The sequence below is a fragment of the Odocoileus virginianus genome, chromosome 5 (genome assembly GCF_023699985.2).
Source record: "Odocoileus virginianus isolate 20LAN1187 ecotype Illinois chromosome 5, Ovbor_1.2, whole genome shotgun sequence".
NCBI classification, from domain to species: Eukaryota; Metazoa; Chordata; class Mammalia; order Artiodactyla; family Cervidae; genus Odocoileus; species Odocoileus virginianus.
The window spans coordinates 44,826,465-45,979,897 of record NC_069678.1 but is presented as its reverse complement, the minus strand read 5'-3'; the positions used below and the strand labels follow the sequence as shown (position 1 = coordinate 45,979,897).

General features: G+C 36.3%; 1 protein-coding gene, 1 long non-coding RNA gene, 1 other non-coding gene and 1 pseudogene across 37 annotated transcripts; all 4 read left to right on the top strand.

Moving 5' to 3' along the window:
* The first annotated feature begins 281,837 nt into the window (after positions 1–281,837).
* Positions 281,838–944,379, top strand: ADGRL2 (adhesion G protein-coupled receptor L2). 35 transcript variants are annotated; one of them, XM_070467840.1, is made up of 29 exons: positions 281,838–282,156; positions 390,937–391,117; positions 418,019–418,072; positions 547,107–547,212; positions 707,265–707,306; positions 778,869–779,041; positions 859,113–859,326; positions 887,246–887,355; positions 893,357–894,157; positions 900,486–900,779; positions 901,318–901,421; positions 902,255–902,440; positions 903,255–903,293; positions 906,152–906,335; positions 918,341–918,466; positions 918,729–918,934; positions 920,012–920,185; positions 921,121–921,330; positions 922,204–922,424; positions 923,737–923,803; positions 931,971–932,062; positions 932,868–932,912; positions 933,196–933,222; positions 933,880–934,048; positions 936,630–936,758; positions 937,310–937,406; positions 939,092–939,220; positions 940,064–940,081; positions 942,539–944,379. In XM_070467840.1, the coding sequence occupies exons 6-29, from the start codon at positions 778,969–778,971 to the stop codon at positions 943,291–943,293; spliced, it is 4,470 nt and encodes a 1,489-aa protein (XP_070323941.1). In that variant the 5' UTR covers positions 281,838–282,156; positions 390,937–391,117; positions 418,019–418,072; positions 547,107–547,212; positions 707,265–707,306; positions 778,869–778,968; the 3' UTR covers positions 943,294–944,379. The 35 variants fall into 35 exon arrangements, with proteins under 35 accessions (XP_070323941.1, XP_070323942.1, XP_070323944.1 ...); XM_070467841.1 differs by lacking the exon at positions 390,937–391,117; XM_070467857.1 differs by lacking the exons at positions 281,838–282,156; positions 390,937–391,117; positions 418,019–418,072; positions 547,107–547,212; positions 707,265–707,306 and adding exons at positions 745,696–745,962; positions 747,554–747,683; positions 941,798–941,850 and having other exon boundaries at positions 942,539–942,628.
* Positions 851,678–852,224, top strand: LOC110134576 (large ribosomal subunit protein eL22 pseudogene; annotated as a pseudogene).
* Positions 944,380–1,027,973: 83,594 nt separating the features above from the next.
* On the top strand, positions 1,027,974–1,047,001 carry LOC139035057 (uncharacterized). The gene is made up of 2 exons (XR_011487570.1): positions 1,027,974–1,028,040; positions 1,046,196–1,047,001. It is a non-coding gene; the product is annotated as an uncharacterized lncRNA (long non-coding RNA).
* Positions 1,047,002–1,061,400: 14,399 nt separating this feature from the next.
* Positions 1,061,401–1,061,472, top strand: TRNAC-ACA (transfer RNA cysteine (anticodon ACA)). Its single transcript has one exon. It is a non-coding gene; the product is annotated as a tRNA-Cys (tRNA).
* The last annotated feature ends 91,961 nt before the right edge of the window (positions 1,061,473–1,153,433 follow it).

Here is a 1,153,433-nt window from a genome sequence, read left to right as displayed (position 1 = left end):
AAGCAGTTGAGACCTAGTCTTTGTTTATGAATATCCCTCCTTATAATAATTTCAGCTCATTTAAAACCTTTAAATCATCCCTTGTTCATATAATTATCACCACTGTCTTCCATGTTTGCAAAATTAACTTTTATAAAATTATTTACCATCAATTTACTCTTTTTAAGGCCCCATATTAGTTGGTGTATAAAAGTTCAGATTTCTGTGTCTTGTTTTGTTTCAACAGCCATAGATGGAAATTAATTAAAGGTCAAAGTTATGTCTATAATGGTGGAAGTTGATGAAATCACTGTTATTTGTTAATGTAGCTGGGAACAATAATTGGACTGTATTTCTAGCATAGAAATAAGATGGTTCCATTTTCTAGTTTTCAAAATCATGATACCTGAAGGAACTTCTTGAGAGAGTAAAGTAACTAAGCCAAGATGAAGAGCCAGCTTTCCAGGAGACAGAAAAGAGAAAGCAGAAGACAGCCTTGGTCTTTGGCATCTTTGAATAGCTAAACCACTGATTTCCTACTTTTGAACTCTTTCATATGTGAGATAAATTCCTATTTCTTAAGGAGATTTTAGATGGATATTCTATTACTTGAAGCAAAATGTATATACATGACAGCATTTAATTTCATTGTAGTGTTTCCAGCACACACCTGAGCAAAACATTTCTATTTGCTATGTGGTAGAAAGACTTTTGGATATTGGGTCTAATCTTGTTATCCATTTCTGAGGGATCACTCCATGGTCAAGTATATTTTTCCACAGGTAGAGTGTCTTTAGAAAACAGTGATGGAGATGAATTAATCTAGTGAAGATCAGAGCCCTGTTGGCTGAAGAAGCATAAAGGCCAAAAGAAGGTGGCAATATCAATGCCTTTGAAAATACTTCTCTTTTTAAAAGGCTTGAGCTCAAATGCATACTGTCAGCCCATAATCCTATGCTATACACAGAATGATGCTTAAGATAAAGATGTTTGGAATCTGTTTCTATTTTTTTTTTTAAGCTTCCCTTCAGTTGTGACTTATTCTTGCTTTTAGAGCTGCCTTGGGTGTTGCTTTTAGCTTAATAGCACTCATTGATCTACAGAGACCTGTGGGACTAGCACACACCACCCTGACTCATCCGTATTTTTCTATGTTTAGACTGGGCTTCAACAAATGTAAGCATTCTTTAACCTATTCATTCTTGAAGCATCCATGGACCACACATTATGTGTCAAGCAGTACGTTGGTGCTGGAGAGAGAAAGATGACTAAGGCATAAATTCTATACTTATATGCACATAACTGAAGTCTCTTGTCACAGAATCTATCCTTAGGGTCATGTGTAAATGCTACATATGCACACAGTAAGCAAGACTTTTCAGAGCGAGTTTGGGAAGGTTTCACATAAGACAATTGAATTGGGCTTTAAAGAAGAATCACTAGACATTAAAAGATAGCTGGAGGTGCCTGACAGAGGAAAGTGGGTGAAGGGCAGACACTGAGGCATTTTCATACAAGGGTGACAAACGGTCTCATGTATATAAAATCAAAATGTCTTCTACCCAAAAGAGAGAAACCTTGAAAGGTGGGTAAAATCTGACAATATTTCAGTTCAGTTCAGTTGCCCAGTTGTGTACAACTCTTTGCAACCCCATGGACTGCAGCACACCGGGCTTCCCTGTCCATCACCAACTCCTGGAGCCTATTCAAATTCATGTCCATCAAGCCTGTGATGCCATTCAACCATCTCATCCTCCGTCATCCCCTTCTCCTTCTGCCTTCCATCTTTCCCAGCATAAGGATCTTTTTCAATGATTCAGTTCTTTGCATCAGGCGGCCAAAGTATTAGATTTTCAGCTTTAGCATCAGTCCTTCCAATGAATATTTAGGGCTGATTTCCTTTATGATTGACTGGTCTGATTTCCTTGCAGTTCAAGAGACTCTTGAGAGTCTTCTCCAACACCAGAGTTCAAAAGTATCAATTTTTCAGTGCTAAGCTTTCTTTATAGTCCAACTCTCAAATCCATACATGACTAATGGAAAAACCATAGTTTTACTAGATGAACTTTTGTTGATAAAATAATGTCTCTGCTTTTTAATATGCTGTCTAGGTTGGTCAGAGCTTTTCTTCCAGGAAACAAGTGTCTTTTAATTTCATAGCTGCAGTCACCATCTGCAGTGATTTTGGAGCCCCCCAAAATAAAGTCTGTCACTGTTTTCATTGTTTCCCCATCTATTTGCCATGAAGTGATGGTACTGGATGCCATGATCTTAGGTTTTTGAACATTGAATTTGAGTATTAAGAATGATAGTTCTTAAATACATTTATTTTAAAGTTTCCCTTCCAATTTTATTGAGATATAGTTTTCATACAACACTGTATAATCTTAAGGAATATAATATAATGATTTAACAACATACATCATGAAATGATTACAACAATAAGTTTACTGAACATCCATCATCTTATATAGGTAAAAAAAGAAAAGAAAATGAAAAAAAAGTTTCCCTTATGATGAGACAACTTTCACATATAACATACCTATGTTATAATTAATTATGCTAATCATGTTGTATATCATATCCCTAGTACTTAACTATAACTGAAAGTTTGTGCCTTTTGACTTGTTTATTTTACATTTTATTTTGAATTGGAATGGAGAGTCACAGAAGAATTTTAAATGTTGACATGAGAGAATGAAATTTATATATCAAGGAAAAAATAACCCTGGCAGAAATTCGGAGGATGACTAAGAAGAAAATACTCCTACATCCTGCTTAGTCTCCCATCCCAGGGGTAAAAAAAAAATTCTAAAAAAACATTTTTTGCAAGAGATCATCTACATTGTTTCTCTTCTTTCAGTCTTAAATTTGGCCTTCTGGTTACTAAACAAAAGTCCTTACAAATCCAGACATTCCCGCCAGCAATTTGCTAGCTGCTTCTTCCCTTTGAATTGCTCTCCTTGGTATTACACTCATTAAGAAAAAAAAAAACAAAACCACTTTTCTAAAAAAACCAAGAAGTTTGTCTTCTTTGAGTATTGTAAAGCATTTATAACAAGTTGAAACTGAAAATAATAGTAATAACTGTTACTGAATATTCAAAACAGTGAATATTTTTCACATTTTGATTACAGTTAAAGCCTCATTGAGTCCATGATCATCTTGCATTTGCTACATTATCTGAGACTACTAGAAGTTCTTGTTACCAGAACTGCAGTACTACATGCAAATTTCCTCTTCCACTGACCTGTTAACAAATAGGCCCTTTCTCCATTCAGCACCCAATAATGAACAAGCTTACGGGATCCCAACGCATGTCATGGCCTTTCTTCCTATTTCATGTTACAGGTCCTCAATGCAGAAATACTAGCTTATATGGGAAAAAACACCCCTTTCATTTCTGTTTCATTTTTTCTCATTTTGTCTTCCTTTAATCCTAGAGATTTCTGGGCTTATGACAATAGGGATAGCATAAAAAGAACAAAAAGATTCCAAAGAGTAGGATAAATTTGCCATAAATGGGCACATTTATATGAACGAAATCCTAGTGGGGATTCCTTCAGCTGTGTGTCATCCTAGTTTTTATGGGAATTAGCATAACTTGGTGGATTATGTTCAGGTTGACTGACAGTCATTGTGCCTGTGCTTGAATATCTCTGACAGATCATCACAGCAGAGCATGATATAATGGAAAGAGCCCGTCACCTGAGAGTCAGAGGCCTTTGTTCCATCCTGGGTCTGACACAAACTTTCTAAGGAAACTTAAGGAGTTATTTAACCTCCTTGTGCCTCTGGTATATCATATATAAAATAGAGTTCATGAGATAATTCAAAATTCCAGTCCCTTCATGCTCCAAAACCCAATTATTCTTTGAATACATTTTAAATTTAACACAGAGCTATAATCATTTTAATTCTAGTTTGCTTTTAAAGTTTTAGTAACTTATGATTTATGCTGATATCTGTTACTAAGCCATCTAGGTAAAGAGAGGCTTCACCTAAAATTTGCAAAACACATCTTATTTATTCTGGAATTAACTGTTTAATGCCCAGTCTTGCTGTATCTAAAGTGGTGCCACACATTTCAGTTCAATTCTATTCTCGGGAACTTCATTAATAGAGAAAGAGGTATCATAGAAAAGTAGGAACATGACATATAAAAGCACCATATGTATAATAAGCAAGAGTCTTTCATAGTTACCTCAATGTGAGTTGGGTTCTGCCACCCACACGATTCTCAACTTGCCCAGCTAGAGTCCTACATGTAAGAATAAGATAGTAAATTACACTCTCCTAGGTATCTCAGCAGGCCACGGTCTTGTCTTGCATTCCACCCTATATCTGGGTGACCCAGAATGAATCCAAGGATACCAGAAGCCCCAGAATGCTCTCCATACTTCTGAATTCAAGCTGACTTGGCAGAAGGGAGATTTTGTTGCTTTTTCTCAGAAGACTAATGCTAAATAAGCTATTACTGAATATGATATACACAAAGTCAAAGGCAATAAGCACATTTAAGTCTTCACCGGATCAGCTCAGTTTTATCACACGTGTCAATCACGGTAATTAGCAAACGAGTTGACATTTTGATTTTAAATGGATGAGAAGATTTTTATTCCTAAGAATGTGTAACTCACTCTAGATTTATTTTCAAGAATAAAAGACAAACTTACCAATAATTACTATCATTATTTGCTGTAGTTTCTTCTAGTCTTTTCCCCCATTCACTCATTTCTCTTATACATATCCATATATATATATATATATATATGGATATGGGTATATACATTAGATACTATTGGTGTGTACACTTTTATATATATCCTTATTATTTAATATTATGTGTAAGTGGTTCCCAGTATTTAAAATGTTTATTATTAACACAGATTTAAAAGTCTATCATATAACCTATCATAATAATATTACTTAATTTAAGAATAATTTTTAAAATTAGAATAAAATGTGACAAAATCAACAGATTTTCAAAAAAATTCTTTCTGTTACTGAGGTATGATATATTTTCATATGAAATATGCAATGCAAAAATATTAAAAGACAAATAATTTAAATGCAACCAAAGTAATATCCGGGCTTCCCAGGTGGAACTAGCAGTAAAGAACCTGCTTACAAATGCAGGAGACACAGGAGAGGTGGGTTTGATCCCTGGGTAGGGAAGATCCCCTGGAGAAGGGAATAACAACCCTACTCCAGTATTCTTGCCTGGAGAATCCAATGGACAGGAAGAGGCTGTCGGGTTATAGTCCATGGGGTTGCAAAGAGTCAGACACCACTGAAGTGACTTAGCACACATGCAAAGTAATATATATATATATATATAAATTACAACATGTATTTTTTTCCTATGGCTGACATAACAAAGCACCACAAACCAGGTAGTTGAAGAAACAAAAAATTATTATCTCAGAGTTCTGGAAGCTATAGTCCGAAATTAAAGTGATGGCAGATTCAAACACGTACCCTTTGAAACCTGTAGGGGCGTGTGTGCTCAGTCATGTCCAACTCTTTACAGTCCCATGGACTGTAGCCTGCCAGGCTCCTCTGTCCATAGAATTATCCAGACAGGCATCCTGGAGTGGGTTGCCATTTGCTTCTCTCCTGAAACCCATAGAGAAGTATCCTTTCTTTATCTTTGTAGCTTCTGGTGTTTGCTGGAAATCTTTGGTGGTTCTTGCCTTCGACATGTGTCACTCTAATCTCGACCTGTGTCGTTTCCCTGTGTGTCCTTTCCTCCTTTTATTATAAGGACAACCGTCATATTGGTGTAAGGACTCATTCTAGTGTGATCTGATCTTAACTAATTGCATCTGCCATGACTCTATTTCCAAACAGCTCACGGTCTGATTTACAGCTGTTAGAAAGCCAACAGAGCTTTTTGTGGGGACACACTTAACATGTAACATGTAATATCGAATATGCCACTGCTGTTTCTGCACAGATTCACGCTATCCTCCCTATCTTGGAAGCTCTGTGCCCTTTCCTTTTATTTCTACACCTTCTTTAAGACTAAATCAAGTACAGCTTTTTCCTAGGAAAAATTACTGTAGGCCTGTGAAAGCCAGGAACTTTAGATATGGAGCACTTTATATGGATTATAACTAAAGCCTATGAAGATCTTTTCTTCTGAATTCCCATAGTAATTACAGTTTATATTTCATGTATTGTTAGTTATTTTCTAATTGTATATCTAAGATTATAAATTCTTCATTGGAAAGATCATGTGTTTTATTCATTTCTTTTAAACACATATTTGAGCAAAATATATAATAATTAAATGAATGAAAGAAATTTCCCATGTGAATGCTCTGCAAAATATCAGTGAGTTCTTGCATTCTCAAGACTGTCTCCTCTAGGAATGCTCTGTTTTTTGTTTTTTTTTTTTCATTTTTCCTCTTCTTCCTGTCTCCTTAATCTCATATTCAAACATGTTTGAGAATATTCCATTTTTTAAATGCTTCATCTGACCCCATGTATTTCTCTATCACTTTGATTTCTTCACAGTCTAGTGCTAAAAAAATATTAGAGACAAATGATTGTAACTCCGATACTTTCCAGGTATATATATATATATATATATGTGTATATATATATATATATATATAGTTTAGAATGAAAGTTATTCTGTAATATTTAAGCTTACACAAGGGTAATAGTTATAGAATTTAAGATCTCAAGTGACATACTATAACTGCTTACTTTGATTTTCCTTCATTATATTACAGATGTATTTGTTTACTTTTTAATGCCTCTCAACTAAACATATACTTCTTGAATTCAGGACTTTGTCTGTCTTCTTTATCATTGTACACAGAAGCGAGCCTGATACAACAAATATTTAATAAATAAATAAAATGTTCCTTTCCAGACTATAACCTGAATGAGAGAAGGGACCACATGCTTTTTACATCAATATATATCCAGTATCTGGCATGTAGAAACAAAGAAATAAATATTTTTACAGAACATGTGTGCAACTTTAAGAATATTTAGCATATATTATGACCCAGTTTAAAATATTGATATAAAAAACACATATTATAAGAGACAAATTGAGCTATATTTCTCTCCTAGAAAGAAAAGCATATAAATTTCTTGAGGAATTTAGAAACACCTCCTGAATTAATCTATATTTATAGGGTCTTTATAGAGTTAGTCGTGGAAATATGTTTGCTTTTTTTGTTTTTTTTTTCAGATGTCTATAATTTTAATTCTATAAATTAGGGAAAATATGGCATCATTTAAGACCTTTTATTTTTTTAAACATTATTTTAAAGTTTTTTTTTTATGTTGACCATTTTTTATTGTCTTTATTAAATTTGTTATAAATTGTTTATTTTGTTTATGTTCTTGTTTTTTGCTCATAAGCCATATGGGATCTTAGCTCCCAGTTCAGTTCAGTTTAGTCGCTCAGTCGTGTCTGACTCTTTGCGACCCAGTGAATCACAGCATGCCAGGCCTCCCTGTCTATCACCAACTCCAGGAGTTTACTCAAACTCATGCCCATCGAGTCGGTGATTCCATCCAGCCATCTCATCCTCTGTCATCTCCTCCTCCTGCCCACTATCCCTCCCAGCATCATGGTCTTTTCCAATGAGTCACTCTTCACATCAGGTGACCAAAGTATTGGAGTTTCAGCTTCAGCATCAGTACTTCCAATGAAACCCAGGACTGATCCTCTTTAGGATGGACTGGTTGGATCTCCTTACAGTCCAAGGGACTCTCCAGAATCTTCTCCAATACCACAGTTCAAAAGCATTAATTCCTCAGCACTCAGCTTTCTTCACAGTCCAACTCTCACATCCATACATGACCACTGGAAAAACCATAGCCTTGCCAGACGGACCTTTGTTGGCAAATTAATGTCTCTGCTTTTTAATATGCTATGTAGGTTGGTCACAACTTTCCTTCCAAGGAGTAAGTATCTTTTAATTTCAAGGCTGCAATCACCATCTGTAGTGATTTTTGAGCCCCCAAAAATAAAGTCTGAAACTGTTTCCACTGTTTCCCCATCTATTTGCCATGAGGCGATGGGACCAGATGCCATGATCTTAGTTTTCTGAATGTTGAGCTTTAAGCCAACTTCTTCACTCTCCTCTTTCACTTTCATCAAGAGGCTTTTTAGTTCTTCTTCACTTTCTGCCATAAGGGTGGTGTCATCTGCATATCTGAAGTTATTGATATTTCTCCTGGCAATCTTGCTTCCAACTTGTGCTTCTTCCAGCCCAGCATTTCTCATGATGTACTCTGCATATAAGTTAAATAAGAGGGTGACAATACACAGCCTTGACGTACTCCTTTTCCTATTTGGAACCAGTCTGTTTTTCCATGTCCAGTTCTAACTGTTGCTTCCTGACCTACACATAGGTTTCTCAAGAGGTAGGTCAGATGGTCTGGTGTTCCCATCTCTTTCAGAATTTTCCACAGTTTATTGTGATCCACACAGTCAAAGGCTTTGGCATAGTCAAAGCTATGGTCCAGCTCCCAGACCTGGGATTAAACATGCATCCCCTGTGTTTTAAGGCAAAGTCTTAACCACTGGACTGCCAGAGAAATCCCAGTTACAGACTTCTAAACTATGGTACATTTTATTATCACTGTACAAATAAAGGCCTCAGTTATTTACTCAATAAAGTATTAACAGAATTAAAATTTTTCATGCTTTTAAAACAAGGGGACTTGTACTTTTAGAGCTCATATTGTAAGATGTCAAATATTACCACTGATGGTCAAATCTCAGGTGCAGTAAACTTATCTGCATATTCTATAGGCTCCTTATCTTCTTTTGTGCCCTGAGGTATTGGTCACAGCTGGGATGCTATCCTTGAGGGATTCAATCTAGAATGATAAATGAGAAGAAATAGGACATGATAAACACCCCAGAAAAACCAAGTCACCAGCACTGCTGTTATAACAAAATAACTACAGGCTTCCTAATTACTTTACAATTTCAGGGACACCTGATAATTATAATTAAAAAATCAAAGGCTAAATAGTCCATAAATCTTAACAAGGAAACATGAAAAACAGAAGTCAGCATGAAATATAAGTTACAGTGTTTGCCAAGAGTTCAGTGAAATCTCTCTGCCTGGGCTGCTTAATATTATGTACAAATCATAAATACATAGCAAATATATTACCTAGTAAAAAAGGCAATATCTTTGTCAACATATATTTTAATTTATGTTATCAGAGAAACTATATTTTAAGATGAATTATTATCAGATAAAAAGACTTTCTAAATTTACATTTGTATGCCACCCAATGTGGTTTCCTGTAAAACATATTCTTTGGAAAATCTATGTCTCTGGGAGCTTACATTATGATAAAGGAAGGAAGAGGAAGGAGGGACATGAACCATCATATTATTTTTTGAATATTAATGCTCCTATTATAATGCTCTTATGAAAAATTTATGATTCCTGACAATATTGCTCTATTAATATCATCAATGCTTTCTCCTTCCCAGACCCTATAACCATATGTGGCCACTAGCATGTTTTGGCTACTCGTTGAGATCATTTGTCTACTTGCAGAACTAACCACATTTCTATTCTAAGATATTTGAATTACAGTTGTCTTGATTTAAAGTGAGGTGATAGAAGGTCATGCAAAGAACACAGGATCAGGAAGCAGACATATTTGCCTTATATCCTGATTTTACATGACCTTGAGCAAATGAAGAAACCTCTCTAGGCCAATATTTTTTTATATCCACGGCATTCACACTTGCTATTCTGCTGCTCTAACTTCTTTCTTGGATCTTTACAACATTCAGTATTTTCTTTAGACATCCCGCTTCAAGATACCTTGCCAGTAACCTGTATATTTTGTACAAATCCTCTTATCCTCTCCACCACCATCTCCACTGACTTTCTGTCCCAGTTTTGTGTTTCTCACTATTTGAAAGTACACTATTTATTCAGTGACTCATTGCATATCTTCCTTCCACTATTATGTAAATCAGTGGTTTTCAATTTGGGTACAGGTTGAGCTTTCCTAGTGGGACAGATGGTAAAGAATCTGCCTGCAGTGTAGGAGACTTGGGTTTAATCCCTGAGTTGGGAAGATCCCCTGGAGAAGGGAATGGCTACCCACTCCAGTATTCTTCCTTGGAGAATTCCAAGGACAGAGAAGTCTGTTGGGATAGAGCCCATGGGGTCACAAAGAATCAGACACAACTGAGCAACTAACACTTTCACTTTTCAATTTTCTTTGGTGTCCTGGGAGACATTTGGCAGTATTTAAAGATATTATTTGGTTGTCTCAACTTGCAGGGGCATTACTGTCATCTTGCAGGTACAGGTAGGAATGCTGTTCCATAGAAATGCCCAAGATAGCTTCTATAACAAAGAATTACTGGGTCGAAAAAATGTCAATATTACCAAGGTTGAGAAACCCTTACATAAATTCATAAGAACAGTGACTGTTTAATTTCCTATTAAATCCTCAACAGCTAGAACACTGCCTGACATAAAGCGGCATCTTAAAAATACCTACTGAATGAACCTAATCAGAGGGCTATTGAGAAGAGTCAGCAAGATAGGCACATAAGCCTCTTAGTATGTCTGTGAAATGTGAATTTGCTCCCTCTACTGTATTCTCATCCTGCATTCTCTGTGGAGATATCTTTTTTATTATTATATTTGATTTACAACATTATATTAGTTTGCAATATACAGCAAAGTGATTTAGATTTTCAGATTTTTTTCCATACTATGTTATTCGGTTCAGTTCAGTTCGTTTGCTCAGACATGTCCAACTCTTTGCAACCCCATGGACTGCAGCACACCAGGCTTCCCTGTCCATCATTAACTCCCAGAGCTCACTCAAACTCATGTCCATTGAGTTAGTTATGCCATCCAACCATCTCATCCTGTCCTGCCTTTTTCTTCCTGCCTTCAATCTTTCCCAGCGTCAGGGTCTTTTCCAATGAGTCAGTGCTTTGCATCACGTGGCCAAAGTATTGGAGTTTCAGCTTCACCATCAGTCCTTCCAATGAATATTCAGGACTGATTTCCTTTAGGATTGACTGGTTGGATCTCCTTTCAGTCCAAGGGACTCTCAAGAGTCTTCTCCAACACACAGTTCAAAAGCATCAAGTCTTCGGCACTCAGCTTTCTTTACAGTCCAACTCTCACATCCATACATGACTACTGGAAAACAATTGCTTTGATTAGATGGACCTTTGTCAGCAAAGTAATGTCTCTGCTTTTTAATATGCTGCCTAGGTTTGTCAGAGCTTTTCTTCCAAGGAGCAAGCATCTTTTATTTATTTTTTTTTCATTTATTTTTATTAGTTGGAGGCTAATTACTTTACAATATTGTAGTGGTTTTTGTCATACATTGACATCAATTAGCCATGGATTTACATGTATTCCCCATCCCAATCCCCCCTCCCACCTCCCTCTTGACCAGATCCCTTTGGCTCTTCCCAGTGCACCAGGTCCGAGCACTTGTCTCATGCATCCAACCTAGGTTGGTGATCTGTTTCACCCTAGATAATATACATGTTTTGATGCTGTTCTCTTGAAACATCCCACCCTCGCCTTCTCCCAGAGTCCAAAAGGCTGTTCTATACATCTGTGTCTCTTTTTCTGTTTTGCATATAGGGTTATCGTTACCATCTTTCTAAATTCCATATATATGTGTTAGTATACTGTAATGGTCTTTATCTTTCTGGCTTACTTCACTCTGTATAATGGGCTCCAGCTTCATCCATCTCATTAGAACTGATTCAAATGAATTCTTTTTAATGGCTGAGTAATATTCCATGGTGTATATGTACCACAGCTTCCTTATCCATTCTTCTGCTGATGGGCATCTAGGTTGCTTCCATGTCCTGGCTATGATAAACAGTGCTGCAATGAACATTGGGGTGCATGTGTCTCTTTCAGATCTGGTTTCCTCGGTGTGTATGCCCAGAAGTGGGATTGCTGGGTCATATGGCAGTTCTATTTCCAGTTTTTTAACAAATCTCCACACTGTTTTCCATAGCAGCTGTACTAGTTTGCATTCCCACCAACAGTGTAAGAGGGTTCCTTTTTCTCCACACCCTCTCCAGCATTTATTGCTTGTAGACTTTTGGATAGCAGCCATCCTGACTGGCGTGTAATGGTACCTCATTGTGGTTTTGATTGGCATTTCTCTGATAATGAGTGATGTTGAGCATCTTTTCATGTGTTTTTTAGCCATCTGTATGTCTTCCTTGGAGAAATGTCTGTTTAGTTCTTTGGCCCATTTTTTGATTGGGTCATTTATTTTTCTGGAGTTGAGCTGGCGGAGTTGCTTGTATATTTTTGAGATTAATCCTTTGTTGCTTCGTTTGCTATTATTTTCTCCCAATCTGAGGGCTGTCTTTTCACCTTGCTTATAGTTTCCTTTGTTGTGCAAAAGCTTTTAAGTTTCATTAGGTCCCATTTGTTTATTTTTGCTTTTGTTTCTAATATTCTGGGATGTGGGTCATAGAGGATCCTGCTGTGATTTATGTCGGAGAGGTTTTTGCTTATGTTCTCCTCTAGGAGTTTCATATTTTCTGGTCTTACATTTAGATCTTTAATCCATTCTGAGTTTATTTTTGTGTATGGTGTTAGAAAGTGTTCTAGTTTCATTCTTTTACAGCTGGTTGACCAGTTTTTCCAGCACCACTTGTTAAAGAGGTTGTCTTTTTTCCATTGTATATCCTTGCCTCCTTTGTCAAAGATAAGGTGACCATAGGTTCGTGGATTTATCTCTGGGCTTTCTATTCTGTTCCATTGATCTATATTTCTGTCTCTGTGCCAGTACCATACTGTCTTGATGACTGTGGCTTTGTAGTATAGTCTGAAGTCAGGCAGGTTGATTCCTCCAGTTTCATTCTTCTTTCTCAAGATTACTTTGGCTATTCGAGGTTTTTTGTATTTCCATACAAATTGTGAAATTATTTGTTCTAGTTCTGTGAAAAATACCGTTGATAGCTTGATAGGGATTGCATTGAATCTATAGATTGCTTTGGGTAGTATAGCCATTTTGACAATATTGATTCTTTCAATCCATGAACACAGTATATTTCTCCATCTGTTTGTGTCCTCTTTGATTTCTTTCATCAGTTTATATTTATATTTATAGTTTTCTATGTATAAGTCTTTTGTTTCTTTAGGTAGATATACTCCTAAGTATTTTATTCTTTTTGTTGCAATGGTGAATGGTATTGTTTCCTTAATTTCTCTTTCTGTTTTCTCATTGTTAGTGTATAGGAATGTAAGAGATTTCTGTGTGTTAATTTTGTATCCTGCAACTTTGCTATATTCGTTGATTAGCTCTAGTAATTTTCTGGTAGAGTCTTTAGGGTTTTCTATGTAGAGGATCATGTCATCTGCAAACAGATAGAGTTTCACTTCTTCTTTTCCTATTTGGATTCCTTTTACTTCTTTTTCTGCCCTGATTGCTGTGGCCAACACTTCCAAAACTATGTTGAATAGTAGTGGTGAGAGTGGGCACCCTTGTCTTGTTCCTGATTTTAGGGGAAATGCTTTCAATTTTTCACCATTGAGGGTAATGAGCAAGCATCTTTTAATTTCATGGCTGCAATTACCACCTGGAGTGATTTTGGAGCCCAAGAAAATAAAGTCTGTCACTCTTTCCATTGTTTCCCCATCTATTTGCCATGAAGTGATGGAACCTGATGCATATGATCTTAGTTTTTGAATGTTGAATTTTAAGCCAGCTGTTTCACTCTCCTCTTTCACTTTCATCAAGAGGCTCTTTAGTTCCTCTTCACTTTCTGCCTTAAGGGTGGTATCATCTGCTTATCTGATGTTGTTGATATTTTTCCTGGCAATCTTGATTCCAGCTTGTGCTTCATCCAGACCAGCATTTCACATGAGGTACTCGCATATTTGTTAAATAAGCAGGGTGACAATATACAGCCTTGACGTATTCCTTTCAGGATTTGGAACCAGTCTGTTGTTCCATGTCCATTTCTAACTGTTGCTTCTTGACCTGCATACAGATTTCTCCAGAGATAGGTGAGGTGGTCTAGTATTTCTATCTCTTTAAGAATTTTCCAGTTTATTGTGATCCATGCAGTCAAAGGCTTTGGCATGTTCATTAAAGAAGAAGTAGATGTTTTTCTGGAATTCTCTTGCTTTTTCTATGATCCAATGGATATTTCCCTGTGCTATACAGTAGATCTTTGTTGTTGTTTATTATTTTATATATAGTAGTATATATCTGTTAATCTCAACCTCCTAATTTATTCCTCCCCTTTTCCCCTTTGGTAGCTATAAGTTTGTTTTTTATGCCTGTGAGTCTATTTCTGTTTCATAAATAAGTTCATTCATGTTATGTTTAAGAATCTACATGTAAGTGATATCATATGATATTCCTCTTCCTCTGTATGACTTACTTCACTTAGTATGACAGTCTCACTCCATCCACGTTGCTGCAAATGCGAGATCTCCACTACATGTGTTAAAAATTGTAACCTGGGGCCCTCACCCACAACCGGCTGAAACTTCCAATGTCTCACACTCTGAAAGCTATATGCTTATATGGATAGTATGACATAGAGACCTACTTTTTGACCCTATTTTTACTAGTATGACTGATAGTAACAAATATATTACTCCTGCCTCAAGCATTGTGTAAATCATGGATAATTTGCACCCTCCTTGATAATTGTAAGATTTTCACTCAAAATTCCATGGCCAAATCATTCTTGTAATATTTTTTTCCAAGGGCAACAGAAAAATACACCATGGCAGAGAAAAACATGATGTCTGTATTTATGGGTCCTGTTTCCGCAATCCATCCTCTTTCAATAAATAATCAGCTGTCAATTTGTTTAATAAAATTAGGTGCTTATCTTTCCTGACATTTGTACTGGCCAAGTAGATTAATACTGGATATGGCATTGGCATAATAAATCACCAAATTATTGCAATTTAAACTAGCATCTGCTGCCATCAGAAATTTCCTGGGAAAAATATAAAATGCCAGCAATTCATTTCAGTATATCTAATGTAAAAGTTTAGATACCAATAGTCCACCAAGTTAAAATATACACATCTATATCCACTTATAATTAAATAACAAACCATAAGAACAAGCTTAAGGTACATCATATTTAACATCTAAAAAACTATCATATTTCTGTGCAATACAATCAATTCAGAATTCTGTGTTAAATATGTGGCTTAGAGTATATGTTCAATGTTAAAATATGTAGCATAGAGTGTGTTAAAATATGTTAAATATGTAGCATAGTGTGCATGTTCTTTTTGTTCCTAAATTCATCTCAGAAAATAAAACACATTGCATAACATTTTAAATGTGAATATTTTTTATATTTGGTATTTTGCATATAATGTATACAAATGTAGTATCACATTTTCTTGTTTCCTTTAATCAGGTAATTTACACATAGTGATTCATGGTGGAATAGTTATTAAAGATATTGCCAGAAAATAACAATTCTAAATAATTTTAACTAAAATATTAGAAGTGATATAGAAAGTTGTCATATCCCACAAAGATTTTATCTTACTAAGCCATTTGTTTACTCCAATGTGTTTGTCATTTCAATGGCATTTTTGATTGACCATCAGAATCCCTTGTTGTTGCTGTTTAGTTGCTAAATATATTGATCAACACTTTTGTGATCCCATGGACTCTAACCCACCAGGATCCTCTGTCCATGGGATTTCCCAGCAAGAATACTGCAGTGGGTTTTCATTTCCTTCTTCAGGGGATCATCCCAACACAGGGATCAAACCTGTGTCTCCTGCATTGAGGGTGGATTCTTCACCACATGAGGGAATTCCATCAGAATCCTTGGCTCATTACATATGTATCTTCAGATGTTTTTTGCCAATAGATTAGATTTTAGAATTAGTGAGAATCCTTGGGAGTTAATGGATATCTGAAGGATTTAGGGATTAATGTTTGTTTTGATTTACAATTAAAATAAAAGCTAGGTTTGACTTTCCTGCCTGTCTTAAAAACTTTTCTAAAAATAAGCTCAAGAGAGAAGCTTCAAAAATTTACAGAAATATTTTTTGGCATATATGGTTTCCTAAACTGACTACTCGTAAATGCAAACAGTACTTACAAAAGCAAGTTTGGGTACTTTTGCTTGAAAAAGACTCTTAAAAAGTATCCATTAAGTAACTATTGTAAACAAAATTTTTAAAAACTGTGGTAGAGTATGGTGTGTAGGTAGAGTTCAAAACAATAAAAAAAGCACTTCAAAGTATCTTATTCGAGAATAGGAAGCAATATTTGCAAATGATAAGAAAAGAGTAAATATTAGATAGCACAGGCAATTTGAACGCTATATGACATACGTAGCATTTTTTATTATTATTCTGGTAGCAGGAAATTATACTCCAGACTTCCTATTTTGTAAATTATTCTGCTTCATAAAGAATAATTTTAATGATTTATATGAAATACTTTAACCTTATACAAATGATTCTGCTGAAGAAATATAAATGTAGTTAAAATCATGTCACAAATGGCAAAGACTGTACAAATACTACTAGTTGTATATTTTTTGGTGATAAAATTTTGGAATTTTAGTCCCACCAAATCCATATGAACACTCTAACTTATTTTATTAAATATATCAATGACAGAGCATACCTATATATTTTATTATTCATGTCAGGAAAGTATGTTATTACCATGGTAAGTTTTGTTCATGCAAAAAATAAACTGTAGAATTTACTTGTGGTTTACTCAAAACTAATGTTTTTGCTTCTGGGCACAACATTAGCAATATTTTATACTTATAATGAGTTTTAAGTAAACAAGGACCACTGCGACAAACTCTAAATGAAAATCAATGTAGTCACCTGGCATTTAAACTGAACAGACAGATTATGGGTGTAAGAGTGTTACATGTCTAAGGACACTGGGGACCAGAAGGAAGAAAGCAGATTAGAGAGAAAAACAGTGGTAAGATAAAGCTTTTTGAACCAACTTGAAATATAAAAATCTAACAATAGAAGTTTCTTTATTTTATAAAGCATAGCAAGGAAACTTTTAAAAAAGCACTAGTGACTCTTTGGTTCTAGGTGGTCATCATACCCTCTTGCCACATCCCATCCTAGATGAGCTAATGACCTGGGAACCCATGAGACTACGTGGTAAATTGAGCAATAGCTGCTTAACTCAGTAGAAAAGAGTCCTTTTATTATGTGATATCACCAGGCTTTTATGGTGAGCTTTATGAGATCTCACACGGTGATTTACAATTACTCTGTGCCACCAGTGTGGCACTATCTTGCATTGTTTTGGCTATTAAAGTAACTGCCTCCTGAGCCAATTTGTGAACAGAGACAATTCACAAAGCGGCAGTGCTTTGTGTTGTAAAAATAGATGCTTGAGATAATTGGGCAAGGTGGTGTCATGTCACTTGTGTGCAGTTCATTAATTAACTGCTTGAAACGGCTATAAAATAATAGCCATGTCATCAGGATGAAAGTACAAGAGTGCAAAGGAAATAAAACTTTGTAAGTAAGAAGACAGAAGTAGCTGTTATGAAGAAAACTCAAATATTTTCTTCTCTTTTAGTACCCAAACTTATGTCCCTCTAGTTACAAACCTGCACTTCAGCTTTGCTTATTATTACTTGTTAGTGTTTATTGGGTACTAGATGATTCACGCAATTTATGTTCCCCTCCAAACCGGTGATGCTGATGGATAGTTCACTAAAAGAGCTCAGGGATCATTGCCACTGACAGAGCAATATCCCGTTATTCTCCTCCCACAGTTCAGAAAAAATGTCCATATTAAAGCCATTCCCAAATGTGTCACTAATGGGATTTTTAATTTCAGCAACAACTGGATCTTTAATTGCTTTAGTCACAAGTCAGGAAATAAACCTATTTGGAGGAACTAGTCTTTGATGATATAGCGTGTCATCTATTAAATTATATTAGTAGGCATCCTATTATTCTTTCATAACCAGACTGGTTAATTGGCAGCTGCATTAAAGGAATGGACAGAGCTATAAGTCAAAATGTGGTCAGTGAAAAGTATTAAAATGTAACTCTGTGCATACCACACCAATAACTATTTTTATCTGCCTCCCAGTTACCAGCTTCACAACAACCTTAAACCTAAAGCTGTGAGATACACTTAACAACTGGAAAAGCAAGTTTGGGGATCCTAGCCTCTGGCTAAAAGAATATGCAATGCCATTATACACTACACAAAGCCTAGAAAAATACAGGATTGAGTATTTAAGTTTTTTTCCCTATTAGGACTCCCACTCTACAGCAATAATGAAAAAACTGGGTCACCTCACAATGCTAATTTTCTCAGAATTATGGTACACTTGAGTCAATTTGATCTCCTTTTAGCTGAACATCGAGCTAAGGAGAGCAGTGATAAAAGAAGCAACCTATCATCCTTATCACAGAGTGTAAGGAGAAGGGTGCCTACAGAATAGCCTCCAAGGTCTGTCAGTGATTGTTCAAGAGCTTAGGCTGATGAAATATTTCCTGTCAGGGCTTATTCCTCACCTGACATTTCTCATATTTGATCTGTTAATGGTTATTGCCCACTATGCTAGTTTAAAGGTCAGATTCATAAAAAGGTTCTATCGCTACCAATTGAGCCCTTCTTTAGGAATCTCTATCAAATATGTGTTGTAAACCATGATAAGTGCCTGATCCTTACCAGGAGCTCACAAGTGTGATGGTTCACCCCCCAAAAAAATTTGTTTTCCTATCCTTTGAGGAAGATAATAGTAACATCCTTTCTAGAAATGCCAAGAGTAAGAAAAAAAAAAGAAAACTATGGATGCTTTTTTTCATGTGTATTTCCACATCTCCTTATTAGAAAAGAAATATTGCAAATCATATTAGCAAGGAATTATAACTTTGATAGAACTTTGTTAGATATTTACCATAGTGTTTTGATCTGAAATTGGGTATTTGCTAAAAATAAAATTTAAAACAAACTAAAGTGCAAGAGGAAACTTTATTATCTCCATAATACAAGAACAGGTAGAACAACCAAAGAGCAGAAAAGACATGGGTATGGATACAACTGGAGTCAAGGAATTAAATCACCCCAAGATACTCTCATATCAGAATCTCTAAATGTCTGCCTCATTTTTCTTACTGCAAACCAACTTCTTAATCCAAGTAGTGTCATTTTATTTTCATAGTTGAAAAGAAAGCACTCTCATTTTTAGTTTTAAAAGTTGGAAAGACGCTGATTAGTTCAACTTGGGTCTGTCATCTCTTAACCAAGGAGTCTGGAATGAGAAAAATGCATGAATATGGCTGATCCCCTTGAACAAAATGCTTAGATTGGAGGGTGGGTGTGATAGTAGCTCCCAAAAGGAGTTAGAGTGAGGAGGAAAAAAGGAGGAGAAGAATCTGCTTCCAGAAGAACAGAAGGAGCTGCTGGTCAAATAACAGTGTTAAAAATTTCACTAGATGCCTTACTTGAAAGACAAAACACTATTCCAAAACCTAAGTGTACTGCACATGCTTAATCGTTCAGTGGTATCCGACTCTTTCCGACCCCATGGATTGTAGCCCACCAGGTTCCTCTTGTCCATGGGGATTCTCCAGACAAGAATACTGAAGTGGGATCTTCCTCACCCAGGGCCTCCCACATTGCAGGTAGATTCTTTACTGTCTGAGCCACCAGGAAAGCCCATATATATATATCACTAAAAATGTCCTCGACTTTGTAGAGCTTATATTTTAAGGGAGATATTCAGACAGTAAACAAGTATAAAATTATGTATAATCTTAGCAGTATGGTAAAAGATATAGCATGATAAGGCGGTGAGGACAGGCAAGGATGAGGGAGTTGGTTACTGTTTTATGTGAAGTGGTCAGGGAATTTTCCTCTAAAGACATCTTTGAATTGATTCCTGAAGTGAATGAATGAGTCACACACAAATCTTGGAGGAGACAAATATTCTTCAATATATAGCTGCTGTAAAAAGTTGGAATTTGAGACTGTTGTGAAGAATAATGAAAAGATCACTGACTTAAGAGCCAGTTTACGCTAAAGAATTTTTGAAAACTTAAAAAGGTATTTTAATCTATGTTTCAGTTTCCCTATCAGTAAAATAAATTTTCTGGGTATTCTGCCAAATACTAAAATTCTTAATTTGACAAAATTTTTTCCAAGCATATAGCTTAGATAGATGAACACTAACAGTTTATAGGTCAGTAAAACTGCCTGAATTTTTGCTCAGATTACATCAATAGCTTCATAACTTATGCCCCTCTCTCCCTCCCCACCCTGAACATGTTCTAGAATTAAGACTAGTGTCAGGATTTGTCACTCTTCCACTCAAAGCCTCCAATTCCTCTCCATTTTACTCCAGGGAGGAAATACTAAACTTCTTAGAAACCTTCATGAGCCAGGACACAATGCTTCTCTGTTATTCACAGTCTGAACTGTGTCCCACTCAAAACATGTTGAAACCCTTGCTCCAGTATCCTCAGAATGTGACTGCATTTGGAGATAGGACATTTAAAGAGGTAATTAAGTTAAAAGGGGATTGTTAGGGTGGGCCCTACTCCAATATGACTCCTGTTCTTAAAAGAAAAGGAGATTAGGACACAGATAATTAGATTGATGATGACAAGAGAACACAGTGAGAAGGAGAAAGGACTCAGAAAAATCTAAACCAATCTACCACATCTTGATCTGGGATTTCTAGGGTCCAAAATATGAGAAAATAAATGTGTGCTCTTAAAGCCACCCAGTTTGTGATACTTTATTATGGCAGCCTTAGAAAACTAAAGTCCTCTCTAACTTGAACATTATTGCCCAATTCAGACTGAAGAAAGTGAGGAAAACCACTAGACCATTCAGGTATGACCTAAATTAAATCCCTTATGGCTATACAGTGGAAGTGAGAAATAGATTTAAGGGACTAGATCTGATAGACAGAGTGCCTGATGAACTATGGACAGAGGTTCATGACATTGTACAGGAGACAGGAATCAAGACCCTCCCCAAGAAAAAGTAATGCATAAAAGCAAAATGGCTGTCTGAGAAGGCCTTACAAATAGCTGTGAAAGGAAGAGAAGTGAAAAGCAAAGGAGAAACAGAAAGATATACCCATTTGAATGCAGAGTTCCAAAGAATAGCCAGGAGATATAAGAAGGTCTTCCTCAGCAATCAATGCAAAGAAATAGAGGAAAACAATAGAATGGGAAAGACTAGAGATCTCTTCAAGAAATTTAGAGATACCAAGGGAACATTTGATGCAAAGATGGGCTCAAAAAAGGACAGAAATGATATGGACCTAACATAAGAATATATTAAGAAGTGGCAAGAATACACAGAAGAACTGGACAAAAAGTATCTTCATGACCCAGGTAATCATGATGGTGTGATCACTCACCTAGAGCCAGACTTCCTGGAACATGAAGTCAAGTGGGCCTTAGGAAGCATCACTACAAACAAAGCTAGTGGAGGTGATGGAATTCCAGTTGAGCTATTTCAAGTCCTGAAAGATGATGCTGTGAAAGTGCTGCACTCAATATGTCAGCAAATTCAGAAAACTCAGCAGTGGCCACAGGACTGGAAAACATCAGTTTTCATTCCAAACCCAAAGAAAGGCAATGCCAAAGAATGCTCAAACTACCACATGATTGCACACATTTCACACGCTAGAAGAGTAATGCTCAAAATTCTCCAAGCTGGGCTTCAGCAATACATGAACCATGAACTTCCAGATGTTCAGCAGGTTTTAGAAAAGGCAGAGGAACCAGAGATCAAATTGTCAACATCCACTGGATCATCAGTTAAGCAACAGAGTTCCAGAAAAACATCTATTTCTGCTTTATTGATTATGCCAAAGCCTTTGACTCTGTGGATCACAACAAACTGTGGAAAATTCTGAAAGAGATGGGAATACCAGACCACCTGACCTGCCTCTTGAGAAACCTGTATGCAGGTCAGGAAGCAACAGTTAGAACTGGATGTGGAACAACAAACTGGTTCCAAATAGGAAAAGGTGTATGTCAAGGCTGTATATTGTCACCTGCTTATTTAACTTATATGCAGAGTACATCATGAGAAACGCTGGGCTGGAAGAAGCACACGCTGAAATCAAGTTTGCCGGGAGAAATATCAATATACGCAGATGACACCACCCTTATGTCAGAAAGTGAAGAAGAACTAAAGCGCCTCTTGATGAAAGTGAAAGAGGAGAGTGAAAAAGCTGTCTTAAAACTCAACATTCAGAAAACTAAAGATCATGGCATCCAGTTCCACCACTTCATGGCAAACAGATGGAGAAACAATGGAAAGAGTGACAGACTTTATTTTTGGGGGGATCCCAAATCACTGTAGATGGTGACTGCATCCATAATATTAAAAGACTGTTGCTCCTTGGAAGAAAAGCTCTGACCAACCTAGATAGCATGTTAAAAAATCAGAGATGTTACTTTGCCGACAAAGGTCCTTATAGTCAAAGCTGTGGTTTTTCCAGTAATCATGTATGGATGTGAGAGTTGGATTATAAACAAAGGTGAGTACCAAAGAGTTGATGCTTTTGAACTGTAGTGTTGGAGAAGACTGTTGAGAGTCCCTTGGACTGCAAGGAAATCAAACCACTCAGTCCTAAAGGAAATCAGTCCTAAATATTCCTTGAAAGGACTGATGCTGAAGCTGAAACTTCAATACTTTGGCCACCTGATGCAAAGAACTGACTCACTGGGTAAGACCCTGATGCTGGGAAAGGTTGAAGGCAGTAGGAGAAGGGGATGAGAGAGTATGAAATGGTTGGATGGCATCAGTTACTCAATGGGCATGAGTTTGAGCAAACTCTGGGAGATAGTGAAGGACAGGAAAGCCTGGCAAGCTGCAGTCCATGGGGTCACAAAGAGTAGGACATGACTGAGCAACTGAACTGAAGAATCAAATATATGTAATTCCCCCTAACTAGTATAATCTATAGTAATGATTTCTATACAGTAAACATTGACTTACTTGTAATAAATATCATGTTTTGTTCATTGAAAATTAACATCTAAAATATTCTATTTACATATTTGTTGTTAATTTATAGATGCAATTTACTATGACCTTGCATGCAGTTTTCATTAGTCAAAGTATATTAATTAAGATAATAAATATCTCCTAATTTTTATTAACCCAAGACTAGCAAGACTTTTGTTTTTAAGCTTTTAGTGGCTCACTTCTTAGTGAACAGTGAATGCCGGTTGAAGGTCTAGAAGTGGGTCTGCTCCACACAGCTATTCAGGGCTCTATTATTTTCTATTTACTAGATCAGCCATTCATTAAATCCTGAAGACAAAGAAAGAAGATCTTGCGTAGAGAATTTGTAGAAGGTTTTAAAGACCAGAACTGGAAGTGCCCAAAAGTAGTCATTTTGGCCCCACCTACAAGAAACTTTTTTCAGCAAAGTGTCAAGGAAGAAGAGGTGGACTCAGATATTGGTGAACAATTCTTTCCCAAACATGTAAGCATTCTCTGCTATAAGAAGAACTGAAATGGAACCTCCACACTGGTGATGCAGGCATATAACAAAGAGAATCTTTGATTTTCACCATGGCCTGAATTAGTAGAGATCAAAAACAGAAAACTAAGAAGACTTCCTCTCATTTTAACTTTGTTTCATTAGGCCTTATTTTTTAATGTAAATCACCAGAATATTAGATACAGTTATTCATATATACATTTAAAATAGAAAGAATTATAAATTATTTTATATGTGACCACCACTATTTTTACCTGAACATTTCCCCATGAGTGCAGATAATTTAGAGTTCATTATAATAATACTTCCAAAAGTACTTGAAAGCACAAAAGAAAATATGAAACACGAATCTTAAAAGCTACCCCTAAACTGTTATCATTGGGTTAATGAAGGAAAACTAAGTTTGTTCATTGAAAGTCAAACTTTTCTAGGCTTAAAGCAAATATAGCCATGTACCAGGAAGTTAAAGGATTTTTTAAATTAAAAATTTAATTTAATACTGAGCTTCAGTATCTCACAACCTATTTAAGTTGATAAATGCATGATATTTTTAAGTTTTTGATAGAAAGAACATGGGTTTTGGAGCCACTGTTGAGTACCAGCTATAAAACTCAATGATTATGTGAGTGTTGGCAAATCACTTCACTGTATTTATTTATTTATTTATTTATTTTGGATTACAATTGTAAATTTTACTTTTTTTCCCCAATTATTTTTATTGGTTGGAGGCTAATTACTTTACAATATTGTAGTGGTTTTTGCCATACATTGGCAAAATCACTTCACTTTAAAATTTAGTTTCTTTGTCTGTAAAACAGAGAACAATAGTTCTTACTTTTGCAGGGCTATTCTAGTTGAGAAAACTAGTTCAGTTCATGCCCCATAGTAGTCACTGAATACACTATAGCTATTACTATTATCATTATAACTTAAGGTAATGAATTTTAAGGGCCACAATAAGTTATCCGTATTAACTGCATTTAAAAATCAAGAAATAGGGGAAATAAGACATAAGCTTAAACAAAGGGGAAGGAAGTCCAGGTGGGGCTTGAACTGAATTTTAAATTATGGATAGTCTTTTGATAGAAAAGTGGAGCAGCAAGAACACAGTAGATTTTAAATCAGAAGTAAATATGAGCTGTTTAGAGAATAAGTGAAGCAACTTGTCTAAAGAAACAAATACCCAAATCAATGAAGTTAGATTACCTGCTGACACTACACATAAAAATAAACTCAAAATGGCTTTAAGACTGAAATATAAGACACAATACCATAAAATTCCTAGAAGAAAACATAGATAAAACATTCTCTGACATAAATCATAGCAATTATTTCCTTTTTCAATGTTTGCCTAGGTCGGTCTTCCAAGACAATACAAATAAAAGCAAAAAAAAAAAAAAAGGAACCTAATCAAACTTAGAGGCTTTTGCACAGCAAAGGAAATCATAAACAAACCAAAAAGACAACCTACAGTTTGGATGGAAACATTTTCTAATGAAGTGAACAACAGTGATTAACTTTCAAATATGCAAACAGCTCATACAACTAAATATCAAAAACAACAAAAAAACAGCCAATCAAAAAATGGGCAGAAGACCTAAATACATATTTTCCAAAGAAGACATACAGATGACCATTTGTTGTTATTCAGTCACTCGGTCATGTCTGACTCTTTGCGACCCCATGGACTGCAGCACGTCAGGCTTCCCTGTCCTTCACTATCTCCCAGAGTTTGCTCAGACTCATGTCCATTGAGTCAGTGGTGCCATCTGACCATCTCATCCTCTGTTGTCCCCTTCTCCTCCTGCCCTCAATCCTTCCCAGCATCAGGGTCTTTTCCAATGAGTCAGCTCTTCACATCAGGTGGCCAAAGCATTCGCACTTCAACCTCATTGTCAGTCTTTCCAACGAAAATTCAGGATTGATTTCCTTTAGGGTTGAGTGGTTTGATCTCCTTGCTGTCTAGGGACTCTCAAGACTCTTCTCCAGCACCACAGTTCAAAAGCATCAGTTCTTCAAGGCTCACCTTCTTTATGGTCCAACTCTCACATCCGTACATGACTACTGGAAAAGCCATAGATTTGACTAGATGGCCCTTTGTTAGCAAAGTAATGTCTCTGCTTTTTAATACACTATCTAGGTTTGTCATAGCTTTTCTTTCAAGGAGCAAACGTCTTTTAATTTCATGGCTGTAGTCACCATCTGCAGTGATTTTGGAACCCAAAAAAGTAGCAAATGGAAACTGTACCTGCTTCCATTGTTTCCCCACCTATTTCCCATGAAGTGATGGGACCAGATGCCATGATCTTCGCTCTTTGAATGTTCAGTTTTAAGCCAGCTTTTTCATTTTCCTCTTTCACCTTCATCAAGGGTCTCTCTAGTTCCTCTTCCCTTTCTGCCATTAGGGTAGTTTCTTCTGCATATCTGAGGTTATCGATATTTCTCCCGGCAATCTTGATTCCAGCTTGAGTTCATTCAGTCTGGCATTTCACATGATGTACTCCACATAGAAGTTAAATAAGCAGGGTGACAATAAACAGGCTTGATGTACACTTTCCCAATTTGGAACCAGTCTGTTGTTCCATATTCAGCTCTAACTGTTGCTTCTTGACCTACATACAGGTTTTGCAGAAGGCAGGTCAGGTGGTCTGGTATTCCCATCTCTTTAAGAATTTTCCCTAGTTTGTTGTGATACAAACAGCCAAAGACAATAGCGTAGTCAATGAAGCAAAGGTAGATGTCTCTCTGGAATCCCCTTACTTTTTGTATGACCCAATGGATGTTGCCAATTTGATCTCTTGTTCCTCTGCTGTTTCTAAATCCAGCTTGTACATCTGGAAGTTCTTGGTTCATCTACTATTGAAGCCTAACTCGAAAGATTTTGAGCATTACTAGCACGGGAAAAGAGTGCAATTGTGCAGTACTTTGAACATTGTTTCTCATTGCCCTTCTTTGGGATTGGAATGAAAACTGACCTTTTCCAGTCCTGTGGCCACTGCTGAGTGTTCCTAATTTGCTGGCTTATTGAGTGTAGCACTTTAATGGCATCATCTGTTGTCATCTTTCAGGGTTTGAAATAGCTCAGCTGGAATTCCATCCCATCTATTGGCTTTGTTCATAGAAATGCTTTGTAAGGCCCACTTGACTTCATACACCAGGATGTCTGTCTCTAGGTGAGTGATCACACCATCAAGGTTATTTGGGTCCTTGAGATCTTTTTTTTTTTTTTTCCGTTGTTCTGTGTATTCTTGCCAGCTCTTCTTAATCTCTTCTGCTTCTTTTAGGTCCATACCATTTGTGTCCTTTATTGTGCCTATTTTTGCATGAAATGTTCCCTTGGTGTCTCTAATTTTCTTGGAGAGATCTCTTGTCTTTCCCATTCTATTGTTTTCCTCTATTTCTTTGCATTATTCACTTATAGTGATCTGAAAACATGCTCCGCATCACTAATTATAAAAGAAATGCAAATTAAATCTATAATGGATTACTGTCTCACAAAGGTCACAATAACCATCATTAAAATGTCTACCAATAAGCTGGAGGGGTAGGGGGACAAAAGCACCACCCCACACTGTGGCAGGACTGTAAATTGATACAGACACTATGGAAAACTGTATGGAAATCACTCAAAGAACTAAAAATAGAGTTGCCATATGATTCAGCAAGCCTAAAGAAAGTCATTGAAAAGACTCCTGAATATTCATTGGAAAGACTATTGCTGAAATTGAAGCTCCAACACTTTGGATACTTGATGCTGAATACTGACTCATTAGAAAAGACTCTGATACTGGGAAAGACTGAAGGCAAAAGGAAAAGGGGGTGGCAGAGGATGAGATGGCTAGATAGCATCACCTACTCAATGGACATGAATTTGAGCAAACTCCAGGAGACAGTGGAGACTGTCCTGCTACTGTCCATGAAGTTGCAAAGAGTTGGACGTGACTTGGTGACTAAGCAATGACAATGATTCATCAGTCTCACTCCTGGGCAGATATCCAGACAAACCTATAATTCAAAAAGACATGCAACCCTATGTTCATGGCAGCACTATTTACAATAGCTAAGATGTAGAAACAACTTAAATGTCCATCCACAGATGAAATGATAAAGAAAATGTCATATATACACAATGAAATATTACTCAGCTGTAAAAATAATGAAATAATGCCATTTGCAGCAACATGGATGGACCTAGAATTTATCATACTAAATGACATATCAAAAAGAGAAATACAAATTCCATATTATATCACTTACATGTGGAATCTAAAATACAACACAAATAAGCATATCTACAAAACAGAAACAGACTCACAGAGATAGAGAATATACATGTAGTTGCAATGGGGGCTGGAGGAGGAAAGACTGGAGGTTTGAGTTTAGCAGATGCAGATGATTTTATATATAGGGTGGATAAACAACAAGGTCCTACTCTGTAGCACAGGGAATTATACTAGTATCCTGTGATAAACCAAAATGAAAAAGAATATACACGTATACCTGAATCACTTTACCGTACAGCAGCAATTTATACACCACTGTAAATCGACTACACCTCAACAAAATTTAAAAAGAAAATAAACATTGAAATGGCCAGGGTATATGTACATAGTTTATTATCTTGCCTTTAAATACTCTTAGAGATGCATATCAGGATTGTCAATGTCTGAATTTACAAAATGTTTAGTTCAATAAAAATATTCAATAAGTATATTGAATTTATACCTGCTGGGACTTTGGCTTGTGGAATGCTTGGGGTGAGTCCCTGCTGCCATCCTGGGCTTTCAGACAACCCGAGGGTGAGTCCACACTAGCAGAAGCTGGGTTTCTTCAGGATCTACTGGGGTTTCAGCCTTGGGACATCCAGTGTGACATCCAGTTCACACAGAGAGGAGCCCAGGGCAGTTTCCTCAGGACCTGCTGGGAGGAGAGCTGTTGAGGGAGAATGTCATCCAGAGAACCCAAGACATGGTGGCTACTAATCGACTCTTCCCACAGTGCTTCTTCATAAATGTGAACTTCTACAAGGTCAATGAGCATCACAACTTCCCTTGAACATGTTCTGGGGTGTGAGTGAAACATGTCCCTTGAAATTGGCTTCTTGAACTTCTGCTGTGTATTGGATTCTTTATTGGTGACCATACTTAGGACATTTCTTGAGGGAAGCAGGTATCTTCCTAGATTTTTCATGGAGAGATTAGATACCATCCTGCAAGAGCAGAATCATCATCCCAACACATGAAAAAAGAATAGACACCGGCCTGCACCCATATTATCCTCCTCTGCCTGCCTGGTCAATCATGGCAACAAAAGCTGTCTTTCCTCTTGTCACAAGCAAATCCAAGGAAAAGGACTCAGATGTAAAGGAAACCAGAATATTGTCTGGTACTACAGATGCTTTGGGGCTTTTCAGGTAGCTCAGATGGTAAAGAATTTGCCTGCAATGCAGGAGACCTGGATTTTATCCTTGGGTTGGGAAGATGCCCTAGAGAAGGAGAGGGCAACCCATTCCAGTATTCTTGCCTGAAGAATTCCACAAACAGAGAAACCTGGCTGGCTAGAGTCCATAGGGTTACAAAGAGTTGGACATGACTGAGTGACCAACACATAACAATAATAAGTCAAAAGGTATGCCAAGCCATTTATAGATGATTGTCATATGAACATTTGAATAATAGTTTAATTTTCAGATGCATCATTCATATTAACTTTTATATTTTGAACAATATTTAAAATTAAATGCCTAGCATTTAGTACATCCTAACAGGATGTATTAAATTTATATTTTAAAATATCAAATATAGGTAATGTTTTAGAGTTCTTTCGCTTTTTAAATTAAAGTGGGTAGAGATGATTGATTGCAGTGGTGTGAATTCTTATGCTTCTGATTTTTTGATCCTAAATCAGAGAGAAAACAAATAGGAAAATGGACAGATTGAATATGGCATAACTTTCCCTGTCATGAAGAGCCTTATGATAAATTGACTCTAAAGAGATGAGAAGTACTTGCAAATAACATTTTGTTTTCTAAAAAAATCTTACTTCAGAAAATATCTTGCTTGAAACAAAATAAACATAAGAAGGTCTACAAATTTGTTCTTGTACCTTGCTCAAGTAGCCATACAGCCATGGGTGGAGAAACAAACTAGAAAGTTGCTTAGTTTAAAAAAAAAAAAAACAACATATGTTTAGCAGTGAGTATAAAACAGTATTTCAGATCCAGATAACATGTAATTTCAACTCAGCGTCCATTTCTTATCTCCTTTGGGCTACCCCAGTGCCATTCAAAGCCTGGAACTAACATACACACACACACACTCACACACACACACACTCACAGACACACACCACACATACACACACACACACACACAGAGTGAGAGAATTTAAAGTCATTTTCTAGGACATATGAGATAATTTTAACAACTCAAGGGTATTCAAAATTTGATGGTTAAACAAACAAATCAGCCTGACAGACCACTTTATTTTTTTTCTTCACTACAGCACTACTTTATCACATTTAATATGTCCTGTGAACCAAAATTTCAGTTCCTGCTTGATAGTTCACAAATGTTTGAGAGGGTCATTTTCAGACCAGTTATTGCCACTACAGAAACAGTGGACTTACATAAATTTGTTATATATAAGTTGATAAATATAACGTGAGATATTTTATTTATAACCATATTTTCATATAGGAATTAGTGGTTCAAAAGCAGTGATTATTGAATTTACCCTAAACTCATATTCCATAAGTATATTTACTATTAGAAATAAAATCTAAAAAAAGTACACCAAAAATGGGTATTTATAGTAATGCTAGTAATTCATAATTTGCTTCCCTTGTGGCTCAGCTGGTAAAGAATCTGCCGGCAATGTGGGAGACCTGGGTTCAATTTCTGGGTTGGGAAGATCCCCTGGAGAAGGGAAAGGCTACCCACTCTAGTATTCTGGCCTGGAGAATTCCATGGACTGTATAGTCTATGGGGTTGCAAATGGTGGGACATGACTGAATGACTTTCACTTTCACTTTGGGTTTCCTTGGTGGCTCAGAGGATAAAGTGTCTGCCTGCAATGCAGGAGTCATGGGTTCAATCCCCAGGTCCCCTGAAAGAGGAAATGGCAACCCACTCCAGTACTCTTGCCTGGTAGGCTACAATCTGTGGGACTGCAAAGACCTGCACATGACTGAGCAACTTCACTTCTCATAGTAATGCACCAAATATTTAGGATATGACAACTGTAGTCTTGATTTAAGTGGAAAGTTAAATTTGAATTTTCCTCTACCTCTTCATTATTATTATTGATTACCATAAACTTTTTTTAATTAGTTATGTCTAAATGAATATACGTTATCAAGCATTACATGCTGGACCATCATTTCTTCACCTACTCTAAAATATGATGTTATTTGCATATCAAATGAAAAGGGAAAGAAGGATATCTAATCCAAAATTTCTTGTTTGGTGAAAGAAGGAGAAAAGTAGGAACAGAAGGGAATAAAATGTTTAGAAGAAGGAAAAGAGAAAGAAATAAGGGAGTGAGAAAATGAGGAAGGAAGGGTAAGAGAACAGCAAAATAATCTAATTTTGTTCGTGTAGGAGAATGATCATATCTTCTCTGAAACAACCTGCCTTATTTATAAGAAGCACTAAAGTGGTGACTCTTGGGTTTTAAACTTTTAGAAAAATAATAATTAAATGTTAATTACTTCTTGTCAAATTAATGAAAATGCTAGACCATTAAACTTTACTGAAAATACTCTTAAATTCTGGCCTAATAACGTGCTTTACCTGAATTGTCCTATATAATCATGGCTGGAGAAAAAGGGGTATGTGAGCAGAGTGGAACAAGAAGTTACAACAATTTCAATTCCAAGTAATGAACACAGATTTTTTTTTTTAATCCAGTGCTAACCGTTTTCCCCTTTACTATGAAGATGCTTAATTCTATCATACTAATGCCCCATCCTCCGTTTTTACCTCCGCATACTCCTCCTCCACATACACATCCAATCTTCTGCCAATGAACAACAAAAACTGCCCTGTGCCACCCCTATTTCCATTGCTTTAGCTCAGACTTCCCATTCCTGCTGGCATTCCTGCTATAACCTGCTGATTGTGCTCAATATAACTCAGTCCTCCAACCTATCTTCCGTACTATTTCCTCAGTCTTCAAAATCTTCATGACATTTATTCGTGTAATGGCAATCCCTACACTGTCTTTAATGTAAAATTCATGTCAGTTGCCACAAAATTCATGAACTATCATAAATCTTTCATTGATACAACAAATGTTATTGCATTTTCTATAAGCAAGAAACTTGGCTAAATTCTGTGATTATGAAGATGAAAAACAGTTATTTCCTTCTTGAATTACACAGTCAAAAGAGAAAATAGGAATATAAATAAGCAAATTGATTGATATAACTTCTTCAGCAAACTTTACTAGCAATGAAAAGAAAACAGCACTTAATACCTCTTTGAGCAAGTGCTAGCACAAATGAAACTTTTCTCTCATTCAAAGTGACCATTATGTATTCATGCATTTATTCAATAAATATTTATTGAGTTCTTTCTGCCAAGTATTAAGAAGGAATGGAAATATGTAAATACTTTTTTGGTGAATGAAAAAAGTAGTGAAAAATTATAGGTTGACTACTAATACTTTCCCATTTCCTTGATGAATCCTACAGAAAGTGTCTATTTTTTAATGAAGTTTAATTTACAATGTTATGTTTCACTTAACTATGTAGTAAAGTGATTCAGTTATACATATACATACATACATACATATACATACATACATATGTATATACACATACATACACACACACACACACACACACACACATACATATATAAATACATAGGTTTCCCTGGTGGTTCAGATAGTAAAGAATGAGGTAGACCTGGGTTCGATCCCTGGGTTGGGAAGGACCCCTGGAGGAAGGCATGGCAACCCACTCCAGTATTCTTGCCTAGAGAATCCCCATGGACGAAGAGCCTAGCAGGCTACAGTCCATGGGGTTGCAAAGGGTCAGACATGACTGAATGACTAAGAACATATATATATATTCTTTTTCAGAATGTTTTCATTATAAGTTATTCTAAGATATTGAGTACAGTTCCCTGTGCTATACAGTGAGATCTTGTTGTTTATATATTTTGTATATAGTAGTAATATATATTAATCCCAAACTCCTAATTTATCTCTCCCTCCCCACCTTCCTGCTATACCCTTTGGTAACCATTAGCTTGCTTTCTATGTCTGTGTATATTTATGCTTTATAAATAAGTTCATTCATACCATATTTTTAGATTCCACATATAAGTGACATCATATGACATTGTTTGTCTCAACTACTTTGCTTAGTATCATAATCTCTAGCTTCATCCATATTGCTGCAAATGGCATAATTTCATTCTTTTTATGGCTAGGTAATATTCCATTATATACATGCACCACATCTTCTTTATCTATTCACCTACCAATGTACATTTAGGTTGTATCCACTCCTTGGCTATTGGAAATAGTGTTATTATGAACACTGAGGTGCATGTACCTTTTCAAATTATAGTTTTCTCCGGATATATGCTCAGGTGTAGAGTTATAGGATCATATGGTACTCTACTTTTAGTTTCTTAAGGAACCTCTAGTAATTAGCAATATTTAACATCTTTTCATGTGCTTATTGGTCATCTGCATGTCTTCTTTGAAGAAATGCTTGTTTAGTTCATCTGCTCATCTTTTTGATAGCTTTATTATTATTATGATTAAGCTATGTGAATTATTTGTATATTTTAAAATTAAGCCCTTGTTGGCAGCATTGCTTGCAAATATATTATCTCCAACTGTAGGTTTTCTTTTGTTCTGTTTGTGGTTTACTTTGCTGTGCTAAAGCTTTTAAGTAATTATGCCCCATTTATTTATTTTCATTTTTATTTCCATTACTCTAGGAGATGAATTTAAAAAAATACTGCTGCTATGGTTTTCTCTAGGCATTTTATAAAATCCATACTTACATTTATGTCTTTAATCCATTTTGAGTTTATTTCTTATATAGTATAAGCAAATGTTCTAATTTCATTCTTTTACATGTACATTCTTTTACATTTTTCTAAAAACTATTTGTTGAGATAACTTCCTTTTCTCTATTATGTATTCTTGCCTCATTTGTCTTAGATTAATTGACTAAAAGTACATGTGTTTATTTCTGGGATTTCTGTTCTATTCCATTGATCTAGTCTGTTTTTGTGTCAGTGCCATACTGTTTTGATTATTGCAGCTTATAGTATAATCTTAAATCAGAGTGTGTGATTCTTCTATCTTTGTTCTTCTTTCACAAGATTATTTTGGCTATTCAGTGTCTTTTATGTTTTCCATACAAATTAAAAAAAAATCTAGTTCTGTGAAAATGCTATTGGTAATTTGAGAGGGATTACACTGAATCTGTAGATTGTATAGTACAGACATTTTAAACAATATTCATTCTTTCAATACAAGAATATGGTTTATCTTTCCATTTGTTTGTGTTGTCTTAAATTTCTTTCACCAGCATTTCATAGTTTTTGGAGTACAAGCATTTTCCCTCCTGAGGCACATTTATTCCCATTTCTTTTATTCTTTTTGATGTGATGGTAAATGGGATTGTTTCCTTAATTTCTCTATAGAAATTTTACAGAAAGTTGTGTTGGACAGCATGATACATCAGGCAGAGTCCTCTTCAAGACAGATGAATGTTTTCCCCCAAATTGTATATAGTGCTTTGAGTAGACTGCCAAAACTGGGAGCATTTTTTATTACCTTGTCTAAAGAGACTTGCCTACAGATGATGCCCCCTTTCCTAGGCAGCCTATATTCAGTGATTAATCAATATGAGGAGATAAAGGCTCAGTTCCCTACACAACTACCTTAACTTCAAGCTCATCATGGGGTCAGCTGTGACGTTTTTTGAGTCACACTGCTGCCCAGCTTACTCACTGCCTAATCCTACATCCTTAGTTTACCTTCCATAGCTGGGGATTCCAAGAACATATCCTAAAAATCCTCCTGCACATTAATATTTAATTCAGAATATGATTCCCAGGGAAACCTACCTGTTATATAGGCACATCACTTTCCCCCTTAATTACCAGTTGTAAACTTACCATTCAGCAATTCAATATATACTTCAAATAGGGCAATGAATTCACAAAACTCCGAACTGGCTCAGAAGAATATGATTCCCTAAGGGCCAGAAGAAGCAATTATAAAAGTGTAATAGAAAAAAAAAGTGTAATAGTTAACAAAGTTGTCTTTATACATTCTACCCTAAATTTAACTTCATAGATGAGGATAACATAGCTAATGTTCATTGCAGTATACCAAAAGCAGTAAATGAGATTTTAACAGGTAAAACCCTAAACTTATAATTATTTAATAATATTTTACTTTGTACTCAGTTATTGGCAATTGAGTAGTATTATAAAGCACAAATCACTGCAAATATAACATTTTAAACATACAAAGTTTTAATTGAATTATAAAACATGTGCAAACCATTAATACATTTTTTTGTTTATGTAAATTATGGAGGCTGCAGTAGATTCTTACTGATTGAAAAATTTTAAATGCAGAGATAAATAAATGCAGCTATATTCATTGGCTATGTTTAATAATATGCATGCAGAAACATGAAGTAATACCCACATACTGTGAAGGATCTTGCTTTTTAGAAAATAATACACTGTATTAAAATTATAGTGGGTAATAAAATAGTACAAATTTAAAATATATATATGTCACCAAAAAACCCTAAAAACTTATGATATGTTTACACTGCATTTTTTGTAATGTTACTACTGTTTACCCTATACTTTATATGCATAAAATTATAATAATTTTTAGAATTTAGATTCACAGTTTAAACCTTTACCTCTAAGGACATTCATAAATTTAATTACTGTTTCTACATGCTTACTTAAATAAATCAATGTATTGTGTTTCTTGTGACAGACATAAAAGCAAATTTCTAATTTCTCTGGACTGTTTCTTTCCTCTTGGTCAGAGTACTATCAAAATTTTAAGATGTTAAAATTCACTTCTTCTTGAGCACCTAAAATTTTTATCCTTGTAACTTTAGGATACTTTTAACATGTAAATTTTATTATATTTTAAGAGAGAAAAAAATCACCCTAAGGCAGTCACCTATTAGTATTCTGCCTTAACTAAATGGATTATGGACTTTGAAACTAAACCTGAACATGTCTTTAAAAAGGTGCCCAAGCTTAACTATCTTGTCCTATAAATATGGAAGGCACTTTGACAATAATTGGATCTCCCTAATACCCATATGGATTCCAATATTGCAGAAAGGAAATGGATTGTAAATGTTGGCAACTAAGCCTAACTATACTTCCATATGTATGCTTTACCAAGCACAGGATTTGGAATTCGAACTGTTGTTACAAACTATTTTTTTCCTAATTAGAAACGTCTTCATTTTTCACCTTCACACATAAAGTTGCAAGAAACCCAATGTTCGCCTTGCTTATCTCAAATTCCCATTTGGCAGGCAATGTGAAAACTAACTCCTAGAGAGCTGTCATATGCCTGGAGTCTCCAAGTTGGCACAGCTACTAGCTTTGACCTCAGGGAATTTTCATGTGTGAGCCTTCCTGTGGTTTACCTCTGAGAGTTCTTTCTAAATTGAAAGAGAGCAAGAGGGATGGGTAAAACAACAGCTCAACAAGCTAGGTTTATTTTAAGTGGTACACGAAAACAATTCTCTTGCAGGACCAAGTGTTCCAACACAGTCTCAGATAATTATACTTACAAAGTAATTCAGGAAGAAAAAGGCCAATTAGCTTAACAATTAAAAGGTGTGCTAACAGCACAGCACACATTCATCTGAATTAACACCCACAAATATTTCTATAGACATCACATCAATCAAAGTGGAAGAAATATAGATCTTGGTGACTCTGCTCTAATTATCATCACGTACCATCCACTGGCATAGGATCAGATTGTTCCCTGTTTATATTACAGCCACCACAGGCAATCATACTTGCTTCTTTGTAAACAAACCAATATGACTGGACCAAACATAAAGGAAATCTAACATTCAGGATTTAACTAGTAAAAACCATTAATTATGTATTTCTAGATGCCAGCCGAATCTCAATATTTGAACTGTGTAATATATTCTTTTCACTAATTCTTCTGGAATATTTTCAGTTATTGCTGAATTGGTAGTATTATAGTTTCTGTTTTCACTGCAGAGTAGTAGAGAGCCAGAATCTGGTGAGTAAGCTCCCTGTATCAGGTTCCAGCTCGGTCATCTACTAACTCACTATGGAAAACTGAATTAAATAACCATTTGTGTGAGCCGTTTGCCTATTGGCCTTCAGTTCTATTTCCTGCTCTGCCCTTATTCTGCTTTTCTACAGCAGGAAACTACATTTCCCAGGCTCCCTGGCTTTCTCTTTTCTGGGCAAGTGCAGTCCAAGGGAGGAATTCTGGAAGACTAGAGGACAGATTGAGCCAATGTGTTGGCTCAGTTGGTAAAGAATCCACTGGCAATGCAGGAGACCACCTGCAATGCAGGAGACCTGGGTTTAATCCCTGGGTCAGGAAGATCCCCTGGAGAAGGAAATGCAACTCAGTCCAGTATTCTTGCCTGGGAAATCACATGGACCAGAGGAGCCTGGCAGTTTACAATCCATGGGATGGCAAAGAGTAGGACACACCTGAGCAACTAAATCAACACCAAAGGACAAACTGAGAGGAAAGAGCTGGATATTTCTCTGCTTCCTCTGGTGTCTCTGGCAAGTTTAATATTCAAGATCCTACTTGGACAGACATTCACTCACTGGGCACCCATAGAGTGGACCTACTGTGCTTCTGCAAAGCATCCCCAGATCCAGACAAAGGTACTATCTCTCTGCATCCCTTTAGAATTGGAGGTAGCTTCTTCTCCCATTATTTACATAATCAATTTCCTTTATTAAATCTCCTCTTTCTGAAATACATTGAGAGATTCCTATTTTCCTAACTGGACCTTGAGAGTTACACCTACCTGTCACTACTTTAATAGAGGTCCCCATCTATTAGCTCAGCTGGTAAAGAATCCACCTGCAATGTGGGAGACCTAGGTTTGATCCTTGGGTTGGGAAGATCCACTGGAGAAGGGAAAGGCTACCCACTCCAGTATTCTGGCCTGGAGAATTCCATGGATTGTATAGTCCATGGGGTCACAAAGAGTCGGACACGACTGGGCGACTTACTTTCCCTTCACTCCAATAATAATAAGGATCCTACAGAGTAATTTTGCGAATTATCAGTGCAGTTGTTCTCAAGCTTCAGGGTGCCCCAGAATCATTTGAACAGCTTGTTATGGGGCTGATATCAAGGTCTCACCCTCAGAGTTTCTGATTCATTAGGTATAAAGTAGGGGCCCCAAATTTGCATTTTTAGTAAGTTACCAGGTTATCCGGAGAAGGCAATGGCACCCCACTCCAGTACTCTTGCCTGGAAAATCCCTTGGATGGAGGAGCCTGGCGGGCTGCAGTCCATGGGGTCGCTAGGAGTCGGACACGACTGAGCGACTTCACTTTCACTTTTCACTTTCATGCATTGGAGAAGGAAATGGCAACCCACTAGAGTATTCTTGCCTGGAGAATCCCAGGGATGGGGGAGCCTGGTGGGCTGCAATCTATGGGGTTGCACAGTCGGATACGACAGAAGTGACTTAGCAGCAGCAGCAGCAGGTTATCAGGTGCTGCTGATTTACAGACCACTTTGAGAACCATTGTGTCAAAGGCTTCCCTTACTATAAGTACTCAATAAAGTTCTAAGAATTAGTACTGAACTATTATCTTATAAATTTCTTTTGTCCTTCTATTTAAAGATGTAGCCATGATTTAAAGAAATTCTCAAATTCAGAATAGATAAGTGAATCTGAATATAATGAGGGACTTGTATGTATACGTACTTGTGTCATTTTATGCAGGATTGAATTGTTCAAACTTTTCCTTTTGAGTGTGGTAATCATATATATACTGTTTTAAATAGATGCCCAGACAGATGGATAAATGATAGATAGAGAAATATTTCTTTGGCTTGTACGTACTGAACATGACTGTTGAAATTCCTGTATTTACCAGAGTACTTTGTTGAAATTAGACATGTTTGGGTTATATACAAGCAACAACTTTCTTTCCTACAAAATACAGTATAACTGAATTTTTAAAAAGGTATTATTGTTTTATGAATGACCTACTCCAATATGTAAAACAACTTATCACTTTTAAAAATTCTTAGTTTATTATTAGAAATAAGTGCTACATGATTTCCTACCTGTGTGGCTATACTGAGGGCCTCCCAGGGTGTGCGGTGGTAAAGAATCCACCCGCAAGTGCAGGAGATGCAAGAGACCTGGGCTTGATCCCTGGGTCAGGAAGATGCCCGGGACAGGGAAATGGCAACCCATTCCAGTATTCTTGTCTGGAAAATCCCACAGATAGTGGAGCCTGGTGGGTTTCAGTCCAGGGGATCACAAAGAATCTGACACAACTGAGTGTACACACACACACACACACACACACACACACACACATTTGGCTATACTGATTATCCAGTTATAAAGGCTGAGTAATCTTGATCCTAAAACTCCAGTTTCAAATACAAAACAACTGTCTTAATTTTATATCCATAAATATGTAAAATCTCTTATACAGTTAATCAAATAAAATTGATTAAAATGGGGATAAATAAAAATGTATCTTTTATATGTTTATATATCTAGATATCAATATCTATATTTATCTTATACCTCTTTAAAATGAAAAGAGGACTTAAAGGTATATGAAAATCAATCTCATTATAGGTTTCTTTTAGATTTGGGGTATTTTCTCCCATTCTAATCTTTACAGCTGACTCACATAAAACTCATTGACAGGAAGTATTTTCTTTTAAACTAAATTTTACCTCAAAGTTTTTACCTAAAGTCATTTGTCCCAAAAGCAAGGTTTTTGCCCCAAATTATCTATATGGTTTTAATAGAAACAACTCTTCTCTAATTTGCAATCTAATATTTCATTGATTTGTACACAAAATATGAAAAGAATGAAAGGTTTCAGAAGCAATTGTAACTGACCCTTGTCACTTGTATAGTTCAGCTGGCGAGATCAGGTTAGTATGAATTTATTGATACTATCATGTAATCTAGTCATTAGTGTTTGGTAGCTGTAGTAGTTTTCTGTCACTGTGCAACAAGTCACCATCAATTTAGCAGATAAAAATACCATATACTTATTATCTCATGGGTCAGAAATCTGGGACAGGTCAACTGGGTTCTCTGCTCAATGTCTCACACAGCTGAAATCAAGACATTGGCCAGCTACATTCTCACTGGGAGTCTCTACAAGAGAGAGCTCTGATTCAAAGTTCACTGACTTAGACAGAGCTTGTTTTCTTGTGGCTATATGACTGAGCTCACTGTTTTCTGTTAGCTGTCAGCAACACATTGCTCTCAACAGCTAGAGGCCACACACCACACTTTGTCACTTACATACAGTTCAGAAAAACATGGCTTTCTGCTTCTTCAAAGCCAGAAGGAGACTCTCTCATGCCTTGAACCCAGCTTCAGGAAGATCTAGCTCCTCTTAAGTGTTCACCTGATGAGGTAAGGCCCACTCAAGATAATTTCCATTGTGATTAACTAAAAGTCAATGGTTTGAGACCTCTATAACATTTGCAAAATTACTTTGCTTTTATCAAATATCAAAACCTAGTCATTAGGATGAAATCTGTCATAGTCACTGTCCTATGCATAGAGATGGGGATGGGACTATACAAGACACGTATACCAAGGGATCACAATCTGGAGGTCATTTTAGAATTGAGCCCATCATAGTGTCTATGAGTATGAGTTAGTTTGTATAACATACTGAGTTAGTGGATAGTGTTGGTTTATCTAGTAACTGGGATAATGAAGGTGGCTGAGTTTGCATTTTAGTTGTATTTACATGGTATTGCTGATTTCTTATGGGACATTAATAGTCATTTACATAACTATTCAGAATAGTTATCAAGGACTGCAGAAAAACTGCCAGAGAGATGATATTTTTATATTTTAGTTTCAAAGGTCTGTATATACAAAGTATATCAAAGAAGTATGAAAACACTGATTTAGATGATATATGATTGAAACAATTTGGTAGATAAATGACAAAATATTTTGTGGCACAATGTTTTTAAATTATACACAAAAAGACTCCACTGTGTTATACCTTGATATTCATGACATCATCATCATCATAATACTGTAATAATGTTATGATTGCATGTTTACAATATTTTAAGTAGTTTGGAAGTAATTTTGTTTTTCCTCAATTAGTTCACACAATAAACTACAGTAGGTATAACTCTCACTATTTTCAATTAAGGGAATTTAGATAAAGGGAGATTAATTTTCTTAAAGTCACACAGCTAGTACTATCAGTTCAGTTCAGTTGATCAGTCATGTCCGACTCTTTGTGACCCCATGGACTGCAACACACCAGGCCTCCCTGTCCATCACCAACTCCTGGAGTTTACCCAAACTCATGTCCTTTGACTCAGTGATGCCATCCAACCATCTCATCCTCTGTCATCTCCTTCTCCTCCTGCCCTCAATCTTTCCCAGCATCAGGGTCTTTTCAAATGAGTCAGCTCTTCGCATCAGGTGGCCAAAGTATTGGAGTTTCAGAGTCAACATCAGTCCTTCCAATGAACACCCAGGACTGATCTCCTTTAGGATGGACTGGTTGGATCTCTTTGCAGTCTAAGGGACTCTCAAGAGTCTTCTCCAACACCACAGTTCAAAAGCATCAACTCTTTGGTGCTCAGCTTTCTTTCTAGCCCAATGCTCACATCCATACATGACTACTGGAAAAACCATAGCCTTGACTAGACAGACCTTTGTGGGCAAAGTAATGTCTCTGATTTTTAATATGCCATCTAGATTGGTCATAACTTTCCTTCCAAGGAGTTGAATAAGTTAAATAATCAGGGTGACACTATATAGCCTTGACATATTCCTTTCCTGATTTGGAACCAGTCGTTGTTCCATGTCTGATTCTACTTGTTGCTTCCTGACCTGCATGCAGATTTCTCAGGAGGCAGGTCATGTGGTTTGGTATTCCCATCTCTTTCAGAATTTTCCACAATTTAGTACTATAGTAGTTGGTAGATTTGCACCTAACCTCAGGCAACACTGACTCCTGAGTCAACACCTCTAAACCCCTAATCTACACCAACACCTTAATCTTGAGCCCCCAATGTGTTTGAGTTATACATCAGACCTACAAAGCTAGCCCACACCTCCCCTCACCTCCATACACACAGACTTTCTTTTCATTAATGTCTGTTCCTACAAATGATTCTTAATGGTCCTTTTTGAATCAAAATACATGAAAACACTTATGCCAATAGGGAAAAGAAAGTTTATATATAATGTGAATGAAACCATGAGCATTTTCTGGTTTGGAATTGAACTTCCAGAAAACAATCATAAAGAAACAAATACTTTGTAATTTGAACATTAACCAGCAAGATATTTGCATCTTTTCTGGGTCTTAAATGGCTGTGGAATCATAGTCCTTTTGTATTAAAAGATATTTTCCAAATATTAACCATACCATTGGTATTCATTAGTGTATTATATATATACACACACATAGAGTACATATCTGTATTCATGTAGAACATGCAGAATATACACATATATAACAAAGGAAAATATATAATTAATTGAGCTTTATTAAAGGTACTTCTCTGGTGGCTCAGAAGGTAAAGAATCTGCCTGAAATGCAGGACACCTGGGTTTGATCCCTGGATTGGGAAGATCCCCCAGAGAAAGGCATGGCAATCCACTCCAGTATCCTTGCCTGGAGAATTTCAGGGACTGAGAAGCCTGGTGGCCTACAGTCTATGGGGTCACAAAGAGTCAGACATGACGGAGCGACTGGCACTTTCATTACTTTCACTACAAAGATAATGTGCCGATTCCTCATTTCTACTTACACATGAATCATTTTTTGGTCTACGTATATGTTGCTTTGAATGCCCGTAAATGCAACTCTTTCTTTGATTTTAGCAATAGCTTTAAATGCTGCATTACCAAGTTAGCTGTGTTCATATATGAGAATAGACAATGTTCACTTCTCTTGGCTTTGTAAGTATTACTACAGTGATGACAGGAGTTAGACCTGGGATAGGTCTCTCCTCTGTGTTCCTGATTGTCCCTAATACACATTAAGAGCCTCTGGAAATTCTATTCCATAGGAAGAAGAAGAGAAAGGAAGTCCTTAGGCAACAAGACTGAGAAAAAAAGCTAAAAAAGCTGGCGGTTAAAATGATGAGAAAATTCATAAAGGAAAAAGCCATATAATTAACTCTGCAATTCAAGAGCACGGCACACTCTGGTAGCAGAGGAAATCATGTGAACATGAAAGGAAAATAATAAGATTAACTAAAACATCTTTTTTGCCATTGTGTGAGCTGTTTTAAAGAAAAATTCATATCCCAGTAGTTTAGGTGAAAAAGATTTATAAGGAATACCTTCTCTGTATCTCTCTGTATACTCTTGTTTATTCATACTTACATCTGTATAAGAAAACTTTGACACTGAACAATGGGTTCAACAAACTTTTTACAGATTAAGATGTTTATTTTAATATAAAAACACAATAATCCAAAAACACAAGAAGACTGATGAGCTGTCAATGGACACAAATCGTTCCTCCTTCTCAACTCCTGGAATTGAAATCAGTTAACTTCCCTAGCCTCTGATCCTGCTCTGGCAGTCAGAGTTCATTTCCATCGTGTGTGGAAAATGATCCCTTGATACATTAAAAAGATGCTTCATTCTACTAACATTTCTCAATAATTGGAAATGTGTTTTACATGGCATAAATTATCAGTGCTTATCATGAATTGTTTTCATTTCACCAAACTGCCTCTTGACGGATCGAGAGTGTTTGTGTAATTTTCATTATCTGATCATCAAAACACTTATTTGTATCAAAGAAAAATAGATTTTTAATTCAGTGGTTTACATTTCTAGAGTTGAGATCCTGTGCACATTTTGAGGGCCTGTGTGACATGGTGGGATGCTAACTTCTATCAGCAAAATGATTTCACAGGCCAGGACTCTGCGTTTTGAGTATGGCACTGATGAAATTTCTGAACCCTGTGAAGTTCAAGTCTCCTTGTACTGTGACTGCCAGAAAGTTAAAAATGTGAAATAATCTCTCCAACTTGCCCTGGAAACTTAAATTGGCTTATTAAAGTTTTTTTTTTTTTTCTACCCCTGTTTGAAAAACTTCTTTGTTTCACTAAAGGCAAGTCTCCTGTGTTTTGTAATGTTGTTATTGAACAACTTTAATGATTTGCTGAGGACCTCATCTAGAGGTATTACCAAGCAGCTCGAGATTAGAAACGTATGGTGGTGGAGTCTCTCCTAGAATAAATGAAAATATTTTATTCAGCTACTGAGAAGTGTCTCCAGAGATCAAATTAGAAGCTAGTTGTAAAGGGAGATGTTTAGGCATGCTCTGGAATTATTTATCAGCATTTTCTGCTTGTGTGAGAATAAGCAGACATTAAGTTTAAATTAAACAAAGTGGGAAAGGAAACAAGTTTTTTCAGTAATTTGACTGCTAATGATATTTCTGAATTATTCTCAGCTTAATAGTTTAAGTAATTTGCAATGATAATAATTGTTCCTGCTAAAGCTCCAATAGTGGTTTTTTGTTTTTATTTTTGCCAAGATTAACCCCCTTTAAAACCTTTAATGGACATGTAATTGTAAATTTATTGTGGGCTTTGTTAATTTTTAAATTTGTTTTCTTCTTGACATTTCTTTTTATTTAATTTAATTTTATTACATTCATCAACAATTTAAGAAACTAACTTAAAAGTCCATTAAAAAGGAATAAATGTTCTTTATGTTGCACTTGTTTGTCTTTATTTATAATGAGACTGAGCCTGTAGATAGACTAAAGGCAGCTTAATTATTACTTTCCACATTAATGTGCCTTTCTCATACACTCATTCAAAATAAGTATGCTTTTAGGGTATGTTGGAAAGAAGTAAACTGTTAAGATGAAACTGCAATCATCCCTTAAATAAATAATAATAAAAAAAACCCAGATTATATCCCAAATTAATACACAAGCTTGTATTTTAAACAACATCTAGTTGATAAAGTTGTGTTAAAAGCAATTAAACTGTTCTTAAAAGAAGACTGCATGTTGTCACAAATAATCAGTAACTGAAAATATTCTTATGTGAAATATAGCAGGTTAATAAACTAGAAACTAAAACCCTAAGTGCTATGGGGCTGCTTTTCATATTGAGGAAATGTAAATATATAACTTGACATTTTGTCAGCCAGTAAATCGTCTTTCTTGTGTCCTGTACTAAGTCACCATATCAATCATCTACATGGAAATGACCAGGACTGTTAAAGCTACCCTTTACACTCTTTCAAAAACCAAATGCATAATGGAAATGATATTCTCTCTAGAAACTCATGTTGCATATTTTAATGTTCTGGGTTCATATTAACTATTTTTAAAAGGCTTTGGTTATCTGTTCTCAAATAATTTCCATCAACTTATTTCACTGTAATTTAGAATTAAATTGTAACTTAAACTGTTAAAAGGAGTGAAAAGAGAAGGAAAAAAAAAAAGTGAGCTAAGGTGAACTGAGGACCCAATAAAAGTGTTAATTATCTCCTGGCCAAAGGAAAAACATTCTAAAAACTTGAAATAAATATATACATTAATATACATTTTGAATATAATTTGTTAATTCCCTGTTTGTGTGATTTGAGAAGGAGAGCTAATTTGGTGTAAATTTTTTCTTAATCTGAAATGCCACAAATGTTAATGACTTTTAAACACTTTGAAGTGACATTCTCAACCTTGTGCTAATACTCATTCAGTGCTTGGGAATCAAATAATTACAAGATGAGGCATTAAAACAGTCAAGAAGGCAATGCAATACTGTGAATTAAAATGAGAAAAAAGACTCAATTACTGACATAACGGAAGGGAACAATTCAAGTAGACATTATTAAGAAAGATATGCAAATGCTTTAACATTAATTTCTTTAAAAATAAGCTTAAATATATCTACATTTATATCTGCTGTGTTTTTACCTCAACTACTTAATTTTCTGAAATTTCAGATTGATTTGTCATAAATTTTGTATAGTAGTGATCAAAATCCCTCAGATTACACCTAAGACATATATTTATAATATATGTCTCCTTTATAACTATATTGCTGGTATATTATCTCTTTCAAAAAAAAATAAACAATTGTTTTGTAGCATTCGTACAGGTAGTGGCAACTACTTCTGAGTATTTTCTACCTATTTCTTCTGTAACTTATTATATTGATTTCCCTTTGTCCCTTTCCTCATCATGGCTCCTGAGGCTCCAATAAAAGTGCAGAAATTCCAACAAGGGTACATTCTTATCATTCATGATACATTGATGAACTATTATGTACACCACCATACTGTATTGTAATGAAGGATGGGCTTGGAAAGCCATTGAAGATAGCATCAGTATTCTGGATAAGATTTACAAGAGAAGTTACTGGTTTTAACTATTGTATATTATTTATTTTGAATCCTCAGAGATGAGATACTCTTCCCCATGATAACATTACTAATGCCTATGTCCATATGTTGCATCTAAACTAATTGTTTCTTCTACCCTATCTAGATTCCTTTTCCTCTTTTTAACAATTTCTAAATTCCTTTACTATATCTTTCATTCATTCCATCTCGTCTCAGGACTTTTCATCACATCTGCTTGGAAAACATACTCCCTATTTCAATTCAACTGTCCATTATATCTATACCTGTATTGGGCTTCCCAGGTGGTTCTAATGGTAAAGAATCCACCTGCCAATGCAGAAGATGAGAGATGTGGATTCCATCACTGGTCAGGAAAATCCCCTGGAGTAGGGAATGGCAACCCACTCCAATATTTTTGCCTGCAGAATTCCACGGACAGAGAAGTCAGGCAGGTACAGTCTACGGAGCCACAAAGAGTCAGACACAACTGAGCACACACATACACACACTAGGGAATGTGGAGGTGGGGAATCACAAAATCAGCTTGTTAGTGCCTTTCTAATTCATCTCCAAACCCTTGTGGGCCCTCCTTTCACATTTTCTTGTTTCAATTTAAATTTTCTCTACTCTTCTCAAATATTTGGGCCAATGATCTTATCTCTCATTTGGAGAGATGAATAGATGTGTACTCCACAGGTATCAGTACTAGGGAACTCTCACTACATCTTATCACCAAACTTCAAACTTTCCTTTTCTTCCATCCCTCCTATTAACAAATGAGGATGTGTCCTCACTTGAGCTGAAAGACAATCTCTCTAGATCTGCTCCAGATACCCACCTTTCCTGCCTTCTCAGAAAACTGGATCCCCTTTCCCATTTTACTGACTTCTATTCTTTGACATTTAAATATACTGACCACACATTCACCTTAAAAACAAAGGAGAATACAAGTTCTACCTCAAGTTCCCCCAGTTACAATTCTGGGGTTAAGTGTGAGTGTCTTCACATAGTTCTCATCCATACCCTGCCTACCCTTTCTCATCCCCGTTCTCTCCTACACACTTCAATATCTCCAACACGCCACACAAAATATGCTCTTACCCAAACCACCACTGACAGATTTATGCTACATTTTATAGACACCCCTGGGTCCTTGAGCTTTCTTGGTGGCTCAGCTGGTAAAGAATCTGCCTGAAATGTGGGAGACCTGGGTTAAATCCTCAGATTGGGAAAATCCCTTGGAGAAGGGCATGGCAACACACTCTAGTATTCTTGCCTGGAGAATTCCCCTGGACAGAGGAGCCTGGTGGGCTATAGACCATGGGGTCGCAAAAGAGTCAGACATGACTGAGTGACTAAGAACCCAGGCTGTGTGCTTAGTTGTTCAGTTATGTCCTCCTCTTTGTGACCCCATGGACTGTAGCCAGACCAGGCTCCTCTGTGCATGCAATTTTCCAGGCAAGAATACTGGAGTGGATTGCCATTTCCTTCTCCCAAGGGATCTTCTTGACCTAGGGATTGAACCTGCATCTAGAGCCTTCATCTGTGGCTCCATGGAAAAGAATCTGCTTCAGTGCAGGAGAGGTGGGTTCTATCCCTGGGTCATGAAGATCCTCTGGAATAGAAAATTGCAACCCACTCCAGTATTGTTGCCTGGAAAATTCCGTGGACAGATGAGTCTGGCAGGCTACAGTCCATGCGGTCGTAAAAGAGTCAGACATGACTGAGTGACTAAACAACAAATACGTCCTCATCCTGCTTCATATCTCAGCACCATCTGACAACATAGACTACTCCATCCTTATTCAAATAACCTCTTCTCTTTGCCTGATACTTTATTCTCAGTTCAGTTCAGTCACTCATTCATGTCCAACTCTTTGCGACCTCATGGATTGCAGCACACCAGACTTCCCTGTCCATCACCAACTCCTGGAGCTTGCTCAAACTCTTGTCCATTGAGTTGGTGATGCCATCCATCCATCTCATCCTCTGTTGCCCCCTTTTCTTCCTGCCTTCAGTTTTTTCCAGCATCAGGGTCTTTTCCAACAAGTCAGTTTTTTACATCAGGAGGCCAAAGTATTGGAGTTTCAGTTTCAGCATCAGTCCTTTCAATGAACATTCAGGACTGATTTCCTTTAAGATGGACTGGTTGGATCTCCTTGTAGTCTGAGGCATTCTCAAGAGTCTTCTCCAACTCCACATTTCAAAAGAATCAATTCTTCGGAACTCAGCTTTCTTTATAGTCCAACTCTAGAGAAACGCTGGGCTGGAAGAAGCACAAGTTGGAATCAAGATTGCTGGGAGAAATATCGATAACCTCAGATATGCAGATGACACCACCCTTATGGCAGAAAGTGAAGAGGAACTAAAAAGCCTCTTGATGAAAGTGAAAGAGGAGAGTGAAAAAGTTGGCTTAAAGCTCGACATTCAGAAAACCAAGATCATGGCATCTAGTCCCATCACTTCATGGGAAATAGATGGGGAAACAGTGGAAACAGTATCAGACTTTATTTTTGGGGGTTCAAAAATCACTGCAGATGGTGATTGCAGTCATGAAATTAAAAGATGCTTACTCCTTGGAAGGATAGTTATGACCAACCTAGACAGCATACTAAAAAGCAGAGACATTACTTTGCCAACAAAGGTCCATCTAGTCAAGGCTATGGTTTTTCCAGTGGTCATGTATGGATGTGAGAGTTGGACTGTGAACAAAGTTGAGTGTCGAAGAATTGATGCTTCTGAACTGTGGTGTTGGAGAAGACTCTTGAGAGTCCCTTGGACTGCAAGGAGATCCAACCAGTCCATCCTAAAGGAGATCAGTCCTGGGTGTTCACTGGAAGGACTGATGCTGAAGCTGAAACTCCAATACTTTGGCCACCTCATGCCAAGAGTTGACTCATTGGAAAAGACCCTGATGCTGGGAGGGATTGGGGGCAGGAGGAGAAGGGGACGACAGAGGATGAGATGGCTGGATGGCATCACCGACTCGATGGGCATGAGTTTGAGTAAACTCCAGGAGTTGGTGATGGACAGGGAGGCCTGCCGTGCTACAACTCATGGGGTCACAAAGAGTCGGACACGACTGAGCAACTGAACTGAACTGAACTTACCTCTATACATGACTACTGACAAAACTTTGACTAGCTTTAACTAGACAGATCTTTGTTGGCACAGTAACGTCTCTGCTTTTTAATATGCTGTCTAGGTTGGTCATAGCTTTCTTCCAAGGAGCAAGCATCTTTTCATTTCATGGCTGCAGTCACCATCTACAGTGATTTTTGAGCCTCCCAAAATAAAGTCTTTCACTGTTTCCATTGTTTCCCCATCTATTTCTCATGAAGTGATGAGACCAGATTTCATGTTCTTATGTGGGCAAATATTGGCCCACAAGCCAAACTTAGTTCATCACCTGTTTTCATAAACAAAGGTTGATTGGAACAGAGCAGTAATCATTTGTTTATGTATTGTCTTTCAGAGTCTATGACAGAACTGAGTGGGGACAGAGAGCAGATGGCTCACAGAGCCTAAAATATTTACTACCTGGCCTTTGCAAAGCAAGTTTATCTACTATATTTCATGACACTTAAAAAATGATATCTTTGACTACTACAACTTGGTCTCCTTACTATGTTTCACTTTCTTATTAGATCTTTTAAATGTTCATGCTTATCGAGATTATCCTGGAATTTCTATCTTTTTGTTAATCTACACACCCTCTCTGAAATATCCCATCTGTAATATGAGATCATCACATACTAGCTGGTCTATACATCGACAACTCCCAAATATTCAATCCAGTCCAAACATCTCTTCTGAGCTCCAGAAACACATAACTTATGACAAATGTCCTACTACTTGTATATCTTCTAGGCTTCTAAAATTCAGCCATCCATCTCACCCAATCTTCAACTTCCCTTCCTGTGTCTTCTGTTTCACTGATGAGCCTGGCTGAGTTAGTTGAATAATAAACTAAAGTTTAATAATGGCTTCTTCTTGCCTTTTATATCTAATTCATCAGAATATATTTCTAGTTATCACATGACTGTAGGTCATACCCAGCTCTAACTTGAATTATTTCAAAAGCCAAATAATGTCCTCCCTGTCCAGTTTTATCAGCATGTCAATCAGCATGTTTATGACTTGGTATACACTCTTTTCTCCTCACTTCTACCCGTATTCTCCTACCTTACACAGATGCACACATACACGCACACCCCACCCCACACTTCAGTTGGTTAACTCTGACTCAGACTTCTGTTTTCATTTGAAAAGATTTTGCTGACCCCACAAGTCCCTCTAGATTATGTTGCTGTCTGTTTTTATGTTATCCAACTTCCCTAGGCCTGACTTTTTTGGAATATTTTTCACATTTCATTCCTTTTACTGGACTGTAACTTCAGGATAGAGATTGTGTCAATCTTCCTCAAAATGGTCTGTTCAACAAGTTGTATGATATTTGGTTTAAATAAACACATAATAATTGAATGAATCAATTGCAAAGATTGTAAATTTGGAGACTCATTCACACCTAATGTGCTTTCTGAAACAGGTAATTGGTCTTTAAATAATTTAATATAATGGGTAGACTTTATTTCAATTCTTGCTTTTTGCCCTTAAAATAGAAGGCAGCATGTGTCATCTGATGCCAGTTGCCAAAATGGCCAATTCTGAGTATAAGCAATGTTGGTCTGTGTCTCTTCTTTACTCACAGATACTCCATTCTTTGTCAAGGTGTGTATATTGGTCTTTTGTGTATACAAAAGAGGGATTCCCTCTCTTGCTAGGTGCTGCTAGGCAATATGATTCTGTGAGAATAAATTTCAGTGATTATAAATTTGAAGGCAATAAATTTTCATTTTTCCAAAGCAGCATGACTATGTTGTACATTTAAAAATCATTGTCTTTAATTAATATATTTTTATAAGATAAATGTATTGTTTTACCAGTTTTATTAGTGAAATCAATAGACCAATCACTGCACAGTACAACCTAGAGTCATAGGGATTATTTAAAAAAACTATTACTTAGAAGGGTTAACAATAATGGATTTCTCCTTTGCATAGAAAACTTAAGATATTGTTATATTATCACATGTGATCTGAATGTTTTTTTCTTAAAGTAGAAAGAATCACGTCACAAGACCCTTAGTTCTTCACTGGAAAAATTCAGGCCTGTTCACATTATTGATATAATACAAAAATATCTTTGTTTTTCCCATTTTTATAGTTTATCCAATTTTCATGACTGAATTTAAAACCTGGAGCAAGAAGGACATGTAATGAAAATTAGGGTAGATTCCTCAGAGTAACCAAATGAATAGATTTCCTGTATAGGTTCTTATCGATAATGAATTCCCCATTTACCAAGGGAGACAGAGTGAAGCATTTCTTGGCAAATTATGTTCTCCTCTGTGCTGCTGCCAAATGAAATACTTGAACAAGTGCAATTCCACATCCTACGCTTGATGTGAGTCTAATGTCACTATATTTGGAATGAAACATTGCTCAGAAGTTGGTAACAAAAATGTTTTTGTTTTTATCAGGTCTCAGCTGTTTTCACTTCTCCCTCATTTCTTGTGAATACTATGCCTCAGATTCTTATGGGAAGAATCCTAAGAGAATCATTTTCCATTTCCACATCATCTCTGTCTGTGAGCAACCAGGTTAGAGGTATCCATTTTAAAAAAGCCCGAAGCACAGAAACATATTTTATCGTTATGGTTTTAATTCATAGAAGACATTTAAAGAAGTGTTTTGTAACCTAATGACAGAGAAAAGGAAACACAAATTCATCATATTAATCTCACGTTTTTGCCAGCCAAGTAACAAAGCACTTGAGGAATCCAGGCACAGTGGTGTGCCAGGAGAGAGTATCAAAGAAATGATATAACAGTGTCCACATATTTATGACAAACTCAGACTGTCGCTGTCTTGACTATTCTTGCGTGCTGACTTTGTTACCCCATCTTTCTCTTCAGAAAACACCTCTTCCTCTTCTCTGTTCTAGAAAACTGAAATTCTTTTGCTTGGCTTTCAGAATTGGTGCTCTTACCTAAAGTAGCCCTTTCTTCACCCCTGTGGAACTCCTCAGTGTCCCCCAAACAAGTCACGAATTTTAGGCAGAGGAGAGCAACATGGAAGGGAAATTAAAAAGAAAGTAGATGTGGTACCTAACAGTAATTGGAAAAGCATGCCCTTCCGGAAATGGGCTTCCCAGGTGGTGCTAGTGGTAAGGAACCCACCTGCCAATGAAGGAGACAGAAGAGATGCAGGTTTGATCCCTGGGTTGGGAATTATTCTGCAGAAAGCCATAGCAAGCCCACTCAATTATTATTGCCTGGAGAATCTTATGGATGGAGAAACTTGGAGAGCTATGGTCCATAGGGTCACAAAGAGCACACATGGAGGCAAGCACTTCAGAAACAGTGAAATTTGAACTTAATTCCAGTTTAACAAATTAGTAAGATTGACCCCTTCTAAAGGAGAAATATCAATAACCTCAGATATGCAGATGACAACACCTTTATGGCAGAAAGTGAAGAACTAAAAAGCCTCTTGATGAAAGTGAAAGAAGAGAGTGAAAAAGTTGGCTTAAAGCTCAACATTCAGAAAACTAAGATCATGGCATCTGGTCCCATCACTTCATGGCAAATAGATGGGGAGACAGTAGAAACAGTGTCAGACTTTATTTTTTGGGGGCTCCAAAATCACTGCAGATGGTGATTGCAGCCATGAAATTAAAAGACACTTATCCCATGGAAGGAAAGTTATGACCAACCTACATAGCATATTAAAAAGCAGAGACATTACTTTGCCAACAAGGTCCGTCTGGTCAAGGCTATGGTTTTTCCAGTGGTCATGTATGGATGTGAGAGTTGGACTATGAAGAAAGCTGAGTGCCGAAAAATTGATGATTTTGAACTGTGGTGTTGGAGAAGACTCTTGAGAGTACGTTGGACTGCAAGGAGATCCAACCAGTCCATCCTAAAGGAGATCAGCCCTGGGTGTTCATTGGAAGGACTGATGCTGAAGCTGAAACTCCAATACTTTGGCCACCTGATGTGAAGAGCTGACTCATTGGAAAAGACCCTGATGCTGGGAGGGATTGGGGGCAGGAGGAGAAGAGAACAACAGAGGATGAGATGGCTGGATGGCATCACAGACTCGATGTGCATGAGTTTGAGTAAACTCCGGGAGTTGGTAATGGACAGGGAGGTCTGGCATGCTACGATTCATGGGGTCGCAGAGTCAGACACGACTGAGCGACTGAACTGAACTGAAAGAAGATACTATAACCCTGGATATAACAACATTTAAATAAGGCAGGCACTATTGCTGAGTAAGTAAGCAATATTCCAATCCTCTCACTGTCTTCACATAGGATGCTATAAATGCTAACCACTCCTTCCCTCCTCCCCCTTCCCCTTGCAGCAAGCAGTGGCTATGCCAACAGTCCTAGGCAATAAGATACAAATGTAAATCTGCTTGACAGCTCATGGAAAATTTTTGTTTCCCTTATCCCCAAGACAAATTTCACTGGCCTTCTCTTTATCCTTGCCTTGAACAGGGGTGCAATGCCTGGGCAAATGCTGATGTATTTTGACCCATGAGATCATGAGATGGTGTGCTAAGGAACAGGGCAAAATAGAATGACAGAAAGTGATGTCATTTATTATTTTATTGAACTGCTATAATAGCACTGAACTGCTTACACCCAGACTTCAAGTTAAGCAACCAAAAAAAAAAAAAAAACCTCTTATTGCTTTTTGGTTAATAACCACAATTCAGATCCAGTTACTTATAGCCAAAGCATTCCTAACTGACATAACAACATAAATATTCATTCATGGCACACCCTAGTGTCTTAGTACTTATTTCACAGCACACTTACGCCAAAAGAAATATCTAACTGCTTCCATTTTTCTTAACTAGTTAAGTTCCAAAACTTAATACATACTTAAATCCTAACTTAGTACCTATTGGGCATAGCACAACTTCTCAAACTTTGGAACCAAAAGTTTGATTCCAAAGATAGTGAATATGGCCACCCTCCTTTCCTGTTTCACGTAGAATTTTCTGTGGTGTTTTATTATTATTATAGCAACAAGTGAGAATCTAACTTCACAAAGATATGTCAGTGAGCCATATGATGTCATTGTGTGTGTGTGTGTGTGTGTGTGTTAGTTGCTCAGTCGTGTCTGACTCTTTGTGATCCCATAGACTGTAGACTGCCAGGCTCCTCTGTACATGGAACTCTTTGGACAAGAATACTGAAGTGGGTTGCCATTCCTTTCTTCAGGGGATCTTCCTGACCCAAGGATCAAACCTGGGTCTCCTGCACTGCAGGCAGATTCTTTACCATCTGAGCTACTGGGGAAGCCCCATGATGTCATTATAGCAATCTAAGTCAAAACTGTGAACTATCTTGAGATATTGGTTTGTAAAATGACCAACTGATGTCATTGTATTTTCTTCATAATTATCTCCATTACTTTTGTGAGTTTGCTTTGATGCACCAGGCTTCCCTGGTGGCTCAGATGGTAAAGTGTCTGCCTGCAATGCGGGAGACCTGGGTTTGATCACTGGGTCGGGAAGATCCCTGGAGACGGAAACGGCAACCCACTCCAGTACTCTTGCCTGGAAAATTCCATGGATGGAGGAGCCTGGTGACTACAATCCATGGGATCACAGAGTCGGACACAACTGAGCAATTTCACTTGCACCATTTGGAAATCACAGTCCTAACTTCTACAAATGTTGTGATGAAAAAAGAGATAATAGATATAAATAATAAGTACACTAGTTGGCATAAAATAAATAAATAATAAAGTGTAGCTGTTATCAATGGTCGTATAGTTCTTGTCAATTTTCAGACACATTCTCATGTCTCCCTATTAACCAACAATTTTGATCTCTGAAAATAGAAAATACACTAATTTTTGTTATTCTGCACATGAACAATATATCACAACAAATGAGAAGGATCATAGTTGATAGATTTCACTCTACACACTGACATATACAGATGCACATCAGTGTAAAAGTGAAAGCAGCTGCTGGGAGACAGGGACCCAGTGTGGCAAATCAAAATACAATACTGCAGAGACATTACCCTAAGTTAATTCACTGCTTATGATTTCATCATAGTATTATATTCATGAGTATCTCTTGTTTACATGCACAGGGGGCAGGCTTGAGATACAGAAATGTATAAATAAGAAAAATGTTTTGTGCCTTCTATGAGCCCACATTCAAGGATTTACTGTTTCATGGTTGGATTTGGCATTCTGCTATTGTTCTTTCACTTTGCTGACTTTTCTTCTCCTTAATTTTCCTCCTAGATTACTCACCCATTAGAACAACAGAATTCCTAAAGGTGCTTTAAATCTTACCCTGTTTGTGTCAATATAGTCAGGTCACCGGAGAAGGCAATGGCACCTCTCTCCAGTCCTCTTGCCTGGAAAATCCCATGGACGGAGGACACTGGTAGGCTGCAGTCCAACGGGTCGTGAAGAGCCGGACACGACTGAGCGACTTCACTTTCACTCTTCACTTTCATGCATTGGAGAAGGAAATGGCACCCACTCCAGTGTTCTAGCCTTGAGAATCCCAGGGACGGGGGAGCCTGGTGGGCTGCCGTCTATGGGGTCGCACAGGGTCGGACACGACTGAAGCGACTTAGGAGTAGCAACAGTCAGGCCACTCGAAATTGCTGTTGTCTATTGTCTCCCCTGGAGAAGGAAATGGCAACCCACTCCAGTACTCTGGCCTGGAAAATCCCATGGGCAGAGGAGCCTGGTGGGTTGCAGCCCATGGGGTTGCGAAGAGTCGGACACGACAGCGACTTCACTTTCACTTTCACTTTCATGCATTGGAGAAGGAAATGGCGACCCACTCCAGTGTTCTTGCCTGGAGAATCCCAGGGATGGGGGAGACTGGTGGGCTGCCGTCTATGGGGTCGCACAGGGTCGGACACGACTGAAGCGACTTAGAAGTAGCAACAGTCAAGCCACTCGAAATTGCAGTTGTCTATTGTCTCTCCTGGAGAAGGAAATGGCAACCCACTCCAGTATTCTTGCCTGGAGAATCCCAGGGAGGGAGGAGCCTCGTAGGCTACAGTCCATGGGGTCACAAAGAGTCGGACACGACTGAGCGACTTCACTTTCACTTTCACTTTATTGTCTCTTCAATTCCTGCTTGACCAATCCCAGCTTCACTTATACCCTAACTCACATAAATGTGCTTGCCCTTTGCTTCAGCTAGTGATCATTCTAATTCTTAGGCCAGAATGGTTCCACCTGTTTGTCTATTATAGGAAAACATCCACCTTCATGATGGTCATTAACCTGGGAGGCTGGGAAAGATGTGCTCCAGCACCTAGTAACTGAGGAGCCAACCTGACATCAATTCTCCCTATGAATGATAGCTTCTTCTGGGAAGATTTCTACCTTGTCTTGTTTGCCATCTTCCATACAAGGTGAGGTATTGTCCAGGACCTTTTGCTTCAGACATGTAAGATCCTCTGTCCTGTAAACTGTTGATGTCTCTGTCACTCTCTCTGGATCCTTTCTTTGGTATCAAGACTGGCCAAGGCTTACAGGACACCCAAAGTGTCCTTCATAACTAAATCTGAGTTTAGGTTGCTTCATTATAGAACAGCCTAAGGGTCCCTATCTACTCTCCATTCAATGTGAGATGGTGTTCTCTTCAAACTTGCCCTGTTGTGCTTAAGCCAGAGAACCATTTCTTTCTTAGCAGATGGGCATTTGTTAAATCAGAAACTAGAAACCAGGCTTTTTTGTTTTTCCAACCGAAAGTCTTACTGCTGCCAACTGGACAAGATTACCCAGATATCCAACTAAAATTGGAGAAAAAGATTAGTCCTGTTTGTGAGAAAGTATTAGATACGCTATAAAATCCTAAACAGGAGTCAGTGATGCAGGGTGATTGTAAAATGGAAGCCTGCTCTCACTCAAGTTAATGACTCCAGGAAATAACAGTCTATATGACACAGAAGGGCTTAAGGTCACATATCGGATACTCAATGTGGCACGAGATGTAGAGAAACATAAGATGCTATTTGCAAAGATCACTGCTTGCAGAACTTCAAGGTGTTTCCTGAAGCAGTAGGAGATAAATGAGATTGCTTCCAAAGAAGCCCCAGAAACAAGTGCTTCGAAGACTGGCTGGAAAGATTGTGCCAGGTCATAAAGTCATTGACTTCTGAGAAGCAAACACCTCTGGAGGCTCAACCAATGGGATATGAAGAAATACAAAAATAGTTAGTTTTTTTTATGATGAAGTATTCAATATAATGAGGGCTTCCCACGTGATTCAGTGGTACAAGAATCTACCTGCCAAGGAAGGTGTTGCAGGAGACCCTGGTTCAATCCCTGGGTCTGGAAGATACCCTGGAGAAGGAAATGGCAACTCACTCCAGTATTCTTGCTTGGAGAATCTCATGGAAAGAGGAACCTGTCTGGCTACAGTCCATAAGGTCTCAAAGAGTCCAAACAACTGAACACGCACGCACCATTAGATATGATGAAACCCAAAGTCATGACCAATGATGCAGGGTGATTGTACACTACAAATCTGCTCTCACTTATAGAAAGTACAGTTGACCCTTGAACAACAGACAGCTACAGGGGTTTACTTATATGTGAATTTTTTTTTCAATAGCAAATACTGTGGTATCACACAATCTGTGATTGGTTGAATCCAAGGATACAGAAGAACCATGGATATGGAGGGCCAACTAGAAATTATTTGCAGATTTTCACTATATGGAGGGCCAGCATCCCTAAGTCTCATTGTTCAAGGATCAATTATACATGTAACCCATGTAGGAAGTTCTAAAGAAAATGAGTGTGCTACATACTGAGTGAGTGAGTGAAGTAAGTGAAGCCACTCAGTCATGTCCCACTCTTTGTGACTCCATGGACTATAGCCTACCAGGCTCCTCCCACCATGGGATTCTCCAGGCAAGAATACTAGAGTGGGTTGCCATTTTCTTCTCCGGGGGATCTTCCCAACTCAGGGATCAAACCCGGGTCTCCTGCACTGCAGGCAGATGCTTTAACCTCTGAACCACCAGGGAAGCCCGTGCTACATACTAAGTCACTTCAATTGTTTCCAACTCTTTGCAACCCTATGTAGCTTTAAAATTTAGTGTAAGTATATAAACAAACCTCAGACCTTGCAGTATACAAGGCTCCTTTGTCCATGAGATTTTCCAGGCAAGAATGCTGGAGTGGGTTGGCATGCCCTCCTGCAGGGGATCTTCTGAACCCAGGGATTGAAACCGCAAATTCTGAGGCTCCTGCATTGCAGATTCAGGCCTACAAAATGCAATCTCCTTTGCAGCTTTTTTCCAATGTATTATAATAAATCTCTGTATTAATTCATTATTCTCACTTCCTAATTTTCTTCCACAGGCAAATTACTCTCATGTGAGATTAACAGGTGATATGAGCATAATGTATAATTCAAGTTGGCTAAAATAGGTGTTATTCAATTCTTATTTTTGGTTTTTCTCATTTCCCCCTCCTTTGCTTCTTTGTGTAACATCACTCCTTCCCAATAATTTAGGAATAAAATTGTTGAAAACTGGAAGATTCAACTATGTCATTGCTTTGCACAACTTGCAAATTCTGCCATTTCTAAAGGAATATAACACTTAACTCCATGCAGCAAAGTTTCTCAAGATATTTGTACTATGACTTGTGTACTGCAAGGTCTGAGGTTTGTTTATATATTTATATTAAATTTTAAAACTACATTATTTCACACTGGGCAAAATAGCACATTAACTGGTTTTTTTTAATTTCCATAATTGAAATAAAGTATAACAAGTTGATTAAAATTCACATGAAGAAGAGCTAGTGAAAAGCAAGCCAAATCAGGAGCTTAGAAACTATGGACACTGATACATATTAAACTCATTCTATGATCAGGCTGACCCTCTGTCTTCTATTTCTTTGTCTGTGAGTTGGTGAAATAACCTCTTTCACTTACCTGCTTGAAAGTGAGGATTAATGAAACAAAATTTGTAGTCAGATCAAAGTGTACTAAAAGAGGACTGTAATTTTCAAGAAAAATATTATGGGTGTTTGTATCACATACAGTAATGGAAATGGAAATTATTTACTCTGGAAACCCGGCCAAATTGTCATTAAATTATTTGCATCCTGATAAATGATTTGCACGCTAACGATGTTGTATTCCCAGAACAGCCCTTCAGAAGTTTTCTCTATAGTTTTTTTATCAGGATATATGATACCATGTGATAAAATATTTACTTCAAAATATCTGAAGTAAATTATCCCTTTTTTCTCTTACAGTATGCTTTTGGAGGATTGGCGACTGTTTTAAATTTTCCAGCTTATTTCTAACAAGTTCTTGTTAACTCTATGGGATTTTTTTCTTATCTATCTATATATATTTAATTTAATTCTTCCAAGCTTATGCCACAGTCACCTTCTTTGGCGTGAACCAAAGTTCCTTTCCATCTTTTGCTCAAATGACATAGTTCATGATAGAAAAGAAAAAATATTCTAAATCAGAATTATTTTCCTGCTCCAATGTTTTGCTCTTGACTTTTATCTATATGCAACCAAAAAAGAAAGAAAACAGAAAAAGAAACTCTTCTTTAGATTGCAAATAAGGTTTTGCCTTTTTGAGTGAATTTTAATTCTTCTGTTCTCTAGAGTCATATTCATTATTCTGATCTCCCCAGAGATGGTATTCCCAAAGTCTACCTGGATTTAGCTCCTGCACTGAGAGCATGCATTTGATCTGAGATTCTGCAGATAGATATTGCAAATAAAAATAAGTCAATCCTCTCAAGGGTGTTCTTATACTAGCTAAAATATAACATGAAAGGTTAGTGGGGAAGGGGTTAGTTCCCAAAGGGAAAGGCTGTTTCTCGACACTTGCTTGTTGGAGGATGAATATGCTAATTGGAAAACTAGAAGTTCTGGGAATTTGCAAGCAGAACAGGTGAAAATATAACTGGTGATAATTAAAGGCTAATTATCTTCAACCCACAATTGGCCACAGGAGGTTATTCTGAGCCACATAAAAAGAGAACCTGAAAGAGAAAAAAAAAAAGACATACAGAAAAGTATACAGTTCTTTTATACACCTGTCTTATTACCCATAGGCAGGGATTGAACCTGTGTGGTCCTTGCTGTTTGATGCCTGTCTTATCCTCCTAGACACTGTCTCTCCCTTAGTCACTGTCCCTCCCAAGTCTGTCTTAGGGATAAGTATATTTCACATCAACATTAACAGGATTTATCCAGTTTAAAGTTCATCTGTTTATTGTAAAATGAATACTCTGACATCCTAAAGAGAATCATTTCTGACATGCACAGCCATTGTATTAACTCTTCTGAAAAGCTCTGGGGTATAAGCCGCTTCCATGGACCTTCTTTTTAATAATGGTTTGTGCAGCAGCAAAGTCAAGAGAAACAGAGGTCTCATTTTTGACCTGAAGTTGTGACACTGTATTAGGAGTCCAGAAAACTTTCTCCAAGAAGCTCCACAGTTGTGGTTAGGGACAACAAGAGAAGCGTAGACCTAAACAGATGTACTGGCAGAATCATTGCTGGAGTGATGACTTGTCTGTGTTTCTTCAGCCATAGGAGGGCACATGATATACTATTTACACTGCTGCTTCCTCAGGAGCATCTAAGTAACCCACTGTCCTGTCTCCTGGAACTTCTTCTGTCATTCACATGACCCCCTCCAAACTACCATGTTTGTACCCAACCCTACAACTACCCTGTAAAGTTGAGTGATCCAGAAATGAGTGCTTTCTAACCCAGGACTATCAGGGAACTCCCATAGCATTTTTCTAAATAAATCTGAGTGACAGAGGTAATCTCTGTCAGGTGACAAAGCTCAGAAGCTGTCAGCCATGGTGTTTTTCACTATGTGGTAAGAGCTGATCTATAGTAAGAGAGAAATAAACTGACAGGCAGAAAATAACAAGGACTAGAGAAGGAAAGGGACAGGAGAGCCTGGTGGGCTGCCGTCTATGGGGTTGCACAGAGCTGGACACAGCTGAGGCGACTTAGCAGCAGCAGCAGCAGTAGAGAAGGAAAAGTCTCGTTACCTTTGGAAATTCTAATATTTTTGGTTCTAAATGCATCTGTGCTCTTTTTGGTCCAGACATCCAATTTTTGTCTAGGAAAAAAGAACCTAAAACAATTTCCCATGTTCCAGAAAAATGTCTGTATTTTTTCTCAATGTTTTACAGGCCTTTTAGAGAGCCAGTTGAGACCAAAGTAGCTGAGAAAAGGATACCAGACAAGACAAAGTCTCTTTGTGGTGGCTGGGGAACTGTCAGTGTATGGATTATAGGAGCCACGGCCAAAATCAACTGTGGATGGAAGTAAGTTGGTGCTGTAGGAAATGAAACCAGTGATCAAAGGCCTGACATCATGGTTTACATCTCTGCCAAGTCTAGAACAAGCTAAAAGTTTCTCATGGTCAAGGAGATGCCTGCGTTTTCACCATACATAACCTATTTAAATCCTGTAGATTACACTCAGACCTAATGCAGATATAATCTGAGAATGGGTGGGAATAAAAACCAGAGGAGACTGAGTAACACTAGTTTTGAGTTTACTTGGTGGAAACTTGACTGAGTTGGAAATAGAGGTTCAATATATAAATTATGTTGAGTAATAGAAAAACAATGACTGCTCAATTTTGCACATCTACATTTTTAAAACTAAAATTTGTAGTATATATATATACACACACATATATAGACTTCAGTTGCTCATTGTCTATAACTCATTTTAGTTATTAAACATATCTCTCTATGAATTCATGTTCCATGTGCCATGTAAGTTTTGGCTCCGTGTACACTATTTTTGCAAGGAGAGATATTACAAGCATGCTAGAAATAAACTTGGAGGTTTTAATTTAATACACATGACACTAGCATTTCAAAATAAATAACACTTTCATTAGAAACTGATATGTCCAAAAGCTAATTATTATTCTTGGCTGGTTCTTTACACAGACAGTTTTATTTCATTTTTTGAAATGTGCTTTTCAGCTGGAGACCAGTAGCTTTGCAAATGTGTGTAATGCGTTAAAGCCTCCTCTTAATTAATGGAGTGGCTCTAACTTGATCTAACTAGAGCAGTTCAAGGGGGAGCAATCACTGCATCCCTTTTTACATCCCATGGCATGTCTATCCTTCACGACATTTTCTCAGGCGAATTCATTCTGCAGGGTAAGGATTCTGAGCCAAATCACACATTTATAGGATTGAAATAAGAAAACATTCAGTGCCAAGTGGAAAAATTGGCTCTTCAAGTATAGGATTTGAAAAAGTAGATTTGAACAGAATAAAAAAGGAGCATCCGTTGGTTTGTAAAACTGCGTTGAATCCATTTCAATCAAAATGCAAAACTTATTAAATAAATCATCTAACATCAGAGGGACTCTGGCTGAAGTTACCTTAGACGGCAACTGGAAGCATGTGCTTAGACCCATTCAAGCAGAAGCAGCCCCAGAGAAGCTTAGCAACATCCAAGGACTTTGCCTAGCACATTTTGAAATGACTGAAGTAGTTAGTCATAAATGTATGATAATGAAAGAAAAACTAACACAGAAATAGCTACTTTTAGAAAGATCTCACTAAGGGCTAGACCTGTACACATATCACCTCTGTCAATCTTCCTAGCACCCTTAATTCTCTTGATACAGATAAGCAAATTAGGGTTCCAATAGGTTAAGTCAGTTGCCAATATTACTAAGCTAATTATTGGCAAAATTAGGATACAAACACAGGCTGTCTGAGTCTAGAAATCTGAGCTGTTAATCACTTAGGCTACAGACCTTTAAACTGGGTGACTTCCTGGTCAGTGATGATGTTAATAGAGGAGAAAGGGGACACAAAGAAAAGAAAAAGTTTCCTTTGAAGGGAACTTGAAGGAAGTAGTGCTTTAGTTCAGGACTGGTAAAGAACCCACTCGCCAATGCAGGAGACGCAAGAGATGCAGGTTCAACCCCTGGGTGGGGAAGATCCCCAGGAGAAGGGAATGACAACTTGCTCCACTATTCTTGCCTGGGAAAATTCCATGGGCAGAGGAGCGTGAGAGGCCACAGTCCATGCAGTCTCAAAGACTGGACATGACTGAGCAAACACACACACACAGAGGTTACGTGTGAAATGACTGTGAGATTTCCAGATGGACTTGTATAAGCACCTGGGCTCATGGAACTGGAACACAGGAACGAGGCCAAAGCTAGGAACATACAGATCTTGAAGCAACTTACAGGAGACAGTTGAAGCCAAAGATGTTATACAGGGAAATAGTATATAGAGAGAAGAAAGTTCATAAAGCCTCAGAGAACAAGAGCATTTAAGGAGTGTTGAAAGGAATCAGGAAATAGTAAATTTGCAGAAACCTGAAAAGAATAAGAATAAACAAGCATTATGAGGACAGGTTTTTTTTTTTTTTTTAATCTTGTTTTGTACACTAATATGTCCCAAGGACCTGAAATAATGCCTGGTACATAGTAAGGCCAATAAATAGCTGTACAAAGATGTTGGTTAGGATCAAGTACTGCAGGGAAGAAATTAGTCCTTGCAGTTGAAGTGATCAGAGACTATATACAGATTGTGTCACCCACATACCCTTAAAACACTAATCTTCCAATGAAGATTAAATTCAATATAATCTACATGCTAAAATTTTTTAAGTCATTTTAAAAAGGGAGATTTGATTATATAATTTTCTATGAGTAACAATACCAAATATTTTAGTTATCTCTACATGCTTAAATATTTTCAAACTAGTTATTTAAAAAAGAGATAATTATATAATTTTTTTACTAAAAATACTGAATATTTCAGAAATTTCATGCTGAAAATTATTTCCTAGTATAATAAATGGTAAAGTTAACTAATTTTTGTATAAATGAAAAGCTTGAGAGTTATATTCAGTTTTTAGCCTCAGGTTTCCCCACTCTTACACACATCTACATATTAGAGTGTTTTCATTAAGTTTTCAGTTCACCTATGATTTATGAAGCAGTTAATATGAATTTAGGAATTGTCTGCTTCCAAAAACACATCATAATTTGTGTTTGAGTAACAACTGTTTCAAAAAAGAAAGCCACAGTCATCTTTCAGTTGTGTTGGCTGACAAACCTGGAGTAATTAATCTTTGTTTTCAGTGAATATTTTATTAAATTAATTTTCAAAAATATGTGCAACTTACAGTTTTTAAAAAAGCTTTTATGTGTGACAGTGAAAAGTAATGAAATGTACTCAGGCCCACACGTAAGCACCTGCCAAGATTTGAAAAATAAACTGTTTTTTTAAATTTAAGAAATCCAGAGGGCTGGGTATCTGCCAAGTAAATAGACATAAGCATGCTTGTTATTATATACTTGAACACATGCTTGCTAGTCACATGAATTAGTTCATGGCCCTATGGCATGAAATGTGTCAGGCTTTGAAGACAGACAGGCTTGGGCTTGGATCCTACTCTTGCCACTTCCTAAAATTTTGACTTGGAACTTGCTGTTTCACTTCTCTGGGCCCTTGTTTTCTTAATCATAAATCAGGCCACTTAGATGTTCATTGCAAGTTTATTGTAAGCTCCATAAAGACATAAACTATATATTCCTGGCCCATCATTAAATATCTGAATTCTCGCATAGTAGGAGTTTAAAAATACTTTTTTTTTTAGTTTGATGAATGTGTGGGATAACATGTGTCCACTGCATGGCACAGAGAGGGTACCTAACAAGTGCTACTTTCCTTTCCTTCTTCGTCTAATTATTCACAGCAATCACTCTCTCCCCAGATTTTTCTGTTGTTGGAACAAATATGCATTTTAAGCTTGAATTGTCAGAGTAATCAGTTGAATTCCCTAATAGTCCTTTATTTTTGGAGATTTCACACCTTCTACATTAAGAATACTATTAGTCATAATTTAATGCACTAACATAAATTTATTCAAACATTGTCCTCAACTGCTCCATAATAGCAGGAATCACTTCATTCATTTTCACTCTTTCATGTGACATCCATAAAATCAGAGTTTAATTATCAAAAGAGTTGAGTTTTACCAGTGTTTTGGTTAAATAGATGACAAGACATGTCAGGTATATTGCCTTTGGTGACATGTGCTTCCCCCATTGTAAATTCTACTTAAGGTTTTGCTGTCAACAGTGAGTTGTAAAATGAAATATGCATTGTGTGGACTTGTGTGTGTGCTCTGGAGTTCAGTTGTGTCTGACTCTTTGCAACCCCTTGGATTGTAGCATGCCAAGCTCCTCTGTCCATGGAATTTTCCAGGTAAGAATTCTAGTATGGGTTGTCATTTCCTACCCAGGGATTGAGCCTGCCTCTCTTTTGTTTCCTGAGTTGGCAGCAAGATTCTTTACCACTTTGCCACCTGGGAAGCCTGAAATGTGCATTGATTATTATTGAAATTAGAACAACCAACAAAAAAAGATTTCAAAACAAGTTTATTATTTGTCTTACATTAAAACTATTATAATATTAAAGCAGCGACATGATTCAATTTAGCTTTGTTTAGAAATATTGATTGTGATTTTTGTGCAGAGATGTCTTTTTGGGCTAAAGCTCTATGCAGAAAATCAATTTGCTTAAAATGCTTTTTTTATACATAATAGCTTACTCATCAAGGACTAAAATTCTGCATATGAATAACACTGCAGTTTCCTTCCCAATCACTAGAAGCACTATGTAAATTATAATTGGAATATTATAGCAAAAACCTGGAGGCCACAAACTTTCCACAAGATAATTGAATGTCAATAATGATTCAGGAAAACATTTAAAGTGGCACCTCAGCATGAGCATAAATGTCCTCAAAGTGTTTCTATTCATTGTACACTGAACATTTGTCCAAGGATGGATCACTACAAGCAAGCAGCTACCCATTAGTTGGATTTTGGTTCCATGTACAAACTAGAAACTTAACATTAAAAGTATGGAATTTAATTTTGTTGCAAAGGTTTCATTAACTAGCAACCAGACTTTTTGAGTTTGGTTAATTATTTAACCTCTCTGAATCAAAGTTTTCTTATTTATACAATTGGAATTCCCCCATCCCTTATCACCCAACCTAGACTATTCCAATTACATCAAGAATTATAGAAACATTTTATACTCTGAAACAATATTATTTAAATATCATTGCAAATAAAAGAAAAATAAGTTTTCATATTAGAACTTCCAACAAGACAATAAAAGAATTGGGGTATTCATATCATTAGCAAATATTTTCTCTCAAGCTGTGGGTTGTCTTTTTATTTTGTCTATGATTTCCTTTCTGTGCAAGGGGTTAGTCTCCAAAATCTACAAACAGATCTTGTGGCTTAATATCATCAAAACAAACAAATGGGCAGAAAACCTAAATATACATTGCTACAAAGACATACAGAAGGACAAGAGGAACATGAAAAGATGTCCAACATCACTAATTATTGTTGTTGTTCAGTAGCTAAGTCATGTCCAAATCTTTGAGACCCCATGAACTGCTGCACGCCAGGCTTGTTTGTCCTTCACTATCTCTCAGAGTTTGCCCAAACATGTCTACTGAGTCAGTGATGCCATCTAACCATCTCATCCTCTGTTGGCCCTTTCTCCTCTCGCCTTCAATCTTTCCCAACATCAGGGTCTTTCCCAATGAGTCAGTTCTTCGCATCAGGTGACCAAAGTATTGGAGCTTCAGCTTCAGCATCAGTCCTTCCAATGAGTATTCAGGGCTGATTTCCTTTAGGATGGACTGGTTTGATCTCCTTGCTGTCCAAGGGGCTCTCAAGGGTCTTCACCAGCACCACAATTCGAAGGCATCAATTCTTTGGCACTTAGCCTTCTTTATGGTCCAACTCTCAAATCCATACGTGACTACTGGAAAAACAATAACTCTGAATATGACTCGTTCAGTTCAGTTCAGTCACTCAGTCATGTCCGGCTCTTTTCAAGGCCTTGAATCACAGCGCTGCAGGCCTGCCTGTCCGTCACCAACTCCCGGAGTTCACCCAAACTCATGTCAATTGAGTCGGTGATGCCATCCAACCATCTCATCCTCTGTTGTCCCCTTCTCCTCCTCCCCTCAATCCTTCCCAGCATCAGGGTCTTTTCAAATGAGTTAACTCTTTGCATCCGGTGGCCAAAGTATTGGAGTTTCAGCTTCAGCATCAGAATATGACTAGATGGACCTTTGTTGGCAAAGTGCTGCCTCTGCTTTTTAATATGCAGTCTAGGTTTGTCATAGGTTTTCTTCCAAGGAGCAAGTGTCTTTTAATTTTGTGGCTGCAGTCACCATCCACAGTGATTTTGGAGTCCAAGAAAATGAAATCTGAGTCTGTTTCTACATTTTCCCCATCTATTTGCCATGAAGTGATTGGACCAGATGGCATAGTCTTAGTTTTTTGAATGTTAGGTTTTAGGCCAGCTTTTTCACTCTCTTTCATCATCATAAAGAGGATCTTCAGTTCCTTCACTTTTGTATCATCTGCATATCTGAGGTTGTTGATATTTCTCTGGACAATCTTGATTTCAGCTTGTGACTCATCCAGCCTGGCATTTTTCATGGTGTTCTCTGCATATAAATTAAATAAGCAGGGTGAGAATATACAGCCTTGAAGTACTGTCTTCCTGATTTTGAACCAGTCAGTTGTTCTATGTATCTGGAAGTACTCATTCATTTACTATTGAAGCCTAGCTTGAAGGATTTAGAGCATGATCTTGCTGGCATGTCAAGTGAGTGCAATTATATGGTAATTTGAACATTCTTTGGCATTGCCTTTCTTTGGCATTGGGATGAAAACTGACCTTTTCCAGTCCTGTGGCCACTGCTGAGTTTTCTAAATTTGCTGGCATAATTAGTGCTGCACCTTAACAGCATCATCTTTTAAGATTTTATCAAATTCCTGTCCCCAGTAAACTGAATCTCAGTTTGTAATATGGACTATGATAGATAGATGGCTGTGGGATAACATGGCTGTAGTTGCCTGAAGAGGCACTGGTGGTCTAGGAAATGATGCTAATTATTATAGAAAAACAAATCAAAACTATTGGTAAAATGAGATATTACCTCACAATGGTCAAAATGACTATCATCAAAAAATCCACAAACAAATGCCATAGAGGGTAAGGAGAGAAGGGAACCCTCACACACCATTGGTGGGAGTGTATATTGGTACAGGCCCTACAGAGAACAGTATGGAGGTTCCTTAAAAATCTAAAAGTAGAGCTATTACATGGCCCTGCAATCTCACTCCTGGGTATTTATCTAGAGAAAAAACATGATCTGAAAGGATACATGCACCCCAATGTTCATTGTAGTACTATTTCCAATAGCCAAGACAAGGAAGCAACCTAAATGTCTATTGACAGAGGAATGGATAATAAAGATGTGGTACATTTATGCAATGCAATATTACTCAGACATTTAAAAGAATAAAATAGTTCCATTTGCAGCAACATGGATGGACCAAGAGACTGTCATACTGAATAAAGCCAGAGAAAGAGAAATAGGTGATATGACTTATATGCAGAATCTAAAAGAAATGATAGAAATGAACTTGTTTACAAAACAGAAACAGACTCAAAAACTTAGAGAATGAACTTACAGTTTCCAATGGGGACAGGTAGGTGGAAGAGATGATTAGGGAGCATGGCATTGCCATGTACACACTGCTATATTTAAAATGGATAACCAAAAAGCACCTACTGTATAGCACAGGAAATTCAGCTCAATATTATGTAAATAATGACTTAAATGGGAAAAGAATTTGAAAAAGCATAGATACATGTATATATGTATAACTGTATCACTTTGTTATACACCTGGAACTATCATAACACTGCTAATCAATAATACTTCAGTATAAAATGAAAAGTTAAAAATGGGGCATTCAAACATATACAATTTCTTCAGATTTAAAAAATATATGTATCCTGTTTCACTTGAATTCTAGACAGTTTTATTGTATAAATCTTATCAATTTAGAAATACAGGATCTTATGTAGCACTTTTCTTGTGGTCCAGAAAACAGTGTATCAGTTAAATAAAGTTAATGGCAGAGATTTGGAAACAGATCTAGAATTTAGCAAATAAGATTTTTCTGATATTAGCTAAATATATTATAGTACTCATTTCACAATATATATAAGCTAAGTCATTCTGCTGTGCACATAAACTCATACAGTGCTATATGTCAATTGTACTTCAATAAAACTGAAGCCAAGATTTTGTATCAGTCTATGTCTTATATGAAGTCAATGATATTATCTTGCATTCATAATTGCTTCTATTAAGATCTACTTATAAATCTGTAAGACATTGGCTATTGCTGTAAACATTACTTCCTCTTGTGACAAAAAATGTGTTTTCCATGCTCTTTTTAGCTCATCTTGTATAGACTGAACTTTCTCTGATATGTCACACAAATTATATTCTGATTCTAAGGGAGATAACGTAGTTCCATGTTTAGATATAAAATATCCTTGTTAATACTATGCATGACTATTACATTTTGCCTATGATCTGCTTCCATTCAATTTTCTTAAAGCTAATTTCAGAATCATTTTCCCATAAAGATTTAATTGGGAGTGTCTCTTCACTACAGATCTAATTATTTCCTACTATACCATGAACACGACATACTTCGGGCCTCATATACCCTAAAGGATTTCAATTAATTCAAGCTATTGTGAAACATTAGGAAAATAATTCCTAGCCATTGTGCAATATGCCTAATTTGTATATATCTAAAGAAATGTGATCTAACATAATCATATTCTACTGGAGGCCAAAAAAAGGACATAAATGTGTTATTGAAAGGCAAATCTTATATGACTAAATTTTTTTTTCCTTCAGAGCAGTTTCTTCAATAATTGTCAGAAAGGAGGATTAATCCATTTTCTTATGCATAAGGGGGAATGACTAATCTTTCAACTTTAGCAAATAACAGATGCATTTTAATAAGATTTTTTAAAATCTGAAATTAGCATAACATAGAAAAGAAAGTAGACATTTTATCAGTAACTAAATGTAATAATTTATTAATGAGAATGTACATTTTTCTAAACATTACTAATTTTCTAAATAAATCAATAACTCAGTAAATAAATTAACATAGTATAATAATCTTTTTGAAATCTTTATTTACTGAAACTTGCTGAATTTTCAAGATATAATTGAGTCAATATGTAGAATAATAATTGAGGGTATGTGAAAATATAGTTTCTAGAGTAAGACAGAACTGCTTCACTAGTTAAAAGATTTTGGGTAATGTTATAACATCCAAAGTCTTAATATCTTCTGTAAAGTACAAATTGAAATAATAACTTTTTCATTCCTTATTGTGTTCCTTATAATGATTAAATAACATAATGCATGTAAAGTTGTTTTGTTTTGTTTTTTAAAGCAACCATGAGGAACCTTCACTCCACACTCACCTATTCTAGAAATCCTAGTTTGGAGGAAGATTTGTACAAAGTAAGTACAACAGCTTGCTTGACTAGTTCAAGTTAATCTAGTGCGGGCTTGAAAGATTTGAAGTGATCCTTCAGTTATTCCTCTGATGATATGAATACCACAAGGCGCCATTTTCATTCGTCCTCAGCGCCAATGGTTAAGTGGTGTTTGAACCAGACTCTCTGGGCACACCTGGCTGACAAACTCAGCTGTGAAATTTCTACTCAATCATCGTCCAGCTATACCTCATCACCCTGTGTTCTACTCATTATTACCTGGTCCCGTAGACTTTCATCTCAAGGTTTAACATTCCTCTCCAGCAGGAAATTCTTCTCTAGAGTTAAATTCTCCAGTTCAATTAAAGATCATTTACTCTCTTGTGTAAAATTGATATAGATAATATGATCAGCATTCTTGGCACAAGAAGTCTTTGAACATTTGTAGGGAAAGAGCAAATTAGACAAGATGGAGTGGTCGTGCTCTCTCACCCTATGCCCTCTCGCTCTCGTCCCACATTTTGTAAATAATGATTATGTAGCAGCTGAGATCACTTACAGCACTGTGCATGCACCTCGCAAGGTACCCTCTTGGCTATGGGCTACTTTTGTTCTGAAATCACATATAAGCTCCACCTGAAAAAGTTCTGAGGGCCACGTTCAGGCTTTGTCATGGCAGTGAGGCTGTGCCTGCTAGGTCAACCACAAAAGGAGAAAATACAGCGTGTCTGTTGCTAAGGTTGCTGTGCCAGTCAGGAGAGAATAAATGTGGTTGCAATTCCTATGACTCCTGGAGTTTTCTTCCAGCGTCCCTGCTCACTCCTTGCCTACTATGAGTACAATGAACTGTGTATACAGTGAGAATAGCGAGACAATTGGCATAGTCAGCAGGATCAGCGAGACAACTGTTTAAACTATCAGTAATGTGACAAGCAAACACATGCAGAGCTCAGCCTTACACAATTTTGGCATTGCTAAAAACACAAATGAGAATCTGACTTAGTAATTTTCAAAATTAAACCAAAAAAGATATCCAACCAGCATCTCTAAACTTTTTTAGTTAGGGAGTTTTAACTTATGCAAAATTTAAATCCTTTTCTCTACAATGTAAGCCTGTTTTCTCTTGTTTTTCTTGCACTAGATAGAATAGCTACTCATTGCTGTACCCGTAGTTTACATCCTGCTGTAAGTTATTCCTCTTTTCTCGAAATCCTTTTTATCCTAGTCTTATATAAAAGCTAGCTGTCTTCTTTAAATGTGTGTATCTTTATAATAGCCTCCAAAATACACATGTGAGTCTGGATGCACTTTTCTTATTTAATAAAAACACTACAAGCAGATATAACCCTGTTCTTTCTCATCATATTTAGCTCATTATTATATATTGAAAATTATATGTACACATATTCCTGCTTGATGTTTTGTGTTACACACTTCATTTTGAGTAAATGTTCATCACAACTCTTATTTCTACCTTCCCCAATCATGTTTCCTTACATCATTTCAGGCCTATTTTACAACATATTATTAGTTTGATTAATTTAATTCTCATAGATTAAAAACATTTCTTGATGTGTTTTCATATATCTCCTTTGGGATATGCTCTTTATTTAGTATTGAGAAAAGAGAGCAATTATATTTCTTAATAGATACATGAAGTCTCCTTGTAACTCCAGCAGAATTGCAAATATCAAGATTTATTTCCACCTACTTAGACTTCCTTCATCCTTCTGACATCTGTTAACTTGTCCCACATCTGCCATGAACCCCATTTCCTGGATTTCATGCTGTTGACTTTATTTTTCTGAGGATTGTCTATGTTTCTTTCCATGAGTAATCAGAAGTCAAATTTGATCCATATTTGTCCCTTGAATTTGTCCTTTCTATCAAACATTGCATTCTTACTCTGAGTCACTTGGAATCAGAATTGGCATAAGTCAGGTGATAACTCACCTTAATCAGTATCAACATAGAAAAGCAGAAACACTCATTTTTCTTTTTATCTCTCCTCTTATGCTAATCTTCCTTAACTTAGAAAGCATTGCCCTTCTTTTATCACCTCTCCAACCAAAGCTCTTAGTATTATTTTCTATTCTACACTGTGCTTTATTACTAAATCCACCTACATGCCTAATGCCATTTTGCTGTTTTTATTTAAATGCTTACATTTTTCCTCTTTTCTTGCAATCTCTGTATTCCTAGTCTTGACACAGTTCTTTGGTTTTCCATATAAAGAAGAATACAATGGATATTAAAATATCAACTAATTTGTAGCACTCCTCTGAAAGTATTAATTTTCAAATTGCTTATTTTTTACAATAAGATATAATTAATTTTTGAATATGATTTTTCAGCTTGAAGTTATATCCTTTTGCTACTGAGTCTTGCAAATAATGTCATCAGTGTAACTTATTTTTTCTACCATTTTTTTCACTAATGTTTAATTTTTTTAAAGAACATCATTTCTACTGTGAAATAACATATATTACCTTTCTTTTATATTCTTATGTCTGTATTTACTTTAACCTTGATTATACACATAAAAATAATCTCTGTTCACCATTTACATTTGTTGACTGAAGTTAATGCATTGGTAGATTTTTATGACATGTTTGTAGAAACAATATTTTCTAAGTTCTCGCATGTTTAACACTGGTTTTTCTATACTTAAATATTTGAAGGCAGCTTGACAGACTAAAGATCACTGGCTTACACTATTTTCTAGAGTGTCTTGGCCATTTCACTCGATTTTCTACTGCATTAAGTGATCTTTGTAAGTATCTCAGGCCAACATAATTTTTTATCCTTGAAAGTTACTTGAAAAATCTTTGAAAATAATATGTCTGAAGAGTGGTTACTATCTCTAAATGTATAAAGAATTCCTACAACTGAATAACAGAAAAAATCAGAAAACCTAATTAAAAGTTGGCAATGAACTTAAATAACTGTTTTTCCAAAGAAGATATACCAATGGTCAATAAGCATGAGAAAAGATCTTCAATATCACTAATCATCAGGAAAATGCAAATAGAAACTCCAGTGGCTCAGATGGTAAAGAGTCTGCCTGCAATGTAGGAGACCTGGGTAATATCCCTGCTTCGGGAAGATCCCCTGGAGAAGGAAATGGCAACCCACTCCAATATTCTTGCCTGAGCAATCCCATGGATAGATGAGCCTGGTGTGCTAGAGTCCAGGGGGCCACAAAGAGTCCGACACGACTGAGTGACTAACATTTCTTTACAAGGCTAGCAGGATTGTTCTAAGAAAACCAAACCAAAACAAAAACAGAAAGTAACAAGTGTTGGCAAGGTTGCAGAGAAACTGGTGCATTTCTGGTGGGAATGTAAAATGGTGCAACATTTATGGAAAACAATATAGCGATTCCTCAACAAATTAAAAATAGAATTACTGCATGATCCAGGAATTTTACTTCTCAGTATATACCCTAAAGAAGTGAAAGCCAAGATTCAAACAAGATTTATACACCCATGTTTAGAGCAGTATTATTCAGAATAGTCAAAAGGTGAAGTTACCCCCAAGCATTCATCAATTGATGAATGAATAAATAATACATATATACAATGGAACATTATTTAGTCTTAAAAAATAAGAACATATGAAACACAAAGCAACATGGATGAACCTTGAAGACATTAACTAAGTTAAATAATCCAGTCACAAAAGGACAAATATAGTATAATTACACTTCTGTATGATAACTAGAAACACTAACTTTACAGAGACAGAAAGTAAAATGATGGTTGCCAGGGGAGGAGGAAACGGTAACTGGAGGCATATTGTTTAATGAGTATAGCTTCAATTTACAAGATAATGATTAAATATTATTCCAAAATACTATGAAGCTCTGCAAAATAATGACAATAATCATTCCAATTTTGAACCATTATTATCGTGAGATTAAATTAGTTGAAATACTCAAAATGCTTGGGAAAAATCTGGCAAATGTTAAACATGCCATAACAGTAGATGATATTGTTTTATGTCAAGTTTGGAAGTAGAAAATAAATGGAAGATCAGGCCAGTTATATTTGAAATATAAAAGTAGAAATATCTTTAGACCTATAGAAAAATAGATTCAATTTGGAAGGCATGGCATATTTTGACTAGTAGATAAAAGTAAATTCAAAGCTATCAAAAATAGTATGGATTTCCTTAAAATAAATAATACTTGTACTAATAGCTAACTAAATATATTAGTCCATTGTATACAAGCAGTAAGGATAAAGGGTAAATCGGGATGAGAAATCTTAGGGTATAAGAAACTAGAGTGAGCTGTTATCAGTAAAATATTTTATTAAAATATTATTGATTGATGTTAATAAATGAATTTAGTTGGTTCAAAACTTATTTGGCTATTATTCCAGATTATACTAAGAAGGAAGAAAAATAAAGGATCATTTCTGTATTCAATTTATGAAAATTATATATATGTAAATTAAAAATTAGTCATTTTTCTAATCAAGCAGAGGGGGATGAGAATAAAATTATAAGCAATAGAATCAATGGAAAGAAAGGAGAGAACAAATCCACGAAGCAAATTAAAAAGCACCAAGTAAGATGATAGAACTAAGTAATCACAGTAAATTTATGCAGATTAAATTTACATGTAAACACTTGGAGATTAGTTTGTGTGTGCCTCTCTCTGTGTTTTTATTCAAGTTATATCTGCACTAGAGCAGCACAGAAAATAAAACTGTTGGGAAAATTCCTGATGGAAATATTCATCAAAGAAAAGGTAGTCTACACTATGGTGTTAATATTAAACAAGACACAATTTAAGCAAAAATGGACTGTTAAAAATAAAGTGAGACACTAAATATTAAAAAACAAAACAATAATAATCCAAAAATGAAAGAATATTTAGACTTAATAAATGTATCCATGCAATGTCCTCTAAAGAAACAGACAACTTTTATTTTAAATTTTTAAACATATTAGCTAATTAATAAGGGGAAAATAACTGATAAAAGAAACAGAAATAAATGAATATTATTCTAACCACAAAACCAGACTATGTCATACTACAAAAAAACTCTAGTAACATTCCTGTTATGATCTGGAACAAGAGTAAGATGCCAGATACTAATCCATGAAAAGGAAGACAATATCAAAGATATGTCAAATTTTACAAAACTCATCTATAAATTTTCTGTAGTTCTGATAGAAATCATTCGATGATTTTTATAGAACTTGAAAAATGGATTCTAAAATTCATATTTTAAAATAATGTGGAAAATACATATTGAACACATGAGAAGAAATTTAGACTACCTTTGCCATGAATGTATGGAAGCATTTTTTTTAGCAAAAAGTTTTATGAAAACTAATAAAATGAGGTAAAAAATAAATAAATAGGAAGAGCAGTAATCTGACTACACTTCATAAAAACAAAATTTCACAAGAATAAAAGGTGAGCAATGGAATAGAAATATTTGGATCCTGTTGACAGGTGAATGGAAAACAAATTGCCCTGTATCTGTACACTGAAATAACTTCAGCAAAAAGATGGAATTAACTATTGATACTTGCAACAGCACAGATGATACTCACAGTAATTATGTTGAGATAAAGAAGTAGAGCAAAATACAGAAGAGAATAAATACTGCCTGATTTAATTTTTATAAAGTTCTAGAAAATACAAATTATTCTACAGTCACAGACCAGGGGGACACAGGCAGGGGGAAGGAAAGGAGAGGCACAAAGGGAACTGGGTCACAAAGAAAGTTTTGAGGTTGATGAAGGTGCTTGTTATGGTGATTGTGGTTATACACGTGTGTATACACGTATCTCAAAATTTATCAGCTAACACTTTATATATGTGCATTTTAATGTATATCAGGTATATCTCAATAAAACTATAATTAAGAAAAAAAACCTGTGTACTCAATGTCAGTTAACTGTTAGCTTTAAATGCTGTATTTATTTTTTAAGTCCTGTGAAGACAAAAGTCATCAGGTGACAGGGAATTAGAGCTGAGAAGTTGCAAAATTTTGAAAATTAAAACAAACAAATAATTTTGTAAGAGGAAGGTATGGATAATAGAAGAGAGATTTTGAAAAATATTGGTATATGTGAAAGAATGAAGAGGGAACAAAAGGCATGCAATTTCACCTGTTAGTACATTAGGAAATTGACTAAAATTCTTAATTTTCTCACCTGACAATGGAATAATACTACACTATACTTTTTGTTAAAATTAGTTAACATTTATTTATCTATTTAATATCTCTGTTACATTATAATCATGAATAACACAGGTTTTCACCATCTAATATGAATGTGCCATTTATATAAAAACATCTGTTATTTAATTGTTTATATAGGTCAGCCATTATGAATATTTCCTTGTTTAGAGTTACATTTATAAATTAAACTAATTTTACTGGTAAGGCAGTTTGATTTATAAGAGACTATGTGTTTCAATGCTCTTCATCATGCAAAAAAAGTGAGCTTTAAACAGTTTTAATAATTCTTGCCCTATTAGTTAAGCTTTAAAGTAGTTTTCCTTTGATCAGTAAGCTTTCCAAATAAAGTCATATTCTTTACCTCAAAAGTAGTTTTCTTCAATGAATTGTTAAGAAACTAGATTCTCATTTTATTAATTAGAGGGTCATTAGATTATTAAGCACGTTGCTATCAGAACTATAGTCATGTATGGATGTGAGAGTTGGACTGTAAAGAAGGCTTAGTGCTGAAAAATTGATGCTTTTGAACTGTGTTGGAGCCTGATGGGCTACAGTCCATGTGGCTGCAAAAGAGTCGGACACAACTGAGTGATTAAAAAACAACAAGAACACAAAAATTATTTTGAAAAAGGAGGGTGTGAACTAATTTCCATTTTAAGAGAATGGTTCTGGCTACAGCAGAGAAAACAATGTAGGGGTAGAGGAATGGAAGTAGGAAATCAAGAGGATATTATAGTAATTCAAATAAGAGTGGAGGAGTCTGAGATCATCGTGAATGCAATGAGAAGTTGGGATTCCTGACACGCTTTGGGTATACAGATGTGTAGGATGTGGGGAAAGATCAGAATTAAGGATAAGTTCACAAATTGTAGCCCAAGAGGCTGTAGCATGATCGAGATGTTATTGATTGAGATGTAGAAGACTTTGGATTTATCAGGTCTTGGTAGGCACCCATCAGGAAAGCCCGCAAACTGGAAGCTTCCATCCTATGGAGTCAGTGCTAAGTGCCTTACACGGAACCAGTTAACAGGTATAGAAGAGAAAACAAGGCATAATTCCAGCCTCCCTGAGAATTCCAGCCAAGTGGGCTGTAGGCTGATTAGTTATCAGATTGAGCACTCTCTAACCTGAAAGGAAATTGTCTGTGAGGGGCTTGTGCATACCTTCTTTAACATCCCCAAATCTTGGAATATGAAAATGTGGAGGGTAAAATGTGAGTTGTTTCAAATAAATTCGCTCTCTTGATCTGAAAATGTAGCATAATTATGATGTAACAGAATTCATGACTAATAGTAAACAAGAAAGTGTAATATGAAGTTAACAGAATAAATTTCCCCAAGTGTTTTATATCCTGTATTTTATATATCCAAGTATTAGAGCTAAAGAGATCATTTCCCAAGCCAGGCTGCACACTGGGCTGACATTGACCTCATCTTTGTGATTAGGCTGGAGGCGCTGCATTCTGGCAACATCATGGCAGTGTATTGGCCATGGATGGACTCTGCTCCCTCAGGTACTCCCAGATCTGTGCAAAAGCCTGAGAGATACACTGAAGACACAATTCAAAGCAAAAGCTGAGAAGACTTCTGGCAGCAGCATAAAAGTTGTAAAAGTCAAAAAGGAATCATCTGCCCTGACTTAACTTGAATGCTATGTTTTCAAAGTGAAGATGTGTAAGCACATGTTATGGCAGATTGAAAATTATCTCACTTCATGGGGGGAAAAAATACCTGTCTTTTTCATAGACTGACATTGCCAGTAATTTGAAGTATGGCTCAAAAATATATCATTTCACAAATGTTAAAATAAATGCATGATGTAAGAAAATATAATAATAAGTGAAATTAAGATTTTAAGAAAGTATTCCTGTCCTTGATGTTGATCAAGCTTTGCAGTCATATCTGTTTTCTGAAGACCTTATACTAAATGAACTAAGGGTTTGACAACTACTGTCCTTTAAAACATAACTTTTTTATTTTATGGAAGAAATCCAAGATTATAGTATATATTTTGGAGTATAAAGAAAAACACAGAGCACTCCAAAATAGAAAAAAAAAATTGCTCAATATTTTTCTCAAAATTAGCCACAGCTAATATTTTGGTGTTTGTTCTAAGACAGCATGTAAAAATGCATATTTTCAAATAAATGTAAACACTCTTATGTTAACATTTATCAATTTCCATCAAAGATAATTTATATAAAAGAAAGATGTATGTTATATACACTACTATGTATAAAACAGATAACTAATGAGAACCTACTGCATAGCACCAGAATTCTACTCAAAACTGTGTGATGATCTAAATGGGAAGGCAATCTAAAAATTTAGATTTGCTGCACCACAAAACCAACACAACATTTTGGAACAACTATATTCCAATAAAAATTAATTTAAAAATCAGGAAGATGTATATGTTTAGACCACCTATTGATGAAGAAAGATGAGTATTAAGGTAAAAAGAAAATAACCAAATGTTATTTTCAAAAGCTCATTCACCCTTAGGGTTGTAAATAGGTTATTTGTAATCCAGCTTTTCTTGTAGTAATTAATAAGTCACTGAATTAGCTGATCTGGTTCTATTGTGTTTCCTAAAAGATTGCTATGTGCCTAACACTATACTTGATATTTAAATAAAGAAAAGGCATGGATTTTTCCCTGGAAGAATTTAGTGTTTAGTTGAAAAATAGATAGCTTACCTTCACAAACAAAAATGTCTATTGACATAGAAGAGTATATCTCTAAAATCAAAATGAGGTAATAATCAAAATAATATTCAATCAAATAATATTCACTAGCTGAATATTTTATTTTCTTACAGAATTTTTTGACTCACATGACATATACTAAGTGAGGGAAAATCAGTGCTCTGTCTATATATCTTATTAGTATTGACTTTTTACATAAGATTTAAAAATGTATGCTTTGTATTGGTAGTGTCATTTCTCCTAAAAATATGTTATGATTAATGTGTGTGTGTCTATGTATGTTTGTATCCACTTGTTAAGTACTTCTTTCAGTCACTGATATCACTCTAAGTGAAGAATGAGATAAGATAATACTCATAACAGCGAACACTATGCTTAATGCCTAGCTCTCTTCTATATGCTCTCCTATTTATCAGCTAATGTGACTTCACAACACCTCAGTGAGCTAAATACTATTGCTATCACCACTTTACTAATGAGGAGAAATGAGTCAGAAAGAGATAGAGTGTTTTAGTCTAGCCTACCTTAATCATGGACTTCTCAGGTGGTGCTAGCAGTAAAGAACTTAGCTGCCAACACTGGAGACCTAGGTTCGATCACTATGTCAGGAAGATGCTCTTGACTGAAAAATCCTGTGGACAGAGGAGCCTGCCAGGCTACATTCCATAGACTCGCAAAGAGTCAGACACAACTGAAGTGACTTAGCATGCATGCACCCACCCTTAGTCACTCAGATAGAAAGTGGCACTAGATTTCATACCCTGGCTATTAGGCTCTAAAATTTGGGTCCTTAATGGCAATACTCTGTTGCTTCATATAGCTTCAATCCATCAATTTCTGTTTTATTACATGAATGGATATTTTTAAATTATAATGGTTGAGTATACATATAATTGCAGATAATCACCATTACTTTCAATTTAAAATTCTTAATTTTTAGTCTAAATGTTCTCTGGTAACTTTTTTCAGGCAACTTACATTTACCAAATTCATCTTACAATTATTCAACCAATTTACATTTCTAATTTTTTCATAAGATCCCAGAAACTTTTCTTAGATTTTAGCATCTCCTGTTATTTTCCAGTATTTACATAACCATGTTTTTCACCCTCAGGATTGTAAAATAGGTTATATGTAATTCAGCTTTTCTTGTTGTAATTAACAAGTCACTGAATTAGCTGATCTGGTTCTATTGTGTTTCTTAAAGACTGCTATGTGCTTAACACTATACTTGATATTTAAATAAAGCAAAGGCATGGCTTTTTTCCTGGAAGAATTTAGTGTTTAGTTGAAAAATAGATAGCTTACCTTCACAAACAAAAAAATGTCTATATCAGCATTCTTTCTATATCAATTTCTTTTCATGAAACACACAGTGATTTCCCCAGGCTGGGCATTCCAATGAGTAAGTATTGTGGATGATACACAATTCCTAGTTCGCTCACTAAAACTTTCACATCATTTAAGGTTATATAAAATTAAGTTCTCAAACATATTAGTGAATGAGGGCATTGTGAATATAAAAACCAACTTGAATCTTTCCAAATAATATTTTTCTCCTTCAAGTATATCATTTTTAAGCCTTCCTGGTTTTTGTTATTAGCAAGAAATTACTGTCAACTATTGTGAAAGAGGAGAGTGAAAAAGTTGGCTTAAAGCTCAACATTCAGAAAACTAAGATCATGGCATCTGGTCCCATCACTTCATGGGAAATAGATGGGCAAACAGTGGAAACAGGGTCAGACTTTATTTTGGGGGGCTCCAAAATCACTGCAGATGGTGATTGCAGCCATGAAATTGAAAGACACTTACTCCTTGGAAGGAAAGTTATGACCAACCTACATAGCATATTAAAAAGCAGAGACATTACTTTGCCAACAAAGGTCCATCTAGTCAAGGCTATGGTTTTTCCAGTAGTCATGTATGGATGTGAGAGTTGGACTGTGAACAAAGCTGAGCGCCAAAGAATTGATGCTTTTGAACTGTGGTGTTGGAGAAGACTCTTGAGAGTCTCTTGGGCTTCAAGGAGAACCAACCAGTCCATCCTAAAGGAGATCAGCCCTGGGTGTTCATTGGAAGGACTGGTGTTGAAGCTGAAACTCCAATACTTTGGCCACCTGATGTGAAGAGCTGAATCATTGGAAAAGACCCTGATGCTGGGAGGGATTGGGGGCAGGAGGAGAAGAGAACGACAGAGGATGAGATGGCTGGATGGCATCACAGACTCGATGTGCATGAGTTTGAGTAAACTCCAGGAGTTGGTGATGGACAGGGAGGCCTGGCGTTGCTGAGATTCATGGGGTCGCAAAGAGTCGGACATGACTGAGTGACTGAACTGAACTGAATTGATTGACATCTTGGTTTAGAATAATGCTCTTTGTCTCATACAGTGTTTAAGGGCTTAGATAGTTGTGTCTGGGTTTATTGAGAAGATAAACTTTGAAGGGTGTATATCATTCATATTTGACTTTTTAAAACTTAAATTTATATAATTGGTTTACAATATTGTGTTGGTTTCTGTCATATATCAACATGAATCAGCCATAGGTATACATATGTGCCCTCCCTCTTGAACCTCCCTCTCACCCCCAAACCCCATTCCACCCCTCTACGTTGTCACAGAGCACCAGATTTGAAGTCCCTGACTCATACCGCAAATTTCTACTGGATATCTGTCAGGGAGTTTTTGTAATTTCCCAGGTTCTGTCTCACCGCAGCAAAAAATTTGAAGTGAAGGACAGACCAGTGTTACAGCTCCGTGTTACAGCTCAGTTTTACTTGGCAAGCAAAAGAAAATACATCCTCAAGGCATGAAGGTGGGCTGACCCAAAAGACTCAAAGAGAAGAGAAGGCGCAACTTAATTTCCTCTTTTTATGTATTTTTTTCTCCTCCCCCTGAGCGTGCCCTCTGTAAACTGGGCTGGCCAGGAGGGCTGTTTGTTTGACCTGAGGTGCTCACTCCAGTCCTCAGGTCTTCCTTTGTTCTATTTTCTTGGACCTTTTCCTTTCTTTGTCTTTTAGCCACTGCCATTAAGGACTCCTTTTCTCTATTCTAACTACCTAACATATATAATTTTACACTTATAATGTATATGTTTCAATGCTACTCTCTCAATAGCACATTATAGTTTAATGTTACTGTGGTCTTTTACTTAAATAAATCATTCTCCTTGAAACCTCTTTTTTGCCTAAGCAATGTGAAACCAACTTTTTCAGTTTCACCAAGATCATCCACTTGAGTAGTTATATAGCTCCTGTATTCAAAATTGTTTTGAATTGAATTGAATTAGTATTTTACAGTTTCATCAACGTAGCCTAGAAACAACTTTAACTCTGCTAATGAGACCACATATCTCATCAAAAAATGTTTTTTTATGTACAAAAAGCCCATTATATATCCCCCTTTTATTCCCCATATCTTATCTATCAGCATCTCCAAAGAGATGCTGTTGTCAGGCATTTGTCTCTCTATTGGCAAGCAATTGTCAACCATCAAAAAACAATTTTAAGTTATTTTTCACTAAGAAGCACTCATTTTTTAAAAATCTCAACAGTCAAAAATTTGTATACCCTAATTACCTTGATGCTAAATAAATCATTTATTTCCTGTTATAGAGTAAGCATTTGAAAATTATAAATTTCCAGAAAAATCACCTTTTCTAAAGAGATACAATATTTTGCTGTAATAGTTTATTATTATAGCAAATGGCAAACACGTAAAGATTTTATCTCTATATCAAATTTTTCTTTAGGCATAGCAATTTATATCCAAAGACAAATCTAGAAAACCAACCAGATAAGGTCTAAAGACTCTTCCTCCTTCAGTCGTTTAAAATCTGATTATGAAATATTTTATTAGCAGTTACATTAGTGTTCAAGGCAGCTGATTTGTGTTAATGGAATATTTTCTAATTGTAGAATTTCCAGTGGATTTCTTGATGGAATTAAGCTTTAACAAATGTTACAGAGGCAGCGCTGATTTTCATGCAGTTAGTCACCACAGTCATTGACCAGCACTTGCTGTGCCGCCCAGGGCACTTTCGCAGAGCGGACTTCAGCTCATGTCCTTGTGTGAACTGCCCTGACCTGCCTACCCTTTTTGTCCTCATTGTCCTCCTGCAGCGGCAGTCATTGAATTTTGATCTTTCTTCCTACAAGGGCTCTGTGTTACATAATCTCTTGCCTATCATTTGCAATCAGTTATACCCATCTGATTGCTGACTTATACTCATATTATCCTTTTACTCTCAGTTGTAGTGTAAATACATTTTAAACATTGATCAATTTTGACAACATATTTATTGTGGCTTTTGAACTAAGATATAACCTACGGAATATACTGGTTCCTTAAACAGAGCTTTGTGGACAGTTATAGTTCACTCCATAAACGTATCCAAAGTCTAAATGCAATTTGAATGTCACTCATAGATCTATTTTCTGATAGCCTAATTAACTTTCTTTTTCACCCTAAGTTTTTCAGTGTTGAAATTTAATGAGCAGATGACAGATTATTTCATGGCTAATACTTCTATAAATTTGTAAACTTGTGGTATAAAGATCTGGATTCTAATTTACTAGAAAATAAGCCTTTGATCTTGGTGCTATGCTGGGCAGGGCTCCAGTCTTAAAATTTATGTAAGCCTCTATAAATGATTTGAGTATAATAAAACACAGTTTCACATTTTCATGAGAGTCATAGGAAACCAAAAAGAACAAAAGGTTTCTATAATCCTTAATCATCCTCCTTATAAGATTATATCCAAAATCAATATTGTCTTTTCATTATTAATGCAGAATATATATTTTAAGAAATAATGAAATAGTGTAGTTTTATTCTTCAATAGTCCTAGTCACTTTACTTTATGTTTTTATTGGCAATGGGTAGCATAGTAGTTTCAATTATCTCTGGGGAAGTTAGAAATTATACCACAATTTTAAGCTAATGTTTTTTAATTCATCTCAATAAATAGTTTTTAAGTGTTTCTCACATACAATCTATGTATAATATATTGCATACAATAAAATGATGGAAAAATGACTCACTTCTCTAGGACCTAACAATATTATGTGAGCTTTAGATCTGGATAACAAAGCAAAGTTAGAATGTATGCTGTTGATATTTGTAGCTAAATTTCACATTATTGATTTGAAATTAAACTTTTTATATGTCAATCATGATTATATGAAGATAATGTCAACTGTGATGGTATCAGCATGACTTATGAAGTTAAATCCCTCATGATTACAAAAAGATAATATTTAATCTTCCTGAGAGGAGTGAGGATACTTTCATAAAGAAGAAATAATTTATAGTAGACATGGAAAAAGAATTTCCAGTTTTAGAGAGAATAGCAAGAGCAGAAGGACTAGAAGTGGGAAAGTATAGGACATTTTATAAAATAAGCATTTTACTCTTACTAGAGATGATGCTACATGCAGTGAAGAAAAAGAGATTTTTATAATCATGTTAAATAAGTATTATTCCTATTTTTGAATTTAAATTTGGAAACAAAAATTGGTATTTAATTCCATAGAAAAAGAAAATCTGATTAGATTTGAAAAAGAACTTTGTTAGTGCTTGGTTAGAAACATAATTAGCCCAATAAACATGCTTTTCTAGAAAGAGGAGGTATAGATGACCCGATTTTTCAAGAGGCTATTTTAATGATCCGGAAGAGAATTAATGAAGGCTTGATCGACTCTATTATCAAAAGATTGGAAAGAATGGACTAGATTTTGTTTGCTTTTATAAATGGAAGAGATAGACTCTAAAGACAAATTCCTAAATGCTGTGAGGATTTAAAGACAACTCTGAGGCCCTTGTAATGTGTAGCTGAGATAATTTTTTTCATACTGCAGGTAAAAGCAAGTCAGACAAGGAGAAGGTTGTAAGAAGATGGGGTGAATTTATCTGAAGGGCCGACAAGGCATCCAGGTAGAGAAAACTTTTGAAAATACAGACCTGAAGCTCTAGAGAAAGATGAGAGCTAGAAATTAGATTCAGGAGTCATCTCAACAATGGTCCTGTTCAGTCTATATCAATCTACTTACTATCAAGCCTAGATTCGGTATTCCATAAAGTTTTTTTCAGTCAAACATTTATTACAGAGTGCCCACACATTTTCCTCATGGCATTTTAACTGCTATTTAAAATGGAAATTACACAGTCTCTCTTAGTTCTGTGAATATTGTAATACATTTGCTTGTGATCTTAAAATAGAGAAAATATGACCCCTTTCTTGAAATTCTTAGAGCTTCAGGGATTATATAATTCTTAGGAACATGTTCTCAGGCTTCTGTCCTCATCCCACTAGCGTAAGTAGCATGGTTCTGAGTATACTATTTAATGTCTTTATTTACCTCAGAAATGTGCACTATTATTAAATGAGATGATGAAAGCACTATTCGAGTGTAAGGGATGAATTTTTTTTAATGTGTGTTTTATTTATTTATTTTTGGCTGTTCTGGGTCTTCGCTGCTGCACACAGGCTTTCTCTAGTTGCAGCGAGTGGAGGCTACTCTTGGTTGCAGTGCATGGGCTTATTGTGGTGGCTTCTCGTTGCAGAGCTCTGGCTCTAGATGCATAGGCTTCAGTAGTTGCAGCATGCAGGCCCTAGGGTGTGGGCTACAATAGTTGTAGAGCATGAGGTTAGCTGCTTCACAGCAAATGGAATCTTCCTGGACCACGGAATGAACCCATGTCCTCTGCATTGGAAGGTGGATTCTTATCCACTGTACCACCAGGGAAGTCCAGAGATGATTATTATGTTCTCCCTCCCCCTCTATCTCGCATCCCCATGTGAAACATGCAGCCAACTGGATGGTGATTACAGTATATACCAGGTGTCAGGCCTCACACAGGCTATATCTAGGGTTCAGTAGATTTAGGACATAAACATAAAGGGTAGGGAGGAGGCGTGATGTTGTTGGGCTGTGAGACTTTGGGTAAAGGAAGAGTCACTTGCACCTCAGTTTACTCCTCAATAAAACAGAGATGATGCTAGAACCTCTTCATTATGTATTGTGACTCCTAAATGCTCAGAGTTATTAGCTATACACTATTACAGTAATGGGTTCAGCTTTTCAGTCTTAGAGATGGGTTTGCAAAATATAATATTTATTTTCTTAAAAAATAAAAGTTAACATAGTTCTGCAGCCTTTAAGACAGCTATCGGCAAATTTCTTATCAGTTCAAGGTAACAGTCACTTTTGGTTCTAAAATGAATTCAATTCAGAATTTTGAATCAATTGAAGTTTCCATACCTGCTCCCTTTGCAGTTCCGCATCTCTGGTGCTTAATTAGAGTCCAGGAATCAGGTCACGCGTATCTGGTCCACAGGCCCACATGTTGTCATCTTTTATTGCCGCTCTCCACTGTTGTATAACATGTTAACCTTGTTCCTGTCATTGTACACTGGTGTTTGTTGCTGACACCCATGATCTCTGTAACTTAAAGGTAAAAAGTTCACATAGTGTGTCTTCATTACACTCCTCTCTATTGCTTGGCTGTTATGCAATAGTAACAAATAATCACCAAGTCACAATGACTTATAACAACAAAGAGTTGTTTCTTGTTTAGGCTGCACATTTGTTGAAGATCATAGCAGTTCCACTCAATGTCAGTCTTTGTTATAGGACACAGTCTATGGGAGTGGCTCCTGTCAAGGACCTGGCCCATATTACTGTGGAGAGAATGGAGCCACAAAATGGATCATAAAGATTTGCTGGAAAGCACTTACATTAGTTCCATTCACATCTCATAGACCAGAGGAAGTCATATGGCCAAGTCTGACTTCAATGGTTGTGGAAATATAACATTCTACCAAGGAGGAACAGCAAATATTTTTAAATAATGTAATCTACTCCAACTCACAAGGCTCCCTTGGGGCCCCCAGGTCACTTTCTGGAGTGGCTGTTTCTCAGGCAGCAACGTGTACTTTTCACATGTATCTTGACATCAAGGTGAGGTGATCAGGACACTGGGATTGCCCCCAGTTATATCTGCCTGGATTCACAGAGTGCAGACTTCCAACTCTGTGGGGAAATACACAACAATCTAATGTCAGATATTCAAACACTTTTTTTTTACATTTATTTTTATTAGTTGGAGGCTAATTACTTTACAATATTGTATTGGATTTTTTCATACATTGACATGAATCAGTCATGGATTTACATGTGTTCCCCATCCCGATACCCCCTCCCACCTCCCTCTTCACCTGATCCCTCTGGGTCATCCCAGTGCACCAGGCCCGAGCACTTATCTCATGCATCCAACCTGGGCTGATGATCTGTTTCACCCTAGATAATATACATGTTTCAACACTGTTCCCTCGAAACATCCCACCCTTGCCTTCTCCCACAGAGTCCAAAAGTCTGTTCTGTACATCTGTGTCTCTTTTTCTGTTTTGCATATAGGGTTATCATTGCCATCTATCTAAATTTCATATATATGTGTTAGTATACTGTATTGGTCTTTTATCTTTCTGGCTTACTTCACTCTGTGTAATGGGCTCCAGTTTCATCCATCTCATTAGAACTGATTCAAATGAATTCTTTTTAACAGCTGAGTAATATTCCATGGTGTATATGTATCACAGCTTCCTTACCCATTTGTCTGCTGATGAGCATCTAGATTGCTTCCATGTCCTGGCTATTATAAACAGTGCTGCGATGAGCATTGGGGTGCACGTGTCTCTTTCAGATCTGGTTTCCTCGGTGTGTATGCCCAGACGTGGGATTGCTGGGTCATATGGCAGTTCTATTTCCACTTTTTTTAAGAAATCTCCACACTGTTCTCCATAACAGCTTTTAAAACTCTGTTTCTAGTACAGTTCTGAACATAATTAACACTTGATAGGCCTTCTCCTACCATTTGCAAGACCTGAGGGAAGCATACACATGGAGGCTCCCATATTATATCTAAATATTTAACTTATGACATGCCATGAAACTACTACATAAAATGTGCTCTAGCTTTCCACCTCAACAAATAAATCTTTATTAAAACCAAGAAGGCTAGTTCTTCATCAGAATGACAGAGGAGAAAGAACCTGCCCAGTCTCAGGACCCAGGCCCATTCTGATGGGCCCTTTTATTCACCTCCAGTTCTCTGCCACACTCAAGGAGACCTCACACCCATACACAAGGCTATTCTAGCCAACCCTTCCATGCTTTATCTATATCCTCAGCATCTAGGGTGGAATTCATCAGCAGTCACTTGTTCTGCCTTTAGGAATGCAGACTTGGGAAGAAGACTCATACAGCGTTTGAAGACAATCTCAGTGACATTTGAACTGGAAATTTAGGGGCCCTGCAACTTCTAGAATGATCTAGAAGAAAGTATGTGAGCCATGGACGAGCACATACCTTTGGAGCCAAGACTCCTCACTTTGGGGAAGAATGTAAACAGATGAGGGTCAAAATGGGGCCCTTTAAACAGATGGCATTCATGGGGACCCCCTGTTCTACAGTCTCAAGGTGCTAAGTCAAGTAAACTTTAAGTGTATTATTATAAATTATATCTATATCAAAGTATATTTTCACATATTTGTGTATGTCAGTAATATAATCTAATCGTGAAAAGCTTCTAAGACATCATCTTTCAAGACTATCTGCTCGTCTCATTTTTGTTAAGCTGCAGGCACTGATTCCAGTAGAATCATCCTCGCCTGGCTTCCGAGCAAAACTGATCCAGTCAGAAAGCAATTAAACAGCATTTATCCATTTCATAGCATACCATTCTTTTTAAAAATGTATTTATTTATTTATTGAAAGATAATTGCTTTACAGAATTTTGTTATTTTCTGCCAAATATCAACATGAATCAGCCATAGATATACATCTGCCCCCTCCCTCTTGAACAAGGCACCTTTCTTTTGGGAAATAATTTCCCAAAATTTCCTTGTAAGTAATTGTCTTCTTTAATACTTTTAATAGACAGCACTACTTCTAAAACTGTGTGTTCTTCTAAGGCCTTTATATCTACTGTGTAAAGCAATACATATCTGTCTTTGCAAATAACTCAACAAAGATTCTTACTTTTATCTAAAACATGATACTAATTTATCAGGAGACTGTCTTCGTCAGTGCTATGGATCACAAGAGACTTGCCTGTCTTCCTTGGCAAGATCCCTGCTCTTTGAGAAAGGAGATGTCTTTTGTACACAGTTTGCCAAGATTCAAGGGCTGTGCTGATGGCCAGACAAAGAAGTTTTGCTCTAGGTGAAATTAAATGAGACTCCAGCTGTGGCCTCACTTGTACCCAAACTTCATGTTTCCTGCCTCCAACATGATCACTATATACAATTGGCTTAAATGAATCAGTGGCATTTATGATTAGGCTGGCAATTCTTCCTTAGAAAAACAAAGAGCAGAGATTCTTCACAAATGTGAGTTATAATTCTGTGTGGGTATAAGAATACCCTTCTTTTTTTCAGCTTGTCACCCACTATAGAGAGAGTACTTTAAAAAATTGCCAATTTGTTTTATCTTATGTGTATTTAATTTTTTTGATTCTCAATGGGGAAAACATGAAACAGGAATTCCTGCATGTAACCAAGCTGGAACAAGAAAGACAATTACTTTTCTCTAATGAAATGTTCTATTTCCTTAGTTTGCTGTTTATTAAGTTCCCAACTTCATTTTAAGCTGATCTAGATTTCAATAGTTTTCCCTGAACACAACTTGAACAAAAGATGTTTAGATTATTTTTTTTTAAATATTATTGTGTATCCATGGTGTGAGAAGCATTTTTCTTTGAGCGAGATAATGATAAAAGACAACCCAGATTTGTACTGTCATGGAACTTTCATTTTGGACCTGGAGTGAGGACAGATTAGAACAGGAAAAATAAACAAATTTTTTAAAATAGTGATAATTATGACCCCCCAAAATGTTACTGGGACAGAGAATGATTGGGAGGTATAATGTATGGTGTACTCTCTTTGATAAGAGACAAGATTTGAGTTGAAAACTTCTTTATGAAAAAGATGAAACAATGCCCGTAAATGTTTGGAGGAAAACTCAGCTACAAGTAATCTTCAAAGACAACAGTCCAAAAAAAGGACCAGTTTGGTGTGCTTCAGGATTGGAAAAAATGTCACTGTACTAGGAGATTAATGAACAAAGAAAAGAGTAATAGGAAAGAAGAAGGCTCAATACCCAGAAGCAAATTAATTACAGTATCCTAGAGCATTGTAATGGAGAAGGAAATGGCAGCCCACTCCAGTGTGCTTGCCTGGAGAATCCCAGGGACCAGTAGCCTGGTGGGCTGCCGTCTATGGGGTCTCACAGAGTCGGACACGACTGAAGCGACTTAGCAGCAGCAGCAGCAGCAGAGCATTGTAAGGTACATTCTATTTTATTTTTAGGAGAGAGTCACTAGAAGATTTTCAGCTAAAAAGTAATGTGGTATAAGTTATACTTTTAGGAGAGTACGTTGGTTGTTGATTGTAGACTGTGTTTGGGGTCAGCATAGGGCTTCCCTGGTAGCTCAGATGGTAAACAAGCTGCCTGCAATGCAGGAGACCCGAGTTCAATGCCTGGATCATGAAGATCCCCTAGAGAAGGGAAAGGCTACCAGCTCTAGTATTCTTGCCTGGAGAATTTCAATTCCATGGAGAGAGGAGTCTGGCAGGCTACAGTCCATGGGATCTCAAAGAGTTGGACAAGACTCAGTGACTAACACACATAATGCAATAGTGGATGATAGGGTGGAAAAGAGTGAAAGCAGGAATCAGTTAAGACAGAATAATAATGTGCAGCCTGGATCCCTTTCTGATTTTGGATCCATACAGAATGAAAATATGACATCATCTAAACTCTTTGGTTGCTCACTTTTCTTTTTGGCCTTTCACAGTTTGTATCCCCATTATTTCTTGGTCTCTCTTCTCCTTTATCTAAGATATGAAGTCACTGACACTTCCTGCAAACGTTAAGAGCTACGTCTCTGACCCTTTGTAGAGGAATGTGCAGAATTCTCCTCTGGTGAAAATACCATGATGTGTAGTTGTTGCATATAGAGTGACCAGATCCTGATATCCAAATAAATGAGAACAGTATTTATAGAAGCTACTCATTATTTTTCAAAATTGCTAAATATTCACAAGCATATCTATGATCCCATAATTTCAGATAATAGGCAGATATATTTTGTTTTTGCCTCTTTCTGGCTTAGTTATTATAAGTTCTTAAAATGTTAAGTGATGAGAAAAACAGCTTCATAAACATAGAAATTTTTTCAAGCTATGAAAAAGCAAAAAAAAATCTATTTTTTTCTGATTTCCCCCCACCCCCAAGTTATTGGATGCTGGCAGCTGAGCACATTAAGAGGATTAGAAATATGCATGGTCTTCTACTTAGCTTTCTGTCCTTATCATACATGTCCAGTCTAATTTCTGGAACATCACTTTTGTTGTCAGTTATTAATCTTTCTGAGGTGGAACACATAGTGGTTTTGGTTCAGTCAATAACTTCTCTGGTATTAAAATGCTCTCTAAATGCAGTGACTCATGTGTGTTCTTTAATTTCATTTCTGGCTTGGTGTCTCAGTCTTTCCCTTTGGTGGAGCCATCGTGGGGGCCAACTCCCTAGAACTATTTATTAATATGAAAAAGTCTCTGGATTTAGTGGATAGAGGGAAGTATTACCCATTGCTAGGAAGTGTTGAGTGATTTCCACAATTCCTTTTTTTCCCAAATCTCATTATTGTGATTTCTGTGCTTTCAAAGGATGGGTGTTCACAACAGAAATGAGGTTGTGGTTTAGACTGAAAAAAAGCCATAAATAGGAAAAATATCACCATGTTTTCCAACAGATGCTCTCTCTGCCTCAAAGCTTGAGTCTACCAAATTATTGAAAGGAGCATTTGTAACATCATGCCTCAGTGAGGGATAGAAAAAAAACAACCCTCAGGTATCTTTATGAAATATTCTGTGTATTTAGAATTAACAACTAAGTGAGCAAGAAATTTAAAAGATGTATTGCTAAAACTTAAAAACTTTGTCATTATTTGCTTGGGCCACTGTCATAAAAATCTTTTAAGAACACTACCTTATTCTTAAGATTGAGTCCAAATAACCAAGCATTCATTTTATCTTCTTTAGGAGGTGCCACCTCTGCTTTAAATTTAGCCACAGGTGATTCAGTACATGTCAGTTCATGTAAACTTTGCAAATTTAATACTCAGCAGCCCGCATCATCTTTGTTGCTACTGGTTTCTTGACCAAATCTTAGGTCTAGAAGAAAGTGACTTAGTATTTCTATGACTGATGTGTAGAATTCAATGCAAATATTGTAATGGAATAATTGTGGACTATTTTCTGTATTCATGACATCATTTTCCATATTCTAAACTAATGAATGCAGAAATTCTTAGTAGATTCTGACTGTGAACTCGGGATTGATTTGCTCCTAGCAACCACTTCTGTTTCAGTCCATATCTTACTATGTCTGGGTGTGCTAAGTCACTTCAGTCATGCCCAACTCTTTGCGACCCTACAGACTGTAGCCAGCCATGCTCCTCTGTCCATGGCATTCTCTAGGCAAGAATATTGGAGTGCTTGCCATGCCCTCCTCCAGGGGCTCTTCCTGACCCAGGGATCAAAACCATGTCTCTTGCATCTCTGGCATTGTAGGTGAATTTTTTACTGCTGAGGTACCAGGGAAGCCCATATCTTACTAGAGAGGACCTTAAAGCAAGAAAACCAGGTTCTGTCATCTACCTATTGCAAGTTTTAGAACAATGAGCCAGGATAGCTAGGGTTGTGCTGTGGTAACAAGCAACTCTAAAATATCAGCGTCTTCAAACAAGAAAAGCTTTCATTCTCGCTCATAGTGCACGGCCACTGAAAGCAGGCCAGGGTATCCTGCTCCTTGGGGCCAGTGTGAGATCAGACTCAATGAGAAGCCACCATTTCCTGCAGGTCCTGAGCCAAAGAGGAAAGCGCTTGGCAAAGAGCATTAGGGTATGTGCTGGGGCAAGTCAGTTTATGTTCTCAATCAGAAGTGCACACTCACAACTTCCTGGTCAGGAGGAACCACATAGGCCTAAGGGGCGTGGAGAGAGGAATGATGGTTTGTGCCAGTTGCAGGAAATACTATCCTACAAATATCATAATGGTAGAACAATCCGAAGATTTGATAACCACTCAAATGATTACCATCACTTCACAGCTGGCCTTCTTTGTGGTTTTTATGGACTACTACATTGAACTTCTGATACCTGGTTTCTTTATACCAACTTAGCCTGAGGAATCAGTTCTTGAGGGAAGGTTAGAAGGGAAAAAAAAAAAAAAAAACTGCTGAGCTGAAGAAGCAGAGAAACAGTGGCACATTGCTTTTCTGCCTTTGATTCTGATCAGTTAGGAAGGGAAAGCTGGTGCTGGTATTAGTCTCCTTCCTGGCACTTGCACGACAGTCATGTCATGAACTGAAAGCCCCAGCACATACTGTAGTGTCAGTAGAGTCCAAGCATTTAGTTGCACCGTGTCTCTAAGATTTCCTGTGACAGAACTGTGTCTGTCTGGCACTTTCCTGGCATCCTTGGACTTCTGCTTCTCAGTGAAATACTTTCACACCAGGAAATCCAGAAGTATTCATAATCATTCATTGAGAACTTGGAGCAGATTGAAAAAATATTTATGAGTTGTGCTTCAGCTTTGCTTAAGGGAATTCCTTTGGCCCACTCCCAAGCATTCTGTTAACTTCCTCAGATTACGGCAAAGAATGTTAATCATAATCTCAACTTCCCTATCTATTAGGCAGATATATCCATCTTCAACTGGTAATAGTCAGCTGGTCAGGGTAAGCATTCACTAGGAATACAGGCTTGATTTCAGTTCAGTTCAGTTCAGTCACTCAGTCGTGTCCAACTCTTTGCGACCCCATGAATCATAGCACGCCAGGCCTCCTGTCCATCACCAACCCCCGGAGTGTACTCAAACTCATGTCCATAGAGTCGGTGATGCCATCCCATCATATCATCCTCTGTCATCCCCTTCTCCTCCTGCCCTCAATTTTTCCCAGCATCAGGGTCTTTTCAAATGAGTCAGCTCTTGGCATCAGGTGGCCAAAGTATTGGAGTTTCAGCTTCAACATCAGTCCTTCCAATGAACACCCAGGACTGATCTCCTTTAGGATGGACTGGTTGGATCTCCTTGCAGCCCAAGAGACTCTCAAGAGTCTTCAACACCACAGTTCAAAAGCATCAATTCTTCGGTGCTCAGCTTTCTTTATAGTCCAACTCTCACATCCATACATGACTACTAGAAAAACCATAGCCTTGACTAGACAGACCTTTGTTGACAAAGTAATGTATCTGCTTTTTAATATGCTGTCTAGGTTGGTCATAACTTTCCTTCCAAGGAGTAAGTGTCTTTTAATTTCATGGCCGCAATCACTATCTGCAGTGATTTTGGAGCCCCCCAAAATAAAGTCAGCCACTCTTTCTACTGTTTCCCCATCTATTTGCCATGAAGTGATGGGACCAGATGCCATGATCTTAGTTTTCTGAATGTTGAGCTTTAAGCCAACTTCTTCACTCTCCTCTTTCACTTTCACCAAGAGGCTTTTTAGTTCTTCTTCACTTTCTGCCATAAGGGTGGTGTCATCTGCATATCTAAGTTTATTGATATTTCTCCCAGCAATCTTGATTCCAGCTTGTGCTTCATGCAGCCCAGCATTTCTCATGACGTACTCTGCATATAAGTTAAATAAGCAGGGTGACAACATACAGCCTTGATATACTCCTTTCCCGATTTGGAACCAGTCTGTTCCATGTCCAGTTCTAACTGTTGCTTCCTGACCTGCATACAGGTTCCTCAAGAGGCAGGTCAGGTGGTCTGGTACTCCCATCTCTTTCAGAATTTTCCACAGTTTATTGTGATCCACACAGTCAAAGACTTTGGCATAGTCAATAAAGCAGAAATAGATGTTTTTCTGGAACTACCTTGCTTTATCGATGATCCAGCAGATGTTGGCAATTCAATCTCTGGTTCCTCTGACTATTCTAAAACCAGCTTGAACATCTGGAAGTTGACGGTTCATGTATTGCTGAAACCTGGCTTGGAGAATTTCGAGCATTACTTCACTAGCGTGTGAGATGAGTGCAATTGGGCTGTGTGACGCAGTCTGGCCAAGAGGAGCTACTGCACATCCAAGGTCAGGAGCAGCTGCCCTGAGAAGATACCCCATGTCCAAGGTTAGGAGGGACAGCAGTGAGGAGATATCCCATGTCCAAGGTAAGGGCTTGAGCTCACTGCTTCTTAAAGTTATCAAGCATCCAACTCAGGCTTTTTTCTTCTGAATTCCCTTCTTTAGGCTTTTCTGAAGTGTAATTTACATACAATAAAAGCACCTATTGAAAACATACAATTTTATAAAACTTATATAAACACAAATGAAACCATCAACACAATCACAGAATGAATGTATTCATCAGTCCTAAAACTTTCCTAGTACTCCTTATTCATGCCACCTGCTGGCTCCTATGGACTGTAGCTCACCAGGCTCCTCTGTCCATGGCAGTCTCCAGGCAAGAAAACTGGAGTGGGTTTCCATGCCTTCCTCCAGGGGATCATCTGGCCTAGGGATCAAACCCATGTCTCCTGCAATGCAGGCAGATTCTTTACCACTGAGCCACTGGGGAAGCCTTTTTGCTGAATAGTATTACATTAACTGAATACATCACATATACACATATAAATAAATACACATATAAACACATATACAATTACCTGTTGGTGAACATGTGAGGTGTTTCTAGTTTTTAATATTACTAATAAATATTCTATAGATTTCACATACAAGTCTTTGTATAAACATATTTTCATTTATTTTATGTAAATACCTATGATTGGAATGACTAGAAATTATGGTAGATATATATTTAACCCTTTAAGAAACTGAAAAACTGTTTTCCAAAGTGCTTTCACCATATCATATTCTCAAAATTACTGTATGGAAGTTTTAATTTCTCACTAAATACTTGACATTGTCAATCTTCTTCATTTTAATATTTGTTTTCTGATATTTCCATGTGGAATTGATTTCCACTTACCCAATGACCAATGATACTACATATCTGGTCATATGATTATTTACTGTCTATATGTTATTTTTGGTGAAGTATCTCTTTAAATCTTTTGTCCTTTTTTATTTGAATGTTTTGTTTAATTATTATTGAGAGATGAGAGATAAATTTTATATTGTTGAAATAATTAAAATAAATTTAGTTTCTTTTTTGGAAACTTTAAAGAAATGTACAAAGACATGGTTGCTATCAACCATTTGAGAGTAATTTGTCAACCCAATGTCCATCAACTCCTATTAAGTATATATTCCCTATAAACATGGTACTATGCTATACAACCATGATACAACCATCAAATTTAAGAAATTAGCAATTATATGTTATTATCATTTAATAATTAAACCTCAGTACAATTTTGCCAGTTGTTCCAATAATGACTTTTAAAGACATAAAAATCCAATGTAGAATCATGTATTGCATATGGTTGTCATTTTTCTTTGCTGTCCATTCAGCAAAATTTCTTTACTCTTTCTTAGACTTTTAGGACCTTGACGATTTTAAAGTGTACAAACAGTTATTTTGTAGAATGAATGTCCTGCAGTTTAGGCCTAACTTCTGGTTATGTATTTCTGACAGAAATATTGAATATGCTGAATCCTTTTCATCAAATATTATTTAAAAAATATTGAGGTATAATTGACAAGCAGTAAACTTGCTTGTTCATATTTAAAGTATATAATTTGATAAGACTTAATCTATGTATACACTTTTACCATAATTAACACAATAAGCGTATCTATAACTTTCCCAGAAGTATTCTGGAGCCCTTTGTAATGCTTTATCCCAAACTTCCTCTCCCATCCCCAGACAACAACTAATTTGCTTTCTGTCACTGTAAATTAGTTTGTATTTTCTAGAATTCTATATAAATGGAAGCATACAATATGCACTATTTTTGTCTGGCTTCTTTCACTTGGCATAATTATTTTGAGATTCATCCATGTTGTAGTATGTATCAATATTTATTCCTATTTTTGTTGTTTTTAAGGAGTATTCTATTGCATGATATACCACAGTTGTTGGCACTTGTTGATGGACATTTGTGTTGTTTCCATTTTTTGACTATTACAAATAAAGCTGCTATGAACATTCATGCACATGTCTTTGTATGGACATATGCTTTTATTTCGCTTGAGAAAAACTTTGGCATGAAATAAGTGGATCATATGGTAGGTGTATGTTTAACTCTTTAAGAAATTCCCAAATATATTTTTCAAAGTGGTTGTGCCATTTTATATTCACTAGCGCTGAATGAGATGTCCAGTTTGTTCACTTCCTCACCAGCACTTGGTAGGGTCAGACTTTTTAATTTTAGCAATTCAAGTGGTGTGTAGTGATATCTCATTGTGGTTTCAGTTTACAATTTGCTAATGACAAATAATGTTGAGAGTTTTTCATGTGCTTATCATTTGTATATCAGGAGCTCTTGAGCAATCACTCAAAATATGCTTGCTAGCAAAATTTCAGTGCTACATTCATGATGAAAATCTATGGTTCTGTGTCACAATATCATTTGCGGGAATAGGTTGGTTAAGACATCTGTATTTTCTATTTCAAACCATCAGTACTTGCCTCTCTATCAAATGATTGAAAAGCTGGAATACCCTTCTGTTTGATTCCATCAAAAAATAGTTTTTCAAATGTCAAAAGCCTTGAGCATTTCTCTCAAAGCATTTTGCATGCTGGTTACATCTTGTTGCTCTTTATATGCTTACTTTGGTACTCAGAGATTACTGATTGGAAGCAGGCTATGGTTCTCAGACACACAGCATTTCACCTGTACTTTGTTGGCTTTCTTTATCAAACAACATTTTTTTGTTTGTTTGTTTTGTTTTTTTTTTGTCAGGGATTCTTAATTTCCACAGGGGTTTTAAATTTCATACAAAGAAATGATTCTAGAGATAAAATAACTAACATGTCATGCTATGTTATATCTAACAATGTTACATATTCTTTGGGATACAAATAATAGCATCTTAAATATGAACAGCCTGTTTCCTTTCTGTCCCTTGCACACAGCTCAACTACAATACCAGTCATCCCTTGGAGTTAGGTTGTCATGTCACTTGGGTTTCGACCAACTGAACAGGAACAAATATAACATGTGCAGATCAGTTCATAAAAACCCATGCCATGAGATCTTCATTCTTTCACCTTCTGAATGATCTGTGACAAATAATGAAGACAGTAGTTCAACAAGATGGAATGATAGCAGAGTACTGGAGCCACCACCTGGAGGAGAACCACAGATGCACCAGGAACACGGGTTTCATAGATTATGCACATAATGTCCATTGTTTTAAGCCATTGAAATTTGGGAATATGTCTGATACAGCAAATAGCATTCCTCTTAATAATACAGAAGTCATTACGTCCAGAAAGATAGGCCAATAATACTTTTACATTTTTCTACTGATGTTCTTCCTCCTTGTCTGGACTTCAGCTTCTAGTCCTTGATGGAATATTGAATCCCATTGAGACAACAGTGCTTAGAGTTTAATTGAAAGGTGTGACTACTGTGCAACAGTCCTTTTAATCAAAATGTTAAAAAGGAAACTTTATTAAACTGTGATTGAATATATAAAATTAAGATGTAATGCATTTTAAATATATTAGCTCAAATAATAAAATATTAAATTAAGATTTAGTAAATTAAACACAGATTAAACTAGATTGAAAAAATACTTTTAAAAATCTCAAATACACCAGAAGGAATTATTAACCATTTTATTTAAAACTGAAATTCTATCAAGTTCCAGAGCAATAAAATGGGAACTGTTGAAGGGAACCTAGCTCATTGGGTATACAGCCATTGTACACTAGGTAAAGAGATTATCAAAAGACTGAAGTAAATTTTTAATACTCTTGTTTAAAGTGTGTGAGAACAAAGGCAAAATGTAACAGCATGCTGAATCTACCAGATCCCAAGAGGTCCCAGTGGCAGTGCCAACCCTCATGGTAAGAACATGGTTCATCTATTTAGAACTGTTATCTTTTCCCACACACAACATAAAAGCTTCTTGAATGTGATATTGTTTGTGCTTATATATTTTCATGAGACAGGCTGGCTCTCTACAGATACTGGCCTTTGGGTCTAGCAAGACTCTTTTCACAGGGAAAAACAGTAGTAAGAGTAAAATATCTTTAACCAAAAAAGTGTCCACTGAAACAAAAATGACTTAAGACTCTGTTTTTCATGTTTAATCCTGAAGATAAATGAATGCAAACATATCTTTGTAGTGAACTTAATAAGTGCCAGTACAAAACCCTTAAATAAGCATTGTTTCATGCAATTTTTATAACGGTGCTATAAGAAAAGTATTATTTTTCTGATTATACAGATGAGGAAATAACAAGGAGGATAAGACATTTTCCAGGGCTGAAACAGCTAGAAAGCAATGTAATCAGACTCAAGATTTTATCTCTCTTACTCGATATCCCATGCTGTTTCCATTACTGAAACTCTGTGTGTGTGTGTACATGTGTGTATGTGTCTATTCTGGATGACAAGAGTGGTTTGTATTTATGGCCAAATTATATCCTTGAGGGAATTCAGGCAGTTTCCCAGATGACAAGTCACTATGCATAATCATAAGGGATTAAATGAAAGTGCAGATGATAATAATAATAATAATAATATAAATAATTATAGCAGTTACTATTAATTAAGCACTTAATGATGTGAGACACACTGATAAATACTTTGCTTGCAAAAACTCGTTTGATCATCTGAATGACTTGTGAAATAAGCTCTTTCACTACCTCCATTTTATAGGTCAGAAATCTGAGATTTAGCTTAAGAAACATCTGCAACGCCACAGAGTTTTTAACTCACAAGGCTGGATTCAAACTCAGCATTCCCTGCACCCCATTCCACCTAGTAAATCAGTCTCCATCCACTCTCCATTGGCATATTTAGACTGACTGATATGAGAAAAAGAGAATTGAGGACCACCTTGGTTTCTACGCTAAACCTCCTCAGCTGGCCCTTTCCCAAGTCTTAGAAGCTGTAACAATAGACTCATGTTCATGCAGGGTCATTACCAGACTGACATGACAATTTTGTCTTAAGTACTAGAGTAAGCAAGAAAGACATTGCTAGGTGGTTTTACAAGTACCAGACAGGTGAATAATTTCAGTTTTTATTTCATATCTTTTTTTTTTTTTTTTGGCTGTATTGTGAGGCTGGCAGGATCTTATTTCCCAGATCTAAGTTCCCTGGCCCGAGGCAGTGAAAGTTACAAGTCCTAACCACTGGACTGCCAGGGAATTCCCTACTTAATATCTTTACTCACTTCCTTTCACTCTTCAACCACCTGTAATCTGACTTCAATCTTTTTCACTCCACCAGAGTTTACTAATGACAACAAATTATCATATAACAATGGCCTCTTTTGAGATCTCATTGTTTTGGTTATATTAAAAATGTCCACCACCCTATCCTCAATATTGTTTCCTGACAACTTCTAAAATGTTCATTTTTCTGTTTTTTTCCTACTTCTCAAATTATTCCTTCAATTTTTTTTTCCATCTTTTTCATTTTCATCTCCGATTGCTAAGTTTCTAACCTTCTGCATTTGGTTTTCACTCTATTGATATTCCAATACTTCTATGAGTATTACCTGTAACACAAAGACATCATGTGTGTGTGTGTGTGTGTGTGTGTGTGTGTGTGTTTTCCTCACTAGTGTGTCTTATTTCAGTCAAAAGTATAGCCTTCTGGACACTGTTTTTTGGAAGAGTTCATCCACACTCCTATTTCCAAATCTATCTCAATATAATATATTTATCCATATACAGAACCAGATTTCTTACTCTCTACGTCTCAATATGGGCTTCCCTGGTGGTTCAGACTGTAAAGAATCTGCCTGCAATGCAGGAGATCTGAGTTCAATCCCTGGGGAAGAAGATCCCCTGGAGAAGGAAATGGCTACCCACTCCAGAATTCTTGCTTGGATTTCATGTGGCAGAGGAGCCTGGAGGGCTTTAGTCCATGGAGTTGCAAAGAGTCAGATGTGACTGAGCGACTAACTTTCACTTTTCATGTCTCAGTATATTTGGATACCTATAATGAGATGTCAAATGCAATGTGCTGCAAACTGATCTTATCCTAACTACAAGGTGATTAAGAATATGCCTGCTGGAGTCTTATTTTTCCACTTATTAGCTGTCACCTTGGGCTTCTCAGGTGGCTCAGTGGGTCAACAATCTGCCTCCTGCAATACAGGAGACACAGGCAGACTCAAGTTGATCCCCAGTTTGGGAAGATCTCCAGGAAGACGGCATGGCAACCCACTCCAGATTCCTGCTTGGAGAATCCCATGAACAGAGGAGCCTGCTTGACTATAGTCCACAGGGTCACAAAGAGTTGGATATGACTGAAGTGATGAGCATACATGCACAGCTGTGATCTTGCAAGTTATTCAACTGCCCCGTGTTTCATATTCTTACTTGATAAAGTGGAGATGATTATGTTACCTTCACTCTTAGCATGACTCGATTAATGCTACTCCGGGTAGCATTAATCAGGTTTTTTTTTTTTTTTTTTTTTTTTTTTTTTTTTCACATTCAGTAGATTTATTGCTTGTACCTTGCTGTACTAGGCCAGCAGGACTGCCAAATCATCACAAAACACCCAAGAACAGTCATGGAAATATAAAGAAACCCACAACTCCAAGATAAAAATAATAGGCTTAGTTTCTCAAAAGAACTTAACAGGATCATCATCCCAGTGAGGTGGTGGTTATAGAATTTGTGAGTCTACTTCCTATATGAATGATGTTGCCTTTACAGAGTTACATAGTTATATCCTTATATACATTAAAAGAACTAGCATAATTTATTTGTAATGTTTATCATCTTTCCTTTGATCAGTTATACTTGTGACAATTGCATTGTATTCTAATATGTAAGCATTCCTAGAATTTAGACATTCATTCAGTAAAAATCTGCAAAATATAATGTCAAGAAAGCCGTTAATCAGGTCTTTTATGTTTAGTTTCTCTGAATCTGCTGATTCACAGTCACTTCCCATGCCATTATGTTCACTGATCTTGATCAGAGTAGAGAGTTCTTTTGTTATTCAGTGACTAAGCTGTTTCTTGACTCTTTGCAACCCCATTAACTTCCAGCACCCTAGGTTTCCCTGTCCGTCACTATCTCCCAGAGTTTGCTCAAATTCATGTCCATCGAGTCAGTGATGCTATCTAATCATCTCATCCTCAGCTACCCCCTTCTCCTTTTGCCATCAATCTTTCCCAGCATCAGGATCTTTTCCAATGAGCTGACTCTTCGCATCAGGTGGACAAAGCATTGCAGCTTCAACTTCAGCATCAGTCTTTCCAATGAATAATTGGATCTGATTTCTTTTAGGATTGACTGGTTTGGTTTCCTTGCAGTCCAAAGAATCTCAGGAGTCTTCAACAGCACAATCATTTGAAAGCATCAATTTTTCAGTGCTCAGCCTTCTTTGTAGTTCAACTCTCCCATCACTACATGACTGCTGGAAAAACCATGGCCTTGACTATACAGACCTTTGTCAGTAAAGTGATGTCTCTGCTTTTTAATATGATGGCTAGGTTTGTTATAGTTTTCCTTCCAAGGAGCAAACATCTTTTAATTTCATCTTTTAATCATCACCATCAGCAGTGATTTTGAAGTCCAAGAAAATAAAATCGGTCACTGCTTCCACTTTTGAGAGACTCATAGCCAAAATTTCACCATGTCTGTCTGTACATTATCAAATGTTGATCTTAAATATGAAGGTGTATCAGTTGAATTTTTCTGGCAACAGTAAGTGCTTTTCCTAATTTGTTTAAGATACCCATAAAATTTTAGCATTTAAGAAAGTTTAACGTTTTGGTGCAAGGGTAGCAAAATGTCTGCTGTAGCTGCCTGTTATCTGAGAATGGCTTTGCTTTGTGCTATAATGCAGCTGGAGAAAAGAATCTAACCTCTAGATTATGAAGAACACTCTTCTTATTTTCCTGAAGAAGACCAAGTTCAAAGAGTTACATGCACACACACACATTTTCCTCTTGGAGGGTAAGTCAGTGAGTCACTGAATTTATGCTACTTTACAGGACTAGCAAAGTTGTTATCCATCCAAATGTGTGATTTAACCATTTCAAGATTCATAAAGTGAGCCTATATTTGCACTGGTCATTCACTATCCTTACAATACTTTGTTCATTTGATACCTCCCTATTCATACTTCAAAATCCTTTCTACTATTTCCATTTTAATAGAATCTCTTCTGATCCACTCTGCAGAAGTACAACAATTTTTATAATATATATAACCACAATAATAATAATATATTCCATAATAGCACCATGTCCTGTGTTCCTAGTGAGAACCAAATCTTATGAGCATTTTATTAGGTAGGATCTCTGTTTTACAGATGAGGAAATAAACTGAGTAACTCATGTAGAGCATACAGTTTCCTGCATAAAACTAAAATTTAAACCCAATCTCTCTGCCATTAGCTCATACTTCCTCTTCCACTGCCATTATTCCCACATGTTCTAATAAATAGTTCTCTCCTTATATATGTCACCTAATATTATGCAACTCCAATAACAAACATCATTGTTTTTAATTTCTACATTTCCATTACAGTATCTATTATGTAAAAGAGTCTTTAAAATATATGTTGAATGAATGAGTTAACCAAATAGTACTCAGATGTTGCATTTGTATTGAGCATATATTGACAGAAAAGAGTTTATGCCAAGAAAATGTGGTCCTAATTTCAAGTAGCTTATACTCTTCCAGTTTAGTAGCAATCTGCCCGCATTGTGGGAGACGAGGGTTCAACCCCTGGGTCAGGAAAATCCTTGGGAGAAGGGACTGCAACCCACTCCAATATTTTTGCCTAGAGTTCCATGGACAGAGGAGCCTGTTGGGCTACAATTCATGGGATTGCAAATAGTCAGATACATCTGAACAACTAACAGTGCTACTTCAATGGACCAGTGGAAAGGCACAAGGAAAGGCATTGGTAGATTCAAATTTGTAATTCTGACTTTGCCAATGCCAGGATTCAGAAAGTCATATAACTTTCTGTTGTATGACTTCCTGGCTTTTTGAAAGCCAGAAGGTTACATTATGTAATCAAAAAACCACCTTCCCACTCTTGACAATCTGTACTGCCCTCTAGAAAATCACTCCTTTATTGCAATACACAGTTCTTATGTGTAAATCACTGGCATTTAGCAAAAACTGGCTTTAAGGATTTGCAAATTGCAACAGATTCTACTTCAGGAAGCACAGGTTTATGAATCTGTTAAAATTTTTGAATGATTATGAGTAGCAGAAGGGTTGATCTAGGCATTTTACTTTTGCTATTTTATTTCATCTTGAACTCGAAGTTTCAATTCCCTCTCTTCATAATGGAGATTCTGTGAGGATATAAAAGGATGTCTTAAGTAGGAATGGACACATAGTAGGTATTCAAGAAAATGTCATTTTCTTTTCCCATTCTGTCTCTAATCATTTCTCTTTCCACCTACAGACCATTAATGTCTTTCTTGTTCATCTAGTCTGTTACACTGAACTTCAAAACAGATTCAACCTTAATAGAGTGCCAGAATTGACCAATCAAAACAGATGCCTGCTTCATCATCAGGGCTCTCTAACCACTGCAGTGCCTAGACTTATGGGTCCTGGTGTACTATTAAGACGGTCTGGCTTCCCTGATAGGTCAGTTGGTAAAGAATCCTCCTGCAATGCAGGAGACCCTGGTTCGATTCCTGGGTCAGGGGGATCCTCTGGAGAAGGGATAAGCTACCCACTTCAATATTCTTGGGCTTCCCTTGTGGCTCAGCTGGTAAAGAATCCACCTGCAATGAGAGACCAGGGTTTGATCCCTGGGTTGGGAAGATCCCCTAGAGAAGGGAACAGCTACCCAGTCCAGTATTCTGGCCTGGAGAATTCCATGGACCCTATAGTCCATGGGGTGGCAAAGAGTTGGACATGACTGAGTGACTTTCACTCATTCATTCACAGATTATTTGAGTCTCACAGTTATATAACTGCTATATAACGCAGCAACCTGCGTTATTCAATTTGGATTTGTCTAAAAATTCACTGGAAATACCAACTGCAGTTTATAACATTCTCAAGTACTTGACACTTTCTTTAAACTAACTTTTAACATATTTAGTTCCATTTAAAAATGAGAAGTAAACAAACAAACAAAAAGCCTTCTTTAACCTAACCATGATGAAATAGCCAAAGTTTTATTGAGTGCTTATATTGAGCAAGGTATTATAAAATTCACTGCTAGAAAATATGAAAACATATGGAGAAAAGAACCCTCAAAATCAGTAGTTGATTCTATTGACATAAAATAAGAAATATTAGCATCTACAAATTATAATGGAGATGTAATTTCATGAAACAAAATAGCTGTCAATGATTCCCAACAACTTTTAGGCACAAACTATCCAAATTTTTGAATAGCAATTCCAAGATCTGAAGTGTGATTTAATTAGATAACTTTTTTTTCTTTTAGCTACAATATTGTCAAGCAGGATTTCAGATCATAATCCCCTTGACTGACTGCAGACTGTATGTATGTATGTATGTAGCTCCTAAGATTTTAGTGTCTTCTCACAAAATATTGTTTCAAAAAATAGTAAGAGCAATATGTCCAGGATAGTTTTATCCTGTTTTTCCATCCAGTAATATAAAAACTGAGAGCATTTGCTAAAGAACTATCAAAAGACCATCTCTGATTACAGCACAAAGACATTCACATTTCCTGAGTAAAGAGATTATAGGGAAAATTAGTCACTAGTTGATCATAACTCGGCAGAAAATTGCTAAGTATACAAAAACCATATAAGAACTGAGCAAAAAAAATCTTATTAATGAAATGTCACAAAATATCATGGTTCATTATGGTCCTAACTTCCTGATGCTTACTGAACCATAGAATTTTATATTAATTGTTCTTTTTATGCATACATTTTAAAAAATATACCAAAAATCTTAATCAACTAAATTACTAAATACAACTAACAATTTTTGAAAAAGTAATTTTAAAATATTTAAAATGCCTTACTTGAAGATTATGCAAAATATCTAAATTCAACCATATTAATTATTATGTAACAGCTTTAAGCTTTAATTTTAATTCTTGGATTTACTGAACTCAAAAACGTATTTAGCAACCTGTTTATGTGTTATGTATGTTGTAATTAAAGCTGTAAATGTATTCATAAGCACATTTATAAAAATTATAATGGCATGTGTTTAGAATTTTTTATTTTTTTTAACCTTAGAGTTGTAAAAGGAGTAAAAGACTATTGAAAGTGCAGTGTCTTTATAGCTTCATTTTATCTTTCGTTTGTTTGTCATGCTTAAGTAAGGATTTTTTTGGTTAAATGATATCAGGATTTTCTTATTAAACAAGCTTCTATATGAGTGAAACCTTCTTTACTCCCTAAGATAGATGCCATACCCTTGATTAAACTTTATATTTCTGATGTTAACATTAAAATTAAGTAAATAGTGGAATTTATGTGTGAAAATATGCAGGTTGGGTCACATCAACACCATTTTCTTAATTTGCTCAGAAACAATAAGAGGAAAATAATTTATTAGAGTTCCTTACTTTGTATTTCTCTTTCAAATATTCTGGGTGTCTAAGTCATATGAAATGAAATCAAATAGTAAATATTCCTCTAGCTACAACTTCAAAATAAAATATTACTGATTTCATAAATTACTTTGAAACCCACTCCAAAGTATTATTCTCATTTTAACATATGTTTGAGAACTAAAATATACTGGGAAAAATAAAATACTTCTTTTGAGGCTCTCTCTGCATCTATTTTTTTTTTTAATTTTTATGGAGTATGGTTGCTTTACAATGTTATGTTAGTTTGTGATGTACAGCAAAAGAAATCAGTTATACATATACATACAGTCTCTCTTTTTAAAATTTCCTTCCCACTTAGGTCAGCACAGAGCACTGAGCAGAGTTCCCTGTGTTGTACAGTATGTTCTCATTAGTTATCTATTTTATATATTAGTGTATACATGGCAGTCTCAATCTCCCAATCTATCCCACCCCCAACCCTTGACTCTGCATCTGCCTTTTATAGTTATTTTATCATATATACTTCTAGGGACCATCCTACATATAAAGATTATAAGTATTTGCTTATAAATATCATATTTTTAAAAGACATCATATCTATATCTCTTCTTAGGCCATGTAACTGTACTTTTTCTTGTATATTGACATCACAGTTCACTGGTTGCTCATTTAACTGAAATATTTTATTTAAAACAACACAAAATCATATATTCAGAACTCAAACCTGAATTACTGAATCTCGGTGTACAATTTAACAAGTAGAATTCAAACTTTTCATTTGATTTTAATGGGAAAGCTGTTTCTGTGTTCAATAGTACAGCATTTGCTTAATAACAGAACCTGCTTCCATTTCATTTTATAAGGCCTGATCTAACTTAAATATTGTATATGTATTGTGACCTCAAATTACAAGAGTGCTTGCAAAATCAGGCTATCAGAACTAAGACCACTATATCAAATAATGTAGATCATTAAAATATTTTTTTAGTGTTTTATTCAGATGAAAATCATTCTGCCTTGTGAACATAAGAATTGGAGTCTTTGGGGAAAGTTGAGAGAGTTTCCAGGAAAAGAGCTTTCTCAAACTCAGGTTTGGCTCAGAAGGTAACTGAGACTTGATCAAATAATGAGTTAGCAAAAATCAGACATCAATGATCTGAAAATGTTAATGTTTACCAAGAAATTCCTAGGGGACAGGCCACATCAGTAGTTGACTAATATTTGCCTGTTGAATAAAGGGGCAAATAAATAGGTCAAAGCAGGTGAAGTTTGATTTATACAGGGTATTTGCCCCTGCTCTCTTCTCACACCCTCACTGTTGGAAGGACACAGTACACAGTACACAGACAGCCCAGAAAGAAGTCATAGACTCATAAACCTGCTAAAATTACCGGAGATTTATATGTGCAAATACAAAATTTGTGGGTTCTCAGTATCTGAAATCAACACTCTTGTAAAGGGAAAAGAAAGTTGTTCAAAAATTCTCAACTGAATTCCATGCTACAAAAATGAAAATAGTCGTGGAAATAAGATAGAAAATCATGGGTTGCAGGATAAATGTTGCCAACTGTTATCTTGCCCCTGGGAAGTTTGATATTTACCGTGAGACCTTCCCCCCCACCCAAAATGGAGACATCTTAACTCCACACAACCAGATTAGAAGCAGCCAGAAACAGAATTATAATGAAGAATAGAAAGAAAGTGAAGTTGCTCAGAGGTGTCCGACTCTTTGGGAGGCCGTGTATATATTGTAGCCTACCAGGCCCCTCCATCCATGGAATTTTCCAGGCAAGAGTACTGGAGTAGGTCGCTATTTTCAATAATTGCATTCAAAAAATAACAAATTTTCTTTACAGTTGGAAATTTGTGTGGAGTTGAATGATGAACAAGACAATATGTTAGAAAGTGAGTTTTCAGAAAGGTAAAAACCAAAAGAAAGGGATATATTTACAAATGTATAAATTTGGTGCACAAAATCTGTACAAATAAAAAAAGTACAGGCTGAGCCTTTTTTTGAGTTCAAAATTTCTCACTTACTATGAATATAAGAAAAGTGAGTGCTTTGATTATGAAAGCTAAGAAATAAAGTCACATGAAATACTTATCAAACACTGAAACAACATGCAGGAATCTGAGACACAAAGTGAAAAAAAAAATGTTCATCTGAAACTTTGAGAGGAACTGAAGTGATAGAAAAAAATTACACAAATTAGAGTTCACCCAGGAGCCATGCAGAGCTCATCAGTTGGAGCTTGGAAAAAAAAAACAAAACAGATAAAGCCTATGTGTGGGATCATGGAGTCAAACGCATATGTATAAGTGCCTATGAAGAGCCAACATGCTGTGTAATTCCATATGAGGAGGTGATGCTGCAGTCAATTATATTTTGACTCAAAAACCTAAAGATAGACTATAATAGTCCCAATCAGAACTAAAGAGTCATCTGATAGTGACTGCCACTTATAAAATAAGACTTTATTTCTTAATTTAATTAATCAAAATACTTTTTCTTTTGGAATGTGTGAGGTTTTGAACTTAAAAAAAGATTCAACAAATAAACGTTTTTCAAATGTGCACCAAAGTTATACATTTGCACCAAAGTTATACATTGATTCTCTTGTAAAAGTCACTAGATATTTTTTGATACTGAATTTTCTTATGAAATATCAAGTCTAGCCCCAAGCTTTTTTCTCTTTGAATAAGTAAACAGACCACAAAGGGGAAAAATAGAAGAGTTGAAATGTTCTCAAAAAAGCGGAATTTTATTTTTTTGATTTTGCATTATTAGATACTTCATTAAAAATAAAATATAAAATAAGATTGATATATGTTTTTCAGCAATTTTATGCAGGCAAAAACTTTGTAATTTGTTTTCAGTTTACCAGAAAATGTTTTGATATATGTGATTCACTTTTCATGACCTCATTTTGAAATCAAATCTGTTAAGTCTTTTTAATATGAGATAGGTAAAAAAGCTACAGGTTTTAGGGTCAAGCATCCTGAGCTTGCATTCTAAGTTTGCCAATCACAGATGAGTAATTTAACCTCTGTGACCTTCCATTCCATCATCAAATATTGAAATAATAGTAGTGAGCCCCATGGTACTATCTTGAGAATGAGCCAGCTTGTGGTAGTTGCTCCATTAATACTATTTGGTGTATTAAATCAACAAATTATCATTGGTCAGCACTGGACTAGTGGCTGAGAACAAAATATAAAACCACATAATTTTTTTGTACTTATAAAGCCCACTTTAATGAAAAAACAAAACACAGAGATCAGTGGTTATAACACGGTGTAATAAATTCACTAACACTCTTTACCAAGTGATTAGGGGGCCTGGATTCCACAGGGAAAGAAAACTTTTAAAACTATCCCATCATAGAATATTCCACTTTCCCAACTTTCTCATCTAATATACTGCAGTGGTCACAGTGGTGATGAGACTCTAAAAGTCAAGTGAGCCAAAGCAAATCCCAGCTCCTTTGGAGGTATGAGGACATGGAAAATCTCCATTCCCAAGAAGCTGTGAGATCATGTCTGATTTAAGTCCCAATCTTGAATGAAGTCGGCCTCATGCTGGGTTTCACGTGTAGAGTTTCATGTCCAATCCCTGTAACGAGGTGATAAGGCCTGTGTCACAGTTAGTCAGTAGCGGGCGATGGCAATTAACAGGATTGCACTAACCTGGAGATGTGCCAAGCTGGCAAAAGGAGGATTAGAAAGTAAATGAAGTGAACAACCATGAACCAGAAAATAGGGCTTAATGGACAGTACAAGTCAGTGAGGCAAAATGGGCCAATTTGCACTCATTGATTTTCACTGCCCATTGAGCTGCATTCCTCTTTTGCTTCCTAATGCATTTATCTTGGCCTAGGTGAGTTCTCTGGCTGTCATCCTGAGGACAATTCCATTGACTGAAACAACTCTATGAATGCCTGGAGTGGACTGAAGTACCGTTTGACCTATAGGACTTTCTTTCAGACATCTTGACGTGATGTTCTGATGACTTGGAAAGTCAGAGAAAGAAATTCTAATGAGTTCTTAAATTCAACTCATGAAATCATTGAGAAGACTTATAAGAGGAATGGAAGTAAATATATTAGAGTTTCATTTGATTTATGTGTTCCACCTTATTTATAAATAATTCATCAAACTAAATGAAAACATTCTAACCTGCCATTTTCCACCAGTGGAAGTGCCAAATGACTTTGGCTACCCGGAATAAATCAAACTTAATGATCGTTTGCTGTTCACTAATTATCATAAGAGGAAAGCCATCCAGCTACTTAAACTCTGAGAATAGGCAAATGTAGGATCAGCTCAGCTAGGATACTAACCAGTATTTCCACTTGAAATAAGCTCTTCCCCTTCTCCCATCTTCTGTTCTTTCACCTCCTCTTGCTTCCTGGCCTTTTTTCTTCTTTATTTCTTTTTCTTTGGCTGTGTCTCTTCTTCTTCTTCCTTTCCACTGAATTCTCTCTCATTTCTTAGTCTCCCTATTTCAAAAAATGCATTTTCTGCTTAAAATATGAAAAGCCCGCCAGAAAAATTCACGTTTGTCCACTAGATTATCCAATAATTATGTTTCACATAATTTCTCCATTGCCCTATCATTTATGTTCAATCTGAGAGTGGAGTGGCTCCTGATATTTTGAAATTCCATCAGTTGATTATGGAAAAAAATCTATTTTCTACTGAAACTGAATATCTTGCCATGAACCTGAGTCAAATATATCTTGAAAAGAAACTCAGGTAAGAGAGAAAATGTTTATCTGCCTTTATTGGAATGAATGTATTCTGTTAGGAAGTAATGACAAGTACACAAGGGATTGTGGTTGATACTTGCCTCAGTATGAGTTTCACAGTGGAAGAACCCATGTCAGTAACTCCAGCAGTTTAGAGCCTTTCATGGTTACAGAGCAGGACTGTACCTGGTCACCCACACACCATGAGGAAGTCTTTGAGTTCTCCCTGGCTGTGCTGGGAGCTCAGACCCCACTTAGCTCATGAGATCTATTGAAATTACAGCCTGACAAAGAATACCTGTAGGCTTTAAAAAAACTTTCTTTTTCCTTCATGCTAATTAACAGGTATTTTTTAATAAGTCCAGTAATAATTTATTTCTCTAGCTGCCTTTGTATACAATGCCTCATTTGATTATTTGGTACTAGAACACATTTGGAGTAGGAAATGGCAGCCCACTCCAGTATTCTTGCCTGGAGAATCCCAGGGACGGCGGAGCCTGGTGGGCTGCCGTCTAAGGGGTCGCACAGAGTTGGACACGACTGAAGCAACTTAGCAGCAGCAGCAGAACACAGATACTGAAAATGATCAGGAGTAGCTGGTGAGTCTACTAACTCAGCCATAAATATGTAATTCTTTTTTATTTGTTTGTTTATTGATTCTAAAATATTAGCAAACTAGAAAAAAAAAAAGAGGGAGAGAGGGATATAGGTAAGTCTTGGATGTCACAGGACATATTGCCTTCTGTTATTAGTTCTCTCTTAACCTGTGTGTTGCTCCCAAATGGACCACTCCCCTCTCTTTCATTAACTAACTTCACATTCCCTAGATGCACCCTGGGAATTACACAGCAGCTGATAGGTACTTTCTTAGGGCTGCTACTATAGCAAGCAGTAGACAGAGATAGTAGGGGCATTTCAAACTCCAGAAAGTGTTAACTGCAGCTGCTAAGCAGAAGAAAAAAGTTGTATTCTAAGTTATGCTTCGCATGACACGTGCATTTAATGTTTCTTCATATGTTTCCAAAGCAGCATGTGCAACATATCACACTCAAACTGTTACCATCTGAAACACAGAACAGCACCCAGGCAAAATGTTCCAGTAAGAGTCTAGTGTGTGCTTCCGTCCTACCTGAGGCACCTGGAAATAACTCAACTTCCAAACATGGGTAGCTTTGCTTTAACAGAATAGGAAGCTTCTGTTTTGAAATCAATTTGATTTTAGCTGGATTAATGTATTATTATGTGGTCCTTTCTGAATAGTTTATCGCTCCTGGACTACTCCTAATATTATCTAAATTGTCTCCATTTCTTTGTTTTTTTCTTATCTATCTATTCTGATTTTCCTAAAAATGTACATTTTTCCATATCTCTCCTCTACTTAAAAAACCATCAACGGTTTCCTCAATGCCAAAAATAAAGCTCAAATGCCTTAGCTTGACATTTAAAGTTCTCTACCATCTGGCCTCAACTTGCCTATGGTTTTTGCCTGGTTTTCTGCACATCTCTATATAATTCTGCTTTAAAGTGGTCTAATCACTCTTGCCTCATCACCCTATTTCCACAGCCCCCAGTAAAATTCCCATGAGTTTCCTGAATACAAATTCCTTTCTCCTTGCTTGAAATGACCTCCTCTCCCTTTCCATCCCCCTTAATTATTTCTAAATTCCACTTGCTCTGAATAAATTCTTCCACATCTGCCTAGCTCTTGAGGACAGTGGAGTCCACTGGGAAGTGGGTACTTGAATGGGAAACAGATAAATCCAAGAAATGAGAATGAAGGGCTGGGTTTTAATTCCAGACCCAAAACATAGCAATAATATGACCTTGAATGAGTCAGTAAACTCTTTGGTCCTCCTTTTCCTCATTCATAAATTGGGCCTATTAACTGCCTTCTATAACTCAATTTCAAAATCCTATAGAAAACATGTCTGAAAAAGTACTTTGGAAATAATAAGGTACTCTTTGACTGTAACATGTGATGGCAGTTTTCTTCTAAACCACTAGCATTTCCTGTGTACTTGTAATATTCCAGGAACTGTTCTGCCCAACCCATAACAATAACATGTTGATGCTATTACTTATATTATTTACATTTTATAGATAATAAAACAGAAAGGCTAAATGACTTGTCCAAGCTAAAGCAATGGATATGAAGAAGAACTGGGATTCAAACCTAGGTGACTGGATACCAAATCCAGCTTTGAACACATTTTACTTCCTCTTATACTACCTTGTGGCTTAGTGGTAAAGAATGTGCCTGCCAGTGCAAGAGATGCAGGAGACGAGGGTTTGATCTCTGGGTTGGGAAGACACCCTGGAGAAGGAAAAGGCAACCCACTCCAGTATTCTTGCCTGGAAAACCCCATGAATAGAGGAGCCTGGGGGTTACAGTCCTTAGGGCCGCAAATAGTTGGCCACGAACTGAACGACTAAGCACATACAGATTCATGCTACCTTGCAATTAATCATTAATACGCATTAATTTTATGAACTTGAGATCAGTCCCCCCAGCTCCTCTTCTTCATGTCTTCCATATGATCTTCACACTGATTCGTCCTTTTGCCTAGACTGTTCCTCACATTGTTCACTCCCTCTTTCAGAGGGAGATCTCTTTCAGATCTTTGCTCAGATTACACCTGTTGATGAGGATTCTCTGACCATCATATTTAAAATGATAACCCTTCAGCCTTTTCAATCCATTCACTTTATTTTCCCTATATCATTTATCATTTAACACCTTATATGTTTTATGTATCTATATATTTTATCATATTACTCCATTAGATTGCAAGCTCCATAAAGGCAGGGATTTTTGTTTTATTAACTATTATATTCTCATTGTCTAGAACGGGCCTGAAACATGTTAACTACTCAATAAGTGCTGATAATAAATTAATTACTTCACATTGTATGTAGTTGATCAAATGATTTGTGAGTTTTCTTATCTAAAGATTATTAAAATTTGTACTCAGTCATGTAGAATTAGAACGTAGACAGTGTCTAAAATTATAGTATTATCTTTAAATGAATCCTGGAAGTGTCATTTGCATTAAGGTACAATTTATGCACTTCGAGTTGAACAGGTATATAAGAACTGCTGTTTTACTTTTTAATTGTGAACAGGTCTCCATTTTGTTTTAATTTATAAATAAATGTATAATAGGAGAACAATATCTGCATAGGTTAAGTTTCTATCTTCTGTAAAGATCTTGCCCATTGTAACAGCAAATATATCTAGGTTAGTTGCAGGATAAAGTCTAAATTCCTAATCATGAAGTAAAAGTTATTTTTAGGGTATAGTCTCCTATGTCTTCTCTCAGCTCTTCTAATTCCCCATCTCAGAGGCAGAATCACTCAATAGCTACTTTCCTGGCTCTGGAGGTGAAACTGCTTGTTATTGAATTCCAAGTCCACCAACAAACTTGGACACAATTTCTCGAAGGCTCGGGTACCCCATTAATAAAATGGGTATAGGAAATATTAACTGATTCCTAGAGTTTCGATGGAGAGAAGCTAATGATCCACACAAAACACTTAGCAAACCATCTGGCAGAAATTAAGGTTTGTGTTATTACTATTCATATTAATTAACTGTAGTTTACAATCCAAATACTTGCAGTTCCCCAGCCTTACCCAAAGAGACTCTCCCATGCATTTGTGCTTTGAACATCAGGTTCTTATGTTATAAAATACTTTTTATTAACTTATTCAACAGGCAAATTCCTACATAACCTTTCAGGTCTCAACTCAAACACTGCTTCCTTTAAGAAGTCTTTCATGACTTTGCAATTCATGCTAAGTAATTAACCCTCTAAAATTTTAACTTCATATTGCACATATTTTGATCTTGATATCATCCTTCATTGTTTTGCTTGAAAATCTATTTTCCTATGGGATTATAAATACCTTGAAAGCAGAAAACATGGATCTCACTTTCATATCACCAGTGCCTAACATATAGTTATCTCTCAATAAATGTATTAAGTACAAGAATCAATTGTTCAAGTTTTTGTTTGTTTTTAAGTGAGATTCAACCCTGGAAATGCATCTACTTATACCCTATATATTTGAAGATTAAATGATCACTTAGATTTTTGGTATATAATTTTTTCAGTATCCGTTGTTAAGAGGAAACATTTCCCCCCATCCTAATTTTTTTTATATGTTTGTTTGTTTGTTTTGTGGGGTATTTTTTTTGTTTGTTTGTTTTATGTGACGGAAGTCCTACTTGTGTGCATTCCTGGCATCTCTACTTTCTCTTTTATTCCTCCTCACATATGAGTTCCTAATCAGATGGAAGAATTTGGAATGAAAACTGCTTGTGCTAAGCCAAGTCCCTTTCCTTCACTGTCAAAAGTGGACCTGCCCACAAAGAGTATGGATTCCCAGTTGCTATTATCAAACAGTCAACTTGGCCATGAAGATTCTGTTTTCATGATGAAAGTTTTTGACTGCTGGAAATTCTACCAACTTTTGAGTTTTAATATCAGAAAACTGGTTTGTTTATATCCCATTATAATTCACAGTGGCCAGTGAGAGTAATTTTAATAATAAAGTGGATATTTTTATTTCCCATTTGCCTTTCTCTTTGGTCTTTTTTTTTTTTTTTTTTTTGGGGACTTGTTTAGAATTGAGGTTGGAATACTGCGTCTTTGTACCAGATGACTGAAATTCCACACATCTTTTAAATTTACTTATGTTTGCATTATGATGTAAATAAAAATGTATTACCCACCATCACTAGTATGTCTGTGACACTGAATCCATATATCTGAAGGAATCTGGGAGTATATAAGAATCTAGACATGGAAAATGTTCACTATGATTATGAAAATAAATAAATAAACTTTTTGAATCTGCTGTGATATCAAACAGAAACATGGCCTCTACCTTACCTCCTATTAACATTACTGTGCAATGGTACTCAAATAACTGTGGGAGAGAGAAAATATAAGACTCAGTCACCTAAGTGGTACCTTATTAGAACATTCAGATTCTTCAGGCAATCTTCACTCACAAATGTTATTTCCACAGATTCTAGCATGCTATTTATTTAGTGTGACTTTCATATTTATGCATGTTTCATGGCTCCACTTATTCTACTTTCCATTGAAAATAAGCCTCTAATGAATAAAATGCTGTATTTTCCACTTTATTAAGTAAACATAACACAGTGTAAAACAATTTTAAGTCGAAGTGTCATATCAGATTGTGTCTATTTGCTAATCAATCATGATTGTAAGTGACAAAAGTGGTTTGTATTTTCATTTGATAACATTATAATAGTATAAAACATAAGAGATTAAACAAATTACAGTCATATTAAGGTACATTTTCAAGGAGAGTGGGAAAAATAGTTTCTTATCGCTATCTAATTGCAGTTCTAAGATTTCACTAAGAAACTACCCCAGGGTATCAACTTTTATTTGGCAGTTTGCATTTTCCTAGAGGGTTTCTGTATTTCAGTTAAATTTCAGTTTATTTTGTCTGGAAAAGCATGAGCCAACCATAAATGGTACATCATTGCTCATTTCTTTAATCAGTGTTTTACACTCAACTTAATTTTTCACTCGTAAGGGCTGTTAGTTCAACATTTTTACAGAGATCCATTAACAAATCATACCTAATTTCTTTTTCCTTAAATCTAGAGCAGGTAATAAAACTGATTAAATATTTGTAAAGGTAAATCCTGTAGAATTTCTAAAAATATATTGGATGACATTTATACACAGTATTGTCCTACATCGTATGAAATTTCATGTGCCAAGAACCAAATAGTTAGAGTCAATCCAAATTTTCTCAGCAGCCTCGAAAACTTTATTAACTCATCCAGTTAAGTAAGATATTGTGGAGACACCGTTGTAGTAATCAGTATGCTACTTTATTAGATATTGGCGATTTCTGTCTTTCATGCTGTGTGTGTAGCAGGCAACATCTTTGTACTGAATAAAAGTCTTACTCATTTCTTGTTCATATCCTTTCTTTCTATGTATATTTTTATCTACAAAATGTATAGAGCATCTATTGTATTTTATTTCTTTTGATTGTATCTTATTTTTCAATTTCAATAAAAATATTATTGCACTTATATTATGCTTTCAATCTAAAATTACTAAAAGTAACAGCAACTGTACGGCATCTTTTTTTAACAGAAGTATAGTTGATTTATATTATATTAATTTCAGATATACAACATGGTGAGTCAGTATTTTTGTAGATTATAATCCATTTAAAGTTATTATAAACTATTGACTATATTCCTTGTGCTGTATAATATATCCTTGTAGCTTATTTAATTTATACATAGTAGTTAGTGTCTCTTAATCCCCTAACTCTATCTTGCCTCACCTGCATTGCCTCTCCTGACTGATATCTACTAGTTTGTTCTTTATATCTGTGTGTCTGTTCCTGTTTTGTCATAATCGTTAGTTTATTATTTTTTAGACTCCACATGTAAAGGATAACATGCTACATTTGTCTTTCTCTGTCTGGCATATTTTACTAAAGCATAATACCCTCTAGGTCCATCCACGTTGTAGCAAATGAGAGAATTTCCTTATTTTTTAATTGCTTTCAGTAATAGTCATATATATGAAATATATATGCAACAATATATACATAATAAAACCTGTTTTTAACCTTCTTTATTCATTCATTTGTTGAGGGACACAAGTTGCTTCCATATCCTAGTGTCAGTGCTCAGTTGTGTCTGACTCTGTGCTACCCCGTGGACTGTAGCCCTCCAGGCTCCTCTGTCCATAGGATTTTTCAGGCAAGAACACTGGAATGGGTTGCCATTTCCTCCTGCAGGGGATCTTCCTGACTCAGGGATTGAACCCACGTTTCCTGTGTCTCCTGAATTGGTAGGCTGCTTCTTTACCACCAAGCCACCTGGAAAGCCCTCTTCCATATCTTGGGTATTGTAAATAATTCTGCTATGAATATTGGTGTGCATGTATCTTTTTGAATTAGAGTTTTTATTTTCTTGGGTTGTGTACCTACCAGTGAAATTGCTGTATCACATGGTAGTTTTAGTTTCTTGAGGAACTTCCCTATTGTTATCATGGTGGCTGCGCCAAGTTACTTTCCCACCAGCAGTGTACTAGGATCCTGTTTCTCCGCATCCTCACCAACATTTGTAATTTGTAGGCTTTTTTTTTTTTTCGACTAACACTTTCACTTTAAAGTTGTACTATCACTTATTTTTTTTCCATTTATTTTATTAGTTGGAGGCTAATTACTTCACAACATTGCAGTGGGTTTTGTCATACATTGACATGAATCAGCCATGGAGTTACATGTATTCCCCATCCCGATCCCCCCTCCCAGCTCCCTCTCTACTTGATGATAGCCATTCTGACAGGAGTGAGGTGATGTGGAGGTTTTAATTTTAACTTCTCTGATTATTCACTAATGTCTATATCTTTGGAAAAATGTTCATTCAGGTCTTCTGCTCATTTTTTTATCAAGCTGTTTGCCTTTTGATATTGTGTTGCATGAGTTATTTATATATTTTGGATATTAACCCCTCATCCATAATACAATTTGCAAATATTTTCTATTTAGTAAGTTAAGTTGTCTTTTATTTTGTTGGTGGTTTCCTTTCTTCTGCAAAAGCTTTAAAATTTTATTAGTCCCATTTTTTTTATTTTTGTTTTTGTTGCTTTTGCCTTAGGAGACAGATTAAAAATATATATTGCTACAATTTATGTTGGAGGGTGTTCTGCATATGTTTTCTTTTAGGAGTTTTATAATTTCTTGTCTTAAATTTAGGTCTAAAGTCCACTTTGAGTTTATTTTTGTAAATGTAGGAAAATCTTTCAACTTCATTCTTTTACATGTAGCTTTTCAGCTTTCCCAGCACCACTTACTGAAATAACTGCCTGTTTTTCCATTGTATGTTCTTTCCTCCCTTGTCATAGATTAATTAACCATAGGTGTGAGAGTTTGTTTCTAAGCTCCTAACTCTGTTCCATTCATCTATGTGTCTATTTTTGTGCCAATACATACTGTTTTGATTATAGTATCTTGGTGGTATAGTCTTAAGTCAGGGAGTATGATACCTTCTGCTTTGTTCTTTTTTACTCAACATTGCTGTGGCTATTCAGGGTCCTTTATTGTTCTATATAAATTTTAGGAATATTAATCCTAGATTTGTGAAATATATCATGAGTACTTTGATAGGGATTGTATTAGATCCATAGATTGCCTTGGGTAGTATGGACATTTTGACAATAGTAATTATATTTTTTTAAGGTATAAATGGTGTTATATTGGAAAAGTGTGACAAAAACTGATATTGACTAACCAACACCTTTAAAAGGACAATAAATGTTTAATTTACACCTCATCTTTCTTGCTATAGATTTGACAAAAAACTCAGAAATTCATACTTATAACTGGAGAAAATTAAACTGTCATATACAGAAACAAGAACTTCTTTTTCGTTGAGCACTCAACAAATGTTCATCCAAGGACTTATGATATGTCAGATATTGTATTTTAGGACACTGATGCCAGATAATTCCTGTTTTTTTTTTTTTTTTTTTTTCTATTTTTCAGAGTTGTTCACACTGGGTTACACTCTATGAAATTTCATCTTTTAGGAATTCACATAAGTTAACCAGAAACTTCTATATTAATCAAGAATCTTTTGACTTCAAGTTAATGAAACCCTTCTCAAACTCTCTGGGATAAAATGACACATTCATCTCATATTTCTACCTCTTTTTAATGAATCGTCCTATGTGGTAATGACTGAAAAGCTAGAAACTATACTTCTTAGACTTCTTCCACTTTAACTTCTATCTGAAAAAAAAATTCTTCCAATTAGACACCCTGAAAAGACAATGATATGATGGAAAGCAAACCGAATCTATGTGCTATTAACGTTTATTTTTACTGGTCAGCAAGGTCATAAAGAAGTAGAAATTTTCTGCATCAGCATTCTATTGTTTCAGCTCCAGCCTGTGGTGTTGAGTGACAGCTGTGGTAGAATGGACAACCGGATACCATATTTCAATATGTAGTCTCCAGTTTTGATGATGTCAAGAAAAGATTCTGAGGTGAGGAGCTTACTGATTCTCATTCCTGCTCCTGCATTGTGTTCTTGAACTAACAGTTCTCACTTCAATTCTGAATATAGCCTAGGTTATAGACTCCCTGTCAGGACAGTTCTCCAGTGTTCTGGAAGTCTTTTCTAGAGGTTCAACACTCTGGGATAGCCAATCATTTCATAAGCATTTAACTCACTCTTTAATTTTTTTTCTGCTTAAAATATCTTGTGGTTTCCATTTCCTGCAATGAACTTAATCAATATATTGGCTTTAAGCTACATTGAGCTGTAAGGAGAATTTACTGGCTAATATAACTGAAACACCAGGCACAAGTGTGACCTTAGACAGGATAGATCCAGAAGCACATAGATGCCAACATAATACAGTTTAGCTCTCTGCTTTGTCATTTTATTATCTTGGCTGTATTCTCAAGTATGATAGAAAAAGTCTATGACAACCCAGCTTCTCTTCTTTCCAGATTTGAGTCCAATAGTAAAGACAATCTGCCTCTTTAGTAACCACAGCAAAAGCTGCAGTGAGTGCTATTGGCTCTGGTTTGTTCACATGCTCATTTCTGATCTAATCATTAGCTAATCATTAGGGCCAAAAGGATAAAAAACAAAAAAGTCCCAGTTATCTTATTTGTGCATTATATAATACCAATGGGACTGAAGCAAAAAATGAGCTCCACTCAAAAGGAATAGTCAAAGAAAATTAGGATTTCCCCAAAGAAATTTGGATGCCATGAACACAAAGGAGAAAAACACATACTTCATAGCCAGACAAGAAAAGTCCACTGTATCTTTTCTTAAATTATGGCTAATTTTCATTGTTGTACAGCAGAAGCCACAACATTGTAAAGCAATCATTCTCCAATTAAAAAAAAAATGCAACCACTCCTTTGAAGACTGCCATTTTAAACTCATTTTTATATTAGTAAAAATTTACCTTTTTTCAGTTTTAATAGAGCATTGTTAAGTGGAAACAATTCATTTAAAATATTTATTAAATTTATATGATGTTGTAGACTGTATTATCAGGCATTCCATAAAAATTGCCTGTAAGAATCTTACAAACTGACAGTAAGGTAATTGAATAGTTTATTGCAAGTAGAAAAACAAAAAAAAATCATGATAAGTAGAGATATTGATACTCAGGTGAAAGAAGAATTTCCTCAGTTGGTGAAATTAAGGAAAGTTTCATGGATATAGTGATGTCTTAATGAAAACTCACATACTCAGTTGGATTATGTTCATGAAGGTGGATAGTGGTCAACACAGATTTATTACACATGGGGTTAGAAGAATAATTTACTGAGAAATTAATTGAGAATTTGTAAGGAAGGATTTTCTGAGAACTTTAATATTTGTTTTATAATTCCGACATTTTCAGTACATAGAATGATAACATAAGGATAGAAAAAAAATAGGGTCTTCAGAACATTGGAGAGGGTAATTCAACAAGATTTGTTGATTTTATATTTTGTTTGTTTTTGTAATTTATTTATACATAATTTCATTCCAGAAAGGAGTTGAAATTGCTGATCTGGCAACTGAGATAGGTAGGGTACGTGAGGAAGAAATAGTGATGATTTTCAATAAATATGTGTTGAGAAATAAATTAATTTACTGAGCTTCGGTGAATGGAAGGTAGTAACGTCACTACAGGAATTACATAGGTCAGGAGGGGGTTGATTTGTGGAGATAATAGGAATTGACAAAAGCATACTTTAGAGCAGACACTTTTGTATGTGTAACTACCTGAATATATTATACAAAAAATAGGCAATTTAGTTTCTGTGGCAATCTTCACAAGCTGTGAAAAATGCTCTCATTGAACTTCAGTTGTGGACAGAGAGCCAAATATCCTGAGTAAAACAAAGCTTTACCCTCCCTAAGTGGACACAAAGGAAGCAGAACTGATTTTGTTTGTGGTGTGGTAAGACTCCCAAGTAATCCATCTTTTACAACTATAATTGGAAGATTGCTTCAGGCCACTTGAAATCAATGGGTTTACACTGCATTCTATAAGTACCTCAGTGTCTCTCTCTTTTTCTTTTTTTTTTCCTCTCCAGAAATTCATGAATGACCAGTTTTTATGACCATGGATGCACTGATGACATCATTGCTGACTGTCCCAGGGAGAAGCATTGAACTCTCCATTTGAGAAACAACTGCTTTAAAATAGCCAAAGTCATAAATCAGTATGTTCTTTAAATGAAAGTAAAACATTCTCAATTTTTTAGAACTGTAATATCGTCTTGACTTGCAGGTTAAAAATGAGGACAGGAAAGAAGGCTCGGAGATTTGCTCACATTAGTGGAATCACTGTAATTTGAGGCGTAAATTGGATCTGGATACTGAATAAAACCAAAGTTTCTTATTTTGCCTATGGGAACCACACTTTAAGGGCTTCCCAGGTAGCACTAGTGGTAAAGAATCTGCCTGCCAATGCAGGAGACATTTAAGAGACATGGATCCCTGAATCAAGAAAACATCCTGGAGAAGGAAATGGCAATCAACTCCAGTATTCTTCGTGGAGAATTCCATAAACAGAGGAGCCTTGTGGATTACAGTTTGTGGGGCCACAAAGCCAGACATGACTGAAGCGACTTAGCAAACACCACACTTTTATGCCCATGCTTTGCACATCAGCCATGCTGCAGAAAAGATACACTTTCTTGCCCCCTTATAAACAAGACATTTGCCAAATTAGTTATTCAATTTTGCCAGTTTAGAGTAGGCATTACACATCTAAAATCTTTATAGGATCCAGACATCCCAGACTATTTACTTAGATAGGTGCCATAAGTCTCAGTTTTCTCATCTGTAAGATAGAGACAACAATAATACCTTCTTCATGAGATAACCATTACTTTCAGAGATGCTGAGTTAAGTGTTTAGTATAACGTCTTAACCTACGATGTCCTCTGAAACCATTGCTGATTATTACCAAATTCATTTTACTAAAGAAAGACATTTCTTTTTCCCTAAAAGATAATGCTTTAGTTTTTCATGCATTGTTCACTTAGAAATACTAGCATGTCGGCAGTGCCTAGTACTATTCATTTTAGAAAGAATAGGAAGAGAGATTTTAGCCCTCTGCAACCATTTCAAGTAGTCTCTTTAACAAAAACAACAACACTCTGTCATTTAAATCCTTCAATATTCACATGTGCCTGGTGAATTGAGAAAGATACTTCATCCTCCTTAGATCTTAAAACCAAAATGTGCTCAGCTGCAAACCAATTATGATATTCAAGTATTTTCAAGACTGCTGAATGGAAAATGTTGAACTGTACTTCTGTGATTAGCTTCATTGATTTCTATAGAAATGCAGCACTTAACTTCAATCTGTATTGTAGTTCAGTAGTTCAGAGAAGTTTACTGTTCCTTTGAAATTCACAGGAAATATATAGTACAAAGCCAGCCTTGCAAGGGTTACAATGATGATTTACCAAAGCTAGACATTTCAGGATCATCTGTAATTTGTCCCCTAATTTTAACACATTAGGCCATCTCATAACCCAGATGTGTGTTTTCAGTCTTACCTTACTTACAGATTATACTGTGCAGTTACTTGCAAACAACTATTGATTACTTTAAAAAATAAATAGGGATCCATTACATTGGAGTCTCCACTGCTTCTTTTGCTCAGAAATGTTTTACTGTCTTCTAGTTGAAATAGTGATGTCTTGGGCCTGGAACATGATATCTATTCACTAAAAAAGTATGGAGGCTTTTAACACAATCAAAAACTTAAGTAGAAACATGGTGGTTAACAGGGCCTCAGCAATAACAGACATGGGAATTTGTGAACCTTTAACTTAATCTATTTTCTATCTATGCATCTATTTCTCTGGTGTCTGTGGTCAAAATTACGTAAGCCAGCTCTCAGAAATATTAGAATTCTAACATAATAAGTTAAGGAAAGAAGTTTTTCCCCTGTTCCTTTTTGACTGGAGCTGTATTTGGGTATGGAATAGCATTAATATCTATATCTATATCCAATATCTATAATGTATCCTGAGCCTGTAGGGGAATCGGTTCAAAATTTTAAAGGCTAAATATTCTTGCTTAACTTACCTTCACCTCAGGGTGAGTCTTTCCTGGCCACTCAGGAGGAATTTGGCTAATCATCTGTTTTCAATAACTTAATGGTCATGGTGGTTATAGTCTGAAAGGTATTTCTAATTATATAGAAGAACAACAGTATGAAGATTGTTCTTCGATCTTCCAATGTCAAAGCAAAGCTATGGAGATAACAACTGAATGCTGTGCACACTTCTTCTTCTTGAAGGCTGTTCTCTAAGGCAGAATTATCCAAAATAGCTAACTCATCCCTCCTTCCAGCAATTCCAAAATTATAGAGCCAGTGATCAATAGTGTGGTGAGTAACTAATAGTTCCAATATATTTTGAAATATTGTTTTCAAACATTTGCACAGATTGATGTTGAAAGTACAATTTTTTTCTGTGTTATTTTTCAAAACTCTTTTGATAAAATATGGATTTAGTTTTGTTATGGTATCAGAAATACTCATAATTTTAAAGTAAAATTTCAACCATCTCCTCTATTGTCTCCCTGGGGTTCTACTTCCTCTGCTCCTGCTATAAGTTCTTAAAACAGTATCTAAGTAGCTAGTTATTGGCCCTTCTGCCTCTGCCCTGTGAACTGGACTCAATCTGTAGTCAACTGAACCATCCATGTAAAAGTGAAGGTCAAGGATTGTCAAATGTAGCTGATTCTAAGTTTGGTGAATTCTGGGGTTTATTTTCACCTTGATTATTGTTATAGAGGTAATAGAAAATGGTCATCAGATTTAATCTTTCAGAATTCTTTATGTATAAATAAAAAAAAATCCTCAGGCTTCTGTAGGGTTCCATCAAGTTGAATAAACACATTATATAAGTAGTCATTTCATAGAAGATTTAGGACAATGCTTTTCTGATTTTTCATTTAAGAATAATAAAATGTCCTTATTTGAAAAATGTACATTATGTTTATAGGAATATGAGTAAGTTATCTAATTCACTCAGCCACTCATGCATTCAATCAACACGTATATCTACATTCAACAAATATGTCACATATTCATCTTTCTGGTAACAGAAGAGCCTTTCATTCCAACAGAAGAGACTGAATTCTCATGATGAGCTTGTTTTTTTCTTTTGTCTTCTACTTTAGATTTTAGATAATCAGAGCTAACCTCTACAAAATATTATATTTTTCAAAAAAATTATAATTTTTCATGGGATTGGAAGTCCTAAATCTTACTTCTATCAAGAATTGTTTTAATCTGGCTTGGCTGTCTTTGTTTTTCTTGTCACTGTAATGACATTATCCATTATTGGAGGGTTATTGTAAGTGGACACCATAAAAAAGCAAACTACTTCACTTTTGAGCCCATCAGTGTTTTTTCAAGTGTTCAAATTATTGATAATATTTTGTCATGTATTCGTTCCAATAGCACATTAATATGCTCACACAAGGTAGATATTTTGTTTTTATATTTCCTCCCATTTGCTTGGACTGTCAAATACAAATCTATGTACTAGCACAATATTTTGAATGGTAGTAGAAAAATTTCTTCAAACTCTCTGTCATCAAGCCATGGCCAGAGGACAAATGTCACAGCATGACCATAAATACAATGCAAACACACCTTATAAGACTAATATCTGTTTTCATATAAGATTATATTTCACAATCTGTTGACTCTGGCAATTCCCTCATGCCCAAAGACAATCCTCAAGGTATACCCCAAAGTGTCCCTCAGTTATTTCTGAAAAGTGTAAGAAATACTCACAGGAATTGTAAAATTTGACCATCATCTTGCTTTCAACTCATCTCAGGCGCCAGCTGTAAAATTACTCTCTTATTATTCTCTGCTCTCTTTGGTTGGCAACTGGTAAAATCCATTTGTCACAGATGAAAATCCTCCCATTGAATCAATTCAAGAAGGTCAACATATTGGCTTTCTGACCAAAATAAATAAAGAAGCCTAATTCTTAAATTAAAAAATTAGGTAGCACTGCAGAATGTTAGAAGAAAAAGTACTCAAGGACCACAGCTTTGCAACTTTTCTTCTGAAGGATTTGAAAGAAATGTGTAAATGGAGAATTAGCTAGGCCAACAGGCTTAAGTGGTGATGATTAAAAATCTTAATTGTTTTCTTACAAAGGAAATGGAACTCAATGTTTAGAAAGCTTTATCTTTCTATGAAAAAAATCAATAAAATCATTTTATTATGTACTGCATTGGTGAAAGGGGCTAAAATCTAGGTGAAATTAAAAGTGAATCAGTTTTCTTTTACAAAATTGTGGATGACAGTAAGAAGCAAAGTTCATCCTGTTTTAGTCAGGAGGTCTGAGGGACTCTGGAGCAGAAGGTTGCTCAGAAATGTCTGAGATTGCCAGCAGTTAACTTACAGGAATAAAACTTTTTTGGTATAAGTGATTAGATTCTCTGGACTTCAAAGAGAGTTGGGGCATCTTAATTACTTTGAATATAACTAAAGTTAAAACAAAAGTTCAAGGTGAAAACATAGTATAATTAAGCAGTATTATTTCAATCTTGAAACTGAAGCTTTATCTTATCACTGTAATACTCTGTAATGGAAACCTGAACTTGTGTTCATCAGTATTTCTGATTACAAATAGAGAAATTGTGGGGATTTTTCAGAGCCTTACTTTTATTTTTTAATGAAATGTCATGACCATGATTTAGATAGAAATATTTTGCAAGGGATAAAAGGCTTTTGAAATTCTAATAAACACAGGCTAACTTCTGAGATTTATAACTTATTGAACTTTTTGTGCATAAAAACATTTAGGTTAATTCATTTCAATAAATGATTGAATTGTTCTGCTGTCACTGCCTCAGATGAGCCTGCTTGGGCTTCTTTTCCATAAAGTGCATTTAGTGATTAGCTTAGTATATTTAAATACAATTTGTGCTGAATAAGCAGAACTGAAGATAAAGTAGCTATAAACAACTAACTAAATAACACGGCTATAACAATGCAAAGGAGAGACACAAAGCTGAGAATTGAAGAGACAAGAGAATTGCAAGCTTTGAATATTGATTCTGGATTCAGGTTCACAGCAAGTGTATCTGTCTGTCTCACTTGTTTGCTTCATAGGTTTAGCCAGGCTGAAAATGACACAAAGTTTTCAAATGATATGAATATTATAATCATTTTAGTGTATTTAGTGCATTTGGCCTATAGGTCATCCTAGCAACCCCTGTTGCATAAAAGATAAATGTTGGAGAGTTTCTAGACAAGGTCAAAACATGCAAGAGAAAATGGAGTTCATACATTTAAATCCCAAACCAGTTTGACAGCTTGTCAGACTCTAGTTCAGACCCAAGTTCTTCCGTGTTACTCTGTAGTGGAAAGCATTCATAGTTTGGTACAATTCTAAGGCAATTTAGGTGGCTCCAGTTCTAAGAGGCCGTTCCAAGGTGCCTTGTGCTTCTGATTCAACCTGAAGAATAGAACAGAGAGTGAAATTTGGCTCAAAAAATGATCTAAAATAAGACTTTATCTAGAGTTGACACAGCCTGGAACTTGTCTATGTAGAAATTCTTGAGATTCTCATTTCCAGAAAGTACCAGCACCTAAACTACCAGCGTAGATCCTGAGAGTTTGTGCTAATAGCCACGAGAAGATCCAAGATACCTGGCTGCACCTGAAAGATTTTTTTCCTCTCATGAACCTCTGTCATTGTTCATACCCTCTGGCTGAACACTCAGAACTTATATAAATATCAATGGATTTATTTTTTTACAGTTGAATTAGAGAAAGATTTATACAAACTGAAGAGACATTAGAACATGAGAAGTATGAAAGTAATGCACCAAGGACCAAAGTTCCTGAGGATTAAAAATAGAATTATTGTAAATCTATGAATGCAGAAGACAAAGTAAAATAGGTTTAAACCAAACTGTAATCTGTTTTAGCCTTTTCTTAAATCATTTTTTATCCTGTATATTGATTATTTTCAAAATAAAAGGAAGTAAAAATAATTCTTACATATTGGAACAGTGCAGGAAACTTGTTCTGTTCTCTCTTTGTTTATAGACAAAATGTATAAAGTGCAAAAGTGCTGACAAAGAGATTTCATGGAGCTCAATGCTCTGATTTAGATTCTACTCAAAAGCAGTCTACTTTTTGGCAAGAGATCTACTTCGAAAGACAAAAGGTCATTATTTTTTTTCTCCTGGAAATTCTTTGTTCTTTTCTGACTTTTTAACCCATTGCCCATCTCCTTTGCTAGCTATTTCTGGTTAGTTAAATGCTTAATTTGATCATGCTTAGAATCCCTTGGACAGAGGAGCCTGGAGGGCGACAGTCCATAGGATCGCAAAAAGTCGAGGACACAGCTGAAGTGACTTAGCAAGCATGCACAGCACAGTGAGAGATCAAACTAGTCTGGTTTTCTCCTTTTGGATCATTTACTGCAAAATATTCTAGATCCTACAAATTGCAGGATTCCTCTGACAATCATACACACAAGGAGCATCTTTTACCATGTTTTCTCTTTAAACTTCCTTACAAATACTGGAGAGTGAAAACCCGTACACTGGGCAATCTATTGATCTCTATGACATAATTAGCTATCAGTCTCCTGGCATGTTGTTAAATATGCTTTGGGTAACACAAGTATACATCGGTGTATATATATGTGTATGTATTAGTTGATCAGTTGTGTGGGACTCTTCACGAACCCATGGACTGTAACCCACCAGGCTTCTCTGTCCATGGGATTTTCCAGGCAGGAATATTGGAGTGAGTTGCCATCCCCTTCTCTAGGGGATCATCCCGACCCAGGGATAGAACCCAGGTCTATGGCATTGTAGACAAACACTTTACCCATCTTAGCTATCAAGGACACTACCAAGGAAGCTCTCTCTCTCTTTCTCTTTCTCCCTCCCTCTCTCTCTTTATATATATATATATATATATATATATATGTATTTTTATAGACACACACACACACACACACACAGAGGTGTGTCAGGAGAGTGGCAAAGTGGCTCAGTGGTAAAGAATCTGCCTGCCAATGCACGAGACGCAGCACAAGATGCTGGTTGGATCCTTGGGTTGGGAAGATCCCCTGGTGTGGGAAATAGCAACCTACTCCAGTATTCTTGCCTAGAAAATTTCATGGACGAAGGAGCCTTGTGGGCTACAGACCATAGGTGGTTAACAGTCAGACACGCCTAAACACATAGCAGGAGACACACACATAGACACACACACACAGAACAAGGCTTTTCTTCTGGCTAAAAAAAAAAAAAAAGACACTCAAGACTGAAATTACAATAATGTCTTAATTTGCTACACTTTACCTGTTAGATGACTCAATTTGTCCTAAAATTCTTTCTGTGTAATAATCACAGTATATTGACATAATTAGTTTCTTTAGCAAATGCATAGACATTTGATTTTGTTGAATTTTTGTTTTATATGTTAGTAATGTGTTTGGTGCTTGTGGTGTGTAAGTTCTCTCTCTTTACTGAACATACATCTTATAGTTCTTAAGAATTGCTTCTACTTGATGTATATCATCATTTTTCATGCAGTTTTATGTCAATATAACTGCTCAGAAACCATCAACTCATCATAGACAGAGATACCCGTGAATTCTTAAGTTGAAAATTTAAAAAATTATTCTAGTAAATACAAGTTAAATGTTACTGTAGTTCTTAAATGTCTCAATAATAAAATGATTTGTATTACAAAATAAGATGTGGAAAAGAGAGAAAAATTAAAGCAGCTAAAAATCCCAGCCCCCCATCACTGTTGATATTCTTTCTTTGTATTTTCTTCTAGCCATTGCATTCTAAAACAAACAGTTTTCTTTATGAGTTTATTTGTACCTATTATGAACACACAATAGATATGAGAGTAAGAATCTCCAGTTGCATAGGAAGTTTGAGGCCACTCAGCAGAAGTGGCTCAGTGGAAATGAATCTCCCTGCCAATGCAGGAGACACAGCTTCTATCCCTGGGTCAGGAAGATTCCCCTGGAGAAGGACATGGCAACTTACTCCAGTATTCTTGCCTGGAGAATTCCATGGACAGAGGGGCCTGGCAGACTACAGTTCATGGGGCTGCAAAGAGTCAGACACGGCTGAGCACATAGCATAAGTTTTTTTGCCATGTATGTAAATTGTCCATTATCTCTCTACTATCTGTAACCAGAATTGGTGACCACTATAGTCTCTGGTCACATACAGTGCTGAACCTTTTCTAGTCTTGCTCTGTTAAGTGTTCAAATGGAAAAAAAAAAAAAATTAGTGAAAACAATCTTTGACACCAAAATTGAATTGCTGTATTAAGCTACCTCTAAAACTCACATCCTTCAGCCCTTTCAGTTATATGTAAACCAACAAATTTCCTTTTATTATTGAAGCCCTGTTATCTATGCCCTTCCAATTTGCATAAGTGAATAAGCAATTGATCTGATAAACTGGTTTGTGGCATGTTATATATGAAAATAATGAAGAGAGCTAATGTGACTCATCCTCCTGGGTGAAGTTCTGCATTTTCAAGGAGGACTTCTGGTGCTGGTAGTTTCTCTAATGCAAACCAGGAACAAAGATTCCCTGCAGGATATTTCTGAATAGATTAGCAGTACACTTTGAGCTCTCGTTGGGTATCAAACCCTGTGCGAAGATTCTGTGGTACTTCTGAAGAATACGCAAAGTCCTGATTTTTGCTCCATGAGAATTTAATATTAGGAAAGTTTTACATACATGTCAGTACAAACACAAGTGTTGGAGGAGTCGAAAGGCTATGAAGTCAAAGTCAAACATACCTGCATCTGAATCCGGCTTTAGGACTTTCCAGGTTTGGGACTGCAGAAGAATTAGAGCCTCAGTTTCCTGCATGTGAAAAGAAGCAACAGGATTATCACAAGAGATAATGCTTATTGAATGCTTCCCATGTGCCAGGAATGCTCTTTATTACCGTGGATATTTTAACTCAGTTATTCCTTATAATAAACTTGAGAAGTAAACATTTCTCCCCATTGTACAGATATTGGTTGTTAGAGGATTAAATAACCTGTCCCAGGTCAAAAAATAGCAAGTGAAGAGGCAAGGATTTGATCCCAAGCAGTCTGATTCCAACATCTAGTTTCTCTGGTTTCTTAAGCTCTCTTCTGCACTGCCTTCTGAGACTTCTATGAAAATAAATGAAATGATATACATAAGCTATCTAGAAATGTGCAAAGCCATAACTTTTAAATATTCTGATAACCTGATGAACTGAAACATTTGCAAAAGAGAAGATTCAACTTGAAAGTGTAACTAGACTTATGACTTAGAGTAAAAAACAGTGAAAAAAATTTTCTTCAAGATGAAAAGAACATTTATCTAAAAACTACATTTCTCTGGATGTGAAATTCTTCATTCCTCTTGAAGTACTTTAATTCTATTCCAAATCAGCTTCATGCTCTGTCTTCCAGATTATATTATTAAGAGTTTTAAACGTAAAATCAGAGGTAAGTTCACTCCTTAAAAATAGTATTGCTGAAAAAACATATTTTACCATTGATTTGGCACAGAATTTAAAAAGGCAAGGATTATTATGACTCTCTTGTTTATATTCTTAATCAGCAATGTTTATTCACTTAGCAAACATTTATTTATTAAGCAAATCAACATGATGGGCTAAAATGATTGTCTAGAAATTGGTAGTTGAATTAATTATACCAATCAAGTTGATTCTCACAAGTTTGCTAAGAATTCTTGGATACAGACATCTCTCTCACAGTCGGTGGTATCCTGTGAATATGAAGTCCTCAGAGCTTCCAGAAAACAGATTTCCATTTTGACTACAGCTTACCTTATCATGAAACCAACCCCTTACATGCCAGCATGATCAGATGGAAAAAAGTTGTAAGAAAAACAACTCTTTATGTTATCATTGAATTTCTGTATTAAGCCATCCCTGAAACTCCATTCACCAGCCCTTTCAACTCTATGTGAACCAATAAATTTCTTTTTATTATTTAAGCCAGCTGAATTTGGATTTTATTTCTTAGAAATAATAGATTTTGTATTGCTATAGCTAACTTCCTAAAGTTAATGTGATCTTAAGTTTTTGTTTTTGATCACCATGAGAATGCACTAGCATGGTGAGTTGCTGTTAGTACCAGGTGTCCCTAGCATATATTTTTAGCTCCCCTGCAGCTTATTGTTACTCAGCTACTTTGCCACAAAAGATCTGTTAGTTAGCTGATTTGCCAACATTTTTGGTTTATATATGCAGGTTTTGTCATTTGTTTGTTTTACTTTGTTTTATTGCATTTGTTTTGTTATGTTGTTTGCTGATATGACTGCCAAAAAGGAATACAAGTTTGGACAAATGTCTAAATAGTTTTATAGTTTGTTGTAATGGTTCAACCAGAAATAGCACATTTGATAACAAGAGAAAGAATAATAAGAACTCGTGGACAGATGTCTTTGAAGAATTATTTTAAAATATTGCACTCTTTCTGCTATGGTTGAAATATTCGACGAAACACTGAGTGTATGAGGGAAAACAGTTAGCAGAGTGGGGTGAGGGGTGATATTATTTCTCTAATTCTTCTGATTATTCAGCATTCCTCCCCCACAGTGGCTTCACCCAATTTCACTAAACCTCTTGGTCTTCCTCAATATGTCAGGCATGTTCACAACGTCTTGATTTTTGGGCTGACTCTTCCTTCTGTCTGTTAGACATCTGGATTAATGATGCTCTTAATTTTTGTTCCTCTAGATATTTATATAATTGTCTCCCCAATCTTTTTTAAAAAAACTTTATTCAAGTATCTCTTTTCTATGAAGTTTCCCCAGCCAACTACTTAAAACTGTAAACATTCCCTTACAAGCCAGTGATCTCTACTTCCATGGTTTACATTCTCTATAGCGTTTGTCACATTAAACATATTACATGCTATGTCTCTTTGTCTGCACCTACTAGAATATAACCTTCGTGAAGGTAAAAGCCTTTTGTTTTGCTCAGAGCTGTTCCCCCAATACCCACAGGAATCCCTGACACTTAGTAGCTTTTAAGTACAAGTTTGCTAAATGTAAAAATCTGACCTTGTATTAAAACTAAGTCGTTTTGTATTCCTAGGTGTCAAGCTTGAATAAAGTCTCTAAGAAAAGTAAAAATTAAGAAGATAGATGCATCTATATGTGAAAAAAAAATAGGACTGAGAGGGGCTCCAATCGAATTCCTAGACCAAGGAAACGTGCTTAGAGTTTTGAGAAAAACAAGCATGCATTATGTGGCACGGGTAGGAATCAGGACTTTCTACAGTAGAATGTTAACATATTGTGAGAAAGTGTCTGAAAAGTGTAGCTTCTTTGTGAATAAAGCAGATTAATGAGGAATGCCTGAAAATTTACATCTGCCTCAACCTGCCGTGGTGACCCAGGAGCCCTCAAGGAGAAAATATTGTGCAATAACTACTACATGGGAGGGCAGAGGAAAAGTGATGTTTGGATTAACCTCACTCTTAGAAAAAAAATCACAGGCCAAGATTCAAAGGGAAGTTTCCAATCCTTGTTTTCAGAAAGGAATCAAGAAGCCACCATCAAGGGAATAAGTCTGTAAGAACTTTGTAAATGTCTATAACCTTCACCACTTTCCCACGTTTGTTATTTTTATCTCTTAAATATTTTCCCCAGAGGAATTAACAGTAAAATACTTAAAACAAAAGAAGTCTTTGTGATTCTGTCAAAGGTAAGTAAATAAAGGGTCAAACTGGCCAGACTTCACAAGTCTCTGCCTTCCTTCTGGGTAGATAGCAAAACCCCAAACGATAGAGTGGGCGACAGCAGTTATTGAAAAGAGAGGAAAATGGACAAGAAGGAATCTTGCCAGCTTGCAGCAAGAAAGAAAAGAGCCCAGTATGAGATGGGTTCTGGGGAGGTGCTGTAGAAACCTTTGGGATTCTTGGCATTTAAAATTTTATCACCTCTAAAAGATAGAGTTTATAAATAAATAGTTTCAAAATCATTTTAAGATATATTCCTGGTGTAACTAATTTATAGATGAGCAATTTAAGTAAATGAGGAATGTTTGGGATTCTTTTTGGAGCGTGATGTTTTCCCAAGCATCTCCAAAAGCCTCAAATATACTTTGATGAGTATCAGAGGCCAAGTCATAGACTGGCAAGATGATTAAATGGTTTGACTGAGTATGACACATGTGACCTTCTATGATTATGTTGAATAACTGTTTTTAAATGAATATGCCCATGGAAATCTAGGCTAGAAGATCCCTTGGTAGAAGGAAGTATTTTTAAATAGGACAAAATATCAAATGCATTTGATAATGAAGTAAAATTTTGCATCTTGTCTCTGAAGATGTCCAGAAAAATATGCACACCAAAATGGCTACAAATGTCATCACTACCTCTTGCCAAGTTTACTGTATGCATAAATAATGATGTATCTCTATGCAATTGATTTTAACCTATGCTCTAATATTTAATAAGTGCACAGTATTTAATTATATGATAACCTCTATTAATATTTCCATTTCTCTCTGATTAATAGACTAATGATTCTGAGTCTCTTGATAGTACATGACTCACTTGTGTTCTGTCTCCTGGCATTTACATCTTGATAATACACTGCAGATGATCGACAGCCTGCATTTTCAAACCTTTGCTCCCATATAAGCTCACCAGTAAACAACTGTGTCTACTGACTTCTTATAGCACAAAAAAGTAAGGCAGCAAGAAATGAGGTGAATAAAGAAGGTCTCACTCAGACCTGTTGCTTCAGTTTGAAATAAGTCCACCATAAAATGATGAGATGTCCCGGATGGCCGGCTAGACACATTCCTTGAATGATGAGACAGGTCTCCAACAATAGGGAAGTGTTCTATCAATCCCTGAATGCTGTAACAATATACACATGCAAACATTCCGTCCCCACTGAGAATTTCTGGTAAAATAATTTGGCTGACTCTCCAAGTTCAAACAACTGCAGATGCATTCCAATGTGTCATTTTCAATAAAGACAGGTGGCCTGCTGATTCTTCATACCAGAACTCTGCTCTGTGCTGTGAAAGCAATGTAAGCTGCAGTTTAGCCATACATGCATATAAAGAATTTGTGACATAAATCAGAGCCTCTTCAACTATTTTTATATCAAGCATTCTTTTTTCTGCACCCTTCATAGAGTTACAGAGTAATTCTTATAAAGTATTCTTAAAGAGTAACTCTTTTATTCCGCCGGAGTATTAAAATTTTAGTCAGCTACCTTCATGAATGTTGCAAATGCTCTCACTAGCAACAAAATTAAGCAGGCAGCATTAATTCTCAGATAAACTATGCTGTGTTCACATTCCAAACCTAAATGACACTATTCTTTTCATGTTTGTCTTTTCATGTTTGCCTCTTCATGTGGTACCACTTACAAACCCATCTTCATGTTCCTATTATAACTACTTTATGCTTTTTGGAGAAATCTTCTAGAAAACCAAGCAGGTATAGTCAAAAGTAAAGGCCAATTGTGTGAGAAGCATACAAAATAGATGTCTCTGAAGTTATGATGCCCTCTCTTCTGGTTATTCTTCAAACCATTGGCGCCAATTTTCTCTTTTGTGTGGTAAATTTTGCCCTAAACTTGCCAGTGAATTAAGATTACTAGTTGCACAACACAAAACAGATTATAATGCTGACCCCTTGTCTTGATAAAGAGTTTATTGCTAGACTAAAAGAAATAATGCTTCCTTAGAGAGGCTCTGGTTCTAGGACCCATCTCTAGAGGGAAAAAATTATTTGTAAGCCTAACATGTGTGATAGAAGATGACTGGCATACAAATCGTCTATTTTTTAAATGATAAATATTAAAAAAAATAAAAAAATAAATCAGAAATATTTCTTACAATTTTAAAGCCGAAACATTGTCCTCAGCTTCTTTACAAGTTCTCTTTGCTATACTCATGCCGTGCCATGCTAAGCTGCTTCAGTCATGTCGATTCTTTGTGATCCTGTGGGCGGTAGCCCACCAGTCTCCTCTGTCCATGGGATTTTTCAGGCAACAGTACTGGAGTGGGTTGCCATGTCCTCCTCCAACAGAATCCGCCTTCCCGACCCAGAGATCAAAACCGACGTCTCCTGTGTCTCCTGCATCGCAGGTGGATTCTTTACCACTGAGTCACCGGGGAAGCCCTCCCTATACTCAGGCCCTGAGCGTCCTTACACGCTCTTACCGTGAACTCTCAGTATAAGTTCGGGGACTATGATAAAGACATTCTACTTGAAATATGCAGTTTACATAAATAGCTTATTGAGAGGTCTTAATTGATACGAATATATTTTTTCCCAATCTCTGCTATCAGTCATGCTGTATTATATTTCAGTGCTTCAACTCCCAATGAGAATAGGACAGTCCTCTAATCTCTGGATGCTTTTGACAATTAAAACATGGTTCAAATTGGTTTAAAACCTCGGTCATGTAACTCTGTAGAGCTTCATAGCATTCTTCCTCTTCCAACAGTGGTTGAGCTTCTGGGAGTGAAGCGAGAAGCGTCCATTTCGCTTTACACAGCTGCCTTCTGCTGCCATTTTGGATGCTGGGTTAGGGAAGAGAGACGAGGGGAAGAGGGCAGACATCTTGTTTTAACAGGGCAAGAGTGTTGCTGTTTCTTTGGCTTGCGCTCACTGGCAATGCCTTTTGCCTCATCACTGTTTGAATGTGGAGCTTCATGGGTTGCAGGCGTGCTCTTTGAGTGGCCCAGTGACCACCCAAACTCAGCTCTTCAACTCCTAAGTAGGAGTGTATGTGCTCTCTACATCCAGCATGGGGGTGACCTAACTTAGGTGAGGGACCAGCAATACCGCTTTAGTTCAGTTAATGTTCCATGGCTCCAGACTCAAAGGAAATTCAAATATCAGTACCCTTGCTAATCAGAGATTGGTAGTTCTGGCTGAACTGGAACAACAAGTTATCTAGCATCTTTCCTTTTCAGCTTTGACTTTGATGTAAAAATCAGATTGAATACCCTATAATATTTAAATTTAAAAACTGCATGAGACACTATATAAAGTAGCATCAAATTGACTAGGGTAAATGACAACTCCACAATTTAGTATCTGTGCAACATTAACTAAATCACAACATCTCTGAGCCTAGGTTTCCTCAAATGTAAATTGGATAATGATAGTCCCTCCTACAAGGTTAACTTACTTATATGGATATTGACAGGTTAACTATATGCACAAAAGTTATTTTTTGAAGTCCAGATATCTGTTTATGCATTAAGGTTAAAATTGCAGAAATATTTAAAAAGAATAAAATTTTTATTTCTGAAATTATTTCACACCTAGATATTTTACACAAAGCTATGCCTTCTCTCTGAATGTTTTCCAAATAGATTTTATAATACTTCTCACTTCTTGGGAGAAACTGTAATTTTGAAAATGATGTAAGCATATCAGCATTTTCTAGAGCAATGAGTCTCAATATTTAGTTAAGAATTACTCACATATATGTTCTCAATGCATTGATCTAGGCGCACCTTCAGATATTCTGTTTTAATAGAACTACAGTGGACCATGAATCTGTGTTTTGACAAACAGCCATTGCTTCCTAAGAAATTTGAAGCAGGTGATCCCTAGACTACACTTAGAGAAACATTGTTTTAAGACAAATGCCAAACTCTCACCAATGGATTCCTGTGAATGTTTGCAGCTATATATATCTTATAAGGAATGTCTTACATGATAGAAAAGAAAAACCACAGGATTGACTTGTATGACAAAGTGTGCCTTGATAATTGACTCTATAGTTATAGAAATTATATTTTCAAATAATTACAGCACTGTATACTTATGCACAGGCAACTCTATTATAAAAGCAGAGTTTCTTAGGGGTATAGAGGAGGAAATTGGCCTTGAAAGCAATGAAGCACTGAATTATAACTATATCTAAGGGAAAAATCACAAATCCTTATTTCTGTTGTCTAAATAATGGACACTTAATAAAAGAAGTAAAATCTGTAAAAGCAAATTAATTTTTCCTAAGCATACTTTCTTAGAAAAAATTATTACATTTTATCTCTATGCTAAATACAATGGCATATGCAAAATCATATGCTAGCAGGTGCTATGCTAATTATTTGCCTGGAAAGTTTTAGATCCTTGATTTAAATTTATAAATTTTCTTTTCCTCTGTCTCTGTCCCTCTCTGATTCAAAACATTTCCCTTAAACAAGAAAATTATTGGGAAATCTAGTATTTTGATACAAACAATATTTTTTTTTCTTTTTATCTTTCTTCACCTTCCCCCTAACCCTCATCCCCTATGGCACTATTCTTCAAAAGGTACAATGAATGAAATATCCCTGCTTTCAAATAAAAAATGCACTGAAATGGTAAGTGGCCATTCAGTGATCACCAGTGATCATAATATTGATTTTTTTTAAATATAATGGATTATATAACCATTTTGTATATAAGGCAATGATGCTATAAAAGAGTAGGTCTTTTGTTATGAGATAAACTTCTGTATATTCAGGTAATATTCAGGAGAGACTGCTCTATCATCTCGACTTCTATGTGGGGAATAGATTTCTCTGTGGGGATAAAATTTGTTGGAGGATTCTTTGTGTTTATCCTGATGTCTGTAGCAGTTCATGCTTTTGCAACTGGGTTTGTACTCATTTCAAGTTATTTTGTGTCTAAACCAGAAAAATTGTGTTGTCTAGATTCAGTATGATTTCCCATAGTACTTCAGATCATTAATAGAAGTATTTACATAAAAGACAAATTTGTTCTTGTGTCCCTTCATGTACAAAGCATAACTTTGTCCTTCTAAGAGACCAAATAGCATATGTGAACCTTACGATATTCTGCCCTTTCTCAATATTTAAAAACCGATGCCTATCTCTTCAAGAGCATAAGTGTTTTCCTAAGTTAAAAAACTCTTACTTCAGACTTGACCCACATAAACTCTATTGAATTTTTCAAATACATACTGGGTTAATAAAGGATAAACCATGGAAGGCTAATTTTTTTTAAATAAATATCGAAGTCTTCTTTGATCCTGATAACCCACAAATGTTCAGCATGAGTAAGTTTTCATGGTCAGCAGGCAGTGATTTTGACAGTTAACTTAAGCTCTAACTCGATGTGGTTTATTTCACTTATATGGATGGTATAATGGCAGGGAAAAATTGAAAACAGCACAAGGGTGCAAGACATGACTTAGAAGGCACTTTTCATTAGGCTAAGGGTCTGCATCATTTACTAGTCGTTTCAAGGGTTGCTTTGTATGTAAATTTATTTGAAGTAAAGCAAAAACTGAGAGAACAATTTATCACTTTATTTTATCTACTGCCCTTGCCTGCTTTTTTTTTTTTTTTGATCTGGGTTTCTTTTTTCCATCACTCTAAAGGTTTTGACTCTGAACAGAGACTATGTCTTTCCATAATCCTAATAATGATTAAATGAGATGAGTGAAGATGTGCCTATATTTATATGTATACTGAAAATAGCTATCTTATCTTTCATTACTTAAGTAATAATAAATAGCAACCTTCAATAAGTGCCTTGTAAACTCAAAATTCCTCAATTTTCCCTGAGTCAGAACAAGTCCTATCTCCAATTTGTAGTAGTCAATGGCCTTTAGGCTCAAATGGAAAGACAGAAGTGTGTCTATAGAGTTTATGTAACATATATATGGAACTTACTCCATTCCATTTGGATACCCTTAGAAATCAGAATAATCCCTTTGGGAAGGGTCATGGACTGGAAGGGAACATGAGGAGTCTTCTGGGTGCTGATCTTTTAGTTTTACTTGATCTTGCTGCTACTTACTTGGCAGTATTCAATTGATAAGATTTGTTATATTGTATATTTATGATGTGTACACTTTCTGTGTGGCTTCCCTCATGGCTCAGTGGGAAAGAATCCACCTGCAATGCAGGAGACACTGGTTCATTCCTGGGTCAGGAAGATCCCCTGGAGAAGGAAATGGCTACTCACTCCAGTATTATTCCCTGTGAAATCTCATGGACAGAAGAGCCTGGTGGGCTACATTCCATGGAGCTGCAAAAGAGTCAGATACAACTTAGCAACCAAATAACAGTAACATGCTTAAAAATATATATATACATACATATTCCTTAGTATGTATATAAAACCCAGAATTTCTTACTGTTAGTACCGCTGACATTTTGGACCTCATAATTCTTTGTTCTTTTGGGTTGTCCTGTGTATTGTAGAATGTTTACAACTATTTTTGACCTCTACTTAGTAGAGGCCAGTAGTATGCCCCTTCCCCAGTTGTGACAATCAAAAATGTCTCCACATTTGCCAAGTCTCCTGGGAAACAAAATGTTGAGAATATGTAATAAAACGTGTCACTGCAAAAGACTATGAGTCAGATGTCTAGAAGAAGTAATTCCTTAAGATATGGTTATTATAACAAAGCAATGAGTTACATTATCAGACTTGAAGTAACTTATGTGGGTTGACTACTTGCAACTCATGCTGTCTTCAAAATCATTAAAGTTTATTACAGTTTTGATACACCATCTTTCCCACTGTTTAATGTTCATGAGTAGCTTCTATAAATCAAATACAGCCAATTCAGAAATGCTTTTGACAACTGATTGATTGATTAATCTCAGTTTTGAGCAGAATAATTGGCAAGAAAAGTGAACCCATTATAGGACTACATTATTTATAGAAACAAGAGGGCTCAAAATTACCTGCAAGACAAATATATGAGGGTATGATCCATTCTGATAACAAAACGTTCCTTTACAGATGACTCTTAAGGCAGACAAGGAAGTAATTGAAAAGAATGAAAGTTGCCAAATATCTAGGCATGAAGAATTACTAATACAAGTTCAAATTGTTTACAAGTGATAAAATTACTAGTGACTAGGTTATTACAGAGAGAGGCCAAATAAGAAAGTCTGAGATAAAGTCATGTGGATAAAGATTCAAATAGCAGATGTTTAAAAAAAAAAAAAAAAAAAAGAGCATTAACATTCTAAGCAAACACTTCAAAATGCTGCAGCACCAAACTCACAAACACCACCAAATCTTGAAAACTCTTTTTATTAAGACAAAATTCTTTAGGTTTAAAGGGCATCAAGTATGTTTTCCTTTGACTTTTATTTTACTTTATTTGCTACATATAGGCTTTTTTTTTTAAAGACAATTTATGGCTTGAGAAGAAAAATAATGCCATCTGAATTCAAAGTTTTACCAAGAACTGTTTATCAGTGTTTCATTCTGTGCACTCAGAGCATAAATGCTTTCTTTTTTTCCTGAAGCCAGATTCGGATCACTTACTTGAGCTGGGCCTGGGGGAGAAACACAGCATGTATGATGAGCTGATTAATTACCAGAAATCGAATGCCTTGCAGTCAGGAACTCTGCGCTTGAAAGCAAGTATCAGGAATAGAGGAATGGTGAGATCCACGTACATGCATGGACAGACAGGAACACACCTTGGGGATTAAGTTTCATGTGGCCTATAACAAAGGACTTAAGAATGATTGTTTATCCTTGGCAGGGTGACCTGTGCAATCTGTTTTTCACAAGGCTTTCAGCATACAACTTTTAAAGTTGAAGAGTCCCCATTAAATCAATCTCAAAATTTTGTCATCTTAAGAAGAAAAAAAATCTGTCTGATTTCTCATTGTTTTTCCACCCCTTTTCATACTCCATGAAACTTGGGTAGTAATTCATAATTAAAGGTTAGAATATGTCTTATTTCAAGCCTTGTGGGCATAAATAGAATCCTTTGCAGCTGTCTCTTAGAAAGAGCTCCTCATTTAAAGAGGAGTGTGTGTCTACAAGGGAGATATAAACAAAGACAGAATAATATGAAATGTTGGGGACAATACACTGCCAACCCCTGAAAACTTGAAAGCCATTGATAATCATAGATTGGCAAGATCACTCTGCTGGCAAACTTTTCTTGTCTTCAAAGCTCACAGAAATATGCAGCTTATTCCCTGACTTCACTGGGTAGCTTGGTTTCTTTTCCATGCCTAATACCTATAAAACCCCATTAAAATTGCAGATCCATTTGTATAAGAGGAGTAAGGTCAAATGGTCCAGTACTGAATTCTCACACAGGAGAATATGCCTATTTTTAGTTGCTGGGGTCATTTTAACATTTTTGTTGTGAAAATCATTTGTTTCCAAAGAACTTGCTTATGCAATAAATTTTCTGCCCCCAGAGAAGCACCCAGAGATCTAGAGCTACAGTATAGCTGTATTGCTTCACAGGAGGCTCATTTCTCAGAAAGGTGTATCATGAGAGAGAGTAGATCCCAGATTCACTACTTCAAGTCACTGAAATACCTGAGACTTTCTCTTAAATAGGTTTATTTTTTCTTAAAATCACAACTATTAATTCAGAAGAGCATTAAGCCAAACTTTTTGAAATCATTCAAATTTTTCTGTCTAGAAAACAGGTGGATTGTGAGATTTGAAAGTAAAATGTAAAATTATTCCTTAGGATTGACTTTGTTCTCAGCTTGCCTTTGAAAAGTCCTTTGGCACCAAACCAGTGGAGAAAATGAGAGTTCCTCAAATTTGGGGGAAGGGAAATAAGTCAAATCTGTACTATAAATATTTTAAGATTAACTGATGGTCTAAGTGGGATCCACATTTGAAAGGTACATGCAAGAGAAAACCAACATCAATAGAAAATACGGGATGGGAATGTTTTAAGATGTGTGTGGCATTTGTTAACTCTTTGTTGTCCTGTGGGTGCTCTGTTTGGGAGTGTTCATCTTCTCCGGACCCACAAGTCCAGCGTCCTCTGTCACAGAGGGCCTGCGGGGCAGAGAAGGGCACTTCAGTCTGGAAGTTAAGACTCCAGTCACTCTTGTTTGGAAGGATGCTTACTAAGAACCCAACTACCGTCTTGGCTGGTGATCCTTTTGTTGCTAATTAGAGAATTCTTCATCTTTCCAAGGCATAAACTTCAAGACTGAAAATATTTGCAAGTATGTGACTTGCAGAGGAACTCAACACATATAAGCTAGTTTGACTAGAAAACACAAGAAAAAAAATCTAGAAAATAACTGTTAAAATGACTGGAAGTTGCCCCACAGGATGAAAAATGAACAAACCAAAACAAACAAAACTGTTTTAAAAAATGAAACCTGTTTTCATTACTCATATATCTTTTTCCTTCTGCCAGGTTTTTTTTTTTTTCCTTATTTTAAGTACTGATTTCAAGCTTGCTTTGTTGCTTGACTATCCTATTCTACCTGTCATTCCCCGGTGATTCACTGAGTCTTTCCTCTATTTGCTGGGGGAATATAATTATGAAAAAGCCAATCATTTCCTGGCCCTAAGTAGCTCATACCTGTACTCTCAATGTCCAACTTTCTATTCCTATTTGTTAACAACCCCACTGTCATTTTCCCTGTTTATCTTGTCCCCATATTTCTTTTACTTTTTTTCCCAATTACCTGGAATGTATTTTAAGGATATTCAATATTTATGGGGTTCCATATATTTATCTGTGGTGTTGCATTTTGCCAATAAGTTGGAGGGGATTTGTTGACTACTGTGCAAGAAAAAGAAGATTTAGAAAATTACTTTCAAAAATACTTTCCTCTTTGGACAAGTGGTAATCATTTAGGGATGATATATCTAATTCTGGGCTCTTTAATATGATATTTTGGAGAAGTATCAGGCTCAAGAAGTATACAGCTTACAAAATTACATTTGAGTTCAAAATTTATTGTAGACTTCCCCCGCTTTTGGCAGAAAATTTACCCTTCTAATTATGTTTACCTTAGGCTAATATTAAAATTGGTTTGCATTCCTTGACATAAAAACTGCCTCCAGGAGAGGGCACAGAAAAAGGGACTTGACCCAGAAAGATGCAGACAAGGGAGAAGTCTGCCCAGGGGTGCAGATTTAACCTAGATAGTATAGAAAGTGGATAAGCCACAAACATATAACCAAGAGGCACTTGTCTCTAAAAAGTGAACTAGAAACCTTATTAAACTTTTCTTTTTTGCTATTGCTTTTCTATTTTTATATTCTTTGCCCTGTTCAGATAAAACTCATGCAAAAAACTAATTTCTTAGGCCACCTTTTTAACGTTAACTTTTCTTTTAGGTCTTTAGATGAAAATATTGAAATATTTGGTAATCCAAAACAAATTACTCACTGGCTTTACTTTGGCAAGAATTTTAGTTATGCTTTCTCTTTTTTTTTTGCCCCATCTAAATGCATTTGAATATAACTTGGATGACATCTCTTCTTCTTCCATCATCATTAACACTCTCTAGGAAATAATAGCAAGTGTAATTAAACCATGCTTTTCTCCAGTGAGCTCCAAAGGATATATAGTCATTATCTCAGGTGTCGACTTAACTATCTCTGTGAAGTAGGCAGGAGATAGGTAATACTATTCTCATTTCACAGATGGAGAATATGTGTCATTGAAAGATTAAATGAGTTGTCCAAGGTCATACAGTGTTCCTCTTTTAGAACCTACTGTTTAGAGAAATGGCCATGTTGTATCTTATTAGCAATAGATGTTATTACTAATGATGATGATCAACATAAAGGCTTCCATTAAAGTCTTCCAAGTATAAAGGAATAAACTGTTAGATCAAGAGATACACATTAAAAGAAAATATATTCTCCTTAGAGTTTGAGAGACACTCAAGTCATTTAATAGTTCAAATTTTATTAGACTCTTATTATGTGCCATATACTCACCTTCCACTGGGGATATTACTGTGAAGACTCAGTCCTTGTTTCAAGAAACTTAAGATGTATTGAGTAGAACTGGTGTCTTTAAAAGATGCTTATATTTATTTGTAAGGAAGTATATCAGGCTGTGTGATTATATACTAAAATGCTATTTTGGCCTTGAGATTTTTGGTATATATTTTAAAACTTTCTGATTTTCCCCTTACTTCCCAAGTCATACAGCTCATGGGTCATTGAATTTATCTATAAAATCTTTTCTACAGGGGTCACTTTTCATACCCTACAATATTATATTAAGTGAGAACTAAATGGCAACTGCTCAATTATATATTGTTTAAAAAGATTTTTAATTCATTTGTTAGTATCTATAGGACTTTTATTATAGTAGAAAAATGAACTTTAGTGTTCAGACTCTTCTCACATCTAAGTTGGTGACTTAAGGATGTTTCAGTTAGACTGTTCATCTCTCAACATCCGGATTACAGGTTGAATGTCTTCTCAACAAGTATGTCTTTAAGGTCATATTCTAATATCTTGATCATTTATTTGGATATTTTCATCAGTTTTCACAATGTTACTTTAAAAATCCCTCAGTCTTCTGAGCTATTCTTCCTTTCCCAGGTTCCATTCAATCACAGAGCAGCTTTCAGGAATCACTTACCTGTGTCCTCAGTGATGCTACAACTCACCACCTTGGAAATGATCCCTTATGCTTTCTACATGGACATGGGAATACGGCATGGGGACGTCATTAGATGTTTTAGGTAGTTAAGAAAATCAGCACATGCCCAGTGTCTAAACAATATTGATAATTTTATCTAGAACCAACAAGCTTCTTTTCACTATTGCACTGACTTTAGTCATTCAGCTGAGAGGTGAGGACTTGTTGGTAATTGTACTTCCAACCTTTGTGCTGCTCTAGTATGAGTACCGGGGCTTCCCTGGTGACTCAGTGGTAAAAAAACCCACCTGCCCATGCAGTAGATGCCCCTTTGATACCTGAGTCAAGTCGGAAAGATTCTTTGGAGAAGGAAATGCAACCCATTACAGTATTCTTGTCTGGGAAGAATATTGTTGTCTGGACAGATGACCTGGAAGGCCACAGTCCATGGGGTCACAAAAGATTCACACATGACTTAGAAACTAAACAACAACTATGAGGATAATCTATGTGCATATTTCAATTTTTATGTAAAAGTCCACTAATTTACACATATGTAAAAAAAAATTCCTTATATGAGTTCTATTTATTATCTAAAAGCCTTTTCTTTAAAATACAAAGCAAGTTCTATTTACATCTTTTATTTTTTACAGCACTATTGAGGTATAATTGACAAAATTCCAGAAGTTCTGCTATTTATAACATGAACAAACCTGGAGGTCTTTATGCTAAGTGTAGCAATCCAGACAGAGAAGGAAATACTGCCTGGTATCACTTGTATATGGAAAACTTTTTAAAGGTAAAATTTAATAAATGAAGCCATAATCTCATTTTTTATCTTTTGGGAGGCTTTACGTTTTGTTTTATACATCATTTCATGTTTCTTTGCTTTGTCACCCCAAAGTGGTAAAGGTTTGTGAAAATATACTCTCTTCCAAAAGGATAATATAATTATTTCTATTATTCTATTTTTCTGGACACAAAGAACAAAACATAGGCAAAAAATTTTGAAATTTCTTTGAATTTCAAAGAAATTTGAAATTTGCTTTCAAAGAAAGCAAATATTTTAAGAAAAATTGTAATGTCCATGTTGCCTGAATTCATTAATAAGTATAAATTTTTGCCCTATTTTGTCCACCCAAGTCTAACCTTTTATATTTACACAATTAGCTCATATTTGTATGCACTCTTCAGTAATCAATAACGACCTTTCTCCTTAATATTCAAAAATGAACTTTTCAGCACCTTGGGGACAACATATCTTAAAGTAAGGCTTCACTGTGTATCACAGTTCACAGTTTGTCTTCTGACCAAAAGTGTCTTCCTTCTTTATTATAAATACAAACTATTTAGTTATATTAACATAGAACAATTATGTTAACTGTTTCCTTTCCTAAGGTGATGGGGTGGGCAGGTGAGAACATACCTAAACTAGGGAAACTCAAACAATCTTTCTTTACTGAGCATATAAGATAATTAATTTAAAATATACATCTTAAAGAGAACAGAGATTAGAAGAGAATCTGTGATTGTGTTTACTACAATTTACTAGCATCTATCTTCATGTTTTTTAAAATTATTTTATCCTCTTTAAGAATTTATTCTCCAAAAAAGTACAGATCCTCATTTCTAAAAATAGTTGAGAAATAAATGTTAAAAGAACTATTTTTGTCATTTGTTTAGGAACTGCTGCTCTTGTTGCCCACTGTTGTTCTACTTAACTATGCATATGTGGTGGAAACAAAAATGAAGTATGCTGTTTTAGCTGTGGCTGCACCTTTAAAAGTTCAGATCTATAGGGCTTGTCGTTTTTTGTGGTTCTAGTTGAAATGGTAGCAAGAATCATTTGAAGGATGAACTCTTCTTTTCATGCTTTCTTTTTTTTCACATACTTTCTAGCACCAGTTAACAGGGGAAAGAAGTACAAACTCACAAATCTCATTCATTGAATAAGCTGTATCAAATATTTATTAAAGTTCTACCATGTACCTTCATTGTTGCACAGATTGGGGATACAATGGGAAGTGAGGATTCTTGAGATTACAGAGTGTCTATTTGAGTGGAAACAGGGAAGTGAGAAGGAAAATAAAATTATTTCAGCTATTTACCATGTTGTAGAGAAAACAGATGGTAAGATTGGGATAGAAAGTGACCAGATAATGGGTGGGGGAATCCTAAAGAAAAGGTAATAGGGAAGGTAACTCTGAAGAAATAATACTGACTGACATCTAAATAATGAGAATGAGTTAGAAGGCCAAGATCTAGGAACAGTGTGTTCCTGACATAAGGAACCACAAGTACAAAGGCTTAGAAGTAATAACAAGCTTGACAAGTATGAGGGGAAGAGAGATAGTAAGAAAATTGAACAAGTGCAAGACAAGGAGGGAATGATGCCAGAGTTAGTTGGAGGCTAGATTCAGTTCAGTTCAGTTCAGTTCAGTGGCTCAGTCGTGTCCGACTCTTTGCGACCCCATGAATCGCAGCACACCAGGCCTCCCTGTCCATCACCAACTCCCGGAGTTTACTTAAACTCATGCCCATCGAGTCAGTGATGCCATCCAGCCATCTCATCCTCTGTTGTCCCCTTCTCCTCCTGCCCCCCCTTCTCCTCCTGCCCCCAATCCCTCTCAGCATCAGGTTCTTTTCCAATGAGTCAACTCTTCGCATGAGGTGACCAAAGTACTGGAGTTTCAGCTTCAGAATCAGTCCTTCCAATGAACACCCAGGACTGATCTCCTTTAGGATGGACTAGATTAGGAGGGTCTTAAAAACCATGGTCTTGGGCTTCCCTGGTGGTTTGGACAGTAAAGAATCTGCCTGTAATACAGGAGATCTGGGTTCCATCCTTGGGTTGGGAAGATACCCTGCAGAAGGAAATCGCAACCCACTCCAGTTTTCTTGCCTGGAGAACCCCATGCCAGAGGAGCCTCGTGGGCTACTGTCCATGGAGTTGCAAATAGTCGGACAGGACTGAGCAACTTCCTTGCTGAAGACCTTGGTAAGAAAATTGGATTTTATTCTAACAAAGAACCAAAAGCCTTTGTATGGTTTTAAGCAAGGAAGTGCTTTGGTAGGCTTTATATATTTTAACTGTACATTTGTTGCTATGTGGAAATGGACCTTAGGAAAATGAGACTATAAGGGAAGTCACAAAGCTACTACAATAGTCCAGATAAAGCATGATGCAAACTTCAACTTGAATGGTGCAGAGTGAAAATCAGGAGAAGTAGTATAGTTCAGGAAAGGCTTTGAGATTGTTTTGAAGTTGAGCCAAAGCACTTGCTGATGTGTGTGTAAGGAATGAGGAATTACAAACAGCTCCTGAGATTTGGATCTGAGCAATTGGTAAACAAAAGTCCAATTAACTGACAATGAAAACAAACGGAAAAGATATGGGCAGCAAGATGGGAAAATCAAGAGCTCTGCCTCCTGACACAGGATGCCTTTTGATATCTAAAGATGATATAGACATGAATTCTGGTCACCACTTGATTACTTCCAGGGATAAAAGTTTCACTACTTTCAAAGTAGCCTTAAGCACATTCCATCTAACCACAATTAATTCCTACAATATTCCTACCATGAAACTACTGGTTTTATAACCTTTCTACAGATGAGAAAATTAAGATTTATAGATGTTACATAATTTGTGCAAAAATCACAACGTTAATGCACTGAGAATTCACATTCAAATTGACTGGCCTCAGAGCCCAAGCTCTGAAATACTATGTGTCATTAAAGAGCCCCTGATAAAAAGTTTTTCCAGTCAACATTCCAAGGCAGAAAGCAATTCCCAAATTCCTGGGCAATGGATATGAATTCAGATTTGGTCTTAATGATGAAGACAGAATCCAGAAAATTGATCCGGTATCCAAGGTGGACTAGAAGCAAAGTGCCATTGGCTCTCTCCCATGCCACTAGACTAAAGAGCATACATTTCCTCTCTCTGGGAAGGAGATTGTTCCAAGAACTAAATATGGAACTTAACTTGCCAGTTGGCTGTAAAGTGATTCCAGATACATAGATTGAAAAGATGCTGGTTTGGGAATTATTCAGTCAGTTTGAAGGAAATTTAACCTTTTATTCTAGGCATTATTGATTGGACAGAATATGAGGAAATTGTCCAAACAGCTGCTTCTATCATGCTGTAACCAGGTAGGATATTAAGAGTGACAGAGTTCAAGTGGATTATTCTCAAAGTTGTAAGCTGCTGAGGTAGAAGGAAGCAATGTTTAATATTTTTTATTGGAAGTTGTCTGGTCATCACTTTCTCTTTAAAGTCTCTTCAGAAAGATAATTACCTACTGATAATTGCAGATCAGGCAAGACAAAGCAATGGAATTTGGAAGACAAAAAATCATTTTAGGCTTGATAAGTAAGACCACAAGACAATATTTAATATTTGGAAGGAGAATAATATAAATAATCTCATTAAAATGGTTAAGGTTTTATTCACATTTCTTAACTGAAGAGACTTAAAATTTAGAATTTGGACCATATGTTGTAATTTGTAATTATAGCTCAATGAATTAATTATTTGTTAATATAGCAGCTAATTAGTTAATTCATTCAACTGGTATTGTGTAAGTGTCTACTAGGCTTCAGAGTGCTGGCTGTTGAATATGTTGGGACAAGTTCTTTGCCCTTTTGGAATTCAGTTTGATGAGGCAAGTAAAAGAACAAACAACATGTGTAATTACAAATTCTGTAAGTGGGAGGAAGGAAAAAACTGAAAGAAAAAAACCTAAAACTCAAAGGGAGAGAATAACAAGGAAGACCTTGACTGGGTAATGTAGAAAGATTTCTCTGTGAAGACAAAATTAGACTAAAATCTGAAAACTAAGGACTCAGTCAAATGAAAAGTTTAGGGGAGAGGAAAGAAATACAGACTATTAGTCCAGCCCATGCAAGAACTAAGGACATGGGGAATTCAGAAAATTGAAAATAATGGTTATGACTGGAAGGAAACAATAGGTGGGATGTGATGAATTTGAGAACAGGAGCCAGGTCATGAAATGTCAAATAAATGGGGGGAAAGTGGAAGCAGTGACATATTTTGTTTTCTTAAGCTCCAAAATCACTTCAGACAGTAACTGCAGCCACGGAATCAAAAGATGCTCATTCCTTGAAAGAAAAGCTATGACAAACCTAGACAGCATGTTGAAAAGCAGAGAAATCACTTTGGTGTCAAAGGACTGTACTAGTCAAAATGATGGTTTTTCCAGTAGTCATGTAGGGATGTGAGAGTTGGACCATAACGAAGACTGAGCACTGAATAACTGACACTTCCAAACTGTGGTGCTGGACAAAATTGGACTGTAAGAAGATCAAAGAAGTCAATCTGAAAGGAAATCATCGCTGAATATTCATTGGAAAGACTGGTGCTTATCCTGAAGCTCCAGTACTTTGGCCACCTGATGTGAAAAGCCAATTCTTTGGAAAAGACCCTGATGCTGTGAAAGACTGAGGGCAGGAGGAAAAGGGGACGACAGAGGATGAGATGGCTGAATGACATCACCAACTCAATGGACATGAGTTTGAGCAAACTCCAGGAGATAATGAAGGACAGGGAAGTCTAGCGTGCTGCAGTTCATGGGGTCTCAAAGAGTCAGACATGGCTTAGCAACTGAACAAATTGGAAGGTCTTATTGAGACATGTGGGTCTTTTAATTTCTTGCTTCCAAAGCAAGAGCAACCAGGAATGTGGCATAATTTTGGAGAGGTTCTTCAAAGATCACTTTGATTGTTAATGTTAATAATAGATTAAAAGAGCAAGAATGCAAGCAGAAAGATATAGTATTAAGATATATTTCAAATGAGGAATAGTGATGGCTAGCCTGGGTGGGATGGTGGCAGTAGAAATAGAGAAGCTATAAATTAGACTTTCACTTTGAAGGTAAAATAAACAGAGCTTAGTAAGGAACCACAACAACAGAGAAAATCATTGGTAAAAGGAACAATTTCCAGGCTTGAATCCATGTGTAAACAGAATTAGTATAAAGGAAAGCAGCACCGTTTTTATGCTTGTATTCAATTATTTTTATTTAAATTTTTATTGATTTGCCCAGTAAACTGAACAAATATTTCTATTTTTCACTGAAAGAATGACAGACCCTTTTCTTGGTGAACTCACATAAAGAGAGCAGTCAAGTCTTAGTCTTGGAGACTTTCTCTTTTGTCCCTAGAAAGTACTGAGAGTTCTCTTCCTATTCCTCTAGCCCAGGCCCATAGAACGACTGCCCACCAGGGAAGATTCTAGAGAGTCTAGTGCATTTTCAAGTAAAAAATTCAGCATGCTTCCTTTATCTCTTTTCTTCCCTTTATTTCTTTTAAACTTAGCCAGGTTATCTGTCTTGGAGATATCCAGTTACCAAAAAAAGAAGAAAAAGAGAGTTTAGCCTAGTAATTAAGAAGATGCCAAAGAATAAGTTTCAATTTTTATTTAACAATTTTTATATACCTTAGGAATAGAATATATTAGAGAGAGAGAATTTTATTTTTATTTCATTAGAAATGAGAAATTGACCTTAGGTCCTGACATAGAAGAAGGCTATTAAAATATATCCTTAATCTTAGCTTTTAGTTTAGTTTTGTTGTTGTTTTTTTAACTGTTCTGTCAATCTGGTCTCTATCCCTTTTTCTCTCTCTCTTATCTCCTGTGTGTGTGTGTGTATTTTTGTGTCTGTGTATGTATTTGTGTGTCTGTGTGAACCTTTACACATGCACTTAGGTTGATCAGACTATGGAAATTTCTTTCCCATACCTTCTGCCAACTCAGAACTAATTCTGAATCTGCCCCTAAATGTGATGTATTATCTAAGTTTCCTGTACATATGCTTAAACAAAAATACTGAATTAAATATTTGGTTTCTAGGTACCATAACTTTGATTGGTTGCCTTGCATAATGGAGATCAAACCAGCCAGTCCTAAAGAAAATCAGTCCTGAACAGTCAATGGAAGGACTGATGCTAAAGCTGAAGCTCCACTAATTTGGCCACCTGATGCTAAGAGGCAACTCACTGGAAAAGACCCTGATGCTGGGAAAGACTGAGGGCAGGAGGAGAAGGGAGCAACAGAGGATGAGATGGCTGGATCGAATCACTGACTTAGTGAACATGAGTTTGAGCAAACTCTGGGAGATGGTAAAATAGCGTAAAGCTTGGTGTGCTGGGTCAGTGTAGTCACAGGGAGTCAGACATGACTTAGCGACCCAACAACAACTTGTATAATGACTTCAAGGAGACTTTTACTCCTGAGTATCTTGAATTGGATTGGGTTCAAGATTGGGTTTATCAGAATGGTTTTATAGAAAGGTTAATTCAGTTTCGACCTTCTTGAACACTTATTCTAGGAAAAATCTGTAAAATAGTCCATTTATGAGCAGCAGATCAACACATAAATAGCATTTATTGAGCATATTTATGTACAGAACTGTAGGGGCTATGGATCATTGTGAAGGAAGTAGAGGATTTAATTCTTCTTCTCAAGAAAGTTACAGTGTGATGAAAGAAGACAAGCATATGACATATTGACCTAGCAATCTCTCACTTACATAATCATAACCCATGTGATCATATGCACAAAATCAAAATCAGAAGGAATTAACAAGCCTAGAAAATTTAAGAATAGAAGGAGAGGACAAGATAAGTGTTCACAACAGGGCAATAAATGTTGTTCACTTTCTGCTTGGCTAAACCTGGCTTATTGGTTCAGTGAATTTGTAATGGAGAGAACCTAAGGGATTGGGTAGAGAGGGAGGTGGGAGGGAAGATCAGGATGCGGAACACATGTAAATCCATGGCTGATTCATGTCAATGTATGACAAAACCCACTATAATATTGTAAAGTAATTAGCCTCCAACTAATAAAAATAAATGAAAAAAAAAATACTGGAGTGGATTGCCATTCCCTTCTTCAGGGGATCTTTCTGGCCCAGAGATTGAACCTGGATTTCCTGCATGAAGGCAGATTCTTTACCATCTGAGCTACCAGGGAAGCCATTCAGTTCGGTTCAGTTCAGTCACTCAGTCATGTCCGACACTTAGCGTCACCATGGACTGCAGTATGTCAGGCTTTCCCGTCCATCACCAACTCCCAGAGCTTACTCAAACTTATGTCCATTGAGTCAGTGATGCCATCCAACCAGCTCATCCTGTTATCCCCTTCTCCTCCTGCCTTCAATCTTTCTTAGCATCAGGGTCTTTTCCAGTGAGTCAGTTCTTTGCATCAGGTGGCCAAAGTATTGGAGTTTCAGCTTCAGCATCAGTCCTTCCAATGAATATTCAAGACTGATTTACTTTAGGATTGACTGGTTGGATTCTCTGTTGTCCAAGGGATTCTTAAGAGTCTTCTCCAACAGCACAGTTCAAAAGCATCAGTTCTTTAGTGCTCAGCTTTCTTTATAGTCCGACTCTCATATTCATACATGACTACTGGAAAAACCAAAGTTTTGACTAGACAGACCTTTGTTGGCAAAGTAATGTCTCTGCTTTTGAATATGCTGTCTAGGTTGACCATAAGTTTTCTTCCAAGGAGCAAGTATCTTTTAATTTCATGGCCATTCATAATATTCAATTATATGCTCCAAAACAATTGTTTTAAGAATTATTGGATCAAAGGAAAAGCATCCCCTGTCACAACTATTACCATAGGCTCTCACTCACAGGCACACAAATGTATCCACATCCTTCAGTTTCATTTATTTCATTTCTTGGAGTTCATTTTAACCTTTTACTGTAGTTCAGTTACCTAATTTCCATATTCATTGCTCAGTAAGGAGTCTGATCACATTAGATGTTATACAACCCTCTTGAGAATGGAAAAAATAACTTTTGTGTCATGATGCCTACTTAAACTTAACTTGGAAACACTACGGGAGACACTCAATAAGCATATACTCATCTGACTGGAGGAAGGAGACTAGAGCTGTATCTGGAGGCAAAAATGCATATTCATCAATTTTCCAAATTGGGATATACAGATGAATTTCTCAGTGTTTAATTGCTTAGTGAAGCCTTCCTCAAGAATCCTGTGGAGTATAAATGAAGGAAAAAGAATTAAAGGACCTCTTAAGGATGTACACTTCCCTCATCAGACCCCTTTACTTTTGTCCAAGCTCTGTTACACGCAGAAGACCTTCTCTTACAACAAAGTAGAAATGCCAGGAAATATGGGTGAATGTTATCAGCAGGCCCCTACTCTGAATCATTTGAAAAATGCATAAAAGCCACTTTCAAACCAGAAACCATCTCCCATAAAGGTCACTCCTGTTTGTGACCTTTTGGTAGGTCTTAGGATACATTTAGTAGATTCTAATTAGTGATTTAAGAAAAAGAAATAAAATACAGTGCTGTCCTTCATTGTTAATACAATCATATTCAATATTAACTTTTTGTTTCAGTTTTAGGGGTAAGAGTTATTGCATAAAGTATTCATTTATGATACACACATATACTTATTAGATCATCAAGTAAAGATATATTTCTTCCTCTATGTAGAGGTGTGTAGAGTTTGAAAACCCTTAGTAGGATAAAGTATTATGCTTTTGGAAACTTCTTGTGAAAATATGAGTATGTTGTTTAATCAAGAATAACTCCAGAACACTTCTTAAGGGAAGGAGGTTGAGGCAAGGGGCAGTATTATGGAGCTAGGGTCATTGGGACACAGCTTTGGCGATCTGAGGAGTGGATTCATAACAGAGAGGTGCAAAGGTGGCAGTGTTAAGCACCACTTATTCCCTGGTGGTTCAGATGGTATAGAATTTGCATGAAGATTTGATCCCTGAGTTTGACCCCTGAGTCAGGAAGGTCCCATGGAGAAAGGAATGGCTCCTCACTCTAGTATTTTTGCCTGGAGAATTTTATGGAAAGACGAGCCTAGTGGGCTATAGTTCATGGGGTTGCAAAGAGTCTAACACAACTGAGCTACGAAACACACTTGACAATTTTGTTCTTGGCCAAGTCTGAAAGAATGACATGAAGCAGACACTTTTATCTTTGTTGAATAACAGAATGACTATAACCTTGGAAAACTATATTTTGCCTAAAACATCTACATTTACAACTTCTGCCTGAAAATACAATGCAGGAACAGGTGACAATCACCAACAGAAAGTACTTTCCAGAAACTGAATTAGGAAAGCAAATCCAAATTATTTGAAATGACTTTTTAAAAAATTAGTCAATAAATGTATTCTAAACCAGTGAAATAATGAGATACATCTAACAAAAATGGAAATAATGAAGTCAATATGATCTTTTAAATCCTTATAACTTTAAAGAAATTATGGCCTAATAGTCATAGGTTAGAACATAATTCCAGTTTAAATATATCATTAACATATCTTGTGTTTTATGTTATAATTTCAAGTTAAAAATTAAAATTTTGCTGTTTATAATTGGCATTGAGACATTTAAAATAATTTAATTCTTATCTTATTCATGAGTTGGTAAAACACTGAAATATTAACCAATAGTTAGCATTTACCTGACACTAGATGAGTGAGTGAGTGAAGTCGCTCAGTCATGTCCGACTCTTTGCAACCGCATGGACTATAGCCTACCAGACTCCTCTGTCCATAGGATTTTCCAGGCAAGAATACTGGAGTGTGTTGCCATTTCCTTCTGCAGAAGATCTTCCCAACCCAGGGATTGAACCCACATTGTAGGCAGACGCTTTACCATCTAAGCAACCAGGAAAGGCTTAGAAGTCCTAGACACTAGATGAGGCTTGAGAAATTAAGAGAACCTTTATTCATCAGAAATTTAAATTATATTCTAATTCCTACAAAGGATTATAAACATGTGGAAAAATGAAAAAATAAAAAAGACTCACTGTTTAAATATCTCCATATTTCTCTTAGTCTAACAGCCTTCACTTTCTGTTTCATTATTTTGTTTTATATAAAGTCTAGAAAATTTATTATCTTAATAATTTAAAAAAAATTTAATGAGGCTTGAAACTTCTAATCCAAATCTGAGAAAATAAAGAAATATTATGGAGTTAAAAAAAAAACAGATAATTAACAAGTGGTACAGTATTATTAAAGTATAGATTTTGTTCAAATTTCACTAAGTTTATGCTAGTATCCATTATTTGTTTTCATACCTTATTCAAGACTCCAAGTTCTATTTAATTGAGCAGGTTCAGCTACATGCAACAAGTTCTGGTAAATTCTCCTTTCTATTTTTATTCTGTTACAAATGTTTTCTAAAGCTCCTTGTTATGGCTTCTTAGATATACCCATCATTTAGAATTGAACATTTAATTTCCAAATAACAAGGTATTTTGCTTAAAGTATTTTTAATGTTAATTTATCATTTTGACATTAATTTTTCATTTAAATCCTTTCTTTTCTGTGTGTGTGGTTTTTTTTTATTCTATCTCTCTTGAGGCTTTTGATGGCTAATTAAAGATCTCTCTTGATAAATGCCACATTGCACTTGAAAATATGGGCATTATTTTCAAAAATCTTTTGATTTTGATTTCTAACATAATTCCACAGTGATAAGAGACTCAGTATGATTTCAATACCTTTAGATCATGAGAACTTTGCACCTTGTTTTATGTCCCTGGGTTTGTTCCAGTGTCTCCTAGTTTATAGTCTATGGGAAATTGAATAGAATTTGTATCCTACTCATGTGAAAATTGTATAAATCTTAATTATGTTCAATTGATTCACAGTAGTGTATTCAGGTCTACTATTAATCTATCCTTCTATTTCTCCGTATATTCATTCTATTAATTTTTGAGAGTTTGATATTAAAACTCCAACTAAAAATCTTAGTTTATTTACTTAAAAAGTAATTGCAATATATATTGGAACTACACATAACTTTTTATTCTGTGTTTTCCAAGTCTCCTGTAAATGTGTTATCATACAATCATAATTTAAAAAAATTTGCTTTTAGATTTCTTTTCTTTCTTTGTTTCTTTCATTCTCTCTCTTCTTTCAATCAATAGTTCCATCAACCAGTGTAAAAAACATTGCTACAGCTGGGGTCATAATACAAGTTTAAATACATAGATTTTAATCCCAAGAATCATATCTTGATTAACTGATGATATAGCTGGAGAGTCAAGACATACTAATAAAAGTATAAATAACAATGCAAGAGAGAACCTATAAAGCTACAAGCATGTGATAAGACAAGATCTGTAGGAGTTTAGGGGTGGGAATACTACATGGTTTGTACCTTGACACAGTGAAAATGATCAGAGGAGTTGAAACATAAGGACAGATTAAATCCCAGGCTAGAAAAATAGAGTAAAATCACTGATAGAAGAATGCCTTAAATGTATTTAGAGACTAATGAATATATCTGGTTGACTACTGCCTAGGATTTGTAAAGAGCTACTAAAAGAAAAGATAGAGAGTTAGGTGGAGGGAAATGCTACTATTGCATCTTAATTCTTGCACTTCTAAGAATCTAAAAGGATAGGTCTTGCATATTTGTATATGGTCACTAAAACTGCCTTCTCCCGTTTCCTCTCCCTCCTTCACCTGATTGGATCAGGGTTAGGTGACTGATGCAGGCTGGATGAACCAGATTATCTCTTCCAGAAATTTGGAATAGAAACATTATGAGTCTGAGTCACTTAACTCCAGGAAGAAAAACAGCAAGATTATGGAAGCAGAATAGTTGCAGTGGCAAACTGAAGACAAATACAAATTATAGTTATGCAGTAGCAGAAGAAATATGAATGGAGCAAGAAATGGAGCCAAACACATAGAGAAATACATGGTAAGATGTCAAAATATGTGATCTCCAGGATTAGACCACTGTAGTCAATCCCAGCTCTTCCTCTAATAAGCATACTGATACTTGGAAAGTTACTAAACCTTCCTATAAATAAGGATGAAGTAGAAACAGTAATTTCCTTAGGCTGTTGTGAGAATTAAATGAGATAATGAACAAAAAGTTCTTAGAACAGTACCAGGATCATGATGAACAATGTGAACTATTGTCATTATTAAATTATTATTTCCTAGTACTGCTTTTATTTCTCACATGTGAGTCTTTACATTCTTAAAATTAATTCACCGCTCCAAAAAAAAAAGTTTGAACTAGTTTTACCAGTCCTGTTTTCCTTGCCACCAAATACTTCCTGACCTCAGTGACTTAAAATATAAATTTGGGTCAGATAAGGAATATTTGGATTATGAGACTAAGAAATTTGAAATCAGACCACTGAAATATCCTTCATCTAGGTCTTCCTCTCTCAGTCATCTTACTTCCCAGAATTCAAACATGTATACTGAATCTCTCACTTGCCCCAAATTTCCATTTTCAGGAAGTTCAGTGACATGGAGAAAACTTGGTTTAAAAAACTATAGGAAACTTTTTTCTGAGGATTTTCTCTTTATAAATGCAGTTTGAATTGTGGAGTTCTTTAAAGTATTTTCTGTAATTTTCAAGATGCTTAGAAATAAGAAACTTAAATCAAGAGCATACTTAGACTTTTATGTGGTCATTGACAAACCCACTCTATTCAAAAAAAACCAATATAATATAAATTTTCATTTCTAAATGAATATAAGAAACTTGAGTTTTCTGAAGTGGTTTGTCAGAGGTGAGTTCCTAAGTGAGCTATAGCAATGTATTATTCTTTAGATTTTTCTATTCCAGGTAAGCTCACAGATAGAATCTGGAGAGGATTTTATGATTTTTACCATGCTATATATATATATAAAATCAGGCAATTTTCATTAGCTGTAAAAAGATATTCCACTTTAATTAGGTATCTTTATGATTAATTTTGGAGGTACTTTTCAAGACTGATTTTTGATATCCATTTAAGTTTTATATGTGGGTTTATATTCAAGGAAGTAAACAAGGATCTTTACATGACCATCTGTAACCATTTGTGAGTAAAATCAAAACCTGCAAAATTGATTATTCTTGAATAATGAAAATATGTATGTAGCAACCATATTTCTATTATTACAGTTTGATCTGAATGTTTGTGCTTAGTTGCTCTGTCGTGTCCAACTCTTTTGCGACCCCATGGACTGTAGCCCCCAGGTTCCTCCACCCATGAGATTCTCCCCAGCAAAAATACTAGAGTGGGTTTCCATGCCATCCTCTAGGGGATCTTTTCAACCCAGGGATGAAACCCAGGTCTCCTGCATTACAAGTGGATTCTTTACCATCTGAGCCACCAGGCAAACCCAAGAATACCCTAGTGGGTAGCCTACCCTTTCTCCAGGGGATCTTCCCAACCCAAGAATTGAACTGGGGCCTCCTGCATTGTAGGTGGATTCTTTACCAGCTGAGCTACCAGGGAAGCCCTTAATCTGAATATGATAATCCATTATAAAGTCTTTAAATACATATGTGATTCCAAGAACAACGTATGGAGAAGGGCATGGCAACCCACTCCAGTATTCTTGCCTGGAGAATTCTATGGACAGAGGAGCCTGGAGGGCTGCAGTCCACAGGGTCACAAAGAGATGGACACAACTGAGCAACTAAACAATAGCAACAACAAGAACAATGCACTTAAAATTTATTCCATGATGTAATTAACAGAACAAAATTCTTGTTTTAAAATAACAAGTCATATAAAAAAAATTGTAATGACATTTAATTCTGTTTCTCAACCCAAGTCAATGAGTTAATTGCTATTAATTTTTTAAAAGTTTTAAACTTTCAATTATAAAATAAATTTAGATTTACAAAAAAGTTGCAAAGATAGTAAAGAAAGTCCCTGTATGCCATTAACCCAGCTTTCACTAATGTTCATATCTTACATATCTACAGGACATTTTAGGAATCTAAGAAATTAACAATAATACAATATGGTTATCGGCCAGAGACTTCATTCAGGCTTCATGGTTTTCCCAGTAATGTCCTGGTCTAATCAAAATTCCATGTCATACTTTTGTTATCCTGTATCCTAAGGTATTCAAATCAGTGGCAATTCTTAGTCATTCATTGTTTTTCATTACTTTGATACCTCTAAAGTGAACTTGTCAGGGATTTTGCAGAATATCCTTTTATTTTGGTTTGTTAATGTCTTTTCTTATTGAAAAATTCAGACTTGAAGAAAGTGGGAAAGACCATTCAGGTATGACACTAGACCATTCACGTATGGCATAAATCAAATCCCTTACAACTATACAGCGGAAGTGGCAAACAGATTTAAGGGGTTAGATTTGATAGATAGAGTGCCTGAAGAAGTATGGACAAAGGTTCATGACTTTGTACAGGAGGCAGTGATTAAAACCATCCCCAAGAAAAATAAATGCAAAAAGGCAAAATGGTTGTCTAAGGAGGTCTTACAAATATCTGAGAAAAGAAGAGACGCAAAAGGCAAAGGAGAAAAGGAAACATACATCCATCTAAATGCAGAGTTCCAAAGAATAGCAAGGAGAGATAAGAAAGCCTTCCTCAGTAATCATCGCAAAGAAACAGAGGAAAACAATAGAATGGGAAAGACTAGAGATCTTAAAAAAAATAATTAGATACCAACAAACATCTCTTGTGAAATGGGCACAATAATGGACAGAAATGGTATGGACCTAACACAAGCAGAAGATATTAAGAAGAGGTGGCAAGAATACACAGAACTATACAAAAAAAGATCTTAGTGACCCAGACAACCATGATGGTGTGATCACTCACCTAGAGCTAGACATCCTGAGGCTTTAGGAAGCATCAAAACAAACAAAGCTGTGGAGGCTATGGAATTTCAGCTGAGCTGTTTCAAACCCTAAAAGATGATGCTGTGAAAGTGCTGCATGAAATATCCCAGCAAATTGGAAAACTCAGCAGTGGCAACGGGACTGGAAAAGTCAGTTTTCATTCCAACCCCAAAGAAAGGCAATGCCAAAGAATGCTCAAACTACCATACAATTTCACTCATCGCACACACTAATGAAGTAATGCTCAAAATTCTCCATCCTAGTCTTCAACAGTACAGGAGTTAAGAACTTCCAGATATTCAATCTGGATTTAGAAAAGGCAAGGAACCAGAGGTCAAATTGCCAATATCTGTTGGATCAGAATAAAAGCAAGAGAATTCCAGAAGAATATCTAATTCTGGTTCATTGACTATGCTACAGTCTTTGTGGGGATCATAACAAACTTTGGAAAATTCTTAAAGAGGTGGGAATACAAGGCTACCTTACCTGCCTCCTGAGAAATCTGTATGCAGGTCAGGAAGCAACAATTAGAACTGGACATGGAACAACAGACAGGTTCCAAATAGGGAAAGGAGTACGTCAAGGCTGTATATTGTCACCCTGCTCATTTAACTTATATGGAGAGTAGATCATGTGAAAAGCTGGGCTGGATAAAGCACAAGCTGGATCAAGATTGCCAAGAGAAATATCAGCATCCTCGGATACGCAGATGACACCATCCTTAAGGCAGAAAGTGAAAAACTAAAGAGCCTCTTGGGAAAATGAAAGAAGAGAGTGAAAAAGCTGACTTAAGTCTCAAAATTCAAAAAATGAAGATCATGGCAACCATTCACATCACATCATGGAAAATCAGTTCAGTTTAGTTCATTTCAGTCGCTCAGTTGTGTCCGACTCTTTGTGACCCGATGAACCGCAGCATCCCTGTCCATCACCAACTCCCAGAGTCCACACAAACCCATGTCCATCGTGTCAGTGATGCCAGCCAACCATCTCATCCTCCATCGTCCCCTTCTGTTCCTTCCCTCAATCTTCCCCAGCATCAGGGTCTTTTCAAATGAGTCAGCTCTTTGCATCAGGTGGCCAAAGTACTAAAGATTCAGCTTCAACACCAGTCCTTCCAATGAACACCCAGGGCTGATCTCCTTTAGGATGGACTGGTTGGATCTCCTTGCAGTCCAAGGGACCCTCAAGAGTCTTCTCCAACACCACTGTTCAAAAGCATCAATTCCAATACAGTATACTAACGCATATATATGGAATTTAAAAAGATGGTAATGATAACCCTATATACAAAACAGAAAAATAGACACAGATGTACAGAACAGACTTTTAGACTCTGTGGGAGAAGGCGAGGGTGGGATGTTCAGAGAGAACAGCATTGAAACAAGTATACTCTCAAGGGTGAAACAGATCACTAGCCCAGTTGGATGCATGAGACGGGTGCTCAGGGCTGGTGCACTGGGAAGACCCAGAGGTATGGGATGGAGAGGGAGGCGGGAGGAGGGATAGGGATGGGGAACACAAGTAAATCCATGGCTGACTCATGTCAATGTATGGCAAAAACCACTACAGTGTTGTAAAGTAATTAGCCTCTAATGAATAAAAATAAAAACAAACAAACAAATGCATCAATTCTTCAGTGCTCAGCTTTCTTTATAGTCCAACTCTCACATCCATGCATGACGACTGATAAAACCATAATCTTAACTAGATGGACCTTTGTTGACAACGTAATGTCTCTGTTTTTTAATATGCTGTCTAGGTTGGTCGCAACTTTCCTCCCAAGGAGTAAGCATCATTTAAATTCATGGCTTTAATCACCATCTGCAGTGATTTTGGAGCCCAGAAAAATAAAGTCAGCCACTCTTTCTACTGTTTCCCCATCTATTTGCCATGAAGTGATGGGACTGGATGCCATGATCTTAGTTTTCTGAATGTTGAGCTTTAAGCCACCTTTTTTACTCTCCTGTTTCACTTTCATCAAGAGGGTCTTTACTTCTTCACTTTCTGCCGTAAGGGTGGTGTCATCTGCATTTCTGAGATTATTGATATTTCTCCTGGCAATCTTGATTCCAGCTTGTGCTTCCTCCAGCCCAGCGTTTCTCATGATGTACTCTGCATATATATTAAATAAGCATGGTGACAATATACAGCCTTGACATACTCCTTTTCCTATTTGGAACCAGTCTGTTGCTCCATATCCAGTTCTAACTGTTGCTTCCTGACCTGCATACAGGTTTATCAAGAGGCAGGTCAGGTGGTCTGGTATTCCCATCTGTTTCAGAATTTTCACAGTTTGTTGTGATCCACACAGTCAAAGACTTTGGCACAGTCAATAAAGCAGAAATAGATGTTTTTCTGGAACTCTTGCTTTTTTGATGATCCAAAAGATGTTCGCAATTTGAACTCTGGTTACTCTACCTTTTCTAAAATCAGCTTGAACATCTGGAAATTCACAGTTCACATATTGCTGAAGCCTGGCTTGGAGAATTTTGAGCATTACTTTACTAGCATGTGAAAAGTGAAAGTGAAGTCTCTCAGTCGTGTCTGACTCTTTGTGACCCCATGGACTGTAGCCTACCAGGCTCCTACATCCATGGGATTTTCCAGGCAAGGGTACTGGAGTGGGTTGCCATTTCCTTCTCCAGGGGATCTTCCCAACCCAGGAATTGAACCCAGGTCTCCCACATTGCAGGCAGAGGCTTTACCATCGAAGCCACCAGAGATGAGTGAAATTGTGTGGTAGTTTGAGCATTCTTTGGCGTTGCCTTTCTTTGGGATTGGAATGAAATCTGACCTTTTTCAGTTGTGTGGCCATTGCTGAGTTCTCCAAATTTGCTGGCATATTGAGTGCAGTACTTTCACAGCATCATCTTTCAGTATTTGAAATAGCTCAACTGGAATTCCATCACCTCCACTAGCTTTGTTTGTAGTGATGCTTCCTGGGGCCCACCTGACTTCACATTCCATGATGTCCAGTTCTAGGTGAGTGTGAGTGATCACACCATGTTTATCTGTGTTGTGAACATCTTTTTGTGCAGTTCTTCTGTGTATTCTTGCCACCTCTTCTTAATATCTTCTGCTTCTGTTAGGTCCATACCATTTCTGTCCTTTTTTGGGCCCATCTTTGCATGAAATGTTCCCTTGGTATCTCTAATTTTCTTGAAGAGGTCTTTCCCATTCTATTGTTTTCCTCTATTTGTTTGCACTGATCACTTAAGGAAGGCTTTATTATCTCTCCTTGCTATTCCTTGGAACTCCACATTCAAATGGGTATATCTTTCATTTTCTCCTTTGCCTTTTGCCTCTCTTCTTTTCACAGCTATTTGTGAGGACTCCTCAGACAGTCATTTTGCTTTTTTGCATTTCTGTTACTTGGGGATGGTCTTGCTCCCTGTCTCCTGTACAATGTCACAAACCTCCGCCCATAGTTCATCAGGCACTGTCTATCAGATCTAGTCCATTAAATCTATTTCTCACTTCCATTGTATATTCATAAGGAATTTAATGGGGGAAAATGGAAACAGAGACTTTATTCTTGGGCTCCAAAATCACTGCAAATGGTGCCTGCAGCCATGAAACTGAAACTGCAGCTTGCTCTTTGGAAGAAAATCTATGACAAACCTAGACAGCATATTAAAACAACAACAACAACAAAAACAGAGATATTACTTTGCCAACAAAGTCCATATAGTCAAAGCTATGATTTTTTCAGTAGTCATGTATGGATGTGAGACTTGGACCATAAACAAAGCTGAGTACCAAAGAATTGATCCTGTTGAACCATGGTATTGGAGAAGACTCTTGAGGATCCTTTGGGCTGCAAGGAGATCCAACCAGTCAATCCTAAAGGAAATCAGTCCTGAATATTCACAGGAAAGGTTGATGCTGAAGCTGAAGGTCCAATAGTTTGGCCACCTGATGTGAAGAACTGACTCATTGGAAAAGACCCTGATGGTGGGAAAGATTGAAGGCAGGAGGAGAAGGGGATGACAGAGGATGAGATGGTTGGATAGCATCACTGACTTGATGGACATGAGTTTGAACAAGCTCCAAGTGTTGGTGAAGGAAAACCTGGCATGCTGCAATCCATGAGGTCACAAACGCATGACATGACTGAGTGACTGAACTGAACTGAATATCTTCATGATTAAACTGAGCCTATGGATTTGGTAGAGGACATCACAGATGTGACGTGCCCTTTCCATCACAATGTATCAGAATATGCTTGTCAGCATGACTTATTCCTGGTGATGTTAATCTTAATCACTGTATTACATTGGCGTCTGCAAGGATTCTCCATTATATTTCCCTTTTCATTATTCTTTGGAGGCAAGTTACTAAATCTAGCCTATACTTAAAGGATGGAGAATTAAGCTCTTCAACTCCCCCTGAAAAAACAAATACACACATGGTTCCTAAAGAAAGAGGTAGCAAAATTCGTCATATTTAATAACTTTTGGGGACAGAATCTTTGAGTCTATGCAAATATCCTATTTTTCCTAAAATCTTTACTCACTAATTTTTGTATTCATCAGTAGATTTGCCTGCTGCAAATTTTATCATTTCATTTAATTGTGATTTCTATTTCTCTCATTTCTTACATATTTATTATTCAAATGCTATGTAAAAGAGGTAGTCTTTTTCCACATTTACTTACTTAATAATCATTTATCTATATCAGTATGGATTCATGAGTATATAATTTTATCCCTGTGTTATTATCCAACACTATCACTTTACTGCTCAAAATGTTACAGTTTTGTCCATTGGAGTCTTTTTTAGATTGACTCTAATGTCCTTTTTGATATAACCTCTTTTTTCCCCCCCTTAAACTCTTCCTTACGGCTCTAGGCTCATATTTATTTCCTTCCCCAAGCCTAGAGTCAGTCATTTCTCCAAGGAACCCTATCTCCTTTTACTGAGGAGTGAAACTTGAAAACCAAGATTTGGGCTTTCTGTGTTTTTATTATTTATAGGTGTCCCTGCTTAGAGTATTGGCTTCCCAGGTGGTGTTAGTGGTAAAGAACCTGCCTGCCAATGCAAGAGACTTAAAAGACGTGAGTTCGATCCCTGGGTTGGGAAGATTCCCTGGGGGAAAAATGGCAGCCCACCCTAGGTATTTTCGCCTGGAGAATCCCATGGACAGAGGAGCCTGGTGAGATAGACTATGGTCCATAGGGTCATAAAGAGCATGCATGCAGGCAAGGACTTCAGAAACAGGGAAATTTGGACTTAATCCCAGTTCAACCAGTTAATAAGATTAACTCCTTATTAACCCCAGAGGAACCTGGCAGGTTGCAATCCATAGGGTCTCAGAGTCAGACACTAGTGAAGTGACTTAACACACACACACACTGCTTAGATTACATGTCAGGGGACAGAACCAGGAGATACATGTGTGTATACTAACCTATGGATATAATTATTTCTTATCTCTCTGCATACATTTGAAATAAACATGAGTTCAATCTGTTATCTTTGACAGGGACAAAATTTTCAAATGCAACTTTTAGGTCAGCACAAATTTCTTTCAAATATCCATACATTTAGAATTTTTTAAAAGCCTTCTCAGTTTGGTCAGAGATACAATCAATTCACTCTAATCTAATGTTTTAAGTAATATATTTATTGAATTTGTTTGAAACAAAATAACAGATGCTAGATTACCAAGTTATATGGACTGTACCTTCATTCCATAAGCATTTACTGAGCATTTATTAAGCACCGAGAAAAGTAACAACAGTAAGACTTGCAAGGATCTTTACCTCATAGTTTTTATTTAAAGAGTACTATGCATTATTTCTATCATTTTAATTGCCTGTAACTCATTGAATCTTGTTGTGTTTTATCACAAAAATGCCCTCAAAATTTTTCATGTACTTAGAATAATGGTGCTCTAAATGGACAATGAAGATGTTATAAAAGTTTTACTTTCATCACATGATCATATAACATATCAATCTATAATCCAATTTTAATAGATTTAGTTTCTGTTTTAATTTTTTCCTGTTTAATTCCCTACTTTTCTTAATACTTTCTTAATAACTAAGCAAATCAAACATATTAAAATATTTATTAGAATAAGTATATAATGTCATTTATGCCTTGAAAAACTGATTACACCTATCATAAGAGCTTACATGAGATCAAGACAAAAAGAATTCTTAGCAATATCAGTTGAAAATGAAGCCTTGTTACCTATATTTGCTGTATATACTTGGCCTATTGGCTGCCAAACCCATGCCCATCTGTTAAGATGGCAGGCTGCCTACTCATAAGTTGGCTGGTCTCTTATACTATGACATGAGTTCCAGCCAATGACAGCTAACAAAATGCTTCAGGAGGCAGCTCTTCTTACAGGAGGTCCTTTCTCATGCCAAAGTTAGAGAAGCAGTTGGCATCATGCATCCATTTAAACTTTGTTACACCTGTTGACATTTTTGTGCCAAAATCAGACAATGCAACAAATGAACAAGAGCAAGTACAATGGATTTAATGATGCTTAAAAATAACCCTTCTCGCCCTCTTAGAAATAGATGCTAAATTTCACTGATGATTACTTACACAGTTGACATTTAATTAATAGTAAGTGAAGATTGTGTACTAAATGACCAGAAAAGTGTGTGCAATAAGGTATCCTACATCTCCAGGATTTGGGCCTTTAACACCTCATATTGTGGCATGCAGAGGAAGTCAATAATTACACTAAATACCTCTTTTGTCTATCTTTTAAAAAATGCAGATATATGTCAATCAAAGATCTCTCTTAAGATATTTTTTTTTTTTTTTTGCTAGAGAATAAAGGTAATTACTTCAATTATTCAGGCTCCCAAATGCATTGAAACTTAAAGCGTCTCTTTTCTAGAACAGGAAAAGGCTTGTAGGTGTGGAAGAGGAGGATCTACACTGTTCACACTGTTTCAGAACTTCATTTGAATAAACAGCAGATGACCACTTGAAGTATACATACTGCAATAACATATTCAGTCAAATATGTTTATTTAGTCAAATAAGATATGTTTATGCATGGTTACAGTCATTGCTTGTATTGTTTTAATTACTTGCTGTATGCTGTATGTTTTATCAGAAACATACTCCTAAAATATATCTCCATAGGTAAATTATGTTTTCAGCAAGTACTTAAATTAAGATAGTACACAATTTCCCACTCTCCACCCCAAACCTACTTCTCCCTAAACTAAGACAAAGCCAGCAAAAAATTTTTCTATTCAATGCCATGGAAATGATTCTGGGAAACAGGAAAAGTATTCACTTGTAAGAATAATGATAAAAATCATAAAATGATTAAGTTCAGTTCAGTTCGGTCCCTCATTCATGTCTGACTCTTTGCGACCCCATGAATCGCAGCACGCCAGGCCTCCCTGTCCATCACCAACTCCCGGAGTTTACTCAAACTCATGTCCATTGAGTTGGTGATGCCATTCAGCCATCTCATACTCTGTCATCCCCTTCTCCTCCTGCCTTCAATCTTTCCCATCATCAGGGTCTTTTCCAATGAGTCAGTTCTTCCCATCAGGTGGCCAAATTATTGGACCTTCAGCTTCAGCATCAGCCCTTCCCATGAATATTCAGGACTGATTTCCTTCAGGATTGACTACTGTGATCTCCTTGCAGTCCAAGAGACTCTCAAGAGTCTTCTCCAACACTACAGTTCAAAAGCATCAGTTCTTTGGTGCTCAGCTTTGTTTATGGTCCAACTTTCACATCCATACATGACTACTGGAAAAATCGTATCTTTACACAGATTTTTGTCAGCAAAGTAATGTCTCTGCTTTTTAATGTGTCGTCTAGATTGGTCATAGCTTTTCTTCCAAGAAGCAAGCATCTTTCAATTTCACGGCTGCAGTCACCATCTGCAGTGATTTTGGAGCCCAAGAAAATTAAGTCTATGTTTCCTTTGTTTCCCCATTTGTTTTCCATGAAGTGATAGTACTGGTTGCCATGATCTTTTTTGAATGTTGAGTTTAAAGCCAGTTTTTTCACTCTCCTCTTTCACTTTCTTCAAAAGATTCTTTAGTTCCTCTTCACTTTATGCCATAACATTGGTCATAGCTTTTCTTCCAAGAAGTAAGTCTTTTTTAATTTCACGGCTGCAGTGTAATAAAGAATAAATGACACAGTGCAGCTTCAAACAATTTGTCTTCTGAGTCCCTAATCTTAATGACTGTAGAACTCCATTTCTTCTCTTATCACTTTTATTTCATACTCTGTGCTTCAGTGGATACTGAACTTTTTAAAGCTTTTCCAACTTACCATTCTCACTTGAACCCATTTCTTTTGCCTGACTTAGGCTCTTTGCCCTGCCACTCACTTCTAAATTATAACTTCAACTTGTTTTTAAGGTCCCCCAAATTGGCATCACTCTCTTCTTTGGTCTGCTATCACTGCCTTCCTCGATGCCTCAATTTTTGGGTCAGTACTTCTTCTACAGGTTGCCAGTATACATCACTAACAGAAATTTTCATGTAGAGAAATTGAGTGAATTAATGTCTTTTTTCCGATCTGGACCATTAGTACTTTTAAGAGGAAAACCCCATCTGTCCTGTTCACTCTGTAATTGCAGCACTAGCAAGTGAATGGCACTAATATATTCTCAGTAATTATCTGATTTTCTCTTCAATCATTCAACAACTACAATGTGGCAGGCAGTGTTTAGGGCTTAGGGTTACAACAGTGAGCATGATAGATAAAATGCTTGTTCTCATAAAGTTTATTTTGTTGTTAAGGATTGCTTGAGTAATAAAATAATATGTAAACAAAGCAATAGATGGTAATAAACACTGTAGACAAAAGTAAGATCGTGTGTGAGATTAGAGCTTGTGGTTGGCTGAAGATTTGAATAAGGCAGTCTAAGAATGCTTCATGGGGAAAGTGATATTGGTGAAGAGATGAAGGCACTAAGTGGTAAATTAATTAACATCTAGTGGAGAGGCAGTTCAAAATAGGGAGAAAAGTCAAAAGCAAATGTCCTCAATCTGAAGTATGAATTGACACATGGATTTAGCAACATGGCAGTCACTAGCAACAATTATGCTCAGCTTTGTTTATGGTCCAATTTTGAGAGCAATGGTCCAAAGTTGAGAGCAATTATGGTGGGTTGGTAGGAGAATCCTGATAGAGTAGAAACATGAAATAGAGATAATAAGGAGTTTATCTATGAAGAACAACAGAGAAATGACCATTGGAAGAGAAAGGAAGGTCATTAAATTTTTTTTTAACTTAGTAGGAATAACAGCATATTTGTATAATGATGGGGAAGTTTGAGCAGAGAGTAAAACCTTGATGATAAAGAGAGAGAGAAGGATTACTGAATTGATGTACTTGAATACATGAGATAGAAGAGCCTCTCTATATAGAAGATCCTCATTATCAATTACTTTTTATAGACTGAAGTTTATTTTTCATTTGTGTAATTGTCAAGGGTCCTTCATGAACATATATTTTATTACTGAACTATAACACCTTATCTTCAAGTTGTTAATGTAGCAATTATTAATCACATGGTAGTTTTCTGTTTGTATGTTTTCCCATTATAGGCAAAGAAATGTTTTTGAAAAATATTGACAAAAATATTAGATAGGTAGATCAATAGATAGATGGTGTAGTTTATAGAGTTTTGTTGTACTTATAGTTTTATGTAAAGTTCAAATTCTAACTTTATTTTACACAGATTTTTGACTATATAATCATTCTATCTCATTTTACTGAACTGTAAAATAGAAATATCAATGTTATCTTTGTTGAGGATTTAGTGTTCGTGTATCCAAATTTTATATGTTAAAATATGATCCCCATATGTAATGGTATTAAGAGGTAGGGCCTTTGAGATTTGACTAGAACTAGATGTGGTCATGAGAGTGGAGTACTCATACACAGAATTAGTGCCTTTGTAAGAGTCAGGAGAAAATTTGCTGTTCGTTTCTTTTGGCCATGTGAGAATTCACGGAGAAGTTGGCAGTCTATAACCTGGAAGAGGGCCTCACCAGAAATCAGCCATAATGGCACCATGATCTGAGCCTTCTAGCTTCCAGAACCATAAGAAATATATTTCTGTTGTTTATGTACTTTGTTGTTCTGTGCTGCATTTAGGCATTCAGTCCTGTCCAACTCTTGCGACCCCATGGACCATAGCCCAGCAGGCTCCCCTGTCCATGGAGATTCTCCAGGCTAGAATACTGGAGTGGGGTGCCAAGCCCTCCTCCAGGGGATCTTTCCAACCCAGGGACTGAACCCAGGTCTCCCACATGGTAGGTGGATTATTTACCATCTGAGACACCAGGGAAGCCCAAGAATACTGGAATGGGTAGCCTATCCCTTCTCAAGTTGGACTTTCTGACCCAGGAATCAAACCAGGGTCTCGTGCACTTCAGGCAGATTCTTTACCAGCTGAGCTACCCAGGAAGGCTGGGTACTTTGTTAGAGCACCCCAAATGAGCTAGTACAATCTTGCATGTTTTTATGATTAAATAAAACAGCAAATAACAATGTCTTTATTCAATTACCAACATATAAGGTATATGACATATTTTCACATAACTATATCTCCTTTCAGAAGATTTGATATACCACAAAGTCAAGGATTTTACATTATCCACCACTGCATTCCCAAACCCAGTACCTGAACACTAGGTGCTCAAAAAATAACTGTGAATGAATGTGATGCCACAGGTCCTACCAAATTTTAATAGTATGAAAACATGGCCCATAGCCTGAGGTCTTTTCGCTTTCCAATTTTTTTTTTTTTTTTATTATTACAGAACCTCTGCCTCTAGACAGGTTCATTGCTTTATTTGTTGTTGTTGTTCAGTTGCCAAGCTGTGTTCAACTCTTTGTGACTTAATGAACCGCAGCACACAAGGTCTCTCTGTCCTTCAGCACCTCCCAGAGTTTGTCCATTGTTTTATTATCTTTGCCTAAAATTGAGTGATCTCATATCTTTATCATAATTATATCAGATTGACCAAACTGATATCATTTTAAGGCAGTCTGTACCAACATCCAAGGAGTTGAAACTGTGATATCAGTATCTTTGTATTTTCCGCCAGTTGTGCTTGAAGAACCCAGAGATCATTCATACTCAACAGAAGCCAGTCCAATGAATTGTTTTAATGTGAATTATAGTGCCTATTTTAATAAGAAATGTATCATTTCTTTAATTAGCCTGGTCAGGTACCATGAGCTTGGTGTTGGGAAACTTTTACATCAAAGTAGAGAAATACTGGGATGCTGAGGAAAGTGTCTGAGAAACTGAATGCTAATATCTGTGACACTGCCAATGGACCAGCAGTATGGAAGGACACAAACTTCTACTGCTCAGCAGACTATTCACTTTTTTTAAAATGATCTAATAATTAATCAAAATGAATTCTCTCATATTTGGCCTTTATTTCTCTTGCCTTAATCAGAATATTACATTTCATTTTGTGAAACAATATTTGATTAGTAAGTATAATTTCTGAAGAGTTATTATTGCAGTAGACAGGTTCAACAGTTTTCAAAAGTATTTGTAAAATTGCCTTCCTTTGCAAATCCTCAGCTAGGCTCCTTTCACAACTGTATCTGAAAATTAACACTCCTTTTTAAATGGCACCATAAATAAAATATATTTTGCCTTCAAAAGTAAAAGTGACGTGAAATAATTTTCAGAGAAGTTCAGAAAAAAACAAAAACAAAAAAAAAACCTACAAAAGATTTTTTTTTCCCCCTGGGCAGTTATAAATTACCAATGCTGTGTTATAGTCTTGTCTGCTTTAAAAGAAAGGAGGGAACAGTAGATCTTGTTTATAAACTATGATTTATGCTTAGAATAAGAAAGAAACTATATTCTAAAAGTGTGTGCATTCCAAAAATTTCACTTTCTCTAAACCCTTTCCTCCCTTCATGCATTAGGATAAATCTCACTTTTACCCTGAAGGGAAGCTTTATATTTCACAAAAAAAAAAAAAAAAGAAGAAGAAACCAACTGAAAACAAGCGTCCTCTATACAACAAAGGAATCTATATGTCTGAAGGTTTTTTCTTTTATTAATGACTTTTTACTAAGAAGGGAAAAATCTACTGTCTAGATGGGGCTTTGTACATATTTTTTAGTTCATATTGGTTACACTTTTATTAGCCTCAAACATAGTTTCCATGGTAATAGCTCCATTTATATCTAATCTTAGAGCTGAATTATAGAAAACCTTCCCACTGGGTTGCATACAATACCATTTGACGGTTTCATCTAACCTATTATTTAGAGTAGGAATTATTTTAAATACTATCAAGTTGTTACATTCTATTCATGACTTCTCTTTTGTAACTCTCAAGTTAGTGAAATCCTTTGGTGTGTAATTTTTGAAGAACTGTGTTTAATTTCAATGTGCATTCTTAATAATTTTTATTACTTTTCCTTTTATGAATGCTTTACATGCTTAGACATAGATGATATTTTGTTTTCTATTGTAACTTAAAACTCAAAAGGATTTATCAAAAAACACAATTATTTTAACATAAAATCTGTATTATATCATAATATTATTGACTTCTAAAGAGTCTTGGATTTAAGGGAATCACTTTCTCTAAAAGGTATTGTTAACCTGTGAATAGGAGTCATAAATAAGTGAACGATGACCATAGATACACAGGTTTTAGAGAAATTTTGAGAGGCTACCAAGCTTATTCTTCCAAATTTAGTCAGAACAGAAATTAAATCATCCAGTATGACTCTTTTCTAGAAAACATTCTATAAAGACGGCATTTCTATTTTCCATGTTAATATATTTCAGTGTTTTTCAGCCTTTATTTTTCAGAATTCTTCACAGTTTAAAAATAAGGTGCATCCTGCATCAGTTTGATGACACTACCCCTGGCTCTCCCTGGTGGCTCAGATGAGAAAGAATCCACCTGCAACACGTGAGACCTGGGTTCTATCCCTGGATTGGGAATATCCCCTGGAGGAGGGGATGGCAATCCTCTCCAGTACTCTTACCTGGAGAATCTCCATGGAGCCTGGTGGGCCACAGCCCATCCACAGGGTTGCGATGAGTTGGACGTGACTGAGCGACTAAGCAACCACTCACCCCTGGCTCTTGTTGCATTTGCTCACTGACATCTATAAATAATCTTTGGAAAGTCTCTAACCTGCTTTAAATTGTAATTTTCTTAATAACAGCAACCGGAAAATGAAGAAATGTATAGAAACAATGCATTGGTAATATGAAATTACTAGGAAAATAGATAAATCTACATACTAAACAACCTCTCAAAATATTGTTTAAAAAGAGTCTTCTCAAATATTATGATACATTGTAAAAGAAAAGGAAACTATCACATTGTAGTATGACTAGATTTTAAAATATGTGAATATAGAAGCTTAAAATAAAATATTTGCTCTGTTAATGATATTAAAAGTGAGATTTTTTCATATTCCATTTGCCAAGTTTTAAAAATATTTCATTAGTTTAAATTTTTTACAAGAGGAAAAAATAAAACAAATGGGACAAGTACTATATGAAGTTAATCAAACACCCATTTCAACTTTTCCTCTTTTATTTGCCTTCATTTTATAGACTAAATGAGCCAAAACACAATGAAACCCTTCCTCCCCCAACTTCCTCAACAGAGAGTGATAAACATGCAAGGGAGTCTGAATCCTGAGATATAAGCAGACATTTGCTGGGATATATCCCAGAAAACATGTGCTTTCTTGCTAAAAGTGATAGACAGCTATTTGGCAGTCCTTTATCCCTTACTCATTCACCTATTTTTGCAACCTTTAACAAAGTCTCCATGTCTACACTGAATCCTCTATCTAAGAACCACTACAGAAAGTCTTACATTGATTTTGATAACATTTATCTACTCTATCAACAGCAGAAATTTTGAGATTCTTGAAATGAGAAAAAATAAATAAATCTGTATTTGTTTCAGCTACTACTGCCCAGAATTTTTGTTTCTTTCAGACAAAATAATTTCTGTGATCTAATAAACATACAATTTCAGTACCACTGAGTCTGATATTTTTGTATCCCTATATGAAAAACACTTCAAGAAATTTATGCTGCTACCCAAAATCTTAGATTACAGAGTAACTTTGAACTCTTTTGTGCTTAAAATTATTAACGTTATTTTATTTCCTGGTTGCTTAAAAAAACTTAAACGAATGTAGACATTTTCAAATGAAAAGATGTGTCATTAGTTATGAATTAGCTGTCACAAAGATTTTGATGATTAAAAAAATACATGAATATCAAGTCAATGGTTGTTTTTCTCCTGAATATGATATATTTAAAGAAACAGGTTTGGCAAAATGCAGTTATAATTTATCAAGACAAAGTTGCTTGCATTTGAATTTTTCTAGCTTTTGATTAATCTTTATCAAGACAGAGGATGAGATGGTCAGATGACATCACCAGCTCAATGCACATGAATCTGAGCAAATTCCACAAGATAGTGAAGGGCAGGGAAACCTGGTTGCAAAGAGTAGGACATAATTGAATGATTGAACAATAACAAAGTTAGCCAGACTGAGATTAACACCAAGTATGCTTTCTGAAAGAAATTTTAATAACTAGTTACTATTATTATTTAAAAGTTCTTCCAGAATACATATGTCTTATGGACTAAGGGTCACATTATTGAGTTAGTTAATGTTAATCTCAAGAATAAAATAATTATTAATAAGAGACTTTGTGCCTTCATAGCTGAATCAAAAGTATAAAGAGAACATAAACCAAGAAAATGTCATTTTGACACAGTCCTTTTGAACTCTATAAAAATTTGGAGATCACTATTTTTATTTTAGCAAGTTAAAGGAGAGGCTGTGAGAGTGGAGATAAGACTAAGATCCGATAATAAGTGAAGTATTTCTGACTCCTAGTTCCTCCTCCATTCTTTCTGCTAAAGAAGTGGCAAAGATACCATGCATATCGTTTGCCTTAGTATTTTTCTGAAAGTCACTCAGGCAAAGGATTTCCAATGCAATTTTCTTTAATAGGAATCCATTTACAATCACACCGGCTTTCTTGGTGAAGTTCAATGGCTCTGTTTCTTCATAAGGGATATTAGTGTTCACTTTCCCACTTCTGTGCATCACAGAAGAAACATTTAACTCTCCTTTTGCATCTAGCATCCATGACCATGCTGATATCTGCAATCTCTGAAAATGTTCAAAAATTAGTTTGAAATATTTTAAAGAAAATAGCCAAAGGCCTATTGGTACAGAGGATGTTTCCACTAGTTCTTTGTAAAAAAGCATTTTAATGTCACTTTTACACCATATTTTTTTCTTTAAAAAAGAAAAATTTTCTTTTTTATAGTGCAAAGAAACAAAAAAATGTGAAATGCAGTACTTGGATACAATCTCATAGTCAACAAAAGAGTCCAAAATGCAGTAGTTGAATGCAGTCTCAAAAACAACAGAATGATCTCTGTTTGTTTCCAAGGCAAACCATTCAGTATCACAGTAATCCAAATTTATGCCCCGACCAATAATGCTAGAAGCTGAAGTCGAATGGTTCTATGAAGACCTACAAGACGTTATAGAACTAATACCCAAAGAAGATGTACTTTTCATTATACAGGACTGGAATGCAAAAGTAGGAAGTCAAGAGATACCTGGAATAGAAGGCAAATAAGGCCTAGGAGTACAAAATGAAGCAAGGCAAAGGCTAAGAGCGTTTGGCCAAGAGAATGCATGGGTCATAGCAAACACCCTCTTCCAACAACATAAGAGAAGACTCTACATGTGGACATCACCAGGTGGTCAATACCAAAATCTGATTGATTATATTCTTTGCAGCCAAAGATGGAGAAGGTCTATAGAGTTAGCAAAAACAAGACCAGGAGCTGACTGTTGCTCCGGTCATGAACTACTTATTGCCCAGTTCAGACTTAAATTGAAGAAGGTAGGGAAAACCACCAGACCATACAGGTATGACCTAAACCAAATTCCTTACGATTATACAGTGGAAGTGACAAATAGATTCAAGGGATAACATCTGATAGACAGAGTGCCTGAAGAACTATGGGCGGAGGTTCACAACAGTGTACAGGAGGCAGTGATCAAGACAATCTCCAAGGAAAAGAAATGCAAAAAAGCAAAATGATTGTCTGAAGAGGCCTTACGAATAGCTGAGAAAAAAAGAGAAGCTAAAGACAAAGGAGAAAAGGAAAGATATTCCCATTTGAAGGCAGAGTTTCAAAAAAGAGAAAGGAGAGATAAGAAAGCCTTCCTCAGTGATCAATACAAAGAAATAGAGGGAAAATATAGAATGGGAAAGACTAGAGGATCTCTTAAAGAAAACTAGAGATACCCAGAGAACATTTCATGCAAAGATGGGCACAATAAAGGACAGAAATGACATGGCCCTTACAGAAGAAGATACAAAGAAGAGGTAGCAAGAATACACAGAAGAACTATACAAAACAGATCATCATGACCCAGATAACCACGATGGTGTGATCACTCATCTAAAACCAAACATCCTGGAATGTGAAGTCAAGTGGACCTTAGGAAGCATCACTACAAACTAGCTAATGGAGGTGATGGAATTCCAGTTCAGCTATTTCAAATCCTGAAAAATGAGGTTGTGAAAGTGCTGCACTCAATATGCCAGCAAATTTGGAAAACTCAGCAGAGGCCACACACCTGGAAAAGATCAGATTTCATTCCAATCCCAAAGAAAGGCAATGCCCAAAAATGCTCAAACTACCACAGAATTGTACTCATCTCACACACTAGCAAAGTAATGCTCAAAATTCTCTAAATGAGGCTTCAATAGTACATGAACTGTGACCTTCCAGATGTTGAAGCTGGACTTAGAAAAGGCAGAGGAACCAGAGATCAAATTGCCAACATCCATTGGATCATCAAAAAAGGAAGAGTTCCAGAAAAACATCTACTTCTGCTTAATTGACTATGCCAAAGCCCTTGACTTTGTGGATTACAACAGATTGTGAAAAATTAAAGAGATGGGAATACCAAACCACCTGATCTGCCTCCTGAGAAATCTGTATGCAGGTCGAGAAACAACAGTTAGAACTGGACATGGAATAACAGACTGGTTCCAAATCAGGAAAGGTATAGGTCAGGCTGCATATTGTCACCATGCTTGTTTAACTTATATGCTTATATATATAAGCTTATTTATATATATAAGCTTATATATATATATATATATATATATATCATGTGAAATGCTGGGCTGGATGAAGCTCAAGCTGGAATCAAGATTGCCAGGAGAAGTATCAATAACCTCAGATATGCAGATGACAACGCCTTTATGGCAGAAAGAGAAGAAGAACTAAAAAGCCTCTTGATGAAAGTGAAAGAGGAGAGTGAAAAATTGGCTTAAAGTTTCAACATTCAGAAAACTAAGATCATGGCATCTGGTCTCATCACTTCATGGCAAATAGATGGGGAAACAATGGAAAAAGTGAGAGACTTTATTTTGGGGGGCTCCAAAATCACTGCAGTTGGTAACTGCAGCCATGATATTAAAAGATGCTTGCTCCTTGGAAGGAAAGCTATTATCAACCTAGATAGCAAATTAAAAAAGCAGAGACATTACTTTGCCAACAAAAGTCTGTCTAATCAAAGCTATGGTTTTTCCAGTAGTCATGTATGGATGTGAGAGTTGGACTATAAATAAAGCTGAGTGCTGAAGAACTGATGCTTTTGAACTGTGGCATTGGAGAAGACTCTTGAAAGTCCCTTGGACTGCAAGGAGATCCAACCTGTCTATCCTAAAGTAAATCAATCCTAAATATTCATTGGAAGGACTGATGCTGAAGCCTAAACTCCAATCCTTTGGCCACCTGATGCTAAGAACTGACTCATTGGAAAAGACACTGATGCTGGAAAAGATTGAAGATGGGAGGAGAAGAGGATGACAGAGGATGAGATGGTTGGATGGCATCACTGACTCGATGGACATGAATTTTTGTAAACTCTGGGGGTGATGGGCAGGGAGGCCTGGTGTGCTACAGTCCATGGCATCACAAAGAGTGGGGCATGACTGAACGACTAAACTGATACAAATGTTTCTGGAAAACCACTTGTCTTTCAAGTGGGAATTCACCACTGAATAGTGGTTTCTTTATCTGGAATGAGAACAGCTTATCACAAAAAAGAAAATGGAAATATTGGGTGAACTCTAAATTTACACTTCACAGTATTTAACATATTTTTCTGATTAAAAACGTCAGCACTTAAAAATACTATTTTACAATTATATATTTATGATTTTATTTTTACCATAAAATTTTAGTTTAGCTGCTAAGATCATCTTTAACTCCACTGCTATTCTTAACATTTCTCATAAAAAATAAAATTAATAAAAAAGCAATATTATCAATGACATTCTCTGAGGTAAAAATGCTTCATATTTTATTATTAGATATTTATCTTTCAAACTTTTCTTTCAACTACAACAGTTTCATCAATAAAATCTTCAAAGATGTTTAATTATTTAATAGCTCATACATGATTCGCAGCTCCCCTTTGCTTCTTGGTTCTTGCTACAAATAGTTCTGGCAATCTATCTAACCCATTGAAATGTTTATTCCATGGTAGCTATGAATAGGCTCACATATTTATGTTTGTGTTTCAGGAGGCATTAATAATCCACAATGATTTTCACTGTCAATAGAAATAGACATGCTTTTTAAGGAAAAATTGAACAAAAAAAAATGGATAAATTCAGCATAGGTAGTTTTAGACCAATAAGAAAACAAAGAATCTTATATGTTCTTATAATCAGACCATTGATCATATTTCCAAGAAACATAGTAAGTAGATTTTAACAAGTATAACTATTTTGATTACGTAATCTTAATCTCATCAATTTAATGGAAACAAATGCATTTCTATACCAGGGAGAGTGAAATGAGAGGGTTAAAAATTGAGATGACTTTCAGAAAGAAAATGAGTTTTAGCACCTGTGTCATCTATGGCATTTTTTTCATACTAGTCACTGGAATAAACTGGGAGTAAGGGTGGGCCAGAAGGAAGAACACTTAAATATATTCTGAACTCTAGTTGTCCTGAATGAAAATATTTAAACACATACTATTTTCAAAATTGTTTAACAGTCTCTGCCTGTGTTTCTTAAATCAAATATCAAGAAATAAATTGTCCATTTTAGAAAGGTATCACTAAGTTTCTACCTTTAAAAGCCAGTAGAGGCGAAAATCGGAGAAGGCAACATCACCCCACTCCAGTCCTCTTGCCTGGAAAATCCCATGGACGGAGGAGCCTGGTAGGCTGAAGTCCACGGGGTCGCGAAGAGTCGGACATGGCTGAGCGACTTCACTTTCACTTTTCACTTTTATGCATTGGAGAAGGAAATGACAACCCACTCGTGTTCTTGCCTGGAGAATCCCAGAGATGGGGTCACACAGAGTCAGACGCGACTGAAGTGACTTAGCAGCAGAGGCGAAAATAGCTCAATATTTAGAACTTGATAATTTTTTTTCATGTGTGACCAATAAAACAGTGTTAGGTGAAATGAATTTTGCTATGTTTGTAAATTTTATTAGAAATTAGCTGTTTCTAGGAAGCTAAAACATTTCAACTGAAGCCAAGAGTGCAGAAGGAAGGAGGTTTAGTATTTTGAAAGAATAATGAAACCAAAGAATCACAGCCAAATTTTGAAGGAGAATCTAAATGCTGTATGGGGGAAAAATGACTGAATGAATTACCAGTGGCTGTTTGTCACCTCCCAAAGCTCTGCTGCAGAAAGACAGTACTGAATACCTTTTATAACCCTTTATTAGCATCCTTTTCTTTCAAATCAAGTCAAGCAGAATATAGTCAAAGGCTTAATTTTCACTGAAAACTTCCCTGTGAAATTAGACCTTCCGAATCCAACTTTTCCCAGCTGTCCCCTTTTTTTTTTTTAAACAGTAAGTAATCAGTGTTTAATTATTTGACTTTTACATGGTACAACCTTTGAGACTTTGTGGACTTATTAAGGCCTCAAGGTGCATTGTTCATCCTGTTCAATGACCTTGGATATCTTGTTAGTAATACTAACAGTGGTCAGATTAGAAATGGGGAATGTAGACTGTAACTCGCTCTTTGAATACCATTGCACACTCTCTAAAAGCCTTGATTATTTAATTTTTGACGTGATTGGACATAAGGTGGAAATGGAAGCATAGTTCCAGAATTCTGGGTTTGCTAATGATTGCAGTTTCATTCCTGATAGCTGGAACTTGAGGCTTTCAGATGAGAGATATTGTTTTGTTATTACAAGACAGGAAATGATGAGAAGAGATGGAAGAAGTACTTTTATTTTATCAGAAATATGTAATTTAGAACCAAATTATGTTCTTTAGTGATTAACTTATTTATAATCCCTGTTTCGGTGATGCATATTCCATCTTTTATTTAAAACTTTGCAGATACAAGTGGAAATTTTTAAACTGACCTAAATTTAAACTTATACCACTTTCAAAATTGTTTTACAGACTGTATCTGTATAAAAATAATGATATTAATATATGGTTTTGTTTCTTACTTTTTAATCAAATATTGGGAAACCTATTAAACTAATTTTAAAAAGGAAATCATTGGGTTCTCTACCTTTGCATACTAGTAATTAATCAATTTGTCTATAATTTATGGGAAAATGAATAAAAATAATTTGTGTGGTTTCACACATACTTTCTACCCTACTCACACCAAAGTTTCTTTTGAGAGTCATTACAAAAAAGCACATATATAACAAAAGATCAAATAGAAATCAAAAGTCATAGAAATAATGACTTTGTTTTAGCAAGGCCTTATAGTGTGGAATTATTAATCATATTTTTAATCTTTCAGATTTGAGTATTATTTGTAATGAGTTTAATCTGTTTCTTATATTTTTCTCTTTCAAAATTTTTTTTTTTTTTTGCTTCCCAGGTGCTACATTGGTAAAGAAAAAGTGAAAGTGTTAGTTGCTCAGTCGTGTCCAACTCTTTGCGACCCCATGGTCTGTCCATGGAATTCTCCAGGCAAGAATACTGAAGTGGCTGGCCATTCCCTTCTCCAGGGGGTCTTCCTGACCCAGGGATATAACTTGGGTCTCCTGCATTGCCAACAGATTCTTACCATCTGAGCTACCAGGGAATCCCAAGCAGTGCAGTGGTAAAGAATCTGCCTGCCAATTCAGGAGATACAAGAGACACAGGTTCGATCCTTGGGTTGGGAAGATCTTCTGGAGGAAGAAATGGCAACACTTTCCAGTATTCTTTCCTGGAAAATTCCATGGACAAAGGAGACTGGATGGCCACAGTCTACGGGGTTGCAGAGCTGAGTACATGACCGAGTGACAGGACAGCACATGGGAGCACGGTAGCACCACACTCTGTCATCTTAAGTGCTCCTTATACTCCACATAGACAGAAACGGAATAGACAATATTTCACAAATACTTTTCCCAGTTTCTTAATTTAGATGCCTTGGTTCAAATCTTTCTAGAATAAATCTATTTTAAAAAATTGCCTTGCTTTTTTTTTTTAATAGGTACAACCAGGCTGCAAATTCTGAATGAGGATGTGATCTTGTTCATTGTTCTAACCTCACTATACATGTACTCTGCCACACACTGATGAGGAATGATGTATCCCATGTGTTAAATAAAAGAATAAAACAGGTAATATGGATGGCCCACATACACAGTAAGTGGACAATGTCAATACTTTCCTTTTTAAGATAAACTGCTCTTTTTACAGCCCTCATCTATACTTACAAAGTCAAATTATTAGTTATTCCTGATTATTGTTATAATTTGATTTTATTTTGCTTTCCTACATTTTCTATTTTTTTGCAACGATTATATATTGCTTTAACATCAGAAAGAAGCAATAAACATGATTTGAATAATTGTTAGAACAATTTCAAAAGGAAAAACTCCTGAGAAAAATAGATAATATTTACCCAGAATGAAGATTGTTTATAGGAGCTGAGAAATTTAAAAGAAAAAAAAGTGTAAATTTACTTTTAACTAACCAAGAGTGTTTGGTCACTCACATACAAGTTTTTAGTGTGTTTTACAGTACAAAAATAACTATGCTGCAGTTGCTAAGTTGCTTCATAGCTATTTCATAAGGTTGTCCCAGGGTTCAAATTAGATAAAATTAACGGACCTAGCATTATGCTTGAGGAAGATGAGGAATAGACAAGAAACAGCAGAAGCTAAGGAGATGAAGAGGAGGACAAAGAGGAGAAAGGAGAGAAAAAAAGGGGGGTTAGGGAGAGGAGAAGGAGGAGAGGAGGAAAGGAGAAGAAAGAGACGAACAAGGAAGGGCAGAGGGAGGAAGAGGAGACTCTTATGCTATTTTATATCTTGTTGCTTTTCTTTTCCTTTGCAGCTGTAAACTGTGTATCTGAATTAACTGTGTTTTTCTGGTGTTCTTTCCTTCTTATATACTACTATTGCTACTAATTACAAAATTTGGTCTTTTACATAAAAATAATCTCATTTAATCTATATAAGTGCCCTGTAAAATGGTTCCTTTCTTCATTTTAAAGATGATGAAATTGTGATTTACAGAGTGACACAAACCTAGAAAAGTCTCAGACATTTCAAACTTCAGCTATTTATGCATATGATTTTATAATCTTAAAATAATTTGTATTTTCACTTAATATAATTTTTGCCATTCCAATGCCTAAGGTAATTTATTTTTAATCAGTTACATAAAGCTGGAATATGAACAGCAGCAGAAAATTCAATTTCAAACTATTTTCTGGTTACAATACAGGTAGTTGCTTAAATTCAAGAGACAATGAATTTCTTCTGTAACAATTTCATCCAAAATAAGAACCAATATTGCTTATGTTTTACTCACTTTGAATATGAAAAATCTCTTCTATTTAAAAAAAAATCTTTTAATTATTTCCAAAAAGAGCATGATAGATTATTTCATTGTTGTTTTGAAATGTTAAAAAAATAAAACTTAGAAAAGTAATGAGCAAAATATTCTGCATCTGTAAATTTAGAGTTTGTTAGTTTTATTAACTTTACATGAGGTGCATTCTTTCTGTTACATTGGAAAATATTTCTTATTTTCTATACCCTCCTTCTTCTGTACCCTAAAAAAACTCTTTTTTGGATTGCCTACTTCATTTGCACCTAGTATACAGAAGCAAAATAAATTTTAATTTTCTGATTAACAAAGTGACAAGTAAAATACCATTGAGCTAGTGATCCTACATTTTAAAAATGATTTTAATTTATCTTTAAAGTATAATATTTTCCCAATAAGAGTATAAATTTTATATTTTTATTATTGCCAATGATTTTGTAGTTATGATTGGTTAATAACCAAATTTGTAAAATTGCCACTTTTCTCTAGATTCCTTCCTTTTTTCAAGGAAACAAATAAAAGGGATCAGATATGTTTTCTTGGTTTAGACTAGTTTGAACCTTGAAATAACTTGGAAGTAAATAACTGACCTAATTATGTACACAGTGGAGATGTTTAACAAACATACAAAGTATGCCTTGCCTGACTGCAAAATTAAAGAGCTAGACTGTGTTCTTCTGCTTGGGGAAAAGCTGTGGTAATAAGAGCATATTAAAATAACTACCTGTTAACACTAACATCCCTTATTTCACAGACAATCCAATTTGATGATAGAGATTATGTATTGTGGGAAGAAAGCTAAAGCCTTCAGAAGGTCTGCAATTTGCAGTATGTTTTTTACTTAATTTTTTTCTTTAAAAAGCTTAGGATTTGGCTTTCTATTTTTAAGTCTGGGGGGTTTGAGGTCTTCTTTTGGTTTTCAGGGTATATAAGATTTCTCCTTGTGGTGGGAAGAGAATGGCTGGGGAGAAAGTAAAGGAGGGATATATTTATATTAAGAACAAAAAAAGGAAACAGATGACCTTTTCTTTCAAAACTGCCCTATAGGAATACATGTATATCAGTGGCTTGAGGTGCCCCACCTGAATGACCACAAATAAAAGTTACCTGTATCTTTGGCTGCCAGGCTATGATAAACTATAAAGGGTTTCTGTTCAAAGATGATATAATACTGTTAACAGGGAAAGAAGTCAGCAGGGCATATCCTTTGGAGACTAATATACTTCATATCTGAAATTCAACTTTGGTCAAGGACTCCAAAAGAGACTTTAGAGATTGGGAACCTGTGTGTTTTTGCAGTAGAATTTGACAAGCATGACATTTCTTGCATCTCAAGCATACCAGGTAGCTTTCATGAGAGAATCCTAGTTGTTTGCATTTTTTGCTAAATTACAAGTTATCTTATCATACACAATTATCATCAGATATTTTTTGGAATGCTTTGAAGCATGCATGTGCATGTGTATGTCAGGCAGGGGAATTATATCATCAATGTAACATTTTGAATATAGAAAGCAATGAAGCTTTCCATGTTTTCCCCAAGCCAGGTATGACTTCCCTGGTGGTTCAGGTGGTAAAATGTCTGTCTACAATGCGGGAGACCTGCGTCCAATTCCTGGGTTGGGAAAATTCCCTGGAGAAGGAAACGGCAACCCACTCCAGTATTCTTGCCTAGAAAATCCCATAAACGGAGGAGCTTGGTGCAGGTTACTGTCCATGGGGTCGCAAAGAGTGAGGCACGACTTAGTGACTTCACTTTCTTTCTTTTAATTTTATTGAAGAATAATTGACAAAATCAATTGTATATATTTGAAATGTACAGTGTGGTAATTTGATGTACATATACATTGTGGAATACTTACCAAGACTACCTCACATAATTAACATTGTGTGTGTGTGTGTGTGTGTGTGTACACACGCACACATGTAGTTAGAATGCCTGAGATCTACTCTTGTATACTTTCAAGTATACAGTATCATATTATTAACTACAGTCATCATGCTGTACATATTGACCTATGTCACCCCACTTCCTCCTTGCCACACCTGCCTCTGACAACCAGAAATTTATTCTCTGTCTCTATAAAATTGGCTCTTTGGGAGAGATTCTACATTTAAGGGATTAGAGAATCAAGTGGTAACCCACTCCAATATCCCTGCCTAGGAAATCTCGTGAACAGAGGAGCCTGGTGGCCTATAGTCCTTGGTATCCTCACTATAAAGACACACAAAGTTTATATATGTGATGAGACCTTATTCTGCCATAGAAAAGGAAATCCTGTGAGTGTGACATGGCAGAAGCTGGTTTATGCTCAGTGAAATAAGTCAGATAGAGAAAGACAAACTCTGTATATCCCTTGCATGTGGTGGTGGTACTTTAGTTCCTAATTCATGTTCGACTCAGATGCCAAGGACTGTAGCCCACCCAGCTCCTCTGTTCATGAAATTTCCTAGGCAAGGATGTTAGAGTGCGTTGCCATTTGTTTATCTAATTACTCAAATGTAGACTTTCCCCTAAAAAGCCAATGCAAAGAAATGAAGGAAAACAATAGAATGGGAAAGACTAGAGATTTCTTCAAGAAAACTAGAGATACCAAGGGAAATTTCATGCAAAAATGGGCATAATAAAGGACAGAAATAGTATGGACATAACAGAAGCAGAAGATATTAAGAAGAGGTGGCAAGAATACACAGAACTATACAAAAAAGATCTTCATAACCCAGATAATCATGATGGTGTGATCACTCACCTAGAGACAGACATCCTGGAATGTGAAGTCAAGCAGGCCTTAGGAAGGATCTCTACAAACAAAGCTAGTGGAGGTGATGGAATTCCAGTTAAGCAGTCCATGAGGTCGCAAAGAGCTGGACATGACTGAGTGACTGAACTGAACTGATAGGATAAAGATAACTGTATAGATAGATATACACCATTATGCATATAAATATATATATATATATTCCATTATATACATGTATATCACATATTCTTTATTCACTCATTCATCTGTTGAAGGACATCTTTGTTGTTAATTAGCTCAATTGTGTCCTACTTTTTAAAACCCCATGGACACAGCACACCAGGTTTCCCTGTCCTTCACTATCTCCCTGAGTTTGCCCAAACTCATGTCTGTTGATTTGGTGATGCCATCCAATCATCTCATCCTCTATTGTCCCCTTCTCCCACCAGTCTCAATCTTTCCCAACATCAGGGACTTTTCCTATGGGTTGCTTCTTCACATCAGGTGGGAATTCATCTTCTATTGGGAATTCATCTTCAGCATCAGTCCCTTCAATGAATACTCAGGGTTGATTACCTTTAGAATTGATTATTTTGATCTTCTTGCTGTCCAAGGGACTCTCAAGAGTCCTCTCCAGCACAATTCAAAAGCATCAATTCTTCTGTGCTCAGCCTTCTTTATGGTCCAACTCTTACATCTGTACATGACTACTGACTGGAAAAACCACAGTTTTGAGTCAATGGACCTTTTCCAGCAGAGTGATGTCTCTGCTTGTTAATATATTGTCTGTGTTTGTCATACCTTTTCTTCCAAGGAGCAAGCATCTTTTCATTTCATGGCTGCAGTCACCATCTGCAGTGTTTTTGGAGCCCAAGAAATTAAAATAAGTGAAGATGGCTTCCTAAATAAGTTATTTAGGTAAAATTAAAACAGTACTTAATTTTGCCCCAATTATACACAAATAAAGAAAAACAAGTCACTTCTCATGGATGAATGCAGATATGTCTATATTTTAAAATTTTGAAACCACAAAATAGTTACTTCATATATGCCTTATGTAAGAATGCAATGCATTGGAGGGAGATATAAAAATGAATATGAAAAAAACTTTCCCCTTTTAAACTGAAACTCTAGATATAAATATTTTTCAATTGCACATATTACTCTGTAAATATGTGGTATTAAGGGCAATTTTTAAAAAATATTTCTTAGTTAAATATTTTTAAGCCTTCACCTTATTTTCAGAGGTATAGTGATGTTGCTGGACATTCATAAGACAAAATGTTCTGCTGATATATCTATTAATGGGCTATACAAAATCATAAATTTTGTAAATTGTCTGCATACTGGCAAGATAATATCTTATACTAAAATCTGTCCTGGTTGATTCAGGAATAATTTATACAATATTTGGTTAATCATGTTCTAACATGTAACAATCCCATTCAAATCAGAAGCTATTTGGCCTTTTTGTAAAGTTTGTCTTGCTGTTTATGCCAGCTTTGTTTGCTGGTTAGGTCTTTGGGCATAAAGGCTTAAAGCATTGGCTCTGGAGGCATTAAATGATCAGTATCTGTATCTGGACTCTTCTGCCTCTAAACTGAATAAATTCAGACAAGTTCTTTATTCTCTTGAAATCTCTCTAATCTTCCTGAACCTCAGTAACAGTGTATTCCTTGTAGGGTTTTGAAGGAATTAAATAAATTAATCTATACAGAGTTTGTTAGTTTGCCTAGGACACAGTAAACACTATATAAACATTAGATGTTTTATCTGGAGGCATTGATCTTTGCATGTGGTAAATACTAACATCTAATTAAATTGCTACTCAATTCTAACATCTAATTAAGTTACTCTTTATGCTTAGTAGTTGCAACTTAAGTCATTTAATAATGTTTGCCTTATTTAATATATCTATTAAACATAATAAAAAGAAACATTTCTTGAATATTATTTATGATAAATACATTAATGAAGTATAAGAAAAGGCTCAATGATTAAAGGTTTGGCTAATTTTGATTCAATCCCCTATTCATCTTTCCTGCTCATTTCTCTCTTTTTTAACTATGAAAGGAAGGTCAATAATTTTTACTATCTCTCAGTCCATCTAATATTTATCAGTCTGTTTCTGGGGTGTTTATTGTTGTTCAACTGATGTTCTATCTAGTGTGTATTGCAAACTTCAGAGAGACAGAGTGAAGACGGAATTTGCAGAGGGACTTAACTTGGCAGATCCAAAAGCAAAGAAATTTTAGGCACGAGGGACTTTGTTGTCTTGTGAGATAACAGGAAAAAGAAAACAATATAGAGGATGAATTGAGTGAGTTCTAAGAAACAGAAAGAAAATAAGACATTTAAGTATTGTCAAATTTCTGAGAGTAAGAAGAAAATTAATGTCACCCTTGCAAATCAGATAGTTTCTCAAAGAAGTCATCTCTAATCAATTCTTTACTGGCTTCAGATTTTTTTTTCAGAGCAATATTTCTTTTCATTGGTGAAGGTATTTTATAACACGCATTTATAAAACCCATTATTTTAAAGTCTCACATTTGGGGACTTTCACAGAAATCCTTTTTACCTAAACATTTTCTATAGGAATATAGAGGTTCGTTGGATTAATGGAAGTATTTTAAACAAAGATGTGAACCTAATAAAATTAGTTTAAATATTTTGCCTCCTCATACTTTGGAAAAAAAGGTGTGTGAATTGATTATAACTATAATACTGAGTGAATGAACCCAGTTAACTGAGGCTCATGGAGTTTAAATGCCTGGACTGAGGTCACAGCTAATCTGTGTGCCTGGAGGGTAAGATGCAAGTGCAGATCTAGGGAGATAAGTACAGAACAGGTTGTACAGTAACTACAAGGGAGGGTGTGTATGTGTGTGTGTGTGTGTGTGTGTGTGTGCGTGTGCATGTGCGTGAGCACATGGGGTGAGGGGAGAGGAAAGTTGGAGGAAAATCCAAACAGGCAGACATCACCCTGGGCAAAAAGAGGGTGGTGAACTTTTGAACCACACCAGTACACAAAGCATACAGTAATGCCCACCCCCTCAATTCTGCAGGTAATACAATCACAGTTCTCAGAGTAAATAAAGTCTAATCCCACCAGGGTGTACTTCAAATAAGAACTTTGTTTCACTGGTATTAGTTCCTTATTTTTTCAGTTGCTTCTAGGTTCTTTAAATATTTGTATCATCAGTATTGCTCTTGGCTTCTATGCTTTTAAAGATAAGGACCAACAGCTTAATTTTGCAACTAAAAAACACCCAGTAATATACCAAGAATATGGAATATTTTATAGAAATGTTTAATATGTTTTTTTAATAAATAAATAAATAAATAATAAAATTTTAAAAAATTAATGTTTTTAATTATAATTTTATGCCTATATTTTCCAAATGTAAATTAATTGTTTAATTATCTAACATTTTTATAATTTTGGTAGGCCATAAAAACCGAATGAAATTATTCTGAGAGATTAAAAAATTACTGTTACACTTTAACTTCATAGGGAACCATTAAGAGAAGAGAAAAAACAAATCTGCTGCTTTGTTCTACTATGTTTTGGTCCATCTAGTATAATCTGCATGTTCATTGGCCTTTATACTTTTTTTTTTAATTTTTAGCACTATTCAAATGTGGCAACCTTTACTAAAAACGCAAGATGATCATTTTCAGAGAAACTGTGGACTAATGAATATTTATTGTTCATCCTCTTGCCTTTGACCAAAATATAGGTGAGGGAAAAAAAAAATCATATACAGGAAATTATGATGAAGAACAAGTACATGTACTCAAAATGGTAACAACAGTTAATAATGCTGATGTTTACCAATTGCTTCTTGCTTACCATCATTTGCCGTGGATTATTTAATTTCTCCTCCTTCTTTAATCCCACTCCTTTAAAGTGGATTCTACTATAACCTTCCCACTTTACAAATGAGGAAAAAAAGAGGCAAAAAAAAGTCATTTGTCCAAGAAGAGACAACTAGTAATTACTAGAGTTGAGAGCATTATACCAGGCCCCTGAACTTGACTTCACTTTCCCTTGTGGAATGTGATCCTTTGTGATTTAAACAAATAAAAATTGTGCTTCTTAGTCAATGTTTTTGGCTTTCTGCTCAAGTTATTTGAAAATCAAAAATAATAGTAAGCAAACTATTAAAATATATTAAAGTGAATTGAAGGTTTTCTCTATATAGCATGACTTTTGCTTTTTGTCACACAATCTGACACCAATGTCAGATTAATATATTTTATAAAATTTAATTGAAAGTACAATATATATTACAAAGTTGAAAACTGTTACTTAAAAGTAAAACAAACATAGATAATTATGAGAGAAGACATTATGTTCCAGGTAGCTAAAAATTTTAAATCTAATGTATTAATATCTATCTATATTGGACAGATTTTATATTTAAGGTCATTAAACTTTGACAAAGCTTATGAAACACATTCATTCATCTGGATTAGTCATATAAATTAGCAATGTAGCATATAGACAGGTGCAAAGCAATTCATGAAATCATTTATATTTCCAGAAAGTACATTGCTGCTTTCAAAACACTCACATACACATCACTAATATTCCATCCTATATAATACATATTATTTGTTTATGATACACACAAATGTGCAAATACTTTTTATAAATACATATTATCACTAGTTTGATTTATATTTTTAATTGTATAATAAATGCATATGTATATAATGAATGGCACATTTTGTTAAATTATGAATTGCTTTGTTATTCTTTTCAAAAGGTTATATATAATAGTCATAATTAAATAGATTTTGTCACTTATAATTTTTTATTTTTAGAAAACAGCCATTTGACATCTATACTGGCAATACTTGTTATCTTCAAGTATCAGAGGAAGATCTTAAAAATACAAAATAATCAAAATGCATTTAGTGTTATCTTCAGTTTGGGGGGAAGAGAAAGATGTTATCCATAACACTGCAAATTTAATCCCTGTGGAACTACTTTTGGTAATCTTTATGTCACTTTTTTATTTTGCAGAATTAACTGAAGTTTGTTCAGCTAATACTTAACCATCATAAAATGTTACAGCTTCTTTTAATTTACACTTAATGTTCAATCTATTGTCCTTCACTAGTGGTTTACAAAGATGGAAGTAAATCATAAGTGAAGTTTCTGATTTTCATTTCTAAGTGCTGTACATATTTTACCATATTAAAAATTTTTAAAGTGAAATAAATAAAATTTAAATAAATACCTTTTGCTTGAAAATTGTCACATGTGATATAAAAATTCTTTATTAGCTATAAACATTTATCCTTATATCCTAGTACCTAGCACAGAGCCTCATTTGTAGTAAATACATAACAAGTATGTAGTACACAAATGTTTTATGAGGATATTAAATTTCATTGGACTCTAGACGTACAGAAAAAACTGTAGGTAGAATGTCATTGCTGCTTCTAATCTAACTTTAAATATAGCTTGAAGATGAAAAGGCAAAATTTTAGAAGTGAAGCAACTAACATTTCTTCATAATCTTTCTTGCTAAAAACTTCTAAAATTTTTAATAACTAATTTAGGGAGAGTACTAATATTTCAAGGTCTTCTGATTCTTACAGCTAAGTTTAAACACAATTGCTTTCCATAAAAAAATCAAATAATCCCTAAGCAAATGACTATCATGAAAGGTAAAATCACTATTCTGAGAAATATATTCCATTAATATACACATTTTTCTTCTGTGTTAAATGTATGATTCTATTCACTATTATTTTACTATGTACAATATTTTCTCTAGAAATTCCATAAGTCAAGTCTGCATTTCTATACATTCCTCTTTCATTCCATAATAAAAATCAACATATATTGAGAATCAGTATAATCCTTTAGAGTCAAATTACTTCAAGAATGAGACATTTTTAACTTAAATGTCTTTACTTATGTATAACCCATTGCTGAATAGGACATTCTTTTTTTCTTTTTTAAAATGTCAAATACATGAAAGCCAGGGGTTATTATATAAGTTTCATGTTAAGTCTTTGATTTATTCCAGTCACTATGCACTACTGGTAAAAATCAAAAGGGGCTGGTTTTGAGTAGGGGAAAATTAATACACTTAACTAGAATCAGTTTGTATTGCAAACTCTATTCATCTGTCTTTATCTTTACTGTGGGTGAATATATTCTCTTCATGAATCTTAGGACAATCTTAAAAACTATTGTATTTATTATAGTTTCTATATATAGCAAAACTGTATTTAAATTTTGTGCATCATATATTTCTTAAATGGATCCCACATTCTACTCATAAATTGCCAATCACAACCCCACAAATAATTTCACAAAATAGGATGCTAAGTAATGAATGAGTTAAAAGTTCTTCCCTTTATAGACAGTAGTCATTAGTTTTTCTTCAGATCTCCTTTCTATATAATTTCTCAACGATAACATTATGTTCTTTCAAAGTATCTTAAAACGTATTGTCTTTTATTCAGATGGTATGTTATAGTGTTTTAAAAGTTCTAATATTTAACACTTCACAGAGCTTTTAAAACTTGACAAAATAATAAATTACATTAAAAACTAAATAATAATTTGCAAAATGTTATGATTATTAAAAATATGCTACCACTTCCAAGGGTAGTAAAAAGATAAAAGTTCTCTAACAAATTATTTAAAATCACCCACCATACTACAGTAGTGACATATTGTCCTTGACATTTGATGAGTGATTTTTATTTTCAAATGAAAGAGATATCCAATCAATATAAACAAAAACCATTAATTTTTCAGAATAATAAGTAAATCCAGGTGATCTGTTCAGAGTCATCTTTCTGCAATCATCTGGTGTTTATAAACCCAAATGTCTCTACTGTGCTTGCCCCATTACACATAGGATGTTATTTTCTTACTGCCAAAGACATGAAAGTCAGGACTAATTATTAACTTTTCATGTTGAGTCTTTATAATATCACTATATTAAATATATACCCCTAAAAAAATAAATAAATAAATATATACCCCTTATATCCATGATAGACACATTTTATTTTATATTGAGTAAAGGAGTTAAGCATAAAATATAGATTTAAATTGTGAATAAGTTAAAGGATATGTATTTATTGAAATGCATAGGGCATCTTATATAATTTTTTATAGTATTGGACAGTCCCATAAGTTCTATATCTCAGATTTGATCTCTCTAATTAACTTGTCTATAAAAATCAGTCATTATCTAAGACTGTTAATTGGCATTCAAAGAGGTAGCAGAATGCACCTGCCACTCTGACCACTGCTGACCTTCACAATGAATTAACTGAAAAATCCATGTCAGGCAGCTAATTGAATGAAGCTGTTGACTTGTAAGTGATAATGGTTATGATTAGTGTGCAACATAGCACATAATGGTAATGATGTAGTCTGGGTCTCCATAGACCTCCAAATGAAGTCTAAGAAGTCATAGTCTACTGAAAGGGAGACTAAATGATGACAAGAAAACTTGTGATCCTTTGCTCCTGTTTCCAAAAAGACAAATATTCAATCGGATTTAAAATGTTGGTGGGTATTACCCTGCCCTTTGTACCTGATAGCTTGTTAAGGTAGATAGGCCTGTCAGCACTCCTTTCATTTAGGTCTGAGGAGTTATTCTTCATTTGCAGCAGGAAGTGAGGAGTCAAATTGGCACTGCTGACTGCTGCCTTTCTTAGCAGCCAGTGAATTGCACGTTTCAATGAGGTGCATGCTGGGCATGGCATGTGTATGTGTAGTGGCTTACCAGTTACTTTTTTGTTGCATGTTTTCAGAGCTATTACAGTAATGAGATTAGTGATGCACAAGCTGATCATGCTTTCTTTAGACATTACACTTTGTATACAAGTGACAAATATGAAGTGAGCAGCCAGAAAATGTCATTTGGTAAGAAAACATGATGTGCGGGTGTTCCAGCTAAGCACACACTGTGTGCAGGCTGGAAGCTCTTTTGTGGACTAGATGAATCCTGCTGGGCTCTTAGCCTTAGTGCTCTCAGATAAAAAAGAAAGCTTGCCCTGTGTGAAATTTGTTTCTGACTCCAGAGTCTATCCCATGCTTGTTAGAATATGACACCTTATAAATATCCTCAGCAAGAGATGCTGCTGAATCTCTAAATGAGAAAAATGAAGCCTTTCACAGCAAATGTATCAGGCCAGTGACCAGCTTACTCATGAGCAGAAATTGAACATGTGTCGAGAAATGCAAAGTGAGGCTTTGGAATGTGCTGTCAGTCCAAGATATTCTAAATATGCTCAGGGCTTCTGTGATTCAGCAGTATCCTGTGGTGTGTAAATGGGCTGCACTCCTGTTATTCCTTTCCAGAGATTCATATATTTACTATGTAAATGATACTTGAAGTTAATGGTGACTAGGAAACTGCTTAATGGAACTCAAGAGCAGATCTGAGAAATGGCATCGGTCTACCAATAGAGCTATTAGAATGGTCACAGACTTGTATCACAGATGCTACATTAACCTTGTGAGTGCATCCACTAATTCCATAAAGCCTGGTGTGTTTATACTGTATCCTGTCAGTAGGTTTGCAAGCTGTCTGCAATAAAACAGAAGTCATGGTCTGAGACTATTAGGGGTGCAGCATATGTCTACTGTGTGTAACCAGCATGAAAGGTAGATGGAATGTTCTTTTGCTTTCACAGGTATAAAAGTTAGGCTAAAAAATATGTTTTCTGTTTGAGTAGAGATATTGATGAACAAGGAAATTGAAGATCCCAAATCAGAGGATTAGGAGTATGTACAAGTAAAAACTGGAAAGGAGTATTATGATTAAGGACAATCCTGTGAGATCAGTCACAGGATCAGCCCTATGAGATCTTGTCAACTCACAAATGCCGGTTTGTTTTTGTCTTTTAGGATATTGTTTTCACTATATGAGTTTGAATTTGTATTAAATGTTTTTGAATTTAATTACTGGCAGCCAATTCAAACTTTAGATTTATATATTAATAGTATCTGAAACTGTTAAGAAAGAAAGAAATGTCATGGCCTGACAATCATCTTAAAATATTGCTTGAAAATAGCTTCCTGGATATTATACTTGGTATTGTAATTCTTGATTCTAATCTAATGAATGGAGCAGATTTTTAAAATGCAAATCTTCTCTGTTTCTTTCATTAAGGTGATTGGATGAGGTTTACATGAAAAATCATGAATAAACAAAATTTCTCTTCTGTCACAGGGCTATTCAAATTACCTATTATTAATTTAATCAAGAGAAATAAGATTATTTCTGCTAAAAAAGAAAATTTAAATTAGCAATTTACTTTTAAAATATTGAAGTAAAAATTTATAGAAGTGTCCTTAAGTATTAGTTACACTGATTGTATCTCATTTATTTTTTTCTTTGTTCTGAATTCATTTAGTACATTTCTACACTCTGGCATATATATATATATACATATATATATTTAATGCTATCAGTTTTTAGGTTAAAGTTGTAGACAGTAAATGCAAACTCAAATTGAAAAAACAGTACAACCTAACGTTTTTCAAAATGTTTGTCATTGTAGTGGATATGTGTTAACATTTCCAAACAAATCATAGTAGAATCAATTTGGCCACCTTATGCATAAGAAATTATTTAAAGCTTTAAGATGATTTGCATTATAGACCACTATGACATGTACTGACCTAGATGTTTGACAAGAAAATATCATGTCCACAGATTTAGGTATTTGCAATTACCTGTTAAACTAACAGAAACCACAAATATAGTTTTTTAATTGCCAAAATATATTTACTATTGCACTTATATAAAATTCAGCATCATCTTAAGCTCCAAATATTATAACATAGACCCCAAAAGTCAATATAGATTTAAGCCTGATTGATCCAATTATTAATTCTGCTTTACCTAACAATGTCAGAAACCTACATATGCATTCCTGGATAATGTCCACACTACTTGAGCAGCAAAGTATCTTGTACAGAACACTACATCAAGAATGAAAGAATTAGCAGCTATACATTCCAACTTGCTTTTTTTGTATTCTGTTGCATTCTTAACAGTTTTGAGGGATGGGAAAAGTGTACACAGAAAGCAATTTTAAGTGGACAGAGTCAGGGTAGGAAGTATTGAAACTTCAAAAGAATTTTTAAAAATAAAGCATACTATTATAAAGTTTGCATAACTGTAAATCACTTGTTAAAGCAAGAAGGTATAATTTAATTATATAGCTATAATTTGATTATATATAGTTATTATATATAGTTTATATATATATATATACTATATATATTATATATAGTTTGATTATATAGCTATAATCAGAACTATATCTAACAGGGGTAAGAAAACAGTAAATACTAAAAAATTTGAAAACCTCACTATCCAAACATATTTATCTTCTTATACTCCCTCTAGTTCCCTTTGCAGATTAATTAAAATTTGATGTCCATCAAGAGAGTCATAATTTTTACATTAAACTGTGAGGCTGGAAAGCAAGACCTTATTTGTGAATATTGCATTGAGAAAAACACTATTTATAAAAAAATTAATAAAAGTAACTTACATAAAATAATATTTGAAAGATAAAAATGTCTACCATGTAGGCAATAATTTTGAAAGTACATATTAGAATACAGTTGTATAGTTTGGATAGAAATCTTAAAAAAATTCTCATAATTTTTAAGTTTTAAAGATTTTTTTTTAAAAGTTGAGTGGGTGAAAATAACTTTATTCTTACTTAGAAATGTTTCATATATTCATAGTGCTTGTATTATTAATTTAACATCATTGGCATTTTATGTGTTAAGAGTGAAAACATCAGATATTCTTCAGAACATATGAATGCAAGACATTAGGAAACATAAGGAAGTCATAGAAGAGAATTAGTTATCACCATGCACCTAATCAAAAGAACAAGAAGCCACAGTCACGTCCTAGGGCCTAGATGTTCACGATCACATTGGCATAGGAGAGAAAACTGCGCTGATCTGCTTTAGTGACCAAACTCTTACGTGCAAACTATCCAGCCCACAAAAGATATTTTGTTCCATTTCAGATTATCCATGACAAAAGCAGCAATACTAGTAAAAGATTGTCCACTGAGAGGTTCACTGTCTACTACAGCATTATTCCATTATTGTTATAGTCAATTTAAATCGAATTATGTGCATAAATCTCATGATAAATTTCTTATAGAAATGTGTCTTCGGAAACAAAAGAGCCTAAGGAAAAGAAGAGCAAAGTATAATCATAGTTTTCAAGTGGGTAGATATCAACTCAGGAAACAGGAATATTATGCTTGAACTTTAAATTTTTAATCTGAAGAAATTGAAAATTTTGTGGGAAATATTACTAATTAATCTTTTTAAGTTTAGTAATCAGTTTGTATCTGTTCAAAGCAGAAGAAGCTGCTTTTTTGGTGAAGCAAAACAGTCAAATCGATCATCTCCTAGTTGATTAAAAATAGATTTCATTTCATTACCCTAAACTAGAGAAAAGATGTGGCTATATCTACTTGCTGACAACCATAGGTAAAACTTTTTTAAAATAATCAAGCAATTGACAACATTTTGGAAAACACCTAAATTTCTGACAGAAACAATTTCTCCATAGTTCCAAATAATGATATTATCAAAAGGTATAATAAAGATTCTATTCTTCCATAGTTAGAAATTAAAATGCTTAATCCATATTAAAGAAATTGAGGGAGGAGGAGGTACATTTTCTATTCTTTTGATGGCAACTGGACTTTTTAAAAGTTTCTTTTCCCTTATTTCTCCCTTACAGTAATGTATTAGATAGCATTTCAGATTCTTTAACTAAGATTTTTTTGTTGGTTGAAATAATCTCAAATTATCTTTAACTGAAACATATTTTCATTTAATTTCACCTGTATTCTATACTTACACATTTTTCTGTATTTTCTAAGAATGTATTATACTCAGTACTATACTGTGGATAACAAGTTCAAAAAGAATTATAAGTCAATTACAACTAGAATGTATATATTTAAAGTTCAATGCATGACTGTGAAAATATTCTATTCCTATCAAAATGTAAATACATAGAATTTTTATAAATTATTGATCTAAATTGTGGAATTTAAATACATCTAACTTGCTGCCCTGCTTTTTGTTTTTATTTTTGCTTTTGATGATTTTTGTTGTTGTTATTGATTCAGACTGTATAGCTACTTTATATTTTTTTAAAAGAACCCTATTATAGGTTCTATTCATTACATATCTCAGTGGAATTTTTATTAAAACTGGCAATTTCTTTTTTTTTTTTACTTTCTTAATGTGGGTATATGAGCTACCATTCAATTCACAAATTCAGGGGAAAAAACTATTTTATATACTTAAGATACCAAAAACTGAAAAGTAATAATAATATAACTAATAATATTTTATTTATATAATTCTCAGCATTTTTTGGTTTGGGCCATATCTTGCAAATTAGCTTGTTATAGCAAACCCTAAAATAGGTGTCCTTTCATGCCTACCTTTCAACTTTTTCCTTGTCTTCTATCTTCAGCCTGCCTTTGAGGTAAACACAAGGTATTCTTCTTAAATACTTATGTGAATGCTAGCAAAATGAAATAGGGCATTGCTCCAGAAAAAGGGGGAGGAGGGAGAAAGAAAAAGAAACTTCTCTATAATGCTGCCAGCAAGGCTTTATCTTTATGACACTAACGATAATCCCCTGTGTAATTAACTGTGGAGTGGTTATGCATGCAGCATGCAGCCCATGACAAGCCTCATAGAAAATACATCAGTATTAGCCACAGGTGAATTCGTTTAGAAAGATTAATGACTGCACCTGAATTTTAATGTCTGAAAAGGGATGGAACACTGAATCCTTAATTAAAAAGTTGAATGACTGGTATGGTTTGTTTAACATCACAAATTTCAACGGGAGGGTTTTGTATTCAAATGAAGTATGGAAAATGAAACTTTCCTTAGAAAGTGGTAAAGTAAGGGTGAAAAGCAAAAATGTTTAATGTGCTTTACTTTATGTAAATCGATACATGGATCAGTTGCTTTGATATGGATCAAATGTGGAGTAATTATGGCTCTTTTCTGTTTACAGAGAATGTGAAGCAAAGACTTTTTAGAGAACAGGAGCCAATATTACCCTGAAACCAAGAGAAGTTCGAGGAGGGGAGCAGTAAAACTGACGAGTGATCCTATTTTTTCCTTAATGTGAAGCAGTTTCTTTTTCATTATTATTTTACAAAGTTTTTAATGAAGAGAAAGTAACCTTGAAAAACAACTTGGCAATGCCATTCCCAGTAGAGTTTTAACTGCTTTGCAAACTCTTTTACTGAGTATGTTAAAGCTTGTCACAGGCAGAAGATTTTTCAAAACAATTTTAGTCTCCTTTTTTAGGACCTAGAAGGGGGCAAGAAGAAAGATGACTTGGGTCTGCTTCTATCTAGAAGAGAAGGAAACAACTCAGCTTAATCACTTGTCCTTCCTTTTGGCTCATCTGGTAAAGAATTCAATAGCAATGCGGGAGACCTGGGTTCAATCCCTGGGTTGGGAAGACCCCCTGGAGAAGAGAAAGGTTACCCACTCCAGTATTCTGGCCTGGAGAACTCCATGGACTGTATAGTGCATGGGGTTGCAAAGAGTTGGACACAACCAAGTGACTTTAACTTTCACTTAGTTGAAAAGAGCCTAAAGCAGATGTCTTAGGCAAGAATAACCGAAAGTTTTATTTTGGTCACTGTGCTTACAACTTTTAAATTTTTCTTATTGTTTTTCAATTAAATAACAGAAACAGTTAATATATTCTGGAGCTTTAGCAAAATCTGATTTAGGGGAAAAAATGTCAAGAAAAGAAAGGGAGAAAATGAAAAATAATAGAAATAAAAAGGAGGAAAAATAGAAGAAAAAGATATACAAGGAAAAAACTGGCATAATATCATTGACCTATCCAGAGCTGCAAATTTACATGTTTAACATAGATTTTTTTTTCTAGAAACAAATAAAATAACCAAACAGTTTTTTTATTGTCATGTGTCATGATGTAGGGTTTTTACAAAACGAAACCAAGATGTATCTGGTAGTTTTATACTAACATGCTTTATACAATTATCTGCATTTTCTTGTTTGTTCTTTGCTTGAAATGGAAATTCCACTGGAATTTTAGTTTAGAAGATATCAAAGCACATGTAAAATTCCTTTGCCTTTTTATTTTCTAGGTCCGAATGCTGCTCACATCCATGGCAAAGTAGATTTTGGTGCTCCTTAGCTTCACACATTGCCTGCTGTACCACTTTTTCTGCCAAGTAAAAGTATGGCTTTTAGCTCTGTCTGCTTTCCAAGGGAACACATTTTTAATGAAATGTCATTTAGGAATATTTGTTACTTCCTGTAAAAGGTTCTTTCATGGTTTTGTGTGTGTGTGTGAAGAAAAAAAGATAGCAGCCTCTTAAAATGTTGTAGTTGTAACTGTCCCCAGTATTCAGAACACTGGGTGTGTGTGGGATGGGTGGAGAGCGGGGGGCGGTGGGGAGAAACTCCAGCTCTCACAGACGCATCATATGTTTTTAATAATGGATTAAAAAAGCGTGTGTTCCACTTACTGCTAGCGCCTCTGAGATTATTTTAAAGCAAGTTTATCACTGCCGATCTCCATTTCTTATGGTTACCTGTGTTGTAGTGTGAGACAACATTATCAGCACATGAACTAAAAATATTTTGCAGAGATTGGGTTTAGTTTTAAAGTAAACATTGATGTCTTAGCATAAAGCCAAAACTGAAATGTAAAGAAATGCTAATGCTTTGGCAGCTCTTGTCTGCTGAATTCAGTTAATCCTTTTGGAGTCAATCTGTGGGATAAGGTTTGAGGGGGCTTAGGGATTGGTATTGCTAATACCAGTTAAAATAATTTGCAAAGGTGTCCATTAAACCTGTCAACAAAGTGTTGATGGACAAAAATAGGTTGAGTCTGGATTCGCCCAGGGTTGTTGTCAGCTAATACTGTACCTAAATTTTTTTCCAAACTTATTTAAATGCTCATCACTAAAAGTTAAACATAGTCTCAGTTGGTTCATAAGCATTGTTAGGAGATTCCTTATAATTTTCTCAGACTTCAGGGGATCATGTTAACTCCTGAAAAAATTAAATGAGAAAGAATAACCAAATTTCAAACTGAACAAAAATTAAAGGATTAAAACCAAAAACTATTTAGAGTTTTCTCTTAAGTACTTTATTGCTACTAATTTAAAATAATCATTCAAAGTGATTGCTAAAGGGGAAATTATTTAAAGAAAAAAATATTTTTGCTAAAAAACTGTATTTTGATGAAAATGTGAAATAGGACTAAAATGCATAGTCGTAAGGAAGTCTCTATATAAAAGCCTGGAGAGAGAGAGAGATGTATATAGGACCCCCTAATTTGTGTACTATCTTTTTACCCGAAGTAATAAATAATGATCTTGAAAGTGTCTGAAATATATATATATATATAATCTCTTATCTTTAATATATATATAATTTCTTCTAAAGATCTTGTCCAAAGTTAACTAGATTCTGATAACTCTAAAAGATAAAATATAATTCTCATGATTACATAGTAAAGTCTCACATCTGTGGTATCTTCCAGTGTTCATAAACCTGGCACATGTACTGCCATAGTAAATAGAATCTGAGTCATTTTTCTTGCTGAATGAAGGGATAAATAAAATGTTTCTGAGTCTTCCTTCTTCTCTCTCCCCAAAGCAAAACATTAATTTATGACACTTAATATATACACTACTTCAAACATAATTTAGATTTCTTATAATATTTATAGTCTAAGTGGAAATGATGTCTATATATTTTGATAAAATAATTAAACATATTTATATTTGAATATATGACCCATATACTTATTTTGTAGAAATACAGTATAATTACAGCAAATGGCTGCTTTAATTCTCTATGAAAACAAGGAGAAAGCACTAGGAAGCAAATACTATAAAATATTGTGTATTGACTATTTATTACGATAGTATTGACTATTTATATGAGTCAGTCACTAGATTACAGACTTTAAGTGTATCTCATTTTTGACCTGAAGATATGCTTGTGTTGGGTATTGTAATAAAAAAATTTTGTAGATTAAAAAAAACAGGTTTGATGACTATTTTAAACTTAAAGCACTAGCTCTATTAAAAATACAAAGACTTTAAAAATTTGCCACTTCTGTGCTCACTATATTTAACTATCATTGGCTTTATTAAGAATGATGTCTTTACTCCAGAATTCTAGAATGTTTGTCTTGGAGTTTGTTTGGAGATCTGTTCTGCAATTTGTAGACAAACTTGTGGCAGCAAGTGCATATATAAGTAAGTGATTGTAGAAAACTGGAACTCCTTTCTGGGCCTGATGGTAAGAGAATTGGATGTAAGGTTTGCAACACAGTACAAACCATCCTCTCAGACTGCACCTGTAAAATAACAGGAGCTGTTGGCACCGCTAATGGAAGCAAAGGCACTCAGGAAAGTAATCTGCTACCACCTATTTTAAGCATAACACATGTGAAGTTTTTCTGTTTCTTTGTTTTGGGTTTGGGGTTTCTCTAAGTAGCCAGGACACACATTTCACTGTCAAGCTTTCATTCTATTTCATTTCAAGCCTGTTTCTTACTCCTAGTCTGAAGTCCTCAGAGAACCCGGAAAAAAATATAAATGACAATTTTCTTCTTATGGTAGGATTCCTTTTCATTACATACTTGGCATGCCAGTAAAATGAAAGTCATTTAATGATTAAGAAATAAAACACATGATTTTTCTTACATGTGAAAAGTTTAAGATACGAGACAGTAAAACAATTGTAGAATCTAAGTAGTGGGTATTTGGGAATTTACAATACTTTTAACTTTCCTGTATGTTTGAAATTTTTCATATTAAAATGTTGGGTGGTGGATATGCAATTAAGTTGATACATACCGTTAAGTAAAGTCTAAAATTACACCTGGATCTTCCTAGGTACTCAATGGTAAAGAATCCACCTGCCAATGCAGGAGGCGCAGGTTCAATCCCTGAGTCAGGAAGATCCCCTGGAGTAGGAGATGGCAACCCACTCCCATATCCTTGCCTGGGAGAGCCCATGAACAGGGGAGCCTGGCAAGCTATAGTTCACTGGGTTACAAAAGACCCAATTTAGCGACTAAAGAACAAGAAGTTATACACCAAACTACTACTAACAGTGGTTATCGGTGTGAAGAGTAGGAATTAATAAGACACTTTACTTCCTCCAAATTGTTTATACTTTAAGCAAAAGCTTGAACTATCTATTAGGAAAAGTTATTTCCATCTTGTAGGTTAAATAAAATTTGTAAAAATGTGATCAGTGAAACAAAAAATGGACCACTGTGCTGCTTTAAAATTCTTTATTCTTTTGATACAGAGTGAAGAGAAAAAGGATGTGATTCATGTTAGAGAAGTTCTTCTACCCCATGGGTTGTGCCATAAGAGTTACTTTTTAAATTTCATCCAAATCCAAATAATAGAAAATTCAAAGGACAATCACAAATAGGATGTGTTGACATGCCATTAAATGTATTACATTTGTTGGAACCACACACACATGCATCCACACACACTGTATATGTATATAAATTTTCCCATATGGTTTAGTTGGAGAGATAAAGTTAGCATAATAAAAATAATTCAAAACTAAGTTCTCATTAAACAGAAATCCAGAGAAAGGGACTTGAGCAGAGTGATCAGGCAAAATTAATATATTTGAGGAAAATTACATGGGAGAGTCCAGAGATTGAAAAATCCCCCCAAATATGTAAATTAATTATATATATATATATATATATATATTCTTAATTATACATTTACATGTACATAAGGATCACACTGCATAAGTGATTTTAACCCATACGTATATATATATATTATAACATGAGATCTTGAACATAACATTACTTATTCTTCAAGCTATGACTTTAATTGCTGCCTGGAATTCCATCATGAGTATGTTTTATTTAATTTTATCAATCCTTCTTTTGCAGTGGTCATTTGGTTAGCCTTTACTAGTTTTCTAAATAATGTTGAAGAATATCCCTGTGTTGAATATATTGATATTTTTGTATAACCAAATATACCACTATTTTCCCTTAGTTTTGGTTCTTCCTCTGCTTCTATCATTGGGTTCTGGAATGACCCATGATTTTTATATTATAAATGAGGTATAACAACAGGTGCTCTGATTTAAAGAAAGCTCACATATGAAAATCAATTTCTACAAGAGATAAAACTGTGAAAATATTCTTCATTTTACATGAATGGCTTGACAAAACATCTCTAAATACAAATGTGCTTATGGTTATATTTATAATCTTTTAACTTACATGCCTTAGCACATAAATTTCTGTTTATATATGCAATGAGTTTATTTCACTATACTTTAGATGTACTTTTAAAGATAAAAGTCATTGATACTAATACATAAACTTTATTTTATGTACTTTTTACCAGATTTGATTAAGAACAAACAACATATTCTTTATCATCATTATTCTGAAAATTATTTTTATACTGTCCATAAGCTAGACTATTTGTATCAACCATATCAGTAATTCAGATACTAAGATTTGGGGGGAGAGATAAATGATTCTTATAAATGCAGAGCTTGAGCAAGTTTTTCCACAATGAATATGCTATATTGCCAGCATGCTTTCTGTGGTAATGTGTCTTCAGTTTCCTTTAAGGATTCAATATTTTTCCAAATGCAGCTGTATGAAAAAGCTAAAATACAGCACTTCCTACAAAACCATTTGTCATTTACCTTCATTTACTGTGTTTCCTGTCCTCTGTGTATTGCTAAACTTCCCTTTTATAGGAGAAAATAGGCCTTAAAGGGGAAGCAGTATTTTACTGCTGAGCAAGAAACTATTTATATTCCTTTTACAAAGCCTGCCCAGAAGCATGTAGAATGCCTCTTGACCAAAGGAGATGGGATGAATATTCATGCGTTTTATGAATCACAGAGTTGAGGCCGTATGGTTTTCCCATTTATCAATTACTGGTTTAGGATTATCCAGCCGAAGAGTTGAACTGATTAACAAGGCTCTTTTTGTTTGCTCTGTGCTGAGGTGAAACAGCCCGGTGACAACTGTATTATTTCTTGCCTCTTCAGCTGTCCACACTTGTGCAATAAGCTTAACATCCTGTCAGGTTTCATCATGTAGCCTCTTTATTACCACGTTGTGAGAATTTGTATAGTTGTAAATCAGAATGACTTTTTAAAGTTTAATTTCTCATTGCAGTAAAGACCTCATGGTGACTATGGCTAACAAGCATGGCTAATCATGCCCATCATAAGAGAGCTCAGGTATGCTTGGCATCTGACTGGAAAATTAATGTTTTAAAAGTTAATGCCACAAGCAGTTGAGAAAAGCAGCTGCAGTGGTACAAACTGACTGTTGGAGAGAAGCTGTAATAATTCACACAAACTCACCTTGATTGACTAAGCTAGCACGTTTATTTGGGGTTTGTTTTACATTTGTTGTTGTTTTTTCATTTTCTTTTCCTCCAAACTTCTGCCTCAGTTCCTTTTTAAACTGTCACTAGGAGATTTCTTCTTGGGCTAGTTTACTCTTATAAAAATTAGGAAAAACAAAACAGTGAATTCTTCAGTGGTTTGAGAACTCTGCTTTTTAGAACCTAAATTCTAAATTCTTTTTGCAAAAGACGCTTGATCCTTCTTTCTTTCTCTCTCCTCTCTCTGTCACTCTCTCAATCCCCCAACTCCCCCTCCACCTCTTCTATGTTTACTTTCATTAGTATGCAACGGTAGGTTTTAATGGGATGGTGTGAAAATAGCCAAAGCCTAAAGGGGCTTTCTTGAGTATATTCTCACTTTAAATGCTGAAGTAGCCATTTCTTTTTCAAGAGAACAATGAACCTGCTCATCCAGTGTTTAGCAGCTTAGACTTAAATCCAAACTTTTCTTTTTGCATGGTTACATATTGATTCCCACTTTATCCCTTTTCCTGTTTTTTGTGGTTGCCTTTGCTGTCTTTGACTAGGGTCGCCTGTTTCAGTTTGTGTGTGTATCAACCTCCGCATGCTTTGTTCTCTTCCCTTGTGATGGGCAGTCAGTTTAAAATCTATAGAAGACTATTTTTAATATACATTTTGAATTATTTCTAACATTTCACTGTTATTGTGACTATGAAGAAAATCTGGCTGCCTCTGCAATGTACTGAATATTCCAGTGTGGTCTGAATTAGCTGGCATTTAATTCTCTCTTCATGTACACAACTTTTATTGCTAACCTACTTGAAAAGGAGCCAGGGACAAGAGAGAATTGCCCTGCACTTTAGTTGTGTGGAGCTAGTATCTTTGTCCTAGTGTGGGAGAATCTAATTTTCTCTGTGAATACAGGGCTACACAAGAGGCGAGTTAGCACCTTGGAGTATTTAGGAATTCTTCAAACAGCCTTTGCTGACAGTCTCTGAAGCTATTGAATCACCCTACAAAAACCAAACTGATGCATAAAAAAAAGCTCTATATATTTTACATGGATTAAAAGAAGTCTATAGTTTGGAAAAACAAATTAAACTTTCTTGGGGGCAGGTAGTGAATCCATTTGCATGTAGGACTCTACAACATCAAGACAAACTGTGTCAGTGCTGTTGAATTTCTTCTCTCAGATCCAAGCATATCACTCTATACAAAGTGCCAGGCTTTGGCTGTCTGGGATTCTGAAAATTCTGTTTGTGGAGGAATGAACAGTGTCAAATTCTTTGTTCGACATTCTGAACACCAAGTCTCACATTGTGAATTCTGTTTTTCTAGTTTCCCAACCCTGAGTGTTGCATACAAAATACATATAGGATGGAGATTAGAAAGATTCTGGCTGTAGAAGTTTTTACTCCTTTCAAAGCATATGCTTTATTTGGTGAGAGCAACTCAAGTATACTTGTGCTCCTTTTTTTCTAATGAGTGAGTTAGATTGCTTGATTTACATTTTATCAAATATACTTTCAGCATTATACACACTCCAAGGCTATAGCACTGCATTTTATTTCTGATTTAGATTTGGTGGCTGCTAAATCACTATATGGTAAAAACAAAGATTAGGTCGTCACTAAGTAGTGAATAAAATATAAGATAGACTTATGAACATGTAAGAAAGAGAAAAATAACAGCTTTTGATGTTGTGTTTGTTTTCAACAAAGTTGATCTCACAATTATTCTAGTGTCCTTCTTCATTATACACTTTTCCATTCATTTCTTTCCATATTACAGTGAAGTGAAATGGAAGTCACGCAGTCATGTCGGACTCTTTGCCACCCCATGGACTATACAGTCCATGGAATTCTCCAGGCCAGAATACTGGAGTGGGTAGCTGTTCCCTTGTCCAGGGAACCTTCCCAACACAGGAATCAAACCCAGACCTCCCGTCTTGCAGACAGATTCTTTACCAGCTGAGCCACCAAGGAAGCCCATCAAAAGCAAGAATCTTATACCTCTACAATGTCATCTTTATAATTCAAAATATTGCCTAAAACAGTCATTCATTCAGCTGTTCAGGCTGAAGGAATTATGTATAACATCCTTACAATGTTTGGCATGGCGATTACAACTCCAGAGAAAGCTGCATTCAGCAAACAACAATTGAAAACATTGCCTTAGGGCTTTAAAATTTACTAATAAACTGCATCTTAAACAGTAAATAATAGCAAATATAAACTTAATCTGAAGCATGAAACTATACCTTTAAAAAATATTAAATATGTTGCCTCCATTCATAGAAATGGAGTATTATTCGTCCCCATTTTTAAATAGACTATTTTTAGAGCAGTTTTATTCTATTTAAAAAGTGGGGAGGAGTAATGCTCTATTTATATAAATGGAGGTTAGGGCTTCCCTGATGGTTCAGATGGTAAAGGACCTGTCAGCAATGTGGGAGACCTGGGTTCGATCCCTGGGCTGGGAAGATCCCCTGGAGGAGGGCAGGGCAACCCACTCCAGTATTCTTGCCTGGAGAATCCCCAGGGACACAGGAGCCTGGCAGGCTGCAGTCCATGGGGGTGGCAAAGAGTCAGACATGACTGAGCGACTATGCACACAGCAGTTTTAGGTTGACAGCAAAATTGAGCAGAAAGGACAGAGAGTTCCTTTAGACCCCTTACCCCCAAACACTCACAGTCTCCCCACTGTCAACATTACACACCAGAATGGTACATTTCTTTCAATTAACTTTTTTGTTAGTGATTAGAGACAACTCTCAAGTCTTGAATTCACTGACACTCTGGGTTAATAAAAAAAAAAAAAAATCCCGTTTTTAGCTCAGCTTCAAGCCTTGCTGAGGTGCATTATTCCCGAGTGCTACCACATTCATGATACTGAATGCATTAGAGGACATAGTGCATACAGTGCATGACCCAGAAGGAAGAGGTGCTAAAAGGAACAACTTGGAGGTGTCAATAGAAGCGCTAGTTGGTCTGTGGATATAGATTAACAAATGCCTCACCAGAGGTTAACGCTGAGGGTGCAGTGCAGCTCCACGAGACTTCCCCTCCTTCTGCTCTTTGCTGTTACTTCTACCTGTGGGAGGACAAAATGCCGGATGCAATCACGCAGCACCAAAGCCCGGCTTCCTCAATCTACTTCTTAGTGGAGCTGTTAAAATCGAAGCTCTACAGAGAGATTAAAATGGCAGTTGCCATAACATCTTAGGAATAAGTAGACATTTAAGGCAATCAGACCCCAGTGTACAAGAGCATGAAATCTAGAGAAAAAGACTTAAGATTGGACTAAACAATATGAAAGAGATGGTGATTAGAAATCACACATACTTGAATAGCTGGTTTTTTTCAGGCCATTACAATATTACAAACATGCTTTGTGAAGTCAAATGGTGGGTCTTTCTAATAGCAATTCTGGTCTGAAAACCATACCAATCCTGAGTGTTAAATATAAGCCTGTGAATCAGTAAGATATCTATCTTCTTTGGCCATCCAGATTTTGAATATTAAATAGGAAAGTCTTAAAAAGCTTGGTTCTATCAGCTTTCATTATATTGGAGACAGATGTATTTTTTAATGAATCAGGACTATGAGTACAGATTCAATCAAAGAGTTCTGGGAACATGAACGGAAAAGAGATTCTCATGACACCATGTTCCCAACATATTGTGTGCATATAATCCATGTGGGCCACGTGTATTTTATAAAATTCTTCATAAGAAAAGGGGGTCCCTTTAAGCTCCTACTCTTTAAATGTTTCTTCACCATCTTCTTATCTTGTTGCTTTAAGACTTTTCTAAGTGGTCACTGGTTCATATTTCTAATCAGTTTTTCCACCAGCTTTTCTCCTCTGCTTCAGAAATTGTCCTAAAGCTTGCCTTCAGTCCTTATCACAATGGCCCCTTATCAAATGACACATTTGCCTCTATATGCCTTCCCATCTTATCCTAGTTCTATAAACCATTTACAAATAATTACTGTTTAAGAATCAATTAAGCATTCACAGTGCTCCTGCTTTGCGGGAAAATCGGTAGTGAAATTAAAAAGCTGATGCCATCAACAAATTAGTATAACATTTATGAGTAGAACTTTAATTTCAAAACAAATAACACATAGTCAAAAGTTTCTTTTTCCTTTTTTACTTTATGAAATTACTTTGTCACTGCTCAATATTGCAAACTAATGGTATTTAAGTCATTTCTTATAGGAATAACTCATTTCAATCCATTTTTATTTTAATGATTTAAAAAAAAATTTGGATGGAAGAATCTTTTTATATCAACCCTGACTCCCAAAATAAGCTTTATAGATATTTATTCTATGACTAAATGAGAAAAAGATTGTCATTTGCCATTTGGGTTTTTTTTTCCCACAAGTAAATTATTTAATGAAATAAGTATGGAGAAGCATTACCAAATCCATATGTATACATACCATGAAATCGTTGGTCTTTTTTGGTATGTATAAATACTATTTCTTTAAGCATTAAAGGTGTTTCCCTTCTCCAGTGTTTACAAGACAATAGCAGGTCTTCTATATTGGAATAGTGTTTTCAAAGATAAAGTACTGTATATAAGAAAAGGGAGGGCTTCCCATGTGGCTAAGTGGGTAAAGAATCCACCTGCAAAGCAGGTGATGCAGGTTCGATCCTTGGGTCAGGAAGATTGCCTGGAGGAAGACATAGCAATCCACTCCAGTAATCTTGCCTGTAGAATTCCATGAACAGAGGAGCCTGATGGCCTACAGTTCATAGAGTCACAAAAAGTTGGACACGACTAAAGTGACTGAGCACTCAGGTAATCAAAAAAGGAAGACTTTTTTTCAGAGCTGTGCTCAGACAGAAAGAAGGGATTGGTGGTTTCACTATGTGCTACAGAGTTGAAGGTAGGCAGTTACTTAGGACTCATTACATGTGGTTTAAATCGCTAAGAATAGTTGTGTTCACAGCATAGATAGCCATGTCTTAAAAACCACTCATGGGATAGACAACAGCTTCTTCTTAAGCCACTTAATATTTTCTGTCTCAAAATTAATATTTCATTATTCCTTGGAGCACTTGACATGATGTTTATGGTTTGAAAATATACAGAAACCACTATACAAACTAATATTAAACTGTCTTCAGAACTCATAGGGAGAAGGTGCTACAACTAAATGCTTTTGCACATAGCTGAAGTAATTAACTCTTGTAGACAGATTTAATGCTATGACCATTTACTTTAAATGAGGACAAAGGTAGAAAGGGGCAAGACAGGAGATGAAATGGATACAGAGAGAAAGTAAAAAAATAAATAAATAAATAAATAAATAAATGTCAGTGTTTCCCATCTAGGAACAGTGGCTCCCTGCTACTTTCTGAACTATCATGTTCAAAGCTGTTGATTTAGGCTCCTGCTGGTAAACATGCTTTTTTATAACCTCAACTCATCCATATTTCACACAAGGGACTTCATAAAAGAGACAGATTTATAATTTCCTGTCACTGAATTCAAGATTACCAATTATTTCTTTACTGAAATTTTTGCATCCTTTACTAGAATAGGTATTCATAGCTTTATAGACCTTTTCTTTTTTCTCAGTCACTCAATTTAGATTTATGAAGCCTGAGAGTTTTCTCCTGCAGCAACTCACAAAAACATTCTACTTCAAATTCACAGTGCCTCAATCAATGTAATTATTTCCAGGAATAAGCCACAAGTTTTAGAATTTGTATGGTTCAATAATTCTATATTCTTGGATTATGTAATGATTTGCATGAATAGAAAATAAGGACTTTTGAGGACACAATGTATGGCAATATTTAAAGATTCCTTTGTAGATTAATTGGACATTCATATTTTGAATTTTAACTTTCCTTTGTGTACAATCCAAGATTTTAAACTTTCCAAGTCATATCAATATCACACCTTCAGAGCTCTAATTATGTTGAATTTTGCATAAATAGCAGAGAATTTCAACCTGAATATTTTACAGCGAGACTCCAAAAATGAGGATAGGAAAGTTTCTGAAATGTGGGTTATCTTTTGAGCCTGAGAGCTGAACATCAGTGTCCATAAAAGGATGAAGGATCTGTCACCTCATCTACAGGTGTTGTGCTAGCCTGTTGACAGAGTTTGACACTGGTGCAGTTCTTTGATGCATGGAATCTGTGGAGGTGTTAGAAAAATACAGTCAGGCAAATTTCTTGTATTATCATCTGAGAAATGTTTAGGACCTAGAGAAAAACTCTCTAAAATATGTCGTGAAGAATCTGGCATTTCTTACAGGGCCAAGAATCCTATTTCATTTGAAGGCAATAGTGATGATCCCAAAGAAAGATACATAGGGTTATCTCACACTTCGGCTTTGGAAGAATAAACAAAGGAGCCCCTAGTTCCCAGCAAACACAGTACTTTCCTCCCTTGCCAGGGCATATGGCCTGAGGAATAACAGAAAAGAGGCTGAATTTCAACCCTTTTGCCCCCAGGCACCTAGTATGGACATTGCAGTCTTCTTTTTACATTCCATGATTAATTCCCAGGCAGTTCAACAACAATGACTGGTACAGACTGTGAGGCCCAGACACTTCAATTGTGCAGACATTTCATCTGTAACTTTCCTTATGAACACCTCCACCATGCCATTAATCACTCAGAATGAGAATTTTCAATAAAAGTTTGCAGAATAGATAAATAAAACAGAAGTCAGTATCTATAAATGATGAGGAGTGATAGATTACTCTCTAACACTGAAAAATTATTTGTATCTAATGCTATATGTCTGGTTAAATACTGCTAACACAAACTATATATGCATTTTATAGTATATATAATCTTCTTTTGATCTTCATAACAAACCTGTGAGATAGAGTCAAATATTTTTACCCAGATTTCACATTAAGGAATAGAATTTCAGGGAGGTTAATTGGCTTGTCTAAAGCTACACAGCAAGTCAGGCAGCAACACAAGTAGTACTCATTTTCTGAGTGCAAAAAAGACAGTGAGTACTATTTAGATTCACATGGAAGAAACAGAAGATTTGGGATTTTGGGGAGATTTTATCAAATTATTATTTACACCTTTCACTGAATATTGATGGTTAGGAGAGTCCATGGAAAATATGGTGAGACCTTCCACAGCTGTATTAGTAGTCCTTTTGCTAGTTTTATCTTTCAGGCATTTTGGGGTGGGGGGAATCTTAGTTCTGGACCAGGGATTGAACCGTGCCCTCAGCAGTGAAAGTGCCAAGTCCTAATCACTGGACCACCCCAGGGAATTCCCAAGAATTTTTTAAATACACAGTAACTCATATTAATTTTGATATTTCTCAGTTTGTTTTGTTTATGAATGTGTGTGAGGGTATCTGTATAATTTGATATTGGATTCTAGAATAACTATGACCCATTGAAGCAGGTCCAAAAGAGGATAAGAAGATGAAAAATTTTGTGAAAGATATTTCTGGTGAAACTTGCTAATACAGAGTATTTTTAAAAGCTTATAAATATTATAGCATCATCTTTGATCATTCTCACATACAGGTAAGTTTTCATAGGGTATTCTTCCAAAATCAAAAGAACAAGGGTATCACATGTAAATGACTCCTTGTTAAGTCATTTTGTTCTCTTGTCTTTGTCCAGAACTTTTAAATTTACATAAGAATTCCAAGTTAGGCTAGGTGGCCATTAAGCCAATATATTTTCTTAAGATGTCATGAAATTCAAATGTTAAAATTCTTGAGATTCTAGAGGTAGTATAAGAATTGTAAATATTGTTTTATGAGTGATATAAAAGTATACTATATGTAATGTCAAACAAGTCACACTGCAAATGAGTTGAAATTGTGCAATTCTGAGTTTTTATTTATCCTCAATGGTATACTGTTTTTCTATTTTAAAAACATAAATATGACAAAGTACAATACAGAGGCCCTTTATAGAGTCACATTTAGTTGTGTGAAGTCCAAGTTGCTATAATAATAATAATAAAAAAACACAGTATAACTTGAAGATAACAAAACAGAAAGAGAAGGCAAGGAAAAAATATGTATTTTATATAAAATATGTCAGCCTACAGTAGCCTAAATAGGCAAAAAATTGTTGGACTGTAACATTCACATGTTATTTATGAACATACTAACTAACAGTAAGATCTGGGTTACTCAAAAACCTATCTTGCCTGTCTTGGTCTATTAACTTTTCATCAGTATTTCTGTTCTTTACTCTATTCTCTAAACAATACATTAAAAACAGAAGTGTAATCAGTGAAATTTTCAAGATTCATTTTGATAGAAATAAAATCATATTTTCTAACGGTGAACCAAACCATGTTGTATCCTAGCTTTACTTAATGCACTGATTTTACCTTTCATTGCTGTGACCCTTTAAAAAAAGAAATCATTTTGCAAGTACTTTCAAAGTACAAACATTTTATATCTCAATTTCCATCTGTTTTTGTGGTTTAAGAGAATGCAGCAATTTTTAAGTACTATTGAAATGAAATACATAATAACATAAAATGAACAATAAAAGAAATCTAGGTATAGTGAGTTTAAAATGTCAATAGATTCAAGAATGCCTTGGTTTTTACCAGTACATTTTCAGATTTCTTTTTGAAGAGAAATCGCCTTTTCTTTCTTTCTTTTTTTTTTCCATAAGATTTAAGAAATCCTCACAAGATTTTGCAAGCTCCTTTCGGGGGCTTTCCATAATGATGGTTATAGCCTGTTACTTCAGGTGACTGTGAAATCTTTCTCGTAGAAGTCAGTTGAAATTACGCTTGTAGTAATCATACTAAATATACTGAGAATAGAGAGCGAACAAATAAATAAGTATAGGAAAATTTTTACATTCAATTAAACATTTTCATTTTGCTCCAATAATTAACATCAGGATAAAAATGATCTTGGAGCACATTATGTACACTGAGGTAGCATGCATTATCCTAACAGGGTTAAAATATTATCATTATGCCTGTTATGCACATGTAAAAGCAGATCCTAGGAATGAAGCATTTATAGTAAACATCCATATGTTTTAGTAAACACAATTGCACACTTTCCAGAATAAGCAAATGTGTGAATTCCTTAAATGGTACTGAAGCGTTAAAATAGTCACTCTTTTTTATATTCCTAAAAGAAAAAAACAAACAAACAACAACAACAAAACCAAACACTAAGTAGTATACATTGAGATACAATGTATACAAAACAATAATGATAAAAATAGTAACAGGCACTTGTTTGGCTCTATTATCATCATACTTTGCAGAAGGCTGACCTTAGAGAGGCGTTTTAGTAATTTTCAAGTGATAACTAATTTAGTATAACTTAAGATCTACTGTTAGAAATTAGTCAATTATAATAGAGCTAACTCTTACATAGTATTTATTCATATGAAGCACTGGACACTTTCCTAAGTCCTTTCCATATATTGACTCACGTGCTGCTGCTCAGTTGCTTCCATCATGTCCAACTCTTTGCGACCTCATGGACTGTAGGATTTTCCAGGCAAGAATACTGGAGTAAGTTGCCACGCCCTCTTCCAGGGGATCTTCCCGCTCCAGGGATTGAACCCACATCTCCTACATTGCATGCGGATTCTTTACCACTGAACCACCAGGAAAACCCCGTATTGATTCATATAATTACCTTATTTGGTTGATTCAATTATGGTCTTCATCTCATTGATAAGGAAACTGAGTGATTAAACAATTTGTCAAATGTCGCATAACTAGTAAATCACAGCAAAAATTGAAATATAAAGCTGTTCTAGCTCCTAACCATGCTTTGGTTTCGATGCAGTCTCATCAGCTTAAACGGTTCAAAACTGATCTGATTCTGATAATCCCCAAAGTGTTAAGTTATAAATGTTTGAAAACATTAGATGTCACAGGCTCCTTTTTGCTATATTTCCATCCCTATAGTAGTTCATTGGGATTCCCATCCACAGTAAGAAGGAAGGCATCCCTCCCCTCTTTCAATGAGAGACTTCATTGTCATGAAACCCTCCACATTTTTAGGACCTCATGATCTCCTAATTTGGGGGAAAATATTTGCCCTTCATTAAAAATTTACCTCTGGGGTAAAGTGAAGTGAAGTCGCTCAGTCGTGTCTGACTCTTTGTGACCCCATGGACTGTAGCCTACCAGGCTCCTCCATCCATGTGATTTTCCAGGCAAGGGTACCAGAATGGGTTGCCATTTCCTTCTCCAGTAACTCCGGGGTAGCTGCCTGTAAATAAGGGAATCACTTTTAGACTATCTGCTAGGTTGTCTCTTCAAGAGAGAAAAAAAGGAAACTTGTGATATATTGTGTACAAGAACATTACTGTGAAGAATAATGAAAGTATTTTCTATGAAAAGGTCCCAGAAAATAAATTTTAATTAAAGCTAGCAAAGGTCCTTCTAGACCTATTGCATGCCCTAGGCTAGGAAACAAGGGGATCAGAAATCAGGCAGAATTTCAAGAATGTACTGTCATGGCTGTAGCTACAACCCTTGTCTACTCCACATGAACATCACCATCAGGATACAGGGAGTTTTCTAACTCTTTGCCCACTAAGGCTTAGGTTCAGGGAGTGTCATGAAACCAATCTGAGCACTGACACCCATTTTCCTTAAGTGTGACTACATTTCTCACAGCTGCAGGAACCAAATCTTCTCAATCTCTTATATATTTTCTGATCCAAAACAAAGGGTCAGAATAAAGAAAATGTCTTTTTTACATTAGGGGCCATGTGTCTTAAACTTACCACCACAGCCCAATCTCTGTCCTTGGGCTAGGGTTCATCTACAACTTTCAGTTTATGGTTTTTGGAATGCATTTTGTAACTAGCCTTGTTAAGTGTAGCCTTGGATCTTGAGAGAATCATGTCTCAAAACCTCAAGACTATTCTTTTTCATTGAAATTGTATAATGCCTTGAGTGCCTTTTAGACTCGTTAAAATGGAATATTAACTTTTTAATAGCTGCACAATTTTCACCATCAAAGAGTGAAGTTTCACCAATACATAAGCCCTTTTATAAGAACAGCACTACGTGGTATAGCGACAACTATTGACACAGGTGTATTCACTTGTGCACAAATTTGAGTTCACTCTGTGGATCCTATTAAAAAACCTTGCCCCTATTTTCACCCTTTCTAGTTAGTAAAATGACACTTAGTTATAGCCACTGGTCTATCCTATCACCATTCTATTACTATTTATAAACTAACCTTAGTGACTAAGCCATTTGGGTGGGGCAGGGGTGGGAGTGGGGAAAGGGGAAACAGGTAGGGTGTCTGACAATCCAGGTCACAGAATAAGAGTAAATAATGTTAGGGGAAAAGCCATGGTTCGGGGACTTTCCTGGTGGTCCAGCAGCTAAGACTCTGAGCTCCCAATGCAGAGAGGCTGGGTTCAATTCCTGGTCAGGGAACTAGACCACACATACTGCAACTAAGACCTGAAAGAACCAAAAACATAAATATCTTTTTAAAAAGTAATAGAGAAAGGCATGGTCCAATTGCCTTTCCAAGAGTAATTACTGGGGCTGTGAGACCTGGGAGAAAACTGAACCCAACAATTGGAGTCTAAGCCCAGATATGCTGTTTCCTTCTTTGCCCTCTTCTCTCATCTTTTCCTTCACGTTCCCACCTTAAAATTCATTGCTATGTTATAAGTACTTAATAACATATGAAAGTCTTATGCAAATTCTAACAATAATCCATCTTTTACATGAGGACTTGGTGGTGAAGTCGCTAAGACATGTCCGACTCTTGAGACCGCATGGACTGTAGCCTGCCCAGCTCCTCTGTCCATAGTATTCTCGATGCAAGAATATTGGAATGGGTTGTAGTTTCTATCAGGACTTTGGAGAAAACAATCTCCATTCTCATTTCTTTGTATGCAGGTTAGCAGACCAACCCCTACCTGGTCAGGAAATTCTTTCACCTAGGCCCTGTATCTCTTCACTGATCTGTTACTTACCTTCCTGAGCCGATCCCCAACAAGGCTCCTTCCTCCCACTGTCATTTGTGCCAATAGAACAAGATAAAGTGTGGTTCAGAGGCAAAGGAGAGCTTCATTCTTTCATCAAAAAGGGAGAGGTGCAATCTCTGAAGAAAACCTTGCCTTGACAGGCTGTGGGCAGGGCTGGTTTAATGGTTTCTCATCAGCGTGGCTTCCCTGGTGGCTCAGAGAGTGAAGCATCTGCCTGCAATGTGGGAGATCCTGGTTCGACCCCCAGGTTGGGAAGATCCCCTGGAGAAGGAAATGGCAAGCCACTCCAGTACACTTGCCTGGAAAACTCCATGGAAGGAGGAGTCTGGTAAGCTACAGTCACGGGATTACAGAGTCGCACACAACTGAGCTACTTCACTTCATCAGCGGGGGAGGGGGTGGAGTTCTTGTGGGTCTGGTGCAGGCAGGCTACTTGAGCTCCAGGTTGCTGTGGCGGGTGCAGGCGCAGAGTCTGTGCATATGGTGTGCCGCCGCCATCTTGGATTGAGGCTTCCTTAGTGGTGCTTCTACACACAGCTCTCCAACCTGGCTGTGGCTGCAGCTGTTTCACACAAGGAACTCTGGTCTGAAGAGCCAAGTTCAAGGCCTCTGCATGACATACCCTATGTGACAGAGAAACTAAACACAAAAGAAAAATATGTTAGACTTTATTACCTAGATTCTCTATTTTTATTCCCCAGGAATTGTTTATGGGCTTTACTGGTGACAGTCCTTCTCTTCTTGGAGCGAAATTTGGTTTTCAGATTATCGTCACAGATCCTTTAGAGGCCTGGTTTGGGCTTCCTTATGGCTCAGCTGGTAAAGAATCCACCTGCAATGTGGGACTCCTGGGTTCGAGCCCTGGGTTGGGAAGATCCCCTGGAGAAGGGAAAGGCTACCCACTCCAAGATTCTGGCCTAGAGAATTCCATGGACTATAGTCCATGGGATTGCAGAAAGTCGGACATGACTGAGCGACTTTCCCTGTCAATTTCACTATAGGGCTGTTTTCAGACAAAATTTCTGATAATCAAAATGTCTTGCTACTGGGTAGTTTTTAACAAAATAAGCTAGCAGTTATTAGATAATTTCCAGATCTGTCAAAATTAATTTTAGTCTTTCTTGCTTAAATAAGGGAAAAAGAATCATTTGAGTCAATGTTCACCTAGGATATACTAACAGATTCATTTAACCATAACCATTTACATCTCTAGGAGAGAATGGATTTTACTCCACTTAAACATATATTCTTGAGGCAAAGTTTCATCTTTAGCCATAGTACATTTTCTCATATGAAAAATCTCTGTAATTAGTCTATCCTATATAAAGGAAAGATATTCCACAATGTGTTTTTCTACATCAGATGAATTCTCACCTGTTCTTTGCATCTAAAAGCCATATTTTTGATAACAAAGTCAAATATGTCAAACTCATAAAAATCACTCTACTAACATTTGACCAGAATGATTTTTAATATCTTGTATTGTTCCAGTAATTGCACTAAAATATTGGCTAATATTTTTATTACCATCTTTTTATTGGTATTTTTGAGATCACTTTAGTGCTTGACCTGTAATAAAATTTATATATTCTATCTCACTGAATCCTCACAATAGCCTAATAGACTGAGATATAAAGTTAGGTTGTCAGTGATCAAGCAACTAGTAATTAGTGCAGCCAGAATTTAATTGCAGATTTGTCTGACTCAAAATGAAGCACAGGAAAAATTCTAGAAATTTTGAATGTCTTTTCATTTTTCCTTGTATATCTGAAAACTTGAGAAAAAAATATATAAAAAAGAGAAATTAGAAGAAACAAAACTTTGTGGGTGTACCAAAAGGCATATTTGATCAACTGTCAACTAAAGTATTTGATCATAGAAAGACTCCATAATTCACATACCCTACCTGATCAGTTCTTCCAGCGGAAAAATGAATTCAGTTTTAACAATGTGTCATTGCCTAAGCAAGTTAAGGGATGAAGGAGGGACATTATGTAGACATCTGTTTGAGCAACAGGGGGTATGGATGATTCATATTCAAATCACAGCACTTTGGGATTCAATGCTTTGGGGATATTACTACCTAAAAATACTATTCGATCAAAAACCCATGACTAACCACTACAAGCTTAGTGAGACATCCCATAAGAAACAAAACTGGTAATGATTAAACTAACTGACAATTAATTTATAATTAAAAAGACACAGATAACAACAATTAAAATAATGGCCAAATCTAGACATTTCTGGTTCACTGATAACAAATCGCACTCCCTTAGAACTGAGACAATATTGTCAAGCATTGTCAGCACTTCTGAAAATAAAACTGAAAGAGCTTCTACAGGAAACTCTAGCAACTTTATATTTTTGGTATATAAATACCAAATGTTAATATCATAGGTTACTAGTTAAAAAAAAAAAAAACCTCTTAGTTGCAATTAAAGATAAGATTGGGCTTCCCTGATGACTCAGTGGCTAAAGAATCTGCCTGCTATACAGGACACACTAGAGACATAAGTTCAATCCTTGAGTTGGGAAGATCCCCTAGAAGAGGAAATGGCAACCCACTGTAGTATTGTTGCCTGAAAAATCCCATGGACAGAGAAGCCTGATAGGCTACAGTCCATGGAGTTGCAAAGAGTCAGATGAAAGGCAAGATAGGTCTATGAAATAAAGCCTGATTTTTCATTGATGATGAAAAGGACCACCTGGATATTTGAGGCTGTTTGAGAGCTCCCTTAAAGACCATCAGTGGGCCTGGAATATTCTCTGAGAATCACTGTGATAGAAAATATTTATGTTCATCTCAAAGAGAATAAAGATAAATAGCCCATATCTTTTAGTATCTCAAGTTATGTATATTCTTTTTTTAAACAATAGAAATTGTTTTTTTACGTATCAGAAGTGTTTGTGGGCTTTATGGAGAACATAAGAAAGCAACATATTTTTCTCACTTTCAAAAACATTTCCTTGTACCCCAACTTCTCTCTCTACACGCCTTATCCAATAAGATATTACCGTTCACATAAAATCTCTCTTTTCTTTTTCATGTCACTGTCATCTCTACCTATGAATGTATCCTGAATTAACTCTCTACTAAGTTAGTCCAGGGCTTCCCAGGTGGCTCAGTGGTAAAGAATTTGCCTGCCAATGCAGGAGATGCGGGTTCAATTCCTGGGTCAGGAAGATCCCCTGAGAAAGAAATGACAACACACTCTAGTATTCTTGCCGTGGACACAGGAGCCTGGCGGGCTACAGTCCCTGGCGTTGCAAAAGAGTTGGACATGGCATAGCAGCTATGCAATAAGTTAGTCCAAGCCCTGATCCTCCCTGGGTACCTGCAATAGCTGCCTCTTAGACCTTCTCTTTCTGTCTATGCTTCACGACTCTTCCTACTCAACAGAGTGATCTTTTCAAAATGAAAATCAGAGCATAATACTTTGATGATTTCAACCATCCAGGCTTCCCATGTCGTGGAAACCCAACATTCTTTCCCATCAGCCTTGACTCCTACCTCTCCTCTCCTCTGTCCCTGAGGGTAGGGAATCATGTGGACTTCTTCCTAGATTAAACCAGAAATAGTCCCAGCTCACAGTCTTCACACTTGGAATTTTCTCTGCCTGGAATGCTTTATCCAGAAATTGGTACACGACTTGCATGTATGCTGCACTTGTGCCTCATTCTTACATCATTTCTTCCGAGATCTCTTCCCTAAAAAACCCATCCAAAATGCCCATTCTCTTACTCCTTTATACAGTTTCTCACTCCTTTACCCTGCTTCATGTTTTTCTACTTAGTCCTTATCACAGCATAACATTTTATTACATATACATTTGCTTAACTGTTTATCAGTGTCTCCCCTACTACAAAGAAAATTCTACTGAGGCAGGGACTCTGTTTTATTTACCTCTGTCACCAGAGTTCCTAAAACAGGTCCTCATATTTAAAGCATGTCAGTAAATATTTTTTAGGTGAACTGATGTCTACATATATATATCTAACTTTGGTCATGGTGGAGCTAAATTTAGATACCTAATGTCACCTTCAGGAAGCAAATTACTGGAGAGTTTCTCTAAAATTCTCACTCATTTGCAGTATACTTGATGGTGCTATAGGCTGCCTGAGACCCAGTGACTATATTCCAATGTAGGTTGAAAGAAGCAGGATGGCAGTGTTGATTTCAGTTTCTCCTGTTCACAACTAGCTGGACATTCAGCATTCCAGATTTAATCTTAAAAAAAAAAAAAAAAAAAAAAAGCTATCTCCCTTGAATCTCCCCAGGCCCACTCTCAGTGATCTGAACCTCTATCCAAAGTGTCCCTATTCATAATTCTGAATGACAGCTATTGTAATCACACTCCTCCCCCTGATTTTGCTGCTCCTGGGAAAGAAAAAAAAAATGTTTAAAAGTCTAAAACTTTAATAAGCCTCTCCCTTTATTTCATGTGACACTTTGACTTGCCAGCTAAAAGGATTGCAAATTGAAACTGAATTATATTTTTAATGAGCTAAATATATTCCAAGAGGGGAAATATATTTAAAAGATATAGCCTAGCAATATCATGCAACTCTAATCCAATAAAAAAATTCAACTTTTCAGAGTAGAAGATGTTAGATTTTTTAAGATTTATAACTATAGTTGTAATAATTTTACTGAAAATTGTTGAGTAATTAACATCAGAATATGACATCATAATAATTAGAAATATGATGTAGGAATAAAGATACTTTATATTGTGTGTTAGTGATAATAACCAGAAAATAATAATAACTATAATACCATGTGACAGGCAATGTTACAAGCACTTTAGAACTCTCTTCAAACGTGATGCAAGCATCAACATCTCTCCTATGGATTACTGCAGTAGCTTCCAACCTTGCCTATCTGCTACTTGCCCTTGACCCCTACAACCTAATTTCAATATATGTTACCCAATGATGCTTTAAAGAATAAGTAGTATATCACTTTCTGCTCAAAACCCGGTGATGGCTTTCTACCTCTCGTAGTGTAACACCCAAAGCCCTTAACCCTGTCCCTAGACCCTATATAAGGTGGCCCCCCGGAATTCCCTTTTATCATCTCCTCTTTGCTCACACTGCTTTCTGTGCTACTCCTTAAACTCTCCAGGCATCTTTCTTCCCCAGGGCCTTGAACTTGATATTCCCTCTGCCTGAACACTTTCCCCAAAGGTCTGCAAGACTGCTTACTTTTCCTCCTTCAAGTCTTTGCTCAAATGTTGTCTTCTGGGTTACACTTCCTCTGACCACACAATTTAAAGTTGTAGTCCCCACTGCTTATACCTATCACCATCCTACATATTATATACATTTACTTACTATTTTATTTTGATTCCAGCCTCTACCTACTAAAATACAAGCTCCATAGAAGGCTTTTTTGTCTTGTGTTATTCATTTCTTATAACCCCAGTCCTTAGAACAGTGTCAGGTATATAAAAGCTAAAAAGTATTTGTTAAAAAATAAGTAAAATTAACCAACAATGAGATATTTTACCTATAAAATAAAGATATAAGATACTTATACCTTTTATCTATAAGAACGGAAAATATCTAAAACATTGACATGACAACAGCAAATGCTGGCAAGGATGTGAAGCAACAGCAACTGCCATTCATCGCTGGTGGGAATGCAAAAAGATACTCAGAAGAAAATTTGGCACTTTCTTCCAAAGCTAAACATAATCTTCCCTTATGATCCAGCAATTGTGATTTTACTCAAATAAGTTGAAAACACGTTCACAAAAAAACCTGCGTACAAATGTTTATAGCAGCTCTAGTCATCATAACTGAAAACTGGAAGCAACCAAAATGTCCTTCAATAGATGAATGAATAAACAAACTGCCATACATCCATGCAAGGGAATATCATTCAATGATAAAAAGTGAGTTATCAAGTCATGAAAAGTCATGGAGAAATAATAAATTTATGTTGCTAAGTGAAAGAAGAAAGTGTGCAATGGCCACATAAGTATGATTCCAACTATGTGAACTTCTGGTAAAAGCAAAATTATGGGACCAGTGAAAGGATCAGGGCTTTTAGGGGAGGGAAGAAAGGATAAATAGGGGAAGCACAGGGAATGTTCTAGAGCAGTAAAACTATTCTGTATGATACTGTATTACTGAAAACATGACATTATACATTTGTCCCAAAACCCAGAGAACTGTATGACAGAGAGTGAGTCCTGATGTATATAAACTATGGACTTAATTAATAATAGTGTATCAGCATTGATTTATCAATCACAAGGTATATACCAAACTAATGTAAGATGTTAATAATCAAGGAATTTGGTGACAGAACGTACGTTTGAATGCTCTGTGTACTTCCTGTGAAATTTTTCTGTAAACCTGAAAAGGTCCCCCACAATGGAGTTTATTACGTTAAATAAATAGATACATATAGTTAGTAACTTCGTAATAGATAAATATATGTACTTTAAAAATCTTTACAAAATCACTTGGGTGTAATTTCTATTATCTCCATCTTGAAGGTGGGGAAATTGACTGACACAGTTTATGTGATTCCTGTCGAAGCTCAAACTAGCTCATACATCTAGTTCTTGGGAGTTGCAATGGTGGAACCCCGAATGTATCATCTTCAGATGCAGCACTCTCAATTTACCCTCATCAAAGGCATTAAATATACAAGGGAAATACAGTGATGAAAGAATAGCTATAACAAGACAAGCAGGTCTAAGTAAATAAATTTCCTATCTTGTGCATTTTGGTCCAAGAGTGAAGGCATCTGGGACTTCCCCCGTGATTCAGTGGCCAAGACTTTGCACTCCCAAAGCAGGGGGCCTGGGTTCAATTTCTGGTTAAGGAACTAGAACCTGCATGCAATAACTAAGACACAGCACAGGCAAATGAATAATTTTTTTTTTTAATTTTTAAAAAAATGAATTGAGTGCAGCTGTTTGTTGTAGTTGTGCTGAGAAGTCAATTATCATTCAAGAAAGAAGCCTGATAGTTTGAATGGTTTGCTTGTGTTGTTGTTTATCTTTTCTGTTGCCTCTGAAAACAATCTGAACACAGTTGATGTACATAGTCTTTTGGTGATACATATGACTGTTTTCTATTCTTACTATAATAATCTCAATATGGATAGATTCAGAGACACATCTTTCCTATGTTGCTTTTCAATTAACTTGTGAGGTTAATATGTGATGTATGCTAAAGGGGGAGACTGGGTTGTCTAATTTTTGTAAAGGATTTTGAAATTATACCTAAGGTGGCATTTACGTAAGATTAGAGATATAGCAGTACCAGTCATTGAGTACAAAACAGGGAATTCCAGCCCGGCGATGAGACCCCAGGCACATCATCTAGTGCTTTATGGTTTTCTTCTTAAATGTAGCTTTTAGACATTCTGTTATAGTGACAACTCTTCTTAAAGTCTGGATCTTCAAAGTGACCTTTTTCCTGTGCTGCCCAAAATAGAATTTTCACTCCATCTCTGCCTGTGGCAGTAATAAAACAACCCTAATATTCAGCCTCTTTCCAGATTGTACAGTCTATAATAGGATATCATCATAACTTATTTCCAGAGTATAGTATTCATCCAATTAACCTTGAATATTTTTTAAGAAAGCTCACAATAGAAAAGATAATTGCATGGTTGTCAAAAATTATGACTAACCAGGTACAATAGAGCCCCATAAAATAATTCCTATCAAAAGATTAACATTTATCATGTTTGCCTAATGAAACATATTGTAAGAGATTTAAAAATGGATAACTGGAAAAACAGTAAATAGTTATTGCATGCAAAATATACAACCAAAATGAACTTTTAAAAGGTAGAAAAATATATTAAACACAATAAATGCATTTTCTATGTTTAACATAAAACTAAGTCCTACTGTAGGGCTCCCCTGGTGGCTCAGCTGATAGAGAGTCTGCCTGCAGTGTGGGAGACCTGGGAGACCTGGGTTTGATTCCTGAGTTGAGAAGATCCCCTGGAGAAGAGAAAGGCTACCCACTCCAGTATTCTGGCCTGGAGAATTCCATGGACTGTATAGTCCATGGGGTCGCAAAGAGTCAGACATGACTGAGCAACTTTTACTTTCATGTTCCATTGTATAGGAATTATTCTTCCCAAATACTTGTTAGAGGAAGAACAGATGAACTAAAGTGCATGCCCCGCCTCTTTGTGGTGTCATGAAGGTATTCTATGGACAGGTTTCTACTATATCCCCTTACTAAAACTCAAAGCCGTTAAGATATGGTTCTTGGTAAAAAAAAAAAAAAAGCAGGGAAAGTCCTTCACACAAGTAGAAATGGAGAAAATTGCTAAAGAAAGGGGACAAAAGCCCCCTTGGCAGATAAGCAATAGCTCTGCTTACACAGTAATTTATGGTATTATCAGGAAGCTTTTGATAAAATTTCACACATACTGCAGGGTAGGACATTGGAGAAGATAAAGGACTCCGAAGAGATATGGAAAAATTAAACCATTTATAAGAGGGGGAGTATTTTGTTAAAAAAAAATGTGGCAATTCATTTTGATAGTCGTAACAGTTTATGTAATTTCTGTGTGCATTGGACACTTGCTGTCTGAAAAAGTAGCAACCTAGCATTTCCCCCATTGCTACAGAAAGTCAATTTTGAGAACTACAAATAGGGGAAGGTTTGATCTATTATAACACATTCAAGTGTTTGTGAGCTAAGTTTATACCATTTGACTATTTTAAACTTGTATCTCTATTTTATTTGATAACAAATCAATTTTCCAATAAAATAATTTGCCTTTGGGGTATTATAATGAAAAAGCAATTTAAAATATATTTCTATAAATACTGAAAAATACTTTCATACTAGATATGCAGTAAATAAATGAAGAAATATTCACAAAAGTTCCTACTGCCTTTCTTGTTATCTGAAAAATAATGAGTCTTTATTTACATATTTCTTCATCAAGCCCTGAAGCTGTTATTAAGGTCAAAGCTTGAATATATCTGTTATTCTACAGAATTTTATATTTCAAAATTTAAAGTACTATTTGATGCTCTAATTTAACCTTCTGTATTAAAAAATTATAAACAGCTTCATGAAGAGGTTTTAAATGACTTTTTTAAAATATTCTCCAATGGCCATTTTTAACATAGTGACTCTGCTAGCCTCTGAACTTCAGTGATATTTGGGCTAACATTGTCATTCTTACTTATTGATTGCTCAGCTCAGCTTTTGACTGCAACCACTATGAAGATCTTTACTTGAGGAAACAAAAAAAATCCTATCGTTCAAAAAGACCATATTATGAGAATTCAGTTACTTATTTTTAAAGAATATTAACAGGAAAATTTGGAAGAAGAAATGCCAGTCTGTCTCTCTTCTCCTTAACAAATTTCTCCTGAGAAGGAGCTTTAATGAGTAGTTCTGGAAACTTCTTAAACAATATATGTCACTGACCAAGATGGCTGACCCTTTCAAGCTGGCTGATGCTATTCAGTAAAGCTACTATCAGAATCTGAAGTAGCTGGTTTGAGTTGCTATAGTATTTTGAGGAAATATTTTGTGTGAGTGGGAAGCATTTTTTAATGCCATTCACATGTTTCCCGGAGAATGAAAGCTGATCTGCAGGACCATTGAAAACATTATAGCTAATATCATTGCAATTTCAAGGGCTGGAGGGAGGTTGGGAGAACCAATAGTTGGGTTGGGGGCGTGGTTCAAGAATATTGAAGTGAACACTGTTGATTCATTGGAAAATCACAAAATGCTTGAACTCACTCTAGAAGGCTCATGTTTTGAGTGTTTAAAGCAGTTGTGCAGCTCTCTTGAAAATTTACACTGTTATTTTATTTATAGCAGATGTCTCTTAAAGCAAACATTTTTATTTTATACTATACAAATCTTACGGAAAATTGCAAACATAATGTAGAGTTTTGGTCATGCTGTAGAAATCTCTAGGTTTTCTATAATGTATTATGAGCAAGGGAAGAAAAACTGATATTGATCTAAGGCTAAAGGATAAAGGGTAATCAAAACAAGGCTTCTGCAGATGCTTTTATGAAACTTGCTTTAAAAGAAAGAGGCAAAAGTTGAAACTGTGGATTAAACCAGCTAAATTAAATCAACTTGTATTCAAAATATATTCTGACCATCAGAATGAAATAACCAACAGCCCGCCTGAGGCTTAATCAAAACACTCGTTGCTTGGACAATTATATCGTCTGGGTTATATATATATATATATAAAACTTGGATTTCCTTAGATGTAGCTAGTATTTGTTTCTTATGTACATCCAGTGAAAAAGAAAGCCTAAGAAAGCACTTAATTTTTCTAGTTTGTTCTGAATAATCATTCTCTTATAACTAAGTTTTGGTTATAGTAACTTAAATATATGTCTTGTAGCTGCTCAGCAGCTGCTGAACTGCCTGATAGAAAAGCTGTAGCATCTGAAATTCAGCTCAAAGTATAAAAATATAATATGCAATTAAAGAAGAAAGTAAATTCTGTCTGTAATGTTACACCAGGAAATATAAATAGTAAGGAAACAAGAGATACTGTAATTTTACAAAAGTGAATATCAGCAGCTTTAATTTTCCAAGGAATCCATCCAGCTGCAAATATTTACCTTTCTATTTGTTTCTATAATTAGCAGAATTTAAAAATTGAGTTTCGCTTGTGGCTCAGCTAGTAACGAATCCGCCTGCAATGTGGGAGACTTGCGTTTGATCCCTGGGTTGGGAAGATCCCCTGGAGAAGGGAAAGGCAACCCACTCCATTCTGGCCTGGAGAGTTCCATGGACTAAGTCCATGGGGTCAAAAAGAGTCAGAGAAGACTGAGCAAATTTCACTCACTTAAAAATAGAGAATTATATAAATTTTGAAAATTGAAATCTAGAGAAGCAAAACCTATGTTTCTGAGACTTTGCAGTTCATTATGCCTGTCTTGGAGAAGGAAATGGCCACCCACTCCAGTATTCTTGCCTAGAGAATCCTGTGAGCAAAGGAGCCTGGTGGGCTGCCGTCTATGGGGTCACACAGAGTCAGACACGAATGAAGCAGCAGCAATAGCATGCCTGTTTTGTTCAGTTCAGTTCAGTCACTCACTCATGTGCAACTCTCTGCAACCCCATGAGCCACAGCAGGCCAGGCCTCCCTGTCCATCACCAACTCCCAGATTCCAACCAAACCCATGTCCATTGAGTTGGTGTTACCATCCAACCATCTCATCCTCTGTCATCCACTTCTCCTCCTGCCCTCAATCTTTCCCAGAATCAGGGTCTTTTCCAATGAGTCAGCTTTTCACATCAGGTGGTTAAAGTATTGGGAGTTTCAGCTTCAACATCAGTCCTTCCAATGAACACCCAGGACTTATCTTCTTTAGGATGGACTGGTTGGATCTCTTTGCAGTCCAAGGGACTCTCAAGAGTCTTCTCCAACACCTCAGTTCAAAAGCATCAATTCTTCAGCGCTCAGCTTTCTTTATAGTCCAGCTTTCTTTATAGTCCAACTTTCACATCCATACATGACCACTGGAAAAACTTGACTAGATGGACCTTTGCTGACAAAGTAATGTCTCTGCTTTTTAATATGCTGTCTAGGTTGGTCATAAATTTCCTTCCAAGGAGTAAGCATCTTTTAATTTCATGGCTGCTATCACAATCTGCAGTGATTCTGGAGCCCATAAAAATAAAGTCAGCCCCTGTTTCCACTGTTTCCCCATCTATTTGCTATGAAGTGATGGGACCGGATGTCGTGATCTTAGTTTTCTGAATGCTGAGCTTTAAACAAACTTTTTCACTCTCCTCTTTCACTTTCATCAAGAGGCTCTTTAGGTCTCAAATCTTATCTGAGGTTATTGATATTTCTCCCGGCAATCTTGATTCCAGCTTGTGCTTCCTCCAGCCCAGCGTTTCTCATGATGTACTCTGCATATAAGTTAAATAAGCACTGTCTTGCAACAATACACATTTCAAAAAGGAAGTCATTAAAGTAATGTGACTGTTGTTTTCATAGGCCTTTGGAGAAGTTTCCCAATAAGACAGCATAATCTCTCTGGACTTTAAAAACACAAATTCAAGACAAGGACATGAGATTGATGGAATTTGTAATCATGCATTTTTTACTTGTGTAATAAATTTATCTTTCAAATACATTATTTAATATGGCCCCACAGTGTATGGATCACAACAAACTGGAAAATTCTTAAAGAGATGGGAATACCAGACCACCTGACCTGCTTCCTGAGAAATCTGTATGCAGGTCAAGAAGCAACAGTTAGAACTGGACATGGAACAACAGACTAGTTCCAAATTGGGAAAGGAGTACATCAAGGCTGTATATTGTCACCCTTCTTATTTAACTTATATACAGAGTACATCATGAGAAATGCTGGACTGGATGAAGCACAAGCTGGAATCAAGATTGCCGAGAGAAATATCAATAACCTCAGATATGCAGATGACACCACCCTTATGGCAGAAAGCGAAGGAGAACTAAAGAGTCTCTTGATAAAAGTGAAAGAGAGTGAGAAAGTTGGCTTAAAACTCAACATTTATAAAACTAAGATCACAATATCTGGTCCCATCACTTCATGGCAAATAGAGGGAGAAACAGTGGAAACAGTAGCTGACTTTATTTTTGGGGGCTCCAAAATCACTGCAGATGGTGACTGCAGCAATGAAATTAAAAGACGCTTACTCCTTGGAAGAAAAGCTATGACCAATTTAGACAGCATATTAAAAAGCAGAGACATTACTTTACCAACAAAGATCTGTTTAGTCAAGGCTATGATGTTTTCCAGTAGTCATGTATGGATGTAAGAATGGGACTATAATGAAAGCTGAGCACCAAAGAATTGATGCTTTTGAACTGTGGTGCTGGAGAAGACTCTTGAGTCCCTTGGACTGCAAGGAGATCCAACCAGTCAATCCTAAAGGAAATCAGTCCTGAATATTCACTGGAAGGATTGATGCTGAAACTGAAACTCCAATACTTTGGCCAGCTGAGGTGAAGAACCAACTCATTGGAAAAGACCCTGATGCTGGGAAAGATTGAAGGTGAGAGGAGAAGGATATGACAGAGGATGAGATGGTTGGATGGCATCACTGATGCAATGGACATGAGTTTAAATAGGCTCTGGGAGTTGCTTATGGACAGGGAAGCCTGGTGTGCTGCAGTCCATGAGGTTCCAAAGAGTTGGACATGACTGAGCAACTGAACTGAACTGTACTACAATGTGTAAATTCCTATGTAATTTTTCATTTACTTCTGCAGAAACTTTCTAGATTCTTAATAATCTGTCATTGGTGTTTTAGTGGGTTACTTACTATTGTCATTTTAGTCACAGATGAGGGTTAAAATATCTCTAACCTTTGCAAATGTATTATATGGCCCATTGACATAGCTTTTATTGCAGATAAAATCTTTGACAAATTTCCAATATGACAGAAGAACATGATTTTATATTAAATTCTGATGATAGAGACATATTTCTTTGCTTGTATTTCTGAAATGTTATGGATATAGTAACAATGGGCAATAGTTCGCCTTCAATTACATCAATAAAATCTCAAAACCCACTTTATTTATATGAGTCCAGAGAGTCAGTAAATATTTCTTAAACATAACTGGAAAACTATGCAAAAAATGTTCAGAATTCAGCTCACTTCTAAACTTTCTGATCAAAACAGACAAAACATTCAGCTGGTTAGGGATAATGAGAAGCAGAAAGAGGAAGCTGCGAAAGAGCCTAGAAATTGAATGCTGCCATGAAGGTGTGTAAGAGCTCCAGCAAAAGTTTCTCAAATATAAGTGTCAAGATAATGGTAGGTCCCTCTGACAGTCACTTAAAAGAAAGAATAAAGCCTATTATAGTAACTTTATGGAGTTATAAAAGCACTTGAGTTTTCAGAGAACCACAGACTTATAAAATGTTTCTGACATCCCATCAAAAATTGGTATTATGACATTGTCATAATACATAATCATATAGTCAAGGAATGGGAGTAAATCCATAATAGCAGATTTTTTTAAAACAAATTTCACATTGAATTCCAGACATCTTTTTTCTCCCTTCTTCTCTTAGATTTCAAGATAAAAAGTAGATAGAGAAATACATTGTTTCTTCTGATTCCTTTTATAGACAGTCTCTTGGAAAATTTGAGAATTCTGGTTGGTTCATACTTTTTTTGGATTTTGGGTTGTGAAGAACCTCAAGAAAGCCCATATCTAATGATCTAAACTGTCTAATATTTTACTGAACATCTGTCTAACGTTACCCACTTAGGAAAAATTATTACTTTAAATTGCTAGGATGCCTCACAGCTATGTCAAAGGCTCTATGTATTGTCTTTAAGATTCTTGAGGAACTGCTGAACTTGAGTCTCCTTCCATTGCCTTCTCCACATGTCACTACAGACTGCCCTAGACTATTTAGGAAATAGCCTTTAATCATAGGACTACCTGAAACCAGACCAAAACTTAACATATGGAGTAGCCAACAGTCACATAAACATGATTTCCCATCCACCCTCCTCCCTCAAAAAAAGTAACATATGGCTTTAATTTTTTAAATTTATTTATTCTTTCCATTTATTAAAAAAAATACTTGGCATTGCCTAAGCCTTTGGGCACATGTACATAATAAAAAACATTGCTGAGCATAAATAATATATATGAACTCTGTCTATTAGGATTCTGAGAAAAAGTCTATCAAAATGACTTATTTTATAGTTTGAAGTCTCAATTCAAAATCTATTAGCAAAATATTTCTATTAAATTGTATGATATTTCTAATGTCAATTAATTACACTTATATCCAGCTCTATGGTGTAATGACTTTGTAATATTAATTTTGATTTTAATTTAGAAAGAGAACTTGTAAGTTTGCCCCAAGTTTTAGTGTTTAATGGTTTTTCCATATTTAGACTATGTTCACCGATAGTAACTTTTTTCATTTTTCTAGTTGAATGATTGGCCATTTTAAAACTTATCTTTCATGTTTTTTTCTGAGTTACCAATTTGCTTTGGGGCAGGGTAGATAGTAAAGAAAATAAGCAAAAAAAAAAAAAAAAAGGACAATTAAACTAAAAGCTGCTAAAGAATAATGTTTCATTTTGGCTATGAGACAAGTAACTTATTTTTACAAACATTGAAATTAAAATTTCCTATGGTTGAAGACAGAGAAATCCAACAGTCTGATTTTAAAATAGAATATGTCATACCTAACATTAGTCAGTAAAACCAAGTGAAGTGTCCATTCTACACCAGCACTAAGCTAATTCTTCCCCCAAATCATTAAGTTTTACATCTGGTCATTTCAATCAAGAAAATAAACTGGCTCCTCTTGGTTAGTTGGGTTGGATTTCAGTTCTTTCATAGGCAAGGCATAAATTTCTTTATGACTCTTGTTTTTTCATTTATAAGAAAGACCGATGATGAAATGAGGTAGTAGATGTAAAGTGCTTAGAACAGAGTCTCAGGCAAGTGATCAATAAATATTTGCCACTGTTATTATTATTATTATTATAACCTAATATTGTTATTCACATGCTTCACTTTTAACATGTTATGATTCTTGCATGAAGTGATCTCCTCTTTCTGTCTTATATTTATAAATTTGATATTTTTATTCATGACACACCTGAGCATCAGTCTAAGGTGATCTCTTTTCTCAGAACTTGCGCTTTATCCCAAATTCCAGTTTAAAACATGTGTTATTCTCTAAACATTTCTTATATCCACAAAATGAAAAAAGTACGTTATTTTAAGAAGGAGACACTCCCTGTATTTCTTGTGCCTAGATTTGACAAGTAATATATGCTCTATCAACATGTCACAATTAATGCTTCACAGACTCAAAGGAGTTAACTAGCCACTCTTTATGATGTCCTTTATTTTTCCTAGTCAAATCAGAGAATCATGTTCTTTCAAGACATAGCTAGTTCATTTTTGTTTTGTTTTGTTTAAAATCAATAACTCATGTTTCTTTAGTGGTGGCCCTTTACCTGCCTTTTGATTATAAAACACATTCTTTCACACTAAGATTATTTGGACTGAGTTCAACTAGACTCAAGATTATACCAGGTTTCACTCTATAATGCAGTTTATAAAATGGGCTATATTATTTTATGCTGCATTACAGGATATAAATATAAATTCTTGGAAATCTCTGTCAGGCTCTTTCAGTTCCCTGAAGCTAAAAGAAATATGTCCACTATTATTGACACAGTTAAGGGTTAAACTATTGAACATATACCTGTATATACCTGCAGTTTTAATTGTCAACAATGGAACTTTTATGTATCTAAGATTTCTCTGTGATTTCATTTGAGCTTATTAAGTAAATGGCTTAGATTAAGGGAAGGTAGTTATTCGAATGCTTAGATACCTGGAAGATAATTTTTAATTTTCAATTATCTTATACTAGTTTTAAAAAATCTGCTTGCATATTACAATGAAACCACCCCAAATCTGATTATACTGCTTATTTTATTTTGTTACCTTCCTAAAAAACATTGACCTCACCTAGTTATCATTCTTTTCTTCTCATCACAAACCAAAGTTCTTTCATTCTTCCACTATGTCATAAAAGACTCAATAAATTCTGATTTGCATTTCAAATCCCACTTTCTTTTTTAGAAGGACATCAGATTCAATGACAATTATATCACTAATCTCTTTAGCAGTAACAGTGGAAAGTCACGCTCAGACTCTGAGTGAAGTCCTAAGGAAGGTCACGTAATGTTCTTCTTTATCACTAATAGTAATATTGTGTGTGTGTAAATTCTTCATTTCATTTTTATTAATCAATATGTGCTCATTTAGTCATTTGCTTTGGTTAGCTGTTTTAGAATACTTGTTTCCTTCTTCTTTGATTAAGAAATGTGTGTCATTATTTTGCTACATAAAGAGGAATAGTTGGTGTTATTGACCACAGTAACTTGTTTCTGTTAGTGATGTTCTTCTAGATATTTTACATGAGAACAATTTCCTCCAGTAAAGTTACAACAATTTTAGAAAGATCTTTTTCCATTTTATTTTTGTTGTTTTTTAAAAGCAATTGAAATAACAAAAATCTTAAGTATTCATCTGTGGCTGTATTTGTATTCATATGAGTGTGTGTAAATTTATAAACATTTTGATGCCCAGTGCTGGAGATAAGGAGAAATCTAGTTCTGAAATAAATGTTTGGTGAATCAATCTTTGCTGTTTTATTTTTCTATTTCTTAAAGATTTATTTTTTTAATTTTTATTTTTGCCTGCAAAATATTTTATTGTTGCTGCGCACAGGCTCTAGTTCAGTGCTTAGACTTCTTTTTGCTGTGGCTTGTGATTTGCCAAGAACAGGCCAGTGGCTAAGAACAAGCTCTAGGCACATGGGCTCAGTAGTTGAGGCTTGTGGGCTCCGGCCTGCAGGCTCAATAGTAATGGCTCATGGGCTTAGTTGCTCCGTAGCATGTGGGATCCTCCCTGACCAGAGATCAAACCCATGTTCCCTACACTGGCAGGTAAATTCTTAATACTAGACCACCAGGAAAGCTCCAATCTTCGTTATTTTAGATTCCATGTAATACTTTCTTCTACTTTCATAGACTTGTCATCAGTTCAGTTCAGTTCAGTTCAGTCTTTCAGTTGTGTCCAACTGTTTGCGACCCCATGAATTGTAGCACTCCAGGCCTCCCTGTCCATCACCATCTCCCGGAGTTTACTCAAACTCCTGTCCATCGAGTCGGTGATGCCATCCAGCCATCTCATCCTCTGTCGTTCCCTTCTGCTGCTGCCCCCAATCCCTCCCAGCATCAGGGTCTTTTTCCAATGAATCAAATCTTCGCATGAGGTGGCCAAAGTATTGGAGTTTCAGCTTCAGCATCAGTCCTTCCAATTAACACCCAGGACTGATCTCCCTTAGGATGGACTGGTAAGAGTTATATCCTATTACATTGCAGAAACTATATATAGTTACAGAAGCTCTATTTCTAATAGTTAATACTTTTTCTTGACTCTTTAAAGAAACAAAAAATACAAATTCACATAGAAGTCATTATAATAATTTAGTATAGATTTTAGTAAATATGAGATATCATGAAATACATACATGGGTGAAAAATAGAAACTAAAGAGAAAAAACTATTTAAAAGAAGTAATATAAATTCCCAAGCTATTTAGTTAGGCTATATGCATGCTATATGCAAGCAAGATAATTTTCTTTTTGTAAAGAGTGGAAATTTTAATGTCTGAACTTGTCTGAATTTTGGTTTATCAAATTATTTGAAATTCCAATTGTTTTATTAAATCACAATTTTAACTACATGAATTATTCATATAAGATCTATAATCCAATAATTACCTTTATGTTCCATTCAAAAAATAGAAGGGGAGGACAAATTGAGAGAGTAGCATTAAAACATGTACATTGTCATATGCAAAGTTAGATAGCCAGTGGAAATTTGCTGTATTACACAGGGAGCCCAAATCCCGTGCTCTGTGAGGACTTAAAGGGGTGGGATGGTGTGGGAGGTGGGAGGGAAGTCCAAGAGGGAGGGGACATGAGTGTACCTATGGCTGATTCATGTTTATAAATGTCAAAAACCAATACAGTATTGTAAAGCAATTATCCTCCAATTAAAAATAAATAATTTTTTTTAAAAGAGGGGAGATCTCAATTCAGGATGTTTAAAAATAAAGTTTATTGCTATATAATTTATTTAGGGACTGAAACTAGTGTTACACATGCTTATTCAACAATAAATAAATTCACACAAATTAAAAAAAAAGCATAAGTATAAAGTTGAGTTGAGAAGTACAACTGTATCACAAAACATGTACAAATGCCATTTCCATATGTTTAAATCACTGTATTTGCTTTGACTGTACTGGACCTTGTAATTAACCCAAATAACTATTATGTATCCATATTGTTTCAAGTATAAAATGGATACTTAATAAACACTTGCTAAATTAGATTAAGGGGAAAAAAGTCAATAAGTTATTTAGCTTATTGTGACTAAGAAATTCCATTATTATAGCAGATTAATCTGGTTAAATTAACCTCAGGAATTTTTTGTTTGGTAATTATTTAAATTCTGTGTAATGATGTGTGTGTGTATGGACAAATTTAGAAAATTTAAATAAACAGTATTAAAAATAAATTCAAAAGAAAAACAAAATCAACAGTGTGGTGTTTTTCATGTAAATCTTTTTCATGTAAATAAATTTTTTTCATGTAAATATTTTCAAGTAAATTTAGTACAAAATGCCTGCTCACATTAAGAATTGTGTAAATACTTAAGGAATTATGAAGAAAGGAAGGAAATTTAAAAATTGATTAAATCAATAAACAAATATTCATTTGACAAAAATAGTTGATACTAATAGTGAAATAAATAGCAACTTTTCTTGATAAAGAGTTCTTACATTCACACCAATATAAGGTTAGGTAAATTCTTTTTTTAAAAATAATCTCTCTCCCTTGCTGTATAAATTCTTTATTTTACACTTTTTATGAAAGAATAAAAATGAATTTTTCAGTTACTATTTTGATATATCACTGCGGGATAAAATACATTTCTGTTTTAGAACCAAATTCTTTGAGTTGTCTGTTAATTTACATATATATGTATGTGTATATAAAGGCCTATTGATTATGTGACATGTATAATTTAAATGAACCTGTGTGATGAACTAAAACTAACATTTTTCTTAGAATAAGCCTGATTATAGAAAAAAATATCAGCAATGAGCTCACAATACATAAATTAGTCTCTAGGTGTTAATAGCATCTGCAAAGTTGTGTCTGCTGAAACCAGATAACTTAAAAATACCTGTATCATTATTTAAGTAATATCTACTTACACAGATATTAAGGAACAAGTCTTTGATATCTTCTAATTAAATCAATATCCAAATGTTAGATGTTCTGTGAACCAAACAACTGAATGACTTGACTGAAATTTTCCAGTAGGATGTTTCAGCATTGTATAAACACAATCTGTGAATTACTATACTCTTAAAGACCCCTGAGAGCTCAGTTGGTAAAGAATCCGCCTGCAATGCAGGAGACCCCGGGTCAATTCCTGGGTCAGGAAGATCCACTGGAGAAGGGATAGGCTACCCACGCCAGTATTCTTGGGCTTCCCTTGTGGCTCAGCTGGTAAAGAATCCGCCTGCAATGTGGGAGACCTGGCTTCAACCCCTGGGTTGGGAAGATCCCCTGGAGAAGGGAAAGGCTACCCACTCCAGTATCCTGGCCTGGAGAATTCTATGCACTGTGTAGTTCATGGGGTCACAAAGAGTTAGACACAACTGAGCAATTTTCACTTTCACTTTCAAAGACCTGCATGGGTTTTGAGAAGTTATTTATATGCAAGAAGACAATGCAGTTCTATATGACTTTGTTACTACATGTAACATGTGAACAAATTTCAGTCTGAGGGAGATTAAAATTTTTCTAATTTTCAGGAAAAAAATTTATAAATACCTTTTTACTCAAAATTGTCTCCTTTTCTTTAATGTAGGCACTGAAAGAACTCAGAAAATGTCTCCTAATGGGAAAATAGAGCTCTGGGAGGACATAGTTGGCAATCAATAGAAGAAATGGTTGACTGGGCATAAACAGAAAAAAAATTCCAGAGGCAAAAAGTGTGTGGGAACAGCTAGTCATGGATAAAGGAATATGTGGGGATTATACAAAGGTGGAGAAGACAGATTTGTACAGAAATCAGACTATACCCAGCTCCCAGATCTAAAATCTGCACATTCACTTGTCCTGGTCCTATACTTTCAGTATTCTAGATGTAGCTGTTACCATTTGCTTTGAAAAAAAGCACAGATTGATAAAGCAGAGTGTGAGTTTCATTCACTGAATTAATCAGAAGGTTTTTGCCTAAATAACAACTATTACCAGTTGTTATTTAGTTTTATATATATTATATATATTGATATATATATAATATATATATCATATGATATATATTATTATATATAATATATATATATGATAATATATATCATATATCTGGATGCATATTCTTAGGTAGAGGCAAAATAAAAAAGTAAAGTTTTGGTTAAGATGCCACAAAGTCTAAAAACTCTTTTAATGTAACTCCAGCTAGTCACTTTGTAATTTTTATACACATGTAGATTTAGACAGAAAAATAAGCAACTCTCAAAAGAGAATCCCATCAGCTGTGACTTTAAGACAATTTGTGAAATTAAACTCAGAAACAGATTTGATAAACAGATTATCTCGGTAATCTCTGTTTTCACAAGGAAGAGTGTTGGATTTATATATGTCACTACCCACATCCTGTTTCACTTTGTGGAAAGAGTTGAGCACTAAAAGCCATCTTTTAAAAACCAGAGCTTCTGATATTTAAACCTGCCACCATCAGCTAACCACCCATCTTTCTTCCAAAAGTACTGCCACTGGTTTGTACTTACCAAAGTCTATTATATCTCTCAAGGACAAGACATTTATGTAAATAATAAAGAAATGCAGTGAAAATATGAAATGAAATACTATATGACAAAGTTCTGTTTGGTTACCCATAAACCAGAGCAACTTTCTTTTTAAAAATAAGCCTTTTTCTCATTGTCTTAAATCTGTATTTTTATACTTAAGACATCTAGGAAAATTAGAAGACAAATGAATGCCTTAAATGACCCAAAGAGCAGAAAATATGTGGGCCTCTGTTCTAGAAAAGTGCCAGAAAAAAATTCTGATGTCTGGTTTATTACAATGGTCAATGGTATTCGAATAAGTAAATCAGTTATAAAAATAATAATAATGCTGAACATGTTGAACTGATTTTAGTAGAACAGTTTCAAATGATTTTAGCCAGGAACTTCTCTGACATTCAACAAAATTTCATAGACTTTACTTTGTTTTATTTACCTTTCATACCTGAAGGTCAGTGCTTAAAATAACTTCAGACTCAGGTTCCCTATGTCATTTTCATCTGTATTCTTTAGGACATTTATTTTATCCCTTATTCTACCTATATCCCTTATCCAACAAAAGAACCATCCATGTCATTCTCATTGTACTACATTTTCATTACGTTATCCTTAAAACCCATTCTGTGGGACCATGTTCAATGTGAAAATGTTATGATTAGAAACTTTTAGTTCATTTGGTAGTAAACCCTTCTGGATTTGATCCAATGTGTACTGGTTTTATACCAAATCTGACCTATTATGGCTAGAATTACACTAAGGATCCTTTCCACATTCTTTCTTAGGATTTGAAGCAATAAACTATGAAAACTAGTTTACATAAAGATAATTTAGTTACTTAACAAACACATTATTAGATGTGACTTTCCTAGAGGAGAACTGAGGACAAAGACAAATAACCTGGTTTGGGGTCTCATGCTAATTACAATAGTAACTCTCAAACTATTTTGATGGGTTCTCATTTCAACGTGGCAAATGGCCCTGAAACTTACCTTGCCATTCTTAATTCCTTCTGGAAATCTTACTCCATGGTAGCAATGAAATGTTACTCAGTACAATTAAATTTTGGGGAAGAGATTAGGGTTAGGTGATATGGATGGTTCATATATGATTCACAATACCTATCATAGAGTCAAGTTGTAAGATTAGAGGGCAAAGAATTAGTGATAAAATTGTGCCTTGCTTCCCTGTATAGAGTTAAATAAGCAATATACAGCCAAGTGGAGAATGATGAAGTTAAACTAGAAGGAACTTGTAAATAAAAGCTAAGAATAATAATTAAAAAGCATTACCAATCCAAGACAGCTTTCACAGCATTCATGCAAACAACCTTCATAAGGATTGTGAAAGTGTCACTCATCTCTAAAAACTTCTTAGAATCATCAAGCATTGCATGTCAGAGAATCTTTAGTAAAGAAAGAAATCCAGCAAATCTAAGACTATGCAAATTTTGGTTCATAAACATCAATTTATGGAATCTTACATAGTATTTTGCATATAACAGGGCTTTGTATATTGAGATGAAATCCTATAGAATTGCTTGGCATTAATCCAAAAGAACAAAGGAAGACTCCCCAAACATCACTGTAACAGTTTACAGTCCATCAGTGGACCAAGGAACTTAATTTTAAATAAAAGTTCTTGAGTCCTGAGCTCTTAAAGCTGTAGATGTATGTTTAGCATGATAGCCTAAAATTTCTACAATAATATATTGTGGATCATCTGAATGATAGCTCTTTAAACCATAAACTATAACTCACTTGTGGCTCTCAGACACACATTTGTGTTCAGGACATTACTGTATCAAGCTGCACCCTTTTAATTTTCTCAGGCTAATGAGAAGTAAACTTAATAGATAAATGAAGGGTACCTGCTCAATAAAGGCCAACTAATGTCATTTGAAATCCTGATAAAGATTTTTCTATTGTTTGAATATAGAAACTGATGAGCAAATTAAGTCATAGCAAGTGACAAGATAGTGCTAGCGTTCCAAGCTTAAAAGAAACTGATTGCCATTTAGGTTGTGAGTAGCAATTTAATTTCCACAAAACAACGTCATCTGTCCATTAAACTAATGATCTGAATTTAAATTTTATGAGTTTTATAGTTTTTATTGACTTGAACTTATAAAATGGTTTTCCATGGTTATATAAGGCCAGTGGGGCTTCCCTGGTGGTTCAGACAGTAAAGCGTTTGCCTGCAATGTGGGAGGCTCGGTTCAATCCCTGGGTTGGGAAGATGCCCTGGAAAAGGAAATGGCAACCCACTCCAGTACTCTTGCCTGGAAAATTCCATGGATGGAAGAGCCTGGCGGGCTACAGTCCATGGGGTCGCAAAGAGTAGGACACAACTGAGCAACTTCACTTTCTCTCTTTCTAAGAGGAAAGAGAAAAAGCTAGCTTAACACTCAATAACACTCATATAAGGCCAGTAAGCGTACAGTTTATATCTGTTTTTATGCTTAAATATATTTGTGTAATACTATAATAAGAATGATTAAGCCAAAGCTTAGGGTCCTTAAGAAACTTTGCTCTTAAAAGGGACCTATATAATAGCCCTAATTTGTGGTATAGAGAAGCAGATGGTCACAGTTTTGATGGCCTGGTCACAGTTTGCCCCAGCTAATCCCCAAAAGAATAAAGCCACTGGATGAATGGAGTATGCTGAACCTAGGGAGAAAATGGGCACAGAGATTAGGAAACAGTTCTGTAGTCAGCTGGGAGGATTATAGCAGAGAAGTGCTGAACAAAAAGCTTCCACATGCTCTTTGAAGATTTTTAGAATATTATCTCCAGGGAAACCCAAGCAACTGGCTTTTCCTGGTTCTTCTAAAGAGTTTTATAAAGGCCTCAAAATGTCTTTCTCAAAATTCCAGAAATATTGCATTTTGCCATTTCTTATTCAAATCAAATACCAAACCTGCTTACCTTCACATTCTCTTGCATCAGAATTTTCCCCATTTCCATTGTCACTGTGTGTGTGTGTGTGTTAGTTATTTAGTCATGTCCGATTCTGCAATCCCATGGACTGTAGCCTGCCAGGCTCCTTTGTCCACGGAATTCTCCAGGCAAGAATACTGGAGTGGGTTGCCGTTTCTTTCTCTGGGGAATCTTCTACCCCCAGGGATTGAACCCAGGTCTCCTGCATTGCGGACAGATTCTTGACCATCTGAGCCTCCAGGGAGACCCTCCACTTTCACTACCATTGCCCAAAACAATGCTTTCTTCCTTAGGACACCAAAGGCAATTCATCGAATTGTTCTTCAGTGTGAACTCTTCTTCCATGTCAATGCTTTTTACACACTGTTTGATATTCCGATAGCATATCTTGATCATTCTCATTGCTTTCTCTAAAATCTATGACTGTCCACACTGCCAATTAAATTAGGCTTTCAGACAAACATCGTGACATTCAGTATTTTATGATCTGGCTTTATCCCTCTTCCCAAGCATGTTTCCCAATACTCCCTAAATTTCAACAACATGAGTTAGTGTTCATACCGATTATTTTTTCACCTCTGTTAATTTATACCAGCTGATTCCTTAAAGGAAATATCCTCTCTGTATATGTTTTCTCCTGTCATGGAATCTCTAAGAAGCTGACTCTGTGAAATCCATCCACTGGGTGTGCTTCCTGGAATGATACCTGAAAAGAGCAAGGAAACAGGCAGAGGTTGAAGTAGCTCTCACATCAGTGGATTCAACTGATCCTACTGAGAACTTGAAAATGGGGAAGGTCTTTTAGAGAGATCCCCAGACTAGGTAAAGCAGCCAGCCAGGCCTTTGTATCTCTGTATTTACCAGTCGCTGGACACAAGCTGCCCTGAAAATGGAACATAGCTTTTGGCAAGGCAGCTTTTCTCAACTGGGAGTAAGATAGAATGATGTCAGCTCAGTTCAGTTCAGTTGCTCAGTCATGTACAATTCTTTGTGACCCTGTGGACTGCAGCATGCCAGGCTTCTCTGTCCATCACCAATTGCTGGATCTTGCTCAAACTAAGCCCATCAAATTGGTGATGACAACCAACCATCTCATCCTCTGTTGTCCCCTTCTCCCCTTCCTTCAACCCTTCCCAGCATCAGGGTCTTTTCGAATGAGTCAGTTCTTAGCATCAGGTGGCCAAGTATTAGAGTTTTAGCTTCAGTCCTTCGAATGAATATTCAGGGTTAATTTCCTTTAGGATTGACTGGATTGATCTCTGCAATCCAAGGAACTCTCAAGAGTCTTCTCCAACACCACAGTTAAAAAGCATCTATTCTTCAGTGCTTGGCTTTCTTTATGGTCCCACTCTCACATCCATACATGACTACTGGAAAAACCATAGCTTTGAATAGACAGATTTTTGTCGGCAAAGTAATGTCTCTGGTTTTTAATATGCTGTCTAGGTTTGTCATGTCTTTTCTTCCAAGGAGCAAGTGTCCTTTAACTCCATGGCTGCAGTCACCATCCACAGTGACTTTGGAGCCCAAGAAAATAAAGTCTGTCACTGTTTCTGTTGTTTCCCCATCTATTTGCCATGAAGTGATGAGACTGGATGCCATGATCTTGGTTTTTTGAATGTTGAGATTTAAGCCAGCTTTTTTACTCTCCTCTTTCACTTTTATCAAAAGGCTCTTTAGTTCCTCTTTGTTTTCTGCCATAAGGGTGGTGTCATCCACATATCTAAGGTTATTGGTATTTCTCCTGGCAATCTTGATTCCAGCTTGTGCTTCCTCCAGTCCAGCATTCCATATAACTTACTCTGCATATAATTTAAATAAGCAGGGTGACAATATACAACCTTGACGTACTCCTTTCCCAATTTGGAACCAGTCCGTTGTTCCATGTCTGATTCTAACTGCTGCTTCTCAACCTGCATACAGATTTGTCAGGAGGCAGGTAAGGTGGTCTAGTATTCCCATCTCTTTAAGAATTTTCTAAAGCTTTTCATGATCCATACAGTCAAAGGCTTTGGAGTAGTCAATAAAACAAAAGGGTGTAACTAGCTATAAACAGTCAGCTAAGATTCAAGCAGGTTATAAAAGCAAACCAGCACACCACAACACATCCACTTTAGCTAATCCCTCATGTCATTCAAACCTATTTGCTTGATAGAGCAGGTTCACTGTACCCAGGAAAAACTCCAGAATACTGGTTGGGGTCTCTTCCTGGGACAACTTAAGAAAGGAAGATGACTGTAACAAATCAGAGCCTGAAACTGCATTTGATACTCACTGTCCATCCTCTAATATTTGTTGTATATTACACTCCCCCAATCCAGGACTTCTGTTGTTTTAGGTAGGTCACCATGTAAGTGAACTATATCCTAATATCTGAGGTTTCTGGTCCCCTGGTCACCATAAATTTATCAGACCATGGCTGCTCCCTTTTCTTTTTCCCACCAAGTTGTATGGTGGGAAAGTACTAAGAAATGCTTCAGCAATGGAAGTTGATTCATTCAGTGGATTATCTGGGTGCCTAATTTATTCTTCTTTGCTCCCAGTGTGTTAACAACAGCCCTACTTCCTCCTGCTTTTAAGGACAAGTTAACACACAAAGGTCACTATTGCTGTCCTTGCCTTTTGGTCTCTTGGCAAAAATAATCAAATGTGACTAGATAGGAGCCATTGCATAAAGCTTAATGGAACTCATGTGACATCCCCTGGAGTAAATTATCCTCTTGTAAGAATTAATATTTCTGGGCATACAAAGCCTAGTTATAGATGTGGATGCACAATGTTCCCAAGTAGTTAATTGCAAGAGATGTGAAGTGAGGCCACTTACATTTCTACCCCCTGCTTCCCAGACATACTTTTCATTTTTGGGGGACATAGCACCATACAATGGTCATTTATTTTACTGAATAGTACATCCCATGGAATGATATTTATCAGCTCCAGGTATTAGCATCAGATTAGTACCGCAGTTGTACCTTCAAGAGATTATTCAAGCAGTAACCAGTGAATGGTATAGTATATGGTAGGACCAGTGTACCCACGACTATGTGCCCACTGTCACACTTCCACTGCTAAAAAGTAGGTTCATGGAGCCAAGAATGTTAAGCAGGATTCTATGTTTGGATAAAACAATCTCAGATAGTTGTGCTGACTAAGGCACGGATTCTGGAAGTGCAAACCCATACCAAGAGTATACCATGATCTTAACCAATATTCATCACAGCCCTTCTAAAGTAAAAAGAATTCTGTGAAATCATCTTGCCATTAGTTTGGTGGTTGATCCCCTTAAGGGTTGGTGCCATATCAATGACTCATCATTGGTGTCTGTTGCCAAAATATTGGACTCTAAATTACAGCAGTAGTTAGATCGGTCTTTGTAAGTAGGTGCACATAATCTGGGACTCTATCCTTTCCACCATGGCTACTCTGTTCATAAGTTCTTTTTGGCAGCATTTGATTGGCTGGTAACAAAAGACTGATTGAGGTCAATCAGTTGACTGCTTGATTTATTTTACTTGGTTGATTAGCAACTATTCTGTATTAAATGCTCTCTGGTGGAAATTAACATGCATTTCAAAAATCACCTTACTTTATGCCCATTCACATAGATCTATTCACATTTCTCTTCTGTAGACCTCCTTATTCTGACTTCTCTTTTCTTTCTCTTTTCAAACCACCTAACCAATGAGCTGAGTCACTTGACACTGCCCTTAAGTCCATATATATTTAGACTAGAGTTCTTTCCACATAGAATGCTAAATTTGGGGCACTGACCAAAGCTGTGATAAATGAGAAAATTTCCCCTTAACACACAGTTGGGATCATTCCTGAATGGAGTTCTCCTGCACTTACACTCACATTCTAAGCCAACCAAATTGCTGAAACACAGTCAGCCATTTTTCTATCACCTGGTCATAAAGGACACTCCCTCATGTGGCCATAGAATAAGCCAATGAAAAGATGACAGTACAACTATGATAGACAACATGTGATTCTGGGCAACTTGTTCAAGTCTCTTGTATGCCATGGCTCTGTTCATACTCCATCCTAAAACTGGGCCTGCCCGACCTTATAGTTCAATGGGTCTGCCAGGACAGTGGGCATCTCTGGCCACATGAACATTTGATGTTTCATAGTTCAATTCTCCATGTCTATCAGAAGTCCGTAGCACACAAGGAGTTGTTTATTTGAATAGTGTGTAATTCTATGCTGCAGATGGCATGACTGATGCCAGATCGCTGCATGTCTATATAATGATTCTCTTTTGGAGTTTTACCCACCAAGATACCTAATACCAGAGGGAAGGCCAGATTGTATAGCCCAAGTGGCAAGACTATTTGAAATGCAGCCTGGATTACACAGAGCATATTCCTTGTATGTGGCAGCCTTCCATGTCACTCAGTAAATGGATTGGAGCAATAATTCTAAATGTGGAATCTGCTTCCTCCAGAACTTGAAGAAGCCTACCACATACCATATTTATTTCTTAGTGGTAGGAATATGAGATGCAACCATTTGTCTTTACTTTGGAAAAGATGTGCTGGCATGCACTGGACCCCTAAAATGTCACTGATGAGTCAGTTTCCTGAATATTTGTAAGGTTTATTTTCAATCCTTCAGAGTGTACATACTTACTAATGCCATCAGTGTACCTGGCACCTTTTGCTCACCTGGTCTGATTAACATGATGTCATCAATGTGGCAGTCCAATGTGATATTATATGGCATGTATATGTGGTCTAGATATCTTCTGATTATATTTTGATAGAGAGAAAACAATAGTAAATAAGATAAGATAGCAAATAAGTACTTCTGTTCACTCTATGAGAATTCAATTTGCTTCTGGTCCATCTTGTTGATAGAGATAAAAAAGAGTGCATGCTCCAGTTCACTGGTAATGTACCATGTGCCTAAGGCCATGTTAATCTTTCTAGCAAAGACAGCACATTTGGCATAACAGCTTCAATTGGTGTCGCTACTCAGTTGAGTCTGAAGAAGTCTGTTGTCATCTTCTAGGCTCCATCTGTGTTTCCATAGAAACTAGACTGCAGAATTAAATAGAAGCTATCATGGGGACAGGGGGAATTGAACTATGAAACTATTGAACTAAGAAACATTAAATGTACATGTGGCCATAGATACCCATTGTTCTGGGAGACACACAATTATCTCTACATCCTTGAAGTCTTTAATAATTGCAGTAGTATTTACTATTACTATTACTATTTACTATCCAGATTGCAGTGTTATTCTGATTAACTATCTTAGGATACACTTTTAAGGGTGAGGATTCAGAGACTTCTGGCTTGGCCTTCCCTATGATAGCTCTTACTCCATAGAATGAAGGAATCAATGCACCGTTGGTTTTGCCAAATACCAAATATGTCTCCTCTTGGGCCTCATACTCCACTCTAAGGGTATACTATATCAAGATTAACTGAGATCCTGTATCCAATAGTCCTCAAAATATCTGACTAATCCTCTTTTCCCAGTGCACAAGGTCAGGGTTTATTTAGGTAAAGAATCGGGGTATTATGTTTACTCACTGTAGCATTAGTATTATAAGACATTTCATCCTGGAACCTTTTATTCAGTCAATGATGATTCTAGACCTGCAAACAGGCTCAATTATAGAAATTGAGCAAGATATATGATCTATTTATGGCTATTGGCCTCATCCTTCTAGTTATGAATTCTTTTTTAAAATTGTGTATGTAAAAACACTCTTGATAGCTGCCATTTACCTAGGGAAAAAAAAAATGTTCTACTAATCATCTCCATTGCTTTCGGCAAGTCAACATCTTCCCTCATCCTAGTTACCACTCCAATCTTATGCACATAATAAATTCTCTTCCTTCTATTTTGATTATTATTTGGGAATCCTGCCATTCTCATTGTCACCATTGTACAGTTCTTTCCCCCAATTAAGAGGTTTAGCATTTATCTGCTGGATTTACTATTGTGATTTGATATTATTTGTTGGTCTGGCATGAGGAGAGAAGGTAGCCTTTAACTGGGAGCAGTAGACCACTTCTGTAGTCCCAGATAATTTAGCGAATCCAAAAATTCAAGAATTTTAGAGCATAAAATCATAACTGATTTTTCACCTTGGCATAGCAAGTTTGCTAACATGGAGAATTCAACTTCCACTGGAGATTTGTTACTCTTATAACTAAACCCTAGGCTGACCTTCAGCTTCTTCTGCTTTCAAACTACAGGAAATGAGAATCTTTTTCACATTATCTAAGGAGGCCCCCTGGCTTTCACATTTAGATTGAAATTGGTGATTACTCTCAGCCTTCCAATGGTTTTCTCCAATGTCTAGATTCTTTCAACAGAGCTATCCAAGCCATTACACCTATAAATACAATTTCCTTCAAACCTCTCAACACTTAAGATACTGCACCTGTTGGCACATTCCCTTCCAGCAATAACCTATCCCACATCCAACTCACCACTACTGAAAAAAAGAAAGTTTTAACAATTTCCTCTTACAATTGTCCATCAACAGCTACCCATACTCCATACTCCAGTCACCAAGAGTGATGAAATCGTCATGGCCAGCTGGTCTGTCCAAATCCAAAATTCCATTTTATAGTCTAATTCTTAGCACCATTCTCAGTGCCAACTGATATAAATTAGCTTTGCTGGAAACAAACACTGAAAATCAGAGATTTGTGTACAGAGGTTTATTGGGCAGTGGCATGAGAAAAATTGTGAAGGAAGAGAAATGAAAGCAGCAGTGGGCAGATGTGGGAGGTTGAAATGTAATACAACTGCAGGTGATGATATGTAAGCTCCGAAATTGAGATGATTCTTTGGAGTTTATCTCAAACAAGGAAACACTCAGATATTTGTGATGCCATGCTAATTTCTGGTTAAAGGCATCCCCCCAAAAGAGGTGTAAATTTGGGAGAAACATGTTCCTTTCTGTCAAAAGCAAACACTGGAGAAGGACACAGCTCCTAGCTCTTAGCACCAATATTTACAGGATCTTTGGAAATGACTATTTTGATTATGAAGAGAGACCTGGGTAGTACAACACAGCATTCACCATCAATTCAGTCCAGTTCCATCACTCAGTCATATCTGATTCTTTGCGACCCCATGGGCTACATCATGCCAGTCTTCCCTGTCCACAACCGGCTCCTGGAGTTTACTCAAACTCATGTCCTTTGAGTTGGTGATGCCATACAACCATCTCATTATCTGTCATCCCCTTCTCCATCTGCCTTCAATCTTTCCCAGTAGCAGGGTCTTTTCCAATGAGTCGATTCTTTGCTTCAGGTGGCCAAAGTATTAGAGTTTCAGCTTCAGCATCAGTCCTTCCAATGAATATTCAGGACTGATTTCCTTTACAATGGACAGATTGGATCTTCTTGCAGTCCAAGGGACTCTCAAGAGTCTTCTCCAACACCACAGTTCAAAAGCATCAATTCTTTGACCCTCAGTTCTCTTCATAGTGCAAATCTCACATCCATACAAGACTACTGGAAAAATTATAGCTTTGACTAGATGAACATTTGTCAGCAAAGTAATGTCTCTGCTTTTTAATATGCTGTCTAGGTTTGTCATAGCTTTTCTTCCAAGGAGCAAGTGTCTTTTAATTTCATGGCTACAATCACCATCTGCAGTGATTTTGGAGCCCCCTCAAAATAAAGCCTTTTACTGCATCCATTGTTTCCCCTTCTATTTGCCATGAAGTTATAAGACCAGATGCCATGATCTTAGTTTTATGAATATTGAGTTTTATGCCAACTTTTTCACTCTCCTCTTTCATTTTCATCAAGAGGCTCTTTAGTTCATTACTTTCTGCCATAAGTGTGGTGTCATCTGCATATGTGAGGTTATTGATACGCCAGAGAAACTTCTCCTGGCAATCCTGATTCCAGTTTGTGCTTCATCCAGCCCAGCATTTCTCATGATGTACTCTGCATATAAGTTAAATAAGCAGGGTGACAATATACAGCCTTGATGTACTCCTTTCCCAATTTGGAACCAGTCTGTTGTTCCATGTCCAGTTCTAACTGTTGCTTCTCGATCTTCATACAGATTTCTCTAGAGGCAGGTCAGGTGTTCTGGTATTCCCTTCTCTTCCACAGTCTGTTGTAATCCACACAGTCAAAGGCTAGTGTAATCAATAAAGCAGAAGTAGATGTGTTTCTGAAACTCTCTTGCTTTTTTGACAATCCAACAGATGTTGGCAATTTAATCTCTGGCTCCTCTGCCTTTTCTAAATCCAGCTGTAGCATCTGGAAGTTCATGGTTCAAGTACTGTTGAAGCCTGGCTTTGAGAATTTTGAGCATTACTTTCTTAGCATGTGAGATGAGGGCAATTGAGTGGTAGTTTGAACATTCTTTGAAATTGCCTTTCTCTAGGATTGGAATGAAAACAGACCTTTTCCAGTCCTGTGGCCACTGCTGAGCTTTCCAAATTTGCTGGCATATAGACTGAAGCACTTTCACCTCATCATCTTTCAGGATTTGAAATGGCTCCACTGGAATCCTATCACCTCCACTAGTTTTGTTTGTAGTGATGCTTCCTAAGGCCCACTTGACTTCACATTCCAGGATGTCAGGTTCTGGGTAAGTGATCACACCATCATGGTTATCTCAATATGGAGATCTTTTTTGTGTTGATGTTCTGGGTATCTTTGCCACCTCTTCTCACTATCTTCTGCCTCTGTTATGTCCATATGATTTCTGTCCTTTTTTGTGCTCATCTTTCCATGAAATATTCCCTTGGCATCTCTAATTTTCTTGAAGAGATCTCTAGTCTTTCCTGTTCTATTGTTTTCCTCTATTTCTTTGCACTGATCACTGAGGAAGGCTTTCTTATCTCTCCTTGCTATTCTTTGGAACTCTGCATTCAAGTGGGTGTATCTTTCCTTTTCTCCTTTGTCTTTAGCTTCTCTTCTTTTCTCAGCTATTTGTAAGGCCACCTCAGACAATCATTTTGCCTTTTTGCATTTCTTTCTCTTGGGGATGCTCTTGATCTCTGTCTCCTGTACAATATCATGAACATCCATCCGTAGTTCTTCAGGCACTCTTTCTTATCAGAGCTAATCCCTTGAATCTATTTGTCACTTCCACTGTATAATCGTTAGAGATTTAATTTAGGTCATACCTGAATGGTGTAGTGATTTCACCTACTTTCTTCAATTTAAGTCTGTGTTTGGCAATAAGAAGTTCATGATACGAGCCTTCAGCTCCTGGTCTTGCTTTTGTTTACTGTATAGAGCTTCTCCATCTTTGGCTGCATAGAATATAATCAATCTGATTTTGGTATTGACCCTCTGGTGATGTCCATGTGTAGAGTCCTCTCTTTTTTTTTTTTTTGAAGAGGGTGCTTGCTATGACCAGTGTGTTCTCATGGCAAAACTCTATTAGCCTTTGCCCTGCTTCATTTTGTACTCCAAGGCCAAATTTACCTGTTACTCCAAGTATCTTTTGACTTCCTTCTTTTGAATTCCAGTCCCCTATGATGAAAAGGACACCTTTTGGGGGTGTTAGTTCTATAGAAGGTCTTGTAGGTCTTCATAGAACCATTCAACTTCAGTTTCTTCAGCATTACTGGTCAGGGCATAGACTTGGATTACTGTGATATTGAATGGTTTGCCTTGGAAACAAACAGAGATCATTCTGTCGTTTTTGAGATGCATCCAAGTACTGCATTTTGGACTCTTCTTTTTACTATGGTAGTTTTGTTTACTATTCCATTTCTTCTAAGAGATTCTTGCCCACACTAGTAGATATAATGGTCATTTGAGTTAAATTCACCCATTCCAGTCCATTTTAGTTCTCTGATTCCTAATATGTCAATGTTCACTCTTGCCATCTTCTGTTTGACCACTACCAATTTGCCTTGATTCATAGACTTAACATTCCAATTTCCTATGGAATATTTCTCTTTACAGCCTCAGGCTTTACTTCCATCACTAGACACATCCACAATGGGTATTGTTTTTGTTTTGGCTCCATCTCTTCATTCTTTCTTCATTCACCATACCATATCTGAAAGCCCATATCAAATTCTATTCTTTTTCCTCCAATCTGGAAATACTTTCATTTTTCCCTCTGAACCATCACTGAACCTTGCCATATATTTCTTATAACACTTTCTCTCTTCTATTATATTTATAGATAAATCTCATCTTAGTTTTATATTTGAAATTCCTTGGTTTCAGAAGTTGGGTCTGATTTATCTTTGCGTTCCTTTCTAAGGCTATTTTTGTAGATTTTTATTGTGTAATCAATATTTGCTTTAGCTTGCAAACTTCTATGCATCTTCATATCTTAGCTAGCAATCATTTCTTCAAGAAATCTTACCTAATACCCCAGACTCAGGAAGGATATTTGTGTTTTAACATCTTGTCCTTGCAACATTGCATTAATTACAATTATATTTAGTTTCACAGAAGTACTTACTGGAAGAAAATAAAACCCTGAAGGCTAGAACTAGATCTTTGTCCATCATTTTTCTACAAAAGAAATTAATACAACACCTGGTACATGACTGGTTGTTAAATAGTTATTGAGTGAATAAGAGGATAAAGGATTAATTAATGACTGAAGAGAAAAATTCCCTTCAAAATGAAAGTCACCTGATAAAAAAATGGAAATTAACAGTCATTCCTAAATTGGTCCATGACCTTGCTTTCTTCCCAAGACTTTTCCAGGACCAACAGAATAAGAGAGGTGAGGAAACAATGAGGAAATTAAAGGTTCAAGTATTTCAAGCAATTTGATTGCAAGGCAGGGTGAAAGACTCCTGAGAGATTCAGTTCAGTTCAGTTCAATTGCTCAGTCATGTCCAACTCTTTGTGACCCCATGAACTGCAGCACACCAGGCCTCCCTGTCCATCACCAACTCCCGGAGCCTACCCAAACTCATGCACATTGAGTCAGTGATGTCATCCAACCATCTCATCCTCTGTTGTCCCCTTCTCCTCCTGCCCCCAGTCACTCCCATGATCAAGTCTTTTCAAATGAGTCAGCTCTTCACATCAGGTGGCCAAAGTATTGGAGTTTCAGCTTCAACATCAGTCCTTCCAATGAACACCCAGGACTGATCTCCTTAAGATGGACTGGTTGGATCTCCTTGCAGTCCAAGGGACTCTCAAGAGTCTTTCATCACCATCTGCAGTGATTTTGGAGACAAAAAAAATAATAATAAAGTCAGCCACTGTTTTTACTGTTTCCCCATTTATTTGCCATGAAGTGATGGGACTGGATGCCATGAACTTAGTTTTCTGACTGTTGAGCTTTAAGTCAACTTTTTCACTCTCCTCTTTCACTTTCATCAAGAGGCTCTTTAGTACTTCTTCACTTTCTGCCATAAGGGTGGTGTCATCTGCATATCTGAGGTTATTGATATTTCTCCCTGCAATCTTGATTCCAGCTTGTGCTTCATCCAGCCCAGCATTTCTCATGATATACTCTGCATGTAAGTTAAACAAGCAGGTGACAATATACAGCTTTGACATACTCTTTTTCCTATTTGGAACCAGTCTGTTGTTCCATGTCCAGTTCTAACTGTTGCTTCCTGAGCTGCATACAGGTTTCTCAAAAGGCAGGTCAGGTGGTTTGGTATTCCCATCTCTTTCAGAATTTTCCACAGTTTATTGTGATCCACACAGTCAAAGCTTTGGCATAGTCAATAAAGCAAAAATAGATGTTTTTATGGAACTCTCTTGCTTTTGCTATGGTCCAGTGGGTGTTGGCAATTTGATCTCTGGTTACTCTGCCTTTTCTAAATCCTGCTTGAACATCTGGAAGTTCACTGTTAAAGTATTGCTGAAGCCTGGCTTGGAGAAATTTGAGCATTACTTTACTAGCATGTGAGATGAGTGCAATTGTGCAGTAGTTTGAGCATTCTTTGGCATTTTCTTTCTTTGGGATTGAAATGAAAACAGACATTTTCCTGTGACCACTGCTGAGTTTCCAGATTTGTTGACTATTGAGTGCAGCACTCTCACAGCATCATCTTTCAGGACTTGAAATAGCTCAACTGGAATTCCATCACCTCCAGTAGCTTTGTTTGTAATGATGGTTCCTAAGGCCCACTTGACTTCACATTCCAGGATGTCTGCCTCTAGGTGAGTGATCACACCATCATGTTAAACTGATCGTGATGATCTTTTTTGTACAGTTCTTCTCATGTATTCTTGCCACCTCTTCTTAATATCTTCTGCTTCTGCCAGGTTCATACATTTTCTGTCCTTTATTGAGCCCATCTTTGCATTAAATGTTCCCTTGGTATCTCGAATTTTCTTGAAGAGATCTCTAGTCTTTCCCATTGTATTGTTTTCCTCTATCCCTTTGCGTTGATTGCTGAGGAAGGCTTATCTCTCCTTGCTATTCTTTTGGAACTCTGCATTCAAATGGGTATATCTTTCTTTTTCTCCTTTGATTTTTGCTTCTTTTCTTTTCTCAGCTATTTGTAAGGCCTCCTCAGACAGCCATTTTGCTTTCTTGCATTTCTCTTTCTTGGGGATGATCTCGATCCCTGTCTCCTGTACAGTGTTATGAACCTCTGTCCATAGTTCATCAGGCACTCTGTCTATCAGATCTAGTCCCTTCTATCTATTTCTCACACAGATCAGTCATCTGGAAAGAAAATCCAAGGGCCTTGAGGTTCTGAGTTCTAGATATGATAAAAAGGCAGGAATGAGGAATATAGAGAGCCAGATTATATTGTTAAAGCCAAACTTTATCTTGTTTGCTATTTGATCACAGTTCAGTTCAATTCAGTCACTCAGTAGTGTCCGACTCTTTGCAACCCCACGAACTGCAACACACAGGGTCTCCCTGTCCATCACCAACTCCCAGAGTTTACTCAGACTCAAATCCATTGAGTTGGTGATGCCAATCAACCATCTCATCCTGTCATCCCCTTCTCCTCTTGCCTTCAATCTTTCCCAGCATCAGGGTCTTTTCCAATGAATCAGATCTTAGTATCAGGTGACCAAAGTATTGGAGTTTCAGCTTCAGTATCAGTCCTTCCAGTGAGCATTCAGGACTGATCTCCTTTAGGATGAACTGGTTGGATCTCCTTGCAGTCCAAGGGACTCTCAAAAGTCTTCTCCAACACCTCAATTCAAAAGCATCAATTCTTTAGTGCTCAGCTTTCTTTATAGTCCAACTATATTTGACCACATCCCTCCACCCATGAGGGCTACCCTGGTAGCTAAGCTGGTAAAGAATTTGCCTACAATGTGGGAGACCTGGGTTTGATTTCAGTGTTGGGAAGGTCCCCTGGACAAGTGAATGGCTACTCACTGCAGAAGAATAGCAAGGAGAGATAAGAAAGACTTCCTCAGTGATCAGTGCAAAGAAATAGAGGAAAACAATAGAATAGGAAAGACTAGAGATCTCTTCAAGAAAACTAGAGATAGCAAGGGAATATTTCATGGAAAGATGAGCACAATAAAGGACAGAAATGGTATGGACATAATAGAAACAGAAGATTGTAAGAAGAGGTGGAAAGAATACAAAGAAGAATTATAGAAAAAAGATATTCACGACCCAAATAATACAATGGTGTGATCATTCACCTAGAGGCAGACATCCTGGAATGCGAAGTCATGTGGGCCTTAGGAAGTATCACTACTAACAAAGCTAGTGGAAGTGATGGAATTCAAGTTGAGCTATTTCAAATCCTAAAAGATGATCCTGTGAAAGTGCTGCTCTCAGTATGCCAGCAAATTTGGAAAGCTCAGCAGTGGCCATAGGATGGGAACAGATCTGTTTTCATTACAATCCCAGAGAAAGGCAATGCCAAAGAATGTTCAAACTACCACACAATTGTACTCATCTCACATGCTAAGAAAGTAATGCTCAAAACTCTAAAAGTCAGGTTCAACAGTACGTGAACCCTGACCTTCCAGATGTTCAAGCTGGATTTAGAAAAGGCAGAGTAACCAGAGATCAAATTGCCAACATCCGCTAGATCATCGAAAAAGCAAGAGTTCCAGAAGAATGTTAAAATCATCAATTATAATGGGGAATGGGCTTCCCCTGGTGCTCAGCTGGTAAAGAATCCATCTGCAATACATGAGATCCCAGTTTGATTCATTCAGGTGGGGAAGGTTGCCTTGAAAAAGGATAGGCTACCCACTCCAGTATTTTTGGGCTTCCCTGCTGGCTCAGCTGGTAAAGAATCCACTTGTAATGCAGAAGACCTGGGTTTGATCCCTGGGTTGGGAAGATCCTCTGAAGGAGGGCATGCAACCCACTCCAACATTCTTGCCTAGAAAATCCCCATGGACAGAGGAACCTAGTGGGTTACAGTCCATGAAGTCGCAAAGAGTCGGATATGACTGAACGACTAGCCACAGCACAGAGTGGGGAATAGTAATTTCTCTCTGACCTTCCTATATATTCACATTTCATTTGGTTATCATAAACAGTAAATAAATTACAAATATAGAAAATAGGATATTTTTGAAAAGTTGAAAATATTAAGTAAAATACAAATTACTTTCATAGGGATTTTTATTTATAAGATTTATAGGTGGAAAAGCAAAAGAATATATTGCTTAGTATATGTTTTACTTTATCTGACAGAGCATTTTAAAAGGTTTTAATTTTTCCATGTCTTGGTTATAAAACTTTGGTGATTAAAAAATAAAAAGCCCTATAGATAGCATATTGAAACCTTTGCTCTTCACATCAGTGTTGGAGTTACTAAACAATAATTATTACTGTTACTTAATATCTACCTGAGACTAACATACTTACAACCTACAGAACAAATGCAAGATGTTGCCCTGGAGCAAGATAATTTTTTTTATAATCAATAGTCTATCATTAGCATAATGTTTATTTTATGCATCTGCAGACATTTTATCACTTGAATTGTGGTTTATAAATATTAACCTATTGATCTTTGAGCTCTTCTTTCCACTATAATTTCTGATAAACATCATCACTTCTTTATTTGTGTGTAAATGACAAAACAATAAAGCCAATCTCTAGGTATTTGATGACTAGATATGGTAGGAGAGGATTCAGAATCCAAGGATGTCTAACTATATAAATTCCTTAAGCTTTCTTAAAGCCTTACATTCCAGCTTATCCATAAAATCCAAGCTGATAATATGCTGTTTTAAATAAAAATGTAGAATGAGTACAGTAACATATATACTTTACCTAGTATTATATCTTCTGAATTACATATGCTTTGTAAATTATCAAATGACAGGCTGAAAATGTACTTGGCTTGTTTCAGAAACATCTACTGCCATTTATTTTCTTTTACATTTACTTTTTCAAGATTTAGCAGCAATTTTATTGAACACTATTCCTTAAAAATAATTTTTAAAATCCATTTAGAAGAATCCAAGAAATCCACTATCTTTCCAAAAAAAATTTTTTTGTTCAGTTTGTGTGGATTTCCTGATTAAACACTTTACTTGGTCCATTATTTCTCTAATTTATTTTGCTAAAGTAAACCTGACACAAGATTGAAGTCTGAGACTAGCATTTGAGTTATATTTAATGAAAACTTAGAGCACAAAAGCACTTCAATTATTCATATTTCCTAATTTATACTGAAAATGGGGGTACATATGTGTGTTCTTTTGATAGGGTTCAAATTAGCAGCAAGCTTTTGACAATTTGTCTTTAGTAGGTTCAACAAATGTCTTTTAACCAGCTTATCTGGAGCAAAACAGAGACTTTTAAATCAAACTTCTATTTCATCTATTTCTTTCTTTATTACAAAAATGAATAAAGTAATTTTGTATGGAAACTTAAGTGCTTATCAAAATTGGGAAGTAATAAGTACAACAATAAAACCATTTGTTAAAAACTCCATATATTATTATATTATTATGACTGGAATGATACATTTGTCTTTTCATAGGGAATTACATGGACTTCTAAAACTGTGAACCCAGATATGCCAGGTCTGTGCAAGGGAAAGGACCACAAATTATGTCTAGCTGAACTTACTGAAAATTGTTTGTACAAAGGGATTTTAGAACTGGGAACCACAGCCACCATTTCAGCACTTGCAACATAGAAAAGACTCAGTAACAGGTTTGACAAATCCACATTCAGCTCCATGTGGTCATTTATCCTCCCCATGTCTTTGAAAGTAAAATACTGTGAAGGCAGCATTTGAGGTTTTGGTGACAAATTACTTTTGTCAATGGAATCAAAGACTGTGGCCATCTGCAATGAGATAGATGAGCCACAGCTGGCTTTCATAATAATCAATCCTGATTGCAGCAGGACTGTGGCACTCCTGGATTGATTCTGTGGACCTGCTGTGACAAACAATACTGACCAATTCAGTCACATTGACAATAAGTTATTTCAATGCAAACACTACCTCATGTCATCAGAGGGAAAGGAAGAGCTGGAAACCATCCAGTACACTTGGTCTATAGTGGAAACATGAAAATTATGAAAATCCAAAATCGGAGACCTAAACGATTAATAGATGAGGTGCCAAAACTGAGAGTACATCTATATCATATCAGTTAAATGGGGGATCATAGTTTACTAGGGACTTTTACCATCTCTGCCTCAACCTGCATGTGCATCCTAAAGGAAATGACTTACCTACCAACAATTCCTGCTGTATGAACAGTAAACCCCTGGATTCCATATTTTCTCTATCTCCTAGACATAGCTGATTGAATTGTGGGTGGAAACCAATGGAAAGGCAGACATTTCATAAGCACGGTTGTGACTTTGTGGCCTAAGCCAATCAAATTCCTCTGTTGGGATTTCATAATGAAGCATCTAAGACACTGAATTAGTTAGATGTGGAGGATTAAGCTTAAAGTTTTATAATCTCTAAGGTTGTATAAACTGTTATAGCCAAAATTAGTGGCAGCAAAGGAAAAATGGTAATGGTTAACAAACGGTGAATATTTACTCTACATCGGAACCTCTGCTAAATGTTTATCATCCACTATCTTTAAAAAAAAAAAATTACTGAAGTATAGTTGCTTTACAATGTTGTGTTAGTTTCTACTATACAGAAAAGTAAATCAGCCATACTTACATATATATTGCCCTCTTTTTTGAATTTACTACCTTTTTAGGTCACCACAGAGAGCCGAGGTAGGGTTCCCTGACCACTATCTATTTTCAACCTCACATCAATATTTAACCTGTTGGTAGACGCTGTCATCATCTTTGTATGATTGATGAAAAACTTGAAATTTGAAGTGACTAAATTACTCATATCCCTGTATGTAAAATGAAGAAAAAACCAAAGTTTAATTCTATTGATCTCTTCTGGGAATCCACAGGGGGTGGAGAGGTGGAGAAAGAAAGAAAAAGAAAGCAGATAGAAGCAGAAATGACCTCATTCTGTAGTCCTGAGATAGTGGCCTTCTTTCCTTATAGCTTCTGAGCTGCAGTTCCCAAGTTTGTCCTTGGGTTCTCATGAACATACTGTGTCTCTAGATGGATTTGCAGTATACAATACTTTGGTTAGAACTATCAAGAGAAATAACATAAATGTAGTAACATAAACATATTACTATGTAGAAATGTTTTCATTTCTTTAGATGTTCATCTCAATGTTTGATAATCACTTTGCTATCAGAAATCTGTTTCTTTGATTATACAATATCTTGTAATTTCAATTACACATTAAGTTTTGATTTTTTTCAGCAATTTTCTACCTTTCAATTTACAAGGAACACCCAAGATCAAATAAGAAAAGCTTTATTTACCTATTATTAATAATCTATATGATATATGATTATACACATGTTTTTTCTTCCCTCTAGAATTACTTTCATATTGTGAGATTTTAAATTTTGCTCCAAATGAGCAGGTCTCTGATGACTTCAGTCCTCTGTAATATTTCAGCCTTTTAAACAAAACCTCAATTTGCAGATAGCAGAGCAGGTCCCTTTCCTCACTTCAGCAACTAAATAAACTGTTACGCTAAAGATGAGAAATTGGAGAATGTATACACAACCTTCTCAAGGCCTGAATAAAGCTGCAAAAGAAGAAAGCCAGAATAAAATTCAGACAGGCTGAAATTTCTGAAGAATTCTGCTTTCTTACATAGTATTGACTTTCAAAGGAGAACAAAAATTCTGTATTATCTTACAGCTTATATTATTTGTGCATTTCAGTGTTTGAGATTATATTATCCTATGCTTTGCTTGCGGGTAGAAGTTTAAACTGCATTGTCAAGTTAGACAAATTCAAGTTTTACTGCTAAAAGGCAAGATTCTCCAAGGGCTCCATCACTAGTTGTGTGTCTCAGTCTGGGCAGGACCTCCATACTGATTGGCAGTCTCTCAACAATCAGCGTTTCTTTTCCAGAGGTCACTACTGCCATGTTTCGCAGTAGCTAACTGTCTAAGTGCATCTAAGATATTGGAACAGCAATTTAAGATGTGTAATGAGACACAGAAATCGTTCTTTAGCATTTTCTATTGTTTACATAATGTTTACATTTTACATATTGCTTACATAATGCTTCACCATCATTCTCTGTAAAATTGTTTATATTTAAAGAGGATAAGAGGGTGGAAGAAAAGGTTACTTATTGCAAGAAATGTAAAGACCTTCTTTATTATCTTTGATATTGTTCCCAAACTCTGTGCCATTGTAGATGAATTGTTGAGAAGATTTGTAGATAATCTTCTCACAGTTGTCTTCTCATTCCACTGTACTTTTTCCTTAGAATAATGCCCCCCACTATAATGAAATTTCAAGCATATTAGCAGACCCTGTCATTGATTTTTCTTGATGTTAAAAAAACTATTTAATCTATATGCTGTATTTAAAAACATAAACATCATTTAAATCTGCATACATTTATTAATGTATTTTACATGATTTTATTCATTTAATAATAAAGTTTTAAGGATCAATGACCATTTTGCATTTCTTTGAGTTGTAGGTCTTTTGCTAGAACTCCTACAAAATGCCTACATTTTAAATATGATTCTAATATATTATATAAATTATACATTGAATATATGTGTAGTGGAATGTCAAGTATAGCATTTTCTTTTTTCTTAGAGCTTTGTACATGGTTCCAAAGCTAAGATCCACAGATGCCAGAACATCTGTGTAGAATGTGTCAAAAGGCCATGAAACTGATTTAGCAACTATACGTTGAGGGTACATAAAACTAAGTTAGGAGACTGAGAGAAAAGGGGTTTTTTGAAGGTAGTTGTAGGTGGGATCAAATGAAGGAACTTCTTGACAGCTATGCAAAATGCCTTACATATGTCTCCTGGAGTTTGAGAGTAGGCACAGGGAAAAATCCCAAGAAAGAGGTTATCCAAGCACAGCATGGAGAAGAGCTGTGCCTTCAGAAGGAGACATGCTCTGCCACCAGAGTAGGTGGGGGAACAGTAGTGAAGGGCAAAAATAAAGGCATTTTTCTTTGGGTCAAGAAAACTCACAGAGGGTAGGTAGTCTTGAGTCAGTTTGAGCAGGATCTAAGGAGTTGTGTCTCTGAAAGCAAGGCTGACGGATGACTCAGCCAGGCAGTAAGAACTAAGGAATAGTCCAGCAGGTGACCTTCAAGAGGAGGGTTTCTGAAGAACCCATAAAACTTCCCCCTAAATGAAATAGTCAATACTTGGGTGTCCTCCACATCCAGGAAGCACCTGCTCTAGTTTGCACTGGCATCTTCAAATATCATCTCTGTCACTTCTTACCTCACTCTGAGAGAAGAGGTATACAAGAGTAAAACAGAAGAGTGAGGAAGTCAGTCATGACCCTCTTCCTCATTGGGATTTGGTCAACTGAGTCAGGCCCAAACTGCTGCTTCTGCCTTTTAAAAAATTGTTTTTAATTGAAGGATAATTGCTTTAAAGTACTGTGTTGGTTTCTGCCATACACAAACAAAAATCAGCCATAAGTATACATATGTCCCTCACTATTGAACCTCTCTCCGCCTCCCACCCCATTCCACCTCTCCCGGTTGTCACAGAGCCCCAGTTTGAGATCTTTAAGTCATGTGGCAAATTCCCACTGTCCATGTGTTTTACACGAGGTGGTGTATATGTTTCTGTACTACTCCCTCCACTCTTCCCACCCTCTCCTTCCTCCCCACCCCCCCCCTCCCCAGTGCATCAGTCTGTTCTCTATGTCTGCATCTCCACTGCTGCCCCGGAAATAGGTTCACCAGTACCGTCTTTCTAGATTCTACACATATCCATGAATATATAACTTCTGTTTTTCTCTTTCTGACTGACTTCACTCTTGTATAATAGGCTCTAGGTTCATCCACCTCATTAGAACTGACTCAAATGTGTTCCTTTTTATGGCTGAGTAATATTCCATCATACATATGTACCACAGCTTCTCTATCCATTCATCTGTCAATGGACATCTAGGTTGCTTTTGTGTCCTAGCTATTGTGAATAGTGCCGCAGTGAACATTGGAGTGCATGTGTCTTTTTCAATTATGGTTTTCTGAGGTATATGCCCAGTTGTGGGATTGTTGGGTCATATGGTAGTTTTATTCCTAGTTTTTTTAAGGAGTCTCCATGCTGTCTTCCATAGTGGCTGTTAAAATGCTTCTGCATTTTTAAATGAGAGCAGAGAATGAGACTGAATTTGATTTTGTAATCTGGAGCAAGATTATGAGTTATGTAAAGAGTGACATGAAATGTGTAGATATAAGCCCATGAGTTTATATTTGAGACAGGCAGAACAATTATAGTATGTTGAAAGAGAAATTGAGGAAAAGAAGAAAATCGTATGCTCCACTTACCCTACAAAGTCTAACTCTTTGAGTATACACATACTTTGAAATGTCTATGCAGGATTAAACTAAAATATGCCAGTTAAAAATAACAATAATAATAAATATACACAAATTGTACTGAAGCAATATTGCATATTCACTTTAAATGTTTTCAGAAAGAGTAAAGTGTCTCTTTGTGAAAAATATTGTAAATATAAGGCAGAAGAAGAGGGCTAGAGAGTGATGGAGGCAGAGTGTTCTCATACTTTCAGGGATGGCAACTATAACGAGGTGCCATTTGAGTAGAGACTTGACAGGCTGATCGAGTGCCTGTTCAGTTAAGGGAAGATCATTTCAAGCACAGGTTGCAACATGTATAAAGGCCTGAGACTTGGGCATGCTAATTGTGTTCAAGGACCAATGAGGTGGCCCGGGGCCTAGGATGGCTAGAAAAGGAAGCAGGAGGTAAAAGGTATGGTCAGGGAGATAATAGGTCAAGAAGAGCCTCAAGGCAATAGAAGAACTTTGCATTCTACTCTGGGAGAGAGGGGACGCTATTGGAGGGGTAAAGCAAAGGAATGATGTGGTCTAGTGTACATCTCTAGAGGCTCACTCTCTCATGTTTTGCTGCTTTTTTTTTTAATTACTGTGTATATTGCAGGGTCATAGAGGGCATGCACTGTCCAATTGACTGTTTACTATACTTGCTCTATTGTCTAACATCAGTCCTGCTTCACTCATTCTCTTTACCTTTCTGACCTATGACAGTACTTGAATTTGTGACCCTTATTCCAGGCTCTTACAATTTGTGCCTTTTACTGCAGGATAAGAAACCACTCTTAAGACTTAAACTCAAGCTGCTGCTCTCATGTGTCATTTTTTATTTCAATGTATCAGATTTGCCCAGACATAACCATGTTCACATTCTCAATTATAAAGCAGTTCTAAAACTTTCTATGGTATACAGAATAGTTTAGGAGAAGCAACAGCTAGAACTGGACATGGAAAAACAGACTGGTTCCAAATTGGGAAAGGAGTAAGTTAAGGCTGTGTATTGTCACTTTGCTTATTTAACTTATATGCAGAGTACATTATGAGAAATGCTGGGCTGGATGAAGTACAAGCTGGAATCAAGATTGCAAGGAGAAATATCAATAACCTCAGATATGTGGATGACACCACCCTTATGGCAGAAAGCTAAGAGGAACTAAAAATCCTCTTGATGAAAGTGAAAGAGCAGAATGAAAAAGCTGGCTTAAAACTCAGCTTTCAAAAAACTAAGATCATGGCATCCAGTCCCATCACTTCATGCAAATAAATGGTGAAACAATGGAAACACTGGCAGACTTCATTTTCTTGGGCTCCAAAATCACTGCAGATGGTGACTGCAGCCGTGAAATTAAAAGACACTTGCTCCTTAGAAGAAAGACTATGAAAATTTTAGACAGCATATAAAGCAGAGACATTAGTTTACCAACAATGGTCCACCTAGTCAAAGCTATAGTTTTTTCCAGTAGTTATGTATGAATGTGAGAGTTGGACTATAAAGAAAGCTGAGCACTGAAGAATTGATGCTTTGAATGGTGGTGTTGGAGGAGAGTCCCTTAGAATGCAAGGAGATCAAAACCAGTTAATCCTAAAGAAAATCAGTCTTGAATATTTGTTGGAAGGACTGATGCTGAAGCTCCAATGCTTTGGTCACCTGATGGGAAGAACTGACTCATTAGAAAAGACCCTGGTGCTGGGAAAGATTGAAGGCAGGAGGAGTAGGGAATGACAGAGGATGAGAAGTTTGGATGGCATCACTGACTCGATGGACATGAGTTTGAGCAAGCTCCGGGATTTGGTGATGGACAAGGAAGCCTGGTGTGCTGCGGTCCATGGGGTTGCAAAGAGTCAGATATGCCTGAACAACTAACCTGAACCAAAGAAATCAGATACTCCAGAAGTCTTGATCTTGTTGCCAACTGGAGACCAGGTTGGTTCTAGAGAGCATTGTAAGTTCTCTTGAAGAATCAGACAGACCTGGAACAAGACTTATGCCTAGTAAGTCCATCTGTAGGGAATGAGGACGTCATAAAATGCGCATCATAAAATGCACTCCCTGACTCTGAGGTGGTATGGTCATAGAAATGAAAGCAATTCAAAGTTCACTTCCAAGGCAGAATTGAGGAGGAAAAAAATTCTCCAAAGAGCAACCTAAATATGTGTAGAAATGGGGAGAAGACGGCCTCCATTTGTTCTGGTAATAGCATGTGTATATGTCAAGTTAGGGAAGAGAAAAAGGACCTTGGGCTTCTTTTTCTTACAATATTCCCTCCCTTCAGCTTTCTCCTTGGTATCAAGCATGGTGGGGATTCCAGAAGTGTCATTAACTAGCAAAGCACAAATTAGATACTCCAACTTAACACTGAACAGAAGATCAAATTTGTCATATTCTGGCATTTGGTTCACCCTCTTATAGAATTCTCAGCAGTATCTCAGCAATACTCCAGAACTGAGCTCATAAAGTCTATAAAACTCTCCAAGCAACTGCAACTCTTATTTTCTCTGTTTAATATAGAGATAGATTTGTTAAGCTTATACCATGTTTCAAGCACTCTGGGCTCTGGATATTAGGCCTTGGATATAACAGCTTAATAAGGACTATTTTGTCCTTGATGAATGCATGTTCTGCTAGAGTAAACAGAACCATAAATGGATAAGTGGTGATGTCATCTAATAAGTGTTATTGTTTTTGTTCAGTTGCTAAGTCATGTCTGCAACCCCATGGACTGTAACACACCAGGCTCCTCTATTCTAAACTTTCTCCCAGAGATTTTTCAAATTCATGTCTGTTGAGTTGGTGTTGCTGTCTAACCATCTCATTCTCTGTTTTCTCCTTCTCTTTTTGCCTTCAATCTTTCCCAGCATCAGGGTCTTTTCCAACGAGTCAAATCTTTGCATCAGGTGGCCAAAGTATTGGAGCTTCAGCATCAATCCTTCCAGTGAATATTCAGGATTGATTTCCCTTAGGGTTAACTGGTTTGATCTCTTTGCAGTCCAAGGGACTCTCAACAGTTATACACTCAAGTCTCCTGCATAACAGGTAGATTCATTACCGACTGAGCCACCAGGGAAGTAATGAAGAAGTATGTGTGAAGGCGAAAGTGTTAGTCGCTCAGTCTTGTCCAACTCTCTGTGACGCCATGGACTGTAGCCCACCAGTTTCCTCTGTCCTTGGGATTCTCCAAGCGAAAATACAGGAGTGAGTAGTCATACCCTTCTCCAGGAGATCTTCCCAACCCAGGGATTGAACCCAAGTCACCTGCATCGCAGGCAGATTCTTTACTATCTGAGGGACCAGGGAAGCCCCAGGAGTTATTCAGGTAAAAAAATGAATCCATGAGGGATACAATTTTCCTGAAAGGAGATCACATGCAAAATTGAGCACCTAACTTTTTCCTTGTCACTTTGCATTTTAACTCACACTAGAATCATGGAAAAATAATTTCATATATCAAAAAGACTATAAAGCTATAAAGGTAAGAGAGTAGATGGGCTTCAATAACACCTTAAAGACATTAAACTGTAGCATGCTATAGCAATGAGAATCCAATGATAGGAGGTTACTACATTCCTTGTTTAAATCCTTGAAACAGGCCTCTCCTCTGAGCACATTATACATATACTCAACAGCCTAGATTCTTCCCACCTCCAATTGGAGATATCATGAGTCTCACATACATAGCATGTTCAGATTCTTCATGTCCTTCTAATATAGTGCATCCCTTAATCTTTGCCATCTGTTAATCTTTACCTTAATATTTGCCATCTCTGACAGTGAGTAGCATGACCATCTACCTACCACTAAAGTCAGACACTTAGAAATCTTTCTCCACGTTTTCTTTTTTCTCACCCTCCATCACCAAGTCCTTTCAGTGTCTACATCCAGGCTGTATTTGGGATCCGTCCATTCCTATTTATTTCCATTGCTACCATCCTAGCCCAAGTCACTCTTAGGCTGCATCTCTACTACGGTAATGACTTCCTCCTTGGCTCCCTTCTTGTACATGTGTCCTGCTCCAGGCCAGCCTCTGCAGCAGAAGAGTGATCTCAACATGGAAACTAGATGAAGTCACTCCCTCCCTCTGCCCCATCTTGAGGTAACATGAAAACTCCTTCAAGGTCTTCATATTATACTTAGAAGAAAGCCTGAATGTTTTTCATCCTTTGGAGTCTGAAAACGCTCTGACTTTCTTATGTCTCCTTTTATACCTCTTGACACTCTCCTCCTCAAAGTTCCAGTCTCAGTTTTCTTTTGTCTTCCTAAATACACCAAATATTTTTCCTATGCCAAGGTGTCACATGTGATTTTTTCTCTCCCTGCAATGCTTTTTCCCATCCCACATATGGCAACTTTTTCAAACTCTTATTAAATCTGAAATCTCTCTTGACCATTCTCTATGATATTTTTGGTCCTCCATTCAATATAATTTTATAATTTGTATCCTTGTATAATTTGTATCTTTAAAATTTTATCCTTCATAAAACATATTGTAGTCCACAATTAGATGATGATAATATAGATATGTATACAGAAAGGTGAATTTTATTTTCTCATTAAATATTTGCCTCCCCCCTTTGACCATTGCACTGGAACCTCCATGGGGTCTTTTTTGTCTACTGTATCCTCAAAATTGTGGCTCAGCTATAAAGAATCTGCCTGCAATGCAGGAGACCTAGGGTCAATCCCCGGTTTGGGAAGATACCCTGGAGAAGGGAAAGGCTACCCCTTCCAGTATTCTGGCCTGGAGAATTCCATGGACTGTATAGTCCATGGGGCCTCAAAGAGTAAGACAAAACTGAGAAACTTTCACTTTCATTCTCAACATAAAGTACTCAATAAATTTTTATTAAATACATAAAATATATTTTTTCTCTTTTTCATTACTTTTCACTGAGTTTATATAACTAATGTGCATATATTTCCAAATTATTTTATTTAGATACATAAAACCTCCCTCCCCAACAGCATTCTAGTAGGTACAAACATAAATAGAAAACATCCATTCAGCTAGTACAAAGCACTAAGAAATTTTTCAGGATATTTTTTAATGCTAAAATGCATTTTAAAACTCCTATTGACCACCAAATTTCTTATATTTCCTATATTATTTATTTCTAGATTTACTGTAATTTTCATTTGAATGCTTATCCATTTATTATCTTCTGTCATCAAAATGAAGCAAATAGCTAAGTCTGCTTCTGTATTCTTGTGTCTTGAGCAGAATTTCTTTAAAACTCCATTCAAATTTTGTTTTAATATAAGAAGTGTTATAGGTAACTATGTAAGTACACATAAACATTTCTCATGTTATTTCACTCCCAGCTTTTAGCCAAAAACATTAAAAGAAAGAAACAAAGAAAAGAAAACTATTCTTGCAATCCTTGCAGAATTTCAAGCCTTAGTCAAAGAAGAAAGACCCAAAATCTTTTCAGAAATCCTGTTTGGGCTCTATTCCCAGCCTAATTTTGCAGACCAAGATGTTTGAGCGGTCTTGGTATGCTAGGGATAAGCAGTTGAGGATTTTTATCTAAATTAAACCCAAAATCCAACCCTAATTAACATACCATGACATTGTTAACTTCTTGACTATGTTTAGACATTAGTTTAGTTCAACTAATTCCACCTCTGGAATACAGCCTCTCAGTTATGTTCTTGCTGATTGCTTATAGTTTCATTCCAGCTCTCCCACTGCTTTTCAAAGGATGGAAGTATTATCCCACTTTTTGTTGCTAGGCAAATGTATTTGGAGTTGCACAAAGAAGGCAAAATTACTAAAGTCAGATAGCATAGATATGGCGACAGGAACTTCTGGAACTTTCTATTTTACCCTTTTTTTTTCCTCTCTGATGACTAAGGACGGTGTAAAAGATGTCTTGTGACATATTACTACTTATATTGCTTTATACATTTGGAAAAAGGAATATTTATACACACACATGCATATATACCTGTGTGTGTATACACATTTGCCTATATACATATATTGGCAAATGCATTTAATGTTGGCATTTAAGTTCATGTTCATCTATGTAGGAAGCATGAACTGGCAAGATTAGTGCAAACTCTCTCTTATGTGTTTATACGACCGAGTATATATATTTGATGCTTAGAAGCTATCAGTCTATAAGAATATGTCCTAGATTCTTTGAAATCCATCAAAGAAAATCAGCAAAGGACACACATTCTCTGTCCCTCATCCCTCATCCCTTATCCTTCATCCCAAGACCACTTTACATGTGTATCCACCTTTTGATCCTGTTGCCTTCAAACCTTCTTTAAATCCCTAAATTTCAACTTTCATTACCTGTTGCTAGCACTGCTGCTATTTCCTCATTACTATTTCACTCAGAGTTCTGGAGCCTACTATGAAGTCAAATGTAAAGTGACAAGTGAAAACCAAGGGGCTTCAAACTACAAATTGTATATGATCTTCTTGCCATAACAGAATAGTGTCATTGTCCTATTAAATTAGAGCATCTATGCTCTTCTACTCCAGAGAATTGGCAGCATGAATTCTACTCAACAGCCAATCTGGAGAGATTTGGAAACATTTCTCAGAACTAGCAGAAACAAGGAGTTCTTAGAATCACCATGTAAACACTTTCCTCAGATCTTAAACATACCATTTATGTAAATGAACAATTATTTACTAGCCATCTCTCCTAAATGCTGGGCATAAAGCAACAAGGAAAAGTAAAAAAAATCTCTCTCTCATGGAGTTTACATTCTGGTTGGGAAGACAGTTGACCAATAAATTAATAAGTACAATGTACATTAGTTCAGAGGATGGTAAGTGCTGTAGAGAAAAGTAAGTTGGAAAAGGAGAACAGGACTCGGCTGGGGATGGGGGATGTTGAGCAGTGGATGGAATTTTCATGGTGATCAGAGAAGTCTTCATTAACCTACATGAAAGACATTTTGGAAAAACAGTGATAGTCACACAAGTAGAATATTTAGGGGAAGGCCATGCAAGGCAGTGGAAAGGATGAACACAAATGCCCTGAGGAGGTGCATGCCTTTTGTGCTGAAGGAACAGGGAGAAAACTAGAGAGGTTAAAGTGGAGAGAGTAAGGGAGTATGTGTAGAATATGATGTCAGAGGGGTCAGGGGTAGGGGGAAGGAAGTCCAGGTAGGGCCTGTAGGTCTATGCAAGAGCTTTGGCATTAGGCTTTATTCTGAATGAGACAAGAAGATATTGGAGGTTTATTCGCTCCTAGGACTGTCTTAACAAATTACCACAAACTGCGTGGCTTAATAGATGTTTATTCTCCCTTAGTTCTGAAGGTCAAAAATCCAAAATAAAGGTATTTTCAGGGCCCTGCTACCTCCAAAAATATAAGGGAAGTTTTTCCTTGCCTCTTCCTGCTTTTTGTGGCCCTGTGTATACCTTAACTTTGGATAACATTACTCTGGTCTCTGCTGCCTTATTTACATGGTCTTCTCCTCTGTACTACTCTGTCTTCTCTTCTTCTCTATTTTTTCCCTCCATGTTCTATACTCTTTATTTTTTTTCCATTTATTTTTATTAGTTGGAGGCTAATTACTTTACAATATTGTAGTGGTTTTTGCCATACATTGACATGAATCAGCCATGGATTTACATGTGTTCCCCACCCTGAACCCCCCTCCCACTTCCCTCCCAATCCCATCCCTCTGGGTCTTCCCAGTGTACCAGCCTTGAGCATTTGTCTCATGCATCCAACCTGGGCTGGTGATCTGTTTCACCCTTGATAGTATACTTGTTTCAATGCTGTTCTCTCAGAAATCCCACCCTCGCCTTCTCCCACAGAGTCCAAAAGTCTGTTCTATACATCTGAGTCTCTTTTTCTGTTTTGCATATAGGGTTATCGTTACCATCTTTCTAAATTCCATATATATGTGTTAATATACTGTATTGGTGTTTCTCTTTCTGGCTTACTTCACTCTGTATAATGGGCTACAGTTTCATCCATCTCATTAGAACTGATTCAAATGTATTCTTTTTAATGGCTGAGTAATATTCCATTGTGTATATGTACCACAGCTTCCTTATCCATTCGTCTGCTGATGGGCATCTAGGTTGCTTTCATGTCCTGGCTATTATAAACAGTGCTGCACATTGGGGTATATGTGTCTCTTTCAGTTCTGGTTTCTTCGGTGTGTATGCCCAGGGTCATTGCTGGGTCATATGGCAGCTCTATTTCCAGTTTTTTAAGGAATCTCCACACTGTTCTCCATAGCGGCTGTACTAGTTTGCCTTCCCACCAACAGTGTAAGAGGGTTCCCTTTTCTCCACACCCTCTCCAGCATTTATTGCTTGTAGACTTTTGGATAGCAGCCATTCTGACTGGCGTGTAATTGTACCTCATTGTGGTTTTGATTTGCATTTCTCTGATAATGAGTGATGTGGAGCATCTTTTCATGTGTTTGTTAGCCATCTGTATGTCTTCTTTGGAGAAATGCCTGTTTAGATCTTTGGCCCATTTTTTGATTGGGTCATTTATTTTTCTGGAATTGAGCTGCAGGGTTTGCTTGTATATTTTTGAGATTAATCCTTTGTCTGTTACTTCATTTGCTATTATTTTCTCCCATTCTGAAGGCTCTCTTTTCACCTTGCTTATAGTTTCCTTTGTTGTGCAAAAGCGTTTAAGTTTAATTAGGTCCCATTTGTTTATTTTTGCTTTTATTTCCAATATTCTGGGAGGTGGGTCATAGAGGATCTTGCTGTGATTTATGTCGGAGAGTGTTTTGCCTATGTTCTCCTCTAGGAGTTTTATAGTTTCTGGTCTTACATTTAGATCTTTAATCCATTTTGAGTTTATATATAGAAAACTATAAAACACTGATGAAAGAAATCAAAGAGGACACAAATAGATGCAGAAATATACCGTGTTCATGGATTGGAAGAATCAATATTGTGAAAATGACTATACTACCCAAAGCAATCTGTAGATTCAATGCAATCCCTATCAAGCTACCAATGCTATTTTTCACAGAACTAGAACAAATAATTTCACAATTTGTATGGAAGTACAAAAAACCTTGAATAACCAAAGTAATCTTGAGAAAGAAGAATGGAACTGGAGGAATCAACCTGCCTGACTTCAGGCTTTACTACAAAGCCACAGTCATCAAGACAGTATGGTACTGGCACAAAGATAGAAATATAGATCAATGGAACAAAATAGAAAGCCCAGAGATAAATCCACGTACCTATGGACACCTTATCTTTGACAAAGGAGGGAATACTATACAATGGAAAAAAGACAACCTCTTTAATAAGTGGTGCTGGGAAAACTGGTCAACCACTTGTAAAAGAATGAAACTAGAACACTTTCTAACACCATACTCCTCTCTTTAATAAGGACACCTGTTTGTGCATTTACAGTCCATCTCCATAATCCAGGAGGATCTCAACTTGCAATCTTGAACTTAATTACCCTATGAAGACTCTTTTTTTTTTTTTTAATAAAGTCACTTCCACAGTTTTAGGAGGTAAACATGTATACATATATTTGTATGGGGGCTATTAGTCAATCTATTACACAGAGTTTTGAGTAGAGGAGCAGAAAGATCTGACATTTTTTTACCAGTTCATTTTATTTCCAGTGGTGAAAATAGACCATAAGAAAAGCAGAAAGACTGCACAGCAGCATTTAAGATACCATAGGACACAGAGCAATAATTCAGATGAGTATGTGGTCTGTACTTAAACAGTAAAAATGGAAGTGATGACAAGTGTTGGATTCAAGAGATGTTTTAAAGATGGAGATGACATATTTTGATGTACATGGTAGGAATGTCTCCTCTCCTATAAAGCTTTTTCAAAAACATTCATTTGCTTATTTATTTTTTGCTGCACTGGGTCTTCATTGCTGTGTGCAGGATTTCTCTAGTTGGTGAGAGTGGGTGGGGGGTTACTCTTTAGTAGGCGCTGCTCAGGCTTTTCTTTGCAGTAGCTTCTCTTGCTGTAGACCACAGGCTCTAGGCACATTGCACTCAGTACTTTTGACTTGAGGGCTCCAGAGTGTAGATCAGTTGTTGTTGCACATGGGCTTAGTTGCCCAAGTGCATGTGGAATCTTCCCCAACAAGGGATCGAGCTGGTGTCCCCTACATTGAGAGGCAGATTCTTAACCACTGGACCACCAGGAAAGCCTCTCCTAAAAAGCTTTTATACTGTTGGATCAAGGTCATTAGATAGCTGTTACTTCTCATTCATCATGTCTCAAGTTAGATATCATTTCTTTCTGGAAGCCTTCCTCAACTTCAATAGATTGGATTAGTATGTCTCTATGCTCTGTATCCTAAGTTTATCTCTTTGATAGTTCTGTGTTGTTGTTTGTTTGTTTTTTTGTCATTTGTCTTAGTTTGCTTTTGTAAACCACCCCAAAATTTAGTGATATAAAACTAAAAAGCATGCATTTAGCTCATGGTTTTGCAGAATAACAATTGGCTGTTGGTCTAGACTATGGACAATATATTTTGACTGGACTTGCTCATGTATCTGTCATTATCTAATGAGTCAGTAGTGACTGGTTAGTGCCTAATGGCCTCAGGTGAGATGGATGAGATAACCGGGGTCTCTCTCCATGGGATCTCTCATCTCCACAGTCTGTCTGAGATTGTTTACATAGCAGTCAAAAGGTTCCAAGATCGTGAGAGCAGAAGCTTACAAGGTCTCTTTAAGCCTAGGCTCAATACTGGTACAAATTCATTTTCATCAAATTCTATTGGTCAAGACAAGTCAGACATGACTGAACGATAGCACTTCTTTTCCTTGCTAGCTACCCCACAAGAAGGGAACCATGTCTCTCTTTACTCACCATTAATCCAAAAGTCGACTTTGAATGTGCTGTGCTTAGTCATTCAGTCATGTCCGACTCTTTGTGACCCCATGGATCATAGGCTGCTGGGTTCCTCTGTCCATGGGGATTCTCCAGGCAAGAATACTGGAATGAGTTCCCGTGCCCTCCTCTAGGGGGTCTTTCCAACCCAGGGATTGAAGCCAGGTCCCCCACATTGCAAGCAGTTTCTTTACCGTCTGAGCAACCAGGGAAGTCCAGACTTTGAATATATACTTTTAAAAAATAAATGAGTGAAAGAATGAATGAAAGAATCAATTGGAAGACAAACTAAAATGCAACTGTCTGAAGATGTCATGATCCCTTGGCCTGCTCCAGCCTCCTGAGTCTATCTCAGAATCTCCATACACAGGATATCTATAACCTGCATTTTCAGGTGGGGTAAATTACTGCTTCTAATTAAATATCTGAATGAATATGGGCTTACACATGAAATGGGCTTCCCAGGTGGCTCTAGTGATAAAGTACCTGGCTGCCAAAGCAGGAGAAGTAAGAGATGTAGGTTCAATTCCTGGGTAGTGAAGATCCCCTGGAAGAAGGCATGGCAGTCCACTCCAGTATTCTTGCCTGGAGAATCCCGTGGACAGAGGAACTAGGCGGGCTACAATCCATAGAGTCACAATGAGTCAGACATGACTGAAGAAACTAGTAGGAACATATATGAAGTGTCATGATAAAGCATTATTTCCAAAGTAAACATTATAACTACTCGAAATACCTTTTTAAGGGGTTAGATACTCATCTGCTTTATATAAACCTTGAACAATGAATTATTTTAAGGTTATTTTTTGGACTAGTTATGTTTATATATACAAGTAAACAATATACTTACTCCTTAGTTATACCAGAGTCTTCCCTTGTGGCTCAGCTGGTAAAGAATCTGCCTGCAATGTGGGAGACCTGGGTTCAATTCCTGGGTTGGGAAGATCCCCTGAAGAAGGGAAAGGCTACCCACTCTAGTATTCTGGCCTGGAGACTTCTGTGGACTGTATAGAGTCCATAGAGTCACAAAGAGTCAGACACGACTGAGTGACTTTCATTTAGTTATACCAGATGGTATATTGACTTATTTTTCTTTAAGGTTCAGAGTTCAGGTAAGCTTCTTCTCTGAACAAGTCACATGAATTTCTTTGGGAATACCTTACAGAAACCAAAGCTTTTCAAAAGGATTCTTTTCTTCCTTACTGATTTTCATCTTAGAATCTAAAATGCAAAGGATTCATTAATGGTGATAGGCCTCTTCTTTTAAACAATTCGCCAATGTCTGGGAGATTCCCAGTGTTTTATAAATGGGAACAGCAGCAAGTTTGTATCCCTTTTGCAGTGAAAACATATAAGTACCTTGGTGATAGAGATAAGAGTTGAATTTAAAACCCTGATCGTTTTCATTAATGACTTCATGTCTAAAGCTCCATTCATTTTTTTCTGTTACTCCATATACCACAAAGAATGTACACTACCTACCAGCAAGTTCCTTTCCTACTCTCTTACATCCTTCAACCTCTCTTTAATGCAAACCTCCTTTGGTTCAGCACTGAACCTGAACATCTTCCAGAGCCTTATTGATCTAAGTACATCAACATGTTGTTTGTGCGGCTTGTCTGCTCTGGCAGTTAGTCTAATCAGTCTATTGGACTACTCAATTCTGTGTTTGGTAATGTGCCTGTGTTTTCAGAACAACAGAGGTGTGGAAACAAAGTAGTAATTTGAGAAGTGATTCAGTGAGAGCAGCTCCTGGAGAAAGTTGGCTCTCCAAAGAACATTTTACTGTTCCAAGAAGGAGAACTTCTGGGAATTAGAAACATAGCGGAAACCTATCTATGAGTTCTATGAACATAGGAAGAGTAAGAGTTCAGTTCTTTGAAAATTGAAAGAGAAAGAAAAGTTGGTTCTGAATCAAGTATTGTTGACTGTTAGAAACTTGGGTCTGCTAAATTTTATCTATGAGTTTTACCAGAGACCTAGGCCTATGATGGGCTTCCCAGGGGAACTTCCAAGATGATTCAGCAGATAAAGAATCTGCCTGCAAGGTAGGAGACACAGGAGATATGGGTTCGATACCTGGGTCAGGAGGATCCCCTGGAGAAGGAAATGGCAACCAATTCTAGTATTTCTTGCCTGAAAAATCCCATGGACAGAGGAGCCTGGTGGGCTACAGTCCATGGAGTTGAAAACAGTTGGACATTACTGAGTGGCTAAGCACACAATACTGAAAAAACAGAAAAAAGCCTGATAGTCAAAGGATGAAGGAGGCTGGGTTGGTCAGGGGAAAGCCTGGACTGGGAAGAAATGGAAAAGTCTTAAGAGCTCCATTATGCTTATTTATGATCTAAGGGCTGTCTGAGGAGGTGAATAGTGAAAGTGCTAATAGCTGGAGGCTGTCAGTTAACTTTACACCTTGCTACAGAACCACAGAATTTTTCTTGAAGAGAGATCTAAGTGACATATCTCCTTGACCACAGAACTTTAAGCAGTTTTAAAATATTTGGAGAAGAGCTGAATGTTGAACTAAACTGCGCTCTCTCTACCTCCATAGAGGTCGGAGGAGGGCACTGCTATTGAAAAATAATTTAAAAGAGTCCTGATATATTCAGTCATTCTTTTAATCAGCATAATTTTTTAATCATTTGTGGTTTGGGTACCCTTTTTAGAGGTTTCACTTGTCATCATGTTTATGGGAAATTGACGGTTATTAATTGTTTTTAGGCTTGAACCAGTCCTTATTAGAATTCAAATATATTTTCCACTACTGTATCCCAAATCTGTGTAATCATTTATCTTACAATGAATTTTACTGTAAGTGTAATATTTACAAAAAGCAATTTGTCATTCTTGGGTTAAGTATAGAAATTTCAATATTTTCTAGATAAATATGTCAAAATAGCTAAGATTCAAGCAATAGAAGAAAATGGAAGGTTATAATACAGCATTTTATATTAAAGTTGGGAGCTTTGCTATCTGATTTGACTCTGTTATTGTTATTGTTTCATAAATATGATTTTCCAATTATTAATCATCATTAGTATTGGGACAATCCCTTGGAGAAGGAAATGGCAACCCACTCCAGTATTTTTGCCTGAATAATCCCAAGGACAACAGAGTCTGATGGGCTACAGTCCATGGGGTCGCAAAGAGTCAGACACAACTGGGTGGCTTCACTTTCACTTTTCACTTTCAGTATTAATGGCATTAATGCTGGTAATCTTTCTCACTAAGATTTTCTGTATTTTTTATATCTTAAATGAGTTCCAGGGCTCCAGCAGTGATTTCCACCCTGATTTGATTCATCCCAAAGTCTCTAAGCACAATTAATTTTAATTCATATATGAATATTCCATATAGCACTATAGGTTAGGGAAGAGAGTGGCTGACTCTTGCAAATAATTTTGGAAGATTTCAAGTCCCTAAAGACTTTAGTCTCTAATCTAATTGGCAATACACCCCGCTTTACTCTCCGAGGACAGCTCTCCTTGTTGTTTAAATATTTGCTTATGTGTGTGCTCCCAGGACTGGGGAGCCCAGATGAGTGTGGGTACCAGATGTACAAAGTAAGAGGAGGAATGAAGGTCTGAGACTGAGACCAACGTACAAAGGCTCTGTAGTGCTTATGCCCAGGCCTCCTTTCTGTGACCTGTTCCTCAATTCTTTCCTCACATTTCAGTCCCATCTGTCTCCGTGTCCCACTCATCATCCTTCCACTCTGCTCTGAGCAAGTTGTCCCAGCTGGTTATCTCTTTCATGCCACCCTGCCACTGTACCATGTTCACTGAACTGGGAATAAACCTGCAACCTCTCCTCCTTCATCTCTTACTTCCCCAAACAGCTCCCACTGTGTCTTCAAGTGTCAGATCAAGCTTTGCCCACTTCATAAAGGCCTTCTTAATTATTCCCAATGGTGCTTTTCCTCTGTGTTCTTTTCCTTTGTACAGATACCCAATATTAGGATTAACCTGTTCCCATACCTGTGCCCATCATCTCCACGAGAAGTGAGAATAAGGATCATCTAGTGTTTTGTTAGCAAAAACCTAGTCCAGGTTTTTGGACAAAACACTCCCTCCACTTTGCTGAATGAATGAGTGAGTCCTTGCTCCCCATCCCAGTGCCACAGAGGCCAGCACCTCCACGTTGCTCTCTATGCCGGCTGCAGGATCTCTCACGTACTGGCAGATCCAGTACACAGCAGCACAGGTATAGTGCCACCCTTGTTAGGATTCCATCCCCACACATTCCTGTCTACCAAATGGGCTTTCTATGCATTTTCATTGAAATCTGACTTTTCCTTGACATTGCTGATCTTCAGCAAGTTAGTAGAAGAAAGCATCTCTTATAGAAGAATTAAAACCACTATGAATTCATGTGTCACTCTAAGTGCAAATTTATTAATGTGTTAATTCTGCCAGTAGTATGTGCACTGAAAAAGACAATGGGAAGCCAATAAAACATAGAAATGAACCTCTAAGGGTGGCATTTCAGGAAATAAGAAAGGACAGATGGGAAGATATTTCTGGACTGGGAGCTTCTGGGTGCCCTTCACATTGTACCACACAAGCCATTTCCTATTCCTGTACAGAAGGTTGGATCTGCTGCTACAACACTCTCTAGCTCTCCTGAGAATAATATTTCTATTTCTGTCTTTTATAAAAAGGTAGAAGCACCAGCCCTTCTGGTTTTCAGGGACCAGGAAGAAGCCCTCCTCATACAACGGCCAGAAAAATTCAAGAACAAAGAAGTCCATCTTCTCTACATGCAATAGACCCTGCAATAACACTTCCCAGTCCAGAAAGAGGCAATCAAGTTCAATGGAAACAAATTTATAATAATAGTAACAATAGGTTACACTGATTAAGTGTTTACCCAGATGCTATGCTAAGCCTGTTCCTTTATTCCTTACACTAACCACATAATAAATGTTGTTTTATTATCCCCATTTTACAAAGAAGTAATTTGCCCACAGTCACAAAGCTGATAATTGTCTTAGTCAGCACTGGTGCTCAGAAAATTGTTAGTCAAATCCTAAACATATCTTTTTACCTTCTGGAAGGTACCCCCTGGTATCATGAAGAAGGTCCCTAATTAAGCTCATGTGTCAATATACAATCCAGCACTGCTGCTATAATTATTATGATCCTATATATGACAAGACATTTAAGTTAAATTTATTTCATTCCTTTTATTTCATGTGATTACAAAATAGATTATAATTTCTGAATCTATTTTTTACAGAAAATAACTGCTATAGATAATATAAGTGCTTTACCATTATTTCCAATATATTTTCTACAGACATTTAGAAATATCTGAAATAATGCAAAGCACACTTTCAAAATGTTTGAGGAACCAGTTTAAAGGATGCTTCATGGTCCCTGACTCCAAAGGGTTTACAGCCTCAAAAGTACCGTTAAGACCTCAATAACATTCCAACTCTCAGTAACATTCCAACTCTGACATGTGTACAAATTGTGTCCAAACTGATATAAAAAAAACCTGAGCACTCACCATCCACTCAGAGAGCAAACAGACTATTGGATGTCAGAATCGTAAAATAACTATTGTCTTCATCCTTTTACTTCTAAGCAATTGTTCCCTAAACACAGTTATAGTCACTAAGTCTGCACACTTCAGAAATTTCAGATCTTCACTAAATCTCACGGAAACATATGATGGCATATTCCTGGAGATTTCTTTTAAAGTATCACTTCCATCCATCAAATCGAAGTTCCTGTAAGTATACTGTGTTTAAATTTTTATCGACAGGAAAGATGTGGGATCCCAACAGCAAGCAAAAATCTTACTGGCCTCGTTACTACTTTCTGCAAATATGACTCGCACGTGTTTGCCAAGTTTTAATGTCATTTGTTGAAATACATTTAACCCATGTCATTTGGTTCACACCAAGTTGATACTGGCTTCCCCACGGCTATGATCAATTCAGTCAACCAGCTGGTTTGACTGATTTTTCCTTTGAATTTGACCTAATTGCCTCACTGTTTGGGTATCCACAGATATCTTTACACAAAGAGAAAGCAGTCTTCATGTTAACTTGCTAAATGAGGGTATTCTTTTCTTCTGAGATCTGCCACAGATTTATTGAGTTACAAGTGACAAGAGTTACAATCATATGCCCCTTCTCCTCTCTCTCTTTTCAAAATGAGAATATGAATGTATAAAACTCTCCAAATGCTAAATGAGAAATCAAGTAGCAATTCTGTATTTTAAGATACATCTGTATTATATAGAAAAAGGGATTTCTTCTGTTTTGAAACGACATTATGAAGGAAAAAAAAAGAGCAACCTTAAGAAATTTTAAAAATCCCCTTTTTAGTTGTACATTTGGATCCTTTCAGATAATTAATCTTTAATAAATATTTAAATGTCATTTCTTTCTATATTGCAGTATATACTACTAGTTCTTTAAAAGTTAACAAGGATTAATTTTCTTTCAAAATAAATATTCTGTTTAACAAATCTAGGTTTCTTTACTGACATATTTTTGCAGTCAAGTCAAAGCTCTGATCTTATTCAAAACTCAGAGTTTTATCCAAATTTGTTTACCTGTCTACTAATCAAAAGGTTTTCAGTATCTAAAATCCTGATGATAAAAGAGAAAGAGTCATAAAATGTTCATAGAAATCGGATCAGATGGAGCATCAGCTAATCTGAGTAAATTTTTTCCCTATGATTAACCAGTTCTTAATGACAACATTTCTTATCTTACAACTGTGACATGAAGAGGGAGCTGTAGCTCTTCTGAGACACAGTTCTGCAAGAACCAGCTTATCCACGCTCTCCGATCGCGTGTCTGTTTCTCTTTCTCTCTCCCTCTCTTGCGCTGCCCCTCATTCATTCACTCTTCCATCTTTTTGCCATTGTGCCAGCTCAATTTAAATGTATCTGCTCTGTATCTGTTCAAGTGGAGATAATCCATGCAAAGCAGGAGCAGTGCCTTTCAATGCCTGGTTCACAGAGAGGACTCCGCTTGAGGAGGTCACTCGTTCACGGCCGCTCCTCCCATTATATTTCTCCCCTTATTGCAGACCTGCTGTATGTACACAGTGACTGAAAGGACTCAATTTACTGCAACTGCTGCCTGGCTTTACTTACAACTTTTTTTTATAAAGGAACTTACCTCCATCTGTCTTTTCAAGGTAGGAAGTCTGATTCTTCTAAAGACGTGTGTAATGCCTCCACTGTCTGCTCATTATCAAATGTCACTTGAATGCTTTATATTGTTGCTGGCATTAGGCACAAATGCTGTGATTCCAGGTGCCTCATGCTTTTGTTACTTAACTGTATAGGTACAATTGTTTAAGTGCTGAGTAATTGTAATGTTTATTTTCCCTGCAACCAGCTTCAGTTTTACAATGCAATAAAGAGGATAGTGTCCACTCTCTAATATAGAAATACAAATCTCTATTAAGTTTTCCCTCTTAAAAAATAATCTTTTAGTATGTTTTAACTTATCATGTATTCTGGCCAATAATAGCCAAGCGTACAATTCAACCGTGGTGTTTTGTTTTTTTTTTTTCCAAACCTGGAACATTCCTGCAGCATTTTCTGTGAAAAAGAACTAACTGTTGAGATGTTTTTAACAAGAGCAAGAAAAGGATAGATTTTACTTCATTCTACTGCAAAGCAGGAAACTGAAGGCCTTATTGCTAACAGGCCTGTCAGATAGATTTATTTTTCACAATTTATAAATTGTTACTATGCTATGCATAAGTATTACAATTAGTTAGGATTCATTACTGTCATTATACATGCTATTATTTATTGTTTTGAGATTGAAATTGCATTATAAAAAGTTTAATGTAACAAGGCTAAAAATAAGCTTACGTTTGTATAGCACTGTTTGATATCAATTTTTAAGACTGATTTCAATAGCCAAATGGTTATGTTTGGATTAAAAATGCATGTAAGAGGCTAACAAGACTTGACGATATACATGCTGATTTATGAAGGCAGTTCCTGGGCTTATATTACTTCATATGTGTTTCCTTGAAGTTGCTTGTAATGATATTTTAATCATTTCTTAGTCATTTCAATTTTAAAACATACTAAATTTCTTTGTAGAAATCTCTTTATGATTAGTACAAATATAATATTCCAGTTATAATTTAGATTTCAATAAACCCAATAAGTCTTTGAAAGCAGGCCTTATTAATATTATTTTACATTTATTACCTTATTTTTCTGGCAAGGTATGACATGTGGCTATGACAAGACTATTTAATCTCTTGTATAGTATAGAATTGAACATAAATAGTAAACAAAGTTGACAGTCCTGAAAAGAAGAAAAAATGATCCTCTGGTATACTGAATAGTTCTGATGACATAAATCTTAGTTTTCATCTTCTAGGTAGGTGCTTGTAGTTAGTGGAATTCGAGGGAAAAAATTTATTATCCACATAAAATATCTCAGTGCCAAAAATGTGCAGTTCTTTTTTCTTTTTGGTACAGAGTCTTCTATTTTAAAAATGCATTCTGATTTTTGAGTACAGTACAAGGCATGAAGCCTTGTCATTGTTAGCATAAAGAAGACATCTACACAAGTATTACTGTGCAGAGGGCAATCTTTCTGTCTTTGGCATTTGTTAGGTTACTGTACATAGAATTTAACAGATAAATATGTTCTGCTTCGTGGCATTTTAGTGATCCTATTGGTATGCAGGTTACTCTGCTAGGATAGCAACAGGAAGAAAAAGATATATGTTTTATAGCAGTGGGTAATAAAAGCCCTACACAGTGAGAAAAGAGGAATATGACTTATTTCTTACACAGTAATTAGAATTTCTTTAAAACTCTTTGAAATACAGAATGATAAAGTAAACTGAGGCGTCCCAAGAAGGACTAATTGAATTTATCTATTCAAATCATGTTGTTCCCCATGAATATCGTCTTCCCAGACACTGTCACTGGAGGATTCCATTCACATCTTCAATATTACCAGGGAGGAAAGAAAGGATCTGTGACTAACGGTAGAGGGTGATTCTTTCATATTTAAAATGACTTTGAGAGAGGCAACCGACACTTGAAAACCTTAACAGATGGAAAGGTGTGTGGGATTGTCTGGTTGTTTGAACTTGAAACTAGTGTGCAACTGAAGGATGCCCTTTCAGAACAAAGGAACGCCATGTAATACTCTTCAGCAATCAAGCTGAGGACAGATATAAAAAGTGGTCAGGGAGATCTTTTGGGGACAGAGAAAATGCAAACAATGAGGCATTCTCTTTTCAACCAAATTACTAGTATTTGATAGGTGTGATGGCATTCCCCCCGTGGAGTTTCAAACCATCATTTCACAGAGTCATTTCAAAAGCATGTATTTTAGAGACTTTCACATTTGTTTGCAAACCTCCCAGGAAACTCTCCAAAGACCTAACATGTATGCCTTAAGTTAAGTTTTACTGTGCATCCTAAATAAAATGGTCACAGCTTTCAATTCCCCTGGGTTTCTTTTGCTTCATCTGTAAACTTGCCATTCCTCTAGTAACTCATGCAAGCAACTGTTCAAGATAAGTTACATTTTATTCCATTTTAGTATGCCTTGGAGTAGAATGTATAGAACTAGTAAACCTTGTAGCTGTATATAACACCATGTTGTTATTCCCACCTGGCTCTTTTCTGCTGGTTTTACTGAGTACAGTTAAAAAGATAAATTATCATCTTAAAAGGATGCTATAGTGAGTGTTAATAAGTTCTCTGTAACTTCAGAAGCGTTTAGTGGGGCCAGAGAAACTTGCAACCCTGCCTGAGGGAAAACGATGTGTTTCATCAGCAGACATTCAACACTTATATCATCTGTAGACATGAAAAATTTCCTCAGGAACTATTGTATCCTACCATATTTATTTTCTAAATCATGAAACTCATTGCTGTGTATGAATTAAAGGTAATACTAAGTGAAAACTCAGCAGATGCTAATTACCTCTTCTGTCTTAATTTAATCTGTATAACACTATGAGGTCAATGGAACCATCATACCCACTTCCTAGATAGAAACACTGAGGTTTAGAGAAGTTAAAGAACTTAGCCAAGGCCACAAAGTTGTAGTAGAACTGAGCTTTGAACCCATTTACTTTGATACCAGTGTTGACACATCACACAATAATACCTTCCTGACTAATTAGCTCAGATAACATGCAATAAGAACAATCTTCCAACTCATAGCAAAAACATTACTATTTGTCCATTTGTAGTCTTGGTTCAAGTATCTGATTCTGATTTTTCAACTCTTCATGTCACTTCACTCCTGTCTATATTATCATTAAAACAGAGATATATTTTTTAAAGTATTTTCATTTAATACATGACAGAAATTGTTACTCTTGCAGAACATTAGTCCTTTACCTCAAGGAGTTAAGAACTAAGATCTATAATTGACTGACTTGTCTACTGACAGCCTTTGAAGCACTATCCCCACCCCCTCCTCCAACACCTGTTCCGTCCTCCCTATCTAAAGAACAAGACTGACATCTCTTTATATGTTTGCAATTTTTCACTGGTGTAAAGTGCTTAGTAATGATGGAAATTAACCTGAGGCTTTATCTAACTACCTTTTCTTGCAACTCCATTGAAGTTCTGGTAACAATTAAAGTTTTCATGTAAACAACTGTTCCCTTCAGAAAAAATATCTTCCTCTGTCTTGTCATCTTTCTTCAGAATCTCCTGGGTAGTGAAAAGAAGCCCTTTTCCTTGTCTTTCTTTCCATGGGCACATATGAAAGAAAATTTCCCCGGTTGAAATATACCAGTGCATTCCAAAAGTGGATAAAGATCACAAATGAAGTGAAAATGCAACTTTAAATGATGAGACTCTGTCTGTCCTTGAGTCAGAAAGTATTGTTTCCTTCAGGAGAAATGAGCAAGAACAGGTCCATACCAGGAAGCATTTGTGACTTTAGTTTTCTTCATTTATTCCAAATAGCTTGAACACTCTCCTGCTATTCCTAACCCCACCTCTCCCATGAAAGAAGATTAACTATTATGCATGGAACTCATAGAAACCTAATTTAAAGACTGTGTTCATTTGACCTTTGAATATCAAATATGTAATATAAACAAAAATCTGAACAAGATTACCACATAACCAAGTGACAGGATGTGGAGAACATGCAGTTAGTAGCTACTAAGCCAGTTATACATTTCTCTAGTAACGAATAAAAAAGAAAAAAAAAAAAAAAAACCTGATGCCATTCCATGATACCAGCATACTTTTAAAATCTTATTTGAAGTATCAAGCAGATGGACTGTCCTATATATCCAGAACCCCTATCTGCTGGCAGGCAGAAAGTCTGAGAACCTATCTTTGAAGTTATTTTAAAATATCAATTTTGCCTGGATTAGCTAAGTGAGACGTAGACCATTGGTACAGGAAAGGTTGAGAATTAATTTAAATTTGAGCTTACCCTTCCATCATCTCTTGCTGAGTGAGTTCTTAGCCTGTGAGACATTTCTTTCAGATTTTATTTCTCTATTTCTTTGTTGATATTCTTACCTTGAAAAAAAGGGGGGGGGGGTCAGGCAGGAAGAGAACAGGGTATGGTGGTTATGGGCTATGTGTTGATGTAAACATTCAGAGGAGTTAAAAGTGACCTAAAACCATTTGAAGGCTGTGTCCCTCACTGCTAAATTCGTCAGCTGCATAACTGAATTTTCTGTCTGAAAGGTGTTAATTTCCTGAAATTAAAAATAAAATCAAAAGATTGTCCTCATTCTGGAATGCTTGTGAGAAAGGCAAAAATTATTCAGATAACATTTCTTAAATATATTACGAATAGATTTGGACTGAAGAGTTATCAACATATCCAGGCTCAAAAATAAAACCTCCCCTAGCTTTTAAGAGCCAAGTTTGGAAAGGAAAGCCGATATTTGTAAGAAGTCTTAAACCAGGGTTGGAAAGTCTGGTATGTTTGCTTATAGATGTTGTTATATATGTTATTTTCCTATCAATCCTCTCCCAGAATTATTACTCAAGTGCCCTTCCCACAGTCACTGAGAACTTTTCCCTGTGTATTCCCAGAACCTACAGGTTTCCCTATGTATTCCCAGAACCTACAGCTGACATAAGTCAGCTTCTGTATTGTTTTCTTATATTCCCCTGGTTCTTTTATGTGTCATATTCTTGTATTTCAAGTAGCTTATAAACTATTTAAGGGTAAAAATTATCCTTACTCTGTGTCCTTAACACACCTGACTCAGTGTGAAAGCCAAAGGGTATTCTTGATTAATACTTGAATGGCTCACTGATTTTTTTTTAAATCTAGTTATCTTAGTTTATATATATATATATATATATATATATATATATATATATATATATATTTAAAAATTTGTTTCAAGGGCAAAGAGAGGAACATCAATCCATTCAAAACATTTCTTAAGACCTAGCTATATTCTGGACATTGGGCCTATGCTCAGACAGCACATAAAAGTTTACCCATGCTCATTTTTGAAAATAGCAACAGAAAAAGAGATAATTTCAATAGATAAGATTACATGTACACATATATATAGAATTTCTCATTTCCGGAAGTTAAAGAGAGAAGCAACTAGTGAAAGAATTAAGGTGAAAGATCTGAGCAGGAAGAGAATGAAAAAGGGCAAATAAGACAATATAGAAGGCAGGTGGTGGAATGGGGAAGGGAGAGAGAAATTGTGACATGAGGAGAGAGGGGTGTAGATGTTCAAGAATTCAAATCTTGGCATTTCTCATTAACCACAGTTTACAGCTTTTTAACTTCTGTCATTAAATCTTCATACACTATAACTGAAATAGAAATTGTAATTAATCTCAAAGAGAAATTATTCTTTGGCCTAAAGCTTTGGCTTCCTGGGAATGAACATACTAAGTGGGGTCTGGGTCCTAAGTAAGAATGAAAGCAAAGAGGATATAAGGCAGCTTTTAATGTCACCTCTAAAGTAGTCAGCCTGGTAAGAAATCCCACAAAGGAAGCTTACAACCTTGAATCAAATTCTAAAGAAGTACGCCAAATCCAGTCTTACCCAGCAGACTTCGACACATAAGCAGGGTGGAGATGGAGCCTATCGAGGAATGGGTTTCAAGACAGCTTGAAAAGCGTGATTGTCAGCCACTGCACTTCTGGAAAAAGACTGGGATGCGTGGAATAAGACACCAGCTTCAGGGAGCATTGTTATCAGAAATAAAACAGAAAAAGCAGTTTGGGGTTCACCTCCTGGGTAGGAAGGAGGACTCCCTTCTGGGTGTGAGGATCCAGGGAAGATAAAAATCTCCTATTTCCTCAGGAGATGGAAAGTAAAGACACTGAAATCATGGCAGTCGCTCCAGTTGGGGTACTCTGGGCTCTTGCTAGAGGCGTTTTGGTGTGTCAGCTCACAGTCACTTCATTTTTCCGTCCTTAGCCATGGAGATGTTAAAGATGATTTGTGAAATTCTTCTGATTAGCATGTGAAAGTCATTGCATTCTGGCTAGGGAGATTTTGTTGGATTCAGAGAGGGATAGAGCCGCCTGCAGATGACTGTGGAAGCATTATTTCTATCGGATGCAAGAGATATAGGACCGTGGTTTAAAGTCCACATCCTTTACTGGAAGACAAAAATCAAAGGCATTTAAAAATCATGTGAAGTGAGTTTACAGAGGAAGCAGAAACAGAAAGATCACAGGCTTCAGACAGGTAGAACTGGGTTGGGATCCCAGCTAATGGGAATATTATTTAGTTTCTCTGAGTTTCAGCTTCCTCATCTAAAAACTGGAAATAAAAATATGCCTTCTTGGTTTTATAGTGAAAATGGAAAGGATACCTCCTGTATGTCTCAAGCAATGCTGACCTCATGGAAGACATTTAACAGTACCTCCTCATTTAAATTTTGTTTTCTGTCCAAAATCATCAAATTTCTATTACTGTGGATTCCACTCAGAGACACATGTATCTAGATGTTTCGTGGCTTAGTTTTAATTTGTAGCTAAGAAAAGAGATTCATGGGACAACAGAGCACTGATCCTGTTATTGACATAGTGTCTGAGGACAGTCAGACTTAAAATCCTCATATGAGGCTGATTATAGCCGTGAATAGCAAATTCTTAAGTAAAGACGCTTCCTATGCTAAGGGTTATATTTATACTTTTGATTAAAATTAATATTTCACCTACCTCTGCTGACCCAGGTCCTGATTTAATATCCTTAAGGCTTGATGCCTAATGACCAGCATGTGTTAATTCCTACAGCTCTTAAAATGGCATGTCTGTTAGAACTCTCAGGCATGCTAGTGACAGTAGCTAACTACAGAGCTTGCTAAATTTCCTTTTGAGTAAAATCTGTGCAGGCCACTCTGAGAGTTCCCAATATTCAAGTTCAAGATTTAGAACTTTTGGAAGTGTTGACTATGAATTAGTCAAATATAAAATCCATTCAAAAGGACTTTAAGTTCTTTTTTTTTTTAATTTCTGTGTGTGAGGTGAGAACAGAACACATATCAGAAGAAAAGAAACAAGAGAACATGGAAAAATCAAGAGGGTATTTCACAGCTTTGTAAGGTTTTTCTGATTTCTTTGGAAACTATGTAAATGAATTCCTTAAAAACAGACTATCATTGATTTTTTCCAATATTCATTGATTCCCTCGTCATTGCTTCATGTATGTGTTCTCCCAAAACATCTAGTATCGACATTTCTCTCCATCAACTCTGTCCCCAATTCATTATAAGTATATCATTAAGCCCTGTTTAATTTCCTATGAAAGATTATATTAAGTGCACTTTTAGTGTAATTATGTCAATAGTGGAAGATAAACATGTATTAGGCAGTGCAAAATGCTGATTATCTGTCAGGGTAAATCTGTTTATTTCAGATATAGCAATCGGACAACCTCCTGGTGTTAATCGAGAAAGTACATGCTTGTGCCAGGTAGAGTTTGGTGGGGTTCTGACAGCAAAATGCTCTCAAAGGCCCCCTGCTGTGACATAATCCTCATCATACATAAACTTATATACATGTGTGTCTATGTAATAAAATGCAGACATGTGGATCATGAGTTTTAGACATATGTGCCTAAACACTTTTACTTTGGTGTTTTTGCACATATAGAAAACGATATGCAATTTGAGAAGCACCAACATCCAGTTTGCATTAATAGGAATGGCTTGAGAAAGGGGAGAGTGGATTTCAGGATTAGGCTGTGTTTTAGTTTGTGCACAGGGCAGGCTTTGCCCTCAGTAATGTCAGCTCAGAACTATTTTTATTAATCCACAGAAAAAGGAAAAAGGTGGTACAAAAGAGGGGAATCAGGAAAGGGAGGTTTGGTATAGGATGTTCATCTGATTCTCAAAGCAAGCATGCTTCTTTTATTCTTCTAACTTTTTTCCTTAAGATAGTAGTTTCTAAATATATCCTAGAAACACTGCTGACTGCCAGCTGCTATTGGGCACAAATTTCCCCTTAATGAGATAAAACATCATCAGGAAGTCAACATACCACACGTGCCATGGCTGAATTTTACCAGGTTTTCATGCAGCAGAAAATGAATCGAAATAAAAATGAATTGAATATTCAGGCACAGTTTGCGAACCCCTCTGAAAAATAATTTTGTCTGACTTTATTACATTGTGATCATTTCCTGAATGCCATAAAATGCTGAGTAGAATAATAAAAATTGATATGTATATTGACATTTCAGTTTTTCTAAATAGAAGCTGAGAAAATATAAACAGCATTTGGTCTTTGCAACTCTCTCGACCAACCATTCGTATGCTGACTAATTCACTTACTCTCAGATACCTCATTCAGCCTTAATATAAATGTCTTCTGAGATAATTTCTCCCCAGTAGATTATGCTCATCTTCAGTTTGATTCAGAATTTACATGTGTAGTTTGCATATTTTTGCATCAGAGTGTCTGCTTTAAATTAGATAAAGGTCACTGTCATTCATAATCAAGAAGAAGGTGGATTAAAGGTCACAATTCAATAAAAAAATATGATTAGATGTAGAGGTTTGTTCATGTGATTCAGTATCATTGGATAAGTGGAAATCATGAGCCAACAAATTAACCTCAATGTAATGGATGACTTGCTTCACTGGTATCAAAAATCACAGACATTTTTCCCCCAGTGTATAATTGTTTGTCTCTATGAAGCAAAGACAGTCAATTCTGTTAATACTTTTACCAGGAAGTGTCTTTCATAATGCTATTTGGTTTTAGAAGTGACATAAATGACAATTTTATCTCCAAAATAAAGTAGTAAGTTATAATGAATTAATAATAGACAGATGTGGATTAGAAAGTCTCTGGGGACCCATGGTTACTTCTACCATTTTTTCCCTGAGGTGGTTCTTACTTACTTACTTACTCTTTTTAAAGAATGGAGCTGTCACAGCACATTTCTTCTTTTACATACTATTTTATATCTCACATGGACACTTAAGAGCCTCTATAAACCCTTCCAAATCTTGACATCTATCTACTCAGTATTTCTATCTGTGATTAGAATGCATTAAGTATAAAGTAAATGTAGTCAGTAGCAGACAATTAGACTTTTTCAACTTGTACTTTTTAGGGTATACTTGACAGTGACTTGAATAAAGGGAAAGAAACAAAACAAACATGCTAAGCTGCAGTATATATTTATTTTGTCCATAGATCATTCTGAATACTGAAGTAATAATTGATGCACCTTTTATTTGTGTTTAGAGGTTTGACTTAAGTACTGAGGTATCAGTATCAATACTGACTGTAACAGAACTCACTATTAATACAAAAAAGTAGAATCTGATTTCTTCAGCTTATAATATTTCTCTTCCTTTTCAAACGTCCTCTTGACTTAAGGGAAACTCTTATTTTTTCCCTTAATTGCTTATCCACTCTATTCGCTATATTGACATCCTCAAATAGAATAGCCGACCAAAGGAAAAAACAAAAAAGAAACAGAAAGGTATATGAAGAGGTACCACGTTTTTAAAACACATTGTTTATTTTTCCAAAGAAAATCAAACTTTTTTTGTGTGTGTGGGAACTATAAAGGTTAAATGGTTTAAGCAGAGTATAATTAGTTAATTTTGTTAAACATATACTGGATCAATTTTACATTATTTTAATTACCTTTTGGAATAAATGGTTTGGTGAACAAATTCACTTGATGTTCAGGATCAAACAAAATTACCTTTCCTCTGGGTAGGCTTAAGTTTCACAAAATGATTTGGAAATGACCTCCTTTGCTTTCATCTAAAAATATCTTTGGATTTAGAAAATGATTAAAGTTGGATATATTGTATTTTAAGCCAATCATATCTTACCATTTTCATAGCTTGTTCTTTCTTTAAAGAGAAATATAATGAAACTTCACTAAACAGATATTCCCCCTTTGAGGAGACTCTTGGAATTCATTCAATATCATAGCATTTGTAAGGCTGATTCAACTCACTTCAGCCACAAGGCAAGTATTTTTTTCTAGTAAGTTCATGATGTTTTGCTGACAAAATATAGGAATGAAAGCTAGATAACCATTAAATGTCATGGTCATGGCCAAATCAGAAATATTTTGACTTATGCCTCTGCAATGTGTGAGCACATGTATGCGTGTGTGTACCTGTACTCACATCTATAACATAAATAGGCAATCCCTGAATAGTAAATACTAGATCCCAGATATTTGAGTATTACATAAGAAATTCACATAACTATCTTTTATCTACCCCAATTTAGGCTATCCCTGGAGCAACTTGGGAGAATGCAAATATAATTTGCACCTTTTTTTGTCAACATGAAATTAACAAATTAATCTAGTACACAGAGATAGTTCTCTCTGTGTGTGTCTGTCTCTCTCTGTCTCTCTCTCTGCTTACAGAAATTGTTCTCAGAGGTGATTTAGCTTCCCAGGGGATATTGGTAATATCTGGAGACATTTTTGGTTTAGGTTCGATCTCTGAGTTGGGAAGATCATCTGGAGCAGGGCATGGCAATCCACTTCAGTACTCTTGCTTGGAAAATCTCATGGACAGAGGACCCTGGCAGGCTACCGTCCATATGATCACATAGAATCGGACACAACTGAAACGACTTAGCATGCATCACTTACCATTCAGTACACAGATGTATTTTCATGTTGTTGTTCAGTCTCTAAGTTGTGTCTCACTCCTTTGCAACCTCATGGACTGCAGCCCATCAGGGCCCACTGTCCATGGATTTCCCAGACAAGACCACTGGAGTGGCTTGTTGTTTCTTCCTCCAAAGGATCTTCCTGAACCAGGGGTGGAATCCGTGTCTCCTGCATTGGCAGATGCACCACCGGGGAGGCCCCAGAAATGCCAGACTGGAGGAAGCACAAGCTGGAATCAAGGTTGCCGGGAGAAATATCAATAACTTCACATACGCAGATGACACCACCCTCATGGCAGAAAGCTAAGAGGAACTAAAGAGCCTCTTGATTAAAGTGAAAGAGGAGAGTGAAAAAGCTGGCTTAAAACTCAACATTCAGAAAACTAAGATCATGGCATCTGGTCCCATCACTTCATGGGAAATAGATGGAGAAACAATGGAAAAAGTGACGGGCTTTATTTTGGGGGGCTCCAAAATCACTACAGATGGTGACTGCAGCCATGAAATTAAAACACGCTTGCTCCTTGGAACCTAGACAGCATATTAAAAAGCAGAGATGTTACTTTGCCAACAAAGGTCCATCTAGTTAAAGATATGGATTTTCCAGTAGTCATGTATGGATATGAGATTTGGACCACAGAGAAAGCTGAGTACAGAAGAGGAGTTAATGCTTTTGAACAGACTCTTCAGAGTCCTTTGGACTGCAAGAAGCTCAAACCAGTCAGTCCTAAAGGAAATCAGTCCTGAATATTCATTGGAAGAACTGATGCTGAAGCTGAAACCAATAACTTGGCCATCTGATGCAAAGAACTGACTCATTGGAAAAGACCCTGGTGCTGGGAAAGATTGAAGGCAGGAGGAGAAGGGGATGACAGGGGATGAGAACGTTGGATGGCATCACTGACTTGATGGACATGAGTCTGAGCAAGCTCCAGGAGTTGGTGATGGACAGGGAAGCCTGGCATGCTATAGTTCATGGGGTCGCAAAGAGTTGGACACAAGTGAGCAACTAAACTGAACTGAACTGTTCTATTAAAACTTGTTGTTAAATAAAATTAAGCTTACCTCTAGAAATACCATACTGGGTGTTTGGGTTTAGCTTAAATAACACTTAGGATACTACTTCAGGCATTGTGGGTTAAATATATAAATTGTAGTTACTGACTTAAGAGTATAACTGTTTAAAAAAAATTGAGATAATCATTTGTAAGTAGGGGGTCTGTTTGCATATTTATTTATATCTGCATAGCTAGCTGTATTTAAAACATAATCATATGTTTATGAAACATGGCATGATTGCATGTACATATATATTTTTAATAAGGTATACATTTTAATGAAGACATTCTAAGATAGTATCATGAATATATACACATACCTAAATGAAGCACATTTTCACATTTACATCATTAAATTTTCCAGACTCTAAAGACTGTTTATAGGTAATTTGCAAAATATTGTATTTGTAATAAAATAGGGGAAGTCCTTTCCACCTCTAAAGAATATAGATTCCTTTAATGAAATACTGTTATTTTTATGTTTTCTTGATATCTGTGTTTTGGGTTATGAATATGGTCAATAATAGTATCAAATAATGAAAATACGTGGGGCCTCCCTGGTAGCTCACCTGCCAATGCAGGAGACCCAGGTTTGATCACCAGGTCAGGAAGATCCTCTGGAGAAGGAACTGGCTACCACTCCAGTATTCTTGCCTAGGAAATCTCATGGACAGAAGAACCTGACAGGTTGCAGAACATGGGGTTACAAACGAGTCAGAAGTGGCTTAGTGACTAAACCACATGAAAATACATCTGTACATTGAATAATAAGTGACGCTTGCTAAGTTACTTCAGTAGTGTTTGACTCTATGTGACCCTATGAAGTGTAGCATGCCAGGGTCCTCTGTCCATGAGATTCTCCAAGCAAGAATACTGGAGTGGGTTGCCATGCCCTCCTCCAGGGGATCTTCCCTCTCACATCTCCTATGTCTCTGCATTGGCAGGTGGGCTTTTTAACCTCTAGCACCATCTGTAAAGCCCAGTAAGTGACAACTTAACTTTTTAATTGATATTAATCAATGAAAGTGCAAAACTATCTTTTACATCAGTCATTACACATTTCAACCGTAATATTGATGACTATGCATCTTGCCAATGACCATTTATTATTCCATGAAGAGAAAGAGTGAAGTCAAAATCTGACAAATCTGATTAATAAACATCATTATTAAGTGGCTAATTTGGGTAAATAATGTTTACTTCAATAGAGCTTAAAAATTAAGGATGCATCTTTAGAACCAGAAAAATTTATATACCATTTCTGGCTCTACCACTTATAAGATGTGAGACTTTAAGCAATTTCTTTAACTTCTAAGCCAAATGCTCATCTGTAAAATGGGTATAATACTGACATTTATTAATACCCACTTCGTATGTCTTTTTTTAAAGAGAAATGAAATGATATAAAAAAGAATTTTTATGTGTCCATGGACACTTAAGTTAGTTCAATAAAAGGTGTCTCTTCTACAATAGTAGTAGGTGCAGAGATAACCATCTCAGTAATGATAGCAGTGATAGGACACAATAAATCCAGGATTTCTTTTATAATCTGGGAAATATACCTAATAACACCCCTATAATATAAAATTGGATTTATATTAGAAAAAATATAAAACAACTTCTCTTACATGGTTTCTTCTTACTGCAGTCATAATATTTAGCATCACTCATAACTCATGTTCTTGAATACTCTAATCCTCTCTGTCATTTTTTTTCTCCTATTTTCATCGTTCTGTTGCATATAACATTGATTTTATTCCCCACCAGTTTATAACATTGTTTGCAAGTTTGTTTGAGAAAGATTTTGAGAGCAGGTTCCAGACTTACATTTCTTTGGTAAACCCAAAAGCATTTGTTTTACATCTCCATGTCCTGCCATGGCTCACCAAAACAACATAATCATAAATACAAAACAGGATTTTTTAAATAGGGCACATCACAGATAAGAAGCTGTGAAATATGTAAATTTCTCATCAAACAAGAAGAATTCCACCCATTTCTCCTCCATTAATCCCAACTGGCCAATGTATCAAATTTGTATTGAGAATAACATTTCTATGAGGCTGATCACAGAAGTGGCTTTCAACAAATGCTTTTTTGAATGGAACTGGAATGATAAATGTTCCTAGTGAATGGTTCCATAGGGACTAAAATTATCATGAGTCAAATGATCACAAGTTTTTGTTATGCATTCATTAATTTTATTTACTAGAATAAGCCAATAAACTAAAGAGGAAAATAAGATCCAGTTACCATTTTGCCTTCCAGGCCTTCTAGGTCAAAGTTTTTTTAGAATTATTCTTTTCATCTTTATGTAAATATATATAGGTATAGTTCATTAGATATTTTTATTATTAGTCTTTAGCAATTTTAACTTTTTGTTTTTAATTAACTTTAAAATGATTAAGGCACAACACTCATTTCAAAACTAAGGAAATAAAATGCTTTTTACTATATAATTGGATGGACTACCTTTTTATCAATATATTTTAAAAGTTTATTAAGTAAACTAATTAAAACATATATGAATTATATACATTATGATATTATATAATACTTTGTATAATTGTATATAAATGTATAATGTAACATACATATTGTATATATATATACATATATACCCATATATAATATATATATTGAATATATGCATGTATAATTATAAACAAAGTAGTGTGTATCCTGACCCCTACCTGGGGATGAAATAGGGCTAAAAACAGCCCTATGTTTGACCTTGCCTTTTCTACATTGAACATGAACAAAGAAAATATGCTTATCTAGATTACACATGAAACAAACTTTTAAAAGATAATCAATATCATATGTGACAATAAGGTAAATATAACAACACAAGATAAGTGATAATTTTATAAATCAGTTAAAAACATGAAATGCAAAATGAATCTCTCTAGCTAAGAATCTTAGAAAAAAAATTTATTGATTTTAGTTAAGCTTAATATTATACACTAATGGTGAGATCTGCCTGCTAAAAAACACACTGTCACATAAGGCTAAATTAATAGATTTTGTAAGAGAGACATTGATTAGTCTGAATAAATTCTCTAATTATTAGATCACATCTAACGTATTGCAGTTAGTCTTCTATAAAGGAGAACACTGAAAAACACAATGTGTAAAAAAATATGTGGTGTGGTTGGAGAGGGACTTGAAAGCTATGTTACTCTACAGTCCAGGAGTTGTAAAGAGTCAGACATGATTGAGCGACTATCAACCAATATTTATCGACACCCAGTGGCAAGCACTGTATTTAAGCCTTAAACAGACAAAAAGTAAGTGAATCTTTTACCCCTTTGTTAATGGACTTTAAAGTCAAGAGGAGGAGTTCAGTTCAGTTCAGTTCAGTCGCTCAGTCGTGTCCGACTCTTTGCAACCCCATGAACCGCAGCACGCCAAGCCTCCCTCTCCATCATCAATTCCCGGAGTTCACCCAAACCCATCTCCTTTGAGTCGGTGATGCCATCCAACCATCTCATCCTCTGTCGTCCCCTTTTCCTATTGCCCTCAATCTTTCCCAGCATCAGGGTCTTTTCCAATGAATCAGCTTTTCCTATCAGGTGGCCAAAGTATCGGAGTTTCAGCTTCAACATCAGTCCTTTCAATGAACACCCAGGACTGATCTCCTTCAGGATGGACTGGTTGGATCTCCTTGCAGTCCAAGGGACTCTCAAGAGTCTTCTCCAACACTACAGTTCAAAAGCATCAATTCTTCGGGGCTCAGCTTTCTTTATAGCCTAACTCTCACATCCATACCTGACCCCTGGAAAAGCCATATCCTTGACTAGACAGACCTTTGTTGGCAAAGTAATGTCTCTGCTTTTTAACATGCTGTCTAGGTTGGTAGTAACTTTCCTTCCAAGGAGTAAGCGTCTTTTAATTTCATGGCTGCAATCACCATCTGCAGTGATTTTGGAGCCCAAAAAAGTTAAGTCAGCCACTGTTTCCGCTGTTTCCCCATCTATTTGCCATGAAGTGATGGGACCAGATGCCACGATCTTAGTTTTCTGAACGGTGAGCTTTAAGCTATCTTTTTCACTCTCCTCTTTCACTTTCATCAAGAGGCTCTTGAGTTATTCTTCACTTTCTGCCATTAGGGTGGTGTCATCTGAGGTTATTGATATTTCTGCCGGCAATCTTGATTCCACCTTGTGCTTCCTCCAGCCCAGCATTTCTCATGATGTACTCTGCATAGAAGTCAAATAAGCAGGGTGACAATATACAGCCTTGACTAACTACTTTCTCAATTTGGAACCAGTCTGTTGTTCCATGTCCAGTTCTAACTGTTGCTTCCTGACCTGCATACAGGTTTCTCAAGAGGCAGGTCAGGTGGTCTGGTATTCCCAACTCTTTAAGATTTTTCCACAGTTTGTTGTGGTCCACACAACAAAGGCTTTGGCACAGTCAATAAAGCAAAAATAGATGTTTTTCTGGAACTATCTTGCTTTTTTGATGATCCAGCAGATGTTGGCAATTTGATCTCTGGTTCCTCTGCCTTTTCTAAATCCAGCTTGAACATCTGGAAATTCACAGTTCATGTATTGCTGAAGCCTGGCTTGGAGAATTTTGAGGATTACTTTACTAGCATGTGAGATGAGTGCAATTGTGTGGTAGTTTGTACATTCTTTGGCATTTCCTTTCTTTGGGATTGGAATGAAAACTGACCTTTTCCAGTCCTGTGGCCACTGCTGAGTTTTCCAAATTTGCTGGCATATTGAATGCAGCACTTTCACAGCATCATCTTTGAGGATTTGAAATAGCTCAACTAGAATTCTATCACCTCCACTAGTTTTGTTCATAGTGATGTTTTCTAAGGCCCACTTGATTCACATTCCAGGATGTCTGGCTCTAGATGAGTGTGAGTGATCACACCATTGTGATTATCTGGGTCATGAAGATCTCATTTGTACAGTTCTTCTGTGTATTCTTGCCACCTCTTCTTAGTATCTTCTGCTTTTGTTAGTTCCATAACGTTTCTTTCCTTTATTGAGCCCATTTTTGCATGACATGTTCCTGTGGTATCTCTAATTTTCTTGAAGAGATCTGTAGTCTTTCCCATTCTATTGTTTTCCTCTATTTCTTTTCCTTGATCACTGAGGAAGTCTTTCTTATCTCGCTTTTCTATTCTTTGGAACTCTGCATTCAAATGGGTATATCTTTCTTTTTCTCCTTTGCCTTTAGCTTCTCTTCTCTTCTCAGCTATTTGTAAGGCCTCCTTTGACAGCCATTTTGCTTTTTTGCATTTCTTTTTCTTGGGGATGGTCTTGATTCTTGTCTCCTCTACAATGTCACAAACCCACATCCATAGTTCATCAGGCACTCTGTCTATCAAATCTACAATAGTCTGGCTCCACTTTCTTCTAACACTGTTATTTCTAATATATTTATGTGCTGTAATCACCTGTCCCTCGGTTCTTAAGTTTTATTAAACTCTTTTTCACCTTAGGGAGCTTGAGTATGAGACTTTGCATTTGCCATTATCACTGCATGGGTCACAAAGAGTCAAACACGACTGAGCAACTGAACTGAACTGACCTCATGTGGAGAAGGTAGTGACTGAATAAAATAGAGGTTCAAAGGCATTTGGGAGGAAATATCAAGAGAATTTGTTGATGGATTGAATGTGCTTTTAGAAAATGAAATATAGTGCCAAGCAAGACTCCCATTTTCTGATATAACTAGATGAATTGCTGAGAATAAGCTGAAGAAACTTTAAAGCAAAAGTTCAAATGCCTTGTTTTGGCCACAAAAAGTTTGAGAGGTAGAATCAATTGTTTAAACAATAGTAAAAACTACAAAAACTGTAAAGAGAATTTTTATATCATTTGGGTGATTATGTGGTGAATTAAGTGTAGAAGTAAGCACAGATTTGTTTTTGTTTTCTTCAAAAGAATCGATCCATAACCACAATGTCAAATTTACCAGAAGGTCAATTTCAAGTCAGTCCACAAAAGAACTCTTCTGTAGGAAATATACTATCCAAAAAAAGAAGAAAAAGAAGAAGAAGGAGATGAGGAAAGACTGCCTTAGAAGGGAATAAGTAGTGATATTAGCAGAGATCAAAGTCTCAGAAGATATTTAAGACATTTTTTAAAGATTTCTGCTCTTTGTGGAAGACTGGACTTTGGTCTCTTTCAATACTATTGTGTTTAATTCCAGATATCAAGTTTTAATCCTTGAGAAGAAATCAAAGATTTTCACTTAGGTCACCACATGTGTTTGGTAAGCCATTTAATTGCTAAGTCACATGGCACCTTTGTACCAGGATGTCTGTTGATCACCTCAAGCAACTATTGGTTATACACTGAAATGTTCACTTCCCCTCTTGAGTTAGCAAAGGTTGACATCATACCAGAATTGGGTTGCAGAGGTTAGAAGCTGAGAGTTCTCTTCCATCATACCTTAACTTTCTGTGTACAAATGTCACTAATTTATTATGGCTTTCTTTCTTGCTGTGCTTAAACTTAGCCTCAAGCATCCTTCTCCACCCAGCACTTCCAGACAATCAATACTCAGTGACTGGCATTGTCATTTAAGATGATATTCAACCCAGTTGTCATGAGTGCTCAATCCCATGACTCACAGCTCTTAAGGGTGTCTATCCTCACAGACTCCATAGGGGATAGAAAGCTGTGATGATTTCTTCTAAGCGCATGCAGAGCATCTTGCTGAGAATTAATACCACTTGCGAGCCAAAAAAAATCTTTTTTTTCCCCCTTGGTAGTGATTCTTTTTTTTTAACCCTGCAAAAACTTTGTATATTAGAGATTCTGCAGTGTGGTCTATACAAATATATGTAGTGGGGAGGAACACTATGTTTAAATTTGCCATGATATCTTGGTGTGTGATCCCACCTTAAATGGAGAGTGGAGAAAATAATTGGCCACATAGCCAGGAATTTCATGGTAGACCTGCATGTAATAAGAGCCAAAGATCTGAGGCAAAACATCTCAGTCCTTAGAGGGAATAAAAAGTTTGTTTTTCTTTTTCATAGATTTTAGTCTTCCATAATAATTGTGAGCTTTGTGATTCTGGTTCAGGGATAGTATCTATCACATTAGAGTTCAATTTTAATAAGACAGTCTGTTAAGACTAGGGCACTGACTGATTAATAACTTGGTTCAAGTAGACTCATTTGGTCTCAGGAATAAGTGTTCTGTCTAGTTGATAAATTTCCACACTAAACACAAACATTTTGTTATTTGTCATATACTAACTGTTTTAATGGGCCATTCTTCATGATCTTTAACAACTATCAATTGATCTCTAGAACTCAGATGTCGCACTGCAATCCAACTATGTTTAAAGAATCTAAGTTTAAGTGAACAACAATACAAAAGAATTAAAAAATTAGTTTTATCTAGGGACAGAAATATATTAAGCACATTAACAAAGACGTGAACAAAAAGCAGTGAATAAGGGCTGTTATTTTTCTCCACAGCAGAAATATAGTAATCAATCCAGTCAGTTATATCTTCAGATCCTCAGGTTTTAATAAAGGTAAGTCTAAGAATTCTATTTAGACTTTCAGACCATTGCATCCTGAACCATCAGAAATAATCAGATATGCTTTAAATCAGCTGGGAGATAAACTGATCAATTCCATACTTGTAAAACATAAATTCTAAAGATAGCTTAATTTTCACATTCATCATTTGTGATTATTTTTCCAGTTTCTTCCTGCCTAAAAAACTACATCAGACTCAGATTTCACTTCAGCAGACTGGCAGACCTAGGCTACTCAATACAAATAAAACCCAAAATGCTTAGAAAGGAAATAAGTTGTTTTTTAAAGAGGTTCAGGGCAAACACTTATGTCCTAAGAGTACAAAGGGATATGCTTACTTTTTATCAGATAGTCTCTGGTGGCAGCATTAGCACATCGATGTTTTATGCATTTCATACATAATGCTCCATGTGATTATAAAATCCAGACTATAGAGCTGAATTAAGTTTGCTGAGAATGGAATGGGGCGGGAGGATGAACATGTGCTATTGAGAAAAATCATCCTATTCCTTTATCTTCTAGGAGATCTGTGGAAGCCTTTCTTTAGGAAAGTGCTCAAAGACAGATCAAATGTGATAATAAAGGTTCACTATCTGAACAGGTCTGCCCTAGAAATAGTGCTTTGGAAATTTGAGGTGGGAAAGAAAGGCAGTCTGTGCCAGAAACTGATTAAATTTCAGTCATCTATCCAAAGAAGTCCCTGGTTGCTTGTAAAATGCTCCATATAATTACAGTAACTACAGATTTTAAAGGAATTTACACATTAGCCTTTATCGCAGGACTTTCTTTGTGGGTGCATTTCTACTTTAAAATCAATATCCCTAAAATAAACTTTAATAAGATTTATTAATTTTATCTGTGTGGACCTTTTAAAAGTCAATATCAAATATCTTTCTCCAGATTCTTCTTGGCATTTGAAGAAGCTTAGATATAATCAAATGTCATGCCCTCTGTATGTTAAATGATCATTGTTCTATGACTTTGCTCGTGTATACAACTTAGCCCAGTTTTAAACTTTGAAAGAGTTATGAATCGATACAAAGACTGTTTAAAATGTATGGGTCATCCTGATACATGTGCTCAGTACTGCGGACAAGGGCCGTTAGTTGCTTCTTGAGCTATTATCTTGCTCAGCGTTATATTTTAATAACCGAGGGAAGCAGTTTGACAGCACCCCCCCCCAGCTGATCCTGCACCATAGTGGCTAAAATTACTTTTTGAAAACAATCTACAGGCTCTATAAAACACACACACACACACAAACAAAGATTTGAGAAAGTTGTGTCCCAAAGAAGAACAAGACTACTACTTTTCACTGAAAGTAAAGAGCGTTTATAGGAAACCACAGTTTTCCAATCTTTTCCTTTTCAGAAGAGACTCAGCACCAACATATCCCCCCAAGTAAAATTTAGAGGGGAAGACCATTCACACAATGACTACATTCAGTTCAGCTCTGTTCTAGGTGGCTATAATTTTAATCCAAAAAAAGGGTAGATTGAAATTTTTCACTGGAAGGGAGTCAGAACTCAAATGTTAAGATCTTCCTTGATGCCAGAAAAATTCTAGCAGTAAAGCACAAAGGAATTATCAAATTTTGTTACCCCCTGAAAATGAAACGTGTTTTAATCTTAAATTGAAGGCCTTTGTAAACCTGAAAGTCAAATCAACCTCTAATCCCCAGGGAAAGGTAAAAATTAAGCCTCATAACTAGATTGGAAGCTTACTGAAAGCAATTAGTAAGTCTCCCTTTTTCCTGTCTCTACTTTCTCCTCATAGTGTCTTTGTTGTTGTTATTGTTCAGTTGCTAGGTTGTGTCCAACTCCTTGAGACCCCACGAACTGCAGCACGCAAGGCTCCCCTACCCTTCACTGTCTCCTGGAGTTTGCTCAAACTCATCTCCATTGAGTCAGTGATGCCATTCAACCATCTCATCCTGTGTCTTCCCCTTCTCCTCTTCATAATGTATAGTTTCCTAAACTGTAATTTCTATGTAAAAATGTTTCTATACCATCCTGGAAAACCTATTGTAGAATGAATTCATAATATTGAAAATGTGCTGGTTAGGCATACATTAAAAGTATAATTTAGTAGTTAGTGAAGGTAAACATCATATCTTTCCACTTGGATAAAGTTGAGGGAAAAATATTCTAATACTTTAACATTGCTGACTCCCCAGGAGTAAGAATCACCTCTAATCCAATATCTGTATCCACCCAATACAATGTCCCTCACACACCCATACTATTAAACACTCATTAACTCAAATTATCAAAAAGCCCAGATGTACTTAATTATCATTTTCCATTTCTTCCCCTTACCTGCACTATTTAAATAAAGCTTAAATTTTCTTTGGTATTTGTTAGTAAAGAATATTTTACATGATCTATAGAGAATCTATATTAGGATAGGATTTGGTTGCTTATAGCGTAAAACCAGCAGCAGCAGTGTAAAACCCAGTTAGCAATGACTTAAACTAGCTAATATCTTTTTCATGCAAAAGAAGTCTACAAGTAGTCTGCCCTGGAGTAGAATGGCAGCAGCATAGTCAGTCATCCATGGGATCCTGCTGTCTTTTTGCTCTGCCACCTGAATGTTGGCATGTCTTCTTTAAGTTTGCCTTATGTTTTCAAGATAGCACAAATGCATGCTTTTTCTAAGTACTAGAGAAGGAAAAAAAAAGCCTCGTAGAATCATCCTATTGTTTTCTTCCCAAAACACCATCACCGCCGCCACCACCACACACCAAAAGATTCATATTTGTATCTCCTGTTTTGAAGAGGCTGATAGATAATTTGTAGACAGACATATCACTCTTCCCCATAGTGTAAGGATTATGTTACTTAGGAAGAGGAGGAGACGTGTATTAGATAGGCAGTTAAAAGCCTCTGTTATACAATCTGAATTTGCTCCTTAAATATGCTTCCAAGGTGCTTTATTTGGAGGATCTCTAACCTCAAATTTAATGCAAAATACTTCTCCAAATGTAGATGGAGATTCTGTTAGTAGAGATTGTTTAGCCTCATATGCCTGCTTGAGCACCATCATATTTTAGAAGTTGAAGTTCTAAATATAAGCTGCAACTTAAAAATAATTTGATTTAATGAAACCTGTCCAAACCACCTACTGTTTTTTAGGTGCCAATTTATTTTTCACCTGGAAACTTCGAGGTGATAGGTGTTTGTGGTTTAAGCAACTGTTATTTTCCAAGTTTAGGAGAATCAAAGAGAAAAATTGTTAGTTTCACACTATAGAATGTTCCTATTCTCTTTCGCCTGAGACACTGTAGTTACCAGCACATTATTATATTGCTCTAGAAATGGTGATCTTTGCAGGTTAATTGTTATCTGACAACTGTGCTAGTGCAAATTCTTTTTTCTTTTGCTTTTCATGTTTCTGATGATCAGTTTTTCATTTGAATTGAAGTGAAATAGAAAATTGTCATTATGATTAAATTGCTCTTAAATAGATGACTGTTTTTCCTCATCCAAGAAGCTTTTTAGTTCCTAGCTGGCATTTGCCATAAGCTAATAAACTAGAAAATCACAAGATTAAAGAGTATTAAAATATGAATTTTTCTGACCATGTTTAGCATCTCATCATCATGATGAGGATGACCAAAGATATCTGAAATATGCCGATGTTTTACAGGAAAATAGGGTCAGAAGATAATCTCAAATACTGACCCCAGCAGGATTAATTCAAACAGATTTCACAAACTGTCACATGTCACTGAATAAAACACATGTGATACACTGCCTGGTTCATGACATCTGTAGGTCAGTGTGGAAAAAAAAAAAGAGAGGTCATATATTCTTATTTTAACAGGTATGCACTTTTCCTTGGAAAATATTCTACTCTAGGGGAACAGAGACTTCAACCCTAAATTTATCTAATTTCAATACAAAAATATTTAAGGTATTTTCCTTGATCAGAGTTAAAGTACATTTCAGGAGTCAGTTATCTAGAGAATTCAGATATCCTTAAGTCAGAAACTATTATTTCAAACTGGGATATCTTTAAATTTTAGTCAAATTAATGAATCTTTCCTATTATACCATGCTATTATTATCTAAACACATAAATGCTGTTAACACTTGGCATACCAGATCATCATCAGCACCGGCTGCCCACAGATGTATCAGTCAACAACAAACGTTTTCTAATCATGTCCTGGAAAGAGCTCTTTCACACTTTTGGAGGGTGACATCTGCACCTTGTAGAAGTGCAAAATAGTGCTTATGATCTGCATTATTGGTACCTGCTATGTGCATTCAAGAAAACATGTAAAGTTACTCAGATGCTGTTTTTGAGGAACTCAGAACACATATTACTAATTGTTGATACTAACATTTTAAAGTGTAACAACATAGATTAATTTGGTTGATGAGTATACACATTACAGACTCAAATTTCATGAGTGCTGGGACCATGTCTTAAACTTTTTCTCAAGTACCATAGCACTTGGCACAATGCCTGGTAACTTGTATGCTCTCAATGAATATGTGATTATGATGAGTATTTTACTTTACATCTGAATCAAACCAAAGCATCATTTGAAAAATAAAGGATTTTTGACATTTAGATCTCTTTACTTTCTATATATTCATACTTCATGTAATTTTTTAAAAACAAAAAAAAAACAGCAAATAATTTGGAACTGCCTTGAATAATAAAAATATGCAGGAATGATAAAGACAATAGATCTTACAGAGATAATTCACATTTGCAAGTGAAAGGGATGGTTTTGGAATTAATTCATGCTACTACCTAGGCTCTGAAATAATGATTAGGTAAATTTTGACACTTTTTAAAAAAATATTTTGGACCATGATATCCGTACAGAAGAAATATGGACAGTAATATATCAACTCGCAGGCATGAGAGCACAATGAATAAGTGCTCGTCTTTTTCACCATTCATGTTATATTTATTTTCCCCAAATAATTATTAGCTTTATATAAATAATATACTTTATTCCCTTGCTAGAGGAAAATGATGTCTGACATTAAGGAAAGGTCAGGTATCATGAATGGGAAACCACAATGTGCATTGCCTTTAAGGATTATTGAATTAAGAGGTACATATATTTGACAAAGTATAGAAATCAAATAGCTGCCATGTTAGCAGTGCCCTTTTACATGCCATAGATTTATTGACATTTACTAAATACAAAAAAAAATTAAAACTGTGAGTGCTTAGTATGCATTATGATGAAAAACTTAATATCACTTCCCTGAAGATTATATGAGAACATTTGAACTACGGTAAACTCATCAATTGATTGGACATCAGATTGGAATATAAGTTAATCAGGGTATTTAACTTTAAAAAATACACACAAAAAATAGTTAAGTTACTTATGTCAGTTAAATTATATCTGTTTACCTAGTACAAGTTAGATCCACAGGATACCCACATGCACCGAGCAACACATACTTGCCATGGGCCCAAGTCCTACTTGATATTTTGGAGCAACAAATGAATTCTTCAGTTCACAAGGGTGCTTAGTGCTATGGGCTTCCCTGGTGGCTCAGCTGGGAAAGAATCTGCCTGCAATGCGGGAGACCTAGGTTCGATCCCTGACCTGGGAGGATCCCCTGGAGAAGGGAAAGGCTACCCGCTCTAGTAATCAGCTTATTTCTATAAACGCCATGGTAATATGTTGCCAGCTGATGAGAAGAAAACAATTGTCCAACTTCATTCATGCCTTTCATTTCTGCAAAATCACAATGAACATTTTTATATTTAGAACTAAGATAACAGAAGTCAAAATAAATATATGGGTTCAAGGTTCTAGAATACTTGCTCTTACAACTTGATCTTTTTTTTCCTGTTAGACAACACAATTTCTGCCCTCAATTCTAGAGTCTCCCATTTTATTATCAGTATATTTAATCAGTAAAAGAAATACTTTTTGCAGAGACTGGGGTGAGGGGGAATACAGCAATCTTTATAGAGTCTTCATAATCTTTCATATGCCAATCAAGTTGGGTATCTTATATTGTCAAATCAATTTTTGTTCATTGGATTTAGTGATATCCATGTTCTAAGAGTTAAAGAAATGTTCAATTCAAAGCTCCTCATGGGAAGAAAATTTATTTCCAAATAAGGTTTTTATTTTCCATTACCTGAATGATGAATATTAGGCTTCTTTGAGAAAACATATGTTTAAATGTATATATATTTAAATGATAATACTTTATATGAAATCAAAGCAAATACCCCCAACATAATTGTCTTTTGCCTTATATTCCTTAATAATACATCAAAGCAAAAAAGTTGGTTTTGAAAGAGGTAGAGAGGTAGATTTTTATGTGAAATTTGAGTTTAAGAGTTTTTTATTTAATCTGTAAATTTTTAAAGAAATATGTTTGTCTCTAGTTTTGCTTTGATTTTTTTTTCTCAGAGAAATATGAATCATTATAGGGTTATAATATTTCACAATGATGTGATTTCAGAGTTCATACACTGGAAAGAATAGTTGCCTGAGAATTAAGAAACTAGTTTCTGAAATGAACTCTACCATCATCCAGCTGTATAGCTTTGGGCAAGACACAAAACCCTTCTAGACCTCATAGTCATTGCCACTTGTTGTAAATGGAGGATATTGGGATATATCATTTAAAGGCATTTATTATGTTAGAGCTTTACTTGGCATCTACTAACAACAGAGAGAACTCAAAGAGAGGTAGCCCAAATACAGAGTGTTTTTAACCAATCAGGTCTCCTATCCTGAATCTGCTCTTCTACTTAGAGAAAATAGATTGAAAAAATGGAGAAATACCAGGAGGTTTGTTTTTTGTTTGCTTCATTCTTGCAGCCTAAACCTGCATCAGGCCAAAGGACCCCACTCTTTAGCTGCCTTTACTCTGGGGACCTCTGTCACCGTCTCAGCCTTCAGATATAAGATGTCACCTCCCACAGCCCCCCTCAAAAGGTGTCATTTTCCATCCTAATGGAAAGTGATAGACAAGATACTGTTCTGTGGTAGTCTATCCCTTTGGGACGTTTTGACTCTGAAACCTATCAGGAATTTTTCCTGTCTACTTTGTTTCCCAGAGCCCCATTTGTGTAATTTAAGCTCAGATAAGAATTTTTCAAAGGCATATTTGAGCATTACAAAATTAGAGCAGAATTATTAAATACAGATCTAGAATCAGCCTGTGTCCTAGTTTGAGCTTTTCCATTTATCGCCTGTACAACTCAGTAAGTTAGTTGATTTCACTACGCCTCACTTTGCTCACTTGTGAACTGCCATTCACAGGAGGACCTTCCTCGCAGGATCATCTGTAGCATCTCTGGGCTTTAACCCCAAGCTGCATTGACTCCATCATTCATGCTCTTTAACATTACACCGCTTGCTACTGTACCCACCCACAGTGGCACCCTTCCTCCCAATTTCAATAAAATTATTATCTCTTTGACTTATTTGATACTTCCTAGAGCAGTGCACCAGAGAAGGCAATGGCACCCCACTCCAGTCCTCTTGCCTGGAAAATCCCATGGACGGGGGAGCCTGGTAGGCTGCGGTCCATGAGGTCGCTAAGAGTCCGACACGACTAATGACTTCACTTCCACTTTTCACTTTCATGCGCTGGAGAAGGAAATGGCAACCCACTCCAGAGTTCTTGCCTGGAGAATCCCAGAGACGGGGGAGCCTGGTGGGCTGCCGTCTATGGGGTCGCACAGAGTCAGACACGACTGAAGCGACTTAGCAGCAGTAGCAGAGCAGTGGGCAGGAAACATGTGAAATAGAACAGTTTTCTTTAATCAGATGAAAATATAATCTGGGTTTGGCATATATGTGGTACCAAAAAGAGTATCAGGTAATTTTCATGCCTTCAAGAGCACCCAGCATAGCACCTTGCCCAATATAGACATGTAATATATGTGTGGCCAGTGAATAAAGTCTGTACTTACTAGTTGCCTTGCAAGTCACATGCCAAGGGTTCCTAATTACTGGCCTTAACTTCTTTCTTAACCACAACTACTTTCAAGGATCACTGTGATGTGTGGTAAATTGGCTAGTCATGAGGTCAGGAATGCAAGAAGGTAGATTTGGAAAAGATATGGCTTTCCAGCGTTCATTTATCTGTCATTCCTTTATTCATGTAATAAATATCTATGGCGATATTGCAGGACAGTTAATGATACTTTGCTCTTATACACATTTGTGTTAGGGAAGACATTCAATAAACAAGAAAATGAATGAGCCTGTTAATATTGGATAATAAGTGCTTGGAAGACAGTATTTAAAGGGTGGTATGATAGATAGTGACCAGGTGGGGGCTACCTCAGGTGACCAGGAGGTTGTCTATGTGGAGGTAACTTTAAGCTGAAGTCTCAGTGACAAACAGACACAGGGTGATCTCAGGTAAGAAAGTACTATTCAGAGGAACAGCAGCAGGAAAAAACACTTAGAAAACAGATGATCCGTATGGCTGGGGCTCACTGATCCAGGGAGGGCATGTGATCCAGATGAGGTCAGAGAACTGGGCAGGGTCAGACCTGTTCGACAGAGGAGCAAATGAGAATTAGAGGAAAGAGGAAAAATCAGTCTGACAAAGTGGCCAAAGCCATATTTGAGCATATGTGTCTTCAAATCTCTGCTGTGTACCTTGCTACGTGTGAGACCTTGTGCAAGTCAAAAAACTCTGAGCTTCAGTTCTGGTCAGTAGAATGAAAGTAAGAATAACTGCTCCTCACGAGTCTGGTGAGTGTTGAATGAAAAAATGAATGTAAAGATCCTAACTCAGACCCTTTCATAAAGTAAATCCAACAATTATATTAATATATCATTGTAATTCTTAGTGTGATGATGTGGCAGCAATGGCATCACAGTTTGGATAGTGGTAGCAGTTACCTTAAATTGTCTTTTTTTCAGTCTAAGATACCTTGTTCTGAAGTAAAGTAAAATTTATATGACAATCAAACTACAGCATGATTTCACTATCTCTACTTATACACAAAAACATGAAAAATAAATCCCTTATACTGGATTCCAGTCACTAGAAGGATACTTGTTATATTATTAGTAACCCCCATCCAATTTGTCCTAGAAATGAGTTTGCTTATTATTCCAGTCTTCAGATCCAATTTTCATGATAGGATTGAAGGAGCAGCAGATATGATATCTTCCCCAGTATTCACAGAACAGCATATGGTTAATAGCACAGGCTCTGAAGCCAGCCATTCTGGGTTTGGACCTGGCCCCACCACTTGTCAGCAAGAGTCTGTGCAAGTTGTTCACCCTCCCTGTGTCTTGGTTTCCTCATCTCTACAAATGATAAGATCTTAGCAATCTCATAAGTGTTAATTAGATAATGCACATAAGCTACTTATTACAATTTTTAACATAAATTCTCAAAATGGTTAGGTATTATTAACTGTTGTTATGACCAACCAGCCTGTCTTTCTGCAATATAAGTTTTATTCTTTTTAAATCCTTTTCTAATTTTAGGATGAAAGGTTAGAAAATCTTCCATGTTGCAACTTCCCCAAATATAACACAAACACTATTTCAGTTGCATCAAAGAAATACCAATTTTAAATTGTGATCTTCTGGTCAATAAACTAAATTATGTAACTATATTTGTTCTCCAATGGACTTATTAAGTAAAACAAACACAAAATACAAAAGTAGTTTGTTAATATTTAAATGGAACTGTCAATTGATATTAGGATTTCAGGTAATTTTATACAGTATTCTTTTTTTTTTTTTTAATTTGGCCTATTAACACATTTATTTCCCCAGAATTGACACTTGTGAAAAATGGTTGCTCACCTCTGCCAGAAGTCATTATCGCACATTGATTATCAGTCAGCACCTTAGAGGGATTGGTTGCCAGTCAGACAGGAAGAATTCTCATAGGATAGATGTGAGGAAGACAGTGGAAGCTGAGGGGCAGGGGAAAGTGTTTAAGGAGAAAGGAAAAGAAAGACGTCTATGGTGATGATTAAATGAAGTGAGGTATGTCAAGAGCTTAACATGTTCCTTGGCTCACAGTGCATTGTTACCCCTGATGAACCTTCCTCACCTGAGACTAACCATCACAAATTCATCATTTTAGAAATGAAGAGATTAAATCATTTGCCCAAGGTCACAATACGGAAGAGCCAAAACATGAAACCAAGTTGATTTGAATCCAAAGTCTGATGAATACAATGATAACAATAAGATATGTTTTCTTAAGCATTTACATATGCTTTTGCTTTTTTATAAACAACTTTTCCTCCTCTGGAAAGATTTCATAGACATTGCATGTGTCATTCTAGCACTCTGATATCTCTCACAGAATACCACTTACTTTTTTTTTTCCATTTATTTTTATTAATTGGAGGCTAATTACTTTACAATATTGTAGTGGTTTTTGCCATACATTGACATGAATCAGCCATGGATTTACATGTATTCCCCATCCCGATCCCCCCTCCTACCTCCCTCCCCATCCCATCCCTCTGGGTCTTCCCAGTGCACCAGCCCCAAGCACTTGTCTCATGCATCCAACCTGGGCTGGTGATCTGTTTCACCCTTGATAGCATACTTGTTTCAATGCTATTCTCTCTGAACATCCCACCCTCACCTTCTCCCACAGAGTCCAAAAGTCTGTTCTGTACATCTGTGTCTCTTTTTCTGTTTTGCATATAGGGTTATCGTTATCTCTCACAGAATACCACTTAAACTGGAGAAGACTAAGTTGTCCTTGTGCTTCTATAGCCGCTAATCTTCGTTCATCACTAAGTTATTCCACTGTCCAGATCTACTTTTTTTTTAAGATCTCTGTTAGTCTACAGCTTATGGTAGAAAACAAACAAACAAAAATTGCTAGCAAGAGTTACCATATATTTTCTACTCTAAAGCTTTCTTTTGTTCAAAGTGATTCTTAGAACATTGGATTGTATCAAATGGTCAGTCTGTCATCTGAGATTCCATTATGTGTATCATGAATTGTGTGAGTCTGCTGAAGTTTTCAGTCACATAATTTATAAATGGATATCCAAATAAGGCCAGAGTTCCTAGGTGCATGAAATGCTAATTTAAAATTTCAGTTATTTCCAAAATACTTCTTTAAATAGAAGAAATAATGTCCACATTTATTGATGTGATTATTTTAGAAATTTTCTACTCTGAAAGTGATTTTGAGTTACACCAATTAACATTCCTCTTAGCATAATGTTTTCCTGGTGTCTAATCTGGACCAGGCACTAGTGTATTAACTGATAATAAAGGATCAAGAGTTCACAGTGATTAAAAACTAAATAACTAAGAAAGGGCAAAGAATGCTCAGGGATCCAAGAAGCCCCTTCCCAACTGAAGATGTTACTTTAGGCTAACTGTACCAAAAACCTGGAAATTTAATAAAAATAGTTAGCAATTTCATAGCATTTACTATGTCAGATAATGTCCTATGTAATTCTTCATTCTATCTATTGCAGATATTGGTAACTCTCTTATACAAATGAAAAAGTTGAGGCACAGAGGGATTATGTCACCTGACTAAATTCAAATCATCTCTAAAAGCCAGAACAAAAAAACTGAACCCAAACAGTCTGACTCCAGTGCCCAACAAGCATATGGCGCAACTCTGTTTTTGACCTCTGGGTGTTAAAATGCCCTCTACTTTCCCTTTTTGAGAGTTTTACTCTTTTCTTATTCTGCCATCTCATTATACTATTCTAACGCATGGAATGTTTTTTCCCCATTTTCTTTGTGGCACTAATTCCTACTCATCCTACAAAACTCAGTTCCTTGAATCTTTTTTTTTTTTTTAATAATTTTATTTATTTATGTTTGGCTGTGCTGAGCTTTCATTGCTGTGTGGGATTTTCTCTAGTTGTGACAAGCAGGGGCTACTCTCTAGCTGCTGTGAATGTGCTTCACTTTGCGTGGCTTCTTTTGTTGCGGAGCACGTGTGCAGAGGGTGTACAGGCTTCAGTAGTTCGGGCATGTGGGCTCAGTAGATGCAGCTCTCAGGCTTTAGAGCATAAAATCAATAGTTGTGGCTCATAGGCTCAGCGGCTCCATGGCATATGGGATCTTCCCATATCAGAGATTGAACCGGTGTCTCCTGTATTAGCAGGAGGATTCTTCACCACAGAGTCACCAAGGAAGCCCCCATCCTTCTATCTTTAATCTAACTTGGATGCACCCCCTTCAGTGTTCCCAATTTCTGTAGTGTGTATGTGTGTGCATATAATATCTAATATTTATTGAACATTAATGTATGCCAAGCGTTAATGCCTTTTGATGGATTATTTTGTTCCATCTTTGCAGAAACCCTATAGATAAGTCATTCTATTTCACAGAAAGAATACTGCAGCATAAGTCAGCAGAAGACCCAACTGCCTCTCCAACTCTGAGCGCATCCTCTGCAGATTTGGCTCTGCTCAGAATAAGGAAGATGTTGACTGGCTTCAAGCACAGTTGACCAAGCAGCAAACATCCCTAACAGCAACAATTAAGGACTTCAAGACTGAAATGAATTAATTAGTGGTAACTGAGAAAGCCAAGATTCAAACTCAGCCAATCTGATTCCAAATACCTTGCTCTTAAGCACCATGTCCATATACTATTGTATTATAATCATAATAATTGTATTTTTCTCTCATCTTTACAAGAAACTTGAGAGTCAGAGCTTCAGTTTCTACTGCAGTGACTAGCAAATAAATAGCTTGAAATTTTATGATTTTGCTTATTTGTTATCTCCTTTTTTTCCCTTTAGTCCTTCACCTAATACTTATTTCATGATGTTTCCCAGACACCATGGTATTTATTTCATAGTGTTTCTCAGACAGTTTCTAGTCTTCCAACTCCAGGTGAGATCCACTGCTATGACTTTAGCTCCCACCTGTATACTCTCCATTTCCTAGTACAAAGTACCAGCACTTATATCTCCTGAAATTTGCTTTCTCCTTATCTTTGTAGACACTGATCTTTCTGTCTGAAATGCCTTTCCTTTCTCTGATTTGCAAAGTCCAAGTAATTCTTCTGATTCAGCTTTGGGTTCATGTATTTTTTCCTCTGTACTGTTTTATCTATGTCTGTATGAGAGCAAGACATGATTTGCATCATGTTACAATTATGTTTACCTTTATCTTTCCCCCCAGCAGACTATCAGAAAGAGCTACAGTATATTCATTTCAGTATCCCAATGCTAGTAAGAGGGTATCACAATAAATTGCTCAAAAAATCATTTAGCAAATGAATAAATGAGAAACCTAAAGAAAATATTTCAAATAATACTATATTTATAAGAAGATGCTATTTATTGAGAAGTTATATGTTAGCGTTATGTCATTTCATGATAAAAAGTAATTTGAAGTCATTTTCATAAATATTATTAACTCTTATTTCAAAGTATAGATCTAATATAAGAAGCCTGATATTTTATTTTTCCTTTTTCATGCTTTTTCAATGTATTATAATTACTAACGGAAGGATGCATTAACCTTATCACTAATATCTAAGTTTCTGCTTTTTTGAATCCTTTACTCAACTTGTGCTTGCCCGGGGTCATGAGTCCACATCAATGCTTCTGGTACAGAAGTAATTCTTTTCTCTCTACCAGGGTAGCAGGGTCATCTGATTGGACTTCCCATGGTCCTGGCTGAATAGGAAGGGAATTAAATTGCAGTGTCAAAGGAAATTACTCATTCTAAGAAGCATTCACATATTATCTATGGCCAAAACCATCTCTGACACTCATTTATGATTAAAATTAAAAGTAAGAAAGAAGAAGCAGTTTGGCAGTACTTCTATGACAATAAAAATGTGAGAACCAAATTAAATCGATGGTGAAAGTCTGTGGCATGCCAGATAAGAAAATGGTTTTCTCAGTAGTGTTTTAGAGTTTAGAGGCCTATCTAGGGAGACAAGGAGAGGTTATGTGTGCTCTAGTGTGAGATGGTCTATACCAACTTCATTCTAGAACAAATCTTATTTAAGTTGATGCCTGATAAATTCAAGTCACCCAGGCATCTCTCATGGGAAGTTTTTTTTAAAGAGCAGAGATCTTTTCAAATGAAACCATAAAGGTCTTAAAGTAGATACCTTTTCTAAAATGAGCTTAGTCTTCATATTGTCCATAGCATATACCATTCTGCTTAATTTTATTTTTGCCATCATTTCAATCATCTATTTGAAATATGTTTGCATTTTCTAAAGTAATGGGTGGCTACAATGTGTGGAAGAAAATATAATAAGTTTTTGATAACGTATCCTTTAAATAACATGGAATTAAAGTAAAATGCAATTTTTAAGACATTTCAAAATTATACATCCTGGCTTAAAACTGTGCTGAATCCTATGTCGAAAGAAGAAATCAAATTAAATTGTTAGATTTAAAACGAAACTCAAATTGATTGTTAGGAAGAAAAATGTTTTTCTGAAAGGCCATGGAACTATTTTAGTTTCTGGAATAAATATAGCAGCAAAGATAGTTTAAATGAGAAAAGCTTCCAGATTTATTTAAAAGATGTGTCATCTCTTCGGCCTCTTCACACAGGGCAGGCAGAACAAAAATGATTTATCAGCTGGGCTATTTGCCTTGTAGAAAACTGTGATTTGTTTCTTACACAGGCCTATTTTTATGTTTTTATTTTATCTCCTGGCATTTAAATACTTAAGAGTCAGTTTCTCAAACTCTTGAACATTTATTTTCTCATTTAAAAGCAGGTTCTTTTCAAATTTGAAGTAACAGTTTACTATCTACTTTATTCTGTTTTTTAAGCCTTTAATGGAAGTGATACTTAATGTTACCTTCATATGATAACACTATTAGATGATTTTGCATTTCCATAAGAATATGTTGGTGTAGCTCACTGAAGTTACGTATGTTTATGTGTCCATTATGTACCTATCTGCTAAAACCTATCAACAGGAACAGAGAACTAGAACTAATGACTATAGTTAAAGTTAGTAACTGTATCTATTTTGGATCAACATTTGAACTAAAATTCAAGTTTTGGTTTTTTTTTCCTTAGGAAGTGTAAATCTCATGAAAACTAGTTATTTCCTGAGAAAAGAATAGGAGATGAGTAGTGGTGAATGTTGTTCAGGCAAATGTGTTCAACTCAAACTGTGTTGCTGACTATTTCTATGAGTAGGACAGACCTTTCTGAATTAGTGACAGGTAGGTCTCCTGGACATCAAGCTTACAGAACAAAGATTGTTTTGGATCTGGCTATAAGGCTAGGGATTAGAATATATGAGTATAGGTATTTAGGAATAGATAATAATTTAATAACAGCCAAAATTTTCTGCAAGAATTTTTCCCTTTAGTAAAATCCTTATTATAAATACTCTAGTTAATTTATTTTAAAATATTACTTAAATGAGCAAGTGTTTTAGATTTTATGTTGAGAACCCATAATAATTACAACAAACATTGAAAAATTAGTTACACTGGGATTGATCAAAGTAAATAAGATCTGTATTCCAATTTTACCACATGGCCCTTTATAACAATTTTTTGTTCATTTTATGATTATATTGGAAGAAATTGATTGGGCTTGTCTGAATCTGGCTATGCCACTAAATGATATCAAGCTATACCTTCACTGTGGTTCATAGATCAATTCACCATTTTACAACAACCTTAGCTTGAGAAAGTTTCCATATGACAATTTGGATATAATTTTAATTCATTGTTGTCAATGGAATTCAAAATACTTGGGTCAACCACTTGAATAGGTTAAATAATAATAATAATCTAGCAAATTTTAACTCTCCATTTAGTAGCTTTAAAAAAGAATTGAGTTTTCAGTACATGCATTAAGTTCTTTACATTTAGCATATTATTTTATCTTTATAACAGCCTAATGAGACTAGTGTTGTCCCCTACATTGTAAATAAAAACTCAAGGCTCACAAATGTTAGCCAGCTTTTCTTCTGACAGACACGTAGTAAGTTATGGAAATTAAATTTGTGCTCAGCTTTTTCTATTTGCAAATTCCAGGTATTACATCAGAGTTTTCCAAATTGTGCTCTGTGTTTTTCTAGAGATGTTAATAGATATTTTAATAAACCAAAAAGCAAGTGATCTTTTTTAATGAAACTTTTAATGTACATGTAAAGAAAATAGTGCACTTATATAATAATTATATGTATATAACAATCTTCCTTTAATAATAAATTATTTGTTATATTTATAGATGTGTATAATAAAATATTTTTAAAAGCCAGTTAAGATTAACATAAAATTCAAAACTAGAGTTTCCTTATGTTTTAGCCAGCTCAGGCTGCTATAGCAAAATAGAATAGACTATGTAGCTTAAACAACAGAATTTTATTTCTCACAGCTCTGCAGGTTGGAATGTCAAAGATGAAGGGGCTGGCAATTTTCATTCCTGGTAAGGGCCCTCTTCTTGGCTGCTACATATCCACCTTCTCATGTATCTTCAAGTGTGGAGACAGTGCTCTCAGTATCTCTTTCTCCCCTTGTTAGGAACTAATCCCACTGTGGAGGTGCCATTCTCATGACCTCACTTACACCTAATTAGCTCCTAAAGGCCTCACTTCTTACTACCTGCACACTGGAAGTTAGGGCTTCACCATAAGAATTTGAGGGTTCGAATGAACAAAAATTCAGTCCATAACAACTCAGGTAGGAAATAATTATGTGACAGCATAGGGGAGTAAAGCACAAGAAAATATAAATTGTTAATAATCTAGTTGTGGGATAGATGTTTGGTGGTAGATTGACATGGATAGGGTCATTACAAAGAAAAAATTAAAAATAAATGAGGGTCATAAGTGAATCAACAATGAGGATAAGTCAAGAGTTACAATTTGTGATTTATGATTAATCCAATTTTGGGTGCTCAAGATATGGAAGTTTATAGGAGGAAGGAGAAAAAGAAAGAAAGAAACTTTGTCACATTGAGAAACGCAAATATTCAAATGAGGCACCATCTGACTCTCGAAAGGATGCTGTCCCATCCTCATATTTAAGCTTTGGAAGCATTTACCAAATAATTTCCACATTTAATTTCTGGACTATATTACATGTGTTGTCTTATAACTTTGGTAAGTATTTTTGATTACTAATTTTTAGCCTATATTAATTGCACAACATAAATTTTCCCCATGAATTTATGATTGCTAGAACATTTTAAGAAAAAAAATTTGTATCTAAATCAAATAAGCAAAATTGGAACATTTCTAAATAAAAATCAGCAAACTTAGTCTTTAGTCCTCAAAAATCATAAAGCAATTGTTATACATAAAACAGTTATTTTTTAGCATCCTAATTCACTGGGCAGATCATGTAATTAGTGACTTTCTTTCCCTTAACACTCTGTACTCATATTAAACAGCTATATGATGTTTGTAATCATTTTCTCATTTAAAAAAGATCATTTTTCCTTGCATATAAAATTTTCCCCAAAATGTGAAATTATCTTTTATTTTATCCTATAAGATCTGTTGTTTTATTTTTAAGAAATAAAATGATTTAGCTTTTCACGTTTTACTGAGATTTGGGGATTAATATAAAGTTTGTATGTGTATTAACCATTTACTTTCCGCATAACAAATTATCTCCAAACTTAGTGGCTTAAAACAACAAAAAACATTTTTATCTCTCACAGTGTTTACGGGTCAGGAATCCAAGAGTGGCTTAGCTAGATGGCTCTGACTCAGCATCATCTCTCATGAGGTTGCAGTCAAAGAACCAGTAGGGTAAGCAGCATTGGTGAGCTGGAGCTGCCTCACATGTCTGACAGAGAGGATTCTTAAGTTTTCAGGAGTATTACAAAAGAAAGGGAAAGAAAGAAAGTGAAGTCGCTCAGTCGTGTCCAACTCCTTGCAGCCCCATGTCCAGGCTCCTCCGTCCACGGGATTTTCTAGGCAAGAGTACTGGAGTGGGTTGCCATTTCCTTCTCCAGGGAATCTTCCCGACCCAGAGATCAAACCCAGTTCTCCTGCATTGTAGACAGACGCTTTACCGTCTGAGCCACGAGGGAAGTCCTAAATGTGAAAGTCGTGTCTGACTCTTTGCAACCCCATGGGCTATACAGTCCACGGAATTCCCCAGGCCAGAATACTGGAGTGGGTAGCCTTTGCCTTCTCCAGGGGCTCTTCCCAACCCAGGTATCGAACCCAGGTCCTCCACATTGCAGGCAGATTCTTTACCAGCTGAGCTGAGCCACAAGAAGCTAGCTGTTAAATAAAGGCATTATTAAAATGCAATTATATAAACATGATAGCAAATTATTATATAAATTATACATAAATCATATTAAAACCAAAGGTAACACTGAAGACTAATCACTTTCAGCAATTTTACTCTTTTACTATAATCAGTGCTTTTGAAGCTATTGACTTCTATTTTTTGTCTGTGTAGTGTAAACACTCAACAACTGTGTGCTACTGTGTGCTGTCTCTCTTCCCAGCTCCACATCCTGTGACCTAAATTTGTAGGTTGAAATTGGTCATGGTGTGAGGATTTATACAATAGACCTGGGCAGACATTGTAAATCTTGGCTTAGGTACTGTTTTGTTAATTGCCTAAACTTAAGAAAGCAATACAGAAAATATTAATAACGTGAAATATATTTTAAAGTGTATTATGTCCATATCTATTACATTGTCAAGAGCATGAAAAATTGACAGGATATACTTCCAGTATTTGGAAGCACTTTTCAGTTTGTTAGAGAAGTTATTCATGCTGTTGATGGACAAGCAAAGTTGCAGTGTAGTTTTTCCACTTTTATTTTACTTGTTAATGTAAACAAAAATATCAAACAGTACTTATCTCTCAAAACTACACTTGTACATCAATAATATGAGTGAATCCTTTGCTGAATTAACTAGTAGCAGGCATTCATTAAAAATCTGACTTTGTGACACTATTTTTTTGGTGATAAATTACAAAAACTGGTAATAAATTTTGCAAGAAATAGGATGTCATATTGAAGGATAGGTATATGGAATTTATAAAGACTACTATATATTTTATTATTATTGACAAATTTTATGCTTCAAATTTTTTGTAGTAAGCTAATGTGTATGTTCTCTCTGTGTGTACATAGCTAGATATAGAGAAACACATTCTTTTTTAGAGAAAAGAAAAATATTTGCCAGCATTACTATTGAGCTGATTGAACTTCCAATGAGACTCACTCACATGGCTGGGAAGTTGGCGCCAGTTGTTGACAAGAAGTCTCAGTTCCTGGTCAGGCAGGCGTCTCCATGGGGCTGCTCAACATGACATCTGGCTTCCTCTAGAGAAAGCAAACCCAGGGAGGAAGAACTAGATGGAAATTATACCTTTTTCATACCTAGCCTTGGAACTCATACAGCGTCTTCTCTCTGTTGAAATAAATCTAAATCTAGGATTGTTCTCAGAAAATGGTTAGTTAGATGTAGAAGTCACTGCTATCGATTGAATGTTTGCCATCAGCCTCAAATTCATATGTTGAAACTTTACTCCCCAGTGTGAAGGTGTTAGGAGGTGAGGCATTTGGAACTGCTTAGGTCAAGAGAGTGGGGTCTTATAAAAAGTACAGAGACTTAGAAAAGACGTTCCCTTACCGCTTCTACCATGTGAGGTCACGTTGAGAAGGTAGCATCTATGAACCAGGAAACTCTGCTTCATTAGACACTGAATTACCCTGTGCTTTGATCTTGGACATCTCAAATTTCAGAAATGTGAGAGAAGAATTTCTGTTGTTTACAAGCCCTCTGTGGGGCATCCCAGGTGTCTTAGTGGTAAAAATTTGCCTGCCAATCCAGGAGACAAAGACGATATGGGTTTGAACCCTGGGTTGGGAAGATTTCCTGGAGGAGGAAATGGCAACCCACTCCAGTATTCTTGCTGGAGAATTCCATGGACAGAGGAGCCTGGCAGGCAGCAATCCACGGGGTCACTTGAGCATGCACGCTCATGTACAAGCTGCCCAGTCTACGGTGTTTTTGTTGTAATAGTTCAGACTAAGGCAGTCACTGAGCTCAGGCTCAGGCCACATCCAAGGAAAAGAGACATCCCTCTCTCTCTCCTCGTCTTATCCAAGGTGATATATTTCATCTCAAAAACATGTTCCAGTATTCTGTCGATAGTTTTAAAAGAACCACACTGGTCAAATATGTTTTGGAAGCCATGCATTCTACTACATAGCATCATCTATTCCTATTGCCACAAGATGACTTCCTAGAAGTAGTCAGAAGATTAATAGTAATTTTGCTAATATGTTAGAAAAAGAAGTGATAACCAAATTATCTGTTAATTCCAGAATGAAATATAAATATAGAGGACAATTTTCACTTTATAAATAGTAATGTCACAGAATCTACATAGCAACTAGAAAATTTAAGCTACTTTTGCCTTACTGACCATACCTATTCTAGATTTAAAACTACTTGATGAAAGGGTGAGAGAGAAAGAGAGGGGAAAAGGCAGAAAGGAAGAGAGAAAGGAAGAAAATCTATATAAAATGATTTAAAGTGAAATAGTTAGGAAAATATTTTAATAAAAATCTAGATATTCAACTGAGATTATGAAGTTTGGAATATTCATTATATATTCTATGCACTTACCTAAGTACTATTTCAAAAGATTTAGGCTTTTGTTGAATCTGCTCTTAGATTCAGAATTTTATGAATAAATATTTTTTTATGTTTCTAGCCTCTATTGTTTCACATTTGATTTTTCTGTGACAAAATATAGTACAGCAACAGTAATAGTTTGCTTTTTTCCATAACAATTTCTGCAGCAAATGTATAAAAGTATTGTCTGTTAACCCAAAACTAAATTGCAAGCTGAAAAATATGACAGATATTTGGGGTGGGGGAGGGAAGTAAAAGGGAATGGAGTGGAGAATACTCACCTGGGAATACAATGCTTCCTACACAGACTTGCAAAATATTTGCAAAATGAAAGTTATCCATCATACTTACATAGAAATAGGTCACAGTCACACTTTTTTGTGATTGTTAGAATCCTTTTGACTAGTGTAAACACCCATTCCACATTTGTGACATTATAATCTCATAGTCAGAAGGAACAATTTGGCAAACCATCTTTACTCAAACTCTACCTACTCCACAATTCCAGATTAATTACAGGAGCATCAGAGACTACTGTGGACTGAATTTTGCTCTCCTAAATTTATATGTTGAAGTCCTGATCCCCAGTGTTAATACATATGGAGATAATTCAGATTGAATGAGGTTTCAATCCAGTACAACTCTGGCCTTTAATAAGAAGAAGCAATGTATATGTGTGCGTGTCTCTGTGTCTGTGTTTGTTTATTGTGTGTGTATGTGTCTCTGTGTCTCTCTGTCATTCACCATTTGTGAGTGCACAGGGAGAAGGCAGTCATCTATAAACCAGAAAAAGAGATCTCACCAGAAACCAAACTGACTAGTACCTTGATTTTCCATTCTGTAGAATTCTGAGAAATTTCTGTTGCTTAAGCCACCCAGTCCGTGGTGTTTTGTTTTTGCAGCCTGAACTGACAAAGATAGATGTTGATATGAGAAACAGTGTGCTGTTTTAACATTTTAACCTAGAAATGTGGAAATGGTATTGGAAGAAGCTGGTGGGTAAAGACTGGAAGAGTTTTAAGTGCATGCCAGTAAAAAGTTGAAATAGCTATGAAGGAACTGTTGGTAGAAATATGGACAAATGTGATTGTGATGAGGACTCAAAAGGAAATGATGAGAGCAGGAGAGAAAGCTCCCATTTTCTTAGAGAATACACACAAAATAATGAACAGAATTGTGGTAGAAGAAGTTACACTAAGGATCATTCTGGTGAAACCTCAGATGGAGATGAGAAATAGTTTTGGAAATTAGATTATTGATTGTTGGGAAGCTGAGCTTTGTTATAAAGTACCAAAGAAATTAATTGAATTGAGAATGTTAATTTTCTATGGAAGGTAGAACTTGAGAATGATGAAATTAATGTTTAGTGGAGGGCATTTCTAAGCAAAGTACTGACGATATTCTCTGGGATCCTCCTCACTGCTTACAGTAAAATGAAAGAGAAAATATGTTGATTTGAAGATCTCATTAAGAAGAAAGAAGCCAGAACTTGGGAGATTTAGAAAATTCTCAGCTTATCCGTATTGCAAAAAATGAAAAAGCATTTCTCTTTTTCTTACTTTTCTCATTTGTTCTCACATTCTCATTTAGTGTTGAAGAGAACATTAAGTGTGTTAGTGAGCAACCATTAGATAAAGAGATCATGGGTGAAGCTTATGTACTTATCAGCCATCTCAGCAGAAGCCGGGAACAGGGATTATATCAGTAGAGTCACAGCCATTTTGAGATAAAGGAGACAGAGAAAGCAGGACAGAGGGAAGGGAAATGGTGGGATTTTTTTCTTGAAGCACATAGTTCTAGACCATATAACTATTCAGCTGCAAACATGTGCTATTTTTTAAGAAAAGGGAAAAATTGCCCCCAAAGCATTCAGAGATCACCCAGGCTGCTATACCTATCCTAGAGCCTAAGAGGTGAGTTTGCGTTGCAGAGCTATGGAGATGAAAGTGCCCCCCACTATGGGTCTGGAGAACAGAGCACAAAACCAGAGGATTATAGTCTTAAGAGCTAATGGATCTTAGCTTCTCCTGTAGCTAAGATTTGAAAACACACTCACCACCACTACAAATACACACATCACTAATCTAATTCAGCCACTCCTGATGTTTTAAAACAGCATCATGACAGAAGCATCCCCTGGGGTTGCAGTGTTTCTTAGTGCTATGCAGAATCTAACTTCTTAAAAGTCACCCGGCTCTTTCACATCTGTTCCATTTTGTTGGCCATAAAAGGTACAATTAGAATGTTAGGTCTACAGGCAAGGTGGGGATGAGAGGGAAATAAAGACAATTTTATTGAAAACTCGAGATGATATCCCTGAACCTGACTCAAAGAAACATAAATTGAGATGTACATTTCTGAGTTTGAGACCAGATTTTAGAAATGTCAAAGGAAAAAAGAATACCCAAGGAAAGGACAAAGACAAAATTTGATCCTGTATTGCTTTCAAAGACAACTCTTCCTGCTGTCATCAGGAAAACAAACAAACAAACAAAAAAATGTTTTTCAATACAAAAAGACAACCCTGAGAAAGGGAGAAAATATTTGCAAACAAAGCAACTGACAAGGGACTAACCTCTAAAATATACAAATAGCTCATGAAGCTCAGTATCATAAAAACAAACAACTCAATCAAAAAATGGGTAGAACACCTGAAGAGACATTTCTCTAAGGAAGATATACAGATGGCCAGCAAAGACATGAAAAGATGCTCAACATCACTAATATTTAAAAAGTACAAATGAAAGCTACAGTGAGGCATTATCTCACACTGGTCAGAATGGCCATCATCAAAAAATCCACAAACAATAAATGCAGGAGAGGATATGGAGAAAAGAATCCTCTTACACTTTTGGTGGGAATGTAGTACAGCCACTACTGGTTCAGTTCAGTCACCCAGTCGTGCCCAGCTCTTTGCAACCCCATGGACTACAGCACACCAGGCTTCTCTGTCCATCACTAACTCTCAGAGTTTGCTCAAACTTATGTCCATCAAGTCAGTGATGCCATCCAACCATCTCATCCTCTGTCGTCCCCTTCTCCTCCTTCCTTCAATCTTTCCCAACATCAGGGTCTTTTCCAATCAGTCAGCTCTTCCCATCAGGTGGCCAAAGTATTGGAGTTTCAGCTTCAGCATCAGTGAATATTCTGGAATGAATATTCCAATGAATATTCAGGACTGATTTCCTTTAGGATTGACTGGATTGATCTCCTTCCAGTCCAAAGGACTCTCAAGAGTCTACTCCAACACCACAGTTCAAAAGCATCTATGCTTCTTCAGTGCACAGCTTTCTTTGTGGTCTAGCTCTCACATCAATACTTGACTAATGGAAAAAACATAGCTTTGACTAGATGGACCATTGTTGGCAAAGTAATGTTTCTGCTTTTTAATATGTTTGGGTGGTCATACCATTTCTTCCAAGGAACAAGCATCTTTTGATTTCATGGCTGCAGTCACCATCTGCAGTGATTTTGGAGCCCCCCAAAATAAAGTTTGTCACTGTTTCCATTGTTTCTCCATCTATTTGCATAGAGTGATGGGACTGAATGCCATGATCTTAGTTTTTTGAATGGTGAATTTTAAGCCAGCTTTTTCACTATGTTCTTTCACTTTCATCTAAATGCTCTTTAGTTCCTCTTCACTTTCTGCCATAAGGGTGGTATCATCTGAATATCTGAGGTTATTGATATTTCTCCAGGCAATCTTGATTCCATCTAGTACTTCATCCAGCCCAGCATTTCTCATGACATTCTCTGCATAAGTTAAATAAGCAGGGTGACATATAAAATCTTGATGTACACCCTTCCGGATTTGGAACCAGTCTGTTCCATGTCTGGTTTAACTTGACCATGACCTGCATACAGATTTCTCAGGAGGCAGGTAAAGTGGTCTGGTATTCCCATCTCTTAAGAATTTTCCACAGTTTTTGGTGATCCACACAGTGAATGGTTTTGGCGTAGTCAATAAAAGAGAAGTAGATATTCTTCTGGAACACTTTTGCTTTTTCTATGATCCAATGGATGTTGACAATTTGATCTCTGATTCCTCTGCCTTTTCTAAATCCAGTTTGAACATCTGGAAGTTCACAGTTCATGTAGTGTGGAAGCCTGGCTTGGAGAATTTTGAGCAATACTTTGTTAGCGTGTGAGATGAGTGCAATTGTGTGGTAGTTTAAACATTCTTTGGTATTGACTTTCTTTGGGATTGGAATGAAAATTGACTTTTTCCAGTACTGTGGCCACTGCTGAGTTTTACATATTTGCTGGCATATTGAGTGCAGCACTTCCACAGCATCATCTTTTAGAACTTGAAATAGCTCAGCTGGAATTCCATCACCTACACTAGCTTTATTCATAGTGATGCTTCCTAAAGCCCACTGAACTTTGCATTCCAGGATGTCTGCCTCTAGGTGAGTGATCACACCATTGTGGTTATCTGGGTCATTAAGACCTTTTTATACAGCCACTATGGAGGACAGTATGAAGGTTCCTTAAAAAAGTAAAACCAGAACTACCATAAAAAAGTATAACTGCATACCAACAATCCGACTTCAAGGCATATACCCAGAGAAAATCATAATTCAAAAAGATATATACACCCCAATATGCATTGTGGCACTATTTAAAATAGCCATGATATGGAAGCAGCCTAAATGTCCATCAACAGAAGAATGGATAAAGAATATTTAATATATATATACAATGAAATATTAGTGTCATAATAAGGAATGAAACTTATAGTTGTGGATGTGACCCGTGATGGAAGTCTGAGGCTGTAAAGACAAATATTGCATAGGAACCTGATAGGATGTTTTGCATGGACCTAATAAGATGTTAGGTCCATCCATGAATCAAGGCAAATTAGAAGTGGTCAAACAGGAGATGGCAAGAGTGAACATTGACATTTTAGGAACCAGTGAATTAAAATGGACTGAAATGGGAAATTTTAATTCAGATGACCATTATTTTTACTACCGTGGACAAGAATCCCTTAGAAGATATGGAGTAATCCTCATAGTCAACAAAAGAGTCCTAAATGCAGTACTTCGGTGCAATCTCAAAAACGACAGAATGATCTCTGTTCATTTCCAAGGCAAACCGTTCAGTATCACAGTAATCCAAGTCCATGTCCCGACCAGTATTGCTGGAAAAGCTGAAACTGAATGGTTCTATGAAGACCCACAAGACTAACACACAAAAAAGATGTCATTGTTATCATAGGGGACCAGAATGCAAAACTAGGAAGTTAAGAGATACCTGGAGTAACAGGTAAATTTGGCCTTGGAGTACAAAATAAAGCAGGGCAAAGGCTAATAGAGTTTTGCCAAGAGAACACACTGGTCATAGCAAACACCTTCTTCCAACAACACAAAAGACTCTACACATGGACATTACCAGATGGCCAATGCCGAAATCAGATTGATTATATTATTTGCAACTGAAGAAGGAGAAGCTCTATACAGTCAGCACAAACAAGACTAGGAGCTGACTGTGGCTCAGATCATGAACTCCTTATTGCCAAATTCAGACTTAAATTGAAGAAAGTAGGGAAAACCACTAGACCATTCAGGTATGACCTAACTCAAATCCCTTATGATTATATAGTGGAAGTGGCAAATATATTCAAGGGGTTAGATCTGATAGACAGAGTGAATTAAGAACTATGGACAGAGGTCCATGACTGCACAGGAGGCAGTGATCAAGACCATCCCCAGGAAAAAGAAATGCAAAATGTCTAATTGGTTATCTGAGGAGGCCTTACAGATAGCTGAGAAAAGAAGAGAAGCGAAAGCAAAGGAGGAAAGGAAGAAGTGAAGTGAAGCCACTCAGTCGTGTCCGACTCTTTGTGACCCCATGGACTGTAGCCTACCAGGCTCCTCCATCCAAGGGATTTTCCAGGAAAGAATACTGGATTGGATTGCCATTTCCTTCTCCAGGAGATCTTCCCCACCCAGGGGTTGAACCCGGTCTTCCACATTGTAGGCATCTGAGCCTACAGGGAATACCATCTGAGCCACCAGGGAATGCAGAGTCCCAAAGAATAGCAAGAAGAAAGCCTTCCTCAGTGATCAGTGCAAAGAAATAGAGGGAAACAACAGAATGGGAAAGACTAGAGATCTCTTAAAGAAAATTAGAGACAACAAGGGAATATTTCATGCAAAGAGCACAATAAAGGACAGAAATGGTATGGACCTAACAGAAGCAGAAGATATTAAGAAGAGGTGGCAAGAATACACAGAAGAACTGTACAAAAAAAGACCTTCATGACCCACATGACCACCATGGTGTGATCACTCACCTAGAGGCAGACATCCTGGAATGTGAAGTCAAGTGGACCTTGGGAAGCATCACTACAAACAAAGCTAGTGGAGGTGATAGAATTCCAGCTGAGCTGTTTCAAATTCTAAAAGATGATGCTGTGGAAATGCCACACTCAATATGCCAGCAAATTTGGAAAACTCAACAGTGGCCACAGGACTGGAAAAGGTCAGTTTTTATTCCTATCCCAAAGAAAGCCAATACCAAAGAATGCTCAAACCACCATATGATTGCTTTCATCTCACACACCAGGAAAGTATTGCTCAAAATTCTCCAAGCCAGGCTTCCACACTACATGAACCATGAACTTCCAGATGTTCAAGCTGGATTTAGAAAAGGCAGAGGAACCAGAGATCAAATTGTCAACATCCATTGGATCATAGAAAAAGCAAGAGTTCAAGAAAAAATATCTAATTCTCCTTTATTGACTATGCCAAAGCCTTTGACTGTGTTGATCAGAATGAACTGTGGAAAATTCTTCAAGAGCTGGAAACAACAGACCACCTTACCTGCTTCCTGAGAAATTTGTATGTGCGTCAAAATGCAACAGTTAGAACTGGACATGGAACAAGAGACTTGTTCCAAATTGGGAAAGGAGTAAATCAAGGCTGTATATTGTCACCTTGCTTATTTAACTTATATGCAGAGTACATCATGAGAAATGTTGGGCTTGATGAAGCATGAGCTGCAATCTAGATTGCTGGGAGAAATATCAATAACTCAGGTACTCAATTGCCACCACCCTTATAGCAGAAAGCAAAGAGGAACTACAGAGCCTCTTGATGAAAGTGAAAGAATGGAGTGAAAAAGCTGGCTTAAAACTCAACATTAAAAAAACTAAGATCATGATATCCTATCCCATCACTCCATTGCAGATAGATGGGGAAACAATGGAAACAGTGACAGACTTTATTTTTTGGTTTCCAAAATCACTGCAGATGGTAACTGCAGCCATGAAATCAAAAGACACCTGCTCCTTGGAAGAAAAGCTGTCACCAACCTAGACAGCATATTAAAAAGCAGAGACACGATTTTGCTGATAAAGGTCCATTGAGTCAAAGCTATGTTTTTTTCTAGTAGTCAAGTATGGATGTGAGAGTTGGACCACAAAGAAAGCTGAGTGCTGAAGAATTGATGCTTTTGAACTGTGGTGTTGGAGAAGACTCTTGAGAGCCCCTTGGACTGCAAGGAGATCCAACCAGTCAGTCCTAAAGGAGATCAGTCCTGAATATTCATTGGAAGGGCTGATGCTGAAGCTGAAACTCCAATACTTTGGCCACCTGATGCAAAGAACTGACTCATTTGAAAAGACCCTGATGCTGGGAAAGATTGAAGGTGAGAGGAGAAGTGGGTGATAGAGGATGAGAAGGTTGGATGGCATCACTGACTCAATGGACATTAATTCGAGCAAGCTCTGGAAGTTGTGATGGACAGGGAAGCCTGGTGTGCTGCAGTCCATGGGGTCAAAAGAGTCCGACATGACTGAGCAACTGAACTGAAGTGAAGGAATGAAATTGTGAAATTTGCAGAGATGTTAGTAGACCTAAAGACTGTCATACAGAGTATAGAAAGTCAGAAAGAGAAAAACAAATATGGTATTAATTAATATCACTTATATGTGGTATCTAGAAAAGCAATAGAGAGGAACTTATTTGCAAAGGAGAAATAGAGACATGGAGGATGTAGAGAAGAGATGTACGTATACTGGGGGTGGGGGGTGAGAAAAGGAGGGTGGTATGAATTGGAAGAATGGGCCATATATTCACTATTATGTATTATGTATATGATAGATAACTAATGAGAACCTAACGGATAGCTCAGGGAACTCTATTCAATGCTCTGTGGTGACCTAAGTGGAAAGGAAATCCTAAAAATGTGGGTTATATGTTTATGCGTAACTGATTCCCTTTGCTGTACAGGAGAAATTAAAACATTATAAAACAACTATAATCCAATAAAATTAATTTTAAAATAAAGGATAAAAAATAATTTTAAAATTAGGACAATATGAAATATGAGGTGGCCCAACCAAGCCTTTCCAATGTAATACTGGAAAACAGTAAACAATTACATTATATAAACCAACCATCTTAGCAGAAATGATAATTAAAGTGGTGAATCTGTATGCTTCATTGATTTATGAACTTGTTTAATGATTCTTGTTCAGAGTAGCAAAAACTATTATGCATTCACTGATTTTAAAAGACAGTATATAACTGTATCACCTTTGCTGCCCCAGGGAAAGTAATCTGCAGTAATGCTCAGAGATCCTAACAGTCACACTAATTTTTGATTACACTTTAAACCGTATTTTTTTGCCTCTTTGAAAAGTTTTATAATTGTGTATTCATAACTATTGATTGTTTTGAAGGGACTCATGGCACCCAAGCAAAATTGCTTCCCAAGAGCTAGACTTAGGCTTAAATCAATGCAAGCGAAGCCATTAAGTGCAGTGGGGACCTTGGCACCAGGCACCTGTGCAGCCCTCTCTCCACAGCCACTAAGATGTCTACTTATAGCCAGGTGCAGCTGGACAAGTGCTAAATGGTGGGTGGTTGTTCTTATCAGGGAATTTCTTTGTTTATATGGTATAAAGTCACAAGCTGATCTTTCCATTCATGTCTTGTGGTGTAAACTTACTGTTTGTTTTCATTTCTTTTTAGCCCGGGAGCCAGAGAACTTTACACACAAACTAACCTGAGAAGTAGAGATAGGAGCTAAGAATAAGTGATGACAAGAATGGCAGGAATGCAGGCACAGTGTTAGTGCTCTCAATTTTGAACTCTGAAAACTTCCTTCTTTCTCTTATTCTCTCTTCTCTCCTTTTCTCTCGCTCTCTCTCTCTCACACACACACTCACACTCCTTGCACCAATCTCTCCAAAAGTCCAAAGATAAATTTTTTAAAGACATGTTTTACAAATGGCATACACACATACATCAATCCTCATACATTCAGTGAGCCCAAGAATTCTTTCATCTATATGTCCATGCTCAACTGAAAGCAGATATAAAAAAATATATAGGAAAAATTTGCCATATCATATCAGACCACACATTTATCTATTTCTGTACCTTGCCTCTGGGAGTGACCAATTTCTGACACTTCATAGAAAGGTGGGTGGGGAATCAAACAAAAGAAAAATATATTTTCTTCAAGCATGCTTTAGATACTCATTTCCTGTCATTACTGTATTTTACAATCTTCTATTCCTATGATCTTTTATCTTCCCCGCACCCCCTTACCCCCACAACTTCCTATCCCATATCAGACTTGAAATCATTACTGCAAATGCCATTTGGGTATTCTGTGAAACATTTTGACAACTTTACAATTTATTATGCACCTTTCATTCCTCTTAAGAATTACTTCTATTGAAAAGTTCATTGTGTTTTTAGGAATAAAATTTTAAGGGGAAAAGAAGAAGACAAAGAATTTTCCTTGATGTCATTAGTGCATAGCTATAACCCTCCTACACACCACTTTCTCAAAGTTTGTGTTGTATTAAGTGATGCAGTGATTTACCTACCTGAGAATGTCCTAATAGTAACACATGTGCTTATCACTACCAGAAATTTGCAAAGAACAAAGTAAGCAGAGGATTGAGACTGACTCAAATAATTATTTGTAAAACATTCTTGTCCTGTAAACTAAGATTGAACTGAATCCTCAAGGATTTCTATGAAAAGTACCCAAAATTATTTTGGAGGCAATTTAAAGAGAATTGCTAAAAATTGAATCTAATGAAGAAGTCAGTGTAATAGCATGAAATATTGAAGTGAAATCAAATGAAAATATTTGAATATTGAATTTCTTTCATAGCTGTAGAATACTTTGAATTCCATTAATAGAATTTTAGGGCCAGATTGCATGGAAGTACAAAGAAAACACAGAAGTAAAGTCTACCAAAGTAAGATCTTTCAGTGGTAAAATTTAATGACAATAAAAGTTAGGTAATTTGAGACTTTTTGTGCTTCATATTGCAATTCTAAAATCTTAGTCTTTTTTGTTGTTGTTTGTTTTGTTCTTTTACATGTGGGCATTTTTTTACACATGTACACTAAACAATAAGACATGTTAATTTTGTGGCAAAGTGTGGATATTCTATTAACCTATCTCTCAACAGGAAAAGAAAAATCTTGCTCACTTTTGTTGAATTTCAGCTCAAAAGGATGATTCTAAGTAAACAATGCCCATTATATTTTCATTTATTTTTATGAACAAATACAAAGTTACAAAAATAAAAATATTTAAAATCTGGAATATATTTCCCACCAGAGCATAACAAGTTAAACTTGGTCAGAATTAGATCCTAAATTATTTGACAGTGTCCCTTTAAGCCTTTTAAGGGTCACTTAGCATTTCCATTACAAATCTCGACTTTCAGAAGTTTAAGGCTTGTCAGTTCAAAGTTGCAGAAGTCTGGAACTTATACAGGTTGGCAGACCAGATGTTTCTTATTTATCTGTGTGAGATTTCTTTTTACCCTTTCTTTTCTGTTTCACTAAAAATGTTTCTAAAGTTGCCGGTAACTTCCAAATTACACAAAAACTAAAAATCTGAAGTTTTTATTTTTCTACACCATAGCTATAAATAATTTCATTTAAAAATATGATAATATGTAGGAAATTGCTCCCCACCCTATGATGATAATAAGTCCACCCGATTCCTGAATCATTTATATGTATTCTGAGGACAATAAATAAAAATGAATTTTAAATTCCAATGAGAAGTAGCAATCAGAATATATTAAACCCAAATGAAAAAATTCTACTGAATGGACAAGTTATTTGACAAATATACCAAGTAAAAGAAAAATGATTGCAGATTAATTGTGAAAAAGTCCTTGATGTCCTTCACTTAGTGTATAAAACCTACAGATAGATGGAAGGCAGTTTGAATCCTAGAGGGAACATGCTCATTGCTCAGAATCAAGCTCAAACTAAATAATGTTTTCAGTGCTTACATTTTCTGCTCAAAAAAAGTATTCCTGTTACTGACTGTACTTGCTTTTTAAGAACCTGGATGACTACATAGGTGTCAAAGTTATAAACCCCTTCAAAGAACTGACAAGTGTCTAAGTCGGTTTAAAAAAGATTAAGAGTGGCTCCCTTGTTCTGAAATTATACAAAAGTGCCATTGCACTTTTCAAGTAATTTGAAAGCCATTCATTTCAGTGGCAGGTAGCCAAAACACAAAAGCCAGAGAATGGCAGCAGGATGCCATACAGGCATACACACATGTTTTCCAAAGGCTTGTGCTGCTTCTAACCTCAAAGGCACAGCCTCGATAGACCAGAGTCACAGCAAAAATCTTTGTGAGGTTCACCCATCAGTTCTGGGCTCTGGCTGCCTTCATTCACCCACACTGATCTCCATTCCCTTAACTGAGCCCAGATATCAATGTGAAGGATGCCACATTGTGGATGCCCAACTGCCAATGTGAAAGTGAAAGTAACTCAATCATGTCCAGCTCTTTGCGACCCCATGGACTATACAAAACCCATGGAATACTCAGTTGGTAAAGAATCTGCCTGCAATGCAGGAGACCCTGGTTCCATTCCTGGGCTGGGAAGATCCTCTGGAGAAGGGGTAGATTACCCACTCCAGTATTTTTGGGCTTCCCTGTGGCTCAGCTGGTAAACAATCAGCTAGCAATGCAGGATATCTAGGTTCCATCCCTGGGTTAGGAAGATCCTGAAGAAGGGAAAGGCTACCCACTCCAGTATTCTGGCCTAGAGAATTCCATGGATTGTACACTCCATGGGGTTGCAAAGAGCCAGACACGACTGAGCAACTTTCACATCACTTAGCCAATGTGAAGTTCCTGGCAATAGAACAGAATTTTCATCCTCCCAAATATCTGATGAACAGTCTCAAATGCCAGTGGACATTCTGATGAACCATCCCTGAGTTTCAACTTCCAAAATTTTCTTGCAGTTTATTTACCAGCAACATAACCATTAGAATCACACAAAATTTTAACAAAATATTTGCAAGTAATATCCTATTTCTCTTCTCCACTCCATCTAATTGGAATATAACTTTACACTACAAGCTTAAGCTCCAGCTATAAAAAGCTTAAGTTTGAGCAGCCTGAGATAGCATCAAGAATACTTTAAGCCATAGGTTAAGCAGTGTGCTAGTTCTGGAGTTTCTAGGAAATTCTAGAACTCAGTGGGAGTTGAACAAACAAGACAGTCTTGGAAATTTTGGAAAATTTTGTTGTACCTCAAAGTTCTACCTTAAATTCTTAAAATCAATAGTTATTAAAGAGTGTTGTATGTTAGTACTGCATGTCCTTCCTCCAAGGTTAAGAAAGTGGTCATTTTTTAAAAAAAATTATTTTGATGCACTTTATGCACCTATTGAATTCTGAGCCATTTCTTTTAATATTCTAGACATTTTCAGTATAAAAGGAGAAATACTACATATAAACAACTTGATAAATTAAATCAGTAGAAATGGAAATAAAAGGAAACAGTGCTTAAATTTGACGAGTGGAGTCAAAAAAGATTTCAAAAGTGAGAAGACATTTAAAGTAGTGTTTAAGAAATGAAACTGAATGATTTAGCCAGGCAAATAGTCAGACTGGGGAGTGGGACAAAACATATTTTTAAAAATACTAAGAGATAGTAGTGGTGGAACATGGATTTTGTGCTGGGGGCTCCACAGAAGTGATGATAGCCAATACATATGTAATGAATGCTTGCTGCTTGCTATACAGTGGGCAATATTCCACATGTTTAAATACGTTAGTCAGTTAATTGTCATAAGAACCTGACAACTGGGTATTATCATTGACCTCTTCTTACTTGCTAGGATTTGCACCCAAGCAGTCTCTCTTGCACTTCTTACTCAGACCCTTGCACTTATGCATCACCTACACTACCTGTAGCAATAATGAGACTGGACTGCCAGGTGAAAATGGAAACACCAGGAGTCTTGTATGCATGATGGACAGTTCAAACTAGGCCCTTTTATTCTATAGATATTAGGAAGTCTTTGAAGGTTTTTGAGCAGCTGAATGTCACAATCAGACTTGCTTGCCATCTAAATCAAGGATAGATTGAGGAGAAACCTAAGTCTAGGATACAAGTTCTAATGAATGGGCTTCTGATAGCACCCGAGCTTCTAAAGAGACAGATTTGGGAGCTCTGTACCACATCTGCAAAGAATTTTTAAGAGAATGGAATGGAAGTTTTCAAGAGTGAAACAACAAGAATAGTTGAGAAAGGGGAGTTCATCTGAAGATAAATATATAAAGCAGATTTTATAAGATATGATGATTGTTTGGAGAAGGAATGGTGAGGAAGAGAGAAAAGTCTAGGTTGATCCCAAGGTTGATGTCTGGAAGCATATTGGAGAGCAATGTCTTCAATAAATTAAAGAATCCAAGGAGAAAAGAATGAATATAATGTATTTCAAGTAGCTTTGGGATGACAGTGTAGGCATGTCTAGAATGCTGTGGTTCTGAAGCTCTTGAGTGAAGCCTTGGATAGAGTTACAAATTAGTAGTTGGTAACCAACAGCGAACTGATGGTTGTTGACATGATGTGAAAAGGAGAAGATATCCCGAAATAAAATATGTGGAGTAAGACACTCTAGCATAGAGCCCTGAGAATTGTAGCATTTAGGGGATGAGCATGAAATGAGAAATCAAGGAAAGAAACAGAATGGAAGAATATGATATGAGATCATGGGCTTGAAATAACATAGTGGTAAGAGCATAGACTTTATAGTCCAGCAGAAACAGATTCAAATTTGTTGGATAATGACTGTAAGCCAGGCACCGTGTGAGTGCTTTATAGGCATTATTTCATTTAATCCTCCCACATAATCCTACAAGGAAACCGCAATTACCAGTTTCATCTCACTGACAGCGGAAATAATTCTTAGAGAGGAATTTGTTCAAGGCTGCTTAACCAGTTAATGATGAAACTAGGTTTCCACTTCTTCCCCAGAGCTAAACTCATAATCATATGCTAACTTGCCATACTTCAAATGCAAGGGTATGAATATTTTAACCATCGCATTTCTTTGTACCTAACACACTACCAGTAGATTCTCAATAAATGCTGATTGAATAAAAGAAAGAACAAGGGTTGAAGTATAAATTTTCTTTCCTCTCATCAGCTCATCTCCTCCCAGAAGGCCTCCCTATTAACCTTATTTGAAACCAGTGCATCACGTGTCTCACATTTACACTGAAAACTTTCCCTGTCAGGATCATCCAGAGATGGACCACCTTCTCCTGTATTCTAATAGCATTTGTCTGTTCCACTTCCCTAGAATCTATTCTATTTTGTCTTATACAATCAGTTCCCTTTTTGGATTCATTTTACTTCAAAACCAGGCTGCAAGGACATTTATGTATGTCTGTATTCCTTAGGTCAACTAGCTCCATGCCTTTTACCTGGAAGGTGTTAGTAATTGTTTGCTGACTGATTTAACTGGTTAAAGTCAGAACATTAAATGACATTTAATCCATGACTGTATCAAAATCTCCACTTCATCTTTTCAGAGAGATATTAAAGGATATAAAATATAGACTTTAGTAAAAGCAACTGTGTGCTTCCCAGGTGGTACTAGTGGTAAAGAACGCACCTGTCAATGCAAGAGACAAGAGAGACATGGATTTGATCCCTGGGTCAGGAAGATCCCCTGGAGGAGCTTATGGCAACCCATTCCAGCATTCTTGCCTGGAGAATCCCATGGACGAAGGAGCCTGGCAGGGTACAGTCCATGGGGCAGCAAAGAGACAGACACTACTGAAGCGCTCTAGCACACACACATGAAAAAGCAACTGTAGAGAAAAAAAGTACTTGCCAGATATTCACAGTGGCTCTCTCAAATTTCTTTGCTACTTACTAGCACAGTCAACAGGCTTTGTCTATGTTTTAATAAATCCCAATTTTCATAGCTTTTATGTTTTTTGCATTTCAAATTATATTCATTTGAAATATGACATACTATATATTTCCATATACATATATATACATATATATATATATATATATATATATCCATATATATGGCTTCCCTGATGGCTCTGTGTAAAAAATCTGCCTGCATTGTAGGAGACACAGGAGACACAGGTTTGATCCCTGGGTCAGGAAGATCCCCTGGAGAAGGAAATGGTAACCTACTTCACTATTCTCGCCTGGGAAATCACAAGGACAGAGGAGCGTTGGTGATCTACAGTCTATGGGGTCACGAAGAGTCAGATATGACTTAGTGACTAACCAACAACAATAGCATACACACACACAGACACACACACACGCGCGCGCGCGCACACACACACACACAAATGCACTCTTAATCTATAGACTTGCTTGGATGTATGGCCCAAAAAGTAAATTACCAAGTAATACTTCAGGTGCCTAGATGTATAAGATAAAAGTGAAGGGATATAGCTGTCCATAAAGGGAACATATAACATCTGCTGGTATTTGGGAAAGAAAGCATTCCTGTCTTGAAAAATGTACTGCAGACCGCAACACACGGAACCTTTCATGGAGAGGAGAGAGCTGATTAGAATCAGGTTCACTCTGAGCCAACACTTTGCCTGCTCTCCCTTACACAGCAGCTTCTGAATCTCACAGGCATTTTGTGGGCAATAAGGACCACTTTTCGTCTGCTATTACCCAATGAAGGGTGACCTACTCCCTCTCGGCCTGATCTTGTTGCTCTCTTTGTAACCCCTGAATAAAATGGGTTTTTTACATTTATAGAGATAATACTGCCTGAGAACTTCATCATGTGCAAAATTCAGAAAAATGTTTTCTTATTGTCACCTTTACATAATTCCCCCTCCTGGTGTTATTCTTTCCATCTTAGGTAGGATATGCATGCTATTTGCTTAGGTACCCTAACCAAATGCTCACCTGTGACTTGCAATTATTCTATTGGGTAATGATTTGCCAGTAGGTAGAAAAAAAAGGAACTGAGATAGCATTCAAGGACAATTCTCAAATGCTTCTCTCATTCCCACCCCTAATATTTATACAATTGCTCTTCTCAATTAGATTTAAAATGAACTAAGGGAAATGGTGTCATCTCTAACAGGAATATTAAGAAATTAAGCACGCTAAATTCAACCTAAAATTTCACCGAGGCTCTGGTTCTACTTTGCAAAATGCTAGCTCCTTTTAAGAGGAAATAAAAGATTCTCAAATCACATTAAAAAGGGGTATTCATCAATAAAAGCAATATAGTATTTTGCTAGGCATGTTTTCACCTTTGGTCTCCTTGCTTACTATATAATCTTGGGCACATGGTTTGAAACTGATTTTTGTTAGGGGAGGTGGGGTTTCAAAAATCAGACAGTAAGAAAGAATAAGGAGAAAGAGAGGGTCACATCTTATTCTTTGTGAAGGAATGTGTGGTTCTTTTGTCAGCTACTGAATGATGTGTGCTGGAGTCTCTTCTGACGGAAGCCTTCTAAACATGTATTGAGTGGGATAGTTTACTCTGTCTTCAGGGAACATTAAGAAGGTGTTTTTGCTTTTTTTTTTTTGAAGCCTCTTAAGAGACAGATTTCCTTTCATCTAAGGTACTACTTAAAGCTCATCTGTCCAAGAGATATATAGATAATGGCCACTCACACTCATAGACCCTATGAAAAAGAGCAGAAGCAGCAGGACTTGTCTTCCTGGGTTGTCCTCCTCTTCAGCCTAGAGAGGCCACTCTGAAGGAGGATCGCTGAGTCTTTGGGAATTGTATATGTTTTGCCTTATCCTTTGCCTTATAGATTTATATTCATAGGCTATGAAAGACTAATATTTTGTGATCAGGTTCCCAGATTCCCTCTCTTTTCAGCTTTTGGGTTGTAAACATCCTACACTTGAAAATATGGCATCTGACTCCCCAGTCCCCTAAATTTTTATTCCAGGCTTCTTTACATTCAGTTGATTGTTTGTCTAAGCCCTAGGTCTATTAAAATCATCCATCTTTACTCTTTTCCTGGCTGTTTCTATTAAAGTTTCTAGCAAATTTGTTATGATATAACTCGAGTATTTTACCCCTTTAGATATTTTTATATAGCATGACATTACTTGAAAAAAATCACTGGACTTGGTAAAAAAAAATCTTAGCACTACTTTGGATATTTTTTAAACATATAGAAAAGTCTTGTCATTTAATCTGTGTAACAATTCTGCTGCCACTGCTTAGTCACTATCTGACTCTGTGGGACCCTATGGACTGCAGCCTGCCAGGCTCCTCTGTCCATGGAATTTTCTAGGCAGGAGTACTAGAGTGGGTTGTCATGCCCTCCTTCAGGGCATCATCCTGACCCAGGGATCAAACCGAGGTCTCCTGCATTGCAGACAGACTCTTTACCACTGAGCCACCAGGGAAGCCCCCTGTAAAACAATGGTGTGAAATAAACACCACCATGATTTTACAGATGGAATAAATGAAGCAGGGAGGGAGGAAGTGGTTGAGGATGAGGGTTCAGGAGGTTAATGATCATTTGCCTAAGTTCCTATAGTCAGTAACTAATAAAATCCATGGATTAACTCAGTTCTCCTAACTCTAATATACACACTCTTTTCACTAAACTATTATGTCTCTGAAGTTATTTAAACTCCTTAAGCCTTAATTCATTCATTTGAAAAATGAGGGTATTAATCACTGGATAGCTCAGAATGCTCTTGTGAAAATCAAATAAAGGAAAGTGCTTGATAAACATGAAAATATTATAGAAATATGGGGTAATAATAAGGTAAATTAACAAATGCTGGGTAACAATCATTTTCCTATAAGTTATTATACGTATTAGGCTAAAAGACACTTAATATTAGCCATTTATACTTAGAAGAATGAAGCCCCCAAGTGTGGAAATTAGATGTCTAATTCCCTTGTCAACATAATTAAAAAAATAACAATCACAAAAGCTAATTTATGGAAACAGGGTAAACTTTACACTTTTAAAACTGTGTGACAGAGGGTGAATTTCCAAGGCAATGTGGGAAAATACAGATTTTTCATAAGCAGTTATGAGAATATTTTTCCCACATCATATGAATAAGATACAGTGAGAGAAAATGGTGACCTCTCCTCCCTTGAAATGAATGTGCTTTGATGACTAAGTCAAGGATACCATTGCACACCATGGGGGTAAAGTACAAGCATTGAATCTAGATTTTCTGAAAGTTAATGATGTCTTAGGTTTTTGATGTATTAAATTCAGTCTGAATCTCTGAATAATCCCACTTTTAAAACAGGTGTGTGTGCAGTAAAATGCTGCTTTGTGCTCATTTCTTCAAAGATGAAGTATACATGAAAGGTTATTTTTGGTGAAAATGTCATTGATAGTTTTATTAATTCCAATTAAGAGTTTAAAAAATCAGCCTAAATAAAGTCACCTTGTGTTTTTCTTGTATTTGGAAATTCCATAATTCTTGTCACTTTAAGAATCATGAAGGTACTTGATTTCTATTAAGCACCTACTCTTGCCTTTGTCTCTATATATAATCATGAGCAAAACAGACCTGTGTAAATTATAATGGAAAGTAAGATATTAACCAGGCTTTCTTGGTGGCTCAGGGGTAAAAAAAATCCACCTGCCAATGCAAGAGATGCAGGTTCAATCCCTAGTTCAGGAAGATCCCCTGGTGAAGGAAATGGCAACCCACTCCAGTATGCTTGCCAGAGAAATCCCATGGACAGAGGAGTCTGGTGGGCTACAGTCTATGGGGTCATAAAAGAGTCAGAAATGACTTAACAACTAAAACAACAAAAGCAAGATATTAACCAAGCGACTGCACAAGTATATAATTAGAAATTTAAATGAGTGAAACACAGGAGAGTCAAATGATAAAAGATCTGCTCAGTTGGATCAAGAAAAGCCCCCTGAAGAAGTGATGCTTGAGCTGAAATCTGAGAAATGGGCAGGAATTAATTAGAAGAAGAGGATGATGGTGCAAGAAGAGAGAAAGGAATTCAAAGAAAGCAAAATAGTGTATTTAAGTCCTGATGTTCAGTGGCCTTTGGTTCTCCCAAAAAGATGGAGAACAAACTGGAAGGTGAGGGCAGGGGGATGTTGACATGTACAAATGGAAGCCAGACCGTCCTGAAGCATAGATACTTTCTTGACTACAAACAGTAAATATGTAGGCTTTCAAAATGTTGTATTTAACAGACTCACAGACTAGAGAATGAACTTATGGTTGCCAGGAAGGAAGGACATGGGGAAGGGATAGTTAGGGAACTTGGGACTGACGTGTTCACACTGCTATATTTTAAATGGATAACCAATACGAAACTGCTGTATAGCACAGGAACTCTGCCCAGTGTCACGTGGCAGCCTGGGTGAGAGGGGAGTTTGGGGAAGAATGGCTACATGGTTATGTGTGGCTGAGTCCCTCTAAGACTGCAAGTATATCACCACCCCAAGCTGTGTATGGGAGGAAGGATTATCCTTATGAGGGGCTTATTGTTAAGTTTTTATTGTCAGTATTTATCTTGCTCCTGAGCTCCAGCATCATGTATCCAACTGCATATCCATCATCTCTACCTAAATATCTAATATGAATCTCAAACTGAACATACTAAGGTGAACTTACATTTACCCACAAGTCCCCTTTCTCCCAACCTGTTTCTCTCCTAGTCTTCCATACTCACTAAGAGGCCAAAAATAAGTCATACGAGATTCCTCTGTTTCCGTCATCCTTCCAACACCCAATCTGGCAACAAATCTCAGCTCTACCTCAAAACTTTATTCAGACTTTATCTTCGCAGTCATCCCTTACTATTACAGTAGATACAAGTCTTTTCCCACACAGCCTCCAGGTGATTATGTTATAGTAATGATCAAATGGTGTCACATCTTAACTTAAAAGCTCTCTAACTGCTTTCTATTTGAATAAAATCTTGACATTCAACAAGACGGCTAAGATTCTGTATTATCTATCCTGTGACTAGTTCCTCCACATTCCCTCCTTTCATGCTTTCCTTTAGAGTTATTAGCTTCACTCACAATAGTTTTGTTTTTTTTTTCTTTTAATTCCTTGAGCAAGCCAAACAAGGCCTTTGAGCCAGCTGTTTCCTGTGCTTAGAACTCTCTGCCCTTGGACCTTTGACTGTTTTCTTCTCTGGTGTCACGTAGTTGTCAGTTTTAGCATTATCTCATCAACAGAGACTTTCCCAACCACAAATATAATATAGTATCTTGCTCATCCAAATCATTATTTATAATTTTATCTAGTTTTATTTTCTACATTATTCTTGTTATATTTTGTAAACATGCTATTCCAAGAAAAATGTAAATTTCATAAGAACAGAAACAATATCTATCTTTTTTATGACTGTATTTCTCGTACCTGGGAACGTGATCCATAAATATTTATTAAAAAGAAGAAAGAAAAGAAGGGAAGAAACAAAGGAACAAATGAAGAGAAAAAAGAAAATACACAGCTAGTGTGTCCAATAAAACAAATAAACATCCCTTATCATTCATATTCACTCTTCAATCTATATGTAATATAAGGAAAAAATATTTTGCCCAAAGCACTCCAAAAACTTTTTAATGCACCCTGAGGATAAAGTTTACTTACCTAATATCTACGTGGAAAAAATTGAATAGTAAATCTATGGATAAAACAGGAATGCAAATGGCAAGCTAAACTTTAAAAAAAAAAAAACTGACTTTGCACTTTTGAGCAATGTTAGTTGCATTGTCTTGTCTTCTTTTTAGTTGTATTTAAAAAAAGATAGAAGAGAAATTGGAAAGAAAAACAACAAGCCACGATGAAAACTCAAATGCATCTTTATTCTGGGGGGACCATTCATTAGATGATGCACTGGGCTACATTTTCACAGTATATATTGTTCCCTCTGAGTGGAGCTCCATTGATTTCAAAGTCTCTAAGCTGCCATTTTGGAGGCTGCTGAGTGCAAATATTATAATGCCGTTTGGGATCCTCTAATGTGCCTTTTACAAAAGTAGTCTCTCAGTAGTACTCAAGCTTACCCTGATTGGGGTTTGGAATACATTCTTGCTGAGAAAAGATGGCTCTGCTAGCTCTTTTGGTTTATTTTCAGTGCTTAAAAATTGCAAACCATATCACAGTTTTTGCCCCACACTTTGTTGACTGCGCAGAGGGGCCCAAACCCTTGAGGAGGTTGGTGGGCATGTGCTCACTAAGGACAAAGGCTCTATGCTGTAAAGCACGGTATCACAAAAAGACTGGGACATTAAAGACAATAAGTGCTTGGTGAATGTTAAATACATTGATATGAGTTTCTACTTTCTTAGTAAGAAAAATGAGCAATCTGCCCTGTCAATCTGACTTTCTACTTCAGGCATCTGAGAGCGAAATATTTAACAGAAATTTCCTTTAGATTTACAAAAGGTATAAATACTTTCTTTCCCCTGATTTTTTTTTATGCATTCAACATTTATTAACCTTCTATTATATGCAAGGTATTGGAATGAATGCAAAGCAATTAAGGATTTTTCTGCTCTCAAACAACATTTATTAAGAGACAACACCATGAAGACCCCTACCTATTAGAAATTTTTCCTGCTTTCCCTACAGTAATTCCCTGCTCTACCAAAGTTCACAAACCAGACTCCCTATTTCTGCTGTTCTCCATTCCTGGAAAGTGCATGGTCCTCCTGGTTTATGTCTAGTTAGTGATGTAGAGTCTCTTCTTCCTTCAAACTTTAATAGACATTGTGTCTGGATTGAGATAGCCCAAAAAGCTAAACATTAAATACCACTCTTTAGGCCCTTCACAGGATTGCTTTCTCAAAGTACTTTGGTATGGCATCCTAAGTTTTCATTAAGCCTTCCTATAGTAAAACAATACAGAAGTCTTAACTTGACATTTAACATAGGAAACATTTTTCAGCATGATATTTTTCATTATACCACTTTGTTGTTCCCTCTCTCTAAGAAGTGTCAATGGAGAATATTTTTCTAAACTAAGAGCTGAATAAATCTTTGCTTTCTGAAATAATTCTTTTCGTTATGTTCAAGGATAATCTTATAACTTTTGCAGTTGTATTTTTAATTTTTTTCTTGATTATCAAATAGAGTCAGGTGCAACCAAGTTTTAGTCATTAGATGGGATTATATTGTCCTACTATCATTTCACTAACTTCTCCACAAGATGGGAAAATAGGGGTCTTCAAATCTATGTTGTAACTTTTTAAAAATGGGAACTAATTTATATATATATATATACATATATACACACACACACATCTCATTTTTCCAAGGCTTAGAATAGCAATCAGTAAAGATTAAAAAGTGCCTATCTTCATGGAATTTATATTCTTTATATTTGTCCATACTATTTTTTAACTAAAAGAAGAGAAAGATCACATATGGCTAATATTTTATTATATTTCCTTATAACATATTTAAATATATAACCTTTTCCATGTTACTAAAAGTATCTTTTCAAACTAGTCAGTATGGGCTTCCCAGGTGACTCAATGGTAAAAAAGCCAGCTGATAAGGCCGGTGATGCAGGAGACACAGGTTCAATCCCTGTGTCCAGTAGATCCCCTGGAGAAGGAAATGGCAACCCACTCCAGCATTCTTGCCTGGAAAATTCCATGGACAGAGGAGCCTGGTGTGCAACAGTCCATGGGGTCACAAAGAGTTGGACATGTCTTTGTGACAGACACTTAAGTACTCAATTTCTTCAAGTGGATATACCAGTTTTATTTAATCTATCCTAACATCTTAAATATACAGATTGTTTCCTACCTTTTAATCATTGTAACCCTGCTATGTTTGGGGATTATTAACCTAAAGGACCTCTCCACCACTTTTCCTGTTAGATTATTCCAAATACACATATATATCACTTCATTTTGTTCACTATAGTGCGTTTTCCTTCACTTTTCAGCTTTTACATACTTGCTATGTGCACTTACATATTGCTAAAGATTTATTAAACCAAAATATACTAAGTCATTTAAGTATTTTGATGTAATATTGACTTGAAAAATACATTACATAAAAAGACAAAATTTAGTGCTGTGTAGTATTCCTGACAATCATAAATGTCAAGAGTAGGAAACTTCGATTTAATCTTAGAAATAAGAACCTTTCTGTGATATCTCAATAATCCCTTTGCGACAGTCAAGCATGCTAAAGAGTAACTGTCATTATTCAAATTAGGCTAGTAATGAGTCAATCTTATGATAATCCAGCTGAATATTTTTTTCTCTAGAGATGTCTATACATAACCTATTTTCCATAAAGTTTGACAATTTAAAAAAAAAATGTGCTCTAGGGCAGAATTACCCTCCCTCTGGGCAGAATGCAGGACTACCAACTATGTAGAACTCTCACTTAAGAGCAGTCAGAAGAGAGACCACAAAGCTCTCTTAACCTAAACCTAAATCATTGGTTCATTTGGTCAAATAAAATGACAAAAGTTGTCCAGTATACTGCTAACCAATCAAATCACTTAAATGTTATCTCTATATAGCAACAATTGTAGAAGAGTTGTGTTTTATTTTTCCCAATTCAGAGAGGTAACTTTCTTACTTGGCAAGTTAAGAGATTTTTTTGAAATACATATTGGAAGATATATATATATATATTAATGTCTATATATTGTACCGAGGAAACAAAAGTCTAATAGTGGAAGCCTACAAATACTTATACTATGGTATTTTCTTGAGGCTCTTGTATAAGTGTCTGCTTCATTAATGCATTCCTATTTCTAATATGAAGTTACACACTTCAGTTAAACTGCATCACAATGACTTTTCTAAGAGCATTTAATGTTACTGACATACTTAGTTTCCTTGTGATAGTGAATAATCTTTACATTCTGTGTCTATAGAGAATATAAGTCATTCCTCAGCACTTATCTCTGCTACGCTTTTGCTTGTTTTTCTGTTTTTGTTCTAAATCAACTATTATTTCAGTTCTCTTTTTCCTCTCACTCGAAAGTCAACAGAAAATCAGACTGTAGGACAAAGGAAGAAAGAGCCTTGAAATTTTTTATTTTTATGTTTTTGTGGTTTTGCCTTGGTCCAGGATCGTGCCTTCTTTTATTTAACCTAGAGTGGAAACTCATCATCTATATTTTGGCCTATTCCCATTTTCCAAATGTAGCTCTTCATAGGTCTATCTGAAACTAAAAATGAACTTACTAAGTGGACAAAAAGGTAAAGATACAAAAGATTCTAAAGGAAGAAAATTGATCATTTTTAATATGATGAACCCAAGTGTAGGATGACTAAATTGGCAAATGTGGATATTTAATTTTATTGTTCAGACCTAATCTTTCTTAACATAAAATGCAGTAAAACAATTGAGTGCTCAAAAAATAAAAAATATACTTTTTATTATCTTTATTACTGTGAGAAAAGAGGAGTGAAACAATTGGTAAAAACTGCAAAATTCTAAACAGTACTTTTTTAATCAGTCCCCAGAATTTTTCACGACCTCTGGAGTCCAGAACAATAGAACACTGGTAATAAATATTTCAAATCTGTGACTCACCTAAGACTTGAACTGAGATAACCCATTATTCCCTGCATGTGTTTACTTCTATTTCTTTCTCCATTCTACCTTGCAGTTGATTCACCTGAGGTTGGCACTCTGGTGGAAAGTACACTGAACCAAGACTAACTGGGTTTCCCACTGAAATATTCTACCAAGATGGGTACAAAATTTGAACAAAGAGTCCATTTGTGTGTGGTCAGTTAAACAGGGTCAAGCCAGAAGAGAGGGAGCAAATCATGAGTTGGAAGACGGTGGTTTAGACCTTAAGTCAAACTGCACCAAGATGGGAGCTAAAGCCAGGACTGGTGACGTGGACAGCAGAGGAGGAAAAAAGTTGTTGACTTGTATGGGAAAAGTAATTATGGAATTTATGCATGCTATATTTATTTGTACTTCTGTTCACCTATAGTAAATAACTTACACTCTCCTTCAAACTGGATAAAAGCAATTAGTTATAGATGCTACGCTTCCTCTTTGCATCATGATTATCTCCACTTCTGTTATGTTTCTTTCTATCAAGACTATAGAAAATCAAATGTTTTTTCTTCTTTCTTGAATCAAAGGAAGTGAGAGAATCCAGCTTTGTGACATAAAACACATCTCTTCATGGCACTGAATTATCTGGTAATATTGGTTGGAAATAATAATGGAAAATCTTCATGTGATGACCACAATATATACAGCCTGGTTACAGCATCTACATTTTACTGCCTTGATTCAACTTTCACACTTATTTATCCTTACTTGAAATCTGTTTGATTTCAAGCCATACCATTGACTTTGGGTCATTTAGCTTTGAATGATGTTTCTAACTAAACTATCTAATTTTCAGCATATTACCTGATTTTCCAAGTTTGGTTTCTTCACTGGAAAATGGAGTGAACTATCTTAAAGAATGGCTTTAAAGGTTAACTGTGTCTATTAGTGTATATTAAAGTGACTCGCCTTAGGTTCTTGAATCACAGTTTCTTTCTATTCTCTACAACTCCAGTGAATTTCCTTCTCTTTTGAATAAGGATTGTATGTTGCTTTTCAACAGATATTTTCACACCTTCCTTTTGAAAATATCTATGGAAATCTTTAGAGGCTGTCTCTTTTAGTCATCAAAAACTTCCCATGTTTCCCAAGTTTTGAATAACAAATGAACAGATTACTACAGTCATATTTAAGAGTAAGTCATGCAGCCAGAAAGAATCTCAAACACCCTCATCTCCTCATAAGTTCTTTACTAGGAAATTCAAAAACCACTACAATATTGTAAAGTAATTAGCCTCCGACTAAAATAAATAAATTTTTTTAAAAAAGTTCACCTGGACATGATAAGTATGGCTCCAGACAAAGAGTAAATCTAATCTGCAAGATCTGTTCTTTTTAAAATCACATTTATTCAAAGAAGCAGTTTCAGGGAACAAATATTTACAGGAATATGCCAGAAATCTTATAAAACCACTGTCACCAGAGAAAAAGATAGTAAAATTAAATTCAAGACTTATTTTATACACATATTATGTTTTCTACCAAGTTTCTTGCTTAACTGTTGATGTTATTATCCTTTTCACTAGCCCAGGACCACATACTCTTTACACCAAGAAGATATTTCCCTATCAATCTATTAAAGTCTCTAGCCTTTGATTTAATATAAAAATATTTTATATTAACCTGAATTTCACACTTGTGCTACAGATTTGACTAATCTTCCTTTAAAATAAAATAATATAAAAATGCTTTAATATATTTAAAGTTTAACTTTATGTATATTGTTAAAGTCTTTTTTTTATTGTTAAAGTCTTTAATAAAATTTAGTTAATTCTTTTCAAATCTATGATTCTTCAAAGCCTCCCACACATTAGCGTGAAAGTGAAAGTAGTTCAGTCGTGTCTGACTCTTTGCAACCCTATGGAATAGTCCGTGGAATTCTCCAGGCCAGAATACTAGAGTTGGTAGCCATTCCCTTCTCCAGGGGATCTTCCCAAGCCAGGGATCGAACCCAGGTCTCCTGCATTGCAGGAAGATTCTTTATCAACTGAGCCATCATGGAAGTCCATTGCATTTTATCAAATAAGGCTCTCTGCATCTTTCTACTTCTTTGATTATTTCTGTCTCTCCTCTCCTTTTATGAACCTTTATGTGTGTTTTTTTTTCCCCCAAGTAGTTCATCTGTAAGTTCTACTCTTTTTCTATGTTACATGTTTTCCTGAGATGATCCTAATAACTCTCTGAATGCCTATAATCTATGCATTCTCCTACCAGTAACTTTCTCCTGAGTTGTAGGGCCATATAATGTCAACTGATTATCTTTTAGTCAAATTCAAATGTCTGGCAACTCTTCTTGCCCAGCCCCATTCTTCTTCATATATCTCTTATTTTGGTGTCATCAGTTTCTATATATAAGACTGTAACCAGGTAATAATTTTTAATTGGTCTTTCCTTTCCTCCATCTAATGATTTACCAAATCTGAATAGTTTTGTGTCCTTAATATCTCTTAAGTTTAGCTATCTTCACCTTAATTGCCAATTCCATAGTTAAGGCTTTAATATTTCTCCTTGTCCCTTTTTCCCTCTTCACCATACATCTGCTGGAGAGACTGATCGAAGTGTACATCTGGAGATGTCAATCCATTGTTTAATACCGTTTAATGACTCTCTGTCATGTATAAATAAAGCCGAAGTTACATCAATGGCGTACAAAGACCTTTACCATTCAATCCCTAATGATTTCAACATCTGTCTTTAATGTCTTTTCTTCATATTTTACATTCCTGTAATACTGAATGGCTGACAGTCTGTTCACCACCTCTATGCTTCCACTTTCCGATCAACCATTATTTTGCATCCCTTTATCCCACTGGATTTACTTTCCTACGCATGATATGTACTTACTGATATCTCCACATGCCCATCTTGAGCAGCTCATGCTTACTTTTCTATTCCTCTTTAGGCATATCTCTTTTACAAAACTTTCTCTATTATTATAAAATATCCTACAAGGTAAATGTCCTTCCTCTAATAAAGTCAGATTCATATATTTCCCTTATTATATCATATATTTTATATATATATATACACATGTATATGCATATACATATATCTATTAAACAAATGATTGGCCTTTGCTCTGAATAAAGTGAAAAGGAGTAATGGAAGAAAATTAATCTTGTAGGAATGTGTGTGTGTATTTGTGAAAGAGAGACAGACACAGAGAAACATAGCGATACACGTAAAGAAAAAAGAATAAATGGAGACAGTTTCCTCACAAGTTTATGTTTGGAGATTCAATAAAGAAAATATTTGGCAACAGAACTAAAATTATCATTAATACATTTGCAATTTGGGCTATAATTTTCCCTTGAAACAATACTCTAAGGACTCACCAAAGGAAAGTTCCTAAATAGAAAATTCCTAAGATTTCCCCTTTAAGCAAATGCTACAGTATATTTAACTGCATACAGCTAAATATGGTGATAGAAAGGCATGTTTATTTTTCTGTCAAACTAGACACATCAGAGATACAAAAATGTGTGTATACATATTGGGTATTTGCATACTCAGTCACTCAGTTGTGTCCTACTCTTTGCCATCCCATGGACGGTAACCCACCAGGCTTCTCTGTCCATGGGATTATCCCAGCAAGAAGATGGAGTGAGTCGCTACTTCCTTCTTCTGGGGATTTTTCTGACCCAGGGATTGAAACTGTGTCTCCTGTGTCTCCTGTATTGAAGGCAGTTTCTTTGCCACTGAGCTGTGGGGGAAGCTCCCACGCATTATGTGTATATATACATGTATACATATACCTTACGTATACCTAAAAATACATACATATGTGTGTATAAATACACACACACACATTAGCTGTCTAAGGCTAGTAGCCACTTGGCACAATGCAGCATTTCCAGGGTTATTTTTTGTTTGAATTAAGGTTAAAGGATTTTGCACAAAGCATTCAAATATAGTCTACTTCTGGCAAAATGCAAGCCTCTCTATACAGGGCTATTGTTCTGCTTCTAAAAGCAATCTTGCTTTAGCTGAATGAATGGATGACCTTATTCTGAAGTGATTGGCTCATTTGAAAGGGCATGTATACTTTTTTTTTTCCATGAGCAAAGTAAAGCTAGACTAAACCAATTTATATTTCCTATGGACACAGGAAAAAAACAGTCTTTGGCCCAGAAAAGGCATAGCAGAAAAACAAGTCACATAAAACAAAGCATCATTGAACTTGACCATTAATTTTCATGAAGCTTGTATAATCTTACAGGAAGCACTAGACTACCTTTGGTATCAGGACTAGATATTTTTTATTTATTAATTTTTTATTATCAGTAAGCTTTTTGGTTCTGAGGTATTGCAAATTGGATAGCAGCTTGTACTGATTTCCAGAGTCAGTGGAATAGCCTTGAGAGTTTCTTCCTTACAGGATGATGTCATCAGTTAGCCAGTTTCCGTAGCGCTCCATACACTACCAAAAGAGTTCCTCCCTGTATTAGTTCTACCTTCACCTGCCAAGAAAAGAAAACATACAGCTTCCTTTATTCTATAGTGAAGCAAAGTGGTTTGGACACAATTTGGAGGAGAACTGCCAGAAAAAACAAAAAAGGCTTTGACTTAATAATGTTTCCATACATTTAGATGCTTTTCTAGAATACATGACTTTAATTGATTTTTACCTTTTTTATGGAATACAACTAGTATAGTAGAAATTGAACCTTGGCATTGACCCAGAATTTTAAAGAAATGATATAAAACTTTATAAAATACAAAACTATTAAATCATTCCTGGAGGGATTTTTTTTTCCTTTTTGCCTTTCACAAAATAGTACAATGCTTATTGTTAACAGAAAATAATTCTAATTTTATCTGAGGTAATGCTTTTGTCTGTTTTATCTGAGAAAAAATTTTGAATAGGGTGATTCATTAAAACCATATTGTATATAAAAGAAACTTAATTACTATTGTTTCTACATGAAAATTATTATATTCTCATTATTTTTTCAGCTAAATAGAGGCATCCTAAAGATATTTGTGTATTTTATTCTCGGAAAATGCTCCCCACTAAAAATTTTTCAGGTATTAAGCTCTGAAGACAGTTAAAATTTATCTTAGAATGCTTAGGGGAGTCTACTTCAGAAATTTTAAATGTTTCCAATCCTCTGAGGAACATCCTATAGCACTTAAAATCACCTCATCCCTTATCAAATATGATTTTGCCCCTTTGTGCTTTAAAGGAAAAAAAATGACTTTATGTAATAAATTTTCACGTGGAGACACCTAAAGAATTAAGTTACATTAAGTATAATAGAGTCATTGATATCAGAGATGAGAAAAAATGTATCAGCCCTATCCTCTGAAGTCTCATGAGGACAGTTTTTAATATAGTGTGTGACTTAGTGAGTTTTCTAGTCTAGTCTTTAACAGGAATTTTCAGTAGGCTACTAAATTGCTTTTAAAAATCTATCTCTTCTGGGCCATATGTAGCCAAGTGAGGCAGATGTTACCAAAAAGTAGAATAAATTTTCATTTTCTGTACTTCATCTGTCTTGAATAGAAAAGCAGCATCTTTAGGGTTTCCACCACCCACAGATTCATTAAATGAATCAGGAAACTAGAGTCAACCACCTTTCTCTTTTATGCTTGTTTGGACCATAGTCACAGGGCTAAAACTTTAGTATTCTCTGTAAGTGGGGTAAATATTTCCTCAAATTCTATTTTTATATACCAAGGTAGGTTGAAATAACATAAGGCATAAAAATAAACAAGAGCTGGGCTGGAGAAAGACAATTAAAAGATGGTGATTAGGACAATAGGAAAGGAAAAGTATAAATGAAAATGATGAGTTTGCGGAATGACACCTGGATTTCCCAAACTAATATTTCTGTCAAAAATATTAAGCATGTCTATCAATATTTTCACTTATAAACACTTGATTTTTTAACATAAAGTGAGAGAATAAATGTAAAGCATTTATTTAGCACAGAGAATTTGTTTAGCACAGAGAATATATATTCCATCATTAATCACTTTTGTTCTTCATAAATGAAATGTTCTATCAAAAACAAGAGGTAACCTGAAATAGAATGTAAATGTATAGCCTTAAATCTCCATGATAGCTTCTAAGTAAAATTGCTTAATAGTAGATACAGGGACTATTTTTCAGAAAGCATGACATGATTTTGAACAAGAAAAATCATGCACTTCATCATCCAACCATTGCTGCATTTATTTAATAAATACTTAAGGAACAAATCATCTCTCAGGCATTGCATTAATTGCTGGGTACATAGAAATGGACAGAAAACCCAGGATGCTCAAATACCAACAGAGGTTACAGATACATAAACAGATAATCAATGGAATAAGTGCTGGAATGGAGATCGGTTGTAGGTACAGCTGAAGGACAGTCATGTAAGAAGGGTCAGCATAGGAGGCCTAGAACACTGAAGCCTTTTTTCCCCCAGTAGTAAGCCACAGCATAAAAAGATCTTCAACAACACACCAACATAAAACAAACAACCTGCCAGTTGTTCATGTAAAATGACAGGTCATCCTTAAATCTGCAATGTCACTAAGACCTTACACACTCAGCATCAATCAATTAAAAAGAAAAAAAAAACCTGAAAATCCATTACAGCAATACTTCAATTAATGGATCATTTGAGAAAAAAGATGAATAAAGTCAAACTCAGTTAAGAATAAAAAGTGAGAAAAATTCTTCAAAAATTATTCAAAGAATGTTAGTGCATCATAGAGCTTGTAACCAAGTCTCCATAAAATAAAAAGGTGTTGGGCAAGATCAAAGACTCACCTTATGTAAGAAGTTCAGAGAGGGTGAATGCAAGGAAGAAGCATCAATGAAATCAGGTTTTCTTTTCTCATTGGTACCCTACTTGCCACCATTTGCACGTACCTGCACAATCTAGAAAGTGTATCTGTTGCTAACTGACTATCATTTAATTTCAGTAAGCTGCAGTATGTTGCCATATCCGCTTATGGCTTCCTATGCTTATGATTAATTTTTACCCCATCTCATTTCAAAGACATTTTAGTGGTAGCAAATCTTCTGATAGTTTAGTAATAAATTTTGCCCTCTGTTAAAATAACAACTTCAACAGGCAAGTAAAGAGAAGTTTTCTTTCTACCAGGGAACCTTGAAACCAAACTTTTCCTGTCCACCTATACACTTGACTAAGGCACAGAGATTTATGATGTACTTCCATATTAATTTGGCTAGTTACTCCTCTATTGTCCAGAAAAATGTTGAAAACAAAGGTAGTATAACACTATAGTGATTTCTTTACATACAAGACTTACTGATTCTGTAAATCTGAGGTGTAGCCCCAAATTTACCTTTCTAACAATTTCCACTTGATATTGTTGCTGCTAATTTGGGGCTCAAACTTTGAGAACTACTATCCTATTATAATGGAGAAGGAAATGGCAACCCACTCCAGTATTCTTGCCTGGAGAATCCCATGGATGGAGGAGCCTGGCAGGTTACAGTTCACGGGGTCACAAAGAGTAGGACATGACTGAGCGACTTCACTTACTTACTTACTTACTTATCCTATTACAAAGGTCAGTATAGTCAAAGCTATGGTTTTCCCAGTAGTCATGTAAGGCTGTGAGAGTGGGACAATAAAAAGGGCTGAGTGCTGAAGAATTGAAGCCTTTGGACTATGGTGCTACAGAAGACTCTTGAGAGTCCCTTGGACAACAAGAAGATCAAAACAGTCAATCCTAAAGGAAATCAACCCTGAATATTCACTGGAAGGACTGATGCCTAAGCTAAAGCTCCAACACTTTGACCACCTGATGTGAAGAACTGACTCCTTGGAAAAGACCCTGATGCTGGGAAAGATTGAAAACAGGAGGAGAAGGGGATAACAGAGGATAAGATGGTTGGATGGCATAACTGACTCAATGGACATGATTTTGAGCAAACTCTAGGAGATGGTGAAAGACAGGGAAGGCTGATGTGCTGCAGTCCATGGGGTCACAAAGAGTTGGATATGACTGAGCAACTAAACAACAGTCCCATTCAATGAGCTTCTCTGATGGCTCAGTGGTAAAGAACCCACCTGCCAAACATGTTCAACCTCTGGGTGGGGAGATCCCCTGGAGAAGGTAATGGCAACCCACTCTGCTATTTTTACCTGGGAAATCTCATGGACAGAAAGGCCTGGTGGGCTAGAGTCCGTGGAGTCGCAAAAGAGTCAGATACAATTTTGTGACTAAATGACAACAAGAATCCTATTCAGTACCTGGTAAATACCTAAGTAGTAGAAACTGACTCTTACCTCGGAACAGAACCTTTTAGAAAATGTTCAATAAATACTAAAATCCTTGACTAAATAAATAAATAATTGTATCTTATTTATTTTTTCAAGAAGGAGAGACTAAATAGCTCTTTATCACACTTCTCAATGCCCCTGAAAATCCTATGTAAAATGAGCTGGGGGCAAGACCATACAGAGAGCTGAAAGTCTATGACTGCAAATGTCAAACAATGATTCAGTCTTCAGTTTCCTCAGTGATAGACAAATGAGCTACACATACATTTTTGATAAGATTCCAAACATATTCTCAAAGGGATAGGCCATGGAAATATTGGAAGGGAAGCAGTAATCGGGAGAATCCCAGGGTTTCATGAAGAACAAAGACTAACTACAGCATTTTTTCTTCTTTTTTTCTTTACTTAGTACATCAGGGACACACAATAGGTTGTACAGTAGTGACAAAGATAAGTTATGTGTCCAAGAAATTAGATTAATTAATAAAAGACCTAGATGAACAATATACTGATATCAGCCTGGAAGATGATTGTAGTGGTAAGGCAATCCCTGATAACTCAGTTGGTAAAGAATCTGCCTGCAATGCAGGAGACCTGGGTTCAGTACCTGGGGTTGGGAAGATCCCCTGGAGAAGGGAAAGGCTACCAACTCCAGTATCCTGGCCTGGAGAATTCCATGGACTGTATAGTCCATGGATCTCAAAGAGTCGGACACGACTGAGTGACTTTCACTTCACTTCACTTCACTCACTTCGCAGATGTGGCACCTCATTACTTAAATTCAAATGCTTATTATCATCAAGAGTTTGGATGATGACTTGCAGGGTAAGCAATCAAAATTATAGAAGATTCAAAACTGGGGGTTGGGTGGGGGAGGGAAATGGAATGTGAATCTGGCCAGATCCAGACAATCTGAAGCCACAAACTGAAGCACAGATTATACTCAATAAATGTGAGAATGTGAAAATATAGTAGGTTCAAAGATTAATCTCACAAACCCCAGATTCAATAAAACCTTGAAGGAGAAAGGTTCAACAGTAAACAGTATTTTGTGACCACCTTTAAACATACATGAATATACATGCAAATAACTACAGTCACACACACACAAGTAGACATGTATAATATACATATTGTATGTATATATATACATATGGAGAGAGAAAGTATTAAAGAAAGTACAGTGATAGGTCCATTCTTTAAGATACTGAGATTAATTAAACCTATTCAGAGTACTTAATTTCATCCTTTAACCCATTTCTTGATTCAGAAACACTTATTAAAATACACAATAAAGCCCCAACATAACACAGTGGGTTGGGTAAAAATGTTTAACCCCATAAAATGCAAAGTTACTTTGCTAGGATGCTCATGAAATGACTAGGACAAACCTGCCCAACTAAACCTGGGGATCCTGGCATGCAATTCACACATGTACAGGTCCCAGCCATGGCAGTAATTGCCTACTCTAGCTTACATACCGGAGAAGGCAATGGCACCCCACTCCAGGACTCTTGCCTGGAGAATCCCATGGACGGAGGAGCCTGGTGGGCTGCAGTCCATGGGGTCGCTAAGAGTCGGACACGACTGAGTGACCTCACTTTCATTTTTCACTTTCATGAATTGGAGGAGGAAATGGCAACCCACTCCAGTGTTCTTGCCTGGAGAATCCCAGGGACAGGGGAGCCTGGTGGGCTGCTGTCTATGGGGTCGCACAGAGTCGGACACGACTGAAGTGACTTAGCAGCAGCAGCAGCTTACATACATACTGAGTACACACCCACTTAGGGTTCTGGGATATATTTAGAATTCCAGCACAGCAACAGCTACTTCAGGCATTTCCTGATTTGTCAGCACCAATTTCATTGGTCTCTAGTCAGGAAGATGAGATGAGAGAATACTGAAGACTCGAAGACCCATCCTTTGCCTCCCCCTTCCTGAGTGGAGAATACCCTTTTTCCAGTCAGCCTTCACTTGAGAGCAGAGGAGGGTGGAAAACCCTGCCCACCAGGTATAATCTGTCTAAGGACTTCCATATGAGGTCAGTTATCATCAAGGTTTCATTCAAGATATAATGCGAGTTTCCCAGCCCACAAAGATAACAAGATATCATCTCTGTCCTCAGGAGGCTTGTAGTCAGTTGAGATCTGAGTACCTGTGAGCAGATTCAGTTTGATATCTGTTTTTACAAGTATATACAAAATGTATTGGCAGCAACATAGACCACTTAAGTGTGGCTTGGGGAATCAAGGAAGTTTTTACATAGGAGGTATCATTCAAGCTCAAAATGAAAGGATGAGTAAGGGCTTGCTAGAAGATAAATGATCAGATATTACCATTGAAAGGACAAAAGATGAAGATAGTGGTGAACCAAGTTCAAATTATGAAGGGCCTTAAATTTTATTCAAAGGTATTTAAGATAACAAACAGCAGAAATAACTGATCATTTATAATAATATGTGTATAAAAAGAAAATTTTTATCAATTAAGAAACTATAAATGAGCTATTACTGCAGCAACAACTATCAGTTGAACATTTGTGTTTCTAGAAACACATTAATAGAAATGGAAAGAACATGATACTGCTTACAAACTGAAAAAATGATCATCTTTAGATGCTTCTAACATTCTACCGCTCGCTCTGGGATTAAAGCATGTTAAAGTGGAGTGTTGCAAGAACATCAGTACTCGAAATGGTGTCACATTATTTGCTCGGTATTCTATCTTGGATGACTCCTTGACTGTTTAAAACAATCTCTCAGTAAATGAAATTTTGGGACACCCCCTTCTGTGAAGGCTTGCACTAGATTCATGCCATAATGTAGTGGTGGCCTCAGGGATAAATTCAGTTCTGCTTCATCACTTGGACTTAATGATCTTTTTTTTTTTTTTTTTTTTTTAGTGCTATCGTTGATGCTATTTTTAAAAGCAAGAATACATCTTTGACACTCTGATAATTAGAACAAAGAGACTCATATTGGGTCTTATGCTCACCATGTTCAGAAAAATAAATTAATTTGATATTTTTTACTAGAACAACAAGATCATTACCAAGACAGCAATAAATACCAGCTTTCACTCTTCAGTGGATTGTCCCTGCCATTCCTGGCATTGGCCCTGTCTCTCTTCCTTTTCTTAAGCTGAATATTATAGATATCCTTAACCTTACTTCCCAAGTCAATTTGCAAAGTTTTAAAAATCCCATTTTGTTCTATTCAAAACTGTGAAGTCAAAGCTGGACATACTAGTTTATTGCTAACCTATTCCAGAGAAACATTAGGCACTTTCCCAGCTGCCTATGGGGTAACTTTCACTTTTCACATTTTTTTTTCTCAGTTCTGAGAAAGAGAACAGCAGAATACTGCCAACCAAGAAAAAACTGCCTCATGGCCTGATATTCTGGGATTTTTTCCAGCCTGCTTCGTGGAGGCAGACCAAACACTACAGTGCTCCCAAAATGCCTGATTTAATTGACTAGACCTATAGTAATTTCACAGAATCCTATGTTATAATTGGTTAATAAGAGTCACATCCTTTTCTTCCTCACTCTCTCCCTCCCTCCCCATCCTCCTTTCTCCCTCCCTTCCCTCTTTCCTTCCTTCCTTCTTCCTGCTCTATCTCCCCACCTGTCTCTTCTCCTTCTCTCATTCTCTCTTTTCACTATCTCCTATCAATTACCCAGCCCACCAATATTTTGTGATTCGATATTAGAGTTGCTTTATTTATTCCTACATGACAGATGAGGATGAGCACCCCATGAATAAGCTGGCCACTTCATGTGACATAACAAGACTGAATATGAGCTGTGACTATTGGAGCTGGAGCCACAGTGCATTCAGGCAGAGATGGCCAACAACGGATAGCACATCACTTGGTCAAGAAGATAAATTCATGACTCTTTACATCTATCAAAAGCAACCAAACTGGAGCCAAGAGATAAAGAATACCTTAGAGAAAATAATCAATCAGAAAATATATGAAACAGATAATAATAATACCACAAATTTACACTGAGAGCTAGTGTGCAAGAGAAGTATTCAGCATAGTATCTGGCATGTAATAAATGCTCAGTACATGGTGCTATTGTCATCACCACCTTCCTCATGCTCAAGTTATTGTCAGTATCAAAATCTTCAGCTAGCACCTATTTTGGTAAGATCATATCCTAATATTGTCTGGATGTTATCTGGTATATATTTACACTAAGACAGCAGGAAAGGTACTATCCCAGAAGCTATTTAGGTTGGAAAATCCTCAGATTCTACACAATCTCTGAGATTCCTAAAGGGGACTTTGTTACATTTACAATCATCCTAAGTCCATGTTGACCATTAGGGCTTCCTGTTCATGCTACAAACCTCTATGATGTGGAAATAGATGTAAATATTTTTAATTGCCTGACAGATGTTTTTCATTTCAAAAATATCTTACAACTATCATCCTTTAATTTTTAATTCAAAAAGAGAAAAATGATTGTCTATCTCACCACCTAGCACATCGTTCAGCATTTTAATGTTTTGAATTTTTATGCACTTTTTAGAATCAAAATTATAATGTGCATACTATCTCACACCACGGTGTTTCACATTATGTGTAATGTAGTGATTATGAGCAGATTTTGTTGTCAGAATGTCCAGGGCCAAATTGTATTGTATTGTGTGTATTAGAATGTAAGATTTACAAGTCTCTTAACCTCCCTGAAACCCAATTTCTCCTTATGTAAAAGTGAGGTAGTAATAAGAACAATAGCAACATATACCTCATTGTGAGAATTAAATTAAAGAATCCATGTAAAGTGCTTCCTGCAATGCTCAAAACATAGTACTCACTAAACATTAGGTATTTTAATGGTTGAGATTAGTCTCTAATCTTTTAACCATCTCTAACTACTTGTTAACATACTATAATACAATATTATAAATGTTATTTTAGATAGTGAAATACCAGGTTCACACCACTACAATATTTTATTTTATTTTTCAATATTTTGCTGATGTGACCTTTGAAGTGTTAGTCACTCAGTCATATCCGACTCTTTGTGACCCCATGTACTGTAACCCACCAGGCTCCTCTGTCTATGGAATTCTCCAGGCAAGGATATTGGAGTGCATTGCCATTCCCTTCTCTAGGTGATCTTCCCAACCCAGGGATTGAACCCCAGTCTGTGGCATTGCAGGCAGATTCTTTACCATCTGAGCCACCATGATGTGATACATGAAAGATGATGCCATATTTCATATTTGTTAATACCACACTTAGCTGTCTGTTAAAATTAATTTCAACTTAACTAAAGAAAATAATAGCATCTTTCCCAGAATTCTCCATCCAATCTTCTACACCCCCACCACTCAGTCACTGGTTCCCAGAAAAATTGGGGGCAGAAAACTGCAGGGCAGCAGTTTTCTATCAGGTCACGGTGACACAGTTTTCTCCTGCTAATTGACATTTCATAATTTCTCTAACAAACAGAAATCCCAAGACTCAAACTGCTTCTACTCCCTCCTTTTTTCAGAAGACTGAGCTATGAAAACAAACTATAACCTTTTTTTTCCCCAGTCTAAGTTGAATTTGCATTTCGTTGACTACAAATGAGGTGAACATTTTCCCATAAGTTTGCTTACGAGTTCTATTTTCTCTTTGGTGAATTGTCTATTCATGTCCTTTGCCCAGTACTTATGAATTTATATTTTTTAATTACAAAGATATTAACCTTTTGTTAAATATAGAGTGAGGTATTCTTTATGAAATAAGCATTTTTCATATTTATGCAACTAAATTTATTGACTTTTATGATTTTTTAAATCTTTTATGAATTCATATTCATCTTCTAACAATATACTTTATTTACGTCTATTTTTTCTAACTTAACAATGTGCTTGTTTTATCATTTTCACATTTTAATTCACATGGAACTTATTTTGGAAAAAAGGGTGAGGTTTCAAATACAGGTGCATGCTGTGTGCGTGCTCAGTTGCATTTACTCTTTGTGACCCTGTTGACTAGAGTCCGTAAGGCTCCTCCATCTGTGGAATTCTCCAGGCAAGAATACTTGAATGGACTACCATTTTCTCCTCCAGGGGATCTTCCTGATCCAGGGATTGAACCTGCATCTCCTGTGTCTCCTGTGAATCCCAAGTGGAGTCTTTATCACTGTGACACCTGAGGGGTCACAAGGAATAAATGGCTTTTTCCAAACTGTTTAAGTCTTTATCTTACATACCTTTTGACTAAGGCTTCTCCTCCTCACTGTATGGATCTATACTTCCTTTGGGGGACTTGGGGACTTGCCTGGTAGCTCAGTTGGTGAAGAATCTTCCTGCAGTACAGGAATCCTGGGTTTGATCCCTGGGTCAGGAAGATTCCCTGGAGAAGGAAACGGCAAACCACTCCAGTATCCTTGCCTGGAAAATCCTATGGGCAGTGGAGCCTGGTGGGCGGCAGCCCATGGGGTCACAAACAGTCAGGCATCACTGAGTGACTAACACTTTCTATTATGAATTACATTTTTTATAAATAATGACAATTATTTCTGGGCTATTTATTATTTTTCATTTAGCTATTTTTATATCAAAATCATAGGTTTACTTATCAGAAGTTGACAACCCATTCTGTGATGGTGGGCATGGTGGAAGTGGTGGTGGTAGTAGTGATAATGGTTTCAGATTCACTTTTAAAGTCTTGCCTTCTTTCTCAATGAGTGCTATGTCAGAAAATATTTTTAGATTTCCCTAAAAGCTCCAATTTTATTTCATTTACCTTTTCATTTCCCAAATAAATGTGGGAATTATATTACATATTTAATAAATGAGGTTCAACTTTCTTTTCCAGAATCATGTTCTCATAAAGATCTCAATAAAGTTCTTAACTTCCTTTTTATGTTATACTTAAACAGTTTGCAGTTATATTTGCAATTTTCTTTATAAGATGTAGAGATTGCATTTTATGAGTATCTTGCATTACTGATATCTTTTATTGATACTTTGACTGGGATTTTTTCTTTTAATTATATTTCTAGATTTGCAATAAGCATAATTATATTTTAAGTCATCAGCTAGTTAGTTCAGTTGCTCAGTTGTGCCCAAACCTTTGCAACCCCATGGACTCTAGCATGCCAGGCTTCCCTGTCCATCACCAACTCCTGGAGCTTGCTCAAACTCATGTCCATTGAGTTGGTGATTCCATCCAATCATCTAATCCTCTGTCATCCCCTTCTCCTCCTGCTTTCAATCTTTCCCAACATCAGAGTCTTCTCTAATGAGTCGGCTCTTCACACCAGGTGGCCAAAGTATTGGAGCTTCGGCTTCAGCATCAGAACTTCCAATGAATATTCAGGATTGATTTCCTTTAGGATTGACTGGTTTGATCTCCTTGCTGCCCAAGGGACTCTCAAGAGTCTTCTCTAGCACCACAGTTCAAAGGCATCAATTCTTCGGTGCTCAGCTTTCTTTATGGTCTTGCCATCTCCTGTTTGACTGCCTCCTATTTACCTTGATTCATGGACCTAACATTCCATGTTCCTATTTTAAGTCAAATGCATAGTCTTTTGCATAATTTTGGGGGGATTATAGTTGCCCAATAATTGTAACCTATATCTGATTTCATGAACTTTGCTTTTCAGAAATCCCCAAATAAAAACAAAATTAATGATGGTAATGAGGATCTTCTCTTATTCTTAGATTTCACCATTAAATACAGACTTCTGGTCTTCAATAGTGACTCTTTTCATGTCCAAAAGATAGTCTAGTATTACTTTTAGTGCTTTCATAAAGAACGCTTGCAGAAATTTTCAGCCTCCTTTTCAGAAATGTTTGACACAAACATATCATTTCCTTTAAATGTATCAACTTGCTATCCTCTATGAATAGATTTTATAATACTGAATCATGCTTCCATTCCTGAGATTAAACCTCATGTGGTTGTGGTAAATTATTTTTCACACGACTCCAACAATGGACTTATAACCCAAGAATTTAAGCTAGTAATAATTCTTGCATCAAACAATTCCTTAAAGTCCTGCTCTTATAACTCCACTTGCTTTGTTTATCCACCAATTTAGTAATCCTAAAAAAGCAACATTTAAGCTTGTCTGGCCTGATTTGTACTGACAAAGGTCATGCCCTTCATTGGTCATGATTTCTTTGTCCAACAGTGCCTTAGTTTTTCTTCCTTAGTATTTGTTCCTATGTTTCACTAATTATTGACATAAAATAAGATGTTCTTCTCAAGTACTGGCCCAATTGAGCCCTTCTGTGCTTTAAAGTTCTAAATAAGTTTCATCATACCATGGCATACATTATATAATCATCATTATATAGAACTTTCCCAGGGGAGAGTCAGTCATTCAACAAGTTATCAGTTCTTCACCTCTCACATCAAATCATATCAACATTCATAGCTATAATGCAGGTTTTGTTCTCCTTTGCATGATTTGAATTTTAAAATTACCCAGATTCAACATATGTGATTTTTCAATATTTTATCATTATCTAGACTTCTATTGCTATTTAAATTTAAGATAATAATGATTTGAATGACTATTAAGGACTAACACACAATAGGGGTAACTGTTGTGAGCTAAAAACTTACTAGGCAATATTGTATGCCTGATGATCCACATGTCTGAGATAGAAATGAACTATTTTCAATTGCATGCCATTGTCTAGATCATTTACTCTTTAAAAACCAACTTTATTTTAAGATTGAAAGAAATTGTAAGGCACTGGGTTAAAACAGAGCTAAATAAAGGAGGTAAATCAGCAAATAATTTTGATCAAAGACAAACCTGCATTTAAAGACTCCAATTCCATTCTGAACTGAAAGTCTGCCAAAAATAAACAGTAAAAATTAGAAAAAAAATGGATTGATATAGTTCTTCTTAGGATCCCAGAATTTCTGGAAGTAATAGAAAGTATGAAAGATTTTATTAAATGTGTTGGGAGATCCTGTTCTGCTAAACTGGTGATTATAAAACTTGAATGTCTCAATGGGAAGCCTAACTAATATATGTTCTGGGATGTTCCTGTTTATTAAGGAAATTTTGCAGGATTCTTTCTCAAAGGTAACTTTGTAATTACTTTACTCACATGTTTAGCATTTACAGTTGTCCATGTATTCATTTAACCTATCTGTCTTAAGTACTTAAAACAAATCAGGCATTGTCCTAAGTTTTGAACATACACCAGCAAAGAGAAGTCCTCAAGTTTCCAATATTTTTCTAATTTATATAACATCTGCCCTTTGCATCCATGCCTCCAGCTCTCTCTATTGAACCATTTTGGAGAGAAGCTTAGACACTTAGAAAAATTTTACTCCTTCGGAGTTATTTTAAACTGAAAACTCAACTCTTTTAATATTTCTTTTAGTTTGACCTGATCCTGCGCCATTGAAACATCTCATATAACAGCTAAAACAAGTTTTGGAATTCTGAGTGTCCCATGACAGTGTGGGAGAGAGAGATAAAAAGAGAGGAGGACTGTGTGCATGTGAGTGTGTGTTATTTGAACAAACACAAATGATGCGTTCTTCAGTATTCAACAAGTTCTCCAGAGAAGAGTTTGTCAGAGGTGATCAACTTCTGGATAATTAAGAAAATCCAAATTAAAACAACTATAAGATATACTCTATAAATATTTATATCACCCAATTTTAACTTAAGCATGGGAAAGCAGATTTGTTGCAAATTGTGTTGTGAGAAAGCACTTTGGTACAATAGTTTTGAAGGGAAATTTAGCAATGTCTTTCAAAGCTAAAAATAAACCCAAAATGCACAAGCTCTTTCACTGAGTATTTTTCAGACTTTTTTCTATGAAAATTCTCATATAAATGTGCAAAGATATATGCAACAATATAGACTGTAGCTTTTTATCACAGAAAACAATTAAAAACTTTCAAGATGCCTATCAGTTGGAAATTGAGTAGAAAAATTAGAGTAAACTCAGACTGTGGCATGTTATGCAACCTTTAAAACTGAGACAGATCTATATGGACCCTATACTGGGAAATCTGTTTTCAGGTTATTAAAAATAGGTTATTTGGAACTTTCCTGGCAGTACAGTGATTAAGACCCCTCGCTTCCACTGCAGGGGACGAGGGTTCAACCTCAGTTAAGGAACTAAAATCCTACATGCTGAGGGGTGTGGTCCCCCAAAAATAGATTGCTGAGGTATAGTACAATCTTATTTGCATAAAATGGTAAGTGAGCTTGTGTGCTTGTGTGTGTGTCTGATACAAGATTACCAAAAAGATTTTTAAGAAACTCTTAAAAGTAGCTTCTTGGTGAAAATGTGTGGGCAGGTTTGAAGAGGCTGGAAAAGCAGCTTTTTACTTTGTTCCTCTTCCCACTGTTTAATAATTTTTTGCATTTTAAATTAAACTTTAAATAATGAATCATTTCCTGGTTTGAGTAGTATAAAATAACAAGTTTATAACAGATGTGAAATCAGAATATACTATTTCCATCACTGTCACTATAATTCTATACATTATATGTTTTTTGAGTTTTACTGATATGTGATTTGAAATATTTGAATGCCCTCTTTAATAACCCATTTTGACTGTCATAACAAATACCACAGACTAGGTGGCTTAAACAACAGATGTTTGTTTTCTCCAATATCAAAAGTCCAATATCAAGGTGGCCGTGGAACTGGTTTCTAGTGAGACTTATCTTCTTGGCTTGCAGATGGCTGTTTTCTCATTGTGTCTTTACATGGCTTCTCCTCTGTGTGGTAGGAAGCAAGAGAGATCTCTGGTGCCTGCCTCTTTCTTATAAGGACAGTCCTAATGGAGTTAACATCTCATCTGTTTGGTTTCATTTAACATTAAGTACTTCCTTAAAGGTTCTATCTCCAAATAAAATTATATTGAGAGTTAGGGCTTCAACATATGAATTTGAGGGGACTTAATTCAGTCCATACACCTGTTCAACATTTAGGACATTAAAAGTGACCATGTATCAATGATAACCAACATGGCTGAAAATGTGACTGAGATGGTTAATTCCTAATATCACTAGTAATAGATCAATGTAAAAGGATAAACCAAGTCATCAATTGTATCCACTCATTTTAAGCACAGGATGTTTTAAAAATTAACTTTAGATATCTATTATCTTCTCTATCAGTTATTAATGCTTTTGAAGAACTTGACTTTATCTTCCTCCTATTTACCTTAACCGTCATAACTCAGTAGTTACTATAACCTTCACAATTGGCCAACATGATAATAAGTTGTGATCAGTTCTATATATTATTGCCTATACTTTGGCCACCTCATGCGAAGAGTTGACTCATTGGAAAAGACCCTGATACTGGGAGGGATGGGGGCAGGAGAAGGGGATGACAGACGATAAGATGGCTGGATGGCATCACCGACTCGATGGACATGAGTTTGAGTAAACTCCAGGAGTTGGTGATGGACAGGGAGGCCTGGAGTGCTGGTATTCATGGGGTCGCAAAGAGTCAGACACGACTGAGTGACTGAACTGATGAACTGATAGTTGGGTAGCTTTTGATAAGTAAATAAAAAGGGATGTAATATTCCATCCCTTTGTTTCTGCTATACCTAAAGAATACTTAAATTTTATCAAAACTATTTTCACATATTCTTTTATTATATGACTATATAAAAGTAATAATCTTATAAATTTATTTAAAACTATTTGTCTTTAGTGAGGTACAGCTTTGGGGGGTTGGGTGAGTACTGAAAAATCATAAATCCATGTGACTATAAGCCTAGCATAAAAATATAGCTTTTTAACTGATTTTATTTTCCTGAGTTGAAATATATTTCAAAGGCTACATAAAATGAGAACTCAAAAAACTGCATCTTACTGCAGTTGTGAAATTGAAAATTTGTGAAAATTTGGTCTATTCATAATAACTGGTTGATGTCAAGTAAATTAAATAAAAGAGAAAAGGAAGATAAAGTTTCAAACAATAAGAAAGAATAAACATGAGTGATTTAGATAAAGCATATAGGAATGTTGTCTGATACATAAGACTATCAAACACTGTTTTAGAAAAGGGGGCAAAGGAAAATCCTTAGATACTATTCGGTGAAACTGGAATGCCTATCTAATATTAGAGAAAACTTGTTGATTAGGATAATTAGAAAATAAGTTAATAATGTGTTAATAATGAAATATGTTCTATATTTAATTAATAACTGAAATAAAAGCTAAAAAAGATGACTCATTTATATCAAGATTGTTCTGTGGCAGGAAACTAAGAAGACAATTCTACTTTTCAAATCTAGAGTTGCTGCTAAGTAAATACAAAGATTTACTTGGAAGCCAAAGGAAATGGTCCCCAAAATTATCACTAAAGATTTGAAAGGTCATCAGATAAGTGTTAACTTGAAGTCTGAGACCATATAGCTCAGTATGTTTCTATAATTGTCTAATGTCCTTTAGGAACTTGTGGTCAATTACAAAAAAAAAAAAAAGCTCCAGAGCAATCTTAATTTGTTTTCTGTTTAAATAGCACAATCTATTAGGTTGCAGACTCTGACTTAAAAGAATTTTATTTCATTTTTCCTGAAAAAAGTCCTATTCTTTACCATAAAATATGACAAGTACAAGGTCAAATTCAAAAGTAATCTAATGATATGTCTGACTATTCTTCTATCTAAATGTAATAAAACAGACACAGGCTCTTTTATAAGGGATCTAATAGAATGAACCTAGTAAGCAGGAAACCATTTTACTTAGTTTAGTTGTTTGGACCTTGATTTCAAAGGTGACCAGCAGTCCTTGGCGGGTGGCAAGGTGGTAACTGAACTGGTTCTATTCGCTAGCCTCCACCTTCTCTCACAGTGTCTTTTGTATTGTACAGTAAAATATCTTCAAGTTATTTCTTTTTCCCCTTCTATTTGGTAGCCATATAGTAACAAGTCCCCAATGAAGACCAAATAAATGTACTGTTATCAGGCACGATTTTCTCTGCAATAACTTAGAAGTTCACATTGTCTTGGCACTAGTACCCTTTGCATTTTGGTTACCATGTTTACAACAGAATTTATACTGAACTAATAGAAGCACATTAAAATAAATGATGTGCAACATGTTAGTGTGTGCTCAATCGCTCAGTTCTGCCCAATTCTTTGTAGACCCGTGGACAGTAGTCTGCCTGGCTCCTCTGTTCTCTACATTGGCAGGTGGATTCTTCATGTATGTGCCACCTACTGTGTATATACTAGGTTTAAAAAAATCCTTGACCAACTTGATGCAAACAGTTGGTACTAAATAAATGTCTATTGAATCAATGGTCATTATGGAAATGTGACTGCTGCTACCGTTCTTGTGAGTGGAAGCACTCATTTCAATTGCACTCTGTCAAATCTCCTGTCATCTCTATGGTCCTTGATATTGTCTTTTCTACTCTGCTGTCCATCAATATCCAATCTATATTGCATGAGGACCACAAGACCAATGTTCTGTCATTACCCCAAGGAGCGGTTAGGCAATGCATCACAGTATTAGACAGTCATGGCTTTTAGGAATTGATTTTAATATAGTTCTGATTTTAATAGAAGTTGATCTTTATTTTCAGAATTAACTTCAGCTAGTTTTGCTTGTGATTTACTGTTCCACAGGAAATTACTCATTCTTCAGAAGCTATAGTTTTGAAAGTCAGGCATGAAATGGTGTATACTAAAGCACTTTGAACTTGTAAAGCAATACACCAATACTAATTGTTATCATTATTGATTTTTGAGTCTGTGCCAAATGTTGTAGACTCTTTTAGTCACCAACATTTTTTCCAAAATAATTCATAATTACAGACAGGCAAATTATACCAGCTAAGTGTATCTATTGTAGAGAGGAACTCAGAAAATAAAGAAAACAAATTAAGAAAATTTTCACTTATAATGCTAAATCATGCAAATAGTTACTTTATTTTTGTATTATAACAACAAAGGAAGATTACATTTAATATGTGTTTTCCATGTGAGGCACTGCTTCATATGCTTTAAGTATTTATTAATCCTTTCTACCATCATGAAGTAAATACTATTTTGTTACCCACTTTTACAGAAGAGGAACCAGATCTTGGAAAAATGAAGTTAACTAGCCTGTTATATGGCTGAACACAGCAATCTAATCTCAAAGCCTTCAGTGTTAAGTACAAATTAGTTCATTTATCCAACGTTACTTGTTAACCAACTGCTGTATTTCAGGCACTTTGGTTTTTGCAGTCTAAAGTTTCATGATGATGTAGGTGGTATGCCTTTTTTCCTATTTATCCTGCTTGAGAATAGGGGATGTTTCAAGCATTTGGATTAGTGTCTTTCCTGAACTGAAAACTTCTCAGCTCTTTTATTCACCAAATAATGTCTGTCTCATCTTCTCTTAACTCCCCTCTGGGAATCTAATATATCCTAAAATCCTTCATTCTATGCTATATATCTTTACCTTTTCCTCTATATTTTCCTTCATTTTATTTCTCTATGGTTTGTTCTAAATCATTTTTCTGATCTGTGTCATTGGTGTTTTATGTTCTTTTAAATCTACCTGTTGTATTTTAATCTCAATTTTTGAAGTTTTCCAAAAAAGAATTTAAACTAACAGTTTTTTCAACTCTTCTATGTCATTTTTTATAGCTCTTATTCCTTTCAACTATTTTCAAACTTGCCTTTTAATTCCCTAATAGTGGCAGTAGTAGTTTCAGTATCTCTGACAGAAAATTCCAATATCTGAGGTCTGTAGATTTTTCCCTTCTGACTGATGTTTCTCCTGGTATTCACTCGTAGTTTCCTCATATACTTAATCATGGAGATTCCTTGAGGTCTATAATGGAAGTGCCTTCCTCTAGATGAATACGTGGCGATTTCTGCCAAACACCTAGTGGCACTATCTAGAACCACCACAATTCAAGTTCACTGAAGAACCCAGGATCGCCAAAGCAGTGTATAGTAGAGGCTGCAAATTCCTAAAAGAATCAGCAACAACTTTTCTAAAATAGGTTGTTTTCCTCCTTCCTTTTCTCATCTCTTCTGTGGTCTGCCACATCAGCCCTCACTGAAGACCTCAAGAAGCAGAGGATGAAAGGATAAAATCATGGTTACTCTTGACTCACTTGTCCTTTGAGATCTGGGGCCTTTTGGGAACCCAGCTTAACATAAGTAGGCTGTTCTTTTACAGGGCTTCCCAGGTGGTATTCGTGGTAAAGAACCCACCTGTCGATGCAGGTAGACATGAGAGACATGGATTTAATCCCTGTGTTGGGAAGATCCCCTGGAGGAGGGCACAGCAACCCACTCCAGTATTCTTGCCTGGAGAATCCTATGAACAGAGGAGCCTGATGGGCTAAGGTCCATAGGGTCGCAACGACTGGGACATGACTGAAGTGACTTAGCATGCATGCACACATGTCCTTTTACAATCCCTTACTTGAAGACCCTTGAAGAGTCTGCCAAAACTATAGATCTAATGTGACAAAATACAAAATACCCATGAGTCAAAGGTAAGTTAAGTGCTCCATGCTTTTATAGAATGTCACTTTTCTTCAATTTTATCCTATAGATCTTACTATCTTGTCACCTCTTAGATGCTTTTAAGAAAATCCTTTTAATGTGAATTTTTGTTGTTGTTTTCAGTGAGATTTCTCTGAATAATGTGACCTTTATTGAACCATTCAGGATTCAATAATGTAGCTATTACTGAACATAGAGACCCTGTAACACAGAGACCCTGCTGCTGCTGCTAAATCGCTTCAGTCGTGTCCGACTCTGTGCAACCCCATAGACGGCAGCCTACCAGGCTCCTCTGTCCCTGGGATTCTCCAGGGAAGAACACTGGAGTGGGTTGCCATTTCCTTCTCCAATGCGTGCATGCATGCTAAGTCACTTCAGTCGTGTCCGATTCTGTGAGACCCTATGGACAGCAGCCCACCAGTCTCCTCTGTCCACAGGATTCTCTAGGCAAGAATACTGGAGTGGGTTACCATTTTCTTCTCCAATAAATAACAGGGACAAGGTCTTTTTCCTAATAGAAATTGCATTCTAGTCAGATAATTATATTCAAAAGAAGTAAAAAGACCAAGTGATTCTGAGTTGTGATTTAAAACGGTGAAGTAAATAGACAGGGAGCTGAGATAGATATTAGTGCAGGGATCCAGGCAATGGGCACTTTGTGTTATAGCTTACTATTTTTCTCAAATTTGAAGGAAATTAGAAAATCAACAAGGAATTTAAAATTACATATAAATTAAAGTTAAATTAAATACCTTGTGACAAATGGCTTAAGCTATGTAGGATTAGCGTACAATAGTAAGAGGTCTAAATTGGGAATGGGGTTACATGAATTGATCCCTCCTGTCATTTACCTGCTGAGTTGTCTTGGGGAAGTCATCTAACCTATTCAATTCAATCATTAATTAATTTAGTTAGTTTTTGGTTATCTGTAAATACAAGGTACTCTGTTTGGCATTGGATGGAAGTGGTCAGGGGGAGTGAGTGTGAAGGTGGGCTAAGAGTAGTTCCTGAACTTTCTGCAACATGGAACTCATATAAGGTTAAAAAGAAACTGTACTCATAAAATTTCATGTCGGTGAAACTGAATTCTAATCTCAACTCTGTAGCTTGTTTGACCTTGAATCAACCAAAAGACCCACTAGCACAGATTGAGGCAAAGGCGCTGGGCTCCCTCGAACATTAAGTGTTCTGTGGCTTTTTCCTTTCACCCTTCCCCCCGACCCACTCACACTTCAGGCTGTCACAGAGCAAGAGAGGAGGGGAGTTCTGAAACTTCATTCTGAAACCCGTCAGATTTCTGCTTTCATCCATTCTAATAATGGGATTCCTGTAATGTTTCCTGATCATAATAGTGCAGCTAGCAAGCATTTGAAAACCAGCTGGTTCGTTTGTTTGTCAAAAAAACAGGTAAAAGGTTTTTGAATCTGTGTATGACTGGTTTTCATTATGGTGATGAAAGAATGATGGGGGAGCGGCAGAATTATTGCAAAGGATTTTCACATGGAGGCACGTACCAAACATTAGCCATTGGCAGAGCATAGGTCTTAAGCAAAGGGGGAATATCATACACACACATGCAATCATGCACATGTGTGTATGTATGTATTATATATATATATAAAATAGAGAAAAAGACATGTAATCCATGCATATTCATGCTATTTTGATTTGTAAAATACAGATAATTCATGTTCATCCAGGGAAAATTTAAACAGTACAATAGTACTATTAGTACAATAGGTATTAATGTGAAAAATAAATGTCGCCTTCCTATCACATTCATTTCAAGGTATTATATATTTGTATGAAATTTTGCATATTCTTTGCAGCAGATTTGTGTAGCTTTCTGTACATAAGTGGAGCTATACTGTATGTTCCATGGAGCAATTTGATGTTCTCTCTTATATCTTGGACATTTTTCTGTTTCAGTATATATTGATCTACCAACTTCTTTTTTAGTACTGTGAAGTATCTCATTATGTGAATCTAGCATAATTTATTTAACCATTCCACTATGGGTGGACATTGATGTTTTCAGAACCTGCCTTCAGCTGTTTTGCTACAACAAAGAGGCTATCACAAATGGCCATTGCACTACCAGTGTTGACTAGATGTGCGAACTGCTTTGGCAGCTGCTGTGTCATATATTTTCTCAGTCAAGAGATAATTCAAGTACAAATACTCATGAAAATTTTTGACACTTAAAGAAGATCCTCATGCTAAAATCATTTGGTAACTACTGAATTAGAAATTTGTTTTAAGCTTTAGTTAGCATATTCTGTTTTGAAGTATAACAGGCAATCGAGTTTGTTAACAAATGAGATAAATGAATGCCCTTATCTGAGACTCACCGAAATTGATTCATTGATGCAGCAAACTCGCTGTCTGAGCACTGATTCTGTGTTCAGAATTGGTGATACATGAATGAGATCTGGTCCTGTGTTTGTAGTGCTTGTGGGAGAGACAGTCATGCTAACATAAATTGCAGTACAATATAGCAAGTGCTATTATAGAAGAGCTGCCCTGTGATTTTGCTGTTTTAATGTAAACACTGAAAATGATGAACCAGAGACGCTGCTCTCTCTACCAGTGCGATGACTGCAAGTATGCAGTCATTTTTCAGGCATTTTCAGCAACTGTTCAATGTTTTCTGCAGAAAGAAAAAAAATGAGAGAATTTGGCACACAAGCTTCAGTTTTCATGTACTTTGTAATAATTTCCTATCTGTGGCTCACATATCTTTTCCTCTAAAATAAAGGAAGGATTTATCTTTCTATTCTTTCCTCTCTAGCAAGTCCTCTGCAACTTTATTTATCTTTATGTGCTCTTTGAATATAGCAGCGTTGATCCTTGCAGAAGTCTGTCTATGAAACAGTCAGACTAGTGCTTGACAATTTCACCACATACTTCACTCTGTCCACATTGAAAGCTATTTAGTGACTTCTCTCTGACCAGAAGATGCCTGTTTGGATATTTTTTCTGGAAAGGAGAAATAGAGACTATCCAGAAATAAGTATTTTACTGTTGTCAGTTAAGCTTAGGGATGCATCTAAAATAATAATGATAATATAAACTATAGTACCTATCATTTATTGAATTCTTACTACTGTAGTAAGTGCTTTATTTACTATACTAATCACTTTACATAAATCATCTTATTTAATTTCCATAGTACTCATTATCTCCAATTTATTCATCAGAAGTATGATGCAGGGGAGAAAGTAACTCACAAAGTTGTATATCCTGCAAATACAGAGCCAACCCTTAAATTCAGGTCTGTTTGATTCTTTTATGCATACTTTCAACCATTATGCAACATTTCTACAAATTAGAGATTATTTTCAAATCTGAATATTTCTAAACCATGTGTCAAATCACCAAATATATATTTCTTGTCCTTCACAACAACCCAGCCCCAGACCAAAAAAAAAAAAAAAAATTCCCTTGATTTAAGAAGAAACTTCCTGCCTGTATTGCAATGAATAAAAATAAAGTTTATTTTTAGGGAGAGGGTTTTGAATGTATTTGAGATATTTAAGTTTTACACCTACCTTCCCATATAATTTTGGAGCTTTAGGGTCTTTATGGATACTAAAGTCTCATCTATTTTTACCAATTTCTACTAAATTATGCTGGAGGAGCAAGCTAATGCTAACAAAGAAGCTAGCTTGACAGATAAAGCCCCAAGGAAGCAAAAAAAGTTATCTACATTAGAGGAGTATTAGTCTAATCCTACATCCCAAAATGCCATACTTGGATTAACCAATCTTTCTTAGATAAGCAGGATATAAATTAGCAGTGGAAGACTTGGCCCAACCTCTCTGCTGGAAGCATATTATTAACAGACCATGCCCAAAAGTATTAGGGAGATACGTGTTAGACTACAGTCTTAAAATCCAGTGGGAAGGAGCGCCAACTGGCACAGTTTCATTTTATTAGTTCAGCCTCTCCTGCTTATATAATGTGGTGAGAGCAAAACCACTTATGTTTCATAAAGCCAGCCATCTAGTATAGATCATGACTATCCCTGAGTTAGAAACTTTTTGAAAAATCTTGCTATAATAAAATCTATCTCATTGTATCGATCCATATTGTTATTTTGAAAATGTACATGTATAACTTTTTGTGCCCCATCCAACTGAATCATGCTTCTTTGGTAAAATTGCTTTCCTCTTTTATTGTTTGTACACATTTTTTTGATTGTCTGATAACATTTGCACAGGGGAGTGTAAATTTCAACAATGTTGATGTTTCCATATAGTTATAAGTTCCAGCTGTTAGTCCTTTTCTTTTCAGTGGAAATCTAACATTACAAAGGAAGAAGAGAGGCAGAAAATTATATATATACATACATACATATATATATAATATACTCTTACAGAGGAGAAAAATTGGTACAAATTCTATTAATAATTATATTTTTAATAAATCAGAAATTCTCAGCAAGCAATATTTAAATATTTTTAGTTATCTCTATCATTTTGGGGTGGGGGAGGAGATGTGATTAAAACCTGATATGAAGAAAGTTCAGATAAAACACATAACTTCATGACCCAGAAAAGTCATTGTACTTGTGCAGAATTTCATGGAAGTCATTCTCTTGAAGTTTAAGAACATTCATAAAATAATCATCAACTATTTCATAGGTGAGCCCCTTGATAGCTAACCAGTCTCTATTCTTGTGGTTCTCTAAATTAAATCCATGCCAGCTTAAGCTTTGGGAAGAAAAGAAGGATTAAACAAGTTGCTTTTACTTTTTTAATTACTTAAGAGTTATGGTCTGTTTTAATTTATCAGAAGGAAGAAACACCAATGAGAGGCTTGTATGATTCAAGAGATAGGAAGATGCTGTTACCTACCTCCAGCATTAAAATCCTTATAAATTCACCTAACCAAAGTTTATAATCGAAGAGAGCTGTGCCAACTAGATGCATAAGAATAACAAATAAAAATTCTACCCATTATAATAGATATAAATCAATTGACCAACTAATAATTATACTATTCCTATATATGTATATATATTTGTACTTTATACTTTATATATATATACTATATCTTGCTCATTTTGAAAGTCTTTATTAGATGAGAGTAATTGATTTTTGAGAATTATTTTAACCAACTTCAGGAGATATCCTAGTTGGCCAATGAAGTAATTAAAAAGCATCATTTTCAGCTACTGGCTCAAATTCACTGTGCATTCGTGGATTGTGTGTTTAGGGCAATAAAACCCACATAATTTTGTCCCATTTTTAACTTTTAAATTTAAAATAAAGTCAAATATATTTTATGCTTAAATTTCTATAAATACCCACCTCTAAAATAATCATTCATCAACCATAGAGAAAAAATAACTAGATTTTCTCTCTAAAGGATTAAGAGCTGATTTCTTTCTTTCTTTCTTTCTTTTTGGGTTTTTTCTTTTTTTTTTTGCAATTCCAATAGTTGTAAGCTAAACAGATACAATTGGCAACAAAGGACTCAGATGACCTGGTTTCTTTCAAAACAGGTAATTAGATAGGTTTATCTTTCTTCTTACTCAAATGCCATTGAAATCTAGCCTGTTTTTTAAAACTAAATGAGAAGATGACTATCTCCCTATCAATAGAGTTATGATAGGATCCTCAGTGTTTTTCTTAGTCTGGTGCTTTTCCCATTGAATGTGTCATCCACAAACAGACTACACAGTGTCTTTGGGAAATTGAGGTCAGAAAGGAATATGCCACTCTGCCTGCCAGGCTCACTAGTATGTTATTTCACCTGCTGGGTACAGAAACTTTTCTCCAGAGTTCAACAAAAAAAAGTGCTTCCTTGATTAATCACATACGAGTTCCTGCACTCAAGGGTCACTGGGTGATGATTCATTGATACACAACAAGAGAATCCACCATATAAAGGTGATATTACTGCTGCCATCAACCCTCTGGTACACATTGTTCTAACCTACATGTTCTAACCACAGCCAACTTGTTTTAATAAGACTACAAACAGAGACTCCACTCAAAACTGCAAAAGCTACTGTAAAAAGTAAAAACTTTCCTGTTAAACTCCTTATCTCCCTTTGAAACAAAATAACTCGGGTTTTTTCCCAAGTCGATCTTGTTTTCCCCATTTTCTTCAGATTCCTTACTATTATCTTTTCATACTTACTACTTGAAACAACCATGACACATGTCCATAGAGCGTTGCTAGTCATACAGCTTGCACCATGTCACCAGTATGCTACTGGTCTTTATTTGATTTAATCACCACCACTGCCCCCAAAGAGCTCTTGTCAAAAGCCTGTGACTTTCATTTATGCATTGAAAATCATTTATTGAGTGATTATCCCACTCTATCCTGCATACATTTCTAGGTACCAAAGATGAAAGCTTGAACAAAACAGAAATAATTATTACATCCATAGAGTTTTCAGTGGAGTGGAGAAGACACTCATATTTCAAACAATCATTTTTTAAATGTGTAATAAAATTATGACATGTATAAGATACAAAGTTTCACTCATTGAGGGAAGATCCAAATAACAGTTTCATCTACTCAGGGGAATCTGGGAAGATGCTCTTGGTAACAAGCAATTAATTCCAGAATAATAATGATAGAAAATGAAAATAAAAAATCTGGTGGAATTTGCATGACCTTTAATGATAATACCTCTAGTTCCCATATCAAATATAGTGTTACCATCAAATAGTTCAATAATTGGTACTCTTGAAAAGGAAAAGTGAACTTCCAGGAAAAAAAAAAGGTTTATGTACATGTTTGCAATTTTTATTTTGTATTTTGGTAACTTATCTACCACTCCTTCCTAAAATGAAAGAGATTGTAAATAGAGAAAGTCTAAGGTCTTTGATTTTTATCAGAAGATCAGATTAAAATGTCTTATTCGGTAATTAACAGTTGATAGATAGACCTTGGACCTCATCCTTCTCACTCACTTGAGCACAATGAGGCTTGTGAATCAGGCATGTAGAATACCAAGCCTTTTCCTACCACCTACTAGACTTATGATTTTAGGCAAATTGTAGCAACTTTTGGTCCTACTATTACCTAGGTGGAGAATTCTAATTCTTCTTCCTTTACCTTTATTTCCTCCTCTGACTCTTCCATTAAAATATCATCTGTCTTTACTCTCTCTTCTCACTCATGGCACTCTCATTAATTCCCTCTAATGGACAGATTTGTGACATCTTATTTTAATTTTATTATAATAGACTAGTAGACAAACTAAGATTACTATAAAATACAGTCTTGTATAATGACTGAATTGAAGGTAAACATGGCTTTAAAAAGATTCTAAAGTCCATTGTTATAGTCTATGAAAATTTCAGATGTTCTTCAACAGTGTTGAGACTTCACTACTTGTTCTAAATTGTTCATTGTCTTCTCGACATAGAGATTACTATGTTAGTTTATACCACAGAGAGCACAAATAGCACTGAATTTTATGATGGTTCAGTAACAAGCCTAAAAGCATACGCAAGTATTTTCTGAAGAATGCCTGTCTGTAATGAGCATGAATGCTCAAAACTAAATTTCACTGAAATACCGTCACTTAACACCACAAGAAAGTTGGAAGACTGAAATCTTCTTTTGGCATTTCCCCATGATTCTGTGTCAACTTAGAATTTGATTATCTATTTTGGATAAGACAAGACCTGGATTCAAATATACTTCCACACATTCAGGATACTCTTTGAGATACTGAAATGTAGTACAAGACAGTGAAGTAAAGTAAAATATGTATACTTTTAACAAAATATCCCACATTCTCTAAGTAATACTAGAGGTTTTTTCATAAGACTTTTTGCAACTTCCCAATAGGTTAACTAAAGCAATTGGGTAATCTCTTCCCCTCCCCACAAAAAAGTCATTGTGGAGTCATGATTATGGCAGTAAGGGAATTGTTTTTATATATAACACTTTTATTTCATTTCCTTCTAAAATCCAACAAAATGTTATCTCCTCCATTTCTGAAATGTTATAAAAGGTTTGTCCTTTTGAAAAAGATTATAATTATTCTGAGGTTTCAGACACATATTTAATCTCTTAGTAGAAAAACTTTCCATATTTACTGCAATTATCTTGAGACAGTTTGAGAGGGGAGTTTAAAAAATTTGCCCACACATTAAACAATTTTGAATATTGCTCCCTTTTATGAAGCACAGACCAAGAGGAAATAGACTCTCAACTGCAGTGTAAAAGATTTAGGCTAGAGAGAAATGGCCTCTGGTAGTTTTTACATTATAGAATTTATTTTTATCAGTGTAAATTACAGACCCTCTGTGTTAAGGGCTTCTCAACAGAATTTTCACCTTTCAAATACAATTTATGTTTAACGCCGTTTTGAGGTGAGGCGGGAACTGAGCGACGCCTCAGTGTCTTTTGATCCCTCACCTTGAAGGACTACACGGGACCGTAATAACACCGATCTTGAGTGAAGTGGAGCCAATTTTGCTAAAACATCTGAAATACACTCTTCCTAAATAGTAACACCTGGTCCATACAGAAAGTCCCAAGAAGTCATTTTTCCCAGGAGATTCTCCAACCCAGGTTTTTGTTACCCTAGAGGCTTAGGTAATACAGCTGGGGTCAGAGAAACACAGCCCAAGGTCTAGCCTCTGGGCTGACCTTAAAATAGAATTGCTTCTCTGACTCTCCTCACTCTCAGCTTTGGAATACAATGCAATTTCAACCATTTCTACCGATGTTTTTCCATTAATTAAAAATAACAAACGACATTGTTGTCTGAGAGGAGTTACGCTCTCTATGGTAGATGACACCAGAGCCTGAAAATCACTGACTTTGGGGAATGCAGGACTCTGCTCCCCAATCAGCAACGTCTGTGATATGAAAAGGGGGCTCTCGAGGTTAAAACCAATTTAAGCTTGTCAGTCTTTAGGCAAATGTTGTGGAATCTTCAGAAATGGCTTGTGATGAGGGCCATGTAAATGAAAATACGCCCAAGCAACCTTCTGCTTTGAATTGTTGAGATCCAAACACTGGGATTTTTAAATTTTTATTTATTTATTACTGTTTTGCTGTGTTTGTTTTTGGTTGCATTTCATGTAAATTCCTTAAACCTTGCCTGGTGTCACTTAAAGAAATGTGCACGTCTGTGAGATGTGTTTTCCTCTCATTTCAAGAAATCTTCATGGAAGGGAAGTTCATTGCTACCATCTGTACTTGGTTTAAGAGAGCTTTGATTAATAAGGACCACCCTATTGTTCATTTGTTTGACATGTGGAAATATTTGTAATTCGTTCCTAGTGAGAGAGATTCAGAAAGACCTGGTTTGACTTTCAAACCCACATTGCCAATGAAAACCAGCCTCCTGAATCCGAAGGTCAGTGGGGAACAAGCAAAGGTGTTTTATCCTCCCCTCACCCCGCCTGCAAACACCAACACCTGTTAGAAGTGAGGTTGAAACGATCCTGTTGGAACTCAGAGACCCAATTCCAACCTGAAAGAGGCTCTGATGTATGGTGTATAATGAGAGCTGGAGACTGCCCACTGCTACACATCATTATCATTCAGATCATGAAAGAAAATGAAATGGCTCAAGCAGATAACAGCTGTTTTTATTCTGCTTTTCAAAGATTCTCTTAAACAACCTGATCTCATTGCTTTTATTTAAGGGTGAACACCCAATTGTAAACATAGGAGAGATGCATTCTCATGATGTCAGTAATAAAAGCATGTATAAAGCAGCATGTGTATTCTGGAAAGCTAACTAACCATTAAAGCCAAGAAACATAGTCTGGCACAAATCTTATTATGTGTCCAAGAGGACTTGATGGTATGCACATAAGAAAATGTAATGAAACAGCAGGAAGGAGAAGAGAAGGGAAGGGAAGGAGCCAGAGGGTTGGGGGTGCACAATTTTTGTATCTATGATATGTTAGCAAAATTACAGAGAGGCAAAGCTGCCAAGATCATCTGAGAAAAGGGCTAGCATAGCAGGGGAAACGCAACCGATTTGGTTTCTGTTTCTCTATATAATACAATACAAAATCATCTCTTTACATTTTTATCTATTAGTTACAAATAATGAGGCTGCTACACAAGACACACACAGGAAAAAGGAAGAGGCTCAGTCTCCCTTTTATCAGGACTTCATATCTGATTTGGGGCAATGTACATCTATTGTGTTTGCAATTGCTGTGATCATTATCATAAGCATTCAGTGTAGCTTGCTTGAGGAATTCAGCACCATTTATTACTCATCAAAATTTTATAAAAATAAAATTGTTTGCAACTGAATTTTGACAGAGTAAAGCTTATAAAAAGCCAGTGTGATCAATACTCATCATAATTATTTATCTTTGCAAAAATATAACAAAATTTAGACAATCTCTCCTAGATGTATGATGACAAGGCTCATTTTTAATGGTTTCTTATTTCAATATAACAGGTAGTAGCACCCTTTATGAAATGGATCATATGTATTAATTAAAATAGAAAGAAATTACTCTCATACTTGATAATAAAAATTTTGTAATTTATAAAATAAAAATTTCTGAGAAAAGCATATACATAGAAGCATATATATATACATATATAAATAGGTATGTAAAGTTTACACCTAATGTTGGTTTATGAGCCACATAAATTATTACATTAAACCAAAATATGTGTCCAATAAGCAATTTAAAATTGGGAATCTGCCATTCATGGCTTCAACTCATGCTTCAGAAAAAAATAGAAAGCATAAAAATGTCAGCTCCATAGATTTGCTGCTAAAAAATTCCTGTTCACCTGTGAATAAAGTACAACTGCCCCCAAGGGTGTGCAATATTACAAAGGCAAATTAATCTCTTACCTGCTCAATCCTCAAACTATAATATATTTCAAAATTGGGCAATATAAACCCCTAAATATGAGATTGTTTTAGATAGCCCTGCTAAAGGAAAACTATAATGCATAGTTTGAGGCCCTAAATCACAGCTGGATTTTCTGCTCTTAGTTGTTCATTAGTCTTTGGGGAAGGGGCCAGTGAAATAAAGTAGCAGCATCTTGTGCCATTATATGACTTTGTATTTCTTTGAATCAAGTAGGAAATGATGTGGAGACTCATGCTGTTTTGAAATGGCATTCTCAGCTCTGCTAGGAACAACATTCAGACTAAATTGCAAAAAATGTTCATCAGTGTGAAAAATGCTGCTTCCATGGACTTGTGTTTAAATATACCAGTAGTGTGTGTGTGTGTGTGTGTGTATGTGTGTGTGTGTGTGCGCGCACACACAGGTGATCATTCCTAATGACTTTAATACTCTCTAGGATTCTATTCATTGTGGATCATGCCTCTGTTAGTTTTCCATTTTTAAATTACCTGAATTCTAAACCTCTCTTCTTTTTCTTTCCTCCTAAGCACCAGAGTAGGGTCATTCTCCTGCTCACTGGTATATCTACAACTCAAATACAAGTGCAAATAAAAGGAGAGTATAAAGAAGACACCCACCACCCTGAAGAGAAACACAAAAGAACATAGATTTATATTGATTAGCAGCTCTAGATATCTGATGAGTAAGTGGTTTTAAGCAATTGACCAAAATAAATATTTTGAATCTGAAAATATATCCTGAAACACAGAGGCTGCATAGGTTAGGCAGCTCAGACAGACCCAGAATATAGCTCTGAAATTCAGAGGATTTTTCTTTTTATGGCACATTAGATAGCTGCGTGGCTATGAAACATGAATTTGGATGCCAAATGAATAACAAGTTTGAAGGATGAGCACCGAGTGACTTTAAACATCTGTGAAGTGAAAATATCCCTGAACCAAAGCATGCTACTGTGTTGAAAATAATTACTGTTACTGGTCATTTTCTTGCTTTAGATAAAGTATATCTCTTCTCAAGGGAGCAGGTGTACTTATGGCTTTGTGAATCATCATTCATCAAATCACAAATGGACATGCACACCCCTTTTCCGGTAAATCCACACAAACAAAAATCACAGCTTCTTAACATCACAGAGAAGAAAACCTGTGATTTGTTACCAAGGAAGGATACATTTTACTTCTCCACTTCTCCAGGATTTATAGTAGTTATCTGAAATTAAGTGAACAGAGACACTCTGAAAATCTGCCCCAATACCCCTTGCCTTTGGGATATTAATGACTACAAGATGTTGAATGCATATTTGAACAGTAAGAAGAATCTGCTTCCCAAAGCGGGGGGGAAAAAAGAACCTGGAAACAGACTCAGAGGAACAGTAAGTTAGTAGCCAGGTCTAAAAAGCTCTGGACATCTGCACGACCCACAGCTTAGGGTATTAAAGGGGCTCTATATCAAAGTCAGCAAAAATGTATCATTTCATTATGACTTCTAGAACATGACTTATTTTGCAAAGATATTTTTCTTACATTAGAATTAAATGATGCTAACAATTAGCATTACGTTATTGCCTTTTTTTGTTCTCATCATAGAATGTTTTACTAGCAAGTTTTAAAAAAAAGTAAAAGAGAGGAAGGGAGATTTGTATTGAGACCAAGCATTGAATGAATGTAGGTTTCTCTTTAAAGGATGGGGTAGAAAATGGCCCGCTTTCACAGTGCTTATTTGATTTTGAAGAGCACTCTCACTCAGGTGTCATTTTTTCTGCCTTTACTTTTCTTTTCATTTGTCTCACTTTTCCTCCACACATCCATGATGCAGATTAGCACAGGCCTCCAAGCCCCAGGCATCAAAGGAATTAGGTCAGGCCCAGAAGAAATCAGGTTGCAGGCAAAAAAATATTTTAATAAAATAAAAGCTATGGTAGCATGAAACTTTCGTACTCCTTCAGGCAGACTTAGGAGCCTGGACTTAGATGTAACAGTATTAAGAAATTGGTATATGTAGAAAAAAGCAGTCAAGGTGTTTGCAAGACCAAAGATTTTAATAGTATTAACAATATGATATACAAGCTAAATTTATTTAAAGCAGGTCTGCATATGCATTGGTAGGCTGGGTTCTCAATCATAAAGCAGTATTTGCAATTAAAAGTAATTCCAGAAGAGATCTAATGCAGTATCTGTTTTCCTATAATTTATGTTTTTTAAGCTGTTTTGTATATCTTTTCCACCTGAGATTAGTGATATTTTAAAACCTATAGTATCTATCTACAGAAAATTCATTTTATGCTAGCATGCTTAATGCTTACTTATTCATATAGCATTACATAACCTGCTTTTGGGTTATTCTATGGGCAAAAAAATAAGATTTTATTAAAAATGCTCATGCTTAGTTTATTCTCCAGATGACCATTTTAGTTACCATTATTACTCCCTCTGAAATGATTGGAGGAGTAATTCGAATTCCACCTATCGTATTATCCAAGGGCATTCTATGAATAGCTGCAAGCCAGAGCAAGTTCTGGCAAAGACACAAAGGCAGCCGATCAGAGTCAGCAATAACATTCAAGAGTGTTTTCCAGAGCTAGTGAATGCAGATGAGAATATTTATATGTTATCTCTTAAACTGTAGGAAGTATTTTGAGAAAGATATTTTTCACAATTCTTAGATTAGTCATTATATATTTTCTAAGCATTTTAGAGGGGTTTTTTTTTTTTGGATGATGAAATAAATCTTTGCGTACTGCTAGTCACTTTTATATATGTCATCCCATTTAATCCCCTCAGATGCCCTGAAGGAATATGTTGATGTCATTAGTAGTGCCATGAGTGATAAAAAATTGAGGCACATGCATTAAGCAACATGACTAAGACTTCAGATTTGGAAAGTAACAGACAAAATCTGAGCTCAGGGCATCTAACTGAAGTGCTAGTAGCTTCTCCACCTTGCTGTGACCAGTTTTAAATTTCTGAAAAGGTTAAATCTCTTTGGATTATGAATGTATTAAATTTCAGTTTGTAATAGCTCTGATTATCCATCCCTTCAACCTGCTATTATTATCATCACTATTCTCATCAATAAGTGAATTTTAACAAAGGAAAAATATGATCCTAACGTAAATTATTTTATGCCAGATATAAATGAATGTTTCATGTATAAATAAATTTAATACTCACTAGAAGAAATATAATATTACTTTCAAATATATTCTTTTATTCAGTAGGTTAAATTTTCCCTTTGTTGATGGTTTTCTTTGATGTGTGAAATCTTTTAAGTTAGGTTTTGTTTGTTTATTGATTTTATAGAATATTACAATTTCCTTGTTTTACATGTAGTTGTCCAATTTTCCCAGTACACTTGTTGAACAAACTCTCTTTTCTCAATTGTATATTCTTGCCTCTTTAGCCATAGATTAATTGACCATAAGGATGTGAATTTATTCTGTGTTCTCTATCATGTTCCACTCTTCTGTGTTTGTTGTTGTGCCAGAATCATATTGTCTTTATTACCATAGCTTTGTAGCATAGTCTGAAGTCAAGGACTGGATCTCTTCAGCTCTGTTCTTTTTTTTTTTTTTTTTTCTTTTTTAGCTCTGTTCTTTTTTTCTCAAGATTGTTTTGACTCTTTGGGATCTTGTGTTACCATGCAAATTTTAAAATTATTTGTTCTTGCTATCATCAAAAAGAATACAAATAACAAATGTTAGGGAGGATGCAGGAGAGAGGGGACTCTTACACACCATTGCTGAAGGGCTTCCCACATGGTTGAGTGGTAAAGAATCCACCTGCCAATGCAGGAGATGCAAGAGACGTGGGTTTGATATGTGGGTCAGGAAGATCCCCTGGAGAAGGGAATGGCAACCCACTCCAGTGTTCTTGCCTGGAAAATCACATGGACAGAGGAACCTGGCAGGCTACAGTTCAGGGTGTCACAAAGAGTTGGACACAAGTGAACATGTATACGCACACATACACTGTTGGTGGGAATATAAATTGGTGCAGCCAATGTGTAAAACAGTACAGAGGTTTCTCAGAAAACTAAAAACAGAACCACCATATGACCTAGCAAGTCTACTCTTGGGTATAAATCAAAAAAGTTATTAATCTGAAAAGATATATTCATGTCAATGTTTATAGAAGCACTATTTACAATTACCAAGATATAGAAGCCAACCTAAGTGTCTATCAACAGATGAATAGAGAGAGAAGATATGGCATCTATCTATAATGGAATACTACTGAACCATAAAAAAGAATAAAATTTTGCCATTTGCAGCAACATAGATGAACTTGGAAGGCATTACACTAAATAAAATAAGACAGACAGAGAAAGACAAATGCTGCTTGATATCACTTACATGTGTCTTACAAAAATATAACAAACTAGTTAATACAACAAAAAAGAAAGAGACATATAGAGAACAAACTAGTGGTTAATATTGGTGGGGAGGGATGGTATAGGAGTGCGGGAGTAGGTACACAACTATACAGTATAAGATAGATTCAAGGATGTACTGTACAATTCATGTAATATAGCCAATATTTATAATAACCGTAAATGGAAAGTAAGTCTTTTAAATTGTATAAAAATTTAATTTTTAGAAAAAGAGATGTATTATTCTCAATTTGAATGCAGGAAGATTGAGTCAGAAAAATGTTAAGTAATTTCCCCCAAGTTATCTGCTAGAAAGGAGAAGAGCCAGAATTTAGAAGTCTGGTTCAGAGACAGCACGAAAGTAAAAGTTGCTCAGTTGTGTCCAATTCTCTTTGAGTCCATGGACAGTAGTCTATGGAATTCTGCAGGCCAGAATACTGGAGTGGGTAGTCTTTCCCTTCTCCAGGGCACAGGGATCGAACCCAGATCTTCTACTTTGCAGGAGGATTCTTACTGAGCCACAAGGGAAGCCCAAGAATACTGCAGTAAGTCAGTTCATTTCAGTTCAGCCTCTCAGTCATGTCCAACTCTTTGCGACCCCATGGACTGCAGCAGGCCAGGCCTCCCTGTCCATCACCAACTGTCAGAGTTTTCTCAAACTCATGTCCATTGAGTCAGTGATGCCATCCAACCATTTCATCCTCTGTCGTCCCCTTCACCTCCCACCTTCAATCTTTCCCAACATCAGGGTCTTTTCCAATGAGTCAATTCTTTGCATGAGGTGGCCAAAGTACTGGAGTTTCAGCTTCAGCATCAGTCCTTCCAATGAATATTCAGGACTGATTTCCTTTAGGATGGACTGGTTGGATCTCCTTGCAGTCCAAGGGACTCTCAAGAGTCTTCTCCAACACCACAGTTCAAAAGCATCAATTCTTTGGCACTCAGCTTTCTTTATAGTTCAACTCTCACATCCATACATGACTACTGGATAAACCATAGCCTTGACTAGACAGATCTTTGTTGGCAAAGTAATGTCTCTGCTGTTTAATATGCTGTCTATTTTGGTCATAACTTTCCTTCCAAGGACAAACGTCTTTTAATTTCATGGCTGCAGTCACCATCTGCAGTGATTTCACAGCCCCAAAAAATAAAGTCTGTCACTGTTTCCATTGTTTCCCCATCTATTTGCCATGAAGTGATGGGACCAGATGCCATGATCTTAGTTTTCTGAATGTTAGCTTTTGATTTTACTCCTTTTAAATTTGACATCAAAGATACCTTTGGATAGAGGTACTGTGTTACACTCCCAGGCTGAAATCTTCCTTTCCCTTCACCATTTGCCTGGTAGGTGCTACTTGAAGATTTGGCCTCTGTTACCCCTACTAAATTTAGCAATGAAAGCAGCATGAAATCTTAAATTTAACTGCCAATCATGAATCTTCTACTTCAGAATAGATATATCATCCTAGTACTAAGAAGGAACAGACCACATATTTCTAATACCTTAATAGAACATACTGGAGTCTGTAGCCTATCCCTTCTCCTGAGGATCTTCCTGACCCAGGAATCGAACCAGTGTCTGCTACATTGGAGGCGTAATCTTTACCAACTGAGCTATGAGGGAAGCCCAAGAGACAGCACATGTAACCACTAAATTCTGTTATCTCCCCAGGTCATTGTTAACTGAGTCATCATGTCTCATATGTGTGAAAGTGAAGTGAAAGTGAATTCGCTCAGTAGTGTCTGACTCTTTGCGACCCCATAGACTATAGCCTACAAGGCTCCTCCATCCATGGGATTTTCCAAGCAAAATGCTGGAGTGGGTTGCTATTTCCTTCTCCAGGAGATCTTCCCGACCCAGGGATTGAACCCAGGTGTCCCGCATTGTAGGCAGACACTTGACCGTCTGAGCCACCAGGGGAGTCCATTGGGAGGTCAGTGTGAATCCCCAACAGGGTTTCTGCCATAAGCCGTATGAGGTCTCCACGAAACCACAGAGCGTGGCTCCTCACTTGCTTCGCACAAGCACACTGCAGAGTTAGTAAAGTACAGCAGAAAGCATGTTCGCTAGGAGAACAAAGAACTAGAGTTCCAAGCATCCTTACCTTGTCCTGAAGAATCTTGGAAGAGCCCCAAAGATGAAAGGTTGCTGCTGAACCACAAAAGAAGCCAAGAATCTTGGCCTCTGGAGGAGAAGAATTCAATCTGGGGCCAGTGACGAGGCTTGATCGCTCAGAGCTTTTGAATTTATTTAATGACTATATTGTGATTATAAAAGAATACCAATCATTAGGGACACATTCTTATACACCATGCCTTTCATCAAAAATTCCTTACCTCTTCATCATCTACCCATTTCTTCTTATTTATCTTTTAAAATTCAGCTTTGATGTTAGCCTACCCAGACCCACTAGTCTGATTTAGAAGCCCTTCTATTCTCACTGGGTAGTGCTATCCTAGTATCTATCACACTGTATTGTATTGATATACTTTCTCTTCAATTGAACTCTAAGCTCCTTGGGGGAATGGTCTCTGTTGTCTATGTCTTTCTATCCCTAGTAATGGCACTTATCACGTAGCAGGTACCCAAACCAGTAGGGTCTATGAATGAATGGAAAAAAATAAATGATGTGTAAATACCTTATTGAGATAGATGGATGACTGGATGAAGGTTGGATGATGGGTAGACAGAGGAAATATAAGAGATATAATAACATATGCATACAGGAAATTCATGAGTCAGTCCAATGTATGCACCAGTTTAAATGGACAGAACTTCTTGAACATAGTCATTATAAATGAAACTTTTTTAAACTGACTCATTTTTTGACTATTTCTTTAAATATCATCCTTTACTCTGTTGTTTCCCTGTTGCAGCTATTAATGGTAACTTGCAAGTTAGTGATAAATTTGCTCCTGGAAATTTTCTCTACTTTTTTATTATATATACATCAAAGCTTTAATTTTACTTATTTTAAGTTGGACATCCAAGATACCTTTGGATAGAGGTGTTACACCTCCGGGCTGAAACCTTCCTTTCCCTTCACCATTTGCCTGGCAGGTGCTGCTTGAAAATTTGGCCTCTGTTACCCCTACTAGATTTAGCAATAAAAGCAGCATGAAATCTTAAACTTAACTGCCAATCATGAATCTTCTACTTCAGAGTAGATAGATCATCCTGGTTCTAACAGGAACAGACCACATATTCTAATGCCTTAATAGTATGCCACTCCAAGCACCAAATTTTATTTACCTACCTGGCCGAACAAGAAAAAATAATAGTTTCCTCATTAATAACCACCGTGTCATAAAATATATTAACTTCACTTTAAAAAAGACATGGAAACTGCAGGCTACCATCATGGATGCCTTTGTGATAACCATTTATGAATATAAGGCTCTGCTAAGGATGTAATTACTGAAGAGACATTTTACAATGAAAGATTTGGAGTTTTTATAACCAGAGAAAAATTACCCACTCCGTTGAGTATTGCATTAGACAATTACTAGTCAAAGCTTAAAAATATAAAAGCAAGTAAAGGTTGGAATGTTACCTAAAGCCAGTAGTTCACTGATTTTTGTCAAGAAAAATCATACACTAGATTTTTTTACACCATCAAACAGCTTCTCATTTGTGCTGTGACTGACATTTTTTTCCACAATAATATCATTTATTCATTCATTGTTTTGTCATGTGTTTATAGAAAGTCCACCATTTGTCAGACTCTACCTGTAATATAGGGCTTCCATATTGGCTCAGCAGCAAAGAATCAGCCTGCAACGCAAGAGCCACAGGATTTGATCCCTGGGTCGGGAAGATCCCCTGGAGAAGGGCATAGCAACCCACTCTAGTAATCCTGCTGGAAGTACTCCCATGGACAGAGGAGTCTGAAGGGCCACGGTTAGTAGATCTCAAAGAGTCAGACACAACTGAAGTGACTTAGCATGCATCCACACAGTATAATGTAATTTTTGACTAGCAGTTAAATATCTTTCTTCTGTATTATTGGATTTTTGCCTCTAATGACCTAGGGTCTATGACTCTACAAACTAGCCAGGCAGAATCTTTAAACAAAATAACATTGGAAGCAAAACACACATGTGTGAGAATATATTAATTAACAACCAAGCAATCCCTCATCTTACATTGTTCTAAATAGTAAAGATTTGAGTCAGCTAAAGAATATGTAAATTCAAATTGTTGATGGTGGCTACTGAATGGCATGCCACCTTTTGGTATGTCAGTTAGAAAATATGCAAAATCTCCATTTGATTCTTATTTTAATTTGTCTTAATCTGTCAAATACGTGTTTATAAAATTTAAGTGCTTCTGCAGTAAGGGAGTGTATGAGGGTGTAAGTGTGTGTGTATGTATAAATTTATGTATAAATTTATGTATGTGTGGGCTTCCCTGATGGCTCAGTGGTAAAGAATACATCTACCAATGCAGGAGTCATGGATTTGATCCCTGGGCTGGGAAGAACCCTTGGAGAAGAAAATGGCAACCCATTCTAGTATTCTTGCCTGGGAAATCCCGTGGACAGAGGAGCCTGGCAGACTACAGCTCATGAGGTCAAATCAGACATTATTTAGCTACTAAACAACAACAAGTAAATATATTAGCATAGTATGCATATATTTAACTATGACATCTTATTTGCCACAGAAGTGTACCAAACCTATTTAGGATGCAACAGCAAGAGGGAAAAGTGGAACCATGTAGTGATGAATTTTAAGAAGTTTGTGAAAGTGGCCTGAAGACCTATCAATCAATATACAAAAGTCTTTGCAGTTTTTAAAGGCTACCAACACAACTTTTAAGCCAAACTTAAAATTACGAGTTGGAAATGTTTGTGGATTATCAAAACATTTTTTACATCTGGCTCACTTTGTGCTGTCTCATATTTTTTTGCAAGTCCCATGGGATGCTTCCTAAACACACTTCACCTTTCTTTATTCAGTTTCAGGGTAGAAAGTGTCCCTTTAGCTCCTGGAGACAGTAAATCACAGTTTGTGTGGTGGTTCTCAAAAGACACTTAAAGGACTGAACTGGATGCTCTACATAGCCCCCTTGCCAAAGGAGTTCGGAAATGACTTCCAGCTTCCCACACTAATAAAATGGCACTGTTTGGCATCTTTAAGGTAATAAAAGTGAATTTTTTCCATTCTAGTAAATGAGAAGAGAGGCTTGGTTGTTTTAAAAACTGATTAAAATTCATGTGTTTTCCTCAAATTATAGAGCGTGATATGAGCACACTTACACGTGAACTTCAGACCACCTCAGAGCCTTATTATATCCAGCTCTGCAGGAAGCAGGATGTGCTGGTGGGTGGGTGGAAGGGAGCCTGGGAAGGAGCCGGCAGGTGCTGTGAATACTGAGGTCAGGATTCAATAGGTGGCACTCTTCCCTCTGAGTCAGCAGTAGATGAATTCAGAGTGTGCTCTTTGGAGGATAGTGTTTTGCTTGAAGGAAATGTCTTGGAAGTTCATAAGTGTTCCTGGCACTGTTAAACAGCTGCTGGGTCTAATCGCAGACTCGGGCTGTATTTTGGTGATGGGAAAAGCCCTAGAAGACAGGTTTTTTGTCTTTAAGAAAGAGGCTTATGTAAGATATTATCATCATTTGTATACAAGATATTTTTTATTTTTTTGTATACAAGATATTTTAAAATTCAGTTTCACTCTCCTCAGCGGTTCAAAGGAAAATCTTTTGTCATTTCAGTTTGACTCATAGGGTCTAGAAGGAAGTTTGATCATTTTCCATTTCCCATCTGATTACTCATAAGACACCTGCATCTCTTGTGGTTTCTTCTAGACTACACAATGCTACCAACTGACAATAAACATTCTATAAAGGCACCACCTTTCAGAAAAGGCACCTGAGAATTAAGATCTTGCCAGCCAAAGGCATGAGATATAGTGTTCTATCTTTATTTCAACTGCACCAACAGTAGAAATTATAATTCCTTTAAACAGGAAACACGAGATGGATACTTTTTACATTTGATCCAATCCACATTTCCCTTTGTTTATATGCTGCAATTAGAAGGCTATTACAAAAAATATTAGTAGTATTATGGAAGAATTTTTAATGACTTGCTGATTTCAGTTATAGTCAAATACCTTCATCTACCCATCGTATTTCAAATTAAGAGACACCAGTGTGTGTGTTTTTATATCTCTTTTTTAAAATTACACAAAAGTCACCTCAGTATTTAGGAGTTAGTCCATTAATTAAGCAGACAAAACTCTTAAAGAGGTTAAACAGATTATTATGAAAAAAGCAGGATGTAGACACACCTCGTTTAACAATAGTCGGGAAGGAGGTATCCCTAACAATGATAGAAGAAAGGGAAATACTACCGCTGCTCTTAATGATGGTCTATAAACAACTGAGTACATGTTTATTGAGCCTATGGCAGCTTGCTTCAACAAAGAGAGAATTAGATATAAACGCTAATGCTTTTTGCTCACAAATACTCCCAATGAGTATGACCCAAATCAGAGCATCTGACTTTGGTTGGTAACCATCTGTGGTTAAAAGGAAAAGCCTTCCTTCCGGGCTAGCCCTAAAATACCAATGGAGGCAGCTTTCCTGCAGCTAGTCCTTGACTTTCGCCTTCAAGTATGTATTTACCTGTTAAATTATATGGTTTCCAAGCAGACTCACAAGAGAGATTCATGAAAGAAAAAAAGTATAGTCCCTGATACACGACTGACCAGCCACAAAATATGACACAACATGTTTATAAATCTAGATTCGCCCTTAACCCTTTGTAATGTAATTAGGCCATTTCTCTCAGTATTTTGGACTATGAGCTCTCCATAGCCAGGGACCATACCTTATTTAACTCTACAGACTGCTGTTGCTGCTGCTGCTAAGTCCCTTCAGTCGTGTCCGACTCTGTGCGACCCCATAGACGGCAGCCCACCAGGCTCCCCCGTCCCTGGGATTCTCCAGGCAAGAACACTGGAGTGGGCTGCCATTTCCTTCTCCAATGCAAGAAAGTGAAAAGGGAAAGTGAAGTCGCTCAGCCGTGTCCTACTCTCAGCGACCCCATGGACCTCAACCTACCAGGCTCCTGCGTCCACGGGATTTTCCCGGCAGGAGGACTGGAGTGGGGTGCCATTGTTATACAGAGGACACTCTGCCTATACAGAGTAGGCAATCAATAAATATTTTTTTAATAAGTGAACACATGTATAAACACACAAAAATGAGTTTCTCATTTTTCTTATTGCTAAAATAGAAATAATCTTACCTTCAGCAAATACGTAAGGATAAAAATGTCCACGTTCTTGATTTTAAGTGTGCACTTTTATCCATAAACACAGGAACTGTAATGAGCTTAACCTAAACAATTGTTCTACTTAAAAATATCAAAAGTTTAAAAAAAAGTAATGGCTAGCAAATTCAACATCTCTATTTCTTATACAAGCAGGGACTTGCTAAAGAGTTTATGATTATCTTTAATCTTGCCCCCTCCTTGTTACCTTGTCTGTAACTTAAATTATTTATCTTCTACATTCCAAATATTATTATACACATAGAGTAGATAAAATTATTTCATTTGAAAATTCCTAATTTTTATTCCCTATTCTAAAATGTATATTTTGTATCCAAATGATATTTGTCTGTGTTACAGATGAAATTTCTTTATTCATTTATTTAATATATGTTGGATGAATGCCTGCCACGTAGAAGATAATTCACAAACACAAAAATGCAACAGAAAATATTGAAATTCTCTTTATTATATATGTTTCAGAGTTAATCTCACACCACTGGTTACTCTGATTTAGCCTGTGATTCTAAGTGATTATATAGGCTAAAGATTTGCCTTTAAGAGAGGGATTCTGAAAGTTGTCCATGTTTAAGATGCATCTGAGACTATCTGTATAGTAAAACTGCTTCTGAATTTCACTTCCCTGGATTCAGGCTCAGTAGATCTGGCATAGAGCCTAGGAATTAGTAGCATTTCTAACAAGCTTCCCAGGTAATTCTCAGGGAAGTTGTTCTCAGAACATGAATTAAGAATCAATGCCTTAAGAATTAAAGAGGTTTTTCTTTTCATGCCATACTTTATTCCAGATACAACAAATATCATCTTTTATTTTCTTATTATTTTTTCCTATGAAATTGTCCATAATTGCATTTTATGGTTAGCACTAAATCTGTTGTGACCATGAGGAGTATTGTAGGATTTTTTTGTTTTTTTGTTTTTGTCCCTATAAAAGGAGTAGGGACAAATGAGGAGTAGTAAGTATGATTTTTTTTAAAACTCATATTTTTATAAGAAAAAAATGCTTTACCTTCCTTTATATGATTCTAAATTGGTAATTCATTAAAATGAAAGTCATGGATTTTTGACCATTAACTTTGGCTATTATTTTACCAAATTATTCAGAAGTTTCCTCTTGGTGCTTTTCTTTAATACTTTCTTTTCTGGTATTTCCTTAAAATTAGGTCCCAGTACAAGGTCCCGTTAGGTCCTAGTACAAATTTTTCCTATGATTTTAGAAGCACCAAGTATTTAAGAGAAGTGCAATCTATTTTCCTTCCTATGTCAATATTACCTTACTTCAGCCTCTTTGAATGGATTTTCTCTACAAGACCTTTAGTATTATGGCATCATGTCATGGGATGTAAACAGTGACATTATTTAAGATCACAGGATAGATAGGAAAACTGTAACTGGCCTCTACATATTGTATTAAAGTCTACCATTCTCCCACAGAAATGTTGAATTATTATTTCATAATTTGAGTTCCAGACATGATTTTCTTACTTCTAAGGTTGATAGGTCACTTCTTTAAGAAGATTTGATATATGTCTAGCCTTTTCTAATTTGAATATTGTCATTGGGCGATCTGGTGATTTTTTTAAAAAAAACTAAATCAATAGTCCCCAAGCTACATTAGGAAATTTTCATTGATATTAACCCTAATGTCTAGCTCCAAAAAAAGTGCCATTATTTAGATACTTTCCTTGTATGATAATATCACATTTACTTTTATTTTTGTTCCCTTTAAACTTTATTTTAAAAGCTTACTTGGAAACAGTTCATAATAATAGATAATTATGAAATGTTTAGTTTCCTTGAGTGCTCTGACCACATTCATATAATATGAATAATCTAACTCACTGAAGACTGAAATCTATTCTGGCTGTCTGTGAAAATGTAGTATACAACAAGAGCTAACCAAGAAGTATGCCAAGGCTAATGAAAATAGAATCAACCAAAATACTTTCCCCTTTAAAAACAAACTAAAAAAGAATAGATTTTTACTTTGAAAGTTTAAAAGGCTAAATAAATTTGAAACACGATTTTAAAATATATACTTCCACATGATAATGTGCCCTGGGGCCTGGAAACAATTATAATAAATTTTGTGGAGAAAACCCCCACTGTTTCTGTGGTGGCATTTCTGCCATGGTTCAAATTAGAACTCTTATAAATCATGGAATTGAGCAAATGGGGAAATAAAAATCTCATAAAATACCTGTCTGTATTCAGGCTGAAATAATGAATTTGGATAGTATTCTAAATCAAACTTTCTAACTTGTTGAGGTTGATAACATTTACACTTGCTTTCCAATTTGTGGCAACATATCTAAACAGCTCTAAGTTAAAATAAAATGTACACTTTGATCATTCCTTTTTAAATGAAAGCATGATAATTTTGGCCCAATTCCCTACATTAACATATTCATTTCTTCACATGGATTACTGTTAGATGCTACAAATAAAGGAACAACTGAAAGGTGAAAGGTTTTTCTCCACAAATAATGATGAGTGTGAGAAGCCAAGAATCCTATGCCTGGGACATAGGACCAGTGGCAAGTCAGGCAGTGGAACTCAGCACCAAAAATGAACAAAGGAACTTTCTATCAATAACTTTAACAGTGATGGTAAACTATAAGGTAAAGCACATTTACACTTTGACTGTTTCCTTTTCAGCAAAGCCTTTTCCTTGTACAGAAAGTCTCTTTTATCTTTTGAAATGTCATAATTGCATAATGATAAGTGTTATGCAAATTCTGTATTTACTTGCCGAATGACAAATCCAAAATTATAAGCATCATCAAACTTTGGAAAATGCATAAATATCTCTAGGACACTATTTTCAAATGACGTGTAGAGATAAATACAAATGCTTTTGAACCGTGAGCAAAGCTTTAAAAACAAATCTTTAAATGGAAAAAATCCCTAGAGGAAAGACCTGACTCTCACTTATGAGCAAAAAATGCTGCAGTAGGATATAAGGGACCCACACAGTAGTCTTGGTCCATCAAATCCCATCAGAGGGGATACCACTACAGTATGTTTCTCACAGTGAAAACACCTCACAGAGACCTTCTAACTGCCTTCACTCCCTTTTATGAATGTATTATTGGAAAAGAAAAATATCCTTTGTCTACTGTAAGCAGTCAAGGGATTAAATACAGTTTTAACTAGACAACAGTTGTTGTCTGTATGGGCCTGTAATTGTAATGAAAGTTCATAATCCTCTTCCTTCCTTATAAACCATAATTTACAGATATTTGGATTTTACTGAAGGGCACAGGGGACAGAAAAAAACAGACACACCCTAGACTATAATCTGCTTTTCAATTGCTTACCAGTAATGCCAAAGTGAAAACAGATTATTAAATTAGGCAATGCTTGGGATAGAAAAAAAGGAATTTAAACCATTCTATTTGATAATATTGTATAATAGTTCTCATCAGCATATTAGATATCATTCTTCTTCCAAAAATTTTAGATGTCTATCCCTCATGCGTTAGTTTTTTGCAAGACTTTTTTAAATAAGTATTTTATCATCTATTTATCTATCATCTTTCTAACAATTCATTTACCTATCTAAATATCCATACCTCTACCTATCTAGATATTTTCTAAAATAAGAGAAAGGAACTTTTCAGAAGCCTTACCAAAAAGTTTACACACTAATAAAAACAAATCAAAATTAAAAGAAAATGAGTTTATTTTCTAGGTTTGCAACCAGGGACACCTTTACTCTTGCAATAGATTTCAGCTCCGCATGATTTTTTCAAACTCTTTCTGAGTTTTCTCAATGTTGTTTTGATAATGAGACAAAGTGCATTGTTATGTCCACCAGTGTGGCAGAGTGATATTGACACAAGGAGTTTTGATTTGAAAATCTTTATGTGGCATAACTATACATTCCATGCGGGTCCCCATTGATGGAAAGTAAACTGTTTCTCTCCTTCAGTTGTCATGCTCAGGGGAAAGGCCAGGTGGGTCTAATATCTGAAACTGTAAAAGAAGCTCTCCTAGGTCATTGGTGGGAAGTTCAATATTATTGCACCCCTATTAGCAGCTGCTTCTCTTTGAACTCAGGGTTATGAAAAATGAACTACATTAAATGGTAAATCATTAAATATCAACTGAGTCAAAGCATGATGGTGTGTTTTCCTGCTTAAATCACCCACATCTGTCCTCTAACAAGCAAAGAGTTGCTCTTTACAATCATGCTGTGCAAATACTGACAGAAAGTCTGAAGCTGAAACCACACCAAAAACCTCAAATAGCTACTTTTGGGTTTTCAGTTGGTGAGTAAATGATCATCAGCAAATATTCAGTGGTGGAACTAAAGCACACCATTGCATTTAACCCAGCAATAAAATATTTAGGACTGTGTAATCCCTTGAGACCTTCATTTTTCCTCCTATTATGTGTTTATTCTTCAGGAAAAGAAAAACAACTGTTTAAATTTATGTCCACCTAATACCTTAGATTTACTGCAAAGCCTACAATTTGCTGGTTTCCTTTTCTATTGATCCTCCTCTTACTTATGGGGATGGGAACATCAAAACTAGAGATAAAGCTCACACTGATTCAAATCTAAAATTGTACACTAATGGATACCATAAAATAAGGCTTTAGAACCATTCAAAAAATTAGGCTCTTCCTCACCTACTTGAAATAGGCAGCAGAAGAATCTCATATAGCAACTATAATGTCCCACTGCTGGCATGGCTTAAATTTATAATAATATATTCACAACCATAAGCAGTTACTGTAAGAAAATTATCTTTCTTTACCTTTATGCTGCATGTGTTTTCATGGTGCTTTGCTGCACTGTGGGTATGTCCTGTCCACAAAAGTATTTGAGCTGTCATTCTGGGTTCATAAGAGACGCCGATATTGTGGCAAACTACTGGAGGTAATCATAAACCATCTCAACTAACATATTTTTCCCCTCCCCAGATTATATAGTCCTGGAATAAAAGACAAATGAAAACCTAGGATTCACTTTTAGGTGTACAATTAGTCATCACTCTTTGGTGTAAAAAGACAGAGATTGCTCCTTTCAAAATTTGGAAAGAAAATACAAAGTTTAATTGCATAGATTATATTCTACCAATCATTTTTATGGCATGTTTATTTTGAAAATGTGTCTCGTTATGTCATTCACACTCTTGTCTCAGCTGGAAACATTTTACTTTATATAGACAACAGAAAGAGGGTCTCTAAAATTTGGTTTGTATAGTAGTCCTACTAATAAACTTATTTTACTCAGCAGATGAAAGGAAGAATGTTAATTTTTATTAATGGATATCATAAAATTATCTTTATATCACTCATAAAACAAATTTTGAGGACAAAAATTACTAATACTCAATTTATTATAAAAATACCTGGAAACCCCCTGGATATCCAGTGCTTAAGATTCAACACTTTCACTGCTATAGCCCAAGGTTCAATATTTGGTAAGGGAACTAAGATCCTAAAAGCTGTGTGTCATGACCAAAAACAAAAAATCTGAATCCTTCAAAAGTTCAGAAGAACACATATTTGTATATTTATCCAACCTTTTTTTATGAATTGTATTAAAAGCTATATATATACATTTTATTATAAAAATAGATCTATTTCCCATTGTTTTATTAAGTGGCACCTACATCCAGTAGGAATATCATGGAATATCTTACATGTGCAAAATTGTATTTTGTTTAGGAGAGAGAAAAATATATTCTTGCAAGAAATTTTATAAGGATCTGGAAGACCATCTTATTCTGTGACCTTATGCCAATTATTTATCAACTCTGTTCTACAATTTTCTCATTAGTATAATGGGTATCATACAGCCAGTCTTGCCTATGTGTGAGAATAAAATAAAATATATAAATTACTTACCATAATACATGTGAGAATAAAGTAAAACATAATATATAAAGTACTTATAATAATACCTGTCATATATTAAACTCTTAGAGTAAGTTAAATGTTGCTTTTGTTGCAAAACACATACTATGTGTTTCAAAGCTATACTATGCAGTTTATCATGTTTCCTAACAACCTCTGCCCCCGTTCCCTGTTCTGCTATGCATTTACTAAAGGACTCCTTTCTGTAGCTTTTCATTCCATGTATTTTATCCACTAGAAATCTTTCTGAGACCAACTAATAAGACCAAGTTGCAAATATATTAACAGAAAGCATATATGGCATGTGGTTACCTCTTCTGGGACATGAATAGACAGACAACGTCAGTGTCATGTTTTAGGAGAAATATAACTGTGAACTACTGGACATGACTTTGTAACACAAAAACAGAAGACAAAAATTTGGACAAAATGGAACTTAATGCTGTGGAACATGGTTATCCCCATGCTGGCTGCTTTTAAGATTTTGTTTGAGTCAAACCAAAGATGCTGGTAATCACTAAGTTGTGTTGGACTCTTGTGAGCCCATGAACGGCAGCACACTAGCCTCCTCTGTCCTCACTGTCTTGGAATTTGCTCACATTCACGTCCATTGATTTGATGATGCTATCTAAGCCTCTCATCCTCTACTGCCCAGTTCTCTGGCTTCTCTGCCCATGGGATTTTCCAGGCAAGAATGCTGGAGTGGTTTTCATTTCCTTCTCCAGGGGATCTTCCCAACCCAAGGGTCGAACCCATGTCTCCTGCATTGGCAGGTGGATTCTTTACCACTGAGTCACCAGGGAAGCCCTCAGACTAAATATAGCTGTATATTATTTAGCAGCTTTGGAGAGGGGATTGAGCAAGCAGACAGGATACTCTCTAGAACATAAAAGCAGAACATGTGCCTTTTATTCAACACTGTCTTGTCATTGTATTAAAATAAGTACATCCAGACAGTTCACATGTTCACTGGGCAGAAATAAGACTCTAGAACTTGAAAGGCTTTGCATAAACTTGAGAGGAAGAAACATGTCCATCATGTGGTATTAGTAACTCAGATTCTGAATACTGAATAATCTAACACAATTACAAGCATCATTCGGCATGTACGTCTGTGTTGTTGTTGATCAACTTCCTCTTATTTACTTATTCCCATAGTAATGTTATACACTCATACGTATTATATAAATAATAAAGATAGAAGCTTAAGTATTTCATGTTAAAATAGTACCTGAAATATAAAAAGAAACAATTTCATTAATTCTCAAACCACTTAATTCCATCTGCGACTATGTCATTCAATGAGTCATGTCATTACTGAAGCCAAGGCTAAATTGCTCTTTTTTAAAAAATATATAAAGCCAATCTTTAAAGAGCTGTACAAAAATGAAAGGGCTGATTGATCTTGCCTCACTGTCCTCCTGAAGAGACCTCTCTATCTACCAATGTCTCAGGCTCTCTTCATAGCCATTCTTAACTGGAATAGTTGAAAAGTTTCCAAGAACAATACATTTTACTATTATATTGTACATTTCATTTCTTAAGGAAATTCCAATTTCTTTGCATTTTGCGGGGAAGATGAATTTTGTCACTGAACATTCCAGACCCACACTGCTTACAAGGAGTCCATTGTACACCATCATTTATGGAAGTCCCGCGCTCGGGTGAGTGTCAGAGAGCAACCAAAAAAGGAGGAAGCATCACCTTGCAACTGCCATCTGTTGTGTGTTTTCCCGACAACTGTATCTCTTGACCGTCACAAGGGTACAAATTCACAAGAGGCACAGCCCTCAGACACGGAGGAAAATCCCATGTTTGTGTGTGAAACAACATTGCTTTTAATTGCACCATAATGATTTTCTAACAGACACAATGGTATGTAGTGTACTCTTAGAGCTGATTTAAAGCACACAATAAACCACAGCGCAGCTGAAAAACCAATTGAGACTTCTTAGTGCCAGGAAGGTCTTTGTCCTAACATGAATGCTTGAGAGCATTTCACCAGCTACTCTGCCACAGTCCCCTTTGACCAAAAATAACTGCCTCTATCATTGTGCTGGGGCAGTTTTGAAAAGTAAATGAACATTTTTATTTCAAATAACAGTGTAGTTCAGCTTGGGTTTTAGTTTTAATCTTCATGATATACAATCTAAAATAAGACAAGTTTATCATCTTTATTTGTGATGGCCCAAATTCTCACTTTCCTGAGTTTTTTTAAAAACCACTTAGCATTTTTATTCTTCCCCTTTGCTGTAAAAGTCTGCACAATAGATGTCAGTTTTTACTTCTTACAAAATGTTCTCTGACATAACAGTTGAGATAGTATTGAGACAGTGGGGCTGGCTGGTCAGACATTGAAATCCTTGGTTTCTTAATGGGGGCAATAAATAGAAACCACCCTAGAAGGTACCATTAACTGAGGACCCACCATAGGGGGTCCAACCTCAAAGGCGTGGACTTGAAAGATTGCAGTCAAAACGTCACTTTGTGTGAAAGTTTAAGACTCTATTTCTGGGAATTCAGTTGTCAAAATATGATGGATTAATAAGCAGAGACTTTCTAGATTCCCCCAGCCCCATTCCATTCCATAGCATAAAAGAATGAGAGAGAGAATGAAGGGAACTTCAAGTGACCTACATTTTTTCAGTTTCTATTGATTTCATCAACATCATTATAATAATATACGATGAGACTATCACATGTGTACACCACACACACACGTACTCTAAACTGTCATTTTCTTCACCAATTTGCCAGATCTCACTTATTTGTATACAGTCTTATTCCTAGTTGTTAGTCCTACTCAAAAGTATGGCAGCAAGAACAGATATTGGGCCCAAATTAAAAAACAAAAGAAATCTATGCAAAACTTGCATTAGGTATATTTGGGCTCATTCTCTGTTTTTTAAGGAGGAAAAAAAAAAAAATCTGTGCCAAAATGAGCACTACATGCTTCTAAGTTATTTTTCACGAAAAAAAAATCTCAACCACCTACCCAGGACCACAGATGGCACAAAAATTTGGAACATACACTTTTGAAACCTACTATCTATATTTGCGAACTACCCATGATCCATTTCAAAAACAGCTTTTTCAATGGCGACCCACTCTTCTTGATAGTAAGATCTGTCTGTGAACCAGACTTCTTGGTTCCGCTACTTCACAGTGAATAATTGTGAGAGATTATGGTTAAGTGTGCTTTTCACCTGGAGGCTGAAGCTTCTTTTCTTTCTTTCTTTTTTTTTAAATCCAATAGATATTTGCACTCTTACAGTGTAAACATTCTCTTTTTGTTTTTTAAAGCGTGCATATACAGCTCAAGAGGTGCTAAGCAGCCATGCCTACTGTACACAATGCGGCAATTTGGGGAGGAAGAGGGTGCAGATACAGCCGAAGTCTCTTTTAGAAATATTCCTTATCCTTAAATCAGTAGTCTGGGAGATCTCAGCCTGTTGTCAGGGTTTGTTGCCAGTGCTAAGAAACATGAATCTCACTCCTGCTACTCCAAATCAGTCTTGATAAACAGTGCCTGCACCCAAATGTCTTCTTCCTTCAGTTGTGCCCTGATCTATGCCTGAGGGACTCTTCAATCTCTCTCTTAAACACGGGCTTCCATACACCACACAGTGCAGGCACTGTGGACTTTTTACTTGTCCACATTAAATGAGAAATTACACTCAAATATAAGCAGAGCAAACCTGTCTTAAGTACCTCACATGTACCAGGCAATGTTTTGGGGGGTGGAGAAAAAGAGGTGAAAAAATACAAAGCCCATGACCTCATAGATTTTATACTTTAATGAGGGAGATAGATAACAAGCAAGTGAATAATATATAGTCAGGTAGTAAGGAGTACTGGAGCTAAATTACAGCCAAGTAAGGAAATGAATGAAGAGGAATGCAAGTGGGAAAAGGGAGGGTTTGTCGTCACTGGGTCTGGGAGAGGGGCTTTAAACCCTGTGGTTAGAGAAACCCTGCACCTCATGGTTGGATCTGAGTGGAGAGCTCTGCCAATGTCCCAGGGAATAGACTTCCAGTCAGAGGAGAGGCTGGCGTGAAGGCAATACAGAGGGAAGGGGCTTGGCTTGTTTCAGGAACTGGCTGCTTCTGAAGGCCTTTGTGGCATGTTGGTGTAGAGTTGCCAATTCTTCATTCTTGAAAAGCCTGTCTTGTTTTCTAAGATTATGGCTTTCCTCCTTCCTCCCACCCTCCACTGATGTTAACATGTTCTTTCTTTAAAGAAATGATGTCAGATTTCAATGTTAGCTGTTTTGTTTTTTTTTTTAATAGCATAACTTGGCGATAGAAAATGTTGGCACCCTTATGTTCTTTTTTTTCCCCCAAACTAATTCATGAAATACAAAACTGTTAAGTGCTGGCTTAAGAGGACATGGGCTGAAAGTGCCAAATCTCGCTGTGTCTGTGAAGAACTCCATCTTAACCCTCTCCTAAGCATTTTTTATTTGACTAATTTTGGTACTTACGTCTCATTTCCCAGGTTTGTTCAACAAGCACTGTACTCCAAAAGTTCACATTTTATATGTTTCGTTGATTTTATTTTATTTTAACATGAAAAGGCAGTAGTAAAGTGTATCCCTGATCCTTTCATAAAACAGCATGTCAGCAGAACAGGTACAGGAAATGGGGCCCTCCCAAGATCTTTTATAGTCTGACATCAAAATTAAATTGGGATGTGGAGAACATCTGTGTCTCTCCCTCTTTTCTGTCTGCCCCACCCCCCCAGGATTTCCAAGGGATATCTGTGCTTGTTTTGTGTTTGTGTTTGGGGGGGAAGATTTGGGAGTCTGGAGCCACCTTTTTTTTCCCCCTGTCTTTAAGGAGAAAAGAGAAAACCAGATATTTTCAAGGGAATTGACTAGTAGTGGCCAGTATAACAAAGAAACCCCACTAAGCCTAACCACAACCTGACAGAATGAAAAGTGACTCCAGAGCTGCCACTCACCACAAATCCCCATGAAACATGCCAGGAAACCAGCTGAAAGCAGCGGAGAGGCTGCTTCTCAAGGGCCACAAATGTGGCCCCTAGAGAGTCTTCTGGTCCTATTCAGATTCAAAGTTGCCAAGAGGGGGAGGGCTGGAAACAGGCGACTAAGAATTTACAGCCCTGTGATCACTTTCAGGGTTATGATGGAACTGATTTCAAATGCAAAACCGCATCCCATTGTAAACACAGAGGCAAACTGGAAGCTGAGAAGAAACAGGATTTCATTTGGTGATTTTCAATTTTAGGATTGAAATGAAGATGGAAAGCAAAACACTATTTATTTTTCCAGAACAGAGATTGCCAGTTCTTCTTCTTCTTTTCTTTTGTAGGATAAATGAATGTGGACTGATATATTATTTCTCTGGGCTTCAATGCTAATAAGGAATACTTCCCACAGAATCTGACAGAAAGGATGAATACCTTGCCCTGTTAATGGTTAATTTGCAGTGGCATGTGTATTTCTTGAATGTTCATGAAGTTTTCTAATTCATCAGCACACAATTGGGCTTTTTTTCCTCCCTAAACACAGAATGAAATGCCAAGAGGGCAAGAGATTTGGGAATTTTGCATTATTCCCGCAGCCAGTGTATTTACTACCCAAAAGTTATTGCTAAATTTTTTTTTTTTCCTACCTCAGGAACAAAATTGTTCTTCAGCAAATAATTGAATACTGACCACACTCTAAAATGTTTATTGCTGTTGAATCTGCCGCAGATTGCATCAAGCCACAGAGATGCTAATCTATCTCATGTATTTGAAACTCCTCTGGGAAACATATATTTGGGCTTACAGCTGAGTGAACACGACTGTTAGGATTATAGAGACCATACAGGGTGAGGAAAAGCAGCATCGCTTTTCAGACTGGAAAGTAAACAATAGAGTGATTGTCGGCTTACACGGTGGGGCCAGCAGCCCTACTGCTGAGGAGATGTATGTAAAAAACCCCCTGATCAGCAAGCAGTCTTGATGTTTTCTTCTTGGAGTTGGATGTTGTCAAGGATTCAGATGAGCCACCCCAGTGAGTATGCAGGAAACAAAACAGGATATTCTTGTTTGAGGACTGCTTTCTGTAATTATGTTGATTTTTTATGCAACACTTGAACTTTTAAAAACTCAAGGATGCATGAGAAGTACTCCGGAGGAGAATAAATGATTGCCATTTTGTCTTAAGTGAAATGTTAGTGTGTATTCTTAACAAAATTAACTTGTTTTTATTTGTGAGTGGGTCTAGGAATGAAGTATACTTAGACCTCAACTGTTTTGTCTCCTCACCTCTCCCTCCGCATCCCCCCCCCCCCCCCACCAATTTTCAAACAGGAAGTCAAGCTGTCTTTGGAACATCATATTTCCTGCTTGGAAAAGGCACTGGATTGTGTCATAGTCTGACAGGAAAGTTTCAAGAGTACCAGGAGTTTCCCTTGGAAGACTTGAGGGGGGAAATTTTACAGCAGCATCTATAAAATTCTTTCCTTTAAGCCATCAAGAGCTGTTCCATTGTTGTGTATACAAAGCCGTCAGAATGGAAACAGCTAAACTAAACTGTAAATACCCTAAGGAAAAATGTCTTTGGAAACATATACTGTGGGCTGGCTTGGCACATTGTACTTTCATCTGTCCTTCCTAGCTGAGGAGAGAACATCTGGCTCTGTGACTAGTTGGTTAATGCTATCATACTACAGACATCCGCTTACTCCTTTCCCATCCAAATATCAGTTCTGTGTATTAGACAAGGGATGCGACATGTTTGCATGCCAAGAAATTTGATTTGGCGACCATTATTTGCCTTTTAATTTACCTCACGCTTCTTTCCTTTAGTCAAAATACCATGCAATTTCTTATTTTTACCTGAATAATTCTCATAAGTTTACAACACAATGAAAGGATTAGAGATTAGTGCAAGGTCAATATCTTCCATATCCTCTTTTTTTCTTAAAATTCCAATCCACAAAAAGTCATAGACAACCTAATTCTTCTGGGACTAAAATCAACAAGACTACCTTGCAAAAAAACACCCAGGCTGGGCAATTATATTCCAATGGCAGTGTGCCCTGAGTTTTAATCAGTGTAGTTCAATGGAGAAAATTAAATTTAAACTAACGGGCAACTATTATATTTTGTCAAGGGGGTAACCTGGGAATGCAGATCTCATTCTAGGGGTAAAGTTGTGAAGGGTAGAATTTAAAATGGTGCTTGGGGGTCAGGCTACCTGAATTTGAATTCAGATTCTACTATTTGGCCAGAAAAATTTTTAACACATTTTTCCCTTGGTTACTCTTCCACGTTATGATCTTCTAACATAAGATCATAATTGTTCTAATTATTCATTGCTATGTAAAAAAGCACCCCAAAACTTAGTGGTTCAAAACAATTATTTATTATTGTATCTCACTTTCCACAAATGGACCTGGGGTTTTCACTCTGATGCAGTCAGATAGCAACTGGAGTCATTTGAAGGATTCAGGGACTGGCAATTCAACATGTTCCATTCCCATGCTGATGCAGTCTGGGAGTTCTCATGGGGCTCAATTTACACCTGACCTCTCCTTGTGTCTCGAGCTTTGTCACAGCATGGAAGTCTTAGTCTGACTTCTTACATGGCAGAGCGGGGCTCCAAGAGAACAAGGCAGAACTTGCCAGTTAACTTAAAAGCTAGGCTCAGACCCAGGCTCTTGTCTCTTCTGTCTCATTCTATTCATCAAGTAAGTTACTAAGGCCAGCTCGGATTCAAAGGGAAAGGAATGAAAGTCCACCTCTCAATTTGAGGAATAGTTAATAATTTGCTGCCATCTCCAAGCCCACTACAAACACAATATTGTGATATGTTTTCAGTAAAAGTTAGCTATTATTATTTTCTAAGTCCTTACCCCCTTTTTATTTTTTTTTTCCTTTGCATTTATCATTTGACCATCCTTGAAATTATGTTTGCATGTGTGTGCTTATTTTCTCTCTCTCTCAACCAAATATAAACTTCACAACCATAGGGACTTCATGTTTGTTTCAGGCCCTAGAAAAATGTCTGGTATAATACAAAAGTGCCATAAATATTTTTTCAGTGAAAGAATGAATAGGTGAATGAACCCCTGCTGAATATAGAACTGGAGGAAACAAACATTTCAGATATTTGGTTATGAAAAACGGAAGTTCTGTTGAGGCTGGTGAAGGATTCCTAAGCAGTTTGACATTCTGATTTATTTAAATATATTGCCATTTAGTATCAATATCACCTTTTATCTGTAACAGTTTTTAACTAAAACTGTCTAAAGAAGTACAAAATGCATAAACAAGGACAACTTTGCCTCCAGAATAGCTATCCACAATTGGCACAATTAGAAAGCTGCATTTTCCTACCCATAGGTCTTAGAATCTGACAGCACTGGGTCTCAGTCCCCACTCTGCTGTTTGCCTGTTGCCTGACATGAAAAGCTTTTTTAACTTCTCTGAGTTGTAAAAATCTGTAAACTCAGTCAACAGGCATACCTCACGGGATTTCTGTAAAAATTATATAAAGCTGACAAAGGGTTTCAACAAAAAGCCTAGCTATAAACTGATAAAAAAAAAAAAGGTAACAATTCCCCAAAATGATAAGGAAACCTTATTGACATGGATTTTATTATATTTTATATTAGAGTGGATAGATTTTTCTATTTTTATTTTTCAAAAATTCATGTTTCAAATGCATTAAAAATATTAAAATAATATTAAGTTCACTTTCTACCAACTCAACATTCAATCTGTGAGTATATTGATCCATAAGTTGACCTTTCTACTCCACCAGTATTTGATACAGAAATTGAAACAGAATATTGAATAAGTTTTAACAACTATGCAACTATGTTAAAAATAAATGTTTACTTTTATCAAGAGAAATTGTGACATCAAAGGAAGTAAACATCATGTCCAAAGAACAACTTCCTAGAATTCAAGGGGAACTCCCCCAGCTCCAGCCCCCTTCTTCAGGATGTCCAAAAGTGAGTTACTTAATCAACAGATGGTGATTGTTAAAGAATTCATCAAATTCAAAACTCAGAACTTTGGGGAATTTTAAAGAAAAACCACATCTTGTTTTAGATAGCTCTCAATATTTCAGAATAAATTAATTGACCAAAAGAAACTGATAAACATAAGAATTTATTCCTCAAAACACATATCTGTATATATATCAATTCAAGATGGACAATTTACAGGTACACATATATATTTATATAAATTCACAGTGGGTAAATAGGACAGAAATTTTGTCTGTTTTCTTGTTTTGGAGAAGTTGTCAAATATTTCTTACATTGAAAGACTGCTCTAGGATGTGGAGGATGAAAGCTAGAGAAAAGAATGATACAATAGAGAATCGAGTCTTTAAAAGGAAAATATTCAGCACTAATGTTATAGACTGCTGGCAGCTAAACAGTATAGCATATATTCTATTCTCTAAGCACGAAAACACCAGAATGGGCACATGGCAGACACAGGTCAGGCCCCAGCGTGAAAAATAAGTGTATTTGTGAAAGTCACACAGTATACCATAGTAAAACTAAATTGATTTTTGTTTGGGCTAGAGAGGACATATGAATACCAGACTTACTAACAGGCTTGATATCAGACAGTGGCAACCTTAAAATTACATATATTTAATGTACCAGACAAGTAATAGTATTTATACTAGTTTTCTTTCCTTCTTTCTTTTGAACCGTGTTCCCTGCTTTTTCGTCAATTACCATGTCAGAGCCCTGTTCCTAGGAGTATAGCCTCTTGTTCTGGGATCATCTCATGGTTCTCTGATCTCAGATGAACAAACCTAATCTGGTTAAGCATTAATCAGTGGCAAATGATTGACTCTGTCAAGGACCAGCATGGGGAAAGCAGAAGCCAAATGAAATAAATACAAATTAAATTCTTCTGAGCATTTTCATCACTCCATATTTAGTTTCTTCATGATCCATATATTACGAAGATAAGCATGCCAGAGCTTATCTGCTCTGTGGACTCCATTTAACATGAAAGGAGGAAATCCTTTGTGTTTCTTATCAGTATCTGATTGGATCAGATTATATAAGGCTTCATATAGACAGGTATTGACATTCATGCTACAGCTATTTTTATTATACAGATGTGCTGATAAAGTTTTATTTTTTCCTGCTTTCACACCTTACCCCTTCCAGAAAATGTCTATAACTTTACTCTTTAGAATAGTAAATACAAACGATAGGAATTCTATGCAAAAGGTAATCATAAATATTTACCTGTTACTTCCATATTTGTAGAAATGATAACTAATGCCTATAGACTGGATCATAATTTGTTCAATTTGTCTAACTAAACCAAAAGCCCTTTGCAGGAATGTCAATGTTCAGTCTATTATTTAACCTCATAAATGAAAACATCACGATGACTCACTTAAAAAGATTCATTGCAAGGGTTAAGAACAGATGAGATGGGTGTCTGCAGTCCCTGGAATCACAAATGTACAAACAAGAGAACTAATTTTTCTCTACTGTTTCTACAAAAAAAAGGAAAGCTTTTTTTCACACTAGGCAAACAGCAACTGGTTTAGTCTCATAAATTTACATATCATAAGTTATGTCAGTATTCAGGCAGATTAGATTAACAGGCCTTGTGTTAACATCCAAGGGGGAAAAAAAGGAAAATATACCCAAAGTTATCTAGTTAATTGGAGGAGGTGGGAAGAGATGAAGTTGCTTCCATTAAGTTCTTTTGGAACCATTGCAAGATCCACAAAATCTGTTTTTAGCTTGTCATTCATCCTATTGGCTATGTGATATGTTTTTAATTTAATGATAATTGCCCTTTCCATTTCTTTGATAATTGCCCTATTATCTTTTATGGAGATTCAAATTATAAATCAAGAGAAGACAGTCAGAAAAATATTATGATTGTCCCTTCTGAGGCCACAGTAACTCAAGTAACAGTGCGAAAGTCTGGGAGCTGAAGCTATTTTCATTTGCACATTTCTGAACGTTTTATTTTAGGGTCCAGTGGTTTTCCTAAAGAGGAGGCTGCACAACAATAATAGGACTGAATGATAATAGATAAGAAGAAGTAAGTTTAGCTTCAGTTCGACAGTTACAAATTTGTATTTGAAAACAGAAACTTGTTCTCCTAATTTGGAAGTACACATGAGGGGTCAGCCAGAAATATTTGTTATTTGTCGCTGGGTGTCCCCTTGAAGGGCTTCCCTTGTGGCTCAGCTGGTAAAGAATCTGCCTGCAATGCGGGAGACCTGGGTTTGGTCGCTGGGTTGGGAAGATCCCCGGAGAAGGAAAAGGCTTCCCACTCCAGTATTCTGGCTTGGAGAATTCCATGGACTGTTTAGTTCATGGGATCACAAAGAGTCAGACAAGAGGAACATGGCACAGCCCTGACCCCAGGAGCTAACCTCTCCCCCTACTCTTGGCCTGTTTGTGAAAAGAAAAGAAAACAAAACATTCTTTTCACTGAATATTCACAAAGATCCACACAATGAAATAAATGCAAAGACTTGAGTGAGTTTTTATCTAAGATGCCAGGAATCTAAGATCCCAAAACACAAACAGGAAAAAAAAACACCAAGAAATGGCTCTTTGAGGTGATAACTGTGGTGTGTTGGCGCCAGCCTGTACCTGCTCAGGAGATCTTGTTATTAAATTTTCAGGAATTTGGCAAGCTGTTTCCCTAGAAAGCCACTATTAATAATTAACTGTATAAATTTTGAATTAAATACATTACATTAAAAACAAAGATAACAAATACACAGAACTCAGACTTCCTAATTATTGTAGTACACTGTATTACAATATTTTTTGTGTTCTTGAGGATAATTTGGCCCGTTGTCTCTGAATGTTAGACGTACCATATAATGATATGATATGGAGCATCTCTCCCCAGCTCTGCTTTTGTAACTTCTGATTAGTAGCTGGAAATCAGCAATGGTGTTTATATCACTTTTATCAGAAAATGCTACAAATCACGAATATTCCTCAGAGGCCTGGTTCATAAACAGTTTGCAGCCCGGTTTGGACAATGATGCAGTTGTGAGGGAAGAAGAGCTTATCCCCTGGAACTGGGGTGAGTTGGATTTCCTTTTGGCTCAGTCACTCAGTAGCTGTGATATTGGGCGGTTGACTTAAACTCTGTGCTTTAATTTAACACTTTCCTGCCTAATACCTTTCGATATCTTCCCATTACTCTTAGGATAAAGTTCCAAATCTTTAGGGCCTTTTTTTCCATTTTCTCTGCCTTGAATTTCTTTACTCCTGAATCCTGTAAGATCTCCCCCTGCCTGAGGGCGCTCAAATTTGGAGCGCCCTCCTTTTCCCTCTTTGTGCTGCTAACTCCTGCCTGAGATTTAAGTCTTGGTTTAAATGTGCCTTTCTCAAGGCAGACTTCCCTGACAGCAACCCCTTGTACCTCCCGTATAATAGTTTAGGACCCCTTACTATGGACTTCCACTGAATCCTGTAACTTTCCCCCTGAGCACCTGTTAAACTGTAACATTATTTTGCAAGTAGTCATTTGCTTAGCGTCAAAATCCCCTTTCACCTGCCTTTCATGCTTGTTGCTGTCTCTCCCAAGTTTGACCTGATGCCTGTGGATGTCCTCTTAGCTAACCTAACCACTTAAGAGTTTCTATTTTAATAAGAATAACCTTCTTTTCAAAAGTCACTTCTTCTACCTGAGAGGTGCTACAGGACAGTGGTTAGGGAAGAGGGCTCTGAGACTAAGCTCTCAAGAGTTGAGTCTTGACCCTACTATCCATGCACTGTGCAGCTTTACTAACCTCTCTCTAATTCCGTTCCCTAATTTATGAAGCAGGGTCAGTAACAAAATTTACTTCCGAGGGGTTGTTGTGAAAATGAAGTAACCTCTGCAAGTGCTTAGAACAGTATGGATCACAGAGGCATCAAAATTGAAGTGTTTGATATCATTCCTGCTTGCCTTAACTCTAGCTACACTTTCCCCTGATTATGTCATTTCCCTAGATGCCCATTTCTATGGAGACTCTTCTCTGTCTCCTTTGATAATTCTAGACAGTCCCACAGCTTTAACTCTCTCATCCATTTGAACAACAACCAAACCCCTAGCTCTAGGATCTCCCCTAATTTTTAATGTATCTTCCAGCTACTTACTGTCATCTTTGTGAGACTTTTTCACACATCAAACACAATGCACCACACCCGAACTCATCATTACCCCATCAAACCCGTTCATTCTTTTGACATTTGTACGTCTGTTAATAGCATCCCAATTTCTTCAGAGAGGCTCCAACATTCTAATTTATCCAAGTCTCTTCCCTCTCTTTTACTGTACATCATAATAGTTGCCAATCTCTATTGATTGTCTCTGAAATACCTCTTGAATCTTTTTCTTCCTTTTAATTCCCGCTGCTCCCACCTAGTCTAGGTTCTCATTAATCTCTTTCTTGTCTGGACTGTAACAACTGCCAGTCTTCACTGCTTTAGACTCAGCTTAATATAACAAGAAGTGTTCTTGTAGAATTAGACACGTTCATAACACACGTTTCTCTCCTTCCCTCTCTCTTTCTCTCAGTTGTGTGATGCTATATATCTATCTGTCTTCTGTCCATGAAAGTGGAGACTATGACCAATTAGCTCACTTCTGGATCTTCAGTACCTAATAGTATGATAAATGATGATTCACTATTAAATTTAGTGCTATTATTATTATTAAATATTATTAAGTATTTACATGCAATATTATTAATACATTGTTATTTAAAAGTATTGTCAAATGTTGCTTAAAATATTTCTTCAGTTAATTATTGAATAAATCCATTTTATGTCCTTACTCTGATCAAATTTCTGGTCATCAGCCCTTCCCAATTGATTACCTCCTGCCTAATGTCCCCATCCTGGAATATGTGGCTTCAATTAAGAGGCCAGACTAAGCTCCATGGAAGCTCCATTCTGCTCAGAATAGTCAAAGAGTTTCACTACTGTTTTTTTAATTAGGGAAATGGCAATATTAGTTGTGATTTCAAAAGCTTCCTTAGCCTGCATCATGCGGGACAGTAAATGGAATCACCAATTTCTCCTACTCAATTACACTTGCTTCTAAAACTGAAGGCTCAATTAGTTAGGCATTTCACATTACAGTCCAGGCATGAGGACACCAGTCAGGGAAGAGATGAATATCTTTAAATGACAAGAATATTGAAGCTGTGTGGTTTCCTCTAAACTTTTCAAAATAAATTTTCCCTTTTTAAATGCAAAAAACAATGTAAGATGATTCTGGAATTTCCCTCTAATTTATTTAAATTCATTCACTTTAGTTTTTCTCTAGTTGAAATGTCAGTAGATGCACTTGTTCTCTAAACTGGATTCCTTTTATTCTTGAGTTTTTCTTTTTCATGCTGAATTATTCACTCTTTCTCAGTATGTATTCACACTTTTATTTTCTGCTTGATCGTTAAAACACTGCTTTTATATTACTCGTAACTTAATTTTTCTTGAGTCTTATAGGCTTTCACTGTAAACTACAGATTAAATAATACTTTATTGATTTTTAAAGTCTTGACCTTTCCTTTTCCAGTACTGATACTGTCATTAAGAGATGTGATCCCTTGGTCAGGAGGATCCCTTGAAGGAGGGCATGGCAACCCACTCCAGTATTCTTGCCTGGAGAACACCGTGGACAGAGCAGCCTGGAGGGCTACAGTCCATGGGGTCACACAGAGCTGGACACGACTGAACTGACTGAGCACACATGCACTGACTGTTACCCACCTTTTAGAGCTGGGCCCCAACAAGGACCTCCTGCCTGGTATCACTCCTGCCAATAGATGGAGATTGAGTTCAGCTCTGAAGCAAGGAAAGCTTTCAGTTCAGTTCAGTTCAGTCGCACAGTCATGTCCAACTCTTTGCGACCCCATGAACTGCAGCACACCAGGCCTCCCTGTCCATCACCAACTCCTAGAGTCTACCCAAACTCATGTCCATAGAGTCGGTGATGCCATCCAGCCATCTCATCCTCTGTCATCCCCTTCTCCTCCTGCCCCCAATCCCTCCCAGCATCAGAGTCTATTCCAATGAGTCAACTCTTTGCATAGGTGGCCAAAGTATTGGAGTTTCAGCTTCAACATTAGTCCTTCCAATGAACACCCTGGACTGATCTCCTTTAGGATGGACTGGTTGGATCTCCTTGCAGTCCAAGGGACTCTCAAGAGTCTTCTCCAACACCACAGTTCAAAAGCACCAATTCTTTGGTGCTCAGCTTTCTTCACAGTCCAACTCTCACATCCATACATGACTACTGGAAAAACCATAGCATTGACTAGATGGACCTTTGTTGGCAAAGTAATGTCTCTGCTTTTTAATATGCTGTCTAGGTTGGTCATAACTTTCCTTCCAAGGAGTAAGCATCTTTTAATTTCATGGTTGCAATCACCATCTGCAGTGATTTTGGAGCCCCCAAAATAAAATCAGCCACTGTTTCCATTGTTCCCCCATCTATTTCCTGTGAAGTGATGGGACCAGATGCCAAGATCTTAGTTTTCTGAATGTTGATCTTTAAGCCAATTTTTCACTCTCCTCCTTCACTTTCATCAAGAGGCTTTTTAGTTCCTCTTCACTTTCTGCCATAAGGGTGGTGTCATCTGCATATCTGAGGTTATTGATATTTCTCCCGGCAGTCTTGATTCCAGCTTGTGCTTCTTCCAGCCCAGCGTTTCTCATGATGTACTCTGCCTATAAGTCAAATAAGCAGGGTGACAATATACAGCCTTGATGTACTCCTTTTCCTATTTGCAACCAGTCTGTTGTTCCATGTTCAGTTCTAACTGTTGCTTCCTGACCTGCATACAGGTTTCTCAAGAGACAGGTCAGATGGTCTGGTATTCCCATCTCTTGAAGAATTTTCCACAGTTTACTGTGGTCCACACAGTCAAAGGTTTTGGCATAGTCAATAAAGCAGAAATAGATGTTTTTCTGGAACTCTCTGGCTTTTTCAATGATCCAATGGATGTTGGCAAGATCTCTGGTTCCTCTGCCTTTTCTAAAACTAGCTTGAACATTTGGAATTTCATGATTCTTGTATTGCTGAAGCCTGGCTTGGAGAATTTTGAGCATTACTTTACTAGCGTGTGAGATGAGTGCAATTGTGCGGTAGGTCGAGCATTCTTTGGCATTGCCTTTCTTTGGGATTGGAATGAAAACTGACCATTTCCAGTCCTGTGGCCACTGCTGAGTTTTCCAAATGCGCTGGCATATTGAGTGCAGCACTGTAACAGCATCATCTTTCAGGATTTGAAATAGCTCAACTGGAATTCCATCACCTTCACTAGCTTTGTTCGTAGTGATGCTTTGGAAGCTTTATCTTTGATCAAAAAATGGAGAGGCCCAAGCTGGATGCTCTGAATACACGTCTTCCCAACTGGCTGTGGGCACAGCTCTTCTATAGGGATGTGTCCTGGGGATGAGGCACAGTTCTGGCAGGAGGGGCGGGGCATGTTGGGCTGTGCTACTCAGGCTTCAGATGACAGTGCTGGGTGCAGCGTGTCTGCACATGACCTGCCCCCACCGTGTTGAACTGCAGAGTTCTGCTGGGCCTTTCTGCACACTGCCAGCTCAGCTGAGGTACTAGGCACCGAGGTTCTGCTCTGGGAACTCTAATCCAACATGTTATGTTCACAGACTCTGCACAAAGCCCTCTTCAGGCAAGTGAAATTAGACTAAGCCCAAAGAAGAGGTTAGACTTTTATCTTATCAACTAGATTCCATATTATTTTTCCTGGGGTCCCCAGTGGGCTTTGTGGCTGACAATACCACCTCTTCATAAGAAAGAGTTACTCAAATATCTAACTTGTTTATTTAGTTGCTATTATTTTGAACTTGGGCGTGTTACCAGAGAAACTAACTTCAACATTTGAAGGTATTACTCTAAAGCAACTATCTTCAAAGAGGAGGGGAGTTTTTATTCATCAGTTTAAAAAATGTAGTATTCAAAGGTGACTAGCAAGTCACATTCTGATAAACAAGGCATTCTCAAACCTTAGCAAAAATTACTTATTTGTATGAATATGTTTGACTGCTCTTGGTTAATGCTACCCTCATTAGGTTTATTCACAGAGTTAGTGTATGTTCTGTTTGTAAAAGATACATATAGGAATTGATTTCTCCATCTAATTTATCACTAATTTTATAACATCTAAATTACCATTTTGCTTGAAACTTTTACCATGTGCCTGAATTCTGAAGAAAATATTGAAAATTCCTCTAACCTTGCATTTTCAAATATAAATGTCTACCAAAAAGTAGAGGTCTGGTTATCAGTTAATAGCTATGCTCATTACTACAAATATTAACAGTTACTCAATTACCTTTGTCCTCTTAAGATGGTATAGTTTGGTGTGTGTGTGTGTGCTCAGTCATGTCCAATTTTTTGCAACCCCATGGACTGTAGCCCATCAGGCTTCTCTCTCCATGGGATTTCCCAGGCAGGAATACTGGAGCGGGTTGCCATTTCCTCCCCCAGGGGAACTTCCCAACCCAGGGATTGAACCCATGTCTCCTGCATCTCCTGCATTGCAAATGAGTTCTTTTACCAGTAAACCAACTTCCTTTTTATTACAGATGAAAATGTCCCTCTTTCACAAAATTTCACAAAATCAAATGTCCATCATTTCTATGTTATTAGTTATTATTAGTTATGTTATTGTTATGTTATTAGTTAGTTATTTAGGAATTAAAGATATTGGCAAGAAAATCTCTTAAGCACTACAGAGGTGAGATGGGATTCCTCCTATCACATATGTGATACCTAGCTACGTGTTGTATCAGGGGGTTAAAAAAATAATGTTGGGAGACCCATGTATAGCTAGAATTGCAGAAGTTGAGAAAAAAAAAAAGACAGTAGCTGCTAAGGAAAAAGATCCTATTAGCAATTGAATAAAAAATAAAAGTTTCTTCCCTATCAGTGGTAAGCACGTGCTTGCTTTGTTTTAGAAAATGTATAATGTTTTTTTGGACCTTTACGCATAGGCAGCTGATACTCAAGTAAAATAGGTAAACTGTCCCTTATGCTTTTGGAAAAGAATATTGACAAATGAAAAAGAGGCAGTGGTTTTCCCAGACTGTGGAAGCAAACAAAAATTTGTATAATCAGTGTATTTCAAATATATGGTCAGTTTAGATCTAAGGGATATAATTACCTAAAGAAAGAAGAAGAAAGAAAATCCTCTTAATTATATTTTTTTAATTTTTTACATTAAAAATTTTACTTGAGTTCACAATATTATTAACTTTATAAACTCCTCATATTATGGTATATTCATCGAAGAGGAAGCCAGGCACTCTCCCGTCCCCTGGGGAAAGACTTGCTTTCTGATTTGCCCTCACATCTGCATTTACCAGGGGGACAGATGCTTAGCTTCTAAGGGTCATAGTTTGGCCTTTTCCATCCTATCACCAGAGCAGAAAGTAACAGGGGTTCACAAGTAATGTGGCAGCTTTCCAATGGCTGACCTGTGCTTTTACATGTCACATAAGCAGGTGGTATCAATGGGCTGTCTAATGACTAATAATATAGGAGTGCAATTGATCTTATTTACCCGGTTCCCTAGGTGGGTGACAGCCTGCTCCTCTATCCTGGGTTCACATTGTATAGTTCCAGGAATCATTTTAGAACCTTTAACTTTTTCATCTAAGCTGACATTTAAAGCAAAGAGACACAAACATTGATATTCTGTGTCATCTAAATTCTATCTTCTCTGAACCTCTGAACTGATGTCTTTGTAATCTGTCTTTATAATTTGAATCTGACTAAAACAATATTTAACACACATGTGAATCATCTTCAGTCCTATTGATATTCTTCTCATGCTGAATTTGAACTATGAATTTGTTTGTCTTCCTTCTAGGTCTAAACCTCCTAACTAGTTCTGAAGAGTATGGAGCTGACATAGATTTATAAGGTAAATGATTAACTTCAAAATAAGACATAATGGATCTAATTATAATATGAATTCCAGCCTTGTGTAAACATATTGTCCTTTATTACTCTGTGGTGAGTTTCTGAGTTATGATACTGTGTAATCTTTTAGTAGAGGGTAGAATCATAATTCTGGGGGGTACTGAGGGAAGAATACAATACATCTGTGAGTTCCCTCTCTTCAGAGTCAGACTTAACACTGGCTCCCTACCTCAATTTCATACAACAGTATCCTTGAGCTCTTGGGAGACTCTTGCCCTGGAGTATGCCAGGACATCACAAATCCCATAGTGATTTGGAGAACAATTAGATTTGTCATTTTCATAAATGAAGCTTGAAATTATTAGGATGCATTTCTCTCTAGAAGTAAGAAGAAGTACAAACATCTGATGAAGGCTGTTTCTACCATAAGAGGTGTCAGATGAGGATGTAAGGTATATAGGGATTTATAGCGGATGGCCTCAGATTTCTGTTTCTCTGGATCACAACCATCATTTGCTTTCTTGCTTGTTGAATAATTGTATATTCCTAGAAGCTATCAATTCTATGCTAAGATAGACTGAAGAGGATCTTTGAATCACCTATAGCAAAATGACTAAAAACCTAGGCTTTAGATCCAGCCTAAATTCAAATAGTGGTTCTGCTATTTACTAGCTATGACACTGTGGTCTTCAATGTTCTCATCTACAAAGTAGGAGGAACAATAGTATTCACTCCCAAGAACTGTGACATAGTATAAACAAATGAGTAAAATATTTCCTGACACCTACAAAACACTAGATTTACTAGATTTAAATGTTTTTATTCTACCTCCTCATTTTACTTCAGTTTCTCAATTATCCTTTAGTCCAGAAATGCTGTGGTTATGGGAATTATTAAGGAAACCAAACTCCCAATTCTCTTCTAGCAGCCTCTCTCCTAAAGGAGATATAGTATACCTTGAGTGTAAATGCCAGGAAGGAGAGTAATTGGCATTCCATTGCCCTTTGAATGGGTCCCCGGCCAGCCCTAGGTGGTGTGATGTGAAAGTGACCTGACAACAGGGTGCCTGCCAGCTCAGTGCAAGTGTAGTGAGAGGACCAATTAGGAGACTTGCCATTTCAGAAACATGCAAGCATCACTTGGCATAGAGTTTCAGGATGCAGAACAAAAGGGAACCCACAAAACAAAAGCCTTTGGAGGGGATGCAGGCACCATTCTTCCAAATCATTAACTGATGATTATGATCACCATTAGGGCTTAATGAGCCTATATGTGGCTAATGACTTCATCTCTCCAGCAGATTTGCCAGTATTCAGGGCTTCCACTCACATCCTTCCTTTTCTTCTAAGAAGCATAACGCAGAGCTTGTTGGTCAGAACAAGTCATTGGGTTTCCCCCTCCTCCATTAGCAAAGGCAGTTTCTCAAATCTACCATTTCCCCTCTTTCCTTTCAGGACCAAAGGTTAACAGTTTACAAAAAAGAAAACAACTCCATTGCAGAGTTTGTGTCTGTGTGTGTATGCGCTTAGTCACTCAGTCATGACTGATTTTTGTGACCCAATGAACTGTAGTCCACCAAGATCCTCTGTCCATACGATTTCCCAGGTGAGAGTACTGGAGTGGGTTGTCATTTCCTGTTCCAGGGGATCTTCCCAAGCAGGGATAGAACCCACATCTCTTGCTTATAGAACCTTGGAAAACCTGGGTTCGATCTGAAAGTAGCCTTTAACTGCTGTCTGACCTAGTGTCTTCATTTCCAAAATGTACTTGATCAGTGTCCTATTTCCAATAATAACTTTAAAGATAAAAATTCATGAAATAGATCTTTTAACACACATGGGGTTTATTTTTATTTTATTTATTTGTTACTAATACATCATTGGTTATAGCTATATTTTTACTTTAATAATGCAAATGCAGAAAATGGTATTATAAGTTTAAAGCAAGTTATCTGCTGAACCATTCAGAGATGCTTAATTTTAATGAGAAGACTTAAACTAGAGTTAGATTTTTTTTTAATTAGCCACACTATTATAATACTTCCCAGGTGGTGCTAGCAATATAAAACCCGCCTCCCAATTCAGGAGACCTAAGAGATGTGGGTTCAATCCCTGAGTCAGCAAGATCCCTGGAGAAGGGAATATCAACCCACTCCAGTACTTTTTTCCTGGAGAATCCCCATGGACAGAGGAGTCTGGTGGGCAACAGTCCATGGGTCACAAAGAGTCAGACACAACTGAAGCAGAAAACTCACCCATTATAATACTTGGTCAACAGTGATACTTAGGGTTAAAATCATTTAAAGAGGCAAAATTAGACAAATTTGAAATAATGATGTATCTTCTAAAGAATAGGTTTTAACAGTAGGTTATTTACTAGAAGGAAAAATTTTTTATAAAAATAGATACTGGGGAGTGCCCTTCCAGTTGCTACAGGGATGCTGCCTGAGTCATGAACTGCCTAATAATAAAGCTACTTAGATCTTCAAATTTAAAAATAAATAAAATAGAAACAATTTACTGTAATGATTCTTACTCAGATTTCACTGAATTTCTTTCATTTTCCTATTTTCAAAATATACCTAATAGATACAGTAGATCTTAATATAATCCTGAATAGCATCACATCAATATAGTATTGAAAATGAGACAAGTATTAGTTGGAAGGGATAATGTTAGCTGTCAAGACAATTGCTTCAGTGTAATACTTCAGAAATTTAGAATTGTTTTATGATAAATATTCCAGTATAATTTTTCTGGGGTCTCTATGCTATAAATAAACTTTGATTGCTATGGTAATATAAGAAACATGAATGGATAGTGTCTACAGATAATGTAACTAGCATTTCTGGGAAGTATCATTGTAAAAAATACATAGTTGTGACCCCATTTTTGAGTTCTAGTCCCAAATCTGCATCTGAATGTTCTGAGTGAGCTTAATCAATTAGCATATATCTGACTAAAAATTTTTATCTATAATTTGAAGAAATAAATACAGACATTTCAAAATTAAAGTTCTAATTTTTAGCAAGAACTTCCAAGCACTGAAAATGTTTAGCAGATCTTAACATGCACCAAATCTACATTCTCCTGTCAATCTTTCTTTATACTTATCTGCCCACTCTTACCTCAGTGATCCCATCATTTCAAGAATGGAAGGTTAGTTTAAAAAGGATCCTTTTCACATTCACTGGAAACTTTAAAATCACAATAAAGTATAAGCTAAATTTACTTTTTAGTCTCACCAAGTAGATATTTGGAGAACTTCATAAAAAAAATCATTTAACTATTTTTATTAGGAGTTTATAATATGTCTAAAATTGTTCCACAAAAAAGAAGCATAAAGAGAATTTAAAATGTGGCCCCTGCTCTGAAATTTATTTATAGAGGTAAAAATCAACATTTGCAAAATAAATATTAACATCAGAAAAAAATGCATGCATCTACTTATCTCAGTATTATAAACTATGAATTTTGTAGAATTCCGATGAAAGAGATGGGATCCAAGATAGGGGTTTAATAATGTTTAGAGTTTGGACATGTTGTGTTTCTCTGAGCTAAATAACCAGTGGTCCTATGTTTATATTATCCAGGGTCTACGTAATAAGCTATTTGACCACTAAGCACAAAGCAAATGAGTAGTTGAAGGCACTGGTTAACTCACCATGAAAGCTGGTTAACTGCCAACAAATAAGCCTTTCACTCTTCTATGCCCAGTGAAAGTGTAAATAGACCAATCACCAAATCACAGTCTCAGCTGGCATACAACCTCTCCCCTCAGACTGCAGCATTGAAGATGACGGGATGGATGGAAAGAATTCATCCCAATGGAAAGAATTCTCCCCCAGAGAGAAGCACAGCTATTGTTCTAAATTCAAGCCCTAAAGACCTAAATGTTGGTCTTGGGTATAAAGTTTACTAAGTAACCTTATATCATAAATAGAAATCCAAAGTCTCTGAGGTTTATCAGCTGCTTTCTTTGGGATTCTGACAAACCCTAATGGGAACTGAGAAAGAGAAAGCTAGTATGGTTGACCTGGGCAGAGAAAGATTTGAGAATGTGGAAGATGAGTCTGTTTCATTTCTAGTTCTATGAATTAACCCTTTACTATCTAAGCAAAAAATGAGACCATTCTCATACTAATAATCAGAAGTTTGACTCATGAAAAAAAAATTACAATTAGGCATTGTTCTTGAAGCTCAAAGTTGCATTGTATTGGGAAAGTAAAATATGAGTATACTGAAGACAATGACAATCATAGCTGCCATTTATGAGGGCTTGTTGTATGCCTGGAACGCTATGCTTTAATTTATGTATTTCCTGTAAGCCTCACAAAATTTGTATTAGAAAAATGTATTGGCCCCAGTTTGAAAGTTAAATAAATGACTTTTTAAAAAGTCAAAAATTTAATTTAATCAAATTTAACAAGAGGGAGGGCCAGGATTTGAACTTATGACTTTCTGAGGCCAAAGGCCATGCTCTTTCCATTATGTACACCACATCTCAGATAGTAATAGTGCTGCCTCACTGTCTAATAATGCTTTTCTTATATACTCAGGTATACCAGGAAGATGACTGAGTTGACAGTTTTATTGCATGTATGTACATTAACATCAACCAATACTTATTATTTAGTCCCACGAAGTCAATGAGTGTTTTGGAGGCAGATGGACTACAGATTCATAAAAATCAATGAATATTTGACTAAGCAAGTGAATTATGAAGAGTAAAGGCATTATATGTGCTTTTTCTTGGAAGTAAAGGAAAAGTTATAGTGTTAATAAAACAGATGCAATACTAATAACTTAGAGCCCACCCACCCCCAGAGTGGAAATCAGTCTTACTCTAAGATTCATTTCTCTTTCCATAAACTTATTTCCCAACAGAGTTTCTTAATTTTGACATTGAAAATACAGAATTTTGTCATTGCTCTTACTTTCAGATTCAAGGCCGGTTTACTTCCTAATCTCTTGTCATTTGTTATTCACTTTCATATAAGGCTCACTTTACTTTGTTTTCACATCCTGCATATTCTTACATGCTCTCTTGGACTGGTCTCACTGTTTGGAAGATCTTCCATTGATCTTATCTTTTCTTCCTCCCGTCAATCAAATCTTAACTGCTTTTACCTTTGAGGATCTCTAGTTCTCATTTTGCCCAAAGCTTTCTCAGTTAGCTAGATATAAAATATCTTTCAATGGAAATCATCTACTCTCTATAGCTAAAAGCTTTACCAGTGGTAAAATGTATCCCTCTGTATATAATAATAATTTCAATAGTTGTATTATACTTTTCATTGAACTACTTTTTCTGCTTAGAGTAGAAATGCTATTGTAGAAAAATTATAAATATCAAAATATACAAGGACTAAAAAGTAATTGTTTATGCCAACACCCTGAGAAAAGTATTGTTAACATTTTGTTAAATTTCTTTCTATTCTTTTTAAAAGCACATTTACTTGTGTTATAATTTAATCTCTCCCTGCCTTACTATATTTTTTATCCTGCCTTATTTCTCCTAAAACTTTAAAAATTGGGTTAAGACGTTGTAAGAACTGGATTCACCCAGTTCCCTGGATTCCTAGGAGTCAAGTAGTCAGTAGGAAGGCCGACCATTAAGAGGTCTAGTGAAGCATTGACTCATAGAAGTCTAGAACTATTCTTATTTCTGGGTTTCCAAAGATATTACTCCAAAATTGTCTGATGTGCAACTCCTGGGTAATTCTCTTTGCCTCCATCTTGCGTTAATATCCTATTAATTAAAACCACTCTTTCATTTCATAGAAGCTAGAAAAGTATACTATATTAGATTACATAAGACATGGCATTAAAAAAGAATACATGTCTTCTTGATTTCTAAATTAAATTACAGATTTAAAAACTATTTGTGTTCATATATTACTATAAATACCCTATGTGGGTTTTCTCACCTTTGTAAGTGCTATGCTGTGCTTGCTGTTGCTGCTAAGTCGCTTCAGTCGTGTCCAACTCTGTGTGACCCCATAGAAGGCAGCCCAGAAGGCTCCGCCATCCCTGGGATTCTCCAGGCAAGAACACTGGAGTGGGTTGCCATTTCCTTCTCCAATGCATGAAAGTGAAAAGTGAAACTAGTCACTTCCAAATCTTTGTGACCACATTAACTGGAGACTGCCAGGCTCCACTGTCCATGGGGATTCTCCAGGCAAGAATACTGGAGTGGGTTGCTATGCCCTCCTGCAGGGGATCTTCCAAGCCCAGGGATTGAACCCAGGTCTTCCTGCACTGCAGACAGATTCTTTACCATCTGAGCTACCAGAGCAACCCATGAATACTGGTGTGAGTAGCCTATCCCTTTTCCAGGACATCTTCCTGACCCAGCGGTCTCCTGCATTGCAGGTGTATTATTTACCAGCTGAGCTACCAGGGAAGCCCCCACCTTTGTCAGGGCACACCTTAACTCTGTGGAAGGTGAAATGTTCTTGTTCACCCTGCCCTTTTTAGATATCAATATATTTTATCCCCCCAGCTTATTTTATTAAGACCTCACCACTTTTTATCTGGGAAACATACCATGTCTGAAGCCTTAACTTTTTCCATGTGACTTAACCTGCCCAATTTTGGGTCGATTTTTTTTTTATCATTTTGCCCATTAAGAAGGACTTTGCCCTTAGATATTTGTTATGCATCTCATTTCTTTCACCCATTAAAATAATGTTTGATTACTTAATCCAGGTTTAGACATTTATCCAGTTTAAATTTGTTTGCTAACTAAACTTTTAAATACATTAACCATTTCCCCCAAAACTGTAAAGTGTGATCTCACAGGAGAAGCAGCTTCACAGTCTTGCTGAATACCACTTTCACAAGGTTTACCTTACACAAAGTATATCCCCAGCACTGGACACACAGCATGCCATCACTAGCTATTTGTAAATGAATAAATCATATCTTTCAAAACATCAAAACCTATTCTCTAAGCAAATAAGACTACTGACTGACAAGGGCTGAAAGTTATCATAACTTGGATAAGATGCAAAAACCTTTCCCTCTACAAAAATGTTTCCTTAAATGCTATGAACCTCTTGCCTATGAGAATCACATCTCTCAAACTGATTTTTTTTTTTCATATCACTTAAAAAAGACTATCCAAGTTAACCCCTGAGTCTAAAACTATTGGAAAACTGCTAAGTATACTCATGCATCTATAGTGTAGATTTTACAGATGGAGATAAAGGAGCTAAAGTATCAGCACCATTGAGGATGAGTCTGAGAACTGAACAGCTGTGAATGTTGAGGTTCTCCAGCCAAAGAAGACTCAAGAGGACAATCTGAGGTGTCAGGACAATCAAAAAACCACAATATTTTAAACTGCAGACTCTCCGCATCAGGGCAGATACTGCCAGCTAGAGATCTGTGTTTTATTGAAGTCTAAACTAATTCCTCTTGTTTTATGCTCCTGAGTTATCCATTTGCTTTGGGAGCCTCAGGGGATAAAGGGGAGAGAAACAAATTAAGTCAAAACTGCAAAGACTTGTTAAAACTACACAAGGTATGTCCAGCTCTCTTATTGTTATCTGATACATTGGGAGAAAAGAAAAGTTATGGGAATTCCACGCTGACTTCATAATAACTCACAGCTGATTAAGTCAACCTTTGAAACAGGCAGTAAAAGCACAGAGCAAACCAAAGTTAAAATGCGAGAGCATAAACTAATCACTGTTTCACTTTTTGGAAATTGTGTTGGCCCCAGGATGAGAAGTAGATGGGAAAAAAAAAGTCCAAGAAAAACAAAGACATCTCTCTCTAAGCCAGTAAGCTTACTGATTAATGAAAAGCCAGACTTTGCTGTTAAGGATCTGATGCAAAGTGATTATGAGCATATTCCTCCATAACGGTTGCCACTTAAAAGTTCCAAGGAGGAACTCAAATATGTGCCTAGAGAAAGAAGGAAAGAGAAACATTTATAACTTTTGCACCACCCAACATACACAAAAACACACCCTCATCTAATCCCTGAGTATAAAACTTTACTTATGTAGCTGTAAATTGGGAGATCTCAGGTATAAAACTCTGTGTCTGAAAAATATATAATGGTTTAGTGGACTACTGACTGTAGCAGACTTGGTTAGTTTTGCTTTGGCAGCCAACAATACAGGATCATAGGGAATCCATATCTCTAAAGCCAGAGAATAGCTCCCATTCATTTGTGGCATCATTAGCAATATCGTGATACACCTTAAGGACAAAACACATAAGTGTTCTCTGTCACTTACAATTGTGTCAAGAAAAAAAAGCAAAATGAACTTGCAAAGTCACGCACCAGCTCAATTTTGGAAGGAAAAAAAATAAATCTTCCTTTGAAGGAAACGAAATCAATCCCCAGTTCAAATTAAATTTGGACTATTCTGTGAGGCTCCAATACACAGCTCCAATAACAATCAGTACTTACAGACTTAAGGTGCAGGCAAGTAATGTTTCATTTAAAAGAAATTGAATGAGGATTACTGACATAGAAAGTTTTGATGCTATTTTTTGTCATTAGTTAAAGTTAAATCATGCTATTATTGGCTCAGTTGTGAACATCTCAATCCTCACCTTTTTTTCTCTTTTTTATTTCAAATGTACTAGAAACCTTTTGTATAGTTGGATCTGTGTCTTCATATTAAAACCCTGCTATGCAGATGTATCATAAATGTAGCCTGAAGACTTCTGTCTCATACAAAATTTAGCTTAAATTCTACCGGCATGAAATACTTTGTTATGCACAAACCTTCTGTTTGGTTTGCTGACATTCTTCTTAGTCGGCTCTCATGGTGATTCATTATCTTGTGATATAGATTTCCAAGTATCATCTTTGTATTGATTTTTATATCTTTAATAACCACTCCACAGAAGATGGCTCCACTGGTGTCATTGATCGCATCAAAAATTCAAGGCTTACAGAAATACTAGAGGGCTAATTGGTAAGAGAACTTTTCAGACTTAATCTTAATGCAGTCTTAATCTTCCGCATTAAACCTGCCTGAAGGTATCCTCTTGGAGTCTACAAGGGGAAGTTTAGTGCTTCATTGAAAAACACCTGGTGAGAGCATGCAACAACATTGCAATTAATGGACTACAAACTTGAAAATGCCGCTTAACAAACATTCAGAAATTGTGAACAATTGCTTTCATCTGGAGCCTCCATCTCTAGAATGCTTCTTGCTTTCCCTTTCTATCACCTCTGGCCTCACTGGAGCCAGATTTGCTCAATATTTTAGAACCAAATGTATGGTGTGGGGGGAAGGCCGCATAATTCTAAAGCATGTACCACCCTGTAACTTGAAGATTTCCCAATTTAACAATAGAATTCTTCTGCAGAAACTCAGAGCAAACATCCTGTTTGTATAAATAACATTAAACTACAAATTTATGACTGCTGGTGCAGGGCTAGCAAGTCTGGAGGAGCAGTACATGACCACATATACCACACTGTAACTTCCTTCCTCCCAGAACCCCATTCACGGAACATCCAGATCTGTTTTAAGTAATCAGAAACATAACCAAAAGGGAGAAGCAGGTACTTTCTCCAAAGCTTAAGAGCCATTTAATTATAAAGTTGAAACATGGACTTATTGTATCTTTTTCCAAAACTTTTTATCCATCAACTCTGTGCCAATCACTGTATCAAAGCACAGATGAGTATAACTTGGTATCTTCCCTAGAAAACCTTACTTTCAGAAGCCTATGCATGGAAGGTGGAAAGTAGATAACTAACTAGAAGGCAGGATGTATAAGGATGTGGGCTTTGTTTTTTAGTTTGTTTTTGTTTTTTGGATGCAGCATCCAGTATTCTAGTTCTCTGAATAGGGATTGAACCTGTGTCCCCTGCAGTGGAAGCACAGAGTATGAACCACTGGATTGCCAAGGAAGTCCCAGGATATGGGCTTTGGAATTGGCCAAATCTGAATTCTATTCTACCTCCAACACTGTGCTTTGTGATACTTGGTAGATTGCTACCTCCCTGAAAAATGGCAGTGGTTAAAAGTTTTTTCCTCACAATCAAAATATGTGACAGTGCATGCAGTGCTGAGTATTGGGCATGTTACTCATGCACCCATACATTCACTATAAAATGTGTGTTACCTATTAGAAGCTGATATAGGAGGAAGCCATGTGTCTTTTTCCCCTCCCTGTAAAATTTGAAAAATCCATTTAAGAGAACGTGGACAAGGTAGAACAATTTTTTTTTAAAAATTTGTATTCTATCTACAAACTTTTTTAAACAAAAAGTTAAGCATACGCTAGTTCAGCATTATAGATGTAGCATCAAACACTAAAAGGAATTTTGAATTTTTAAGACACTTGGAACTAAAATGAAGACATTAGAAAGATTGGGAAGACAAAGGGATGAATCAAAGATGAATGCCATAGAGAGATTTTATAAAGGTCATGGTGAGTATTTCGATGTTTATCCTTTAGGGACTTGATTTCTTTAGATTCAAATAATATTTAAATTACCGGAAAATAGAGTTGAAAATTTCAGTTTCTCATTTAAAAAATGAGATGTAATAACCTCATAAATAAAGCAACAAATATGTAAGGGTCTAAGCAATTAAGTATCAATTCACTGTCAGAATTTATTGCTGAGATTATCTTGAAAGTGTTGCATTTATAATATGTGTGGATTTAAAGTATTTTGCCTAGAATATGCAAAGAATATTCTAGAATAATTTACTTAGAATGTGAAGTCAAGTGGGCCTTAGGAAGCATCACTACAAACAAAGCTAGTGGAGGTGATGGAATTCCAGTTGAGCTATTTCAAATCCTGAAAGATGATGCTCTTACAGTGCTGCACTCAATATGCCAGCGCATTTGGAAAACTCAAGAGTGGCCACAGGACTGGGAAAGGTCAGTTTTCAACCCCAAAGAAAGGCAACACCAAAGAATGCTCAAACTACTGCACAATTGCCCTCATCTCACACACTAGTAAAGTAATGCTCAAAATTCTCCAAGCTAGGCTTCAACAGTATGTGAACAGTGAACTTTCAAAGGTTCAAGCTGGTTTTAGAAAAGGCAGAGGAACCAGAGGTCAAATTGCCAACATTCACTGGATCATCAAAAAAGCAAAAGAGTTCCAAAAAAAAATCTACGTCTGCTTTATTGACTATGCCAAAGCCTTTGACTGTGTGGACCACAACAAACTGTGGCAAAATCTTAAAGAGTTGGAAATATCAGATCATCTGACCTGCCTCTTGAGAAATCTGTATGGAGGTCAAGAAGCAACAGTTAGAACTGGACATGGAACAACAGCCTGGTTCCAAATTGGGAAAGGAGTATGGCAAGGCTGTATACTGTTACCCTGCTTATTTAACTTATATGCAAAGTATAGCATGAGAAACACTGGACTGATGAAGCACAAGTTGCAATCAAGATTGCCGGGAGAAATATCAATAACCTCAGATATGCAGACGAAACCACCCTTATGGCAGAAAGTGAAGAGGAACTAAACAGCCTCTTGATGAAAGCAATGGCAACCCACCCAGTACTCTTGCCTGGAAAATCCCATGGACAGAGGAGCCTGGTAGGCTGCAGTCCATGGGGTCATGAAGAGTCAGACACAGCTGAGCAACTTCACTTTCACTCTTCACTTTCATGCCTTGGAGAAGGAAATGGCAACCCACTCCAATGTTCTTGCCTGGAGAATCCCAGGGACAGCGAAGCCTGGTTGGCTGCCATCTATGGGCTCGCACAGGGTCGGACACGACTGAAGCGACTTAGCAGCAGCTTGATGAAAGTGAAAGAGGAGAGTGAGAAAGTTGGGTTAAAACTCAACATTCAGAAAACTAAGATCATGGCATATGGTCCCATTACTTCATGGCAAATAGATGGGGAAACTGTGAAAACAGTGACAGACTTTATTTTGGGGGGCTCCCAAATCACTGCAGATGGTGATTGCAGCCAAGAAATTAAAAGATGCTTACTCCTTGGGAGAAAAGTTATGACCTAGACTGCATATTAAAATCAGAGACATTACTTTGCCAACAAAGGTTCGTCTAGTTAAGGCTATGGTTTTTCCAGTAGTCATGTATGAATGTGAGAACTGGACTATAAAGAAAGCTGAGCACAGAAAAATTGGTGCTTTTGAACTGTGGTGTTGGAGAAGACTCTTGAGAGTCCCTTGGACTGCAAGGAGATCCAACCAGTCCATCCTAAAGGAGATCAGTCCAGGGTGTTCATTGGAAGGACTAATGTTGAAGCTGAAACTCCAATACTTTGGCCACCTCATGCGAAGAGTTGACTCATTGGAAAAGACCCTGATGCTGGGAGGGATTGGGGGCAGGAGGAGAAGGGGATGACAGAGGATGAGATGGCTGGATGGTATCACTGACTCAATGGACATGGGTTTGGGTAGACTCCAGGAATTGGTTATGGACAGGGAGGCCTGGCATGCTGCAGTCCATGGGGTCACAAAGAGTCGGACATGACTGAGCAACTGAACTGAACTGAACCTAGAATATGATATTTAAATAAATGGCAAATGCTTATATTATACAAATTATTCTTTTCTATTCTAGTCATTATTCTTGCTCCATATTTAGTTGCTTCACATAATTTAGTCATTTATCTGGCCCATAATTACCCATTTATTGATAAAATTCAGTTTATGTTTTTATTGCATCCTCTTTCCAGAACTGGTTACAGCTTTCAACTAAGACAGCAAAGCATTTTCAAGTGGCTTCATCACAGATGTTTTTATTCCATTGCTCTGTATCTGCCTTATGAGTTCTCTTCCCACTAAATATCTGATTTTATATTTTCTCAAAGAACCCACTATCCCACTTTCTGGCCTCTTCCTTTTGCCTCTTATTTTCTTTCTCCTTTCTTCTTACCCTTTCTTTTTTTGTTATCTTTGGCCTTTTTTCTAAGTTTCTACTGCTTTTTCTCTATTTCACTTCCATGTCTCTTCTCCTTTCCTGTCTTCCTCTTTCCCTAATTATGTTATTACCTAAACTAAAATACAATGCACAGAATCATAACACTAATTCAAATTTTATATACCCTTTGGATATTTAAATAGCAATCCAAGGAGTCCCCCAATATAGTGCTACATTCATTTTCCATCTGTTACAAGAAAGCATTATGACATGAAAGGTAGCAAAAATCCTACCAAATTAAGAAGTCACATAATACAGTCAGGATAGTTTTCCAAGCGTTAAGACTTTTTTTTTTTCCCTTAAGCTTTAACTTTCTTTTTTCTCCCTGCCATCTAACTGGAATTTCCCTGATTAAGGGCAAAAGGAGAAGGGGGTGACAGAGGATGAGAGTTGGATGACATCACTAACTCAATGGACATGAGTCTGAGCAAACTACAGGAGATAGTGAAGGACAGGGAAGCCTAGAATGCTGCAATTCATGGTGTCGTGAAGTCAGACATGACAGAGCAACTGAACAACAATAATATCTAACAGAAATTATTAAAAGTCTCTGTAGTCATCAATATAGAAAAAATATTTTTGCTCAATAGTCAGTATGGAACATGAACATTAATTCCATTTTCTATTTTTAAAATGTTAAAATAATACTAAAGAAGAAAATAGATCTCTACTCTTAATACACTGGAAGAAAAGTTAAACATTCAATGCCAAGCAGCTATTGTTTATGAAAATGTTTCTTTTTAAAAATAGTATTATCTATTCTTTCAGGGAATTAAGTTTTAACTTACTAACATAATATATATGATAACTGACCAGTAACCAAAGGATTTTAGTAAAATTCCACTAAAAAATATATTTTAAAGTTTTCCCCTCTAAATTTCTGTTTAATAAATGTAAAAAGTACCAAATATCTGCAAAAGTGAAAGTTAACAAAAAGTTCCAGCCAAATTAATTTTTTAATAATAGGTTAACATATAAAATGGCCCTGAGATGAAATATGGAAGTTTTGACATTTTCAAAGTATTTCATTTCAGGGCTTTCTCTGATCATAGCTCGCTTGGTATATTCTCCAAATGGAGGCCCACATCATTCCACAGTAGGACTCATCTTTGCAATTACTGGTCTCATTTTGAAGCAAATCACACATGCCTTTTAATTTGCCACTACAAAATTTATGTAACTTCAAATCACAAATTGAAACCCAAAGGATAAGACTGACACCCTAACTTTCAGTCAAATAATGAGTCACTGCCATGCTTTAAGCAGCTATAATGCTTTTACTGGTATTATCTTGAATTCTTACAAAAGACCCATTACAAGAAAATAATAATATCAGATGAGTAAGCCAATGTTGCCCAAATGCACTAAGTTAATAGTTATTCAACACAGACTCTCTGTTCTGTTTGGCAAATAGCACCATTCTGTGAAATAAGTTTCCCAGTGGTTAGTAAATGTTTTTGCTTCACATTGTTTTATTTATTGTACTATGAACATTTAATAACATGAGATCTAACTTTAAAATGTTTGTAAGTGTACAATTCTATATAGTCAATTATAGGCACAGTTTTTCACAGTAGATTTCTAGAACTTCCTCATCTTGTATAAATGAAACTTAGCAGAACTGTACATTTAACATGTCTCCCCCCCACAGATTGGATATGCTTCTAGGGATTTGAAGAGTTACCCATTTTACTTTATACATGACAAGCAAAATGATCAGAAATAGGACTAGAAAATGTTGATCTCTTGATTCCTCTCAATTTGCCTCTGGATGTCATGCCTAACAAGGAAAAAGTCAGGTCAGGACTGAGACAAGAAACTTCCATGGCCACTTCCTAGCAAAATTGCTGGTGTTTTCATCGCTTCAGGACCATCTATCTTGTAATGTCCCAGTTTCACATCCAGTTCAAAAGGGAAACAGCAGTACTTATGCAGATGTATGAGAGCATATGGTCAGGATTTAGATGAGTGAATACTTGCACCTGGAAATCAAATATCAGCACAGCAGACCCCTCCTGCTTGCCCAGGGCAGCATCCACCTCCCCGGACATTGAGGGGGCTGCCAGATCAAACACAATCCAGATGTCTCTGCCTCCTCCTCTTCCCATACAACCTCCCATTGTTTTCTTTGTCCTTTGGGAATATTTTTGAGTATTTAAAGGAATAAAGGAGCGCTGAAAATCGAACAAAACATGCTTTTAAAGCAGAATAACCACAACACCCATTGAGAAGTTAAAGCTTTTTTGAAAAATGATTTTGTTTCAATCATTTAAAAAGTTTGATTTTCATTATCTTTTTCAAAAACATATAAAATTTTTTTCATAATCCTTGGTCAAAGGTTTAGAAGAGAGTCCTTCTTAATTTTCAGATTGGCCAAGACAATTTTTGAGATAGAACCATATCAGATGTCAGAGTGTCAATAATGTCCCCAACACCTGCAGTGATTCTGACTTTTACATAGTGCTAACTGTCCATTTATTTCCATTTATTGCATTTGATAATGAAATCTAGTGTTTTGCTTAGGGGGGTACCTCACTAGTAAAGGATCCTGTTTTATCTTTTTAAAAACATTAGTTTTTTTTTTTAAGGTTTGTCATGTAACTTCTTTGTACTTTAGTATCTATATGTATACTTCAGAGAGATGAAAAGATAAAATGTTGTAAATGTGTTGAGAGCTTCTGATCACACTGAAGCAGTAATTAATCTTTCAAATCTCCCATATACAGATAGCTTCATAAAACAGGCCAAAACAAGGATTGAGATCTGAGGGAGACATCCGCCCAGGAATGAAAGAATGAAATAAAATTTTAAAGTAGTGTGTAAATATGAATTCCTCAAAGCAGAAATGAATAGTTGGCAGCCCTACAAAAAAAGAAAAGAAAGAGGAAAAATGGGAGACAGGGGGAAGGAGAGAGAGGAAAAGATAGGGCAGGAAGGAGGAAAGGAAAGAAAGAGGGAAGGAAGGAAAGAAGGAAAGGTTAGCCTAATTACCTATGGTTGCCCTTCACAGTATGTTGACAAAATGGCCACTTAGAAGAAAACTTAAAGTAAAAAGAGATAGCGGCTCCTGGTGATTAATTTTTTTCCTATGTGATCTACCAATGTGGCATTTGACTTAAAGTTACCAGGTAGTCTGTCTAATTTTCACTCAATTATCTGTTATAAGTGGAGAAGGCAATGGCAACCCTCTCCAGTATACTTGCCAGGAAAATCCCATAGACAGAGAAGCCTGGTGGGCTGCCGTCTATGGGGTCGTGAAGAGTCGGACACGACTGAGCAACTTCACTTTCACTTTTCACTCTCATGCATTGGAGAAGGAAATGGCAACCCACTCCAGTGTTCTTGCCTGGAGAATCCCAGGGACGGGGGAGCCTGGTGGGCTGCCGTCTATGGGGTCGCACAGGGTCAGACACGACTGAAGCGACTCAGCAGCAACAGCAGCATCTGTTATAAGAAATAGGACTTGCTCATATTAGCACCTTCCTCCTGTGTTATTGACCGTTTAAATATTTGACTTTTATGATTTTCTGGTTAGTCCAGATCTAAGAAAGCTTTCCATATTTTTAAAAACATCAGGCTGGTGTATTTATTTTGTGGAAAATCATTTATCAGTGGGAGGGTAAAGAAAATTAACATCGAAAAATAATACAAGTTGTACAAACTTTATCTAAAAAATATCTATGTAATCACTGTCTTCAAATGTGTATGTAGCAGGGAAGAGTTGGTGTCAGGCAGACATGGCTGAATCTCACTCCCTTCATTATTAGCTACACTCTTCATCTCTCTGTAATCATTTATGTGGCATTTAAATCAAGCAGGAGAGCTTAGACAAACGTTGGGTACTTGGTCAGCTTTTGTTACATGTAATTTCTCCTTACTATTTTTTTTCTCTTTAAAATATTTCTACTATTTGTTGTAAGTGATGGTTCCCCAAACAGAAAATTTTGTTAGAAAGTTGTTCCAAAGGCAGCCCTGGAAACCCAAACTGCAGCTGTTGTCTGATTTCGAACTGAAGAGACACTCTTCTCTGCTCTCCCCACCACCCCCCGCCCCATCGCCGATTGAACTCGAAAGGTGTTGGGCACAACTGAGTCTTGTTTTTATTTGTCATGGTTTCCCTTTTTTGTGAAATAGTCACCTACATTTGTCAGTGAAATATACAGACAGTAAATGAACCAGAAATGCAATAATCTCCTGTCCAGTCGGTCCTGAACTACTTAATTCATGACGTAGTGCTGAGGCTGAATCAGAAGACTGATGTGTGGGAAAACAGTTTAAATTCTTTACAGGAAAGTATTCTCAGTATCATTATTTATTATTCATAAGAATGAAAATATCACCACTGTGTTTATTCAAGAAAGTTATAAGGAAGATAGCTTTAAACCTGTTTCTCAGATTTGTCCGGATAATGTGGCAGAGAGGAAAAGTTTCTTTTGCCCTCTTTCCTTTCCCTTCCTCTTTTTTTTTTCCCCAAAGCAAACCAAAATAAGTCCTATTAATGTTCCTATATCTGAAGGAAAAGAGTTGCTCATGCATACACTCATATTAGTAGTACGCCCCATTAGGAAATCTTGAAATGATTTGATATTTAAAGTGTTATCATCTCAGGTGGATTCTCCCATCAAGTACAGATTTACAACAGTTGCATTTTTTTCCTTCTTTCTCTTTTCTTTCTTTTTTTCCTGCATACAAAGACAAAACGCAAACCCAGAAGAATTCTGTTAGCTACTTTTTTTTTTTTTTGGTCTATTCAGTACCTCCCTCTTCACCTTCCTACCTCTCCTCATTATGCAGCTCCAATCTGTACACACACTCCATTCTCCCCTACCCACCCCCATCTCTAGTGGTGTGAAAAGAGAAAAGCATCTGAGTATCTGGGCAGCCTATCAGTTTGCTAAGGTTCATTTTAGCTAATCCAGACATCCCGCACAGCAGGGGGAAAACTGCTGTATCTAGTGAAACAAGAGCATGAATAATTAAAACTCTGTTATTAATGAACTTCCAGTCGTTATGTAAATGAAACTGATTTCAAGTCTAATTTGTCAGCCTGAATTCTTTTTCTGTTCTCCCTTTGTCTAGGACAAGAACTCATCATAATGGACTTGATAATAAAACACTAGTAGACATGCTGCGTGCAGTGCCCATCTGAGTTAGAGCTTTTAGTGTGGTTAATTGATACAGTTACTCCAGAACAAGTCTATAAGGCATTTTGTACGGCTCTAAGTTTTAAAAGCCGCTCTTTTCCCCTTTGACAGGGCTGCCTATTCTTTACACATATCTCATTATCATTTACCTTTACATGAGGGGTGGCATATAATTACTGCCTAGTAAATAGTTTCTTTTGCAATATCCATGATGTTCAAAGACAGCAGAGTTCAAAAAGGTCCAGGATAAGGGAAGTCTGTAGTCTTCTAAGAATGACAAATAGCCACTGGAGAGAGAAAAGAAAAGAAGAGAGAAAGGAATATTTGACAAAGCACAAGACCACTAAGCGCTGATCGCCCACTGTTCCACCATCAAGTGTCACTCATGCTATTGCTGGCATTGTCCAATTGATACCCTGATGTCTGTGGTCACATATTTCAGCTACATTGTTTAGATCCCCTGTATTGTTTGTGAAATCCTTCACTATTAAGGTGACAGCTTCAAATACTACAATCTGATTTCCTGGAGTTACAAATATTTTACACAACATAAAAGCAATAATTCTTTCAACAGAAAGTTTTTCGGCAGTGTCAACTTGTTGAGAGTTTACTGAGCTGAGATCTTTGATTTGAATTTTGAAAAAGTCTCTTATTTTTAGAGAAATGTATACATTAGGTATCAGAAGTTAATATTTTAAATGTTTGGCACATGACTTTATTTGTATAGGACATATATATAACAAAAATTGACTTACATTTTTTTTATATCTGTTACATTAAAATGACTGTGTTCCATTTTTAGGAGAAAAAAAAATGTTTTCCATTTGGAAAACTATTAAATATCCTAAGCTGCATATGCTAATAACGTGATTCTTGCTAATATAGTAGATTTTTAACGGAGATATAGCTCACAGCAATATTAAGTACTAGAAAATCATTGCTAGTTCCCCCAAGTATGGGTGTACTAGTTATTAGAGGGTTTTAGATTTCTCTTTCAGCGTTTGCAGTTCCTTTGTATATTGAAATTAGAGAAGGGTTGTAGGCATCCTTTAGCTCTGCTGCCTTTTGTTATTTTGTAATGTTGCTTTGTTTTTAGTACCAAAGAATAAATAGCATCCTAATCACTTTTGTCCAAACAAAGCGAAATGTATATCTCAGCATCCATATGAATGATATAATCAATATTTCAGAGATCAGTCATTATAGACTCCTAACACACATTTTCAGTCACTTAAAATGTGCCAGACACTGGGATAAGAAATAGAAATAAAAATTTGAAAAGGAAGCAATCATTTTCAAAAAGGAGGTTAATAAAGGTCGATTAACCAATATTTATGACTTGATGTGAAAAGGTACTATATATATAGGGTCTCTTGAGAGTCCCTTGGACTGCAAAGAGAGCAAACCGGTCAATACCAAAGGAAAGCAACCCTGAATATTGGTTGGAAGGACTGATGCTAAAGTTAAACTCCGTTACTTTGGCCACCTGATGCTAAGACCCTGAAGCTGGGAAAGATCGAAGGCAAAAGCAGAGGGCGGCAGAGTATGAGACATTTAGTTAGATAGCATCACTGACTGAATAGACATGAACTTGAACAAACTCTGGGAGTAGTAGAGGACAGGGAAGCCTGGTAGGCTGCAGTCCATGGGGTTGCAATCACAGATTCGGGACTGCAGCCTACAAGGCTTCCCTGTCCTCTAGTATCTCCTAGGTTGTTCAAGTTCATGTCTATTCAGTCAGTGATGCTATCTATCTAAATGTCTCATACTCTGCCGCCCTCTTTTGCCTTCGATCTTTCCCAGCTTCAGGGTCTTTTCCAACGAATCAAACAACAACAACTATATAAACAGGTGTGTACACATGTGAATATGTGGCCTCCCTGGGGGCTGCGACTGTAAAGCGTCTGCCTGCAATGTGGTTCGATCCCTGGGTCGGGAAGATCCTCTGGAGAAGGAAACGGCAACCCACTCCAGTACTCTTGCCTGGAAAATCCCATGGACAGAGGACCCTGGTGGGCTACAGTCCATGGGGTCGCAAAGAGTCGGACACGACTGAGTGACTTCTCTCTCTCTCTCTCTCTCTCTCTCTATATATATATATATATATATATATATGAATATAGAGTGTACAAAAATGTGTAAAATGTCAGAGAAGCATTCAGAAATAATTTGCAGGAAGCCAAGAGACACAATGCTTCAGAGAATACCATCTTATGTACTTCATGCAATGGCAAAATATTACCTAGACCAAGCCACTGTCAGTGTTGTCAGGGCAAGGGTCTGGTTTTAATATGATTCATTTTCTCCAGGATGCACTATGTAACAACCCATGCCTCAATTTCCCAAGCAGGAAAAGGCATACTGCTATTCCAAAACATGTTTGATTTTCATGATGACAAAGTATAAGTTGAAGGTGTAGGTTAAATAAATTTAGTTCTCTGCAATTTCATAGGGATGTGACTGGACCCATGGCATCACAGCAGGGACAATACAATCGATGGATGATGGGGCCCAGCTTGACCCTGGGAAGGGACCGTACCATAAGTATCTGTCAGGCTTGCCCTGAGGAAGTTTCATCCCCATTGTGTCTTTGCAAAACCTTGCTAAAATTACACTGGTCTCTCTCTCTTTCAAACTTGATAAATCTTGAATTCTTTTAAAGCAATCTAAACGTAATAACTATTTACACTGGAAAGACAAAAGCAATCCAGCAAGATATGAGATGACGTATAACGTATATCACACCCACACACCTTGTCTACCTCCCTACTGTCTATTGATAATATGGCTCATGGGGCTAGCAGCTCTGTTCATTCTAATTCCTAGCTAACTCCAGAAGAAGTCATAAAAATACTTAATCTGAAATTAAAGTCAATTAAACTACATTGCTTCTTTGGAAAGTTAAAAGGAAAACACACATAAGTAATAGAAATCAATTATTGTATATTCCCAGGCCTGTTCTTATAAGCTGGAGAGGTAATCAATCACTCTAGAGGTTTCTACAAGGTAATTACTGTTTATTCTTTAATGATAGTACCGTCTTCCTCTTTTTTCCTTCACATCAGCCCCTTGCAGCTGCCACCGCACAGAAAGCAAATAAGCAGCAGTTTAAAAAAAGAAAAAGACTGGAAGAAAGTTGTTGGTGTTCCGCATAATGTGGCCCTTCAGACTGCTGAACTGCATCTCTTTCTGTGACCTAAGGCTACAACACTTTATGGTCCATGCTGTATATACACATCATAACTGATTTTCAGTAATAAATGCGGTCATGGCTTTGAGAGGGGGCACTGCAGCATAGGGAGAATTAAAGGGAAATATCCTTCTTGTGGACATTTAGTCATTAAAAGAATGAAGTTTAAAAATAATAAGCAGCTGAAAAAGAACATGGATCAATTAAGAATTTAAAACAACTAGTATCCAACTAAGTCTCTTTCTGCTCTTTAGAAAGAAGGGGAGAAAAATAATAAAAATAAATACCACTACTATTATCGAGAGCCAAAAACATTAACCAAGAGATTTCACAGCACTTCAGTCAGAGCTCAGCTAATGAATATATGTCACCTTAGCCAGTTTTAGCTGACTTTGAAATTAAAGTTCCAAACCCTGCATGCAGGGAAAGCTGGACTTGAGCAAAATGGACTTAATAAACTTCATTGTGTGTTCAGATCCCTAGTGAGATTTCCTGCCCATCCATGACCAATCGGTATTATTTTTTCAGTGACTGGTACTTTTGTGAGCAAGATTGGGGTTTCTGGGAGTGATTAGCACTTTTCACCATTGATTGACAGGTTCAAACAGAAATGAGACAATAGGAGGAGTCATTAGGAATTCAAATGTAAGGTTAGTGTTTGCAGGCTTTGCCATTGATTTTAATGGAAAGGAACTATATCTGAGGAAAGGAATTAGTGTTGAAAATGCCAAATTATGAAGTAAAATTAATCTCTCCAACTTGAGCATTTTTTCAGAGTTTAAATCAATCAAAAATAATAAGAGAATGAAATAGCAATAGTTTATATCTTTCCTAGAAATTTCTCAAATTGGTCATGGATACATTTGCTTCCTTGCTTTAGATATTTAAGACTCAAACATTTAAAGTCTTAGAGAAATCCTTAGTAGTAAAGGTTTAGATTTTATTTTCTCATATATAAAAAATCTTGCAAAAAAGAGACGTATTGTTTTTCTAAGGAAAGAAATATGATGAAGCTCTCCATTACATCTAGAGAAGATTCCTTAGGGAAATAATTATGGTGAGTGATTCTAGCATTGACCAGTAATTGATAATTGGCCACAAATAATTAGAGTAGAATATCTTTACTGGAGTAAATTATGCTAATAGTTCATCCTTGTCCCTAGGTGCTGAAGTTGGTTTCTTATAAGTAATTTTGTTTTAAATTCACATTATAAATTTAGAGTATCATACTTGAAAATTTAATCTTGTTTGGCATCAAAGTCAGAGCAGATAATACAGAATTAAACAAGCCTAATCAAAGAAGAAGAATAAAATGCATGCCATGATTTGTCATGATATTTTAATAAGTTGATTTCTTGTGGGAAAATAAGCTTTTTGTGACAACAATGCACACAAACTGTGTTTTTTTAAAAAGCAAAGTCAAAGCAGAGCAAAATGCATGATTGAAACCACCTCACACACTTGAATAGAAGCATTTTCTATACCTCATAAGTTGTTAATATTTAAAGGATGATAGCATAAATTCAATACCCTGTGCACAAAATAATCACCACGTCAGATTTTCATGCATATCCTGTGTCTAACTCAGCTTTCAAGCTGTATTTTTTTAATATGTTGTGACTAATTTATGCCAAGTTTTCATCAACCTAGCATTTTTCATTTTTTCAATTGACGTACGAAGTTCTGTAAATTGTGTGCTCAGTATGTTAATATACTGAGATACTAAGGGAAAATCCAATGTGTCACTATAACAAAAATAGACTGTCAGGGAGCCTCCTTGGAAGTCAGAGGTCAAGAAGACAAGTACAATCCAGTGAGGAGCTAGTGTGAGGATTTGTGTGGGTCATTAATAATCCACGCTTCCATATCATGAGACAATTTCAGTCCTTCTTTTTTGACCAATTGACCCACCATCTGCTCCTCAATTTCCCTCCAAAATTTTAAGGCATGCTCTATGAGTGATTCTCACACTTTACAGCAAATTGGAATCACCTGGGGAAATTTTTAAAAATCCGTGGTTTGGCTCCCACTCTACACATTCTGATTTCTTGGTAAAGGGTGCAACTCAGACATCAAAAGACTGTTCTAAGCTCTCCAGGAGATTCTAACGTGCAGCAAAAACTGGGAAACAGAACCGTATATGCTTTCTGCCTCCATTTTTCTCTCACTTGATCTGAAGAAAAACACCAGTATCTTCTCCCATAAATAGCTAAAAGAAATGTTTCTCTGTCTTGCAGTTAATCTCAGGCACAAGGCTCCTTGATCTGCTGTCTTTTTCTGAGAGGGATCACATCACCATACACAGTGCTTCTGCCAAACTCACTTACAGCCTCTCATCCACTCTCAACTTCTTTCTTATTTCCCTTTTATACTCTTTCATCCTCTAAATTACTACAGATCAACTGTTATCCTTCTCAGTTTTTAGCTCTTATTCACTTTCCTATCTTTAGCTATCTTTGGTATCTCATTGCCAGTTTAAGCATGAAAGTTTCCTTTTCAGTGTTACCTATTTCTTTCCCTTTATCCAAAAACCTACAGGCAGCCTCTAGTCCTTTCTTCAATCTTCATCCAAGAGCTAAGGTAAGACTCTTAGCCATTTTTTATCTCATTATAGTGGACTTTTCTGTTTCAGACTCTAGTTTTCTACTGTGTCCTCCTAATAGACTCATTGCTTTCCTGTGCAAAATGCTACTGTCAGACTTGACATTTTGTCTTGTCATTTTACCTGTTCATTATGAACGTCTCGACAGTGTGTTTCTTAAATGTATCCTATCTAATTTACTTTCCTATTGACTTCTCCCAGGGTGTCTTTCAGTCCCCAACTAACCCCTGAATTATAGGTCTGGATGAGAATCTGCCTTGGGATCGACAGCAGTACTTAATGCTTTTGCACCAAAGGGACATTATTTGGAGGGTTGTTCCACAACGTGGATGATCAAGAGCCCCTCTAGATATCATGGAATTACTATAAGCCTTTGAACCACATTTGTTCCTTATCCTTATTCCTTTTCCTCAATATATTTATTCAGATTCACACAGCTAACCCTGAGCCAGGATCACGATAGAGCCAGGAAAAGAAAATATAGAGCTAATAGTTAAAAATATCTGTGTTTGTGCTCTATTCTTAGGCAAGTTGCAGACTTACTGGAAAATTTTATACAATAAATAGATGTCCTTTCGCCTTATAGCTCACAGGCCTTTTGCTGCATAAACTGGGATTTGTAAAATCCATCATTATCCCTGTGTCTTTCCACCAGTGCTCCCACCCACCACTGCCCTTCTCATCAGATTCTACAACCAACTACTCCTTGCTTTCCTTACTCCTTTTCTTGTCTCAATTACCCACTTTCAAGTTCTATATTCTTTTCACCAAGTCACCATCTTGTATTTTCTCAACTCTGTCTTGTAAACCTACTTCTTTCCATGACACTTTTCTATAATAGCTTTTCAAGTTAAGTCTTTTTTTAAAGGAAAAGAAATAAACACAACCACCCCCCACACACACGTTTTTAAAGTCCAATATATACCAGTGAAAGAAAACTAACTTCTTTCTGGATGCATTATATTTCTAAAGTATTTAATAAACATGTATCACATGTTTTGGATGTAGAAATAAAGTCATAATAACATGAGAAAAGTTACTGAATCAAAAAGCAAAATTCGGTCATCACAAGTTTAAAATGTCACAGAGTGAATTTTAATGAGTTTTAAAATGACTTATTTAATTAACTTAATTAATTGGTTAACTTTAGATGAAGTCAGTAACACACAGTTACTTGTAGATTTATAGAAAGAAAAGTATTTTTTCAGCATTTGGACTTGAAACAGGACAGATGTGTTTCAAATCTTGAGTACAGTTTTGCTAGTTGTATATAACCCTCAGCATGTAACTCAGCCACTCCCAGTCTGTTTCCTCACTGGTAACAAACAGGTGTACCCAATATCTTATTTGGAGGAAAATTTTAAAATCTAAAAGAGATGAGATCTGTTAAGCATATTGCAAGGCTGGGACATAGGAGGTACTGTATGAATGGCAGTTTGCATTAGTTCTATTGACATGTCTTAGTAAACCTGTAGGGCTTCCCTGGTAGCTCAACTGGTAAAGAATCTGCCTGCGATTCAGGAGACCCTGGTTCGATTCCTGGGTCGGGAAGATAACCTGGAGAAGGGACAGGCTACCCACTCCAGTATTCTTGGGCTTCCCTGGTGGCTGAGATGGTAAAGAATCCACCTCAAATGTAGGAGACCTGGGTTCTTTCCTTGGGTTGGGAAGATTCCCTGTAGAAAGGAAAGGCTACCCACTTCAGTACTCTTGCCTGGAGAATTCCATGGAATGAGAACCCTGGTGGGCCATAGTCCATGGGGTCACAAAGAGTCAGACACAACTGAGCGACACAGCACTGCACAGTAAACCTATTACCAAGTGTATCGGTATTTTTCCTGTAATTCTTGGGCAGCTCAGATACAATCTTTTTTCAGATCACCCAAATCCATTCCCAGCATTTAACATATCAGTACAAACAGATTTTATACTTTCTTATCAATACATTAGCTGTAGTCAGTATTATGTATACTTTGCCCGTTTTTAAGTTGAGAATGTTAAATGGAATTCACATTAAGATGCTCCATGTGCTTTTGAAATAGTATATCTGTTATCAGCCTTTATAGCCACTAGATGTCAATACAATGTTTATCTGGAAGTTTTAATAAAGATTCATTAATATCCTATTTAATGATTAAATAATATATTCCCTTTGCAAGGTATTTTAATATTAAAGGATTTCAGAGCATTTTACTGTAATACTCATGGAATTCACTCCCTTGAAAACTGAAGTGATTCACCTCGTCTAACTGTAAAGAGTTGTTGAATAGGAACAGAGATTTTTTTTTTTTTTTCATTTATTTTTATTAGTTGGAGGCTAATTACTTTACAATATTGTAGTGGTTGCCATACACTGACATAAATCAGCCATGGATTTACATGTGTTCCCCATCCCGATCCCCACTCCCACCTCCCTCTCCACCCGATCTCTCTGGGTCTTCCCAGTGCATCAGCCCCGAGCACTTGTCTCATGCATGCAACCTGGGCTGGTGATCTGTTTCACCCTTAATAATATACATGTTTCGATGCTGTTCTCTCTAAACATCCTACCCTCGCCTTCTCCCACAGAGTCCAAAAGTCTGTTCTGTTCATCTGTGTCTCTTTTTCTGTTTTGCATATAGGGTTATCGTTACCATCTTTCTGAATTCCATTTATATGCATTAGTATACTGTATTGGTCTTTATCTTTCTGGCTTACTTCACTCTGTATAATGGGCTCCAGTTTCATCCATCTCATTAGAACTGATTCAAATGAATTCTTTATAATAGCTGAGTAATATTCCATGGTGTATCTGTACCACAGCAGGAACAGAGATTTATGCCAAAATCAAATTATAATTGCTAAGAAAAGTTTATATAGGCATAATATAATTGCCTTAGTTGGATTTTCCCACATATTTAACTTGAGGAAACACAATTAGATCTTTATTATTCATAACTGAACAAAAACCTAAATTTTAATAAATTTAATAAATTTAATAACCTTCACTTAATAAATGAAGTCTTTATTATTCATAATTTAATAAAACCAAATTTAAGATTATAAACATCTTTTTCATAGTTACACTAGGAATTCTGTGACAGTAAATATTGGAAGATCAAAGGTATTTCTGGAATGGTTTACTTTGGGATATTGGCTATCTTGTTATTGATTTGGCTAAATACAACGGAAATGTTTATCAAAACTCAGCTTTAGAAGGCTTGAGGATTTATTCTTCAATATTTAACTTCAATTTACAGTCGGTAATTTTTCCCTGAACATACTAAATAGCTTCATTTTTGAATCCCCATACTGATACAAAGAAATGTACCTTTCCTTTGACATTAGAATAACATGACAGACATGTAAAATAGAGAGAAAAGAACTTTGAAGGAAACAAACAAACAAACAACCAAATCAAATAAATAAAGGAGAAAAGAATAAGAGCCATATTATCTATATCTGAGGGAGGTACTGGATATTTTTCCCAATTCAAACTTTACATGTTTTTTCTCTGAATACATGCCAAATAACTTATCTGTGCATTTTAGCCAAAAAGGTTAACAAGCCAACTAGGAAAAACCACTAGCCTAAAAAAATCTTTAGTCTAAATATCTGTTATGTGTCCTGGTAGTATCCTACAATACTAACCCTCAGTTCTAAACAAAATGGCCATGAGGGTGGCTTCCCACATGGCGGTAGTGGTAAAGAACCCACCTACCAGTGCAGAGACCCAAGAGAGGTGGGTTCGATCCCTGGGTGGGGAAGAGCCCCTGGAATAGAAAATGGCCACCCACTCCATGCTCTTGCCTGGAGAATCTTATGGATAGAGGAGCCGGGCAGGCTACAGTCCATAGGGTCACAAAGAGTCAGACACAACTGAGGAATCAAACACAGCACAGTGAAATTTTAGGAAAGGAAATAATATTTTAGGACAATATAAGAAAGTTTCTGGTTTTCTTTGCCTGGTTTCTCCAGCCACTCTTCAAGGTGGCAATATTTTATGTAAGATTATAATTTAACATACTGAATACTTTAGGAAGAAAGAGTAAGTAAAAATATTTGGGGGAGTAGGAAAGAAACTGAGGGCAAGAAGTTCTATTTGAAGACCCACTTATTAATTTCCCAATTATTTTATGGAAATTTTCTTCAAAATTAAGACTCTAGAGACTATTATGTGTCCTGGATGGATCACCATCCATCCAATGCAAACAAATCAGATGTGGGAGTTGGGATAACCGTGATAGGATTGACAGAGAGAATGGGGGCATGTAAGAAAGATTTGTGTAGGTTCGGAGGTTGAATTGATTTAGCTAACTGCCCAAGTTTCAGTTAAGATCCAAAAAGTGAGAATAAAAGTAATTATTACCTTACTTTCAAGAGAGGGGCTAGCCCTGGGCATTCGAGGGCAGGTATCAGGTACCTGAGTCTATTGAACACATGGAACATGCCTAGTTGATCTGAGATATGCAGTAAGTGTATACCAGTCTTCAAAGACTTAATATGAAAAAAAGTATAAAATAACATTAATATTTTTGTTCATATGCATTGTAATAATAAAATGTTCAATTAATTTGGATGAATGAAATATATTATTAAAATTAATTTTGCTTCTTTCTTTTGACTTTTTAAATGTGACTGAAAGGTGCTTTTATATTACATGTATGGATTGCATTATATTTCTGTTGGACACACAGTAATGTAGTGTCCAGGAGAGCCTTGTTTACAGATCTCAAAAATGGTATTGTGACCCTAATTCTATCACCCATTTCTAACATAATATTGTAAAACAAGAGAGTGAAGAATGCTTTTAAAGGAGAAATACAGCCCTATCAAATGTAGCACTGTGGCATCTTCCTTCCATTCAACAAGGGATGTGCTTTCTCCCCACTTTAATCAAGCAAAGAAGTTCAGAAGAGAATCCTTTTTTCAGATCGAGCTGCAGATCCAAAGGAGAGACTGACACCTCAGATTATATAGATGCCTACAGAAACCCTTAGACAAATCTCTCCCCTGTTACATAGAGCTGAAGTTGGAAGAAAGCTTTTAGAAAAACCTAACCTGTGTTTCTTGCCAATAGAAGTCAGAGGTTGGAGTTGGTAAGGGGAAGAGAAGGGCAAGCAAAGAGGTAGAAGGAAGTGACCACTCACCCTTTCCCTATTGGAGGTTTTCTAATGTGAACAGGCTTAGCTGGAGAAAAGAAAGAGTTTAATAGGATTTGAAATGAACATTTTGATTTGGATAGAACTGTACTGAAAGTGATACTTCTAATACATAAAAAAAGACCAGACAATATATAGAATATTTCCAAGTTCAGAGGCTTTAAAATATCTATTACATTTATTGTTTGTCTCTTCCATTAGAATTTAAGCTCCAGGAAGTCAGATTTGTATTGTCTGTGTTGTTTTGTTTGCATTTGCATACTCTAAGTGGCCTAAGATAGTGCTTGGCACATAGTAGGTATAAAATAAAGGTTGGCTGGAATCTGACATTGTAAGACTGAAAGCAGTAATTGGAGGGAAAGTGCTTCCTTTTGTATGTATGGAGTCTAGCATGTTCAATAAACTTAATACTTCTGTTAGGAAAAGCAATGTCTATGTCATTTAATAAACATAAAGTGGCTGGTAGATAAGGGGAGGGATTGCTGGTCAGTTCAGCAAAGGCAGTCCATTTTAGAAATTATAGAGTATAGTCAAATCATTGTATGCTACTATGCTATCAAAAACTCCTAAATTTTCCCATCCAATAGTCTCATATTAAGGCTTGTGGTACTTAAAATATTTCCAGTATTGAACCTCTTTCCATTAGTAAGATCCACAGTAAAATTTGTTCCATAATTCATGGCCAATTACCTTTGTTTTTTCAATTACTGGTAATTTTGTTTGAGTTTTGAATATTATGAGCACTTTTCATTATTTTATGTAGATTTAAGTAAAATTGACAAAGTTTGTAACTTTAACAGAAATATAAAGTCTAACCTTCTCCAGCAAAACACATTGTTAAATGGTTTGTGATCTCTGCACTGAGGACCCAGGGCCCGAGAGTCAACGTGATTAGTTATGTAGGTTTCTGTCAACAAGTCTTTGGTGTTCTGTTCTTTTCTGACATCAATATTTGTACTTCAAAGTCAACAAAGATATAATAAAATGTTAAATTTGCACTAATAGTTAAGAAAAAAATCTGTGGCTGAACATTCTTGAAAAATGTATTCATGCATGTGTGCATGCTAAGTTGCTTCAGCTGTATCCGACTCTTTGCGACCCTATAGAATGTAGCACGCCAGGCTCCTGTCCATGGGATTCTCCAGGCAAGAACACTGGAGTAGGTTGCCATTCCCTCCTCAAATATACTCACAGGCATAAAAATATATCCATAACATAGTCATGATTACTGTATTTCAAAATATAAGATGGCAGTAGTTCTTTTATCTGGGGATGGGAATTCAGCTGGATTGTGTGGATAAACAGCCCTTCTCCTGAGCCCAGACTGACCCTCATGACTTCCATTAATCTACCCCGTGTCCCTGCAGCTTTCTTTCTCTTTGCTGCCAAACAGCTTCTTCCAAAGGTAACTGCTCACCTTTAAGCTAGATTCATGAGATCTTTCTCAAAAAACTTTTATGGTGACCTAAACAGGAAGGAAATTCAAAAAAGAGGGGATACATGTATCTGTATAGTTGATTCACTTTGCTATAGAGCTGAAACTCACACATTGTTGTAAAATAACTATTCTCCAATAAAAATAAATGAAAAAAAAAAAGAAGTTTGAACATGCATGTTTTAGGATATTTTATGAAAAGGAATTAGGAACCTCTATTTTTCTACTTCTTGAAATAAAAATGTGGCCAATTTTAACGTAATTTCCATTATTTAATGGATGGTGAAAAAAGAATGTTGCAACCATTAATAATTTTATAAATGATTTCATCTTCCTTAAGGAGAAAAACAACAATTTGAAGGGGTAATCTTTGAGAGGAAATGAGCAGAGAGGCATAAAAGACAAAGAAAGCAGTAGGGGTAAAAGACTGGGACAAGTGGATCAAATAGATAGAAAGGGAACAAAGTGTAAAAGGATATCAAGTTGTTGTCAATTCAAGTGTCAACCTGAGTTAATAGTGGCTTCTTGGAGCAGGTTCTTTAGGAAAAGGCTACTACAACCTGTGTAGGAAAGAGTGTCATGATCACGGTGCAAGAATGGGGAAGTAAGATCACAAAAGCTTTGTATTTCCATCTCTATTTTAGAAGGTAAAGTTCTCTGCCAAACAAAAGAAAACAAAAAAGCAATTGAGTGTTCAGAGGAAGAAAAGTCACCACAATGTCAGAGAATCCTAGCTATGCCAGCATTGAGGAGCTAGTTCTGAATTTATTTTTTAAACTGAGAAAAAAAATTCTTTCTACTAGACATTTAAATTTAAAACGAATATGTGGTTTGGAAAGAACATAAACCCAAAGAAGAAAAAGAAAAGGAGATGAATAAGATAATTTGACTATTTCATACTAAGTCACATCTTTGAGGTCTTCTTTATTATTCCTTAAACCACTGAAACAACTTGAATACATGATTGATGGGCTACTTTAAGTAAAAACAGAATTGTAGAGAGTACTTAATATTCTATAAATTTAGGTATTAGGCAAATTTTCTCCTAGTGCTCAGAAAGAAGAGAAAAAGATGAATTATCTTTACTATGGAAACAACAGCCTTCTTCCTTTCCAAAGTAAAAGCCATCTATGGTCTCTCCCCTCAAGCCAAGATCCTTCCTCCTTCTCTTGCACAAGTTTATTGAAAGAACAGTGTGCCCATTTATCCCATTTTTCTGTTTCCATTAACCTCTCAGCTTCTTACAAAGGATGCCATTACATTCTGTTGAAATCTCACTAAGTTTCTACCTAAAGATTTGCTACATATCCAGTTTACAGCTCATGATTGCACACCTTTCACTGTATCTTCTTTCAGGTAACATTATGTTATTTTACAGTAAGAATCTTAGTGGATTTTTGGTAGTCACACTACATCTTTCTTAAGCTCCTCATCTGGTCCCTCCTACTCTGATAATATTTTCTTAGATTCTGTCCTCAGCTTTCTCATTCCAAATGTTTGACTTCAGATATGTTAATGACAACCATGGATTGCCATTACCATTTCCAACCATAGTTTTATATGATGCCCAAATCTATCTGCCTAGTCTAGAGAGCCTAAATGTTGGCCTGTGTTCTAGCTGCCGGTAGAAATACCCATGGTTGTCCTACACACACCTCAGTTCAACTTGCTTCAAATAAAATTGATTTACTCTGTTCATAGACCCACTTTCCCTTCTGTTCTCCAGACTGGTTGTCAGTTCCTGGCAAATCTTGAACAAATACTCTATATCCACCATACATTTTGCTACAGTTTACATGTGTATATCATACAAGGAGCACAGCAACCCCCCAAGATGGATTATGATATCCATTTTAAAATGAGGAATGGAGGTGCTAAAGAGGTTAAGTAACATGCCTAAGAAGACACTAGGCTAATACATTATAGAGCCAGGATTATTACTGATGTCTAAGTATTCTGAGAAAAAGTAACATTTTCATGTCAATCTGAGGGAAACATGTATAAGGAGAAGTGGGTTTATTATGTTTCTACTGAGGGAAGAACTGGAACAATGCATTGAGATTATGTGAATATAAAGTTTTTGTCAGTTTATTAAAAAATGCTTTAAAGGTGACATTATACAGCAAAGAATCAAGTTTCCTAGCAAAGTAATGACTTCAGACTCACAACTGCTATAGAAGTCTTTGGGTAGAGAAGAAATTTAAACTATACAAACTCCTAAACTTCACAACAGAATAATATTTCCTGACACTGCCTCATTTGGATGATAGATTCAGTAGTCTGCTTACTAATCACATGAAAAACTGAAGTTGTATATATATTGAAGCTTTGATAATCAATGCACCATGTATTAAACAGTGCAACATCAGGAAAACTTTAATAAAGTTATTTTAAATAGGAAAAAAAAGCATGTTTTCCGCATTTTAGTGGTTAGACTGCCTTAGGTCACGCCATGTGCTCTGTTTTGAAGGGCAGTTACCAGGTCTGCTGCAAACATTTCTAAATGATCTGTCACTAAATGTAGTTCTGGCTATAGCATCATTTGTGCAGTTTTAATAGGGTGAAAATGTGATGGAAAAAAACTGACACTGTGCTGCAAAATTGAAGAGCACGTATCTTGTATGTTTGGGTGTGATTTTTGCTTTTTTCACATAGGTATAGTAATCTACATTATATGCAGCTTGGGTTTTCATTTGTCTTTAATTTTTTTTTAATCTAGTAGTTGTTGTCTATATCTCTGGTTTCATTGGGGGTCTGTGCTCAACACTGCATCATGTGGTTATTATTTCTTAAGAGGAGTGGTAAATAAGTGCAATGAACAAGAGGAGTCATCATCTCTAACTAAAACCATAGTGGGGAAAATCTGAAAGGTATCAGATAAGAGATGCTGGAATTCATGCTTGGTTCCTGTGGCCAGAGAGGCTGGGCAATATTTCCAGGGTTCTAGCTGGTTTTGTGGAGGCCGCTGGCAGGTGCCTACAACAAGACTCTGTTCATCCTCTGTAATTAGCACCTCATCACTTTCAGCTTGGTGTCACCCAGCTGGCTAGAGGAAGACAACACCTCCAGCTTGAACTGGGCTCCATTCCATTTTCTTGGAGCTCGTGGAGACATGTGGTGCTTTCTTTAAGTGCAGCTGGTGCTGGCACTTTCATTGTAAATTTAAATCTCTGTTTAGAAAAAGGTGATAAGAACAGTTTGTTTCAAGTCCCTGGTGTTTAACCCTTAAGCAATTCCCAGCAAATACATTCAAGACTCCTTCTAGTTTGATGTACTACAATTTGTAGTCTTATTAATAGAGGAAGTGTTCAGATTTTTCTTAATAATATGCACGCCAAACAAGTCTCTACATGGGCATCAGTGTTCCTCTGGGGTTCAAAGTTTTTGCTGATTGCTCTTAGCTTTTTTGGTGGCACTTGATCATTGCAAGCTATGAGAAAAATACTAGGATCTGCATGCATTTATCTGAGGATTTTTTTCCCTTGTTTCAATGGGACAAAAAATGGGATTTTTTTTAGATGCATTGTATTTCATTGCAATTCTCCCTTAATAACATGAGTGTTATTATCTAAAACTACACAGTGAATTACATGTAAGAGCTTAATGTATTCTGTTTTTCTATACAGTTTTTTTTTTTAATTTGTTTGTTTGCTTATTTATTTATTGGTTGCCGCATGCAGCATGTGGGATCTTAGTTCCCTGACCAGGGATCAAACCCGTGCCCCCTGAATTGGAAGGGTGGAGTCTTAACCACTAGACTGCCAGGGATGTCCCCTTCTATACAGTTTTTGCACCATCAGTATTTAATCTATTTCTTTAAAAATTATCTTGATATGTGTGTGCTTTAAGGTAATTACACAAATAGCATTTTAATTTATTTTATAACCAAATTGTATGTATCTTGGCTTTTGCCCCCAAGATTAGAGTTTTTGACTAAAATATTTGCCTTTTTAAAAATTTCTTCTTCAGCCCCTTTATATACTCTCTAGGTATCAGACACCTAAGATTTGGAGACATGAAATGTAATAGTGCAAATTAAAATTACTTCATGTTTTATAATACTTTATGCAACCTATTATATGTCTATTTATTCTCTCAACTTTAAAGATTATTCTTTTAAAATTATCATTACATGTCATAGTTATATCTTAAATTGTTTGCAGACTATTTTCTGAACCTTGTCAAATTTTGTTCTCATGACAATTCTGAATTTTATAGGTAAGGAAACTGAAACCCAGAGAAGCTGAGTTATGGGCTGATGTCACCCAGCTGATGACAAAATAGGCAGATCCCAAGCCCAGTCCCTGGTATATAACACAAAGGCAGAAACCTGCTAACTGGTTCTAGACTGACCTACCTACCTTCCACCAGAATCTCTTACCTAGTAAACAACCAACAAGGGCAGTGAGGAGGCCTTAGGCATTAGTAAGGGCCTCAGACATTTATTAAGCATGGTACTTTGGTCTTACAGCTAAACTTTTCAGAGCCTAGTTTCATCATTTATAAAATAGACAAAATAATATTACACTTATGTGATTATTATGAAGACTAGAAAAGTAAAAGATCAGATATTTGGCACAGTAAATGTTAGTTATCTTCATTTCTCTTTTATATCAAAAATGTAGATGCTTAATCTAGTATTACCAGGCAAAACTGAAATATTCTTACTTGGTCAGTTAGGAAGTATTTGACAATTCACCCTGGAGTAGAGAAATATGTCAAATATAAGTTTTATTTCAGAACATACGAGGTAAACCTACCCTACCTCTATATAAAACAGTTGGGAAATATTTTATAAATAGCAGGAAGTATAGATAAACATATTGGGAAAAATCAGTACATATTTTTTCAGCTTTACTTGTTTCTTGTTCTTCATCATCATCATCATAAACCAAGAATAATAGCTAGCATTCATTATTTAACTACTGATTGCTTTTTATATATTAATTTTATTCTCACAACAAAATTATCTGATGCATAGCTTTTATTAAACCCATTTTGCAGGTACAAAGAGGCTAGGTCAAGCAGTGCTGGAAGTCATGCTTGTCTGCCTGCTAATAGTGCCCACATTCAACCATCGCAGTACACTGCCTTAAAATAAGTTAACTACTACTTATAATTTTATCAACATATCAATTATAGTAATGAGGAGATGCCCTAAACTTTTGTATTCCCATATTAGATCATACGCATATTTCAGCATTTATGTAATTTCTTTCCTTGCTAAAATCAATCATTATTAGTAAATCTACTCAAATAATGTTGACAATAGATACAAATCAGAAAAATTTATTTTGAACTTTGGGTAACACTCATAATATTTGTTCATTAAATATTTTTCAGTTATTTCTATCAGTGTCTAGTGACAATTATTTTAATCATATTACAAATAACTGTAGATATGGGAAAATTATTTGTGAAAATAATAGAGAAGCTAATTGCAGTTTTTGAAATAGGAAACCCAATAAACTGTCAACAAGGAAATAATTCAACAAAATTTAAGCCTTAGGAAACAGAACTTTCCTGTTCAAATGATCTCTGATGCAAAATCACATGGAAAGTATTTTTCCCACAAAGGTTATGCATGAATTCCATAATGAGAGAAATGAATTAGAAGAAGACAATATTCAACATCATTTTTAATGCTTTAGTCCTCCTTCTGAGGTTGTTTCCATGGTCTCCGGTAAGGTTGCAGGGAGGAGCTATGGCCCTTAGCTCAGAAGCTCCTGGGCAATTGGGCAGTTGCCTGGGGCTCACCTGCCTATGGGCAGCCAGCAGCCTTCGGCCTCTGTTTTGGAGGAGAACCAAGAGTTGTTTTGTTAATCTGGGTAACCTCATTTTCTTCTCATTTAACTAGTGGGAGTTAATTGAACTACCTGCTGAGATCTCTGGCACATAGCTAAATAAGGTGAAATGAGGTTACAATGTTCCCTAACCCACTTTTGGCCCCATTTACAGTATAGTCTTGTTTTCAAGAGGGTCAGAAAATACTTTGAAAATGGCAGAGTACATCCAACTACCTTGTAGCTATCCCTATGCAGACTCCTTGCTTTCCTACTCCTAATTTCTACCCTCCCTGAATAGTTAGCCCTTCCCTGCTTCCTCCCCACTATCTCACCCAGATCCACTTCCCCCTTTTCAAGCCAATTACAGGCAAATCCTTAGAACCTTCCCACCCAGCTCTATATATTCCATTGATGTTTCCAGACACATTGTGTCCGTGAGTTCTGTTTTCAACAGCTCTTTGTCTCCTGACAGACCTCACTAATCCCTGCTTCAGCCTGAAAAGTCTGTAACTATACAAGGCTAAACATGGCCTTGAAAAAATAAAAGTCCAATATACCAACTGCTTGTATCATTTTAAAATATCAAAATGCAAAATAAAATAAAATAAAATAAAATAAAATATCAAAATGCTTGCTATTTTAACACTGCTATGACTGCATTAAGCAATTATTTGGTCTTTAGTAGAAACACACTATTTCTGACATAGAAAATAGAATACACTTTGTGGCCTCAAAAAAGTTTGAGTAAAGCATTGTATGTTTCTGCATTGCTTTCCCTTGGAAAAGCGCTAGTGGAAGATTCATTTCAGTATCCCCTTTCAAAAATGCATATTATTAATTATCCTTCAATTAAAAATAAATAATTTTAAAATATGTTTATTATTTTTTACTACTCAAGTAAAATGTGTGTATTAAAGAAAGTTTTTAAATTCAAAAATATAAAATTACTTTCTTCTTTTACCTGAACTCACATATACAATTTATTATATAGAAATGATGCAAAACAGCCATTTATACCTTGTTTTGTCTGTATGATTCTTAAGCCAAAACCAAAGTATCTGAATTAGAGGTATGTACTGATTGCCTTAAGCATCATCTCTACTGTGAAATAATTCACTGAATATTTTTCTTTACTGTTAAGTTGTATTTCAATCACTTTCAGTGCTTTGTGCTAGTAGAATAATAGTAAGTATAAAATTGATAAGATATACCACAGCAGTAACATATCATTACTTCGTATTTATGAACACAGAGACCTTAGATAGGATTTTGTTTGTATATATAAATAATTCCTTCCTATCAGTTATCTTTTTAAGCCTTATACCTGTGTTATACACAACCTTACATTTTACATTAAGTACACAGAGACTTATTGTACATCACTCTACTCTTATTTAAATTGGACACCATCTTCTCCTTGACTCCTCTTGCTTTCTCTAACATACTAATGTATGAATATACCCTGGAGGATAATTTTTCTTATTTGGTTTTTCCTCAAATTTACTCTAGAAAGTTGACTACCATGTGACACCAAGAAGGGGAACAAACTATAATCTCCAGAACAAGGACTTAACCAATAAAACAATTCTCCATGAGCTGTTTTAGGAAACCTAAGCGCAAACTTAACATGAACATCTTAGGATCATTTCTAAAAACTGTATCTGTCTTATGTAGCCTCTGATGAAACCCTCTATTCAGACTTCTATGTTCAAGTTAGGACTGATGAGTGCCTTTCATATCGAATCTTGTTTAACCCAGTTAAGAAAAGATACTTGGCTGTTATATCCTAACAGGATAGATGAATCAGTCAAGAATATGAAGCAGCCGTGGTGAATGCTCAAACATCTTTGTCCTTGTAGAAGCATAGAAGTGTACTGACAAATTATAGAATATTCCTGGAGTAAATTTTTAAAAAGGAACAGAAAGGTACAAATTATTTTCTGATAATAAGCAACTATTTCTACTCCAGGTTAATTTATCTGTTCAATGATAACACTACATAGACCTCAAACTGCATGGGGATGTGTATTATTTTTCAGAAGAAAAAAAAGAAAAGGCAACATGTAAACAGAATCAAGAAACCAGACACAGGGAAGTCTTACCCATATCTCCACACATATCGTCAGCCAGGATGATTAGAGAATAAAAATAGGAGATATGTTGACCAAAGTGCTTTTTAGATTGGAAGTGACTTGATGTTTGATTTTAAACAAGGTGTTTTCAACCATATTTCCTTTCATAAAGCTTTTAATAGACATATGGAAATGGAAGACACATGTTTAACAAATATAAAATAAGCTCATTTCAAACTCTCTGAAATAAGACTGAAATGTTCTCTAAATCAGGGTCTCTCTAATTTTCAAAAGACTAAATCAAATCCCCAAATGAAAGTAATTGTAATAGAGCTAACTAAGACAACTTTGTGGCTATATTTGATCATTCTTAAAGGGTATAAGTTTCCAAAGAGTATAGATTTTCATGTTTTAAATTGTGTAAGTCTTCAGTATGAAAGGACCAGCTTCCCTCACCAGATGCGTATACCTGCTGGGGGCTACTTATACACACATAAGGTAGGGGAATAAATCATCTATTGATTTGGTTTTTGTAAATTTATCTTTAAGAAAAAAATTTGAAGATTAATCAAAATCACACAATGAAATTAAAAAAACCTCCATATTTTCTAATTAAACTTAATTATTTAAAAAGTGCCTTCTTAAAAAATAAAAAGTACCTTCTTAAATCTTAATCTCTTTCCTAGTTCAAAAGGCTGATTGGACTATAGAGGAACAAAACAGATTGCGCATGTCAACAGATCATTTTATTTGGGCTCCAGGTTTCTGAATGAACTTCCACACAGACCTTTGTAGACATCTGAACTCCATAAATCCACAGGTGTTTAAGAAGCCCTAAAGGCTGGGTCAGATACCAGTCTGTTCCACTATGACTTTACAAGGATTTTGTACTGTGTAAACAACACTTGCTAGGATTTGTCTTTACCGCTGAGTAAAACCAGTAGCAGGAAGAGCCACTTTTAGTTTTCTTCTCTAAACTATGATTCAGTTCAGTTTTGATTCAGTTACAAGTTGTGTATAGTAAGTTATCTTGTACACAGTAGAAGTGGGATTGTAGTTTTTTGCTTCATGAACAGGATGATGTGGCATAAAACGCAGCCTTGTAAAAGAAAAAAAAAAGGCATTTTATAAAGGAAAATGTATTATTACAATAATTTTTCATCTTTCCATACACTGTATTAAAACACAATTTTGAATGTCCAAATATTACTCATTTGTTTCTCTTCAAAACGAGGAGGTTTGCATATCTCACATACCCTCCCCCAATAAGGGAAATCTGTGTGAAATTAGTAGAAGCAAATGAAAGATTTTATCCATAAAATTTCTGGAAAATCTAGTTTTGTCTTCATTTTATTCCTTTTTCATTTTGTTTTAGTATTTGAGCCAGAATGCAGATTCAGAGGGCAATTCAGAAGAAAAACTAAAAAGCTTTATAGGATGATAAATATACCATATGTCTTGAGTGCTATGACAAGCTATGATATTTAAATGTCCCTTGATAGAACATTGTTAGTTCAGCTAGATTGGGAAATTAAGTCTAAAGAAGAAAAGCAAGGAATTTTTTTTAAAGTACTTGAAGAATGAAAACAAGGTTACCCATCTGAGTGGTGTAAAATAATTAGGAAGTGAGAAAAGAAATCAAAATCATAAGGATATTTTCAAGATCAGAAGAAATAGGAGAGAAAATATAAAGGTCTATAAGGAAGATTGTCTGCCAAGGCAAAATTAGCTCAAATTAAAACCCTGGAATCTCCATCTTATTCCTGCTTTAAGATTTAAACTGATTTTAGGAATGTGTTTATGGTAAAAGCTATCTGTCACATATGAAAACAGTATACTTTGAAGTATATTTGGTAATGAAGCAGAATAAAAAAATAAACAACAAGATGTTCCTTTATATCGTCTAAATGGTACTTCTGTGACTTGGTTCAAATACAATATTTCCTTTTTAAAAACTGTTTCTAAGATACCTCAAAAACAATGAGCACATGTATCCTAGGGGAATAATAATTTCTTCAGTTCAGTTCAGTCACACAGTCATGTCCGACTCTTTGTGACCCCATGGACTGCAGCACGCCAGGCCTCCCTGTCCATCACCAACTACTGAAGTTTATTCAAACTCATGTCCATCGAATCAGTGATGCTATCCAACCATCTTATCCTCTGTCGTCCCCTTCTCCTCCCACCTTCAATCTTTCCCAGCATCAGGGTCTTTTCAAATGAGTCAGTTCGCATTAGGTGGCAAAGGATTTGAGTTTCAGCTTCAGCATCAGTCCTTCCAGTGAATATTCAGGACTGATTTCCTTTAGGATGGACTAGTTGGATCTCTTTGCAGTCCTAGGGATGCTCAAGAGTCTTCTCCAACACCACAGTTCAAAAGCATTAATTCTTTGGTGCTCAGATTTCCTTATAGACCAACTCTCACATCCATAAATGACTGCTAGACTATCATCTAGCCATGACTAGACGAACCTTTGTTGGCAATGTCTCTGCTTTTCAATACACTCTCTAGGTTGGACATAACTTTCCTTCCAGGGAGTAAGCATCTTTTAATTCCATGGCTGCAGTCACCACCTGCAGTGATTTTGGAGTCCCCAAAAATAACATCTGTCACTGTTTCCACTGTTTCCCCATCTATTTGCCATGAAGTGGTGGGACCAGATGCCATGATCTTAGTTTTCTGAATGTTGAGCTTTAAGCCAACTTTTCCACTCTCCTCTTTCACTTTCCTCAAGGCTCTTTAGTTCTTCACTTTCTGCCATAAGGGTGGTGTCATCTGCATATCTGAGGTTACTGCTATTTCTCCCAGCAATCTTGATTCCAGCTTGTGCTTCATCCAGTCCAGTGTTTCTCGTGATGTATTCTGCATAAAAGCTAGATAAGTAAGGAGACAATATACAGCTTTGACATACTTCTTTCCTCATTTGGAACCAAGCTGTTGTTCCATGTCCAGTTCTAACTGTTGCTTCCTGACCTGCATACAGATTTCTCAAAAGGTAGGTCAGGTGTTCTGGTATTCTCATCTCTTTCAGAATTTGCCACAGTTTTTTGTGATTCACACAGTCAAAGGCTTTGGCATAGTCAATAAAGCAAAAATAGATGTTTTTCTGGAAGTCTTATGCTTTTTCTATGAGCCAATGGATGTTGGCAATGTGATCTCTGGTTCCTCTGCCTTTTCTAAAACCAGTTTGAACATCTGGAAGTTCACAGTTCATGTACTGTTGAAGCCTGGCTTGGAGAATTTTGAGCATTACTTTACTAGCATGTGAGATGAGTGCAATTGTGTGGTAGCTTGAGCATTCTTTGGCATTGCCTTTCTTTGGGGTTGAAATGAAAACTGAACTTTCCCAGTCCTGTGGCCACCGCTGAGTTTTCCAAATTTGCTGGCAAATTGAGTGCAGCACTTTCACAGCATCATCTTTTAGGATTTGAAATAGCTCAACTGGAATTCCATCACCTCCACTAGCTTTGTTCATAGTTATGCTTCCTGAAACCCACTTGACTTCACATTCCAGGATATCAGGCTCTAGGTGAGTGATCACACTATTGTGACTATCTGGGTCATGAAGATCTTTTTGGTATAGTTCTTCTGTGTATTGTTGCCACCTCTTAATATTTCCTTCTTCTGTTAGGTCTGTACCATTTCTGTCTTTTATTGTGCCCATCTTTGCATGAAATGTTCCCTTGGTATCTCTAATTTTCTTGAAGAGATCTCTAGTCTTTCCCATTGTATTGTTTTCCTCTATTTCTTTGCACTGATCATTGATGAAGGCTTTCTTATCTCTCCTTGCTATTTTTTTGGAACTCTGCATTCAAATCATTATATTTTTCCTTTTCTCCTTTGCTTTTTGCTTCTCTTCTTTTCACAGCTATTTGTAAGGCCCCCTCAGATAGCCATTTTTCTTTTTTGGATTTCTTTTTCTTGGGGATGATCTTGATCTCTGTCTCATGTTGAATATCATGAACCTGCATCCATAGTTCTTCAGGCAATCTATCAGACCTAGTCCCTTAAATCTATTTCTCACTTCCACTGTATAATCATAAGGGATTTGATTTAGGTCATACCTGAATGGTCTAATGCTTTTCCCTACTTTCTTCAATTCAAGTCTGAATTTGGCAATGAGGAGTTCATGATCTGAGCCACAGTCAGCTCCTGGTCTTGTTTTTGCTGACTCTATAGAGATTCTCCCTTTTTGCCTGCAAAGAATATAATCAAACTGATTTCAGTGTTGACCATCTGGAATTTCCATGTGTAGAGCCTTCTCTTGTGTTGGACGAGGGTGTTTGCTATGACCAGTGCGTTCTCTTGGCAAAACTCTATTAGCCTTTGCCCTGCTTCATTCTGTACTCCAAGGCCAAATTTTACTATTATTCCAGGAGTTTCTTGACTTTCTACTTTTGCATTCCAGTCCCTTATAATGAAAAGAAAATATTTTGAGGGTGTTAGTTCTAGAAGGCCTTGTAGGTCATCATAGAGCTATTCAACTTCAGCTTCTTCAGCATTATTGGTCAGAGCATAGACTTGGATTACCATGATATTGAATTGTTTCACTTGGAAACAAACAGAGATCATTCTGTCATTTTTGAGATTGCATCCAAGTACTGTATTTCAGACTCTTTTGTTGACCATGATGGCTACTCCATTTCTTCTAAGGGGTCCTTGCCCACAGTAGTAGATATAATGGTCATCTGAGTTAAATTCACCAATTTCAGTCCATTTTAGTTCACTGATTCCTAGAATGTCGACATTTACTCTTGCCATCTTCTCTTTGACCACTTCCAATTTGCATTGATTCATGGACCTAACATTCCAGGTTCCTATGCAATATTGCTCTTTACAGAATTGAACCTTGCTTCCATCACCAGTCACATCCACAACTGAGTGTTGTTTTTCTTTGGCTCCATCTCTTCATTCTTTCTGGAGTTATTTGTCCACTAATCTCCAGTAGCAATTTGGGCACCTACCAATCTGGGGAGTTCATTTTTCAGTGCCCTGTCTTTTTGCCTTTTCATACTGTTCAGGGGTTTTCAAGGCAAGAATACTGAAGTGGCTTGCCATTCCCTTCTCCAGTGGGCCACATTTTGTCAGAACTTTCCACCGTGACCCATTCATCTTGGATGGCCCTACACGACAGTGCTAGTAATTTCTTAGCACTGCTATAAAGTACACACGAATATCAACAAATACCAAATAATTGTGTAACCTTTCTACATTAGAAAGTTTGCTGAAGAACACGGCCCCTGACTCCATGGAGAGTAAATAAGAATTTGGGAAAGAGAATACCAAATATACTCAAGTAAACATTGATTAGCAGTCCAGCCTGATTCACCTATCAATGAATCATGTATAAATGATGAATCAAGTGGACTGAAGATCAAAGACAATCAGCATGTAAAAGACAAAATTCAGAGTTAACCTCCACAAGAGATTAGACATCAACAGAGCCAGCACCTCTGCCTATATACAACACTTTCCTCATGCTTTATGTGCATGTATAGCTCAATAATCTTTTTGATGCCTTTCACATGTAAGTCACAGTGCTAGCTTTCTTATGAAAGCATACCTAAATCTTTCCTTTAAACATCCTCAGCAGGAGGAGATTGTAATTTCTGAGAAGAGGTTGGTTTTGAAGACAGAAGTAAGATATTTGTAGTCAGGTTTAGTGTGGCAGATGAGTAAACAAGTCAGATAATGCACATGTGGTCAAAACCTGAATATGTGCATCCTTCTCACTGGCCCTTCCACACTTTATTCACATCATTTGTCCATAAGGCTGATGTTGAAGATCAGGAACCAAGTTACTGTTATCTTTCTGTCTCAACTCCCAACACCTTGCCCATTGGTTGAAAATATCTGACACTTTCATGTAGTTCAAACGTAGTCTCTGAAGGCAATCCAAAAGGAAATCATAAACATCAACATTTTTGTCAAAAGGTTAACTAGGAGAAATTGGGAGAAAAAAGACACACATTCTGAGATTTTAAAAGCTAAATCCAATTGTTTATAGATTAATGATGAACATTTACTACAAATGGATAAAACCAGTAAAATGTATAGTGCTAATAAATAGAAGGGAATTACTAAAATGAACATCAAGTTATACATTTTTATTTCTGTTTTTCTCCCAGGAAAACATATAAGTTCTGGATTTATCTCTTGCCTCCAGAGTTATAGATATTCCCCCCATGCCCTTTTTCATTTGGACTGCACTTGGAGATTTATTTCTCATGCTTTGGATATATGAGGAGTTAGAAAACCTATCTCATGTTTGGTAGATTTCTAAATGACTGAATACTTTAATCTCTAATCTTTAATCTCTAATTTTGTGCCTATTGATTGAACAGGGAAAAAGTTGCTTCAACAAAATGTGTACCTGTTCAACAATGTTTGTGTGTCTGTGTTTAGTCACTGAGTTGTGTCCAATTTTGTGATCCTTAGGGCTGTAGCCTGCCAAACTCCTCTATCAGCGGGAATTTTCAGGCAAGAATACTGGAGTGGGTTGCAATTTCCTACTCTAGGAGATCTTCCCGATCCAGGGATCAAACTCATATCTCCTATGTCCCCTGCATCTCTTGCATTGCAGGTAGATTCTTTACCCATTGAGCCCTCAGGGAAGACTTGACAGTGTCTAAGACCTTAGAAATGTAGCAGGAAGTGATGAGAGGACCAGATACAAATAACGGGCAGGCTAATTGCATGACTTTAAAAGAAAAGAAATATGAAAGGGGCCTTGTCATGCTTGAAGTTCAAGCAGTATAAATATATTTAAAGATACATTTTAAAATGGGCAATGTTGCTGAAGTATAAAAGAGCTAACATTGTATATCCAATAATACTGTGAACCCACATAACCATTTCAAGTAAATACTCTAAAGTTACATTCAGATAACTTCTTACTTACTTGAAAAATGGATAGGGTGAAGAGAGGATGTAGAAAAATGTACACATATGTCAATCTAAAGTACATTTTCCTCCCACTTAGAAGGTGCTGGTTTCTTAGTTACACATAGTAATATTTTTAAATTCAGTGAAATATTTTAATAAAGAATATGCATTAATTATATTTTGTTTGTTTCTAATAGAAAATAAAACTATTGATCTTCAGTGATATTTTTTGCATCCTGCTTCTAATCTATTTTTATTGTCTTTGTGTAACATATTTAAAACTCTTGTGACTCTGTATATTTGGTTTAAATTAATAAAAATGAAGGAAAAACAAATGGTAAATGTTAACCATACAAACAAGTTGTTTTTACATAACTGTCTTTGTAAAATGAAAAAAGAAGTGAACAGCATTTTAAATTCTATTAACTTTTTCATTATCAATTTTCAAGTAGATTTGTGTATGTTTCATAAGTTTAAAATTCAGTTAATATAAAGAACTTTATTGTGATTATGATAGTCTATTGACCAAGATAATGTAATAATTCCTGTCTTACAGGAAATGTAATAAAACCAAGAAGTACTGAGATTAATGCTAGGCAAAAAAATTTTTAAAAAATGGATTGTGAGAAATATTTGGGCCTAGACATTCTGTGGTACAAATGTGTTTCTAGTCATTGAAAATCATCTCTGTGCAATTTTTAAATCTAGACTAAAAACACTTCATTTCTAAACTTAGAAAAAATTGATTACATATGAATAAGATCCAATACTCAAAATTGGATATAATGTTTAATATTCTGAGTTCAGAAAGATGCTTTAAACAGTAAGACAGTTAGTACTGCCTTCCAGATACCGTTCTGATGTGCTGATGCAGGGTGGACTACTGACGTCGATCGGAAATGTGCTGATGTAGAGATGGATGAATATACTTCCCTTCTGGATTTCTTCCTCATCCAGAAACAGAACAGAAAAGTCTTATGTTTCAGGAATAGAAGAATATGTGAGTAATACAAAATGACTTGAATTATGACCTCTTCTGACATCAGCTATATAACATGTATTTTTTATCTAGAAAAAATATACAAGTACATGTAAGTGTTGAGGGATAGATAAAAGCTGGGAAAAAAGAAATTACAAAATCCTTTTAAAAAAATATATAGTATCCTAGTAGTATTGAGAAATAATACCCTCATCCAAATGCTATACAGCTCTAACTATCACAAGAGGCAAAGCCATTCAGTTTCAAGGAGATCTGTGAAATATATATCAGAAGCAAACAAACAAAATCCTAAAAAACCAAATGCGATAACGTGATAGCTGAGTAGATGCAATGCCAAGTTGCCCTGCAAGTCACAATTACAAGACAATGTATTACAGTAGACAAATGCTGAACTCCTAGTGAAAGAATATTTGTTATTCAGCAAAGAGAGGCCAATGATTACAATAAATATTTTGCTCCATATATCATTGGCTACCTGCCTATCTTTAATTTCAGGCCCTTGAAATTTATCTCATGAAATATTAAGATGTACTTGCACTATCATATTTTTAATTCTATTTCTCAAAAATGTTCTATTTGTACAACACATCAAAAAAGAAGACAGAATGCCTGTATGTTTCTTCCCTTTGTTGGGATATGTGGAAGGAAGGGAGTGGAAGTTATTTTGAGCACAAGTTTGTCTCTGGTCAGCTGAAACACATCAGTGAAGTAATTTCTATTTAAGTTTTGGCTTTGCCACTAAGTTTGTGATAAGCCAGAACTATCAAAGCAGTAAACAGGACACAAGTCAGTTATGGTTGGCAGGGAAACTGCACAGAATCAGAATATTTACATTTGTAAGGTGAAGGGAGTGGCCAGTGGTCATTCATAGCACAAGCCAGCAGTCTCATAAGAAGATCAATAAATGCTATATACTTACTTAAAAATCCCGTAACTATTTAAAACATGGGGGCAGCTGTATTGTTCTCAATCTGATTCTTGACATAAATGAAAGAAGAGAAGTTGTTTAGTGAATAGGACAAGATCCAGGCACTTTCTGAAACAATTTTACATTAACAACTCTGTTCACTTTTAAATGAGCTGAATACCAAGAGTGTCAAAATTCCCAAACTAGCATCTCTTTCATGTTTTGACAATGTTCACTGACCTAATAGCACCAAGCTTTGCAAACTCTCTTGCCTAAATGCCAATTCTGCATATTAAGTTAGTGCTGCCTTGCTAGGGGTGTCAGAATCTTACTGATTCTCACTCGCTGAAGTGGAAGACTAGCTGCTATCAATCAGCAACGTCCTTAGCAATTTATCTGTTCCATGTACACTGAAGCAAGATATGGTGTCCCATTTTTAAAATTTCAACTGTACTCATCATTTTTAAAAATATAATCAGAAGACTCCGAGTCCATTTTCTGAAGGTAAATAGCTATTTCTAAATGATTTTCCCTGGGCACGATCAAATGCCCATGCTAAAACCAAAAGATAAAGTAACTTTCCCAACATCTACAATGTGTCTCATGGAATAAATGATACAATCACACAATTTTGCTGGTGGAGAAAACCTTAAATATCACCTGTGGCATTCATTTCCTGTCACCACAGAGGAAACAGAAGCACAGAGAAATTAAGTAATTTTTCTAAGAGTATGCAATATTTTGGTGGCAGGGTATGGGCTGGCACCCAGAAGTCTTGATTCTTAGTCCAAGATTAGATTCCTGTCAAAATGCCTGCAAATGTTACTCTAAAAAGGGTACATCAACACTTACATTTACACATAGTCTTTCTCTGTCTTGCTCTGTCTCTATCTCTGTCTCTCTTTACAGAGCTGCAGTTTTACTTTTTTCTTCACCTTGAGGGATTTAGAATCCACAATTCTTTTCTTGGAATACTTTGTTTTAATATATCACTTTTTCTTTTGCAATGTCTGTGCCCAAGGACATTAATAGCTAAAGTGCTCAGAGCTGACACAATCCATATAATGAAGCTGCTAACCTACATTTTTTACTTAACAAAATTAATTTGCCCATGTAAACCCTGGGTAGGTAAGTTTGCACCTAGAATGTACCAAGAACAACATATGTGACATAGATAGATAACGATTAACTCCTTTTAAAAGCTTTCAAATGTCTTAGAATGTCGGGAGTAAAGAATCTGAAAACTGCAGATCTTATTCAAATAAATCAGGAGAGAGCAGATGGTTGAAGAAGGCACACAAGCAAGAAGGAAATCTCCTGTTCTCCCTTTCTGATTGCTTTGCCCACAGAGGAATAACGATTCAAAGAAAATCAGTAATCATGGCGGATGTCATTAGCATATTCCCAATAAGGGAGCTTACATAAAATTCCCAGAGAAAATGAATGACTGCTTGAAGATCAATGTGCAGAGAGTACATTTCCAGCTGCCTGCTTTCTCCCAAAATGTGAGCTATTTGAGACTCTTAAAAATTGAACTTTGTAAAAGATATAGGCAAATGCTGAAGGCTGTTTAAATTAATAATGATGATAACTATAAGCAAAATAAAGCAGATACATTTGCAAGTTTGTCAATGATTAGAATGCTTTAGCATCTCATGTTTCACATTTCTTAATTAAACTCCATTTGGGCTGTAACCAAGTCAAAAGACTTATTAAAATATTGAATACCCCTTTTCTTCTCACCCCTTTGTAATGGAGGATTAAGAAAGTTGTAAGAAGGCACCTTCATTGCTTTATCATGAATCCATGTGGTAAAGTGTTTTTTTCCTTCATAATTGATGAGTAGAAATCTTTAAAATAACACATCTATTCTAAAGAAAAATGTGCATGAAGCAATTTTCTTAGGGGAAAATTTCTAATTCAGGTAACTATGGATTTAATGTGCCCATTTTGAGAAAGTATTTTGGGAAATGTGCTTTTTGTTAAACGCTAAGCAAGAAAATAATAGATGTTCACTGAAAATCATGTCACACTTTTGATGAGTTTGTCATTGTATATGTTTCTCATTGCTTCCTTGTATACTTTCTAGATTTCTAGTTATTGAGGGGATACAAAAATCCACTGTTTTTGTCAAGCTGAATATTTAATTTTCAAATATGAGAATAGAGAACTGAGAACTTCCCTCTTATAGAAAGAACAGCAGTCCCCAAATATGCAAACACCTTTCTCAATAATAAATCTTCCCTCATAAGTTAACCATGAGATACAATATTGGCAGTTTTCTTGTTAAGTAGAGAGGACCTAGGTAAAGTTATCATTGATTGAACCAGTAGGAGGCAGATGGTTAAATAACACAATGAGAAATGTCACAATAGTTTTATTATTGAAACCCAAACTTTCCATGGTGGTAGACAGATTGCCTTCATTTTTCATCCATAAAACAACCATCTTGAACATTTCATCAAAAAGAACTTTTTCTTACACTGGCATTGCAACCAATAAAACCTTTTATGCATGGCAAGTTGGCAGAAACTATTAATAAAATGTCTGTCAACTGCACATCTCGGTTTTTCTTTAGCAAAAAAAGAGGGGGGTCATTAATTACAGTTTCTGTCACACACAAAAGGCACAATGATTATTCTGGTTTCTTAACAGCCTGAATTCACCTAATGACCACCTCTTCTGTTGAATTTGAAAAGGGATAGGTCCTTATCCATCTAAACAAAAAGCTACAGAGCAATCCGAACACATTGCCTGTGTCTGCCTGGGCAACAAATGTGTTATTTTAGGTTGACTCTGAAAGAGGATTATGAATATGGATAGAATGCAAATACTTCATCTATCTTAATCAGAATACAGGAATTCAAGCTGTTGAGGGGGAAAAAAAAAAAAGACCTTAGAATTCCCATACAAGGAAAGAAATTTTATAGTGCTTATTGAATTTAGAAGACAGAGATTAGAAATGAACTTAATGAATCCGTTCATCAGAAGGCAAGAAACAGACTTAGCAACAAGTGTAGATCAATTACCCTGATGACAAATAAATATATGAACTTTCAGAGTGGGAAACAACTGTTTAACGCAATTAAAAAAGAAAGCATTTTTTTCCCCCTTTGGCAAATTTGCTTTGTCCTCGCCTTCCTACCTGATCAGTTTTTTCCTTCTATTAACTATTTTTAAAATCCTTTCTGCTCTCTTAATATGAGCTTTTCTCAGACAAGTTTTGCAATGTTACACATGATAGAAAAAAAAAAAGTACAACTACATTATTTTTTTTCATCAAACGTAAAGAGAATAAAAGGGGCAGGATTGACTTGTATAGGTTCCTTCTGAAGTTGCAACAAGGTTTTAGCAACAACATTGTGTATAAAACTGCTGATTTTCTTTATTATTTCAAGTTATCTTCTCAAATAAGTCAACCAAAAGGTCTAGGTAGCCAGGGTGCCCTGGTCTGGATTCTCCATTTTTTTTTTTTTTAACATTTAATGGATGCATTAGCTCCAGGTATTCAAGTGTTGAAGTGCAAGAGCATCCTTTGTTTTTTATTTTAAGAAAGTTTTCAGTTTAGTGTACTTCTTAATAAGAACACAAATAATTACTAGTCTGTCATGCTATAAGTTTTTAAATATATACTATAATTATTTCAGAAAATTAATTCAAGTATTTCTTTATTCAGGAGGGGAAATTTGAGGAGTAGGTCTCATCTTAAAGAGCAAAACAACTTTATAATCATTTATACACCCAAGAAAATAAGAATAGCTTTAAGTGCAGGTTTATTACAAATTAATGTTGTTTTATATCTATATTCAAATTTAACTCCAGTTTTTATTTAGCTGTGTGACTTTAAGCAGATTGTTTAACCTTTCTGTGCCTCACTTTCCTCATCCACAAAAGGATGAAAATACTAGTAGTTACTTCATATAAGAATTAAGTAATTTAAAGGATATTTAAAAATGCCTAAAACACTACTGGGGCATAGTAAGTGCTAGTAATGGTTTCCAATGATTATAAATGTGTCTATTTTTATTTGCTCTAAAGCCAAAAATAAAAAAAAATTGAGAGCTAAGCTTAACAATCCAAAGATTAATGCATACACTAAATCTGTACTCCTCCCTGACTACTGACATAAAAGATATGGTAAAAATTCCAGTAAGAGTTCTACAAAATGAAAGTAGGATCCACTCATTATGAATGGGATACTGTGAGAGACTGAAGATAACAGAAGACAATAATATCGGTAGTGCTCAAAATGTGTTGGTTTTTTCTCAGCTAGGAAAAATGACTGCAAAAATCTAGCCAGTATAAGAACTGATACTGTTTACAAAGTTAAATCCGAGATAAGAGGTTCCTGTGCTCTTTTTCACTCTGACACATGCCTATGCACATATTATGTATGTGTATATATGTCGTCTTTATAATCTTTTTTTAAAGACTTCTATTGCATAGAACTTTTTATTACCACTGCTTAAAAATGTCATATCATAAGAATCTGGCAAGCATTCAGAACCATTTAATCTTTCATCGAGGTTTATTCAGAAGCGGTTTATATCTCTTTTGTGCATTGTGCATTTGTCAAGTGCCCACCACAATTTGTCTCCCCCATACTGGACTGACAGATTGAGCGAATAAGCAAAGAGCCGGAACATTTGAGCATAATTGCAGTGTCAGCACTGTTAACTGTATTTATGAGAAGAGAGTTAACACTGTGACATTAATAATTTCATCAGATTACACATGTTTGCTTGACAAACAAGCAAGCTATTCTCTTTAAATTATCTGTGACTAGTGCTGTTTTCAGTTGGAGAACAGCCATGAATTCCAGTTTAAAAAGAAAAATAAACTCACCAAAACACTATTCAACTTATATTGCTATATTTTGGGGAAGGGAAAAAATTAAGTCTTTAAATATTTGCATTAAACCAGACTTTATAAATCCTGGTTTCCTGCCAATAAGAAAGAAAAAATGATTAGGAATGTACAATAAAAAGGAAAGGCCAGGAAGTATAATAATTGTGTCTAGCTGTACTGTAGTTCAAAAATAGCTTCAGGCAGAGACATGAAGTCTTTTAGTTTGCCTTGACTTTTTAAACCACTAGATGCTCACCTGCAGTGGTTTCTGTGATTTGTGGCAGCTTACCAAAGGCACAGGATAATAAAGACAGTTTGTTACCCTCTAATTTTGGAGGGGCATAACACATGAAGCTTGTGCAGCAATCTCTTACCTACATATTTCACTCCATAAGGGGAAACAATAAGAGAGAACATGACATGTATTAGAGAAGTAAATTACAATGTTATACTCTTTGGTCCAATAAACCATTGTGGGCTGTCATGGTCCTGACTACTGAAGTGTTGTTTTATGCTACAGCTTAATCAGCTGGGTCTAGGCTGTGCTTTCATATGCCAGTACCTGAGGCAGCATAAATGTGGTGATTCACACACATGATCACTGGAGCCTGTACGGTGAGGTCCACACAAACTGCCATGGAGGTTATTGGCCAGGGTGACAGATCTCCTTGCACTTAATTTAGAAGAGGCAATGGGACTTGAGCTTGATTGCTAAAATTATCACAAAACATTGAGCCACTTGATTGTCTTATTGAATAGGAGCATCTTGCTGTTGTTGATTCTAACAAAGGTAATGTTTCATCATTGAAGCCTTGAATCTATGCCCTTGTGAGAACCTCACTGACAGAAAGCATCCGTATTTATGAAGCTTATGCAAGGCAGCATAACCTCAGTGCAAAAAGTTAAAAAGAGATATATTGATTCCATCACTAGCAAACCCCAAAACAAAAACCTATCACTTCTGTAAATACATACAAAATATGTCAAAAGAAATATCTGACCTACATTTTCAGTATGCTTATGGCAGCAGGTATTGATAATATACCAAAAACAAATAGAATGATTGTAACAGATATATATATACATACACATGCATATACACATAATCTGCAAGTATTACTTGCAGAGTAATTACTGTGCTCTCTTGAAAAATCTACTAGATCTGGTAAGAAAGAAAGAGTAATATATTCTTGTATTGAAAATAATCTCAACTCAATATCAGTAGCTTAGAAATCATATCACCAGAGTTTTATGCAGAATAGGGAAGAAAAAATGTTAATGAAACATAAAAGATAAAGCAAAATTTCCCACTAGGGCAGCTATTATTTTTAAAAAATGCAAAATAGTGCTGAGGATGTGGAGAAGTTGGAATTCTTGCACATTTCTAGTGAGAATGTAAAATGGTACAGCCACCGTGGAAAGAGCGTGCATACGTGCATAAGTCACTTCAGTCGTGTCCGACTCTTAGCGAGCCTATGGCCTGTAGCCCGCCAGGTTCTTCTGTCCATGGGGATTCTCCAAGCAAGAATACTGGAGTGGGTTGTCGTTCCCTTCTCCATGGGATCTTCCCAACCAGGGATTGAACCCATGTCTCTTACTTCTACCTGCACTGGCAAGCGGGTTCTTCACCACTATCGCCACCTGGGAAGGTCACATGGAAACAGTACAGTGGTTCTTAAAAACGTAAACAGAGGATTATTATAGAAGCCAGTAGTTCCACTTCTTGGTATATACCCAAAATAATTAAAAGCAGAGAAAGCTTTCAATTTGAACAGATATTTATACACCAATATTTATTGTATTATTATTCACAATAGCCAAAATGTAGAAACAGCCCAAATGTTCATCTGTGGATACATGGATGAATAAGATGTGGCATAGCATAAAACAGAGGATTATTTAGCCTTCAAAAATAGTAAAATTCTGCCATATGCTACTACATAGATAAACCTTAAAGATACTATGCTAGTGAAATAAGGTATACCAAAATAAAAAAGTTTTGTATGATTCCATTTATACAAGGTACCTGAAATAGTCAAATTCATAGAAACAAAGTAGAATAGTGGTTACTGGGGACTAGGGAAAGCCGTGAATGAAAAATTATTGTTTAATAACTACAGAGCTTCAGTTTGGGATGATGAAAAAGTTCTGGAGGCTATTAGTGGTGAAGTGAGTCAACCAGTCAAGTCCTACTGTATAGTCCATGGAATTCTCCAGGCCAGAATACTGGAGTGGGTAGACATTCCCTTCTATAGGGGATCTTCCCCAGAGATTGAACCCAGAATTCCACATTGCAGGCAGATTCTTTACCAGCTGAGTCATCAGGGAAGCCCAAGTTAGCGGTGACGGTTGTAAAACAACACGAATAGGACTTCCCTGGCAGTCCAGTGGTTAAGACTCCATGCTCCTCTGGCTGAGGAACTAAGATCCTGCATGCCATGCAGCCAAAAAAAAAGAAAAAAGAAAAGAAAAAATGCAGCATGAATGAATGAAAATGTCTAAAATGGTCAAATTTATGTACAGTGTTTTGTTGTTGTTTAGCTGTTAAGTCATGTCTGATTCCTTGTGACCCCATGGACTATAGCCTACCCCCTCTCTTCATGGGATTTCCTGGGCAAGAATACTGGAGTGGGTTGCATTTCTTTCTCCAGGGGATCTTCTGAACCTAGAGATCAAACACATGACTCCTGTGTCTCCTGCATCTCCAGCTCTGGCAGGTGGATTCTTTACCAGGGAACCAACTGGAAAGCCCTGTTATATGTGTTTTACCACAATAAAAAAGCAAGTTTCTTAAGGAAAAAAAAAATAGGTCCCCTCACCTCTATATATATATATATATATGTATACATATTTGCTATGTAGGATGAATTACTTAATTATCAAAAGGGAACACATATAAAGTTAGAAACTTCAATTAGGATAAAATCTCGAGTTGTGGAAATCAAATTGGTGATAATATGTTCAAGCTAGGTGACAAGTTATTATGTGTTGGGTTCATATCCCTTTGTCCTAGACACTAGAGGTGCTCATTGGTATCCTTAAGATTACAATTTTAGGGGAAAAGTCCACTGATGCAATGTGGATTGCTTAAGGATAAATTTGATGCCTGTGTTAAACAAATACATGATTGAAAGTATTTTTATCTATACAATTCACTCAATTCACTTTTCTATACAACCTAGCATTTTAACCCTCAAATTATAAGTACATTTTTATAAGTTTTACTGAGGACATCTGAAGATTTATCTTGAAATAGCCTCTCAATAACTTATTGGTATACTATTCTACAATATTTCTGCTATGTGAATTTGCTAGATCTCTGGGGTAGCCCTTGTGTGTGCTGAGAGTTCAGTGCAAGTTATTTCTGCTCAGAGCTGCTGTAACTTGAAATCTTGTTTCAGTAATAGCTCACACTGTTTTGTAAGGGTACTGTACACTTTATAATGTTTGTATTTTTGCTTCTTCATCAAGGTACAGAGACTTCCTTCCTTTCTATGTTAACGGCAGCCAAAACAATAGGACCCTAAAGCCTGGAATTGAGAAAATGAGTGTTGTTTAGTTGATTAATTAATTATGTATATGCATATGTATATAATATTATTATATATGTACATGTTTAGTTTTGTCTGCTCTGGATCTTTGCTGCTGAGTTCAAGTTTCCTCTAGTTGCTGTGAGCAGAGGGCTGCTCTTTGTTGTGGTTCTCATTGCAGCGGCTTCTCATGTTGGGGGGCAAGGACTGTAGGTGCATGGGCTTCAGTAGTTGCCACAATCAGCTCAGTATTTGTGACACACAGGCTTAGCTGGCTCCATGGCTTGTGGGATCCTCCCAGACCAGGGATTGAACACATACCCCTTGCATTGGCAGGTAGATTCCCAACTGGAATCCTGGACCACCGCAGAAGTTCCGAGTAAACGAGTCTATAATTTTGTTTTGTGGCATTTTATATTTATGTCAGTTTTTTTGTTCTTTAAAATGGGATGAATGTCATTATACCATTTTAATTAAATTCCTTTAGAAATCACCACGCTATACATAAGATGGGCCTAAATATTCTGCAAAGATTATTACTTGTAGATCTGGTCCATTCGTTCTTCCTGGAGGAGTTTCTGTTCTTATTCTGAGAAAGACAGACTGGTGAGTATGCAGAATTAAAGGAACGCAGAGAACAAAAGGGCAGAGTAACCAATACGGTGGCATTTTCTTCAAACACAAGTCAAGATTAAACTTATTTTAATGTGAAACCCAAGAATATGATGAGACTACAAAGAGTAGAACCTGGATTGGTAGTACCTTTCTAATTACCCCCAAAAAAGCTGCCTCATAAAATATTAAAAACCTGAAAGAAAGGAGTGGATTTACTGTGGTAAAAGGTTAATTTAAAATTCTTGAGGTCAATAAATTACCACTTAAGATGACATTCCCAAAATGTGTTCCAAAGAATACTTGTTCTAAATGGAAAAAAAAATTCCCACAGTCCAACTGGCTTGTACATGATGTCTCTATTAGAGATGGACAATGAATATCAAAGGCCCTGTTTTTGTTTTTTTTTCAAAGGCCCTGTTAAGTCTTGAAATAAAGATACTTGAGTTGTATTTAACCCAGTGTTTCCCAGACTTGTTTGACCTTCAACCCTCCTTCTTTCCCTGACTCTCTTACATTCATCCATCTAACAAATGTTGATAGAGGGCCTACTCCAATTCAAGAACTATTCTAGGCTCTGGGGATATAGCAGTGAAAAAAACAAAGACTTTGCCTGGATAGACTATATAATTAGGATACAGATAGTAAACAAATCAAGTGCTCCACATAACATGTCAGCAAGGGGAAAAAAAAAAACTTTTAAAAATAATAGTGGAGGGAAGAGTGGGTGGTCAGGGATAAGATGACACTTGAGTCACAGGTAAGGTCCATTGATTTGATCAATTGCTGGAGGACTGAGGGGACCCCAGGGGAGACCAACACTGTCTGATGAGGGAGCCCCTTAGCAGTCTCCTTGTGACAGGAGACTTCTACATGGAGGCACTGCCATTAAACAATTCAAAGAAGGGACTGATTGTTCATCTTCTAAAAGCAAATGGAGTCTTTTGGGTCCCTAGGGTATGGTTCATTTACTAATTCATTTGCAAATGGTTTGTTCCTTGGCTTCTATTTAGTGACATTCTCCTTGTTGACCACAAATTATGAAAGCGTGTTACTCTCAAGTCCTCCATTGCACATTATGTGGCAGCCATTAATTTGTTCCTCCGGAGGGAGGCAGCAGGTGGAAGCTACTGGTCATTTACCATTTGTCATAACCAGAAAGGTAGCCGTCACATTGCTGAGCTGTGTTGAGTGGAACAATGACAGGAGACTGACATGTTTGCTGCCTGAGTTTATTCTTAATGCCACAGGAAGGGGCTCCATTTACCATTTACCTGCATAACACTCTATCAAAAACTTCCCTGGTAGCTCAGATGGTAAAGAATCCACCAGCAACATAGGAGACCCAGATTCAATCCCTGGGTCGGGAAGATCCCTGGGTCGGGAAGATCCCTGGAGAAGAGAATGGCTACCCACTTCAGTATTCTTGCCTGGAGAATCTCATATACAGAGGAGCCTGGCAGGCTACCATCCATGGGATCACAAAGAGGCAGACATGACCAAATGACTAAGCACGCACAAATATAAACTAGTTTAGAAAGGTGGAAAGTTTACCTTATGCTGTCTGGGGACACAACACATTTTCTATGTCTCTGGTAGAAATACTTCCTACTTTTAGAGCCAGCTACATGTTTGCGGAGTTCAGTACAAAATTAAAATATGGGGCCTGTTGTATCAAAAAAATGCTGTTAAAAGTTCTAAAATACACAGTTTTCTTTTCTTTTCCTCCGAAGTCTGTTTCTCTTGACTTGTGCTGTTGTTTATTTGCTACTTAATGTCATTTGTAAGTAGAGTAAAATTTTAAATTATTAGCATGAATTTTATTATTCAATTTTGTATTGAACAATGCCCATTTTAAATCCAAATATAAGAGTGTTTAAGTCACATGGAATTGCTGAAATTGCACAAGTCATATTCCATAACTTGGAGATGTATTTGCATTTTATTCTTACCAGAACAGTGAAATAGCTACATGAAACTAACTTAAATATTTTCATTTCACCTCTTGATGCATGCATGTGCTATCATCACTCTCTACCTTACTGAAAGGTAAGGAAGGATTGAAAGGAAAAAGTCTATGTGTTGCCCTATATTTTAGTTCCTTCTATGTCTAATTATCACCACCACTTCATAACAGACATATCATGCTTACCTTGTACTCATTTTGAGACTCGCTGAACTCCCACACATTATGGATCCACCACAATTTTGTGCTCGTGAGGCATCACTGATGTTCTATGTGAACAAGGAGGCAAGAAATAATAGACATATACATTGAATGGATGTACATGTTTCATTGTCCCATTAGACTTACTTATACAAATTCAAAAATAAAATTATTAAGAATTTTTTACATCAAACTAAAATGCTTCTGCACAGCAAAAGAAATAATTCACAGAATGAGGAGACAACTTGCAGAATGGGAGAAGATATTTGCAAACCGTATATCAGATAAGGGGCTAATATTGAAAATATATAAGGAATTCATATAACTCAATAGCAAATCATCATCAACATATGACTTAAAAAATGAGCTGAGGACCTGACCAGATAATTTTCCAAAGAAGATATACAAATGGCCAACAGGTAGATGAAAATATGTTCAACATTACTAATGATCAGGAAAATGAAAATTAAAACCACAAGAGATGTTATCTCACAAATATTGGAATCAGTTCAGTTCAATTGCTCAGTCATGTCCAACTCTTTGCGACTCCATGGACTGCAGCATGCCAGGCCTCCCTGTCCATCACCAACTCCAGGAGTTTACTCAAACTCATTCTGTTGAGTCGGTGATGCCATCCAACCATCTCATCCTCTGTCGTCCCCTTCTCCTCCTGCCTTCAGTCTTTCCCAGCATCAGGGTCTTTTCAAATGAGTCAGTTCTTTGCATCAGATGGCCAAAGTATTGGAGTTTCAGCTTTAGCATCAGTCCTTCCAATGAATATTTAGGATTGATTTCCTTTAGGATAGACTGGTTGGAAACGTTGGAATGGCTACTGTCGAAAAGACAAGGGATAACAAGTTCTGGCAAGGATGTAAAGAAAAGAAATCCTCGTGCACTGTTGGTAAAAATGTAAATTGGTACAATCATTATAGAAAACAACAGTAGGTTCATTAAAAAATTAGAAATCATGGACAGATGAGCCTGGTGGGCTACCATCCACTGGGTCATATAGAGTTGGACACAACTGAGCAACTAGCACTAAATGCCATATGACTCAGCAATTCTACACCTGGGTTTATAGCCAAAAGGAAAGGAAACCACCATTTCAAAGTGATTTCTGCTCCCCTCTATCCATTGCAGTATTATTCATAACAGCCAAGATGTGGAAACAACAAACGTCCGTGGATAAAGAGTAATAGAATGGTGGTGTTGTGTTGTTCAGTCGTCATTGATGTCCAACTCTTCTTGATCCCATGAACTGCAGCACACTAGGCTTCCCTGTCCCTCACCATCTCCTGGAACTTGTCCAAGTTCGTGTCCTTTGAATCAGTGATACCATCGAACCGTCTCATTCTCTGTTGCCCTCTTCTCCTTCTGCTATAAATAAAAGGAAACCCTGCTATTTGTGACAACATTGATGAAACTTGAGGGTGTTATGCTAAGTGAAATTAAGTCAGGCAGAGAAAGGAATATACTACATGATCTAACCTATATGTGGAATCTAAAAGGCCAAACTCATAGTAATAAAGAGTAGAATAGTTGCTGCCAGGAGTTGGGGGTAGATGCAATGAGGAAGTGATGGTCAAAAGGTATAAGCTTCCACTTGTAAAATGAGTAAGGTTTAGGTGTCTAATATTCAGGATGGTGACTACAGTTAATGACACTGTATATTTGAAAGTTGCTAAGAGAGTAGATCTTAAATTTTCTCACCACAAAGTGTAACTATGAGGTGATAGTTGTGTTAACTAACCTTATAGTGGTAGTCATTTTGCACTGTATATATGTATCAAAGAACCACATTGTACATCTTAAATTTATACAATGTTTTATGTCAATTATATCTCAAAAAATCTGGGAAAAATGAAATTTAAAGAAGGAAGCTAAAAAGAAAATCTCATTAATAGGAAACACATTCTGATAAATCAAATTGATTCCAATATTAATAGTCAGTTTAAATCATGGAATTGGTTAACAGCATCAAATTGAGATTAAAAAAAGGAATAAAAATCTATTCTTACAAGTTGTTTAAAAACAAGACATTCACTGGCTGATGCCATAGTCTAAAAATCTGATCATGCTGTACATAATAAAGCATAGCCTATGAGAGAAAAAAAGGAATTCCAAGCCTATGCCAATAGAGAATTAAAGCAAGTGCCGGCCCCTACTGATCTGAGGCCTCTGTGCATGAGTTGCACACCCATGATGACTTTAAATAAAGCACACCAAGAAGCAAAGTGAAAAACACAAATGAGGGTATCACCATCTCACAACAAACGCTGTTCCTTCATTTATTCTCCAGATGTACCTCTGACATAACCTTTAGCATGTGAAATACTCAACAAGAATATATACTAAATATTAGTTTGAAAATAGCTTCAGGACTTAGTTTAAACAACTGAGCTTAAAACATTCCCAGCCAATTTGTCATTTTCTTTAGGCTCAATGCTAGAAACTTTTGATCCACTAATGGAGCAGTTCATTCATCTTTTAATGTATGCAGTATCATAGCTCCTCTTCCTCCTTCTCATGCTGAAATCACATTTTGATTCAAGTCATTCTTTGTTGCCTTCTTTCTTTCAACCACTGCCACATTCTTTGTGTATCAAATCCTTGTCTTTCAGAAAGATTAAAATCTGGAGTAATGGAGTACCCTGACTGCTGAAATCAACTGAAAACTAATGCACAAAAATGCACAAAGCCAACAAGTCTACTAGTAATTCTGACACCCCATTAGCTGTATCTTAGGGTCCGGTTACCCCTATATAATTTCTTGTAGCCAATATAGTCCTTGTTCTGCTCAAGGTGTATTGTTTTCCTTTAGTGCAAAACCACTTAGAAAAAAAATTTTGTAAGTAACATGGCAAAAATGATGCTGTCTATAGCAGTACACACGCCAAAAAAAGCTGCTTCCAGCACATTCCTTTTACCACCCTACTTATTTCATTGACTTTCTGCCCTATTCAGATACGTGCTTTGTAACTGATGTGGAATATGCAGCATTTTGACAGACAGATCATGTAAGTGTACTGTAAATCTGGTGCCTGCCTGCATTGTAGTAGAAATCGTATTACCGAATGCCTAACAAGAAGCATTATGATGCTGGAAAGTGTTAAAAAACATGAATGAAAAAAGACCCCTTTACACAGAGCCCGAAGAACTAGTTCAAGCAACAAAACCCTATTTTCCATCTTTTATGTAAAGCAAATGGATTAACAACTGGCACGAAGCTGAACTGACACCCTGACTCACTGTGCCAGGCAAGCTCTCTATTGAATTGTCTGCACCAGCCATTTCTTGTGTGCAAACAGGAGGAACTTGTTCAGGCAGCAGCCACTCTGAATGGTATGTGAGGATTTAGTGAAATACATGCTTAGGGCAGCTTTCTTAATCCTTGCAAGTCTGTCCAACAGAGGGAATTCCTGGGGAACAGATGAAGGAAGCCTGAGAGTCTTTCATTGCATACAGTCAAGTCCAGGAAAAAAAAGTTTGTGAAGCTCTGTTCTATATTCACTTTCTTCTCACCCAACAAACATCACTGTTAGGAGAAAAAGTTCATGAATGGTGGTAATAAACAGGCTAGTATTACCCACTGATTAAAGTGTCATGATTCCTCTTTAGAAATCAAAGGAGTTATCCTGCTAATGAACTAAATCAGACTGAACTAACATTCATATTAATAATTATTACTTACAGAGCTAGCTGTGTTAGGAGTGATAATGATGATCATGTGAGAACTGAATACGATATTTCTCAGGTGCATATCTTCCCATTTAAAGCAGATTCAACAGAAACATGCAAGTAACCCAGCAGCCCAGTTTTGAAGACTGCAGTGAATTTTTTCAGAGTAAGGATGGTAGATTAGGTCCTAGGTTAGTAATGAAAAGAGGGGTGAAAACCAAAATTCCTTATTAGAACCAGAAGTGTTAACCTGACAAACGTACTCATTCAAACTCTTTAATACTATAAATGGAGTACATATGGTACTCATTTTCCCTTAAAATGAGCCATGATAAAACACAATTTTATATTCTCAAGGCTAGAACAAGAGAAGATATGCATTGGTGATAATATTGATTTTTTTTAAAATTCTACTGAAAGGCCATTATTAGACATAGGTTATAGTTACAGTGAAAACTGAGAGTTGCTTTTAATCCCCTGGGGGGAAAAGTTATGCTGGCTCCTTTCTGTCATTGTCAAGGTGTAGAAAGAATGAAAAATACTTTGGTGTATTTCATTATTAGTACACATGAACAGTTTGAACTAGCCATTATTGGATTGTCTTTTTTCATAGTCAATGCCTTTTTCAGGCTCCTTTCAAAAAACTATTTGACAAGGAAAAAATAGCTTTCTTGGTTTGATATGTGAGTATATACAGGTTCACACAAGTTTTCAGAAGAAAGTAAATGAAGAGCATGCCCTGCAAGCTTAATCATATTAACTCTGAATAAAATCAAAGCTTCAAATTTAACTGTATATTAGTGTTCAATGTGAATGGTATACAAAGACTGGAGATACTTCTTGATCTTGAACAAAAATATTCAATAAATAAAAATCTATCCCTACCCCTCAAGGTAAAATGTATATTGTATCTAAAGCAATTTGAAACATCTCAGCTACAGCCAGATACTATCACTAGACCATTTTGAACATGGAATAAAACCATTCTGAAATAAGTAGTTATAGGCAATCAAAATGCTACCACTACCTTGAGGATACTGTCTCTCTTTTCAACTAAGATCACAACAAAAAAAGACCACAGACTTTTTAATACACAGATGATTCAGGAGTTTTAAGATTGTTTCTTTAATATACCAGTTCTCTAAAATTATTGATGTTAATAACTATAGGTAGCTAGCATTTTTATTTTCTCTTAGGGAAAAGGAGGTGACCAAAGGGTTTTTAAAAAATTAATAATCTCACTTTTCCCACCAAAATTTAGTTATTTAGACATGATTATACTTTCCATATGTTTCTTCTATGCTGCTTTGTATTGTAAGATAGGCAAGGTGAGCCAAAACAAAAACATACTTTATGTGAATATTTGACTTTAACACTATTTGGGCCAAATTATAGGGAAAAAGATATCCTGGAAATGACTATTTTTTGTTAAAATTATGAAGTGTCAGGATAGACCATAGCGAATCAAGCAATTGTATTTTTCTGATTATTTCAGGAAAGGATAAGGAGTTGGAAAAACTGCTTTTTAGATCTTCAAATTTTCTAATAGCTTTTTCCATTTTTTCATAGGTGAATACTATCTCTTTAATATGCAGGTGTTTGTTCATGATGTAAGCCTATGTGAACTTACTGTGGATTTTGCCTCATCATGCTAAATGAGCAAACCAAGCAATTTTTAAAAACATCTACATTGTAATTCATGAGCCCACAGCTTTGTGTGTGTAGTCTTCAGTGCTTTATAGTGTGATGTTTCCACATCAATTAGAGATGAGAGAATGGGTTACTTGAAGAGTTTGTTTCCTAGTAATCAACTGTAAAGAGACCAAGGTCATGTAACAGATTTCTTCTTCTTTCTTTCTTAGCCAGGAAGACTATGTGAATGCAAATTGCTTTATTGGTGAAGGGAATTAAAATTATAAAAAGCCAGGCTGAAAGAAGTGCAAAATCAGGGCTGTGTCAGAGCAGGGACAATATAATTGTGGTATGGATTCCCATATGGGACTAAATTATCTAGATTTTAGTAACATCAGCAGTTCTGTGTAGTTGCTGGAATGCAGCCAATGTGCCATATTTGCTTCATTTTTTACGATGGTTCTGATTCTACACAACTTTAAATATGTAGAAAACTAAAATTGCTCTTGTATTTTGGTGGCACTCCTCAGATACATGTCTTCTCATGTCAGGAATTTTATTTGACTATTAAATAGGAAACACTAATGTGGCTTTATTTTTCTAAGCAAAATGCCATTTATTATCATTTCTATCTAGGCTATAAAATCTTCCCACTAAGGAAAAAAATGTGAGTACATATCAAGGTTGTCTTCCTTTACAGTGTACCATTCGGTAATACAGTTTTGTAGCAACTCAATAAAGCTGATAGTTTTTCTGGGTTATTACCCACAGCCCCCTGCAGGACAAATTAGCATTCATGACCTGAATAATGCTTACTAGAAAGAGTTCAATGGAATTTACTTAATCAGAATCATTGCTTTCTCTTGGCTAATTTTTTTTTCTACATAGTCCCCAATGCCTACTAATAACACATATCTTTCAAGCCAGTGTTTAATACCTGATAGAGAGGAAAAAAAAATGAATCTTCAAGCTTTGTAATTGTCTCTGTGGTCTTGAAAAAATATACTTTTATATATAATGAATGAAAATTAAGATGTCTATGTTCCTTAATGTTTTCTAATTGTATTTATATGTTTTATCTCTTTTTAATGCTTATTGATTTTAGAAAGGAAAAAAGAGATTATTCATTTTTTAATTATTCCCCAACAGTTTCTTAATTTGTTGAGGATGAACCTAAACAATTAGTCATGGTTTTGGAGTGGATGCTCTATAATATCTCTGCATTTCTGTACATCAGAAATTAGACAATTTTATAACAATTTTATAGACAATGGGTACCCTTTTTGATCATTTGTTTTTGTTTGCTTTTGATGCTTTGTTTGATTGTTTGAACCAAAATACCAAGCAATGTACTCATTAGGATATTAAAGAAATGAGGAGGAGAAAGTAACATTATTTAGTATGTACAAAACACTTTGCCAAGCGAACTGTTTATTTTATTTCACTAATTCTTGAAATGGTGCAATGAGGGAGGTGCTAATGTCTCCATATTTACAGAAGAGGAAAATTAATAAAATTTAAAGTACTTACTCCAGTTTATATATCCACTAACCAAAATATAATACAAATGCAATGCCTGAATAGAAATCTTACACTTTTTTGTTTCTATGTAATGATTTTACATTTTTAGAAAGGCGTGAAAAGGAAGTCCTAAACCAACTCCAATTATTGAATCTCTAATTTGGAAAAGACTTCTAACCTGGAAGAGGAAATGTTCCTAAAATGAAGTTGTGAATGAATGTCTCCAAAGAACCATCCAATAGATTATCAACCATCGTCTGATAGGAGAAGGAAATGGCAACCCACTCCAGCATTCTTGCCTGGGAAATCCCATGGACAGAGGAGCCTGGTGGGCTACAGTCCATAGTGTTACAAAGAGTCAAACACAACTGAAATGACTAAGTATGCATAGTCTGATAAAAGTAGAGTAGTTCATAGCAATGAAATCTTTCTCTAAAAGGTGTTTTAGCCCATTTCTCCTCCTTCCTGTCATCTTTTGTAAATTCCCACAATCCAGCAGAGTAAAAGACAGGTGTGAACTGTTGGAACAAAGAGTTTTTGAATGGACCTTTAATGAAGGTTGGGAAGTAGTCCAGTCAAATGAAGCTAAAGGGCAAAGGTATACATAAGAGTATACCTATTGTGTTTGCTTATTGTTTATTTATTGCATGTTTTTTGGAGGTGACTTGAGGGGAAGCTGATGGAGTTTATATAGGGTAGTTAGAAACCTCTTGGCTACTTCAGTGATTAGATTCTATACTTACAACATATTAAAATATTTTAATACAACTGAAAAAGGGGATTCACTCTTTCAGGCCCCTATGCATGCAGTGCTGAACTCAAATTCATACATAAATTAGGTTTTCTGGGGTGAAAAATGGTTATCTCATTTCTAAATCTAAATAAATCAAAATGTTTTTCCAACTTTGGGGGTTTCAGAAAACCCACACACATTTTTGCACAGATTTTCCTTCCAAACACTGGAATATTGCTAGGAAAATTCAATCCATATGTTTCAGATTTACTTAGAGTTGTATCAGAATCTTGTGTTACAATTGACGTTTGATGTTCATGAAGTTTTCTGAACGCTTTTTATTTTCCTTTAACTCAAGAACAGAAAGTTGATTTGTCAAGCTTATATGTACCAAAACCCCAAAATATTAAATTTGGGTTGAAAACAACAAACTTAAAATTCTGCATCAGGCATAAAATTTAATAAAGCATTTGTCTTGCCATGTCTACAATGTTGTATACTTGAAGACATGCATATTCCTGGAAATATGGAATACATAGATATGGATTTTTTTTTTTTATATTTACATGGTGAAGAGAAAATGGGACAATGAAAAGAAACTGTCAATTTTTTTAAATACTGGGACTCCTTTCTGATTTAAATGTTAACAGTATATTGTTTATAATTCAATACAAAAGACATGTGAAGTGGCAGCCTATATTTAACTTTTTTTCCATCCTTCAACAATCTCAGTTCAGTCTCTGATTGGCATTTGAGCTCTTCATCTCCTTCCAGTGTGTAGCAGATGATACATTTTCGGATCAGTGGTGTCCCTCCTCATCACAACCCAGATAGATAACACTAGGAAGGACAGCAGGAGTCAAAATAGATAATTTCAATTGCAGCATTAGTGTCTTAGGGGTGGAAGTATAAGATGATATTCATTTGTTTCTGTTAGTGCTATCTTAAGGAGCGATAAAATGACTATTTCCCTTTATTAGTGGCTAATGATGTGGTTCTGCCCCTTCTTAGAACATGACAATGGTGTCTTCCAACCAGAATCTGTTCAAAGAGAGGCGTTGCTTTTCCAAGTTACCAAGCACCTTGGGGAGAGAAAAGTATTTTCTGTTAGCACAAAATAACTAACAATCTTCTAGCATTTGCTTGTGGCAATGTCTGCAGACAGTGTAGGAGAGGGCCATTTACTTTGTTATGTGATTTGCGTGTTGCAGCCTCTTATGTAGTTTTCACTGTTTTTACTTTCAATGTCTCTTATTTAAAACAAAAATGATATGTAAAAAATAACATTCAATGTAGAAAAATAAGAAAATGTATGGAACCAGGAGAAAATGAAAAATTCCTAAAACCTCCCTTTCCAAAGATAACTGTCATTTACATTTGTCATATATATGTCTCTCCACTGTATTTTCTATACATAAGCATGCATGTATTATATTTTTTACAAAAAAAGAGATTATACAGCACATACTACCTTATTCAGTGAAGAGCAGCAGAAGATTATGCTGGATTTTAAATGGCTGTGTGTCATTCCACTATTGGAATGAAATATTTTCTCATCCAAATACTGAAATATAACCTTTCAAATTTATAAATTCAGGATTTTAATTTTCAAGTTTTTCCAATATATTGACTACATAAACAATACTACAAATAATATCTTTTAAGCATTTTTCTTTGCTTCCTTAGGATAAGTGTCTAGAAATGAAGTGATTAGTCAAAATGTCTTTTCAGTCATATTAAAAAAACAGCATGCACTTTACTTTTTCTTTCAAAATGACAATGGTTGCATGGCTCTGTCTCCATGACTTTAAAGAATCCTTGTCAGGACCAATCACCCACCTTTGCAAAAGGCTGGTAGGTTGGGAATATATAGGGTAGACCAAAAGTTTGTTCAGGGTTTTTCATAAGATAAAACCCAAATGAACTTTAGGCCAACCCAATATAATATGGTGGCAACCGTGAAAGTAAGCTGAAGTGTCCAAAGGGGTTAAAATGCATGTGTTTCTCCAGGATTTCTTCTTGATATTTAGATTCCTATATTTTCTTCCTGCATTGTCATTTTTCTGTACCATTTTCAAGACCCTTATCACCCCCCTAGAGTATCATCCCTCTAAAGACCTGAATTTTAAAGTCTATTTTAAGTCTACCCATGAGCCACATGTGTTTTCCCTGTGCATAGGTCATATTTATAATAAACTATAACCATTTGATAAAATAATATTTAAAGTTAGAAATATTTAATGAATGAAAATTCTTATAAATTCAGCATTGGCCACCTTCCGTTTGGGGGCATAATTCTCTATTCTTGCTTGAGAGAAAAGACAAAATTGAGTGGGAAAATACATGTATATATACCCTTCAGCAAAAGGCCCAGTTCTATACCAAATCATTCACTTATTCACTGTGTGACTTTAAGCAAATGGCTCAAACTCTCTGGACTTCAGTGTCCTCTGTCAGACACTGATATTCATCCTTGTGCCATTATATAGAAGACAAAGGTGCAATGGATGCTTGATAAATAGTAAATTCTGTTGTCGTTCAGTTGCTCAGTAGTATCCAACTCTTTGTGACCCCATGGACTCCAGCACGCCAGGCTTCCTTATCCTTCACTATCTCTTGGAATTTGCTCAAACTCATGTCCACTGAGTCAATGTTGCCATCCAAACATCTTGTCCTCTGTCATCCCCTTTCCCTCCTCCCCACAATCTTTCCTAGCATAAGGGTCTTTTCCAATGAGTCAACTCTTTATATCAGGTGGCCAAAGTATTGACGCTTCAGCTTCAGCATCAGTCCTTCAAATGAGTATTCAGGACTGATTTCCTTTAGGATGGACTGGTTGGATCTCCTTCCAGTCCAAGTGTTTCTCAAGAGTCTTCTCCAGCAACACAGTTTGAAAGCATCAATTCTTAGGTGCTTAGACTTCTTTATGTTCAGCTCTCACATCCATACATGACTACTGGAAAAAACATAGCTTTTACTATATGGACCTTTGCTGGTAAAATGATGTCTCTGCTTTTTAATTTGCTGTCCAAGGTTGTCATAGCTTTTCTTCCAAGGAGCAATCATCTTTTAATTTCATGGCTGCAATCACCATCTGCAGTGATTTTGGAGCCCAAGAAAATAAGGTCTGTCACTGTTTCCATTGTTTCCCCATTTGTCATTAAGTGATGGGACCAGATGCCATGATCTTTGTTTTTTGAATGTTGAGTTTTAAGGCAGTTTTATTCTGCCTCTTCTTTTAGCTTCATCAGGAGGCTCCTTAGTTCCTCTTCACTTTCTGCCATTAGGGTGGTATCATCTGCATATCTGAGGTTTTGATATTTCTCCCAGCAATCTTGATTCCAGCTTGTGATTCTATTTTAGACATATGTAGACAAGGAAGGTGCAAGGTACTGATTGAAGGCCATTCTAAATACCTTTAGCCCCTTTCAGCAAGATGTCATATCAATAGAGAATTGTGTTCTGGCACGAGTAACCAGAAAGAGTAATTTAATCAAATATGGAAGCTTTTTTATTCCCACATAATTCCACACCCCGAGGTAGGCCTTGTTGATGTTGATTAGTGGTTTAAGGATGTTAGAACCAAGCTCTTGTGATTAACCTAGCATTTTCCCTCCACCCATCAACATATGGCTGCCATTGCTGCTTCAGCTGCATGTTCTCATTTCATAAAAAAAGGAGAAAGTGACAAGGAAGAGGTAAAGCACCCACATGAGAAATTCAGAATATACAGTGACCATCTCACTGGTCATTGCCACTCCTCACCGCAAATGAGGTTTGGAGAGCTGGCATTTGCTTTTCTAAGAACACCAGAGTAATTGCCTGCCTGCCAAAGATGGCTTTCTCCTTCTCTTACCATACCTCTTTCTCTTACGTGCTTCCTGTCTGAGACATAGTAGACTCAGTTGGTATGATTTGGATGGACAATGCTGCAAATGCCACCCCAAAATTCTTCCTCAACACCAGTTCCTGTTAATGCCTAAAATTTCATGACCAGCAAGCTAAATTACCACCCATTTTATATTAAAATGCATTTAGCTTTGGAAAGAAAGCTAGCACGTTGCTTCATTTCTGTTATCAACCTTAGGTAATCAATAAGTTAGTTGATTAGATCCCTTTAAAGAGGAAGTTAATTGAAAGTAGGTTTTCATCTAGGAAGGATGCAGAGCTGAATTCCAAGTAACAGACTCTAGCCAAGCAGGCACAGAAATGGGTGAGAGGAAATGAAGTGCAGAGGGTGACATGAAGGCACTGAGAGGGAGGAGGAGCTATTATGAAACAGTAGGTAAGCACATCAAAAACAAATTCACCGTCTTCACAATCTGTCCTAGGAATAATTTGTTTGCTCTTTTCTCTTTAGAACTCAATACTAGTAAATATGTCTAATCACACGTAGAACTTTATATTGATACACATCTCAACATGTGAGACCACAAAAAAAGAAAACTAGACCAACCTATGTCTGTTAGATCCTACTTCAGTTTTCACATTAGGCGAAACCAGATGTGGCTACACTGAGGACGCACTATGCAGAGGAATGAGGTGTGTTCACTACCCAGGCTGCCACTCAAGTGGGAGTCTTCTGGTTTACTGTTCAAATCTTGGGAAAGAAGCATTCACCTGAACATTTTTTTAACACAACAGAAATTCTGCTAAAAAAAAGAATCAAACTTCCTGGCTTCAAGTGTACAAAGACTATGCCCATGCTAAGTCTCTGCAGTTGTGTCTGATTCTTTGCGACCCGATGGACTGTAGCCCACCAGGCTCCTCTGTCCATGGGATTCTCCAGGCTAGAATAGTGGAGTGGGTTGCCATTTCCTTCTCCACGGGATCTTCCTGACACAGATATCGAACCCACATCTCTTGAGACATCTGCATTGGCAGATGAGTTCTTTACCATTAGCTCCACCTGGGAAGCCCTATACTATGGAAAAGGTATTTAATATCTCTGTACCTCAGTTTATGCATCTGTAAAATGGTCATAATATTGTATTTATCTTTTCAGTTTACTAGGAAGATTAAATGAGATAATATAAGTACTAAGAACTATATCAAGATACAGAAATATTTGTTATATTGAACTGATAACATTCCCTTTTTTATATCTCAAATCTTTCATTAAATATTAATAATGATCTATATGCCTACTGTCTTGTACAGTTTCTAAGGTGTAGCCTTTTCTGTTTACTTGTTTCAGGGAAGTAGACCATGTTTATAATCCCCATTTTATAGATGAGTAAATGGAGTCAGAGTTATACCCAAGGTCACACAGATGGAGATAAAGCAGAAATTTCACCCCAGGAATTTGAAGACATGTTTAATGAACTTTCTATTAGGTCACTGATTTCTATTTAGAAGACAAAGATTGTAATCATGGCAAAATGAATATATCTCAGGATTTATTCCTTTTTCATGTATTCATGATCCCCAAAAGTTGTGTGTTCCTTTAAGTGTAGTCTGGTATACTTTCCTAGGAAGGAAGTATTTGACTTCCTGACTTCTATATAATTCCGTACTATATCAGAAGGGCCACAAGCTGTTCCACTAATATTGAATAACCCGGTAATTATACTTCCAGTAATATACCCAAGAAAAGAATGTTAAGCAGAGACAGAAAAAAATGTATGGAGAAGGATGTTAACTTTAGAATTATATACAATAGCCAAACAAGCAAAAAAATGACCTAATATTTTTGGAATGGATCAGTTACATAAACTAAGATTCATCAACTCAAAGAGACAATGACAGTCATAATAACTACCAGGTATTGCACATTCAGTATAAGCCCTACATTTATTAGTTCCTTTCAAATAGTGTTATTTTTTTTTTAATTTCCTAAGAGTTGGGCATCATTGTCACCCCATTACATAGCAATGACACAAAGCCAAATTGTATGGTTGGTATGACCATATGATTCATCCTTTGGCCATTCTTCTTCCTTTCTTGCTAATGGAACCCTGATTTTGCTTGAGAAGAAAAGTAAACAACCCCAACAGATGAATTGAGAATACTCTAAACTGATTAAAGTAGTCCCAATCTCCTTTGTAAGTATTTAAATTCACAGATTGGGCAAGCAATATAATTCAGGTCAACAAGACTTAAGAATAAACTTGTGGGAGGGATCTTCTTTAAATAACTTCCTCCAACCTTTCTTTTTCTGCTCCCTTTCTTCATACCTTTGAACATTTTTATGTAAGGAGACAATGCTTGGAGCTGAAGCAGCCATTTGGGGATCATGAATGGATAAGGCTAAAATAATGAGAATGATGAGGCAAACAAGAAAAATAATCTAGGTCCCTGACATTTTCAGCAAACTGCCAGGCTACCCTGGTATTGTCTGCCTTTGAAGGCTTTTATTTGTTTGTTTTTTACAGAAACAAATGCATCCTTTTGGTGTAAACCACTGTTCATCTCTCAGTTTGGTACTGAAAGCAATTGTATTAGTTGGAATTAGGTAAAGCTGTGAGTGATTTAGAATTTCTCTGACCAAACTAAGATTTAAAAACACATAAAAGTCTCTTTCATTAAAGCCCATTGATGTAGTGCAAGACAGATATGGCATTCCACAAAGTCTATAGAGACCAAAACGTTTTCAGGTTTCCATTGTTCCAGAAGTGTGTTCCTATTGCTGGAATCAAGATGGCTGCTTGAACTCCAGCCTTCATATATGCATTCCAGATAGCAGAAAGGAGAAAGGGGTGAAGAAAAGAATATTCCTCCACCTTTTAAGTTCAGGGTAGTAGGTCTCATACACCATTTCACTCACATCACATTGGCTAGAACTGCTAGCTGCAAGGAAATGTCATTTTTATTCTCTGAGGTCATGCGCTAAGCTGAAAATCAGCAATTCAATCAATTATGGAAAGTAAAGAACATAGAGGAAGACATACAAAGTAGATGAACCCACATCTGTCTCACTACAAAGCCCTGCACTTACTGCTGTATTCCACTGTCTCTGGTAGCTAATTAGACTATATGATAATGGGAGTAATCACTTATACTATTTTCTGTACTTTATTTTTAAATGTTCACAATTTAAATATAAAAAGGAGTTTTTACTATGTTATGCAGAATAAAATTGTTCACAGATGAGTATGGGTAAAATTATGCTTTCAAAATATTTGAAGGACAGGATGCATTTGAATTTAGGGATGTAAATGAATCAGGGATTTGTTACTGTATCTCTCTATTTTTAAAGGCTTTTTTAATAAGCAAGTAATAATTTTATAACAAAATATCTTACACTTATATATAACCATGATTTTTGAACCACACAGAGAAGCTTTTTATGTATAGCCACTAGCAGAGTCTATAAGCAGTGGATTTTATGAAGAAGAAAAATGATAAATAGTATATCATTTGATGCTTCATAATTTTTGGTTTGTAACTTTGTGGGTCACTGATTTCTCAAAGAGTTTTCATTCTTTCCGCACATTAGTTAGGTGATTGAGGAAGGTGTCAGGCTACTGAGACATGGGAAAAGATGATGTGGAGGAATTAAATTCCACTTTTCTTTTGGCAGAGTATACAAAGCACGCAGCTTGATTTAGTAGTTCTTCCCCTGTGTATTTGAACCTCTGTCTGCTGTGGGCAGTATTAAGAAGACATTATCCTTGGCATTTAAATGAGATTCATATTTTGTTTAAAATAAATTGTGTACTGATTTTATAAAATCAATGCTAAGAACTGGTGGAATGGTAAGGACCAAGAAACTTGAGAAAAGAATTGCTGGTTCATTGTGATTAAGTTGTATGTTGAGATAGGATTAGGAAGAAATATCATTGGAGGAACATTATGAATATAAGATGTCAGTTCAAGAGAGCTGCATCACTGTTTACTGACAGCATTTGCAAATGTTGCTTTAGCCATAGGAGTGGTTAGTAGCACACGTCAAGGAGAAATAGAATCCCAGGATTGTCCCGTGATATATACCTTCAAAAATTTTAGGTGCATATAATTTGTTGTTGTTTAGTTGCAAAGTCATGCCTGACTCTTTACGACCCTTTGGATTGTCAGCTGCCAGGCTCTCTGTCTATGGAATTCTCTACTTACTGCTGTCTTTCCTGTATACTTGCTTGCTGACTTTTTAAGGGGAAAAGGAACAAAACCTTGACATTTATACTGATTTAAACAAGTGAACTAATATGTAATTATAATAAAATTGATAAAATTTACATTCTATCTCTCAAAGGTAGAGAGCTATCTTTACCATATAAAAGAGTGATAAAGCTAACTCCTGTTTAGTTTATATCCATATTCTAGTCCAATAAAGTGAATATAACAAAGCTATTCTTATTCAACAAGAAGTCTATGGTTCATTTCTAGTAATTTATTTACATTCAAAGATTCAGTAGAAATTTCATCTCTGAATATGTTCTCAAATAGATGTCCTACCTTTCTATTTCCTGTCATTCAAGTACTGTAAATTGAAGTACAATAAAAGTTTGGCTTTTTAATAGCAACAGAAAAAATATGGAAAAAAATTAACCAAAAGGTTAGCAAACACCATATGAAGAAACTTGAAAATCTACTGAAGAACAGAAGTGACTAAAGAGGCATACAATATTCTTGAACAAGAAGACATACATCATAAAGTTGTCCGTTATCCTAAGTTCATCTATAAAAATTGTGTGATCCTTTGTAAAATATCAATCCAAGTATATTTGGAAAGAGATAAGCTGATACCAATATTCATATGAGAAAACAATCAAGTAGAGCCATGGAAATCTTAAGAAGTGTTGAAACGAGACTTCTCTGCTGGCGTTGTGGATAAGAATCTCCCACATGCCGTGAAGCAATTAAGGCCAGGAGCCACCACTCTAGAGCCCACGGGCCACAACAACCAAGCCCATGTTCTACATTTTCTGAAACCCGAGTGCCTAGAGCCTGTGCTCTGCAACTAGAGAAGTCACCACAATGAGAAACTCACACACCGCAGAGTAGCCTCTGCTTACCACAACTAAGGAAAACCCTCACAAAGCAATGAAGACCTAGCACAGCCAAAAGAATAAATTAATTAAATAATAAAAAGGGAAAGGAGAATGCAAATATTAAAAAAAAATCATGAGGGGAAACTACCTTCCAGTAATTAAAACATCTTATAAATCATCAATAATTAAAAAACCTTATAATATTGGCATGCATGTATATATATACACAGACACAAACATGCACAAACAGGATCGTTTTAACAGTCCAGAAAGTACAAAAACATAGGAGAATTTAATATGTAAAGAGAGCATATCAAATAAGTAAAGAAGACATTAATTAGTTAATAAAGAATATTTCTTTATGTGGAAAAAAATTATTTGGATCCATAAAATATCCAAACCATATATTAAGATAAAAAGTTACACAATAAAACATAGGTAAAGGAAATGTACAAAAATCGCAAAGAAAAGCAAATACTTTTAAATAAATATCAAACTCACTCATAATTTGGGGAAATACAAATCAATATCACCTAGAGATTTTTGTTTTCATGTGTATGATTGGCAAAGACTCAAAATGTTGATAATACACTGTGTTGATGAAGGTGTGAAAAAACTGAATTTCTTCCACTTCAATGGAAGGCAATTTCTCAAAAGCTAAAGAAAAGGAAAGAATACAAACATAAAAACCTTTTGAAATTGAAATTGCACTTCTATACATATACATGTGCAAAACCACACCTACATGTAATGCCATACTAGGAGCTTTGTGTGTGTCTATGTGTGTAAAAGCAAAAGACAGAAAATAACCTGAAAACATCTACATCAACAGAAAACAGTTAATAGATATAATGGAACTACCATACAATATAATATTTATGTAGGGGTAAAAAAGAATAAAGAAACTCTTCATATAAAAACATATAAAATATTTGTTATATATTTTAACTCAAAAAACAAAATATAAAACAGTTTGTAAAACATGCCACCATTTATGTTTTTAAAAGGAAGGGATGGGATACACACATTTACATAGAATATTTTTGTATTTATACATGAGAAACTGACAGTGTTGTCTATCTCCAGGGAGGAAAACTTGGTGGCTAGGATACAGGAATGATAAAAACCTCTCACACATTTTTTATCTTTTAAATTATTTTTAATCTTTTAAAATATTATTATAAATATGTTTCATCTTTAAATATATATATTATATATATTAAATATATATATAAATATTAAATAATAATATATTAAATATATATATAAATATATATATTAAATATATATTTAAATGTATTTATTGTTACATTATTAATTAAATATATTATATCAATACATTATATATTATAATTTAATATTTATATATAAGTAATATATTTTATATTATAAGAAAATATATATTATATAAACATGTAATTAATTAAATAGATTATTAAACAAACAATATGCTTATTTAAATATATTTATTTAAATTTATTTTATATGTAAATATATTTTAAAATAATATATTTTTTATCTTTTGAAATATTTTGAGTGTATTAATATTCAAAGAATAAATTAAAATGCAGCAAACTTTAATCACCTCAGTTGGTAACAGTTGTATCCTGTAAGCATGACTGGTTTCAGACACCTATTTTCTATTTAAAGGGAGAGTGTTGAAGCCAGCTCCCTTTAAACAAGTAGGCTTGAAATCTAAGTACAGGTCAGAGAGGCAGAATAAAAGCATCCAAATAAGAACGTAACATTCTTTGAGTGTGAGTGAAAGTCACTCAGTTGTGTCCAAATCTTTGTGACCCCTTGGACTATAGCCTGCCAGGCTCCTCTGTCCATGGGATTTCCCAGGCAAGAACACTGGGGTGGGTTGTCATTCCCTTTTCCAGGGAATCTTCCCACCCCAGGGATCAAACCCAGGTCTCTTGCATTGCAGGCCATTTCTTAACCTTCTGAACCACCAGGGAAGCCCATCAAAATACCAAAATGGACATCCTGAATGTACGTTCTGACACAGTTTGTAAAATATCTTCCCAACTCTGCATTCAGTGACATTGCTTTGGTAGCCTGTAATCGACTCTGGTGGGAGTATTTACCCCAAGGATATTAGCCAACAGTATGAATCAGGGTTTAATTAGAGTTGGGAAGAAGGAGAGCCAGTGGTTAGACATTCCCCAGCACAGCATGGGCTCAAATGTTCTCTTAAACCATGATTTTCTTTGAAACCCTTAAATTACTTGACATTTTTTCCCTAAAACATGGGTTAATATTAAATGACAGTAAAGCTAATGAGAGATGCACAGTAAGAGAGGATAAACATAATGCAAGTGGAGTGCTAACAATTAAAAATATGTCCTCATCTTGATGCACAATCAGTGGCACCTAATAAGAGGAATGAGAGCATGGAGACACCACTCACTGTATTTTCCCAGTTTAAATGTACAGAGAATTTTCTGTCTCATTTTTAGACAATTACACAAATACTAGATGAATAGAATTAAGCAGATTTGCAAGCTTATTTTTTTCTTTGTATCATACAGTGCATCTCATTTAATATTTGCTTGTTTTATTAATAATTGAAAGCAACTTTGAAACATATAAGAATGCTTTTGACCCTATGGGAATTAATATCTACTGACAGTGATCCATAGATGATACAAGTTGTGATAATAAAATCCTAGTCATCTATTTTGCACTTTATGTGCTGTAGATTATTTCCTTACTAATGTACCCCTCTTCATATGGAATTTGCATGACAAATACATCTAGGTATTACAGCTTGATAAGCAGCAAACTTCTTATAAATACATGTATGACCTTAAAACAAATTTAACTTTAATAAATATGATGAAAGAAAATAAAAACAGAATGTTATATGCATCTTCAAAGGAAAATTACTTTGAATGTGTTAAAAAAAAAAAGAGAAAGAACTGTAATTTTTGAAATCATAAGCCCAAATTAGGGCTCCCTTCTACAGAGTTTTTCCTCTAAAGTGAGTATATATTCAAGAAGACCTTTTTTCAGAAGTGTTTGTATTTATCCTGCTTCAGAAAACAGCTTCTGTTTATGTAAATACACTTTCCTTGTCATTACCTATGTCAGTATTTCCCAAAGGGAAGTGTATTTCAAATATACAAACTCTCCATATTTGGGAAATGGAAATTAAATCAGATATTTTTACATATTTGTTTGTTATTAAAATTCTAGGTTAAGTTTGCCCAAGGACAGAGTTAATATAGGTGTACCTAACTGTACCATTCTAATGCACATATTTACTTTATTTGAAAGTGTTGTATTGACCATTTTGAGACACTTCTGGCTTCAACATTTCTCTGGCTATCAGGTTAATGGATATATTTTGACGGTATTGAAAACCAAAAGTCAATGACCTCTAAATCACCTCTAGCTATAAAATTACAAAAGCAGAAAATAAAATCAATATATGAAAATAAGAACGTTTTATTCAATAAATCAAATTGAGCATTTAATTCAAACTGAGCATTTAATTGTGGGTGAGCATCACACACACACACAAAGCTAACACAGACCTATCTCCCTTTAGAAATTTCAGAACCAGTGCAGATTATTCATCAGCTGTATGAATTTGAGCAAGTCAAAGTAGCTTCCCTAAATTGTAGTTTCCTCAACTCAAAGTGATGTTAGTTGCATAAAATAAGCAATATGCATCGGGTGTCAAAATTAGTAATCCAATGAGTAGTATTGGTGTTAGAAAGGGGGAAAATTAAATTTTTTTGAATAGAAAGCAACCCTTGTTTTATTGGTAATCTAAACACCTAGTATAGTACCTGGTAAAAAGTGAACACTCAGTCAACGTCTGTTGCAGAATTTGAGTGATCAGTAGTTCTTTGTTAGCTGTTATAGAAGGAAAACCTTATTAATAAAATAGAATTTTAACAACATCTTGAAGAATGGGCAGGATTTGTATTGATGAGGAGACTAGGAAAAGATATCATAAATGGGAAAAATAGCAGAAGCCAAACTCTGGAGAGGAAATGAGAAGAGTGTTTTAAGAGGACAATGAATAAGATTTCCAGACCAGAACTAAGAGCACATAAAACCAAAAGTAAAATCTAAATGTTACCAAGAAAGGTGAAAAGAGATTTATGAAGCGCCTTAGAATCCAAGTGGAGGAGTATGGACTTTATTAGGTAAGTAAATGAGCAGTGGAGGAAAGACATGATGAAAAATGCTCTTTAAGGGAGTTAAGCTGGCAGTGAAGGGGGGATAGATTCCAAGGAAGGAAGTTTGAGCTGCAGCCCCACAAGGGGAGGTCGACACGCAGTAAAGCAGCTGGTGTAGAGGTGAAGGGCAGTGAAAACAACAAGGGAGGAACAGATTTGGGAGAGATGCTCAAGTAAGAATCCACAGCGTTTAGTGACTTTTCATATGAAGCATGAAGACGAGGGGTCAGGAGAGCAGGATAAAGTTGGTGCTAATAGTGAATTTTCACAAGAATAAACCATGTTTCAGATGGGCCTTGTGGCATTCTTCTGAGAATAACTATATTGTTTGTTACAATGAACTGCCAATATATACTGGGAAAAATTAAGTATGGATGAAATCCTTACTCTTTATCCAGTCTGTGCTAGGTGCTATAGGAAACAAGAGAGGAAATAAGTCAGTAACATAGATACCTTCAAGATACTGATTAAGATGAATATTACGAATATTAAGAGCAGTGTGTATCAAGCACATAGAATGTCTCAAGACACATTAAACAGACTGTCTAATTTAATCCTCACAATAAACTTATAAGGCAAGTACTATCATTTGTGTTCAATTTGCTTACATAGAAATTTGAGCGCTATGGTGGTTAATTAACTGATTTCAGTATAACAAAGCCAGTGAACAGATTCAAGAATAAAGTCCCACCAGTCTGATCCCAAAGCGTACAGTGTCATCACTAGTCTGTTATGACTAACATATATGAAGTCTTTAAATGATGACATAAGACTAAATGTTATCGAGGAACAACACCTGTGGTATCACGAATTTTGTTTTAGAGCGGGAAGAAGAGAAATAGGGTCTACTAGAGAAGTTGTATAAGCAACTACCCAGAAAGGAATGGCATAATGTACCCAGCAACATTGGCTAGATCAGCCTGATGGCTGCATGAAAAGGAGCATCGAGGGGGGAAGCATTGAAGGCATAATCTGGGCCAGATGATGCTACAGGGCTGAGCGCCTGCAACAGAGTGGAGACCCAATGCATACTGCAATCAATTCATTAATAAATATTTACTGATTACCAATCATTTTTCAGTAGTGGCAAACCCTGGAGTTCAGGATAAATGAATCATTCTCTCCCATTTACCAGGTGTCATCTTAGTTTTCATACCAGTACAGAGCTAGAATGCAATTCATCCAGGCAAACACCTCATTTTTTTAAAATAAAAATGTATTGCAGTATAGCCAATTTACTATGTTGCCTTAGTTTCAGATATACATCAAAATGAATCAGTTATACTTCTACATGTATCCACTCTTTTTTAGATTCTTTTCCTGTATAGGCCACTACAGAGTACTGAGTAGCGTTCCCTGAAGCACCTTATTCCAGTTCAGTTCAAGCTGATCTTTCCTCGGGAGGGCACAGACTCAAAAAGTGTCTGTGATCTTCTTCATTACACTCAGTTTCACCATGTTCCATCTTGTTACACTGGCACAGAACCCCTACAGGCTCTGTGTGACAGGAGGAGGGTAATATTTTAGTATATATAGTAGACTGGAGAGGAAAAAGAACAGAGTTTAGAAAGATACGTACCTAGCACTCTATGTGATACATACCTCATATGCAATAAGTATTTGTTGAAAGAAGAAAGAAATTTTAAAGAAAATATTCTAATATTTCAAGTTTGAGTCAAGAAGGACTTGTGTTAGTAGAAAAGGAGAATTACAAGTAAATCAAAAGACATTTCACAGGGAAATAATCAACATAATAAATTGAGTATGTGGGGAAGGAGAGAAAAAAGTTATGGCCAATACCAAGTTTTTGTGTGCATTTGACAGAGGTAACTGAGAAATTCCAATAACTAGAAATTTTGTTACCATAGGAATTATCTCTCTGGTTCTCTGTTGTAATCCAGAAATTAGCAGCATACTAAAATAAATAGTAAGTATACAGTAAATAACTAGGGCATTGAGTAACATGTTCATTTTAAGAAGAAAACCAAACTCTCATAACCTGAAGCAATGAGTCTCAATTCAGAGTGATGACATTTACCTCTAAGGATCCATGGCTTAATTAACTATTCTTCTGGAAGGGATTTTGTAATGTCCTTTAATAAGTTACAGTGAGAAATACACACTAACACAAATGCCTAGTGATATTCTTGATTTAAGATTAGGGCTAGGCTCATGTCTACCATAGAGGATCTGGGTTTTATATTGGCTGGGTTCCTGAAATCACCTTCAAGATAGATTTATTTACCACGAAAGGAATGGACCTCTCACCTGCATGGGCCTCAATATCAATTTTTCTTGAGTATCTTAAATTGTTATAAGTTTCAGGCCCCACAAAACTTGGACCCACATCTGAACCACTAGCCATACATTAGCTCCAGCTGGAACCAAAAAAAAAAAAAAGAAATATTTGAATTTCTTGTTGTCATTTCATCACGCCAGATAAATGAAGTTTGGATCCTAGACTTTGGGTTGAGTTAGAACTCCATTCCAATTATGCCATTTATAAGTTCCATGGCTTTGGTCCACTATTTTCAATTTCTTTATCTCAAAATGGGAATAATAATAACTATCCTTCAGAATTATTACACAGTTTAAATGTGCATGAGTTCAACAAATTCAAGTTTCATTATTATCACTAATTAGTCCAGTGATTCTGGACTAATCATTCATTTTTCCCATTTTGTATTTAAAATATACATAATTGATATTTTGTTATAAATATTCAGAAACCTGTTAAATAAGTTTATCATAACTTTTCCTTACTTTTCATGTTATCATGCTAAGAGAATTCCTGGATATGCTGTTTTACTAGAGTTACGTAGAAAATTCAGAACATACATTTTCGTTTTAAAAATTTCTGCAATCTCAACATCCATTGAGTATAAGTCTAAAGTTGAGCCCTAAAACTTTACGAGTAATGCTTTTCCCTGTAGAGATTACCCTCTCACCAAATTATTCCAAGGAATTTTTTCAGGCTGAACAAAAAAAAAAAAAACAAATTCAAAAAGTAACTTAGTGGCCATCCTTATTATTGTAAACCCCTAAAAAGGCCATGGAAATCAATAAATAAAAGCATAATTTGTATTACAACAATCACCAAGTAGGGTGTGATTAGAATTTTAATTATTCTCATGATTATCTTTCAAAGAAAAGTGAACTCTTACTTTATTTTTTTTTTTTTGAGGGCACAGGATCTGTCACATACTTTTGCCCTTGAATCTGTTACCCTGAATTTGTTCCCAGACTTACCTACTCACTATATCCCTCCAGAATTGTACTAAATAAATTAGGCCAAAATTTCCCAGATTTTTAAAGTCTGAGAAGTCCTTTTTCTACTAGTCATATATGTGCTTTAAAAAAAATACCATAATGCTTTCAGATGAATTTTAGCTGAATAACCTCAATAACAGCTATATACAGTGTAAGCATAGCAATGCAAATGTGTATAAGCTATATAGAATATTGTAATACAGAGATTGGTATACATCCTTCTGGGAGTAACTCCTTATCTGCTCCCTTCTGCAACCCTAATTTCGTCCTAGGAGTCTAAGCAACACCAACTGAGAATTGTTTCAGGCATTTCAGAGACAGTTGGCAGAATATTGATGCTCATTCTGAGTCTTAAATCCTTTCCAATATAAGAGAAAATCATCATGTGAATTAAGAAAAGAAGGCATATATATGAGGCCACTTTCTGATTATGGGCTTTTCATGCAAAGCCTCACCATGAAAATCTTAAGAGATATCTCCTTTTACAGACTATGGTAAACCTAAATTCTAATTCTGGTTCTGCCATCCATTAAAATTGGGTGTCACCAAACCATAATGGGCTTCATTTACCTTGTCTGCCCTTTAGAATTGTATTAGAAGATAATGCTTTTTATCTGCAGCATGCTTTACCAGCATCAAAGCACTTTCACATAGATTATCTCATTTGATCTACACAACAACTTTTGAGCTAAGACAAATAATATTCCTACCATTCCCATTTTTCAGATAAGAGAACTGAGACTTATAGATTAAATACCTCATCAAGTTAGACTTAATTAGTGTTTGAGGCAGATGCCTAGGAAAGTCTTCTGATTCTTGAATTAGATTTCTGACTATACCCCACTGACTTTCTGCAAATCTAAGATTCTAAGACATGTCCCATCTTAGAGACATTTTACATGGTTTGTACCTGAGATTCTTTGGTGTCTGATAAGAGCAGAAAAATACAACTATTTTTAAAAGTTTTTTCAAATGTTACAGAATCAAATGCAAGTTATTTTAAAAGATTTTTTACTAATTCAGATACTGGCTGAAAATTGTGATTTTTAAAAATTTTGATCACAAAAGCATACATTTAAGAAGCTTTACATTTTCTCTCACCTTTCTTTCTTTAACATGTTGATTGTGGGCTTGCTGAGTCTATGTTTTTTTGGCATTTCTGAATGCACCTCTGTGATTTGAAAGGGCTGCTACTGAGTTGTTGCTGAGCACTTTAATACAAGTCTCCTCTAAGTGTACACAGTATAGAAAGTGTTCTTTTCTAAGGACTAAGATGCTAAGCTTCAAGGAAAGTTGAAGAGTTTTGTTTTCCAAGAGCTGTCAAATTTCTTTGAAAGAACTGAAAAGAATCAATAAAGGAAGATGTGAGAGTGATTTTAAAATATTTTAAATATCTCTTCAGTTTGCCAATCTTCTTCAAATTAAAGTTATCTTGTTAACCATTCCACAGCTGAATGCCTCTATCTTTAGAATTTTGCTCTGAAATGATATGACTCTTCTTTGTGCGTGTGTGTTGAGTCTGTGTGCAAGTTCCTTTTTTTTTTTTTTTTTTTTTTTTTTGTCCTTTTCTTTTTCTTTCTTTCAGCTTTTTCTCTGAATGGCAAAGGTTTATCAGAGACTAAAAACTTCTTATATTTTCAAACAATTGAATTTGTAGTAAAAAAAAAAAAAAAGATTTGATCTGGAAATAAAGATGAAGAGGACATAGAAATAAAGTAACACTGGAAGAATAAGGAGAGAAGAAACAGACAGGAGACTAAAAAGAATAGCAGGCGACATTTAAGCGATTTACTTGGGGTTATGTGTTTTTCAAAGCAACATATAGCAGAAATTTGGTGGAAGAAATTGTGTTGTGTTTACTTTAAGGCACTCAGTGCTGATAAACAGTCATTTAGTACAGGTAGGATACCCGATGGTGCACAGAACGCTGAATTAGATGTGGTTCCTGCAAAGTAGGTTTGAAATCTAAATATAAATTAGAGAGTCAGAGAATAAAACACCTAACATTCCACACATGTAAGAACTGTCATCGTGGGCTTTCTAAGTGTACTTTCAGGCATAATTTGCAAAATTTTTTAACTGCACATATAAGCATCATAAATAGAGTCACATTTACCCAGATTTGATACGTATACAGATGTAAAACTATGGCCCTCAGATGTGCAATTTAAGAGTGATACACTTAGCTGCTAAATACAGGCATCCACCTGAAAATTGCTATCTTTCTGCTCATCTCCCTTACAATTTAAGTTCTTTCTAATTCCTTTTGAAATTACAAGTTTGACTAAACATACAGACATTTGCTGTTTCTGATTAATGTGTGTCAAATATATATTTGGGTAAAATTCCCTCTAAATAATTTTTAAATTTTGTGTTTCATCTCTGTAGTTTCTATTTTTTCACTTTGTGAAAACATTTTTTTTAATTGGCAAAATGGAAAATTGAAGGGCTGTGGAGAAAAGCAAAACAAACTCTTCATGTGAACAACTGTCTCACGTTGATGTCTCAAAACAAGAAAGATTTCTGCTATTTATTTACCAGAGAGGAGGACATATAATTTCATTGTGCATTGATTTTCTCTAAGAAGGGAGGAAGTGTGGTCGGCTAAAACAAAGCATTGAAACGGGGAATCAGCAGCCTCAGCCTCTATCCTCATCTGTATCTTCAGAATTTTCTTAGACTCTTAGAAACTCACTTGATTACTGTGATCCAAGTTTTGTTTTGTTTTGTTTTTTCCTCATGGTTATTTTATTTTTATATTGACACAATCAGACTTACAGATAAAAATTATTTCAGCTCTTTCATTAGGATATTTTAATTGGTTTGGTCTATAAAACAACAGGGGCGTTTCCCAGGTGGCTCAGCCATAGAGACTGCCTGCCAATGCAGGGGCTGCCAGAGACACAGGTTGGATCCCTGGGTTGGGAAGATCTCCTGGAGAAGAAAATGACAACCCACTCCAGTATTCTTGCCAGGATCATCCCATGGATAAATGGTGGGCTCCATTCCATGGGATTACAAATGGACACAACTGAGCACACATGCACACATTAACACAATATATTAATAAAGCAGAAGCCAGTACAGTTGTACACCATTGAAGAATATAGTCATTCGCCATGCATGTAGCCAAACATTTAGTGGGAGCCAAACATTTAGTGTATGCCAGGCAATGAGCTAGGCACTGCAGAAATATATTTGGTCCTTAAATCAAAATATACTGATAAAACTGTTTTTCTGTGAAAATATAAACTTCCCAGCAGGCCAATACTGAATGAATTAGGATAATAATAATTTTTTTAAAAAAAAGATTGCTGTGCATTTAAAATACAAAAAATTCCTTTATTTTTGAAACAATACTGCTAAACCCAAAAATTTCAAATTCCTTTAACTGTTTTTATTGCTTTCAAACTACTGTTTTTAAATTTGTGGAATATATCCATTCAATATATATAACTGTACCTTAACACATATATTAATTAGAACTCACGGTAGCACCATTACTAATTAAAATTATTTTATCCCTGTTAAGAATGAACCTGCAATTCATTCTGTCCTCAAGTTTTTTATGCCAGTTCTGCCTTCTTGGTTACCATGAAAGATTAAAAAATACATATAATGTCCTTTTCAAATTGTTGGTTTACATTTTTGCTGTTTCTTTTTTTCATCTTTCAAAAATGTTTTTCAGGATTGGATATTTAACAAGAAATTTTGTGACTTGTACTATCTTTTATTTATATTTTTCTCTTCACATCTATACTAGATAGGAATGTAGTCAAGTTACTAGAAATTCTGAAACAGAATCTCAAACAAGACATAAGTTTATTCTTTCACATAACAGTTTAGATGGACAGAACCATTGGTCTGTCCATTGTGCAGCTGCACAACGTCAGGGATGCAGGTTCCCTCTGTTTAATTGCTCTCCCATCCTCAACTGTGGCTTCCGTCTCCTGATCCTAGGTGGCTGCACCAGCTCCAACCATCATCTTTACTTTCACGCATGCATACTCACTCAGTCATGTCCCACTCTTTGCAACCCCATGGACTGTAGCCTGCCAGGCTATTCTCTTCATGGGATTTTACCTTCAGTTAGCAGGAATAGAGAAAGGGGTAAAGAAACCCATCCTTCTTTCTTTTGAGGCCATAATCTGAAATTTTTTGCACATAATTTCTGAAATGATTCAAAGCTTAACAGAAGACGTAATGAAGTACTGAGATTATTGCACTTATGCACAGAATCACTGTAAATATAATAGTCACAAATGCAGCTTCATACCAGGATCCTGGGTTCTGTTGAGGCAGCATTATTTTAGGTGATTTTCTAAAATGGCATACATACAACTCTTAGTAAAGTTTGGAAAAGACAAAATAAAAGCCTCCCTCAATTTATATAATTTCTGTATTTTTGAAAAAAAATTTGCTAAAACAGTGCAAAATAAACATAAAAAACAGTGTTGGATGTGAAATCAAATTAGGTTCTAGGCTTGGATAATTATAAGCAGGTTTTTCACCTGCAGATATGTCTAGCAGGATGTTTGAAAGTCATGGGATATGGATCAATTAATATTGTGTGGGAGTTTCCCTTACTTTATGGGACACTTACCATCCCTGGCACCATGAAATTCCCCCCTCTACTTCCCGTAACAACCAAAACAACTGCACAAGTTTCCAAAATGTGCCCCCCACCCCAGGGACAATAAAATTAATATAGATAGCTCTAGAGCTACAAGGTAGGTTGGCACCTACTCTAATTTCCCGTGTGTCACAGATAACAATTTAACCATATATTTTGCTATGGTGTAATGAAGGGTCATAAGATTTCTAACCATTAGTGTACACACACACACACACACACACACACACACACACACACACACACACATATATATATATATATATACCATTGCCACCCATCACCCGGTGCTGCATGTCAAGGCTTCTTTTAGGAAAACACACCACTTACCAGTACCTAATCATGCAGTTGTGAGTTTAAACTGCCATATAAAGGAACCCTAAACTGGCCAGAGGTTTACTTACTTTTTATGTGAATGTTTTTCTAGGCACTCCAGGACTGATATGCACAGACTGATAATTTGGGGGCCTTCTGTACACCTTTCATTTGACTCTACCATTCTCCAATATGTTTTCATTCCATGCGTCTACTATAGCTGCTCTAACTATTCTATCTGTATTCCAACTCTGTAAAGAATTTTTTAAACCTATAATCTTTCCTTTCCAAGGAAAATCTCAAAAGCTACACAGACAACTTTTGCTTGCATCTCTTTCTCCAGAAATTACTATTTTTATTTTTGAGATTCTAAACCTGGAGTTGGTAACTCCAAACATCTAGTAGACATTGTTATAGCAGACAAATGGCATAGTAAAATGAACCACAAGCTAGAAATTCTAATTCTGACTATGCTGCTAACTAGCTGCTACATCCTAGGAAGATCATTTAACTTCTATGGTTCTCTTTCTCCATCTGTAAGAAAAGGGAAGTTTAATAGCTTATTTCAAATTTCCAAAATTCAGATTATACTATAATGCCAGATCTTATGACTAGACTCAATCTTAAACCCTTTTACATTTTCCTAAAAAATTATTTTACCCAGTCTGTTCAGTCTACTTATTGTAAGTGATTGATTGTTGTTTCTGGAAGTCCTTCCAGTGTTACAAAGTACATTAAAAATGCAGAATTTAATGAACAAAATTTACTTTATGTCTTTATAATAATTCTTTTAGACAAATATGTACTGAACACACATCACATGTGAGACACTGAAATAGACACAAGATATAATGGTGAACAAAACAGGCACAATTTCTTCCCTTGTATAGATACAGAGACAGAAAGTAATTGTAGATTATAACAAGTGCTATGAAAGAAAAGTATAAATGTCTGGAAAAGGGACTAACAGAAGTGACCAGCTTTAGATAGGGCTATCACAAAAGACCAAACAGACTTTTAAGAGAGAATGAACTGGCTATGCAATGGAGGCGGGGGAAGGGTGAGGGTGGGGGGCTGCGGAATTTGAGTGGAAAGTGTGACCAGGGTGGCTAGAGAATAGTGAGGGCTGAGAGATGAGGGAAAGGGAAAATGCCCCAAGAAGAGAGTGGGAAAATAAACAGGGATGAGATCATACAGATATTGACAGGCCCTGAGAATGAATTTGAATGTGCACCAGTTTATTTTCTAGGAAGGGTTAAGACACTGAAGGAGTTCAAACAGGGGAACTGCATAAATTAATTTTCAGTTTAATGTCATTTCTGCTTTTGGTGAAAGGAAATAAAAGAGAAATATGAGAAACCAGTAATCCAAGAAGAAATGATATCAAAGACAGAGGGGTGGAAATAGAGAGAGAAAAAAAAATTTACAAAGTACAATTTAAGAGGTTTAATTATACCTAATATCACAGAACCAAGAACCAGTCACATTTTGAGGTCCTACATTATGTCCTACATGGGAGTATAAAGATACATGGTTGTCCCTACCCACTGAGAACTTATAATTTATTAAAGGAGCAACTAACATATAAAAATATCAATAATCATATAGAACCTCTCCTGACACCTTATAAAAAGCCATTTTTTCCTCTTAACAGGGAAAATATGTAGAAAACAAAGATAATATTTGTGCCTTATAAATACAATTGTTATGGCTTATTGTAATTATAGCCTGATTTTCCTGTGCCAGTAACCAGAATGTGAGTAAAGTTCAGAGAGGTACTTCATTCATTTCCACATATATATTTTTCTTTATTTAGGCCAGATCTTGGACATGGGGTAGATACCAGATTGAAGCAGGTGGTGGGAAGATTAAAAGAACACTCAAGTTAGAAGTTACCAGTATACCAAGCTCTCGCGTACACACCTGCCTACAGAGATCCTGAACTCTGGCCTCTCATGGAGCCACTCTTCCTAATTTAACTGTAGTTGATTTATAATATTGTGTTAGTTTCAAATGTTCAGCTTCAGATGCCTTTCCATTATAAGTTCTTACAAAATATTGGATATCATTCCCTGTACTTTATAGTAAATACTGGTTTATTTATCTTATTTAAATGATATATATCTGCTAATTTCATACTCCTAAGTTATCCCTCACATTCCCCTTTCCCCTTTGGTAACTATAAGTTTGTTTTATATGTCTGTGAATCTGTTTCTGTAAAAAAGATGATTTGTATTATTTGTTTAGACTTCACATAAAAGTGATATTGTACTATATTTGCCTTTCTCTGGCTTACTTCACTTAGTGTGAGAATATCTAGATCAATCCATATTACTGTGATAGCAATATTATTTTCTATGAGTAATATTCTATTATATATATATATATATATATATCACATCTTCTTTATCCATTCATCTGTCGCTGGACACCTAGGTTGCTTCCAAGTTTTGGCTATTATAAATAGCTCTTCTATGAATAATGGAGTGCATGTATTTCTTCAAATCTTTCCTGGATATATGTCCAGGAATGACATTACTGGATCATATGGTAACTCTATTATTAGTTTTTTAACAAACCTCCATACTGTTTTCCATAGTGCCTTCAACAATTTACATTCCCACCAACAGTATAGAAGCATTCCCTTTTCTCCACACTCTATTCAGTGTTTATTTGTAGACAGTTCACTGATGGCCATTCTGACTAGCATGAGATGATACTTCATTGTAGTTTTGATTTGAATTTCTCTAGTAATTAGTGTAATTGAATAGCTTTCCATGTGCCTGTTGGCCATCTATATGTCTTCTTTGGAGAAATTTGTATTTAGACCTTCTGCCTATTTTTTGATTAGGTTGGTTTTTTGATATTGAGTGGTATGAGCTAATCTGTATATTTTAGAAATCAAGCCCTTAATTAACTGAAGGATATAAATTTATCTCTGAGCATTCAATCCTGTTCCATTGATCTATATATCTGTTTTTGTGTCAATACCACACTGCTTTGATTACAGTAGCTTTGTAGTATTATCTAAAGTCTAAAAGATTATGCCTCCAGCTTTGTTATTTTTCCCTTTTCATGGTTCCCTATAAATTTTAAGATTATTTATTCTAACTCTTCACAGGTCTACTCTTGTAACTACTTTTGCCTAAATAAGAGAAAAACTCATAGATAACCAACACAGACTATTTGCTTTCTAGAAATAATAAGAAACTGATTTAATTTCAAGTAACAAGAGAAGACCAATTGTAGCAAACAATCTCCTTTAAAATGTACTATATTAGGAAAATCTTTTCAAAGGAATATCTTGGAATAAACTGACAGTAACTTGCCCCAGACTTAAAAGTCCTGGATGAAAAGCACAATACTTTTGGTGCTTAAATTACACTTTGAGGCAAATTTTCAAAAAATACTGACATTGGAGAAATTCTTATGATAACCTCAGGGCACAGCATTTATACTCCATACCAGAAGTCAAAAACTACCAGACTTTCACATTCATAATAATAACCTCGGTTTTTGTGGATGGTAATGTGAATGGCTCTCTGAGTTTGTCAAGAACAACAGGGATAAGGAAAATTAAAAGAAGCTGGAGGCCTAATACTTGTGGCCACTACCATTCCCATAATGCTTTTTTTTCAGGAGTAGGCAATGGTAATTCTGATATCCTGGACACAATTTAAACTGAGTAATAACACATTGCCTACTTAAATGCACCCTGTAGTTTCAATTAGCTGAGCATGCTTCTGAACATGATTTGGCTATTAGGCAAGACATGTTAAAGCCAGCATGCATTATTTCAGTGGTGAATAAAAGGGTATACTCATCTAGAACCAACTGTGCAAGAGTAAGGATATAATTGAGACATTTTTAATGTACAATATAGTGACAGTTATTAATACTGTATTTTGTAACTGAAAGTTGCTAGGAGAGTAAATCTGAAAAGTACCCAAGGGGGGAAAAAAAAATTGTAACTGCTTGTGTGCGTGAGTGAATGCGTACTGAGTTGCTTCAGTCATGTCCGACTCTTTGTGATCCTATGGATGGTGGTCCACCAAGCTCCTCTGTCCATGAGATTCTCCAAGCAAGAATACTGGAGTGGATTGCTAAGCCCTCCCCCGGGGTGTTTTCCCTACCCATGGGTTGAACCCATATCTCTTGCCTATCTCCTGCATCAGCAGGTGGATTCTTTATGACTGACACTACCTGGGAAGCCCACTGTAACTGCATATGTTGACAAATGTTAACTAAACTTGTTGTGATCATTTTACAATTTACACAAATATCAAGTCAAACGTTATACATCTGAAATCAACATAATGTTGCTTGTCAATTATGCCTCAATAAAAAATAGAATAATGGACCCTAACTTGCAAATGTTTTCTGAACACTAGGGTCAATAACACTTTTATAAAATTTCATGTGAAGTGAAGTGAAGTGGCTCAGTCGTGTCCAACTCTTTGAGACACCATGGACTGTAGCCTACCAGGCTCCTCCATCCATGGGATTTTTCCAGGCAAAAATACAGGACTGGGTTGCTATTTCCTTCTCCAGGAAATCTTCCTGACCCAGGGATTGAATCCGGGTCTCCCGCATTGTAGGCAGATGCTTTACCATCTGAGCCACCAGGAAAGATGGGCACAATAAAAGACAGAAACAGTATGGACCTAACAGAAGCAGAAAATATTAAGAAGTGGCAAGAATACACAAAAGAAGTATAAAAACAAATCTTCATGACCCAGATAACCACAATGGTGTGATCACTCTCCTAGAGCCAGACATCCTGGAGTGTGAAGTCAAGTAGGCCTTAGGAAACATCACTATGAACAAAGCTAGTAGAGGTTATTCCAGTTGAGCTATTGCAAATCCTAAAAGACGATGCTGTGAAAGTGCTGCACTCAATATGCCAGCAAATCTGGAAAACTCAGCAGTGGCCACAGGACTGGAAAAGGTCAGTTTTCATTCCAATCCCAAAGAAAGTCAATGCCAAAGAATGCTCAAACTACTGCACAGTTGTGCTCATTTCACATGCTAGCAAAGTAATGCTCAAAATTCTCCAAGCCAGCCTTCAACAGTATGTGAACTGAGAACTTCCAGATATTCAGTCTGGACTTAGAAAGGCAGAGGAACCAGATATCAAATTTTCAACATCCATTGGATCATAGAAAAAGCAAGAGAATTCCAGAAAAACTTCTGCTTTATTGACTATGCTCAAGCCTTTGACTGTGTGGATCACAACAAACTGTGAAAAATTCTTCAAGAGATGGGAATACCAGACCGTCTTACCTGCCTTCTGTGAAACCTGTATCTAGGTCAAGAAGCAACAGTTAGAACTGGACATGGAACAACAGACTGGTTCTAAATTGGGAAAGGAGTATGTCAAGGCTGTATATTGTCACCCTGTTTATTTAACTTACAGGAAAAGTGCATCAAGTGAAATGCTGGGTTAGATGAAGCACAAGCTGGAATCACGATTGCTGAGAGAAATATCAATAACCTCAGGTATGCAGATGATGCCACCCTTATGGGAGAAAGCAAAGAGGAACTAAAGAGCCTCTTGATGAAAATGAAAGAGGAGAGTGAAAAAGCTGGCTTGAAACTCAAATTTAAAAAAACTAAGATCATGGCATCTGGTCCCATCAGTACATGGCTAATGGGTGGGGAAACAGTGACAGACTTTTTTTTAGGGGGCTGCAATTTTCTTGGGCTGCAATCTCACTATGGATGTTGACTGCAACCATGAAGTCAAAAGACTCTTGATCCTTGGAAGAAGAGCAATAACAAACCTAGACAGCATATTAAAAAGCAGAGACGATCCTTTGCAAACAATGGTCTACATATTCAATGCTACAGCTTTCCAGTAGTCATGTATGGATGTAAGTGAAGTGAAAGTGAAAGTCGCTCAGTCATGTTCTGACCCCATGTTCTCTGCGACCCCATGGACTATACAGTCCATGGAATTCTCCAGGCCAGAATACTGAAGGGCGTAGCCTTTGCTTCTCCAGGGTGTCATCAGAGATCGAACTCAGGTCTTCCGCATTTTAGGCAGAATCCTTACCAGCTGAGGCACAATGGAAGTGAATTGGGCCATAAAGAAAGCTGAGCACCAAAGAATTGATCTTTGTGAACTGTGGTGTTAGAGAAGACTCTTGAGTCCCTTCGACTTCAAGGATACCAAAATAGTCAATTCTAAAGGAAATCAATCTTGAATATTCATTGGAAGGACTGATGCTGAAGCTGAAGCTACAATACTTTGGCCACCTGATGCAAAGAGCTGTCTCATTAGAAAAGACCCTGATGCTGGAAAAGATTGAAGATGGGAGGAAAAGGGGATGACAGAGGACAAGATGGTTAGATGGCATCACTGGCTCAATGGACATGAGATTGAGCAAACTCCTGGAGATAGTGAAGGACAGTGAACCCTGGCTTGCTGCAGCTCATGGGGTTGCAAAGAGTCGAACATGACTGAGTGACTGAACAAGAACATTTTCACTCCTAGGAGGAGCATAGCATCTGAAAATATAGTGTTCTACTATTTTGATTATCAATTCAACAAATAGAAGTTTGGTATTATTGCCTAGTATGAATACCTAGTTAATAACCACATAATAACATTCTAAAGCTCAAAAAATAAGGGGTATTCATAACTCAGCAATGAATTAATCAGATTTTATAATAGATATGTCTCAGAAAATAATACTGATTAAAGAAATCCTATTTCTCTATTTCAACATTTCTTCCATTGTTCTACAAAAAATTGGTGTCCTTGGAGAGCCTAACAGAAGTTCATCAATAGTTTCTGTTATCTAACAAGTTTAGAATAAACTGAGTTGAATAAAGTTAAAAACATTTTATTTTTTTCACAATACCTTAATAATATGGTAATTCTTATTTTGAACTCCAAGAAAGAGGATACATATGTGGAACTATATTTTCCCAAGGCATGTGACTATAAGAACCCTGGAACATGTATTATATGGTATGTTTTTTCATTGGTTATTCTCTCTACTGGCCTTAAGGGTCTTGCTCTTTCACTTCCTTCAAGTCATTTGCCCAAATGGCACCTTCTCAGTGGGACCTACTGTCACTAAACTGTTTAAAATGCCAATCTCTACACTTATCCATTTGGCAAACCTGATTTACCTTATCTGTTTTATCTGTTATCCACTGCATTTATCATCTACATCATTAAGTAATTCGTTATGTTTATGTTCTGATTTCTTCCATTAGAAAGAGAGCTTCAAGAAGGCAGGAATTTTTACTTTTCTTACTTTGTTGCTTATCCACTTGTTAGAACAAGGCCTAGCATATATTATGTTTTCAATAAATATTTGTTGAATGAAGGAGAAAAGGGAATGGTTTTCAAATATTTTTAAACTCAAGATGTGTCATGTAAATAATATTTCCTTTTCTCTTGTTGTGGAACTTATGATGCATATTACAATCAGTTATGTCTTAGAATCTAGCAAATATTATCAGGGAACGCTTGCATTTTTTTGCAACTCATTGCTGCCAGAGTTAATTTAGCATGTGTTAGGAAAGAAAGAATTTAATGTCACTCATGACTTTTCTTTCTCTAATTTTCATCACTCCCCTTCCTCCACCTGAAATTAATTTTTTGCCAAGTTGCCAAGCCCTGACATCTCTATTTCAATAATAACTTCCTTATTAATACCCTTGTCTCCTTTCCCACTAGGAAGAGCACATTTGGGGGGGATAGCTGGCAATAATCCTGGGGAGGAGGCCAGAACTTATCACAGGTGGCCTTCAATGCAATTAGACTTTCTGTGGGAAGCAATTGTGAGCCACTGCATTGGTTTAAACAAGATTAGAATTTTTAGAAAGTTATCTCTGACAGCGATGTGTCAAATGGCCAGGACATCAGCATGATCCTCATTTCTAATTTTACACTAACTCTTGATTTCCCTTCTTGTGATCCTCTTTCCATCAGTTTTTCATGAGTTCTCTCTTTGGTCACCTGCTCACATCTCAGACCTGCTAATTTTCCAAGAGTCTAGATATGCAATGTAACACAGGCTCAATGCTATCTGTGTCCTGTCTCCTCTGAGATCTTGCAGCCTCCATGCATAGACTGATCAGAAGAAAAGGGTCAAAGGGAATGGGGGGTATGACATGTATTTCCTATTATAATCTCCAAAAATTCTCTATAATATAAATTAATGCTATTTTGCAAATGAAGGAACTTCAGTTCAAAAAAATTAAAGATTTGGGCATTCTCTGGCAGTCTAGTAGTTGGGAGTCAGTGCTTTCACTGCCTAGGCCCAGGTCCAATACCTCTTTGGGGAACTAAAGTCCCACAAGTCTTGTGGCACAGCCAAAGGAAAAAATAAGTAATTTTACTGAATTTCACATAGGTGGTGAGGTTCAAGCCTAAAGCATCCCAAAAGAATAAATGTATAATACTGACTGACTTCAAATGAACTCATCCTAAAGGGTACAATGTATACGTTACATGAATTATCGCATTTAAATTCCAAAAGCCTTAAGAGAAGCTGTATTTTTTAGCCCCATTTTACAGATCAGGAGACTAAATTTAGAAAGATAGAGTAAATTGTCTAAACTTACACTGCTATGAAATGATGGTTCTAGGAGTAGAGCCCATTTTATCTAACTGAAGTAAGGCACCCCAACCCCCACATCATCAATAAACTCCAGTGTTTTCCACCATGCCATCTTGCTTCCTATGGTGTGGACAAGGAAACATATTGGCCCTGCCCTGACCATCACTACATGGTGGTCTGTAGGCCTTGGTATCAGTCAGCCCTCTGCTCCCCCTGCTGTGAACATACCAGCAGTAGCCATCTATCTTGCCAGTGTTTGCAGGGAGAAAGGGACCACCCTGGACAGATCAGTGCCCTGAAAACTGAAAATCCCTTTTACCATGCCTTTTCCTATTTCATTTTAATAATTTACATCCCCTCCACCATTGCCTCTACCACCCTCCCCTACAATTGTTGGGAAAGACAAAGCTCTAAAGGATAAAATACAAAATTATAGTTAAATTTCAACTGTCAAAGCAAAAAACTCCTATATAAATTTTAAACATTTACCCTTATTTTTCTACTCAGGACTGTGGGTAACATGGAGGCTTAGCAGCATTTCATTTGGAAACCCAGAGACTGGCTTCTCCTTTTTTCTTTCATATTTGTTTTTGGTTGGTTTTTTCTAATTGAGGTTCAGGATATAGATTTCTAAATTATTGATAGTTGTTGCATGCTTAGTATCTTTGTATCAAAGGAGTTACTACTCAAAACAGTCTATATAATACAAAGATTGGCACAAATAAAGACTTAGAAAATTTTAATTCCCATAGATGTGATGATAAGACACAATAAAAAAGAAAAGCCAGAAGCATTACAAATGTATTTACACTATGCTCAGATGTGAAGGAAATGGGGTTACTTTAAGATTCAGGCCTTATTCATAATCCCACACCCACCACGTAGTTTAGAAAAAACATTTTAGTTAAATTCAAATTTTTGATTCACTCTTATTTGGTAATTCTTTCCATCTCTTTATGTAACCTATTTTCTGCCTAGATGAGTCAGGGAAATGCTTGTCAGAGTTCTGCCCTCTCCACCTGGATATACAAAGGATGGATAAGGTATCTGTAATCTTATAGGAGAATACTCTGAGTATATGAGGTGTCTTCTAAGCTCTTCTGGTTTGGCCTACTCCCAGAACTGGTAACATCCTCGAGTGACTTGTCCATACCTGGGAAATCCGATGGCCCCATTACTAGAAATTGTCTTTAGTGATGATCACTCTTATTTACTAAACTCCGACAGTGCTTTGGGGCACTATTTATCATTGCTGATTGGAACCCTTCTCCACTTTTGATGATGAAGTGTATTCCCTGCTATGTGACTGTGATCCCAGTAGGACTTTAGTCAATATTGGATGACTTCATTCCCTTTAGCAACCTCCTTCAGCAAAGTTGCTAGGCAGGTCCTTCAACTACTTTCAGTCAGCTTTATCTGGTTCATTCCAAAGGATGCTCAGAAACTTCTAGATAGCTACCGTACCATACAGGAGCTGAGGGGGACTCTGAGGCACTTAATTCAGACCTTTGTGTGCAAAACCATATTAAGTCATTAAATTTAATTTGGTGTTACAGGCCACCCTGCCCCCCACCCCCATTTAAGCAGAAGTTTGTGAGGTAACAGCTTCCAATATCCTTGTGGAGGGCAGAAATCACTCCTCAGTTATTCCCCCCAACCTTTCTATAAGATCTCTTCAGTTGTCCTCTCCCACTGAAAACCTTCCCACCCCCAGGGATTAGTGAAGAGAAGAAAAGCTGCAGTAGTGCTCACCTACCTTTCTATCTTTTTCTACCCAGGATCCAATAGGAACAGAGAAGCCAGGCATGTCCTGCCTTCTTCCTAACCTGTCCCATTCGCCTCACATTTAAGACTCTCTAGTATTTTCTGGCCAGCTTCTTGATATGTTAAAGAAGAAATAAAGGAATTTAGAAAATCCTTTTCTTTCAAGCAACCAAAATTTCATGACTCTTGTCTGAAAAGAGTAAGCTTATGAGATCCAAAACTGATCAATGGCCTCTTTGTTCTAACCCTGGGAATGCCCAGCACCTTCCCTGGGGCTACATGCTCAGGAAGTAGAAGGGGACTTGATTTGCAAAGGAATTCAATTTAAAGGAGAATATAAGTACTTTAATTTATTATTTCAAATGATTCAAATGTTATTTCAAATATGATTTCAAATAGTTCTCATTATAACTCCCACTAAAATAACAACATTAGGTTCTGACTATGTCAGATTCTACACTCGAACATTATTTTATTTTTTACTTAACTCTTACAATAAACCTATTGTGAAAAACTGATTACACCTATTTTCAGAGAGGAAGACCAAGGCTCAGAACGGTTCACACAGTTGGTAGGGAGGTCTTGCTCATCTCCTGCAGTCTAGAATAGTGTTTCTCAGTATGACTACAAAGCACAGTGAAAGTAAAAGAAAGTCTCTCAGTCATGTTCGACTCTGCGATCCCAAGGACTGTAGCCTACCAGGTTCTTCTGTCCATGGGATTCTCCAGGCAAGAATACTGGAGTGGGTTGCCATTCCCTTCTCCAGGCGATCTTCCTGACCCAGGGACCAAACCCAGGTCTCCTGCATTGCAGGCAGACTCTTTGCCATCTGAGCCACCGGAGGAGCCCACAACTCCCAGATGAAACACAATTTATGTCACAATCCAAATATACACATTACCAAAACAAGAGTTTCATATATCAGTTTTAATTTCTACTCATTTTCTTATATTTTATGCAATCTGTTCCTTTTTTTTTTTTTAAATGTTGACCACAATCAACTAAATAAACTTCACAACCTACTAAAGGCTCATAATTGACAGTTGAAAAATGCTGCTCCAGCACCTATGGTATCACTACTACTGAATTCTAATAGAAATTACTTCAAACTCTTTAGCCATTTGGGCTTCCCAGGTGGCTCAGTGGGTAAAGAATCTGCCTGTAATGCAGGAGACGCAGACTCAACCCCTGGTACAGGAAGATTCCCTGGAGGATGGCATGGCAACCCACTCTAACGTTCTTGCCTGGAGAATTCCATGGACAGCGGAGCCTGGTAGGGGCTATAGTTCATGGGGTCACAAAGAGTCAGACACAGCTGAAGTGACTGAGCACACATGTAGCTATTTGGAAGTCAGACTAAGGTTAGTTTTTGTGTACATGTTGTGACTGGGAGAGCTCAAGTATGAAAGACTTGAAGCAAGTAAAATAGTAAAATGTCCATTTTTACTGTTGAGAATTAGCTGTAAACTCCTTAGCAAGAGAAAATCCAGAAGTTGAATAAACAGATTTGTGGTTTAAACACTTACCGTTGCACAAAGTCATCTTTTAAAATTAGGCCTTTCAGAACTTATATCTAGATATTTTCACCCTCCATTTTGATCTGCAGACTTATTTATATCTCAGGATTTTATTTTTTTCCCCAAGGATTTAGATTAAAATGCAGCATTGATTCCTTCAAAATTGTATTCCAAATCTGTAGTTTCAAAAGAGAAAACTTCCCTGAGATCCAAACTTTTGGATGATAAAGGATTTGTCAGTGGACATTCTACACTTAGAATATGCAAGATAAACCTAGGGTTGATAACACCAATTAATAATTTTGGAATCAATGAGTGACATATCAGGAAACAGAAAGTAAAGAAAATGTTCAAAGATTGCAAGATCATAAAACCTAGTAAAAGCTAACAAATTTCTGTTTTTTCAGCTCTAGAATCATTACAAGACTATGTGCTGGAGTACCTTGCTTTAGGCAAATTTCAAGCAAATTAAGAAATGGGCCTTCTCTTGTGTTTACTTTCTAGTTCTCACTAAATTATACCTTTGACCTATGAAGCATTTGCAATATACCAGGATGTGGTTATAAATGAGTTTACTATTACCAGGCAGATACTTCTGGGGTGCTGGAAGCACTAATCCATCAGGTACCTACTGAAGCCAAATGGATGACATTAGTACCTCTTATTTGGGGTTAGGTTTTCAAGATGTACAACTGTATGCCAAATCAGATGCTTTTGAAAACAAGGGGAAAAACTATTCAAAACATGGCAAAGAAAAGTGTACTTGAGTAAATGCTAGGAGACCTGAGTTCTAATGCCACAACCAACCACCACCATAAATTAGTTTTAGAAGCCTTGCAAAGTTATTTAGCCTAGTTAAACTCAGAGATCTCACCTATAAATATCTCCTGTAGCTTATCATCTGTCAATTGTTTCATAGCTACTAATATTATACCAAATATTCATTATTACCCTCAAATTGCATGAGATCAAAAATCACCTTTTAGAATCATTATTCTCAGCACTTCAGAGAATACTGTAACTTTTTTCTAGATTCTATTCCCACTCAGAAAAAACTAGCAGTTGGGTTTTCAGGACAGGGTTAAAAAAAAAAAATGTATAAACAAGATTGTGGGAGGAGAAACTCATACAACCTGCAGGGGGCACTAAGGTACTTTTAGAGAAAGAATCAGATGAATGGGCGTGAAAGGTACCTGTTACCCCAAATGTAAGGAGGCAAATGTGAAGAAAGGAATAGATGTCTTCATTTATCATTCATCATATGGTTCTGCTACTTGCTGCTTTCTCTCTCAAGTAGATAGCCTAGACAGCAATCAGTAATTATAAAAGATAAACTAGGATAGGAGAGGGGAAAAAAATTCCAAAAAAGAAGCTTCTCTCTACAGATTTGATAAATGAGCCTTTGCCACCTAATAACTCCAGGATTTACTGTTTAGTCAGGATTAGGAAATCCAAGAAGAAATGTTCAGAGCTCATGACACTGATTATTGGCAGAACTGTGGTAAATCACTGAAAGGAAGCTTAGTTATTTCTTTATAGGGTAGAGTCAAAAGGAGATCACAGATGGAAGACTCAAGTCAATGCCTTATTTTGCAGGAAGGAATGAATTGGACTAAGAATGATGTCTGAAATGCACTTACCTTTGTATAAACTTAACAGTTTGTAAAGCCCTTTTGTGTAGATAGTATCTAATTTACTCCTCATGATGACCATTTTATATTTGAAGGCTTATGGAGGTTAAGTGGTTTGCCTAAAGTTACACAATAAATTTCAGAGAGGGATTTTTAATGAAAATATTCATTTCTAGTAATTTTTAATAGGTCATTATGCTGCTCTACCTACTAAGTACGTTTGGAGGGACTTATTCATGATGAGGAAATTCTGTCCAAGAGAGGTCAGTTTATATTTTAAAGTGAAAATCAAATGGCAGATAGTCACAAAACAAAATAAGGAAAATTTCTCATCACATGCTTTGTAGTTCCAAGAAGCTAACTGGAGTTTCACAACATTGTCGAGCCAACACAAATGGCTAATCTTAACAGTACGCTATATTGGCAGTCATGTCATCTGCCTGATCAACAAGATGCCACACTGCTTAAAATTTATCTCCTTACAACTCTGCTTGGTGAAAGTATCATTTCTAAGAGGTCCCTGTCAGAAAGTAAATAGAATTCTAGGAATAGAAGTTAATGGAAGTAGAACCATGCTTGTCTTCCTTCCACCTGGCCCTCCCCACCCCTTAACGAAATTTATTTACTTCAAATCTTGATATTTCAAAGCCCCAAAGCCAAAGGAAATCTGGAGTCACAACAGGAAGAACAGGTTTGGGTGTGAACTCCAGCTGGAGGCCTCAGGTCTCAAGGTGAGACACAGTGATGTCATGAGCTTGAGAAGGGTTTTGAATTCAGACACGGGTGGAAACCCAGTTCTGCCCCTTAGAAGTTCTTAGACTTATTGAGTCCTTTTTCATATTTGTCAAATACTGATAAAATACTGATCCTGAAAGTTGATGTAATGATCAGAAATAGTACATGCAAATGTATGATGCATAATAAATCCTCAGTAAATGGTAACTGGAATTTGGGATCTCTGATTGCTTGGTGGAAAATGTAGCACAGAGCGATGATGAAAGCCCTGAAAAAGTTTGGGCTCTTTCCCAAGCCTGCCACAGCCAGCCCTGACCAGATCTTACTGTGGGTCTACATATGCCAAGGCCAAGGACTCTGTCAGAAGACATCTTTTGCCTGAGTGTCACTTTAAGTTCCTAAGTGTAAGGATTTATTATACTTTGATTCGAACAAGTCCTCCAAGATCAAAGATGGATTCTGAATGTTAGTTGTCAAATGAACAAACGATTGTGGAAATATAAAAGCAAAGCAATTCATGTTGCTTAGGAATAGCTCATTTGCAAAATCTAATATGCTATTACATTGACATATTTTCTCATTTCATCTATTAAATCCTCCATGTTAGTAAAACTAATTTGTCACAACCAAATACTACAATTATGTATATTTATGTTCACATTCTATGTGTATAGTCTGCCTATAGTGTCTAACAAAACCTGTCTGATTTGAAAAAACCAGGAAATGAAGGTCCAAATATGAATAACAGCCTCTGTATTTCAAATATCTTTGAGTGTGGCTATATTTTTTTTTAATTTTCTGAAATTCATACCTTTCTAAAATTTTAGTCCTTCTAACATGTCAGTGATTTAAAAGTTTTTCTTAAGGAAAAAAAAAACCTCAAATTGAAAAACCTCTGGATATAACACCATGAATTGAAACACACACAAGTGAACAGTAGTTTGTAAGTAGGACTGCTCATGAGATACCGACCTAGAGGGGGATTCACTTTCCTGTTCCCTGATTTTTTTGCTCTAATCTTCCATCCAGGACATGGCCTATTTTACTTGAATTTGCCTGCAGTTGGCCTGGGAAAAATGTTTATGTAAAGACCGACCTCTCTTTTTTGTGGTATAGATGAATGCACTAGTTTAAACTCCTCTTTAATTGTTGACTAAGATCTTGAAGAGTTCTTCAGGCTCTACCAGGTCCTAGAAGAGTCTATTGAGAGTCTCAATCTTTTTCTTCCTGCTAAGTTCTTTTTTTCTGTTAGGCTGATAAACACCTAAATTATTGAAAAGCAGTTGTTTGAAAGGGATTTAACATATTCTCATGGGGTTTCTAGATGTAGGGGAAATGTATTTGGGCCTAGGATTAATTGGTCTCTAGCACAATAAGACCTTGTTGACTTCTATTTCTAGTTCTAAAAAGGTAGCTGGAATGTGATAGAAACACTGAGCTATTTTTCAGAGAATCCCGTTGCCATTCAGTACCCTGTTCCCTCTAATTCCCCTCCCAATACGGATATCTCTCTATAAATTTTAGTCTTTAAAATTAAGATTTCAGGTAATTTGATGTTCATTTTGTTGCTGTTGTTCAGTTGCTAAGTCAAATCCAACTCTTTCGCAAACCCATGGACTGTAGCCCTCCAGGCTCCTCTGTCTATGGAATTTCCCAGGGAAGAACACTGGAATAGGTTACCATTTCCTTTTCCGGGAGGTTTTCCCAACCCAGGAATTGAATCTGGATCTCCTGCGTTGCAGGCAAATTCTTTACCACTGAGTCACTGGGGAAACCCTTGATGTTCACCAGGTAAATGCTAGCTGCTGCTGCTGCTGCTGAGTCGCTTCAGTCGTGCCCGACTCTGTGTGACCCCACAGACGGCAGCCCACCAGCCTCCCCATCCCTGGGATTCTCCAGGCAAGACTGGAGTGGGCTGCCATCTCCTTCTCCAGTGCATAAAAGGGAAAAGTGAAAGTGAAGTCGCTCAGTCGTGTCCGACTCTTCGCGACCCCATGGACTGCAGCCCACCAGGCTCCTCCGTCCATGGGATCTTCCAGCCAAGAGTACTGGAGAGGGGTGCCATCGCCTTCTCCAAAATGCTAGCTAGATAAGGTAAAAATGAAGAGAAGAAAGAGAAGAGAAGGGAAAGGAAGGACAGGAAAGGGGAGGCAGGGGAGAGGAGGGAGGAAGAGGAAAAGAAAGAAGAAACAAAGCCAAGTCAGGACGCCACGGTCTGACGAAGGCCAAAGTCTGATCAGGCTCCTGAAAGGGTTTAAACTGTTAATTTTCACATATTGCTCAAGTAAGCAAAACTAAAGGCATTTAATTTTTCTAATAATCTCAGACATGGTTTCCTTGTAATGTACTACACTATCTGTATTGATTACTCTGTGGGGGAGATACGCATTTAATAAACATGTATTCCAAAGTGAAGCGTAAAATCAAAATTTAAATTACTATATTTGAAAGCCCAGTGTATCAAAACAAAATGTCGACTGGGGAGGAAAAAAAAGACTTACATTTCAAATGTTTCTTGAGAAACTAATTCATAATAGGCATTAAGATGAGCAGGGCAAAAACAGGCAGCCGAGGACCAGAGAAATAAATTCTATACTTTTTCAGACAGGATCAGGCATGTTCAGGGTGGTATGGCTGTAGACTGTACTTTTTCAAAACAAATTAGATGTAAGGATGTCTTCCATGAGATCATTTAGGGACAGGAAAAAAAAATAAAGCTTAGCTGTGAGTTATGAAAGAATAAATTTTTATGCTTCTGGAAAACAAATAAATTTTACAGTAGTACTTTAAAAGTGTTGAATTCATAAAAATATTTAAATATTAATTCACTAAATATGTTATTTATATGCATGTGATAAAGATTAGATTTTAAGCTTTTAGCATTATTTACAAAGGGCGTTATTTACATAGAAGAGCAAGTTAATTTGCCAAATTTAAGAAACTGGTTTCTGAACTTTTAGTATCCCCCAAAGCGGTCTATGCAACTATGCAAAAATTTTACACATATTTAATGTTCTGCAGAAGAGGTCTGTAAGAAAGGAAATTGTAAATGTGCAAAGTAGTAAATAGGAGGGGTGATTAAAAGGAAAAGCAAATTTATATTTGTAGTAGTAGAGAGGACTATTGTTTTTGATTTGTTATACGCTTTAATCTGGCATGCTATTTCACCCTTCATGACACACATCAATACCTTCTTTATGTCTGACTATTACCACTCATTTAAAAATCTATTTTACATGATTCTTTCAGCCAAAAATGGACCATAATGACACAGAATACAGCATGTGCTTCATAAATTCTGTAAGAATCAATACTTTGGCTGGAAATTTGTCAGTCTCTCAAAGTTATGCATCATTAAACTTTACTGTTATTACAGTGGGCTCTTCTTCAAAGTTCAGTACCTGGCTCATATTGGAGAAACGCCTTTAGAGCCAGGAGAGGTTGAGAGAGGCAAAAGCTGCTTGCAGTGGGGTATACACCTTCAGATGATGCTTAATTTGCAAAATGCAAATAGAATAAAAGCTATTTTGCTTAGGTATGGGTAGATAGTTTCTAAAAATCAGGTTACTTTTATCTAAAGGTCACATAGATGATATCCAAACAAGTTTGGAAAATATGAAAAATTCCCACCTACCGATCAGATTCCACCTTTCTTCTAATACTGACAATTATATCAGGCAGATTCAGACACAGATGACTCCTGAATTCCTCACTCATTTTACACTGCTCCCTGGATTAACTTGTAATGAAAACACTCTGATGCCTTTGTTCTGCCCTCTGTGAGAGGCAGTTGGTGATTGCCATAATGACTAGTCTGTGTGGACACCTTTTCAGCCACACCTATAGGGATTCTAGCTGTAATCATGAACTTACCAAGGGCCTCATAAGCATCAAAAACAAATGTTGACAGAGTTCCCTTTATGTACTGTCTCCTGCTTATGTCTCTAGTCTCACCAGTCAAGACTGCACTATCCTTCTAAACATAAAAACTATTTAAAGTGGCCAGAACAGACTGAGCTCTTGCTATTAGCTTCAAGACCTTGAATCTTGTCCAAGGTCTTGCCCTTTCTCATCTCAACTATTACTATCTTTATGACCTCAGAATATTTGTCACCTTCTCTGGGAAGTCCTCCCTGATCACCTTAGATTGAGTAGTATTTCTGTATTTATTGAACACCCTTATATTGCCCTTCATTGTCTTTTTACTTAATGAAATTGCCTATCTATTGTCATTTCTTGATAACAATGACAGTTTCAGTAGGGACTGTGTGGTAGTTACCATCATACTTCCTTGCCTAACCCAATGGCTGGAACATAGCAGGTGCTCAAAAAGCCATTAATGAATAAATGAATGAAATCTATGTGCAAAGTAGAATGGTAAATTCTAAAAATCTCAGAGTTATTAATCTTAGCTCTTGTTCTTGAGGGCTTACAATAATGTAAGTAAAACAGTGTAGATATGGTGTTTTGAATTTTTCTAAGAAGGAAAGAACTGAAAAAAAAAGCACTCACTAAGAAAACAAAAATTATTTTCATCAGTTACAGGAAAGTCTTACTTTCTTTGTGATAACACCCTCAATTGATTATTTCTCAAATTAGTCATGTATAGACTACATGAAAAAGTAAAAAACAAATGACCATTTGAATGAAGGAATTATTTGAAGTCATATGTGTGTATGTAAGTTGCTCAGTCATGTCCAACTCTTTGTGACCACATGGACTGTAGTCCATTATTCTCCTCTGTCCACAGAGTTGTCCAGGCAAGAATACTGGAGTGGGTAGCCATTCCCTTCTCCAGGGGATCTTCCTGACCCAGGGATTGAACCCAGGTCTCCGGCATTGCAGGCAGATTCTTTATCATCTGAGCCACCAGGGAAGCCCCATATGAAGTCATAATACCTTTTAAATACAGTTTCACTTATTCCTATAACTGAAACGTCTCACCAACTGGTTTGTTGACAATGCCTTCAGGGTCACATTGCCACATTGAAGAGTTTGAAGTGCAAAGATTCCTTTATATTCATTCCTTTACCCAGCATTTCAGCTCCAGTATATTTCCAAATTTGGCCTGGGCTCTTAAAATTCATTCTTGGGTGGGGCTGGTGGTGGGGGGGAGGAAAAAGGCCTGATTCTCATTTCCTAAGCAAGTTAATACAATAAAGTACTTATAATAGTCCCTGGCACCCGGTTAACTGCCAATTATGTTTGTTATTCTTATCTCATACCCCTGATATCTTCAAACTTCCCTTTCAAAAGCACTATATCTAAGCCTAAAAGCAAGTACAGATGGAGAAAAAAAGTGATATAGTAAACCTTGAAGCAAATTCTGGAACTATTTCATACATTTAAAATTATAGTTCAGAGTTCAGCCATTTGAGTTGGCTGCTAAACAATAGACATTGTGCCTGGTCTGGGTAGGCGTAAGCAAGCTGGGATCTGACACAGGTGGGATCTGCACTTCACTGGCCGTCTGTTCCCTCTTACTTCCGTAATGTTCACCTCCAATTTTTCTATCAGCCCGCAGGAGACATTGGAGGTTAGTCATCCTCCCACCACATTCAGAGAGACAATGGAGCCTGATAGGCTTTAGAGTAAAAACTTCCTGCATTTGAAACCAGCCCTATCATTAGCAGCCCTGAAACTCCTTTTTTATTTGTGAGGATGGAATTAATAATAACCAGTCATAGTTTAAAATCTATTGAGGATAAGTGCTAATTAATATAAAATTAATGGCATAGGTATGCTCTGATCTTCAGGAGAGAAAAAACTCCTTTAAGTAGGTAACTGATTAATATCAGTCATCAAGGATATAAATACTATGAAGAATTGGTATCATGTACAGTTCAATAGTGCTCTTGTGTGTCGAAGTATGTGGCCTGTGCCCAATAGGCTATGACCCATGTTTTTTTAAATGTGCCTACCTCACCATTTTGCATTTGTTTAGAATTCAACATGTATTTTTTAACAGAACGGAATTGACAAGAATCAGTAACGGCAGTTAAATATCATGCTCTTAAAAGATCAGAACATTACTGTAGTTTTTAGACAGAAGAAATTTAAGTACCAAGAAGAGACACTTTTTTCTAAGTTATACAAGGACACTTATGTGAGGCTTGCCACTCCCTATCTCTACAATGCCTGTAACTAACCAGGCTGAGCAAACAGTAGGATGTTGATAAATACTTGGTGAATGACCAAGTGACACAACAAAATATTTCGAAGAGCATGGGTATTATGAAGGGTTGTAACACCAGAAGGCAATATTGTGAATGGTCAAGAACACAGACTCTAAAGTCAAAATCACCTGGACTCAAGATTTAATTCTATTGCTGTTGTGTATCTTGGATGAGTTATTTAATTTTTCTGTGCTTCATTTTCCTCATTTATAAAATGTAAAAATAGTAACATCCATTTTACAGGGTTCCTGGGAAGGTGAAGTGAGTTAGTACATATAAAACACTTAGTATTGTGCCTGTTCAACCGCAGTCTAGACAATCATATTCTATAGTAAGTGTCCGGTAGAATACTATAGCCTCTATTTTTTTAATATAAAAGTTTAATATAAAACTGTGCCTAATACACAGTTTTGTACATATTAGAAATTCAAGACATATTTTTGGACTGAACATAATTGATGAGAGTAAGAAAATTTTGAAAATAACTCCAAAACTTACAGACTCTTATTATTATTCAAATTAAGATGTGTTCAATAAATGTCTTGGAGATGAAGGTGATAATGGGGAAGAAGAAGGAGAAGGAAAAAGTGGGGGGCAGGAAGAGGAGGAGGTGCTTACAAGGATGAAAGTTTGGTCGATCAGGAGTCAAAGTCTTCACAGTGGCTTCCAGGTCTCCAAAGGATCTTCCCTACCACCCCAGTCCCAGCCACATTCTTCTCCAGCCCACCTCCCTCACCCTTTTGCTTCCTCTGTTCCAGCCACATTTACTTTTGTGGTGTTTCTTGATTGTACTAGACACACTCCTATGTTATGGCTTTCATTGAATTTATTTTCTAAGCCTCAAATGCTTTACCTTGAGATATTTGCTGGGATATTTTCTTTAGTTTCTTTAAGTGTTTGCTCAAATGTCACTTTCTCCACAAAATTTAGCCTACCATTATCCCCTATATAATACCACTTGCATCACACCTCCCCTCACCTGCCTCCATACACACTCTCAGTTTTTCTTACCCTGACATATATAATCTTCTAACATACTGTTCAGTTTATTTATTATGTTTGTTATTTACTGTCTCTCTCCTTTACCCAAGTGCCCTGACCCCCACAAGCATGTAAGTAAGCCTCAAGAGAGTGGAGGTTTCTGTTCATTTATTTTCATTAATATAGCCCAAGGACCTGAAATAGAACCTGAACTATAATAGGTACTAAATAAATATTATTTGGAAGATTTCTCACTTTTTAATCCTTTCCTCTCTTGTCATTTTTTTTCTTTCTGTTTAAATCCAACAAAAAATGTTCAATTTGCATTGATATTACTTTAGCTATAGGATTTCCATGAAACAATTAACATTCTCTATCTTGGCCTAGTTCTAATATGAGCAAAGACCATATTGAGCTTAGAAAAGCAACATTTTGCTTAGTTTTGTTTTGTTATGTTCAGCCAAAACTTTGTGCCTTTCTGGACAAATTACAAAATACAGAAGCTTGCATTCCTTATATAAAAACACTCCTGATTCAAATCTTTCTTGAAGAGGCTAAAATATTTAAACATCATAATATTTTATGCTTTTCTTATTTCATTTTGTATTGGGAAAAAAACACAATTTTATCATCTTAACCATCTTTTTAGATTTACATCTCAATAGCATTAAGTACATTCACATTGTCGTGTGATCAATTTTCAGAACTCTTTGCATTTTGTAAAATGAAAATTCTGTACCCATCAAACAACAACCTTCCATGCCACCCCCCTCTCCACCCACCTCCTAAAACCCTTGGCAACCACCATTCCACTTCTTTCTGTCTCTATAAATATCATAATTTTTAAGGTACATGAACAAGTGCACATATGGTTTTCTAAGGAATATAATCAACATTCATAATCATTAATATGTATTTTTAGTTGTAAAAGATGATGCAATAAACAATAAATAGAAGGCAGAGGTAATACAAGTAGAAAGGGGAAACCAAATTGTGCAGAAAGAGGCCATTTAGGAAGGAAGTGCAAAGATAAAATATATAGTAGTTACATTTTTTTTGAGACTCTTAGGTAAGAAACATAGTTTACTTATAAACAGTAGTAACTTTTTCTATATGCAAATTCTCAAGTATCTGTACCTATATCTACTCCATCCACACATATTTTCATTTAAAGACTAGGAAATAGTTACACGCAGACTCTATATGTTTAATGTACTGGCATGGTTAATGCATATATTTAATGCAACTAACAGATATCAAAAAATTAAGCTTTTTTTAATGCCAACTTTTATTTATATCCACACTTAAATTTTTATGTATAATCAAATTTTTCTTATGTCCAATAAAATTTAAATAAATTTTATTTGTTTCCACTTAGCCCTAAATATTAAATTATACATTGTCAGCTGTAAAATGTAATTTATATAAAGACTTGTTTTATTTACTGATTTTCCTAGTAGATATTTCTGTTATTTAGGATTTTAGTAAATTTAACCTTAATATTTTTGTAAACTACATGAATTCTTTCAGTTTTTTCAAAAATATTTGACCACATTCTGTGAATATTATTAAATTTTTGCATTTACTTTCTGTCTGGTAAAGTCTTTAGAGAATTGCTTTCCCTATTTTGGGTTGATTGTTGTCTAATTTCTAAATCCAAGGTGTTAATGTCCAGAAACTTAAATAGTATAAGAGAAAAATTAATGTTTTCATTAATGATATTTATATCAGTCAGTTCAGTTCAGTTCAATCGCTCAGTCGAGTCCGACTCTTTGCAACCCCATGAATCGCCGAACGCCAGGCCTCCCTGTCCATCACCAACTCCCGGAGTTTACTCAAACCCATGTCCATCAAGTCGGTAATCATACAAATCTGAAATTCTGGAAAGCATTTTATTCCTTCATTCATGCATTCATTCATTCACTCATTCACTCATTGCATGAATATTTTTCTTTCATAACAAAAGCAAAACTTGACTTTTTGCCTTTGATTTGCAGAACTCATTGTTAGGTGGATGCCACATTGTGCTGGATAATGTGATACGTGGTGTCTGACTGTCAATATCTATAAACATTTCTCAATATGACCTGTGAATGTTAAACTATGTACAGGGTTTCCTGTAATTATCTCTTCAGAAATGTGACAGAGGAAATGGGCTCATGTCACCCACAGAATCTGAGAAGCCTCTAATGAAAATCATTGTAACTTGGCTTCTATTTTAAGACATTACACACCGATTATTATCATGCACTTAGAGTATTTTTGTGTTCTGCACAAATATTTTAGAATGATTTTTATTGCTCTTCCCTGACAAACTCCTTGCATTCAGGTCACTATAATTTCCATTTTTAAAGGGAAGTTTTTGATTACTTAGGGAATAGGGTAAAATCATTTGGGATTCATTACCTGCCTTTCTCTTTTTTTAAAAAACACTACCTAAAAAGAAGAATAAAGAGGAGTTAAAGAAAAGAGATGCTGAAAGAATGGTCAATACACAATTGACTTGTTTTGTTTGTCTTATTAGTGGCATACATGGCACTGATCGTCCTTGTTTAGTTGCTATGTCCAACTCTTGCGACCTCATGGACTGTATCCCACCACGCTCCTCTGTCCATAGGATTTTCCAGGCAAGAATACTGGAGTGGGTTGCCATTTCCTTCTCCAGGGGATCTTCTGGACCCAGGTCTCCTTCACTGGAGGCAGATTCTTAACTGACTGAGCGACCAGGGAAGCCCATGGTACTGATGGCCTCGTTTTATACATACTCGGGTCAGTTACAATGCATACAGACTATAACAGAACTTTACAGTTAACCCTCCTTTTTTTTAATGAGAAATCTACAACCTAAAGTGAAAATAAAATTCAAGTCTCTTAACTCTAAAGCTAATATTCCCACTATTTCATCTAGTAAATCTCCATCCTGCCTATAAGCAGCTTAATCTCAAAAGAGAAACATCATATATAAGTACCAAATTTCCTCTTCCTGATGAAGTATTTGCATATGCAAAAGTGTGGCAGTTACACCCAAATATACAGAGAAAGTAGAGTTTAAGTTATAAGAAATAATATAGTTTTTTACCACCACCTAACATGACCATGTCTTGTCAGTAAGCAATACAAAAATAAGGGAAGCAATCACTCACACACTGTGTGTTCCCTAGACTCCTCTTATTCCAAGGATTGGCTTATATCAGTTCACTGATATTCATAAGATGTGATTAATTATTAACCCTTTCCATAGGAGTAAAACTTTTAGGAATGCAAAACCAAAATGTGCAGATATAGTTAATAGAATAAAATTCAAATTAAAGAATAATTGTCATAGAAATAGTTACCACTTTCTGAGTGCTTCTAATGCATGCTGCTTAATTGCTTCAGTCATGGCCAACTCTTTGCAACCCTATGGACTGTAGCCTTCCAGGCTCCTTTGCCGGGATTCTCCAGGCAAGAATACTGGAGTGGGTTGTCATGCCCTCCTCCAGGGGATCTTCGCAACCCAGGGATTGAAACTGCTTCTCCTGCAACTCCTGCATTGCCAGTGAATTCTTTACCACTGAGCCACTGGGGAAACCCTATGAGTGGCTACTAGAAGCTAAACATTTTTGTTTTATTTTTATGACCTCACTTTAAAGAAAAAAACCACCTATGAGGTAGGTCATGTAGATAGATCACTTCACAGATGAAGAAAGGGAGATTTAGAGATGTTAAATAACTTCTCCATTGTATCAGAGCTAGCAAATGGCAAATCCAGACACAATCCAGAAGTTTCTAACTCCAAAGCAATGAACTTATCCACTGTACAGTTTTCATGTTACTGATGTTAAATCCTTTTCCAGGATTAATTTGGGAATGTGAGAAGGGCATTTGGTACATAAAGGGTAGGTTAACAGAATTCTAAGTCAATAATTATTTATATAATTCAATGCAACAAATTACTCCCCAAAACTCAGCAGTTTAAGGCAACACAAATTTTGCCTTACAGTTTAAGTGGTTCAGGAATTTGGGCACAGCTTAACTGGGTCCTCTGGATCAAGTCCTCATAAGCCAGCAGTCAAGATGCCCACCAGAGCCACAGTCACCTCAAAGTGGGACCAGAAGAGGACCCACTTCCAAGCTCACTCCGATGGTTGTTGACAAGATTCAGTTCCTCATAGGTTATTGGACAGAAGGCCTCAGTTTCTCATCGGCTGTTGCCTAGAAACTTTCTCTGTTCTTGACCCTGTGAGCCTCTCCACAAGGCAGCCCAGACATTGGCAACTGGGCTTCTATCCGGATGAACAAGCAGGAAAGCAACAGAGAGAGTGGGCAGGGCAGAAACCAGAGTATTTTGGCAACCTGACCTCAGAAGTGACACCCTATCTCATTTATAAGAAGCAAGTCACTAGGTTCATCCCATACTCCAGGGGAGGGGATCCTATGTGAATACTAGGAGGAAGGGAATCACCAAGAGCCATCTTAGAGGGACCCATCACAGTCAAGAAAGTATTCTCAGAGGATACTGAGAATTAAAAGCTCAGTTGACCTTAGTCTACCTCTGGTTCTAGCCAAACCCATGAATTATATGTCCTTCAGTAGTCTCCATTCTAATTCAAGCAGAGTTTAACATTATGCAGAGTGAAGCATGCCTGCAGCATGACCTGAGAAACAGTATAATTCTGCCTGGGAGTCACTTAGATGAAAATCCATTGCTTTGCAGAATTACATTTTCATTTTCAAAATCAGAAAATAAAATGGTAGACTTAAGTAATCCTTTTTTGTGTAATGGAAAGAAGGCAGCTTCTGGAATGTTCTGAGCATGTTTAAAGATGCATCTCAAAGATGCCAGCTGTTTGAACACAGACAACTTCCTTATTGATCAGAACCTCAGTTTCTTGACTGTGGTTCAAGGATGCACTAACTCTTACAGGGGAGCTATGGAAATGAAATAAGATGACCTATAGGAGAGTATTTTGTTAACTGCAGAAAGCAACATACAAATATGAATTTAGTCAGTACTCCCTTTAGCCACAGAACAGGATAGATTGTTAAAAACAGCTCCTTTGCTTACTATTTAACTATCTTATTAGAGCAATAAATATCTTTGGATTATGGATAATAAGTGGAATGTGTTTTTATGGCATTCAGAGTACCATTAGTAGCCACATTTGCTGTTGATTTACAAAAGCGAGAGGAGAGGAAAATTTTATTTCCAGGCAGTCTTGTTTCAAAGAGGCACCTGTGATTTCAGAACTTGCTTGATTCGTCTACAATGAAAGACTTAAGCTTCTGCAGTGTTGAAACCATCTGGTGATGTGAACTTCCTTCAGCCATTTTTCATTCCAGAGTCCTCAGTTGAAATGTTCCTGTTGTGGGTGTATTTGACTTGAGAGAAAGCATTTTCCCATTTTATGTGAGAAGTACTTGGAGTTTAGGCCCCCAATGGACCAGAAGAAAACATTAGCCTTTCTTCTTTAGTGGCCCGGCTTGAAATCTCATCTAATGTTTTCCCATTAGAAATGAGATAGCGAGATATTTTCTGGGAAGTTATTTAGGTGTACTAAAAATAATCTATAGGATCTATTGATTAGAAGTAGATGACTCAAACTTGATTTATGTGCAATGAAGTACCTTGGAAGGTGATGTGATTGACAAGTAGTGCAGAATAGATTTGGGGCTGGAATAGTTAGGATATTGCAGCTCTTTATAAAGTACAGAGCAGAGCTAGTCTGTGGAAAACAAAATTTGAGAATGAAAAGTAAGGAATTTAGAGTACTGAAATACACATATTCCATGGTCGTGGTAGCATATATAAGTTCAAACAAAACAAGAATTTTACATACAGAGAGTTATAGAAAAAAAGGAATTTCAGGGTATTTCCATGAACTTTGAAACTATTCCTATCCTCACAAATATTGTTGGTTGTCATAAGATGATCCTGATTACTTTTGCTCAATCACATAGTTTTAAAATAACTTACCAGCAGATAATAATGGTATTACCCATTTAACTGGAGTCAAACAAACAGAAAGCCCAAATCTGAATGGCTTGCCCATATTGTGCAATAATCATGGAAGAGATTAGAAAAGGGCAAAATGATGGTTTAAGAGTTTCACAACTGGAGTAACAAAGATACAATACATACTAACAAAATAATTCAAACCCCAGCCAGTTATGAAAATGCAAGAGTCTATTGAAAATTTTATAAATTTGTTATGTCCTTTCACTCCACAGATTTATTAGAACTGAAGTCATCATTTAAGCAAATAATATGATATTAGGTATCTGAAAGTATATTTCGCCTGAGACAAATACTTTCTCATTTAAGTAGGAAATTATGATATGACAGTATTTTATTTATTCTAAAAATAATTCGTCATACTTGTGTGAGGAAATTTCAAACTATTCATGATTTTGAAGCAAAGAATATATTCAGTTATACTAATAAATCATAAATTTAAAACAACTAAATTTAAATTAAATTAAATTTCATCTGAGCTGCTCAACTTTATTCAAAAAATAGTTCAATAAATCTCATTGTGTCTGTATATGCAAAATATTTCAAAGGGCAGACATTCTCTAGTAAATTTAAATTTATAATATTTAAAAACAACCCCAAAATTAATCTCTTTAAACATTATCAAGGTGGGAATAAGAGTGTCAGGAGCTAAAAATAAGGATAATCAGTTGTAGAATTAGCTGTTTTTTTTTTTTTAATCTGGTCATAAATTGTCTAGTTCTGTGCTGTTGATATGTTAGCCACAAATTAAAATAAGTAAAATTAAAAATTCAGTACCTTAGTTGCACTAACTATATTTCAAGTGTTCCACAGCCATATGTAGCCATACATAGCTGTACTGTAGACAGCACTGGTATAATAGGTTTCCCATCATCCCCCATAGCCGCCCACTCCAGTATTCCTGCCTGGAGAATCCCATAGACAGTGGAGCCTGGTGGGCTACAGTCTACAGGGTCACAAAGAGTCAGACACGACTGAGCGACTACACACACACAAATTCTGCTGGACAGCGCTGAATTCTACCTCCCATCTGCCATGTCCTTATGTATGGTCTTTGTCACCAGTATAATCAGAAGAATATATAGAGCAATTGATACACTGCCAAAAATGCTAACAATTAGATAGTAATTCTCTTTTTCTCTAAAAGTTAATGAACATAAAATATTTCATGGCCAAGGTGTTCCACTAAATTATGGAAGTTATAACAAAATGAAAGTTGAATATACTTAGGATTACATATCAGGTCCAATGTTTGGAAAGAAGTTAATGAAAAGAATATAGTTTTTAAAATGCTCTTCACTAAGCAAAACAATATTATGAAAGGAAGTTCTTAATGTGTGTAAAGATTAGAGTGTCATTGAAACAAAATACTTAATAGAGTGGAATGGGCTTCACTCTGCTGGGAGAAAAAAATTTTTCTCTCCATATTCCAATTATTTGTTCTTGGGAGACTTAAACTGAATGTGTTTAAATGTGCAAAGCCATCAATAATAAGATAAGTCATGGTATTTTTTTTTTTTTTTTTGGCATCTGAGAACTTGCTATCTGAGGATCTCAAAGTAATATATTGCTTTGCTGTAAACCATTAAAAAAAAAAAGTCAGCCTGCCCAGTTTCTTCACTGGCTATGGTGTTGATGAAATACATAGACTTCACAAAGAAAATCAAGAATTCTGAAATCTTAAATTTAACCATTAAAATGATGACTTAAATAGAAGGTAGATTTTTCTCTAAGAAAAATAGAGTTGTGTTTCCCACTGTTAACAAAGAGAAGTTGAAGCAATGGCTTTTCTTCCATGTAATATATTTCTAGAACCAGGGATCATTGTCCCTGAACTTTCTTGACCTTATCCTGTTCTCTTTTGCTAAAGTCATTAAAATGATTAGAACCTCAAGGAGGGTTACAATGTTATGTTCTTTTACTCTTTTTAACTTTCTCTGAACTGAATCAACCAGCTTTAAATCCTGCACACATCCTATTAATCCCATCTAGCTTTTCTGTCTGTCTGGATGAGTTTCTTCAAGAGATTCCCTGAATATGCGTTAAAAAACATAAATCACTGGATTAAACTTGTAGAGAATGATGAAAGCTAAATTCGTGTATATACATGTGGTGGGACAAATGGACCCTTTTATTATTTAACCTGAATGAAAGCAATAAATCTGAAACAGGTTTAACTGATGATATTGGTAATCCACAACAGATTTTGTAAGTGTTTTTGAATGAACGTTGGTTTTGTTCAATAATCCCTTGGATTAAAGAAGGGTTAGATAACTCAAACAATCTGCAAAGAGTAGTATTATTTTGCTATTTATCTTTTACTTTTACCAAAAAACGATATTTATGGTTTAGGCTTCAGCAAACTAGACCAAAAATTGCATGCATCATTTTGTTTTTTAAAATTTGTAGCTAGTGTTAGACTATATAGTTTTATTTATGTTTTGAGGTAGCATCCTGTTCTTCACTCTCTACTGTTTGCATGTAATATTATGCAGTAGTATATATGTATTTTGTTTTCAGGTATCTTAATAATAGGTGTCTTCTCTTAATTGCTTTCTATACTGATCTGCTACATTTACTTTAGGTATTCTAAAATATATAAACTCTAGGATGTGGGATAAAGCTTTTTGCATTTTTTTTCTCTTTTATTCTACTATGTATTCTCTTAGTTGTCCTAAAAAAGGAGGCTTGAACTCATTCTTAGGTGAATACTTGGAGTTAGTTCTCATAATAATTAAAAGTAAGTAGTTGTTAACATTTACTTAGCAATTACTACATGCCAGAAAGTCTTCATTCATTATCTCATTGAATTCCTCACAACAGTGAGATTGGAGCAATTATATTCCCATTTTTACAGATGAGAAAAGTAAATAGCATAGTTAAGTAATCTCCCCAAGGTCACACATCTAGCAAGTGGTAGATGCAAGTTTAAATGCAAGCTATGTGACATCAGATCCCACACTATCAGACACAAGATTAATTATTTATTGTTGCATAACAAACAACCCTAAAATTAGTGCCTTAAAACAGTAAGCATTATCTTGTAGGTTCTGAGGATCAGGAATTCAAAAATGATTTATCCGGGTGATTCTGGATCCCTGACTCTTAGGAGGTTGTAGTCAGGATGTCAGCAAGAGCTGCAGTCATCTTGTCACTTAATTAGGGCTTGAGGGTCTGTTTCTAAGGTGGCTCACTCACATACGTGTTGGTCAGATGCCTCAGGTCCTCTTCTGCTGTTGGCAAATGACTCAGTTCGTTGCCACTGGGACTTCTCTGAAGAGTTGCTTGAGTGTTTTCTTGATATAGTAGCTGGATCTTCCAAAATTAAACCAAAATCACAATGTCTTTTGTGGCCTAGACTCAGAAGTCATACTCCATAATTTCTGCAATATCCTATTGATTACACAAATCAGCCCTATTCTACATAGGATGGAACTACACAAGTAAGTGGATATCAGGAAACGGACCATCTTGGAGTTCGTCTATGGTATCTGCTAGAGTACACTACCTCCCAAGACAAGCTCTATATTCCCAGCATAGATTGTATTACTACAAAACTTAGGCATTCTAGCTTTTCATGTCTATACTTATAGATGCCTGTATTGAACAAAAGAACTGCACTGAAAGAGATATCTACTGCTACTGATTGAGATCTTTAATGACGAGGTTATTGTTTTTATTGCTTAAGAATTACCAGAATAATATTCACATCATATTCAAAGTTGGAACAAACTTTATATCCAAAAGGAGATGCTGAACTTTTTTTAGTAATCCATCACTTTTCTCTCACCGAAACTACCATTATGCTCTAATCTAAATTACCAAAGGTTATGCATGCTACTTCTATAAAGAGCCAAATAGTAAATACATTTTCAGCTTTGCAGGTCATACAGTCCCTGTTGCAACTGTTCAGCTTTGCTGTTGGAGCATGAAAGCAGTCACAGACCATATTTAAGTTATTAGGCTTGTGTGTCTCACAATAAAACTTTATTTATAAAAACATATGGTAGATCAGATTTGGCCAGTGGGGAATAGTTTGTCAATCCTTGGTAAAAATCATTCTTTATGTAGACTTTTGAACAGTTATTACTTTCATGTAAGGTAATGAAAATTACTTTAAATTTTATGTGACAGAATCTTAAGTGGTTTTGTCCTGCCCATAAAATATTGTACAATTTTGGGAAAGTTGGCAGAATTGTCAAGATAGAAAAGATGAACCTCAGTAAAAACAGAACATAATAGATAAGGCAAACAATTTACCCATCAAACCATTGTTCTAAAAATATCAAGTCATTCTAGAGTATAAACTGATTTAGTGGGGATGAAATTTAGATAATTCTTAATTCTGTTGATATCTATCTGATGAATATTTCATATTTTCAGCTGACCTTGAATTGTCTAGACTTTATGCACTGCGGCCAGCATAGAATAGGTACTCAACAAATATTTGTTGAATGAATTAAACATTTCACCTATTCTGTATCACACTTTTCTCACTGTTAGGCCTTCACTGCCTTTTCTTGTCTCTTCAATAAGTTTGTCAGAAAATATTGTGATATATGAAGTTCACCGTTAGTTTCGCTTTTAAGAAGTCATTCTAGAAAAAGCAAAAGGCATGTAAGAAATAGCTATTGAAAGATAGTTGAAGATATAAAGATTTAAAAACAAATTGGAAGATTATAGAATAGAATGAACATTGACTTCAAATAGAGCAGAAAACAGGAGCAATGAAGCATCAGACAACAGAATAATTGGTGAGGAATTTATTGGCCTCTGACAAAGTTATTAAAGACCAGTTCAATTTAGTCTTTCTCACCTTCATTTCTATTATTTTTACTTTGAGGCCAGAAATTATTTTTTTGAAACCTATATTATAATGTGGTTATATCTGTATCTTAAAGATATCTACCAAAGTGTTTGTTCATTCATTCAAATATTTATTGAATATTTACAATATGCCAAGCATTGTGCAAGTTTTTGTTTTTGAAAATAAAACACGGACCTTTCCCTTAATCTACTTAGAGGCTGACATTGTTGTTTAATTGCTAAGTCGTGTCCGACTCTTTTGCAACCCCGTGGACTGTAGCCTGCCAGACTCTTTTGTCTAATGATTCCTCAAGCAAGAACAGGCAAGAATATGGAATGGGTTGCCATTTACTTCTCCAGAGGATGTTTCAGACCCAGGGATCAAAACTTCATCCCCTTCATCCCCTGCATTAGCAGGTGGATTCTTTACTACTAAGCCACCTGGGAAGCCCTTTTAGAGGCTGATGGGGGATACAAAAGAATAAAATAAAATAAACAGGCATGGTAAAAATGAACATGTCATAAGATGTAAGTTTCATATCCAACTTAACAAATTAAACATTAATCAGATATAGCAAACTTTAATATTTGGTCCCAAAAATAAGACCTACTATGCATTTTAGCTATTTCTACTTTTCAAAACAAAAGCAACAGCAAAATCATAAACACTAATACTGCTTTATAACCGTGTTCCAGAGAATGCAAATTATTTAATGGTGTTTTAAGGGAAAAGTTTCAAAGCCAAATTTTTTGTAAAATGCTGTGTTCAAAAATAAACAGCTTTTTTTTTTTCATTGCAGGACTTCTCAGTGCCTATAATATAGTAATAAACATTGCAACTCACCCAGAGAGCAAATATGGTTTAGTGTCTTGAAATGTATTTGATGAGGTATGCTCTTTTTTAAGGAAACAGGGTATGAATGTTTTTCAGAATGTAGTTTGTGAAACATTACCACATACAATTCTGTATGTCTTAGTCAAATCATATGAATTATATTCTAGGAGAGTTAGTTCTTTAAGTGAAATATTAAATAACTTCTTTAAGCGAAATATTAAATAACTTCTTTAAGCAACCATGTTTTTACAAAGCTCTCCAATTTTTCATTTTTCAAATCCAGAATTTGGTTGCTTTGCTCTTTTTAAAATAAGAATTTTCCCATGGTCCCATTAAAGACTATCAGGTTTTACTAATCCTCAGCTGATTATACAACAGTATTCCAGGGAGCCCAGCACGGTAACAGAGGCATCTGTAGTCACAGCCTGCAGGGCACAGCAAGAGGCTGCCCGGATCATGCCAACTGGTGGTAACACTCAGTTGTGTCTCGAACCTAAGCACCCTTTTTTCTTTCCATTCCTCCAACACCTCTTTTTCTATTTCTTCAAAACTCCTTTTTACCCTTGCCTACTCTTTATTTATTTACTTATTTGGCTTCCTCTCCCTTTTACCTACTTCCCTTTCCAATGACTTAGGTCTATCTATGATCAAAGACTTAAATTTAACCCTACTGGTGACCATCACAGCAAGAATATTGCAACAGTGTTTTATAATTCATGTCTGGTAATGGCAAAAGTGAAGTAGCCAGCTCATTCCTCATGATAGGAGAAATAACAAAACTGTCATCATCAGCAGCACACTGACATGTCTTTTCCCAATCTCCTCTTTATTGACTCCACTGGTATTGGCTCAGTCTTGCACAAAGTAGTTTTGGAAGATAAGACCACACCATCTTAGTGCATGTGGATGGAAGGGGAACCTCTTTTTAGGTAGAGTTTGATTTACATAGTGCATATGTGCTCAGTTGTTCAGTCATGTCTGACTCTTTGTGATCCCATGGGCTGTAGCCCACAATGTTCCTCTGTTTGTGGGGTTTTCCAGGCAAGAATACTGGAATGGGTTGCCATTTCCTCCTCCAGAGGATCTTCCAGATCTGTATTTTGAACCTGCATCTCCTGCTTCTTCTGCATTGACAGGTGGATTCTTTGCCACTGAACCACCTGGAAAGCCCCTTGATTTATATACTATTTGTCTATAAATGAGGCACTGTATTACTTGAGTATTTCAAATTATAAGGTGCCCTCTCAAATATGTATTTTAAACAATGAAGTAGGTTTGCAGCAGACATAGAACCTTAAAGAAATTCAAACAGCAGTTTTTTTAATTAATTTATTTATTTTTAATTGAATTATAATTGTTTTATAGTATTGTTTTGGTTTCTACTAAACATCAATATGAATCAGCTATAGGTTAGTTTTTTAATTGTTAAGAATTCTTTTATTGAATTGGTGAAAATAGGAGACAAAGTTAATGCAGACAATAATTATTTCTCAGGAGTCACACTTCATAATTGCAAGTGTTAGATAAAGTTGTAAACAAGTTTTTATTCAGATTGCTTTCAAAAGCAATGTAGTAAGTTATTACAAAGTGGAGATCAAACAGATATCTGCAGAATGATTTTATTTTAAGTTATAAGCACTTTTAAAAGAAGTCTATGGGAAGCCCTACAGGCTTAAATAGGAAAATCATCTAACATGCAGTGAATACTTACAGAAGCGGGGTAGGAGGAGGTATGAAAATGAAAATGGTTTAAGGAAAAGAAGGAAGGAAAATCAGAGACTGGTGACTTACCAAAGGAAGCACCTGCTTTTCCGGAAATTAAAATCACGTATTAGGTGGCTCTGACTTAATTGCCAAATGGTGTGAAGCCCAGTCTCTAATGTAAAAGGGTCCCAAATTATAATTGGGCATCATGGATTAAAATTCAATACCTGAAAATTTCCTTAGAAATGAATAGGCAACCAGGACAGACTGCAGATCCCAGTACAATATGCTTCCCACAGCTGACACTGGCAGGTCACTTTATTTGGCACCAAATAAAGTTCCCAAGTGGTCTTTAAGGGCATTCAGCTGCTGAGTGCTTATTTCATTCATCCCTTATTGTGCTGCCAGTAGCAGATCCAAAGAAGCAGCATGAATCAGCTCTGTGGATGGAATTTTCTCAGGCTGAGTGATGGAGATGCAACAGAACTTACCACTTTAGTGGGACCTGCTAGCAGCAATAACCTGAATGGTAATCACTCTCATACAATATCATTCAACAGGAAATTTGGGGATATGTTGGATAAAAAATGAACACTAGGATACTTCCAAAACAGCATTTTCTGAGAAAAAATATTTTAAATCGAAAACATTACAAATTTTTTTCATTACCATATAACTCAGAAAATTGTGAAACAAGGTGTAGTCCCGATTTGTGTGTACCTCCAAGCAAAAAGTAGAGGCTGACCCTTAAATTCCCTACATTAAGGATAAAACCACTGTGTTATATTTAGTTCTCTTTAGTTACTTCTTTCTAAGGTACCTAGAGGAATAAAAGTCAATTCATTCAATATCTTTAGTTTTATATGTGCTAATTTCAGAGCATGTACTCAATATTGGAATGTGTTTCTTTGTTTTTGTCAATTTTAGTAAAATTTTCTAATCATAAAATAATATTTTGTGTCATCCCCCATGCTGACTTAAGAACTGCAGGAGCTAGAGCAATTCTACTGAGGTCATGAACCTGTCTGATGAACTACAGATGAATGTAAAATATTCTTCCAAGCTTAACAGGCTTTATTAATGTGCAGTTCCAGTACACATTTTTTATTTAAATTCAAGGAAAGGTTAAAAGGCAGTAGTTTTTATTATTGTTTCGCCTTTGGTTTAGGACAAATTCTGCATGTATCTACAACAGAAACAGTCTGCTAATTATTTCATATAAATCACTGTTAGCAGCAGTATTTAATAGTGCTACTATCTCTGAATAGTGAAGAGTCTTACATTTCTATTAGAATTAGAATGGAGGGCTAATTATTTTAGTTAAATCTAAATTTGATCTAAACGGGAAGCATATTTGGCACTCAGTATAGAAACCCATGGCTGTTATAAAAAGACTGCCTGTGAATGCAGAAACTAGAATAATATATATGGATTTTTTTTGTTTTCCAATTTTAGGAGAACTTGGTATAGTTACAGTGGGATCATTAACATAAGTATAGTAATATAATATAATTAGTATAAGCTTTCCATTCTCCTGTTTATGGCCAAATTTTGCAGTATAAAATGGGCTAACTTGCCCAAATAAATTTGGACAAGTATCTAAATGCTTCTCTAAATTGAATATCTATTAACTTATTACAGAAAATTCTGAATTTACACTAAAATAAATAATAGTATAACAAAACCCAATGTACCTGCTATCCAAATTCAATGATCATTGACCCATTATCTATTTAGTTTCATCTATACCTGAACACTTTCCCTCATCACACTTTTTCTCTTGAGCAGACTAAATGTAGAAGAAAATAGTGTGAGATTTTTAAATTGAAAGAATTTCCTTTTAAAACTGATGCCTTCTCAAGGTCAAACATTTTACTTCAGAGGTATTTTTTTCCCACTTTACTCAGGAAAAGAGTGGTACAGTATACCCACAACATGAAATGATGGACGAGTTGGATATTTAGTAAAACCATACCTAACACTTCAATGATCTGGGTTTTCACTTTCTATAAATTTTCTAGGGAAGCAATATAGTGCTCTGGTTTGCCAGTGTAATCTCTTCGTGCATGTGTGATCAGTCACTCAGTCGTGTGCTGACTCTGTGACCCCATGGACTGTAGCCCGCCAGGCTCCTCTCTCCATGGAATTTTCTAAGCAAGAATACTGGATTGGATTGTCATTTCCTACTCTAGGGGATCTTCCCGACCCAGGGATCAAACCCAAATCTCCTGTATCCCCTGCATCAGCAGGCGAGTTCTTTATGACTGAGCCACCTGCTAAGCCCAGAGTAATCTCTAGTCTTACACATCTATCATTCCTCTAAAATTCTCAGCCTTTCTTTCTCTCTGTCTTATTTTTGCCTGTCTATAAATAATAGGTAATAATAGTTCCCACATCATAGCTTGTAACATTTAATGACAGCCTCCAAGGACAAGTGTCAGTTAAATGAAACATATAATTAAAATTTGTGCTATTCTAAAATCGGGTTACTTGGCAATATGCCAATCAGAGACTAACCCCATTCAGTTGACAGGCATGTAGTGATCATCTGAGTTACAGAGTGTATAGCAGATTCAATTGAGGCCAGTCTTTGCTGGGTGCCAAAAATACGATGAAATGCTTAGTTTGGCATACCCACTAAGTGTGTGTTTTTATGTGACAGCTGAATTGGTGTTCTACACCTTGGGACTCTGGCAGCTAATCTTCTTGTTCTTGATTAATTCAGCAATTTGGTTAATGCTATATATCTTTACAAGAGAATTAATTTAAGTATAAATAAATATACACATATAGGGCTTCTCTGGTGGCTCAGATGATCAAGAATCTGCCTGAAATGCAGAAGAAGCAGATTCAGTCCCTAGGTTGGGAAGATTCCCTGGAGGAGGGAATGGCTACCCACTCCAAACATCCTTGCCTGGAGAATCCCATAGACAGAGGAGCCTGGTGGGCTACAGTCCATGGGGTCACAAAGAGTTGGACATGACTGATCAACTAACAATTTCAATTTCCATATACATACATATATATATATATATATATATACACACACACACACACACAAATACATGCAATTGTCATTATTTTGTAACAAGTGTGATATTATAAAATTATTTCATCATCAGTACCTTCTCAGTAAGAAATAGGAAGGCGTGATCTCAATCTCAGTCCCAGTCTTCTATATACACATCAGCTTTTCGTATCCCATGCTTTTCATTTCAGACATGGTTATTATTTCCCTACAAGGAATGTCTCTTGAAGTATCCTAGTGTGCAAAAGCTCTTGAGAGTCATTTGGCATTTACTCAAGAGCAAGATCTCTGTCTGTTGCATTGTGCCTGTTAATTCTACTCTTTTATTTTTTTTTTTTTTTTAAATTCTACTCTTTTAAGTCCAACCTTCTACTGATTTCCGTAACTTTGGATCTGCTATTTCTGTCCTGCACTATTGCCAAAAGAAGATATAGTCTCTGTTGAGTTGGAAAAATCATGATCTTTTCATCTGTAGTCCTCAGCTATTAACACTCTGCATGAATCTGTGCCAGTCTCCAAGTTCTCTTGGCCCCACTAACCATTGAAATTCAGTCCCTTCTACTCTTGAACTCCCTGGTCTTCAATCTGGATGTTCCACGTGGTCCTCCAACAAGGGTCCCCTCAGCCCATACCTGTCTCTCAAACAATATGATTTTTTAGCAGGTCTTCTCTCTGCTCTCGCCAGGTTCCTTGGAGATACCCTGGCTGGCAGACACATCAACCAGACTTCGCTCTGCTTTGTAGTGGGGTCTTGAACCTCAATGATGTCTCTCGCCTGTGCTAATTCTAAAACCCGTGCCTCTGCGAATTAGTGGTCAGACTAAGGCAACTTCACTTCCCAAACCAGGTGTCACTTGCAAGATTATCCTGTTAGGAAATTAGCCTGTTCTCTATGCTCATTTACCCAGTTTCCTGTCTCAAATCTTTTCCTTCTCACATAGCCTCAAGGCACAGGGGAAAAAAATCAAGTTGCTACTATTCAACCAGAAACACCTTCATTCTTAAATTGTTTTAAAATTATTTAGATGTTCAGTCTTTCCTGTCTCACTGTGTGTGGGTTTCACTCTAGCCAAGGCACTATAGAAAGATTTGGATGTATATTTTCTTTGATTTTCCTTTTGAATAAATCCAGATTACAAAAATCAGTAAGAAAAGGCACAAGCCATTAAGAAAGCATTTAGGGTAGATTAATTGCTTATCATTTTCTTTCTCTCTTCAAAACATATTGAACCACTTGTTTTACATGAATTCCAAAGGTTGGCACTAGCTTTCACTTCAGGAAATAAATGACATAGGGTATTATATTTTAAGGACCATTAAAACCTTGAAATTGCACAGTGACTTAAAAAACAACAAGTTATTTAGCCTGGATAGCTTTGTAATGGTTATACAATGGGGAAATTCATTGTTAAATGACCCTCCCACTCTTCACATATAATGCTTGGCAGGAAGAGGAAGGAGAAATGAGACCAGCATCCGGGCACTCAGGATATAATGTAAATGATGTAGGAACCTTAGGGGTCTGTGAGCCAAGTGGATTGCAGAGAATGCATCAAATCTTCCCTGGAATCTTGTGCTAGTTGACTCACAGCTGGTGATGAGAAAGTATTTTGCCTATACTAACGAGGTTAGTTCATTCCTGCTGTCAGAATTCCAAACTTCTATATTCTATGACAAAGTTACTCTTATCTGTATGTTAATATGTTTGCCATAAACAACAGAAGGTAGCTGTAATATTTTAATGAAATTATTCTAATATGAATGATTTGAGGATTGTGTTAAGTGGCACTTGAATCTGATGCTTCTGTTGTCTAATTTATGATCTTTCTAACCTTTCCTTTTACACTTTCATTAGAACATCTAGGAAGGTAATGAAACCCAGCTATCAGACCAGAGGCAGGACATAACAAGTTTAAAATAACAAGAATGATAACATGAAGAATTATTCTAAGCAAAATTACAATCCAGCAACAACAATAAACAAACAAAAAAAAAGCCCCACCTGCTTTTATGATGTAAAAACCAAGCATTTGAGTCTAAAAAGAAGCAATAATTGCTTAACTAACCAAAGTGACACAGTTCATTATTTTTCTATTGCACATTTATGTAGTTTTCCCCTCTGAAGCACACACATAATTTGGGTGCTTTTTTTTTTAATATGATTTACATCTGGCACTTGAGGAGAGATGTTTTAGGAAATCATAAATTGTTATTTCTTGTAAAAGCAATGTCCTTTTTTGTTATTGCCAAGACTGCTTTTCCCTAAGCACTCATTGCCTGCTCAAGACAGTGTAGCTACTAATGAGCAAACCACGGCAAGTGCCTTAGTCAAATGTTTTCCTTTGTTTATATTCATGGAGTTCATCCTGCAATGGGAAAAATCCCTTAGTATCAGTGAGTCTAAAAGTGTTCAAATTCTGCCAAGAGGAAAGTTATAAAGCTTTGTGTACCCATGGTTTAAATTAACCTAAAGCAATGCAAAAGTAACTCATCTCAAAGAACATCAACCACACTGTTTCTATTGTCTTCATTTATAAAATGCATTCCATTTACATAAGTCCCATTTCCAGTTATAAAGGTCACTGATTGGCAATACTCGAAGATGAGCATTTAAATGACAAACTCTGATACAGGCACTTGCCACTTTTCTTAAAGGTATATGATGTTTTCAGCCCACTTGAGATTTTCACAGTAGTTCCGGTTACTAGCAATCAGTTTTCGAAAACACTCTATGCCCAATAATAATGTGCACCTTCAGATGAATTTTTTTTTAAGACAGCATTAATTCAGGACACAGATTAAAAAAATAAGTTTGATGATAAAAGAGTACAAACCTACCCACACATTTTGGTTTCATGTCATATAAACAACATATGAACTCTCCCTTCTGTTTTATATTTTTCTTTCTGAAGGATGTTCAAAATATGCTATTTTAAATATAATAATCCATAAATAAAATACAATGCTTGCCAAAATTATTTTTTCACATATATTTATGGCCTTTAGATGCTGTTCTGGATGCTGATTTTCTCCTGAGATACAATTTAAAAGCTTTCAAAAATGTATTTTTACAAATTTCTATGAAATATGTAGAGTTTTTTTTGTGTGTGTGTGATTTGTGTTTCTTTATGGCCAAATTGCTCTGTTGTTATAAATACTATATGTAAAATTACCAAATTGCCTGGAATTCCACTTTTACAGGGGATACTGCATCATTAAACACTGAAAGAATATAACTGTTCAAAGTACTTAAAATATTTTGTAACCATAAATTATTATCCAAAAATATTTTTCAAGTAGATAAAAAGAGTTGTCAATTCTGCACAGTGAATGCCTCATAAGGGGCTCGTTTGTGGTTGAAAACTGAATAAAAGCAGTAAATTAAGACCAGACTTAACCATAGAGAAGTTGTAATCCACTGCAGATTTCCTTGGTGAATGAAGTATTGTTATGTGGATTTATCCTCCTTGCTTGTACAGTTAACCAGTCACATCTGTGGCCAAAGTGTTGTCTATGCTCAAAGACAACGTGGGTTCACTAACCCCAAGGAGGTCAGCCCATGCTGGTTTACATTTTAATGATAAGTGCAAAGCAAACTTCACAACTCTTTCATGGGGGCTGCCTGTGAAAGGGCAGAAAGCATGTTGAAGCTGAACTATTTTTTTTAGGTCGGAGATGAGTAGCACAAGATGAGGGGGCACTTGAGAATCTGCCAGTGACACTGGGTGTTCACTTCTCTAGCACACATGATGTTAGCAGAGAAGGCTGTGAGGAAGCCAAGAGGAAAGTGGGTGTGAAAAAAGGATAGGAGCATCTAGGGTTTCTAAATGCAGTCAGAGCTGAGAACGGGCAGGAATATGGTATACATGAGAGGAGCATCACTCATCATAAATATTCAATTTCAAGAATTTAAATAGTTTCCAGACATAGAAGCCCTTGATGGTTATTTTACCCAGCATTGTTGGTTTTCTTCTGCTGTTTGTCAGCAGCTACCATAATTAATGGATAAGACCCTGTAAATCTTGACAATGAGTCAGATTAATCTTAAGTCTGTGTTTTTCTCTTTGTGATTACATGCCAATAAAATAACTCATTTACCTTTTTGTAAATTAAACTAAAGGAAGCCAAATCAGTCATATCTCTGCTATTCTTTTCTTTTAGAGCCCAATGATTCCAAAGGACATTAAGTTTGATTTCTCAGATGAAGGTTTGTGGCTGCCCCTCATGCTTTACAAAATATTACCAAGTTGGAGCCGAAAAGAAAACTGTAAGTGAACATTATTTCAAAACAGTTATTTTTCATTGTTTGGGAAAGTTTTCTCAGATCTCTCTGTAATTCACTCTAATTTGTTCACTTTGTCAGAGATGTAGGAAAAGAAGAAAGAGAGAACACACAAGTGAAAAATATCCTTTTATTAGATACAGAGTTGCTACTTTAAAATTTTAAGAGTCCAATACCTTTCTAAATAGTATTTTATAAATAAGGTCAAATTTGCAAGAAATAAGTTCATTATTGAACATGAGCAGGCACCTGTATCTTACTGTTACAGTAAAATGTATGTAAAATATGAACGTACTACCCTGGTCCAGGGCTTGAATCTTTCAGATTAAGAAATTTTTCAAAATTGGAATATTCTTCCTCTGTGAAAGGGAAAATATTTAGGCTAATGAGACCTTCAACAGATTCAGCAGCTCCATTAAGGAATAAATAGGTTATCTGCTTAACAAAAGCTCATCTGGGACTTGAAGTAACATGGATCTCCTTACACTCATAGAGAGCTCCCAGAAAACATCAGCTCTTGAAAATTTGTAGAGATTTGATTTGTTTCCTGAAGAATAAATTTATAATTTACCATCTTCACTTAATTAAGGAAAACCATGACTTGATTATGCCTACTATATCTTTACAAAGGTGTCTATTTCTGAGGAAAGTGTAATCTTAATATCTTTAACATTACAGAGTATGTATATGTTCCATCAATACTTTTGGCGTTTTAAAAGCTTTCCTGCTATTTAGTAAAAAGTGGTAGTGTGCTATTTGTCTGTAGGTTTAGTTTAAATTGACTACAAATATTGTACAAGTTCCTGAACCTAAAGACAATATTTTTTTCTACCAAATACAACTATTTAACTCATTCTCCCAACCCCGCTACAAACATGTATATCCCTTGAAAGTTGAGGGGAGAAAACTTCAGGAGAAACTCCTTAGCAATAACATAACTCTCTGGTGCTTTGGAGTTATAAGTATTTTCTAAAATGGTTGCTGATTGATCAAAATGATGATTTATTATTATACTTCTCCATGGCTTCTGTGTGCTGCAACAATTTAATAAAGAAATAGGACTTTCCCTTAAAAAAAAGTGTTCATTAGCGTTTATAATTCCGTGTTGTGTGGCATGTTAAGTGTTGTGAAAAGGTTATGGATCTACTCACTGTAGCAGCAAAAGTATAAAGGTGATAGGTGAGAGTCTTTGTTGCAAGTGCTGAGAAATAATCATTTAAAGGTCAGTTGCACTCAAAAAAAGAACACTTGTTTAATAAGTAACTCATTTTGGGATATGCTGCACTTTTAAAGGTTACAGAGTAGACCGATTTGCCAGTGATGTCAGCAAGAAGTACTATTAAAAGTCATTGGTCCTAGTAAAACTATCCTTCTTAAAATTCAGATTGCATGCCTTCTCACATAGCACAGCGCACATCAAAACGTGCCCAGATCATTTATAGCATGGTTAAGTACTTAGCTCCTCCTAAAAGCAACAGTGGAGCTGTAGGGAGGAAAACATTAGTACACACATGCATGCCATCCCACATCTGATTCATTCTTTAAGTTTTATTAATTTCTGAGAACATGTCCATATGTCACGGGTTACAAGATTTCTCACTGGATCATATCCCAAAACTGTGTTTCTAGGAACTCTTACAGGAATGAAATAACTATTGATTCAGCTATATAAATGAAACACTATTATTTCTATCCTTTTCTATTCCAAGAGAAATTTCCTTCCATGACTTTTCCCTCCAAAAGCCAAAAAAAAAAAAAAAATTTCAGTTTAGCAATAAAATAGAATATTAACCTGCTATGTGAACAAAAGAGAAATAACAACAATAAAAATATGGGCAAAATTTTTTTTAATACAGAAGGGCTTTTTATAAGACCTGAATAAAGGTAGTGGTTTATTAAATATAATTTTTACTGTGAAAAATGTTGTCCATAGGGAACTGATACACAGCACATAGAAGCTATTTTGTTGTTTAGCATTTTTGAAGCAGTGTTTTAAGCTAGCGGTAATTTTCTCTAGAAGATAAGATTTTGACCTGAGATGTGTATATAAAAAAAAAGGTTCAAGAAAAATCTCTGCAGAAAGCAATCCCTCTAAACACTTGATTGCTTAAGATTTAAGTTGACTTCTTTTCTTTTTACATAGGTCACTAGGCTTCCCAGCTGTGACATTTAGTTTGTGGTCAATAGTGACTTCTTCAATTTTTATAAGGAGATGATTTTTAACATAACCCGGATAAGAAATTTAATTATAGTTTAAAACAATTCATTTTATTACAAACTTCTTAAATTTGTCATTTAGATTACAGGAGTAAGAAACCGTGTAACTCTTATTCTATTGTAAAGTAAGAATTGTCCTTATGTACATAAGACATTTGCAATTAGAAGAAAATACAACACTTTTTATTTTAAGCAACTAAGCTAAGAATCAAGTTATTCTCTTAATTTGCCTTGCTTTTCATTTGAAAAGACAAAATCTATTTCCTGGGCAATTTTGCAGAGCAAAGATATTAATACTTTGGGGTTTAATTGTATCCTGTGTTTAAATACACTGTGGGTGAAACCCCAGACCTCTGCTTAATTGCTGTGAGAAAATAGCCTGATTTCTCTGAGATTAGGCACACGCTTATGTATACTTTGACCCAAGAGTGCCTCCTTCAGAATTAATCTTCTAAGGTAGAGGGGTTTGCTTTTATACATGCTGCAGGGCCATTCGTGACAAACAGGGCCTAATAAACTAACTGCACCCTTCAGACCTCGCTTTTGCTGTCAACGTTTTTCTTCATCTATTCATTTCACACATCTCCTGTGCAGTGGCTTATTAGCAAACCCTGAACTGGGCAGGAGGAATAATTTTAATGGTGTTTTTTAATTAGAGGACTTTAAAATTTAAATACTTCAGAAATAAAACAAAAAAACTTTGTTTTTCTAATGAAGCATAAAGTGTTCTAAAATAACTCCATTTAAGTAAATACTGTAGCTCTGTGAAAAGACAAACAATTCATATTTACTTAAAATTTTGTTCTGCAGCTGCATTTTGTTGAATTTGTCTAATGTATGAAAGTACTTTTTCTTTCCCATCAGCTACATCAGAATTGTTTTTGTAAGATGTAACAGAATGTTCTGGTTTTTAAATATTTATATTAATCAAAGTTAGAGCTGTTTATATTTTTTGGCAATAGGGCTTTTCTTTAAAAGTGATGCACTTCCATCTAACTAAACAAAAGTGTTGAAATGGCCTGTCATGTAAACTTCAACATAGTACAGTTGGTAATAGAAATTTTGAAGACAGGAAGAGAGGGGAGCTAGTCTCTAGGTTTCAGGTTAAGCATAGATTAATAAAATGTGCAACACTGGTCATTTCCAAGATTTTCCTGAGGAAACGTCATTCATTGCCACTTATAAACTATGGAGTTACCTGGTTGAAAGGTTTGCGTTCAAGTTTCTTGTGTGGTTTCTTGGGGCATTGGTAAGTCAAGCCTGAAAGCTGGGTGAAAAATGACAAATCACTGTAGCTGGAAGCTTACTACATCATTCAATTCATAAAAACTCCTTTGCATTTGATATATTTCTAAACTATTTTTAGTAATGATAACAGTAGCTTCATATTATATATCTACAGTCTTCTATATTTATGAACAAAAACAGCTCAAACTAAAGCATTTTGAAGTCAAACCTCCAGCTATTATTGTTGCCATCAGCTTTGGTTGACTAATACAGACTCTCATAAAGGAAGTGGATTCTCTATCTATTAAAGACATTTAAATAGCAATTTAGGGAATTCCCAGGAAGTCCAGTGGTTAAGACTCAGCATTTTCACTGCCATGGGTTCTGGGTTCAATCTCTGGTCAGAGAACTAAGATCCCATAAGCCACATGGTGTGGCCCAACAAAGAAAAGAAAGAAAGCCAATACTTGACACAATTTAATAGTTAACATACTTCTTTTGTAGTTTGGATAATCCCAAATACTCTGGAAGCTTGGTAAAACACAACTTTAAGTAGATTGGTCCACTGGGGATTGTGTTATTGTTGTTGTTGTTTTCATTTGCTAGTTCAAATTGCATTGATTAGCCTCTGTAGAAAATAGTTCTAAACAGGATGAGCGGGACCTAAGCTTTTAGTCCCTAACATGTAAGTCATAAATGCTTATGCTTTCAGGTAATGGTAAGCACCTACCATACAAACAAGAAATATTATTGCATTTCAGGCAGAAGGGCTAACAGTCCTCCTGTTCAAACTTTTGGCCCTTCCAGATTCCCTGATCCTGCATTATTTTGTTTAACTTGATGTAAGTCTTGACCAGTACCTGACTCTGAGAAAACATTTCCTGACATCATTTTCAGAGGTGATGTGAGATTATTATGCTTGCCTTTTCATTTTAGGTTGAGAATGAAAAATCTAATGGTGGTTCCTTGCTAATACTTCATGCATGGTCTTTTAATTACTAAGTCAGACTAATTTATTCCTTTGACCTTTAGCATTCCAAATTCATTTTCAAACATTGGTTAAAATAATCAATGCACACACACATATACATTCACAAGCACACAAACACATTTAGAGGGGCAAATATGTGCTATAGTAGAACAGGAAAGAAGTAGACTCTTTAATTACCTCATTCATAATATAAAGTGGTGAGGGAAGAGCAAGAAAGGTCAGGGTATAATAAATATAAAATTTAAATCTCTAAACTAATTTACTTTTTCTGTTGTACCAGCTAAAGCCAATGAAAATAGACGTGTATTCCATTATGTCACCCTATTATGGATTATTATTAAGGTCTTGTTTCCAGTTTTATGCAATTTTGGTATAATCCAAATCTATGCCTTAGCCTGGGTAGGGGGTTTTGCTTGATGTAATTGGTGTTGTGTAGTCCAAAGCACAGAAAGAAGAAGACATATCTATAATCTTTACTCATTTCCAAGCAGGGGGATAATCGGACCAATCCTTCTATTGTGTACCCTCCCTCTTCATGCAGAGTTTCCTTTGAAGTCAGAGGGAGCTAGAGGAGCTGAGGCTGAGAATGTAGCTGGAAGAAAAGAGTGAATATTATCAGGTCAGATTCTCATAACCAGGCTTTATGCCACATTAACCATTGAGTTTCCTATAATGAAGTGTCTTTTATTATCATTTTTACCTTCAGAATTATTCTAAGATCTAATATGATTTCTAATAGTATGCTGGGGATTTTTTCAAAAGTATTTATTTGAACTTCCTAAGGCTACATCTACATCCTAACCTCCCCAAAATATAGAGAAATAATATTTTTAGAAAAGCTGAAAACTTAGCATTATTTGTGCTTATTTGAATGTCCAGGTGAAATTGGAAACACTGCCAATTAAACTGACCTGCAGAGTGACTACAATGCAGACAAGTTAAAAAGGAGGTGGGAGCTGGCTACTTGTAAAGCAATTTTTGTTTGTTCTTCCAGTCATTCACTTTCAAGGAGATACAAAATGTAGGCTTGCATTTAGGTTTCCTAGCTAAATTTCAGGCTTGCTATTGCCACTTGGCCATTTATTTCTTTGCCTCATTTGTTACAAATCATTGGTGTAATGCATGAGAAGTAAAGTTATATAGATTCATGCAATGATGGACTGGAGGTGTGTGGACAGCCATTTGATTTAGGTGAACAAACAGTTGTCCAATTCGGTTTTCAAATTTCCAACAAGAGCAAAGGATTAAAAGCAGGAACTAGAACAAGTCAACTTGTCAGGCTGAGAAGCTATCTAAGAGCAAGCCAATGTATGCATTTAGTTATACATATACACATGTGATAATAATTATCACATGGCCTAGCATAGCATTCTCTTTACAAATGTGTATATATTTTTTAATTTTTATATAAATATATATATAAGTATTTTAAGAATACAGTGCTAAGCCACGTGATAATTATTACAGATACAAAAACAAAGCACATGACCCTTGAAAAATTCAAATTTGTGTGAGGGAGATAGACATGTTAATAAACAATCACAAAATAAATATATGACAAGCATCATAACACAGGCATAGATGAGTAAAAGAAGGAAGTTATTAATTCTTCCTGGAATGTGGAAAGAAGTGCTGGGTTGGTCAATAACAGTTTCACAGAGAAGTTGATAAATAAGCTGTAAAGCATAAGTATAAGCAGATATATTCGAGCAGAAGAGGAGAAGAGGCAATCCAAAGCAGAAGAAATAGCATGGATTCAAACCAGAGCAAGTCTTATTCATGGAATAAGTAGCTGAGTCTGACCGTAGTACATGGTGTGCAGGCTGTACATAAGGGGAAGAGTCTATTAGAATTCACTTTCAAATTGCCGGCCAATAAACAAAGCCTTGAATGTTATGCTAGGTAGTCAAGACTTCATCCAGGCAATAGTGGAAAGTCACCAAAGTGTTTAAGCAAGGTAGTAACATGATCAGAATGTTTTAAAAAGTAGTTGAGGGACTTCCCTGGTGGCTCAGTGGTAAAGAATCTGCCTGCCAATGCAGTAGATATGGATTTGATCCCTGATCTGGGAAGATCCCATATGCTGCTGAGCAACTAAGCCTGTGAGCCACATGTATTTAGCCTGTGCTCTAGAGCCCGTGAGCCACAACTTCTGAACCCACATGCCCTAGAGCCTGTGCACTGCCGCTAGAGAAGAGCCCCTGAGAAAAGCCCACTCAGCAATGAAGACCCAGCTCAGCCAAAAATCAATCAAAAAATTATTTAAAAAAAAAATAGTTCACATCAGTAGAGAGGAAGGTTTGGAGAGTAACAAGAATAGGATAATGGTCATCAGTTATAGCAAAGTTGAGAATTGAAAATGCATAACAGCCTTTGCCATAGTAATAAATTGAGGAGAGATTTTAGGATTTAATTTTTTTTTAATTGCAAACCTTAGTCTATTCAACTTTTCATGTGCATACTATTAAGTCTGGGTCAGAGTGATACAGGTGGATAAAAGATTTTTCCAATATAGTTAACAGTAGAAGATGGTATCTTAAGTTAGAATTCCTAGAAGTAGAGCCCAGGATTGAAATTCTTCTGAAAATGATTTATTAAGGGAATGCTCTTAGGAAAAAGAGGGGGGGGGGGGAAGCATAATAGGCAAAAGCAGATAGCCAAGAAGGACATAGCCTTAGATGGAAACTAGCTTTAATTTAGTCTGGTGCCTTGACAAACTATTGAACATCAATTGTACCACAGGATTAACACCTCTTGTTCCCAAGGAGAGTAATTTTCAGCTGAGTTGGCACTACTCAGTGGAGGGCAAATCTGTGGGAAGGGTGCAGCCATGAGCTCTGACCAGCCAAACACTCACAGCAGCCGGTGGGTAGGAGTAGGTTTTCTCTTCCCAGGCACAGCTGCTTCAGCATTCTGGTTAGCACAGGATTTAGGATAGTACAGTGTTTTCCAGACTAATGTGTAAGAGAATGGATAGCAGAACAAGCTACAGCTTCTCCTGCTGCAGTTCGTCCCAAGGCCATAACATAGTCACCATCCTCCTTCGTCACCCTTCTAGATGCTCCTCCTTATGGCCTAATACTTCTGCAAGTCTAAGTAGATTACTGGGGGTGGGCGATGCGGGGGTAAATCAAATTAGCCTCTCTAAGGTGTCAAATACCTGGTTACCATGCCCTAATCAGGGTATGGTTGCTGTACTTGCCTGTTACAGATAAACAAGGCATGATAATTCCAAAATATACTCCAAAGATCATCTGAATGGCAAACATATTGTTCCCTGTCTCTGACATGTGGCATTATTGCTCCCCCCTCATTGATAATAAGGTCAGTTTTCTTACCAACATAGTAACTCTTTTGTGCCAGCTAGTCTACTGGCGGGCTTCCTGAGTGGCTTAGTGGTAAGTACAGAATTCACCTGCCAATGCAGGAGACACAGGTTCAGTCCCTGGGCTGGAAAGATCGCCATGTCCCTGGAGAAGGGAATGGCAACCCACTCCAGTGTTCTTGTTTGGGTAATCCCATGGACAGCGGAGCCTGCAAAGCTACAGTCCATGCGGTCACGAGAGTTGGACATGACTTAGTGACTAAACAACAGCAAGTCTACTGATACAAGGAGTCCCAAGGTAATGTGACAATAACTTTAAGTTTACTGAGACTCTTGAAGTTTCCCCTGGTGTGTTCCCTTCATTGGACCTAGGATCTCTAAACTCACAAAACCTAAAGTTACAAGGATGGATCACTCAAGGTGACAGTAAAAAGAGTCTGTCTTATGTTCACCAATTGATGCCTAGACTCATGTATTCTACCTAATCGGGACAGAGCACCATATACCCATGGTTACAATGAATACAATGCCTTGAACAAATGGTACCCATCCTTATAGATCATCATCTCTAAGCTGGTGCCTTAGTTGTGTCAGAGTGTAGTAGGACCAGTGAAAGCTATGGTAATATGCCCACTGACTTATTTTCTTTGCCATAAAGTGAGTGCCTTGGCCCAGTTAACATGATGTAATCCATAGAGTGCACAAATACGATGCTCTGCAGAATATCCAGATAGACTCTGTCCCTTCAGGCTATATTTTGCCTGAGTTGAAAAATTAACATAACACTGAGTAAAGAATATGACTGCTATTGTTCATCCATATGAATGTAAATCGCTTCCAATCCTCCATGTCAATGGGTATTGAAAATAATATATTTTCCAGAATAATAACCAAAATTTTGTATCCAGGTAATTTGCCCTAGTGCATCTATTACACACAGCTTAGCCACAGCTATTGAAACTACACCTTGGTTAAACTAAGAGTAGTCCACTGTCATCTATCCTAACCATCTAGTAGTTTATGTATCATCTAGACTGGTGAATTACATGGGGATATGATGGAGATCAGGCTTTTCCTCAATGGCTCAACAGGTAAAGAATCCACCTGCAATGCAGGAGACACAGGAGATGCAGGTTCAATCTCTGGGTCAGGAAGATCCCTGGAAGAGAAAATGGCAACCTATTCCAGTGTTCTTGTCTGGAAAATCCCATGAACAGAGGAGCCTGATGGGCTACAATCTGTGGGATTCCAAAGAGTTGGACATGACTGAACACCCAACACACACATGATGGAGATCATAATCCCTGTATCTTTTAAATCTCTGAGAATGGTACTACTCTATACAACTTTCCTCAGGATATGATCATTTATTTTGATGTACTAACTTGGCAGAGGAGATAATTTCAAGGAGGTCCACTTAACTTTTGCTCATATTTTATGATAGCCAATCAATGATAGAATTCTACCAACTTCTAATATATCCAATTATACATTCAAGAACTAAGTATATAAATGACCACTGGGTAAGTGTGTGGACCCACCATGGTCAGGACTCCTTCATTTACTTCCTGACAAGTATAAATAGCACTCTAGCAGAGAGCTCATGACGGTGCTATCAGCACCAAATCATACTTTGCATCTCAAAGTCCCAGAATGACCTGAGTATTCCCTTTTCCCTAATTTACAGTTTTCTGAGTAAATAGCTCTCCTCCTTTTGGGGAAGGCCTAAAGAATCACAATTGCTTTAATGTTGCATTTCCTTTCTCTTGGGGCCACAGCATCTCCTTCAGTCAATGAGTTCTGGCTCAGAACTGGCTCGGATCTGAAAAGAGAGCAGGAGATTTAAGACTTTCCAGTCAGTTATCCAACCTCAATATTGACTTATATATTATGTATATATATTTATTTATATATTATGTATTAAACAATAAATGTGTTGGCTGCCCATCTGTCTTGCCTTTATACAAGGTAGACATTGCCATAGGTACTTAAGAACAGCCTCCATCCCACCTGCAAGAGAGCCATTCCAATTTAATTGCACCCACTTTGCTTCTGACAATTAAATGCTGCCCTGTAGCCTCTGCTAATCTGGAATTCAACCATCTCCATTGCTAGAGTGGACCACAGTCCTATAACAGGGTCTCCTACTATCCCTGGCCTAAGAAGAACTCTGCTTCTGCACTGTTGGAATCCTCCTTATCAACATATTCTTCATTATGTTGATAAACAAAATGTTCTTCCAACCCTGCTGAGGCACATAGATGAAAATGGGTCCTTCAGTGTTACTTAATCAACCCATTTTTGTGTTCTTATTTTCTATCTGTTTTTTCCCTTCCTCCACAGTCTATTGCTAGAGTGTTGGAATTTCTACTTAATTCATGTGGGCCGTCACTTTTTCTGAGCAATCAGATCTGTCCCAGCCTCATATTAGACCTTTTACCCAGGGCCTTGCTCGAGTGTTAAATTCTGTCACAACAGAGCAATCCCATGTTGGCAAGCAGTCCATATAGCTTCACATTCTGCCACCTTGATACAGGTGATCTAGGTTCACTCTCAGGCATACTCTTTGGCGTGCATATCAGCCAGCACCTGGCACTCAATATATAAACTCATCTCCTCTCTGGAAAGGCCGTTAATTTCCTAGTTAGGATATGACAACATGCAGCCCAAATTATCATTCTGATGTCCGTAACGGAAAGTACAGACCCGAGAACTGTCTTGAAACGAACCTGCCTCATTTGAGACTTCTTTATAGTTTTCAAGAATGAGGTTTTCTTCTTCATTAAGCGAGATGGGCCTTACTAGCCACTGCTGCAAGCCGAAAGTATTTGAGAGAATGTACAGATTTAAGGTTCTCAGCTATACAGATATGCCTAATCTCAGACCTCAGGATCCTACTCCTTTTCTTTCAGGGCCCTGACTTTGGCCTAACAGACTTGCCTAGGCTGAGAATTTAGCTTTCTTTAATGTTCTGCCACTTTTACAATTATGATGTGAGAGTGATCTTCAAATCTGTTTGCCCTCTAGCTACGAGATATGAGTGTCTCTTTAAATGCTGCTAATTTTCTGACTCCCACAGTTTTCTTTGAATTCTGAATAATAGATCTGAGCCTGTGTGGCAGATAGGCTCTTAGAAGGCTCCCAGTGAGCCATGCCTCCTAGCATTTACACCATGGTATCATCCACTTTCTTGAGTATGAGCCTGCCTTTGGACTTGCTTTTAACCAGCAGAATATAGCAAAAAGTGATGAGATGTCATTCTGTGATTAGGCTACATAAGGTTTTTACTCCATTCTTGATAGCAGAATCCCTCTCTTTCTGGCTTTGATTAATTAATCTGCCATTTTGGAGAGGCCCATGTGGCAAGGAACTGAGGATGGCCTGAGGCAAGTTGGTCACAAGGAACTGAAGCCTATCAAAAATCACATGAGCTTGAAAGTGGTTACTTTCCTAGTAAGACCTTCATGTGAGACCCCAGCCCTGGATGACATCTTGATTACAGTATTTTATTGATCCTACAGCAGAGGACCCAGTAGGGCATCCCTAAACTTCTAAGTTATAGCAAAAGGGAGATAATAAATATGTGTTGTTTGGACTGCTAAATTTGTGATCATTTGTTACACAGCAGTAGTAGCTAATAGAGCATTCTTTTTCTCCCTTCAATGATCAATGATACTTAATAACAGTCACCCAAATCCATAGTTCTTATAGTTCCAATTTTCCCATTTCTCCCAAAGCTGGAGATATTGCACTAGCTATGGCATTGCATTCTACCAGTATGTCAACCCATTTTACCACTGAGGATGAAATTTTTAGTCTAGAGTTGGCAAACATTTTCTGGACTGGACCTAAGAGAAAGTATTTAAGGCTTTTCGGGTCATGTAGTATCTGTCTCAAATGTTCAGTTCTGTCTCACAATGCATAAATGAATGTGCTCCAGTAAAAATTTATTTACAAAAAGCAAAGAACTGATTTTGGCCCACAGGTCACAGTTTGCTGACCTCTGATGCTAACAATCACACTGCTACAGAATGCCAGGTCTGGCAACATGCCAGTAGTCTACCTACCACCAGTCACACAAGGGCCACATTGCTATCTAATTCCAGCATCTCATCTTAGACTCTGCTCCCTAGGACCACTTTCAGAATCATCCATCTTGGTCTGAGTTTCCTAAAAACAGAAACTAAGAAAAAGATTCTTATAGACTTGATTTATTGAAGGAGTTCTCTTAGGAGAAGTGGAAGGGAGGAGACTGAAGAGGGCAAGGGAAGAAGTTAAGCAAAGCTGTGTGTTCAGCTGAAAACTATGAGAGCCTTGTCCCAAGGGAAACTCTGGAGCACCAGAGTTCAATACATTCTTGGAACAAGGGGCCTGGAAGCACAACCTTTTATTCTGCTTTTGTATCTGTTAACCACTGGCTGCTGACCGCCCCAGTGGGAATATTCCAAGGAAAGCAACTTCTTTTCTCAGAAGACAGGTCAGCTGTGAGCTATGAGTGACCATCCCTCACAGAAACTGGGGAAGGGATACCTACCGACTCCATCCTTAGGACAGCCCTTTCATCCCAATTAAATTTTATCAGTAGCCTGGAAGTATTTTCATTAATTTCTAAGAAGTGGAAATGGGGCGATTAAAATACAAAGAATGTTAATGATGTCTGTGTCCTTGTTGTTGTTTAGTCAATAAGTCAGTGTCTGACTCTTTTGTGACCCCCTGAACTATAGCCCACCAGGCTCCTCCATCCATAGAATTCTCCAGGCAAGAATACCAGAGTCAATTAGCATTTTCTTCTCCAGGGGATCTTCCCAACACAGGGTTTGAACCCACATCTCCTGTGGATTCTTTACCACTAAGCCACCGGGAAGTCCATTAATGATGTCTAAAGGATGCAAAATAAATTCTGCTAATTTTTGTTGTATACTTTATAGGTGTTGTTATCACTTTCTTTAGCCCATTTGTCATAACTAGAACTAACAGAGTCAAAGTGGGTGAAATTGAAGGACAGTTTGGGGAGCATCAGGGGAAACATTGGCAGTACCGAAGTGCAAAACAAGTAGGTTGGTGGCTCAGACAGTAAAGAATCTGCCGGCAATTCAGGGGACCCGGGTTAGATCCCTGGGTCAGGAAATCCCCCAGCAAAGGGAAAGGCAATTCACTCCAGTATTATTGCCAGAGAATTCCATGAACAGAGGAGCTTGGCAGGCTATAGTCCATGGGGTGGCAAAGAGTCAGACATGACTGAGCAACTATATTCTCATATCTTCTGGCGTGCACTATTCCATAGCATAATAGCAGTCACCACAGAGCCCAACTGCTTCAGTCTCTCCGATCTATCTCATATTAACTGTGTCAACTTGAGCAGGTCACCTAAAATTTTGTGGTTTATTTTCCTATCTGTGAAATGGAACTAATACTACCATTTAACTCATAAGGTCATCGTGGGGGGAAAAACTGAGTTAATAAAGTACTCACTACAGTACTTGGTACATAAAATACACAGTAAATGGTATCTTTATTAATATTACTGTTGCTGTTACATTTATCCACTGTCACATTTAAATGTACATTTTTTAATATGCACCTAATTGCATTGTGTGTTATGAACTCTATTTCTTCTTAGTCCGGTACCTTAGAATGCTAGAATATAGAATTAGGTTAGTCTGCTCTCAGGCAAAAATCCACGTCTCCTTCCTTGACCTCAAAGGAAATTTTGCAAAGAGCCATATTCTTGGGCTTCTTCTGTAGAGAATGAGTTGGAAGTGTAAGTATAGAAGCAAAACCATGAATTTTTTTTTCTTTGTCCACATCTGAGATAATTATCTTTCAGTAACAAAATTTCAAGAATCTTCAGTCTTTGGTAAGGTAAAATTATGCCTTAATTTTGTGAATGTTCTTGGCTTGGCCAACTATAAACAAGAACTTTTACAGAGTTTGAGAGTATTTCCATATATAGATTTGCAACTATGTACACAGAAACATTTAAAGAATATTGTTTATTGTATATTTATCCATAATTCTTCAGGACTTTACGAGTTTCCAAGTTTTAGATATATAAAAATACCTTTGAATTCATAATAATGCTCATAGAGTAAGAATTTGTATCCTGGACCCACATGAAATATATCTGATCCCCTTAGTCCGTTTCTTCTCTTCATCTTTATGACTCACTGCTCAATAAACGAGGAAATAGGAACTAAGCAACTAGGGAGATTTGGAAGAAAGAGCACAATTATTTGACAAGTGAAACATCTGGAAAGGGATCATGGCCTCATTATCTTTCAAAAATAGTTAATGAAACTCTTCTTTAGTTCACAGAAGAATTGTAAGTGGAAGTGCTTCATCAAACATTAACTAAGAAAATGTACACCACTGCTTTGGATAAGTCAAGTTGTCATTCTGCTCCATAAATATTTATCCTGCAGATGGTTTTTAAACCTACTAATTTCAATTTTATAAGAAAAAGTTAAGTTGGTATATTTATTTTAGATTATATTACAGAGCTTTTCAACAGTTGGGATCTTTTAAAAACATGTATTCAATTCCTTTTGCTATTTAAAATCAGTGGCTTGAATTGAACAAATCACAAAGAAGTAGAAATCTTCACAGTTACCAGGCAAAAGATTGGTCTTACCTATTATGTCCTTTCCTAAGCAATGTAAAAATCTGTTTTAAAAAATTGGAAATCTTTTGAAATCCTGCTCTTCAGAAAGAAAATATTTAAAATCATAAGTCATTGAACAACAAGCAACTTTTGGAAAATAAATTGGAAAACTAAATTATTTTCAACTCAAATGTGATTATGCATTTCTGGTTTTAAAACTCACTGTAAAAAAGAACAAAACAAAAAAAAAAATCAACTCATTCTTTCAACAGGACTTAAGTAGAATATAGTAAGGAATGACTGGTGTCATGTGAACCAGCAAACACATTAAATATATACACACTGCACTGTGTCTATTTGATTCAATCACCAAACACTTTTTGAGCACTAACTAAATGCCAAGGACAGTGACAGGTGCTAAGAATGCAAAAATGAAATGGTGGTTACTGCCTTCAGGGAACTCATAGTCTAATGCAAGGGACAGCCACTTCAACAGTTATCTATAATCCAGGATGACAAGTACTGTGCTTGCAGCAACAGCTACATATTATGGGAGCAGGGGAAAAAAAAAAAAGTGACTGCCCAAATGTGGTTTAAAAATTAGAAATGCAATAAAAACTTTTTAAGAACTAAGGATCACAAAGAGTCAGTCAGTTTATGAAAGATTAGCAACAGCTTCTGTGGGAGCAAATATTGAGGAAAATTCTTAACTATAACCTCCCAGGAAAATAGGGAGTAAAAGCATTTAGACAGCCATACAGTTTCAAGCAATGTGCCTTTTTTAACATCTCAAGGATGTTTTGACATGGCCTAAGTTGTGTTTCTAATAATAGACCTCAGTTTGTGCAGTGGTACCCCTGTAAGTGCTATGAGTGTAGTAAATTTCACAAAAGTTGTTAACAATCACAAAAGATCATCATTTCCACATGGCAGTCAACCACACGCTAAAACTAAATTTGCATTGTGGTATATTCAGTTCAGGGGCAAATGTGGTCACAATCAATTAATATCTAAGAAAATTATGGTGTGACAAAAATATGAAGTGAAGTGCTCAGCTCTTCATTCAGTTAATAAAACTCGTTGAGTCGGCAAAATATAATTACATGAACCTGAGATATGAATATATTGCTTTGGCATTTGCTTTCATATCTCTTTAGGCCATTAAATATATTGCCAACCACAGTTCTTTATCTGAGTTTTCATCTTCTCCCCCATTTTGCTTCCAGAATACATAGTTTTATTTCTCTTTCTGGACGGTTTTCTGAGTAAGGCGGTAAAAGTGTATCAAGCAACAAAAACTTCTGACTTGATGATTTTTTTCCCTGAAAAATTTCACATACATTTGCTTTTATTGGGGGGTAAGAGGTAGAGTTAACTCTCTGCCTCAGTTTGTAATTTGCTTTTTAGATGGTGAGCAGACATTACTATGCAAAACTGTTGTTATTTAAATTATTCCTCTGTCTGTCCCCAACTTGTCTGGTTTTGGTCAGTAAGATAGTTTTGTCTTATCCTTCTGAATATTTGAGTAACATGATTAATGTTTTAAAGCACTCTAAGAAATGAAGATTTAAATTCAGTTCCTGCTCTATGAATTTACTATAATGCAAAGGCACCTTCCAAACAAAGAAAAGATGGAAAGATATCCTTTCCTAGAAATGTAAATGACAATAGTGAGAACCAGTTGTCTCTTTTCTGATCCTTTGTCTTTGACATCTGTCATTTTGGGGAGAGGGTTATGTGGGTGTTGGGTGGTATTACAGTAGTAGTTGAAAAGTTCTCTTCCTCCTGTGGTATTAATGCTCTATTCTTGTTAGTAACTTCCTATCTTATATTCTGAATTCCAGATATTTTTCTCTCTAGCTCACAGGTAAGAATTATATTTGCAGGCATTTTGTACATTTAAATTGAAGTTTGAAAAACAATAGCAATAACAATAATTAAAAGATGTGAATTTATTTAGTGTTTCACCCTTTTCAAAGCATTTGTACAAATATTATCTCATTTGATCCTTACAAAAACCATGTGGATAGGTAGGCAGGTATTATTGTTTTCACTTTACATATGAGAAACTTAGCTACTTTGATTGGGCTCCCCAACTCTAAGACAAGGATTCAAGTGCAACTAATTTATTTGGGAGTTGATCCCAGGAAACACTGTTGGAGAGTGAAGAATGAGATAGCAAATGGAAGAAAGCCAATAAAAGGTGCATTTTCAAAACAGTTTCCAATTTGGCAAGAGGATCTCAGTCCTGTTGGGGAACTCTGAAAGATGGTGTAGAACATAACTAAGTATTAGCCCAACTAAGGGGCAAAACTGGAATGTTTATCTACCAACTCCCCATCCATCTTTGGTTAAAGTTGGCCTCTAGAGATAACAACTTTAGGGTATTTCCACCTTACTTTATCTGTAAACTGAACATATTCTCAGAGCCAGAATAAAAGTTCTCAATCCCACTGTCACATGTACTCACTCTCAGCAGTGTTCAGGTGCAGAGGTGAACGCTGAGGGAACATGGGTGGGGCAGGACAGTGCAGCAAAGTTAGAAATTTATTAATCCAGTGCTATTCAGTTACTCTAAGGAAGTCCAGAAAGAGAACTAGGCCCTTTGATTGTTCTATAGATTTGCCTGATACAGTAAAATTGATGGCATTACTTCTGCTCAAAGTTTAGGTTAGGAAGGAGAGAAGAAGGGAGAGAAGGTTCTCAACAGCAGCTGAAAAGATTTATTCTCCATATATATATATAATTAAATTATGCAAATCCTGAAGCTTTTATAGAATGCAAAGAGATATCAACACATGATCCTCTACCTAGCAAACACACGAATACCCTGCCAAAATACATTGCCAAGGTTTTCAGTGCAATTGGGACCATTTTGCCAAGGACATTGGAATAAATTTTACCACTTACAAGTGTCATAATACATTTAGAGGACATGTATCTTGCAGGAAATTATGACACACAAGTGGTTAAGCAAACGTTATGTAGAAAAGTCACAGCCAATGTGTATGTGTCACCACTTGACAGCCTCTTCACATCAGTGTCACTCACTTATCAGTAGTAGTCGGTTTTCACAATTGTGAAATATTTGCATACAGATGTGAAGGTATTCTTTTTGACTCACTCAATAAATGAGAATGGGGCTTTATGCACCCCTGAGTTTTCAGTTAATGCTGTTGACAGAATGAATGGCTATTTATGCCGACCAGCCTTTCATGTTCATTCATGGTACACAATACCTAAATCTTAAAGATCTCATCTAAATGGCTCCCCTCTTAGGAGGCTGCTTATGGATTCCATTGTATATATCGAGTAAGCATAAGGTTCAATGATTCTATCTAATCAGCAGAGGGGACCTTACATTTTAGCAAAGCCTGCTGAAACCTTTGTTCTACAGTGGGGTGTTATCCTAGAACTTCTACAATAAGTCAAACGTCTGATTGTACAAAAGTCTCAGGCCCCAAATGCTTGAACTTAACTTTCCCAAGTATACCCCATCCTTACCACATCCCAACACTCAAACACCTGGGGGGAAAGATACCTACACAGGAAAATCACTTCCTCTGTGTAGTAAATCCTTAGTACACTTATCCATCTGACTGTGTGAACAGGGGCCTAGCACATAGTTGGAGCCCAATAAATGACTTTAATCAGAAAGCAAGTTGCAAAATTATCAGCCTTGACTATTCTGTGTTGTAACATTTCTGTAGCATGGTATAGTTTCTGAAAGGTAAAAGGTAAAAGTGATACTCACCATGCCCAACCCTCACCCATAATCTCTTCAAATAGGGAGACAAATGTGTAAATATTATCTCAGAAAGATGTTCATACTAGGTGCGTGAAACTTCATATTTATACTTAGATTAGAAATGGACAATTTCACCAAGTTTAGTCATTATTCATGTTAGTTAAAATCAAAACAGTAATTCTTTTTTCTATCAAGATTGTATTAAAAAAAAACTTTCACAAATACATTAACTTTTTTTAGTTTCCAATTAGCTCTATCAAATGACTGAGGATTACTGTCTCCATTTTACAGATGAGAAAACTGAATGATAAAGCTTAAGTAAAGTCCTTAAAGTTGTATATCATTGAAAGGAAAAACAGCATTCCATTCAGGTGACATCAGAGGCTAGGATACTGGTGCAAATTCATGAAATGTGCTCTAAAATAATACATTTTAAAAGTTCAGACTACATTTCCCAAGTTTTGTGACTCCATACAAAACATGCAGGCGTGTTTGTTTACTTCTGCAAAGCAAATTAGATGTGTAGTCCATGCATTATTAATGTCTATTATTCTAATTCCTAAGAAATATGTGTATCAAATTGCCTTCACAAGAGAAATATTAAAACAACTTGTATTTACATGCCATTTTAGCTTACATGTCAGTGTTTATTTTACCACTAACTTTAGGACAGTGATATAATGTGACACTATTTTCAAACTCTGACATGCTGGTGACTGTTCCGGAGCACAGATCTGTGGTTGTACACCAGAGATTTCCAGTCGGGGATGGGAATGTACCAAGACTAGAGGCTTCTCATTAAAGTTCATGGGTAAACAAGCAAGGAAGTCAGACCAAATGGTCACCAAAGACCTGTGTTATAAACTAACCCCAGAGGATCTTTTTAGAATTTTTACAACATTTACCCACCATTTCTAAAAAACTCTCAGTGGTTCTAACCCATCTCTAGCTTATTATTCTTTTCAAGAGTAGCTCATTTCCTCTTGAAATCTTTCTCGTTCTCTGTGGCCAGCACAAGTAGAAAGGGGCAGACATGCCTAGCATAGACCCCAGGCTTCTTAGAGCTAATTTAGGGCAAAGGCAGAGTGATGCCCTAGGCAAATATTTACAGGGCTCTCAGGAACTCCACCAGCGGTGGAAATCACTGCCTGATTCGCAGTTATATGCTATGACTTCCAGAATTTTGAATCTGAAAGATAATTTAAAGACTATTTAATACAATATAGTCATTGAATATAGTAGGAAACAGTCTCTTAGAATCTGAATGATTTGCCTGAGTCAATTGCAAAGCTAGAGATAAAACCACTCAGAGTAGAATAAAATATATCTCTTTGTTTAGAAACATGAAATATAATCAAGATAGACTAGTGGTGAGCCTGGCGAACCAACTTTACAGCACAAGATCTCAAAGTAAATCTTGATTTACTTAGAAGCCTTGAGACAGAAAACAAGTCAGGTTGGCCTCCCTGCTTAAATAATGAGGTTAATATTTATTTCTAAAAAGGCTTCGATCTGTCATCTAAAGCCTTAAATCATATCCATCCAATGCCACGCTTAAGCATTACAGTAATGAAAAGGAACAGCCAGCCTGAAACGCAGGGGCTGCTGATAGATGCTAAAATAATGAGTATGCTTCCACCTTGTGCGTAGGTGATCATTGGTGAGAGAAGGGCATGACTAGCAACTGCTTTTTCCTTGGTGTGGTGTAGAGTTGAGCAGGATGATTTATAAACCTCAGCACATTGAAGACCAAAAAAATAAATCATTAAGTAGCATGGCTCATGATTCAACCTGCTTTTTTTCCTCCCTCCTAACATGGGTAATAAATTGTGTGGGCTTTAATAATTTATAGGAGATGTTGTTATAATATGAGAATATTAACTTTAGTGAGTCTTTTAATTTGCTTGTGATGTCAATAGTGTGCTAAAGTGTTCCTTCTACAGGACAGCAATACCGCTGGAGCACAATTGTGTTTTGACACTTCACTCAGAGGCTCCTGGGGACTAGATGAGACAGTTCACTTTAGCACTGAGCTTATCAATTTGGTGCATGTCCCTCAGGAATTACACGCCACAGAGAGAATTAAACAGAGCAGTTGGAAAGCACTTAGAAGCATATTAACACATTCACATACAACCCCTTTCCCCCATGTCCTTGTGGGAAGCATAACCTGACAAAGTCCATTTTATTTCTGTCCAAGACAACTTCTCAGGTTTTTCTAGGGGGAAAAAAAAAATAGATGAAAGAGAAAATTTAAAAGTTAACAGAATATAACACCAGGAAAGCTACCTTAATATTCTAGATTTATTTGGGAAAATGGCCGATCTCTTCCCAGTTAATAACATCCTTCGCAGATTCCCTCAGATGTTCCCCCATCATTCCACAAATGTGTGTGACAACAGTGACCCTCTCATATTTTAGAAATTGTTCCTCATTGTCCTGCCTATGTTTCCACTCTAGAAGGAAAAAGCCATATAACACTTAGTGAATATCAGAGCCATTTATAATTACATGGAGGTAAAATAAAAGAAGAAGGACAGAAAAGTGAAGAGGAATAGCTGAAGAGGTGATACTATGAGAAAAGATAGTGCCTGGGTGACAGGACTCCAGAGAATTAGAGCATCAGCAAGACATCTCTCCTAAATTTTAACTTTAATCTAGAATCTGCCTGTATCTATAAGACCTGCCTTTTTCATGTATTTCAAACCAATATCTCTCAATATGCAGTTTTTTAATTCTTAAATTAAAGAGACAGTAAATTTGAGAGATAAAAAATGAAATGACCAGCACAGACAAACCAGCAGAATGAGACAGCGCAATAGTGGTAAAATGAAGAAGGCTGATATTACTAGATTAGCACATGATTGAAAGAATAGAAAATAGAAAAATAAACAGATTAAAAGGCTTAACCCTAGGTCTGCCTCGCTCTTTTATCTTTCAAATGGCTATTCTTACTTTGAATTTTCATTAAAATAATTTTCCTATGACCTGTAATATCAATGTCTCTCTCCAAACTTCACCTGAATTTAGGGTTCTCATAACCCAAACACACAGGATACCATATATGGCTGACATACTAAGAAAAACTTTGAAATTGCAAGTTTTTTTTTAATTGTTTTCTTGTATTTCACAATCCATCCACTAATCAACCTCCAGCATTCTGAGTAATGCTCACATGTGGACTATTACATGATAATTTGTGCTATCAGAGAATGGGAAAGAAGCTCAGGAAGAAAGGACAATTGGGAAAAATTTTTGTTTTTATCAACATTTGACTACTAGTCAGTAGTCCACTACTACTAAAATTACTTTTTTTTAATGCCCAACAAAAGAAAAGAAAAAGAAAAAGGCAATAGCTATCAAAGGGTATTTCTATTCCTCCCCTTTTCTTAAATGCAGTCTGACTTATTTATTTAAGTCTAAATAAAGTTAGTTACTTGGTAGATTTATGGCTCATCTTTTTAGTGGTCAATCTTACATAGAACCCAGTGTCTGAAACAGAATGTGGAGGAACTACTTCGGTTGAAATGGTGAGAGGAGAGCTGGAACACCCTGTGCTCAGCTTCCCATGTAGGACTTTCTGTGAACTACGGGAGTTCAGTGACATACAGCTTAAAAACTCTTGGGTTAGGGCAAAGCATAAAGGGAAGCACAAGGTGCATTCTAACAGAACTAAATAAAGAGTTACAGTCAGAGCAAATTATCAGAACAACAGGTGACAGTGCCAACTACAAGCAACCATCTCACATTGTTGATTTTTCCTGAGTGAGTATGAAGAACTGCAAAGCAATCAATCCCAGGATAAAGGATTTTGGGGATGAAAATTTTTCATTAAAACTTTGGGACAGTCCTGGACAAATCAGGATAGTCAGTCAACCTATTGATGTGACAAGTCAAATTACATCTTTCAGTGCTGAGAGAGTAATGATGGCAACATCTTCAGGAAGAGAAAATTGCTTATTAGGAGTCAGCTGGGCCATGTGTGGTTGGCATTGGAGAGCTCTAGATTCTTTGATAGAGAAAGGTTCGATAAACAATGAAAAAGTACCCTTTTTATAAACCACAACACAGAGGGCAGGTGTACAAATGCACACCACATACTTTGAAAAAGACAGTGTATTAATTTTTATCACCAGTTGGTTCTTCCTTAGAGAAGATAACAAAGCACTTGCGTGTAATATCATTTCAGCCTCCAAGACAGGAAAATTTACAGATGAAACTGAGCTTCAGGTTTTCTCAGTCCAAATTTAGTCCCCAGTGTCCCACTGACCTTGTATCCCTTGTGTATATCACTTCCCAGGTGGTGCTGGTGGTAAAGAATCCACCTGCCAATGCAGGAGACACAAGAGATGCAGCTTCAATCCCTGGGTTGGGAAGAGTCCATGAAGAATGAAATGGCAACCCACTCTGGTATTCTTGCCTGGAAAATTCCATGGACAGAGGAGCCTGGCCCGCTATAGTCCATGGGATTGCAAAGAGTTGGACACATCTGAGTGACTGAACACACAGCATGCATGATTTAGAGTCACAGAGGTGGGCAGCATAGGGGTAGCAATTCCCTCAGATGCTGCCATGCCTGCCGTCCAAGGTCAACGCAAAAAGCCCATCCCCCACGCTGCAAATCCTCATGTGTCAACCCTGTCCATGGCCATCAGGCCCTGCTCAATTACAAGGCTGAATTCGAAATGTGCTTGGTGTTTGTCAAGGCAGGAAGACAGAAAACTATCCTGTCTGTGATTCATGTGTGCCCAATGACAAATTATATTATTCAAGTGAGAAGAGCAGATGGCCCCTAAATAAGACAGTTATGGCCCACAATTATAATAATTATAGTACCCAGTGGATCTCCAGGATATCAAGAGAGCAAGGAATCTAACAGTCACCCCACAGACACTGAAAGGAAAAGGAGTAAACTAAGGCCCAAGTAATGAAACAAGTTGAGACTCTTCCTCATCAAGATGAAAAGGTTGATTTGCTCACTGTGAAAAGACAGCACCAAAGGAATAGTGTGTGGTGTATAGATCATGGCCCCATGGCCCCAGGCATGACTTGGAGTTTCTCTAGCTGCTTCTGTGAACATCAACATTGTGAGCAAGGACACTGCATTAATTTGGGTTATCTTGGGAGAAACCTAACTTCTCAAGGGCTGATTTACATCAACCATTTTTGTCCCTTATTTCCATTGCCGATAGCCTGGTTCTATTGTCTGTGACGATTAGATTCTGCAGTCTTGAAAACAGACATGCAAATGACCAAAATGCTTTCCATTTGAGACCTTATACGTATTTGAATAGCATCAACTCTAGGCTATTAAATGGAATAGGCTAAATCTGATGACTGAAATTTTAAAATTTCTGCAACAGGCTCCCCTTCTCCCAACTCCTTTATTAATAGCCAATTGTAAATGACTTTCACAAATGGAAACACCATTTGTCACCTTTTTTTAACAAGAGCTATACTGTACTGTCTCAATGCCCCCCACTCAATTTAAGCTTCAAGATTTATAGCTTGTCATGAGCTCCTCTATCTTTTTGTTCCTTCTTTGTACCTCTCCACTGCTCAAGCAGCTTTTTTTAGAATAAAGTGAAGATAGTTTGTACTGAACTCAAACTGAGCATTCTGAGACTTGACTTCAAACATTTGTATTGTCCCCTATTCCCTTAATTCTGTTCTCTCCCACATATAGTATTACTCCTCTCCAGTTCCAGGATCATCCATATTCTCTATGAGCCTACTCCTTCTTTCAAAATTCTTACCCTATGCATCCTTAGTTTTGTTTTTTGCTATTTTGAAATTTTTCTGTATAATCTTGATTGGCCAGTAAAGATTTATTTGTCACATAGGAACCAATTACACTCAGAATTCTAAATGATTCCATTTTATTTGGTCTTTCTGTAAGGTGTGACCAAATTCTGTTCATCAGCAAATTTCTGTGGCATTATTTTATTTGTACAGAGATTATAGACACCTGATATAGCTTTCATAAAAGTCAATGAATACAGTAGACTACCAAGAAATGACCCCTGTATTAGCATACACAAGCACACACACATGTGCACATACATGCACAGGCTTCAGATTAGCTTATATCAATTCAAGATCTGTCTTGTTTTACTAGTTTATTTATACCAGGAACACAAGAATTTGGCTATAAACTCAATTTTTTTTCTCTCATCCTATGTCTTTATTTTCCTTCCTTCTTTTGTTTTCTTTCTTTCTTTTTTCCTTCCTTCCTACCTCCCTCTCTCCTTCCCTCCATCTCTTCCTTCCTTCCCCCTTTCTTTTCTTTCTTCCTGTCTTCTAACACATACATCTTAACACAGCCATGCAAACACACATGCAAATGAATGTCTGAAGAAAAACAATTTGGTGTGTCTGCAGAGGGGAGAGGGTATGTGTGTGGTTTTGTGTGTATAATCTGTCTTTCATCTATTTGCTTATTCATCTATGGCTTTCATATAAGTACTTGACCTCTATAATCATGTAAGTAGAAAATCTCAAAGCAAACTCTTGTCCATTTTGATGAATCAGACTTCTTAAACAATGAAATGCCTCTCAATTATCTAACTTTGACTTAATACCCCAAAGCAATCCTTTCATAAAGTGAATCATTTCGATGAACTTACAAAACACAAAATTACTTCAGAAACTTCATCTTTTAAGTCTTTAAGCTGAGCTTTTCTTTGAATTCTGGTTGAATTACCCTGGAGCCAATCCCAGGAGTATATTGATATCTGTCTCTGAGTGACTATGATTGTTAGTATATATACATGAACAAGGAATTCATATTTACACTGATGTAAGTTTCCCCAAATACAGCTTTGGATATCAAAATGTAGGTTATAATCTTAAATGTAGGTTAAGTGTTAGTAGCTCAGTCATGTCCAACTCTTTACGACCCAATGGACAGTAGCCCCCCAAGCGCCTCTGTCCATAAGTCTCCAGGCAAGAATACTGGGAGTGGGTTGCCATGCCCTCCTCCAGGGAATCTTTCCCACCCAGGGATTGAACCTGGGTCTCTTGTATTCCAGGCAGATTCGTTACTGTCTGAGCCACCACAGAAGTCCATAATCTAGTTAAACTGAAACTATTTTAACTGGAGAATTCCCCTGAGGTCCTGCGGTTAGGACTCTGCACTTTCACTGCCAACGGCCCGGGTTTAATCCCTGGTTGGGGAACTATGATCCCTCAAGTTGCATCATGACATGTATATATATACATATTAGGCATGTATTTCCTTCCAGACAATTCATTAAACTCTCAAAACTAACCAGTGAGTGGGATGTGATATATGTGATCCCTGTCATCTTGGAGTTTATAATCTAGTGGTAAATGAGCAATTAAATACATGACCAAGAGTGATAAAGGAAGTTACAATGAGGGCATCTAATCAGGTCCTTTTAGACTAGTAGGTAGCTCAGGAAACACTCTCCAAAGTAAATGTCATCTAAACTGAGGACTGAAGGATGAATGGCAAAACTGATATCAAAGAATTCTGAGTTGAAAGAAAGCACATATGAAGTTCAAGGGGTAAAAAAGAGCATTCTCCCTTTGTTATTTTTCTTCTTTGCAAAGATTCATGTGTCCCTTGTGTTAGTCAAGCATTTAGCAGTGTAGTTGTATGTATTTTGGAATGTTTATATTTTAGGAATCTCTCCCAAAATGTATTTGCCTAACTCTCTAACATGATTTGAGTTTTAGTTGACTAAAGAAAATGAAAGAAGGAAAATAGTCATCTCTCTTTGGCTGTAACTGAGTTGAGAAAATTTTGCTAATTCAAATGTTTTAGTTGCAGTATTATGGAAAAGAGTAGAGACAAATCCTTTAAAGCAGCTTTTCTTTTCCTTTCTCTTAGTCCCTTGAGTTTATTCTCAAGGGCATTCTCAAGGCCATAAACTCATGAACCTTACTAAAGTGAAACACCTTCCTAATATTTCTCCTAGGGCCAAGAAAAGGAAGCATTGAGCATGTGTGAGCATTAGGCTGATCTTTAAAAGGATGTAGTAAGTGGGTTTCACTGTACTGGCAACTCTCATGGGTTCATTTTTTCTGCTACACTGGGTAGCACGTTCATATCTGATTTTCAGTGCATGATTGCTCCTAGTTATCTCGCAGTATTCCTGCTTCAGGAGGGTTCAGCTATTCAGTCCATCTTCCTTTCTCTGGGAGAAGGGTGGGTCAGAAGGTAGAAGCAGATGGGGCATTGTTTCCCTGGTTGCTTCACAACCTAGTTGCTGGTGCTTACCATGCATGAGGTGCACAGGAAGGGAAGGTTAGACTCTTGCCCTAGAATTAGCTTTAGAGAATAATGACAGCACTTTTATTTTCTCTGTCAGTTTCCTAGCCACATCCCTTATGCTTTTCTAAAGCCTTTTTCAAAGTTTGTTAATAAATGTCACAGAGCAAAAAGAGCCCCGTGCTCAAATAAGTTTGGAAAACACTGGGTAAAACAAAATTAACAAGGTACTTTGGGGTGTGTGTATTTGTGTGTTCCCTTAAATGCCTCTCGGAGCCTTTAATATGCTCATGTGCATTGTGGGTATTCAGTCCTTACCAATTTCATTTAGCCACTAAATATGTTTTTCTTCATAGCATCTCACAGGGCCAGTATTCCAAGAAAGAACATAACTCTGCAACTTTTCTCCATTGCCTATTTAAGACTAAGGACTCCTCTGCTGACTTCCTCTCCATGTACCTAATTCTCCATCCTTCTCCCCAAGTTCCTGTTACTCCTGTTCTGTTCCTTTCACCATTTTTCCTTCCCCTCCCTTTATTCTCTTTTCAGAATTTAAGATGGCTGTTGAGTGACTGCAGTAATGCCTCATTGGTCTCAGGTTCTGGTCAAGGCTCCGGGAAGAGATTGCCTAAGACCCCTGTGCTTGAGAGATTTACATGGGCTAGGGGGTGGGGGACAAGTATTAGACAGGTAAATATATACACAAGTGAATTATATTTACTAATTCTGCTTTATATATCATTTTATTCATTTATTTATTTTTTGGCAGTTCTGGGTCTTTGTTGCTTCTTGGGCTTTTCTTTAGTTGCGGAGAGTGGGGGCTACTCTTCGTTTTAGTGCATGGGTTTCTCATTGCATCAGCTTCTCTTGTTGCAGGGCCCTGACTCTAGAGCATACAGGCTTCAGTTGTTGTGGTGCTTGGGTTTAGTTGCTCCTCAGCATTAGGAATCTTCCTGGACAAGGAATTGAACACGTGTACTCTGAGTTGACAGGTGGATTCTTTACCACTGAGCCGCCAGGGAAGCTCTACATCTTCTAATTCTTGCAAACCAAACCAAAGCTCATTTGGTATGTACACAGCATTTTTTTTTTTTTTTTTGGTAAATAAGTTACTATAACAAGCTTGGAGATGGATGAAGGCAAACTACTCCCTCGACAACTCTGCCGTTAGGTTATAAATGAAAGCAAGTCTCAAAACAGATTCTACCACACATAAAGGCTTTACTCAGTAAAATTTATTAGCAAACAGGCATATCACAATTAATAACATCTGTCCTGTGTCTTAGTGGGATGCCACCTCTCTGTTCTTGCCTGTATTCCCACCAACTTCTTACATGATGTTTTCCTCAAGATGGATTTGACACTATTCCAGAGTGAAGATTCTGATGCCCTCATTGTCAGCAACAGGAAGATGTCTTCTAAATCGATGGCTAGACCTGGAAGATTTCAAAATCAAGTGTTGTATTCTGATCCTAGAAAGTGTTTCTAGTTTTCTAAACATTATTCATGCCAGACTGGGGGATACAGCCAAAATATTTTTGACATATTCATCTTTAATTTTACCATCAAGAATCCATTTCTAGCATCCATTCTGCTAATTAACGAGGTGCTAATTTCACCAATAAAAATCCACTTTTGACACTCACAATGATAATTAACACAACATCTTTATCAGAGATAAAGATAGCTGAAGTGCTTGCAGTAGCCCCCTCTGGAGTGTGCCCTTTCTGTTCAGCTAGCAGCCTCCCACCCTCCTCTGGGAGACTGAATTCTTGATTACAATGCTATCTGCACCTGGGGTGCAACTTCAACTAACTTATCCTTGAATCTCAAGATCTATTCTAATATATTTTATGTAAATTACAGTGTGGCTTCTCTAAGTCTTACAAAGAAAACAAACAGGTTAGTGACTTGGAATTTATTTGAAAAGGTCTCTGGGAGGAAGATAGGTGATACCTAAAGATATTCAAACTAATATCAGAGTGAAAAGAGCAGCTAGACTTAAGAACATATTGGGACAGTGTATTCTAGGCAGAGGTAAAGGGAAGTGGCAGAGGTTCTCATATACAGTAAACTTACACGTTCAAGGAGCCAGTGCAAATCCAGAGTGGCTAGTGTAGAGACACCACCCGGAATGAGAGGATATGAGGTCAGAGGGACAAGGAGAAACTCAATTGCAAAGGCCTTAACCGAGTTTGGATTTTATTCCAAATGAAATGGGAATTCTCTGCAGAGTTTTAAGTAGGAGAGTGACATGGGATTTACATTTTAAAAGAGGTCTCTGCTGAGTGAGAGGAATGGATTACAGGGGTGCAAGAGAAGGATCCATGAGACCACTTAGGAGGCTATTGCAGTTTATAAGAGATTATAGTGGGTCTAATTTAAGGTGATATTAGGGAAGATAGAGGGAAGAAGAGGAGGAAAATGGAAATTTTTATGCTAAATTTGGACATAAAACCAAATTGGACTTATTGATGAATAAGAATTAGGAAGCAGGGTGAGAGTAAAAGGAATCAAATCCTTAGTTTGGGGGCTTGTGCAACTAGGTTGTTTGTGGTACCACTTATTAAAATAGGGAAGACCAAGGGGGAATTGGGATCTTCGAGGGAGTGTGTGGGAAGTGGAATCAATAGCATAGAATGAGATCCTCAACATGTAGATCAGGATCTACCTGTAAGGTCACACTTTTTAAAACCAGTGATTCTCTAATCAGTTTCTTCCACTGAGCCTAGCACATTTTTTTAAGAGTTTGTGTAAATTGCTAAATGCATACTAAAGCCATCAGCAGCATTATGTTATCTACTCCTTTCAATAATCTTACAATAGAAAATCCTATCCTTCTTATCTTAAGAATCTAAAAGCTTTGTGAAAATAAAATGCAGTTCTGTTTCATATAAAGACTAGAAACCCCACTGTAGCAGGCATAGGCTACAAGGCAATTATTGAAGAATTGAATATACCATGGTCTTCAGATTCAGAAGATACGAAATCAAAGTGTGGCTATGCTCCTGACTGTCACTACGATGTTGGACAATCTGGAAGCCTCAGTTCTCTCATTTGTAAAAGTGAATACTGAATACAGTATATGAGAAAAAAAATAAGCTTAGTAAAACTACGGTATGATGTTTGCCATACTGTATGGTTTGCTGTTATTTTATTACTATTTTAAAAAAAAGACATTTCAGGGCTTTCCTGGTAGTCCAGTGTTTAAGAATCTGCCTGTCAATGCAGGGGACATGGGTTCAATCCCTGTTCCAGAAAGATCCCCCATGCCGCAGAGCAACTAAGTCCATGAGCCATAACTACTGAGTCCTTGCTCTAGAGCCCATGTATTGCAAGTACTGAACCCACTCACCACAGCTACTGAATCCCGAGTGCCTAGAACCATTGCTCTGCAACGAGAGGCCAAGACAATAAGCCAGCGCACCACAATGAAGCGTGGTCCCCACTCGCCACAACGAGAGAAAGCTCACGTGCAGCAATGAAGACCCAGTGTAGCCAAAAATAAAAAATAAACAAATCTTGAAAAAACATTGCAAATAACACAGGCCTCATTTGTGAATGGAATAAATGTGAAGCCTACTCATTGAGCCTAATGCACGCAAGACCTTCATTTGACAAGCCTTTGATATGTAAAATGTACCAATTTTAACAAAAATATGTTCTCCTGAGCCTCCAAGAAGTAAGCCTAGGTAACAAATGGCATTATCTCTTAGCTTAAAATCATTTAGTTCAGTACTATACAAAGATTCGCTGCAGCAAATTCACCTGGGGAACTTTCACCAACACTTGCCTTAAACTTGCAAAATCCAAATCCCTGTGAGTGGGGCCCAGAAATCAATATTTATCAAGTATTTCCTGGGTGATGCTGCTGACTTCCCATAAACTGGCTTCCCACCGACTAACTCTTGGGAATGCTGTGTATAGGTGAGGAAACTAAAATACAGAGAAGTAAATTGTCTGACCCTAGACTGTGAGTCTTCTTTTCCAGTCGAGATCAACAAGCCTTCTTCCTTTGTAGCTCATGGGTATCATCCAGGGCCTGGGTCTTGCTGATCCTTCTAAATAAGAAATCTTCGAGTGGTAACAATAGTAAAAGCCAAGCCTCTTTGATGCCAAAAATAGTACATGGATCTATGTGTTCAATGCAACCACAAAAATAAACAAACTAGTACTCATGAGACTAAAACTTAAAGTGAATAAGAATGGGCTCAAGCGAAGATCAACAGACCTAACAAAAATTAGACAGAGAGCTTACATTTATACATATACTTGGCATCTCCCCTATATTTGAGTGGGGGTTCTTTGGCAATAGTTTGCTGTGGAATCTTACAGATAGTTTAGAACTATTTTCTGACAGATGAGATGAGGATTATGTACCAAAAAAAGTGAGGGTCTTGGAGACAGATCTATATAATCTTGAAAATGTTTCTCAACCTTAAGCCTTAAATTTTCCAATACAAACTAAAAGTGATTTTACCCACTCTGCAATGTTTGTGAGTAGGGCATACAAAAATATATGTAAATTTCCCAGCATATATTAGCACTCATTAAAAAACAGGACCCACTTGTGATCCAGTTGTTAGACGCTGCACTTCCAATGTAGGGGGTGCATGTTCGATCGCTGGTGTAAGAACTATTAATAAGATCCTGCAGGTCTTTCAGTGAGGCCAAAAAAATAATAATAATAATTATCCTTGTGGTTGTCATATTATTCTGCTGTGTGTACCATGTGATGTTCTGTCAGTGCTAAGTGATGAAGACATGGTCCCAGTCCTCAAGAAACTTATCTAGGTTAGAAGAGACAGGGGAATACATTACTATAGTAATACCATTTTAGAAGTATGGATTTTGGAAGCAGTTTGAATCCAGCTCTGTCACTTACTGACTGTGCAATCTTGGGCAAGTTACTTAACCTAATATGAAATTTCCTTATATGTAGATCTGAGATCATTATACTTGCCTCCTAAGGTGTTTGTGATAGTTATAAAGACATTATGCATAAAAATACATAGCACAGAGTCTGAAATATAATTAAGTGCTCAATAAATCCAGTTATTATTGTTGTCAACTTGTTATGCTAGAAGTGGACAGTGGGTGGATGGCAGTACCAAGGAAGGTACAAGACCAAGCTCCAGGGTGGGAATGGTTTCTGTGTGTGAAAACCTGTGATGAAACCAAGGCCAGAACTGAATCTTGAAGGTCATGTGAAAGTAACCCAGAAAAGAGAAAGGTATGGAATACTGAGCAGATGGTGACGTTAGTAGTAAGGTGGGATATAGTCAGGGAGTTACAAATAATTCCTCCTGGATGCAATGAGAAGCACAGAGCAGACAGACGCATGAAAGAGCCTGGAGAGATGGACAAAAATCGTGAAGTAAGGGCCTCCTCTAGGGTTGAGGAGTTTAGACTCCATCCTGTAGAAAACTCAGAACCTTTCAGAGGCTTTAAGCAGAGAAGTGATATGACCAGATTTGTAGTCTTAAAAGATAAAAATAAACAATATAATCTAGGAATAAAAAAAACTAGGAGTGGGAAGGGGTTAGCACTTATAAATGTGAGCAATGTCTATGAACATTTTCTGAGCTAAATGACTTTTAAAACAATTTCCATTGCTGATTTAAGATACTTTGCACAGATGTGAAAGCATGTTTTTTTTTCCTGATGGAATCTCATTTCTGTTTTAAATTCTTTATATCCTTTTATTTGCCCTCATTTGTGTTTACACCACCTGTCAATTTAGAATAATCTGTGATTTTAATGTGTTTTCTCCCTCTTTCAGATCATTATTAAATGCACTAAATAAAACCAGACCCATCACTGCCTCTGGCACTTCCCTCCCTGAACACTTCCACCTAGTTCAATATGCTGATTGTTATTGGCGTAATACCTCTAAACTCCTTGAAACTTACTTAGTACACTCTAGTCCATATCTGTGAACGAGATAAATAGACAAATATTTTCTTTTTAAGTAGGTAAGATGGGGCCCCCTAGCTTCTACTTGTGAACTTTGGCCTTCTTGATTTAATCCCAAACAAGGGCATATATACTGAGTCTAAAAAGGATGCTACTTGATGAGGTACATGTAAATCAATGAGTTTCTTGCTCAGTGTGCTTTTCAATACAAACGTACTAGTGGTTAGACCTAATCAATCTCTTCATTCCATAGAATAGTGATTGGAGTGTGTGTGTGTGTGTGTGTGTGAGTGTGAGTATGATGGGGCTTCTGAACCCAGATTTCATGGCATCAAAATCTCTTCTTTACAGAGAGCCCAGATCTCTTCCCAGTAGTCCGGAGAGTTTTCATGTAAATCTGGGAATGTATAAATTAGCCACGGATGCCTTGCTAAGCATTCAGGCCACCCCTGCCTCTGCATTTCTCGACTCCACCTCCAGTTACTCCTACTTTCCAGTTCTTCAGGAACTCAGGCTAGATTCCTGGGCACACTCCAATGGCATATGTAAGAAAAGAGGAGAGGCTGTTCCCACTGCAGAAGGCAGCTCAGAAACAGATACCAGTAAATCCAACAACAGTAAATATAAACATAAAGTCTTATCTTGGTTCCTAGGTTTTGCCTTTCCATTCATTCCTTTAACAGATATGTTTTGAGGCCCCATCTAAGTGTTTGGTTCTATAGAGATTGCAAAAGAAATTGAAAAATCATGATTCAAAAATAAAAAATAAATGGGCCGTCTCTTTAGGAAGATAAAACCCAGTTGGAACAAATGACTCAGGGGAAGTAACCAGAGATTATTTCCTTGAACTTTAATTTTTTTTTTCCATATCCAAAATGACACCTCAAACAGTGGTTCTATTACAAACATGGCTTCACCTGATTAGGTTGGGAGTAGACAGCTTCAGATTGCACATACAGATCATCTCACCATACCCACGCCTAATCTCACTTCATACCCTAACTCACACTTCCCCCGTTCCACACAATGTGTGTGTGTGTGTGTGTGTGTGTGTGTGTGTGTGTGTGTGTTAGTGGCGGGGGGAGGAGGGCTACCATCCAATGTCAGGGCCTAAAACAGATGTGGCATTATTTGCTGGTGCATGCCTGCAGAGACAACCCTAGATGCATTTGGAGCCTGGGCCTCTCACCCACTACAGGCAGGCCTACTTCAAAACACCAAATATAACGAAGTCACACTATTGATAACTTCTACGGCTCTCTGATAGAAACATTTGGAATTGAGTTTTAATGAAGTCTAGAAAAGAGGAATAGGCAAGATGCTCCCCTGCCCTCTCCTTTCCATCAGACAACAAACACAAGACCTAGAGAAGCTGCCTCAATTGCCCTAAACAAGAGTGAGGTACAATTATCTGAGTTCATCTACTGTATTTGGAATTTTGCAGAGTCTGGCTGTTTCTGGTTACTGGTTACCTATTTGGGCTCAATTTCTCAATTCAGGTGCTGTGTATTCAGGTTCTGCTCTGTGTGGATAGAGTTTTCAGAGAAATTATTCTTTTCTAGTTGTTCACTCTGTTAGACTAATTTTCCTTAAATGATCTATTTTATGACATGTACTCAATAGTATCCATTGTGAGTTTACAAAGTGGTGAGGCACTATCTTCTGTGGACAAGTTCATTGAATATTAGTCTATGTGACTATTGGAAAATTAACAGGCAACACCAATCATGGGTATGCTCGACTTGGGTTCAGTTTAGTTAAGTCGCTCAGTCGTGTCTGACTCTTTGACACCCTATGGACTGCAGCACAACTGGCCTCCCTATCCATCACCAAAGCCTGGAGTTTACTCAAATTCACGTCCATCAAGTCATGATGCCATCCAACCATCTCATCCTTTGTCCTCCCCTTCTTCTCCCACCTTCAGTCATTCTCAGCATCAGGGTCTTTTCAAATGAGTCAGTTCTTCACATCAGGTGGCCAAAGTATTGGAGTTTCAGCTTCAGCATCAGTCCTTCCAATGAATATTCAGGACGGATTTCCTTTAGGATGGACTGGTTGGATATCTTTGCAGTCCAAGGGACTCTCAAGAGTCTTCTCCAACACCACAGTTCAAAAGCATCAATTTTTCGGTGCTCAGATTTCTTTAAAGTCCAACTCTCACATCCAAACATGACTACTGGGAAAACCATAGCCTTGACTAGATGGACCTTACTTGGTTGGCAAAGTAATGTCTCTGCTTTTTAATATGCTGTCTAGGTTGGTGATAACTTTTCTTCCAAGGAGTAAGTGTCTTTTAATTTCATGGCTGCAATCACCATCTGCAGTGATTTTGGAGCCCTTTTTGGGCTATTTTTTTTAATAGTGTCTGTCACAGTTTCCACTGTTTCCCCATCTATTTGCCATGAAGTGATGGGACCGGATGCCGTGATCTTACTTTCCTGAAAGGTGAACTTTATGCTAACTTTTTCACTCTCCTCTTGCACTTTCATCAAGAGACTCTTTAGTTCTTCTCTTTCTGCCATAAGGGTGGGGTCATCTGCATATCTGAGGTTATTGATATTTCTCCTGGAAATCTTGATTCCAGCTTGTGCTTCATGCAGCCCAGTGTTTTTCCTGATGTACTCTACATATAAGTTAAATAAGCAGGGTGACAATATACAGCCTTAATGTACTCTTTTCCCTATTTGGAACCAGTCCATGTCCAGTTCTAACTGTTGCTTCCTGACCTGCACACAGATTTCTCAGGAGGCAGGTCAGGTGGTCTGGCATTCCCAACTCTAAGAATTTTCCAGTGTCTGTGTGGTCCACACAGTCAAAGGATTTGGCATAGTCAATAAACAGAAGTAGGTGTTTTTCTGGAACTCTCTCACTTTTTCAATGATCCAACAGATGTTCACAATTTGATCTTTGGTTCCTCTGCCTTTTCTAAAATCAGCTTGACCATCTGGAAGTTCACCATTCACATATTGCTGAAGCCTGGCTTGGAGAATTTTGAGCATTACTTGGAGAATTTTGAGCATGTGAGGTGAATGCAATTGTGTGGTAGTTTGAACATTCTTTGGCATTGCCTTTCTTTGGGATTGGAATGAAAACTGACCTTTTCCAGTCCTGTGTCCACTGCTGAGTTTTCCAAATTTGCTGGCATATTGAGTGCAGCACTTTGAGTTTATCATCTTTTAGGATTTGAAATAGCTCAACTGGAACTCCATCACCTCCACTAGCTTTGTCTGTAGTGATGCTTCCTAAGGCCCACTTGACTTCACATTCCAGGATGTCTGGCTCTAAGTGAGTGATCACACCACAGTGATTATCTGGGTCATGAAGATCTTTTTTGTATAGTTATTCTGTGTATTCTTGCCACCTCTTCTTAATATCTTCTTCTTCTGTTAGGCACATACCATTTCTGTCCTTTATTGTGCCCATCTTTGCATGAAATGTTCCCTTGGTATCTCTAATTTTCTTGAAAAGATCTCTAGTCTTTCCCATTCTATTGTTTTCCTGTATTTCTTTGCATTGATCACTGAAGAAGGCTTTCTTATCTCTCTTTGCTATTCTTTGGAACTCTGCATTCAAATGGGTATATCTTTCCTCTTCCCTTTTGCCTTTCGCTTTTCTTCTATTCACAGCTATTGATAAGGCCTCCTCAGACAACCGTTTGGCCTTTTTGCATTTCTTTTCCTTGGAGATGGTCTTGATCCCTGCCTCCAGTACAATGTCACACACCTCTGTCCATAGTTCTTCAGGCTCTCTATCAGATCTAATCCCTTGAATCTGTTTGTCACTTCCACGGTATAATCATAAGGGATTTGATTTCAGTCATACCTGAATGAGCTAGTGGTTTTCCCTACTTTCTTCAATTTAAGTCTGAATTTGGCAATAAGGAGTTCATGATCTGAACCACAGTCAGTTCCTGGTCTTGTTTTTTGCTGACTGTATGGAACTTCTCCATTTTTAGCTGCAAAAAATAGAATCAATCTGATTTCGGTGTTGACCATCCGGTGATGTTCAAGTGTAGAGTCTCCTCTTGTGTTGTTGGAAGAGGGTGTTTGCTATGACCAATGAGTTTTCTTGGCAAAACTCTATTAGCCTTTGCCCTGCTTCATTCTGTACTCCAAGGCCAAATCTGCCACTTAGGTTATCTATTCCAAATATATCAAATGCCATCAGAGCAACTTATCTTTCCTGGCTGTTGGTAAGAGTCCTAGTTTTTCATTTTCTTTCTTTCTTTCTTTCTTTTTTTTTTTTTTTTTTTTTTTTGAGTACTTTATCTCCATCTGGGGTCTGAACAACCATGGATTTACAATTATGTCATTGATGTGGGACACACAATCCACATCAAAGACCTTTCCCTTTTCAAGAAAAAAAAACTTGGCTTCTGGGTTGTACAAGGATGGTAGCTGAGCTCAGATGCTTTGTCAATGTTTCTTTAAGTGATATTTTTCATTACAAGCCCCATTCCTATAGCACAGTCTAAAAAATTCTCCATGGAGTTGCCTCCACAAACAAACACACTTCAGTAAGTAGCCCTTTGCCAGGGTCATTGGAACTAAAATGAGCAACAAAATAATTCTACCCACTCTTATTTCCGATAGTGACCTAATGTTGCTCTTGAAATGTGGAAGGAGTGACACCCCAGGGTATAACCTTAGTTGGTTATGGAACTCCCCCTTGGTTATAGTCCTCTTTTATTTGCAATTGCTGATTTTTTACAGCTGCTTAACAAAAAGCCTTATTGTTAAAAGCCATGTTGATTGTTTTCACTTTCAGTTATACTGAATATACCTTTGTTTTTGCAGCACAAGGAAGGGGAGAGTAAAACAGTATTAAATATTAAGTGATTTAATATATAAGTGATTTATTTTTATCTTTGGTAGTTTGCATTATGGCACTCAACACACAGACATGTGGCTATGTCAAAGCATCCAGAAACAAAACTTAAGTAGTGAAGCTTTAGTACAAAACTCAGTTCTTGGTCACCATATAATAGTTCCGTGGATTCCCTGGCCCTGAATCCCTTGCCATCACTCATAATACACTGTTCCCAGTCCACTCAGAGGCTACTGTCTAAACAAGATTGACTATCACAAGGGGAAGAACAGAAAGTTTCCCATGTAATGTCACCAATTTTTTTTTTTTTTTTTTAATTCTGAGAATCCTTCCCCAGGCACCAGCACAGCTTTAAAGGCAGAAAGGTGACCATATTTTTATGACAGGTTTTTTTTTTTTTTCCCCCTTGGTCTGAGGTTGGAGCACAAGAACAAAATAGCTCTTTTTGTTCATTGTACCAAGAAATTCCCTCCTGGATCTATCAAGTGTGACTGTTCACCTAGCAAATAGCTTGGACATATCCAGACATAAACACCATATGAATAAAACATTTTGCAATTGTTGGATATAGTTATGTTTTTACAAAGGCAAGGTGTTCTGCTCTATGCTATCTGCAGAAGTTCACAGTAATCATTCTTGACTGTGACACTTTATCTTACTAACTGAATAAAAATACTTTTAATTATCTCAGCTAACTCTGTTTATTGTGACAGTATATGCATCATTAATTTGGAGAATTTTCTTTTAACAGTTACTGTAACATAGTGGCATGTCTGAGTTCTGAATTCGTTTTCTAAAAAGGTTGAACATTTGGTTTCCATCCGTCAACTTAGACATTTATTTATATATTTTCTTTTCTGTTAACTTTAAATTAAGATCTTTAAAATGAAGATTAGGGAGGAAGGATTATTACTTAGCTCTATCTTGATGTTTTACTGAAAGTTCCACAAAATAAGCAATTCTGTCCAAGCTCTCTTTTCTGTTTTTGCTGTACCGTGTCTAAACAGAGTATAATACCCAAAATAAAATTATCTAGACCACATGGTGGTGTGTAGACTGAGATCAGCACCTTGATTTGCTTCAGTTAGGGCTGAAGAAACAGCTCTAGCACATCACCATTTATGAGTGGACCACTGAAGCCCAACACAGTTGTGTGTGTGTGTGTGTGTGTGTGTGTGTGTGTGTGTGTGTGTGTTTTAATGTCTGCCTTCAAACCACCTGCAGTGTCTTTAATACCTCATTGCCCTGGGCACTGACCCATTGGAGATTTCCCTATTCACCAACAATCTAAAGCAATTTGCACTTATTGACACCATAGCAACTAATTGGTCTTCACGACCTGCAAACTTTCGGGAAGGTCAATTTAAACCACCTTTGTTGTGTCAGGGATCAATGTAAAATTCCTCAAATCAGATGCACTTTTGCTCTCTAATCCCACTGGAAAGTTGTCTGAAGCTTTCTTAGTTGCCTCAGTGAGAAAGCATTAGACTTATCAGGTCTGAGGATTAAGACTGATAGAACACCATTTTGTGATCCCTATGAAAAGATTAAATAAAATATACCAATATATCTTATAGAAAGATCATTAAATTATATAAAATTCCTTCTGTAAATCAGGTGTGGTGCTAGGTGAGGGATGAGTGTGTACGTTATACTGCTTGTTTTTTTGCATTTAATCATCACCATATCAGATTAAACCACAGAAAAAGTGTATGAAGTAGTTAAGGGAGCTAATTTTAGAGTCAGACTTTATAGGTTCAACTCCCTGATCCTCACCAGGAGTAAGACCTTAAGCAAATTACATAACTTCTCTGTGTCTTAACTTATTTGTCTGGAAAAAAAAATCTTTTTTTGGAGATTTAATAAATCAGTATGTATAAATGGGATTCCCTGGTCTCTCAGATGGTAAAGAATCTGCCTGTAATGCAGATGTGGGTTTAATCCCTGGGTCAGGAAGATCCCCTGGAGATGGGAATGGCTACCCATTCCAGTATCCTTGCCTGGAGAATCCCCATAGACAGAGGAGCCTGGTGGGCTACAATCCATGGGGTGGCAAAGAGTTGAATACGAACAAAACCAGTGGAGGTGATGGAATTCCAGTTGAGCTATTTCAAATCCTAAAAGATGATGCTATGAAAGTGCTGCACTCAATATGCCAGCAAATTTTAAAAACTCTGTAGGACTGGAAAATATCAGTTTTCATTCCAATCCCAATGAAAGGCAGTGCCAAAGAATGCTCAAACTACCACACAATTGTATTCATCTCACATGCTAGTAAAGTAATGCTCAAGATTCTCCAAGCCAGGCTTCAGCAATACGAGAATCATGGAAGTCCAGATGTTCAAGCTGGTTTTAGAAAAGGCAGAGGAACCAGAGATCAAATTGCAAACATCTGTTGGATCATTGAAAAAAAAGTTCCAGAAAAACATCTATTTCTGTTTTATTGACTATGTGAAAGCCTTTGGCAGTGTGGATCACAATAAACTGGGAAATTCTGAAGGAGATGGGAATACCAGACCACCTGACCTGCCTCTTGAGAAACCTGTATGCAGGTCAGGAAGCAACAGTTAGAACTGGACATGGAATAATGACTGGTTCCAAATAGGAAAAGGAGTACCTTAAGGCTGTATATTGTCACCCTGCTTATTTAACTTCTGTGCAAGTACATTATGAAAAATGCTGGGCTGGAGGAAGCACAAACTGGAATCAAGATTTCCAGGAGAAATATCAATAACCTCAGATATGCAGATGACACTACCCTAATGGCAGAAAGTGAAGAAGAACTAAAGAGCCTTTTGATGAAAGTGAAAGAAAAGAGTAAAAAAGTTGACTTAAAGCTCAACATTCAGAAAACTAAGATCATGGCATCTAGTCCCATCACTTCATGGCAAATGGTGAAACAGTGGAAACAGTGACTGATTTTATTTTTTGAGGCTCCAAAATCACTGCAGATGGTGACTGCTGCCATGAAATTAAAAGACACTTACTCCTTGGAAGGAAAGTTATGACCAAACTAGACAGCATATTAAAAAGCAGAGATATTACTTTGTCAACCAAGGTCCATCTCGTCAAGGCTATGGTTTTCCCAGTAGTCATGTATGGATGTGAGTGTTGGACTATAAAGAATTCTGAGCATCGAAGAATTGATGCTTTTGAACTGTGGTATTGGAGAAGACTCTTGAGAGTCCCTTGGACTGCAAAGATATCCAACCAGTCCATCCTAAGGGAGATCAATCCAGGGTGTTCATTAGAAGGACTGATGTTGAAACTGAAACTCCAATACTTTGGCCACCTGATGTGAAGAGCTGACTCATTTGAAAAGGCCCTGATGCTGGGAAAGATTGAGGGCAGGAAGAGAAGGGGACGACAGAGGATGAGATGCTTGGATGGCATCACTAACTCAATGGACATGGGTTTGGGTAGACTCCAGCAGTTGGTGATGGACAGGGAAGTCTGGCGTGCTGTGGTTCATGGGGTCACAAAGAGTTGGACATGACTGAGCAACTGAACTGAACTGATACCCTTACCATTGTCCTATATTCTAGGGTTCAAAGGCTAAGATCTGAAAGAGGTAGTACCAGCTACTGAAACTAGAAATGCTTTGCACTGGGCAAGTAATTCCCAACAAGTTGTTTAAGCACCATTTTAGTGGTACAGGAAATAATTTCAAATGGTACATGGACAGTATTTTAAACCAACATTATGCACTTTCATGGGAAATTGAAAAATGTAAAATGTATAACTACAATATAAAGTACATAATTTTATGGATACTACTGCTTAGGTTGAAGTCAAGTAAAAGTCAATTAAGAGAAAAATATCATGTAAATTTTGGTATGAGAAATACACATTTTGGCCCCCAAATTTAAGTAGTTTGTATATGTTTGTCTAACATTTGGGAATATTCTACTATAATATACTTCCTCCCTATACTATTTTTCCCTGAAACAATAGTTTCCTGAATACAAGTTAAGTACTGCTATAAAAATGAAGTACCTATGCTCCATCTCTACTTACTGAGTATAACCAATTAATGAAACTGAATTGTATGCCTATGATATACCCAGAAACCTGCTTTATATTACTGTGAGACATGAACTGTGTCTTTGAGGTAGGAATAATTTTATTGATGAGAAAATTCCAAAAGATGTGAACGAGAACTCAAAACTATGTGACTTTACAAGTAGATATTCATATATATAAGTTCAGGGTAAGAAGAAAGTAGGGTGAACTGAGGTAATTGGAAAAGTCTTCACATGTACATGGAAACAGAATAAAGTTTATATAGGCTTTATAATCCGTGAATAGGAAGGGAAAAGCCCGCTACATGTTTGGAAGTGCTGAGATGTTCATCAGAATCAACAGTGGAAGTCTGAAAAAATTAAAATATCAAGGTTGCACTCCAAAATTTTACATCAGAATCTCCAAAGATGTAGAGCAGGGCACTGAGTGTTTTACCCTATGCCCTGGAGATTTTTTGTATACATAGATAGCTGTGTCCTTTGTGGATATCTCTGCTTTCTGAAGCCTAAATAGCTTTCCTTGTTTTTGCCACCTAATTGAGTAGCTACTACCTGACAAGGCCTGAGGAGGGAGGGGACATTGGGATTTGGGATAAAGTCCATATTTCTTAGCCTTTGACTGTGCGGATCACAACCAACTGTGGAAAATTCCAAAAGAGATAGGAGTACCAGACAACCTGACCTGCCTCCTGAGAAATCTCTATGCAGGTCAAGAAGCAACAGTTAAAACCGGACATGGAACAAAAGACTGGTTCCAAACTGGGAAAGGAGTATGTCAAGGCTGTGTATTGTCACCCTGCTTATTTAACTTATATGCAGAGTACATCATGTGAAATGCCAAGCTGGATGAAGCACAAGCTGGAATCAAGATTGTCAGGAGAAATATCAACCTCAGATACGCAGATGACACCACTTTTATGGCAGAAAGCAAAGAGGAACTAAAGAGCCTATTGATGAGAGTGAAAGAGGAGAATGAAAAGCTGTCTTAAAACTCAACACTCAGAAAACCAAGATCATGGCATCCGGTCCCATCTCTTCAAGGCAAATAGGAGGGGAAACATTGGAAACAGTGACAGACTGTATTTTCTTGGGCTACAAAATCGCTGCAGATTGTGACTGCCGCCATGAAATTAAAAGACACTTGCTCCTTGGAAGAAAAGCTATGGCCAACCTAGAAAACATATTAAAAAGCAGAGAGACATTACTTTGCCAACAAAGGTCCATCTAGTCAAAGCTACAGTTTTTCCAGTAGTCATGTATGGATGTGAGAGTTAGACTGTAAAGAAAGCTGAGTGCCGAAGAATTGATGCCTTTGAACTGTGGTGTTGGAGAAGACTCTTGAGAGTCCCTTGGATTGCAAGGAGATCAAACCAGTCTATCCTAAAGGAAATCAGACCTGAATATTCATTGAAAAGACTGATGTTGAAGCTCCAATACTTTGGCCACCTGATGCGAAGAACTGACTCATTGGAAAAGACCCTTATGCTGGGAAAGATAGAAGGCAGAAGAAGGGGACAACAGAGGATGAGATGGTTGGATAGCATCATCAACTCAATGGATGTGAGTCTGAGCAAGCTCCAGGAGTTGGTGTTGTATGGTGAAGCCCAGTGTGCTGCAGTCCATGGGGTCACAGGGTTGGACATGACTGAGCGACTGAACTGAACTGAACCACATTTCTTGCTCTTTGTCTATTTCTCGTAATTTCTCAGTGTGCTCTGATTTGTGTGGTAAGCAGAATTCCAAGATGATCCTAAGCTCTCCATGCCCTGATTCTATGAACTCTCTCTGCCCTTGAGTGTGCATAGGATGCTGAAAATCAGCTAGCAAATAGGATATATAAACTTGATAGCATGCCACTCCTACCTAAGATTTTGTTTTAGCAGACTAGAAAAAGATTTTCCTGCTAACCTCAAAGAAGCAGTCGTGGCATAAACTCCCTTTGAAAAAAGCCATGTGACAGGGAACTGTAGGTTGCATCTAAGGCCTGAGAGCACACTAACAGCTAGTGACAGATGGTGATAACCTTGTGGGACACTAAGAAGAGGACCCCAGTAAGCTGTATCTGGGCTCTTAATCAACAGATAATCTACAGACTTGGGAGATAATAGGTGTCTGTATTGTTTTAAGCCTCAAAGTTTATTGGCATTTGTTATGCAGCAATAGGAAATTAACCATCTGAATTGAAATGGAGGGACAGAATGACACTGGTATCTAGATCAAAACCACAGCTTGACTCCCTCACTTTTTCCTCTGTAACTAGTTATAGTTTACTGTATACTTACATTTTTTTCCTCTGGTGACAAGAATAAGTGGTTCTACTGTAAGTCAAAGCCTCTCCCTCTTCAATTATTATTTTCAATCTCATCCCACTCCGATATGCAAATAACTCTTTAAAAATTTGTTGCTCAGTTGCTCAGTCATGTCTGACCCTTTGCAACCCCATGGACTGCAGCACACCAGGCTTCTACTCAAAAAAGTAGAGGGACACAAATTTAGATGAAAAAATTTAATGATAGTTTTTTCTTCTAATTATAAAACTAATAATGTGATCATTGCAAGAAGTAAACAACAACAGGAGAGGAGTCATCTAAAACAACAGCATGAGAAATGAACATTGATCTTTATATATGTATATATATATATACATATATGTGTGTGTGTATATATATATATATACACACACTAACAATATGGCACCATGTTTATTTTAGAACCAGCAATTTTTTTTTTTTGGTTGTGCTGCACAGCATGTGGGATCTTAGTGCCCTGACCAAGGATTGAAGCCATGCCCACTGCAGTAGTAGCATGGAGTCTTAACCACTGGACCACCAGGGAAGTCCCAGAACCAGCATTTCTGAATTAACAATGTACCAAGCATTTTTTCCAAAGTTATTTAATGATATTTGATATCATTTTTAGTTTTATAATGTGCATGCTAAGTTGCTTCAGTCATGTTGGACTATTTTCAATGCTATGGACTGTAGACCCCCTAGGCTCTTTTGTCTATGGGATTCTCTAGGCAAGAATATTGGAGCAAGTTGCCATGCCTTCCTCTAGGGGATCTTCCCGACCCAGGGATCAAGTCTGTGTCTCTCATGTCTCCTGCATTGGTAGGCAGGTGCTTTTATATAATATTCCATTCTATATATTTCAGTTATTTAATCAATCTGGATGAGCTAGAAATGAAGGGATTTACAAATTTTTCCTACAAGTTAGGCTTTGGAACACTTTTAATGGGCATCAGTTTTACTCTAAACCAGAGCTGTCAAACTTTAGAATATCACTTGGTGATCAGGTTAAAATGGATATTCTAATTCAAAATCACAGTCAGGTCTCTGGGATAAAGCCAAAATTCTTATTTCTACCAAGCTTGTAGCTAACACTGATGCTCCTGTTCCTTTGACCACATTTTGAGAAGCAAGGGACTATATAAGAGAGAGACTAGATTCAACAAAGGCGTTGGGAATTAGAGACCTGACCCAGGATAGATGAAGAGGCAGTGGACACTAGAGGATGTTGACAGATATTTCAAAAGAACAAACAGTAAAATATCATGACGAATTGAATCTAGAGCATAAGTGTGGTAGAAGAATGAAACTCATTTGTTTCCTAAAAACTTCAAAATTAGTAATGTTACTGACAGAAACGAAATCAATTTCCAAAGATTCTGATGAGGTTGTTCAGCTATTTTGATTTTAATGTAAGACTACTAGGTTATTTTTGTGGGTTGTCTTGTGTCCTTTAAAAAGATATGTTGAGGTTCTAATCCCAGGTACCTGTGAAAGAGATCTCTCTTATTTGGAAATAGGGTCTTTGCAGATTAATGAAGTTGAGAGGAAGTCATACTGAATTAAGGGCTACATTCAGTGACTACCATCTTTCTAAGGAGAGGAAGCCGAAGACATGGAGATAAACACATGGAGAAGGAAATGGCAAGCCACTCCAGTGTTCTTGCCTGGGAAATCCTATGGGCAGAGGAGCCTGGAGGGCTACAGTCCATGGGGTCACAAAAGAGTTAGAAATGCCTTAGCAACTAAAGAACAGCAAACACAGGGAAGTAGACCATGTGATGACAGAATCAAAGACTGCAGTTGACAAAGCTGCAAGTCAAGGAACACCGAAGATTGCCAGCAGCAACCAGACTCTAGGAAGAGGCAAAGAAAGATCATTTCTCAGAGACTTCAGAGTAAAGCCCTGCTGACACCTTGGTTTCAGATTTTCACATACAAACCATGAGAGAATAAATTTCTGTTGTTTTAAGCACATGATCACACAATTTGTGACATTTATTAGGTGACTCTGGGAAACTAGTTCTATTACTTAATTGTTCAAGTTGTAAAAACAAATGAATGTATGAGATTGAAGAACATATATGCCAAAGACAGAGGTGCCAGTTTTGGAAACTTTAGAGACTGTAGTTCAAGTTTAAATAGTTCAAGTTTAAATAGTTCAAGTTGCTGAGAAAATAAGAATATAGAGAAGAGTTGGCAGTATAGTCTTGAGAAATCACTCATAGTTGAGGAAACTGAGCAAGGAAGTATGGTAACCCCAGAAAGTCGTTGAAGGCCTCTAAGCCCCACACCCCAATTCTGTGTAAAAGAAAAGGCTGAATTCGACAATCTTGAGTTCTTTTGCAGCTCTATTATTTTATAACCATCATTAAGCTACTTCTTTGGCTAGATGCTGGGAAGCTAAGAAGCAATAAGAGGAAAGTGCAGAGCATTTTGGTGATAATGATAACAATAGGAATACTTCGTATTATGTCTTTCTGGGGAGTTCAAAACATTTTTAACTATATGTACTATTAATCCTAGCACCTTCACTATGAAACAGAACAAGCATTATCATCATTTAAAGAATAAAGAAATCGAGACACGGGAGAGTTAAATGGAAAAGATTCTTCAGTTTAATATATTGCCTGAATGAGGCAGAATGCTTATCAGGAGAAAAACTAATGACAATATAAAGAGCATAGAAATACTGGTGGGAGACCCATCACATTCTTACAGTCTCCTTTCTTTCCTCCCTCCTTTTTTCCCTCCTCCCTCTCTCTCCTCCTCCCTCCCTCTGTCCTCTAAATTACTTTGCCCCTATTTGTAAAAATACATTTTGGTTACAGAATATTTGATACTCAACAAAACAGAAATAATTGACATGCTGGGTGATGAGGAAAATAGGTATTCTTCTTCCTTGTTATTTCAAGTGTTCTCCTTCTTAGGGCTAATGAATAAAGAATAGCTATGTTAGATACTCTGTCATTTCTGTAAAGCTGTCAGTTTTCTCCAGTGTTTAAGGACTGGGACAACCATCAGTGGTACTTTACTTACAGAAAGAAACTAGAGCTGCCAATTTTATGAGAGTAGGGCCTCATTTTGTCCTTTAGAAAAAGCCAATTCTTAAGCAGTCTTACCCCTTCCCAATGCACTTCAACAAAGTATAACAATTGTACCTTTTTTTTAATGTTATAGTTACATTCTTTGGGGTGTTATTACCTCAAAAGTTGGAAAACAGCAACCAATATAGTCTGTATTAAAACACAGAATTCTCCAACAACCAAAACTTCCAATTGGCAGTAATCATCTTAACAGCAAATCATACATGAAAATACTGGCACGCTTTGCATGAATTGAGTCATGGACTATGTATATTAATAGTTAAAATTTCTTTGCTTAAAAAGCTGTCATAGAAGAATTTTCATTCTTTCATTTGCCTTTGAAGAGTGAATAGCCTGCAGCAATCTCAGCTATATTTTTTCCACTATGATACAATAACAATCCCAAGTGACACACCCCCTGAAAGACTAGAAATTGGGTTAGACTACAGGAATTTGATACCCAAAACACAGTAGCTTAAACATTCTGTCACAAAGCACCGTCCGTGATTAGGGTGGTTTTCTCATAGAATTTTCTAGTGATATTCCACTAGAAGTGTTCCATTTTGGCCACCACTTGACTGGTAAGTACCAAAGATCAACTAACACCACCAAAGACCCGTAGCATTGCTACCAGTCGGTAAATGTTTGCTTTTATGACCTGCTATACTCTCATATGGGCTTCCCGGGTGGCTCAGTAGTAAGGAATCCACCCGCCAATGCAGGAGATGCAAGTTCGATCCCTGGGTCAGGAAGATCCCCTGGAGAAGGAAATGGCAACCCACTTCAGTATTCCTGCCTGGGAAATCCCCTGGACAGAGGAGCGTGGCAGGCTACAGTGCATGGGGTCGCAAAGAGTCGGACACGACTGAGCCCTGAGCACTCACTCACTCATACTTTCATATAAGCTGTAAATAGAGCAAATGTTATCATTTAAAACATGTAAATACTGACACATGGAAAATTTAGTTAAAAATATCTTCAGCTGTGACAGAGTGAACTGGTCAGGGGAGAGGACCTGTGAGACATTCCAAGGCCTCTGGATTGGAGGGCCTATGAAGGGACGTTCTACTTCAGTCCTTTGACCAGTGCACCGAAGCAGGCATTTAATAAATATTTCCTGAGGTGCCAATGGAAGCATTTGTACCTGTACTTTACCAGTAGGAAGAGAAAATTGGCAGTTATACAGTTTAATGGAGCTTTAACAACTCATGAATACCAAAATGGCAAAAAGCATCAGTGGGTGGGGAAGTAAAGGGAGCTGAGTTAAAAGATGGGGGGAGGGAGGAGCCCTGCTCTATCTGCTTTGATATTCTACTCATTACAGTGATGCCAAACCAGATACATGTCCCACATCAAAGGGTGTTTGTAGCACCCTTAATAATTATCAGTGAATGTCAGTTATTAAGCTTATTACTATTATTATTATTCTAGAAATGGGTAATAGGTTCAGAGGCCATGAAAACAATCCAAATATCCATAGCAAATGTGACTATAAAGTCACATGACCATTTAAAAACAAAAGCATACTTGAATGTGAATCAAATTCATCTAACCAGCTTAGTGGCTGGTTAGCCACTAAGCACCCTTAGTGGCTTTCTATTCTCCCATAAGATGAACTCTAGATAGACACTTTGTAAAAATTTCCCTATGCCAATAACAGTTGTCTAGCATCCCCTTCTAAGTACACCCAAGAGGAACAAGCCTTTAATTGAGCTGGGTTTCCTACCCATTGAACTGGGTACAGAGGTAGGTTGTGCTATATTCAGATGCTGTAAGTCATATTGTTGTTCAGTCACTCAGTCATGTCCAACTCTTTGCAACCCCATAGACTGCAGCATGCTAGGGTTCCCTGTCCTTCACCATTTCCCAGAGTTTGCTCAAACTCATGTCCACGGAGTTGGTGATGCCATCTAACCATCTCATCCTCTGTAATATTAATAAATTATTATTATAACTAACTGAAAGTTTACTATGTGTCAAATGACCCAATAAACTCTTTATTTTCATTATCTTATGTAATGTCACAACAACCTACTGGAATGTACTATTATTACTTTCATTTTCCATATGAGCAATCTGAGAATCAGAAAGGTTTAATACCTTTTCCTGTGATCATTGTGGAACTGTCTTGTTCTGAGTAAAAGCAAACTCTGATAAGTAAGAGGAAACTTGAAATGGTAAGACAGCGACACTGAACCAGATCAGAACTATAAGATCAGCTAGATCTACCTAAGGCACAGAGCCTTGGGAGATCCCTTGAAGCTCCAGATTTTCACAAGCTCCCAAGCCTCCAACTCCAATCTCTCAGTCTCAGTGAACCATGAGACTCCTTAGTCCTGGCTCTGGCCCACAGTTGTGATCTGATCCTTAAATAGCTGGAAGCCATCTTTGGCTAGTTGATGAGACTCACCATCAGTAATTTGTATCTTATTGGCTTCTTCGCAAGTCAGGGCAATCATTTAACAATCATGCTATTTGGAGTGAATAACAGTATTTTTGGAGTTTTTCTTTCAATGTTGCCTTGAAGTCCTGTATCATATTTTTTAAATAGCTTAAACTTTAAAAATCAAATTGTACTTTTAGAACCACCAAATTATGGAGGTCTAAGTCTGATAAGAAAGTTAGAGACCCAGCTGGATAAATGTTGAATAATACCAGTCATAAAATGTGACTGTAAAATAAAATTTATTCTGAGGGCCGTTCCAAAGCGGAGTTTTGAAGATGCTGGGAGTAAGGACATCATCATTGCACTTCCCATGTCGCCTTTCAGAGCTACCATTTGAATGTGTAAGTCCCAATGGGTGTGTTAAACAATCAGACAATTTTCACATGAACTTCTCTCACCAGGTTAGGACACTTAGCTAAATGTCCCCTCTTGATGAATCGTGATTGAAATAAATCAACATTTATTGAGTGGCTACTGAGTGATAATAAGCCAGATATTCAGTGTGTTATCACATTTTTTTCTCACAACAAATCTGAGAAGTTATGGTTATTATCCCATTTTACAGAAAGGAAATTGAAATTCATAAGCAAGGCCTCTGCCACCTATTTATAGTATTAGTATTTAAAACCAGTTCATGCTTGGGTGAATGTTTGCTTTCCACCACTCACAACTGCTTCAGCCCTGTCCTTTTCAAGCTTCTCTCTAGGAAGAATATTTGCAGATAACACAGTACTTCCTCACTTGTAAATCAATCAAATATCAAACATATGTCACAACTTCTTCTCAAGAAGAAAATGAATTTTTTTTAGGCTCAAAAACTAAAGTTGCTTTACTTCACAAATATTTATGACTTGTATCAATATTAGATATCTTTACTTCTCTAAGAAATAACAAGAAATGATGTGGTTTATTTTAGATAACTTTTAAGACTGTTTAAAAGCTCTTACATTGAGTATAGTACCTAAATCACAGATTGTATATTATTCCCAGGTCTCATTAGAGTTTTCAAGGAGAAAGTCATCCTTTTATCAACCAGCTAGTAGAGTATCTGCCAGTAGAATTTATGGTGCAAGAGTGACCATTACCTCCTACTTTTTTAAAGCACATTTTCCCTTAGAGACCTTGACAGTTTAGACATAGGGCAAAAGCTTCATTTACTGACTTGTAGTTGAAGAAGATGAAAAGGGTATTTTGAAAAGAAATATTAATAAAAAAATAAAGGTTGACTCATATAAGCCTTCAAGGAAGAAGATAAGAATACCATGCAAATGCCAGTTGTATATTTTCCTTGGTATTAAATATTATATCATATTAAATGCCTGAAGGTATTAACAAAAACATCCTTATATCATAAAATGAGATCTTACACTGAGGCAATATTTTCAAACTGATGGTTACAATTCTCAAGTACACTGTTAAATCAATTTAGTGAGTCATGAATAGCATTTTTTTTAAGGAATAGAATACAATAGATTGTAAAAGAAAATATTAGAATAGAACACTATGTTATCAGTCTGCATAGTGGTAAAGTTCAGTTTTGTGTTATGAATGTAAGCCCAATATTCACTGCTGCTTCTCCATCAAATAGAACAGAGAATACAGGTTGGCATGTAATTGGCAATAGATAGATATTTGTTGTCAAATGAATAAAGTTGCATATGTGCGTAAGTATGTATATTTTCATTCATATTTTATATTAGATCAAAATGTAAAATGTACTTAATATGGACTTCCCTGCAATGCAAGAGACATGGGTTTGATCTCTGGTTTAGGAAGATCCCCTGGAGAAATACTCCAGTATTCATGCCTGGGAAATCCCATAGACATAGGAGCCTGGCAGGCAATGGTGTGTGGGGTCATAAAGTCAGACTTGACTTAGCAACTAAGCAACAACAGCAACTTCTTTATATAGGACAAGATAAAAAATTTGGAAAATTTTGTGTGTGTACATACATGCATATGCATACATATATACACATGCACCTGGAGAAGGCAATGGCACCTCACTCCAGTCCTCTTGCCTGGAAAATCCCATGGACGGAGGAGCCTGGTGGGCTGCAGTCCATGGGGTCACGAAGAGTCGGACACAACTGAGTGACTTCACCTTCACTTTCACTTTCACTTTCATGCATAGGAGAAGGAAATAGCAACCCACTCTACTGTTCTTGCCTGGAGAATCCCAGGGATAGGGGAGCCTGGTGGGCTGCCGTCTATGGGGTCACACAGAGTCGGACATGACTGAAGAAACTTAGCAATAGCATACACATGCACATGTATTATAATATTTAATAATTATACATCCAATGTAACTTCTTAGGTAAGATTTCCCGGAAGTAGAGCCCAAGTGCAAATGATATATTGAGAGTGTTTTTAGGAGACACGTATAGAAAAGGAAGCGAGCAGAATAAGACAGTGCAGAGAAAGCAAGGCAAAGCTATAATTCCAGAAGTCTAAATTCCCCTCTTTCTCCAGGAAGGCAGCTCAAATAAGGACAATCCCCCTCCAGAGAAAAGGACAATGGCAAGGCAGACTAAAAGCTGATGTTCATTCATTTATTCGAGACATACATATTGAGCACCCACTCCATGTCAAGAATACTGTTGAACCCTGGAATTTCACCTTAGCTCATAGAAATTATAGTTTAGTAGGACAAAGCCCAATTGCAATTTTTAAAAATATAGAGTACATATGATAGAATAATTTGTAATAGGCAAGGGAGCCATTTCCACCACAAATCAGATTACTTGGATGATCCTTACTTTCTTTCACTTCTTAGTTTTCCTACATTTTTCTAAATCTTCACAATAAAACCAGAATATGCATTTAAAATGAGGTGACATAAATGTGAAGGCATATATTGGGCTTGATTGGCAGCCTAGAGAAATTTTCAAATATACTGATACTTTTTTACAGTATATAAAGTGTATTACAACTTTAAAGTTTGCAATTGTAAGAATAATTATAAGAAATGGCAAAGAAAAGAAGTCAACTATGCCATTGATGTGGAAAAAAAGGCTATATTTCTAAAGAAAATAGTTTAGCAGAATCTTCACAAAGCTAACCAAGCAAAACAATTTCTAATCAACTGTTTGATTTTACATATTCTCCTAATTTTAGATGATTTTTTGATGTTTGGATGATTAAAATAATAAGCTATGCAACCTAATTTTGATTTGAAAACATACATTAATATTGAATAACTGAAAAAATTCCACTTATTCTCATTCTTGTACTATTTTCACCTCATTATTGTTTTATTTAGTAGTGCATCCGGAATCTCTACCTGATCAATCTGCATCCAAAATATTGACTTTATCATGTTATTCACCTGCTCCAACACCATCATTATTTGTGACTCATTTACAGTCTAGAACCAATCTGTCTTTCCAATCCTATCTCCTACCATTTATCATGTACTGGATTTAAACTCTGCCTGGTTCTCTAGTGCATTAAATGAACTCTTCCAAGAGGTAAGGCCATCTGCCCTTCATTTGAATGCCCTCTACTCCCACGTCTGCTCCCAGGTTCTGGATCTAGTTCTGACCCAAATCAGAAAGCATACATTGTGAAAATAGTAGATTTATGATTCTCTAATTCACTTCAGAGAATTGAGGATTAATGACTTTTTGTCCTGCCTAGTTCTTACCTTGCAGTTTATATTAATACTTCTCAACATATCACCCAGATCTTATTAAAACTCATATTCTGATTGGTGGGTAGGTATGGAGCCTTCAGTCCTGCATTTCTAACGAGTTATCGGTAATGTCAGAAGTGCTACTCTGGGGACCACACTTTGAAGAGCAACACCTGGTTCTCAAAGTTTTCTGTAGCTTGGAATCACTTTATTTGAATGGGGGAAAACCTCATCATAGAGAGTTTTTAAACTCTCTTCCCCACCCAACTAATTCTAATCTACAACAAGTTTGAGAAATAGTGGTCTAAGATATACTTGAGTTCTGTCATTACGTCCTTAATTGTTCTGTTTTACCTGGAATCCAGTCTCAGTAATCTACACAGTATGATTACTGTCATTCTAATTTTCTCCCTCCCAACTCCCACCCCTGAATCAGACACTGGAGTTCCCTCTCTGAATGACTGGGAAATGGCTCTTTCCCAAAGTAGCTGAAGACCAGCTAAATTTTGAGAAATTTCCTTGATGCTGATTGTAGGGCTTGCTAGTCTACATGTTTAAATCTAGGCTCTAAGACTGTTCACTCTGAGATATTCTATCATAGAAAGTTTCTCCTGTCCATCAACTATTTCTTACCTGGCATTCTGTAATGGCCAATGGCCACATGAGAAACATTTGAATACATACATTTTTTAAAAGAATAATTTGTTCATTTATTCAATTGCATTCTTATCAAGCACCTCTTATGTGTCAGGCTGTGTTCTAGGATCTAGGGATACAGCATTAAATAAAACAGACCAAGAAAAGCTCCTGGCCTATTGACACCTACATCCTAATAGGGCTTCCCTCATGGCTCAGGTGGTAAAGAGTCTGCCTGTGATGTAGGAGACCCAGGTTCAATCCCTGGGGCAGGAAGATCTCCTGGAGAAAAGAATGGATACCCAATCCAGTATTCTTGCCTGGAGAATTCTATGGACAGAGAAGCCTGGTGGGCTACAGACTTTTGAAGGGCTCCTGCCAGTTCTTCTGCAATCTCCTCTGGCCATACTTCATTCCACCCAGCCCCATATGCCAACAGAACACACTCTGGTTAACTTCCCCCCCCCACCCCCAGGTGGAAGGTGATCTTCAAGCCTGTGGTGCCGATCACAAGTACATTTTTTCTTGCGGTCAGTGGAACAATAAGAGAGACAGATAGCAAGCAAATAAATACTTAAACTAAGTTCAAGTAGTGGTGAAAATTATGAAGAAGTATAATTAGAATAAAAGGATAAATAACAACAGAATCTGCTATCCCACATAGGACAGTCTAAGGAGGGTCTCCTGTGTAGGAAACATTTGAGAAAGAGACTAAGGAGGAAGCCAAACACATAGCTGAGAGGAAGAAGACTCCAGGCAGAGAGAAGGAACAAGGGCAAAGGCCACTAGTGGGCGATTTGGAGTGTTTATGGTGGAGTAAGGTGGCCATTGTGGGTGGAACTGAGTATGCAAGAGTTATGTGTTAGGAGGACAGGTGGGCAGGGACTGAGATTAGCGACAACCAGGTCAGACATAGGCAGGACTTTCATCCTAAGTGAAATGGAAATCTTTGGAGGAATCTGAGCAGCGGCTTTTAAAAAGAGTGACTTGGATATAACAGATTTTTTTATATCAAAATCTATTTGATAATATTTGCCTAATGTTTAAGGCTGCTAACCTGCCTGAGAATATTTTAAGATCTACTGCAGAGGAGTGTTTATTAGTCTATATCATCGTCTACTCTTTCCTCATTGTTTAATAGTTAGACAATTGTTCTTCAACTCTGCAGTCCCAATAATGCAGAGAGAAACAAAGAGCTTTTATTTGGGCTACATTTTGTAAGATCCTCTTTTGGCTTTTTAAATATGGATGCAAGTGAAGGAATCTCTCCTTTAGATGGAGCATTCAATTACCTCACACATCCTATCTGAATGCCTAACACATGTATCAAACATTACAGTCAGAACAGAACCACTGATTTTCTCTGTCAAATTTATACCTTCCATTTCAGTAAATAGCACCATCATCAAAACTGACTTGCCGTCTTAGATTCCTTCTCATCCTCACATCTAATCCATCATTAATACTTCTTGGTTCATGAACAACCAAAATGTTTCATGAACCAATCAGTTTCACCACCTCCACTACACGTTCAATCCCCACCACCATTTGCAGAGGTGAGGGGAGTCAAGGGTTCAGTTTTTGACATCTTAGGTTTGAGAGGTCAGTTAGACCCCCAAAAGACAATGAAGTTGGTAGTAACATAAAGGAGAGAGAAAGTCCTGGCTACAAGTATACATTTGAAAGATTTATGGGTGGATCATCTAAGAGGTATCTAAAGATAAAGAAAAGTGTTCCAGAACTGAGCCCAGGAGCACTCTAAGAGTGGATACTGAATAAGAGTCTCAAAGACATAGTAGGGGAACCAATAAAAGCTTCAGGGAGCCAAGTCAAGAAAATGTTTCAAAAAGAAGTGATCAGTTTTGTCAAAGATTGCTTATGGACTAAGATGAAGACTAGTAATCAAGCATTAAACTTAATTGACTGATCTTTTGCCTGGACTGCTGAAATAGTCTTTATCTTCATCTTCCTGCCTCTTGTCTTGCCTTTTTGTTATGCAATTGTCCACAGAAAACAAAACAAACAGAAAGCCAAAAGTAGCAACAACCAAAACAAAAAAATCCACACAGCTCTCTTTCTAAAACTTAATTATATCAGATCATTTTCCTACTTTAAGCCCTCCAGTGGCTACTTACTGCAAATGGACCTAAAATGAGCAAAGTTACACATGATCTGGTGTCCACCAAACTCCCTGAACTCATCTCTTCCATGTTTTCCCTAGTATGCTTCAAGCAAGTTAGCTTTGAGTTCTATTCCATGGAAGATAGATATTGTTTATACCCTGCAAGTATCCTCCCTGCCCCTAGAGAGTTTTCAGTATACTGACCTTTTCCTATCTTTAGCATTAAGGTTTCCCTTATTTGCCTGAGGATTTTCTTGAATTTTTCAGGAAATTGCTTGACCTCCACGGAGAAGCCTGGTGGGATACAGTCCATAGAGTCACAAAGAGTCTGAAACAACTGAAGTGACTTAACACGCCCTCCACAGGTACAACCTGAAAGTGCAGGAGTGTTAACACTGAGGGTAACACTCAGCCAGTGAGATATGGGAGAAGGCAGATACATGGCCCAGGCTCCCAGCACTCTTGTTAGGAAGACTGTCAGGTGAGATCGTTATAGTCCTTCTCAGGGGCTCCACCCCAGAAGAAATAAGTCCCTGTTATCTATAGCAGCAGCCCTCTCAACACGGAGGTTTTTCTTGATTTTTCTCTCTCCTTGTCCACTTTCTCCATTTTCTCTCTGATGCTTCCTGAGATAACCTCCCAAATAAACTACGTGTACCTTGTCTTTGCTAGGTGGTGCATTAGTAAAAATCTGCCTGCCAATGCAGGAAACACAAGAGACAAGGGTTTGATCCATGGGTCCGGAAGATCCCCCGGAGAGGAAATGGCAACCCACTCCAGTATCCTTGCCTGGAAAATTCCATGGCCAGAGGAGCATGGGAGGCTACAGTCCATGAGTCGCAAAGAGCTGAGCATAACTGAGCACATGCAAACACTTACCTTGCCCTTATCTCAGGGTCTATCATGAAATACCCAACTTAAGACACATAACAAGCCATTTCCAATCCCTGAACTTTCCTAAGTGTTCTGCCTTCAATTGAGAAACTTCTTTGCTCAACCCTTTGTATGGCATCCTTATTATGCGAGGGCTTCAGCCAGAATTCTTCATCCTCACAGAACCTTCCTGGTCCTCTGGGTTCAAGTAGCTTCATCACCAATCACTCCATCACTGTTGTATCTTTTTCATAGTGTTAATTGGTGCTAAAATTACCGTATTTATCATTTCATAAGTTTATTGGTTGTCTCATTTCTTCCCCCATCCTGGTCAGCATTCAAACCCCACACATATTCATGAGACACAAGACTGTAAAAATTTCTCATTCATGGGACACAACTTATGAGAATTCCTTTAAAGAACAAAATCTCTCTACCTACTTGCTCAGTCCTTAAAATAGTTCCTAGGCTAGAGAACACAGTCAGTATTTGTAGATTGGCTGACTCAAGGCCCTGCCTCTCATCCTGGAGTATATGTACTCCTGCTCAGTATTATACCAGGTAGTTTGCATTTGTATACCCAATAAGCACCAAATTTCACACATCTTTCACGAAAGTAAAATTGATCAGAGAAAAATTGTATGTGTGTGTGTGTGTGTGTGTGTGTGTCTAGGAAAGTATTAAGTCATTTACTTCTCAATAATTAAAATTTTTATTTTTATATTTAAACAAACAGATATCTTATGGAGTAACATGGGAGATTCTCACGGGCTTTCCTGATAAAATAAATGTTCAGTGTCCCTTGCTTTAGGGGTACTTTGATGGGAAAGTCTGAAAGCCTTCCTCTAAGGGACCCATACTCTAATTGGAAAAAGGGAGGAAACTCTCTAATGGGAATGGATGCTACACAAGCTGTCCTTATTTTTTTCTTCTAAGCTTCTTCCTTGTTCTCAAGAGCCTTAAAACCATTACCCATACTTCCCCACTTTCTGGCCCAGTTTTCCCCAAACTGAGTTCCCTAGAACCATTAATTTATGTTCTTTAGAGATTAAAGAATCTATGCTCAAATAAAACTGAAAAACACCAGATTATGCCTCCTTAGAACCTGCAATATGTAAATGTGCATTTTCTTAGATCAAAGAGAGGGTCTACGTGTGTAGCTACACCCCCGCAAAAAAAAACTTACTTGACCCTGAAATCCTTTGGGGAGTTTTTAAAAACAGATTGGGGAGCACTATGCTGACTGACCCAAGAGGAAAAGGCTGGTACTCCAAAACCTGAGCACATTCCAAGTCAAGCATCATCCTAAGTGCTTTTCATAGGGATTTGTATACCTATATGGTAAAGGAGTGGTTATTTCCCATAACCCTTTAAAAACCCTTCAAGGTAGGAATTATAATTTTCAATTTTTGAAGAGAACATTGAGAAGTAAAATAATTTGACCTCGGTTCCACAGCTAGCGAGTAGTAGAGAAAGAATTTGAAACCAAATTGATCTGGTTCCAAAGACCCTTTCTTCTACTTAGCATCGCTGAAAAAGAAAAAACTGGAAAAAGTTTCTACTGATGCTAAAATATAGAATTTCCAGATGTACTCCTCAAAAATAGGGGACTTGGCAAAGGAGATTGGGAATAAAGATTTAATATTTTTAAATTATTGGTTATTTCAGCTGGTATTTTATATTTTATTGGCTGTGAAATGTTGATTTATTTTATATTCCTAGAAACAATTATTTTTAAACAATTGCTTGGAATTTTGATTAAAACACAAAAATTTCAGTTTGAATTCATTCTATATAGTCATTCCACACACAATTCAACACATTGAAAACTGAACAGTATAACTAATGAATGTCTAGTTTGTGGGCCTGAGGAAGCATCTTATAAAAGGTACCACAATTGTCTACATAACAGTGTTATGTATTTTTTAATACAAATATTTATAAAGTCTAAATAATTTTTTAAACCTTTACATGTTCTCTCTTTAATTTCTTATTTTACCAGAGATGTAAAATACAGGACTGCATCACTCTAGGTATCGAACATGTGGCAATCTTACTAGAAAAACTAATTGGAAAATATGCATATTTTTTAAAAGATAAACCACAGTTTTCTGATGGTAGAAAAAGCTAAGTGACATCACTTAACCAGGCCAAGGTCCTGTTTCCTAGTCTTTGACTTCTTCCATATTTTGCACCAGGAGACCTTAAGGCAGGTATGCACCCCACTTCACAAACCCCCTCCCATCAGTGTTAATAGCAGCAGGTCAGTTTGATGATGTAACAAATTATTGAGATGGTGATACTATATTGTTGAAGTAAATAATAAATTCTCTCATTCACTGAGCATCTCTTTACCTAGTCTTCCACAGTTGACTGTTTTCTGGCATCCTTTAGGGAAGCAGATAGTTTGGCTGCATTCTTTCTTTCAAAAGAAATTCTCACAGAACTTTCTGAAAAATAAACTGAGTGAAACTGTGAAGATCTGGCTCTATCCCTCTAAGTGATTTTAGGCAAGTTATTTAACCTCTCATGCTCTCAATTTCCTTATTTGTAAAATGAGCCTGTTGAAATAACTAAAATTATATCTAAGTGCCTACAAATTCCAAAATTCTATGATCAGTGTTCCGAAGTGTGCTACATCGCCTCTGTTATCAGCCCCACATCTTATCTTCCTCTTTGTTTTTAATTTATACAGATGCTGAAATAAAAGTACTGAAGAATAGTAGAGTTCAATTCAATAAGAACTTATTGTGCACTTTTATCAATTTGGCAGCAGCTGTCAAACATTTTGGAGAAGGCAATGGCACCCCACTCCAGCGCTCTTGCCTGGAAAATACCGTGGACGGAGGAGCCTGGTGGGCTGCAGTCCATGGGGTTGCAAAGAGTCAGACACGACTGAGCGACTTCACTTTTGCTTTTCACTTTCCTGCATTGGAGAAGGAAATGGCACCCCACTCCAGTGTTCTTGCCTGGAGAATCCCAGGGACGGGGGAGCCTGGTGGGCTGCCATCTATGGGGTCACACAGAGTTGGACACGACTGGTAAGCGACTTAACAGTAGCAGCGGTTAAATATTTTATCACATTTATGTTTACCAGAGACCCAGGTAAGGAGTTACCACTCTTCCCACACATTCAGAGTTTCCACACAACTTTTAGGGGGTAAACTGGGATATAACCCAGATCTCCTAGTCCAGAATGCACTTTCCACTAAACTGCAATTGAATGTCCTTTAGTTGTTCAATTAAACAAAATATAGTAAATTTTCTTTGCAAAGCCATTTTCCTCTTGTTGCTATCAGAGCTTCAGCTGGTATTATTAAAGTTTAAAAATCATAAAAAGCACATTTAAGAACCATCCACTTGGCTTGTACTCCTCTACTTTCCAATGTTCAGGCTCTTCTAGTTGAAAATTTAAAAAGAAGATATAAAATAGGCCCTTCTAACTGGAACCAAATTAGGATATGACCCAGGTAAAGTCAATCATTTGTCCTTTTGAACTAGGTAAAGTCAGCCAGTTGTCCCTGCCTTAAGCTTTTATCCCATAAAAAGTATTCATATAGAGTACTTCTTTACATTTGCATAGCAAAGACCTTTAGCAAGATACATGGGCTTCCTAAGACTAGGCTCAGAATTGTGGAAAACATACTAGAGTTAAAATCAGAAGGTCAAAGATGGCAGACTATTTGAAACACAACTGAGCAAAGCGATCTTCAGTAAATTCTTCAATCTTAAGAAAGGAGCAGCTTGTGCTTAAAACATTTTGAGCACCTAATAGTTCTCACATTCAATGATTCACTTTAGATTTTCAGAATACCTGTCAATCAGATATTAATACATGTGCAGTACATCCTTTATCCTTTTAAATACCTTAGTGCACCGCAATGAAAAAAAAAATCTAACATGACAGTTCTAAAATCTTTCATCTTCTACCTCCCGATTTCAGACCTAGAGGTCATCACTTTATCCATTTTAAGTATGTTTTCCAGAATTTTTCTATGCATCTCCATACATATGGGGACATACATGAATACATAATAAAGGAGATAGATGTAATTTTTTTAAACCTCACATCACATATTAACTCTCTTTCTTTATCAGTACACATTGATTGTTTTCATTTTCTACAGCTACTACCTAGTATGTCATGATACAAATATACTCTATTCTGTGAAACTATTCTTTCTTTGCTGGACTTTTAGATTGTTTTACCCAGCATGTTATAATAAAGCGTGATGCATTGGACAAACTTACATGTTGCTTTTGGTCATATGTATGATTTCTCATTGATTAGATATTGAGTTTTAATATACCACCGGCACATTTTTCCAATGCCACTATACCAACTCATCCTTCCTACCAGCAGAACCTGAGAAAACCCCACACCTCACCAATATTTGATGTTACCAAACAACTTCAATCTAAGGGGTGAAAATGTTATCCTTGATTTTACTCATTCTTTCCTGTGCTAGACCTTCTCATCACAGTTTCTTGTCTCTATCCCTCCTAATACCCTAATGATGGTTTGGCCAGTGCCCTTCCTTTTCAGTAAATGTTACATTAGAAAAGAATCTATGTCACTTGCCTTAGTACAAAAGTAAGTCAATTAGCTGCTATTATAGTGGATATTTGCACTTCAAGCCACATCTCTAATTGCAGAATAAAAGGCTGTAGAGCAATTTAAAGAATTATATAGGAGGAGAATTATGTCTTGGACTAGGAACATTTCACAGATCCAGAAATCATGCTGTTAAAGATTTAGCCATGATCCACTAGGAAAGACTTATTAAAGTGTGGACAATCATGATTTTCTGATTAGAAAACACTTGTTTATGCTGACTGCTACTCAGATCATCAACATCAGAGAATTTAAGTAGCAAATATGCTAAACCCTTTTGAAAAGTAGTATGATATGGTTGTTGAGGAAAGGTGAGATACTAGAAATCAGCAACAAAATTCACTTATATAAACAGTAACCCCATAGCAGCATGGTTGCATATTTAAACATCAGAAATATTTCCTCCAAGCTTATGAAAGGAGACATACATTTCAGACATTCAGCAGGTCCTTTCTTGGATTGATAGAACAGTTCTGTTCTTTTTTTCTTTTTTTCCAGTTAGTAAATATTCTTCCTCTGAGGAAGATCTTTGAGTCTAGGAATCAGTTTGATGAAAAGCCTGACTCCAACCACTCTGGACCTCAATTTTCTTATCTCCTAACTGAAGATAAAATGCTATACCAGCCTCAGAAGGTGGCATGAGATTAAGATGCTGTACTATACGTGAAAGTAATTTCATCATTGGATCTGTAATTATTATTAAGTAAATAATAAAACAACACTTTTGAATACCCACACATATCTGAGACTCATACTCACAAAGATCTTCTGAGATACATATTATTCCCAAGAGAAAGTAGAAGCTCAGAGAAACTGAATATCATGCTCAAAGTAAACTTAGCACCAGCAGTTAAATTCAGACAAAATCTTTTGGAGTCTAAAATTCAGATTCTTTCCAGCACATAATCTACTCTCTTTGCTTTACAGTATACAACACCTCGCAGTGAATATACATATATGAAAGTTTACATTGTGTTTAAATGCAGAATTCTGAGTGCCATGAGGTTTCACTGTATTTAAATATCCAAGTATCTAAACCATAATATCAGTCACAGCAATATCAGTCATAAATGCTTTAAAGTTGAAGGTTCACTCCCAATAAGACAACACCTATTCCTGGGTAACATACTGAAATCTGGACACACAAAAATGGATGGTGGGACTGACAAAGCAACTAGGAAGTTGCTATTACATGCAGCTTCCCCAGGCTGGTGCCAGTATACATTCTGGGGAGATGTGATAACAGCACATTTTACATCCTCATGTGTTGAAACCAATAAATCTTACTCCTTCCAGGAGCACAGCCCTGCTTTGGGTTAAAATTGAAGCAATTGATCTGCAGTTCAGCTCTGACTTAACTCTGCCTTTTTTCTTTTTATGCAACCTCTACCTATTTAGATGTCGGTCACTGGGTGGCAAAATGCAAAGGAAACCAAATGTTGAGGTGATAGGAGCAGTCGATAAGCCAGTATTTTGGGAATTTCTGCTGCTAAATAGAGGCTGAAAAGGAGAGATTTTACAGCAAATATTTGTTATATCCTAGAGCCAGCAGTGAGATAAGAAACAAGGGGCTGCTAATTTAGAGCCAAACTAAAAACTACTTTTATATCAAGAATGACTGGTTGACACCAACTCAAGGGATGACAGTCACAGACCAACACATCTGACTCCTCTGTTGTCTGGATCATGAAACTGAAGTCCATTCAAGAGACACAGCTGGGATTCAAACTCAAAACTCTGGTGCTCAGTTCAGGGACCTCTGCCCAGTATGCCCCTGGGGAAGAGGAATTCCTGATTTTCTTACCTGGAAATATTTCAGACAAGACCTTTAAAGATATAATTTAAATAGTGAATGCCAGCAGGTTTCAGAGAGAAAATAAGCTGTGCACTCACAGGGATTCTGACTCATCCCATTGGACAAGTGTCTGCCTGCACAACCCCTTGGACACTTGGAACCAGAATGCTGTGCTATATTGCAGGGTTTGCACCAACCAAGTATCCCAGTTCAGGCATCAGCACCATGCCAGCGGTGCCAAATGCAAGCTGGGAGATGACTTTTATTGACATCAGGCAGGTATCAATTCCAACCTACATCACAAAATAAAGGAAGTTGACTTGGGAATTTTCCCACATTTTCCAGACTCTTCTTCCCCCTTTCGGAAAGCCCTGCCTCTCATTACCCAAACACCCTCAGGCTTCCACCATCCTGGCCAAAGGCATTCTACCACTTAACCTAATCTCCTCTTCCAGACCCAACCTAGCCCTAAAGTGCGCCAAAATTCCCATCTTCCTTCTTATTGTACAGGAAATCTCAAATAGGATATTATTTGACTAAAAGAATTTGTGACAAGGCTATTTGAGAAAATTATCATTTTGTCCCTGCTACCCCAAAGATTTGTATTTTGAAACTTCTGTTGACTAATCCTAAAGGAATCTTATTATGTGAAAAAAAAAAGTGTTTTTGAATTGAGGACCTAGACTTCCTTGGACGCTCCCTACTCTCAGCACTAGCCATGACCATAAGATACACTAACATTTAATTTCCATTCTATTCTCCCAGGGCATCTTCTTTCTTTTACTCCACTAACAGAGACTTTGTTTTTAAAGAGTTCCATTAGAAAATTAATAGAGAATTTCTGATCCTGTTTAAAGAATGGGTTAGTCTATCCTACTGAACCATTTCTGGGTCTGGACTTGGTGTTAAACACAAGTCTATATTATAAATAATGAAGACCTTCCCACAAACCTTGGAGAGAGGTTTTTTCATGATCTCCATTTTAGGGAAAATGGGTTTAGAACACAACTTGCCTAAGGTCATGGTAAGGAGTAGCTTGTGAGTCAAACCCAAATTCTTTGGATTCCAGAGCCAGCATTCCCAGGCTCTGCACCATAATGTGAAAAGTTCTAATTCCCAGTGAGAAGGCCCAACTCTAAGTCATAGCTCTACACTAAAAGATGATGAGCACAGTTCCCTTAACCTTTTTGAAACTCCTTCCTCCACTGTAAAATAGGGAGATAATAATACTTATTGTGCCAGGAATGTGAAAAGGGATATATAAAATGGTATCAAATTTATATGGCTGTTTCTCACATAAATATGGTGCCTATTTTTTTAATCACCTGTTTCCAAGGGATTTCATTTCTATGTATATGTGAATTTTACAAAAGATGGACTTGTAACATAGGTGACAGTAAGCTGTCTTGTTCTTCACTCTGGCTCCGCATAAATACTTGCTAAATAAATGAATGATTGATCTTTGTAAAACAAAAGAGGAGCACGACAGGTAAAGAAAGAGGGCTTCATTATTTGAAAAACTGTCACTGGTATGAAGAAATATGGCTGACTTTTCCACATGATTATCAAAACCTAAGTAGATAATAATAAGATGTATTCTGATATCCTATCAAAATGAATGAAATCTTGTGTTAGTTTTTAACAAATCAAATGAGTTTTTAAAGTTTGACTTGTTGCCCTCTTCTGACCTCTATTTAGCCCCATTTAGGCTTGCTAAAGCTACCTTAATCCTACTTGAACTTCTGTACCCTATTTCCCGTGATTTGCAAGTCTTTAAAAATATGGCTGTGAGGAGAGTGTGTGTTTGTTTAGTCCAGTTCCTTTCCCCGCCCCCCCCCCTCCATCTATTTTTGGCTTTCACCCTTCCCTCTTGTACCTGGCAAGTTTCCCAAGAAGTGCTTCAGTTGCAAAGAAGGAAAATACTGACAGTGCATAATTTAAATGAGAGAGATGTGCCATGCCACATTTTCATTAAAATTACAGAAAAATCCAAGCTGTGTGGAGTTTAAGGGAGATCAGAATAGAGTCCAAAGTGCTATCATTACATTTTGTAGTGTTTTTTTAGCTCAATAAAGCAGCTGTCCTATATTTGCAAAATAGCTTGGAAATTGTTGGTCGTGGAAAAGGAAAGATGCACACTGGGTTCTTTTTTCTTTCTTCAATTCAGTTCTCTACTAGTTACAAGAATTAGGGGGAAAAAAAGTGTACAATTCCTATAATCTCTACTAACATCTAAACATGAAACCAAGAATATGTTGAAAAGAGCTTCAAAAAGTGAATTGGGACAAAGACTTGCTAATAGATTCACAGACTGTTACCCACAAATCAAATATTCTTCCTGCAAATAAGTTTAATAAAATAATGGCACTTGTTTATAATGGTGTTTAAGTAAAATTTTCTGTAAACTTACATGAAGTGACCAAATAAAGATGTGACTCTGGAAAAGAAGATCTGAAGCAAATATAGAGGATATGTAACACCAAAACAATACTATGTGTGTATGTGAAAGTCACTCACATTTTGTCATGTCCAACTCCTTGTGACCCCATGGCCTACAGCGCACCAGGCTCCCCTGTCCTTGGGATTCTCCAGGTAAGAATCCTGGAGTGGGTAGCCATTCCATTCTCTCAGGGATCTTCCTGATCCAGAGATCAAACCCAGGTCTCTTGCACTGCAGGCAGATTCTTTATTGTCTGAGCCACAGGGAAAACAATACTAATTTTCCACTTAATTGTAAGTTTCCACCACTCGAGCTCACTCATCCTTTAGAACTGGAGGTCTGTTATATTTTGGCATCAGTTTGTCATGTTTTGACATACGTTTGAATAACAGAATACTCCTACCATCAAACAAGAGATTTTCATCTCAGTGGTTAATAACTTTCCTATTCATGGCTAACACAATTTTCTTATAGTATCTTAGGATCTATGTCCAAGGATCAGACATCTCAATTAACAAAATAATTATCTTTTCTATTTGAGAATCCAACAGAAAAAAAAAAGTTGTGTTTAGTAATCTTAGAAAAAACACTGATTTCGCTCATTCTGCAAATAAACTAAATTTCTAGTTTCCTAGCTGAAAATATATAATTAAATAGTTCTGAACATAATATCCTTATAAATGTGAATTCATCTCCAGCTTTGTTAACAAATGAGATTCTCATTCTAACATATACCTAGAACTTCCATTCTGCCATATCACCCTATAGATAATATGTTTCTATTTTTTCTCTTTAATAATATATTTAATTACACAAAAAGCATATTTGTAATATGAACACGTCACCATAAAAAGAACAAGCAACAGAGAGAACATAATTTGTTACTCTAGTGGACATCCATGAATAGTTTAGTTTTTCCAGTTTTGAATTTTTGTCTATTTAATCATAGCTCCCATCCAGCTCTTTCTCACTTATTAAATTATTGTAACTTGTTTTAATAAAGTGAATCACTTGATCATTTGTCGTAAATAGATCCCCTCAGTTTGGATTTTATTAATTGCATTCCCTTGGTGTTATCCAACATATTCCTCTGGTCTCTGTAATTCCTGTAAATTAGTACTTGATCTACAGACTGCTTCAGATTCAGTGTCATTCAATGAAATATATATACATATAAGTTGTTGTTTAGTAGCTACATCTTGTCCAACTCTTTTGTGGCCTCATGGACTGTAGCCTGTCAGGCTCCTCTGTCCATGGATTTCCCAGGCAAGAATACTGGAGTGAATTGCCATTTCCTTCTTCAGGAGATCTTCCTGACCCTGACCCTGACCCTTCCTGACCCTCATCTCCTGTTTGAGACCCATGCCTCCTGCTTAACAGGTAGATTCTTTGCAATTGAGCCATCAGGGAAGCCCCTTCATATACACTTATAAGTATGTTGAAGGTACTTCATACATCATGGGTATTCGTTATAAGATATTGTCTCTATAGAAACATATTTTACCTTAACGACATGTTTTTGAGATCCCTTCCCTCCTCAGTACTTGGAGGTTTATTTGAATTCTTTATTTCATAAAATAATATGTATCATAATTTGTAATATCTTCTCTTTTCTTATGGACTTTCAGGTTATTTTCACCTTTATTAACAATGTTACATTGAACAACCTTATATGTAGACTTTAATGCACACATGTGACAACTTATAGGACAATGAAATCTTTAGTCCCTTTCCTCCTATGCACAATGTTAAGAGATCTGAAAGGAGGAGATTTTCATTCATAGGAAAAGAAGCAATGGAAGGTCACGTTGTTCAGTGCAAATGCACTTAGGTTCCTTCTCAACACTGGAGAAGGAAATATCTAAAGATATTTCAGTGGTTTCCAAGATAGGGTACCTGCCTATCAGAGGGTGCTCAGAAGCATCCATGGAGGCATTGGAAAAAACTAAAATCTCTATTTCTATTTATTATTTTCTATGTGTATATTTAATAATGTACAAATTTGTGTGAAATTTATAAACACACACACATATATATACTTTTATATGTAAAATGAGAATGTGCTCAAAATGTTTAATCAAAAAGGATGTCTTAAAAATAAATGTTTAGATGCTGTTGTTTATTTGTTAAATGGAGCTGAGTTCCTCCAAAACTGGTTCCCTACTCTGTAGCTCCATCTAAATGATTTGTTATCACTTCAAACTCAATCTGTGAAAAATGCAGTCATCATTTTTTTTTTCCTTCAAGGTCCAGCTTCTTTCCCTGGTTTCTGTGTTTCTGTTAATGGCATCAGCAGCTTTTTCCCAGTCACCCAGCCTCGAAACCCTGAGTCATCTTTTGTTTGCTCCACCTTCCATCTCTGTGTCTGCAATAGCTTTAACATTTATGTTTCCTCCTTTCCATCTCCACTGCCAACACTTTTCTTTGGGACCATTTAATGACTATCAAAATAAAAGTTTAAATAGTCTACAATTCTCACTTTATAAGCTGGTATATCCTAAAAGCTAAAACCTTCTAAATCACATTTCTGATATACCACAAGCCTATTGCAACCCCACATGTAATTAAAAATTGTCAATTGAGAAACACCAAAAATACTCCTAAGTACGGAATTCAAGGACATTCATACGCCTTGGCTTCAAACTCTTCCTCTTCTTTTCCAGGCTAAGATTTGTTCAGTTATACCCTTACTCTGTGCCTGATACTTATTTAACATAAGTTTTATATGACATAGGAACCTTCATAAGGAAATGAAGATCCAAAGAAAGAAACCTGAGTAGTTTTTTCTAAGTTTGGTGAAGAGTGGTCACCTAAAAATATGAGTTTAATGAGACTGAGGTTAAGTGTAGGGGAAGCCTAGCAAGTCTTAAACGTAGAGTTCTTGGTGTCCCGTTTTCTTCTGAGATAAGGATGCTCCTTTTCTCGAGGCCTAAGGAGGGCACCTCTCACATGAAGGTTTTATGACCTATTCAAAAATACAGGGGTGAGGGGAGGATTCTAACCTCCTTGCTTCTGCCATTTTTTCAAGCTCCTGTGACTTCAGACATTCACTACCCCAAGGTGCCACATTTTGGGGTAGCATGTCCTAAACTCCATCACAGACATATTGTGAGTGTTATCTCTTTTAATTCTCATCATATTATATGGGATGGATGGCTAAACTTCTAATAATGAGATGAATTCCAGAACAAGAATGTCTGGATTCCAATCCCCTTCTTACTAACTGTGTGACAAGTGACCTGCTAGACGGGTTTGTCACCCTGTCTCCTCTCAGTCTCCTCATCTGCAGAATTGTGACAGGGACTGTATCTTTCTCACAGGTTGCTGTGAAGACTGTTCACACCTTTCAAATACTTAGAAACATGCTTGGCACGAAGTAGGTGCTCAGTAAGTGTTATCATAGTCCTTTATTTAGTAGTAATAGTATAATATATACAGCTCCATTTTTCAGAAGAGGACGCTAAGGCTGTTGAGGTTAAATCAGTTCCCCCTGTTCATTCAACTAGTGGTCGTCAGAACAGGAACTCAAACCCACATCTGCCTGACTCCAAAATCCCTGTCTTCACATGGTGCTTTATTTCCTCCAGTTTCTAGTCTCACCTCTCCTACTTCCTGTGCATCTGCACCTGAAGCTCCGGTTCAGTCAGTTAGTCACACGTCTCAAAGATGCTTTGTATTGTTTTTTTCCTTTCTTTTGTCTTATCTTATTTTGCCTTTCCTCCTGATACATCCCCATTAAAATGCATTTCATTCCTCTCCTTCCTCTTCAGTGATGATCTCAGCCTCTTAAAATCTTATCCATTCTTGTGAAAGGCCACCTTTTTCTGTGATACCACTGTTGAAGCAACTGTGATCTGTCTAAGTTGAATGTCCATATATGTTATGAAGGTTATTATAGTTATCCTTTTAGTACAGATATTTGTGGACACACAGTAGAAACTAGGCTTTTATGTTTGAAAGTCCTCCAGAGACCGTCTCGCCTAATGACTGTTTTCAGAGCTCCAGGGTTAAAGGAGGCAGCAGTCTAGGATGCCAGGGGCAGCTGGGAAAGGCTAAGTGGGTGGACTGGTTCCCTCTTTACACACACCCACACCTCTTTAAACAGAGTATCACCTTTTTATTTGTTTCACATATTGGGGTAAATGTCTAAAAACATCCTTTAATAAGTTATTGTCTTCTGTCTCCCACTGTATCCCCAACACTGTGGGAGGAGAGAATCTAATGCTGTGTCTTCTGCAGCAGCTAGCTTAGGGCCTCAGGAGAGTGTTCATTCAAGGCAGGTCACAGAGGGAAGACTTCCCATTAACATATCCTGTCTCAAATATTTAACCTTTGGATGGTGTGGGAGGTAGGCACTCTCTCCATTTTAAAGATACTTGAGTGGAGACCTACCTTGCTGAAGTTAAGAAATCAGCCCCAGCTTCACAGCCAGTGAGTGACAGGAGCAGAGTTCAAACCTAGATCTCCTTGGCTCCAGTTCTGAATTTGGATGGATCAAAATGCAAATCCCTCGCTCTCACTAACTAGTTCTGTGACCTTGACAAGATATTTCATCTTTCTGAATCTTACGTTTATAATGAACATAGCCACATCTCCAAACAGTGTTCCTAGGATTCAATTTTGTTTGCCAGAATTTGGCATACAGACAGAAATTCTGTCTTTCAACCAAAGTGAGCTGATGTTCTTTTGACAACCGTATCTCCCGCAACATTTTCTGAGGAAACTCCAGTTATATTAACCTGCGAATCTTCTTTAGCAATAGGTAGTAAAGAGTAGTATTCTGAGACATTTGCCACATAACCTGTGTGATTTTAAAATGTTCACAGAGCCATGCACTTTCTATCTGGAAAAAAGAGAAATTTAAGGCTCCAACATAAACCATAAAGAAGGCCGTGTGCCAAAGAATTGATGCTTTTGAACTGTGGTGTTGGAAAAGACTCGAGAGTCCCTAGGACTGCAAGGAGATCAAACCATTCAATCCCAAAGGAAATCAACCCTGAATATTTATTGGAAGGACTGATGCTGAAGCTGAGGCTCCAATACTTTGGCCACCTGATACAAAGAGCTGAGTCATTGGAAAAGACCCTGGTGCTGGGAAAGATTGAAGGCAGGAGGAGAAGGGGATGACAGAGGATGAGATGGTTGGATGGCATCAGCTACTCAATGGACCTGAGTTTGAGCAAATTCCAGGAGATGAAGGACAGGGAAACCTGGTGTGCTGCAGTCTATAGAGTCACAAAGAGTCAGACACGACTGAGCAACTGCACTGAAATGAATATGAAACTTGCCCTATTGAACACCTACCTGTTATATTTTTAAGAAGGTAGTGATAAATATTTGCTGCATCTTCCCCCAGAAGAGCATACCAATGATGAAAGAAGTAAACCTTGAACTCAGATGGGAAGTATTCTGTAAACAGTTGAGTATAATGTTTCTTTCCTATCTAGGTCTACTATTTCTAAGATCTGGAGTCCATTCTTATTCAAGAACATAGACAAAATAATTCACTCCTTTTATCAACCTATTCTGAGTACCTTCATTTAGAAAATGAGTTACCATAAGATGTGCAACATCTATGATACTAGAACATTGCCATGCATGGAAGGGCTCTCAATAAATATCATGATTGCCAAGTGACTTGTAGATGGTTGTTACATATCACCACTACCTTCTTCATTACATTTTCTATCAGTGCATCTGACTGGTTTAAATTCTAATCAAATTCTCATAACTGAATTTAACAGAATGTATCAAAATTATTTCTAAATTACTTTCTTTTTCTGGCATTAACTTATGTAGTGAGCCATGAATCAATGTTTATTGGAAAAGCAGAGTTTCACATACAATGAAATGCTGTTGGTGTGTGGGAAAGCACACTTCTACAAAGAAAACCATTATTTCAATACACAAGTATTTTCAGAATCTATTAACCTACAAATGCCTAATGTGATCACTACCAATGATTTTCAGATTGATTTTTGCCCTTCTGACAGTCTATTACCAATACCACATGGCCATATTTTCTTCCTCCCACATAGAGATTCTAGTAATGAATTAAATATATTCTAAGAATTTGTATTTATTTTCTCTCCTAACTATGGTCATTTTAGAGTTGCAGTGTGAAGGGGGACAGATGACAGAAGTTCACTTCCTAAGTTTACAGTTGTTTGATGGGTTCAATTTGTTTTCGCATTCTGCAAAGTAATAACATGCTATCTTTTGTATATTAGGTCCACCATCAGCTGTTTGTTTTTCCAACTGTTAATAAGTTGTACTGAGTAATCCACACTCTTTTTGCGACCCAAGAGAACTCCTTGAAATTAGAGGTACGATCTGGGACTCTGGGGCAGTTTTTCTCTGTATAAAGCTAATAAAGCCTGCACCCTTACCTTTACTAGCGCTGTCTTCTCGCCAACTGAGCTAATACCTCTCAAAGTTAAGTAGATGATTTGCACAGAGCCACATCCACACTAAATTCCAAACCAGTTCTTCCTGTGTCACCATGGAGATGTATCCTATGGTGAAAATTTATAGAACTTTTAGTACTTATAAGTTTCTTTTCCCAATTCTTAGTGGAAAAGGGATCTTTGAAAAAAGAAAAACATATTTCTTATTCAATTTCCTGAGGCTTGTCATCAATATTAATGCTTGGTAAATATATATATATATATATATTTTATTGAATATCTACTTTGGGTCAGACACTGTGAAGTTTAATGATAAATAAAACAAAGTTGTGTCTCTCAAGACATGAAGTCTAGTAGAGAAGAGATAAACAAATACAATTAAGTATATAGGGAAGTTCAGAGTAAAGTTATAGGATTCTGGAAAGGATTTTCAAAAATGTTAGCAAATCATCAAGGTTTGAAAGTTTTCCAGTCAGAAAGATTCATTTTTCTTTTGTTTTACTTAAGTGTATTTTCCTTTGTTCTGTTTCAAACACTATGTTTAGTTCTGTATGTTCTAAGACTTTTAATGCCTTTTCTTTCACATTTTTTGTTGCTACACAGATTTTGAAAATACAATATTTAAGCTTAAATATTTTAAGTATTTCCATATGTCCTCCCTAGGAAATTATAACTGACTTCTCTAGTCTGTCTTAGCTCCTTTAAAATTGTCTAATTATGTCTAAATAGTCATAGGTTGAGCATACATCTCAGTATGGCTGGGATAGTCCCAGTTTATTCCAATTGCCTGGCATAATTAAAAATAGCATCCTGTTTTACTTGAAAAGTGACGAGCTTTAATAATAAATTACATAGTCACCCTAGATAATCACCATATACTGGTCTAGTTGATTAGAAACAATAGGATAATGCCTCCCTACCCATCCCCACTCCCTATTGTGTATCTTCTCATCATCTGTTTATAATGAATACCTGTATGAATAGCTAACAGATAAGCATTACTTAAATGTGATAAAATATAGGAGAAAAAAAGGAATGCAGTCTGTTAAACATTCTTCAAGTATGGATGGCAAAATCACCTCCATGTCATTTAGTAATCATACACTGGTCTGAGTCTTCATAACTAACAGTCTTCATTCACTGTATTTGGTCATTTTGTTAGGTTAGGCCTGATTGATTGCAAGAGGACATGAGCAGGTGGTAACATTTGGTTGTTAAACACTCTATTTGTGGGCTTCAGGCATTTGCTGGCTAAACTATTAAAAGTCAAGTTTAGAAGCATGATGATGGAAGAGAAAATGTTTTTTAAGAATTGACTCATTATTCTCATGGTACTTTCTGTATATGACTTACAGATATTTTTAAGTATGGCAGATAAATTTGATGGATAAATGCTGTTTAATATGGTTTTGGTTTTTGAAGGGGGAAAGAAGGATGTCCACCTTTAATTGAAGTTATCATATATTCACAAAGCTGAAAAGATCATTGGCAAACTTTATACCCTGCCTTAAGCATGATGCAGGTTATAATATATCTCAATTGCCAAAGGGGAATATTGTATTGTTAAGAATCTTTTTTTCCTTTTTACTTATTTAATTTTATTTCTAAATTCTCCATATTTAGGAAATCTTTGTATTCTCCACAGTGCCCAACATGATGACTTATAATTAACACTCAAGGAAATATTTATCAAGTGAACAAATGAAAGGATAACTGTTCTTCATATTTTGACATGTATTTTATAAAATATATGACATACTAAGGAATGTAGTAAGGTAACACCCCAGATTTATAATTAAACTATTGTTCTCATATTCTTATAGCTTAAGAATATATTAAGATCAGCAGATATGTGTGTACCCCTTCAGAACAGCAATAAAAAAAAAAAACTTCCAAGCAGAGAAACCCATAATTCCACTCCAATTTCGCTAACATAATGTTGATGTGCTTTTTTCTGAAATAATCAGTGCCCATTTTTTAAAAAAACAGCATGTAGTGATTAGAATATGCATTCCATGAATGGTACCAAACCTTTTTGTGAATCAAATTCTTTCAGTTCTCAAGAGCTTCACTAACCAGGCATAGATTCAAGAAATTCTCAGTGATTGCCTTGCTTACTAGAGAGTGATTGAAAAAGAACATACACTAAGTCTTCAAAATCTGAAAAGCTTTCTGAGGGCACAAATAATTGAGACAATTTAAGAAACTACTTTATTTTAGCTTATGAATGATATTATTTCATTATCATTTTATCTCTCTCTCTCTACTGTCTTGGGTTATCTATAAATATTCTGTCTCTTCCTAAATTAATTTGATTTGTCTGATATTTATTTGGGTAGAATTTCAGACTGAAACTGATACAATAAGTATGGTGTTTAGGTCATATTCATTTGTTTTGTATAAATTTATTTAGTCACTCTGATGTACAAGGTACTCAGCTTGATGCTGAGAATATAATAAAAAATGAATCTGACATTGTACCTCCCAGAAGGATATCACAGTCAGAGAGGGGAGGAATGTAAAGAAATAATTAAAATAAATACTGTGTGGCTCAGACAATAAGAAAGGGTAATTAAGGCTCAGTGATGACACAGAGAAGAAAGTGATTCACAATGACTATATGGGATTGTAAGAAAAATCTTCAGAGATAGATGGATAAACTGAATCTTCAATAACAAGTAGATTTTACTAAGTAAACACAGTTCATTGTTCATGAAGACAATTCTGGGTCAAAGGACATGCAAAGATGCATTATATGAAAACCGTAAGTACCTGGATATCACAAGGGAAAAGTCTAACTATATAAGTACTATTTTTTGAAAACTCGATACTTATGTGTTTTCTATGTAAATGATGAAACATTTGATATTTTGATAATTCTCTGTAAATAAATTAATATCTAAACTGAGATGCACTTCATTTCTTATTAAGCAATATAAGCAATGCATTCTCAGGAAGGCATTACTGATCCCACCTCCAATTTTAAAATGTCATTTTTCATACATTTGTGTTTGTCATTGAAATGAGTTAGCCAGAGTCAACATCAGTCCTTTCACTTCTATGGGTCTTAGTCTAGAAATAGAGGTTGATATTTCCTTTGAGAAGTATATTAAATAAACATCATAATATCTATGTATGAGAAACTCTAGATGTTATAAATCATAAATCTCTGAATGAGACACCATATCTAGAAACCCCCAATATTAACAACAATGCAGGTAGTCCTCTACATGGAGATGTTAAGGTACCTTCCTTTTCTGGGATACCATGACTAACTCTTTCCTTTACGAACCTGCAGAGAATCCGGTTTATGTCAGGAACCTCCAGGACACCACTGTGATCCTCTTGAGTGGTTCTATGTAACTCTCCTTATGACACATAATAAAGTCAGCTGAACTGAAAGAAAAGAATTCCTGTGAATAATGACCTTACCTGTTAACTCATGCTTTTCTTTCCAGCTAGAAAATAAAATTTCCTTCCTAAAGCTGAATGACAGCTAAGTAAGGCAAGGTTGTGAAAAAAAATCCTTAAACAAACAAATAAGCAAGCACAACCCAGTAATGCTCCTGCCTTGCCAAAATGTAATGTGTCTTTTTAAATCAATTTATTTTGAAATGAGACTCTTAAGGAAAGAAAATGCTACTGCATGTCACAACACCCAATAAAGTGCATTTATTTCCAGCAGAAACAACAGGATGACTCCATGTGGCACTGAGTTTGCCAAAAAAAAGACCAAATGGCTAAAATGATGCAATACCACAAAGAGACATTTGTAAAGTTTGTCAACTCCAGTGAAATGGTTTCTATGGACTCTGCACTTTTCCGTGCCCCCTGCATCTCCTCACTCTTATATAAATAAATAAATAAATCTGCCAAAAGGATGAAACCTTAATATAAACTTTTTGGCAAGAGAGAGAAACATTGATTGGAGACTGCTGAAGGACATCATTAAATTCTCAATGTTTGATTTCATTTCTTCTTCTTTTACTTTATTTATTTATTGTTTAGTCACCCGCAGGCATCTCTGTACTGACTGACCCTGCTAGTTCAACTATTAAAGAATTTCTGTCTCTAAGGAGGTCTGATGTAAACATGATAATCTGTTTGGCGGCTCCTATGATGGCCCATGAATAATACATATGATAAGCTGGTTGGAGTTGAAGCAGTTCACTATTTGTGACCAAAAAGAATATTTGGAAGCTGTTGGAAAGTTTCACCATGCTTAAGCCCAGAAGCATTGAATCCATTTTTGGTTCAAAATAACCCACAAGGGCTGTGGCTCGCTATTGGCTTTATAGTCAACCACCCTCTAACATCTCATTAAAATGGATCTATTACTAGGGATTGTATTTGAATGTTCCTCTAATTGAGGCAGAAAGCAAGTCTCTGCTTATAGAAAGTGCATACTGAATCCTTGGAAAGAGAAGAAAATGTTTACGAGGTAAGATTTGGAAAGAGAAGTCTAAAAACCAAAGTGAAAGAGCTAAAAAGTAGTCACATTATTATATTTGATAGTGTAAAATGCAAAGTTACCTACCTGGCTTTTATGATATTACAAAGAAATGATTGGATATGTTTTGCATTTAACTACCTGTTCAAACCAAGAAAACTTTAGAACAAAAGAAAGGGTTGCACTATAATCACAACACTGACAACTCAAAAGAGGCAAAACCTGTCCCTGGTTGGGTGGATATTGTTGGGTGGATAAAATCAGAGAGGAATTATTTAATGTGACCTTTCCCACACAATAAGAGAACAATTGTTGTTATAATACAGGTTTGTTTTTAAAGCCCAGTAATTAAAAAACTGCTTATAGCACTTTTTTTTTTCCTGGAAATCTTTTTTTCCTCTCCCTTCGTGCATTGGCTTTGGCCATTAATCCTCTAATTATGTTCCTGCATATATTTAAATTTTGATCTCCTGTAGAAGGAACCATAAAATGAGCATTTTATATAAAGATGATTTTATATTGCAATGTAACAGCTGCTATTGACTAAACAACTTTCCTGGGACTGCCTTTCGTGTGTCAACAAGTTCTCCTCATCATGTCTGAAATGCCTTGTACTTTTTACACTGTTGCCAATTTTCTGTATTTCAATGAAAAAATAATAATAATAAATGGAATTCTAGATACTAGCAACATTTAGAAATTTAATGTCTATTTTTGCATTTCTAGTATACCTTAAAGTAAGCATGATTTTGAGGTTGTATACGAGTATGTGTGGTTTTGTAAAAATTCAGTATTCTACAAAAAGCGCTGTCAAAATACAGGGGCATAATTAATGTAAAATTATAAGTTAATGTCCAAGACACATCTGCTTTTAAAATATTATTAATTATAAATTTGCATCTGCTGCATATTTATAAGGTCTACTCTATATTATTTATGAACCTCCTTTGTAAGATTTAGGTAATTTAATTTAGATATAATGTCTATCAGTAAGTCATTATTGAAAAAAAGCATTTGATTTTTAAATTTTTGAAACATATTTAAATCTCCAACAATTTCTGAAAAAAATCAAGATTTAAATACTTATAATATTCAGTGAGAAAATTACAGTAGTGCCTAATTCATCAGCTTTATTCATCAACTTAAGTGTTCCACATAAGCAAGTTTTCCTGACAACAGTGACTTGCCCTCTCCTGTATTTTATGAAAATCAAACAAGACAAAGTATAGAAAAGTGCTTTATAAACTTAAAAACGCACTATACTGGATGCTATTATTTTTACTATGATATAAGCTCTCTTTTCGATAATTTATTCCTAAAAATCTTTCCAAAATATATACTCTTTCACCGTCCTTAAGCAGCATGTCTGGAATATAGTGTTACTCGTATTTTTAAAACTGAAATTTATAATTATCAACATTAAATACAGGATTCCAAAGTTTTACAAAGGTACCCTCTGCAACACCTTGGCCCTGGTAATGGCTCCCCATAGGTGATGCTCTGTGGCGCTCTGCCTTCTTCCTTTGTTGGCCTTTTTCATCCCTTCTTTATACTCTTCCCTTTTTTTTTTTCTAGTTTACTACTTGAGTTCGTTGTGCTTTGGGAAAGGAAATAAATAAATCCACTGGAATTGTATGTAAACAGTAAACAGGTCTGAATGAGGATCCAATAAGTTCTTGTATTTGTTTGTGTTTGTGTTTGTTTTGTGTCAGTTGCTCAGTCATGTCTGACTCTGCAACCCCATGGACTGTAGCCCGCCAGGCTCCTCTGTCCACAGGATTTTCCAGGCAAGAATACTGGAGCGGGTTGCCATTTCCTTCTCCAGGGGATCTTCCCAACCCAGGGATCGAACTCGGGTTTCCCACATGGCAGGCAGGCTCTTAACCATCTGAGCCACCATGGATCCTAAGTTCTTGTATATGAGTCATAAATGTAAATTCACTGAGCAAGTATTGAATGGCCTGTGTGCTTCAGGCACATAACTAGATAGACATAGCCCTTGTCTTCATGAAGCTTACTGTCTACCTAAAGAGACAGATACAAAACAAAAAATTACCCCAATACTTAGATAGAAGAAGTGCTGTGAAGAAGATATTCAGAATGCTATAAACTCATTTACAAGATGGCACCTAAGCTAATCTGGGAGGCTTCTGATTTACAGTGAAGGCTAATAGTAGAGGGGTAGAATTAAGGGGGCCAGATAAAGAAAACAGCATATAATTAAAGTGCATAGTCTGGAGAAAATTTATTTCTAGAATCTTCTAATTTGATGAGATGACTAATTTAAAAGTTCTTGTAATAAAAGGGTAGTTTAAGTTTACTACACAGACTTCCCTGGTGGCGCAGTGGTAAAGAATTCACCAGCCAAGCAGGAAAAGCGGGTTCAGTCCTTGGGTAGGGAAGATCCCTTGGAGAAGGAAAGGGCAACCCACTCCACTATTCTTGCCTGGGAAATCCCATGGACAGAGGAGCCTGGCAGGCTACAGTCCATGGGGTCACAAAGAGTTAGGCACAACTTAGCGACTAAATGACAGTTTACTACATAATTTTTATTAAGGAATTTTAAAAACTTAGCAATCCTATAGTTCAAGCTCCTGGTTGACAAGAGCAGGAGTGGGCAGGTAGGGTGTGAGGGAGGGATGGACTAGGAGTTTGGGGTTAGTAGATACAAACTATTACATATAGGATGGATAAACAATGAAGTCCTACTGTATAGCACAGGGAACTGTATTCAATATCCTGGGATGAACCATAATAGAAAGAGTGTATAAGTATATATATATATATGTGTGTGTGTGTGTATGTATATGTACATAACTGAATCACTTTGCTGTACAACAGAAATTAATACATTGTAAATCAACTAATACTTCGATTAAAAAAAATTTTTTTTAATCCTATAGTTTAACCTATTTTTACCTGCTTCTCCTTCTAGAACTTGGGGCAACTTTTCTGTAAAGTCTCAGAGCATTTGCTATTTAATTGTACAGTGTGATTCTTCAGTAACCAGGCCACTTATGCTGCCTTACCTTGAGGATGAATTCCAATTCTAGACTAGACTCTGCTCTCAAGCTGACTGCAGAACTCCCACTGATGGCAGTGAGGGCTGTGCTTGTATATCTAGGAAAGTCCACTGCCTTCTGTGTCACTGTCAGACTCCTCTGGCACAGAGCCTGGAAGCCTGAGTGTAGATGTGAGTCTCTAAGGAAACAGAGCTCTCAGCAGTGCCACACGAGCTGTGTGAATGGAAGCAGAGAAAGCAGATGAAAGGGAAGGGCATGGCATCAGGACCAGCATACTTTATCCTGCCAATCCCACAGTAGAAGGAGGGGTGGGAGGAACTGCAGTTCTTTTTTTTTTTTCCTATTTCATAATATCATCAACTTTATAGTCACAGATTGATTTTTTTTTCGTTTATTTTTATTAGTTGGAGGCTAATTACTTTACAATATTGTAGTGGTTTTTGCCATACATTGACATGAATTAGCCATGGATTTACATGTATTCCCCATCGCGGTCCCCCCTCCCACCTCCCTCTCCACCGGATTCCTCTGGATCTTCCCAGTGCACCAGGCCCGAGCACTTGTCTCATGCATCCAACCTGGGCTGGTGATCTGTTTCACCCTAGATAATATACATGTCTCGATGCTGTTCTCTTGAAACATCTCACCCTCGCCTTCTCCCACAGAGTCCAAAAGTCTGTTCTATACAACAGTTTGATTTTTACTAATTACTGTAACTCATAGCATATCAAGACCTGGGCATGAGTATAAATGGAGACCCAAACTTGAGAAAAACCCTACTGTCTTCCACCTTTTACTCTATTCTGTATCACAAGGGACCTAACAAACATCCGCCTAGCCCCCATCTCCCAATGCGCCCCCGACCCAGACAGGCACACCCTTACGAGGTCTGACCCAGGAAGAGGCCCAAGTTGGCCTTGGAAATGGGCTTCAGGTCACTAGACAGGGAATTTCTGGAAACATCTGTTCTTAACCATTCACCAAACTGTCCTGACTTAGATAATGAGGAAATTCATAATGGTTTGCAAAAGAAGTTGCCTGGGTTTTTAAGGATGAGAGGACTGTGCGTTTTTTAAAGCTTGTTTTAAAATCAGTACGTTTCAAACGATGTGTACTAGAATCATCTGAGGATCTTGCTAGAATGCAGATTCTGAGTCTGTAAGTCTGGGATGGGGCTCTGGATTCTGCATTTCTAACAAGATCCTAGGTGATGCTTGTCTATAAGACTATACTTTGAGTATCAAGGTCGATGTGAATATGACTGGTTCCAGTTGTGGATGGTAGTGTTTGTGTTTATCCATGCTGTTACCCTGGGGTAGGAAATATGAACAGTGTGTGTAAAAAGAAAAATCACGTGGCAGTATACATTAAAAATGCATCGTTTTTAGATGTATCATTATTTACAATTCTCTCTCAGATGATGTCCCAGATAACAGCCTTTCACATCTATTCTTCCTCCATATAATTTGTTCTCAGTGATGTTACCATGCCTTTTCTTTAAACTGGGCTCTCAAGTGTTGCTTTAACAGCCTTCTAAAACCCTACAGACTTCTAAGATGCACAGTAGAGCCAATGGAAGACTAAATGTCTCCTGGTATAGAAAAGGAATTTTTGTTAGATTTAAACAGCTGCCATCTCCGAGATTTTTCTCTCTAAACCATCTTCTGCTTTCAACAAGCCTTTATATGTTGCTTTCTTGGATACATGCTGCCCTTGTTATCCTTCTAACTATTCATGTTAACTATATCCTGTGGTATGGAATTAATATATATTTAACAATATCTTTATTAGCTAGAAAAGCACTTGGTTTAGAGAAATTTTACTCTGGCATGTTCTCTGCCATAATAACTATTTTTCCTTATGTTGAGCAAAATTCAACTATGTGAAGAAGGACAATGATGCTGCAGGCTTCACTGCTAAAAACAGTTTTGAAAGCTGTCATAAAAGTTATCGCTTGTCATTTTACCTAGATGAAATGCAATCCAAAGCATATGTGTTTTCAAAAGCAACTTAATCTCAATTATCAAGATCCCTGGACATGTAAAAACAAAGACAATATAAAATGTTAGCATTAAACAAAGATTACATAATGGAAAATTGACTAGTGTTTTTAAGGATAAATATATTTCAAGATTATGTTATTCTATATTTTTTAAAGTAGAATGTGAAATAGTCTACTGGGTATTGGACTAAAGCCCCCCCTGAGAATTCATAGATTATTAACTGAAATGGCAGTTTTCTTGTTAGTCATGATCAAAGTGATTTGGGAATGTCTAAAAACATGTGAAAGTTGATTACACATTTTATTGCTGGCACCACATTGACTGGCCACCCATATGATGGAGCAATTGTAACTATGGACTAGTTCCAACTAGCCTCAGGGAAAGAGCACGCTGAGTTGAGACCTTTAGAAAGCACTTATTTGCTTGCCTCATTTAGTCAAGTCACTTTTATAATTTTCCAGCTTTTAGACTTATTTATTTCACATAATGAGAAAGAAAACTATCTTATTTCTGGCATTTATACAAAGAATATCCACCATTTAAAATGTCATTTCAAGATATAGATCCCCACCTTTTTCGAAGCATGTATCTATTTTATTTTTCAGTGAGACAGAAGACATACTTAAACAGAAGAATTCTAATTGATCTTAAAGTAACAATATTTGTCTAGTCATACTGACCTCTCAATAGCCTATCCATTTTTCATGACCCAAGAAAACCCTTCTCTTCCTGGAAGTTTCTATTTCTCTAGTCAGAATTACTCTTTCCTTCTTCTGTACTCTGATAACAGAATTTATGAACATCTAACTATATATATTATGTATAATCTTTGTGGATATGTGTACTATTAGAAGGTGAGTTCTTAGGGAACAAAAATCATTATTATTCATTTATTTAAATTTAAAATTTATTTAAATTTATTTTCTTTTTTTTTTCTTCTTCTAAATCTACTATTGCTTTTTTTTTTTTGGCTGTTCTATGCAATGCCATAGTTCTCTGACCAGGGATCGAACACTTAACCCCTGTAGTAGAAGCATAAAGTCTTAACAACTGGACCACCAGGGAAGTCCAATTATTGTTATTTTTAAAGTCTAACCCAGTGCTTTTTAATAATAGAGGTGTAGTGTATAGCATTTGAAGTGAACCTTTATAATTGTCAAAGACTGTGGATGAATGCATGCACTGTGGGGTGACCACTTTATTCATTAAAGTCACCAAATCTTCATATTAACCTTTTAAGAAATGACTCATGGTAAATGATTTTTATAAATTATTAAGGCCTGACAACATTTCAGAATTTAACATTTTAATATAATTTAGATGAAATAAAATCACATATTAAAATAAATTTTCTATCTTGTGGAACTTTATTTCTATATTTTTAAAATACAGAAATTTAAAAAATTTTAATGGTGTTTTTCTTTTAAATTTCATGCAGCATTTACCTTTATTGCCTTGAAAATAAATAAAATTTTGTATGTGCATGCTAAGTTGCTTCAGTCATGTCCAACTCTTTGTGACTCTATGGACTGTAGCCTGCCAGGCTCCTCTGTCCAAGGAATTCTCCAGACAACAGTACTGGAATGGGTTGCCATGCCCTTCTCCAAGGGATATTCCTGACCAAGGGATCGACTGTGTGTTTCCTGCAGCTCCTGCATTGCAGGCAGATTCTTTACCACTAAGCCACCATGGAAGCCCTATGCATACTTAATAAAAGATAGGTCACAAAATTTGTATTTCTGGTATATCAAGATATATTTGTACTATAGTGTATTAGCCAAACTAATACATAATAAAGAATACACCTAGTTACTATTTCTCTATCCTGTTTGCTATTACAGGAAACTAAATAAGACAGGCCAATAAAAAATTAGAGCCAGCATTAAACAATGGTTATCCTCTGGCTCATCTCAACTCTTATTTTTTTTTTGTTTTTGCAATAAAATATATAGGTTTATATATTTTCATTTTTGCTTTCCTTTTTCCTTTAATCAGTAACCTTGGCATTTTTTCCTGTTTCCCTATTTTTAAGATGGTTAGCAAGTCCATCAGAGGAAATATACTCCCTGGAGCATCAGAACTCAAGAAATGGTATAATGATAACCTACCCCTCCAATCCAGGGAACTATTTTACAGTGGCATTGAGAGATTTTCAGATGGAAAAATATTAATTAGCCGTTTAAATTCAGGAACTGAATTCAGCAAAACTTGGGTTTACCAACTGGTTCTATCACTTACTAGTTGAATGACCTGGGGAAAGTTACCTCATTCTTTTAGATTTTTTAGATTCCCTATTCTGAAACAATTGAAATGATAATATGGTCTACTTTCTGGGTGGTTAAAGAAGTCTAATAGATGTAAAGTGTTTACCACTGTGGCTGGTATATAGTCCATCCAGAAACCAAGACTGTGTGGTGTGGTGCATCTCATTTTAAGAGCCAGACCCTGTCATCCATCAGCTAGTCAGGCACTTGGTCTCAGGAGCCTGTGTGTCTCTTCACCAGTTGTTTCTGTTTTTGTTTACTCTCTGGCAAAAGGGAACACCAGATTGTAGCAATTAGGAGTGAAAGTGGAGAACCCTTAAAGTCAGAGAAAAAAAAATCAAAGAAAGACTTAGTCACTAAATCTTCCAGAAGGAAGGAGGAAAAAGAGCATAATGGACTGAATTTTGAATGCACTTTCTTAAAAGGAATTTTTGTGGTAGGGGACAATGGAAAGATACCAAGTTATAATATAAACCCAAGGGCAGGCCCCATGGAAATCAAAGAAAGTGACACTCCAGGCACATTGTAGAATAAGGGAATGTTTGAAAAGAGAGGGCTATGTATTTACCATTTTGCTTGATCTGCATATCAAAAGCAACCTCCAACTGTATATAGAAGATCCTAGCAGGAAAATGTTTCATATGAAAAATAAAAAATAAAATAAAAAAGGAAGAAAGAAGAAAGTGCTGGAAGCCATGTCATTTTTTTTTTTTTTTTGTTCCTATTCTTTTTTTCACAGAATACAGGCCAGGTACAGTAGCTCATGCAAATGAATGCCTTCCCAAATCAGCACAAAAGCAAAAGAAGATACTGGGAAATAGAACAATCCACCAGTACTAAAATGAAATGATCTAACAGAGAAGTAGAATTGTCTGAGGAAAATTAAATACCTTCAACACTTAATAACTCAACATTAAAAAAAAAAGCACAACTTTTTTCCATCCAAACTTTTTACTTAATGAAACTCACTCTGATTGCAGAGAAAAAAGAAACTTTAGCTTAGCTAAATTTAGAAATATTTTTCTTTGGTAATATATCTCCTGAAGTATTTTGAATCAGTATTATTGAAAAATTGAAAGTCAAATCTCCAATAAATGGAAATCAAGTGATCACCTATTTGAAAATCTACATTACTCTATCTCATGTATTAGGCCTCATTTATAGCAGACTGCTTCATGGCAAAAATTTTTCCTTAGCAAAGAGATGTCAGTCTTTTTTATCTAATGTTAACAACTATTAGAAGTTTTCTGTTTTTTGGTTGTTTAGCAGCCAAAAATAAAAAAAAAAAACCTATTGTCTAGGCATTTAACCAGAACCTATAAATAGTTTAATGAAAAAAAAAAGGACTTCATTCAAAATGAAAATCTTACATTTGTCATAACACTCAGTCAAGCTTATGATTTACTTTGATTCAAAAATCTGTATTAGGGTTTTAACAGAAGAAGTTTATTAATGCTACCTGAAGATTATGGCAATTTGTGGATAACACAATAACTATTTAGAAAACTCTAATAAAAATTTCCAGTCCTGGCTCAATTATATTCTTATTATGACAGAGGACAATTTTCTTCCCCTTTCTGAGCTGTAAATAAAATTAGGGTAAAAATATCTATTGTTTATGTCAAATTGTTATTGTGATTTGAATAAATTAACATATACAAATGACTCAGGGCAGTTCCTGAGAAATTTGGAGTGCAAGAAAATGTTAGTATCATTTCCCAGTAGGAGTATCACCATTTAAACAACTGTTCAGGCTGTCTCTCTCACACATTGTATTAGTTTTCAAGTCCTGTCATTTCTACTTCCTAAATATCTCTCAACTACTTTTTTAAATCTTCTCTTGCAGTTCCCAAATAAAGCCTCTCATTTCCTTATTCTTTGACCAAAATAATGCCAAGTAATTCAATCTTACTTACAGATTCGATTACTGCCAACCCATTCTTTATGCTGAATTATCTTTCTAGAGAATAAACATAATCATAATATCATTTTCCTTGAAACTCCTCATGACTTCCTAATGCCCATAAAACAGAATTTAATCACCCTAGAGTGATATAGAAGAGCTTTATCATCAGGTAGTTCAACATCATCTTCTATTTTTATCATATATGCTATGTAATAGACACACTATACCATCCTTTTCCCAGGACTTCTGTCTTTGCACTTGCTATTCCCTTTGCCTATGATCTATTTCCCACCCTCTGCCAGTGAACAACTATTCATCTTAAAGACACAGCTGAAATGTCACCTCCCACATGTCGCCTTCTCTGAGCACATAGGAAGAATTTATCATTCCTCTAGAACTTACATCATTCCTGCAGGACTTATTTCCATTATACCACACCATATTTTATTAATTACTTGTTGACATGTCTGTTTCTGCACAAGACTATGAGCTCCTCTGTATAGCACAGAACCAAGAATATTGTCAGTAGTATTTCATAAATATTTACTGAATTAATGATTGAGGACAACAACGACAAATCAATGATGTTACAATGGGTCTGCTCATGAATTAATGTGTCCCAAATTTGCAGCTGGCCTTTTATTTTTCACTGACTATTTGTAACCTCTGTCCACACAGGGGAGCAAAAGGGATGAAATTGAGATCATTATTTAGGGAAGTCTAAGAAAAAAAAAAAAATCCAGTAATAATAACCCTTTTGAGTCTATTATATTGATACCAGAGGCCAATGTATCTTAGGCCTAAATTAGCAAGTTTAAATGTCTCAGTTTACTCTGCTTATTTAGACACAGCATGAAAACAGGTATTTTTGTTATTATCAGAAAATACAAATTTTAGATCATCTATTCTTCCCCTTAGCATGCAAGCAGAAAGGAGAGCAGGAGATGCATGCAGCAGCAAACTGACTTTTGCAAAAGGCTTCATCACTGATGCTCAGAGAGTTCTCATCAACACACTCTTCATCTTGGTTCCCCCTTCACAAAAATGTACTAGCTTCTATATTCAGGATGCTGTGGATTTAATGAGAAGATTCAGTGATGATCCTATTTTTTTTTTTTTTTTGGTCAGAAAAATAAGAGAGGAAAGTAAAATATCTTGGTGTACAATGTAGGAGTCTAGTTTCAGTAATTAACTTCATTTAGTGCCTAGTATAGTGCTGCTGACAGTGAATAAATGTTCCTTGCTGGTGATGAAATACTAAATATAAGAACCTGTGTTTCTAGTTCTGCACTGTCATAAAGCTGCTATTATTTGGCATTTATTAGGTACCCACAGAGTATGAGGCATAAACATGACAAGTAGAAAACACACAGTCCCTAACCTCTAAATTACAATAGACAGATGTACAGGAAAGTAGGTGGACCTCAAAATTGTTTCCAAATGGCTGTTTGTAGGAGGATTCAGAGACTAAGAAAACTGAAGGGCGGCAGGATGGGATGGACAGGAGTGTTAGGAAATGGGAGGTATAAGGAGTTAGTGTTTTCATAAAAGGAATAGGGTTGGTGGTCAGGCCAATTTCCAAAAACTGAGGAGTGAATATGAGAGATCCGTTGGTGATAATGAAGAATCCACAGGAATAAAGAGGGAAGAGTATTTTTCTATGACCTCTCCATGTCCTCTTTTCTAGCAGAGGCACTTCCTCTGGCTTCTCTGATGGACAATAAGTGAAAAAGCATGATTATTTTAAAGTAAGACACTCACAAGTTAAATGAATGGCTTAGCCATTTACTGGCCTCAGCTTCCTCATCTGTAAAATGGAACAATAACACTTCAAAGAAGTGATCTAAGAAGATGAAGCATGTAAATGGCCCACACTGGTACCTTGTATCCAGTTTAGGACGCTCACCCAGAGCCCCTGAATCTTTGTCTGCTTTTCCAATCTCTGACGTCGATGTTTCCTACTTTTTTGTGCTTTCTCTTTCTTCTGTTTGTCAAAAGGAGTAAGATATTTTCTAGAAAAAGAATATGAAGTTTAGATGAGCAAAATTAATTGGTAAATATGTACACAGGATTCATGTTAATACTAAGGCTCCATTTCCAACTGAATTGGGGGCCAGTGAGATTTCAACTTAGCATTTTTTTTTAAGCAGTCATTAGATAGAGACCAAAAAATTCACAGTGGGAGCCTTGTAAAATGGTTCTTGGGGCCCTCAAGGGCATTTCTCTCAGTCTTTTCATCAACAGAGCTGGTCTGTATTGTAAGTCTTATTTATAAGGAGGCTTTCAGGCAATTTCACACTGCTTTTCTCTGATGCAGCCCCCAAAAAATATGTAAACCCAAGGGATTAGTAGTGACTTAAAGGGAAAATAGTATAAAGTTACACCATGAACCGAGGCAGTGCAGCTGCCTTGATGCGCTGTTCCCTTGGGCTCCTATAGTGAATGAAACTTATCTAAGTGGCCCAGTCCACTCCCTCACTGCCAGATCCTCAGTCCTTTGTAACAACGGGTAGGAGAATTGCTCAATCTCAGGGGGCAGCAGAGTCTGCAATGACCTGCATTGTAGAAACACACAGGAGTTCACTATCTAGGAATGAAAACTTAAATCTCCTTTTATATTTCTTTGTTGACAGTTGCAAAACAGGGCTGTGTAAATAAACAAAATGTTTATTCTGGCAGTGTTGCTTTCACAGGAGGTTCAAATACATTTATTGAGGAGGGCAGCAGCCTGAAATGAAAATGAAATGGGAATATCATCTGAGGGCCATGTAGAACTCTTGAAAAAGACTGAATATTCCCCAAATGCAACCGTCATGAGGCTGGCATACTTACATTGATGATCTCATCAAACCAATAATTAATAAGCATGAATTAAGCTAATGAAATCAGCTAGGCTAATGAAAGGCAGCCTAGCTTGCTATTTTCTTCATTATTTAATCTCTAACAGAAACTGAATTTGCTGCTTGAGATCTAATTGAGCCTATTTGACTTCGAAACATTTTTTTAATTGTTCCAAAGAGCCTTTAAGAAGGTGTAATTTTGAAAACATTAGAATCTATATGACACATACAACATTGGGAACATAGATCAAATCAGAGCAACTGTCGGCATTTTCTTCTCCATTGATAAGACTTAAATTGCAAGCAAAGGAAATGATGAAGAGGGATTTTTTTTTTCCCAAGGCTGAGATTTTTTAAAAAGCAGAGATTTTCCATCCCCAAATGGCAGCTTCTTTAATTTTTTTACACAATTTAGTAAATAATTAAACTGTAACACATCTTTCTCTTGAAGGGTAAGCACTATAAGCAGGATCTGGAAAAGTTAATGGGGATCAAAATTGAGCCCTTTGGCCTGTAGAACAAAGCTGTGAAGGCTTGATCTGAAAGTGTACTGGGGAAGATCATCTTCTCTGATGAGCATGCGTGAACTGCTACTGTGTCTTAAATCTGCAAGAAAAGGGTAGATGTGAGTCTCTTGCGATTTGATTTTGATTTGGCTTCTTTCCAAAGAAAGCTTGAAAATCTGCAAAAGGAATCAAGGGCAAAGGAAGTATGTGCTTCCCTTTCTTTTTTCCACTTAGCAGCATGTGAAGAAGGGGAGTCCCTTGCAAACTGGATCTGTTTGTCACTTCAGTGACTGCATTTGTTCTCATGTCTTCCGTTTGAAGGCAAGTGCCAAAAAAGAGACAGGAAGTATGCATTTGTGAGTAATGGGTTAAACCCAGCAGGATGTGTGGATAAAATTACAGTGTATTTCCTATTTGATAATACTGGATCTATTTTGAGATTACTTATCAGTTGGTTATTGTGCTAATAATTGCCATTAAAATTAATAGTACATTTTGGGAATTAGGCAAAGAGCTAGCAAGTTTGCTTTTACACAGAGCTTTCCAAAAGCAATCTGGGTAACTTGTTTCTGGAATGCAGCTGTGTAAGTTTTCATTAACATCTTGCAGGTGGAGCCTAATTTTAGTTCAGCCTTGAGAAGGGGGAATTGTTCTCCTCATGATATGCACAGCACCACAACAGCAACAAAGCAGGTGGGGCTTCGCCAGGCACTTGTTTACTCTCCTGCTTTTAAAAAACAGATGATTCATATTGTTAATCATATAGTTTCTATTTGATTTTAACATGTCTTTAACAGAATAGTCTGGAGTACATTTGACCTACAGTTACTCAAATGTGAAACAAAAGCAATGAAATGGAAAATGATAAGAAAATGAGCAATGAATCCTAAATATAGTGGAGGAGAAGCCAGTGAATGAAGTGATGTAAAATTTAGAAATACATCTGTTTGGCTACAAAAGCATTTTAAAAAGCAACCTTCCAGATTCTAGTTTGGCAATTTGAAGTTGGCTCAGTTAGAAAGTTCAATATGTATATATATATACATATATGTGTGTGTATATATATATATATATATACACACACACACATTTTTTTTTTTTCTGCCATTGCAAGGAAGAAACTATTAGAGGAAGGAAGCAGTTGCTGGGAAGAGAAGGGCGCAGGGGTCAGAAAGGACAACTGAGATGCAGATTGTTTTCTCTTGCAAGTCCTTCCCTTGCCTTTGAATCTCTGGGAGTGACTGGTAATCAGCTTAAATTTTAGGTCCTAGGAGAAAACATTTTAAAGAATCAGAGAGTGATTAATGACAATAATTTCTCAGTTAATTTGTTTAGGAAATATCTCAAGCTTTATGTAGAGCTTCCAGGGCAGAATTCCCATACCTTTGGTATGTTTAATGTGTTTCAGCACAGTGAGCCTACTGTGTGTGTCTCTGGATGCGAGGACAGTGTGATACGGCTGTAGCACTTCTGCGTGTCATCCGATTTAAACAGGTGCCTTTGAATACCTCTACCCTGTGGGGTGTGCATGAAAATTTCATTACCTCCACAGAGAGGGGGCAGCTCCCTGTGCATATTTGTTCCTTTCAATTCAGTCTCTTGGAATGGATGGAATTTTTGATAATGCTGTATAGAAGTCTATTGTTCTGAACCTTCAAATAAACCTTTTCTTGAAAGCCCTCTTCTGGACCTTGAAGGTCATCATTCAAGGGCTCACCCTCTGTGAAAACTCCTAACCTGGAAAACAGGTCTGTCCATGAATGTACTTCAGGGTATTCATGAACAAACTTTCTTGTTTTGTTTGTTTGTTGCTTTATGTGAATGTATACTTTTTCTCATGAGAGTCCATAGCTTTCCTTGAATTCCTAAAAGGACTTAAAGTGAAAATGTCAGTCACTCTGTTGTGTCCAACTCATTGTGACCCCATGGACTATAGCCCACCAGGCTCCTCTGTCCATGGAATTCTCCAGGCAACAATACTGGAGTGGGTTGCCATTCCCTTCTCCAAGAGATCTTCCCGACCCAGGGATTGAACCCAGGTCTCCTGCGTTGCAGGAGATTCTTTACCATCTGAGTCATCAGGAAGGATGTATAACCTCCATAAATCGTAACAACTATTGCCTTACACAGAATGTTCTCAAATATTTCCTTTAATGAAAAGGAAATACAATCATTTACTTTGGCTAGTAATGATAACTAAAATATATTTTGTCAATTTCCTCCATATAGTGAATCTTAGTCTGATTTAGGACTAAGCTTAGATTATAAGTATGCCTTCTTACTTTTCCTGAGATATAATAATTCATTCCCTATCTCTAAGCTGTAACTATGCCAAATGAGCATCTAAGAAGATATTAATTTTTTAAGATTTGTTTCTTTATTCAACATAGATTTGTTAAGTGCTACTATACTAAAGGTACTTCAGATTTCAGAAATACATAGCACGGTCTCTTTCTTTAAAAAGGCCCAGACCTATGGCAATGACAGTCAACTAGGAAAAGACTCTCAACTAATTGATCTGTTTGCAAAAGGGGAAGATATTACATGAGGCCTTGAGACTAAGCAAGTATTTTTGACCGATTTGATCTTACACATTCCCTAAAGCTCCATCAGACTGTGATTTTGCAACTCTCTTAAGGGTAGTCCTACTGGAGTTTTTACAAAACACAATGCCCTTTTGTTTTCCCAATAAGTCCAATCTTTAGATGAGATCTATCTCTTTTAGATACCTGAAACTCAGACTTTGTTGCTGTTTTTTACATCCCCCAACATCTGAGGCTCTTCTAATACTGTCCCAGGTTTTTCTTTGACTCCCACTTATTCACAAAAAATAAGAGGACAAAGAGGTTTCCCCAATGGTTCAGTGGGTAAAGAATTCACCTGCAATGCAGGAGACACAGATGACGTGGGTTCAATCCCTGGATCAGGAAGATCCCCTGGAGGAGGAAATGACAACCCACTCTAGTATTCTTGCCTGGAAGATTCCACGGACAGAAGAGCCTAGCAGGCTATATAGTTCATAGAGTGACAAAAAGTCAGACATGACTTAACCTATGACACACAGGATATATACATAAACAACAATACATACATATACAATAAAATACATACATACATATACAAAAATAAAAGAACAAAGAAAAAGGGAAATGAGTTGATATTGACCAAATGCAGTAGTACTTCCAATTCTCTCTCATAGTGACCCATGCTACCAATAGCAGATGCCATAGATTTGATCTTTCCAATATTCAGTTTGCTTTTAACCTCATTTGCAGTGTAACATTTAGTACCCAACTTCTATTCATCATGAAATCCAGGACTGTCTTCGAGAGGACAAAATGGAATGTAGCCCTATTTCCAGAAAGGATATAAAAGGTTTTATTGGCTATCTATAGAGAGGGCTCAGTTTTTGAATATTCCTAGTTGAAAATCACAGAATTGGCAACCTGCTTTATTCATTTCTAGGTTGTTTCATTTCTTTGTAAAATTTTCCTACATTTCTCTCTAGGCAGACCTTTACTTTCATGCTGAGATTCTTTAACTCATAGAGTAAAAAGTCACTTACAAGAAACATGTGATTCATTTCACTCTTGCTGGTAGGTACATTCAGAATTCTACTTTGAGAAGTTTTTTTCCTCCATTTTTAATCTAAACCTTATTGGGCTGCCTGCAGTGGATGCCTCAACCACAGCTGCTGAAATGAACTCTTTATAGAAGCACTTAAAGAAGACCTGGCTGTTCTGGTGTTGCTTCTGAAGAAGTTCCAATCAGCAGCAGGGTAAAATTTATGGGAGGCTTATGAGATTTTTGGTTTCTTAAAAGAGCACACATGCCACAGAGAATCTGAATACACTCTATGAAAATTGCACAGACCTCTCAATCAGCACAAGGGCATGCACAGAAAATCTGAGCAGTAACTGTGTGTCAGGACCACACTAAAACCACCTCAGACAAATAAGATAACAAGTTAAAGAAAGAGATTCTGCAATTCTGTTGGGGGGCCCTACTATCATCTAATTGTTATTTTTAGTTTTAGGATCAGTCTTTAGTATGTATCAAAACTCTGCTTATTTTTTAACTTCAAATTGGGTATGGAGAAACAAAACATTGGCCAAAATCTGTGTAAGTACAGGAGAATCTCCACTTTTTAGAGAAGAAATAATAATTTAAAATAGCATTTTGATAGCTCATATCAATATGTTTGGGTTATGTCTACTCTTAATTTTGTTTTTAGGCTTTTGGTTATCTAGAGTCATTTAGGCTAAGGCAAAACAGTATATATACATATATATATATTATATATAATCAAATTATATAAAGCATTTTAAAAGTGCTTATATCTATACTACTGCCAAAGGAAGAGCCAGTGCTCAAACAACTTGAGTCAGGTGGATCACAGAGGTACAAACCAAGCTTCACTTAGAATAAACGATATTAGACTGATTCATTTTATGTTATGCTATGCTATGCTATGCTATGTTCTTTTTCAGATTTAGATAAAAATAAAGGTGGGGAAGAGTAAGTGAGACAAAATCAGCTTGTTAAAAAACAAGAATTGGTGGCATTAATAATAATATAAATGATAGTTCAATTGCTATTTTACATTTAGAACATTTACCTTCTTCAGTCGTGTCTGACTCTTTGTGATCCCATGACTGTAGCTTGCCAGGCTCCTCTATCCACGGGATTCTCCAGGCAACAATACTGGAGTGGGTTGCCATTCCCTTCTCCAGGGGATCTTCCCCCTAAAATATGTTAATGGCTTGATCACTTTTGACGGCTCTATCAGAGTTGAGAAAATGAATTCACTTGGAATTTCCATTTCAATCTTGCTAGCAAATATTGCAACACTTAGAAACTATTCGCCAGTCCTGCACCTTAACTCACATCCCTCATCTTCATCAGCCCGAGTTGATGTTCAATTGCTATATAGCACATTCTAATTCTCAAAGTATTTATCTACAAGATGACTTGATCATTCTAATAATCTTTCTGAGGAAGATAGAGCAGGTTTTATCAAGTCATTTTGTAGAATAGAAAGTTAAAATAAGGGATTGTAGAATGGTAACAGGATTTTTCCCCCAGTATAATATTTAATAAAATATTAGATCACTTGTCAATACTTTAAAATTTGGAGATTCCAACATTTAAAAAAAACTGGATATCTGATTTATATACACAAGTTGAAATTTCTGGTACCACTGCATAACACTAGGCCCCTATTCCCATAGCAACACAGTACCTCCTATTGCCTTATTCCCAGTCTCCTCACTCATTAATCTTGACTTGCTTGGCCTTTTTTAGGCATTTGATTCCTTTACCATTGGTGTAAAAGGATTCTCATAAGGCCAGGCTTTGAGGTCGTAACAGAAGCAAGTCTTAAATGTAGTTCTGCTATATGCTTTTATCATAAAATATTCACACCAGAATATGTGGCGAATACGTTCATCTCTTCTTCCCTCCAAGAACATTTTGCTCCAATGAACTTCTCACAGTTGCCCAAGAGGGCACCCATCCCCCAGCCCACAGGGGATTGGTGCTGTTCCTGGTGCTTTTCATACTGTCCACTTGCCACTCTCACTTTTCTTTACTAAACTTTAATCCCAGTGATCCATTCAAAGGTCCCCTGCTCTCTACAGCCATCTCAGAGCCCATCTGAAGCTTCCCACCCCTACCAAGGCCATCATTTAGTTACTCTGTCATTCATTTAATAGATGTCAGATGACTGAATTGAAGGGAGGAATGAGTTGTCCTATGCTAACACATGAGTCTCCACTTGACTTACTCTTCTCTCCAGGTCTGTGCTGGGATGAAAAAACATTACAGCTTCCTTTTCTGTTTAAACTATGGATCAGATCACTTAATGAATAAAATTTGGGGGAAAACGGCATTGAGTCAAATCTGTCAGAGGCAACGTGGGCAAACTTTGGGCAAATTCTCTGAGGTAATCCAACCAGAAGCTTGCTGATTTAGGATTTTTAACATATTTACTTATCAAAAATTCTCCTTGCCTGAGCAGAAAAACTCATGTTTCTTTAGCAATCATTCAAAGTCTAGAGAAGGCAATACTCTGCTTTCCCTCAGCAGGAGACAAATTGGTGCCTGGCAGGGAAACTTATGTGTCGAAAAATGATGCAAAAAAGATAAAGACTAGCCCCAGTTATCGATTGATTCCACAAATGTTCTTTAAACCTACTGTGTTCTGACACAAAGCTAGGCCCAGGAGATAAGTAGATATGCAAATAAAAAGGTGCAGTGGCTATTACAGGCATATTATTGCAGGCATATATAAGTGTCTGTGCAGACTATAGGGTGTACAGGGAAGTCAGCTGTCACCTCTATCCAAAGAAATCAATGAAAGTTCCATAAATAAGCTGACCTTTCAGCTGAGTTCTAATGGATACAAGTATATTTTGTATTCAATTTGAGTAGGATATTAAGGACTACTTAGCTTGACAAAATAAATTTAAAAGGTGAATTTCTCCTTCATGAGGGTATAGATTATATGAAAAACACTTACTATAGTGTGTGCATAAAGAAAGCATACAATAGATGCAAAATAAATTAATAGAGATATAGAGTCTGCAGATTCTACCTGAATTTCAATCCTGGCTCAATTATTTGTTTAACAGTGTGACCCTGGACAAGTTGCTTAAGTACTCTGTGTCTCAATTCCTCCTCTGTTAAAGGGTGATGATAATATTATCTACTTCACAGAGTTGTGCTGGTAATAAATTAGACAATGTGTTGTCTTAATAATAGCAGCACATTACTGCAAAGTTAGATAATTAAAACAAAAAAGAAATCTCATACCTAATATGCCCTGCATCATTTATGTTTCAGTTTTGCATTTATTCTTACTCATCTTAGATAATGAGACCAGGCTAGATCCCGTAATTGCCCTTCTTCAACTAACTGTTCAGTATTCAGTTTCTTAAATTTTTCAGTGAGGTTCATCTTTCAGACATAATGCATTAGCATAATACTACTCTGCTGATGCTTCCAATACTGCATATTACCAAACAGAACATTCCCAGCAACAAAGTTTTCACTTTCAGTTATTAAAATTGTGAATCTTAAATTTTCTGATACATATACACAAATATGCATATCTCTTAACAATATAAGCTAATTTTATCCATCAAAATGTATTTTTATTAACAGATGTTTATTTTATTAAAATATTTTAGAAATATTGAGATCATATCACAATGTTCTCTGGAAAAATATTGTCTCAAAACATCTTTTATGTCTGCTAGCTTTTTTATTATTCCTATGAAATTCATATAAAATTGATATGTTAGTCTTTTCTAGATAGAATGAAATAATCTTTTCGAGAATATTTCAACTTAGGGGGCTCAACATTCTCTTGATAACATACTTTTCATTCTTCTACACTTATCTACCAGAAATAACCTTAAGACTTTCTATGTAATAAAAATCTATTCTATAAAAGAACTAATATGCCCTTGAAAATATGCTATAATAAAAGTACAATTAGGAAAAAGTCATATTAATAGAAAATTATAAGACAACAAAGGTTTTAGTATTTTCTAATACCCACTCAAACTGAAATAATAAAAGTGCTCAAAAAAAAAAAAAAAAACCAGAAGCTATTTCCTCTTCTAAAGATACTTTTCATCTTACAAAATTGAGATCATTCACTGTATTTTGATCTTGGAGAAAAGGACCTTATTCTATATTATCATTCCAGTGTCACCTCTTGGGTTAGCACACTCTTGAGGCAGCTATGTTTTGAGATTTCAGTGTGAGCTGTTTCAGAATTCTTCCCTGGCTGTAGTCCTGTGTTATTCTCTGGGCTTTCTGCCATGTTCTTGGGCAACACCTCACACCACTACACTTTTCATATCTCTTCCCTTCTTCCCATGTCCAAGTCTTGTTTCCCAGACTGACAAGTTGTTTATAATTCATTATGGAGAAATTTAGCTCTGTCTATCCAGTGCTGTCTGTCGGGCCATGCCACAAAAGACTTGACCTTCTCGACCAGAGTGCCTTGTCCAGATTTGCCTACTTGTTTTCCTTAACAAAAGAATCATTTGTGTGTGATGTAAGTATTTCTCCTCGTGAGAAGGCAAAAAATAGTGGTCTTTTTTCTTTCTTATAAAACAGGTTTGTGGAGCTTTTTTTCCTCTCCAGTATGTAGATTTTTTTCAACAAATATTTTTGAAGTGCATCTTAAGTGTAAGACTGTGCAGAACAATTCAGTCTTCACTTATTTTCAATAAGTGCCATTACAGGAAGTGAATCCCAGGAAGGTGCAGATAGCTACATAAATAGGTCCTACTGTCTTCAGGAAAGAAAGAACTTCAGAGTATCCATAGAACCTTTGCCAGTTATTTTTATGTGGACACTGACCTAATTTTATTATGAAAGAATGATTCTGTGAACTGCAAACCAGTGAATTTGAATCCCTAGCAAAATTTAGACAGGAATATCAAAGTAAAAGTGAGCATTTTAAGAAGATGGTAATGACTATTAAGAACCAATACGGATTCACTAAGAAAACAACAATTCCAAGCAAACTGATTAGCTTTTATATTCAAAAGAGAGTTTAAATTTTTTAAGTCTTTCAATCAAAATACTCAGACATTCTTAGGAGATAAGTTAGAGCTAGTTTATAATATGGTTAGGAAATTTTTTTAAATGGCAGAATTACCTCTTTGAGTATCTAAGTATGAACTTTGCAGTAACATAGTTTTGGGGGTTCAAACTGAAGCCCTGCAAATTATCAGCTATGCAAATTTGCAAAAGTTGCATAAACTCCTGAACCTTAAGCCCTTCAACTGTAGTGAGGGTTTAAAACTATGTCACAAAAACATCATGCTTCTTAAATGCAAAATGTACATGAAGGGCTTTTTTACCTATTTTAAATAAGTACTCAATAAAAATGACAGGTGCAGTACTTTATCCTCATTAGCAAAGGCTGATTGATAATCTTCAACCTGAAGAGAGATTTCTGAGAGGTGTATTAGCACTTTTTTCCCTACTTATTTGAAAGAAATGAAAATAATTACATTGGCAGTCTTCTTGCTATTCTGTGGGCTCTTTTGGGAAAATGACCAGGTCTTTCTTGCTTTTGGTATCATCACTGCCAGACTTAGTGCCTGACTCATCATAGCCATTCAGATGCCTTTTAAAGAATGGCACAAAATGAAATATGAAAGTCAAGACTCTGGTTAGCAAAATCAAGATTCAAAACTGCCACAAATAATTAGAACAATGGGCCAATAAGCTCTAGTATGAATGGATAGAAAGTCAGTGATTTCCATCCAAATCATCAGTTGCAACAAGAAGTTGCAAGAGATTTGATTAGACAGAATTTGATATAAAAAAGATTTGAAATTTTAGTTTTATAGAAGCTTAACAACTAAAAATATGATAATGATACTAACCCTTCCTCAGAGTACGTTTCCTGCCTTCGTAAAGTTCTAAATTGTTATAAACATAGTCCAGAATAAGGCAGGCATCGGCACCCATTTACTTTGCATAATTAGACCACATCTCAAGCAATGCATTCAGTTCTGATGCCACATTTAGAACAGACATGGACAAACTGGAATCCATCCAGTATGGTGAGAGGCCTTAAAAGCCACCTCATATTAGAATGATTAAAGGAATGTTCACTTTGAAAAAAGAGTAGACTTAGGAGAAAATGATAGCCATTTTTCAAATATTTGTACAACTTTCATGTGGAATAGGGATTAAATTTATCCTCAAAACCTCATGAAGCTTCAGAAAAAATTCATACCAAAGAATAGACAATTTAGGAAAATATTTGTCAAAAATAAGGAAGCTCTCTGTTTAAAGTAAGGGTGAATTGTCTTAGACTTAATGTACTCTCTTCAAAGTTCTTTAATTTCAATTTATTTAGCAAATGATTACCACTCACATTTATGTGAAAATCTTTATGAAGTCTGTTTAGAAAGAAAGTCTTCAAGATTTTGCAGGTTACTTGATTTATATCATTTACAATGTTCAAATCACAGTTAAAATGTACAGCTAAACATTTATTTAGCAAAAATTTATTGAATATCACCACACATCAATTTTATGCTAGATGGTGGGCAAGTTGAATAAAAAGCAATATTATATAGAAATTCCTGCTTTGGGTAGGATATTGGAGCAAACTTTGATATTTGAAAATAAATCAATCCCCCCCCAAAAAAAACAATTTGCTTGATTTAAATGTCACTGAGGAACTGAGAGGCCTGAGAAAATTAATATCCCACCACTTCCAGAGTACGTTGATAAAGTGGGTAGAAACTGTATGTCAAAGACATACCATTTATACATATTGAGACCCATATTTTCTAGACTTTGTTCTGATCATGTTACACTTAAAACTTTGGCATGTTTTTAAATGCTTATTATTTCCATACCTGAATTTCATTTATGCATATGCCTATAAAGAAATATGTAGCCAATCAACTTTTTAAAAATACCACCATCAATTAAAACAACATTGAATGCCAGCTGGTCTAATACTCAATAAAGATTAAAAGCTTCCCTTTTCCTAAAGATGTTTATAAAGCATTTCTCCTATTATCTTTTTCTTTTAAGAAGTAAAAGAAACATAACTATTCGATTTGCTATCAGAAAATTTAAGAGCAAAATGGACAGCATATACAGTGATGTTCATTTTAATTATTGGAGGAATGCCAATTTTCTTTGTCTTTTGTTTTGCAAGTGCTTGTTTTTTAAAAAGGTTAAAATATAGTAGTAATTCTCTATGCTTAAAAGGACTATATTCTTAAGGAATGAATAAAAAAAGAAATCTAGTTTTGCTAAATGGTTAGTAGAAGAGGATAGTTTCTAAAGAGGAAACAAACAGAAAGCAGTAGAACTGCCTGGTCCTGCTCAGAGCAATCCAATCCTGAGTCAGCAAATAGGTATTTGCCAGTAGCAATGAGCATTGTGTATTACAATGACGGTGCTGCTTAACTCGATACTGTTCCCACACCTCTGTTAGTCGGGTCCGGTGCGTGGGTAACTCATGAAGTCACTGGGTACTTGAGCGAAATATTGAAAGCAATGAAGGTTATGAGGGTTTAGAGACAGGTGGAACTGGCTACATGCTCAAGCCACGCCCACTCTTAAAGTGTAATTGGCAATGAAATTCATGCCAATAGGACACCTGTCTGCATAGGAAATTTGTGACAAGACAGAAGGGCAGACCGGATCACAGCGATAGTTTTGTGACTGTGATCTCCCCACAGTCTCTTCAGGAAAGATACTCTTTTCTCACTTGTATGCCAACTGGAATTTGAAGGGAGCTTGTTAACTGATGCTCTATGTGGACCCAGAAGTACTACAGATAAGGTAAGGGCAATTATGTCTCTTGTGATCACTAGAGATTATAAGGAGAGTTCCAACTCAATCTTCCCTTTCAAATACAGACTATTTGAGACCATCTTCTTGGCAGTGCATTTCAGGATCTTGAACTCAAAGGATAGAATTGTTTGGTGCCTGCTCTGAAAAGAGACATTTGGCCCCTGTAATAGTGTGTGTTGTTTCTGGCTAATAGGATATAGAGAAATGGAGAGATGGTGAGCTGAGGTTGAGTGCTAAGTCTTGATTTCAGAAGAATGTGTCAAAGCAGATCATCTTCCAGGGCTCTATATGAAGATGAGTTTCATAGCCACCTGTACTCGGTGATTTAAATTTATGAAAAGAGAATCATGATAATATCATAATTGCTCTATGGATATCTTTTCAAAGAAATTGTCACAGAAACAGTTCCTTCAGAGGAACCGAGGAACCAAAGGGAGATGGCTTTATTGTGGAAGAGCCAAGGAAAGCCTTCTTCCCTAGAAGGTAATGTTTATGGAGCTCTTTAGCAAATAGTGGTCTCCATTGCAATACTTCTCTGTTTGATGAAGATTCAAAAAGTCTTAATCAAATCTAGCAGTTATTGCTGCTTCTTTCTCTCCTAATCTCCCTGATCCTGAATTATGAGATCCTTATCCATTAAAATAAAACAGCATTTGTTAAAGCCTTTTCAAAATTAAGAACAAAACCATCAAAATAATTGTTTGCTAATATCAAATAAACATTTTTTAAATTTGATGAATTGTTTGTAAGTGCTAATCAAGTGGGTGGAGTCATAAGAGGGGAGGAAACAAGCTGAAACAATATATGCAATTTGTTTGCATTATTATTTGAGATAATTACAAAGCAGACATTCAAAAGCTATTTTTTAATCTTTATACAAGAAGGGGGGAAATAGGGAGGAAAGGAAAAGCAAAAGAACATGCAGCCATTGTCAGCTGCAATTTAAAATGCTACCAAATTCACAATTGTCAAATATTAGCATTACCGAGAATGCCAGGGACAGAAGTGTCACATTGAATGGAGAGTGATAACTTCATAGGAAGGCAAAGCTGAGGATATGACCAGTTTGCAGTCACAGAGAAATCAGCTTTAATTAATTTGAGTGCCAGTTCTGTGTGTAATTACACAGCATGAGAGTTTGCATGCAAATGCGGAAATGCTGATTGTTCAAATGCTTGCACTTGCTCATTAATACACTGGGACTAAGCGGGGCTGGCACGCAGACAGGGTGCAGCACACGCGGCGCCTGCAGGCTAATTTGTGTTACACTGTAGTTAGCAAACAGACTTCAGATGTTTCTCCCTTCTTTAAATAATAAGCGCAAAACCATGTGCATCATTTTTATCTGGGACATACCTTGTTTTCCTCTTGATTAAAACGAAAGTGTTTTGGGCTTTAAAAAAAAACTGTTGCGGGTGCACGAAACATGGCAATAGCATGAATTCGATGTCAGTAACATTTATACAAGTTTTTTTTTTCCATTTATTTTTATTAGTTTGAGGCTAATTACTTTACAATATTGTAGTGGTTTTTGTCATACATTGACATGAATCAGCCATGGATTTACATGTATTCCCCATCCGGATGCCCCCTCCCACCTCCCTCTCCACCTGATTCCTCCGGGTCTTCCCAGTGCACCAGGCCCGAGCACTTGTCTCATGCATCCAGCCTGGGCTGGTGATCTGTTTCACTATAGATAATATACTGTTTTGATGCTGTTCTCTCGAAACATCCCACCCTCACCTTCTCCCACAGAGTCCAAAAGTCTGTACATTTATACCAGTTATAGGGTATTTCTATTTGATGTTTTATGTAGTTATCCAAAATTGTCATTTTTCATAATTGGTAGGTTATACTCTGCCACTGCTGCTGCTAAATCACGTCAGTCGTGTCCGACTCTGTGTGACCCCATAGACGGCAGCCCACCAGGCTCCCATCCCTGGGATTCTCCAGGCAAGAACACTGGAGTGGGCTGCCATTTCCTTCTCCAGAGACTATACTCAGAAAAGGTAAATTATATATCAATTCCAAAGAGGAATAAAGCAATGGCCACAGTTGAATTACCTATTTGTTTATCAAATCTAGTATCTTGTGTCTAGCATCATTGATCAGAGGTTTCAGGAGAAGAATTGATTAATTTGAGAAAACAACTAATCCTAAAATGTACTGACATGAGATTTTCCATTCCGACCCCTGAAACTCTTAGCAGAGGTCAGTTTCAACCAAGTTCCCAGCTTCTTTGACAATACCCTAGGGAAAACATCTTCCTTAATCACAACCAGAAGAAAATATCTGATACTTTCTTCAGAAAATGGTATAAGAATATAAGGAATTTACCAAGTCCCCCAAATTTGCTACTACTACCAATGCTACTAGTTCCTTGCCAATGTATTTACTACATTTTTATACATTTCAATTCTACAAATATTTATCAAGCTCCTATTTTTGTTAGATACTGCAAAGCACAGGATATACTATGGTAAGCAAGATAGACAACAGACCCTGCATTTGCCATCTCCTTTCTCTCAGGAGTTGCTTGAAGGAACCTAATTCAGTTTCTCTAGGAAATACATGCTATTAGCAATGATCATCTTGTAAAAATCCACATTGCAGAAACTTGAATCTGTGGCCTTCCACACACACAGTTCTTCTACCTTATTTGGGAGACTAATTCCTTCTCTGACGTCTCTTCAACCCCATTCTTGTGTAAGATGAAAGGAACTGCTTTCATCTTACCTGCTTCTAGCCCCAGGTCTGAATGGAAACTATAAAGGATATGTGAAACAGTCTATCAAGCAAGCTCCAAAGTTTTATAAGAACAGATTGAAGAGGAAGACTGTCAATACTCTTCTCTAAAAGCCTATAATCTGTACTTTCCCAAAGAGGAAATCTGGATACATCTTGTAGATGATATAGGACAGACACTTCACACCATTTGTCTGAACAACAGTGTTTTCAATCAGTTCAGGAACAAGGACTAGAAAGCATGAGCTTTCCATCCTAAAATGTCTGTTCAAATATTCTACTGCCAAAGGCTTCCTACTGGTATGGGATATATCTATGTACAAACGGGAAAGTGACGGTGAAAACACTCATACATACCACCTAGTCTCCCACTTCATTCTCGGAATGGTCATAACCTTCTCACCCTACATATGAAAAATATGCAAGAAGGAAGGAGAAAATCCAGGATGGTGAAAAGAACTTAAGGGTATCTTCCTGATGTAAGAACCCAGTAACGTGGAAAGACTGGTTTCCACAAGCTATGGATTCCAAGTAGCCTGAGCTCAAACAATTTCTCCTTTTGGTTCAGTCATAATTGGACACCCATGTTCAGAAAACACAAACAAAAATGAAACAAAAATAAATTCCCCAAATATGTATGTATTAAGAAAATTCCACTTGCCTGGTATCAAAATATTTTTAAAACATTTTATATGCAGATATACTAGTGACTTTACCAGGAGAGCAAAAAGTCAGAAGAATTTACCTATAGGAAGCAACTTCCAGTGTGAGGTTGTGGTGACATATATGAAATGACGCATATTCAGAGATGATGCAAGTAATTTCATGAAACAATTACAGGTAGGGAGAAAAGAGAAGTGTCTAGAGAAGAAATAAGAGGATTTCATCTGGAGAGAGAGAGTGTTCAGGAAACATGAGGAAACTCTAGCCAGAGACTTGAAGAAAGCCTGTAACCCAGTGTAGAAGCACAACACACCATGCTGATTCAGAATAGACAGGTGTGCTGATTGTTGCAGAGTGAAACTCATAGGCTGACACGCAGCTAATGATTCAGTAATAATTAGGTCAACAAGAACCATCTCCACAGATTTGTGGGTGCTGGGTACATATTTCAAGGGAATGAGAAAAATGAAAGTGCGAATAATTGGAAATAGGAAATGTGTGGAATCTCCATTCATAAAGTGAAGGGGAGGGGATGTCCCTGGTGGCCCATTGGTTAAGAATCTGCCTTCCAATGAAGGGGACTCGGGTTTGATCCCTGGTCAGGGAACTAAGATCCCACATGCCTCAGGGCAACTATGCTCTCTGCTCTCACACCACAAAATACTGAGCCTGAGTGCCGCAACTAAGACCCAACACAGCCAAACAATTTCTTTTTTTTTTTTTTAAGTGAAGGGGAAGAAGTGAAGCAACAGTGGAGACTTAACCATGTTTGTAGGAGAGAAAATAGTGTAACAGGAGCAGTCAGGGTTAAAGGGGAAGTGTGTCATTAATGGGGCAGGAGTAGGGGAGAGTACAGGTAGCTGTGCTAGCCTTAGAGATTTTAAAACATATTACTCAAAGAAAGAAGAGGAAAAGACAGTAGTGACAGAGAAAATCTGAGGGAGAAGTGAGGAAAGTCATGAGAATGTGTATCGAAAGCCCGTGATGTAGGGAGGATGTTGGTGAAATCATTCCCTGAGAGACTATAGGAAAGGGTGGTCGTGACATGGACTAGAAATTACTTTCTTTTACTAAGCAAAGGTAAAGCAAATATAATTTACAATTTTAGATAAATAAATGAGGGACAACAGAGAAACAGAAAATTGTCACTATAAAAAATTTACTTAGACATTAACTGGTGCCAAGGTAAAGTGAGCAATGGGACTCAACTCATAATTATCAAACAGTCTATAAGTTTGCATTCTTCAATATCAGTACACCTGAAGTAGTTCTTTATGGTTTAGCATTCTGGCATTCTCCACTGAGAAAGGAACTGTGGGGAGATAAGCAATGCACAGAAGAGCTTCAGTTCAGTTCAGTCGCTCAGTCATGTCTGACTCTTTGCAACCACATGGACTGCAGCACACCAGGGATGCCTGTCTATCACCAACTCCTGGAGTTTACTCAAATTCATGTCCATTGAGTTGGTGATGCCTTCCAACCATCTCATCCTCTGTCATCCCCTTCTCCTTCAGCCTTCAATCTTTCCCAGCATCAGGGTCTTTTCAAATGAGTCAGTTCTTCACAACAGGTGGGCAAAGTATTGAAGCTTCAGCTTCAGCATCAGTCCTTCCAATGAGTATTCAGGGTTGATTTCCTTTAGGATGGACTGGTTTGATCTCCTTGCAGTCCAAGGGATTCTCAAGAGTCTTCTCCAACACCACAGTTCAAAAGCATCAATTCATCAGTGCTCAGCTTTCTTATTAGTCCAACTCTCACATCCATACATGATTACTGGAAAAAACATAGCTTAGACTAGATGGACCTTTGTCGGCAAAGTCATGTCTCTGCTTTTTAATATGCTGTATAGGTTGGTCATAACTTTTCTTCCAAGGAGTAAGTGTCTTTTAATTTCATGGCTGCAGTCACCATCTGCAGTGATTTTGGAGCCAAAAAAAAATAGTGCCTGTCACTGTTTCCTTTGTTTCCTTATCTATTTGCCATGAAGTGATGGGACCATATGACACAATCTTAGTTTTCTGAATGTTGAGTTTTAAGTCAACATTTTCATCTCCTCTTTCACTTTCATCAAGAGGTTCTTTAGTTCTTCACTTGCTGCCATAAGGGTGGTGTCATCTGCATATCTGAGGTCACTGATATTTCTCCTGACAATCTTGATTCCAGCTGCACTTCATCCAGCCCAGCATTTCTCATGATGTACTATGCATATTAATTAAATAAGCAGAGTGACAATATACAGCCTTATTGTACTCCTTTCCTGATTTGGAAGCAGTCTGTTGTTCCATGTCCAGTAATAACTGTTGCTTCCTGCCCTGCATACAGATTTCTCAAGAGGCAGGTCAGGTGGTCTGGTATTCATCTCTTTCAGAATTTTCCACAGTTTACTGTGATCCACACAGTCAAAGGCTTTGGCATAGTCAATAAAGCAGAAATAGATGTTTTTCTGGAACTCTCTTGCTTTTTCGATAATCCAGTGGAGGTTGACACTTTGATCTCTGGTTCCTCTGCCTTTTCTAAAACCAGCTTAAACATCTGGAAGTTCACGGTTCACGTATTGCTGAAGCTTGGCTTGGAGAATTTTGACCATTACTTGGCTAGCGTGTGACATGAGTGCAATTGTGCAGTATTTTGTGCATTCTTTGGCATTGGCTTTCTTTGGGATTGGAAGGAAAACTGACCTTTTCCAGTCCTGTGGCCACTGCTGAGTTTTCGAAATTGGCTGACTTATTGAGTGCAGCACTTTCACAGCATCATCTTTCAGGATTTGAAATAGCTCAACTGGAATTCCATCACCTCCACTAGCTTTGTTCATAGTGATGCTTCCTACAGCCCACTTGACTTCACATTCCAGGATGTCTGGCTCTAGGTGAGTGATCACACCATCGTGATTATCTGGGTCATGAAGACCTTTTTTGTATAGTTCTGTGTATTCTTGCCACCTCTTCTTAATATCTTCTTCTTCTGTTAGGTCCATACCATTTCTGTCCATCTTTACATGAAATGTTCTCTTGGTATCTCTAATTTTCTTGAAGAGATCTCTAATCTTTCCCATTCTATTGTTTTCCTTTATTTCTTTGCACTGATTGATGAGGAAGGCTTTCTTATCTCTCCTTACTATTCTTTGGAACTCTGCATTCAAATGGATATATCTTTCCTTTTCTCCTTTGCCTTTCACTTCTCTTCCTTTCTCAGCTATTTGTAAGGCCTCCTCAGACAACCATTTTGCCTTTTTGCATTTCTTTTTCTTGGGGATGGTCTTGATCCCTGACTTCTTTAAAATGTCACAAACCTCTGTCAATAGTTCTTCAGGCACTCTTTATCAGATCTAATCCCTTGAATCTATTTCTCACTTCCACTGTATAATCATAAGGGATTTGATTTCAGTCATACCTGAATGAGCTAGTGGTTTTCCCTACTTTCTTCAATTTAAGTCTGACTTTGGCAATAAGCCTTTAGGTAAAACCATCCCTCTGGGTTCCTCCTTCCTCTGCTCACCTGTGGCCATGCTGGTGACAGAAAATGTTATTTATTCAACAGAGGAGAAAGCTGTATAGAGTTGCCTAGGTTTCTTTGTCACAGTACTTTCCCCTACATAACCCAGATTCCTGTTGGCTCATAACCCTGGTTTAGGCACCAAAAGCAAGGCAGCATTTCCTGAAAACCAATGTTAAGTACAGTACCCATGTATCACTTGGCAAAGAAAGAGAAGGTCCCAAAGGCCTAAATCTTTGCATATTATATCTGAAATTACAATTAGCACTTTACAACAGGTGTATTCATGGACTTACCTGGCTATTTCAGCTTTCCTGCTGGAAGACAGGTGGACATCAGTCACTATGTGGCTGCCAGTGGACACAGGGCAACCCCCGGAAGCCACAGGTCTGGCTGTGGTATAACAGGGACATTGTGCATTCTGAGATTCCTAAAGAGATCAGTGATTGTAGTATATGGATGTCAGAACCCCCAAAGACCAGGTAACACTCAGTAGGCAAAGGACAACACAAAGATTGTCAAAACACTTCCAGTCTGCCACTTGCTCCCAGTTGCTTCTCTAATGTCCTTTTTGCTTGGGCCTCTTTCCCTGCTTTTTGCTTATCCTCCTCCCAAACTTTTCCAGGTCCCAAATCTAAAGATCCTGTTGACCAAGTAAAAGAGTTTGTAGCATGTAAAGATAGGAAACATAGAAGGTTTTTAAATAAGGCAATAATATTCAAGGCAACTCAAAATCAAAGATTTCTCAAGGGTCTATTTTATGTCAACCACTTCAGTATCCATAGGGGATTTGAGGATAAACATGTGAAGTTCTTTGGGATTCCATGGTGGCTCAACTGGTAAATAATCCACCTGCAATGCAGGAGATCTAGGTTTGATCCCTGGATCAGGAAGATCCCCTGGTAAAGGGAATGACAACCCACTCTAATACTCTTGCCTATAGAATCCCATGGACAGAGGAGCCTGGTGGGCTACAGTCCATAGGGTCTCAAAGAATTGGACATGACTGAGTGACTAAGCATGTATGAATGTGCAATGCTTTATTTATGGAGGTCATCTTTAAGTAGGAACACAAACCTGTTAGCCTAGAATACTTGATGATATAGAGGCACCAATACAAGAGATATTTCTTCTGTAGGAAAAGAAAAATATTGGCAAAGCAAGTGGTTGAAACCAATGAATTTAGCTGTGGAAATGCAGGTAAACATGAGTAAACTCTGTTTTAAAGAGATTTTTCTGGCAGAACATATAAACTGGATGCAGAAACGCCTAAAGAACATTTAGGAGACTGTTGAGATAGTGTATAGAAGAGAGAGGATGGAGAAGCAGATAAAAAAGGCAGAGATATCTCAGAGGAAGTACTGGCAGGGATTTGCAATTATTGTGGAAAAAGGAAAATTCTTGTATTTGACTTTGAGATTTCGAAACTTGGTGATGATGTTTTAAAAATAGGAAGCATTAGGAGGAAATGAAATTTGAGAAGGAAGACATTGAATTCAATCTGGACCTAATAAGCTTTTTGAGGTCCCAGAGCCTATCATTGTAGAAAAGAGAAGAGTGCAGGCAGAAATCTGTATCCAGCACTCTGAGATGACAGGTCTTCAGAGAAATGTGTGAGGGTCATCTATAGGAAAGGCCCAAAGAGTATATGAAATTGTCAAGGAAGAGAGAATAAGAAGAGAGGAGGGCTGAGGAACAAACTTTTAAATCACATATATGAAGAGTGTGAAAAGGAAGGAGACAAAATTTGTAGTCACACAGTTAAGAAACTGGGAATGTCCACAAAGAGAAAGGGTGGAGAGGTCTGGAAGAAGGGCTGGTCAGGAGACAAGGAAGAGACACAGACAAGGAAGATGAATTATGAGAATGCTGGATGTCACAATTAATTAGTCATTGATGACCTTCAGAAGAGAGGTTTCATTAAAATGATGGGAAAAGAAATCATTGTACTAGGTGATAAGTTTTTATCAAATATCTCCAGTGTATTTGAATATTGGAACTAAAGCAACACATTAAGCTTTCTAGGAGTTTACCCTTAGATTAGAAAAAGAGATGATAAGGAAGAATGACTACTTCAAGAGTGAAACAAGTGGTACCAGTTCCACCTGGTTTGCTGCATCATTTTACTGAACCAGAGACCTGTTGTAATTCTAGTTTCTCTCAAGCTCTTACTTCATGTTGTCAAGTGAAGGTGGGTGGCAGTTAATGGAGAAAAGTTAATGATGTTCAAAGATGACTAAGGCTGTAAAAGACAATTGGGCTCTTCCTACAATTCATGATTAGGAATTAAAAGAATTTCCCCCAAGAAAGTCATCTCCACTCCACCCACTATCCCTGGCCTATTTCATCTTTTGACCAGTTTTCCCTCATGGTCATGTGTGAAAATGTTCTGTCTTATGTGGCAAGCCCATTTGAAACGATCCTGATAACCCTTCCTTCATGTAAGATATGTTCTTCAGCTACTGGTGATTTCTAAAGGCTACAGAATTCTCAGAAGAGCTTTGTTATTCTTGTAGCAAATTCAGTAAAGTCAGTCTCCTATCTAATTACACTTAGCACAAGAAGTAGGCTAATCTAGAAAAACCCAAATGAATGTACATTTTTCCTTGACTTTTGTTTTGATGTATCCACATGTTGTAGTGTTCCATGTCTGGACCCAAAGGAATCTGATAATAAGTATTGCCATACTACTGCTGAGTAGAAAATTATTTTTTGCCCTAATTGAATGCTTTTTTTAAATAAGTCCCACACAAATCCTCCCCAACTACATATTGATGCCTAAGTTGCATATGAGGTGCAGTATCTAGATTGTTGGCAGAAAATATAATTGTATGTTTACCTAACAGGTAATCTCTGTGTTACCAAAGAGTTATGTCTGGGGAATACGAATTATTTGTATACTGTATTAACATAGCATTAAATTGTACATGGTTTGTGTTCTTCTTTTAAAAACACAAGTAGATACTTGATGTGTCTAGGATTTTTCCATATTTATTTTTAGTTGGAAGAATATCTCTGCCTGTTTTATAATTCTGCAGAATTTTTATTCATCGAAGTATGTATCTGTATATATAAATGCACATGCACACATGCTCACACTTCACTCTCTCTCTCTCTTCTTCTCTCACTCTCTCAAACACTCAGGGAAGCACCTTCATAAACTTGCCTGCATGGTTGTTGGTTTATCTGTCAAAGAAATTCATTACCAGGAGAATGCCTTGCTTTATGTGCTTACTAAATTTTTAAAAAATGTTTTTCATTATATTTATGCAAACGTAACTTGGCTAGTTCATAATTTACCAAATGCAAGCATTTGTCAAGGTTATTTCCAATCACTCAGAAAAATGTGCCTTTGTGTATTTTGATTATTTAAAGCAATTTTGTTTCCATTATGCGTATGTGCAGCCAGAACAGCATGACTGTCTTGACTGAGGAAGTGGGAATGCTCTTAATTTTCATATGTGCATCTGCAGAAGAGCTTTTGATTGTTTAACCACTGCACAGATAGTGATGTGGCCATAAATGTTTTTGCACACATTTATTTTTCTTGGCACCTCAGAAGAGAAGGGTAATATAAAAAATTACATATGCTGCTATTTGCATTTAAAAGTACATATACTCAACTGTAAGCTGAGGAAATGTTTAATATTTTGAAGCATGGAAATTAGGACACACTCAGAAATCTCTGTCTTGTGATCACATCTTATTTATATATTAACAAAACATCTGGATTATTTTCCCTTTGGGCTGTGGGCTGAATTTTTTCCCTTGTGCAAACTTAATACCAAACTCTGAAGTTATCAGGGATCAAATAGTGTCATTCAAATTTGCTTACCTTGCCTTGAAGCAAACCAACTTATTTGCTCATTAGATGAGTCTACTACTTTTCGAGGAGGCAGGAAAGGGAAATAAGAGCAATTCAAGGCATTAAAGACCACTCTCCTGAATATGGTGTCACCATATAACTGTGGAACCAAGTTTCATTTAGTTTTTATGGGCTACTAGATTTCATTTAATCTAAAACGTTATCAATAATAAGATGTATCAACATTTTCTATCCTACAAAGAAAATGCAAAACTGCCGATGAAACTACGATGTTTCATTATTTAAATAGTCTATCCCAATTTCAAGCAATGTTAAAATAAGGGCAAAATTGCAATTTACAGTGAATAAAATAGTGTACATAGAATAATTATAAAGGTTTAGCTCTTGGAGATAGTATGTTAAGTACATCAACACAACTCAAAAGTGCTCTTTCTCTGGCAAAAGAAGATTTATTATCTCTTTCATTCAGTGAGACTAAAAAAAATGTACTATGTATTTCAAACTGTTTCTACATTTTCTCATTCATGGAGTTATCAAGAGGGTATTCTCTCCTTTAAGACACTGACTTTATTATTTTTAGTTTTATTAGAGTTTAATTATCAAAACTGCAAAATATTTAAAGTGTGCAATGTGATGACTTGATACACATATACATTGTAAAAGGATTCCTCTCATCAAATCAATACACTGTCACCTCACATATGTACATTTGTTTGTTTGTTTGTTTGTTTCAGTAAGAGCAGAGTTGACTTTGTGTTGAAAGAAACAAAACAGTGGTACAAAAAGTAAACACTTTCTTTTTTAGAATTTTAGGCTTTAGAAATTTTTTTTAAAAACTTCTGACTTGATTCTTGTTTCTGTGCGACTTTAGGTTATAAATTAATCTAGCTGAGATTGCTTCCTAGTTACTCTGTCCCCTCAAGTCTGTTTTCTACCCATCTAAACTCCCCTACATACTGCTCCAGGACCAGCAAGCATTCGAACTTTTGTTACAGGAAACTGAAACAGTGGTGGGTCCTAAATATTCCTTAAAACACTATGATAAAGCAGTATAAGTGAAGTCACTCAGTCATGTCAGACTCTTCTCGACCCATGGACTGGAGCCTGCCAGGCTCCTCCATCCATGGAATTTTCCAGGCAAGAGTACTGGAGTGGGGTGCCATTGCCTTCTCCAGGGGATCTTCCCAAACCAGGGATCAAACCTGGGTCTCCCGCATTGCAGGCAGACACTTTACCATCTGAGCCACCTGACAAGCTAAAAAGCAATATAAGAAACATTCAATCATTACTTGTAAAAAAATCTTCAAAAGATGTTAAAACTATCTTGTCCCAAACACACTGTTGTAAAATCCATAATGTGATAATCAACCAAGTAAATTCTTGGGTTTCACTGTCACAGAATGGGCTTTAAGAGAAATGACCTATTTCTCTGTCTACTTCCTTACCACCAATACCTAACCCAGTGCCTGGCAAGTAGTATTTTCCCAATAGATGTTTCTTGAGTGACTTAATTAAGTGATTAATTATGAACAAAGTGTCCCTTTCCTTATCTCACTTGTGGAGATAGGCATTATGAGGCAAGAAATAATGGTAGGGGGAAAATTTAATTGATTCCTACATATTGAATATAAAGATAGTTTCTATTGAAGGGTAAGATGCTTCTAGCAGTATGGGCACTATTCAGTTATTCATCACCAACCCATTAGTAAATAAACATGTACAAAACAGCCATTGAATACCAGGGATTCTGGATACAAAGCTGAGTGGTGTTACCCTCTAGAGCAGTGGTTCTTAAACTATTTTGTCTCAGGACTCTGTTCTACTTTCAAATATTATTGAAGATTCCCCAAAGTGTTTGTTTATGTTAATTATATCTCTCAATATTTATCACATTAGAATTAAAATGCAAAAATGTTAAATATTTATTCAACTAAAAATAGTGGTAATCCCTAGAGATTTAAAGCTTAAGGGAGCAGATAGATAAATAGAAAACGAATTTTCTGCAGATAGATAAATGAAAACGAATTTTCTGCAGTTTGTAATAAGTATAGGAATATTTCCCAAAAGAGGATAAATGTGAGTGGGACCCCAAAGGATACCTAGTGTTTGTTGTTTAGTTGCTAAGTCATGTCTGACTATTTTCCACCCCATGGGCTGACCATGGGATTTTCCAGGCAAGAATACTGGGGTGGGTTGCCATTTCCTTCTTCAGGATATATTCCCAACCCAGGAATCAAACCTGTGGCTCCTGCTACATCTCTAGCATTGCAGGTAGTTCTTTACTCCTGAGCCACTGAGGAAGCCCCAAGGACACCTAAGTGTCAGCTAAATAAAGAATGAAGCCTTTGGCTGATAGAATCCGGTGCCTTGGAATATTATTTCTGTTTTCATTTTATTAATGGTCTTTCTAAAGTCTAAAATGATCTCAAGCATATGGTTCCTATATGGCAATTGGATTCCAAGAAGCATGTATGTCCAGTCAAGTAAGGTCATTAATAAGCTATTATTACTAAGGTTGAGTTACCATGGGAATTTGAAAGAAAGAACCTGGATAGTAGTATGATATTCTGTGCTGGATTGCACAGACATTTTTATGTGGTGAGCCAGATGTCATCTATTTTATGTGCCTTTGGGCTCTGTGTCCCAATAGAAATAAATTTAAATCGGTCCTCATCAATGTGACCTGGCTAGATATCACTAATCATTTTAACTAACACTAAAGAATGTAAAATAACTGACATGGATTGAATTCCTAATATGTGACTTTGTGGACTTACAGACATTATTGCATTTAATTATCAAACAATTTGATGGATATTTATAGTATACCAATTTTTAAGACCAGGAGACAGAGGTTCAGAGAAATTAAGTAATATGCCAAAGGCCACGACGTACAGAAGTGACTTCTGAACCAGATGTAATTAACTGAAAAACCTCTGCTCTTTCTCATACTGGGATACATGTGACCTGGGAGCAGACAGAGGTGGATCAGAAGGAAGATAAGCCCCAGAGCACATACTGCACATTGCCCTAAAGCACAGGTTTACCTTGGTTGAGGATTCTTAAGATATTTAAAAATTCAAAACCAAAAAAAACATATAATGAAATAAAAGGGAAGCTACTTGAATTTTTAAGAATCAAATGTAGACTTTAAACGAATTTCCTCTTAGGAGGGGAGAATCTGGGATTTTCTCAGATTGTCCAAGAGTCAGAGTTCTTACTCCTCTGCCTTGAGGGGACTTTTAAGATCCATTCTGAAACATTCATTCTTATCACAAACAGAAGAATGTTTTTTTCAGTAACCAGGCCAAAACACTGTCCAGGTAATGTTCAAAGCAGTCTCAGTCCAAACATGCTAGTAAAGTGCTCATATTTCCTGATTGCTATGAGTACAAGTCAAATTTCTAAACATCTTCCATATATATGACATCAGTGAGTACCAGAAAAAAGATAAAGTTAGAAGGAAAGAAGCAATTAACTTTACTAAACAACTACTAATGGAAGATGATAATGATGATTATGAGAATGAGTGTGATGAAAAGTATATTTTTTACATATCTACCACATGCTAAGCACTATGCTAGAATTCATCTTAACTAAACTGTGCAACAATCTTATACAGAGATCTTATTATCCCCATTTGTGTATGTACCCAGATGTAATACTATTGCATTCATGTTATCCCAACAAGTCTACAAGTTATTATTATTATCCATATGCTGCCGACAACAAAATTGGTCTCAGAGTGAATAAGTAATTGCCCAAGTTTACATAGTAAGTAAATGAAGGAAATATGCACAGACCCCATGGGCTTGTCTCCAAAGCCTTAGATTTTTTCATGCCAGGCTGCCTTGATATTAGGTAGAAGACATTATATGGTTTTTGTCTATCCTTGGATACCTCTGGGAGAAAAAGGGATACTATTATCAATTGTGCTAGAGCAAGAGACATATATTGAGATTACCCCCAGACAACAAGAAATAAAAGGTTACCTTATTATTAAAGATTGGGGCTATCTGGTATCAAACTTTCCTAAGAATAAATGCATTTAAATATTTTTGCTTAAAAATATTTATTGATCATTTTACCTTATGCAATTTTTATATTTTACAGAAAAAAACACCTTTTTTGTATATTTAATACTTGAGAAATAATTTTTGCTTAGAAAATGTACAAGGAGAGAGTCGAGTACAAATATGCATCTTTTAAATACACTTTTATACACAATGAAACAGTCAGGCATAAAACTCTAAAGGGGATAAAGAAGATTTAGAAAACTTGGATTCGGTATTAGAAGTTAATGAATGTGGCGCTTGCTGTGTTCTGGATGGTATAACTTACTGACTGAGGGGAGAAAATTCTGAGAAGTGTGTTGCATACTTGAATATTTTCCGATTTCATAAATAATCCTGTAGCAATAACTTGAGATGGTTTTATATAATTGTGGCAGGTAGCTACTCCACCTTGATCCAAGTACAGGTTTGGGCATGTTTTTTGTTTTTTTTCTTCTTTTATAGTTGCTTCTACTCCAATGTATCATAGGTGCAAGTCTTAATTTCTTTCCAGTAAAAGAAGAATAGCTTATAATTTCTTTTGTTTCTTTTTCTTTGATCCAAAGATTCTCCCCTCCCAGTTTTTAACCTGCTTTGTTCAGTCTTTTACATTCTGCTCTCATTTTTTTTTTCCTCCTCAGTAGATTTACATAAAGTTAAGTGACTTAAGATGTTTGTAGTATTATTTTGGGGTTTTTCTGCTTCTTGCTTTGGCTACTCCTGATCATATCCAGATTTATTTTCTAAAGGAAGCTATTCTAGTAAAATATTTTTTTGTTAGTAAAATAAGAACTATCAACTTTCTACCAAACAGGACACTCAAAAGTACAGATTTGTTCACAAATAGATGAATTTTTCTTTTTTTTTAATTCTAAAAGCATATAGTACATATATTCTTGAATGATAAAATATGCACTAGCAGTGAACAAACATTTTATCCAGACATTAAGTCTAAACAAGAGAAAGACTAACAGCTCAAAAGTACATTTTACCACTATGAGATTTTGCTCCCTCTGTGTGTATATTTTGTACATTTTTGTGCTTAAAGTCCCCTTTTAGTCTTTTAAATCATCCTTATGAATCTTTTCAGTTGGCTGGACATAAGAAAAGAATACTTTTCTCTTGAATGAATATGAGTTATTACGTTAAGTGCTGAGTAAGAGTGTACTGAGCACTTAATGCAATATGACATGCATGGTACTCCCCACAAGTTTCCCTTCAAAAGGATGAGACAGAGACAAATATAGATCTGCATACATGTCAAATTGCCAAGTGCTGGGAGAAATATCTGTTATCCTCTCTGCTTTCTCTTTCACTGTCTCTTTATGAGACAGAGGGCCCAGAACATAATGAGCAACAGAAGTCAAAAGAAGCAGAGTTCTTGGGTCCACTGTACACGTTAGTATCACAGTTAACAGCTGAGGTTCTGAGGCCAAATAGATCAAGGAGGCTTGGCAGTTCTAAAGCTAAGGGTGTGTTTCTTCACTTCACTTATGGCAACCAGCGCCAGCACATCCAAAGCCCCAAAGCCTCATAAATGCTCAAGGTACTGAAATAAATAATATCACTCATATGCTAAAGAAAAAGCAACGGAGGCACTCCATGTCAAGATGTGGCTGCTGGTGCCCCAGTCAACAAACTCCTTGCCAGTCTAGTCCCCACCTGCAGTGGCCACTATCTAACCTGGAAGCACTGTGCCCCGGACACACTCCAGGGCTGACATTACAGCGAGCCCTGAAGATGTTTCAAGTTGCTCCTGCTTTTCACGGTCTATTCTGTTACATTTCCTGATAGCTCAGTTGGTCAATAATTCACCTGCAATGCATGAGACCCTGGTTGGACTCCTGGGTCTGAAAGATCCCCTGAAGAAGGGATAGACTACCCACTCCAGTATTCTTGGGCTTCCCTTGTGGCTCAGCTGGTAAAGAATCCGTCTGCAACACAGGAGACCTGGGTTCGGTCCCTGGGCTGGGAAGATCCCCTGGAAAAGAGAACCACTACCCACTCCAGTATTCTGGCCTGGAGAATTCCAGGGACTGTATAGCCCATGGGGTCGCACAACTTTCACTTTCATATGAAAAGGGATGAGAGAAGAAAGAAGAAACATGTTAATGATAAGAAGGGAAGAAAGACAGGCATATACGCTATTGTCTCTTATACCAATGAACTTTACTCCTCATCTCTAACATAATTTGTCAGACCTTAAAAGTTTATTTCTGGCCCTAAACAGTAGCCTTAAACAGAGTAGCTTTAAATAGTTTGTATTTCTGAATATGGCAAGCAGTTGGTAAAGGGAAGACCAAGATTCCTAGAAAAAGAAAAATCTCTGTTGGGTCAGTTCTGCTATAGACTTTGCATAACCCTTAACCATTTCCTTGATTTATTTATTTCCTTAGGTTATTTGACAACTCCATCTTGTTATCTGTAAAAATGGTTGCAATAGTACCTACTCCACAGGATTATGAGTGCTGAATGAGTCCCAGTACCCAAAGTATCTAACACAGGGTCTAAGTGTGACTTAGACTCAGCACAGGGTCTGAGTATGTGACTATTGTTGTTGTCATTGAAAATACAATTATGTTCCTAGAAACTGCATTTTGTTACTATTATAATTGTATAGGACCTTTGTTGAGGAATAACAAATTGAGGAACAACAGCCTGAGCAATCTATCTTCTCTACCCTAGATGTTCAGCACTTTTTTGAGAAAAATCTCTTAGAGGGAAATTAAAGCAGTATAACCAACTGTGATTTGTCTGGGTCAGACAAAAAGGTGCATGCTATCATTACCAGCAACAGAATCAGAATCTAAGACCTAGATTAAACCAGGTTAAAAATCATCAAAAGGGCGCACATAAGAATAAAATCACAAAAAGTCAATGTAGGGTGTGGGAGTGGGCAAAATGAGTGAAGGGGGTCAAAAGGGACAAACCCCAGTTATGAAATAAATGTTATGGAAACATAATGGACAGCGTGGTGACTATGCTTAATAATACTTTAAAGTTGCTAAGAATAAATCTTAAAACTTCTCATCTCAAAAAACAAAATGCCATAAATATGTATGGTGACAAACTGTGATTATTTCATGCTATATACAAATGTAAAATAACTATGTTGTATACTTGAAACTATTTTAATTTTATATTTCAATTATATCTCAGTAAAACTGTCAATGTCTGTCCCCAAAAGTATGTATAAAAGGTAAATTACATTTTTCTGTTTGTGGTGGTCATTGTCATAGACTAAAGGGAAGGTGAATATTTGGGGTTTTGTTTTTTTTTAATGTTATCAAATTTTAAATACATTTATTATTTTGTAAGATGCAAGTACATTCTTGTTCTTTATTTTATTAAACAAGTAAACTTTTGGGGGGAAGGAGACTATTTGAAGTTGTTAAGAATGCTGGACATAGATTCAAATCTAACTCTACTACACAGCATTTAATCATCAGAAAAACAGTGCTAAATGTTTTTGATTCTCTGCCTTCTCATCTATAAAATGGGGGAGATATTAGACCTATTTCATAGGATTGTTCTGAAGCTTATATGGGATAAGACATTTAAACAATCAGTGCAAACTTGAGTAACACTCAATATTGTTATTAGTGCATGTGAGGTTTTTGCCTCTATTTGGCCATTGTCTCCACTTTTCTTCTGCCTGTTTCTCTTAAGTCATCAGGACTTCACGAAACAAAGGCTTGGAGCATTTGCTTCTGGAACACTTGAATGCATTTGAGAGCTCCATGAGGATGAAGTATTCGGAACCATTAGTCATGAATCAGTCATATATGATTCTCTGCATTGGTCCACAGGAATCTAAGACTAGACTTTCCTTCTTTGGAGAGAAGCACTGCATGGCTCCCAAAAGTCCAACTACACATCAAAAGTCATGCATCACGTTTTGACATTTCACTATCAAAATTCATCTATCAGTGAGACTCAGTGTAACCATTCTTGTTTGATTTGGCAATGAGCTAAAATGTCAATAGGCTTCCTATTCTGACTAAAATTATAAAATATACCAAAGGGAATATTGCATGTGTATTAGTCATCCCAAAATAAAGATGAGCATACTTTCCTGAAAAGTTCAGCTATACTAAGGGAATAATGGATCACCAGAATACTTTAAATGTGAAATGCATACTTTGTTCACATTCTTGCTTCACTTGGAGAATTGTGTCATTGTTGCCGAAGTCTTGTGTTTCCTTTAGCCTATGCCTGGATTATCCATTGACACTAATGGTAATTTCACCTTCAAGTGCAAGACTGTATAGGAAACTAAAATGACAATAGCAGAAGGTAAAGAATACATTTTATACATTGTGCTACATAATATTTTTCTTGACTGTTTCTGTTATAGTCATTGACTATTGCTAAGAAATATCCATTAGGAAACCCAAAACATTGTCTCTAGAGGTTAGTCTTTTGAAAACACACTTTTACCCATACTTGTCATCACAAATTATATAACAGAATAATTGTAGATCAATCTATATATTTAAAATTTTATGGTTAGTTAATTACAAAAGCATATCCATTTGGCACTGCCATTAGTCTATAAAGTATGTGTGCTCCTTTTTTTTCCAATCTGAAGGAATGCCATTTTCAGAGGGGAAAAAAAAAAAGAAAAAACTGTCCATAGTTTAAGGAATATAATGCAAAAATTGCCACTTACTGACATTTAACGTGTGATGAACTCTTTGTAGTCCATGTTAATATATTAGCAATAACCTGTAGACCTATATAGCATTTAAAAAGAAAACTGGTGTGAAAGAAGAAATACACAGCCCATTTTTGTGAGTGACCAAATATCAAAAATGTATTAAAGTGGTTTACAGACTATCCTGTTCATTATTTTGCTGACTTAGAAACCTTGAAGTGTATTGTATCCATTTCATTATCTGCAGAAGTATGAACCATAATGGAATTTACATAAAAATCCTGCTAGAGAGTGAGGACTTTACTGCATAGTCAGCACTGCTTCCTAATCCAATCTTCCCCAGTGTAGTCAGTATGGTAGTTGTCAAACTCCAACAGCAGGGTCTCTTTTATAAAGAAAAGTATGAATTTGAGCTGTAAAATGAGTACAAATATTTTTCTATTACTCTGGATGCTTCCTCTTGCTGAGTTTACATGAGAAGTCTAGCAGGAGGTGTTATTAAATAGCCTAAGAAATTAGCCCCAAAATAATTATCATGGTTTAGCTATGTTAAAAGACACAGAGGCTTAATGAAAAGAGCATTTAAATTTCTGTGATTGAATATCTGTTGGACACCTCTGTAGTTATTAACCCTTGTGGGCAGGATTCCAGATTTTTTATTATTTTTAATTGAATTGTTTTTGGAAAACAGCAGATTAAAAACAGTTTTCTTCCCTATAATAGTCAGAGATCCCAGGGCAAACTGTGTAATAATTGGTTTTTTAAAAGTTTGTTTTAAACCTTGCTGCTTGGCAAGGAGTATACCCTTGTTCAACATAAATTGGTTTTTCATATAGTAGATTTATAAAAACGCTAAATAGGAAAGACTGTCTCCAGTCATGTAGTCTACCACTATGTAGTTCCTTTACAATCATCATCTTCCAACACCATGACTTCCTTTGCGTTCAGCAGTAAATTTGCCATGAGTTAAAGCTTCCTATGGACTCTTAAAAAGGACATTCCAAGAGTTACTGTTTTTGTTATTGTTGCTATTAATTTTCCCCTATACATAGCCAGAGTTTTGGTTTTCTTAATTTTGCTTCTTTTCCTATGGTCTTTCTACCATTCGCAGTAACTTATCTGTCTTCATAGTATTTGCTATTTTAAAATAATTCTTGGCTCTTATCATGTCAAATCTTAAAAGTTACTTAGTTGCTTTCATCTTTCTTTGCAAGCCCCTCCCAACCTCACCTCCCCAGTCACTTCATCATTTTTTTTATTTTTCTCTTAACTTTCTCCAATCTTCCACATATTTCTGGAATTGAGTTTATCCTAACTGAATGCACTTTTCCAGGTGCATCATATATCATTCCCAAGTCTGGGATGTGATGGTTCTTTGTCTAAAGCCCAAATGCTAGGGGAGTCTGTCTTTTTTTTTCCCTGATCACTGTCAGCATGTTGACTCAGAGTGTTTTTTGAACATCTCCCACTGATTCCTGAGGGAGCCTTTCTGAATTCAGCTATCTTCTATCTGGTTAGTCTAGTTAAGGAATGTGATAGGAGAGAAAACATGAGTTTGTGGATTGAGTTAGAAAACATGTCCAGTTACTGCCCCCTCCCCCAATTCTCTGTTGTTTTTAGAAATACATCTATTTTCTTCACATTTTCATTTTTATTAATTATATTTTACTATGAAAATGGAATGGAAGCATATGCAAACAAATTACTGCCAAGGCTATTGGAGTGAAAGTGGAGAACTCAACTCCACTTAGGGGAGAATGATTCTCATAGCTGCAATGTAGATGTTTAAAAAAAAAAAAAATGCAAAGGCTTGCACTAAAATTAAAGGATTCTTTCTTTAATGTTAACATGCTGGGTCTTTATATTTTCTTCACATATTCATTCCAATTATCTTAACTACCTTTTCTGGTTGTCAAAGCAATTCATGGGAGGCACAAAATTGGAGGTGAGAAACAAGAGAAAAATATAAAATTAAATGTGATATACCAAAACTTTAGTAACATTTAAGTTATACAGTTTTTTTTTTCTTCATAAGGAATACTACTTAATAATATAACCTTATTAGGTGGAAGTAGGCTACACCAAATTCAACCACAAGCCACTTCAAGCTATATAAGAAATGGTCATAAAACATCTATACATCAATAAAGCAAATCTGGAGAATGTATGAGCAGATAAATATGGGACTTTGTCCTCCCTAAGTTTGATGTATTAATGTAAATATATATCATATTCATAGATTCAAAGTGGCTATCAATTATAAGGACTAGCTCTCACTGATTTGATTGTAGCTTTTTGGAAAATAAACATCAAATTTGCACACACAATTTCTTTTTGCTAAATGACTCATCTCTTACTTCTCCTGCATTGGCAAGTGGATTCTTACACTAGCACCACCTGGGAAGCCCGCACAGCACACAACGCAGCATATATATTTATCTGCATTAGTACACATCACTCTCATCTTCAAATTACGATCAAAGTTTGATTCAAAATCTTTTTATTTTTTAATAGCCTAGGAGTCACTATTGAGCTTTGTAGTGGCACTGAAGAAGCAACCACATTGCTCTTGAGTTAATTCAGCTTGGATTTTTTTGTCTCAGTCAATACTCCTATAGTTACATATTTAAACAGCACAGACCAAAATTATTGATATATTTAGCAAAAAGAAATATTATTGGCTTTTGTAACTTAAAAATATGCAGATAGTCTTCAGGCACTGCTGGCTTATTGCCTCAAAAAAAACATTACCGTGACCTGGTTTCTCTCTTCCTTCTCTCTTTCTCTTCCATGCAGTCACCACACTGAGCAGCATTATCTCTTGCGGAAATCACAGTAGTTTCAATCTCATGGGGTCCCTTTTATTCCAAGAGAGGCTGAGAGCTTCTCTCCCTCAACCCTTGCAAAGTCCTGGGCCTGTCTCTCACTAACCTGATTGTGTCCTTCCCTGGACTCATCACCTTGACCCATCTCATGGGATTTGCTGAGCTGCCTGCCTAAACCCCACAGCAGTAGTCAAGAGAACTTCCTGTGAGGATGGAAATTGTTGTATAATCTGCACTGCCCTGTATGGTAACCACTAGTCATGTGTAGCTATTAATCACTTGAAATGTGCCTGATGCAACTGAGGAACTAAATTTTAAGTAATGTATATTTAAAATTAAATAGTCACTATTATATTGAATAGCACAACTCTAGGATTCAGTGTGAGGGCCAAACCTATTTAGATCACATGGACTGAGGAGTGGTTCCCCAAATAAAAGGGTTTTGAGGGGGCAGTAGGTTCCAGTTTACCAGAGATGAGAAATACAAGTGCCATTGATAAAAATAACAGATGTTCACTGTGACTACCCTAAAACTTGAATTTTTATTAACATTTTTTGGACTGATAGTTTAAATTCACATTATATGGCTTATGTCATATTGCCTGTAGTTTTTCTATTCTATTATTTTGTTTCCTTAATTAAAATGCATATAGTAGAAACTTTGGACACATAACTATTTAGACTCAAATGAGAACATATTTCTAACTACTGTTACAAATCCACCTTTAATTAAATTATCTTTTATGTACACTGTACTTATCTTTTCAAAAGGCATTTTGTTTTATTTTACTTTATTATTTTGGCCATGCCTCACAGCTTGTGGGATCTTAGTTCTCCAACCAGGGTTTAAACCCTGCCTCTTGGCAGTGAGGGAGAGGTATCCTAACTACTGGACTGTGGGGGAATTCCCTAAAGGACATTTTAAACTATACATGTGGATCCCAATTTAAGTTAAAATTCATGTGGCATTTTCAGCACAAATAATTCAAGTGAAGTGACAAAAATATTAATCATCTTATAAGCATTGTTAATGTCAAGCAGGCACAGTGACAACTGTAATACAATGTGCTCCTTTGCCTGAAGTATCAAAATGTTCTTTTTGACATTAACATATCTATTGATTCAACTTAGTTTCCAAGACACACAAGTTCCTTCCCTCATTGAGTTTATAATTCTCAATATTAAATATGTGAAAATGTAAAACATTATACACCTTAAGTTTGGAGCAAAAGATATCAAGTTAATACAGGTTTGTCATGGAAAATTTAGAAATATAAAAACACAATAAGAGGAAAAAGAAAAATTATCTATAATTCCATCATACAGAGGTAACTACCATTAATGTTTTAATATATATTTCCTTCAACTTAAATAATGTGTATGATTGCTTCATGCAATTTTTCTTAAGAAAATGTTACTACTGTAGTTAATCCTTTACAGCTTAATGTGGATTTAAATCATTTTGAAAAGTATAATTTCCAAGTAGGCAGAAATCTTTGCCTGTTTCATTCACTGCTGAATTTTAACAACTCGACTACTGTATCTGACATCTAGCATACATTCAATAAATATTTTTGAATGAATGATTATTGATATACTTCCTATTATAATTCTAACAACCAGGTATGAGATGGACCATTTCCCATACCCTCATAAACTCTGGGAACTTTTTTTTCAGTTTTGTAGACAGAAGATGGCGTCTCATTACTGCTTTTGTTCTAACTTCTTTATTTCTATCAGATGTATAAATTGCATCAAATCATGCTTACTTAGGCAAAAACACATTCTATAGGGTAAGAAATGTGCAGCCTAATTTTGGCTGAATGTCTCAAAATCTTAAAGTTTTGACCAAGCAAAATCTTGTTGGGAGATTATGTGTTTAGAAATCATATTCCAGTCTTCTAAGAATCCATATGCCTCAGAGTAGTTACTAAGCATATCTCATATTATAACATATAACGAGCACCTAAGTGCAGGTATTGCACTTTAATATATCACCAGACCGAGAAAATAAAAAAAGAAATGTTATGACTCCGCCTCATATTTGGCTCTCCCCCTAACTTTTGCAGAACTTTATCTCTTTTCTGGGACCTAAATTTAACTCATAGCCCAATAATTAAGCACAGTAGAAGTTCATTTTGAAAAGAAAAGACAGCTCAAAGAAATCAGCGTTATGCACTCCAGTCAGTCCTCATGTGGAACCATAACAGGTCATGCAGAACAAGAGCATTCACAGGGATTGTGTTTGTCTGAGCTCCTGCTTTCCTCCTGCTCTCACCTCTTGGCTCTCTTTCTCTTGTCCCTTAGTGTCCCTCTGTCTTAAATCTCTCTCCCTCTCTCTGTCAGCCACGTGACTTCCTCTGCTTTCCCACACGCGCATGCCCAAACATGGCTTTGCAATGACATTACAACATTTTCCTCTTCCAGCTCTTAATTAACTGTACTGCAGTTCCTCACTCTCTAGAGTGAGAATCACATCCACCCATTTTATCTCTCTTCTCTCTGCCCCCAGTCAACCTGCTATGGTGACAAGGAAGGACCCACATAGTTCAAATATGGGACCTACTAGCCACTATAGATGTGGGACTGTTTTTCAAAGAAAAGGATTAGGATTGGTAAACATCCCAAAAGGCATATGTCACATTGTGTCTACTCTCATTAGATGTCAGGGTGCAAATATACATAAAAAGTGGCCCCTATTATGTAATAATTTGCTAAGCTGACCATGCAGTCTAATACAATCTTCCAATCATCACCAATTTAAAAATCATTTTTGATACTCAGAAGTGTTTCTAATCTAGTTTTAATTCTATGACTAAACTTCTCTCTGCTTTTCAATTTAAGTGTTTTGCCATTTGTCCATGTCAGAGATCTTGAGTCCACAAAAGCAAAATTTTTCAAGTTTTTTTTTTGTTGTTGTTGTTCTACTGAGTATAATTCCCCATTTGTAGTTATTTTTAACTGAGGTGCTAAATCTAGAAATTTTAGTACTAAACCACAGTACTGTTTCTCTCAAAAGTATCTGACTGCAAAAACTAAATAAATAAACAGAACTACCTCTTGCAATGTCACATTTCAAACCTTTGGGAGACAATCCATTATTAACTGTGCTCTCTATACTAAGCAAGATGATTCATCTGCACTAGTGATTTAATGATGTGTGTATTTCTTCCCTATTTTCATTTTCTTAGCATTTTGTAAATTTTATACTGTTCCCTTACATTCTATTGTAATTTAAATCTATAATGGAATAAACTAAATCATATTCTCCGTATTTAAGTAATTTCTGACAGTTAATCTTCCTAGTCCTAACTAGAGTTAATTTGAGGATTAAGAAAATAAATTAGATTTAAATTATACCTATAAAAATAAACTATTTAAATGAAGACATCTCCATCATTAATATCGATCACTCTGGCCAAACACTCTAGATCATATAATGTATGATAAATGGCTAAATTTGTGCGATTGGCGATGTTGCAGTATCATTGCTTCCCCTATTCAGATGTGTCCTCAAATTGTGGCAATATGCGTGAAATGACAGCCTTCCTTAATGACTGATGGGGATAGTTCCATCATGGTTCTGGCCACGGTGATGAGCATCAATCACAGAGACAGCCAAAGATGTCAAATCTGCTGAGATGCTCTTTAATCCTGTGATCCTAGAAAGTCACAACTAGCACAGATCCAAGCAATTGTCTAGCTTGGTGGTCCCTAAACCTTTTCCAGTTAGAAGAGCCGTGATTCCACTTTTAGTTTTGTTTGAGAAAAAAAAAAAGCACACAATAGCCAAAACGTGTAACATCTTTTGAGACATTCTAAACTATCTTAACCAACCCGCTGGTTGCTGCCACAGAAGCAGCACTCTGAGCTGTATTTAAGAAAAAAAGTTTGTAATGGAAATTTTTATTTACTAATTTAGTACAATACTATATTATAACTAATCTAATAACACACTCAAAAATAACTGCAAAACATGTTATTTATTTGGTCAACAGATAGCTCTTATCTTGCTTCAAAAAAGATGATAACCCACTGGTCTGAAAGTTTTACTCTTTATAAAACTCACTCTTACCTTAATCGCTCAGACAATGAAGGAAAAGTTTTGTTTTGTTGTTTTATTCTTTACTCAACATTATTGATCAACTGGATTCTCTATTTCACCTAATGTATCATCCATCGGGGTCACAAAGAGTCAGACATGACTGAGTGACTAACACTTTCACTTTTCACTTTTTTCATACAAATAAGGCCTGTGATGTTATAGAAAACTACGTCTAAGTTATCACAGTTACCTTCCCACAATTCAGGTAGGGTAAAATTATGGTATATTTCCCTGAGGTGTGGTAAAATAGCATATTTATTACTACTTCCTCAGCATCTCACTCACAGATGGTTAGATTTTGAAAGATATTAACTAGGCTTGTGTAGGCAAGTACAACAATTTGACTTCAGGAAGCCATTATCTGAGCTAGCCTCCCTCCTGCTAGGGCCCAAGGATGTGATTTACAGAAATGAACCAGTGTATTATGTTTAATATATTTTTAGAACATTTGTACAAATACTATATCAAAATTTCCTGTTTAAATGTTTTTATGTTATTTGAGTTCATTAGAAAAACTTCCCAAATATTAATTCCATTAGGCCCTTCACATTCCTACAGTGGCTTCCTAATCTATTAATTTTATAGTTCTCTTTACCAAATCAGAACTCTTACTTCCTTAAAAATTTTATTCAAAACTTATTTCCTCCAAGAACTTTCCACCATAAACTCCATTTGATTTTGCATTTCCTCCAGAAGCTTTGTAAGTAAGATTTCAAATGTTCTATCATCGTTTTCTTTTTGGTACAGTATGGACAAAAATGGGGTCACAGAGAGTCGGACACTGCTGAGCGACTGAAGTGAATTGAACAACACAAACATGCTTATATATTCAGTTTGAACTTCTTCATGCTTTGTGATGTATTAACCTGTGTGTGTGTGTATGGTGTGTGTGTGTGTGTATGGTGTGTGTGTGTGTGTGTGTATGGTGTGTGTGTGTGTGTATGGTGTGTGTGTGTGTGTGTGTATGGTGTGTGTGTGTGTGTATGGTGTGTGTGTGTGTGTGTGTATGGTGTGTGTGTGTGTGTATGGTGTGTGTGTGTGTGTGTGTATGGTGTGTGTGTGTGTGTATGGTGTGTGTGTGTGTGTGTGTATGGTGTGTGTGTGTGTGTATGGTGTGTGTGTGTGTGTGTATGGTGTGTGTGTGTGTGTATGGTGTGTGTGTGTGTGTGTGTATGGTGTGTGTGTGTGTGTGGTGTGTGTGTGTGTGTGTGTGTGTGTGTGTATGGTGTGTGTGTGTGTGTATGGTGTGTGTTTATGGTGTGTGTATGGTTGTGTGTGTGTGTGTGTGTATGGTGTGTGTGTGTGTGTGTGTATGGTGTGTGTGTGTGTGTATGGTGTGTGTGTGTATGGTGTGTGTATGGTTGTGTGTGTCTGTGTGTATGGTGTGTGTATGGTTGTGTGTGTGTGTGTGTGTATAATTGCTGTTACTTCCTTATTTCAAAGATGTGTGTGTGCTTGCTCCTCTCTCTGGATCTTGATAATGCTTCGCATGAGCCTGAGGCATCATGGCTTATGTGTTTTTGCTTTTTGTTTTCACTTCACCAGGCAGGGTTCAGTACCATTTATTAGTGTTGACTAAGCAACTATGTAATATATTTTTCATAATAAATAGTGATGACAGATTTTGCAGTTTGCTTATTCAGTATTTCACATATTCAGTTCAGTTCAGTTCACTTCAGACGCTCAGTCATGTCTGACTCTGCGACCCCATGGACTGCAGAACGACAGGTCTTCCTGTCCATCACCAACTCCCAGAGTCTACTCAAACTCATGTCCATTGAGTCAGTGATGCCATCCAGCTATCTCATCCTCTGTCATCCCCTTCGCCTCTCACATTCAATCTTTCCCAGCATCAGGGTCTTTTTTTTCCCAAAAAGTTCCTCGCATCAGGTGGCCAAAATATTGGAGCTTCAGCTTCAACATCAGTCCTTCTGATGAACACCCAGGACTGATTTCCTTTAGGATGGACTGGTTGGATCTCCTTGCAGTCCAAAGGACTCTCAAGAGTCGTCTCCAACACCACAGTTCAAAAGCATCAATTTGTCCCTCCTCAGCTTTCATTATAGTCCAAATATCACATCCATACATAACTACTGGAAAAACCATAGCCTTGATTAGACGGACCCTTGTTGGCAAAGTACTGTCTCTGCTTTTAAATATGCTCTCTAGGTTAGTCATAACTTTCCTTCCAAGGAGTAAGACTCTTTTAATTTCATGGCTGCAGTCAACATCTGCAGTGATTTTGGAGCCCAAAAAAATAAAGTCTCTCACTGTTTCCTCATCTATTTGCCATGAAGTGATGGGATCAGATGACATGATCTTAGTTTTCTGAATGTTGTTTTAAGCCAGTTTTTTCACTCTCCTCTTTCACTTTCATCAAGAGGCTTTTTAGTTCCTCTTCACTTTCTGCCATAAGGGTGGTGTCATCTGCATATCTGAGGTTATTGATATTTCTCCCAGCAATCTTGATTCCAGCTTGTACTTCAGCCAGCTCAGCATTTCTCATGATGTACTCTGCATATAAGTTAAATAAGCACAGTGGCAATATACAGCCTTGATGTACTCCTTTCCCAATTTGGAACCAGTCTGTTGTACCATGTCCAGTAATAACTGTTACTTCCTGCCCTGCATACAGATTTCTCAAGAGGCAGATCAGGTGGTTGGGTATTCCCATCTTTTTTCAGAATTTTCCAGTTTGTGGTGATCCACACAGTCAAAGGCTTTGGCATAGTCAAAAAAGCAGAAATAGAACTGTTTTTCTGGAACTCTCTTGCTTTTTCAATAATCTAATGGATGTTGGCAATTTGATCTCTGGTTCCTCTGCCTTTTCTAAAACCAGCTTGAACATCTGGAAGTTCATGGTTCACATACTATTGAAGCCTGGCTTGGAGAATCTTGAGCATTACTTTGCTAGCGTGTGAGATGAGTGCAATTGTGCAGTAGTTTGAACATTCTTTGGCATTGCCTTTCTTTGGGATTGGAATGAAAACTGACCTTTTCCAGTCCTGTATCCACTGCTGAGTTTTCCACATTTGCTGGCATACTGAGTGCAGCACTTTCACAGCATCATCTTTTAGGATGTGAAATAGCTCAACTGGAATTCCGTCACCTCCACTAGCTTTCTTCGTAGTGATGCTTCCTAAGGCCCACTTGACTTCACATTCCAGCATGTCTGGCTCTAGGTGAGTGATCACACCATCGTGATTATCTGGCTCATGAAGATCTTTATTTGTATAGTTCTGTGTATTCTCGCCACCTCTTCTTAATATCTTCTGCTTCTGTTAGTTCCGTATTGTTTCTGTCCTTTATTGTGCCCATCTTTGAATTAAATATTCCTTTAGTATCTCTAATTTTCTTGAAGAGATCTCTAGTCTTTCCCATTCTATTGTTTTCCTCTATTTCTTTGCCATGATCACTGAAGAAGGCTTTCTTACCTCTCCTTGCTAGTCTGGAACTCTGCATTCAAATGGATAAATCTTTCCTCTTCTCCTTGCTTTTTGCTTCTCTTCTTTTTACAGCTATTTGTAAGGCCTTTTCAGGCAGCCATTTTGCTTTTTTGCATTTCTTTTTCTTAGGGATGTTCTTGATCCCCATCTCCTGAACAATGTCATGAACCTCCATCCATAGTTAATCAGGCACTCTGTCTATCAGATCTAATCCCTTGAATCTATTTCTCACTTCCACTGTATAATCATAAGGGATTTGATTTAGGTCATACCTGAATGGTCTAGTGGTTTTCCCTACTTTCTTCAATTTCAGTCTGAATTTGGCAATGAGGAGTTCATGATCTGAAAACCACAGTCAGCTCCTGGTCTAGTTTTTGCTGACTGTATAGAGCTTCTCATCTTTGGTTGCAAAGAATAAAATCAGTCTGATTTTGGTGTTGACCACCTGGTGATGTCCATGTGTAGAGTCTTCTCTTGTGTTGTTGTAAGAGGGTGTTTGCTTTGACCAGTGCATTCTCTTGGCAAAACTCTATTAAAAATTACTTACTGATCATCTCCTGGGGTGCCTGGCACTGTGCTAAGCATTTGCAATAAGAAAGACACTCTGGGCTGTAGAATTTGTGGTTCAGATCAAAACAACACTCAAAGCAGTTGAATCTTGATACTATCAAGCACTCTTTCAAGGTTCACATATTAGTCATAAAGACTATAGTATCACTCATGCCTATTTCCCATGCTTTTCTCTCTAACCTATTTGCTGTTAGCATAATAAAGGAACATGTAGACTATAGTAACTGTCAGAAATCCATGTATTTTCAAAGGGAACTAGTTGTAGGTCATATATTTGTTGTCCTGACCTTGGAGCAGGTTAGAGAAGACACAGAGGAAAAGAATGTTACCTGCTGCCAACTGTTGTTAAGACAGAACAATGGGAGATCCACCTCCCCAAGCACTAGCTGATGTATTGCCCAAAAATCTCTAGTAATGTCGGTCATAAGAAATATATCAGATAATACTTAAACAATAAAAAAAAATTGAAATTATACTCATCAAGGAAAAGCTTGAGAGAACTATGATTCCTTAACTCTGTTATTCTTGCTTTCTACCTTAGAGTTTGCCAATATCATTGCTAATATTTACTGCTGATTATTTATGTGTATTATTTAAATGCCAGCATAGACTTACAGATGTGCTGTTTTTAATGACAAACATAATAAGTGAGATGGTGATTAAAAATATAAGTTTAGTACCTTCATTAAAATTCCAGAGCTTTTTATAAAAGCAATAAAACAATGAACTAAAATAACAGATAACACATAGAAGTTTAAAAAGATAACACATAGAAGTCGAGGATTTTTAAAAGCTCATAAATTAAAAGATAAAATGCTTCATTCTAATGAAGGCTAACTTTTAGAATTTGCTAATGGAATATGATCGAATAGGCAACTTAATATACAAGTAAAGTGTCTCTTAAGTTGAAATGGGGTAGAATATCATGTATATATCTTAGGAACTTTATTTTACTTTATTAGCTAAAATTTTCAATTAACCAGATGTTTTATATTTAACCTACAAAAGGAAAAGGTAGATTATAAGAAAGCAATCTTCTACTATGGATTTTTTTTTTTTTGGCTACACTATATGGTTTGTGGAATCTTACTTCCCTGACCAGGGACTGAACCTGGCACCATTCCTGCCAGGGAATTCTGTGTATTTTTATTTTAAAGAAATTTCTAGTACTCTTTGATCTAAATCCTTTATACCTTCTCAGTTCAGTTCAGTTCAGTCGCTCAGTCATGTCGAGCTCTCGCGACTCCATGGATTGCAGCACACCAGGCCACCCTGTCCATCACCAACTCCTGGAGTTTACTCAAACTCATGTGCATAGAGTCAGTGATGCCATCCAACCATCTCATCCTCTGTCGCCCCCTTCTCCTCCTGCCTTCAGTCTTTTCCAGCATCAGGGTCTTTTCCAATGAGTCAGTTTTTCGCATCAGGTGGCCAAAGTATTGTAGTTTCAGCTTCATCCTCAGTCCTTCCAATGAATATTCAGGACTGATTTCCTTTAGGATTGACTGGTTGGATCTCCTTGCAGTCCAAGGGACTCTGAAGAGTCTTCAACACCACAGTTCAAAAGCATCAATTCTTCAGTGCTCAGCTTCCTTAATAGTCCAACACTCACATCCATACATGACTACTGATTTCACAATAACCATAATATTCATTATGGTGGTCTGAGATATTAAATAATTTTAGTTTTCAGGTACTTAAATATATCCACTATATTGTACTTAATTTAGCTACAAGATCAACAGAATTTCAGTAAGGTGACACTCCTGGTGTACTAAGTAGTATCAGCAGGAGGCAAAGTGAATTCTCTTCACATTGTAAGGCCAAGGCAAACACTGGGTTCATGACCACACTGTAAGCAGTTAGATTCTAGGCATAAACTGCCAGACTCCTAAAAAGAAAAAAGCTAAAGAAAATAGGTTAATCATTCATTTTATGTGTTATATTAGTTTACTAGTGTGGCCATAGCCAAATAACACAAACGGGGTGGCTTACATAGCAGAAATTTTTTACCTCATAGTTTTGGAGGCTGGAATTCCAAGATCAAGGTATTCAGTCAGTTCAGTCAGTTCAGTCTCTCAGTCATGTCTGACTCTTTGCGACCTCATGAATCGCAGCACACCAGGCCTCCCTGTCCATCACCAACTCCCGGAGTTTACTCAAACTCATGTCCATCGAGTCGGTGATGCCATCCAGCCATCTCATTCTCTGTCATACCCTTCTCCTCCTGCCCCCAATCCCTCCCAGCATCAGGGTCTTTTCCAATGAGTCAGCTCTTCACATCAGGTGTCCAAAGTATTGGAGTTTCAGCTTCAGCATCAGTCCTTCCAATGAACACCAAGGACTGATCTCCTTTAGGATGGACTGGTTAGATCTCCTTGCAGTCCAAGGGACTCTCAAGAGTCTTCTCCAACACCACAGTTGAAAAGCATCAATTCTTCGGTGCTCAGCTTTCTTCACAGTCCAAATCTCATAGCCATACATGACCACTGGAAAAACCATAGCCTTGACTAGACAGACCTTTGTTGACAAAGTAATGTCTCTGCTTTTTAATATGCTATCTAGGTTGGTCATAACTTTCCTTCCAAGGAGTAAGCGTCTCTTAATTTCATGGCTGCAGTCACCATATGCAGTGATTTTGGAGCCTAAAAAAGTAAAATCTGACACTGCTTCCACTGTTTCCCCATCTATTTGCCATGAAGTGATGGGACCAGATGCCATGATCTTAGTTTTCTGAATGTTGAACTTTAAGCCAACTTTTTCACTCTCCTCTTTCACTTTCATCAAGAGGCTTTTTAGTTCCTCTTCACTTTCTGCTCTAAGGGTGGTGTCATCTGCATATCTGAGGTTATTGATATTTCTCCCGGCAACCTTAATTCCAGCTTGTGCTTCTTCCAGCCTAGCGTTTCTCATGATGTACTCTGCATATAAGTTAAATAAGCATGGTGACAATATACAGCCTTGATGTACTCCTTTTCCTATTTGGAACCAGTCTGTTGGTCCATGTCCAGTTCTGACTGTTGCTTCCTGACCTGCATACAGGTTTCTCAAGAGGCAGGTCAGGCAGTCTGGTATGCCCATCTCTTTCAGAATTTTCCACAATTTATTGTGATCCACACAATCAAAGACTTTGGCGTAGTCAAAGCAGAAATAGATGTTTTTCTGTTATTAGCATAATCAAGGTATTAGCAGGTTTAGCTTCCTCTGAGGTCTCTCCTTGACTTGATGGCCAGGTTTTCACTGTGTCTCCCACAGAGTGTCATTTTCTCTGTGCTTGTGCATGCCTGGTGTTTCTGTCTGTGTTCAAATTACCTCTTCTTATAAAAGCTCAAGTCAGACTCAGTTGGGGCTCACACTTTTGGCCTCACTTTAATTTAATTAATTTTTTGAAGGCCCTATTTCCAAGTATAGTCAGATTCTGAGGTTTTGAGGGTTAGGGCTTAAACATGAATATTGAAAGTGAAGTGTTAGTTGCTCAGTCATGTCCAACTCTTTGCAGCCCCAAGTACAGTAGCCCGCCAAGCTTCTTTGTCTATGGAATTCTCCAGACAAGAATACTGGTGTGGGTTGCTATTTCCTTCTCCAGGGGATCTTCCAAACTCAGGGATTGAACCTGGATCTCCTGAATTGCAGACAAATTCTTTATTATCTGAGCAACCAGGGAAGCTCATTAATGTTGGGGGTGGGGGGAACAATTCGGCTACCAGCATGTTTTGTAGTGAGTTGACAACTCTCCCTTAAAGATATATCCACTTGGAATCTCTGAACATGAACTTTCGTGAAATAAGTATCTTTACATATACAAATAAGGAAAAGATCCCTAGATGAATTAGATCATCGTGAATTAGAGTGGGCACTAAATCTAATGATGAGTGTCCCTCTAAGTAACAGAAAAAGAGAAGACATTCAGAGACACAGAGGGGAAGGTGGTGGGAAGACAGAGCAGAGACTGAAATGCTGTGTCTGCAAGTCAAGGAACACCAAAGATTGGCAGCACCTAGGGAAGCTAGGAGAGAAACTTAGAGGAGAGAAGCATGGAGCAGATTTTCTCCGAGTCTCTAGAAGAAACCAACTCTACTGACAGCTTAATTTTTGACTTCTTGCCTCCAGAACTGTGAAAGAATAAACTTCTGTTGTTTTAAGCCACCCATTTGTGATTATTTATTGAGGCAGCCTCAAGAAATGAATATAGATATTTGTACAGGGAAATAACAAACATAGCTACCATGCACTGATGAATTCCAGGTGCAAGGTAATACACTAAGTATTATTATCTCAAAAATCTTCTAGGCATCCATGTGAGATAGGTACCATCTGACACGTTTTGCTCTGAAAAATTGAAGTCTAAAGGGGCCTAACTAAACTTCCTTGATAGGCGCATATAGTAAATGTCAAAGTCAGGATTCAAACTATCAATTTGACTCCCTTTTGTAATCATTCCATTATGCTGCTTGGAACTAGTAGATAAGAGTATCTTGAAGCAATAATGAATTAGAGATTTTGTGCTGAACATGCTCAGTTCATTGAGCTTAGGCAGTGATTCATGGAGGCACTTACAGAGAAGAACAAGAGGCAAATAGAAGAAGTATTTGCCCTTGATATTAATAGGGAATGGCTTGCCCCAACTTCATCCCATCACTGAGGCTGAAGGATAAGATCATCCTTCTTTTCTATTCTTTATCAGCTGGGTTCCTATGATTTATTTCTTCTCTCAAGGCTCTTCTAAGCCCAATCTCTCCTACAGTAATTTGCCTTCAATTCAACTCTCTGTTGACTCAGACTGTAAAGAATCCGCCTGCAATGCTGGAGACCTGGGTTTGATCCCTGAGTTGGGAAGATCCCCTGGAGAAGGGCACGGATACCTACTCCAGTATTCTGGCCTGGAGAATTCCCTGGACAGAGGAGCCTGGCAGATTACAGTCCATGAGATCGCAAAGAGTAGAACACAACTGAGCAACTTTCAGTTTATTCTCTGTACCTAGAAACTGCAATCTGATTCCTGGTTGCTCCTTTATTGTTCTGAACTGTGAGTATCATAAACAGAATAAGTGGTTACTGAGGGCAAGTAGATCAGGAATAGAGAGACACCAGTGGAGTTTTATGTGAGCATTGTGCTGTCGCTTCCAACTCTTTATGACTCTATGGATTGTAGCCCATCAGACTCCTCTGTCCATGGGGTTCTTCAGGCAAGAATACTGGAGTGGGTTGCTATGCCCTCCTCTAGGGGATCTTCCTGACCCAGGGATCGAACTTTCGTCTCTTAAGTCTCATGCATCAGCAAGCAGGTTCTTTACCACTGGTGCCACCTGAGAAGCCCCTATGTAAGCACACTTGCCACTTATAAGGTTTTCCTCTTCCCCATTAGTTGACCTAGAAAGACTTCTTCAATCTCAACTTCTCACCAGGTTCCAGTTGATAACTTTTGTTGTGTTGATGGAGCCCAGATTTTCTAATATATAACTCTAAACCGTGAAAGAAGAAATGTTTCTTTAGCTTAGATATTTTCATGTATTTATGTATTTCAAGCTCAGAAAGTCCATTTATTTTCTAATCTCCTCAGGAGCCTACAATACTGTCAGCATGATCTGAGTTGACAAGTAGAAGTTCACTAAACACCCAGAGGTATTAGCCATGGAACTTTTAGAGCCATCCTGGCAAGTAGAACATTTAGAATCTGGCCTTTAAAATGAAAACAATATATATCTGTATTTACTTATAGTTATATAAATACCCGTTCCTGGGTTTTTATATGAAGAATATAAAATTAATTATGAACACTAATTAGAAAAGATACATGCCCCTCTCTGCTTATTGCAGCATTACGTATACAGCGAAGTAACAAACTAAGTGCCCATTAATAGATGAGTGGATAAAGAAGATGTGGAATATATATTCAATGGAATATTATTCAACCAGTAAAAAAAAAAAAAGAAGTCTTACCTTCTGCCACATTTGGATGCATCTAGACGGTCTTATTGCTAAGTAAAATAAGATAGAGAAAAACAAATACTGTGTGATTTCACTTATGCGTGGAACCTAAAAAAACAAAACAAACATAACAAAACAGAAATAGAGTTATAGACATAGAGAATAACTAGGTAGTTGCCAGAGGGGAAGGACATGGGGATAGGAAAGAAAAAACTGAGGACAGTTAAGAGATACAGACTTCCAGTTGCAAAACAATGAGTCACAGTATGAAATGAACTATTTGGGGAATATAGTCAATAACTATGTAATAACTTTATATAGTGACATATCATAACTTGACATATCATGGTGATCATTTTGAAATGTGTGGAAGTACCAAATCACTATGTTTTGTACCAGGAACTAACAATGTTTTAGGTCTACTTTACTCCAAAATCAAACTCATAGAAAAAGAGATCAGATTTTTGGTTACCAGAGGCTGGGGGGTGAGGTGTGGGAGGGATGGGGAGAGGCAATCAAATGGAACAAACTTCCAGTTATAAGATAAATAAGTGCTAGGAATATAACATATGGGCTTCCCTGGTGGCCCAAACTAGGAATATAACATATAACATGATAAATATAATTAACACAGCTGTATATTATATATGAAAACTGTTAGAGTAAATTCTGAGCTTCTCATCATAAGAATAAAAGCTTTTCTCTTTCTTTAGTTTTATATCTATATGAAGTGATTGATATTCACTAAACTTACTGTGATAATCATTGCATGATGTATGTTAGTCAAATCATTATGCTGGATATGTTAAACTTATGCAGTGATATATGTCAATTATATCTGAATAAAACTGTAGAGAAATAAAAGTTAAATGTTTATATACAGTTGCAAAACTAGAAGATGTCCAAATTCCACAACCCCATAAAATACTATAGTTGAAATTATCAAACTATCTTTTGAAACACTGGCTGTAACTAAAGACTTGAGAACAAACTGAAACCCAAGTTAGAATTCAACATTTGAAACAGTCTTCTAAGACAGATCACAGAAGCTCTTCAGTCTCACTCTGATTCCCCATTAGTAGGGACAGCCCAACACAGGGAAGGTTTATCAAACAGCAGAGGAGAAAAAGAAACCTTTCTACAAAAATTCAGTGGTAGCTCCACCAGTTTAGAAACCTAGAGCTGAAATTGATTACACTCATGGTGTCCATTGTCAGGATCTTACAGAAAACATAGGCAAGGTAGGCACAAGGCAGTTAGGGCGAGCCTCAGAAGAGACCCCACCAAGGGCAGTGGGATACTCTTCTTTCTATTAGTCAGCTGGAAGTTTGACCTTTCCTCATTCCATACAGTAAAACTAAACTGTACCGTGGTTTTCCTACCTGTCTTCCTGATGTAGGCTATGTTTCTGACCTCATTTTCTTTGTGTTGTCCTGGCCTCTCTTTACGCCCTGAACTCTGTGCTATTTACCTGGGATTCTTAACCTAGTGACCTAAGTGATCATTTCTCTAGATTCTATCTTCTAAACAATTAACCTGGTTGTAGGGCTCCAACTGGCAAGACTTTGGCTACTTCTGCTGTCACTCATTCTACCAGCTGCTTCTCTATTCCTTCTGCCCCAGACACCAGTGGCCTAGTGCCCTCCTGATAATGCTGGTGCTTTTGCTTTTGGAATAATCAGGCCAAGAGAAAGAGCTTCACAAAAAGACCTTTTGTGCTGGCAACTGTAGACAAGGCAATCTATTCAGCATGAACCAATCCAGCAAAGCAAGCCTGGCAGACAGAAAATGAAACAAAACCACAACATCACACAACAAGTTGAATTAATTAACTCGGTTATACTAGGGCAACCTTAGCTGTTGAGAGTGCAGACTCTCCAGTAAAAGTGCAGGGTGCACATCCATTCCTGGCTTCTCCAAATTGCTGCAAGACCTTAGGCAAATTGTTTAACTCAGTTTCCTTGTCTGTAAAATGGGGATAGATGTGTTGGGAGGGAAATGTGAAGTTATTCATGTAACCATCTACAATAATGCTGGCACATAAATGCTCAGCAGATTATTAACAGTTTGATAGAATCCATCAACCCATTGCCTCTAACTTAGATACAAAACCATCAGCTCACTCAAAAAATGCCCTGACCTGAAGCAATGAGAAGCATCCAGGGTAAAGTTTTATTGCCTGTTTATAGTAAGACATACTGTTAACTAATCTCTTCTCCAGCCCAGACCTACCCCATAGTAGGCAGATTAAAGTAGAAAATGAACCTAACCTGTAAAAGCTGATTGATAACTAATGATTGATAAACAAAGCAGGTAAAGAGAGCAGAGATATTAGTCTCATCAGAAGTCCTAGAAATATCAGGCTTAGATTCACTCTACTCGACATACCAAGCAAATCTCAACCAGGTTACCATGTTCCTCAACAAGGGGACTGTTAGGGTGAAGTCACTTTAAAGAAAAGAGTGTAGTCAATGCATTTTTCTTCCAAATGATTCTCTGACAAAATTCTTTTTTTTTTTTCATCTACTAAGCCAGGGTTTATTAAATGCCTACTGAGTATTTAGCACTACTGGCTGCACATCCACTTTAAGGTTTATTTGAATCAAGACAAAGCACAAGGAGTTTCTGACATCTTTGAATGGGATTTCTTGTCTATTTAGCAGCCATGTCTGAAGCAACAAGTTGTTTTTTTGAGCCCTGAGTAGTAGCCAGTAACACAGTGTAACTTAAAACCAACTTTTTGTTGTCATTTTTCTGAGGCCAAGTCAAACTCTAGGTTTGACAATATTTCTGTTACAACTTGAATATCTTCTGGCCTGAATGACTGCACTGAATAATCCTAACAACGCTGAGATAGGCATATGGTTTTTCAGACACAGAAAGTGTCCAGACAGAGAGACAAGCCTCAAAGTTTTTGAGCCGCCATAGAGCTTACTCTCTGTACTACACAGACTTACCACTTGGAGCTCCAGCCATTTCAACTCCACATTGAGGAGTTGAAAGTTTCACCATCTGATAGGCATTCTCCCCTTCCTAGATGAAATACCTAGAGAATCAGCTGTGATGAACAGAAGTAGGGGGCTTTTAAGAGGAGAAAGGCATGCAACACAGCAAAAGGGATGAAAGGGGTTCAGATCTCAAAGAAAGTAATAGAGAAGGAGGGTCAAAACCTACAAGTTGAATATAGAAAAGCAGAGTGATGGTTTTACAGAACAGAGTGGAAAAAGACACAGTTAAAAGTGTTCATTACCACAAAAAGAAAGGTGTCATATGGAAAAACATGTATTATAAGGCAGAGTGTTATGTTTTCAGTACACTGAAAGTCTCACATCCTTTTGTGTATTAAACAACAGAGGTTAATTTGAGGCAAAGATGGGACAAGAGAATCCTAAGGGTAAAGAAATTAGAGAGAAGTTGAAGAATGAAGTCAAAATAGACACAGGAAATAGGCTTCCCAGGTGGTGCTAGTGATAAAAAAAACCTGCCTGCCTAAGCAGGAGACTCAAGTGACATGGGTTCAATCCCTCAATCGGAAGATCCCCTGGAAGAGGACATGGCAATCCACTCCAATATTCTTGCCTGGAGAATCCCATGGACAGAGGAACCTGGTGGACTATGGTCCATAGGGTTGGATCTGACTGAAGCAACTTAGCACAGTGATAAAGAAAGGTATATGATATGGGGGGGGAAAGCATACAAAAAGTAACCTTATGATTTCCTTTGAATTTAGACTCATGTTACCGTTGAAAGACAGACATTTTATACAGTATATTTTAGCATTTTGAGTTCTAAGCATTGGGGCACTTAGTTTAGGGAGATGTAGTTTTTACATTTCAAGATTTGTACCCTGAAATCAACTTTAACGTAGTAATGATTATACTCATCATATTCAGAACATAATAATTAGATTTTTTCAATTAAATATCATTAAGTACTACCTTTACTTCTTACATGACTTGTAATCTTTTGCACTCAAAATTTAAACATACATGTGAATTTTACACAAACCTATCTACTTTTTCTCTAAAAGCTAACACATTAATAGCCCCTGACTGAATTCCCCTTAGAAGCTATTTTTCTAAGAGAAATCAACTGAAGACAACTTTAAAATATTTTGAACCAAGAGGACTGCAATATTCAATCAAGTTAATGTTATCAGTATGGTGATTATTTGAATATCTTTGATGTCAGGGCCATGCCCCAGAATTTCAAAATTCACTTCACTTTGAAATCAAAGTATACATGCTCTCTTCCTACTGTAATATAAAATATATATATTAAAATTTTATCAAAAAATTGGACACACAAAAGGAAAGTGCAAACTTTGCCAAGGATTTTGATAAAAATTTAATTTGTTTTCAAATATCTCATTATCTATGAAATATATAAAACATAAGTTAACTGAATGTGGTATGTATTTTCTATTTGTATGACAAAAGACTGAAATTTCACTCCCATGGGTTTACATTAGCATGTGCATTTTTTAAAGACAGATATGTGTATAATAATGGAAAAATAATTGGGCCAGGATTTGGGAAGCCTATGTTTAAGCCTCAATCCTGCCCATATTTGTCTCCTAGCTGTGCAAATTGCATCATTTATTTTTTCTCTTTAAAGCTGGTTATAATATGTTCCCTACTTAGTTCATTAAACATTAATAAGGTGGTTTCAAACCAAATCTATAAAATCATATGAATCATAATTAGTTATATAAATGTAGTTTTCTTAGGAGTTATAAACGGCTTTCTCATTTAAAGGTTTGTTATCCACCATATGACTCTCTCTCCTCTTGTTGCCAAACACTTATACTTTCTTCTACTAGTGGAAAAAGTAGAAGAGGGAAAAAAAGAGATGAAAACATTTCAGTTCCATCCCTTCATTATCATACTTTAACTACCTTAGTTGAAGATTTTGAGAGAGATGATATTGAATTCAACACTTAAAATCAAATGTTTGATGTCTTGTTTGTAGCTTTTGACTTTGAATGGTTTCAAGTGAAGAGTTAAAAATGGAAGCAAAGAATGCAACAAAAAATAACATTTCATAAATGAATGTTCCAAAAAGAGGATATTTTGCTGTTAGAATCATTTTTATTATTCTAGCCCTAGCATAGCAGGGGATCAGGGATATTTATGGTATGAATGAATAAATGAATGAATGTCTTTATGTTTACAATAAAGAAAAAATATTTCATTCTTCATATACTTAATTATCTGCCATGGAGTCACTCTTACCACGAGTTTTTTCTGTCCCCAATTAATTGCTTTTCCCAGGATTTCTGATTTGTTGCCATTTTGTCAAATGTAGGACCTATAGTCATCTCTTAAATTGCTTGGCAAGTTCAGTAGCAACACTTACCTCTTCTACTTAATCTAGACGTGAGATTTCCAGAAGCATCTTAAAGAGGAACTGGGCTTAGAGAAGTTTTTTTAAAAACCACTGGCCTTGCAAAAGAGTGATGTAAGAAGTAAGGAAGTTAAGAGACAAAATTGAACAAATGGTTTTGGGGAGAAAGCCAGCCTTTTGCAAAATAAAAGGAAACACAAAAATTGAAGTACTTTTGACCAGCCTAATGAAGGGTTTTGAAATTGAGGGTCCTTAGAAGAAACCTGGAATTAGAACAAGTTAAAGAAGTAAAGAATGTAGGAAATGAATGGAGAGAGCTTGTTTGTCTAGAGTTGGTGCCTTAATAGGAAAAAGGCAGGCCAGTAGCAGCGGCTGCAGCTGATAAATTGGCATGTTTGAGAATGGGGGGCAGGAAAGCACAGTGCTAATGACAGTTAGAGATTTTTTTTTTTAAAGAGCACATGAACTAATCCAAAAGAGTTACTTAAAATTACAGTTCACCTTTCTCTCTCTCTTTCTCAGAATTCTTTAAAGAGAAGAGGGAGAGGGAAAATACAGGGGTAATTTATAGGATGTACCTTAGGAACGATTATTACAAGAATAAAAAAGAGAACTACTGGCAAATGAAAGTGCATTAGAAATGCAGCAATTAAAATGTTCTATAAGAAAAAGAAAAAAATCAGAGCTAACAGTCTTCTATTAACCTATTGTGACTTAGAACTCACATTTCACTTTTTTCTATTACAAAGATCCCTGTTACCATGTGTAATACCACATGCAATTTTTGTTGTTGTAGCCATGTTTATGTAGTGAGTAGACATTAATTTGTTTTTGTATATTCCTCTGGCTCATCAATTTTAATTTTAGGTGATGAACCATAGCTACTCTGTTAGCAACTGGGATCTATTTTGGTGATATTAACAGTTATCAATAAGTGACAAGGAGAAACAGTGAAATGTATCACAACATTGAAGGAAAGGAAAGGACAAGGACAGATGGAACTGGTGCTGAAGTGGACTTGTTCTGGGAAAACTGTGATAGTATGTAAATGTTGGAAAGCAGAAAGTTAGACAGTGCAAGGAGTGTGAAGAATCAGTTCTTAAGGAAATTAACGTAAATTCCTGATGGATGTTTAAGCATTCTATGAACACATGAAAGCGCATGTGTTTCTAAATGTTAAATTAAGATTTCATGCTTAAATTAAGATTTGAGCATTAAATGCTCAAAATTTCATGAGGAATCAATATCCATTAAAATACCCAGCATGTTTAGCAATGTTCAAAACACTCCTCACATTGTCTCATTTAAAATATTTCTAAATTGTATAAAGTAGGAACTAACAAAATCTCCACTTTATAAATGAGAAACTGATGAATAGAGTTGCGAAGCAGCTTGCGCAAAGTCACACAGGTAAAGTGGCAGAAATTTCAAATACAGTTTAAGTCTGATTTTAAACACAGGTTGACTCCTGAGTCAGGCCCTGGTAACCACTACACCCTCTGTGGCCTGGAGAACCATAAAGATAAAATATTACTCTTGTAAGTGAAATGTTTACCAAGAAGCCAGCAATAGTATTTAAGGATTTCATTGGAAAGGCAGCACATGCTGAAGAGCTAAGATTTTAGTGCTCTCTACTCCAAGGCTGAAGATGGTCACTCCTGGCCTTACTGAAGTGAACCAAATGCCCCTCAAAGATAATGCCTATAAGTGCCTAAATGATGGCAAGGCAGTGTCTGAGACATTGGTAAAAACAGAGCACAACTGAAAAATAGACCAATCAGATGCCCCTGTTTAGGTTCCTCTTTCTTCTGTTGTATATACTTTCCCCTGGTTCCAGCTCAAATTATATCACATGAAATAATGTTTGAAGATTATTTGTGTGCCACTTGAGGGATGGTAAGTTTTCATAAATGTTTTAATATTATCCCCAATAACCCTTGCACCTCATTTTTTTTTCAGGGACAGTGTAGGAATTAACTTGAGAGCAAACAAAAGTACTCCATTACTTAATCATTAAACATTGAGTTGATAACAGAAAAAGCCAGAGATGGCTGACTGCAAGTCACCTTGTCAGTTCAAAGGGGAAGCATCTCAGAAGATAACCACAAAAGGCTTTTGTCTTGATAACTAGATGCAGCATTCCCTTTGGCTTATGAAAGACCCATTGTGAGGATGGTACTTCATAATATTAAGAATAAAAGTAGTTTAACTTTTTCAACAATATAAAATTTACAGAGTGCATAGGCAGATACACTTTCTCTTGATCTAACTCTGAGAAGTAGATACTATGTATCTTTGGGAAAATCACTTGTTTTTCCTTGAGTTTCAGCTTCCTCAATTGTGAGACAGAAAATACAGCGATTCTCCTTAAGCAAGTTACTTAACCTCTCTGTTCCCTTAATTTGTAAGATGAGAGAAACAATAATATAAGGTTGAAATTCAACAGTGTTTCACCTGCAGAAATGTCAGTTTCATCTGGTTTATGCTAATGGTTACAGTACTGTTGTAAAGATTAAATGTATAGATACAATTAAAATAGAGCCCAGCTCTTAGTACACACTCAGTATTAGTTGTATGAATATGATCTCAGTTCACCCTCATAGTAGCCCTGTGGAAGATAACAGGGTTCCCACTTTTGAATATAAACTCATGTAAAAATACTTAAATAGTATTTATGGATTTATAATGAAAGAAAATGTAGCTTTGTCCTGTGGTTTCTAGGCTGCTCAATATTTATATATTGTATTAGCCAGTTTACAAGGTCTTTGAGCTGCCTCTCCCTCCCATTCAAATTTACTGTTCATAGGGAGATGGGCTAGTTTCATACTCAGGGTTTTAATAAATCCTCATGTGACTTTGTTTACCTTATAAAATGGCTTGAGGCCAAAAGAATTCCTATATTCATAAGTTCAGAGAAGGATATAAAAGCATGCCAATATATCAGGGGAGGTTTTTCAATGGATTTAGTAATGCTTGGTTTAAAAGAAATAAAATACAACTTATTATATAATATTATAATGCACAGGGATAAATAAATTGAGTGCAGAGTTATTTGTTGGTATATTCTGATTACTTTGTGGAAAGGTTTTCATTTTGATTTTGGTTTTTAAAATGCCAGTTGTATGCTCCTTGCCAGTGGACATTGTGCCTTTGCAAATATATGTGTGTTTTAAAAGTGGTGTGTATTAAAAAGGAATAATTTATTAAATTGAAAGTATAGGATTCTAAATATTATGAAGGCAAAAACAGTAAAAGAAACAAATATTTTTAAAACAATTTAACCTATATTTTATAAGACACCTTTGAGAATGAACTAGGCAAATGATATGCATATTATGGTAAAGTATATTATACTGTGAATAAATGTACTATATAAAAGTTAAGATATTATTATAGTTAACAAATCTTATTATTGGATTATCTTACCAACAATTTAAATAGTATAGAAATTATTTTTGGCTACTCTTCAAGAATAAGTAAACCAATTCTAATTTGTACTTTGAATATTATTTATTTAAGAAAAAATGTACAAGAATTTTTTCCTGTAAAATATTTTTGGACATATGTGAAATCTAAATCACCAAGATATAGTCATATTTTGTGAACACAATCAAAAAATAAAGATCAAAAGAAAAACATACTGTAGCTTTTTCTCCCACCCTTTCTTTTTTCTCAGATTTAATCATTTGAGAGGATTACTGTAATTTTTGAAAGGATTGAAAGGAACTGAACAGTAATCTTAGTGAAAAGGAATTTTAATAATTGAGGATACAACATATCTTATTTGACTGAAAAATAATTTTTTCCTTTAGTAATATACTTGTGTGTGGTGAAAGAGAAAGTGTGTATGTAAAATTACATAGGATGAATAAATTTTTTATATAGATTTTGTTTGTTTTAATTCTAAGATCTTATTATTTTTTCACTTTATTTCTTAACTGGAGTATAATTGCTTTACAGTGTTAGTATCTGCTGTACAACAGCACGAATCAGCTATGCTGCTAAGTCGCTTCAGTCGTGTCCGACTCTGTGCGACCATAGACGGCAGCCCACCAGGCTCCCCCGTCCCTGGGATTCTCCAGGCAAGGACACTGGAGTGGGCTGCCATTTCCTTCTCCAATGCATGAAAGGGAAAAGTGAAAGTGAAGTCGCTTAGTCGTGTCCGACTCTTCGCGACTCCATGGACTGAGGTCTACCAGGCTCCTCCGTCCATGGGAGTTTCCAGGCGAGAGTACTGGAATGGGGTGCCACTGCCTTCTCCCAAAACATATACATATGTCCCTTCCCTCTGAAGCCTCCCTCCCACCCCTACCATCTCACCGCTCCAGATCATCAGAGAGCACAAAGCTGAGCTCACTGTGCTTGCAGCAGTTTCCCATTAGCTATCTAATAACATGGTAATGAATGTGTTTCAACGTTACTCTCAATTTGTCGCACTCTATCCTTCCCCCACTGTGTCCACAAGTCCTTTCTCTATGTCTGTGTCTCTATTCCTGCTCTGCAAATATGTTCATCAGTGCCATTTTGGAATCTTATTTCTAAGTGGTGACTTTAGACACTAGCTAACATCATCTTCATTTTACTAAGAAGACAGGATAAGAAAGTAGGAGTGATTTGCCCAAAGTTACACAAGAATTAGGAAGGGTTTAATCCAGGACTCAAATTCCCTTGTCCAGTGCTCTTCCTTCACATATGGATACTACTGACTTCTGATTACTAATCTATCTTAGAATTCAACCATTACATATTCTTACTTTCTTTCCTCTTAGTTGATAATAAAAATTCCTAAACTTATAATGATATTATTAGAGTAGACATATACCTATTGAGCTAAGAAATAAAATGCAAATTTTACTTGTGACCAATAGAAGACTTTTGGGTCATATCCACAATCTAAAGGATTAAAATAGGGTCTCTATTTGTAAGAATTAGTGAAATATATTTACCTGGAAAGTGGCTAATGAACAATAGGAAGATTTGTAGATTTTGTCTGTCTTGGTTGCTTCAATTTCCATTCCTACTTGTTCAAGTACAGTGAACTCAAATAAGCAGACTGAATAGTTTTTAAGAATTACGAAGATACTGTAACTCATTTAGAAAACCTAAGCAATATAAGAAAGTTTCTTTTCCATTTTTTTGGGCTGTGCAGCTTGTGGGATCTTAGTTCCCTGACCCTTGACAGTGAAGTGCAAATCCTAACCACTCGGCCACCAGGGAATTCCCAGAAAGTTTCTTTTTCAATTTAAAAATCCACATGAACTGCTTTCCCAACTAAACTTTTCTTTTCCTTCTACTTTCCCAATCTGCCATCTCGTTTGATGTCTTTACAAAATGATTTAGATGCAGCTAAGAATTCACTTTTCATCCTCTTCATGGGGTTTTCAAGGAAAGAATACTGAAGTGGTTTGCCATTCCCTTCTCCAGTGGACCACATTTTGTCTGACTCTCCACCATGACATATCCATCTTGGGTGGCCCTACATCCAAGTTTGAGTGTAGTTTCATTGAGTTAGACAAGACTGTGGTCTATGTGATCAGATTGGTTAGCTTTCTGTGATTGTGGTTTTCGGTCTGTCTCCCCTCTGATGGAGAAGGATAAGAGGCTTATGGAAACTTCCTGATGGGAGAGACTGACTGAGGGGGAAACTGGGTCTTGTTCTGATGGGCGGGGGCATGCTCTGTAAATCTTTAATCCAATTTTCTGTTGAAAGGCAGGACTCTGTTCCTTCCCTGTTATTTGACCTGAGGCCAAACTATGGTGGAGGTAATGAAGATAATGGCGACATCCTTAAAAAGGTCCCCTGCACTGCACACACTGCCACACTCAGTGCCCCCAACCCTGCATCAGGCCACCGCTGATGGAGCAGCACCCTCTGCCAGGGACACCTGGACACTCATGGGCATGTCTGGATCAGTCTCTTGTGGGGTCACTGCTCCTTTCTCCTGGGTCCTGGTGCACACAAGATTGTTTGTGCCCTCCAAGAGTCTGTTTCCACAGTCCTATGTAAGTTCTGGTGGCTATGGTGGGGTTAATGGTGATCTCCTCCAAGAGGGCTTATGCGATACCCAGAACCCCTGCCCCCGCAGTGGTCCACTGCTGGCTCGCACCTCCTCAGGAGACACCCAAACACAGGTCTGTCTTGGTCTCTGTGGGGTCTCTGGGTCCTGGTGCACACAAGGTATGTTTGAGTCCTCTGAGCACCTCTGGTGGGTATGGGGTTTGATTCTAAACAAGATTTTTCCCCTCCTACTGTCTTCCTGGGCTTCTCCTTTGCCCTTAGATGTAGTTCAAACAACTGCACAATTGCACTCATTTCACATGCAGGCAAAGTAATGCTCAAAATTCTCCAAGCCAGGCTTCAACAGTATGTGAACTATGAAATTCCATATGTTCAAGCTGGATTTAGAAAAGGCAGAGGAACAAGAGATCAAATTGCCAACATCTGTTGGATCATAGAAAAAGCGAGAGAGTTTCAGAAAAACATCTACTTTTGCCTTATTGACTATGCCAAAACCTTTGACTGTGTGGATCACCACAAACTGGAAAATTCTTCAAGAGATGGGAATAACAGGTCACCTGACCTGTCTCCTAAGAAATCTGTATGCAGGTCAAGAAGCAACAGTTAGGACTGGACATGGAACAACAGACTGGTTCCAAATCAGGAAAGGAGTACATCAAGGCTGTATATTGTCACCATGCTTATTTAACTTATATGCAGAGTACATCATGAGAAATGCTGGGCTGGAGAAAGCACAAGCTGGAATCAAGATTGCTGGGAGAAGTATCAATAAACTCAGATATGCAGATGACACCACCCTTATGGCTGAAAGTGAAGAAGAAGTAAAGAGCCTCTTGATGAAAGTGAAAGAGGAGAGTGAAAAAGCTGGCTTAAAACTCAACATTCAGAAAACTAAGATCATGGCATCTGGTCCCATCACTTCATGGCAAATAGACAGGGAAACAATGGAAACAGTGACACTTTATTTTGGGGGGCTTCAAAATCACTGCAGATGGTGACTGCAGCCATGAAATTAAAAGATGCTTGCTCCTTTGAAGAAAAATGGCCTGCCTAGATAGCATATTAAAAAGCAGAGACATTATTTTACCAAAAAAGGTCTGTCTAGTCAAAGCTATGGTTTTTCTAGTAGTCATGCATGGATGTGAGATTTGGACTATAAAGAAAGCAGAGCGCTAAAGAATTGATGCTTTTGGACTGTGGTGTTGAAGACTCTTGAGAGTCTTTTGGCCTGTAAGGAGATCCAACCAGTCCATCCAAAAGGAAATCAGCCCTGAGTATTCATTGGAAGGACTAATGCAGAAGCTGAAACTCCAATACTTTGGCCACCTGAAGAACTGACTCATTGGAAAAAACCCTGATGCTGGGCAAGATTGAAGGCAGGGGGAGAAGGATGACAGAGGATGAGTTGATTGGATGGCATCACTGAATCAATGGAGTTTGAGTAGGTTCTGGGAGTTGGTGATGGATAGGGAAGCTGGCATGCTGCAGTCTATGGGGTCACAAAGAGTCAGACAAGACTGAGCGATCCTACTGAACTGAACTGAACTGAAGAATTCACTATTAATTTGACCCAAACATAAAAGCAGCAGGCAAAGATGAGAATAATTTATTTCTCATCCTGAGAAAGATAATCTCATTGGATAAAATGACAACCTGATGACAAAAAAGCTAACCATCTGTCTAAGACAGTTGTCTAAGACAACCACCTGCCATTACCTCCACTCATACTCTATTTTCTCATCTTTATTTTTCTTTGCATTTATAATAACCAGCATACCACATATGTTGGTATGTTGGCTTGGTGTCTTTTTTCCCCTCACTAGATAGTAAGTTCCATGAGAACAGAAAGTTTGATAGATTTTTGTTTTATAATCTGCCTGGTACATATAGGTATTTCATAAATATTTGAGTGAATAAGATAGAAATTGGTTATTTGTGGAATATAATTTTGTAGTTAACTGAATAAAACTAACAATATTTGTTAAGGAGATTTCTAAAATCTCTGTAGTGACCATGGTAATGTTTCAATTATGATTGGGCTTCATTTTTTTTTAGGATCATAGTTCTGAATATCATTTATTATTATATAGTAGAACATATAGAATTGCATAGGAATTACAGTAAATCCATATTGACTTCATGAATGACCCTGGTTTGAGTAAATCTTCAGTTTGGGTGTGATTTCTTATAATTGGACGATTTTCCTGAAGAGCAAGTGAGTAAAATATGTTGATTAATTGAGATCTGCAGCTAATTGGGTTTTTACTAAAATTTGTTACACTGGCACAGAATGGGCACTTAATAAATATTTGCCAAATATGTGAAATCTAGTTAGTTAAAGTAGGCTTATTATTTTGTTTTTAGTGTCTCAAATAAAAAGAAAAAATTTCAGTAAAATATGTAATATTTAAATATGTAAATATGTAATATGCAAGAGCATTAGGATCTACACAGCAGACAAGTAGCCGAATAAACGTATTTGAGGTTCTCTTTCCCTTCTTCTTTTCACCTTCCATTCTCCTCCCCTTTTATTCTCTGTCCTTCCCTTTCTTTCAAGAACAATTTAGTCCTAAATTTATTGAAAGTGAAAGTGTTAGTCACTCAGTCATTTCTGACTCTTTGCAACCCAGCACACGGTAGCCCATAAGGTTCCTCTCCATAGAATTCTCCAGGCAAGAATACTGGAGTGGGTTGCCATTCCCTTCTCCAGAGGACCTTCTCAACCCAGGGATCACCCCACGGTCTCCTGAACTGCAGGCAGATTCTTTGTCTGAGCTTCCAGGGAGGCTAAATTTATTATATGGGGACAAATTAGATAAGCATCTATCGGGATTGTAGAGGAGGGCCCTGCAGCCTAAAGAGCAGTGTGATGACTCAAAATGGGTGAGAAGGACATGGCGGGGCGGAGGGGTTGGGGTTGGGGATGTGAATAGGGTTTTCTTTGTTGGTAAAAGTAGTTACAAATATGAAAAGAGAGAAGATATACATTGGGTTGGGTCCTGTGTCATTGGTTTGGAAATGGAGAAATCAGTGTGAGCTCCTGAAGTTTTGTAGGGAGATAAATAGAGATGTTAATGTGTGTACATATTTGTAGAGATAGATATATAAATAGATGAATTTTTTTCAAACATATATTTCCATGTCTCCTGATCCTGATAACAATGACACACCAAAACAATGGGCACACCTTGCTCCTGAATCTTGGTTTCTAATATTACTCTCAATTAAAAAGATAAAAACAAGAAGAAAAAAAAGAACTCTATGGAGACATAGCTGATTCCTGAGTTGGGGCATAAAAAATAGAAAAATGAGCCAAGAATATATTATTAAGCCAAAAGTATGGAAGTTACTTATACAAAAAAAGAAATCAGATTAAAGGGGATCATAATGACTGTATCTGAAACTATTTGAAGATCAAAATGAATAATTGTAACAGCAGATTGTATCTCTTTGGATAAAATGGATATCCATGGGTTCATATTGATATAAATAAATAATTGAAGTTTAATATAATTATTTAAAAGCAGAGAAAACAGCAATTTTACAGTTATCCCCTTAACCATAAGATCAATATTAACATAACAAGTAATTTGCCAACTTGATAGGATACTACTGGGGTATTGGATTTGTTGTATTTTAGTTGCTAAGTCATGCCCAACTCTTTTAACTTCATGGACTGCAGCACGCCAGGTTTCCCCATCCCTCACCATCTCCTGGAGTTTGCCCAAGTTCATGTCCGTTGAATTGGTGATGCTATCCAACCAACTCATCCTCTGCCGTCCTCTTCTCCTTTTGCCTTCAGTCTTTCCCAGCATCAGGGTCTTTTCCAATGAATCAGCTCTTTGCATCAGGTAGCCAAATTATTGGAACTTCAGCTTCACCATCAGTCCTTCCAATGAGTATTGAGGGTTGATTTTCTTTAGGATTGACTGGTTTGATCTCCTTGCTCACGAGTCTTCTTCAGCACTGCAGTGAAAAAGCATCAATTCTTCCAGGCTCAGCCTTCTTTATGGTCCAACTCTCACATCTGTACATGACTACTGGAAAAACCATACTTTAGACTATATGGACCTTTGTCAGCAAAGTGATGTCTACTTTTTAATACACTGTCTAGGTTTGGCATAGCTTTTCTTTCAAGAGGCAAGCATCTTCTAATTTCATGACTGCAGTCACCAGCCAATTGTAATAATATAACTATTAAAAAAGGGAATAAAGAACAATTTTACAATGATCCCCTTAATCATAGGTTCAACATTAACATAACAAGTATTGTGTAAACTGACAGGACACTACTGGGATATTGGCTACTTTTCTTTAAAGTAATATAGAAAAGTGCACAATTTCAAAAACTATGATATTATAATATCACATTTGTCAATTGACAATTTAATATTGACAAACTTAAACTTATCAGTATTAAATATTTAGATTAGAATATTTCCCTCATGTAATAGAATAAAATGAAATGTTTTACTTGTGTTTAATATCTAGTTTAGTTAATCAATCAAGTAATAATTGTCACCATATCTGGCACACTTAAACTATCTGGAAGATTGTCATTATTATTCCTATTACTAGAAAGAAGTTGTTTAACTTTCCCCAAATGTCAAAATGTTTAATGGAGACTGCCTTTAGAAAGCTTTCCCTTCTGGGGGACTACTCTTTATTCTGTGATGTAAGGGGTTGGAAAATGACTAGAGAGATAGAAAGTATGTGGGTCCCATGTTATTTGAGACTTGATGCCATTTTATTCAAAAGATTTTGCCCCATGTCTAAAAGGCTGCCAGCCTGAGGGAGTGACTTTTTGTCAGGCATGGTGGTATGCTGACAGAAGCCCAGAAATAATAACAAGCCTTCTTGGACTTCATGGACTCTTTCTTAGTTTGTGAGAAAATTAACTTTTCACAAATATTTTGATTTGAAGAAATTTATGGTATTCATTTAAGAAAACACTCAGAATTCCATGTTATTAGGACAAGTTAGACTAAAGTCAACAACATAGTATAGTGGGTTCAAAACATGAATCTGCTCTTTAGTTATGGAAACTTAGACAAATTATTTAACCTCTTTATACCTCATTTTCTTTGTATGTAAAACGAGAATACTAATGCCCAAGTTATAGGATTATTATAAGCATTAAATGAGATAACACATGTTATCTCATTACTTAAAGTAGTACCTGGAATATAGCAAACACTCACTAATTCTATCCATTATCATAATTATTGGAGACCAGGGAACAAAGACAAAGGTAAAACAGAAGCTACATTAAGAAATCAGTGATTTCTTGGGACTTCTCTAGTGATCCAGTGGCTACAACTCCATACTCCGAATGCAGGGGACCCAGATGCAATCCCTGGTCAAGGATCTAAATTCCATACGCTGCAACCAAGACCGGGCACAATCAGATTAAAAAAATCAATCCCTCAATGATTTTTTTAACACATTTTGATCAATCACTGTCTGAACAAATATGTTTATTGTTACATACCTGACTTTGTATGACAGCATGCAAGTACTTTTTCCAATTTGTAAAACTAGAAATGTTAATATCAGTACTCCTCACAGATTTTATTATAAAACTTAGCAAGTTGCCTGGCACTATTAATAAGCAATCAAAAAAATTAGTTGTGCTGCTATTACTAATTATTATTATTATCATTATGATATAATAAGATCAGAGTTTGAGAGATACATATGAGGGAAGAACATGAGAGGAACAGAAGAGCTAATACTTCAAGTCTTTTAAATAATAAATAGCTTTTTTTTTTCCAGATGGAGAGGATAGGAAGAACATTCAGGGATTCCTCATGTGTTTTTACCTAAATTTGATTTGTTTTCAAAATGTCAGTGGGCCTACAGTTATTCCACTGAGAAAATGCTTTTGAATTGACCATGTCCACAGAAATTAATCAATCAACAGGTAATTGAGCATCAGATCTGTGAAATATGCAGATAAAGTGTAAGACAGACTTCCAGCCAGTTTTCCTATATCCACATTCTCTCTTCGTTAGCATACTTTTCATGAGGTTGACATACTAATCTTCCTGAATACACTTTTCATCATGCCATCACTGTTAGGAAGCATGGAGTCATTCTCAAATGCCTTCTGTATGCAGCACAAAAGACTCTGTCTAGCTTCAAGGACCCTCTACAGCTTTGCACTTCAGGATCTAGCACCAGCACAAATACCATCTGGCAATTTGTTAGAAATAGATAATCTCATACCTCAATTTAGACCTACCAAATTAAAATCTGCAGTTTAACCAAGATCCAGCACTTCTCTGTAAAACCTGTTAATCTAAAAAGAACAAAATCACTTAATCATAATATAACCGATGGTCCCATAAAGAATAATTAAATCTTTTCTATAATATCTCTGCCTTCAGTGCAATTTTTTTTCGGTAAATTAATTAATTTTGACTGTGCTGGGTCTTCATTTCTGCATGGTCTTTTCTCTAGTTGTGGTGCTCAGGCTTCTCGTCCTGCCGGTTTGTCTTCTTGTGGAGAACAGGTGCTAGATCAGGCAGGCTTCAGTAATTTTGGCTCCTGGGCGCTAGAGCACAGGCTCAGTATTGTGACGCATGGGCTCAGTCGCTCTGCAGCAAGTGGGATGTTCCCAGATCGCGGATCGAACCCCTGTCTCCAGCACTGGCAAGTGGATTCCTATACACTGATCTACCAGGGAAGCCCCAAAGCAGTTTTTTTGTTCATGTTCTTAACTCCACTAGAAATGCTTTATTTCCCTCCCACCTACTATTTGAATCCCATCTATTCCTGAAGGCCCACTGGAAAAAAATCTCATATCTTCTGGCAAACTGAAACCATTTTAAGCTACACTAACCTTCCTGAATACTTCTTGCATTTAAGTCAACACCATTTATTCCCTCTTACTATTCATATAATATTCATTGAATAATCATTTTCTGAATGTTTATTGTTGTTTACCAGGCACTTTTGCACTGGCCAGAATGCAAACAAAGATTTAGACTTTCCCTGCCCTCATTAAGCTCACAATCAGAACAATAATGATTCAGTAGGAATACCTTAAACTCCACAGGCAAGAAGTACCAGCTGGCAGATGTAGGGCTACAGGACCATACATGGTTGTTTTTTTCTTGGTTAAATTATCTTAAATGAAGGTAGTAATGTTGAAATATATTAAAAGCTTTTGTGTCATGAAATAGATGAACTGACAAAAGACAAAACAGATACTGTGCTTTGTTTCATGTTAAATGACTAACCCTAGAGATTATTATAAGGTTTCTTAGGCCAGTCATGTGTTTTTCTTCATTCATTCAACAAATCCCAGAATTTATTTGTCCTTTTGTGGCTCCTTAAGTTTCAGGCATGGTAATCACTAAATAAATACTTGGTGATTGAAGACAGTCTTTGATCTTAAGTTGGGGACAAGGTTTACACACATGGAACAACCATTGCACAAATGCAGCCCCTTCCTCCTACTGCTACTCTTACATTAGGAAATGTTCATGAATTTGCAATGACATTGTAGTTTACTACTAGTGTCTTTAGGATGGAAACATCCCTCCAGAGTGCCATGGAAATTTCTGTTCCTCCGTAACTTATGCTTGTGTTCACCAGAGACTTGTTGGAGCACAGCCAACCAAATGGGATTGGCTAGTAAAAGTGTTTGTGGGTGGGCATTTCGGAAACAAGTTTCAAGACCATTTGCCAGCAAAATCTCAGTAAGTGGAATTTTAAACAACATAATGTAAAATTTGATTTACAGAGGCCTAAAGGGGCAGAGGAGATAAAAGACATGATGAAGTTTATAGTATCCGTATTCTTTGAGAGTGAAAATACAAGTTAGCATTTTTTGGTGTTGCAAAACATCTCATCAGCTCTTTAGGTAGACACATGCTTCTGGAAGACAGCCATTCTTCAATAGATCTCAAGCTCCAAATAACACCCCTAGAGTACATAAAGTTTAAATACTATGCAAGGTCTTTCTGAGCCCCTTGGTTTTTTCAATATGATTCAAAAGTATGATCACACAGGGAAATTTCAAAATCAAACTAAATAAAAAGACTATTTCCAAATAACATAAACCAGAACTATATAGAACCTAGTATTACACAGAAATAAAACTACTACATACATTATTTTGACTCGAGCCATCAATTTCCTTATATTTATAACCTTCAAGTTGGTTTCAGCTTTCCTTTATATTATTCAACAATTTTACTAAAGATGAGCATCTCCACATGGTGTGCAATTTTCTCTTTAACTTTTAAATTCTCTGGGTATGGAAGAAAAGCTATGGAACCTTAACTGAGTAATTATTATTTTCTTAGTGTATATAGAGTTTGAGGATAATGCCAAATCTTCCTTTCATCAAGGAAATAAGTCTGACACAAGCAGTGATGTACACGTTGTCTGGCAACACCCCATCTTCAGGTGGAAGAGCCAAGTTAAGACTGAAAAGGGAACTCATTCTTCACCTCTAGTCACTTCTTGGTATCTACTGAGGTTCTTGAAGGAATGCCAATTAGGGCAAATTTATATGTCTCCTTGGAGGTTTTAGATAACTCTTCAGTAAGAACCATTTGTTTATCTCATTTAGACCATTTCTCCAAAGCAAGATTTGCAAACTTGCTGTTGAATATGCTGTTTGCAGACCATAGCTAGCTTTCCATATGGATATAAAGCACTGGTACTTGAAAAATTCATTAAGAAGTGACTCATTTGAACTCCCAGATCTAAATTTCTGGAGTGGTTCTACCACATTTTAAAAATGCTGTTCCAGAATTCAAGCAACAGAAAATAAAGAATTCATATGCAAACAGTACATGAAATATGCTTAAACAAGGCATTTGCTGCTTCACAGCTTGTGCCATTGTTTAAGTAATTCTAATTGTTTTTAAGTTTTTCTTTATAAAGAGCTGGAATCTGCTTTTCTGAACTTGTATCGTTAGTCTTAGTTTTCAGACACTCACTGTCCCCTTTATAAAAAATTTCCAAGTGTCTGAGGATAGGGTCCATGCTTGCCTTCTGTTTAGATGTCTCTTTTCAATTAAACATCTATTCCTGTCCCTATTCCTAAGGTTATATAGCTTCCGAACTTCATCTTTAATGACAAATTAGCTTTTCAATAACTACATTTTGAACATAAGAGGCCAATAATCAACACAAAGTTCAAAATACAGACTTGTATTTTACAGAATATTTTTACGTATAAGGTTTGTTTGAACCCCATATTTAGTGGGCTGTAATACATAAGGTGCAGTATAGCCATTACTACTGAAATGTTAGACTGGTAGACCCAGGAACTGAAAACATATTTTTCGGTTGTCTCAATTAATGAAATTTTTACTAGATGCTACTAAGTGGTGATTGAAAAAATCATGCTGAAATATTACTGTCAGCTACCGGTGTAAAATTTCTCACCAGAGAACTATCACAACTTCAGAATAGAATGTTTGTTGTCTAAACACAAATTTTAGCAGCCACTAAAATTGTTAGGAAGACCTTAGATCCCTTTGCTCCTTAATTATGTTTTAAAACAATTTTTATTACACAGTATAAAATCAAAATAGTTACTATTTGCAAATTTCCCCTTATTTATACATGTTATTTATTTAGCTATTTATAAAAACATAAGCTAACACTCTAAATTAGACCTGAAGTTAGTTTGAGTTCCTTATCTCCCCACAAAATTTTCTCTAGTCTTTTGCAAAATGCTAAAGTGATTTGTTCAACAATGTAGATGGTTAATAATCACCCAGGTGACAATAGCAATTCAATGCATCATGCTTTCACTTCTTATTAAAATTGCTCTATCACTGAAGCTTAACCAAATTTTCTTCATGCTTGGCCTTCCATTTGAGTCTGATACCCTACAGTTTTCTTCCAATATCAAATTTTGCTTTGTCTTGAATTATTTTCTTTCCTCCTTAACCTACTTTCAAGAAATAGAAAAAGGCTCTTTGATGTGCCAATTCAAAGTGTGTTCAGATAAAAGGTAAATAATTCAATAGCCTTTTGAGGAGGGTTGACATTTGAATGTTGGAGGTTGTTTCCTTTACTCCTGGGCTCTCCTATTGAGGTCAGGTGACCCATGTTAGTGACTTGCTGGAGTGAGTTTTGAATTTGTGAAAAACTTCTAATGAAGAATAGTGACAGAAATAGCAAAGAAAAAATCAATGAAATAGGAAAGTCCAAGTGTATGTTCTTATCAAGTATTATACTTGTCCAATAGTTACAAACCTCTCTGAAAATATTTATATGTGTGGGTGGAGGCAAGTTGCCCATTAAATTGTAGGAAGTGTTATCAGATTTATCAGCACTTGGTTGTAAATTTAACTACACAGTTTTGGCTCATAGAGAAATGAGGAGGAAATATCTGATTAAAGTGTGCATTGCTGCTGAGGCAACTGAATGTTGCCATAGCAATTGAGATGAAATGTGCAAGAAGTGAGATAATTAAATCTAACCCCTTTAGTAGTTTTGACAGTCAATGCACTGCCAATAGGAAAAGTTATCTACAGTATTAAGATAAAACACATTCCTCATGGAAAGTCTCCTGACTAGTATTTTGTTGTTCCCTTCCTAAATACATTGCTTTAGGTATCTAATTTGAATGTTCCCTTGTAATAATCAAATACAGTTTTGACCTTGGTCTGCAGTTACCTAGAATTTCTGCTGGTTTATTGTATCATGGGAGCAGACATCTATTAAAAAAAATCCATTTTTTCCCCTCTAGTTCCTAAAAAAAGTATACTAAAGCCAAAGCTGTCATATTTGAGCTTGAAATTCAATAATATCTAGAACGTGCTGCCCTCTTCAGGAACTGATGCTTAAAAATACTTTGAATTTTTTTAGCAGTTTAGTAATTATAAATATAAGCTATAACATCAAAAATTGTACTAATGATTCTTTGGAAATAAGCACTACACAAAATAAAATATTTCTCAGTCTAAAATTTTCCATAAAAATCTTTCATTGAAATCAGTAAATACAAAAGATTGAAATAAAATATTGACATTTATGATTAATATGAAAAGCAGTTTTCTTAAACTATGATCATGGGAGAACTTCTCAATCATTTCAGAATGTCAGATATCCATAATTACAAGCCATATGTTTCATTAATATTAAAAATATCTAAAAAAAAAAAGTGAAAAACTAAGTAGGACACCTTTCAAATTTTAATTTTATATTCCAGCAAAAAGTCATTAATTTTGTCAATATTTATCATTTGAAATTTTCACTAGTTTCATTTACTGAAACATCATCTTTCTTGCAAATAATGATTTCAAGCTACACTAACACATTATAATTTTTATTCAGGATTATTTTATTCAAAATAACATTGAAGGATCTGAAATGTCATTATCCAAATAGTCAAGTAAATCCCTTTTCTGCATATGTTATCTGAAAATTTCTTAAGCTATCCTCTAGTTTTGGCAGAGGGAGATGGACTGTATATTTTCCTCTAGATTAAGTTTATGATACATAAAAGAGAAAATGACCAATACATTTATACAATACCAATACAATATATAAAATGACTTTATATATCGGGATATGAGAAAAACATATTTTTTTACAGCTGATATGTTCCTTTATCTTAGAACTATTGACATTGAGAAAGATTATTTTATGCTAATTATTAAATGTGAAAGTCACTGTAAATTTAAAAAATTTAAAGGACACAATAAATTCAAGAACACATATGCTTTTTCATAATACAAATTTATTGTAATTCTTTACCAAGCGATGCAATTAAAACCTGTTTTCAATCAACAGAAAACAATAAGAAAATATATATCTCTTTATTATCACTTATTTAGTGTGTAAAAATAGGAGCATGGACTCCTAATTTTGTTTTTCAGTTTCTGTATCAGATTTTCAGTTCAAGATTCCACCAAGGAAATGTACATATAAATAGATCTAACAGTCATTAATGCTGACTTCAAGAATGTAAAATGCTCCTCAGTTTTTCCTTAAAGAGTTTTAAGTATGGCTGTCCCATCTGTTTCAATGAAAAATTCAATCAAGCTAAAGGGGAGAAAAAACAAAAAAAAAACCCCACTCTTGACAATATTCTCTTAATCCAAGAATATTTGTTTGGGAAAAATAGAATGTTTTATTCCTGATTTTGAAAGTAGTTATCACAACAATTGCTTGATCCAAAGGGGCTTCCCAGGTGGCACAGTGGTAAGGAATTCACCTGCCAAGGCATGAGACACAAGAAATGTAGGTTCGATCTCTCAAGAGATGCAGGTTCGATCCCTTGGCCAGGAAGATCCCCTGGAGTAGGAAACAGCAACCTGCTCCTGTATTCTTGCTTCAAAATTCCATGGACAGAAGAGGCTGGTGGGCTACAGTCAATGGGGTCGCAAAGAGGTGGACACAACTGAGCAACTGAGCATGCCATTCTGTCCAAAGGCATGTGATACATGTTTAAAAATTCTTAGAACACTGAATTGTGTTATCTGCAATAGATTTACTTCATTTTATTTTGCTGCGGCTGCATTACATTTGGCAGTTAGGATCCCTGTGGATGGAGGTATAATAAATAATAATATTTTCTTTGCTTTTCAGGGTATTTATGGCACAATGATAAATTTCATCTTTCCCAGAATGGTAAGTAAAGAGCTCTTTCTATATTTGATAGCACTGAACACAAACAAGAAAAAGTGAATTGCTACAATAAAAATGGAGTATCATTTGCTAAATGTATTGAATTATCTGATAATTATAAGGTAGCATATACTCTTCAAATAAATGGATACCACATTCAAATTCTATAAGCATTCCAAAATACTCACTGAATATGCTACAGGGCTCTTCAGAGGGAATATAAGGTTTTTGTTTTCTCTGTTGGATTGCATTTGAACATAGTATATTCCATAGTTTGTTTTCTGGGGTAATTTATTTTAAAATATACACAGATATAGAAATAAATGTGGCTTACATTCTATGAGAAGAAAGATACATATTGAGAGTGGGTGAGCAAGAGTCCTTTGGAGTTTTTACTGTTACATAAAAACTGATTATAATTTATGTTTGACCAGGGCTTTGCAGCATCTGTGAATTTAAAAATGTTTGTTTTCTAAGAGCATATATCATAACTTCTCTTAGGCAAGCTAGCTACTATCTGATTTTGTTTAAATACATAGTTTTGTTGTCTTTCTCTTTTTATGACTTAAAATAGTAATATTTAGTTTTAGTCTTAATCATAACCTCTTTACAATTTAGATAACAATAAAAACCAATCTAATCAAAAGGGAAAGGTCAATGTAAAATGATATTTCTTAGTAAGCTATTTCTGTCTCCTATAAAGTTCTTCCCCCAGTGGTTCTTGCATATTACCTATAAAAAGAAGGAATTTCTCACTGTAGAAAAAAACACCTTGAAATAAACTAGTCATCAAAAAGTGCTATGTTAAGTGAAAAAGCAGAGCACATTATAAATACATTATATATTGTGCTTGTGTATTGAGGGAAGAGAGAATTGGGATCATACTATAGGCTTAGAAAAAGGACACAAAGGCACACAGACAGTGGGAATATGGGTAGCTTAGTAGTCTTCATCTCTTCTTTATTTTCTGAGTTTCCTATAATAAATAGATATTATTCTTATCAGAATAAGAGAATTATTTGAATAGCAGACTGTTCAAAATAGTATACTATTATTAATTAAATGTATATACATAAAGTTGAGGAAACACCTCTGCATCAATTTCATAGCCAAAATGATCTTAAACAATTAAAAAAGAAAAACAAAAACCTTCCATCTAATCCCATAAGGAAGTAAAAATATAAAGTGAAGATTAACTGGGTAAAAGTGTACAATAAAACAATTAAATATTTAAAATAAGGTTGAAGCTATTACATTTATTAATTTTACCTTAATACAGAAATACTCCTAGAATTCAGGCATATGTATGAAAAAAATAGCCATTTTTAAACTGAAATAAAAAGATCTGCAGATTCACATTAGTTTTTAGCATATAAGAATATTGTGTTTTATGAACATTTTTCAGAAGAAGAAAAGGTTAAGGTATGAAAAGACCAAAACATGAAGGCACAACTTTTAAAATAAACTCATACATTAAATCAGTAGATCATACTGGTTAATATTAGCAGAAAACTTTGATATAAAATCTACACTGTGATTTACCCACCTACAACCGATTGTCCTTGCACATAAGTAAGGTTCAAGATTAAAACAAAATAAAGGATGTTAGCAAAAAGTGTTGCTTTTAACCTTAAATAATGTTAATAAACCATATGTTAGTAGTAAACATAATAAATAATGCAACTATCAAATATTTTTAAGATTAAAGATTTCTTCTCAAAGGTATTTTATTATCCATTGTAAAGTCAGCATTAAAATATCTATTGTAGTTATTTCTCACAACTTATCTGGAAATAGGCCAATAATTTCAGAAGACAGTTGAGGGAGGGAGAGGTGCTCCAGAAAGGATCTAGTAGAGTTCACATTACACTTCCCAGGTCTTCACCTTCATCCTACTTGCTCTCATGTTACATAAAATTATGACAGAACTAGTTCTCTGATTGCCTAGCTCACAAATTGGAAAGCACACTATCAAAGTTGGGAGGGACCAGAGAAGAACTTTCAAATCTATTCACCACCAGTAAGAATTGAGGAATCAAAGATTAGTTGTATGATATTGAGTAAGATATACCATAAACTTGGGTTTAAAACTCCTGATCTGTTAAATCAAACAGTCATACTGGAAGATTTTTAATAAAATCTAAATCCTTTGCCAGGCCTGGAATTTTGCAACAAAATAGTATATCCTTAAACTTACTATACAGAACATGAGATAATATTGGGAGATTTTGAAGTTGTTACAAAGAAAAAGGTTTTAATGATTAAAAGGGTAAATTTCATTCATCTGCAAAATTCACTTATATTGATTTCAATTATATTCTGTGAGGGATTAAATATTTTGATGATATTCTTCCCATAATACCATTTTTAAGATGTATCTAAAATTTTAACCTGAATTTTCTCACTTTTCTTTGAATTATAGTATGTGAGAGAAAATCTAACATCAGCTTCTTCTGAAGAATGGGGGGCCAAATTCATATCTATTTGTATATGGAAATATAGATTTCTATAGGTTTATGCTGCCAGAATGCTAATCTGAAATACTGATGCTAAGTTCCTTCAGTTGTGTTTAACTCCGTGTGACCCCATGGACTATATAGCCCACTAAGCTCCTCTGTCCATGGGATTCTCCAGGCAAGAATACTGGAGTGGGTTGCCATTTCCTTCTCCAGGGCAATCGTCTCCTGCACTGGGAGGCAGCTTCTTTACCACTAGCGCCATCTGGGAATCCCTGAAATACAGGGGAAATCAAAAATTTTAATTTATAATTTTATGTTTTTAATCCACTCTGTAACATCTTTCGGAGAAGGCAATGGCACCCCACTCAAATACTCTTGCCTGGAAAATCCCATGGACAGAAGAGCCTGGTAGGCTGCAGTCCATGAGGTCGCTAAGAGTCAGACACGACTGAGCAACTTCACTTTCGCTTTTCACTTTCATACGCTGGAGAAGGAAATGGCAACCCACTCCAATGTTCTTGCCTGGAGAATCCCAGGGATGGGGGAGCCTGGTGGGCTGCCGTCTATGGGGTCGCACAGAGTCAGATACGACTGAAGTGACTTAGCGGCAGCAGTAACATCTTTAGCACAACTGACATGACATTTCAGAAAGATAATAAACAAAATCAACCTCTTGCCCATAATCAAGAGCAGAGTCAGTGCGACAAACTATTAAATAAATACATCTGCTTATTCAAAGTATTTCCAAGTGTGCAACTTTAAACAAACAGCCAAAGTTCTAAATTACTATATGAAATGACTTGAAATGTGAACATATATTTTGTTGACATATATCTGTTAAAACTGAACTTTAAAACAGAATAACTCTTCAATGTTATTAAAAATTTTTAATAGGTTAGAGATAAATGCCAACTATTTATATAAAGCAAATTTATCAGTGTAATTAATCTGTATTACAAAAAAATAGATCTCTCTCATTCTCAATGAAAAAAGATTGAGTGCATATTTCTGTGAATAGTCACAGCATTTAATCCTCAATCAATAATAAAACATACTATATTTCTAAGAACATTAGTAAAAATGCATAACCTTATTTTATTAGTGATAAAAGTTCCATATTGGATTTAACTATAGCCAGTAGTCATTTTGCTATTTATATTTTTTAAATTCCACAACAGTCTCCAAATTATCTAATGGCAATTTTTAGGTCAGATTGATACTTATATTAAAGCATTGTTAATTGACCAACAGGTTGATTACTTTTAACATTTTGAAAGAAGAAAGATGAAAACAGGCCTCTCGTTTTCTCTCAATTAAAATTGCATGCAATTATTCCTGAAGATTATAGATCTCTTTTGGGATTTCCGGTTTCAAACAACTTTTTGGTTCATTTCACAGGAATAATATTCATCTTAATTAGGGAAAACAATTGATGGGCTTTTTACCAGAGGGAGTCCACTCTGTGCACTGATTACTACCACTAGATTATCCTGTTTAAGGGGAAAAAAGCCCTTCTTCTAAGCTGTTAGTTGAATATGTTATCTATTAGTAACCATTGTCTTCGAAGACAGAATGTTTTTCTTGATGGATGGTTAATCCATTTTGCTTTAACCACCAAATTTTCCTAATCACTATTCCAAATTGACTTCTAAAATTTTTTCAAATATGTAAATATATCAATCAAATATATAAACCAAAATTATTAAATAAATAAAAACTCATGTGTGGTACATTACTGAATTGTTTTACACAGGTTATAAGGTTAAAACACTTGCTTCACTTAAAAAATTATTTTTTGATATTTAGTAACTAAAAAAATAAAATTTCAAATACATAATGAGAACTAAAACAAACACTTGAGAAGTAATCATGAATACTTGAGTACCCTGTGACTTTTCAAGCTCTTGACTTCTTTTCTACAATTATTTAATGTCAATTCAAGGTTAAACATTGTTTGAAATTTTCTCTGTCCCTTGTTTCTCCTTGCAATTTTGTCTCATGTATTTGCATCCCTAAACATACCATTGTTTGGTTTACATGTTTGCAACAATATGTAAATGAAAGTGACTTTTCCATTCAAAAGCAAGTCTTGAGATTCAACCATTTATTGCACATAAGTATAATTCATTAGTTTAGACTGTTGTATGGTATCTACTCTATGATATAATTTATTTGTCCTTTTTAATGCTGATGAATTGTGGGGTTGCTTCAGTTCTTTGCTTTTGCTTTTTACTCTCATACATAGTACCACTATGAACATTCTTCAGCATGCATAGATGGATAGGTACAAAATTTTCTCTAGGTCAAGTAGTTCACAATCTGGAGTGATTTTGCCCCAAGGGAATATTTGGCAATGTGGTGGAACATTCTGGCTTATCATAACTTTGAGATATCAGCTGCCTAGCTGACTAAGTGGTAAAGAATCCACCTGCCAATGCAGGAGACATGGGTTCAATCCCTGGTCCAGGAAGATCCTCTGGAGAAGGAAATGGCAAACCACCCCAGTATTCTTGCCTGAGATTTGGAAAATCCTGCAGTGGCCACAGGATTAGTAAAGGTCCATTTTCATTCCAATCCCAAAGAAGGACAATGCCAAAGAATGTTCAAACTATCATATAATTGTGCTCATTTCACATTCTAGTAAGTTTATGCTCAAAATCTTCAAGATAGTTTTCAGCAGTACATGAACCAAGAAGTTCCAGATGTACAAACTGGGTTTCGAAGAGGCAGAGGAACCAGAGGTCTAATTGCCAACATTTATTGGATCATGAAGAAAGAAAAGGAATTCCAAAAAGGATCTACTTCTGCTTCATTGAATACATGAAAGCCTTTGATGGTGTGGATCATAAAAAACTGTGGGAAATTCTTAATGAGATAGGAGTACCAGATCATCTTACCTATCTCCTGAGAAACCTGTATGCAGATCAAGAAGCAATAGTTAGAACTAGACATGGAACAACTGACTGGTTCCAAATTGGGAAAGGAATATGACAAGGCTGTACATTTTCACCCTGCTTATTGAAATTATATGCAGAGTACATCATGTGAAATGCTGAGCTCTATGAATCATAAGCTGGAATCCAGATTGTTAAGAGAAATATCAACAACCTCAGATATGGAGATGATACCACTCTAATGGCGGAAAGTGAAGAAGAGGAAATAAAGAGCCTCTTGTTGCGGGTGAAAGAGGAAAGTGAACAAGCTGGCTTGAAACTCAACATTCAAACTAAGATCATGGCATCTGGTCCCATCGTTTCATGGCAATTAGAAAGGGAAATAGTGGAAGTAGTGACAGATTTTATTTTCTTGGGCTCCAAAATTACTGTGAACAGTTACTGGAGCCATGAAATTAAAAGACACTTGCTCCTAGAAAGAAAAACTGTGACAAACCTAGGCAGCGCACTAAAAAGCAGAGACAGCACTTTGCCGACCAAGTTCCATATGGTCAAAGCTGTGGTTTTTCCAGTAGTCCTGTATGGATGTGAGAGTTGGACCATAAAGAAGGCTGAGCATGGAAGAATTGATGCTTTTGAGCTGTGGTTCTGGAAAAGACTCTTAAGAGTCCCTTGGACAGCAAGGAGTTCAAACCAGTCAATCCTAAGGGAAATCAACCCTGAATATTCATTGGAAAGACTGATGCTGAAGCTGAAGCTCCCATACTTGGGCCACCTGATGAGAAGAGCCAACTCATTGGAAAAGACCCTGATACTGGGAAAGATTGAGGGCAGGAGGAGAAGGGAGAAACAGAGGTGAGATGGTTGGATGGCATCATCGACTCAATGGACATGAGTTTGAGCAAGCTCTGGGAGATAGTGGAGGACAGAGGAGCCAGGCGTGCTGCAGTCCACAGGGTCACAAAGAGTCGGACAACTTAGTGACTGAACAGCTTAGGGTATACTACTGTTTTTTAGTAGGTAGAGACCAAGGATGCTCTAAATATCCTTTAAGGTGCAAGACAGGCCCCACAACTAAGAATTATCTGAACTAAAATGCCAGTAGTACAAGATTGAGAAACTTTGCTCTAGAATATATTCTTGAAAATGAAATTGCTGAGTCACAGAGTATGGAAAATTTCATATTTATTAGATAATTGCTAACTGTTGTTCAAGTATCAATTTTATATTCCTACCAAGAGTATAAAGATCAATGTTCCAAAAGATCTGCCTTTTAACACTTAATATAGTCAGATACTTAAAAACTTTTAAAGATTTTTGTGAAGGAAAATAAAAAATTCTCACACTTTCAATTCCTGGAGAAGGAAATGGCAATCCACTCCAGTATTCTTGCCTGGAGAATCCCATGAACAGAGGAGTCTGGCAGGGTACAGTCCATGGGGTCACAAGAGTTGACACAACTTAGTGACTAAACCATCACTACCATTTTCAATTCCTTGATTACTCTGAACATTTCAACATTAAACTGTAGGTTTTTTATAGTTATCCTTTATCAAGTTAAGAAATTTTATTCTTAATTTCCTTTTTAAAAAATCTTTGAGGATGTTTCATTTTATCAAGTGTTATTTCTGAAATTAATTTAGAGGAAAATATGAGTTTTATTACAAAGGGTTGCTGAGACCTGAAATATCTCTCACCCTAAGGTTGTTTGCTGAGTGAGGTGAACATGAATTTCATTTGTCATGTCCTTGCTGGCACAAGGGAAAAGTGACGAAGCCCAGCATTCAGTGCTGGAATGCAAGATAGATATGTCCTCCTCAGTAACCTATCTACAAATAAAACCATCCCATGGAGGGCTGCAAGGAAAACTGCAAGTCTTAAATGCATTAAAAAAAAAAAAAAAGAATTCTCCTTTGAAAATTTATAATCAGAAACCAACATTACTGTTTCCAGTAAGAATTTTATAAGCTCAATGGTCTAAAGACTCAAAGATAAGAAATCAAGTTTAAACTTGTCCCTAGTTATGCCTTTTGTGCCCATCAGAATCAAAAGAAAATCAGCTCTGGAGAGCCTAATTTTACTCCATGCTGCTGAGAATTTTTACAGAAAAAGAATTCCTTAAGTACAAACCCACAATTAGAAATCACAAAGACACTGTAAAACAAAAAACACAACAACAACAAAAAAAAAACAAAGCCAAAATCAAAAGCAGTGAAAGATAAATAAACAGGAGTCAGGTTACAAAAAAAAAAAGATAAAAAGCAGAATCAGACCCACAAAGACTTCAAGTATTGAAATTGCCATTTTCATTCTTTCTTGTCCTGTTCTCTTTTATTCCCATTCCTGTTGCCCATAAAACTACCTCCAAAAATCAAATTTTTTAGAATTTAATCTCCTCAAAATAACATGTACACCCTCCTATAATGTTAGAAATTAATAATATCATTAAGTTTAACTTGTTAAGCTAACCTAGTTATACTGAGATGGAATTTGGTCTTGACACTCATGTTTCAAACTATAAGAACTGCAGTGAACAAATAAATAAGTAAATAAGAGTAGAAATAAGAATATTTTAGTTAAATGAACAAGTATCATTGTAAATACTGTAGTAGGTTAAAATAATATATTGCTGGCTACAATATAGAAATTTTTTCAGTCTTTGGTTTTTTAAATAGATTTCGTTTAGCTAAATACTCAAACTGATAGATATATTATACACTTTTATTTGTGCAGCATATATCCACAACACCATGAGGCTAGTAGAATCCTAGCTCCCTGATAAGGGATTGAACCTGGGCCTTTCGCAGTGAAAGCATTGGTTCCCAAGTACTGGCCCACCAAAGAACTCCCAAATATAGTGTTTATTTTTCAACAACTTTCAAATATCTTTACATTTGTGTTTTGAAAAATTTTAAAAAGGATTTGTTTTCTCACTTAGCCTTGCACTGCTGATTGGTCTCACACTGGGCACTTGGCCAAAGCTGAGCCAGTCATTGGCTGTCCTTGTAATTTTATGAACTGGAATCACAGAACAGACTCCTAGGCAAAGAGAGAATATATCACTTGATGAATCCCAGGGAAGACTGATTCTGCACCTTAATTCTGTTATTAAACTTTCTAGGGATCTATGAACCAGTAAATTACCTTTGCTGAAGCTTGAGTTGTTTCTGTAACTTGCAACCAAAACAGTCCTAATACCCTTATATAAAGAAAATTAAATTCTGAGATGGTTTTCCTGCATGCTGGTAGTCATAGGAGGCAATGATTGAATAATACTTTTAATACCTTTTTCACCATAAGTGAAGGGAATTGGGAAGAGTTCCTGAGTGAGTTTTTTTGAAGCGCTACCTGGATCAGAACATACCTCTCCCCTCTGATTTATTCCAACACAGGTCAAAGTAAAGATAACCTAAGATTATTTCTTATGACAAGGTTTAGGGACCACTACTATATAGACAAACTTCTGGAATCTAGAGGGCTTCATCAAGAAGTCATTTCTGGTTGTAATATTACTTTCCAGTTACTTTCTACCTGAGATTTTACATGGCCTGAATGGAAGAGGAAAGGACTGAAATGTAAGGGATGAGTGTAACAGTTACTGAGCATTTTATGCTATGTTAAAGACCTGACTGGTGCGTTTTATTTTCAGTTGTTAAGGGCTGCAATGTGTCCCCCCAGAATTCATGTGTTGAAGTTCAAACTCCCCGGAATTCAAAACGTGAATATATTTGCATTTAGTCTTTAAAGAAGTTATTAACGTTAAATGAGATCATTGGGGGTGAGCCCTAAACCAATAAGAGATTAAGTTGCAGACACACAGAGGAGGATGCCATGAAGACACAGAGAGAATGGCCATCTACAAACCCAGGAGAGCTCTCAGGAGAAATAACCCTGTCTCTCAAATCTACCCATAAAATTTCTTTCAAGTGCCTGCTCTACTCTTTGTTTTCATTATTACCACCTTAATTTAGACTGTGTTTTTCTTATTTGAAATATTCAAATAACTATCAGTTCCTCATCTTCATCTTTTATTTCAAACATTCATAGTCATGTTAGCAAAGCCACTACATTGTGAAATTGTTGAGAATGAAGTCTGCTCTGTACTCGTTTCTTATCCACTGTATATAATCTATGGTTCCTAAACCCGGCTGTGTACCAGGACTTGGGTGGCCTTTTTTTAATAGTCTGGGACTATATAGTCAGACTGTATCTGTTGAAACAGAATCTAAAGGCTTGTGGGCTAGAAATTGGTATTTTTAATGTATTCCTAAGTTGATCATCTAACTAATCAGCAATTATTACTTTTATTCACCCTTTTTACTAACAGTCATATAACAGCTTTCTCAAAACTTTCTACCTTGACCTTTTTCCTATATTTCTCACCGTGCCTTCCATTATCAAGATGTTTTTTGAATAATAAATCTACTTGCACTTTTTTAAAGTAAAATGGTTATTATTTTACACTGACAATGCATTTCAAGAATTTTCTTGTTGAAGGCCTATATCTATCGTATGTCATGTCCATAGCCTGAGAAGCTACAAAAAAGTGAGAAAAATACTTTAATATGAATAACAATAAAAATAAATGCAGCCTATCCAATCTGTTCACTGTGAAACTTATTAAGTAGGTCTTAACGCTAGGATGTTCCCTTCAATACTGCCTCCAAACTATATGAAAAGAACTGGCAGAAACACTGACTTCTCTTGTAGTTATTTTGTGCCTGGCTCTGTTCATGTTGAACAAATTGTGTGGTAAAAACACAGAGGAAAACTGGGTTTAGAGTTCACCCTGGAAAAGGAGGAAATAACGTTTCAAATCTTTTCTAGTCCTCCATCTGTGCTCCGTTGCTTCCATCATGTCTGACTCTGCAACCCCAGGGACTGTAGCCCACCAGCTTTCTCTGTCCAGGAGATTCTCCAGGCAACAATACTGAAGTGGGTTGCCCTGTCTGCCTCCTGGGGATTTTCCTGAGTCAGGGATGGAACCTGCGTCTCTTACATTGGCATTGTTCTTTTACCACTAGCGCCACCCGGGAAGCCCCAGTCCTCCATATTGTAAGCTTAATTTATACACCTATCACACGGAGGGCTCTGCAAGTGGTGTGCTAGTGGTAAAGAACTAGTCGATGAAGGAAACCTAAGAGATGCCGGTTTGATCCCTGGGTGGGGAAGATCCTCTAGAGAAGGAAAAGGTAACCTACTCCAGTATTCTTGTCTGGAGAATTCCATGAAGAGGAGCCTGGCAGGTTACAGTCCATTGGATCACACAAAATCTGAAGTGACTTAGCTCATAGCACATATCATATGGAAAAACTTGACAACTTTGTACTCTGAATAGAAAAATTTACTGTTTTTCTTACTTAAATAAAAAGAACAGCTTCAAGACCTAAAGCAGTGGCTCTTTGTATCTACTCACAGACAAAAAACATGAATCTAGAAAAAGATAACAAATGATGGCAATACTTAGAGACAAATTCTGCTATTAGTCTATACTTAAAATCAAAGGCACTCTTTCTAACCATTCTTGGACAAAAAAAGAAAAACTTGCTGAATATATCAGCCAAACTGAGTAATTCTACTGATATTTGTTTTGTGTCTATTATATCAACCATCATATAAGTAGATTAAAACAGACATGATTCCTGACTTTGTGAAGTTTTCAGTTAATAGAAGTTCTGGTTTAAAAGAAAAAAAAAAAAAAAAAAAAGAGGGATACTTACAGGAGCCTGGAATGGAGTCAGTGAGGTAAAGTGTATGAGAAGAGATCATGCCCAAACCAAACTTTCTAGAGGGACCACTTATTTTATGTTCAGATGTCAACAGCCAGGAGTACCTTGGAACGTGAACAAACAAATGATATTTACCTCTTTCAGTAGAGTCTTTGCAACTTGTGCATACTTTGCAAAAAGGCTGGTACAAAAAATAATATTATCCATGGTCTACTTTTCCTGTTCTAAATGTATAATTCATGCATTCACTATTTTATTAAAGGTACTTATAAAATTAGACCTTTTAAGCAGAATTAAAGATGCCAGTATGAAGTGATACATTAACCAACTACCTAGTCCTTGACTTATTTTTTCCTGGTTTATGTGTCTAATTCTACACATGAACATCACCAGATGGTCAGTACCGAAATCAGATTGATTATATTCTTTGCAGCCAAAGATGGAGAAGCTCTATACAGTCAGCAAGAATAAGACTAGGAGCTGACTGTGGCTCAGATCATGAACTCCTTATTACCAAATTCAGACTTAAATTGAAGAAAGCAGGGAAAACAACTAGACCAACAGGTATGACCTAAATCAAATCCCTTACAATTATACAGTGGAAGTGAGAAATAGGTTCAAGGGGCTAGATCTGATAGAGTGCCTGAAAAACTATGGATGGAGGTTCGTGACATTGTACAGCAAAAAGGGATCAAGACCATCCCCCTCACCCCCCCAAAAAAGGCAAAATGGTTTTCTGAGGAGGCCTTACAAATAGCTGAGAAAAGAAGAGAAGCTAAAGGCAAAGGAGAAAAGGAAAGATACACCCATTTGAATGCAGAGTTCCAAAGAATAGCTAGGAAAGATAAGAAAGCCTTCCTCAGTGATCAATGCAAAGAAATAGAGGAAAACAATAGAATGGGAAAGACAAGAGATCTCTTCAAGAAAATCAGAGATGCCAAAGGAACAATTCATGCAAAGAAGAGCACAATAAAGGACAGAAATGGTATGGACCTAACAGAAGCAGAAGATATTAAGAAGAGGTGACAAGTATACACAGAAGAACTATACAAAAAAAGACCTTCATGACTCAGATAACCACGATGGTGTGATCGCTGGACTAGAGCCAGATGGCCTAGAATGAGAAGACAAGTGGGCCTTAGGAAGCATCACTACGAACAAAGCAAAGCACGTGGAGGTGATGGAATTCAAGTTGAGCTATTTCAAATCCTAAAAGATGATGTAAAGGTGCTGCACTCAAAGAGCCAGCAAATCTGGAAAACTCAGCAGAGGCCACAGGACTGGAAAAGGTCAGTTTTCACTCCAGTCCCTTAGAAAGGTAATGTCAAAGAATGTTCAAACCACAGCACATTTGCATTCATCTTACAAACTAGCGAAATAACGCTCAAAATTCTCCAAGCCAGGCTTCAGCAGTACATGAACCGTGAAATTCCAGATGTTCAAGCTGGCTTTAGAAAAGGCAGAGGAACCAGAGATCACATTGCTAAAATCCACTGGATCATCGAAAAAGCCAGAGAGTTCCAGAAAAACATCTACTTCTGCTTTATTGACTACACCAAAGCCTTTGACTGTGTGAATCACAAAAAACTGGAAAATTCTTCAAGAGATGGTAATACCAGACCACCTGACCTGTCTCCTGAGAAATCTATATGCAGGTCAAGAAGCAACAGTTAAAACTGGACATGGAACAACAGACTGGCTCCAAATCGGGAAAGGAGTATATCAAGGCTGTATATTGTCACCCTGCTTATTTAACTTATGTTCAGAGTACATCATGTGCAATGCTGAGCTGGATAAAGCACAAGCTGGAATCAAGATTGCTGGGAGAAATATCAATAACCTCAGATACACAGATGACACCACCCTTATTGCATAAAGCAAAGAAGAACTAAGGAGGATCTTGATGAAAGTGAAAAAGGAGTGAAAAGTTGGCTTAAAACAACATTCAGAAAACTAAGATCATGGCATCTGGTCCCATCACCTCATGGAAAATAGATGGGAAAACAAAGGAAACAGTGAGAGACTTTATTTTGGGGGGCTCCAAAGTCACTGCAAATGGTGATGACTGCTGCCATGAAATTAAAAGACGCTTGCTCCTTGGAAGAAAAGCTATGGCCAACCTAGACAACATATTAAAAAGCAGAGACATTACTTTACCAACAAAGGTCCATATAGTCAAAACTATGGTTTTTCCAGTAGTCATATATGGATGTGAGAGTTGCACTGTAAAGAAAGCTGAGTGCCAAAGAACTGATGCTTTTGAACTGTGGTGCTGGAGAAGACTCTTGAGAATCTCTTGGACTGCAAGGAGATCCAAGCAGTCCATCCTAAAGTTAGTCCTAAAAATTAGTCCTGAGTATTCATTGAAAGGACTGATGCTGAAGTTGAAACTCCAATACTTTGGCCACCTGATTCAAAGAACTGACTCATTGGAAAAGACCGTGATGCTGGGAAAGATGAGGACAGGAGGAGAAGGGGACTATAGAGAATGAGATACCTGGATGGCATCACCGACGCAATGGACATGAATTTGAGTAGGCTCTGGGAATTGGTGATGGACAGGAAAGCCTGCGGTGCTGCAGTCCATAGGGTCGCAAGGAGTTGGACAGAACTGAACTATGTGTCTATCCATATAGTAACTATCCATATAGTAACTATATAGTAACTATGTAACTATCCATGAAGCATCATGGGTCCTTCAGATTATAATCTTAACCACACAGAACAATAACATTTCAGTCCTTTCAGACTTGGGTTAGCATCTGCACAGAAAGGAAAATCAGTATTTTGTCTATCAAGCTACATCTTTGAAAAATTCTGACTAAAAGAGGTTCTGTTTTTATTTTGAAATAGGCCTCATGATATCCTGCAGCTTCTTAATTTCATCTCTTTGGGCCATTCAGAATAAAGCTAAACCTTCTTTCAATACTTTTTTAATTAAAAAATATAGGTGATATTTTTATAAAATTAGGATAGGTTTAGTAAAGAAGATCTGGAAAACTGAAAGGAGAAATTAGCTATCTTTCCAGTTCTGAAAACAATCACATTTAAAATTTTGATATATCTATTTCTAGTTTTTCTATACTGTAAATAGTTTTGATTCTGTTATTTCACATAATTTTATCATATGTGAACATATACACACATAATTTATTTTAGTTTCCATATATTGGAAGGAACCTGTTATAGAGGATAAGTGGGCAATACTGGATATAGACTTGGGTGCAAATTGAAGCATTATCATTCACTAGCATTGATGGCCTTGGATATGTTACTCAATCCCTCTCAGTTTCTGTTTTCTAATCTATAACCAGAACCCATTATTTGGGTTGTAGGCAGCATTAATTAATATAAAATGATTAGCTCCGTGTCTAGTGAATAAAAAATGATGCATAATGATTCAGATTATTATTATTTTCTTTACAGTATTCTGATGTAGCTATCAAGTATAACAACTTTCAATATAAGTTCCTCAGTTCTTCCAAACTTTTTCCTATGCAAGTGAAAGTTGCTCAGTTGTGTCGGACTCTTGGTGACCCAATGGACTATGCAGTCCGTGGAATTCTTCAGGCCAGAATATTGGAGTGGGTAGCCTATCCCTTCTACAGGAGATCTTCCTGACCCAGCAATTGAACCTGGGTCTCCTGCTTTGCAGACGGATTCTTTACCAACTGAGCTATCAGGGAAGACCCTTCACCACACAGACTGCTAGAAGTCTTCCCATCTTTTTATTCACATCTTCCTTAAAATCTTGCTTTCAGAATTGAGCATGGTAATCTGAACAGCTTGAAATTAGTCAGATTATGTCCTCCATTATACTATGCAGATCATAAATTAATGTAGCCAAATTCATTCTTTTTCATCTTTTTCTTCTCTCTTTATTCTTCTTCCTTTCCTCCTTTTCCTCTCCCTCCTCCTCGTCCTTCTTGTAATCATATTATACCATTGGTTCACTGCCAAAAAAGTTCCTCTATTTTCCCCTGAGTACTAAATCACATATCCCTCAGATCAAATTTAGGTGGTTGGTGTTTTGGTCCCAAGGCAGGACTTCACAATTATTCCAACCAAGTTGTATATTGTTTGATTTTGTTCATCTTCTAGTTGTTAAGAACTTCCTTAATCTTCTAATCCAGTGTATTTATTCACCTTCCTTATCTCATGAAACTGATTTTTGATAGAAATGTCTTAAGAGTTTTACCTCAGTCATTGATAAATATGTTTTCATCAGACAAGGCCAGAGACAAAGGCCAGTGGTATATCTCTGGACAAACCCTCCTCTAGAGTGACATAGATTCATTAAAATTGCATTGGGTGCAATCATGCAGCCAGATATGAAAACACATAATATTACCAGATATCTAATACATTGATATGCTAGTCTATTAACTTTATAGAACAGAACATATAAAATTGGGCTGAATAGCTTATTCTTGCTGAATTTACACTTTTTCCTAATAACCACATTTTTAAAATGCTCACAAAATTGTCTAAGTATGATCTAGGCAATTCTCCCCCATGCAACATCAGCTGCATGGATCTGAAGTTGGCAGACTCTGCCATTTTTTAACATAAAGTATTCTTCTTATCCCCTCTACTGTATTTTTTCAAAGGTAATTAACTAAATACTCCATCTCATTTAGAAGTCTCTAGTAATACTTCATGGAGGCCAAGAGGCATATGATCAGCTAGACTAGTCAAGGTTTCCCAGTAGAGCATACAGGTGAGGTACTTAAACTGTAGTCTTAACTATTGATATTTTGCCTCAAATCCTAGCTCAAAACTTCTCTAGTTGTATGGTCTTGGACAGATTATTCAACCTGATATAATGCATGCTTTATAGAGTTGCTATGATGATTAAATGAGTGAATGTATATAAATATTGAGTGCATGATACCTATTAAGCACTCAATAAATGTTGCCTGTGTTATAATCCCTTTACTTATTCTGTTTTTCCAGTTTTAGCCAGTGTCTAGTGGTCTGATTTTATTCATTCAAAAAATATTTATTGAATAGGGCTTGGTTCATACAAGGCCTGGATATACTGTACTGAACAAATCAAAGTCCTTGCACTCATAGAGCTTACATCCTAATACAGGAGAAAGAAGCAGCTGAAATATGTAAAATAATGGCAGCCAGTGATTAGAGGAATGAAAAATTTAAGGGTTAGAAAATGTCAGAGAGAATTATTTTAGGAAGTGTGGTCTGGGTCCTCTCTAAAGAGGTGACATACAAGCAGAGATATGAATGAACCAGCAGGGAAGAAACATAAAGGAGTAAAGACATTTTGCTTTCTCTAGTTCATGAATGATTTTTACTTTTTCAACTTTAGAAAATAGGCCTGCTCCTGTATGAATTTTATACCTCATTTCATGCTAAGGAGATCATTTTTGGTTCTCTTTAGCCTTTTTCACAAGCCCCAGCTTATTTCGTGCTTTAGTCTTGCTGATGTTATTTTTATGGGTCTATGCTACCTCCCAATATCTGTGCTGGATTTCATGTCCCCTTTCACCACCTTTTGAACATGCTGTTTGATATTCAAGAGCCTGACAGTAGATCCCTATGCAGCACACTGGTTTCTCTAGTTTCCTCCCCATTTTCTTGCTCATTAGAATCATTTGTGTTTGTATACGTAGAACACTGCTTACATCAAACTCCAAGAGCGCATGGCTGCTTTTTCCCAAGGTCCCAATCTTTTCCATTTTACCTGCTGGTTTCTGTCAGAATTGGGTCCAGAGTAGAGTTCCCCTTACTACTTACTCTGCCTTCTGGGAAATGAAATTATCAGTAAGGCTGGTCAAGAAAGTGTCAGTGTTTTACTTTCAGAGAAATGAAGGTTTCTATAGACACTTTGAGACTAATATCCCTAACACTAAGATGTGTTGCTGCCCTGATACTTTTCTGGTCTGTACTAGAAAAGCATCCTTCTGGCTGAGAAGTCTGTAACACAGTCATGTAATGCTATCGCTTCTCTGTGTCTCTCATTTTATGTTTGTCTAGATTTTTCTCCAGTGTTCCTCTACCCACTTGAATTTACATATAGGTTCCTTGCTTCTAACCAGCAAAGATTATTCACCTACATTTTAAACAGCATGATCTAATTTAAAATAAACTGGATTAAAAATTAAATTGTTTATATCCCCAACCTTTGTAGCACCAGGGACCAATTTCATGGAAAGGAATTTTTCCAGAACTGGGGGTGGGAAGGATAATTCAAGAGCATTACATTTATTGTACACTTTATTTCTAATCTTTTGCTGCCACTGATCTCATGGAAGGTGCTGGCATGAGGCCTGGAGGCCTGGGGACCCCTGGTTTATATGACAAAACTTTATACCCAGGAAACCAGGAAGTTTTCATACTGTGTTATATTAACAAGCAGAGTGAAATCCTAGAAAACTTTGGAATACAAAGTAGATTCTATTCTAACAAAGCCATATACTAGGTTGCAGATTCATCACATGTCAGAATCAAGGGCCGTTCACTTAAAGATGAAAGATCTAGACCCTCTGCTTTTATTTACGATAAACAAATTGTGGCATAAAAACTTAGTTGACTTTTCCAAAGTCTCACAGTTAGTTAGGGATAGTTACTGTGAGAAAAGGTGATTTCTTCCTTAAGTCAGTAAATTTCACCCCTACTATGTTAGCTTCCATTTATAGCCCAGAGGCTTATTCCACTTCTGTGAAATCCAAATAATTATATCTGCCATTCTTTCTACCTCACACCTTGTTGTGAGGAGGGAAGAAGATAATAGGTGTGTAATAATAGTGGCTGTATAAGGTGGTATTATGATGATGATGATTTTAATGATTTAATCTGTAGATTTCTCTGTGGTTTTTTTTTTTCCTTTCTTATGATTTGCGTTTTTAAATTTAAATCTGTGGTGAAATGTGCTTACTTTGTTAAAGATTCACACCAAATTGTAGGCTGCATCCCACAGAAGAAAGAGCCTAAGTTTTGGCATCCCTGAGACCAAGATGGTAATCTTTATTTCCTTATTCAAGGGATACATGACAATGCATCCTTTTAACTTCTTTTAGTTTTCTCATCTGTTAAAGGCTAAATATTCGTATCTTTCATTGTTCTGAAAATTGATACAAAAAGCCTCAATATCACTGGTAATTTTTATTTTATTTTTTTCTGTTTAGTTTTTCTCCTTATTCCTCAGATTTTGAGCTTCTTGATGGCACACACAACTTATTTATCCTTGTATTCCTAGGGTTTGGCACTCAGGAGCTACACAGTATGTTTGTTAAATGAATTATTTACCAAGGTGAACAACACAGAGTGGGTCTGAGGGTAGCAGCATTTTGTAAGTCATTGTTTTTCCAACTCTAAACAGCACAACATTGTGTTTTGTAAAGGTACTTCAGGAGCTGCTAAAATTAGTAATGAGTGCATAACTGAGAGTGAACTGTTGGCCTTTATCTTGCTTTAATCAGAACAGAAATATTTGTTTTTTATTAACAATCATTGGGCTGCAATGTAAGATTATTTTCAGAGGAAAGGTTTTTCAGCTAAAAGAAATTGAAGCAAGGCTTTAGAGTCTTAAAAATCACATCTCCTAATACTTCTTTTACCATTAGGCACCTTAGGCAAGTTAACCTTTCTTCGTCACAAGTTCCTCATTTATCATAGGACTTACATCATTTCAGGCTGGTTATAGATGGGCAGGAAGATATCACATGCCTAACAGCTATTTCCCAATGTATTCAGCAAAGAATACCAAAGTAAGGAATTCCCCTGCATCCCAGTGATTATCATTCCATGAGCTCACTGCCTGGGTCCAGGTTCAATCCCTAGTGGGAGAACTAAGATCCCACGAGCTGCACGGTGCAGCCAAAACCAAAACAAAACAAAACAAAACAAAGTGGTTCTACCCGGTTCCAGGTGGCCGCCTGTATCAGGAGCAGGTGCATGCAGGCACTGTCTACCTGGGCTTGGCTTCTCTCTTCTTTGGCTTCCCTATGAACCACACCACTGCCAAGGACACTGTTGCCAGGGTTGAAAACCACAGTTTTCTAAAACTCAAACTGGCCACTCTAGAAGAATTTATACTCATGGCCTGGGTACTTCTATGTGCGAAAATGCTTTTAAACATCAGACTCCCCCAGTTCTAGAACCAAATTAGCACAAGCAAGAAAACCTCCTGTAGGCAGAATGGGGAGGAATTGGCAAAGTCAGGACCAGGTGTCCCTGAATAGTATATCTGCCTCCAGCTTCAGGGTTCACATCTCACTGGAAGTTTACTTGGAAAATTAAATAAACTAGGGGTAAAACTATAATATTTAGTAATGAGTAAATGTTTGGGCTTGGGCACCTATAGATCAGAACAGATGCTGGCCATAAACTACCAGCAAGCCTTGCTAAGGCTTGCCAGCTGAATGAGAAACCTAAAATGAAGCAATATTAAAATGTCTTCATGATATCTGACACAAAGATGGTTCTTGATTAATGTTCATCTCCTATCCTGCTCACCTTGTCTCTGGAACAAAATCCAGTAAAAATAAAACAAAATGGTATATCCAAGAAGACATATCCCCAAATAACCCAAGAAGTCTAGCTTATTATCTTAGTAATACAATATATTAATAAGGGGATAATTTCTAACACTGAAATTCACTCTGTGGTATACAGTAAAATAGGTATATTTTAAAATTAATTGTAAACTATTCTCTGAATCAGAACCCACCTGTTCAATAGTAGTATATCTTAGTTATACCCAGTGGAGACACTGTCCCTCTTCTGAGTTTATCACTTTCCCTGCTAGGAAGAGTTAATTCATTTAATTTAGTTATATTCTATCAGTTGCTTTAAGGCAATGTTTCCCAGGGTTGGCAGTGGAAGCGGGGAACACCTTACCAAAGCCACTTGAATCTTTTTCTTCACTCCCTCAAGTTCTTCCAAGATTTTGGTGCCTCTCTTCCTATTAAGAATCTACCAGAATAAGCCTTTGAAAGTATGTATACAATTCACTAGGTAACTTGGCTCAGGAAAAAGTAAAACTAACTTTTGCAGGGTGGAGGTGGGGTGTGGAGGTGTCTTATTGTTAGAACAAAGAGGAAAGAAAGAAGACATCTATGGAGCAGATGAACTGTATCAACTCAACAGTGGAGAAGACAGGGTGGAGGAGGCATGGACCAGAAGTAGAGAAGAGATGGAAAGACAAGTAATTGACCAACTTCACCATTTAGTCAGGATTCTCTCTAGTCTCCTCAGGTGAAGCATTTGCTTAGCACTGGGAATATTACAGCAGCTCTTCTCTTTATGGGGTTGCTAAAAAGACTAAACACAAATTTAAGCGGTGGAGGTGCTGTCATGTCCAACTCTGCAACTTCATGGATTGTAGCCCACCAAGCTCCTCCGTCTATGGAATTTTTCAGGGAAAAATACGGGAGTAGGTTGCCATTTCCTACACCAGGGGATCTTGCCAACCCAGGGATCGAACCCATGTCTCTGCATCTCCTGCATTAGCAAGTGGCTTCTTTACCGCTGTGCCGCTTGGAAAGCCCAAATCTAAGGTTATCATACATAAAGGCATATGTTGCCTGTATTGACTTTTCCTGCTCTTTTACTTTCCAATCCTTATTTTCTCTTTGCCTTACCACTCTTAGTTACTTTTTATTTTAATGGAGGTATGAAAGTGGAAAAGTGAAAGTAACTCAGTTGTGTCTGACTCTTTGTGATCTCTTGGGCTATACAGTCCATGGAATTCTCTCAGCCAGAACACTAGAGTGGGTAGCCTTTCCTTTCTCCAGGGGATCTTCCCAACCCAGGGATCGGACCCAGGTTTCCTGCATTATGGGTGGTTCTTTACCAGCTGAGCCACAAGGGAAGCCCTAATGGAGGCATAGTTGATGTAAATATTATATATATTTCATGTGTATAACATACTGATTCACAATTTTTAAAGTTATATTCCATATGTAGTTCTAAAATATTTTTTTATATTCTGTGTTGTACAATGTATCCTCATGGCTTATTTATACATAGTAGTTTGTATCTCTTAATCCCTTACCCCTATCTTGTCTCTCCCTTTTTCCCTCTCCTCATTGGTAACTACTAGTTTGTTCTTTATGTGTGAGTCTTTTTCTTTTTTGTATATTGAGTTAATATAAGTGAGTAACGTGTTTTATTTTTCAGATTCCACATATATGTGATATCATACAGTATTTGTCTTTCTCTGCCTGACTTGTTTCACTTTAGCACAGTAACCTCCAAGTCCATCCATACTGTTACAAATGGCAAAATTTTATTCTTTTTTATGCCCGAAGTGTATTCTATTGTATATATGTACCACATCTTCTTTATTAATTCAGCTGTTGATGCACGCTTAGGTTGCTTCCATATCGTGGCCTTAGTTATAGTTATTCTTATTATTTGCCTGTAAATCCTTGTAAATTATTTTTGGACTATGAAGGGTTATAAGTCAACAAATATGAATTAGGATGTTTATAAGACAACTATCTTTAATTGTATTTAACTCTTACAAAGTATAAGTTTAACCAGATTATCTTCTTATGGATTTCAGGGAAAACAAACCATTTATACTAATAACAAAAAAAGAATGAAACTCATAAGCTATGAACATAACTAAGAGCAAGTAGACTCTTCAAAAACAAAATAAACCAAAGTACCAGCAAGAACACTGACATACATATCATAATATATTTTTATGTAGTCAATATAAAGCTGTATATCTCAAAATATACTTCTAAAATTCTTTGCTTTAATATAACCCATGTGAAAAAATATGTAAGAATGTTCATAATTGTTCCCCATCAGTTCATACAATTTTAGGCATTTATGTAGCAGCATTTTGAATAATTGTCAACTGTCTTATTGTATGGATTATACCAAAGTAATAGCAAATATTTAAGGACTTACTATGTGCCAGGTACTGCCTGTATCAATTCATATAACACAACAACACTACAAAGTACATGTAATTATTATTCCCATTTTGTAAATAAGGAAAGAAAATAATGGTTAAAGATGAGCTTCTATAACTTATGCAAGGATACACAGATTGAAAGTGGTGGAGCTGGGATCTGAACCCAGGTGGCCTGGTTCAAATTCTAAACTTTTAAGTTACTTTGCTTTTGTGAAAAAAACAAAAACATTTTTTTAAAGAGCATCTTAAAATTAGCATTAACTGGACATGGAACAACAGACTGGTTCCAAATAGGAAAAGGAGTACGTTGAGGCTCTATATCGTCACCCTGCTTATTTAACTTATATGCAGAGTACATCATGAGTAATGCTGGGCTAGAGGAAGCACAAGCTGGAACCAAGACAGCCGGGAGAAATATCAATAACCTCAGATATATAGATGACACCACCCTTATGGCAGAAAGTGAAGAAGAACTAAAGACCCTCTTGATGAAAGTGAAAGAGGACAGTGAAAAAGTTGGCTTAAAACTCAACATTAAGAAAACTAAGATCATGGCATCTGGTCCCATCACTTCATGGCAAATAGATGGGGAAACAGTGGAAACAGTGGCTGACTTTATTTTTCTCGGCTCCCAAATCACTGCAGATAGTGATTGAAGCCATGAAATTAAAAGATGCCTACTCCCTGGAAGGAAAGTTATGACTAACCTAGACAACATATTAAAAAGCAAAGACATTACTTTGCCAACCAAGGTCCATCTAGTCAAGGCTATGGTTTTTCCAGTGGTCATGTATGGATGTTAGAGTTGGACTAAAAGAAAGTTGAGCACCAAAGAATTGATGCTTTTGAACTGCAGTGTTGGAGAAGACTCTTGAGAGTCCCTTGGACTGCATGGAGATCCAACCAGTCCATCCTAAAGGAGATCAGTCCTTGGTGTTCATTGGAAGGACTGATGTTGAAGCTGAAACTCCAATACTTTGGCCACCTGATGCAAGAGCTGACTCATTTGAAAAGACTCTGATGCTGGGAAAGATTGAGGGTAGGAGGAGAAGGGGATGACAGAGGATGAGATGGTTGAATGGCGTCACTGACTCAATGGGCATGGGTTTGAGGGGACTCCGGCAGTTGGTGATGGACAGGGAGGCCTGGCATGCTGTGATTCATGGGGTCGCAAAGAGTCGGACACGACTGAGTGACTGAACTGAAGTGAACTGAAAGTTAACAGAATTTATAAGGCCCTTTTCAGATCTTTTTCAGCTGATCTTTTTCAAGGTAAGGGAGAAGAAAAGGTAAATCTTCAATATAGTCTTATTTTTCAAAAGTAACATCTGTGGCTTTTTTTGAAAGGATATGTCAAGCACTTCAGTGGCAATGTTTCAAAGACTTTTGCAAAGCAAAGTGATTTAAAATGGTATTTACCAAATACTTGACTATACCAACTTGTAGGATTTTAAGTAAGAAGTGAATATAAACAATTTCACCTAGGAATAGCCTCATGGGATGCTTATTAACCATCCAGAAAAGAAATCCCATTTCTTAATGTATGTATGCTATTAAGAGTCAAAAATAACAGTAAAACTTATTTTCATACTTTTTAACATGGACACAGACTAAATTAATTGGCCAAATTAATTATTCAATTTTATGAATTAAATATATCTTTATTTTACAGTTTGGCAGGAAAAGTGAAAAGGGAGGAAATATAAAATTTTTGAAAAAGAAATGCTGAAATTACTGGAAACTCAATTTTCTTTTCATCATTTAGAAGCACCTTGTGTAGTGAAAAACAAAAGAACACTTCTAATACGAAGGAGATTCAATCATATATGCCAATACCTGTTTCTCGGTACAGGAAATGATTTGTGATAATTTTCTTTTAAGTGGTGTCTATCCCAACAACTGATAGAGCTAACTGTTCTAATAGTCTTAATGGTGAAGCTGCCTAGATAGTTCTTTAATAAAATAAAATGGTAGGCAGGTGTTTGTGCACTTTAAGAAAAGAACAGTTAGTTAAAATTTTTACAAAGCTCTTAAAAAGAGGAGAAAGGTATTTCAATAAGACTATGACATGACCACAAAAGTCTTTTCAGAGTGGATATATTACTTGGGATTTTTAACTGATACAAAGGATATTATGCAAATAATATTATTTATAGGAATTTTAAAATACAAGCATGTTTAATACAAGTGATTTTCACTTTGTGGAATAATTTGTTATGATCACATTTTCTAGTTTGCATACTTATATAAAATAGAGTTATATTCCATGGGAAAATGTTTTGACCTATAATCATAATTTGTAAATAGAAATACAAAATAAAATAAATAAATTAGGAATAATGATAATACAAATTATACTAAAAATAAGAAACATACATTTGCAATAGTTAAAAAAAAAAAGAGAGAGATCCTAACTCAGGTTCAAAAGATAATCTCAATTCTAAATAAATAGTCTCCTTTGAAAAGTATAACTTTAAGGAAGAATTTTTTTTAATATATCTGAGACCATCAATTACTTTTAATAATTTTTAGTAAAAGCTTAACTTGTTTGCTTTAAAACATTTTGTACTTAATGGTTTCTGCTAAATTAGCATGTCTTAATTATTTGTTTAACTAGCAAGTCTTCTGAACAATATGTATTAGTCCTTAAAAGGGTGTTTATTTTCATTTATTTAGTTGAAAAAGACTGGTTCCTTTCATTTTTTCTCCCTTGATGAACTATATTTATGGGATATTAGGTAATACAGGAGAATCAAAACCATCATTTGGTAATGCCAAGGTATCGTCTCATGGAGGGAAATTAGACTGGTCTTAGAAAGAAAATAAAATGCAAGAGTAAACATCAGTGGAAGAGTTGTGAAAAGTGGTTTCAAATGATGAGTAAAAGAGAAAATTATTACATGTAAACATAAGTAGAGAGGATTAAGCCAATTAGTAAGAATAAGGAGGGCACTATAACTTTAATATTGAGCTATGTAGTAAGTGCATGGATGAGTTAGTGTACATGCAAAGCCTAACAAAAAAGGACTATGACTACAATTTAATACATTTCCTCATATCTTAAAATGCATATTAACAGTATATGCATATCACACATTTGTTCACATACAAATTACTCGTCACCAGCTCAAAAGTTAAAATATTTAACATGTGTCAGTAAAAAAAAGTTAGTAAGTGAAGGGCAGTTGGGTGAAATATATAGTCCTCTTCATGTATCATTCCATTTCCCACTTTATAGAGATAATAGGTGAAGATACATTTCACTTTTTTTGAATGCCACTGTTAAGGGAGAACATAAAACCAAAAGAAAATCACAAATTGGTTGACTCATGGCACAAGTACTGCCTTGGTTCTAAGAAGGTAATAAGGAATGGTGGAGAGTGTGGTGAGTCCAAGAGTGAACCTTTTCTTCGAAAGAGAAAGCCTCTCCTGCCGAGGGCTACTATGAGGTATTTTACATCAAGAGGAGAGTAAAAAAGCTGGCTTAAAACTCAACATTCAAAAAACGAAGATCATGGCATCTGGCCCCATCACTTCATGGTAAATAGATGGGAAAACAATGAAAACAGTGAAAGACTTAATTCTCTTAGGCTCCAAAATCACATTGGATGGTGACTGCAGCCATGAAATTAAAAGACACTTGCTCCTTGCAAGGAAAGCTATGATAAACCTCGATAGCATATGAGAAAGCAGAGATATTACTTTGCTGACAAAGGTCTGTCTAGTCAAAGCTATGGTTTTTCCAGTAGTCATGTACAGACGTGAGAGTTGGACCATAAAGAAGGCTGAACACCAAAGAACTGATGCTTTCAAACTGTGGTGTTGGAGAAGACTCTTGAGAATCCCTTGGACTGCAAGGAGATCAAACCAGTCAATCCTAAAGGAAATCAACCCTGAATACTCATTGGAAGGACTGATGCTAAAGCTGAAGTTCCAATACTTTGGCCACCTGATGGGAAGAGCCAACTCATTGGAAAAGACCCTGATGCTGGGAAAGACTGAAGGCAGGAGGAGAAGGGGATGACAGAGGAGGAGATGGCTGGATGGCATCACCAACTCAATGGACCTGAGCTTGAGCAAACTCCAGGAGATGCTGAAGGACTGGGAAACCTGGTGTGCTGCAGTCCATGGAGTCACAAAGAGTTGACACAATTGAGTGACTGAACAACAATTCTGTTAAAAGTTGCTGGACCTACACCTGCTCCCCACAGGCCCTTCCCAACCACCCTCCCCCAGCCCACACAAGCTGGAAATCCAACTTTAACTGAAACCTTTCAATTTTTAAAAGTTGACAAAGAGTAGATTAAAAATAAAACACTGTGTGGCCCAACACCTATGGGGCTAATAAATTACTTTTGTTGGTGAGATTTTACATAAAATCTATTATATAAATAGATTTATTTAAAAGATTTTATATAATATATGACTTCTATTATGTGCTGTGCTAAGAGCTGGGCATATAAACTTTAGTGTGATTTTAAGGAGCTTACTATTTGGTAGGGGAAGAATAAATCAATAAATACAGTGATGTGTGTAATAAGTGCTATGATAATCAATGGTCAATTGATGGTCCTTCAACACTGAAAAATTCTATGTTATCAAAGAAAGATAAAATAATATTCAATATGATTTTCTTAGAAAAGTACTCTCCTAATATATTTTGGAAAGATTAAAAAATAAAATGGAATGTAAACAAAAAGAAACAATATTTAAAGTATCAGCAGGAATTCAGAACATCTTCCTTGAAATTTTTGATTAATTAATATACTCTAAGATAATAATATTGCTGGTGTTTGGAAGGAAAAAATTGATAAAAATTCTTTTTGGCTCTTGAATGTAGGGTTCCAGTCTCTGCTTAGTGAATCATAAGTGAACTAAAATGGTAGTATGGTACCTCTTACCATAATGTAGAAGATGTCAGGGATTTTGCTTTTAAATAAGACCAAAGTGCCAGGGTGCAAAATATAACCCTTGAAAAGTTCCGTGTAAGCCCGTTGATTCAAATTTCTGAGGTTCCCTAGAAACATCTTTATCTTATATAAGTTGTTGAGACAGAAGCATTTGAAGGAAGTAGTGTTCTAGGTAAAATGGAACAATCAACTTTTCAACTTCTCTGAATTTAAAAACTCAAAGGCAATAATTAATTTTCTGTCTTCCTTGATATACTTCCTACCTCCCCAATACACCCAGACACACAAAGATAATTAATAGTGCTAGAAACTCCTTGAACATTTAGTCTATATTTGTGTTTCTCTTTACTTAAAAGCACACATACACACAAACATTATCATCAAATTAATTCTTGGAAAACATTTAAATTTCATATTAATCACTAATTTGTGTAGGTATTAAAATATTTATATATGATCTATAAAAATATTTCAATAAATTGGCTAAACAAATTTGTTAAGATTTATGTGCATATTGTTTATATGTACTTGTGATAAGTACATTTGTACAAGATTTCTAGGTTGTTTGACTTACAATATCTATATCAGCAAAGCAGTGCTTTAATGTTTGTACAACAAGCAGCTGCCTTATTGAACTAAATATTATAACAGTATTTATGATTATAGGATTCTAACTGATTTATTTCATAAATGCTTTCCGACAGCCAAGAGCTCCGGCTCTTTGTTAAACAGTAAAGACACTATTAAAATATCGAGAGTTGGAGAAATGATTTAAAAAAAACAAAAACTGCTTCAATTGGTGCATACACTTCTAAGCAGTATGATATTACTTTCTGAATCCTACAACTTGGAGGTATTTGGGGGAATATTTACATTTTCTAGATACAAGAACATGGGTAGGGAGGAAGGTGCTTCTAGAGAAGTTCCGAAAGCAGTTTTACGCATGTAATGAACATTTTTAAAAGACTACTGTCTCCCCAAGAGTTCACGGTGCTACTTTGGTATATCAGGGACTTTAAAAGTTGTATGAGAGTGCTGAAGGATTCTTTCCTCCTTACTAAGGTTTGAGGATTGTGAGTAATGGGTATACAGTGGGTTTCCGTGATAGCTCAGTTGGTAAAGAATTCATCTGCAATGCAGGAGACACCGGTTCAATTCCTGGGTTGGAAAGATCCACTGAAGTGATAGGCTACGCACTCCAGTATTCTGGCCTAGAGAATTCTATGGGTACATGATGGTATGGTGATATATATGGATTGGACAAGTGGGAGAATCTGGAGAAGACCAAGGCTTTAAATTTTACTACATGTCACGAGCACAGATTGAGACATTCATTTGTGTAAAGTTAGTACCTTCCCGGTAAATTAAAGTTATAAGAAATTTGTTGAAAACATGGGTCACAAAATTAAAATAAAACCCAAATGAACCCACCAAAACTTAACAGAGAGGAGAACAGTGCTGCAAAGAATAAACTGGATGAAGTTTCCAATAAAAAGTTGACTTAGATAAAAACAACATATATATATGACAGAAAAATTGTTCTGTTGTGTACAGGAGATAAGCAAATGAAACTTATTTTCTGACATGTTTAAAAATAAAGCTGAAGATAACTTGTGGCAAATTTATTCCATAACTTCACTAAAGTTGGGGGAAAATCCAATGGTTTCATTATTTTTTATAAATAAAAATGCATATTCAAAGAAAAAAAAAAAGAATAAGATCTATTTGAGAGAAAATGTTGTGAAGTACCAGTCTGAAGAAATAGTACATAGTTAAAATTCCTGAATGCCATGCATATTAAACATATTATTTATATCTTTATGTCCTAATTAGTTTTGTGTATTTGCTTATACATTTTAATGTATATTCTTATTTATTTTCCATGTGTATTTGCCCTTTGTTTCCACAGATGATATATATCTCTGGGGAGGGAGTATGTTTAGTACTCTCTAGTAGCACCTAGAGCACTAAATGGAGGAAAGCAGATTTTCTTAGTGTTGAATAATTGCTTTTATTATTCTTACATTTTGAAAAATATGTCAGCCTAATATCTCAGTAAAAACACAAAATTAAAAATGAATATAGAAAATAACAAGCATGTTTCTCTGACATTAAATCACCCTTTTGTACCAAATGTAGCACAAATGGCCCTTTAAGGGTGGGGCAGGGGGTGTCCTGTGCAAATAGTGGGTGATCAAAGAACACACGGGCAGCTACACTAAGTGACACTGGTGATGTCAAGGACAATGTATTCTGAATTCTACTTTGTATTTCTTCTGTGATGCTGTGCCAGAACACAAATATTTAGACACAGATATATACATATATGCGCTCATATATATATATATATATATATATATATTTTACAGAATTTAAATAATTCACTCAAATAAATTATTTAAATGATTTAAAAATTCTTTTGTCAAACAGATTAATGGAACCTTCTTATTCAAAAGATAAATCATTTTATATGAAGTGGCAAAGACTTCAAGGGCTAATAAAGGTTTTATGAGAGATAAACTTTTAATGAATTAATATTCTTGCATGTACTTATTTTCTATAAACATAAATACACACACAAATGCTCACAATGATATATCAACCTATTTGACTGATATTTAAGGAAACAGTATCCACAGTGTTAAAAATAATGTATTTTTATAGATTTTATTTTTACAATCTGATGGTTTATAATTCACAAAACAAAGTAGAAGGAGATTTAAGTAACAGTGCTATACATGTTATTATTTGTGTAATGAGATAAAATAAACATCTTTCTATTTGTAACCAAATGAATCCAGTAATCATTTGTCTTGAGCAATTTTGTATATGCTGTTTTATAGGGCTTGAAATGTGTTTGGCACTCAAGTCTTTTTGCTGTGTAGGTCTTAATCAGAAAGATATTTTGCTCTAGAAAATTATGGTGAACTAGTATTTGTATAACAAGACCTTAAGACTAGAAAAATTTTTAAGGATTTTTATGAATCTCAGTACACATTCTTCAGCTAAATTTTGGCATAGTTTCAATTGAGACTCCAGTGAAATTCAATTGGTTTATTTTATAATTAAAAACAAGGAAATCATAGTAACAAAAATATATAATGTATAGCACTCGTGTTTATAATAGAAACATCCATAAAGAAAGAAACATGTTCTAACTTCTCTCATTATTCCAAAGGGAATTGCATCTTTAATCACACAAAGCACAACTGCTTTCTAATTTTGTTTAAAGTGTTTCAGTACTTACAAAAACCAGATCAGGTTATTGTAAATCTAGAGCAAATTAGAATCACTGGCCTCTGCTCAGCTCTATGTAAGGGTTCTATGTAAATCATAAATTTAATGGCATACTAAGACACACATCTGTTTCAGTTTTGTAGAAGTTAATAATCTAACTACAGAGTATTTAAACACTTCTTTCATTAACTGGAAAATTGAGGCAAAGATAGACTTCCCTCAGTGATAAGATGTAACAAGTTATTTCCAAATTTTGATAAGCTATAAATTTACCTAAACAGTTAAAGAGTAGTCTAAAGATTGAATTTAGTATCTATTTTGACAGGATTTCCTCCTGTATAGAAATATTCAATATAAACAAACTGGTCAGCATTATCATCTCGAATCTACATCTGCATAAATTTTTTTGATTTATATAAATCATATTTAAAATAATTTTGTAATAGGGCACCAGAGAGAAAGTAAATATTGAGCAATTATATGAAATGTCAAAATTCATTTTAAAAAATATTTTTCAGATTCCTTATTTGATTATCCATAAGTTTATTTTAAAATGATAAATGATACTCTTCTGGGGATCTGTATTTTTTAAAAATAGTTTACATTCTTTGACTTCCTGGAATATTTACATTTTATAGCTGGAAGTCTTTTCTCTGATTTTATTTTAACAAATTCAATTATTTTCTCTGATTTTAACAAACTAAATATTTTTTGTGTTTTTCCATGACATCTCCCTTGAGACATGCCACTTCATATATAGCAGTAACAGCATATTTGCATGAATTATTGTGTTTCAATTATCAGTACATAATAAACAGGAAATTAGCTTTTCTTGCAGTGTATTCCACATTGTCTGAACAATGAAATATATGTGGTTTGAATTTGGGTCATTAAATTCAGGTAGTAAAGACACAGTACTAATTAAATTGGTGTCATAAATTACATTTCCATAATGAGGGGGAACACTCTTTTAATGCACTAATACTCCTCTTAAGTTATATTGTAGACATGTGATTTTTGGTAACCAGTACAGTTGGATAAGAGATGTGTTCAGTACAGCACAGCCCTATCACTGAATCAAAATCATTCAAAGAATATATTATCCACCTGATGGTTTGACAACTTTTTAATGTAGAACAGCTGGAGAGGTTATTTATATGTTTTTATTGTTTCATCTAAACCAAAATTTCTTCATTAAATATCCTGCAACAAAACCTTATCATTACCAAATCATTTCAGTACTTCTTTGAGATGCAGACTACATTTTAATGTGATTCTAAAGTTGGATACTGATTAAAAAAAAAAGATTTTTTTCTAATGCACTTTACTTATCACAAAAACATATGCCTATTACATCATTGTTTGGTCTAGGACCTAAGTGATGGATTTCATAGTGACTTTAAGAATGCATTGTAAAGAGTTACAATAAGTTGAAAACCTAATTATAAAGATTTAAATTATTCTTGAAAATAGAGATGGCAACATTGTATTATCTTATCAAGAAACTATGATGAGAACTAGGTTGAGAAGAAAAGCCTTTGCAAATAGCTGTTCTAGTTTCCATATGCTCAAACTTATTTTCATTAAAATATATACAACAAATAGGGACTTCTCTGGTGGTCCAAGGGCTAACACTCTGAGCTCCTAGTGCAGGGGGCCCGGGTTCCATCCCTGGTCAGGGAGGTAGATCCCACATGCTACAACTAAGACCCAGAGCAGCAAATAAATAAATAAAATTAAACAAATACATATATATATATACAACAAATAAAGGTCTTTTTAAAATAAAAAAGATAAGTTGAGTTAAAAAAAAAACACCACCATATTGATTAGAGAACCCAATAATGAACAATGTTAGTAACAGTTAATATATATGATCAGAAAAATAAAAAATTCCAGGTCAAACATTTCCTGTTACATAATTGTAGATGATCAAATATTTTCAAAGCCGAAACAAAGCAATTTCAAATATTTTCAAAGCCGAAACAAAACAATTTTGTGTTTAAAAAATACTAAAATGACATATTTCAATTATTATTTTATGCTGTATCATTAAGATAACTTTAATGTGTTCTAATATGAAATATTATAAGTTTTATATAATTATATTTTTGACTCACTTTCTCAAATGCAAAGAGGGCATTTGTGAGTTTGTTTCCTGACTCTTAAAAGCATTTTGCAAGTTTTGCCATACTAAAATACAATGAACTATGACATGAGTAATCAAAGTCATATTCTCAGAGGCACTAAAAATTCAATTTAGACTTCTGTGAATTGCTATTTGGTTATCTTTGAGGGTTTAGATTCAATCAAAGTGGAGTTGCCTCTACTATTAACCACTGCCTTACTATTGTTCTCATCTGATGCATACTGCTTTACTAAGAACTGCCCACTTTATATTTATACGCTTTATATTTAAAACAAAGAGTTGTGATTTTAGGTTACTTTTAATTTTAGAATTTTTCAATAAATTTAAAGAAGTTTCATCTGTATTGTTGACAGAGGTTTGAATATATAGAAAAGGGATGAGAATTTATGATAAAAAATATAAGAAGTCATAGGCAGCTTTCTGTAAAGAGAGTGTTCTTATACTTACACTTCCTGGTTTGACAGACACATTTATAGAAGATCTATAGGATATGATTGTAGAAAATCCTCAAGGTGCGGAGATTACCCAATAGTTATGAGAATAATCTATGGAAAGAAAGATTAACTTGGTGAGTTTTGTAAAACTCAGTGCAGCAATGATTATGAGGGGTATCTTTTTTAACTTGCTTACTTTTGAGTATTATAATGGTAAAAAAAAAAAGGTATAACCTTTTATACACAGTCAGACATATATAAATATTTTAGGTGCACAGAAAGAGTCAAGTTACCAGTTATTTTAGTAGATATTTAAAGATGGGTTTTCCCTGGTGGCTCAGTGGTAAAGAATCTGCCTGCCAATGCAGGAGACATGGGTTCGATACTTGGGTCAGGAAGACCCCCTGGAAAAGGAAACGGTAACTGACTCCAGGATTCTTGCCTGGGAAATCTCATGAACAAAAGAACTTGGAGGGCTACAGTTCATGGGGTAGCAAAGAGTCAGACACCACTTAGCAAGGAAGCAATAACAACAATTACAAAATGATATATATTTAATAATGTGTGTGATTATATACTTCTAAATAATATCATTAAGCACAGTACACCAGAATCACATTTATAATACAGATGAAACTCCAAAACTTTGGAGACTGCATCTCTACATTTTAGATAGGGTTCGTCCCTCTTGGACCAAGATTTACTCAGCCTGGAGAGAACCGGGAGAAGAGTTAAAAGCTTATTGGCTTTGGCAAGTGCTTTCATATGTTTCTGCTTTCATGGAAAATGAGTTTTGATTTCTTTTCAGCCTATATGCATGGCAAAGTTAAGATGAAAAACAAAGCTAGGAACTTTACACGAGCTCTAGTTTAGTTTGGGTATTTATATATTGCTTTGATTTGCTCTAGAGCTTTAAAAGATTTATTTTCTAGAGTAGGGAAAACTAGTTTCAGCAATAAGCATCACTGAGCAGTGACAATGAAGAAAAGGGAAAACAGTTTAGAATGAAATCTAGCTAATTTTATTTCTATTTCTGTGTTAGAAACTAGACCAGTTTCACCTGTTTTTTGCTTAATTTTAGAACTCTCACAGAGCTCTCTCATCACAGGCAAAAATAATGAATACAATCTAGTCTCATTGGTCTCTACAGAGTGTAGCTCAAACTTCACATAAGTTTTGGCCCACTATCAAGATCTGGATCTTCTCCCTGTTCCACCCCAGTCTTCCTCTGTGTCCCCTTTTAGAATTGGCTTACCTATATCCAATTTTGTTGGGGTTGGGCGTTGAACAGGTTACTCCTAGTGTTGTGCTGGCTTAGACTAAGCACAATATTTTGCAACCCTGCCCATTTTCATACTTTTTCAGATTCTTTAAATTGGTACTTATACTATTGGTATTCACACTTGTATTTTGACATGTACCTCATCACTTTGCTCTAAAGAAAGATGCCTGGATGGTTAATAGCTTTAAAAGTTAGTGTAATTTCTGTATCAGAAATATGTGAGCCCATTGAATAAAATAATCTTTAGTTTCTTAAAGATGTTTAAATTAAAAACACGAGTTTCTACAGTTGGAAAAAACATGTATGGTTAAAATGTTTGAAGCCCATCAATCTCTCAAACCACATAAACTAATGAGTTCCTTCTGTTTTCTTTGAATGAAATCACCATGAGTGGTTAGATGTTGATTTAACATAAAACAAATGGAAATGGGTGTTTCCTTTGTCCTTTGTAGAATTTATTTTTAAAAACAATTAGCAAGTATTATGAATAAGTCAATGATTTTGCCATTACTTAAAGAATAATATAGATTGAAGAGTTAAATTGATTGGATTGCAGGGAATGCATAACATACTCCAACTCTCCTTAGCTTGCTAACATCTGCAGACATTATTAAGCTTCTCATTTCATTTTTTTTCCCTACCACAACACCTGTATTGTTATAAATTATGTTTTGAATTGTCATGAAGTGTCAGGCAAATTATGTTGTCTGGATATGTGTGTGTGTCATTTAAGTGTTCCTTTGTAATGCAGGTTTGTGGCTAACAGCTTAATCTTGAATATATCAATGCAATTAAAAAGCTCTGTTTCAATCCTTTGTGAATACAGAGAACGATGAAGCATTATTATGTGTGAAGTGTAAGGAAAGAATTAAAAATTCCTTAATATTTAAAACATTACCTCCTAGAGAATGAATACATTTAGATATAATTTTAAAAACACCAAGCTTATTATATTCTTAGGAAAAAAAGCACTGAACCCTTTGAACTCTATAAAATACATATCCTATTGAATTAAAATTAAAAACCTGTATGAGGCATTTCCCACTCCCTATAGTTTTAACCCACTTCTGACAATGTCTTCCCCCTCCCATGCATCCTCCTTTTTTTATAGTCTCTTCAGGAACAGTGGAGAGTGACTCACTTATGTCCTGAACATCAAAGTACGTCAGACCTAAGAAATGTAGACAGTGAGTTCTTCCTGAGATTCTTTCTGAGAGAGTTAAATAAATAAGTAAATGGGCAAACATATGGGCAGCTTAAATCAGGCAAAATTTTCTACTGATTACTTACTAAACTTACTAAATAAAAACTTCAGTCCAAGTTTTTCGTCCCCAAAGAAAATAGGATTAGACTGATCTATGCACTCACTGGGAATCACGCCTGGATAAATGAAAAATCTTCAAAGATGAACAAAAGAAAGGGCTAAAATTTTTCAGTAAATGCAAATCTTAATCTGTTTGAAATATTTTGGTTTATAATCGTGAATAAAATAATTTTAAGTTCTAAAAGGAGACCATGATATAAATGACCTCTGAGGTCTGAGAGTTCTGTAACTTTACCTTCTTTTTGACTAAATTTTGACAGACGTAAAAACGAAATAAGGTTTCACACTAGTTCTGCATAACTGTGTTTTGTTCCTAGCCTTGTTTATATCCTGCATCAATAATATTTGAATTGTGTTATGCAAATGGAAGTGTTTATGTAGTTTAAAGCACCAGTGCTCAAAGTGGCTCCTCTTATCTTTAATATTGGTGAGAATATTAAAACAGCAATACATTGAGTAGAAAAAAACCTGATCATCAAGGATTCTTGTTTGAATCTGAGAAAATTAAAATGGAATCAACCAACAGAGCATGTTTCAGTTATTTTACACATATGTACTTTTAACTTGATTTTTTACAAGTTGAGAGAAACTTGACCAATAGTTGTATTTACTCTAGTACAACAAACATCTGGCTTTGTGACAAAATAGAGGTAGTTAGAGTCTTCATGTCTTTCGGAAAATCTGCTGTTGACATTTTAATAACACTGTTATTTGAAATGATTTCTGAAGTATGATGACTGCAGCATACCCACAGCAACAAACAGTATATATTGTTTCTGAAAGCAAAGAATCTCAAGTTTCATTCTATTTTCTAGAGGTTTTTAAATCTTGGAATATCAGTTTTTCCTGAAAACTAATGCAAACATACTTCTTTAATTGATGTCTGCATTCATTAGCATAAACAGTGATTTCGAAATACATCTGAAAATGTAGTCACTTTCAGTTCAGAAATTTTGTGATTAAAAAATCCAGGCTTGTTTTTATTCGTAAGCAAAGGACACAACTAGGTTTCAAACATTTTTCAAGCACGATTTTCTCCGTCGTGGTCTCTTCTCTTCAGGTTGGGTCCATCGTAGGTGCTGCCTGGCTGTTTGCTGACACTACCAACAGAGAGGTGCAAGGAAGTGTGGTCAGAGGACAAGAGCAAACGCACTTTCAATGTAAGGAAATGAGGGAAACAGACCTAAATAGCGCGATGAGTGCACTTGCGAGAAAAGAGCCCTGTAGTCTCCTTTCCTTCCTTTGCTTATCCTGGTGGCTTTAATCAAAAACAAACAAAACGCTCTTGTGAAATATAGTCAATAAAGTCAAAGTTTGGCTAGCTCTCCGTAACTACAAAGAAAAAGTCATCGCAATTAAAAAAAAAATGTAACTTTCATTAACAAGCCCGCCGGAAATCTCAGGTATCAAAGACGCATTAACCCTGGAGCGTCCCCCGCGCGCCGCAGCCGGACGGAGGCAGGCGAGGCGAACAGACGTTCTTTCTCCTCCGAACAGTCACACAAAAGGAGGGCCGCGGAAACTAAAAGTTTCGGGGCCTCCGGCTCGCTGCGCGGAGAAAAGAGAAAACCTGGAGACGGGGTGGGTAAAAGACGCATCCTGGGCGCCTCTCAGAAGTGCAGGCAAGAAAAGAGCTCCCGAGCCTGGAGGGAAGAGGGGAGGGGACCCCTGAGCTGCAGGCCAGCCCCCGGCGCCCCGCCTCGGAGGCCGGAGCTTCGCGGTCTCCCAAATACCTTTCACCCCGTTCCAGAAATAAAATAAATGTTTTTAAAGTGCGTGTGTGTAGACAGGATGGACAGCGCGCGCCGGAGGAGCGCGCGGAGGATCGAGCGCGCAGTGAGTGGAGTTTGGGGAGGTGGGGGATCGGCAGGGAATGGGTGTGTGGATGCGGAGGGGCGGTGGGGGGTGGACTGAATGCGGAGCCCCGGGACCGAGGGGAGGGCGAGTCGACGGGGAGGGGAAAGGAGGGGCGCTAGCCACCCCTGGCCGCCTCCGGGGCGCGTTCCGCGTCCGTGCGCGCGCGTCCCTCGCCGCCGCCGCCGCCCGGAGAGCCCTGCGGCCGCCGGGCCGGCGGAGCCGGGGCCGGCCAGTTCTCGGGCGGCTGCTGGGCCACCGCCGCCGCCACCCGAACCTCTCGAGCCCGTAAGTGTCCCCTTTCGCTCCCCTCCCCCTTGCTCGGGTGCACCGTCGCCGCAGCTGCTCAAATGGAGTGGAAAATGGCTATTGGGCGGCAATGAGTTATAGATTATCTGCTCCACGTTTTGTACTTAGCAGCCTGTAATCTTCTTTTGAGTTTGCCTGAGCCCTTTGCTGGAAAAATCAGGAGGGAGAGATTTATCCTTTGTCGCTGTACACGCTAATATGTTTATATGATTAGCCGAACTCGCGGGGGTGGGGAGGTGGGGATTTGGGGCGGAGGAGGAGGAGGCCGAGGAGGAGGAGGCTGGAGGTGACTCCAGTTCAGACCTCGCGGAGAGTCTGTGTCAGGACTTCGCGCTCCCCCGTCTCGCTCCCTCTCGCTCCCTCTCTCCCTCTCACTCTCTCTCCCCTCACACACACACACGCAGAGGTACCGGAGCGAAATCGGGAGCTTACCGGAGAATTCCTCGGGATCGTCGGAGTCGGGGGGCGGGGGGGAACCTCCCCTCCGTTGCTGGCGTGACTCGTCCCTACACCTCCCCGCTTCCCCAAGCCCCAGTCCTCGCCTTCAGCCAGTTTTGGGGGGGCAGCGGTCACCGTTCCACCTCGGCCCAGGGACCCGAAATGTGAGGAGGGGCCGCTGCCGTCTCCCTCCCCAGGCCGCAGGGTCGGCTCGAGGGATGCCAGCCCGGCCGGCGCGCTGAGTGGCTTCGCCTGACGAACTGAGTTGGCCTCGCGCCGCCGGCGTCTGCTCGCCCCTCCCGCGTCTGCCTCTCTGAGGGGACACTCAAGTCTGCGCACCTCTGTCGGGTTCCTTCCTCCGTCACCCCTTTCCCTCCGCTTCCCGAATTTCTGATCTTTCTGAAGGAGCGTGCGGTCTGGGGGCGCGCGCGCGCGTGTGCCAAAGACGCCTCTCGTGGAGCGGTGTGTGGGAAACTGCAGGAAAATGTTGACCTAACCCCAGGAGCCGCCCGGCGCTGGCTGCTTGGCTGGAGGAGGAGGAGGCGGCGGCGGCGGCGGCGGCCAAGCAGGAGGACGAGCCGAGCCGCGGCGCTGTGTCCGGCCGGCGAGTCGCGGCGCTGCCTCCCGCGCGGACTCGGCGGCCGGCCTCGGCCCTCGCCGGCCCGGGTGGCCGCAGCCCTCTGCGCCTCTCCCCGCGCGGCCCCTGCGCCTGACGGCCCGCCCCCGGGGCGCGCTCGCAGACCGAGGTAAGAGCCGCGGGAACAATGTGCCTCTGTGCCGGGCTGCGGAGACCTGTTTGCTTTGCGCCTTCCTCACGGGGGTGGATGCTGGAGGTGTAGGGAGCCGAAGGTGAGTTGGGGCTCTGCTGTTAAAGTTCGGCGGGGCCAAGAGGGAGAACGGCGCGGGCTCGGGCCACTCGCTCCCACCCCACCTCCCCCTCCTCGGAAATCAATCCGCAGAACTCCCCTTCCTGTCGAGCCTGCTGCCGCTTCGCCCTGCCAGTGTCGTGAAGTCCTCTTGGTTACAGCCTAGTTGCAGGGGGCCCCGGGGGGGACAGGGGAGTGTTTTTTGATTTACTGAGAGTCTGGGTCAGAAGGTGCTGTTCGCTCTTTCACAGCCTATCTGGGGAGGCAGAAAGTGGGGCGCGCTCACCGCTGGAGGCCCGGCGGGGAGCTCGCCCCTGTCCCCCCCAGCCCCTCCTACTTGCAGATCCGTCCGGGGCTGTGAGTGGAGCCGGGAGGCCGAGCGCTGGGAGCGAGTTCTGGGCAAGTGGGCGGGGGGTGAGGGGCCGATGAACTGAGTTGTTGTGGGTGGTTGTTGCTTTCTGTCGGTGGTTAGGTGGTGTGGAGAGGCGAGGATGACAGCAAAGCGCCGCCAGATGTGGCCAGGCCGGCACGGGGGCTGGCAACGATTAAGGGCGGCGGGGCCGGGCGGGCGGCGGGGCCGAGCACCCGGCGGGCCCCAGGGAGGCCAAGTGCCTCCCGCACCCGCAGTGAGAGGGCAGCAGCGGGCTGCGCTGGGCCTGCGGCCGAAGTTACGGGGTGTGGGCTTCTGGGCTTGGCGCAGAGGCTGCGAACTTCTGGAAGCCTGGTTTGTGGGACCAGGGTGCCGGGTGTGGAGCTGAGGGGGAAAAGGCGTGGGAGGGCCGCGAGGCAAGGGAGGACCCACCCCCCCCCCCCCCCCCAACTCTTAGCGCGCTTAAACGAGCGTGGGCTCTTTGCTTGGCTGGGGCCACCCGGCTCTCCTGCGGACAGGCGAGGGCGAGGGGAGAGACAGAAGCGCCTCAGCACTGGGGAGGCACTCCTGCAAGACTCCTTCGCTAGGGATCTAGAAAGTTTGTTCCTTTCGCCAAACTACGGGGCTTGGGTTAGGAGAAATCGTTGGAAGCTTTATTTTGTGCCAAGGCGGCAATGAGTGGCTGCTAAGGCACGGTTTTCTTTATCCCTAAATATTGTTTTAATCCCCTCCTCAGTCTGTCCTCTGAAAGCATAGTTGGAGGGACAAGCCCTGCGGTGTCCATCTCCTTTCCCCACCTTCTACGGACTCCTCCCCCCAACCCATCCTTTCCCCCTTCGCTGGCCCCCTCATTCCGTTCTTCCCGATGCAAACTGTTTTGTCTCAGATTCAGACCGAGGAAATGTTTTCCTCCTGTTTCTTGAAAGGTGTCAGGCTGCTTAGCAGCTTCTCCAAGCAGCCTGGGAGCGTCTGAGCCGCAGCCACCAACCATATGGTTCCCGTTACAAAGGCCAGGTTCTTAGGCACTCTCCTCCGCGCCCCGCCCCCAATTCTTAAATTTTCTTCTGCATTCTTTACACGATGTGTACTTCTCTCTTTCAGAGGCGTACATTAACGGACATGGTTGGCCCATTCATTTTCCTGTCAATGTTTGTGTCTGGAACGGGCCCCACCGAGTTTGCTCTTTGCTCAACTCAAGAGTTACATACTGAGGAAAAGTCACATCCGTTTGGTAAATAATTGCCTGTTGGGATGGCTTTTATTAAATCAAGTTTGATCTTGGGCAGACCTTAAAAGATGGGCACCAAGGAGGCAATCTGCCTCCATAGCAGAAAAATAGAATGGTTTGTGTGGTGTCTTTGGCAACGTTCCCAGTTGTGATGGGACTCTTGACCTAGGTAAAGGGTAACTTTGTAACTTAAATTTAGTATCTTTGTAATACTTGAGAAACCCTTTATAAGAAAATATACTTCTGTTCAGGTGTGTTGTGGAACTTTTGTAGTCCCTCGCCTCCACCCTCCAGTACGTTTATGCACGATAGAATGCTGCAGAACAAATGTTCTGTTGTTTAGGTTCTTCAGACATTCCGATTCTCTCCTTTTGTTGCTTGCTTCTAAAAGAGGTGCCATTTCACATCATTCTGCACAAATTGTTTGAATTAATGCAAGTGTGAATTCTTACCGTTTGAAGGGGACTATTAGCATATCAAAGGTTTCTTAGCTTCAGCTCAATTGAGAAAACTTCAGCCTGTCTTCCATTTGCTTCCAAGTGGAGGCCCAAAGGGCAATGAGAATTGTAAAGGGTAAAAATAGGGAGGTGGATTCAGGCTGTGTTTCTGAACTTTTACTGTTTTGTAATTATGTGAGCTAAAAACATTGTCTGTTGCTGTGGAGCCCTTGCAAATGGAAAGACAATTATTTTCTATTGATAAATGGTTTGTTCCTAGAAAAAGAGTGACCTTTTATTTTATGAGAGTCACTGTTGCCTGTCTTTTGGGGTCCCTTCAGTGGAAAAGAGAGTGAGAAAGCTTTTCCTGTTAACTTAATACTTTTCTAAGGTCTGCACTTTGTTATATTAGTAAAATGGCTGAGAAAGTCTTTTAATTAATGCATAAAGCGATAGAATCTTGTGATGAAAGGACACTCATTTGTATACTCAGGAAACTTTAATACACTTGCTAAATTTATAGGTAAAAAAAGTCCGTGGAGAGTTTTGAGTATTAAAAACAACATAAACTTGGTTAATGCAACTTATGTTGCAAGTATAAGTTTGAAAAAGATTTCGAAGTGATACTCAGATTTTTCATGAATTGTATATGGAAATAATTGCTTAAATATTGATTTGTCTCAGATTTTTGTATTTTACTGAATAATAAGCTCTGGAAGTCAGAGATTTTTCTTCATATGTATATAGCATATACTAATGGCTTTTTTTGTCCTTGCAGAGAAATATGTTCTCTGAATTTCTTTAAACAACTCAATATCTGTGAATAAAGAAATAAATAACAGGTACTTAGGTCATTTGGGTTATTTTATGGCAAGCAGATGGGCCAACGGAGAACTATTATCTTCAACTTCTGGGGAAATATTGGTTTTATTTATTTAGCTTTAGATTTTCTAAAACCTCATTTTAGGATGAAAATGAATCTCAGGGATGGTTTGGAGATTTGTAAGCACATATCTCTTATAGTTCTGCCTTTGATGGTTGGTTGATTTTTGAACATGAACTGATACCCCTTCATTAGAGGGGGCTTTTTTTTTTTTTAAAGGACGCATTCAGAAGTCCTTGTTTTCCTTTTAAAAGTGAAAATTAGTAAAAAGTTTTGGAGAGAAAAATAACCATTAATCACCTAATAGTGTAAGTCTTCAGTGAAATAGGATGATAGTTTTTCTTCAGATTAAGATGAAAACTTTTTTAGTGGCATTCAAATTGTATATTATTACCCTGAAATCATTTTATGATAGTTTATTTATCTGATCTCTTCAGTTGTCTGAGAAGTACTTTCCTGGTAAAAAAGCCCACATTGATGTAATTGCTATTATTGCACTTAAGTTGCTGTTAACTAGCCTGCTTTGAATGCAGAGTGCTATAAAGAAAACACATTATCCTTTAAAGCTATTAGTGATAATCTAAAAATTGTCTTGAAAACATCGCTCTTCATTTTATATGATGGTGAACCTGAATTCAGCAAATCTCTAAAGGTGTAAAATGCAGTGAAAAGATTTTTCAACATTTAGATGACAAAATTGGACTACTTAGAGAAAAATTAATGTGTTGTAGAAGCACTTCAGCTGCCATTTTCAATCACTGAGTTACTATGTGTTGGCAACAGAAAACAAATTTAGAAATGCAGATAGCTCTGGGAGCAGGTAGTTGGGAAAATCAGAATATTGAATCATGTGGGGTAGAACAAACCAATTACTTGAGGTTTGGACTTGAAGATTTCCAATAAATATAATTTTTCTAGGCTTTTGATTCTCTGCTTTATTAATGGACTAATATCTAAAACAGACAAGAAAACTTCCAGATGTTATAAAAACTAGTATACATATACAGATCTCACATGGAGTACTCTAAGTCTTAATTTAAGGCAAACAGTTGGGGTTTTTATTGCTACAGTTTTCACAATGAGCAGAAACATTAACACCAAGCTTCTGGGCGTTTCCTTTCTTACAATTAACAAGAGGATCGCTTTAAAAGCCAGGTTTACTTAGGGTTAGAACGTTGGTCATTATTTGAGCTTTGTGTGTTTCATTAAAATTTTTAAAATAATATTTTGTCTTAAGTAATATAGGAATATGTGAGTTAAGACAAATGTTGGAAAGGTCAGAAGATCACTAGAAGCACACCATAGTGATAAAATGTTATTGCTCTATTTTCTATCAAAATATTTATTTGACCTAACTTTTGTGAATAAATACTCAATAACACTGAGTTTACTGACAAGTGTAGTATGAAATGAAGAGAGTTTTACAGTCATTTTTTCAAGGAATGAGCCGAACCCTACCTGGTAGAAATCTGTTCTCATGTTAATGAGAATCCATACCACTCGCACAGATTAACGGCACATAGATTAGTTTTGGAAATTTGAAGAATTTAGTGTCCTATAGGATTGCTATTTAAAAACAATAACTTTAGCTGCTAGACCTGGAAAGGACTTAAAATCCTGTTTTGGTCATATCAGTTACTAAGGTAATTTGTTTAAGTATTAGTTCACATTACCTTAACAGATACAGGTTTTGTAACTATTTGCAAGAAAGATGAAAGCATTTCTATTATAAAGATAGACTAAAATCGTAGCTTCATTAAATCCTCTCTTATATAACACTAAATAGTCTGTAGCCCCACCCAAATATTCATCTCTTCAAATAATTCTTGATTGAAGGTTGAAAGATTGAAAAGTATTTGATCATCTGGATTACTATAATTAGACTTAATGTTATCAGAAAAATTGAAACTGTTAGTGAAATCTTTTTGCTACCTAAGATTGGTGAAGTAGTGATTATTATTATTTTTTAATGCTTTCAGAAAAAAGGTAAGGACATTTATTAATTTACAGATAGTTACTACTTATTAGAATTATGGAATTAGAATATTAAAGTAATATCATTTTTCTTGACCTGATGTGATAACTTTTAAAGGAGTAACTACAACTAGGATCTGATTCCTAAATTTTATTCAAGACTTCAATGTTGTATGTTAAGTTTAATATATAGGTTTTGTTCAATATATGTTATAAATTATGAGGGCTTCCCTGATGGTTCAGATGGTAAAGAATCCACTTTGCAGTGCAGGAAACCTGAGTTCCATCCTTGGGTTGGGAAGATCCCCTGGAGAAGGGAATAGCTTACCCATTCCAGTATTCTTGCTTGGAGAATTCCTTGGACAGAGAAGCCTGCTGGGTTACACTTGATGGGGCACTTAGGGGGTCATAGGGTCAGAAACAAATGAGCTACTGAGTATGCATGCACGCATAAATTATGAAAATCCCTTAAATGCTGTTTTGATGTAAGTAGATATTTTTTAAGTGGATCCTGGTGTAATGTAAGAAAAAGTCCTAAATGACAAAAATTATTAAAAATTTTTTTAGGGTCATTTATCTGATGTACTAAATGTAGGCAATAATTTACACTTTCCAATAGATTCTTGCCAACAGTTTTTTAAAAGCTATTTTTACCAGAAAAATTCTCAGATTTTGTAAATAAAAATTATCTTCCAAAAAAGGTAGAGCAAATGAAGAAACCGCTTAACACCTGCAAGTAAAGTGCAGTTTATAGCAAAATGCTATTGATTGCTTTGGAAGCACAGAGCAAGTTTAAATACAATTTGTTTAATTACAACAAAAATGCAGTTTTATAAAGTAATATAGTTTATCTTTGTAAAGGATTTTATGCATTGTGTGGTGGTAAGTAAAATCCCATCACAGTTGTATAAATTTGTTCAATTACCAGACGGCTAAAAGAAAAAAAAATCAATTTACTTTGAAAAGCAACAGAAATTAGATTACCTTGGTTAGTAGGAATTTGCCAGCACTGTCTAAATGGCTTAATGATATCAAAAGTTACCATGTTTCACAGTGTAAGAATATTGGCGCCTGTTTATATACACATGCATCTTGTTTACTTGGGGACTTTTGTTATGGGAACATTTTTTCTGTTTGCTTTCCTTTTTTTTTTTTTTTTTAAATGGAAGCTATTCCATGACATTGTTGCTTTTCTGGATTTCTAGATTTTGTAATCCATTGATATTTCAACTCATTGTAGTGAAAAATCAGATGTAATTTTATGAATCAAAAGACACTTATCCATCAGTAGTGATAGCTAGGTTATTATCAGCCAAAGAAACACATAATTGAAATATTTAGTGACTCCAGAATTCTACTGAACTCTAAATTTTAAATTCTTGTAGCAGTAAAATGGCATGGGATTCATCCGAGCAGATAGCTAGGCACCTGTTTTATTACCACCTGGATTCATCCTGGCACCCAGATTTACTGAAGTGCAAGGACAGGCACAACTGCTCTTTATAGCCACCCGGTTGTTTTTAGGTCATGATGTCAACTTCCTGGAATTTCTGGGGAAACCAGTTGAAAAGGGAGGACAAATGTCACTTTAAATAGAGATGTTTAAATCAGATTTCTGCCTGAGGGTAAAATTTAGGACTGTTTTAGCCTGGATGTAATGTCTCCCTCTACAGAGCACAGCATTAATCACGACCTGACAAGAGAACGTATGCTGAGCAAAACGGGCCCCTGTTGGTCTTGCCATTGATTTTTTCCCAATCTGTGAGGAGTCCATTATAAACATTAAAATTCACACCCAGAGATTACACCTTAATCTTTGAATTTCAGTATTTCAAAATGAGTTCCTTAAAAAAGAAGCCTACTTAAAGCTGAAAATTCTTTGGGAGACTTTTTAAAGGATAGTTTAAGTACTTTAATAAACATAGAAATACAAGATTAAAAAGCAGGCAGGTTAAACAGAAGTTAACTTCCTGAAATAATAACCAGATCTTAATTCTGTTTTAAGATGCATGAAGTAACTTTGAAATTTTTTTCATCAGGTAGCTGTGAAAAGAAACAGGGATAAAAACAGTTCTTAAATTTGAGAGAGAGAAGTTGAAAAAATGGTTAACTTAAGACTCGAATCAATTTGGTCACATATTACATTGTTAGAACAAAACCAGATACAACCCTGTATCTTTTTCTGGATGAATAACAAAAACTTTAGCCATTGTAGTAGCAAAGAAGAATGCATTGTGAGAAATATAATAAAAGAGGAAGGATTTAAATTTGTTCTTTCAAGTTACTAGATAATGCTCTAACTTAACTGCTTTCTTGGTCAAATGTGTACAAACATGTAGGTACATAAACATACATTTTCCATTTTGTTCCTTTGTATATATCAGTATTAATCGACAGTTATTGGCTAAAAATTAGCACAGAGGCAAGTTTAAAATGTAAAATGATTAAAATATCTGTTTTTAAACTGACTTTGAAAATGATATGACTTACTTGATCTCTATTTTGTTTTCAAAGGTATTTCCTGCCTTTAGACCATTAAATTCTTGTGCTATGCACACTTTGCCTCATTTTGTAGGTAATTTTGCATCAGTCCACACCCTAAACAGATTATTGCACTGGATTTAGGTGACAGAATAATCTAACCCCAATTACTGTCAAAGATGGCTCTTGGCTGTCGGGGGTGGTCTACGTGACCTTGCATTTGACTCATGCTTTCTCTAGTAGAGGATTGTAAGTCGGGTCTATCTGTAGAGAGAGGAAAAAGAGAATTCTTTCTAGTTTGTTTATAAAGTGAGCTTTAATCATTTATTCTTAAAATTAAATACTGTGACATCATTTCTTCACATAATGGGTAAGTTTACAAGATTTTCGATAAGGTCTTTAGTTGATAGATTATTTCTCTTTTATGTAGATTATATTTCCTTAGTTGTCAACTACAAGTTACTACATTAAAAAAATGTTGAAAACTATTTTCCCTGTGTCTTTACTTCGAAGCAAGGATTTCTTCTTGGAATTTTTATTTGTTTATTCCACTGGTACCTTCCTTGCAGAAATTTTATTCCTGTGCTTTAAAAGTCTAACATTTTTTACTGTTTACTATTGTTGTTATTGATTAGGTATTACAGAATGCATTTTTTATATAGCATTTTCTTCACTCATCTTTTTAATCTCAGGATGCTTACGGTTTATTTTAAATCTTAAAATTCTTGACTTTTCTATGGTTTAAAATGTTCAAGGCAGCTTGGGAATTGTTAATTTTGATGAGGTAAGCGTTTGTACTTATATCCCAGTGATTGCACATATTTTCATGGAAATTGATAAAGTAGTGTATTGAATGAAGCATTGATCCATTTTATATATCTTGTTCCATTTTGAAAAAGATGGGCGTAATCCTAAAACACTTTGTTTTGCTTCATATGCATCAGCAAATAAAAATTATACTAAATTTATAGTAACCTTGATATTTTCACCTTCACTAAGGACAGAGTTGTTTTTGTCCTTTTCCAAGTTCTGCTGCTTGTGTGAAAGATTTTTCCTATTAAGGTGCTTTCTCTTGATAGTGCTCTCGATGAGCTTTATTATGGGGACGGCCCCTCCCTTTGTTTTTTTCTGCTGCAAATGCTTTGTCACCCTTAGGCTTTGGAACCCACTTTTTATATTGCCTTTGATTTTAAAGTAGGTCTGCAGTCTGAATATTTAAAAATATAAGTGAAACAAAATTTTATTTCTTCCTCTTAAGCAAAAATCTCACTAAAAATTCTGCTTATTATAAGTTGCTTTTCCTATTAACCTTATTGTCTTTTTTAATTGGAAAAAAGAAATATAATTGATATCTGTATATTTCTGTATGTTTTAGCATGAAAATTAGCATATCTTTCATCATATTTTGTTTAATCTTAGTTTAAAAAAAATCACTTTTGATAAGCTTTTGTCAATTCATTTATAGGTAAGTCAAACAATTTGCATCAAATTTACAGTCACTGCTTATACCTTATAAAGGTGGGGTATGCCAAAAATCTTAAAGGAGAGAGGAATCAAAGAAACATTTTTTTGGCAACACCTTGCCCCAAGACTTTGAAATGGTTTTTAACTTGGCTTTTTTTTTTTTTTCTTCATTGACAAGGATCCATCTTATCTTGTATACCTGGGCAAAGGAACATGGCAGAAAAGGAGAATGTGTAAACAGAAATCTAAAACAGATTCTAAAAAAGATATTATGGAGAGATAAAGAACATTTTTGGAAAGCAATTGAATTTCTTTATTTGTACTGAATTAATGAAAATACATTTAGTTTTCAAAAGTAAATATTCTCTGGGTTAAATTTATGAGTTATTCTAAATAAAAAGAAAATGTAGTTGTTACTGTAGTCATTTAAATATGATTTTTTATCTTTGACTGTGAATCAGTCCTAAGAAGCTACTTTTGATTGCTTTCTTTGTATTCAGTAGATGCACCAGGTAGGTCTTGGTCAGCTTTGGTTTGGGCGAATTGCCAGTTTCACACTGGTGCTGTAAGCAAGGTTAATGCTTTCTTTTCCTTGAAATACACTGTGAGAGTACCTCTGGGTGAAATGTGAAAAGTTTGTGTATCCTGCCTGCTCTTAACTGTGTTCTTAACCAAGTTGTTGGGCAAGAATAATCATACTGAACCACAGATTTTCAGGAGCAGTTATTTATCAAGTATTGGTAAGGAGGAGGAACAATGCTAGATAATAGAGTTTTTATACAGTTATGTCCTACATCTTTACCACACAATTGCCTACATGTTTCAAATATTTTTGCTAACCTTTGTTATTACCTGTAGAGGGAGCTTGCATATGAGATAAAATAATCAAGGCAGTATAAATTGATCATTTCACTTTTATTAACATTATTTTTGTTTGAGAAAAATTGTTCTAAGGAAAATAAAGCATTTTGAGATTAGCCAAATTCTAGTGAAATTTACAGTAATAAATGCCAGGTTTTTATAATTTTCTGTATTTACAGATTACAGATATACTTTTTACTTTTTCTTAATTAGTAAAATTTCCTAGAAAGATAATGAAGATAGTGAATCATGTTCATCCTGAGATTCTGCTTTTTTGAAATGATTGACCAAAGTTCTGGGAGGATGGCTGCAGACATCTTCTGCTTTAATACCTAATTGTTAAAAGAGATTCAAAAATTTTAGATAATTTTCCAGATTATGCAAAATATAAAACAATCAGTTAATGATAAGGAGTAAATTACATTCCTTTATATTAGTAGATCAGATTAGATTTGTTGCATGTGTTGTTTTCTAAAAACAAAAATGATGACCTGGATTAGTGATTTTTACTTGCAAAGATGGACTGATTTGTGCAGTGACACTTAAAACGGGTAAACTACTAATAAGGACCTTTTATTAAGTAGGTTAGAAAACTGCTGTCTAGCTTGGTAAAATATAAATGCAGATCTGAAAGACTGATTAATTAGAAACAGGATTTTGTTTGTGAACCCCTTGTCAACTAAATTTCTAAAAAATTGTTAACGAGATACTCAGAAATACTAGAGAGTTTTGCAAGCAGGTGTTTTGATAATCTAAATGGAAAGCCTGTAGGAGCATTTGGATCAAATTTTAGTGAGCAGATTTTTCAAATTACCTGCATATATTTAATTGTGCCAGGAAATTTAAGGATAGGATATCATGTTAAATTCTACTAAAAATGAATCATTTTAATTTTACATTTTGGTATGGTAGAGTTATAAGAATTTGCTTGTTAGGAGGAGGAAAGGTTATCTACTTAAGAATACTTGAAAAGAGATATAATAGTTCATTTTTTCCTTATTTTACCAAGGGATGAGATGACAAAAATATTTATTTTGTGTTTTAAGAGACTGTTTCTGGATGAAATTTACTGTTGTGGGTTTATTATATTATTAGCTAATCTTTACTAATGTGAAAAGTTGAGTTATTCACTATTATACTGAATGCCTCTCCTAAGTATGAAAACTGTTGTCTAATAAGGAGATTTATGGTAGTGGCATGGGCTTTTGTATAAGTATTACCTTCTCAGCATGGTCATGTATTATCTTAACAAGTCTGTGCTACATTGATGCAGAACATATCAGGGTAAGAATATTAGCAACAGCAATTATGTTTCAATAGGATTACATGCTATGTTTTACAAAAATATCCACACGCTCCTTTCCATAAAATTATGAATAGATATCCTGTACTGCCAACTTTGCTTCATTGCCTTGAATAATATACAAAGAGATTTCTTATCATACCATATCATAGTTGGTGCTAAATATGATAGGCACTGGAATATAGAATCTGATATTATAGTTCATTACTCTTTTCCCTTAAATGCCACACCTCCCTTCACAGTGAGCTAAGGGTTACTAGAGAAAATTCATTCCAGGAAAATTATTACATGAGGAACAGTAACTGTCACAGAGTACATAACTTCTGTGAGGTTATTGAAAGGCACAGCTAGGGTAAGTTCTACCCGTTTTGTCTTTAATCTAAAGGTAGACTACTGAGCGACTTTTAAAATAATGAAATTTGAATTAATTGTGAAGAAAGTGTGCTAGTGAAAAGTGAAATGATTGCTGTAGAAAGATTATTGTTATTTTATTATATTGAGGATGTTTATGATGAGAAAGTTAATTGGCAGCTGCTTTTCCATTTAAAATAACCCTGGCATTCTTGGTAAATAACCAAAGTAATTTATATTAAGCATTCAGGAATGAACAATAAAAAAGAATATGAATTATGATAAGACATCATGTCATTTGTATTAATGGAGAATATAAATTGTTTCTGCATCTATATGAGCAGATTGCTTTTTTAAATAAGAATCGAGTAGACTACAATATAAAGAAAAATTCTCCAGATAATAGTAATAGTGTTATGAATGTATATTTGAAATAATAAAAATAGAAATTCTGATTTAAAAAAAAGACGATATATTTTATACTGTTTGAACTGAGAGTTAATATTTTAACGTTTAACATCTTAAACACATTAATAAAGCTATATCTAAATAATAAAAGTCAAAGTAAACTCTAAATAGTATTTATTCAAAATTTTATATATACCTATTTGAAGAATCTGGAACTGCAAAACTGTGAGCTGCATGTTTTAATAACTATGTCAGAAAATAATTTTAAAATATATTTTAAATTGCCAGAATTTAAAAACTATAGCTTTCATTTTAATTGTAAAAATGAACAGTGTCTTGTCTTTACGTTTCAAAGGCATTTCTGATTGTCTATTTGGTAGATTAATTCAAATTGAAATCTAACAGATGTTTAAAAAGTTTATTATGTACACTTTGTATGGTATGATTTTGTGACATTCTAATATTGCTAATTCAAAGGTCTATTAAAGAGTGAAAATGTTTAAGACCTTAGAATATCAAATTTCTATTCATTTTAATAAATAAGTTATAAGATATTAGGTATTTTTAATAAAAGGTATGCTATTTTTGTCAACAAAGATATTACAAATTGCTAATAATTTAGATTTAATTGTATTACCTTATAAACGTCTAACACCTAAGCAAATACCTGAAATTAAAAAATACTGATGGTTTTTACTTATGGACAATTTTGTCTCTTAAATTTGATTTTCATATTTCACTGTAAATGTGACCATTAATCATGAATGATTTATATTTCTGTTTTAATAGGTACCTTTTTTTAAAAAGATATCTTCTGTCTTAAAAGGTATCTATTGTCATTTAATGAAATCAATTAGAAGAAAGAAAAGAAAACCCATTGAATCATTGAATTTTTGTGTAATTAAAAAAAAACTTTTTTATTTAATGCTCTTTTAACCAGTTTATGGATTCAAAAGGCATTTTTGTTTTGACCAAATGTAAGTCAAAGCAGAAAGGTAGTTATTATTACTCATTTGAGTGGCCCTAAGTAAAAAGTTGATTTAGGTTGGGAAAAGGCTTAGCCCTGCATTTTACTATTTGTTAGAGCATCATAGCAAATGCTTTGTTATCTCTTAGAGTAATTAATTAATCAGGTCCACAATACCAGGTATAAAAATAAATACTGGATCCTTGAAATTAACTTGAATTATACTGCAAAAAAGTCTTTGTTTTAACTCTTTGCTATGTGGGATTCGCTTAATAGCTGCAGCACACTAATATATTTAAAAACACAGTTTTCAAAGCACTTTTCTGTCGTTATAATCTATATAGGAATTTATGGTTGAATAGTGCTTATAAAATATTTTGTAGAATTGTGGTGATATAGAATTATAATAAACTTGATGGTCAATCATAACTTTTATGCTTGGCTGTTTTAATAATGTATGTGCTCTCTGCTCGGTGTCTCCCATTTTATTTTTAAATTTTTTTTGTGTTGTGTTACTAATATATTAAGTACTTAAGTTCTGTAGACATTTCAGCCTGGAAACCTATAATTGATTTCATTAAATGAGAATAGATTTCTTTTAAGACAGTTATTATTCAGTTAATAGTATTATATAATTAAAAAACACAAGAACAAATTTTTAGTATTTTCAAATTCACATTTTCTAGAGTTGAATTTTTAAAAAACATTTAGAATTGATTTTTAACAGTATAAGAATATCCTTTAAAGAAATTAGAGAATAAGAATTAGAGCTCTTTAGAACAGTACTAAATTGAAAACTCTGTACTACAACTATTGCTTAAGTATTTTAAGAATATTGAGAATCATACACTAATAGCTTCATTATATTGCCTGTTAATTCTGTGAAAACCAAGAAGAGCCTATCAAGAGGGTTGCAATTAGCTCACCAAGACGTTAAGGTTTAATTGGAAATAAGCTAAAATATAGTTTTAATTTGTTAGCTTACTTTATTAAAGCTGATTTTGCCTGTTTTTTAAAGAGTAAGTTTATCACAGATCTTATTAATATTTATAAAATTGATGATAATGTCAGGTATTTTTTGCATTCTTCTTAAGAATGTCATTTTGGTATTTTGTGTATTGTTTTTGTATTCTTGGCATTCCCTCTGATAGAGTGTTTTCTTCAGGCATTGTTTTAATAATTTGATATCATTCATTTCTGAATTTATGGCTGAGGGCCTTATTTCTCCTTTAAAAAAATTAAATCATGTTTTTCATTTGACTTCCCAAGGAAGCTGCTGTTTGAACTCCTAAAGAGAACTAAGATAAAAATTTAGTGATTAGTAATCAATGTTTTTTGTTTTATTTAATGTGAAATAGTTTTTGTTTTATTTAATATGAAATCTCATTATTTGTTGGTGGCCTTCAAAGTGTTTCCATATGACTTAATATATGTTGAGTCCTCATAATTTGTTATACTTTGATACTTGTCATCCAACTCTTGTAAAACATTCTTTTAATGTTAGTTCTGACAATTCATTGTAACATAGGAGGGATCTTTTTACACTTTGCATACTTTTATTCAATCTACAAAATAAAAACTGTTTCATATATTTTTTTCTCAAAGAAAATAAGTTTTTCATTGAAGCATCGTAAACGACTGTTTGAGGAGTGCGTATGTACTGCCATCCTATAATTAAATTTGTGTTATGAATAAAATTATTTAAAAGTAAAAAAAGTAGTTTGTGTATAAAAAGGATTGATACGGGCAGCTACATGGCATAGTTGGTGCCTTTGATTGGCCTCCCATCCTACTTTATTCAGATTTGTTTCAGCCAAAATATGGTAAGGAAAGTATATGTATTATATCTTTGCCAGGATTTAACATTGTCTTAATCTTATTTTTTGGCTGAAAATTAGGCTGTATTATCTAAACTTATAAATTATTGTATTATAAATAAGACAAGTTTCTGCTGATTTTCTCTTTTCTCTTAGAATTTATCACTTTGCTAAACTTTGTGGCACTTTTACTGTTTTAACTTGTTGACATTAATTTTTATTTATTGCATGAAAGAGATCTAAAAAGAGTAGAAAGTTTATGCAGCCCTGTATAAGGGTAGGCTTTTAGATAGGGAGCTATAACAGGATCAATAATTAGAAAGTCAAACTAATACTATTAGAAACAATTCCAGGAAACAGTGTGTAGTTTTAGCTACCTAGTTAAATTTTTCATTAGCACTGCTAATGAAGATTAACTTTTGAACAGTATCACAACTAGACCATTCAGAATTTTTAAAGCTCCGCTTGTCTGTTTGAACATTGATTCCTTAATTACCATATTGACTTTTTAATGCTGAACTCTTAAAGCTTTAATATTTTACATCATTGTAACATACAATCAAAAATTGATGAAATTTGTTTGACATCTAGGTTAAAATTGTTTGAAATCACCTATTATGATGGTATAGAAACCGTTGATTTTTTTGGTCTCTATTGCAACAATTATGAATAGATTGAAAATTATTTTTACAAATGATTCAGTGGAAATTAGAAGCTCCCTATTTTCAGTAGTGAAATTCCTTTATATGTACTTTGAATTTTATTGATTCTATGCAAGCACAACGGGTGAAGAAGTTGAATAATAATAAATCTAGAACAGAGCTTTTGATTTAATGTGTATATAATATATTAAATTGTAAAAAAATTGAAAATTGTTCTAGTGTGTGTGTGTACCTGTTTGCGACATAATAATCATAAACTTATCTTTGTCTTTCACCATATGATACAAATACCTAATGGTGTATTTGGTTGTTTAGCTGAAAGGCCAATGTTTCCGTTTTGGGAATTAGCTTATATTCCAGATGGTTAATCTAATTAAAACTCCTTACACTAACTTTTAATGTAAAGGGACATTTGTAGGGTACAAATAGGATCATAAAGTTAAACTTGAAAGAAGTAAATCTTAATTTCAAGGTCAACCTTGTCACCATTCTCTGTTGTGCAATTTATAGGTTTCTCAAAGTCAGAAGATGTCACTAATCCAGTGCGATCCGTCTTTGGACATAATCCTACAACTTACTCCCAATTTTGAAAAGTTAAATTGTATTATGATACACAGTAGTGGCCAATTTTTACCATAATGAATAATTTTTGAGAGTTTAATTAAAATGAAAGTCATACCTAAATTGTCCTCTGAAAAATAGGATATTTCATATACAGGTATGTTCTCAAAGTACAATTTCTCTTCTGTATTTCACAGTAACCTTTCCTGGCAATGTTGTATGTGTATAAATGACAGTTGAGGACTTGGATTTACTTTAATAATTCACAGTATTTATAATGCTTTGGATTTTACTTTCAGGGTGCTATTTTTGGTTTCCTACAATTGCCACAGAGGTTATTATGGCAGCACATGTGGTTTTAAAAGTGTGACTGCACTTACAGTACTGAATTTGTCATAATTGCCGGACCAAAAGTATACACTTACTTTCATTGGTCTTAAAGTCTATATTTTAAAATATTGTTTGTGTTTTACTATTTACAAGCGCAGTTTTATCTATTAGCACATTTCATCTAGTTATCCATTAACTTCAAAGCTTTAATTCTTTTCATATTAAACCAACAGCCATTTATTGAGGCCCTGCCTGAAGAAATGTACTGTATAAGGACTGTGCTCGCTAGGTGCTTAAAATATCACCAGAGAAACAGATATTTCCACAGATAATTATAATTATACTGTAATATTCCAACCTGAAGTGTAGGGGAAGGGCTGTGGAAATACAGGGTAGCAGGAGTGAATTTAAAATGAATAACATGGTAAAAAGAGAATCCATTTAAACAGATCTGAAGACAGAGGAGGGTTTTAGCAGGAGGTTTTAGCCGAGGAGGAGAAGTCAGAGACAAAGATCAGGGGGAAAAAAAGGCAGATGGTACCTTAAGGAGATATGGAAGATATGGATTGCCCAGGAAATAGAGGAAGATGACACTGGGATCTTAGTTAGGGGCATGTTTAAAAAGAGTCTTATATGCTAAGGTTAGAGATTATCATGAAGACCATAAAAAGCTGTTAATATTTTCAATTAAGGAAGTGTTATATTTAATTGCTGTCATCATGGTGTGACTAATGAACTAGAGTACAGACATCCTGGAGTAAACAGAAACCTAGTTAGAAGGTGTAGATGACAGTCCAGATAAGAGGCAATGGCAATAGACAGACTGGAAAAGTTTTGTAAGTGATGGGATAGAATTTGGCCACTGGTTGAATTCAGGGTAGAGGTAGAGCTAGGAATCAAAACCTAGGTTCTGCACGAGTCATTCATTCCTGCCATTAGCCTATTGAGAGCAAGGGAGGAGGAACGAGCCCATTTTTCTGACCCTATTTTGAGGTGTGTGTATTATGCCTAAAGAATATCAGCTGTGCAAAAATTGCTTCAAGTTGATACGTATATTTTTAATGTGACTTGTGAAAAATTATTATTTTGCTTCCTTTAGATGTCTTTCAAAATATTCTTGAGTATATACCTGCATATCTTTAAGAAATATTTATGTTTTTTCAAGTGCTGATTAAAGTGAGAACTTATTATGTGGATTTGAAACTACTGGTTTAGGTTTTTGGTTAATTTGTGTTTTATTTAGTTTTGTAGTTTCCTTCAGATTTTTAAAATATTTTTTGTTTCATATTGGAGTATAGTTGATTTACAATGTCATGTTAGTTTAGGTGTATATTTGTGTTTTTATGAGGTGCTTTCAAAATAGTCAAGATTATAAAATTCAGCAATTATAATTTGGTTAGGGAGAAATCTTTATTTAATAGTGAAAGAGCTCTTTTGTCATGATTAGACTTGTTGAGATACTCTTTGTTTCATTGCATTTTAGTAATATTCTTAGTAGCTCCTTAACCAGCTAATTCGATATTCTTAGGTTTCCTTAACTATCACCCTGCCCTTTTTTTTAAAAAAAATTCATTGCAATTTATCTGTATTTTAGCATTCTGTTTCTCTAAATCATGAACTTAGATATTTATTCTGTTGGTACATGGGAAATTTCCCAGCTATGTCTTATCCATTATAAGAAGAATGAAATCATTTCCTCAGTAGCTTTTCTGTTATTTAGACCCAGCAGTAACATTGAGGTTTTATAGCTGATCCTTTGTATCTTGTTAATTATGGGTGACAAGGCTGAACCACAACCAGAAGCACCTATCAGCCCCAATCATTAGCAATTAACTTGGAGTAGCCTTCAATATATTTTTGAATAAACATTTATCATGGATCATAATGAAGATCACAATAAATTGCACTAGAACTTAACTCGTTTCTGATTCCTCTTAGATATAGGAATATAAGGATAATAATAAGTGTAATAAGTATAGGTTTGGTCTTTTGACATCTGTTTTCATTCTTTAAATTTTATTTTTTCTCTCACTTTTCTTTGGTATGTTCCCTCTTATTCTTTTTCTTAAATCTGCCCAGAGGTTTTGAATATTTTTTATTATTGGTATTCTATTATTCTTGCTATCTTCCTGAATCTGGTATATCTCTGACTGACCTTTTATCAAAATTGATGTTCTCATTCTGAAAACAGGAAGTATTGATGTATACCCATCCGTCCACCTGTGAATATAAATTGCCTTTCTCATTTTACTCTTACAGTAAAGATGCCTGATTGAATTACCATATGAAAACCATCCCAAGTAGGGTTTTTTTTTTGGTAGTTCTTCCTGACCTGCAATCATAGCTTCAGAATCCCTGCCCCCAAATCATCCTAAAGATTAGGTTCCTCCCATGTATTCACAGTTTTGAAAGGAAGTCAGTGGAGGGTATTGTCAGAATTGTATCCTGGTATGAAGGCTGGCTTCCCACCCTTTTTCTACTGCTGGATCAGTTATGCTGAAAACAGATTCACATTAAGGTAATCAACCTGAAATAAAGGGAGGTTAACTAAATGTGGTTATTGATACTGTGTTGTGAATTTTAAGATAAAATAGAAATGTTTAAAAAGACATCTTTTAAATTTTTTTTTAAAAGACATTTTTAATGGTCGTAAGATATGTAAGAAATTTTAACAAAATATTCTAACAAATCCGTGGTGTAACCCATCTACTCACTTAGCAGCCTGTGAACAATAGCATTTAATATTTTATATAATCTTTTAGCAGAGGTGGCCCAAATTTGGCATCAGATATTTTCTAGTATTCAAAAAGTAATTCTTCCACAATTTCTTCAGTGGGTAACTAGATATCACAGGTGGACTATCTTTACCTTTAATTTGAAATGATAGTTTTTTAGGGGGTGCTGGTGGTTGTCTGCTTTCCAGAATGTTTTCTAGTGACTAATACTAAAATCTGATTAAAATCTCATTGTGTTCTGGTATTCACAGCAGAAAACTACTCTAAATTGCATTATATGAAACTGAATAATAACTATGGTTTGATTTAAAATATTAATAAAATTAAATTTGTAAATTGTACTTGTAGGGTTTCAAGATTTTAAGTTAGTGAAATGCCAGAATGTTTTTATATTTAGTGTGATTAGTATTATGTGAGAAGCTCATCTTCCCAATTTAGGACAGACACATATATTGTACCATTTACAGAGTCTTAATTATTAAAACTTGTTAAATTTCATATTTTATATTCAGACATTTTTCTGCAAACAAGCTGCTTAGATTTATTGTCAACGTTGTTTGACTTGTATATTAGTCAATTTAATTGCAAATGATGGTCTGAGGAAGGGCGGAAAGTTAGGATTTAGAAGTAGCCATGGTTTTTCAACAGCTGCAGTAAATCAAAAATACTCAAAAGAAAGAAATCTGGAGGGCCGACCCGTGTGCATTATAGGCAATGTCAGATACCTTAATTGCAAACTAAGGCTGAAGTTTAATTTCCAGTGTGAAATTTACTGTTTTTTCATACAGAGGTGAGATATAAGCCCAAGATTGGTGTTGAATTAGAATGCTAATATCAGTCCTGTAGTTTTGGAGCAGAAAAGAGGTGTGGATTTTAATTTTTTCATTCTTTGTTCTGAATGGTGATCACATATATTATTGTACCTTTATAATGATCTTTATTTTAAAAAATAAACTTGTAAGAGAATTTCACTTTGGAAACAGTGTTTTCTCAAATTCAAAACATTGCTGGGAGAATTTGTAGATGTGGAAGCCCATTTTGTCAAAAATTTTTGCAAGAGAAAATTATCTTGCCTGTTGTTAGCGTACTTTGAAAGTAAATGTCGGATTTGTTTATTTACCCTGTCCTGTTTTATTTAAAAGCATATTTCTCAGATATACTTAATATAGTTTTATGTAATTGCACATTTGGTAGTACTTTTTAAAGTTTTAAGTTGTTTTCAGTATTTTAGTTACTGAATTTTCAAATATGAGATATTCGACATTTTATTATGAAATAGGCTTTGTGTTACATGCTTTAGCCCAATTGTGGGCTACTGTGAGTGTTCTGAGCACATTTTAGATAAGCTCAGTTTTTGTGTGTTAGTCGCTCAGTCGTGTAGCCTGCCAGGCACCTCTCTCCATGGGATTTCCCAGGCGAGACTATTGGACTCTGTCCTTGGAATTTTTCAAACAAGAATACACAAGTGGGTAGCCATTCCCTTCTCCAGAGGATCTTCCCAATCCCGGCACTGAACCCTGGGTCTTCTGCACTGCAGACAGATTCTGGACCACGAGAGCCCCTAGGGAAGCTAGTTTAGACTAGGCTGATACATGATGCTCGGGAGGTTAGATGTGTTAAATGTATTTTTGACTTAGATATTTTCAACTCATATGTGTTCATAGGGATTTAATTAACCCCATCATAAGTTGAAGGAAATCTGTATTTTAAAGAAAAACTTCATCATGGGATTATTCTACTTGAGTTTGGTTGGGCCTAAGTTGTAGGTTTAGTTTCCCCACTAATAGTGGACCTTTTTGCTTCCTCACTCTTACAGTGAGGAGGCTTGGTGGTTTTTAAAACTTCCTTGAGGGAGTTTATTTGACTTCTATAAATGATAACATAAACTTATTTTATGCCAAACAGTGATAAATTCAACTTCTGAAAAAAAGCTATTTTTATTTTTTTGTCTTAAATTGGCAGTCCTTCAATATTTAATTAACGTATTTCAAAAAATGCTTAAAATTCCCTATTTTAGGAGATCTCTAAATTTGTTTCTCATTTAAAAATGTTGTTTCAACTTTATACTTCAGTTTCTGAGTTCATTTATTTTTCTTTATCTTTCTCAAATTGGTTCCTGAACATTCAGTTTATTCATTCACCCCTTCCTTCCTCTCTCCTTTCTATTTACCTAATTTCTTTCCTTCTTTTCTGTTGAAAATATTTATTATATGCTACTTGCCAGGCATGACTCAAGGGTACCTGAACTGAGATTATAGATGTGAAAGCCATGTGTTCTATTTCATTTAATGCAGTTTTGAAAATACTTCAGAATCTTGTGATAGTTAGTGGTAGGCATATTGTATTTTGTGCACAAATGGCCATATTCCTCTGGTGTGTGACATGGAGGCTGAGGGAAGGACAGAGTAAGATAGTTAAGTGATCGGCCCGAAATGAGTCTTGGAAGAGGAAGAGCGGTTGGCAGAAGGGATTCCAGGCAGAGGGCATATGCCCAGAGAGGTGCAGAGGAGAGGGCAAGCCTCCCATGCTCCAAAATTTATTTGTTAAAGAGGAAGAGTGGGAAATAAAGGATGTTCATTCTTAGGTTTAGTTGTTAGCCTAAAAAGAAACCCATTAAAAATTATAGTAATTAACATCCATTAAAAGTTATAATAATCTTCCACATCATTGTATTGTACGGTACCAGATTCAATGCTTTGAACAGAGTATGTATCCTGGACATTTTTCTTTTTTTGGTTTGGTTTGAAGAGACTTACATTGAAGAAAAATAAATATTGAAAATTTTTACAAAAGAGGTTTTAATGATAGTTTAAAAGCTTAATTGAAGAGGAGTTATAAGGTAACCCAATCACTGTTATACAAATGGTACACATAGTGATTGTAGGAATTTTAGGAAAGAGGGTTTTTTTTTTTTTTTTTTTTCCAGTTGGACAGGATCTTGTTGGCTTTATGGCATAGGTGGAAGACTGTAAAGAATTTCCTTAGGTGGAAAGGAGAGGAATGTTTTCTATATGGATGAAAATAAATCTTGAATAGAATTTGAAGGGCATACTCAAAATCAAGTAAGTTTGACAGAAATAGAGGGTTGAATTATTTTTGAAGTTATATCTCTTTGGGCTCTATTCCTGTTTTTTACTTCTTGCCAATTAAAAAAAAAAAAAAACCATTTTCCTTTTACTACTGCCCCTCCAGTCCCTCTATTGTTAAAACAGAGATACCAGGTTTGTTGTGATAATTAAATTACAGTGAGATAATAATATATGTACTTAAGGGAAAATTTGCAAATCAGCACTTCTGAGATCTGCCTTTGTTAAGTCACAACCCCAAGTGTTTTTGTCTTATGTATAAAGTTATTTCTAGGATTAGTTCCAGTTTTACACATTTTTATGGTTTAGAGTGAAATTAGGAAGATTAATCTAATGGAAGTTGGCAAACTGGTTGGAGGGCCAGAAATTAGCCAAGAAAGAAGTAAGGGCAGAGGGAATGAAAGGAATGAAAGGGGATTAAGATATCTCAGGGAAAAGAATCAATAAAATTGTGAGTGAATGAGTACTACCTGAAAATGAAGTAACTTTCATCTTCACAGCACTGTATTTTATCCTAACTTACAATGAATTCTTCAGAGGATTTTTTTGATTTTAAAAACTTTTAGAGACTGAGCTAATTTTGTGTGTGTATGTATCTGTGCATGTACTGTGGTATACTTAGTAAGCTTAGGTCAAAGGAAATCTGTTACTCCATAGTGGGTGTGATTTTTTTTTTTTTTTAATTTTACCATTTCACATTAATGTGTTTCTTTGTTACTGTAAAGCATAAATGTATAATTCATGCTAAATCAGTATATTGGTCTAGAAGGAGTTTTAGGAGACTAATAACGGTGTAGAGTCTTCTTTAATATGTGTGATATATAAAACATTATTAATGTTAACAGATGTTGCACTTTAATCCCCTAGAATGATTGTTTGGTACCAGCAGGAGATTTATTAAGCCTGAATTGTGTGAAATTGTGTGTGCATAAGCTGCTACTTGGATTGTAAAAATGCTATTGAAAACGGTTAAAAAGTTTTAGCTGTAATTGACAGAGAAGTCTTAGCTGCGCTAAAAGAAGTGTGATATATGGTTGACCCATGAGCCTTAACCTTTTTATCATTTATCTTCCTGTATTAATGTCACTAAATTATTAATTCATGAGTCAGGGTGGGAAGTGTGAAGGCACCATTTAAATGTGTGGCAAATTTATCCTTATCGCAAGAGACATGAAAAAAAGTCATTTTGTGTTATCTGTAAAACGGAAAAGACATTTTGAAATTTCATTTACAGTAATCCACTTCACTTCCAGTAAAACACCTAGATTATTGCTACCATAATATAATACTCTTACTAAGAATTTGTAACCTTCTCCACTCTTTTGTCTTATATATAATATTGATAGAAAAGTTTAGCCTTCGTGTATTTTAAATGTGATGCCTATTAATTGTAGCTTAGAAATATTCTTCTTTTTTTTTTTTAGAAATATTATTCTTGTGGTATGTTACAGTGTGACTATTCAATTTCAAGAAATATTAGATTGCAGAAAATAAAAGTATTTACTGTGATAGTAGCAGTCAAATATTGACTGGGAAGAGACTAGATACAGGGAATTGGAAAATTCTAAAAATACTTTTGTTCTAAAAGAAATGTATGTATTTATTGTGACATCATAATTTTTTGGAGTAAGATTGGTGATTTTGGTTTTGTAGAATTTTTAGCTTTATAGCAGAAATTGAAGAAACTAGAATTTAGTAGTTTCCTTTTGAATACAGCATGGGACTGAGATCTATCCAGTATTTCATATGACTGAATAACAGTGCTGACAGAAATTTCACAAGTTTGAAGCCACTTTTACTGACAGTTATCTGAAACCATCATACTAGTGGTAGAATACCTCAAGGGTCCTTGTCTAAACCTCATTATTTTTCAGCCTCCCATTACTTACTGTTTTGATTGGTTTTACCTTCTCCCCTGCCAAAGTAGTAAGATACAGGTTGCTGTGGTAATGCCTTTCATTTTCCTTTCTGGAGTTTCTCCCCAGTCAGTATATGCTGTCCTTCCGGCTCTGTCACACACACATGGAAACACTGATTTGTTTTGGTCAGTATAATGCCGTTTTATTTTGTTTTTCTTGTTCCAACATGGTTAATTTATCTTTATATTAACATTTAAATCTTTCTTAAAATAATAGACTGAAGTCGGTTTGAATATTTTGGTAGACATTGATATTGATCAGTTCATTATTTGACTGAACTTCATTCAGTTATCCCCGTCTTGTATGGGAGCAAGAGTTGGTAAACTGGCTGGCTATTTTTATAGTAAAGTTTATTGGCACTCAGCCATGCCCATTCATTACACATTGTCTATGGCAGGTTTTGTGTTATAGAAGCAGAATTGTATAGTTGTGATGGAGATGCTGTGGTCCTTAAAGCCTAAAATATTTACTTATCTGTTCCTCTACAGAAAAACTTTTCCTGATCTCTACTTTATAATATCAGTCTATATAATGTCTTGCTTCTAATCTTTCTAAGCATAATGGGATATTATTGATAATTTTTAGATTAAGAGATTTGAAGAATTACTGGTTATCTTTGGTAATTATTAAGCACAGTGTTTTGCTTTATATGTGGAGGAGTGACTGGGAGTATATTTTTCTCAAATATCAGTATTCGGATTAGGAAGATTTATAAAAAAATTGCTGAAATGCTGCAAAAGTACATGTTTTACCAAGTAAGAGTCTTGACAGGTAATTCAAGCTTCTAGTCAGTTTTTCTCAGCCTTTTATAAGCAATATTTCTTTCTATTAAACACTGTTTTATTCCCACTTTAATGTTACCTGAAATTTTAATAGATTATAAAATTATATTTTAAAGTTGAAAATCCCTCTTCTAAAAACCACATACCTCCCTCACTCCATGAGTTTAGTAATTAAGAAGCACTGAAACATAAAGTTGTAGTTTAATTTTATAATGAACTAGCTTTTGTTTTTAATTTTTTAAAATATTTAACAATTATTCAAAATAAGTTAGTTCATGCTGTTTCTTAATCGTGTCTATAAATATTTTTCTTGCCGTCCCCTACAAGTCTTTGAATGGTCTTTAGAAATCAGACCTGTCGACCACGTAGAATCTCAGTCTAACACTGGAAGTAAGAGTCTGCTCTGTTCATTCACTTAAGCTACAGCTTTATTTCTAATGTTGTTAATGAAGTTAGTTTTCAAAAGTAAGTGATGTATTCTTTTTTTTCTACTGCTCAATAAAATACTGCTATTTTGAGTTTTGCTTGTACACACAGAACAGAGCGTACAGAATGCAGGGTTTCAGAAGAATTACCTTGGTTAAGGCACAGGAACTTGCCTCTTTTGGAAGAAGTCCCTTCCGTCATCTTGCTGTTGATCATGTGTAGTTTTCCCGCAACGGCGATGATATTGGTTGACCCAAGTATGCAAGGTACCCAAGGTTTTCAAGGGAAACACAAGTTCAAAAATTTTATTTCTCTTCTCTTTCATAACTTTAGTATAAAGTATCTTTATTACCATTAAATTTTGGGGAGTTTAGCAGTTATTAATGCATATTTGGGGTCTTAATCATTTTCTAATGTATTTAATTATCCTTAGAAGACTATTAACTTTTTGAAAGTGGCAATCATATCTTCATCTATTTTATAATCCCTTTAGAACCTAACACAGGACCAATACATAAATATAATAATGAATAGGTAATACTCATTTCAGTATCAGAAATATTTAGAATGTAATCACTAGATAATCATTGGCTTAAACTGACATACATGCAATTTTATTGTTAACATTATTTTATTTTAGAATTGCAAGTTGAGATGACACTATATATACTGACATAGCTTGCAGCTGAGTTTTATCATTTATTGATTACAAAAGGCAGTGTGCTATATACTTCACAAAATTTTCTTCAGCTTCTCATCACATATTCTCTATAGTTAATTTTTCATTTTTAAGTTCATTTGACATACTTTACTCAGATTACCTCATTACATTTAAGAAACCCCTGATGGTGATATTGATGATCTAATATATGGCAGATCCTGGGTCATTATTATTTCATTTAGTGGTTATATATATAGACCAAGAGGGAATCTGAATATTGATTTAGAGAATGGCTAGTAACAATGATTTATGAACAAAGGATCCAGTGTAGTTAGCTGAGTATAAGATTGCATCTCATGAGCAACATTGAATTTTTTATTTTCTGTTTGCATGAACAGTGATGAGACCGTAATATCATAGATGTTAACATTAAAATGTTCTTTCCATGACTATTATGATTCATTGTTAATTCTATTTGATGAAATACTTAGGTCTGTAATTTGACTTGTAACCAACTTCTCAGGTATTTTGGTTCATAAGACTCATCTGTCCAGAATAATTTTTAATTTATAATATATATTGTGAGTAATTAGCACTAAAAATGAATAAAATTAAGATGGCTCACTGGAAATACTAAAAATTAACATTTAGCTATCATTACCTGAGGGATGTTAGTTTTACTTATGTAAACATTTTGAAAATCAACTCATTATTCTTTTGGTATTTCTTCACTTTCATAATCCCAAAATGACTTTGTTCTATTTCTGTTTTTGATTCCAAAGGGAAAGACAATGAAACACACAAAGTGTTTATCTGAACTACTTAATTAGTGACAATAGTGGTTGTAGACCGTTGTCTTATATCCCAGTCCTGTTACTGCTTACTGTCCTTGAACAGGTTAAGTATTCTCATTTTAAGGGAAATTGGGGATGATACTTTGTATTTCCTCAGGATGTTGTGAAGATTTTATGAAATAATATAAGTAAACTATTTAATCTGTGTAGTCTAACTATCATTTTGGAAGAACCTAGCTATGTGCCAGGCAGTTGTAGCATTTTATTTAGAAAAGGTTATTTTTGAGATAAAATGTAATCTCGCTGAGGGGTAGAAGTTGTGTCTCTCTTGTTTCTCAGCACTTACCCTGTGGTCTATCTTGTCCATGTGTGCGGAATGAATAGTTTAGCGCCTAAGGAAGAATGAGCCTTGATTGGAATTCAGGCTCTGCTGCCTGCCAGCTGAGTGACCTCCAGTAATGGAGTTTCTCTTCTGAGCCTCAGACTTCTGACTCTGACCTTTAAATACTGACCTTTATATAGGGGTTAGTGATATGTGTCTGATACAGTATTTCTTTTGCATATGAGCATAGTAGGTGTTCACAGAATATTTCTGTCCATAGTACCTGTAATTTATATTCAACTCAAAAAAGTTGCATGAAATTTCTAAATAATTAGAAAGTTAAAAAATAAAATGTCTATTTTGGAGAGGACTGCTGTTTAAAGATAGCTTTCCCTTTCCCCCAGATTGGGGAACACACTAAATTCTACATTGTAGGTATACTGCAATTTAACAATAAATACAAAATATTTTAAACAAATGGACTTATGATTTTTGTTGTTGTTGTTGTTGGGGGAAGCCATCAACTTTCTTGTTATATAAGGTAATATTTTGAACGGGGCTTGTACTGTCATTTTTTTCCCTCTTCTTTTGAAACTTCATTTGCCACTTTATGTTCAGTCATAAAATGTCCCCTGCATTGGTTTGAAAATGACAGCCATTTGTTTTTATTATTTCAAATAGAAGCATTTTAATGAAGAGAATGGCAGACTGCCCTGGTCTGTGCCTCCAAGTGTCCTCAGGTACAAACCTCTTTTGACTGCTCAGCATGACTCCTAGATATTAGAGCAGATAGCAGGTGTAATTTACTGGAGTGTTCCTGAACTGTTTTCTGCTGCTCCTCTGAGTCCTCTGATAGGAGAATCTATGTCTTCACAATGCAGAAGACTCAATAAAGACCAAAAATGAATGTTAAGGGGACTTTAAAATAAATAGTTTAATGAAAGTACTGTATATTTGATACCAATATCTGCAGAAATGAATCAGAGAAAGATAGTGGCAACTAGTGGTTGGCCACATGGTTTTAAAATGCCTGTTAGCATTTTCAGCCCAGCCCTATCCTTGTGAAGGGAAAGAAAATAAACTCAAATGGAAAAGAACATCAAACGTCTGGAGTTAAAAAAAGGCTTTCTGATTAGAGATAACAGGGGTTTACTTCGACAGCTTACTGAAAGAAAACTCCCAAGGGTGTCCATGTTTTCTCCTCTATTCAAAAGAAGGGGAATTTCTGTAATTTATTTTTCATTTTCTAAATCTTTTCAGTGGGGGCAGAATGGGGTTGGTATCATCCTGTTGTTTTGGTAACTATAGTTTTGATAAAACATAGAAGAGCAGCTTTTATTTGCTAGTAAATTCTGTCCCATAATGATTATAATTTTATAGCACAAATTAGATCAGAAAGACTGATTTGTGCAGAAATCTTTAGCTCTCATTTAGAGTTGACATACATTTAGTGCTTAGAATTTTATGCTTACCCAGAGCATTAATGTTTCATTTTACACAGCATTAGTACATTAGTACATGATCTCAAGGATGGGTAACTTTGTTAGGTCTCCCGCTTAGATGGCTCTCTCTTTTTCCTGTTCTCTTGCTTTTGGTTGTTTGGGATTAATATCCAGTGTTCACAGTAGTTCGGTGTCCATGAGAAGAAATCAAAGATAAAGTTTTAGATATGAATCTTTATAGTGGCTGTGCACTTAATAGGATATCAACCTCAGTTAACCATTTTTAGAAAAATTTAAAGTATCTTTTTTTTTCTCATTGATTTGAAGCATGCTATATCCTGCTTCTGTCATTGAGCTTTTCAACAAATGGGTTTTATTGGTTCTATTTTTGCTAAATAGGTGTCAACATATATAAAGTTAAGTATGATGTTTTAGTAATGTAACATAATACAGAGATACTAAAATTGATTAGTAGTATTTCTTAAATTTGCTGACAATTTAAGGCATCAGATGTTTAATGCAGCTAATAAATATAAGCAGGTTACTGTCTGAATGACTATGGGTAACTGTACTTTGTATGTAGTGTATAAAACATTGAGGACTGTTGGGTTATAAACAGTTCTGAGGCATGCTCCTGAAAGTTGTTGTTGAGCTTTGAAAGGTTTAGTAGTAATGATGCATTAATTGACTTTTTACCTGGAAGAGTAATAGGATACTTATAAAAAAAATCTTGACAGAGGTTTGGTAGACAGTGTCATGTATTTATAGAAACAAGGTTAGGACGAAATTGTTTGAATCTGAATTTGAAAGGATAAGGATAAGAGTCATTCATAATTTAAGTAGAAATGCTCTGTTTCAGTTTTTATTAAGAAATGTACTGCTGCTTAGCATTATGAAGGGTTTCATCTGTGCGCTATGCCATCATACTCCTATTTTTTCCCTGAAGTTCTTGGGAAGGGTAAGAAATATTGTTTTTTAGTATGAGGAATCCCTTAATCTTTTCTGTTTGTTCAAAGAAAGTGTAATAGCCTTTTCCTGGTTTTGTTCCTTGTTTTTGTTTTGCGTTGTGAGACACTTACTGAGCTGCCTTTTGCAGGTAATTATAGAGTTTGAAGGACAGCTCTGTTGGCTCCATCTACGCCAGTGAGAATCTTGTGGCTCCAGTTTGATTTAGGAGCAGTGTTTTCTTGGGACTGATTTCACTATGTTTGATTATTTGACAAACATTATATGACTAATGTTTGATTATTTATTCATTCTGTCCTTAGCCAATTATGGTCTGCTAAGTATTTCAATTTTCATTGACATTTTTAAATGGAAGGCTGTTTTTCATTTGAATCACAGCAGTAAAATCTTTTGATTGTTTTCAAAATTGCATTTAAAGCTTGAACTTTTGAAAATAATTTTATTTGATGTGAAAGTGATTGGCTGTATGCAGTAGAATGAGAATAATCAATTTGATATTCTTTTACTCATTGAACAGACAGATGGACGGACCTAAGCTTTATTTGTGTGGGAAAAAAAGCCATGAATTTATTACATTTTGGAATCTCTTTCTGTTAGAAACAGTCATTTATACTGTCTTAAAATTGACTAAAGTGTATTTTTAAAATTGTGTTTCACATTTAAACCTCAGGAATACACTGAAGTTTTAGCACAGTTAAATCAGTTCATGAAATGTTCTATCCTAACCAGAGACCGCAAAAGAGGTCTGGGTTGTGTGGTTTCCTCCTCCTTTTCCCTTAACTGACAGAGGTTTTCCTATCTTGGCAGCTGTTTCCTACAAAGCAGTCATCAGTCCCTGATTTCTTCTTTCTATTTCTTCCCACAAACAAGGACTCTTTCAAATAGCCTGTGACCAAAGACAGACTGATCTTGAGTTACTTGAAGAAAGTGGAAATGTGTTCAAGAGTTGTGCATGTAGGCAAGCCGCCCATATGCATTAGTTCATTGAGATAAAAGTACCTATTACAACCAAAAGCTGGATAGTCAGGATTCTTTGCTTGAACTGGGAGTATTCCAGAGGCTGACTTAATTACTGCAAGTAACATTAATGCACCTCTTCCACATATTAAAATTATTCTAATTGCTTGATACAGTGATTGACCAGTCTGTGGGATTTAAGAAACTGTTCATGATTGGCCTTTTAAATGTGACAGGCCATGAAATTGTCTCTCTGTGCTTTATATAAAATAGCTTGTAGTTTTAAGGCAGGTAACTTTGAATAGCAGTTGTAAATGAAACATTTACTTTTGGTTTTGTCTTTTGAATAGTCTTTGGGAGCTCAGAGTGAAAAATGAATAGAGAGCCAGCCAGTTTTGCAGGGTTGTATGCCATGTGTTCTCTATGAGATTAATTTTTGATGTATCTTTTTTCTTTGTGTATTTTTGGCATATTGAGGAGGAAGTTTGCTTTTTCTTTTGTTATTGTTTTATTTCTGAGAAAATCTGAGGTGTTCTTAGAACTAGGTAAGCCAGTTCTGATTCCTCTCATTAGGATGCCTAATTTTGTCTTCATGGGTTTTAGAGCTGAAAAAACTAGGTTGGTTATGGATCATGGAAGTGTGTATAGGGAAGCAGCTTTATCTCAAACTATAGGCATGATAAAATAAACTCATTATAGACTGTCTTGCTAATTCCTTTTGTAGTTCTATGAATCTTAATATATAAACACTAGATAATAGCTTCAGATTAATTTTTTATGTTCTTTCTGGTATGTTTGTTGGCAAAGCAAGATAGTGACTTTATAGCTTGATCAGTATTCCAAACCATTTAGAATCTGACTCTTTTTCCATAGAAGTTACATTGTAGGGAACTGATAGTAGAATATAGTGAGCTGCTATAATAGAATCACATATGCTGCATTCAGGGGTTTCCCAGGTTGCTCAGCTGGTAAAGAATCTCCCTGCAATTCAGGAGACCCTGGTTCGATTCCTCGGTGGGGAAGTTCCCTTGGAGAAGGGATAGGCTACCCACTCCAGTATTCTTGGGCTTCCCTGGTGGCTCAGATGGTAAAGAATCCACCTGTAATGCGGGAGACCTGGGTTAGATCCCTGGGTTGGAAAGATACCCTGGAGGAGGACATGGCAACCTACTGAGTATTCTTGCCTGGAGAATCCCCATGGCCAGAGGAGCCTGGCGGGCTGCAGTCCTTGGGGTTGCAAAGAGTCGGACACAACTGAGAGACTAAGCACAGCAGCATGATGCATTAAGCACGTAGCAAATTCAGATACCTTAACTGCTGTGAAATGAAAAGCTCAACATTATCTAGGGGAAATTTGGTTTTTTAAATTTTCTTTATGCTTTAGAGATAGCATCTAAATTATGTAAGAGTTCATTTTGAGTTATAGACACAACCTCATAATGTGGGTAGGTATACCCATCACTGCTTCACTTTAAAAAACTATTTGTAAAAGGTTAAGGAGAGCTTGGGAAAACTTTACAGGAAGAATTTGTAATTTCTTTCTGCTCAGATGCTAGATGAGGAGGCTGGCTGTGTTTGGGAACTGCCTTCATAGTGTGTATGTTGTAAGGCTGGTACTTACTCTGACTCCTCATCCTATGCTAGAAAGGAGTAAAACACTGCTGTAAGTGCCTAGCAAATGATCTGGTTTCATGTGATCCTAGGATCGTAGAAATGCTGATTAAATCACACCTGAGTTTTTGTATCCTCTTCATTTGAAGAACTGGGCACGTAAAAGCTAGTCAGAATTAGACTTGGCTCTTCGTTTTAGTGATGGTGATGCAAACTTGGAGATATATAGCCATTATGGTCTAGGTTTTTATTTGGGTCCAGTGGATGTGTTAAACTACTCAAGGACATGGGTTTGACCTTACTAAGTTTTGCTGTAAGAATAACTGATATATGAAAATCTAAAACTTGAAATATTTAAGAGACAATCACATTATTAAATGATTCCTATGAATAAGTAGCAGTCAGATAAAAACAGTTTGCAGTGTAGTGTTTGGAATGCCATAATTACATAAGCTACAACCATATATTAAAAATTGTACACCATTGAGTTGAAAAATAAACTGTTTCATTATATCTGTAGTCTACTTTACTAGATAATAGGATAAAATAGTAGATAATACTGCTGTTACCATCACTAGAAGCAAAGTATATGTATTAATGAAATTTTGTTGGAGGTATTGTATTAATATATTAAAGCTGGTAAAATGACTACTGTGTGGCATTGAAAGACAGTTATTTATTCTGGAATAACTTTAATCTTTCCAAGAAAAATTCATCTTTGGGAATTTATTTAACTATTTGCATTCATATGTTCTGATTACCTTTAACTTGAGGGGCTTTGCTTGTTTTCAGAATGCAGGGCTCAGATATCTAGTGTATAGGAGCAGTTTCCTGTTGAATATAGAATCAAAATATATGCCATTTTTTTTAATACTTCTGAGAAGGAGGGAAGAAAGGTTGGAAAGAGGGGAGTTGTTGCTATTGTTTTTTCATTTTTTGTTGACATTGCAGGACCATAGAGTAAATGATGGATTTGTTTGTTTTTCAGATATGAGGATCAATGATGCAGACTGCTGGGTTCGATGAAGCTGGGCATTTATAACTAGATTCATTAAGGAATACAAAGAAAATATTTAAAGGGATCAATAATGGTGTCTTCTGGTTGCAGAATGCGAAGTCTGTGGTTTATCATTGTAATCAGCTTCTTACCGAATACAGAAGGTAAGATACAGTTTAAATTTTTACTTTTTAAGTTAAGGAGAACTTAAAATATTCAAATTTTTTTTTATATATAGGAGTGACTAGAATGAATATTTTTTATTATTTTAGAATTAAGCATTAAATAAATTTCCTGAATATATTTTTTTTCTGATGATTGAATTTTTTTTTTACATAGCTGTATATTATATAAAGTGCTAGAAGTCTAAATTTATATTTTGCATATATTTATAAATATAATCATCATAAATAATCCTGAGAGAACTAACCAAAAGCTTTGCTTTGGTATATATTTTGCATTTATTGACTAAATTTTTCCAGTAAAATTGAAAATATTTCATGATAACTCTTTCATTTCATTTTTAGTTTGGTCTGCTTCCTAAGTGTGTGGTCATTGTTCTAAAACTTAAAAATAATTTTTTTTAAAATTTTCTGGAAAAAGTTGTTTTTTTACTAGTGTTTCCTTTCTCATGTTATCTTTTCGAAGACAGACCTGATTTTTGAAGAAAAGAATACACTTAGAGTGTTAATGAACTAGTTGAAACCATAATTACTATATGGATTTTCTGGTATCCATTATTTTTTTAGTCTTATATATTATTTCCATGTGAAAATGACAGTCTTTCAGGTGCTTTTTTACAGAGTAGGTCAGAAGTTAATGTGGCACTAAAATATGTTCATTTTATGGCTAGTTGGTAGTGGTAGTCATTGTATTCGGTATGTAAAATCTGTGAAAAAAAATGTACAATCTCTGAGAAATGCATGTAAAATGTAATGGATTTTTTTGTCACAATTAAGTATTCTTGATGAAAATGTCTTAGTATTTTAAAATTGGCTTTATATGTACTTTTAAATGGTCCCATCCCATTTATACCTATTAACAAAATAGTAGGTGGGAAAAAAGAGGCATACTTTCAGTTAATAGATTGTAGATTATCATTCCAGTGTCTTTGTAATAAGCTTCAAAACCTTAATGTTTTTCTGTTCTAGCCCCTACTTTCAGTATATTGATGTAACTTAATAATGTAATTTAGATAAATAACAAGTTGAGAAAAATTTTAAAATAAGAACTTCTGTGTTCAGGAAGTAAATAATGCTCACCTGGGTTTAAGTCACACATGAAAGTTGCAAATAAGTTAGTATTTTATTTTCAGAAGATACTGCTCTTGACATCAAAATTGAAAGATACATGAAATCTAACATTAAAATGTAGTGTCTGTGCCGCCTTTCTTGCTTCTACTTGAGCTTAGTCTCCGGCATTGCCGTGCAGACTGACTCATGTAGAAGCAAGAAAGGAAAGCTTACACCACCAGACAATTTTTGGAGGTCTTATGAGATTAAGCAAGACAAAAAAAAAAAAAAAAAAAAAAAACAGAAAAAGAAAAAAAAAAACTAATGTCTGAATGAATAGTACTGTAATGATAAACAACGAGCAGAAACTGAGTTGATTATATCAATCTCTGGCTTGAAATTATGAAAATCTTGTGTGTCATGTATAATTTTGCATCTATATTTTGGGGGGGGGGAACTAACTGCATTCCTGCTGTTATGTTTGAATGTTTTTATACATTTAAAAAGATTCCAGGTGTGGATCAATGGCTCATTAGTCCACATAATAAAAAAATTTCCAATGGAGATGAGACCCTTTACTGCCACAGTTGCTTAACTCAGCAGGGGGCTAGCAAACTGGCAACTTTTTCAGGAGATACTGCGGTTTCATTTCTAGTGTCACCTATTAGGTCAGGATTCATATCTGCTGTTAAGAGAATTTCATTTTTTGGTGCATGAGGCCAGGGTGTGTTACTTTTGAAGCAGTTCCCTCCTACAGGTAAAGAGAACCTGGGAGGAACCCACACTGCTTGCTGTGAGAGTACACACAGCTACTGCGCACCGCACTGTTAACAATGCTGTTCCCGTGTCACGTGGTTTTGTCTTAGAAAAAGTTTTATGTGACGTGATAGACCTTTATTGCCAGCCAGCAGATAATGCCCTGTGAACACCTATAGAGAAAACCTATCAAAGTTGGGTATGAGAGCACAGGAAAGAAGATATAAAGTAACCTTTTAGCCATTGAGTTTCTTTGGGTCCCTTACTTGATTGTTACCTTTTTAGATCTTAGGGAGATGAGCACTTTTTGTGTCAGCTCCTGAATTTTGCTGATAAACTCAGATAAGGCTTTTTAGGTGGTTTCTTCCCTCCTTCCTCATTTATTGCGTGACTAAATTGAGCCAGTTGTTTAGGGTTCAGACATGGGCAAGTCACTGTCCCTTCTCTTGAGGAGCTTGTGGTCTTGAGGAGGTCTAAACCTCAAATAACTACTGGAGGTCTGCAGCAGGCAGAAAAGTGCTTGCCGGGGGACCCATGCTTGCCTTTCCAGTAGTTAGCCTGCTTTTGCCAATCTTTTGATTTTTCGGTAGAAACCAGACATTAGATTTTTAAGTAGTAGCAACTAATTTAGACTTAAAAAAAAAATGTCTGTGTTTTGTGTTCAGCCAGGGACCATGCCTTCCTTTTCAAGGCTTTTTTTTTTTTCTGTTTACAGAAGTGTTTTACCTTAGTATATGATTTTAAAGACTTAACATACTTTTAGATTTGTTTTACATGTCTGTATATGAAAGGTAAATTTACACATATGCAAGAAGGAATTACATATTTGTTCTCAGTCCAGGCATATATTACAGTTATGTCATGTTTTGTGTGCATGTTAAAGAGCAAATCACTAAGCCTATTTTTGTGTGTTTTACCATGGAAAAAGCTAATTACATAAAGGTTTAATTGCTAGAATTAGCTTATCTTATATTGCTGTCTCCATTTTTTTTAATCAGCTAGTGTTTAATAGAATAAAATTTCATCCATTAAAATTTACTGATTTTTGCAAAGTAGGAACAATATTTCATTGTTTATCCTTGCAGGTCTTTCCTGTGTATTTTTGAAAGTTATTTTTAAAAGTTTCAAGAAAAATGATTATAAAAAAACAGAAAATACTCTTAAGTTTTTTTAGAGTTTATTTTACTCCCGGAGAACTAACCTCAAGCCTTTCAAAAGTCAGTTCTGTTGAGAAAACTGTTGTGCTTTTGTTCTTTAGGCCAGTTTTTATAAGACTAGTAACCCCCTGTGGAATCATGTATCAGTAAGTAGGAAAGTAAATTGAATTTTTGTGTCCTAGAGAATTAAATTATTCTATATAATGGAGCCCCTAGCAAGTATAAGTCAAGATATATGAAGGCTTGCCAAAGTGACAAGTTACAAATAATAGCAGTTCTTCAGCAAAATAGGCAATATGGATATCAGGTTGAGTTCTTTATGCAGTGAGTATGTAATTAGATTTCATTAGTTAAAATTTTAGTTAATTAACTCAGATTATATTGTTGCTTATTTCAAAGAAATAATGCCAGGTATAAATAAATATTATGCCAGGTATAAACTAAATGCCAGATATGCCAGATACAGCTTCAAATATTTATACACACACACACACACACACACACACACATTAAGAAAATTTAAGAACATAGCTGTAGAAATAGTATCTTAGCAGCTTTTATATTTTAAATTTTTAAGAACATTTTACAGTGACTTTTGTGTTAATGATGTCTCAGTAAAAAAATGTTGGCTGTAGGATCTAGTTAGGTGGCAGGAAAAAAGTTGATCTAGGGGTCACATATGAATTTTAAAAACCTGTTTTGGCCCATAAATATTTTTTCAGACCTCTATTTATTTATTCCTTTTAATCTTTCATTCTTTTATTGGTACATACATATGAGCTGTTCACAATTTATATTTACACACACACACAAAGTCACCTTCACAAGGGCAAGGATCTTTTTTGTTGTTCATCAACATGCAAGTGACTAGAACAATGCCTGACTTATGGTAAGCAGTTACTATATATCCATCACATGAATAGCATAAATCTTTAAAGAGGGTCATGGTCTCAATAAGTTGAAAGCTTTGAACAGTTGTAATAACAGAGTGATAAGTGCCATGATGGTGATTATTTCAGAAGCATTGGGATAAAGGGTAGTTGAGTGGGTATGTATGTATCTGGAAATGCTTCTAGCCTGAAGTGATGTTGATTCTTGAGCTGAATCTCAGTATGAGCTGAACAAGCTTGGTAAAGACAATCGTGAGCATGGTAGTAGAGAAAAAACCAACATAGAGAATAGCACGGATGTGGAATAAAGTATTGCAGTGGTTCTTAAACTTGAGGAGCAGATGAATCACCTAGAAGTTCTTGGGTGGGGCCCACATATTTGCATTTCTGACACATTTCTGGGATGAGGCTGATGTTGCTCAGCATCACACTTAAGAACCACTGTGATATTATATATGTGCAGGTGGTTGAGGTAAGGTATATGGCAACATGAGTGTGGATATAAACTAACTTTAAAAGGTTTTTTCAGACAAAGTTATGATTTAATTCACTGTGATTCAGAAGCGGTAACCAGTTATGTATACATTTTCATATGATTCTTTATCCCTCTGATCAGGCTCCTTGGGCATAATTTTAGGCTTCAAAAGGGGATTTTATTATTTTTTTCTCTTTTTAAACATTGTACTGAGAAAGAAAACAAGTGGAAAATTGACTCCAGATTGAAAAAAACAACATATTTTCTGTTGAGGGTGAATGTTATATTTTCAACACTTGTAACCCCTTGCTTCAGTTTGTCTATTCTCATTGTTATAATTTTTTTCTTTTTTATTGTTGCTGGGCTTCACTACATGGCCTTGCCATGATAACACTGAATTGACCTACTGTAGGGACTTTAGATTTCCCAGTCTACCAAAATTGACTACTTTTGTTCATTTCAGAACATGTGATTAGTTTAAAGCTAGGAGGTAAATTTTCAGCAAGGTACATGGGGATTTGGCTGTACGACTCCTATTAAACTTAATGGGAGTTATAACTCCCATTAAATTAATAGGAACTGTACCATATATATGTGTTCACTGCATGGCAAATATAACTTTATTTTTTAATTTGCAAATTATGTAAATTAACACTGATTTGAAACAAAGCATTTTTAAAAATGATTTTATTTATATTTTTAGTGCAGATGAATGTGATTTTATTCCTTAAGAAAGTACCTAACTATATTGCTCTTAGTGAGCTTCTGATCTTTTAAAAACCAAATGCTGCAGAGTACTCCTACTAGGATTTTACCAGTTCTGATTATGACTCAAAATTTAAACAAACAAAAAAAAAGATTAATCTGTTGGAAACAGTAGCATCTTTAAAAAAAGTTAATTTGTTATATACTTTGGTGATTTTAGATACCAATATGCAGTGTCCAAATGTGCATATTTAATATATGTGGAGATTAAGTTCTAGTGCTTGGTTGTTGATTTTTTTTTTCTCACTTTTTCTTCTCTCTTTCCACTCTAAAATTAATCCTCTCTTGCTTCTTTTTCCAGTATTTGGAAAAGGTTAATTTGTCCATAACTTCTGTTGATTCACTAATAAGTCTTGCTGGTGGAAAAATGTTATAAATCAGTGTGTTACACACCACAGCCATGCAACATACTTCTATAACACTCTATTGCTTGGCTGTTTAATTTTGTAAACTTTTGTGTTCTGACTGGAATGACTGCATCAAAGATTTATTTGTTTAATTTATTTAATAAATATTTAAATTTATTTACTAAATCTTTTATTTATTTAATAAATCTATTATGAAGTAATTGCTAAAGTAAAGTACTCATAAATTTGTCAGTCCAAAAGTGAATTTTTGAAATATTGATTTTATATTCACATAAGACCTTTATCACAGTTATTGTAATAGTTTCAAATAATCAATAGTGTATTAAAGGTGGCTTAATTAAAAGCATAGGAGGCATATAAAGCACCTTAATTTTGCTGAATGGTAATTGTGTTCATTACTCTGAAGTAATTTCAGTTTTGATGAATCTCTTGCCTCATTTTTGGAATTAATACACCTTTTCACTTTTTTATGTACTGTGGTATTAGAGAATAAGATAATATAAATGATTGAGCACATATGAGTATTAATGTAGAGCTGCTGTTTCTCTAAGAACTATTTATCTGACACGTTACTAAGGGAGTGTCTTACTGAAACATATGCTTGGTACCCCATGGTACTCTTTATTTTCTTTTTCACCTCCTACAATGACAGAGAATGACATATGACAGCCGTGCAGTCTACATTTATTAGACATCAATGTGGATTAGTGAATATCTCATGACGTCTTTCAACCCTTTTCTTGAACTCCTTTGTCAACTTGAGAGAAGTGATTCCAGGAGAATACCTAGCCTTGGCCCTGGGATCTTTTGGCGAAAATGTAAGGCTGAGAAGGGAATTCCATATCAGAGCTTCAGAGCTTTAGGAACCAAAACAACATTTATAATCCTTCCTTAGTAGCATGGGACTCTACTGAATTTGACTTTTATGTTCACCATTATTCTTGCTTTGAGGGTTTATTTTTCTTAAAATTTTCCCCTTCTCCTGAATATATTCTCATGAGAAAGGATAGAAAATAAGAAAGTTAAGAATTTAAAACAGTTCATAATTCTAGGACCTAAATATAACTAACCAGCAAGCAGTTCCCTTTGTTTCCCCCAGTACACATGGTAAAACAAAATTACAATGTATAAAACAAAATTAGGTTCTTCCTTTCCATATACTGATTTTCTACTTTATTATCATAACTTGTATTACCTTATCATTATATATTTAGATAAAAGGTTTTAACAGCTGCATTGTAATTTGTCATGTATATGTGTCAAAACTGATTTAATACTCCTCTATCTGTTGGCCATTTGAATGAAATTCTTTTAAGTAAATTAAATATCTGTATAAATCTTTTACATCATATTTGCCCATTTTCTGGGAGTGAATTTCTAGAATTCTAATTATTATATCAGGCATGTGTACATATTCCAAACTTGTTTTTGGAAAGGTTATACCCATGTTCACTTTGATTATTAATCTGTGAAACATCGGTTTATGTGCTTTACTGGCATTGATTTCACATTTTTAAAAGAATTAACACTTAGTCATGTATAAAAAAAGAGATATTGAAAACTAAATTTGCAATTTGAGAGATAATTGTGAGGACAAATCATTTTATATTTTTTCCATTATATATGGATTTAATTATTGACTGGTTATAATTTTGATGTGAATTTTTTGTTCACTACCTTTGCCAATTTTTCTGTTTATGTTGTTATAGCTATTCATATTTTTTAAACTCTTTGATGATATCATTTTGTCATTTTTATTATAAAAATTGTATTTGCCTTTTAATTCATATTGCTTAATTCTAAAAGAAAATTTCAAATAGAAGAATTTTATAAAATAACACTAGCCACAGATTTAACAGTTAACAATATTTTACTTGATTTGCTTTATTTACCCCCTTTTCCCCTTTTCTAACTTTTTGATGTTTAGCTCTTTTCTTTTGTGAAGTCTTCCATTATTTTTCCACTTAAGAATCTTGAGATTAAGTGTTTATTCACTTACATTTCCCTGTTTCTTAAATGTTTTTATTTAAAATTTTAATCATTAGGAAATAACTTTGTTAGAAGGTGAGAGTTAAGGTTTCAGTTAATTTTAAAGGGAATAGACTAATATTAAATCATTTGAAATGAATCAGATTTTTAACTAACAAAGTAGAAGAATTTGGGACATACCCAAATTAAAAAATGGTAATGGAAAGTAGTTTTAAACAAAGGAGGGGAAAAAAACATAATTTATATTTACACAGATTGAACTATGGATGAAAATGTTACTGTTCTGATTCTAATAGTAATGCTACTGAAATGATTTGTTTTTGCATTTAGTCTGTTTAATAAAGTTTATTTTTAAGGGATTTTTGCTGTTAAATAGAGAGAGAGACTGGCAAGCAAAAAAATAGGACATTCATAATTAAAATACCTTTTGAAATACCTTGTAGTGATATTCTTTATTTTGAGAATTTTAGAATATCAAGAAACACAACAATTTCATGGAAACAATAGAGGGATTCAGATAAAGTAGAGTTTTGTTTTGCATATAAGGACTTAATCAAAAAAGATTAAGTAAAATTCTCTATTTTGTTGGCTATTTATAGAGTATTTCTTATATTGCCTTTATACTTGTCTCTCTGTCTAGTGTGTGTGTGTGTGTCTGTATTAATCATTAGTTCTCTGTTCACTTACTGATTTTTCTTTTTCTCTTTGTAGTACTAAAATGTAAACCAGGCATACATATGCCTGATATTAAATTTAGGTTTTGATTAGAATCAATATAATATGTTAGTAAGAGTGTCTGGGACTTAATAACTTAGTCAAACACAGTAAAAAGGGTTGATGGGGCGTTGCTGTTGGTAGTGGGGAGAGCTCTTTGTTGGATTTTAAGCAACCCGCTTTTATATGACAGAATGTAGTGGTGAGGTGATGGATGGTGGCAGATTGATTCAAAAGTTGTAAGTAAAGTGAAGGAGACAGGTCGTGCAGGTTAAGTGCATTCTATTGTTTAAAGAAAGTACTTTTTATAATTTTCTTTTTTGACTGTAGTGAAAATGAGAGTCACTCAATTGTGTCTGACTCTTTGCAACCCCATGGACTATACAGTCCATGGAATTCTCTAGGCTAGAATACTGGAGTAGGTAGTCTTTCCCTTCTTAAGGGGATCTTCCCAACAGGGATCAAACCCAGATCTCCCTAGCAGAAAGAAGGGAAATGGGATCCAGTGCTAGGACAGGAAGACTTATCTAGGAAAGGAGAAAGTGTATTTTTGATACAGGGAGAGGAAGGTTCAGGAAGAGCTGTGTACAGGAGAAGAAATGTAAGGGAGGTCTTGCTGGATGTTTTTAATGTTCTTTATCTATACCAGTGCCCCTCAAAATTTAAATCTACATATAAATTCACTTTGTTGTTTAGTTGCTCAGTTGTGTCTGACTCTTTATGTGTGGTGTCTTAGTTGCTCAGTTGTGTCCGACTGTTTACCACCCCATGGACCATAGCCTGCCAGGCTCCTCTGTCCCTGGGGATTCTCCAGGCAAGAATAATGGAGTGGGTTGCCATGCCCTCCTCCAGGGCATCTTCCCAACCCAAGGGTTGAACCCAAGTTTCCCACATTGCAGGCTGATTCTTTAGCCTTGAGCTGGCAGGAAATTCCTTAATTCACTTGGAGAAACTGTTAATATCTTGAGAATCTGCATTTCTAATAACCTCCCAGGTGATGCTGAGGCTGCTGATCTGTGAGAGGACATCTGGATCAATGATTTTTAGGTATTAAAATAGTCTAGAGAATCAGCTTTTGCATGACAGTGATTTCTACCTTTGCAAACTGAATTTTGTGTCTTACCTTACTTAACAGCACAATTGAAATAAAATATCATCACTTTCAGTTTTTAGAATTCATTTTATTTAAAAAAGGAACTAAGCTACCTTGGAACTTTCCACTGAATTCTGCATTTTGTTACACTTTTAGTCCTATTTTATGTGCTTTCTACTGACCTTTTAGCTGATGATTTGTATTGAAAAATCCCTGAGTAACAATGCAGTCTGACCCTTTCTCCCTCATATTTTCCTCTATTCCCCATTGATTTGGCCTACTTTCATTCTGTTACATGGAAACATCATTTTAATAGCATTTTACTATCACTGTTATTACTTAAGGTAACATTATAAAGTCATGTATTACAAAGTGTATATTATTAATGCATTTAGAAAAAGTTTATATTTTATTAACTTTTCAAAGTCAGTGTGTTTCAAAAACTAAAAATTGTCATTTTCACTTCAATATTATTATTACCTTGACATGTTAACAACATTAAAGAGTAAGGATGTAAACCTACTGAAGAGTATTGAATGTAAACCTGTTATTAAAAACAGCTCTGCTTAAGATCGTCTAATGATTTTTCCATTTTGCAGTATTATGTATAATCAAAGCTATTATTTCTTTATTATTAGTATTGGAAATAATTTTATTCTCTTTTCCTGTCAGAGATAAAGTTACACATCTAATTTATTTTGACTTTATGATAATACAGATCACAGATTACATTTATTTATTCAGGAAGTTCATTAGGTTCATTAGCTTTCTAAAGCCAGATAAAAGAACATAGCAAATTTTAAACAAAGAGAATTCTATATAGGGTTTTAGAGATAAAAATAGTTCTACAAAATTTTTTGGTGGAATTGAGGAATTTTAGACTTAAAATTACAACTTGGAGATTAGTTAGTAGTGTAAAAGTTTTCAGTTTGCTAATGAAGAAGCAGTCCTGCCAAGATTGTTCTTTTGCCAAGCTCTACTTCCTGCCAGTCCATTTTCCTTTTTGTGGAACTTAATATTTACCTTCAGATCATTGGTGTATTTTTTTTAACTCATGAGGTTGTCATTCAGAATATTTCAGAAATACTTAAAAGTATATTGCCTAACATTGTTTAACTTGATGATGATAAAAAAATTGCTTATTTCAGAGCTCTTCAAATTGTTAATTGTTTCACATTAAAACCTGTGCTGATTGACTTTATTTTGAAATATAAATAACATATTACAGAAGGACCAATCTTGCTAACTCTCTGCAACTTTCAGGTAATCTTCAGAAGTTATACAGCCACAGGCATACCTGTCTTATAAAAATATCATTATTTCTCTTTAAAAGTACAAAGAATTATTGAGAATGATTAACCTACCCAGAACTCTGAAAAACTGAAAAGTCACAGTAATAATTTAAACTTTCACTGTATTTATCACTTGACACTGATTAGCAGTCATTAGGAAAGCTGAGGCATGCCTTTGCAGCCCCTCCCTCAGGTATGGGTTTTTGTCCTTATCTTTTCCCTTTGTTTCTTTAGGACGGGAAGCTCATTTAATCTTTAGCTTTTGTTTTAGAGTTTAGGCAAATAGAGACTATCCTTGTTAGCTTTCAAAAGCTCTTACTTTTGTTGCAATAATGGCACTCAGTGTAGATTCTGTGATCCTGCTTTATTTACCAGAAAGCTTACCTTTGAGAGCTGCCACATCATTCTTTCAATTGTGTTGTTAATTGACTGATAGCAAAGATTGAGTGGAAAACCTTTAGTGACAAAAGATTGGATATAGGTGTGACTGTAGTCTAAAGGCTGGTGAATCTTTGCTTCTTGATCCCATTTCTATTTGTACTAAAATGCTAAATACAGACTAAAAGAACAAAGTACATTTAAAAGCATTCAGAAATGTTAAGCAACAATAAAACTCCATAACCATTTAAATGGCAGCAGCTGACTATTTGAATTAACTTTGTGTTTGGCTTAATTTGGGGCCATAATTATTCCTAACTTACATGTGAGTAGATTTCAATTATAATATCCTGTAGGGATTTGTAGCTAAGGCAACTAAAAGAATCATTTTACATAAAGTACTTTTGTTCAACTGATTAGGCAAGTTAAAATGTAAGGATGTAAAATTGAAACCTTTCTGACAAGGTCCAAACAAATGTTTCTAGTAATTTTGTTATAAACTAACTAATTTTAATTTTAAATAATATTTTGGTCTTTTGGGAAGATAGACTTCATTATAAAACAGACATAGACCTGATGTGTCTTAAGATTACATGTTTCATGAAGTAGTGAAGAATTAAAGATTTGGACAGATATGTCATTGGAAATATTCCTAAGTAATATTTATTTGCTTTATAATCCTTGACAATGTAGTTTGAGAGTTTGAAATACATAGATTTAGAAGAAAATTACAAATAACTTAAATGACCAGCACCTCTTCTGTATCTTGGAATGCATTTCAAGATGCATTTCAGATCAGAGACTCATTTATAAATTTGAAATGCTATATACAAGAAGTGCAAGGATTCAGGGATGGTTGACATTATGCTGCAGTCATAGATACAACCCATATTTAACTTCTCTTTTTTAAATACTTTCCCTACTGCAGAGCTCACAGTATTCTTGAACACTTTTTCCAGACTGAAACCACTTTATGACTGTTAATGCTAGATACTACTTTGGTTCCTTACTAATCTATATTATAGAGCAAAGTATTAAGAAAATGTTTGTTGGCATCAATAAGACAATTTTGAAGCTTAACAATTAACATTTCATTAGTCTCAGCTATTTAATGTTGGTCTAGCATAGTGAAGCTTGGAAAAGGAAATGGCAACCCACTCCAGTATTCTTGCCTGGAAAATCCCAGGAGGAGCCTGGTAGGCTATAGTCAGTCCATGGGGTCGCAAAGAGCAGAGTGAAGCGAGTTTAGAACCAGCAGCTCTGTTCTCATTCTATCTTCTCCGGTTCTCTTTGTCACCTGTCCTCCAACCCCTCAGCTCCTCTTTATCCTGTCTCTCCTCCCCTTCTTTACCCTTTCTTTCAGTTTACGGCACCCACTGCAGTAAAAAAATAAGTAAATAAATCATTGTCAGTGTATCTTAATGTATATAGTGTGATACTTTTCAGCTGCCAAAACCACAAAAGTACACATTTCTACTATATATATAGTTTACTCACTTGTTTTTCTAAATTGACAAGAAAAAGCAAAGGAAAGAGAGGGAGAGACACAGAGACAACTTGCAAATGCTAAATAAAAAAAGATTTAAATCTAGGCAGGTTTATTTTCCATGTACTTTTATGCGACCGTATTTTGAAGAACTATTGATACTATATATAGGCAATTAAGTTAAACGTTATATTCTTATACCTTCATATTTACATAAGAAATATATGAACTGTGCTTATGAAGTACTATTGTCCTGGAGAATTCCATGGACAGAGCAGTCTGGCCCAGTACAGTTCATGGGGTTGCAGATTCGGACACAACTGAGCAACTAACACTTTCAGTTTTTGAACATCTATGTTAGTCATTGTCTTTGCATGCTATATGTGTATTATTCAATTGTCAGTTCTATGACCAGTTTTTCACGGAGTTAAAATCTAAAAAGTGTAGCATATAATTCAGACTTTGACTTAAGAGTGCAGTTTTCCTCCTGTAGCTTCAGCCAATCTATATTACTAATAATTCCTTAAAAACAATGCCAAGATATTCTACCCTCCTACCTATTCAGTTCTCATTTGTTCTTTAGGATACTTTTGGAAGCTGGCACCTTTGAAAGGAGACTTTCTCTCATTTAAACAGGAGCTCTCTGAATTTACATAGCAGCACGGTTCAGTAGAGTCAGTCACTAGTTACAAGTCGTTTTTGGACCCCTGAATGATAATATGAATAATGCGACTGGAAAGATACATTTTTAGTTTATTTAAATGTTTCTTAATTTACAATAGCCCCAGGTGACTAGTGGCTACTGTACTGCACAGAACAGTTTATAGTTCTTTTCTTTGTTCACTTATGGTTTTGTTTTTTTGGCGGGGGAGGGGGTCATTTCTTATATCTTTTTATGTTTTGGAGAATTCCTTGAAGTCAGGGACAGTGTTTTACTTATTTATTATCTGTTTTCCATAGTGGAAAAATATTTCAACTAGTTGGGAAGTAGTCAGGGAGTGTTAGTACCAAAGCAGTATTTAAAAAACATACTTCATTGCATGGTATAGCAGTTTTACTATTTATCACTGAAACCAATGTGGTGAGTTTGTGAATATGGGAAAGAATTATGTAGCTGTACCCATAGTATGTGGCTTGCAAGAAGGGAGTTTTGGGGATTAACAGCTGAGTATAACTATACTTTAAGAATGAATAGTAGCAAACCCTAGTTGCTCACAGAAACCTCAGTTCTTAGATGATTTTGATACTTCTTAAATTATCTGGATAGTAATAACTTTCATCTAAGTCAGCTCATGGTGGCTCTCTTCTCTAAATGGAGCTTCCCTCTCAAAATCCAGGGATTCCTTGATAGCTCAGATGGCAAAGAGTTTGCCTGCAATGTTTGAGATGCGGGTTTGATCCCTGGGTCAGGAAGATCCCATGGAGAGAGAAATGGCAACCCACTCCAGTATTCTTGCCTAGAAAATCCCATGGATGGTAGAGCCTGGTAGGCTACATACCATGGGGTCGCAGAGTCGGACATGACTGAACGACTTCACTTTCACTTCTCAAAATCCAGTGATGAATCCAGCTAATATTGCCACTTGCTTTCTATGGTTTGGGAGCTTTCAGTTCAGTTCAGTCTCTCAGTCATGTCCAACTCTTTGTGACCACATGGACTGCAGCACACCAGGCCTCCGTGTCCGTCACCAGCTCTCCGAGTTTACTCTACTCATGTCCATTGAGTCGGACATGCCATCCAACCATCTCATCCTCTGTCGTCACCTTCTCTTCCCACCTTCAGTCTTTCCCAGCATCAGGGTCTTTTCAAATGAGTCAGTTCTTCACATCAAGTGGCCAGAGTATTGGAGTTTCAGCTTCAGCATCAGTCCTTCCAATGAACACCCAGGACTGATCTCCTTTAGGATGGACTGGTTCGATCTCTTTGCAGCTCTTGCAAGGAAGTCTCAAGAGTCTTCTCCAACATCACAGTTCAAAAGCATGAATTCTTCATCACTCAGCTTTCTTTATATTCCAACTCTCACATCCATACATGACTACTGGAAAAACCATAGCCTTGACTAGACGGACCTTTGTTGGCAAACTAATGTCTCTGCTTCTTAATATGCTGTCTTAGGTTGGTCATAGCTTTTCTTCCAAGGAGCAAGCATCTTTTAATTTCATGGCTGCAGTCACCATCTGCAGTGATTTTGGAGCCCCCCAAAATAAAGTCTGTCACTGTTTCCATTGTTTCCCCATCTATTTGCCATGAAGTGATGGGCCCAGATCCCATGATCTTAGTTTTCTGAATGTTGAGCTTTAAGCCAACTTTTTCACTCTCCTCTTTTCTTCACTTTCTGCCATAAGGGTGGTGTTATCTTTATATTGTTTCCCCATCTATTTGCCATGAAGTGATGGGCCCAGATCCCATGATCTTAGTTTTCTGAATGTTGAGTTTTAAGCCAACTTTTTCACTCTCCTCTTTCACTTTCATTAAGAGGTTCTTTAGTTCTTCACTTTCTGCCATAAGGGTGGTGTCATCTGCATATCTCAGGTTATTGATACTTCTCCCAGCAATCTTGATTCCAACTTGTGCTTCCTCCAGCCCAGCGTTTCTCATGATGTACTCTGCATATAAGTTAAATAAGCAGAGTGACAATATACAGCCAATTCCAGGATGTCTGGCTCTAGGTGAGTGATCACACCATCATGATTATCTGGGTCGTGAAGATCTTTTTTGTATAGTTCTTCTGTGTATTCTTGCCACCTCTTCTTAATATTTTCTGTTTCTGTTAGGTCCATACCATTTATGTCCTTTATTGAGCCCATCTTTGCATGAAATGTTCCCTTGGTGGCCCTGATGGCTCACTGGTAAAGAACCTACCTGCCAATTCAGGAGACTTGGTTTTGATCCCTGGGTCAGGAAGATCCCCTGGAGAAGGAAATGGCAACTCACTCCAGTATTCTTGCCTGGAAACTTCCATGGACAGAGGAGCCTGGCGGACTGCAATCCATAGGGTGCCAAAAGAATTGGACATGACTTAGCAGCTTAACAACAACAACAACTGTGAAGGCATCAGTTAAAAAGTGATGAGTAATGAATGTCTCTCATCATTTAGAACATTCTGGTCAGTTTGGCTTGTGCATTTCTTCTTCCAGTAACCAAATAGATATCTGGTTTAACATGCTACCTCTGTCTGTTTCTAACATAGGGGGAAAATAAAAGACAAAGTCTTTGTTTAGTAGAAATTGTGGTAAACACAGAGTACTGAAAGTGTTTTCTATACTCATTAATTTTGGAAAAGAAAGCATTTGGCTTAGACTTGGGAGTTATAAAACACTGAAGTTATACTAAATGGTGTACTTGTAAATACTTTGTAATTAAAAGATTTTCTCAGAAAACTTAAGGAATTTTCATTGATATTTTCAGCATTCATTTCTGGTTTCAGAAATGTTAGTTTCTGAGGGTCACATAGCACTTGATTATCACCTCTTGTTTTATAACAGTAATGATGTCTCTTGAATTGAAACATTATTTTATCAAGTTCATTCCTGACTGATTTATATTTATATTAGTAAGTCACTCCATTCTTAAGATGTAAGTTCAAAATAAAAACAAAACAAAACAAAAAAGAATTTTGTTGCCATTTCAAGGGTAGATGTAATAGGAGAGTTCCAGAAATGATTTTGCTGTACAATGGCTTCATTACTGGGACAGATAGTTAATCATCCAAGTGATAACCTGGAAGGAAAGGTATAGATTGTTAAGGGGAGAGATACTTATATGTATAACCTAGTATATATGTAGGAGAAAAAAACAAACCACAAAACAATAGTACTTCATAAGCACAGTTCATATATTTCTTATTTAAATATGAAGGTAATTAAAATATAACATTTAACTTAATTGCCTGTGTATAGTATCAATAGTTCATCAAAATATGGTCATATGAAAGCATCTGGAAAATAAACTTGCTTAGGTTTAAGTTAAATTTCTCTTTCTTTTTCATTTAGCATTTGCAGGTTTAGTCTGCTGTCTCTCTGTCTCTCTCCCTCTCTTTCTTTTGCTTTCTCTGTCAATTTAGAGAAAAAGTTAGTAAACTCTAATAGTAGAAAGGTGTACTTTTATGATTTTGGCAGCTGAAAAGTATCACACTATATACATTAAGATACACTGACGCAGTGAATTTTTGTTTAACTACTTCATTAAATTATTTTTCTTAACGGTACATAAGAAAACTTACTGGTTTTTGTTCTGCAGAAAGATCTATTACTTACTTCAGTTTTTCTGTTGGTGGAGTTGAAAAAAGTGCCCAACTGTCAGTCCATTCCAAATGTGAGGAAGGCAGATGTAGCTGGTCCAGAGGAAAGAGGGTCTAGTTGGTGCATAAAAAATTCATGTCAGCATTTCGACACTGCATTCTTTTGGGGTATCTGTTATCACTGAATAGGAAACTGTTTCAAATTGACAGGCAGACAGAATGTTGTGCTGAATGTGTAAATTGGAATTATCACATATAGCAGTTCCCTTCACCAGGTGCTGACTTGGAGCTCAGTTCTGCACTCATGTCGAAGGAGTGCCAGGAATAGTTTTATTTGCTAATTATCCCTCATCTCTTCCAATGTCTCACGTTTTTGGTAAACAGCTTGCCCAGGTGTTTTAGGAATGCCTAGCAGGACAATGCAAGGCTGCAGGTGCTTATGTGGCAAGGAGGTGCCTTATAGAACACTGAAAACATCTATATCCACGTCTGTGAAGAAGATTATTGCTGTCCAGGGTTTTTCCCCCCAAAGCAATGAAAACAATACTTGTCAGCATTTTGTTGGCCTGGAGATACTGGTGAGGGCAAAAAACTGGGGGTGGTGTTTTAGGTTAGAACATTTAATGAGGCTTTGTGTTTGAGTCTCTGAAAATAACTAAACAGTGACATTTTCCAAGATTGTAAAAAATGAAATAAAATCGAGTGTTAAAGGAGTATTAAAAATATTAGTGTTTCTTCAGATGTTTTGATCTTACTGGAAGATTTACTATTACATGATATAATGCTTGTTTTATTTTATTTATTTAGAAAACATCTTGTATAGTATAATACTCTAATGTTGAAAGCAAAATAGAGAATTTTTCTTGTTCTTTGAATTTATCACAAGCTATTGCTAAGTATTGTTCAAATTAATTTGTGCTTGAAGCATTTACAATAGTGTTACTTTTCTTAAAATTTAATAACTTGGATCACAAAATTATTCTTAAATTAGTTCTGTTAATTGTGTTTTTGATTGTCATAAATAATTTTCTAAAAAGAGTTAATGATCTATCTATCCTTTGGGCATTGGATTTTTTTAATACATATTCCATTGTAGATTGCTTTTTCATTTTCTTTTTTGCTAATTATTTTTCCATTATGGTAAGATAATGAAGTACTAAGTACTCAAAATGTGAAGATTTTTATGAAATTTCTTCTAGTTTGCCTAGAACTGTGAAAGTTTATCATGGCTTTTCAAAAGCCAGTCATATTTCAGTGATACTGCTGGACAGTTCACAGACTTATCCTGTCAGCTTTGATTTAGGATTAGATATTATTGTCTTTTGTATTGACTTGGTCTCTGTTTTTCCTTTCACTGACATATCCCATAGTGAAATTACATTTATACCAGAGTTTCCCATAGAAATAAGAAAGGGTATATATTCAAAGGCAGAAAATTTTGGTATAAAATTAATTTGTTCAAATTCTGACTTTTACTAGCTATGTGAATTTGTGTGAATTATTTCATTTGAGTTTATGTTTTCATTAATTATAAAATTAGAGAAATACCTGCTTTTTTTGACTGTTGACACTTTAAAAAGTGATGTTTAAAAATCATGTATTCATTAGTAACTATTGAACACCTGCCATATGCCAGGACTATACTGTGTGTGAGGCATGGCTCTTGCCTTTAATAAACCTTACAAAAAACTGTGGTACCTTATGATACCTACAGGAGAACTAGAGAGAACTAAAGGTTTTCTGGCAGAGACACTTGAACACGTAAGAACTGACATGCTAAAGAATGAAGCATTCCAAACTAGTACAGCCGCTATGGAAAACAGTGTGGAGATTTCTTAAAAAACTGGAAATAGAACTGCCATATGACCCAGCAATACCACTTCTAGGCATATACACCAAGGAAACCAGATCTGAAAGAGACACGTGCACCCCAATGTTCATCGCAGCACTGTTTATAATTGCCAGGACATGGAAGCAACCTAGATGCCCATCAGCAGACGAATGGATGAGGAAGCTGTGGTACATATACACCATGGAATATTACTCAGCCGTTAAAAAGAATTCATTTGAATCAGTTCTAATGAGATGGGTGAAACTGGAGCCCATTATACAGAGCGAAGTAAGCCAGAAAGATAAAGACCATTACAGTATACTAACACATATATATGGAATTTAGAAAGATGGTAACGATAACCCTATATGCAAAAAAAGAAAAAGAGACTCAGATGTATAGAACAGACTTGTGGACTCTATGGGAGAACCCGGGGGTGGGATGTTTCAAGAGAACAGCATCGAAACATGTATATCTAGGGTGAAACAGATCACCAGCCCAGGTTGGATGCATGAGACAAGTGCTCAGGCCTGGTGCACTGGGAGGACCCAGAGGGATGGGGTGGAGAGGGAGGTGGGAGGGGGGACCGGGATGGGGAATACATGTAAATCCATGGCTAATTCAATGTATGACAAAAACCACTGCAATGCTGTAAAGTAATTAGCCTCCAACTAATAAAAATAAATGGGAAAAAAAAAAAAAAAGAATGAAGCATTCTAGGAGAGGGACTAGCGTGTGTAAAAACATTGCACTGAAAAATGTGAATTGCAAGTGGTTCAATGTGTTTCCAAGGTGAGAGGTGATAGGAGATAGCATTGGATGAAAAATATGGGATATGGGTCAGATCATGTGAAAGAGTTAGGATTTTATCAAATAGGTAACAGATAATTTCAAAGGTATTTTTGTCATACAGTTCAGTTCAGTCTCTTAGTCGTGTCCAGCTCTTTGCAACCCCATGAACTGCAGCACGCCAGGCCTCTCTGTCCATCACAAACTCCCGGAGTTTACTCAAACTCATGTCCACCGAGTCGGTGATACCATCCAGCCATCTCATCTTCTGTGGTCCCCTTCTCCTCCTGCCCCCAATCCCTCCCGCATCAGGGTCTTTTCTAATGAGTCAACTCTTCACATGAGGTGGCCAAAGTATTGGAGTTTCAGCTTCAGCATCAGTCCTTCCAGTGCACACCCAGGACTGATCTCCTTTAGGATGGACTGGTTGGATCTCCTTGCTGTCCAAGGGACTCTCTAGAGTCTTCTCCAACACCACAGTTCAAAAGCATCCTGTGATCTGACCAATTGTATCTGTTTTCTTATGATCATTTAGGTGACAGTGATCTAGGTGAGAAAGAATGAGATAGTGGCAAAATTTCCAGTGGAATTAAATAAAATGGAATGAATTGATGAGATTTCAGAAGGAGAATTGATGAGATTTGTTTGGTAAATCACTGATGAGAAAAAGAGTTCTCTCTTCAAGTTTGCTGGTAGTAAAGAATGGAGAATAATGGGTGTGTGGGAATAAAATAAACTGGACTGAATTCAGGGAGACTGCCTGGCTGACTTGCCCTGTGGGATTTAGAAGATGGAAGAAAACTGGTCATCAGATCTAGCAGATCCAAGATGTGGTGTAGCAGGAGTTTGTGGGACTCTGCTCATTTGCAGTAGGTTTCCTTTGTATCTGCCTGCTCTTCTCCTAACTACCCCCTGGGATTTCTTTCCCTCTACTCTTTGTTTTCCTTATCTTTTTTCTGTTTGTCTTACTCATAGTTTCTGTTTCCTCACATTTTATCAAAGGGTGGTATCTTGTGTAATCCATTCCGCCTTGATCCATCATGCATCTTCAGCTTTTCCATTAATCCTGAAATTGCCTCTTGTTTCCCAATTTGATTCTTGAAAGAGAGGGAAACTCATTGGCCTCATTCCTGTCTATTCATGGAGCCGTATCATACACTGTTCTTGGGCTCATGACTAGCTGTCCTTGAGTTGAAGACCCACATCTTGATCAATTGTGTCTGGTTGTTGGTATGATCTCATAGTTGGGTTGGTTTGCCTTCTCACCAGTGCCTATGCACCTGACAGTTTTCAGTTAGAGCAAACTCAGTGCTCACAGAAACAGCTGTTTATATTAAGGAATGGTAAGTGGTAAATGTGGGGAGTCTAGTTGCATCCAGAATTTATCAAGATGGGAAATATATAAAGAGAAATAGATTTGATGGACAATTTTTATAGTTAGTTTAATGAATTGCCACCAATAAAAATGTAACTAATAATAGTGGGCTCAGACCTTGACAAACTTATCAGTGGGGCATAAATACAGAATTTAAAAAATATAAGAATTAGAAATTTGCAATTAACTTTTCATATGGTCTTATGAGTCAGCTCTTCACATCAGCTTTGGCCACCTGATGCCAAGAACTGACTCATTAGAAAAGAACTTGATGCTGGGGAAGTGTGGAGGCAGGAAGAGAAGGGGATGACAGAGGATGAGATGTTTAGATGGCATCATGGAATCAATGGACATAAATTTGAGCAAGCTCTGGGAAATGGTGAAGGAGAGGGAAGCCTGGCCTGCTGCAGTCTATGGGGTCACAAAGAGTTGGACATGACTGAGTGACTGATCATCAGTGGTTTTGATAATGGGCTTCCCTGGTGGCCCAGTGGTAAAGAATCCACCTACGATGCAGAAGATGTAGGTTTGGTCTCTGGATTGGGAAGATCCTCTGGAGAAGGAAATGGCAGCCCACTTCAGTGTTTTAGCCTTGGAAAAATCATGGGCTGACGGGCCTGGTGGGCTATAGTCCATGGGGTCGCAAAGAGTTGGACACAACTTAGCTACTAAACACACATGTGGTCTTAATATTCCATAAGCCTATTATATGAAGCTTGCTTTAATTAAAAAGTAATAAACATGGATAATCCAAGTCTATGCCCCAACCAGTAATGCTGAGGAAGCTGAAGTTGAATGGTTCTATGAAGACCTACAAGACCTTCTAGAACTAACACCCAAAAAAGATGTTCTTTTCATTATACAGGACTGGAATGCAAAAATAGGAAGTTAAGAAACACCTGGATAACAGGCAAATTTGGCCTTGGAGTACAGAATGAAGCAGGGCAAAGGCTAATAGAGTTCTTCCAAGAGAATGCACTGGTCATAGCAAACACCCTCTTCCAACAACACAAGAGAAGACTCTACACATGGACATCGCCAGATGGTCAAGACTGAAATCAGATTGATAATATTCTTTGCAGCCAAAGAAGGAAAAGCTCTATATAGTCAGCAAAAACAAGACTGGGAGCTGACTGTGGCTCAGATCATGAACCCCTTATTGCCAAATTCAGACTGACATTGAATAAAGTGGGGAAAACCACTAGACCATTCAGGTATGACCTAAATCAAATCCTTTCTGACTGTACAGTGGAAGTGAGGAATAGATTTAAGGGACTAGATCTGATAGAGTGCCTGATGAACTATGGACGGAGGTTCCTGGCATTACACAGGAGACAGGAATCAAGACCATCCCCAAGAAAAATAAATACAAAAAAGCAAAATCACCCTCTGAGGAGGCCTTACAAATAGCAAGGAGAAAAGGAAAGACACACCCATTTGAATTCAGAGTTCCAAAGAATAGCAAGGAGAGATAAGAAAGCCTTCCTCAGCTATCAGTGCAAAGAAATAGAGGAAAATAATAGAATGGGAAAGACTAGAGATCTCTTCAAGAAAACTAGAGATACAAAGGGATTTCATGCAATGATGGGCTCAATAAAGGACAGAAATGGTAGGGACCTAACAGAAGCAGAAGATATTAAGAGGTGGCAGGAATACACAGAACTATACAAAAAAGGTCTTCATGACCCAGGTAATCACAATGGTGTGATCACTCACCTAGAGCCATACATCCTGGAATGTGAAGTCAAGTGGGCCTTAGGAAGCATCACTATAAACAAAGCTAGTGGAGGTGATGGAATTCAAGTTGAGCTACTTCAAATCCTGAAAGATGATGCTGTGAAAGTGCTGCACTCAGTAAGTCAGCCAATTTGGAAAACTCAGCAATGGCCACAGGACTGGAAAAGGTCAGTTTTCCTTCCAATCCCAAAGAAAGCCAATGCCAAAGAATGCACAAAATACCACACAATTGCACTCATGTCACACGCTAGCCAAGTAATGCTCAAAATTCTCCAAGCCAAGCTTCAACAATATGTGAACCGTGAACTTCCAGATTTTTAATCTGGTTTTAGAAAAGGCAGAGGAACCAGAGATCAAAGTGTCAACCTCCACTGGATTATCGAAAAAGCAAGAGAGTTCCAGAAAAACATCTATTTCTGCTTTATTGACTATGCCAAAGCCTTTGACTGTGTGGATCACAATAAACTGTGGAAAATTCTGAAAGAGATGAATACCAGACCACCTGACCTGCCTCTTGAGAAACCTGCATGCATGTCAGGAAGCAACAGTTAGAATTTAGACATGGAAGAACAGACTGGTTCCAAATCGAGAAAGGAGTACATCAAGGCTGTTTATTATCACCCTAATTATTTAACTTATATGCAGAGTACATCATGAGAAATGCTGGGCTGGAGGAAGCACAAGTTGAAATCAAGATTTCCGGGAGAAGTATCAATAACCTCGGATATGCAGATGACACCACCCTTACGGCAGAAAGTGAAGAAGAACTAAAGAGCCTCTTGATGAAAGTGAAAGAGGAGAGTGAAAAAGTTGGCTTAAAGCTCAACATTCAGAAAACTAAGATCATGGCATCTGGTCCCTTCACTTCATGGCAAATAGATGGGGAAACAGTGGAAACAGTGGCTGATTTTATTTTTCTGGGCTCCAAAATCACTGCAGATGGTGATTGCAGCCATGAAATTAAAAGACACTTACTCCTTGAAAGGAAAGTTATGACCAACCTTGACAGCATATTAAAAAGCAGAGACTTTACTTTGTCAACAGAGTCCGTCTAGTCAAGGCTATGGTTTTTCCAGTGGTCATGTATGGATGTGAGAGTTGGACTCTAAAGAAACTGAGTGTGGATGAATTGATGCTTTTGAACTGTGGTGTTGGAGAAGGCTGAGAGTTCCTTGGACTGCAAGGATATCCAACCAGTCCATCCTAAGGGAGATAATAAGTCCTGGGTGTTTTTTGGAAGGACTTATGCTGAAGCTCTAATACTTTGGTTACCTGATGTGAAGCACTGACTCGTTTGAAAAAACCCTGTTGCTGGGAAAGATTGAAGGCAGGAGGAGAAGGGGACGACAGAGGATGAGATGGTTGGATGGCATCACCGACTCAATGGACATGGGTTTGGGTCAACTCTGGGAGTTGGTGATTGACAGGGAGGCCTGGCGTGCTGCGGTTCATGGGGTCGCAAAGAGTTGGACAGAACTGAGCAACTGAACTGAACTGAACTGAAGACATGGATAAAGTTTGGAAAACTATTATTATAGGTATACAGACAAATAGTATTGAAAATCTCTCCTTAACTTGTTACTTGTAATTTAAAACTAAAAGAAACGGCTGCCCTTTGTTGGACATGTACTAGGTATCAAGGATTATGCTAGGTATTTTCTCATCATTGTCCTGGGTAATACTTCCAGCGGCTGTGTGGAGTTTGTATTATTTTCTTAATTTTGTACCTGAGGAAACTTATGTGTATTAAATCAAAAGCATTAAATCAGTAATGAAGGCAGAGGTGAGATTCATTCATACCAATGACTGATAAAACATTCTTGATACTCTTTAATTTGTGTAATAATTTAAATCCACTTCTCGTTTAGTCGCTGTGTCATGTCCGACTCTTGCAACCCTATGGATTTCAGCCCATCAGGCTCCTCTGTGCATGGAATTTCCCAGGCAAGAATACTGGAGTGGGTTGCCATTTTCTCCTCCAGGGAATAAACTGCAGTTTTGGAATATTTCTCGATGTATGTAGCATGGTGCCTACAATTCAGCCATCCATAATTTAAGCAGTGCATATGTGTAAAAAGGAAATGACTTTTAAAAAGGTTCATAAATGAACACACACTATTCACACTCAGGCTATGTGTGTTTTGATGCCTGACAGTCTATTGAGAACGTGGAAGATGTAGGCATTCACCATATGCTTTTTGTCTTTGGTGCCAGACATCTTACTGAGCTCTATTTTTTCACTGAGTTGACTGCATGTTTAGGCATTATGTCAATAGAAAAGCCTCTATCAGCCCACAGATGGTTCCTTCTGATGGCAACTTTTCTTAACTCAAAGTCACCGTCCATTGACAGCTTCTGCACTGTGCTTTTGTTCCTAATCAATAAACAGAAGCTGAAAGATCATAATTGATTTGAATATACTGCGATTTTGTAATTTTAATTTTTGCCCTCTGGATATATGAACATATTTAAATAGTTATTGAATAAAGAAAGAAAAATTTAAAACCCATTTTGTGACATATTTAGAGAGAATATCAATGGCCAGATATGCCATTGGTATAACCATCTGTGGGCCCCTTAGGAGGACCTTTCTTATGTTTATACAGCAGTCAATCTTTTCCAGTCTCACTGCTGTTGTCTAATTCTTTACTGTTGCGTTGGTATTTTGAGACTGATCGTTGATAATTCATTGGAATGGTAAAATTAATGGTTTGGAATAGGGAAATAAGGAAATATAATGAACAAGATGTCTATGGTTAGACTTAGGGAGATGAAACTGGAAATCAGGGAGGATGGAAGTTGAATATTCTAATACTCTCATTCTCTGAGGTATAAGCAGTTATTCTAGTCACTGAAACATTATTATTCTACTGGGATAATAGCAATGTTGGTTTAAATGAGGCTGCATATAGGAATTTTGAAATTCTATATATGACATGTCAGAATGGAGAAAACCAGACCTAATTATACTTCAGTTCAGTTCAGTTCAGTCACTCACTCGTGTCTAACTCATTGCAACCCCATGTACTGCAGCACACCAGGCCTCCCTGTCCATCACCAGCTCCCGGAGTTTACTCAAACTCGTGTCCATTGAGTCGGTGATGCCATCCAACCATCTCATCCTCTGTCATCCCCCTCTCTTCCCTCCCTCAATCTCTCCCAGCATCATGGTCTTGTCAAATGAGTCTGTTTTTTTAATTAGGTGGCCAAAGTATTGGTGTTTCAGCTTCAGCATCAGTCCTTCCAATGAATATTCAGGACTGATTTCCATTAGGATGGAATGGTTGAATCTCCTTGCAGTCCAAGGGACTCTCAAGAGTCTTTTCCAACACCACGGTTCAGAAGCATCAATTCTTTGGTGCTGTTTTCTTTATATTCCAACTCTCACATCCATACATGACTACTGGAAAAACCATAGCTTTCACTCGACCTACCTTTCTTAGGACATTTAATAGTACTAATAATAGCTAATAGTACTAATAGCTAATAGTACTACTACTCCTTGACTCGATTTATTCATAAAGTCATTTGTTATTTCTTTTAGCAAATGCTGCATTTATTGAGTTCTTACTATGTGCAGCATACTTTTGTAGTTGGTGTGAGGAACTGAAGCTAGGAATGAGCATCATTTTTCCTGTTTTTATAAATGTCCTCTTAGGGCAAGAACAGATATATTATAAAAATATTTAGAGATAAGACTTAAGGCTATATATTCCTTAATCTTATCTTTGCTGCCTTTCAAAGCATGGTGCATCCTCATGCCTTTTGAGATTCAGCTTCAGTGGATTGATTCAAGACCAGTATTTGACTTACTGTTCTATTTCTGAAAATTGTCAGAATCGGGGATGATTACTTACATCAGGGCCAGTGAAATTTTAGTACCTTTAAAAATGATAGCAAGTGTACAAAGATCTGGAAAAAAAAATCATTTACAAAATTTAACAGCAATGAAAAAGAAATAAACTCTAGACACTTTTAACATTTTCCCCCAAATAAGAGTGCTTACTCTTTAATTGGATATGACTTATTTTCAGTCTGCTATGGAATTTTTATTTTAATATGCCCTACAGTTTATAGTCACATATTCATGCCATTGTTTATTTTCTACATGTTAGAATATAGTTTTGATATACACCCCTATGAAATTAATTGTCCAGGGTTTATTAATTATGTTTTAACATTCACATTTTGGAAGTTTATAAGAACAGAGATGAGGTTACCAATAGAACTGTAAATAATGGACATAGTTTAAGAAACTAAAATATAATGACAGTTTTAGGATATTTTAATAATTCAAACAAAATTATTAACATTTGCCCTTTAATTCTGACAATATTGTGTATAACAGTTCTTTTATTTTTATGAAAAGATACTGTGTTTAAATCATTTGTGTCCATTGAACAGCATTATTTTTGTTTCTGTTGTATAGAATTTTTGAAGTATTTCGTCTTTCTACTCTTACATGATTAGAAATTCTCTTATTAGTAAAAGTGTTAACATAAACAACACTTAATAGTATTTAATTAATCCTCATTTTTTTGGTAGTCATTTTTTGGTCTGTAATACTGTGAGAAGCTTTTAAAAATATAAAAGTATGTTAATGGCTTTATTAAATTTTAAGAAATTTAAACATAGAAACCAATAAAGAAAAAATAAAAGGATTTGAAATCTTGACATCCAGAAGCTAACATTTTCTTGGAATATCTCTTACTGATTTTTTTTTTATAAAATAATAAAAGACTTGTTTTCTGTATTTTAAAGAGCAAATGATATGCCATTACTCTGAATTCTTTCTCTAAGTGTACATTAAAGTGTGAAATGTGCAATATCTCTGGCACGTTTTACAATCATATATTGTATGGCTTCAGTGACTAGGATCTTTATGTTATATGAAAAAATGTTCTGTGGTAACATGACACAAGAGATAGTTTGTGTCTGTCATCAAAAATGATTTCTAGGAATCCAAGATTTTTGATCTTGAATCAGTGTCTGTTAGTTAATTTCCCTAGTTCAGTTTCCTTATCTTAATAAATTGGGAAATTGTTAGATGGAAGGAGCTGAATATCTATGAAATAAAGGTGCTTACTTGGAACAAAGTATATTTTTGTAACTTAAAAAGTCTGCTTGCCTTTGGTGTACTTTTTATTCTTTTTTTAAATTTTGTCTTAACAGTACTGCTTTCAACATGTGATTGTTAAATGCATGAATGCTTTCCAGTTGAAACCAATTTCCAATTGCATTCATTAATTTTAGAATATATGCACATTTCACTGACATTTTAATTGGATGATAAAGTATCAAAGTATTTAACCATAGCTAATTTTGCAAAGAATTTAATGTTTTCAATAATATTCAATCAGTTAAGAAACTAATCTGCCACTTGATAAGAGATGTCAGAATGTCATGGCACGTTCCACATGTTTGACTAAAGATTTTGCTATTCAGTGTTATACCCAGAAAAATTTACATTTTATTAATTCTGTCAATATTTTAAACTGTCTTTTAGCATTTTAATTTTTTAATCAAATAAATGAATATTTTGTTTACATCTTAAACATTTTCTATCATGATATATTTTGTTATAAAAGAATTCAGACTTAGTGTTTTTGCCCTACATCAGTCTTATGTCATAGAGTATAGCAGGGAGTAATTTATAGGAGAAATTTTATATTCAAGCTGTAATTTTATTTCACATGGCTAAAGTTAAAACCTTTGTCATAGAGTATAGGAGGAAGTAATTTATAGAAAAAATTTATTTTTAAGCTGGAATTTTATTTCACATGCTAAAGTTAAAACTAGCAAAGTTTGTACATTAAGAGAAAATTAATTATGTGTATTTATCATATTATGTTAAATACCAAGAAATTTACATTTAAAAAGGAAACAAAAATGGATGAGAAAAAAAAACTTTTTAAAGTTTGAAAAGTAAGTATTTAAAAAAGAAATATATTAGTTACGATATTTTCACATTATCCCTACTGGTAAATTTGCCAGAAAAAAAAAAAAAATCAACTGACTGTAACTTTTGTTTCCTTTTTAATTTGCTGTCACTAATTTTTGAGCTATCTTTTATACTCTTTGTCTTCCTGTAGACTTCACTATTCTTATCTGACAGTTACTAGATAACTACTCTTTTCATGTACAAAATAGATTTTGATTCAAAGCTAGTTTTTTGAGTGTTTATTGTAGCTTCCTGAGGGGAGGGACCATGCCTTCTGGTAGTTTGTATTCCTAGAATTAAGTAAAATGTAAGACACAGGAAATATTTTTAAATGAATAAATATTTGATGAATGGATAGATTAATGAATAAATGAATTTTCCAGTAGATGACAGTATTAATAGAACATGAATAAGCCCCTTTTACAAAGCTGTTTGTTTTTTATAAACTCTGTAGAAAGAAGAGAAATATTAAATTTTTCATAATACTTTTTGTTTTTGACCAACCAGGTTCACCTATTTCTTCTTACTTCTATTGATGTCTCCAATGCAAGCAGAGCTGTGTGTACATAGTTGTTGTTCAGTCGCTCAGTTGTGTTTGACTCTTTGCAACCCCGTGGACTGCAGCACACCAGGCTTCCCTGTCCATCACCAGCTCTCAGAGCCTACTCAAACTCATGTCGATCACATCAGTGATGCCATCCAACCATCTCATCCTCTGTTGTCCCCTTCTCCTGCCTTCAATCTTTCCCAACATCAGGTCTTTTCTAATGACTCAGTTCTTCACATCAGGTGGCCTAAGTATTGGAGCTTTAACATCAGTCTTTTCAATGAATATTCAGGGTTGATTTCCTTTAGGATGGACTGGTTGGATCTCCTTGCAGTCCAAGGGACTCTCAAGAGTCTTCTCCACACCACAGCTCAAAAGCATCAATTCTTCAGTGCTCAACTTTCTTTAAGGTCCAACTCTCACATCCATACATGACTATTGGAAAAACCATAGCTTTGACTAGAGGGACCTTTGTAGAAAAAGTAATGTCTTTGCTTTTTAATACACTGTTTAGCTTTGTCATAGCTTTTCTTCGATGGAGTAAAGAAAGAAAGAAGGAAAAGTCACTTGGTCCTGTCCGACTCTTTGAGAAACCATGGACTGTAGCCCGACCAGGCTCCTCTGTCCATGGGGATTTTCCAGGCAAGAATACTGGAGTGGGTTGCCATTTCCTCCTCCAGGGGAATCTTCGCGACCCAGAGATTGAATCCAGGCCTCCTGCATGCAGGCAGACACTTTACCATTGAACCACCAGGAAGATTTCCAAGGAGCAAGTGTCTTTTAATTTCATGGCTGCGGTCACTGTCCCTGTGATTTTGGATCTCATGAAAATGAAGTCTTTCACTGTTTCCATTGTTTCCCCTTCTATTTGCCATAAAGTGATGAGACCAGTACCATGATCTTAGTTTTCTAAATATTGGGTTTTAAGCAAGCTTTTCCACTCTCCTCTTTCACCTTCATCAAGAGGTTCTTTATTTCTTCTTCACTTTCTGCCATACGTGTGGTGTCATCTGCGTATCTGAGGTTATTGATATTTCTCTGGGCAGTCTTGATCCCAGCTTCTGATTCATCCAGCCCGGCATTTTGCATGATTCATCCAGCCCAGCACCCTGCTTTAAGTTAAATAAGCAGGGCGACAGTATACAGCCTTGATGTACTCCTTTCCCAATATTGAACCAGTGACTTGTTTCATGTTTGGTTCTAACTGTTCTTGATTAGCATACAGGTTTCTCTGGAGGCAGGTAAGGTGTTCTGTTATTCCCATCTCTTTAAGAACTTTCCACAGTTTGTTGTGATCCATACATCAAAGGCTTTAGCATAGTCGATGAAGCAGAAGTAGCTGTTTTTCTGGAATTCTCTTGCTTTTTCTATGATGCAACGGAAATTGGCCAGAGGAAATGCTAAATAGATTTTTGTTGGAGAAGTGAATACACAAATGATACTTTTTATATTGATAATTATTGTAAAGAAATTACTAAAAAAAAAAAGAAATTACTAGGCCTTGTTTAGAAAATAAAAAAAGAAAGTGCCCATGAAGCCAAATAACATAAAAACCATGCCTGTTTCTAAACACTTAAGTCACAAAGTAAAATGTGCAAACACTGGAAGGCTGGCAATATGACTTTTAATGTCATGTACTTTCTCATATTGAGAATAGGTTTTGCAGAGTCTGGGGTTTCTTCATTTTATGGAGGGTCTAGCAGTGAATTTAGATGATTTATTTATGATCCACAGGTAGGGCTAGGTGGTGTCAGAACATGAATTTTGGATTAACATACACACGCTACTATGTATAAAATAGATAATCAACAACTCCCTACTGTATAGCACCCGGCAGTATACCTAGTATTTTGTAATAACCTTTGCAACTAAGCCTGCATTCATAAGGAAAAAGAATCTGAAAGTATGTGTGCCCTGCCTTCCCCAATCCTGCAATTTGAGGAGTGTGACATTTTGCTGTAAACACCAGTGACTGTCTCCTGTGATGATTTTCAGGTTGCTCTGAATGGGTTTTAAGTGAGTAGATGAAGAGATGGCAAGATGAGGAGGAATGCTTCAGTCCTCTGCTGTTATTTAAATTTGATTTAGTGTAAAGTGAGATTTAATTGTTTACATTAGGACTAATTAAGGGGGGAAACCCCAGGAAACCAGCTATCTTATGTTGAGAGCCTACAAGAGGATAAAGGAGCATGTTTTCCCATACCAAAAGATTGGTAGTTGAGTTATATACATTAGTTGCAAAAAAAATAATGAAGTTGTCTGAAAAGATTAGAAGTCAATACATATAACCCAAACTTATTGAATTACATGTCACTAGTGTTAAATCACCTCTAGACTCTTGTAGTTCCTTAGTACCAGGAATTAAATTTATCTGGATAGCAGCAGATACTTTGTTTTTCAATGATTTTAAGTATTTATAAGAACAACCTAAAAATAATTACGATTTTCTGATAGTAGCAGTCTGTTGTGGAGGAAGAGCTAAAAATGCTGGAATTTAATTTTTCTGTATCATAAGTTACTAAAACTATGAAAACCATGTTCATTTTCATCCTTTCAGATCTTTTAATATTATATTTTACTATACACTTATTTATAATACATAGGGGTCAACAGTAATATGACAACAATCATAAACTTCCTAAATAGTAAGTTATTGAATATATTTCATGGCTTAATTTCATATATCCTTCTAACAAAAAGGTGTGAGCCCAGGAACTGTCAAGCATGAAGGCTTTGTTGTATGCAAAAATAATTGTTAAGTAATGTGTTTGAAAGCAGCATATCATTTGGCAAATGTGTATATATTTAGTGAGGACCTGCTTCTGATTCAGAGGAAATTGAATATGATTCCTATAATACTGATAAAGGGTATAAAGTAATTATTTTTCTTTTCCCTCCAAATAGTGGTCATTGACATATGTAGGATATTGCACCAGAGAATGCATAGACAAATGAATTGACCTGTAACTTATTAAGGGTAAACTTTTAAAAAATAAAGTTGTATGATTATTACACTGTTCCTGCTTAATTTGACATTTAGCTTTATTTACATCTTTGTTAACACAGAATTTTAAATTACTATAAATGTATAGGGAAGTAGAAAAATGAGAATTTTGCATTTCCTTGGATTTGATTGTCATTTTACTTTATCTCTAAAGCATGTGAGAGCTTCCACATCCTTCACAGGTGGCTGATTCTCCGTATGTTAGCATCTCTACCCACTTTCTCTGTTCACTGTTCATTCTAAACAAATGTGTTTAAGAGAGACTTTAAGTTCACTAAAGTGCTCTCTCTTTCAATTTCCTATCTATATTTCTGAAACTATAACCTTGAATTAGTGGTTTTCTAAAATTTAACGTAATTTTAAATTAAAAAAGCAGTTGTGACAGTTGCCAGATTTTTTTCCTTCCATGCCATCATTCAGTTCTGATGATTTACTAGCTAAAATATGTTGAAATATTGAGAATTGATGAGAGTCGTGTGTATTTCATTGTTGTTATAGTCAGCTAAGTTGTGTTCAGCTCTTTGTGACCTCATGGAATGTAGCTCTCCAGGCTTCTCTGTCCTCCACTATCTCCCAGAGTTTGCTCAGGTTCATGTCCATTTAGTCTGTGATGCTATCTAACCGTTTCATCTTCTGCCATCCCTTCTCCTCCTGTCTTCTATCTTTCCCAGCATCAGTGTCTTTTCCAATGAATCAGCTCTCTGCATCAGTAAAAGTACTGGAGCTTCAGCTTCAGCATCAGTCTTTCCAATGAATATTCACAGTTGATTTTCTTTAGGATCGACTGGTTTGATCTCCTTGCAGTTCAAGGAACTCTCAAGAGTCTTTTCCTTCATACTTTTCCTTCCTATATGAAGAAATCACTTTGCTCTGAGCACAATTGTTTAGAAGCTACTTGTTCTAGGAATTAATCTCTGATTCTTCCTAATTTCTTATATTTTTCTCAAATGTGAGATTGGTAGTTTTTGCTACTAATCTTGAGCTAATGATTCATTTCTCCTGAGAGATACCCACGGATGTGAGGAAGGCTTTGTATTATTTAAGTAACCTTTGTTACGTGCCCCACAGACAGTGCTGAGAAAAGAATTCCCAGAGTGACAATACATCACCCTAAGGGAAGGGGAGAGAGGGCTTACTTACGTCACCACTCACCATGAAATCTTGATTATGTTGAGGGATCCTGAAAATTTTGTTTTAATGGACATTTGAAATAATTTTATTTAAAATGTTCTACATAGATTGTAGAATTTAAAGTGAAAATGGTATTTGTTTAAAGTTCAAAAAGATGAAAGGGACATCAATTTTGGAAGAAACAAGGAAAATTTATTGGGTATTATTTGTTTACTGATGATACTTTTGTCAAGAGTCAAAGTATTGATCTTATTTTCTACAAAATGTGGATTAGGGAAAAGGGGATTAAAATGTTTCAGTAACTTACTGTCCAGGAGCATACAGTTATTAAATTAGTACAGTCATGATTCAGATCTACACTTATTTTTTTGCAGAGTCTATGTTCTTACTAAGTCATGCTAAGCTTAGAGGAATAGGAAAGAAATGTTGACATTGCATGTATTTGCCTTCTTTCTAGAGAAGAACATGGAACATACTAGACTTTCTCTTTTGCTTGAAAGTCATTCCTCAGCTTGACACATTATTGAGTATTTTCTCATTCTTCAGGACTTGGCTCTAATTAATGTCAACCCTGAGAGAGGCTTTTCATAGTCATTTTATGGGAAGCACCTTCCAAGTTACATCATCCTATTTATTTTCTTTCTTAATAGTTCTAGTATCTATAAATAGTTTATTTGTGTATTTTGTTTCCTCAAGTTCTGTTTTACAGATTAGTACTTGACATACATTGGCATAATTAATAGCTGTTGGTTTAGTGAATGAATACAGCTCTTTATGTATTTGGCTTCCTTGTAAATATCTAGAAATAAACTTAACAAGTACTATTTCCTCAAAAGTTTTCTTAAAGAAATAATTAGAGCTGCACTTAGGTTTTAATTTCCAGTTGTTACAGTGGCAGTCAAAAGTTATTTTAAAGAAATAGTAAGTTATATATAAATTTCCATGAAAATCACTGGGAATTCTTAATTGAAACTGGTTTACTGATACTAATCATATCTGTAATTCTTACATTTCATTTCCCACACAAGACCCACTTTTGCAAGCATATCTTAATGATTGAGTTATTAAGTAGATTGTACCTTACACAAAAACATGGTAATCTGTCATTGATTTGGAGAATTTATATGATTTTAGTTTTTGCATGAAATAGGTCCTGAGGACTGTGTATAGCATGCATTGGAATAGTACATGTCTTAACATTAACCAAGGGTGAAGTTAAAGTACAGAATTGTTAGTGGCAACAGAATGCTTTCATTGCTAGAATACAAAATGCTGTCTGTGTTTATAAATAAATTATACAAAGTTATTTAAGAACTGCATTATGCTTCTAGATAGAAGAATTTGAGATGTATTTTATATAAAATAGTGATTGCTTTTTAAACTTTGAGAAGCAGAAAAAAATTCCACTAATTTAAGTAGTTTTTCAATCTTAAGTAAATTTAAGTGGGAACATTCTCCCTTTTAGACTCTCTATCTATTGTTAGAAAGGATAGATGAGAGAAAATAAACCTAGTAAAATATTTCTAGTGATCTAATAGTAGCCAGTTGATTCTGCTTTAAAAATTACAATATTTAATGTCAGAATTCTAATGTGTCTTGGCCATAAATAACTATTATTATTAGTGTTTGATGATTACTAAAAGCACAGTGTTTTAAAATGTCTACTTTCTAAAAATAACAAAAAATAGCCTGGGTGTAATAGTGTTTGGTTTCAATAGTGAACAGGGTAGCATTATTGCTGAGCCCTTGGGAAGAGGGGAACTCTGTTTTGGGTGTCTCTAAAAACAAACCAAACTTCTTCCCTGGAAGTTCTGACTTCCCTTCTCTGTGCATGGGGGCCAGTGCCATGTGGCCCTTTTTAGATTTGCATTAAAAAGTCAGAGACAGAGGCAGTTCTATTCCTGTATAAGAGAGAGAGAGAGAAAAATCTACATTTGAAAGTAACTAGTTTGTAAAAAATAACTTTATATACAGATTAATTTTTATCCACAGACACTTTTTAAACGTGTATGATTGTACTCTGCTTTTCCTTATTTGGAATTGCTAATACTAAGTATTCAAATGAAATATAGTTATAAAGTTCAAATATTTAATTAAAAATAAAGAATAAGCGATGTTTTTTTGAATTTTTAATCCATATGATATTTGCACTTCATTTGAGTGAATGTCAGGAATTAATTTATTCATCTATAAAGAACCAAGATTCTATTTCATTTACTGTTTATTTTAGAGTTATCTGTCTATGTTTTGTGACCATCCTACCTTCTAGATTTATTGTGAGATGGAGGCTTTAGTGGTTCTTAAAATTTTGGAGCTTGGAGACTTTGTAGAGAACCTGGTAAAAGCTGGGCAGTTCAGTTCAGTTCAGTTGCTCAGCCATGACTGACTCTTTGTGACCCCATGAACCGCAGCACGCCAGGCCTCCCTGTCCATCACCAACTCCTGGAGTCCACCCATACCCATGTCCATTGTGTCGGTGATGCCATCCAGCCATTTCATGCTCTGTCGTCTCCTTCTTCTCCTCTCAATCTTCCCCAGCATCAGGGTCTTTTCAAATGAGTCAGCCCTTCTCATCAGGTGGCCAAAATATTGGAGTTTCAGCTTCAACATCAGTCCTTCCAATGAACACCCAGGACTGAGCTCCTTTAGGGTGGACTGGTAGGATCTCCTTGCAGTCCAGGGGGTACTCTCAAGAGTCTTCTCCAACACCACAGTTCAAAAGCATCAATTCTTCAGTACTCAGCTTTGCTTGTAGTCCAACTCTCCCATTCATACATGACGACTGGAAAAACCATAGCCTTCACTAGATGGACCTTTGTTGGCAAAGTAATGTCTCTGCTTCTTAATATGCTGTCTAGGTTGGTCGTAACTTTCCTTCCAAGGAGTAAGCGTTTTTTAATTTCATGGCTGCAATCACCATCTGCAGTGATTTTGTAGCCCAGAAAAATAAAGTCAGCCACTGTTTCCACTGTTTCCCCATCTATTTGCCATGAAGTGATGGGCCCAGATGCCATGATCTTAGTTTTCTGAATGTTGAGCTTTAACCCAACTTTTTCACTCTCCTCTTTCACGTTCATCAAGAGGCTCTTTAGTTCTTCACTTTCTGCCTTAAGGTCAACAAAAGTCTGAAATGCAGTACTTGCATGCAATCTCAAAAATGACAGAATGAACTCTGTTCATTTCCAAGGCAAACCATTCAGTATCACGGTAATCCAAGTCTGTACCCCGACCAGTAACGCTGAAGAAGCTGAAGTTAAACGGTTCTATAAGGCCTACAAGACCTTCTAGAGCTAACATCCAAAAAGATGCCCTTTTCATTATAGGAGACTGGAATGCAGGAATGTAGGAAGTCAAGAAACACCTGGAGTAACAGGCAAATTTGGCCTGTTACAGAATGTAACAGAATGAAGCAGGGCAAAGGCTAATAGAGTTCTGCCAAGAAAACGCAGTGGTCATAGCACACACCCTCTTCCAACAACACAAGAGAAGACTCTATGGACATCACCAGATGGTCAACACTGAAATCAGATTGATTATATTCTTTTCAGCCAAAGAAGGAAAACCTCTATTACAGTCAGCAAAAACAAGACCAGGAGCTGACTGTGGCTCAGATCATGAATTCCTAATTGCCAGATTTAGACTGAAATTGAAGAAAGTGGAGAAAACCACTAGACCATTCAGGTATGACCTAAATCAAATCCCTTATGACTATACAGTGGAAGTGAGAAATAGATTTAAGGGACTAGATCTGATAGAATGCCTGATGAACTATGGAAGGAAGTTTGTGACATTGTACAGGGGACAGGAATCAAGACCATCCCCAAGAAAAAGAAATGCAAAAAAGCAAAATGGCTGTCTGAGGAGGCCTTACAAATAGCTGTTAAAAGAAGAAAAGTGAAAAGCAAAGGATAAAAGGAAGATATACCCATTTGAATGCAGAATTCCAAAGAATAGCAAGGAGAGATAAGAAAGCCTTCCTCAGGATCAGTGCAAGGAAAAGCTGGGCCACAAGTCCCAGATAAATGTGAAGGTTTACATAGACACAGAGTGTATTTGTGAAATCTACTTAATAATAAAGTTCAGCTTTGGATAGGAGTGTGAGTATGTGTGTGTTATAAAAATTACCAACTTCTTTGTTTTACTCTTTAAGGATTTCCTTGGTAATATTCATCTCTGCCACTTCTGTATCTGAGAAACTGGTGATTTTCTTTTTCACAATTTAATTTTTTTATTTTAGTAAACATTTATGTGGAAATAATTTCAGGTATACAGAAAAGTTGCAGAATAGTACAAATATTTCCCTTATAGTCTTAACCAAGACTTCCCAATTGTCAACATTTTACCACATTTGTTTTTCTCATTCTCTTAGAATTGTACTGTTCTTATATTGGAGAACATCCTTGTTTTTAGAGAACGCACAAAGTTAATTAGAGTTAAAGGGTATCACGTCTGCAACTTATTCTCAACTGTTGCATAAAAAAATAAGAGAATAGCGTAATTAAGTTTTTTAAAAGGATAAGGAGTCAGAAATCAGAAAATGCTAAAATGAAATCCCATATCTCAATATTTATAACCTAGGAAAAGTCACTCTCTGAGGTTCAATTTCTGCATCTGCAAAATCAGAGTAATAATATCTACCATGGGGGATTAATGAAACATTAAATATAAGATATTCTTAAATCACCTACCCTAGCATAAAGAAAATGTTTAGTGTGAGCTCCTTTTATTGCCATAGAAACTATAAGCAAATATGAACTTATTCTTCCTTAAAGAATATTTGAAACTGGTGATATTGTTGAAGAGAAACCAAACTAGTTTTAATCTGCACTTAGTTAATATGTGGGGGAGACATGCATTAATATAAAAAATGACAAATGGGGTTGGTTTTACAGTTATGGTTCTTGATGCAGTGGTCACGCAGTTCTTTCCTTGTCCCCTACTTTCTTCATTTATTCTCCACAGTTTGGTAAACCTGAACTCTGTAAAAAGTAAATTGGGTCCTTTTGTTTCTCTATTAAGAAGGCTTTGGTGGCCTCAATTAGTATAAACCCCTCCGTGATCTAACTTAGGATTCTCTCTCCAACTGGCATGGAGCCGGTATTCAGTAGGGTTCCTTGACTTCAGGCATGCTAGACTTCATATAGTTTCTGTAAACACTTGAGAGAGCTTTTACACTGTAGTTTATTTACTCTGAATCATTTGCCTTTCCTTTGCTCACAACTGCTTTTTCTTTTTTTTCCTTCTATTTTAAAATTTAAATGTTCTTTTACCTGCCCAATTAAAACCCTTGAGATGTTTGAGTTGCAATACTTTAAAATACGACATAAAGATATACAGATGAGTTTTTTTTTTTTAATGGAGACTAATCTTGCTGTTTCTTTCTTAACAAAATCCAATTATGATTGGCTACTCCTATTATTAATATTAGATATCTATGTATAGTGACTCTACCATGTCCAAATTGGACAAGTAGGAAATGTATATTTTCCTTTATGAAATGATAGCAAAAAATATTTGTGATGTTCATTATGAGATTTGTATGAAATTAATAATGGCTTGTGCCAGAGTTAATTTCATACATATTGGTGTGTGTATCTCCACATAAAACTTTTTATCCACATTTATGAGAGTTTTTATAAGAAGAGAATAAAATGAAGTTAATTTATTAAAAATACATTTTGGTAACCTAACAGTTGTTCAAACTGCAGGCTTGTACAAAAACTTATATTTACTCCTAATTATCTAAATTGAAATACTTGGATTCCTTAGATCTTTTTTAGCAGACCTACTTAATCCAAAAACAAGGAATAACTAGTGTTGCTTTTCCATTTGTGCTTGAAATGTTCTAAGAGAAGTACTGAATACTCCTATTTATCCTTTCTTGAAACATTCTGATATATGAACAAATGATTTTATAAAATAACATTTCTAATTGTAAGAATCAGTTTTCTAGTAAAAGAAAGGTGCAAATGGGTTTTTCTTAGTCATTTCAAATAATAGTTTTGTATTTTAGAAAGTACCATAATGATAATCTCATTTTAGCTTATTTGAAAATTACAGACTGTGAGGTTATTTTCACGATACAAGAATATAAACTACATTTTAAGTTGCCAAAACTAGTTCCAATGAAGACATTTTTGCATTTATATGCAGACAAAGAATGTTATTAAATGATCAAGGTTTGGATTTTTATTGCTGTTTTTGTTGTTCTTGTGATGGTGGTTTAGTTGCTAAGTCATGTTGGACTCTTGAGACCCCATGGATTGTAGCCCACCAGACTGCTCTGTCCGTGGGATTTCTCAGGCAGAAATACTGGAGTGGGTTGCCCTTTCTTTGTTAGCAGAGATAAAACAACCAAAACATACTTAAGTTTGGGGGAGGTGTTGCTTTTCCTTTTTCTACTCATGAAAATTTTTATGTTTGTATTGGTTGGCATTCATGTGAAACTACCTTTCAAAAAACTTTGTAACCCCTTAACTAGTTAGAGCATTAGTAAATGATACTCTTCTTAACCTTTTTAGAAGTCATTATTTTTATTGACTGATCAGGTGAATGATAAATAAATAACAAATGAGTATGTTGTTGATGGAGATTGAAAGATAAATAAAACTGTACTTTTCAAGTTACATTTCAATAGATCTTAACTTTATTTCCCATTAACTTTAAATATTAATATGTCCCTGGACACTGATACCCAGAGAAGTTAGAATTGTTTAGATATGTAGCATCTACTTTTAAGATTAGGATGTAGATTGGTTTGTTTCCTTCCTATCTGTTTCGTAACTTCAGAGGAAATGCAGGTGGCCACAGTAGTAAAGAAAAACTTAAGTTAGATCACACCCTGCTGAATTTTAGCTTTTCATGGATATGGAGACAGTGTTTTCTAAAAGGCTGGTTTAGTTTGAAAATTTTCAAATAGTAGAATCACCTCCTCTCCCTGAAAAGATTTTTATCAACTTATAAAATATGTTAGTTTAGTCTTCAGTACTTTTATTTTGAACATGCTTGTGATGCTGATGATTTGAATCTTTTCTGTAATCTTTTCTATTGACATTTTACCGTCACAAAGACTTTATTCATTCTGACTGAGTTTTGTGTTTCAGTCTGGTTCTTGCAATACTCATGTCAGGTTAGGTAGAAGGAGGTATATGTCTCTGGAAATAATATTAAATATTAAGTATTTTTATTTCTGGAAAATTGCCAACGGAAGATGCAAAGACATTTTTATACGTATATCTACATAGATATATTTTGTACAAGGTAGGGCTAGTATACAGCTAATATAATAATTACTTTACCATTGTGATGGTTTAGAAAATATTTTAGCATTCATTAGTGTAAAGGAATGCTGACAAGTCTGTGGTGTGCAAAAATAAATAAAATAAGAATATAAGGAACATTTATAGTTTCTTGCTAGATCATTTGTCAGCTTTATTAGCTTGAATGCTCAAGTTTTCAGAGAACATGCAGGGTTAAAATAAGCAAATTTGTGGTGTGAAACCAGTATGTGGAGTGTGGATTAAAATAAGAACAAACTAAGTACTATATTTATTCTGTATTACTGCATCTTGTAGAGAAAATGATCAAGTTAAAGCTCAAGTTTATTTTTAATTCAGGGTCTTGACTGAAAAGTAGAGGCATTTTCAGCCACCTACCTATTTCAAAGGTGGGATGGATAGACACCTGCTGTTACCATGCTTTAAGGAAAATGAAGGGATGTAAATGAGTTTTGGTGATTTGCCTGCCTCTGAATATAAATGAAGCTGAAAATCTGTCTTGTGCTCTTAATAGTGAACTACTGGAGTGTTCAAACCTTTGTGAAAAAAGTAAAGGCTGTCTTAAGGGATTACTATTAGCTTATTTTAATTATTTATTATATGAATACTTTTTAACACTAGATGATTAAATATAATTCCATTAAAATAAATACTTACATAATCATTAATATTTCTCTATAATTAATAGTGGCAAAAATGCTTTGACACATACTGATTGAAATATAGAAAAACCTATTTTATTTGAAAATTGTAAATAATATAAAATAATTAATATAATATAATAATTACAATAATATAAATAATTATAATATATAATTATAATAATATAAATAATATAAAATAATAAAAATATGTAAATAATATATAAATTAATAATAAATAATAATATAATAAAAATAAAAATATAGAAAATAATAGTCAGTTATGACTAAATATTAGAAAGAAAATGGAGTAACCTTTAAGTAGAAAGTCAACTTAGCTAAAGTAGTAAAAGCATTTTTAGAATTCAGATGCCTTCCACATGACCTGATACTGGTGAAACTTGGCAAGTGTAATTAGATAGCAGGAAGCTGGAAATTTTTAAAAACATAGATTGTATATTCTATGAATGGTATTGTAATCTCTGAGTAGAGAATGAGGGAACTAGAGATAGTAACATGATTCTTAGTGCCTCCCTCAAAATGGCAATATCTAATTCTTAACAGTGTTCACATCCAAAGTGCCAGTGTTGCTTAAAAGAACTTCAGTTTTGTTTTAGTTATCCTTCAATAAAGTTTACTATGGGCTCACCTTCCTTGTAATGGTTGTATGTCAAGATAAGAATAACATTAAAACTCTGTAATTTTAAATATGACTAGAAAGATAAGATAGTGAAAATTATATTTGAATGCTTATTTAATTCCAAAGTTCTGTTATTCGATGTTTGAATTGTTTAATCTTAAGAATGTTTAAAGAGTTTCCTAGATATTTTCCTACTCATAAACTTTCAAAACCACAAAGTCATGATTCATCTTGTATTGACGACTGTTCCAACATGCCTTCTTTGTTTTCATCTGTGGCATTGAAAACTGGCCTATCCACCCTTTCTGCATGCCTCTGTTTGGAAACAACTTAATTGTATGATACTGTCATAATGTAGCTTAAGCCCTTCTGAAGATCATAGGTCAAGCTGAAAATTAAAGGTGAGGTTTGCTTTATAGTGTCAATTAGATCTGAAGTTTCTCATTGTGAAACAACAGAGAAGCAACATCTTAGAATTAATTAATGTGCTTAGTCGCTCAGTCATTTCTGGCTTTTTGAGACCCCATGGACTGTAGCCCTCCAGGCTCTTCTGTCCATGGGGATTCTCCAGACAAGCATACTGGAGTGGGTTGCCCTGCCTTCCTCCAGGGGATCTTCCCAACCCAGGGATTGAACCCAGGTCTCCCATATTGCAGGTGGAATCTTTACAGTCTGAGCCACCGGGGAAGCCCTAGTATTTATTAATATGTGCTTGTAAATACCATTTTGTGATTAAATCTGTCTTTTATACTATGTCATGTAGATTTAAAGGAAAGAAAGATTTAATGGAAAAGTCATTTGCTAGTTAGTTTTAAAGGAAAAATGTTTAAAGTACTGAGAGAAAACCTTCAGTCTTGATTTGATCAAGCTACCAAAAGAAAAATGCTTGCTTGCCTGTGTTCTAAACTCTTAATTCTATGGGCTGCACACACTTTCTTCTACAAATCTCTGTAGCAAGTGACCTTCTCAACTAGAAGTGGGGACTAATGGGAGGCAGCCTAGGAAAGGTGGCTCATTTACAAGCAGCTGTTTGCTCTTGTCAGAACAAAGGCAAATCAGAGTTTCATTAAGGGAATATGACGGGCAGAATGAACAACTGTCCAACTGCCAGCCCACTTCCCTAATAATGCTTATCTTCTGCTGTTTGGTTGAAAAATTGACTGACTAGAGTTGGTATTTCTCAGGATGTAGGGCAAAATTGTATTAAAAAATACATTTTTATCATTAAAATAACAGAATTTTAAGTAAAATTAAGTGAAAATGAAAGTTGCTCAGTCGTGTCCAACTCTTTTCGACCCCATGGACTGTATAGTCCATGGAATTCTCCAGGCCAGAATATTGATGTACTTTGGGAAATTTGGAATAACAGTTAAATCTTCTTCTTTAAAATAGTAATTGAGTGCAGTAGTCTCTTTACGTGTTCACATGGAAAAAGATTTGCATTTTATTTTCAGCCTGATATATAATTTGCCCTTTTGTTATTGTTTTTGGAGGGGGACTTAGGGTTTACTATGTGACTTATGTGCTGATGTGAAATGAAGAACATTGCCCTTATCTGGCATCTGCATTTTTTAAATATTGCTTTTAAAATGTTCCAGAGAGGTACATTTTCTTCCAACCAGCCTCTTTATTGCACAGTTAATAATATGTCCTTCACTTGAACTTTTTCCACCATAAATCAATTATTCATTTGCTGTAGTAGTTCAGCTTTTTAAAGTGCATAAAGGAGAATACTGTATATCAAGTGCTTGTGGAATAAATCCTTATTCATTTGAGTAAGAATCTAGACCTTGAGAATTTTCACATTTTTATGTCTTCGAGGAACGGTTAAGGTACTTCACAAAGTTGACATTTCTAAAAAAAATTTGCATATTTGAGCTAATTTTTAGAATATTGAGAAAAGCCTAACTATCAAAATGCTTTCCACATGTGACTTTATACAACTGCAATCACAAATATGAAAAGTTTTTAGTGCTTGCTTAAAGTGGACTTCACATTGATTTTTATCATATGCTTTGAATATGTTCCTGAAGTATTTTTAATGCAGATACTTGTATATTGAGCTGTTGTCTCATTTGCTTCTATCAGAACATTGTATATAGTCTACTGTGAAATATTTAAAAATCTCAACCTGTTTTTAAGGCTGTACTTATATATATTATTTTCTTACAAAGCTCTTAATAAAGTGGGCAATATGTGATCTTTTACACTCATTCAAAGTGCTATAAAATTACTTTTTCCATTGCTTATGCCATTTCACGTCATGAGAGAAATCCCTGATTTATTCTTAACAGAGCTTTTTATGTAATAATAACAAGTAGAGTTACTTGACTGTCAATAAATTCTTGTTTACCTTGAGTGACTAAGTTAAAGTCTATAGAAGTTTAAAAGGGACTTTGGAGATAATTTAATCCAGCCCCTTCAATTTTGGCTTGAAGAATGGTCATGACTGGATGTTTATTCAGGTTAACATAGTAAGTTAGTGGCAGAATCGAGATAACTCAAACTGAGAGAAAAGTTGTTAAAAATTCTTGACTTTCACTGTTACTTCCTGCCCTTGGTTTATACAGCTAATCTACTTTTCACTGATTGATAAATTCTCAGCTATAGTTTCCAAGCTATGGACAGTGGGATATGTATTACCACAATCAGTCTCTTATGTAGTAGAGTCAAAAGTGGAATTGATTCTTTTCCTGAGACAGGATTCTCTGGGTGCTCATCTTAACCACTCCTGTTCTACACCTCATCCTATAATGTTGAGTCTTAATTCCTATTTCTGTCTCCCTAGTCATCATGCTTTATAATAATTTTTTGAATGCCAGTGATGAAGCACTGAAAAATTGATGCTTTTGAACTGTAGTGTTGGAGAAGACTCTTGAGAGTCCCTTGGACTGCAAGGAGATCTGACCAGTCCATCCTAAAGGAGATCAGTCCTGGGTGTTCATTGGAAGGACTGATGTTGAAGCTGAAACTCCAATACTTTGGCCACCTCATGTGAAGAGTTGACTCATTGGAAAAGACCCTGATGCTGAGAGGGATTGGGGGCAGGAGGAGAAGAGAACGACAGAGGCTGAGATGGCTGGATGGCATCACTGACTCGATGGGCATGAGTTTGAGTAAACTCCGGGAGTGGGTGATGGACAGAGACCTGGCGTGCTGCGATTCATGGAGTCGCAGAGTTGGACACGACTGAGTGACTGGACTAACTGACTGACTGACTGAAGTAACATTGTTTTGTTAAGATAGGTATTCTCACTTTAAGATGACATAAAATGGGATGGTTCTCAGCATTCACTTACAAACTAAAAAATGTTTGCTTTTATCTCTGCATCAAAATGGCTTGCTGCAATTGACATGACTAAGATGACATGCCATAGTGCTTGAGAGCATAGGGGCCAGAGTGGTTGAGTATGAATCTCAACCTGTTCAGTCTTTAATAGGAGTGTTCAACTGTTGGTGACTTTAGCCAGTTAAGCTCTTTTGCATTGTTTTACTTATCTTTAAAATGAGGATATAATAGTATTTCTAGGAGGATCCCAACCCAGGGACCTTGCCCTTAGAGGTTGTTGTGTATAGCTGGCTTTTCTGCTTAGTATTAATCAAAACTCTTTAAAGTGTTTGCCAAGTGTTAATCATGAGTCAGGCTTGACAAAGGTAGTTATATTGTGTTTGAAAGAAAAAAAATCCTATAAATCATGTTTACAAATTTAAAAACAGACTAGGAATATTTATAAGAACTATAGTTTTCCATTTGTTTACTGTATTAAAATACTGTGTAATTTCAATGACTAGGCATTTATAGTTCCTGGTTCTAAAATTGTACTATAATTTGGAGGGAAATTTTATTCTCCTTTGGTAAGCATCAAGGGATTCAGGGAAGCCATAGTTTTCCATGTGAGTAAATCTCGTCTGTTCAAAGCCCATCCTTTACTTGGCAGGGAAACTAGAAGACTATCATGGTGGTCTTCTTTGCCCTTCTTCCGTTACATAACCTAGGATGATGGTTTCTCACTAGGTACACAGTTTAAGCACTTGCTATAGGTTCCATATTACACATACATAGAAATTACTTTAATAACTACTAACAGTATAGGTCAGAAATCTGTTATTTGATTTGACATTCTTAAAATAATTTATTTGTAAATAAACATTGATCTCTTTTCCCAACTCAGTGAATACTGACAACTTACACTTTTGGAAAATATTTCAAAATAGATGAAAATTTAACAATCTATGAAATTGAAGTTACTGTGTATATCATTTTTAAATTATACATTTATAAGATATTAATGTTTGGGACATAGCCTATCTATGTATCAATAAATTTGAAGACATCATGAGAAGAATTGATAGGAAGTTTGAATTCTAGTTGTTTGCTTTGTTTGCTAACGTACTTCTTGACTTAGTGCAAAAGCTAGATTTTAGAAAATTTATTTATACTTTTAAAAAAGCATGTGTTTAAAAATTATTCTTTTGTTTGAAAGTTGTAAATAATAAATAAAGAATGCTTTTTTACATGGTGCTGAATCAATCTGATTCATTTTTCTTTTTCTGAATTTCTGTCATTTAATGGTCTCCTTCTTGGAGCAAAGGAGGACATTTATTCATTAGTTTGTCCTGATAATGCACCCGCACTACAGATGGTCATTTTCCAACTTGAATATCCTCACAAAAAGAATTAAAATAGTATCATACCAGAGAGAAATGTTATAATGTGTCCCTTTTAAATTAAGAGGTCATTCTTTTCAACTATTTTGTAATTATAACATAGCTCAATGTCATATAAAAGACTAAGAGCTAGAGTAAATGGCATCATGGGAAACTTGAAATACAGGCCTGTGTGGTTATTGTCTTATTCTTGAACACACTAGAAATTATGATTTTCTTAAAAGGATACACATCATATACTATGTGTATTTTGGTTCTATTGGATTCTAGTACAATTAGTTCATATCAAAAATTTGCAGTTTTAAAGCTTAATTCTGAAAGAAGGAACCTCTCCCTAAAACCATTTAATTAAATCGAATCAATGAAATCACATATAATAAATAACTTATCTGCCTCTTCCTTCCTTTTACACACACCTCAATCCTCTCAAGACACAATCTGTACCTATGATTGGCTTTGAGACTTGAATTATCCCCAGTGTAGTACCAGACTGAAGATAGCATTGTAGAGTTAGAAATTCTCAACATAGAGATGAATAGATTTGGGGTCAGTATGGTTAGGAAATGCCTGGAGAAAATGAACTATTCTTAAAACACAGAGTCATTACTGAAACAACTTGGGAGAATTAAGGATACTTAGGAGTAAATGTTTGAAAAACTAGAATCATTACAGTTGCAGGTAAATCTTTTGCTTTGACTTTTCTCTGCCACTAAATGGCCACTAAATTTGTATCTGAGGGCAAGAGACTTAGAACTGGGCTATCATTTCTTCATCTAGAACATCAGCCAATTGGATTAGACAAATCTTAAGGCTATTTTTTAAGCTTTGTAGCTAATTGATGGGAGATGAATTGCTCAATTCAGAATGAAATTTTTGAAATGCATTTGACAAGTGAGCCAGATATATCTGGAATGAAATGTAAATTTCTTACAATGACTGTTCTTCATACCTCTAGTTAAAATCAAGTGTTACAGAAAGTAAAATATAGAACAAATAAATTTGATTTTGGGCTCTAATTACTAACACTGAACAAAACAAGTCCTTTAAATATGTTTAGATTTGGTCTCATCTGAGCAGTGGTAATAATAATACTTTGAGTTCTTCACTGTGTCTGAAGAGATATCCTGATGTTTCTCCCTTTTCCAAGAGTGACTCTATGTATATTCTTATAAGTGCCCTTTTTGGAATGCTTTCTAGCATTTTACTTGAGCGTCAGATGATGTTGGAGGATTTATTTCTCAAGTAGTTGCATGTTCTTTGTCTCCGGAAAAGTAAAAGAGATGAAACAACCTAATCTGATTCTTTTTTTTTTTTTTTTAATTTTATTTTTTTTCCATTTATTTTTATTAGTTGGAGGCTAATTACTTTACATCATTACAGTAGTTTTTGTCATACATTGAAATGAATTAGCCATGGATTTACATGTATTCCCCATCCCAGTCCCCCCTCCCACCTCCCTCTCCTAATCTGATTCTTACAGAGATGCACGATTAAGTCAGCCTACGTTCTTAATAGAGGTTTCTCTGGAAAGTTTAAAATCTCTTAGTCCTGCCTCTTCAAATTCTGCCTTTAATTACAAGAGCATCTCTCAGTCTTTAACATTGTGGTGGTGTTACTTATCCCCCTGGAACCAACCTCTTTTCTTTCTATATTTGTGTGAAATATACTCATACTGCATATTATGGATACATAGATTTATATGCTACTGTGAAACTATATATCGTTATGAAATGGTATAGGGATTAATGGATCCAGGCCACGAAATGATGTGGTAGAACTTTGGGTGGGGAGGGTAAGGCCTTAATTCCTGTGTGCTTTGCTTAAATAATAACCCCATGTTAACGTTTATGTTTCTTTCTCAGATTACTTCTGTTATTTTCAAGTGTTACAAATAGCACTTAGTAATAAGCAAGTGAGCCAACCATCTTTGAAATTGTTTTTCCTCCTGGTTGTCCATCCTCCTTTGTTATCTGTTTTGTTCATCCTTCAGGATTAAGCTGAAATCTCTACTACATAACATATTCTTTCCCAGTTCCAGTTCTTATGAATCTACCTCTATCCCAGTTTTTACACCACACAGTTTGTGCCCCCTAATTATTTACTTATCTATATTTCCTTGGATGGAGTTGTTTATGCAGACACAAGAGATTGTTTTCATCTTGCCCTAAAGCTGCCTTGGAATATGCTAAAGCACCAAGTGGTGGTTGGTGAATACTGATTGATTCATCAGTTTGTTCTTTCTTCTCTTTATCCATTTTCTTTCATTGAGGGTGAAAATTGCCTGGTGAGCTATACTGCCGTTTTTCTGGGTCCACCATTTCAACTGATCTCCCTGATTTTCTGCTATGCCAACATAGATGTACTATGGAAACCTTTAGATTTATATACAATTTGCACAGTTTATTTTCTGATTTTAGGTATCTAGGGAGAATTGGGAAGATAAGAGAAATGATGGTTCATGACATTTGATCTAGTTAGACATGGGAAAGTTAGTTAAACATCCAAACATCAGGTTGGTGCTCAATAGTCAGAGGTGGTTTTTCCACATAATCCTTGTGGCTTGCAAGGTTTACGGATTTCTGTTATCACTAAGAGACACTGCTTTCTAGCAAACTTACTCAAGGACTTTGTTATCCAAATATACCTCATAATTACTCCATAGATTCTAAGCTCTTTTGGTATTCATCAGGGTGAAAGTCATTTTTTTCCTCAAAAATTACAGGTAAAAAAAAAAAAAAAAAAAAACCCTTTTTTAATTTTGCAGTTAAAAAAAAAAGTCATGCTTTCTGAAAAGTATGTCGAAACAGCCAGAGCTGTTTATGTGGATAATGACATATCAAATGTGAAAGCACTTTGAAAACTCAGAAACATTGTAAATATACAAGTTAACTTTCTGGTTAGAAGATAACCCTGAGGGAAACATTAAATGCCATTTGTGTTCATGACATCTTTTAAACTGAAGGCAGTTCTCATAAGATGCTTTACTAGCCCCTTTCAGCTAATTCCAGCAGATAATTTAGACCTTACATATCCTTTGAATGTAATGAACCAGTTTCTCTCCAATGTAGCTAGAAGAGAAGAGTTAGAAAAATAGACCTGCAATCATTTTATGCAGAGCTTTATTCTTTTGTGGAATTCTTGAGAAAAGGTAAATAAATAAATAAACAAATAACCATCTGATTTAACTTTCATTTATATAAAAGTTTATTTCTCCACAAATATGTTTTTGTGAGCTTTCCCCTTCTACATTATTATTTGACCCACATGGTTAGTGGTTAAGATGTATTGACTATACGATGTAGTCCAAGTCTGGTTGGCCCGGGTAGTTTTCAAAGTTTAAAATGTTGTAGCCATGTTTTATTGACAGCATTTTTTCTACTTAATTATGTCTTTTGTTGGCAGCTCAAACTGTCTCTATTTACTTTTATTTAGAATGCAGCTGGCAACAGCAGTTGGTTTGTGAAACCAAAGCACATAATTAACTTCCCCAGTTAAGGTATGGTGTGTTTCATTGGAGAGTAGGCTTTTATGGGGCATGCTGCTTTAGCTTGAGAAGTTATGTGGTTTATTTTCAGCATAATGAATTTTATTAGAAGAGAACTTAAGCAGAGAATTTTAAAAAAGTTATAACATTCTAATATAACATGAGTACTAAAGTATACTACAAAAGTACTTTAATTTTGTTTTTAAGTTAACAACTCAATCAAGAAAATCAGATACCAGTATTCAAATATCAGATTAACTGTAGTTGAGCCAGTAGGAACATTTGGGGACATGTTCTTTTCACATCTATTTGCATTAATAATTAAGGTTTGACTAAATTGCTTTGATGGCAGTTTTCAAAGAAACAAATACCCCCCTCCCTCTATTTTCAAGGATAGTTTGTAGTTACTAATTGTAAAAGAAAATAAGTAAGTCCATCTAATTGTAACAAGATAAGAAACGGAGAAAAATATTTTAAGTAATAAATTTCATAGTATAAGATTAATATGTCCTGGCAACTTACTGGTTTTCTACTGATACTTATACCAAACTTTGATCCTAGATCTTCCTTTTCCAGGTGTCAGACAGTTTAATTATTTTTCCATTTCTAATACTCTACCTGAATTTCCATAGTTATTACACTTTTTTCCATTAGTTTAAACTGGTTACTTTCTTTGCTTAGCTGCTTATTCCAGACAGTTTTCTTTGTTTTTTAAAAACTTAGGTACATGGTATTTTTGAGGTTAAAAATTATAACCACAGTAGTAGTGACACAGTGCAAAGATTAAAAGAAAAAGTTTTTAGTTGCTATTTTTTTGTACTCATAAGTGTTTTTCTCTGGTTTCAAATGAAACGATTTTCTCCATTGCTTATGCGAATTAAGCAACTCTGTGTTTGTGAATGATTTGTTAAAGAATCCTGACACCTTTTTCTTTCTGGCACTATACGTTGAGAAAATATAGTTTCCTAGAGGCTACTGCAGAATTTTCTTTAAAGTTTTAGCAAACATTCTGACCTGTTCTTCCAAATTGTACAATTTACTTGCCTGATATTTTAATTTTAAATGGAAAATGGAAAAATTGTTAATATTGTTGAAAGCTAAAATTTAATTAAATGCTTTCTGAGTAAACGGTTATTGACCAGAGCTAAACATTACGTACGCATTCTTTCATATAATACTGTATAGTCAGTGTTATTATCTTTATTGCTAGTTAAGTGTGACAAGCTCTAGAGAAACATGGTTTGTGTGTGAGCCAATGTTAAGTTTAAATAAATAAAAGAGAAAAGAATGAATGTGTACATTGAATTTTAGAAGTTGTCCTGCTGATAAGGAAGATAATTTTCATTTCAGTGTAGACTGATAGCATTAAAAGTACACAGGTAATTTTACTTTTATACCATTTAATGGTTGAAGTGAATAGAGAAAGCTTCAAAATTGAGTGATCTAGTTGAGCATTCCAGAATACATAGCAATTTGAATTCAAGAAATACATTTGAAAGCACATGAGAATTATATTAGAAAACAGATGGTTTTAATAAAATACAGTTAAGGAAATCAAAATAATTAATAGAAAGCAATAAGAAGCAGCATATAGAATTAGAGGCATAAAACTGCCCATTTACTTCAGGATTTTATTTCATAATAGTTACTAAAAATGACTGATATATGAAAATAGACGTAAGGAAGAGAAAGTTAAGTAATCCATTTGAGTTGATAATACATATTTGGCACTGTTTTTCTGTTTTATTTATCATATTTGGTTTATAAATATTAATGTTTAAATGTAAATATTTGTCTTATTAAATGTAATATTTGATCTTTATTTTCAAAGGGATTAAAAAATTTATGTTTACCTCTAAGACATTAATGATTGCTGGTTCACAAACAGATCTTGTGACAATAAATCAGTTAGTATAAACTTTCTACACACACAGCTACTAAAACATGCCATGGAGACATGTTATTGTTATCTAAAGCTTGATAGAAATATACTGCTGCTTGCTAGTTAATTACTGTCTCTATATAGAAAAGGAAAGGCCTTGAATTCAGCGTTTGTATGGCCGCATGGCCCTGTTCAGTCAAGCTTAATACATGTTACATGATTGCCTGAGAGGAATAGAAAAGCTACTTTCTCAGTCTCTGACCAGAATGTATGATAAGGATTGGTGTCAAAGGGGGCAAGATGGGGATTGCAGCAATTATGGCAAAGGCAAAGTAGTTTCCTTGACAACCAGATTGAGGATTCATTGTGATTTATTATTTACTATTTCAAAACCTCATTCTGTGATTTAGTTAAGCATTGGAATTTCCATAAATTCTGCCCCCTGCCCCCCTAATTTGAATACCCTATTACTGTTGTAAAAGTATACACTGAAACAGTCCCAAACTGATGTTACTTGAAGACAGGGACAAATTAAGCATGCCCTGTTGCTTTGTGAATTTCTAGGCAGGTCACTTAGATAGCAGTTACCTAAAACTAAAAGGATCTTATGTTGGATGATGTTTGTTAATCAACACTAATTAAAAACTTAATATTTAACAATGCCCCGGGGATCTTCAAAGAAGCATGTTTGCAACAAGTAAATTTTACCATTTTTTGTTGAAAGCAGTTTAAAATAGTTTGTACATAATTTGTACTTCATGTATCATTTTAGATGTAAAATATACATGTTATTTCTTTGCAGTTACTTGCAAAATTACATACCTTTTATATTGCCCAAACTATAGACTTTTAAATCTTGTAGTAATCAGATAATTCTTTGCTAGAAAGCAAAAGTTCAGATTCTTAGAGCAAGTTAAACATCAGCTTTTGTATTTCCTCTGTCTTCTCTTCCTATGTATTCCTCAGATATTCACTGCCTTTGCCGACAAAGTTCTAAGTTGACTAGTTATTCTGCATTATTAATAATCAATGTGATAAGCTTTTAAATGTGTTCTTATTTAAACAACAAAACCTGCCAAATAAGAATAATTTTAAACCTTTATTGAATTCCTATTCAAAATGAAATATTTGTATGTATTCTTTTTAATTAAAATGACATCTGCTTAGCTCGTTTACATTCTTTCTGTCAGAATTTCTGCTTGAGGATTCTATATATAATTAATGTAAGAAAAACAAGACAGTAATCCCTTGATAGAAAACTGGTAATGGATTAAAAGACCATAGCTCTGAAATTCCAGGAATGTGACATCCTTTCTCAGAAAGATGCACTTAGTCCTGAAGTCTAGAGATGTTGAAAAGTGCCCCCTAGTGTAATTAACCAAAGATAGACATTCAGATCATATGTTTTGTATGTTTAATAGAGATTATTAAGTGTATATTCAAATAGATATTAAATGTGATGTGAGGAGGATCATTACTTTCTCTAGAATAAAACTTTGAGTGTCCATTGGAAGTTTTAGATTTCTTACCGAACTAATTTTTAAAATACAAAGTGCATATTGAACTAGAATAGTTGCCTAGGCAGTGTGACCAATGTCTTAGAATATTGTGTCTAACATTAGTTCAGGAGTTTCTGTGAATTCACATAATGGTCCTGAGATCTTATTTCTTTATTTAAGGATTTAGACTAGATTGGTGCTTTTTGAATTGTAAAATACCACCGCCACCCATTAACAGTTGTGAAGATAGTAATTAGTGGGTTATGATCAGCACTTAAAATAGCAAATGGACAACGTTATAATGAGTCCATTTTTGAAATTTGTATTAATTATATGTGAATCCAATAAGTATGTTGTTTCAATATATAGTATCATATGTGTGGGTATAGTTTATGTGTGAGTGTGTGTAAAGAAATAACTGGATGGATAATCCTAAAAGGCTATCCCAGTTCCAACATCCCCAAATGAAATTTTAGATGTTTAAATTTTTCTTAGATTGAAATCTTTTAAAAAAATGGAACTTACCACTTGCAGATACTTTTAGTAATAAAAAGACAAATAAGGAAGATGCAACAATTGATATTCTAAGATAGTACCTATAAAAAATATAATTATTCCTAATTACTAAATGTGATAATTTAGGTCTTTCTAAAATCTCTGAGAGAATACAGAGCAAGTGATTATTTCAGATAGTCAAGTTCAGAAAATGCCCTGTGATGTTAGAGTATGTCATTGAAAGATGAGTACCATTTTACTTACTTGGGGTAGAGAATTGAAAGTGGTCTAGACACTTTGAATATGACTAGAAAGTCAACAGGTCTTGCATGCCATACTTGGGCTTATGGAGTTTATCAAAAAGACCTGGGAGTGCTGTCAAATCTATTAAACCTGCTGGAATTAGATTGGCTTTTAGAAGGATAAAGGTAGCAGAGTGGTTGTTGAACTGAAGTAGAGAATGACCCAAAGCACAGAGATGATAAGTTATGAGAGAATTTCAGAAGAGCCATTCATGAAATGATGAGGGTGGGGCTGTAAACAATGAGTCAAAAAGACCTCTTGATAAATAGTGAAATAAAAATCAGTTTTAGTCTTTATACACACACACTAATTGAATTTGAGTTTCTTAGTACACTGAGTTTTATTTTAGTATTTTAGAAATACCAAAAAGTATTTGATAACTTTTCAAAATAACCAAGCAAACATATGTGAAATGTTGAATCACTGAAATGAGGCTAGCTTTCTTGATTAAACAAAAACTATAGTGAGAAGAAATGTTTTGACGGGATACTTTCAACTATGCATTCCATATATTGTAGTTTTTTTTTTAATGAATGTTCTTACAATTAAAAGTAGTAATAGGTTAATAAGTGACCTTGATGTGGTCTTATGTCATTTCACTTATGAGCAGAGCCTTACCTGTTTCTTGATACTGGCAATTTTAAAACATGTTTCCTAAGGAACCTTCCTGGACACTCTCCTGTTGACATAGTTTTCTTTTTCTTTTTCATTTATTTTTATTAGTTGGAGGCTAATTACTTTTCAATATTGTATTGGTTTTTGTCATACATTGACATGAATCAGCCATGGATTTACATGTATTCCCCATCCCGATCCCCCTCCCACCTCCCTCTCTACCCAATCCCTCTGGGTCTTCCCAGTGGAATTTAGAACGATGGTAATGATAACCCTGTATGCAAAACAGAAAAAGAGAACCAGATGTACAGAACAGACTTTTGAACTCTGTGGGAGAAGGCGAGGTGGGGGATGTTTCGAGAGAACAGCATCGAAACATGTATATTATCTAGGGTGAAACAGATCACCAGCCCAGGTTAGATGCATGAGACAAGTGCTCGGGCCTGGTGCACTGACATAGTTTTCTATCATCCACCTTTCTCTCACTGTAAGAGGTGCTCTGTGTCATACTTTTAAGACTAAACTGCTTAAAGGTAGAAACTGAAAAATTTGTTTTTAGTATATTGTGTCTTGCTTATTTAGCACATGGTGTTTACTCATAAATGTTTCAGTGATGCCCAAATGACCAAAAAACCAAAATATACAGTAAGAACGGGCTATTCGTAGAAAATGGAATTTAAAAGGTTAAAAATGGAATTATTGCAAGATATTAAAATTTGATCTAATAACATTTAGACATATGATAGGTTATATTGGCATGTTAATGTATATTTATTAAGTACTCACCTTATTGAGTGCTGTCATTATGTTGTGAACAGAAAAGAATCTATCACATAGACTTTTCCATCTTTAGTCTTGAAAGTATATGAATTAAAATTATAGTATGATGGATGCTGGGAAGATATCATGAAGAAATTCCTAATTATACCTGGAAAGGTAGTGATTGTTGTTCAGTTGCTCAGTCATATCTGACTGTGACCCCCATGGACTGCAGCACACCAGGTTTCCCTGTCCTTCACCATCTCCAGGAGTTTGCTCAAACTCATGTCCATTGAGTCAGTGATGCTATCCAACCATCTCATCCTCTGTTGTCCCCTTCTCCTGCCCTCAGTCTTTCCCAGCATTAGAGTCTTTTCTGGTGTCTGCTCTTTGCATCAGGTAGCCAAAATACTGGAGCTGCAGCTTTGGCATCAGTCTTTCCAATGAATATTCAGGGTTGACTTGCTTTAGGATTGACAGGTTTGATCTCCTTGCTGTCTGCGTGACTGTCAAGATCCTTCTCCAGAAACACTGTTCAAAACCATCAGTTCTTTGATGCTCAGCACTTTGTATTGTCCAGCATGCACATCCATACTTGACTATAGGAAAAGCCATAGCTTTGACTAGATGGACCTTTTTTGGCAAAGTAATGTCTCTCTTTTTTTTTAATATGCTGTCTAGGTTTGTCATTGTTTTTCTTCCAAGGAGCAAGCATCTTTTTATTTCATGGTTGCAGTCACCATCCACAGTGATTCTGGAGCCCAAGAAAATAAAACCTGTCACTGTTGCTATTGTTTTCCCATCTATTTGGCAGGAAGTGATGGGACTGGATGCCATGATCTTTGTTTTTTATGTTGAGTTTTAAGCCAGCCTTTTCACTCTCCTCTTTCATGTTCGTCAAGAGTCTCTTTAATTCCTCTTCCCTTTCTGTCATAAGGGTGGTGTCATCTGCATATCTGAAGTTATTGATGTTTCTCTCCGCAATCTTGATTCTAGCTTGTGATTCATTCAGCCTGGCATTTTGCATGATGGACTTTGCATATAAGTTAAATAAACAGGGAAACAATATAAAGCCTTGATGTACTCCTCCCAGTTGTGAACCAGTCTGTTTTTTTGTGTCTGGTTCTAATTGTTGCTTCTTGGTCTGCATACAGGTTTCACAGTAGTCAGGTAAGGTGGTCTGGTATTCCCATCTCTTTAAGAAATTTCCAGTTTGTTGTGATCTACACAGTCAAAAGCTTTAGCATAGTCAGTGATGCTAAAGTAGATGTTTTTCTGGAGTTCTCTTGCTTTTTGTATGATCCAGCAGATGTTGGCAGTTTGATCTCTGGTTCTTCTGCCTTTTCTTAATCCAGCTTCAACATTGGTTCTTGGTTCACATACTGGTGAAGCCTCCTAGGTTGAAGGATTTTTAGCATTACTTCGCTAGCATATAAAAATAAGTACAGGTGTGTGGTAGTTTGAGCATTCTTTGGCATTGCCTTTGTTTGGGATTGGAATGAACACTGACCTTTTCCAGATCTGTGGCCACTGCTGAGTTTTCCAGATTTGCTGGCATATTGGGTGCAGCACTTTCACATCACCTTTTAGGATTTAAAATAGCTCAGCTGGAGTTCCATCACCTGCACTAGTGTTGCTTCATAAGGCGCACTGACTTCACACTCCAGGATGTCTGGCTCTAGGAAAAAGGTAGTGGAGCTGCTGTTAGTTATATAATTTCTGTTATTGAAGTTACTGGCATTAAATTTTTGACATCATGGTATCTCTCATTCTTGTAGATCATATAATGTTTAACACATATTGAATGTGAAAAAAGTGAATGGTAAGACTATTTGGCAACAGTGGATAATATGTGATTATTTTGGTTTTGATGAAATTGTTAGTAAAATATAGGAGATTAAGATAAAGGGGTCTAGGAAAGATGAGAGCCCTACCTAAAAATATAAGCAATAGTTTTCCAGTCCAGGAATCACAGTCTGTGTGAGCTGTATCGCTTAGGGAAACAACCTTTAGTTCCCCATGTAGAATGATCTCTTTCTTTATAGTTTCCAGAGGGCATACCCATACAAATTTCCAATAGACACTTATTACAAAAAGGATGTGTGGGCAAGTGTGTTTCTCAGACATATGAAATTAAATTTTATTAAGAGGTTAATTTATTCAACAAGCTGACTGCGCTAGACACCGAAAGCAAAGGTGAACAAGGCAATAGAGCAGAATATAGAACCTTTTTTAGTCTATTTCTTTTGAATCCTGCAGAGGTTTTTTTTTTTTTTTTTAAGTGTTTGGTCATTTAGTTTGAATAATAAAAGGTGTTGGAATCTGAATGCTCAGAAAAAAAATTATAATAATGTTACATGTAATGAAGTTTTCATCATTAAAATCTTTGTTGCTAACCTTTGAATGACTTTGAAATTTTGCCTATCAGATTTCCAAATAAAATTTTGGCTTGTGTTATCACACAAGAATGTTACTAGGTAAGGAAATCATATATTCAAACATATAGTTTACCAAACAAGCTTAATGTAGCATCTGGAAAGTCTATGAAAAATTTATTATGTTTCATTTTAATGTGCATCTAATGGGTGTATTTTAAACACCTAGGATAAGTTTTGAGGGACTTCTTAGAATTGCAGTCATGTCCATGGTAAAATCGGCTGTCCAGGTGCTGATGTGAAGTGGCCTCGAAACACAAAAATAACAACTTCTTTACAACGTACCATGGTCTAATTAGAGGAGCAATACAGCCAGTCTTCATATTCCTTCTGTAGTAAATTGACCTTGGATAAATACCCAAAACCTCCATTTTCTGAGCTGTAAAATTAATGCCACATGTGTCTAAGTGCTTACTATTATTAATAATATAACCAGACACTCTGATAGATGCTTTGGATAAAAACAGGAATAAGTATCCATTTCTGTCTTCAAGGAATTTTTACTTTTAAAAGGAGAGACATAAATAGATAAGTGTAAAGACTTGTGATAGTGCAGAGCGTGTCCATTGATGTATTGTCAACATTATGACATAGTTTAGGGAGTGAGGTGGGATAGCTTAAGTGTATGGTCAGAGAAAACTCATCCTATTTCTAATCTTACAAAAGGATGAGTAAGAATTCGCTAAAAGCCAGAATTCTGTGGATTCAGCCAAGTCATACTGATAATTAGGTGACATAATGTATGCTGTGTCTAGAATATTCTAAATCTTTGTGTTTCATAATCCCTTTTCCTTACCTATCTGCTAGTGTGCTATGCTTGCATGTGCACGTGCATGTGCGTGCGTGCACACGGGCACGCACACACACACACTTGGCAAATGAACTTTCTGCCCTTAAAGTATATGAGAGACAGATGGAAACAATGGGGACTACCTTATTTCTCATTACCTGTAATTATGATTTCATAATCTTCAAATTATCTACATATAATGAGTTATTCAGTTTTATCTGGTTTATAATTTAACCAATTAGGCTGTTTCCTTAGTTTACTGGAGATGAAGCTGAGAGCTTATACCAGGTATCAAGTCCCCACTTTTTAAGGAAAGTATGTTTACTGAACTGAGTGTTTTATATTTGTCAAACACTCTTTTGAATACTTTACATATAGTTACTTATTTAATCCTCACAAAACCCTATGAGATGTAGGAACTATTTTTTGTTGTTATTCAGTCACTTAGTCATGTCGGCTCTTTGCGACCCCATGGACTGCAGCATGCCAGGCTTCCCTGTACTTCACTGTCTCCTGGAATTTGCTCAAACTCATGTCCATTGAGTCAGTGATGTCATCCAGTCATCTCATCCTCTCTCGCCTGCTTCTTCTCCTGTCTTCAGTTTTTCCTAGAATCGGGGTCTTTTCCAGTAAGTTGGCTCTTCACATAAGGTGGCCGAAGTATTGGAGCTTCAGCTTCAGCCTCAGTCCTTCCAGTGAATAATCAGGTTGATTACCTTTAGGAATTATTATCCCACTTTTGTAGAGAAGGAAACCCAAAGTACAGATTTTTACCTCTGAGCAATATCACACATCTAGTAAACAGGAGCTAGGTTCAAATCTAGATGTTCTGTGCTAAACAGTGTACATCCACATAATCGAATATAGTTAAAAAGTTCCTAGAAATAAATCTTCTTGTTCTGGAATATTAAGACTTTTAAGATATAGGTGGAGCCAACAACTAGGCTTTAAAACATATAGGAAGAAAGCAGTTAGTCAGCTCATGGAATATAAGTGGATCCTTTTCGACAAGTGATTGTGATTGACAAGCTTATAGGATACTGTTGCAGAGCAGAGCGGACACTGGGTGTCAGAAGTCCACATCACCAGGGAGATGGAGAGAGCCTCTCACTAAGGGCAGAAGTGGTTCTTTGTCTCTGCATTCTTGCAGCATCCTGAGGAATCTGGATGCGCTGGCTCTTACTGTTTGCCTTTTCAGGAGGACTCAGAGCAGAAGGATGTACACGCAGGGCACCGCAATAACCAGTGAAGCTTCCTGTAGTGTTCTTTTCCTTTGTGAATACCTTACCTCTCTTTGAAAAAGCTATAAACATTTGTTAACATGACTTAGAGAGTCTTGTGCACATAATTTTTGTAAGTGCAAAAATATTTTGTCTCTGAATCAGGTCTGATTTTTGTTTCATGATAATTTTTTGCTGTGTCTTCTGTTAGGGAGAGCTTTAAGAGAAGGGAGATTTTGAGCCCTTAAATAAGAGAGAAGCCTGGAAAATTAACCTACATGCAGTAAAGAATTCTATATGCAGAAACTTACAAAAGCAGTCATACACAAACTATGTTTTTAGATTATGAATAAATTATTGAGTCAGTTCCATATGCAAGTCAGAACTGTACATTTTAATAAGTTGTATGAAAAAATAACTTACTGGATTTTCTTACATAACACCTTGGTGCCAGAGGTATCATTTTTTTCTAAAAATAGATCCCTTGCTCACCTTTCCGCATGTAAGGGTTAACATGAACAACAACAGAGTGGCATCCAGGGGATGTACTGGGAAGAAGCCTAGATTGGGTTGGGGAAATTTGAAACAAACAAGAGGGTCATTATGAGTTGGAAGGGGTGGGGAGTAGGAAAAACTCATGTAATCTATAGGAGACAGGCCTTGCTTTAGCAAAATACTTCTTTCCGTATTGAATTGATATGTTTGGGCACAGACCACCCAAGAAAAATCTATATCGGATGCAATGAGGGAATTATGATGTAAGGAGCAGGGGCATATCCAGTCTTTGGAAAAACCACCTAGTCTGTGTAGGCATCTGATATACAAAGTCTGGTAGCTAAGAACAAGAAAGGTCTCGGAAACACTTTGATTCTCAGGGTGAGAGATGGTATATTTTCAGATCATTCCCCAGAAGGGGAACAGGATTTTCATTATCCTACTCAGCACAGTGCCGTTTTGTTCACCCATTCACTCTAACCCAAGTTCTGCTTCTTGGCACTTCTGATTTGTTGGTCAGTTTTCATCACCTCCTTGACAGCTGAGCCCAGTTGGTCTTAAATAGTTGGTCACTCTTATCCCAAAAAAGGATGTCTGCTTCCTGGGTTTCTTTTTGTTCCTACATATTTATGTGTATATTATTTTGTATAATTCTCTGAGAACACATTCCCAAATCAGTAAATATTGTTTATTAAATTATTATTTGTAGTATTTATTATCACTTATGAATTATCACTTTGTGAATTATAAAATTATCTATTAGGATTACATCATTCTATTTTATCAATGTACTTTTGAGCCATTTTACTATTTTGATTCCTTAGTTTGCCTAACTTTTCATTGTTACGAGCATCTTTTTATCCAAATCAGTGTCAAATTTGGGGTTCTTTTCAGAACATTTTTTGCAAAAGAAATTCCATGAGACTGGTTTCAGAAAGATTGTATCAGTCTGTAATCTCAGAAATACATGAGGCTATATGTTTTACAATACTCAAACAAATAGACCTTTGGTAATTTGTTAGAAGATTTCATCAGATTTTAATTTTTTGCCTCCTTGTTCTTGCCAATTAAATTGAGCATTGTATATGTTTATTTGTTACTTATGTTTATTTTATTTTCCTTTGTTTTCCTTTACCTGCTTTTAAACTGATTCTCATGATTTGTAAGCACTTCTTATATAAAGTATTTAAACCTTGTGGTATTTGTTTAGACAGTTTATCTTGGGAGTTAATTTTCTAAAACATGCCTTTTGTCATTATAAATCAGATTCACCTAATCTTGCCCTCATTTTCTGATAAGAAGTGGTTGTTTCTAAGACCTTTATCAAGCCTTTCTTCTTTTTCTTCTTTTAATAGTAAGGGAGCTCTTTTTATCTGGCAATATTCAGCTTCATAAGGGTGAAATTTAAAAGTATTCAAAGTTTTAAAGGGAAATAAACATTTAAACTACCAGGGAAGGGACATTAGAATAATACACTGAGTCACAGCAATATGGGCTGAAACAGGATTCCTCAGAGCCTTTTCCCCCTACAAATTCCTTTTAATTCATTAAAATGTCTGAATACAGAAGTTGGAACTGCTATATTGCCTCTGTGCTGTTGGTTCATATAGGGCACAAGTATGAAAGATGACACCAGGCTGTGTTACATAAGGGCAGGGTTTGTGCACAGTTGGATCTGCTATGGTGCTTTTTCTTGTTCTCTTTATGTTCAGTTTGGCGGTTAAATACAAGATAGGATATAATTTTAACTGCAGAAAAGTAGTAGTGTTTGTTTTTTAAGGCAGCATTTTCACTGTACGATGTCACTGTATGATTTCTTGTTCTCTTTACCATGTCAGATTATTCTTCCCATCCCCTCCTCCCTCCCTGACTGCTCTGGTGACACAGATTTGAGAATAGTTTGAGTGTGTTTGTTAAAACCTCATCTTTCCGTTAAAAATTGAACAGACCTCAACATCACAATGTAAATAGTAACACTGAAACCAACCGCACAATCAAAATCATTATATTGTCAATTAAGGAATTATATGATAACCTCATACCTTTGTTTGGGGAGTGGTTTCTGTTTTCACTAAGAGTAGCACAGCAGAATACTTCTGTAAGTTGTCTCTTTGTCAGGAATAAATTGTATTGCTAAATGGGCTTTGTGTGGTTTGTGGAAGTGGAGTTGACTCCAACTTGAGAATTTCATTTCTTTTTTTTGCTTTTGAGAATTGTTAGTTTCTGTGGCTTATATCAGAAGAATAGTCTGGTGGAGAAATTAGAATATGCTGACAACACAAATACACGTGAATGAATGACTGAGCAATAAATGTGTTTAGGTGGAGGTGTGAAAGATGTTAGTAAAAGATAACTTCAGAAGTGCTGATGCCTATTTGGAGGTGGTTTTGATTATTTGAGTTTGAATTTTCAAGTGAAATTCACAAAATGGGCTGAGGGCTGGATTTGGTTTCATTCATTTTACAGCTTTTAACTGGTCCAGGAGCATTGAAAAATATAATGGCACACTACTACGGTGTTCACTGGATTAACTTCTTAAAAAGTTTTTGTTTTATATATCTTATATAAACTTGTTTAGTTATTCCAGTTGCTCTGTATATCTTTTATAAATTTAACTTTACAACTTGGTCATGAGATACAAGATAGCCTTTGTTTATTAAGGGAGAGTTACATGTTAGTAGTAACTGTCTAGTTTGGGGTTTAAGAAGCTCCATATATGTACTGTAACTTATTTATGTATTTATTTTTAAAGACATGGAATTTTTTTTTTTTTACTACACTGGGTCTTCATTGCTGTGTGCGGGCTTTCTCTAATTGCAGCGAGCAAGGGCTACTCTTCATTGTTTTTCAAGGGCTGCTCATTGTGGTTGCTTCCCTTGGTGCCAAAGAACAGGCTCTAGGGCTTCAGTAGTTGTGGCACATAGCCTCAGTAGCTGTGGAGCATGGGCTTCATTGCCTCTTGGCATTTTGGCATTTGAGATCTTCTCAGGCCCACTCAGCAATAGAGACTCTGCCTGCAGTGCAGGAGACAAAGACGATGTGGGTTTGATCCCTGGGTCAAGAAGATCCCCTGCAGGAGGGCATGGCAACCCACTACAATGTTCTTGTCTAGAGAATCCCATGGACAGAGAAGCCTGGCAGGCTACAGTCCATAGGGTCATATGGACACGGCTGAAGTGACTGAGCACACACAGCAAACCTGAGATGCAGCCTGTGTCCCCTGCACTGGCAGGTGGATTCTTAACCACTGTACCACCAGGGAAGTCCTGAAATATAATTCATAATAAAATTTTAAGCATTGTTTTGGGGAAAGGGGAGGAAATGAAATAAATCAACTTTGATCTCATGAAGTTTCTTTCTTTCTTTCTTTTTTGAGATGGGAAAGGAAGGACATCAGTAAGAATTTCTTTTTCTAGAACCCTATTGGAAAATGCCTTCCCTCCTCTAGCAGAAAAGCTTTTCTGTCATCTTCAATAGTATGAGTGTGTTCAGTTAAATAGATTTTTCTTTTAAAAAGCCCTACTTCCTAAAGTCTTTGAGGTTTTAGGGAAAGAGTCTTTTATGGCATGTTGGAAGAAAGACAAGGAATTTCTCCTTTCTTCAGTGAGGAAAAGGTTTAATACTTGACACTTTTTTTTTTTAATTATCAAAGTGTTAGTGTGGCTAACAATTTGTGAAACAGTCAAGATAAGAGTTGAGACTTGTTTCAGTCTGTGTTATCTTTCCTATCTGAAGTGAGAAATAAATACCTCATAGGAATGTTTGTGGAGATACAATGCCTTTCCCTTCTAGAATACTTGTTTGAGTCAGCAGTAGTGAATGTGATTACCTTTGAATCCCTGTTTGAGAAAGAGATGAGTGGGTGGTTTCAGTACAGTTTCAGTGTAGTTAACTCAGAATTGGTATTAATTGCCCCCGTTATAGATGCCTTTAGTGAGGAAGCCAGGTGTAACCCTGGTAACTTCTTCACACTTTTAGAGTTTATTGTTACCAAATAAAAGTTAGTTGACATGAAAGTCTTACACACATTGTTGTCCTTCTTGTGATTCAACTAAAGTGTACCTTTTCAAAAATGAAATTATTGTTAATAGTGTTTTTTTGGTGTGGGGCTTTTAAATATTGTTTATGTTTAAATAGAAGATATTAACAAAAAGACTTAAAATCTGAATTTTGATTTTCTGATATGGGAGAACTTCCTGGGGAATACTTTAAATGAGCTCTTCACCCCTTGGTAGTTGTATTCATCAGACTAATACAGTGACAGGAAAGGAATAGAGTCCTGTAGCTGGTTGGCTTGGGGTGAGTCACTGGATGAAGGAACAAGACTCATATTTTTGCTTAGTTTAAGTGCTTTTAAGAATGTATATTCTGAAGTTGGATAGGGTGAGGCAAGTTAATGGAATTTCTGATAATAGGAAGGGTAACAAAAAATAATAAAACTGTGAGAAAACAGTAAATAATCAATGTGGAAGTAGAAATAAGTTGTATCTAAAGAGATGATGAAATTGTTATTTTCTTACTTTCTGTAATTATTCTCTAGTTTTTTTGCTGTTGTTGTCAATGAATAATTCATACAGAATTACTTACGAATTTTGATTTGATAGTTCTAGTCATTCGACTTGAGAAATTGCATTTCTTATAGTAACTTTTTAATGTTAAACTGGTTTTAACTAGTAGTTATAAAAATAATAAATATGAAGAGTGTTTACTGAGGGAAGAAAAGGGGGAGTGGTAAAGTTGCTCTTCTGGTTTCTTTGATGAGTTTACATGACCAGTGACCACAACTCCTGGGTGATTTTGAACTCTAGCAGGTAGTCAGTCATGTAAGGGTGCATTGCATAGTTGAGTCCCATAATTTGGAGACTCTGGTGAGGATGTCATCTTAGTTACATTTATATATATATATATATATATATTTCCTGACATCTGGATTTTTAAATAAAACATTTTCTGATAATGTACTTAGCTTAAACTTCCAAACTAGGAACTTAATATATAAAAAGACACAATTGTGGTTTGTGTGTTTTCTCCCCCTCTATAAAAACATCTTCATTTTATATTCTTGGTTATATTTAACATATTAAACTGTACAAGAAGTTAAAGTATGTTTAATTTCTTTAAATTATGAATAAAATAATGCATAAAATAAAATTAAGCAAAAGTTGAATATTGTGAGCCATGCAATGTGTCAGAAAGTAAGGATAAAAAAATAAATAGGCTTCACTTTTTTCTATTCATCAGCTCAGAGTTCAGTAGGAGAGGAATAAAAGTAAAGAACATGTTGACTGCTCTGATAGCGGAGCTCATAATTTTTCATTCCCTCGTTTCATTCCTATACCTATTTATTTGTTTAACATGTCTTTATTTTACATCCACTATAAAGAGACCACTGTAAACTGACTCTTTTTTAGGCTTGGCATTGTAATGGCGAACCAAATATATAAGATAACTCCTCAAGGAGAACTCACTCTCTATGGAAGCTGTCCAGACACAGGGATCATTGTCATTTTTTTCAGTGTTGTATCCCAAGTGTTTGTAAGAGTGCTTAGGCACAGACTAGGTGTTCATAAATGTTTATTGGAAGAAGGAAAACAGACGACCCAAACCTGGGCTCAGGTTCTTCTTTGCCTATTGTTTGGGAAGCCTTGAACTGGATTTTGGAGAATAATTGCTTCTTAAGAGAAAAATGACTATAACATCCTGTGCAGAGGGCTTAGGCCCTAGGTGGTAAGGATAATATTGAGGCTTAATACAATATTCACTAGTATTTCAAAGTAGATCAGAATGAAAGTATTGTATCTTTATGAACTTTCCAGAAGTTGTAGCTATCAGTGTATGCTGAGACTATTAAAAGCATCTATCTGTAGCATATTTTATTCTTATTAGACATAAGGGATTTTTCTTTTAAAGTTCAATATTAAACTGATAGTATTTTATAACTTTTAAATTGCTATGTATTAGTGGCACTTGTGAATTAATAATCAATGTTGGATAATTTACAAGTTTTTAAGTGGGAGAGATCAATTTCTTTCTAATAAGGAATTGAATGTTCAAATGTTTTGAAAGACTTATAATGCATACTTTCTCCTTAAAATATTGAAAGCCTTTTCTGGAGTAGGCATATTTGAACAAAGAAGCTGATAGCATCTGACAGTATATTTTTACCTTTTGTGTGTCCAGAGTGTCCAGAATTTTGTTATTTTAGCACATCACACAGATAAAGTTTTTTTTGTTGTTCATGTAATTGGAGTTAATTATGCACTATTTTTTATCATATATTTATTAGAAATGTTTGTGTATTCCTATGTAAATCTTAGTGTTTTGTGCATAAATTGATCTTACTTGAAACTATAAACATTCATCTTTAAAAAATCCTTGTTCAAAGTACCTCATAATTTAAAATATATCCAAAATAAAAACAATTGTAAACCAGAACAACACAGGAAGTAAGTCATATAACTCATATATAGTGAGTTGACTATTTTGTGGTTGAGTGAGTGAAAGTTGCTCAGTCATGTCTTGACTCTTTGCGACCCATTGAACTGTAGCTCACCAGGCTCATCTATCCATGGGATTTCCCATCAAAGAATACTGGAGTGGAGGGAATCTTCCCCACCCAGAAATTGAACTCAGGTCTCCTGCATTGCAGGGAAATTCTTTACTGTCTCAGCCACCCTCGAAGCCCAGTTTTGTGGTTACATAACCTTAAATATTTCGAACACTTTGATTTGCAAGAAATTTAAATATTCGTAAGAATTATTGTTTCATGCTAACTAAGTTTATTAACACACAAATTGCAACATTTACAAGGCCAGGATGCTGGAAAATGATATTGCATTACTTTATCTTCTCTATTCTTGGCATGAACACAAGTTCAGAGGTGAGGTGAAAGTAGTTTTTGTTATTGTTTTATTTCTACATACGTCATGGTTTAGACTCCTCACATAGTAGTAACAGGTTAAAGAATTATATGTTAATGAACACAAAAGTTAGTTATTTTAGGTTTTGATTGATAAAAGTTACTTCTTAAATTGAACTAACAGAGCAAAACAATAGAGTGACTTTATGCAAACTTACAGGGAATGAGTTTTTAACATACTGCCTTTAGTATACAAAGATTCAGTTCAGTTCAGTTTAGTCAGTCATGTCTGACTCTTTGTGACCCCATGGACTGCAGCATGCCAGGGTTCCCTATCCATCACCAACTCCCAAAGCCTGCTCAAACTCATGTCCATTGAGTCGGTGATGCCATCTAACCTTCTCATCCTCTGTTGTTCCATTCTCCTCCTGCCTTCAACTTTCCCAGCATCAGGGTCTTTTCTAGTGAGTCAGTTCTTTGCATAAGGGGACCAAATTATTGGAGCTTCAGCATCAGTCTTTCCAATGAATATCCAGGACTGATTCCTTTAGGATTGACTGGTTGGATCTCCTAGCTATCCAAGGGAATCTCGAGAGTCTTCTCCAACACCACAGTTCAAAAGCATCAATTCTTTGGTGCTCAGCTTTCTTTATAGTCCAGCTCTCACATGCATACATGACTACTGGAAAAACCATAGCTTTGACTAGACGAACCTTTGTTGGTAATGGAATGTCTCTGCTTTTTAATATGCTGTCTAGGTTGGTCAGATCTTTTCTTCCCAGGAGCAAGTGTCTTTTAATTTCATGGCTGCTGTCACCACCTGCAGTGCTTTTGGAGCCCCAAAAGATAAACTCGGTCACTCTTTCCATTGTTTCCCCATCTATTTGCCATGAAGTAATGGGACCTGATGCCATGATCTTAGTTTTCTGAATGTTGAGTTTTAAGGCAACTTTTTCATTCTCCTCTTTCACTTTCATCAAAAGGCTCTTTAGTTCTTCAATTTCTGCCATAAGGGTGGTGTCATCTGCATATCTGAGGTTATTAATATTCCTCCCAGCAATCTTTATTCCAGCTTGTGCTTCATCCAGCCTGGCATTTGGCATGATGTACTCTGCATATAAGTAAATAAACACGGTGACAATATACAGCCTTGACATACTCCTTTGCTGATTGGGAGGAAACAAGTCTGTTGTTCCATGTCCAGTTCTAACTGTTACTTCTGACCTGAATACAGATTTCTCAAGAGGCAGGTTAGGTGGTCTGGTATTCCCATCTCTTTAAGAATTTTCCGTAGTTTGTTGTGATCCACACAAAGGCTCTGGAGTAGTCAATAAAGCAGAAGTAGAAGTTTTTCTGGAACTCTTTTGCTTTTTCTATGATCCAACGGATGTTGGCAATTTGAAAGATTTTCATACAATGGCAAGTTTTATTACAAATCCTTGATTTTTAAAATTTATTTATAATAATCTCATTACTATGCAGTGATAAATGAAAAAGTTGAAGAAAGTGAAATAATTTACTTTTTAGGTTTACTTTCAACTTTCTCTTTTCATCAAATTAAAATGAAATAGAAACAAGTTTTCTGGAGGCTTCTAAACTAGAGTTCAGCCTGGTAGAAATCATGCACCCGCTTCATCAATTATTTTTCTTGTTTCCATTTTAGGAATGAAACTCATTAACATATATAAACAGGTATAAATCAAGGATTTCATATGGCAATACTGGTAATAGACTGTGGTCCGCGTTAATGTCTGTAGGGCTTGAAGTCACAGCCTCAGTCCCATAGAGGACCTGATAATCAAATAAGTGGTGTTTACAGGGAATGATTGAAGGTGGGCGGAGAAGGGGACGACAGAGGATAAGATAGTTGGATGGCATCACCAACTCAATGGACATGAGTTTGGGTAAACTCTGTGAGTTGGTGATGGACAAGGAGGCCTGGTGTGCTACAGTCCATGGGGTCGCAAAGAGTCGGACACGACTGAGCTACTGAACTGAATTGAATGGGGACCCTAGTTGCCATGAGCAGGAGCATCCACGACAGGGTTTAGTTCAAAGTAAAACCAGAAAAGTTGAAGTTTTTGTTTTATAGCTTAATAAGAAGTCTTTTGAAGAAATGTATGATTTTACAGAAATGTCCAAAGACCAGACTGATGGAGACAATGTTAGAAAAGCAAAATGTTCCTAATCAAGAGCTTGAAGTCCAAGCTTATCACAGCATACTATTTATTGCCAGAGTAGCATATTTTTCTTGCAAAATGCTCATAAATGATGTGAAATCCAATGTTAGAATTCCAATTCTGGTCTTACAAATTCCCATCTCATAGCAGTATATCTGTTTATTAGGAGTTATCCCCTGAATGTGAATGATTTCAGTCCTAAGTCACTGCACCTGTTGCCAGGAGATATTTATTCCAATCACTGGCCTAAAGCACAGAGAGTTATTGCTTGACATTTTATAGCTTGGGGGTAGGGGGGGACTGTCTTTCCAAAATCATTTGTTTATAGTAGAAAAAATGGAGCAAAACAGTTTATTTTACTCCAAGTACCACTATTTGCCACGGTTCACATTTGCACAGCACAGAGCAGCAATATTGATTTTTTGTTCACAGGGCCTCCCTTATAAGTTTTTTCTTCAACTGTCAGAATTGTAAGATGGATTGGATTATATTTTGTTTGTTGGGATGCTTACATTTTTCTTTGTTGAGATAGAAATAGATTGAAATACAACTTAGAATAAATGTCATAGTGTGATTAAATAGCTTTAATTTGGACATTTCTTTATGCTGTTGATGTTAATTAAGCAAATTTGTTGACTGCTTGATCATCAGAGAACTATTTCCTTTCTTGCCCTTCTTGCACTAGGACTAGAGGCACCCAGCATATCCTAACTATGTTCTTTCCAATGGTAGTTCCCAAACCTGCTGCTAATTGCCATTATCATTTGGATGCTCATTAAAATTACATTGAAGAACATGAATTTGGGAGCTGAAGTACTGGGGTTTCAAACCTTGATTTCATTCTTACTGATGTATGATTTTGGAAAACATGATTTTTCGGTGCCATAATTTCCTCCTTTGTAAAACAGTAATAATAATAATACCAATCTCGTTTGGTTGTCTTGAGGATTTGTAGTCAGTAAATATTTGTTAAGTCCTTAAAGGCACTTCTAGTGATAATGGGATGAAGAGAGTAGCAGTTCCTCTTCCTGCAAACAGTTATAAAACTGAACAGAATTGTCAGCAACACATTTTAGGGCTTTAGAAATTAACCAGAGCCAAATAAATCAGGAAGGATTTCTTTATGAAAAGCTGATGAAACTTGCATTTCACACAGTTGAAGTTTAAAGCCTTCTAGACTTGGGCTGTCCTTAGACCCCTTCCCCCTCCACATTGTTTGGCTACTTCATTGTGGTTAGTTTCATCAGAGCAAGGCAGGGGTCTTGAAAATCTCTGACTGAACTGCCAGGAAGAGTTGGCTTGGTTTACAGTAGAGGGTGGAGACCAATGCCTAGGAGTAGAAGTAGTAAACACCATGGAAGACAGATGGGGGACCCCCAGCTCTGCTAACCTTAGGCTGGGGTCCCCATTGGGGAAACCGAGGGTCAGTCTGAAGCATACCAAGGAAACCTTGGAAATGAAGGAGCCAAACATTTTCTGTGCATTCTTGACTGACTGGAAAGCTATACACATAGCAGAGGAGATGTGAAGGGATACTGCAGAAAGGAAAGAACCAAGGCTGACTTGAAAACTGCTTGAGCTTTGAACACTTTCCCTAGCACAGAGATCAATCAGCAGAGGGTGGCGACCTTATTACAGGTTCATCGATTTTGTGTGGAAGTCTTTGCTCAATCATTGGCCGATCACTAAGCTATGCAGGGACAGGTGTAATCCGTAGGAACTCAGGCTAGAAAATAAAAATAAGAGTTAAAATAACAATGACAACAATAACAACAATGAGCATAGACATAGCACCTTCTAGCTACAGGAGAAGTGTGCGTGTGTGTGTGTGCTCAGTCACCTCAGTCTTGTCCAGTTCTTTGCTATTTTATGGACTGTAGCCCACCATGGGATTCTCCAGGCAAGAAAAGTAGAGTGGGTTACCATGCCCTCCTCCAGGATATCTTCCAGCCCAGGGATTGAAGGGGATCGAATCCGTGTTTCCTGCGTTGACAGGTGGATTCTTTACTGCTGAGTCACCCGGAAGACAGGAGAAGACAGCAGATTAAATTCAGTCAGAACGTTAAAAGGAAAATAACATTAACAACATCAGTTCTCAGGGGAAAGAAATTGAGTTGCTAACAGTATATTATTTAAAATGTTTAGTTTTCAAAAAACCCAACAAAATTTACAAGACAGTAGAAAAAGTGGATAAAAAGCATTCAATAGAAACTACTACCTCTGATGTGGGCCCACACATTAGATTTAGAAGATAAACATTTCATAGTGGCTATTATGAATATTTTCACAGATCAAAGGAAAACTATATTAGAGAATTAGGAGGAAATATGATGATGACCTGACAAATATGTAATAAAGAAAACCTATTTTTAAAAAGCCTTGGAGAAATTCTTAGCACATCTTAGTTATTATATCAGTGTGTTGCAAATAAATACATTTTCGCCAAATACAGATATCCTATCTTCATCTGAATCCAGAGATTCTGATTCAGTAGGACTGGATTAGGGCTCGAAGATCTGTCTTTAAAAAAAATACTTTCCAGATGACTCTGATGCAAATTCATATTTGAGAGTCAGTCATATACTCCTAGACAGTTATTTTAAAAATTGTTCTGAAAAATGCGCAATATCGAAAAGTAAAAGAAAGTATTAGTGGCTCAGTCATGTCTAGCTCTTTGCGACCCCATGGACAGTGGCCTGCCAGGCTCCTCTGTCTATGGAATTCTGCAAGAATATTGGAGTAGATAGCCATTCCCATCTCCAAGGGGACCTTACCAACTCAGGGATCAAACTCAGGTCTTCTGCATTGCAGGCAGATTCTTTACCATCTGAGGCAGCAGGGAGGCTCCAAAACAATTCTGAACTCAAGAGGAAGAATGTGCAATTAAGATAAGGTGGTTACAACTCTGGTGATTTCTTCTTTTGACTCGCTAAGCCTTTAGAGCATGAAAGTAACTCAGTCGTGTGCAGTTCTTTGCAACCCCATGGACTATACAGTCCATGGAATTCTCCAGGCCAGAATACTAGAGTGGGTAGCCTTTCCCTTCTCCAGAGGATCTTTCCAACCCAGAAATTGAACCCAGGTCTCCCACATTGCAGGCAGATTCTTTACAAGCTGAGCCACAAAAATACTGGAATACTCCAAGAATACTGAAGTGGGTAGCCTATTCCTTCTCCAAGAGATCTACCTGACCCAGGAATGGAACCAGGGTCTCCTGCATTGCAGGCAGATTCTTTACCAACTGAGCTATGAGGGAAGCGCCCCATATTAATGTGATATAAATAGCAATGTAGATACATGTTTTTAGGAGTAAGTTTTGTTCTGCCTTTTCACAAGCTTTACTTAATGAAAATACTGAATTTTAAAAATTAATATTAATTGCAATAGTTTTATTTAAGACTTTCCAAACTTCTTTGAAGTTCTTTGCTGGTAGAAAGAGTTTTAAGTTTTAAGCCATACCCCTTGAAGTTTATAGGAAAATAGGGAGAAAAGGCTAAAGAAAGAGTAACAATTTACATTTTTCTTAAAAAATATATGCTTTCTGCCATCCTCTGCCACCATGGCGCCTGTGAAGAAGCATGTGGCGAAGCATGAAGCAGGTCTTGAAGTTTATTCTTGACTGTACGCATCTTATAGAAGATGGAAGCATGGATGCTGCCAGTGTTGAGCAATTTCTTCAGGAGAGAGTCAAAATGAATGGAAAAGCTGGGAATCTTGGTAGAGGTATTATAACAGTAGAAAAAAGAAAAGCAAGTTCACTGTAACTTCCAAGGTGCCTTTTTACAAAATGTATCTGAAATATCTCACCAAAATATTTGAGGTATTTGGTTATGCATAGTTGCTAACAACGAAGTTATGAATTGCATTACTTTTAGATTAATTAAGATGAAGAAGAGTAGGAAGATGAGAAGTAAAACTCAATTATCTGGAATATTTTTATGAGTTCCTGAATAAAATTTAGGAGCCCCCCCAAAAGTTTATGTACGTTTTTCTTTTGATTTCATAATTGGCCATGTTTATTTTTTCTCTTCCAATAAATCTTTGATTGGAATAGTTAATCCAGAAAGATGTCTGCTTGTGGTTTGTGTGTGTGTATGTGTTAGTTGCACGTTCATATCTGACTCTTTGTGACTCTATGACTGGGGCCAGCCAGGCTCCTGTGTCCATGGAATTCTCCAGACAAGAATACTGGAGTGGGTTACATTTCCTTCTCCAGGGGATCTTCCTGACCCACAGATTGAACCTGTGTCTTCCCACATTGCAGGCAGATTCTTTACCATTTGAGCTATCTTGGCTGATTCATCTCAAGTGCTTTTGAGAATTTTCGTGGCAGTACATACAGTCTACATTATTTGCCATCATCCATCCATGCTAACATTCTCATATATGTTTATGAGCAACAAATTTATTCATTAGCATGTATACTTGATTAAAAGGTGTTTGCTTGTTTTGAATCATAGATTGGTGAAATTTGATAGGACTTTGAAGTGACTTTCATTCTTCAGAAAAATAAATTAAAACCCAAAAAAATAAAATGATTCAGCCAGGTTCACAAGGCTGACCCAGACACTGGTTCCAGTAGTCATGTATGAATATGAGAGTTGGACCATAAAGAAAGCTGAGTGCCAAAGAATTGATGCTTTTGAACTGTGATGTTGGAGAAGACTCTTGAGAGTCCCTTGGACTGCAAGGAGATCCAACCAGTCCATCCTAAAGGAAATCAGTACTGAATATTCACTGGAAAGACTGACGTTGAAGCTGAAACTCTTAATACTTTGGCCACCTGATGCAAAGAACTGACTCATTTAAAAAGACTCTGATGCTGGGAAAGACTGAAGACGGGAGGAGAAGGGGCGATGGAGGATGAGAAGGTTGGATGCCATCACTGATTCGATGGGCATGAGTTTGAGCAGGCTTCTGGTGTTGGTGATGGACAGGGGGAAGCCTGGCGTGCTGTAGTCAGTGGTATCGCAGAGTCAGACGCACCTGAGTGACTGAACTGAACTCTTTATATATGTCTATACCTGAACAGTGTAGATTTTGCTCTCTTGATAAGTTTATGGCACACGTCACTGCATTTCCATAAATACAGTTTTCATCATTATCTATATGTTGTGTGAACCTTTAAAATAATTATTTCCTGTCAATTCACTAACATTTTTGATGAATTTCAGATAGTATGAAAAATTATAAAATAAATCTTGTTTATATGATTGACATGGAGGTCTTGAAAAGTCCCAGAATCCCTTTCTGTTCATGGCTGTTACTAAGAGCATGGGCTCTGGAATCTGAGAACCTCACCTGTGTTAAGATCTAACTCACAGTAAATCCTTGAAACCTTGAATGACCTATTTGATGCCTTAGTTTCATACTCTGTAAATTATTACAGTAACTCCTCCATTTCTTTTACTACAATGAACAACAATGAACTATGTTGTAGTTGTTGATGATGTTGGTGAGCATAAAAAAGGGTGATCCATAAAAAGCATTTAGGGCAGCATCTAAACATTGTAATTGCTATATAAATGTTAGCCACTAAATATATTTCTTCAGATTTGTTTTATGAATATAAATGTTTATCCATAGGACTTAAATAAAGTTAGATAATGTTCATATATCTTTCTTTTGAGAAACACTAATGAACCCCAGTAGTACCTAGAAAATAATAAATTGACAGGATTTAAATATTTTTCTTGTTTTGAGGATACACATAATTTTATTGATTATACTTTATTTTTTCTCAATGCACACTCTGTTTTCACTGCCAAAGAAAATAGATTACACACTGTAATTTAGAAAATAGTGAAAGTGAAAGTAAGTCACTCAGTCGTGTCCGCCTCTTTGTGTGTGGACTGTAGCCTACCAGGCTCCTCTGTCCATGGGATTCTCCAGGCAAGAATACTGGAATGGGTTGCATTTCCTTCTCCAGGGGATCTTCCCGATCCAGAGATCGAACCTATGTCTCCCGCATTGTAGGCAGACACTTTAACCTCTGAGCCACCAGGGAAGCCCAGTAGAAAATAGAAAACACATTGTAATTTGTATTGTTTTAGACAAATACTAGTTGTTAAGTTTAGCAATTTCTTTTGACAGAATTTATTGGAATTATGTATCATGTACCAATCTAGGCACTGGAATTATAACTATCATCACAGTCTAGCAGGAAAGACATACATTAAAAGTGAACGTAATAACAGCACCATGTGGTAATAAGTATTTAATACTATGAATAAAAAGTGTTTAATACTAAAATGTTAATAACATGTTATGTTAATACTATTTTTAATAACAAGTAACTAGATAATAAGTATTTAATATTATGATGTCTTAAATCATTGTTCACCTGATTTTGAGCCAGATTTTTGGAAAGAGAACACTTTCGATTTAAGACAATGCACGTTGTAGTGTTAAATAAATCAACATTCACTATGAAGAATTCATTCTGTTCTATGCAGTGAAAGTATAAGTACCGTTATCTTTTTTTCAGAAGACTCTGTATTGGAAATCTACATTAGTAAATTGTTTACATCTTTCTATTTTTTCCTTTCTTTTTCATACTTTACTTTTGTGGATGACTAATATTAAGGCTTAAAAATCTTTTATCTGAACTAACTGCCAACTTCTGCAATTTTCAAATATCTTTCAAAAGCAGAAGAAAATTTACTTAGAATCATGACTATAATTCTGGAAACTATCATCAACAAAAATTAAAGCTGAACTTAAAAACCACAGTGCTTCAGAATGAGTTCTATATTTTTGACAAATACTACAACTTATGAATTTTGACTCTAAGCCAGAATAACATGTTCTTACAATAACATGTTCTCATTTGTAATATTCTCTAATATGATCTACAAGGAATTACAATTGCAAATCATCTCTGCTTTTAAAATATGCTCTGCTCCAAAATTGCATATGATATCACTTGTTTGAATTTTCACACCGCTTTTTTTGTCACACAAATAAGTGTCAGCTTCTGTCAGCTTCTTCATAATATTTAATACTGTGTTGTTCATTGTCTTAAATCATGTGTTATCTTTCCTAAAGTCTTGCTCTCTCATCTGTTTTTGTGCAAGACTTTAGGAAAGAGAACACGATTTAAGGTGATGAATATTATAGTATTAAGTAAATAAATTAAAACAAATATAATACTAGTTTAAGATGCATTGTTTATATAAGCACCACAGTATCAGCAAATGAAAGAAAGTAATAACATATGTAAGCATTTATTTATGAACTTGGGAAAAGGTTGAAAGGTTGGCCTCTTTACTGTTTGTCTTGATATTGCCCTTCTTCCTTTCTGTATTCTTTGTTCATTGATAGTGTACTTCTCTTTTAGAAGTCTCATAAGACCATAAATCTTCTTAGTAAAAACCTACCAAGGTTGGTGTTTGCCTCAATCCTCTGAAGACTTTTGTGCTCTAAACTGTGTCCTTTTCGTGTCTCTCTATTTCAGTTACATTTTGTTTCCTCAGTGGAACTGAGAACTCAGCCACGTTTTAGAATTGCTCATTTTCTAAATGATACAAAAGTGTGAACCAGTAATCCTTTTGCAGGATTATTTGCATCTTAGAAAGAAGATGCATGTTTATCCAGGACACTTTTAGTTTTGTTCATTTAGTGAGAGGCATTGTGCAATAAAGCGAACAGATTTTTGCTTTGAATTGACCTGGGCAGAACCTAGTCTTTCAGTTTGGAAGTTTATGTCTTAGAACAGTTTACTTCTTAATATCATTTTTAATTTTTTTTTCCAGTAAAAAAGGATGTGAGAGAAAGCTTATGTGATGCAAAATAATTTATAGAGATAAGAAAAAATACTAAAATTAATGCTCATCTTTTGTAACAGGAAAGCTATAGATGGCAACAAGTTAGAGAACTGAAATAAGAAATTGGGTCAATGTAGAAGTTTCGAAGAGTTGACTCATTGGAAAAGACTCTGATGCTGGGAGGGATTGGGGGCAGGAGGAGAAGGGGACGACAGAGGATGAGATGGCTGGATGGCATCACCGACTCGATGGGCATGAGTTTGAGTCAACTCTGGGAGTTTGTGATGGACAGGGAGGTCTGGTGTGCTGCGATTCATGGGGTGGCAAAGAGTTGGATACGACTGAGTGGCTGAAGTGAACTGAGAAGTTTTTGATGTGGTCGGTATCCCGTAAGTAGCAACCAGCACACATAGATGTGCTGTGTCCACACATAGTGCTTCTTGGCTGCTCTTGGCTTTCTTGGCTTTTACCTCTGTTCTCTGTTCTATTATTACTTTAGAGGACCCCTGGTTGAAAATTTTAAAACCTAAAATTCTAATTTTTTAATCAATTCTAAATTGTTTTTTTTTATCACATTCATGAACAGTGATTACCTACATTCAGCCTGATACACCATACATAAGTTCATGTAGCACTTTCAATTAAGTGCTTTTCTGCACATATCTTGTTTTTGAGTCACACAGGTAGGAAAAGTAACATCATAGGTGTTACATGTCATTTTTTAAATGACAAAACTGAATCTCAGAAGTTTTGTCTCTTTGGGAATTTTCAACTTTTTGGACTAGATTGGAGCAGTGCTAGGTCCTAGGTATACCCGTCTGATCAGTCGTTTACTTATGTCTCAATCCTTTCACTTACGTCAGTTTTCAGTCAAGGCTCTACGAATTGAAACAAATTTTTATGCCGTAAGGGGATTCCCAGGTGGTGCTAGTGATAAAAATTCTGCCTGCTAATGCCAGAGTCACAAGAGATGCAGGTTCGATCCCTGAGTCAGGAAGATCCTCTGGAGTAGGAAATGGCAACCCACTTCAGTATTCTTGCCTGGAAAGTTCCATGAGCAGAGGAGTCTGGCGGGCTACAGTCCATGGTGTTGCAAAGAGTCAGCCCTGACTGAGCAATAGAGCACAGCACACACACATTGTTCCATAAGGGTGATGCTGTCACAGTGTCTTAGCTATTTGGGGAGATGCTAAGACAAATGTATGATGACGTGATCACTCACCTGGAGCAGACATCCTGGAATGTGAAGTCAAGTGGGCTTTAGAAAGTGAAGTCAAGTGGGCCTTAGAAAGTGTCACTATAAACAAAGCTAGTGGAGGTGATGGAATTCCGGTTGAGCTATTTCAAATCCTAAAAGATGATGCTGTGAAAGTACTGCACTCAGTATGTCAGCAAATTTGTATGTCAGCAGTGGCCACAGGACTGGAAAAGGTCAGTTTTCATTCCAATCCCAAAGAAAGGCAATGCCAAAGAATGCTCAAACTACTGCACAGTTGCTAAACTCAAAATTCTGAAAGAGATGGGAATACCAGACCTCTTGAGAAACCTGTATGCAGGTCAGGATGCAACAGTTAGAACTGGACATGGAACAACAGACTGGTTCCAAATAGGAAAAGGAGTACGTCAAGGCTGTATATTGTCACCCTGCCTGTTTAACTTATATGCAGAATACGTCATTCTGGAGAAATGCTGGACTGGAGGAAGCACAAGTTGGAGTCAAGATTGCTGGGAGAAATATCAATAACCTCATATATGCAGATGACACCACCCTTATGGCAGAAAGTAAAGAAGATCTAAAGAGCCTCTTGATGAAAGTTAAAGAGGAGACAGAAAAAATTGGCTTAAAACTCAGCATTCAAAAAACAAAGATCATCACATCCAGTCCCATCACTTCATGGCAAATATGAGGAAACAGTGGCTGACTTATTTTTCTGGGCTCCAAAATCACTGCAGATGGCGATTGCAGCCATGAAATTAAAAGACGCTTACTCCTTGGAAGGAAATTTATGACCAACCTGGATAGCACATTAAAAAGCAGAGACATTACTTTGTCAACAGATGTCTGTCTAGTCAAGGCGGACTTTTTGGTTTTTCCAGTAGTATGTATGGATGTGAGAGTTGGACTATAAAGAAAGCTGAGTGCCGAAGAATTGATGCTTTTGAACTGTGATGTTGGAGAAGACTCTTGAAAGTCCCTTGGACTACAAGGAGATCCAACTAGTCCATCTTAAAGGAGATCAGTCCTGGGTGTTTATTGGAAGGACTGATGTTGAAGCTGAAACACCAATATTTCGGGCACCTGATGCGAAGAGCTGACTCATTTGAGAAGACCCTTATGTTGGGAGAGATTGAAGGCAGGAGGAGAAGGGGACGACAGAGGATGAGACGGTTGGATGGCATCACCTAGTCAATGGACATGAGTTTTGGTTAACTCCGGGAGCTGGTGATGGACAGGGAGGCCTGGTGCAGAGTCGGACACGAGTGAACGACTGAACTGAACTGAAGACAAATGTATTTTAAGATAATTCAACATAACACAGTTAATATGTCTACATTAAGCGACATAATATACACCTTTGTCCTGTGTAATGGCTTTGATTTCATTTATAAATGTAAGTATTCCTTTATTAAATGTTGCATTCTGTGTTTGTTAATCTTGTCATTCTTTTTAAATCGATTGATCAAATGTGTTGTTTTTCTTTGGATATACTAAAAAGAGCCACGTAGTTTCTGATTGTGTCTAGGCTATACAGAAAATACTTTATTAAAGTAATTTACAATTCTTATAAAGATGAATACTCCAGGTAAAGATATATTTTAAAAATCTAGTAATGAATTGCTGATTCATAGTAAAGATCCTGGCAATTAATTAATAAATGTATAAATGGATGGTTTGAAAAACATACTTTGGTACCTCTTGGATATAGATGTGACTAATATTACTTGAAAGTGATTTATTAAAGTAATAAAGTTTAAAAAAATAAAGTAATATACTTCATACATGAGTTCATTTTAATTTTATTTTTCTTTCTTAAGGTTTCAGCAGAGCAGCTTTACCGTTTGGGCTAGTTCGTCGAGAATTATCCTGTGAAGGTTATTCTATAGATCTGCGATGTCCAGGCAGTGATGTTATCATGATTGAGAGTGCTAATTATGGTCGGACAGATGACAAGATTTGTGATGCTGACCCATTTCAGATGGAGAATACAGACTGCTACCTCCCAGATGCCTTCAAAATTATGACTCAAAGGTAAATGTTCATGTGTTAATATCTAATTTTAGCTACAACATCCTAATTAGTGAAAGCGTTATCATAATTCCATACTCGATGGATACAGTCCATATCTCATCCTATTCATTAAACCAAGTTAGGGTTTTCCCTACTAATGTTGATTTCTACTTTATATAGATTGACATATTTATACAGTGACATAGATAATGACATAGACTGAATTGTTATACATTTTTTCTATATCATATAATTAAGAGTAATCAAAATACAGTCTTTTTTAAGACTTCAAAATTTTGAAATATTTTATAATATCAAGAATGTTTCAGTGTCTGGGTCTTTGGCAGTAATTGCTCCTTAATATTTTTAATGAGTAGACTTCATTTTTCAGCAAAAATTAGCAGAATGTACACAGAATTATCATATTCCTTCTGCACACATGTGCAACTTCCCTAACCATTAACATCCTGACATCCCTTACCACAGTGTTAAATTTGTTGTAATAGATGAGCTCACATAGACACATCATTATCACCCAAAATCCTCAGTTTGCATTAGGGTTCAGTCTTGCTGTTGTACATTCTGTGGGTTTTGAAAAATTTATAATGACCCTTATCTACCACTGCAGTATCATACAGAACATTTTGATTTAAAAATTCTCTGTGCCCCACCTACTGATTCCTCCCTCCATCTGACCCCTAGCAACCACTGATCTTACTATTTTCTTATAGTTTGCCTCCTCTAGAATGTCATATAGTTGGGATCATGCAGTATGTAACCTTTTCAGATTGGTTTCTTTTGCATAGTAATATGTATTTACATTTCCTCTATGTCTTTTCATGGCTTAATAGCTCATTTTTTTAAAGTGTTAAATAATATTCCATAGTTTGGATGTACTGCAGTTTATCCATTCACCTACTGAAGGACTTGTTGATTGCTTCCAAGTTTTGGCAATTATGAATAAAGCTTCTGTGAACATCTGTTCAGGTTTTTGTGTGGACATAAGTTTTCAGTTCATTTGGGCAAGTACCATGAAGCATGATTTGTTGGATCTTATGGTAGGAGTGTATTTAGTTTTATAAGAAACTGTCAAAATGTCTTTCAAAGTCACTGTACCATTTTTCATTCTCATTGACAACGAATGAAGGGTGCTCCATACCTTCAACAACAGTTATTGTTGTTAGTGTTTTGCATGCTGTGAGTGCATCCCACCTGGCTCAGCAGTAAAGAATCCACCTGCCAATGCAAGAGACACAGGAGACATAGGTTCTATGTCTGGGCCAGGAAGATAATCTGGAGAAGGAAATGGGAAGTCACTCTTAGTATTCTTGCTTGATAGTCCATGGACAGATGAGCCCTGCAGGCTGCAGTCCATGGGATCGCAAAGAGTCAGACACAACTGAAGCCACTTAGCCACATGCATGCAATGACATATCATGTTTAACATCTCTTAATATACTTATTTGCCATTTATTTATGTTTATTTAGTGAGGTGTCTGTTCTGGTCCTTTCCCCCTTTTAATTGTGTTGCTTTCTTATTGTTTAGCTTTAAGAGATTTTTTATTTTTACTCTTAATTTTTTTTTGGCTGTGCCGCAAAACCTGCAGAATCACAGTTCCCCAACCAGGGATCGAATCCATACATTCTGCTATGGAAGCATGGAGTGCCAACCCCTGGACCAGAAGAGAATTACCTTTAAGAGTTTTTTTATAAATACATTTTGGATAAGAATCCTTTATTCCATATGTCTTTTGCAAATATTTCCTCTCAATCTATGACAGGTATTAATGCTCAGTTTTAAAAAAGCAAACAAGATAACAACACATTATGAAAGCTAAGAAAACTCAGTAGTGTTCATTCTCTCTCTTTCTTGATTGATAGATAGATAGATAGAAAATGGTGATAGTTTAGTCATCAAGTCTTATATGGCTCTTTGTGATTCGTTGGACTGCTAGGCCTTTCTATCCCAGGCAAGAATACAGGAGTAGGTAGCCATTTCCTTCTTCAGGTTATCTTCCTGACCCATGGATTGAACCTGGGTCTTGTATGTTGCAGGTGGATTCTATACTGACTGGGCCACCAGGAAAGCCAAGACAGAAAATAGATAGAGAGAGAAAGACAGAGAGAATGGAAAGAAGGAAGGAAGGAAGATAGATGGAAAGAAAGAAGGAAAGAAGACAGAAAGATATTTGGGTAATATACAACTGGTTAATTTTGTGTTTTAAGATTGATGTACTGGAAAGTGTTATAAACTATAAAACATGAGTGGTATCTCTTAACTGGGCAGTTGCCTTCCTACAAGTAAATAGGATATGAAAAACCGCTGCCAATGTTTATGGACTTTCTCTGCCATAACACAGATTACCTAATTCTTGACATCTTTTTTTGTTTTGTTAAGCTTATTACTCATGGCATCTTAATTAGAGTTTTCTTATATGTAATATATTAAAGATTTAGTTATGACTGATCTAAGACAGCAATATCCAGCAGTTCCTGTTATTTAGAACATAAAAACTCTGACGGAAAACAAGTTTGACAGAATTTGTTACACATTATTGATTTTGGATTTTTTAAGAAAAAATAGTAGGAAATCCCATTATCTTTCTGTTCAAAGCCTATACTCTCTCCTCCTGACTCTTTTCCTCCACTGAAAACAATCTTTTGTCCAGTAGCTTATGTGCTAATCTACCTTCAAAGTAGAACAGTAGATTTTGGGGGTCTGATCAGTGTAGGCACAATGCAAACATCCAGATGTGAAAAGAGCAACGAAGGAAATAATGGAAAAACTATTTAAAAAAAAAATCCAGTCCCTAAGAATATGGGTACAAATTGCTGTGAAATCTCTAATTTCATACAGAATACATATTAACATATTTTTATTGATAACACATTATAGTGAGTAGGTTTTTTGTTAATGTTGATACTGATCAATATATTTTTAATAAATAAGAGAATATATAATACTTTTGAAAGATTTCCATCAAAATGTTTTTATGTTTAGTTTGTAAAGGGTAGTTATTTAAAAAAGGTAAAATCTTATTTGCACAAATGGCACTGGATACATGTTGCTTTTTTTTTTTTTTTTGCAGAAAAGTCCTTTATAGACTATGTTAGATTTGAAATCTAGCTGGTGAAACAAATTGCAAAACATAATTTACCTTCTTTGAAGGAATGAATTCTGTGCTCCAATAAGATAGTAATAGAACAATTTGCACCTAGTATTTCAAAAATTGGGAACTGCCCATGTTAGGTGGACATTTACATGTTGATCCTACTGTTCAGTGGTAGTGATATGAGATGAACATCTAAAATTAGGCCAGAGAGAAATAGGAAATGAGAAATGATTATGTATAATTATCTGTTTTTATTAGACTGACAGGCAAAAAACAGTGGGAGTTAGTACAAAGAGAATCTGAAAGACCTGGCCCTGAGGAATTGCACATTGTAGGTAACTTTTGTTTATGAGTTTATTCATTTAAATACATGGTTGAGTATCTAGCACAACACATAAGCCTTATCCTACTTCTTAATATAAATATAATGACATGTTATAGTAAATGTACAAATAAGATAGCAAGTAATTTTCATTGTTTTATTATATTATAAAAGCAGGGCTACTTTTTTACAGCACATTTTTAAAAAATTTTCGCTGGGCTGGGTCTTCATTGGTTGAGCATTTTTCTCTAGTTGTGGCAAGCAGGAGCTACTCTTTAGTTGCAGTGCATGGGCCTCTCATTTCAGTGGCTTCTCTTGTTGCAGAGAACAGGCTCTAGAACATGGGCTCAGTAGTTGTGGCATATGGATTTAGTTGTCCTGTGGCCTGTGGAATCTCCCTGGAACAGAGATCGAACCCATGTCTCCTGCATTGGCAGGCAAATTGTTTACCACTAAGCCATCAGGGAAACCCTTGATGACACAGTTTAAAGGAACTAAAGTTTGTGCATATTTAAATCCTGTGAAAGCATACTGCTGTTCCCTTGTTACAAAAATTTCTAATCAATTTATGGTTAGTGAAAATAAAGAGTTCTAACACTGCTTGTAGAAACTCTATTTTTAAATTGTTTTATTATATTAGTGGCTTTATAATTATGTAATCAACACAGTGATGATTTAAATGTTAACTTTTTATTGACAAGAAATACAGTGTTGTTTTAAATAATGAGTTTCGCAGTGGTAATTTATCAGTACTCCATTCTGTGTATGTTAGATTAAAAACCCTAAAGGAGGTCTACCATATCTGACTGTTACATAGTTTCAAATAACTGTAAGAAAAATAGGTAGACAATATTTTTGCAACTGAATTATTACAGAATAATTATTGACTGTGTAGAATACTTGTCCCTTTTTAAAGATATCCTTTCAGTATTTACAAATAAAGTAAGAGCTTTTTCACCAAATCCTAATTATTTGGCAAAATTTTTCCATTTATAATCATCAAAAGATATGTTAATAATTTTAAAAATCAGACTTTTTTTCTTTAATGTAGGAAATTCCTTTTTGGAAAGATTAAATAAAAGCACTAGATTTTTTTTTGTTGTATTTGAAACTCCCCACTTTTTGTGTATAGTAATAGATAACACAGAAATTTCAATACCATGAAAATATGTTTATATTTTACTTCAAGGCTTTCCTACCTCCCTTCCTCATTGTCATCACTTCACCAGTTAAGAGTCAACTGACTAAATACACTTGTAATTCTTTGTGGTAAAAGTATTAATAATTGTTATTTATTCTCCATTTTATATTTCCTGCTTATTTAAAACTATGCATCCAAGGCCTTTTTTGTAACTGATTCTATTATCTTTTAAATGTATTGAACGGCTCATCCTGAAAAGTAAGAAATGAAACTCTTTCCTAAATGATACATGTTTTAATACTCTATAAAATAATCACCATTAGAGATAATTCCTAGCACTCTCTGAAGATAATTGTTGTGAGTTCACTTAAGTATGAAATAGTTTCAACACTTTGAATTCATTAAGGCAAATTTTAAAAAACCCTCTTACTACTCATCAAATACTCTGAAGTATTTTATGAATAAGTAAATTAGAATTTTGCTAAAAATAGTGTTTGTAGCATTGGGTAAAATGTAGTTAAAGTGCTGTGCTAAATGTGTTTCTAAGTTGCTCTTCTGTTTTTGTTTATAACTGTCTCTGTTCATTTCTTCACTCTAAGAATTTGCCAGTTCTCTTCCAGGTAGTCTATTGCCTTAGTTTATGGTTTGCAGTTGCCCTTAACGTTTGTTAGAACACTCTGGTCAAGAGATCTGAAAGTGAGTAAGCATGTAAATGTTTACTGCATTTTTAAAAAATAATAAATGTTAGGTTAATTAGCATAGGTAGGTTCAGTTTTTCCAAGTCTGAACTCATACTATTAGATGTACATCAGTGTACCTTTCTCATTGCAAAGAGGTTCTAAAAGTAATCTGTACTGCCCTCGAGAAGATGGTGAAAATATTCCTCAGTTTTTCCCTATGGTGGGAAAGGTATATTTTGGGTAATTGATTCCAAGATAAGCCCTTTTGTTTGTGTGGAAATAGCCCAAGGAAAGTAAAATAGTGCCCTAGGCTTAGGGAACTAGACTTATTCTTTTTAAGATTTTACCCAATTTTTTTTAAGCCCACTTAAACAGATGCCAACTGGATAGAACCTCATAGAACTACAGTAGGTTCTTGTTAAATAAAATTGATTATATTTTTGGTTGTTAAACTACCATTTAAATTTCTCTAATGGAAACATGGTTGAATATAAGTACTTAAGTGATCCATTGTTAATACAGATCTGGCACTCAAAAGAGTGTTGAAAGAAAAACACACAGATGAAGCAACCTAAATGTAAGGTTGGTAGTTTTAGGTGAATAGATGACATTACAGAGGTTATATGCAGTTGGTATGTGCAAAAGCTCTAGAGAACCCCTGCACTTAAGGGGAAAAGGTAAAGGTACCATCTAGGAAATCAGAATGAGAATAGGAGGGTAATGTCTCATAAGGTAGCACTAAAGTATAAGAAAGATTCATTTTTTCCCTTATTGATGCTGAAGAATTTTATTCTACTTAGTTTAAATAAAAGAACACATTATGATTTTCAGGATAGGAAAGTTCAGGATGGAAATCAACAAAGCAGCATTCAGCCTTGCAGAGACCGGAAGAATTAGGTACCACTCTACAGTCACAGACATCCAGGAAAGGAATAAACACTGGATTAATGACGTAGGAGTACAGTTCAGAGATTTTTAACTTAAGGGGAAAAAATCTAGCTTTTTGAACATGGGAACAATTTAATAAATTAAGTAAGAGACAAAACTGATTTCAGAGTCTAGATCTTGTCTAAAAAGTTTGGGATGATGAAAGTAAGCTTGATGAGTAGAGACCAAGTTAATGTATTCCCATCTTGTACACCATTCAATAATTCCTGTATCCTTGAATTTTCTTCTTCTAAACTTTCCAATGCCCCAGCCTATTATCTTCAAATATCTTAATTACATTTTTAACATTGTTAATCCAATAGCAGTTCAAGTGGTGATGATTTCTTGTGTGACTGAGCATATGATAAAAGGTGTCATTTTATATATATGTGCATTACTTTTTTGTTTTCTGTTCCATGATTCTTTATGTTACAGTAGGTCATAGAATGAGACTGAAAAAATGCACACAATGACTTTTTCACCTCTCTTCTTGCTATGAAGCAGGACACACAACTAGGGACCCTTTTTATGAAGGAAAAAACGTAGGCCATTGCTTCTATTTTAACAGAGTTATTGAATAACAGATTGTTGGATCTGCTGAGAAATTTGGGACTCATCATACTGTAGTTCTCTCATTTCACTCTGAAAGTCAACTGTCATTGCAGTCAAAGCACTCATTCACATTTGTAGCACATATATTCTCCTCACTTATTTTTAAAATATCTTTGGGAAGAAATGGGCAATATGATACCTCTTTTTACTTTGTGAACCTTGAAAAAGGTTGAATTATTGGTCTCAGAGGCTGAAACCTCAAAGTATCTATACCTGGAACCTCGTTAATATCTTAGTTGCGTGAAAATTGATTTTTAAATAATATTTAATAATCATTTTAAAATAATTCTATTATCTAGGTTTTGTATGTATACTTCAATTATTTTCAAGTATACTAACAGATACTAACTGTGTATAAAATATTTAAAGAAAGGAGATTCTTAAATGCATGCACAGATCCCCACAAAACCTTCGTATGACAACTGATGGATATTAGAAGATTCTCAGAAGTTAAGCAAGAAAATTCATTAAATTCCAGTTGCAATTCTACAAGTGTTCTCTGGCTAACTTCATGATTATAGATTTCAGTGTAGGCATGCTCTCCTTGGTGTAAAACCCTTTCCAATTTTATACTGATGGTTCAGTCTTTATAAGAAACTTTTTGTCCAAGGCAGAGGTATATGAAGGAGGTTTTATTTAATTCTTTGTTCCCTGATCTCTTTATAGGTATCAATAAACTTAAAACCTGTCTAATACATTTATATCCCTTTCATATTAGTTTTTAGTGGGAAAAATTAGCTAAATGTGCCTTATCTAATTTGATGTTTTATAATATTTTAGGGGTTGGCATATTTTATTTTTGTATTATTATCCATACTTGCTAGTCAGGGGTACCATACCTTCTCTTGCTTAGTATATTTATTCAGTGCACCTATTCATTCTCATTGGGTTTAAGCCTGCATTTTTGAGAAACTGCAGTCTTACCTTTATGCTGTTTATCCCAAGTGTTTTTATCTATCTGTGATGTCAGGTTTATCAACTATTTGTCCATTAAGATAAAATGCATCTGGGGAAAAATAAATAAATCAAATACTACTAACTCATCATCTATGTGATGTATTTAGGTTGTTTTCTGTTGAGGGATGGATTTGGGCTAATTCTTTCTCTCTTGGCTTAATTTGTTTTAAGACAACTAACTGGAATTACAAGCACCTCTCTTTGTCCAAGGATTGGGGGGTTACAGTACAAACTCTTGAACCTTAGTAGAGTAAATAACCATTAAAGCTGTTATTGATACTATTAAGTGGACACATACTTTGCATGTCACTTACTGATGGGCATTTAAACCAAAGCACTCATTATAGAAAGGAAAGACTATTGGCAGTAATAAACTTGAACCATATTAAACATTCACATTTAGTGTGCAAAAAAGACTAGTAAAATGGCTTAGAAGACAAATCATCTAAATATCCCTTATGACCTTCCTCTAAAATGTAGGAGAAAGGAACAGTGTCACATCGAAGATTCTGCCCTACACAGTCCTCTGTTTCTTCTTTTAAGGTGAAAATTGTAAAATAATTCTGTTGGATAATGAAGACTGAGAGTAAAAGTGTGAACTTCTGGTTTTATTGGTACTACTTCCCTGTAGCTCTCAAATGGTAAAGAATCTGCCTGCGATGCAGGAGACCAGGGTCTGATCCTGGGTTGGGAAGTTCTTCTGGGGAAGGGCATGGCAATCCACTCCAGTATTCTTGTCTGGAGAATCCCATAGACATAGAAGCCTAGCAGGCTACAGTCCATGGGTTCTCAAAGAGTCAGACACAACTGAGGGACTAACACACACACACACACGGGTAATATATGGATTTTACTCTACGTATTGTTTGTCAAGAAAGCCAGAATCATTTTCTCTACAGACACTACATTACTGATCTGCAGAATTTCCTAAGGATTATTCAGTGAAATTAAGAGCCTTAAATAATACCATAAGAATTTGAGTTTGATTTGATTTTTGGACAGATACTGGTCGGATGAAAGATAGGGATGAGTTTTTAAAAGTAAAGACATATCTCATTTAAACTCTGGTGTTTTTATTTTTGAAACTAAAGTGGAGAGGTGAATAAATAAAAGTAAATGTGAACATCCATTTGATGTAGATTTTATTTATAGTAATATTTTCATAATCTTAGTTATTATTTATTCTAGCTTTCTCATTTGAAAGGTTAGTTTATGGATGAGATGATCGTGGCACTTCAGTAGTACATGTATTGTCATATATCTTGTAGATTTTTACTCTTTTAGAGCATTCTCTTATACACTAAACATTGGTTTCTATTTAAAAAGTAAATTTAAACAAATTAATTAATTAATTGACAGAAAACAAGTGTAATTCAGCATTATGTTGCTAAAATGGTCTGGCCAATGAAATGTTAAGTAACTAGATGAATGCATACTAAATCTGCTTACATAAGACTTATTTTCAAATACCCATTGAGTAGTTTGTAAAAGTATGATTTCTTCTTATTGTGTATCTGGTTTCTGAAGTCATACGTCTAGTATCAATGTATAAATATGGATTATAAAAATCCATAAAAGAATATAACTTATAAAAACAGTTTAGTTTGAGCAAATAAAAATTGATATTTAATCACAGTTATAAAGAAAATACCACTCCAGTACTCTTGCCTGGAAAATCCCATGGACGGAGGAGCCTGGTAGGCTGCAGTCCACGGGGTTGCTAAGAGTCAGACATGACTGAGTGACTTCTCTTTCACTTTTCAATTTCTTCTCCTATGAAAAACTAATAGGTAAATGCTACTGAACTGTGATATATTGCATATTTTCTACCAGTATAAAAAATGAAATATTATGATTGCAAGTTTACTTAAGAATTTGGAATTATTTATTTTATACAATTCATATTGGCATTTTTATTACCAGTTAATAAATTTATATATTCACTGAAGCTATGGAACAGTTCCACTGTATGAAAGTATGCTGTTTATTATTTTATACATTTAATTATGTCATAATAAGAAAACATAATTTTGAGTAAAGTTGAGAATTTTCCATTTTTATAATTTCTTTATACTTTACTAAAGTTTCTAATTAAGTTAAAAAAGTTGCCTATATGTTATTTGGTAGAGAAATATTTTTATTTGCTTGTTTACTATAAATCTTTGTTTTATTTTCTTACTAGCAGTTTAACTGCTTGACTTTGCCACACCAAAAACATAGCAATTGTGAGTTGTTATCATTCAGTTGTTCAATTGTTTAAAAACAGCTAAACTATCCTTTATTATGGCCCCATTAATTTTCCATATGTTATATAATGAGATTGCACACCTATACTATATTAATAGTAACAGGAAACACCAGAACGGATATTTACTTTGTATATTTCCTAAGGAAATTTATTGTGGGTAATTAGATTTCTAATAGCATTTTACTAATATTTATGTCTTACATATTTTAGAGTCTTAAATCCTTTTTACTGTTTTCTTCAGATATCTTTTTAGCAGTGTAGTTAGGATTTTTAGTGCTTTTTTTTATTTCACAATTAAGATGAGAACTAGTATCTCTCAGATGTTTCTAGATAAAATCTAGTTTTTAAGAAATACAAAGAAGTGAGCAATTCTGTAATCTTAATATCTATTTCCTCTAAACCAGTCAAGTGTATGGTGTAGCTAATGTGTGTTGCAATTCTCTTAATATTTTTTGGCATAAAGACATGGTTTTCAGAAGAAAGACATGGTTTTCTTCAATAAAAGACATGGTTTTCAGCCAATAAAGACATGGTTTCAGAATGCCCCTTGACCTTGAAGAGAATGTCTGAAATGAGAGTCCCTCTATATAAGTTGTTGATTTCAAGACACCTATCTGTTTTTCAGACTTCTTAACGAAGTCATCTGTAATTTGTGAAAATAGTACTGTTTCTAAAGGTAGATTTTCCATTAATCTCTTAATGAATCTTAAATGTCAGAGCACTTTATTTTCACAGGCCTCTTCCATGACATTCTTAGGGTCCCAAGCAACATGCTCACAGGGTCACGTTTTTGAGAATTTTGCTGAAGTATGGTATTTAAACACAATCTTTTAAGGTTTTGATTTCATCTTCTGACTTCTCTGTTGTAATTCTTCTCATTTATGGTTGCTTAGGGGTACCCAAGGGTATCCGGGGATCCTGTTAAGTGTTGGTTCCATTGGTGATAAATTAGTTGGAGTTTAATGGGGTTATTTTTATGTTGTTTTCTGGACACTTCGGTGCTCATGCTCAGTTGCTCGGTCATGTCTGACTGTGAACCCATGGACTGTAGCCCGCCAGGCTCCTCTGTCCATGGGATTTTATAAGCAAGAATACTAGAGTTGGTTGCCATTTCCACTTCCAGGTATCTTCCCAACCCTTGTGTACAGTTTAGTTTTTACTAGCTATTCTGGTGAAGAACTGGCCTCTAGAAATACTCCTGTTACTCATTATACTGTCTACTGATTGTGACATAACTGTGAAAGATCGGATCAGTTCAGTTCAGTCACTCAGTCATGTCCGACTCTTTGTGACCCCATGGACTGTAGCACGCCAGGCTTCCCTGTCCATCACCGACACCCAGACCCTACTCAAACTCATGTCCATCGTGTTGGTGATGCCATCCAACCATCTCATCCTCTGTCATCCCCTTCTTCTGCCTTCAGTCTTTCCCAGCATCAAGGTCTTTCCCAATGAGTCAGTTCTTTGCATCCTGTGGCCAAAGTTTTGAAGTTTCACCTTCTGCATCAGTCCTTCCAAAGAATATTCAGGACTGATTTTCTTTAGGATTGACTGGTTGGATCTCATTGCAGTCCAAAGGACTCACAAGAGTGTTCTTCAACACCATAGTTCGAAAGCATCAGTTCTTCAGCGCTCAGCTTTCTTTATAGTCAACCCTCACATCCATACATGACTACTGGAAAAACCATAGCTTTGACTAGAGGGACCTTTGTCGGTAAAGTAATGTCTTTTCTTCCAGGGAGCAAGCATCTTTTAATTTCATGGCTGCAGTCACCATCTGCAGTGATTTTGGAGCCCAAAAAGATAAAGTCTGTCACTGTTTCCATTGTTTCCCCATCTATTTGCCATGAAGTGATGGGACTGGATGCCATGATCTTAGTTTTCTGAATGTTGTGTTTTAAGTCAACTTTTTCACTCTCCTCTTTCACTTTCATCAAGAGGCTCTTTGGTTCTTCTTCACCAAAGGTGGAAGGTCAGATATCATATTACAATTTGAATGTGTCCTATGGAACCTGTAATATATGTCAGGTGGTAGAGTAATAGTGTTTAAAATGTATGAAATCAAAAGCTACACTATAAAATTCTTTTAGTCATTAAATGTGTAAAATGGCAGGTGGGAGATTTGGTTCTTATTGATAACTAATCAAAACTGAAGTTATTTCCTATATATTCCTGGTGAATTATATACAGAACATAGAGAACAGATCAAAGGTAGTATGTATAATTATAAATGCACCATACTGTTCTCCTTTTTTAATGAGTATCATAGAAAACAAAATCTATCAGAATACTTGTGTTTGTGGAGCACAGACTATAGCATTTCAATGAATATGAGCACATTGTAGGTGTTTACCTAATGTATCCAAACCATTAATAATAAAAAATAAATTTTGATCAGCTGTTTAGGTGGAAAAGCAAAATTATAGAAAGTAATACTATGAAATTGTGAAGAGACATTCCTGAGATACTTGGTGAAAAAAATATTAAGTAAGTATAGTAAATGAATGGAAAGCAATTAAATTATTAAAATGTTATTTTAGTTTTTTGTGGTTTGTTACTGTGATACTTGTAGGCTTTTAAAAATTAGTGATGTTCGTTGTGCTTACCCTTTTTTTCCTAAATAATTATTCACTTTGGTACTATATTTTCTACTTGTAATTTTTTTCTTAAAGTGGTAACCCTGTTTTATAAGCTGTAGACCTTATATAACTTGAATCCACTCCTATTTTTATTTATTATGTGTTACTAGAAATTGGCACACTTTTCCACTATACAGTCTTAGGTTAATGTGTGCATTTCAGGATATTTATTTCTTTTTAATTGTATTTTGTCTCCTTTATATTCCAAAGATTTAGGGTTTGAAAGAAGAAAATTGAAAAGTTAAAATTTTAACAAATCAGTTTATTAATTTAATTAAGTAGATAACAAAATATTTATTCATTCAGTAAAAGGGCTGAGATAGGAAAACATTAACATTTTTACATTTTTTGTTAAATAAATGCTTGGTTTGAAGCATTTCTATTATAATATAAACTAAGGGAGTTTTAAGCTATATGAGGTTTAAACAAGCACTCAAAAAATTATACTAACGGGCTTTGTTTTTATATTTTCTTTCCACTGTCCCAGTTTCCCAGGTTTGGAAATTTGCTTCACCCCCACTTCCCACTCCTGTTAAAACCTTTTTGTAACAGAAAACATTATTCTTAAATTATGATGATTTCATAGTAATCATTAAATGATTAATAATGATTTCAGTGGATTTCTATAACATCATCAAAAATCCTTTTATAAATCAAAGGTTTCTTTTTAGTTTTACTCTCAGAACTTTTCAAAACAATACAACAAGAGGATGGAAGAGAATGAATTCTAAATTTTCTAGCACATTTAAAAATTTTCTCATTTTATTCCACACATTAAATTATCTTATGACACAGTCCTAAGATGTTATCATCGTTAATTAATGGAATTCTGTGTATATAATCTGAAAGACTGTTTATAAGTAACTTTTGAAGTCTAGCTGCGAGTTATTGTGTGGGTGAGTCTATACCTTTTAAAACTATATATAATCAGGTATGTTGGGTCAACATATAGATTATGGTTGTTGCAAATATATCATCTGATGCATTGGTTTAGAACCTTTGTATGTGCATTTCTGTTTCTTTCAACCCTTGACAAGTAGACCTTTATTAAGCTGTGATGATTACTGAATATGAAATGTAACCAAGATTATTTTTATTCAAATATAATTTAAATATTCATCAAAGAGAAGTTATGCTTGAGACTGACAGAGACTATTAACATCAAAAAATATAATTAACTGCATTGGGTATCATGAAGCAGAGTTAGCCAAATAGCCGAGAGGTCTAATTGCTCTAGAGTTTGAGAAGCAATGGTTTTATTTTATGCTGTAGCTGTGGAATTAATAGTAATGTGGTTTCCTATGTGGGCCAATTAAAAACTGCCTGTTAAGGTTCATTGCTCCATAGGAAACCCATTGAATATCGCTTAGTAAACAGGATTGACATATCAGTGTGTACAAGAAGATAAAATACAATAAAAACCATGAAAATGAGAAGTGATAGTAAAGGAACTGTTTTTACAAACAGTCCATTAAACTCTTTACAATTATAGCATCGCAGTGGATGTTATGGTATGCCCTCCAGATTCCCGCTTCAGAGCAGGCCATGTTCCCCCTCAGCTGCTGAGGGAGCTGCCTGCGGAAGGGCTCAAAGTGAGTCCCTGCCCAGGAACTGCCATGGGCGAAAGGGATCATAAATCCTTTTCCCTAGAGGAAGTCCACTGAATGCCAGGGTGCAGAAGGTTGGCCTCCGCATGTTTGCTGCATTCTAAGACATTTCTGAAGAGCTCTCCCAACCTCAGAGCTCCCTCCCCCAGGAATTTGCTAGGCCTTTATTTGCAGCCAAATTGTACTTCTCAGACTACCTAATCCTGCTTCACTTAAGGCTTCACTGACAGTTCGAAGGGCATTATAAGAGTCTCAGAGGCTGTGGCTCAAATTCTGCTTCCCGTGTTACCCAACCTAAGGAAGGTAGTATTATTAATTATAAAAACAAGTCCTATCAGCGGTATTGGTTACAGATATTAAAGAAGTCTGACAATTAAAAACTAAAAGTTTAAAGCACATTTTAAAAATGCCCAATTCAGGTCTAAAACATGGCCTTTTACATTCTGAAGTTTATCTTTTGTCATGTTGTCCTTTCTCTTTAATAAAGGTAATATTCTGACCTGTGTGATGCTATTCTGCCTTTTAGTTGAATACAAAAGGAAAGCATTACTGATTGAACCTAGAAGATTTTTTCTTGTCCAGGATGTAGAGATGTAAAAGTGGGCAGACATTCTAATGGCATCTTGACATTAATGAGGGTGCTGAAATGGAAGAGCTAAAGGGTCAAAGATAAGAGCAGTAGCAAGATCTTCCAGTGTTTCTATTTCATAGTAATGACATCAAATATATTTAATAAACTATTATTTCTAACAAAATATGTAATATTATGTGTGAGTGTACTATTTTAACTATTAGACTACTTTTTATAAATAAAAATAATTCTAAAACTCTGGCTATAAAATGTGCAACTTCAGATACATTTAGCTCTATTTTTTTTTAGCTGTGTTTTTTGTAAGACTTTAAAATCTTAAAATAGCAGTAGATTTTAATGTGTACAGTATAGTTAGGTAGACATTATATCTTTAATCTGCAGTGATAAAAGTGTTTTCCTGGTCATTCATTATTGAATATGCTTACCCTGTTTATATCTGTGGCCTAAGAGGGCATGTTAGCTTTCAGAAGAACAGTGTTGCTATTTCACAGCACACAGCCCTGTACTCCCAAGCTTCTACATGGTGTTAGTGGTATTTAAAACTCTTGAGTCTAACATTTCATAGGTCATGATGAACTGAGCTTTCACAATGAACTGAGCTTTTAGATAAGTTACTGATATGGAGCTAATTTAGGCTAGGGATGTTACACGGAATGGAAGCCTTCTGCCTTCAATGGTTAGAAACTTATGCAAACCACATAAATCAGTTTTACATGGTTATAGAACTATGCTTCACTTCTGAAAATTATCTTTCATTCATTGATTTATGCTCCCAAATAATTACTGAGTTGCGTGGTAGGCAAACTAATGTGTCAAATACTGAGATATTTGCGAACAATTGGTAAGAATATATATTTTTAAGTGTACACACTGGCATTTATGAAGTCAATACATTATAGAATACAGCACAGTGCTACCCATGTGGTTCAAAGATGCTTAAGGCAGATGCTCCCCCTTCCAAGATATTATAATCTGTAAAGAAGATGAGATACATACAGAAATAACTCTGATACCAGATCTCTCAGATAGCATAGTAGATTTCTAAAAACTGACAGAGAAAGGAAAGTGATATGCAATGTAGTGAGGTAGGAAAATGTTGAGGGGGTACTAAGTAGGTCTATTAAAGGGATTATGCAACTTCTGTCCTCACTTTTTTAAACTTTCTAGACCACACCGCATCTTATTAACATTTTCATTCCTTTGAGGTATTGTGAATTCTCTTCTTGCACATAGACTACAGAGGAAAGGATTTTTCAAAGATGGGGTTCTTTATATATTTCTCAAAATTAAGGAATAGTTACATAAAATATTATATTTAAAATTTTAAACTCTGTAATATAGAAAATACACTAGTGTTTTTTAAGCCCTTCATATTGACTCTGAAAACAATGAAGTTTCACTTACAGAGAATGGTAAAATATAATTTCATATCCATATGTTTATTTTCTGCTGCTTAGATATTGTTTGGATGTGGTATAATAGGTGTATAACTGCTTTCAAAATTCTGTAACTAGAGTATAGCAGCAGATAATGTCTCGTATCACTGTTTCTAGTACCGGAACCACCAGTGGATATAAAATTATCTTTTCCTTCCTTCCATCCTTTCTTCCTTTCTATCAGTTTAGGTATCTATCATTTATCTATCTGATTTTAGATAATTTTTTGCCTTTGTGACTGAGATATAGCAGCGGGCCCTTGCCTTGATCTGTGCTTTTTTAAAAAACGAGCACTTTTCGTAATACACTGTAGACTGAATGCCTATGGGTAGGTGTTCAGTTATCGAGAATGCCATCAGCAATGCCTTGTTGCTTTCTTATCAGCTACTTCCTGCTGTCAGCTTGGTACTTATTTCAATAGAAAAGGATTTGCATCAAATGTAATGCCTTATTATATACAGCTAACATGGGGTTTTTAATTGTGCAAACACAGGAGACTCCTGCAGTGATAGTCAATTTGATAAAAGGATTAGATTATGAATATTTTGTCATGATTAAAGATTAGTTCTCATCAGAAGTAAGCCAGTGAAATTTGCCGTATATTTATCAGTTAGGTGAGACTCCATTAATTCTGAGAGTGTATGAACCACAGAGTATCCGCCTCTTTATAATTCTCTGATGAATTTGATTATTTATATTCAGATTATGGGTATTAAGGATTGTTTTTAGCCTTCTGCACCTGCTCTTGCTAAGAGTACCCCATGAGTCTGTGGTTCCAGGCTTTTGTTTTTATTGTTTTTCATTTCTTGTCTTACAGAGCACTTAGGTAAACATCTCTACAAAATTTCTGCAGTTTTTATTATGGTAAATGACGTTAGTATGTACCAACAGGAGATTTTCAGTTGTTCCTTCAATTAAAAAACCCTCTGTAAAACATAGAGGAATGAGAATTCCAATTTAGGAAGTAGTTACTGAGTGAGCACTTTTTGCCCTAAATAGGACTAGGCATTCCAAGGAATTTAAAAGAAGCCTGACAACATCTAACTGAGGAGATAAGACTAGGGTCATAGAAACAGCTGAAGGCATTCTTGGTATGAGAACTGATACAATGAAGTGCCTAACACTCTTTGGGGGTGTTTGAAAAAGAATATAAACAAAAACATAAGGAGTTTACAGCTTAATTTTAAACATGGAAAATACTGGTGAATTAAATAACAATTTTATGCAAAATATAGAATAGAGCCACAAAGCAGAATATGATTAATTGCCAAATTAATTATATAGACACTTGCTGCCATAGGGAAAGGAGAGAAAGATCGCTTCAGGTTTTAGTAAATGGGGAAGAATTGAATACTGTTTGGCCAGAATAGTTTATGTGCTAACCTTCTCTATTCCTCTTCGTTAGCAGATGCTTCTTGCAAATGTGCATTTCTTCTTTGGCTTGCGTTAAGGGCATCACTGTGAGTTGGAATATAGGAGTTGCTCAGACTGTTAGTCTGGTGTCTTCAAAAAATGCTCTACCCTCAGAGAAAAGGTTCTTCCATAAGGAAATGGTTCTTCCATAAGGAAAAAATAGCTCAGGAAGTGTATAGACAGTGTTTTCTGTGAGAATTCAGTTTGCATGCATCTTTTTCAATTAGAAAGAATAACACAAGGATAACAAGATTATGGTTTTTATGAGGCACAAAGTTAGACCACATAATTAAAAAAAAAGATTCGTGACTTGCAGAATAATTGCATAGCATTTTGTTTTCCAAGAGTTTTCCTTTTGTTGACCATTAACACTATGTATTTCCCTGTTCTCCAGCATTAATGTATCGGTTCAGTTCATATTATTAAGATATTGCTCACTTTTGCTTTTGCATCCCCCTTTTGCACAAAACATTTCTATATACTTATTTATAAACTTTATAAGTTGCATGAGGAAAATAAATTACTGTAAAATAAAAGTAATAAAAACAGTGCATTTAACTGAAAAAACAAGTTTGATGTGGAAAGAATGTACTAAAAGTTGTGAAAGATTTCTTACTGAAAGAATTCATTTTGGGTAAAGAACAGCAGTGCTTTCTTGCCTCTTGATTTAAAAAAAAATCATTTAAAATCAAAATGATTACATAGGAAGTTCTGTGAACATTAGCCGCTGTGCTATAATCAAAGTGAGGTCTGTAAAAGAAGAAATTTATTAGCTATCAATTAGACTAGAGATGAATTTCTTTTATATGCAGAGATTTATAATACTGACTAAATGACATCTCATGAAACATCTTAGAAGGCAGAAAAAAATATTTATGGCATAATTTTCCTGTTTGCCAAAATCACAGCTAAACCAAGGGTGTTATCTTTAAGGTGAATTTAAAATAGCAACAACAAAAATCTAGTTTACTCAGTTTTGCCCTCTAAAACTCCTTTTAGTTGCATGTTCTTTTGCATTATTTCAAACTCTAATCCTCTGAGCGGGCAATTAACAGACCAGAAAAGCCATTTGTGGAAAAGCAGAGCCATAAGGGTGAAAATATTTCTTCACGGAATGATCTTTAAGAAGTAAATAATTACAAAAGGCAAAGATTTTGGATGACCAATCTAAATCTGAGGATAATTAGAAGGAATAGAATATAAAAATCAAAATGCTTGAAATGTACAACAATTCTCATATCATAACAAGACTAATTAAATATTTAGGAACCAAAAATCCCCTCACAATTTGAGGAAAAATAAACCATGACAAAAGGGTCTGTAACTTTGCAGATAATTAGCAAGGGTTATAGAAAGGAAAAACATCATAGAATGGCTCCAAGTCTCTGCAAGGTCATGTCTTATTATGCTGTGTCTTTTATATGGTCTGGTAACAAGTTTCTTGCTAATTTAATCTAACTAGGTCATCCCATAGTGATTTCCCATTTCCCTTGTTAAAAAAATGTGATAGTTTCTGCAAGTACAAACTATAGTAGGTTAACATTTTTATAAATAATTGCTCTTAATTGATACAGGTCACAATAATTTTTTTGAATTATTAAAAGCAGAGGTCTTGAAAAATTGGACTCAGAAGCAGTATTTTCAAAGTACTTCAAATATTTATAGTTTTTATCCTCACTTAAATTATCTTGTTCTTTTCATTAAGTAGTTAGACCTGATGACCCTGTGAATGAACCAGTCTCAGCGGCATGCTTTGTAAATAAATATTTCTTATTTTGCTATTAAAAGCAAGTGCATTTTTGTTGAATGTGCATTTCTACAAACAAGAGATTTTGTACTGGATTAATAAGACTCTGAGTCCAGCCTAATTTGCATTAAACTGACCCCAAGGTCCAGTAAAAACTAAGGAATTTCAAAGGTTCCTAAAACATAGAGAGTTGTTTTTAGAAAATCAGCATTGCCATTTCAAAAACCTTATTTTAGTAATTAATGTGGAATTTTTGAGGGGTTGTTTTTGAGGTTCTGAGATTCTAATTTAACTATAGATATTAAAGTATGCATACTTTGTGGTTTTAATTCCTAATACAGAGTGACTATGGAAGGTATCAGTTTCATGTTATCCCTGTTTTCAACACAGTAAAAACTGGAATGACAACCTTCTGGATATAAGCCTACACAGGATTTTATATCAAGCTTTTGTTGATTTTCTGTAGGTTACCTGATACTTACTTGTTTTTCATTTTCTATTATTATGTATTTGTTACTTATGATAAACTTTTTCAATCAAATAGGTTTATATTTAAAATTGATAGGCCAGAAAAATATTTTGTAGTTTTGCATATAGTTATTTAAATAATAAATTGACTTTTTCTATACTTTTTTCAAATATATTTGCAAAGATTAAAATACAGTCATAATTTTTAAAAAAATTAAGACTATATTTCAAATTTTTGAAAATACCAGTATATAGGAAACTGAATGGAATAAAATTATATTATTTTTCCAAATTATGTATCCATGCTTGTATCAGTATTCAAATATATTTTCCTAGAGATTAGGGTAGCAACTTCATTTCAATAATTCAGTTTCATTTCAAGGATTTTAGAACACTTTAGAAAGCACAATGTATAATTCTTTGAGTGTAACATCCTAACATGCCTAAAGAATTAAATACTATATGATGGATAGAAATCTTCTACGATACACAAATTATTAAATAAATTATGAGAACATAGTTATGTGACAAATGGGAACATTACTTTAGAAGACCTCTTTTTTATCATATTAATTACACATCATTTAGCTTCCTGTTATGTTTATGTAGCAATTAGTTAGGCTCACAAATCATCATTAATAAATATTTAAAGAAAGCAGGACCCACTTTCCTTAGCTGTTCACAATGGAAGTTCAGGTGATAAAAGAGCATTTCATTATAGTTTTTAAAAAGGCTTGATTTAACATTCAACTCAGTTTCCCTCTTTTATCTGTGGGGATCATTGTAATCTTATATTTTGGATCATAACTTCTTTTTATCCCCTCAGTTTATTTGATTGCTTTGTTTGAGCAAATTTATTTGGGAACTTAACTATTCGTGTTTTAATGTAATCTACTATGTGTGTAAAAAAATATACTGTAAGTATGGACTCAGAAAGACAGGGTCCTAGTGCCTAGAGTACTGCATTCCTTGATCATTTGGAATTGTTAGTGCCTGAAAAAGTTATTTGGAAGATAAAGGGTACTTTTTCCTCCACCCTTTAAATTAGATCTGTCTCCTTAGTGTTGTATTATTGGCTTTCGTGATACAAAACTCTATCCAGATTGACAGAATTCTCTGAGAATCAGGTACAGCTGATTGAAGCAAAATTAGATGTCTGATACTTATTTTCTATTAACTGTGTTTATTTACAAGTATCAATAATCAGGTTAACCATTCATCATTATTCATTCAAAAGTAACTACTGAATTGTTATTATATACCAGGCATATAATCACCTCCAATAAAAATGTATAGCTTGACAGTGACCTTCTTTCTTTATTTTCATTTTATTTTTTTGTCCTCTCTAGTAACATTTGTAAACTTTAAAAATTTGTGTGCTTGAAGATAATAAAGTTTACTTATTGACATATGCTAACTTTTTGGTAATTGAGACTCAAGAATGAGTATCATTTCTAGTCTGTTAATTAGGGAATGGGTTTATAGTATCAACTGTAGGCGTTATGTCCACTTAGAAAAGTGCAGATTCCCCATTTGGATGAAACTCTTTCAAAGTACCCCTGTGAATGTGGTGTTTACATTTGGCTCTTTGGAAAGGAATATCATTACATATTACCCTCGTACCTTTAAAGTATTTATTTCATCTCCAGAACGTATCTCAAGAAAGAAACAGACTTGTTATTACTCGTATTTTATAATTGAATTTAAAAAATAACAGATGCCACTAAGAGATTGAAATTACTGGAGCAATCTACACTGCACATACATTCTCAATAAAGAATTGGTCTAATTCTAGAGGGTGACTCCAGATTTCAGCAAACACTAATGTTTTAGTTTCTGTCATGATACACTGAGCTTTTCTGTTGAATGCTGGAGTATTTGTTCAAGTCAGTAGATTTTGCATTTTTAATCTTCCTTAGAACTGTGGTGAATAATAGCCCCTGGCAGGAGATAATGAAATTTTCTTAATTTATATTTTCAAGCAGAAGCTTCAATGGAAAATGGCATCCTATGGCCTGGAGACATAGCTCTAGAGCAAGTTTCAGGGGAGATGCAATAATAATGCAGTGCCATCAAAATGGGAGTGATGGGACAGTGAAGAAGTAATTTAAGGAAGAAAAGAGAATGTACCAAAGCTTTATTGTAGCATATCTAATGATCTGGGGAAGATTCCCAATGGTTTTTGGAGCATGCCTGGAGAGACTAATGTTATCTTGCCAAAACAGAAACCCCTGCTTAATCAGCAGAACAAGACTATTGATTAAAACACCTCTCACAATAGATTACACATGGAATCTCATCTCCATACTTTGCACTTGGTAAAGTGTAATAATGAGCAGAAGATAATGAAAAGAAGAGTAAAAGCAATTTGTTGGACATTGTACAATTCAAAATTAGAGTTGGAAAGAAAACAAATTTGCTGACTACTTCAGCCTGTTTTTAAAGCCATACACAGGAAATCATAGGACATACAGGGAATGCTTTGGAAGAACAAAAAATGTTCTGCACCTTAAAGGTTTGCAAATCTATGTCCAGTTTATATAAAGGAGTACTTACTCTTATTATTGATATTTTTGTTGTTATTGGTATTTCATATTTGTTGAGGGATTCTGCCAAGGGTTTGCTTATATTATCCTATTTAACCTTAATGACAAACTTCTAAAGGAGGTATTATGGTTTACAGATAAGAAAGCTAAGGTTGAAAGGTTTAGTACATTGCTTGTGGATTCACAGTTAAGTAAGCAGCAGGGCTGGAACTAAAACCTCAATTCTGTTTTATTCTAAAGCCTCTGCTTTTAAGCACTAATCTCCCCAATTAGCAAATAATTTTGCTTCTGAACAGAGTCAAATGATATGGTATGCTGATGATTTTTACATACTTTATTCTCAGACTATAAGTAATGTGTGCACTCTTCCTCCTTTCATTTACAGTTTTAAAAGATTAAGGAAAGCAACATATTAATAGTTTGCATTATTGATGTTTCATTAGAGATGAAGCACTACTGTCTGCAAAATAAAAAGATGATGTTTCTTCAAAATGCCACTGTTAATCTGTGCTGATAATTTCTAAGTAATTTCCACATACTAGTATGTAAATTAATTATAATACATATTTATAAAAGACATTTTTATCAATTACACATTTTTCTTGGCAACATTTATCTTAATTTAAAAAAAAATACTATGGATATCTTAAAATTTAATTTTGAAACCTAAGGTCATTGACTACCTCTAAAAAGTAAAATAGACATAATACTTTGAACTTCTTACCATCTGCTAATTGTGATGGTTAAAAGATATTCTAGATAGTCCTGAAAGTATTTTTCTCTTACATACTGTGCACAAACCTAGACAATATCACTGACTCTAATATCATACTCTTAAGTTTTGCTAATAAGCAGGTATATTGGTACTCCATTGTACATGGAAAGTAAATTCTAATAGACCATTAATCTCCAAAATTTTTTGTTTTATTTTCTTCAGCTTTTGAGATGTACATTTAGCTTTATTTTTGAATATAATTTTTCCCATTATGAGTAGAAAGACAGGAATGAGTTGCTAAATAATTTTTTTTTTAATTCAGATGTTTTTGCTCCATTTAAAGCAGCTCTATGGCCTTTAAAGCAGGATTTTGGATTTTCTGTGTGTGGTGGGTGATGGGTTTTATGATTAAAATGTAAATTTTATGAATATTAGTATCAGAAATAATTATATTCTGGTATCTCAATTGATCATGTTACCAAGTGTTTATTATTAGATTTATTTTACTTACATATGGAATTCTAAGGATGAGTGTTACCTTATATATTTTAGGTTTGAAAATTAGAGGAAGAAATATTTAATATGATAGCCAGAAAGTTGTAACCTAAAATAATGTATAGAAATAATACATAGGTGTTTTTCTAATGATGCTTTTAAACCAGTGATGTGAAATAATGTGTAGCCTTTGACCTATACATGCCAACTTTTGGAAATTATTGAAAATGTCGTTAGAACATTAAACATGACTATAAGCTTATAATTTGAGATTCAGTACATATGTAGTTTTACATTTACTTATTTGATGATGTTAAATCTTATATCCAAGAAATTGCTTAAAGGTAAATTTTTGTAAGGACTGCCTTTATGTCCCTTGAGTTCTTTTTAAAAACAATAAATAGTATGTTTTCCCGTAGTTGAGCAACTTTATTAAAATGTATTTGAATACATAAAACAAAGGTTAAATATAGAAAAGTGTGCAGTGGTTTCATTGGGTTTTGATTTTATTTCTGTTACTTTTAATGACACCTTGCGTCTAGGAAACATAACATATTTTTACAGATTACCAACAATTTTATTTCCAAGTGTAGTTAGTGTTAGATACTTTCATTAGCTAGGAAAAGATTACACTTTCCCTCTGTTGTTGAAAGTGGGCTCAACATGTGATATATACATGTACTTAGAATTTGTACTTACTGAGACTTCTCAGGTTGGGAATCAAGGGATCCTTGATTCTTATGATTAAAATTAGCAACAGAAGATAAGTTAACATTGTAAACTGTACCATGTACTTGCTGCATAAATCATATTCGTCACTAAAGGCTTTTCTATGTCACTTGTGTTTTATTGAGCAAAAACATGTGTTCCCATCTATAATCTAGTCTTTACTAATATACCTAAACCTGCCTCTAACCCAGTGGTCCCATAAATCAGAATCATCAGTGGAGCTAGTTAAAGCAGATTACTGGGTCCTAGCCTCCAGAGTTTCTGAGGCTGTTAGTCTTTGGTGGGACCTGAGAATGAATTTCTAACAAGATCCCAGTTGATGCTGCTTGTCTGACAACCGCATTTTGAGAACCAGTGCCTAACTCATTGAGTATCCTTACAAACATCTAATAAAATAAGTTCAGTGATTTAAAAACTGAAGTGTTTCTTTATGAGAACAGTAATTCCATTTCCTTCAAGTCATAATTAAAGTCCACCTATTTAAAAAACCCAATTTATCCTCTTCTGCCTTGTTCTTATTCATACTGAATTTTTATGTTTCACATTTAAGAAAAGTATAAATTTTTAACAGAGTGAGTCCCCATATATTACTAAATATACTGATACTTTCATTGTTCATATAGACATACCTTTATGATAAATCTTTTTCTGTGGAGGAAGAGAGAAGAATTCAACCCTAGAAATGTTCTTAGGGTTGAGAATGTGAACAGCTGAATGCCTTTCCTTTCTGGGCTTAGTTAGACTTTTTATTTTCATTAGAATGAAAACTTGAAGCTGAGCAGTTGGTGGGAATTTACTTTGCCTCTGTGGCTAACTAATTGCTTTATTTTTCCCTGTCTTCTTAAATAATAGCAGTTTGTAGTTTTACAGTCTTACTTAACAGCGTAATGGTAAAGGAATTTTTGGATTTTTCTTAGTACTAACAGCTCACAAAGGGTGTTTCCTTTTTTCTTGTTTCCTTACACTTTCTGTATTTGGAAACTTAAGACTACTTGCTTCATTCATGAAAGAATGTACATAGTCTGTATTTTTATTTCCATCATTTGGTCCTCTAAGATTTTAGGTTTTCTTTTCCATCAATCAAGATACTGATATGCAAATCTGATATTCTTGCACCTTTTTGTGTTCCTGTTCTTGCTGACCCTTTACTATTTTAGTACCCATATTCCTTTTTTTTTCCCCTCAAGATTATTTTCTTGCACTTCTGATATGTAAAACAAACCTTTTTGACATCTTAGGAGGCTGTGAATTCTATAAATCTATATAACTGTATTTGTGGGAACTCCATTAAGTTTCTTAACCTTTTCAATTTTACTTAAACACTTAGCCCTAAAATTAGTACTTTTTGCTGTCTTGTGCAATGTGATTATTAAGCAAAATAAAAATTATGTGATTGATATAAATTATTATAATTGCTTGTGACATTAATTTGAACTTGTAATTGTGGTTAATTTACTAATGCAAAGTTATTCAGAAAAAGTAAATATGAGCAATTATTTTTCATTTTATGGTGTTTATCTTCTTTTAAACAAATTAATGGAAGCAAGACTACTTATCTCTTATACACTTCCTGCAAACATATTGTGACATTGATTGTTATTTTACCAGGTTTCTATCATGAATATATTTTGAATACATATTAAGACCATTTTTATAAATATTAAAACATGGCAGAGCGTTGTTGAGTGGCTATAAAATGTATATAGATGGGGTATATGAAAGGGGTATCTAATCCACAGGAGTTTAGATTTCTTTGTTTTTGAGAAGTTTGAGGGTGAGATAAAGGGAGGATCTTTGTTGGTATGAATAAGTACAAGCAAGGAAATTAAAGATTTTAATTTTTGATGGGGACTAGGTTAGTGGTTGAGAATTCCTGAGATTAAGAAAGTTTAAAAGAAGTGATGAACTCTTACGAAATTAAGAAGAAAATGAACCAGTTGAAATAATAGACATTGATATGTTGTGAAATCTTAAATCTATTGTGACTTAAAATTTTAGGATATCAAAATTTTCCCTGAGTCACGTTAATTCATTTACACTAAATGGAGAAGCACTGGCAGATTTCTTTAAATGACTGAACCATACTGAATAAAGGGATTTGTGCTTAATATTTGTATAAGCAATTTTAGTTATAATTTACTTAATAGTTGAAGCATCCACTTGAAATTCATTTTATTATACCTTGACCTATAAAATTTGCATGATTGATCCTATATAAGTTTTCAGGTCTTACTGCTCTGCAGGGAAAATCAACCTGGTTTTTTGTTTTTGTTTTTAACTTTTAAGCTTAAGTGGCTCTAAGGTGCATAACTTACATACCTACTCCTCTCTGACACAGTTCTCCTTCCCCTTACTTGAATTAGTTGTGCTAAAAACCAGGCTACGTTTTCATTCTTTACTTGCCATTCTGTAGTCTAGTAATGCACTATGGAATGTCTCACACTCAAATTATTAAGTAAATTTTGTTAAAATGTTATTGTTCTGCTTGCTTTGTCTTCCTAATTTATATACTAACAGAAAACATGGTAAGACCCCTGCAAACATTCCATTGGGTTGAAATCAAGTAAAATTGAAAAGAAATTAAATTAAAACTAAATTGAAAAGTTAAAAGAAATAGTTCTTGCCTTTATGTAGCTTCTAACAAGATCATTGGGACAAATTCATAGAACTTAAATAAATAATCATCTTGCCTAGAATTCTAACTTAATTCTAATAGTCTCAATGACAATGAATCATGGACAATACAAAATAAGAAAATACTTCCAATAGGAATAAATAGGGCATTCCAGGCCTCATGGTAATGACACTCTTTTTAATGTTGTATTACAGGGAGTACTAATTTAGAAAAAGTGACTATATAATCATATGTTGAAAATAAAAGTATATTGATCTGTGAAAATAGTGAGTGTAGCGCAATGCTTAGACACTCAGTATGTACCAGGCACTATGCTAAATGCTTTCAATGCATTCTATCATATAGGTAGGCCAAAAGCATGGAAGGTGTAATCTATTGGCTTGATACCTGGTTAGACTGTATAAGTATCTGTAATAGAACACAACACAAAAACCTGATTTAGAGAATAAACTTAAAAACCTGGCTCTTCCTTTGTTTTAATATGTTTTCAAAATTTATTTCCACGCTGTTCAATTTATGACTCCATGTTTTGTTCAGTTCCATTCATCTTGTTCAATATTGTTTTTAAGTGCAATTTTAATTCTTAAATATAGTAGGAAACTGAGTAAGTTTTATTTTCAGTACATGTTGAACATGTCAAAAACTTCAATTAAAATGTATACTAAAATAACAAAACTATCAGTGATTTTCTTTTTATTTCCAGTTAAAATTCATTGTGACCCATGATAGAGAGGTATGACAACATAGATAAAATAGGACTTTTTGTAACTCTTTACAGGAAGCTATTAGCAGTTGAATTTTTAAAATTTATGGTACTGCTTGCTTAAAGACAATATGGATCAGCTCTCTGTTATATTTTTTAGTAAGAATAAATAAATACACTGTTGTTACACAAGTTTGATTTGTTTTGTTTTCCAGGTGCAACAATCGAACACAGTGTATAGTAGTTACTGGGTCAGATGTATTTCCTGATCCATGTCCCGGAACATACAAATATCTTGAGGTCCAATATGAATGTGTCCCTTACAGTAAGTATGAAGTTTGTATTTTTCACTTTCTACAGCATTTCTCGTTGATGCTGAAAGAGGACCCATGTGAAAGAAGCATATGTTTATGGCCTACAAAACTATTCTGCATGCAGAGCACTAACAGGCTTGGGCCTCCAATTAGCTTCATGAAGTGTGGAAGGAAGCCATAGTGTGAAGCTGGCCAAGTGTCTGTCTGTGTTCTTAAGTGTTTGGCTTTTAAGGCTAGTGTTTTTCCAGAAAACAAACTTGAATTAGCTATTCAATAGGGCTGATAGAAATCTGTACTTTTGCCCAACACCAGTTGCTGACAAATTGGTTTGGCTCACAGTTTTCTAAAGAAGGAATTGACTTCAGTTTTCATAGTAAGCTACTTGAATGGCTACCTGCTGTTGTGGTAACTTTAATGCCTGGTGAAAGCTATCACTGCAGTTAACTGAGGCCAGTGCTTTCCTTTCTGTCCCTTGTTCTTAAGGGAGCAGCCCTTTACCAGATTCAGTGATAAAATCTTAACACTAAAAAAATAGATGTAACAAGTATGTAACACGTATTTTTAATTTCTCAACATCCGTTTTTAGTAATATCCTTTAGCAGGATATTTAAATTTTAATTGGAAACTTATAAGTAGGTTTCCGCTAATAGTGTAATTTTGTGTAGTTTTCCTCCTAACCTCAGAATTCATACTTATAAATTGTATTCTGCATTTTCAGTAGGAAAAATCACTTTAGACAATTAAAAAGATTAAGTATATTGCCTAATTTTTATCAGCTAATTTGTTTGGTGTTGTTCTTATCACCTTTACTTTTTAAATTAAAAAAAAAAATACGTGTCATGTCACCTTAATTCATAGGCATTTGAGTTAAGAATTCTTTAGCAGAAATTTTATTGATTTGCTTTAGGAGGACTTCCCTCCTTAAAAAAAAGATGGACTCAAAACTAATAGTGAAATTGCTTTTTCCAGAACCTTAAAAACCAGATCACTAGTTCTGATAGATTCGTATGCTTAAACTCTAAATATTTCTGAAAACAAAGGGCCAATTTTAGATAGCTATACTATGTCCAGCATGGTAGTGATACATTCTTACACATCTCTCTTCTCTGCCCACAGTTTTGATAAATTGACTTTGTGTGGGGAATCAGTTAAAGGCCAAACACAGATTATCTTTTCTTTTCATTCCTGCTCTGTGTTCCTGTGTTACCGTGAAATGGATGCTTTTTATGTTTTCAGTATTTTCTATGCCGTTTGTAGGATTGGAAGCCTACTGAGTGCACTCATCTTTATATCGTTTCTCCTATGTGTAGTGTTGGTGGCGCACATAATCATTCTCCTGTGCCACTAGAGGAACATTGTATTCTTTGGAGCTAACCAAAATTTTGTTCCATAAAGTCACTTTCGCGTGAATTTAGCATGGTCTCTGTCCTCAAGTTAGAAAAGGAATACAGCATCCATTCCCACACAGTGGAATCAGTCAGAGCTGCCAAGAATTGTCTCTCTGGAGCCAGTTCCTGTAACCTAGTCTGTAGATCAAAAACAGTGTTAAGAAAATATTATTTTCAGACTTTTAAGGTTATTTCTTGTGCTTTTTAAGAAAGAAAAGTGTGGATATCTTCTGGAACATCTAACTTACAAAATTTTACTTTTTCAGTTCTCCAGAAGTGTTGTACAATGTGCACCAAACTTGCAAATAGCTCTTTTCAAGAGAAGTATTTGTTCTTTTAGTGTTTGTCCTTTAAAAACAAAAACAAAGACAGTAATCAATTTGCTGTTACCTTTCTAGATACTTGCACGAAGCAGTCTGTGACTTTGTAGAAACTACTCCTTGCTAAAGAATAGAAGTAATTATACTTCCTGTATACCGTACAGTGGCGACACACTCTAAATTCCAGGACTTTCACTGCCAGTGATATTTTTAGATAGTTTTGATCTTATTTTGGGTCTTTGTATCTCTTCAATCTCTTTTCCCCATTTCCTCTCCTCTTTTCCCCATTTTCCTCTCCTTTTTTCCCTCATGCTTCTGTCTGTTATATCATCTCTCATACTTACTTTTATTTTAATATCCTAGCTTTTATTTTTCCCTTGTTTTAATGTGTTGTAATGTTTGCATACTCCTTTTACTCTTTGCTTAGTTGATAAAAACTGTCACTATCAAATAGCATTTATTATGTGTCTGTTATCACCTGGCTTTATGCCACTGTCTGTCCTGAGCAAATGCCTCAGGAACAATATCCATCCCAAACTATTTTCTCTTAGTTTAAAAACAAAAATTCAGAAACTTTCCGTGATCTCTGAAAATTTTGTAATAAATTTATGCAACAGAGTCCATTATACATGCTATAGTTTGTTTTACTTTGTATGTTTATAGACAGACACATGTATTATATTTGATTAGTAATTGAAAGAATATGTGTTTAAAACAAGTCATAAGGATCCTATAGGATAAAGGAGAATAGTCAAATCAGAATTTCTGTGTCCTATAGGCACAATTTGGTTTTGATTTTTGAACTCTCTTATTTCAAATTATCATTAAGTTTTTAAAATTATACCATAAATTTAACCATAAGTTTCATTTGATGAGTAAAAAACCTTTTACTATTGATTGTGTCATTATTAGTGAATAAACATAAGATTATTCAGAGTGAAATAGTGTGTCACTTCAAATACAGAGTATGTAGGTTTTGTTTGGGTCAAGTTCTTGTCTTCAAAACTATGTCCTCCACTGATGTTAGTGAGTCATGTGTTTTATGTTTGTTCTATAGCATAGTAAATGTATTGTTATGAATTAATTCATACAGCCTCTTAAGACAAGTTACAATATATATTTGCGATAAAAATACTAATTTCATTAATTTTATTGTATTTTTCTGAGTTGATGAAATTTTGACTAATTTGACAGAGCTATATATCCTTTAGGTTGTCATAAAAATCATAATGTGAGGTTTTTTGTTTTAAATATCCATATTTTATGCACTTTATCAATCATCAAAAGTTTTAATTTATTTTTACTTTTACATTTGGGTGTTACTTCTCAGTTTTCATTAAAATTGTAGATTATATATAATATATATCCATTTTATTTTTTATATAAATGATACCAATTAAATCATAAGTGAAGTCTTACCTCTTTAATATTTTGCATAGTAACTGCACTATCGATTTAGTGTATCAAGTAATAAAACTAACTCAGCCATTTTCAATTAGTGGAAAACAAAATATACTTTCTACATCCTTTACTGAACTTGTTTTAATTTCTGTTTTAAATGCATAACATATTTTAAAATTTATTATTTCCATTCTTTGCATTTAATTGATTTATTTGAGTAAAATCATCCTTTCCTAAAAGGAAAGAATATAGCTGTATATAGAGTTAGTCTGAGCAGGCTCACCACTAATGATTTCTTTTATCCTTATTTTCCCACCACGCCCTTCCATTATTGATTCTGAGCAGGTATAATATTGCTCTTCACTGAGCAGTAATTTTAGGACTAGTGGTTAATAAAGAATTGTTCCATGTCAGTAACACTGAATTTCATTTTTACTGGATGTAGTCAGATTTACTCATTAATAGAGCAAGTATGTTTCCTGAAAGTGGTTAAATAGATCAAGTTGGATTGGGGCAGGGTCTCTTAATGTGAAAGGTTTCCTATGACAAAGCTCATTTTTCCCTAAGGTATTTCAGGAGGTCAGTATTTAACCTTAATGAATTATTGCAATTTAAGAAAAATTAATCAAGCTAAGGCATCTTAATGAAATGTGCAACTACAGTATCTTTGAGTAATCCATTTGGAGATATAGTATTGGCACACCCTAATGCATTTTGATAAGGGAAGAGGGGCAATCACAGACATTAATCTGATCACTTTATGAAATTCAGGCAACATACTTCAAAAGCCTACATACAATCTGAAATAATATTTTATAGTTCATAATGATTTGAATACTGTTTACCAGCAAGGATATTCTATAGCACACTTCCTAACTGCATAATCTATTTCTTTAAATATCTTGAAGGGAGGATTTTTTTCTCCTGTAACTCTACTAATCAGGTTTGTTTTATGAAAGCATTTACCTTTCATGGGGTCTGTGGAAATCAAGGTATTTGCTTTGAATGCTCAGTATGATTGTTGCATGCTAGCTTGCTTTTGTGTAAATTGATGATGGTAGACAATGTCATAATAAGCTAACCATAATTCTTTCTTCCTTTTTCTCCTTGCCTACTGTGCTTGCTTTTTCCTTGTATGTATTTTGCTTACTTTTTTTAAAAATAGATTTTGTATTACAAGTTTGGGCAATGTGTTGTAGAGAATTTATAATATAAAGTAAATATATGTGTAAATAAGTAAAGTTACTAATTATAGTGGGGGAGGAGTATATTATCTTATCCCATCCTTCAATATAACTATTGGGATAAAGGGGAGGCTTATATATTCCTGAAAAGGAGGCTAATTTTTTATAGTTAAGATGGTTTTTTCTAGAAGCAGAAAATTTAATATAAAAAATTGAAACATACTGAGCTGCATAATTATATATTTCTTCTTACATACATACCTTTGAAAAATGTAAAAATATCAGTATTCATTACATTTGACCTGAGCTTCAAAATTGAATTGCCATTTTATAAACATATATCCTTGTTGTTATGTTTACCTAATTTTAGTCAGCTTAATAATGAGTTCACATGATAAAATAAACGGAAATAATACACCTATGCATGCTGTTGTGTCTGTAACATACCTATTTAAAGTAAAACTTAGTAAGAATGCTGAGTGACTTTGGAAAGGCAAGAGTCTGTATACCACGCATTAGTGAAGAGTTTCATTATTTATTCAGGTACACTAAGTGAAACAACATGCCAACATATTTGTATTGCCTCCTTAATCTACTAAAATGATTGATCCATGTTCTTTTATGTAACTTTAGTATCTTTCTCCTGCTAGGTTTTCCTGTTGTGTGTTTCTCTTTATCCAAAGTAGTACAGCTCTTATTCTTCCTATATTTAGCATCTATTACGAATTCAGTCTTAGACTAATAGTCAATTTATTTTAATCTTTTTTCTTTTTTCCTTGCACTTTTTTTTTCTTCCGATGCTTAAAATAGAAGTGGAGCAAAAAGGTAAATAACGTATACAGTTTGAACCCCAGCTCCTTGTTATGTGCCTTATGGATGTTACCTCCTCCCATCCCTTCCCCCACAACATTCCTGACATTAAAATACAATCAGCAGGATCTCATAAATGCACCTCATAAAGAAGTCGACTGTTTACATTGAAATTATATGACTGCTAAATCTGGTGATGGGGTAAAATTTCTGAAGTCGGCGAGGGGAAGCTGTCCTTTCTCTTTTTCTTTTCACCCTTTATCTCTTTTTCTGACACCCTTGGATATTTTATTATTAAAGTGTCATCTTGCCTGGCTTCCAGAACCCTCTCCATAGCATGCCATGGTTACAGGGTCTCCTGGTCGTTTCATCACTGCTTTCCTTGTATTTACTTTTCTCTGCTTCTAATTGCATTTTCTGAATATTTATGTTCCTTCAACTGAAGTACTTTTGTTTTCAGTCTAACTTCCGTAGAAGTTCTAAATAAGCCTTCACACTGGACTTTTTGTTTTATTTGCTTTGTTTTGGTGTTTTGCTTTTGGGGGTTATAAGTGGGCTAATAAGGGAGGGAGGGTACTAAGTTCGGTCTAAAATTACTTTGTTCACTTTTATGCACAAAATTTTAAAGCATAAAAGAACTGTAAGATAAAACATATAACAAAAGTATAAATTGTTAGCTCAATTATGAATGATCTTAAACTTTGGTTTGTATTTGTGAAAATAAACGTGTGCATTGATTATAGCAACTTGAGGAAAGAAAGGTACTATTTGTTTTAAGTGTAAATTCTGGTAAAATTAAATGTTAATAAGGTGAAGTTTTCTTTTTTGATCTATAATCATTGAAACTTATGCTTGCTTGTATAATCTTTTAACTTTGCTTAATTCTTGTTTTTTCTCTGTGAATGTTAGTTTTTGTGTGCCCTGGGACCCTGAAAGCAATTGTGGACTCACCATGTATATATGAAGCTGAACAAAAGGCAGGTGCTTGGTGCAAGGACCCTCTTCAGGCTGCAGATAAAATTTATTTCATGCCCTGGACTCCCTATCGTACTGATACTTTAATAGAATATGCATCTATAGAAGATTTCCAAAACAGTCGCCAAACAACAACCTATAAACTTCCAAATCGAGTAGATGGTACTGGATTTGTGGTATATGATGGTGCTGTCTTCTTTAACAAAGAAAGAACAAGGAATATTGTGAAATTTGACTTGAGGACTAGAATTAAGAGTGGAGAGGCCATAATTAACTACGCTAACTATCATGATACTTCACCATATAGATGGGGAGGAAAAACTGATATTGACCTAGCAGTTGATGAAAATGGCTTATGGGTCATTTATGCCACTGAGCAGAACAATGGAATGATAGTTATTAGCCAACTGAATCCATACACTCTTCGATTTGAAGCAACGTGGGAGACTGTGTATGACAAACGAGCTGCCTCAAATGCTTTTATGATCTGTGGAGTCCTTTATGTGGTCAGGTCAGTTTATCAAGACAATGAGAGTGAAACAGGCAAGAATGCAATTGATTATATTTACAATACCCGATTAAACCGAGGAGAATATGTAGATGTTCCCTTCCCCAACCAGTACCAGTATATTGCTGCAGTGGATTACAATCCAAGAGATAACCAACTCTATGTGTGGAACAATAACTTCATTTTACGATATTCTCTGGAGTTTGGTCCACCTGATCCTGCCCAAGGTAAGAATTTTACTTGCTAATGCTTATATCTTTTTTAAACAGTTTATTTTTAAGACTTAAGTTATCCCTCTTTATTGGGCAAGTGATAATGTTGTGGAATTTCAGTTGTCATATGTGTGTACATTTTAGCCTTATTTTAGTCCATTTTCTTTTTCTGAATTTCATTTAAGTGTTGGTTTCAAAAAATTGTAGCATCCTTCATCAGTTTAGATTTCCACTGCTAAAAATGTATTGCCAACTACAAACCTGTTAGCTTTGTGTGTTTTTTTCTACCTGACTTCTGAATTGATTATAATCTGTGTGCAGACCTCTTAACTTCTTGGCGCCAGTGGTTAAGGGAAATGTGTGTTAGGAAGTCCCAGGAGAATTGCTAGGCTTGATGTACAGTGCCAGGCATAAGCGTTCTAAAGTTTTGGTGTCTGCTGTCTGTAGGTCATCATGTAAAATTACACATTTTTATTTTCCAATAAATTTGTGATGGTATTAGGTCAATATTTCTGGACTTTAACTGTTACACATGGACTAAGCACTAGATGATCCCAAGTATCGCTTTCTGAAGACAGTTCTGCTAGCATTTTAAAAATTTGTGTTCTCTTTAGGTATCTTTATAAAGGATCATTTATAAATCTTTGGAAATGTATTTTAGTTTGTCAGGTTACTTCAGTTCTGCAGTAAAGTTTTGAGGGTAAATTAAGTTTTGAATTTTCATTAAAATAAAATTACCTCATACTCATGATAAAAGAATGATCTCTTAATATATTATTATGGAGTTTGCCTAATTATAAATCTTTTCTAGTTGAACATAATATTTGTGTTTAAAAGATCTGAATTATTTTTTCAATTTTCTGAGTTAATTGAAATTTTCACATTATTGAGTTACTTCAGAATTGTAGGAACCAGAATGTTCTTTGGAGTAAGTAAATCAATCTCTTCAACAAGGTGGAACAGGAATTAATATCTTTTTCCTCTGTTAAAGCAGTATACAACCACATGCTTAAACACAGCTACATATGCTTATATGTATTTTAAGGAATAATGTAACTTATTAAGTCAGTTAATAAGTAAGTGAGTTAGTAAGTCACTGAATCCTAAATATTGTCATAGGGTTAGGACCTCAAAAGCATGAGCCTTTATAGTTGAACTTCTAATTTGATAATAGAATATGAAGTATGTGAATTTTCTTCATACCACAAGAGCAATAATGACACGCCTTAGTGCTGTGCCGCGCTGTGCTTAGTCGCTCAGTCATGTTCGACTCCTTGTGACCCCGTGGACTGCAGCCCGCCAGGCTCCTCTGTCCATGGCGACTCTCCAGGCAAGAATACTGGAGTGGGTTGCCATGCCCTCTTCCAGGGAATCTTCTCAACCCAGGGTTCACACCCAGGTCTCCCGCACGGCGGGCAGACTCTTTATCACCTGAGCCACCAGCGCAAGCCCTCTTTTTCTTTAATTCATGTATATCTAGAATTTGTTGGCTTATAATTGTAGTAGTGTACCATTGATAAACTTTCAACAATGAAATCTTCCATTAGGCCATGAAAATCTTTATTGATATTATCTAAGTATCATTTATTTTTAAATTCAGACATATCTTTTTCTCTTGAGGCCAGCAATTTGGAATAGTTCTTATATCTCAGTTGTTTTCCTAAAAGTTAGTACCATGCTTCTCTCTTATCCTATAGTTTTGTAAAAGGCAAAGTTCAGTAATTGATTGAACTTGACATTGTAAAAGGATCTTCTCTGGCAGCTGAGTTGGTAAAGAGTCTGCCTGCAATGCAAGAGTCCTGGGTTCAATCCCTGGGTCTGGAAGATCCCCTGGAGAAGGAAATGGCAACCCACTCCAGTATTCTTGCCTGGAGAATATGTATTACATCTTTTTTTATAACCTGTATTACCCTCACAGTTGTTAAATGTTTCTTGGGTAGCAGTAAATCTCTTTCCCTCCATTAGGAAAAAATAGTAAAAAAAAATTTAAATGCCGATTATAATTAAATAACTCCTAAAGTTGAGTACAGGTTGATTCAGCTCAACAAGGAATCGCTGCCCACCTCCTTGTCACAGAGCACTTCATGGAATACAAGATGAGTAATAACATCACTTTCCACATGTGGCATATGTTCTAGTAAATAATTTGACACATTTCAGATGAGAGAATCTTTGATAATTTGGGTGCTTTTTGGAAAAAGCAGTTACTAGCTTTGAAAATGAGAAACTTTGCCATATGTGGTAGCTTTATTCCTACAGTAGTGTTGTGTTATCCAAAATAGCCTTTCTTATATATTCTCAGAAGGTGAAAGTCCATACTGACTTCTTATTAAAACCTTAGTGGTAAAGATTTTTATCTGACCTAAATTTTTCTTGCTGGTTTTGAAGCATATTCTCTTATTTATTTGCTCTTTATAACTTATCTTCAAATGCTTTTAGAGAGACTCCTGCCTTGCTTGTCCAAGATGTGTGCTGATATCTAACTGCATGTAAATGGGGTCTTGCAGAGCTATTCTGGCCCATACATTTAGGTCAAACCAATAAGCCACTGACAGCAAGTCTGTGTACTGGCTTTGCTATCATGTATGTAGCCAAGATATATATTGTGTTGTAAAATGGATAATTTTAATTATGGACTGTTTCACACTGTATTAGCTGCAGTATTTTTCCCCCATATATAAATCCATGCCTTCCATTCCTAACAGCACCAGTATATTACTACTTGGCCTCCATAATGCTTTCAAATACATCTTCCTTCTTTCTTTAAATTTTTAGCTTTCTGTGATCTCTTCTTAGTTAATTTGCTCCGTTATCCTAAACTAGATCTGTTTTTTCTCTTTTGCTTTCTTCCTCTGTAATGCTGGCTTAGGGGGGAAAAAAAAGCCATTTCAGTCATATATTAACTCTTTTCTATGTCTTAATTGGAATTGATTTATACTTACTTAATCTGTCTGCAGTTTTGATATCCCAAACATTATTGAAAAATAGTCTTAAGTTCTGACGGTTTCTGAATATCTGACTTAGAGTAATAATGAAGCATGGTAAACAGCATGAGGGAAATTTTTTTAAGAAAGCCTGTTATATGTATTATTTAAGAAGTGTTTAACATAGAATACTTATTTCTTAAAACATCTTCCCGCTGATAATGAATGGTAATTAAAAGATGATTGGTGTTTTTAGATATTGAATAAGGGTAAATTTAATAAATCTGCTGCAGTTTTTGCCTTACTAGACTATATTCTCACTCCAGCTAGTGTTCATTCAGTGAATAATTGATGAATTTGGGAACTTGGAAGAGGGAAATAACTACCCTCTTATTTATCATAAATACATATTATCCTTAAAATGTTTTCACATAGGAAAAAGCTGATAATAATTAGCAAGTTCTCAATAAATACTGGCATGGTAAATTGAACCAGTCTGACTGTGTTTGTTGAGGTTTTCATGGGTACCTATTAATATATATGTTTATTAGCATTAATGTCAGTGTTTCTAGGTCTCTGTACTTAAACGATATATGGCAGGTAGAATGCTAAGTCATTTGATTGTGTGTTGATATGGCACCTGATAACTCTGGGAAGGCTGTATACAGTAGGTTTTAGATTTACAATATAATTCTATTGTGAGTTGCCATGTTTCCTGCTACCATTTATAGGAAGTTCTTGAGTTTTGAATCTTTTGCCACAAACATTTCATTGTGAAACTTTTTATTCTACTGTTTTAGTACCTTATATTCCCACATTTTTTCTTCTTTTCGAGATTTACACAGAGCACTGTATCAGTTAAATGCTCCAAAATAAGGACATACTGCTTGTGGGGTGCCGTACTTTCTCAGAGTCTATGAAAATCTTTTGTCTAGAAAAGTAAGATCATAACATTTAAGAGCGTTATGGACGAATGACCCTGAACAAACCGCTTAACCTCCTCCATGACTTAGTTTTCTGTTCTGTAAAAGAAAGATAATCATAGTGCCCACTTCATGGGATTGTGGTAAGGATTAAATAAGATGATCTGATGATCCACGAGTGACGATTGCACAGCATCTGGTACATAAACGCTGAATAAATGTAAGCTTTTATCATCATGGGGTGCCCTGTTGTGACCTGTCTTCATCTAAGAAAAGAAACATTAATTTTTATAAATACCTCCTCATCTCTAGCTTCCGTATTAGAAAATTGCTTTTCTTGAAGTTCTTAAACCTTGTCCTTGCACAATTTTGTAGTTGTCCTCCTAAAGGGTTTAATTTTGCCATTTAAAGTTGATGTTCATGTTTATTTTCATGATACCCCAATATTTCATTGATTCACAAGTGAAGAAGGTGTTGCTTAAAGAAGTTTAACTTCTTTTAATGAACAAAAGGTAAAAGATATGAAAATGTATCATCAGTGGCATATGGAAATGGGCTACAGAATATTTCAGGAAGTTTTGTGCATTTAATAGAGGTCATTTTATTGCCTACCTTCACTCATTTATTTGAATATTTACTGATGCTTAGCTAACAGATCACTAATTGTATATTGTTAATACATATTTCAGTCATTAAATATGTACTAATTAGTACAGTGTCAAGGGATACATCAGATGGGGTAGCACTAAACCATTCTGCTCTGTCCTTTTCTCTTTGCTCTGATTTCCCACCCCCTTTAAGATTTGATTCAGCAACATTCATTTAACACTTCTTCAAAAGATTGTGATGCTTTTGACAAATGTTAATTGAGAAAGCACTGGAAGCTTGGCTGCATTGTAATCAAAAGAAAATTACGAGGTTTAACAAGATGTCAGGCAAGTGCTTTACAGAAAAAAGATAAACAGGTTTGAATAGGTTTCTGCAACAGCTGGCTAGGCATGATGCTTGACTAATGTACACAGGATTCTCTCATATGATCAGTAACCAATGCCCTGGATATAAACCAGTTGGTTAAGAAGTTTCTCTAGTGATAGAATGAAAAGAGAGTGTCAAAAGTGTATCTCGCATTTATTGGTAACAAGAAGTTTGTCACTACTAAAGAGCTAGAAATAGGTGTACACTGCTTTTTCTGATAAGCTTAGCATACTCGTCATAGAGTCAGAATTATGCAAATTACTTAGGGACCAGAGCTTAAAATACTAATTATGTCAGTGATATATGGACATGTTTTCAAAGAAGTTTTACTGTTCTAGTCTGGTTCTTACGTGTAGCAAAACCATAAAATAACTTAATGTCTTATAAGATTATCATTAAAAATAGTTACTTTTAATTTGCTCTACTTGATTTAAATTTAAAGTCTCAAAATTATGAAGTTTTAAGATTCAGTAATCTAAATGTTGATAAAACTTTAGTGTGATCACTAATAGATTTTAAATGATGCCATTAAAATTTTACTGACAGAATTGTTTTGTTTTTTGAACTAAGTGGTCATTAATGAAGGAAAACATTAAACTCCATTATTATTTTAACCTAATGGATTTAACAGTTTAAAAATAATGTTGGAAGTCCTGAATAACCTTAAATTTTTTTTTTCTTTTTAAATTTCTGCTTTTAAGTGAGTTAACTGTAGGTCCTTGTAAACTCTCCGTTAATATGTAGAGTTGGTTTTGAATTAGGCATAATTTGGTCCAACTTGTTATCTTGATGCAATTACATAGAACCTCTGATCAGAACTAGTTTCTTTTCATACCTATGTTTTCAAAAGTAAAGATGTCAAAGCCTCAGATGTTTCCTTACTAAAACAGAACAAGCATGCCAAGTTTATCTTCTGTTTGGATCTAATCAGCCATGCTCAAAAATCTCTCAAGCAAGAATGGCTGCTGGGTGGAAAGATGTCACAGTATTTGTTTCCCTATAAGATGTAGAGTGGGTGACTTGTAATTTTCTATTGTCCTAATTATATGTAATGGTCAGACTTTTGTTGATACTTTGAATTTTATTGTTTCAGAGTATGAATATATATAAGAAATGGCTTTTTCTAAATTATGTATCTGATATGATACCATATTTGATATATAGATTAAAACTCTATATTAAACTATCCTTCATTTCCTGTTAGATGATAGATGTTGAAATTGTACATAAACTGTATTATCAAATATTTCATTGAGAAGTAAGCCTAAAACACAGTCAGAGAGCAAAATCTAGGGTAAAACCCAAACTGCCAGTCGCATAGCCAACAATTTGAATAAGCTGGAATAAATGAAGAGATTCATTCTTCTTCCTACCCTGTGGATATTCTCAGTGATCCCCATTTTGTTGGTTTGGGATGGTTGTGTATTTTGTGTGTGTACATTGTGTGTGTGTGCACGTGCACATGTTCACATATGAATGTGATGTGTGTTTGAGATTAACATACTCATCTCTTTTCCATAGTGCCTACCACAGCTGTGACAATAACTTCTTCAGCTGAGATGTTCAAAACCACAGTATCAACCACAAGCACTACTTCACAGAAAGGCCCCATGAGCACAACTGTAGCTGGATCGCAGGAAGGAAGCAAGGGGACAAAAGCACCTCCAGCAGTTTCTACAACCAAAATTCCTCCTGTAACAAATATTTTTCCCCTGCCAGAGAGATTCTGCGAAGCATTAGACGCGAGGGGGATAAGGTGGCCTCAGACACAAAGGGGAATGATGGTTGAACGACCATGTCCCAAGGGAACGAGAGGTATTGCCTGTCAAATACTGATACTGTGTATACTATTAAAACTTTAAATCGGTTCTGAATTACACTGAAGTGATTTTATTTGAGAAAAGAGATATTTACAATAGCTAACTTAATTGTTATTTTGTTACTTTGGTAATATAGCACATGTAGACAACTTAAAGGTTTTGAAACTATAAAAGTCTTTTAAGACCAGGCTTTGAATTCCTGCTCCTTCTTCAAGTCCTAGGTCAAGCCTGAGGTTTAGGCCCATGGATTCTCTAGTGAGACTGCTTTACAGCTGCGTTTCTCATTAGAAAGTATCATTTTGGATAAGTCCCGAGAAAAAGGGCTTTTTGTTTGTTTGCTGTAAATGTCTAATATTTCTGTGCCGACTTTATATTTACTGTTTATATTCTGCTTTTTGTCAGTTATTGTCAACTACTTCCATTAGCGTTTATTCAAAATTTAACACACGGAATAGGATCATCATAGTGGATTTCCCGAATGCATGCAGGAAAAATGGTTTCAATTTCACTGTTGTTTTCTGCATCTGTTGTAGGAACTGCCTCATATCTCTGCGTGCTTTCCACTGGAACATGGAACCCTAAGGGCCCCGATCTTAGCAACTGTACCTCACACTGGGTAAATCAGCTGGCTCAGAAGGTTGGTTGGAAGCTTTTAATATGATACACATTGGTGATTAAGGGCTTTAACTTCTAACATAAATAATTTAGCTTTGTATGTTAAGACCAGCTTCGTTGCTCTTTGTTCTGTATCAAAGTAAAAAATTATGCATAGTTTGGTCTGTAAACTATTTATTCAAAGTTACATATGTTTTAGGGCTTGCTGTTTTCTATGTGAAGCTTTTTAATGAATACATACTTGCCTAATTTCATTCATATTTAGTTTGTTCTGTTTCTTTTGATGTTCGTAAGACAAATAGTGCACTGGCCTAATAAATCAAATATCATTAAGTTTGCAACTGAATCCACAGAATGCAAGCAGATGTTCATATCACAGCTGATTGTGACAGAATAAGTAAAAATGACTTTAAAGGCATTAGTAACTTTAATACAGTGCAATGTAGTGACATTTTAGTTTTACCACCTACCTTTCTGAAAGGTAAGCAGTAGATAATAACCCTCAGTGTTATACTGATTACATTCTGACTTCTGGATCATTGGAATAAATTAATAAGATTTTTTAAGCAACAGTTTAAAATGGTTGCAGTGAAATGAGAGAGTTGTCTCAAAAATTTTTTAAAGGACTTTTTTTTCTCTTTTGTTTCCTTTAAATGCCTGCCTAAGAATTTCTTTTTGAGGATCTAAGAACCTTTAATCATCTGAAATAAAGAGAAAGTTATTGGTCTCAGTTAGTTGCAGATTTTGACATATTTGTGAATATTTTTCTCACCACAACAAAGATCCTTGGGAAAAGAACAAGAAGCTACAAACAACAAGAAATCTTTACTGAGATAATATAAACTCTCATTTCAGATCAGAAGTGGAGAAAATGCTGCCAGCCTTGCCAATGAACTGGCTAAACATACCAAAGGTCCAGTGTTTGCTGGTGATGTGAGTTCTTCAGTGAGACTGATGGAGCAATTGGTGGACATTCTTGATGCACAGCTGCAGGAGCTGAAACCAAGTGAGAAGGATTCAGCAGGACGGAGTTATAACAAGGTATGTAGAAACTTCCTGTTATTTTCAATTAGATGTTTTGTATGTCTGCTCTGGATTCTTCAGCAGTTGACTGCCTGACTTTTGGTCCCCATGACATACAGATAGAAACAAAACTTCTAATTTGGTTCACATCTCAATAAATAATTGTAGTTGTGAAAGGAGCAACATGCCCTCACCTCGCTGCCCCCCAGATGATGCTAGTTACCTGAGGGAAATTTAGTTGGTAGTAAACTTCATCTACCTGGTTGCTGTCAGTACTCACTTTGGAAGGCATTATCTGCAATTGGAGATATTGTGTTAGACAACTCATACAGGCAACTCTTGTGATTATAACAAAATTCTGATGCATTTAGGAGTGTTAGATACTAAACAGTTGTTTTCAGTATTAGGTTTGGGGAGAAGGACAAGGTTTTTTTGGTAGAATTATAGTGTGTTAGTGCTACCAATTTTTCTTACCTTGACAAAAATTTGATAGTTATTTTAACCATATTATAAAGTGTTTATATGAAATTCATATGAATCTGAAATCTGTGGCTAAAATGGCTCTATAGGTTTTTTTCTTGCTTTTTATCACATATTTTGTCCCTAGTTTTATCAAGATACTTTGCATTACTTTATTTAGTAAAATAAAGTTAAAAGCTGTGAATACACAGTCTTGGCAGTCAGTGTAGACTCGTAGAAATCCAGAGGACTACAGTACATGATAAACCTGAGCTCAGGACCACCAATTTAGTTTTTGTAGGATTTCTTCTTCTTTCCCCATATGCAACAGATAAAAGTCTAACCTCTGATTTTCTTTTCTTTTACTAAAAAGCTCCAAAAACGAGAGAAGACATGCAGGGCTTACCTTAAGGTATCTCTCCTGTGCTGTCACCCTGCTTTCCCCTTCTTCAGCTTCCTGCTACGCGTTGCCATCTCGCTGCATGAACCAATGTATCTCAGTCTTTGATAGTTATATAATGTGCCCCATATCAGCTGTACAAATGTGTCTTTTCCCAGGTATATTACTCTCAGAATACGCAAATAGCTTGTTTTTATATTTTTTGCTGCTTTTGCATTCATCCAAACATACAGGAATTTAAACGAAATATCCTCTGAATTGGAAAGTAATCATAAAGTCTTGTTACCCCCTGTTGTCATCTCTGGATTAAAAACAACTTCAGTAAAACAGCTCTGATATATTCTTGGCAGTTTATCATATCAAAGACTGTATAGTCATAATGTATGTGCATGAAAAAGTCACTGCTTTCTTATCTCTGTGGTGTACTCTTAAATAAAATAGGTTTTGTTTTGAAAATTTTAGGTGTCATTACTAGAATCAGGTTGATATTGGGAGGGGTTACTAGAAATGAAATATAAGTAATGTGACCATACTGTACATATATATGTTTCTGTGAAGGATAATAGGAACAGAAAGCCACTGTTTGCCTCAGAATCTTTTTCTACTGAAGCCAATTTTCCTCGCTGGTATATGCAAGTAAAATAGGAAACATGGTGAGGCTAACCATAGAATTATGCCAAGCTAACTGTATGATAGATCAAAATAATAATACTACATTACATTTTGTTTTACTCTGTGAAGTTTAGAAGTTCCTTTTGTTGGATATAGTTACTTTCTAACTTTACTCATCTGGGGACCATATTCCTAGTCAATCAAACTTTGAAGAACTAGTTTATATACATATGAAAACAAAAGAAAAGAACTTTGTAGATTTTGTAGAATAGAGATTATTCAGAAGCTATGACTTCACCAATTTTGGTTGGCAAGATCTGGAGAAATAACAACATTTCACTAGCTAGTAATAGACATTGTTGGATCTGAGAACTTTGAAAGAAAAAGCAGTGGGAAAGTATTTTTTTAGGTAGTAATATTTTGAAAGTCTCTTATTAGCCTGTTTAATGGGGTCAAAGAAATACATGCTGAAATTTATAGAAATTGTCGTACTGAAATTTTCAGCTCACCTTTATGGTATTAGTTAATGTGTGAAATGTAATAATTGGTATGTTGCCCAGGATGTATATCTCATTGGGAGTAGATAGAACAGCTTTCTTTCTTTGGCAGGGAGACTACTTTAGGTATATGATTAGCGTAATGATCATTTTGATTCCACTAGAAAAATACAAATGATAATAAATAAGGAGTGATTCAAATTAATGAAAGCATGCCATCAGCGAGTTATGTATATAGCTAGTAAATTTCAGCATGACCTTAATTTCTGACCAGTGTTGTTTTCAGTATGTCTCAAAATGAGCTTCTCTGTTCAGATAAGACTAATAAAATACCTTAAATTACAAATTGGAAGCTGACTTACACTATGCAAATGAAACAAATTCCTGCTTTGTGACAAAGGATTCATTTGTAGCTTAGATTAGAGGCTCCAGTCTATATTTCTTAGTAACTAATGAATCTGGCCTCAGCAGACCACTTTCTGTTTCACTCCAGTTAATGGATGCAGCAGTATCAATGTGAGCATTTTGACTATTTTATCTCCCAGTAGAGAGAGAGAAAAGCCTTTGACTCCACTTGCAAGTATCTTCTACCTGCCAGGAAGGTTTTGGTGACTTACATGGCAGACAAAACAAGGATATTAAGATGGATTAAGCTAATTAATCTCACTCTGACAGTAGCCTCAAACAAATTTTCCACCTGCTCATTTCAATACAATACCTCAAACAGGCCGTTTTTGTAGTGTTTGTACAATGTATGTTCTTTTTTCTCAATGATTGCCAGTAGATCAGAGCAATTTATATTTGGGCTTAATGATGCACTATGACTAGGTACATGGGAGAAAGAGTAAATAAACTTAGTGATTTCAGCTATTAAGCCATAGTCAGTGTACAGCTACAGTAAGTATCAGTGCAAAAGCCAACTTTCAATTGCATAACTGACTGGATTACATTTTTATTTAATGTTGTTTTGCATGGTAATACACTAAACCTACATATATGAATATTTATAACATGTATATTTATAAAGATGCCTTTTCTCTTTTTATTAAATTATTAGTCTGGCTTTAAATATCTTGACTGTTTTCCTGATCCCCTTAAAAACAGATCATTGTTTACACATGATGGTATACTCTCTAGTGTTTTTAGCTAGCCAGGGAATTGGAAGAGTGGAAATGTTCACCAATAATTTGTAAACTGTGAAATCATCTTGGTTTTTCCTAGTGATAATAGTATACAATGTTATAAGGCACAATTTTGGATACTATTTTAGTTCAGGTTTCCAAAACCAACATGATTTTATTTTCTAGCAAATATATTAGGCTACCCTAGAGATACCAATGTTTTCTATTTAGAACATTTAAGTCTTGAGATTATATGTAGGAGTGACCATGCATGTATGTGTAATACCTCAGATTAAGAGCTGACACTGGTTTTCTTTCTTTTCAATGATTGAGATATGATTAGATAAACAGAAACGAGCTGTCTCTTTATATACTTAGTCTTTATAATTAAATAGTAGTCTACTAATCTTCAGTTAGTTCTATTTTGAAAGGGTCAGAATGAAGTTGGCCAGATACTGTGTTGTCCAGGTATTCTTCCATAAGAGGAAATCATCATATTTTTATCTTGATGTAATAAAGTATGTATAATATGATAAATATTACAAGATAGATAAATATTACAATTTCACTAGTCAGTGATTGAAAATCACCTTGGTACTAGAAGCAGTCAATACTAATGATGGTCTTCTAATGGATGCAGGCAATTGTTGATACAGTGGACAATCTTCTGAGACCTGAAGCTTTGGAATCATGGAAACACATGAATTCTTCTGAACAAGCACATACTGCAACGATGTTGCTGGATACATTGGAAGAAGGAGCGTTTGTCCTGGCTGACAATCTCGTAGAACCAACCAGGGTATCAATGCCCACAGAAAATATTGGTGAGTGAATCTATTGTTGAGTTTATTTTTTTTTTCCATTTATTTTTATTAGTTGGATGCTAATTACTTTACATCATTACAGTAGTTTTTGTCATACACTGAAATGAATTAGCCATGGATTTACATGTATTCCCCATCTCGGTCCCCCCTCCCACCTCCCTCTCCACCCGATCCCTCTGGGTCTTCCCAGTGCACCAGGCCCGAGAACTTGTCTCATGCACCCAACCTGGGCTGGTGATCTGTTTCACCCTAGATAATATACATGTTTCAATGCTGTTCTCTTGAAACATCCCACCCTCACTTTCTCCCAGAGTCCACAAGTCTGTTCTATACATCTGAGTCTCCTTTTCTGTTTTGCATATAGGGTTATCGTTACCATCTTTCTAAAGTCCATATATATGTGTTAGTATACTGTAATGGTCTTTATCTTTCTGGCTTACTTCGCTCTGTATAATGGGCTCCAGTTTCATCCATCTCATTAGAACTGATTCAAATGAGTTCTTTTTAATGGCTGAGTAATATTCCATGGTGTATATGTACCACAGCTTCCTCATCCATTCGTCTGCTGATGGGCATCTGGGTTGCTTCCATGTCCTGGCTATTATAAACAGTGCTGCGATGAACATTGGGGTGCGCGTGTCTCTTTCAGATCTGGTTTCCTCGGTGTGTATGCCCAGAAGTGGGATTGCTGGGTCATATGGCAGTTCTATTTCCAGCTTTTTAAGAAATCTCCACACTGTTTTCCATAGTGGCTGTACTAATTTGCATTCCCACCAACAGTGTAAGAGGGTTCCCTTTTCTCCACACCCTCTCCAGCATTTATTGCTTGTAGACTTTTGGATAGCAGCCATCCTGACGGGCATGTAATGGTACTTCATTGTGGTTTTGATTTGCATTTTTCTGATTATTGTTGAGTTTAATGTTTATTTAGAAGATAGATGTTTAAGAGAATTATGATTCCAGTGTGAATCTTTTCAGTTATTTCCAAGTGCTAAGCTTTTCTTTTGTCAAATTATGTTTGTCCTTTAATAAGAAATGTAACTGATCACATTCATAAAATTAATGCAAAAGCCAAAATCTATTCCATGTCTTATGAAAGTTGGTTTGATGTACTTTTTTCCAACTAAAAAATCATTAAAGGAAAGAAATGTTTAGAGTACTTAAATGCCAGAATATGGATTGCTTAAGTAGTGAAAATGCTTGCTATGGAACTAGGGCAAATGCTTTTCCATTTATATGATATGTTCCTAATGAATTTAAATTACTTTCTGGAATGTGTTCTCCCAGTCAAATATTTTAGGCACACAAATATGTGAGCCAAATGTTTATATTAAACACAACGGCTTTCAGGTGAAAATGTGGTCAGTGATGTACATCCCCCATAGAGCAGAATATTCATGCTTTATAGATTGCAAAATAGCTGCAGATAGTTTTGGAGGATCGTTTAGAATTTAAATGCTGGCAGTGAGAGGCAAGAATTCACTTTTGATGATATTTGAAAGAAGTACCGTTAAGTTCAGTGAAATTATACTAATAAATTAGTATAATTCTATACTTATTATACTATAATATATAATGTATATATACTAAATATATAATAGTATACTATAACTTGTCAGTCAGTATAGGTTTGACTGATTTAGAATTGTTATTCAGTGGGGGTGAGCTCAGATGAAGTTTATAGTATCCCTTAGTAAAGTAAAGAATGTGAAAAAAACCAAAAGGGAACACAGACTACTCTGTCACTGAAAGAATGTATTGGAGCAGCAGATATTGAATGAAGTTCTGCTATCTAGGATGCCATATCTTACTGTCTTATTGTGCCTACTGAAACATGGTACTTTATATTTAAAAATGCAGAAAAGCAAGTTGTATGGGAGAAGTAGACATAAATCTAATTATGATACCTGGATTTAGATACAAAATTTTAAATAACTGAGTTTTTAGAAAGAGGGTGTTATTAAAATCATATTTTTATTTTCTTAATGAGGTTTGAAGTGATAAATAACTTCATTTTAAGTCAAAATAATTTGACTTGCTTTGGGAGAGCAGTCACAAGGAAAGTGATAGTCTGCCATTGTTTAATAGAAATAGAAAATAAAAGTTCTCTTTTCTGTCTAGAGCTGTCGTTATTTCTGAGTTTAATTTATTTAGTAGTCTAATGAATTTTCTAAGATACACGTTAAATAATTCTCAGATGTTTTCAGGGATGTGCCTATAAGATAAAGGAGTGTAGACTTGATTATCTCAGAAGACAAATCATAAAAAGTATTTGAAGTGTTGTGTTGTGACCTCCATTTATTTTTTAAACCTTTTTGAAGACTATTTTAAAAGCAATGCCCCCCTCCCCAAAGAAAACCCCTAAAATTTCCCACTTTAAGCTCCTTCCAAGAGTGTGAGAAATTTTGATAGGCCAGGTTGACATTGTCTGTTCCCATCAGCTTCACATATGTAGAACACACATATTGTTATATGTTTGAGACATTTTTATCTCAGTTTGAGAATGGTCAGGAATTTTTTTCGCCTAATAGTTGTGTTTTTCGGAGTTCTACATGATTATCCTTTACACTGGTTTTTAATTGTTTTTTAATTAAAGAACATTATGCGTAGATTTCTCATAGTGTATATAGTACATATTTTACTGACTTCTGAAAAATAATGCCATGAGAGGGAATTTTGAGGGAAAATCAGTTCAGTTCAGTCGCACAGTCGTGTCTGACTCTTTGTGACCCCAGGAACTGCCGCACGCCAGGCCTCTCTGTCCATCATCAAGTCCCATAGTCTACCCAAACCCATGCCCACTGAGTCGGTGATGCCATCCAACCATCTCATCCTCTGTCGTCCCCTTCTCCTCCTGCCCTAAATCTTTCCCAGCATCAGGGTCTTTTCAAATGAGTCAGCTCTTTGCATCAGGTGGCCAAAGTATTGGAGTTTCAGCTTCAGCATCAGTCCTTCCATTGAACACCCAGGACTGATCTCCTTCAGGATGGACTGGTTGGATCTACTTGCAGTCCAATGGACTCTCAAGAGTCTTCTCCAACACCACAGTTGAAAATCATCAATTCTTTGGCGCTCAGCTTTCTTAATAGTCCAACTCTCACATCCATACATGACTACTGGAAAAACCATAGCCTTGACCAGATGGACATTTGTTGGCAAAGTAATGTCTCTGCTTTTTAATATGCTGTCTAGGTTGGTCTTAACTTTATTTCCAAGGAGTAAGCATCTTTTAATTTCATGGCTGCAATCATCATCTGCAGTTAATTTGGAGCCCCCCAAAGTAAGTCAGCCACTGTTTCCCCATCTGTTTGCCATGAAGTGATGGGACCAGATGCCATGATCTTAGTTTTCTGAAAGTTGAGCTTTAAGCCAACTTTTTCACTCTCCTCTTTCACTTTCATCCAGAGTCTCTTTAGTTCTTCTTTACTTTCTGCCATAAGAGTAGTGTCATCTGCATATCTGAGGTTATTGATATTTCTCCTGGTAATCTTGATTCCAGTTTGTGCTTCCTCCAGCCCAGCGTTTCTCATGAGATACTCTGCATATAAGTTAAATAAGCGGGGTGACACTATACAGCCTTAACGTACTCCTTTTCAGATTTGGAACCAGTCTGTTGTTCCATGTCCAGTTCTAACTTTTGCTTCCTGACCTGCATACAGGTTTCTCAAGAAGCAGGTCAGGTGGTCTGGAATTCCCATCTCTGTGAGAATTTTCCACAGTTTATTGTGATCCACCTAACAGCTTTGGCATAGTTAATAAAGCAGAAATGATGTTTTTCTGGAACACTCTTGTGTTTTCAATGATCCAGCGGATGTAGGCAATTTGATCTCTGGTTCCTCTGTCTTTTCTAAAACCAGGTTGAACATCTGGAAGTTCATGGTTCACGTATTGCTGAAGCCTGGCTTGGAGAATTTTGAGCATTACTTTACTAGTGTATGAGATGAGTGCAATTGTGTGGTAGTTTGAACATTCTTGGCATTTCCTTTCTTTGGGATTGGAATGAAAACTGACCTTTTCCAGTCCTGTGGCCACTGCTGAGTTTTCCAAATTTGCTGACATACTGAGTGCAGCATTTTCACAGCATCATTTTTTAGGATTTGACATAGCTCAACTGGAATTCTATCTCCTCCACTAGCTGTGTTCGTAGTGATGCTTTCTAAGGCCTACTTGACTTCACATTCTAGGATGTCTGGCTTTACGTGAGTGTGACTGATCACAGCATGGTGATTATCTGGGTCGTGAAGATCTTTTTTGTACAGTTCTTTTGTGTATTCTTGCCACCTCTTCTGCTTCTGTTAGGTCCGTACCATTTCTGTCCTTTATTGAGCCCATCTTTGCATGAAATGTTCCCTTGGTATCTCTGATTTTCTTGAAGAGATCTCTAGTCCTTCCCATTATTGTTTTCCTCTGTTTCTTTGCATTGATTGCTGAGGAAGGCTTTCTTATCTCTCCTTGCTATTCTTTGGAACTCTGCATTCAAGTGGGTATATCTTTCCTTTTTTCCTTTGCTTTTCACTTGTCTTTTTTTCACAGCTATTTGTAAGTTGTCCTCAGACAGCCATTTTGCTTTTTTGCATTTCTTTTTCTCGGGGATTGTCTTGATTCCTCTCTCCTGTACAGTGTCATGAACCTCTGTCCATAGTTCATCAGGCACTCTGTCTATCAGATCTAGTCCCTTAAATCTATTTCTCACTTCCACTGTATAGTCATAGGGGATTTCATTTAGGTGAAATTGATGCATGTATGTGTATGGTTATGACCCTTCACGACCTTTCTCTGTTCACCCAAAACCATCACAACATTGTTAATCAGCTATACTTCAATACAAAAAAATAAGGTCCTTATCTTAATGTATTTATGTATTGATTACCAAAGAATTAATGCTATGAAGATCATTTTACATATTCCAATATATTCCTATATCTTTTATTTCACAGTTTTGTGAAAAATATCATCCATAATTTAATGACATTCAAGATTCAATTTTTTCCTAGGACTTGTTCTCTTTTTAGACACGAGGACTAAAATATCCCATTATCCTTTTATGTCTTCATTCTATGTTCTTATCTAAATTTAGAGTATGGCTACAGTATCTTTGTTTATTAAGACAATTTGATTCTCCTCCTTAGTGGTTTCTCCTTGAATCCATATTTTCACTTGATTATATGATTTACCCTTATATGTGACTTCAAAAAATTATATGTTATAATTATATCTGAGTATAGCTTATTAAAATCAACTTTGAGTTATACTTTACATACAATAAAGGCAACTGTTTTAAGTGTACTTTTTGATGAGTGTTGACAAATGTACACTCGTTTAATCAACTGCTTGGTCAATATTTCAACCACCTCAAAAGGATCCTTTATAATCTTTGATAGTTTTTTCATATTCCCAGTCCCAAGCAACCACTGATCTGTTTTATGTCACTATAATTTTGTCTTTTCTAGATCTTCAGTTGATGGAATCATAAACTGTATGCTGTTTTTGATCTTGCTTCTTTTATACAGTATGATGTTATTGAGATTCATCTGTTTTGGTGCCAGCACCAGTAATTAAATCATTCTTATTGCTGAATTTCCATTATAAGGACACATTTTTGTATCTACTCACTTGGTTAGCCATATGTTTAGGTTGTTCCCAGTTTTTGACTATTACTAGTCAAGTTGTTAGTTTCCCAAGTGGTTGTACCCTTTTATATTCCTAACAACATTTAGGAACCCTTTTATATTCCTTAACAACAAGTTTAGTTGCTTCACATTCTCACTAGCATTTACAATTGTCTTTTCAAATGCCTTTTTCTTTTTAGCCATTTTGGTGTTTGTAATGGAATCTCATTTTGGTTTTACTTTTCATTTGTATGGTTGCTAAGTTACATTTTGCTGAAAACTGTTCCAACTTTTCATGTGGTTTTTGGCTATTCATATATCTTTATGTAAAGTATCTGCTTATATATTTTGCCCATTTTAGTTGAGTTATTTGTCTTATTATTGGATTATAGAAAGTGAAAGTGCAAAAGAATGAAGTCGCTCAGTCGTGTCCGACTCTTTGCGATCCCATGCAGTATAGTGTACCAGGATCCTCCATCCATCGGATTTTCCAGGGAAGAGTACTGGAGTGGGTTGCCATTTCCTTCCCCAGGGGATCTTCCCAACCCAGGGATCGAACCCAGGTCTTGCGCATTGTAGGTAGACGCTTACTGTCAGGATTGTTTATATACTTCTGATACGAATCTTTTGTCAATATGTAAGGGAATGATTTCCCTTAGTATATGACTTTCTGTTCTATTTTCTTAATGATATGCTGAGAGAAGGAAAAGTTTTAATTTTGATAAAAAGTCCTCATTACCCAGCATCAACAACATCTATGTAATCTGCTTTCATTTATTCCTCTCACCTTTGTATTATTAAAGCAAACCCTAACATTACATTATTACTATAAATTATTTAATATGTATCTTAGACTTTAAGAAAAAAAATACAAGCCATTGCCATACTTTAAAAAATTTTAAAAAAATTAGGTTCAAATGATAAAAAGGAGATTTAAATTATTTAATTTTTGTAAATTTGTTAGTACCTAGTTTGTTTAACCAGTACACAAACAAGTTCATGTACATCTGACTGATGCATTGCTCCTACAGGAGAGAAAACATTTTCCTTCTGCCTTCTAGGTTTTTGGCTGGTCTAATAACCTCCAATTTAAATTCCATTCCTCCTGTTCTCTCCCCCCCCCCAATGATTTTCTGTTGCATCTTATGAAAAGAAACACATAATATTTGATTGTCTTTCTTCATGCTCTTAAGATTGATTAGGTGGTTTAGTTATTATCAGCCTATTCCAGCATTATAAAATTCCCTATAGTTTATTTTCCCAGTGTGCTTAGCAGCCAACTTGAGTGTATATATCAATTTAAACTTAGTTATATTGTGGTAACAAATCCCCAGAATCACAGCAGCTCTAAACAGTAAAGTTTATAACTCCTTAACTCCACGTCACCTGAGCCCCGACTTTGCTGTGCTCCCTACCATCTACTCCATGCTGTTTTTACCCCGGGACTCAAGCTAGTGGAACTTGGTACAATGCTGGTCGGCTGCCAGAGGCCCTAGTTTTTCCTATACACTCTCTTACTTTTCTTCCCCTTCCCACTCACTGTAGCCACTACTCAGAAATGAATTTGACAAACATAAGGACAGATAATTATATTAAAATCCCATCCACAGCACTGGCTATGAGTGAGACTCCAGGTGGTTCTCCTATGGGTCAAGTGTACTTATTTTCAGGAAATATGTTGAACAAAGCATATATTATTTCAAGTATGCAAGAGTATAGAGAAAATCATAAACATCTGTGTACCGTCACCCACTGTGCCACATCATAGCATTTCACCATATTTACTTCAAATTTGGAGGAAAGAGATGTATATAATCTCGAATCCTCTGGGCCCCTCCTTCCTGATCTGAGGAAGAAGGGGGTCGCCATCATTCTTACTTTATTAAAAGCATTAGTAAGTTTTTATTTACTGACTTTTGCTCTACAGGTATGTGCATTTAGCGATTACTTTTCATATTTTAGGGCTTCCCTGATAGCTCCGTTGGTAAAGAATCCACCTGTAATGCAGGAAACCCTGGTTTAATTCCTGGGTTGGGAAGATCCCCAGGAGAAGGGAAAGGCTACCCATTCCAGTATTCTGGCCTGGAGAAGGCCAAGGGGTCACAAAGAGTCAGACACAACTGAGTGACTTTCACTTCACTTTCATATTTTAACATTAATGATTTCACACTATAAATATAACTGTACATTTTTCATATTTATGCCCATTGATATGTGCATCTCTTGTTCATTCATTTGTTCTAAGAATGCACAGTTATTTAACTATTTATTTAACTATGCCTGTGATAGATATTTTAGTAGCTTATGCTTTCTTGATGATACTAGAAAAACTGAGAGGAAATTTTTTTTATGTCTCTTACTCATACTTTATACTTTTCTAGATACATATGCGCGCACACACATGTACACGCACACACACACAAACCTGGAAATAGTTCTGGAGTGATAGAGCATACCCATGTTTAACTTTACTAAATACTGCCAAATTGCTTTCTACTGCTTTACCAATTTTACACTCTCACCAGTAATATCACTGTTCCCCAACACTCTCTTTGCCAAAGTTCTATTATTGATATAAATCTTGTCATTCTAATAGACCTGAATTGATCACATATTTTAATTTGCAGTTCCCTGATTACTTAATGCGAGATACTTAATTTATTGGGTATTTTAATTTTCTCTCCTGTGAATATGTTGTCCACATTTTTCCTATTTATCTATTTCTCTGTAGGTAATGCATTCTGGAACAGTCTGGAAACTAATTCTTTGAAGATTACATAGCTTGCAAATGTTTATTCTGTCCGTGTCTTCTCTTTTTTGCTTTGTATATTAATATTTTGTTTTAAGGTTGATACTTTTGAAATCTTGCTTTAAAATACAGTGTTTTTTTTTTCTTTTGGTACCCTGACCAAGAAATTTTTCTCTGCTTTGTAGTGATAAAGATTTTATACTTTATTTAGAAATGAAAAAGCTTTGCCTTTTTGCATTTGTGTTTTTAATCCAACCTGAAGTTTATTTTATTTATGATACTAGTGAGGGCACTAATTTTATTTTTTTCCATATGGATAATCAGTTGTTTCAGCACTTCCAAAACATAATCCATTCCTTTCCCCAATGGTTTGTCAAGATATCTCTGTCACATATCAAGTTTCTGTACATGTTGGGAGTGTTTGTTTTACATTGTTGCTGTTGTGTGTGTGTGTGTGTGTGTTTTTAGTAATATTAATATCTGGTGAGTTCTTTCAACCCTGCCCCTTGAGGAATCGAATTCCTCTTAGCTGCTTTTTGGCATGTCTCTTCCATGTGCATTTTAAAATCAGCCTGTCAGTTTCCACATACTCAAAAAATTTTTGTTGGAGTTTTTTATTAGAGTTATACTAAGTTTGTAGATAGGCTTTGAAAGAAGTGTCACAGATTTATCTGTTGGAGTTCTCCCAGATTGGAGCAGGATAGAATTCTCTGTTATTAGGTTTCCTAGAAAAGTTATATATTTCTCCCAATAATGTCTTAAACTTTTTAAATTACAGGCTTATTTTAGGAAATAAGCTTATTTCTATTTTCCTAGGCTTATTTCTAGGAAATGTACACTATTTCTATTGTAAATAATATTTTAAAAAATTATATATTCTGATTGTTTATTAGTATACAGTTGATTTTGCTTATTGCAGCTTGATAAATTATGTTCCTTCTGATAGTATAGTCTTCCTCACATTACTATGTAGTTGACTATATTTTCTATAAATGATTAACAAATTGCTTTTTCCTCCTAGTCTTTGTACCTTTTTGTTATTCTTGAATTACTGTCTTAGCTAGGTCTTTTAGTACAGTGCTAAATAAAACTTGTGATAGGGATCATCCTGACTTTTAAAAATATGCTTCTAGTTTTTCATCATTTTTTTTCTATAGGTTTGGATACTAACCCTTAACTGATAATTAAACCTTTATCTAGGCAAGGAATTTTTGTTTTATCCTTCTTGTTTTATAAAGATTTTTTATACTACACGAATGTTGAAATTTGTTGAATTCTTTCACTTAATATTTTCTTGTTTCTTAATTTGGCTAAAGACATTAATGTGTTTTCTAATGCATTAATTTATGTATGCCTTTTTCAGTTAAACTCAATTTGTTTAGGATATACTTAGCATATATGTATAATTAAATGTTTTACATACTTTAAATAAGTGAGAATATTCGGTAATTTTTCTTTTTACTGTTTTATACATCAAGATTATTTATATCTTATGAAATGAGTTGAAAAACATTTTTTTAATACTTACTGGATCAGTTTGTTAAAGATTCAGTATATATTTAACCATGAGTTCATTTTCTTAAGTGATCATAAACTGTTGAATTTTTATTTTAGTCAGTTTTATTTCTAGGAAATTTTCCCTTTATCTTTGTTTGTAGTATAAAGTTGATTATTGCATCTCTGCTAAGATCTATATCATTGGTCCTGTTTTTGAAAATTCAAAAAAATTATTTTTACTATTGACATTATTTTAAGTTAAATGAAATCAACTCTTTGTTCATATATATTTGGGATATTTCATGAATGCTTAAAAGATTGCCTCTACTCTGTCTTCTGTCTTGTTTTAAGAATAATTAATAATTGAGAACCCCTTTCAGTGTGAAGAAGAAGGAGGTATATTTTAGATGTGTTTATTTTGTCATTCATCTTGTCTCCTTCAAAGCATTACCCACGCACATGGAAGTGATCATCTATATACTCACCTGCTTAATCTTTCTAAGCAAAGTATCTCAACCAGCTTCTGCAGCAGGTAGAATTCTAAGAGTTATAGGTCTATCATTATAAACTTATATTTCAGGTGCTTGACATGTGGCCTCGTAGCTTATAAAAATCTCTGTAATTTTATGATTTCATATTTATAGTTGAATCTGTAAGTATTTTACAAAAGAAAGTTGAGAAAGATTTTTTAAAAATAGCATCCAAGAGTTACTCTATAATGGTATGAGTTCGTTTTCCTAAAAGGCAGTAAGTGAATTCATCACACTCTGTGTGTATGTGCATGTGTATGCACATACAAACACATGTATACATGTTTATCTAAGTACAGAAATAGCTATTCAAGGATATATGCCATCAGAGAGGGTAAAATTTAGAGAAAAGTATGTGGACTGTATTTACTGAATTATGTGTTACTTTTAAAAATTCAAATATCTGAAATATGAAATGAAAATTTTTCCATCCATTTCCTTTCATTTCATCAATAAATGGCACATTCTGATTACTAATATGAAATAGTTTACTCTAGTAGAAACAGTAATATTTTTCATTCTTTTTAATAAGTGTATGCTGCAATAATACTTTTTTGTTCTTTTTAATAAATGTATGCTGATATAAAGTACTATAACTTTTATTGGAATGATAGTAGACAAAATTTATGTTGAGAATATTACTACTGTATTTTTTAAGCAGAGTGGAGCAGTATTTTTTAAACAGTCTTGCTGATCATATAAATATTCTTAATGTTTCTTTATTGACTTGACTTGATTTCCTAACATGTTTCCTACTGTTCCTACCTCATTAGAATTTTTGAGCTTTGGATCATACTGCAATGGTTGGCAAACTTTTTCTATAGAAATCCAAGTAGCAGTACACATTTTAAGCTTTGCAGGCCGTGTGGCCTGAGCTGCAAATACTTAACTGCTGTAGACAATATGTTAATAGATAATTGAGTCCCAGTAAAACATTACTTACCAAAACAAGTGGCCGACCAGATTGCCCGACTTGAGGATGTAAAAATTGATCACTACTAGTGAGAATTAATGGGAAGTATGAACATAATGCCAGACATAGACATTTTCTCATAAATAATGCTATGCTGGGCAACTACTTTTAGAAATTATAGAAAACTTATTACTGAAGAATTGACCTATGTAATCTTATGTATTAAAATACATTATGTAGCAATACATAGAAATAGATATCTACATGCAGTAGAGGTATTCAAATTTTATACTTCTTATTGTGTTTAACCATCACCAAGTAATGGTCACTGAAAATTACTTTAACATAGAGCCATAAAATAATTTTGTGATATTTTTGTTTAACATGATTTCTGTGAAACTTTGATAGTTGTGTGCTATAAATCAGACGTTTCATATTCATAGGCCAAAAGACTAGAATTAGTTGACAAAAGATATCTAAAACTCTAAAGAAAACTTTAAAACGATTACACCAAAATTTTTAAAGTAGTAAAGTTTAAGACCTCTTAGAATAGTTTATTTTTTTGTTCGTAATTTTGTTGTAATTGAACACTAAAGTTTTTAGAATAGTAAACAAGGAGAATAGTGGTTTCTGTGCAGTTTGCCTTTTTGTCGGTGAACATAAAGAATGCCCCTTTGTTCTCCTCCTTTATCTTTTACCTTATCCAGTTCTGGAAGTTGCAGTCCTCAGCACAGAAGGACAGGTCCAAGACTTTAAATTTCCTCTGGGCATCAAAGGAGCAGGCAGCTCAATCCAGCTCTCTGCAAATACGGTCAAACAGAACAGCAGAAATGGTAAGATGGAGCAAAGTCTTTTAAAAACTGAGGTTTTTTGTTTAGTTAAACCCGTTAATTCTAAAATGCTGAGTATTTGACTCCTAATATAACAAATAAGGCTTAACATTTAAAAGCAGATTTGAAATAACACCTACTCTTTCCCAGTAAACTTAATCTGAATAAAGATTTAATGAAGATTTCATTTTGTTACTTTACTGTGTCTTATCTTATTCATAAGCATATTTTCTGTAAAGACATATGACTGTTTTTACCTTCCTAGGTCTTGCAAAGTTGGTGTTCATCATTTACCGGAGTCTGGGACAGTTCCTTAGTACCGAAAATGCAACCATAAAACTGGGTGCTGACTTAATTGGTCGAAATAGCACCATTGCAGTGAATTCCCACGTCATTTCAGTTTCAATCAATAAAGAATCCAGCCGAGTATACTTGACAGATCCTGTGCTTTTTACCTTACCACACATTGATGTAAGTTACGTATGCTAATGAAGTAGTGGAAGGTTATAAAACCAGTGAGGACGGAAAGCAAAACCGACATGTTGTGGATTGAGAGAAGGGGAATGGAGAAGTGGCAGAGAGGAAAGAAAAGACTTCCTATTTGAATTTCAAATGTTGGGCTAGGTCAGAGACACAAGTTTATTTAAGTCTGTGAACATAAAATTAAATGAGCCTGGTTCAGTGATTATTAGAATTTAAGTGTATTCTTAATGAAAGCTAATTCAGTAATCAACAGGAAAATGTAAATGCCTGTAATCTGTTTTAGAATGAAAATTAACTCTTACCTTACCAGCATGATAATAGAGTACTAGGACTCTGCTTTTTTCATGTGGCAGATCTTTTTGGTTTGTTTTACTGATTGTATTAACACACATTATCAAGCAGTGTTTTTTTTAACGATAGAGAATTGAAGAGATGTGATTCCTCTTCTATACCTTAGGACGCAAGTTAGTAGTTAAATAATTGCACTGTGTTGGAAGATTGCAGAATTTGGCTGTAGTTATAGTGGAGTGAATAAGTGGGCATAGATAGCCATGTAAATCTCCAGGGTTGGCAAAGAACAATACATTGTGTGGCTGTTTTCTTCTCATATTTTCTGTAGTTTGCTTCACTCTCTTTAGAACCTTGACGTACTAACTATAGGATTTGAATCATCTCTATTGGTCCCTTAGAACAAAAATAGGCCCAAAATAAGATGGATTTTTAAACACTTGGTCCATTTAGAATTTATCAGAGCAAATTTTGTCAGAAAAGAATAAATGAATTTGATGTACCGTCAGTATGTAAAATCAGAAGATGAAAATTGTAATTGTGTAAAATGGGTCTTTGGTAATTTAGAGTACACTTTAGAGTGTTTCGGACTATAAAGCCCCTTTTAAGTTAGATATCTGCCTTGTATAACATAGTCTACAATTTTGCTGATGAAAAACTTTATAGTCCGAAACATGCAAAAGTTTAATCTAAATTACCTTTTACACATATTAAACAATTGCTATTGCCATCTTAGAGTATAAAATCCTAATTTTATCTTGTCATTTTATTTCCCAGCCTGACAATTATTTCAATGCAAACTGCTCCTTCTGGAACTACTCAGAGAGAACTATGATGGGATATTGGTCTACCCAGGGCTGCAAGCTGGTTGACACTAATAAAACTCGCACGACGTGTGCATGCAGCCACCTAACCAATTTTGCAATTCTCATGGCCCACAGGGAAATTGCAGTAAGTATTTGCACTTCTAATTAGTAGCAGAGAAAAACCTCAGAGATTCAAAACAGCTTGTGTAATTGTCCCTTCTTTGGGTGCTTATCATAACTAAAAAGCAAACAAAGTAATGTGGATTTCTAATTGTTTCTACACTGTCCATGTATTTTAGGCAGTTTCGACACTATATTTATTGTTACTTCTCAAAATCATGTACTTCATAGACTTGTTCTAAGTTTTTCCCCTGTGGTCAGGTGTTAAGCAGAGGCGTCAGGGATTTAAAAAGCTAACAGCAATAATAGATTATATAAAAGAGACAGAGGCTTTAAATATTAACATGCCCTCCCCATCTTAAATGTTTGAATCTCATTTCAAAACTTTTCTGTAAGTTCCCAAGCACTTTGCACACTCGATAAGACTGCAGATTTTGAAAGATCAGAAAGACTTCTGGGATATTTTAGAATTCATTTCTTCTTCTGATTAAGAGAACAATACCCAGAAGATAAAAATATTTTAAGAACTACAGCATGAAAACTCTCAGATCTACTATGTATTTAACTCTTAGTATATAAAATCTCAAGGAGAAAATTAAAACTTAAAATATGACTTATTTGTTAGTCTGGAAATTCATTAAAATGCCAATTATTTTTAAATAAGTATTCTTTATTATAAAATGTTTTCTGTGTTTATGTAGGTAAAAATTTCAGTCATTTTCTAAGTAGAATCTTCTACTTTCATAGATCATTCTTTGAATATAAAATTCAATAAGATAGTATTGAACTGTTACATGATTGAAAAAAAATTTGTTTTCACATTGAGCCCCATTTGAACACACATGAATATTCAGAGTTTAGTATTAAAAGACAAACTGTCACATGTGTAACTCATATTATATTTATTTAATGTAACATAAGAATACTAAAGTCCTTCATATTTATTTTTTTTATTTTCAGTACAAAGATGGAGTTCATGAATTACTCCTTACAGTCATCACCTGGGTGGGAATCGTCATTTCCCTTGTTTGTCTGGCTATCTGCATCTTCACTTTCTGCTTTTTCCGTGGTCTACAGAGTGACCGTAATACTATTCACAAGAACCTTTGTATCAACCTTTTTATTGCTGAATTTATTTTCCTAATAGGCATTGATAAGACAAAATACATGGTAAGCACCCCTTCCATTTGTGACCTTGGATCTCTGAAAATTATTATTATAACAAGTTATCCACATACACTGCTGTTAATATTTGACCTTATAACTTAATATAGTTGACATGGCAATATTAAAGGATAATTTGTAATAAAAGACAACCCAATCGTAAAGTAATATTGTGGGTTAATTCATTTCTTATATTAAGGTACAGTTGCATTGTTCTGGGTTTTAATAAAACACGTAATTTGAGTAGAAGAATGCTGGGGACACTAAAATGAAAAGATAATATTAAATTTTTCATTTTGTTTACCTAGTCATTCCGACCAGTGATCATTTCCTCATAATCTGAGCAATTTATTCTTTATCATGAGGTCTCAATGTAAGAAAGATAACTTAGTTAATGGTTTACACCATAGAATGAATTGGAGAATGCTCCACATATGACAGGAAAATGATGTTAACTAATTAGAGCTAGTATATTTACCATTAAAGCAAAATTTTTAAAATTCTATAATAGAAAAAAAGTAGAACTTATGTTTTTGGGAACAAATTTTCTAAAGATTTTTAAAACAATCTACAAATAGAATATTCAGATTTTAAAATATGTAATTCTAGAAGAGAAATTAATGTTTTCTTATTTGCGTTTAGTTTTACTAAAAATATAAATGTCTTATAATGATATTTTTAGCACATCTAGCATTACACTTCATAAGCATTGAGTCATATTTAGCAGTACTTTCACTTATTAAAATAAAAGATTTTTAAGAGGCAGTCATTTAAATAATGATGTATCTTAAAGACACTATCAGTGAATACTATATAGTTTTGGAGTGGTCTGTTTATATTGATGTGTTCCCTTTTGGGTTTTTGCTTCTTTCCTTATAGATTGCATGCCCAATATTTGCAGGACTGTTACACTTTTTCTTTTTGGCTGCTTTTGCTTGGATGTGTCTAGAAGGTGTTCAGCTCTATCTAATGTTGGTTGAAGTCTTTGAAAGTGAATATTCAAGAAAGAAATACTACTATGTTGCCGGTTACTTGTTTCCTGCCACAGTGGTTGGAGTTTCAGCTGCTATTGACTATAAGAGCTATGGAACAGAAAAAGCGTAAGTAATTGCAAGTGACCTGAGTGTTTTTCAAGTGAATAATTTTTTTTTAAAGCCTGTTAGCTGTCAGTGAGGGTCCCTGACAGACTAAAATAGCATCTGAAAGCTTTATTGGTAAGAGAATGGGCATGCCGTGCACAAATTACAATCAAGTCTTTTGTAATTTTCTAGGTTCAGAGGATTTGTACTCTGGCGAGGCAGATTCTAAATTATGGACTTTCTTTTTAACACAAAAGATTGACCTGAAACAAATTGAAAAAGTAAATAACTTTTTAGCCTTAGAAAGATATTAAGCAAGAAATTCTTCTGAACTTAAAGCATCTGACAGGTTTAACTACTCAGTTTTTAAGCTAATGCTTCATTAGCTCTCTTTGTGCAGCCGACCCTCTAGCTAACTCTTGTTTTGAATTGTGACAGTACCACATTCCATCCCATATGTTTTACTTTGATAATATTTTATCAGGCAGTTTGAAAGGATTAAAATAAGTGACTGTCATTCATTTATAAAAAAAAATACAGATATTTATGGAAAGTGACAGAAGGTAGACATAGCCATGTTTCTAAGGATTTTGTTTGCTAGAGGCATGAATTTGCCTTCCAATTCTGTTTATTTTTTCCTTTGATAAAATTAGTTATATAAAGATTCTTTGGACTAAAAAAAGCTTTTTGACTACACAGATGATGAAAGACAAAAGAAATTCGTTGGGGATTCAATGTTGTATGAAGAATGAACTACTAAGTAAAATCTGTCTTAATAAGTTTATGCATCATTTACTCTAATAATGTATGAATTCTATGCTTGGATTATTTTTCCCCCCTAGTATCCATCCATTCCCAATTGAGATGTTATATTTGTGATATACTGTTTTACAACAAACATTACATCTGAACACTTATTTTATTCTTATCCTTTGTGTTCCAGATGGGTGAAACATTTTAGCTCAGATGTAGATCTGGAAGGCAAATTTTGAAGATAAGACCAATGAGACAATTTGGAATGCTGAGTTTTAAGTTTTTCTTAGTAAATTGAGAGGTTTTAATTTTTCAGGATTGGGGTGGGAGGTTATTGTTTTCTCGATACAATTATGTATGTCTTTATCAGATTTAAAACCTGAAATGAAGAACAGTAGTTTGAGGTAAATAATTACTACTCTTTAAGTCAGAGCCAGCTCAATTATTAAAATTGTTCTTGTCCATGATAAATTAATTTTCAGAGGCAACTGTAAAGATAGTTTTGCTTGTTAGATTTTTAAAATTCTGTCTTACTTGTGATATTGAGGATCCACTTAATGTTCTTTTCTTTTCCTAATAGTTGCTGGCTTCATGTTGATAACTATTTTATATGGAGTTTCATTGGACCTGTTACCTTCATTATTCTGGTAAGCAGACTCTGCTTTTCTTTCCTTTTTATTTTTGCCGTTTTAGCTGTACAATGGAAGTAAGGATAATTTGTTTTACTGTTTCTCTGTCTATATATGCAAAGATTTTATTAACATGTCTAGCTTACAAAAGAAAATAATTATATTTTACCTATGATATAGTTATTGAGAGTTTATATATGTGCTAATTAGTACTATTTCAGAAAACCCTCTTTCTTTTAAGAAGTACTTTTTTCCTCATTTGTAATTTAGTTTGCAGAAGTGCGATGTCATAATCTTATATATGTATATATGTAAATGTATATATAAAAGCCATGTTAAGATTGTATGATTTGAAAGTAGTTTGAGAATTAGAAAGGAATAATACGTGTAGCATATTCTGTTTTTGACTAGTGAAGTTTTTTACTAAGAGGTTTAGTTTAGGTAGTTATGTCTCCATAATCTATAGTATTAACTCTGCACCAAGCCTGTATAGCATTTATGAATTAAATAAATGTTTTATAGAAGTAAAAGAAAATTAGGTTAATGTTTATTATCATATTTCTAATTAGTAATTTAGTACTTTTAAATAAATTCCAAACCCAGATTCTTTTTAAGGGACAAAACAGTTATTTTTTTTAAGCTTACAGTAATAAAATAATACTAAATGAATTTTAAATTCATTAGAAATAAAATTATTTTTCTGACTTAAAATACCAAATGCACATATTGGTTTCCAAGAAATTTTGTTTTAAAATGAACTTAATACAACTTAAGTAAAAGACATTAAGGTTTTTTTACTTAAATTATCGCTAATCAAATATTTGAAATATAGTTGAAATTTTTATGAAAGCTAAAATATTTCGATTTCAGTATTTAAAAGCTATTCACTCAGTTTTAACATCATGCTGTTATAAATAATGGTTTCTGACTATTGTAAGATTGAAAATGAAGCATAATCAACTTTATATATCATCTATGCCTTTTTATTTCTATTAAGGTTGTTTTTTCTATAAAAAAGTGACACAGTAAGCTTATTAAGATATTTCCTATGGTTAGTAGTATTATAGTTACTAGTATTTTAATAAAATTAAGAAAAAATGTTAGTAGTTCAAGGACACTTAAAACTATCTCAAGTGTATATACTTTTGTCCTTAAAATGAATCATTTTATACAGTTACTTATAAAAGTAAAATGAAAATTTGAGATGAATGCCTGTAGTAAGCACACCAGTAAAACACTCCCAAGTGTTCCTTGGAAAGTTGATTTCTCATCAGAGTTATTCAATCCAGATGATTGCCCCAGTGTTTATTCTTGGTTTACTTAAGTTAACACAGCCTGAGTCTATCTTGATTTAAATGACAAACAGCTGAGTTGAAGAGGCATGGTCCTCAAAGACACAGGCTTCTTTTTTCCCTGAGCTGTTGGCCAAACATTGATACCTTGAAAATTGTAAAGACCAATGTAGGGATATTTGATCTATACATCTGTCCTACTGCAGTTTTTCTTTATTTTTCATTTTTTTTTATATCAGAAGATAAATACTGACTTTAGAATATTAAAAAACTTTTCACATGGCAAAAGGAGTTAATGTTCATTTATCCTCAGCTTCCAGCAAGAAAAGAAGGATGTTTTATTATGTTGCCCATTTATAGTGAGAGCCTACTATTATTTTATAGCCCTATCATTATTATCTTCTACCAAATCATTTATATTGAGATGTGAAGGGCTTTGGGGAACAGTGTTCTCAACTTAAAAAACAAAACAAACAGCAGGTAGCAGTCACAGTACAGATCCTTGGAGTAATTCTCCTTCAATTGCTTTGCCCTCTAATCGTCCCAACATAGAAAGACAAAGAATTGTACTGAAGTGTAAAACATTATCTCAAATGTAACCTAAAGTGAGATATATGATTTTTCAGCACATGTTTATTAATGTGTGTGTGTATATATCTCCTTATGGTGATATAGGTCATTTAAAAATCAGTGCAGACACAGTTTAGCAAATTACACAAAATAAATTATATTGTATACTACCCTTTTAAGGAGTAACAAAAAATACATATTGATATTCCTAGAAAGCATAGTTTTGTATCTCCAGCTTTCTGAATTGAAATCATGTAACTTTAGTAGTATTAAATAAGTGTACACTTTTCATCATTTTCAATGAAGGAAAAAAAAAACATGTTATAGGAGATAAAACTTCCTACTTCTGTATTTCTATAGGATGTCTTGCCTACAGGCACTAGAGTTATTATATCTATGAGAAAAGTGCTTGTAAGTAATGAGCAGTGGGAAACCATTAGTATGCCTGAAATAGTTTAATGAAAGCTTGGATCATGACACGTCAGGAGCTGTTCTTATCATTTGGACAGCTCCATCTGCATCATTAATAATTAATTCAGTTCAGTAAGAGTTCAGCTCACACACTCATTTAGAAGTCTTCCTCTGAGAACACCTCCCTGGCTGCTAGTCCCAGGGAGAAATAGGTTTCTGCTTGGCTAACAGCAAAGATCTGGAGATACAAGTGCAGTTTTAGAGTTGCATTTGCTAGGTAGCAAAAGCTCTAGGGAGGACAAAAAGGGTCAGAACATGTGCAGTTCAGTTAGGTTACTTCAGAGTGGTGTTTCTGTTCTTCTGTCTTATCATATCCATGTCAGCACTGCAAGCTGTGGAATGAATTTTAAGCTGCTAAGCTCAGACGGATATGATTCAGTTGAGCAGGTGGATGGCTTTAAAACAAACCGTGCACTTCTGTAATCTATGGTACCTTTTTCTTTCTTTAAACTTCTTTGTATTTTCATGATCATCAGTGTGAGTGAGAATTAGCTAATCCATATCATCAAGTAGTGATGAATTTTATCAGCAAATTACACTGGCAGAGTGTTTTAGCAGTAATTTATGAAATTATTCTGGGGGGGTAAGGAGGATAGTATTATTTGTTATTAGAAGAGAAAATGCCCTGTTTAGCAATTTAACACTTTCTAGCTGAAATTCTTTTCAATTTGCTTTCACTCTTTCACATAGAATTCCATTAAGAGATACCTATCTGTTTACCTGTGTACACACATAGAGAGACAGCAGAATTAAAATCTGATTAATTCCTGGATGAGTTGCTTCATCTCCAAACTTAATCTTCATTATGGACATTTAGGCTGGTGAATTAACATAAAACATGTAGCACAACCCTTTTACCTTGTACTTACTAGAGGCTTCTACATGAATGATTAGCGACATATATACCAGCTCTAGACAAATCTTTATGTACATAGCTGTAACTCCATCTTTTTCGTTTCTCACTGATTCATAACACCTTTCAACTTATCCCAAAATACTGAGTTTAAACTTAGTAGCATTTATGTTGGAAAGAAAAAGAACATGAGGTCAAAAAATGGTTTCATTGGACTTGAAGGGATAACAATAGTCGTTGGATGGTGAAGATAATTCTTCTCATCCTTTTTGCCTGCCTTCTAGTGGAAATAGGGAGAAATCCTCATTGATGGTTGTGATTTCATTTGTTAAATGCATAAGAAAGGCAGGAAAATAAATCAGAAAGAAAAAAGCGATGAGAAAGAAATCACATACTCTAAGCAGAAACATAAAAAGCACAAAGGTATATGGCTGGAAATAGCCATTTATGTCATAGGGAAAATGCTAAGACAAAAACACCGAGTTATGTCATTTGAAACTAAGGTTGTCAGTCTTCAGGTGACTGTTTTGAACAATAGATTTTGTCAGAGATGTTTCTTTTTGCCCCTCTGTTTCTTGTTTTGATTCACATAATTATATTTTGAAAGAACAAGAGTAGAGAAGAAAAAATCTATTGAAATGTCTTATTATACAAAATTATGACTTATTTGAATGCATTGCCTCTTGAGAAAGATCATAGGAACAATTTTTATCAATGACACTAAAAATTAGCATTTGCAGTTTTAGACACTGGAGAAAATACGAGAACTTTAAATCAAAATTTTAAAAATTTGTTTATACTTCAGTAAATATTTTGTTTAATTTCAGAAAATATTTCACTCATGTATTTTGGTGATAATGTATTAAAATGTTCAATTCTTAGATAGTAGACATTTTTTTCCAGAAATAATATATATTAGTGATTTTTAATGTGGCATTGAAGAAAAATAGTTCACACTTAGCATTTTTGCTTTTATGATTCACAATGTCTTGCATGTCTTTTTTCATAATTTGTCTTAAAATAATGATATTATATCCTGTTAAAGATACCATTGCCTCATTAATTGTGTATCGTCACAATTCAAAGATTAAATTAGTGTCAGATTTAACTAACTTTCTTAGCAACCTGACTGCTAGTGCCTTGGCTAAATTTTTATCTTCAGTTTCTGTAAATTAGAGAATTCACAGGCACTTGTGAAAGAATCTGATACAAGAATTCTACTGTGGTTTTATGATTATTTTTCTAGGATTTTAGATTTTATTTTTTAAATAGACTCACTTTAGGAACACCTTTTGGAAGCAATTTTAAATAAGTTAGAAACAACAGGTTTTTTTCCCCACTAGGATTTTATTGGTTTGTGTGATATTTATCTGTATGTGCATATAACTAGCACAATCAGGTTTAAGAAAACAAAACTATTCAATGTACAGTTTGGCTAGTAGGAATAGTGTGTGGGCATTTTAGCCATTTGCTGATTATGGATGGTAGTGTTTTGCAAAGGGAATGGAAAATTGGTTATTATGGCAAGTCCATCAAATGGGAATCATTTGAGAAGCACACCTTCTTATGTCATTCATACAGGATTTTATGTATTAATTTTATGTATTAATACTATATCAATTCATTTATCATCTCTTATTGAATTGTAATTAGATTACTCTTTAGAGAAGTGGAACCTTTTAAAAATTTACAAAACTCTTTGTATAGTATATCCTTTTTTTGCTGGAGATTCCTAATTTTCTGAACCAGAATAAACTGGCCTATTTTATTGACAAGATTGGGCCATGGAGCTAGAAGACAGTATATTGAGTCTCAGCATTGACAGTATATTAATAGAAGCTATGTAGTCTTTGGCAATATACTCAACATCACAAATTTGTAAAATAATCAATTCAGTGGGTTTCCCAGGTGGCACCTAGAGGTAAAGAACCCACCTGCCAGTGCAGGAGACCTAAGAGATGCAGGTTCAATCTTTGGGTCGAGAAGATCCCCTGGAGGAGGGCATGGTAATCCACTCCAGTATTCTTGCCTGGAGAATCCCATAGACAGAGGAGCCTGGTGGGCTACAGTCCACGGGGTCTCACAGAGGTGGACACAACTGAAACAACTTAGCACGCACGCACTTCTGGAATAGGATTATAGATTTTTGGTGCTGTTTCTTTTTCCCTGTAATTTTCTGTATTGTCTGAACTTTATGTCGTGTGCATGTTTGCAGCTAGGAAGAAACACTGAACATGTATACATTAAGAAACCCTCAGTAGGGGAAGGGGAAGAGAAGGGGAGATGTTTTTTAAGGAGTAAATGAAATATGTTTTCTGTGGCAGTTCCAAATTGGTTAGTTCTATCTTAACAAGAAAAAAATGTCTTTGTATCATATTTAAGCTCTATTTTTACATAGGTACACTTCATTTTTATTTCAATTTTATTAGAAAATGAGCTAGTTCTTAAATACCTGATTTTTTTTTTTGCTTGGTTTTTCTTCATTGAAAAATATGTTTGAATGGATTCACCCCCACAATTTCACATTTTCTACTCGTTTTCTTTTTATGGCATTAATACTCGATACATCCATATTTTTTTACATTCACATTCTTTTCTTTCCTTGTATTAGTAGTTTTGACATGACAGTGGATAATATCTTTTCTTTTTTTTTCATTTATTTTTATTAGTTGGAGGCTAATTACTTTACAGTATTGTAGTGGTTTTTGTCATACATTGACATGAATCAGCCATGGATTTACATGTGTTCCCCATCCCGTTCCCCCTTCCCACCTCCCTTTCCACCCGATCCCTCTGGGTCTTCCCAGTGTACCAGGCCCGAGCACTTGTCTCATGCATCCAACCTGGGCTGGTGATCTGTTTCACCCTAGATAATATACATGTTTCGATGCTGTTCTCTCGAAACAATATATTTTCTTTCCTTAAATGTACTACTATTTTATTCCTGAGGGGATAATTAATATGCTTAGAAAATAATTAGCTCCAAACTGTGGCCCTTTGTGCTTTGGAAAATTATTTAAGAAAAAGTGTGAGAGTGGAGGGGCAACCCTAAGTCTGGAAGTTTGTAATAAATAAATGATTTCATCAGGATGTTCAAAAAGAAGGGTCAAAACGTTTAAATGATTTTGACTTTGAAGCTGTTAAGGCAGCCATTCTTACCTAAGAGTTGTAATCAGTTTGTTTCTTTAAATGGGTTTTGGTTTGTTTGTTTTTAGGATATGTAGAGTACTTGTTTTTAATCATTCCTAAATTGCCCTGGTTAAGGCTTACTGTTATATAAAATAAAAAATAAAAACATTGCTCATTTTGTCTTTACAAAAATTATAGAGATAACTGTACCATGATTCTTTAAAAACCAAATTAAATATTTATTGTACTATCAGAAAAATCTCCCTAATTTCTCAAAGGCAATAAATTGTGTCTTACCCACAATACAATAAGCAGGTTCTTATGTAGAGCAGTAAGGTCAATAAATATTAGTTGAATGAAATGCATGATACTGTAATATCCCTGAAAATGTAAGCCTTTATTTATATATGACTAACTGGACTTTATAACCTCCATTCAGAATACAAAGCTAGAATTTTTTTTTTTACAAAATTATTTACTTTTTCTCTAGGCCAATATTTTAAGAAATTAATTTTTAAGTGCTTTTTTAAGTGAAGAGCTTCTTTTGTCTTCAAGTAATTAACATCAAACAATGGAATGCTATCTGCCAGCACTTGCAAATTATTCCCATTAACCTCATTTTAGTCCTTAAGAGGAAATTCTACATCTAAGAGAAATAACAAGGTGCAGTAGACAAAAGGACTGATATATGGCTTAGATTAAAGCTTTTGCTGTGTTCCTAAATTCATTAGAAAGGACTTGGAAATTTTCTTTATTGCCTTACATCATTTTTCCTAATTACAAAATCAGAAGTAGTGATGTATGAGTAAAATAGTGTTATCATTTTATCAGATGGTTTTGTGACTCAGTAAAAATTATGTTACTGTGACAAAGTTATGTGGATTATTTACCACTAAGGAATTGCTTTTGTCTTTACATATTTCTAAATATACCATTTGTGCTTGCACTTAATCACAATGCTCACAAAATAACTTCATTTTGTCTTTTTGGGGCATAAAAATGGAACTGCCTTCACTCCGTGCAGCATTCTGCCAGGCTTCCATAGAAGCAAATGGAAATTACATATCCCTAACTCTTCTCAATCGAAACACACCCCTTTTTCTTCTGAAGTTCATTTAGGTTGATTCCCGGACTGTTCTTCCATGTCAGGTTCCATCTTCCCCAGTTAGTAATCGCTGCATAACTGAGTGTTTGGAGGGACTCAAAACAGACTTTCTTTAGAATTTACCTACTTGCATTCAGTGTAGAGACATCGGGAAAAAAGAAATGATGTCCTTTAACACTTAAATAGCAAATAAATTTTATTGTTTAAAAGTTTATCTTAGTTTATATAACCAGGGACCATATTTCATAAGTTATCTCATTTGATCCTTAAACATTACCTTACAAAAGGATTGTTCAAATCTTATTTTCCTCATTTTATCAGTCAAAATCAAGAACTAGACTCTCAACTAAGTTTTAGGGTCCCAAATTCAGAGATATTTCCATTATAAACTGCATAATGTAAATGCTCCTTCTAAAGAACTCACTTCATATTTTCATTAGATGGTGTTTAGCCCCGGAGTACCTCTAGCTAAAGACACTAGGCTTTAATTTATTTAGTCATCACCACATGATACTTATTTAATGAGGTTGCAATTTCATGTCAAATGATCTATTAAAAAAATCAGTCATATATGGCCAGAAAATTTTTCGTGTAGACTCAACTTGATCATTGCCTAAGTAATGATAAGTAAACTAAAATTGAGTCAGTGTCTACCATATACTCATGTTATTGATATTTAACTGCATTAACCCATTAAGTATATTGTAATAATGTATTTAACTTTTTCTCATAGTTATCTAATTCTTTCTTTATTTGTTGTAACAGCTAAATATTATCTTTCTGGTGATCACATTATGCAAAATGGTGAAGCACTCGAACACATTAAAACCAGATTCTAGCAGGTTGGAAAACATTAAGTAAGTATTTTGTATTTTAATTTTAGTGCTTGACAAACTAAGTGAAAGATATTCTCCACAGCGAATCCATGAATACCATCTTTCAACTGTAGAAATTATTCAGAATGAAATTTTACTGATCAAGTTTGAATCTCACTGTTACCATGTCACAGACAATGGTCAGAAATTAGATAATAATTTCTGTCATGATCTAGAGCCAAAAAACTGTTTTAGTGCCTTTATGGAAATTCCATAAAATAGCAATCTCGTTTAAATTTAAAATGCAGTTCAAAATGATGTTCCTGTTTGCATGACTGATATGATTATATTAAGTTTGTTTTGTTAAATGACTTTTTGATTTAAGGATTCTGAGCAGTTTCTACTTCTAATCCTGTTTTCCTAAGAGAATTTGCTCCATTACTATTGTTAACTTGGAGATTATCTGTTATTTTCATGATAATTAAATAAATGTTTACTTTAATTCAGGGTTGAAAAAAACGAAATATCAATGGAAAAAGTGCTATCCAATTACAAAAAATTGATAGCTGTTGAAAAAAATTGATAGAGTTTTCAGAGTTATTTTTTAAAATATGAGTTAATTTAAAATCTGAGGAGATATTGTTCAAGTTGGTTATAATGGGGTGTAGAAAATATTTTAAATGTTAAAAATGGCAGATTTTATAGTAAAGGTAATTTTTTTTAAATTAGATGTTTTAGATAGGTTAGTGCCAGCTTCATTGCATGTTGCATGGTAAGAGAGAGAGCTAATCTTTAGCATCTCTCTCTTTTCTTCCTTTTCCTCTTTCTGTCTTCTCATCTACACCAGTAATTACCGTGTTTGTGATGGCTACTATAATACGGACTTACCTGGGTAAGGTAGAATGCTACATTAACAAATTTATGGCATGATTTATATTTTTACAAATCCGTCAATATCATGAATTGCCCTTAATTTTTAAATTATTTTGGAATATCTTATTTGCTAGAGTATTTTAAACTATAATATGCCTTTATTTTTTTAATTGCTTGCCTCTGCATTTTGACTTTCTTAATTTTGACTAATTTTATAAAATATATAAATGCTTTCTTATTACTTTCTATTTTAATTCTGTCTAATAATTTTGTTTCTCTTTTCTGCTTATAATGCTTTCTAGCTATGAAGATAATAAGCCATTTATCAAGTAAGATCATTAGTTAGACATGGAATGCACTGACTTTAAATCCTTTCATTCCGTCCTATTTTCTACAGTTCTTTTTTTCCTTAAGCTATTCATGATGAAATCTCTCCAAAATTATTTTATTTTGAAGTTGTTCTCATGTTTTTGTCCCATTTCAGCTAGGCTTCTTCATGCTTTAGTTATAAAACCTTAGGTTCACCTAAGATTAGTTTCCTAGAATCTGAAGTTCAGGTGTTAAGTGATTATCTGCCATTTAACCTTTCTGTATGTGTCACATTATTCAGTGTCATGAGTGCACCACAGGAATAAAAATACAGGAGTAAACTAATTAAGGACTCCTTAATTTCTTTTACCACAATGCACATAAAAGACAATAGAGTCATGGGGGTTAATTTACACCTTGTATTTTAATATAGTTTTCATACTTATTTATTCTGAATAAGAAAAGGTCATACCTGCTGTTGCTGTTTTCACTGGAGACTGCAGTACTAAATGCTATTGTTCTTTCTTTAATCAATGAAAGGTTAAAGCCAAAATGCTGTTGAATTTGAATATGAACATAGAGAAAGTCAACTGCTACTAATGATATGCTAATATTTAAGTGTGATATGTGTTGTTCTCTCATTGAATCTGTTAATAAAATTCACTTTATTTTTTCAGGTCTTGGGTGCTTGGCGCGTTCGCTCTTCTATGTCTTCTTGGCCTAACCTGGTCATTCGGGTTGCTTTTTATTAATGAGGAGACTATTGTGATGGCATATCTCTTCACCATCTTTAATGCTTTCCAGGGAGTGTTCATTTTCATCTTTCACTGTGCTCTCCAAAAGAAAGTAAGTGAAAACTTGTTCTTTGATTTGAAAATAATACATTTAATAGAGATTTTAAGTTACCATTGGCATATTATTAATAGTATCATATTTTACTCATAAATTAATTGTAATGCAAGTCAGGAGGTTCAGGCTTCACATATAAGATATGTCAACACCAGTCATCTCTTGAATCTCAATTTGGCAATATTATAAACTATATACTTATAAGATTTTTTCTTTTATGTCTACAAAAATGCTTTGTGCAGAGGGTATACAAGATAAAGAAAAATTTAAATAATCTTGTTCTTTCTCAGTATAAGGAATACAGTAGTTCAAAACAAAAATTGAGTATAAGGTTAAATGGCATAAATTTTAAAAGCAGAAGATATATAAGTATGAATATTAATGTTGCCTTTTGAGTAATTTTGAAAGAATTTAAAACCCAATAATTTCATATTTCCCATCTTATTATTTTGTCCTGATTTAATGTTAAGTGGAGTCAGCAAAAATGATTCAAAAATTAAAGTTGCAGGTGAAAAATTTTAATCTATTGTAAGATGTAAACCTAAGAGAATAAACTGGCTGCCATTTAAGTTTAAAATTTCCATGCCTTTCACTCGGTATCATCCTTTCCCTGTCTGCATATCTAATGTAGTCTTTTTATTCTGTTATTACTAGTTGGTCACTAAATTGAACAGAGAAATAGAATTGTGAAAGTGAAAACTATTAAGTTTTCAGTCCTGACAAGATGATAGTGTTGTTACTTCCATCAGTTCGGAATAAGCTATAATTTTGAGATAATGACAGTGGAATGTGCAATACTGACAGATAATGTACATTCATAGCAATATAGGCATTAGGCAAAACCAACACCAGAGGGTATTATTTGGATAAAATACCATTGTGATTGCCATTGTCTTGGTTATCTAGCATTTCAGAGCCGTTAATAGCCATTAAATGTGCAAAAATTTTTTTGATGTATCATGTCTTATTTAAATAACACTGAACTTTAACTTCCTAAATATTATACAGGTATGACCTTGTAATTACTTTGGCTTTTATATATTTTCTACATAGATGAGCAGGTTATATACATGCAGATGATCACATATTTATAACTTCTGTCAGATGTTTTTGATAAAGCATAAACTTAGCAGAAAAAGAATGACATCATCATTATTTCCTCATAGGGTTTGTGTATTAATTTTGCAGAGATCTTGCTGTGCTTGTTAATTAACAATTATCTCTTTAAGTTATTGTGTTTCACTTCATTTGAACAAGTTTTACTTAGTCTTGGATACGTCATACTGGATATTGCCATGATGAGTTGTTAGAACATAATATAAGATGATTTAGTTAAAATCATGGTTCTAACTGCTTGAGTGAGTATATTTAGACAAAGAAAATACTTTGAAAGTTCAACCACATTGTTATTTGTTCTAATAGCTATAATTAAATAAAGCTAAAAGAATGAAAATGCAAGTGCACTTAGATTTTAAAGGTCATTAGTGACTTTAATTCTCTAATTTCCCAAGGAATAAGTGTCAAGAAGTTGGTCTTTGCAGTGATAGTGGTCATAGAACTATGATCTGCAGGGAGCGGGTGTGGAGGGTTGTCAGGGGGCTTTGAATGTTTTTTGAAACCTACTAGAAAAAAATAATTTCATGTGCAGCCTTTCATCCTTCCTCCTTATAATTTCAAAGTCTGGCTGTTAGTTACATGAAGCATATTTGTATGCCAAGATATAGCTGCACAGAATCCAGAAATATCCCCCACTCCTCCTAATTCTTGACCACCTAAGTGGGGCCCTATTATTTAGCATTGCTTGGACTCCACTTTTTAAACTGTAGTCTTTCATTTAGGCCTAAGAACTTTTCTATCTATTCATATATCCAAGCTTCAGGGGAAAAGGGAAATTACGTGGGTAACTCATTAATGTGAATGGAAATTGCATAAATAGTTCCCTTATGTGCTAATGAAGTGAATAAGCATCTTAGACTCTCTACACTAAGTGTTAGAGCTAGACACATCAGAAAATGAAGAAAACATTCCATCCTAATTAATGGCATATGTATCAAAGGACATTATTTCCCTTTATTCTTGTGCCAATGTACTCTTTCATTATAAAGAAGTTACCCACAACACTGTGCAATCCAGTAAAAGAAGTTTATGTATTGACCTACCTAAGAGGACATAAAACATATGAAATTTAAATGACTGAATTACAAGTGGTTAAATGTAATTAAGCAAGGAAAATACTAAATTTTTATCCTATTTTCTTGGCATGAGATAGAAAATTGGGTTGACTAAGGCTATTGCTAGAATAAGGCTTTTAAAATATTACCATTGTATTAATTACATTTTTACAATAATAACAGGGTAGAAAGCATATTTCTACATGTTATATCACACTTTAAAATCCGAATGGACTGTCTAGTGGACAGAGGTGTTTTTCCGATTACCAATTCAATTGAATTTGATTTTGTAATCTCCACGGAAAAGGGTTAGCGGAACTTTTCATCTCCTCTGCTCATTTAATTAGAGAGCAAGAGGAGCAAGTATGTTTATATTAATCCCTTGGTCTCGTGGTTATTCCATGCAGGTACGAAAAGAATATGGCAAGTGCTTCAGACATTCATACTGCTGCGGCGGCCTCCCGACTGAGAGTCCCCACAGCTCGGTGAAGGCATCCACCACCAGAACCAGTGCTCGCTATTCCTCTGGCACACAGGTAACAAAGACTTTGACAGCATCTTTAATTAACCTTCTCTATAGAATGCCTTCTGAGACATGTTCTGTTCAGATGCACTAATTGTCTTCTCAGTAGCAAAAAATCTAGGTAGCAAATACTTGCCCTCTTTAGTTTTTTGGTTTTAATATCTTCTTAAGTATGTCTGCAAGATGTTTCTTTAGGTATAAACATCCTTTTTCGAGAGCTATACTTCTTTAAGAAGTATGTCACAATAGTTTGATATCCTAAGCTCACATAATACAGGACTCAGGGAGCATTCAATAAACATTTGTTAGTCAACCATCATCTCCACTTTAAACAAAGATGATAATTGAACATTTCTTTAAGATTAGAAGAGTAAATAATCCTTAATAAAGAAGAAACACAGCAGTATAGACTTCTTAGTTTAAGACCAGAATCAATACACTTTTTTTTTAAAGTCAAAAGATAATCCTACACAGATTGTTTAAGGTAAATCTTTGTGTTTCTTTACTGTAAGGTAAGCTTGGGAAAGCTAACATAACATGTGTCTTGCTATTTTATGTTAATAGAGTCGTATAAGAAGGATGTGGAATGACACTGTGAGAAAACAATCTGAATCTTCTTTTATCTCAGGTGACATCAATAGCACTTCAACACTTAATCAAGGTCAGTTACTAGGAAAATTTGAGTTTACTATATAAATTTTGTGCCTTTTGCCAATTTACAATATTTCTAGAGGAAACACTGACTTTTTCTCTCAAATGAGTTTATATCATAAGCTCTTTCTTAAACCTGTTGAGTCATCTTTTATCCTTTATTAAAGTACATATAAATTCTTTTTATTCAATAATGTAATGCAAAAAGTATAATTTCAAACTCCACGTTAATAGAGTAAGGCTGAAAAATGTAATTTCTGAGAACATACTTTGCCACAGATTAAAATATGTTCCTAGGGATACAAATTATTCCTTTCTAAATGTACATTTATGAACATTTTCTCTTAAAAAATTAATATAATTAGAATAACTACTGCTCACATTAAACAGTGCCAGTTTTGTAGTAAAAAATCTTATTTGTAAAATTCTTCTGTTTTTATATTTCTTTCAAAAAGTAAATGTTAAAAACATTTATAGTAACTCTTCATAAATAATTAACATACGTGAGAACTTATGAAGTAACTTTTACATTTAAATTGTTATTTTTAATGTGTCTACAATTATACTCATCACATAATCAGTATAATTCTAACTTAAATTAATATGGCAAATAAAATAACTTAACAAGATAAGGACAAGTGCATCCAGAGACACATATTCCTGAGTACAAGCTTAGTAAATTTCAATTTATTATGAAAAAAATCATATATTATTTTATATGTTCTTAGAAAGGTAATCTATCAAGTAATTTCAGTTTTGATGTACTGTTATAATATATTTGATCACAATGGAATATTAAAGACGTTTTTCATTGTTGGCATTGTTCTGATGAGATTCTGTTTTAAAATGAAAAAAGCATATGTATGGCATCAAAACCAACTTGAATTTTAAAATATTTTTAGCCAAATTACATTAGCTATGCAAAACATATGTTTGATAAGTATTGAAAGGTTTGTAATTTGTCAATTAGAATGAGTGAAATGTGTGTTTATTCCATTGCTCTGATGTTTTACCTAATTCTGTTAAGATGACTGTCAAAAAGGAAATGAATTATTCAATGATTCATTTTTGAAACCTGGCAAATAAGATCATAGAAGGAAAAGTCTTGTTACATAGAATGGGTGAATGGTCTAATATTCGTTATACGCAGTCTCTTTTTTTCCCCTCAGCATGTGTGCTCTTGCATTTACTAAGAGAAGCTTGGTGCAATGCGTCATACTTTTTACGTGTTTGTGAAAGTTGTTTTTCCTCCTGCTTGTATCAAAGTTGGTATTAACACAGATGTTTTCATGAGGGATAATCCCACACCTGTAAATCCTGAAAGTTTGAGATTCCCTCTTCTGGGCTTCAGTGGTTAGGTTTTTAATATTAAGCAGTAACATCTCGAAACATAATGTTGATCTCTGTGCATTTAATTGCCATTTTTGTTTAACAGTGATTTTGTATAAATTAGTAAATGTCATCCTCAGCAGGTGTTTACTTGGGGGACTTAGAAAGCACCTGTGAATTATTGAAATTTAACTTTCCTCTCCCCTTTCTCCTTCAAATTAGTAGTTCAAATACAGTCAGAGAATTTCAGCAGATTTTCCTTTGCCAACTTATCCACTACCCTTGATGAATACAAAAAGTACTTTACTGCAACTGTAACACTAAAACAAGAGAACTGATGTATTTTTTTCTGTTTCTTTGCTTTAGGAATGACTGGCAATTACCTACTAACAAACCCTCTTCTTCGACCCCACGGCACTAACAACCCCTATAACACATTGCTCGCTGAAACAGTTGTATGTAATGCCCCTTCAGCTCCCGTGTTTAACTCACCAGGTGTGCTTATACTTACGAATACAACTACCTTTCTTTGCTGCCAAACAGAGCTCTGATCTTTACCCTTTTTCTAGAATACTCAAGTTGCCATATATTTATTATTATATCCTTAATTTCTCAGTTGAAAAGAATTATGGTATTGCCCATGCCAGGCTTCTAAAACTGCACTATATTATAGTATAGTAAAAAATTCAGTCGTGATAGTATTTACAAATAATTATCCATGTTTTTGACACAGGTGGCATAAATCTTAATATATTATTACAGGACTGACATCACATGGTCCGAGAGCCCATCTTCAAGATTTATATCATTTAGAGGTATCCTATCTATGTAATATACTATTCAGTTGACTCTAAAGCTTGCTGACAGAGTTTGTTTCTGGCATGACTTAGCTAATAAAGATAATTTGGATGCCTAGGTATAGAAAACTGCATCCAGCATTATCAATCTAACCAAACTATAGTATAGTGCAGCTTTATGGTAGTTTTTCTTTTTGTCTTATAAAACTTTGAGAATAAAGTTAATATTAGTTAGTTTCTATCTGTAGTTATTTTGGGGGGAGGAGGACAGATTGTCACTAACCCATCCTGTATTTTATTATGTTTTCTAATAGCTTATTTATTGTAAAAATATATTTAATATTAACAGATTTTAAAAGATTTTGGTGAAAGTTATTACATAATTACTATTAGCATATAATCTTTATTTGTAATTGATATTTGCCACTAAAGTAAACACAGAACTTCGTTTCCATTTTTTTCTTGAAATTCTTTTTTAACGTAACTGCAGCTTCTCTTTTCATTCTCTTGTTTTTCTTACTTTCCTTATGCTTTCCTCTAGCAACCTACAGAGAGACAAGTATGGGAGTAAAACTTAACTTTGCCTATCAAATGTAAATTTTTTCAGCATGATTTTTAACCGGCACAATTAAAACATAAGTAGCAGTCATGAAGTAGACTCAGCGGGCAAGTGGTTCACAATTTGCAACTCACATGTTTCCAAATTCAAACAGTACATTTACATGTACTGCCTTTTGTCAGTAATAGAGGTCTGTAGCAAATGCTGTTCATACTTAAGTACATGCAATGCTGAAATAATTTGCTTCTTAAAGCCTGAGGTACTGTCAACCCGAATGCTGAATAATTGACTTATCATTTCTGCATTCCCACAGTAATCTTGCTACAGGCTGTGGAAAGTCTTCCAGTGCATTACCTGAACTTGGGCAGAAAAAGTTGCCTCTTCAAAACCAGCCAAAGATGTGCTTAGATCTGCAGTATATCATAGAAAACACCTTTTGGATTATCCAGTATATATTCTTATATTTATTAAACAACAATACAAAGAAAGAAAAATGACAAGATCATACTTCTATGGAGGAAACAAATGCTAGCAACCGATCCCCGAGTCACTGTAATTTAAAACATCAAATGTTTCCTAGTAATAGATCTTCTAAAATTTGTGGCACATATATGAATTTATAAAGCTAGTGAATCATGTCAACCAGGCTGAAGGAAGCCTTGCAAAGAACTATCATTACTTCATTTTGTTATATGTGCCACGGAGCATAATATGAACCGAATTGTCAATTTTTCAAATGTAGAAGTTGGATCAGAATTTTTAAAATAGCATGAGTCAACAATATGATCCTTCCTATTTTCTTATTTTCTGCTAATGATAATTGAGCAATTATGAGTTATTTATTGGTCGTAACATTGAGTTTTCTAGGATAATCTGCAGCTTTATAAGTGGAGTGAGCACTAAAAAGGGAAATTTCCTATTTTTTCCAAGAATTACTTTTTTTTCCTAAACTCCTCCAAGCCTTGCATACAATGCAGCAGCCTCACAGTGGTCAGTTTCATTTCAATAACATCATTTCATTCTTTTTTTTTTCCAGACCTATCTGTAGACAAGTGATTTTTTTTCTCTAGGATTTTGAGAATGAATAACCTAACTTTCCATGGTACAGACCATTTAATTTTTTCTAAAACTTTTTTTTCATCTGCCTGAGAAGCACTGTGATGTCTTAGTTTACATGTTTATGTGTCTGTAGAAAAATACAAAGAGAGCATGTTACCATATTTTTTTTCCTCCTAAACCTCTTTTCATATCTTCAGCAGACGTATCCAATCTTTCATTCCTTTAGAGACAAAAATGTATTAGCCAAGGCTGACACCCTTTTCCCATTCCACAGTTAATACTTATCCTTGGTTTAATTTCTGTGACCCATATTTAAGAAATCTCCTAACATTTCTGCGTTTAACCTCCATGCCCATGGTGTCTGTGGGCCAGTCTCGTATAGTAGACTCTGCTGGTTCATTAGAAGCTGTCACTGTGACTGATGCAAACTGCAGGGCTGCAGGCAAACTTTGACCATTAGAAGCCTGGGGCCATTGCATTAGAGTATTAGTACCAAAACAAAAGTTCAAAATCATAAGAAATATTCAATGAAAAAGCAAAAGGCTGCTATTGCTGGTAATCTAATTTGTTGAACCCTTGCTCTGACTAAGTTGCTGAGAAGCTTAGAAATTCTTCATCATGTTACAATAAATCATTTTACTTTTTTTTATATATCAGCTACTCTTAGGCCAGATAGCCTGAGCAGACAGACATGATGTGAGTTGTCCAAAGTGAGTCATTCCACCTGCTGTCTATCGTGTTGTTGGATGGTGCTTGTGGGCCCTGGTCCAGTCAGTGTGAGAGATGGCTATCTTTGTTAAACATGAATTCTTTGTGTCTGTCCATTTTTTCATTTTTTTTTTTACTTCATCTCCAGAAAAAGGAAATGTTAGAATATTGTTTAAAGAGTTGCTTGCCAGTTTTGTGGGTTTATGTTGTACATTTGCCTTCAGTTTTTGTATGTGACTTACTCCCTTTTAATTTAGTGTTGTTTAGGACAAATTCTGTTAATTTTATTTTTATAAACCATAGTCTCGTACTTTAAAATGTAAATGTCACTAATGAATTGCTTTGCATTAACTATGCAAGGGCATGGAGTGAAGTCTTCTTTGTAAGAGTGTCAGAGATTTGACCAAAAATCAATTGATATATACTGTCTCCTCAAAATTGATAAACCAACATTCTGTATGCCCTCTTCCCTCCCCAGAAAACAGTATTATTTTTTCACACTTGTTCCTGTTATCTAAGGGGTTGCAACTGTTTACAGTTGGGAACGCGGGAAAGCCTGACACTTTCCAAGTGTTAGCTTTCGAATACAACTTTGTCCTGAACGACATTAAAAAGTTTTGTTCTAAAGAAGTAACGATCCTCTCATCAGGAACAGAGACAGTAATGGAACCCCTCCCTTTTCTGTTTCAGGACATTCACTGAACAATGCCAGGGATACAAGTGCCATGGATACTCTACCGCTAAATGGTAATTTTAACAACAGCTACTCACTGCGCAAGGGGGACTATAATGACAGCGTGCAGGTTGTGGACTGTGGACTAAGTCTGAATGATACCGCTTTTGAGAAGATGATCATTTCAGAATTAGTGCACAACAACCTACGGGGCAGCAGCAAGGCTCACAACCTCGAGCTCACACTACCAGTCAAGCCTGTGATTGGAGGGAGCAGCAGCGAAGATGACGCTATTGTGGCAGACGCCTCATCTCTAATGCATGGTGACAATCCTGGACTGGAGCTCCATCACAAAGAACTCGAGGCCCCGCTCATCCCTCAGAGGACTCACTCCCTTCTGTACCAACCCCAGAAGAAAGCAAAGCCCGAGGGGACTGACAGCTATGTATCCCAGCTGACAGCCGAGGCCGAGGACCATCTCCAGTCCCCCAACAGAGACTCTCTGTACACAAGCATGCCCAACCTCAGAGACTCTCCCGATCAGGAGAGCAGCCCCGACACGGAAGAAGACCTGCCTCCGTCCCGGAGGAGTGAGAACGAGGACATCTACTATAAGAGCATGCCAAACCTTGGAGCTGGCCACCGGCTTCAGATGTGCTACCAGATCAGCAGGGGCAACAGCGATGGGTACATAATCCCCATTAACAAAGAAGGGTGTATTCCAGAAGGAGACGTCAGAGAAGGACAAATGCAGCTGGTGACAAGTCTCTAATAGTGCCACCAAGGAATTCCAGAGGCCACACACAAGTAGTGAATACAGACAGACTCCATTGGCCCTACGCAGCTCCCTGAAACTCCGCTTGAAGAGATGGCCCTGTTGACCTGTGGTTCTCCAGTGTAAAAAAAAGATGACTGAACCTTGCAGTTCTGTGAATTTTTATAAAACGTAAAAAAACTTTGTATATACACAGAGTATACTAAAATGAATTATTTGTTACAAAGAAAAGAGATGCCAACCAGGTATTTTAAGATTCTGCTGCTGTTTAGAGAAATTGTGAAACAAACAAAACAGAACTTTCCAGCCATTTTACTGCAGCAGTTTGTGAACTAAATTTGTAAATATGGCTGCACCATTTTTGTAGGCCTGCATTGTATTATATACAAGACGTAGGCTTTAAAATCCTGTGGGACAAATTTACTGTACCTTACTGTTCCTGACAAGACTTGGAAAAGCAGGAGAGATATTCTGCAGCAGTTTGCAGTTGACTGCAAACCTTTTACATTAAGGCAAAGATTGAAAACATGTTTAACCACTAGCAATCAAGCCACAGGCCTTATTTCATATGTTTCCTCAACTGTACAATGAACTCTTCAAAAATGGCTAAAGAAATTATATTTTGTTCTATTGCTAGGGTAAAATAAATACATTTGTGTCCAACTGAAATAGAATTGTCATTAAAAATAATTTTAAAGAGTTTGAAGAAAATATTGTGAAAAGCTCTTGGTTGCACATATGTTATGAAATGTTTTTTCTTACACTTTGTCATGGTAAGTTCTACCCATTTTCACTTATTTTCCACTGTATACAGTGTTCTGCTTTGACATGTTAGTCCTTATTCTTACATTTAAATTTCTTATTGCCAAAAGAGCGTGTTTTATGGGGGGAAAACTCTTTGAAGCCAGTTATGCCATGCCTTGCACAAATGTGGTGAAATCTAGAAAAGGTTGTGTGTCACCCCTGTTTGTTCTTGAACAGGGGGCAGCGAGGGCACTGGGCACTTCTCACAAACTTTCTAGTGAACAAAAGGTGCCTATTGTTTTTTAAAAAATGAAATAAAACATAAATATTACTCTTCCATATTCCTTCTGCCTATATTTAGTAATTAATTTATTTTATGATAAAGTTCTAATGAAATGTAAATTGTTTCAGCCAAATTCTGCCTTTCTTTTCATCCCTTTGTGTAAACCTGTTAATAATGAGCCCATCACTAATATCCAGTGTAAAGTTTAACACGGTTTGACAGTAAATAAATGTGAATTTTTTCAAGTAGTTAACGTGCACTTTTATGTATGACATATAATTGGCTTTAATGCATGGCTATTTTGCCACCCAGCTCACCTTGGGTATACTAGGTCCTTTCACGATATAACCCACGAATATGCAAAAGAATACACTTCAGCTGCCTGATGGTTCTATATGCTGAAAAGAATATATTTGTATTCTAATTGCCAATTACCAGTGCACAAAATCTGGCAGATAGGTTTCAGTAGGGAAGTATACTGAAAGTACTTGTGTTCGTTGCATTGCAACAGAGCCAAAACAAATAAAAATGAAAAAAAGGAGATGCATTGGAAATTCTCCAAATCTAAAGAAAATTTTTCATCAGTATTGAGAAGAAAATTCTAAAACATACTTTTAGAGTTTGAAGATTATAAGTATTCCTATAGGCAGCTACGGATGACGATGTTTTTTATCATGGGAAGGTTCAAAAACCATTTAATTGAATCTCAACAAATAGATTTTTCCTGTCTACATCATCAGCATTTATACCAAATTCTTCTAAAGCTTATTGGTTCTCTCAAGTGCTTCCACCAATTTAGAAATCACTTTATTTCATGTGGACACGCTTAGTCATGCCTATTTAAAAAGAGTAATAAGAAAAACATTTTAAAGCATACTTATCTAAATGTGAATGTAGTAAGGTAGATACTATGTAATAAAATATTATCAATATTTAGTAGGGTCACAATGGAGGAGTGTATTCACATATGGTTAATTCCTAACAAGTTGGAGATTGACCATAAAAATTATGTTAATATTCAAACAGATTTAACTGTCCTCTGAGAAGGGTATTCATAGTTCCTTGGGTAAAATTCTGCAGGAATTTATAAACCTTTATCTACTAGAAGAGGACATTATATAATCAAGCATTTTAATATTCTGTTTTGTTATATATTATCCTGTGTGAATGTGAAATTTTACAATGTAATATGATCTGTACTTCCTAGTATACAGGCCAGCTATGATTAGGTTGGTTCAGTGATGAGTTGACAAAAAAAAGGCAGCACTGATTATTCAATTTATAGTATTTCTCTTGAGGCTGTTCTAAAACTGGTATGACGTGAACTAGTGCAGAAGCACTTGGTACTTAACTGGTTAATGTTCTCTTCAGCATAGATAATTTATAAGTCTTCATAACAGAATACAATTTGGAAGCTATCATTCATCTTGGCTGCTGAAAGAATCTCTTTAAAATGAATTTTCTTTTAAAAATATATAAATGTTGCCTTAAATTCTATCCAGGATTCTCCCTAATACAGATTAATTTCTTAGGTTTAAAATTATTAATCTATTGACTGATGTATTGTCAACCCAGTAGTTTCTTTGGGTCTGTCCAGACTTCACCTGGATATACAATTTCCACATTCTTAATTGTTTCTCTTTGTAGTAGTAAAAACCGTGAATTTTTATAAAGTCACATTATTACACCTTATCTCAGGGACAGTTACTCAACTGGCCTATTAATAATAAGGAATGGTTTTTATTTATTTTAGATTTGGCTTGATAAATGTAAGTCCAGATTGATCACTTTTATTTTAAAATATCGACTTGTGTTTGTTCTCTTCACCAGTAGAAAAAAAATTATTACTTGTACGTCTGTATATATTCATCTTATGGCCTTTCAAAATTATTTATGTGGAAGACAATCCCTTAGAATCCATAGTTAAATATGTCAGCAGCTCAACTCATCCACATTCATTTGAGCCTAATTATATATATTAACCAGAAAAACAACAGCGACAATTATTTGACAGAAAGTCACTGTCACTATGCTTCCCTCTGGAAGAAGCATCAGACGCAAATTCAGTGCCCAATATTAAGAGAAAAAATCATGTGCACTTGTTATATGGGTGTATTCAGGATGCTTGCTTTATGTATGTATTTAAATGATAAATGAGAAAATGTAATTTTCCATCAGTTTAATTTTGAACCTCAGGCTTAAGGCTGACCTTTAAGATGTTCTCGTGGGATAGAGTGTTTTGTAAAAAACTTCAACTTAGTAAAATCTTTATTGCAGTTATACCCTTCTAAGTAGAAAAACTTAATGCATACAAGTTGAATTTCTGAAATGAAACAGCTCTTCATATTTTATTGATACTGAAATTTTCTTTAAAGGCAATAATCCCTGCAGTGTTTTAAAAATAAAACTTAGTACCAAGATTTCACATGGTTCTGTGTTCCACATATTTCTCTTTCCATGAAATTGTTGTGTTAAATCTCAAACATTATGGAAGGTTGAATATAGATGAACATTGCTTCACTGTGTAATACAATTAGTATGCTTTTTGGTGAAAATCACATGCTTCCTGCTAGTGAGTATCAAGTTGATTGCGAATAGCCCTTCGATAGCATGTGTTGGCAGCCTGGAACGTTAGTGCTCAAGGGTGAGTGAATACTAGTGGGTTTGGAGGTTAACTTATGACCGTCCTAATTATCATTTGAAGGGTATAAAATACAAATTTTCTGTCATGTCATTCTGAGTCTTTCTCCAAATGATTGTAGGGACACATTATGTTACCAAACAGAAATGCACCAAACAGAAAAACTTGAATGTCTAAAGATACCACATTTTTAACCACCATGTATTTTACGCACTTTACTAGTACTTTGTTCCAAAAGGTATGGGGACTAATGGAAATTTCTGGACATTATCCAACTTCATTTCAAAGCGCTATGGGCACTGAGCTTTCAAGGCCACATATCTCTATCAGAGGGCATTAATAAGAAGCTGTAAGTGCACCATGTAATTAGATTAATTAAATATACTGTAAGTGTTTTTCAAATATTGGCAATAGACCACCCCTCATCTCTTAATAAGGCTTTTTTTGAGCCTCCCTCCCTCTCCTGGTGGTGGTACTGTTTACTGAGTGTGAAGTTTCTCAGAAAGAAGCCTTTCAGACATCAGGTTGACTTTTAAAACCTATTGTTTTAACTTATATATTTTTTCTGAATTCATGCATTGTGAAATGCTGTTAGGTGTGCTAGCACTTAACATTATAAATCACTGTATGAAATAAGAAACAACAAAACAGGTAACCCAATATAACAGAGCTAACCAAACCCTTTACCATGGAAAAAAAAAAATTGCCCCATGAAGCTTTCACACGTTTTTCTACTACGTGTTTATTAAAGCTCTTAGAAATGTTTAAAAGGCATAGTTAATATCTTAAGTAAACCAATGTTGGGTGAGAATAAGAGACTAGTGATGAATGATCAATTTTTGAATGGTTTTCTGAATATATTTTTCATAAGCATTTTTTAATTGTATGTCAGAACTAAGCTTTTAAAAAGCGTTTTGGCAGTCAGAGCAACATGGCTTTTTTGTTTGATTTTATTAGGCAAAAAATGACTAATCTTTTGATCTTTTCTTAGAAAGCTGACAGCTACTATATAGAACACCCAGGAACAATGATAGGTATCAGAGGTATTGATTAGATGAAAGACTCATTTATGTTTCTCTCCTGAAATATCAATCTTAATAAACAGACGGCTTTTCACCAAAACATAGCAGTAGTACATAGTAAAGGCTTTTAACACTGTAATAAAGAAGCTACAAAACAAAATTGCTGCCTAACTTTTAAAGATATCTCAGACTAAATGATTTTGTCCCATTTAATACTTTTCATAATATTGCAACAAAATTAAAAGTACTAGCACCTACCATTTAATAAATGCTTCATACATGCCATACTCTGAACTAAATACTTTAAATACTAAATACTTTATTGCACTTAATCCCTTAACAGTCCTCTGAGAAGGGTGCTTATTATCCACTTTTGCAAAAGAAGAAAAATAATCTGCTCGAGACCTCTCAGCTGGTGATGGCCAACCTGCGCTAGCATCTGTTTGGCGCTAGAGTTTGTTTAGCCAACATGTACCACCTCAAGTCTCACTCACGGTCCCAGGCCTACCTCTTGTACCTCATGGACTGCTTCTCTGCTGGTAGTTAGAGAAGCTTGTTTGTTTTGAATCCATAGAGTTATAAAAGAAAATGCAGTTTAAAAAAAAGTTTAAACAGGTCAAAGAGTTTCAGAGGAAGATACCCCAGCTAAAAGATAGTTATTTACCTCAGATTTTAGAAGTGGGGCTGTTAGCTAGGTGGTAGTCAGATGTAAAGTTTATTAGTTACTGATTTGCTCCCTCTGGAACTAACTTAAAAGACAGTCATGAAGCAGTTGTAGTAGGAAAAAAAAAAAATCACAAGATTTTAAGTCAGGTAATCCTTACCTGATAAATAATACTGGTTGACCCAGTCAATCTAATCAACAACCACAAAAAATGAGAAACAATTTATTCATGTACATGCTTTTTATTTTCTTTCAAAACTGAGCCATAACTATAATGAAAAAGGCATGTGAAAAATCACAATATTTGATTTCTCTTCAGTTCTTTTAAAAATTAATAGTTATGTTAAATAGTGTGTCTGTTTGAGAGAGAGAGGGTGCATATATGTGCATTTCAAACAGGACATTTCAAATTCACAGTCTAAGTTTGTCTTTAACATTTGGCCAGAGAACTTTCCTGTGAACAATGAAGAGTTTGGACTAAAATAGTACTTCCTCCCCCCCCCCCCCCAAAAAAAAAAAAAAGTGTTCTGCAGAGCCTTGGAATTGTGTCGAGCTCAGGACAAGCAGATTAGGGATTCTTTGAGTTAAGCTGTTGCCTGTCTTTTACAGACAGGCATTATACTGAGCTTTATGATTTATTGCATTTGTTCTCACAGCTGTGGAGGGTAAGTGTTTTTACAAGTGAGGAAGCTGAGCCCCTACGTACGTCACCTTAACCAACTGCACAGCTGTGGGTGAGAATTGGATCTTACCTGGGTGCCCAAGCCAGACTCCTGGATTCTGCCTCTGGGGAGCGCCTGGCCCACCCAAGTTCCCTGGGGCTCTCCCAGAGTAAGGGCCACAGAGCTGTGTGTTCTCACTTTCTAGGGAGCTGCTCATTACCTAGCTGGCTCTGGGTGATGGTGATAAGGGAGACAGCCCAGTGGGCAGGAGGCCTTGTGCTCTGGGTTCCTGCCCCCTTGCCCCAGCCGCTGCAGCTGAGGATTGTCTGTCTGCACAGCCTTGCTGGGCCTCACTTCTGTCCCCCTTCATTCTTTCTCTCCTCTGATTCTTTGCTCTTCAAGTTTGTTGTTTTTAATTTTCCCTTGCTTTTTTGTGTGTGTTATTTACTTGATTTTAAAACATTTTATCTATCTACTTTTATATAACATTTCATAGATTTTAGCCTTTTTTCTTACTAGAATGTATTTTAGTCTGGATTTCCTCTTTCATCACATTGTCTTCTGATTCTTTTAAAAATCTGGCTTTAAAAAAATACCATATGTTTTATATTATTTTTTAGTCTTAACCATTACTCTTTATTGGAATATAAGGTTTCTTACATTCAAATTTCTCCTCAATTTTACTTTCCAGTTTCCTTCTAGTTTTCCTCTTAACACTTCACATTCTTTAAAAATTTTGAAAGTCCCTATTTATTTTTAATTTTTCTTTCTTTCCTTTTTTCTTTTTTAATAGTTAGCAAGAGTTATAACCACAAAGATAGTAGCATTGAAAAGTCTCCAGTGTTTCAGTCTTACTTGTTATTCTTATATATTTATCCCAATTTTAGTGTTCATTTTATATGGTAAGATATTCATATAAATAATGAAGTAGAGGTATTAACGGTTATGGAAACTTTGGATTCACATAGACATAGGTTTAAGCCTTTGCTGTCTCTTGGGCAGGTTACTTAACCTCTCTCAAATTGTTTCCTCCTCCGTAAAATTGGAATCAGCCTACCTTGCCAAGGGTTGCTGTGCGGATTAGAAGTAATGTATGTAAAGTGCCTTAGCACAGCTCCTGGCACGTGATAGGCACTCAATAGATAGTAGCTTTTTTTTTTTCCTTTCAGAAGATACTGTGAGTAGCATAAACATCTCATGACTTTGAGTTTTGTAAAACTAATCAGTCATCAGGACTTCAACTGGATTGTCATTATCTGCCTGAAGCCATGTGGACCGGCTATATCAATAACACTTTTATGAACAATGCAGGTACAGCCACCAGGCTTCCTGCTCTAGGGGATGAACGGCTGTAGGGAGCACTCGGGCTGCAGGGATCCAGGTTGATGAGAGCCAAAGGGATGAGTCTCCTGGAATATTATTATATTTTAGTTAATTAAAAAATATTTGTCTTATGCAAAGAAGTTTTTCAGTTTTCCTACTTCTCCACTTTCTCCTTTGCCTTGTCATTCTTTCTTACAAGTAATAGACAAGTCTCTTGCTGCTTTTCCTTAATAAATACTGATTAAGTATTTATTGCATGTTCATGCATAAAAGTAAGTGGTGGAACACAGAAGTGAAGGATGTCCCTGCCCTTAAATTAATGATGTTGATAACTAGTATATATTGATCTGTACCTATTTGCCAAGTTCTGAACTTAAACCCTTCATGAATATTATTTCATTTAAAATTATAATTTTTATAATAATTCCATGATGCAAAAACTATTATTGTCTACATTTTATAAGTGAGGAAAGTGAGGCTTAGTATAATGAAGTAACATGCTTGAAAATTAAAGGGATATTTAAAAGGATAATTACAATAAGATAAAGATATAACTATTGTGTACTCAGAAAAGCTTTGTTCAAGAGATAGTACTGGAGGTGTGTTTAGAAGGATAAGTAAAGTTTTCTGAGTGAACTTAGTAGAAAGCATTCTAGATGTATGGAAAATTATGTGAAAGGCAAACAGGTTTGAAAAAGCAGGAGATGATTTGAGTGAGAAGTTCAGTGAGGCTGGAAAAGTATAATGTTGTGTACCAAAAGTCTGGGACGATAGATTAAGGCCAGATTGAGAGGGGCCTGGAACATCCTGTGGGTGCTGAACCTGGTGTCTGCTATTTTATGCCCATGTTGAAAGAGGGAAGGGGAATTAGTACTAGTGTACAGTGAGTTCTCTTATGTGCTTTATTTATATTATTTCATGCCTTATTTATTATACAGTGTTTCACTTAATTTTCACAATCATACAAGGAAGTAGTCCATTGTTACCATCATCATCTTTACTTAAAATATACAAATTACAATGGTAGCTCTTTCCAAATTGTCACAAAATGAGCACACCAATGTAATTAATACCCAGAACAGAAAACAGTATGGAAGAGCAGAAGCTACCTTATTTCCTCTTCCAGGCATGAAACCGCCAAGAGTAACGCTACCTGACCTAACACCATCGATTCACCTGGACAGTTTTTAAATGTTATAAAGTGGAATATTGCACTATATAATATTTTATGTGGTTTCCTTTGTTCAACGCAATGCTTGTGAAGTACATTCATGCAGCTGTAGTCCATTCGTTTTCATCGCTGAATAATGTTGCCTTGATGACTGTATCTTATATTATTCACCCAGCTTAAGAGTAGTTATTTTTATCTGTCTTTCACAAATGATAAAACTTCAAAAGTTAATTAAGGAGTTTTAAATCACAGAACTAGAGAGTGCCAGAACTAAGAATTGGATCCAGTATCATCTTATTCTAAAGCCCAAAAGGCAATATAATATGGAATTTGAAACATCCAATCTCTAGGTGACAATAATTGATTGAGTGCATTACACAATAATTTATCATTTTCCAGGTGCTTTTCTAGCTGCTGAGGGCATAGTAAGGAACAGAGCAGACTCCATCCTAATAAACTTTTAGACCAGAGGATAACATTAGCTACCAAAAAGTACTATGAAGAAGAATAACACATATAGGATGCTGAGTGTATGTATAGCAGTCCCTGTTCTAAGCATTTTGCCTGTATTACTTCATGCAATTTCAAAACACATTCAAGAGATAGGTACCATAGGTGTTCTCATGACCCTAATTTTACAGATGAGGATACTGAAGCATGGGCTTTCCAGTGGCTCAGTAGTAAAGAATCCTCCTGTCAATACAGGAGACATGGGTTCCATCCCTGGGTCCGGAAAATCCCCTGGAGAAGGGCATGGCGACCCATTCCAGTATTCTTGTCTGGGAAATCCCATGGACAAAGAACCCTGGTGGGCTATAGTCCATGGGGTCACAAAAGGGTCAGACACGACTTAGCAACTAAACAACAGAAATGCTGAAGCATGGAGAACTCAAGTACCCTGTCTATACCCCACAGTTAATAAACAGAGGAGTCAGGGTTCAAATCCAGAGTTTGGCTCCAGAGCTTGTGCACATAGCACAGTCATCTGAAGGGTGAATGACAGAGAACTCTGTAGCAAGAAGGCGGAGAGAGGGAGGGTGCTGGGAAAGCCTCCCTGTGAAGGCCCTCCCAATATGAATATGGTGAGAAGGTATTTGGTTGAAGATCTTGAGAGAGACGATCTCACATATAAGGAGCAGCAAGTCAAAAGGTTCTGAATGAGGGATTAGCTTGGCATGTTTAAGTTCAAAAAGGAGGAGAATGAAGAGAACTGAGGTCCTGGCCAATTCCAGACTGGCAACTATAGAGACGTGGGTTAAAATATCACCTTCACATTTTTCTAGGTGTTGTTTTTCTATGTTGCTATTTCCTAATCAACTGCATTGGCCTCTTCTGAAGAATAAATGTAGTGATCTGTCATATAAAAACTTAGAAGTCTGATAAGACAAGTTGTAAGTGTTCAAAACTTTGTTTTTTCTTGTCCTTGCTCTCCCATGGACAACCAGAACAGCCATTTCTACGCCTACAGTGGTGTGCAACCAGGAATTGCTGGATGTGTCGATAGCTTGTGAAAGAATGTGACTGACTCATATTTTCTAGGAATTTCCTGCCTGCTCTTTGTCATTACTGATTGCAAAGCACCAACTGGGATTTGCATCATCACAAAGGGCATCTCAGTTCAGAATCCTTTCCACGTTCAGGTAGCAGGTGTGATAAGGGTCAGAAAGAAAGGAGAGGAGGACAGAAACAGCAGCAGGCCAAGTGAATCTTTACCAGGACAGATTTGAAGCCCCAAATTGCTAGGAGTCTGTCTGAGTGTGTTTCAAAGGAGAATACTGACTCTTTGGGAGTTCTTACTTTTAAGACAGGATGCACTGTTTCAAGGTGAGACAATGTTATGTGCTGCTCGTTGGGTGAACCTGTTCTAATTATATGCCTCCTTGATTGTTGTTTGGCAGGTTGATTAGAATCATATTCAAGACATTTGTAGATCATAGTTCCTGGACACTTCTATAAGTTAGCAAATCAACTGTGATTTATCCCTGGAATTATTGGTTAGGGATGGCTTCTTTTCTTCAATGCATGTTCTCTCTAGCTTATAATTTTAATTAGTGCTTGCTCCCAGTTCACACTGAGAATAGGGATGATTGTCAATCTGGCACTGAAGTACAGCCTGAGCTTGTAATGCAACTTTGACTTTTGCATTCAGATTCCTTAATCGATGTGGGATGTAAAATAAGGGAAACTGCTGAATTAAAGTCCCAGTGCAATAGGAAACTGACTAGCCCTTCTATTTAGGAGGTGAACTAGATTCCTGATAGGCAAAGCTGAATTTTCCAATCCAGGTATCCTTATCGACCAGGCCCAGTTCTGGGTAGATCTTCCTCTCCCCGCAGTCTGACCCAGCTGCACGTGACTAGACCCCCAGAAGGCCCAGGGCCACTGGGGGAATCTGCGGTCAGCCGTGGCTGTTGCTTGCAGCTTCTGAAGAAAGTGACTCGTGGCCATCACTGGGGCAGCTTTTGCTGCATAGATTGCTTCCTTATCTTTCCACCTGCCACACAGAGACATCGCATGTTCTCCCTTTTTTCTTCTACACTGGGGGAAGCAAGCAGAGCCTTCCTTGGCATTTCTCTTACCTTTTGTGGCAAATGTCTGGGTAAGAGGGAAGTACAATTTCTTCCTGAAAATGTAAAATAACTACAGAAAACCTCCTTTGAATTTCCGATTATCCTTTCTTCCCAAGATAATACCATATTGTTTCTTGAAAGACCTAGTATCTTGAACAAGATAATTATATTCTTCCCAATATTCAAGTAGAATGTTCCCTCTGTGAAATACAAGAGAGCTACCTATTTCAGAAAGATTTAAGTTCAAATTTAATCACTCTGTCTCTTAACTTCAAGTGAAATTTAATTATCATCGCCTCAACATACATCGACTAATATACAAACGGTGCCAATGAAAGCAGAAAAGTGAGAATGTATGCTGAAGAAAAATAAAACAGCTGAGAGGAGTTTGATGGAAGTTTGAAAGCTTCAAGAATGCAATCTGTTTCATTGAGTTCAAGCTCTTTTCTTCCTGAAAATGCAATTGGTATTAAAATATAATATTGCTTGGCAGTGCAAGTATGAATATTTAACGGTAACAAGTTGATGCAGTGTAAATGTTCCTCGACCCAGCTTTAACAGAATTTTGTAAGGAAGACTTTCATGAAATGAAAGGAAGTGTTTGAAATGACATAGAATATCCTTGAGGATTTTAAACACCCACTAAATCTTAGAGAAGGCTGTTTTTTCATAGAGTTGAGCTTTTAATTATCAGAAAACCAGTGTATACTTTTCCCTAAACAAACTGTCCAGGTAAGGAAAGATTTTTTTTCTGACTAAAATGAATGCTTTGATATTTGTTGTATTAGTCAAGCCTCTCCAGAGAAATAGAACCAATAGGATGTGTATATAATATACATAGGAAGAGATTTATTTTTAGGGATTAGCTCATATGACTGTGGAAGCTGGAAAATCCAAAATCAACAGGGTGGGCAGGCAACCAGGAGACCCAGGGAAAAGCTGATACTGCACTTTAAGTCAGAAGGTCATCAGGCTCAAAAATTCCCTCTTGCTCCAGAGAGGTCCATTTTTGCTCTGTTTGCACCTTCAGCTCAGGTAGATAGAGCCCACTTCCCTTACTTCTCAGTGACAACAAAATAAAATTTGAGGGTTGACATTTCAAAGGTCTCATGATCTGACCCCACTCGCCCCAGACAAACTGTTGACGTGAGCTCCATGCCTGCCTCCACTAGTTTCTAATTAAGTTACTCAGTGTCTCATCCCCAGACCTAGCCCACCCTAAATCCTGCCCACCATCCTACTTCAGAAGGTTCTCTGACTTACAGACACAATGATCTATACTTTAACAAACCCTCCAACCTACTATTATCTGTGCCAGGAATTTTGTTTCAGTGTAAGTGAAAGTTAAACACTTTAATATCTGCATTTCTTATTTGTGACTTTTAACTCCAATAGAATATGATTTCCATTAGAGCAAGTAGCTTGCTTACCTTTCCTCCCTGGTATCCCAGTTTCTAGCAGAGTTCTTGATGCAAACTGAACATGCATTAAATATTTGTATATAAGGAACATGCGTGCTTAGTCACTCAGTCATGTCCAACTCTTTGCAACCCTTTGGATTGTAGCCTACCAGGATCCTCTGTCCATGGGATTTTTTTTCAGGCAAGAATACTGGAGTGGGTTGCTATTTCCTCCTCTAAGGGATCGTCCCAACCCAGGGATTGAACTGTGTTTCCTGTGTCTCCTGAATTGCAGGCAGATACTATACCAGTTGAGCAATTGAGGAGGCCCCATATATGGAACATATATATTAATAAACTTTGGTTTCTGGCAGTGGAGGTCTAGATATCCTGAGTGGCTCTCTCACTGAACATAGTTCAAAACACTAAACAAAATGTTTTAAAATGCATGAATGAGCTAGCCAGAAAGTAAAGCAAAAAACTAAGAGAAAGAATCTATAGAGATAAACTAATCCAAGCTGAATGCTTAAAACAAGGGCTAGTACTGAACCTGGGCCATTCAGTTGTCATGGTACACTGAGGACAGGCATCAGAGGCAATGCCCAGGGACCTCTCCTTAGAACGCATGCCAGAACGTATGCCTGCAAGTTCGCTCTTATGTAGGTTTGCACCTCAGGCTTTTATTGGGAAATCTCAAGCCTGAAGTTATTTTAGAATGGGCGTGAGTATATAAAACAATCATGAAAAGTTGATGCTCCTTAATTATGCATCCCTAAACCATTCAGAACACCAAGGGGCTTATCATCTACTGTTCAGGCCTTGCTTTTGGATGCGGCTTCAGAACTAAATGCACAATTGTTTCTCTTTCCAAATCCATCAAAGAAAGCAAAAAGAATATTGAAATGACAAGTACCTTGCATTCTGGGAGGTACAGTGCATATGTACATAAGTCATGCACTTTTCATAGCCGGAGTCAGGCAGAACCATATCAGTACATCCTGGAAGCAGTTATTTTTCATGAATCCCACTGGCTTCCTAGGCGGCGGGAGAGGTAAGAGACATGGGTTCCATCCGTGGATCAGGAAGATCCCCTGGAGGAGGGCATGGCAACTCACTCCAATATTCTTGCCTGGAGAATCCTATGGACAGAGAAGCCTGGTGGGCTACAGTCCACGGGGTCACAGAGTTGAACACAACTCAAGTGACTTAGCATGCATGCACCACGCTGAAACAACAAAGATCCTGGTATTGCCTGATCTTGCCTCAGTCAGGAGTGTTGTTTCTCAAGAATACATGTAATCATTGGGATTTGGGCTAGGAATTATTTGTATCAACCTGTCCACCAATTGAGAAGCTCAAGAAATAGCTTCTAGAAAGGAAAATGATCATGGTTGGCAGTCATACATGCCAGTGAGTATATGAGAAGAATAATGTGGCCCTATGATAAAATGTTAGAGCAGAGGGGGAAAAAAAATCAGGCTTCTCTCTTATTTTTAGGTTTAAGAAAAATAATTTATTTTGGCTGTACTGGGTATCTGTTGCTGCTCAGGCTTTTCTCTAGTTGTGGCGAGAGGGGGCTACACTCCAGGTGTGGTACATGGGCTTCTCATTGCATGGCTGCTCTTGCAGCGCATGGGCTCCAGGGTGCACAAGCTTAAGTAGCTGTGGCACGTGGTCTCAGTAATTGTGGTTCCCTGGCTCTAGAGCACAGGCTGACAGTTATGGCCCGTGAGTTAGCTGCTCCATTGCATGTGGGATCTTCCTGATCCAGGGATAGAACCCATGTCTCCTGCATTGACAGATGGATTCTTTGCCACTGAGCTACCAGGGAAGCCCCTTATTTTCAGTTTTGAAGATGAGAAAAGTTCTGGAGATGGATGGAAGTGATGATTGTTCAACAATGTGAATCTACTTAATGCCACTGAACTGTATACTTCAAATGGTGAAAATGATAAAATTTTTGTCATGTATATTTTACCATAATTTTCAAAAGTTCTCTGGACTACTGTTCCATGTTCAGTTCCCCATTTATTATAAAATATCAATTATTTAATTAAAAATTTACCTAACCTATCTACAAATGATATAAAATAGACTCAGAGACCAATTGAAAGAGTTTTTCCTAAAGCAGATTCTTGGTCTATATAGTACTTTAATGTGTAAAAAAAAAAAAAAGAAATCAAAAAACTGTAGGAAATATTTTTACCTTTGGGGGAAAAATGGATAGCATCTCATTTGGGGTGACATGCACACAAAAAATACAAGAGCCTGAACATAAAAGAGTTAAGTATAAAAATTAGGGTTTTTAAAGTATAAAAATGTAGATAAAGAGGTTTAGATATAGAAAGATCTTATAAGAGTTTGGGGAAATAGCATATAGCCAAGATGGCATCAGTCAGGCTCATTTGCCCCATGTTTTCACACTCTCTTACCTCATGTTCTGTAAACAATGACTTTGCATGGTTATGTGGCAGCTGAGATCACTTATAGCTGAGAAAAGAAAAGATGCAAAAGGCAAAGGAGAAAAGAAAAGATTTATCCATTTGAATTCAGAGTTCCAAAGAATAGCTAGGAGAGATAAGAAAGCCTTCCTCAGTGATCAGTGCAAACAAATAGAGGAAAACAATAGAATAGGAAAGACTAGAGAGCTCTTCAAGAAAATTAGAGATACCAAGGGAACATTTCATACCAAGATGGGCCCAATAAAGGATAGAAACCTGTTAGGTATGGACCTAACAGAAGCAGAAGATATTAAGTAGAGATGGCAAGAATACACAGAAGAACTATACCAAAAAGATCTTCATGGCCCATATAACCAGGATGATGTGATCACTCACCTAGAGCCAGACATCCTGGAATGTGAAGTGAAATGGGCCTTAGGAATCATCACTATGACAAGGGTAGTGGAGGTGATGAAATTCCAGTTGAGCTATTTCAAATCTAAAAGATGATGCTGTGAAAGTGCTGCACTCAATATGCCAGCAGCAGTGTCCACAGGACTGGAAAAGGTCAGTTTTCATTCCAATCCCAAAGAAAGGTAATGCCAAAGAATGCTCAAACTACTGCACAATTGCACTCATCTCACACACTAGCAAACTAATGCTCAAAATTCTCCAAGCCATCTTTCAACAGTACGTGAACCATGAACTTCCAGATGTTCAAGCTGGATTTAGAAAAGAAAGAGGAACTAGCTATCAAATTGCCAACATCCATTTGATCATCGAAAAATCAAGAGAGTTCCAGAAAAACATCTATTTCTGCTTTATTGACTATGCCAAAGCCTTTCCCTGTGTGGATCACAACAAACTGTGGAAAATTCTTAAGAGATGGGGAAACCAGACCACCTGACCTGCCTCCTGAGAAATCTGTATGCAGGCCAAAAAGCAACAGTTAGAAGTGGACATGGAACAACAGACTTGTTCCAAATTGGGAAAGGAATATGTCAAGGCTATATATTGTCACCCTCCTTATTTAACTTATATGCAGAGTACATCATGAGAAATCCTGAGCTGGATGAAGCACAAGCTGGAATCAATATTGCCAGGAGAAATATCAATATCCTCAGTATGCAGATGACACCACCCTTATGGCAGAAAGCAAAGAAGAACTAAAGAGCCTTTTGATGAAAGTGAAAGAGGAGACTGAAAAAGTTGACCTAAAATTCAACTTTCAGAAAACTAAGTTCATGGCATCCGGTCCCATCACTTCATGACAGATGGGGAAACAATGGAAACAGTGATAGACTTTATTTGGGGGGGCTCCAAAATCACTGCGGATGGTGACTGCAGCCATGAAATTAAAAGACGCTTGCTCCTTGGAAGGAAAATTATGACCACCCTAGACAGCATATTAAAAAGCAGAGACATTACTTTGCCAACAAAGTTCTGTCTAGTCAAAGCTGTGGTTTTTTCAGTAGTCATGTATGGATGTGAGAGTTGGTCCATAAAGAATGTTGAGTGCTGAAGAATTTATGCTTTGGAATTGTGGTGTTGGAGAAGACACTTGTGAGTCCCTTGGACTGCAAGGAGATCCAACCAGTCCATCTAAATGAAATCAGTCCTGAATATTCATTGGAAGGACTGATGTTGAAGCAGAAACTCCAATACTTTGGCCACTTGATGTGAAGAACTGACTCATTGGAAAATATCCTGATTCTGGGAAACATTGAAGGTGGGAGGAGAAGGGGAGGACAGAGGATGAGATGGTTGGGTGGCATCACTGACTCAATTGACATGAATTTGAGTAAGCTCTGGGAGTTGGTGATGGATAGGGAAGCCTGGTGTGCCACAGTCCATGGGGTTGCAAAGATTCTGACACGACTGGGCAAATAAACCGAACTGAACTGAGATCACTTATAGCACTGCACTGGCGCATCACGTTGTCCATGCTTGGCCACGGGCTACTTCTGTTCTGTAAACGTATATAAGCCCCTCCTGAGGAAACCCGTTTGCCCCTCCACCCATCATTAAAGGATAAACATGTCTGCAGTTCTTCCAGCTTTCCCACTCACGCCATGCCTACCCTGGGTTCCGCGAACAATGTGAACAGCGAGACAATTGGTGTAGTCGGAAGAATACCAAGCAGGCAGGGGAGCCTGAGGCTCCAATGGAAGGAGGAAGCCAGTGGCCACCACACGGTATATGGTACCCGGTGGCCCTGGTCCTCTCTTCTCCCAGTTGAAGACTGGGAGGCAGTGGATGGGTCACTGGATAGCATTGAAAGGCATTACAGGCGGTGAGTTCCAGTTTGCCCGACAAGGCAGCACGGATTGCCCCTGGCACCATGGGGTGGATCTTCTTGATTGCCTTGAAGGAGAATATGGATAGTGCCCTCTTGATGCTATGCTCGTGTGTAAACCACGGAGATGAGAAGAAGAGCTCGTGTATACACACGCTGGAGCAAGAGATGTATAGCTTTGATGAACCCAGCACCTTGGACAATGAGGTAATGAGGGACGATGAGGAACATTATTACCAGGAAGAACTGGTCAGTTCCGAAATCATAGCAAAATATCTAAAAAACCTGACTTACTGTTCTTACTAAGTTATCAATAGTGAAGCCAGAATTCTTCATACTGTTTTGGCCTTCACAAATTTATATGGGAAATTTCTGGGAAAGTTCATAAAGAGACACAGAGATAATTCAGTTCAGTTCAGTTCAGTCGCTCAGTCATGTCCGACTCGTTGTGACCCCATGAACCACAGCACACGAGGCCTCCCTGTCCATCACCAACTCCTGGAGTCCACACATACCCATATCCATTGAGTCGGTGATGCCATCCAACCACCTCATCCTCTTTTGTCCCCTTCTCCTCCTGCCCTCAATCTTTCCCAGCATCAGGGCCTTTTCAAATGAGTCAGCTCTTCGCATCAGGTGGCCAAAGTATTGGAGTTTCAGCTTCAACATCAGTCCTTCCCATGAACACCCAGGACTGATCTCCTTTAGGATGGACTGGTTGGATCTACTTGCAGTCCAAGGGACTCTCAAGAGTCTTCTCCAACACCACAGTTCAAATGCATCAATTCTTTTGTGCTTAGCTTTCTTTGTAGTCCAAATCTCACATCCATACATGACCACTGGGGAAAACCATAACCTTGACTAGACAGACCTTTGTTGGCAAAGTAATGTCTCTGCTTTTTAATATGCTGTCTAGGTTGGTCATAACTTTCCTTCTAAGTAGTAAGTGTCTTCTAATTTCAAGGCTGAAATCACCATCTGTAGTGATTTTGAAGCCCAGAAAAATAAAGTCAGCCACTGTTTACACTGTTTCCCCATCTATTTGCCATGAAGTGATGGGACCAGATGCCATGATCTTAGTTTTCTGAATGTTAAGCTTTAAGCCAACTTTTTCACTCTCCTGTTTCATTTTCATCCCAAAGAAGCTTCTATTTAACCTAGAAGAAGAGGTGCTTGAAATAGTAAAAGTAGAATTACTATTTCATCAAAGGGAATTAATTGATTTCACTTCTCCAAAAGAAAGAAAAACAGCAAGTAGATCTTGCAGGATAATTTCTATTACAGTGAAGGCATTTTGGATATTCTGAGACACCAATCTTGCAGTAGGTTGTGAAAGATGATTCAAAAGTGTTTTCGGGTGATATTTAAAAACAGAAGAGATTTTCTTCTATCTCAGGTGCTTCTACTTTAGGTTAGAAGCTCTACTGAAAATCTTCTCAATGACTCTTGGCTGCAATTCCAAATCCAGACTTTATGCAATACAGCTGTTAAAAAAGGCATGTTTTAAATAGATCTTACTGCTTGATGAAACCAGCTTTCATGCTCTATGCTGAAATAGTCCTGTAATGTTATGGGGTCCACTTACACGTGGGACTTGATCTGTTACAAGATCAAGCAAATGGAGCAAGTTATTCTCTCCACCAAAAGAACTCTTTGGGTTATGAAAATTAATTTTTCTCTCAGGGTTCTTATGTATGCTCATATAAAGTAGATTAAATGAAATAACAATGTGACAATGCCTAACCCAGGGCCTGATCATGGGGGATATCTCAGCAAATAAAACTCAGTATATTAGCAGAAAATATAGTTGAGAATTGGGAAATATATACTCTTACATTCAAATATTCAAAGTTGGGCTTACATAGCACTGTGTGTGAGTCCTCAGTTGTTCAGTCACGTCCCACTCTTTGTGACCCTAGGGACCTCCAGGCTCCTCTGTCCATAGGATTTCCCAGCAAGAATACCGAGGCGGTTGCCATTTCCTCCGCCAAGGGATCTTCCCAGCCCAGGGATCGAACCCCTATCTCCTGTGTCTGCGTTGGCATGCAGATTCTTTACCACTCTGCCACCTGGGAAGCCCCCACATTAGTACTACAAATAAGATTTACAGCTTTAATGCAGATAATGCTAATTATGTGCCGGACACTTATTTACTCCTTCAGTATTGCTGTAAGGGAAGTGCCATTATGATCCAGTACAAAGATGTAGAAACTAAGGCACAGAAAGATTATAAGCAATGTGGAATGTGAATAGAGGAGGGGGATGATCCTGTTGGAAAACATTCTGAAGACAAATTGTGGGGGATTTAGGATGCTGTAAGAAAAGTTTGTATTTTATTCTAGGAAGGACTTTGTGTGTTTCTGAGGTGAGGAATGACCAACCACAAGTGTTCATAGGGCCTGTGTGTAGTTCTTATTCCAGTAGTAAAAGGCGGCAGAGGAGAGAACTGCAGTCTTGAAAGGTTAAAGTGGTTTAGATATTGGGTGGGAGACAGATGAGTGGGAATGAGGAGGAAAGATTCACAGGTTTGGATTGCTAATTGTATGTCCTGGAGAAGCAAAGGGAAATTGAGGCCAAGTTTCTCTTCATTAATATAATTTTTTTAAAGTAGAAATTTTCATGAATAGTATCCACACATACTTGACCATAATTTCTGAAGTGAATTGGTTATACACATCATTAACTTTTGTAATTTTAAAGTTTGTTCAGATTTTAAGATCTTGTCAAAAACCCATGTCTCTTTGAACGTAAAAAATAAAGTCAAGCATATTCTTGAATTTGTGACTAAATGACAAAGATTCAAATAGACTCGGGCAGTTAATCAAATACAGTAGCTCAATAAATGATCCTCAAATGAATGGGTTAAGCAGGTAAGCTGTCTCTCCCAGCCTATTGTGAATTTCTCTAAAGTTGAGGACTTCCTGGCAAATTTTTCAGCTTAATCAGAAGTTCAAACAACAAAAACACTAGTCTTAGTGTGTGTAATGTGCTCATAACTGTCAAGAAATTTGAAGAAGAGAAGAAATTGGAGAATCAGTACTTCTAATTATGCACTCAAGGAAACAGCACCATACAAATAGGTAGTGTGACCAAAGCAATAAAACTCTCAACTTCTTTCATTCATTCTGGTTATTCTTGGCACCCTCATGCATTCTTCCCTCTCCTCCCATACTAATCTTCTTACCACTCAATTCAGGTTTTCACCCTTCCTTCAGTTCCTGCTCTCCTTCATTCTGGAGACACCTCAATTTTCTTCTAATTGCACACCATTTTTGCCTTTCCCTCCCTGTGTCTAGAGTATTTCCCCTGCTTGATCTGCCAAACACCTTCCCTTACAGTCTTCAAAGATCTCTTTCATTTTCCTTCCTCCTTGTAGCCCATCACAACAACTAACTTGTGTGTGATATTGAATCTCTTTTTTATCCTACTGTGCCACTCACTCCACAAAAACCACAACTGCTGAACTCAAAACATAATGTAACATTTATTTAGAATAAGTTTGCTTTTGCTCTAATATCACCCAGGTTGGATAATTCTATTTTGACTACATTAATATCATGTGGTCTGAAATGCAGGCAAGTAGACAGCAGGAATCGATTCTATTTAATTTGCTTAGAAAAGCATATGCACAGAACAATGGGACTAAATGTACTATTAATAAATGCTGCAGTGGATGGACTTGGAGGCAATGGTGCTTAGTGAAATGTCAGAGAAAGGCAAATACAGTATGGTATCACTTATCCATGGAATATGGAAAATGAAACAAACTAGTGAATGTAACCAAAGAGAAGCAGACTCCCAGATATAGAGAACAAACTAGTGGTTCCCATTGCCGGGAGAGAAGGGTGAGGCAAGATAGGAGTGAGGATTAAAAGTAACAAACTACTACATATATATGTGTGTGTTAGTTACTCAGTCATACCTGACCCTTTTCAATCCCACGGGCTATAGCCTGCTAGGCTCCTCTGTCCATGGAATTCTCTAGGCAAGGGTACTGGAGTGGGTTGCCATTTCCTTCTCCAGACATTAGATATATTCAAGTACTGCAGTGAATACCATTTATAACACTAAGAATCAGATGAAGACTGTATGTTGAACAGCCATGTTCTGACTGTGCATATTTGTGTTTCATGGTGTAAGGTTTGGACCAATGGCATAATGATTCTCTTGAATTCAAGGAATGGGAGACAAAAAAAAGGGAAAAAAAAAAAGATGAAAATCACGTGTATTTTATGAAACTCCTTACAGTAAGTCAGTCTGGTTTCTATCCCGATGGAAATGTATTAGTTCCCTTACACCCTAGCTTCAGTTCAGTTCAGTCAACTCAGTTGTGTCTGACTTTTTGTGACCCCATGGACTGCAGCACGCCAGGATTCCCTGTCCATCACCAACTCCCAGAGCTTGCTCAAACTCATGTCCATTGGGTCGGTGATGCCATCCAACCATCTCACCCTCTGTCACCCCTTCTCCTCCTACCTTCAGTCTTCCCCAGCATCAGGGTCTTTTCCAGTGAGTTAGTTCTTCACATCAGGTGGCCAAAATACACCCTGGCTTGGACTGCTGCTATTATTTCTTCTCATTCCTTCTCCACTCTGCTTCATTAGCTAATCATAGAGCAGGAGTTGTTCCACCCACATGCACTGTTTCTTCTCACTCTGCAAGTAAAACTAACACTCACTGCTTAATCACTTTTCTCTCAACAGGTAAGGATAATAAAACAGTGGGGAAAATGACAAAATTTAGTGCGCCATTTTCAGTGTTAGGAGTCGTACTTTTTCTCTGACATTCAATCACTTACGGTAGCACAGCGAGAAACTCACGCAGGTGGGACGTCAGCATCCTCAGTCTTGAAATAGGAATCGGCAGGATCTTCCAGTTCAAACGCTGAACTTGCAGCGCCTGCAGAACTGACGGCGAGATGGCAGTAGCGGTCCAACCGGAACTCCTCGGACCATCTCTTCCGGAGGACTTCCGTCGTCCACGGTGCCATCCAGGCAAATACTGTGAAATGGAGACTGGAAGGGACACTTGTCAATGGCAGCTACTTCAGGGTCTTGTTTATAGTTTAAGGAACCAAGGCCCATGAGGAGATGTGGCTTGCCCAAGTGACTTTGGAAACTGAGTAAAAATGGGAATTGAGTAACTGACTTCTGTGCTGGATTGCTGGGTTAAGTAGTGTCAGTGAACTCCAATAAACATTTCAGGTTTTGATTTTGTTTTATCCCTATAAACACTTTTTTTGCCACATAAAATGTTGACAATCAGTAGCTACTTCATATGTGCAAATTAGAATAGATTAGACATTACCAGTGTTTTTGAATATGAAATTCTCTTCTCTTCCTAAGACCACTGAACACTACTCTTTCCAGCCTTCTTGCAATTGAGTGAAACCAAAAGTCCTGTGTGTCTCTTCTGAAAGGCAGTGAACCTGTGCGTGGTTTTTCTATCACACACATTCTCTCCCCCCTCATTGCTTAAGGGGGAGGCAGTGAATTGAGGTGGCTGAGCCACAGGACTGAAGCAACTGGGATTCTCTCATCACCACGTGGATTATTAGCTACTCTAGAGAATAGTCTGAAGACGAAAAGAGCTGTTTTAAGGAACTGAGATTTTAGGATGGTATGATCCTGCAACCCACCCACAGTATTCTTGCTTGGGAAATCCCATGGACAGAGGAGCCTGGCAGGATACAGTCCATGGGGTCGCAAAGAGGCAGATATGACTGACAGACTCACACACACACACACATTTTGTATATAATGTCCTTAGCACAGGGCCTGGCACAAACTAACTGATAGTTGGAGGTAAAAAAAAAAATGTGGCAATAATATAGCTTGCTAAAAATGTGTAAGATTTATGCATACTTATCATCCATCATCCTTCTATTAGATTGCTGAGCAGTAGAAAGAGTAGCTCTCTTTCCTATTTTACTTTTGGGGAAATAGAGACAACAGGCAGGATTGGATGGTAGAGCTGGGAGACCCGAGAGCAGAAGCCAAATTTCCCAAGACCAATATGTCCGGTTCTCTTTATTTTACACTACCTTCATTCTTAAGTCATCATGATTTTTTCCAGTATTAACATTTTAGTTGAGAACTGAAAGAGCGAGGCCAGCAGTGACAGAAGGCCAGCATGACTATTACCCTAGCATTTCATCTTTTACCTGATTTTGGTAGCCATCATGAGCTGAGCTTTCCTAAAAAGAAACAATTCCTTTATTCCTTTAATAACTGAAGAACAGGTGAACCATAGATTTATATCTGACATATAAGGCTGAAGCATTTGGAGAGATTAAAACAATAAATAGTGTAGAAGAGTAAAATTCAGATTTATTTTTTATTCACTTTTTCATGAAAAAAACTATAGAAATCAAGAACTATTGTTTTGAACAAGTAAACAGATGGAAATCTTGGTTATCTAGCAAAATAGGTAATGAGATATCTGGCACTGTGGACATTTCTAAATAAAAATTTTCATAAAATATAACTGTTTTGGTTATAAAATAGTCAAAATATAAGCAAAAAGAAAAGAAATTGACACACAATCTCAATAATGAGAATTAATTTTCTCTCTCTCAAAAGTCAATTTTCTTTTTCACTCTCCCTCACTTCCTCCTTCTCTTTTCCTCTCTTCTTCTTCCCCTTAAGCTCTCCCTCCATCCTTGCTTCTTTCCCTTTTTTTCTCTTTACCATACAAACTATTTTGTTTCTGAAAGTGAAAATCACTGTAGCCTGCCAGGCTCCTCCATCCATGGAATTTTACAGGTAAGAATACTGGAGTGGGTTGCTGTTTTTTTCTCCAGGGGATCTTCCCAACTCAGGGATCGAACCTGGGTATCCCACACTGCAGGCAGACTCTTTACCATCTGAGCTACCAGGGAAGCCCCTGTAACTGGTGTTTTATATTAAACATTATAGTCTCAAATAAAATTTGGAGTTCCAAGGAAAATTTAATTCCTACAAATTTCTATTGCCTTGGCAATTTTATCTTGTCTTTCTCAGAATATTTCCAGTTGGAGGATTCTACTTGACAGTTGTACAGCCTACTCACAGGGTTTATTTTCTCAAAGGCAATGTAGTCTGATATCCTAAGGACTCAGCTGAGATTCAGTGAGAATCATAAGTTCACTTGACATCCCCCTTCCCATGTGCACTGTGAAGTAACACGCGGAGGTGCTGGCCCTTGTCACACATCATTAGGCATTGCCCTGGGAATTTGCATTCTTCATGATGAATTGTTGAGTTGCCCAATCACAGTGTTGCAAGTTGCAGATGTATCCTTTTTGAAATTTCAGAGATTTCAAGAATGCTCCTTGGAATGAAGCTGTACCATCTGGAATGAAGGAGGTGAAGCAGAGATGTGGATGAACTTAGAGACTGTCATACAGAGTGAAGTAAGTCAGAAAGAGACAAACGTATTAATACATATATGTGAAATCTAGAAAAATGGTACAGATGAACCTATTTGCAAAGCAGAAACAGAGACACAGAAGTAGAGAACAAACGTATGAACACCAAGCAAGGAAGAGGGGATTGGATGAATTGGGAGATTGGGACTGACATATATACAGGGTTGGGGGGGTGGGGGGCGGCAGGGGTGGGGGTGGTTAGTCACTCAGTCGTTCTAACTCTTCGGGACCCCACGGACTATAGCCCACAAGGCTCCTCTGTCCATGGGATTTCCCAGGCAAGAATCCTGGAGTGGGCAGCCATTCTCTTCGCCAGGGGATCTTCTTGACCTAGGGATTGAACCCGGTCTCCTGCATTGCTGGAGAAGGAAATGACAACCCACTCTGATATTCTTGCCTGGAAAATTCCATGGACAGAGGAGCCTGGTGGGCTATAGTCCATGGGGTCACAAAGAATTGGACATGACTGAGCAACTAACACACACTCCTGCATTGCAGGCAGATTCTTTACCATCTAAGCCACCAGGGAAGCCCCATTTATACAGTACTATGTACAAAATGGATAGCTAATGAGAACCTACTGTAAAGCACAGGGAACTCTACTCAACGTTTTGTGATGACTTACATGGGAGGGAAATAAAAAAAAAGGGGGGATATATGTATACATATAGCTGATTCACTTTGTTGTACCGCAGAAACTAACAAAACAGTGTAAAGCAACTCCTTCTGTGTGTGTATGTTAGTCACTTAGTCATGTCCAACTCTTTGCAACTCTATGTAGCTTGCCAGGCTCTTCTGTCCACGGAATTCTCCAGGCAAGAATACTGGAGTGGATAGACATTCCCTTCTCCAGAGGATCTTCCTGATCCAAGGATTGAACCTAGGTCTCCTGCATTGCAGCTAGACGCTTTACTGTCTGAGCCACCGGGGAAGTCCCCCCTAAAAAGCGACTATAATCCAATAAATCTTTTTAAAAAAAGAATCCTAGTAAAATTGACAGATTTTCTAATAAAAAAAATCACGCCCTTAGAAGACTTGGTTAGTAAGAGCCATCAGCCCTGCCTAATGGAAATCATTCAGGAAAAATCTTTTAAAAAAAGGCTTCTAGAATAAATTTGGAATAACACTTATTTTCATAGCCCATACCATTCAGTTCATGGTCTATGCAGACAAGCAGCATCAGGAGAAAACAGCTCTTCCATTGAAAAGGTACAGAGGTGCAGTTTATGACACCTTTGCAAACACATTGGGGACTGGGACATCATTTCACTTTCAGCCATTCGTGTGCAGGAAAAGCAAGGGAAAAGTATTAATGTGATACATCATTGCCTTTGGAAATTGGGAGAATAATTAAGTTCCTCCCTGGTTCCCATTAACACAGTTTGCCATTTGCTATAACCACCCAGTCCCTACCCACACCTTGGCATGATTACTTTATGAAAGAAACAATGAGAAACCCTAAAACTTGAGACAAAAATTCTATAAAATGTGACCTTGGAGTGTCATTAGCAGCCCAGCAACATTTTTGGTGGCCCCCACTGGATAACATTTTATAGTTTCAAACTACAAATGTGAATTGTGATTGGATTTTGTACAGTCAATTCAGTATATCAATCAGTCACATTGTTCAAAAAAAGCAATTTCATTAAGCAATTTTTTCATTCAGTCAAAAGGATCAAACTAGTTGTGATATAACCATGATCATGATTGTATTTCATAAGGGGGAATTTTGAAGCAGAAGAGACAGTGTGGACTGGGCAAAGAGTGAGATCTGAGTAGTATTCGGGCTTAAATACTGATCATAGTTTGGACTTAAATCACTGACCATAGTCCTTACATTATGATCATAGTTCAGGGAGGAGAAGTAACAGTGGATTGTGGAGGGCAGAGAAAAAGGTCAAATGAAAAAACAAGAGGGAACAGGACATTTGTTAGTTTACTCAGTTCAGCAGCTATTTGTGGAATGAGGTGTACCTACGTGCCCCACATTCTGCTGAAGAGTCAGGACAGACATGGTTTCCTTTATAGTGGAGTTTTCAGGTAACCTTGACAAAGTCATGCTGACTGCAGAGTAGAATGAGATGATGGTAGAAGAGTGCAGTGAAGGTCAGATCCTCTCATATTTCATCCCCCCATCCACAGTCACACAAGGCATGCCTAAATGGTTTATAAAAGCCTGTTAGTGTTAACTTGGGGTCAGACCTACCTTGCCCAGGTTCAGTGATGTGAGTATGTAGACAGAAGGGCTTAGGATGGAATACATAATGTCATGATTTATGTGAATTGGTTATCTTAAGAGCATATAGGCCCTACTTCGGTGGGCAATGGTAAGTGAAGGTGAAGGAAAGAAGCGGGTGTTTTTGGACCTAGGTACAAGGCCCTGTGCCGGATCTCATTCTGAAAGCAATCTAAATATTAACATGATTACAACAAAACTATTATTTCCATTATGTAGATGAAGAAACTGAACCTTACAGATATTCAGTGGTTTCTCCAAGAACATAAAACTAACAAAAAGGGGAGTCAAATTTATAACTCACATGCAATTAATTCCTCTGCTCATTGTCTCACCTGCTATTGCTTTTCTGTTATATTGCTATTGAGAAAATGAGAGTGTTAGGATCAGAAGCCATTTTAAGAATAAATATAATGAATGTAGCAATAGATTTCGAGTCCTATTCTCTGTTCTCAGATATAAACTTTTGTTGTGAGAGATCTGGGTTAATAATAATAGGTATGTAGGAGGAAATAAAAAGAAAAATTAAGGAAAGACAACCCTAAGGATAGTAATAATTAAATTTTAACAAGAAAGGTCTATGTAGACAGAAACCAATTACATTTAGCAAAATATACTTGGGCCTTTTGAAATGATTTCAAAGTATTGCTTTGGCTCTGAACACAAACCTAGTGGAGGCTACTGCCTGTGAGTCTCCTTTCCCTGGCAAAAGCCATTTATGGCAGACAGACTAATAGCTCAAAATATGCCTATGTCCTAATCCCTAAAACCTATGTTAATTTGTTAACTTCCATTGCAAAGGAGACTTTGCAGACATGATTAAGGTAAGGCTCAACTGGTAAAGAATCTGCCTGCAATGCAGGAAACTCGGGTTCAATCCCTGGCTCAGGAAAATCCCCTGGAGAAGGAAATGAAATTCACTTCAGTATTCTTGCCTAGAGAATTCCATGGACAGAAGAGCCTTTGGCAGGGTACAGTCCATGGGGTCACAAAGAGTTGAACACAACTGAGCATTTACAATTTTATTAGAGATACAAAAGGATGCAAATTAAACCTGCTAAAGGAAAAGACCTGCCTCTTGAGAAATCTGTATGCAGGTCAGGAAGCAACAGTCAGAAGTGGACATGGAACAACAGACTGATTCCAAATAGGAAAAGGAGTACATCAAGGCTGTATATTGTCACCCTTCCTATTTAACTTCTATGCAGAGTACATCATGAGAAACGCTGGGCTGGAGGAAGCACAAGCTGGAATCAAGATTGGCGGGAGAAATATCAATAACCTCAGATATGCAGATGACACCACCCTTATGGCAGAAAATGGAGAAATAAAGAGCCTCTTGATGAAAGCGCAAGAGAAGACTGAAAAAGTTGACCTAAAACTCAACATTCAGAAAAGTAAGATCATGGCATCTGATCCCATCACTTCATGGAAAATAGATGGGAAACACTTGAAACTGGGGCTGACTTTATTTTGGGGGTGCTCCAAAATCACTGCAGATGGTGACTGCAGCCATGAAATTAAAAGATGCTCACTCCTTGGAAGGAAAGTTATGACCAACCTAGATAGCATATTAAAAAGCAGAGACATTACTTTGCCAACAAAGGTCCGTCTAGTCAAGGCTATGGTTTTTCCAGTGGTCATATATGGATGTGAGAGTTGGATTATAAAGAAAGTTGAGTGCCAAAGAATTGATGCTTTTGAACTGTGGTGTTGGAGAAGACTTTTGAGAGTCTCTTGAACTGCAAGGAGATCCAACCAGTCAATCCTTAAAGGAGATCAGTTCTGAATATTTGTTGGAAGGACTGATGCTAAAATGAAACTCCATTACTTTGGCCACCTGATGTGAAGAGCTGACTCATTGGAAAAGACCTTGATGCTAGGAAATATTGGAGGCAGGAGGGGAAGGGGACAAGAGAGGATGAGATGGCTGGATGGCATCACTGACTCGATTGACATGAGTTTGTGTAGACTCCGGGAGTTGGTGATGGACAGGGAGGCCTCACGTGCTGTGGTCCATGGGGTCACAAAGAGTTGGACACAACTGAGCGACTGAACTGACTGAACTGATAGGGAAAGATGCACAAGGTGAAGTCTGAAAGGGTCCAAAATGTGAAAAGTCTACTGTCTTCTCCCCCTGGAGCCAGGGTGCATCACCTCCAGCACATCGATGTGGGACAATAGCAAACCAACCAGGGAAACTCACCCACACTTCAGTGTCCAGGGTTTCTGTTGGATCCTCCTTACATAGGCACAATTGATTGCATCACTGGCTGTATGGTTAAGCTCAACACTCAGCAGCCTTCAGAGGTTGGATTAATATCATATGGTTCAAAGCCTCAATCCTCTAATCATACAGTTGGTCTTTCTGGTGTGGCCAGCCCCCATCCTGAGTCATCTTGTTAGGAGGAACTATCTAGGGGCTCACCAGCCCACCGTGAGCCATCTCATTAGCATAAACTCAGGTGTGGTCAAGCTTATGAGGAGTAACTCAGAAAATTCTAAGAATTCTGTTCCTGTCAGGCACCAGGGACATAAGCCAGCCACATTCTATATTACAAAGGAAATTTGCCTAAAATTACTCCTGAAATACCAAGCCTATGTCAACATGGACATGAGATAAATGCTGTGCCCATGGGATCTAGCACAATATTTCAGATGAGTGATGTTGTGTCTATCTCAGGAATACTGAAGCTTGATTTAGGGACTTCCCTGGTGGTCCAGTGACTAAGACTCTGCCCTCCCAGTCAGGAGGCCTGAGTTCAACCTTTGGTCAGGGAACTAGATCCCACATATTGCAACCAAGTGTTCACAAGCCACAGTTAAAAGATCCTATGTTAAAAGAACAGCCAAATAAATAATTTTTTAAAAAGCAAACAATTAACTTGATTTATGGCAGCAAGGTTAAATTTGAAGTTGGAGAGCTCACTGATCTTCCAGTCTTGGCTCAGATTGGCTAAAAGCTCAGAAGGGAAGAGATGAACAGTTAAATCTTGGGGAGCTATGACATGAGCAGATAGGCCCACCCTTACCTGCTCTTTGTCTTAAGTATCAATCCTTAGAGATGAATTCCTTCATTGAAAGTGTCCTGACATATAAAATGCAGTAAAATCTTATAGTAGTAAACTACACTCTAGTATGTAGTAGCAAAACTACATAAGTGAAAAATGTTGAATCCTCTCATCATTTTTTTTAGAAAAACCTTACCTGCTTTAGGCTCAGGAAAAATCCTTAAATTTGAACAAATGCTATAGATTTTTTCCACTGTGAGTTCTTTATTTGAAGAAGAGGTAACAGTACTTTTAAAGGACTTATGAAAATGGAAAAAAAACCCCAGAATAGTAAGGGCTTCCTGATATCTGACTGAAGCCCAGACTTGTGGGGGTGGGGTAGGGAGGGATGGTGGAATTAACAACCTCAAACTGAAAAAACAAAACTAAACAAAACAAAAAAGCACCTCTCAAACCAACCTAATAGGAGAGAGATATTTTCAAGGAAGGAACAAGTAAGAGGGGACATGATTTTAATAGTTGGTCTGAAGGATCCCATAATAAGAGGCTCAAAGAGTTGATAAAATTCCTTGATAAAACTTGTACCAAAAGAAACCAGAGGTGATTAATGCCCTAGGACATCAGCAGTCTGACATAGGTGTTCCTCAATAAGACTGTGACAAATGTGAATTTCAGGTTACTCCTCATGAACTCTTCCTTCCCCTTACATGGTCACTGTGATCCTACTTTGTATTGGGATCAGTGACTCCAAGTGTTTTCACTTCTATCTACCCCTCCAGTAATTGTACAGAATAACCATTGGATGAAAATAAATTTCCCAGAAATCTTGGGAAGGTGACTGTAGCAGGTTGAATGGTGGCCTCTCAAAAGTTATATCTGTATTCTAACTCTTGGACTCTGTGAATGTGATCTTATTTTGAAAAGGGGTCTTTGCAGATGTAGTTAATATAAAGGATCTTGAGACTGTCCTAGTATATCTTTGTTAGTTGCTCAGGCATGTCTGACTCTGCAACCCCATGGACTACAGCCCACCAGGCTCCTCTGTCCATGGAATTCTCCGGGTAAGATTACTGGAGTGGGTTGCTGTTCCCTTCTCCAGGGGGTCTGCTTGGCCCGGGGATTGAACCCTGGTCCCCTGCATTGCAGGCAGATTCTTTGCCAACTGAGCCACCAGGGAAGCCCCTAGATTATCTGGGGGGCCTTATATCTAGTGACAAGTGTCCTTGTAAGAGACACACAGAGGAGAGATGAACAGAGAGATGAAGGCTGTGTGAAGACTGGGGCAAAGACTGGAGTGCTGCAGCTACAAGTCAAGGAAGGCCTGGAGCCAGGCTGGAGGGCTTCCCAGTTGGCTCAGTCGGTAAATGAATAAAAAAAAAAAAATAGTCCACAGTGCAGGATAACTACATGGTTGCTGAGATGATTTTTCTGTTTTCTCTCACAATAAATTACTGTTACCAAAGGTTAAAAAAAAAAAAAAAGACTATGTCTGCAGTGTAGGAGACATGAGTTCGATCCCTGAGTGGGGAAGATCCCTTGGAGAAGCGAATGGCTACCCACTCTGGGATTCGTGCCTGGAGAATCCCATGGACAGAGGAGCCTGTGGGCTACAGTCCATGGGATCGCAAAGAGCTGGACACAACTGAAGCAACTAATACTTTTCACTGAAGCTGGAATAGGCAAGGAAGTCTTTTTCTCTGGAGGCTTTGAAGGGAGCAGAGCCCTGCTGGCACCTTGATTTGAAGCTTCTGCCCTCTAGAAATGTGGGAAAATAAATTTCTGTTATTTAAAGCCACTAAGATTGTGCTACTTTGTTATGGCAGCCCTAGAAACTAACGCAGGGACCATATCAATGAAGATAAGTGATCTTTTACATATCCCCTTATACTATCAAATGTATTAATGAATTTGCTTTCACAGATTTCTGGCACAGTTGGCCCTTCAGCCCTAGATACTAACTCCTCAGCTTATTGTCTAAATGACAGCAAAAAGAATACAATCTGCTATCAAAAATAAAAAGCCAGAACAGTAAGACAAGAAGAGTAAGTCTACTGTTTACTTAGTATTACTCAAAATGTTACCTTTGTAATAGCCTAGAGCTTTACAAACATCGTTAGTGGCTTTGAATTTACTTATCAAATAAGTGTTTTTTAAGTGTGGAATAAGGATCAGGGGTTATTTAAATATTGGTAATGTATTTACTTTTCAACCTTGGAACCCAAGGTAATATTTAAAACTTGTTAAAGATGAAAGTTTAAAATTCACAATTAATATCAACCATAAATATATGAACCAAAAAAAGTATGATTTTGACAATTATTTAATAAACACAAAATAAAAGAGAAATCTGAATAATTAATGCTGCCAATAATATATGGGTATTCAGGTAATCCAAATTATTAAAATTTATTATCTACTTGAGCTGTACTTCTTTCCTGACTTTTTCTAATTTTATATGTCAATTATTTTTCCATTTTAACATAAGCACTAATCTTCTTCCAACTTCCAAATCTCTGTTAAATATTATAGATAAGAGTTTACCAGCTTCTTTCTAGGGCAGCCTCAGAATGTCTTCATGCTCTGAGTTATATTAAAAATTTCAGATCACTTCATATACAACTGACAAGAAAACATCAAATTTGTATGCAGAAGAAAAGTCAATTAAGTTAAGGGATAATCTTCAATTTCATGTAATATGGAATTATATGTGAAACAGTTCCAAATTTAAAATTTTGCATTTGTCCCAGAGTCCACAAGTCTGTTCTATACATCTGAGTCTCTTTTTCTGTTTTGCATATAGGGTTATCGTTACCATCTTTCTAAAGTCCATATATATGTGTTAGTATACTGTAATGGTCTTTATCTTTCTGGCTTACTTCACTCTGTATAATGGGCTCCAGTTTCATCCATCTCATTAGAACTGATTCAAATGAATTCTTTTTAATGGCTGAGTAATATTCCATGGTGTATATGTACCACAGCTTCCTCATCCATTCATCTGCTGATGGGCATCTAGGTTGCTTCCATGTCCTGGCTATTATAAACAGTGCTGCGATGAACATTGGGGTGCACGTGTCTCTTTCGGATCTGGTTTCCTTGGTGTGTATGCTCAGAAGTGGGATTGCTGGGTCATATGGCAGTTCTATTTCCAGCTTTTTAAGAAATCTCCACACTGTTTTCCATAGTGGCTGTACTAATTTGCATTCCCACCAACAGTGTAAGAGGCTTCCCTTTTCTCCACACCCTCTGCAGCATTTATTGCTTGTAGACTTTTGGATAGCAGCCATCCTGACTGGCGTATAATGGACTCTGGGAGAAGGCGAGGGTGGGATGTTTCAAGAGAACAGCATCGAAACATGTATATTATCTAGGGTGAAACAGATCACCAGCCCAGGTTGGATGCATGAGACAAGTGCTCGGGCCTGGTGCACTGGGAAGACCCAGAGGGATCGGGTGGAGAGGGAGGTGGGAGGGGGGACCGGGATGGGGAATACATGTAAATCCATGGCTAATTCATTTCAATGTATGACAAAAACTACTGTAATGATGTAAAGTAATTAGCCTCCAACTAATAAAAATAAATGGGAAATAAAAACAATTAAAACAGAAAAAAAATAAATAAAATTTTGCGTTTGGAAAAGCTTGGCACAGCTTTTTGTATGATGGATGTACCTCAGAATAGAGGTTCAAATGTCATATTTAGGAGTCCAGACCTTTTGGTAATTTTGCCATTGATAATCAAGGTTGCTTTAGGCTAAGCATCAAAGCTCTCTGCATTGTTAAATGGCAGTGATAGTAACATCTTCCTAGCTTCCAAGAATTTTTTTAAGATACTAAGAGTGCAATGAATGTGACAGCCCTGTTGAATATTAGGGATTGACAGCTAATCTGCCTGTGCAACAAGATTGCAGTTGTTCTTGCCCTTCAGAACACTCTCCACTCAGACTTATTTCATTCTCAGTGTGATGATCTTTTTTATTTAATGTCAATTGTAGTTCACTTAGAAACTAACGAAAAGTACCTAGTTGAGTTTTCATTTAAGCCCTTTTGACATCAGTGAGTGACTAAAATTTGAGTAGAACAAATTAGGCCTTGGATGAAAAGACTTTTTGACAAAATCTATGGTATTCCCCAGTACCTTTATTTTTTTTTTTTTTTTTTTTTTTTTTTTTTTTTTTTTAATTTTTATTAGTTGGAGGCTAATTACTTTACATCATTACAGTAGTTTTTGTTATACATTGATATGAATTAGCCATGGATTTACATGTATTCCCCATCCCAGTCCCCCCTCCCACCTCCCTCTCCACCCGATCCCTCTGGGTCTTCCCAGTACACCAGGCCTGAGCCCTTGTCTCATGTACCCAACCTGAGCTGGTTATCCGTTTCACCCTAGATAATACACATGTTTCAATGCTGTTCTCCTGAAACATCCCACCCTCGCCTTCTCCCAGAGTCCACAAGTCTGTTCCATACATCTGGGTCTCTTTTTCTGTTTTGCATATAGGGTTATCGTTACCATCTTTCTAAAGTCCATATATATGTGTTAGTATACTGTAATGGTCTTTATCTTTCTGGCTTACTTCACTCTGTATAATGGGCTCCAGTTTCATCCATCTCATTAGAAGTGATTCAAATGAATTCTTTTTAATGGCTGAGTAATATTCCATGGTGTATATGTACCACAGCTTCCTCATCCATTCGTCTGCTGATGGGCATCTGGGTTGCTTCCATGTCCTGGCTATTATAAACAGTGCTGCGATGAACACTGGGGTGCATGTGGCTCTTTCAGATCTGGTTTCCTTGGTGTGTATGCCCAGAAGTGGGATTGCTGGGTCATATGGCAGTTCTATTTCCAGCTTTTTAAGAAATCTCCACACTGTTTTCCATAGTGGCTGTACTAATTTGCATTCCCACCAACAGTGTAAGAGGGTTCCCTTTTCTCCACACCCTCTCCAGCATTTATTGCTTGTAGACTTTTGGATAGCAGCCATCCTGACTGGCGTATAATGGTACCTCATTGTGGTTTTGATTTGCATTTCTCTGATAATGAGTGATGTTGAGCATCTTTTCATGTGTTTGTTAGCCATCTGTATGTCTTCCTTGGAGAAATGTCTGTTGAGTTCTTTGGCCCATTTTTTGATTGGGTCATTTATTTTTCTGGAGTTGAGCTGGAGGAGTTGCTTGTATATTTTTGAGATTAATCCTTTGTCTGTTGCTTCATTTGCTATTATTTTCTCCCAATCTGAGGGCTGTCTTTTCACCTTGCTTATAGTTTCCTTTGTTGTGCAAAAGCTTTTAAGTTTCATTAGGTCCCATTTGTTTATTTTTGCTTTTATTTCTGAAATTCTGGGATGTGGGTCATAGAGGATCCTGCTGTGATTTATGTCGGAGAGTGTTTTGCCTATGTTCTCCTCTAGGAGTTTGATAGTTTCTGGTCTTACATTTAGATCTTTAATCCATTTTGAGTTTATTTTTGTGTATGGTGTTAGAAAGTGTTCTAGTTTCATTCTTTTACAGGTGGTTGACCAGTTTTCCCAGCACCACTTGTTAAAGAGGTTATCTTTTTTCCATTGTATATCCTTGCCTCCTTTGTCGAAGATAAGGTGACCATAGGTTCGTGGACTTATCTCTGGGCTTTCTATTCTGTTCCATTGATCTATATTTCTGTCTTTGTGCCAGTACCATACTGTCTTGATGACTGTGGCTTTGTAGTAGAGTCTGAAGTCAGGCAGATTGATTCCTCCAGTTCCATTCTTCTTTCTCAGGATTACTTTGGCTATTCGAGGTTTTTTGTATTTCCATACAAATTGTGAAATTATTTGTTCTAGTTCTGTGAAAAATACTGTTGGTAGTTTGATAGGGATTGCATTGAATCTATAGATTACTTTGGGTAGTATAGCCATTTTGACAATATTGATTCTTCCAATCCATGAACATGGTATATTTCTCCATCTATTTGTGTCCACTTTGATTTCTTTCATCAGTGTTTTATAGTTTTCTATGTATAGGTCTTTTGTTTCTTTAGGTAGATATACTCCTAAGTATTTTATTCTTTTTGTTGCAATGGTGAATGGTATTGTTTCCTTAATTTCTCTTTCTGTTTTCTCATTGTTAGTGTATAGGAATGCAAGAGATTTCTGTGTGTTAATTTTATATCCTGCAACTTGACTGTATTCGTTGATTAGCTCTAGTAATTTTCTGGTAGAGTCTTTAGGGTTTTCTATGTAGAGGATCATGTCATCTGCAAACAGCGAGAGTTTCACTTCTTCTTTTCCTATCTGGATTCCTTTTACTTCTTTTTCTGCCCTGATTGCTGTGGCCAAAACTTCCAAAACTATGTTGAATAGTAGTGGTGAGAGTGGGCACCCTTGTCTTGTTCCTGATTTCAGGGGAAATGCTTTCAATTTTTCACCATTGAGGGTGATGCTTGCTGTGGGTTTGTCATATATAGCTTTTATTATGTTGAGGTATGTTCCTTCTATTCCTGCTTTCTGGAGAGTTTTAATCATAAATGGATGTTGAATTTTGTCAAAGGCTTTTTCTGCATCTATTGAGATAATCATATGGTTTTTATCTTTCAATTTGTTAATGTGGTGTATTACATTGATTGATTTGCGGATATTAAAGAATCCTTGCATTCCTGGGATAAAGCCCACTTGGTCATGATGTATGATTTTTTTAATATGTTGTTGGATTCTGTTTGCTAGAATTTTGTTAAGGATTTTTGCATCTATGTTCATCAGCGATATTGGCCTGTAGTTTTCTTTTTTTGTGGCATCTTTGTCTGGTTTTGGAATTAGGGTGATGGTGGCCTCATAGAATGAGTTTGGAAGTCTACCTTCTTCTGCAATTTTCTGGAAGAGTTTGAGTAAGATAGGTGTTAGCTCTTCTCTAAATTTTTGGTAGAATTCAGCTGTGAAGCCATCTGGTCCTGGGCTTTTGTTTGCTGGAAGATTTCTGATTACAGTTTCGATTTCCTTGCTTGTGATGGTTTTGTTAAGATCTTCTATTTCTTCCTGGTTCAGTTTTGGAAAGTTATACTTCTCTAAGAACTTGTCCATTTCTTCCAAGTTGTCCATTTTATTGGCATAGAGCTGCTGGTAGTAGTCTCTTATGATCCTTTGTATTTCAGTGTTGTCTGTTGTGATCTCTCCATTTTCATTTCTAATTTTGTTAATTTGGTTCTTCTCCCTTTGTTTCTTAATGAGTCTTGCTAATGGTTTGTCAATTTTGTTAATTTTTTCAAAAAACCAGCTTTTAGCTTTGTTAATTTTTGCTATGGTCTCTTTAGTTTCTTTTGCATTTATTTCTGCCCTAATTTTTAAGATTTCTTTCCTTCTACTAACCCTGGGGTTCTTCATTTCTTCTTCCTCTAGTTGCTTTAGGTGTAGAGTTAGGTTATTTATTTGACTTTTTTCTTGTTTCTTGAGGTAGGCCTGTAATGCTATGAATCTTCCCCTTAGCACTGCTTTTACAGTGTCCCATAGGTTTTGGGTTGTTGTGTTATCATTTTCATTCATTTCTATGCATATTTTGATTTCTTTTTTGATTTCTTCTATGATTTGTTGGTTATTCAGAAGCGTGTTGTTTAGCCTCCATATGTTTGAATTTTTAATAATTTGTTTCCTGTAATTGAGATCTAATCTTACTGCACTGTGGTCAGAAAAGATGACTGGAATGATTTCAGTCTTTTTGAATTTACCAAGACTAGATTTATGGCCCAGGATGTGATCTATTCTGGAGAAGGTTCCGTGTGCACTTGAGAAAAAGGTGAAGTTGATTGTTTTGGGGTGAAACGTCCTATAGATGTCAATTAGGTCTAGCTGGTCCATTGTGTCCGTTAAAGTTTGTGTTTCCTTGTTCATTTTCTGTTTAGTTGATCTATCCATAGTTGTGAGTGGGGTATTAAAGTCTCCTACTATTATTGTGTTACTATTAATTTCCTCTTTCATACTCGTTAGCGTTTGCCTTACATATTGCGGTGCTCCTATGTTGGGTGCATATATATTTATAATTGTTATATCTTCTTCTTGGATTGATCCTTTGATCATTATGTAGTGTCCATCTTTGTCTCTTTTCACAGACTTAATTTGAAAGTCTATTTTATCTGATATGAGTATTGCGACTCCTGCTTTCTTTTGGTCTCCGTTTGCGTGGAATATTTTTTTCCAGCCCTTCACTTTTAGTCTGTATGTGTCCCTTGCTTTGAGGTGGGTCTCTTGTAGACAGCATATATAGGGGTCTTGCTTTTGTATCCATTCAGCCAGCCTTTGTCTTTTGGTTGGGGCATTCAACCCATTTACATTTAAGGTAATTATTGATAGGTATGGTCCCGTTGCCATTTATTTTGTTGTTTGGGGTTCACTTTTATACCACCTTTCTGCGTTTCCTGTCTAGAGAAGATCCTTTAGTATTTGTTGAAGAGCTGGTTTGGTGGTGGTGAATTCTCTCAGCTTTTGCTTGTCTGTAAAGCTTTTGAGTTCTCCTTCATATCTGAATGAGATCCTTGCTGGGTAGAGTAATCTAGGTTGTAGGTTATTCTCTTTCATTACTTTAAGTATGTCCTGCCATTCCCTTCTGGCCTGAAGGGTTTCTATTGATAGATCAGCTGTTATCCTTATGGGAATCCCTTTGTGTGTTATTTGTTGTTTCTCCCTTGCTGCTTTTAATATTTGTTCTTTGTGTTTGATCTTTGTTAATTTGATTAATATGTGTCTTGGGGTGTTTCGCCTTGGGTTTATCCTGTTTGGGACTCTCTGGGTTTCTTGAACTTGGTTGGCTATTTCCTTCCCCATTTTAGGGAAGTTTTCAGCAATTATCTCCTCGAGTATCTTCTCATGGCCTTTCTTTTTGTCTTCTTCTTCTGGGACTCCTATGATTCGAATGTTGGGGCGTTTCACATAGTCCCAGAGGTCCCTGAGGTTGTCCTCATTTTTTTTGATTCTTTTTTCTTTTTTCCTCTCTGCTTCATTTATTTCCACCATTTTATCTTCTAAGTCACTTATCCTATCTTCTGCCTCTGTTATTCTACTCATGGTTCCCTCCAGAGTGTTTTTGATCTCATTTATTTCATTATTAATTTTTAATTGATTTTTTTTTATTTCTTCTAGGTCCTTGTTAAACATTTCTTGCATCTTCTCAATCTTTGTCTCCAGGCTATTTATTTGTAACTCCATTTTGTTTTCAAGATTTTGGATCATTTTTATTATCATTATTCTAAATTCTTTTTCAGGTAGATTCCCTATTTCCTCCTCTTTTGTTTGACTTGGTGGGCTTTTTTCATGTTCCTTTAGCTGTTGGGTATTTCTCTGCCTTTTCATCATGTTTAGATTGCTGTGTCTGGAGTGGGCTTTCTGTATTCTTGTGGTCTGAGGTTCTTTTTTATTGTGGAGGTTTCACCCAGTGGGTGGGGTTGGACGATTGGTTTGTCAAGGTTTCCTGGTTAGGGAAGCTTGTGTCAGCGTTCTGGTGCGTGGAATTGGATTTCTTCTCTCTGGAGTGCAATGGAGTGTCCAGTAATGAGCTTTGCGATGGGTCTCTGTGTTAGGTGTGACTTTGGAGAGCCTGTATGTTGACACTCAGGACTATGTTCCTGCGTTGCTAAAGAATTTGCGTGGTATGTCTTGTACTGGAGCTTATTAGCTCTTGGGTGGTGGTTGGTTTTGGTGTAGGTATGGAAGCTTTGGGATGGTCTCTTGTTCCTTAATGTTCCGTGTGGTCAGGAGTTTTCTGGTTTTCTCAGGATTTGGGCTCAATTCTCCTGCTTCTGGATTTCAGTTTTATTCTTCTAATAGTCTCAAGGCTTCTCCAACTATACAGTACTGATAATAAAACTTCTAGGTTAATGGTGAAAAGATTCTCCACCGTGAGAGACAACCAGAGAGGTTCACAGAGTTACATGAAGAATAGGAGAGGGAGGAAGGAGATAGAGGTGAGCAGGAGGAGAAAAAGGGGACTCAAGAGGAGAGAGACAGATCTACGCAGTTATCTGTTCCCAAAGTGTTCTCTGTAGCCCAGACACCCACAAAGATTCACAGAGTTGGATTGGGAAGAGAAGGGGAATGGAGGAAGTAGAGGTGTTCTGAGGGAGAATAACAAAGATTGAAAATCTAGTGTAGAGGTTAGACTTTTTGAAATACAATATTTAAAAACAAAAACACAAAAAAATTTAGAACTGTATATGAAGTTCAGTTTAAAAATAGGGTTTCTCTCTCTCTCTTTTTTTTTTTTGTGTGGCTACAGTGAAATGAAAATGAAAGTTAAGGAATAATAGAGGAGTATTAGAGGACTCTAAAAGGAAATAGGAGAGAAAAACAAGAAAAAGAAAAAAAAAAAAAGAAAAGAAAAAAAAATTTTTTTTTCCCAAATAAAAAAATCGTAAAAATATATATGAAAATGAAAGTTGAGGAGTAATGGGGGAGTAATAGGGAATTATAAAAGAAAATGAAAGAGAAAAAATAAAAAATTTAAAAAAAAAAAAAAAAAAGAAAGGGAAAGGAAAAAAAAATTTTTTTTTTTAATTAAAAAAAAATGTACATATATATCTGGGAATTTCTCTGAGGTTGTTGCGGTCAGCGTAGGTTCAGTTCAATTTCAGATAGCTCCTCTTTCCAGCTTACATTTCTCGATATCTGTAGGCCCCTTCCCTTGTAGCCGGTGTTACCTTCAGGGATTTTAATCTGTTGCACCGGTCCTTTCTGAAGCGGTTCCCTTTGTTTATTTGGCTTCTGTTTGCTGTCTCTTTGGTGTCTAATTTCCGCCCTGACACAGGCGGGCGGAGGTGATCTCTTATTTAGGTTCTCTAGTTCAGTTCAGTCCTGCTACGGGGAGGGCGGGGCGCTGCAGACAGATACCGCTCTGTGTGGATAGCGCTCACCGTGTTCCGGCCACACTGGGTTTGCCCCGCTCACGGGTGTCTGTGCTTTCGCCGTCTACACTGCTCAGGCTCCCAGCTGCTCCACATGGAGCGGGCCCTGCATTGAGTGCGGTTCCATCCTTCGGGTACTCCACAAAAGCGCAGATTCGGTTGCTCCTGCGTTTTGTGCCTTCCCCGGCCTGAGCGGTTCAGGCAGCCAGAGGCTTGGGCGCACTCTCCGGGGTGCAGTACGCCTTATCCCTCCGCGGCGAGCGGCCCAGGCAGCCAGAGGCTTGGGCGCACTCTCCCGGGTGCGGCGCGCCTTTTCCCTCCGCAGCGAGCGGCCCAGGTAGCCAGAGGCTTGGGCGTACTCTCCCGGGTGCGGCGGCCTTTTCCCTCCGCAGCGAGCGGCTCAGGCAGCCTGAGGCTTGGGCGCCCTCTCTCCCCGGGTACGGCGCGCTTTTTCCCTCCGCGGCCCCAGCACGCACCGCCAGTCGGGTCTCAGGAAGTCTTTAGCTAGAACCCGGAGGCCTGTTTGCAGTCTGGGAGGGGGTGGCTTCTCAGGGGCTGAGTTTGCCCTTTTCCCCTCCCCCCTGCCTCCTACCTCCAGCGGGGATGGGCCGGTTCTTCTCTGGAGATTCTCAGTCCCTTTGTTTTGCGAACCGCCGGCAGTGTGTTCGGGCCGGTTAATTTTGTCCCTTGCTATCCCACAGTTTAAAAAAGCTCCCTCCGATTGCTCTCAGGGTCTTCGGGCCAGTCCTCACCCTAAGCAATGCCGCCCGCTCCTCTCCGTTCCGCCCCGCTTGTTGCTGGCGGGTACGGGCGTCTGGGGTACTTTTCTGCTGGGAGTTGCTTTTAGGCACGTAATCTGTGGGCCTTGTTTAATTTTTCCTCCCAGTTACAGTGCTGAAAACTTCCCCCAGTCCCGCCAGTGAGAGGGTTTCCTGGTGATTGGAAACTTCCTCCATCAAGACTCCCTTCCCGGGACGGGTCTCCGTCCGTAGCTCTTTCGACTCCCTTATTGTCGTTTATATTTTGTCCTACCTCCCTTCGAAGACAATGGGCTGCTTTTCTGGGTGCCTGATGTCCTCTGCTAGCGATCAGAAGTTCTTTTGTGAAATTTGCTCAGCATTCAAATGTTCTTTTGATGAATTTGTAGGAGAGAAAGTGGTCTCTCCGTCCTATTCCTCCGCCATCTTGGCTCCTCCTCCCCCAGTACCTTTAATATTCACCCTCAAATGAGAGTTTGTGGATTTTTCAGAGAAAGTTTTGGCCCCCAGAAAAGTCTGGGCTTCCTCAGTATTCTAACCATCCTCAGAAACATGAATCAGAGGAGATGAACTCTATGGTCACTGCAGGTGCCTTTCACAAGCATAGTTTTAGGAAGGGAGAATGGACTCAGGGGTATGGGTTATGTGACTTGTGTATCCTCTTGTGGGGTGTCATCTACCTCCTCTTCCACCTTCTGAAGTGTCAGTCTGTCAAGCTCAGCTGTGATTCCTTGTTCCTCGAGCAGCTTTTGCTTGTGGAATTAGGTTCCCATGCCTCTTCTTCCCTTCTCTGTCACTCACATCCTGGGTCCCTGTCACCATTCATCTGCCTTGTGGAATTAGGAGCCCATGTGTATGGTGGATCACTCATCAGCTTGATTATAATCATTTCTTTTCATCCTGCCTCTCTCCTTACTCTTGAGCCCCGGGGTCCTTTGCTTTTGTTTCCAGATAGTGACTCTCAAGGGATGAACTCAAAACTGAGCGTGGGAATGCATGAATGGATTGCTTCTACTTTTATAGTAACAATGTGTTAGGGTAAATCTTTGATTTCACCTTTATTTAAATACATTCAATGAATAGCTAGATGAAAATATTTTACTGGTTTCTAATATTTTAATTAAACTGTAACTATTGAGGTAATTCTTCTAAAAATCAATGTAGTACAATGCCCCAAACAATGACTTTGCTTTTCTGATATTTTAAAGTAGAGCTTCAGAAATAGGGCAGATTCTTAACTCCTTCAGTCAAGAAGGAAGATAATTTTCAGCCCTGATAAAAACACAAGCAAACAACAACAGCCTATGTTCCCAAAGGAGATAAGCTTTTATCCCAGACATGGAGAAAATTGGATGGATGCTGAGCATCTCAGCTGTCCTCAGGCAGATATAGGGTAGGATAATCCTTTTAAACCTGTTGGCAGTTTTCTCTCTGACTTGAGGGCCAACTGGGGCTCCTGTCTGCCTCCCTTCCCCTGTACCTGACTGACTCGTGGTTGCTCTCACTTTTCTGAGACCTGGAAGGTCTCTTTTCTTCCCTTCTCTGTCACTCACATCCTGGGTCCTGTCACCATTCATCTGCTTTCCCCTGTCACTCACTGTTCTCTGTCCTTTCTGACCCCTGCATTCACATGCTGGTGCGTAAACTCGATGTTTTCAGACTTAGGACTGTACCTACCAAGAGGGACACACAGTTTCTCCTCCTCCTAAGCAGTTTCTCTGGATGAATCTACGGGTGCAATCAGATGAAGCCAAGGTTATAAGTGAGCTTATTATTGCTATTGTTTAGTTGCTAAGTCATGTCCAACTCTTTTGTGACCCCATGGACTATAGCCCACCAGGCTCCTCTGTCCATGGGATTTTTCCTAGGCGAGAATACTGGAGTGGGTTGCCATGTTCTTCTCCAGGGGATCTTCCCGACCCAGGAATCGAAACCGGGTCTCCTGCATTGCAGGCAGATTCTTTACTATCTGAGCCAGAAGGAAAGCCCTCTAAGTGAGCTGCCTATTTTCAAATAACGAAGCCCAATCCATGGGAGGCAAGAATGTCCTAAACAGTTATAAATTTCTTAGACAGCAGGCATAATTTCCTACATTTCTATTGTGCTTACTGAAATGTGTATAAGTCTGACTTAAACCATTTGGAACATACCATTCCCATCTCCTAATAGCTTTTAAAGTCAATTTTTCACATTAGAATGTATGATATTCCATAGAAAAAAAAAAGGCACTCTTGCCAATATAATTTCAAGGTGACTACATCTTTTATGTAACATATGTCTAATGCCCTGGGTATAATAACTACCACTGTGTAACATCCCCTAAATTTCCATGGGCAATTAATTGATAACTGCTCTATGGATGTTATATAAACCCTTTATTAAAACACATAATTCAATAAAGAGAGATTTAAGTTCAAATCAAGCGAAGGACAGCATTTGGCCTCTTTTCTTCCACTTGCAGCCAAACTGGGGCCACCAGGTAGGGAGCATTACCCTCTCCAAGGGTGGGGTGACCAGTCCTGAGGAAAAGAGGGGAGCAAGCAGTCATCTGTTCTTTTATGCAACAGCTTCAAATTAAACTGTGAAAGGCATTACTGTCCACGAGACCTATTCTATGGCTAGAGTTATCCTCTGTGGTTGGCACTGGAACTTTCTATAATGAAAGACAAATTAGCACACTGCACATACAAACAGAGGAATTGAAGAAACTGAAAAGAAAACTGCCACAGGAAAATAAAAATTAAATGGGAGATAAAGAATGATGTCCTCGAAAGTTGGAAATACTCCTCATGCAACAAAAGGCTCCTTTGTATTGTTTTGCTAAAGCAGACCGTAATTTTGATGTTTCATAAAAATTTAAGTGGAGATTTTCTTGCCGGGGTAGACATAAATCTCCTGGAGGAAAGATTTTATATGTAATTCCAATTTTGTGGCGCTAAGAAAACAAAGAACAGGTGAAGATTTTACTGCAGGTAATTTTGTAAATTATTAAAGAAAAAACCTCCCACAGCCATGCCATAAACACACTCTCTATCAAAAACTAAAATAGCAAATCAACAATACCTATTTTAGGTATTGTAAGATACAATACTCAAACCCTAAACTAGAAATAAAGATGCCTATAAATATTTACTGTGAGATGACTCTGTGATAATAAATAGCTCTTTCAACCAATGCAGAGACTATCAAAATACTGAAATGTACCTGTGACTGAATGTGCAAAATAAGTGCAATCAAATATATGCAGCAAGCACCAATGTGAATGTTAGAGCTTTGCTGAAAACTGCATCAATGGGATTTTAAATTATTTAAGGGGCATAAAGTAACTTATTATAAAACTGTTTTTAAGAAGGTACAGAATTAGGTGTATAATGGGTTCATTCATAAAGTTTAAGAGGCAAGTTTAAAAGTTTTTTAATTTTTTTTTAATATGGCATGTGTGCAGCTCAAGAAAGTTCTTTCCCATGTGTGGGAAGCAATGTTTGCATTTGGCAGCTTGCTAACTTCCACCTTTCCAAAAAAAGCAAAAGAAAATCTGGCACAAAGAAATATTGCTTGAAAGAAATGGGAAGGTTCTGTGACATTGTTTGATCAACATCTTTATCTTTTGACACAAAAATTCATTGTCATAGATTGTTTATTTCCTTTAATTTTTAAAGAGCCCTGAGAGGAATTTATGTTTGAAGCTCATTTTATTGCTAGAAATAGTTGAATTCTGAGAGTGTGTATCCTACTTGGGTCAAGAATCTACTGGCAACTTACTATCAAATGAATCTGCTGCTCTAATGTTATAAACCTAGATACATCTTAAAGCATTATAGCAGAATTCTGGAGAAATTGAACATACAGAGAGAGAAGGAAAGAGAAGCAGGCCAAGGAAGAGTGATGGAGAGAAAACAAAAGCAGAGAGAGGCATGAAAGGAGAGTAGGCAGAGAGGGGCAAGGGAGATAGCGAGATGGAGACAGAGAGAGAGAGGGAATGGAAAAAAATCTTCCTTGTAAGCTTCTGAGAGACTGATTTTTGCTCTGAAAGTAAATTGAACAGTCCTTGCCAAGTTAGCATGAATTGAATGTGATTGGTGGCCCGATTCCCATTTCTGGTCATTATATGATTAAGAATATATATTTGGACAATTTGTTATGTCAGTCTGTTCACTACTCTTCATCTTTGGATTCATCTGCACAGAAGAGTTGAAAAGAAAATGAAAAGTGAAAAAGAACCTCAGTGGTTTACCTAAAAACCCAAAGGCTGCAACTCATTGATGTGAAATCTATCTGATGCCTGACCGACTCAGGCTGGCCTGGGGAATCTCGTTAGAGTTTGGGAGTCATGGTATTTGAAGAGAATATTGCAGCAGCTTCTGGTAAGGATCCCACGGAGCCAAATTTGAAGCAATCTGTCAGTGGTTTCTCCAGTCTGGGGTTCCATTCAGAACATCCTAATCAGGATATATCACCTCATTCTTTCTTCCTATCACCACTGCATAGATTAAGCTAAAAGACCAAGGAGTCCCATAGGCTACTGTTTGTGTGTGCTGAGTCACTCAGTGGTATCTAGCTTTTTGTGACGCCATGGACTGTAGCCCACCAGGTTCCTCTGTCCATGGGAATTCTCCAGGCAAGATTACTGGAGTGGGTTGCTATGCCCTTATCCAGGGGATCTTCCCAACCCAGGGATCCGACCTGGGTCTCCTGCACTGCAGTGGATTCTTTACTGTCAGAGCCACCAGGGAAGCCTCGCAGGCTTTACAGATAGTCTCTTACAGATCTGTAAGGCACATTGAAGTGTAGCTAGTGTCATGCTAGGACAGAGTTACTCTTTGCCCACTTTAGGGGGGTGATTGAGAGCCTAGAAATAAGAATGCAACACCATACAACCTTCATGGGTCTCCCCGATTTCCAATGATGTGTTCATATATCTCAAGGGACTTCTTCAAAGCCAATCTAGGCCTTGCTAAAATCTCAGGATGCACTGGTGCTAAAAGTATGTGGTCAAACTGTGCACAGGGTCAGTAGATCCAAATTCACTATGAGAGGGTTGATCTGCTCCAACATCCCATGTTCAGTTCACTTCAGTCCAGTTGCTGAATTGTGTCCGACTCTTTGCAACCCCATGAACCAGAGCACGCCAGGCCTCCCTGTCCATCACCAACTCCTGGAGTCCACCCAAACCCGTGTCCATTGTATCAGTGATGCCATCCAACCATCTCATCCTCTGTCATCCCCTTCTCCTCCTGCCTTCGATCTTTCCCAGCATCAGGGTCTTTTCAAATGAGTCAGCTCTTCCCATCAGGTGGCCAAAGTATTGGAGTTTCAGCTTCAACATCAGTCCTTCCCATGAACACCCAGGACTGATCTCCTTTACGATGGACTAGTTGGATCTCCTTGCAGTCCAAGGGACTCTCAAGAGTCTTCTCCAACACCACAATTCAAAAGCATCAATTCTTCTGCACTCAACTTTCTTTATAGTCCAACTCTCACATCCATACATGACCATTGGAAAACCACAGCCTTGACTAGACAGACCTTTGTTGGTAAAGGAATGTCTCTACTTTTCAATATGCTGTCTAGGTTGATCAAAGCTTTCCTTCCCAGGAGCAAGTGTCTTTTAATTTCATGGCTGCAATCACCATCTGCAGTGATTTTGGAGCCCAGAAAAATAAAGTTAGACACTGTTTCCACTGTTTCCCCATCCATTTCCCATGAAGTAATGGGAAAACTGGATGCCATAAACTTAGTTTTCTGAATGTTGAGCTTTAAGCCAACTTTTTCACTCTCCTCTTTCACTTTCATCAAGAGGCTCTTTAGTTCTTCTTCACTTTCTGCCATAGGAGTGGTGTCATCTGCATATCTGAGGTTATTGATATTTCTCCCAGCAATATTGATTCCAGCTTGTGCTTCTTCCAGCCCAGTGTTTCTCATGATGTACTCTGCATATAAGTTATATAAGCAGGGTGACAATATACAGCCTTGACGTACTCCTTTTCCTATCTGGAACCGGTCTGTTGTTCCATGTCCAGTTCTAACTGTTGCTTCCTGACCTGCATACAGGTTTCTCAACAGGCAGGTCAGGTGGTCTGGTATTCCCATCTCTTTAAGAATTTTCCACAGTTTATTGTGATCCACACAGTCGAAGGCTTTGACATAGTCAATAAAGCAGAAATAGATGTTTTTCTGGAACTCTCTTGCTTTTTTGATGATCCAGCAGATGTTGGCAATTTGATCTCTGGTTCCTCCGCCTTTTCTAAAACCAGATTGAATGTCTGGAAGTTCATGGTTCACATATTGCTGAAGCCTGGCTTGGAGAATTTTGAGCATTACTTTACTAGCGTGTGAGATGAGTGCAATTGTGTAGTAGTTTGAGCATTCTTTGGCATTGCCTGTCTTTGGTATTGGAATGAAAACTGACCTTTTCCAGTCCTGTAGCCACTGCTGAGTTTTCCAAATTTGCTGACATATTGAGTGTGGCACTTTCACAGCATCATCTTTTAGGATTTGAAATAGCTCAACTGGAATTCCTTCACCTCCACTAGCTTTGTTCCTAGTGATGCTTCCTAAGGTCCTCCTGACTTCACATTCTGGATGTCAGGATGTCTGGCCGTGTCTAGAGGAGTGTGAGTGATCGTACCTTCATGCTTATCTGGGTCTTGAAGATCTTTTTTGTACAGTTCTGTGTATTCTTGCCACCTCTTCTTAATAACTTCCCGTGTAGGCAATGCTTTTTAACTTCATCCTCTGACCAAATTTACAGGATGATTGATTTTATTTGCTTTTTCTTATACAGATTTCTCTGCTTTATATATCTACTTCTTTGTGTGGGAATCTACAAACAAAAAGACAGAAGAAAACTTTTGACCACTGACCTAATCCAACCTGTGAACTTTCTTCCAACTCACATCCACTTCTTTGAATCTTATAGAAATTTCTTCCAAATTAAAAATATTCAGGCTACTCTGCCTCTGCAAATGCTGCTTTGTCTACAAAGCCTTCTCTTGACCTGTCCGGCCACATCTACTCATATTTGAAGATTTGGTTTCAGTTGCACCTTCTCTAACATCTGTTTTGACCAGTCCTCCCTATTAACACCATGCCTCCTAGAATAAATACTTCTATTTCCTATAGTGATTCCCAGGATCCAACTCTTGACTCCCAAAGGCACTGACTGTTATTTTAGAAATATAGATATTTGCCTTCTCAGTATATAACCAGGAGCATAGTAGGTATTCAACAAAATAAATGAGTTAATAAAATAGTGGGAGGATCTTAGACTTGATCTCAATCAGATCTCTATTTGAAAATCTAACTTTATCACTTGTTATCCATGTGACTGGGCTACTTTGGTGGCTCACTGGTAATTCACCTGCAATGCAGGAGACCTAGGAGGCACTTGTTCAATCCCTGGGTCGGGAAGATCCCCTTTAGAAGAGTGTAGCAACCCACTCTAGTATCCTTGCCTGGAGAATTCCATAAACAAAGGAGCCAAGAGGGCTGAAGTTCATAGGGTGGCAAAGAGTCAGACACGACTGAAGCGACTGAGCTCACACACACAGCCATGTGACTTTGGGCAAATGACTGAATGCTTCTTAGTTTCATAACAGGCATTTCTAAAGTGGGGCTAATAATAATAGCTGCTTCCTCAGGTTCTTATAAAGATTAAATGAGAAACATATCAAGAGTCTAGCACATAAAAGCACTAAATATAGTCCTCCTTCTCCCTTGAATGCATAAATATGTGAATTAAAGATTGAAATAACCGAGGTCAGTAGAAAGAAGCATCTATAAATCTGGCCTTTCAGTCTTTTCAAGAGATCTTTCCTGCTCCTTGTCTTCTAACTCACCTTAGGAGTCCTCTCTCATGATTATGTGCAGTGTTTGCATAACTGAATAAACTTTTGGATTTAGTAACTTAACATTAATACTTCAAATACTTCTGATTGGCTTTTCCATTTCTTAAAATGGTTAGCTAAAAATTAATATATTTAACCATCTTCAGTCTTTTATTTTAAAGAAGATATTTAACCTGTCTTTTTTTTTCTTTTTTAGTGTTTTATATTGGAGTATAGCTCATTAGCAATATCGTGATAGTTTCAGGGGCAGCAGAGGGAGGGACTCAACCATACATATACATGTAAGTTTTTAATTTTACAATTGTCATAATCAATCTTCTTTTCACACCCACAATTGATTCTATCATGTGTGGCTTCTGGAAATGTTCATTATTTGACTAACAGTATTTAGAAAGTAATAATAATAATAATAATAATCAGTAATACTTGAGATGAAGCTAGAGAGGAAGTTTTTTAAAAGAAACAATAAAATGAATCAATTTTAAAAATGTTTCATTCTACAATGAAAGTATCCAAACTATCTGAGAGATTTAATGGCTCACCTTATAGCTGCTGAGAAAGAAGAGATAATCTATTCATATGTGGCCCTGAATCCAGAATAGAGAATCCAGAATAAAGCCACAAAGCTTTGTAATAACTCAGTCATCTTTAGTTTGCATTCTGGAAGGCAGAGATGGAACTTTATACTGTTCATCTATAATGGGAAATATTGGAAAATGAGAGTCTGAATAATAATAATTAATAATAAATTCTTGCAATTACAAAGCACCTTTCATCCCAACTAGTATTTTTCCCAAAAGCACCGTTTAATGCTCCTCTCATGCAATTGACTTACAGCACACTGACATAGCGAATCAAAGGCAAAATAGCACTTAATTTTGAAAGATTGAGCCACAACAGCAGGACCAAACATACAGCTCATTCCAATGAACTCTGCTATTTTTTTCTTAAAAAATTTTGTTTTTTAAAAAGCTCATAAAGCCAGCCAAGTTTTTAGCCTCTTTCCATAGTCAGTGCTCTGCAACTTGGACTAGCCCTTTTTGTGGCCATAATAAATCAAATTAATTCACTTTTATGCACAATCATGGCCCTTCTCTTTGTTGGCCCACTGGGATATATATTAATCATTTTTTAATAGCTTATTAGGTGTAGTCGCATCCTGTGGCAAACAGGTCTCTATTAATTTCAAAGTCTTTAGCTTTATGCAGCATATCCGATAATACTTTTCTCCATCTGCTTAAGTTAAGAACAAGCTTGGAAATAATGGTCAAAACAGTGCTTTGCAAGTTTTCATTAGGTCCTATGTTTTTGGTTGGTGAAGGGGGATGGAGGCAAAACCCTAAATTATGTGTGTTAACAATACAGCATATAATAGGACCATTATTACAAGTAAATGCCAGTACATTATTCAAATCAGAGTGGCTGGTCAACCATCTATGCAATAGATACAAAATATGAATAAATATACATACATTACATTCCTGTTTGGACCTCAATAAACCTGTTTCTAATAAATAGCAAACTTGCTGCATCTTGATGGCTCCTTTTTTCTGAAACCTGATTCCTGGACTGCATAATGTTCAATGTTTACACATGGAATATGGTATATATTAAATTTGGACATGGTAGTAACAATTTGGTTCTAAACAGAATTGGCATTTATTGAACATCAATATGCCTGGCACATCATCTCAGATAATTGCCGCACTGAGACATTGAGATTATTTTCAGACTTTGAGATAAAAAACTTGAGTCTCAGAGCAGCAAATAATCTAACTGACTGAATGATGAGTTCAAGATTACTTAGTTAATAAATTAAGATTAGGTGAAATTATTTTACACTGCAGTTAAGGAATTTCCTATTTATTTAAAATAAAATTTAAACTTTTTAAACTAATTGAAATTTAAAATACTTTAGAATTTTGCTATATAATAACTAGTCTATAGTCTCCAAAATGTTAAGAATTGTGTCCCTCTTATTTATCATTGTATCCACATGCTTACATAGTGTCTGGCACAAATTAGGTGAATAAATATAAGTAGAATAAATGAATGAATGAAAACCATCTTTCATGGTCATGCCTGTCACCTTATAAAATGACCACACATGTGGATGTTTCCTAGGTTGAGCTATGCCTTTATTTTATCCTCTAGGGAGAAATAAAGCTCATTTATTATGTTAGAAATATCAGAAGACATCAATCTTCATAAATTGTGAGGAACATTGTTGCTCTTTGTGAGAATGCGCAACATGTTTCTGATGGATTGTGCACTTGTACAATTTTGATTTCATGAATTCAGTAGATATTGCTTTGTTGCTGTGCTGAATGATAGATATATAAAGATGAATAAAATCGTGGCTCTAGCCTCAGTAAATGGCGTGACATAATGGAAAACAATTGGTGCTGGGGTCAGAAAAAAAACAACACTAGAAACCTGAAACCTTGGGCACTTTATTTAGTTTATTTCAGACTTGATTTTCTTATTTATTTCTTAAATATTCATTTCTTGTATATGTATGTTTTAGGAATGCCTCATGTAAACTGCATATCTCTGGATTTTAATTCATGTATTTTAGTTTTATTTGGGAGTTTAGGCAATGTATATGATTAGTATATTTAAATTTTTCTCTTTTCCTATTTTGTGCTATTTGCCCTTTTTCTCTGTTACCTTTTTTTTTTTTTTTTAATTTAGACTGCTTTTTTAAGAGCAGTTTTAGGTTCACAGCAAAATTCAGGGAAAGAGAGAGATTGTCCATACAACTCCAATTCCCACACAGGCATAGTCTTTTCCTTTATCAATATTCCTTAACAGAGTGTTTTATTTATTACAGTTGATGAAATTTCACTGACACATTATAATCTCACAAAGTCCATAGTTTACGTTATTGTTCACTCTTACTGTTGTAGATTCTATGAGTTTGGACAAATATATAATGCCACGTGTCCATCTATAACTTTTTTCCTACTGCTTTGTTGCCTTATTTTGTATTGGATGGGTTTCCAGCCTGCTCTGCTCACCCCTTCCTGCAATCTTTCTTCTCTCTCCCTTCTTTGGAAATTTTAAGGTTTATGTCTTTTCCTTTAGTGGTTTGATACCTACTGTAAAGTGCATACTTAATCAAATCTAAAGTTGTTCAAAGTTTTGCCCATTGTTCAAAAAAATAGAAGGACTTCAGAGGGCATTCCTTGTTTTGAAATATTTTCAACCTAGTTTGTTCTTTCATGCCCCCACCTTAAGCAAATTACTTATTATCATTTGGGCCTTAGAAAGCATCACTACAAACAAAGCTAGTGGACATGATGGAATTCCAGTTGAGCTATTTCAAATCCTAAAAGGTGTTGCTGTGAAAGTGTTGCACTCAATATGTCAGCAAATTTGGAAAACTCAGCAATGGCCACAGGACTGGAAAAGGTCAGTTTTCATTCCAATCCCTAAGAAAGGCAATCCCGAAGAATGCTCAAACTACCACATAATTGCACTCCTCTCACACGCTAGTAAAGTAATACTCAAAATTCTCCAAGCCAGGCTTCATCAATACATGAACCGTTAACTTCCAGATGTTCAAGCTGGTTTTAGAAAAGGCAGAAGAACCAGAGATCAAATTGCCAACATCCGCTGGATCTTTGAAAAAGCAAAAGAGTTCCAGAAAAACATCTATTTCTGCTTTATTAACTATGCCAAAGCCTTCGACTATGTGGATCACAATAAACTGTGGAAAATTCTTAAAGAGATGGGAATACCAGACCGCCTGACCTGCCTGTTGAGAAACCTGTATGCAGGTCAGGAAGCAACAGTTAGAACTGGACATGGAACAACAGACCGGTTCCAGATAGGAAAAGGAGTATGTTAAGGCTCTATATTGTCACCCTGCTTATATAACTTATATGCAGAGTACATCATGAGAAACACTGGGTTGGAAGAAGCACAAGCTGGAATCAATATTGCTGGGAGAAATATCAATAACCTCAGATATGCAGATGACACCACTCCTATGGCAGAAAGTGAAGATGAACTAAAGAGCCTCTTGATGAAGGTAAAAGAGGAGAGTGAAAAAGTTGGCTTAAAGCTCAACATTCAGAAAACTAAAATCATGGCATCTGGTCCCATCACTTCCTGGGAAATGGATGGGGAAACAGTGGAAACAGTGTCAGACTTTATTCTTCTGGGCTCCAAAATCACTGCAGATGGTGACTGCAGCCATTAAATTAAAAGATGCTTACTCCTTGGAAGGAAAGTTATCACCAACCTCAATAGCATATTAAAAAGCAGAGACATTACTTTGCCAACAAAGGTCCATCTGGTCAAGGTTATGGTTTTTCCAGTGGTCATGCATGGATGTGAGAGTTGGACTGTGAGGAAAGCTGAGCACCAAAAAATTGATGCTTTTGAACTCTGGTGTTGGAGAAGACTCTTGAGAGTCTCTTGGACTGCAAGGAGATCCAACCAGTCCATCCTAAATGAGATCAGCCTTGGGTGTTCATTGGAAGGACTGATGCTGAAGCTGAAACTCCAATACTTTGGTTACCTCATGCGAAGAGTTGACTCACTGGAAAAGACCCTGATTCTGGGAGGGGTTGGGGGCAGGAGGAGAAGGGGACTACAGAGGATGAGATGGCTGGATGGCATCACCGACTCTATGGGCATGAGTTTGAGTAAACTCTGGGAGTTGGTGATGGACAGGGACGCCTGGTGTGCTGCAATTCATGGGGTTGCAAAGAGTCGGACATGACTGAGCAACTGAACTGAACTGAACTGAACTGTTGTTCTACATAGCTTTGCATTAACTTGGAATGCAGAGCCTCAGAGTTTACAAGTAAGTAGTTTGTCTGAGAGTATGTTAACTGAAGGATGTCTATGTCTAGGTATATTCGCTCAGTCGTGTCTGACTCTTTGTGACCCGATACAGTCCATGGAACTCTCCAGGCCAGAATACTGGAGTGGGTAGCCTTTCCCTTTTCCATGGGATCTTCCCAATCCAGGGATTGAACCCAGGTCTCTCACATTACAGGTGGATTCTTTCCCAGCTGAACCACACAGGAAGCCCAAGAATACTCGAGTGGGTAGCCTATCCCTTTTTCAGCAGATCTTCCTGACCCAGGAAGAGAATTTGGTCTCCTGCATTGCAGGCGGATTCTTTACCAACTGAAGTATCAGGGAAGCCCCAACTGAAGGATAATGGAGTGAAATAGAGAAGGAGGGAGAGCCAGTACAAAGATGAGTTATTGAGTTAACCATGGTTAGAGGTGACTGAGTATGCAGTCTTTTAGGACCATGAAATGAACCTTACTAAATGAAATCAGACTGTTCACTTTGGGGAAGAAGTAGGGGTCATTATTCATTGGACCCCAGTTTCTACTGGTCAAAAGCTCTGCTTATTCTTTGAGACATTAATTACTTGCTAGTCTTAGGTTGAGCTGGTCTGAGAATTTCTAGTGTAGGTAGAGAAAGGTACAGTGCTGCCAGACTGTAGCTGTGTGAAGTTGACTGAAGTCTGTATGCAGACTTGGCTGGTGCAGCAATGGCTGGATCAAAGGTATGGCCAAGGAGAATTTGAAGAGGCATTGCAGTCCATGGGTTTGCAAAGAGTTGGACAGAACTGGGCGACTGAACAACAACAGAAGAAAAGTGCAATTCAGCATTTTTCTTCTTGCTTCTTGGATCCTTTCCTTCTGCTAGAAAAAAATATTCTTTGTAGTTTCCCTTAGTGAAAATGGTTTTTATGGTAAAAATATAATATTTTTAATTAAGAATGTTTATTTCTTCCATCTTTCCCAGTTTTTGTGAAAATTCCTTCCAGGATTTAAAGAAATAAAAGTCTATGCTGAAAGTTATTTTCTTTCAAAACATTGAAGATATTGTTTCATTGTCTCTGCCTTCTGTTGGTGGTATGGAGAAGCCAGCCATCATTTTAATTGTCTTGTTCTTTTGTAGAGATGTTTTACTCTGTTTGTGTGTGCCCTACAATTTCTTTCTGTTTTACCTAGATACGCTGTCCTTATAACTGCTTTTTGGGGATTTTTTGGTCTTCCAGTATATGATCATTAGAGTTATTTCATTAATCCTGGAAATTTCTCAGCCATTATTCCTTTGAATATTGCCTCTTTCCTATTTTTCTCTATTAATTCTTACTGGAACTTTGGTTAGGTTGTCTCCTTTTTACTTCTGTCAGCCTGTGTCCATTTTAGATTTCTTTGTTTTTCTAGAATACATTCTGTATGCTTCTTATCTTCTAGTTTACTAATTCTGTCTCCAGTGCTATTTTTATAAAGCATTCAATGGTTGCTTTAACTTAAATCATTATATTTTTTTCAGTTATATGAGTTCTATTTTGATTCTTTTTCAAATATGTTTGGGCATTCTTTTAAATTTCTCATTCACTGGTCAATTTTCATACTTTGCTTTAAAATGTAAACAGATTAATGTTACTTATTTTATATTCTTTACATTACGTCAATTTCTGAAGTCCTTAGAGGCTTATATCTTCTTTCTGTTGTTTCTCCTAATTCTTATTCATGGTTCCTTCTCTTCAGATTTGTTTGTAGTTGGCATTTTTTTTTGTTTTTCTCTTTCCTTTTTTTTTCCCCCTGTGAGTGTCTTTTTCCTTAATCCTGATATATTCAGTGCTCTTCTCTGAGAACCAGGTGAATTTTAATTCTTTTAAAGAAGATTTATATTTCCTTCTGGCAGTTATCTGTTTTGTTGGCACTACCAACTCTGAATCACTTTATATTGCACGAATTACCCACTTCTTTATTTTATGATCATTTAAGTGACACAAATTTGGATCACTAATCTTTATGTGGCCCAGTTTCATTTACAATCTATTAGACTTTTTTTTTTAAATTTCCTCCACCATGAATGAAAATTAGGCAAGAAATTCTCCATGCTAATCACTAGAGTATGGAGTATTTTATTTCAAGTTTACTCTTACGTTGAGAATAGATCCCTTTGAGATTTGATTCAGTGCAGACATCTTCTATTAGATCCTACATATTGAATCTCTCAATTGATTTTATCTTCTGTCTGCTACTCACAGTGTATCTGTCAAGGATGAAGTCCAAGATTTCCAAAGCTTGGAAGAAACTCTTGGCACAAAATCCAAATTTGGAATACACTTCACTCCAGGATCTTGTTACTTTGTTTTTGGTCCTATGGATTTCTTAATATAATCAAACTAGCTTTTAATACATTAAAAAATTATTTTATATTTTATCTACCATCTTAATAGTTTCAATCAGGAAAATTTAAGAAGCAGAAATATAGTCTTTTTAATGTTGCAATATTGCCTCCCATTTTCCCCTCTAAACTTATCTTCAAATCCTTTAAATAATTTAAACTTAATTTAAGCATCCTCATTTCTTATTTCTGGTACCCTTTGTTCTTCAGGTTGTTTGTCCTTTTTTCCTTCCTTCTATTTCCCTGCTTTTAACTGTCCTTTCTCTTCCTTGGTAAAATAAAAATTGAAAAGAGTCTAGTATCAACGATTTACACTTGATGAAAGATTGATTTATTACATTTTAATGTAGTTTTAGTCTTTCAGTCACTTATTTTTTACATATTGTTTTCTGATTTTCTATTATAGAGAAAGAATATTTTCCTCCCTCTTTGTCTGCTAATATTTGAAATCCTTTTAATAGAGGTCCAATCACTTAGGGGCATAAATTCTACTGAATTTCATTTTCCTTCAAGTCTGTGCTGATGGTAAATGTAATTTAATATTTTAGCTGTATTAATAGCTCTCTTCTGTTGAAAACTTGGTATTTATTAGGCACCATGCTAAGTTCTTTATCTCCATAATCTCAAAAAACACCTGGTAAGGTAAATACGATTGCCTTTAATTTATTGATGAGTAAGACTGAGGCTCCAGTGGGTGAGGTAATTTAGCCAAATTTATATAGTTATTGGGAGTCTACTACGTCTGTTTGGTCACAAACCTGTTTTCTCCTCCCCATAGTCTTTCTCTTTAAGTGGCTGGACTTAAAACTACTCTATGACCTTTCTTCTTGGATGACTGATAACTTATGGGAAAAATGAGAAGGCTTAGTCACAGCTGTGTTTCTGGGGAACTTATTTTCAGATTCTGGATGGAAACTGGATGTCTTAAGATGGAAATATTGGGACCTATATATACTGACTTCTTACCTATATTTCTTCCAACATCTAGAAGCCTATCCAATAACTGTTCTCTTTTCAGACTCTCCAAACCCAAATTTTGCCCTTCCTTTTTTCCTCAAGAGTCTCCGAATTATAATTTTATTCTTTGAAATAGCTGATATTATTTCAGTTAATGTTGATGATATAATCAGACCATAATTGTCTCCTTTACTGATGTACAGAATATTTCCCTAATGCCTCATATATATTAAACCCTGGTAGTAAAGTTTCTGACAGTAAAATGTGCTATTTGAACATAGCTTCCTCAATAATAGATGTATTAACTCTATTTCCTTAACAAAACCCCTTTGGATGGAAGCCAAGATGGACCAGCCTTGTACTGAAATCTATATTCACTACAGAGGGCTTCCAGATCACTGCTTTTTTTTTTTCCATTAATTTTTATTAGTTGGAGGCTAATTACTTTATAATATTGTAGTGGTTTTTGTTATACATTGACATGAATCAGCCATGGATTTACATGTATTCCCCATCCCGATCCCCCCTCCCACCTCCCTCCCCACCCCATCCCTTTGGGTCATCCCAGTGCACCAGCCCCAAGCACTTGTCTCATGCATCCAACCTGGGCTGGCGATCTGTTTCACACTTGATAATATACATGTTTTGATGCTGTTCTCTCAGATCATCCCACCCTCGCCTTCTCCCATAGAGTCCAAAAGTCTGTTCTGTACATCTGTGTCTCTTTTTCTGTCTTGCATATAGGGTTATCGTTACCATCTTTCTAAATTCCATATATGCGCATTAGCATACTGTATTGGTGTTTATCTTTCTGGCTTACTTCACTCTGTATAATGGGCTCCAGTTTTATCCATCTCATTAGAACTGATTCAAATGTATTCTTTATATTGGCTGAGTAATATTCTGATCACTGCTTTTTAAACTGAGTCATTGACTCAGACTCTTTTTTCCCCTTAGGCAAATGAGGACAATACCTTGCCTCTCATCTCCTTTGATGATGAGAGTATTAAGTGAGTAGATGGAAAAGCCAATTAAGTGCATTGACTTCCTAAGACAAACTATTCTAAGTCAAGCTACCATAATTATTGAAAAGTTTATTGCATTTTGCAAAGAACATATTTAAATAAGGAGTAGAAATTGTGTTTAGCATGCAGTTTATATAAATGAGGTATTAAACTATGTACATATGAACAACTGTATAATATAAAATACTATACGGTTACAGCTTCTGTGTTTTATTTATTTATTTATTTATTTATTTTTCCATTTATTTTTATTAGTTGGAGGCTAATTACTTTACAACATTGCAGTGGTTTTTGTCATACATTGAAATGAATTAGCCATGGATTTACATGTATTCCCCATCCCGGTCCCCCCTCCCACCTCCCTCTCCACCCCATCCCTCTGGGTCTTCCCAGTGCTCCAGGCCTGAGCACTTGTCTCATGCATCCAACCTGGGCTGGTGATCTATTTCACCCTAGATATACATGTTTTGATGCTGTTCTCTTGAAACATCCCACCCTCACCTTCTCCCACAGAGTCCACAAGTCTGTTCTATACATCTGAGTCTCTTTTTCTTTTTTTGCATATAGGGTTATCATTACCATCTTTCTAAATTCCATATATATGTGTTAGTATACTGTAATGGTCTTTATCTTTCTGGCTTACTTCGCTCTGTATAATGGGCTCCAGTTTCACCCATCTCATTAGAACTGATTCAAATGAATTCTTTTTAATGGCTGAGTAATATTCCATGGTGTATATGTACCACAGCTTCCTTATCCATTCGTCTGCTGATGGGCATCTAGGTTGCTTCCATGTCCTGGCTATTATAAATAGTGCTGCGATGAACACTGGGGTGCACATGTCTCTTTCGGATCTGGTTTCCTCAGTGTGTATGCCTAGAAGTGGTATTGCTGGGTCATATGGCAGATCTATTTCCAGCTTTTTAAGGAATCTCCACACTGTTTTCCATAGTGGCTGTACTAATTTGCATTCCCACCAACAGTGTAAGAGGGTTCCCTTTTCTCCACACCCTCTCCAGCATTTATTGCTTGTAGACTTTTGGATAGCAGCCATCCTGACTGGCGTGTAATGGTACCTCATTGTGGTTTTGATTTGCGTTTCTATGATAATGAGTGATGTTGAGCATCTTTTCATGTGTTTTTTTGCCATCCGTATGTCTTCCTTGGAGAAAAGTCTGTTTAGTTCTTTGGCCCATTTTTTGATTGGGTCATTTATTTTTCTGGAATTGAGCTGGAGGAGTTGCTTGTATATTTTTGAGATTAATCCTTTGTCTGTTGCTTCGTTTGCTATTATTTTCTCCCAATCTGAGGGCTGTCTTTTCACCTTGCTTATAATTTCCTTTGTTGTGCAAAAGCTTTTAAGTTTCATTAGGTCCCATTTGTTTATTTTTGCTTTTGTTTCTAAAATTCTGGGATGTGGGTCATAGAGGATCCTGCTGTGATTTATGTCGGAGAGTGTTTTGCCTATGTTCTCCTCTAGGAGTCTTATAGTTTCTGGTCTTACATTTAGATCTTTAATCCATTTTGAGTTTATTTTTGTGTATGGTGTTAGAAAGTGTTCTAGTTTCATTCTTTTACAGGTGGTTGACCAGTTTTCCCAGCACCACTTGTTAAAGAGGTTGTCTTTTTTCCATTGTATATCCTTGCCTCCTTTGTCGAAGATAAGGTGACCATAGGTTCGTGGATTTATCTCTGGGCTTTCTATTCTGTTCCATTGATCTATATTTCTGTCTTTGTGCCAGTACCATACTGTCTTGATGACTGTGGCTTTGTAGTATAGTCTGAAGTCAGGCAGGTTGATTCCTCCAGTTCCATTCTTCTTTCTCAAGGTTACTTTGGCTATTCAAGGTTTTTTGTATTTCCATACAAATTGTGAAATTATTTGTTCTAGTTCTGTGAAAAATACCGTTGGTAGTTTGATAGGGATTGCATTGAATCTATAGATTGCTTTGGGTAGTATAGCCATTTTGACAATATTGATTCTTCCAATCCATGAACATGGTATATTTCTCCATCTGTTTGTGTCCTCTTTGATTTCTTTCATCAGTGTTTTATAGTTTTCTATGTATAGGTCTTTTGTTTCTTTAGGTAGATATACTCCTAAGTATTTTATTCTTTTTGTTGCAATGGTGAATGGTATCATTTCCTTAATTTCTCTTTCTGTTTTCTCATTGTTAGTGTATAGGAATGCAAGAGATTTCTGTGTTTTAATTTTATATCCTGCAACTTTACTGTATTCATTGATTAGCTCTAGTAATTTTCTGGTAGAGTCTTTAGGGTTTTCTATGTAGAGGATCACGTCATCTGCAAACAGAGAGAGTTTCACTTCTTCTTTTCCTATCTGGATTCCTTTTACTTCTTTTTAGCTTCTGTGTTTTAAAATAACCTCTTTTAAGCTGCTTACCTAATTAGCTATAATTAGCTATTTTCTGTGTACTAGGGAATAGTTCCACGTGAGAAAGACTGGGATTGAGTGACAAGAGAGCATTCTCTGGGTGGTCACACCTGTGCCCCTTTGTGTTATCAGCAATCACAAGCAGGAGTATCAGTGCAACTGCCAGGTCAAGCAGTGATGAGCTGAAATAGCAAATTTATCTTGGCAGTGTTGTGGTTGTCCAAGATATGTACTATTCATTAATCTGGAAAGAATTAATGATATATCTATTCTGTGTTGGGAGCTGGAGATTCAAAATGATTAAGATGCTGTTGTTGCCTTGGGAGAGATATGACATCAAGTTACAATAAAGTGTGTTGAGTTCTTCACTAAACTATGGACAAAGACTCATGGGAAAAGTCTATTCATGAGTATTAGGGAACGTGAATACAGATAACTCTGAGTAAAAATGACTGTAAAACTAAAATAAAATAAAGTTCACTGCTGGTAAGATGCTGTGCAGTTGGGTGCTGCACCCAGCACTCAACTCATATTTGTTTCTTTAGCTTCAATTCAAGCTAAGCAAGAAATACAACTACAACCAAAACCCATGAAAATTCAAACCGAGTGTATGTAGATGGACTTCCCAATGGCTCAAACAGTAAAGAATCCACCAACTATGCAGGAGACACAGGAGATGAGGGTTCACTCTATGGGTCAGGAAGATCCCCGGAGGAGATAATGGCAACCCAGTCCAGTATTCTTGTCTCAATAATGCCTTGGACAGAGGAGTCTGGAGGGTACAGTCCAAAGGGTTGTAAAGAGTCAGACATGACTGAGAACGTGTGTAAAGGAAGGGGACACATTCAGTTTTCTGTCCCCATTCCTTTCTCCTCCAGGCTTCATTGTCTCAAATGGGAGTTTAATCTGAATAAAGTTGAAACGTGACAGTTTCAGTCTGAACAGACTGTCACCAAACTATAAAGTGAAACATTGCAGGCATTTGATTCTTTATTGGCATGTTGTGTTTTCACAAGGCAGCTCCTCTCATTAAGGTGACATCCACCCACATCAAAGGAAAAAAGAAAACCCTTGAATGTTCACACACCTTCATGAAGGGCGTCTCCTCCTTTCCAATCCCTTTCTCAGTTTTGTTGAGCTATGGCACTTTGAAGCCTTGCCTCACTCACCAGACTTCCCCATTTGGTAGATCACAGGAGCTTTTCTCCATTCAAGTGTCTAGTAGGAAATGCAGAAAGCTGGACTTTATGGGAAGTCTGCTAAAAATATCTTCTTTAGTGTAGGGATATTTCAAAGAGGAATTGAAGCTGCTAATTTTAGCCCATTTCCAAGAGCACATGTGTGCATGGTCCGGGTTGATGGCCTCACATGTCTCTTTACCAAACAGAAGGCCGTGGGACTGTCTGTGGGCTGAATGTCAGGGTTTTGTTCCTCCTCCAAACCCCGACCTGGGGCTGCCATGGGCTCTGCTCTCCTTTAGATGAAATTGACATAGTGTCTTGTATTTCTGGCTGGAGTAGACCTGGACCAGGAAAGGATATTCCAGGATGTAAATTTTGTTGTTTAGTTGCTGTCGTGTCTGACTCTTTGCGACTCTGTGGACTGTAGCCCGCAGTCTCCTCTGTCCTTGAGATTTCCCAGTCAAGAATACTGGCGTAATAAAGATCCATTTATTGGAAATATTTCAGAGGGATCCTTGAGACCATTCATTGGTTGTCTCCAGAGTGCCAGTGCCTCCTTTCAACAAGAGCTGGGAGTTTGGATGAACTTTAAAGCTTCCTGAGTTTTGATGTGGCGCTGAAACAAACTTTGAATCGTCAAGCTGCTGACTGCAGAGGAAACACAGGGTTTTACAGATTATCAGCAGATGTACAGAACATATAACATCCAGAAACTTTTCCCCCCACAGTAGAAATACTGGGGATTCCACAGCTTTCATGATAGCACAGGACAGGCTAAATATATTACACAGAGCATTCAGGAGCTGGTGTCTGACTCCTGCCATGCCCCAGTTTCTTTCAGTTTCCAGCTCACTCACAGGTTTTCCTGTAAGTGAACTCAAACCATCAGCCATAGGGAAACATTTAGTCTCAAGGCATTTCTGCCTTCAATCTTCCTTGCCTTGAATTCCCCTTTGTTGTTGTTATTGTTTTCTTTTACTGGTGTATTAGTTTCCATAGGCTGCTTTAACAAAGTGCTGCAAATTGGGTGGCTTAAAACAACAGAAATAGATTGTCTCACAGTCTTGAGGCTAGACATCTGGGATCAAGGTTTTGGCAGGGCTCTGCTCCCACTGAAACTTGTGGGGGAAGTCTTTGCCTCTTCCTAGCTTATGGCGGTTTGTTGTCAATCTTTGGTGTTCCTTGGCTTATAGATGCCTCACTTCATTTGGTGTTTTCTCTGTGCATCTTTATATCATCTCCCCTCTGTGCTGGACTGTCTCTGTGCCCCAAATTTCCCTTTTTGATAAGAACTCCAGTCACAGTGCTAAAGGATCCATTCTAATGACCTCATTTTAACTTGAATATCTCTGTGAAGACTGTACTACCAATTAAGGTCAAATTCTGAAATATTGTGAGCTGGGATTTCAACATGTCTTTTTTTAGGAGGATAGAATTCAACTCATAATGCCTGACTAGTATCTTCTCTGAGAACTCAGCTTCGAGCAGTCTTTGTGATCCCCAAGCTGAGCTGAAATATCCTTTTTGTGTACTTGGAATTTCTCCCTATGATGGGCTTAATGTACTGTGTCACCTGCTTAATTGTTTCTGGTAAACTCACCAAGTGGTAAGCTGCCAAGGACTGTGTTTGTGTCCCCACTAGCTAGCACAGTGTCTGGCACATAGAGAGCACTTTATGAACTCACACCAGCAAGGTATGAAGTGGGAAAAAATTCCACACCTTTGGTTTGGCAAAATGTTTAGTATTTGCAGTGAAGTTTTGTATTAATTAAGAATACAGCCTCTCAATTAACTAAATAGTTTATTTGCACTAAAGATGACCAAATGGCTGCCAAATGGCTTCTTTGGTCATGAGACTTTGCAATGAATCAGAATCAAATGTGAGAACTGAGAAGGGCTGGAGAGAATTGAGAATTGAGAGAATTGAACATGTTCACAGTCCCTTTTACAGAAGGTGAATCTGGTAGGAGTCTGGGACAAGTGTCTCTAATAATGGGGTGTGTGGGAATGAATGCTCTTGAGGTGATTAGAGCATGGGGCAACTAATCCAAACAGTTGGCTTCTATTCCCGACTCAGTCCAGATTCACTGTGACCTCCGGCAAATCATTTACCTTCTGACGCTCTTTTAAGTGAGCTTTAAAGTAAGGATGGCAATTATGAGCATGTTAACATGTGGAATGTGATGGGGATTAATTTTTAAGATAGAGTTTAAAGAGATTTTCCTGAAATCTCTTACTTACGTTAAATGTTGTGAGGGTTATGAATTGGCAAACTGGTCTTAACTAAGACCAAAAAAAAGATAAACTCATTTGAATAAGTAGATTAAACTTCAGTAAGTTTAGAAGCAAAGGTCTTTTTTTCTGCTGGTAAATAAAGGTAGATATATAGAAGACAAACTGCTTTATAGGAAAAAAATGATTCATCTTAATCTTGTTTTTCTTCCCCTTTGTACATCTCGTTTCTTTCTATATAGAGTTAACTGGAAAGTTGATCCTAGGAGAGAGGCTGGATGGGAACCAAAGTAGCAGAAGTAAAGAGTTAAGGGAAGCAGAGTTGACTACATCAGTCCCTGGAGGATTTTGTTGGAGAAAATAGAACTAGAGGCTACATTCTATTATCTGCATGAATTTCAGAGGGAAGCAGTGGAAGAAGCTCCAGAATTTCTGTTTGTGCATTTTAGTGATGGTAGTATCATTGGACAGGGTACTGGTGGCAAGGATGCTTCAAGTTGTGCTCACGGAGAAATTTACATCAAAATTAAAGTTAGATACTTTAGAGGATGGTGAGCAGTTTGACGGTTCAGTTTGACAGAGATTATAGAAATGTTTCTACAGCCTCCAGTTTCCCTCTTAGATACCCTACAAGCTACCAGTGTGTACTGGGACCAATAAAAGGAATATAAGCAACAGTTACACACACAGACACATCCCAACTGAGAATGATGTCCACTATTTTTTTAAAATATTAATGCTAAAGGAAATAAAGAATACATCGAATTTCTGCAGCAAGGTTTTTCAGTTGATCCATATAACAAAACTGACCAGCTACTGTTTTCTCTACAGTGTAAGGTCTGGGTATGTGCACATGCTCTGGCACTCAGGCATGTTCTATTCTTTGCAACCCCAAGGACTGTAGCCTGCCAGGCTCCTCTATCCATGGAATTTTCCAGGCAAGAATACTGGAGTGGGTTGCCATTTCCTCCTCCACTGGCTCTTCCCGACCCAGGGATCGAACCCACATCTTCTGTGGCTCTTGCACTGGCAGACGAATTCTTTACCACTGAGCCACCTGGAAAGCCCCCGAGTGGTGTGGGTCTATTCAAAAGGGCCGGGCAAGAAAATATGAGACGTTGTCTCTGCGGACAAATTGCTTATAGTTTGGTTATTCAGACTAGACATAATAGCAGAAAGCAATTGTATTATGCTACATAAAATGTAGATCCTAGGGACTTCCCTATTGGTTCCGTGTTTAAGAATCCACCTTGGAGTGCAAGGGAGTCGGGTTTGATCCCTGGTCTGAGAACTAAGATACCACCCGTCTAGAGGCAACTAAACCCATGAGCTGTAAGGAAGGATCTGCATGAGGCAAACTAAGACCCGAAATGGTAAAAAATTTTAAACTGAATATTAAAAAAAAGAAAATGGAATTTAAAAAGTGTGAATTCAGTTATAAATTATGAGAAGGTAAGGAGAGACCTTCTACAGGTAGAATACTATGAGTAGAAATAGTCAAGAAAATTCTGAAAAATAAAGTATTTCAGCTGAACCTTGAGTAAGATTTGCGTTGGCCAAGGAGATGGGGGTAGTCCAGGGATAGCAAGTCCATGCATCTGTGTGCTTACTGTCTTCTCCTTGGTCTGCAGCAGACATTGTTAATCAACCACTGAAGAGCAGACCTTGGTGTCCTTAGAGAACTAACCTACGTACTGCTTTTTAAATTAATTATAAATACTTGGTTTATTTTCCTATTACACTACAGTTAGTATAAAAGTTAAGCATGTTTATCTCTGAACCTCCTGAGTTAGGCCCCTAGAAGGGGCTTGATGGGTGATGACAGAGGTGCACTTCAATAAAGATATTTGCTTTCAGTTGTGAGGAAGCAGTTAACTGGTAGACCCTGGTTGCAGTGATTTAGGGATCTGCCATCATTGCACTATTTTAGCCAAAGCCAAACTCTTCTGGGCAACCCCAATCAACTGAGCATGTTGAATGTGGATGGTATGGGGGACCAGGGCTTGACCATTTCTGCCGTTTGCAGGATGCCTCTTAAGGGCAATATTTGCTCTGGAGCTCCTCATTAGGTTGGCTGAGTAATAGATACACATTTGCAGTCTGAGACTCTCCTGTCCAATCCTACATCCTCCTCCTATGTCTTTCACAGACCATACCTTCCACTTAACTGCTTTCAATCCTGATGAAGTTTTAGTGTATGCTTCCAGAAGGATTTGCATGGACTCAGCAAAACTTTATGCAATTGAATCAAGTGGTTGACAAGTTTTCCACTGGATCAGCCATTTCACACTGTCAACTTCTAAGCTGAGCCTTCATTCTGTCATCTACAAACATCCTCAACTTGTTCAAGACTGTTTTCCTAGGTGACCAGCTGAGTTTTGAATCCAAAAAAATGGGTCTTCATACAAAGTGTGAACCTGAAACCAGTACGGTTACATGTATTAGTGTTCATATTACTTTGTCCTAGTTCACGTTCCCCTAGAGAATTCTTTGGAACACGAATCCCTCAGGTGTACTTCAGGGATTGAACATGTCAAATATATTAAAATAGTTTTTTTTTTTTTTGTAGTTTGGAAGATTCTTTTATATGTTAAGTTATATTGTGCATTTGCAAGAATAGGACAAGTAGTCATGTTTTTTAAACTTCCTAGGCTTGGGAATTGTTTTACAGTATTCCTTTTGGAATGCTATCCTACCCAATTAAATCAATTGGTGGTATATTACTACAAGCAATAGCTAACATATGCACTATTAGTGACCCTATTTTTCAAATGAGAAATCTGAGGTGGCATTAAGTAACTTGCCCTAAGCTGCACAGATGGGCAGCAAGACCAGGCCCTGCCCTATGATTTGTACTCTCCTGCCTCCCGTGTTTTAATGTGTTGAGAACAGTGAGGCTTCCTTTCTCAGAGAGCAAGGGGTATATGACTAAAATTCACCAAAACACAGAAAAGTATATGTGAACACATTGCAGCTGCCCTGCTCCTTCTCAGGGACTGCAGGTAGTGCAATTCAGTAAGACATGTGTACGAAGGCCTGCGAGGGATGCTGGCTTGGGTAAAGCTTAGTGGGAGGAAGGAGAGGCTGGGCATTAATGCTTTGATCTGGCGGCCTGGGGTCTCCCTCTGAGATTCACCACACCAAGGGCTGATTCTCAGTTCTCCCTGATGCCCCTTCTCCTTGGTTTGCACCCTTTTCCATTTTTTCACATCTAGCACTCTGTCCCTCGCACTCCAACACGTACTGTCAGATATTAGCCAACAGATACAGTAAGAACCAGGGCTTTGCAATCGGACACCTGGACTGAGATCTTCCCTGTATCACTTGCCAATTGTCCAAGTTGCTTCATCTTTCTAAGCCTTGGTTTTCATCTGAGTAACATGGTGCTATAAAAAATGTCTACATGGTAAGATTATTATAATGATTCATGAATATAATATATGTAAAGTACTTAGTATGGAGTGGGCACATAGTAAATGGTGTTGGCTGAGAGTCTTATGTCTCTAGTTGTTCCTGAAATTAAGTATGACCCCTTAAACAGAATATTCTCCCAATGTAAGGGGGAAAATATCTCATCTCAGGCACCGTGCAGGTAGCAGGAAAAGGAGGAAAGGGCATGGTGGCTTTTAGACTGTTTCCAAATAGCCCCCTTAAGTACATGACTACTGCATATAGTTATCAACTGTAAAAGAGACCCCAACTTTGGTTTATTTTGTGTTGATATGTGGCACCACAGGCTCCGGTAATTTGCATATGCTCAGTGGGTTTGCTGGCCATTGGTCTGTGTTTTATTTTTTAAGACTTCCTTCTGTCACCTCAATACCTTGCTGGTAATTTGAGCCTTTGAAGAGGTGGACAGTAAGGGTTTTAGTTGGCTCTGATGTCTATTCTGTGGCTTTATTTGTCTCTTTCCCAGAGATTGAGCATTTGTGTCTATGGGCATAAGATCGATTACTGCATTGTGCAGCCGAAATGAAAAGGAAACATTCTTTCTTTCCTCTCTGGCTCTGCCTGGCTTTGGCTGCAGCAAACGGCCTTGTCTGAGTGGTCACATGTCCCAAACACGTGGACACGGCAACTATAATTGCACACTTATCTCTGAGACAAAAAAATAAATGAAGTTGCTATCTAATTTATTCAGATGGCCCTTGAAATACAGCATTTCATGTATGGATTTGATTTCCAAGAACTAGAAGTAATGATGAATGCTTTGTTAGGAAAATTACTTTAGCACAAAATGACTCCTCTTTTTTTTTTTCCCAGCCACAGTAACTAATAGCTTAAGATATAAGATAAAAATAACGTATTTTGTAATTAATATTTTAATTTACTAAGAAGGGAGCTAAATGGTGAATAGACTTCTCTTCCCCTTGATAATAATGAACCCAGGCAATTTCAAATGAAGGAGAGCAGCCAGGAGTTTAATACCTTTGATTAAGAACATGTTTCCACAGTGGCTATTATGTTCCTATTTAAAAGAGCAAAACAAAACTCAGGCTTATTTTATTTTGCAACTGCAGGGGGTCTTATGGCATCAAAAGAAGATGAGAAAATGTTTAAGGATAATTAAAAGCAATTTGCCTCATCAGGCCTTTTTCCTCCTTCTTTTCTATCTTCCCCTCCTTTTCCCCATAATACTTGCTAATTGCTGCTTCAGTGACCTGAGGATTTTTTTCTTTTTCCCTTCAAGTAACTTGCCTATTTGGCTGTTGCCCACATTTATAATTGGTTGCATAAATCAATGAATCTCCATTAGATTATTGAAAAAAACAGAACATGAGTTACTCCTTGCCTTATCATGCTGGCTAGTTAGATATCAGGAAAGCTAAAGGCAAGAATTACATTTGATAATTCATTTCATCTCTGAAAGAATGTCCTGATGTCCAGGCAATTGAATGGAAAACCAGAGTAGCTTGATTGGGGTCCTGCTGCTCAGGGTGAGATTGGAACTCTAAGCTTGTTTCTACTTTATTACCTCTCTAAGTTAAGCCTTCCCTGTATTCTGTATTCTGAATCACCATGAACAGAGGAGCCTGGAGGGCTAGAATTCATGGGGTTGCAAAGAGTCAGATACAACTGAACGGCTAAGCACAGGACACACTGCTGGTTTGGGGGCTTCCTTGTTGTCTGCCCATAAAGAATCCACCTGCAATGCAGGAGATGTGGAAGACCTGGGTTCCATCCCTGGGTTGGAAGATCCCCTGGAGCAGTGAATGGCAACCCATTCCAGTATTCCTGCCTGGAAAATCCCATGGATAGAGGAGCCTGGTGGGCTACAGTGCATAAGGTTGCAAAGAGTTGGGCCTGACTGGAGTGACTGAGCACACACATACTGTACTGCTGGTTTGGAGAAGGAGCAGCACAGAAGAGATGGGGAAAATAACAAAGATTTCACATTTATTCTTTGGCTAGACAGAAGATTGGGGAAAAAGTGTAGGAGGGGAATCTCAGTCTGATTAAATATGTGAGACTCTGAGTAGTAAGAACGGTTTAATTCCTCTTCCAAATTTGCTTTCTGCCAATAACTTCTTGCCACCTCTGAACATTCAACCATGTATACACTCCTGATCAATGTGTGCAGAGAGTTGAGGTTTTTAAGGTTTTCTATTTTTGTTTTTATAGCTTTGATTTTCAACTATATTTCACCCGCAGACATAGTCAAGTATTTGCATATTTTCTCCAAGTTCTAATTTCAAAAATTTTAAAACAGAACATTAGAGAGCCAGAAAGGCTTTGGAGAGTAGCACAGAAAAGAGGATTGGAGAATGCCCTGGAGGTTAGCCTACCCTCCTTAGATTCTAAGGATGATGAGGTAGGGCATAACTTCTAGCTTGAAAATCCTCAAAGAGAGAGAAAGCAGAGTGAAGCAGATTTTAGGCCTGTTTCTCTGCCACTCTTTTTTCGATGCCCAGAGAAATGGTTTCAATCCCTAGAATCATGTAAAACATTTTTATATCCTAGAAATTCCTCTTAGTTCCTAACTGGTTGTATCAAGTTAACCCAACCTTATTTTAAAGAGATATTCAAGAAACTTAAATTAGTTAGAATTAGAGGTGAACTTGTAGACTGAGAAATTAAGATACTCTTTGATGCTAAACTGCAAATGAAATAGAAAATTATAAAGCTTGAGTTAATTTTGAAGTCAAGTCACATGCATTCTATGTTTGGCATGGCTTTGGATAAAAGTATTCTAAACAGAGTAGTGAATCCTTTCCTGCAGACTATTTTCTTGTCCTTCTTTCCAGCACCATCACTATGATTCTCCTTACTTACTAGGCCCTAGCCACACTGGCCATCTTTCTGTTCCTCCACCTTGCCAGGCTCTTTCACACCCAACCCTGGCACATACCATGTCTTTAGCTAAAGATATTTTTGCTAGATCCTTCCAATTTCCTCTTGCAGTAAACTTCTGCTCATCTGTCAGATGATTAATTAAAACGTTTCTTGTGTTGTTCTCATACCACCTTATACTTCTCTTTATAAGACATATAAACATAATTGAAAATCATTTGTGTAATTTCTGCTGTAAAATCAGTCTCTCCTTATAGATTATAAGAGTCATAGGATAGAGGCTATAATTATCTTGTTTGCAATTAAATAGTAATTTTAGGCGATAGCCACTCCTTAACAAATGAATGTATGAATGGTATTAGACTTCAAAAAGAGGATTAATACTGAGCTGTTCAAAGCAACTGATATAGAAGTTACATCTCAGATTTGCGAATGATCTAGCCTAGGAATTGAAATGCCGAAAATAGAGGAGCAAGCATCAAACATACTGAGTGGTAAGGATTTTTAGGAAGACAGAAACAAACAATGTTGATTTCTGATACTTAAGCAGAGCAAAAACCAAGGTTTCCCTGGGATGATTACCTTGTAGTTAATGGAAGGGGTCTGGTAGGCTAAACCGGTTTATTGCTATCTAACTGAAAGACCCTGGTATCAAACATGCTATTCAGGATAACCCAAGTCTATTGTAAAGTAATTTCTTAACTTTCTGAAAAGATGGGGAGCTATGGATTGAGTGCTACTTGTCCACACACACAGAATGCAATATTTCTTATCCTTCTGGATTTCTCTGAGACCTTCCACATTCCACAACATTATTCAGGAAACTTTCTTTGCATTGTGTACCCTTTCCTTGTAGCCCTATAGTGCCCTCTATGTCTATTATTGCATGTATTTACCTGTTTATTTCCTGTCCTAGGCCACAGGCTTTGTAATGGCAGTGACTTCTTTATTTGTGTATATTTCCCTGAATGGCTAAGTGCTTAGAATTAGACACAAAAGTAATATTTTGCAAACTTGATGCAATTAAGCTCATTTTATTTAAATATTTCCCTTTACCATGTTAATACGTAGGCTGGGAAACAGTTAAATATATATTCATGTAAGGGAGCCTAGCAGAGTAAGTCATGTAGCCAGAAAATAAAGTTTGTGGTCTGACAATTTTAGTCATAGATACTTAGACAGATTGATATGAAAATCACCTCATTTCTGCAATGTGACTTTGCAGCATCTCTCATCAAGAAATGGAGTCTCTTTACCCAATAAGTGAGTCTTGGCTAGTCTGAGAATTTGCTTTGGCCAATGGAATGTGACAGAAATGATGTGCCATTTCTATGCCTGTATTTTCTTTCTGCTCTCTTGAAACTCTTGCATGCATTATGAACAAGTCTGGACAGCTATTGCAGCTGAGGTCATCCTAGACCAACTGGTTCCCAGCTGACCACAGATGCATTGATTGAGCCCAGCTTGGACCAGAACTGCTCACCTTGCTGAAGTGCAGAATTTTGAGCTAAATAAATGATCACTGTTTTAAATCATTACATTTTGGGGTTGCTATGCAGCAGAAGTTAATTATTTTAGCTATACTAATTTTAATAGGCTAAATTAAAAGAGCTGATGCTATATTTTTTTAAGAAGATAGGTAATGAGATCTGACCCACGTATAGAGAATAACTTGGAAAGGAGAACCCTAGAGAGGATGAATCAGTAGTGGAAAACTTGAGACATTATATACCTTGAGTGGGAGTTGGAAAATACATAGGAGAATATCTTCTTTAGGGAATAAACATCAATGAATAAATAGCCAGACCCCATAAAGCATCTCATAAAGAGTGCAATCTTATTCAACATCAACGGTGATTTCAGAGGACATAAATTGAGATGGCATGATAACTTGATTCGTGATTCAGGGTAAGCATGGCATGCAGGAGAGACTGAGGCAGGAGGAGAAGGGGACGACAGAGGTTGAGATGTTTGGATGTCATCACTGACTCAGTGGATATGAGTTTGAACAAGCTCCAGGAGACAGTAAAGGACAGGGAAGCCTGGCGTGCTGCAGTCTAAGGAGTTGCAAAGAGTCAGACACGACTGAAAGACTGAACGAAGAATGCCATGCACAACTTTGGGAGAAGCCTGCATTAGTTAGTGATAATTGTACTCTATTGATATATGGGAAGAATAAACATCATAAACAAATAACTATAAGCCATGGAATAAAAATTAGAGGTGATTTTAAGAAAAGAATTAAGGAGAAATGCCTATAAGGATGAAGAAGGTAAATAGCTTTTCTGAGTGTGGGTGTCTGAATTTACTAATTCTACCATTACTTGGCTTTAAGAAAGTCAGTGAGCTTCAGGTACTTCAAATGGAAATTGGGCTACTGTAACTCTTTCACAGAGGGAATCAAATATGATAACTATCAGGAATGTACTTGGTTCATTGTAGAGCCCTAGAACAATGATTCTTAATACCTAAGGTTAATATTGGAAACTGTAGATAATGTGGGATGATTAACTCATAGGCATTCATATAGAGATTTAAATATATATATATATATATATATATATATATATATCTCCATGACTTCTGTCATTTATATCACAACTCCTTCATTGTTCTTCCCCTCACCTCTCTAGAACAACCTTGCTTATGGCAGACAGTGGCAAAGCCTCCTTTTTTGCTGAAGTATGAATGTTTACTCACTCTGTGAGTCAGGGTAATGGTACAGCTTCACCTATTTCTGGGCCATTCTTTCATCTTCTCCTGACATGCTCTAGGCCACTGAATAGCAAAGGTACGGTAGAGAACAGATGAGCAGATATGCCCAACATTATTTTGTTATCCAATCTTTCGGAATTAATTTCTTTTTAAAAATTTAGTGCAAAGAAGGCATGCTTTTTAAGCTTCCTCTTTTGTATTTTTTAATTCTCATTAGTTCACTGGCTCCAGAGTCCCGCCCACTGAGTCATGACATCCATGGCTTCAGGGGGAGGGCAGAACCCAGCCACGAACAAAGGAGATAATGTTCAGTTTTTGAATTCCAAAACATGCTCTTGAAGCTAATTTCAGAGATAATAGTTCTGAAAAGCCAAGGCATTCACTTGTAATACCTTAAGTATGTTGAAAGAGAAATCAGAAGCTTTGTTTTAAATATTAACTATTCCTTTAAAATAGTAAGAAGTTAGAGGATTGAGGAAGACAGATTTACTAGAAGCCACTGAACACAGAATATGCGAAGTGTTACACAAAAGTAATTTTCCAATGTACAGGATAGAATAAAACTAGTAGGGAGGAGCCTGGAGACAAAAAGAAGAGGAAAGCAAGATTACTGAGTCCTGAACTGGGGGTGGTTCTTGGGCCTGGGTGGGATTGAGACCCCCACATAGTTTTAGAAATCATTGACTGGGGGAACTTGGTTCTCACATCTTGCTTAGAACTCTTGTTGGACATGATGCCCTCAAAAAGAAAAAAAAAAAAAAAAAGGCATCCTTAGTAGAGCAGAAATTATGACCTTTTGTATATAGGATCACCAGGCCTGAACTCCCATCCTCCACCCCACCCACCGACTGCCCAGCCTGGCCTCCAGGTCTCTTTGGATCCAGAGAGAAGACCTAGGAAATTTCCTAAAATTCTTATAATTGGAGCATGGAATAGTATTTGAGAATTAGAAAACAGCATGTCTGCCAGGAGCCTACCACAGCTTAAACTGGAAAGTATAGATTGAGCAGCCCAAAGCAGGGGCCATATGTGGATGTGGCTGAAGCTCAGGGTCTCAGAATGCTGTGCTTGTTAGTAGTGCATAGGAGGAAACTTGAGGATACAGGCAGAGGTCACTGAGACACCTGAAAGCCACTACCTCCATGCTAAAGAATCAGACCACAGATACTAGCATCAAACAGTTAGTTCAGGGATGGAGACTGGTTGTTGCCCAGACGCGAAGTGAGAACCAGATGTCCGTTCTCTAATGACAGGACAGTTCATAAGCTCCTCAGGGGTAGGAGAATGATGTTGGGGGAAAAGCTGGAATTTGACTGTCCGAAAGAGATTAAGCTTAAAAAATGTGTCTAAATTACCTGGAAAAAAATAAAGAAGATCTTACACCATCAATGGAAATGAAGGCTCACAATTATGGTGAGTCTGATTCTGCATCAGATATAAGTTTGGACCCCATAATACCACTATTCAGAGGTGTGTGTGAAGCATATATCAACTTGGGTTAATACTTTCTTTTTTATTTTCCATCTAAAATCACTCTCTATATTGCATTATGTGTGTACATGTCTGTCTCCCCTACTTGATTGCAAATTTTATGATGGTGTGTGTATGTTAGTTGCTCAGTCATGTCTGCCTCTTTGTGACCCCATAGACTGTAGCCTACCAAGTTGCTTTGTCCATAAAATTCTCCAGGCAAAAATACTGGAGTGGGTTGCCAAATTCTTCTCCAGGCAATCTTCCCAACCCAGGGATCAAACTCAGATTTCCTGCACTGCAGGCAGATTCTTTACCATCTGAGCTACCAGTGGGGCCATTTATGGTGGTCGGGTGTCTGTAGGATTCTAGAAAATCTGATGATTCTTGAATTCAGTAATCAGAATCAACTGAGCATTTTGTATGTGATGTAGAGTCATATCCCATTTATTAATAGTTGTGGAATACCTACTATGTGCATTACTATAAGCACCTTTCATGTAGAAATCCTTTAGTACTCCCAAGGATCCTATGATGCTGATCTTGTTGCCCTCGTTTATTGATGAGGAGACTGAAACCTGAAGCAGTTAAGAAACTGGTCCAATGTTCATAGCTATCAAGAGGACCAGCCAAGACAAGAGTCTGGCTCTAGCCTCTGTTCTCTGCTGATGTTGTTGCTGTTTAGTTGATAAGTCACGTCCGACTCTTTGTGACCCCATGGACTGTAGCTTAACAGGCTCCTCTGTCCATGGGATTTCCCCAGCAAGAATACTAGAGTGAGTTGTCACTTCCTTGTCCAGGAGATCTTCCTGGCCCAGGGATCAAACCTGCATCTCCTATGTGGCTTGCGAATTCTTTACCACTGAATCACCTGGGAAGCCATGTTCTCAGCTACTCTACTATAACTGTCTTTAAATACATTCAAGAGCATCCTCATATGCCAGTGGTCAGAAAAATATGTATTAGTGAGCAGTGATAGGAGAGCATTCCCCTGAACAGGGCATATGATTTCATAATGTGCATACTTAAAACACTGGGGGAGGGTTCCAGTAAATGATGAGATCTCCCCAGCAATGTGAAAATGGTGGTATCTATGTTAAAGTTAAAACAATAATAAAACAGTACACCCTGCTTATTTAACTTATATGCAGAGTACATCATGAGAAACGCTGGACTGGAAGAAGCACAAGCTGGAATCAAGATTGCCCGGAGAAATATCAATAACCTCAGATATGCAGACGACACCACCCTTATGGCAGAAAGTGAAGAGGAACTAAAAAGCCTCTTGATGAAAGTGAAAGAGAAGAGTGAAAAAGTTGGCTTAAAGCTCAACATTCAGAAAACTAAGATTATGGCATCTGGTCCCATCACTTCATGGCAAATAGATGGGGAGACAGTGAAAACAGACTTTATTTTTTTGGGCTCCAAAATCACTGCAGGTGGTGATTGCAGCCATGAAATTAAAAGACGCTTACTCCCTGGAAGGAAAGTTATGACCAACCTAGATAGCATACTAAAAAGCAGAGACATTACTTTGCCAACAAAGGTCCATCTGGTCAAGGCTATGGTTTTTCCAGTGGTCATGTATGGGTGTGAGAGTTGGACTGTGAGGAAAGCTGAGTGCTGAAGAATTGATGTTTTTGAACTGTGGTGTTGGAGAAAACTCTTGAGAGTCCCTTGGACTGCTAGGAGATCTAACCAGTCCATCCTAAATGAGATCAGCCCTGGGTGTTCATTGGAAGGACTGATGCTGAAGCTGAAACTCCAATACTTTGGCCACCTGATGCGAAGAGCTGACTCATTGGAAAAGACCCTAATGCTAGGAAGGATGGGGGGCAGGAGGAGAAGGGGACGACAGAGGATGAGATGGCTGGATGGCATCACTGACTCGATGGACATGGGTTTGGGTAGACTGCAGGAGTTGGTGATGGACAGGGAGGCCTGGTGTGCTGCGATTCATGGGGTCACAATGAGTTGGACCCGACGGAGCGACTGAACTGAACTAGGGACTTGTCAGAAGTCCTGGTGAGATCACACAGGGTCATGGGGCCCTCTGCTGTAGTCCCTTTAGTGACATTCCTCAGGCCTGGAAAGTGGCCTTTGGTTCCTACCCTGCCATGATTCTGGGAAGAGCCCATCAGGTGGGTCCTTTGGGGAGGTTGAACCCTTGAAGGTGGAACCACAGTGCTGGTACCTTTCGCTAACCAAATCCCTTTCAGAAGTTCAGCAGTTGAGAGGGACACCTGGTAGGTGGGCACTTGGATCTTGTGATTTCTTTTGTCCTTAAGAGGGTCCTTGCAGAGTGAGTTGAATCCCTTGCTCTCTGAAAAAATTCAGAGGCAGACAGTCATTCTGAGGGACTGCTCTGTTCCAGTAACAGAGTAGAAAATTGGTCTCTAGCATTTAGGGTTTTGGCTTCCCAGGTGTCTGGCGCTAGTGGTAAAGAATCCATCTGCCAATGCAGGAGACATAAGAGATGTGGGTTTGATCCCTGGGTCTCAAAGATCCCCCTGGAGGAGGACTTGGCAACCCACTCCAGTATTCTTGTGTGAAGAATCCCATGGACGGGGGAGCCTGGCAGGCCACAGCCCATAGTGCAGTAAAGAGTCGGACAGGACGAAGTGACTCAGCACACATCACAGCACATGGCGTTTGGGAGGTGCCTCCGAGGGGCTTCAGGCTATGCTGTGCCGATAAACACCAGTATGACTGAGTTGATTTTTATGCAGTTTGTTTGGTCTGTACCTGTGAGATATTGTCTGTTTCATATGGTAAATGTCACCCCTGGCCTTAGGAGAAGAAAGAATGTTGCCAAAACAGAACTAGTTCTATGAGGATATATTGAGACATACACTGTCTTTGTTTCACTCCTAATTTTTTTTTTCCATAATTTTCCTAGCTTCACTGTAGGAAGGTAATAAACATCAAAGCTAACATAGTCAATGATCCCTTTCCAGAGATACGACCAGACAAGCCTCCTTTCACTAGGCTCCTGGGGAAAGTACATTCCCAGGATGGGAGAGGAACATTAAACCATGTGTCACTCATTCCGCAGGAATGAAAATGTTGGTTTCTCTGGTCATAATAATTTAGAGATTAAATGTTGGACATGTGACTGCAGGAAAGCTGTGATTTGTTTCCTAAATCATAAAATCTCATTTCCATTTCTCATCCACTATGCATCTCCTTTGGAAAGCCACATAACTTATCCAGCTTGCCATCACATAGAATCATGTCAGTGAGTTTGTGGGTCTCTCAATAAATTATGTCAAGTAGAGACTGCCTTCATAAGCTTATCCCCCACCTGACCACAAACCCCAGGAAAAAAACTGTGCTTTGTTACATATGATTGGAAGCTTCCAAATCAGTCTTGGCTATTTTCTATTACTTAGGTCCTTCTAACTTTCTCTTCGCTATTATAGAAAAAGTTGCCTTTGCTAGATTCACTCACATCTGGTGCCCTGAAACTTTATCAGAGGGAATACTCTCTAATCATTTTCAATTGTGTGACAGTTTGGGACCTGACTTCTGATCACCTGTAATACTCAGAACCATGACTGCTTTTTATTTTCCTGCCTGCCTGTCACATCCTACTTGTTGGAACATAATATTTGTGGCTCACAGGTTCCCAAACCTAACCAAGTGATGGATGTAAGGTATATGATTAATCTGCACCTCTGTGTAGTTTTGAGTTTATTGCTTTTCAATTGATTTGTGCTAAGGGTTAAACAATTAATTGAATGGCTGCTAAGGTTTGAGTCTTAACTGTAATACTTTTCCTATGTATTGTATCTACACTCTCTTCAAGTTGCTGACGGTTAGGTGGACCATTATTATAGACAAAAGAAAATAAAATCCTCCACATAAACTAACATACGGTCTAATTAAACATGTCATCATGTTCAGAGAGTGCTCGCTGTCTCCCTGTCTCTCTCTCTGTGTGTCTTTTTAGAATCTCAGATGCTGTGTAATCATACTTTTTAGTTCCTGGTAGATAAATTAGCATCTGTCTGGTGTGGAGACTTGCTTATTTGTTTGCTTCAATTTCATCTGCTTTTATCTCTCCTCCACCCATTCCTCTCAGAGTAGAGCAGCCAGAATGGGAGGGTCTTAGTTAGGAAAGCTTACTCTTAGGGCCTGGACCATCAGGTTCTGGACCATCAAAAATACCACACTGGATAGTCTGAAAAGCAGAGCATACACATAGCAGCTTAATATGTAATTGTTAAGGCTTGTTAGGGACAGAGCAAATTTTCTTGTGCCATTCAGATATTTTATTGAAAAATATAGGCAACAATAGGCAAAAACCACAGGCAACAATTTTGACATGCATCTTTTTGTTTCATATTGTGTTTTTAATTTACATATTTTTAATTTATGTCAAGGATAGCAGATGATTTGTATCTCCTTTTATTTCTTTTTTCTTTTTCAGTTTTGAATCCATCCGTGTCACTATGACTCAATCTCAACTGTTGTTTCTAATTGCCACATGCTACTCCACATTGTGCATCCAACATACATGTGACTCATCTATTTTCCCATTGGTGGACACATGTTGCCTCCAATATCCTCTCCCCTGATCATAACAATATACAGTGATGAAGTCTTCTAGGTAAATAACTTTACTAATTAACTGATGGGTTTTCTTCTTTAATGTGTCTTTCTTATGTCTATAGTTAAAGCTGAAATATGAGGTACATTTTAATTTTTGTTTTAATAATTATTTTTTACCCTTTACAAAATCCTTTAATGTTTTACATAATGCTCCATAGTTTAAAGGTGACTTATAGATTAGTCATGCCCTTTGCTCAAAATTGATCTGTTTTCTCTTCTTGCTTAAATTTATAATTATCATAGTTTTCCATTGTGCTCACTTGGGTGACCTGTATGTTTGAGAGAATAATTCAGTTTGTGTTTTCTGTCATGGTAACAGTATCATTTCTATACTAATTCAAAATTAAATTGAACAAAATTCAATATTACAGTAGTCAATGAAAATTTTAGAAGATCTTAGAAGTCACCATTAAAAAAATCCTGTGTGTGACAGAGATAAAATGACTAAAGACCTGTTTTTCACTTTTTTTTCTTTTTGTCTTGAAGAATCCATCTTATAGTGATAACATGGTGGCTAAACCTGTGATTCAATATTTTCCTACCTTCTCAAATACTAAGTCAACACTAAACTGAAAATGATGAGTGTAGCTCTATTCATTTAAAAAAAAGTTATTTTCACAAGGCTGTTTTGGAGAGGAATCAATGTTTGTGAGACTGCCTTACCCAAAGCTATCTTCTGAGCTAAGCCTCCAGAGGTGAGTTACAGAGCACTTGGGGTCATATACCTTTCAGCAACTTTGGCAGTGAATTGTATTAGGACCACGTGTGTGACCAAAGCAACCTTGTATACTCTGAGTCATGATCTATGGAGGAATCTGTATGAAATTTGGTCCCAAAGAGGATCTATATTTGGAGAAATATTAACTAAACCAATTAGATGACCTTGTTTGGGGGCTCTTGAAACATGCAGAGAAACACTCATAATGGAATAGGAAGAAGTAGCTGATAGAGAAAGTAGTTTAAAAGGGGAATAATAGATCAATTTAATTTATGTGGCATCCTAAAAAAGATTCTGGTTTTCTTTAGACCTATTTAAATATTAAGACAGTTTTCTCTGTGTGATTCTCTTCCTAGAATATAAAGTTTTTAAAAAGTTGAAAAATCTCAAATATAAGCATACAAGAAGCCAAAAACTAAAGTTGAAAATGGTAATAAGAGTGAAGTAGATTCTAATTTTAGTAATTTATATTGTATGTATAAGTAAGCAAAGAGGTTATTGAACCCATAAAAATATATTGGAACTCTGAGTGGCTATAAAGGGAATGACATATTAAGCTATGATTGTGTCCATGTGTTTAAAATGGAAGGCATGATTCACAGCTGATTTTTCCAATACAGTAGCTATTGAACTTTGCACTTGGGACACTATAATATGCTGATGGAAGGTAAAGATATTGCCCAAGGTAGAAAAAAAAAAAGCTAGAAAGTGGTGGAAGTGTATGTTACAGGCTGGAAGACTCACCAGATATCTATATACTCCACTATGTTTCACTACCTGCTTTGTGCATGCCTGCTAAGTGGCTTGGCTAAGTTGCTAGGTCGCTTGTGTCTGAGGCTTCGCAACACTGTGGACTGTAGCCCACAAGGCTGGGCTTCTCTGTCCATGGGATTCTCCAGGCAAGAATACTGGAGTGGGTTGCCATGCCCTCCTCCAGCGATCTTCCCAACCCAGGGATTGAACATGCATCTCTTATGTCTCCTGCTTTGCAGGCAGATTCTTTATCACTAGGGCCACCTAGGAAACCTGCCTACGCTATAGTTAGGTTATATGATGAATTCTGGTCTGTGGCCCTTGAAAGGTTGTGACATAGGTCCTGACTATGTTACTTGCAATCAGTTGTGAATTATTTCTTCTCTACCTTTGCCTGTCTTGGAGTCCCTGGAAGCCTTGTGTTGAGATGGAGCCACAAATAGAAGCTGGAAAAATCCATGATCTATTGCTGGGAAGTGAGCTGCCCTAGAAAGTATCTCAACTTGCAGAGGGTTTGTGAGAAGGGATAATAAATTTTTTGTGTAGAGTGACTGAGATTCTTGTGGTTGCTTTTTATTGCCAAACTCATACTGGGTGGGATTCGAATCTAGCCAATCTATTTTACTAGAAGTATTACACTTTTCTCACCACAGTGTATTGGCATAAACAAAGTGGAAGGCTCTGAGATAGATGAATCTCAGCTTTGTCATCTCAAAAAATGGGGAAACATCTTACAGGAGTGTTATGAAAGCTAAATGAAGTAACCGTTTTAAATGTAGGTTTTATTTTTATTCATATATGGTAGGGCCAGCAGATCAGTAGAAGACTGCCATTGAAAAGATAGTTTGTTACTTACAGTTCTAAAGAGAATCAGGGGAACCACACCATGAAGGCTATAAGGAGAAGCACCAGGTTGGTCAGGCAGCAGAGGGAGAGAGGGAAAAATGTGGGTGAGAGACTTTACTGTTGTTTCAGTCACAGAGACAGGGCAGGGCAGAGTAAGCGGCTTTAGACTGGCTATTCATCAGGCTCTGGGGTATGGGAACTGTCTTTATTTGTATTCTCCTGGGGCGATTAGGGCAGGGCAATGGTAGACAGGCAAAGGAGGTGGTTGGGTCAGGGGCTCTCAATTGATTGATTTGCATATGAAAGATGAATCATTTATGATCTCTAGGAATTTGATAGCCGTAGAAGGGGCTTCAGGTGTCAAAGTATTGGGATAGAAAAACATGATGAATAAAATCACATAAGAAAGTACCTAAGTGAGTTTCTGGCCCAGAGTAGCAGCATGAAGATGAATTCAAAAGCAGATTGAAGGGGAGCAAGTCAGAGATTTAGGAGAACAGGTAGAAGGCATTTATAGAAATTCTTCAAAAATGTGTTAATCATGTCAGTTCTCTTTTTTTAATACCATAAATTCATGATCTTCCTGTTTTTGGCACTTGAAGCTCCACATTTGTTAGCCTTGATCCTGTTTTTTAAGTCTTATAAGTGATATTTCTTCTGAGACAAATTCCCTTAGTTCCACCCATCCCATCCTCATCCTGTGACCTTTTATCAGCAGTAATACATAAATAAGGCAGCTTGGACCATAGGTGATTAACAGGACCTCAGGGTGGTCGGTCAACAGTCTTCATGCCCAGAAGCTGGGGGAATGGGAGCCAGAGGGCAGAGGGACTGCCAAGGCACTGATTACATACATAGTTCCTAGAACTTAGGCAATTCTAATAAACATCTTCAATTCTATCTCTAGGATTTGTAAATGTTGTCCTGCAGATTGCTCAAATAAACAGAATTTTTTGATGCAAGAAGCTAGAGGTGCCTAGGAAAGAGTGGGGCTAGGAAGAGTGAGTTAGAAAGACAGTAGACCTAGATCTACTGTTAGCTATATTCAGAGCCCTCTAAAATAATTATGACTACATCATTTCATTTAACTTACAACATGTCATTTGGATCCACCCACAGATTTGCTTCTCATATTTTTCTAGCTTTTTCCTTCTGAGTTTCTTCAGTATAAATGTAGAGTTTTGAACAGATGATCTATAAAATCCCAGACAGTTTTAATAAAATTCTGATTATATAACTTTTTCTCCTTCTAAATCCCTGCCCTTATCACTGGCTCAGAGAAAAATCTTGGTCTAATCCAAAAATTTTTTTCGCCCCCAAAAATCTATCCCAAGATGTAAGAAATACCTAAAAAGAAAAAAGAACAATTGCAATAAAAATGAGTCCTTGTATATCATGAATCTCTTTAAAAAATTTAATTGAAACTTATTCTAACTTTATAGAAAATTTGGAACACAGAAAAAAAAGAACACAGCTGTCTTACCTAATCTCAAAAAAGAACACAGCTGTCTTACCTAATCTCTTAAGATTTATTTGTATTTCTGCTCCTTATTATATTTTTACCTTCTACTCAATTTTACTTTCTATATAATTATAGTCAAATAGTTATACAGTTTTGCATCCTATTTTTTTCATTTAAAATTGAATATCCAAAGCATTCCCATATGTACTGAATGCTCTTCATAATTAAATATAAATATCCCTATATTATTTTAAATAAAGTAAATTAGAATTTACTTAATGCTTTTAATTTGAGAAATTTCTCTTATTATTATTAATAAAATTTTTCTGCTTAATGGATACAGCTTTGTCCAAAACTTTTTTCTAAAGTGATGATGTCTTAGGATAGAACCCCAGAAGTAGAAAATGAAGCAGGTTTCAGGTCAAGGGAGAGCAGCTAAGACGATTCAAGCAACAGAAGAGACCAAACCTGGCTTATGAATAGGGACCACCTTTTTCTTTACGTCAGATTAAGGATGACATTTATTTATGAACAGACCACATTCTGATTGTTTTAGAAGGTCCAATATTGGCAGTAAAAACCATAAAAATTGGTAGAAAATGAAAGAAGGGAGGGAAGAAGGAGAAAATATTATACAAAAGATACAAAACCTGGATTATTCTTACACATTTATGGATTTTGTAAATTGATCTTTTATTTTACCCCCTAACTAAATGACATTTACCTCATTTGGGGGCAACATAATCAAACAATATCTCTTTATACTCTATTTTTTGCAAAAGTCTTTGTGTGGTGAACAGGAAGGTGGGTTGTCATTCCTCACCTCAGGCAGAATATTATTATTCTAATATGTGGTTTGGAACTGGGGTGTGATATTCTCCTTCACTGGAGATTTAGAGGAGAATGGAGTGTTGTTTCTCATTCGAGAAACACAATTTTGGAATAAGGATGATGAACTCTTCAAAACAAAGCCTCTTACACTACTTAAAATTAAATAAACAAACCAGAACAACTAAAGAAAAAGGGCAAGATTGCATCTTGTATTTTTTTCTTTTGTCAAAACTGTACTTTTTAAAAAAAGGATATCTATATCCTCATTTCTCAGTCCCCTCATTTCTCTCCCTCTTGTATATCGGTTTGGCAAGGGTGACCAGCAGTACCAGTTAACCTTTGAAAAATGGCCTGGGAAACTTTCCAAGGTGCCTAGCCATAGATAATTTCATGGATTCCCTCTAACTGGTATAAACGACAGGTTAAACCCAGGCCCACTGGGTAATGTTTAACTGCTTTTGGGCATATTTTGACCAATATATAACAATCCTTTCAGGATTTGGACTTGGTGTTCATGGATATACTATTTCTTCTATATAAATATTCCTGATTCATGTTAATGCAAGTCAACCCAGAGAAGCAAAATCAGTATCAGAAAAAATGCATAATGATTAACTACTGTTGCTGGTGATCATCCAACATTGACTTTTTCACTCTTAGATGAATGAGAGGTTTAGGTGGGCTAAGAAAAGCAGGCAGCATGACTATGAGTTCCTTTACTGGAGCTGCAGGTAAGTTCCTTTGAGTAGAGCACCATCTCTGATCTCGTAAGAGTATCAGTTTACAGCTTTGTAAAAATGAATCTTAATAATACTAGCTGAGCTCTGAAGTGATTTAGTGGGATAATAATGAAAATTATGGGAAGCAAATATCAAGTAATAGAAAAACATTTAAGGATAATTTTCTCTTATTTAATGGTTATGAGTTCCAAGTCTTTTCTCTCTTTTCTGACTGATCTTTTCCTTCTCTGCACCCTCCTTTGAATGTCAAGTGCAGTTCCAGTGAGACTAGCTGGAGCTTTTGTGTTGGGGATACCTGCTCATGTTCTGTAATGCTCATAGTCTGCAACCTATAACATGCTCCTGAGAGATGTAATTCACTATCACAAAACTTGTCAGAGTGTACATATTCAATAGAGCAAGTAACATAGACACAAGTGTATACATATTATAGTCCATGTATCAATAACTCTAGAAAAATACTTGAGACTGGTAACAATATATTTGAAATCATCCAGATTCTTGGACGTGCTCCTCTCTGAAGTGTTCATTGACTCATTCATTTAATAATTATATATCAAGCTGCTATGTGTATACTCTGCTTTTCAGTTACAGGGATTAAGGATATAGCAGCAAAGGAGAGAAGAAAGGTCCAAACTCTTAGCTGGGAAATGTACACATAATTAAGTAAACAAATCATACAACAACTTTTTTTAAAAAGTCTTGAGTGCTACAAGGATGGTAAAATAGGGTTATACGGGACCCTATGAAAAGGCATACTTTTTAGATTGGGTGGTCAAGGAAGGCTTGACCTTCCTTGAGACCTAAATGGTAAGAAAACAGAAAGCATCAGATGAGAAATTTCCATTTGCTGCCACCACCACATCTATCCACCTCGTGAACTCTGCCCTCCTCCCTGGTGCTATTGATGAGCTCCCCCTGTTTGTATCCCTCACGTGTCAAAGATGATCCGATCCTCCTTCCTGCTCAAGGGAATCGCACAGCAGTTATGTTTTTGCTCTACTGAAAAATCAAATTTTCACTTTCTAATGGTTCATTCCCAGTGATACATAAGCACAATGTGATTTTTTTCTATCTTAAAAAAATACTCTGTCTCAACATCCCTCTCCAGTTACCAATTATCCATTACCATTTATTGGAGATTTCTTACAGTCTGTCCTCTTTGTCTTTGCCACTCCACTTTCAGAGTCACTCCAATCACGTTTTCACCCTCAGCACTCATTGAAACAGCTCTTATCAAGTTCACTGATAATCACTATGTTGATAAAACCTGACCTATTAGTAGCAGTTGACAGAGTTGATCACGCTGCTTCTTGAAACACCCGTATTGTTGTTGAATACTGAATTCGCTCTGTCGTGTCTGACTCTTTGTGACCCCTTGGACTTATTCATGGCATTCTCCAGGCCAGAATACTGGAGTGGGTAGCTTTTCCCTTCTCCAGGGATGTTCCCAACCCAGGGATCGAACCCAGGCCTCCCACATTGCAGGTGGATTCTTTACCAGCTGAACCACAAGGAAAGCCCTAGAATACTGAAATGGGTAGTCTATCCCTCCTCCAGCAAATCTTCCCAACCCAGGAATTGAAGCAGGGTCTCCTGCATTGCAGGTGGATTCTTTCCCAACTCAGCTATGAGGAAAGCCCTTGAAACACCTGCTTCGCTTGATAAACAGGCTCCCACATTAGCCAGGATTCCCGCCCATCTCACTGTCTGCTTCTTCCTACATCCTCTGATAGTTCCCCTCCTCGTAGATTGTGTGGTTCTCCCCGTTTATCTCAGTTCTCATGCCTTTCTTCTTCTCCATCTATATTCATCATATAGGTAATTTCATGAATTTAAATCCTATCTCTATATTAGTGATTCTGGAATTTATTTCTTCAGCCTGGAGGCTCACACTCACATCTAAATTGTTGTCAGATACATCCAACTGCAAGTCTAATAACATTTCAACTAAACGTGTCCAAAAAATCCCCATGTCCTTAGAAAATGACTTGTCCTTTTCACCAAAAGGGTAAATATGGGGAAAAAAGCAGTTTTAAAATGAAAAACATTCAGTTTTTTGGCTGTTGTCTCCAGGGTCCTTGGTCATGTTGAGTAAAAGTTTGAGAAACTGTCTGACCAGAATTAAAGAGCTGGTAGAATATTTCTGATTTGCACAGCACTACAATCATCAGAGATACAATTTTTGCTCTTCCACTGGTCATCTATCAGTGTGATCTTTGGAATCTAGTAAAAAACAAACATGAGCCATGAACTTCCACATGTTCAAGCTGGTTTTAGAAAAGGCAGAGGAACCAGAGATCAAATTGGCAGCATCCACTGGATCATTGAAAAAGCAAGAGAGTTCCAGAAAAACATCTATTTCTGCTTTATTGACTACGCCAAAGCCTTCGACTGTGTGGATCACAATAAACTGTGGAAAATTCTGAAAGAGATGGGAATACCAGACCACCTGACCTGCCTCTTGAGAAACCTGTATGCAGATCAGGAAGCAACAGTTAGAACTGGACATGGAACAACAGGCTGGTTCCAAATAGGAAAAGGAGTACGTCAAGGCTGTATATTGTCACCCTGCTTATTTAACTTATATGCAGAGTACAGCATGAGAAATGCTGAGATGAAGGAAGCACAAGCTGGAATCAAGATTGCCGGGAGAAATATCAATAACCTCAGATATGCAGACGACACCACCCTTATGGCAGAGAGTGAAGAAGAACTAAAGAGCCTCTTGATGAAAGTGAAGGAGGAGAGTGAAAAAGTTGGCTTAAAGCTCAACATTCAGAAAACTAAGATCATGGCATCTGGTCCTATCACTTCATGGCAAATAGATGGGGAAACAGTGGAAACAGTGTCAGACTTCATTTTTCTGGGCTCCAAAATCACTGCAGATGGTGATTGCAGCCATGAAATTAAAAGACACTTACTCCTTAGAAGGAAAGTTATAACCAAGCTAAACAGCATATTAAGAAGCAGAGACATTACTTTGCCAACAAAGGCCCGTCTAGTCAAGGCTATGGATTTTCCAGTAGTCATGTATGCATGTGAGAGTTGGACTGTGAAGAAAGCTGAGCACCAAAGAATTGATGCTTTTGAACTGTGGTGTTGGAGAAGACTCTTGCGAGTCCCTTGGACTGCAAGGAGATCCGACCAGTCCATCCTAAAGGAAATCAGTACTGAATATTCATTGGAAGGACTGATGCTGAAGCTGAAACTCCAATACTACGGCCATCTGATGTGAAGAACTGACTCATTTGAAAAGACCCTAATGCTGGGAAAGATTGAGGGTGGGAGGAGAAGGGGACGACAGAGGATGAGATGGCTAGATGGCATCACTGACTCAATGGGCATGAGTTTGGGTAAACTCCAGGAGTTGATGTTGATCAGGGAGGCCTGGCATGCTGCGATTCATGGGGTTGCAAAGAGTCAGACACGACTGAGCAACTAAACTGACCGACTGAAAGAACAGAAGTTTTTGTTTGTTTGTTTGTTTTTGGTGTGTTTATATTACATTTTTGAAATAGCCTGTGTTGTTTGGGAAAGATAATATATGATAAATAGTTACTTATTCTGTTTATGTTCCAGTAAGCATTTATATTATTTAAAAAGTATAATATCACTAAAGAAGTATTTGTTAAATCCAAATGATCATTAATAATGATATGGATATTTGCAAATCAAATACTCCTGTGATGTATCTGGTATTGAAAAGTTATAGTCTTTAAGAATGTGAACTTTAAGACAAATAGTATTACAAACAGAACAAATGGGAGTACATATTTCAGATATTTTCCAAGCATGATTTGTTGTGAATAAGCTTTTGCCCTAAATAATTATATCAAGGGCCACAGTCTTATACTACTTGAAGGACTGTGAAATTTACTGCTGTAATTCAGTTTAACTAAAATATTTCCTGAAATAATCCAGCAGAGACAAAAATTATCTGATATGCCAAATTTAGATATTCTCTTGGTTCATTATAAACATTAAATTGCTTTTTATTGGTTAGATTGATTTTGACTATGATATTCAATTTGAAAATGTCAGGGGAAAATTCAGAGAACCAAACTTGTAAGGCATACATCCCATATAATCCTAATTAGAGAATTGTTTTGTATCTTATTTCTATTTAGTACAAAACAAAGAACATTAACAGTTTCTTGCATGAAAAATTTAAGGTAAATAAAGAAATGAGAAATTTCTACATAGATGAGCTTATTCTTTTTAATTATATTTTAAAGGGAAGAGCCAATTAAAGTGCTTTGAGCTTAGAGAAAACAAAACATTTGGATACCACACTTGTGTGTGTGTTTTAAATGCTTCAAGCTCCCCATTTATGAACCCAGAACAAACACAATTTAAGTCATTGGGGAAAAATGCTTAAAGCAGCTATTTTAAGTTGCATACAATTTTAGTAAGTCAACATTTTATATATTAAGGGAATGTAGCTTATAGAGACATGTGGGACTAAGGAGGTAAAATGGGGGATAAGGAAATATGGAGATAGAAAAGTTTGTGACCATTGATTGGCATATGTATTACTCCCATCATCCTTGATAGTGGGTTCATAATTTATTATTTAAAAAGTCTTGGCTGCGTAGCTAAATGGTGAATCACCTGCTAAGCCATGTACACTGTCTCCTTGGTTGGGTTTCTGGTGGAATCCTGATCGTGTTTGTTTTCTCCAGGCAAGATCTTCTTCAACCCTCTTTCTGCTCCGCGTCGATATGTGACTGATTCTAAACTCTCTTAGAATGATTTCTGCAACTCCCAGCTAGGAACGCGGGTTCTCCACTTTTTCTCAAGACAAATATCTTCCTCTGTGCTCTTTAATGACTTTTCTCTGGTGCCCTCCTGGCAGCCCTCTTGATACCGCTTCTGGTCACCGCTTCCTGTCTTAAGAGGGAAGCTGGGAATTTTGATTTGTAAAAGGGTGCTTTTCACTGAAGATAGGGTTCCTTTGTGTCTTTCCTATACAATATTATCTAATCTCTGGAAATGAAATCTGCATGCTAAATGAGGACAGGTGAGTTGAATGATTTGCTTTTTCTCCTGTCTGGATCATCAGTTTTTTCCTCACTGACTGGCAAATTTGCAGATTTCCAGAGAGCTGACACTTTAGGGAAGAAGTGACTCCCAAGTAATGACTGGCTAGATGCCTGTAGTGGGCCAAATATGACAACATATGTTGGAAATACATAATATAAGAGAAGAACATTCTTTCTATTGAATCGCCATTGCCTCTCCCAATATCCTGGCCCACTTCTGCTTAAAGCTCTAATTTGGAAATGGTGTCATTGTTCCCTTTTGGTTCAGAGAGCTATAGTCAAACATCATGAAAAATTATTGGGAAATAAAAATGTCTTTAACTGAGAGGGCTAATTAGCAGGGACCCGAGATTTCAAATCTCTGCCAGGAAGTGGCTTCAGACATTTGGAGCCTGAAGATAGAAAATCCTAACCTCTGGTGTTGCTTCAGCTTCTAGCAAGGAGGGAGGGAGTTCCCATAAAATGAAGCTAAGGTCACTGCAAAGTACAAAGGGTTAAGCTGACATGACCAGAAGTGGCCAGCGTGCACTGCCGGTCCCATCTCAGAAATGGAGTAATGAGTAAGTCCTGCCCAAGTCTCTTCTCTCTTTGTGACTCTCCGTGCTTAACTGTACATTTTTCTTCCTCTTCTTATTTTCCATTTTCCTTGTGTCAGTGAAGTGCTGACACACTCGTGTCAGTCAAAGTGCTGGGGCTGAGATTCCCGCTGGAAAAAAAACAAAAATGAAAACAGTGCCTAGCGCTTATGAGGGTTTGCTCACACCGCACACTGGAGCTGGTGACATTATGGAGCTTGTTAACTTCAAATCTTCTTCGTTTTACAATTTTTTTGTGTGTGATACATTTTACAGAAACCCACCCCAGGGAGAGAAGGGCCAGTTGCCTCTTTATTACGCTGTGGAAGAGCCACATTAGCGTTCCAGTCTATATATTATGGAATTAAGTGGATACCCTTGGGGTTAATTCCTTGTTGTAATTGTAATGAAAAGAAACAATTTCTAACCCTCCATTTAAGATCTATAACTATTAAAATCCACTAGTCTTAGTGACTCCTGGGGCCAGTGGAGTGCTTCAGTGTGTATGAAAAAGGGCACTCCTACAGTGTCCAATATCAGTAATTTAAAAAATAACAACCTCCATGTGGGAAAACTAACAAATGAGCTTTCCATTTAGCCCCTCCCTGCTATTTACCCATGGTGTGTTACATTCATCAACTATGTGAAATTATATGCATATTAAAATTATGGGCCTGGGTTCTAGGATTTGGTTGGAGAAGAAGTGGGGAAGTGTATAGTGTGATGCTTTTCAGGGTGAAATTTAGAGGGAATTATCATCAAATTGAAAGACTTGGGAAAAAGGAGCATAGTTGAGGCAACCAGCACCTTTGCTTGCTCCCTTGCTACCTCCAATGCCTTATCTGCTTATCTTAGAATAGTTACAAGTGGATACATGTTTGCTTTGTCATATTTAGCCTACTATAATTCAATTTTTTGTAAGAGGTAAAAATTGTGCATTTTACATGTGACATCTGATTTAATTTCTTTATTAGAGTTATTATATCCATTAAGACTGAATTTACTAGTGTATTGTCATCTGATACAGCATAAATACTGGTTGGTATATGCACAGGGGATAATGACAATTAAAATGAAAGAAAGGAATATGTCAGTTCATAATAGAGTTAGTATATGAAAAAGAGTAAGACTTTGTGAGGCTTCGAAGATTTCTGTTAGTTCTTTCTAATGAATGAATGTGTTCAGTTGTGGTTGAAAACAGTCATAACTCTTTTTATTTCTCTCTTTTCATTCATAATATAAACTACTTCAGAAAAGAGGAGAAACAGTTGCATATTTGACAGAAAAAGAGCAAACTAAGAAATAATTGTGTTAAAAAAAATTCATTCTGTTGCCTCAAGAAATGTAATGAAAGTACTATTTAGGGAAATTTTTTTTTTTTTGATAATGCATTGCATTGTATGTCACAACTTAATGGGGAAAAGTTTTGGGTGAATAGTCCCTGTTAATTCACGCAGGTTTGCTCCGGTTGACTCAATGTATGCGTGTGAGAGAGGTGTCTCAGAATGCTCATACAAAGTCATTACTCCTCTGCTCTTCCCATGCCATTTGCAAATCTCGCCACTCCCAAGTTTGTCTCCTATGTAGTCATTTCAGAATACCAGCAGAGGGCTGGTAATGGCCCATCATGTTTAGGTCACTGGCTTGTATCCGAAAGAGGCAGGTGGTCTGAGTGAAATTAACAGGCCTGTCTCAATTCAGTTCCTGTCTTTCCTCAGTCTGCTCAATCAAAACACTTCACCAGTCTCCTGACTGAGACTCCCACTTGCTCCTAACTGGCCACTTTGGGGAGAGGCTTTTGAGATGCTCAAACATGAATATGGTAATAGTAGGGAGACCTGCTTTACACTGAAGTCTACCTGAGAGTATCTAATTCGAATATGGTCAATTATTTTTTTATTTTTAACTTTTTATTTTGAAACAATTTTAGACTTACACAATTAAAAAAAAACAAATTCAGCTTCCCCTTTCATTTAAACTTATTTAAGTATAGCACAGTGATCAAAACCAAAAAGTTATAAGTGCTACAATACTGTTAAATGAATTGTGCTAAAGCACTTCTGAGGTGTCCAACTCTTTGTGACCCCATGAACTGAAGTCCACCAGGCTTGTCTGTCCATGGGATTCTCTGGGCGAGAATACTGGAGTGGGTTGTCATTTCCTACTCCAGGGGTACTTCCCAACCCAGGTATCTAACCTGCATCTCTTATGTCTCCTGCATTGGCAGGCAGGTTCTTTACCACTAGCATCACCAGGGAAGCCTATTGTAGTTTATTTAAATTTCTTCCAGAGTACTGGTCAGTTATTTCTTAAAGTGTTTCTTGAATTTGGTTTACATGCCATTTTTTCACCATTAGGTTAAGGTTATTCATTTTTGACAAGAAATGATCTGTGTGTCATAAGTACAGTACACGATGAAGCTAAGTCTTATTACTGGTGATGTTGACCACTATCATTTGGCTACAGTGGTGTCTTCTGGGTTTATCTACTGGAAATTTACCACTTTTTCTGATATGGTAATTTTAACATTCAGTAATTTAAGGTCTTTGCATGGAGGTATGCATTTGTGTGTGTTTCAAGGAGAAAAAAAGGAAGAGTCACCTTTCTCTCTATTTGTATTTAAATTTGTTGATATTCAGTCACTATGCTATGTTTGAATCTGCGGCCACATGAACTGTAGCGTGCCAGACTTCCCTGTATCTCCCAGAGTTTGCTCAAACTCATGTCCATTGAGTTGAGGATGCCATCCAACCATCTCATCCTCTGTTGTTTCCTTCTCCTCTTGCTCTCAGTCTTTCCCAGCATCAGAATCTTTTCCAATGAGTCAGTTCTTCACATCAGGTGGCCAAAGTATTGGAGCTTCAGCATCAGCATCAGTCCTTCTGATGAATATTCAAGACTGGTTTCTTTTAGGGTTGACTGGTTGGATCTCCTTGCAGTCCAAGAGACTCTCAAGCATCTTCCCTAGCACAACAGTTTGAAAGCATCAATTCTTTGGTGCTCAGCCTTCTTTATGGTGCAAATTTCACATCTGTACATGACTACTGGAAAAACCATAGCTTTGACTGTGTAGATCTTCACTGGCAAGATAATGTCTCTGCTTTTTAATACACTATCTAAGTTTGTCATAGCTCTCCTTCCAAGGAACAAGTGTTTTTTAATTTCAAGGCTGTAGTCACCATCCGCAGTGAATTTAGAGCCCCAGAAAATAATATCTGCCACTGCTTCCAATTTTCCCCATCTATTTGCCATGAAGTGATGGGACTGGAGGCCATGATCTTAGGTTTCTAAATGTTGTGTTTTAAGCCAGCTTTTTCACTCTCCTCTTTTGCTTCCATCAAGATGCACTTTAGTTCCTCTTCACTTTCTGCCATTAGAATGGTATCGTCTGCCTATCTGAGGTTGTTTGTATTTCTCCAAGCAATCTTGATTCCAGCTTGTGAGTCATACAGCCCTGTATTTCACATGATGTACTCTGCATAGAAGTTAAATAAGTAGGGTGTCAGTATACAGACTTGACATACTCCTTTCCAAATTTGGAATCAGTCCATTGTTTCATGTCCAGTTCTAACTGCTGCTTCTTGGCTTGCTTGGTCTGGTATTCACATCTCTTTAAGAGTTTTCCACAGTTTGTTGCGATATACACAGTCAAAGATGTTAGCATAGTCAATGAAGCAGAAGTAGATTTTTAAAAAAATTCTCTTGCTTTTTCTATGATCCAATGGATGTTGGCAATTTGATCTCTTGTTCCCCTATCTTTTCTAAATCCAGAATGTACACCTGGTTCTTGGTTCATGTACTGTTGAAGCCTACCTTGAAAGATTTTAAGCATTGACCTTTTAGTATGTGAAATGAGCACAACTGTATGGTATTTTGAACATTCTTTGTCATTGCCTCTTTTAGGGATTGGAATGGAAACTAACCTTTCCCAGTCCTTTTGCCGCTGCTGACTTTTCCAAATTTGCTGGCTAATTGAGGGCAGCACTTTAACAGCATTTAGGATTTTAAATAGCTCAACTGTATTTAAATAAACTGAACTTTTTTTTTTACAATATGCATTTTGCAATCCAGCTAGTATTGCTGAAGATCAAATACTTGGTGTTAAGACCCTACAACAAGAACTGTAATAGTGGAGGAATGCAATGAGGCTGTTGCTTGGAGGCAAGAAATCTGTAAACTTGGTCAGTGGCAGATGTTGGCATTAATCCTGGACCAGGCAAACAAGTGAAATTTAAAGTATGATTTGAATTATATTTGAGATCACTTTTTTATTTCACTAATTTGTGTAATTAAAAAAAACATTTAGTTGTGTATATCTATCCCACTGTACTGTGACCACCAGGAAACTGGGGATTGTAAGCCCATATGACCTGTATCTTTAATTGCATCTGCAAATTTCCTTTAACCATGTAACATAACACATTCACAAACTCCAAAGAATAAGGTGTAGACATCTTGGAGGTCTACTATATTTTCTAAAGGACCGAAGGAGACTAACGTTGTTAATAGGAGACTAACAATGTGAGTAATGGAAATAAGGGCAGGAGACAGTGATCTTTCTTTACTATATCTGAGGGCTGTTACATGCTAGGCACTTGTGCTTGGCACTTTTTATATTATAAATAAGCTTGGTTTCATTCTATTTTTCAGATGTAGAAACTAAGGATCTAAGGGTTTATGAAAGTTAGACAACAAATAGATGACAGAATTAGAATTTCATTCTTAGATTTTCAGACCTAACTTCTCTCCACTTTTAAAAATTTTGTTGTAACACCTATGTCAAAGAGAAAAAATAGAATGGCAACATTCCCTCCAGTCCAGTCTGTCCCCTTTCTTCTTTTCTATTGCCTATCATCTATCTCTTTTATCTTATCTGCTTTCTCATTAGATAAAAGTCTTTGAAGACTTGGAATGGCAAATCTGGACCAAAATGTAAAATATCCATAAAAAGACCAAATAGACTATAAATTGAGAAAGTAAAGATAAATCAAATACACTTATAAATATCTTAAAATTAAAAAAAATAAGTGTGATAGAAACACTGATTTTCCCTTCTCATCGTTGTAAAATTTTCAGCAGTCATGTTTGCCACTTTAAATTATATAGATTGCCTTGGAACTGAAATAGATTTGCAACTAAGTTAGTATAGGAGGCTAATTATGAAACTCATATTATTGCAATTGAGTGTTGCTGAGCCAAGTGTGGGAAAAAATTCTGAGATCATAAATTCAGAGAAAGTTATAAACACATTAAAAACATGTATCAAGTTGTTATGGAAACTTGTACAAACATTCCCCCTAAAAGTTACAACCATATGATCATGTAATTATTACAACTAAGGTTATATTTATGAGGATCTGCCAAGATCTTCCTTTTAGACTAGAGCACTGAGACATTTAAAACTTCCCCCCTAGTCCTTCCTATTTTTGTTGGGCTGTGGAATTCGTGGCACTATTGAAATCTTCAGTCAGTCAGTCAGTCAGTCAGTCAGTCAGTCAGTTCAATCGCTCAGTCATGTCCAGCTCTTTGAGACCCATGGACTGTGACATGCCGGGCTTCCCTGTCCATCACCAACTCCAGAAGCTTGTTCAAACTCATGTCCATTGAGTCAGTGATGCCATCTAACCAACTCATCCTCAGTCATCCCTTTCTCTTCCTGCCTTCAATATTTCCCAGCTTCAGGGTCTTTGCAAATGAGTCAGTTCTTCACATCAGGTTGCCAAAGTATTGGAGTTTCAGCTTCAGCATCAGTCCTTCCGATGAACATTCAGGACTGATCTCCTTTAGGATGGACTGGTTGGATCTCCTTGCAGTCCAAGGGACTCTCAAGAGTCTTCTCCAACACCACAGCTCAAAAGCATCAATTCTTCAGTGCTCAGCTTTTTTATAGTCCAACTCTCACATCCATACATGACTACTGGAAAAACCACATGACTACTGGATTTGACTAGAATCCACCTGCAATGCAGGAGACCCCAGTTTGATTCCTGGGTCGTGAAGATCTGCTGGAGAAGGGATAAGCTGCCCACTCCAGTATTCTTGGGCTGGTGGCTCAGCTGGTAAAGAATCCACCTGCAATGCAGGAAACCTGGGTTCAATCTCTGGGTTGGGTAGATCTCCTGGAGAAGGGAAAGGCTACCTACTCCAGTATTCTGACCTAGAGAATTCCAAGAACAGTCCACAGGGTCGCAAGGAGTCAGACATGACTGAGAAGCTTTCACTTTCACTTGACTAGATGGACCTTTTTTAGCAAAATAATGTCTCAGCTTTTAAATATGCTGTCTAGGTTGGTCATAGCTTTTCTTCCAAGGAACAAATATCCTTTAATTTCATGGCTGCAGTCACCATCTGCAGTGATTTTGGAGCCCAAGAAAGTAAAGTCTGTCACTGTTTCCATTGTTTCCCCATCTATATGTCATGAAGTGATGGGACCAGATGCCATGATCTTAGTTTTCTGAATGTTGAGTTTTAAACCAGCTTTTTCACTCTCCTTCCTCTTTCACTTTTATCAGGAGACTCTTGACATCTTCAGGGGCCAACAATCAGTGAAATCCATCCAACCACTGAACTGAACAAAGATCCTTCTGAGAGTGACTAACAGATTATGTGTCAGATCATTCCTGTCTCTGATAATTCTGCCAGGCCCACTATATAGGAGACTTTAGGTATCTAAAGGCTGCCATTCACTCATGGTCCCTTTATTCAGGACAATATTTTTGACGTATACTTCAGACATGGGAAATTTTCTCCAAATACAAAGTTCTATTGCAGTTTTTATAACTGCTTCTTATTCCCTAGTGGTGTTTCTTTTCTTTTCTTTTTTTTTTTTAAAAAACTTCAGATCTACTTAAATGAAAATTTTGATAAATGTACCTTTAAATACTGTGTATATTCCAGATTGGTTCTCCCTCCCTTTTGAGTGTACACATCTGATATGGAAGGATATTGTTGCTTCTGGAATTTGTGAAGTTGAGCCTAATTTAGGATTCCTTGAGCCTGGCCAAGAAATCCAGGAGAATAGGAAGACTCATTTAGAGCTTGTGACTTGTGATCATCTTCAACAGATGTCTGTATCATGGGAATAACACATGTTAACCCAGACAGAATAACTCCTTCCAGTCATCCTGAGAGGAATTACTCTTCTTAATAGTCATCCACTTTTCTCAGAAACGCTATTAAGTTACTATATATGGATTTACAGACAATTCAAGAAAATAAGATGCTCAGAAATGAATATTATTGGCTAAATATGCACTGAGAAGTTTGGGACTTTCAGTTAGCGTTATAATTTCTGCAAGAGTTTCCAAAACTTCTGGATTTGTTTCTGAGCACAGCTTGTTTGACCTTAAAATTGGCATCTTCATTTAATGAAACCGAGTGGTTGATGAATATGTTTTCTAAATTGACTAGACAATCTAGCTAAACAACATATCCACTGTACATTCAGATACTTTTCAACACACACACACACACACACACACATATATATAAATTGGGAGAGCCAAATTCTTTCCTATGCATAGGTCTCTGTGTTAGGTTTCTCTGGAAAAAGAGAACCAATAAAATGGATAGATAGACAGACAACTTTATCTGTGTGCTTAGTTTATTTATTTAATTTATTATAAGAAATTGGCAGTAAAATATGAACACTGAAATCACTGAAGTTCTTTTAATAGATGGAAATTTTGGACTGTTAGCTCAACTTTCTAGAACTAAATCTCTACTACCATGACAGAAAACAAGGAAATGCTTTTCAAAAAATTGATGATAAAGGTATCTTAAGGGGACACAGGAGCTCCCAATGGTCAAAGGTAGAACACTGTGAGCAACCAAAAAACCCTTTTTGAGGTAACAAAGAAAATAAATAAAATAGGATCCAGATCTTACCATCTTCCTGCTTTACCATCATCAGCAGACTGGACCTCACTCACCCTCTAGTTCAGCAGATCTCATCATTGTTGCAAGGAGTCTGTGGCAGATCTAGGCTCCACACTCTTAAATGACATGATTCAATAGAACAAGGAAAGAGGCAGCAGTAAAACAAAAAATATAAATAAATTTTTCAAATAAAAAAGCAGCATTGTATTATAATCAAAGGAAAATATAAATATCCATGAGTCCATATTAATATAAGTGAATTACTGAAAAATAAATAACTAGGGGAGAAGGTACAAATCTTCCATTCAGAAGAATGCAAATAATTTATGTAGATACACTACTGTCAAAAAAGTGGAACATTAACTCCCCACTTCACACAAGTGTGGGCTATTCATTGTAACTTCCTCCCAAAGATACAGTGTAGAAAGAGGGTAAAAAAGTAGCTTTACAGTGTGAAAGGTTACAAACACTACCTCAGTCAGGTGATCAAGGTTGAGTGATAAATCATGTTGATAGTATATATCCTTGATATCACGTGGTGAAAGTGGCACTTTACTTCTGTGTCTTCCTCCCCAAAACCCATAATCCCAGTCTAGTCATGAGAAAAACATCTGACAAATTCTTACTGGAGGCATTTCACACAATGCCTGATCACTACCCCTCAAAACTGTCCAAGTGAGAGGGAAAATGAGAAACCGTCACAGCCAGCAGGAGCTGAAAGAGATATCACAGTTAAATGCATTGTGGCAGCCCAGATGGGCTCCTGGAACAGAAAAAGAACATTAGGCAAAAACTAAGGAAATCTGAAAATAGTACAGACTTTAGTTAATAATGTGTGTCAATACCAGCTGAACCACCAGGGAAGAAAATATAAATCATTATTATCATATTACTATAAGATGTAATAATAGGAGAAACTGGGTGTGAGGTATATGAGAACTCTCTGTAATAACTTCATAGTTTTTCTGTAAATCTAAAACTGTTTTAAAATATTTAATCTCTGCTGCTGCTGCTAAGTCACTTCAGTCGTGTCCAACTCTGTGCGACCCCATAGACGGCAGCCCACCAGGCTCCCCCGTCCCTGGGAATCTCCAGGCAAGAACACTGGAGTGGGTTGCCCTTTCCTTCTCCAATGCGGGAAAGTGAAAAGTGAAAGTGAGTCTCTCAGTTGTGTCCGACTCTTAGCGACCTCAAGGACTGCAGCCTACCAGGCTCCTCTGTCCATGGGATTTGCCTACCACCCTTCAAATTTGTCTGAAGCTTACTTTGTTCACAACTCTGGCTCCATCTTACCTAAGCCAGCTTGCTTTCTATCACAGATTCATGCTCACACATACACATATATATTGACTATGATTTCAGAGTCATTAGCCCTCATCACCATATTTCTCATTCTCCTGCCTCTCTTGAAGTTTGGCATAATGCTATCACTTGCCCTGTCCAATAAAATGTAAAATGCATCACATTCAGGCACAAGGTGTAATAGCTATTGCTGAATTCACTACATTCCCTCGTCACGTGGGTTGTAGAAACAAAGATAGAGAGACAGAGATAGAATTTCTATAACTTGGGTCTCTGAGTGGCTACAATGAACAGAACTCCCTACCACCCTGCACTGGAGAGAAGTAAACTTGGATATATTTAACCAAGGAGAACTTGAGAGTGTTTGTTATCACAGCATAGCTTGACCATCCTAGCAGATACACATATGTGCACATTATTTACCACTTGATAACACAGTGACTCTCCAAAAGTCCCAGCAGAAAGTCCATTCCTTATAATCTGCAAACATACTGCATCAGTGTGCTACAGACCTGGACCTAATACAATATTGTAAATCAACTATACTTCAAAGAGTGGAAGGAAGGAAGGAAGGAACAAAGGGGAGAATAAGAGACAGAGAGAAAGAGGGGGGGAGAAAGGAAGGAAGACGTAGAGAGGGAGAGAAAAGAAGGAAGAAGGAGAAAAAAAATCTTTTGGAGAAGATGAATATATTCATTGCACAAATTTTGGTGGTGGTTTCACTGATACACAATTATCTCCAAACACATCAAATTGTACAGATTGCTGTGCTATCTACTCATTCGTGTCCGACTCTTTGTGACCCCGTGGACTGCAGCCTGCCAGGCTCCCCCGTCCATAGGATTCTCCAGGCAAGAGTACTGGAGTAGTTTGCCATTTCCTCCTTCAGGGGATCTTCCTGACCCAGGGATCAAACCCACATCTCTGCATTAGCGGGCAGATTCTTTACCACTAGCTCCACCTGTGGAAGCAGCTTTTTGTATTGTAAACCATAAAGTAGTTCATAACAAAATGAGTTAATTTAGTGGAACAAAAGAATTCTTCCAAATACAACTGATAACTGGTATACAAAAGTTTTCATGTTGCAAACTTCTTAGAGAGTTACAAGCTTCTAGAGGAAAAGATCAGTGTCTCTTTCTCCAGTTTATCTCCCATATCTGGTGTATACCACACACTTCATGTGGAATTTTGTCACCAAATAGTTTTAGGGTTAGATTTCCTGGTTCCCCTGGTGGCTCAGATGGTAAAGAATCTGCCTGCAATGCAGGAGACCCAGATTCAGTCCCTGGGTCGGGAAAATTCTGTGGACTAGGGAATGGCAACACAGTTCAGTGTTGTTGCCTAGAAAATTCAATGGACAGAGAAGCCTGGCAAGCTACAGTCCATGGGGTCACAAAGGACTGGGCACAACTTAGTGACTAACACTTTCATTTTCACTTTAATCAATACATTTGAAAATATTTTTAAAAAGTAAAAAGAAGGTTAATTCCTTATGGGAAGCATATGTACTACAATGCGTTTATTTTAGGGGAGTATAACAAGAATATTAGGCAGAATTAGAACAGGAACTGGAATGAGTCTTTTACATCATTGGCTTACTGCCAATTTAGAATTTTAAACTTTTTTAATAATTCTCTTCCATTGTAACTATGGAGATTTATCTTCAATTATGAATAGGGAAATCATTCCTAATGTAATTGGTACTGGTTTGGGGGGTAGTTTTAGGGTTAAATTCCCTGCGTCTGGAGATAATTTGAGAGCTTGCTTTCTTTTCAAACTGCTCTTAACATTGGTTCTTTTTTCCTTAATGAGAAAGGACAAGTAGAGTGGCTAATATTTTTTCAAGAGAAAATAAATGTTTCACAAAAAGAAAAAAACTTGAAAACACATTCTGTAATAAAGCATTGGGAAGATTCTTTTTTTTATGACATAATTTTAAGAGGAAAACAATCTTTTATGATCCTTATAAATAGGTTGGTTAGATATTCCTTCCACACTGATGTACATTAAAAAACATAAAAAGCATTGTAGAGAAATAGACTAATGATCCTCTTGAGAAGGTATAAAACTACCATAATGCACTTGATAGTGTGATACTCTGGGGTATCAAGAAAGGATAATTCCTTCATTTCCCCTCTCAGCTCAGTTTATGCAGGAAACATTAGAATTTTAAAACTTCAAGGCCCTTAACCAGATGCCAGTCATGGCCATGTGTTTCCACCTTCAATGACATTCTCTAGCACCAAGTTCCAAAATCAAAATTTGTTTTATTTAAAATATATTTGCCAATTTAGAGGCATCAACATGCTTCTTTTTATTCACTAAGCACACAGACATCACTGGGCCTGAGAGTTTAACCATCATCATGGAAACTGCACTGTCATAAATAGAATTTAGGTTCTGCCATGTACTTTTCAAAAAGATTGTTTTACTTAAAGATTTATGTTTTTATTAAAATAGCCCATCCTAAAGGACAAATCAAAAGGAGCTTCAGCATATGATAGATTTCCCAGAAAATTATATTTTTAAAAATATATATACTTTGTATTATATGTATTACATATATAGTATTCTATAAGGCTATCCCTCTGCTTAGCTCAGTAAACTTCATATGTGATAAGTCTTACAGAGTATTTTGGTTGCCTCCCTAACAGATTCATCACCTAATATTTATTTTGAAATAATGGAAGAAACCTTGAAACTGCTTGCTTATCACACATACCAGCTCTACCATATGATCATGACTGACAATAGATAAAATTTGGAAATGCAATAGAAAATCCTGCCTAAGGAAAAAGATGGAAGACTTACAAGGGGTTGCATAAGGAACTGATATCTTTAAAAGATATGAATTGTTCATTACAGCTGTACAGAAGCATGCATAATACAAACAAATTTTAATAGGGTCATAAAGATAAGTAAATTGTGCTTTGGTAATAGGAGTGTTAGAATATGATTTTTAATGCTCTAAGTTAATCACTAATAAGAATTCTTAAGTATATGTTGATCAACAAGGGTAATAGAAGCAAAATGTTAAAAAATAAGTAGAATATTTAAAAGTTTATTTATAAATACAATTTATTTTCCTTAGTACTTTAAACTCTTTAAAATAACCAAATGGCAATTTTTTTCTCCACAAAAATCCATTAAAATCAAATGCCTAATACCTAAAAATCCCATTGAGCTCATCTCTTCTCTATACAGTCAGCTATACTTTAAATTGTTGGGGTCTTGGTGCTACAGTCGGGTTTATAATTTGCAACAACACACTTTTCCTTATTACTTACAGAAAATCATTTCCACAATGACTCACTGATGCTTCTCCCTCTAATCCTCTTTTCTGCAGCATCTAGGCACAGGATGCATAGTGTCCTCTCTTCAGATGCCATCAGAATGACAATGAGTGAGCAACATGAGCAGATAAAGTCACAGAGCCTGTGCGACTGCCTCAGAGACCACAGAGAAGATGCTGAAGGCATCCTCACAAGTGGACACAAGAGGACTTCCAGATAGCAGAGAAAGTTACAAAGCAATTGTGGTTCATCAAGAATACAGGGGTCTGTGGAGGAGGAATTATAAATGAAGAAATTCACTGGCTGTAGACTTCGGATACCTTGCCTCTGAGGTTTTCATTAAGCAAAGCACAACCTATGCGAGTCTTTGAGATTCCTGTAGAATGAGGAAGAAAATATCTTTCTATTCACTGTTTAATTTACTGATGTTACCTGAACCCTGTCAGGTATTTTAATGTCTTAAGAAAAAAAGGAGTACCTTGGACAGTCTACTGAGATGAAATTTATAGTTGGCAAAATGTAATGTTTTTAAACACTTTAAAGTTACCCTTTGAGCACTGTGATGGTTAATTTTGTTAACCTGAGTTGGCCACAGAGTGCCCAGATATTTGGTCAAACATAAATCTGCTTGTGTGACAGCTTTTGAATGAGATTAGCATCTGAGTTAGCAGACTGACTGAAGCAGATAGCCCTCCCCCATGTGGTGGGCTTCACCCGATCAATTGAAGGTATGAATAGGATAGAAACACTGACCCTGTCCTTCAGTAACAAACTTCTTCCTGCCTACAGATTTTGAACTAGAACATTGGCTTTATTCTTACCTTTGAACTCAAAATAAAACATCAGAATTTCCTGGGTCTCAAGTCTCCAGCTTTGTGACTGGAACTACCACATCGGCTCTCATGGGTCTCCAGCTTGCCAACTGCAGATCTTGGGTCTTACCAGCCTCTGTAAGGTTCTTACTTTCTGAGAGAGATAGGAGGGTAAGAAAATGCCTGTCAAATAGGTTGATCATTTAAAACTGCCACTGATTTGAAGTGCAGTGGACAACAAAAATTCTTTTTCTAGAGGAGACTACAGGTCCCAAATGGGAGAAAATTGACATTACAGAAAGAGCTAGGTTGGCTAGGACGGCTATTTCTACCCTTACAGAGGCCATCTTCTAGAAGTAGTATTTGTCAGAATAACCATCAGATATTCTCCCATGTGTTAAAATGTTTTCAGGAAAATGAAAACTGAACTATAGTAAGATGTTGAATACCCTGATTACTTTTTTCGAATATAGCAGGGTATCCTTTTGATTTAGCTTCTGTGTGGGTTGCATCAGTCTTGCAATTTAATATACTATGCATAATAATGTTAATAACTTTTATATTTCCTCTGAAGGGCTGATGCTTTTAAAAAGTCATTCCACCATTTTTGTCATATGATATTAGCAAAGTATGATCGCTTGCCCTCTCTGTTACAGGAAACTAATTGCTAAAGCTGTTTATATAAATGCAAGGCTCTTTATCAAGCATGCACTTCAGTTGTCATTTGCTTCTGTTGCTGTAGCATGGCCTGCTACTGTCAGCTTCGGTCATAAAGCCTTTGAATAACTGGTAGATAGTAATCACCACCAATCTGGGCTAGATGTTTTAATTGTGTTTTCAGGCCTAGAGAGCTCTGACTTGCTCTCCATCTGCCAGCATATCTCCTTAGGCATGGGAATATCACTGCTATTGGAATATATAATTTCTCATGCAAAAATATTAGAAGTATACCAAAGGGGCATGAGATAAAGTGATTTCTATTTTAATGGTGATAAAGGACATGGAACAGAAACTGAAGGAATGGTCAAAACAATGGGGTTTCTTATTTACAGGCAAAATTGTACAGAACTGCTTCACACTGGAGAGTGCTTTTGGAATTGAATGAGGAGACACAAGAATTAGGAATAGATTCTTAGGCTTGCAAGTTAACATTTCTGGAGAGATTTGTTCATCCATTTGTGCTATAGAAATTGGAATGTGGCAGAACAGACACTATCAGTTGGTTTCTTCCATAGCTGAATCCCACCTCGTTAGGAGCCTTGGAAATACAACGACATTTTAAATTGGTTGCTAAGTTCTATTCATTGCCAGCACAGGGAACAAAGGTTTGGGCCAAACATGTTCTTGGCGGCAGATGCTGCCATGTGAGAGTTGACGTTATCCACACCAGATGAAAATTCTCTGTGACCACCTGTGCCATATACCATTACCAGCTCTAGACTCCTTTAGCCACTACAAAAGAACTCTTTACTACCATTGGAATTCAAAAGACTTGAAAGGCCTCCAGGAGGCACTGTAGAGATTCTGCAGTTAGAATTAAATACCTTTTAGTTGAGGAGAACCAGTTTCACACTGGTCTCTGAACTTGGAAATCTTAGCAATTTTCCCCCAGGAGATGTGGTGTTGAAATCAGATTGCTGAAGCTGTGTTACATGAATGAGAGCTTAAAAAAAGATTAAAGAAGTTTAAGGCAAAGTTCAGATATATCTTTACTATCTTCCTCCGCACATTGACACAAAGGATTAAATACAGTTTAACAGAAAAGTGAAAAAATGATTTTAATAGAATACGGTCAGAATTTGGGAACTCAAGATTGTTATCTATATTTCTGAAAGTAGAATATTCTCACATGAAATTGAGAAGTCATTGAAGTTGTCTTCATCTATAATGACATTCAGAAAAATTCTTATTTATTTTGACCTGAGAGAAGGAAAAAAAAAATCTCCTCAGAAGCAATATTTTATTTCATCTTTTTCCTGATTCACAATCACTCCTGATTTATTGTTAGCATCTATTGGTGGCTGAGGTTGTTAAAGACCCTGAGCTGGCCTTGTAGTATCTTTTATAATAAACACAAATTCTCTATAAAATAAATATTTCTAACTGATACTAGTACAACTGAGTTAAAAAAAATACTGATGGTAAAACCTTTAATAATTTATATATGTATGATCCAGAATTTAAATGAATTTGCTTTCTTGGTACTTACTTCTTAAAATTAAATTAGCACCAAGATGACACTTTAAGACATTGTACTTTGACGGTACTTGAAAGAGGGAAAAAGGTCTCCCAAGTGCCTAATTTGAAGAGCCCCGTGAGATTCTGAGAAATATACTTTTTGAGTACTTCAACTTATAGTGTCTTTTCAGTACTCAATTAGCATAATTTGACACAATTATAGGTATAAACATTTTATAGGCACTTGGTAGCAGGAGTGTCAAAAAAGTGTTGATCTCCATCCACTTATATTGGCAATATTCACTTGGTTCTAGCATGACACTTGAATGAGCATTGAAATGTGCTCCCTACTATTAATAAAATTCAAAGCATATTTCATCTTGACACCATATCACAAATTTGACACTACGGTTCCTCTCAGTGGAATTTTGAGTCATGGAGACATCCCCTTGCTACACCCCCATCTCAACTAGATGGTAATTTGATTCAGACTATTTCAATACATGCCAATATGTATATCTCCCCTGCAAAATGAAGGCATACTCAGAGAGAAAAGGAGGTATAACTGACAGGTCAACATCATTTTTGTGAAGTGGTACCTTAGTGGTTTAAAAAAGGACTTAAATACGACTTACTTTTACCAATTCTCCTTTTCTCATGCCTTATCGACAGGACTTTCAAGAGTATAAAACTGCGTGAAACAAATTGTTTTTAATTGTCTTTAAAATTTCTATTTTAATAAATTGTTTTTTAAAATTTCAATCATGGAAGAGATAATTTAATCAATTTTGATGCCTTTCCAAATCAAATAGCATGGGGATTTATTGAAACAGGCAACTTCATATGAGTGTTTGGTTTGATTTTCTACTTTCTAAATAGTCCAACATTTTTTAAATGTGTGTACTTAAAAACAGTAAGTGATAAATGTAAGAAGTATGGGAGAAAAAAGTTCAATTATTAGGAAAAAGGTGATAAAAATGATGCGATGACATTCTTCAGTTCCATTTTCTCTCATTGTTAATCATTTCAAGTTTTCTAGAGTTGAGATAAAGTCCATTTGACTTGGCACTGTTTTACCTGTGATTTATCAGCTCTGGTTAATATATGTGGCTAATAAAAATAAACTGATTCATCTTAATGCTACTGAAAATAGAAAACAAGCTCCATCTCAGTTAATATTGTTTTGGGTCAACATAATTTAACTAGTCATTCTTATTTTTTAATGGTTGCTTCTGATATTTGTACTTATTTTTAGAAATTAGTTTTTAGGGCTATATTATCTTAAATCTCCTCTGTATGACCAAATTTTGCCAGAGCTCAGTGTTTTTTTCTTAATTTTAAATTTATATCACTTGGTTTGAGATTTAGAATGAAAGCATTATCATAGGGGTTGCTTTTATTTAGTTCCTCTAAAAGTAGGAGGGATAAAATGAAATGAATGATATTTCTTCATACCAATAAATATGTATAGTTTTTGAAGTACTTTGACCTCTTATCTCAGTTAATATCCACAATAACACAAATAGAGCAATTCTTAGAGTCAGTATTAATAAAAATATTTTTCAATAATTAGAAACTGAAAAAATACCCTTGTAATTCTGACCACATCATTGGATTATATTACATATTTTATATACCTCCTAAGGTCAAAATAATCAGCCCCATTTTGCAGATGAGGAAATAGAGGCTTGTAGTAGTTGGGTAATATGATTAAAGTCCACACAGGGTGAGTGTCAGAGTTTCAATTTGAACCCAAGTCTCTCTGATTCCAGAGATTAAGATTTAACCCTCTACCCCAACCTGTCATTTTGAGATCAATTCATCCAACTTGCAGGTTTTTTCAAGCCTTTATTTTTTAGAGCAGTTTTATGTTTACAAGAGAAATGAAAGTGCAGAGATTTCCCGGATAGGAGGAAGATTTCCTCTTCCTCCACACATGTATCGTCTTTCCCAGGATCAGTATCACTCACCAGATGTTTTTTTACCAAGGATGAACCCACACTGACACATTATCATCATCCAAAGTCCACAGTTTACCTTAGGACCCACTCTTGGTTTTGTACTTTCTATGGGTTTGGGCAAATATATAATAGCATACATTCATCATTATAACATGAGACAGATTCTTTTCACTTTCTAAAATTTGTCTATATTCTGTATCTTCATCCCTCTCCCATTTCGTCTGGAAACCACTGAATTTTTTGTTGTCTTCATGGTTTTGCCTTTTCCTGAAGGTAGTATTGTTTGAGTCATGGTGTGTATCCTTTTCAGATTGGCTCATTTTACTTAGTGATATGCATTTCAGTTTTCTGTATATCTTTTTATGGCTTAAGAGCTCATTTCTTTTTAGCACTAAGTAATATTCCACTGTGGTTAGACCACAGTTTATCCCTTTATCTACTGAAGGGCATCTTTGTTGCTTCTAAGTTTTGGCAATTATAAACAAAGCTACTATAAATAGACATGTGCATTTTTGTGTGGACATAAGTTTTTCACTCTTTTGGATAAAAACCAAGGAGCATGACTGTTGGATTCTAAGAGTATGTTCAGTTTTGTGAAAGATTGCTAAACTATCTTCTAAAATTTCTGTAGCATTTTGCATTCTCACCAGCAATATATGAGTTCCTATTGCTTCATATCCTCATCAGTATTTGTTGTTGTCAGTATTCTGGATTTTGGCCATTCTAATGGATATGTAACTGTTTCATTTTTTTTTTTTTAGATAAGGAAGCTGAGTCCCAGGGGGGCAAAATGCTTGGGACTCAATTTCTGAGCCATAAATTAGAAAAACTAGAGTTCAGTCACTGGTGTTAGATATCCGATGGTGCTGGATTTCCATGGCTACATTGTTCTCTCAATTGTACAACTCTATACATGGATCACTGCGTGGGTGAAGCAGTTACTTAACTCAAACGTGTTTGATAATTAATGGCAACTAGAGGTGATTTCTTACCTGTGCTTGATGAATGAGATATTTCAGAGCTGACAGTACTATAGATTTATTCTCTGGCTCATGGGATTTGAGCTTGCCGTGATCACTCGGCTGTATGGATCAAATCATACTTTCTAAATGCTATTCTCCCTTGATGTGCGATCCCTTTACCTACACTGATCAATGGGCTTCTGGTTATAAAGACAGGATTGGAAATGGTTGCTTTGATTTCTCTTGATGATTTCAAAAGCATTAAAGGATACCACCCCTTTTGTGGGACCCTGGGCTAAGGGTGAGGGATGGTGCACATTATGATAGCCAGCCAAGGCCAGTCTGACCTTTCTTTGCCGCTTCTTGAATGAGATTTTGAAGTAGACAGAGACAAAGCAGGAAGGACAGACTGTAGAACAATATAGCTTTTCACAATGATGACACACTTCAGGAAGATCACAGGGGAGCTGACCCTGAGGGATGAATAGCAACAATGATCTTTTAAGAATGAGAGATGACAAATGCAGAGAATGAAGGAGAGAAGGACAGCAAAATGGGAAGAGATGCCACCATGATCAGTTAATTGAGGTCCTCCTATATTTAACAAGATGGAAATTTTCCTGTCTCTGCTTTTCTCTTTTTGCCTTTTTTGAAATAAAAAAGTGCACAACAGTATAAAACTGGCTCTAGGGTATTAGTGAGCCCATTCTCAAATGGATTAAGATGATTTTTGCCACTAAAAAGTTGGTAAGTGCTTAGTTGCTCAGTTGTGTCCAACTCTTTGCAATTCCGTGGACTCTGGTCCGTGGGATTTCCTAGGCAAGAATACTGGAGTGGGTTGCCATTTACTTCTTCAGGGATCTTCACAATCCAGGGATCGAAACCAGGTCTCCCACACTGTAGGAGGATTCTTTACCGTCTGAACCAGCAGGGAAGCCCAAAAGTTGGTATATCAATGACTAAAATCGAAGGTGGATAGGAATTATTTCCCTGGGGAAGGAAATGGCAACTCACTCCAGTATCCTTGCCTGGAGAACCATGAACACAGGAGCCTGGCACGGGGATGGCAAAGAGTCGGATATTACTGATCGACTGAAGCAGCAACAGCAGGAATTATTTAGCGTGCTAGTGGTTCTTAGCTGTTGATTGATTTGATTGATTAGAATTCCTTTTAAAATTCTGATTTAAATAATGGCATTTTTTTTTCCAGTGAAAATGAACATTTGCCCATACCCTATTTTTAAGAACATATCATCTTAGATTTATAGGCTCTCTGAAGATTATCTCTGAACTCCTGTCTCCTGCTAAAGAATCCTTGGTTCAGGTAGTCACACCAGACTTCATAAGGAGAGTGGAGAAAGTATGAGAAGATGAGTGAGTTTTAGATAGGTAGAAGGATTTAATGTGAGGAATACAGAGAGTCCTAGATAATATTGGTGAAACAGAATGGATGACTGAGCTAAGAGACTTTTTCCTCCAGCTCTCAACTTCCCCTTTTGCCACTCGCTAATGAGTCAGTCACCTTGGTTTATATTTGTGCCTTCCCCACCTACTCTTTCCTTTTCTTTCCTTATTCACCTCTGAAGATCGAAACTCTGCTAGGAGTTAGTACTCAGACTGGAAATGCCCTGGGAGCCTAATAGCTACTTATGTCAGTTGTGGCAATAAAATGGTTACAGCAACCCAAGTTTCTGGGGAATGTGTACTCAGAGTTAACTGAGCAGCCCAACTTTTAGGCCAGTGTTTCTCAAACTTTAATGTGCTGTGTCTCCCTGGGGATCCTGGTGAAATGAAGGCTCTTGTTCCTGAGGTCTGGGGTGAGTTGGGGTCTACATTTCTAACAAGCTCCCAGGTGATTCTGCTGCTGCAGCTTCATGGGCCACACAATGAACAGGAATGCTATGCTTTTCTTAAGTAGCTAGCAGAATTATCTTCAGCATTGTGGGCGGGTTTTTTTTTCTTTTGAGCCTGTGTCAAATCTAAGTTTACTCTCTCAGAAAATGCAATATGAACCCATAAAAGAAGATTTTGAGTTAAGAAAGGAAAGAGAGACATTAAATGTTTGAAAAATCTAAATTTTTCAGAAAATTAAAAATCAACTTTTTGATCTAATTAAATGGAAGCTGGTGTATGTATAACTACATCTCCTGTGGCGCAGCCTGGGAAATAATAATACAGATACCCGTCCACTCTCCCCATGAATGTCAGTTAGAAATAACCAGAGAAGGCTTCCTCTACTTGCATAATAATACATCCTATGTTGATAGTTGGTTGCATAAGGAGGCTTAACATAATTTATAATGGAATGAAACCTATTTCATCACATTCACTTTAAGGGCTAAAATACAAAAATGTAATAATTATCAAATTGTTGAATTTGATTGGCTTGAATGCACACTTGTTTTCATATTTTAACATAGCTGAAATTAGGATGTAAGGTAAGATGTTATTTTCAATGGAGATTTACGATTGGTACTGCCAGGTAGAAGTTGTAGGGAAAGTGTCATTGTGTGTGCAGGCATGAGCTTAATTTTTATTCTCGCTGGCAAGGCTGGACAATGGTAATTTTTTGACATATCCGTCAAAAACCATCAGGACTATTTGAGAAGGGAATCAGAGAGCAGAAAGTGTGTCAGCAGCTAGAAAGAAAAGAACGGGGACAATTTGCACAAGGGCTGCATCACCTGTGCTCATGATAGCATAGGGGTTGATACTGTATAGTGAAAGTGAAAACGTTAGCCTCTCAGTCGTGTCCCTCTCTTTGCGACCCCACTGGCTGCCAGGCTCCTCTGTCCAAGGGACTCATCAGGCAAGAATGCTACAGTGGTTTGCCATTTCCTTCCTCAGGGGATCTTGCTGAGATTGAACCTGGGTCTCCTGCGTTACAGGCAGATTCTTTACCAGCTGAGCCACTAGAGAAGTTGACTCTGAAATGATATGTAGTTCCGGAAAGTTGAATTATAATGTGCAACAGTTTTTAAGCTACTATTAAAATGTATTTTGCTTTTATTTTCCTTTTATCATATGAACAAGAATAAGGCATGATAAAAATGAACTTGCAAGTTAAGTATACAATTTATTTATAAAATAAAAGACTATTTTAAGTGTAAAATAGTAAGCATTGTGTCGCAGTTTGATTGCAAGAATTTTGTTTGGTTTCCTAGTGGTACATCTTACAACTGATGGCAAATTGATTTGATGAATTACTGCAACTAAAAAATTACATGTTTGAGTAATAAAGTTATCCCACAGCCTCAGATATGCGACTGATACCACCTTAATGGCAGAGATCGAAGAGGGACTAAAAAGTCTCTTGCTGAAAGTGAAAGAGGAGAGTGAAAAAGCTGGCTTAAAACTTAATATTAAAAAAACGAAAATCATTTCATCTGGTCCCTTCACGTCATAGCAAATAGGGTGGGGAAAAAGTGAAAACAGTGACAGACTTTATTTTCTTGAGCTCTAAAATCACTGTAGACAGTGACTGTAGCCATGAAATTAAAAGACGCTTTGACACAAATTACATCTCCAAATAAAATTTCAAAATGCAATTTTTACATCTATTCTTCTGTTCATAATTAAAAGTATTTGTGTCCCTTGCTTGATTGATCACTAAGTGTAGTGTACCAAAAAATTCAAGAAGGAAAACCATTGAAAGTCTGTTTAATTCTATTTGAATGTCTCTTTGCAGAGGAGAAAACAAAGTGGCTTATTTTTCTTTGGTGCTGTGATGGTTCCATTTATTTAGAAATTCTATTATTTATAAATATTTCACCAGCCAGACTGCTATTCCTTTGGAAACCCATTACCCTGCTTCTACTATTCCAGATATTAGAAGCCATTGCCTATTTAAATAAAAAGGAATACAAAAGCAAAAGGCAGAAAATATTTAAAGAAGGTAACTCATGACTCTCTGAGTTACTTCTCTTGGAAATATAAACTCTGGAGGATTGATGATGACTTTTCATGTTGTCCTCAGCTCTTACCTTGTCACTTTCAAATGACTTTTTTTTCTGTCACCTGAGGTTCACAGGATGTATCTCTGCATATGTTTATTGTAGCAGTTAATAGCTTGAGCTCTAGAATCACATTTCTTGTGTGTCAATACTAGATCCACTAATGAGATGACTGTGGGCAAATTAACCAATGTCTCAAAACTTCAATCTCTCCCTTTACAAAAATCAAATTAACCAGAATACATCTCCTTCTGATTAAAGCTCATATTTAGGTAGTTAATGTAACACACTTAACTCAGCATCTGGTTCCATATTAGACCCTGATGTTTGTTATTTGTCATAGCTATCTTTTATATATGAAGCAATGAACAGATTCAAATATGTAATCAAGGCAGAGTTTTCAGTGAATCATACGGTACAGTGCATTGTGGATTTCAAAAGGGAGAAATTGAGGCAACAGGACTAATGGGTTACATTTATAGTAAATCCAATGTGATATCCAAAGGGCGAGATATGGTGGGTGGAAAGTAATGAGACAAAAAGGGGAAAAAAATGAAATGAAGAATTGATGGAAAGGGCTTGTTAATGATCAGATGAGATTATCAAAGGGAAGAGTCATTTCTGAGTGATTGACTCAAGGATGATGTGGGGAAGTTAGGAAGGGAAATGGGAACAGGAAGAAGGAGGCATCCAAAAAGAAATGCCCAGCCAAGAGAAGAGGAAATCAGGTCAAAGCTTGTGAAGGGCTGAGCTGAAATCCTTGAGAGATCTGGTCTTTTGTATGAATAAACAGAGAACCTCATCTGTGAAAACCCAGTGGCTTTTGAAAAGCACATAGCCTTATGGACCCTCAGTTTCCTCTTCTATGAACTTGATATTAAATGATCATTATGGGCTACCTCCCAAGTGGAAATGGATGTACAAAGTATGAATTTAAGGGTGAATGTTGAAGTGAGAGTTAAAGTATAAAAGTATGTATCATATTATTCTTTACTTCATTTCTTTTTTAAATTAAAATTAATTAATTAATTTATATTTGGTTGCACTGGGTATTCATTGCTGTGCACGGGCTTTCTCTAGGTCCAGTGAGTGGGGATTACTCTTCGTTATGGTGTGTGGGCTTCTCCTTTCCATGGTTTCTCTTGTTTCAGGGCATGAGCTCTAGGGCATGGGCTTCAGTAGTTGCAGCTCACAGGCTCTAGAGCACATGCTCAATAGTTGTGGTGCATGAATTTAGTTGCTCCGTGGCATGTGGAATCTTCCCAGACCAGGGATCTAACCCGTGTGCCCTACACTGGCAGGCGGACTCCTATCCACTGAGTCAACAGGGAAGCCACCTCTTTTTTTTTTTAATTTAAAATTTGTGTTCTAGATGTTTGAAATATATATTATTGGATAAACCAGACAGCATGTTCAAAAGGCAAAAACCTTATCTGTTTTACTCTACAGTGCTCCCAGATTTGATGCAGGGCATATAGATATAACTGAAGAAATGGACAAACAATAAACCTACAGTCCAACAGCCTAAGGGTTTTACATGACATGTATAATAATACAGAAAATAAGATTAACTTCAAAGGAAAACTATACAAGGGGAATTTTTATCTGTACCAGAAACATAAACCAAAGGTGCAAAAATACATGAAACCTTTGCAATTTATATGTGTGTGTAAACTCTTCTCAATGACATACAAGATGATTCAGCACGTAAATCTAGATTGCAAGCACAGACTCCAATTGTGCTCACCTAATGGTCCATTATGTACACAATTTACTGATTTGCAAGCTCAACTAGACAGACTTAAATATTATTTGAGTATCACTTAAATATCCATGATTTGTGAATTTAGAGCTGTTCAAAATAAAGGTTTTTACTTCCCTAGCAAACACTTTATCCTGTAACAAAGTGCCCACAGCTTATAGCGTATTTCTTTTCAAGTTTCTTCTGCCTTTAATTCTATAAAGAAAATTTTTCAATTTTTTTCTACTAAAAATAAAATTTATTTTACTATTCTGATAATGGGTGTGCTAATTCATATTAAATTACTATATCCATATTTATTTCACAGGCTACTGAGTTTGAAGTAGCCTTTGAACTCAACCACACTTTAAGTATATGTTTTATTTTTTAATATTTTAATTTATAGCATTGCATCCCTCTGCAGTGGGAAATTTAAAGCTTTAAGGAATAGCTTCATGTTAAAGATTGGATTTGAAAATGAATACCCCTTCTCCAGTTTTAATTATTAACTATTGATTGGTATCTGATATCTTTTTTGGTTCTGAGGCCTCACAGGGCATTGTTGGCAGAAAACTTTGATTGAAGAGGTGTGTGCTGGAATGAACTTATAATTAGTTGTATGATAAATAGAAAAACTCTTGAAATAGGTGTAAATTAAAGTGTTTTCTGTTGAGGTATGTATAAGAAGAGCCGTCCTCTCTTTTTTTCTTATCTTTTTTCTGTGCCAGCCTGAAGTATTTATTTGGAGTTATTTATATTTACCCCAAGTAGATACTGGCAGCATGGTGGTTGAGAGTCAGTCCTGGATTTTGGAGTTTGGGGTCAAAGTTAATGGTTTTTCCAGTAGCTATGTATTGATGTGAGAGTTGGACTTTAAAGAAGGCTGAGTGCTAAAAAATTGATTCCTTTTGAATTGTGGTCCTGGAGAAGACTCTTGAGAGTCCGTTGGATTTCAAAAAGATCAAACCAGTCAATCCTAAGGCAAATCAACCTTGAATATTCTTTGGAAGGACTGAGGCTGAAGTTCCAATACTTTGGCCATTTGATGCAAAGAGTTGACTCATTGGAAAAGACCCTGATTTGGGAAAGATTGAAGGCAAAAGAGGAAGGAGGTGGCAGAGGATGATAAGATTAGATAGCATCACTGACTCAGTGGACATGAATCTGAGCAAACTCTGTTAAGTGGAGGACATAGGAGCTTGGCGTGCTGCAGTCCATGGAGCTGCAAAGAGTTAGACACGGCTTAGTGACTGAACAAGCTAGAGTGCACTGGACACTCTTTATAATCCATGTTAGAGCAAAGGTTTTAAGAACTTAATTTTTTTTTTTGAAACAACAATCCCCTGATGGGTGTCTAACATTTATGATAAAATATATATGAAGCACTTGGACATAGCAAATCATTTTTAGAGTCATTATTTCTTCCTATATATGTCTGTGCTTCTTCAGAATTGTATGGCTCAATTGGTAACTTTTTATTCAAAAGCAAACCTATTATGATTCCCTTTTTCATGGCTTTTATTGGGAAAGTCTTAAAAACTCAAAAACTCTTAGAAACGAATGTTTTGAAAATATTCATATGCATGCACTCACAGAAGAACAAGTCCTGGTCCATTCTTGCAAGACTATTTATCAGGGGTTTTCTGTGAAATTCATATTTTAAATCTTACAATAATCAGCAAGAAGGGTATTATTATCTTTCCCATTTTATTGATGAGAAAATTAAGACTTAGGGAGGTCAAATATCTTTCCCAGGGTCAGAGAGCTAAAGATTGTACATTCTGGGATATAGACATTATACAAAATCTGGATTCTTTTTTTTTGCATTGCATGAAGTTGCTTTTTTAGGTGCATTAAAGAAAAAACACAACTATTTAATTAAAAAAAGGCAACGATGTACTCCCAGTTTCTGATAACTCTAGGTAAAGCATATTGATCCAAAATACTATGAAATAGGAATCAAATGAGGCACATGTGAAAACAATTCATCAGTATTGAGAATGTAAACATTTACCTGAAGAGGGAAAAACCCACTTTTTCAAAAATTTAACTATTTCCTTTAAATCATGCTGGAGTTTTCTTCTTTAGTTTTCTCTTTTCACTTGCTGAAACATTATTAAGTTGAATATCACTCAAATAAATAAATAAGCCTATTTGTTTCCATTAACTTGCCAACATGTGAAAAGGCTAAGAAATTGATTTACTTTCAGGATTCAATTTAGAGGTAATTCTTCCAGATCTAGTGCAGCTTTTGATTTTTCTAGTCTCTAACTATCAAGTCAATAATATCTGTTTTGTTTTTCTGCCCTGAAAATTCCTTCATAGTCAGCTTCAATGACATATACTAGACATATTCCTACTATTTGTTTTACCAAAAATATTGTGGATGAAAAGGAAAACAGAAGATATAATGACAAGAAATTGTCCATTTTCATTAGACTGCTCTATCTGGCTTTTAAAAAATGGAAAAAATATATAAGAATCAATAGCAAAATATTTCAGTGTAAGTTTGCTTATCCAAAAACAATAATCAAAACAATATACATATATACCTATTTAACAGAGATATATGTGAAGAGACAAGGGGAGGGAGAAAGAGAGAGGAGAGAAAGCTTAAAATGAAGACCTATGTATCAGAAGCTAGACTTTATTTATAGATGTGTCTCTACCTTTATTACCAATTTATATGTGGGGCATCATAGTGAAAAACTCCACATGTGCTTGCAAATGGACTGCTTCAGCAATATAATCTCATATATCTATTTCATTTGATGTGTGAGTCAAAAAAAATTTTTTTATCCATTGGAGTAATTTTTTGCTGTCTTACCACAGATGTTATAAGACTCAGTCAAAAGATGACATCTTTTAAAATTTGAAAACATCAACCCTGCCAATTTACTCATTACTATTAACAAGATTGAATCATACCAGAATTCAACTCAGCAGCCATTTATTTATTGTTGCTATAAAAAACACGTGGCACTGCAGAAAATGTAAGACTTCTGAACACAAAAATAACAATAACTCACTGGGAACCTATTACATGCCAGGACTTTACCAGCATTGTCCTTCTTAAATATAACAACTCTGCAGTGAAGAAGTCATTTCACAGGCAAAGGATAGGGACGCTTAGAGAATTTAAGCCACATTTTTACAATTATATATTGAGAAAACTCCCGAATGAGGGCTTGAGGGTTTATCTGACTGGCTTAAAAGACTTTATTCTGCGCACCTAAGATAAAATTATACATATGTAAAGTTGGATATATAAAAATCATATATTTTTAAAAAACATATCCATATCTTTATCTGAACATAAACAGGGCTAAACTTGTCTCTATCAATTTCTGTCTTTTTGTGTCTATATTTTTACCTATCTTTCTTTATCTAGGAATTAATGATATTTTACATATGAAATAATTTAAAAAGTTAGTGTATGTTATGAACAAGTTAAGTACAGTCTGAATTGAGTGGAATGTGAAAAATAGTCAAGAAGGAAAATGATAGAGATTACTGTCTGCAGTTACCAGGAAAGAAAAAAATGTTACTTTGGACTTAATTTTATTGGCAAAGTGGAGCCTTCTGGGAATAGGACAGAGAAAGAAAGGAACAGAACATGTATTTATTGAGCACTTACTATGTCCTAAGACTTCCCTGATGGCTCAGATGGTAAAGCGTCTGCCTACAATGCGGGAGACCCAGGTTCAATCCCTGGGCGGGGAAGATCTCCTGGAGAAGGAAATGGCAACCCACTCCAGTATTCTTGCCTGGAAATCCCATGGACGGAGGAACCTGGTGGGCTACAGTCTATGGTGTTGCAAAGAGTTGGACACGACTGAGTGACTTCACTACTATGTCCTAAGCACCGGGAGAAGAAATTTTTATTACTACAGGTAATTTTCTTATTATCCTTACTTTACAGATAAAGATAATAATACATCAAAAAGCAAAAGTAACTAACCTACAACCCAGAGTAGGACTTGGAGTATGGGGAATCAAACATATTGTGCTTTCCACATCAGCATGAGATCAATAAAATGATACAACTATGTGAAAATTGATCTTCCAAAGTAAGATAAACTGGAGGATGAAAATTTAGACTGGGACTGAGGGGAATTTTTGAGAGCTTAATAAAGTCCAGAGCTGGGGAAAAAAAAAAAAAAAAGGAGCCTGAACTAAGGATGAGACATTTTGATTAGAGAAAAATAAAACATGATTTTCTTTTCTCTTGAGCATATGTGGTTCCTGTCTCTCAAATCCTTACAGTTTTCTAGGAGTTCAAATGTCACCTCCAGTCTTTCACTCATTTGATAAGAGTGTGTTCATCTAAACTATTCTTTGAAAGTACTTACAAGTGCTTAAAGGCTCTCAGATAATTTAAGAATTCGGAAATAAGCAGAGGGGGTATACAAAATTTACTGGTTATGAGATGGGCCAAGCTGATAGATTAGAAGTCAGTGCGATTAGGTTGGAGATTTCTCAATATGCTGAATTATGTTTTGGTTGGAGAGTCAGAGGTCCTAATATTTTAAAATGAGTTTACATGTATTTATTTGATGGAATTATACTTGAGAGTGCTTCAAAAATGAGATTGCTGAGAAGTTTTCAGTGATTTTGCTGTCAAGGAATTCTGGAGACTAGGAATTTGCAAACTAGAGATAAGCAAATATCATTCTAAGTTGTGAAACAGCGAAGAAATATTTTGCAAACTGGAAAATGGCAAGCTTTATTGATCTCTGGGAAGACTGGAATGAACTAGAGAAGGGTGGTTTTACACTTCTTTAAGAGGAAGTGATGGTCATTAGGACCCAGCATGGACTCACTAAGATCAAAGCATGTGAGAATAATGCATTTTATTTTTAGAAGGCATTGATTCTCTGGTACAACAGCCCAATGTGGTGACATTTCTTTAGGCATTACATCCATCTAGTTGTGTGATTATTTTGCATCTGCCCTGTCTCCAGATATGCAGGATCTTAGGCCCACTTCTCACTCTTACTTGGTGACTTATTTCTTTTTTTCACTGAGAAAATAGAAGCTGTTGCAGGGAACTTCCATGTGCTTCTTTCACCAAAGCTCTCCTTGTCCTTACATCTGGGCTCATACAGTCTTCCTTTCCTCTTCTCCTAGGGGTGAGACTCCCCTATTCCACTGCAAGTCCAGCTCCTTCCCAAGTGACTATACTCCATTTCCTTTCATTTATTCAAGGCAGCACACCAGCAATTGTTCTTTCTTTCTCTGATGATATAAACTTCTTTTCTATAGGATCATATCTGTCAACACACGTATGTGTTACAGTATTTCTCACCTTAGAAAACAAATGAAACCAGAAATCAACCAAATAAAACCTCCTCTTGTCTGTGAATCTACTTCCAATGGTTACTTCATTTATTCCCTTTAGACCAAAATTCCTTGAAAGAGTCGCCTGTGTTTTGTCTCTGATTTGCTTCTTCATGTTTTTTCTCGAACCCACTGCTTGTAGGTTTTGGTAGCCATACTCCAGTGGAACTGCTCTTGTATTATCGATACTTGTATTATCAATACTGTTGCCCAGAGGTTTTGATCTAATTAATCTAGGATAAGAGCTGGGACTTGTTGTTTTTTTAACAAGCTGTCCAAATTATGAAGTGTTGCCAAGACCAGGAACTAGCCCAGATCTTCCAAGTAAGGATAAAAACCTTAGCGTGCTTACTCCATCATAATGCTGGCTCCTGAAAGGGCCTGCCTTGGTTACTTAGTCAGCTTCTCTTTTTGGCAGTTCCCTAGATAAAATAGAGTGATTATTTTGAATTATTTTTGGTAAGAGTTACTTCAGAGGTCCTTTAAATAGAAAGCTTGCAATGCATTTCAAAAATAAGATTATGATTTACCAAAAAATTAATTCATGAATTTTCTGAAACAAAGCTATTGTATTAGACCAGGTCCGTGTTTATTTCTCAGTCTTTTGCAGATGCTTGTATACCATATGCTAATAATCACAAGAATATAGTACATAAGCAAGTCATTATAATAACTTTATTTTGTTTTGTGCAAAGCATCTTCTCTCAAGCAATTTAAAGTGTTTTATATTTTTGTAAGACAATACTTGACATGTATTTTTGAATTGAAATATTTGCCTAGACTACTAAAAATTCATAGATGCCCTTAAGCTGAGGGTTCTTTTGCTTGTGTGCACAAAAACCTTTGCGGAGTTAAGTGTTATGTATTGAAAATGTAATAGTGGGTGAATTTTCTATCTATCAATCTCTGGATCTGTCATCTACTTCTACAGTGCTTATCACCTTATCATCTAGCTGCTACATATTTTCTCAAGATATATGGTTTGTAAATACTTTTCTCCATATTTATGACACATAATGATTTTTGATATTTATTTGTTCCTGTTTCTCTTTTGAGAAAGATCAAGATAACATCAGTGCACAGTAATGGAAGGAATGAGCGAAATAGTTGACTTTTCAACATTCCATAAAAAACTTTGAAGATCAAATCAGCAGTTGTATAATCTGAGAAGTCCTGCAGGCAGTCACAGGAGTGAGGAGAGCCTGGAACTGTTGCTAGACTGGATTTCCAGTTCCAAGTTGGCCACTAATTAGCCATGTGACCTTGGATCAATCTCTCCCCTGTTCCAGGCTTCAGTTTCTTCAACTCTAAAAGGAGTTTAACGTTTAGATTACTCCCAAATGCTTAGGATTGTCTACAGCTTTTTATAGCTGTACCCAGGAAAATAGTAATCTATTCTTTAATAAGGATTTTATTGTTTAATAAAAGAATGGGACTAATGCTATATTAGCTGTGAATAAAGCCTGTTTTAGTGACTGCTAAAATAAATTAATTTGGTAATTTTTCTTTTTGAAAAGTGTCAGCAAAATTAGATCTGTCTTTGAGCACAAATATAAGAGTCAAAAGAATAGTAAATGCAATTTCAATTTCATTCATCTCCTTTCAGTGACTAGAGACAAACTTGGAATACTTCCAAAAGACTGAAGTAAACAGAGAAGAAATTTTGGAAGATTGAATCAGAGCCAGAATAAACTAGGATTTCTGTGTAGGACAGATATTGTAAAGGGATACAAAAATGGTTCAGGGAGATACATTTTAATCTGTCACAAGGCCAAATTGTTTTAATTAAAATTTTTAAAACTAGAGAATTAATTTGTACCAATATTAATGTGTGTGAGAGATTACTAAGTATATACAGAAAGGGCACTTGACTAATGACACTTTTTTTTTTACCGACATTATTAATACCTGTTGTCACTTAAGTGGACAAAAAATCAAATTAACTCTATATAACTATTAACATAGTAAAACAGAGTTCATACTTTAAAAAATTATAGTTGTTTTGGCTTTGTTCCTGAGAAAAAGTGAAGTAGCAACAAGCCCACTTTTTAACTTAACTTTAGAAAATATCATATAAGTGGTATCAAAGGCATTCAAAACAATTAAAATGCAAAAATGATCTATAGGACCAAAATGTTGTTAATCTAGGTTTTGATGTCTGATATTTAATTGCCACAACCAGCAAAAGCAAAAATATGTTGGTGAGATTAGCCATACCTTGGCAGAGTTCTGAAAGAGCCATCCTCTACTCCTTCAGTGAAAAGTGATCCTAATTATTCAGGATGCCTTTTAACTTATTTCTGGTCAGATTTGTTTACAGTCATTTCATGTTCATAACAACACATTTTCTACTCTGTAAATTCTGATCAACTGGTACAAAGAATTGTGCCATTGTTTTTGTTCAGTTGTTAAATTGTGACTCTTTGTGACCCAATGGACTGCAGCAAGCCAGGCTTCCCTGTCCTTCACTTTCTTCCAAAGTTTGCTCAAGTTCCTGTCTATTGAGTCTGTGATACTATCTAACCATCTCATCCTCTGCCACCCTCTTCTCCTTTGGCCTTCAATCTTTCCCAGCATCGAGGTCTTTTCCAATGAGTCGGCTCTTCGCATCAGATGGCCAAAGTATTGGAGTTTCAGCTTCAACATCAGATCTTCCAATGAATATTCAGAATTTATTCCTTTAGAATTCGACAGGTTTGATCTCCTTGCAATCCATGGGACTTTCAAGAGTCTTGTCCAGCACCACAATTTGAAAGGATAAATTCTTTGGTGCTCAGCCTTCTTTATGGTCCAAGTCTCACATCCGTACATGACTATGGAAAAACCATTGACTATATGGACCATTGTCAGCAAACGTATCTCTGCTTTTTATATGCTGCCTAGGCTTATCATAGCTTTCCTTCCAAAGAGCAAGTGTCTTAATTTCGTGGTTGCAGTCACCTTCTGCAGTTTTTTTTGAGTCCAAGAAAACAAACTTTGTCACTGCTCCTACTTTTTCCCCTTCTATTTGCCATGAAGTGATGGGACCAGGTGCCATGATTTTACTTTTTTGAATGTTCAGTTTCAAGCCAGCTTTTTCACTCACCTCTTTCACCTTTATCAAGAGGCTCTTTAGTTCCTCTTCACTTTCTGCCATTAGAGTGGCATCGTCTGCGTATCTGAGGTTGTTGGTATTTCTTCTGGCATTCTTGATTCCAGTTTGTGAGTCATCCAGCCTTGCATTTTACATGATGCACTTTGTACATACAGCCTCGACATATTCTTTTCCCAATTTTGAACCAGATCATTGTTCCATGTCCAGTTCTAACTTTTGCTTCTTGACCTGCATACAGATTTCTCAGGAGACAGGTCTGGTATTCTCATCTCCTCAAGAATTTTCCACAGTTTGTTGTGATTCACACAGTCAATGGCTTTAGAATAGTCAATGAAACAGAAATAGATGTTGTTCTGAAATTCCCTTGCTTTCTTCATGATTCAGTGGATGTTGTCAGTTTGATCTCTGGTGCCTCTGCATTTACTAAACCCAGCTTGTACATCTGAAAGTTATTGTTTCATGAAGTTTACCTTGAAGGGTTTTGAGCATAGCTTTACTAGCATGTGAAATGAGCACAATCATAGCATATTTTGAAAGAATTGCTTGCATGCTAAGTCACTTCAGTTATGTCCAACCCCTTTTGACCCCATGGACTGTAGCCTGCCAGGGTCCTCTCTCCATAGGATTCTCCAGGCAAGAATAATGTAGTTGTTTGACATGCCCTCCTCTGGGGGATTTTTCTGACCAAGGGATCAAACCTGTGTCTCTTATATCTCCTGCACTTGCTGGTGGGTTCTTGACCACTAGGGTCACCTGGGAAGCCCTTGAAAGAATAGAGTTGTTACCAATTGTAGAGAATCATAGATGGGGAGAATATTACACTTGAATGAGAGCTCATTCAAGTTAGGTTAGCCTGTAACTTAATAAAAATTAAAAATGTTTTTCTCTTGATTTTCAAGAAAATGATAGAATATCTTTAATAAACAAGATCCTAAGCAACAACATAAAGCATCTTTTGTTTTAATGCCTTGGCATGTTATTATATTCTGCAGGAAGTCTAGTACCATTTAATAGCGCAGAATGATTTTAACTGTGTAGTTATTAAAAAGTAACAGAGCTATTTTCAAATATGTCTACTATTCACCTAACTAGAGAGACATTAATGAGATAAATTGAAGTGGATGAAAATTATTTTAAGGGACTAAAATTTTCATTTTTAAATTATTTTGTGTTTTAAGGTCTTAGCTAAATTTTACAGTTATTTATAATAATTTTGATAACATAGTTCACCAAACAGTAACCTTTAGTGGAATGTAACCTATTTTATAGAAGCAAATGTAAACCTCATTCATTTATTCAATAAATATTTTTAAATAATTATTTTTTAATTGAAGAATAATTGCTTTATAGCATTTTGTTTTCTGTCAAACATCAACAGGAGTCAGCCATAGGTATACATATGTCTCCTCCCTCTTGAACTTCCCTCTCAATTCCCTATTTAATAAATATTTACTGAATGTCTACTATGGTGAGATGTTTTGTTAGATGATGAGTATTTTTATACTCTTTCTAGTCTTACCTTCAATAAGTATGAAACTTGTATTTTACACTTCATTACTTTCCATTAAGTGTATTTTTGGTTTTAGATTAGCATAAAAATTGAATACTTTAGGAGACTTTTTTCAAGATATATTATCATTTGTTTTAAACGTGTTTTGAACAATGTATTGAATCATCAGTTTTGCTTGGGCTTCTCTCGAATTCTTTTAGACTCACATGTTCCACTGACTTCATAGGCAACACTGCTCATATGAAAATAGAAATGAAGGGCTCTGCTAGGGTCACCTGGAAGCTTGTTTAGTCCCTAATTCCTTCTTCCATTAGAACATCAGGATTCAGAATCCTGTTCCTTTAAGTGTATCCATTAGCAACTGATGGGACTTCCCAGGTGGTACACTGGTAAAGAATCCACCTGCCAATGCAGGAGATGCCTGTATGATTCCTGGGTCAGAAAGATCTCTTGGAGTAGAAAATGACAACCCACTCTAATATTCTTGCCTAGAAAAATTCCACAGTCAGGGGAGCCTGGTGTGCTACAGTCCATGGAGTTGCAAAGAATCCGACACGACTGAGCAACTGATCATTAGCAACTAAAAAAGAACTAAAATGGGAGTAAAAAAAAAGAACTTGGAGCAAAACAATGATATATATACCCATGAATTTATTGTTTATATATGTAATACCTATAAATTGGCACTGCTGATGTTTTCTAATTGTGCAGGTAGAAATCAGGGACTAAAAGAAGCACAGCATTATCAAGCTGAGCAGGACTGTGTCAAAGTTAAGCCAGTATTTGGACTCTTTCCACGGTAAGATTGTACAGTTAAAAGTGCTTAACATCATGACAACATTAAGATTTGTAGTAATTCAGACTTGAATTTGAATCCTGGCTTTACCACTCTTACTTTGTGTAAACTACAGAAAATATTGGTAAAATGGATATGATAATTTCTATCTAAGTATTGATAGTATATTAAAAACAAGTGTTTATTATAGTGCTTAATCTGTGGTTTTAAAATTTATTGATTAAATTATATCTTTGCTGGTATGTATTTGTGTCATTATCACATCTTTTAAGGAGCATTTTATACACCAGGGTCTCCACCATGTGCTCTGGAAAAGGAAATGGCAACCCACTCCAGTATTCTTGCCTGGAGAATCCCATGGACAGAGGAGCCTGGCAGGCTACAGTCCATGGGGTCACAAATAGTCAGACATGACTGAGTGACTTCACTTTCTTCTTTCTTTCTACCATGTGTTAATGGTATTAGGTGAAGCACTGTTTTGTGTGGTGGGGAGAAGAGATAGATTGGTGGTTATGATTGTAAGTGTATACATGAATCATACTGGGTTTTGTCTGGTGGCTCAGTGGTAAAAAATCTGCCTGCCAATGTAGGATATGTGGATTCCTTTCCTGGGTCAGGAAGATCTCCTGGAGAAGGGAATGACTACCCACTCCAGTATCCTTGCCTGGAGAATTCCATGGACAGAGGAGCCTAGCGGGCTACAGTCCATGGGATTGCAGAAGAATCAGACATGACTTCCAAAGTAAACAGCAACAGTGGCAAGGAGAGCATTTTCAGTTTTATTTTTTTAAATGCTTTTCTTGCTAAAGCCATTCAAATCTTTGTTTTACAAAGAGGCACTAAAAAGCCTCTTGATGAAAGTGAAAGAGGAGAGTGAAAAAGTTGGCTTAAAGCTTAACATTCAGAAACTAAGATCATGGCATCTGGTCCCATCACTTCATGGCAAATAGATGGAGAGACAGTGGAAACAGTGTCAGACTTCATTTTTTGGTCTCCAAAATCACTGCAGATGGTGATTGCAGCCGTGAAATTAAAAGACACTTACTCCTTGGAAGGAAAGTTATGATCAACCTAGATAGCATATTAAAAAGTGGAGACATTACTTTACCAACAAAGGTCTGTCTAGTCAAGGCTATGGTTTTTCCAGTGGTCATGTATGGATGTGAGAGTTGGACTCTGAGGAAAGCTGAGCTCCAAAAAATTGATGCTTTTGAACTATGGTGTTGGAGAAGATTCCTGAGAGTCCCTTGGACTGCAAGGAGATCCAACCAGTCCATCCTAAAGGAGATCAGTCCTGGGTGTTCATTGGAAGGACTGATGCTGAAGCTGAAACTCCGGTACTTTGGCCACCTCATACGAAGAGGTGACTCATTGGAAAAGACCCTGATGCTGGGAGGGATTGGGGGCAGGAGGAGAAGGGGATGACAGAGGATGAGATGGCTTGATGGCATCACCGACTCAATGGACATGGGTTTGAGTAAACTCCAGGAGTTGGTGATGGACAGGGAGGTCTGGCGTGCTGTGATTCATGGGGTTGCAAAGAGTCAGACATGACTGAGCGACTGAAATGAACTGAACTGAACTGAACTGATGATATGTATGAAGACAAGATGGTAAAGAAATTAAAAGCAGAGCTCTGAAATTAGAATGCCTCAATTTCTGTTCTGGCTTTATCACTAACTGTATAACTTCAAGGTATTTATTTTTCTCTGTCTCCCTTTTCTCAAGGATAAAAGGAGATAGTAGTATTTTTGTTCTTTAGGATTGTTGTAAGGCCTAAATGTTGAAATGCACATAAAGTTCTATGAGCAGCTTCTGGCTTGTTGTGGGCACTCAGTAAATCTTGACTATTATTAGCATTATATATCATGTACTATTTAAACATAGTTAAAGCTTATTTTGTTTTAGTTTTGTGTGTTTGTTAGGGCTTACAACTATGCAGTGCTATATTAGGCAAAATAATATCAGCATTCTGTATTCCAGACATTTGTCTTTACCAGAGTTAATAATATATCCTATAACTTTCTATGTTCAATAATTTTACATTTAGTCTTAGGGATAATAGTGTCAGGTATAAAAGGCACAATTAGAAACACTATAGGAGTTGAGTTGCTTAGAATGTTGTAATGCAAATATTCTTTCCTCACAGCCTTGAAAATGCACTATGAGAAAGAATGAGGGTATTGTATTTCATTTCCTGGTGGGAATCTATCCACATCAAATACACTACATAACTCTGCATTTGAATAGCCTCTGCTGAGACTCCCTGCCTCATCATACAGGACTTCTAGAGAAAGAAATTGATGGGTATTGATTTATTTTTAAAGAATTCAATACATTATAAGTCTAAGTTACAAGTAGAAGTGTATCCTGAGACTCATAGAGATACTTTGGAATATATTTAGTTTTAAAATACTGGTATTAAGACACACTTGAAGCTGTTCACAAATCCTTGTGAAGTGAAATTTCTCTTATATCCAACAAATGTTTTAAATCACACATATTCCATTTATTCCAGGATTATAAAATTAACTTGTTCATTCATTCACTGAAAAATCATTTATTAGGTACTCATGATGTAGTAGGGGCCTCCCTGTCTGCTCAGTGGTAAACAATCCACCTGCTAATGCAGGAGACGAAGATTTGGTCCCTGGGTCAGGTAGTCTAATGCCCTCTTCAAGGCAGGTGAAAGCTGGATGCTGGTTGAGACTGGGGGAAGGGGTGGTGTCAAGGGAGCCTGGCTCAGAAGTCAGGGCTCTAATGTTCCTTATCCTTGGACCACAGTGTGCAATAGAGCACAAGCGTTGATTAAAGAGGCCATACTTTGGAGAGAATGAGAAACTGAGAGCCAGAGCACCTGATGTCAAAGGAGGCGACCAGGTAGCGTTCAGGATGAAGGCAGGAACTAAAGGAAAGCAGGGACTCAAGATGAGAGCAGACTCTCAAAGCTGCAACCCATGCCTGATGTGAAGCTTACAGGAATTTCCCGAGCAGCCAGAACATAGCTGCAGCAGATTTTAACAGGGCACTTGCAGCCTCCTGAATTGGTGGGGAGGGAGCTGTTAAGGGCACTGATCTGGCTCAGGCGGAGGGGCTTGAACTAAACTGAGGAGTTTGAACTGCATCCTGAAAGCTTTGGGGAGTCATCCTGGGGGTTTAAACAGGGCAATGGCATGATCAGATTTGCATTTTAGAAAGATCTTTTGGCTGTTGTGTATGAAGGGATTGGAAGTTTGTGAGCCCGAAGGCATGGAGATCAGCTAAGAGCGTTTCTGTAGATGAGAGATAATGGCAGGTGGTCTAAGGTGTGGCAGTGGAAATGGACCAGGGGGAAGATATTGTGGGAGACCTAGAAGGTGAAAAGGAGACGGATTAAAAGGAAGAGAAGAAGAGGTAGAGCAGAGTCTCGGAATCACTTAATATTTCTGAACCAGGTTCCTGAGCTACATTTGGGTCCCTCTTAGTTTCTGCAGGAAGGGAGCCCCAGAAGAGTTACAAAACTGATTTCAAGGGTAGAGGTATTAAGGCTGAGGGTCTTGCTGAAAAGCTAGATGGGAGCAATCTAACAGGGGTGGTGCCTTGAAGTCTGAAAGAAAAAGAAAAGATCTGGTTTAGGGGTAATGATTTGGAGTTCATTAAGATTGAGATGATAATTGAAATGGATGAATTTGAATGAAGGGTGTAAAGTGAAAAAAGGACAGAGCCCTGGTAGACATTAACATTGAGGCGATACTGGAGACAAAGGATTTATGAAATTGAGAAATAATAGCCAGAAAGGGAGAAGGGAAATGAAGAAACAGTGGAGATAGGGAAGCTATGGGAGGAAAAAAGGTCAAGACCAAGAAGAGTTGCAGGAGAATCAGCGTGATGAGTCATTCTACCAAGAATATAAAGCAACTGCTTTACATGTAGAGCAGGTAGAACATCTACATGCTTTGCCATCTTCTAGCTTTGCCAGAAACTTCACATGTAATAGGTCATTTAAGCCTCCTTACATACCTGTGGGTTAGATGCGATTATTATCCTCATGTTACAAGATGAGGCTACTTATAAAACAAAACAAATATTCGAATCACATAATTTGACTCCCGAGTTTGGACACAGAACAAGCAGCTCTGTCAGTGCTGAAGAATGAAAAATCTCCAAACTAAAGCAAAATTGCAGTGAGCTGGGGAAGAATGGGGAAAATTAGGAAGCAGAAACAATGAGTGAATTGCTCCCTCAAGAGATTTTCAAAAAGTGAATTGGAGAGGATCTGGGTAGAGGGGAGGTGGGGCTAAAAGGATATTTATTTATCTATAATATTTATTTATTTATTCATAATATTTATCTATTTATATATTTGGCTGCACTGAGTCATTGATTACATGTGGGATCTTCGATCTTTGTTGCAGCAGGAGAGTTCTTCAGTTGTAGCATGTGGGATCTAGTTCCCCAAACAGAGACTAAACCCAGACCACCTTCATGGGGAGCATGGAGTATTAGCCACTGTACCACCAGGGAAGTCCCAGAGATTTATTTTTTTAATTGGAAATATTTGAGGTTGTTTATGCATGGAGTTAATAGTGAAGGTAATTGTATGGATAAATCTGGAAAATGAAATGGTTTCCTCATAGCCATCAGAATCGGTTAGGATCAAGAATTTAGGTATAGAAATTAATGCATGCATGCATGCTCAGACACTTCAATAGTGGCTGACTGTGTGACGCTATGGGTTGCAACTTCCCAGGTTCCTCTGTCCATGGGATTCTCAAGGCAAGAATACTGGAGTGGGTTGTCATTTCCTCCTCCAGGGGATCTTCCCAACCCAGGGATCAAACCTATATCTCTTAATGTCTGCTTGCATTGGCAGGTGGGATCTTTACCACTAGTGCCAATAGTGAACAGTATTTTTCGTACATATGCCATGTACTTGATCCCAAGAGGCTGTGAGATATAAAGATGAATAGTATATGGTAATTGCCCTTAAATTGTTCAAAGTTGAGTTGGAGGCAGACGATCCTAACATCATAATGAGTGCTGTTATGAAAAAGGTTGTTCATGGACTGAGTTCAGGAGGATGGGATCGAGAAGTTAGGGAGTGAAACCTCATCTCCTTCCACCATGGTTTTATGCTCCAGTCATGCTGGCCAAGCCCCTTCTCATCTTCGAGTCTCCACTGGAATGTAGCTTCTGCAGAAAGTCCTTCTCTCACTGCCCATCTAACATTATGCTTCCCCCCACTTTATCCTTTCTCGCATCACCCATTTACTTCCATTCCAGCCATTTTCACAATTTATAGTTATTATGTTTATTCATTTGTTTACTGTGTTTCTTATTCCAGATGTAAACCCCCTGAGAGGAGGGACCATCTTGTTCACAATTGTCTCTCCAGTGCATAAACAGCACCTGCACATAGGAGATAGTCCAAATGCTTCTGAATAAATGAATGAATAGAAGGAAAAAAAATGCTTGGCCTGAGTGTTTGAGAGTAGCCGTTAACTGTGTAGATGAAGTGGAGAAGGTTGTTTTTGGTAAGGAGGAAAGCATGTGCAGAGTCATAGGAGCATGAGCCAGGGTGGGATATTTTAGCAGTAATCTGTAACATGGTACCTTCGTAGCATCACATAAAATAGCTAAGAGGGCGTGGTAGTAAGGGTGGAAGGGATAATGATGGGGTTTGGAAACAGAATGGTACATTTTAGCCATGTAAGGAAAGGCCTTGTATGGCAAATCAAAGATTCTGATGACATAGTCCACTGAAACTGAATACAATGGAAATTAGGTCTTAATCAATTCTGTATGAATTTAGCTACTAATATTTATGCCTAAAATCCAAATAATTAGAAAATCTGTTTATTAAAGTTCTGTCTTGATGTAATTATGATCACACAAAACAAACTATTGACCTATATCCTTCTTCAGAAATTAGATTTCTGTGAAAAATTAAGGATTTTTGTTTATGTGCATTACATGTTTTCTTGTGATCACTGCCTGGTAATTTAGTAGCCAGAGAATAAAGGGCTTTGTCATTGTATAAAGACATCAATATTCATTAAAACAGTTGGGCTGATCTTTGTAGGTATGGTAATGGAAATGTGCAAACTTGTTCAACCAAAGATCAAACAACCTAATTAAATGTTAGTTATTAATAATAATAACCTAATTTTATTTTTTTGGTGAGAAATAGCAAATGGCAGAGATTCAGTAAAAAAAAAGGAGAGTGAGCAACATTCACTGAGGAAATTGGTCTTTGTTTTTTTACTAATTACTAGATTAGGGAAATGACATTTACCTAGAAAAATAAAAGATCATTTAATAACATTGTCAAAGGGCTTTTGAATCTCCAGAGAATTGAAGAAATGAACAAAATGGTCAAAACTGATCTTGGCAGCCAGGACTGTAATACGTGCTAACTTTTTTTGCTAATTGATATGCTACATGAATTCTAAGTAACTGATTAAAAGCAAGAAAGGAAATGTAATGAGGAAAATACTGTATTCTGCATCATTATTTGTTGTTTAGTTACCTGATGTTATTTCCATGAGATGATAATATAGTTTTGATGGGATCTTAGGTAGGGTAGATATCACTAGGTGTATGCAAGGAAGCAATTCAACTTACTCCTTAAATTCAGTCACTTGCCTAGAATAATACATCACTTTATGAAAATATAATTTTGTAACTTACATAATTACTAACTAGTATTAAATTAAGAGCATAAGAAGTATCTTTTCAACTTTCTATTGTATTTAACAAATATATTTTTGTTAACTGTTTTTTGAGGTATGTGAAAGTCACTCAGTTGTGTTTAACTCTTTGCAACCCCATGGACTGTAGTCCTCTAGGTTCCTCTGTCCATGGAATTCTCCAGGTGAGAATACTAGAATGGGTAGCTGTTCCCTTCTCCAGGGGATTCTCCCAACCTAGGGATCAAACCCAGGTTTACCCCACTGCAGGCAGATTCTTTACCACCTGAAACACCAGAGAAGCCTTTTTTGAGGTATATGTCCAGCTTAATTCTTTATATTTGCTTGGAACCATATAACTATCTAAAATAGGTACAATTATCTCAGATCATCTACTAACCTGTAGGTATCTACTTGTTTTGAGTTGAAGGCAGTAGATATGTTAACACTTGTGGTGTCTTTCTTTTATTCAGCATAGTTGATTAAACTAGACAGTCACTGCCTGCATATATCTTTTCATGTCAAAGTGAAGTTTCAGGAAACTCTTCAGTTATTGCTCCTGAAACTATACCTGAAAATAAACCCTAATGGATAAAGATGATATATTTCCAGCTGTTTTTAAGAATGATCATGCCTTTATCCTGGGCTTCCTAGGTGGTTCAGTGGTAAAGAATCTGCCTGCCAGTTCAGGGGAGACCAGAGATGCAGTTTTGATCCCTGTGTTGCAAAGATTCCCTGGAGTAGGAAATGGCAGCCTGCTCCAGTATTCTTGCCTGGAAAATTCCATAGACAGAGGAGCATGATGGGCTACAGCCCAAGTCAGCTCAAGTCAGACACCTCTGAGAGACTGAGAGCATATGCAGGCAGAGAGCATATGCCTATGTATTTCAGGGGGTGGCAAATCATGAGCTATTGACTAAACCTTGTCTGCTGTGTTTCTGTATATGCAGTTTTGAAGGATTATGGCCACACTCCTTCACTGTCATATCAACTGTAGTTATTTACATGCTTCAAAGTAGAGTTGAGTAGTTGGTACAGAGATTATGTGGACTGCAAAGCCTTAAAGTAATTCCTATTAGACCCTTCCCTAAAAAGTTTGCTGACCTTTGCTTTAGTCTAAGGTTTTCCTAAATATTTCCATATGATAGTTGTTAAAGGGTATTTTAGTGGGTAGGATTAGTCAAAGGTCAAATAGGGAAACAGTTAAACAAATTAAATTTTTCCCTTACTGCAGGATTTCTCAGTGCAATTAATGTACTAACACACGTTTTGATCCTTTTAGAAGGAAATGTTGTGTTAGTATTTCCCAAAATTACTTGACTGTTATGTCTTTTCCTTGTGGACTCTGTATGGGATTAATGATCTGTAAAACACATTTTGACAAATACTCAAAAACATGTTTTCATTGTGTTTTTCTATTTCTAAATTCTTAGTGTTTGAGAGCACTATCAATTTCCTCTTTCCTTCATAGTTCAGATATTGTAAGAATTATTTAGCTTAATGTAATGTGAACCTGGATCCTACTACTTTAACATGACCTCAGTATGGATTATTTCTATGTCTGACCTCATTTTTCAAGGAATATTTTTTCTTTCTTTAGAATAATTTTAAACTTAACTTGAACACAGTGTATATTGAACTATTATATAGCTGCATGATTTTTTTCCCCACATTACTGAACTTGGAAAATATTTGAAAGCCATTGGTATAAAATAGCTGCTCTGGGAAAATTAAATGTGTATCTAGCATCTTGTTCACAGTGGACAGTCAAGTTAATAATTATTTTTCTTTATGCAGAAGTAATCACTGACAAAAAAGGAAATATGAAGATCCTTTTGTGCTGCAACTAAAATCTGGGGCAGTCAAATAAATAAATATTAAAAAAGAAAAGGAAATGGATATGGAAAATATGTTCAATAAAATAATGTGATTTCTTTTCTTCTATTAGTGTAAGAGTTCAATGAAAAGAGTTGATTAAAGAATATGTTTATATAATTCAATTAATCTGATAAAAATTTGGACTCATATTTATTTCATTTTTCTTTAGTCATGAGATATATGGTTTCTCAGAGCAGAAGATAAAATATAAATTGAAGTTTATACGTTGGGTCCCTTCAAGCAGACAAAATGGGATGATCATGAAGTTGTAAAGAAGAGTAGTGGATCCAATGTAAGAACATTCTGAGACTTAATCAATTAAATTAGGCCAAGATATTAAAATACAAAATCATTGTATACATTTTTCCATATGCTAAGTCAAGTTCAGTTTGTATCTTTGAGCTACTCATCTAAAATTTTAATATTCTATTTACTTAGCTTTCCCATATTATCAGAACCCACTCCAGTATTCTTGCCTGGAGAATCCCATGGATGGAGGAGTCTGGTAGGCTACAGTCCATGAGGTTGCAAAGAGTTGGACACAACTGGATGACTTCACTTTCACTTTTCACTTTTCATTATTAGAACATTTGATTATTGAAAGTAAGTTATTATAAAACCATATAATTAATTATATTTAATAAGTAAATATTATTTTAATTTAATAATTATTAAATGATTAATTTAAATATATTTAAATATTTAATTTTTGAATTAATCTAGAAATTGTAGTTGATGGACACTATCAGTTTACTGCATGAGCTACTTATTAATTTTTTTTTTTACAAAATGGACTATAATTCCACTAGGCAGAGACTTTCTCTCTTTGTATTATCTACTTGGGAGCCAGAAGGATCTCACTAATACTTGTTGAATGAATGAATATTGATGACCTCTTGTAACCCTTTTAATTGACCTAAATAAGGTGGAATTTAAAAATTTACCTTGTATAGATTAATGTATCTGTATATATATTGATTTGATTTTATGATCATTCTAAAACAGAGGTTGGCAAAATAGGGCCTGCAGATAAAATATGGCCCATTGCCAGTTTTGTCAGGCCTGTTGATTTTATACTTGTAAGTACTTGAAAAAAAATCAAAAGATGAGTAGTAAATCAGCATATGTGAAAATTGTAGGAAATTAAGGTTTCATGATCTATAAATCACTTTATTGGAGCACAGAAAATTTTCATTCATTTCCTTATCATCTATGGTTGATCTTGCATGAAGTGGCAGGTTTATATAGTTGCAACAGAGACTGCGTGGTCCACAAATCCTAAGATATTGATTACTTGTTCCTTTAAAAAAAATTGCCGACATTTACTCTAAACAAAACAAAGAGAGACCTTAAGTAGTTCAGCTTGCTTTCAATTTTGAAAGAATCCAACTAAATGATCACATGCATGTTTTAGTCCTCCATTTAAAACTATAAATTATATTTAGATAATTTAGTATCATCAAGATTGCAAAGGTATAAGCTATGTAATTTTTTAAACTGTTTTCTTTACGAAAGTGAATCAGTAATGGTAAAATATACACATTGCTCAATAAATTAAATAATTCTTGTTTCAGAGTTTTGTATTCCACTGACTTTCATATATTTATCCAAAATGACTTATATATGTATGTAGCTATGGATTATTTGATGGTAAAGCATTTAAAGCATGAATTCTAAATTCAGACTTTTTGGAAATATAATTATTCTACTACAGAATATTTTTTTCTTTTTTCCTTACATATCTCTTTTCACTTCTCAAGCTTTAGATCAGCAGCTGCCACAATTTGAAAAAAAATTCTGGATAATAATGATGATAAAACTAATAATAACCCTTTATATTTTGATAGTGTATTGTATTTTCATTTTTCAAAAAACTTTCACATACATCATGGAAATCTACTGAATTTAGTCTAAAACCGTACAGTTTAAAAAGCATGGTATCTTTCACTCTTGAAATTGGTATGAGGGCAGGTATAATAAAGGTGAAGGAATTTTTCATCCTACATTTTCCCCCCTAGTTCATTACTTCCTGTACTAATATCAAGAACTGTTGACATGAATAGATAAGAAGAAGATGAAATGCTCTTTTTTGATTTTAGTAGGTAAAAACAGCATAGATAATTGGAATTAAAGTTTTAAAATCGTACTCTATAGAGGAATTCATCAAACTACATATCATTATACTCCCATTTTTGAGTGGAATAAGTAGACATATATTAGCTATGATTAAATTTGTCATGAAATTGTTTGGTACATCCAGCCACATACAATTTCTCACTTGCTGAGTACTTTTCATAACCACTCCTACATTTTTTTCTCAGTAGGCAATGTGTTAAACAGGCTAAAATGTTATAATAAAAATAATCCAAAATAGTGATTTAAAATGATCAGTTCAGTTCAGTTCAGTTGCTCAATCCTGTCTGACTCTTTGCAACTGCATGGACTGCAGCACACCAGGCCTCCCTGTCCATCACCAACTCCCAGAATTTACTCAAACTCATGTCCATTGAGTCAGTGATGCCATCCAGCCATCTCATCCTCTGTCATCCCCTTCTCCTCCTGCCTTCAATCTTTCCCAGTATCAGGGTCTTTTCAAATGAGTCAGTTCTTCACATTAGGTGGCCAAAATATTAGAGTTTCAGCTTCAGCATCAGTCCTTCCAACGAATATTCAGGACTGATTTCCTTTAGGATGGACTTGGTGGATCTCTTTGCAGTCCAAGGGACTCTCAAGAGTCTCCTCCAACACCACAGTTCAAAAACATAAATTCTTTGGCACTCAGCTTTCTTTATAGTCCAACTCTCACATCTACACATGACTACTGGAAAAACCATAGCTTTAACTAGACGAAAAAAGGTCAACCATAGGTCAAACCATAGCTTTGACATTAGTTGGCAAAGTAATGTCTCTGCTTTTTAATACGCTGTCAAGGTTGGTCATAACTTTCCTTCTAAGGCTCAAGCATCTTTTAATTTCATGGCTACAGTCACCATATGAAGTGATTTTGGAGCCCCCCAAAATAAAGTTTGTCAGTTTCCATTGTTTCCCCTTCTATTTGCCATGAAGTGATGGGACCAGATGCCATGATCTTAGCTTTCTGAATGTTGAGCTTTAAGTCAGCTTTTTCACTCTCCTCTTTCACATTCATCAAGAGGCTCTTTACTTCTTCACTCTGCCATAAGGGTGGTGTCATCTGCATATCTGAGGTTATTGATATTTCTCCCAGCAATCTTGATTCCAGCTTGCGCTTCATCCAGCCCAGTGTTTCTCATGCTGTACTCTGCATATAAGTTAAATAAGCAGGGTGACAATATACGGCCTTGATGTACGTACTCCTTTCCCGATTTGGAACCAGTCTGTTGTTCCATGTCCAGTTCTAACTGTTGCTTCCTGACCTGCATACAGATTTCTCAGTAGGCAAGTCAAGTGGTTTGGTATTCCCATCCCTTTAAGAATTTAAAATCATAGAATTGTCTATTTCTTTCAGAACAATCAAGAGTTTTGTGATCTAAAGCTGGTAATGATCCCAGTGAATTTAAGATTTTTGCCTCTTGGTGGAGAGAATTTGGAGTTAAAAAGGTAAAGTAAGGATTTATTTAAACAGGGATACACTCTCAGAGGGTTTCTCTGGTGACTCAGATGGTTAGGTTTCTGCCTGCAATGCAGGAGACTTGGGTTCAATCCTCAGGTCAGGAAAATCCCCTGGAGAAGGGAATGGTTATCAACTCCAGTACTCTAGCCTGGAGGATTCCATGGACAGAGGAGCCTGGTGGGCTCCTTTGAGATCCATGGGGTCTCAAAGAGTCAGACGAGATGAGTGATAAATGTTTTCAATTTTTCATTTTCCACACTCTCAGAACAGACAGGTGAGTAGTTGTTGTCCTGGATTTCTTTGGCAAGCTAGTTATGTTGTTCAGTTGCTAAGTTGTGTCTGACTTTTTGCAGCCCCATTGACTGCAGCATGCCAGGCTTCCTCTCCTGGGACTATGCCAGTCCTTCACTGTCTCTCAGAGTTCACTCAAATTCATGTCCATTGGTCTGTGATGCTATCTAACCATCTCACCCTCTGCTGCCCCCTTCTCCTTTTTCCTCTAATCTTTCCCAGTGTCCGTGTCTTTTCCAATGAGCCAGCTCTTGGCACCAGGTGGCCAGAGTATTGGAACTTCAGTCTCAGCATCAGTCCTTTCAAAAAATATTCAGGTTGATTTCCTTTATGATTGAATGGTTTGATGGACATACAAATGAAGGAGTGGAATATTCACTCGGGAGAGGAATCTGGGGGATGTATTCCCTGATTTTCATCCCAGCTCCATCTTCCGGAGGGGAGGAGGATTTTTTATCCTTTATTTAGCTTAGATCAGAGTGTCATGGTATCTGGTACATGATGGTATTTCTTATCTGCAAGTCTAAATTTATTGTAATGAGAGCATAATGAGCAACAGGTTACAGCCATGTGCAGGAGATTCCCACCTTTCTTTGCATTTCTTTGTCTGTTCCCAGAACACTATCTCCCAAAGTGTGTGGCTTCCTGTCAGTCTGGAGGTTCCCGCTTTTCTTTGTCTGCCCATGGACCCCAGCTGTTTACAAGATGTGTGATTTCCTGCCACCTGGTCCTTGCCCCCATTTTTCTTCTCATATCTAGTTACCTGTCTATTATAACATAAGATGCAGCCACTCTCAATCCATAATTTTCTTCTTGGGGTCCTTGGTGACTGCTCCAGTTGTTATAATTTCCCATCATTGAAAACAAAGAGCCTGGGAATACATATATCCTCCTTTTTAGAAGAAGACTCTCAACTTATTAGGGTTCCCAGCTGGCTCAGATGGTGAAGAATCTGCCTGTGATGCAGGAGACCAGGGTTCAATCCCTGAGTCAAGAAGATCCACTGGAGAAGGGAACTGCAATCCATTCCAGCATTCTTGCCTGGAGAATCCCATGTTTAGATGAGCCTGGAGGGCTACAATCCATGGAGTGGCAAAAAATTGGACACAGCTGAGTGACTAATTCTTTCACTTTCAACTCATCCTTTTACTTAGAATCTAGGCAATTTAGTCAAATGACCATACTAACTGTAGAACGCATCTATTCTATATACATAGAGTATAAACAAAAGGATGTTTGCCAGATTAATTTAGTCCTATTATCAAAAAAAGAGAGAGTAGATATTGATAGATAACTAATAATCTTTGTTGCAGTAATGTTGCTACCCATTTCATCTATTTATATTGATTAATCAATAGAAATTGATTAATATCAAGTATATATATTTGAAAAGATCCTGATGCTGGGAATGTTTGAGAGCAGGAGGAGAAGGGGACGACAGAGGATGAGATGGTTGGATGGCATCACTGGCTCAGTGGACATGGGTTTGGGTGCGCTCCGGGAAATGGTGATAAAGAGGAAGGCCCGGCGTGCTGTGGTTCATGGGGTTGCAAAGAGTCAGACATCACTGAACGACTGAACTGAACTGAACTGATATATGTCAAATATATATTACAATTAAGAATACATAATATATGGTGGTGGTGGTTTAGTTGCTAAGTCGTGTCTGACTCTTGCGATCCCATGGACTGAAGCCCGCCAGGCTCACCTGTGCATGGGATTATCCAAGCAAGAATACTGGAGTGGGTTGCCATTTTCTCCTCCAGTATAATATATATCATAATATAATTATATATCAGGGGCTTTCCCAGTGGCTCAGTGGTAAAGAATCTGCCTGCAATGCAGGAGGTACAGGAGATGAGGGTTCCTTCTCCTGGGTCATGAAGGACCCCTGAAGGAGGAAATGACAACCCACTCAAGTATTCTTGCCAGGAAAATCCCACAGTGAGAGCCTCATGGGCTACAGCCCATGGGGTCACAAATAGTTGGATATGACTGAGTGACTGAGCACAAAATTATATATCAAAATATATATTGATTAATCATTACAGATGGACATAGATATACATGTTTCTTCCTTTTACAAGATAAAAGCTGTTTAGTTATAACTTTGCTTAGGTTGATTTGTTTTTCTGATACCAATATTTCCACAATATTGCACATAAACCACTGAAAATCCCTAAACACTCTTTCTATAAACTATTAAGTGATCATTTCTTAACTTCAAGCTATTACTTATGAAACTGGTTTGAATAGAGAGCATTGAGACTACCAAGGAGCCATGATTTTAGGCCAGCTTTCTATGAATTTACAGATACGCAAGAAGAAAGCTGTAGGTTCTAGGTTTTTTAGTGAAAAAAATTTAGAAATTCTCAAAGTAAAAAATATCTTAAAAATATAGCTATTAGGGAAGTCTTATAATATATTGCTAAATTATATGTAAAAATTCAACACAGTTAATTTTATATGATAAACAACCTAGTTTAAAAGTTTTTTGATAGAGGGTTGAAAGTTCTGTAGAATAGTAGCGATGTAATTTTATTGCATTTATTTTCAGCTGTTGTTTAAAAACTGGCTTGCAATATTTAGAAATGTAAGATATTGTATGTGTAATTAATACACATTTTAAGTGGCATTTTAGTCATTTTTAAGGATAAACTCAGTTAGTAGAACTCATTAATTTCTAAATTTTGCATGATTTGCACTGGCTATGCCTTTTTCTTGGATGAGTAGTTCCTCCAGTAAGTACCCTAATATAAGACTGTCTCTTGAATTTTTAAACTGGCTTATTAAAAGAAAAGGCCTGAGTGAGAAAAATCATACAATTACAAAGACATCCTTTCCACTTAGTATTAAGCTAACAATGTAAGCCTAATATTTAATGTTATTAACAATGCCCAAAGTCAAAGGTTTGTGATTAAAAGAAGGATACAATAGGACTGCCATATTTAAAACATCATTTAATTTTTTAAAAAAAGAATGCAAATCAAAGATCAGAATTAAAGCCCAAGAGAAAATTTTATTTAAACTTATTTGAATTTCTATTCAGTTCCAGTTAACCCTGAGGTTTTTTCCTCCTCTTCTGATAAACTTTTGCCCTCTAGCCTGCTGTGAGAAGAACAATGAAGCAGCCACCAGTGTTCCCTAAACTCTGTAAGTGACTCTTTCTGAGTTATTATCCTCCAGCTTCTATACAGAGCATGAAAAATCTCCTTTCTACCTCTCCCACCAGGAATCTGGTGCAAAACATTGCTCTCGATGTCTTGTAGAGCGGAAATCAAGAAACATAGGGCCCATCTGTGTACATCTTGCTTGCTGAATGAAAAACATTATCACCATTATAAATTAACGAGAATCTTTTATCTGGCCAAGGCTCTGTTCCCATACAATGTGAGTAATGGGGCAAAGATCTAAGACTTACATGAAATGACTGCCCCCAGTCTGGCCCCTTCCAGTGTGAAAGAAGAATGGGTATCTGGAAAATTTTCAGGGACTTACTTAGGCCATGAATCTGCTTCCTGGGATGGTGAAACCTTTGTGCTTTACATTTTCAGCTTTTCATCAAAAGGAGAAGAAAGGCAAAAGAAGAAGAAAAGATCCAAAGCAGCAATTTAAATTTCAGGATTGAAGATTTGATACTGACTTTTTTTTTTTCCTCTTTCCCTTCCTTTTTTTTTTTTTTGTCAAGAAGCCAAATTCTCATTTTCATGTGTAGTTTCTCTGCTTCTTTGTCAACTCATTAGCTGGTGAACCCAGAGGAGATTTTCATCTAGGATCCAGGCTTCAGATCCCAGGGACATCGTTGATTCTACACAGTGATAAAACCATTATCCAAACTCTTCATACTGCCTTCTAATTATCTGGCACTCTCCTTAGGAAATCCAGGGCGTTGCTAGGTACCCTGGCCTTAGAGTCCTAGTACAGTATTGATTAGCACATGGAATGATTCATTATTTGATCAAAATTAAAATGTTATGAATCCAGAACAAAAACTGAAGGAGGGATATGTACTTAACCTGCCTACTAGTAAAGGTACAGGCTTTACAGATGACCTACTAGATATCTTCCTTAAAAAATACTTTTCTACTTCATCTTATATCTTCTACCAACTTGTTTACATCTTTAATTAGCCAAATTCCCATCCTGACCTTCCTTTTTTTAACTCTGTTTAACTACTCTGGATATATCTTTTTTTCCCTGTTGCAATTAACCCTTGCAACCATCTCCTAATTAACATGTGGTAGTTCCCTTCAATAAACACATATATTTACTAAATTATACACAGGCATTTTGCCCTATAAATTTCCAAGGTGATGAAGAGTCTCTAGTATCTGTCACATATATGACAGTAAAGTTAATTAAAATTGCTACATTATCTATGATGTAGCTCTATCAATCACAAATATTTATTTACTTCATGCTATAAATTTCTGAGGATAAGCCCATATTGTTTTGCTATTTGGAAAGAGAGGCACCAATACATAGTCTGGTATTTCTCTCCCAACTTCCTACATTTCTTATTTTCCTGCTCCATCCTTCTCTATTTTCAATTGATATACAAGTTAAAAGATTAAGAAAAGTTCTTTTACTAAATCTATTACTTTGCAGGCATTTCTTCTTTCAACAACTGGTCATTGATTTATAGAGAAGCAACTATAAGTGTATCTGTAACACTTTTGCACCATGATTTTGGCTCAGAAATTATAGCTTTCATAAAAGTAAATTATTAAATGGCAGAATTTGAAACAGTGTTGCTTGATTAGTGAATGTGGTACACATTGACTTAATTTTTGATACCAGTGCTTTTACTAGATAGAAATATGTAGACATCAATGAACATTCCTAACCATGCCTTGTGGCACAACCATAAGTAAATATAGTATAATTGTCACTTGGCATGATAGCTCTGTGATCTATCACTCCCTGGTTGCACAAGTTTGGCTTCAGCATAATTCTCTGTGTTATTTTCTTTAACTTCCAAAGTGTGAGGGACCCAAATTTAAATGACAAGTACCCAGAGAATTGATGCTTTTGAACTGTGGTGTTGGAGAAGACTCTTGAGAGTCCCTTGGACTGCAAGGAGATCCAACCAGTCCATCCCAAAGGAGATCAGTCCTGGGTGTTCATTGAAAGGACTGATATTGAAGCTGAAACTCCAATACTTTGGCCACCTGATGCGAAGAGCTGACTCATTTGAAAAGACCCTGATTCTGGGAAAGATTGAAGGCAGGAGGAGAAGGGAATGACAGAGGATGAGATGGTTGGATGGCATCACTGACTCAGTGGACTTGGGTTTGGGTGAACCTGGGAGCTGATGATGGACAGGGAGGCCTGGGGTGCTGTGGTTCACGGGGTCGCAAAGAGTCAGACACGACTGAGCAACTGAACTGAACTGAACCCAAGGACAGAATAACCAAAAGGCTTTAAAAATGAAGATGATTTCCATACAGCAAACTCTAAGTGTGAAACTACATTCAGCATCCGGCCAGATAATCCTGTTGCCCATGTTATTCCCATCAAAGCCAAGCTCTCAGTCAAGACCGACTTTCGGTTGCAAATATTAACCTACCTTGGATTTCCCAGGTGGCTCTAGTGATAAAGAACCTGCCTGCCAATGCAGGAGACACAGGAGACATAGGTTTGATACCTGAGTGGGGAAAATTCCCTGGAGTAGGAAATTACAACCCACTCCAGTGTTCTTGCCTGGAAAATTACATGGACAGAGAAGCCTGGCAGGCTATGCTCCATGGGGTCACAAGAGTTGGACAAGACTGAACACACATGTGCATACAAACACATTAACCTGCCCTGCAAAGCTTGAAATGAATACTTTGTGAAACTCAAAGCATGTTCCTTTTCTGGTTGAAAACTTGTGTGATTTGTTTCATTCTTTCACTACTAGTATAAAATCAGTTTTAAACATATTTTTAGGATAAAACACACATTTTAGCAAAAATAAATAATGCTAACACTTGAAAGACATAAACTCCTTATTTAAAACATTTAGGCTGTTGTTAAAATTATGGTATTTTAATTAAATAAAAAGTGGCAGAAGCAGCAGTAATGTGATAACAACATACTGGCAAAAGTATAGTTGGTAAATTTTTCTTTGTGTGAAGCAAAGAAAAAAATTCTAACTTTGCTTATCTTCTAGAATTACTTTTGACTTACTTCTAATTAAGACATAAGCTAAATAAATGAAACAATTCAGAATAAAATGTGAAATTATGTTGCAAAATTAAATGTCTCTCTTTTAGGCTAATAAGCTTGCCATACAGTTAGATTAAAAGTGAATACCACATATATGATATCTATTTCTAGACTTATTTCCAAGCAAGAATCCCAAGATAAATCTTATAAACATAATTAAAATATGCATTGCCCAGAGTACATAAGAGAAAATTGAAATCTATTAGTTGCCAAAGATTTTAAAGTCTCATGTATCTCTGGAAAGGGAATTCTGTAGCTGTGAATCATTTATCACTTGAGAAAAAAGAAATATGTATTGATAAAACTTACTTGATATTAGAAACTTTCCAGAAAGAATTTTATTAAATAAAATGGAGAGTAAGGAGAGTCTTTAAAAATTATATATGCTTCCTAACTCAAATAAGCAGACAATAAAACTTATACAAATATGGGATAAGTGAGGTTTGGTTTACTTTAATTACCATTTTTCACACTTGGATAGGAGATTAATGGGTGATATTGGTATTACTGGGAAATAGTGGAGGGATGATGAAAAGTACCTGAAAAGTCCAAATTAATAAATTTGATTTTTCTGTAAAATAAGCCAGAAATATATGTGTGAAATTTATTTGCCCTGGAAACTTAGGCTAAATATTAAGTATTTTTAAAGTGTCATAAAATGCATTTTAATGTCTCCTTAACAGGTTTTTTTTTTTTCTGAAAAAACACACACACAGCCCTTAAATACTTTAATGAAGAAAAAAATTGTAGAGTTAGAAAAGTTTGTTATCTTTGTCTAGCAGATAATTTGTTTGTGTGGTGTTTTCTTCTCATCAGCAAGTGAGCAGTATAGCTGAGTTTTGAAGAATCCAGCTAAACCCCACAAATAATTAGATAAGAATAATAATGACCTTGTTCAGATGCATATTTATTCAGCATCTACTGTGTACTAAATGGCAAACACATTGTCCCTTCCTGCCCAGAATACAGACAAATTCTGCTTGAAACATTGTCAAAACCAATATATCATGAAATCATTGAATGAAAAATCGGTCTTAAAACACAAGTTATATTTCAGCACCTATTTTTAGTAATAAGAGATACCTTCCAATTCAGGTATTTTTATTTTTATTGATGTAACATACATGATGTCTTTCTAAAGAATTATGTTATTTATTTTTGTTAGGATTCTTAGGCAATAGATTTAAACACAAAGAAAGAAATTGTGCCCCTATATGGCATTCTGCAAAGCACTAGAATTGGAGATAGATGCTCTGAATTAGTGATCCACAATGGCCACTTACCACTTTGTGCTGTTAGGCAAACAGCTTAACCTCTAGTTCTGAGGTTCCTCATCCTTCAAATGAAGATGTGCAATTTACCTCACAGGGTTGTAAAGAGTCATTGAGAACACATTTTGCAAACTGTAAGGCACTATTAGAATGAGAAATATTTTAAGTATCTTGCTTGTGAACAAGTAAAAGATTCCCAACATTTATGGTGAAATGTGTTGACTTTTCTGAGATAAGGATGTGTTGAGAAGGGAGTTATGAGGTTTTGCCAGTTCTGTAACTGGAGACTTGGGTTATGAGCCAAGCCTTCTGACTAAGAGAGTGACAAATGTGAAAGCAGCAACTGGCAAGAAAAAGACAAAATATAGTGATGAGATTCTATTTTATTGTTGGTAGAATATCATTTTCTTGGGAATTAGATTCATTTTTCTCTCTACTTTTTGTATGTTATATTCGCATAGAACAGGTACTTACAAAAATAGGTTAAATTATGAGGATCTCATTCTGGGCCATGACAACTTACAAGGAATGTGGAAAAGTTGGAGAGATTTCTAAGGAGAGTCATAAATAAAATGAAAAGTTTTGGGCATTGTACCTGTGGGGAAAAGTTTCTGGAATTATTCATATTGCTAAGGACAAGGCTAAATATAGAAAGGTGGGAATGTGTAATATACTAAGGGTAAAAGAACATCTGTTTTGTATGTCTAAGAAAAATCCAAAAGGAACTGAGTTTAAGCTATAGGATAATAAATTTAAATTAGTAACAAAGAAGAATTTCCTGACTGTGAGGGTTGTTGGGCATTCAAGGACTTGTTGGAATCTCCTTTGCACATCTTTGAAAAAGTGTTTTCATTAAAATAGAATGGTGTGGGTGTTGACCTTCCTGATTGTAGGACAATGGATCAGAGTACTTTAAACAGGGCTTCCCTGGTGGCTTCCCACTCCAATATTCTTGCCTGGGAAATCCCATGGACAGAGGAGCCTGGCAGGCTATAGCCCATGGAGTCGCAGAGTCAGACATGTCAGTGACTAATCAACAAAAGGCTCACCTCCACTCTGTTTTCCTTTCTGCCTGCTGCAAACGGCATGACAAGATACCAGGGATGGCTGAATCACAGGTTGGAAGTAGGCCACCTGCTAGCCAGGAGCATCTAGTTCAACTTGTTCTGTGAGGAAAAACAAAAAAAAAGCAAACTTCTATTTTATTTGAATCATTCCACAATTTTTATATTTGCTTCTTTGGCAAGTTTGAATGGGACAGTGACCAGCCAGGCCCATCTTAATGAGTGTATTTCTTCTCAGATCTTGGTCAAATGCTTTTTTTTCCCTTGCTTCAATTTCTCTTCCACAAAATAGTGAGAGCAATAAACTCATTTTCCTTTCTTCTTGTTTTGCAAATGATAAATGACATTGCATCTTAAATTGTACTTTTATTATTTAACCTAAAGCATGAAAATATTTTCCAGTGGTTGAATAATTACATTAGAATATATTTGTTGGATTATGAAGATATATAACCTATTTTGCTCTATCTTAAAGAAAAAGAAAAGAAAAAGCTTTATAATATAGGAAGAAGGCCAACAAATTACTACAAAGAATTATTTGCAGCAAATGAATTCTTCTAACAAACTCTGTTAAAAATATGATATCTTTTTTTAATGAAAAGATTTGCTTCAGTATCCTCTATAATGGTTATTCATGAAAAGCTCTATCTGTCTGTGAGAATTTTACATTTCATTCTTTTCTACCAGGGACCAGAGCAACTAATACTTTTACAGAGAAAAACCTATTTACATGATATTTAGCTATGTTTTTATGAAATTGAAATATAAACCAAAGGAGGCTTAATGAACTTTTAAATTGTTCCTGTCTATGAACATTGGCGGTCACAAATATGTAGATAGAGTTGTATGCTAATCAGTGGAATAGATTACTTAGAATGTGTCTTCCATATCCTACTTTTGAGGATTTTGAAAATTGGTAATAGAAATTAAATAAATGCAGGCCTACATCTAGTTCTAGATAAAGACATGGAGACCTGTCTTAAAATTAATAAGTGTTAGTCACTCAGTCGTGCCCAACTCTTTGTGACTTCATGCAGGCCACCAGACGCCTCTGTCCATGAGATTTTCTAGGCAAGGATACCGGAGTGGGTCACCATTTCCTTCTCCAGGGGATCTTCCCAACCCAGGGATAGAACCTGGTTCTCCTGCACTGCAGGCAGATTCTTTACTGATTGAGCTACAAGGCAAACCTGTTTTAAAATTAAAGGACATCATAAATCATCTGTTCTTGTCTTCTGGCTCCTTACCCTAGTTTTATTTGAAACCAAATAGTTCATTTATTTGGATATAAGATTGTGCACTATTTTCAGCTTACACTTTGGAGCTAGAATACCTAAGTTTAAATTCTGGCTCTGCTCTTTACTAACTATTGGCCCTCAGGCAGAATTTCACTTCACCTTTCTGTTCTCATGTCCTTCATTTTTTGAAATGAGGCTCATAATAATAACTCTATTATATAGTTTCATGTAAAATAATAACCAGATCCTGGTACACTGTAAACAATCAAGAAGTCATAACTATTGTTTAATAAAAATTTATCGATCATCTGCTATACCCAAAACTATAATATATTTAACCTCATTTTTTATCAGACAATGCACCTGACACTTTAAAAGCTGTCTCATAGAGGACTTTCCTGGTGGTCCAGTGGTTAAGAATCTTGCCTTCCAATGCAGGGATGTGGATTCAGTCCCTGGTTGGGGGATTAAGATTCCACATGTTACAGGGCAACTAAGCCTGCCCCTGAAACTGGAGAGCTCTGTGCCACAACTACAGAGCCCACAACTGGAGGGAAATCCACATGCCACAAGGAAAGATTCTACATGTTACAGTGAAGATCCTGAGTGCCACAACTAAGATCTGATGCAGCCCAAAATAAATAAATATATTTTAAAAAGGCTATGTCATAAAGGGAACTCTCTTACACTGTTGGTGGGAATGTAAGTCGGTATGGCCACTATGAAGAATGGTATGGCCACTATGAAGAACAGTATGGAGGTTTTACAAAGAACTAAAAATAGAACTACCGTATGACCCTGGAGTAGGAAATGGCAACCACTCCAGTCTTTTTGTTTTTTATTTATTTATTTATTTAAATTGGAGGCTAATTACTTTACAATATTGTGGTGGTTTTGCCATACATTGACTTGAATCAGCCATGGGTGTACATGTGTTCCCCATCCTGAGCCCCTCTCCCACCTCCCTCCCCATCCCATCCCTCTTGGTCATCCCAGTGCACCAGTCCTGAGCACCCTGTCTCATGCTTCAAACCTGGACTGGCGATCTGTTTCACATATGATAATACACATGTTTCAGTGCTATTCTCCCAAATCATCCCATCCTCGCCTTCTCCCACAGAGTCCAAAAGTCTGTTCTATATCTCTGTGTCTCTTTTGCTGTCTCTCATATAGGGTTATTGTTACCATCTTTCTAAATTCCATATATATATGTGTTAGTATACTGTATTGGTGTTTTGCTTTCTGGCTTACTTCATCTGTATAATAGGCTCCAGTTTCATCCACCTCATTAGAACTGATTCATATGTATTCCTTTTAATGGCTGAGTAATATTCCTTTATGTATATGTACCACAGCTTTCTTATCCATGTGTCTACTGATGGACATTTAGGTTGCTTCCATGTTCTGGCTATTATAAATAGTGGTGTGATGAACATTGGGGTACATGTGTCTCTTTCAATTCTGGTTTCCTTGGTGTGTATGCCCAGCAGTGTGATAGCTGGGTCATATGGCAGTTCTATTCAGTTTTTTAAGGAATCTCCACACTGTTCTCCATAGTGGCTGTACTAGTTTGCATTCCCACCAACAGTGTAAGAGGGTTCCCTTTTCTCCACACCCTCTCCAGCAATTATTGTTTGTAGACTTTTGGATATCAGCCATTCTGACTGGCGTGAGATGGGACCTCATTGTGGTTTTGATTTGCGTTTCTATGATAATGAGTGATGTTGAGCGTCTTTTCATGTGTTTGTTAGCCATCTGTAAGTCTTTGGAGAAATGTCTGTTTAGTTCTTTGGCCCATTTTTTGATTGGGTCATTTATTTTCTGGAATTGAGCTACAGAAGCTGCTTGTATATTTTTGAGATTAATTCTTTGTCAGTTGCTTTGTTTTCTATTATTTTCTCCCATTCTGAAGGCTGTATTTTCACCTTGCCTATAGTTTCCTTTGTTGTGCCAAAGCTTTTAAGTTTAATTAGGTCCCATATGTTTATTTTTGCTTTTATTTCCAATATTCTGGGAGGTGGGTCATAGAGGATCCTGCTGTGATTTATGTCAGAGAGTGTTTTGCCTATATTTTCCTCTAGGAGTTTTATAGTTTCTGCTCTTACATTTAGATCTTTAATCCATTTTGAGTTTATTTTTGTGTATGGTGTTAGCAAGTGTTCTAGTTTCATTCTTTTACAAGTGGTTGACCAGTTTTCCCAGAACCACTTGTTAAAGAGATTGTCTTTTCTCCATTGTATATTCTTGCCTCCTTTGTCAAAGATAAGGTGTCCATAGGTGTTTGGATTTATCTCTGGGCTTTCTATTTTGTTCCATTGATCTATATTTCTGTCTTTGTGCCAGTACCATACTGTCTTGATGACTGTGGCTTTGTAGTAGAGACTGTAGTCAGGCAGGTTGTCTCCAGTTCCATTCTTCTTTCTCAAGATTGCTTTGGTTACATGAGTCCTTTTGTATTTCCATACAAATTGTGAAATTCTTTGTTCTAGTTCTGTGAAAAATACCATTGGTAGCTTGATAAGGATTGCATTGAATTTATAGATTGCTTTGGGTAGTATACTCATTTTCACTATATTAATTCTTCCAAGCCATGAACATGGTATATTTCTCCAGCTATATGTGTCCTCTTTGATTTCTGCCATCAGTGTTTTATAGTTTTCTACATGTAGGTCTTTTGTTTCTTTAGGTAGATATATTCCTAAGTATTTTATTCTTTTTATTGCAATGGTGAATGGAATTGTTCCCTTAATTTCTTTTTATGTTTTCTCATTGTTAGTGTATAGGAATATAAGGGATTTCTGTGTGCTAATTATATATCCTGCAACTTTGCTATATTCATTGAGTAGCTCTAGTATTTTTCTGGTGGAGTCTTTAGGGTTTTCTATGTAGAGGATCATGTCATCTGCAAACAGTGAGAGTTTTACTTCTTCTTTTCCAATCTGGATTCCTTTTCTTTTTCTGCTCTGATTGCTGTGGCTAAAACTTCCAAAACTATGTTGAATAGAAGTGGTGAGAGTGGGCACCCTTGTCTTGCTCCTAACTTTAGGGGAATGCTTTCAATTTTTCATCTTTAAGGATAATGTTTGCTGTCGGTTTGTCATATATGGCTTTTATTATGTTAAGGTATGTTCCTTCTATTCCTGCTTTTGGGAGGATTTTTTTTTTTTTATCATAAATGGATGTTGAATTTTGTTAAAGGCTTTTTCTGCATCTATTGAGATAATCATATGGTTTTTATCTTTCAATTTGTTAATGTGGTGTTTTACATTGATTGATTTGCAGACGTTGAAGAATCCTTGCATTCCTGGGATAAAGCCCACTTGGTCATGATGTATGATCTTTTTAATATGTTGTTGGATTCTGTTTGCTAAAATTTTGTTAAGGATTTTTTCATCTGTGTTCAGTGATATAAGCCTGTAGTTTTCCTTTTTTGTGGCATCTTTGTCTAGTTTTGGTATTAGGGTGATGGTGGCCTCATAGAATAAGATTGGAAGTTTGCCTTCCTCTGCAATTTTCTTGAAGAGTTTGAGTAGGAGAAGTGTTAGCTCGTCTCTAAATTTTTGGTAAAATTTAGCTGTAAAGCCATCTGGTCCTGGGCTTTTGTTTGCTGGAAGGTTTCTGATTACAAATTTGATTTCCATGCTTGTGATGGGTCTGTTAAGATTTTCTATTTCTTCCTAGTTCTGTTTTGGAAAGTTATACTTTTCTAAGAATTTTTCGATTTCTTCCAAGTTGTCCATTTTATTAGCATATAATTGCTGATAGTGTCTCTAATGATCCTTTGTATTTCTGTATTGTATGTTGTTATTTCTCCATTTTCATTTCTAATTTTGTTGATTTCATTCTTCTCTCTTTGTTTCTTGATGAGTCTGGTTAATGGTTTGTAAATTTTATTTATCTTCTTGAAGAACCAGCTTTTAGCTTTGTTAAGTTTTGCTATGGTCTCTTTTGTTTCTTTTGCATTTATTTCTGCCCTAGTTTTTAAGATTTCTTTCCTTCTACTAACCCTGGGGTTCTTCATTTCTTCCTTTTCTAGTTGCTTTTTAGGTGTAGTGTTGGGTCATTTATTTGGCTTTTTTCTTGTTTCTTGAGGTAAGCCTGTATTGCTATGAATCTTCCCCTTAGCATTACTTTTAGAGTGTCCCATAGGTTTTGGGTTGTTGTGTTTTCATTTTCATTCATTTCTATGCATATTTGGATTTCTTTTTTGATTTCTTCTATGATTTGTTGATTATTCAGCAGCATGTTGTTCAGCCTCCATATGTTGGAATTTTTAATAGTTTTTCTCCTGTAATTGACATCTATTCTTACTGCATTGTGGTCAGAAAAGATGCTTGGAATGATTGAAATTTTCTTGAATTTACCAACGCTAAATTTATGGCCCAGGATGTGATCTATCTTGGAGAAGGTTCCATATGCACTTGAGAAAAAGGTGAAATTCATTGTTTTGGGGTGAAATGTCCTATAGATATTGATTAGGTCTAATTGGTCCATTGTATCATTTAAAGTTTGTGTTTCCTTGTTAATTTCCTGTTTAGTTGACCTATCCATAGGTGTGAGTGGGGTATTGAAGTTTTCCACTATTATTGTGTTATTGTTGATTTCCCCTCCCATACTTGTTAGCATTTGCCTTACATATTGTGGTGCTCCTATTATGGGTGCATATATATTTAGAATTGTTATATCTTCTTCTTGGATTGATCCTTTGATCATTATTTTAGTGTCCTTCTTTGTCTCTTTTCACAGCCTTTATTTCAAAGTCTATTTTATCTGACACGAGTATTGCTACTCCTGCTTTCTTTTGGTCTCTATTTGCATGGAATATCTTTTTCCAGCCCTTCAGTTTCAGTCTGTATGTGTCCCTTGTTTTGATGTGGGTCTCTTGTAGACAATATATATAGGGGTCTTATTTTTATATCAATTCAACCAGTCTTTGTCTTTTGGTTGGGGCTTTCAACCCATTTACATTTAAGGTAATTATTGATAAGTATGATCCTGTTGCCATTTACTTTGTTGTTTTGGGTTTGAGTTTATACACCCTTTTTGTGTTTCCTGTCTAGAGAAGATTCTTTAACACTTAAAGAGCTGGTTTGGTGGTGCTGAATTCTCTCAGCTTTTGCTTGTCTGTAAAGTTTTTGATATCTCCTTCATATTTGAATAAGATCCTTGCTGGTTACAGTAATCTGGTTTGTAGGTTTTTCTCTTTCATCACTTTAAGTATGTCCTGCCATTCCCTTCTGGCCTGAAGAGTTTCTATTGAAAGATCAGCTGTTATCCTTATGGGAGTCCCCTTGTGTGTTATTTGTTGTTTTCCCCTTGCTGCTTTTATTATTTGTTCTTTGTGTTTGATCTTTGTTAATTTGATTAATATGTGTCTTGGGGTGTTTTGCCTTGGGTTTATACTGTTTGGGACTCTCTGGGTTTCTTGGACTTGGGTGACTATTTCCTTCCCCATTTTAGGGAAGTTTTCAACTATTATCTCCTCAAGTATTTTTTCATGGCCTTTCATTTTGTCTTCTTCTGGGACTCCTATGATTCTAATGTTGGGGTGTTAAACATTGTCCCAGAGGTCTCTAAGGTTGTCCTCATTTCTTTCAACTCTTTTTTCTTTTTTCCTCTCTGCTTCATTTATTTCTACCATTCTACCTCTACCTAACTAATCCTATCTTCTACCTCTTCTGGATCTTCACAACCCAGATAATCACGATGGTGTGATCACTCACCTAGAGCCAGACATCCTGGAATGTGAAGTCAAGTAGGCCTTAGAAAGCATCACTATGAAAAAAGCTAGTGGAGGTGATGGAATTCCAGTTGAGCTACTTCAAATCCTAAATGATGATGCTGAGAAAGTGCTGCACTCAATATGACAGCAAATTTGGAAAACTCCGCAGTGGTCACAGAACTGGAAAATGTCAGTTTTCATTCCAATCCCTAAGAAAGGCAATCCCAAAGAACGCTCAAACTACCGTACAATTGCACTCATCTCACATGCTAGTAAAGTAATGCTCAAAATTCTCCAAGCCATGCTTCAGCAATACATGAACTGTGAACTTCCAGATGTTCAAGCTGGTTTTAGAAAAGGCAGAGGAACCAGAGATCAAATTGCCAATATCTGCTGGATCATTGAAAAAGCAAGAGAGTTCCAGAAAAACATCTATTACTGCTTTATTGACTATGCCAAAGCCTTTGACTGTGTGGATCACAATAAACTGTGGAAAATTCTGAAGGAGATGAGAATACCAGACCACCTGACCTGCCTCTTGAGAAACCTCTATGCAGGTCAGGAAGCAACAGTTAGAACTGGACATGGAACAACAGACTGGTTCCAAATAGGAAAAGGAGTACATCAAGGCCGTATACTGTCACCCTGCTTATTTAACTTATATGCAGAGTACATCATGAGAAACGCTGGGCTGGATGAAGCACAAGCTGGAATCAAGATTGCCGGGAGAAGTATCAATAACCTCAGATATGCAGATGACACCACCCTTATGGCAGAAAGTGAAGAGGAACTAAAGAGCCTCTTGATGAAAGTGAAGGAGGAGAGTGAAAATGTTGGCTTAAAGCTCAACGTTAAGAAAACTAAGATCATGGCATCTGGTCCTGTCACTTCATGGGAAATAGACGGAGAAAGAGTGGAAAGTGTCAGACTTTATTTTGGGGGGGCTCCAAAATCACTTCATATGGTGATTGCAGCCATGAAATTAAAAGATGCTTACTCCTTGGAAGGAAAGTTATGAACAACCTAGATAGCATATTAAAAAGCAGAGACATTACTTTGCCAACAAAGGTCCATCTAGTCAAGGCTCTGGCTTTTCCAGTGGTCAGGTATAGATGTGAGAGTTGGACTGTGAAGAAAGCCGAGCACTGAAAAATTGATGCTTTTGAACTGTGGTGTTGGAGAATACTCTTGTAAGTCCCTTGGACTGAAAGGAGATCCAACCAGTCCATCCTAAAGGAGATCAGTCCTGGGTATTTGTTGGAAGGACTGAGGCTGAAGTTGAAACTCCAATACTTTGGGCACCTCATGAGAAGAGGTGACTCATTGGAAAAGACCCTGATGCTGGGAGGGATTGGGAGCAGGAAGAGAAGGTGGTGACAGATGATGAGATGGCTGGATGGCATCACCAACTTGATGGACATGAGTTTGAGTAAACTCTGGGAGTTTGTGATGGACAGGGAAGCCTGGCATGCTGCAATTCATGGGGTCACAAAGTGTCGGACATGACTGAGTGACTGAACTGAACTGAAATGATGTTGCTCTCTGAGATTACAAAACTTTCCACAGACCCACCGGTGAGAGTATTTCCTGGTGTTTGGAAACTTCTCCTCTTTTAAGACTCCCTTTCCGGGATGGGTCACTGTCCCTACCTCTTTTGTCTCTCCTTTTATCTTTTTTATTTTGTCTTACCTCCTTTTGAAGACAATGGGCTGCCTTTCTGGGTGCCTGATGTCCTCTGCCAGCATTCAGGAATTGTTTTGTGAAATTTGCTCAGCATTCAAGTGTTCTTTTAATAAATTTGTGGGGGAGAAAGTGGTCTCCCCATCCTACTCCTCTGCCATCTTAGGCCCAGTCCCCTACACCAGTGTTTTTGCCTGGAGAATTCCATGGACAGAGGAGCCTGGTAGGCCATCATCCATGGGGTTGCAAAAAGTTGGATATGACTGAGCACACCACATACCATATGGCTCAGCAGTTCCACTCCTGGGTATATATCTGAAAAAAATTAAAACACTAATTTGTAAAGATACATACATTCCTATTTTACAGCAGCATTATTTACAATCGCCATGATATGGAAATAACTGAAATGCCCATCAACAAATGAATGGATAAAGAAGATGTATATATATGGTCTTTCTGGTAGCTCAGTGGTAGAGAATCTCCTGCAATGAAAGAGAATCAAGTTCAATTCCTGGTGGCAACCCATTTCAGTATTCTTGCCTGGGAAATCCCATGGACAGAGGACCCTGGCAGGCTATAGTCCATGGGGTTGCAAAAGAGTCAGACACAATTTAGTGACAAAACAACAAGTGTACACACACAAACACACAATGGAATATTACCCAGTCATAAAAAGAGTGTAATGAAATTTTGCCATTTGCAGCAACATGGATGGACTTGAAGGGCATTATGCTAAGTGAAATAGATCAGATAGAAGAAAACAAATTGTGTATAATATCATTTAGATGTGGAATCTAAACATATAGCAAACTAATGAATGAAGCAAGAAATGAAGCAGACTCACAGATATGGAGAACAAACTAGTGGTTACCAGTGGGGAGAGGGAAGGGGGAGATATTATGGTGGTAGGAAGAAAAAGTGTTACTATGGGATTTTATGAAGTCATGTATGTGATACATTTGAAAGTTATAAAACACTATAGAATTTAAACTGTTTCATTCAATTAAAAAAAAAAGCTGCTTTGTTAAATTCTAACAACCACTCTTTGAGGAAAATATTATTATGTTAATTGAACAGACGAGGTAAGTAAGGCTCTGAGAGGCTAAGTAACTTACCCCAAGTCACACAATTAACAAATAGCAAAGTCAGAATTTAAAATCAGGTATGCTAAACTCTAAAGCATTGTATGCTGGATAACAGGGATAGGTGTTAAGATAAAATTGTTTAGTCCAGAATAAATCAGTTTAATCATGGCAGAGATATTAGAAAGTATGTATCTTGCTAAATGTTAAAATAAAAATATCAACAATATGCTGTGGGGAGAAACCTGGTTTTCATATTGCAATTATTGCAAAGTGGTGTATTTTTCTGATTTTGCTTGATTAAAGATGTGAGATAATTTGGGGGGCTTAATGATTGACTGGGTCTACCTTGTATTCCTTGATGCCTTTCCACATGCTTGCCCTTGGTTATTGGTTATCTCATGACCATGTGTCTTGGGTCCAAAAATACAATGTAGGCATGTCTGGTTGGACATGAGCAATGGCACTGCTGTTGTTGGAAAAGCCACGCAACACGGATGAGCAGGTCAAGAGTGGAATACTCAGGGGCACATAAGCTTGTCCATCATCATCCAGAACTGACATACCATTAGCTGGGCCATACATTGGGACAAAAGTAGATTCTAGATCAAAGTTGACAGTTACAGTTCTCATTTAAACACCCCTGGCTATGTACAACCAAAAACTTCCTGACACTTAATTTGATTTCTCTGCCTGCAGTTAAGATAAATTTAGTCATTTATTCACATAAATTATTTAGGGCAATGAGAAGTGTTTGTGATGATAGTTAATCATAGAATTACAGTCAGAAGGGACCTCAGGAGTCATCTAATTCAGTCTCTCCATAGTACCAGTGAAGGCACCAAGACCCAGGGCAAGTCAATGCATTAGTCTAGTCACACAGTCTGCTGTATGCAGGCCTGGCTTTAAAAACCAGAGTCTCTGATCATCTTGCTCACATCCTGTATAGAATTAGGCAGCAAGTCCAATGATTAATTCTCCTTCATTATTTTGGATATTCAAGCCTTCCTCTACATTTCCACTGTCTCTGCTCTTGCTTAAACTGCAACAGAGAAGCCAGCTGGATGCGGGTTAGAGAGAAAAGGCTAAAATGATTAAGACTCTTTTGGTTAATCAGCAACACGAGTCCTAGCTTTGTCTTCAGCTGGCCTTAGTAAAGCAAATCTGTCTCCTGCAGCAGCCAAATCTTACTCTTGTGAAACAGAGCTGGGGCTTGGTTCTAACTCCAGTCAGGCCCTGTGCTTGATAGATTACCACTGGAAAGTTTCATGAAAGAAACTGGTTTTAAGGGGAGAGAAGGCTGATGGTGAGCAGAAACTGGAACAAAGTTTCAGAATTTGAAGTCAGCAGGAACCTTGGAGATCCCCTCACCCACCTACCTCATTTTATAGAGGAGAGAATCCAGTCCCAGGTGAGTTGGGGGACTTTTGAAGCCATAAGAAAAGGGGCTAAAATTTGGTTACACAGTCTAAGTGATTTCTTCATTATATAAAATCCCTGGTGGATCAGATGAGAAAACATTTGTCTGCAATCCGGGAGAACCAGGTTGGATCCCTGAGTCAGGAAGATCCTCTGGAGAAGGGAATGGTTACCCACTCCAGTATTCTTTCCTGGAGAATTTCATGTACAGAAGAGCCTGGGGGGCTACTGTTGATGGGTCACAAAGAATCGGACACAAATGAGCAACTTCACTTTCTTTCATACTTTGTGCCTGAGCACGGTGCTAATAGGGGCTTCCCCGATGCATCAGCAGTAAAGAATCTGCCTGCAATGCAGAAGACTCAGGAGACGTGGGTTCAATTCCTGGGTCAGGAAGATTCCCTGGTGGAGGAAATGGCAATCCATCCCAGTGTTCTTGCCTGGAAAATCCCGCTCTCAGAGGAGCCTGGTGGGCTACAGTTCATGAGGTCACCAAGAGCTGGACACGACTGAGCGACTGAACACAGACACAAGGTGCTAATATATCTATTATATGTCATGTAGCATAATATATATTGTTATCATATAGTAGTTACACTCTTAAGCCTGGCCCTAGTTGACCACCGAGTATACTGAGGCTTAGAGATTTTTGGTAACCTTCTGAACATCAAATAATTGGTAGACAAAAAAGCCATGATTCCAATATGGGCCTTATCAAGAACTATGAAGTGACTGAGACTTTAACTTCCTGGTGAGCTAACAAATTAACTTGCCATGGTTTCATGAATGCTGTTAGAAGACTTGAGACTCCTGGGTCTGAGACAGAGGACTTTATTACACATATTGATAACAGTAGTCCTCAGGAGTTTCTTGAGTTTCAGTTCCTACAGCAGGGTGAGAAGAGGGCCATCACTAACACACACAGTGAGCTGCATTATTGAGGAGGAATCCTGAGCTGAGGAAGCAAATTTTTATAATAGGCAGTGAGTATGACTGCCTCATCCTGTAGAAGGAAACACTAAGTTTCCTAAGGCTATTCGCTATTTAATTATGCTTGGAAAGATAGTTAAGAACAAAGTCAGTCAGTGCACTGCTCAAAGACATGATCTTCCCCTCCCAGGGATCAAACCCAGGTCTCCCCCATTGTAGGTGAATTCTTTAACAGCTGAGCCACAGGAGAGCCCAGGAATACTGGAGTGGATAGCCTATCCCTTCTCCAGGGGATCTTCTTGATGCAGGAATCAAACCGGGGGTCTCCTGCACTGCAGGCAGATTCTTAACCGACTGAGCTCTCAGGGAAGCCTTAAAAGACATGCAGAAACATCAAAGACACATGGAGAACTGTCTCCCAACATAGTTTAACTGTAAAACTCATGTCATCAGCTACTATACCACAATGACAGTGGCAATGCAGTTGATAGGAAAACATGAAGTTGAAATGGTTTGTTGTTGAAATGTAGCATTTAAATAATATAAATTTCTGCCATTGAAATATTATCAGCAGTCAAGTCATTGATTGGGAATCACCCTGAGAGAGGTGTGTATAGAGACACAGATGGATAAACAGGACTGTTTTTCTAAAACTTTTCCTGAGTTTTGGGCATTTTCCTCCCTTAGCAGTTTACTAAGGAAAGAAGAGAGAGGGAGAGAGGAGACCGAAGTGACTCTAAGCTCACTTTGAAGAGACAGTATCTCTAGGTTTCACCTGTGTGCAGTCGTCATTATGCGTCATTCTTCACAGGCTGTTGCTGAGGCCGCATGGGTCTTGTCAAAATATCGAAAGCAGTGGTAGCTTCCAAGATGGAAAGGGCAGTTTGGTCTCCTGAGTTTAAATAAATTCTGCTTACTCACTGGTGTCCTTGGATAAGTTTCACCCCTGTCTCTGCGAGTTTCATCAGCTCCAAGGTGAGGTGGCCCTTGTCAAACCCATAGTGCAGTACCTGGCCAATAATAAGCAATCAGCTAACATTAGTTCTTCTTACGAAGTACAAATCTGCATGATGAAAAGTAATACCGAAAGATGCTTTTAATACCTGGAAACCCCATAAGAAATATCACTTTCAGCTACAGTCAGTACAAGGAGGAATTTTACATTGACAGGGTGAATTTTTATTATTTAAAAATGTAGAAATAATATTTGTGATGATAATGTTAATGCTGCTGCCTTGAAATCCCAAAATGAGACTCAACTGCCTTCATTTATGCAGTCCCCCCAAAAGGAACTCTTTTGTTAAGCCTCACTTAGTCCATCTTAAGCACCTTTCAGTCAAAGAACAGCTTCTCATTAAGGGAAAAATGATTATTAACATCCTCATTTTGCTTCCTCTCGTGAATTATTTGCATTCAGAAATGTGCATGGCATTAGTTTCAGGGTAAATGCAAATATGACAGCGGGATTTCTCACCAAGCTCCCTTTTATTATTAGCTCTTTTCATGTATTCCATTTATTATTCCCTCATCATTTTTCACATTGTATTAAAATGTTAGATTTCTTAAAATAATAATATTTCTTTCATTTGGTAATTGTCTAGGTCTTGTCTACAACAGTCTGTATCACAGAGCGCCCATCTATAATTTGGAATGGCTTATAATGACTGTTCGTCTTTGCTGAGGGGAGGCCGAGGAATTAGCTATCATGGTAACCGAGCCCCTCTCTCCCACCGAGAATGTGATTACTTCAGGTGAGGTTCATGGGTTTGCAAAAGAGGGCAGTGGTGTGAGAAAGGCTTCTGCTGAGAGTGCTGGCAATATATTTACAGTCTGGGGCTTAAAGATAAATTAAGATTTTTTTTCCCACTCAGCTATGAGCAGTGCCTGTCTCCAGTGCTTTTTAAATACAATAGCTCACACTATATTTTTCATGGATATGGTGAAGTCCTTTTGTTTGCAGCATCCAATGTCCTCCCCATGAGGAGTGGATGAACTGAGAGACTAAGCATTTTCAATCAAAGTGTAGTGGGCACGACTTGACTGGAGTGGAATCAAGGAATAATGGGTGTACTTTCTACCAGGGTCTGCCTTGATAAACTGATTACAATTATTTTGTTTTTCCCTGGTTATAAAAAAGGTAATAGATCTGACTAATAAAACGAAACTAATAAAATCATTTGATCATTTTGATTCACTGCACTTCACTGTTCCAAGCTCCCTGTTGACTCACAAATTGTTCCTGTCATATCATTTTATATTTGTTTCTTTTGGATTTGACTTAATGTCTCTTTTTCTCTTCCCTTGTTACTGTCCATCATGTCACTTCTTCCTTCCAGGGAGCAGAGGAATGATCAATGATCAAGGCTCAAAGCGAGTTATCTGGTAGATCATACACATGTGTCTGTTAGTAAAATGGCAGAATATGAAACATGTAGATGCTTTGATAAGGTTTTATTTTTTTCCACAGGATTTGTTTCTTGCCATGTTACAAACTACAGGATGTAGTCATTAGCTTTTGTGCTTTTGTTGTGTGATATATAAATGTTTACTCTGTAGAGACAGGAAAGGACCATCTTCACTGCTACCTGAAAAACAGGACCAGGAGCAAGCGTCCGACTCAGAGTTTGCTGGTACAGGCCTGCAGTTAGACTAGCTCTTCCACATATTTTATAATGCCTACCTTGCACCAATTTAATTAAAATTCCTCTGGTGAATAGTAGGGTAGCATATACCAGCTGCATTTGGCAGGTGAGAAAAGGGGAATGAAGTATTTCTCATGACTGCTAAGTGGCTACTGGGCATCATACAGGATTCAGCTTAAAGTAGGTAATATTAATTTTGAGTGGTTACAATGCGTCCAGCACTTTGTTAAGTGCCCTACAGACATTTTTTCATTACATTTCACAGCAGTGCTTTGAGAAGGCAGTTCCTATATTATCTGCATTTGTAGAAAAGGAAGTTGAAAATCAAAGATGTTAATCAGAACTTCCCAACTTTTCCATGTCCTAGAACACCTAGAATACAGTATCTCTGTGGCACACTCAAGAAGGTGGTTGAGGATGCTTGCTGTCAGAGGCAATTGCCCAAAGGTTCCAGGCAGACCAGGATCGGGACAAATCTGTAACCTATTCACAGCACAGCAATGTTCATATTATGGGATTTGCATGCTGTCATTATCTGTGGGATTTTTGTAATTTTTTTCCCCCTTAGGGCTATTTATATTCTTTCTTTCTGGAATCACCAGTTAATGCATTTGGCTGTTTTTCCCCCTAAAGAGAAGTTCATCTTTTCCTTATTGATTCATAAAAGCAGTCTGGGTATGTAGATAGCAAGATGACCGACTCTCCACTTAGATTTCCTGGGTTCGTTTACAAGCACTGTTCATGCACTGCTCGTGTTTGCATTCTATCACTTGTTACCTGTAATTTAACCACCTTCCCCTGGTAGTTCAGTTGGTAAAGAATCAGCCTGCAATGCAGGAGACCCTGGTTTGATTCCTGGGTCAGGAAGATGTGCTGGAGAAGGGATAGGTTACCCATTCCAGTATTCTTGGGCTTCACTTGTGGCTCAGCTGGTAAATAATCTGACTGCAATGCAAAAGACATGGGTTGGATCCCTGGGTTGGGAAGATCCCGTGGAGAAGAGAATGGCTACTCACTCCAGGATTCTGGTCTGGAGAATTCCATGGACTCTATAGTTCGTGGGGGTCACAAAGAGTCAGACACGACTGAGCGACTTTCACTTTCACTTTTCCCCATGAATGACAATTATAATAGGACCATCCTTTGGGGTTGTTATGAAATAGTACCTGTAAATCAGTGAGAATTATTCCCATTACATAGGAGGTATTCATAAATGTTACTGTTATATTATGAATGTTAACATTTTGTTACTTATGTGAAAATATTTTTCTAATTTATCTTCAGTTGACTTTATTGACAATGTTTTTGATCTATATAACTTCTGGTGATGAATGACTTTAAACCTATACATAGAGGGGTGAGATGGGGGAAGGGAGGGAGGCTTAAGACGGAGGGGACATATATATAATCATGACTGATTTGCATAGTTGTATGGTAGAAACCAATACAGCATGTAAAAATTAACAAAAAAAATGGTAAAAGAGAAGAAAAACCACATCCATAAAAATTAAAAATAATTATAAAACATGCTTATTTAAAATAGGTATGCTGTTAATAACAGGGATAACATATAGGTGAGCAAAGACACCCACAACTATTTTGATGACCTTTCATTTTATTCTTCTATCTATACATCCCAATGGTTTACTACAAGGCAAGAAAACAAATAATCCATGTTACATTTTCTAGTTGATTTCTTCAAGCTTCCCCCCCACATCCATGTTCATCTTTCACAGTATGAAATGGGGAAAGTATTTTTATCTCAGAGGAGCTGCAGGGCTTGGAAATGTTTGACTTTGATACCTTCACCGGTAAAGCACCACTTTTGCTAGAGGTATTCAGAGTCATCACTCAAAACCTTGGCCAACGGTATTAGGAGGTCTGGAGCACAGGGCTTATAGCAACTACTGAACTGCCACTCAGGCAACCTCCCAAGAGGATGGGGCCACTAGATTGAGAAACAGTGATGCTGAGGAAGGATGGGTCCCTACAACCATATTTTATGTGTAATATGTGAATGACTGGCTAACACAATTCCTCATCCATAGAGAATTGGTAAGAAAAATACACTCCAAATGGAATCAGAAAGAATCATCATTTGATCAGAAGATAAATTGCCATCATTTTTTTAAGCCTAAAGTAATAGTCTTCCTCTGATTTATATATTATTTTATTGGAAAGATAACCACTCAATTAAAAACAGACTTGACAGAGTTATCCTATTATTTAATAAATTATGCTACACATGACAATTTTCCTATTTGGCTTATCTTGTGTTTGACCAACTACAACTTTCCCAAAGGACAAGTTGAGAAGTCAAGATTCCTTTCCCTACCCCCCAAAGAAGGAACTCAACAATGAAAATCATAGATACCACAGATCTCTGAAAATAGTAATTGTGTTGTGGCTTAAATATTAGTAAAATACTTTATTCTTTAGGGGTTCCTGGAAACTGAAAATGGTTTATATCACCCCAATGTCCAACAAGGTATGGGTGATTTATATTAGTAACAATTATACAAACCAATAAAGAAAACTATAGATGCCAATATTTTGCATGCCAGTAGAGAAACTTACCACACTGGGACAACTTTTTAAGCATGCTCAAAATAATTAAATGCATTCTGTCAACAAAAGCAATCAATGTTTGGAAACCCAGTAGGTTGTCTGTATGGTCTCAGTTCTCCAGGTAATTCTGACATTCACTGATCACACACTAGACCAAAGATTCTAAGCCACATGGATCTGCCAAACAGGATCTGGCAAGGATCTCCTTATTTTGTTATAGCCTGGCTAGGGACCAGGGTGAAAAGCTATATGGATGAATACGTGAATAAATCTACCATCGGATCAAAGAAGGAATAGTTATCAGCATAATTTTGGTCCCTAGGCAATGTCTCTCTTAAGCTTGTCATGATAATCTGGCTGATATTGAGAAGAATATTTGGCTGGTAGTGCACTAAAATATAGACATTCATATATTAATAACTTAAGGGGATATTATAATTATTGAAATAACTCAATAAATATCCATCTGGATTGGTGTTAGTGCTGGTTTGTGAACATCTAAGTTAAATATAAACAGATCCTTCAACCTCTGAAGGCTTAATATGAGTGGCATATGCATAAACAGATTGAAAGATACAGAGACAAATGCCAACACCAACCAAAAAAAAAAAATTGAACCAAATATTTACATGATGTACAATTGCTTGCACAATGCTTGGAAAGTGAAATTTGAATTTTGAAATGTGCCTGTCAGGGTATCTGCTAAAAATATTCTCAGTAATTCTAGTTACTCACAGAGAAATTTCTAAGACAATAGCATTAAAATCCCCTCTCCCTAAAATAAATATTTACATTTCAAGGGGCTACTATGGCATCTGGACCACAGTGGATGCTCAGTAAAATTTTTGTAGAAGGAATGGTAAGTTAAAAAAAAAAAGTGAGTTTCAGTTATGTGTGGTGAGAAGATCTGGAACCTAGGAAAAGTAGACAAGTAATGATTGAATATCCTGAGAAATACATTTGCTAAACAAAACAAATAAAAAATATGCAAGTAAGCAGAACTTTAGAGAGATGAGAGATGTAATGGAAAAAAATGGAATTTAATTTTAGTTAAGTGCTTCTTTAACTTCGATAACATACTTTTCAGTTTGATCATATATAAATTTGTGTTTGTCAAAATGATAAGGGTGGTGATGGTAGTTTAGTCAGTAAGTTGTGTCCGACTCTTGAGACCACATAGCCTGTAGCCTGCCAGGTTCCTCTTTCCATGGGATTCTCCAGGCAAGAATACTGGAGTGGGTTGCCATTTTCTTCTCCAGGGGATCTTCCCAACTCAGGAATTGAACCCTGGTCTCCTGTTTTGCAGGGAAATTCTTTACCAACTGAGCTACCAGGGAAGCCCAAATATAGCAATGATTATTGATTAACTGTCTCAGGTGGAAAATCATGACATAATTGCTTGTTTTCTTTCAAAGTTAAATTTTTCCCAATTATTCTCACTGGTTTGGAGAGGAGGAACCCTTTTGCTCAGGATGATATAGGAGCGATCTAGGACCTTTCACTTGCACTGTCTGATGTCATGCCTATAGAAGGAAGGAGCCATAGAAAGTGAGAACCATTAATTTTCTCGTCAGATTTTACCTTTGTCCTGATGTGTGAGAGCTTTGTTCTACGATAGTGAGTTTGTACACTGTTTGGTGAGGGAGTGTGAATTCCAGTAAGATAGTGCTCAAAAGAAAGTGTGGCTAATCGTAATGCCAGGGTTGTCCTGAGTGTGATGTTGAGACATTCAACCAGCCGGACAGTGACAGTGAGAGGTCTGCACTGCTGGGGCCAGGCTCCTTTCAAAGCCCCGGAAGGTGCACAGTCAGAAAAGAAGTGGAGGAAACCACCATAACTACTTCGAAGAAAAGAGGGAAATAAAAAACAGCCAATGATGAGGCTATCTGATTACAAACGAAACAACAAAGCTCCACTCCTCAAAGGGGTTGAAAACCATGTGTTTTATGATCTGAATTTTCTCTTTTGACTTCCTGTTAGGTAAGATTTTTGGTATTCTGAGAGAAACCAAAGTTTAATCAAGGACAACATGCATGTGACTGGCTCTAAATAAGACAGCATGGCCTTTGGAATTAGACCTGAGTTTAAATCTGAGCTTACTTCCTCACCAGCTAGGTGACTTTGGCCAAGGTACTTAACCTTCTTGTTTCTCACTTTCCTTTTCTGTAAAATGAAAATAATGAGATCAATGGAACAGGAAGATTGTGAGGACTGGTTATTATACAATCACCTAGCACCAGCACCTGTGAAATGTTAGGTTCCCTTCCAATGAAGAAACTGGGAAATAAGAAGAGTCTATTTTTGAGAGAGAGAATCAACTACTTAAAGTTTTCTATGCTTTTTTAAATAATTTCAGCAATATTGTGAAGTTCAATAAACCAAATCTGAAAATGTAGCCAAAAGATATTGTACCTGACATTGTACAAACATTTATCTAAAAGGATGCTACTTGTAGCTTTGTTCCTAATGGAGAAAATTAGAAGTGATCCACATGTTCAATAAGTGTGTGTGCTTAGCTGAGTCCAACTCTTTGTGACCCCATGGACCATAGGTTGCCAGGCTCCTCTGTTTGTTGAATTCTCCGGGCAAGAATATTGGAATGTGTTGCCATTTGCTACTTGAGGGGATCTTCCTGATTCAGAGATTGAACCCACATTTCCTGTGTCTTCTGCATTGGTAGGCAGAGTCTTTAGCACTTTGTCACCTGGGAAGCCTATGTTCAACTTGGTGATACTTAAGCAGATAATGGCAAATTCATTAGATGTAACACTAAGCAGCTATTAAAAATATCTCATAGCCAGATATCTAAAGTTCTGGAATTATTTGCAGTGTTTTATTGAAGAAAAGAAGCACCTCAATTTCTTTGCTAGAGGGTTCCAGTTTTAAAATTGAAAATAGTATAAGCATTACAAAAACAGAAAGAAATACACCTACATGCTAAAGCTGTTATGTCTTTGAGGTGATGGGTGTGATTTTACCTATAATTTTTTTTGGTCATTTTTAATGTTTCTTGATTTTTCAACAATAGTAAAAATTTAATTTTATTATTTTTATTTTATTTATTTATTTTTTTAAAATTTAATTTTATAATAATGAATATATTTAAAAATAGCCTTTGGCTTATACTTTAAATAATAGTACAATTAATTTGGCTCAGGCGGCAAAGATTCTGCTACAATGTGGGAGACCCGGGTTTGATCCCTGGGTTGGGAAGATCCTCTGGAGAAGGAAATGGCAACCCACTCCAGTACTCTTGTCTGGAAAATCCCATGGATGGAGTAGCCTGGTAGTCTACAGTCCATGGGGTTGCAAAGAGTCGGACGTGGCTGAGTGACTAAACTACTACAGTCCCTAAAATATAAGTCAAAAGATAATAGTAAAACAATCATTAAAGGGATTACATATATTTTGAAGAAGCATTTCTAAAGAAAAAACAGGTGAATTAGTCATTGATAATGCATATTGTAAAGATGTCTGAGCTAATTGGTTTTTATAAATATTTTTATATTATGCCATTCAATAACCACAAGCATTTTCATTTACAGTAGAATTAACTCTTTAAATGGATAAAAAGTTTAGGTAGAATGCTTGGTTTTTCAATTAGTCATTTGCATGGAAAGATGTTTTGTTTTTTGACTGAGAAGGTTAAAAAATAGATATTGCTTTTATATAGAAAATTAAATGCATGTGAAATCTAACACAGAAGCTAAATGATTAATACATACAATTGAATTTGAATTCAGTAGAAAATCATAGTGGTTTTAAAAATGCACTAATTTATCCACTCATTCATTTATTCTTTCATTAATAATACCTTTCTACTATTCAAATGCACCTGAAGTTTAAAATAAAAATCTATAGTAGAACATAACAGAACATTTAAAATATAGTTATTAATGTAATAAAATAATCTAGGAACAATGATATCTTTGCTATTATTCAGCTTCATTGCTTCATTTTTAGACTAAGTCATAAAGCTAAGAGAAAAAAATTGCTAGCTATACATTTGCTCAAAACTGATTCCAAATCCATCCCATGCATTTGCTCAAAATCTTATAATAGTGGCCTATGTTGTAAGGAAAATATTTTATTAATTTTACTAGGATAGTTAATAATTTAGAGAATTAGTAGAATCAGCTTTATGATACTAAAATTATAAGATCTCTCTTTAATATGAATGTAGAGTTCGCTAACATTTAGCATTATTGTTGGTGTCACTGGGTCAATATGGTAGATACTTAGCCAAAAAAATTATCTTCTTAAACTGATGAATTGATCATTTTAGTTACTTTTTTCTATGAAATCTCATGATTTATTTCTGCAAAATCACTTTTATCAAACATGAAGTGGATCTTTTCCACTTAGAAGATTTAGAGGATGAGCATTTTGAAACTCAGTGCAATGGCACAGACTTTATAGGTAAAGATAGTGATTAAGAGTCTACAGCAAGAAATGTAGACATGGCCCCCAAAAATATCCAATCACATCATCATTTGATAGTGGATACAAAAACAGTATTCATGGCTCAGGTAACTCTGACTGCAGTTGATTTCAATTGTTATAGATGTGTTCTGTTGTTATCAGGTACTTAGTGGAATATTAAGTGCATTTAAAATTATTAAAATTTATATATACGTATATAAAATAAGTTATAGTTCAGTTCAGTCACTCAGTCGTGTCCGACTCTTTGCGAACCCATGAATCGCAACACGCCAGGCCTTCCTGTCCATCACCAACTCCCAGAGTCTACCCAAACCCATGTCCATCGAGTTGGTGATGCCATCCAACCATCTCATCCTCTGTCATCCCCTTTTCTTCCTGCCCCCAATCCCTCCCAGCATCAGGGCTTTTTCCAGTGAGTCAACTCTTCACATGAGGTGGCCAAAGTACTGGAGTTTCAGCTTCAGCATCAGTCCTTCCAATGAACACCCAGGACTGATCTCCTTCAGGTTGGATCTCCTTGCAGTCCAAGGGACTTACAAGAGTCTTCTCCGACACCACAGTTCAAAAGCATCAATTTCTCGGTGCTCAGCTTTCTTTATAGTTCATCTCTCACATCCATACATGACTACTGGAAAAACCATAGCTTTGACTAGATGGACCTTGGTTGGCAAAGTAATGTCTCTGCTTTTTAATATGCTGTCTAGGTTGGTCATAACTTTTCTTCCAAGGAGCAAGTGTCTTTAAATTTCATGGCTGCAGTCACCATCTGCAGTGATTTTGGAGACCCCGAAAATAAAGTCTGTCACTGTTTGCACTGTTTCCCCATCTATTTGCCATGAAGTGTTGGGGCCAGATGCTGTGATCTTAATTTTCTGAATGTTGAGTTTTAAACCAACTTTCTCACTCTCCTCTTTCACTTTCATCAAGAGGCTCTTTAGCTCTTCGCTTTAAGTTATAACATGTATTAAAATTTAAAGTTTACTTCTTTCAAGTTTTAAATGCATAATATCCATATTTGAGGAAAATTGAGAAATACAGTTTAAAGAAGAGAAGAAAATATTAAAGGGAAGAATGTAATCATATAGAAGTAATTGCTATTAACATTTTGGCATATTTTCTCAATAGATAAATCTTTCTCTCTCTACACACAAACAAAGAAAAAAATGCACTCTGCCTCACCTATAGACATGCATACATGCACATACATACTCATCAAACTCATATAAAATTTTTAAATTGGATTTTTGTATAGGAGTTTAATGAATGTTTAGGATGAAAGGCTGGATGAAAGGACATGAGTTACAGGCCCTATATAACAGCCCCCCTCAACTTAACAATTTCTGAGCCAAGATCAAGCTTGTTATGGTTGAATGGTAGAAGAGGTGGTCTGAAGTTACACAGAGATCTGAGTATTTGATTGACAGTCAATCTACTTTTTGACATTAAGACCAATCTGGTTAGACATGGCCATGGATGCTTTAGGAAGAAGAAAAACCCCCAAACTGAATCTATTCAGTAGGAAGAAGGAAATCGATTTGACATAAGGCTTTACTCTAGCTTTTTAACCACCCTCTTTTATGTGGCATTGAAGAGCTATGAGTTCAGATGCTGATGTTATGATTCAATCTATCCATATAAAATCCTTGATTTATTTGAATCATATGTATCTATTGCCCAATAGTTATGGGTATCAGTTGCTCCACAGGCACCTCATCTGTTGTCATTAGCAGTAATCGGTTGACCAATCTTGGCAAACTACCCAGACTTTAATCCATAAGTGGAAACAAGGAAAAAAAATCAATTCTTTTTGGTTTATATGTGTGAAATTAAAACACTTCTAGTTCAAAAACTCTGCCTGGGTTAAAAGAACTAAGTTTGCCTTGCTATCATTTTTTAAATAGAAACCATTGGTTACAACTTTCCGGTTAATGTGTTGATCGGTAGAAAATTTCACTTAGTGGTATTCAATATTAATTTTAGTAGCTAGCTCAGTGGCTCGCCTTACTAAGGGGCTATTTACTGCTTTTTTCTTTTAAAAAATGGGAGCAATTATTTGTGCTTATGAGAGCGATGGGAGCAACCAAACACTAAAAATAGAAATTATGAAATTAGCCACAAGCAAATTACAGAGCAGGGACAAATTCATGAACATTTCGTCTGACTGGCCTGCTGCTGACCTTCTTGAAGCGGACAGGCTACTAACCTGAATGGATAGCACGGTGGAGAACCCCCTTCTCTCACCCAGCTCCATGTCTCTTTAGCTCACAGAGCCAACTGAGGGCTTAGTTTGAGGCTGCACTTTGGTTCCAAGGACAAACCTATTAGAACCATAGCTGAGAGTAGAAAATGCACTATGTCAGGGCTACCTGTTAAATTTGAGCCATAACCTTTGGACTGGGTGACAATTTTGTGGCTTTTAATTCTACTTACATGTCTTTGAACTCAAAGCTGTTTCTGTGCAGTTATTCTCAATTGATCAACTTATTGTGAGAAAATGTTTTGAATTGGAGCAGTGCTATTTGTTACTACTACCAAAAAAATACATATATCCACCCCACCCCCAAAATAGCCAATAAAAGATAATCTGATTCATCTTTGGCGAAGAGAAAGAGAAAAAAAAAGTAATACATCAGGGGAGAAGGCTGTAAGTAAAATCACATTTAGTGATCAGATTCTCTGTTTTGTTGACTGCTGTTGCCAAGGCATCTGTAATTATGATCCTTTTTGTATCAGGATGAACACATGGAATCAAACAGAGCATGCACTTAGCTAATGAAATATAAGAATCATTTGGGTGTAGGTGGAGAGGAAGTGATAGAATTCATAGGAACAGATGTTCTAAGAGTTATTAGAACTTTTCAAAATGAAATTTCATACCCTGTGTCTAATTATTATGTTGCTCTTCTTGAGTCCTGACGGCTCATATCTGTTAAAATTCTTGAGGAGAGTGAAGACAAATGGCATGTAGAGACTTAAGTAACTTGTACCACACCATTGACAACTGTTAGCTGAAGAAATGTTGACCTTCTCTTCAGCTGATCATCTGCAAGGGCACAGCACTGCCCACAAAAATGCCAGAAAAGAGCGCTTAGGCTGCATGTTTTCCATTTTTCAAGTAAATTTTTATTAGAATTCCTTCTCTGGTTCCTTCCTTGCTACATTATTGTCTTAAAATAAGTGCTCTTTGATTTGTTTGACTTTTTGTTTGCAATACCCTAAACAGATTCCATTTTATTCTTCAGTTCCAAGGAATCTGGGCATGCATTTTCTTTCTATGCAAAATTAGACTTTCTGCACCCACAGATTGGGAGCTAAATGCTTCATATTTATTATCTTTAAGGTGCTGTGTTAATGAAAGAATTTTAATCATTGACATTGCTCTGTGAATTATGTATTACAAAAACCCCTGCTGGTGAGTTAGACAAAATTAACCTACTGTAAGGGGCATTAAAAAAAAAATCACAGCTAATTAGTAAGCCAACAGGAACAAAGAAAATGTAAAACAAAGATGTTGAGAACAAGACATTTAGGTAGGAAGAGCTGCCTCTCTTTTAGAAGTGGTTCTTTCATTTGGGCATCATTTGTAACACCGCCTGCCATTGCTGAAATCTTCCTCCAATCTGATATGTTCCATTAGACTTGAGCATTTTTATGTTTTGTAATTAGTTTTGTAAGCTGGTATCTTCACTCTTTCAAACTGTGGAAATCCAAAGGCTCATAATAGAAAATGGAAGATATTTTTAAATGCTTTTAAATTATTTCCCAGGTGATCTATATTAGAGATGTAAGGCAATTCACAGGGATTATAATGGGAAATGATTTCCATCACTTTTTTTCCCCTTGAATCACTCTGTACGCTCATCATATATCTCTTATCCATCCTTGTATTTTAAAGTAGCAAAGCTTTGTCCAGGCTCCTTTCCTGATGCAATTCTACATGGGGCAGACAAAGGCAGAAATTGGTTTAAATCACAGGCTGCTTGGCTTCTCAGCTCCTCCTTATGCTGATATGTAAGACCATGCATCACTCTGCTGGTGCAGGAACCGAGAGGAGACAATTGACCCTGAGAGGCTGCTGGAGAGGTGCTCATGCTGGGCCACATTTGTTTATAATTGCTCTTTCTAAGTTATAGATGGAGATAAAGCAACCAAAATGGGACAAACAGAGGCAAGAGACAACAATAATGCCTATTTCAATTTTTCCCTGCTCAACAGAGGCCCCGAGCTTTAAAAATGATAAGATGATTCTTTGACCTTTCATTTTCTTCTGGATTATTTCTTTTTATTTTCTTCATGTTAGAAATCTCTCCTTGTCTAATATTATCTAAAATAATTTTCTTCCTGATGAGAATCTTTTTTGTTGTTCTTTAGAGAAAGGGTCATTAATCTCTCCTCTTTCATCCTATTTGCTTATGGTTGAGGTGACCTCCAACTCCTGGATGATTGAAAACAAAAGCAGACTGTATAATTTTGTAAAAATCTTGCACTTTTTAGGCAGAAGGAAATGCTCAAAGAATGCACAGCAAAGAGGAATTGTTAATTTTAAAGTGACATAAAGCAGAGAAAGATGCAAGAAGACAGCTGTAGGGTAGGAGAACTTCATGTGGGAATTTTGGCTCCTGCTATGTATGGACATGGAACAACAGACTGGTTCTAAATCGGGAAAAGAGTACGTCAAGGCTGTATATTGTCACCCTGATTATTTAACTGATATGCAGAGTACATCATGAGAAACACTGGGCTGGAAGAAGCACAAGCTGGAATCAAGATTGCCGGGAGAAGTATCAATAACCTCAGATATGCAGATGACACCACCCTTATGGCAGAAGGTGAAGGTGAACTAAAAAGCCTCTTGATGAAAGTGAAAGAGGAGAGTGAAAAAGTTGGCTTAAAGCTTAACATTCAGAAAACTAAGATCATGGCATCTGGTCCCATCACTTCATGGCAAACAGATGGGGAGACAGTGGAAACAGTGTCAGACTTTATTTTTTTGGGCTTCAAAATCACTGCAGATGGTGACTGCAGCCATGAAATTAAAAGACGCTTACCCCTTGGAAGGGAAATTATGACCAATCTAGACAGCATATTAAAAAGCAGAGACATTACTTTGCCAACAAAAGTCTGTCTGGTCAAGGCTATGGTTTTTCCAGTAGTCATGTATGGATGTGAGAATTGGATTGTGAAGAAAGCTGAGTGCTGAAAAATTGATGCTTTTGAACTGTGGTGTTGGAGAATACTCTTGTAAGTCCCTTGGACTGCAAGGAGATCCAACCAGTCCATCCTAAGGAGATCAGTCCTGGGTGTTCATTGGAAGGACTGATGCTGAAGCTGAAACTCCAGTACTTTGGCCACCTCATGTGAAGAGTTGACTCATTGGAAAAAGCCCTGATGCTGGGAGGGATTGGGGGCAGGAAGAGAAGGGGATGACAGAGGATGAGATGGTTGGATGGCATCACCAACTCGATTGACATGGGTTTGGGTAGACTCCGGGAGTTGGTGATGGACAGGGAGGCCTGGCATGCTGCGATTCATGGGTTTGCAAAGAGTTGGACAAGACTGAGTGACTGAACTGAACTGAATTGATTTTCAATTTTGAGTTGCAGGCCTTCTTGCATGTGATTCTTCACTGCTTTTTCTGGACTTAGGAACTTAAAGGATTGTTCTACCTTACAATTCATATAAGTTTTCTTTTATTATAAGCTCAGTGGAAATAGTTTGGGATACTGTAGTAAATTTGAACGTTTTTGAATCTAAGAGCCTTCTTCTTAGAGATTTCTACTTCTGTCTTCACTTTCAGAAAAAGAAGCCTCAGAAACTTACATTTCCGTTCACAGCCTCTCTACTACTGTCTGTCGTGAATTCGCCATAGTTTTTCCTGTTTATGTCACCTGACTGAGCCCCCAGTGTCCAAGTCTCCCCTTTCTACCTCCCTCTAATCCCCACAGGACTCACTCATATCCCATGTCCTTCTTCTAACTCCTAGCCTCCTTCCAATGTGCTTTTGTTCAATTATGAGCAAAATATTCTGTGTTCCTCACTTTATTTCTAAATTCTCTCTTCATGATTTCATTTGAGTGGAAATTTGGTTTTCTTCTTCCCTCTCTTATGGGAGCTCTTTTAGGCCCCTCACAGCCCTCTCCCCACTGACCAGGAAGTGGAATAAGAGGTCTCGATTATCATGGACCCTTCCAAATCAGTTTCTTTCCTTCTTCTCTAAAAACCCTAAGTTAAGCTCCTCGATTAGCTACTCCTCGATTGTTGCTGACATCGCCTGTCCTCTGGGTGGTTCCCCTTCTTAACAGGATGATTTTCACTCCTGGTTCATTGCCATTCTCTTCAGTATTGCCTCTGACTTTATAACTTCATTCATGATAATGAATAATAATTAAATGATAATTAAATATGCATGGAATTGAGTTTTCAACACCTGACTCCTCAGTTCCTTGCCTACTTCTTCTCCAAGAATCTTCACCTTCCCCTACATTGCCTTTCCCTTCTGAGGTCATACTCTTAGAGGTTAGAACTGACTTTTACCTATGACAGCACCTCCGTATATTCCTTGGATGCTACTTCCTATCTTTCCAGGTGTCTCTCTCTCTGCCCCTTCCCCAATGATCTGCTGGCACCACAGTGACCTCTGACCTATTGGGATGATTACCTTGTACTCTCTTCACCAACCCAGTATCCTCTCTGTCTTGTCTACTTGGCCTGAATTCCTCTATTCAGTTAACTATTACACTCAGGCCTTGTTGAGCCCCTCAACACCTTACCCCACTCTTTCTTTGTTGTATTCACTTGAACAAACTCACAACTTTGGTTTTATACAACCTTTGCTATCTTATATATGCACCCATATAGCTGAATAAGATTAGAGCAAATGAGTCAGACAGAATTGCTTTAATTCAAGTTCACAAACAAGCTTGTCAGGTGAGATTTTACTACTGCTGGTAGATAATACCATAGTATCCTAATGGTATGATATTAGTTAGTACATTTCTAGTGCAATTACTCCCCTACTCTCCTGGGCAATTAACACCTTCTCCTCTTCTGTTTAATCTCATGTATAACATATTCAGTTCAGTTCAGTTCAGTCGCTCGGTTGTGTCCGACTCTTTGCGACCCCATGAATCGCAGCACACCAGGCCTCCCTATCCATCACCAACTCCCAGAGTTTACTCAAACTCATGCCCATCGAGTCGGTGATGCCATCCAGTCATCTCATCCTCTGTCATCCCCTTCTCTCCCTGCCCCCAATCCCTTCCAGCATCAGGGTCTTTTCCAATGTGTCAACTCTTTGCATGAGGCGGCCAAAGTACTGGAGTTTCAGTTTCAGCATCAGTTCTTCCAATGAACACCCAGGACTGATCTCCTGTAGGATGGACTGGTTGGATCTCCTTGCAGTCCAAGGGACGCTCAAGAGTCTTCTCCAACACCACAGTTCAAAAGCATCAATTTTTCGGCACTCAGCTTTCTTCACAATCCAACTCTCACATCCATACATGACCACTGGAAAAACCATAGCCTTGACCAAACAGACCTTTGTTGGTAAAGTAATGTTTCTGCTTTTTAATATGCTATCTAGGTTGGTCATAACTTTCCTTCCAAGGAGTAAGTGTCTATTAATTTCATGGCTGCAGTCACCATCTGCAGTGATTTTGGAGCCCCCCAAAGTAAATATAACATATTATATATATATATATATATATATATAAAATATAACATATTATATATATAAATAAATATAACATATTAAGCCATATCAAATTCTTGGTCAGTTCACAGATATGCTATACTCTTTCAGGCTTTTCTGACAGCTCTACCATTTTATATCTGAGTTAACCTTGGGCAAGTTGATTGACTTCTCTGTACCTCAGCCTTCTCATCTATAAGATAAACATATTACACCTATATCATTGGACTGTTGAGAGGATTAATTGAAATACTACCCATATAGTCCCTAGTTTACCACCTGACACATAGTTGGGGCTTTAAAAATGTTGGCTAGATTTAGTATTGCATTTACTTTTTTAGGCCAAGAATTCTCTTTTCTTGCTTCTACAAGCTCCTATTCATCTTTAAAGACCAGGACATACTTTTCCTTTCTTAAACATCTTCTCCTATGCTTCCATTGCATCTAGGGCTGGTGTTTTGCAGTAGTTATTACACTGCATTATAATTTTTTTTTTATATGTCTGGTTCCTCAGATAAAATGTCTCTTCCTTGATAACAAAACATATGTTTTATTTAAATTTGCATCTGGATGTTCTAGACTAGTGACTGGCAAAAATATATGTTATCTCTATATTAGCTAATTAATATTTCATTATAATATAATACTTCTATGTCTAGATATATTGCTGAAGTTGTCATCAAATAATTCTTTTTATAAAGAATTATTTGAAAACTAAAACCATAGTCAAATTTGAATTTTATACATCTATATCTATATCTATCTATCTATATATAAATTATATATAATTTGTCATATACTTGAATGATGCTATCAGTTGAATTTGTAGCCTGTGGTTAGCACTGACACTAGACTTAGAACCCTGCTCCCTAATACAAGGCCATGTCCAACTAAAACAGTCTTAGGCTGTGTATGCTGAAATGGCTTTCAAAGTTCAGCTGTTCCCATGGTTTATTCTGCAACAGATTTGACACAGAGGGCTTGATTCAGTACCCTATACAAACTCAACTTCAGACTCCAATGGCAGAGACATCTATTTTCCTGTTGGGGGCTGTGTGGTGCTCTTTCTTCCTTCAGAGTCATCCAGGATCATAAGATGCTAGTATGATCATGGTTTGGTTTGAGGTTGCTTGGGAAAGGAATAGATTGCTGAGTTTTTTTGTTTGTTTTTTTGATACATTTGTCCTACAACTTTTATCCTTACCTCTTTAAGAAGATTGAGTAAAAGAAGTCATAAATTGACATTACTATATGCATTTCACTGATGAATCATGAATGAAGAAGGGTAGGCTGTTTGCCCTCATGTAAAAGTAAGCCATCCTCAGAGTCTGGCGATAGTTATTCCCGAGTCTTAACTCACCTTGCCTTGGTGTTTTGAATTTTCATTTCTCGGGGCTCGACTCACCTAAGAAAGAACTACTATTTCAAGTTTATGTTTGGACATATCGCTTTTTTAAGGGCAGGTGGGAAAACAATGAATAAACTGTCTGGAGATGTTGTCACCCCTTATAAACAGTTTTGCTGAGGGCATTACAAGGTGTGAAGGACTTTCGGCTGAAAGAAGATCTATTGGTTCTCTGTCTTTGCAGCATCTGGGAAAGAACTGAGCAGCCAGTTGAAACCTCATACCATGCAGAATTGTATTCGAGTTTTCATAGTGAGCTCACTCCCCTTCCCCTTTTAAATGGATAACCCCTACAGGGCCTCTTCCCATCCCTCTCCACATCCAGTCTGATAGATCATCTGAAACCCTCTGAGGGCACTTCCTAAGGAAATACACAAAGAAATATTGTATGAGCAAAAATGCCATAGGGAACCATGCAAATATCTGCATGCATGTCAGAACTTGAAGAGCCAGGGGGAATTTCTGCCAAGACTTAAGTCTACAAGTAGATTTTAAGAAACTGTCTTGTCCCTACAGTCGATCAGTTAATCTGTTGTGTAACAGTCAAAGCGGGCAAAGAACAAGTTGCTTTCTAACAAGGCAGTCCTTTGTTACTTGTAAGATACTGTCTTCCACCTTGAGACTGCAGTTTCTGTACAAGGAACCACATACAGGATGACAGAAAGACCAATACTGCTAACACTGAACAACAGAAATCCAAGGCTACAGAGAACAGACTCCAGGCCACTCATCTTTACACAAATAATGAAAACAATATTACTAGCAACCATTACTGTTTGCCAGCTTATTTCTAAGTACCAGTTCCTGTGCTAAACAATTAAATGAACATACTTATTTCATTTAATCCTTTGAAGAACCCTACAATTATTTCCACTTTATAAAGGTAGAAACTGAAACTCACAGAAGTTGTCACTTGCTGAAGTCATGTAGAATAAACAGTGTGATATTGGCCCAAGTCTATATTTGTGGCATCTTTCTCTCTTCCTATTTCCCAAATCTACAGTTGAGATTTTTCCTACTTCTCAAATATAGAGATTACAAACCTGTTTCCAAAGCTATGGAGTAAATGTGCTCCATGACCAGGAAACACACTTAAACATCCCAAAGCAGCAGGTTTATTCATGAGATTGTACTCATGAGATAAATGTGAAAGTCAGCAAACATTTGAACAGAATAAATATGCACTGGATGTGACCACAAGCCCAGTGATGTGCTAAACTCTGGATAAGAGTAAATGCTAGAGGGGTGGAAAAGTTTGAATCACTTTATTCCTATTCTTAGTCCTTTGCCAAAGAGCAAATAATTCAGCTTTCCTTCTATCCCAACCATCTGAGTATGTTTTCCACCCTCAAAGGCCTAAGTGTTTATTTGAGGGGTGGCTTGGGGACTACATAATCCAGTTTGTATGGACAGCACTGGCTTATACCTACTTTTCTGGAATATTGTTAATAGCACCCACTAGCATAACAGTGCCCTGGTTCAGACAATAATTATACAATCCCCTGAAGTTTAGATGCTTTCCTTTAGTATAGGGAAATAAAAAGCTAGTAGCCATGTATGGATATGGGAATTGGATCATAAAGAAGGCTGAGTGCCAAAGAATTATTGCTTTCAAATTGTGGTGCTGGAGAAGATTCTTGAGAGTCTTCTCAACTCTGAAATTCACTGGAAGGATGGTTGCTGAAGCTGAAGCTGCAATACCTTGGCCACCTGATGTGAAGAACTGACTCATTGGGAAAGGCCCTGGGAATGATTGAAGGCAAAAGGAGAAGGGGGTGGCAGAAAATGAGATGGTTAGATAGCATCACTGACTCAATGGACACGAATTTGAACAAACTCCAGGAGACAGTGAAGGACAGGTAAGCCTGGTGTGCTGCAGTCCATGGGGTCACAAAGAGTTGGACAAGACTTAGTGACTGAACAACACAAGGGCAATGAGAAACTTACATTGGCCAATCAGTGCCTACTTAAGGTAATAAGTTTTCTGCACACGTTGTTCCATCCTTGGGTAACTGTGTGGGAAGGAGCTTGAGAAGAATAGGAAAGAAACTGTAGGTATTTGATGACACATGGAGTCCCTCGACAGTCTGCATAGCTGGGTCCTCTTCCAGCCCTTTGGTATGTTACCCTTGGGGCTTGTTCCTTGGCTGGTATGTGTGAGAGCCAAAGGGAATTTCATAACTTTCAGCTTTCAACAACTTGAAGGGAGAGTTATTGCCCAACTAAGGTGGGATATTTTGATAAAATGAAATTCAAAGTACAGTTTCTGATGAGTCATGCAGATCTCAAAAAATTGACACTGACTCCATTTTTGACTTTGAAACTTAGGCAGCATCTGTGCTCTTAGAAACAGCAAGCAAGTGGACATTGTACCCCTTCCGCAGAGCAGCTGACACTGCAGCTGGGAGCGTGGATCCTGCCTTGGCCTCCAGTTCTGGGCAGCAGCGTCAGATGGAAACAGTTGTGGGGTTTTCAAGGCACCTTCCTCCAGCCCTTCCCTGCTTGGCTTTCTGCCCCTAGCTCATAAAACCCTGAGAAAGCATGAAAGAATGAACAACTTATTTCTCAATTCAGAATGAACACCGAGTTTTTACATTTAAAAGTGACTGAATAAATTAAAACTTCATTTCGTTTCTGAAATTCAGAAACAGGTGCTGCTCAAATGCCACCTTCGTTAGAGTCTTAGGTGAAATGTCAAGATTCTGTTTGTAGTGAGTGTTCTGAACTGTGACTAAGTCACCTCTGTGACAGTTTTAATGTTTTTGTACAGGTTGGCAAAATTATATAAATAAACTGTCTTCAGATTTTCATCTTTGCTCAGCTGTGTTGCAAAGGGGTAATCGGACCCCACTGTAAGCACAATGGAAAAACACAGCTTAGCTGACAAATTAGTGGTATTTGGTGCTAATATTACTAATTCACCATTTGGAAGGGTTGTTCACTGGGGAAAAATAACATGTTTTATAAGTAACAGGAGAAACTAGGGAGATAGTTAATGGGTGTTGGCTCCATTGCACATACGGCTCACAATACTCTTCAAACTGCTGCTGACTTCCTGCCAATAGACGTGGAAGTAATTGTCAACAAGATTTATTGTTACTTTCACATTTACACAGTGAGAGAGGAAAGGTTGGAAGAGTTCTGTGAAGTTCAGTCCTTGCTTCTACTGAACCATAGTAACACTCCCTGATTGTGGCTAATGGGTGCCACAGACAGAATTTTGCATCGTTTGAGGACTTAAAGTCGTTCTTGTCAAGAGCCAATCTCTTCCCTTATCCTTGCATCCCTCTGTCAGTTCTCTTAAGATCAATGAGCTGAGCGTCAGTTTGGTTTTTGTTACCGCAAAACAGTTGTTTTGCATGTGGTGAAGCAATGTCCTTCAACAACAGAATTAGAAGTCAGGTTTAGAGTGTGACCCACTGACCCCAGACTGTGGAACCCACAAAAAACCCTAACTTGAGAAAGAGAAGGGAGATTTTAAATTTGAAAGGGAAAGCCTTTGCCAATTCAGATGTGAGTGAAGGAATGTACTTGGTTATAAAAAGGGGGATGAATCGTCAGGAGAATTTAGAGTAACACATTCTTTCCATATCAACTCTATTGTAGGGAGACCAGGTTTGTGTGCATTTGTGTGCATTTGTAGGAAGGCATTTCTCTTTCTTTCTTCAAGTGGCAGCTAACTCTGCAGGAGAGAAATTAGGATTATGAGATTGCAATTTCCTGTGATTTGGACAGATTTTTCTCAGAGTGAGGAGCAAACATATGTGTCAAGAAATATGTCAGCAGAGTGTAGGCATCTCAAACTACAGAGGCAATTAACCCGCCCCCACACACCACTAACACACACAGAAGATTATCTCTTCCTTGAATTTCAGGATGGCATTTCCAGGCACAAGAAGCACCTGTTGGTAAAATTTCTCTCGTAATGAAGGCCATCTGGATAGGAGACAAAAGTAGGACATGAGGACTCTAGTGAGTGCAGAGAGGGCCTCGGGTACTGATTGAGGCAGCAACTGCTGTGAGAACCGTTAACAACTGTGGGGGAACAAATACACTGGACAAGGAGTCATTTATCTAAGTAGTATTTACACAGGCAGCAGGCATTCGAAAAGGAATGGATTTGGATTATGAAACCTTTTTTTCTGTTTTTTTTTTTTTTTCTTTTGCAAAAAATAGGCATGATGAAGGAAATCTGAAACCTCCTGGCATTCCCCTTGTCATTTGAACATTTACCATGGTGCTTGTTTTCATACCTTTGAGTGCTTATCCCTTGATTACTTTTTGGAGAAGGTGGAAAATAGATATAAAGGGACCTATCATTTTAAATGCCACCTTTCAGAACATAGATAAAAGTGGGGCAGAAGCAGTATTGATGAATAATGCTAGTAATATCGGATGTCAGAGTAGAACATAGAACTTGCTGTTCTGAATCGATGAAGTGGCTTATTCAGCTTTGTATTTTGTATCTTAGAGTGGCACAAAGAAGTTATTTCCTGGGAGGCCACGGTGGTTTTACATGACGTGAATCTTGAAGTGGCATCGAAGTAAAACCCTCTGAGGATTAATCTTCCAGGAAGTCATGAACACTTTTGTTGGTATATTTTTTTCTCCCAGGGTCCCATGCCTTTAAAAGAAGATATTCATTATATTTGTTTAACACACATTTATTAAAGCATCTACTCTATATCAAGTGCATCTCTCCAGGCCCTGAGGAGATCAGATAAAAATCCCCATCTTCTAGGGCTTATATTCCGAAAGAAAGATCATTGTAATAAAAATATCAACAGAAATGAAGATCAGTGAGCTCTGGGGAAAATAAAACAGAGAAGGTAGCCACTGAGGTGTGGGGAGAGAGAGACTATAGTTTTAAATTGAGTGATCAGACAAGGCCTCATTGAAACTTGACATTTGAGTAAAGCTCTAAAGAAGGTAAGGAGTAAGTCAGGAGGCATCTAGGTGAAGAATGTTCCTGACTGGGAGGAGAGGAGATGCAAAGGCCCTAGTTAAGAGCAGGCCTGGGGGCCCTATTCTAACATCTGGTTGGCCACTGTAAGTTTTTGACATTTGCTCTGAGTGAGATGGGAAGTCATTAGAAAGTTTTAATAAAAGAAATGACTGTTTTAAACATTTCACTTGCCATTGATAAAACTGTATGGAGGCAAGATTGGAAGCAGAATGATTTAGGAGACCTCGGATATAACCCAGGCAAGAAATGATGGTGGCTTAGACTAGGCTGGGAAGAGCGGAGGTTGTGAAAAGTGGTTGAATTCTGAGAATGTTTGAAAGGAAATAGGCCAATAAGAGTTGCTGGTATGTGGGATATGGAGTATAAATACAATGGATTGTCCTTAATTTATTCCTTTACACCTTATAGGAGCAAACTCATATGCTTTACCATTTTTTTTGGAAAGCCCAGGTTCACCTTATCCATAATTTTCTTGATTTTTATATCCTTTGATCATATTTCCCACTGAGGTACTCACCTTTCTAGAGGGAAGACTTTGAACATTGCTCTCATACAGTAACATTCTGTCCTCAGTCATTCTGTCAGGCCTCCACTTGACCTCCTCCAAATTCATTTTGGCAGTGTTTAGGTGAGTGCAGTGTTCAAGGTGAACTATATGATGTATTGTGATGCAAATCCATATTACTTCCTCCTGGAGAAAAAAACCACATTACTATTTCACTTCCTAGTCCATGCACCCTCCTCTCTACCAAGCATAAGCGATGTATCTAAACATAATACTAATCAGTCAGCTACAGTACAGAATATTCTTTATTTACTTAATGGATTGGATGGAAACTTCTGTCAATCAGAATTCCTTAAGTAATTCTAATAACAGTAATTTAAAATATTATTTAAAAAGCCCTATTCATGCAAGAAATGGTTTGAGTGTATTATACTTATTTTCTCATTTCTTACTTTCAAAAGCCATTCTTTGAAGTAGGCACTAATGAGGAAACTGGGTTTGAGAGAGATTAGGTGTCTTGCTTAAGATCATTACTGCTAGTGAGTTTCAGCTCTGGGATCTGCAATTAATTCTATCTACATATATATTTATATACACACATATATATATACATATACACAGATATGATACTACTACTCTCTATCTATATATCTGCCCTCACGTTTGGCACCTTTGGTTTGACAGTTAATTTTATGTGTCAACTTAGAGGGTGTTTTTAGATGAGATTAACATTTGAATCAGTGAACTTGGGGTAAAGCATATTGCCCTTCATAATGTGAATGGCAATCATCTAGTCAATTAAAGGCCTGAATAGAACAAAGGGACTGGCCTCTTTGAGCAACGGGGAATTTTCCAGCAGACTGCCTTTGGACTTACTTGGAACATCTGCTCTCCTTGGTCTATGCCTGCTGGCCTTTGGACTGTTGAATGCAACATTGACTTTCCTGGGTTTCTAGCCTAAGGGCCCACACGGTAGACTTTGAATGTGTCAGCCTCTATAATCACATGAGTCTATACATAAAAAGACAAGGAATCGGCTCATGTAATTGTGAAGACTGATACATGCATATACTCTACTGGTTTTATTTCTCTGGAAAACCCTGACTAATACACTTGGAGTTATTTTCTAATTTTGACTGGCTGAGAGTTATCTTCCGAAGTGCAGTCATCACCAGAAGTTGAGTTTTGGTTTACCGAAGTAGGACAATTGCATTAGGGGCATGCGGAGATGTAGGATTTCTGCCCACATAAGAGGAATATCTGCCTTGTCTCTCTTATCTTTGTCCCTTTGGTAACTTGGGTGTAAATGATCAAGCTCTCCAACTAAGTGTGACACTATTTCATTTTTTCCTAATGGTGACCGCTCTACACATTGCTGAGTCACGTCAGTTGTGTCCGACTCTATGCGACCCCCATAGATGGCAGCCCACCAGGCTCCCCCGTCCCTGGGATACTCCAGGCAAGAACACTGGAGTGGGTTGCCGTTTCCTTCTCCAATGCATGAAAGTGAAAAATGGAAGTGAAGTCACTCAGTCGTGTCCGACTCTTAGCGACCCCATGGACTGCAGCCCACCAGGCTCCTCCATCCATGGGATTTTCCAGGCGAGAGTACTGGAGTGGGGTGCCATTGCCTTCTCTGCTCTACACCTTAGAACTATAATAATTAAAAGCAACCGTTTCCTTTCGTTCTCTCTCTCTCTCTTTTTTTTTTTTTTTGCTGAATGACCTATTAGGAGTTTCTAAAAAGGAAATATTACGTTGATAGAATACTTTACAAGATCTATTTTTTTTTTTGAAGAATAATGAAAGTGTGGCTTTTTCAGAATTCTGAAAGTGTTGTATAATGTTCCAACTAGGAAACTCAAGCCATGGTTTCTAATTACTATTGTATATAAAACTGAAAATCTTCCTTTTAGTAAGCTATTAGATAAAAAGCAAACAATACAAAAACAGAACCCTACTCCTTCAGGAGATATAATCCTTTCTAGTGACAGGCTTATAGTTAAAGTTTCCAGGATATTGTCACATCCTATCTATCATTTAAAAAAAGTTGCAAGTCTACATTTTCAAGGTAGATGACTTTCAAAGGTGAACAACCCTGGATATTCTCAATAGAGATCAGTCAGTATTGAATAAAAGAAATTAGTCGAGAAAGTAAGAGAAAATGCTAAGGTTCTATGCTATTTTAAAAAAGATTCTGTTATAATTACCATTTTTATTTACACAACTGTATAAGGAGAAAGAAGGCATTTTTCTAAAATCCAGGTTAGCTTGTTTAAAAACATCAGTTAAGTTGATTAAATAGTGTCATGTCTATGAATAAATTAAATATCACCTATTAAGTGGAAAATGAATAAATTATAATTTATTATAACAAACAAGTAAAACATACATCATAGCCTTGAGATTAACAACATATAGCATTGCAGATTAAGAAGTCAAAGTGTCACAAGAGAATGGTATTATCAACATACTGGTTAGAATTTAATTTCATAATGCTAAGACATACATTAAGTATAAAACAGATGGAAAAGGGCTTTGAACCTAACCTAGCCATGAATTTCATCCTTACTGCTTTGATAAATCAGATTGGCATGTATTCTCTAGTCTTCTTTTCTATCTTTATGACAGGATATCAAAAGTCAGCTCAGTGCTCTGTATTCTCAAAATATTTTGGTCAATAATTCCTTTATTCTCCCAAAGTTACTGTTATTGAAACCAATTATCTCTAGGTATAATTCACTATAATAATAATTCACATAATTCTAGGTATAATTAAAAAATACTTGGATCATTTGCCTTTTAATTACTGTAAGATTTCTGGCCTTGGGTGTCACACAGAGTAACATGAGCGAGAACTTGTAAACAAACCATTTGAGTTTGATTTTTTGCTCCAAAACTTTTCCATCACTTCTTACTTGTTTAACCCTTGTTCATTTGACCTGTCTGAACCTTTCTTCCCCCTTTACATCTAAGGGCTGCTGGAAGAATTAAATAAGATAATTTATGTCTAGATATCTGTGCTGTGCTGTGCTTGGTTGCTCAGTCCTGTCCAACTCTTTGTGACCCCATGGACTGCACCATGTCATGATTCCTGTTCTTCACTATCTCCGGGAGTATGTCCATTGAGTTGGCGATGCCACCTAACCATCTCATCCTCTGTCACTCTCTTCTACTGCTGCTTCCAAATTTTCCCAGCATCAGGGTCTTTATCAGTGAGTTAGTTCTTCAAAGCAGGTGGCCAAAGTATTGGAGCTTAATCTTCGGTTCATCCAATGAATGTTGGAAGGATTGACTGCTTTGATCTCCTTACAGTCCAAGGGACTCTCAATAGTCTTCTCCAGCACCACAATTTGAAAGCATCAGTTCTTTGGGGCTCAGCCTTCTTTACTGTCCAACTCTCACATCTGTACATGACTACTGGGAAACCATAGCTCTGACCATGTGGACTTTTGTCAGCCAAGTGATGTCTCTGCTTTTTAATATGCTGTCTAGTATTGTCATAGCTTTTCTTCCAAGGGGCAAATATCTTTTAATTTCATGGCTGCAGTCACCATCTGAAGTGATTTTTGAGCCCAAGAAAATAAAGTATGTTAATGGTTCCATTTTTTCTTCTTCTATTTGCCATGAAGTGGTGGGACCACATGCCATGATCTTAGTTTTTTTTTTTTCTTTTTAATTTATTTTTTTAATTGAAAGATAATTGCTTTACAGAATTTTGTTGTTTTCTGTCAAACCTCAACATTACTCAGCCATTGGTATACATATATCCCCTCCCTTTTGAACCTCCCTCCCATCTCCCTCCCCATCCCACCCCTCTAGGTTTATACAGAGCCTCTGTTTGAGTTTCCTGAGCCATACAGCAAATTCCCCTTGGTTATCTATTTTACATATGGTAATGTAAGTTTCCATGTTACTCTTTCCATACATCTCACCCTCTCCTCCCCTCTCCCCATGTCCATAAGTCTATTCTGTTTCTCCATTGTTGTCCTATAAATAAATTCTTCAGTACCATTTTTCTAGATTCTGTATATATGCATTAGAATATGATATTTATCTTTCTCTTTCTGACTCACTTCACTCTGTATAATAGGTTCTAGGTTCATCCACTTCATTAGAACTGACTCAAATGCATTCCTTTTTATGGCTGAGTAATATTCCATTGTGTATATGTACCACAATTTCTTTATCCATTCATCTGTCAGTAGACAGTTGCTTCCATTTTCTAGATATTGTAAATAATGTTGCAATGAACAATGGGATCAGTTCAGTTCAGTTCAGTCACTCAGTCATGTCCGACTCTTTGTGACTCCATGAATCACAGCATGCTAGGCATCCCTGTCCATCACCAACTCCCAGAGTCTACCCAAACCCATGTCTATCAAATCGGTGATGCCATCCAGCCATCTCATCTTCTGTTGTCCCCTTCTCCTCCTGCCCCCAATCCTTCCCAGCACTAGTGTCTTTTCCAATGAGTCAACTCTTCGCATCAGGTGGCCAAAGTATTGGAGTTTCAGCTTCAACATTAGCCCTTCCAATGAACACCCAGGACTGATCTCCTTCAGGATGGACTGGGTGGATCTTCTTGCAGTCCAAGGGACTCTCAAGAGTCTTCTCCAACACCACAGTTCAAAGGCATCAATTCTTCAGCACTCAGCTTTCTTCACAGTCCAACTCTCACATCCATACATGACTACTGGAAAAGAACAATGGGATACATATGTCTTTTTCAGTTTTGGCTTCCTCACAGTATATGCCTAGGAGTGGGATTGATGGGTCATATGGTGGCTTTATTCCTAGTTTTGTAAGGAATCTCCATACCATCTTCCATAGTGACTGTATCAATTTATATTCTCACCAACAGTGCAAGAGAGTTCCTTTTCTCCAGCATTTATTGTTTGTAGACTTTTTGGTGGTGGCCATTCTGACCAATGTGAGGTGATATCTCATTGTGGTTTTGATTTGCATTTTTTTAATAATGAGTGATGTTGAGCATCTTTTCATGTGTTTGTTAGCCATTCATATGTCATCTTTGAAAAAAATGTCTGTTTAGGTTTTTTCCCCACTTTTTGATTTGGTTGTTTATTTTTCTGGCATTGAGTTGTATGAGCTGCTTGTATATTTTGGAAATTAATCCTTTGTCAGTTGTTTAATTTGCTATTATTTTCTGCCATTCCAAGGGCTGTCTTTTCACCTTGCTTATAGTTTCCTTTGCTGTGCAAAGCTTTTAAGTTTAATCAGGTCCTACTTGTTTATATTTGCTTTTATTTCATTATTTCTAGGAGGTGGATCACAGAGGATCTTGCTTTGATTTATGTCATCAAGTGTTCTGCCAGTGTTTTCCTCTAAGATTTTTATAGTTTCTGGTCTTACATTTAGGTCTTTAATCCATTTTGAGTTTATCTCTGTGTATGGTGTTAGGAAGTGTTCTAATTTCATTTTTTTTTACACGTAGCTGTTCAGTTTTCCCAGTACCATTTATTGAAGAGGCTGTCTTTTCCTCATTGTATATTCTTGCCTCCTTTGTCAAAAATAAGGTACCCATAGGTGCATGGGTTTATTTCTGGGCTTTCTATCTTGTTCCATTGGTCTATATTTTTGTTTCTGTGCTAGGATCATACTGTCTTTATGACTGTAGCTTTGTGGTAAAAGCCGAAGTCAGGAAGGTTGATTCCTCCAGCTCCTTTCTTCTTTCTCAATACTGCTTTGGCTTTTTGTATTTCCATATGAATTGTGAAATTTTTTGTTCCAGTTCTGTGAAAAATGCCATTGGTAATTTGATAGGGATTGCATTGAATCTGTTGATTGTGTTTGCTAGTATAGTCATTTTCACAATATTGATTCTTCCTACTGGAACATGGAATGTCTCTCCAACTGTTTATGTCATCTTTGATTTCTTTCATCAGTATCTTATAGTTTTCTATGAACAGTTTTTTCATCTCCTTAGATAAATTTATTCCTAGATATTTAATTCTTTTCATAGCAATGGTGAATGGGATTGATTCCTTAATTTCTCTTTCTAATTTTTCTTTGTTAGTATATAGAAATGCAGGTGATTTCTGTGTATTGATTTTGTGTCCTGCAACTTTGCTAAATTCACTGATTAGCTCTAGTAATTTTCTGATACTATCTTTAGGGTTTTCTATGTACAGTATCACGTCATCTGCAAACAGTGGAAGATTTACTTCTTCTTTTCCAATCTAGACTCCTTTTATTTATTTTTCTTCTCTGATTGCTGAAGCTAGGACTTTCAGACTATGTTGAATAATAGTGGTGAAAGTGGACACCCTTGTCTTGTTCCTGATCTTAGGGGGAATACTTTCAGGTTTTCACCATTGAGAATAATGTTTGCTGGAGACTTATCATATATAGCCTTTACTATGTTGAGGTAGGTTCCTTCTATGCCCATTTTTTGAAGAGTTTTAATCATAAATGGGTGCTGAATTTTGTCAAAGGCCTTTTCTGCATCTATTGAGATTATCATATGGTTTTTATCTTTCAATTTGTTAATATGGTGTATCACATTGATTGATTTGTGTATATTGAAGAATCCTTGAATTCCAGGAATAACCCCAACTTGATCATGGTGTATGAGCTTTTCGATGTGTTGTTGAATTCTGTTTGCTAAAACTTTGTTGAGGATTTTTGCATTTTTATTCATCAGTGATATTGGCCTATAATTTTCTTTTTTTGCAATGTCTTTGTCTGGTTTTGTTATCAGAGTGAAGGTGGCCTTGTAGAATGAGTTTGAAAGTGTTCCTTCCTCTTCAATTTTTTGAAGGAGTTTTAGAAGTATAGGCCTTAGATATTCTCTAAATTCTTTAATAGAATTCTCCTGTGAAGCCATCTAGTCCTGGGCGTTTGTCTTTTGGGAGATTTTTGATCACAGCTTCAATTTAGTGCTTGTCATTGGGTTGTTTATAATTTCTATTTCTTCCTAGTTCAGTCTTGGAAGATTAAACTTTTCTAAGAATATGTCCATTTCTTCCAGGTTATCCATTTTATTGCTGTATAGTTGATCATAATAGTTTGTTATAATCCTTTGTATTTCTGCATTGTCTATTGTAGCTTCTCCTTTTTCATTTCTAATTTAGTTGATTCTTCTCTCTTTTTTTGATGAGTGTGGCTACAGTTTTGTCAATTTTGTTGATCTTCTCAAAGAACAGGCTTTTAGTTTTATTAATCTTTACTATGTTTCTTTCATTTCTTTTTCATTTATTTCTGCTCAGATCTTTATGATTTCTTTCCTTCTACTGATTTTGGGGTTTTTGTTCTTATTTTTCCAGTTGTTTTAGGTGTAAAGTTAGGTTGTCTATTCAAAGTTTTTCTTGTTTCTTGAGGTAGGATTATATTGCTATAAACTTGCCTCTTAGAATTGCTTTTGCTGCATCCCATAGGTTTTGATTTGTCCTGTTTTCATTGTCATTTCTTTCTAAAATTTTTTTTTTATTTCCCTTTTGATTTCTTCAGTAACCTGTTGGTTATTTAGAAACGTATTGTTTAATCTCCATGTGTTTGTGTTTCTTACAGTTTTCTTCTTGTTATTGATATCTAGTCTTGTAGCACTGTGGTCAGAAAAGATGCTTGATACAATTTCAATTTTCTTTAATTTACGGAGGTTTGATTTGTGATCCAAGATGTGGTCTACTCTGGAGAATGTCCCATGTGCACTTGAGAAGAAGGTGTATTCTTCTGCATTTGGATGGAATGTCCTGAAGATACCAGTGGGATCCATCTCATCTAATATATCGTTTATGACTTGTGTTTTCTTATTAATTTTCTGTTTTGATGACCTGTCCATTGGAGTGAGTGGGGTGTTAAGATTTCCTACTATTTTTGTGTTACTGTCAATTTCTCCTTTTATGTCTGTAGTGTTTGTCTTATGCATTGAGGTGCTCCTATGTTGGGTGCATAGATATTTATAATTGTTATGTCTTCCTCTTGGATTGACCCTTGATCATTATATAGTGTCCTTCCTTATCTCTTGCAATCTTCTTTATTTTAAGGTCTATTTTGTCTGATATGAGGATTGTTACTCCAGCTTTCTTTTGCTTCCCATTTGCATGGAATATATTTTTCTATCCTCTCATTTTCAGTCTATATGTGTCTTGAGTTTATATGAAGTGGTTTTCTTGTAGACAACATATATATGGGTCTTGTTTTTGTATCCATTCAGCCAGTCTGTGTCTTTTGGTTGGAGTATTGAATCCATTTACATTTAAAGTAATTATTGATATATGTGTTCCTATTGTCATTTTCTTAATTGTTTGGGGTTGATTTTGTAGATCGTTTTTCCTCTCTTGTATTTCTTGACTATATAAGTCCCTTTAACATTTGTTGTAAAGCTGGTTTGGTGGTACTGAATTCTCTTAACTTTTGCTTGTCTGAAAAGCTTTTGATTTCTCCATTAATTTTGAATGAGATCCTTGCCGGGTACAGTAATTTGGTTGTAGATTTTTCGCTTTCAGTACTTTAAATATATCCTGCCATTCCCTTCTGGCCTGCAGAGTTTCTACTGAAAGATTAGCTGTTAAGTGTATGGGGTTTCCATTGTATGTTACTTGTTGCTTTTCCGTTGCTGCTTTTAATACTCTTTCTTTGTAATTAGTCTTTGTCTTTGTTAGTATGATTAGTATGTGTCTTGGTGTGTTTCTCCTTGGATTTACCCTGTATGGGACTTTTTGTGCCTTTTGGACTTGATTGACTATTTTCTTTTCCATGTTGGGGGAAATTTTCAACTATAATATCTTAAATATTTTCTCATAGCCTTTCTTTTTTTCTTCTTCTTCTGGGACCCCTTTAATTAGAATGTTGGTGCTTTTGAAATTGTCCTAGAGGTCTCTAAGACTATCATTCATTCCTTTTACCTTATTCTGCTCTTCAGAAGTTACTTCCAGTATTTTATCTTCCAGCTCACTGATTCATTCTTCTGCTTCAGATAATCTATTGATTCCTTCTAGAGTATTTTTAATTTTAGAGTAATTTTAATTTTAGTAATTGTTTGTATCTGTATGTTTATTCTTTAATTCTTCTAGGTCTTTGTTAATTGATTCTTGCATTTTCTCCATTTTGTTTTCAAGGTTTTTTATCATCTTTACTATCATTATTGTGAATTAGTTTTCAGTGAGTTTGCCTATTTCCTCTTCATTTATTTGGACTTCTGTGTTTCTAGTTTGTTCCTTCTTCTGTGTAGTATTTCTCTGCCTTTTCAATATCTTTTTTTTTTTTTTAACTTATTGTGTTTGAGGTCTCCTTTTTTCAGGCTTCAAGTTTGAATTTCTTCTTCCTTTTGGTTTCTGCCCTCCTAAGGTTGGCCCAGTGGTTTGTGTAAGCTTCCTGAGATTTGTGCTGTTGTTTGTTTGTTTTTCCTCTAATGGGCAAGGCTGAGTGAGGTGGTAATCCTGTCTGCTGATGATTTGGTTTGTATTTTCATTTTGTTTCTTATTTAGATGAGGTGTCCTACAGAGGGTGCCATTGGTGGTAGGATGATGCCCTGTCTTGAATTCAAGTGACTTCCCTTGTGTGAGTTCTCAATATTTGATACTCCCTAGTGTTAGTTCTCTGGTAGTCTAGGGTCTTGAAGTCAGTGCACCTACTCCAAAGGCTGCAGGGCTTGATCTCTGTCAGTAACAAAGATTCCGCAAGTGGTTTGTTATGGCATTAAGTGAGATTAAAACAAATACCCAAAAATAAGAAACCAAAGGTCAACCCCAGTCAACTGGCAGTTATAAAATCAGGTAAATAATAGTTAAAAGAATGGAATATACACATATGCATATACACCCATGAGCAAAGTCAAAACAGTCCAACAAAAATAAAGTACAGTAGACTGATCTGGCGAACAAAGGAAATAAAAAATCATATTTACTGGCTAAGAGCAAAACTAACTAAAGCACAAAGTGGAAAACAAAACTAAAGCAAGGTGCCAAGTGGGGAATAAAGCATTGAAAACAAAACTAACAAATATGTTGAGAGGAAAGGAAAGAAAGAAAAGAAAGAAAGACTAGATATGCAACATTAAGTAGAAGTTGATGAAGAAGATTTATATACTTTAAAGATTGACTGAAAAGGCAAAGCAACAGTAGGAAAAGCAAACAAAAAAATAAATGTAGAAAAAATATAATAGGTTTAAAAAATTAAAAGTTAAGATTATTAACAAGGAGAAAAGAAAAAAAAATGGAAGAAGAAAGAAGAAAGGAAAATTCCATAGAACTGTAAAAGTCCAACATAGATGCTGAGGTTTATAACAACAATAAAAAGTGTGACTGAATATACACATATACAGATACACCCATAAGCACAATCAAAATAGTCGCAACAAATACAAAGTATAATAGATTGACCTGGTGAGCAAAGGAAACCAAAAATTATATATACTAGAACAAAACTAACTAAAGTACAAACTGGAAAGCAAAACTAAAGCAAGGTGCCAATTGGGGAATGAAGCAGTGAAAATAAAACTAAGAAATATGTTGACAGGAAAGGAAAGAAAGAAAAGAAAGAAAGGATAGGTATGCAAAATTAAGAAGTAGATGAAGAATACAGTAAAGATTAACTGCAAGGGGAAAAGAATAGTAGGAAAGGAAAACAAAGGAATACATGTAGAAAAAATAATAGCTTTTTAAAAATTAAAATGATAAAAGAGAGAAAAGTAAAAAAAAGAAAAAAGAATTAAAGGAGAAGAAAAAAGGGGAAAAAGAGGAAAACTTCACAGAACTGAAAAGCCCACTTTAGAAGTAGAGGTTTATAACAACAATAAAAAGTGTGACTGAATTTACACATATACATATACACCCATATGCAAAATCATAACAGTCCAACAAAAATGAAGCACAATAAATTTACCTGGCAAACAAAGGAAACCAAAACCAGAACAAAACTAACCGAAGCACAAACCGGAAAACAAAACTAAAGCAAGGTGCCAAGTGGGAAATAAAGCAATGAAAATAAAACTAACAAATATGGTAAGAGGAAAGGAAAGAAAGAAAAGAAAGAAAGAATAGATATGCACAGTTAAACAGAGGTGGATAAAGAAGATTTATATACATTAAAGATTAACCTCAAAGGGAAAAGAACAGTAGGAAAAGCAAACAAAGGATTAAAGCTGGAAAAAATAATAATAGGTTTAAGACGTGAACTGAGAACTTCCAGATGTTCAAGCTGGTTTTATAAAAGCCAGAGGAACCAGAGATCAAATTGCCAATATCTGCTGAATCATCGAAAAAGCAAGAGAGTTTCAGAAAAACATCAATTTCTGCTTTATTGACTATGCCAAAGCCTTCAACTGTGTGGATCACAATAAACTGTGGAAAATTCTGAAGGAGTTGGGAATACCAGACCACCTGACCTGTCTCTTGAGAAACCTGTATGCAGATCAGGAAGCAACAGTTAGAACTGGACATGGAACAACAGATTGGTTCCATTAGGAAAAGGAATACGTCAAGGCTGTATATTGTCACCCTGTTTCTTTAACTTCTATGCAGAGTACATCATGAGAAATGCTGATCTGGAAGACGCACAAGCTGGAATCAAGATTGCTGGGAGAAGTATCAATAACCTCAGATATACAGATGACACCACCCTTATGGCAGAAAGTGAAGAGGAACTAAAAAGCCTCTTGATGAAAGTGAAAGAGAAGAGTGAAAAAGTTGGCTTAAAGCTTAACATTCAGAAAACTAAGATCTTGGCATCTGGTCCCATTACCTCATGGGAAATAGATGGGGAGACCGTGGAAACAGTGTCAGACTTTATTTTTGGGGGTTCCAAAATCACTGCAATGGTGACTGCAGCCATGAAATTTAAAGATGCTTTCTCCTTGGAAGGAAAGTTATGGCCAACCTAGATAGCATATTAAAAAGCAGAGACATTACTTTGTCAACAAAGGTCCGTCTAGTCAAGGCTATGGTTTTTCCAGTGGTCATGTATGGATGTGAGAGTTGGACGGCAAAGAAAGCTGAGTGCCGAAAAATTGATGCGTTTGAACTGTGGTGTTGGAGAAGACTCTTGAGCGTCCCTTGGACTGCAAGGAGATCCAACAAGTCCATCCTGAAGGAGATAAGTCCTGGATGTTCATTGGAAGGACTGATACTGAAGCTGAAACTCCATACTTTGGCCACCTCATGTGAAGAGTTGACTCATTGGAAAAGACCCTGATGCTGAGAGGGATTGGGGGCAGGAGGAGAAGAGAACGACAGAGGATGAGATGGCTGGATGGCATCACCGACTCGATGGGCATGAGTTTGAGTAAACTCCGGGAGTTTGTGATGGACAGGGAGGCCTGGCGTGCTGCGATTCAGGGGGTCGCAAAGAGTCGGACACAACTGAGCGACTGAACTGAACTGAACTGAAAAAATTAAAATTAAAAAGAGAGAGAGAGAGAAAAAAAAAATAAAGGAAAACTCCTCAGACCTGCAAAAGCCCAATGTAGAGGCAGAGGTTTATAACAACATTAAAAAATGTATCTCAGGGGAAAAAAAAAACCCTCAAAAGTTTAATTAGATTTCATAGTGTCAATAAACTCGACAGCTACACCAGAGGGGGAAAAAGGGAAAAAAGAAAAAATCCAAAAGAATCCACAGAACAAGTCAAAACATAAGAAAAATAAGTGTTTTTCTTGACTCACTGCTGTCATAGTCCTTTCCCTCCATGGGAGTCACAGTCCACCTCAACTCCCTTGGATGGCCTCCAATACTGTGCTGATCTCTGAACCTGTTGTGGGGGCAGTCAGATTCTAATCTGGTCCTACTCTGTGTTCTTGCCTGTAATGTCCACAGCTATTAGAACTAGTGTGTTTTCTTTTGTGGGAGCTCTCAATGACCTTTTATATATTCCATAGACACAGTCTGCCTAGTTGAAAATGTGGATTTAATCTGCAGCTTGCACTGCAGTGGTGGGAAGGTATTGGGTCTTCTTCCTTAGTCACACTGCCCCTGGGTTTCAATTGTGGTTTCATTTCCACCTCTGCGTGTGGGTTTTCCACTGAGGTTTGCTCCTGAGGCTGCCCCGGAGGACTTGGGCTTGCCCCTGTGAGGGCCAGGTGAGGAGGTTGTACAGCTGCTTGGGTTGCGGAGATTCTGGCAGCACCTGGTGTACTCATGGGAATTGGCAGCTAGGGCAGCAGGAAATATAGTGCGCTAGAAGGTTATGGCAGCCAGTATTAGCCAATATGCTCCAGTATTCTTGCCTGGAGAAACCCCCTCCCTGACAGAGAAGCCTGGCAGTCTACAGGGATGCAAACAGTTGGACACTACCGAAGTGACCCTGCGTGCATAGATGCCAGACTTTTTTTTGACTGTGGTAGCTCTGCCCCAGTGAGAGTTGAGCAAGAAGGTGGTGCAGCTGATTGGTTTGCAGGGACCCTGGCAGCGCCAAGTGTGCAGGGACATGGACTGCCTCCACTGCAGGAGTTACGACCCTATCAGAGTCTTTTTTCAAGCCTCTTGTAGCTGATCAGAAGGCCTTGTTGGTCAGTCTTTCTCCAAAGCTCCACGCATTCAGGTACTTAGAGGGCTCCCTTGCCTGGAGCCCTTCTCTGTTATTTGGCATGTCAGGCACATACACCTCCCCCCCCCCCCCCACCCCCCCGCCGCTGGCTGGGGTCCTGCTCTGTAGATTTTAGGGTCAGGCACTTAAAAGAGCACCCTGGACCCTACTCTATAGTTCAGTGCTTCAGGCATTTGATGGGCCAACCACTTTATTGTTCAGCTGCCAATGCTGGTGTGTGGGGGAGAGAGGCTATAGTGATGGCTCCACCGCCTACACGTGACTCAGCAGTATTGCCTTGCTTCCATGGCTGACCGGCTTTCCTCCACAGGCATTTCCCACCACAGTCTCCTCTCTCATACACCCTTGATCAGTCTCTCCACAGTCAACAGCAGCCCTCACCCTGGGATTGTGCCACAATTCCTAAACACCAGCTCCCAGCCACAGCACCTTCCAGGGGATCTACATCCCTGTCCGGGGTATATATGGCTGTGGCAGGGACTGTCTGATTCTCATTCCATTTAGGCTGCCACAGATCAGCTGTTTCACTCTCAGCCTTAAATGTTTTTCCTCTGACTCAGACAGTTGCTCCAATGTGGAGATTTGACCCCTGCCTCAGTTCCCCCACCCGCTGAAGCAGGTCCAGTCCTAACACTCCTGCTTCCTCACCCTAGTTCCTTTATCCTACCGAGTTTTGTGTGGGTCTATATATTTCTTCTGCTGCTCAGGTACTCCTGTCCTCTCTCAGCTGATGTCCCTTGTGTACTTCTGTGGCTGAAGGTGTATTCCTGACGTATCCATGGAGACAGGTGTACTCCACTTCCACCTACTCCTCTGCCATCTTGTTCTCTCAATTTTAGTTTTTTGAATGTTGACTTTTAAGCCAGCCTTTTCACTCTCCCTTTTCACCCTCATCAAAATGTTCTTTAGTTCCTCTTCAATTTCTACCACTAGAGTGATATCATCTGTTTATCTGAGGCTGTTGATATTTCTTCAGGCAATCTTGATTTCAGCTGCAATTCATCCAGCCCATCATTTCTCATGATGCATTCTGCATATAAGTTAAATGAGCAGGGTGAAAATATACAGCCTTGACATACTCTTTCCCAATTTTTAACCAACCTGTTGTTGTCTGTCCAGTTCTAATTGTTGCTTCTTGACCTTCATAAAGGTTTCTCAGAGGAAGGTAAGGTGGTCTGGTATTCCTATCTCTTAAAGAATATTCCACAGTTTGTTGTGACCCTCACAGTCAGAAGCTTTGGCATAGTCAATAAGCAGAAATACATGTTTTTCTGGAACACTTGCTTTTTCAATAATCCCAATGGATGTTGGCAATTTTATCTCTGGTTCCTCTGCCTTATCTAAATCTGGTTTGTGCAACTGGAATTTCTTGGTTCATATACTCTGGAAGCCTGGCTTGAAGGATTTTATTTATTTATTTATTTTTTAAAGCAATAGTTTATTTTTATTTTTATTTTTTGCTTTACATCTTTTTTTTTTTTCCATTTATTTTTATTAGTTGGAGGCTAATTACTTTACATCATTGCAGTAGTTTTTGTCATACATTGAACTGAATTAGCCATGGATTTACATGTATTCCCCATCCCGGTCCCCCCTCCCACCTCCCTCTCCACCCGATCCCTCTGGGTCTTCCCTGTGCACCAGGCCCGAGCACTTGTCTCATGCACCCAACCCGGGCTGGTGATCTGTTTCACCCTAGATAATATACATGTTTCGATGCTGTTCTCTTGAAACATCCCACCCTCCCCTTCTCCCAGAGTCCACAAGTCTGTTCTATACATCTGAGTCTCTTTTTCTGTTCTGGATATAGGGTTATCATTACCATCTTTCTAAATTCCAGATATATGTGTTAGTATACTGTAATGGTCTTTATCTTTCTGGCTTACTTCGCTCTGTATAATGGGCTCCAGTTTCATCCATTTCATTAGAACTGATTCAACTGAATTCTTTTTAATGGCTGAGTAATATTCCATGGTGTATATGTACCACAGCTTCCTCATCCATTCGTCTGCTGATGAGCATCTAGGTTGCTTCCATGTCCTGGCAATTATAAACAGTGCTGCGATGAACATTGGGGTGCACGTGTCTCTTTCAGATCTGGTTTCCTCAGTGTGTATGCCTAGAAGTGGGATTGCTGGGTCATATGGCAGTTCTATTTCCAGCTTTTTAAGAAATCTCCACACTCTTTTCCATAGTGGCTGTACTAATTTTCATTCCCACCAACAGTGTAAGAGGGCTCCCCTTTCTCCACACCCTCTCCAGCATTTATTGCTTGTAGACTTTTGGATAGCAGCCATCCTGACTGGCGTGTAATGGTACCTCATTGTGGTTTTGATTTGCATTTCTCTGATAATGAGTGATGTTGAGCATCTTTTCATATGTTTTTTTGCCATCTGTATGTCTTCCTTGGAGAAAAGTCTGTTTAGTTCTTTGGCCCATTTTTTGATTGGGTCATTTATTTTTCTGGAATTGAGCTGGAGGAGTTGCTTGTATATTTCCTTCCAATGAACACCCAGGACTGATCTCCTTCAGGATGGACTGGTAGGATCTCCTTGCAGTCCAAGGGACTCTCAAGAGTCTTCTCCAACACCACATTTCAAAAACATCAATTCTTTGGTGCTCAGTTTTCTTTACAGCCCAAATCTCACATCCATACTTGGCTACTGGAAAAACCATAACCTTGACTAGATGGACCTTTGTTGACAAAGAAATGTCTCTGCTTCTTAATATGTGGTCTAGGTTGGTCATAACTTTCCTTCCACAGAGTAACCGTCTTTTAATTTCATGGCTGCAATCACCATCTGCAGTGATTTTGGAGCCCCCAAAAATAAAGTCTGACCCCACTTCCACTGCTTCCCCATCTATTTCCCATGAAATGATGGGACCAGATGCCATGATCTTAGTTTTCTTATTGTTGAGCTTTAATCCAACTTTTTCACTCTCCTCCTTCACTTTCATCAAGAGGCTTTTTAGTTCTTCACTTTCTGCCATAAGGGTGGTGTCATCTGTATATCTGAGGTTATTGATATTTCTCCCAGCAATCTTGATTCCAGCTTGTGCTTCCTCCAGTCCAGTATTTCTCATGATGTACTCTGCATAGAAGTTAAATAAGCAGGGTGACAATATACAGCTCTGAAGTACTCCTTTTCCTATTTGGAACCAGTCCGTTTTTCCATGTCCAGTTCTAACTGTTGCTTCCTGATCTGCATACAGGTTTCTCAAGAGTCAGGTCAAGTGGTCTGGCATTCCCAACTCCTTCAGAATTTTCCACAGTTTATTGTGATCCACATGGTCAAAGGCTTTGGCATAGTCAATAAAGCAGAAATAGATGTTTTTCTGGAACTCTCTTGCTTTTTCAATGATCCAGCAGATATTGGCAATTTGATCTCTGGTTCCTCTGGCTTTTCTAAAAGCATCTTGAATATCTGGAAGTTCATGGTTCATGTATTGCTGAAGCATGGCTTGGAGAATTTTGAGCATTACTTTACTAGCATGTTAGATGAGTGCAATTGTGTGGTAGTTTGAGCATTCTTTGTCATTGCCTTTCTTTGGGATTGGAATGAAAACTGACCTTATCCAGTTCTGTGGCAACTGCTGAATTTTCAAATTTGCTGTCATATTTAGTGCAGCACTTTCTCAGCATCATCTTTAAGGATTTGAAATAGCTCAACTGAAATTCCATCACCTCCACTAGCTTTGTTCATAGTGATGCTTCCTAAGGCCCACTTGACTTCACATTCCAGGATGTCTGGCTCTAGGTGAGTGTGAGTGATCACACCATAGTGATTATCTGGGTCATGAAGATCTTTTTTTGTACAGTTCTTCTGTGTGTTCTTGCCACCTCTTCTTAATATCTTCTGCTTCTGTAAGGTCCATCCCATTTCTGTCCTTCTTTGAGCCCATCTTTGCATGAAATGTTCTCTTGCTATCTCTAATTTTCTTGAAGAGATCTCTAGCCTTTCCCATTCTATTGTTTTCCTCTATTTCTTTGCATTGATCACCGAGGAAGGCTTTCTTTTCTGTCCTTGCTATTCTTTAGAACTCTGCATTCAAATGGATATGCTTTCCTTTTATCCTTTGCTTTTCACTTCTCTTTGTTTCACAGCTATTTGTAAGGCTTCCTCAGACAGCCATTTTGCTTTTTTGCGTTTCTTTTTCTTGGGGATGGTCTTGATTCCTGTCTGCTGTATAATGCCATAACCTCCACCCATAGTTCATCAGGCACTCTATCAGATCTAATCCCTTAAATCTATTTCTCACTTCCACTGTATAAGTGTTAGGGATTTGATTTAGGTCATACCTGAATGGTTTAGTGGTTTTCCCTACTTTCTTCAATTTAAGTCTGAATTTGGCAATAAGGTGTTCATGATCTGATCCACAGTCAGCTTGTTTTTGCTGGCTGTATAGAGCTGTATAGACTGGATAGAGCTTCTCCATCTTTGGCTGCAAAGAATATAATCAATCTGATTTCAATGTTTACCATCTGGTGATGTCCATGTGTAGAGTCTTCTCTTGTGTTGTTGGAAGAGGGTATTTACTATGATCAGTGCATTCTATTGGGAACACTCTATTCGCCTTTGCCCTGCTTCATTCTGTACTCCAAGGCCAAATTTGCCTGCTACTCCAGGTGTTCCTTGACTTCCTACTTTTGCATTCCAGTCCCCTATAATGAAAAGTACATCTTTTTTGGCTGTTAGTTCTAGAAGGTCTTGTAGGTCTTCATAAAAATATTCAACTTCTGCTTGTTCAGCGTTACTGGTTGGGGCATTGACTTGGATTACCATGATATTGAAAAAGTTTGCTTTGGAAAAGAACAGAGATCATTCTGTCATTTCTGAGATTGCATCCAAGTACTGCATTTCAGACTCCTGTGTTGACTATGATGGCTATTCCATTTCTTCTATGGGATTCCTGCCCATAGTAGTAGATATAATGGTCATCTGAGTTAAATTCACCCATTCGAGTCCATCTTAGTTCGCTGATTCCTAGAATGTTGATGTTCACTCTTGCCATCTCCTGTTTGACCACTTCCAATTTGCCTTGACCCTACCATAACCAATATAAACTTAGCATTGGTAAACTGTAGTCCAGTTCTGGCTCCTTCCCTAAGTTTGTAAATAAATTTTTTTTTTTGAACACAGCACAATTTTTCACTTATGAATTATCTATGACAGCTTTCATACTTCAAAGACAGAGTTGAGTAGTCATTACAGAGACTGGCCTGCAAAGTCTAAAGTTTATTACTATCTGAACCCTTGTAGAATAAATTCGCTGACATTTCCTAAAAGTGATCTAAAGATCTATATTAGGTAAATCTCATTCCCTTTCCAAACCATTTAAAGATTTCACAAAGTTGGAAATAGAGATTGAGGTAAATTCTGGACCTGTTTCTATATAAACTGCAGGGAAAAAATATAAAAGAATGACAACCAATAATGAAATAAGAGTCCCTTCCTCCAAACTCTGTGGCAGACCAGAACATGTATGTTGCTAAAGGCAAGGGGAGTCCAAGCACACTAAGTGGGGAGAGCTGGCTGTTCAATTTGGCATCACTAATTTTCAAGTGGTTCCAAAGGCAACAAAGTGCTTTCTTTCATAATGATCTATGTGTGTCTCTTTGCCTGAACTGATAATGAGTATTAACTAAGGTGCTTTCTTGCACAAACTTGTTTCTCTGGGAGGAAGTTAACACTCTCACAATCATTTCACTATTCTGAGATTTTAAAGATTCTAGATGAATGTAAATGTTAGCAACACATTTTATTAGATTTAAACATTTTTCTTTTATTGTACCTCAGACCAAGTATCTTAGATTGCCAGGAGAAATATCAGTAACCTCAGATATGCAGACGACACCACCCTTATGGCAGAAAATGAAGAGGAACTAAAAAGCCTCTTGATGAAAGTGAAAGAGGAGGGTGAAAAAGTTGGCTTAAAGCTCAACATTCAGAAAACTAAGATCATGGCATCTGGTCTCATCACTTCATGGGAAATAGAGGAAACAGTGGAAGCAGTGTCAGACTTTATTTTTTTGGGCTCCAAAATCACTGCAGATGGTGATTGCAGCCATGAAATTAAAAGACGGTTACTCTGTGGAAGGAAAGTTATGATCAACCTAGATAGCATACAAAAAAGCAGAGACATTACTTTGCCAACAAAGGTCCATCTAGTCAAGGCTATGGTTTTTCCAGTGGTCATGTATGGATGTGAGAGTTGGACTATAAAGAAAGCTGAGTGCCAAAGAATTGATGTTTTTGAACTGTGGTGTTGGAGAAGACTCTTAAGAGTCTCTCGGACTGCAAGGAGATCCACCCAGCCCATCCTAAAGGAGATCAGTCCTGGGTGTTCATTGGAAGGACTGATGCTGAAGCTGAAACTCCAATACTTTGACCACCTCATGTGAAGAGTTGACTCTTTGGAAAAGACCCTGATGCTGGGAGGAATTGGAGGCAGGAGGCAAAGGGAACAACAGAGGATGAGATGGCTGGATGGCATCACCGACTCGATGGAAAAGAGTTTGAATAAACTCCAGGAGTTGGTGATGGATAGGGAGGCCTGGTGTGCTGCGATTCATGGGGTCCCAAAGAATCGGACACAACTGAGCGACTGAACTGAACCGGACTGAACCGTAGCTGAAGTACAGAACAGCAGTTAAGTGCACAGACCTTGTGGCCAATACTTTGGGTTTTATATCCAGCTTCTGTCACTAGTTGTGTTGACCTGGGAAGTCACTTACCACCTCTTACCCCTAGTTCCCTCGTTCTTTGAACAGGAATAATATTGGGATCTTCCTTGTATGGTTGTTGAAAGGATTACATGAATTAATACATGTGAAGTGCTTTTAACACTAGGCAAATAGAAAGTACCTAAATGCAATTTGCTATTATCACTGTCATTGGGGTACTTAGATTTCTTCAGGAGACACTTGCTTCCATGCTTGAGACACTTCAATTTGTGTTCTTAGGTAAGATATGGCTCACACTTTTAGCAGTGAAAAAAAATTACACTCCTGTAAATAAGTATGGTTATTTCTAATTTGATTAAGTAAATATCCATACAGCAGCTATTATTTACCTAGTACCCTCCAGTCAATCCTGAAGGAGATCAGTCCTGGGTGTTCATTGGAAAGGCTGATGCTGAAGTTGAAACTCCAATACTTTGGCCACCTCATGTGAAGAGTTGACTCATTGGAAAAGACCCTGATGCTGGGAGGGGTTGGGGGCAGGAGGAGAAGGGGGCGACAGAGTATGAGATGGCTGGATGGTGTCGCCGACTCGATGGGTATGAGTTTGAGTAAGCTCCGGGAGTTTGTGATGTACAGCGAGGCCTGGCGTGTTGCAATTCATGGGGTCGCAAAGAGTCGGACACCACTGAGCGACTGAACTGAACTGCCTGATTGCTGTAAAGAGAGGAAAAAAAAAAAAATGATCCCCATCTCTGGTCTCAAATAATTTGCAGTCTAGTAGAAGAGAAAATATATGTACACAGGATACAAGTAGGGACCAATTCAGTTGTGGCATCATCCTTGTTGGGCTTCCCAGAATGTTCAGTGGTTAAGAATCTGTCTACCAATGAAGGAAGTGCAAGAGACTTGGGTTCTATCCTTGGGTCAGGAAGATTTTCTGGAGTAAGAAATGGCAACCCACTCCAGTATTCTTGCTTGGAAAATTCTATGGACAGAAGAGATTGGTGGGCTACAGTCCATGGGACAGCAGAGAGTTGGACATAACTGAAGCACATTCATACATCATCCTTATTATCTCATCATCCAACGTCTATTTACTGATCACTTACTCTTTTCAGATTCTATGAAAGCTGCCATAGATAATTCACAATATGTGCTGTTTTATATATTATTGCCTCTGTAAGTTTTCACACATCAATCCTGCAATGAGATCTCATCATTATTGTTTAATATTTGAAGAAATTGTAACTAAGAGAAGTCTTATGACGTGCCCAAATTCATATCTAGAATAACATTCTGTTCTGTGCATATTGCCATGAAAAAAAAGAAAAATGTGATTTCAGAAATTCTTCCTCCCAGGTTTCTCAGTGGTGTTTTAAGTAAAAAACGGTAATTTTGTTTTAAGGATGACTCTTATTTGTTAATGTGTGAGTGAGGACTATTGGGAACTGTCAACCACTTTACATAACACTTATTATAAATCTGAAAGCCGACTAATCAGGTTCACAATAAATGATATGAACTAATGCCATGGGCTACATATTTTGAAAGCTGAAAATAAGAACATAGAAGGAAAAAATGGTTGGGCAAGACATTGTGAAGGCTTCAGTGATAATTTGGGGTGATTATTTTAATTAGCACCATTGCTTTTTTATGTTCAAAGACCTGCTCTTGAAGATCAGACATACATTTAAATATACCCCAAAGAGGCTGTAAATATCACTCTGTTATCCCATGTGAGTATGTTTTGCTTTTTACAATAGATGTATTTTTTAAATAAATTGTAACATGATCTCTTGCCATGTAGTGGGTGCTTAATAAGTACTAGCTAATAAAAAGAATGAATGAATACATTTACATTGAATTTACATTATAATTTCAGACCTGCTTTATTTTCATTTCTGATTGATATTTAATTGGTTGTGGCCTTGCCACTCTAACTTTAATTACATCTGTCCCAACAGATTTTATAGCAAGTAGAATTAAGTGAATACACACTTAATGTGTCTGCGAAGTCACCATTCAAATAGCTCCAAAGTACATCCTTTAGAAAAATAAATACCCTTTCAAAACACAAAACAAAATATGATTTATCAAGTCTCTAAACTTTTTTATTTTTATAGATTTTATTTTCTTAAAATATATATTTTTAGTATATTATAGATGAAATTCATCAAGCTTGCTGTTGAAGTGGGGAGAAATGGAAAAGCATAATTGTGAGTATGTGGGTAGAGGCACCATTTTCTCAGCTGTAAAAAAAAGTGTGTGTGGGAAAAGTATGCAGCATTTTAAGAAATCTACATTAATTTTTGTAACGTTGTTGAAAATTTTGATATGAAATGGAAGCAAAATATAACTAATTGTTCCCTTAGTCTTGTGTTTCTCTATATGAATTTTGAATCCCACCCCTATAGTAGTCACCTGAGATGTCTACTAAAATGCCCCTTCCTGGGTCCCATCCTAGACACAATGGATCAACATTTCTGGGATCAGGCATTTAATAGGCATGCCAGGATATTTTTACACACATTATGAGGAAGAGTCACTTTAATCCTTAAAAGCCTGACTCATTAAAATTTCTGAAACTGATTTTTTAAACTACCTGTTTACTAACATGAAATCATTGTTATACAAAAATGTTAAATCCTTCTCAATTAAAAAGGTGACACTTAATAATTAAAATATGGGTAATTCAGTGAAGAATGTGTAACCTAATTGGAATGGGGGCGTAACGATTAACTCTTATCTCTGAAGTAAAAGATATTGCTTCAATTTCTGCATCTTTACCCTTGCCAAGGTAAAGGTGAGGGGGTGAAAGATGAGAAGTTTAATTTTTGCAAGTGACAAAATGAGTAGTCCCTAATTCCTGTGAAAGCTGCTATATTTCATGTTTTCACAGCAAAGCATATTTGGTTGCTATATTTCATGTTTTCACAGCAAAGCATATTTGGTTGCTGCTCAATACCTTCATGATTATTATACAACATTTTAAAGAATAAAAATGGTTGTAGTGCTACAAATAAAGTCTTGGGTCAGCATCAGTGTGCAGAATTCTTTCTTAGAGGACTTGTCTTTGGTGTTTCTTTTTTTCTTCCACTGATACTTAGAATAATTTTTGACCACTTCCAAAAACTAAGAGAGACAATGATGATACCATATATATATATATTATGGTAATATTGTAAGTATTGGGTAATGATGTGTCAGGCTTTTTGGCTTTGAATTTTATGCCGTTAATGCTTCTTTTTTTCAGTGACTCCTTAAAATCAGCTTCAAGTAAGCATTATTACCAGGATTGGCGGATGAAGAGGTGGCTACTTAGGTTAATAACTTCTGATGTCACAGGCATGGCTAGGGAGTGAACTCAGGTGTATCTGGGTTCAGAGTGTGGGAAGTTTAAAAAGCATCTTGCCATGTCTTATAAACTATTCATAGTTTGGTAATGGGGTAGCAACATGAGACTTTAATGAGGTAGAGTTAAAAAAAAACACAAAACTATCTTCCTTTATGCTTAGTCCCTTCGTATTTTCATTTCTTTAGTCTCACTGGCCAAGCTAGAAAACCTGTCATGTTTGACTTGCATATTTGCATGCTTAGTTTGCAGATGTGCAATGGTGCTTTTTGTCATCTAGAACTATTTTAAGGAAGAACTGAAGACTAAGACATTGACATCCATCAGGGCAAGCTGAGCAAACCATACATGTTTTTAGTTCCAGGGTATATTCTGGAATCTGTATGTGCTATGAAGGTCCTGAATTGTGGAAAGTTGAGCTTCATCAGAAGTGACATAATGATTGTGGCAGTGGGCCAGATACTTATGTTGTTCCTGCCTTGGACAGACTCAGTGTAATATTTCCTTTCACAAAGTTGAGAGGAAAAAAAAAAATCCCTTTCTCAGGAGTGGAGTTTGAAACCAAGTATCTGAGTAATAATCCTGACATTTTTCCAACTGGAATGAGAAACTGACTGAACTCCAAGGGAACCAGAAGCCAGTTTGAGAGAGGAAAGTTGGAGGAAAAGAGAAAAGAAAGTCATGATTTCTGAAATGAAAAGGGTGAGGATAGGCAAATTCAGCATAGTCCTGTGCTCTGATGAAAACCAGGTGAGTGTGTGAACTAGAAGGGTATTTAAAGCATGTACAATTAAAATGAATAGACTTGAATAATTAAGAGAAGAATGATAGGTGCAATAATATCCAATGAGTGAACAAATGGAAACAAAGAGCATGTTGTTTGGAAAGGGATTAGGGAAAAAAAAAACAAAACACCCAACTTCAAGAAAATACAAAATACAGATTTTTTGAATTGCTAAAAAGTTAAAATGTGGATAAAATGTGGTATAAGGCATGTATGGATGTGAGAGTTGGACTATAAGGAAAGCTGAGCGCCGAAGAATTGATGCTTTTGAACTGTGGTGTTGGAGAAGACTCTTGAGAGTCCCTTGGACTGCAAGGAGATCCAACCAGTCCATCCTAAAGGAGACCAGTCCTGGGTGTTCATTGGAAGGACTGAAGTTGAAGCTGAAATTCCAAAACTTTGACCACCTGATGCAAAAAGCTGACTCATTTGAAAAGACCCTGATGCTGGGAAAGATCAAAGGCAAGAGGAGAAGAGGATGACAGAGGATGAGATGGTTGGATGGCATCTCTGATTTAATGGACATGGGTTTGGGTGGACTCTGGGAGTTGGTGATGGACAGGGAGGCCTTGCATGCTGTAGTTTATGGGGTCGCAAAGAGTCAGACATGACTGAGTGACTGAACTGAACTGATTATAGAATTTTAACACTAACAGAAATTCAGTGTTAGTGACTTTCTTATACCAAGCAACTGTTAAACCCATGATGTCATTTTCTAGGATGAATTTCTATTCACCAGAGAATGAATATTCCCTGTACTGATATTCAGCAATGACAAGGTCTATCCTTTGGAAGATCATGCAAGATTTTACATTGGAACTGATATTCCAGAAAGGCAGACATGTTTCTACCAGCTTTTGTGACTGGGTAGTAACTTGAGGTTTAGAACACCACCAAAAATCAGGCATGCCTTGTTATGGAAGCTCCAGTGGACTTATTTATATCTTCAGTTCAGTTCAGTTGCTCAGTCATGTCCGACTCTGTATCCCCATGAATTGCAGCATGCCAGGCCTCCCTGTCCATCACCGACTCCTGGAGTTTACTCAAACTCTTTTCCATCAAGTCGGTGATGCCATCCAGCCAACTCATCCTCTGTCATCCCCTTTTCCTCCTGCCCCCAATCCCTCCCAGCATCAGGGTCTTTTCCAATGAGTCAGCTCTTCACATCAGGTGGCCAAAGTAATGCAGTTTCAGCTTCAGCATCAGTCCTTTCAATGAACACCCAGGACTGATCTCCTTCAGGATGGACTGGTTGGATCTCTTGCAGTCCAAGTGACTCTCAAGAGTCTTCTCCAACACCACAGTTCAAAAGCATCAATTTTTCAGCGCTCAGCTTTCCTCACAGTCCAACTCTCACATCCATACATGACCACTGGAAAAACCATAGCCTTGACCAGATGGACCTTTGTTGGCAAAGTAATGTCTCTGCTTTTTAATATGCCATCTAGATTGGTCATAACTTTTCTTCCAAGGAGTACGCATCTTTTAATTTCATGGCTGCAGTCACCATCTGCTATTTTAAAAACAGTAGCTTTGACTTTCTCCCACTACCCAAAGGGCTTGACCTAAAGGAACAGGGCTAATTTAACAGGAAGTTTTCTAAGAAATTTTGTTGTTTTGCATCCATCTTAGTGTAATTCTTTGGTTAATACTATCTTCACTTGTAAGCAAATTTGCAAACAAATTCATGCATGTGAAATTGATTATTCACGGAGAAAAAATCTGGTTTCTTTTTAAATAAATATCTGTAGCTTGTACTATAAGTAAAATTTATACTTTCTGGAAAAGTTTGCTAAAGGTAAAAAAAAAAAGTCATCTATATATGTTTTAATTCTGTATTGACACTAAATATAAGGACTGTATTTGGTGCTAGGAAGGAATTATCATAATAAACTAGGGAATTTGCCATTTAAAGCAGACCAGAATAACATAGATGTAACATATTTTACACAAGGATAACTTAAGAGTGCACAAGGTCATCTGGATGGTTAAACACATTTCTCTAAGCTCCCAAACACAAGCAAAAGTAAAGGAATTAAACACATACCAAAACATAAAAAAACACATGAGAAAATAGAAGGGAAGGCCATAGCAGGCAATGAACTTTGAGAAGATAGAAGACTGAGGACTGAATCCAATATGAGATGAGAAAGGCAAGATGAGAAAGGAATAAAGTAATTGCTGCAAAAAAAAAAAAATTCTGGAAAGGAATTAAATTTGTTCTGTAGAATTCCAGAAAGAAGGCACCAGCCACCTTGGGAGGCAGGAAAGAAGTTTGGCAATGAATGCAAGAGTCTGCGTGCAGAACAGTTAGACTGCTTGGGTCACCTTCTCAAAATGTCCCAGCTTGGTGGCTTTGATTCTTACTCTCCACTCGTTCCCAACACAGTAATCCACAACCTTTATTCATGATGAGAGGTTCAGCTTTAGAAACTGAAATGGAAAGTGTCTGACTTCAGGTTCTCCAGTCCCAGATGGGTGAAGGGTCAAGTCTAATGCTGAACTTAGGATGAATAACTGATATCTGAGTATTGAAATATGGAGTAGTCAGTTCTCTACCAACTGTTCTGGAATGCAGAGTCAGGGTGCCACCCTTCCCCCATTTTCTATTTCAGGTAGAAGGCAGAGAGCATTTCCGGGGGGGGGCGGGGAAATCAGGATTGCCCATTAAAAAAAAAAAAAAAAAACTGAAAAATGAAACTCTTAATCTTGAAATCAGTGAGATTGTCCAGAAAAAAATTTAGCTTGCTACTCAATCACTTTATAGTAAAGTACAATGACTAGCAAGTCCCATCCTAACACATAGAACATCCTAGGAGTGTTTTAAATATCTTACTCTTAAGCATTTAAAAAATGGGCAGGAAAGGTCAACAGATAATGGAGGTATGTATCTGACATGAAAGAAAAAACAGAAAAAGCTAATCTGTAAAACAGAACTCTTAGGAAATGAAACAAAGAAATAAAACTCTGTGCATGTGGGGAAACTCTACCATAATACTCTCAGAGAAATAACCCAAAGCATTGTATCTATACAGTAAAATGGGGTTCTGAAAACAAAAAATCAAACAATAAAAGAAAAGCAAAGGGGCTTTAGATATGTAACAGTTAAAATAAAAAGTCAATAGGTTTTAAAGATTAAGTTGAGGGCCTCTCTCTGGAATTGGAACAAAAAACAGAGATGGAAAATAGAAGAGGGAGGGTAAATACTAAGTAAATCAAAAGACAAAAATATAGTGGCTGAAACAGATGAAAATTTAATTCTCTTTTTTTATATCAGTCCAAGCACAAGCTGCATGATTGCTTCATGATTCTGAGAACCCAAGCTCCTTTTATTTCATTGCTCTGCCATCCTT

Excerpts from the sequence above, each read along its gene's own strand:
- ADGRL2 (XM_070467841.1), top strand. The coding sequence starts at position 778,969 with ATGGTGTCTTCTGGTTGCAGAATGCGAAGTCTGTGGTTTATCATTGTA. Across the intron at positions 920,186-921,120 it reads TGGCCCACAGGGAAATTGCA|TACAAAGATGGAGTTCATGA; the intron begins GTAAGTATTTGC and ends TTTTATTTTCAG. Across the intron at positions 937,407-939,091 it reads CACTTCAACACTTAATCAAG|GAATGACTGGCAATTACCTA; the intron begins GTCAGTTACTAG and ends TCTTTGCTTTAG.